General features: G+C 36.6%; 8 protein-coding genes, 2 long non-coding RNA genes and 1 pseudogene across 32 annotated transcripts; 6 read left to right on the forward strand and 5 right to left on the reverse strand.

Annotated features, from left to right (window-relative positions):
- Window positions 1-2,760: 2,760 nt before the first annotated feature.
- PTPRK (protein tyrosine phosphatase receptor type K) lies at window positions 2,761-569,599 on the forward strand. 8 transcript variants are annotated; one of them, XM_049695650.1, is made up of 33 exons: window positions 2,761-3,110; window positions 132,493-132,615; window positions 214,067-214,338; window positions 296,301-296,382; window positions 298,893-299,008; window positions 317,098-317,272; window positions 353,572-353,865; window positions 451,811-452,113; window positions 459,289-459,398; window positions 460,444-460,645; window positions 464,340-464,445; window positions 473,603-473,876; window positions 476,667-476,703; window positions 526,777-526,915; window positions 534,948-535,108; window positions 536,930-536,965; window positions 538,899-538,910; window positions 541,210-541,394; window positions 543,112-543,199; window positions 544,290-544,366; window positions 544,562-544,579; window positions 547,071-547,107; window positions 548,415-548,512; window positions 548,939-549,055; window positions 553,536-553,690; window positions 556,427-556,562; window positions 556,748-556,897; window positions 557,784-557,957; window positions 560,815-560,946; window positions 561,087-561,212; window positions 563,826-563,989; window positions 564,518-564,653; window positions 568,138-569,599. In XM_049695650.1, the coding sequence occupies exons 1-33, from the start codon at window positions 3,014-3,016 to the stop codon at window positions 568,189-568,191; spliced, it is 4,386 nt and encodes a 1,461-aa protein (XP_049551607.1). In that variant the 5' UTR covers window positions 2,761-3,013; the 3' UTR covers window positions 568,192-569,599. The 8 variants fall into 8 exon arrangements, with proteins under 8 accessions (XP_049551607.1, XP_049551603.1, XP_049551604.1 ...); XM_049695646.1 differs by lacking the exons at window positions 536,930-536,965; window positions 538,899-538,910 and adding an exon at window positions 529,985-530,014; XM_049695647.1 differs by lacking the exons at window positions 536,930-536,965; window positions 538,899-538,910 and adding an exon at window positions 529,985-530,014 and having other exon boundaries at window positions 526,780-526,915.
- A 17,808-nt stretch (window positions 569,600-587,407) lies between these two features.
- On the reverse strand, window positions 587,408-588,136 carry LOC101287948 (ADP-ribosylation factor-related protein 1-like; annotated as a pseudogene).
- A 41,895-nt stretch (window positions 588,137-630,031) lies between these two features.
- THEMIS (thymocyte selection associated) lies at window positions 630,032-792,281 on the forward strand. 2 transcript variants are annotated; one of them, XM_012536559.3, is made up of 6 exons: window positions 630,032-630,261; window positions 664,746-664,904; window positions 687,318-687,776; window positions 702,124-703,172; window positions 772,826-772,979; window positions 790,619-792,281. In XM_012536559.3, exons 1-6 carry the CDS (start codon window positions 630,171-630,173, stop codon window positions 790,648-790,650), a joined length of 1,944 nt encoding a protein of 647 aa, XP_012392013.1. In that variant the 5' UTR covers window positions 630,032-630,170; the 3' UTR covers window positions 790,651-792,281. The 2 variants fall into 2 exon arrangements, with proteins under 2 accessions (XP_012392013.1, XP_033263474.1); XM_033407583.1 differs by lacking the exons at window positions 630,032-630,261; window positions 664,746-664,904 and adding an exon at window positions 685,465-685,556.
- Window positions 792,282-840,562: 48,281 nt separating this feature from the next.
- LOC101288198 (protein LEG1 homolog) lies at window positions 840,563-843,930 on the forward strand. The gene is made up of 4 exons (XM_004263892.1): window positions 840,563-840,680; window positions 841,000-841,184; window positions 842,075-842,175; window positions 843,684-843,930. Exons 1-4 carry the CDS (start codon window positions 840,563-840,565, stop codon window positions 843,928-843,930), a joined length of 651 nt encoding a protein of 216 aa, XP_004263940.1.
- A 5,189-nt stretch (window positions 843,931-849,119) lies between these two features.
- LOC101288450 (protein LEG1 homolog) lies at window positions 849,120-865,943 on the reverse strand. Its single transcript, XM_033404030.2, has 6 exons — window positions 865,643-865,943; window positions 863,715-863,801; window positions 862,049-862,233; window positions 861,015-861,115; window positions 857,054-857,292; window positions 849,120-849,312 (listed from the first exon to the last, which is right to left on the reverse strand). Exons 1-6 carry the CDS (start codon window positions 865,941-865,943, stop codon window positions 849,179-849,181), a joined length of 1,047 nt encoding a protein of 348 aa, XP_033259921.1. The 3' UTR covers window positions 849,120-849,178.
- Window positions 865,944-897,155: 31,212 nt separating this feature from the next.
- Window positions 897,156-941,114, forward strand: SOGA3 (SOGA family member 3). The gene is made up of 7 exons (XM_033407592.2): window positions 897,156-897,913; window positions 899,827-901,025; window positions 901,494-901,718; window positions 903,522-903,680; window positions 932,778-932,849; window positions 938,360-939,535; window positions 940,977-941,114. The coding sequence occupies exons 2-7, from the start codon at window positions 899,922-899,924 to the stop codon at window positions 941,085-941,087; spliced, it is 2,847 nt and encodes a 948-aa protein (XP_033263483.1). The 5' UTR covers window positions 897,156-897,913; window positions 899,827-899,921; the 3' UTR covers window positions 941,088-941,114.
- Window positions 941,115-941,144: 30 nt separating this feature from the next.
- Window positions 941,145-976,763, forward strand: KIAA0408 (KIAA0408 ortholog). 2 transcript variants are annotated; one of them, XM_033407613.2, is made up of 6 exons: window positions 941,145-941,283; window positions 958,172-958,426; window positions 968,119-968,478; window positions 968,567-968,646; window positions 970,667-971,999; window positions 974,150-976,763. In XM_033407613.2, exons 2-6 carry the CDS (start codon window positions 958,292-958,294, stop codon window positions 974,321-974,323), a joined length of 2,082 nt encoding a protein of 693 aa, XP_033263504.1. In that variant the 5' UTR covers window positions 941,145-941,283; window positions 958,172-958,291; the 3' UTR covers window positions 974,324-976,763. The 2 variants fall into 2 exon arrangements, with proteins under 2 accessions (XP_033263504.1, XP_049551609.1); XM_049695652.1 differs by lacking the exon at window positions 941,145-941,283 and adding an exon at window positions 952,267-953,065.
- Window positions 976,764-1,043,579: 66,816 nt separating this feature from the next.
- Window positions 1,043,580-1,087,972, forward strand: ECHDC1 (ethylmalonyl-CoA decarboxylase 1). 6 transcript variants are annotated; one of them, XM_049695655.1, is made up of 8 exons: window positions 1,043,618-1,043,685; window positions 1,043,751-1,043,872; window positions 1,054,439-1,054,486; window positions 1,058,049-1,058,270; window positions 1,060,817-1,060,959; window positions 1,069,620-1,069,672; window positions 1,074,281-1,074,361; window positions 1,086,068-1,087,972. In XM_049695655.1, exons 4-8 carry the CDS (start codon window positions 1,058,051-1,058,053, stop codon window positions 1,086,474-1,086,476), a joined length of 906 nt encoding a protein of 301 aa, XP_049551612.1. In that variant the 5' UTR covers window positions 1,043,618-1,043,685; window positions 1,043,751-1,043,872; window positions 1,054,439-1,054,486; window positions 1,058,049-1,058,050; the 3' UTR covers window positions 1,086,477-1,087,972. The 6 variants fall into 6 exon arrangements, with proteins under 6 accessions (XP_033263521.1, XP_033263537.1, XP_033263534.1 ...); XM_033407630.2 differs by lacking the exon at window positions 1,043,751-1,043,872 and having other exon boundaries at window positions 1,043,580-1,043,685; XM_033407622.2 differs by having other exon boundaries at window positions 1,043,615-1,043,872.
- Window positions 1,044,163-1,049,182, reverse strand: LOC117196993 (uncharacterized). The gene is made up of 3 exons (XR_004477455.2): window positions 1,049,099-1,049,182; window positions 1,044,741-1,044,819; window positions 1,044,163-1,044,652 (listed from the first exon to the last, which is right to left on the reverse strand). It is a non-coding gene; the product is annotated as an uncharacterized LOC117196993 (long non-coding RNA).
- On the reverse strand, window positions 1,066,051-1,070,181 carry LOC125960736 (uncharacterized). The gene is made up of 2 exons (XR_007470715.1): window positions 1,070,027-1,070,181; window positions 1,066,051-1,066,230 (listed from the first exon to the last, which is right to left on the reverse strand). It is a non-coding gene; the product is annotated as an uncharacterized LOC125960736 (long non-coding RNA).
- Window positions 1,087,973-1,088,463: 491 nt separating the features above from the next.
- RNF146 (ring finger protein 146) lies at window positions 1,088,464-1,109,680 on the reverse strand. 9 transcript variants are annotated; one of them, XM_033407704.2, is made up of 4 exons: window positions 1,109,544-1,109,680; window positions 1,101,209-1,101,316; window positions 1,093,360-1,093,435; window positions 1,088,464-1,090,214 (listed from the first exon to the last, which is right to left on the reverse strand). In XM_033407704.2, the coding sequence occupies exon 4, from the start codon at window positions 1,090,211-1,090,213 to the stop codon at window positions 1,089,134-1,089,136; it is 1,080 nt and encodes a 359-aa protein (XP_033263595.1). In that variant the 5' UTR covers window position 1,090,214; window positions 1,093,360-1,093,435; window positions 1,101,209-1,101,316; window positions 1,109,544-1,109,680; the 3' UTR covers window positions 1,088,464-1,089,133. The 9 variants fall into 9 exon arrangements, with proteins under 9 accessions (XP_033263595.1, XP_049551611.1, XP_033263585.1 ...); XM_049695654.1 differs by having other exon boundaries at window positions 1,101,209-1,101,311; window positions 1,109,544-1,109,656; XM_033407694.2 differs by lacking the exon at window positions 1,109,544-1,109,680 and adding an exon at window positions 1,109,372-1,109,537.
- Between the last annotated feature and the right edge of the window lie 41,537 nt (window positions 1,109,681-1,151,217).

Consider the following 1,151,217-nt stretch of genomic DNA (forward strand, 5'->3'; position numbering starts at 1 on the left):
ATGGTTCCATGGCATTATGTACTTTTACATTGTTGTGCAACCATCACCACCATCCATCTCCAGAACATTTTCATCTTCCCAAACTGAAGATGTATCTGTATTGTCTTCTGATCGTTTTTTTTTCCCAACATTTTATCAGAAACATCTTCCCACTTTGCAGCTTACTCTTTTTTTAATACCTTCATTTCTAGGGGCTGTGAGATATTCAATCCAGATAATGCTCATGAATCTGCCTATGGTTGGACTTTTGTATTATTTCCAGTTTTCCCTTTTGTAAGTGATAAATATCTTTGTGTCTATAACACTTCCCATATTTTAGATTATTTCCTTAGAATAGCTAGTAGATTAAAGAATACAAACATTTTAGTGATTTTTTTGAACACGTTGACAATTTTTTTTGTTATATCAAATTTACTCTTCTATTGTTTAATTGATACATTCATCCATTCTTTCAAATTAACAAAGACCTAGTAAATTCCTAATATTTGCCGAGTACTATGTGAAAGACACATATATTCTCTACTCAAATGATTTCAATATACCATGGCCAGCATTAGGTATTGTGGCCAGCATTAGTGACAACTAAGGACAAAAGTACTGATTTACTTGTCCAAAAGTTTTGTTGCATTGCTTTGATTTTTAGTGAGAAGACATCCTTGCTAGTTTGCTGACTCCATTTGAGGATTTCCTTGTCCCTCTTTGTTTCCCCTCCCCCACTTCTTACTCATATATGTGCTGTTGGACAAATTACTTAATCTCTAACTTTGTTTCCTCATTTGTCAAATGAGAGTAATAACTGTACTGATGTCATAGGATTGTTGTCTTAACTCAACGAGACTTTGTATATCTTAATGTCTCAACGAGACATTATGTATTTTAAACCAGTGCCTAGCACATTGTAAGCGCTCTAAACATTACTTGTTATTGTTATTACTTCCTGAATGGAGAAAATGAGATGAATCTTCTGTCAGTTGACCCAAGGAATGGGCAAGCTATAACTGTGCGCACTTTGCCCTGGCACTGTATATCAATTTTTAAACAAGCTTTCTGTGTGTTTAAACAAACAAACCTACCAAGTCATGAACTCTCTGTCAGGAATAGAACAGATTAATTAGTTTATGGATGGGGGAAGAGGGGTGTTTGTTTTTCCTGAGACATATTATTGCTAAGTTTTACAAAGTTCTGCTAAGTCCTTTAAAAGGAAAATATATGTCCTTCAGTTTTTTGTTACCTAGGATTTAGGAATATTCTTCAATCAAAGAAATAGGAACAGTGATGTGCTAACAGTTATAGGTTAATGACTTAAAAAATAATCTACATTGCACCCTAAGGAAGAATGAACTTATTGCTGAATTGAATTGACAAGTGCTGAGCTAGTCAGTGTGCCAATGAGCCAGCTGTAAGACTGCCAGTTACGTTTAATCAAGCATCTATTCTTATCAAATTTTTAAAGAAGTATTTTCCTTGCTGATTGGTATATATATATATGTGTGTGTACATATATAATGAGTTCTACCATCAACCTGGTCTTTAATAGCGTATACTTAATCTGAATAAAGGGATATGTGTCCTGGGAAATTGTGTGAATATTATATTAAATTGAATGTCACATTGTCCGTGATTTACAAAAGCTAAAGGTGTCTGAGTAACTGACAGATGTCAATCAAGATATTCCATTGTTCTAGGAATTGTATATATGACACCAAAATTCTGAATAAAAATTGTTTATTCTACTGTGACCACATCTATTTTATTCGCTATTTTACAAAAATGAATAAAGTACGCACTATACAGTCTTCACAGAAGCAAGTATTATAAATGTGGCATATGGTGAAACCACTTCAAGCTTCTGAAGAATCAGCAAACTGTAAAATACTTTACTGTCATAATACAGCATTATTTTCCAACGGATGAAATCATTTGTTGCTGTTTTCATTGTCCGTGTAAAGTTCTTTTGTTAAATACTTATGTCTTAAATATCTCTGAGATATTAAAATCAAAACAAAAAGCCTTTCCTACTCCAGCATACCCTCGTGAAAGGCAAGGATAATAAGCCCTGATGCAGTTGTTAGGTTCTTCCGGAGGGAAGTAGAAAGAGGCCGGAAGGTTTCAGAACTACAAGCAAAGTCAGTGAAGCAGAGAGTAAATCCAAATATCGGCAAATGACAAACCAAAAATGAGACATGCCAGCTGTTCACACTGGGAAGTTACTGAACATTTATTTTGGTTCAAGTTTTATTTTTATATGAAGAAGGAACAATAAGTTTTCTACGGGGGTGGGGTGTCTCATTCCTTATTACACGAATAGGGAACAGAGAGTTTGCGATGCAGGTGGGTGTTCCCTCTGGGAGCTTCTACACTCCCCCTTCTTCCTACCGGCCACCGATACGGTAGGACCTCCGCCTTGGGGACAGAACCCCGGGGCGCCTCTGCTTGGGCGGTGGGGTTTCTCCGCGTTCATCCTCTGGGGTCCGGCCACACTGCTTACCCAACTCTCGCTTTTCAAACTGCGATTTCTGAAACAGGGCAGACAACGGCGCAGGTCCCCTTTCGCGCCCGCTGCCCCAGAGCGGCGGCGGGCGGCTGGGCCAGGGCGGCGAACAAAGGCGGCGCGGAGCGCGGGGCGCGCGGCCGGGGTTGGCGCGCGTCTCTCCGACAGGAGGCGGCGGCGGCGCCGCGCCCGAGCCTGCATTCCTCAGAAGCGCCCGGAGCCCGCGGGGCGACGTCACCCCCGGCTCCGCCCCCATCCCTCCCAGAGCAAAGTAACTCTTGACTAACAGGAGAGCCTCTGCCGAGCATGGAGAGCTGCTGCCGCGGCCGGCCGGCGACTCGGGCAACGCTGGCGCCCCAGAGGTAGTTTGGCGACCGCGGAGCAGGAAAAAGTGCGGGCGGGAGGCTGTCCACTCCCCGCCCTCACCCCGCCGGGCCCGGCCGACCCCTCAGCTGTGGATTTCGCTGCGATACCCCCCGGCAGCTCTTTGCAAAGCGGCTTGAAACTTCTCCCAAAGTCGACATGGATACAGCGGCGGCGGCGCTGCCTGCTTTTGTGGCGCTCTTGCTCCTCTCCCCTTGGCCTCTCCTGGGGTCGGCCCAAGGCCAGTTCTCCGCAGGTGAGTGGCCGAGGAGGCGTCCGGAGCTCCGACGAATGCCCCCAACCCGGGGCTCTCCAGGGGTGGAGCCGGCTCCTCTCTAGGGCCGGGGGGGAAGAGGGGGAAGCTTTCGCGACCCGGGGTGGGCAGAGGGAGAGATGTCCCCAGACTCCGTGCCGGCTGGGACGCGGGGCACGGGGCTGGGCGCCACGGGGGCAGGTAAGTTTCCTCGTCGCGACCCATTGTTCCCGGCGGAGGATCGCTCCGGGCGCAGGCGGGCAGGGCTGTGCCGGAGTGCGCGAGACAGTGCTTTTCTTGGGAAACTGGGAACCTCGGCGTCCGGCGCCGGCTGCACCGCGCCGGGGAAGAGAGAAGGAAAAAGTAGTTACGACTCTGGGGACTGCTACTCTCTTGCTCGTAGTGCGGGCTTGTTGCTCTCCGCCGCTAGAGCGTTCCAAAAAAAAATTCCCGGGGAAGCCATTGTCAGAAAGGTGGAGACTTGAAGGGAGTGACCTCGGCGCGCTTTGCCAGGTGCTTTTTGTCCCGGGAATAACCTCTCCTGACTATTGTCTAACTACTTCCCCGTCCTTCCCCCAGTCCTTGTCGCCTCCTCCAGCGTGGGGCTGCTCCTGGGTTCGCGCTGTGGGTTAGGGCGCTGCGCGGAGTAGGTTCCGTGTGTGTGTTGGCGGAGCCTGTAAGATGTTTTGAAACATGATTCTAAGGATCCACGCCGAGCAGTCCTGGGCAGCGAGGTCTAGGCGCCGGGTCCGGGAAGCCTGACCCGTGGTGGGGGAGCCCGCTCCTCCGGCAGAGCCACCGCGAAGCTGGCCCAGCTCCTCCCGGAGCCGGCCTGCGTGATGGGGGCTACAAACGACTGCCGCCCGCCCAGAGAACCCAAGAGGAGGCATCCGGTGCGGTCTCGCCAGTTAGCCCTTTGGGTCCTAGTAAAACCGCTTAGAGAAGTCCGTGAAACCCCATTTCTCCCAGTGCCGTCCTCCGTTCCCTTCCAGTTCTGTGACCCTTCCTGGCGGTTGCTTCTTTCGTTCTCTCCTCTGGGGGCTCTGAAGTTTCACCAGGTGGACGCTGGGGAGCAGGCTCCCGGGCGATTGTTAGCCTCCCGCCAGTCCAGACAACTTTTCTGGCCAGCCCACCCAGCTCTGCTTGGCTGGCGAGCGCATCTGCTTCCTTGGTTTGCGCGGTGCAGATGGAGACGCAGAGGTGGCCGAGGGCTGCTGGACAAGACGGGGGAAGCGACAGCCGCGCTCCTGGCTGAGGCCACAGGACGCGGAGAACGGACGAACTTTGCACTGTCAGTTTCTCTCGTTGTTGTGGCTGCCTGGTTTCCTGGAAGTAAACTCAAATCGTTGTTTTCCGGAGTAATGTTTATTTCCCTTCCGTTCTCTTTCCCCCCTTTAGAACTCTGTAAAAGGAGGTAGATAACAAATTCAGATGGCAGCATGTGCTGTGCACTCAGGCAGGTTATGAAATGCAGCGTGTACAGGAAAAGTTATGTATACAGGTGATGTATACGGAGGACAACAGCTATGTGCAATGAAAGCCTAATTTTAATTCTTTCTGGAGTAAGCATTACTGAAAGCATGTCTGACATATAATGCCCGTTGGTACTGGAAGCGTGCTTGATGTAAGACATTACATGCAGGCAAGTTGGAGTGGGTACAGATTTCTGCACAGTGTTTGTCAATGCACGGAGAGCCTACGCTTGAAAAGGCATGTAGTTTGTTAATTGAAAGTTGGAATTCTACCAGTTGTATGATTAAACTTATATGTATTCAAAATTTGCAACTATTAATGTCTCAACAACTGATGGATATATTTTCATCTGTAAAGAAACTTTTCTTTTTCTCTTTTCAAATGTTATTTACCCTTTAATGAGCAAATAAATATTAAATTTCTCCAGCGGAACGTACAGATGAGCTTTTCTGATCCCTGGAGTTCAGATATCTCTAATGAACAGTTATGTTCTTAGACATGCAGTTCCAAGTAATTTAACTAAATAAACCTGGCTTTTCTTTTTTGACAAAGCAAAACATTCGACTTTATTTTATAGTTAAGTGAAAGAATGTGCAGTCCTAACAAATGCAATTGTGGCAGGACTGTATCTCAAAATTTTGCCATTCAGATTTTGTACATATGCCCAGAAATGAATGTCTTTTATTCCCACAGTTCAGATTGTGGATCTGCCTTTCTCCATAAGCTAAACGTTTGTTTTGTAAAAATTTCCATTTTCTGCTTCGCATAAGTCATTTGTTATTCTTCTGTCATCAGATTTTATGGCAGTCAGATTTGTTGCAAAGACACGGGGTCAGAGATTGGAGGTGTATTCTTGTTTTTTTTCTTGCATTCTTTAAATGATGAACTTTTATTTCTTTTGAGAAGTTTAAATAAAAATGCTTTAAAAGTGTAAAACAAATACATGTTCAGAACTTTAAAGTATGTTTTAAAATCACACTTATTAGGCCATTTTCCACTTTTAGATATTATTGTGTGCTTCCTAACATGGTGAGCCTCGAAAGCAAAACTTGAAAGACTGCAGGTAGTTGGATCTTTGATATATCATGTACTCATCCAGTCTGCTTTGTTTAAACCACAGTTTAGGAACATTTTCATCATTTTGAATTTTTTCTTAGCTTTTGGGGTTAAGGTGTAAAAATGCTACATGGTGAGCCTCTTGAAAACCTGAACTTCCAGATCTTCTTATAAATCTCGACTTATATTCTTTCAGTTTGATGGCTCACTTAACACCTAAAAAAATGTGTCATATCTGTGTTACATCTGGGGAAATTGAGGCATAGAAGCATAAGGATGTGCTGAAGTTTATTCACTGGGTTGTGTAGTTGCCATCTCTTGATACAATGTGAGAAAGTTTTTTGTATTAGGACTCAGATGACTGACAAAATCAGTCATAGATGAGGTACCTGGAGACTCAGCTTTCTCATCTGTAAAATGGGGATAATAATACCTGTTCTGAACTTTCCTCATGCTTTTTATGAGGATAGTGTGAAATAGTTTAAATGAGCTGGAACTGTATATTGTCAAACATTATGCAGCTATCTGGGGTGTAATCATCATATATTAAAGTAGCTAAGTGCCTTGACTTCAGTCTTTTCTCGCTCCCCTAGTCTGTCCTGGTATAAGCACAGACTGTTCAGGAGTGTGTGTGTTTGTGTGTATTTGTGTGTGTGTGTGTGTCACTCAGCCATTCATTCCTTTTAATTGTTGTTAAACATAAACATCCTAGATTGACCAGACCATAATTTTATCAGCACATTGAGAGAAATTATCCTTTTCTTTTTTTACTTACCTTCTGTAAATCCTTACTTGAGCTGAACCTGTAGAAGAGTCACTATTAACATTCATAGTATTCAAACTATAGAAGAAATTTATTTTTAGTCAATTTCTTTAGCTGTCTGTTTAACTATTGGCTGTTCACCCTTTTCATCTCAGTGGGAGAAAAATGTGTGGCTTTTTAGATGCAGTCTTATCAGTGACCTAGAGAGGGACTATTGTCTCTCTAGTATGATGTGAGCCTGGAAATGCAACTCCAGATCCTGCCTTGGATATAGTTCCTGGCATGTCACACTGTAAGCGTTTACTTACTTGATCCCTTAGAACCTTGCAACTCATCTAAGCAGTGCCACTTTCCCAGTGTCTCACTCTTTGCTGTCTCTGTATGTGAGTTAAATTTCTCTTATACTTATTATCTCTACTGGGAAGATACATCAGAGAGACAGCTTTTTAAAGGTTTGCCTGTTGGTTTTCTGGTTTTGATTGGCCAGAATCTCTCGATCCCTCAATTCATTAAAACTCCAAGTTCTAAACTATTAATAATATGTAACCAGACATTTCTGGGACTGGTTTTTGTTTCACCAGTCTCCATATAACTGACTCTGTTGATTTTCCTACATTGCAAGATGTCGTTTTGTGTCTGGCCAGCCCAGACGGGAAGAGGCAGGTCTGGCTGCTATTTGGGCTTTGGCATGTGTGCTGCTGACAGCTCTTCTCTTTGTATTCATAAATGTGAATTTGAAAAATAAATCAACCCCTCTGCCATTCTGCCCCTCTCCCACACTCCTTCCCACTCCCCTCTAGCAACAACAAAGCCCCACGTGCAGATACACAAAATCACAGCCTTTTCGTTTTCACCAGATATCTTTTGGTGCTGATCATGTTCTTAGAAACTGGAAATATGACTCAACCATTAATCAGAGCAAATGCCAGCCCTCCCACCTAATCTCATATTTTAGGCAGTGATGGTTTACTACACGTTTTTATGGCCTTTATCAAACATTTAATTCATGTGATATGGTCCTATATAGAGAAACTAGGTTGTTGCCTACTAATGCTTTTGAAGTGCTGTGTTCTAGGTCTGCTCAGGATGGTGTTAAAGACAGTGTAAGTCATGCTGAATATGGATCTGCTTCTCTGAGGCATGGAAAATGCTGTCCTCCTCTGCCTTGTGCTCTTCCTATTTCCCCTACTTGCTCTTCACGCAGGGCAGGAAGAGGATTGTTGGAAGACTGAGAGCAGGAAACATCAAGGGAGTTTACAGATTGTTCTTAAAGACAAAACAAAGCACTGGGATCTCGTGTGTGTGTGTGTGTGTGTGTGTGTGTGTGTGTGTGTGTGTGTGTGTGTGTTTGATCTTTAATTTTCTAAAGAGGGAAAAAAGCCCTATTTTTGATTTGTTTATTGGAATCAGCCTTTGCCTTTGCCCGAACACATTCATTTCTTATTCTGTGGATGTAAAAACTTCCCTCTGTGTATTCCTCTCAGACTTTACCCTTTGATCATATGTGTCTGGTTTGTGTTCCTTTATCAAATGGTGTTTCTTTTTGCCTAAAAACGTTATAATTGCTTTTGAACATGACTTGTTTTTCTTTCATCAAAACTCATGCTGTTTGTCATAGTTCTGAATAATGGTATTTTGTCAATTCATGATATCTTAAATGGGTATTTGATAACAAAGTAAGTACATCAATCAAGCTAATTTTTTATTTCAATTGAAGGTAGAAATAAACTTGTAAATCCATGAAATAATCTTTTAATGTCACAGAGTATTTGTTTGTGCTTATATATCTCTCAATGGAAGAGAGACTTTGAGTTCCTTTTTTTTTTTTCGGTACGTCGGCCTCTCACTGTTGCGGCCTCTCCCATTGCGGAACACAGGCTCCGGACGCGCAGGCTCAGCAGCCATGGCTCATGGGCCCAGCCGCTCCGCGGCATGTGTGATCTTCCCGGACCGGGGCATGAACCTGTGTCCCCTGCATCGGCAGGCAGACTCTCAACCACTGCGCCACCAGGGAAGCCCATGAGTTCCTTTTTGTAAATGGGGTTAGAAAAAATTTGAGTGCCACATTGCCGATTATTTTGAGATAGTGACATACATCTGGGCTTTGGAAAACTTTAAAAGTTATGTTTTAATGTGTGATGTCAATGAGAAGTCTGGAGGTAGATGGTTTACAAACTTCAAATTCCGTCTTAGTGGAAATTGTGTTTTTATGAGAAATGCTCTTAAACATAGTTCCACATAAAAGGTTTTATTAATTCCATGAAAATTCTGTTGGGAAAGGTATGTTTATTTTCCTGCAGTATTCTTACGGGAATTCTTTTGATTTGTAGTTAGTATTTTAGTAATAAAAACAACTTACATAATTAAAAAAGTTTTGTGTGGTTTTGCAGATTGTTGAGCTTCTGGGAAACATTGGGCTTGGGATGTAAGGATCACATCAATCCTGTTGTGGAACATTGCCATTTCCCCACTTAACTCTGGTTGAGTTTTTTGGCATTCTCCTCTGTGTGTTGGTAATCCATAAAAATTACAAGCGGCTTATTTTGTCACTTACAATTGTTTTAGGAGCAAATTAAGTGGTCCTGAATGAAATAATCCATGTTTCCACTTTATACGACTGTAGATAGAGCTCTGTTAATAAAAATGATGAACAGAGCCGTGCTGGCTGAATCCTTTTACAGGTGTCATTCTAGGAATTATTTTCAAAAGAAGAGCTCAGAAACAAATCCAAATAAAATAGTGTCTAGAGTTACTGTTTGCATTTATTTTGTTGAGAAAATTGAAAGATGTAAATATGTGTATTCACACACACACATATCTTAACAACGATAGAACATCATTGTCCAAAGGTTCGAGTGGGAAGGAAACCAAGAATATCTACAGATGGGATCAAACTCCTATACTTATATTCTAGATAGAGTATTGAAAGTAGAGAATTATTTTGTCAACTTCATAGATGAAGAAACTGAAATGGAAAATTATGAACTATATAGTATATAATATACTGCACTGTACTGTACTTTAAAGGAGAAAATAAGAAACCTAATTCCAATAGATTGGTATCTATTTATATAAACTCTTCCAAATGCAGCCTGTGCCTTAACCAGCTGCTTGTAGGCTGATTCTCCAAACCCAGTCCAGGGCAGCAGCTGATCAGCTACAGAAATTCCCCTAGTCCTTGTTGGACAGTAGGGTGCTAGCAGCTGCTTAAGTGGCAGACTGGCCTCAGCTCCTTGATGTGATTCGACTTAGGTAGTCCAGCAAATTCAAGAGTAGAGAGAGGAAGACTTTCTAATGCCCTCACTGCCCATTTAAAGGCTGATGGCTGATTGCTTCTTGGTCATTGGATTCATCAATGGTAAGATGCCCTAGAATTTTGCTTACTTGAATTATGGTCCATGGACCAGCAGCATCAGCATCACCTGGGAACTTGTGATGATCTTGTGACCACATATCAGAGCCCACCCCAGACCTACTGACTCAGAATCTGCCTTTTAATAAAATCCCCAGGTGATTTGCTTGAACATTTAATTTTTGAGAAACACTGCTCTAGGACAAAGAAAGATCAGCTTGAAAAGATTTGCCACATGCTCTTTACTGTAGAGTTGTAAGAGTACTGTGAAAGGATTAATTACAACATGAAACAGATTTCCCTGGAATTATATTTCTGATCAGTATTTACTGAATTATAATTTAACACCCCAGATGCATCAAAACAGCAATACTGTTCAGGTTTTAAAAAAGAATACTCAGACAATTTTGAAAAAAATATTTCATGAGAGAATAAAAATAAGGCTAAATACTTTTAGTTGTGAACATATTATATGAGAATATTTAAAGGTAAACATATTATCTGAGGAACCAAACATGATATATGCCAATCATTTTTACTTTGCATATTGACATGTTGATACGGAAAACGATAATTCCCTTTTTTTAACTAGTAACTGCAGTTTCTTGTTTTATATTTCTCTTTCTCTTCGAAGTGTATTTTAAGGATTTTTGTAATAAGGAGCTCATTTATAGGACAGTCAAATTTAATGAATGGGAGTTAGGTAGAATGCATTAAATATCACTGGTGTTCTTTTTACTATCCTTTGTGCTCATATTTAAGAACAGATTCTTGTCAGTTTTCTCCAGAGAAAAATTATGATGTAATAGACAGTGTACACTGTTCATATCAAAACACAATTTTACTTGCATTTTGTAGCTTGCTTTAGCATTCTTTGAGAAAATGAATTTTCCCAGAAGACCTAATTGCCTTCTTATTAATGAGCCTGTAAGTGTGTTTTGTTATCCATTTACTATTCTAAATGTGTCTACTTTTGCTGGCTGTTTGAACAGTGAAGTCTCTGATTAAATCACGATTGCTCTATTTGTTTTTGCCATTCACTAGCGACTCAGAAAATACTGGCATAATGACATGGTTATGGCAGAAATTAATTGAAAACAAGAGATATAAATTAATGTTAACCCATAATGGTTGTATTGTGATATCAGGAGATGGAGTTTGGGGCAGTGCACAGCAGAATTCTCTACATGTTTGATACTATAAGTGAAAGTCTGCTTAACCTGTATTGTTTTAAATACACAAAATATAGTTACTGGATTAATGAATACAAATCAGTGGCTTCCACATTTACTTGATTTAGACATTAGTGTTCAAAGGAAGAGGTTTAATTGTGGACAGATCAGTGTTAGAGAACTTAGTGATGGAGAGAAACTCTCAAAGGTACTTCCGTACATCTTGAAGAACTTTAAAGTCTAAAGTCTCTGATTTGTTACCTTTTCTAGTTTTACACCAAATTCTTGCTGTTTGTACTAATTCTACTTGTATTCTTGTCAGCAAAAATTAGGTTCATTTATTCCCTTACACATTAGAGGACAGAGCAAAAAGCAGTTGCCCAAACAACAGTAGGAACTGCCATTTACTGAGTGCCTACAACCTGCCAGGCCTTATGATCGGTGTTTTATGTAATTTAAAATCCTCACCATAATCCTTTGAGATCAGCATCATTTCCATTTTGCAAACTGTGGCCTAGAGAGGTTAAGTATTAACTTGCCTCAGGTGACAGTGTGAGGGACCAGTAGAGCCAAGATTCATTATTGAATATATATACAGATGTAGCAATAAGACATTTTTTGGGTTACTTAGTGGCAGAAAATGCAGCCTAGACTGGTTGCAACAAAAGGGGAATTTATTGTCTCTCCTAACTGACAGTTCAGGTGGAGCTTTACTTAGGAGTTCACATAATTCCACTGGGATGTGACCTTTCTCTGCCTGCTCAACTTAGCTTTGGTGTGCTCGGTCTTAGGCTTCTTGTAGAGGCAAGGTGGTTTCGGCAGCTTCCAGATTCTGGTCCTTTAGGAGAATGTGCACTATGTGCTGGGCACCTGAAAAGGCCCTGCGATTCACTGGCCTTGGATTCGGTGAATCATATCTCCAGCTCCTGAGGGGAAGTAGGCTGATTGGCTTAGTTTACTAGCATTCTGGGTTCAGCCCTAGATCCCCCAACCAGGTCATGTGGACTGATGGGGGCGAGGGGACTGTGGATGAAACTATCAGTTGTCAACAGATAGTTGGAAAAGCAGCCAAACCACAGTGTGGTTACTTGAGATAGAATTAAATAAGTCGTGAGCAGTGAAAGCAGAGAGGGGTGCACCTGTGTGTGTATTTATAATCCTTCTGAGCGGGGGTGAAAGGAGGTGGTGGGGAAAAGATAGGTGGAGCAGATAGTTCCCTGCTCTGAACCAGTAGGTGGTAACATCAGGAAGACACGGTGGTCTGAGCCTTAGTCTCTAAGGGGAAGGAGGTGAAGGAGGAAGAGAGGAAGGAGGCCATCAGATTGTAGCAGGTTTGTGTGCATTGCAGATCAGCTGTTCATCATTTAGGGAGTGTTTCTTTTTTGGTCTTTAAGCCCTGCTTTAAAGCATGCATTTTATTATTTTCATGGTTGTATTCTCTTTGCCTCAGTATTGAATAAGTCCAACATTAAAATTTGACAGAATTTTGAGTGTTAAAAGGGACCTTTGAAACAAATGCCTCTTAATTTGCTATAACTTGCCCAAGGTCATATAGCTTGAAAGAACTTGAGGTCAAACTTGAGATTTTGATTTATTTGGTCACTGTTATTAAAACATATGCATTGTTTTTGCTTAGTGGTTATTTATATAGATAGTTATTATTTAAGGTTTTAAAAAATTATTTTAGTTTGTACTCTGAAGTTCTAAAACCAGTGTTTCCAAAGGCAAACCTGACTTGACTGGCTTTGATTAGAACAGTGTTCCAAGTATGAGGTGATAATAAGTTGTGTGTCTGTGAGTGAAAGAGATCATTTTATTTATTTATTTATTTTTGGCCTCGCCGTGTGGCTTGCCGGATCTTAGTTCCCTGACCAGGGATTGAACCCGTGCCCCCTGCAATGGAAGCTCAGAGTCCTAACCACTGGACCACCAGGGTATTCCCAAAAGAGACCATTTTAGATAATTGCTTGTTTTTTTCAGTTATCCTGCAGGATTTATTTACATATATATGTGCGTGAACAGGTGTTTGCATGTATGCATTTGTTTTTAATAGATGCCAAAGGGTAAGCTACCATGGTAAATGATACTAATTGACACAGAGAAATAAAACCTAGCTAACTCTTCACTTTGGAAACAAATTTTGAAAAACGCAGGAGGTGAAGGTGAACTTGTTTATAGTTTTGATCTTCTCACCTCTTGCTGCCTGACTTTATAATGCATATCTGAAAACATGGGATGTTGGACAGAGTTGCTGTGAGGAGGTACTGAATAATGAATGAAGTGTAGAGAAGTAGCAGCTGTTTGCCTAGCCTCCCCCTCTCACGGTGAGAGATTTATCTCCCGGGCCTGAGTTAGATAGGCGGCCTGCCGCTGGCTGTGCCTGAGGATCAGGCGCCCAAATGTGGCTGTGCCAGTTTAGACTAGAGTGTCCTCCCTTCTCTGGCCAGAGCAGCTGGCCTGGCACTTAGGGGTGAAGGCAGTGGTTAGGGAGGAAGGTTGTTGACTGCTGTTTGTTCAGCATGCTTCCTTCTGTCACTGGAGGTTTGCTTTCACACACCTTTGTTATCTTAAAGAACTTAATGAATTATTATTTTCTTCTCTGTGTGTTGCCTGTTTTCTCTATGACTCTTTTTTTACCCCTTATTATACCTTCATCAGGTGTGTTAGCTGTGACTCCTGAATGGTGAAGTTTGTAATAATTTGCCCAACACCCTGCTTCTTTGAGGCAGAGTGCTGTATAGTCTTGATCTATTTTTGCCTCTTTATCTAAATTCGTATTTAAGTACTTGGGGAGTACATGAGGTGAAGGATTTAGCAGCGATCTGCTTCAGAGAGAGCAGAAGGATTCTTTGGATTCTTTGGAGGTCTGTGTACAGAGCATTTTAGTGCACAGAGCATTGGGCTTCTGTAAGGCTGTGTCCCACTCTTAGCTCTGTCACTTTCAGGCTCTGAGATTTGGAGTAATTCCTTTCTGCTTGACCTTGATTTCCTTATCACTAAAATGGGAATATTACAATGAAGAGTCATTTTAATAGCTTCTCTAGTTACTCAATAGGACACTTTTAAAGGTAGAATGAGTAATATATGTGAAAGTATTTCTGATTGGAAAGTACCATAAAAATGTAAATTTTGGGGGGAATAGGAACTTGGATAATAAAGAAATTATTGTGTTGAAGGCACAAAATACATGGTGAAGAACGGAAATGAAAACAATAGATGCTTTGTATATTTGCATATCTAAGTTATGCATTGCCATCTAAGTTGTTTGCATATCTAAGCTTTTGGGGAAAGTGGTATGGAAAAGAAGAGTCAGTAAGATTCTTGTGAACAATGAGTAATTTTGTTATGTATCATAAAACTTAGCCCCCATTTTCACATATCTGTGTTTTACTCTTATGTAAGTTTTCATATATATGTGTAAGTTTTATATATATATATGTAGGTTTCATATATACATGTAAGTTTTACTCTCTTGTGTTCCAAAACATTTTTTGTACTTTTGCCAGATATGTTAATAAAGATTATGTGATTATAAAATATTTTTACTGATAATTTTTGAAAATATCTTTTAAGGACTGTGTTCATATATAGAAAGTTGTGTGTATAGTTTTTCTTCTTGAATATTTTCATGAAGAGAGAAAAAAATGCTCTTGCTTTCTGAGCTGTTTTGCCTAACTGGTGAGAGCACGATTGTAAGGTTTGCATCGATTTATTTACTCTTCCACTCCACAGTTCTTTGAGCATCTACTATGTGTCAGTACTGTGGCAGGGCCTGGGTATGCTGGGGGGCACAGATATGACTTTTGTGACAGTTAAGCAGTGGTAACCTTCGCATAGCTCCGCATTTAGCAACTCACGGGTGAAGCCTGGATCTGTTTTGTGACTGACCTTTCCCCTGTGGCTTGGCAAGTCTCAAAGCCGAAGTCTGTCTCTCACAATTTGTGGGTCCACAATGCAGTGTGTCAGCAGTCTTTCCATATCCTTGAGTCTACACATAAAAAACTAGAAGCTTACGAAAAAAGAAATTTTCAGAGATATGCTGCAGTGATAGTAAAATTCCACCAACTGGAAATCCCCCAAAGTTGACTAATTGGAAGTGTAAACAAGTCGGGCAGAGGAGAGAGCACGTTTGTTTTCTGGAAGCTCACTTTTTCTCTCTTTTGAGGCAGGATGAGGAAGGTGGGGAGGCATCCTCACAGCGGACAGTGTATGTAAATATGTCTTCACAACCTCAACCTTCTTGCTCAGAGGCCCTGGATTTTGGGCCGCAGATTCATACTGGCTGTGCCTGCAGCTGCTTATCAATGGCCACTGGTGCCTCGACTCTGACCTGTCTCCTCTCTACTGCTTCAGGGGGCCGGCCACTAGGGAGGGGATCCGGAGAGGCAGCTGGGAATGAGAGTGGACCTTGACCATCCCCCAGACTGCCCTTGCACCTGCATCCTGGAAGCGGAGCAAATTCTATTCCTGGCGCTTGGGTCAATCATTTTGAAGGGGAGCAACAGTACTCTCCTTTCAATACACCTATTGCCCTACTAGGAAATGGAGATTCTGAACATCTGTATTAAAGGAGGCCCACAGGACTTGCAGTGGGTGAATTAAGGAGAAAAGTAATTTTGGAAATGTGTAAATTCTTTTGAAGCAAAATCAAAGTTGCCAAATTACAAAGACCCAAGCTTCAAAAGTTGAAATTTAGAAAACTGTTTTAGTCGAGTCACTTTTTATGCCCATTTCATATTTAAGCAAAGGACAGTCAGAATATATAGCATAATATTTAATATCACAGACTTTGGAACCTGACTGCCCGAGTGTGAATGCTGGTTCCGACATTTCCTTGCTATGTGACCCAACCACATTCCTTCAGTTTCCACATCTGGTAAAATGGGATGATTCAAGTACCTATCTCAGATGTTTGTTTTGAGGAACACTGAGTTAAAGTGCTTAAAAGAGTGCCTGGCACACTAATAAAATTCATCCACTTTAGCTTTTATTATCATCATCATCATCTTTTTGTTTTTGAGCAGAGAAATGTTTATTGCAGGGCCAAGCAAGGAGAATGGGCCCTTGGCTTTGGGGTTCATGCTCAAAACCCCAAACTCCGTGATGGTTTTCAGGGAGAAGTCTTTATAGGCAAAATTTGGGGTGAGGGCTGCAGGCTGCATGACTTTCTTCTGATTGGCTGGTGGTGAGGTAACAGGATGGTGTTCCAGGAATCTTGTGCTCAGCCTGAAGTTGCCATCCCCCATCTGGGTGGGGGCCTTAGTTCCTGGTCTCAGGACTTAATGAAGCTCAGGTTCTTGATGTCTCATCACAGAAAGAATTCAGTGAGAGACAAAGTGATAGGTAAGAAGTGGATTTATTTAGAGAGACACACTCCATAGACAGAATGTGGGTGTCTCAGAAGGTGAGAGGCCATCGTCCTCATTATTACTGGACTAAATTAAACAATGTTTGCAGAATATCCTGATCGCATGCTGTTATCTTTTAAAGTTTCTGACTGCATTATCTTTTACTTTAAAATAAAACCAGCAGAGAGTAGATAATAGGATGCCTGAAATAGATCAACTCATCTGCCAGTTAACAAAGACCACAGCAAGCACTATAAAGAATACAACTCAGTGTTTATGAAAACAATAGGCGAATTTACACTGATTCCTAAGAATCAGAATCTTAGAACGACAAAAACAAAACAAACCAAAAAACACTATCAAGTGATGGGTGGGGGAGCTGGAGTGAATGGGATCAAGTTTTTGGTGTAAAATACCTAAAACAACCCGTGGAAAATGCATTTAACATTTTTTAGGGAGCTTGCAGGAGGTGGGAAATTTGGGACATTGGTGAAACAGCTTACCCCCTGGAGAGGTGTAATCTCAGTTAAAATATGAAAACTCTAATTCAGGAATAAGATTAAAATGAGAATTGACCAGAAAGTTGTGTGGTCTATACCACTTCAGGAAGTGTCCATCCCAGTGAGACTAGTGTCTTGTCTAGGAGCAGCACTCCGATTTTGAAATGAGATTATTAGAATTAAGCAGAGATAGGGAGGCTCCTTAGCTCCTAAAGAATGTTGTTTAACTAAAGGATATAGAAAAGGATATCTGTACTGCTTCATTTGCATTTGACACATGGTAAGTAAATGCATTACTGGTATTTAGAATAGCCATTTACCTATGAATTTTAGATAACCTTTTATTTTGTTTTCTTTTTCTTTTTGTTGATGTTTAGTCCTCCTTAGCCTTGGTAGTTTCAAATCCGTTTAAACCCCCAGGCTTTTTCAGGCCATTATCAACAGGGTAAAGCCCTTTTAGAGTCCTGCTGTATGGAGCCTGGGGCTGGCTGAACTTCTGACTACTGTTAGCTCACTTGCACAGTTGCCCTTTGGCCAGTCAGTGCAGAGGAAAGCCTTCTAAACTTGAACAAGGATTTCACGTCCAATTCAAGCTTTGGATTTCTTGTTCTCTTTCACCTTCTTACTGCATCTCTTCTAGTTTTAATTGAAATAAACTTCCCTTTTCCATGGGTTATATCTGTGAAAATGGTTGCTCTCCAGATATAATTAAACATTCTTGTCAGTTTTTTTTTTTTTTTTTAAATCAGAGAAGCTATTTGTACTGCAGGCTTGAATCTTGCAGAACTAAGTGCTCTTATAATATTCAGTTTACCATAATAATGCAATTTTATATCCTCACTGGATGCTCCTACTGACATGGGTCTTTGTGATTCTGGTGGTAGCAGGTGTCTTCATAAGCTCCTCTCCATTTACAAAGTAAGTTTCTTAAGATGTTGTCATTTTGGTACACTGTATGACCAGGTTCATGTCTTAATAAAGAGGAGCATTAAAAAACAAACTTCTGGGCCTTCCCTGGTGGTGCAGTGGTTACGAATCCGCCTGACAATGCAGGGGACACGGGTTTGAGCCCTGGTCCGGGAAGATCCCACATGCTGCGGAGCAACTAAACCCGTGTGCCACAACTACTGAGCCTGCGTGCTAGAGCCCACAAGCCACAACTACTGAGCCCGTGAGCCACAACTACTGAAGCCCGTGCGCCTAGAGCCCCTGCTCTGCAACAAGAGAAGCCACCGCAGTGAGAAGCCCGCGCACCGCAACAAAGAGTAGCCCCCCACTCGCCACAACTAGAGAAAGCCCGTGCACAACAATGAAGACCCAGTGCAGCCAAAAATAAATAAATAAAATAAATTTATTTAAAAAAAACCCAAAAACTTCTGTGGCACGTGTAATCTTAAGTGAGTTGTTTTGTTTTTTTAATTAGTTAATAATTTATTTTTGGCTGCATTGGATCTTCGTTGCTGCACGTGGCCTTTTCCAAGTTGTGACGAGGGGGGGCCAGTCCTCGTTGCCGTGCACGGGCTTCTCACTGCGGTGGCTTCTCTTGCTGCGGAACACGGGCTCCAGGTGCGTGGGCTTTAGTAGTTGTGGCACGTGGGCTCAGTAGTTGTGGCTCGTGGGCTCCAGAGTGCAGGCTCAATAGTTGTGGCACAGGGGCCCAGCCACTCCACAGCATGTGGGATCTTCCCCGACCAGGGCTCGAACCTGTGTCCCCTGCATTGGCAGGAGGATTCTTAACCACTGCGCCACCAGGGAAGTCCCAGCACATGTAATCTTAAGTATAGATCCATTCAAAAAAGTGGATATGTACCTTGACTGTTTGTTCTCTGCTCCAGAATCATGACCCAGTTATTTGGAAAGCAGACTGTTCCTTATATATTTCATAACAAACATAAGGGATATTGAATCAGAAAAAGACTGAGAATGACAGACCTATGTATAATAGGCCGTATACTTAAATATAATAATCTATACAGGAACTATAAGTTCTAGTTAGTGTGGTTCAGACTGTGGCTTCCAGTCTTTTTGCATGAGGGAATTGGACAAGCCCACAACCAGGTGCAGATGTCTCTTGAAGGACCAGGTGCTCTGACTCCTTGCTCTTAAGGCAAAGTCTTAGATTTTGAGAGTGGATTGTGACCTTTCCTGGGCCATTCTTTTTTTTTTTTTTGGATGTTTATAACATCTTTATTCATAATTGCCAAGACTTGAACCAACCAAGATGTTCTTCAGGAGGTGAATGGATAAATAAACGTGGGTACATTTAGACAATGAGATATTTATTTAGCACTAAAAAGAAATGAGCTATAAAACCGTGAAAAGACATATATATTACGAAGTGAAAGAAGTCGATCTGAAAGGCTACATACTGTATAATTCCAACTATATAACATTCTGGAAAAGGCAAAACTATGGAAACAGTAAAAAGATGAATGGTTGTGGGGCAGTGGGGGAGGGGAGGGATGAACAGGCAGAGCACGGAGGAGCTTTAAGGCAGTGAGACTATTCTATATGATACTGCAGTGGTGGATACATGTCATTATACATTTGTCAAAACCCATAGAATGTACATCAAGAGTAAAGATGGCCTTTGGGTGATAATGATGAGTCAATGTGGTTTGTCGATTGTAACAAACATACCACGCTTGTGTGGGATGTGGAGAGTAGGGGAGGCTATGAGTGTGTGAGGAGAGGGGGTATATGGGGAAAAATATGTATATGTATATATTATAGCTTATACAAATGATAATCCACTTAAAAAATATATTTATTTTTATTTTTGGCTGCGTTGGGTCTTCGTTGCTGCTCTCGGGCTTTCTCTAGTTGCGGCGAGCGGGGGCTACTCTTTGTTGCGGTGTGCGGGCTTCTCATTGCCGTGGCTTCTCTGGTTGCAGAGCACGGGCTCTAGGTGCGCAGGCTTGGTAGCTGTGGCTCGCGGGCTCTAGAGCGCAGGGTCAGTAGTTGTGGCGCACGGGCTTAATTGCTCTGCGACATGTGGGATCTTCCTGGACCAGGGCTCAAACCTGTGCCCGCTGCATTGGCAGCCAGATTCTTAACCACTGTAATACCGGGGAAGCCCCAGTAATCCACTTTTAAGAGAGGAGAGGTAAGAAGGAGGGAGCTACACAATCAAATATATTGGGTATGAATCTTAGTTTGCTAAATTTATTTTCCTTAAATCAAGTTAATTCTGACTCTAAGACTTCATCTTTCCTACAGAAATCCATGTTGGGCACTGTTGGGCCCCTCCCTCTGATGCTGAAAGCTCAGCTTCTCTGTGCACTGGTGCCAAATCAAATCTTGGAGACGGAGTTTTGGGTGAAGTAGAAAAGGATAGCTTTATTGCTTGGCAGGCAAAGGGGGACACAGTGGGCTCCTGCCCTTGAAAACTATGTGTCCTCACCCAGGAGGATGTGATAAGGAATCTTGTTTTTTTTTTTTGTTTTTGGACGCTTGGCATGTGGGATCGTAGTTCCCCGACCAGGGATTGAACCTGCACCTCCTGTATTGGAAGCACAGGGTCTTAACCACTGGACCGTCCGCCCACTCTTATCAGGAATGCAGATCCTAGGTGAGGCCTGCAAATTGCTTTGAGGGCTGTTGTTCACTTCTTTAGCTTAGGTGCAGGAATCCATAGGGCAGTGCTTTGGGTTTCCCACAAGTACATGCTGTTCACTGAAGTATCTATTTAAGATCTTTCCTGGTCTCTTCACAGTTTGCTCACAGTTTGCAATCAGGACAGTAATAGAAGCACTCTCTCCAACCCCATCACTCATTCATAATTACACCACAAGCTTCCCTGGTTGCTGACACATTTTAGAAAAGCATGTAATTTTATTAAGAGTGTCTCATGTTGCTTTCAAATATAGTCAAGTAAAGAGGAGGAGAGAAAGGAGGGGCAGGATGTCATATCAGCATTTATTTTTTCAGGTGCCAATGCCTTGAAAGCAGTGAGAGTTTTCCTTTGAGGTGGAGACTTATACTTGTTGACACCCTCATCTATTGTTGTTGGGATTATGGCTAGCCCAAGTGTTGTCTTTTATGTGAGCAATGACAAAAAGGATGTATCTATTCTGTACATTATGGCAATAGAAAACTTAAACTTTAATGACAGCATGTCAAATATAATATTAATATTCTTTTGAGCTTGTTAAAGTAGGAGATACCAGTCTAAATTATTAGCACTTTCCTTTTAGCAATACCTTGTTGGGGCAGGCAGCGTTGTTATGTGCATTCATATGATAGTTTAAGATCCCTGTTAGAGGCTGGTAAGCTAGTGGCCTCTTGATTCACTAAGATGTATATGGCAGAGCTTGTCTCAGTTCTTTCATGTTAATTTGGTTAAGTTCACCAAGCCTTTAATGCATGTCCATTTTGTGCCAAGCAATGTGTTTAGCCCAGAGGGCAAAAAGATGAAAAAGTTGACTAAGTCCCTATACTCAAGGACCTCACAGACTAGCTGGGATCTAGAAATATATAAGGTATAATTCAGAGTAGGGGGGGTACTCTGAATGAGAGAGACATGGGGCAAGGACCATCAGGACATGGGCAAAGGACACTCACTCCGGGGGTGATTAGTTAGGCCTTTCTGGATCAGAATGCCAACCATGGCAGAATTCCCAAGAATGAGCACACAATGCTCATGGAAAAATGAGGAAGTAATGGTGATGGTGGTAAATGTTTAATAATCAGCTCTCAAAAAAAAAAAAGAACCCACCGAAATTCAAGTTTTAGCATTTGCCAATTTCCACCATGTAAATACTCCTGCCTATGGCTGATTTCAAATTACCAACGTTACTGACACAGAGTTGGGAAGAGGTGCATGGTAGCACAGCACAGTATAGTATTTGCACCATACAGACACAAGAGAAGGAAATAACCTCAAAACGTAAATATAGTAATAGTAAAATAATTAGGAAGTGAAGAGTTTTGAGTTAATAGCTCTGTTTTAAATGTAATTTATTCAAATGTAAGTTTTTATAATTTAATTTTTTAATGGCTGTAACAACCGGCTCACAAAATTGCTGAAAATTTTAATAACTGACTGTCAGGTGCTGGTATAGGCTTGCTCAAGCGTACCACGTGGTACATTATAATCTTGGATATGGGTGTGAGGGGCCCAGTGAGGGAGTCCTCTTTAATTATGGGGCTTTTCTAGAACACTCTTTCCGAACAGCAGAATTTAGTGTGAGAAAGACTAAGTCCATCTTGAAACCCATTAGTGAGGATTCGGTTATCAACAAGGTTTAGGTTCATCGATATAAAATGCTGATGTCAGAGGCTTTGGAGCATCCACTGTAGAGCCTAATCTCAGGAAAAGTCCCAAGAAGACTGTGTTTCTGTTTAATTCAAGTTTCCTCACTGCCCAGGGTGAATGTCTTTGGTGGAAGTTGTTGGTGTCAGTAGTCAGGCTCTTCTTAAGGACAGTTAACGTAGAGCCCTGCTAAGTCTACTTAAAGAGTAAGCTTGTCATTGCCTTTGAACTATGTGCATTTTCATGCTAAGCCATCTTTGCCAGAATATTACACAGTAGGTAGTGGGTTTCCAGCCAATATAGCACAAAAATTATTATATAATCCTGGTAATAACACACTGCTTGTGGCCCACCCAGCATTTGTGTATTCAGAAATATTTGGAGAATAAATGTCAGTGATAGTGAATGGATTTGCATCACATTCTGCTTTACATTGCTTTGGTGGATTTTTTTCTTGATGTATATGAAATTAACATCTACAAAATCTACCTTTTTTATGTAAAGCGTATGTTTCTTATCTTAAATTTATTTGAGGTCTTGGTTTAATAATATTTTATATTATTATAAAATATAAATAATTTTATAAATAATATAAAATTTTTTATATTATTATGGAAAATACAATGAATTATGCAGTTGATAGCTAAAGTTACTTCTGGTTCTTTTACTTGATTTAAACATTTTTTTCATTATTTAATCTCTACCAGTGTCAAATACAAGTGAAATGTTTTGCTTTAACACATGCTCCTTTTTTTTTTTTTTTTTTTTTGCGGTCCGCGGGCCTCTCACTGTTGTGGCCTCTCGCGTTGCAGAGCACAGGCTCCGGACGCGCAGGCTCAGCGGCCATGGCTCACGGGCCCAGCCGCTCCGCGGCATGTGGACCGGGGCACGAACCCATGTCCCCTGCATCGGCAGGCGGACTCTCAACCACTGCGCCACCAGGGAAGCCCTAACACATGCTCTTTTATATTTATTTCTATAAGGCAAGAATATTCCATGTTCTAAAAAATGTCTTATAGGTTAAACCTGCTAAATGAAAATTCCTGTGCATGCCCGTATGTCTTTTTTAGGCTCTGCCCACAAAGAAGTTAGTGTCTAAAAGTAAGATATGCATACTTTAGAGTATATTGCAAGATTTTTTTTTGAAATTGGCAGATAGTGAATATGTTGTATGTGTTTTTTTCTTTTTGATAGGAGGGTGTGTATGAGTGTGTGTATGTATGTGTTCATTGAGTTTTGCAATATGACAAAGTGCTGACAGTGCCCAAGTGACTTATTTTGGCAAAATGGATTTCTCTCTGTATATCTAATACAAAATCTTTCATCTCATATCTGGGGAAAATCTGTCTTCCAACATATAAGACAATTTCAATAAATTGGAAGCATTCCAAACTTTACAATTTGAAACTAATTCCATAACAGAATGTTTCCAGTCTAATCAAAACAAAATCTAGATTTTAATTCTTCTCAGTTAGTGGTCTCCCATTCTTGAAGAAACTGTGGGAAAAAAGAGACAAATATTACTCAGTATTAACAAAACAGGTACAGGCGTACCTCAGAGATGTTGTGTGTTTGGTTCCAGACCGCTGCAATAAAGTGAACATCAAAATAGAGAGTCACATGAAGCTTTTGGTTTCCCAGTGCATATAAAACTTATGTTTACACTATACTGGAGTCTATTAAGTGTGCAATAGCAGTATGTCTAAAAAACAGTGTACATACCTTAATTAAAAAATGCTTGATTGCTAAAAAAATGCTAACCATCCTCTGAACCTTCAGTGAGTTGTGGTAGTAACATCAAAGGTCACTGATCACAGATCACCATAACAAGTATAATAATAATGAAAAAATTTGAAATATTGTGAGAATTACCAAAATGTGACACAGCGACACGAAGTATGTAAATACTGTTGGAAAAATGGCGCTGAAAGACTTGCTCAATGCAGGGTTGTCGCAGACCTTCAAGTTGTAAAAAACTCAATATCTGCAAAGTGTAGTAAAGCGAAGTGCAGTAAAACAAGTTATGCCTGTAGTATGTAATTGAGACTTCTGTTTTCTGCACTTACATGGTCATAGAAAAGAGGCATATGTTCATATAAACTCTCAGGGATTTACTTTATGAAATCAGTTTCTACTATGTGACCTGGGATCAGTAGACTTTAAACTCAGTCTCTTATCTTTAAGCCTAGAATACTCTAGCAATCAGTTGATATTCACAAAGGTGACTGAATTAGCTGTATAATCAAAGATTTAATTATGCTAGGTATATTGTAATTCATAAGGCTGGAAAGCTTACCAAGAGTGGCCACAGTGATTGAAATGAAAGACTCCCCCCACCCCCATTCTGAGTTAATCACAGGATTGTATTAGCTGGGACCACCCATTGTAGAGCATCTGTGTTGCATTAGTTTATTTTATAAATAAAATAAAATATTTATATTCAGCAGGGCCTGATAAAGATCTGTTTATTCAGCAGGGCCTGATAAAGATCTGTAATTCATTTCTCACTATATTTAGCCACTTTTTCACTGAAGCCTGATGACATGACACAACAATGATTTTACCTGAGCATCAGGATTTTACCTGATTCTGTGTCACTAACTGAAGCCATTAGTGTATATTTCTCTGGGTTGTTTACATGTCATGTCTAGACTGTCATTTCAAGGGCAAAAAATATATCCTTTTTAATGTTTTATGTCCACTAACCTATGATGACTGACGTTTACTTTTAGAAGTATTATTTTCAGTAACTAACATTTTAGGGTTTACTGGGTCCAGCACTGAGCTAAGAACTTCATAAGCCTCAGCTCAGTAGTTTCAAAATGCACGTGACCACCCATTTTGTGGGTACCAAATTCAATTTAGCTGGTAGCAACCAGTTTTTTAAAAAATGAAACAGAAGAATATATATTAATAACAGCAATAATAAAAATAAGCATGTGTCTTATAGAGGATGTATTGTTTCTTGAAACTTTGGTCTTTATTACATAGATTTATTTATATTTATGTTTCTGTGTACTGAGTCACAATGTGAGATGAATTTTCCTCTGTGGCTCTGACCAAAAAAGTGGGAAAGCCTCTACACTTCTTTTTCACATAATGCTCGCTCCAATCCTGTGAAGTCATCCTAGGTCTGTGATGTGTCCAAAGTCAACAGTTTATAAACTCCAAGGTCATTCTTTAGCTATTATGTTGTGGCACTTCTGTCAGATTACAAAGAGCACAGGTTTTGCTTAATTTGGCAAATTACTGATTTAACTTACCCAGGCCTCTTTCCTTACCCTCTATTGGGGAGAATGCTACCACCACCACCCTAACTCTTTACAGGCTTGTAAGGATCAAGTAAGGTAATTGATGTAAATATGCTCTTCTAACCTTAAAGGAGCTATACACAAAATAAGGTATTAGTAGTACAATAACTTGCTCTCTGCCTCTTCAGAGGCTTCATTGACTACCAGGTTTGACTAGAGATGGTCCGATTTAAGTGCCTTTTAAAGTATTTTTCAAACTCAGAAGTCTCCAATTCGTTGTTTCATGAGTAGAGATCATTCCTGTCGAGTACTTTTAATAGTTTTTGTTTCTTGTTTATGACAAGATGTTGTGAATAAAGTAGCTGTGATTTTTATTTATATTTACTTTTCCTATTTTGGTGATACTCTTTACAAAACAACAGAAGGCAAAGGTACTTTGGACATACCTGTACAAGCTCATTATCTACATTTGTCTTCAAATAAACCCGCATCTTGGTTTTAAAAGAAAAATAACTGTGTAAATAAAACTTGATTTTCAACAAAAGTTTGAAATACCAATGGTGATATTCAGTGGAACATCTAAAAAGTTCTAAATAAAAAGATATCCAAGATGTATAGAAAAACAACAGCAGTGGAACAGAAAGCAAACATAAAACCTCCAATTGATTATAAAACTTTATTTTTTTTATTTTTTAAAATTTATTTTTATTTTTTTGTTTTTGGCTGCGTTGGGTCATTGTTGCGGTGTGCGGGCTTCTCATTGCAGTGGCCTCTTTTACTGGGGAGCACGGCGCGCAGGCTTCAGTAGTTGTGGCGCACAGGCCTAGCCGCTCCGTGGCATGTGGGATCTGCCCGGGCCAGGGCTCGAACCCGTATCCCCTGCATCGGCAGGCTGACTCCCAACCACTGCGCCACCAGGGAAGCCCTGATTATAAAACTTTTGAGTGGAGGTATTTTAATAAATACAAGTAGCCAGTAAAGTAGCTAGTTGTCTACTGCCTGTCTCCTCTCCTGTCTCTGTCTCTTTCTTTTCTCTTTCACTCTCTCTCCCCCAGTCATCTGTCTTTCTATGTGGCCATCTGGTATGTTTTTACTCCGTATTTATTCTGTGGCCTAATTTCAGGATATAATGATAAAAACATGCATATTTTGCATTTTGTATGTCAGTATGGAATAAACTCATAATTCAGTATACATTCAGAGGCTTAGAGTTATGAATGTTATCGTCATTAAACAGATTTCTCAACATTTAGAGGAACAGGCAGTTATCTGGACAGAGGAGCATTGATGTCTCTCTTCTCCAGCAGCTCCTGAGTCTAGTCTTAACTAAAAGCACAGGAGGATATTGGGATGCAAATTAAGTAGAGGCAGGCTCTTTGCCAAGTGTTGTTTATTGAGCTGAATAAATGTCTCATGAGTGGGTTGGAGGGAGGTGGTTAGTTTAAGTGGGCAGGAAGAGCCCCCATACTCCAAGTGCTGAGATTTCTCAAAGAAATACCCCAAATGTGGATTCCTGGGCCCCTGCAGGGAGGGGAAGGCCTTCCGGAATTGTCCTTAGATTGGAAGTTAGGATCCTTCAAATGCAAGTGTGCCTGTGATTTATCTTTTTAACAACTTGAGAAAAAAAGTGTTAAGGAAATAAGATAACTACAGTTACAGGGGATTTATTTACAGTTCCTAAGAGAACTAATTGTTTTACTTTTTCACACTTCAGATATAAACAGTATGCTAATACAGCAAAGCATCCATACCTATTCATGAGAAAAATCCTCTAGAGGACTTAATGTTAGTCAACATGTTATAAAACAGTTAGAAACAGTACTTCGAAGTATAAAAATTTTTTTCTTTTAAAGTATTCAGCAATTCAAAATTTAAAATGATTCACAGAATCACCTCACACCACCTTCAATTAATGAGATTTTACTGTTTTTGTGTTAGTTAGATCTGACAGAAAGGGAGGGGATAGAACCCTTCTGATAAGTGATAATCACTTAAACTTTGGATCTAAACTAAGAGCACAGGGCTTCTCAAAATATGCATGAATTAATACTGGGAGAGAATGTGTAAGAGTGATGGAATAATGAGAAATAAAGGAGGGGGAATGGGAAGGATTCAGTCAAAACAAGAAAGCCAAAGTATTTAAGTGTACGACTCTCATTTTTGATGTTACTTGGTTAAATGTGACATTTTCCATTTACTCATTTCAAAGCAAGATAAAAATCTCAAGTGTTTAGAGTTAATTTTATTTCTGTCTACTTTGTGTTACCAGTTTTATTTTTTCAGTGTATAGCCAGGGATAATTAAGTTAAAAATATTTAAAAAGAGAGTTTAACGTTATTCATTCCCTCATTCCTTGGCAGCTTAAAACTATTATATTAAGATCAGTGTTCTGTTACTGATTAGCACTTGAATGTTTATTTTATACCTCTGAAGTGAAAATTTACTTCACTGCTGGCAGTGTAGAATACAGTCATCTCCAATGTTGACAATTACCATAAGGCAATTTTATAAGTGATTAGTCCCATGCTGTTGTGTGTGTGGAAGGGTTATGGCATAGGGTTATTTTGTTATCCTTTTCGGATACTATCCCTTTTAGTTTATAAGTAATCTAATGTGTGTTACCTGTTACGTTTTACTGATTCCAGAGCCCCTCTGGCCTTCTTTAGTTTATTGTGATGCCAAGCATTATAAACATATTTTGAGTAAAACTTTCTGAGGGAAAACTATCCTCTTTTCTGTTTATAAAGAATTTTATTATAAAATGAGAGCAGTTCCACAAACTGCACCTGAAAATGTCACATTACATCATCATTAGTTCATTATCATACCTTGTGTAACATTTATTTAGAAGCAGAGTTGGTTTATACAATGTTTGTTTGTTTAGAAGATAATGAATTTCACTGGATGATAATAATTTTAAAGGCTGTGTATGTTGTTACTAATGGTCAAACTAAAGGAAGTGACATTATTTTAAATATTGCTGTCTTTAGGATCTTCTAGGACAAGGCCATGTACAGATTAAATCTGGACCTGGTCTCAAAATCCCAGATCCTAAATTAAATTTAAGTTATTTCATTTTGACTTAATATTTTATATTAAAAATAGTCATTTATTAAATACTACTATATGTATAGCATTTAGATAGAAACTTTCAAGATATAAAGTATATGATAAATTCCTTACTAGATGAAGTATATAACAATCATAGGAAGAATTTTATAATTAATATTCTTTGTTTTTCACTTTACTACAGGACAGGATTTTATGACTAGCTCCCTCTCTGTCTAACCTACTTTTCAACCTCAAGATTTAAGAAATTGTTTTTTTCCAGCTATCACATTGCTGTAATCTAAGATCAGACTTCCTCATTAGGCCTGCTTCTTCTCCCAAGACTTTGGAGGACACTCAATGAATCTTTAAATATACATTGAGCATCTTCACCGTGGCATGTTTTTAGGGACTGAGGACATGGTCCCTTACATCATGGACCTCTCCTCATGGTCCTTAAAGTCTTGGGTAGACTGATGTTAAACAGATACTTATACATAATTAAGTAATGATAAGGTTGTAAAGTTCTATAAAGAAATGTAGGGAGAAATATAAGGAGAAGTTCTCTCAGGAAGATTACCCTTGCCTTGAAGTCATTGAGAATCCAAGAGTGAACAGGAATTCTTGACTTGAAGATAGCTGGGCAGAAGATACCAAGCAAAGAGCACAGCCTGCATGAAGGCATGAAGACTGGAGAGAAGGTGGTATTTTGTAGCAACTGACAAAAACCGACCGTGGTTGGAGAGGAGACTGTGAAGAGGAGCTTGGCTATAAGTAATTGTGAGGATTTTGTTATAAGGAAAAAGGGGAACCAAAGTGGGCGAAAGACATCATCTGATTTTCATTTTATAGGGATCACTCTGAGAACAGTGTGAAAAATGGTTTGGATAAGGCCATATGGATTTGGGGGAGACCAGTTAGGAGGACATCCTGGTAATCTCGGGGATGATAGTGGTCTGGATGAGGGTAGGGTGAGAGAAGGGACAGGTAAGAGAGGTATTTTGAAGGTAGGAATGATAGAGCTTACTGATAGATTTGTGGGGATTTAGAGGAAAGGATGAGAGATGCTGCCTAAGCACCTGGTTTAAACTGTAACATTTACCAAGATAGAGAACATGAAAGCTGGGTGTTTTGGACCTTTGCCTCCCTAAGAATTTAAAAACAAATTTGCATGTTACTCTTCCCCTGCTTGATTCTATTTTAGGCATCATGACTGAATATTCTTACTTTTCAAAATTGTTTCTCTTTCTACTGTGGTTTAAGGGATATGTGTAAATATATGTACATGTGTGTCTGTTGAAAACTTAGTCACTGAAAATTACCCATTTCAGTTCCAAACAACTGGCTCCTTATCCTCGGTCACCTTTCTGTATTGATTCTCTCTCCTTTATACTTTAGCTTCCTTGAGTGATAACCCTTACTCTTTTTGAAGTTCTTCCCCTGTTACCTTTCTCTTCTTTAGAGTATATATAAATACATATATCTATATATGTATGCCCCAACCCTTACATATATACACAGTTTCTTTTAGAGTGCATGGAGTTGGTGTGTAATAAGATATGGAGGAAGGAAGAACACTTTAAAAAAATTGCTTTCTTTAATGACTTGTCTTAGAAAATGGACACATACAAGAACTGAGAATCTTTTTTTTTCTTTTATTTTTTTGGAAAATAGCAAAGATTTTACCATTTGGCTGCTTACTAAAGTCAGAAAAATAGGAGTTCAACTCTTATTTTTCCCCACATACTTTGAGGGCATTCTGACAATTTTAATGTGAATTGTAAAATGTAGGAGGTACACTCTCATTCCCTTTCATGCACATAAATCAAGTTTCAGGCTCTTTCGGAAATGTTTACTAGAAAACATCACGGGCAGACTTTAAAATGCTTTTGGATTGCATGATGGCATGGTGCCCCTTCGATCGAAGGCTTGTAATATTTTATTTTCTTTCCCAAAGAGTCAAGATAAATCCTGTAAACGTTTTTTTCTTGTTTTGTTGTTTCTGTTGTACCATTGTGTTTGGCTCTAAGCTTTTACCCCCCAGGAAACAAGTGTTTTCTTACTTTGGGGCTCCTACTGAGTCCTCCAGCTGTTGGGCAGCGGTTTCAAGGCTGTTCCTTATTTACACACTGTAATTCTGGCTGGTCAGAAAACTTCCTAAGTCTTGTCTGAAGTATAATAATACGAATTGTAAGAGATGTATTTTGAAGGGAAAATCTTTGTCAAAACTTACCAGAATGTAGCTTATTTTATTATTTAACATAACACCTGATTTAATTAAATTATTATATGCTTTTAAAAAACTGGTCACGATGAACTTCAGCATAAGACCTAATCTGCAAAACCTCAAGCAAATTCATGAATAGCCAGTTAGTAACAGCAGACGTGTTAAGCCATGAGTGTATGCTAGGCACTATGTTGGGGTCTGTTTAGACTTTGCCCTCCAGGAACTTCAGTCTGTTGAGAGAAATGGACTTGTTGAGAAACATTCTAACTCACTTAGGAATGAAATGCTGAGAGAGGACAGACTGGGGAAAAACTGGCTCTCCCTGGAAAAGTTGAGAAAAACAGCACTGCAGATATTTTCTCCCATTCTGATGGCTGTTTTTAATCTTGTTTATGGTTTCCTTTGCTGTGCAAAAGCTTTTGAGTTTCACTAGGTCCCATTTGTTTATTTTTGTTTTTATTTCCATTTCTCTAGGAGGTGGGTCAAAAAGGATCTTGCTGTGATTTATGTCAAAGAGTGTTCCTCCCTACAGATGAGGGAACAGTTGTGTTAAGTCTTACCCTTGGAGTTTCCAGATGAAGAACAGGGGAGTGGCTTACATATTTACAGCGTACCAGTATGATAAATTCTATAATAGTGTTAGGTTTTGGCATTGTGGGAACACACTGAAGAGCCGGATTACTCAACTGGGGGGCGGTTGGATGGAGTTTACCTAGTAAGTGATAGCAGCTTTGAGATCTAAAGACGTGCAGGAATGAGAAGGTTAAGGGAGAGCCAAGGAGGATTTTCTAGGTAGAGAGAGTGGCCTGTGAAGGGCCCAGAAATAAAGCAGTAAGAACTGGTACTGGTGTCTTTGAAGACACTAGAGGCGAATGTGACAATTTGTTGGGGCTAGATTGGAAAACCCTTGGGTCTTGTGCCACTTTTGAGTGTCGACTTTATCTTGGAGACAACCTGATGATATTGAAGGGTTTTAGGCAGGGGAGCGATAGGATCAGACTTCCATAATTAGAAGATTATGTTAAATTCGTTTAAAAAATTGGGAACATTGGTGAATCAATTCCCAGGGGAAGCTTCATCACCTAGAACTCTTCCTGCCTTAATGCTTGGGCTCTTAGTTACCTAGCAGCCTCGCTTAGCTTTAGCATCCTTTGCTTGTGGTAATTTTTGCCACCCTTGTCCTTTCTGCTATCAGCCATTTTCTTCTGCACCCGTCATGTTTGTGGTACACAGAGCCCTGACCAGGATCATGAAGGGCGATTGAAAAAGTAACAAGATAAAAAATTATATATTAAAGTAAGCCTAATACTTAAGTTGGTGGTAGATTTTGGTGTTCGTATGAGTACTTGAGTCTGTCTAAATTAATCTGACTTTCTCATCACTGTTTTCCAGCTTGGGAATTGACCTCAGGTAAAATAATTGGAAATTATTGGTATAACCCAAACTACAGTACAGCTGCCGAGTGTGGATACATGGGAGCCAGGCTGCTTTTGTCTGCTTCCTCATAAACATTCTTTCCGCATTCTTTATCAGTACATAATCCTGAGACACAAAAAGCCTTTGTGTCCCACTGGGAATGTGAGAAAATCAAACCTATATATTGGTTTTGCTCCTGGTTAGGAACTACTAACATTTCTATATTAACCACCCTGGTTTTGAATTGAGATAAATGTTTCCAGCAAATGTGTCCTACATTTCCCCTGAAGATATCACCATTCCCGTACAAGACATTTTAAAGACAGATTACTAATGTCTGTTTTCATCCACCTGATGCTGTGATTTGTGGGTACTCGTTAGAAATGTAAATTTAATGGAACTTAGCCTAATAGTAAGCGCTTATATAGCACTTCCTATGTGCCAGACACCTTATGTAAATTAACACATTTAATCTTCACTATATCATCTGAGGGTAGGTATTATTGTTATACACTCTTAGGAACTGAATTGTGATCCTCGCCACGCCCCCCCCCCCCCCCCCCCGCCATTTATATGCTGAAGTCCTAACTCCGAATGTGACTATATTTGAAGGTAGAACCTTTAATGAGCTAATTAAAGTTAAATGAGGTCATAAGGGTGGGGCCCTAATCCAATAGAACTGGTGTCTTTATAAGAAGAGAAAGACACCAGGGATGCAAGTGCACAGAGAAGGGGCCATGGGAGGACACAGGGAGAAGGCAGCCATCTGCCAGCCAAGGAGAGAACCCTCAGGAGAACCTTGATAGCACACTGATCTTGGACTTCCAGAACTTCAAGAAAATAAATGTGTTGTTTAAGCCACTTAGTGTGTGGTATATTGTTATGGCAGCTCTTAACAGATTAATAAAGACCAATTTTGCATATGAGGAAATGGAGGCACGGAGATATTAAGCAACTGGATCAAGGTCATACAGCTAGAAAATGACCAAGTCAGGAATCACACTTGGAAAGTGTGATTATTTAATCAATGTTGTTAACCACTATGCTGTACTGGTTCTCATGTGGACAGAGCTTCCCACTAACTGGGCCTGGGTTGTGTGACTACATACTGCCTCTGGCATTTTCCCTTCCCTCTTTTCCTCTGCCCACCTCCTTGCTTTCTAGTGCACAGTATCCATGGTGTGTTCACTTTGGGCTGTACTGTATAGGAATGATATATCTGTAGAATCCCTTATTTTTATCATGGTTAGTAATTGGCATGGCTCAAACAATTTCATGGTTCAGAATGAGCAGGGTCAGCAAACACTGTTGACATTTTTCTTGTCATGCATTAACTTCTCAAATGATAGCAAAACTCACCTTCATTTTTTCCCAGCATTAGTCTCATTATTTCTGTTACAGGATGCTTTCGTAGTATATCCCTTATTGCCATCTTTTGGAAAGGAATTTCTGGGAAAGGACAGGAAGAAGGAAAGGGAGAAATTAGAGGAAAATTTGTTAGAATTAAAGTGTCCATGTTGGGACTTCCCTGGTGGTGCAGTGGTTAAGAATCTGCCTGCCAATGCAGGGGACATGGGTTCGAGCCCTGGTCCAGGAAGATCCCACATGCCTCGGAGCAACTAAGCCCGAGTGCCACAACTACTGAAGCCTGTGTGCCTAGAGCCCGCGAGCCACAACAAGAGAAGCCACTGCAATGAGAAGCCTGCACACCGCAACGAAGAGTAGCCCCCACTCGCCCCAACTAGAGAAAGCCCGCACATAGCAATGAAGACCCAGCAGAGCCAAAAATAAATAAATAAATAAATTTATTAAAAAAAAAAAAAAGTCTCCATGTTAATGCCCAAGACTGGTCTAACTAATGGATTGAGCGCTTTTTAATTATTTTAAAATACATTTAATATGTTGTATGTTTTAAAATTGTCTTTAAAATATGATAGTGTTTTTGGTAGATATTTACTTATACCTCACTAAACCTAAAGAAATGGTATGGTTGTAAAAATGCTGTGACCATTGAGGGTAGGTACATTGTGGGATCTTGCCTGAAAATACATACAGAATGGATTACATACATAGCTACATTGGGATTGGTCTGGGAAATAATTATTTCTGAGCTTATTAACCATTTCCCATGCATTTGCAAATGTGTAGGTTGTATAGGAGAGCAAAACTTACAAACGAATACTTGGACTCTTGTCCTGATCTTCCTTTTAAGATGTAAGTAAAGGGAGACTATTTTATGTACTTTGTCAGGTGCCTTTCATATAAATAAAATTTGATACTTAGACACAGATGAAAATAATTATATGTAGTGATTAATGTTAAGATTTTATATTTCACTTAATTTTTTTTTTTTTTGCGATACGCGGGCCTCTCACCGCCGTGGCCTCTCCCATTGCGGAGCACAGCCTCCGGACGCGCATGCCCAGCAGCCATGGCCCAGAGGCCCAGCTGCTCCGTGGCACGTGGGATCCTCCCGGACCGGGGCACAAACCCGCATCCCCTGCATCGGCAGGCGGACTCTCAACCACTGCGCCACTAGGGAAGCCCAATATATTTTACTTAATTTTATATGATTGACTATTACATGATAAGCATAGTTTAGTTTCTGAAATCATGTTAATATCACTTCACTTTTTATTATGATAGATTGGAAGAAACAAGAGAAGGTATTATGCTTTACTTTAAGTGTGAAACTTTAAACATAAACTGCCTTAGAATGATTTATGAAGTGTTTTTTTTCTATCATGGAATCACTTTTATCTCTGTATTTCTGTGTATAATTTCAGTAGAAAATATATTTTATTTTCAAAATAAGATACTTGTCTTTATAAAATAGTTACCTTATTTAATACCTGAATGTACCCTCCTCAATTTATGTCACTGAAATTGGTTGCTGTGGAAATATTTTCAAAACACTAGGTTTATGATTTGTGGAAAGTATATTAGAGAATCACATGAATTGTTTTTTTTTTTTTAAGTATGCTCTTTTCTGAAGCCTAGTCACAATAAAAATAAAAGGATGTAATTTATGAGAAAAAGAAATTATTTTCATATACAGTAGTTTTTTTTTCTTTCCCATTAGAGATCAATGACTTTATGTCAGTGCAAATTTTTTTTTTTTTAATGTCTCTAAGCTTGGTCTAGTTTTAAACCATTTTATTTGCCAGTGAAAGGCGAACGAAAGTAATTATTGCATGTTTCATTATAGATGAAACTCAGTTTTAAGAATTCTAATCAGATTTTAAAGAATTAAATGACATTTAAATTTATTTATTGAAAAACTTCAATACCACTGTAACAATGTAAGTATAACGATTTTCTTCCTGAACGACATTCCCTCAATACTCACTCCCAGAAATGCTAAATCTGGGCTACTTATTGGCAAAACTAACTGTAAATAGTTTTTTTTTTTTTCTCTGCATTCAAGCAATTTTAACATGGAATTATCTAACAGGCCTCTGATACTGACACCAATTCCAATGTGCGTTTTTTTTTTTTCTTTTTTCAACACCACCAAGCAATTAACTAAGTTCTGACACTCTTTACCTGGAGATAACATCAGACTCCACAGGTTAAGGGCTCAGCCCTGTAAGGCTATCCCTCCTCCTTCAGATGCCAGTCGCCAAGTCCAGGTTGTCACCTATGCTTCTGATAGACTATAGATCGGTGGTTCCCACAGCCTCCTCCTTGGCTTTAATTAATTTGGTAGAGTGGCTACAGAACTCAGAGAAACATTTTACGTACTAGATCACCGGTTTATTAAAAAAGGATATAATTCAGGAACAGCCAGATGGAAGAGATGCACATGGCAAGGTATAGGGAAAGGGGTCAGGGCTTCCATGCCCTCTCCAGGCACCCCACTCCCCCCAAATCTTCATGTTTTCACCAACCCAGTAGCTCTCTGAACCCAGTTCTTTTGGGTTTTTATGGAGGCTTCATTACAGAGCCTCTCTTCCCTCCCCAGAGGTGTTTTGTGTTGTGAGGGGGTGGGACTGAAAAGTTCCAACCCTCCAATCACGTGATGGGTTCCCCTGGCAACCAGCCCCCTTCTCTGGGTACTTTTCAAAGGTCATCGCATTAACATGAACTCAGGTGTGGTTGAAAGGGATTTGTTATGAATATCAAGACCTTTATTGCACTTTTCACTTAGGAAATGCCAAGTGTTTTAGGAGCTCTGTGCTAGAAACAGGGCTGAAGACCAACATGTATTTCATATTATAAATCACAGTATCACGGTGCTCAACATGGAAGGTGAGGTGGAACCCTTGTTTCAAGGATAATTATGTGCTGTTATTTAGGTTCCAAATATTATATTCTTTTGGGTCCTAGAGTAGGCAACTGTAGTTTGTGGATGCCCAGCATCTATTCTGCATTCTGAGAGCAGCATCCAGATTTTGCATTGTGAAAGTACACCTCCTCATTGTATGCAGTCTTGGAGGAACTTTTAGTCAGGGTGTCCTTTATCCAGAGGTGGATAGCTGAGACACATTAGGAAGATAAGCATCTTACCCTGGGATTTCTTAAAGTGAGACAAGAAAGTCATTTGCTAACAGGTGGTGAATTTGTAAGATTTAAAATGTTAGAGCTCATGGCATCCATCTTTCCTGCCTTGTGGAGAAAGCAGTAGAAGAGTATTAGAGGAACTGAAGATTTCCCACCCTGTTAAAAATCCCTGGTTCCGACTATTAAAACCTAGGCAGCAGGCTCCAAATGGAGTTGCTTATTCTAAGCCTCAGGTCACCAAACCAAGATTTAATTACAGTTTTATCTCCCAGAAGTGGAATCTTAAACCAGTCAATCAGGAATCACCTGATCAGCTCTAATTAGGTAATCTGCCAAATAGACCCTAAGGAAAGTAACATTGCAATAACCATTCCACTTTTTAGCCTAATATTCTTTGTTCTTGCTAGGAACTATGAAAGTCTTTCATTTCGTACAGCAGCTTGGAGCTGCTATCTATCTGCTAGATTGGGTGCTGCTGATTTGTGAATTGTTGAATAAAGTCAATAAGATCTTTAAAATTTACCAGTTGAATTTTGTTTTTTAACTCAACTATTTATGAGAACTAGCTTTTTCCTTGCATATCTTATGGTTTATTATTCAACACTTCCTTTGATTCCACAAGTCAATACATTTCTCCTTTTGCCTAAGCTAATTTGAGTTCACTTTCTGTCACTTATGACCAAACTCATAATCAAATTGTTTTTTTCTGTGTTTATATTTCTTTTAAAATTCATTTATTTATTTATTTATTTATGGCTGACTTGGGTCTGTTGCGTGTGGGCTTTCTCTAGTTGCAGCGAGTGGGGGCTACTCTTCATCGCAGTGCACGGGCTTCTCATTGTGGTGGCTTCTCTTGTTGTGGAGCACGGGCTCTAGGCCTGCGGGCTTCAGTAGTTGTGGCTCGCGGGCTCTAGAGCGCAGGCTCGGTAGTTGTGGTGCACGGGCTTAATTGCTCCGTGGCATGTGAGATCTTCGTGGACCAGGGCTCAAACCCGTGTCTCCTGCATTGCAGGCAGATCCTTAACCACTCTGCCACCAGGGAAGCCGTCTGTGTTCATGTTTTACCTCTTTTTTAATGCATAAATTATTGTCAATAGTTATAATCACAGCACGGATACAAGTTTGTTTTAAGCTTTTTTCCCAATTAATACATCTAATAACGCCTTTTTTCCCCCTAAATATTTTCTTTGTATTTGTCAGAAAAACCTGTATGATACATGAATTCTCACTATAATTTGTCATTTAACCTATGTTAAATATTTAGGGTTTTTTCCACACCTTAAAATTTTTTTTTTTCAATTAAAAATAACAAGGAACTTTGTACATTTTTAGTAGTGTTCCCTGGGTTAATTTCTAAACACTTCATTATTGAAAAAAAGATGAGACTATTTTATTTTATTTTATTTTTATTTATTTTTTTGCGGTACACGGGCCTCTCAATGTTGTGGCCTCTCCCGTTGTGGAGCACAGGCTCCTGACGTGCAGGCTCAGTGGCCATGGCTCACGGGCCTAGCCGCTCTGCGGCACGTGGGATCTTCCCGGACCAGGGCACAAACCCATGTACCCTGCATCGGCAGGTGCACTCTCAACCACTGCGCCACCAGGGAAGCCCGGATGAGACTATTTAAAAATGTTTAATTCCATATTGGATTCCTGAATGGATATTCCACATTTGTATGGACAATAGCAATATATGTTTCCACCATTTACCTACAATTGCACCAGCTTTGTTTATTGTAATTTCTAAAAATTAACACATTTTAATATGTTCTGTATTTAATTACTTATCAAATCCTATGTAGTTTTTGTTTAGACCATATGATCTGTCCCTTCCTTATAATTTTTATTGCTTTCACCCTATTTCAATCCTTTATCAATTTACTCATGTATTATTGGAATAAATTCCTAGCTAACATTTAATGTATCCAGTCTCTCCCATTGAGACTCATATTTTATCTACATCACCTATTAAGTACATCACCTTGAGCAAATGTTAAATTCTCAATTCACTATCTAGATGGGGCTAACAGTGGTACCTATCTTAGAATGGTATAATGCATGTAGAATACTTAGCACGGTATCTGGCACATAGGATGTAAGTTAATTATGAGAAATATATGCTTCCCTTGAAATCATTAGAATTTGCCTAATCTAGGGAATTTTTCTTTGCTGACTCATAACTGGTTTCATTACCCCTGGGAGTATCTTTTCAGGATCCTTACATAACTCCTTTCCCTTTTTTGGGTACACGTGGTTCACAGTTATTTGGAAGATAAAGATTATTGATAAAGAGACTATAGATATGAGACAAGTATTAAATTTTTAGAATGCTTACATTCTAATAGTCTGACAGAGTCCTTATTCACATTAAGTATGCTCTGTCCCCAAAGAAATGTTGGCTTTAGAGAGAAAACCAAATGTGTGGTACAGCAGTGTTACAGTTGGGGGGCAGGCACTTAATGATTTTTGTCACAGAAATCAGAATAGTGAAAGAGCATGGACTCTGGAGACAAAATAAAACTGAATACAAATCCTCTGCCAGTCGCTATCTAAAGTTATATTAGTTAAACCATTGTTTGACTTCTCCTTGGTCGAAAATAGGGATAAAAATGCCTCTATTATAAAGATTAAATGAAAAACTGTTAGCTAGGTTTTCTTCAAAGTATGTTTAACACTGAACTGCTGATTATTCTTCATTCCTAGAAGGTATTTTGCATTATTGCTTTTCTGATTATTGTTAATTTGTTCTTTAATAGCATGTTTCTAGCAGGAGCACCATTCTGTTTCTTCTTGGACCCTGTCAGCTTTCCTCCTCTGCTTCTACATCCTCTCTGTGGCTATTACATCCAATCTTGGTCCCCGTGGAAGATCTCCTTCCGATTGCTATCAATACATGGTATTTCCCTTTGTTCACTAGCATCACTGTGACAGCAACTGTAGCCCAAATAGTTCTCTTTTCTTTTCTTGCCTTTTCCTTCTTCTTTTGCTTCACTTCATTTTATTTATTATAGCAACACACATGAGTTATCTCTGTGTGTCTTCTCCAAGAATGGGACTTTGTATTTAAGGTGTACAACGTGATGATTTGATACACATAATACATAGTGAAATGACTACTACAATCCAACTAATTAGCATGTCATTTCCTCAATAGTTGCCATTTTTTGTGTGTGTGATGGGTGTACCTGAGATCTACTCTCTTAGCATATTGCAGTGTTCGTTACAGTATTAAATATAGTCATCTGTATGCATTTTGTTTTTTAAAATTTATTTTACTTATTTTTGGTTGCATTTGGTCTTCGTTGCTGCATGCGGGCTTTTTCTAGTTGCGGACAGCGGGGGCTATGCTTCGTTGCGGTGTGCATGCTTCTCATTGCGGTGGCTTCTCTTGTTGTGGAGCACAGGCTCTAGGCGCATGGGCTTCAGTAGTTGTGGCTCACCGGCTCTAGAGCGCAGGCTCAGTAGTTGTGGCTCATGGGCCTAGTTGCTCCGCGGCATGTGGGATCTTCCTGGACCCGGGCTCAAACCCGTGTCCCTTGCATTGGCAGGCGGATTCTTAACCACTGCACCGCCAGGGAAGTCCCTGTATGCATTTTCAACGAATGAATTGTGAGGTAAAGCATTTTAATGATACAGATCTTTATAAGATCACATTAGTATCGGGTGTTAGGCAAGTTTTCTCCTTTCCACTTTATTTTTCCCTCCAGTGAAGGGAATTGTTAGAAATTTGATGGTGGCATAACTGAGTGAAGACTTAGTAGTACAAGCACTGGTTTCTTGCCTAGAACCTGACAATAAATGTGTAATGTGTGCTATTATAAACAATTGTTCTGTATTTAGAATGCCATTATTTTTTAAAATGTTATCATGGGTTGATTGCAACAAAGCCAAAGAATACTACTAGGTACTTCTGATAATTTTCCTAATCGTATAGTTGAATTGTAATTATATAGCTTGTATTTATTTGTGGGTAGCATTAAAACTTCACATAATTGAGATTGTTATATGTAGATGATTTTTATTGTGGGTTCAGACTTCATTCTAATGCTTTAAATCCTATGAACATCCTGTTGAGATTGTCTGCTGGCTAAAATGGAAATTTAATTTTTATGGGGTGAGTGTGTGTTTTGAAGCAAATTAAAATTTCAGCAGTTAGGGTTGTGGATTTGATTTGTATTTTTTTTTTTAATTTATTTATTTTTGGCTGCGCTGGGTCTTCGTTGCTGCTGTGCGAGGGTTTTCTCCAGTTGCGGCAAGTGGCGGCTATTCTTTGTTGCGGCGCGTGGGCTTCTCATTGCGGTGGCTTCTCTTGTTGCGGAGCACGGGCTCTAGGCACACGGGCTTCATTAGTTGTGGCTCGCGGGCTCTAGAGCGCAGGCTCAGTCGCTGTGGCGCACAGGCTAAGTTGCTCCGCGGCATGTGGCATCTTCCCGGACCAGGGCTCGAAGCCGTGTCCCTGCATTGGCAGGCAGATTCTTAAGCACTGTGCCACCAGGGAAGCCCTGATCTGTATTTCCTGAAAGGAAGGAACGGTTGAGTTTTAAAATGTGATTTGATTTGATCAAACTCTGCTAAGTAAATTTATTTTTGAGGACACTATTTGTAGAAAAAATATAGAGGGGGATAATTTTCCATTGCCTCTTTCTGCATTACTGAAGTATAACTCAGTATTTTCTTAACATTTTGTTTTTTAAATAGAGCATTACCAAAAGTCATTTACAAATGACTAATTTGCATTTTAAAAGTTTACTTTACAAAGGATTACTCAGGAAATGTTTTCTTCCCTAGTGTACTTCTGACCCTGGGAACAAATAGTCTTATAATTTGATAACTGGCTCAACAACAATGAAATTTGTATCACAGATTCAGTTTTACTCAAGTTTGTTGAAGCTGGTATTAGATTGTTTAACTTGTTAAAACTTGGAGATAGATGTTTATTGATGGTTAATAATTCACTTGAAAATGTAGTTAAGATTATAAACAGGATTAAAACAACCAGTAGAAAGCATTACCTTTTAAGAAGATTTAGATTTTAATTTTGCTCTTAGGAACGTTGCTAAGCATTTACTGTTAAGGCTTCTTTCTGTAAAAGGAAGTAGAAAGAAGAATTCGTGGAACTGAAACCCACTATTCTTGGGAAAAATCTAGCTTTGATAAAAGATTACTGCTTATTAAACCTGTTTTATACTGTCTTGGAAACAATTTAAGACCAAGGGTGATGGATAAGCCCATGAATACCATATGAAAAAAACCAGCTTTTTTTTTTTTTTTTTTGATTTGATAAATGTGGCCATTATGGCCATTGTAATATGTGTATCATCAGTTCCTATATTTGAAGGACACTTTGGTCAGTAGTCAGGGTATGTTTCTGAGGAATCCAGGGACATTGGGGATATATAACAAAACCATGAAGAGGAGAAAATAAATTGAAAAAGAAATGACTGACTCTGGAAATTACCAGGACATCCTGCCCAGGATGTCATTATCAAATCTGTGTTTTGTTATTTTTATGAAAAGATAAAATCTATACACACCGAAGACAACGGCAAACCGAGACATAATTGGTCTGTGATGATCAAGGACATTTCATATTGCATTAGCCTAGTACTTTTAATTAGAGTTTCAGTTTAATTACAGTATAATTCTAAACTAGTTGTAGGCACTATCTGATGATAGAGTGTAGAGATTTTACTTAAGACTTCATATCAAGTGATAGCCATGATTGCATGCAAAATGACATTGAATGAACAGCGTAGCGTCCACGAGCTGTACATGAGGGAAATGTGTGGGTTCCTTTACTACATTAGATTCCCATCATTATGTTGTTTTCTGTTCCCTTGTTCATCTTTATGAGTAAATAGTTATTCAGAAAGTCAGGCTCAATATTACTATACTTAAACTACACTTGTTCATAAGAGGAAAAGAAGATGAGAAAGAAAAGGAAGTGAAAAATCAGAATTATTAATTTTGAATTATATTCTATGAAAGGCTTCTTTTTTGTTTTTAAACACTCAGAGTAGTGGAAAATAAGATGTAAATGGGTCAATAGGATAAAATATGTTGGTAGAAAAATATCCCTTTCTTGTAGGCCTTGATAAGGTAGTGTATTGCCCAAGCATTAAAAATGAATAAATAGAAAAATTACTGAGCCTAGTATTGGCGGTATTACTGCGCTATTAAGAGCCCGTGTCTAAATACTTAATAATAGATATTCAGATTAGTAAAGTTTTATTTTATCAAGAATCTTGCATCTAAGGAAGTTAGCCCTAAGTTGGCTCAGTTAGGAAAAATCGTGATGTCGATGCATCAAGTGGTTTTATGAGCAGGATACCACCTGGTTCCTCCTTGCTCTGACTTCATTTATTGTTGTCTGGGATAATGAGAACTGTTCATTGGCTTAAGCCTTTACTTGTAAGAGACAGATGCTATCTGATCTCTCCTGTCAGAAGAATTCCCAGAATAAGCCATTCAACCAAGAACAATCGGTGTCTTGTTGATTGCAAACAGTAGGGAATTCTCTGTATTCTCTTGTACCCAGCTTTTTCTGTTTTTGTTTGCCCACCAGTAGCAGAAACTGTTCACTGACTGACTAACTGAAGGGGCACATCAGTGGCTTTTTTTTTTTTTTAAATTAAATTTATTTATTTATTTATGGCTGTGTTGGGTCTTCGTTGCTGCGCCGGCTTTCTCTAGTTGTGGTGAGTGGGGGCTACTCTTTGTTGCGGTGCGCAGGCTTCTCATTGTGGTGGCTTCTCTTGTTGAGGTGCGTGGGCTCTAGGCATGCGGGCTTCAGTAGTTGTGACACTCGGGCTCAGTAGTTGTGGCTCACAGGCTCTAGAGCGCAGGCTCAGTAGTTGTCACGCACGGGCTTAGTTGGTCCACGACATGTGGGATCTTCCCGGACCAGGGCTCGAACCCGTGTCCCCTGCATTGGCAGGCGATTCTCAACCACTGCGCCACCAGGGGAGCCCCACATGAGTGGCTTTTGAGAAGATACTGCTTTTCTGTGATTTGGCTGTCCTTTATTACTGTGATGTAACCACTCAGTATCTGAAAATGTCCACATTACCAGTACACTTTTAGCATTTCTGTTGAGCCTCTCTCCTACTGTGTGTTTCTATTTGTCTCTTCTGAAATATACCTTTTATTTTAAACAGGTCTCTCTTTTTAGTCTTTCTTTTCTTTCTCCACCTCCTTCTCCTCTAATTTCTCATCACTATGATCACACATCATTGATGGTCCAGATTTTCTTTCAGTCTGTTTCCATTTCAGAGTAGTTTAAGCCATACATTGTGGCTAAAAACAAACACAGTGCAGTGTAATATGAATGATGAGAAAATATAGATACTGCCAGATCACAAGGAATATGTATTTGATTTCACTTATAGGCTGGGGTGGATATTATAGCTCTGGCTATTTCACTTGGTACTTCACTTCTTCAGAGGGCTGGGGAATATTGTTCAATATTATCCAGGTCTTATTAGGGCTCTTCAGTCCCTTTTCTTGTTTGAATACACCAAGAACATGCTTTCTGTCACTAGGAGTGAGGGTTAAAAACAAGCAGACAAACAACAACATATAAGAATACCTGTAAACTGCTAATTTGTATTAATGCCTGAAATCCATGCAACAGGGTTTATGTATTCATTCATTTATTTTTATGTATTTTACTTTTTTGACAGTGATTCGATTAGAACAGAATTATATTCTGAGAAGAAAATGCACAGCAGCCAGCTGGTCCATTTTAGAAGTACTCTTGAGTTAGTTAGCAAGCCTTTACAGAGTGCTTGTCTTCTGGAAAATAGTATGCTATATAGTCCTGGAAGAGGTAAAAGACCTGTAAGACCTGGTTCCTTTAAGTATGTACATCTTGTTGGCAACTCTAGAAATGTCTGTTTATAAAAATTCTTGGTAGAAACTGAAGACCAGCCCACACTAAGTTAACAATTTTACAGTTTAAAACGAACTGAAGGGATATAACATGATCAAAAATATGAGGTAACTGAGGAGTGATGTTTGAATCTGACCAAGAAGGGTGGAGATAGATTTAGAACTGGAAGAGAAAAAGGTGTGAAAGGGTTTTTTTTTTTTTTTAATAAAGTGGGGCTTGATACCACAGTCTTTGCAGTACAATATTACAGATGTTGCATGGGGAAATAGGAAAATAATGAATCACATCATCACTTAGAAAGTGAGTCTGCATTCATTCATCTTATGTCAGCCCACTGACTCAAAGTCTGGACTGGTTAGTCTCTCAGCAATTGTTGTAGGTTGTAAGCATCCAACACTATAAAGCAGTATAAATACAAAACATTTGGTATGCAAAATTGCAAAATTTTAAAAAGATAAAGGATTTCATGTTCTAAATCTTGACAAAACCATTGGTATATAGGTAAGGCAAGTGACCAGTTAACAGTTGAGCTTAAGTAATTGGCTGTATATTCAGTTTTTGTGGTAGAACAAAGTTAAAGAATTCGTATGAGATGATGAAAATGCATTTTCAAAATTACTCCAAAAGATAAGGTGTAATTAGGGCTCTTAAATAATTTTTTTGCTCTTTGAAATTGGAATTAGAAATGCAAGACTAATTGAGTCCCATATTTGTCTTAAAACTGTTGTCAGAACACAAGCATGGGTCAAAAATAGAGGATTGCCTTTGCAGGGTATTTTATGTACACTCAGCAGTGGGGTTAAAAGTTGTGTTGGTATGAGCATAACAAAAAGAGTGACTTAGAGAAGAGGGGTATAATGATGAGTAATGAGAAACGAGTTTGGAGAAACAATTAAAGTATGTTTAAGGGCTTGAATGGACCAGTGTAAGATTTTAGGCCTTCTGTAGCGTGATGCATTAAGACTCAGAGTTGGCCTTGGCCATGGTGGTTGATGTGATTTGGGGAAGTGTCCTGATACAGTGGGTAGGACACCAGACTGGAAGTCATGAACCCTGTGCTCTGTAGCCTTAGCTCCATCTCCCAACCATTGATATATATGTAAACATGCAAAGTTACTTCACCTCTTTGAGCCTTTGTTTTTCATCAGGAAAATAAGGGCGTTAGACTGATCTGTCAGGTGTCCTCGGTATTTGGTAAAGGTTATTCTGACAATTCAGTTATAGAAGAAGAAAATGAAGGTGGGTGGATGAGCTAGAGACTTATTGTTAATTTATGTGTGAGGAGTAAGGGCTTGGGCTGGAATGACATTTAAAAATGAAGAGGAAAGGAGAGATCCGGGAGATATGGTAGAGGAAGAAATGGCAGAGTTTGCAGATGAGCTGAAAGTTGAGGATTAGGAAGAGGGAAAGAGTATAAAATAACTCTACATTTTGGAGCCTAGGGGATTGGGAGGACTGAGTGAACACTGTTGACAGTTATGGGAAATTTGCGAACACTTGCTTACTGTTGGGGGGAAGAAGGTGAGCTCAGGTTTTCACATGTCAAATGTTAGTTGACATCTGAGTGAGATGTCCTGCAGGCATCTGGAAGTACCAGAGTGAAAGAGGAATGAGAGAGGTCAGGCCTGGTGATGGCTCCTGGGTGTCAGCCACAGACTGTCTTCAGAACTGAAATGAATGAGCTCATTAAGGAAGAAATGGGAAGAAGAAAAGAGCATGGGCCTAAGGTTAGAGGGAAGATGAGGGAAAATCCTTCATGTAATTTATAGCCAATGGTGTGGAAGTTAAGGCCAATAATAAGTTAGAGAAATGAGAGAAGGCCAAGGGGACCCGAGAGGTTGAGAAAGCCACTGAGTTTGGTTTTGAGACAGTTGGTGACCTCGGGTAGTCTCCTTGTACTATTTCCAGAATATTAAAGTGTAAGAAAGAATTTTATGGAAGAAGTAGAAATTATAAGAATAGATTCCCTATTTTAACCACAGGACAGAATATGGAAGTTCTAATAAGTAGGAAAATAAACATTATGAAGTAAGATTCAAGACACTCAATTTAATGTGCCAAGAGACAAGAAAAATGTTTTTCCCCCCTTTAAGTCTGTCTTCAGTGAGCAATTACAATCCTTTCTAATCATTCCTTTTTTCAAATCCTGCCTAAACTGCACTACCCTTTACTCAAACAAAGCATATCCTTTTCAGGAAGGCAGAGAGAGGAAACCTGTGTGTGACATATCCTCTTCCATAACTATTGAGATTAAAAGTATACCACCTCCCAATCTGTTTACTACCAAGAGGCCCTGGGCCAGCTTTGTTTGATCACCCCCATCTGTAAACACTATGTGTGAGTTCAGATGGATTTTGTTACAGTGGAATTTGGACAGTGGGATTGAGTCAATACAGGACTTTATGATGCTGTTTAGTTTGTAAATAAGAACTTGAAGGAGGATTTATAGTAGGTAACATCTACCCAAGAATGGCAAAGATTACTGTCTTCTTCCCTCCCCGCAGCTAATTTTCATTGTCATAATCATTTCAGAAGTAAAATGCAGATTTTTTTTTCCCCCATCTGAGACATCTAATTAGTTTCACTAACTTGGCACTGGAACCATACATTTTATTGAGCCTGGGGAAGTAAAGCACTAGTGAACATCTGGACTGTTGAGTACACCACTAACATTGTGGCAGGACCAGAAGTCTCCTGCATCTCAGATGGGCAGTTGTGTTTTTTTTCCATCTAGAACTATATCAGGTCCACTCTGGTATAGTCAGTATTTGCTGAGGCTTCACCCCAGCCTCAGAACCACCCTTCTACCCACTGAGAATATGTGGCTTTCTCTGTAACCTTCTTGGAAGGATTGGGTACCCCACTACCTTGGGTGATGAAGATTAACCCTGGAGGATGGTAAATGCTCAACTCACCCATTAGTCCAGGAAGAGGAAGTGCTGTAGGAAATGGCTGCTGACTTGTGAATCCTAGGAATTTTATTCTGAACAGTATGTCTTATCCTAGAACTGAATGCACTTCTTTTTTTCTTTTTGGCCTCACCGTGAGACATTCGGGATCTTAGTTCCCGGACCAGGGATCAACCCCATGCCCCCTGCAGTGGAAGTGTGGAGTCTTAACCACTGGACTGCCAGGGAAGTCCCTGAATGTACTTCTTAATTTGTCTGCAAATTAACAAAACTTTTAAGATGATTGTTTTACTAATTTTTTTCTAGCTATAATACTTCTTTTCTTTGATGGGGGCAGAACTATGAAAATGTTCTGCTAAGTAACAGAAACCCAAGGCACGATTATCTTTCCTTTTGCTGAAAAACAAACAAACAAAACCCCACATGTATGTGAGATCATCTCTTTCCTAGAGTGGCAAAAGCATCCTAAAAATGGAAAATGGCCTGTATCCACACTCTTGTTTTGCAGCATTATTTTGTTTGCCTTTGTCAAGATAAAGGTCATGTTCGGTTTCCCTGAAAACATGTATTCCGCTTTCCAGAGGCGATAGGTGACCAAAGGCACGTGAGAGCAATCCCAGCATAAGTAAATAAAAGTACCCAGCAGTACTTCAGGTAGGAGGCAGTTCACAGGGAGGGAGAATAAACCACTACAAGTATTTGCCTTTGACCGGTGCATGCATCCCATTGCAGCCACCAAAGCTCAGACACAGTAATGGCGCTGGACTGGATCCAGTGAGGAAGGAAGAAGCGAAGTTCTTATGTATATGCTGTTACCGCTATCAGAAAACAAAGGCATGGGGAGGAGAGATGTGGGCAAGGTGGGAAGGAATCCATGAACCACAAGCAAAATTGTGCTGGTCCTTAAACTCTTTGATCTTTGATTCATTGAGGATTGATATCAAAACAGTGTCTCCAAAGATTGCCTGCATTCATTAGTTCCAAGTTGGGAGGAATGCCTTGCCCCTTCTTTCATTTACTTTTATTTAAAGAGAATCAACACATCCCTTTATATGTAGTGCCCCGTTCTTTTCTCTAATTTAATGATAGTGGCAATGGCATATGGAGAATGATGGCAGAGAGTGGAGCTATTAATGTCTCAGAGTTGAGCTCTGCCTCTTCCCTCAGACCTATGAAATGAGGGTGGTTTTTGAATAAGAACTTTATTATCATCAACTTCGCTGTATTCTGAATGGAAAAAAAAGGCAGTATTTAACTTGTAGATTTGAATATGTTCTATATGTGCCAAGTTTACATCACAAATATCGGCTGCTTTTTTACACAAAAGTTTTTCTTCTCCGAGTGTTTTAGAAAGCACTAGGTAAGTGTGTTCTTTTTTTTAGTGTTTTTTAAATAATATTAGTTGATTTATGGTGGTTACTCCTCTTAAAGTTTAGCTTTAAGACTTTATAGGTTACAAAACAGAGATTGCAGCTTCGTGGTAAATGTTGACTATAACCATGAAAATAATGGTATTAACTTTTTCTTTTTTTTCTCTCTCTCTCAGCTATAATATATCTGCAAGAGATTCCTAAGTGTAACTGTGTGTATTTTTTTTAATAGAATTTGTTAGCTTCCTGAAATAAAATTGGCTTGCTTTATTTGTCAATAAGGGTGTTACTTTTTCTAACATTTAATGCAGGGTAATTTCACACCAAAATGGGTAAACATTTTTATTCTATGTGGCATTCTTGACTGTTCTGTTTCTTTTTAAAATCACGTTTTAACTTTTTATTGCCTCTTTATTAAGTGTTTGGAAAACCAAACACATGGAAGCGTTCTTATTTTACATATTGGTGGTAACTAACAACCTAGTAAAATTTGATTTTTTTTTTCAATTTCAAGATTGATTTTTTTAAAAAGCAGTTTAGAAAGAACCCATGTTTGTTGACATTTATCATCATCTAGACCTTAAACCACATGGTCTAAGTTCCTCATTAATTATTTGCAGGTTTCCAGGACTTAAGTAATAAACCATAAACCTGAAAAATATGCAGTAGTTTGCTGCATCAAATCAAAATGAAATTATGATTTTTTAGCCATGAGTGAAACTAAATTATTTAAAAAGTCTACCAAATCATAGTAAAGAGAGTGTTGAAATAAAACTAAATCTACATATTTGATACACTTATTAAACCAAACCTGCTTTATTAAAATAACTTTATGATTCTCTAGTGTACTATTTATACATATTTAATCCAAAGATTAACACCTACCTGACAATACTGCTTACATAGTTTTGGATGAGTTGACCTCAGACAAAAAGGAGGCTCCCCAGTGCACAGGACATGTTGGACATATTCACAGCCAGGATACTATGTGAGATGTTTTTGAGGTTCAGTTTACATGACCCCAGTACAAACAAGATTGCTTTTTGGTGTGAGAGGAAATGATGCTGGTGAACATAAGGATTGCCATTGGGAGGTGTAGTTCATGGACAGCAGAATTAAATCTCTTTGGGGAATGACATCGAAATAATGAATGAAACATAACAGAAAACCTAAGTTGGGAAAACATCTTTTCTAATCTTTTGATCGGTCTGTCAAAACCAGTGCTAATTTTGAAGAATTGATGCAATGTTGATAGAACGACTTTGATGTAAGTATGAAATACTGTACAGAAATACTTAACACTGAACATGGTACTAGGATGTGGCTGTAAACCCCCTCTTTATTAGGAAGTGCCATCTGTTTCTTCTCTAAAAGAAATTTAAAATGCTTTTCTCATCAGTGAAGTATGATTGACTCTCGCCCAAAATGGTATCCCAGCTCAGTCCCTACCTCTATGCTTCAGATCTACTTAAGGCAATAACCCACTGGGATGCTCAGGAGTGTTTATCTTAATCTCAACATATTTATAAGCAGCTGTAGCATTTGCTCTCAAGCATGCTTCATACCAGTCCTTCAGAGTTACAGTTACCAAACTGATTCTTTCTCTTTCCTTCCTTACACCAAAACCTCTACTGTCTCTTTAAATTTTCCCATACCTGCACCTCCTGCTTATTGCAGCTGCTTTTTCGAAGACCCTCAAAATATCCTTCCTGGACTATTGCAGTAGTCTCCTTATCTGCTCTCCTGCCTTGGCTTCATAGATAAACTCCTCTAACCAATCCATCTTTCACTGTGCTCTTAAAGTGATTTGTCTGACACAAAAATCTGATCATGTGAGTCCTTTCTTAAATGTTCACTGCTTCCCTATGGCCAAAGGAATATAGCTTTTCCGTTTAAATGGTTTCTATGTATGAGGTACTCTTTAAATATATTATCTTGTATAATCCTCACAGCAAGTAAATGAGGTACTTACTAACCCATATTATCTCCATTTTACAAACGAGGAAACAGACACAGAGAGTTTAAGTACCTGGCCCAGGGTCACATAGCTGATAATGACAGGGCCCGAATCCGGCCCAGGGAGCCTGACGCTAAACCCACTGTCTGTAAAAACTATGCTATGCTGCTTCTAACTTCTTAGCTTCTCATAAAGGCAGGGTTTGAAATCCAAAGTGGATGGAGAGAGGATGTACTCATTTTATATCTTCATACACTTGTGTGTGTGGCCTGCCTTGCCACTTCCTATAAAGGTGATTGTTTTAAATTTTATGGTATAAAATTAGTGTGGAAAGGCAATAGTTCTTGGTCTGAGAGCTGGTATATGATAACTACTAATGGTTCTTAAAATATTAGGTACATTGTATGGCTTCAGCTTTAGTTGAGTTATTAGGCATTTTTAAGTGTGTTTGCAACACTCATATATGATCTTTTTTTTTTTTTCTTTTGGAGGTGTCCTTTTCTGTCCTTGTGTAGTTGACCGTTTGTGGTATACATTTTGCTCCAGAGAAAAATATAATGACACTGAGCATTGGTATGAAGATTCTTCACTTCTTGCTCCAGCCTCAGGCAATCATGAGTTTTCAGTTGTTGCAGAAGTTCAGAAAACTTAAATTTTGATAGAGCCATTGAAAGCTTTTTATCTTAAAGTTTGATTTGAGAAAAGGAATATACAATACAAATATACAGGCTCATTTTACCAACTCCTTACCATTCTTTCAATTCACAGTTTATTCTAAACATTTACTCTGTCTTCTGAGGTCACTGATTTTCCTTCTAGTGTCAGGTAAGATAGAAAGATTATTTTTTCCATTGAAAAATGTATTGTTTCCTGGTCGTAGTTCAAACGTTTGAGAATGACTCCAAACAAGTCAATGTCTAATGTATCTTCCATATGACAACCCTTCATCTATTAGATGACAGCCATCATGTCCCCCTGTGTCATCTCTCTTTTAAATACATATTCAGGTTCCTCCCACAACATGACTTTCAGGGTTTTTTTTTTTTTTTTGACATCATGGTCCCACTTTGAATTAGAAGACCCAAGTGTACAATAAATAGGTATGGTTTAGTGCCGCCTAGAATATCAGTGGCAGATATCTTAAATAGAACTTCATTATTGGTTGCTGTTATGGTTGAATTGTGTCCCTCCAAAATTCATGTGTTGAAGTCCCAACTCTCAGTACCTCAGAATGTGACTGTATTTGGAGATAGAGCCTTTAAAGAGGTACTAAGGTAAAATGAGATTATGAGTGGGCCTTAATACAATGCAACTGGTGTCCTCATAAGAAGAGGTTAGGAAGAAAAAAAAAAGAAGAAGAAGAAATTAGGGCATAGACAAATATAGCGGAAAGACCATGTGAGGACACAGTGAGAAGGTGGCCATGTGTAAGCCAAGGAGAGAGGCCTTTTTTTTTTTTTTGCGGTCCGCGGGCCTCTCACTGTTGTGGCCTCTCCCGTTGCGGAGCACAGGCTCCGGACGCGCAGGCTCAGCAGCCATGGCTCACGGGCCCAGCCGCCCCGCGGCACGTGAGATCTTCCCGGACCAGGGCCTGAACCCGTGTCCCCTGCATTGGCAGGCAGACTCTCAACCACTGTGCCACAAGGGAAGGCCGAGAGAGGCCTTTTAAGAACACAATCTGCCAGATCCTTAATCTTGGACTTCTACCTCTAGAATTGTGAGAAAATAAGTTTCTGTTCTTTTCAGCCACAAGTCTGTGGTATTTTGTTAGGGCAGCCTTAATAAACTAATATAGTCCCTAAATTTTGTACCCTAATTCCTCAAGCCCAAGACAATGGTAATTGAACCCTGTGGTCCTGGTAGGTTAAGTGGAAAGGAATGATTTATGCACAGACTCAAAATTGAGATTACACAAAATGTTAGAGGGTTTTTTTTGTGTTATTTTGTCTTGGATGTCTCTTTTCTACTTTGTACTTCAGAAATCAATGTTCATTTTTGAGTGAAAACAGTGGAAGTTAAAAAATATCGCTTTTAAACATAACTGGTAATTCACAGGGTAGGTTTTGTATAATATAAGTGGGAACTTTACAAGATAGGTTTTGTGTGCTGATGAGCAAGGGATTCTGATTATTTGAATGTTGAGAACATTTGCCTGAATTGGTATTCTGGAGCCTGAGAGACTTTAGGACCATCAAAAACTAAGAGTTTTAGAAGTTCTAAAGTTCTCTAAGAGCTCCTTGAAAAATAACTAGCAACAGATGAGTCATTTAATATTTCTGAACATCTGATTTCTGATCATAAACTGATACCATCTTGGATTCTGTGATATTACAAACAAATTAAGAGATTACCATTTTTCATCTATCAGTAAAAATTGACTTGAGAAAGAATCATTAGTGGATGTTAAATTGGGGACAGAACAAGTTTGATGGAGGGTAGAATGTTTATGTGGTCTTGAAGCATCACTACAGATAAGAGTACTTATATAGTGGAGAAACAGAACATCAAAATTAACATCATTAAGGAGGGGCACACAGATACCATATGCACCTGGGTATGATACCATAAGAAAAACACAAAATTATTTTTGTAGTGTTCTGACAACAAGTGCATTAGCTGAATCTAATCATGAGGAAACATCAGATAAACCCAAATAGCGGAATATTCTAAGAAATACCTGGCTTGACTTCTTCAAAATGACAATGTCATTAAAGACAAAGAAGAGCTGAGGGATTGTTTTGGATTAAAGGAGGAAGAGAGATGTGAACATTAAATGCAATGTATGTTCCTGGATTGAATCCTAGACTGGGAAATATAGGTAAAAAGACATTATTGAGACAACTGACAATAGAACATGAAGCATGAATTATATCAGGGATAAGCAACACTTTTTTCTGTAAAAGACTAAATAGTAAAATTTTTAGGCTTTGCAGGCCATATTGTCTCTCTCGAAGCAACTACCCAACTCTGCTGTTGTTCACATTGTTGCCATGGACAAAACAGAAAAGAATGGGCATGGCTGGGTTCCAGTAAAATTTTATTTACAAAATCACTTGTAGGTCAGGTTAGGCTCAAGGGTTTGCTGGACCCTATATTATATTATATAGTCTTCCCGCTATATAATGTTAAAGTTTCTGAATGTGATAACAGTATTGTGGTTACCTAAGAGAATATTCTTGTGGTTTGGAAATATACACCATGGAAATACTGGGGGGTAAAGGACATGTATGCAGCCTACTGTCTAATTGTTTAGGAAACATAACTAAATTGTATACAGTTATATAGAATAAATATTAAATATATGGAAAGAGAAAGAAAACAAATGTGACAAAATGTTGAAAATTGGTGAATTTGGTTAGTAAAGGATATACAGGAGTTCTTTGTATCATTCTTGCAAATTTTCTGTAAGTTTGAAATTATTTCAAAATAAAAAGGTAAAAGCAAATCAACAGAGTTCCCAATACTGAAAGCAGGTAGGGAAGCAAAAAACAAAAGTAACAGTCAACACACACGGGCACACACACACACGGGCACACACACATACAGCCACTCCCTGTGTTTGGCTGTGTTGCACCATCTGTGACATACAGAACCATGTGAATAAACAGAAGCTACAAAACCAGGCTTCTGGGGGACTATTCAAATAAAATAGGCAGAATTCATGAGGGGAAAAAAAACAGAACAGAATTAAGAACAAAGGCTCAGCAGAACCTCCTGATTTCACATGGCTTTTATGCTGTCTTGAGGGACAAAGCCTTGGGGAGAAAGCAAGATGTGGAGGCGTTGCTTCTGCTTTTGCTCTGCCTTCCTTATCCTCCTCCCAGTCTCAGTCTCTCTTTCCTGCTCTCTCTCTCCACCCCCACCCCCCGCCTCACCCTTTTTGTGTCTGTTGTTGGCCTGTTTTTAGTCTTCTTCCTCTCTTCCTCTACTTTTCACCTCCTTCTCATAAGGTAACGCATGGATTTGCTTCTGATATATTCTTATACCTTAACTCTGGTAAAATCATTGTAGAGAAACCATAATCAGCACAACTATGTTCAAAGCATTTGAAACCCAGCCCCTAAACTGCAATATGAAAATATCCAGTGTTAACCTCACACACACTCACATATACCTGCTGGACCTCTAGCTTGTGATTAAAAATAGGAAGGAATGTGGTTCAACTGTGAGTCCATTAGCCTGATCCATTTCACAGTCAGGCTACTTTCTCTGTATTGATTGGCCTGCTTTTGGGGTGTGTGTGTCTGTGTGTGTGTGTGTGTGTTGGAGATTGTTTTGTATCTATTAAGTGCATTTCTGATTTCCATTTTTCACTTATTGGTAATTGTTTCCCTTTAAGACCTCTCTTTTCCCCACTAATATAGTCTCTATCCCATCTCTATCGCCCCATTTGCACCAAACTCTTCTTGACAGCTGTCTTTCCTTTTTTGTTGCATGTAAAAGTGTTTATTTTATTTTAAAAAGATGTATGATGTGATGATTTAATATACATACACACTGTGAAATGATTACCACAATCAAGTTAATACATTCACCATCTCACATAAGTTACCATGTTTGTTGTATGTGCTGATAACACTTAAGATCTAGTCTCTTAGCAAATTTCAAGTGAACAATGCAGTATTATTAACTATACATTATCACCGTGCTGTACATTAAATCCATAGAACTTACTCATAACTGAAAGTGTGTATGCTTTGACCAACACCTCCCCATTTCCTCCCTCCCCACCACCCCCATCAGTCCCTGGAAACCACTGTCCTGTTCTCGGTCATGGTTCCACTTTTTATTTTTAATCATCATTGTTTTTCTTCTGGAACAGGATTGTCCCATCCTTTTCTGCTTATATTTCGTAATATCTAGAATCCTCTGCCCCATTCATTTTTCTTTTTCCTATGCATTTCCTGCCCCAATTTTTGCTTCCAAATACACATAAAATCACATAATTATCAGAAAACTGGATATTCTGCAAATACCTTTATAATTAGGCATATTTGTGATAGTGGTTGGGAAAATGTTGCATATATACGTACTCTCTGTTTTCATCTCTGGCCTCAATTGTTAGTTACTCTCAGGCATGGCATACTAAATTCATTCAAAGCCAAGAGAACATTGTTGCATAAAATTTGTTTTTAAATGTTGTCCTTCAGTAGTGTTTGTTGAAGGCACTATCACGGATTCTAACGATACGATATTTTGACTCTCCAACTTAAAGGAGACTTAAGTTAGCCCTTAATGTAATGTGGCTTTAACTCTTCTAATCTGGTTGCTTTTCACCTTGGTGGCACACTCTCCTTTTTAAGAGAAAGAAATTCACTGCATGGTTAAATATAGTGAAAATGAGTAGTTTTTTTTTTTTTTTTAAACTGTGGATATTAAGCAATACAACCAGGACTTGTAATAGTTTACAGGAAAGACTTTTTAGACATTAAAAAAGGAGATATTGTTTCTTCTCTAGATAATGCGTTATTGAACCTGTAAAGGTCTGTATGTTAAGAATTATTTAAAAGCCAAATTCTTCACTGATTCTTCATTGATTTTTTTTTTCTGCCTTGCCTCTTCTAAGATAACAACAATGAACAAAGGTGACTGAAACTCCTAACTGAAGCATTCTTTTGCTTGAACTTGGTCTTTTTGAAAGATGAGAGAAGTGACATAGTAAAACAAAGAAATTGTTAGAGGCCTAAAGTAAAAAATAGTAGGTTACAATGAATAATTCTGTGAACTTAGATTTATTTTAACATGATTCTTTTTGTTAGAAAGCTCATTAGAGGTTAACAAAATGATTTCATAGAAAAGAAAACAAGACTCAAACAATTCATAATTAGCATTCATGAAACAGGGAAACAAAGAACTTTAGAGATCAAAGGAATCTTAAGAACATTCCAACAAACTCCATTATATGAAAAATAAGGACATTGAGGCCCAAGGAGAAGTAACTTAGCTAATCGTTTTAGTGAGGCCTGAAGTAGACCATGAGTTTTTGTTTTTTAACTACATGGGGTGGTTAGTTTACCATTATGCTTGGCAATAACAGAATGTATCAAATATTTTGTTAGTTTTACAGTTTTTATTATGTTAGTTTTCTGTGGTTGCTGCAACAAAGTTAGTGGCTTAAAATGACAAAAATGTATTCATTTATATTTTTGGAGGTCAGGGCAGATGGGGTCTCACTGGGCTAAAATCAAGGCAGGTCTGGATTTCTTCTGGGAGCTTTGGGCAGGGGTCCATTTCCTTGCCTTTTGCAGCTTCTAGAGGTTGCCTGCCTTCCTTGGCTCCTGTCCCCTTTTCTGTTTTTAAAGTCAGCATGGTCAGGCAGGCCACACACTTGCCACAGTGCTGTCTCTGGTTCTCCTCTTCTGCTTCCTCTTCCACATGTAAGGACAATAATGATTACATTGGGTTTACCAGGTAATTCAGGATAATCTCCTTGTCTCAGAGCCATCTGATTAGCAACCTTAATTCCATCTGCAACCTTAACTCCTCTTTGTCACATAATCTAACATATTCATGGTTTCCAGAGATTAGGATATAGACATTTTTGGGGGTCATTATTCCATCACAAGTGTTACTCTAAGTACTCATGTTAAAATAAAAATGTGACTAGAATCACCTAAATGCTTATTTGTTTGGAGGCACAGATACAGACTTATTTGATTGTTTAATGTTCCTGTTTCTCCCATATCCTCAACTTTTATGTTAGGGCATTTCCTTAAAGGTACTCTAGGGTGTTAATAAATAACAACAATATAAGAAATGGCCAGCATTTTGTTTTACTGGATTTGAAGTGGCTTTCCAGGTCAGGATATAAATTATTTTGGAGGTGTTTTCAAGTTACTGGGAGTTGAGCAACTCAGCTCTCTTCCTGTGGATTCTTACCCTGATAATTTGTAACAACAACTTCCCTTGGCATATATCTACAGCTAAGCACACAAGATAACCTTTTGTTTCTTGATAGATGGCTTAATATATGCTTTCTAGGTAGATAAAATAAATAGAGGAAAGCACTCATTTATAGTGGTCATTTCTATTTTTTCAAGGTTAGATACTGGTCTAGTTTTGTTAATCTTGCCGTGGATATTGTGATCTTATTTTGCTACAACTGTGAAAAGTACATTTATCATTGCTATCAACAGACCACCTTGTTTCAAAGTTGTGAGATGTATTTATCAAAGGGAGCTTCTGTGAGAAAGGAACTTACATTGTGGTGATGAAATCAGATACATTAAGACTTTTTTTGGGAAAAGGTGTTTAATGTGTATATTGAATTACCCCAGCCTGAGGCAGTATTTCTGTTTGGTACACAGATTTTAGAAAATTATTTCTGATTGAGATAGATGAATTGCAACTTTAAAGAAAGGGTTGGAGAAATATCTGATTAAAGGAAAGTGACAAACGCTAGTTAGGTGGGAGGTAGGAGAAAATAGAACTAGTAGCAATATGTTTCTTTGTGCCTGGGCGGGGTAGGTGGACATGTCTATAAATGAATGGCCAATGAGGAGGTTTGGATGCTGTCCCTGGAAGTCGTGGAATTACTGGTGGGTTTGTTAAGAAATCCTTTTCTTTAAACCGATTCCAGAAGAATTTTTTAGTTATAAAATTCTGTGTTAGAGATAATAGATTGAACAGTGATATGAAGTCGAGCACTGAAAAAAATAAGGAGTCAGTCTAAATAGAGACAAATTACATTACTTGAAAATACACTTTATATAATAAGAAATGTCCAGCAGTGGTGTTGACAGTTAAATGAGGGTCCTAATAAACTCCTGCCAAAGAGTATAGTTAACTAAAACCTTGGAATTCAAGATTTGTGTAATGCTGCCAGACTGAAATTTGTCCAATGTTCTGTGTGTTTTGCATATATATATATATTTAGTAAACATAGGAATATCAACTTGTTAATATTTGTAGAAAGTGTGAATCCCAAATTAATTTGTCCTGATGACTCAATCACCAATAAAAAAGATTATCAAGTAAGATTTCTCAAATTAGAACAGTCTTTATTTATTTGACAAGGACTTGAGTGTCTACTAAATTACCTGGTACTATGCCAGATGGTAGATGGAGGATACTGAATATAAGCAAATTTAGTCCTTGACCTCATGGAGTTTATAGTCTAATGAGGAAGATACATATTAATTAAGATACATACTATTAAGATATATGCTGCTATGAGTATCTGGAAAAGCTTCCCGCAAAAGGGGAGTTGTGATTTGAGGGACAAATATAAATAAAGAGAGATGAATTGGAGGGCAAAGTGTTCTAGTTTGAGGGAACAGCATTTACAAAGATTGTGTGACTGAAGGTGCTGGAATCCACTGAGTACAGAGTGGGAGAACGTGTTGAGTGAGATGAAGATGAAGAGGAAGGTGATGCTCAGATTAAGGGTGGACAATAGGAAGTCATTCAAGGGTTGGAAAAAGGAGTGGTAATGGTGGTGATAAAAATGCATCTCTGTTTCAGAAGATCATTTTGGCTACAATGTAGAAAGCAGAATGGAAACAGGTAGGAGTGGCCCTGAAAAAGGAGTTGAAACCTCGGTAACTATAGGAGTGAGAGAAGTTGGTAACTTGGTTGTCTTGGAGGATATGGAAAGAAGGGGATGGACTTGAGAGAACGTAAAATCTCAAGATTTGGTGATGGTTTGAATGGGGGATGAGAGAGAAGGTGGAGTCAAGATTGTATCCTGGTTTTTTCTGGGTAAATCTGGATGATAGGAGGTATTATTTACTGAGAGAGGGAGCCCTGGAAGAGGACCACGTTTGAGGGTGAGGATGGGGATGTAGATTATAAGCTTAGATATGAATATGTCAAAAATGTCTTTATGACAGACAAGTTGAGAGATCAACTTAGGCAATTGGATATATAGGTCTAGAGTGCAAAGGAAATGTTTGGATTAGAGAACTTTATGAGACATCTGCTTTAGCTTGTAATTGAAGCTATTGATACTGATAAGAGATTCCAACATTTAATAGCCAGTGAGAGGACAGTGAATCTGAAAAGAAAACCTAGGAGTGGCCAGAAAAGTTGGAAGAAATAGTAGCTACACATCATGGAAAGCAAGAATGTGAAGAGGATGGAGTGGTCATCAGTATTGAATTCTGCCGAAACATCAAGAATAGTGAAGGCTGAAAAATGTGCATTGCATGGGTGATGTGTAAGTCACCTGTGACTTTAGTCAAAGTGGAATCAATGGCATGATTTCTTATGGTGGGTTGTAATTCTTCTGGGAATGGATCCTTAACCTTGCCAGAAGTGGTCATTTGCTATTTTATAGAATTCTCATCTGTATGCAGGGTTTACTTTCTTCTTCTTTTCCTCCTTCATTTAACTTACCCTCTCAAAACCAAAATAGGATTTGCCATTGTTAACAATGCACTATTTGCCCTGATATGAACATAACTTTTCTTTGTTCCTCTTGTCCAAAATATAATAGTAAAAGCATCTTTTGTTATTTTTAGTATCTCTCAGGAGTCTTAGTTCATTCACAGCTTTAGTCTCCCAACATTATTTGAGGGTACATTTCATCCGTGTAATTTAGTTCTCTTAGTTTTATTTAAATTTTATGTATAGTAAATACCTTGGCTCAAAGAAAGTAATGTGTGCATTGCTTTTAAGTATACCCTACCTTTTCTAGCTGATTCATTTAAATCTCATATTCAGTTGTTTGTTTGTTAGAATGAGCCATACTCCCTTTCCTCTGTACTAGCAAAGTCATTATTAGTTTTTTCCCATCCCCAGTTAAAAATGATTTATTTAAAAAATGTCTGTATATCTGACCATAGCTGCTCTTCCCCACCCTGGTTATTAGGAAGGAAACTAATTCTCTCCCAAAATCACTTTGCATTTCAAAGATTTTCAAAAATTTAAAAATTTCTAGCCATTTTGTATATTTCAAAGGCTTGAAACGCAGCTACCGGCAGTTCTTAACCTAGGGCCAGTAGGAGTCTTGTACATTATGCATAGAAAACTTTTCAACTGTAATTGTTTTATTTTTTACGTAAAAAAAACCCCCCTATTTGTTGGTATACTTGCCATTCTTGCCCATACTATTGTCTTCTTTAAATGTCAGGACCGACTTGCAGTTTGTATGGTTTGTCTGACACATGAATTAATAGGTAAGATATTGTATAGCCAGTGTATTTTTCTTCGTGTTAGATTTCTACTATTTGTAATTGTAGCATTGACAAAGACTTGGAGGTAGATGTTATGAAGACAGCTTGAATCAAGTAAAGTGGCAGCAGCTGCTACAAAGAAGAGTTCAGTAGCTGTTTCACTTCATCTGAATCACAGTTGTCAGGGCTTGCTTCATGGGCAGGCAACCAGTGCAGTCACACAGGGCCTCAAATTCAGAAGAGGGCACACACTTGGGGTTTAATGCCCTGAGATTGCTGTCTTGAAATTCGTATTAATTTTATCTTTGATTTGAGGTTTGTAAATGGAGCCCCATGGGACAATGGAGCAGGAGATTAAGTAAGGCTTGGGCCGTCAGCTCACATGTGGTCCACCTCCCATTGCCTCTTGTCCCCATAGGTTGGGTTCTTGGCCACGTGGTCTTCTGTCCCACCCAGTCCAGTGATTCTTCACCCTCTGCCCTTGAAGAGAGCTTGGGTGCTGGTGCAGGGAGGGTTGAGTCTAGTGCGTGCCTCCTGCTTATTGAGTTAGTAAAGGGGCCCAGGCACATTTGAGGAGCTGTAATCACCCCATGAGTATTCCCACGTCTAAGAGAGCTTGACATTAAACAGCAAATAAAAAATATTATGAAATATTGAGACACTGTGAAAGAAAGAAGGATAAAAGAAATATTTCCTGGTTTTTTTTTTTTTTTTTTTTTTTTGCGGTACGCAGGCCTCTCACCGCCGTGTCCCCTCCCGTTGCGGAGCACAGGCTTCGGCCGTGCAGGCCCAGCGGCCATGGCCCACGGGCCCAGCCGCTCCGAGGCATGTGGGATCCTCCCGGACCGGGGCATGAACCCGTGGCCTCTGCATCGGCAGGTGGACTCTCAATCACTGCGCCACCAGGGAAGCCCTATTTCCTGGTTTTAGAACAAGGATCCTGCATTTTCATTTTGCTTTGGTCAAATTATGTAGTTGGCCCTGACAACTGTTAATAGTGAACTACTGCCCAGAAACAAACTTCACCTTTGCAACTTATTGTGTTACAGTGTTATCAATAAAACATTTTCAGTATGTTTACAGTTTTCTTTGAAACATGGCGTATGAATGGATTTCATTGTACTTAGAACCCAAATATTTTATAATAGTGGTTGTCTTTCCACAGATCATGCTGTTAGTCTTTCAGTTTAAATTTCATTAAAAAAAAACTTTTGAAACTGCTATTTATACCCTCACAATAGTAACAAATGGAATTTGAATTTAAAATATGGATTTTCAAAACTAATTCCAAATATTGTACAGTTATGTTTACCCTTTTTTGAAAAATAAGCTGCTTGATAGTAATTGTTTAATAAAAAGGCTTCTTCATAATCTTTTTTTTATTATGATTGCACTTCAATTCATGACAGTGTTGGGAGACTTATTTTTTATTATTTATTATTATTATTTTTTTGCGGTACGCGGGCCTCTCACTGTTGTGGCCTCTCCCATTGCGGAGCACAGGCTCCGGACGCGCAGGCTCAGCGGCCATGGCTCACGGACCCAGCCGCTCCGCGGCATGTGGGGTCTTCCCGGACCGGGGCACGAACCCGTGTCCTCTGCATCGGCAGGCGGACTCTCAACCACTGCACCACCAGGGAAGCCCGGAGACTTATTTTTAAGTTGAGCACGATTATTCATTACCTCTCCCTGACCCCCATTGTGCATCTCAGCCATTCTTTCACCCTCAATGCACTTAAGTTATCAAACTGCTTTCGATGGAAAATATAAATTTTATTTGTTTTACTGAAGGTCATATTTGCTTTGGACAAGTCCTTTTAATACATAAGAGTAGTGTAGGGCTTCCCATGGCAAATTCTCAAACCGCTTTTCAGCATAAAAATCAAACCCAAGAGAAAGAGAGAATAAGTTGTATTTAATCTTTACATCCGTAGCTCGTGTGACCTGTTATTACCGTTCCTGTAGACCAGCAATATTTTTGTCATGTTGTTGTTATCTTAAAAAAAAAAAAAAAAAAAGAAACAAACCTCAATGACTTTATTTCTAAATAAAAGAAAATTGGTGTTTTTGTTTGAATTTTCTCTTTTGTCATGAGTTGGAAGAGTTGATCATGCTGGTGTTAAAGTTGCTTACTGGGTGGGGACTGTGCTGGAGCTGTTGGGTAGCTGTCGTCGTTGTTGTTTTAACTAAAACAAAGTTTCTAAAGGGCTCTTTGTGAAATACATAAGGGGATGTTCAAAGACTGCTAAGTTATTGCTTTTGATTTAGAGTTATATTAGTACGGCTTTTTTTTAGATTTCAGAGATCTGCTTTGTTAATTTTATACAAATTATCTTTTAGCTTTCTTTAACGTCTACTAAGGCAGATCACACAAATGGGTATTTTGGGCTATTAATGCATGCCTCTGTTTCTCAACAGTTCTAGTGATTTTAAGGAATTTACTCTGGCTTCTATGCCAGTATTTATCTAGTTTTTGGCTTAGCATTTTCTTTCCATCTAGAGGTTAGACTGACCCTCTGACTTAATAATTGTTTGTGATTTTCCAAATGATTTTGCAGTTGAACCAACTGTTTATCTATATAAAGATACAGGAAGCTTTTGTGCTGATTTTAATTTGGCTTTTTGCCTATATTATGCAATAATGAATAGGTGCTTGCGTACCAGGCATAATTTAGTTTATCTCTAAGTTTGTCATGGAGTTCAAAGGTGAAATCATTTATTTAAAAGTAAAGTTTGACTTTTCTAGAGAAGGCTGAATTATTTTGTAGAAATTATAATAAAATTTGAATTAAAATGTTTCAAATTTTGCTAATAGCTACCTTAATTTTATGTTGTAGTTATCTAGAAGGGCACATTATTTAAAATTAAAGTGTAAATTTGTTGTATATAAAACAGCTTAAGGTAGAATACTAATGATGTAGAACTACATACCAATAAGAATTCTTAGAGTGGCTGGTGGATGTTGGCTACATATGGTATGAAGTTATAGCTTATAGGTAAATTGAGGCTTTAGTAGTTTGAAGAAGAGAATGCACATCACAGACATGATGCATATGTAAGTAAGCAGAGCTCCAAATCTTACACTGGTTACTAACCCTGGGAATCGCATGCTAGAGGTTACTGGGTGATGAGTACACTAACATCAAGCAGGCTTTTAATTTTAAACTGTTCTAATACAGGCAATTCAAGTGTAAAAGAGCACAGAGTGAGGATAGGGCAAACTTGGAAGGGTAGTGCTGGATTCTCCCAGTTGTGAATAAATTCCATCACCTCTAAACCATTTCCAGTCACTTTATCTGCATTTGTCATATAGGGGGTATCATTTTCTAACTCAGAGTTTTAGAAAATGTTTCTCTCTCTTTCTTGGTGATATTTTATCGAGGACAGGCATATATTGCCTTTCTAGTCTCCCCAGTAACCCAGTTAGTCGGCTAATTCTACCATGTGTCATACACTGTGGTAAGTACTATAGATGTGGGACTCAAAAAATGTTTCATTTAGAATTAAAATATGTCTGTTTTTTTTTTCCCCTGATAGTCTTCCATTCTCAACTCTGTTTACACTTTATGTTCTTCATTTCTCATTGTTTCTAATTATTCTCTTTTTTCTCTGCTGTCCCTCTCCTGTTACTCTCTAAATCTATCCTGTCTAAATGGTAGCAACTAGCCACATGTATCTTTTGAGCCCTTAAAATATGGCTAGTCAAAATTGAGATCTGAGATAAATGTATGTTACATAGTGGATATGTTTTGAAGAAAAGAGTGTAAAATATTTTCATTTTTATATTGATCATATATTGAAGTGGTAATATTTTGTATATATTGCATTAAATAAAATATTATTAAAATTAATGTCATGATTTTTACTTTATAAAATGCAGCTAACTAGAAAATTTAGTTACGTCTATGGGTTTAATTATATGTCTATTGGAAAGTGCTTCTCTAGATCCTTCTACCGATTTTTTTTACTAATCCTCTTCAGACACCTTCCTTCCTGTTTTATCCTCATTGCCCCCCTCCCAATATTCTCAGAGGTCAGAAATTAGAAAAATGGCACATCTCCTGAAACTGTCTTTACAAACAATAAATGCTGAAGAGGGTGTGGAGAAAAGGAAACCCTCTTGCACTGTTGGTGGAAATGTAAATTGATACAGCCACTATGGAGAACAGTATGGAGGTTCCTTAAAAATCTAAAAATAGAATTACCATATGACCCAGCAATCCCACTACTGGGCTTATACCCTGAGAAAACCGCAATTCAAAAAGACACATACACCCCAATGTTCATTGAAGCACTATTTACAATAGCCAGGACATGGAAGCAAGCTAAGTGTCCATCGACAGATGAATGGATAAAGAAGATGTGACACATATATACAATGGAATATTACTCAGCCATTAAAAGGAACGAAACTGGGTCATTTGTAGAGATGTGATCGACCTAGAGACTGTCATACAGAATGAAGTAAGTCAGAAAGAGAAAAACAAATACAGTATATTAGTGCATATATGTGGAATCTAGAAAAATGGTACAGATGAACCTATTTGCAGAACACAAATAGGGACACAGACGTAGAGAACAAACATGGACACCAAGAGGAGAAAGGAGGAGTGGGGTGAATTGGGAGATTGGGATTGATGTATATACACTACTATGTGTAAAATAGATAACTACTGAGAACCTGCTGTGTAGCACAGAGAGCTCTACTCAGTGCTCTGTGGTGACCTAAATGGGAAGGAAATCCAAAAAAAAAGGGGATATATGTATACATATAGCTGATTCACTTCACAGTACACCAGAAACTAACACAACATTGTAAAGCAACTATACCCCAATTAAAAAAAAGATTGATTATTTAGCAATAACAAGCCGTGGAGTACTGATACATGCTACCACATGGATGGACCTTAAAAACATTATGCTAAGTGAAAGAAACCAATCATAATAGAAAGTATACTAAATGAGTTCACTTATATGCAGTGTGTAAAATAGGTAAATATCTAGAGACAAAGTAGATCAGTGGTTACCTAAGGGAGGGGGGAAGTTGTGAGGAATGGCTACTGGTAGGTACTAGTTTTTTTTTAGGAGAGGAGAGATGTAAAATTACATAGTGGTGATTGTTGGGCAACTCTGAATATACTAAAAAACCACTGAATTGTATACTTTAACAGGATGAATTTTGTGGTATGTGAATTATATCTCAATAAAGCTGTTAAAACTAGATCATTCTCATCACATCATACTGTCATGAGGTTGGTCTTTTTGGTACTCCGCTTTCCTTTTTCTGCTTCTTAGGGCAAATTTTCCTTATTCTTTATTAATCAATTTAGCCTTCCTAGAAATTAAGTGTATGTTCTTTTTAATGTTAGTAGTGGTCAGGTGCTTTTGTGTTATAAAAGGAAGAAATAGGTCAATATGTGTTGGAACTTTTGTAAGCAGTTATAGTCCGTTTTTAAAATTGGTGTGTGTGCAGAATAGTTATTTTAATGCAGTTTTCCCCCTCAGGGGACTTGTTAGGCAAATGTATTTAAGTATCATTTTAATGCATTCTTATAGCTTTTATTTATTCCTTATATCTCCATGATGTTTCAACGTCTGATGAATTGTGGCTTTTCATTAGGACATCTGGATTTCTTATATATAAAAAGAGAGTGACAAAAGAGAAAAAAAAATTTTCTTCCAAGATTGTTACACATATCTATTTTATACTACAAGTGCATAAATATGTATTTTTTCCTAACAGTTCTGGACAATACATGGGTCTGTGTGCTGAAGAGAAATATTTTGATTGAATTGGTCCATTATGAAAAATGATTAGTCTGAAAGAGTATTTTTTAAACAATTTCTTTCAAGCTGCAGTTTTTTCTTTCACCATTTTCCTTTAAAGATGGCTGCAAGTTGTAATATCTTAAGAAAATATTATTTTTATATTTATACCTATAAATGTTAATTATTTTATATCTGTCCTCCATTTTGAGGTGCTTACTTTTCTAACCTTCAAAAATAAATATGTAAGTAAACAGTTATAAAACTAATACAAATTTTGACAGATGCTACCTGCCCCTTTCATCCATTTGACCTTAAGTGAGAAAAAAGTGGAGAAATTAAAGTTTGACTGTTTTATCATTTCTTACAGAAGTTCAACATCTTTAATGGAGAAGCTTTTTTCTTGCATCTTTTCCATCAGCTGCAATTGTGTCTCCATTACATTAGGTGTGCTTTGTTTCTCCTAAGTGAAGAATATTATAATCACCTGAATTGTGCCAGTAGCTTAATGAGCAAGAAACCCCCAAATTTGCAACTATAATCGTCCTTAATGATTGCTTTTTTTGGAGGGAAAAGGATGTTCTTCATGGTTTTCAAGCCACAGTTGGGCCATATAACAAATAAATAATCAGTGATGTATTATGACTCTTTGTCTCTTTGCGTCTTTTCCCTTTAATTATAGACTACTTGCTATTGACTGAATGTTGGTGTTATCCTAAAATTTATATGTTGAAACCTAATTCCCAGCGTGATGGTATTGGGAGGTAGTGTCTTTGGAGCTATTATTAGGTCATGGGGGTGGAACTCTTGTGAATTGGATTAGTGCCCTTATAAAAGAGTTCCCAGACAGCTCCCTTGCCCACCTCTGTCATATGAGGACACAAGGAAAAGACAACCACCTATGAACGAGGAAGTGGGTTCTCACCAGACACCAGATCTGCCAGTGTCTTGATCTTGAACTTCCTAGCCTCCAAGACTGTGAGAAAGAAATTTCTGTTGTTTATAAGCCACGCAGTCTCGGTATTTTGTTATAGCATCCCAAATAGACTGAGACATTACTGTAATCTTCAATGTAATGTTGTTATTTTGATAGATAAACACCATTATTGCCTTATTTATTAGAAATGGTAGTCCATGAAGGTTTAGCGCTTAGAGAAACTTAAAGAATTATAGTAACAGACTATAGGCACACCTCATTTTATTGTGCTTTGCCTTACTTTGCTTCACAGATAGTGCAGTTTTTTACAAACTGAAGGTTTGTGGAAACTTTGTGTTGAGCAAGTCTGTCAGTACCATTTTTCCAACAGCGTTTGCTTACTTTGTGTCTCTGTTACATTTTTGGTCATTCTTGCAATATTTCAAACTTTTTCATTATTATTGTATTTGTTATGGTGATTTGTGATCATTAATATCTGATGTTACTATTATGACTTGCTGAAGACTTAGATATTGGTTAGAATTTTTTAGCAATAAAGTGTTGTTAAATTAAGATATGTACATTTTTTAGACAATGCTATGCATACTTAATAGACTACAGTTTGGTGTATACATAACTCTTACAAGCACTGGGAAACCAAAAGATTTGTGTGACTTGCTTTACTGCAATGTTTACTTGATCACAGTGGTCTGGAACCGAACTCTTGGTATCTCTCTGAGATATGCCTATGCTAGCAGCTTCTTGTAGTCCATAGAGGGAGGAGCCAGCCTGAGGGCCTTTGTTTTTTCACTGGTCCAAATGACTGTTGTTGCTGTGGGTGTCAGGTTGTTTTTTAATAGCAGCTCTGGGTACAAAGGTTTCCAAGTCATCTTTTCAGAGTCCATAGAAAGCACTCAGATGGTGTGAGGATGGCCTGTATCATTTGCCTCCAAGATGGAACTTGGTGAGGTGGGAAAAGGTGCCCTGATGGCTCTGGGTTTCCTTTCCTTTTTTCTTTTTTCCATTGTAACAGTGGGCGGTGAACTTTGCCATGTTTTGGTACCGTGTCCTGACTTTTGTAGAAACTGGGTATATTAGTTAGTGTGATAATCTAACGACAAGGAGATGTTTTGATTTATTGGATATTAAAACTTTAAGGAACATAGGGATAATGATTTTCCAGATGAGGAGTCTAACGGAGATCCCACCGCACTTAGCATCCTCTTTCTTCCTTTATAATACGCTCCTGATAAATTTAACCCATAGTACCCAGCTTTAGATGTACCAGCTTTCAAGCTATGAGGATAGATTTTTATATGCATATAATTTTAAAATAAATGCATGTATTTTCAAAATTCAGTGGGCTTTAATAATCAAAGGAATATGTTTATTATTTAATGGCCATGAGAAAAGTTACTGATCAAATATGTTTGCCTTTTTACTGGTGATAGAGATGGGTGTGGGGAACAGTAAGGAGAAGATGAATATAATGGATTTCTTTCATATGTTTAACAAAAGATTACATTTAAAAATGCTCTGGTTCTTTCAAGTGGTGTTTTTTTTTTTATTGTGAACAATTTAAATGAGGTAACCATTTATTTCTAGTCAACACTCAGATATCTAGTGCATTTATGATCTTTTCTGAGGTTGTATTTTAAATTTCTTTGTATAGAGTTATCTATCTATCTATCTTGCAGGTGTGTGGCAACATACTCCTAATCTGTGAAGAGATTTGTAGCTTTTTGTTAACTTTATTTTGTCTTTATTTTATAATAAAGACGATAAACTGGTTGGCTTAATTTCAAGGATAAGCAATGCGTGTCAGATGAGTTACTCTTCATCTCTCCTCCCTTTCCTGGCTTTGTTTCCATCTGTTCCCCAAAACATTTACATCTTTTCCAATTTTTAGTTTTGATGAGGGAAGGGGATTGATTTTGTTGTTGTTATTGTTTATCTTTACAACTCGCACCATTAGATTCAGGTGAAATGGCTAGAAATCTGCCCATATTTCTGCATAGTGTTGCCCCAGCAGAGAAAGTTGAGAATAGGAATTGGACGCTTGTCTGCTGCTTGTACATTTGACAGTACAAGGTGTTTGAGGGCAATACATGTGGAAATGTTAAGGAGTGACATCAATAATGCTGTGGCTACACAGATGGTGTAATTAGCCCACAATGGGGAAGAGCAACGTTTTCATGTTTGGATAAAAAGAGCTCACTGTGGGTGGTAGAGTAAGAGGTTCCATACGACAATATCTTTTTCTTTTTTAATTAATTAATTAATTAATTAATTTATGGCTACGCTGGGTCTTCGTTGCTATGCGCGGGCTTTCTCTAGTTGCCGTGAGCGGAGGCTACTCTTCGTTGCAATGTGCGGGCTTCTCACTGCGGTGGCTACTCTTGTGGAGCACGGGCTCTAGGCACATGGGTTTCAGTAGTTGTGGCGTGTGGGCTCAGTAGTTGTGGCACATGGGCTTAGTTGCTCTGTGGCATGTGGGATCTTCCTGGACCAGGGCTCGAACCCGTGTCCCCTGCATTGGCAGGCAGATTCTTTTTTTTTTTAAACATCTTTATTGGAGTATAATTGCTTTACAATGGTGTGTTAGTTTCTGCTTTATAACAAAGTGAATCAGTTACACATATACATATATCTCCATATCTCTTCCCTCTTGCGTCTCCCTCTCTCCCACCCTCCCTATCCCACCCCTCTAGGTGGTCACAAAGCACTGAGCTGATCTCCCTGTGCTATGCTGCTGCTTCCCACTAGCTAGCTATTTTACATTTGGTAGTGTATATATGTCCATGCCACTCTCTCACTTTGTCCCAGCTTACCCTTCCCCCTCCCCGTGTCCTCAAGTCCATTCTCTGGTAGGTCTGCGTCTTTATTCCCGTCTTGCCCCTAGGTTCTTCATGACAATTTTTTCTTAAAATTTTTTTTTAGATTCCATATATATGTGTTAGCATACTCTATTTGTTTTTCTCTTTCTGACTTACTTCACTCTGTATGACAGACTCTAGGTCCATCCACCTCACTACAAATAACTCAATTTCATTTATTTTTATGTCTGAGTAATATTCCATTGTATATATGTGCCACATCTGCTTTATCCATTCATCTGTCAATGAACACTTAGGTTGCTTCCATGACCTGGCTATTGTAAATAGAGCTGCAATGAACATTGTGGTACATGACTCTTTTTGAATTATGGTTTTCTCAGGGTATATGCCCTGTAGTGGGATTGCTGGGTCATATGGTAGTTCTATTTTTAGTTTTTTAAGGAACCTCCATACTGTTCTCCATAGTGGCTGTATCAATTTACATTCCCACCAACAGTGCAAGAGGGTTCCCTTTTCTCTACACCCTCTCCAGCATTTATTGTTTGTAGATTTTTTGATGATGGCCATTCTCACCAGTGTGAGATGGTATCTCATTGTAGCAGGCAGATTCTTAACCACTGTGCCACCGGGGAAGTCCCAAATGACAATATCTTATAAAGATTAGGAGAGTGATGGTTTCATACTTCACGGTTTAGGCATGTATGTATATACGTGTACATATACATAATCTCTCAGCTTATTTTATTTAAGTATATTAACCCTTGTTACATTTAGAAAAATTCTCTGTAAGTGAATTCAGCTTAGTCCAGGAGCTATGACTAAGTACTGTGGAGGATTCAGAAACAAATTTGGTCTTTATATCAAATAACCAGTTTTCTGGAAGAAGTTCTTAGGACAGTGGCAAATAGAGGACCCCACAAACATTTTTATAGCAAAAGTATATTGTAAATGATTAGTTGTATAAGTTACTTAACCAAGTGCAGTATTCTTCAGAAGGAAAATATTTTCAGTAGATGGTGGAAAGACGTTCAAGGACTGAGTGTGTATCTTCATCATCTAACATTGCCACCACTTCTCTACGTGAAATAGTCTGCTTTTGTCAAATCTGGTTTATTCTGAACGTGGTTATTTATATTTTTACGCAGCACAAAACTGATACAACAAGCAAGAAAACACACTGAAATGGATAAAAAGACCATAGCAAGCCCTTCTGTTTGTATAATTTGAACGTTGTCCTCAGCAAAAATTCAGAAGTTGAAATTAGTTGTATTCTGTTCACATTGATCTTAAACTCAAATTTTTATAATAATGTAAATTTAAAATAATACCTGACACTTTGGTTAATTATTAGAGAGATATTTGCAAAGATATTTTCCCCCCTTGTCAGCCCATCTGCTCCTATGGTACAGTCATAATGCAGAAACATTGACATCTCAATTATTTCCATGGCAACAAATTGATGTCAGGATCTCACATTTGACTTCACTGCAGGACCAAATAGAATTTGGATTACAGGGGTGGATTGGGAGTTCTTATTGAAGCCCAGGTCTTTAAGAAAGAGAATTTAATATCTTTGGGAAATAATTTTAAGCTTTTAAAACATGTAAGTGGGACTTCCCTGGTGGTGCACTGGTTAAGAATCCACCTGCCAATGCAGGGGACATGGGTTCAAGCCCTGGTCCGGGAAGATCCCACATGCTTCAGAGCAACAAAGCCCATGCGCCACAACTACTGAGCCTGTGCGCTAGAGCCTGCGAGCCACAACTACTGAGCCCGCGCGCCACAACTACTAAAGACCGTGCTCCTAGAACCCATGCTTCACAACAAGAGAAGCCAAGGCTATGAGAAGCCCGCACACTGAAACGAAGAGTAACCCCTGCTTGCCGCAACTAGAGGAAGCCCATGCATAGCAACAAAGACCCAATGCAGCCAAAAAAAAAAAAAAAAAAATTATAAAAAAAAGTACGTGTACTTTTAAAGAGGAAAGTATAAAACTATACATAGGGCTTCCCTGGTGGTGCGGTGGTTGAGGGTCCGCCTGCCCATGCAGGGAGCGCGGGTTCATGCCCCGGTCTGGGAGGATCCCGCGTGCCGCGGAGCGGCTGGGCCCGTGGGCTGTGGCCGCTGAGCCTGCGCATCCGCATCCGCAGCCTGTGCTCCGCGGCGGGAGGGGCCGCAGCGGTGAGGGGTCCGCGTACCGCAAAAAAAAAAACAAAAACAACTATACATAAAGTATATGACTACTCTTCTATCTTTCTATGTATACAAAGCCATAATGAAGGGCATTTACTCTCTGTGTGACATTTGCACGTAAGAATTTGCATCTGATTTAATGTTCACTCAAAAACTTAGAAAACTAGAAACTCAGGCAGTTGTCAGTAGTACAGAAGGTCCAAAACCATCTTACTTTTCGTTAAGTAATGTATATAAACTGTCAATATGTGGTAGCTCAGCCTTAAATTATATACTCTCTTCGTCTTTGGTTTAGGATATCATAATTATAGACGATCCTTCACACTGTATGGATGGCTTAGTTTCAAAGATGTGTGGTACTTTGCCTTCCTTCTTGTGTCATTTTGTGCTCCACTGAAGAATATTTAGCATTCTACTACTTATTCCAGATACGAGTTCTGCCCATCCTTAATTGCTAACTCTCAGGGGAAACAATTAGATTTGATCCCTATGAACAAACTTCTCTATTGAATCTAAAGTTATTTCTGACAGTTCTCTGGTCCATAGCCCTTTGTGTATAATTTGTCATAAGGCTGGCCTCATATTCAAGTTCGTTTGGGCTTCTGCCCTCTCTGACTATATAGTGAAGGCAGAGACCATGTCTTTATACTCTGTGTCTGGCAGTGGGTACTTTGTGTTTTTTTTGGTTTTTTTTTGAGGTACGTGGGCCTCTCACTGTTGTGGCCTCTCCTGTTGGGGAGCACAGGCTCCGGACGCGCAGGCTCAGTGGCCATGGCTCACGGGCCCAGCCGCTCCGCGGCATGTGGGATCTTCCCGGACCGGGGCACAAACCCGCGTCCCCTGCATCGGCAGGTGAACTCCTAACCACTGCGCCACGAGGGAAGCCTTCTATTAATTTCTTTTGCTGACCAAGTCCATGAAAGAGATAGCATTATAGATTAGATGGTTTCTAGGTGAACCAGTGCTGGAACTTGGTGAATTAGGTGTTCAGAGTATTTTGGTTGCTGTATAAATTGTCTCTGGACATTGCTGTGCAGTTACCTGCTAACCATCTCTAGGATGAAAGAGTTTTCTCACTCTGAACTGTACTAGACAAACTCCACTGCCGCTGTGATGGCTAATTTTGTATGTGAACTTGACTGGGCTAAGGGTATGCCCAGACAGCTGGCAAAACATTTCTGTGTATCTGAAACCCATGGTGAGGGTGTTTCCACATGAGATTTAGCATTTTAATTGATAGACTGAGTAAAGAAGATCACCCTCACCAGTGCTGGTGAGCATCACCCAGTCCTTTGAGGGTCTGACTAGAACAAAAAGCCATAGGAAGCGCGAATTTGCTCTCTGGTTGAGCTGAGACATCCATCTTCTGCTCTCGGACATAGAAGCTCCTGGTTCTTGAGCCTCCTGTTATCGAACGCAAGTCCGTGTGCCGGATGCACAGTGAGGCCAAACAATAATACCAAAACGTCGGAGTTTGGAGTGGAGAAAGGTTTATTGCAGGGCCATGCAAGGAGATGGGCAGCTCATGCCTTAAAAAACCCCGAACTCCCCGAAAGCTTTCAGCAAAGCCCTTTTATAAGAAAGGTGAGGGAGGGGCATAGTTAGTTTTTACAAGCTTCTTGGTGTCAGATCCTTTGTTCTTGAAGTCAGGTCACGAGGTTCCTGTAAACCTCCACCAAGACAAATGTTATTCTCTGTTCTGACAAGAAGGGGCAAGGTCCCAAGGCTCAACGTTCACTCTGCAAGGTCCAGGCCCTGCTAAGAGGAGGGGTCCCTGCGTGGGCCGGTTACCCTGACCGGGAGTGTTTGTCCAGCACCCAGTCTGGGTCCTCCTGGCAGTGCCCAGGCCCCGCTGAAGAGGTAGATCTCAGCCGGTGGCGCCCTCGGGGCCTGGTCCTCAGACCCTGCCAAGCTGTCATCACTGAGGGAGCCAGGTGCCCACGACCCACCCGGGTCTCAGGGTTTTCATTTAAACCGGAGAGAATCATTTGTATAGGATCAATAGGAATACATGTAGCAAACACCAATCAGGTGAACTCCCAGCTCAAAGCAATTGCCCTTCTTTGAGAATAGCCCCAGCCACAGAGGTGGACCTGAACTAATGATCTGCAGTGTCCTTGCACCTTAACCCTGACCTCTGGCCACCTCCTAGGGGTAGATGGCTGATCTAAGCTGGCCCAAGTTTTGAAACTTGAACGGAGAGACTGAAGCTGGTTGAAGCTCTTACCTTGATGGTAGTGTCTGTACACTCCAACTGCTGAGGCCTCCATGCACTGTGACCCATGGAGACTTCCACCACCATTAGGTCACAGAGCTACCGCTGGGGGAGAGGTTCTCTGCTGCTTCAAGGCCTGGGTCTGGCCAGTGGGTGGCCGTGAAGAGGACTCTGGAGCTCTGCGGGACACAGCCCTCAGCATGTCCCCGGGCCCCCCAGTTCACTGGCCGGCCCCGAGGCCAGAGGGCCTGGAGGGGTGCTGGTGAGAAGGCCGCCTCCATCTGCCTCTCGCTGCACTCTTGGCCTCGAGGACCACTGCGAGGCTGCGTGTTGGCGGAGCAGGACCTCTAACCGCAGCACTAACGGTTGCACGCTAATGGTCACGCGCTGTCGCACGATAACGGTCGCACGATAACGGTCCCCCGATAACGGTTGAGCTAACAGCTGTGCTCCCACCCCTGCCTCTATTACATTCCCACTCAGCCCAGGACTTACACCATTGGCCTCCCTCTTCTCAAGCCTTCAAACTCAAACAGAATTATACCACTGGCTTTCCTGGTTCTCCAGCTTGCAGATGGCAGATCATGGGACTTCCTGACCTCCATAATCTTGTGAGCCAATTCCTATAATAAGTGTGTGTATACATATGTATAATATTATGCAATTATTTATGTGTAATATATGTAATATATATTATATTATGTATTTCTATTGGTTCTGTTTCTTCGGAGAATACTGACTCATACAACAACCAATAATTATGTTCTTCTCTTCCCCTAAAATGGCTTGCATATCTTTGCCCTTGCTTTAATTATTACTTCAGACAATAGAGTGTGAGTAAACTTGTAATAGTTCACTTACGTATCATGTTCTAAGTTTCCTAAGAATACACTCTGGGACTCTGCGACGATGACTGCCAATGTATGTCAAAGGTTTACTCTGTACCTGATATTGTGCTAAGTTCTTTATGTGCGTGATCACATTCAGATTGTTTTAATAACCCTAGGCGATAACTACTCTTGCTTTCCTATGTGACAGAGTGGAAGAAAGAGGTAGAGAAACATGCAGTAACTGGCCTCAAATCACATCCTGGGATAAGTGAGGAGCTGGGATTTGAATCTGATTCTGGAGTCAGGGCACTTGCCATTGGGCTCATATCCAGATTGACAGATTTTTTTTTAAAAGTGGGATATGCTGCTTTCTAATTTTTTTGTTGTTTTATTGTTGTTAATTTTTATTGTTTTCAGTATTGGAAGGTGAGCTTGTTTCCAAATTCTGAGAAAGTCTCACTGTAGTGAGAGCTTAAGTGGGAATGGTAGTTTCCTACCTGCAGTATCCCTGCTTCCAAGGTCACAGAAGCAGAGAATTGGCATGACGCTAAAAAGAAAATGAGTGTACTTAATGATAAGAATTTTAATGAGATTTCAAATGAGCAAATATACCCATTTTGGGATCATTTAATTTTTTTCCATGCAGCTTAATAGCATTGCAGTAAAAACTTACTAATTTAAGAATTGTGGGCAACACCTGTCTGAATTAACAAAGTCTAAATCATAAAATAATTTTGTAGAAATTAAGTTTTATTATTTTTCTGATACATATAATTAGTCTATCAATTAGGAGCCGAAAAAACTAAGCTTCTGAGTTACTTACTAGAATAGCTCATTTTACATTAGTACTCTATCTTCAATCTTCTTTATGCTATTAATTGCCTTCTAAATTACTCTGATATTTTCTACATAGAGATCAGTTCTTTGTAAAAGGCTTTCATATACAGCATTATATTTAATACTCACAAGAACCCTTGGTTTTCAGACAAGTCAATTTGATGTGAAAGGAGAACAGTAAAATGATTTCTTCAGGACAACATGGCTGGTTAGCCAGAGCCTGGTCTGGAACCTGTGTCATTTGAGGCATTTTATTATCAATACTTATCAATACATTACTATATACTGTTTAGACAATTTTTTTTTTTTTTTTTTTTTTTTTTGCGGTACGCGGGCCTCTCACTGTTGCGGCCTCTCCCGTTGCGGAGCACAGGCTCCGGACGCGCAAGCCCAGCGGCCATGGCTCACGGGCCCAGCCGCTCCGCGGCACGCGGGATCCTCCCGGACCGGGGCACGAACCCGCGTCCCCTGCATCGGCAGGCGGACTCTCAACCACTGCGCCACCAGGGAAGCCCTAGACAATCATTTTTGAATTATCATCAAAGTTTGTTTAACAGCATCTGAACTTGTGTTTTTCCCCTTCATTCATCCCTCCCTCCCTCCTTCCCTCCCTTCCCTTCCCTTTCCTTCCTTCCTCCCTTATTATGAAGTATGCAGGGAATGTGTTTTTCTTTGGCAGATTTTCTGTTTTTTAATTTTCTTTGTGGTCATTTAAAATTTTCATTAAGTTCTTGTTACTATTCAAATTTGTGCTCATTGGATCGGATTATTTTAGAATGTGGTTAAGTTACTGATTGCATTTGTTTCCTAGTGTTTTGTCATTTGGAATATCTATCTAGATTTAATCTGAAATAGTCCCTGTAATTGACTATTGCAGTGTTTTAAGACAGGAATAAAGTAGATCCCTCTTCTGTTCTCTAAATTCTACTTGTATTCAGAGCCCTGAAGATTGTAAGTGATAGAATTGGCACTGGCTATTTTGAACAAAGAAACAAAAATCATTATAAGGACATTGGGGTGCCTAGTTACTAAGGGACAATGGTGAGTTTCAGGATCAACTAGAGTCAGGCACTTTTTGTGTGTTTATCTTCTTTCCCTTCTCTGCTTCCATCATACCCTCTTTTTTGCTTCCGTCTCCATCACCACTTACTCTTCGTATCCTACCCTCCTTCCTGACCTCCCTTATTCCTCTTTTCTCGTTCTTCTTCATGCCTTTACTCTTACCTATTTTTCCTCTTCTCCCTTTTCTCTCTCTTTCTCTTCCCTTTCCTCTTCTGTTTTCCCTCTCCTCCTCTCCTCAAACCCCTCCTCCTTTCCTATTAACCTCTTCCCCATCAAGTACTTCTACTGCACTGTATCTCAAGGAATATAAGGACTGATTGCCTCACATTTACCGGTGGTAAGATTGACCAGTGGCTTCAGGTGGTAAAATCCTAATTGTTCTATTATAGGATTTCTCATCAGCCTTATACCTAATGATTCATTTGTCATTCATTGATGACCATTGCCTTATTCCATTTAGGGTTGTAAAATGGAGATTTCCTGATTATATCGTTCCTTCTCCATATATTATCTAGAAATATTTTCTATAGAAGAACTTTGTTTTAATCTGCTAGGGCTGTTTGGTTACCTTGAAATACAGTTCATAATGAGAAGGTGGGACAATTCTCTTATGTATCAGTTTTCAGCATGCTAAGTTGGATCCTCAGCATGCCTCGTATTTTTAAAAATTTCTCCAGATGATTCTTATATGCAGCTAGGATTGAGAAACACCAATCGAGAGCTTGGGTGTATCTCAAATCCCAAAGTCTTATTGCTTATTATAAAAGCAAACTTACAAAATAACTATTGTTTTTACTACACGATATATTCTTTTGCCAAACTTTATCACAGCATATGAATTTCATTCAAAGCAATTTATGTAGGTGTGTTCTGGGAGTTGCTTGTTTATTTCTGTTAAATTACAAACTAAAGTAAATGAACCATAGAGGAAGCACTCTCAAGGCAACCTGAAAATAATAATATGCTAGCTAACATTTCTTCCAGGCTTATTCTGTGCCCAGCTTTACGCTTAGCCCTTTACAATCATTAGTCCATTTGACCCTCAAAACATCTTGTAGAGAATCTAATTCTTCATGCAGTGGAGGAGGAACTGGAAGCTGAAATGTATCTACTTGTCTAAAGTCATGGGATTAGCAAAGGGTGGGGCTGGGGCTGATAGGTGCAGACAGCTGGGAGACCCAGAGCCTGTGCAGTGGATCCCGGTTCTCTGCTCCTGTCAGAGTGGGATATTTCCTATGTTTAATTCCATCCTATCCTTTGTGTGGATTTCTTTCACTTTTATTCTGTGGCAAAGAAATGGAATGACTCTGCGTTTTTAACCTTCAGATTATGCCATAGAAAAATGGTCATATGTGTAGTTGTATATGATGATTGGAATTTTATTAGACCATTATAAGTAGCATTTTTTGAATGGTTACAATGTGGTTACTTACCTTTATGATATCTTTCAATTATAAAGTCTGCAGGTTAGCTGTGTTTAGTCCTTCTGTATGTCTGAGGAAATAGGCTTAAGGAAGTTAAGTGTTTAGTGTCACACAGTGAACTTTGAACCAAGGCTCCTCTGCACAGGGTTTATTCTTAACCACCTTATGCTGACAAGGTAGAGGAAGAGTTAATAGGAATTAAGAGTGGTTTGGAGAGCAGCATATAACCTTTTCCAGAAGCCATTTAAGGTTGTTTCTCAGACAGTACAGGAGACCTACCTAGCAATGAACAACATGAATTTTAGAGAGTGTGATCCAGTTAACTTTTTCAGTGTCAGAACTTGGTCATTTCTCTGTAGCCTGTTTACATTTTTTTAGTTACTCCCTAGTGTTGAACAGTGAAGGAATAAGGTGTTGACTAATCATGACCAGCTTAGAATTTTGCTGTGGTTTTTCAGTAGGTGTTTCTCATTATTTGGAAATGAGCACTCAAAAGAGAACTTGTTGTATCTTACTCTTCTGTGGCTTGCCTCATTGTAGATGTGGAATTTAAACTTAAGAAAGTATGCTTGTATTATTTTCTCCAGTGATTAAAGCTTAGGTTTTAGAGGTACATAATTTTACCTTATCTAAAGTTTTTAAAATCTTTAAGCTTAAGTGAATCCCTACAATACTCTTTGGCAGTAAAGAGTAACCAGCAACAAATTAACTCGGCGGGGAAAAAAGTGATTTCAAGGTTATACCAAACGCACTTTTGCATACTTTAAGTGAAAAAGAGGGAAGACTCAGATGGGAGGCCTTGCATATTTAAAAGGTGGGGGGGACCTTTTATATGAGAGTTGGAAAATCCAGAAAAAGTTAAGGGAGACCAAAACAAACAAAAACCACAGGAAATATGATAAGCAGAAATTAATAATGGCAACTTGAACTGGTAAGAAGCATTCTGCATTCTGAACTGGCAGAACAGTGATGCTGACTTTGAGCGTGGGTTCAAGCTGCCACATGTCCTGTACCCAAACAGTCCTGGGATGACGAGAACATCTCCTTGTGAGACTGTAAGCAACTTGAGGGCAAGAACTAAGCACTTTTGGGCTTCCCTGGTGGCGCAGTGGTTGAGAGTCCCCCTGCCGATGCAGGGGACACGGGTTCGTGCCCCGGTCCGGGAAGATCCCACATGCTGCGGAGCGGCTGGGCCCGTGAGCCATGGCTGCTGAGCCTGCGCGTCCGGAGCCTGTGCTCCGCAACGGGAGAGGCCACAACAGTGAGAGGCCCGCGTACCACAAAAAAAGAAAAAAAAAAAAGAACTAAGCACTTTCATCTTGTATCCTGAGGAATTAACATAGTGCTTGGCATTTTATAGGCTCTGTTGTGTGCATAGGAAAAGCGTATCTTAATTTTATTAAGGGTTTGGCAAAAATCCTATTGGAGAATTATGTTATAAAGTAGTTAATGAGCCTTTAGTTTAGGTCAGTGGTTTTTTTTTTTTTTTTTTTGTGGTACGCGGGCCTCTCACTGCCGTGGCCTCTCCCATTGCGGACCACAGGCTCCGGACGCGTAGGCTCAGTGGCCATGGCCCACGGGCCCAGCCACTCCGCGGCATGTGGGATCCTCCCGGACCAGGGCACGAACCTGCGTCCCCTGCATCGGCAGGCGGACTCTCAACCACTGCGCCACCAGGGAAGCCCCAGGTCAGTGGTTCTTAAACTTTTTGGATCCATAAGGATCCATTTATGATTTTAAAAATTATTGGGGACACAAAAGAACTTTTGTTTATGTAGGTTGTGTCTAACGATATATACCATACACCATGTAAGAAATTAAAACTGAGAAGTTTAAAAAATAATAATTAAAAAATCCATTACATGTTAACATAAAACATTATTTTTGTGGGAAAAAACCTTACATTTCTGGAACAAAAAATTTAGTGAGAAGGCTGGCATTTCTCTACATATTTTATAGTTCTCTTTATTTTAATTTTATTTTAATCTATTTTTTTGGCTACGTTGGTTCTTCGTTGCTGCGCGTGGGCTTTCTCTCGTTGCTGCGAGCAAGGGCTACTCTTAGTTGCGGTGCACGAGCCTCATTGCAGTGGCTTTTCTTGTTGTGGAGCAGGGCTCTAGTTGCACAGAGCCCTGTTGTGGCCCTGTTTCTAGTTGTGGCATGTGGGCTCAGTAGTTGTGGCTCGCGGGCTCTAGAGCGCAGGCTCAGTAGTTGTGGTGCACAGGCTTAGTTGTTCTGCAGCATGTGGGATCTTTCTGGACCAGGGCTCGAACCCGTGTCCCCTGCCATTGGCAGGCAGATTCTTAAGCACTACGCCACCAGGGAAGCCCCTACAATTCTCTTTAATTTCTAGTTTATTAGAAGACAGCTAGGTTTTTGTATGTTTCTGCATTCAGTCTCTTGTAATGTGTTCTTTTGGTGGAATATATGAAAGAAAAGGGAGGTGTATTTTAATAGACTTAGAAGATGTTCTTCTTTGATACTGCACTAAAACTTTACAGATTGTAATTTCATAAAAGTTAGTTTCAACGAAGAATCAAAACCTTTACAGTGAACATTTTGTACTTTGTTACAGTAAGATACGTTGGTATTTTTGTTGTTTGTATAGATCTTTACCTATGCATGATTTATAGCATCATGCATTGGTCAGTTGGAAAATATCAGTTCATTAAGTTGTACAGATCTTCTGGATGTGGACATATATTTCATTATGTGTGTAATCAAACTAATATTTCTTAATATCAGAAGATGGTTTAAGTGTTGGAATGCTGTCAGGCTCAGGATGGTGGATAAAATTTTCAAGATATTAATTTTCACTTAAAAGTTCAGTTTTTATCATTGGCAACAGACACTGTCAGTTATTTTCCTTGAAGTGACAGGCTCACTTGCTCTTTTTCCCGAAAATATTAGTCATACCCAATTCTGAATAGGTTGTCTTCAGTTATTCATTCAAGTAAAAAAATAGTGTTTTATGAAAAGAGTGGCTAGTTCACCCCATATCTCAGTCTCATAATAAGTTAAGGGTAATAAGTTAAGGGTGTTTGACTCTTCAGTTACTGCATTCACATAGGGTCTAATCTACACGCAAGTATTAAATACTTATTCCTAATTTTGGTTAACAATTTAAAAAATTGCACATTGGGGAAAAAACCCATTTTTTCTTTTAACCTGGGGAGTAGAGATCGTATTGTCTTTCTGTTTCCCGCCTGCCCCCCTTTTCTTTCAGGTTTCCCTTGTGGGGAAAAAAGCAACACTAAAGTATTAGTTAGAACCACGAGAGACGTGTCCTTCTAACAATAATAATGCTTATAATGCATTTTCTTCTTTTTTTAAAAATAAATCTATTTATTTATTTTTGGCTGCATAGGGTCTTTGTTGCTGCGTGTGGGCTTTCTCTAGTTGTGGCAAGTGGGGGCTACTCTTCATTGTAGTGCGTGGGCTTCTCATTGTGGTGGCTTGTCTTGTTGCAGAGCACAGCACGGGCTCTAGGCACATGGGCTGCAGTAGTTGTGGCACGCGGGCTCAGTAGTTGTGGCTTGTGGGCTCTAGAGCACAGGCTCAGTAGTTGTGGCGCACAGGCTTAGTCACTTCACGGCATGTGAGATCTTCCCGGACCAGGTTTCGAACTCATGTTCCCTGCATTGGCAGGCAGATTCTTAACCACTGCGCCACCAGGGAAGCCCTGCGTTTTCTTTTCAAGTTATACAAGAACTTAAAACAGTTCCATAGATTGATATCAAATACCAGGAAAGACCAAAATAGTAAATTCTAATGAAATAATAAAATATAGATATTAGTCTGTGTTTTAAATAATGCAAAGTTACATAGATAAAGGAATAGGTTTTTTTGTTTTTTTTTTTTTTGTTTTTTTTTTTGCGGTACGCGGGCCTCTCACTGTTGTGGCCTCTCCCGTTGCGGAGCACAGGCTCCGGACGCGCAGGCTCAGCGGCCATGGACTACGGGCCCAGCTGCTCCGCGGCATGTGGGATCTTCCCGGACCGGGGCACGAACCTGCGTCCCCTGCATCGGCAGGTGGACTCTCAATCACTGTGCCACCAGGGAAGCCCCTAAGGAATAGGTTTTTAAAAATGTTTTACAGGAGGCTGTTTTCAACTATGTGCAGTATGCAATTTTGTGACGCCTCTTCCTGATGCATATGCATGTTTATGTTTAAAAATTACTCAGTACAAACATTTAAACACAATTTGTAAAACTGGAATATAATAAGAAAGGAACGCATAAGAACTGATGTGATCTTTCCTACTGACACATGGCAAAATATTTTGTCAGGGTACCACTTTTAAATGTTGTACTTGATTAATATTTTTTTGCGCTAGGTTAATGATTACAGTTGAAGTTGTAAATGATATTTGTAATTTCTTGCCCCTACCCTACTCCAAACATACAGAGTAAAACATCTTTGATTCCTGATGGCAAAGAGCTAGCATCTTAAAGAGCCACACACATAAATAATTTATTTCCAGTAATTATTTAGTGTCTCATATATGCCATGCTCTGTGCTGGGGGCTAAAGATAAAAGAGGAGCAAGATAATAAGGGTCTTTATAGTTTAACAGAGGGAGACAGTGGGGAATGTAAGTGAGGAAAAAGTGTTATGAGGTCTATAATAGGAATAGATACGGGGGGCTCAGAGTTTAATTTTATGGAGAAGGGAGTATGTGAAACGAAGAGACCAGAGAAGTCTTTGCAGAACAGGTGACCAACTGGAATTATGTGTACTCAAATGATGTAATAATTATAAATAGGAATCATTTATTGATTCTCTAGGAGTGTAGAACCAAGGTTATTAAAAAAATTAATAGTTTAGTCCACAAAAAGTTTATGAAACATCTATAGCATCTATTATGTGGCAGACCCTAATGTTGCTGGCATGAATGGCCTGGTCCTTATTATTAACTGGGTCACAGTCTAGTGAGAGAGTCACATAATTTCAGTTTAATATAGTAATAAGTACTGTGAAGGTGAAATACACAGAAGGGCATCTAACATGGCCAGTGGCCGGCCAGATCAATAAGACATTTGTGTTTGTAAACGTAAAGAAAAATGTTCAGTAAGTCATGGAATATTTTCTTATGTACATGACACCAATATTTCTAAATAAAAAGAGAGGCTTTGGGGCTTCCCTGGTGGCGCAGTGGCTAAGAATCTTTCTGCCAATGTAGGGGACACGGGTTTGAGCCCTGAGCCGGGAGGATCCCACATGCCGCAGAGTAACTAAGCCCGTGCACCACAACTACTGAGCCTGTGGGCTAGAGCCCACGTGCCACAACTACTGAGCCTGTGTGCCACAGCTACTGAAGCCCGTGCGCCTAGAGCCCATGCTCCGCAACAAGAGAAGCCACTGCAATGAGAAGCCCACGCACCACAACGAAGAGTAGTCTTCGCTTGAGGCAAGTAAAAGAAACCGGAGCGCAGTGAGGACCCGACGCAGCCAAAAATAAAATAAATAAATAAATTTAAAAAAGAAGAAAAGAGAGAGAGGCTCTGCTTTTGCATTGTGCATATTTCTTATCATTAAGGAACATGGTCTTGATTCTGCACACTGGAAAATGGCCAAGGTTTTTCCACTACCTTCGAGCACCCCTAACAGGTTAAGCCTGGTTCAAACCCTAATCCCATCACTAATTAGCTATTAGGTTCTTGAATCAGTTATGTAACTCCTCTAAACTGTACTTTCTTCATCTGTAATGAGAGTAAACATGGTAGTTAACTCCTTGGGTTTTAGTGAGCATTTAATGAGATAATCTACATACAGGGCTTAGCATGGTGCCTGACATATGGTAGATGCTTGTTATATGTTAGCAATTATTATTTTGTCTTAAACTACTTTAACAAATCACATAGCAGTTAGACCTCAAAATAACTCCAAAATAGACTTCTTTCTTGTTTCCCAGGTTAGGTGGAAATATTGGCATTCTTGCCTAGCCCCATGCTACTAACCAAGAGAAGCTTGTCTGCTCAAACTAGTGTTGGTAATGATTTCGTAGAGAGTAATGCTATCCAACTGTTTTCCGTTAAAGTGGGATAATAAATATTTTCTAATCCCACACTGTGTACACAGTGCTGTGCTAAGTATTCTAGAGGTAAGAAACTGGAAACTGAAATTATCTTTGTCCATAAGAAGCTTACACTTTATCGTCATAAGTTAAGTATTTAAATAACTAGACATAGAACATACAGTGAAAAAAAAAGGATCGATTATTACTTAGCTTTGTCTCATTTAAGCTTTAGATTTTCTGAGGGGTAAAAAACCGTAAGATTGTAGTTGTTAGAAAAGGCCTTTGTTTAAAAAGATGTTATGAGAGTATTTCCCTACTGTTTTCCTTAGTTTGATTTGCAAGCTGGAGCAGGTTATTAAAGATGAAGTGTTGTGGTGGGAATGGTAGCCTGGAGCGCTTGAAGCATTGCTAATTTCGAACCTTGTAATTTAGTTAAATTGAAACATAACTGCGTTTAGATGAATGGGCCGCTAGTTTCCCTTCCCAAAGCAAACATGCCAACCTTTCATTACTTCTTATCTGTGCTATGGCTTCTGTGCTATTCAGATCTGCTCTTTTACACATAATTGACATGTTATGGTGGCGCAGATTTTTTTATTTTGAAAAAAAGAGCTTCAAAAAAGAAAAGAATTAGGGATGCTTTCCATAGCCTATTGCATCAATCATTTTACGTTTTGAAGTGAGAATGAGGGAGTGATTCCAGGTAACTTGATGTTCCTGTGGAAGATGGTTTGGCTCAAGCTTTTACGAACCGGGGAATGAGTAAGTGACACAGTAGGTCTGATTACAAATACAGTTTATCTTCATTTGGAATCCATGACTTATATTAAATTTAATTACTTCCCCCGTGGCTTCTATTAAATTTAATTAATTTCCCCTGCAGCTGGCGTAGTGGAGGTGCTGTTCCTAAATGAAGGTGATTGCTAATTGAGGGAGTTTTCTGTAAGAGGTTTCTTAGGCTTTCTCTTGTTTATCTGGAAATCTCTTACCCAGCCAGACATCTCAGGACATTAGTGAGAAGTCCCAGGTTGCAGAGTCGTACATGAGTTCATCACCATTACGTAGAGAAATCTTTGAGGTTTTTTGTTTTGTTTTGTTTTCTGTTCTGATCCTTCAGTTAACATGTCTTTTTGGTGAGAGGCCAGCCTAGGTTTCTAAGCAAAGAAAACGGGCCCAGTCTTAACCTCGACAAGATGGGACGTGTTAGGCCCATCTACACATGGAGGTTTCTGGCAACTGTACCAAGGTTAACTGCTGTTCAATTTCGAAAACTCAGAGGAAGAGAGGCAAAGAATTCAGCATTTGTGGACAGTGTATTACCCGTCTAACAATTATTATTTGGGGAACTCTCTCAAATTAGACAATCTTATTAATTTGGTTTTTCTCACCGGGACTGTAGAATTGTACTGATAATATAAACATCAGTATATATTCCTAAGGCAAAACCAAAAATTTCAAAACATTAAAAAAAAATCAAGGTATGTAGGGACTTCCCTGGCACCTCCAGTGGTTAAGACTCCACGCTTCCACTTCAGGGGGCATGGGTTCTAACCCAGGTTGGGGAACTATAAGATCCCACATGCTGAGCTGTGCGGCCAAAAAAAAAAAAAAACAAAACAAAACTGACATATTTTCATTAAAAAAAATCAAGATATGTAAATGTTACATACCTATTGCCCTTGCTTGGTTCCTACAAGTAGGCCACATGGTAGAAAGAAAAAAATGTATAACGTAAATAGATCTATATTCATTTAATGCATTCTTATTCTCAGCCTTTCAATTTTTAATAGAAAAGAACTTTCATTTTTGAGCATCAGTATGTGCCAGAAATTATATATACATTTTATATACACACATATTATATATATATATCTATATATAAATTTTCTTAGCAGCCCAGTAAAGTATTCTTTATACATGAAGAGTTGAAGCTCAAGTTCTTGTTTTTTCTGTCAATAATTAAATGCCCATTTAAGTGGTATGTGAAAGTCCTGGCTTTGGAGGAAATTCTCTTGTTCTTTGAATGGACAATACTTGGACGATACTCTTTTATCAACAAGCTCCTTCGAAAGCTATTTCCTGTGTTTTTCATTATTTCATTCCCTGTTTTTTCTCCTACCTTTCTCGCCCCATCTGCTTAGCTCAAACTGTGAAGTCCATTATCTCTTCAAATTTCAATTTTAGTTTGATGTCCTTGGGGCTTCATAGTGGCCTTCTCTTTTTTATTCTATATTCTCTTCTTGATCATTTTATCCTAGAGTTACCAGTACCATCAATAAACCCATTCATTACCCTAAATTTATAACTCCCGTCCTGACCTCTCTTCTGAGCCTGTTAAAACCAGAGTTGGACAGTAGTTAAAGTGGTAAAAACAGATTTTATTCAGGAACTATTGCAACAGGGAAATAGAGACCTTAGTATATAACAGGGCTTCATTTGAATACAGCATGGACAAGTGGGGATTCACAGCCAAGGAGTAGGGTGGGTGTCAGTGGGTGGAAAATTACTAAGAGGAAACATCAGGAGTAAGGAGGGGATTCTGGTTGAACCTCCTTGGCAGGATTCTTGCTGAAGGCAGGCCAGGGTGATGAGATATCATGAGGGGAAATGGTGGAAGATGAGGAATTTGATCTGATATTGAGGTCAATCAGATTTCCAGGGTGGGTGCAGGATTTTTGCTAAGATGGGGCTATGCAGGTCTGGCAAACATGGGGCCTAGTCAAGAAAAGGGCTCAGAGGAGCCTGTATAAAGTTTGGTGAAGGAGATGTCTCTGTCTAGCTCCAGGACCTTCCTTTCACTCATTCCATGTCTCCATTTGGTTATTTCCTAGTCATAATAAATTGAAATAGTCGAATTCCTGTACAAATCTGTGTTTTCTTCTTCCAGCCCTCCCTGCCAGCCTTGACTCAGTGGTTACTATCAGAAACCTGGAAGTCAGTCTTAATCTCTCCCTCTCCCTTGTGCCTTGCCTTCAAGCATTAAGCGCTATTTAGTCTATTATCAGATCTTTCTTCTTTCTTTCTTTCTTTTTTTTTTTTTGGCTGTATTGAGTCTTCCTTGCTGTGCACTAGCTTTCTCTAGTTGCGGCGAGCAGGCTTCTCATTGGGTGGCTTCTCTTGTTGCAGAACATGGGCTCTAGGCGTGCGGGCTCAGTAGTTGTGGCACGTGGGCTCAGTAGTTGTGGCGCACGGGCTCTAGGCACACGGGCTTCAGTAGTTGTGGCACACAGGCTCAGTAGTTGTGGCACACGGGCTTAGTTGCTCCGCAGCATGTGGGAGCTTCCCGGACCAGGGATCAAACCGTGTCTCCTGCCTTGGCAGGCAGATTCTTAACCACTGTGCTGCCGGGGAAGTCCCCAGATCTTTCTACTTTATTACATTTACCCCATCCTCACCATTTTAATCTATGCCACTGAGACTACTATATTTGCTCCCTAATTTATTTAGAGTTCCCTCAAATCCATTCTTCATGGAGTATGTTATCTTGAAATTGTAATTATGATCCTTTTACTTTTCTTTTTCCCTCCTCCTCTCCTCCTCCCCTTTTCCTCCCTTCCCTTCTCCTTTACCTATGTACTCTGTCTACTCTGCCCTTATCTCCTCCTTCCTTTCTTCTTTTCCAATCTTCCTCACTCCTCCTCTCTTATCTTCTCATCTCTCCCTTCTACAGGTACCTGGCGAATGGAATGATTAAAGACTTCTGTGTTTAACTCAACTGTGGTACTTATCCATGACTTAGACTGAGCTTATTAAAATAAAGTATAAATTATCTTGTTATTATTTTTTTTAGAATGACCAGAATGTTTTTCTCTGCCACCATTTTAAAGAAGTTAATCTATTTGTTTCTCGTATTTATTTCTTTGTGAAATGTAGCCTCCCTTGCTATGTTATAATGTTTTTATAACTTGATTTGCCAGATTTATTTTAAAATTGCAACCAACTTATAAAGTTTTGAGCTTTACAATTCTGCTAAAAATACACATTTGTGTGCTATTCACCAGTGCCATCAGAATTTGAATTGCTTTTACAATAAATCTTGATTTTTCTTCTCAATTAGTCATTAAGGCTCCTGATCACTTGTTACTTCACAGATACTGTATTAATGTACTGGCTGTACTAATTAGAGCCATGGAAACGCATGAATTAGCACTCTCGGTTAACCCTTTGTATGTCTGACTGTCCTCAGTTATTCTGCTCAGGACATAGTGGAGACTGCCCTGCCATTTTGGTACAACTTTAGTTTGAATATATTTTTTTGCCGTGTATGTATGAAGACATACTTTTATTCCTTGGAATCTCATCACTGCATAGGAGAAATGACATAGGTGGTTGTTAGGGGACAAGAACCTGGGGTTAGAAACAAGTAGGTATATTTTATGGGCACTGGTGGCTCAGTTTTCCACAAGGGAGAGGCTTATGGGTGGCCATGGGTTGTGGGCAGGAGGCCAAAGGGCTTGTTATGAAGCTGCATTTGATAGCAAGCAAATTTTTATTTACTTGGAATGTAGTTTAATTGAGGTGATTTGGGGGGCCTGAGAAAAGGAGGGGCTGGGAGGTTAGACTTTATATTTCTCGTACACTCTGGTCCCACCAATGTTGAAGGAAATAAAGAGATAAATGACAGAGATAATAAAGTAATGGAAGAGAGAGTTACAAAAGGGGTAGACAGTGTACAGAAAAGTGAGGTGACTATGGCAGTAAGGCTAGAAGCATTTTATCTGGCAGGGAAGAAAGAATTCAGTGAGGAAAATCCACCTGCTTCATTTATTTAGGGTTCCAGAACTAACTTTTGCATATTTAAACTTTTTACAAATCTGCATCTCTATTCAGAATTGTAACTAGCATAATAGTATTATAGAGTATATTGAGGACATGTCCACTGGTATTCATATTTGTCTTTTTTGATATTTATTCAAATATCTTTTTAGTACCTGCGATTTGACTTTTGATGGTTCCTTGGTTGGTCTGGATTTGGAAGTCTGAGGACTCTGAAGGGTTAGTTATGCTTGTTCTTTACATGTGAGTAGCTACTGAGTGTTAGTGGTGGCTGTGGTTTCTTCTGAACTGTTTCTTGGCTTTCTTTTCTGCTGGCTTCTCTTTAGGATGATGGCACAGACCATTTGTGCTTTCTTATCCTTTTCTTTTTACTGTAATAGTGAATAACACTAGCTGCCTGGCTTTCATGTGTAACCACCCTCTACATGTCTGCTTAAATTACTAATCTGTGATTACCTTTTAGGAAGGCAATATTAGTGAATCTGTCTTGTTGATTTTTTTTTTTTTGGAACCTATTGGGTTATACATTTATTATTTTGCCTTTCTTTACGGAAGACAGTTTTGTCTGACTCCCAGGCTAACATAGATTAGTGCTCTTCTGGGTTGTCTAGAGGAGAAAGATAAGTGCCTTAATATAGGGAGGCCAGGTCTGGCCTTAGGAAGAGGAGCTTTGAGTGTGAACTCTGGTCCTCACAAGCAAGAAAACAAGTGCTTTTAATCAATTGACTTAATTTTCTAATCTTTGGTTTTCTTATTCATAAAAGAGAACTTCAGAATACCTAGGCCAGGCTGACCTAGCTCAATCATATGTTCTCCCTGCACTGCCTGAAGTTTTCATTTCACATTTTCATATTTTCTGAAATAGCACCACTTAAGGGCTAATGTGGATGATTAAAGTCTACTTAAAAAAACATCAAATGCTTTTCAGGGGTTTAAGTGGCTACCCAAAGTTCCTATTGTAGGTAGGATGTGAATAAACTGTTTATAGAAAAAGAAATACAAACTTTTAAATAGATGAAAAGATGCTCAATTACCCTCATAATAAAGAAATGCAAATTAAAATTATAGAGAAATGCTATTTTTTTCACCTATCAGATTGACAGATGTCCAGAAATTGGATAATGCTCTGTTAGCAGAGGATTTGGAAACAGGCATTCTCTTACATGTTGTTGTTTGGTGTGTAAGTTGGAACACACACCATAGAGGATAATTTAGCAATGCCCATCAAATACAGATGGGTATATCCAATAACACCTCCCCTGGGAATTTATTAAAAATATCTATGTACAAGATGTTCATTGCAGTATGTTTTTAATAACGAAAGATTGAAAGCAACTAAATGCCTACCAATAGGGAACTACTTAAATCAATTTGTCCATTTATACAGTGGAATACTCCCCAGCTGTTGAAAAACGAATGAGGCAGTCCTTTATATACCGATATGGAAAGGTCTTCAAGACATTTTATTAAAGATAAAAAAAAATTTTTTAAGGATACCCAACAACATGTATAATTTGCTGGCTTTTCTATTAAATAAGGGAGAAAATAAAGTGTATTCCCATTTGCTTGCATACACACATACATGCGTATAAAAAACAACTTAGCAAGAATCCAGAAGATAAATGGATGCAGTTACCTGTGGAAGGGGAAATTTTCACTATATTCTTTTAAATTAAAAAAAAAATGAAACATGCAGATATATTATCTATTTTAAATTTAATTTTTTTAATTAATTAATTTTTGGCTGAGTTGAGTCTTTGTTGGTGCGCGCAGGCTTTCTCTAGTTGAGGCCAGCAGGGGCTATCTTCGTTGCGGTGCGCGGGCTTATTGTTGCGGTGGCTTCTTTTTGCGGTGGCTTCTCGTTGCGAAGCACGGGCTCTAGGCGTGCGGGCTTCAGTAGTTGTGGCACACGTGCTCAGTAGTTGTGGCTTGCAGCCTCCAGAGCGTAGGCTCAGTAGTTGTGGCGCACGGGCTTAGTTGCTCCACGGGCATATGGGACAAGGGCTTGAACCCGGGTCCCCTGCATTGGCAGGCAGATTCCTAACCGCTGCACCACCAAGGAAGCCCTTAGATTTAATTTAAAAAAACAATACTTTAGTATGAAATAATTTAATTACATTGTTTCCTTCTTAACACTTACTTGAAATGAGTTGCCCTGAGGTGAGGGAAAAGTTTTGATTAGGAAGGAAGGAGGAATGTGGCAATTGCCTAGCATTCAGTCCTCAGGTGAGGCAGGAGACGCCCCCCCCCCCGCCCCCCATTCCCTACAATGGGGGACATCTTGCAGCCCCTGGGAGATCTCAAAATTAGGTAGTAGGAGCTTTGCAAGAAAATGGAGGTAAAAGGATGCCAAAGGCTAGTTTAAATTACTTTGAAATTTTGCTTACAGCCAACTAACTCCCAGCAAAGCAAAAGGTAGGATGGGGACATTCTTCTTCCTTATCCACTCTCCTGCTTCTTGTGTGAATCAGAATTTAAATCAGATTCAGAACCAAGTTTTAAAGCAAAGCTTTGAATTAGCACATGGTTGAGGTATATTACAGGCCAAATATATTTAATTATCTACTCTGGGAACCTTAACGTTTAGAAGTCTGGTTGCAATGAGTTTTCACTTTCAACAAGCTAATTCTCAAACATTTGGAAGACTAATTAGGAATAGCATGTAATCATTTGCAGGGCCCTAGACCCTGTCATCCATTGTAGACTTTACTCTTTGGTGTTTGGCCTTTTTTTCCCCATACTTTCTCTTTACCCTAAAGCATAGATTTTAGAATCCTGAAATCATACTAGAAATCATGAAGATAATATGTTAAAGGAGATTCTGTTATTGTAAACCTACTATAATTCTTTCACAGTTGAATTAACCCTACGTACTAAGGCTGATTGTTTCAAATTATATCAGTGTGAACAGTTTTTCATAATTATTCTTTTATTAAAAAATATATTGTACACTTGCCATGGGCAGAATTTATTTATGGCTGTGTGAATTCACTGGTGAATCAGACAGAGTTTTGGTGCCATTTAATTTGTAGTTTTATAGAAAAAGATGTTTATCTACTTTGTTCCTTCATAACCATCTCCCCATGCCCTTTGGTAATTTAACTGTAAAATATTATGAAGTAGGAGGAGAGGTGAAAGATGCATAATTGCTCAGCTGTTGTTTCTCTTTTAAGTAGTCAATTCACGTTTAGTAAAGAACTTTATCACCATTTATTGGACTTGATCTGTTAAGAAATGTTTCTCATTTTTAAAATGAGAATTAAAATTAAAAGTAATTCCTTGATTGCTGCTAAGAACTTTGTAAGCAAATCTTGGTGTGCTCCTTGTATTATAAATATATCATTGTGTAATGGAAAGAACATAAGATTTGGAGATCTGATTGGAATACTGACCCATAACTTCCTAATTATATGGTCGTATTTAAGTATTTGTCTTTGAACTTTAGTTTCAGTGGGGAAGCAAAAGCTACCTCCCAGAGTTGATGCGGAGATTGGAGGTGTTTATTATATGCCTGGCATAGAGTAGGAGCTCTATAAATGCTAGCCATTATTTGATAATTAGTTCAAAAGCAGCTAGCTGATCACTTAGAGCTTAAGAGGTGGTACTTGTATTTGGTAACATGTTCACATTTCAGCTTTAGAGCCTTATCTCCCTTCTCTTTAGGCTTTTCTCAGCCTAACTTGGCACCGGGGGCAGCCCTTGTTGGCTATTTATATCTCTTTGTAAGTTGATAATGCATTGCATCGGAGGTGGGGCTACAGCTCTTTGATTTGATCCCCAAATCAAAGGAGGTAAGATAAAGGCAGATGGAGAGAGCTAGAAGTAGATAGTTGGACAGAGGTAGAGGGATGAAGGCTGACTGGTTCTCTCTTCTCTATTCCCTGCCTGCGGCAAGCAAGCCAGCTGTTTCCTTAATTCAAACTTCTCTGGGCCCCAGCGGTGATAAAGCACATTCTTCTTAGAGAAATCCCTTCTGGCAATTGCCATTTCAAAGAAGAAACTTAGAGTAGAAGAATCATTTTGATTTAGAGTGTTAATGTGTGTGTTAAGAGTAGATAGAGTGAAGAGCCAGGGATTGGCAGCCATTTAAAGGTGGCATGCCAAATGTTCATTAATTCCTTCACTCCTAAGCAGAGGTGGAAATGTCAGTGGGGGTCACTCAGAGACAAGCCTCTCTTTTGAATCCCCTGTGCTGTGAAGTGGTTTATACAGTGAATCAGCTTCAACATACACATTCCATTGAACCCAGTACTTCTAGGAATAGCGACGCCTTCTGGCCAGTGGTAGGAAATGTCTGTTTTATCAGTAAGTTCCACTCATTCACTCTCCTCAGGGCCCTTGGGCTATATCCCTATGGCACCACCCAACAGGAAACAGCACTGCCTGTACTGTTGCTTTTGGGTGTGCCTTCATAATTTCTCCACTCGCCTCGTTTAATTTTCTCATTCAATTTCTTTCTAGCAAGAACTTCTTTATCTCCATTCTTTTCTCTCTTCCACATTTGGCCAGCTAAATTTTAGGAGAATCTTTCACAAAAGCAATATAGCATTAAAGGTTAAGGCTGTAGAGTGTGACTGCCTGGGTTTTTAATTCCTCTTCCTACCTGGTGGTCTTGGGCAAGTTAGCTTGTACTCTGTGTCTTTGCTTCCTATAAAATGGGGAAAATAATACCTACCTTACAGGATTGTTTTGAGGCTAAAATAAAATGATGTATGTAAAGTTCTCAGCATGTCATTTTTTGCAGAAAGTTACCCACTGATTGTTAGCTTTTATTATTTAGCTGCCACTGTGCCCTTTCATTTATGTGCCATAAATAATTTCAATTGATGAAATTAGTGTCAGTATATACTCAAAGCATGGAAGAGAAAAGGTGATTTAGAGAAAGTAGCTTTGCAACAATTTCTAAAGTGAGCAAAACTGTCAAAAGTTGTCTTCAGAAACTTTATGTATCTCCAAATACGCCTCCTCCACAAATTTTCGAATTTCCTTTTCTTTAAGCTCCAGCAGGTGAGATAGATATATTTTGAAAGATTCCTTCTTCAGTTGGATTATTTTACCATTTTAATTGCTAGTATTACTACTTTATTATTTTCTGTCATTTTCTAATTTAAATGCAGAATTTCAAAACTATACTTTAAAACTGGATTTAAACTGCCTACCAATCTTTAGGGGGCTATGCTGGGAAAGTAAGCATTGTTTTAAATGATTTGGAAAAATGTTGGTTGAGACCTTAAAGAGTAACTTACAAATGATTTTTTTGTATATCGCCTAGGAGGTTATTCTTTTTTACTCTACCTGTGACTCTCCAAAACTTGTAAGAAGTCTAATTCTTGCCTTTTATGTTGTCTTATTTTTTATCTTTTATTTTTTTCATTTTGGCAAACCAATTAGTTGGCTTCTCTTCTTAAACTACATTCAGTCCTAATGCCAAAATGTTTATTTCTGGTTATGTGAGAGCTTGATTGCATGACTAGAAAGGCAGGTTGTTTACAGTCTAATTTCTCAGTACTGGCTTTTCCGACAATTTTTGTCCAGCTTCACATATTGGCCAAGGTGTGACAATACAAAAGGGGTTTACTTCACAAATAGTCATGATTGCTCTCCTGCCCTTGATCCATCAACTCTTTGTGACTTGTACCTTGAGAATAGTCTCTAATCGTTGTTTGGGTCAGCATTTCTCTTTCAAGTAACAGATAAGGAACTGCTTTAAAATCACCCACTAGAGAGATAGAAAGCTATCATTTTCTTCTACTTTCATCAGCTGACCCAGGCTGTTCTGTATGACTCTTGGTCTTTGCCCAGCCTCTTCCTGGGTGCTATAGTAAATTCAGACCTAAGCCATTGGATAGTTATGTTGAAATCATTTCTACATCAAGAAAATAAATTTAATTATCATTATTGGTGATAAATGTACATTATGCCTTCAGTCAAATTATTTCATCCTCAAAAGTCCAGCTGCTTTTTAGGAGAAGCTATTTAATTACACATTTGTAGGACACAGAATATTAGACCCGGTCATAATGGCTATTGCAAGCCAAGCTTTTGGAATTTTTAAACTTTGGAATTGTTTTAAACAACTGTGGAATCTATTTGGGAGAATTTCAACCATAAGCATTTAAAAATTTTTTATAATAATGACACATGAGGTTTACACATGAGGAATATTTAAATTCCTTCCTTGAAGTGAAATAATTCTATTTATTCAAGTTTATCTTGGAATGGACCAGCATAAGAGAGATTCTAGTACTTTGAATTTGATTTTTTTTAAATAAATTTTTTTAAACTTGTATTTTATTTTTTTAACATCTTTATTGGAGTATAATTGCTTTACAATGGTGTGTTAGTTTCTGCTTTATAACAAAGTGAATCAGCTATACGTATACATATATAAAAATAAATTAGATAACGTTTACTGAGTTTTTGAAGGGTCAGTCATACTCCATGTGCACAATCTCATTTAATACTTCGATGTATATATTTATATGGCAAGTTCTATGCCTGACTCATATAGCAAGTAAATTAACTGAGATTTCAGGAGGTGAAGCAGTTTGGTCAAGGTCACATAGCTATTAAGTGGTAAATCTACCCTACTGTAGCTGACAACTTTGCTCTACTGCCCTCTGTATTGTACATGTCTCCAAAAAAAGGTGGAAGGGAGGTTCAGAAGTATCTCCTTACTCTTTAGTACGAGTAGTTTTGAAACTAAGTAAAACACCTTATTGGCAAAGCCCCGTATGCCTTCTTGTCTATCCTGGCTGGTTTGCTCAGGAGAAGAAGCCACATCCTGTAACTGTGCTCAGAGACTGTGGGTTTTAGTATATCTACCTGTCTCCTCAGAGAGGTGGTGAAGATAATATAATATTATATTATCGCTTAATATAATATTGTCGCTTCAATTCATCTGGGCTGTTTTGTAGGCTAGTTTGTCATCCTTCTGAAGGAGTGATTTTACCTGTGTGGTTCCTAGACTGTTGTCTAAATGGATTAAAAGATAGGTGTGTCAGCCGCTACTTGCTAATGATAGTTGGGATCAAAGTCTCCAGGATTGCCTGGGAGATCTCTGACTTGGGTTGTGGGTGGCTCTGTATGGAACTTCTCAAAAGAAAGTTGTCCTTCTGTCTTCTCTATTATGGCTTATGGATCGTGTTCCTGTGACTATCTGCTCTGCTCTCGGGCCTTCCTCATTATCTATTCAAAAGAGGGTGAAAGTTTCTTAGAAATTTCTAAAAAAAAAAATTAGAAAATGCTATGGAAATTGAATAATTAAAGAATAAAAGATAAAATATTTAAAATATTAAACTCAGAATAAAATAAAATTACAAAATCAGCTAAATGAATACTTTAAGGAAAGTATCAAGGAAAGAAAATTTAAAGTAACAAGATAAATACTAAATAAAAGTTTATAGCAAAAATATAAAAGTTAAATTGAATAAACTGCATTGATATGTATGTGTGTGTGAGTGTGTGTGTGTGTGTGTGTGTGTGTGTGTGTGTATCTGTGAAACACAACATACCTATATGCTAGAGGTAACATTGGTTTAGACTAATCTCATGTTTCATGCTTTTGGTCAAATGACACAACTGAGCCCTTTGTGAGAATATTAGTTCAACTTTGGAAATCTTGAATTGATGACCCACCTTAAATAGTTTCATTTTGAGAGGAAAATAGGAACATAGGCATATTTTTGTAGGGTTCAGATGAGAGCTGATAATCTTATGGTTTGTAATGGATAGGTTCTACAATTTTATATAAAGCATGTTAAATTGCTACATAACCATAGTTCTACAAAAGCAGTAACTCGCGTTTGTTTAGCCCTTTGTCTCTAAGAACTGCTCTCAATTACATTCTTGCATTCTCAAATGCACCAAAGGCACACTTTGATTTTATATATTACAGTAATAATTCCTAAAAAGTTTAGTTTATGTCAGCAGCTTTTTTCTCCCTTTGAAACTGAATCCTATTTAAAATATAGCAGGATATGCATACAATAATATGTTATCACAATTTACCTGTTATGTAAGTGACGATTTTTGAATTTCTGTGGGACATTCAAAAATTTTTCAGTGGGATTTTTGAATTTCTGTTTGAGTTTTGTTTTTGTTTTTGTTTTTGCGGTATGCGGGCCTCTCAACTGTTGTGACCGCTTCCCTTGCGGAGCACAGGCTCCGGACACGCAGGCTCAGCGGCCACGGCTCACGGACCCAGCCGCTCCGCGGCATGTGGGATCTTCCGGACCGGGTCACGAACCCGTGTCCCCTGCATCGGCAGGCGGACTCTCAACCACTGCGCCACCAGGGAAGCCCCGTTTGGGGTTTTAAAAACAAAATCCTTTGAAAATAGTAGTTATAAATATGACCTGTGGTGGTTTATGACAATTCTAACAAATTATATTACATTCAACTGTAAGCGGCTATGTTTTCAACACTTTCTCCTCTCTCACCTTCCCCTCCCTCCCTCCCTTTCTTCCTGTATCAAAGGTAAGAAAATACTTAATACATTTTCCTCCTATTTCTACAAAGATAGGGGGTGGAAAACAGTAAATTTTTTAATGAAAATGTCAGGGTACCACGATATCTTTACCCTGTCCTTAGGCCAAGTCTTATTCATTTGGGTATTTCGCTTGGCTTTATAAGGAAACAGTTTTACTGTTGGTATCCGTGATTTAAAAGGAGATCTCACATTAAGTTTTACTGTGCACTTAAATGAGGTTTTATAAGAGACTCTTGCTTCATTGAAAAAGAAAGAAAAACAAGTAGTTAGATCCAGTAGGATGCTAGACTATTTAATGGTTCAAGATAAGCATGTCTTGAGCTTCTCCAGTTCACAATGAGGACTGCCTTTCGGTTGATATGCTCTTGACATTATGTGTAGCATGTGATAAGTTTAAAAGGATATTTAAAAAAATGATTTTATTCTGGTATCATCAGCCTTGACTACTAGTTGAGTTGGAGAGATTGGAATCTGTTCTCTTATTTATTAAATGAAACATTTTTCAGAATGCTTAGCTCACAAGACAGTTTGTATTGTTTTCCAAATATGTTTTAGATATAATAGACACTTGTGTTTTAAGACTGTATATTTATTTAAAATTTATAAAGAACCTCTCTAAAGAACATTCCCAACACAACACAAAATCCAAACATTTGCATAATAATGAAGAATATTTTAAAAATCACCATGTTGACTAATATTTATTTTTATGTGGGAGTGTGTGATAGGGATTGGAGAAGGAGGGTCTAGTATGTACTTGCTCTTTCTGGAAGATGCCGTGTATATTCACATCTCCAGACCTCTGCTTAGGCATACTTGGTGCCAGTCCAGGGCCTGGCACATTCTAGGCTGCTTAATCAGTATTTACTGAATTAATGTCTCCTTTTTTCCCAGTGTGGCCTTTCTTGTCTTTTTCCCATGACAAGTTTTTGCTTATATTTTAATGTCAAATCTAAAAGTCACCTCTTTGTGGTTTCCCTTCTTTTTTTTGTTTCAGCAGAATTAAATATTTTATGTGTGTTTTGTTACACTCTTATAATAGTATCTACTATGCTACATTAGTTATTGTTCTTTTTGTCTTTTTATCATCATTAAAGACATGTAACATGTTTTAATTATCATTACATCACCAGCTTTTAAAATACTACTCCCTGGGCTTCCTTGGTGGCGCAGTGGTTGAGAGTCTGCCTGCCGATGCAGGGGACACGGGTTCGTGCCCCGGTCCGGCTGGGCCCGTGAGCCATGGCCGCCTGTGCGTCCGGAGCCTGTGTTCTGCAACGGTGAGAGGCCACAACAGTGAGAGGCCCGTGTACCGCAAAAAAAAACACCAAAAAACAAAACCTACTCCCTGATGTAATTGGCATTCAATAAATGCTTGTTAAGTCAAATAAAATCTAACAGGGTTCAAAGGGGGGTGACTTAGAAGGGGAACTAACATGTGTTGATTGCCTAGTCTGTGTTAAGCTCTTCATTAGTTACTTGAGAATTCAGTGCCACATAATATTTCAAATCTTGGGAGAGGTGGTACTATCCCTATTTTTTTTACCTTCAGTGAGGAAACTGAATGGCTGACAAGTACAGAACTAGGCTTTCTCCTCTTTTGTCTCCTATCAGAGCTGTATTAAGCTGTCTCCAGAGAGTTTTTTTGCAGCTTTTTTCTTTTTCTTTCTTAAGTCATTGCTAAGCTCAGATGGTAGAGTCTACTATTTTCAAATCTAAGTTTCTTCACTTAAATTGCTCATATTATAGAAACGTACCCAATTTCCCATTCATTTATCAAGGTGATTCCATTATTCCTAAAAGTAACCTTTTCATCATCAGAATCACATGTAAAATCTCTTACATGGATTGAATTCTGATTGTTTATGACTAAAATACCTTAGAAGTGAATTAAAAAATGAAAACAACACCCATAATTTAAAATTAACTTTATACAGCGTTGAAAATTATGCAAACGTATCTCATCATAGTGGATGTTCTCAATTGTGTTTGATCTTAATTACTTTAAGTCTTTCAAGACAGAAGTCATACAATTAATATACACTGCGTTGTGTAGAGTAAGTTTACATTCTGAATCACTAAGGCCAACTTCTAGAAGGGCCTCTAGTGTGTGTGTGTGTGTGTGTATATATATAGATAGATAGATAGATATACACATTTATATATTTGTATTTATATTTATTTACTCACAGTGATGCCTCTTACTTTAAAACACTTCTCTGCCCCTGTGTCTCATCACTAGAATGCATTGGAATACATTGTAAGGGGATATATTTTACAGATGAGTTGGATAGGGATGGTTTTAGTTGTCAGACTTTCTTTTGCTCTCACTCTGGAAGTGGTGCTGTTACCTTTGTTTCAGCATAGTCTAGCCCTTGCTGTTAAAATGGTAGGTTTTAGGGTCTTATTTCCAGATTATTTTTTAATTAGTAGGATGGGATCAGGGAATATGAATATTTTTATCAGGAATCCAGATAGATTTTGATGTTGGTAATTAGCTCAGTTGCTTGGAATAATGTAGTAGTCAATTTGAAGTCATAGGTTTATTACCTGGTGGACCACCTGGTGGTTCCTGAAAGATTGCTTCTACCTGGGCATTTTGTACTTGATGTTTGCTCTGCCTGGAATGACTCTTCACCACAAATCTTCACACTGGAATCCTTCATCCACTCATTACAGCTCCTCCTACGGGACGTGTGCATCCCCACTACTGTTCTGCATTACATTCTCGAATTTACCTGCCATTGCTTGTGGAATGCAGACTCTGAATATTTCATTGTGTTTTATTTTCGGAATGCTCAGAACAGTGCCTGGCATTTAATAAATATTTACAGAACAAGCTGAAAGTTTGTATAGATAGTTAGGCCTAAGATCTTTTTAGTGGTCCACTACGATGTGCATCTTTACAGTGCTAGGCTGGCTTTCCCCTAGCCTAGGGGTATGATGCTCAGTGATAGGGCAGTCCTGCTCTAGAATTCCAAGCAGCTTCAGTTGTTGAATAGACTCAGTGCAAGTGAATCCTTAGGAAGAAGATTCAACAGTCCACAGTGCCTACAGATTCTTATATGATTCTTTATTTCACTGTATATGGAAAGGACAGTGCTAAATGTTTTATTGTTTATTGTCTCGCTAGCTGGTGGTGGTTGGTACTGGAAGTTGGGGAGGCTGGTGGAGGGAGAGGTTAAGGAGAAAGGACTGATTCTGGTGTGGCAGTCATCTGGGACTGACAAAATTTTTAAAATTTTACTTTGAGGAACACAGAGGTAATTAATAAATTAAATCTTTAAAAATAATTAAGTCATGAAAAGTTTTGAAAATCATGTTTGTCTTTTATGCTGTCATTTTCCTAGAGAACACATTTCACTTGTCTATGAAGGAGTACAGCCATTATTTTCCAGTATCTTGATGTACCTTCAGACTGTCAGTAATGGCAGGAAGTGTGCTGGTTGAGAGGAGTGGTTCTCCAACCACTGAATGTAATTGCAGAGTATTTCTTGTGTGCTTTATAGAAGGCAAGTAAGAGAGGATGGTGGCTAAGAGTTTGAGCTCTGGTGTCAGATTACCTGGGCTAAAGTCCCGGAACTGTCCTTAGTGTCCAAGCTGTGTGAACTTGGGTGAATTATGTAACACCTCCCTAGGTTTTCTTATCTGTGGCGATAATGATAGTGCTTTCTTCATAGAGCTGTGGGGAGGGTAAAATGAGATAATGCATGTAAAACACGTAAGCATTCTCTGGCACATCATGAGTGGCAATAATTGTTATTATTAATACAGTCAGTGCTAGCTCTACCCTTAACACATGCCTGTTCAGTACTGATGCACATTAGAACACATCATGGGGAAATACATTAAAGGATGGTCATAATCTTTCAACTTACTGGTGTTTTATGTTTTGAAAGGAGAACTTGTGCTTTGGCAGTTGCAATGCTGGCTAAGTGGAGGACTCCCTATGGAAGGGTGAAATTGATGAATACCCGAAAAAGTCAAAGCTCTGAAATCTTCAGAGTGTTATCAGTTTATTAAAAAACAGAAAAACATTTCCTTGACAGTTCTAATTTGAAATTGGAACATTGTATATTTAATTTCAGGTAAATCAAGAAAGAATGGCTTTTTAAGGTTATCTTATGCAGGAACAAATGCTTTTCTTTTGTTTTCACCTCCTCCCCCCAAACATGGGTTATAAAGCCTTTTTAGTTACAAATGACAAGATAAAGTGACGAAATGTTCAGTAAAACTTTAAAACTACAACTGTTTCTTTTGAAGATGTTAGATTTTGTTCCTATATAATTTTAAAGATGTAGTGAGTATTGAAAGTGCCGACTCTTTTTATTCATTTTCTCAAAGCAGAAAGCATTCGATGGAGCATGGTGTGTGATCGGGGTCATAGGGAGTTATAAGAAGTTATAAGGATTAGGCTACATTTGAATTTTTCACTTAAGAAATAATCAAGACCCACTCTTGGGTGCTGGGAAGAATAAAAAGGTGAATAAGGCCCAGATGCTGCTTTCAAAGGGATTATAAAGATTGAATAAAATACTAGAAAAGTAGCTTTAATAGAAAGTAGAAGGTGGTAGATAATGAAAGAAAAGTAGAATCAGTGTTCTCTGGGAGGTATTTCTTCCAACGAGGGACCTCAAGAAGAGCTTTAAAAATGAGTTGGTGTTTGAACTGAACCTGGAATTGATAAATACCAATGCACTTTGGAGGCCATGAGGGGGAAATGCATCCTTGACAGGGCCAAGGGCCACAGGGCCTTGCATTATTGCAGGGCCAAGCAAGGAGAATGGAAGGCCCATGCTCAAAAACCCTGAACTTCCTGATGGCTTTTGGGAAACGTTTTTATAGGCAGAATTTCTGGTGAGGGCTGTAGGGTGTGTGGCTTTCTTCTGATTGGTTGGTGGTGAGGTAGCAGGGGGTGCTTTAGGAATCTTGCCTTCAGCCTGAAGTTGCCATCCTCCACCTGGGCGGGGGGCCTTGGTTCTGCAGAAGAACTCAAAGATATTGTTATATATATTCCTTGAGGAGGAACCAGGACCTGCCCCAAGGCTGCACTATTGTTTTTTGACTGCTCCTTCCTTGTTTCTGCATTCCTGCCCTTCCCTGATTAACAGCTGTTAGAATCTGCCCTTCAGAACTCAGGGAAGGTCAAGAAGGCTGAATGAAGCCTATTTCCTACAATCAAGAAGTAGGGGACACAGAAAGGATTTGTACCCAGGAGCCCCACGCGGTCCTGCTCGGTTTCAATGTTCTGTACTCCTTTTTGGAAGAGAGAGGATACCAGTCGTTTGGGCCAAAGGAAGTGCAGATTTGATTGAGAGAAAAGGAGTGACTGAGCATCAGAACCAGGATTCCCTCAGGATTTTTGCCATAGGCTTTTTCAAGCTGTTAGTAAAAGGGAGGGAATCCTTCTGAACTTCCACAGGTATTTACTTTCTAAGCCCTATTTTATCCAGCCGCTGTGAATAGTGTGCCTTGAGGTTAAATGCTGCATTTTTGAGAGGTGTGGACCTTACCCTCAGTCTTCTGGATATTAATTTGACAAGATAAACAGGCTTAAACTTCCCTTCTCAAAGTGATTTTTCAGTGGTAGCCATTCTTTCCCTTCAGAAGATGTTTACTCTCTTGCTGGAAAAATAAAAAGTTTGTACCACATTTTATTTGCTATAGTTCTCTTAAGAGTAATTTAATCTGTTATTTTTCCTTAAGATTAAATGAATTAAAATATATGTTCACTGCTATACATTCTATTCTTACAGTCTGAAGAACTCAAGAAATGTTTATTAAAGAGAAAACACCAACCCTCTCGCCCAAACAGAAATATCGATCTAGCAAATTATTATGAAAAGACATAAGATTTAAATATATAATTCTTACATTGCTCCAAAATATATTGTTTGACTCTATATACTGGCATAAATGTTAATGTCATGAAACTCATGATTGTATTTTTTTTTCTTCTCTTACTCCCCTGTCCCTGCCACCTCAATGAAACAACAACAAAAACTATTAAAGTCCCAGAACTTGTCCATACTAGTTTGATGGAGTTTAGTCACTTTATTAAATGTTAAGCTTTTCTTTTTCCTTTTATAATTTTTAGATTGATAGTGTTCCTAGGTCATGAGAAGAATCTGAAAATAGTTTTTATTTATTGTTAGTCACAGAGCTGTTATTACTAACCAGTGGTCACATCCTCATTAAAAAAAGCAAGAGGAAAAATTCAGTTTCCTCTTTTTAAATCAGAAAAGCTGGACTTCCCAAGGTTTTTTGGCCAGACATTTTAATTTGATCTTAGGTGCTCAGAAAAGAACACACCCAACTTTACTCATCAAAGGGTTTTTAACTGCCAGAGAGAGCTGAACTTGTTTTAAGATGACTGTATGCTAGTCTGAGTTTGAACCGCAGAGATTAGGGAACACAGAGAGTAATTTTGAGGATTTTTATTTTAGCACAGCATGTATACCACTGACTGCCCAGGTTATTATGTTAGTCCCTTAAAGTTTTTAACCTCAGTTTTTTAACATTTCTAAAGATCAGAAATGCTCAGTTTATTTTTTTAAAAACATCTGTGATATGTTATAAACTATTTTGAGATCTTTGGGAAAAAAACCATTCTCCCATGCTATAACGAATGGGACCAATATTTTGTTAGTTAAGAATCGTTTGGTTGTAGACAAAGATCTGATGGTTTGAGGGGGAAAAGAAATGTATTAGAAAACTACATGGGAATCTAATGAAGTCCAAGGATAAACTGAATAATAAACAAGTCATAGGGAGGTCAAGCATGCAGTCTGACCTCTGGAACAAGTAGAACCAGGACACAGAACCCCTCACCGTGCCATCTTCATTTAATTTCTCTATTTCTTTGTGTGTTGGCTTCATGTTTCTTTCTTTGAGGAAAGAAAGAAAACACAGTAGTGTTTTTTTCAACACAGTAGTACGACCATTGAAAGTTCTTAAATTTTATATCCTAATTTCTATTAGCGGAGTGAGTCTTAACCAGGCCCAAAATTCCAGGCAGGGAATTCTGATGTGTTGGGTTTGGTTCCACCCTTGTGCCAATTCACTATGGTAAAGGGAATGGTCAGAGGAACTGGCATTACAGTTCCCTGAATAACCATGTTGATTTGGAGTGAGGCTGCTGTAGGACCTACAGATATGTGCTGTGCAAAAATCCCATGTGTGGCCGTGGCAAAAATAATGACTTGCATATGGTACTTGATTTGAAATTTACTGAATAAATTACTGGTAATTGTATCTGTATGAATTATCCTAGTGGCACATGTTTTGTTTTCCAGAGTATAAGACAGTTTTGTGGTACTTCAGATCTTTCACAGAAAGAGAGTTGTATTTGTTGGGAAAGAGTGGAGAGGAGTGGATTTTTATTTTAGAATGATTACAAGGTATCAAAATAAATTTATACACACACGTATATGCACACACACAAGAACTACAACATTAAATTCATAGCTTAAGTAACATTAAAAGTGTGTGCATGGGGAAAAATAATGCATGATAGAAAATCTAACCTAACCTTTTATCAGCACACTTAGGAAATCTACAATATGAAAAGGGCTGCAGGCAGGGGGAACTCGGAATAGAGGTACAAAGCAGCTCTGTTGGTTCCTGGTTGCTGGCCTGGGCTCTGAGGTGGGTGAGCCTTTGTATGTTGCTTAGCAATGTGTGTTTTTTTTTGTTTAAATGGATCTTGCCTCATGAATCATGAATTGTTAGTTTACAAGAGTAAGGTGTTCTTACAAGCCTGCCAAAACGGTAACCAAATCCAGGCCCATTTTATACCAGAAGGATTTTAAGAACAGAATTTTAGCTTCTCAGTTTTATTGTGGAGCTTGAAGAAATATTATTTGATGATAATTCTGTCATTATAATCAACCTCTCACTCTCTGCTTTTTGTATGAAGATCTTTGTGATTCCAGCTGAAAAAGAACAATACTGACTAATTCTACTGTTTAGCAACTCCTTCTGGGTATATTGTGTGGGGTGGGAAGCAGAGAGGTGCTATCTTGTTTAGTTACTGAGTCCTTCCTTCCTGAAATGGATTGTAACTCTGGAAGCGTGAGTATTCAAGATAGTCTCGAATACTTTGTAAAAAATCTTGTTCTCACTATTCAAGAAGTTTAGAATCTCTCTCAGAAGAGTGTTCTGTTTGATTAAAAAAAAAAAAAGATTAAAAGAAAACCACCCAACCAAACAATAAATACTTATTTCCCCACTTTTACCTTATTTCCATTAAAAAAGTGAGAATCCACTTTTTTTATCCTTTCGTCCAAAAAGGGAAAAAAAACTGACTAATATCTTCTGCCACAAACACCCATGTCCTTTTAAAATACTAATGGAGGACTTCCTTCGTGACACAGCGGTTAAGAATCTGCCAGCCAATGCAGGGGACACGGGTTTGATCCCTGGTCCGGGAAGATCCCACATGCCGCGGAGCAACGAAGCCCGTGCGCCACAACTACTGAAGCCTGCACGCCTAGAGCCCGTGCTCCACGACAACAAGCCACCGCAATGAGAATCCATGCACTGCAACGAAGAGTAGCCCCCTCTTGCCGCAACTAGAGAAAAGCATGTGCACAGCCACAAAGACCCAATGCCATAAATAAATAAATACTAATGGGACTATTTCTGACAACCAGTCCCCCTTTTCTGTTTTTATACCCCCATTTACTCCCGCCTTTCCAAACTAATAAACTCAAAAATTATATTCCCCAACTTTATTTTATGTGGTGAGATTCCCCCCCCCCCCGCCAAAAAAAAAAAACACCTTTGTTGCTTTAATAATTTTTAAGACAAAATATTTTAATAGTTTTCTTTACTGGTTAATATACTAAAATAGAGTAAACTTTTATTTGTTTAAAAATGACAAGTGGGAAAAATAAACTTGCTGGTTTCATGAATATTGATTTAAAATAATCTGAGAATGAATGAATTTGTATATACAAGTGACTAGAAGCTGATGTAGGAAGGGCAGTGTGCAAGTTTGAGAGAGGCAGAGGAGCTGTTGAGGCAGGAAGATAGGATATCTCACCTGGGCAAAGAAAGTCTCTTCTGAATACCAAAATTGGATTTTATCATTTTCTCTAGAGTTGAGGATGACTTATACTAAGAACAGCCATTTAATTTGTCTTCATCTCATTCAGATAAAAGCTGCACACACTGTTTCTGTCCTATGCTGTTCACAGTCTGAATGTCCTCCTTCAGTGCTAGTTGGTTGAATCTTTTAAGGCTTAGTCTTGGTGCTGTCATTTCCATAAAATCCTGACCATAAGTGACAAATGTGAAAGTGTTCCTGCTTTCTTCTAAGCAGTTACATAATTTTGCTTGTGCTTTCTGTTGTAATTCCCACAGATTGCTCTGTGTTGTTGTTTTCTGTCCTTGCCCAGGCTTCTCCATGCAACTCTAAGCTCTCTGAGGGCTGCTGCAAGGTCTCATTCGTCAAAGCAGGAGCCACTTATCTAGTGTAGGGTCTTGGATTTAGTAGGTGGTAATTAAACAGTTATTGATTTAAAATAACAGTTGATTCACAGATCAAAGAAGGAAAAAGATAATACATTTTAGCTTTTTACTAGGAAGACTTTCAGGCAAATTTGTGCAAAGTTATAGCTTTGTATTTATTTTAATGATTACTTTCACTATGTGTAGGAAAAAAGACCATTCCCAGAATTCCAACCTCATTGGACAAGTTATATTTTTATCTTTTAATTTGAGTTAGTCATTTGGGCTGACTGTTTTTTTCTGTAGACTTTATAGCCAAAGACATCAAAGCCCTTTCCTTTTTTAGGGAGAACAAACAGCAATATTTTAAGCAATAGGCAAAGTAGAGTGAGTACACATGATCAGTGTTTGGAAATGTATTGGCATAAACTCACGACAAAGTAGGTCTTATACATGTTCACTATTATGCATGATTATTCATTTGCTGTGTATTAATTGGGCTTCCTTACTAAGCATCTACTGTGAAGGATTTCATACCTAGCTAAACCAACCTCCTGAGTTTCCACAAGAGGAAAGTGTTGATCTTGGGAATCTTGGAAGCACACTTTTGGATCCTTTGGTACTTTCTTTTTTGTAGGGAAGATATTAGATGAACAGATGTTTTTCTCACCATTTTTGCTTAACAGCTTTTTGTTGAAAACACAAAGAACATGTGATCCTTTTTTTTTTTTTTAAACACCTGGAAAACATGCTGGTATCCCCCCGCCCCTAGTCCATGTCCTGGCAGATATTGCTATTGTCTTTGTACTTCCTCACTGGCTTTAGATCAAGCTTTATTATTCTCAACATAGCACTCAGCACAACCACCATCGGTCAATGAGATTTTTTTTTTTTTTTTGCGGTACGCGGGCCTCTCACCGTCGTGGCCTCTCCCAATGCGGAGCACAGGCTCCGGACGTGCAGGCCCAGCGGCCATGGCTCACGGGCTCAGCCGCTCCGCGGCACGTGGGATCCTCCCGGACCGGGGCACGAACCCGCGTCCCGTAGCATCGGCAGGCGGACTCTCAACCACTGCGCCACCAGGGAAGCCCTGTGATCCTTTTTAATCCCAGAATTGTTCTTGCCTGGTTCTTCAGCACTGGTAGGGAGGGGTGCCCAGGGCAGCAAGTTTGTTGGAAATTTAGTCTTTAGCATGTTCTCAGGTCTATTTCCTATTGAATTCCAATGACCTGTTCTTTTACTTTCCGTTGTTTGAAAGAGGCAACTAAAAGCCACATCTACTCCTTTTGGTCTCCATTTTCGTCCTTTCTTGGTCTGTAGTACACAAATTGAATAGATCCCTATGTTTCAAGTTATAGCCCCTTTCCCCCAAATGTTTTATTATTATTATTTTTTTGGCGGTATGCGGGCCTCTCACTGTTGCGGCCTCTCCCGTTGCGGAGCACAGGCTCCGGACGCGCAGGCTCAGCGGCCATGGCTCACGGGCCTAGCCGCTCCGTGGCATGTGGGATCTTCCCGAACCGGGGCACGAACCTGTGTCCCCTGAATAGGCAGGTGGACTCTCAACCACTGCGCCACCAGGGAAGCCCTCCCCCAAATGTTTTTTACTCCCAAATGTTTTCTGAGCTTCATGTAGTAAGATCAAAAAGAACCCTGGTGCTACTATTTATAATTTACTTGGGGTTATTGGATACTAGTTATTTGTAGACATTTGAAGATGTCTCCATGAAGCCCTGATAAGAATTTCAGAAGGAAAGAAGGCCAAAGCCTTTATGTAATTGACTGAGTATATTGAGGAAGTGTTGTGGATGGTGACATAATAGAGTGCTTTACAGAGCTAGAGGGAATCATTGGAGTGTAGCATTAATGAGCAGGGGGAGGCATCAAAAATAGGGATAGGAACCCATGCTCTTGGATTGGAAGAATCAATATTGTTAAAATGGCCATACTACCCAAAGCAATCTACAGATTTAATGTGATCCCTATCAAATTATACATGACATTTTTCACAGAATTAGAACAAATAATCCTAAAGTTTATATGGAATCACAAAAGACCCAGAATTGCCAAAGCAACCCTAAGGGAAAAGAACATAGCTGGAAGCATAACCCTCTTAGATTGCAGACAATACTAAAAAGCTACAGTAATCAAAACAGCATGGTATTGGCACAAAACAGACATATGGATCAATGGAACATAATAGAGAGCTCAGAAATAAACCCACACACCTATGGTCAATTAATCTTCAACAAAGGAGGCAAGAATGGAGAAAAGAGAGTCTCTTTGGCAAGTGGTGTTGGGAAACCTGGACAACAGCATGCAAATCAATGAAGTTAGAACATTCCCTCACACCATATACAAAAATAAACTCAAAATGGCTTAAAGACTTAAATATAAGACAGGATACCATAAAATTCCTAGAAGAGAACACAGACAAAATATTCTCTGACATAAATTGTACCAATGTTTTCTTAGGTCAGTCTCCCAAGGTAATAGAAATAAAAGCAAAAATAAACAAATGGGACCTAATCAAACTTACAAGCTTTTGTACAGCAAAGGAAACCATAAACAAAATGAAAAGACAACCTATGGACTGGGAGAAAATATTTGCAAGCGATGCAACTGACAAGGGCTTAATTTCCAAACTATACAAACAGCTCATACAACTCAATAACAAAAAAACAAACAACCCAATCCAAAAAATGGGCAAAGACCTAGAAAGATATTTCTCCAGAGAAGACATCCAGATGGCCAGTAGTCACAAGAAAAGATGCTCAACACTGCTAATTATTAGAGAAATGTAAATCAAAACAGGTATCACCTCACATAGGTCAGAATGGCCATCATTAAAAAGTCCACAAACAGTAAACACTGGAGAGGGTGTGGAGGAAAGGGACCCCTCCTACACTGTTGGTGGGAATGTAAACTGGTACAGCCACTATGAAGAACAGCATGGAGGTTCCTCACAAAACTAAAAACAGAGTTACCATATGACCCAGCAAGTCCTCTCCTGGGCGTATATCCAGAGAAAACTCTAATTTGAAGAGATACCTGCACTCCAGTGTTCATAGCAGCACTATTTACAATAACCAAGACATGGAAGCAACCTAAATGTCCATCGACAGATGAATGGATAAAGAAGATGTGGTACATTTACACAATGGAATATTACTCAGCCATAAAAAGAAGAAATAATGCCATGTGCAGCAACATGGATGCACCTAGAGATTATCATACTAAGTGAAGTAAGTCAGACAAAGACAAATTTCATATGATATCACTTATATGTGGAATCTAAAATATGATACAAATGAACTTTTATTTACAAAATGGAAAGAGACTCAACAGACGTAGAAAATAAACTTACGGTTACCAAAGGGGAAAGGGGGGGAGGGATAAAATAAGAGTTTGGGATTAGCAGATATGACCTACTATATATAAAATATATAAACAACAAGGTCCTACAGTATAGCACAGGGAAGTATATTCAGTATCTTGTAATAACCTATAATGAAAAAGAATATGAAAAAGGGGAGTCCCCTGGTGGCCTAGTGGTTAGGATTCCAGGCTTTCATTGCCATGGCCTGGGTTCAATCTCTGGTGGCTGAGATCCTGCAAGCTGCACAGTGCAGACAAAAAACCAAAAAAACAAAACAAAAAAAAGAATGGGAAAAAGAAACCGAATCACTTTGCTGTACACCAGAAACTAACACAACATTGTAAATCAACTATACTTTAGTTAAAAAAAATAGGGATGGGAAAAGAGAATGGTGTAGACAAAAAGGTGGTTTGATTAAAAATCACGGACACTGTGTTCAACTTTTAAAATTTGGCAAGAACTGTGATGTGTCAAGTAAGTTACCTGCTGCTGCCCTTTAGTAGTGTTCTGGTACTGCGGAGGAGACAGGCTGTTTCCCAAGGGACATGTTTGCAAGACATGGGTGCCATAGACATATGCTTGTGGTGCATGCTAAGATGTTTAATAAGGACTGTGGTCTCTGGTTCAAACCACATTTTTTCCTAAAGGAAAAAACTTCATTTGGAATATTTGGAATTTTGAGGGGAGAGTTTGAAGGAACTATAACTATGTTAAGAAAATGGCACCTAATGGATTTTAAATGGTCATTACTTTATAATAAATAGAATTCATTAAATGTAGTATTGGTAAAAATGCATTTTAATTATTTTTTGTGACAAGATACAGTGTCTTCTGAAATGGTGAGCGTTTATCTTGCATGTTTTTTATAAAAACCTTAGTTAAAAAACACAGCCACTTGCACCTCATCCCTTTTTACTTTCCTTTTCATCTCATGGATATGGGTAGGAAGTAATGCAGTGCATTACCCCAGACTGTGAAGAGTGGGAGAGGAGTTGCTGAGAATGTCTCTGGGAATTAGAGATGAAAAGGGCCATGTTCTTTTTGCTTTTTCACACCTCAGGTAAATGAGATATACTATGATGCAGTTTGTTCCTCAGGGAGGAAAGGGGAACTCTGAATTCATGACAATGTTATTAGGAATCAGAAAATTAAGGAAGAGGGACTGCGTGACAAAAATACTGCTGTCATCAAAGAAATGTTATTAAGCAGATCAAGATGGAAGCTTCATTGTTATGGCCTAATTATTAAATATTTGTCTGTTGGTGAAGTTGGAGTGATTTATAATAACGTTAGATTCAGAAAGAACATCTAATGGTACGCCAACAAATTAGTTTTCTTGTATTAAAGTGATCTGTGCCTGTTAGCATTATTAAATGATTCTCATGCTTTCTAATATAATATTTTTGAATTTGCATTATTAACCATTATATTTTTTCTATGTAAAACAGTATATAAACTTCTCTTTGGAGGTATTGATATTTAATGACTTATCCTTGTGTAAGGTTGCAGGGAGAATTGTGTTATCTATAGAGCAATTTTTTTTTTAACATCTTTATTGGAGTACAGTTGCTTTACAATGTTGTGTTAGTTTCTGCTGTATAACAAAGTGAATCAGCTATATGTATACATATATCCCCATATCCCCTCCCTCTTGTGTCTCCCTCCTACCCTCCCTATCCCACCCTCTAGGTGGTCACAAAGCACAGAGCTGATCTCCCTGCGCTATGCGGCTGCTATAGAGCAATTTTGAAATTAGGGTTAACCCTCTGTTGTTTTCCTATGTACGACCTTCAAAATGGCTCGCTCATCTTAGTATTTTAACTCCTAGGGTCTCTTACCCCTCACACATACCACATCTTTAATCCTGGACACTTGTTAAACCTAAGTAGTTTGTTTTCTGAAAATAAAAACATTAACCTGAGGGAAAAAAATGGGATTATTTTTTCATTGCATATCAGAGTATATACAAAAATAAGAGGAAAATATGAATTTTAAATAAAATTTTCTGCTTCACAGGATTTATACACATATTATGACATAGGTAAACGTATGCTTTGTCCTTACTTAGTAAATATCTACTGAATGATGAGAACATTCTCATTTGTTTTAAAATGTTTTTTTAAATTAGTTTAGAGAGTGAAAAGAATAAATCTATAAAATCTTTAAGATAAAGGAATTCATACTAAGGAATTTAGAAAATAGAAAGAAGCTTGTAATCCCACTAGTCTGAAAGAAATACAGCAATTTTTTTTGAACTATCCTTTCCATCTTCTTTTGCACGCATGTGTTTATGGATGCATAGGTATGTTTTTGTGTATCCATGCATCGTCCTCTCATTTTAATTCTAAAGGAAAGCCAAGATACATTGAATATGTAAGCTTTTTATTTAAAAAATAATGCCTATCAATTTATAGTTTTAAATTATTTTCCTCAGTCGCTTGCAAAAAAGAAAACATCTGTATACTACTGTAGTACTGTAACTGAAAGTGGGGTCCGGCTGCTTGCCGCTCAAAAGCCAATAAAGAGGCAAAGCTGGTGGAAAGGAATGTTTGCTTTATTTTGGATGTTGGCCTCGGGGGTGGGGTGTGGACTCCTCTCTGAAGGCCAACTCCCCCCCACTGACAACCAGGGGGCAAGGGCTGTTATAGATGGAGGGAGGGGGCTGCACGCAGAAACAGCACAGTCAGCTCTGACAGTCATCTTGAAATTGGTCTTGTGGTGGTCTGACCAGCGTCATCTGGATTGTTTTAAGTACGATTAATCTTCAGTTCCAGGGTCGGTTTGTTCCCGTTTCTTTGAGGCCAGTTCTCGGAACTGTGGCAGTTTATGTCATGGCTACAGTCTGGCCATCAGGTAGTTAACTTCTTCCACCTGGTGGGAGTTTCAGTATCTATAAGACAGCTCACAGGATATGGCTCAGAATATCATCTATAGCCTGTGAGGGGGAACTAAAGGTCCTTGACTTGGTTAATGACTGAACTATTATTATTTGCTTCTGTATTTTCTCACTTCTCTGATTAAACATTCTTTGGCTACAGTTTTTCCACAGACAAGAGGCAGGCTGAGGACATTGTGGGAAGGACCATAGGGTCTGGCTCCGTTTCAGTAACAGTAGATCTGGTTTTAAACCTTCAGACCTTCACCAACTCTCACCCAGACTATTGCAGTCACTTCCTCACATCTTGTCTTTCTCCCTTGTGGGTGGCCCTCTACAATCTGTCCTTTGCACTACTGCCAGCCTGGTCTTTTTAAAACAAAAGTTTCACTGCTGTCTGTCAATAATAAGGTAAGTCTGGGATACTTGGCATGACATACAATGCATGTTGTTACTGAGCATTGTTTACCTCTCCAGCTCTTCTCTTAGGATCCCTCTTTAAACCTGACACTCCCCCAAAACAAAGCTAATCCGATTTTAGTCATCCTTATTTTTGCACCTGCTGTTTTCTTTGTCTGGCGGTCTTCATTCTTCCTTCAAAACTTAGTTCATATGTCAGATTTTCTGTGAAATCTTTGTTAACTACCTACCCAAGTATAGTGTTTATTAATCACTTCTTCTCTTGCTATATGTATGCGGCATACTTCTCATATTGTAATCGCTTACTTATATTTCTCCTGCTCCCTTTATGGCAGCCACTTAGTCCATTATCTAATGCAGTACTGGTACTACTGGTACTTCAACTAGTGTTTATTGATTTGAGTTCTTTACTGGTAATTAGATTCATTGAGCTCTGATATTACCTGAGAAGATGTTATCAGCCCCAAACATTTAATCCCAGCCATCACAAACTTAACACAACCAAGCTTTTTAAAAATCATACACATAATAATAAGGTTTTTCATCTTATATTTTCAATTATTTGCAAGTTTTTATTAAAACCTTTCTATGTTTCATGTACCTAGCTATGTTCACACAGCGTACTGTGATTGAGGGAACAAAATCCAGTCTCTCATAGGTGGGGACTTAATGTTACTGTAATTGTAACAATTGTTGGGTTATGGGTTTTATTTTCATGACATTATCTTCTACAAGGCTCTTCTGCTGCCTCTTGTGTTCAGGTGCAACTCCTTAGCTCAAGTCTGTTCTCTCAGAATTGAGAAGGGGACTTAACAATTGGAAATTATCCTCAAGAGTCATCTCTGCCAAAGTGGTTTGTGAGAGTGATTTGTAAAAATAATGTTTTTTTCTCACTACTGTACATCTCAAATGGAGCCTTATTCACTACTGAAATATGAATACCTTTTTGTGTGTTTATTAAAATAATAAAATATTATTTATTGAAAGGAAAAGATTCCTTCAATTGTGGCAGTTGTGGCCTTGGGCATTAAAGCACGAATTAAGTTTTTATATGACGCCTCATCCAGGTTTTTCTCAAGAATAAAAAGCAAAATTCTTAGAGAAAAATCTTTTTAAAATTTTTCACATAGAAGCCTTAGCATTGGAGAATTCTAAGGTTGTTGAGGAGGAGATTTGGAAGGGGACATGCAGAGAATAGCTCTTCCAGTTTGTGCTGACCCTTGAATCATGGGAGCAAGTGAGCAGAAATTAAAGAAATTTTATCAAAGAAAAACTGATTACCTGCTTTACTAACACCTAATCTAGACTGTGTGCTTATGAACAGTTACTGCTGTTTCCTCATTCTCCTGTATGTCATCAAGACCCCAGTTGCTTTTGTTTTTCACATGGATTGAAAAGTATACAAGCTTTTGAAAGAGATACAGGTTTCAGTTTACCAATTAATAGTTATAGGACCTTGGCCAAATTGATGAACTGTTCTGTATCTGAGTTTTCTGAACTGAAAAAAAAAAAAAAAAAAGACTCATAAAAGTTAATAGGTCCCTAAAGGAAGCAGAAACTAAAGTACTGAGATTCTGATGCCCCATGGGTCACAACTTGGAGGAAAAAAAGAAACTGGATCCGTTCAGTTTCATTTTCTGAAAATGAGAACATTTTCACTGACTCTGTTTGTAGATATTAAATGAAATTAAGTATTCATATTAAATGAAAAAATCTGGAAGTTAATATTTGTAAATATTCAAGTAATTATATAAAATTTAAAAAATGTAAATTTTAAATGGTAGTATTACCTACAGTATCTGACACATAATATGTGATTTACAAAAAATACTTAAGTTTCTTTCTTTTTTCAAAAGTTGATCTTTGTTTTGAACTGTTTGGTTTCTCATATTCTAAACCACATTTAGAAAAGCTTACAGATGGCTTTATTACAATAGATTAACTGGGACAAGGCAGTGAAAGAACTAATCTCCAGAAGATGAAGTTTTGAAAATAGTGGCAAAGCAATCCAACTTCTCTTCTGTTTGATTTATTAAAAAAAAAAATTAGGTGAATGATATACAATATCTGCTATCTAAAAAAATCTTCCATTCTGAGGAAATTTCATTTGTGCGCACTAGCGAAAAAAATACTTTAAAAATTAAATTGGCTGATAAAGCTGAACAATAAACATTGGAGGACAGTGTGTAATAGAGGAAAAAGAATTGCTGGACAAGGAGAAAGGGATCCTGGGACAGAGTGTCTCTTTCATCATTTACTGAGTCTGGGAAAGTCAGGTAACCTTAGAGAGTCCCCAGTGTAAAAGGAGGCTGGGATACCTTTCCTGCCTGGCGGTAGGGAGCTGATTAAGGTAAAATCTTGATGTCCCTTTTCGTTCTGATACTTACATACCAGGAGTTGGATAAAATGTAGTCTTTTTCTATGAGCATTCATTTTACATAATATTACAAATATATTTAGTACAAACAGTCTTGTGCCTTAGAGTTTGGGAAGTATCACATAGAATTTTTTTCTCCACATGCAGTTTCTCTTAAAGGCTGGATGGATCCAATTTCTTTTTTCCCCAAGTTGTGACCCATGGACTCATCAGAATCTCAGTACTGTAGTTTCTGCTTCCTTTAGGTACCTATTAATTTTTATTAGTCTTTTTTCTATTTGGATCAGGGTTGTAAGGTCAATTCAATAGGATGCAAAGAGAAAAATTAAGAAATAGACTTCAGTTTGAATATGAAAAAGTCAACAGAAATGAAGCTTTGTTTGGAAAAGTTGGCTCAGTAGGGGAGGGCAGTCCTCATACAGTGATCATTATAGGCAAAGCTTCACATATATACACCTGTAGACCTCCTACTTAACTAAACTGTGGTCAAGGTTAAACAAAAAGTGACCTATGCTTAAATGCTCATTACAGTCTTTTCCAATTCTGAAGTTTAATGTTTCTATTACACACAATAGGCTGCAGTCTTTGGGAAGATAAAATTTCTCAAAAGTGTCATACCATTCCATCGGAATTGTTAAGTGAGTTCACAGCCATCATGGTGCAATACCATTGATACCACAGAGGTCCTTGCCTTGGATGTGAAAATATCCAAGCAGATGCAGAGAGGCCATCTGTCCTGAGACTCTAGAGGACATTCCTGTACTGGGTGGAGAATTGTACTCAGTGAGCTTGAGGATCTTTTGCAGCTTCTCGCATTCTCAAATTCTTTAATTTTATTTCATTTATTTACCTTTAATTTATTTTTATTATTTTTATTTTTGGCCACGCTGCGTGTCTTGTGGGATCTTCGTTCCTCAATCAGGGATCACACCTGGGCCCTCAGCAGTGAGAGCGCAGGGTCTTGACCACTGGATGGCCAGGGAGTTCCCAAATTCTTTGATTTTAAATAAATGGGCATTTAAAATAAGTGGAGCCCTGCATTTTCCTAGAAAACTAGGGTGGACTTCATTGAGGTAAGGGAAAAATTAATGTTCTTCTAATACACTGGTCTAAACAGCACTCCATGCAGATAGACACTTGGCAGATATCCCTGATGTTTAGTTTCTTTTTCCTTATGGGATTGCTTTGAGCTCTGTCAGGAGTCAGGTTAGAATGTCACTGCCTGTCCTGCTTTAGTGGTATGTAGGCAGGCTTAAATACAGTCACCATCCTCAAATAGCTAGCTCTAGTAAATTAAATGTCGTCTACTACTAAAGAAATACATGGGTTGCAGATGCTGAAATAAACTGGGTTAAAAATATTTATTACACAAAAGAGATGCTAGCTGAAAGAGGCATGTATCTTTGCTCTCCCAACAGTTTCTCACTTGTAAATGGCATCTCTGAAGGGATGTCCAAATTCCTGGTGTGGGCATGGAGAGTAGACAGCTGAGTCACAGCTGCTAAAATGAGACTGTGCCTCCTTCCCCCTCTCCAAGAGAAGAAATGAAGAAAGAGGTGAAAGAGAATTCGTGCCAATAGCTTACTTAAAATTCATGGTTTGAGAAGTCTATGAGATTCTTAGGCCGAGAGGAAGCCATTACTTGACTACATGGGAGTGTTTGGAGCATGAAATCTGCTTTTCCTAAGGGACCTCTTGTAATTGGTCATAGTTTGTGCAAAAATGTATCTTATTTCTCTAGAGATTTTTCCTGCCTTTGTAGGAATGACTGTGTTATCTGGCCTATGGGTTGCGGCTGCTTGTTTAGTCTGCATTTTGATTTGGTAATACCTGGCTTGTTTGTTGGCTTTTCTCCTCAAGTTTGATGCTACTCTTCCCTTTGAAATGCGTATTCCCATCCATTTGAAGAAAGTTCAGAAATGTCAACTTTGCTTGGATTTGGATCCTGGATTGGTGCCTTACTAGCAATGTGACCTCGAACTAATAACTGAAGCTCAGGTAAACTGAGCTTACCTTAGCTTCTTCATCTACAAAATGGAAGTACTGATAGTACCCACTTGTTTAGGTTACTGTGAGGATTAAATGAATTACTTCACATAAAGTGTTTAGAATAGTACCTTGTCCATAGTAGCCACTCGGCATAGTTAGCTGCAATTACTGCTGTTGCTGCTGGTGCAGTTTTCATCTCTACTATAGTGACATGTGTTTCTTTTACTACTTCTAATACATTTATACTTCTGTATAAAGAATATCCTATATATATAAAGAATATAAAGATATAAAGAGGGCTTCCCTGGTGGCGCAGTGGTTGGGAGTCCGCCTGCCGATGCAGGGGACATGGGTTCGTGCCCCGGTCCGGGAGGATCCCACATGCCGTGGAGCGGCTGGGCCCCTGAGCCATGGCCGCTGAGCCTGCACGTCCGGAGCCTGTGCTCCACAACGGGAGAGGCCACAGCAGTGAGAAGCCCGCATACTGCCAAAAAAAAAAAGAGATATAAAGAATATCCCCTTTTGGTAGTAGCATTGAAGGTGAGTACAGAGAGATAGTAATCTACCAAAAAAGTTAACATGCCAGCTGAGAGGAAGAGCACCAAGAAATTAACATCTGTTCAATATCACCATTATAAATATTGTTTTAGAAATTCCTGTGGATTTAAATAATTATACATACACAAACACACAAAGGAGAACAAAAGTAGCATTATATAGACATTATGAATTTATACTTTGGAGTCCTGGGAGCGTGAATTGTAACATTATTAGATTTACAGCATTGGCAAAATGGCTGGGTACTATAAATTTTAGGAAAGTGGTAGCTTTCCTAAATCTTAGCAATAAGCAGTAAGATAATATAATGTTGGAAAGCCTAGAAAGAAATACACACCAAAATGTTTGCACTGATTACCTCTGGTTGGTGGGAATATATGTGATTATTTTTAATTAACAAAAAAAACAAACCTGATGTTTAGTGCTTACTATGTGCTGTGAACTGTGTTAAATATTTTTTTCATGTGAAAAATAACTGTTGGCTTTACACTTTGTTTGCATTCTTATCAGATATTTTCATTAATCTCCTCTGAGACCCATAAAGCCTTTCTGAGTTTTATTTGTGAATTCTAATGCATCTAAAAATTGTAATTGCAAAAATACATACCAAATGGTACATATTGTAATTTCCTATTACTTATGTCTGCTTGAAGCTGTCAATAGATAGAGAATAGTTTTGATCATAGGATTGAAATAAAGCTGCTCTCAATTTTGGAGTGGAAACTTGAAAAATCTCCTCCTTTCTCTGTATGAAAATACGTGTTTATATGTTCTGGTGTATAATGTATACAATCACGTTAACTTGTTTAGGTCTGCCTTTTCTCCATGGTAACATTGAGATTTGGAAAGAAAAAAAAAAGCTATGCCAGACACACTGTGTCCTTAGAGAGATTTACTTTGTGTCTTAAATGTTTAAGAAGAGGAGTGTGTTCATTGGTTTTCTTTGGAAGCTGTGGTTGTTATTGTGATTATAAATTTAAGTCTGGGAAGAAAGTTTTACCACTGAAGCCTCAGCCAAGTTAGTGATTGGGCAGGAAGTCAACCCTCCTGCCTTCAATTACTACTTTGCAGTTCCCTTCCCCTGCGCCTTCTACACCAGTTTTTTATAGTACTATAAAATTTTATTCTTTGACTCACACAATCCTCACTTCACCCTTGGAGGTGTAATTAATGTCGTTGAGTCAGATTCAATAGTCTTTCACTCATTAAGCTTTTGTGGTCTTTAAAGAAATTACAGATAACCCAGTTCAAGACTGCATTTTGTAGACATTGCCACAGCCTGGGGCAAGGCCACATAACAAGTCACTAGCTTTTAATGACTTTTAATGTTTTGGTAGAAATAATTTTTCTTGAAAATATGACCATGTTATATAGCCAGTATCCCCACAGCAAAAATGTCTTTTGGTCTGTGTTACAAGATGCTTCACATACATGGAAAACAAATCCTAATATGAAGCATAGCCAATCCCTTTTATGGACCACGGAGGGGTGGGGTAGGGGTGGACTGCAGAATCCTGTAAATGGATTATGCTCATCTTGTGGGGAGATATTTGCTTGTAGACCTGATCGCAGCAAGGAGAAGATTCCTAGCCTCACACATTTCCCTTTCGTGTGGCAGTCCTTAACAGGTTGGAGGTTAAAACCTGCTGAGCAAGAATCTGAATGCCTCTTACTTGTCTTAAAAACTTCTGTGTGTGTGTGGGCAGTTCTTAAAGAGATGCAACTTCATACGATTCATGGTATCATGCGTGGTTGGCCACTTATACCTGAATTATGACTTTGCCACTTAGATTGAGTCAGGTACAGACTTCACTGTCATATCCATCTAGGCCTCACCTTAGTGGTCTCTGCCCCCTACCCTCCACCCCCTTGGACCCTTCACGCTCTTAGTCTATAGCACAGCTCCCCCACTCCCACCCCTCCCAAGTCTCTTTTGTTTCTTCCCCCAAAGATGCTTTCATTCCTCTGAGTCTCTGTCACCTAGTTTCTGTAACCCAACAGCCCTTCTCCCTGTTACTGCCCACTCCATAGAGCATTTCCTGAAAGAATCTTAGTCAAATACAACTACTTGGAATATCAGCTGACTGCTTGCTCTAAACCATGATTTTCGTGTCTCAGTTCCTCCAGTTCTACTTCTTCCATGCATCATCTTGATCAAACTAAAATCTATGTTAACATCTAACTTGTAGTCTAAAATTAAATGCAAAATTGAGAGATAAGAGGAGGGGTTAGGAAGGTACTTGAAGTTGGAAGGTATTTTCCTATTTCCTCTAATAAGGTTAACATGTGATTTCACTAATTGATTGAATTATATTCTACCAATTGAAAGTGCTTTTCTAGAAATAGGTTTTATTTTACTAATATCAGATTATTAGAAACGTTTTGAATTAAATAATAAGAAGCCACATAGTCATAATCATAGTCCACGCATTTCATATGGAAATACATATATGTATGCATTCTCTGACAAAGTTATTAACCCATCCTTTGCAGATAAAGTAGCATCAGAAAAGTTTTAGACATGTTTAGCTCTCTATTATGCTGTAATCTACTTTTCTTTCTGGTTGTACCTTCAGATGAGGCCTGAACTTACTGAAGTGATAAGTGGAAAGGAACTATGTTATATTATTAGCTGTCAGGAGAATACTAAGAAGTTATACTCGAAGCCATTCTTTTAGATAATTTTATTTTGGAATGACGATGCTATTGCTGTAATCAGTCTTATCTTGAATGGTTTATCATAGACTGTTACTTCTCATAAGCAGTTTTTCTTTGTTTTCCCAATCTGGTTAAATATCCAGTTGAAAGAATTGGTGGCTATGGAGGGATACTTTCATATCATTGATCTCCTGTGGCATGTTCTTCTTTCCGTTTGTGCATTTGATTCAACATTTTTTTTACCTCTATCTTTGCATCTTTTTATTGTCTTAACATTTACCAAATAATTGTAGATTCTATATTGCCTCTTAATATATGCTTTATCTTTATCTTCATGAATCGATAGTGTTGAATATTTACATTTCTCATGTGAATTAAGTATTAAAATACCTTACTAGTGCTCATTAGTACAAAGTTTGTGATTTTATTTGTGAATAATTTTGCTATAAGTGCCCTTCAAGCTTGAAGTTAGTCCTTGTCTTTGGATGCTATTGAGAAGACCTATACATAATTTGTTTTGCTTTTTCTGTTTTTGGAAATTGGTTGGCCTAGCTTGTATTTATAGGACTGAGGACTGCACGTATGTGAACACTTCTGTAGGGTACATTTCGAGAAGTGTTATTGCTGGTTTGAAAGGCAAGTGATTAAAAACCAAATTGCCCTCCCCCTCCCCCCAGCCAAAAGTGCCTTTTGCTCTCCTGTTGTTACCCCATGTACTGTCAACACTAGATATTATTAATCTTTAAAGTTTTGCAAATGATATGAACAAAAATGCTCACTTTTGTTACAATTTGCCTTTATTGTAATAGGATGGTAAACTTAGGTTTACTAAGACATTAATTAGGGGCAATTTGTTTTTACTAATTATTTGCTAGGATGGGCTTGTCAGATTTGCACTGTAATAATGTCTTTTATTTTATCTATTTTTAGAGCTTTGACAATTTCAAAATACAAGCTATGGCTTGAGGTGAGAAGTGAGGCAGGAAAGCTGTCCTGCTGCACGCAGATACCGTACTTCAAATGCTATCTCCATACTGTTAACTGGTTTTAATCTATTATTCAAATCTGTGTGCCAGCTTCTCACCCCTCATATTTGAAAATAAAAAATTTCCAGGTTTTCATGGTTCATTCTGAAGAAATGTGTTTGCCTTTTATCTGTAAACTGTACAGTTCAATGGATTTAAAGTCGGTTGTTATGTTTTAGAGCAAAACCTGGAGGGAAAATTAAAGTAAGTATGTTAAATAAATGGGATATAATGCTTTCAGTCAATCATCCAAATTTGATGAGACAAAGATATTTGAAGTCTGTAGACAGTTTTATACCTACTATTCTTGGGAGCCAAGAGCCGCTGATATGCATGGAGTTTGCAACAAAAGAAAGTTAACTTATCTGTACGAAATTATTCTTCCAGGCCCAGACCTCTTTTCTGCACTGAAGCATTTTTTTATATTTTTGAATTTCACATGAAATTCTATTACAGGCAGAGTCAACATCTTTAAAATATTTTTGTTATGTAAGAATAGTTGAATTGTGGTAGTTTATATTTTAGGAGTTCTGCTAGGGAGTAGAGTCAGTGGTGGCATGAATTTCTGACATATAACCGAATTTTTTTATCATATGAGCCGCTTTATCTTTTTACAAAGGCCCAGGAATGATGGGATATTGTGGTAAGCTCATTTTCTGTTTTCTAATCCTTCAAATTTTGGTCATACTACTTTAAAAATGTCATGTAAATATGAAACAATAATAAGGATCTCACCTAGATGTTTTCCGAACTAAAACCCAAACTTGATGCCTTAAATGTGCATAGCATGTAGCTTTACTAGTCATAGGGTATTGTGGAGAGATTTTTAAAATTAATTGGCACAGCATTCCTATGTAGTAGGTGGAAGTAGAAATGGGAAAGTGGAGCCAAATTGGTTGTTTTTGTTTTTTTTTTTTTGGTATTGAAATGAGAAAATAAGGATACAGCCAGATCTGAATCTCACTCAGAGAGGCCCTGTGTAAAACCTTATTCATCATTCTCCCAATTATGACTCTCTTCATTAGGTTAGACTGACTGTTGACTTACATATCACTTAAATGTCTGTGTTGAGCATTGGTGTTTGCTGGTTGAGGGATCTTTATTTTATGTGGTGATTCCACTAAATGGTAACCATATGCACTGTCCTGAGAAAGGAAATTTGAGCAGAGAAAGTTATAATTCAGCCTTCAACACTGACTTGGTCAGAAGTCTAAGTTTTTAAAGGCTAGTAAAAGTCTCACCAAAACATTGGTTAAAGCCCCGATTACTTTCTTTATGAGAAAGGGGGTAGAGATCTCTGACAATAAGGTCTCTAACATTACTCAATATTAATGTAAGGATTTCCTTGTGTTTGGGTGAGTGGCTTGTTTGCTGTGGACTTGGTAAAAGGCCAAACTGACTGTTTAAATGATGCTTAGAATGAAAGAACTGGTTAATACATCTGAAATCAGTAGTTAATATACTGATAGAAATGATAATGTCCAGCTTTTTTTCCTAAATAAAGAAAATGGCAGAAAGAACTGTCTTTATTCTTAACAATATATTTTAAGAACTGTGGAAAACCCATTGACCTGTATACCTTCTATATTACACCAAGTCTAGAAACATTTCAATAGGAAAGGGGCTTCATATTAATGAAAAAGATAATTTTTTCTTTTTACTTTCAAGATGCATTTTAATTACCTAAATTAGTTATTTTTTTCGAAGTGTATTTCAGTCTCACAAAACCGAACTGTTGAACTTCTTAAAGTGTAGCTGAGAATATTTGATTCCTTTGCCAATCTGCTATAAGATTTTGAATAAAAAACCTCAAGGCAGATCTTTGCCCTTCCTCTAGGAGGTTGGGTTATGGAATTCTGTTTTACATGGCTTCAGCATTTTGCAGAACTCCCTTCATAAATGAAAAATGATCCATCACCCATCATGCTTGAGCTGAGTCAGGAGCAACTGCTGAAATAAGCCAGAATGTGTCTGATATGGGTGAAGTGGAGCCCACCAGGAATCCCTCCATGAGAAAGAAAACAAAACAAAGAAATGTTTAAATGTGAGCTTGGATGGTTTCCAGTTTTACCAAAATGTAAATAATGGCTTCAGCTGTGAATTTTATTTTTCAGTACATTTACTCTCTATTACTTTGTTCAATGGGTTTCTCTAGATTGTGTATCTAACGCTAGACAAAAAAGATGAGATTTTACTGGAATAGAAAAAAATGATGAAAAATAGGAAAAGAAACTTGGGTAAATACATTAATGATCTTTGCAAAAGCACCCGGTTTCTTATCCTAGGATTCATGTCAGGGCTATGCAAAAATTGCCAGAACAAAATTGCTTTTGATTTAATGTTTTTAAAGGTAGAAAAGCCACTTGTTTATACGTGTTTTAGGGGAGATGAGGTGAAAGTGAAGGTTTCCAAGCAAGAGTGATAGGACAGTGCTATGATCATATACATTCTTAGCCTTAAGTCACTGTATTGAAATAAAATTCTTTGCTGAAGTTACTAGTTAATCAGCCTGGCTTTTATAGCTCTGTCCAAAAAAGAACCTTTCCTATTGCTGGCATCAAGTCTAGGAGACTTTGACATGTAATATGGTTGGAAGTTTACTACATTTTGTCCACAAAGGATGCAGCACCCCGTACTATCACCTGGGTGAGATGGGTAATGAATGCTGTCTTTGTTGAGCAGTAGCTTGAGGTTATGCTGATCGAAGGGAGCTGCACTGTATGATTCTGAAGATGTCTAATCACACTTCATTTGAGGAGCCATTTAATGTCATGGTCAAGAGTAAAGAACCTATGTAGTACCTGGGTTCACATCCTGACTCTGACACTTTCTTGCTCTGTAACTCTGGGAAATTTTAATTTTTTCTAGTATGAGGCACTTTTTACTAATATGTTCCTTCTACATTTTAATAAACCTCTTTTCATCTGTGAAATCATTTCTATGGCTGTTTGGCATGTAATCATCCATTAGCTCCATAATGAGGTTGGATGAAGTCACATATGTACTGTCAGGGCTGCCCAGGTCTCAAAGGCTTATTTTTGGACCTCAGCTTGTACCTGAGACCTGAAAATTAGGCATAGAGACTTGGATTGCTTACGTCTGTCTTCTGGGTACCCTCCCACAATGGACATATGCTGTGTGTATTGGAAACAGAGGATTGCCATCCTGTTTTCTTTTTCTCATATCTATTGGGTTGGCCAAAAAGTTAGTTATGGAAAAACCTGAACGAACTTTTTGGCCAACCCAGTACTTCCCTGATTCACGCAATTACTCTTAATTTTATTTCACTTATAGAAAGAGCACCCGACTAAGTGACCCATAGTTGGAGATAATAAATGATTGAGTGAATAAGTGTATTTGTGTTCACACATACTGTATATTTGACTATTTGCATGCATGTATGCATGTATCAATGTATGCTGGGTCACAGTGTAAAATATATTTCCCTTTGTTGTCTGAAAAGCTTGAAGCCCAGACTACAGGACCTTGAAAGCTCTCTCATATTCTCACTTTCTGATTTAGATCTCTGTCCAGCCAGACAATCTGATGTGGTTTTAGATGTAGAACTGTCATTCAGACCCCATTTCCAGTTTCAGTTTCCTGGCTGTGGCCTATTGCCACTCGTCTTGATATATGAGAAAGAAAATCAAGTCATATGGAGGTGAGGCAGAAATCAAAGACCCTTGTTTGTAAGCTTTTAACCAGACTGTGTACTGCCTGTAATTTTCAAGGATACTTAAGATCAGAGTGATCTAACCCAGGGGTTGGTGAACTATGGCCTGATGGCTAAATCCAGCTTGCCACCTGTTTTTGTAATAAAAGTTTTTTTTTTAAATTTAATTTTATTATTATTTGGCTGCATCGGGTCTTAGTTGCGGCACATAGGATTTTCATTGCAGCATGCAGGATCTTTCGTTGCGGCACCTGGGCTCCTCTAGTTGCATCGCGCAGGCTTCTCTCTCCTTGTGGTGCACAGGCTCTAGAGCGTGCAGGCTTAGTTGCCCTGCAGTATGTGGATCTTAGTTCCCCGAACAGGGATTGAACCCAGGTCGCTTGCATTGGAAGGCGGATTCTTAACCACTGCACCACCAGTGAAGTCCCATAAAAGTTTTATTTGAACACAGCCATACCCATTTGTTAAGTATTCTCTGTGGCTGCTTTCTTGCTACAATGACAACAGTTATGTAGTTGTGATAGAAATGATATGGTCTGCAAAACCTAAAATATTTATTAATTGGCTTTTTACAGTTGAAGTTTGCTGACACCTTGATCTAAAGTAAGGTGTTTCCTTATTGAAAGCGTATCTGATGAGTGTTCAGGGAAAACTTGTAATGGTAATATGATAATATTGTCTTTATGGGAACTCTCTTTAGTCTTTCTGGATAAACTATATGGAAACCATAAGTTTCTTTCTTCGACTTTTGCTGTTTAATATGTGCATAGGTTTGCATTTGTATAGCATATATACAGAGTACACTGTTAAGAAAGGAACATGAAAAAATAAGGTGCTGTTAAAAAAAACTTGTTGAGTGTTAGGGGCTTTACATGCATTATCACTAATCCTCATACAACTGTACTGTAGCTATTATTGTCTTGATTTTATTGGGAAGGAAATTGAAGCTCAAAGAAATAAAATAGGAAAGCTGTATATGTGCTTAGCCATCTCTCCAGGCTTCATCTAGAAATGCTGTCTCTTTCTTGTACCATCTGAGTGGTGGTATGTACCAGTTCCTTAAAATTCCTTAAGTCTTCTTAATTGACGTTGAGGAGATGTTAATATTGCTTCTCTGCAAAGATGGAGGGGAGTAAAACTGGACTTATTTTTCTATTCTGGTTAATTTAGTCTTATTAAAAGAAGATTATTCAGTCAATTGGAGTATAGCATTTGCTTCAAATCATAGACAATTTGAATAGAAGTCTTACTAGCTAAATAATCTTGGATTGTATGTATTAAACATATATTCTTGGCTAGAAATGGAACTCTAGAGATGAACAATTAGATAATTTATGGGTGTGTTTGAAATGAGCTCTTCTCTCATCATTAAGAGTCATTTGTATCTATCAATAAATGTTGGGTTTGGATTTCCATCATGTGTTTCAAGTTCCTTTTCCTTTATGGAGGAGCTAGGCTCAAATAATATTTTCTTCTACTACTTAACTACTAGCAGGGCAAAAGAGTTTTTTTCTGGATCTGAAGTTGTTATCTTTTAAGGAACTCTTATTCATAAATTTTCTTATTTTTCTTCATTAGATCTTCTTTGTTATTGAACCAGAGTGATGCATTAAGACCAGTGACTCATACGTATGACCTCAAAGGCATTCGTCCTTTGCATCTACTTGGATTTGTTTTCCTATTTGAATTTCAGTACTTAAATTGCGAACAAGCATTGTTTATCCTTAGACTGGAGGTAAACTTCTAAGCATTGACTATGATAAGTCAATTCTTATTTTGTATCTTCAATATTCCCAAAAGTTGAAAGAAAAAAAAATATTTTAAGATATCCCAGTAGATTTCAGAGGAAATATGAACTTTATTTAAAAGCATCAATTTTTACACTTTGTAAAAATCCGCTTTTCTGGGATAAGACAATATTGACTCAGATTATGAATGGAATTACATTTAAGAGATTCAGTAATAAGTTACTTGTCTGTTCTTTTAAATTTTTTTGTGTGAAATGTATCGGCTTCTTTGTAATGAGTTTTGGGGCTTATACCAGTAAAATTATATTATGGTTCTGATTAGCATAGACAAAGATGATCTATTCAAAGTTAGTTTAATTCAGTATTGCATGTGTCCTAATGTGACATATATTAATCTTTCATTGTGTTCTTAATGGAAGAAAGATTATTTCAAAGTTGATGATCACTTACATGAGCAAATTTGTGTATCACAGCTTAATTCACAATTGGAAAATAGTAATTTGCCCATTTTTGAGGGTCATAAAACAACAGTGTTAAGGACATTGCATTTGCCAACATATTTTGTCTAGGACTTTACTCTTACTTTTCAAAACCCTGTATATTCCAATCATTTTAAGAAAATAATAACAAAAATGATCTGTATTTTGAGCTAAATGAAGCTTGTTCTTTACAAATAGTAAAGAACCATGAAAGATAATTCTGTGTGTTTCTTGCTATTAGATTCAATCAGAAAATTAAGACTGCATAGGTGCCTTGGAGGGGAGAATGTGGAAGGTCCTAGTACAATAGCTTTCAAAAGAATGTCCTCCATAACATGTTCACAGTTGTCCAGGGCCTTACTGACCTTTTATTTTTCTCCAATTCAACTTTGTTCTAAATTAACCTGACCCTGGGTTTTATTGAAAAGTTTGATATCAGAAGGGATTTGAGTTTAGTATTCATTCTTTTATGATTCCACAGAAAGAATCTCTATTTCCATACTCTCTCATAGAGCTGTCTGTTTAAATAAACACTCAAGAATCTCTCTAAATGCTAGATGTTTAGGCAATATAATTTTGGGGATAGGAATACTTCTATTTTTTGTACCTAATGTTTCTTAGTACCTGTCTTTTCTTTGAGTTGCTTAGGAATGTAAAGAAATTCAGGCAAGTCCAAATTAGCTTGACTTTTATTTTCAGGTGAACAGCTTGCAAAGCCTCACAAATGGGTTGTCATAGTGGAAGCAGACCGTTGCAGTGAAAGATCTGTCCTTTAGCTGACTGACTGGCATAGAGGAATTAGCAATCTGTGAAATGGCTCTTCAGAAGTAATTTTCCTCCAAGGGTCAAGGAACTTGCAGTTGCCCGTTTTGCTGAAATGGTTTTGCTGTACTCCCTGTAGTCCTGTCATCAGTAGCAAATACAAAAACTGAAAATGTAAGGTGTTTCCTTGTTCATTTTCATCCCCTCTGCCTCAGGACATTTCTTGAGCACCATTTCAGTATTGCCTCCTTTTGTCTAGCTCAGTGAAACTTTAAATTCATAAATTATGTTTTTATTTATGAATTAGAACCTTGCTGTTTCTCTTTTAAATAGATCATAATACTATATATATAAAAATGTCAGAACAGAGGAGCATGTGTATAGAAGACTATGTATTAAAGAAGACTTTGTTTTTAGGGCTTTCTAGTGAGCCTTAAATGGTAAACTGGGATTATGCAAAATGAAATTAGCTCAAATTATATTATGTGCTATCTGTTGTAAGGTTGAACCAAATTATCTACCTCCGTTTTCCCCCATTACTCTTTAAACTCTACATAACTGTTGTTATTATTGTTGTTGTCATTATTATTATCAATGTGGCTTGAATTGTGTCATACTCCTGGATAAAATCCTTTAATGGCTTCATACAATTATAGAATAAAATCTAAATGTTTTATAGTATCTAAAAATCTTTCATATTTAGTTTTGTTTCTGTTTTGTCCCCTACATACTTTTCATGCTCATTACACAGAATTATTTGAGATTACTTGAGACTCTCCAACATCTCATGTTTCTTTAGATTTGTTATGCCCTTGCTTTTGCTTTTTTTCTAATTTCAATCCAATTTCCTTTCTGGCCTGGCACATCCTTACTCATCTTTAGGCCTAACTCCGTGAAGCCTTCCAAAACCAACTCAGGTATAGGTAGCCAATTCATTTGTGTTCTTTGTGACTTTGGTCATACTGTTATGATCCCTTGTAACATACTGTATTTTATATATATATATATATATATATATATATATATATATAATATATATATATTCTTCCATGCATGTCTGTCTATCCCATTCATCAGGCCAATAATAGTATTTTTTTGTATTTTTTATACCCAGTCTGATACACTGTATTAGTCCTTAACTTTGAAATACAAAATTCTTTACAAAAAGATTCATAAACATCTTTTACCAAAGATTTATTCCTATGTTACACATGTGGTGGATAGATATATTGTACCTCTTAGATTAGAATTTATTGTAAATTATAAAATAAAAAGTCATCTTTAAAAAATTCTTCTATCACTCAACTCAGATCGACCAGGAACTTTCCCCAAGACTCTTGACTGCTAAGGGAGTGAAGTGCAGCAAATAACAGGGTTGACCCACTTATTTTGTATAGCTCTTCCTAGTTGTTATTGCTAATAAGAATCCTGGAGGCTAAAATTAACAATGGCTATGAAGGACAGCAATTAAGGCTGTTTGTCTTCCAAATGAACCAATGTAGGTTCCATTGGTAGTTTAAATTGATATACAGAGGTCACTCACAAAGGGCAGTGGAAGCCCTGAAGGTATGGGTTGCACAGCAGTAAGTTATTTTAGGATTGTGAGAGCAAATTATATATTGAGAAAAACTTTCCCCTTGCTATGTGAAGATTCATTTCCTAGCAACCTCTTTTCATTGATTAATTTTAAATTAAAAAATAAATCATTTTTCATGAGAGCATTTATATAAAGGCTGTTTTAGGCGTATTTAAAAGACAACATTAAGCTTTCAAGCTGCTGAAGTTTGGTTATTTTAAAGGATTGATGTCATAAGAGTGATTCAAGGATACCCATATATATATATTCCACTTTTGAAAAAGGTTCTTTGGGCCATAGTGTCATCTGGACATTTCTGATTTTGCCTTCTTTGCATGTAATGCTGGCTTGTCTCTGTCATTGGTGAGGAATATAACTTTTTCATATTCAGATTGATAAATTTTTGATGAGGAAAGTGAATTCTCTGTTTACAGAGAAGAATTTACAGGCCTGAAGTTTACCACCCCCTAGCCTGCTGTTTGGTCAGAGAATTCACTGAGTTTCTTCACAAAGATCCCCATGGAAACTAAACAAATAAGCTACTTGAAGGGAGACAGGTTATTGGTTTTTCTCATTAAACCTACTGCTGAATTTTCATTAGTTCTAATCCATTTTCTTTCAAGATTAGACATATAGGCCAGTTCTGATTTTCATGAATTGAATAAACTAAATATGTTGAGTTGTGTGTGCCTGTATATGTAGGCTGAGAAGCAAAAGTAATTATTCTACTTCTGCCATAAAATTACCCCAGAAAATAAAGCCAGGAAAAATGACTGATGTAAAGGGGAAAGGCTACCTCCATTTTTAAAAAAGAGGTTATTAAATAAAGTGGAAGTAGTGAGAGTGATTGTAGGCTAATCTGATCGGTTTTATGCTTCGTTCAGTTTTCCCCACTTTTAAGTCGTAATTGTGTGTGAAAGCAATCTAAATGAAGTATGGAAGCATGTTTCACTGACCTCAAACACTTTAGACCTCATAAAGCTGTAAGTATCATTTGCTATTATGAGTAGATTTCAAAGTGTTCTTCTAAGGCAAGAAATTTGGTAAATTTAATTATTAACTTCACCTTTTTGAACTTGCTGTATAAAGAAAGACAATTTTCACTTTTTTCTTTCCTCCCCTTCTCCCTGCTAAAGTTGTTAAAAACTATTTAGATTGAAGGTGGTTTGTATATTTCCGGAAAGCCTCACTATTACATATATCTTCTAATATTATTCATATCTAAAAATCTCAGCCTTACTTCTGAGGCTCAAACCACTATCTTATTCACACAAGATACGGATAGAAATTTCATTTTATGTGAACATTTAGTGAAAATAGTGATAAATAGGAGTACATTTATTATTTATGAGTACCACATTGTACATTTCAGTATAATGTTTTCTTCTCCAGCACATTCTACTGTTTAGAATGTAACAGTAGTTCTTCTTTTCCCCTTTCAGGTGGCTGTACTTTTGATGATGGTCCGGGAGTTTGTGATTACCACCAGGATCTATATGATGACTTTGAATGGGTTCATGTTAGTGCTCAAGAACCTCATTATCTGCCACCCGAGATGCCACAAGGTGAGAATCCTTCTGTTTATCCAGTGTTGGAAAAATCCCTCTGGAATGAGTAGCATTTTCTTATGTTAGGTATAGTACAATAATTTAATTATTATAATAAACTATTGTGGTCAAACTGATTGACCCCATCAAAGACCCTCGATGGATTCTTTGCCTTTCCCTCAATAACTTTATATAATCCTATTTTCCTCAAGAATGTTCACTGTATCTTCATTGTCTCTAACTCTGGAAAAATAGAAACATTAGTTTTTTCCCCCCCTGTTCAATAAAAAAGCAAAATGGAAATGAAACCAAGAAATTAAAAAAAAATAAAATGAAGAACAAACCATATAGTCTAAAAATGAGTTCAGCTCACTTACTACCTATTCTATTAAATCACAAGATTTGATCTAATCAGACTGAAGGGAAATATCTTTATTTCATGGTAGGGAGAGAGCTTATCTCATTCCACTGGCCCTGAGCATGCCAGTGGCTCTGAGGAGAGGCAGCCTGGAGACCAAACTGTCAAATGGAGAGATCTTTCTTGAGTGGATTGTAGAAAAATAGGGCTGAGCCCTACTTTCTTTACCTTGACCTTGTTATATCCTTTGAATTTTGGTTTTGTGAAATAGTACATCTTCTTATTGTTTAAGCCAGTTTGAACTGTGTTTTCTCTTAACTGACATAGGATATTAACATATACATACCATTTTATACACTAGCAGACTAATGTTTGTGCCTTCAATTCTGCATATTAATTTTGAATTAATTCCAAGCTCTGTGCATATATGTTTACCAATAACTTATTAAATTGAGAAATTGAAAATGCAGACAGGAATTTTAAAATACTAAAGAGAATGAATTATTTTTCTAAAATTTAGAAATAAACCAGCCTGGAATATAATTATGTATGATCACATATATAATATACAATATAATTATATTTAATAATGTAATACATTAGTTAGTATTTAATAATATGTAATCACTTTATTATAGTATATTATCATACATAATTGATGGGATGATTGCCTATTATTAGTAACTTAAGTTTTAAAATACATTTTCAGTATTTTAATCATGATTATAAACACTTTATAACTAATTTTTCTTATTGGTCCACACTGTGATGTGCTGTTTGAGAATAGGGTGAATTAAATCTACTTTTTATTCTAAACTGTCACTTATCCCACCCCTCACCCCCCTACCCCCCAGACTTTCCATTTTGGTATCCATAAGTTTGTTTTCTAAGTCTGTGAATCTGTTTCTGTTTTATAAATAAGTTCATTTGTATCATTTTTTTTTAGATTCCACATATAAGTATGTCATATGATATTTGTCTTCTTCTGTCTGACTTACTTCACTTGGTATGACAATCTCTAGGTCCATCCATGTTGCTGCAAATGGCATTATTTCATTATTTTTTATGGCCGAGTAGTATTCCATTGTGTGTGTGTATGTGTATATATATACACATATATACCACATCTTCTTTATCCATTCATCTGTCAATGGACAATTAGGTTGCTTCCATGTCTTGGCTATTGTAAATAGTGCTGCTATGAACATTGGGATGCATTATCTTTTTGAAGTATGGTTTTCTCCAGATATATGCCCAGGAGCGGGATTGCTGGATCATATGGTAATTCTGTTTTTAGTTTTATAAGGACCCTCCATGCTGCTCTCCATAGTGGCTGTACCAACTTACATTCACACCAACAGTGTAGGAGGGTTCCCTTTTCTCCACATCCACTCCAGTGTTTATTGTTTGTGGACTTTTTAATGATGGCCATTCTGACTGATGTGACGTGATACCTCATTGTAGTTTTGATTTACATTTCTCTGATAATTAGTTGTGTTGAGCATCTTTTCATGTGCCTACTGGCCATCTGAATGTCTTCTTTGGAGAAATGTTTATTTAGGTCTTCTGCCCATTTTTTGATTGGGTTGTTTGTTTTAGACTCATTTAGTTGTGTAAGTAGGTTTGTATTTTTCTGTCAGAGGTACATAACCTTATTTCTCTGGTACATTTTAATTAAAGAAACTCCTGTAATATTTCACCTGAGTTTTCTCTGTGGTACATTTAGACTGAATTTTTTATATAAAAGTAAAAAGGGTAGGCTGGGATGCACATATTTTGACTGTTTATCATCAGAGAACAATCAGAAAGATGTTGATTTATGGAAATGTTACCATTGTTAATTACTATTGATGATGGGTAATGAATAGCTGAAAAGATACTGCTCAGGTGACCTTGCTGGTTCACCTTTGATGAACAGCTTAATCGGTGGTTACAGTACGAGATGATGTGCACAGAAAATGAAAGTGTTAGAAATTCAGCCACATCTTCCAATTAATAGGACATTAATTAATTAATCATGCAGAGGAGGGAAAAAGGTCACAGCCACTTTATTTTTACCAAATATAATTTGTGCTTGTTTTTCAGAGAAGGTGAAAGAAAGCATCCATGTATATATTCTTCTTTTACTGTTCTCTTTTTACAATCTATACTGTTTTTTTCATTTTCCTTCTGATATTCCTTTAAAATGCTCACTGAACATTATCTATTCATAAATTGGGAAAAAGGAGACATTTAGATTTATCTTATTAAAATTTTATGAATGATAAATTTATTTTAAAGTAAATAGTCAGTAAATGTTAATGCTTACTTTTTTCAGTTATTAAAAAAAGCGAACTCAAACATTTACCAACTTGAAAGTAAGAAGGCTGGGCCTGTGATGCACACTTGTTATTGAACTCTCTTTACAATACTTGGACATTGTTAATTGACTTCTGTTTATTGATCTTTTTGGAATGAAAAGGTAGACGGGAAGATGAAAGAGAGGGTGAATAAATAGATTAGAATAAGAAAAGAATTGGGCTTCCCTGGTGGCGCAGTGGTTAAGAATCTGCCTGCCAATGCAGGGGACACGGGTTTGAGCCCTGGTCTGGGAAGGTCCCACATGCCGTGGAGCAACTAAGCCTACGTGCCACAACTACTGAGCCTGTGCTCTAGAGCCCACAAGTCACAACTAGTGAAGCCTGCGTGTCTAGAGCCTATGCTCCACAACAAGAGAAGCCACCGCAATGAGAAGCCCGCACACCGCAATGAAGAGTAGTCCCCGCTCTCTGCAACTAGAGAAAGCCCAACAATGAAGACCCAACGCAGCCAAAAATAAATAACTTAATTAGTTAATTAAAAAAAAGAGAGAGAAAAGAATAAGAAAAGAATGAAGATGGGTAGAAAAGAAGAAAATTATTTCTTCTCATTTGAAGACACAATGCTGTCAATAATTGCTTAAAGTGTTCTTCAGCAAAACTGCCTTTGTCAGGTGACAATGATGGTGGCTGAAAGGCCAGCTAAGTACGTTTAAAATAGCATGCAAGAATGAGTATATCCTAATGGCCAAAAATCATATGAAGGTGTGAGCACCTGCTCAACTCAGTCATCAAAGGAATGCAAATTAAAACCACATTGAGAAACTTCTACACATTGAACAGAAAGATGAAAATCAAAATTTAAGTGTTGGTGAGAGTATGGAGAAAGTAAACCTCTTCATATACTGTACTATAGTCAGGTATAAATCTGTACAACCACTTCGTACAGCCTAATGACCCAACAGATCCATTTTGGGGTATATGCCCAGCAGAACTGAGTACACGTGTTTTCCAAATGACATGTACAAGGGTATTTACAGCATCAGTATCCAAAATAGTCCCAAACTGAAAACAATCGAAATGTCTGTCCACAGTGCAATGAATAAATAAATGGTGATTAGTCACATAATGGAATATTACACTGCAGTGTAAATGAACAAACTGTTGCCATATATGATATGGATGAATTTCACACACATAATCTTGAGTGAAAGAAACACAAAAGGATAATGTACTGTATTTCATTTATGTAAATTTCAAAACCAAGCAAAGCAAATTGATGATGTTAGAAGTCAGGGTATTATTTACCTCCAGGAAGGGCTGGCAGGGGTTGGGGATGGTTAGTGCTTGGAAGGTGGCATGAAGGGGGCTTCTGGATGCTGGTAATACAGTCTTTCTTGATCTGGATGGTGTTTTCACAGGTGTACTCAAACTGAAAATCATTGAGCTGTACAATTATGAGCTGTGTACTTTCCTCTAGGTATCTTATATGTTAATAGAAAATGGCAAAAAACAGAGTAAATAAAACGAATGCTCACAAGGATACTTTGGGGAAACTAGGCTAAGAATTAAAAAATGTTATAGATTAGAATGAAAGATATATAATAGGATACCTCAGATGGGCTCAAACTCCTTTTTTCTCACCAACCTGGACCCCCCACATTCAAAGATAATATGATCTTTGACATCTCTGTGCCTTTGTATGTTCTCTTCCCTCTGTTGAGACAATTCTCTGTTCACTTACCACTCACCAAACTCCTATCCATTCTTACTATGTCTACTTAAGTTCCATCTGCTTTGGGAAGATTTTCCTGGTTGGCATGGAGCTTTTTTTTTGTTTTTGTTTTTTTCTTTTTTTTGAGGTATGCGGGCTTCTCACTGCTGTGGCCTCTCCCGTTGCGGAGCACAGGCTCCGGACACGCAGGCTCAGCGGCCATGGCTCACGGGCCTAGCCGCTCCGCGGCATGTGGGATCTTCCCGGACCGGGGCACGAACCCGCGTCCCCTGCATCGGCAGGCGGACTCTCAACCACTGCGCCACCAGGGAAGCCCGGCATGGAGCTTTTATATAATATTTCTTCTATCTTCACATTCAGATATGCTCCCCACTGTACTTGATACGTATTTTAATTGCTATTATAGTACTTTTTTTTTTTTAAGAAGATGTTGGGGGTAGGAGTTTATTAATTAATTTATTTTTGCTGTGTTGGGTCTTCGTTTCTGTGCAAGGGCTTTCTCTAGTTGTGGCAAGTGGGGGCCACTCTTCATCGCGGTGTGCAGGCCTCTCACTATCGCGGTCTCTCTTGTTGCGGAGCACAGGCTCCAGACGCGCAGGCTCAGTAGTTGTGGCTCACGGACCTAGTTGCTCCGCGGCATGTGGGATCCTCCCAGACCAGGGCTCGAACCCATGTCCCCTGCATTAGCAGGCAGATTCTCAACCACTGTGGCACCAGGGAAGCCCTATAGTACTTTAAAAAATACCTCCTTCTTTCCACTAAACTATAATGCCCTCATGAACATAAATCATATTTTTCATCTTTGATTTCCTAAGGCACTATTTCATTTTACTTAGGAAAATTGTCAACTTATATAATGTGGTTTAAATATTTTGGTCAAGGGTTGAACAAAAATGGTCTTTCTCTTGCTAAAAAATTAGTTGAATAAGAAAAAATACTTCATTTCTCAATATTATATTCAGCTCAGATTTTAATGTAGTTAGAAGACCTTCACATACTTACTAATATTTAGCTTTGCCTTTATAAATGATTTCACCTGTTTATTTTGGATATAATTTTAAATGTTATTAATACTAAAGAAGGAGCTCCCTTTTAGTATCTCTTTCTTTTGTCTTTTGCTAGTCAAATGAATCTCAATCGTCTACTCTTCAAAAGTCTAGTCTATAAAAATCAAATCCATAGAGAATGAGAAACGTTTCAGGGAACTGGAAATTGTTCTTCTATCTCAAATATATCTGTGTTCATGACCTTGTTTGTCAGTTGTTCCTTTATACTTGTGACATCATGCAACAAATTCATTGGATAATTTTACTGCATGTTCTGACCTAGATCTGAGCATAGAGATCATGATTGACATCTCAATACATTTATCTTCAAGTCTAATTATAACTGCTTTTACTTTTTAACAGGTTTTTGTAAAATGACTAATTGAATTTTAGAGTCTCTAGAGTACCCATTTGACAGCATAAAATTACGCTACATTGTATCCTACCTTGAATTTGGTACCTTTCACTGATAATAATGTAAATCACTATACAGAGTTCCATCTGTAAAATGGAATAGAATAGACATTCTTTCTGTCTATGTATCTATGTGTCTATCTCTGTAACTAAAAGGCCTTTGTCATTAAATTAATCTGAAGATTGAAGTAAGAAACCATTCCTCCTTTGTTGTAAAGCTTAGTGAGGTGTGATTCAGTAGTTTAAGGCCCTACTAGATCTCAATTTTGCCCCCTTATCAAATCCTCAAACTAAAATTTAGAGAGCAAATGGCATTACACTGAGAACGATAAGAAATGAAATGTGCCTTTATATTTACATATTATTTTTAGAACTGTGTATCCTTTTTTTCTTTCTTTTATTTTTATCCCAGCGTTTAAACATAAATTATTAGCCACGTTGTTAAAATAAGGCTTGTTTCTTCAATATCTGTTTGGAGAAACTAAATGTGTTTTGTACTCGATAGTGAGCATGCATGGGTCTCATGATTTTGTGCCTGGCTTTCTTCTGAGAGTGTTATATAGTGAAAATTGAATAAAATATTTGATTTATATGATAACATATATAACTAACAGAATTTCAGCTAAGTTTTTCTATGTAATGATAATAGTCTCTTAGCTTTCTAAGACAAGACTTAGGCAAAATTTACTAAATAATATTAGTATCCAGTGTATCATATTTTAATATATCTAAGAAATTTCAAGGGAGTTTTTTTGTTATCTTACCATTTCTAACCTATAGTCTGTCTCTCTGGGAACCTTAGTCACTCATTAAAATGAGTGGATCACCTTGCCTAATATTTCCATTACCCTCTTGTAGACAATTGATAATAAGGCATGTGTTTCTTTTTTGTTTAATTGATTTTTATTTATATTTTTTACTTTAATTTTTTTATACAGCAGGTTATTATTAGTTATTTTATACATATTAGTGTATATATGTCAATCCCAATCTCCCAATTCATCCCCCCCCCATCTTCCCACTTTCCCCTTTTGGTGTCCATACGTTTGTTCTCGACATATTTGTCTCTATTTCTGCCTTGCAAACAGTTCATCTGTACCATTTTTCTAGACTCCACATATATGTTTTAATATACGATATTTATTTTTCTCTTTCTGACTTACTTCACTCTGTATGGCAGTCCCTAGGTCCATCCACATCTCTACAAATGACCCGAATTCCTTCCTTTTTATGGCTGAGTAATACACCATTGTGTATATGTACCACATCTACTGTACCCATTCATCTGTCAATGGGCATTTAGGTTGCTTACATGACTTCGCTATTGTAAATAGTGCTGCAGTGAACATTGGGGTGCATGTGTCTTTTTGAATTATGGTTTTCTCTGGGTATATGCCCAGTACTGTGATTGCTGGGTCATATTGTAATTCTGCTTTTAGTCTTTTAAGGGACCTCCATACTGTTCTCCATAGTGGCTGTATCAATTTACATTCTCACCAACAGTGCAAGAGGGTTCCCTTTTCTCTACACCCTCTCCAGCATTTGTTGTTTGTAGATTTTCTGATGATGCCCATTCTAACTGGTGTGAGGTGATACCTCATTGTAGTTTTGATTTGCATTTCTCTAATAATTAGTGATGTTGAGCAGCTTTTCATGTGCCTCTTGGCTATCTATATGTCTTCTTTGGAGAAATGTCTATATAGATCTTCTGCCCATTTTTGGATTGGGTTGTTTGTTTTTTAATGTTGAGCTGCATGAGCTGTTTATATATTTTGGAGATTAATCCTTTGTCCGTTGATTTGTTTGAAAAAATTTTCGCCCATTCTGAGAGTTGTCTTTTCGTCTTGTTTATGGTTTCCTTTGCTGTACAAAAGCTTCTAAGTTTCATTAGGTCCTATTTGTTTTTTTTGTTTGTTTTTATTTCCATTAATCTAGGTGGTGGGTCAAAAAAAGATCTTGCTGTGATGTATGTCAAAGAGTGTTCTTCCTATGTTTTCATCTTAGGGTTTTATAGAATCTGGTCTTACATTTAGGTCTTTAATCCATTTTGAGTTTATTTTTGTGTATGGTGTTAGAGAGCATTCTAATTTCATTCTTTTACATGTAGCTGTCCAGTTTTCCCAGCACCACTTATTTAAGAGACTGTCTTCTCCATTGTATATGCTTGCCTCCTTTGTCATAGATTAGTTGACCATAGGTGCATGGGTTTATCTCTGGGCTTTCTGTCCTGTTCCATTGATCTATATTTCTGTTTTTGTGCCAGTACCATATTGTCTTAATTGCTGTTACTTTGTAGTATAGTCTGAAGTCAGGGAGTCTGATTCCTCCAGCTCCGTTTCTTCCCCTCAAGACTGCTTTGGCTATTCAGGGTCTTTTGTGTCTTCATAGAAATTTTAAGATTTTTCATTCTAGTTCTGTAAAAAATGCCATTCGTAATTTGATAGGGATTGCATTGAATCTGTAGATTGTTTGGAGTAGTATAGTCATTTTCACAATATTGATTCCTCCCATCCAAGAACATGGTATATCTCTCCATCTGTTTGTGTTATCTTTGATTTCTTTCATCAGTGTCTTATAGTTTTCTGAGTACAGGTCTTTTACCTCCTTAGATAGGTTTATTCCTAGGTATTTTATTCTTTTTTGTTGTGATGGTTAATAGGATTGTTTCCTTAATTTCTCTTTCTGATCTTTCATTGTTAGTGTATAAGAATGCAAGAGATTTCTGTGCATTAATTTTGTATCCAGCAACTTTACCAAATTGATTGATTATCTCTAATAATTTTCGGTGGCATCTTTAGGATTCTCTATGTATAGTATCATGTCATCTGCAAACAGTGAGAGTTTTAGGTCTTCTTTTCCAATTTGTATTCCATTTATTTCTTTTTCTTTTCTGATTGCGTGGTTAGGACTTCCAAAATTATGTTGAATAAGAGTGGTGAGAGTGGACGTCCTTGATTTGTTCCTGATCTTAGAGGAAATGCTTTCAGTTTTTCACTCTTGAGAATGATGTTTGCTGTGCGTTTGTTGTATGTGGCCTTTATGATGTTGAGGTAAGTTCCCTCTATGCCCACTTTATGCAGAGTTTTTATCATAAGTGGTGTTGAATTTTGTCAAAAGCTTTTTCTGTATCTATGGAGATGATCATATAGTTTTTATTCTTCAATTTGTTAATATGCTGTATCACACTGATTGATATGTGCATATTGAAGAATCCTTGCATTCCTGGGATAAATCCCACTTTGTCATGTTGTATGTTCCTTTTAATGTGTTGTTGGATACTGTTTGCTAGTATTTTGTTGAGGATTTTTGCCTCTATATTCCTCAGTGATATTGATCTGTAAGTTTCTTTTTTTGTAGTATCTTTGTCTGGTTTTGGAATCAGGGTGATGGTGGCCTCATAGAATGAATTTGGGAGTGTTCCTTCCTCTGAAATTTTTTTGGAAGAGTTTGAGAAGGATGGGTGTTAGCTCTTCTCTAAATGTTTGATAGAATTCACCTGTGAAGCCATCTGGTCCTGGACTTGTGTTTGTTGGAAGATTTTTAATTACAGTTTCAATTTCATTACCTGTGATTGGTCTGTTCATATTTTCTATTTCTTCCTGATTCAGTCTTGGAAGGTTATACCTTTCTAATAATTTGTCCATTTCTTCCAGGTTGTCCATTTTATTGGCATGGAGTTGCTGGTAGTAGTCTATTATGATGCTTTGTATTTGCGGTGTCCGTTGTAACTTCTGTTCTTTCATTTCTAAATTTATTGTTTTGAGTCCTCTCCCTCTTTTTCTTGACGAGTCCCGCTAACATTTTATCAATTTTGTTTATCTTCTGAAAGAACCAGCTTTTAGTTTTATTGATCTTTGCTATTGTTTTCTTTGTTTCTATTTCATTTATTTCTGCTCTGATTTTTATGATTTCTTTCCTTCACTGACGTTGGGTGTTTTTTGCTCCTCTTTCTCTAGTTCCTTTAGGTGTAAGGTTAGATTGTTTATTTGGGATTTTTCTTGTTTCTTGAGGTAGGCTTGTATTGCTATAAGCTTCCCTCTTAGAACTGCTTTTGCTGCATCCCATCGTTTTTGAACCGTGTTTTTGTTGTCATTTGTCTCTACTATTTTTTTTTTTTTTGCGTTACGCGGGCCCCTCACTGCTGTGGCCTCTCCCGCCGCGGAGCACAGGCTCCGGATGCGCAGGCCCAGCGGCCATGACTCACGGGCCCAGCTGCTCCGTGGCATATGGGATCTTCCCGGACCGGGGCATGAACCTGCATCCCCTGCATCGGCAGGTGGACTCTCAACCACTGCGCCACTAGCGAAGCCCTGGTAGAGTTCTTTTTTTGAAAGCAATACTTCTCAGCACTCAAATATGTAAAATTGATGACAAGGAGCCACTGGTTCCAGAACCTGCTTGCTTTGTACTTCCTACCTCCCTCCTCTACCCGTTTCCTCTCTACCTTCCAGCTCCATCAAGATGGCTTCTCTGAAAAATACTTACAGAAGTAAGGCTCCAAGAGACATTTTGCAAACAATGGTTAGATGCACACCAAACACTTTGAGATAAGCATCTCTGAAATGAGGGTACTTGCTACCATTACCTGTGACTTACTGGTAGTTTACTGGGTTTTACTATACCAGGAGCATGAGATATATTTTTAATCCTCACATGAACCCTACAAAATTAGTGACGTTTTAGACATAAGTAGAGTAAATAACTAGGTGAAAGCAACCGAGGGGCAGAGTTTGAAGTTAGGTCTGTTTGTCTAACATCACAGTTACTCTTGCCACAGTGCCCTCCTGCTTCATAGTTGTAGTGTGGCTGATAAATTTCCTTGACTTGGTCTAAGATCTCTAAATCCTGTATAAAGTCAGCTATATATTAGCTTTAATCTAGAATGATTTCCTACTACTTCATTTAAAATACTATTTCTTTCCAAAATTTAAAAGCTTTAAATGATTGTGTCTTAATCATCATATGAAATGAGATCTGAGAGTTACTGTTGTTTGGAATTTCTGCCGAGCTTCAGGGTTTCCTCTGTGACATTCTCACCCCCTAGTGAGATGCTTTGTCCTTTTTTTGATTTACCTGTATGTTATTTTTAGTTAGTTGATGAATACTTGCTTGCGTGGCTGTGTAAGCAAACTTTTTGAAACACATATATTATCTGCTGTCTCATTAGAGCATGTATGGTAGAAGAAAGATTTTTGGACTAAAGAACTCAGACTAAAGGTTAGGGTTTGAAAATAATCTTAAGACTTTTTTTTGCAATGGGGTATTTTAGGACTAGAATTATGGGCTTATTTCCATGTGCTCTTCCAAAACCATGTCATCATGTGTCTGTTGGTGCTTTTGCCCTCGGCACAGAGAAGACAGTTTACCACATTTAAGTTGCTTATTAAAAACGGTGGGAGTTGGAGGCAGTGCAGGGTCAGAGAGTGAAAGGCTGTAAAGGACTACGTGAAGGGTGAGTTACTTCATGAGGTCCAGTTTTTAATGTAAGTACTATTACCCTTGTGGACATAAATGCAGCATGAAGAATATCCAAATTACAGTGGACAGAAATGGCATGCTGAGACAGGAATATTTTCCTGTTATTTCAAGTATGAAATGTATCTAGGTTAGATATGTCCCGATATATCTCAGGGGAAGAAAACAGGCCAGTATTTAAAAAAAAAAAAAAAAAAAAAGGAAGAAAAGAAATTAATATTGGTGTCAGTGCTAGAGAACTTCCAACCTCCTAAATGAATTAGGGCTAAGAATACAGAGTAATCTCAAAGACTATGCAGTCACCTTTAACATGCCTTAAAATAAAATCAATACATGGCCCAAGGAAACAAAATTACTTTTCCTTGGGGGGAGTGTGACTGAAAGTACAGTTACGACCTTATACTTTCCTCTCTAAAAATAAACTTGCCTCATGATGACTAAAGAACTCTCTTAGACACTCTTAGCTTAAAAGCTTTGTCTTCAAACACAAGAAGAATAACAGGGGAAATAATTATGCAAAAAAGCAATGAAATCTAAGTGATTAAATTAGAGATTATTTTAAAATATGTGACGTTAATTTTCTCATATAGTTAACATTGTGAAAAATATAGAGCTATGCATATATATTTATCATTACATAAAAAGATACTTTGGAAATCTTGGAAGATTGTCAGTTTTCCAACCTTATGTATGTTGAGAGTATGGTGGTATGTTGACAGACCTCTTCCCCCTACTTCAGAGAGGAAATTATTGATTGAGAAATATTTCTCAACAAAAATGAATGTTTTATATATTTAGAGCACGTGACAACTTAAAATGCCAGCAGCATCATGAAATCTTCACCTCGGGACAATAAAAAGATATGCTGACTTGCTTCTTGTTGTTTATGAGAATAAAATTAAATAGGACAGTTCCACAAATTTCATAAGGTCAATTATATATTTCTGTACCTCCCTCCCTTCCCCAATTCTGAAATAGTTGGTGAATTAAATAGAAAAGTAGAATGGCAAATCTGGCTATTTAAAAATTATGTTTTGAGTGTGTGATTTTTATCCAAGCTAGGTTAGACTTAATAGATAATTTAAAAAAAAATGCTTTTCTGACCAATTCTATCCATTCCTATGACATTTCACTTAATTCTCATAAAAGCCCTTTCAGGTATGTATTAATGCTTGCTATAGATGAGGGAACTGAGGTTCCTAGAGGTCAAATAAGTTTCCAGAGGTTTCTCAAGATTGGGAATCCAAGTATGTAGAAATATAGGAGAAAGATCTCAATTTTGAACTCTATGTAAACAGATTGGAGTACAGCTCCTTCTTTAGAGAATACAGAAAAAAAAGCTTCAGGGCTGACTTGGAAGTATCGCAAAAGTTAATCTGTCATGCTTTCTCCAGCTCCAAATAATGGAAAGCCCAACTCAAAATGTCTTTAAACCATAAATAAGGAAAGCTGCTTTCACATAACAGGAGGTCCAGGATTGTCTAATTAAGTGGTTCAGTGATGTCCTCAAGGTTCCAGGTTCTTTTGTCTCTCTGCTCCTCTACTCTTAAGGTTATCTTTTAACCTCAGGCTAGCTCCCCTCATGGGTATAAGATCTGCAGCTATTCTAGGTATTAATTTCAGACATGAAGAAAAAGAGGTTGTCTCTTCCTTATGTCTGTTTTTATTTTTTTAATCAACGTAAAGAACTTTTCTGAGGTACTCATCAACAGATTTCTCTTCTTGTCCCACTGGCCAAAATTATGTCCTATATCTATGCCTAAACCAATCAGTGATGAGCAGAATAAGACATGATTGGCTGATACTATAAAGCCTGTCCTCCTCCCCTAATTGGAGCTGAGGTTGAAGTTAATGCCGGTTTCTCCTGGTACATGTGGCTAGCCAGGTTGTAATGGAGTAAGGACGGGAGGATACTGGGGAGGTAAACAATGGTGCCCATTACAAAACTATCTAATGCAGATATAGTAGGAGAGATATATAGGTAGTAGTATTCAGAAGCTGTGATATTTAGAAGAGTGAACAAATAAAGCAGTTATTATAGCAGCATGATATTCTCTAACGCTTGTCAGCCTAGTGTGAGTTTTTCCTTGATTTCAAAGCATTTACTGTATCTGAAACTTGAGAAATGGGAAATCTTCCCGCCTTAGTAAATTTGTTTTCTAACCGCAATTGTTACTATTGAGAGTTTTTATATTATCTTTTTTCTTATGACATAGAAGAAATAAGTCAACATAGTTTATAAAAACTCAAAACCTAAAAATGACTGAAGTATTATATAATGTAAATGAACACATGCTAAAGATATGTTTAATTCATCAGTTCAGGAACCAGCAATATAGTAAGGCTGGTTCAAAAGATTATAGGAACAAGGGAAGCATTTATAGTCACTGAAAGAAAGAATGCAGAAGTAAGATTCCTAATTTTATACTAAATAAATTAATGTCTAGCAGGGCAATACATTTGAAACCTTTGAGGTTATCTTTACTACCAAACAGAAATCATTTGCCACTCTACTAGACAAAATTTATTTGTATTTTTCTTGTTTAAGTTTGTATTGCCATGAGCTTTCTGCAAATTAACATCTTCTCTCACAGATTTATGAAATGTCTTAATCAATAATGAATAGTGACTTAGACAAAGGTACATACAATTAAAGAATCAGCTAATTCTTGGGTGAAGGATATGTAGTCATTCTTTTGCCTAGTTGCAAGTTTTGGAACTTGTTTAACAGTTCCCCCTTATGATCGTAAATACCCTCCAAAGATAATTCTTGTTAAAAACAACAACAAAAAAAGGTGGTTGAAATATATGGAGCATACCAAACAATTATTTTTAGTTTCTGTGGTCTCATAAGTTAAGGGACAAATCTTTGTGGTTGTCCAAAGCCCCGTAGGAAACTTCACAGTTTATGAGGAAAGGCTTTTTGAAATTTTTATTTTTCTGAATTTAGGGTCTTATTATGCAGGCAGAATCAAACGATTTATTGCAGGAGGTTAGTCACTTGACTAAGATAGTAGCATAGGTGTCTGAGAACAAAGAATAATATCAATATTTTAATATTACTCATAGTAATATTTATTACCATAGTAATTATATTAATTTCTATTAATATTTAGTATTTAAAAATAAAATAGAATATAATGTCATTATAAGAAAACTCTTCTAGAAGTAATGAAGTTGTGTGTTTGTTTTTAAAAATCAAAACCATAATAAAATCAGCTTAATGCACAAAAGAATTTATCTGCAGAGGTACAGAATTTCTGCTCAAATTACACAGAAAGTTGGGAATAATTTTTACAGCCTCTTTTTAAGAGGAGATTGAAATTGCTAAGATCAATTTATTATTTTAACAGAAAGAAAACATAATTCTAGTCTGGCATTAATGTGATGTTTGGCAGTAAAAGCTAAGAAAAAATTACAAAAAAGCCTGTCAAAACTGAGCCAAAGTTTTCTACACAGTTCGTCGCCTCTTTTCAGGACACATTATTTGCAGGTGTTATACTTCAAAAATACTCCAAAATAAATAAATTTTCCTCTGCAAACTTGTTACAGTTTCTTATATCCACTGAAGTTTTACCTGGACTAATTTCTTTCAACGTTCTAAAACAATTATACTTATTTTTTCCTTTAAGACAAACTTTCTGTCTTTTCCCTTGCACATAATAGGTCATCCCTTGGTTCATAGACATCTCCACTTAATGTCAAAAGTCTGTTTCCAAAAAGTAGATATTCTATGTGAGAATGTTAAATAACAAGGAGTCAATTTCCTATTGTTTTAAATGGGAAAAAATGTAATGTGTTAGATTGCTAACTAAAATGCCTGATCAGTTAATTAAAATGTAGCTGAAACATAGCATACATAATAGGTTATCAAAGTAGGTGGTATAATGCTTGAAAAAACTTTTTCCTGATCCAAAAAAATTATTATGATCCAAGTAACTAAATTTATTACAGAGTTTCTTTGTATGGAATACGTTGCTTTATATTCATTATATCTGCACACATACCACTTGTAGTCACTCTGAGCTTTTCAAAATATTTACATAATTCTGATGTTTTACTGTATTTGGGTGTAACACACAACTCTTGCCATGCATAGTTTTATTTATCAACTATATTGATGTTTTGAGTCATAAGTAAAAATATTTTTTCAGAAAAAATATTGGCCAAAAATCTTTGTATTGAGAGATATCTCTATTAAGTTGGATATTAAACCAAGAATCATTCTGCTGATAAAAATGTTAACAAGGGAAACATTTTGTGGGAACACCTGTGTATGGAATGTATCAGAAGTTCACCTGACACTGGTTGTCAGGACAAAGGTTTTATTTATTTATTTTTTATTGGGTAAGATTGGTTTATGACATTACATGTTTCTTGTGTGTCATATTATATTTCTACTTCTGTATACACTATGGTGTGCTCACCACCAAACATTTATTTTCTATCCATCACCATACAGTTGATCCTTTTTACCCATTTCTCCACCCCCCACACCCAGCCCCTTTCCCTCTGGTAACCACTACCCTGTTGTCTGTATCTTCATGTTTGTTACGACAAAGTTATTCTTTAATGAGAAAGGAGTAATTTTTAAAAAAGGAAAAAGTTAATTTGAAAGTCTTGATTTAATTGTTCGTAAAGAGCAAACCTGTTAAGGTACGAATATACTTCCTAAATTAGTAGCTACTTCAACAAATAGATGATTCTTCTCTGAAATGTTTAAGAAATAAATTCAGTATTAACTATAGATAGCATTTCGTATGCAGTTTGTCTCATGGTTCTAGTGTTTTACTCTACTCCATACAGGGCTAAGGAGTAACTTAGAATTTTACAGAAAGTAAAAATCTGTCCAACTGTAAATGACTTGTGAATGTAACCCTACTGCTATTTATTTATTTATTTATTTATTTATTTATTTATTTATTTATTTATTTATTTATTTATTTATTGTTGTGTTGGGTCATCGTTGCTGTGCGCAGGCTTTCTCTAGTTGTGGTGAGCAGGGGCTACTCTTCGTTGCGGTGTGAGGGCTTCTCATTGCGGTGGCTTCTCTTTGTTGCAGAGCACGGGCTCTAGGCGCCTGGGCTTCAGTAGTTGTGGCATGTGGGCTCAGTAGTTCTAGCTCGCGGGCTCTAGAGTGCAGGCTCAGTAGTTGTGGCACACGGGCTTATTTGCTCCGAGGCATGTGGTATCTTTCCAGAGCAGGGCTCGAACCTGTGTCCCCTGCATTGGCAGGTGGATTCTTAACCACTACGCCACCAGGGAAGTCCCTTGACTTTCAATTTTGTGGCTTAATACATTGATATCTAAAACAAAGCTAAAGGATATGGTAGTGTTCATAAAGTTACGTAATTCTTGAAAATAAAGTTAAGAGACTGAAGCTTAAAATAAAGAGTAAGGTGAAACAATACCACCATTCACTTTCGTGCACTGTGTTTGTTACATAGACCTGCAGTAAATAATTCCTGAATGAACGACTCAAAATCTTTTAAAATATGATTGAGCTTTTCTCCACATTTTTTCTTGAGCGCATATATTAATTATCTTGAAATTCAAATTATTTTTGCATAAATAAGTACAAGGAATGATAATATTGATAAAAAAGAGAAAAGGGGCTGTTTTAGAAAATGATTTGAATTAACTGCTGTTAATGTATTCTGTTGCTAAATTGGCCTTTTTAAACATTTCCCCATAGATGAATGGAATGGATCTAGTACTTACAAGGATGGTCTGAGTGGGTTTAATTCCAACCCTGTTGTATTTCATCTTTCTGTATGTAGAAATAATCTCTGGTACTTCTCTTGTCATTTTTGTATTATTTTCTGATGGTTAACACTATAATAATATTTCATTGTGTTTGTGTGTATGCTATGTGAAATTTTTGGAGTTTCAGATCTTTGCAGCAGTTTTGGAAGATGATATTTCATGTTATGTTTTATAGTGTAACTTGGCTACTGAGAGTATAATTGTGACAATGAAACCTTGCTTGATGTGATAGGCACTGATTTTTAATTTCTTTTTTTTTTTTACTGAATTGCTCATGTAGATTCATTGTCAGTGAAATCGAGAAAGGGTCTTCTTAGCTTGGTAGAGGTGAATATTTCTTCTGTTCTCTTTTACTCAAAACTAAATCAATGAAGACAATAAGCCAGTGGGAAGAGCTGACTATTGCTGTTATATGTCACATTCCTCATCATAAAGTCCAGGTTTCTCTCTAGTCACAGTGTTTATATAAACCCTTTGTACTGAAATCCATTTTAAAAAATAGGACAGCTTTCATGTTATTCTCTTGTTTGTGCAGGCTGAACAATTTTTTACTGGACCAGTGGCAGTGATCCAAATGTTGTTTGGAATTTCAAATGCTCTGTATGTGTATTTAGAAAGTGGATACCTATAGGCCCCAAGAAATCATTTAAGTGGAGTGAATAAAGAGAAATGAGTGGTCAACAGAAATGATTTATAATTTTCATATAGGTTCTCGCCGCTTTTAAATATCCACTACCCTTTTTTTAATGGACACTTGACTATACAAGTTTTTACTGTAATACTATACTATAATAATATAATAATAATAGTATACCATTAAAGAAGGCATTTTCCTTTGTGCTCAATTTTCCTTGTATTTTGACACTTGAAATCCCCAAATTCAGTGTATTGTACCACGCTTGGGTGGTAGCACCAGACTAGTACCCTTAGCATCATCAAAATGAGTTTCCATTAAATCTAAAAGAGACTTCAGAGATTGTCTCTAGACCAACTTTTCATTTTACAAATAGAATAGTGTAGGAATAGGTTAACTGACACAGGAACCAGAGTAACCTGAATTCCAATCCACCTTCTGTTGCTTGCTATTTGGTTATGATACAGAACCTTTCTGAGTTTCCATTTTCTCATCAGCACATTTGGAATAATAAAATTCTCTCCCAGTCTCTCTCCCTGCCTCTTCCCTCCCTCCCTCAATTTTGTAGTATCAGTGAAAGTAAATGTCTGTGAAGCATTTGATAGTATCTAGCATGTAGTTGATACTTATTAAATATTATTTCTCTTTTTCCCTATGGCCCAAGGTGACATGGCTGGTTAGTAAACTCATTAATCTGTAAGAAATTGATTTGAATTTCTTTCACTTACTTTTTTTAGCAAGGAATAAATTGCCTTTCCCCATTATACTTCTTCAGCAGCTCATTAGGAATTATTTTATGTCCAATTCAGAAAATTACCTTTCCTACATAATTGTTCAGGTGCTTTGCACTATGACACATAATAATATCTGAAAATGGTTTCCACAGAACAGTATTGCAGGTCAACTTGAACTTCTCAAATATTATTCTTAACAAGGATAGGATATTTAGGATACGGAAGTAATTTTGGAAAAGGTTTATTCTTTCTCAACTTTTTAAGACTTTCTACATAATTCTATCTCTATTTGGCTTACTGAATTGCTCTGTGATCATTATTTTAACATTTGAAAAATGAAATACATCATTTTACTTTGGATTTTATTTAATGTTGAAAGCGGCTGCAGCCTATAATGTCATAAAAGCATAGAAAGAAGATACGTGAAAGCATTTGAAACATTGTGAAATTGGAAACATTTAAAAAAAGTGTCTTGTGCCACCAAAACTGTGTCTGTTACTATACAAATATCTTCAAGCAAACGCCAGTAAATATCCACATTTGAAAAATTGCATCTGAATCTGTCTGATATGGTTTATTGTTATTATCTTTCAAATCTGAATTTTATGTCACGCAAACTGATTTTTATAGCTTAAAATAAAACTTGTACAAGTACTTACTTATCAACTACATATTGGGGAAAATGTTTAACCTTTTATCAGAGACTAGAGGTATGCTCAGGTTGCTAGTTGTAAGTTCTTGTTCTAATGAGAAAATAGATTATGTCGGCTCTTTTGATGCCTTGGTTTCCTCTTTTGAAGAATGAGAGAAAGGTAAGTTCAATTCCCTCTGCTCTTTATACATCTCATCTACATATTGCATTAATAATGAATTTTTACGGGGTTTATGAACCTTTAAAAATTGTCATATTGTATATATGGTGTTTGTGTCTGTGTGTAAGTATGTATGTGATTTTCCAGGGAAATATTAGATGCTGAATATCAGAAAAAATCACACAGAATAGTACAGAATTCTTTAATAGACTCCAAAATTGGACAGTTCTCTAAGGCACAGTTCTTAGGGGAAGGTTGAGTTTTTAATGGGGAACAGAACTCGCACTTTGCTCCTCTCCTACTCTGTTATTTTGTACTGACTCAATCAAAGATTATATCTTTCTACAAAGTTTCCCCTATGTCCTTTTAATTTTATCTTGACTACTTCAAAGAGAGTCATATCTAGATTTTAAAGGATTTTAAAATCCTTTATTTTCAAAGGATTTTTCTCTGAATTTTTTCCCTCCCACTTAACCTGTTCCTAGGTTAATTCTGTACTAGATGAAACCCCCCCCCCTTTTTTTTTTTTTTTCGGTACGCGGGCCTCTCACCGTTGTGGCCTCTCCTGTTGCGGAGCACAGGCCCCGGAGGCGCAGGCTTAGCGGCCATGGGTCATGGGCCCAGCCTCTCCGTGACATGTGGGATCTTCCCGGACCGGGGCACAAACCCGTGTCCCCTAGCATCGGCAGGCGGACTCTCAACCACTGCGCCACCAGGGAAGCCCATAGATGAACCCATTTTTGATGTTCTTCATGCCACATGGTGTTGGGATTGAAGCCTTATTTTCAGAGGTTTATATCCAGGATGAACAGGAGTTGGAAAGTCCCTTCCCTACTTTTTCTTTCACGTACGTGTCCATGGGAAAGCTTAGATAAAATACTTCATTCTGTTCTCCATTTCCTGTAACTTATTGTTGATTATTTCAGGTAAAACCATCAGTAAAAACAAGCAGAATAAATAAGAACAAAACATTATGAAACAAACAAAAACTGAGGGGATTTGCTCTCCACTCTGTGAAGTGAATACCCTGGACTCAATACCTTGGACTCAAAGCTTTTTCTCCCTGATCTAGCCAACTAGTGTTAGAGAAGACAGTATGACTTCCTAAGCATTTCCCAAGAGTCTGTGAATATCTACAACCTGTAAAGGATTTAATGTTTTGGGGAGATATACCCAATACCTTATGAGGAAAAGGAAGTAATCAAAGCAATTTTTACTGTGAGCTTATTATTTTGGAAGATGGAGGCTCTAGATTCTAACACTTACGACTTGGACATAAGTCTACATGATTTGGACAAATGGTCCCTTCTTTAAAGATAAAATCAGGATGCGACTTCCCTGGCGGTCCAGTGGTTAAGACTTCACCTTCCAGTGCAGGGGGTGCGGGTTCAGGGAGCTAAGATCCCACATGCCTCGGGGCTGAAAAACCAAAATATAAAACAGAAGCAATATTGTAACAAATTCAATAAAGACTTTAAAAATGGTTCACATCAAAAAAAAAATCTTAAAAAATAAGATAAAATCAGGACATTAATAGTTGCCCTTCCTTTCCCAGATGGTAGTTGTAAGGACCAAAATAATACATGGTTGTGAACATACTTTGAAAACAGTGGAAGTAGATTTTAATAACCCCGACAAGTACTAAGGGTATCGTGTTGGTAGCGTACATGGATTTGTCTTGTGTCTTTAATTATTCCATGTCATTTTAGTAGCCAGTACTTCAAAGGAGACAGTGAATTATATGGTTTCCAGAAGTGCATTGTATTTCATATAATTGATTCATGGTATTTTATCCCATGAATGTAGGTAGCAATGGGAGAGTGTAGAGAGAGAGAGTGGGAAGCAAGAACCAGGTACACTGGAGTATGTGGAAATAAAGTGACTGAAACAGGAGTTGACTAAGTTCCAAAAAGAACAGAGTAGAGCTTTTAGTCAGAAGCTAGGCAGTCTAATAGAAGACTTTCAGGGAGATGAGGCAAGTGGCCAATAATTAGGTACTACGTTTTACTTTCTTTTCCTAATAGTGCCTACAGTAATACTTTACTGTGATAAATATTCAAAAATTAAAATAGCTTCTTACAATTTAGTCTCTAAGATCATTTTAGTCATAACAAATAACTCATCATTTCGTTCTGTTATCTTCAATCTTATTTGAACTTTACATAATGTAACAACTATACTGGAATGGAGGTAAAGGTAGAAGATAGTTATACATAAGTAACACTAGCATTTTAAAAGAGAAAATAGAAGACAATCAGGAAGTGACAATATTCTGCTCTGTAAAATTTCCCCCAAAGGGAGTATATATAATTTTTAGTTATGTAGAACATTTCATGGAATTATTTGGGCTTCTTTGAAAAAAAAGAGAGGTTCTACATATGCATTAACAGTAATTATTTTGGAGAATAGTCTTTGCTTTCAGATTCATGATGGGTGTTTTTCTCAACATTTATTTCTTCTTTTTTGTATTTTCAGTGGAGATTTGTCATGCTTATTTTTTCTCTGATCTTATAACTATACATGTATAGTGTACAGAAATTTATTTATTAATTTAATATTTATTTATTTGGCTGTGTTGGGTCTTAGTTGTGGCACATGGGCTCTTTGCTGCGGCGCGTGGGCTTCTCCAGTTGTGGTGCGTGGGCTCAGCTGCCCCACAGCATGTGGGATCTTAGTTCCCCAGACCAGGGACTGAACCTGAGTCCCTTGCATTGGAAGGTGGATTCTTAACCACTGGACCACCAGGGAAATCCTCCAAAATTTAAATAACTCAGAAAACAATTAAAAAATCACAAATAAGTTTCATAACCAAGAGAAAACCACTATCAATATTTGATGTTATTTTTATTTTGCTCCCAATGAGAGTATATGTACATTATATTGTGTTAGCATAGTGTTTATGTGTACATCTCTATGTATGTATATGTGTGTTTACGTGATGAAATAATGACCCTATAGGATATAAGATTCTTCCCTTTTTTTATTACCTAATATATTATCTGTATTTCCTTATCTTTCAAGATAATTTTGGAATGGGTAACATATAAAGATTCTTTGTCATATGAAAGTGACATACATTTTAAAATATTTCCACAATACCAGGCATATATATCTTCCCTTCTTTTTTTATTATTATTATAATTAATGCTGCAATAAATATCCCAAACTTCTATAGGTTATAATTGTCATCTTTGAGAAGGTTGGTTCAATAAGAGCTATTCAGTCTTAGGCCTTCCTGGCAGTCCAGTGGTTAAGAATCCATGCTTCCAATGCAGGGGCCACGGGTTTTATCCCTGGTGGGGGAACTAATATCCCATGTGCCACGTGGCACAGCCAAAAAAAAGGAACTACTCAGTCTTGTCCAGAGGCAGAGCATAGCTTATGTTTTATTTACCTTACTTTACTAATATATTTACTCTCTACTATATAAATGTAATAATTTTTTATACATATATAAATGAAAGTAACTTATAATTCACATTTATTAAAATATAACTTTCACTTTAATATGTATAGTTAATTTGTTGTATTTCTGTAAAGATTTGTGAGGCTTCAGATCCTCAAAAGCATACAGTGTCCACAGATTACATCTGAAACATATTTCTTGACTGTATTGGAGTTAAACAGGGCAAGAAACAAGTCTTCTTTTTCACATTAAGAAAGGAAGAGTTTTAATGTGTTTAAAATACAACCTAATTTATATGCTTATAACAGTTCTGAAATGGATTAAAGTCTGTAGAGTGAATGGAAATTGCATGTAGTTCTCATTTTAGTTGACCTTCCATGTTAATTAGGACTTTTTTTTCATTTATTTTGTAGTTAAGTACATTTTCTTTGTCTAGTAAACTTTGATTCTGGTTTTTGATTTTGTTTTTGTTGGCTTCTTCTTGCTTTAATGAAGTTGATCACTTTCAGATCCCTTTTGACTTTCCTCAGTATTTTGGATAACATTTAAGTACTGTGATGAAGATAATTCAGTCAGTTCTAATGACCACCTATTACTTACCAACTCATTCATTAATTCACTTTACAAATATTCATTTAATAACGTATGTGCCAGGCATTCTTCCAGGCACTTGGGATAAATTCAAGAACAAAATAGATGAAATTCCTTACCCACAAGGAGCTTATATTTTGAGGGAAGAAAGATAGTAAAAAGTTAGAAGTAAAATATACAGTGATTCTGAGTGCCATGGAGAAAAATAAAGACTTAGAAGATTGTGACGGAGCAAACCATGCAGATATCCAGGGGAAAAACATTCCAGGCAGAGGGATCAGTGAGTGGGAAATCTCTGAAGGAGGAACATGCCAGCATTTGGGCTGAACAAGAGTGAGTGTGAGGGGCTGTAGTAGGAGATGAAGTCAGGGCAGTAATGGTGATTGTATAGGACCATCCACAGGACTTTGCAAGGTTTTAAGTGGAGTGACGTGATTTGACTTGAATCTTTTTTTTTTTTTTTTTTTTTTGCGGTACGCAGGCTTCTCACTGCTGTGGCCTCTCCCATTGCGGAGCACAGGCTCCGGACGCGCAGGCTCAGCAGCCATGGCTCATGGGCCCAGCTGCTCTGCGGCATGTGGGATCTTACTGGACCGGGGCACGAACCCGTGTCCCCTGCATCGGCAGGCGGACTCTGAACCACTGCGCCACCAGGGAAGCCCCGACTTGTATCTTTTTAAAAATTTTTAATTAGTTCTTTTTTTAATTAATTTTTATTGGAGTGTAGTTCCCTACAATGTTGTGTTAGTTTCTACTGTACAGCAAAATGAATACATATACATATATCCCCTCTTTTTTGGATTTCCTTCCCATTTAGGTCACCACAGTGCATTAAGTAGAGTTCCCTGGGCTATACAGTATGTTCTCATTAGTTATCTATTTTTTATATAGTATCAATAGTGTATATGTGTCAATCCCAATCTCCCAATTCCTCCCACCCCCCCTTCCCCCATACATTTGTTCTCTATGTCTGTGTCTCTCTTTCTGGTTTGCAAATAAGATCATCTATACCATTTTTCTAGATTCCACATATATGCGTTAATATACGATATTTGTTTCTCTCTTTCTGACTTCACTCTGTACGACAGTTTCTAGGTCCATCCACGTCTCTGCAAATGACCCAGTTTTGTTCCTTTTTATGGCTAATAGTCCATTGTATATATGTACCACATCTTCTTTATCCGTTGACTTGTATCTTGATAGGGTCAAACTGACTGAACGATGTGAAGAGTGGACACTGGAATGGATCAAGAGTAGAAACAGGGAGACCAGTTAGGAGCCTTGTGATAATCTAAGTGAGAGAATTGTGACTTGGGACCAGCATATAGTCAAAGGAGGTGTTTAAACATTAGGGTTAATGGGATTGGGTGACAGATTGGATTCATTGTGTCTAGTATGAATAAACAGTGTTTCGGCCTGAGCACTTGGAAGGATGGAATAGATGTGAACTGAGATAATGATGAATGTGGGCAGGGCAGATAATTGGAGAAGAACAGGAGTTAGGTTTAGAGATGTTGTATTTGATATACCTGTATATTTTCCAAGTCTGATATTTGGGGGAGAGGACTATCTGGGAGTCTTCAGTATATAGATGATATTTGAAACCATGAAAACTAGATGCGATCACAATAGTAGGTATGAATAGGGAGCAGAAGGGTTCCAAGATCTGAACCAAGCATTACGCCAATGACTAGAGATCGAACAGGAAGAGAAATATACAAAGTGAACTAAGTAGTAATGGCCTGTGTCATCAGAGGAATATGCCCCATATTGACAAATATAGCAACAAATACTGAGAATGATGCAAGTGAATTTAGAGTAGCATAGAATTATAAAAATCTGTCTCTTTTTCTATCTTTATCAATAAAAGAAGGAAAATAATATGAAACAAGGTGTGAAATTAATATTTAAATGTACACTGGGGAGGTCCTGGAAAGTTGGAAGATAGGGACTATATTATTGTTTCTGTGGCTGTCTTCTGTCTTTTTTTATGCAGCAGATAAAAAAATGAAATACAATTAATCGCAGTGTGATAAAAGGTAATCATACATGCAGTAGAAACATTTTTGCTACTCAAGAGATTGTTTCTGTGCTGAGACCACGAGATACCCATAGGTCGGCAAAAGGTTTGTCTCATAAATTTGGACTGACCACTAACACAAGGACAATTGGATGATGGAAAACCCCACATTCTTGATCACTATATATGAAAATGTATTTATTATATAATTGCCTTTAATAATTTGTAATGTATTAGTATTAGCATAATGGACTATTAGGATACTAGGACTAGAAGAGAAGATAATTTCAAGTAACATTTAGGGAATGTATTAAAGCAATTGTTGAACACTTGTTCTCAGAGCTCTCTGCATTTTAGAATATCTGGGGATTCTTTATAAAGGACCAATGCCACACCTTCAGAAACTCTTGTTTAATTGGTTTGAGTTAGGGCCAGGGTATAGATATTTATTTAAAGTCCCCCAGGAGATTCTAATGTACAACATCAAATTAATAAACATCAAGTAATGGAAGCAAAGGGCATGTTTATCTGTGTATGTTTTGTATAAACCATTTCTAGCATTTTGTGTTACAGTGGTCCATCCTGTTTTGTTATAGATGCATCAGTGCCTGATTGATGTATATGTACTGCACATCAAAATGTGAATTGACATAGACGCATAGTGCATAAAGTCAGGGAATAAAGTTTAAGGCCTAAGCCTTGAAATTGTATTTAAGCATATCATCATTGGGTGAAAAATTCTAAAAATAGCATATGAACACTAGGAACAAATTGAGTTGGTTGACTAGAAGCCTTAGTACAAAATTTTTGGCAGGAACTTCTGGTGTGCTGTTGTGCACCTTGCTTTTACTTGGAAATACTAATTAAAAATATATTGGAGGGGGCTTCCCTGGTGGCGCAGTGGTTGAGAGTCCGCCTGCCGATGCAGGGGACACGGGTTCGTGCCCCGGTCCGGGAAGATCCCACATGCCGCGGAGTGGCTGGGCCATTGAGCCTGTGCGTCCGGAGCCTGTGCTCCGCAACGGGAGAGACCACAACAGTGAGAGGCCCGCATACCGGAAAAAAAAAAAAAAAAAAAAAAATATATATATATATATATATGAATGTTTCCAGTCTTAGATTACCATTTCCTGCCTTGAAATTGCTTGTCGCACTTTCCAACATTTACAGTGTATGGTGCATCCACATGGGACTATATACACACCCAAATTCACATACACAGATGTACCAGCCTTTTCTGTTCATTTCCCCATTCCATGTTCTATTCAAAATTTGGCAAGGGGAATTGAAACAATTTATGACACTGACTTATTAGAAATGTCTTTGTGAAATACCAAGAAGTTAGATACACTCTTTTGAGAGCAGAGTAAGTGTCTATTCTATATTCCATGGAGTAGTCATTTGTACCAGTCATCAGAATATCATGTTTGAGCACTTAAAATATAGCCTAACTAAAATTGTCAGTCCTAGTTATCATTATCTGTCCTCAGTAACTTAAAGTTAAGTAAAAAAGACCAACTCTAGATAGCCTTTATTTGTCCTTAGGTTTCTGGCTTACTCTTTAACTCTTTGAAATTAATTTCAGGGATTAAATGAACAATGTATACAATGTGCCTACTGTACCCCTGTCACTTTTCCTTTGATTTCCCTGGATATATTGAATGTGGGAATGGATTGGCACCTAATATTTGGCTTAATTCTCTTGTTCTTGGATGTTCTTGTGGATGTGTATATGAATCACCACATCCAGAGCATTAGAAAATCTTTTCTACAGACTCTCCCTCAGTTTTACTTATTTCTAGCTTGTGTTTATCACCATTCATTACCTAGTATGCTTGTGCCATGCCTCTGAAGTCCATTCCTTTATTATGATATAGGCACCTGGTAGCAGAGCTATTCCTAGAAAACCTTATTTAGAAGTTTAAAAATTCTGTAGTCATAACTTGGACATAGAATAAGAAGACTTAGGCTTCAGACTACGTAAACCAGTTAATTTATGCTAGAGAAAGGTGTGCTAACTGCATAGGCCCAAAATAACAGGGACAAACCTAGGACAATTGGGACAGTGTTCATTCCATGCAGCTGTGTGTAATCTCTAAGCATTTTTCCTTGCAGTAAAATGCCATTGAACTCATAGCTTAAGCAGTTTCATCAAAGAGCTAAGAACTTGGGATGAGGAATGAAATCTGGAATGGCCTGTCTTTCTTGGGGTTAAGTACACATTTACTTGTTATTCAGGGAAGCAAAAGTTTGTGTTTGGTTGGGTGCGTTAGTGGTTACAGTGCTCCCAGTATCCCATTTTGACCTTTTGGGAGGAAAGAGGTTGGGTAGCAAAGAAATGAGCTAGGGTGGAAATATGCTGATGAGGTGTGAGAAGGACAGTGGCAGATTGAGGAGACATTGAGTTGTTACAGTTGTTATAGTAACTACCATTCAGATAAGAGTAATGACAATATTACAGCAGTAGTCAAAATCTAAATAGATTGCATTAAAATATTTTTATGAGAATATATACAATGAACATATGCTAAGAAGCTGTGCAATTTGGGTTAGAAATGCTTTGCAATAAAAGTGTTATTTCATGTGATTGATATGGAAGTAACCATTTATTTTTACTAACTCACTCCACATTGTAGTACAGATAATCCAAACTGATTAAACAGAGGCAACTAATAAAATGAATTGGCAGGATAATAATGGAGAGGGGCAAGAATCGAAGAGAAAGCAAATGTTTTTTGAGTCTCTTGTTGGTAGGGGTGGCAGGAGTGACAGAGTGTGGAAGAGCATGGTATAGTTCACAGACAAATCCCAGTATTTCTGTTTATTCAGTTTCAATTCACTGAGTTGTCTGATTATATAATTGAGTTGTTCATAATGTGCTCTTGAAATGTTTTGAGGCAAATGAAATCTTCTAAGAATTCAATTATACTGAAACAATAGCCCTAAGACATCATAAAGTTATTGCCTGTGCTAACAAAGGGCAAAATGAGAAAATACGATGTATATTTAGCTGTGTTGGTGTGATTGCCTCGAACCAAATACTTAAAATTATTTCGAAGGCAAACAGACTTTAACAGCGAATTTTTTGTAATAAATCACAAAGGTAATCTTTTTATCCTTCAAGTAATAAAAGTTCTTTTTAATAAGTTAATGGATTTTTAAAAAAAATATAGTAACAAAAATCTAGAACTAGTTTACAAAATGGTGATTTTCTTTTTGGGTGGTACTTTTATAGCGAAATTTGAAATGTTTAGGTGATAATTTTTTGTGTTTTTTTCCCACCAGGTTAATTTTTAATGCAGATCATTGTTTATACTTTGGAAATGTGATAGACAAATTAATAAACCATCTACTGATGTATTTCATTTATTTTTCTGTTGGGAACATTTTATTTTTATTTTTAAAATGGAGATAACATTGATTTGTAAGATTATATAAGTTTCAAGTGAACATTATGTTTCTACTTCTGCATACCCTACATCGTGCTTACTACCAAAACTTTAGTTTCCATTTGTCACCATACAGTTTATCGTCTTTACCCATTTCACCCCCTCCCACCTCACCCCTTCCCTTTTGGTTATCACTACTCTGTTCTCTGTATCTATGTGTTTGGTTTGGTTTGTTCATTTATTTTATTTTGTGTTGTTGTTTGTTTGCTTATTAGTTTTTTTATTTATCACCTGTGAGTGAAATTGTACCATATTTGTCTTTTTTCACCTGACTTATTTCCAGGTGATAATTTTGAGTTTAAAACTTAAGAGTTTTCTTGAGTGGAAAAGTTTCATCAGAAAAAAGTGTCCATTTAAATAGGTTTTGAAACAGAAAAATGCAAACTTGATAGGATGAAGTATCTTGATGTTAAAAAAGGCACTGCTTCATGGATAATATTACTATGAAAAACTACTTGAGACCCCTAAAGGCCTATAAAAGAGAAATATTTTATTTAGGAAATGAAAAAAAATATTTGGAGCAATAGCTTAGGGAACCCTGAGTTCTATTCCCTATTTTACTGTTAATTCTGTAGCTGTGAGCAACTAATTTAACTTTCCAAAACCGTTTCCTCATTTGGGTAAAGAATGAATAATACTTTCCAGCTACATCAATAACAGGGATGCCCTGTTGGATGATGATGTTTATTTAGTACATTAAGCTCTGTAGGTGGGAAGGCAAGTACTACAATATGAGCACAAGCTTTTATCGTTGAACTGCTTGTTTTTTTAAAAAAATGTTTATTTAAAAAGATATTTATTTTGGGTCTGTTATGTGCAAGAGACCAAATGGCATGTCCTTCCTGGTAGATTCTAAGCCTCTGAAATGCTGCTTCCATTTTTTACTCATTATTGTATCCTGTCTGTTTAAGATCTTGCTTTGAATCTTCTACATGGGAATAATCAGCAAATGTTTATTTAGGCCATAAATATGAATGATGTAGTTTTATAAGTATACCGTAAGACATAAAATGTGTGTTATGTGTGTGTGTATGGGGGAGACAAACTGAATTAGGAGGGACTTTTGTTTTGAACAAGAGCTCCTAACTTTATTTGCCTTCGCTGTTATTTCCTTCATGATTAAACTGTGCCTTACCCTCAAATTTCAATCTCTTATGTGCTTTTGTTTTATTCTGAGTTTTTTCCCCCAAATTTTGAATGGTTTGGCCCTCTACAAAACTGTTGGCTTTAGAGAAAAGGGACTCATTTTCCCTACTTTCTACTTATCTTCCCTCATGAGAATGAAATGGTCAGTTCTGAAGTAGATTTCAGAAATATGACATCCACATCTATATGGCATAGGCCACATTAGGTACACACTGAAATGCAAAAGAAGAGATATAACTTAAATAAATTTTTAAGAATTTCTAAAGCTTGTTTTTAAAAAGATTTATTAAATTTTCATAATCTGTAAGTTTCTCAAAAAATGTATATTGAGTTTGGAAGAAAGTAATTTCTATAAAATTTAATCGACTAAATGTAATTATTTGGGCATGTAATACAACTAAATTTCTTTTAAATATCCACTCTATGTCAAGAATTTAAGGATGAAGAATAGTCAGTTTTCATCTCTAGCATTTTATTTCACCAGGTGAAAGGCAAAATTAAATCTAGATTTATCAGATCATGGCCTGATACATTTTGAATGTCTTATAGATGTCTGTCCATATTGTGCTTATCTACTGAGGTTTTACTTAGAATGCTCAGTTTTGAACCTTATTTACCTATGGAAGCTTTTTATTTTCTCTTCAGAGCTCTTTGAAGTTAAACTGTACTTTGGAAAAATCCTACTTTCTAAGATCGTTATTATTGCACTTTCGAAAACTGCATCTCTTCTTTGGGAGTATATAAGTAGAAAATGATTCAGTGAAACTTCGGTAAGAGTGGTGGGACAGTGAGGAGGCAAAAATCGGCATCTAAATATACTTTCACGATAACTTTCTTTCCCTTGGTGAAATGCCTACTATATCTTAAAGGCAGAAATCTTGACTTGTGTAGTGCTGGTGGAATTTAAATTGCATGCAAAATCAAGGCTCTTTAAAAGAAAGTGAACTAAGTCAACTGTGCAGTTTAGCTCTTGGGTGACTTTTGTTCTTTCGGAAAGAAGTGAAGAGTTTTATTCTTATATATTCTCTGAATAATGGAAAGATTTTCTGGTATCTGAATTTTAAATACCATTATTGTAGTCTGTAATCTTACAGTACTTTGGAACTAGGGAGCGATTTAGAAACCTAGCTCGATTTCCTTACTTTATGGATATGAAAATTTAGTCCCAGAGAATTAGCCATACTTGCTTGGTGAAGAGCATAGAGCTACTTAGAGTTCAGTTATAACAGGGGTGGCTGGCTGGTCTCTCACTCTGAACCTGTGACCCTAAAGAGTTAAAAAAAAAGAACTTCTGACTCAGATACTCCTCATTCCAGTTAGTAGGAATCTTGGGTCAGTAGCACTTACTTTGTGTTAAAAATAAATTGGAAGTAACTTGAAAATAAAGATAAAGCTTCACTGGGGGAGAATTAGGATTACTCAAAGGAAGCTACAACTAGTCAGAGGAAGCAACTCGTAAAGACAGGATCTTGCTCATTGGCCTTGTCACAGATTGCCTGCATTTTTATTTTATTTTTTTTAACAGGAGTTAATTGTTAAGACACCTCTCTCCCTTTATTGGAATTGCTCTTACACGAATTGATTTTCTTTTGTTTGTTTAATTAGAGTAAGTATGGATCATGGCCCTGTCCCTTTCTTTTCATCCCAGACCCTCCTTCAATTTATTTTCTCTGCTCTCTGTCACCCTAAATTCAGTTATTCTTTCCTTCAGTCTGTGCTTCCTGTTTCCCTCCTTATCACCAACACGCTTCCTTTTCCATGTCTAAATTTCAGTGAAATTGATTTTACAGTTTCCTGACATTTGTAGATTTAATGCCAATGACATAAAATAAGCACAACGATTCTGGAATGAGATGACATCTATGCATTTTGCACTAGTTTTGATTGTGGAAGTGGGGAAGGCTATGGATGCACATTAGGGAGTCAAATAATAAAAATTAGGTGCTAGATTCACTTCATTTTAATTACTTTATAACATTGAACTAACATTGTAACTCATCAAAGTGAGAATATTTTTTTCCCAAAGGCTCTCTCAAACTCTCAAGTAGGGCATTACTTTGTGTGTGTGTGTTTTTTTTTTTTTTTTGGTGGTACGCGGGCCTCTTACTGTTGTGGCCTCTCCTGTTGCTGAGCACAGGCTCCGGACGCGCAGGCTCAGCGGCGATGGCTCACGGGCCTAGCCGCTCCGTGGCATGTGTGATCTTGCCGGACCGGGGCACGAACCCGTGTCCCCTGCATCGGCAGGCGGGCTCTCAACCACTGAGCCACCAGGGAAGCCCTACTTTGTGTTTTTTATAGTAGTTAATGGTTTCCATTTTAGCACTGCTATTATGTGCTGAGAGACCTGTGTTTGATGTAGAGACCTAGTATTCATGAGGCCCAAGTTAGGGGTTTGATTTATATATGAAACAACTTCTGAGTGTCTAGAAGGAGAGACACTCTTTATTGCCATACTTACTATTATCATTTGTTTTAATATGAGCCTCTGTCAACACGACTCAGAGATTCAGCAAAGGGCAGTGGTAATCAAACCTGATTGTGTAAACTCTAAGGGAGCTTAAAAAAAATATCGGTGCTGGTTCCACTTGAGGCCAATGAAATTTAACTCCAGAGAGAGGGCCAGAGTGTTGGTGTTTTTAAAAGTGCTCCAAGGTGTGTCAGGACAGAGAATATTGGGTACACCATGAGGATTTCTGAATTCACCAAGATTTGGATTTGAGAAGTCTACTATTTTGGGCCCAAGTGGGTATTCTGTTGAGTGTTTTACAGATATCTAAAATTCTAGAATCCTGTGATATATTAGTAATTTTTCTTTAAGTAAATGTTGTCAAACTGGATAGAATCAATGGTAGAAGGGTTGGGGGGGCCTGGATAATTCAGTATCGCTTATTGCCAATGCCGGAAAACAGCATGAAGACTACCATGTGCAGTAGAACTGCATTTAATTTAACCATACATCACATCAACAAATATTTATTTAGGGCCTGCTATGTATCAGACACAGGGGTTAGAAAAGTGAACAAGATAGTAAGCTATTCTGCCCCATGGAGTTTAGATCCTTAAAGGAAGATACCGCGTAACGACCAAGGTACTTTCATTTAGTAGGTCCAACACAGCTCCTATCCTCCATGACCCCACCCCTGACATCCCTAGTGTTGGGACAACTGAGCATCAGATGAGTAGTTTGCTTGGAGTTAGAAGTCCTCTTCTATGAAGACACATATTTTCTTACACTGGAGTCATCCTCTGCATCTAAAGAAGCTGATACTGTGAGCTAGAGGAAGGAAGTGACAAGATGAAGTGTATAGCAGATCCACGTTTGTTGTCTCACATGCATGTTCATTAAATCTAAAAGCAGGCAAACTGCATTTAAATTCTAATAATTCTAATTCACTATCTTTCCTGGTTCTTGAACCCACACAGTTAATTTGATATCCTTTAAGTACGTACATGAGCTGCCTCCACATCCTCATTGTATATTATTATTGCTATAAAACTGCAGGGCACTGTGGACACAAAGGCTCTGGGGTCAGAAAGACCTGGTTCATTTCTCAACTCTGTCTCCTATAGTGATTGGTACCTTAAACTTCTTTAGGCCTTTATTTTATTCAGCCATAAATATGATAAAATGATATCTATTTTGTAAGGATTTTGTGCAGGTTTGACAGATATAAAGCCTTTAGCCTGGTACTTGGTATATATAGAGATGCTTAGTAGACAGAAATATTTGTGTTATTATGGAAAGGAGCAGCAATTTTTATTTAATACTTAAAATCGAGAAATAGGGACATTATAAGAACTTTAATGTACCACAACAGAAGAGGTGTGAGACATAATTTGTATAAATCCTTTAGTTTAAGGTTTAAGTGTTTTAACTAAATCTGTTGGATTAGTTAGAACTGCTTTGGATAGCTACAATGTTTTTGCCCAAGTGATTCAAGCTTTCTTTTCTGCAGACTTTTTCAGAAGAGTGCCCTAACATCTATAATTTAGCAGCTAAAGAGCTGGTCAGAGTGATAAGCTACACAGAAGCATCTAGGGTTCAGTTCATTTCTGTGTTTACTTTGGGCTTCTTTGACTCCTATACTGACAAGTTTTTCTAATGGTGAAGAGCTAAGTCCATCAGGTGTACTCTGGAAAGGCTTATCTGTTTTATACTCAAATAACTCATATCTTGTGACTGATTTGAACACAGAGGAAATCTCCTGGCTCAGTTCTTCCACCATGTTTGCAAAAAGATTCAGAAACCAGGAAAACACTACTTTCTGTGGCTTGAGATATGGGTGACAGGTATCACGGTTATGATACTACTGATAGTTTCTTTGGAGTACTCAAGAATGGCTTGGCATTTGGATATCAAACCTGATAGGGTTTAAACCAATCTTATCAGGTTTTCCCTGTTTTTGATTTAACTTAAACATTACTCAGAACAATTGTCTTGGAAAACACCCAACCCTGGAGCTAGGAGAGGGACCTGTTCTCTCTGTTCTAAAAGACTGATATCAACAGGTTATGTAACAAACACATAATCACAGTCCCAAAGTGCCAAAATGCTATCAGTAGCTGAAGTAGGCACACCATGCTAGTGGGTATGTACCACTGAGGTACTTGTACACATGAGTGTGAATGGCCACTGACTAGAAGAAAAGCCATTTCCACTTCAGGTCAGTTATAAAAGGCTTTGGAAGGACTTTTATAATCTGAATTTTAATCTGCTGAAAGTACTTTCATTTTGCCAATAAATTTGTTCTTAGATAAATAACACCTCAGTTTTCCTTTCACCTCTACCTCTATTCAAATGAAATAAAGTCTCAAATGACACTAAGACCCTTAAACTTTAAACCCAGAAATGACTTTTATTTTTTAAATTAATTAATTAATTAAGTTATTTTTGGCTGCGTTGGGTCTTCGTTGCTGCGTGTGGGCTTTCTCTAGTAGCGGCGAGCGGGGGCTACTCTTCGTTGCGGTGCGCGGGCTTCAGTAGTTGTGGCACACGGGCTCAGTAGTTGTGGCTGGTGGGCTCTAGAGCGCAGGCTCAGTAGTTGTGGCGCACGGGCTTAGTTGCTCTGCGGCATCTGGGATCTTCCCGGACCCGGGCTCGAACCTGTGTCCCCTGCATTGGCAGGTGGATTCTTAACCACTGTGTCACAGGGAAGTCCCAGAAATGACTTTAAAACTGACTAAATATCATTTGATTGTTCCTGGCTATGGAGATTTAGATTAAGATTGTTAGGAAAAAGAAAACTGAGCATGTGGGTTATACCCCAGATTAGAGCTTGAATGTGGCCTATGATACCTGCAAGCTTTTATTCACATCCATGTTTACTTCCTGTGGCCTGTTGTGCTAGGTTCTGTAAGGTGCTTCCAAGAAATTGGAGATAGGTTTGAATCACATTGTTTATTAGATATTCTTTGCCATTTTTGAAATATATCTAATGCAGATATATGCTGATACAGTATTTTTATAATAACCTGTTCTCAATTTTGCCACTAACAGTACAGATATATAGCTCATCATAATCACACTGTGACTAGGAAAGGAAGTCATTGATTCCATCACAGCAGTACTGTTTAATAAACTCATACTTGCATATATGAGATGACAGGAAAAGGAAAGTTTTTTTCTTTTTAAATTGATTCAGAATATTAAAGACATTATAGGCCTATGGGTCACCCTAAAAGGAAAAACCAGTATGTGGTAGAAATGATGTGACTATTCATTACTATATTTAAATTAAAATGTGCACGTGTAAACTGTGTTTACATAGGTGAAATAAACAAGTGAGGTAACTGTTATCCATATACTTTAAAGTAAATTATCTAAGCATTGTTGCTTGGGAAGTATTATTTATTTATTTGTTTAATTTGTTTTGGAGAAGTCAGTGATCATTATTGACTCTTGAAAAGCTTAATAATGCCTTCACTTTCCTTTTGGAATGTTTTCAAAAGCTTATCAAGATGTGAGAGATATTCATGAGAATAAATTGAACCTGTTTTCATGCAGGTGACATATCAGTTATCTGTTTCTAATGATATGTTTTTACAGTCATCCTGTATTACAACATGTGTTGAATTCAGTAAAAGTAACGCAGACGTCTGCAACTATCTGGCAGGTTTATGTATGGATCATTTTCCCCCCATAATAAGACAAGAAATAAAATGTAATTGTTTGAATGCCATTTGCTTCTAAGAAATACATAAAAATCTGAAACTCAGCATTGAGAATGTTTAAGAAAAATTAAGCCTTGAACAAACCCATGTGACTCTGAATCACAATATGTTAGACTTTTATTATATAACACAGTGTAAGTTTCCACATTTGAGTTACTATAATTATATAATAATGAGATGATAAAATTTGAGTATGGTCTGTTTATTGCATAAATTGCTAGATATCTAATTTGGAGGTTATGATAACACCAAAAAGTTCAGGATTTTGCTCTGTTAATTACTAACTGAGGGATTTGGTTTCCTCATCTATATAATGGGAGGGGGACTGATTAAATAATTTGTTCCTTTTACTTCTGAAATGCTGCAAATTTGATAAGGTAATGAACCATGAATATGACTATGGAAGTATCATTGGAAGGGTATTGTCTATCAAAAGCAGCATGTTACAAACTAAAATTCTGGGCCCGAAGGAAACACATAGGTAATTCTCCGAATTTACAAAAGGGGAATTTGCTCTTTAATGGGCTTTCTAGGGACTGTTTGAATTGTGTTGTGAATATTTTTACTTTGCCATGATTGACCAAACATCAGTGGCAAAAGTAATAGATAGAAATGAGTGATCAGGAAACTGATCCCCATATAAAGATGTAGTGTTTATGCCTGTTTCTAGTGAGACTGCAATTTATGAGCCCCAATAATAGGGAGGGACCTGAAGGAGGCTTCCAGATGTGCAGTTAGGAATGGAAGCAGATACTATTATACCAAGTAGTTTAGAACAGTCCATTGTTATGACTATCTCTTTGATCTTGGAAGGTCTTTTGGTTGAGCTAGACTAGATTATGTTGTAGTTCCTGATTAATCATGGCATTCAGAGAATTTATTTCTTATTGATGTTACATGTCCATAGCAGGTCATTGGGAACTTTGTACCCAATTGTAGTTGTAGTGACTACAACTCAGAGACCCATGCTAACTGAAGCTCTGCATGTTTGTAGTTGCACCGTTTGGATCACTGAACTTTCTCTATCTCAGTGGTAAGGGAAGACAGTGACTAGAAAATCTCCATGGGCATTCTGCTGCTTTTTTCATTGGTCAAAAAAGTCACATTACGTCATCTAACTACAAGTGGGATGGGAAATGTGGACAGCAGATGGAATGCTTGATGCTCATCACTGCCTGTGACACAGAGATGGTACAGAAGAAGGTTGCCTACTTCTTTCTACCTTTTTAAGTTTAGAGAGTTGTATTAACTACAAAACATTTGACTTTCATTACTGGATTTGCAGTAATTCTTTTCCTTCCTATCTTTATTTCTCTTTTTGGTACCAGTTATCTTCAGTTTATAATGACGTATTTCATGATAGTTCAATTTTCTGTTTACACTGTGTCATTAGCACACTGACATCTTTGTTTGAGGGGAAAGTATATGTACATTTGATATGGAAATTTAAATTTATTTTACTTTATTTTTTTGGTGTACATGTATTTTTAAAAAATTTTCAATTTTATTTTTTACACAGCAGGTTCTTATTAATCATCAGTTTTATACACATCAGTGTATACATTTCAATCCCAATTTCCCAATTTATCCCACCACCACCCCCTCCGCCACCACTTTCCCCACTTAGTGTCCATACGTTTGTTCTCTACATCTGTGTTTCTATTTCTGTCTTGCAAACCGGTTCATCTGTACCATTTTTCTAAGTTCCACATATATGTGTTAATATATGATATGTGTTTTTCTCTTTCTGACTACTTCACTCTGTATGACAGTCCCTAGATCCATCCACGTCTCAACAAATGACCCAATTTCGTTCTGTTTTATGGCTGAGTAATATTCCATTGTATATATGTACCACATCTTCTTTATCCATTCATTTGTCGATGGGCATTTAGGTTGCTTCCATGACCTGGCTTTTGTAAATAGAGCTGCAATGAACATTGGGGTGCATGTGTCTTTTTGAATTATGGTGTTCTCTGGGTATTTGTCCAGTAGTGGGATTGCTGGATCATATGGTAATTCTATTTTTAGTTTTTTAAGGAACCTCCATACTGTTCTCCATAGTGGCTGTATCAATTTACATTCTCACCAACAGTGCAAGAGGGTTCCCTTTTCTCCACACCCTCTCCAGCATTTGTTGTTTGTAGATTTTCTGATGATGCCCATTCTAACTGGTGTGAGGTGATACTTCATTGTAATTTTGATTTGCATTTCTCTAATAATTAATGATGTTGAGCAGCTTTTCATGTGCTTCTTGGCCATCTGTATGTCTTCTCTGGAGAAATGTCTGTTTAGGTCTTCTGCCCATTTTTGGATTGGGTTGTTTGTTTTTTTAATAGAGCTGCATGAGCTGTTTATATATTTTGGAGATTAATCCTTTGTCCGTTGATTTGTTTGCAAATATTTTCTCCCATTGTGAGGGTTGTCTTTTCATCTTGTTTATGGTTTCCTTTGCTGTGCAAAAGCTTTTAAGTTTCATTGGGTCCCATTTGTTTATTTTTGTTTTTATTTCCATTACTCTAGGAGGTGGGTCAAAAAAAGATCTTGCTGTGATGTATGTCAAAGAGTGTTCTTATTGTGTTTTCCTCTGAGAGTTTTATAGAGTCTGGTCTTACATTTAGGTCTCTAATCCATTTTGAGTTTATTTTTGTGTGTAGTGTTAGGGAGTGTTCTAATTTAATTCTATTACATGTAGCTGTCCAGTTTTCCCAGCACCACTTATTGAAGAGACTGTCTTTTCTCCATTGTATATCCTTGCCTCCTCTGTCATAGATTAGTTGACCATAGGTATGTGGGTTTATCTCTGGGCTTTCTATCTTGTTCCATTGATCTATGTTTCTGTTTTTGTGCCAGTACCATATTGCCTTGATCACGGTAGCTTTATAGTATAGTTTGAAGTTGGGGAGTCTGATTCCTCCAGCTCCATTTTTCTCCCTCAAGACTGCTTTGGCTATTCAGGGTCTTTTGTGTCTCCATACAAATTTTAAGATTTTTTTGTTCTAGTTCCGTAAAAAATGCCATTGGTAATTTGATAGGGATTGTGTTGTATCTGTAGATTGCTTTGGGTAGTATAGTCATTTTCACAATATTGATTCCTCCAATCCAAGAACATGATATATCTCTCCATCTGTTGGTATCATCTTTAATTTCTTGCATCAGTCTTAGTTTTTTGAGTACAGGTCTTTTGTCTCCCTAGGTAGGTTTATTCCTAGGTATTTTATTCTTTTTGTTTCAGTGGTAAATGGGAGTGTTTCCTTAATTTCTCTTTCAGATTTTTCATCCTTGGTGTATAGGAATGCAAGAGATTTCTGTGCATTAATTTTGTATCCTGCAACTTTACCAGATTCATTGATTAGCTCTAGTAGTTTTCTGGTGGCATCTTTAGTATTCTCTAGTATAGTATCATGTCATCTGCAAAGAGTGACAGTTTAACTTCTTCTTTTCCAATTTGTATTCCTTTTATTTCTTTTTCTTCTCTGGTTGCCGTGGCTAGGACTTCCAAAACTATGTTGAATAATAGTGGCGAGAGTAGACATCCTTGTCTTGTTCCTGATCTTAGAGGAAATGCTTTCAGTTTTTCACCATTGAGAATGATGTTTTCTGTGGGTTTGTCATATATGGTCTTTATGATGTTGAGGTAGGTTCCCTCTATGCCCACTTTCTGGAGAGTTTTTATCATAAATGGGTGTTGAATTTTGTCAAAAGCTTTTTCTGCATCTATTGAGATGATCATATGGTTTTTATTCTTCAATTTATTAATAATGGTGTATCACATTGATTGATTTGTGTATATTGAAGAATCCTTGCATCCCTGGGATAAATCCCACTTGATCATGGTGTATGATCTTTTTAATGTGTTGTTGGATTCTGTTTGCTAGTATTTTGTTGAGGATTTTTGCATCTATATTCCTCAGTGATATTGGTCTGTAATTTTCTTTGTAGTATCTTTGTCTGGTTTTGGTATCAGGTGATGGTATCAGGGTGATAGAATGAGTTTGGGAGTATTCCTTCCTCTGCAGTTTTTTGGAAGAGTTTGAGAAGGATGGGTGTTAGCTCTTCTCTAAATGTTTGATAGAATTCACCTGTGAAGACATCTGGTCCTGGAATTGTGTTTGTTGGAAGATTTTTAATCACAGTTTCAATTTCAGTGCTTGTGATTTGTCTGTTCATATATTCTATTTCTTCCTGGTTCAGTCTTGGAAGGTTATACCTTTCTAAGAATTTATCCATTTCTTCCAGGTTGTCCATTTTATTGGCATACTGTTGCTTGTAGTAGTCTCTTAGGATGCTTGGTATTTGTGCAGTGTCTGTTGTAACTTCTCCCTTTCCATTTCTAACTTTATTGATTTGAGTCCTCTCCCTCTTTTTCTTGATGAGTCTGGCTAATGGTTTATCAATTTTGTTTATTCTCTTAAAGAACCACCTTTTGGTTTTATTTATGTTTGCTATTGTTTTCTTTATTTCTATTTCATTTACTTCTGCTCTTATCTTTATGATTTCTTTCCTTCTGCTAACTTTGGGTTTTGTTTGTTTTTCTTTCTCTAGTTCCTTTAGGTGTACTGTTAGATTGTTTTTTTGAGATTTCTCTTATTTCTTGAGGTAGGCTTGTATAGCTATAAACTTCCCTCTTAGGGCTGCTTTTGTTGCATTCCATAGGTTTTGGATTGTTGTGTTTTCATTGTCACTTGTCTCTAGGTATTTTTTGATTTCCTCTTTGATTTCTTCAGTGATCTCTTGGTTATTTAGTAACGTATTGTTTAGCCTCCATGTGTTTGTGTTATGTTTTTTTCCCTGTAATTCATTTCTAATCTCATAGCGTTGTGGTCAGAAAAGATGCTTGATAATGATTTCAATTTTTGTAAATTTACTGAGGCTTGATTTGTGGCCCAAGATGTGATCTATCCTGGAGAATGTTCCATGTGCACTTGAGAAGAAAGTGTAATCTGCTGTTTGGGATGGAATGTCCTGTAAATATCAATTAAATCTATCTGGTCTATTGTGTCATTTAAAGTTTCTCTTTCCTTATTTATTTTCATTTTGGATGATCTGTCCATTGGTGTAAGTGAGGTGTTAAAGTCCCCGACTATTATTGTGTTACTGTTGTTTTCCTCTTTTATAGCTGTTAGCAGTTGCCTTATGTATTGAGGTGCTCCTATGTTGGGTGCATATATATTTATAATTGTTATATCTTCTTCTTGGATTGATCCCTTGATCAATTATGTAGTGTCCTTCCTTGTCTCTTGTAACATTGTTTATTTTAAAGTCTATTTTATCTGATAGGAGTATAGCTACTCCAGCTTTCTTTTGATTTCCATTTGTATGGAATATGTTTTTCCATCCCCTCACTTTCAGTCTGAATTTGTCCCTAGGTCTGAAGTGGGTCTCTTGTAGATAGCATATATATATGGGTCTTGTTTTTGTATCCATTCATCAAGCCTGTGTCTTTTGGTTGGAGCATGTAATCCATTCACGTTTAAGGTAATTATCGATATGTATGCTCCTATTACCATTTTCTTAATTGTTTTGGGTTTGTTTTTGTAGGTCCTTATCTTCTCTTGTGTTTCCCACTTAGAGAAGTTCCTTTAGCATTTGTTGTAGAGCCGGTTTGGTGGTGCTGAATTCTCTTAGCTTTTGCCTGTCGGTAAAGCTTTTGATTTCTCCATCGAATCTGAATGAGATCCTTGCCGGGTAGAGTAATTAATCTTGGTTGTAGGTTCTTCCCTTTCATCACTTTAAGTATATCATGCCACTCCCTTCTGGCTTGTAGAGTTTCTGCTGAGAAATCATGTTTTAACCTTCTGAGAGTTCCCTTGTATGTTATTTGTCGTTTTTCCCTTGCTGCTTTTAATAATTTTTCTATGTCTTTAATTTTTGCCAATTTGATTTTTATGTGTCTCGGCATGTTTCTCCTTGGGTTTATCCTGCCTGGGACTCTCTGTGCTTCCTGGACTTGGGTGGCTATTTCCTTTCCCATGTTAGGGAAGTTTTCAACTATAATCTCTTCAAATATTTTCTCGGGTCCTTTCTGTCTCTCTTCTCCTTCTGGGACCCTTGTAATGCAAGTCTTGGTGCGTTTAATGTTGTCCCAGAGGTCTCTTAGGCTGTCTTCATTTCTTTTCATTGTTTTTTCTTTATTCTGTTCTGCAGCAGTGAATTCCACCATTTTGTCTTCCAGCTCACTTATCCGTTCTTCTGCCTCAGTTATTCTGCTATTGATTCCTTCTAGTGTAGTTTTCATTTCAGTTATTGTATTGTTCATCTCTGTGTGTTTGTTCTTTAATTCTTCTAGGTGTTTGTTAAACATTTCTTGAATCTTCTTGATCTTTTGCCTCCATTCTTTTTCTGAGGTCCTGTATCATCTTCACTATCATTATTCCGAATTCTTTTTCTGGAATGTTGCCTATCTCCACTTCATTTAGTTCTATTTCTGGGGTTTTATCTTGTTCCTTCAACTGGGACATAGCCCTCTGCCTTTTCATCTTGTCTTTCTTTCTGTGAATGTGGTTTTTGTTCCACAGGCTGCAGGATTGTAGTACTTCTTGCTTTTCATGTCTTCCCTCTGACATTTAAATTTACTGAGTTGACCTCTCTTTGGTGCTCCTTGAAGAAAACCATGTTACACACATATTTATATTTATACTATGTAATTTGTCTCTTTGCAGTTTTGACATTAAATGTGGTTTTTACCCTCATTTATAAATGGTTTTGTTTGATACTGGGTCTTTTAAATTTTTTTTAAGAGTTTTTAAAATTTTATTTTATTTATTATCATTTATTTTTGGCTGCATTGGGTGTTCATTGCTGAGCGTGGGCTTTCTCTAGGTGTGGCAAGCAGGGCCTACTCTTTGTTGTGGTGCATGGGCTTCTCATTGCAGTGGCTTCTCTTTTTATGGGGCATGGGCTCTAGGTGCGCAGGCTTCAGTACTTGTGGTTCATGGGCTCTAGAGTGCTGGCTTTGTAGTTGTGGCGCGTGGGCTTAGTTGCTCCGCGGCATGTTGGATCTTCCTGGACCAGGGCTCGAACCCGCGTCCCCTGCGTTCACAGGCAGATTCTTAACCACTGTGCCACCAGCGAAGCCCCTGGGTCTTTTAAATTTTTAATTCAAAATTTAATATTCAGTAACTCTGGCAATTCAACGATCCTTAATCTGTCGTTTTAAATGTAGAAACCACAATTTCTGTTATTCTTTAGCAAAAAGTTGCACACCCATTCTTTCTCTTATTTCTCTTCAATGGTTAATGAGGAATCAAAAGAGTTGCCTTTATAAATGACTTTGAGTATAATTTAGATTCTGTTTATAAATCCTCTCCAGAGTAGTACATACTTAAAATGACCTGGTTATATCTGTGTACTCAAATTTACAAATTAAGTACACAAAAGATTCCGTTCCATGCTCTAAGATATAAAATATGGATTTATTTTAATAAAATTTGGTTTATATATTACTCTGTTAAAATGTTGAGATAGTATATGAGTGGGTGGGAATAAGCTGGAAACTATGAAATGTGTTATTTGCAAGGCATTTTTTTGACAAAGCTATCTCTATTTAGATGAATTAAACAACTTAATATACTATTTAAATATACAAAATGTTCCATATTTTTGGGAAATTTTACACAAGTTAAGGGATAATCCACTGTGCTTAATGGCCTTCGTAGAGTCAAACCTGTGCTATAAAAAGTTAAAAGAAAACAAACAAAGAAAATAATGGAAAGTAGTAACTAGATATTGTTTTGTTGATGTTTTTTAATGGAGAAGTAGAGGCTTAGTTTCATAGAGGAAAAATAACCATTCCTAGGCACAAAATGGGAGAGCAGATTTTCTCATAGGTAAATATTTTTCTTTCTTGAGATAGTAATTTTATGTGAATGATTTTCCAGGGACTACCTATATGTAGGGTTAAAAATTGTATTGTTGAAATAACTTGTGGAATCCTTATAAACTGTGCTAATTATTAAACATTCTAAGTAACTGAAAAGCTAATCCTTATAGATTTAGATACTTGACACTTGGCCATATTCATTTCAAGTAGTTAATGATACTTAATATGCTCTGAATTCTTAAGTGTAGGAAAGAAATAATAGGGGTAGTGAGTGTCCTATGTCCCATTTTCAATATTTCAAAAAGTTTAAAGGCTATTGTATATTTACCATTGTAAATTTGTTCATTCTAACACAATACTGAAATCTCTAATTTTTATTGAAATTGTATTATTTCAGAATTGTGACATAAGTTATTTCATGTTAGAGGTCTGGATTGGCAGTATTTATATATCTGAAACTAAAAAAAAAAAAAAATTTAGTACAGTAATGTTATGTTGAAAACAAGCTCAGGCTAATTTTAGTCATAAGGGGCGTTGGAATGACATTGCCATCCAGCGCAGCTTATTTTTTTCCCTGTTAGTTTCCTCTGTGCTTATCTAAAAGCATATAAAAGCACATTGACGTTTTATCAAGGCTCAAATCAACATAAAGAGAATCACATGGGGTCCAAGCAATTATGAATATTTTGGAGAAGTAGTCTAGGAGTTCTATCAAGGGAAGTAGAAAACATAGACTAAATTTGGCGGTGAGTAAATGGCTTTGTACTTACCATCCATATTAGGTTAATACTCTGGATGTGTTACTCAAATGCTAATTAGTGATTCACCTTGACGTTATGTAATAGCAGCTGTCCTCACGTCTTAATGTTCTCTGACTGATGAAATTTCAAGAAGATGCTGTTCAATAGAGCAAAGATTTGGAATTCTGTCTGTACCACTTACTGGCCCTTATACAAAGGGCCAGTAAAGAAATACAAAGAAATACGAAGATTAAGTGAGGATTAAATGAAATAATATTTGACAAGCTTTAGTAGTCTGACCTTATACATATTAGGAGTTCAATAACTGTTGGTTGTTTTTCTGATAGTAAAGTGAACAGGCCCTGGGAAATAAGAGGCATTTAAGTTTTTTAAACTTTCTTAGATTTATATTAAAATGATGGGAATTTTATGGGATGTTCTCTTAAACTTTTTTATTCTCAAAAAGATCATGCGTATCTCAAAGAGTTTTTTTTATTATAAAAACTTTGTAGGGGCTTCCCTGGTGGCACAGTGGTTGAGAGTCCGCCTGCCGATGCAGGGGACGCAGGTTCGTGCCGCGGTCCGGGAGGATCCCACATGCCGCGGAGCGGCTGGTCCCGTGAGCCATGGCCGCTGAGCCTGCACGTCCGGAGCCTGTGCTCCGCAACGGGAACTTTGTAGGATCTAATCTTGAGTAACAATGAATGTAAACATGCTTATATTTGAAAGGAAATAAGAAATTTCTATTTATTTTAGATAAATGCATGTTAATGAAGAAGGCTTTCCCCTAACGTACATCACTCAGGAAGTAGTGAATTGAACTACAGCAGTGGAAAATGTGTGTGAGAGAGACCGGCCTTCTCTTGATTCTATACTAAAGGATAATTCCAGCTGAGCAGTCTATTGAAATATTACTGTGTAGCCTATGGCTAACTCCTCACTTATCAACTGAGCTAGTTGGGAGGCACTTACAGATCTGTTTCAGACTTTTTTTTTTTTTTTTTTTTGCGGTATGCGGGCCTCTCACTGCTGTGGCCTCTCCCGCTACAAGGCCACAGCGGCCATCCCACTCAGCGGCCATGGCTCACGGGACCAGCCGCTCCGCGGTATGTGGGATCCTCCCATACCGGGGCACGAACCCGCGTCCCCTGTATCCGGCAGGCGGACTCTCAACCACTGCGCCACCAGGGTAGCCCTCAGACTTTTTTTGACCTGCAAAGATACACACATAAATTTTCACTTTCGGATTTCTAGTAAATGTTATAAAAATTTTATTCTTTAGAGAAAATTAAATTATACCACTGTATAGAGAATAACATTAGATTTACTCAAAAATATTCTTTTTAAATCCAATAAAATGAATATGTTAGTACCTTTATGGAGTATAAGTACTATTGCAAATTTAAAACAAGAATTTTTGCAGGCAATTGAAATGCATGATTCTTAAATATTTAATCATGTGTATAAAATGTAATATAATGTAGTAATCCATGAGGCACAAAATGCAAGCATAAAGTAAATGAAATAATATCATGTAGCTATCAAACTGGAAAATGGAAACCATTTCTTAAAATTAACTGTTTCTTACTCGATAAATCTCTCTGAGGTTCAGCAAAACAGTGATTTTTCTAGTGTTATATCAGCTGACTTTCCTAAAGCTTCCTTTAAGTTATCCACCATTTGTTTTCTTGGGCTGCCAGGGATGGAGCAGGTACAGAGTACTAGGAAATCCTGTCATTCTTTTTCACAGTGTGACCCAAGGACCCCACACATCAGAATTTCTTTGGGTGCTTATTTTAACTGGGAGACTCCGGGGCCCAAACATCAGAATGTGGTATCTGGAAACTGTGCTTATTAATGAGCAACCATTGTGTTGTGTGATTGCCCTCCAGTTGGAATCCTGTGCCATATTTGAGTGCCAATACCGTGGGGAGTATGTATCTTTTTTTTTTTTTTTTTTTTTTTTTTTTGCTGTACGCAGGCCTCTCACTGTTGTGGCCTCTCCCGTTGCGGAACTCAGGCTCCGGTCGCTCAGGCTCAGCGGCCATGGCTCACGGGCCTAGCCGCTCCGCGGCATGTGGGATCTTCCCAGACCAGGGCACGAACCCGTGTCCCCTGCATCGGCAGGCCGACTCTCAACCACTACGCCACCAGGGAAGCCCAGGGAGTATGTATCTTAATGAGGCAAGGCTAGATAGGATATTGCCTGTATCACATATCCTTCCTAACTAGCTTATGTGGTGGAAACCATGAGCAAAAATATCACACAGGTAAAGGCTTTTATCCATATGTGTATCAGTCTTCCCACTTTTCTCCTTCTGCCTTCAAATCTGAGCGGTCTATTATATTTTCAGGAACTACTCTTCCCATCTGAAATCTATTGCTGCTTTCCAGCTGCTGCCTGCAGATATTTAAAAATTGAAACGAGCATCTTGTTTCCTATTATCTTTCTGCCTACCCATGTGCTGAGATAATGCACTGGATATTTTTGTTATTCAGTTGAACAAGAGTTCTATTTGCATGATTTATCAAGATAATTATTTGCTTTGAAACAGCAGATTGAGAAAGACATCTCACTTCCAGGTAATCTGCTACTGAGGAAAGCCCAGTATCGTTGAGTTATTCCACTGTCCAGTGAGAATTTTTGGTAGACTAAACCTCCCAGTCTTTGGGAAATGTCCTAGAGCTGTGCTCGAGGTTTCTTCTTTCATCTTTTTCTCATTCTTCTGCTGTGGCTGAAACTTAGGGATGTGCAACCCTTTCTACTAACATTTCTCTGTGGTTGGAGTAGTGTTTTCATTCAACTACACACAGCTGGGTTGTTCTGAATAGGTAGCAGGTATTGAACTCTTCAGTTGACACAGAAGCCATGAGCTGTGGTGCAGGAGGAGGAAGGGCCAACTTGCACAGAAATGTATGAGAGAGAACCGCCCGCCCCCTCCACTGATGGTGTCTGAATGGGATTGTAGGCTCTGGCCTGAATATGCCCTCTCCTTCAGGGCTAAGGACCATTATAGTAAATAGTGATTATCGTGGACCAAGTGGAATTCGGCCTCTGCTTTATTACAACTGCTTAGATTATCGCTGGCTGCTCTTACCACTCTTTACTTCTGAATAAGTAAACCTGTTTTGATGTATTTGAGTATTAAAGGTGATAAAAATACATTGAATTTAACTTTGAGAAAAGTTTACAAGTCTGAAATAATATTGTAATTGATGCAGGCTCTTTGAATGGGCCTATTCTCTATAATCATTCATGTACTTCACAGAAATTTCATGAGTGTAGACATGGCAAAGAGAGGTGATTGAATGGCTATATAACATCACTACTAGTTATTGTTAAAACATATCAGTACTTCATATATTCCTAAAAGTGATGCTGCATCTTAAATTTCTAGAAAAGAATGCACTGGTAAAAGAGATGTTTATAGTCAAGTTAGGAGAACAGACATAAACAATAGTTCCAGTATAGGAAGACATATTACCAATACAATATGATCAACAATAAGTTAATTATAGTAAAGTGCTTGAAATGGAAATATTGTATCATTTTTCTTTCATTTTGAAAAATAAAGACAGTTGCTGTTGAATATTTATAATTAATTATAATTTCGAATGATAATTATGAATATTTATAGTTATTTAAGCATGCATTTTTATAACTATTTGGGTGGTGTTGATCTCTTTTTCTGGTTACAGAGAGCTAGTTAATTCTATAAATATAAATAGGCTGAGGCTGGGAACAGTGTGTACTGTGACAGTGGCCAGAAATGCTGAATTCTTAACACACATGGTGGGACTAGGCATCTGGGTGCTGGAGCTCCCCACGGAGGCAGTGAAAAATAGACCCCTCTCCATACTTCTTTCCTACTCCTGCCTTTCTTGCCCTCTAAGGGAAGTGACTACTTCTTAGATCATGTTATACAACTTGTAAAAGGCAGTTAGTAATCAGAGGTCCTTGATCTCTATCTTTGCCTTTTTCCTGCTGCTTAATATTGTGATATAAAATGAGACTATTAAAATATGAACTCTGATCCATAGCTGGTTAAATAGTTTCTAAGTTACAACTACAGAATGAAAACACTTAAAGCTCAGATTTAATAGCATGATAGATGCTACCTTGCATTGTTTCTTCTGTAATTGCAAATATAGCAAAAGAAAATATGGAAGTGAAAAATGTCTCAGTGTTTTGGTTTATGAGGAATGGATCTTTGTACCCTGTCTCATCTCCCAACACTTCCGGGCTCCACCTCATTCTTAAATTGTGTCTAGAAACTTTAAACATTCTTAATTTCCAAGTCCCAGCTTCACCATGAAGTACTACCCTTATGTAAAGTCCTGAAATTCACATTTCTTCTACTCTTTCTTTGAAATTTAACATTTCCTCCCTTGTAGAATTAGAAAAGCTATGTACCATGTTAAAAAATGCATGGGACTAAAGTGGAGTCAGAAATCATGGCTTATAGTTTCAACTCTGATCCTGCTTTATCTTCATGATGTAGAGCAAATTGAAATATTTCCAGACTTACATTGTCCATACTAGTTTGGAAAGTGATCTGAAGTAGAAATATAGATTTGTGCATCATCAGCACAGATTGATGGATGAAGCCACGATTATGTGGTAGATTGTCCATGAAACATTGCAATTTCTGTTGTGAAGAAAGAAACTCAGATGAAAATCTTTAACTGAGGCATCGGCAGAGAATGAGGAGGCCATAAGAAAGTTGAGGAGGATCATCAGAGAGGTAGCAGGAAAAATAGCAATAGTTGTGTCAGAAAATGCAAGAATTTAAAGAATGGTAAATTCCTCTTGTTTCTATGGAAAGATATACTAAGGTGAGAAACGCCCAATAGATTCATTAATTAAGGACTCATTGGTGACCTTGGTGGAAATAGTTTTACCCAAAGAAGCAGACAAAAGCAAGGTTGCAGTGAAGTGAGCTCACCGTGCAAGTGAGAAACCCCATTGATTATGCCTTCAGTAAGCTTGGGTGGAGATGGGGAAAAGAGAGGAATGTGGACCGAAGTGAGGGGCTGCTGTTGCTGTGACGATGGAGGAGGTTGTACGCAGGGGCTGATCAGTCAAGAGGGATGGACTAAAGAGACAGGAGAGAATGGGTATAACTGTTGGAGGAGGACTGGGAAGAGGGTGAGGCCCTGCACCTAGAGAGAAGGCTTAGCCTTGAACAGGATGAGTAACACCTGTGGCCTAGACGTTTCTCCATTTGGCTCAGTTAAACACATTGTGTGGACTGATTTTCCTTTATTTACTTTGCCCAAAACTATTTGCCTTTCAGTTGGCTCACCGATGTTTAACAACGGATGCTTTGAGAATGACTAGGGGAAAACCGCCTTCAGCAGCAATCTCAAATTATGAAATTCCAGCAGAAAAAACAGTTTTTGTGTAGAAAAATTGGGAACTTCAGTGAAAATATTTTTTAAAAATTTACTTAAATTCTTTTCTTTTCAGTTGCTAGAATTTTACAATATGATACGTACACATACAGACTCAGACTCGTACATTATTATCGGTAGAGAACGGCTGCTCTGCACACTCTAGACCCTCTACAAATATGTGTGGGCTGTGCCTTGTTAAATATATTAAAAAACCTTTCTTGGGTAAGAATGGAAAGAGAAAGTACAAGACCGACAGAATCAAATTTTAAGTATTTCAATTCTTCTATTTTAAATTTCAAATAATTTGGACATCCTGGATAGAAATGTACTTTTCTATTATCTTTGGTAAAATGGTTTGCCCAGCTGCTTCAGCCTATACTGAATTCATAATTTACTGAATTCATTTGTTCTGAGTGTAGGTGTAGGAAAACTCTTTCATCTTCACAACATAACATTCAGAGGGTAAACACTGCTAAAGAGAGGATGTTTAAACAGTGTACAATTATGAAGTCAATATACCTTTAAGAATTTCAGAGTTCACTCTTACCATAAGGAAAACATAGCCTTTTGTTTCTGTAAACATAATATTAACCCTCCAGCAAAGTGTTAAATTCATTAAAACATCTACTATGCTTAATTTCTGTTAAATATTTGCCAGTGAAATAAAAATACTTATTTTAAAACATGCTGCAATTTGGACTTCAATGGGTAAGAGCTGACCATGAGAGACTGAAAGCATGTGATTAAAGAGCAGTCCAGATAAAAATGGTCTGGGCTTGAATCTGAGCTCCATCATATATCAGCTGTGTAATTTTTAGTTAGGTTAAGCTGTCTAAGATTCATATTTCATATGAAACAGGAACAATAATAGTACCTTCTTGCTGTCATACGAATTGAATGAGTTAAAATTTATAAAATGCTTAGCACATTGCCCTACTCTTTCTAATGATGTTAGCCATTCTTACTGCTGTTTATATTGATTCCTGTGTTGGGTAGTAAAAGATAATTGAATAAAAACCATAACACATTCAGAATATATTATGTAAAGAAATGCACTTTATAAGAATGAGTATCCTAGGAATTTAATTTTGTTTGGGAGAAAATCATTTCCATATATAGAAAACACAAATATGTTAAAATGTAAATAAACAGTGATTATCTCTGGGTGGTATGGTTATGAGTGCTTTTAATTTTAACTTTTTTGCATTTTTCATATTTTCTATGAGCATGCATTACTTTTGTAAAATGTATGTAGCAAATGTTATGAAATAATACAGATCATTCTAAATATGAAATATTTGGAGATTAAATGCAAAGTTTAACAAGAATACAAGATGAGTCTTTTTATATTTGGGATGCAATTCCCTTCTAAAAAATTGAAGCACTTTCTGGATTTAATCAATGAGCATGGTAATTAAGTGGAGGTTTTTAGCAGATTTTACATCCTGGGATAAGATTCTTTTGCTACCCTGCAGCACACTTTTGAGATAGCTCATCCTAATGTCAGTGGGTGTCTGTTCAAGATGTGAAAACCAGCATTTTAGCATGGAAATTGCTGGGTAAAGAAGAGTAAAATTAAAATAAGATAAAAACAAAACCAAACCAAAACCCCACTAAACCATGTCTAAGTTATTTCTAGAGGTTTTTTTATTTCTTACATTATTAACAGTAGATAGTCATGAGATGATTTTAAACTCCAGAATTTGGGCAGTGTTCTTTCACTAGAGTTCCGTATTAACATGGTTATTATTATCAGTATGACTGTGTTTGTGGTTTCTTTTCAGGCTTATGTTTTCATGTTATGAGAGTTCACATTTACTGGGAACATTTATCACAATCTCTCTCAATATTTACATAAGGAGGAAATAAAGGATAGGATGAAGAATTTTTTGGCAATAATGCCTGGGAAAGTAGGGGATCACATACTAGTTGGTATATGGGACAAGTTCAAGCAGGCTTTGCTTGTACTGCTGTTTACCAATCCACCAGCAACATGGTCAAATTTCAGTTACTCTGGTTTATTAACTGTGAGTAGTTGCATAAAACACAAACCTTACTACTAGGTGTTCAGCCCACAAATCATTATATAAATAACACATACATCATGATCAATGACATATCATGTCCCTTCTTTCAAAATCTGTTGGTAAGCGGTCGCTGCTCATCTATCTTCAGTTCAAGCAGACAGCAAGCATGTAGTTGTATTGCCTCCTTGTCTCCCTGTGGTCAACCTACGTGACATTTTATAGAAATGGGTAATTTAAAGAGTAAATTGTCTGACAAAGATCAAAGTGCAGCGAAGAAACAAAAAATGATAATGCTGGAAGTAAAATTTGAATTGAACTTAAATGGAGTTAGTAGAAGAAATTGCTGACCATAGAAATGTTGATCTTCAAGCTCTTGAGACTAGACATATGGACAGAGAAACTTACTGAAGGAGAATATGTTGTCATAAATGAGGAAGGGGGTTGTGACAATAAAGGAAAAGATGTCCCAGACGTGACACTGGCAAAATACTCAGATTAAAGGAATTCTCATAGTTATTTCACGACATTACGAGTGCAAAGGGTAAAATGTTGGAAGCTAATCCAGATTTAGATAGGAATATGACAAATGATGGAGGCATAAAATACCCACTAGCTCCATATATAAGACTTATGAAGAAGGCAAGCCCTGCTCAAACTACTTTTGATAACTGTGTAATTCAGTTTTTATTTTTGAGATAATTGTAGATTCATATACAATTTCAAGAAATAATAGAGCTCTTCTGAACCTTTCATCCATTTCACCCCCATGATACTCTCTTACATTTTGCATAACTGTAGTACAGTAGCACAACCTGGAAAATAATATTGATACATCCTGACCTTATTCAGGTATTGCTGGTCTTACATGAACTTCTGTGTGTGCACGTGCACACGTGTATGTGCATATGCATGTGTGTGTGTGTATGCAGTTCTGTGCAGTTTTATCACTTGTGTATATTCATATAACCAACCACCAACATAGTCAAGATATTGAACAGTTTTGTCACCACAAGTACCCCTTGGGCCGCCCTTTTATAGCCACATCCACCTCTTCCTGCCCCTTCATCAATATCCATTGGGAACCACTAAACATTTCTCCTTCTCAGTAATTTTGTCATTTCTAGAATGTTATATAAAGGGAGTGTGTGTGTGTGTGTGTGTGTGTGTACGTACAGTATGTACTTTTTTTAAGTCTGTGTAATTCCCTTGAGATCCATGCATGTTATTGAGTGTATCTATAGTTTGTTTCTTTTTATTGCTGAGTAGTATTCCGTAGTATGTATGTACCAGTGTTTTTTTAACCATTCTATCATTGCAGGACATTTTTGTTGTTTGTTATTTGGCTATTATGAATAAAGTTGTTACACTTTTCTACATGTTTTTGTGTAACTGTAAATTTCTATTTTTTGATAAATGCTCAGAGTGCAGTTGCTGTATAGTATGGTAGATGAATGTTTAGTTTTATAAAAAATTGTCCATCTGTTTTACAAAGTGTCTGAGCCATTTTATATTCTCACTGGCATTGTGTGAGTGATCCTTTTTCTCAGCATTTTCTCCAGCACTGGGTGTTAGCACTGGTTTTTATTTTAGCCATTTTGATTGTTTTTTAGTGATCTCATTGTGGTTTTAATTTGCATTTTTCTAATGGTTAGTAATACTGAATGTCTTTTCATGTGATTATTTGCCATGTCTAAAATGTCTTCAGTGAGGTGTCTCTTTGTTGAGTTTTTAATGTCCTTTATATTAATGTTTTCTCAACATTTTTAATGTTTTAGTGTACCAAATAATTATTAGTTTCACTTTTTTTCATTTCCCTTTAAGTTTGATTGAAAATAAGAATTTTTTATAGTTTTGACAAAAAGTTTTAAAGAATGTTTGAATAGTCATAAATTTCCTTACTGATTATAAAGGTTTATTTGCACAGGTTTAGCTTGCATGCTCATTTTTACAGCCCCACACTGCTGAGCAAAGTTGAGGACTGTCTGTAACATTATAAATGTGATATGTGGTTTGTTAGGGGGGGTATACAGGATGCTGTGGAAGCTCACAGCCTTTGAGAATGTGATGTCTTATTTGGGATCTGTACCTGGATAAGAGCTAGCCCGGCAGAGATAAGTGGAAAGGCCACCTTCCAGGCAGAGAGAATTGCATATACAAAGACTTGGAGGTATGAGAGAGCATAGCACTTTAGAGGATATAGAAGAAGTCCAGTATGGCTGAAGCATGGTGCAAGAAGGGCTATGGAGAACCTGCAAAGATACGAGATAGGGTCAGAAAGATATTGTAATCTGTGTTACAACACATGGTTTTTATACGGGGTCATGGGAGAGACCCAGTTAAATCTGAAATTCACAGAGATCCCTTTGACCACAGTATGGAAAATGAACTGTAGGACAACACAACTAAAATATTTAATACTTTATAGAAGTGTTTTACATTCAGAGATGTTCTAGTGTTTGTGCTTGTTTTGGTGTTTGTGGGTAGTGGATGATTTTTATTTGCAGAATGGTTCCAACTGATTATATACTAACCCAAATGCCTAATATCAAAATGTAAAACTGGTTAAAGTTGAGCTATTCTGCTTAAAGTTGAGGCAGATAGTCCAGACTCCAAAGCACCACCTGATTCTCCTTTCCTGCTTCTGATCAGATCTTGACTTCATCTCTTCAAACCTTGTAGGCTGGAGTGCCTGGCAGAGAGGCCCCTTACCATTTCAACCATGACATTTTAGCTTTTACTTATTTTGTGTAAATTTCATTGCATGATTTCATTTTTATAAAAAATCTTTCTAAGAAAATATTCGAAAATCCTTACCCTAAGCATTTTGGAAATTCACCTTGGTAAATTCTAATTTAGAAAAGGGAAGTTTTAAACACTGGGATACATTTTTAGTAAGACCCAGGTGAGAAAATGAACTATCAGGAACTTTCATTTAATCAATTTGACTTGTGAAAATTATGTCCTCAGAGATATCTTTTATTTTTGAAGTTTAAGTTGCCATGTCCTTTACAGTTATCTATCAGATCTTCTGTCAGATCTTGAAGGAATTATAGTGATGATTTTTCTCTATCCTACCTGTATGAACATGTTGTATTTAGACTTGCACTTCATTTTCTTTGGTATAAAACCACCAGTCCCTTTATACAAAGTAGGACTACTGTTGTTTTTGGATTTACAGATGTTTTTGTTCTACATTTATATCAAGTCACCACTCATTTTGACACAATGGTGCTACCCTTTATTGCCTTGAGGTTCTCAGATTCCTTACTCTTGATCAAATTCCTCACTCTTCAGGCCCTTGGACTTCAATTAGTAGGATGTGGTAGAAGTTACAGCTTCAAGATTGAATGAGTCATTTTTTAACCATTTTTAGAATCCTGGCTGATTTTAGGATTTGTCTCACTGGTGTAATTCAATACCTAGCAGTACTTACGTAAAGTTCCCTAGAATTGAAAAAGTAGACAGAGCTGAAACCTTTTTTTTTTTTTAAACTTCTAGATTAGAGAGTAGGGGCAAAAAGAGTACTACATTACATTGGAGATAAAAGACTAGCTTTCTGGTTCCTAAGGAGTTAACACGGTTTGCAGATTCAAAGATCTGCTAGGCCAATAGGTAGTAAGAGCTTAGTGATAATTTTTCCATTTAAAATTTAAATATTAAAGTATATTCCAATCCACAGTGTTTTTTTCTGTTTGTTTGCTTGTTTTTTGTCATGCTGAATTATAGGCCCAGTGTTTCCATTACTTTCAGTTATTCTAGAAAAGCTAGAAATCTCGATTTTTATCTTAGTTTCTTTTTTAAAAAAACATTGGCTTAAGTGTTTACAAAACACTCTGTAAGCCACGCAAAACATTTCTGTGGACAGATTGCACCCTTCATCTATCAGTTTGAAAACCTTAATCCAGAACACACATTACTGGATTTTATCAATGTTCGTTTAATCGATGAATACCTCTCTGGTTGCTCATCCTTACCCTCTGCCCCCTTTTTCTTTAAGGGCATTTTGATACTGTTGATAAGTTTTCTTGTCCTTAAATTTTATCAAAGTTAGTTTCCTGTCCACCCTCCACCTTTGCACTCCCAAAACATGTAATATCTGCTGGGCTGTTTTTTTACAACAGACTGAAGCCTTTGAAGTTTAAGAACTTTTTTTATATCTGACCCTGATTGGTACCTTCAGTACTTTCTTCCTTGACTGTGAGGTAGTCTATGAGTATCCCATAAAAATTTAGTGTCTTTGGTCATCTAGCTATTCATTCTGGCCTCTTATTTCTGGCTCCTCTCCTGCTGCCTGGAGTTTTTAGGTCTTACTTTCTGTCATCCCCATCAAGTGTGTGCATGCATAGGTCCACCTACGTGGACTTGGTACATGGTTTTCTCTCAGTACTGGCCACAGTGAAAATGCTGCTTCATGTTCTGAAACTGGTGGGTAGATTGCCCACCTGTCCCTGATTTTTCTGGGACAGTCCTGGTTTATACTAGTTACCTGCGCATATTATATATAGTGTCCGTTTCACTCTGTTTTTGTTTGGAGAAAGTCTTAAATGGTCACCCTGGGCCTTTTCTTTTACAGTTGTTACTGAGTTTCCACTGTTGGAAACCTAGCCCAAACTCCAATACTCAAGTAAATTTCAAATGCATAAAATTTCCTTATTGCTCAGGTAAAACAAAACAGAATATAACACCTAAGTCTTTTCAACAGCACGTCTTTTCATCAAAATTCTGCAAGTATTTTACAAATAAAGCCCATGATGTCCACTGATTTCTGTTGAGTACTGTGAACATAGTTGTGTTACCTTTCCCTCTTAGCAGAATCAACTTCTGAAGATACGCTTATTTGTTGTTTACTAAGTCAGTAAAACAGCAGAAGCTCTTTACCTAAATTGTCTCAGTGGGCCTTTCACCGCACGTTTCATTTATTCATTTATTTATATTTGATACAATAAAAAGAAGATAAAAAGGCCGAGATCATGAAAGCATAAAGCTAGAATGAATTTCTATTTTTTCCTGTTGATAAAGTCTCTCATTCATTCATTCATTTATATATATTCATTTATATATATATTCATTCATTCAATTATAAACCACTATCTCAGGGATTTAATTCTTGAAAAAAATCCTCTAGGGAATACTTACGAGCAAATTTATTTCTGATTTTGTTTCCTGCTTACATTTCACTAAATGAAAGAGCCTAAGAGGTGTGAGGAATAGTAACATCACATGTTTTTAGGTTTGCTGTAGTAATTCCCATTGCCCTTGGTTGACTGCATTATTTTTTTTCCTTTTTGTGGATTTCGTTCTTGAATTCTTTGGGACTCTCATAAGAATTTTCTATTATGCCTTATTCATATGTCTTTTCATGATTTCTCATTTACCTTCATTTCTTTCTTTACCTGTAATTGCCTTCACGTGTAGTATAAGGGAAGGTTGGTACGGTATGGAAATCTCTGTTTGCAAAAGCCCATAGCAATTACTATCGTTCTTAGATAGTTGGGTTTTCATTTACTTTCTTATTTAATAAGGACACAGTCATTCCTTTGCTGCCGCATATTTTTATTCATTGGTAGCCAAATTAGTGATTATTTTTCTTATCAGTGCTCAACAGGATGTTTGATTTGCTCCACCTCCAATTTAGAAATTAAATTATAGACCTTCCAAGTTTTCATACATGGCTTATTAAGGGCATAGCTAAAAATACTTAATAACTAACTGAAAAGTAATTCTCTTCAATTTGACTGCTAGGATTATGTTTCTGGTAAAACTTCTCACATAATGCAAGTAGGAAAAAATAAAAATTGATTGTATATTTTGTTAAAATAAATTGAAGTATTTCAATTTAAAAATGGATATTTGGATTGTAATTGTCATAGAAAGTTTTTATAAATTGTTATGGCTTTAATACTATGAATAAAATACAATAAGCATAGGTCTTAATTGCAATCATATTTTAAAGATTTGGGGAAGGGTTTTGTTATGTTAGTATAACTAAGAGATATTTCAATATATTGAACAACTTTTTTTTTTTTTTTTTTTTGTGGTACACGGGCCTCTCACTGTTGTGGCCTCTCCCGTTGTGGAGCACGGGCTCCGGACGCACAGGCTCAGCGGCCATGGCTCACGGGCCCAGCCGTTCCGCGGCATGTGGGGTCTTCCCAGACCGGGGCATGAACCCGTATCCCCTGCATCGGCAGGCGGACTCTCAACCACTGCGCCACCAGGGAAGCCCCTGAACAACTATTTTATTTGCAAGTGTAGGGTACTTTTTTTATTGGCCTAGAGATGGTAGGTTTGGAATTCAAAAGTTTAACTAGAAGTCTTCATCAACATTTGACTAAAATAACTCATTTTTGGCACAGTTTTACTGCTTGGAACTGTCATTAATCCGATATGTCAGTTAATATTACATTCTTTTCATATAATGAGTTAATTGGGAGTTTTATTTGCAAATTATGTAAATAAATGCATATTTGGAAATCATATAGCTTAATTTGATGTTTTCATACTAATAATGCTGTGGTGACTTTTGAATATTATTCTTCATCACAGCTTTTTACCAAAGCATCTGTGTTTGTGTGAAATCTACAATAGATGACCTAATATAGACCTACAATAGATGACCTAAATGTCTTAATATTTTTTGTCATGATGTTTGGGTTATTGACATAATCAAATTTCTATGGCTACTGTATTTCTGACAAAGCAAGATTTCAAGAATTTAGAATCAACATTTTGAGCAGAAATGAAAACAGCTAATTCATGTTGCTAAGTCATGAAATATTATGTTTTGTTGCTGGGTTGCACTTTTAAATTTCAATTACAAGGTAGAAATTGAACTGTTATTAATATATAAATGTAGGAAACTTTTAGATTTCTTAAACAGTTTATTTCCAGATAATAGAATTCACTAGCTGAATTTGTCACGGTTAAATATTAGTGTACATATATTTAACTGTATTTTGTGTGAGAATAAGAACAGTAATGAAGCTTAAAAAATGTATGAAGTATGAGATTACTGTACCTTTGCATGCACCTTCTGCCCCCTCCGTCTCTCATACATACTCATATATAGACTTACAGATTAAATGAAAAAATTAAAGGTCTCTGATATAGGGTGGACTTTTCTGCTTCTTAGAAACATAAGCAAATGAATGAAAAATAATCTCAATATATTACATTGACCTTTCTTCACTATAGATTTAATTCCTGTTCTACAAGTTTAGATATACCTCAGCATGGTAGATATTGGCTCTGCAATGAGTTTAGTCCATCTTTCAGTTGCCTGAATTAGCAACATTTTTATGGTACCATTTTGACAAGGGAGAAAGTATAGTCTATTGATGCTATTCTCATTGTCTCAAGGAGACAAAGTCAGACCTCCCCCTGAGTCACTAGACAAAGCCACTGTGATTTAAATGATACCTCTTCTCACCTCTCCTTCCCATTACTCCCAGTGTCCCACCACGCTTGCTGGTGAATGACTAAGATTTCTTTCACCCTCACAGATCAAAGATTAAAAAGTAATTTATATTATTGTTCCTAGTGAGATTGTAATAGTCATTTGTTAGGAAGCCTCATTTACTGTTTCATGTGCTTGAGAGTCAAAGTATTATCACTTAAATTCAGAGTTTTGATGCATATAAATTAATATTTTTTAATTCCTATTGTTATTAGGATAACAAGCATGGGATTCTCATTTGTCATAGATTTACTATGCTCCAAGCCTCATATCGAGTGCTTTGCTGATACTCTCCCATATATTCTTCATGTCAGTCCTATGAGGCAGGCTATGTTATCCCTGTTTGATCGGTAAAAGACCTGTGTTTTAGAAAAGAGAAATAATGTGCTCAAGATCACATATTAACATGTATTCAAGTGAGTTGGTTGACCCCATATGAATTGTTGGGAATAATTTTAAGCTTTATAAGTGTTTTATTTTTCCCTAAGGTCTGTTTATTGAGAACTAGAATCTGCACTGGATTAATTTGTCAGGCAGCTGAAAAGAAAAACAATTCTATTTCATATAATTTATGAAATATTTTGGATTGGGACTTCACAGCAGACTATCTATGAATAAGATCATTATACTCAGGAAATTAACTGAAGTTTTATTATACTATAGGATGTATCAGAAAATTGGCTAAAACCTCCAACTTTTTTAATGACAGGATTACTCACTGTCAGGCCAAAATAAAAGACTGCTTCTCAGTGTTCACCTTTCTGTTTTCCTTTGCTTCCTTGACTATTTAAAATATTTGTCATTTAGGTATGTCTCTCAAATTCAGTGTTTTCAGATTTTTCATGTATAAAACATATGGCAAAATGAAATGATCTCTAAGGTCCCTAAAACCTCAGAATTTTGTGAGATTGTGGCCACTCAGAGCCTAACAGGGAAACATCAGCAATATAATACCCTTCTGTCTCCCTTTTCTTTCCTGCTTCTGACTGTTATTCATCGGAATATTTTTGAGACAGCAGGTGTATACTAAGGTGAAAGTACATTCTTTTCTGCTTTTCACTAAAAAGATGAAAGTAGATAAATAGGACATTTATTGCCTGAGATATATGTCCTTTTAAAATATAACTTAAAAAAAATAGATACAGTAAGTATTAAAAAAAAACACCAACCACTTTCCTTTGTAGTTAAAATTGAGTGCTTCTATTTTGAGGATTAGATACATACAATTCTAATGGAAATAAAGCTTATACATTTAGATTCATTATCTCAGAGCATTTGGTATAACACGCAAGGCTGTATTAAACACCTTCATGGTAACAAGATATATCAGTGAGAAGGGATACAAATGCAGGTAGTGTATTCTTCCTTTGCATGGTGATTAGCACATATATTCTCTCTCCAATCTGACTTATGTACTGAAGAGAAATCCTAGATAGTGTTGGAGGAGAAATAAATTGGAAAACATTCTTTCTTCTCCTGAAGCTGAGCTTCACATCATAACTTATTTGTGTCTCAGATGTTGGGATTTTCTCAAATGTCAGTGATTGAATTAGCCAATACTTATTGATTCTTGACCCCTTCTTTAGTACAGTGCTGGATGCTGTGGCTTGAAGCAGTGTAGGGTATTGTCATCAGCAAGATGACTTGTCTTCTTGAGGAGATGGCAGACACACACAGAATAATTAAGGAATAAACAGGATGAAAGCAGCTACCATCCACTCGATACTTCCTTTGTGCCAGTCTCAAAGTTAAGTGTTTCATGTATATAATGGGAACAAAAATGTACCTTCTTGTCCGTACCTGAAGGCTCAATTCCCTTTGGAGTCACATCAAAGAGAAGCATATATTCAATATCAAAAAGCATTTAAAATAGCATGCATGCATTCACTGAAGACTCCTGCAGATTTATGTATCAATGTATTTGTTTGTGTGTATGATACATATCATGATAAATGGAAAAACTGCTTTTATAAAACCTCTTTATATGGCTCCTCCAAGGTCCAAGGTTCACATCACTAATTTTGGCTCTAATTTTGTGCATCTTTGTAAAAAAGAATCTTTATATTGGCTTTGTATTTAGAAACCTACCTTTTACATTCAGGGTCAGTGTTTTCTGTTCCCCAGATAACTTTCTGCCTTTTGTTAAATAAATGTATAGTTTCTCTAGATTAATTTAAAAAATTTCCCCATTTATTCTCTCTGTCAACAGGGGTATGACAAAAACTGAGGAATACAAACAAAAGTCCTCCTTAGAAATGAGGGGTGATTGTGGAGAGTGAAAGAAAGACTGAGAATAATCATAGTTTCATTTTGTTGAGCCTGGCTGCATATGTCCTACATTGTGCTGTAGCATCTTATGTTTTACAATATTTTGGTAAACACAAATCTCCAATTGTTAGCAAATTCAGGATAAGGATCCCGATGTAACTTGAGTTTATTTTTGAAAGATGAGTGTGATTTCTTTGGCTGAGTGGTGATAGGAGGGTTTCTGAGACAGGGAGCACCCTGAGTGGATGCAGAGAGGATGGCATAAGAGAAATATTCAGCCTGGTACTGTTGATCAGAATACAGTTGCTGACTCGATTATAACAAAGAATCAATATGAGGGATTTTGGCTTTTTTTGACAGGTGGTGAGAAGAGTGATGAAGGATTTTTTTTTTGGCGGTACGCGGGCATCTCACCGTTGCGGCCTCTCCCGCTGCGGAGCACAGGCTCCGGACGCGCAGGCCCAGCGGCCACGGCTCACGCGCCCAGCCGCTCCGCGGCACGCGGGATCCTCCCGGACCGGGGCACGAACCCGCGCCCCCCGCATCGGCAGGCGGATTCCCAACCACTGCGCCACCAGGGAAGCCCGATGAAGGATTTTTGACATAAGAAACCAAAGCGTAGAAATTTCTTGTTGGTGTTTTTTCTATGCAATATTTGAAACATTTAAAGGGATAAATCTATTCCATGTATGCCTCCCAAAATTTCTATAAAGCAAGTGGTGTTATCTCTCTTTTGCTGATAAGGAACCCAGTTCTCTAAAAGGGGAAGCAAGTTGTGAAAATCACTTAACTTTTAAGCAATAGAGCCAGGATTTGAACCAAGTTGATCTGACTTCAGAGTTCATTCTCTTAACTATGTGCTTAGAAAAATAGACAACATTGCAGATGTTTCTTAGTTTAAGATCTGTCCTGTTTATTTCAACTGGACTTGGGAGAAATAAGAACTTTGCCCTTGTATATTTTGTTAAGCAGCTAAAAATGCAAACAACTCTGTTTCACATAAATTTATGAAATGTTTTTGGATAAAGCATTTAACAGCTGAATTTCTATTTAAAAGTTTGTAAGGGAATTTGTTAATGGAAGTTTTACTGTACTATAGAGATAGCCTATATGAAATAACCTTTTATGTGAATTAGGTCATCTTCTATTTCTTTATTTTACTTTTATTATTTAAGTGTTAGAAAACCTTGTATGACTTTCATTAATGATAAAATATCTATTGATTTAAAAAAATTATTTATTAATTTATTTTTGGCTGCGTTGGGTCTTCATTGTTGTGCACAGGCTTTCTCTAGTTGCAGTGAGCGGGGGCTACTCTTCGTTGTGGTGCACGGGCTTCTCATTGCTGTGGCTTCTCTTGTTGCAGAGCATGGGCTCTAGGCACATGGGCTTCAGTAGTTCTGGCAAGCAGGCTCAGTAGTTATGGCTTGTGGGCTCTAGAGCACAGGCTCAGTAGTTGTGGTGCATGGGCTTAGTTGCTCTGCGGCATGTGGGATCTTCCTGGACCAGGGCTCGAACCCGTGTCCCCTGCATTGGCAGGCAGATTCTTAACCACTGAGCCACCAGGGAAGCCCCTATCTATTGACTTTTAAAAAGTGTTTTATATAGACATTTATAGCATCTGTCTTACAATGTTGTTCAGATATCCAGAACAATGTTCTTTAGGAAGATAGGGGACATCTTTCTTGCTTTTCTGATTTTAAAAGGAATCTTTGTGAATTTTTACTAATCAAAATGATGATTGATGTAGGTTTTGTAAGCTGTGCTTTTGAAGATAAGAAGGATTTCTTCTAATCAAGAGATTTCTTCTTTGAAAATTTGCTAGAATGAACTTGTTAAAAAGATGATTTTTCAAAGTCTTCTTTGAATTTGTTACAACTTTTTACTGTAGTTCTATCATTTAAATTTTGTTCTGAATTTGGATTTTCTGCTTTGGTTTAAGTGGGGATCCATTTACAATTTATAATACATTTTAATGCAATTTATAATACCCTGTTCTACAGCCAGCATACTGCTATTCAAGGAAGATGAGGTGGTGTTGGGACACAGGTGTAACTACACGATGTGCATTTTTTTCTTGACGTAACTATGTTCAGTTTTAATATTGAGGTAAATAACTAGTAGATGGTTTTACTTCTTAGATTTAGCTTAGCAGGAAATCACAATTGACTGTCTTCTCCAGTCACAGTTTTATGTAGAATTGGCTTTTGGGCTTTTGGCAAAGTGGTATAGGCATGTATGGAAAACTTGACCTTAGTAACAAGTCAGGGTTGTCTTCATTTACTAATCATTCATTATTTAATTTGTATACTTTCATATAACTTTCATTGTTACACAAATAATTAGAGGTGACTTACCTCTAAGATAATTACCCAAATGGCCAAGATAAATAAGGAGAAAAGACTCCTGCTATGCAAGAAAGCAAATACGATTATAAAATCAAGTTCACAGCCAATAAACCTAAATTTTCCAGCCACTAAGACCTACATTGCTGTTCTAGCTGAACTTCAAATTAGATGCAAACTTCCTGGCACCAACTTGAAAAGAAAATACATAATTAGCTATTTAGTTTTTACTACTTTCAGGGGAAGCAAAGCCTTTCCTGGTATTAAATTCTAAAGCTGCGGGCAAAGAGGAAACCATAGAACATAAAGTGGTGGTTCTTACTTTAAGGGGGTGAATCCCTCTGAATACCTTTTGAAAAATGTTTTTCTTTAGAAAAGTTAAAGAAACTTTAACTTTCAGATATCTGTATTGTAAATGATAAATTTACATTTACAGCTATCTGTATTGTAAATGATAAATCTTCCTTGAGGCTGAGTTTATTATTAACTGAGCTAGGGCAGTGCTTCTCAAACTACAATCTATAGGTACATTCTCTGAGTTGTATGAAAGTTTTAAAAATTGTAAGGGATTTTTTGAGTCTAAAATTAATATTATACATATTTAAGATGATGCAGATGATTAAGAAATAATTCAAAGGCATTATTTGCATTTGTGTTGATGTTATATCTTTGCTAAGGGAAAGTACAAATTGCATCATAGTTTAGGGCACAAATGAAGGTTTAACAGTAGTTCACACAGAGAAAAATGATGGGAGCGTTTAGCTACTATGTGGCAGATAATACGTACCATAAGTGTGAGAAACTTATAGTAAACTGTGCCATTTATATTAGCTGATATCATACTATTTTTTACCATATATATTGTGTAGGTCCTGAGTTTGTATATATTAGCTTGAAAAAAGTTCATTCACAATAAATATAGTAAATAATCAGAAAAGAAATGTTTATACATGGCTTTAAGTCTTTTCTATTATTGTATTTTGGGATGCATTGTTAAATTATTGGCCCAACAGAAACATGAATCAGGGGCTATAAATCACTATCAAACAAAAGTAACAAAGATATAATAACACTGACTGAAATGGTGTTTCATTGTGATCAAAATCAAAAGAAGAATCAAATCCAAAAGTGAAATGTAATTATACAAAAACGTATACACGTTTTCACTGTTAAATGTAATATTTGCAATATTGATTCTGCAAAACATCATTTATTACATTAAATTAGTTTTAATTTAAATTTTATTGATTTTTACATTTGTTTGTATGGTTAGGAGTATGATAACAAAAACTCTTGTTATAATAAGTTAATGCTCAGAGATTATCTGTGCATAGTTTAACACAGGCCTGTGAGAAAGTTTTCCTTTTTAAAGATTAGTATTTTACTCAGGTTTGAGAAACACAGAGTTAGGGGTTTAGTCCTAAATGGTTTCCTGCCCGTAGGGATTTAACAGACCATGCTTTCTTGCACATTTGAAGTTTGCTAAAGTAAAAGTAATAATGCTTACTCAGTTGCTGGGTCTGCTAGAATGAGGGGATTCCTTATGTGATTGGCATACCGAGACTGGTGCTTGAAACAGATGTTTATCAACAGAGAAAGTCTTGAAACCCTATCTGGTTCTGTATTTATGTTATGAGATTTATGTTATTTATGTATTTATGTTATGAGACACATGGGTTTACTCTGACCGTTCAGACCAATGAACTCTTAGCTATTTTTACTGATTTGATAGAGAACCAAGAAATAGTTTATACTTAGACAAAATGACTAATTTTAGGAGGAAACTGTATCCACTGGAGAAATCTTATCCTTCTTGCAGGTCATCTGAGCAAATCTATGTAGTTGCTCTGAGAACTAGATTCCTCAGGCATCTGCCTCTCTCCTTTGCTCACCTCCTTAACAGTTTACATCTCTCTCACCACCACCCTTTTTATCTTGTTTTGTATTGGACGGGGCTTGGGGTAGTAATTTTGACCTTTGGGTTTCATCCTACCTATGATGCTGGGCACCTAGAAAGGTGGGTGGAACCATTCTTTCCATTACTACGTTAAGGAACTTGATCCTGAGGCCATTTCTACCTGTAAAAGAAGAATCTGAGTCACTGTGGTAAGACTGGTGTCCCTCGTGGGACCTTTTCTAAATCTAAGGGAAGTCCTGAGCCCTGTGTCCTTTGTGGAAGCCCAAGGTTGATATCAGCGTGAATTTCTTCATTCAGCAGATGTCGCTGCAGCTAGTATATCCATAAACTTGTTTGAGTCTCATTTATTTATTTATTTTCATTTTTTCAGGTGTAGAAGGACATTTATGTGCTTTTCTGTGTTGCAGGAAGCAATTTTAGGCCAAAACTACTGTGGAAACACAATGGTGTTTCAATCACAATTAGTTCCAATTTTCCCTCTCTAGATAGGTTTGTCTGTTTTAGCATCTTGTCAGTTTTTTCTTCCCCAGAGCACATTGTCTTTTAAAATGAATGCTGCTCAGGATAAATATACAATACACTCAACAGGGAATTTTGGTTTTGTATTTGAAAAAAATAAATCAGGAGACAACTGTTCAGATTCAAAGATGTGTTTAGTGAAGGTCAAGAGGTGAATATACTCGAGATACCCAAACTAGTTATGTGTGCTTGTGAGTGCAAGATTAAGTCGCTTTCATCCAGCTGCAGACAAAATCTGTTGTGAGGTCTTAGAAATCACTGAAATGGCTAATCACTATTGAAATAACATTTTGGTAAAAGATGGTAAGAACATTCGTAGTTATCAGAGACAGCCATATAAGTTAGTGGTTTAGAATGAATTTCTCTCTTGTCTTCTGAAGTATTTCTATTAATATTAGTGATAAAAAGGTTTGCAATCAGATTGTTGTGTTCCGTGTTCCATAATAATATGTGGCGTGACACTTATTGGATTAACTTTACTTTGTAGTATCATGTTTATAAAATATTTAAGATTTTGTTGAAAAGTTTATAAAAAGCAAAAAACACAGTAGGATTATGGAGTTTACTTACATGTGTAAATATAAGTGGAGATAATTTACAAATGTGTTTATAGCTAAGATCTTTCCTCTAAGATACAGAATCATATATCCAATTGCCTACTTGACATATTCTCTTGAATGTTTCAACAAAATTAATGCTCCTTCTTCCTTAGATGATATTTATTATTCTTTTTGGCAGCCTTTCTTATATTTGGTGAATTTCTTGCCTTATGAGTTCTCATGGCTTCAGAAAGAAATCCAACACCTTTAAGCCATCCTTATAGCTAGGGTATTGATAGGTGACCAAATCTCCACTATTCAGACCACCCAAAGGAGGTTTGATCAGGCAGCTATTGGCTACAGAAAGGAGGCACCATGAGGTTTTCTTCTGCAGAGAGTAGAAGCATAGACATCCATGGCCAGCAATGTATAGGACTCAGCCTGGGTGTTGGGAGGAGTGTTGTTTGCACTGAACCATGGGTCTCCATTAAAGAGGTCCTGGGGTGTATTTTGGTCATTGTCTGGGCTTTCTAATGTTCTTTAATGGGTTTCTTTTTTGCTGAAAATGATATAGTAGCTTCTGTTGTTTACAATAAAAATCTTGAACTGAACTTTCCCCCTAAAATGATCTCTGTCTAGTGTGCCAAGACTCAGGAAATTGCACTACTGTTTATTTGGGTATTTGAGCAAGAAACATAGTTGTACATTATGGACCCCTGTCTCTTCTTCACTTCTGTTTCTCATGCAACACCAATTCTTGTTGGTTTTTACCTCTTATATAGGTTTTGGATGGTTGCTTCACATTATCTTTACCATCTACTATCATAATTAAATATGAGGTTCTCTTCAGGGATGCTGTAACTATTTCCTAACTGGTCTCTACACTATAGCCAGAGTGATTTTTCCAAAATGTAAATCTGATTTAGGACAGCAACCTCTGCTTGCCCCAGCTTAACTCTTCTCTATGTCTTTCTGTAACAGTTAAGATAAAGGCGAAAGTCCTCATTTTGTTTATAAGGCCTTCTTGGGCTGTTCACTTCCTTCATCTCCATCTTCATCTCCCCCATTTTCTTCTACCCAGCCAAACTTTCAGTCTCTCTTATTCATTATACTATGCCGTGCTCCAGGTCCTTCACGCAAGCTGTTTCTACTGTCCTAAATGATCTTCCTTCTTCTCTTCAGCTATAACTCTCATGCTTCAGATCACAGATCTTTCTTCATATCACATCCTTTCCTTTTTCTGAGATAAAGGATCTCATTATACAGTCTCACAGCCAACCTCTTTTTTAAGGAGGCAGAGATTTGTTTTGACATATATTTTTTGACCCTTTGATTATTTTTGTGATACTTCATCCATGTAGACAAGCCCCATGAAGGAAAAGTACTGAAATGGTATTTGTTAGAGCATTTTAAATACATTTCACTAGGTTTCCCAAGCAATTAAAAAAATTTAAATTATGTGTTACCTTTGTAAACTGAACTTCTTCTTATCCTCTTTGTTAGGCAGTATAATATAGAGGCTAAAGAAGATGGTTTTAGTGTTAGACTTGGATTGAGTTCTGAACAAGTTAAGTTACTTTTCTAAACCCCACATTCTTCTGTATAACATTAAGCACTTTACATATTCAGTGTCTTTCTCACTGGAATGTTGGATGATTTAAATAAGATATTTTTACTGTTTTAAATAGTTCCATTAATATAATCCAGTTAGCCTCCATCATCATGGTGCTATGTGTAGCACATCATCTGCTATGTGTAGATCACTGTGCAGAATCAGAGGCAGTAGAAGTTTAACTTTAAGAAGTTTACTGATGAGTTTGGAAAATTCTATATATTATAAACTCCAAGGTAGGAAATGTAAAATTTGTTGATTACTTACAAAGGTATATGTTCAATCATAGGAATTCCTAGAGAAGGTAGGGATTAGGCTCTACAGGGGAGAAAAAGAGACCACAAGCCTTCTAAACAAAAAGGAGGGGTAAAACAAGGCAAAAAAGCATGTTGTATCATTATGAATTGTGAACTATGAGTTCATGCTGGTGATTCGTGGCAGATGAGCAACACAAGGTTTATATGGACCATACTTGTGAGGATTCTGAGTACCAGATGAAGTGTATGGTATTATCTGTGTCTGTGCATACACTTGGTTACATCTAGCGGATGTGTAACACCATGATTGGAGTGTCACTGCCAGTTCATGGTACTTGCAGAGTTTAGTCACTACTTGTAGGATCATTTAAAAGTAATTACTTTTTTTTTTTTTAAGTTATGTAAACAGTTCTTAGGGAGATATTTGGTAATTTTCTAGTTAGAAGGAAAAAATGTTGGAGACCTATCCCTGCTTCTGGTTATCCTCAAGGGGAAGAACTTGATCCTCTTCTGTGTGCCTAAGGTGTTTCCACTTATCTTATGAATATTGCTGAAATCCTGAAAGTACATCTCAATAGTAGATTGAGTCAAAATTTTGAAGTTATTGAAATTTCCCTCTTCCCTTCTCCACATTCTCCTTTTGTGGGGGGGGCGGGGATGGTGGTTTGGGAAACACCTGTGCTTGATTGTTGGTCAGAGTTCCCACTGTTACTTGTTTTGGCTGAAACTATTTTCTATTTTAGCTTCTACAGTACATCCCAGAGGGAAGCTTTAAAAAGTTAGCATGGGAACTGAGACTCTACAATTTCTCAATGTTTGTGTTCACTCATTGAGCCTTCAGTTAGCATTTATGAAAACAAAATACAGTCCTTATTTGCTCTTAGGGCAACAAGAGCACTGTTGGAGTGGAGGTCACTTGTTCACTTGCATCATGCAATTTTTCTGGTTATGTTTAAAAGGAATGTTTTGTTGGAAGAATATCCTTGGGTGATTATATTTGCTAAGAGGAAGTTGAATTAATCGTATTTCAGCAGTCGGAGAAGTATTTGCCTGTTCTTTCTTTCCTCACCAGTTTACAGTTGACCAGGTGTGTTTTGGTGGGCTTTTTTCCTTTTTTTTTCTTTTAATAGCAGCTGGATTGGTAGCATTGGAGATGGAATAGCTTATCCTAGAGAACAGTATTATGCTTTGTTCCAGTATTGGGAACGACTAATTCCACTAGAGCTATCTTAAATTAATGTAGGCTCAGGAGACTTCAAAAGGGCCTTGTAGTTTCAAAAAATTTTATATCACATCCTTGAATTATAGAAGACTAATCGTCTTGTGACCAAAAGCAACAATCTCTGCCTTTGAGGTGATGGTATCATTCTCTTTTGCTTTTTTGTTCCCTGGAACTTCAGTTTCTTTTATCATATTTGGATGGTTTATGAAGTGACTTGGGAAGACAGAAAATAAATGTAACCCCAGTTTTTTCTACCACTGCGTTCGTGCCTCTTTTGTCTTTCCAAATTTTACATTTAAAGTGTAAGCACTTCTTTCGTCTCTTTTTCTCACCTCACTTGGACTCTTTTCTTTATTTCTCTATATTCGATTTCTCACTTTTCTCTCATGTTCTGTGTTCTCATTCCCTTTTGCTTTTTTTACACTTTGTCTTATGCCTCCTAAGGCAGGCACTGTTTTCAAAAACAAGCAGGCAGATTTTCTGTTTAAATAATACATTGTAAATAAAAAAGTAAAAATATGTTTTTACTTTGATAGTTCCTATTTCTGTAATCCCCATAACAATTCTCTCAAACAGTATTTTTATTATATCTATGGCACTTATCTTTTTTGGGACTGATTTTCATCAGTAAAATGGTAGCAGAGGGGTGGATGGCTGGGGTGAGTGGTGTCAGAGCCAGGCTGCAGAATCAGGTCTCTGACTTCAGAGCCTGAATTCTTAACCTTTTCATAGATGGGAATATGATTTCCTTTGGGTGAGAGTGGAATGAATGTTATTCCTTCCTTTCAGATCCTTTATAAAGTGTCTTCTATTGTAATTTGGAACTTTAGGGTTTACTAAAAGAAGCAACTTCCTTGGTTGCCAGTTGAATTCTTGTAGCCTGATTATCCTTGAACCTGAGAACTCAGCTGAGAAATTTTGCTCAAGCTGAGTTGTTCTCTGATTGATCATTGCTTGCCATTTCCTTATTTAGTAGTTGTTGACTCTTGTTACTAATTTTAAGTCAAAATAAAGTCTTATTCTTCTGGTATATGGTATATTAACAATTTAAAATAGATTTTTGGTACCCTTAGACAGACTGTGACTGCTGAGTAGGGTATTTTGTTTTGGGGAATATCCATTTATATAGAAATAAGTAAATACTGTACGCTCATTCTGGACTGACCTTAAGTTCTGGTCTTTCATTATTAACAGAATTAAGCTATATCCAGACAACAGGCTGGAATTGTTAATGTGATATTTAGTCTTTAGGCAGTTTCCAGAGACCGCAGCCTATACTATCTTCTCATACCTTTCAGTGTTCTTTTCAGTCTCGGTTCCTTTGAAAAGGCAAGTGATGATTACAAAATTGGCTACGGAATAAAGACTCTCTTGCCTTTTGGGGTAATGCAACATCTGATTATTCTCTCTGAAGTTGCTTTTCATTTTAGCAACTGCTTCTCAAAACATTTCAGTACCACATAACACAAAAGCTACACAGTTTGGAGAGCCATGGGGGTGGAGTGCCAAGATTTCAGAAATCAGAGAAATCTTAGAACAAAGATCTTCAACTTAGATTTATGAGTTTTATAGATGTTGGTAACATTATGTGTGTGTGTGTTTCCAGTGTGTATTTATATCAGATTTTAAAGATAAAAAGTGAAAAGGGTAGAGTTAGAAAGAAATAGGCAAGAAGGAGATGGGAAGGAGGGTTGATTCACATGGGTTGAAAGGAGTTAGGTAGAATCTTGAAGGGAAGGGTTGAGAAAGGTTTGAGTGCCTCTGTATTGGAAGTTTACTATTCTTTAACATTGTTATCTCATTTTTCACCTTTGAAAATGTTCTTTTCACACATTTTCCAGTTTTATTCTCTGTACTATTTGATAGAGAAAGGAATGAATATGACAAAGGAACACGTATTAAGGACCCGCCTAATCAGTGTGTTTTAGCACATCGTACAGACAGTCTCATTTAGTCCTGACAGCAGACCTAAGGCATTTAGGCATTCCAAGATAAAGAAACCAAGACAGAGAAAGGTTTAATTATTTGCCCAAGCTAAGGGAGTTCAACAGATGGTTAAGGAGTAGGGAAAACTGGAGTCCTAAAAGATGAGAAAAGCACAGCACGTTATAAAATTAGCCTCTCTTTAAGAGGGGGTGGGTGATTATTAATAATAGATCTTTTTGATAATATGTTGCACAGATTTTCTGTGTCATACAGGTGAAAATGAAAATTCAGGTAGTCAAAGTAAGGGCCAATTAGGTTCATGTTTTTGCTTTCTAAGATGTTGTAGGGGAAGGAGGTTAAACTGTAGCACAATGTTTGGCCCAGTTCCTAGATCTTTTTTTTTTTTTTTTTAATGTAAATCTATTTATTTATTTATGGCTGTGTTGGGTCTTCATTGCTGTACACGGACTTTCTCCAGTTGCGGCGAGCAGGGGCTACTCTTCGTTGCGGTGTGCGGGCTTCTTATTGTGGTGGCTTCTCTCTTGAGAGCACGGCCTTCAGTAGTTGTGGCACGCGGGCTCAGTAGCTGTGGCTCACAGGCTCTAGATTGCAGGCTCAGTAGTTGTGGCACATGGGCTTAGTTGCTCCATGGCATGTGGGATCTTCCTGAATCAGGGCTCAAACCCATGTCCCCTGCATTGGCAGGCAGATTCTTAACCACTGTGCCACCAGGGAAGTCCCTTGTTCCTAGATCTTAATGTGTAGCAGGTAAACTTCCTGAGATGACTAGTCTCCCAAGAAGGAGAAATGTTGTGCCATTTTACCTGAAACCTTCTTCTTACAGTTCTGTGTTTTCTGAAAGTTTCAGATGCTGTTCTTGAAAATAAAATACATTTTATTTTCAAATGTAAGTTGGCTACCTAGAACAAAGCCCTTACTCAGGGATTAAGAGAAATTGTATTCCTGCAGAATGTTGATGAAAAAGTTTTATGTTTTGTCAAGGCAGTTGAAGGGACATTTTCGGGAGAGTAAAGTTGTTGGAATAGAATCCTGTGAAGTTGCAAGTTCTGTCCTTTTGTGTTGGAGTTTGGGGGACAAATTTACTTTTTCTAAATGTGTGCCTCCTTCTGTCCTTTAGAAACAAACTTTGTAATGTAGGGGGTGAATCTAGTAGAACACATTATCTTAAGAAATAATGGAAGGTAAATGTTTGAAGAAAATAATAATAGACCATGAAAAAAGTGAGGGGCACCTGTGTCAACCTTACCAAAATAATGGAATCTCTGGGGGGAACTGTCAACATTGAGAACGTTGTTTTTTTCTCTCTTTTTTTTTAGAACATTGTTTAAAGTTATTTGATTCAATGATTTTTTTTCTTTTTTGTTCTTTGAAAAAACAACACTGCTACAATTTTTGAAATTCTTCATTTTTGCTCACCTCTATCGGAGTTCACCAAGAGTTTATATGTGCAGAATTCCTCTGTTAGGTGCTAGGAGGAAAAAGAGGTTTCTGATCTTGAAAAGATTGCACTGGGGCTGGGGGGATGCACCAACCAATATGGTATATTTGGTACATAAGAGAGCATTATAGAAATGCTACAGACATGCAGAGCAGGAAACCTGAATAGATGGTTGTCAGATGTTGTCATAAAAGCCTTCCACTCCATGCTGAAGGCTCCAGATGTTGTTCTAGATTTTTGAATGAACAAGATAGATGAAGTAAAACTTTTTTGTGGAGTTTTTCAATCAGGTAAACAAATTAATTAGATTCGGTAAATGGCAAGTGCTATGAAGGCAATAACAAAGAATGGCATGTTAGAAGGAATCTTGGAAGGAACTACTTAACAGACCAAGGAATGTTTCACCAACATACGGTATTTGAGATGAGACCCGAATGATAAAAATAAGCCAGCTGAGGAGAGAGTACTCCAAGCGGAGGAAAATCCAGTGTAGAAACACTGACACAGACATAAGCTTGGATCTTAAAAAGGCAGAAAGAAGTCCACTGTTTCTGGAGCATGTTGAGTGAAAGCAGAAAGGGGTAGGAGACAATGTGAGAGAGGAAGGCAGGGGCAAGATTATACTGAAGCTGAGAGGTTAAAGAGTTTGGATTTAATTCTCACTGCAGCGTGGAGATGAGAAAAGATTGTATGTTTTGAAAAAAATCTCGCTGCCTATAGGAAACTACTGTAGGGCTGCTGGTGTGGAATTCATGAAACCTGTTAGGAGCCTTTTCTAGTTGTCCTTCTGAGAGGTGAGAGGGACTTGGTAAACTAGTGAGGGTGAAGAAAAGTTGGATGGATTGAGGAGACAGTTTAGAGGCAATAGGAATTGCCAGTGGAGTACAAGAGGAAAGTGAGGGAAAGGGAAAAATCAAACTGATTTCTAGGTTCTCAGCTTTATTTACTTGGTATATCATGTTGCCACCTAATCAGATGAAGCAAAATTGGGGTGAGGAGAAAAACGTTGATTAAAGGAAATGAGAAGATGAAAAATATTGTGAAAAATAAGACATTGCCTTCAGTTTAGTATCGGCCACATAAATGCTTAGAGATATTAATTTTACAATGAAGAAAAAGATCATCCCAGAGGGACTGGGACCCAAATTGCTATTTCAGTTGTCACTAGTCTCTCTTATCCAGCAGTCCTGATTCTGGCTTCTTAAGCTGGCTGGGCATGAAATTATATTAGTGTTCATTAGTGTTTCTGGCATGTTCTTTGCTTCTGCTGGGAAAATCTCACTCAGGGCCAAGAACTGACTGTTTTGCACAGTGTGCTGGTGTTTTGGTAGCTATTCAACATGGTCTTCAGAACACACAAAAATGCTTTTCTTATTAAGGTAGAATATTACTTAGCCTTTGGACTTGGACTGGAACTATACCATTGGCTTTCCTGGGTCTGTACTTCTCAGCCTCTGTAATCACGTAAGCCAGTTCTGTCCAATAAACCTCTTTCTGTGTGTGTGTGTGTGTGTGTGTGTGTGTGTGTGTGTATTTGTTTGTTCCCTGATGTACCTTGATCAATACACCCTTTATATTAATACTGGTGTAAAACTATTCAGTTTTTTTGATTTTTATTCTCCAGACATCCAACATCCCAGTAAAGACTTTGTTTTATAGAGATCTTTAAACCATGCAGTGACTGAATGAGGAAGTAGATTCAATATAAATAAGTGCACTGATAATGTTCTCATTATAGCATGAAGTTAAAGAGAATTGTGCATATTAAAATATAGTGATTCTTCATATGTAGTCCAGGGACCACTGTGGGTCCCCAAGACCATTTCAGAGGAGCTGTGAGGTCAAAATAACACTAAGATACTCCTTTTCCCTTTTTCCCTTTCATTTTCTCATGAGTGTATGGTAGAATTTCTCAGAGGCTACATAATGTGTAATATTACAACAGATTGAATGAAGAAGTAAAAATGAGTATCTAGGTATCTTCTATTAAGTGATACATTAAAGAGATTTGCAAAAATATGCCTCCATACTATATTTTTTGGGAAAATGTAATTTTTCATAAAAATATTTTTATTTTGGTTATATATAAGGGCTTTATTACTGTTAATATTAACTGAATTAACAAATGTTAACATTTTTGTCAGAGCCACTCGTATATTTACAAAACCTTCTCTTAGAGCAATGGTTCTCAAACATTTTAGTTTTAGGAGACCCCTTTTCCACTCTTAAAAAATACTGAGAATATCAAAGAGCTTTTGTTCCTTTGAGTTCTTGTCTATCAATATTGACCATATGAGGAATTCAAACTAAGAAATTTCAAAAACATTTTTCAAAAAACATTTTTCAAAAAACATTTCAAAAAAAATGTTTGTCTCTTTCTCACTCATTCAGTCATTCAATTAACCAAAGAAGTTCTCATTGAACCTCTACTATATGCAAAGTTGTTGTTTAATGCAATGTCAGTTCATTGCTAAGCTGCTCTAAATCTACCCTGCAGTACCTGCTGTATGAGAGTGGAGCTTGACCCTTTAAGCATTTCTCCTTTGTAACTAGCACAATGTTAAGCTTTGTCAGTAGAGGGTGCTGAGGGGGCATTTTAGTGGTAAGGAGCTTTTCCTCTTTTTTTTAAAAAACTTTTTGGCTGCATTGGGTCTTCGTTGCAGCACACAAGGTCTTTTGTTGTGGCACGCCGGCTCTCTGTTGCGGTGCACGAGCTTCTCTCTAGCAGTGGTGTGTGGGTTTTCTCTCTCTAGTTGTGGCACGTGGGCTCTGTAGTTTGCAGAACGCGGGCTCTCTAGTTGAGGCGCGTGAGCTCAGCAGCTGTGTCACATGGGTTGCCCCGTGGCATGTGTGATCTTAGCTTTCTGCCCAGGGATGGCCCCCGCGTCCCCTGCATTGGAAGGCGGATTCTTTACTACTGGACCGCCAGGGAAGTCCCTGGAGCTTCTACTCTTGACTGAACTTTGTATTTTAGTTTCTTCTTGCTGGTCCTGCGTAGCTGTACGTCCCCATTGCATGCAGTGCCTCATGAGCTTGCAGCCCCAGCCCTGGCCTGGTGACTACCTTGTCCTGTCCTCCCAGCACTCACATAGCTCACTCCAAACCCTGCCATGTGGGAGCATTTCCTGCTTGCCCTGCAGGTGTGGACCAGCTCTAGACTGAGTGACCCAGCAAAGGTCTTCACCACCGAGTGGGCTGCAACCACACCTTCTAAGGGGATCTGATTCTAGGCAGCCTCACTCCCTTTTCTACATTTTTTTTTTCTGCCTTGGGTATTGTGGTTACCTTTAGAGTTCTCTTTATACTTTTAAAGTCTCTACCCTCTTGTAGTTAATAATTCTTTATATTATACTTTTACTGTTACATTTACTGTGTGACTTCTCTCTTCTGATTGGACCCTGAATGAATCACGTGCTTTCTAAGAGAACATTATTACTATTCTGTGGGAGATAAATGTTCCTATGTAAATTATTTAAAATTTGTATAAGAACATTGTATTGTATAATGAAGGGATAGAACCAGAAAGGCAGAAACTGTGTATTGAAGGCAGGGAAAGGTCAAGGTGGGCTGGGGCTGAAGAAGAATAGTGAGTAAGAATTGGCTAGGGGCTGAGATGAGGGGAGGATTTCTTATAAAAGCATGAGCCTGTTCTGGAGGAGAAAACTGGCATGATATGTGGAGAAAATAGTGAGTGCTCTGTCAGTTTGGGGAAGCTGGTTTGTGAAGAGAAGTAGTGGGAGGTAATGTGGAAAAAGTACTTTGGGGCAAGATCATGGAGTGTGGTCAGTACTAAGCAGAGAAGTAGAAATTTCTCTCTGCTTACTTTATAGGGAAAATTCAATGGATATTGAATAGAACTGATTTAATAAAAATATTGGAAATGTACAATAAAGGAGTTTTAGGAAGAAGTATGGAAACCTATTTATCATTCATTATTTTCTTAGCAATTAATCCTATTGTCTGTGTTACTATGTTTTTCCTAGAAGTATAGCTTAAAGATAAAATTTTCATTAATACAGAAAATCAATTGGGCATTATTTGTTTATCTAGATATTAGACTGTGGTGTTTATGAATATGGGACTTGTTTTCTTTGTGTCTTCTTTTAAATAAAAACTGCTACTTAGTCTAAGTACTTGCAGCCTCTCTCTTTTTTAATGAACTGAAAGAAATGAGAAGTTCCTGGTTTTTGTATTGTGTGTTTTTGAAAGCCAAGTTGCTGTTAATCTGTAGGATTCAACTAGGATTTATTTTTAAAAGGCAAAAAAACCCCAACCCTGTGTTTATTTCCTAAGTATTTATCATTATTCATTTGATGTTCCTGATGTAAGATAGCATTCGTGTAGTCTTTTGGTTTTTTAGCATACGAATCTAATGCATGTTCATTGTAGAACATTCAGTGAATATATGTGAACAAAAATAAGAAAACAGAAGACAAAGTACAGCTTCCCCTCGATAGTGCAGTTAACATTTTGCTATGTATTTTTTGTTCTTTTCCAGTCATATGCATATTTATGTGTACATATGTGAATACACCCACACACCTACACAAATGCATTTATTTAGTATAAATATATATTTTCATAAATGAGTATAATATCTTATAATCTGCATATTTTATTTAACATATTATATCTTCCATTAAATGGTTTTAATAATATCATTTTTAATGACTTCATAATTATTATTTTATCATAATTTTACAAATTGCCTCTTATTGGACATTTAAATACTTTTGCTTTTCTTTATTTTAAACAGTGTAATGATGAGATAGACATCTTTTTTAGGCTATATCTTTGTACATATACATGATTATTTTGCTAGTGTACATTCTTAGATTTGGAATTGCCAGACCAGAGGGCATATATCTTTTTATAAAGGTTTTTGATTTTCATTGGCAAATTACTTTACAGGAAGGTTACACTTTAAAAAAATTATAACCATTTACATTTTTCTCCTCTGTCTTAAATGATATATTTGAGAACTCTATTGTTCAAGAGACTGTAAGGAATATTTGTAAGGCCACACTAAAGAAGTTACATTGATTAAAATTAGTACGTTATATGTGTGTGCACACAGATGTTTCATTATTAAGCCTTGAGGTAGCTAAATTACAACTGAATAGAACTAAACTCATCAGAAATCTAAGGGATTAGTTAGCTGATAACAAAACAATAGTAAATAAGCTTAAATTATAACAAAAAGAATGAAGGAAGTACGTATTACACACTTGCTTGACTCTTCTGGTTGGTAGCCAGTTATTCTGGGAGTCTGTGGAAGTAATTTTTAGAAGTTGATAAGAATAGCATAGTGTTCTCTATGTTTGGGATGATGGAAGGGAATCTTGTGTCAAACAGGCAGCTACCTCCATGGTGCCTAGGGGGTAAATTGCCACTCTTTGAAGTCAGATGGCAGAAGGATTTAGACGGCTTTTTGATGCTGGTGCTTCTTCCTTTCTGGAACTGTGAAATAAATACATATTATTGCATAGCACTCAGAAAATGTAGCAATAGTCAGGCTGCATTGAAAGAAGCCCATTTAGCAGAAACACTCTATAGAAATAAAATATCAGCACTTCTAAAATTTTATTTAACTTGCACGAAATGCCCTTGAAGTGCTGAAATAGTTTGGACAAGGTTTTATTTTGTGGCTTTTGTTTTCCTAATGATCAAATTGATAATTCCTACAAATTAATTTACTTTGCTGATCCCATTTTCTTAATAAGAAAATTATTGTAGCTTAAAAGTGCAACTGGCTGAAAATTGCTAAATGATCTTAATGGTAAATATGATACTATATAATTAAAGTGTGAGACAAAACATTTTATTTCAAAGTTTATTTTACAATGGAAGAAAATAACTATTTGAAAGCCTGTAAATCATTTAGAGAGCACTACTTTAAAATTGACAGTCAGAAGCCATAATTGATGCAGACTTATAAAAATAATTAAAACCCACTACTACCATAATATGTCAGTGAAAAAAGTTGTAATAGCGTGGAGAAATAGGTCACTAGGTTTGTGAAGAAGCTGAGGCCCAATAACACGAAGTAACTTACCCAAGATCTCAGAGCTGGTCCTACTTAAAAGCCATAACCATAATTGATCTGTTCTGCTGTGGTAAATACGAATGACATCTCTGCAATTCAGCCATGGACTTCAGAATGTGAGTATAACCAAGAATAGAAACATCCTGCTTCTATAAATTGTGCTGGGATCCAGGATATCCTATTTAAAAGAGAAAGACATAATTTCTTCAAAATATACATGGCCATTTTATTCTGTTAATGTGCAATCTGCGAGAAACAGGGGAGAACAAAGGAGAAAAGAAAAGAATTCCAGGTTACAAGAGAAGATGAGTACTGGGAAAAAGGAAGTGAAAGTAATGTCAATTACTATCCCTATAGTAAGTTTATTCTGTACTTGGCTTGGTAACTGACAGTGTTATCACATGAAATCTTCACAAAAGTTCTGAACCGTAAAGTACCACTGACCAGGAATTAGTAAAATTTGAAATTTCGGTTTCTTAAGTAGTTGAAGCCCTCTTATCTGCTGTGATTTGAACTTGGCTGTTGGGGGTTAATTGAACTAGTTAGATGGGTAGTCAATGAGTGTTTAGTGTGTCATGACAACAGTTACTGTGTTTTAAGGAGGAGACACAGAGGGTTGATTAAAATTCTTCAAGTTCATCCGTAAGAGAGGTCCAGGTGTAACAGTTGGTTCTGTAACACTGGGTTCTGTAACACTACATCTAATACATTTTGGTTAAAATTACACCCTGGGGAAAGATATTTTATAATAAAATTTGTGTTCTACCTTAAGTGTGATAAATGGGTGTCATTACTTAAAATGTAAATAGTTACATTTTTGTGATACATGTCTTTGTTAAAATCCAAAGGGACATGAGAAAAACTGGTTGTTTTTCTGAAGAGGTCCTAGGGCTAATATCAGCAGTTAATGTATACTTAGCACTATATGACTTTGCCTGTCATGCAAGGAGTGTGTGTTTGGGGGTGGAACTATGAGGAATTGGGAGGTTGAGACTTTATGTTCTTTGCCTCCTCATGAAAGATTACCAATGAATGTTTAAGCCAAAGGTAGTGGAGTAGATTAGTGATTTTCAAACCAGATTTCTTGCAGCTCTAGAAGAGCTTAGGGACTATTACTGAATTGGGGACAATAGTAATGGTGATTAGCTGACAGGTTAGGAGGAGACTTCAAGTAGGTGAATCTACTGTGTGTCAGAGTCTCAGCTCTAGAAGTTTTGGCAGTTAAACTTCAGTCCTCACACTTACACTGCAAAGTATCCATATTCCCTGAACAAGTCCAGAGTTCTAGTACATTGCAGAAGGTCACACAACTTGCATAAATGGTAATCTTGGGATCTGAAATCAGAAATGATTCCAGTGCCTGCACTCCTAGCCCCTCTCTACATTAGTATTATGAATGGGGAAAAGGAAAAATACACTTCCTATGTAAACCAGGCCAATAACATATTTCTTTTGTTTGTTTATTTCTTTTGTTTGTTTGATAAAAGACCTTTGTTTAGCAAGACTAGAGATTATTTAGAGTGGGATCTGGACTTGAACCAGACTCTACATGGTCTTTTTGACTTAGAATAAGTTACTAATTGTGCCTCAATTTCCTAATTTGTAAAATAGGAATAATAACATGTGAAGAGTAAATGAATTTGTACATGTTATGTACTTTGCACAATGTCTGTTACCCACTATAAATTCAATTCATCTACCTACTTGTTTGATACCTTTTTATACCTCTGTTTTGGAAGATAGTCTTTTAAAATTAAATTTGATACTCAGAATAGATTGGTATTTTAGCTTTCTTTCTATTATTATATTTCCCCTTTTGCTTATATATCTATTTAGCTTTATTTTATGTAATGTCATTTCAGGTTCCTATATGATAGTGGATTCTTCAGATCATGACCCTGGAGAAAAAGCCAGACTTCAGCTGCCTACAATGAAGGAGAACGACACTCACTGTATCGACTTTAGTTACCTATTATACAGCCAGAAAGGGTTGAATCCTGGCACTCTGAACATATTGGTTAGGGTGAATAAAGGACCTCTTGCCAATCCAATATGGAATGTGACTGGATTCACGGGTAGAGACTGGCTTCGGGCTGAGCTAGCAGTGAGCACCTTTTGGCCCAATGAATATCAGGTAATCACCTGTTCTTTTCTGGTTCATGCTTTGATGTCATTGGATCTCACTGTGTATGTAATACTTAGAGGTAAATACTAGCCCCATAGGAATGAGAGATTGTTTCTTTAGCTCTCCTCCAGTGTTATGCTTGAGGAAATGTTTGACTACATTGGCACAAAATCTTCAAAGTAGGGAAAATATTTCAACATATGGAAAAATGTAGTTTAGGTACAAAATTTGTTGGTTGTTTGGCAAAGAGCTGCTTATTGACAGATATATTTCTATGTCTCTGTTCAGGAAGAAATAGGCTTTTTGAGTTGAGTGTACGATTCAGACTGGATTGGTTTCCTGGCTTCTTGAAGATAACATTTGAAAAATAAACATGAAATAGTGTTTCATGAAATATGTTATCTAAGGGGGAGGCATTTTCAGTAATTTTAAAATATTTTTGTCAATTACATGGAGTATAAAAATAGGCAAACAAAACCTCACCAAGAATTGAGTGGGGGACAGTTTTGACTTAAAGGTAGCACTGAAGAATTTCAGTAAGAGTTTAGAGTCTTCATTCTAGTGATGAAGTGAATGCTTCATTCCATCCCACTGCCACTTGACTGCCTCTAATTACTTATTATTACTCATAAGTCTCCCTTACATGGCCTATCATGGCTTCTCCAGCCCCAACTATAAAAAAATAAGCAAGCAACAAAAAAAGTTGTCCACATGTCTTTGGATCTTTCCCCCCCCCCAGAAACGTTTGATTTAATTATGAGTAAACCAGACAATGAATAGTGTCAATACCTACATTGTGATTTGTGTGACAGAGTTTATATGGTTGAACCAAAGAAGTCCATTTACCAGTTTGGAAAGTTGTTCAGTAATCTTCATTGTAAGGTTCAGGACCTGGTAACAGAAAGTTACCTCTTCTGAAAGTTCACTTCTGTGTTAGATCTTGAAATTTAAACTTTTAAAAGATTTGCCTGTTTGTAGCTTATTATAGAACCTAATGGGAATGAGTTTATGTAAAGGTATATTTTTTATTATTGTCGGTGAGTAATTTATAAGCAAATAGTTTTATTTCTGCTTTTTAAAAAAGCATGTTAGGCTTATCTTTATTCCTGGGAAGAGGGGAGAGGAAATCAATGCATTCTTTTAATTGCTTTGTTTTGAGTTGATTTTTTATTTTATTAGAAGTCTCTTACTTCATACAGGTAAGGTTCTCCATTCAGGGTTATGTGTCTATGAAGATTTCAATGGATTTTTATTAGGTACTAGTTGATTCCATTATTCCTGAACAGAAAGATGTTTCTCTTCAGTCCTGGAGAGCCATCTGCTTCTTCAGGGTGCATAGCTCTGGGCGGGCTGCTTATGTGGTAGGTGAGTGGGTGGAGGTGTGTGAAACTAATGCTAAAGCACTGAAGCAAGATTAACGGGCACATCTATGACAACAGTGGGTTGATAACTGTCATTGCTGGGTCATCCTTACAGCACATTATCATCATACTGATTTCTTTAGAATCTGCTATTGGAGCTTAACATAACACTAAAAAGAAAAAGCTCTGATTCAGCAAAATAAAACTGTCCACAGATTCAGCCTCCTTAAACTAAATTAAAGCTCAGATAACAAGTCTAGCAAAATTATTAAAAATCTGGGTTCTGGAGTAAGGTTGCATATATTCAACCCTGTTTGTTGTTTGCTACCTGCATAGATGGTACATTAAAGAATCAAATTGTTAGTTGCATCTTTGAAAATAAAACCTATAGAAGTAGATTTTGATAAATCCAGCAAATAACGTATCTGTGGTATCATACGGCTGATCCTTTGTAACTAAGAAATGGCATACATGTAATTACTTTTTCCTATTTTTTTGCTAAGATCTATCTTTGAATCACTGATATTAATAACATTTTCTTTTTTTACCAAATTGTAGTTTCTATTTTATTTTATTATTTTTTATTGAAGTATAGTTGATTTACAATGTTGTGTTAATTTCTGCTGTACAGCAAAGTGATTCAGTTATATATACATATATACATTCTTTTTTATATTCTGTTCCATTATTGTTTGTCACAGGATATTGAATATAGTTCCCTGTGCTATGCATTAGAACCTTGTTTATCCATTCTACGTGTAATAGTTTGCATCTGCTAACCTCAGACTCCCAGTCCATCCCTCCCTCACCCCCCCAATAACATTTTCTTATGGCACAGATTTCTGGAATGTTAATTTTAATGTTGAGTTATAGTACCAAGAGCTGGATGAACGCTTCTTTGTTCAGTCTCATTTTGCATGACACAGCTGCCTAGGTTACTTGTACCTGTGGTATTTTAAAGCAAACAGTGCAAAAGGAACCTGTGCAAGTTTCAGCCTGGCTAGTGAGATCATTTTGGAAATCTTTTGTTCGAGAAAATGATTGCTAAATACATAGAACCTGTGGGTAAATGTCTCTTTGTTGCAGACTGAAATTTGAGCAATAGGTCATTTCTTAAGTGATTACTTTGCTTCCACATCCTTTTCCTTAACTTGCAAAACTTGACAATCAATGAGAGCAAATAACAGAGCAGAATATTTTTTATTCATGTGCTTAGTGCTCAATAAATTACTTGATTGATGTTTTCATCGATTTTGTCATTTAGATACCTAGTGGTAGCTGTATATCAGTTAATTAGAAACAACTATATTAATGTAGCATTTTTGCTATTAGGAAATAGCATGAAAAACTTTTGACTATTGCTTAATGCAGACTCTTTATGGATTTTTAAAAATTAAAATATAGCCATTGCAATGTGCCATGTTATAAGCCTACTCTTTCATTCTTAAAGAAACACTGCATATTTTTAATGTTCTCAGACTCTAGATTAAATAGAGTTATGATATTCATAGAAATTGTTCTCCTTGGTTCCACAGTTTACTCAGCTTCTCTTCTCCAGAGGTCTTACACTCTTCAAACTTGTTCTTTAACCTTGTTTTTTAACTTCTTATTTTTCTTTTGTGTGTCTAGTGAAGACTCCTTTCTCTTCTTTGCTTGAGACATTCCTTATCTGACCACCCCTTTGGTACAACCCCTTTTCACCCAACTTTAGCAATAACAACAGAAGCAATCAAAAAGAAAATAGGCTGAGAGAGCTCCTACCTTTAATTAGTATAGGATAACTTTTGTATAAAAACCGTGATCCTGGGAGTGAAAACAAAATACTCCTTACAAGTAACTCTTCTCTTTTCCATTTTCCTGTTGAACTAAATATCTGAAAAAGATATAGCACACCTTTGGTGTGATTTTCCCTTCCCAGAGATTCCATCTTAGCAGATGACTAAAGAGAAGATTGATGTGGTAATTTAATTACTTAAGCTGTGGACTATTCAATAATGAGGAGATGCCAGTTTTTAACCCCAAGAAACTTAACCTCTGATTTGGAAAAAAAATACATGAAATTGTGAAATGAAGGCAAAAATGATTTTCTGAATAATGAATTTTGGTTACCTGGAAGATCAGGATAAGGGTCCTTGTCTCTGGGACCAGCCCTTCCTGGGCAAATGTTGACTCTACTATTTAGCGGATGTGCAGCCTGGGGAATATTCCTTAATCTCTTTGACTGCAGTTTCCTCATCTGAAAAATGAGGATCACAACAGTACCTACCTCACTGGGTTGTTCTAAGTACTGAATTAATACACAGTGTTTAGAAAAGTATCTGACACATAGTAGAGGTTTACCATAAATTAGGTTGACGTTATGATGAGTAAACAAAAAGATTGTGAACTCTATTGGATTTAATAAGTGCTCAGCATTTTCTTCTATTGTGAAAGCATGCTATTCTTTTCTTTTTGAACACAGGTTTTTTTTAGAGCAGTTTTAGGTTCACAGCAAATTCGAGAGGAAGGTACAGAGATTTCCCCATATACCCCCAGTTCCCACACATATATAGCTGCCCCCATTATCAACATCTCCCACCAGAGAGGTACAACAGAAGAACCTCTATTTGGTACAATAGATGAACCTATCTTGACACATCATAATCACTCAAAGTCTGTAGTTAATTTTAGGGTTCACTCTTGATGTTGTACATTCTAAGAGTTTAGACAAATGTATAATGACATGTATTCATCATTACAGAATCAGAGTATTTTTACTGCCCTAAAAGTCTTGTGTGTTCCACCTATTCATTCCTCCCCATCCCTACTCTCTTTTTCTTAGGTTTTTTGTTTATTAAAACATCTGATTTTTTGGCACATTATTAACATGAGGTCACACCATGCTAACCTCTGGGGATATACAGGTAAAGTCCTTCTCTTGAAGCTTACAGTCTAGCTTGGCCCTGTAGAAGATAAAAATGTAAATCAGATGTAGGGTCTGCCTTTAAGGAGCCTAGTCCAGATGGGAAGGTGAGATATATGTAGATAAAACTTTGAAACAATGTAGCATTATTAAATGACTTAAGAGGGGCAGATCTAAAATGTAGTGGGGAAAATGAAAACAAAAGACTTGTTTCCAAAGTAATTTGAGGCAGAAATGGGACTATAATTCTTGTTGCTTGATTTCTCTATTCCTAGATTAGTTTGCTTTCCACCCTACCTCATTGTTTTTGTTAAACCACCATTATTTGGAATGGACACTTTCTATAGTGAAACACAACAAGCAAATGTAAATTACATTTATGACATAAGCATTGCAGTGATACAACTAATATATAAGGAACTGTTTCTCACCTGTGTCTTCAGAAGCAATAGATGTCTTTTTAGCTCAGTATACTAATAGAAAGTATCATATTACATGTATTTTATTTGCCATGGTTACAAGTTGCTAATTCTTCCTGTTTTTATAGGCCTTAAGTAAGTACTGTAAATTTTTTAATTGCTCTAAACAGAAGTAAAAAGAAAAAAAAAAACAGCAACCCAAACATTATGAGTTATTATCTCAGTGTTAAATTTCAACTGAAGATCAGCATACCTCTAAAAGTGTTATTTTCTCCACTCTGGAAAGCTGACCTGTCTCGTATGTGTAAAACTAAAGTTCTGCTCTTGGATTAAATCCATTAGTTTCTTACTGAACAGTGAGGTTGTTACCAAATGAGGCAGGCAGACATAACTTCCAAAACTATTAGTGGAAACCTAACGTGCTGGTTTCCATTAACTGGGTGCACATCATTAATCACAAAAACGTTGCGTGATGAAAACTACAGGGGTTTGGCCTGAAATTGGAAAGTGATAATATAGCTGAATATGCCTTTTTTTTTTTCTTCACCTCCTAATTCACTGAGAAATAAATGCTGAACTTTTGCCACCCATTTTCTTCTTAACATTTTTCACTGGTTTAAAAAAATGTAAGAACTGGACAAGCATGGGGTCTTTTGTTTTTGTCTCCTTTTTAAAAGTTTATGTTAACATGCATTGCACTGATATTTTGGCAATGGAATGTTTGTTACACTCCAGAGATACTACTGCTTTGGATCCAAGAAGATTGGGATTTAAACCAAATGACTGTTTACTTAAATAAAAAGTCTCTAAAAGATTGATCTCGAAGGATGGAGCTGAAGTTAGAGCATGCTCATGAACCATCCATGCAAAGAGTGAGGAAAGAGGATATCACTCCTGTGCCATAGCTCTTGGAATGCTCCCAATTTTTACTGCTCTTCATCCAACCATGTAGAGCCCCACTGAAGAGAGGAGGGTGGCAAGATTTTTCTTTTGTAGATGGATTTTCTTTCCTAGTCTGCTTGAGCTGTCATAACAAAATACTATAGACTGAGTGGCTTAAACAACAGAAATTTATTTCTCTCATGGTGTGATGGCCAAAGATCAAAGAGTTGGTCTATTTGTTTCCTGGCGAGAGCTCTCTTTCTGGCTTGCAGAAGGCCACCTTCTCCCTGTGTCCTCACATAATGAACAGAGAGAGCTCTGGTGTCTCATCCTTTTCTTATAAGGGCACCAGGCCTATTGGATTAGGGTCCCACACTTTTGACCTCACTTAACCTTAATTACCCCCTACAGGCCCAATCTCCAAATACAGTCACATTGGTGATTAGGACTTCAACACATGAATTTGGTGGGAGCGGACACAATTCAGTGCATACCACTAGGTATATCTTACAGCTGTAACTTCATTTGTAACCATTATAAATGACTCTGGCTCATTATCTTGTATGACAATATTGCAGATATTATTAATTTCCTGTTGAATAGTCATTCTACTCACTTCTTTCCATGTTGGCTAGGTACCTTCCCACCTTACTGACTTTCCCAACTTACTTTGCAGGTAGCAGTGGTCATGTGACCAGCTCTGGCCGATGAGTTATGATGGAAAGTCAGCTGGTAGACTTCTGGGAAAGGTGTTATTCCCTAATTAAAAAAGAGATACATGTTGTTGCATGAGAACATGATGCTTGGCACTACTGCAGTTATTTTGTAACTCTGAGGAAGAAGATAACTGAGGGTAACAGAGGAAAGTATAGAAGGAGCCAGGGTTCTACTCTCAGACAAAATAATAACCCAGCAACAATAACAATAACAATAATAACTTTCAAAGCAACTTTTAGTTGAGTATTCTCCTATGCAGCCCAAAGCATCCTAATATATCATGTCACATCTTTGTTGACCTTTCAGTCAATCCCACCTCTCAACACATGTTTGTAGATAGCACATGTGAGACATATGGCAGAATTAAAAGTATACGTATCTATCTGTGAATGAAACAATTAATATTTTTCAGTCCAGTTGCAGGGAGAAGACAAAGCTATATACCTGAAAATGTAAATAGGACTGTAATAGAATGAGTCAATGACTGAAGGGAGTAGAAAGAAAGGAAGGAAGGATAATTTGTTGAGTGTCTACCATGCATAAGACACTGAACTGGATACTTCCATATATGTCATCTTTACTTTGTTTTAATATTTGATCAAGTGCTAAGTGAATGTTTCTTATCTTCATACATGGACCAAGTTGCTGGTTATTAAGTGGTTGAAATTATTCCCCTTTTCCTCTTGACTAATTTAACCTTGCTTTTAAAATTTTGGAATTTAACCATATCAGTGACATCTGAAGTTAACTAACTTCACAACTAAGTAGGCTTATTTTAGTTCTGGTAACAGTAATTGCCTAACATGGGCATTTTGGCTCATTTTTATACTGGCACCATACCTTCTGTTTGATAGGCTGTTAACAAAGCAGCTTTTTGCTGCTCATTTTTACTCTTAATGTTTCCTTATTTGTTTCATTTAAAGTACTCCAAATAGGATTGAAAAAACTTTCACGTTATTATAGTCATTGTTTTCTTAAAACTTATCATCCTATGAGGATGACTTCTCTCTGTTTCCCGACGGTGATTTGCTTTTATTATAAAACAAAAGTTCCTTTGGACTCTGTTTGCATTGATTCATTGATGAAACTTACAGTGTGTAAACAAATGTAAACGAATGAAAAAAAGAGTCCTGTTAACACAGTAATTATTGCAAGCAGATGACAGAAGTCTGTTGTTATTCTACTAAATCATACCTGTTTTCATTTAGTGTAGCAGGAGCTGTCAAGTGTCCCTTCACTAATTCTTTTTTTTTTTTTTTTTTTTTTTTTTTTTGCGGGACGCGGGCCTCTCACTGTTGTGGCCTCTCCCGTTGCGGAGCACAGGCTCTGGACGCGCAGGCTCAGCGGCCATGGCACACGGGCCTAGCCGCTCCGCGGCATGTGGGATCTTCCCGGACCGGGGCACGAACCCATGTCCCCTGAATTGGCAGGCAGACTCTCAACCACTCTGCCACCAGGGAAGCCCCCCTTCACTAATTCTTTTGAGAAATATTTACATGAAATTAATGCACTTCCCTTTTAATAGCAGATTGAAAAATAATGAGCAGTAAGCAGAGTTAGGCAGTGTTTGTTCAGCTTATGACTTTTTCTTAGGAGTTTATTTCATCCAAGGGGACTGGGGAAGACAGATGCTCCAAAGGGTGGAAGAGATGCCCGTACCTCGCTTGCTCACTCACTTGCGTTCAGCCCAGCTTGTTGAATCCAAATTAACACACTACTGATTCCTTGTTTTCCATACCTCAGTATCCATTGATTACATACATTAATGGGCTGGTCTTCATATACCAAGATGAAAAAAAAAATGTATACTACTGGGGTAGGATTCCTAGCCAAACACACAAAAATGTAAGAACCATTTCCTTCTAATCCGTTTAATCTGACAATGCTGTACCATTTATTAATGCAATACCATATCAATGAGAAAAATATAGATAACAATTTAAAATCAATTCCTTGTTTAGTGATTTTTGTCTGCTGACTTTGATGGTTAATTGGAATTCCCCCCCCCCCAGGGGCTTTTAATTTTCTGTACAATCTGAATTTCTATGCGACCTCTTTGTCCATTTCCATGTCAAAGACTGATTTTTCTTTATTTTAGGTTGTACGTGGTGTGTAACAAAATATCGCTTCCTCAAGGGAAAAACAAAACTAAGCTGGGTGACATTATGTTTTTATCTAAAATTTAACTTTTCTGCTGTGGTGATTTCAGTTTCCATTCTTAGAACATAATGGAAAAAGGAAAGGTTGTAATTATCTATTTTAGCATAAGCTTTTCAATTGAAAGAGTATGGTAGGGAGGAAATATAAAGGAAATGTCAGACATATTTGTACTATTCCTTTTGATTATTCTGTTGTTAGTAATAAAAGTTGGAATTTAAAGGAAAGCAAACTTTGGACACTGTAAATTAAAACATCCACTTATGTAATCTAGTGGACATTATGGTTAATTTTAGCTGTTTTGATTTTCAAAAGGTATTTTTAAAGCTGTCATTATAAAACTAGCTGCTACATGTTATTTCTGCATTTAGTTACATAAATAACCACTGCACACACCACTGGAATTCCTTGATGAGATTTAGATCCTTAATATTCTTTGAATGATCTTTGAAAAAAATCATTCTTCTCAGCTTTCTGGAAGCAGTAAATCAATTCTCATTTTATGCTTAAAAATAAGATTACATTATATTTACATTCTTATATTTTAAAAACATCTATATGACTGGACACCCAGATTATAAACAAATACATTTATTGACTGAGTTAACTTAATTTGAGGAATTTTAATTTTTTTTAAATTTATTTATTTATTTAGGGCTGTGTTGGGTTTTCGTTTCTGTGCGAGGGCTTTCTCTAGTTGTGGCAAGCGGGGGCCACTCTTCATCGCGGTGCACGGGCCTCTCACTATCGGGGCCTCTCTTGTTGCGGGGCACAGGCTCCAGACGTGCAGGCTCAGTAGTTATGGCTCACAGGCCCAGTTGTTCCGCGGCATGTGGGATCTTCCCAGACCAGGGCTCGAACCCGTGTCCCCTGCATTAGCAGGCAGATTCTCAACCACTGCGCCACCAGGGAAGCCCCAGGAATTTAAATTTTTGAGTGAGTTATTTTGTATTACCCTATATATTGATTAAAATTATTTTATGCATTTAATAAAATATTGTCAAAAATAAAAAAATAAGGTGTATAGCCATAAATTTATACCAAGTAATAATTCAATAAAGTAATAAAGAATGGAAAATTTCTAGCACCTAGAGATCAAAGATTGGTTCAAACTTAAACATCTTTAGATCCTGGAGTTTTGCAAAAGCAGCACAAATATAATGCCTGGGAACAGATACAGCAATTCTCTGGGTTAATATTTATTAAAGGACACTTTTGGTTTGGTTGTGAAATTCAGTATGTTAAACTTAACGAAAGAATGAAGTCAGTTTAGCCCCATAAATATCAGAGTGAATTTCTGTCCTGAATTTTTGTTTTGGTTTCTGTTTGTTTTCTTTTTCTTTTATGTTTTCCCCTCGTATTATCCACCCACTTCCTTTGGGGAGGGGTAGTTACAAGCAAACCAATAAATACATAACCAAATAACTACTTTTTGAGTATGTCTATAACATTAGGTTTTGTGATATGCTGCATGAGAAGTAGAAGTAGATGGTCTCATTTTTTTATGTTGGTAGAGAATAAAGTTGAGGTCATTTTATATATTGGGTAAAGGTTTAAATTAGAAGGCTTTTGGTCTGTGTTCAATCCCAGGTCCATTGATCATCACGTCCTTGTTCACTGAGTGACTCTTTTGTGTGACCTTTTGAGTTTCAGTCCCTACAATATGGGATGATAGCTAGTCTACTAATTATACATGTGTTTTATGAGGTAATGAAAGCCTCAAAGTATTCTCTCTCTTTTTTTTTTTTTTTTTTTTGCGGTACGCAGGCCTCTCACTGTTGTGGCCTCTCCCGGTGCGTAGCACAGGCTCCAGACGCACAGGCTCAGCGGCCATGGCTCACGGGCCCAGCTGCTCCACGGCATGTGGGATCTTCCCGGACTGGGGCATGAACCCGTGTCCCCTGCATTGGCAGGTGGACTCTCAACCATGGCACCACCAGGGAAGCCCTCAAAGTATTCTCTTTAAAGCTCTTATTTACAAATGAAAGGTACCAACTAAAGCTAGCAAAGTGAAAAAGAGATAGTATTGAAAAGATTTGGGATTCTGTCACAGCATGTTAGGGAAGTAGAATATCCAAGCCTGAAGAAGGTAGGGGCCCCGGAATAGCAACAACAACATTGACTTTCTCTCTGTATGTCACTATGAATGACTCATTAATTTATCCCTTTCGCAAGTATTTATCAAAGCAACCTAATCTATGCCAAGCACTATTCTGGCTGCTGGGGATATACAGTTCTGAATAAGTCTCAAGGTTCCTATTCTCCCAGGAGTTCTACTCTAGGGGTGGGATTAGGGGGGAAACAGATAGATAAATAAATGAGCAAAATATCAGAATGCAATGTGCTAAAAAATTAAAATAGAATAATGTGAGAATTAGAGTTCTGGAAACGATCTTGGACCGGGTGGTTCAGGAAAAACTATTGGAGAAAGTGATTTTCACCTGGAGAGCTGAATGGCAAAAGGGACCCAGGCACACAAAGATCAGGGAAATGCAGCAGAAACAGAGCAAACAGCTAATTCAAGGCCCTAAATTTGGGGAGATTGGCATCGTGGAGGGACAGAGGACAGGTGGAGGAGTGGTCAAAGGAGACCTTTCCTGGATGAGGCGGGCAGGTTCTAGTTATTGGAGCTTTGTCATCCAAGGAAAGACTTTCAACACTTCTAAAAAGATTTTTATAAAGGGATTCTATTTACTCATTTTTGGTCTCATCTTGGAAATGTTCCAAATATATATTCTTCTTTAGTCTTTTCACTGCTTACTCTCCAGTCACAGCTCTGCTTGTGTCCCCTCTTAATGGTAACAGTTCCCTGTTTCCCTTGCCTTCAGTTCTATTATAAATCAGTTACTTTTGGGGGGATGCTGTTTTGCCGATATTGACCTCCTCAGAGTTTGCCAGTGTTTCCTTTAAAGTCAAAATGTTTAGCCTTCATTTGAGGTCCTTCATAATTTAGCCTCAGTCAACTGCTCCAATCTCTTTCCATTATTTTTTTACAGGCACCCTCTGCTTTAGTCAAACTGCGAGATGCTCTAATTGTTCTTTGGGCACTTTGCGTGTGTATGTGAATGTAAACATGATATATATATATATCATGTTTATATATATATATCTTAATATATAAATATATATACTATGTACCTTATATATAATATGTATACCTTATATATACGTATTATATAATATATATTATATACTATATATATACCTTCTAAAATGCCTTTGTTTCTTTCTTTGCCTCGCCCAGGTTCTATTAATCCTTTAAGACCCAACGTTATGCCCACTTCTACCATGAAGCATTTGTTAGTCACTTCACTTCTTATATCTGTATTGCTTACATTGCTATTTAGACATTTAGCATGTAATATTTCAGAGAGTTTTATGTTTTGTGCCCCCAAGTGGATTATAGAACCTCTTTGAAAAGGGACCGGGTGTGCCATAAAGACAGTGTTAATATTTATGTGGTGCTTTGTATTTTGAAAGCAGTTTGACAAATTAAAAAAAAAATTCATCTTCACAGTAGCATTTTGAGGTCATTAGGAAAAGGAGAACTATTTTTATTTTAGAGATAAGGACTGAGAGAGGATAAGTGACTTGTTTAAGGTCATGTTGCTAGTAGAATTGAGTTAGGTCCCCTAAAGGTAAATTCTAGTTCCTCTCTTATGTATCAGGTTGTCTGTTTGTTTATTGATAATGATTTTTCAGTCTCTGTCTCAAAAGAAAATTTGATTTGCTGATTAAATATTAAGTGATGGGATAAGGGTAAGGTTATAGTTATTTCATTTCCATGCAGTATCTCAGGAAGTGTTTCCTTATTATTATTTGCTAATATTTCTTTAAAAACATTGAATATTTTTATGGTTTGTCTGTCAAGAATTGATTGGATGAAGTAAGCTGAACACTTAAGGGCCAGCTCAGAACTTTAGTGGATTGGATTTCAGTTCCTTTCCATAACCAAGTATTTATTGAGTTGTTACTACATGCTTGGCACTAATCTAGGCTCTGGAAGAAAACAAACAAGTATGAAAACAATTTCATACCTTTCTTTAGGGAATATAGAGTCCAGTCAGGAAACTGGCCATGTGTTGACAAGTTTGGTGGTAGGTGATGGTTAAATGGGGTTCTGTTATACAGTTATCTCTAATTTTATATATATTTGAAAATGCCATAATAAAGCAATGGGGAAAAAAAATCTTCTGAGGGAGATGAAACTTCCATATTGGCGGTCTTGTATTGTTATTTAATTAAATGGCCAAAGGAGTGAAGAAAACAATGCTATTAAAGGAGCTCCAAGAAGGAAGCAACACACAGGCCCTGTGGTCAGACAGAAATGGAGTGGGATCTGGGTATGCAAAAGCAGGAGTAAAAAGGGGTTTAGGTTTCCTCATTGCAAGCCATAGATAGCGCCCTCTGCTGTCAGAAATGAGAATGATCATATTGTGTGAAGGGACAGCCACACTGGTCTGGCTGAAGTGGAGGGTTTTGACATGAAGAGGAGTGACAGATGATGTTGAATCGGTTGGACCCTATTATTCAGAAGTTTCCAAATCCAGGTGGTGAGATTGGTTTGTTAATTTGACTCCTAACTGTTTGTGGACCACTCAGAAAAGTCTAATCAGCAGAGCAGCGTGATGACAGTGATGATTTTTAAAAGTCATTCTTTTTAAGGCTAAGCTCAGCCGATCAAAGGTGGACCTTAGCTCAGCATTTGCTGGTTATCCCCACACTGCTATTATTGAAGCTCCATGTGTTCAAATCAGACTCTTGAAGTTGTGATGTTCGACATTTTTGCATGAAGACCTGTGGGGGGCAAGGCATATTTTTGTTATTTAGTTCCCTTTCTGCTAGGTAGAAATTTATTTATTATGAAAGGTAATCAGATTTTGGCAGACAAACTCACATTTGAAAAAAAATGTCTATTCAAGGATTCTGCCTTTGTCAACAGAATTGCTAAATTTTGTTCATTTCAGCTTATTCTTTCCACTGGGATTGCAGGGGAACTTTCCTTTATTATAAAGGATGAAGGCTGTCCAGGTGATGTGCTTCTCCATCTGCCCGTTAAGTCCTTAATCTCCTACAGTGGGTGGCTTCTAATCCTTTATTTGCTTTATGTACCAGTGGTTCCAAGTTAGACAAGTTCTGTGTCACATATGCCAACAAAGTAAGTTTCCTTGTGCCGTAAAAGGGCATGCTATGACCCAAGATCTCTGGAAAATAAAGTGGCTTGCTGTTCATAAGCGGGCCTGCTGGTTTTAATACAACCCAGTTAGTAAATGGCATTCGCTCACTATACAACCGGGAGTGCCCTATTGATTGGCGGCAGGAAGCTCCTTGTTCACGTTGAGATTTCCTTTTTCAGAGTTGCTAGCCCCTGAGAATTGTCAGTGTGCTGGCTTTGTGATGCGGTGAAAGGTCCTTTCTGCTTTTTTTCATTGCTGTTTATTTCTCAGTTTGGAGCCAGCTGAGTTATTGAGTCAAGGGCCTGAGTTATAAGGCACAGAAATTTCATTTTTTTTATTTACTTATTTTTAAAATTATTTATTTATTTATTTGATTGCACTGGGTCTTAGTTGTGGCTTGCTGGCTCCTTAGTTGCGGCTTGTTGGCTCCTTAATTGCAGCAGTCAGGCTTCCCACTTGTGACGTGGGAACTCTTAGTTTTGGCATGCATGTTGGGATCTAGTTCCCTGACCAGGGATAGAACCCGGGCCCCCTGCATTGGGAACGTGGAGTCTTCACCACTGCGCCACCAGGAAAGTCCCAAGGCACAGAAGTTTTAAATGAGTTTGTTTTTGGATTTTCCTTGGTCAGGGTTCTTTTTGGAAGAAAGTCAAGCAAGTAATAGAGGAGGCAAAGTTATCCACTGCTTCTTAGTTATCACTCTACTACCTTAAATTCAGTGGGCTACCTTGTCAAGAGGTTATGCCCTGAATTGAATTTCAGCCTTGAACCCCACTCTAGTTCAGAGAGCGCTCACGTTGCAGAAACATTCTTCTCACTTCAGAAACGTAAACCTTCCTAACAAATCATCTTTACACCCGGTGAGATCTTTTATCTATCAGCTACCTTATGTGCTAACTGGGAATCAGAAGGACAGGCACAATCCATTTCCTCTGGTCTTCAAGTAAAAGCCTATAAAGAGTATAACTAACTTATAGAGGATAGTGCTTGTTAAGTCAAGACAGGGGATAGCACACTTAACTTTAAAAAAAAGAAAGAAAAAGAAAGCGTTGTTCCTCGTCCATTACTTTTGCATCTCCGATTAGCTGTCATATAAATGGATGACACTGGTTTGTAGAAGCAGAGAATGGAACTTTTTATTTTATTTTTTCAATCTCATTGCCACTACTAAAACGACAGTGGTTAGGGAGATTACTTAAACCATGATTTGTGATCATATTGCCTGGAGGGGGTGAATTGATATCAAATGGGAAATTTTCTATAAAAATGGTGTTTGTTAACTTTGAGGAGAAGGAGAAATTTACTAAAATGATGAATATTTTAATTTGGAGGGAATCATATGCATTAAGAGAGACACTTGGGCTTTTTATCACAACCGGACCACACAAAATTGCTTTAATTTCTAAGTGTTACCACGTTCTCTCCTTCAGCAATACAAAGCAGGGCCATGAGAAGTTAATTACACCTTCTGATGTAAAAGAGTCTGGAGGCAGTGCCTGCAGTGAGAGGAGGTTCAAGCTGTTTTACAGAGCAGCTCCCTGCATCCCTGTATAGCTGTTGTTCTGTGAAGGGTCCAAGAGCCTCCCTTATAGACCAGGGCTTCTGCATCTGGTCTCTGACACTTCCCTACTGTTTGGGTCATTCCCAGAGACTCTTGACTCTCCTAGACTCTGGATTCCCTCGCCCCTCTCTGCCTTCAGCCTTGCTCCGGAGGCCCAGTAGCATCTACCACCCCTGTCCCAACGGAAACAATGTCCCTCTTAGGAGACAATCTTGTCCTTGGACCAGGAGCTAGGAGAATTGGGGAGTGGGAGAAGTGATGCTCTGCCATACCCTTTAATAAGACCCATTTTAAAAGTCTAGGGAGTGCTCAGTTGGATTGGACTTGTGGTGAGTTAAAAGGAATGATGAGAAAGTTGAACTCTTTGAACTAAGAAGCCATTCTGTAGCAGAGGTGTAATATATAGCCTATTGACTATTTTCTGACTGTTGAGTGAGACATTTAGGGAATAGTTACCTTATCATTTTTTAATGCCCAAGATTATAATATTATTTATTTAAAAGTGACATATAATCTCTACAGTTACCTCCTTTCTCCTGTGTCTTTCGTTCCTCTCTCCAGGCCCACCCCAATATGTCCCATGTGCCCACTTGCCTGCCCCTCTCTCTGCAAACATGCAAAGTTTCATCCAGCTGAAAAAAATGTGTGCTGTACTTCCATGCGTAGCTATCTCCACAGCCCAGCTTCTGCAGAGCGTGGTTGTTACTTGCTGCCTCAGGTTCCTCTCAAGGTGTTCTCATACCTTATAGCTTGGTTGTTCTCTCTTTCATGCATCTGAAAATTACTGTCTTGAGATGATGTCGCTAACATTTGTTTCCCGTTCCAATTCCCCTTGACTTCTGTGTAACATTTGACATTCCTGGACTCTCTTTTTTTTTTTTTTTTGCGGTACGCGGGCCTTTCACTGTTGTGGCCTCTCCCGTTGCGGAGCACAGGCTCCGGACGCGCAGGCTCAGCGGCCATGGCTCACGGGCCCAGCCGCTCCGCGGCATGTGGGATCTTCCCGGACCGGGGCACGAACCCGTGTCCCCTGCATCGGCAGGCGGACTCCCAACCACTGCGCCACCAGGGAAGCCCTGGACTCTCTTTTTCTTCCTTAAATCTAAAAGCCTATATTATCCGTTTTTTTTTTAAACGTCTCCGAACATTTATTCATCTTTATCCTTTTCTGGTCTTTTTTTCTGTCTCATTCTTCTAAATGTAAGCAGTTCTGAATATTTAGTCAGTTTTATTTTATTAATATTTATTTTAATGAAATATTTTATAAAAATATGATTATGCACAAGATACAAAGAACAGTAAAACAAATGTACATGTACCCATAAATCAACAGAAGTAATATCACCAGACCCTTCTGAGAGTCTCTTTCCATTCAGACTTTCTTTTTCTTACCTTGACTTACTTAAAACAAACATTTTATTAAATTTTTACTATTTTTGAGATACTATATAAATGGTATCATGCTCTGTGCATCTTGGGCCACTTAACTGCTGCTGCCAACCCCACAACATTCAATATCCGTAACATCTATGTTTTTTGTGTAGCTGTATTCTTCTTCACTGCTGTATTGTATTCTGTTTTTGAATATGCTAAAAGTAATTATCCAGTTTTCTGCCTATGGATATTTGGGTAGCTCTTGGGTTTCCTAGTTGCTATGTTACAAAGAAATGTTGTGCATGTGCGTACATTCCTGTGCATCTGTCTTTGTGCGCAGGTACATGCTCTTCTCTTGCTGTGAAAGCAGTACACACTCTTCTCTTGCTGTGAAATGGCAAAGTCATATGGAGTATACATTTTCGACTTGATAAGATGACCTTAAGTTGTTTGCCAAAGTGATTGAATATTGGCATTCCAACCAGCATGGTGCAAACACTTCTATTATTGTATATTCTTATCAAAAAAATAACTATACTTGATATTGCTAGATTTTCAGATTTTTCAGAAAGGTATTTTTAGATTTTTCAGATTTCCTTTTCCATGGAGTGGGTGTAAAATTGTAATCAAAATTTGCAATTCTTTTTCTGAATTTTTCTGAGTATTGTTGAGGTTGAGAAGATTTTCAGATGTTTGTATTTGTGTTTCGACTTTCTTCAAGTGCCTTTTTATGTCGTTAGCCCATTTTTCTACTGTTTTATCTGTTTCTTATCAATTGGTAAACATTACTTAGTCTGGATATTAATCATTTGACAATAACTTGTTTTTTTCAGGTTTGGCTTTAAGTTTTCACTTTTGTTATAGTTGTGTAGACAAAATTTTAACTTTGATGTTGATGATTTTATTGAAATTTCACGTACAGATTAAAAAAACATTTTAAGAAACCCTTCCCAACTCTGAGGTTATTTTTGTCTGTGTTTCTTTTAAACATTTTATGATTTTCCTTTAAAATTTAAGTATTTAGGGATCTTGGAAGTGATTATATATATGGTGTGAAGTAGGGCTTTTTATGATCATCTTTATTGGTGCTGAACTCAAGAATGTGCATTCTCCCCTCTCTCTGAATGTGTGTATATGTATTTAATTCATATTTGCATTTTGTTTTGATACATTTTCTTGAGCCCTGAGCCCTCTTTCCAACTGCCTTCTAAAAATTTCCATGTTGATGTACATCACCTTAAACTCATACCTAAAACAGAATTCCTTTTCCTACGCTTTCCCAGCCCTCACCTCTACATCTAACAAGTTCCTGAATTCTTTGAATGTCTCCTTTAAAATGAGTTTTTATCTGATTGTTTTTATTTCTGCTACTGCCCTTTTCATAATGCGACCTAAACCTCAGTTCTCTGTAATGTTTCACGTAGACTCCCTGCATCTCTATTTTTCCTAACCTAATCATGGGTGCTGACACTATATTGGTATTAATCTTTCTAAAGCAAAACTTTGAGTCTCTCCAATTAAAATACCTTTATTAACTCCTCGTTGTTCTCATGCTGAAGAGTCTAGTCCCTAAGGCTTTCCAGTTTTTCTTATGTCTAGCTCCAACTCTGCTTTACCTTATCTTCCTCTACAAAATCTCTCTTCTTCTAAATTCGTTTCTCTTTAAATTGTCTGGTGCTTTTTATTTTCATTCATTACATCATTCCATTGTACCCATTGTTCTACTTCTTGGAAAGCCTAAATCAAACCCCTTCTATCATTATTTTTTCATTCGTGATTCACTGACATAACTTTCTGAAGGTTTTTGTTGAACAAAAGGTACCAATTTTTATTACTTTGTTGTATTCCCTGTAGCACCCATCATAATACTTAGCATGTAATAGATAATTAATAAATATTGGTGGGTTGATTAGTAGAAGGATACTAATTTTATGCAATGCAATTGTATTTGGATTGTCCTGGGTGAGTTTTTAAAATTTTATTTGATTTGAGGAATTGGGTTTTAAAAATTTCTATATCAAATAAATTTTATTTAGGAAAGTGGCAGACTCTATGTTTTTCTGAGAGATCCAATTTTTCAGTCTCCATGGAGAGTCTTTTCTTCCTAAATTACAGGAATTTTGTAATGCTAACTGTAAGTGGTTAATTTCTGTTTTTTTCTTGATTTCTTTTTTTCTGTATCTTTCTTCAGTTTCTCAGTATCCCTGCTGAAAGAATCCTTCCACATTCTAATAGACATTTTCTTTCCTTTCTATTTTCCATAAACAGTCTAAGTACTAGTGAAAAATGCCTAGACTAACTATTCAAGCCAGATAGTGGAGAAAAGGAAACTTTAAATCCTCTAAGATGAATTTAATATTTTTTGGTGATTCATGCAAGGTAGGGAAAAAAGGAAAGAAAATGGAAAATCTGTTCAAGCCTCTGCATTAGTCAATTTTATTTCAGCTGTTAATTGTTCTGCACCAAATGGCAGTGATAAATCAATGAGATGGTGGCTTTGAAAAGGGGGTTCTTAAAAATCTACTGAAGGGCATATCAACCTTTCTTTTCTCTCTTTTCAAACTTGCCAACAGTAAGTCTCCTCTAAAGCAATCGAGAAGAAAATGCTTAGAAGACAGGTAGAATAAAGAGCTATTTTTATTTTCAGAAACATTTTTGTTTAAGAAAAGAAATACAGAAATAACAAAATACATAGAGCTGTGCTATCCAATCCAGTCCTTAAACTGCTATGATTAGAATGATTCATTTCTCATAAGTTTTGTTTTATAAAACACATGTTTCTTGTCTTTTACCTTTTTAGATTATCAGCCTGTTACCACTCTCCTAGATGTAATAGGGAACATATACTGATTGTATGTTAAAATGAATTCTCTGGGAATTTAATGTTCTCAATTCTCTTAAACAAATAAATCTTGAAATGCTTGTGTGTGTGTGTGTGTGCATAGTCACATTTCTTAATAGACATAAAGATGGCTTTTAAATTTAGTAATTGGTTGAGTTATACATGTTTTCAACTGAAAGGCTTTAATGATCATTTTATCCAACCCCCTGGTTTTGGAGACTCATTGAGGCTACAGGATCTATGGGTGTTATACAGAGAAAAGTGTCTGAGTGGGCCAAGATTCCCTTTCTGTTCAACTACTTTCAAGATAACTAGCTATTTTAATCACATAACTTCTTCCCCTTAAAGTCAAAGATTATTTTGTGTATTTTTATCATTTGCATCCCTTGAAATTACTTGTTCTATACAATATAATGAATCACGGATAGTTAAATAAGTTAAAATGTATTGGTAATGTTTTGCTTTCCTGATGATGAATGCTGCTACCTTCAATACCGATGTAAATTAAAGAATACATTACTCTGAAGGTTATCCTATAATATTTTTTTTCCATAAAGAAATTGTGTTTTTTTTTCTTAGTATTATACTTTGGTTTTGCTTGGCAGGATTATGTGGAAAGAACTCTTACATCATCCCCAATTGACCACTGAAGAGCAGAAAACACTGGTGTGGCTCTCTTCGTCTTTTTAAGTGAGCCACAGGCAAAATACAGAACACACTTAATAGTAGTTTTAATGCTCCGGAATTGCATAAGTCACGGGCTGTGATTGGATCTTCCATGACTGTGTTTTATTCTGACCACAGTGCAGCTTTTGTTTTTTGACTGTAAACGCCTCTGTTATTTCTACAGGTATCAAGACTTCAAGTAATTGTTAAGTGAGTGTTGTAATTGAGATAATCTACTCCTGGAACTTCAATAACAGTGGAAATCTTTTGCTCTTTAAATTCTGTGTAAAAATAGTCCAAGCGTTTTAAAGAAACACTTTTCCATTTTAGAAAAAGAGATTTGCTTGAACAATTTATTTTAATGGAATAAAATTAAATAATGAATCTTAATGCCACAGCTTTAACTGAAGTTTTCTAGCTTAAGAAAATCACTTTATAGGAGAGATTAGGTTAATCTCTTGAGGTAGTACAGAGTCACTTTTACTTAGAGACTACATGATTTATAACAAAGTAATATGAGTGAATATTGAATGGCATTCCACCCATATTTAAACACTCAGGCAGTGGCATGGAAAAGAATTGATGAAAAATATAATAGGACAAATACACTAATGGATGTGATCTCCAAATATTTATTACTGTCCCCATCTTGAGCCATAGGCATACCTTCACCCATATTCCTCTCCACCAGCCAAGGGCATCTTCCTATAGATTGACAGCTACCTTAACTCCTTAAAGGAAGACCACTAATAGAGATCCATAGTAAAAAAGTCTAGAGGTAGAGTTCAGTGGATGAAAAAGGGGACTAACTTTGTAAGATCTAGCTGGAATGCAGAGCTGATAGGGTACTGGAATTAGCTTACCATTTAGAAGACTCTTTTAGTAGTTTAGGTCAGAGATAGAAACAGAGGACCGGAAATAGGCTGAGACTGACAGTGTGGACTTGAATGAAATCAATTGATTTCCCAGAAATGGTTCGGAGATGGAATTGATAGGAGTTGAAGGTTGATTTGGCATGTGGGATTAGAGTAAGAAGGAAGCGGTAATGCCGTGTTTTCTAGTTGTGCCAGTGTCGTGGAGTGTGATGCTATTTGTTGTGATATGGGTTATTTGAGAGGAGGCAGATTGGTGTGTTTGAGTGTGTGTGTGTGTGTGTGTGTGTGTGTGTGCTGAGAGTTGTGGACCTGGATGATGCTGATTTGGTTGACTGTGGGTCATCCATGTGGAGTTGACTCATAGTTTGGATATCCTAAAGGTCAGGAGAAAGATCTTTTTAAAACAGATTTGGAAGTCATAAGCATGAAGATGCTGATAAAAATCAGAGGAGGCTGTTATTGCCCAGGATGAATAAATTGAGTAAGAGAGTTTCATAAACATTGGTAATCTGTAGAAGAGTCTGGCAAGTCAAGTGTGAAAAGGAGAAAGAAGGGAGATACAAAAAATGAAGAGAAAACCATGAAATTGAGTGACAGGAAATTTAAGGGAAGAGAACATTTCAAGGAAGTTTGATAATATCAAGTCCTGCAGAAATCTCAAAGAAGATCAGATAAAAGGGGTTTGTAGACTTTAACATGGAAGACTTTACTTTTAACTTCTAAATACATGTTTTGGGTAAATAGAGAAAAAGAAGGGTAAATAGTTCTGGGGCAGAGGATATTCTTTTTTTTTTTTTCCTGGCTTCTTATAAAAATAAGGAATTTTGATTTTTGTTTCTTTTTGTTTTGTTTTGTTTGCTTTTTTGCTTGTTCACAATTTTTAATTTAGTGATAGGAACTTAAAATGAATGAAACTGTCAGCATCATCTACCATTCTTAGTAGATGTTTCTGAATGTGCTACAAAATAACCTACCCGAGGCAAGCAAGACAATAAATGTACATAGTTTTATTTTAGATTAGATAGATCATTGAGATAATATCCTTATCCTAAAAGAAGAATAAAATAATACAGTTTTCCAGCAGTAGAAGCAAGGCAGTCTAGTTATCAAAGAATAGCAGCAATGATGATCCTTTTAAAAGAGTATGTAGATTAAGACAAAATTCCATAAACTGTATTTATAGTAGTTAGATGTGCATTTGTAGAATAAATGTTTCTTCTAAAAAGAAGAAAACATAATTTTTGCTTTTAAAATTTAAATAAATATTTTAAAAATGTAGGTACTATATATGCTTAGAATCATAACGTGCTTTCATGTTTAACATTTCTCTTCTTATGTTTTCTCTTCTATTTTATTTTTTGTAAATTTATTTATTTATTTATTTGGCTGTTTTGGGTCTTCGTAGCTGCAAACAGCCTTCCTCTGGTTGCAGTGAGCAGAGGCTACTCTTTGTTGCGGTGCACAGGCTTCTCATTGTGGTGGCTTCTCCTTGTAGAGCACGGGCTCTAGGTGTGCGGGCTTAAGTAGTTGTGGCACGCGGGCTCAGTAGTTGTGACTCATGGGCTCTCTAGAGCGAGTGTAGGCTCAGTAGTTGTGGCGCACGGGCTTAGTTGCTCTGCGGCATGTGGGATCTTCCCGGACCAGGGCTTGAACCTGTGTCCCCTGCATTGGCAGGCAGATTCTTAACCAGTGCACCACCAGGGAAATCCCTGTCTTCTATTTTAAAGCAGCTAATGATTAAAACACAAAATTTACCTACACTTGAATGTGAAACATACTTTTACTGAACAACTTTAAAATATTGAGACAGTGATGGAGAGTACTATTCTGGTTTCTGTACTTATCACCAAACATCAGGGCAGTTGAGAAAACTGACAAGAAAATTTCTAATTTTAAGATCTGAAAAAGATAATGTGAGTAAAACATTGTTATTTTGGGAAAGGTAGAATTGTATTAAAAGCTATGCTAAAATTATTTACAGTCATACAATTGCTATATTTTATGCCTATATTAAAAATAAAGTGATATTTACTTTCTATTATTGCAAACATTAATTCATTTATTCAACAAATATTTTTCAAGGGCCTTCTTCATGTCAGGCACTGTTCTGGGTACTCACAAGGTACCAGTGAGTAAAAGAAACAAGTAAATTGCTACTCTGAAGCAACTTATATTATGGCAGGTCACAGGAGACAGTAAACAGTTATAATAATATTATAAGTAAGACTAGAAGGTAGTAACAGCTATGGGAAAGAAAATAGAACAGGATGGTGGGGGCTGGTTGTAGTTTTACACTCCATATTCTGGGTGGGTTTCACTGAGTAGGCTCTTGGGCAAAGATGGAAAGAAGATAAGGGTATAAACCTTATGGTTACCTGTCAGAAAAGCACTGCAGGTAAGGGAAGAGCCAGGGCAAAGGCCATATGGTGAAACATACCTAGTGTGTTCAGGACTAGCCACTGTGGAGGCCACAATGACTGAAGGGCCGTGAACCGGGGAGAAGAGAAGGAGGTGAGGTTTATATGGAGGTTGGGTCAGCTCATTTTGAAACTTGTAGCGCCCGGGAAGGACTTGACTTTTACTCAGAGGGTAGAGGGTGTGGAGATTCATTGGAAGCTTCTGAGTAGAGGAGAGACTTGATTTTGGTGAGTTTAATTGTTTTTCATGTTCTTTAGCACATACTTTATAAGATTGTAAATTTAAACTTTTTTATTAATGTTTACAACAGTGTGCTATAGATAATTGCTACAGTGTAGCCTACAGGCCATGTATGGAATTGTTGTGTGACTCTATAGCATCCTAAAATTTAAGGTCTGTCGGCTCTGCATATGCCTCATTTTCAGAATCCTAAAAGTTTAATTTTGGAAAATTAAGATTTATTTAAAGTAATCACCTTGATTCGTAGATGTGGAAACTAATTTGTCTAAGATTACTCAGTTGGATTTGCCAGAGCTAGGATTAGGGTTTAGGTTTCCCGAATATAAATGAGAATTAGAAGCGAGAACCAAAAACTACCTACTATGATCAAATGTGTACTCAGTGCCTTACTAATTTTCTTCTAATCCAATTTCACCACTTAAATTACATTGCTGCATCTTTAACACCTCTCTTTGTCCAGGTCTGAGTGGATCATTGCTTTTACTACTGGGTCTTTCCTATTAATTACTGTATCAGAATCAATCCTTCTTTTCCTCCTCAGGATCAGTTTTTAAGCATTCTTGCTTTATATGCACCTTGATAGATACTTATAGTCCATTCCTGACTGATGTTTTATGCATATCCTGCAGCAGAGGTGGGAAAATTGTGATCAAATCTAGCTTATGACCTGTTTTTGTACATCGTGATCCAGTAATGGTTTTTGCAAAAGAAGACTATTTCATGACACGTGAAAATTATGTGAAATCAAAATTTGTTGTCCATAAATAAAGCTTTATTGACACATGGCCATGGTCTCATGCTGCAGTGGCAGAGTTGAGTAATTGTGACAGAGAGCATATGGCCCTCAGAGCCTTAAATATTTTTTATGAGGCATTTTAAAGAAAAAGTTTGGTGACCTCTGTCCCAGAGCAGTGCTTCTCAGACTTTGCTATGCATAGAGTTGCCTGGACAGCTTGTTAAAACCCAGGTTCCCAGGCATCATCGCTCTCAGAGGTTCTGATTCCATCAGTATAGGGTGGAGCCTGAGACTCTGGATTCTACTCTCAAGCAATCCAAATCCAGCCAGGCCACAGAATGAACACATTTTATACCATTGCCTTAAAGTGGTCCTTCTTGAATTTAATGCCTATCTTAGCTGAACTTCCCCTGGCTTACAATCATTAACCAATTTTGGAGGAAGAAAGTGGAAAGGGTTGTCTTTGGTGAACCTTAAAGCAGCCAGCTCCAAGCAGCAGACCTAGTTCAAACACTGTGCTCTTAACATAGATCTGAGCGTATTTTAATATAAAAATATCCATTCCTTCTTTCCTACTCTGTCCTTCCTACATAAAATCTTCTATATACTCCTGTTTATCCTGACTTAGATGCCTTTGCAGAAACTTCCTAATTGCCTTATATAAATGACTGTGTTAAACTGAATGGTTAATAACACTAATGGTATTTTACATTTTATTTTTCTGAAATCCTTCTTGGACTGGTCAAGGTTCCTTTTGTCTTTTTAAACAGTGACAAATCAGGGCCATAAAGTTTCTATTAAATTACTTTAAATTTGAAGAACAGTGGTTCAAAAATATTCATATGGCGACACATACATAGTTTATTGTATAGTCTATGCCTCAAGTGCAAGCTAATCATATAGTTAATTTATGGAAGAAAATCCAGTATTCATAACCTAAGGATTTCCATACAGTATAATGAAATCACATATGTAGTTATATACTTGCTTATGTAGGATATTATATACTTCCTGTTTCATAATGTAATTCTGCACAAATGTATATTTTTAATGACTCTAGCTTTGCTCCCAGAGGTGTACGGTTTCTTTTTGAGTTGGTCAGCCCTCTGTCATTTATTCATATTTGCAGAATGGTAATAATTTCTACAGTCATGAATTATTTAATAAAACTTAATTGAATTTAGGATAAAGCAGAGGCAGGATATATATTATACAAATATTATGTAAACTCTACATTTAGCATATCTTAAGCCATCAGAGTGAATAAGGTGAAAATTAGACTCCTAGCCAATGTGATTTTTAGCTAAATCTAAAAGTTTTGTTGGTTACTGCAGGTATACTCCAGGTTCAAATATACTGTCTGTCTACCAAAATGAGAGAGATGAAATGCAATTAGCTTTATCTCTTGTCCTAAAACTTTAATTTAGTAAATTAGCTTAATAAAACTCAGTATGTAAAATGCAAGCAGGGAACTGAGTCTACCTTCGTTTTGGGCACCTACCCTGTGCTTTTTGCACATGAGTTACCTGTGCTACTCAGTCATAAAAAGGTTGCTGAAATGAATCGAATTCTATTTCGATCAGTGGGGCACCTCCTCTTTCCTCAGATTGTTTAATTATTATTGTTATTTAATTTTAGTAGACCCAACAGATTGTAACTCAGATAATTTCTGGGAAAATGTTTTGATCTATTATATTGCTGTGGAAGAGATCTGAGTTTTACTTTCTCTAAATTTTATTAGGCACTTTACCTCTGTCATAGATAGGCTGGTGAATGAAGTTTGGTATTTCTGGTAAGGTTTTAGAAATCTCAGCCACGTGAAACAAAGAATAGCTCTATGGAAGTCTGAAACACAGAATCATTTTTGTAACAACAAGCTACCTCTCCTTGCTTTATACTGATATCTTTACTTGCATCATCTATCAATACTTTGACTTTCACAACAACTGGATGAAGTGAAATATCATGTCCAATTTATAAAGGAGGAAACTAAAGACTTAGTGAATTTTACTTAATGAGGGTCACAAAGCTAGTTAATTTCACTTGTGCATTGAACCCCAAACCATCACACTCCAATGGCTATTCTTTGACCACTAAGGCATTTTGTTTTTTTAATAAAGGTTTTTGGAATTCCTTCTGCCAGATAGGCGTTCTTTTAGATAGATGTTGGGATAAAAATATGGATTACTGGCTTCCCTGGTGGCGCAGTAGTTGAGAGTTCGCCTGCTGATGCAGGGGACAAGGGTTCGTGCCCCGGTCCGGGAGGATCCCACGTGCCACGGAGCGGCTGGGCCCGTGAGCCATGGCCGCTGAGCCTGCGCGTCCGGAGCCTGTGCTCCGCAACGGGAGAGGCCACAACAGTGAGAGGCCTGCGTACCGCAAAATATAAAATAAAATAAAAATACGGATTACCCAGTGCTGTTACCTTAGAGTAGTTTACTGTCTTGTTGGGGATACAAAGGAAACAACAAATAATTACAGTAAAGTTCAAGTGCTATAATGGATGTTGTCAGTGTATTAGGGAACACAAGATGATTACCTGTTGCCTGAGACTGGCAAAAGAATTCATAGGGCACTACTCACCCTGTCCTGAAAGAAGCATGGCATTATGTTTTGGGGAAAAGGGGGAAGTTCATGACAGAGAATGTAACACATATAAATCTAGAATATTAAAGAGATGTTTTGGGAATTGTATTTCTTTGTGTCTGGAGCCTGGGAAAAATAAATGTATAAAACTACTTGACATAGAAGTCAATGTTTTGAAAGGGAAATATGTTAAGTTCTCATTTATACACATACTAATTTTTAGTTTTGATTAAATTGCAATTAGAATATCAACAGGAATGTTATTTAATATGCTTTAAAATATTCTGGTCTTCATATAAACCAGTGTAAACCAGTATTCTTCAAAGTCTTTTTAAAAAGTTCATTTGAACTTTCTTTTCAAATATAATATTAAAAGATTTATGTTTAACATATATGGCATAATTTTTATGAGAAAGGTGTGGATTACAATCATGAAGTCAACAACACACAATTATATAAAACTTATTTGTATATGTGTTACTAATATTTGTTTTATTTTTCTTGTGAATTTTTTATTGTAGTGTATATTAATGTATTTCTTTGTATATTCTCAACTGTTTTTTGCAAGTTTGCAAAATATATAGTAATCTTTCTTATGGACATCTGACCAGCTTTTTAATTCAAATTTTTTTAGTATTTTATTGGTAGCCAATGACATCTTCTGTGACGAATGCCATATAGATCTTTTCCTCTCTAACAATGTTGTATTTTATTTCTCTTTCATGCTATAGTGCATTGGCATGAACTTCTAAAACCATAGATTTCCCCTAAGTAGTCAAAGGAGTTAAAAGTTCTGGTGAGAGGACCTCACTCTTTATCTGTAACAAGAGAAATAAAAACAAATGCTTATCAGGGCCAACCTAATAACATAGATGTGCGAGCTGGACCAGTTGTAAGAAAATTGAAAGTGACAGAACCAGAGAACTAGGGAGGGTATTCTTCCCCCCCCCCCCCCCCCCCCCCGGTACACGGGCCTCTCACTGTTGTGGCCTCTCCTCTCTCTGGAGCACAGGCTCCGGATGCGCAGGCCCAGTGGCCATGGCTCACGGGCCCAGCTGCTCTGCGGCATGTGGAATCCCCCCGGACCGGGGCATGAACCCGTGTCCCCTGCATTGGCAGGCGGACTCCCAACCACTGCGCCACCAGGGAAGCCCGGGAGGGTGTTCTTTTAACACACCATGTCAGTCAATCACAACACATATGCAGATTGATTCAGGTAAAGGACTGCTGTTAGGTGATCCCAACTGGAAAAGAATGTAGTACTCCTGAAGAGACTGCTAGTTGTAACCAGAGCAGCATTAGAAATATCAGTATGCTGTAGGAGCTGTTAAATTCTGGCTGTCAATGGTTATTGATGGTAAAACAACACCACCCCATGGAGAGCCTCCGAGTTCAAATTCTATAGCTCAGCCCCCTTCCAAATGTTGTGGCCTTGAACATGTTGTTTACTGTATTAGTTTTCTCTTGCTGCCATAACAAATCAACCACAAATTAAGTGACTTAAAACTCCGAAGTGCATGATCTTACAGTTCTGTAGGTCAGAAGTCTGACGTGGTCTCACTGGGCTAAAATCAAGGTGTGTTTAGCAGTGTGTTTCTTTCCAGAGGCTCTTGGAGGGAGTGTTTCCTTGCCTTTTCTAGCTTCAAGAGGCTACCCACATGCATTCTTAGCCCTTGGTCCTTTCCATCTTCAAAACGGACAGCAGCGGGTTAAACCCTTCAGCATTGCATCACTCTGATTTCTTCTGTAGTTACATGCCTCCGACTTTCATGTCCCTCTTCCACTTTTGAGAACTCTTTATGATTATATTGGGCCTACCTGAGTAATCCAGGGTAGTCTCCCCATCTCAAGGCCAGCTGATTAACAACCTTAATGCCCTTTTGCAAGCTTTATTCAATCTGCAACTTTAATTCCCCTTTGCCACATAACAACATATTCACAGTTTCTGGGGATTAGTATGTAGATATTTTCTGGGGCCATTATTCTGCCTACTAACCTTTTATTTTTAGTTCCTTCATTTGTCAAATGAGACTGTTGTAAAGATTAACAACAAAGACAATAAATTGTATTAAGTGCCTTGTCTGATGCCTGGTATATAGTAGCTGGCATTCAATAAGTGGTATCTGCTGTTATTTCTTGTTTCCTGCATTGCCTTTCCTGTTACGCTTCCAGTTTCTTATTGTGCTCTGTGTTTCAGAAATCAATCTTCACAGATTTTCTCTGGTGATTAGAAGTTTCAGATGCGTTGCTTTCATACTAATAAGCATACAGAGGGGCTTAAATAAGTTAGAAATTTTGAGAGCTTAAATAATTAAATTGCTTACATGTAGAATCCTTTAAAGCATCCTCTGATTCTCTATCCTATATCCTAATGCTCCTGTTCTGTGAAACTACACCTTGTTCTCAAACTTGAGCAGGCATCAGAATACCTGCAGGGTTTGGTAAACTTAGATTTTTGGGCCCCATCCACAGCAGAATCATTAGGACTAGGAAAGAACCTGAGACGTTGCATTTCCAACAATGTCCCGGGGGGTATTGAATGCTGTTGGTCTGGAACCACTGCCTTTTGAGAACTGCTGCTCTAAAAATAGCCATGAAGAAAATGGGGTTTATTTGGCTTTCTTCCTGTGTGCCCCTAAGTGTATCTCTGTGTTTTCTGTTTTGTTTTGTTTTGGTTGTTAGCTCCTTAAATACTGATAAGATCTGGGTGGTGGTGGAAAGTGTTAATTTTTAATGGAAATGCGTAAGCATTTCTTTAAATCCAGAATGCAAATATGGTCTCTAAAACATTGTTATTTGAAGTGAAGCAAATTATAACCATGGAGTAGATATAAAAAATCTGGACCTAGATTTAAAAAAACTAGCCAAGGAAGACTATCTGACCAGGATTCATGTGGATTTTTTGCTTATTTCCCGTCTTTTTTTCAGTCAGTTTAGCAGGCAGTTTTCCAATTGTGAAAATCGTAAAACTGAATGGTTCTCCATCTGATTGTGTTACTGCTTCACAAATCAAGTGTCTTTTAATAATACTGTCTTGAAGTTAGTAAACATAGTGCCATTATTTTGCAACATGGGGCAAAATTATTTTATTCATGAAAGATAAAATGTTAAATTAATAATGTTGTTTGACACATTCTTGAAATTGTCCTTGAGTTATAGTACTATAAAATACCTAACAATTTGTGCCATGTTTAAACTCAGATTTACTTTGCTATAGAACCCTGTAATAAGTCTCTGAAACTAATTTCTTCATAAAGTATATTACGACGGCACGGGTCAAATTTTCTGTATTTATCTATGTGGTAGAGAATGATATCTTAAAGAGAGGGAAAAAGACCTCAGAAAAGTCTCATTAAAACCTTCATGTATTGTTAAAAAAGTTCAGCTGTACAGAATCAAGTGTTTTTTTTTAAAAAAAAAACATGGTTCTTTAAGAAGTTTAAGGTCATCGCATTGATTGGATAATAACAGAGAATCAAATGCAATGTTGAAATACTTTGAACTTTTGAGTGATTTAAACTATTTAAGTCAAACATTCTTTCTCAATACTTTTGAACTCAGACTGGAGTTGGATTTTATAAATTCGATGTGTGGCTCATTTCCTAGAAGACTGTCCCTTAAAATAGACATTAATTCATTGCTAACGAGTTGTATTTGTTGTAATATTAATATTGATTGAAAGATCTCAGTGACGCACAGCTTCCGGAACTCTGATATGCACAAGAATCTCTAGAATTTAGGGTCTACACCAGTGGTTTGTAAATGTCAGCGGGCCTAAGAATCATTTGGTTTGCTTCTTAAAGATGCAGGTCCAAAGGATTCCACCACTCAGAGATGATGACTCACTAGATCCTCAGTAGAATTTAGAAATTCTCATTTATAGCATTTATTTTGGATGTTTCAGATGCAAATTACTCAGGGACCCCCCTGTGAGAAGTACTGGTCTAGGTTATAGTGATGGTGGGCATAGATTTGATGGGAGAAAGAATGGATCCTTGAAGATGGAAAATGGACAAAGGCCAACATAGTGATAAAAAGGAAGAAGAAAGGTCCGGAGCCTGACATAGAAGGTGAATGTGTGGTGTGTCTGTGTGTACGTGTGTGTGTGTATGTGTACATGTGTATATATAGAGAGAGGCATTGGGGAAGGCCAAGAAATGAGCATTGAGTAACATCCATAATTATGAAATAAATTAAATAAAATGAACCCCAAAATGAGATAAGCCAATGAGCGTACAGTGAACTAAAAACTTTCACTGTTGTGAAGCCAAGGCATTTCCGTGTCAAGAAGCAAGCCACACACCTGAAGAATGACCTTTGTGTCTAATAATTATCCTGCTTCAATGAAAAAGACTCTGGTAGAGTTTCGGGTGAAGAAGCCGTATCTCAGTGGGTTGATAAGTTAGTTGGAGTTTATAAAATACAGAAAGTAAGTAGAGAGTAGAAATTTGGATGAGAAGAGTATGTTTGGACAGTAGCCACAGGATAATCATGATCCAGGGAAGGGTTTTAAAAATGAAAGGAACTACTTGAGTATATTTATAAAAGGCTAATGGAAAGGAGCAAATAGAAAGGAAATACTAAAGATAACAGAAGAAATTGATGACAGATGAAATGAGATCCAGGAAAGCAAGTAGTCAAAGCATAGAGTTGGCCATGAAAAGGTGAGGTGAACTCATTGTCCAACAATGATGGAAAGCAGGAACAATGTTGGGCATGCACAGAAATTTATAGCTTGATGAGAAGTTAAAGGAAGTGGTGTCTGATTTCTTTGATTTTTCTAGATGAAGTTTGAGAGAAGAGGCTTACTGTGTATGTGAGGTTGATAAACAAGCAGTGCAAAGGAATCAGGGTTACAAGTTAGAGAGGAATTTCGATGATCAGCTGTGGGGTTTAAAGTAAATAAAGCACTGGCGCATCGGAGGTTTCTCTTAGGTGTAAAAGCAGAAAGTGAGGGGGGATTTTAAATTATGTTCCTTGGGAGAAATCCTGCTTTTGTCCATGAATGATGAACTGCTGTAGGAGTTGTCCTCCTGAGCAAGAGTTTTCAGACATTGGACATCAGGCAATAGAGTATTGTAATCCCTGATAGAAGAGAAACAAATGAGATGATCCCTAAGATTGTCCTAGTTTAGCCTGGAGGTAGTTTCCAATCCTGGCATGGGGAGAAGACCCTAAACAGAATCCAGCACTTTCGCTGAGATCTCTCTTATCTCAGGAGACTTGAGGTCAGAGTTGGGGAGGCTGAAGCGGTGGGAATTTGTGGGAAACGGAAGTGTAGAGAAAGATGCACAGAGAGAGAGAGATAGCTCCAGATATTTGCAGAAGGATCCCTGCAAGTTGGCATATACATGAGTGAAACTCCGAGAGGCAGAATGAAGAATCACTGGAAAGCAGTAGGACAGGTAATTCTCAGAATTCACCCAGAGCTCAGGCTTATTTGCATTTCCACCAGCCAGGATGGAGAGCCTTCATTACACACAGAGTATTAGGGAGAGTCCTCAGAATGATATTGCCTATTCAAGGGAGTAAATTGGCCTTATTTTAAAGGCCGCTCAAGACCCACTATAACAAAGCTTAAAACCAACACTTCAGGGGATCATATCGAATCACATGTAAGAATGTGCGCCCGCACCCCCCCAAAAGCGCCATACTCTTTAAAGGGATACTACAAAATCTAGCACCAAATGTACAATCCACAATGTTTAGCATTCAATAAAAAAATTATCTTGCACACAGAGAGGCGGGAAACTATGAACTATAACTAGTAGTCGGAAAAAATAATTAAAGAAACATACCCTGGAAAGACAGAGATGATGCCGTTTGCAAACAAAGATGTTAAACAGCTATTATATGCGTATGTGCCATATGCCCAAGAGACAAAGGAAAATGTGAGACGATAAGGAGGGAAATGGAAGATACAGAAACGAACTTCAAGGGATATTCCTATTGTTTTGAAGACATAGCAATAGAAAGTATCAAAACTAAAGAAGAGAAAAAATACAGATGAACAGAGTCTCAGTGAGCTCAGAGTCTCGTCAAGCAGTCTAACATGTGTAATCGGGGTCCCACAGGACAAGAGAAGGAGAACAGAAAAATATTTGGAAAATAATGGCCCAATATTTTCCCAATTTGATGAAAACTAGAAACTCACAGATCCAAGAGGACAATGAATTCCAAGCAGAATGAATGGAAATTAAACCACACCAAGGTACAATCACAGTAAAGTGACTGAATACCAGTGATAAAGAGAAAATTCTAAAAGCAGTCAGAGGAAAAAGGCATAACTCCACTCTCTGCCATGGGGAGAAGATATTCACAATAGAGCTGGACTTCTTTCACCCTGGGGTGGGTTGAGACAGCCAGCAGCATTCAGAGCTAGGTGACTGGGTCCCACACGGAGGGGAATTTAGCAATGGCAGGATCTTCCACAGGGCATGTGGAACAGCATTTTTGGGGGATTAGGGGGAGAGGGAAGGGAGTCATTGAGATTGAGTAGAACTATGAAAACTAATCCTCTGGTGTCTGAGGAGTATCAGGATTGTAATGAAGAGCCTCAATGTTCTTGACTTTGATTTGTGACATTTTGATCTTAGAAGTGGCTAAGAATCTCAGACAGTGACCAGTGTGGCCTCAGGACAGTGATGTGCTTTGCTACAACATTTGCACAGGGATGGCAGAAATCTGTTTTCAGTTGTTCTCGTAAAATGTTGGTAGGAAGAAGAGAGCTTTCCTCTTAATATTGTGTATGAGTACAGAGTATTGGTATATAAAGTCAGGAAGAATGAGGACTACATTTGTTTTATTCAACTTTATATTCTCATGGCAAAGCACAGTCCCTGGCCCATAACTTGGGATTTAGTAAGATATTTAATGAACTTTTCCATGCGCTCTTAATTGGTGGCAATTCTTTAATACCAGAAACAAACTGAGATTTAAAGAAGTCTGCAACAAATCCCACATACTTACCAGCCAAGAACAATCAGAACGGCCTGAAGTTTTGTTAAATAACGGTATGGTAGAGCCTTTTGGAAGTATTATTTGCAGTCTACTTTCCTGAACTTTAAAGGGAAGATGATGCTTTCTGACCTATTTAGTGTGTATTATGAGCAATAATTATAAAATGTCATGTACTTTATAAAATGTTCTGTAAATGCATCTCTTCTATAAATATCATGCCGATTTTAAAAAAATAGGTCATTGTGTTTTTGTCCTTCCAGACTCATATAAAATTGAGAAGAATCTTTAGGCGTCTTGTTGAAAAGTAGAAACATTCATTGTTACATTCTATACCATTCATTGAGTGAACATTTTAAGCAGGGGCCACATGAGGCCAAGAGTTGGAGAAGGCAGAGTTTCTGTCCTTTCAGAATAAACACATGGGTCAGTATTGATGGCCACATCAGTATATGAAAAGTATCATGTGATTAGCTCAGGTTACGTTCTCTGACTGTGAAGCAGGGAGGCTGAGTATGGAGGTGCGCGTCTAATCAACATGATGTAGAAAAGATTTTAAGGATTTTAAAGAGGGATTTGAATGGTTAGAATTGACTCCTGGGAACAGGGAGTGGTATTTAAAAAGGTGTTTGGGCTTTTTCAATGAATTGGGAAAGTCCAAACTAATAGAATTTAGATTAGTTTTGAAACGGAGAACCAGAACATAACAGCCTGAATGGGGCCAGATTGTGAAGACCTGTGAATGCCAGGCTAACAAGTTTGAGCTGTATTCAGGAAAAAAATAGAGAACCACTCTGAAGGTTTACCTGTGATGAATATCTTCGGAGCCTTGCTTTAGGGAAATTTAAGTTTCTGCCATTTCTAGATCACAGGAGTCAGGAGTCAGGTGGACTTGTTAGTGGGCTCTTGTAGTAGTCTAGGTATAGTGTGCTCATGGCCTAAAGAGTGGAGTACAGTGTGAAAGAGAAGTGAAGGGTGGATATCAGAGGTATTGTTAGGAACTGCTTATATTATACAACAAAATGAATGGATCCTTAGATTGCTGAGTTGCTGCTTTGCTGCATCCTTCAAGGGCAGTTTAATTATTTCTGTAATTATTCTATTTTTCTAATAAATGCTACTGATTTTAATTTTAGTGTAAATATGCATATTGCTTCTATTCATATTGTTTTTCAGTCTATATTCCTGTATCAGAAAATGATCATTTAGGAATGATTAATTTGTGGAGTAGAACATTGAAAATTATTTAACCTACTAGGCAATGTTTGTGAATTTATAATAATAAAATAATGATTTGCATATAAAACTACACGCTTTTAAAAATGCTTTCCCCCCACAAAAGCCATATTACGGATATGAGAAGGAAGAACTATCTTTTACATGGTTACATAACTGTGAAACTCCTCTCATAAATCAAAAAGGTACTAATTGTATTTTCAGCTCTCCTAAATAACTTTTACTCCTAGGTTAATATATATTTCTGACTCCTGTTTGCTGACTAGATTGGGCTGTACTTTAGGCCTTCTCCTTTTTGGTTCCCTGCCACCCTTGTCGTTTTCTAAACTGAGGGGGGGCACCCTTGGAGGAAATGGTCTGTGAAGGACGTTTGCACACTCAGGACTCTGTAGCCAGGACAGGTAAGGAGGGAGCCTAGGGGTGAATGCAAGCTGGGTTCTGGCTGTACTTGCCTTCCAGGAGGAATGGGGCACGTTGTCCAGGGAAAGTGTGGCCTGTTTTAACCCCTTGTGGTGGGCTGGTTTGTTGCAATGCCCATGGAAGAAGCACCAGGCTTTGTTGTGTTTATCTGTAGGACTAATATACCCATATTTCTTATATTTAGTTTCCCCTCTAATCTCTTTCAGCAGTTATCTCATTCACTTTGGTCCCAACTGCCATTTCGTTTTACTCTCATAGCTATATTATTGCCTCTTTTTTCTTTTCTGGTATAGTAAATACATGATGTTTGTAAGGTATTTTTGGAAAAGAACTCAGTGCTTTCTGGAGGTATCTACTAATTAATCTTTACAGAATCCCAATGAGGTAGATAGGGCTGGATAAGGGTATTCAGCACACAATTCACTAGACCATGCTATCTCTCTGTTATGACAGAGGATTATTATGTTAAAATGTTTATATATTGAGTACATAAATTTGTAGAGATTGATGTAAACCGAATCCTTTAGCAAAAATGTGAACATGCTGTGGCATAAAATTGGAATTGTAAAGCATGGTTTATCAACTTTTGGTGTTTAAAGAATTATTTCCTGTCCACACAGTGAACCTCTTTTGGATAGATTTGTTTCCTTTATCTTGTCTCTTTAGGGAGCCGGGGGAGGGGAGGTGGGGCAGTGAGCTACTGAACTGGGATTCCAGCAAGTGACAAACTCTGATTCTTGATAGCGTGATTTAAAAATTACAGCAAGCTCCTCTGCCATGTGTGAGACTCATGTACATGTACAGAATAGCTTAACTGACTTATATAATTAGTGTTTCTGTCTTGATACACTGATAATATTTATTGAAACCAAGGCAGGTGTTTATGCTTTTATAGAGCTTGATGTGGCTCATCTGGATTACCCGTTTTCCAAAACAAAATTGTGCTAAAGACTTCTGACTTAAGGCAGGAAGCTTCACTATGTTTCTTAATTAAAAGCAAGATGTAGTTCTAAGGTGCCTTAGTATTTCCCCCACTGTATCATGTGGATTCGCTGGGAAAATAGCAAATAAGTGATGTGGAGAGGGAGGGCTGGAAAGGGAGGTCTTCCTGTCTCTTCCCTTCTCTTTTTGCTCAATTTATGCATGCTGCCTTTCTCTTCCCACTCTTGCAACTGTTGAACAAGTAGGAAAGTACTGTTCTTAGATTCCCATTCTGTCTACACACACAAAGATAGCAGATTAATTCTGGTGGGGATTCTTGGGTGTATCAGAGAATCTTGGGGGCTGTAAGAAAATTGAGTCTGTGTGTAGAACTCTGCACCTCTCTGTCTTCTACCAGGATTACAATAGAGAGGGATGTATTGTGGGCTTGGAATCTGTAGGATGACAAGTGCAGAGAGAAGTTTTTTTTTTTTTTTAATTTGTTTATTTAATTTATTTTTTTGGATGTATTGGGTCTTCATTGCTGTGTGCGGGCTTTCTCTAGTTGTGGCGAGTGGGGGCTACTCTTCGTTGCGGTGTGCAGGCTTTTCATTGTGATAGCTTCTCTTGTTGTGGAGCACGGGCTCTAGGTTTGCGTACTTCAGTAGTTGTGGCACTCGGGCTCAGTAGTTGTGGCTCGCGGGCTCTGGAGCACAGGTTCTGTAGTTGAGGTGCATGGGCTTAGTTGCTCCGTGGCATGTGGGATCTTCCCGGACCAGGGCTCGAACCTGTGTCCCCTGCGTTGGCAGGCGGATTCTTAACCACTGCGCCACCAAGGAAGTCCGAGAAGTTGTTTTAATGTGTAAGCATATGGGCTCCAGGTTGATGGGGAGGTGTTCTCTTATCACTGAGATTGAAGGGAAGTGCTTCTTCCTGGGAAGGACTTATGGGAAATAGGATTCCAATTTTACATAAGGCCCTGATTCTGGACCACTCAAGTGCCAGGCATGAGGGAGTTCCTGATGGTTTGTAAGAGGGAGAGTGGGGTAGTAAAAGTGAAATTAAAGGAAAACTAATTTATCAACCATTTAGCCTCAGAGAGCCTCCTGCTGGGCTCCTGAACTCCCTTTCACATGCATTTGGAGGGAATGTTTGGTGGGGGGCAGTGGGGTTTATCTTTCTTATATGTCTAAGGTACAGATTATTTCTGAATAGACAAAAGCTAAAGATTGTTTTCTTTGCCATTAGACCCTAAAGCTCAGTCCTCGCCTCCGGTCTTTGCCTTGTTTGGAGAACCCCGGTCTGGACAGGCCCTGTTCTCCATTTACCCCACCCTAGCCCCAGCTGCCCCCCAGCTGCCTTGGCTTTGGATGGCCATTTGATCCCTGACCAGCTCTGCAGGCTTCTGCAGAGGGGATCCAGTTAGTGGGGTCAGCACCATGTCGAACTATCTTTTTGTGTTGATGTAGAGAAATAATTGCTGCTTTTGTGCTGTAAAATGTGGCTGAATATTTGCAAATGTAGATTTCCTTTACCAGCTCTAATTCTCTCAAACGGTCAAAATATGAAATCATTATTACATAAATTTTTTTCTTGAAAGCTTGATTTGCTTAAGGAACAAAGTATTTTTTTGAAAATAATTATTCAAGTAATTTGCTACAAAAAGTATGGAAAATAGATTTTGAAATTACTCTTAAGTCCTAAACATCGAACGTAACTATGATGACTATATTAGCATTTTCTAGATTTTTCTAAGTATGTTTCATAGTTGTGATCATAGTATAAGTAAGCTATCATATCCAGTTTAAAAATCTAGATGTTTGACTATAATAAGGTTTTCCCACCTCATTTTGACATTTTTTTGTGATTATAATTTTTTTTGTGTGTGGTACGCGGGCCTCTCACTGCTATGGCCTCTCCCGTTGCGGAGCACAGGCTCTGGACACGCAGGCTCAGCGGCCATGGCTCACGGGCCCAGCCGCTCCGCGGCGTGTGGGATCTTCCTCGACCGGGGCACGAACCCGTGTCCCCTGCGTTGGCAGACGGACTCTCAACCACTGCGCCACCAGGGAAGCCCTGTGATTATAATTTTAAGACTGGAAATAATACTCCAGAAAAATGTTATAGTTGACTTAGTAATTCAGTTGATTTTATATTTTTTCTCAAATTTTGCATATACATTTTTTATTTTACCATATTTTATATTATTTCTTTACATCTTAATTCCCTCAGGATGGCATTTGACCTCAAAAACGGTGACTCATGAGCTATATTATTGTTAAATTGCTTTCTAAAAATATTGTGTCACCAAAAGTTATTTTTTAAACATATGTTTTATTAGGTAGTATTATTTTCTTCTTTGATGAAATTTCCTGATAGTACATTCACAAAGAGGAGAAGGACAGTGACAATTGTATGGCCACTAAGGTCATATATAAATATATTTTAAAATGTTTTCACTGAAACTGAGAAGCTGCTAAGCACCTATCACCACAATGGGTTCCAGGCCCCTAGGGATGAATCTGCAGAGCCCTGCCCCTAATCCTGCAAGCCCAGAGGGACACTGGCTAGAGCAGACTGATTTAAGAGATTGTTTTGTTTTTAAGCCTTGATATTTATCATAGATACATGATTTTTAAAAAGTTACTGCTACTACTAAAGGTAATCATCAAAAGCTTTTCTCTCTCTTTCTCATTGTTTCTCTATCTCTGTGTCTCTATGTCTGTGTCTGTCTGTCTTTCTGTCTCTGTCTCTCTGTTTCTATGTCTCCTTGTCTGTACGTCTCTGACTCTCTCTCTCTCTGGGTCTCTTCTAGTAAGTCAGTAATTAACAAACCCTTTACTGCCTGATCATGGGCTTTTCCAGACTGCTGGTAACTATAATTTACAAATTTGCTGGTTGTGAGATGCTTAGAAATGACTTGGTGGCGCTGTGGTTAAGAATCCGCCTGCCAATGCAGGGGACACAGGTTCGAGCCCTGGTCGGGGAAGATCCCACATGCCGTGGAGCAGCTAAGCCCGTGTGCCACAACTACTGAGTCTGCACTCTAGAGCCCGCGAGCCACAACTACTGAGCCCACGTGCCACAGCTACTGAAGCCCGTGGGCCTGGAGCCTGTGCTCTGCAACAAGAGAAGCCATTGCAATGAGAAGCCCGTGCACCGCAACGAAGAGTAGCTCGCCACAGCTAGAGAAAGCCCGTGTGCAGCAATGAAGACCCAACGCGGCCAAAAAAAAAAAAATAATAATAATAAATAAATAATTGTTTTTTTTTTAAAAAAAGAAATGACTTCGGATGGAATTTGAGAAGTGGTTAATAATAAAGGCTTTAGTGTTTACCATCAATTCTTTCTTTCACCCACCGACTAAAATTTAGGAGGGAAATGTGTAGCAGAAATCATATATAACTATTCTTTTCAAAATACAATGAGTAATATTTTAATAGTCACTTTGGGGATGCATTTTTGCATTCCTTTTCATGCCTAATTATCTGAAATGTTTCAAAAGAAACTTGAGAGTGTTTTCTTCCATTGGTTTCAATTAAAAAAAGGGGAAAAAATAGCTTTTTGGTTTACTGCTAAAGTGTATATCCACTTGGCTTCCAACTGCATCAATCCCTATCAGATGACTGTTGCTGTAACAGATTTACCTGGCAAACAATTCTGTAGTCTGCTAAGGAAAACCGTTCACCAGGGAATGAGTCCATTTTACTTTGTGTTTTTAATTAAAGGTGTCTAATGCTGGAGTGCCTGTTGCTTTTCCACTTTTCAAACATCACAATTCTTCTTTATTTTTCTTAATGTAGGGTCTGATTTACATTAATTTCTTTGTTGTTGTTAATTGGAATCAGGCTGTAACACATTCAAAGAACAGACTTAAGCCCTAAGCAGTTTTTTCCAGGCAGCTTTTAAAAATCTGTCCTCAGTAGAAATTTGGGAGAATTGTTCCTCCAGGGACTGGTGTGATTTCCAGCTCTGAATTCTGTTATATTCAGCTTATAATGGCTCACAGTGTGAGCTACTTCTAGTCTAAATAAGTGCTTAGGCCGTATCTTAGGGTGATTAATGACTGAGTGGGAAAGGTAAACACAGCACTTTGTAGACTGAAGACCAGAACAAACCAGTCTGATTCTATTCCCTTCCCTGGCCTCTTGGCCCAGGTCCCCTTCCTGGATTATTCTTATTACTGATTGGAAGTCTCCACTCTTTTTTTCTGTATGAGTATGTTGGGGTGTAGCAGGAGCACAAACCTGAGAAATCAGGAAGTTTGTGTTGGAAGCAAGGGTTGTACATTGTCTCTAATACATTTTATCTTGTTAGATGTATCACATTATCACAGCCTGTAAATAATTTTTTTTCCCCTAATTTTCTCAGCCAGTGTATTAGGTATTCTCTACGATCTTGTGTGTGTTTGGTAAGTATTAGTTAGTTATGTTCTCTTTCAAGTGTTTGATAATAATAATAAGTAGACTAAGGCTAAAGACTGAGCCCTGTGGCTTTGTGCAGGATGGCTTCTTCCTGCTTGATAACAGTGCATTAGTCGCCTCTTTTTCCAGTATAGAAGTTAGACGAGTCAGAAAGTGACATTACTGTGTTATTATGCATCTGTCATTTCTGCATATTGCCCATAAGGGGAGTACAAGAGATTTTATCAAAAATGCTTTAGTGAAATATGGACAAATTATGAACTGCATCATTTCCTTTATCTATTATTCTGGTAGTTCTAGCTTTTTGTTGGAATTACTCAGAAAATATTCATTTAAATATTAAGAGAATTTCACTGCGAACTTGGAAACGTTGATTTGTAGGATTTTTAACTCAGTATGTTCAGCTTGTAAAATAATGGGACTGTATTTGTCCTTGTGTTCGTATATTACACTCATTTTTATTATTCTCAGTATTCGCAAATAGCACATTGGATCATTCAGCCATTCATTCAGCAAATAGTTTTAAGTACTAGAGAGGAGACCATGTACTTCTCCAAGTTTTCTCCATAACTTAAGAGTATAAGTTGTTTGGACTAGGAGGCTGGAATTAATTCAAGGTGCTATTAATTTAAGCCTAAGTGATTGACTGAGGTCATTTCATAAATCATGCTAGAATGTTATTCTAACCACAAAGAAACTAATGTCTATTCTTTCCTCAACCTTTACTTCTTTGGCCAGGAGTCTCTTATGAGCTAGGCTGCCAAAGCTCAACATCGACTCTCCACCCCAGTTATTGATCTCATTTCAGAATCAGCCTCTATATTACTATTTCTAGAGTCAGGGTCAGCAGGAATATTGTTTTGAGAGAAGAAGTTCCATATTTCATTAGGGTAAAATATGATTGTATTCTAACCTCTCTTTTTAAATTGATTCACAGTGTTTTGACAGAGCTCTTACAAGCCTGTTCTCTAATAGAGGACAAAAGATAACCATTTTCTTATAGATAGTTTTTCATCATTTTGTTATCTCAATCTGAAAGTGGCATACATTGACAACTGCTCCAGCTGTTAATGTGTTATTTTCTTTTGTCAGTGTACTGTGACTGACATTTATTTGAAGGACCCATACAAGTTACCTTGGGTTATACTTCATAGGTAGTATTTCTTAAGCTTAGCTCCAATTTAAACTTCCTATATTTGTTTTACTGAATTACTTTTTTTTTTTTTCCAGTCAACTGAAGCAGACAGCTGCTTTCACATTAGTGAAACTTTTTCTCAGGTTCACACTGTTTTGCCATGCTATAACGAATAGACTTTCCAGGCAGCACATCATGCACTGTCTTTTAGTTAGAGAAGACTTAGAAAAACTTTTCTAAGAAAATCTCTATTCTTGTGGTGTTGCCCTCAACAACAAAGGGGCACCCGTGTGGACATGGTCAAGTTTTTTTAAGGCAAGATTCCTTAATTCTTATTAAAGTATATGAACTCCTTATACATAATTTCTTAAAATTTAGAGTTTGTTGAAACATGTGGCTGCATTTAATTGGCATTGTTGAATAGTTTTGTGCCATAGCCCTTTTCAGGAAGGGGAGCAGTCTTGAACTCATTGGAGCTCATAGTTTAGAGAAACAATATTTGGGGAAGATTGCTTGAAAGATAGGCAATCCTTTTTTCCTCTAGGTTTCCCATATTATCTAAAAGCCATCTCCAAATCAAACCATATCTTGAGAGACTAGCACAAGGAACACGTCGCTTTGACTCCCAAAGAAATTATTTTAGTGAATCAAATTACACTGGGAGCTGCATGCTACATTTATTGCTAGAAAACTTAGAACCAATTTATGGCTCTCTAATATGAAGTATATAAATGTTTATGGTAAACATATTTGAGCTTTATTTCTGGCTCTAATTGATGTCTTTATTCTCATTTTTCTCCTTCTTTCTCTCTGATTTTACACTTGTGGAATTTTCTTGTGGTTAATGTATCTTTTCAGCTGCCTTTAGTCTTTTCTAGAAAGGAGGCAGATCTAAATAAATAAATATAAAACATCTGTAAGCAGGAAGGAATAGTTAGGAAAGAAATAAATTTGTTTTCTTTTTGAACTTCTTTTGAACTTCCGTTCTATGTTTAAAGACAATATTTTTGCTGTCTTAAGATGTACTGGTAAATGCTGTTAGTAGACATAAATAAATTTATGTTTAAATTACTTACAGACATCATAAAACTTTACATATGTTGCCTCGAGCAGAATCTTTTGCTCTTGTTTATTCAATGATTTAGTACACTGGCATTTGTAATTAAGACATACTATATATTAACAAATTATTTTAATATTTAATTATTTAATATTTAATTGATATTTAATTAAATAAGGTTATCTTATGTACATATTTCAAAACTCTTTAAAGGTTTACATGCACCATTATACTGGTTAAATTCTACAAAGTAAGCATGGCTTACATATAATACCCCCATTTTGGAGGGTTGGTTGGTTTTGATTTGCCCCAAAAAACAAAGAAAAATATATCATGTGGCAAAGAAAAGTAAGATACTCAATCTTGAAAGAACCTTAAGAGTTACTTATAATTTATCAAATATAACAAGTTATCTTTTTAGCCCCAGAAAAAATGAATATTTAAAGGGACATTAGAAAGCATTTTGTCCAGCTTTCTCATTTTATGCGTGAAAATAATTGGGGTCCTAAATTTGCCACTCATGTGATATTGTACAATGGGTTATTGACAGTGGGATTTCAAGTCCTGTCTCTCAGTAACCAGTCCTCTTTGTGTTGTGCCATGTCTCCTGTTGCTGTTGTCCATTCTCATTCCAGAACACTCAAATGAATATTAAATCTCCTTGTAAAGTCTACTCATTGAGACCACGCTTACCCCTTGCAATAGAGTTGAGTAGTCTAATCCTTATTCCCAATGATTACCATCAGAAACTTCAAATCCTGGTTCAGTATTTTTCTCCTTTCAGTCCCTCATTATTGTAACCATTCCTGAAATTAATGTACTGCTCTCACTTACCAATTTAGTATCTCTTTTCTGTTTACAGACAAATAGACCCAGAGGGGGCTATAGGCACTTAAACTCCTTCTTTACCCTCTTCAGGTTACATTATGGAATCTTCCTGTTAGTTATAAACAAACAAACAAAAACCCCACAAATAAATAAATATATAGAGTAAACCATCTCAGGGCTCTGAGCATTGAGCTTCACACTGAAAGAAGTAAACAAAAATATATAGAAATAATTCTTGCAGTGTTGCATGCAAAGTAGGAGCACAGGCTTTGGAATCATTTGAGTTCATTTACTGTGAACTCAGTGAAATTAGTCAACATCTGTGAAGCTTAGTATCTTCATCTCTAAAATAGGGATAATACCTACATCTTAAGTGTGTTGTTATGAATAAAATGAAGCAGTGTTGTGTGCTGCACATGCTGTTGAAGCACAAGGTACTTGTGCACATGGTAAGTGTTCATACTAGTGTCTGATGTATTGCAGTCACACAGATTTACTGATTCTTCACTGGGGAAACAGGAGCCTAACATAGCTTATGGTGTAATTGGATTGATAGTACTGCAAGGTGCTTTCAAATGTGATTCTGTTGAATAATTTTAGTTATCAGACCTCAGCAGCAACAAAAAGGCCATGTTCATTCATATTGCTTTTGTTGATTAGCTTAATAAACCAGAAATTTGCCTTTTGACTTTTTCCATGATAATCAAAAATGGTACAAACAGGTATTCATTTTATCCAAATCAGGCTATTTCACTTGACACTCTTCCATGAGCTGGCCTACAGATTTAATGGTGAGACAACCTACTTGTAGCTTTTAGGAGGTATTTCTGAATCATTTGTCTGTACCCAGAATAAAAATGCTTTCAGGTGTGTTTCTGTGGTGACCAACGGAACAACCTGGGCTTTTTATATGAGTGTGAATGCCAGTGATTTCCTCTGCAGATATATCTGCCCATGGGACTGTGACATAATTTTAAATTTACTTAGAATTTTAAGTCCTAGGAAGCAGTTCACTGTGACTCGATGGTAAATTTTAAAATGCTCTCAAAAGTATTTTCAAGTTATATTTTTAATACTGAGGTATCTTTATAGACTCATAGTAATAATTTATTTAGCCAAATATTTGATTACAGTTGTAGTTTTCTGATTTTTATAGAATGGCAGTTTCTTTAAGAGATGGAAAATTGATTTAGTTATCAGAGACAAAGTCTGGGCAGGGAGACTGTACCCAGTGTCCTAGGAATGCACTTCTTCCAGGAAAATAAAAACAATAACAACAAAAACAGCAATTTGCTGTTGCTGTTGTAATTTGTAAAAATCTTGTTTATTTGAAATAGTGGGTCATTATTTGGACTTGCTATTTCTATTGGCCAGCATTTTAAAAATTATAATTATATCGTAAAAGTGGAATTTAAACATTTGCCCCTTACAAAACAAGATCTTGATCTTTTAGTGACATTAGCCTAGTGGTTTATGTTGTTTTCACTTTACTATAATATATTCAATAAACTATGTTCACTAATAATTGAAAAAGGAACCCTGGCTTATCTATATAAGTATGTATTTGGGAAAGAGATGGGGTATAACTTTATAATAATAGTTTTAAATTTTATTCACTGAATAATTATTTGATTTTGATAGTGAGAAGAAAGCTTGTAAAATTCATACTATTATGGGGCTCTTGAGACATTACAGTAATAAATTGCTACTTCTGCATTGACTAATATTCCACATATCCTTACTAGAATTCTTCTTAACTGGGAATTCCATGAATGTATTCAAGGGTGATGATTCTAGATATTCCTGTATCCAAAATAGAAGGACTGTTGGTCCATTTCGCATGGACATCCTTTGGTCTAGAGTTCAATCTTGAAGTGATTACAGCCAAAGACATTGCATGTTAGATTGTAAACTTGAAGGAATTTCGAAGCCTCAGGTTCAAAATCTGGGGTCTGTGGATCACTAGGTTGTCCAGTTTTGATCTTGAACTGCTTATAAACTTAATTTTACATACTCTATTAGGGTAGAGGATCTGTGGTTTTCACAGAGTGGGTTTTGGGACTTCACAAAGATTAAATACCACTGCTTTCTGTAGGTACTTGATACATTCTTTAACAGCGTACTAAAAATCCATTGTTTATTATTTTTAACTTACGTTTTCATGGTTAATCCATATGTGTTTAAATCCATTATAATTAACACATGCAAAACATTATGGTTGATATTAGGGTTCTTGTTTTAGAAGATTGAATTGTTAATATAATTAAGGGTGCTATTAATATGATAATACTTATTTTCCTGATAAACTTCCAATTAAACTTCCCAGTTTGATATTAATTTTACATGTATTTGTTCCATCTCTCCCAAATAGAGTGAATAAACCTGTCAAGTTTGTTAAGGGCACAGAGCATTGGCCAGAGATTATTCAACAATAGTCTTGGAAGAGAACCAGAGATACTATAATCACAGTTCGCCAAGTTTGAGTAATGATTTCTTCAAAGTTGAGAACACCTGTGTGCTCGTGTTTTTTTGAATCCTTTAGACTTTGATCGAGGAGGGGGGCTTCAGAGCTTAGGCCAGGATGCCAATAGAGATTTGCACCTGATCAGACCTTTCTTTTTTTAAGTAGATAGTAACTGCTTCTGCCAGAAAACCAGATCAAAGCATAGCAGGGGAGATTACTACATTGGTTTTATCAGCCACTTTCCAGTTACAGCTCTTGTAAAGCTGATAACAGTGTGGGGGGTGAATAAAATCATGTGCTTTCAACCTTCCTGTGGTGCTTTCATCATGATTTGTTTAAGAACCAGGGAGGACCACGTCTACAGTGTGTGGACACCTGGTCGGTCCCCTCTCCATCCCTGTCAAAGTTTAAAGCTCTTAACTAGTAATCATTGCTCTCACTCCAGGGCAGTTGGGTACCATGTTTCCTTTGCTATTAACGTGGCAACTGCTGTGGCACCTTTGGCACCTGTTTTCTGCCAGCCATCTCAGTTACCTTGGATTAACTTCAGATGACTGGTTTTTGGAGGTTTGTGTTTCTCCTACTGTTATCAAGGCAAAGGGTTGCAGTTTCTATTCCCTCCCTCCACAGACCACAGCACTCATGCAGCCTTTTGTCTGTTTTTTTTTGTTGTTGTTTTGTTTTGTTTTAAAATTTCTTCAGGGCTGTTCTTGATGTTAAGGAGCTGAATAAAACAACTCTTACTTGCCACAGATTGGCAGTCGAAGTCAGAATCCTGGCTGTTTTAAGATTTAAAAAAAAAAAAGGGCCATAGCTACCCAGTCCTGCCCTCTTGTTTTATATAGCATATATACTAAAAAACAAAGCAAGAGTTAGAATCTTGGCTTCTTGATGCCTGACTGGTTCACTGATTCCTGTGTGGCAAAATGCTACACTGGCTACATTTAAATAGACTGTTTCCTGAGATGGTTTTATTTTTATTTTTTTGGTGGAGAAATAAATTAAAAATTTCCTGAGTAGCATTTTAAACATATGTGCACTATCTGAATAATCTTCAAAAGTGCATTCTAAAATCTGGGTGCTCATACTATACACTCCCTAGAGACACATGTATATATGATGTTTCTGAGATTTCTGACATCTGTACCATATGTGGAAAATGCTCAGAACTGAATATGTGAATTGCCTCTTTTATGTGGAATACGTTTATTTTGTAGCACTTTGGTTCTCCTCTTATAGCCAATGTGTACTAATTACTTATGGCCATTGTATATGGTCTTGTAAAGTTGGGGAATGAAGTTTAAGTATCTTGACCTTTGAACCAGTAGAACTCAGTTAAAGTCCTGTTTCTGTCTCTAATATACTGAAATTGTTTTGAATCCAATTTAACCTACGAGTGTCTCTTTTTTTATCTGAAAAAAGTGTGATGTTACAATTTAGACACTTCCTAAGGTTTCCTCAGTACTGAAATTCTAGGAGATGACTTGGAATATAATTTTACTAGTTAAAATGATTATATTTGTGTATGAATATATTTGCATTTTTCTTTTGTTTTCATAAGGTATGATTGACATAGTCATAATTTATTGATGTCAGAAACTCTACTCAACTTATAACATTATTCCTATGGGAAAGCATAATCCTGTTTACAGCTATCTGTAAGATGTGGTTTCTAGGAAACCATCGTGGCCCAAAAGTAAGGACTGCCTGCTATGGGTTAAAGATAACCAGCTAGAAAGTACAGTCAGCAGAAGGGAAGTTAATTTAATTGGTTTAAAGACTTTCTTGTAGCCACAGAGAATGCTAAATTGATTTTGCCTTATTACATAGAAAAACTGCAGCACATTCATTAAACAGGAGAAGTTACTTTTGGAGAATATATTACCTTCTACACACTACACCAATGATTTTAAGATACTTAAAAACAACGATCCCAAACTTATCATCTGTCAGTTCTTATCCCTAGGACTTGTGCAGGTGGTAAAGGAAATGCATGTAAATAAACAAAGATTTTGCATAAACATAGCTGGCTACTTTATGTTTTCAGTTATCAATAGTTTAGACATGCACTGTTTATATTTACTCTTTATACTTCAACTGTGTTCTGATTTCTATATTTCTATCAGTGACACAACATTCTCAGAATCTCTCTGGTTGGAAACTTTGCAGTTGAAACTGATTCAACTTTACCATGACCCAAACTGCTCTTCATTTTATCATGATAAAGTCGGTTCTTGAATTGCATTGTCTTTGTAATGTGTTTCATGTCTGGGTAACATTCTTTATTCCCACCATTAGCTAGATTTCTATATGTCATTCTCCTGATTAACTGGCCTCTCTGGCATCAGTATACAAAGTTAAGGCATCCTGCAAACTGACTTTGGGGATTTAAAACCCTTTGCCTGTTTTTCAGGCCCCTCTAATCATACCCTTTTTTGCTTTCACGTTAGTTGAAATGTAACCTTTTGAGCCTCTCCAGCTTTACCTAACTTTTAGTCTCTCCTCTGTGTTTCAGCAGATCTATGTAGCTACAGCTACCATAGCCCATATAATGTTGTTTTGTAACTTCCTTCGTTTTACCTAGTCTCTGGCTTCTTGATTGTTCGGATTGTCTTTATTTTAGCTTTGTAGCCAAATGTCCTGATACATTGCCTGACATTATAAATAGATGCTTTTAAAAATTATTTTTTCTGCTGCTGAGCACAGGATTCATGTATTCTACTGTAACCTCTCTTCTCCATATTGTCTTGCTCAGTGCTGGGCACAAAATTAGTTGCTAAAATTAAAAATTGCCACTTGAACCCTTATCTCAATTTAAGTACTTCTGTATTTTTGATTTATGCTATTTAATGATTTTTGTTTCACAGATATTTGCCTATTCAAAGCATTCTTAGTTTTAGTACTTAAAATATCACGTACTACTTTTTATACATGTAATTGTGGAAATTTAGTTTTTCTTCATGTATTTTCAGTGACAGGTTTACAGCATTTACTTGTAGCCGTAGGCTTACAATTAGGCAATTTCATTCTTATTCTAATAATGTAGAAGTTAATGAATTTAATGACTGGATTAGTTACAAATTTTTGCAGGACAGTTAGATGCCATTTTCTTTTTTTATAAGATTGATAGACTCTGGAATTTTGCAGGCCATTTTATTAAACTGTTTGCCTTTGTTTTATCAAAGGGAATAAATTCCTGCCCTCTGGGACTTTTCTGGAACTAATTATCCCTGAGCTTGTGAGCTTGAGACACTTTTACCACGTTGCTCTCCTGTCTGATTTGACAGGGGAATTAATGATTGATGTGATCTCTTTTTTCTGTCTGTAACATCAGAGGGATAGCTTATTGTATACGATTTCACCTGAATTGTTTCTTTTCATGAGGGTAAAAGTACAAGAAATGACTGTAGAAGATCACATAATAGATGAACAGTCACAAGGCATCTTCATTGAGTTCATATTTACATTTTATTGGCAGAAAGCAAATGATAAGACTAATGATTATTTCCCTCAGGATGTTAAGCATACAGTTCTCCCTTTCCTAACAAGGTAAGGAAAGAAATCTGAAAAGTATCTCTCAAGGCAATACATTAAATCTTCTACTTTTGTTTGTAGACTCATTAATAAACACTTTATCTTATTTTGTCTTAAGAGACTATATAGGTAGCAAAAAATAAAATACTAAGGATGGGTTCAAGATACTGAAAATAGTTTCCTTTAGATGACATTTATATTAAAGAGGACTTAGTACTCCAGATAAAGGACTGATTTAGGGGTAGATGATCATATTATTGTACAGTAATTTAACTAGAGCCATTATGTTTTAGAGATTGTAAAACAAATGAATTGTTAAAAATAATTTTACTGTTCAGTGGGGCACAGTGATTATTACAGAATAATGATAGTTTCTATTGGTAATGCAGCTGGCAAATACAAGTAAACTGCTTTACTCTTTTTGTCTGTCTTTGATGCTTTGCCTTTCTGAATATGGACTGTTTCCCAAGAAGACTGAAAGCATAAGCGTTTCTAATAGTTCTCTGTTTTATATAAACTTTAATTAATGGTTCTCTCACTTTCTTTGCATTTTATATTTCCTCTCATGTAAGAAATGTCTTTTTGTGTTCAATAACGGATTACTCTTGGAATTTAGTGACAAAGGTAGGTTAATTTAAGTCATCACCATCAATTTAACAAGCACCTCTGGCAATATGTTTTTCAGTTTTTAAAAATTGTATCATGAAGCAAAATGATAACAGCAATGATTATAGGATAATCACACACCTCTGGGCATAAGAATGGGAAAGGTGCAAACAAATGCATCTATTCCTTTGACATGATGATTATTTCATAATAACTGAGTGCTTCATTCCAGTCTTCCCTGCCGTTACTGTCCCATTTTTTTCCCTTACTCTATTAGACTGAAAGAGGAATAATGGAATTTTTCTCAAAAATATGATGTTAAAATATGATGCTGGTAGTTTTATGATGGTTATGAGTATATATTTCAGCTCAACTGTATATTTCCTTATAATCACAAGGAAATCAGAATGGTCCATTAGCCCAAGAAGTTTATATAATAGAGAAAATAGATTTTTTTAAGCTCTTTTGTTCATGCCTTTCCTAATACTTACCAGATCTTTTTTCATAAATCTCAGATTTTAACTTATATTCCATTGCTGCTGACAGCTTTGATATACATTCTTGTGTGTGTGGATTTGCACTATTCTTAGGATATTTAAGCTAGAAATGAACATTTTACTCAGTGTTTCAGGGACCATACATAGCTATGGTTCTAAGACCACAGACAAGGGAGTTTTATATGTTGTTGCTGTTAACTGTGGCGTCTTGTGGGTTGTTTGGTCAAGTACTTAGTGTAAACTGTTCTGGGGGAGATGTTTTGTGAATTGTTGGTAGTAGCTGAGTATTGGGGGAAGAGTTTTAAAAAGTATCGGCTTTAGGATTAAATCCAGTTATAGTAAAATCCCAGCTGAATCGCTAGCTATCTTTTTCCTTATAAACTTATTTATGGCATCTAGACCTCAAACATTTTCAGAAGGGCCTAAGGCACTGTGTGGCAAATAAGTGTTCAATGAATAGTAGTTCTTTGTTTTTTCCATCTCATGTTTGCCCTCATGTTCATAAGTTTGGTTGGACTATGTGTGTTGAACGGGTGGGAGGGTCTGAGGTAGTGGTTGATAGCTTTGTATAGAGACACGAATAAGACACCCAGGCATTGTTCTATTCCTGGGGATAACATGAGTTACTCAAGAGATTCCTGAAATCCTGAAAGGTCATTATAACTGTTTCTTGTCAACATACTGGAGGCCTTTGCTGAGAGCTGTAGGAAGCCTCACTGAAGTCATGACCCTTCTTGATGGGACTCTGATAGGAAATGAAGAATTTATTGAATGCCTATGTATTGAATCCATGTTAGAACAGTTCACATGTTATCACATGAGCCCCTCAAATCAGCCCTGTGTTTCAAAGAATGAAGAAGGGATGTGGGAGGCTCATATAACATTCTCAGAGTCACACAGTAAATGATGACCCAGGATCCCAGCCCAGGTGGGTCAAGGCTGAATTATAAACCTAATCATGGCTATTTTTGGTTTGTATATTTTACATATATATGTGCCCACATGTTTTTATTCTTTGTTTTTATTATAGATGTGAAAAAATATATAAATAAAGGAGAGATTTTTCATCCTATGAAACACAAGTTTTAAATGATACAGCAGTTAATAGGTTTTGGTGAAGTAATAAACGATAGAGAATAAGAGAAAGAACATAAAATAGTTCATATTTATTGACTGACCTAGTGACTTCCATTCTTGTAAATTGGTTTAAGAAATGCATTACATTTTTGCCTGTTCAAAGATGCATTTATAGCATGTAGATGAATCAAAGACTTTCCTCCTTTTCCCATTAGTTTGTACAGACTCGTCTGTGATATTGATTTGTTATTTTCTGGGTGTGCATTAATATGTGGATATGTTGTTTCTGCTTGTTCCTGAAAATCTAAATATCAAGAGTAGCATTTAATTAGCTGTACTTTTATAAGAATAATAACATAATAGCCAATCTCATAATAAATAATCAAATGTTTCATTGTAATATTTGTTGATAATCTCTAGAACAGAGTGAGATCTAATATTCGAGTGGATTGCTTAGCAGTTTTCCCCCAAAATTACACTCTTCTGTATGCCTTCATATTCTACTTCAATTTCATGTTTTCACTTACGTCCACAGGCAAGCCCTGTTGGTTAAACAAACTTGGAAATGCTTGGAAATGTTGTTCCCAAGAAGCACATAAAAGCTTTTGAGTTGAGACTTGGTTTAGTACCAGATCGTTTGATTTCTGGCACCCTGTATGCCTTGCCTGAGTTCTTCCCTTTGGCATTGTTGTATACTTAGTTGTGTAATCCCTACCCTGGTCTTCCGGACATGTTGCCTTCCCTGCTGGCGAACTAGAATCATGATTCTAGAGAGACCTTACAGATATTATGGCCCAGTGATTTAATTTTATGGAAGAAGGAATTGTGGCCCAGAGACATTGACCCAGTATCACCTGTAAGTGGCATAACCAAGATTAGAACCTGGGCCTGATTTCTAAAACCAGTGTTCTTTAGCTCATACCTAACTGTGTAGGCCTTTGAGTGTATTCAAGTTTTGGCTTGTCGGAGAGCATAGTTTAATTTTTCTCAGCTTCATTTTTAGTATCTGTAGGGCATGACTGTTAATAACCGTCCCACCTACCATGCATCTCTTTTCTGTGAAGCAAATAAAAGAAAGTAGTGCATTAAGATACTATAATGTTGTGGTTCTTAATAATGATGACTTGCATATTTAGAGCACTTTATAGCCCTTCACATTTGCTGTTAATCTGTGATGGAGAAAAGATGCCCACATAGAAATAGCAGGACAGCATATATCACCACTGTGTGGCATCATTGTTTAAAAGAGCAGGTTGTTTTTCTATTAAGGAAAGGTTATTTTTTAAATCTTGGTTTTCTTGTTAGCGGTGGATACCTAGCATGCTACTCTAAATACCTTAAGCATATACGTAACCAGTTTGATGAGAGGTTTCAGGAAACCACTAGCCATTATTTTCATTTATACTTTGGACGGATTTCATAATTTTTGGTCATTTTCAGTTATTAAAATCCAGGTCAGCCCAGTTTAAGTTTACATGCTCTAATTTTGCCTTTCCTCCACTCACTGTCACCTAGACTTGCAGTTGAGCTTTTGAAGGAGAGAAATCGGTATACAGCTGACTGTTTCTTTTGTCTTTTTGCCAGGACTGGGTTTGGAAGCAGACATAAAGGGGGCAGAGGTCTTCTTCCTTAACTGGACCTATGTCAGTTGTGGGGAGGAACCCCTGATTTTACTCTGAGTTTGCTTCTTTTATGGCTTTTTGCTTTGCTTCAAAGCTCCACTGATGGGTGTGGGCTTTCCTCATAGCTGCCATAGGGATGGTTTACTTGACATGGTATTCCGCTTCACATCAGCCCCCTCTATCCTCAAGGACTCCCTTGGAAAGAGGCTACTATGTCCCTCCCAAACCTTTACCAATGGTCCACCATGCTGACCTTTCCAGCTGGGGTGGCCCCTCACTTAGCTGCTGCCTGTGGAGACCTGGAGCTCCCAGTACCATCTCTCTTTCTTTGCACAGTCTCCATGTGGAGACAGGCGAACTGCCCCCATGTCCGCAGGACAGCAAGGAAACTCCCCTGTACCTTCCAGACACATTAGTGCTGTGCAAGAGCTGGCTTGTACTGGCTCACAAAAGCTGATTGCTAAATTTTTAGGAATTTTGTGATCTTGCTGTTAACATAGCCATTACTAATTACCTTATATAAGTGAATAATCAAATATATTATATTGAAAACAAAGTAATAAATATTTAAAACTGATCACTTCCTAGTTAATTTACTGCATTTTATTATCTATACTCTTGATGTTGTTTGCATCTGTTGTCTTTTTATGGTGGAAAATACTATATAATAGCATGCTACTGCACGTCTCTTCCCACTCTGCATTCAGTAACTTCTTATTTGTAGCTTGAAATTGGCCATGATGGGAGTATTTTCGCCACTGAAATAATAAGTGCCACAAACCAGGATCTGTCATCTCCCCTGCTTCCCAGTAAGTTGTTGAACATTTACCAGCATACCACTGGGCTCACTACGTTATGGTCCCTTCTGATCCTGCCGCTGTAGGCCACCACAGCAAGTGTCTCTCCGTTAACAGTCTCCTCTTCATTCTTATGTGATTTTTACCAAATTCTTCCAAGGGCTTTCTCAGGAAGCATTTTTCTGGGAGCCATTTGCCTTCTCATAGGTACTCCCAGTCCTGATGAGTGATTCTTTTAGAACTTCCTTCTATTTGGCCTTGGAAAGGTTCCCGTGGGGTAAGGTTCCCTGCTTCCCCTCCCTCGCAGAGGTAGGCGTGCCCATCATGGACAATAATGTATTTCTCTCCCTTGTAAGATCAGCTGGCTGTGAAGTTAGTGGGCTGTGTAGGGCTGGACCTGCCATTGTTCAGCAAACCCTGAAGGAAGATAGGCTCTAACTGTTTATGAATTATCTAGAATGTCAAGTATACTTAGAACATTTTTTGCCTTTGGTTTTGTACGGCAGTTTCAAATTCTTGCAAAAAAGAAGTACCAATTAATCTGCTATTATAAGAAGACTAAAAGAGCCAGAGTATTTTATATATTTTAGTTATTTAACAAAGTAGACTTTTCATGTCGATGTTTCATATTGACATGTAAACTAATAAAAGTAAAATGTAGATATTTCTGTTGTCTAAGGCTCTGCTGTTAAACTGATTTTCTAAAGCAACTGACAGTTTAGATGATTTTGGGTAAAGTGTCTATTACTGTCTCCCTTCTTCTCTGCCCCACCACACTCCATAGCCTGTAGGTGGGGATAGTTTAAGGTTTATCTTTTTAAAAGAAAACTTAAATAAACACTCTCATTTCTTTTCCTTGGGAAGTTAGTATTCTCTTTGTATGTGGAGAGTTTAACACTTTTCAAAGAATTTACTCTTACAAAAAAAAAGGTTCAAAAATTTAGGATTGTAAGACACATATTGATGATCAACATTTGTATTTTAACTTAAGATGCAAAATCTGATTCCCTTAAGATACAAATCTTTTAAGAGAGTACAATTTATAATACATTTTCACTGCATAAACTTACTTGGTTTCAAAAATTTAATCTTGAGTTTATCTCACACTGTTTGAATCTAGGGAGAAAGCATGTTGGAAATTGGACATTAAATTGGTGTATCAACAATTTTGTGTTGTAGTATAACTTTCACCCATGCTGCTTATTTTGTCGTCCGTAAAATTGGGATGAAATCCAAACTTGGAAAGTAATATTTGACTGTAATAGCAAACCATACAGCACTGCATGATACATATAAAGCACCCTTGACCTGTTTTGTTATTTGTACACATGGAGAGACTTTTCTCAGGCTGAGTAGCTACTGGTGTTGGATTATAGATTTAATCATGTTACTCTTGCTTGTTGGTGCCATTAAATAATTAGTCCACCATGTAAGGGCTCAACTCAAAGCTTTCCTTAAGAGTAGAGCCTATTCTTGATTCTTATGGAATTTAGATTGCTCTTATATGAAAATTTACTGTGACACTCCATTTATGTCTTTTTTACTTTTGACTTCACTATCCTTAATATACCTCCTAAATGCTATTCTCCAAATTTGTTGAAATGCATATTTCAGAGCTCTGTTGTCCAATGAGGTAGTGACTAGGTAGATGTGATTATTTAAATTTAATGAAAGCTAAAAATGGCAACATAGTGCCCGTCAATAGATGAATGGATGAAGAAGCTGTGGTATAGATATATACTGGAATATTACTCAGCCATAAAAAAGAATGACATCTTGCCATTTCTGACAACATAGATGGACCTAGAGGGTGTTATGCTAAGTGAAATAAAGCAGACATAGAAAGACGAATACTGTATTCACTTATATATGGATTCTACAAAACAAAACAAATGAACAAATACAACCAAAGATAAATACAGTCATAGATACAGAGAACAAACAGGTGGTTGCCAGAGGGGATGGGAAGGATTAGAGAAATAGGTGAGGGAATTAAGAGGTACAAACTTACAGTTACAAAATAAATGAGTCATGGCGATGAAATGTACAGTGTGGGAAATATAGTTAATGATAATGTAATATCTTTGTATGGTGACAGATGGTAACTAGACTTATCTTGGTGATCATTTTGTAATGTATAGAAATATCGAATCACTTTTTTGTGCACCAGGAACTAACATAGTATTGTGGGTCAATTGTACTTCAAAAACAAACAAACAAACTCATAGAAAAAGAGATCCTATTTGTGGTTACCAGAGGCCTGGGGGTGGGAGAATTGGATGAAGATGGTCAAGAGGTACAAATTTCCAGTAACAAGACAAATAGGTACTTAGGGATGTAATGTAAAACATGGTAAATATAGTTAACACTCCTGTATGTTATATATAAAAGCTTTTAAGAGAGCAAATTCTAGGAGTTCTCATCACAAGGAAAAAGTATTTTTTTCTTTTTCTTTTTTTTAATCGATATGGGATGATGGATGTTCACTAAACTTATTGTGGTAATCATTTCATGATTTATTTAACTCAAGCCATTATGCTGTACATCTTAAACATATACAGTGCTGTATATCAGTTATATCTCAGTAAAACTGGAAGGTTAAAAAATTAAAACAAATACTCCTTTGTTTAAAAAAGAAAAATATATTTACTCAGTCATGCATTTCAAGAGCTGAATGCCTACATGTTGCTGGGCCACAATGTAGGATGAATAGAGAACGTTTCCAGGTGGCACACAGTTCTGTTGGATGGTATTGCTCTAGACTCTGCATCTCCCTTATGTAGTACCTGTCCTTTAATAACTGTAGACATGTGGCTAGATTACATTGTATTTTAACCATTTTGCTAATTCATAAATTGGGACAAAATGTATCTTATAAAGAAAGTATAATAAAAATAAACCTATGATAAAGGCAGCATAGTGTTTTACCTGTTAAAATAACTTAAGGACCAGCTTGGAAAATTAACTGTTATTTGGTTTTTGTAACATTATTTTTCCCCTCTAGAAACATCATCTTCAAATTTCAAATCCATACAACCCATTGAAAAGTCTCTGTGAATATTGATTTCTGCTTTTATATCTTTGATCATATGAGCCAAAGGATATAAAACAGTGAATTGTCTAATATGTTGAAAAAGAAATTGAAGTTTTGTTTTGAATTTCTAATTTTAAGCATTGGGTTTGATATAGAGTAAAAAAGCTGTGACAAGATGGGATTTATATTTGTGCAGGTAAAATAGAAAATGAAGTTCAGAGCTGGATAGAGTAATAGATCAAGTTGGGTATAAAAGAAATTATGGCTAAACAGGTTCAGGATGAAAAATTGACCTCAGCCTGTAACTAATGAGAGAAGTGGAAAAGCTAAGAGATTGCAAATCAGTTTTGTAATTTAGGTTAATATTTTGTTTTTCAGATTTTAAAGGGGAACTATACCATTAAATGTTAAGCTATTAAAGGAGTGTTTCTTAGGCACCTTTAGAGTAACTTGTTATGACATCCTATTTTTTTTTTCTGTAAAATCTTCTAATGTATTTGAAATTTCAGTGACAGCATACTTTAATACTGGAGTTGAGCTAAAAATGAAGTTTGTTGAAAATAATTTTTTAAAATAGTGGTTATATAAATCTTTAATTGCTTAGGAGATTAATAAACTGCTTTCAGAAATGGACATTACACAAGTATCTCCAAGGAGAGTGTTCCCATCTCTCCAACTCAAATTAGAAAAGTGGTACACTACAGCCCTATGACTAGCTGGCCTCCCTAACTCTCTCACTTCCTTTTTTCCTACCTGAAGACATGTGTATGGAAGGCATACTACGTGCCACTTGCTATGCTGGACATTGAGGCTGGTAAAGACAAGGGCCATTTTCTCCATTTCCTAGGCCATACGCATAGTTAATACCATCGTCATCCTTTCCTCGAGTAACTGCAGTGGTCCCCTTAATATTGCTTCTGCTTCTGGCTCTTACTCTCCCACAAAATACTTATCCCCACAGTTGTCACAATCAGTTTCTTTAGATCATAATTCAGATTAAGTCTCTCCTCTGCTATAAGCCTGTTCTACTACATTTAGAATAAAATTCGATCTCTTTTTTAAAAAATGGATTTTAAAATATATTTTTGAGGAAGCCATGTCATCAAAAATGTAGTTCAGAGAATGATAATATAATCTATGGGCCTAAAAGTGATTTTCTAAATTATGTCAGTAATATATTGATAAATTATAAAAATTCAAATACAGAAGTTGAAAAAATAAAAAAGTGAAACTCCTCCATATTATTTCACCCCTTCCACCCAACACCTCACTTGAGGTAACTACCATTGGTTGGGTCTATATGCTTTAAGACTTTTTTCTATGAAATTACAGTCATGATTTTACCTTCTCAGAGATTTCCCTGATCACACATCTCATCCTCTGTTCTTTGTCACCATAACATACGTTCACTTATTGTCTTTCTTCTATATTAGAATGTTTTTTATGAAGGCACCAAATTTTTCCATGTTGTTCATCTCTTGTTCACTTTCAGGTGTTAATAGATAGCTATATAACATTCAAATGCATATGCTATGCTAAAAGGGTCAGTAGACAATGAAGCCAGTATTTTAATTCCATATTTATCTCCTTTACTTTCCCATTGCCTTGGATTTCTCAATTATCTCTAGTATTATCATGGGCACTTCAGGAAAAGGGAAAGGAAAATATAAAATCAAGACTTAGCTGGGAATTCCCTGGCGGCCCAGTGGTTAAGATTCCGCACTCTCACTGCCAAGGGCCCAGGTTCAGTCCCTGGTTGGGGAACTAAAATCCCACAAGCTGTGAGGCCAAAAACAAAAAAACAAAAAAAAAACCCACTAACCTGTTAGCCAATTAAACCATGCATGATTAACTCTGTGGTATCATTGTATGTGTAAAATATTTTGATCTTTTAAGCATAATCATATGTTATTACCTTGCTTGATTTAACATTATGCAGTGATCTTATTAAAGAAATCTGAAGGTATTTCCCATAACCTTTATCCTTTTACAGAAGAAAATAGGTACAAACAGTATAGATACAGCTAAACTAGTGTCTTTTAAAAATGAATAAAACTATAGTGTAAGTAAAAAGGAAATCATTTTATTTCCTGTAAACTCCTCCTGGTGCATCTCCTCAAAATATCATATTTAAGTAATTCTTAGTGGTCCTAATTCATTTCTGAATAAAAAATCCATTCTGGCTACTTTTCTTTCTGCCAAGCTTTTCACCAGTAAAGTTTAGGTCTATTTACAATTCAGAGCGCCCTCTGATTTTTCAGAGTCCAGAGTTTGAATTAGTTCAGTAAATCGTTGCTTTTTTGGTGACATACAATATAGGGAAAATTAAAGATGAATTCCATCCCTCTCCTATCTATGAAAACTGGGTTTAACATAGAGTGAAAGGAATAAAAACTTTGTGTTTTATTACATGAACCTCACTTACTGTTTTATAAATCTCAGAGTGAAGGCAACGTTTATGACATTATTTTCAGTCTCATATTAAATTTAAGTAAAGCCTCTAAGATTATTTACTTTAAACACTGGTGTTTTGGGAGTAAAATTTTGGATTAAAAAACCAAACAAACAAACTACACACACACACGTTTTCCTGGAGATATAATAATACATACTTGCTCTCTTCATAAATATGTATATAAATATAGGGATAAAATCTTCTCACATTGTTGTACATGTGTGCAATAGATATTTCTTGATTGGCTGAGTAATATCCAAGCATGTTTAGGTACAATTTTAGATGTTTAGTTCCTTCTGATGAGATTCCAGTCCTTCATTCTAATTATTGCTGCCAGTGTCCTTTTTTAGGTGCAAATCAATCACATTAGGTACTTTCTTTCTGATGACTATCAAATATTACTCACTGCAGACATTTTTTTGATGAATAAATGAATAGCTAATTGTTTAAACTTTATAAAATTAGTATTTTATACAGACATTCATATATTTTAATTTTAGCTGGGTATCTGAAACAGAAAACCCATGAGTCCAACCATGAATTGATTTTCCATGCAAAGAGAAAGATACTGAAGCAAGAAGACAGGTTCTTAGAACCAACTCTTCCATTACTAATTGTAGGACCAAGACAAAGACTTCTAGCTCTGTTTCTTTATCTCTAAACCAAGGTAGATCAGTTTAGATGCATGATTCTCAGACTTTAGCCCGCATCAGAATCAACTGGAGAGACTTTGTGGGTGAGGCCTAAGTATTTTGCATTTCTAACAAGTCCCCAGATGTTGTTGATGCTGGACCATTGGCCTGGCCTCTCCAAGGTATTTTTGCAACCTTCAACATATGTATGATTTGCTAATATATTAATGTCACTGTGCAGAACCAGGGCAAAGTTTAAGAAGGTTAAATATCTTCTGAAGTCTCTGGAAAAGGCCTTTGATTTTTAAAAATTTCTGATCTACTTCTAGATTCATTTGAGTGACTCATTCAGGTCACCTAAATCGCTTTAGGTTGGTTTCTATTGTTTATGCTGTTCATTAAAGAACATACTTGATCATTACAGTGACTGTCACATTCCCTCACCTATAACCAAATCCTGCAAAAAAAAATTCTTTTCCTCCTTTCTCATTCCCTTTTCTCAGTAAAGATAGAGCTTATCTTTCACTATCTATCTTTGAAGGCCAATTTTATTCCATTCCTTTTGTCTGCTGTGGGTAACAAAAATGGTTTATGAACCAATCACATTTTTTATATAGTTTTAGGCTTTTGTAATTATACAAAAAGTTCCAATGATTTCTTTCTCATCAGTATTGTTATTTCTAAAATTCCCTGCTTCCGATAACCCATTTTTTATTGATTTCCAGATACCCTGAGGGGTTATGAGTATTCTTCAAAAATAATATTGATTTTATAATATAGAAAGGGATGTCCATTTTCCTTTTTTGATTGAGATTTCAGACTTCAGTACTAGCTAACTTCAGGTCTCTGAGTATTCTAGATAAAAACTTTTTGTCTTAAAATTTTATCAAGAAATATTCTTAAAGTATGACTGTGTCCTTCACTGATGTATGACACATGATTATTTTATTAACTATGTCACCGAATATTTTAGTTGATATTCTGTAAAGAATTAAATGAAATGTATACTTTTAGTTAATTAAGCTCAGAATTTTTAAATAAAAAAGTCAAGGCAAATATGTGTCTGCACATTTCTGTGTATGCACCCATTTTTCAGCAGTGCTGGGATGTCTAACATTATTGTAGTGCTAGGATTTCTTCTAAAGTTTCCCACTAATATCTTAAATTATATAATAGCTAGTTATGTCTGTACTATTTAATCCTTAGAGCCAAAGATCTCACTTTGCCCATTTACCTGCAAAATAAAATGGGAAAAAAATTTATGGAGTTATTTATCCCTGTGTTCAACTAAGTACACAAATTGGTTACACTAATTAACTTTGTGTAAAAATCTCTCCCTTCCCTATAACCCTAACCTGTTTTTTCAAGAGGGAAAGGTTACTTGTAGTACTTTTGAAATTATTTAATTCTTAAGCCAATATGATGAAAATAAAGAGTTCTTTTTTTACACGTGGTCTTAACAAAACAATTACTTATTAATATGTTTGCATTTGTGATGTGAGGGCTCAGGTTTAGCATTCAGTTGAACTTTGCCTTGATGTAGTCTGATCTGGTTATACTACCTGTTGAATGGTATTTAATTACCTGGTTCACTTAAAGCTTGCTTTTCTTTATAATATAAATGCATACTACCAACAGATTTTGTATGTTGATAGATTTTTAGTGTGATAATACGTATAGGTTGCTCTGCTCATTTTAATTTTCTTAATTGAGCTCCATGAGTATAGATTAAAGCCCTTGAGAGTCACTTACGTTTGGTGAGAAAAAGACTTACTGTGTTAGTTTGAAAGCATTTTTTTTCAGATATAGTTGTGCAAGTGAAATGATCTACTTCTGCTATGTGTGAGATTGGACTGTTGGTGCTAAAATTTAAAAGGTTCTGCCTGTGGATTGTAGGAAGACAAATGGCACATCTCTAGAAGCAGGGAAAAATAGTGCTGAAATTCAGTGTCATGTTGATAGAAATAGCAACCGTAACCAGTCATCTTTTATTTCTGGCTCAGACAACTAACTATAAAATATAACCCAGATGGTGTAGCTATGATAGCAAAGATACAGAAATGACATTTTGCTGATGAATTTGCTACCCTTTGCTTCTCCACCTTCAGTTTTATACCAGATCTTTTATGATGTAAGTTGTTTGCCTATGTATTTAAGGACAGACCCATAGGATGAAAAATGTGATGAATGGCGTTTTTAGATCTTGGATTATTTTAGTTAACTTTTGTTTCATTTCCCTCTTCTAATTGCCTTTTTGACTTTTCCTTCTTATTGCAAATTCACACTCTAACATAAATTAGGCTGTGCCATGAATAGTGGGTCCTACTTCAATTTATTTCTGATACATATTTAAAGGCATTTCGAATATAGTATTATGCTCAGTCTGTCTGCCTGTCTTGGAATTGAGTATTCTAAAGAATGAAGGGAGTTGGACACATTATACCGTGGTCTCTAGTCTCAGCTGGCTTCACCATAGTAGGCCTCCAATTGAGACAAAAAAGGTTTCATGTAAGGGTAGTTTAGTGATGCTGGTGTAGGATTGTTTAAAATGTTTTTTGTCTTAGAGATTAAGAATGGGTAAGGTAGTGGGTGTGTTACTGCCGTACTAAAGAGGTAAGAGAGGAGCTTCAAGATGGCGGAAGAGTAAGAAGTGGAGATCACCTTCCTCCCCACAAATACATCAGAAATACATCTACATGTGGAACAACTCCTACAGAACACCTACTGAACGCTGGCAGAAGACCTCAGACCTCCCACAAGGCAAGAAACTCCCACACGTACCTGGATAGGGCAAAAGAAAAAAAAAAAACAGAGACAAAAGAATAGGGACGGGACCTGCACCTCTGGGAGGGACCTGTGAAGGAGGAAAGGTTTCCACACACTAGGAAGCCCCTTCGCGGGTGGCAGAGGGGGGAAGCTTCGGAGCCACGGAGGAGAGCACAGCAACAGGGGTGCAGAGGGCAAAGTGGAGAGATTCCCGCACAAAGGATCGGTGCTGATCAGCACTCACCAGCCTGAGAGGCTTGTCTGCTCACCCGCCAGGATGTGTTGGGGCTGGGAGCTGAGGCTCGGGCTTCGGAGGTCAGATCCCAGGAAGAGGACTGGGGTTGGCTGCATGAAACCAGCCTGAAGGGGGCTAGTGCACCACAGCTAGCCATGAGGGAGTCCGGGAAAAAGTCTGGAGCTGCCTAAGAGGCAAAAGACCACTGTTGCAGGGTGCACGAGGAGAAGTGATTCAGAGCCACCACCGAAACGAGCTCCAGAGACGGGCGCGAGCTGCCGCTATCAGCATGGACCCCAGAGATGGGCATGAAACACTAAGGCTTCTGCTGAAGACATCAAGAAGCCTGTGCAAGCACAGGTCACTATCCACACCTCCCCGCCTGGGACTTTGTGCAGCTCGCCACTGCCAGGGTCCCGTGATCCAGGGACAACTTCCCTGGGAGAACACACGGCACGCCTCAGGCTGGTGCAACATCATGCCAGTCTCTGGCACCGCAGGCTCGCCCTGCACTCCATACCCCTCCCTGCCCTCGGGCTGAGTGAGCCAGAGTCCCCTAATCAGCTGCTCCTTTAACCCTGTCCTGTCTGAGTGAAGAACAGACGCCCTCAGGTGACCTACACGCAAAGGCAGGGCCAAATGCAAAGCTGAACCCCAAGAGCTGTGCGAACAAAGAAGAGAAAGGGAAATCTCTCCCAGCAGCCTCAGGAGCAGCGGATTTTGTCTCCACAATCAACTTGATGAACCCTGCATCTCTGGAATACCTGAATAGACAATGAATCATCCCAAATTGAGGTGGTGGACTTTGGAAGCAATGATAGATATATTTCTTTCCTTTTACTCTTTTTCTGAGTGTGTATGTGTATGCTTCTGTGTGTGATTTTGTCTGTATAGCTTTGCTTTTACCTTTTGTCCTAGCATTCTGTCTGTACTTTTTTTTTTTTTTTCTCCTTAGTATAAGTTTTAGAACTTGTTATCATTGGTGGATTTCTTTGTTTTGGTTGCTCTCTTCTTTTTCTTTTTCATTACTTAAAACTTTTGTTTTAATTTTAATAATTATTTTTTACTTTAATAACTTTATTTTAGTTTAGTTTTTCTTTCTTTCTTTCTTTTTTTCTCCCTTTCATTCTGAGCCGTGTGGATGAAAGGGTCTTGGTACTCCAGCTGGGTATCAGGCCTGTGCCTCTGAGGTGGGAGAGCCGAGTTCAGGATATTGGCCCACCAGAGACCTCCCTGTTCCACATAATATCAAATGGTGAAAGCTCTCCCAGAAATCTCCATCTCAACGCCAAGACCCAGCTCCACTCAACAACCAGCAAAATACGTGCTGGACACCCTATGCCAAACAACTAGAAAGAGAGGAAAACAACCCCACCCATTAGCAGAGAGGCTGCCTAAAATCATAATAGGCCACAGACACCCCAAAACACACCACCGGACACGGACCTGCCCACCAGGAAGACAAGATCCAGCCTCATCCACCAGAACACAGGCACTAGTCCCTTCCACCATGAAGCCTACACAACCGATTGAACCAACCTTAGACACTGGGGGCAGACAGCAAAAACAACGGGAACTGTGAACCTGCAGCCTTAGAAAAGGAGACCCCAAACACAGTAAGTTAAGCAAAATGTGAAGACAGAGAGTCACACAGCAGATGAAGGAGCAGGGTAAAAACCCACCAGACCAAACAAATGAAGAGGAAATAGGCAGTCTACCTGAAAAAGAATTCAGAATAATGATAGTAAAGATGATCCAAAATCTTGGAAGTATAATGGAGAAAATACAAAAAAGTTTAACAAGGACCGAGAAGAATAAAGAGCAAGTGAACAATGATGAACAACACAATAAATGAAATGAAAAATTCTCTAGAAGGAATCAATAGCAGAATAACTGAGGCAGAAGAATGGATAAGTGACTTGTTACATAAAATAGTGGAAATAACTACTGCAGAGCAGAATAAAGAAAAAAGAATGAAAAGAATTGAGGACAGTCTCAGAGTCCTCTGGGGCAACATTAAACACACGAACATTCGAACTATAGGGATCCCAGAAGAAGAAGAGAAAAAGAAAGGGACTGAGAAAATATTTGAAGAGATTATAGTTGAAAACTTCCCTAATATGGGAAAGGAAACAGTTAATCAAGTCCAGGAAGCACAGAGAGTCGCATACAGGATAAATACAAGGAGAAACATACCAAGACACATAGTAATCAAACTATCAAAAATTAAATACAAAGAAAAATTATTAAAAGCAGCGAGGGAAGAACAACAAATAACATACAAGGGAATCCCCATAAGGTTAACAGCTGATCTTTCAGCAGAAACTCTGCAATCCAGAAGGGAGTGACAGGACATATTTAAAGTGATGAAAGGGAAAAAACTATAACCCAGATTACTCTGCCCAGCAAGGATATCATTCAGATTTGATGGCGAAATTAAAACCGTTACAGACAAGCAAAAGCTAAGAGAATTCAGCACCACCAAACCAGCTTTACAACAAATGCAAAAGGAACTTCTCTAGGTAGGTACAACAAGAGAAGGAAAAGACCTACAATAACAAACCCAAAACAATTAAGAAAATGGTAATATGAACATACATTTTGATAATTACGTTAAATATAAATGGATTAAATGTTTCAACCAAAAGACATAGACTGGCTGAATGGATACAAAAACAAGACCCGTATATATGCTGTCTACAAGAGGCCCACTTCAGACCTAGGGACACACGCAGACTGAAAGTGAGGGGATGGAAAAAAATATTGCATGCAAATGGAAATCAAAAGAAAGCTGGAGTAGCAATTCTCATATCAGACAAAATAGACTTTAAAAGAAAGAGTATTACAAGAGACAAAGAAGGACACTACATAATGATCAAGGGGTCAATCCAAGAAGAAGATACAACAATGGGAAATATTTATGTACCCAACATAGGAGCACCTCAATACATAAGGCCCATACTAACAGCCATAAAAGGGAAAATCAACAGTAACACAATCATAGTAGGGGACTTTAACACCCCACTTTCACCAATGGACAGGTCATCCAAAATGAAAATAATTAAGGAAACACAAGCATTAAATGATACATTAAATAAGATGGACCTAATCGATATTTTTAGGACATTCCATGCAAAAACAACAGAATACACTTTCTTCTCCAGTGCTCATGGAACATTCACCAGGATAGATCATAAATTGGGTCAAAAGTCAAGCCTTGGTAAATTTAAGAAAATTGAAATTGTATCTGGTATCTTTTCTGACCACAACACTGTGAGACTAGACATCAATTACAGGAAAAAATCTGTAAAAAATACAAACACATGGAGGATAAGCAACACACTACTTAATAACCAAGAGATCACTCAAGAAATCAAAGAAGAAATCAAAAAATACCTAGAAACAAATGACAATGAAAACACAATGACCCAAAATCTATGGGATGCAGTAAAAGCCGTTTTAAGAAGGAAGTTTATATCAGTACAATCCTACCATAAGAAACAAGAAACATCTCAAATAAACAACCTAACCTTGCACCTAAAGCAATTAGAGAAAGAAGAACAAAAAAAGCCCCAAAGTTAGCAAAAGGAAAGAAATTATAAAGATCAGATCAGAAATAAATGAAAAAGAAATGAAGGAAACAATAGCAAAGATCAATAAAACTAAAAGCTGGTTCTTTGAGCAGGTAAACAAAATTGATAAACCATTAGCCAGACTCATCAAGAAAAATAGGGAAAAGACTCAAATCAATAGAATTAGAAATGAAAAAGGAGAAATAACCACTGACACTGCAGAAATACAAAGGATCATGAGAGATTACTACGAGCATCTTTATGCTGATAAAACGGACAACCTGGAAGAAATGGACAAATACTTAGAAAAGCACAACCTTCCAAGACTGAACCAGGAAGAAATAGAAATTATAAACAGACCAGTCACAGCACTGAAATTGAAACTGTGATTAAAAACCTTGCAACAAACAAAAGCCCTGGACCAGATGGCTTCACAGGTGAATTCTATCAAACATTTAGAGAAGAGCTAACACCTATCCTTCTCAAACTCTTCCAAAATATAGCAGAGGGAGGAACACTCTCAAACTCAATCTATGAGGCCACCATCACCCTGATACAAAAAGCAGACAAGGATGTCACAAAGAAAGAAAACTACAGGCCAATATCACTGATGAACATAGTTGCCAAAATCCTCAACAAAATACTAGCAAACAGAATCCAACAGCACATTAAAATGATCATACACCATGATCAAGTGGGGTATATCCCAGGAATGCAAGGATCCTTCAATATAGGCAAATCAATCAATGTGATACACTGCATTAACAAATTGAAGAATGAAAACCATATGATCATCTCAATAGGTGCAGAAAAAGCTTTTGACAAAATTCAACACCGATTTATGATAAAAACCCTCCAGAGAGTAAGCATAGAGGTAACTTACCTCAACATAATAAAGGCCATATGTGACAAACCCACAACCAACATCGTCCCCAGTGGTGAAAAACGTAGACCATTTCCACTTATATCAGGAGCAAGACAAGGTTGCCCACTCTCACCACTATTATTCAACATTGTTTTGGAAGTTTTAGCCGCAGCAATCAGAGAAGAAAAAGAAATAAAAGGAATCCAAAACAGAAAAGAAGAAGTAAAGCTGTCACTGTTTGCAGATGACATGATATATACAGAGAATCCTAAAGATGCCACCAGAAAACTACTAGAGCTAATCAATGAATTTGGTAAAGTTGCAGGATACAAAATTAATGCACAGAAATCTCTTGCATTCCTATACACTAATGATGAAAAATATGAAAGAGAAGTTAAGGAAACACTCCCATTTACCATTGCAACAAAAATAATAAAATATCTAGGAATAAACCTGTCTAAGGAGACAAAAGACCTGTGTGCAGAAAACTATAGGACACTGATGAAAGGAATTAAAGGTGATACAAACAGATGGAGAGATACACCACGTTCTTGGATTGGAAGAATCAACATTGTGAAAATGACTATACTACCCAAAGCAATCTACAGATTCAATGCAATCCCTGTCAAACTACCACTGGCATTTTTCACAGATCTAGAACAAAAAATTTCACAATATGTATGGAAACACAAAAGACCCCGAATAGCCAAAGCGATCTTGAGAAGGAAAAATGGAGCTGGAGGAATCAGGCTTGCTGACTTCAGACTATACTACAAAGCTAAAGTAATCAAGACAGTATGGTACTGGCACAAAAACAGAAATATAGATCAATGGAAAAGGTTAGAAAGCCCAGAGATAAACCCATGCACATATGGTCACCTTATTTTTGATAAAGGTGGCAAGAATATACATTGGAGAAAAGACAGGCTCTTCAATATGTGGTGCTGGGAAAACTGGACAGCTACATGTAAAAGAATGAAATTAGAGCATTCCCTAACACCATACACAAAAATAAACTCAAATTGGATTAAAGACCTGAGTGTAAGGACAGACATTATAAAACTCTTAGAAGAAAACATAAGCAGAACACTCTGTGACATGAATCACAGCAAGATCTTTTTTGACTCACCTCCTAGAGAAATAGAAATAAAAACAAAAATAAACAAATGGCACCTAATGAAACTTAAAAGCTTTTGCATGACAAAGGAGACCATAAACAAGAAGGAAAGACACCCCTCAGAATGAGAGAAAATATTTGCAAATGAAGCAACTGACAAAGGATTAATTTCCAAAATTTACATGCAGTTCATGCAGCTCAATATCAAAGAAACAAACAACTGAATTCAAAGATGGTCAGAAGACCTTAATAGACATTTCTCCAAAGACGATATACAGATTGCCAACAAACACATCAAAGAATGCTCAACATCATTAATCATTAGAGAAATGCAAATCAAAACTACAATGGGATATTACCTCACACCAGTCAGAATGGCCATCATCAAAAAACCTACAAACAATAAATGCTTGAGAGGGTGTGGAGAAAAGGGAACCCTCTTGCACTGTTGGTGGGAATCTCCTCTATGGAGAACAGTATCGAGGTTCCTTAAAAAATTAAAAATAGAACTACTATACGACCCAGGAATCCCACTACTGGGCATATACTCTGAGAAAACCATAATTCAAAGAGTCATGTACCACAATGTTCATTGAAGCTCTGTTTACAATAGCCAGGACATGGAAGCAACCTAAGTGTCCATCGACAGATGATTTGACAAAGAAGATGTAGCACATATATACAATGGAATATTAGTCAGCCATGGAAAGAAATGAAATTGAGTTATTTGTAGTGAGGTGGATGGACCTATAGTCTGTAATACAGAGTGAAGTAAGTTAGAAAGAGAAAAACAAATACTGTGTGCTAACACATATATATATGGAATCTAGAAAAAAAAAGGTCATGAAGAACCTAGGGGCAGGATGGGAATAAAGATGCAGACCTACTAGAGAATGGACTTGAGGACACGGGGAGGAGGAAGGGTGAGCTGGCACAAAGTGAGAGAGTGGCATGTACATATATACTATACCAAATGTAAAACTGATAGCTAGTGGGAAGCAGCCACATATCCCAGGGAGATTGGCTTGGTGCTTTGTGACCACCCAGAGGGGTGGGATAGGGCGGTTGGGAGGGAGGGAGATGCAAGAGGGAAGAGACATGGGGATATATGTATATGTATGGCTGATTCAGTGTTTTATAAAGCACCAGCTAACACACCAGTGTAAAGCAATTTTACTCCAATAAAGCTGTTTAAAAACATAAATAAATAAATTGGTAAGAGTTGTTTCCTCATGGTCTCCGGCATCATTGCCGCCTGAAGCTGCCCTCTTGCCTTTTTTCTCAAAGGCTGTGGTCTTAGGGCAGTGCCCATTATATCAGTCACTGGAGAAGGGTAGGAAAGAGAGAAAAGGGTTAACATTTATGGAGAACCTTCCAAATTGTGTATAATCTCTTTTAATCCTCACAATGGCTCCATCAGGTCAGCACAGGGATTTGAGTTGACGTCTGTGACTCGGAGTTGAGGCTCTGCCTGATGCTGGTGTGCTCTTTTCTGTGTTTTGCGTGTGTCTCTGTGTGTGTCTCCATTATCATAAAAAACTTATTAAAACCTTCTTTTTTAAATTAATTAATTTATGGCTGTGTTGGGTATTTGCTGCTGCGCACGCGGTTTCTCTAGTTGAGGCAAGCAGGGGCTGCTCATCCTTGTGGTGTGTGGGCTTCTCATTGTGGTGGCTTGTCTTGTGGAGCACGGGCTCTAGGTGTGCTGGCTTCAGTAGTTGTGGCACACGGGCTCAGTAGTTGTGGCTCGTGGACTCTGAGCGTAGGCTCAGTAGTTGTGGCACACGTGCTTAGTAGCTCCGCAGCATGTGGGATCTTCCCAGAGCAGGGCTCGAACCCATGTCCCCTGCATTGGCAAGTGGACTCAACCACTGCGCCACCAGGGAAGTCCCTCAAAACCTTTTTGAGAAAGCAGTGTATGTCTTCCTCCTCCCCAAAGGCATCTTAATAATATAGACAACATGCAAAGAACACAAAAATTCCTCTTGCATTTATTTTGTAAGTATTATTTATTCTTGTTTCAAGTTTTAAGTTTATCTGTTTTCAGAGATGGAGTTTGGGTGTCTCTTAGCCATATAATGGAGTCATGTGTTTTTTATACGTATGAATCTACATCAATATCTTCAAATTAAAAGGACCATTGACAATTTTTTACAAGTGTGTGTTTAAGGAATGAAAATTAAATAACTAATGGACTATTAATATGAACGGAAACATTCTGGCTTAAGCTCTAAAATGATTATTATTAGTTCCTTTATTTAGATCTTCTAGATACTTTTGGTGATTACATTAGAGATAGCCTGGGCTAATTTGAAGCATAGGAATGTACTATGCTTGCTTATTCGTTTTAGCGTGGAGCTTTCTCAGACAGCCTTCTTTGGGCTTTTATTTTATACAGTCTACTCTGGTGTGAAATCTCTTAGGTTTTATTTTCTCCTTTTGATCTGTGGTCCTGCATTTTTTACTTTTGCCTGGACACTGGAATGTGCTTTCAGTGATGTTCTATTTTTTATCAGGCAAACACAATACCACTCTGGAAAGGGTTGCAGTTTCTTTTGATGCAAGTGTGGTCTTGTTATACCTGCTGTTGTCATCCATGTTAGGTAATGTAGCAGTCCCTCTCATCACTTAGGCAATTTAAACCTCAGGATATTTTTGTAACATTGACATTTTATTCAAGAATACGTGTCTCCACTATACACAGAATTTGCATTCAAAAATCTACTTAGGTCACTATTATATTAGTATAATTGTGTGTGGAAAGATAGGACTGTGCGTGCGTACGTGTGTGTGCTTCTGCTGCATGGTAGGCCTTGTAACTATACAAAAAACCTGTATGTATTCAGGTAACAGTGTAGGTTTTAGAATCTCTGGAACCCTCGTTACTCTCTGCAGACTGCACGGTCCTAATGTTAAGTCGTGACAGGACTAGTCCTCCTAAGAAACCGATCATATATATATATATATATATATATATATATATACACACACATACATATATATATATATATATATATATATATATATATATATATATTTTTGCGGTACCCGGGCCTCTCACTGTTGTGGCCTCTCCCGTTGCGGAGCACAGGCTCCGGACGCGCAGGCTCAGCGGCCATGGCTCTTGGGCCCAGCTGCTCCGCGGCATGTGGTATCTTCCCGGACCGGGGCACGAACCCGTGTCCCCTGCATCGGCAGGCGTACTCTCAACCACTGTGCCACCAGGGAAGCCCAGAAACTGATCATATTTAATCTCAGGACATCTTAAGGAAAATGACTGATTTTGAGTTTTTACATATCTGTAAGTCATAGAGGTGCTAACGATAGCTAAAATCTGAAATATGAAAGGGTTTTAGATGAAGAATCAATTTCTGCTATATGTCTTACCTGCCTTCCATATTTAGTACACATTATAATTAGAATCCTCTAATTACTCTCGCAAGCAGCTTTAAAGCCAAAGAATATACCAGTATTTCTTTTTACGTATTTTTTCTAGGTACCTTTTGCAGGTGCAGGCATTTATCTTTTTCAGGAGCTAAATAAACAAGCAAGCAAGCAGTAGGCAAGGGCTGTTAACAATGCATTTGTTTCACAAAGTCCCCAGGCCTTTACTAAAGACATTTTCACGTGTTAGACTCTTAGAAACCAACTATTACATAACTCAGTAGGCAAGCCAGCCTGGCATGTAGGGGTCTAACAGGGAGAAGCTCCTTTTCTATAATACTTTCAGCAAATCTTTATTGAGAAAGCAGAACCCCAGACTGACAGTGCCTGTGAGAGAAGCTACAGTGGGTGACAGTGACGGCTAGCTGTACGCTGGACTTTTGGTATCACCTGCCAGTTATGTGTATATTAATTTTTAAGTATGAACAGAAATAGAATATTTTCACACTTGAAAAGAAACTGGATTCTATATTTTGAAGTTTCCACATAGGTATTTGACTTACTCAGTTTAAGATCTTCTGGGGCCTGTAAGCAGAAATTTATTCCTCACAGCATTATTTAACTATTCAAGGGAAGTGATTAATGTTTTCATGATTTCTAAATTAGCTTGGGAAAATTATCTGAAACTTTCTCAAGGGAGAGTCATTTTATTATGTCAACAAAATTTTATGAGTTAGGTAAAAGTGAATTAAATACCTTATCCCATAATTCCCCTGAAAGCAAAACTATTAGCTAGAATTAACTGATGCACTGTTGTTTTCTGTAACATGTTGGAACTCTTTCCGAGCCCCAGTTTTCAACAGGATTCTTGTGGTTCACTGATGCTGTGGGGGATAAACAGGTCACTGCCCTCAATGAGCTTATATTTCAGTAGTAAAGATAAACCTTGAAAATTTATTGAGACAATTAATTATGTTATAATCATCATGCTCTGTTTGTGGCTCTAGACTGAGGACACTTCTTCCCAAACAGTCTCTAAAAAGGCAGATATTAATACCTTGCAACTTAGGATCAATTTAATGGATGGGAAACACCCTTGCCCCTTTGAATTCTTTCAGCCATGCCATCACCCTCATGATTGCCTTCCTCTGGATCCCAAGTCATTTTCTTCTATTCATCCTGAACTTTAGTACTGGTGTCAGACTTGCTTTCTTCATTCCCAAGGCCCACCATTATCCTGATGGCTTTGGTATATTTGTGGAAAGTCCCTAGGTAGTTCCTTCACCTCCTCATCTCCAAAAATCAACTACCTTTTTTTTTTTTTTTTTTGCTGTACGCAGGCCTCTCACTGTTGTGGTCTCTCCCGTTGTGGAGCACAGGCTCCGGACGCACAGGCTCAGCGGCCATGGCTCACGGGCCCAGCCGCCTCGCTGCACGTGGGATCTTTCCGGACCGGGGCACGAACCCGTGTCCCTTGCATCGGCAGGCAGACTCTCAACTACTGCGCCACCAGGGAAGCCCACCTGCCTTTTTTAACCTGCTGCTCTTATTATACAGATCTTATAATATCTCACAAGTGTTCTAGCTTTACATGTAAGCATCTCACCTTCTGACCATAACATAAATTAATCTCTTTCTACTTGATTAATTTCACTGAGATCATCCATCAGCCTCATGGGGAGCATCCGTTGATCTAACCATCTGTCTTTTGCTAATTCATCAATTTGCTCATTGTATCAAAATTTGATTTCTTTGTAATCTCTTTTTGGTCACATTTTCTATTTCCATAAACTCCTTGATTCCTTTTTTTCTGTCTACTTTTTATGAACTTAAAATCAAGGAAATTCTATTTTAAATAGAATCACGCTCCATGGTAGATCAGGATCACTAGAAAAACACAGTCGCTAACTTCAGATGGGCCCACAATACTCCTGGAGATCCTATCACATTTTTCTTTTCAATTCCTTTTCTCTTCTTCTGTCCATTCTACTCCATTCATTTCTCTCCAAACTCCAACCACTCGTCCTTCCCACTAGCCCATCCTTTGTAGCTGAGAAAACTGAGGCCATACAGGAGAAACTCCCTTATCTACCAATCCTACAAATCCTACTCATATCTTCATTCATCCTTTCCTTATGTTATGAAAGAAGTAGAGCCCCTCCTCTGACCTGTGATTTGGATCCAGTGCTATCCTATCTCACATTAACAGTTATTTCTCTCATGTACACTCAAACATTCCCTTCAAATTGAATCATCCTCATCAACTTCAAAACATCTAAGTGTTTTTCGTCCTAAAAATGATAATAAAAAGTTGAACGCTTCCCTTGACCCCGTATCTTCTTCTATCCTTGGTTAGATTTCTCCACCGATTCAGGCATACTTCCTGTAGGAGGGTTACAAACATCTCCACTCCTCTGCTCTCTTCATTATTATCTAATATGGTTTCCATTTCTGTTACTTCATATGATGGTACTTTATTTGGTCACTCTTAATCATAGTGTTACATATAAGGAGTGGTTTTGTTCCAGCTTTACTGAGATATAATTGACATATAACATTATGTAAGTTTAAGGTGTACAATGTGCTGATTTGATACAAGTATGTATTGCAGAATGATTACCACTATAGCATTAGCTAACACCACCCTGTCACATAATTACCATTTCTTTTTTGTCGTGGGAACATTTAAGATTCACTCTCTTAGCAACTTTCAAGTATGTAATACAGTAGTTTTAAACACAATCACCATGCTATACATTAGATCCGCAGAAATTATTCATCTTATAACCAGAAATTTGTGTTCTCTGGTATGACATCATTTATATATGGAATCAAGAAAAAAAAAAACCTCAAAGAAACAGAGGCTAGAATGTTGGATACTAGGGTCTGGGGTTTGGGAGAAGTGGGGATATGTTGTTTACAGTGTACCAACTTCTAGTTATAAGATATATATGAGGGTATTTTTAATCTCCATCTTACTTAGTGTTTGATCGGCATTTGGTCCTGACATCTCTTCTCCTTCAGATACTCTTTTATTGGCTTTTATGATACCATGTACCTCCATTTCCCTTTTTTATCTCTACACACTTTATTTTTTCTCAGTTTCCTCTGTCTTTTTGTAGGCTTATCTTCCTTTATCCTATCAGGGTGAAAAGTATGGCAAAAAGAGAGAAGGTGGCTTGGGATGGATCCTTGAGAATCCAATGTTTAGAGTTTACATGAGATAAAGAGAAGTCAATTATATTTAATGATGCTAACATACTTATGTTCATGTATATTATACATTGTGTGTGTGTATATATCTATGTATAATTTGTTATTGTTGTTGTTCAGCTAGCATCTATTGAATGTCTGCTATGTGCCAGGTAGTAAGAATAAGCTTTGAGGACACAAAGTTGAGTCAAGCACAGCTCCTACTTTGAGGCCTCACACTGACATCAGAGCACTGATATGGATGGACCTGCAGCTTTAGTAATGTTGGTTAAGATGACTGTTTTATTCAGGTGACTATTTTATTACAGATGACTGTTTTATTCATTATCCAAATTTGGACCGGAACATATAGAAATAAACCTATTTCTATTCTGTAGGTTTTCATTTTGTTACATTTATTCTTTGAAGGCAAATGTGTAATTTACTTTGAACTTTACATTAACAATATTCAGTGTTAAAAACTTCAAATCACAGAAAACATATTTGAGGAGGTTTATGGGAATGAAATACCAGTTTATTCTAAGGTTTTTTAAATTTTTTTTAATTTTCCAAATTCAGGGCAGAGAGTTAAGTTTTTGAAAAGGGAGGAGGGAATGGGAAGAAATTTCATTTTAGTACATGTGTCCTTTATGGATATTTTCTTCCCATGATGGCAGTGGTGCCCCTTAACCTAGAATGCTTACCATGTACCAGGAGCTGTGCTAAATGGTTCACGTGTGTTATCTCATTTAATTCCCCCTTAACCCTGAGGTGGATACTAATAGTTTCTTTTTATAGAAAAGGAAACTTAGGTTTAGACTGTACATCAGTTAAAGTTACATAAGTAACTTTACATATGTTTTTCTATAAGTTAAAGTTAACATTTAAAGAATGTGAACTCAACGTATATCTGACTTTGGAGCCTACACTTTTAACACTGTGATATATTGAAAGAAAATTAAGTGCAAGTTTTTATTTCAGATTTTTCTCATATCCATAATGTCTTGTCTTACGTGGCATTCCATATATCATTTAATCATTTCACATATACCATTCAATCTTCACAACAAACCTGAGTTATGGGCAAGGCCAGTGTTGCCCATCTGAGGCTCTGAAGACATGGTTAAATTAGTTGCCTGGGTTACATGTGATAGCAAACCAGCAACCAGAGCCCAGGCTCCTTACTCTGAGTTCAGCTTTCCATTGTATGAGGTACTTCTGCGTTAATTCAGTTTGCCAAAAGATAAAGTCGTTCTTGTTCTTTAGGGTTCGCCTCCTCCCCTCCTTTAATTTGACTTGACTTCACTTATTTAGTTAGTAATCCAAGAATGTTGCTAGAGTAGCAAAAATTTGATTAGAATCATCACCTTCAGTATTTCAGGTAACAGAGTGGAGTGGAAACAGCATGAAAAGCAGAGCCCTTTCATTCTGTTCTCAGGCTGGCCTCCTGGATGGGTTCAAGTTGACATCTGGTATGGCTTCCCTTGCTGTCTTCTCCTGGGAAGCCCTAGTTTTCTATTTGACACCGAGCATTAGCTCTGACCTGAGCATTAGCCCAAGCAAGTTTTGCATAATTAAGCTATTGAGATTGGTTTTCCCTGAGTGGACAGAAGAGACTTACAAGGTGAGGGCTCTGATAAAGTGATAAAGCTGATTAGATACTTAGCAGTAAAGGAATCTGATCTTAGAAATTTCCTCTTGCTCTAGTTAATGAGGCAGAGACAACACTTAGGGAAAATGAGTCACTAAAAAGAGAAACATTTTTATTTTCTTTACTAAAGAACCAATTCTTTCACTCCCTTTTAAATCAAGGCCTAACTTTATTGTCCAGAATAAAGCTCAATTTAAATGCACAAATAAGAAACTTTTCCTCAGGGGTGTAGTAAACATGTTTAAACTTACCACCTACCAAGTAAAACAATTCGAGAAAGTAAAACTAAGATAAGCATCGAATTAAAATAATTTAATTAATGCTGACTGTAACAAACCTGAAATAATTAACTGATTAATTATTCAGCTGTGTGGTCTATTCATAAGACTGTATTTTTTCCAAAAATAATTTTCTCATTTTTTCTTTCTATACTTTCCCTTTCCTTGAACTACCATTCAAGCAAGTAAAACTTGTTTTCCTGGAATATACTTATACAAATGTCCTATATTAACAATGTTCATAATCTTACCTTTTGGTTTATTTAGCACTTTTACAGATGCTACTGTTTCATCCTCACAAAACTTTGTAATGAAAGCTGCATTATCTCCATATTATGGGGTTGGGACTTGGCTCTTAAAGGTTATGTGATTTGCTCAAGAATTTGTAAATAGGAGAGTTGTGTGTCAAATACAAATTTTCTCACCCCCAAGAAAGTGGCCTGTACCACAATTGCTCCAAGTTATACATTATTTAAAGTCTCTACTTCCCTCCTCTATTTCTTGCTAAACCCTTGTTCCAATATTTAGAAAGTGACCTGACAGTTGTTATCATATCAAATACCTTCACATGAAATGCAAATGATATGTATACACACACTCACGTATACACACACTCACACATACACACACATATATTTCTGTCTTTATAGGTTAGCCCTCCTTTCATCATGAAATATTTGTCTTCCCCCAAAAACCTCATTCTCCTACTTCTCAGCTTTAACTTATTCCAGGGAAATTAATAGTCATAAAGGACAAACTTGAAGTAGAAAAGAACTAACACAGGAGGTAGCTTATGATGGGAGTGATTGGAGGGGAGGTGAACCATCCACCCAGCCTGCTGTGTCCCATTGTCATTGGCTTTGGGGTGGATGTAGATATGGTATGAGAATGGGAAGGATGTAATGCTGATTGATGATACTGCTGTTTAGTCAATAGAATATCTAATTAGTTTGCTATTTAAAATAACACTTTAAAAATTTAACATATTAGACTTTTAAAGGAAATTTAAAGTCTATTTAAATTAAATGTTCTACTGTGTTTGTTTCTTGATCTTGAGAGGAAGTGTAGTGAAGTTGATGGAAGATTAGATCCTGGAGGTTGACTTGGGTCCATCCCTGACTCTACGACTTGTTAGCTGTTAGACTTTGGTGCAGTCACTTAACTTTCTTTAAATTGAGGATAAAAATAATAACTACCTCATATGATTGTAGTGAAGATGTAATGAATTTGTGTGTGTGCAGAGAGAGAGAGAGAGAGAGAGAAAGAGAGGAGGGAAACAACAGCAGATGTGAGCATGAATGAGCATGCTCAGTTAGAACAGTCTCTTGAGTATAGTAAGAGCTCAGTAAAAACAATCAAACTTATCCCCCTCCACTTTAGTAAAACTGTCAGAAGTTACCAGAGTACCTTTAATGGCTAACTTTAATTGATACTTTTTTAGTTTTCCTTGACCTCTCTCCTACAGCTCATGTTTTTTGCTGTAGTCTGCATCTATTTTATTCAGACTCTTAAATTTCTAGTTTGTTGTTCTATTTTTACACAGTTACAGCAAGCTTCATTGTTTTCACTTTCTCCCATAGAGGCCCTAAATCTGTGCTGAGCTAGAACCACAGCCTGTTTCCAGAATTGGCAAACAGTCCCATGGGAAAGAAGATCCTGGGATCACACTCGAGAGATCCTGTCCTCCTAAAATTTGTGCTCATCTAAATGCCATTGTTTATGCAGATATCTGATGTTTTAAAATTATGGTCATTGTAATTTATCTGGCCTTTTCTAATCCTTTTGGTGGGAGTGTTGACCTGCCTGATTGGGGGGAGTGCCTTCCTCCACCCTTCTGTCTGAATCGTACTTTGTTGGCCTTACTTCTGCTGGCTGTCTGCCTTCTTGCCTTCCATTTCATGGTTTGCTGCTTTTTATCTTCTATGCCGTCTTACTCACCAATCCCTGTAACTTTCAAATCTATAGCTTACTCACTGCCATGATGATGACTTCCAAATCTATAGCTTTATTTTAAACCCATCTCTTCTCTTTGAGATATATCTGTCTAGTTATCTCCTAAGCATTTACCCCATATGTATCCTAGGCTAATGGAATCTGACATGTCTGAAATGTACTTAGTTATCTTCTCCCTCAAATTTGTATCTTTTTCTGTATCTGGCTAGGGATCCCGATAGTGTTGGGTCATGGGGTAGGCTGCCCCAAAATGTGCCTCAACGGTATACTGATTATTTTCAATTAGTTTCTTAAGAAATGGCCAGTGCAAGAGGGACACTCTGACCCTTCTTTCTGTCTTTCTGAAAACAGGAAATAAATCTCTCATGTGAAAGGTGTACCCCCTGCATCTAGAGGTAGAAGAACACCCTTATCACTCTTATCTCTTAGCAGAGATAGAGAATGCGGAGCTGAAAAGTCTGTGTAAACAAACCTTGCTACTTCACTAATTTACTACCCCAGGTCCAAACTCTGTTTAGGGTCTTCACTAATTGAGCACCCAAAACTATTTCCTGTCACTTCCTCACAAATTTATTGTTTCTTTGTCTAAAAAGCATAAAAGCTACCTGCTTTGGCCACTTCTTAGGTGCCATTTCTGTAAGACCTGTGGGAAGTTTCCTCCTTCTTGACAACAGACAATAGCATTATCTACCTAAGGGCCCAGGCCAGGAATGAGAATTTTCCTATTATTTCTAAACAACTAATGAATCAATAATTTCTATTTTGTCTGTTTCTTTAGTATTATTTCTTTTATCTCTCCTTTTTCTTCTCATCTTTCTGTGTTCACTGTTACTAGCATATTATTTGTCTGTTTCTAGTCTTACCTTCTTTGGGGCCATCCTCCACCTTTTAGCCAAATATATTTATTTTTATTTTTTAAAATTTATTTATTTATTCATTTATTTTTGGCTGCGTTCGGTCTTCATTGCTGCACGGGCTCTCTCCAGTTGCGGCGAGTGGGGGCCACTCTTTATTGCGGTGCGCAGGCTTCTCATTGCAGTGGCTTCTCTTGTTGCGGAGCACAGGCTCTAGGCGCATGGGCTTCAGTAGTTGTGGCACGTGGGCTCAGTAGTTGTGGCTCGCGCACTCTAGAACGCAAGCTCAGTAGTTGTGGCACACAAGCTTAGTTGTTCCACGGCATGTGGGATCTTCCCAGACCAGGGATCGAACCCATGTCCCCTGCATTGGCAGGCAGATTCTTAACCACTGCGCCACCAGGGAAGTCCTGAGCCAAATATATTTGTAATACACCAATTTGATTATATTTTATTCCTACTTTAAATATCAATTTCCAATATGTTTCCTAAAACGTTTTGCAAAACAGTCCAAAGATAACCTATGTCTCTCCATGAATAAAGGAGCCCATAGTCAAATAAAATGTTGAAATGTGGCATGCTTAATCCGTTTTCTCTTGAAGAGTCACAGCACACGTTACTAAGCAAAAGTCTTTACGAAGTTCTGTGATTGACTGTAACAACAAAATTCTAAAACATTAGCTTATATCTGAACATTGATTTTTAAAAATATATTTATTAAAATATTTATTAATAATAATATATATTATTATATATAATAATATAATAATAAATAAATAAATAAATAAATAATATATATTATTATAATAATATATATTTTTTAATTGATTAATCATTGACAGGATATACTCCTGACTTCACTCCCATGGTATTCAAAGTCTTCCATGCCTACTTCTCTAATTTCATCTCTTCCCTCTTGAGTCTTTGTAGCTATACAGATTACATTCATTTGGTTTCCCAAACACAGAGTTCTGTTCTATTCCATTGTATATGGTTCCTTTTGCCTGGAGTAACACTAATCTGTCTGATGACCTCTGTCTTTGAAAATTCAGCTATTTAAAAGCTTAGATCAGTTGATGTCTTTGCTGGTTAGCATACTGCTTGGCACATTTGTAGGTGCTCAATATATGTTAAATAAATAACAAAAATGGAAAAAGTCAATAAGGGAAAATTTAGAGATATGAGATTTGCTATATCTGCCTATTCATTCTGCCTGTATATTGCCCATTCAGGAAATCTACAACACTTAATAATAGTTGCTTAAGAAATTTAGTGAGAACTGCTTGGCCTCAGTAATTTAATTGCTCTTCAAAAAAATGTTGTTTACCTGTACAAGGTTTAGGAAATTACTCACATTATAAGATGAAATTTTAATTCTTATTGGATGAAAATTAAATTTTAATTTTCATAAGTGTGTTATAGCTATTTTTCTTTCACTGTGAAAATTCCTTAAAAATGATTGTTGTAAGTGTTTTCTATTTCTTCCTGACAGGTAATATTTGAAGCTGAAGTCTCAGGAGGAAGAAGTGGTTATATTGCCATTGATGACATCCAAGTCCTGAGTTATCCTTGTGGTAGGTTGTGATTAAGAACTGTATTTTTCTATATCCTTTCAACACTTGTCTTATATTGGTAGTGACTATTGATTACCACTTGCTCATTGCTCTCTCTTTTGTTGTTGTTACTCCTAGCCTTTTGTTCAGTTTTAAAAGAACACTGAAATATTTCTAGAGTTTTTGAATCAAATATTTTTCAGACTTGTACTACACATGTTAAAGGATTCTTTTAATTAATTACTGTTCAAAAGAAAACCACAGTCCCAAAATGGCGTCACTCATGCTAAAAGTTCATAATACAAAACCTAGATTTATACCTGATCCAACTGCAGTTTCAGTTTCTTCCGGAAATGTTATCTTAATTGACTAGTCTGGATTTCATGGTCAAGCACCAGTAGGATAATCTGTCCTGTGATCCCTCTCCATCTCCCAGAGGAAGAAGAGGTGATCTGAATCATAAAACCCTTGCTGTTCCTTTTCTTCCTCAAAGAAGATGTCCTGGCCTAAAAATAATTACTTCTTTTCTTTTTGCTAGTAGCTCCCTTGCCCCACTCTTCTTCTTATAAAAACCTTCCATTTTGTACAACCCCTTTGATCTGTCTTATAGTTAATAGTTGGGATGCTGCCTGATTCATGAATCCCCTAATAAAGCCTGTTAGATCTTCAGTTTATTTAGTTGACATTATTTTTGACAGAAAAAATTAAAAATGTAAATGAAACTCTAGGTAGGACTCTTTCCTTTTTTTGGTATTATTAAATTGCCTAGGAAAGCAAAGAATAACAAATCAGTTCAGTGAAAAGAAAATAAGAAGAAGCCTCACCAACTTATGTGATCTGCTAAGTTGAAAGTTGGGGTGAAATGAAGAAAATGAATTAACTCATCTTATTCCAAACTTAAGACTAAGTTTTTAATGTCATAATAAATTTCTGGCTAATTCATATTAAACAACAAAACAATAGAAAGCACACAAAACAAGAAACTCAATTTGTTAACACATAGTTTGGTATGTCCTTAGATGCACATTGATTGGTCTTCAGATGGGGTAACTACTTTTGTGTTTATATCACATACTCTGAAAGGCAATTACTGCATGCATTCAGTAGAGCCAGGCATAAAACGGTTGGTATAAATTCAGACTTAAGCTATATCTCCCAACAGCAGTGATTTATAGGGCCCATGAATTCTAGATGATCTGTTCAGTAACCCTCCTGGTGGAAATTCTCTAATACTTTGTAAGCAGCATGCACAGGGGGCACCGTACCAGGGGCCAAGGCTCATGCTCCTGCTAACTGGTTGTCAAACCCTAGTGTGCCTCAGAATCACCAACTGGATGTGGCAAATCACACATTGCTTGGCCCCTCACCGGGTTCTGATTGTTCCCAGGTGATACTAATGCTGATCGTCTTGAGTTCACAATTTGAGAACCACTGTTCTAGCTTGTGTTCTAGTGCAAGCATTCCTTTTTCTGAAGCACCTACTGAGGTGAGGCACTGGAGAAGGATGTAGCAGGCAAAGGTGAAATGATTTATTACATGTGGTGTATTCTAAGAAAAAGGAGAAATTATCTCACTCAAAGTTCAAGCTGGTTTACTAAACTCCTTCAATCCATTCATATATGAGAACGGTGTTTCCATCTACTGTTCATTTACACTTCTTGAAAGAAGATATTAAAGAAAGGCTTTCATGAGTAAACAAGTTAAAAAATACAGAAATTGAGCACAACAGTAGTTTCATTGTGATATGATCCTTCATGCACTATCTTTACTCACTGAGGCTTAGCTTTTCCCGTTTATGTTTTCTTTCAGTTGAAAACCTGAATAAGCTTCAGTTTTAAAAGGTAATTATAGAGAATGCTTGTTTGACAGTCATGTAACTCATGTATATTTTGATGGCAGTCATCACTTTTTTGTTGGTCTAATATTTCTTTTGGGTAACTTTCTTAGGACTATGAAGGAATAGGAGGTGGATTTAACAACAGTTAAGCTAATACTCTGAGAGGAAGAAAAACAGTCCCTTACCTTGTTCTTTGAAGTACTAGAGGATTATAGTTATTGAAATTTCTTTAGAAAAGAAAAGAAAGATGTAACTGCTTAAATTGTAACTTAATAGTTCAACAGCCATGTATATGTCAGTTTTTGAGCTGTCATTCTGTGTTTTTCTTATAGTTTTCTATTATGCTCTGCTTTGTGCCTATTTGATCTCTTTTGTTTGCTTTGACTTGTAACTATTATTATCACCCGTATGCAACATGCTACAGGGGTCCTCCAGCAGTAATCGTTGGGTGCTCACTCTGTATAGAGTTGCTCTAGCAATTATGGGGCGATACGTAATAAAACTATTTAAAAAAGAGAACTTAGCGTGAGAGAGGCAACAATGTCTTTCAGCACAGAGAAAACTGAAATTTTCGTCCATACGACATTAGTCTTGGCCGAAGGTAAAAGTATGAACAACATTATTCTGTTGGGAAAAAGTAACACGGCATGTTTTCTTCATGTGGAAAAAAGTAAGTTTTTTCTTGTCTTCACAGATAAATCTCCTCATTTCCTCCGTCTGGGGGACGTAGAGGTCAATGCAGGGCAGAATGCTACATTTCAGTGTATCGCTACAGGGAGAGACGCTGTACATAACAAGTTATGGCTGCAGGTAAGGCCGCATTGGCAGCTGAACTAAAGGGTACACTTGATTTTTAAAAAATCACAAATTCTTTTTCCCTGTATGTGTGTGTGTGGGGGTGGGGGGTGGAATATGTGTGTGACAGGTTGTCTTTTGTGTAGGTTTGATTTAATTCGCTGCAGATTCATTTCAGATATTTCCATTTTTGGAATATGAATAAAAATATAACAGTGTATAGTTAATAAGTATTTGGGTGAGTTACTCATTAACTCCTTAGAGAATCATAATTCTCTAATGTTATGTCCAAACTGTAAAAACAATTTTTCTAGATCCATTCAAAATAGGAAAAAAATGAAAAATGTCTCATTTAACATTTTGAAAACAACTTACAAGAGCATAGTACTTAAGCAGGAACTGTCATACTCTGATAAAGTTTTCAAAAGTATTTTAAGAAACCTTTGGGAGTATTTCTGGAAATGTGAATTGGAAGAGAGCCAACTAAAATTGTTTTTCAGGATTTTTGTGTATAAGGGTTAATCACAGATCTGAGGACAAGATATTTGCCTTGCACATATTAAATCCGCAAAAAATGTGTATTTAATGAATTGCAGTTTAGCATACATGTTGGGGAAATGTAAATGGTGCATACAAAGAGCTTTAAAAGAATCTGTGAGAAAACAGTGACTAAGGAATGTGCCATATCCTCAGAGAATATCTGTCAATCCTGGGACAGAGGTGGGTGGGGAGGTGGGAGGAGCTAAGAGCAACTAAAGCCTTGAGGCTGGACCTAGGGCAGAATATTTGAAGCTAGAATGTAAGAAATAATATTCTCTGAGCACCTTTATTATTATTATTATTTAATTCTGTTTGCATCAGAATGAGGAAAGGGATTTAATTAGTTAGAATTTTAAATTCCTGAGAATGCCAATAGAGACCAAAAAGGAAAATCATTAGCTTAGTTTCTTGAACATAGACATCAGGCTTTATTTTATGATATCTTTAGAGAGAGAAAATTAGTGTCAAGGATCATCATTAGGTTTCAGGAAGTTGGGATCATAATTATAATCAATGATTATTGAAATCATACCAGTATAATGCCTGATATTGTACTGGGTGTTATAAATGTGTTTTTTCATTCAATTCCCACATCCAATCGGATGTTATAACAGATGTATTTCATATAAATCTAATTATAGCTACTTTTGTAATTTATTTAATATGTGCATATCAGGATACCATCCTGAATACGTGAAAAGGAAATGTACTCTCTCCTTTTTACCCTGTGATTATGCTAATTTCCACTACAGGTATTTAAATATAAGATAATTCTTCCTGTAGAGTGTATTGTATAATGTACAAATTGTTTCATCATCTAAACATCTAGTTAGAATCCCTCTTACTTTCTCTCTCAGCCTATATACTGATAGTATTAAGAATGTGTTTAGATATATTTTCTAATTACTTTGCTAGTCGTTTGTCATTTAGGTAGAGACATTTTTGGCATTTAATTTTTATTGTTACCTATATAGTCTTGTCTTGGAGAACCAGAGACTCTGCAGTCTGCCCCTGGGTTTACGCCCCAGGATTTAATGGGACGTTGAAATAAAAAGGGTTTTGTGTACTTAGACACCAGCTGCCTTGTGGCAACAAAGACTTTCTGGCCCTGCTGGTCTGAGTGGGTTGCAGTCAAAATACTGCTCATTTATTGTTTGTTTCTTACTTTTGTAAATTGGCTCATTTCATTATAGTTTTAAAAAATTTTTCTCTTGCCATTTTTTAAATAAAGATGAGAGATAAAAATATTCTGTTCAATTTCTGTTCTGCTTTCTTTTTTCTCCTCTTCTTTCTCTTTACATTTTCCAAGGTGAATTTATATATTTCTCATCTATTTTGACATTGCCCAATTCTTCAATAATTTACATGCTTATTAATGAAAAAGCTTTTCTGCCTTTTTCAATAATACCACTTAAATTACCTTAACTTATTCCCTTGAATCATTCTTCTCCATATTTAAGAAACATTGAAGATTATCAATTGCCTGGTTTAGGGTTGTTTTCAAATAAATAAGACTGAGACATAGAGATAAAGGTGTAGATATATAGATGTAATTGATATGTGTACATCTATAGAGTGAGTGAATCAGAAAGTGGCCAATGATTAAAAAAAAATGATCCATCTTTTGCTGAAACTAGTAGAAACATAATAAAGGAAGAAGAATCTTGATTCGACAATGCATCTACAGGCCAACACACACAGATAGATGTCAAGTTATTTTTGTTTGGTGTAGAACAACTTCCTAAAGGTCAAGGGGCCCAGTTCTTAATTCTAACCTTAATTCTAACTCTTTAATTCTTATAACCCAGTTAATTATATTGGCTTAGAGAATTCATTGAACTTTTCCTGACCATAGATTTTTTTATTTATTAAAGGAGGTGTGGGTAGAGACCAAAATCCCTTCCAGCTGTAAGATGCTAAACCAGGTCTCTACATTATTTTTGATGGTCTGAGACATGGCTTTGATCACCTTTTTTTTGTTTCATGGAGGAATGTAAAATTTTTTTTTTTTTTTTTTTTTGCTGTACACGGGCCTCTCGCTTTTGTGGTCTCTCCCATTGCAGAGCACAGGCTCCGGACGCGCAGGCTCAGCGGCCATGGCTCACGGGCCCAGCCACTCCGCGGCATGTGGGATCTTCCCGGACCGGGGCATGAACCTGCGTCCCCTGCATCGGCAGGCGGACTCTCAACCACTGCGCCACCAGGGAATCCCCCTAAAATTTTTAAGTTATTAGTTTTGTGTGGGGAAAAAAATCATTCCTCAAATTAAGTATCATTGTGAGAACAACTGCTTAAAATCTCTGCTGACTGCTGTGAACGAATGTACTCTGAAGTAACTCAGAATGAAAGGTCTTTGCATCCTATTACAAAAGTAATGGAATAATGGAGTAGCTGTTACACCTGCCATGGTCAGATGTAATAAAAATGGCCATCAACTTTTTATGTCCTCCAAATCATTTATATAATATAATAATATTGAGCTTCAATTGGTAAATGTTTGAATATGGTGTAAAAGAGCAAAAACTAGAAAGCTTCCAATTTTCTATTTTAAATGAAAAATGGTACACTACAACTGCCATGAATACCTGATAGTATATGACATTCAAAGTAATTTATGTATAGAAATACATTTAGAGAATAACTTCGCACTTGTTTATTGTCTTTAGCTTACAATTGATATTACAGTCATTTTTATTGTTTAAAATGACATACAAATTAGGTAAATTAAAGAATGGAGCATAAAAAAGCAAACACTTAGTGACTTACCTGAGATAATCTGGAATAGTCCATAAGACATATCATAGTGGGTCTGCTATATCTTTAGGGAGTGTTCTTTTTGTTTTTTTAATATTTATTTATTTAATTTATCTTTTTGGCTGCGTTGGGTCTTAGTTGCCACACAGAGGCTTTTCTCTAGTTGTGGTGTGCAGGTTTTCTCTCTCTAGTTGTGGCGTGCAGACTCCAGAGCACGTGGGCTCTGTAGTTTGCAGCACGTGAGCTCAGTAGTTGTGGTGCGTGGGCTTAGTTGCCCTGCGGCATGTGGGATCTTAGTTCCCCAGCCAGGGATGGAACCCTCGTCCCCTGCATTGGAAGGCAGACTCCTTACCACTGGACCACTAGAGAAGTCCCTTTACAGAGTTTTCTTTCCTGCAAGATCTCAGATTATAAAATTAGAGAGTCTTAAAAGAAGGTCATTCACTCTAGACATTTAGAAAACAATGACAAAATACATAAGCCAAATTAACCTCCTAGCACATGCTGAGCAAACTACTGATGCATAAAACAATATGGATGAATGTTTTTAAAAGTCCATTGGTGTAGCATTATGCATAATGTATATAGCACAACCAAAAGAAATACCTTCAATAAAATATATCATGCTCTAGTGTAAAAAAAAAAAGTCCATTGGTGTCAGCAAGCTATAAATCTGGTGAAATCATGAGGTTTTGTGGGATGTAGTTTAAAAAAGTATGTTATGCAGTTCATATTGGATAAGGGAGTTGGGATAAAGTCTTTAGTTGCTCCTAGAGAATTTCCAAATTCATTTTCTTTCATAACGCTCAGTGAAGTAGCTTGCATTCTAGATATGAACACAACTTTTTTTTTTCAGCTTACAATTTGCAGTTTTCCCCACATGAACAGATGTTTTATAATGCTTACAACAAGTTTTAAAACTATACCATTTTGTGTTCCTAAGGAACCCCCCAATGGTAGAGAATTTGTGGATCATAACTTAAGGCTTATGATAAAACCCAGGTTATAGGAAATAAGATCATCAGTGAGATTTTAATGTACAATTTAATGTTTAATGTTTTTCAGTGTTCAATTTATAGTGAAATAAAATAATAAAAATGTCTGTTTATATTCCTGAGAGGTACCAGATAATTTTCTCACAGGAAAGAAAAAAAATAGGTTATATATGTTCGTGGGTTAAAAATTTTAGTCACGTCCTTTTTATTTCAACACAATAATATGGATAGTAGATAAAGTGATCGCAGGAAAAAGTGAATATATAAGGGAACAATAACGTATGACACAGAAGTTCCACTCCTGAGTAGTTACATAAGAGAAATAAAAGCATGTGTTCACAAAAAGACTTGTGGAAGAATGTTTATAACAGCTTTTTTATTCATTACAACCAGTAATTGTAAAGAACCCAAATGTCCGTTAACAGGAAAATGGATAAACAATTTGTGGTTCATTCACACTACTCAGCAATAAATTAGAAAGCGTGCACTACTGATACCAGGACTTATAAAGCTCAGCAATGTTATGCTTTCTGGAAGAGAAGAGACACAAAAGAGTGCATGACTCTCTAGATGCTAATCTATGGTGCTAGAAATCAGAACAGTATTTGACTGGGGTTGGGGGGTGATTAGGAACCGGAAGTGAGCAGGGAAACTTTTTGAGGTAAGGTAAATGTCATATAGCTTTATTGAGGCTTTGGGTCTATGGGTGTATATACATTTGTCAGAAGTTAAGATTTATCCAATTTGCTGTATATAGTTTACTTTAATAAACCATGAATGAGGAGAAAGTGAGTATATGAAACATTTCCTCAAATACCCAAATCACTGGCAGTACTAATCATGCTATAGATCAGCGGTCCCCAACCTTTTTGGCCCCAGGGACCGGTTTTGTGGAAGACAGTTTTTCCACGGATGTAGGGGGTGCGGTTCAGGTGGCAATGCGAGTGATGGCGGGGATGGTTCAGGTGGCAATGCGAGCGATGGGGAGCTAAGCCTTACCAGTCCGTGGCCCGGGGGTTGGGGACCCCTGCCGTAGATGGCGATAGCCTAGTACAAACATTACCTGCATTTTTGTCCATCTTGTCCATTTGAAGTCATTTGATTAGGTTCAAGGGTGATTTTTAATCATCAGTGTAAACTGAAATATAGAATAAAGCATGTTCTGAGTGTTCTATTATCAGAACACGTTATAACGTTCGAGGATGTGAAAGAGTTGAAACAGGAGTTGGACTGTAACTTACAAATTAGTATTCTTTCATGAAGGTCCAGTGTAAGTGGACACCTACATGACAAGTCAAATAGAACCCATTGCTGGAACATCTGTCAGACCATATGCTTTGGCCTCAGGTTCAGTGTAGAAACTAAAATGCTAATGACTCCATCCATCATTACAGAGCTTGGTGGGCATGCATCATTGGGTTGGACAGAGAAATTCAACAGTGGAGTTACTGAAAGCAGGGAATTGTGTGGGGAGATTTGGTGGCACCGTTCATTTTGGTGAATTGAAATGAGGCTGTTTAATGTGTGACTGGTAATTCTATGCAGATTGCCATCAAAGCTGTGGCAGTTGGGCCAGTCTTTCAGTAATCTCCCCAGGTGCTGACACGGTGCCTCCTGAGTAGGCCTGCCAAAACAGGAAAGTCAGCCATCACTTTGCCCTTGGTGAGGCTCGTCACTGCTAATGTAGTGTGATGCAGCTAGTTTCTCAGCCAAAGGAAATGTCATTCCTTCTGGAGCAATAGATAATTAAGCAATACATTGAGAGTAAAATTAGTATAATTAGGTGCAGATTGCTCTAAAAAACAACCAGAGAGAGGCTGACCTTTCGCAGTACCAACTGTTGCCAGCTGAGGGTCAATGAAAATGGTTGGTCTGAAACTTCTGGCCATAAAGTGTTTTATCTATCCAGGCAAATGTAATAGCCTTGTTCCTATACTACATGGGAACATCGTCATGTAGCATTGGAAATGAGAAGCATGATTTTTTAAAAAATGGATAATTTGAAAGTACAAAAATTTTATCTGGTGAAATATATCACTACAGTGTTTCAAAGGCCAACTAGTCATTGCTCACAAAGCTCTTTTTGATGCTGCCATGCTATAGTATTTTCCTGTATCTATTTATACTGTCATATGAAGTGCCTGGAACCTTGTATCATGTTTAATTTCCACAAGAGATTTTACTATTGCTGAAACTATTTCTTTTTGAGAAAAAAAAATCTGGTAATTTTCCATTTATTATAATGAAGGGAAAATGTTGGAGGGAATTAATCTATGCCTAGAAACATGCAGTTTACAGTGGGCAATTCATTGAGAAATAATTTGAGAGGACTATTTCAAAGCCAAACTGATTAAACATTTAATATATGATCAGCTCACATTGGATACTGTGGGGGTGGGGAGAGAAAGGAATGAGATAATGTGAAATTGTCCTAATGTCTAGACTTGGTGAAAGTTCTGACGTTTTCGAGATTGGCCCTAAGAGTGGCTGACACATATCTGAAATATTAGAATAACAAAAGGCAGCATATAATTACTAGGACATTTGGTAAAGTTGAAGAAATGATGTCAGAATGGCTAAAGGTACATCGTATAAATATATCTTGAGATTTGTGGGAGACTGGATAAGTTTCTTAAAATCTTAGAATATTGGGAATATACAGGAGGGATTTAGTTTGTTTTTTTATAGATAGTAAAGTACGATAATAACTAGTGGTTTGAAGCTATTTGGTGAGAGATATAAGCTGATTATGAGGAAGACCTTTGTAATTGTAGGGCTGTTGAAACCTAGAATGAGCTACTGTAGGAGGTAGTAAAATTAGGGGAAGTGTCCAAGCATAATCTGGTTAAGTACTTGCTAGAGATGTAGAGGACATTTAAGCATGAGGCTGAATGCTTTTTTAAGATCCTTTCAGCCCTGAGAAATGCTTGTATAACCGAATAAGAAAAGATCATATGGAATCTAAGCCCAGTGCTTTTTCAGAGTTGAGAGAGAGCATCTCTCAACTGAGAGACTGAAGTGTTTGGTGAAATCATTAAAGAAGATTTGATAGAGTCTTTGAAGGACATATAGGACTTGGATAAGCAAGGATTAAGTGGGCATGGTTATCACTGCGGTTTAGTGTATGTGTGTGCTGGTGGGGTAGGAACATCAAGAGAAGAATCTTCTTGAAGTGTAAGGTTCACAATGGGAAGTTGAGGTAAATATAGTTTATGGGAGGGTTGGGACTAGGCCATGATGGAGACAAAAGCAAGAAAGAAGCTACTGCTGGCAGTACAGACATCAAGTAGTGAAGGCCTAGGATTGGACAGTGCTGGTGGATTTGGAAAAAATGTGAGGAGGGGAGGAGAGGGACCAATGAAAGAAGACACAGAGTTTGGGTCTGGTTGGTACCAGATGAAAGAATTTGGAAGAGTGAAATAATAAAGATGGCTTTTAAAATTTCCTCAAACGTTTATTTTTTACAGCCGGTCTGTGAATTTGTTTTCTCATTTTCTGTCTGGGAACTAATTTACCTGCTCCACGCATTTGTTTACTTTTTGCCCCTTCTGCCTTGATAATTGCATATGAGTTTTCCTAAATAGGAGTGAAAAATGAGGAGACATTCCCATTCCTTTTGACTCTTTAGCCTTAAAAAAATTTTACCAAGACAGTTTGAAGCTTGTGGCCAAATTAGAAACCTCTGGGTGTTCCCGATTTCACTTAGGAGAATTCATCTGTGGGAAGGCTGTTGGTGCTTTCAGCCTTGCCTTCTGTATCTTGTGGCTCACAGAACAGGACCCGTGTCAGAGAAGAGTATTAACCATGTCTGTTGTGCTTTCCTGACTCCTTGTAAACTGATAGATGAACGCTAGCCTGCTACTTAATTCTAATTTTCTCTGTTTATCCTGTTTAAGCATTAGTGATTTTTTTTCTGTGTATATGCTGATTTACAATTAATTCTGCTCCACTTAAGAGACCATGTTCTATTTGGTAGCTAATGGCTATCACTCTTATCAGTCCTGCTTTTCCTGAGGACCTTGTTTTATTTGAGTTCATGGCATTATATTCTTCCTTCATGGCTTCATGTAAAGAATTATAATCATTGGTCTTGAAGTAAAATCACTGACCAAGTATCATGGATTGTAATGTTTATCTTTTACCCTTGGCATTTTGGGTGTGTATTTATGTAACAATGAGCATCAGAAAGTTTAATCATATTTAAGTTTTAGAACTTCCAAATATTCCTGAGGTCATTTTGGTTGGCTTTGTGTGGCTTTCTACCATAAACAGTTCAGTGCCTTAAAGATACGATGCATTCTTTTCCTTCTTCAATAATTCATAAACTCTGAGTTTGTTGTCTACAGATTACATAATTGACCATAAATGAATGATGTGTGGAATAGTCTTTATCTTCTTTATGTATCCCTGGAACATGACTCGAAAGGCCTGGCAGTCATAGAAGCTCAAGGATTTCTTCTTATCAATATCTATAAATAACAATTTACTGCTTTTTCTGTACAAGAATAATGCACTCTCCTACTGTTCTCAGAGCTGCCCTTTCAGTGTTTTTCAGGTCACGTCAAGCACTTTACAACTTTCCATTGAGCTCCTGTGATCAGTATTACAACATGGGGCTCTGGCAGTGGGCTGGGTTTCTTCTTTATGAAAAGCAGTCTGATTTAAAGATAGTATATTTATAAAATTCTTTTATTTGAAAATAAAACATAGAGAAAGCCTCACAAAAATGAAAAACTATGACTCAATGAATTTTTATGATACCCACCACACAGGTCAAGAGAAAGGCTTTGCCAGTCATCGTAGAGGCTCTTTCCAAGTGGTCCATCCCAGACACAAATGAGCCATCTCTCTACAAATGATAAGTTGTAGCCTACCCCTACAAATAATAATCATCATGACTTTCAGCCCTTGTATTTTTTTCCTGTTTTTTTTCCACTTACATATATTTAGTCTCCTTAGACACTATAGATTAGTCTTGTCTATTTTTAAAAATATGTCTTTTAGAATCCCTTTAATCTGTGTGTTTGTCCTCTCTTGTGTTTGTCACAATTTATCTGTTGAGGAACCCAGGCCATTTGACTTGTAGTTTTCACACAGTCTGCATTTTACTGATTGTATACAAATGTCCTCTTCAGTTCAACATGTTCCTTTGAGTTTCCTGAAAACTGGCAGCCAGATCTAGAGTCAAGTTTGATCCTGTGGCAGTGCTAGAGGAGGTGCATGGTGTGATTACCAGAGGCACAAAATGTCTCCTATTTCTTTTTGTGATTCTGATACTAATTGATGCTTAATGCCTATATTCATTCCTGGTGGTTGTAAATTGTGATATTCTAATTTTATTATTTCTTTTGTATTTTGTTTAATTAATGAAGACACACTTATCATCATCTCCTATCTGGCTGCCCAGTGTCATAGTTCATTTTAGGAAGGGCATGGTAACTTCTCAAATCTTTGCTTTAATTATTGGTTTTCAATATAATTAGTTGTTTCCTATCATCCTCCAAAGGTGACTGATTCTTCTTCCTCTTTTTTTTAATATCAAGAACTTATGGATTTAGGCATATTTAATAGACTTCAATTCATTGCAATTAATACTATTTTTAAGACTCAAATTATCCCAGGTTGGCTCCAGTGTCCATTTGATAGAACTTCAGTAATCTTCGATAGCTTTCTTGTATTGCTATCTGATGTCAGTGTCATCTTGCACATTTTCTCTTTCAGACCTGGTGCCCTGTTTTACAATTTTGAGAAATTATATTTCAGGACCGTTATGTGAATGCTGAGGGGTATTCATTGCTAGATCTTTTCAGTGAACAGAACTAAGAAAAATATACATATATATTTAAAGGTAAAATAACTGTTAGTTTATATTAATATTTCAAATTCAAGCCTAAAGTTTTTCACTTAATGTTTTCTTTATTACAGTTTGTCAGTTACATCTTTTTTTCCACACTAATATTTTTGGTTCTCAATGACACAGAGAAAGAGACAATTACAATATCCCATAATCACTCATTTTAAAATCTCATTTTGAATACTTGTACCCTATCTCCATTGTTAGCATAGAGCCATTGCATATTGTACTCTCTCCCATTTAGCTCTTATTTGGTGTTAGTTCTATGTGTAGCTATGTTTTTTAATGTTCATCATCAGTATGTATGTCATGTCTTAGTAATTTTGGTTGTTTGAAACTTATTTTCTGGGAGATTCCACAGGAATAAGCTCATGTAAATAATATTCCCTGAGTTCTTGGATGTTGATAATAGTTTATATGTGCCCTTGGTTCTTATGTCAATTTTGAAGGTTATAAAATCCTTCATTTGCATTTTCTTTCCTTGAGTAACTTAAATGTGTTACTTCATTTTCTTGTGGCATAAAGCCTTGCTGTCAAAGTCTGATAATAAATTTTCTTTTCCTTATAAGTCTCCTACCTGCTTTTCTAGATAGTCAAAGGATTTTTTTTCTATTTCTTTAAAGATTTTAGTTTTGTAAGAATCTATATCAAGGTAGCAAATACATGGTTACCCAGAACTTAAACTTCTATAGGTATTTGATCAAGAATATCTATCTAATGGTGATATTTTGCATATCTCTGTTACTACATCATGCTATGGACTAGCATTGTCTTCTTTACCAATGACACTGGAGTTCTTTGTACCTTTAATCAGATTAGAGAACCAATTCCAGAAAACCCAGAACCAAACCAAATCAGAAAACTCATCCCTAAAATTCTTTTCCTCCAGAACCATTTCTGGTAACAAAATCATCTCTGTTAGTCAGGGTTCAAACATGAAAAGCAGATCAGAAGGAGAGATGATAGATAGATAGATAGATAGATTTTTTTTTTTTTTCCAAGAGATTTGTTGCAAGGAATTGGTTTATGTTATTGTGGAACCTGGCTGGGCAAGTCTGCAGTCTGTAGTCAAGCACTTCGAGAGGGCAGGCTGGAGTATTCAGGCACAGACTGAAGTTGCTCTTCACAGGTAGAATTTCTTCTGCTTCAGGGAAGCCTCAGATCCATTCTTAAGACTTTTCAACTGATTGAATCAAGTCCACCTAGATTATCTAGGCTATTCTCCCTTATTTAATGTCATTTGGGTATGGACTTTAATCCCATCTGCAAAATACCTTAGTAGAGACACCTAGGTCAGTGGTTTGATTGAATAACTGGGGACTGTAGCCTAGTCAAGTTGATACATTAAAAGACCATGACAGTTATCAAATATATTGTTCACTTAGATAATGTTTTGATTATTATCTTCATAATATTGCTATTACCAGGATTTGCAGTTAGAACTTTTGCACAATTGTCTCACCTAATATTCTCAGCATCTCTGTTGAGTAAGCTGTTACAAATTGATATCCCCATTTTTAGATGAAAAGACAGAGATTTGAGAAGTAACGAGAAACTGTGAAGCTAATAAATAGTCATTGCAGGACTAGAACGTAGGTATCATCTCCCATAGTTCCGTCTACTTACTCTGCCCTCTTGTGTGGCACCTCGTATTGTTCACCTTGTCCCAATATTGTGAAAACACCTTCACTTCTTAGGTCAAAGTTCATTTTCTTGTTTAATACCTGACAGTTTTTGTGAAACTTGGTTAATTATCCTGATTCTTACTAGTAATTTGCTATCGCCAGCACATTTTTACCCTATGTTATATCAGAATTACAATATTTGCCTCCTCTTTCTTTTTCTGTGTCAAATATCATTTGCCTTGTTCAGTACTTTCATTGCCGTACAGTAAATATGTTGTGAACTTAGTATTGTAATTTTAGGGTAATTTCCCCTAGAGGAATGCTATTTTCTTTTGGTTTAATCTATTGAAATCAATGTAATAATTTCTAACGGATATAAATGAGTGCTTTTCTCAAAATAGTAACAGTGTTTCTAATTTTAGAAATTTATAAATTTCTAAACCTTTAAGTTTGCCATGATCCTTCATTTTTCTAAAATTCTTTGATTTAATTGTTCAATAATGATGATGATGATAGCTTTATCATACCTATGAGAAAGAAAAACATTTCCTATGGCAGACAAGCCCCAGTAAGGAACCCCCAGGTCCTTGGAATTAATTTGGCTGGATTGTTGTATGAGTCACATCAACCCTACTTAATTATGGTGTGCAAATTTACAGACGTTAGTTTTGGAAAAAGGGCAAGTACTGACAAATTATATGCGGTCCTCTTAATATTATTCAATAGGAACTTAAATACCAAACATAGGAAAACAGTCTCTTTCCAGTTTCTCCAACTGTAAGAGGATGGAGGAGACCTGTATCATTATGTGCCCAGGAAAGGCAGTGAAGAATAAATAAAGCAATAAATGTAATTTAATTTTTTCTTCAAGTCAATAGAGTGAAATAATCTCTGCAAGGGTTCTAAGTGCTGCATTATTGAATTTAAAATTAAATTGGATTAATTCTATTCCTCAAGCTTTGAAAAGAGAAGCTGAAATAAACTGTTCCATATTTTAACCATATCACATTAGCTTTTAGGATTTCAAGTTGAAAGTAAGTAATAGAAAACCAAACATATTACATCACTTAACAGGAAGTCCAGAAATAGGGGGGCTCTAAGAGCTGTTGACACCATTTTATTTTATTTCAACTTTAAATTTTTCTCAAGAGAACAAAGTAAGGGTTTATTAAGTGGTAGTACACTCTCAGGGGGAGAGTGGGCAGACTCAGGTGAGTAGCTGCCGACACCGTTTTAGAGACGTGATCAAGAACCTGATCCTGTCTTTCTCCTCAATGTGCCATCCTCAGCATTTTAGTCATGACATTGAGAAAAAGAAAAGAGGACCCACTGTGTTTTCTCTAGAAGTGAGGAAACCTTTCTGGAAATGACTTGGCTTATTCCTATTATTTCTCATTGGCGAGAATCACACCCATTTTTAGACCTGTCAACTTTTCATGGGAACAGGACCTCCATCATGTTTTCAACCAGTGTCTCAAGCTGAAATATCTTGATGCATAACCGAGGGATCTTGTAAAAAATGCAGATTTTGATTCAGTAGATCTAGAGCGATCTCTAGACTTTGCATTTGTAACAATCTGACAGGTGATCCTAATGCTACAATTTATTATAGGTACTGTGAATTAACCAATATTACCACTACACTACTTTATGCCAGGAACTGAACTTGTCAACTAAATACTGCATGCACCCTGCATGATGAAGCTTACTTAGTTTACTAGTGGAGTCATAATAGCAATTCCAGTGACTTGCCTAGAGTTACTTGGTAAGTGACGAGTCTCAGCAACCTGTACTGGAAACAGAATAAATAAGAAAGCATGACAAGGATCTGGGGAGGAAGGGAGAGGAATGAAAAAACAAAGTGCTACGTTATAATCCTTGGATCATATAATTTTGTGGTTCATTTCTTAGTATTTCTCAGGGTTGGGGATTTTGAAATGGAGAATCACATAAAAATCTCAAAGCAGGATAAAGAGCCCGGAACTGAAGAATGTAAGGTAGAAAACTATATGCAAACACTGCTGTATAAGAGATAAATTTACCATTACTTCTTATTTCCTTCTTCCATAGCCCTGCCTACTCTGCTAAATTGATAGCTTGTAGGCAGGCAAAGACCTATTAGTTTGGATTATAAAAGAAAAAGTTATTATTTTTGACTTCTGAAATATACATATCATGAATTGCTACTTTGAAATGTAATGCCTTACTGAAAGTAAATAAAGCAAATGAAGTAAATAAAGCAATGTCTAATATAGTAGATTACATTTTTCATTGATACAATGCATTGATCAAGGCTCAACAACAAATAATCAATTCACTGGACTGTACCTATGATACAAATGAAACAAAAAGCAGCTTTGGTTTATTTTAGAGGAAATACTACTGGATTTTGTGTCTTTAAACCTAGTTTTGAGTTTTAATCCTGCTACTAACAGGCTGTGTATCACATTTTTAATCTTTCTGAATTCTGATTTTATAATCTTTAAATGGAAATGACTATCACAGAAGGTTTGTAATAGAGAACAGTGACAGAACCAAGGTAATAGCTAATATAATATGAGGTACATGGAGATGCTTATTAAATGATTTTTGAAGAAAAATCTGAATATTATGACTCTATAATTATTTTTATTGTTATTTTATTTCAAGAGATAAATAGCACCTAAGTGTACTATGCTCATTAATTATAGAAACAATGTGTATCCTATATAAGCATATATAGTTATGTTAGTATAGTAATACACACAAATACAAACACAATGTAATCAACTTTGTGATCTCCTGATGGTCCTCAACATCTCTGAGTTCAGAAAGAGCTTGGCATAAATGATCTCTAGATGTCCTTGAGGTTCTGTATTTTTGTAGCTTCCTTTTATTATTAATTTTAATTAATGATTTATATATATTTTGTTATACAAATTTATGAAAAACTAAGGAAGTTTTACATGACTTTTGTCTCTAAAAATACCAGCGATTTTAGTCCATTTTAACAAAGAAGTTGAGTACCCACTAAATAATGATAACATACTACATATATGATGCTGTGGAAGAAAAATACAAAATTTGAAGCCCTACCTTCAGGATGATTTCAGTACACAAAAAGGTAAAAGGACATATATAGAATATATTGTAGAAGAGATTCAAGATAGAAATGCTGGTGATTACATTTTTATGATGATCTTTGAGTTTTTGAGACACTATTCGTGGTAATTTCAGTGGGAATGGAAAGTGAAGAGTATGTATAAGTTGATGAAATGTGAGGTTGAGGCAGAGAGGACGTTGTTAGATTTCATAGCTCGTGGCACTGTGGGCATCAACTAGGAATATCTAAGAGCTTTTGGTCTCCCTTGTTGGGTAATTCAGATTTTTCATGAGAGCAAATGACTGATTGCAGCAAAAGTCAGTAGTGGTCTTGTAACTGTTGCATAGAAATAGTGTATATCCTGTATTGGCAGTGTATAACAATGGAAAGTTTTTAAGAATCCAGAATTCTTTCAGGCTAGTGAAAATCTCTGAAGTGGCTGCTTGTAAAAGTAAAGGGTCAGAAAGTAAGGTCTCACTGACAATGCGGAAGATTGAAAGAATAGGAGACAATGTCCCGGGCAATTGTGATTCAGACTGAGAAAACTATCTTAGCATAGGGACAAGGTAGTAACGAAGGCTGTTGGGCATCACTGAGGCCAGAGTGAGTTTTGGGATCACTGAGAATATTCACAGAACTGTGGTGGAAAGGATAATCTGACCTGATAGATAACTGACTGGAAGGCTCTTTGGGCAAGCTGGGAACTCTGGAAGTTGAGAGGCTGTTGAGTGGGATAGTGAAAGAGTGGCCTGCAAGTGAGGAACCAGGATAAAGGGTAAGAAAGTAGAAGAAAATGTGCCCTCCTTTGAGAAAAGTTTGGAGGAAAGTGTTATTGTGAGATGAATGTCAATTAAGATGGAAAGATGAAATAATAATTATTCAGAGGGAAACATGAAGGGTACTTAGTAACTCTTCACAAGAGAAGACGGATTTTTGAAAAAGACATGGTGTTAAAAGACGTGAGTGTTGTGTGTGCACAAGCAAGATGATTTAGAAGACAAGGTGGGCAGCAGGAGTTGGCTGGTCTTGCCAAAGGAAGAACTGAGAAAGGTGATGGAAGATGGAGAGTACCAGTGGAGGGGTAAATTAGGGGAGGATGAGGTGAGGGCATGTACCTGTCTAAACAGTGCTGAGTCATGGTCTGCCTTCCAATTAGGAAGATGGTATCAAATGATATGATAATTGAAAAACAAGCTGTTTGAGATTCTCATGTGTAAAATTTTTGTTTGTTTGTTTGTTCATGTGGTTTATAGGGAAAGAGAATTTAGGCTAGATTTTATGGATTTATATTTTAGGGCTTTTGAGTATAAGCTGCTTTTTCTCTTTATTATTATTCAAGGGAATGAGCAGAGGATCTTGGTGCAAAAATCATGGAATATGTGGGTCAGGAAAGAAGAGTCAACAAAACACTGAATGAGTGAAAAATTTTGACTTTAGTCAAAATTGGGACTTTTTTATCCTTAGGTATATATGCATATACAGGCACATACGCATATGTATAACATAATTTGCACATATATATCATTTCAGATATGGAGAAGGGTGTTAAAGGTACAGTGGATTTTAGGATTTTAAAAATTATTAAAGTAATAGGGTGATTCCTTTATTATTTACCTGTTTAAAAAATGCGAAGTGTTTCAAACATACAAAAACAATTATAAAAAAAGATAAATTGACCACTAACATACCCACCACTCTAATTTAATAAAGTTGACATTTTTCATTTTTGTCTCCTATCTTAATTTTTGTTAAGGATTTTTCTTTTTTTTTTTTTTTTTTTAGATTTAAACATGTATTTCAGTGGAATGCAGGAGATGTTCAACTTTTTTTTTTTACCAGGACCCTACTGGTTTTAGTTTGCTTAGTTTAACTGCCACATTGAATTTTACTGAATGGATAAATCTCAGTTTATTTATCCACCACTCAGGAATATGTGGATCTTTCCCATACTTAACTATTACAAACGATTCTGAGTTCAACATTCTTGTACGTATCTGTGTGATCACACATAGAAGAGTGATCCAAACATAGAAATGTAGAAGTGGAACTGTTGGGTCCTAAGTTTTATGCATCTTCAACTTTACTAGATAGTTGCAAATTATTTTCTAAAATGACTGTAACCATTTACAATTCTAGTAATTTTACGGTTCTGTTTTCCATATCTAGTGATGAAATGATATTTCAAGTAGTGTGAAAGGGTACCAGGAATACTTAGCATTTTACCAACAAGAAGTTAGGATGAGGCTCATGACCAATTCTCTCTCATAGTTGTAGCTTTTCTTTGCCCTTTGTGCTATCTTTGACATAAAGAATTTTTAAATTTAGGTTGAGGATCTCTTTTCATGGTTATTAGACACACACATATTCTCTTTTTATAGCCTGTCCATTTTTTGATAGGGTGGTTTGTCTTTTTTCTTATTGAACTGTAGATGAATTTTACAGAACCTGGCTATTTATCTTTTGATGATTATTTTCATGACAAATATCTTATTACAGTTTGTGGCTTGCTTTTTTCACTTTATTTATGATGTCTTTCAACATATAGAAGTTAGAAATTTTATTATATTTGAATATTTCAACCATTTCCTTTATGGTCTTGTGTGAGGCACCCTGATACTGTAAATATGTTTTTCCAATAGTTTATTTTAAAAGTTGACAGATATGCTTTTAACTTTTAGGTTCCTTGGATTATTTCTTTTAAATGGTATAAGTTGGCTGTCATTAATGCCAAAGAGGTAAAAATTTGCAAAGAGTACAGATTTTGGTTTGACTCTAAATTATTCATTAGTATTTTATAGTCACGATCGCATGCTACACATTTAGAATAGATGCATTGGGCATGGTCTCAGTCTCCTGAAGGGGACAAACCTATTAAGCACATGCAGTATAGTATAAGGGCGAAAAGAAGACTTTATATATAGGGAGTCTGGCAGAAGGGAGGGGGCAGTGGATCATTTGCCAAAGGGCCATTAACTGTCCTGCTAATTCATATACTCTGGGCTAATAACAATTTTATGGAAAACTGAGATTACTATTACATAGTTTCAGCACTTCACCCCTTAAAGGATAGCAGTGTTTACTTACATACTTTTCCTGATTGAAAGACAATGGTAAAAATTTGTGGGGCTACACAGATATTTTCCGCCTAATTTTAACAAACAAGAATAACTTATCACAGATGTTCATTGCCAAGATGCTTTAGATTTCTGGAAATGTTAAGAACCTGTTTTTTAAAGATTGGTTTCTGTTTACAGAGGCGAAATGGAGAAGATATACCAGTAGCCCAGACTAAGAACATCAATCACAGAAGATTTGCTGCTTCCTTTAGATTGCAAGAAGTGACAAAAACCGACCAGGATTTGTATCGCTGTGTAACTCAGTCAGAACGAGGTTCTGGTGTGTCCAATTTTGCTCAACTTATTGTAAGAGGTAAAGTAAAATTGCTTTCACTTCATGAAATGACATCACTTCATTAGAACAAATGCAACTTTTGTAGATATTTGGATCGATTTTTAAATCAAGTACTCTTCATCTCAAGTCACTATAAAACCATATCATTATAAAAGTCCTGAAAATGTCTTAAGGTCAAATTAAGACTGTAGTTGTATAGTTTGTCAGGCAAGTTTATAGTTGTATAGTTTGTCAGGCAAGTTTTCAACAAATGATTTCTATCGAAGGGAATCTATTTTTAAAAGCTCTAATAGGGCTAAACATATAAAATACTTTATTCCATATTGCCATCATCTAGTTTGCATTTTAACTTTAGATTGATTTTTCCTGTTTACAGTAGTTCTCTAGATACTTTAGTTTTTCAAAGCACTGTGGCAATTATGTCAAGGTCAAAGTTTCCAACCCCGTGTATACCCGTAAATTTTACCGGTATCAAAACCCAGTTGTGGCTGTTCACTAATTCTGGCCCCCTATGGAATCTTAGAAAATTACACTTTCTAAGAGGTCCTCAGTATTCTGGGATACTAAGGCTACCAGAAGAATTGTGAGGGATTATGATGTATCAGTACATATCTTTAGTGAATACTGGAAAAACAAGTACAAGTGCTCAATGTATATTACATTCATTGAAAATTGACTGAGTCCCTATATATTCCACTGTTCTAGATTGTGGAGATACAGTGGTTAGTAAAATACAAAGACTCTGCCCATATATAGCTTAACACTGAGGTATATTAGGCACGTCATATAGGAAGATGTTGAAAATGTAGTATCAAGTCATGGTATGTGTTATGAATAAAAATAAATACACAAAATGACAGGGATTGATATTTTAGTTAAGATTATCTGGAAGGCCTCTTTGAGAACGTGACAACTGAGCTGAAACCTTAAAAAAATGATGACATCAGCCGTGTGAATATTTAGAGGAAAAGCAGCTTTGTTGAATAGGCTATCATGCATCAATCGATTATGACACAAATGAAAATAATTATAAACCATGTAAGTCTCTTCAAGGAGAAGTTTGGCAGATTTTAACAAAAACATCTAAAGTGGACTGAGATTTGTCAGAGACATCAGGGAAGGCCTTTGTCAATGACTTTCTTTGAGACAGAATCTGAAAGTTGAGAAAAAGTTGCCCAGATGAGGATTGTGGATGTGAGGGGCAGGGGTAAGAGAAAGAAGGACCAGCAAGCAGAGAGCAAGGCATGTGTCAATGCTTAGAGGCTGGAAGGAGAAAATGAGATACATCCATATGCAAGTTAATATATTTTATAATGCTTGACATCAAATGTATTTTGATGTCATGTATTATTTTAAGATTTACTTGATAGCATAAGCTAACACACCATTGTAGGGCAGTTATACTCTAATAAAGATGTAAAAAAAAAAGATTTACTTGATTTTAATACTTTAACCTTTAATACTTTTAAAAGAAAATTGAAATTCAGACTATTTGATAATTGCCCAGAGCCACAAAGATCTAATAACTGGCTGAGCCAGAATTTAATTCCATGTTTCTTTTTTTTTTTTTAAAGGAATTTTGCCTTATTTATTTATTTTTTTATTTATTTTATTTTACTTTGGCTGTGTTGGGTCTTCGTTTCTGTGCGAGGGCTTTCTCTAGTTGCGGCAAGTGGGGGCCACTCCTCATCGCGGTGCACGGGCCTCTCACTATCGCAGCCTCTCTTGTTGCGGAGCACAGGCTCCAGACGCGCAGGCTCAGTAATTGTGGCCCACGGGGCTAGGTGCTCCGCGGCATGTGGGATCTTCCCAGACCAGGGCTTGAACCTGTGACCCCTGCATTGGCAGGCGGACTCTCAACCACTGCGCCACCAGGGAAGCCCTAATTCCGTGTTTCTTAACTCCTGGTGCCAGGCTCATTCCTTTCCACCACAGCTTTATCTCGCATTAACATTATTAAATAAGGCTATTAGCCACTTGTAATGCTTTTGTCACGAGAGATTCTGTAGCTCATCAAAAAAAAAAAAAGTTTACCTTTGTAAATTGTATAGGACTCTATTATAAATAAAACTTCTCTCATGGCTCCTGAGTTAGCTTATATCACCTGCTTAAGTTCATGAAATCATAGCCCCAATTCACTGACAAATAAGAAAATATGATAATATTTAACTCTGGTGTTTAGATAGAGAGGCAGTTTAACTTATGTTCATATATGTTTGTATATTCATCTTTGGTGAGCCCTGTTGCTGAATCTTTCTCACCGGAGCCTGAAGGTACTTTTGAAAAGCCTGAAGGTGTCCTTGGGTAATCTTCAGAGTAATTAAGATGCTGTGGATACAGGAAGGTGGGTGTATTCTTGAGTCATCATGCTCACTGTATCTTCACTGTACTTGTATGTGCGTGCACGATGTGCAGCCCCTGAAGCAGATGGTGGCTTTTAATAGTGCAGCTAGCGTGCTTCTGAATAACTTACAGTTACATACTTATATCAATATAGATATAAATACATAGACATAAAATTTTTTTGAGGGAATGGCCCCCGATGTATTCAACAATTCATAGAAGGCAGAGTTGAAGCTTTTATCCAGGTGTTCTCTTTAAAGATAAATTTCCTTCTTTCAGATAGCCATTTAATGCCTGTTTATTTATTTATTTATTTATTTTTTGTGGTATGCGGGCCTCTCACTGTTGTGGCCTCTCCCGTTGCGGAGCACAGGCTCCGGACACGCAGGCTTAGCGGCCATGGCTCACGGGCCCAGCCGCTCCGCGGCATGTGGGATCTTCCCAGACCGGGGCACGAACCCGTGTCCCCTGCATCGGCAGGTGGACTCTCAACCACAGCGCCACCAGGGAAGCCCAATGCCTGTTTATTTTTAAAGAGATTTATTTTGGATTACTAGATTTCTCTTGTTTACCTGATCTGAAAAGTACATTTTATCAAAGCTTGGTGTTCTTTACTTGGAGAAACTCCATTATTTCTATTCTAGGAGTGTCGCTTGTGGAGTGAATAATTATTTCAGTAAGATTTATAAAAGGACACTTCTTGAGTTTCATAGAAAGTTTTGGCTGTTTTTCTTTCCCTTTTTAAATTTTTTTATTTTTTAAGAAAGTCCTGGCATTTAACCTATATTTTGTTTTAGGTTTTATATTGTACCTGTTGGTTTAAGGTATGATGGCACTTTGAATGTACTATCCAGAGTGTGTTAACATCTTAGAAATGTATTTTGATAGTTTTGGCAGTTTTCTTTTTTCTTTTCAACATATTTTAGTTTGTTATGTATCTGATACTTACAGGTGATACTCTGCTTGTTGTTTTATTTGAAAACTAATATAAAGCAACACGTTTTCTTGTTTGTCCAGATAACCACCGAATAAATATTGCTAACAACAAAACACACCCTTCAGGGTCAGCTCTCCTGGTGTTGAAATAGTGCTGAGAATTAACTATGGTGACAGGTCTTGTCTCTCATTGGCACTTTCAAAGCTGACATCCTGTTACATGCATATAAAAGATGGTAATTTTAAAGGAAATTTTTGGGGCAGTGATATGAATAGTTCTTAATAAGATCTGGCATAGTATTGCCTGTTGTCAAAGATGACCCAAGGGTAAGAGTTTATTAGTACATTTTCTCCTAAACTGAAAGTGACAGGGCATGCTTAAGGCTTTTTGGTTGCTGTTTGTTACAAATGAAAATTTCACTGCAAAATTCTCATGTTGAAGAGTATTGATCCCTGTTCTCCCACAGCCAGAGGAAGAAAAAATAAAATGTGCTTAAACAGAATATACTTTATCACGACTTTAGGTTTGCTTCCAGATCGTTTTGAGTAATGATAACCTTTTGTTTGTGAAAGCCAATCTTTATTGACAAAGAACTTTTTACAGAGATGAGATGAAGAGCAGATGTTTTGCTCCATGTTTCTACAAAATGGAAGTGTAAAAAATGTGAAATAGTTAAAATGATGTTTACAAGCTTCAGACTAAAAGCACCACCTTTGTAGTCTAAGTTATGTTATAGATTCCCAATCTTGATCTCATTTGCAGTCTTCTCCTTTCTTTTCCACCTGGCTGAATCAAAGACCCAACTAAATTTCTAGCCAACTGACCCACAATGAACTATAAAATTCTGATTGCTACAACTGACACTCAATTTCCATTCCCATTTATTAGCTGTGTTTTTTAAATTTTTATCTGTGAAACTCCAGTTACATTTTTGAAGTTCTTTAATGTGAAAAGCATAGCATTTTGTTTGTCTTTGTTGTTGGTTGGACTTTAAAATTTTAGTGGCAACTACCACCATTATCAAAATTCTCTGGACATACATATTCTGTTAATATTTTTATCTATTCCTAATGAATACCACTGACCTCTAGCTGTAAAGTGAAGTGAATGTCAACACATGTACCAGTGTAGGTGGGCCTGTAAAACAAATTTTGGTGTTTAAAATCGTGAGGACTTTGGATTCTTGTTGGTACTTCCCTTTGTAAGACAATACAAATTAATGTAAAAAATAAAAATGTATTTGCTGACTTTCATAACTACAAGGTGCAGAGATAGGCTCCAGGGTTGGTTCATTTAGTCAGGAAGGATCCAGGTTCTTTCCAGTTCTTCACTCTGCAGTTCTTAGTTTTGGATTTTATCCTAAGCCAGTGTCTCTTCATGGTCATAGGATACCCATATGGCTACATACTTCTTTGGTCTCATCCACTTGGGGATAAAGAGGTTACGACCTCTCACAGGTATCAAAAATTGCATGGCTGCATATGGAGAGACAACTGGAATGGCCAGTAGAGAACTTCTGTAAATGGGACTACAGAGCATAACAATGCTATTCAAAGGCAGTCATTAATTCTATTCAGGTAAAACAGGAATTGAGGGAATTTTTCAGAAGAAGGTACAACTTTACCTTGAAGGACATGCAGAGTTCGGAACTTGGTAATGTGGGAGAAGGGTGTAGTTTATGTTCCATTAGAATATGTCTAGTTCATCTTTGCTTGCTACAGCACCTAGCACATGTTTTTACGCAAAGACAATAAATAAAATGTAGTTGAAGTCAGAGCGTGGGGCTGACCCCAAAAGATACAGGGAATGGATGATGAACCGCATTTCCCCCTTACCTACAGATGGAGGGAAGATTGCTGGCATACAGGAAAAGATGATGGCAGGTGTTTTTTGTAGGGTCTGAACCTGTCGCTTTCCTTCTCGTATGAACTAGGGGGGGGGTGACTTTTTGTTTAGCATGAATTTTCTTCTCACTTGAAAAGCAATCTTGATTTAACTAATACGTTGTATTCTATTTTTTGTGTGTGTGTATATCAGTTAAAAATCAGATCTGACTGTCTCATTTTAGTATTTTTATATTAGAAGCAAGGACATTTGGGAAGTGGAAAACATGACATATTAATACTTTTCGTAGTTGGTGATGAAAAGCCATGGAATTTCTAGCTTGAGTCCTTCAGCATTCTGCTTAACACCACACACTATTGATTTTTAACTAGTTTTCATAGCACAGCTGCCAGACTCTTGAATTCATATAAAGGTCCTTTTTCTTAATGGTGACTTGAAGATCCCTTTTCTTTGCTTCCATTGTGAAAATTAGTCAACTTGAAGGGAAATTTAGAGTTACCTTGGAGAATTCAATTTAAACATTTATGTTTTACAAAATCTGAACTATAATAAAAGTTTAAGAATGCATGGATAAACCACATACATATTTCCCCCAACTGCCCCTACGTGGCTAGGAAAGCACCTGCAGTCAGTCAGGGGATACCAAATGTTTCAAATATGAAGGAGATCCCAAATGTTGCATATCTAAAAATGTTACATTGCTACCCTTGAGTATCATAAAAGGAACATTTGGAGTCTTCAGGTGATTCAATTTACAAGATGTCTAGTACATTTTTAAATTCTAAATGAGCAAAAGGATACTGGAGGTCCTTATTTCAGTTAGTATATTATTACTGAAGCTCTGTTCTATCCACTTTTGTGTACCATTATTACAAATACTTTTTGCTGTTAATTTTCTCCTCCTCTGAGTTTCCTCATGCTACTTGATGAAAATGGTAATGTGTAGCACTTGTCTTGCCTGAGTGGTTATTTTCATGCTATTTATTTTCTTGTTTGTTTTAAAAATGAAAATGCAATGAGAGTTCTTTCCCAAAGGATTTCTGAGTGTATTTGCATTGGTGAGTCACGCTTAGAGCTCTGCCTAATGTTTAGCAGTTGAGTTGCTGGTCACTATTTTTTTGGAGTGTGTCTTTGGGGATTTTGCTTTTGTTGAAGCTTTCTTCTTAAGAATTTGAGAAAGATCAAAGAGGAAGCAGAATGATTTGCATGCCAAATAATTCTTTCTGTTGAACTCTAGGGAATTTGATTTCAGAGCACTATATTTTCCTTCTGAGCCTCTTAATTCTGTTCTCTTGGGGTCTGTGATAAATGTAATTTGCGTTCGTTTGTTCTAAAGGATATATATCAACTTCCCAGACTAACAGTTTGGGGCTAACTAATTTATATTCCCCTCTCTGCTCATTCTTTTTCTTTCTCTTACCTACCCCAAACCAAAAAGGAAGCAATGAAGTCAATTTGTAACTTCATTGAAAAATCAGCTAGCAGTCTTTATTGAGTATTTAAAATGGTAAGTAATAGGCACCAGGAAATTACAAAGAAACCTCAGACATAGTTTCAGCTCTCAAGCAATTTATAATTTAATTAATTATATAGGAAAATGTAGAATTCTTGAATATTTTGACAGAGTTTTGACTTTGATTTTGGTCACATTTTTAATTCCATAGGGAGGAAAAAATAAGATCCCCTAACAAGTAGAAAATATACCAATGGGTATTTACCAAATTTATTAAGTACTATTTTGGTAAATAATGTTGTACTATAGAGTCTTATACCATTATAAACAGAAGCTCTTTAGCTGACAGATTGAAATCAGTCATCAAGGCAGAGAGATAATTCAGAGCGTTCAGTGGTACAATGTGTATAGATGGTGGTATAAGTATTGTGGTGGGACATGACTTGAGTTTCTTCCACTTTCCCACCACTTCATCTTCTTAGAGAGTCGATAATAGCAGGCTTCCCAACCAGTGTATGACTGACAGGTGAATTTCAGTGTTTAGCTTTTAATAGTTAACATAAACTATTTACCAGTTAGATGTTCACATCTTTTTAAAAGCTAGCTAATACACATTCTGCTTACTAGTAAAATGGCATCAGGAACTTGACTTACTAAGTACAAACTAGGAAATACACAGAAACAGAAAACACTCATGAAATGTTAGGTAGAAGTTAAATATTAGGTAAATCAGTCAAAACCAACTTGTTCAACAAAGTCCATCGTATAACCGTAGAAAGCACTTTTCTTTCCAGCTGGGTTAATATAAATCATGTTATTTCCTTTTCTGAGAAACATTTAGTCTAGTAAGAAATAAAAACAATTGTAAGGTCTACACAAATAAGTACAGATAAACATTTATGTTTTGTTAGTCCTCAGCATGGATTTTATTTAGTTCATAGTTACTAGTTTTTATAAAAAAGAAAAAAAATTGTACCATTTTAGTGTTAACAGTGAGGATTTGGAGACTAAGGACCGGACAGAGGTTAAATAATTTTGGGAGTGTATGTGCAGCTTTTCTCAGTACATAAATCCATAAGAACCTCTCCTTATACAGCTTTCTCTTAGCTCTGATGTTTGTTTTTAGAGAAGTGGCCTACAGAGGTGGTCTCATCTCTTATGGGCTATAGGGACAGGATTACATTTAACTTTAGGATATAATTTGGAAGGTAACTTTGTTTTGCTCTCCATTTCCTGCTTTCTGACCCCTAAACCAAGAACATATTTTGTTGTCTTTTCTGCAGTGTTGTGCAATTCGAAATCAGATTTAGTTACGATGGCAGAGAATCTGTTCTTGTGTTAAGGCAACAAAGAAACTGCAAATGAATGAACCTGTACGCTTGTTGGAAAGAAATTTTACCCACATGGTTATTTACATCTTCCTAATTGCCACTGGCATTTTCTGTCATCTTCATATGCATACGGAAGAAACCATTGCTATTCTCATGTTACCATGTTGCTCCCTCCAGTGACTTTCCTTCACATTAAGGAAAAAGAAAAATTACAGCACTTTCCTGGTCCAAAAGGCTTTAAATGAAACACGCCCTGGGTACCACTCAAAATTTATTTCCTATCACTCACTTCCTTCCTTAATCCACAGCAAGCATACTGACTCTTCCAAGCATACTCCTGCCTTAGGGCTGTTGCACTTGCTGTTTCCTCCACCTGAACTTTCTTTGTTCCCTCAAATACATGTATACTTTCACATTCTTATCTCATTTGGGTTTCTCTCATTTCTTCCCAAAATACCTAAAGGCCAAATGATAGTTATTTTCTAGTACAGAAGAAAATTCATTGATTTTGTTTTACAATTTTTTTCTCCAGAGTTATTTAGCTCTAACTTTTCAAAAGATCTTTATGTAATGCCTACCATTACTATGTGCAGAACAAAGATTTGTACAAGAAAGTGGTCTCAAATACACTCACATTGTTGGGTGAAATACAGCAGATAGAAATATGAATGTTATTTGACTGCTTCTTTAATTTCCCAAATTTTATTACATATCCTTTGGGTGCTCAGCACTTTCTTTACCTTTAATGCCGTTGCTTTTATCCATATCACCATCTTCTTTTTACTGTACTTTTTACTTTTTCTAAATTAAGAAAATTTTTTGTGCTGATACTTTATTTCTTTGTTTTTTATTGAAGTATAATTGATTAACAATATTATATTAGTTTCAGTTTCATTACAAAATAATGGCTATATTTCCCTGTGCAGTACAATATATCCTTGTTGCTTATTTATTTTGTACATAGTAGTTTGTATCTCTTAATCCCATACCCCTATCTTTCCCTCTCCCCACTCCCCACTGGTAACCACTAGTTTATTCTCTATATCTGTGAGCTTTTTACTTCACTAAAAGTGCTCACTGGTCTCCCTACATCAGCACTTGCCTCCTCCAGGTCAGTCTTCACACAATAGTAGACAGACTGACTATATCACACAAAGTAAGTCAGTGTGTGCTCTTCCCATTCTCATGGCTTCTTGTTCATGCAGTATCAATCCCAGATGTCTCATTGCGATCTCTGAGGCCCACCATCATCTGGCTCTGTCCACCTCTCCAGTCCAGATTCTCCTTCGCTCACCAAACTCTAGCAACACTGGCTTTCTTTCACTTGCTTTAATGTGTTATGCTGTCTTCAACCTTAGGGCCTAGGTGTTTTCTGTCTGCAGTGCATCTTCACAAGTCTTCAATATATTACTGCATTCCTAACATCTGCCTCCACCACTAGATTGACTAAGTCAAGGACTCTTCCTTTTTGCCTGTTTACTATTGTACTTCTATAGCCAGCACCATGGCCAACACCCAGCAGATATAATCAAATAATTGTTAAAGACACAAAATATAGTATAGATTGTAAAGTGCCATATGAATGACATGGTCTTCATGTGTAGAACAGAGGAGGACAACCTCATCCTTGACTTTAGTGGTCAGGGAATGAGCTGAGGAAGAGGCCATGTTTCATCTTACCATTGATGGACGGGTAGGGTTTGGATAGCTGAAAATAAGTAAGGGCATGTCAAGCAGAGGGTGTTACATAGGAAAACATATGCTCTTGGTGAGCAGTATTAAATATGGACCGTGACACAGTGTCTTCCAGGGAAAAAGTCTGATATGAGCCTGAAAGTGTACTTTGAGGCCTAACTGTGGAGCAATTTGAATGCCAGACTAAGGAATATAAGTTATTATGTCATTTGATCTGGGAACTTTGGGGAGTTTTGCGGTAGGTTACTCATGTATTCATATCTGTCTCAGAGAACTAGGATGAGAGATGATTTGGAGAATGATGAGTTTGCAGGGAGTGAGTTTAGGGGGCTCTAAAAATCTTAAAAACTTGAGATGGTAAGGCATCCTTGAGGGGGATTGTGATGGAAAGGGCAAGTCAAGGTTGAGAGATAATGGTGGAGATATTGTTAAGAACATTGTGAAATGACAGGGGAAAGAACAGTCAGACTGGGATACTAGGCGAAATATGGTATTATGGACAAAAATTTGGAAGGCCTGTAGAAGAACTTATTTGAGAGCATAGTTGGTAATTTTAGTTGTAAACTCTTGATTGGGGTACTGGAGAGACAGGTTTTAAATCTTTAGGCACGTGGGAAAGGCTTCAACTAGTTGAAGGTTATTAAATGGGGATTCAACACAAGATAAATTCAACAATAGATAGTGCATAGAAATTCTTCGTATTTTGTAAGCTTCCATTTCATTGTCTTTAGCCAATATCATTAGAATTTTTCATGTTGTTAAACTTAGGATAAAAGCAGATGTATGCAGTTAAATGGAAAATTTAGAAAGAGAACCCTGACATGGTTAAATATAATGTCTGTCTTTATTCCTGACATTATTCATATATAAAAACACATGTGAGATATATCATGTGTAAACACTTTTTCCCCTGCTGCTTCATGTAGATTCCTGGTTGGATTTGAGACTATCTGTTAAGTGGAAATCTTTTTCCTGTTCTCTGTGAAAACTTTTTACTTCATAGAAACAAAGCAAGCTCTCCAAAGACTTCACTTTCTCTGCACTTCAGAATTTGAGTGTCCCGGATAATAATGCTCCTAGACATGTCTTTTTTCTTACATCAATCTTTTAAAGCATTGGAACGGGGGAGGTTTTCTTTCTAAGACTTTTGGCCAACAGCATTTCTCAATCCACAAAGAATGTCATTCACTGCAGCGGGTCATTTAAAAATATTTACTTAGGGATGGATAAAGAGTTCCCACCTGCCATAATTGTGCTATGTTAAACCCCCCACCAGGTTTGACATTTCTTTGTATTGTGCAGGATTGTTAAAAAGTAGTTACCATGACCGGACTGGCTGATGCATCACAATGATGAAAAGCCGTGTGTTTGGGATTCAACGTGGATGATGGAAATGCAAGATGTCAGCGGAGCTGTATATTAAAGAGAATTTGAATTGGAAACCGAATCCCAATCTGCCACTGGGAACATTTTGATCATTTTGATTTATTAAACTTTTATAACAGCATTCAGATGGAGCAGAATTAAAACCTTTTAGTCTAGGATAGTTTATGGTACACCAACCACTGTGTAACTGGTATCATTTTTGAAGGTTCTCTTAGCAATCAGTGAGGAAGGAAAAAAATGGGTAGGTGAGAGATTTATTTTAAAAGGCAGTTTTGACAAATATTCTTGCATTTAACTTTTAATCCCTGTCTTTTGTTTGCATTGTGTCAAGGATGAAAACACATCTTGCTGTTTCAACCTACTAAGTACATTAAAGTTCTGAGTTTTACTATTAAGTATATTTGAAACTCTGATTAATAGTTTTCAGATTAAAGTATTGCATGTATGTACATATTATAGGCTATCTTTTCTTTCTGGCTTGTGTGCTTTTGCACTCAGAGGCATCTATATCTGTCTATATCTGTGTTTCTGAGTCTTATGAATAAATATTCAAGTAGAAATACTAATGCAATTCTGAAGCCTAACTTGCAAAACAAAACAAAACAAAATAATATATTTTCCTACAATTATTGGAATTCTGTAACTCGGGTTTTTTAAAAATCATCTTTCGGCATCAGTAAGCATTGGTATTCTTTTCTGAACTGTGGCTCTGTAATAAAGAGAAATCAATTACTATTAGAGAAGCACTGTAGGTTAAAGGCATTACAGGTTCACATTTGGTTTTGCAGCTGGGAGAGGGTACTTAGCTGTGAATCAAGAATGATGCAAAAGATGGATGAGACAGAGTTCAAGGAGCAGTAATGTGAGGGTACAGGACTATCGTTTCAAGCTGTCTGTGCAGTAATGATGGATGGTTTGGTGGCAAGAAGTAATAATACCAGATGATGAAAGACGCATCTCATCCTCTTGAGCCACAGCATACCAGCTACCTGTTGGAGTTCTGCGGCATAATGATTCCTGATTTGCAACCAAATGGTTTTGCTGCATTTAGCAACCCAGATTTTTGGCAGCTCTGAAGGAAGCAAGTAGCATATCAAACACTCCTGACATTGTAAATTTAATTACCTCATATTTATGCATAGTAGTTGTTAACGGGATCTTATAAGCTATGCTAATATGGTAGGTAATTTGTTACCTCCAGAAATCACTTTCCATGTGTCTTCTGATCATTATCATGAAACATGATAAATGATCTAGCCCATGAGGTATAAATGAAAATGAAATGGATAATTGGATTCTATGTCTAAATTGTGGCTGGAATAGTCACAGCAATTATAATTGAATTTATCTCATAAAAATGTGTTTGGCAATATATTAGTGACCTTTCATCATCTTGAGCCTATGGTGTTACATGAAACTATTCTTAAGATACTTATAAGAAGCTTATCACAATTATTTTTAAAAATTCTCCAACACTTTAAATTTTCTTGCTTTACTTGCCTATATTTTTAAAGTACTATCTTGTTTATCTACAATGGGTTTAAGCAACTGATTCTGATAATCTTCTTTTGATACTGAAAATAAAGTGTTCTGTTGTTGCCAATGCCTTGATTGAATGACTTAGCAACAGTTCAGGATACAATTGAAACTGTTTTTATGAATACCTTTTGTCATTAGCAGCACATTTCTTTCTGCTGGGTGTTAGAACTATACCTTCTTGCTGAATGTGTGTTTTCTTTGATTCCTATAAGAGAATTTCTCTGAAATACTAAAATAAAACAGAGTTTGTTTCAAATACCATCAGACTTTTATTCTTTCTCTCTCACTTCTTTTCAATTCACTTTAAATAACAAAAATATTATTTTATTATAAACATTAAAAACTCCAATTTATTCATTGATTTGATTAACATTTTTGAGCAGTGACCATAGGCTGATCATTGTAATTTTTACTAATAAAAATAACTATAAAAATAACTAAGACACATGATCTTTAGGGTCTTATAATTCTATATGTAGCTATGGGGATATCTAAGTCTTTAAATTATAACATATTATTATACTTCTTCTGTGCGCATGATAATACTATAATCCCTTTCTCTTTTCTAGTTTTTTTCCATGATAGTCCAGGAAGCCAATAAAACTTCGGTTTATGCCTCTCCTTTTAATTTGCAACTAAAAAATAACTATTCCAGATGTAGTTAATAAGAAGTACATGGAAATTAAAAAGTTATCTGTAAATGTGACTTTTCTTTTGACTGAAATATGTCAGTAAGGAGAGCATGTCCCTAGGGATTTGTTTCTCCTCTTGAATTTTTGTGCCTGAAATTTCTTCACTTTCCTTTTATGTTGGTAGTCAATGTAGCTTAGCACCAACTCATAAGCTTATTTTAGTAACTGGTTGAAGTAAAAGGGGATGGTGAACATGGGTAAGCCATTTATTCTTCTTTCTAGGTGAATGTAAATTTAATAAATCAGAATATAAATATTTAGCATAACCTGTAATTAAAGCACCCATTTGTAATAATTTTACAATGTGTCAGGTGCTGTGATATATGGCTTACATGCATTATTTCTCTAATTTCATATTAACAACTTTTAACATACCCATTTTACCCATAGGGAACCTGAGGCTGATTGGTAAAGTTGCTCAGATCAGATGGCCTTTAGGGGCTGACCCCAGATTGTAACCTCAGTCTAACTCCAGAGCTCATACTGTTTTCACCTCACCGTGGCAACACTATGCTATACCATGTGCTATAATGCTTGACTACTGTTTTTAACTACATCCTGCCCTGGCAAGTAGCATGATACCTATAACCTATCATTTTATACCAGTGATTCTCAACAGAAGAATAGGGAATGTATGACACTGTTAAAATCAAATGCAGGGTATTTTAAAAACTGTGACCACCACACATGTCCCTATCCTAGATTCTGATGTACTAACATAAACATTTGCGTGCATTCATGTTCACATGTCAAATTGTACATGCTCACTCAAGCTAAATTTCAGCAAGCCTAGGAGGGCTTTGTTAGAATCTAGGCAGAATCTTGCACATCTGTGGTTTATGAAAAGCTAGGAAACTATTCTGATATTCCTTCTGCATTCTTCTTCACCCTCTTCCCTGAACATTTCTTGGATTTTACATCAAGAATTATGAATTGCCTCTGTAGCTCTACAAAACTTTGGAAATATTTTACATCTCTAATAAGATTCTCTGGAATTTTAAAACTTCCTTGATCGTGGAAAAAATAAATTATTCAAAATTCAATAGCCTGTCCTCTTTCTGAGGGTACAGTGCTTGGTAGTAAAAGAAAGTCCATCAGCTCTTATCCTTAATTTCATAAGAATATTAAAAACTTCAGGCAGCTTCCTGGATGGCAGTCAGTAAGGTGGGTTTTTCTTTGGTCTAGTCATCTTTGATCAAGTCAGATGAAAATCTCAGACTCTCAGTCTTGTTCGTACTTTTAAAAATTTCTTTCTTTATAGACTACCTCTATCATCTTATCATTTTTAGCTTGGTGAAGTAGGATTTAGAAAACTTTTAATGTATGCTCTGGAGGAAGTTTTCTCCTCCACTTACTCTATTTTTATATTCAAGGTAGGGATGTGCTCTGAGTAGCTCTTCACATTGAAAGTCAAATCAGGAGCCAGATTCTCTTTTTCAAATTATTCACTTGCTGGGTAGCTCCATTTCTGTGTTTGCTGAGTAAAAATCCAGAGAGATGCTATGAGATGGGCTCACAGAGTTTTTCTTTGAACTAACAGTGACAGTGCAATCGAAGTTCAAATAACGTCAAGACACTAACGACCTAAAATTGGCATGATTCCAGAATAATGTTACATAACAGTAAATTTCAGTAGAGAGATGCTGTGGGAAATGTGTGAACTGTGTAAAAGTAGTATATCATATATAGATGAATTCAAATAAGTAATTCTCAAGAACGTATAGTTAAAAGCAGAAAAAGTTCACTTGATGCTTGTATATAATGTAGTCACCACATAATATGTTTTATTATACAAAGAACTCAACTGCTCCCTCCAAGATGAACTTGACTCCTCTTAAAAGCAGAAAGATTTTAATGCCTAAACTTTTGCAGATAAACGTACCTCTTGTTTCTTTTGAACTCAGAGATTCTTAACATTTTACAAGCCAAAAGAGCTGGTACAATGATGTATATAAGGAAAAAGACATAAACTAGTCTTTGTGAGTGATTCAGGAATTTTCAAGAGAAATTTTGACCTAATTAGATCTTTGCCATAAATAGTGACTTTAAATTTCAAATCTCAGGATGAGATTCTAATTGTATTGTGTTGAGTTGTGTGTGTGTGTGTGTGTGTGTGTGTGTGTGTGTGTGTGTGTGGTGGCATGGGGGTTTCTGGGCAGGAGTCTGCCCAGAATTAGATTAGATACAGAGCCACCTTTCTCTTTACTTATTTTTTAATTTCTTATTTAAGTAGAGTGTAGATATGCAGAAAATTGTGCATTAAATATATAGCTTGATAAATGTATGGCTTGATGAATTTTCACAAACGAAATATACCCAGAATCCACATCAAAAAATAGAATATTACCAGCACCCCAGAAGCCTCCATCACTCCCCTGCAGTCACTAACCCAACTGCTCCAGAGTAACGATTGTCCCTGGTTTCTAATAGTAATAAATAACTTAGGTAAATGGAATTCTACAGTTTATACTCTTTCATCTGGCTTCTCTCTCCAACATTGTGAAATTCATTCATATTGTTGTATGTATCTGTAGATCATTTGACATCACAGTTGTAAAATATTCTATCTTGTGAATGTGCTACAATTTATTCATTTTACTGATGATAGGCATTTGACTTTTAAGGAACAGTTATACTCATTTTGGGGGAGCGTCTACCTGGAAGTGGAATTGCTAGGTAATAGCATATACTTATGTTCAGCTTCAGTAGGTATAGCAGTTTTTTGAATTTACTGTATCAATTTATACTCCACCTTTCAGCTTGAAAGTTCTAGTTGGTCCATGTCTTCACCAACACTAGATACTATCCTACCTTAAATTACCTTTTTATGTTCATTCTTTCATTTGTTCATAAATACATTTATTCAACAATCATCGATTGATTGCCTAATGTGCTAAGCACTGAAGTCTGAAGTCACAGACTTAAAGACAATATAAAATGTTTGTCTTTAAAGAGCTCGCTAACTAAAGAGAGAGAGAGAAATATATAAATAAATCTCTTACAAGAAAAGGTACATTTATTTCAGGCTAGAGAGTGTGTGCTGAGGAAGGCTTCTCAGAGGCAGTGATAAATGAGCTGGGAGTTTTGCTAAGTCTATAAATGGTAAAAGAGCACTTCAGGCAGCATATAAATGGTGAAGGTAGATGAACACAAAAGAAAATTTTCCCATAGAAAATACAAATTGTTATATATGAACATGCGATTGGAATTGGAGAGTGGTAAGACGTGAGGCTGGACAGGTAAGCAGGGGACAGATCATGGAAGAGCAGTATTTTTATGTTAAGAAATTTGCAACTTTCATCAAAGTTTTCCTTCAACCTCTTAATAAGACATAATTTTCCATAATTTTCCATTTATCTACTGCTGCATAATAAAATACCCCAAAACTTACTGGCATAAAACAATAACCATTTTATAATGCTCACAGCTTCTGGGAACCAGAAATTCAGAAACGCACAGCAGGGGTGGGTTTTTCCTGTCCCAGGATGTTTGCATCCTCAGCCAGGAATACTCAAATTGAACAGCTGAAGGTGACTCAAACTCCTGGAGGTGAGAATCATCTAGAAACTTCTTCATGCACATGTCTGACACCTGGACTGGAATAACTCCCCAGCTAACTGAACTTTTAACATGGTGGCTCAGGGCTCCAAGAGCAAATATTGCAGGTTCCACTGAACAGAGGGGAAGCTGCATGGTCTCTTGTGACCTAGCCTCAAGTCTCATTCCACCACTTCCACTGTGTTCTATATATTTAGGCAGGTCCAATATCACCCAGATTTAAGAAGATAGAACATGGATGCAACCTCTCAAAAGGAGGGTTTTCAAAAAATTTGTGGCCGTGTTTTCAAATCACCACAGTAACTATGTTATTTTATGTTTTTTTAAATTTCCTGTGTGTTATCTATAGTAGTGTGATAATCACAGAAACTAATATTTTTTTCCCCTAGCCATTCTGCCTGTATCCCACACCTGGCACCATGGCTTAGAGTGCATAGGCTTGACCTTTGACTTCTTCCTTCTCACCTAATTGACGTTTGATTTCATAAGGAAGCGAATATGAATTTACAATCAGTAAAGTATCCATTTAACATGGTTTGCGTTTATATATTAAAATTAACTTTTGAAGCAAGATGAAAAATAAACAGGTACAAATTAGTGCCTATACGTTTTCATAACATTATGCCTTACAGGAGTAATACATCTGATATAGCTCTATGATTAATTTCCAAAATAACTTTCTTGACCTTTGCCCAATGTCAGATTCTTAATTTAAAACTCAAACATGGACATAGACATACATTTAAAAATATAAGTGTATGGTTTTGGAACAAGAAATGGTATCCTTCAGGTACAACAGGGAGATCTCTCAGCTATCTACTTTTTTAAGTGTGTCATTTTACAAAAATTAATACCAAAGAAGCATGATACTTCTTCCTTCTTTTTATAATACTTAAAATGGTAGGCTTCCTTACCCAATACCTAATTATCTTAAGTTCACTGATAGAGGTACTGTTTACAAGATTCTTTGGTGCCTATGAAAATTTTTGCACATTTTACTTACGTTTGTTTTCTTCTCCCTACCAAATTTTCAATTGATCTGGCTAACGTTGCAGAAGGATGGGAAATTTGCAGTTCACAGAAAGAATATACGAATAGTTTGCATCAGTAGCCATTTCATGCACTTATTTGTAAAAGGCGTGATATTTATCAAAGTAGAAAAGGGAGGTTTCTTGTCACTTAGTAGCAGCGGCTGTGGAAGAAGAGTCCAACGCCTTAGCTGTATAATTGCATTACTTATGGTCTTGACACCCTTTATTTTACACCTAGAAACTTTCCCTAGCTGTGCACTGATGGTTTACAACTTGGACTGCCTTCCAACATTTTATGTTTAGATGATATACTTTATTTTGATATTCTGAATGTCTAGATGCCCCATTATGGTGTAGAAATAGGGGTGGTTGAATGGAATGGAAATAAAAGGTCTCTTGCTGGCTGAGCTGTCACACTAGCGTAAAACGTCCTTGGGCAGGTAACTGTTTACATGGCTAAATATTTTTAAAGTGTCACTATCTTGTTACTTTATCAGATAGGTCTGTAATTATTATTGCCAGCCTCCTATTTCCATCTGATTATAAAACTAGGTGTGGTTATCTTATTTTTGATGACATTCTGACTAATGGGGATGACTAAAATAATTATTCAGAAGGCCTTGTAATTATGGTGACCACATTGATGGCTCTATTTTTATGGCATTCCCTTTTGTTCATTGTTATACTTGTATACTCTTGAGTTACCCATAAAAACCTGCTTTTATTAGTTCAGAGACTAGGTTCAGAAATCTGTCCTCTGGTCCTCTGTTCAAGTCCCCTGACTCTTTCAAAGTTGCCATCAGGAAGAGTTGATCTAGAGTCACTGACCACATTCTGATAAACCCATTTCACATCAAAAGTTATTGATTTCCTGATTTAATCAAGGGCATCTAACCGCATAGGACACATAATGGTTTTTTGTTTTGTTTAATCTCAGAATTGAGGAAGTGTTCTATAATTGCTAATTTGTATCATTTGTTCTTTGAAATGAATATATATTAGGAATCTTTAAACTACAAAACTGACTTGGGTCCATATTAGCTAATGACAGTTTCTTTGATGTGAAGATTTTGAAAGTCTGAAATTTTATGCTTTTTGAACTGGAAAGCATCCTAAAAATTATGACTATGCTGGAGTTAGTAGTACATTCATAAAGCCTATTATCTAAAGGAGCTATCTATAGGACTGAAGTCTTATTTAATTGTTTTTACTATGTTATCAAATATTCTCATAAAAAAGTAACTATATCACTTATATACATAGGGGAATATGCCTGTCTAAAAGATGGTCACTCTCTACCTTCCAGAGTCATGTAGAAATAACGGGTAAATGATAGTTTCCTGATTGACTTGGGGTAAATAAAGTGTTAGATTTTACATGCCTGGGAACCAGGGTCATTGAATGGAGGGAGTGAATAGTATCTCCTGATTCCATTACTTGACTAAGTCATTACACTAAAGAAAAATAGCCATCTGTTGCTGTCTACCTATACATAAAAACTTCATGCATCATTTTGAATTGACTTGGAATAATCACAAAGTATGTATTCATAACAAACATATGCTTATTATATGTTATATTACAATAAGTCAACACAGCAGAGTATTTAAACCCAACGATCAAGATGGCCAACTTATATTGTGTTTGGTTATAATTAAATTTTGGAAAATTCTTCTAATTTCATAGGTTTAAATTTTTTTATTTTGGAATTTAGATTAATGAGATTTTTAAAAATGTTTTTAATATTCTAGATTTGGAAGATTCAGGATATTTTTAAATAATACTTTTTTCTTGGTTATGTTATACGTGTTACATATACATGTATATATGTGTGTATTATGTGTGTAGAGAAAGAGAGAGAGAGAAAAAAGAGATTATAATCTAGTTACAGAGATTTTGCAGTGGAGTTTTTCTTTCTTTCTTTCTTTCTTTCTTTTTTTTTTTTTTTTTGCGGTACGCAGGCCTCTCACTGTTGTGGTCTCTCCCGTTGCGGAGCGCAGGCTCAGCGGCCATGGCTCACGGGCCCAGCCGCTCCGCGGGCATGTGGGATCTTCCCGGACTGGGGCCCGAACCCGTGTCCCCTGCATCGGCAGGCAAACTCTCAACCACTGCGCCACTAGGGAAGCCCTGGAGTTTTTCTTTTAATTGCTATCTTTTGATTTAATGGAGTCAGCCATTGTGTCTTTACACATATTAATATAAAATGAATATAAATAGCATTACTCCAAATTCGTTGGCCTATTTAAATTCTAGGCATATTTAACATATTACTGGGGCATATATTATCATTGCCAAACACAGTTCCCCTCCTTTCTCCTACCATGTATTTTTTATTGTCTTACCTCATAAAGGTGACTGATGAGATGGTGATGTGATTACCTGTGTATAACCCTAGACTTGAGGGATCCAAACAAAGAGTTGAAGGCTCTCCCAGTTTTACTACTTACCTGATTGTTATTCTTGAAATCAACTGGATGTTCTTTCCCTGGAATGCATGAACAGTTTGAGCTCTGACCAAGCTGAAATGAGGGATTAAACAGCCATAAGAGAAATATTCTGTATTAATGACTCAATCAAATGGATCTATAATTTTCATCATAACATATGTGGTTTGCTGCCATGCCATATGGATTGTGGTAGTGATGGAGTCTTTTGTAAAGTTGTTGAATTATTACAGTAATTCATAATTCTGAACCAATTCATTGCATAGATATAATTAGAGTACAGTTTGGGGACAAAATTAGATAAAAATGTATAGTTATCTTACAGTTTTATATTACATGGGCTAAAAAGCAAATAAACTTTACTTTAAAAAATCCCTTTTCATATACCCTAAATATGAACCTAACCTTGTTTTTAGTTTCTGCTGGCAGATCTAAAACAGTATGCTGCTGCTGTGCCTTTTTATGTCAAGCAGGTAATAAAGTTATTGCAGCAGTGTTTTCAAATCAAGATGAATAAAATGCCATCGTAATGTATAGGATATAAAATTCGGTATGCAAAATTTGCAGTTTTGTTGCTGAAATGATTCTTCTTATTTCAGCACTTTAGGCAGCCGGAAAGAGCCATGTCATAGAGATTAAATACTGTAATTCCACAGACCTTGCAGTTAAAAAACAATGAATACATATCCCATGGGGACTGAAAGACAAAATAGCTGTTTAATATGAAGAGTGGCATGTTTAGTATCAAAATTTTTTCCTACTCTGAATTAAATTTTTGTTCAAGAAACTCAAGTTATTGGTATGCATTCAGCTATTATTAGTACAATTGTGTATTTTGATAAAATGATTGATATTTTATGTTCAGATTTGTATATATATATGAAATTTTTCTTCACATGGAAAATCTTTTTTTTTTCAAAGTTTAATTAATTTGATTTGACTAAAAGACAAAAAAGAATTATTATATGGGTTTGTAACTGTGCCTTTTTTTACAAGCTGGATAAATCATTTGATGCCAGTCAGTCACTAAGCAATTGCCTAGAAAGTGTTCCTTTGTTCCAGTCAACTAACTCCTTTAATTAAATAGTAACATTTTGTAGGTGCTGTGTATCATTGTCAGAGCAATTGGCTAGCTACATGGTTCAGAGCTCAAGGTGGTAAATCTTACATTTTGAGGACTTAATTTCATCATCCAAAAATAAACAAATTAATAGATAAATACACGAAGTTTTACTATTGCCATCTCCAAATTATGGTTCTCACACTGAAGTAGCACTCTGTGTTTTCTTGTATGGAATAGGCAGAATTTATGTAGATAAATTTTTCTTACAGTGGCATGGATAACTTTTTTTTCAAGAAAAAAAATGTTGAGCCAGCCACTCATTCTGTAATTATATTATTGAACTTAGGCACCGCGACAGACACTGAGATTGTAATGGTGAGAAACTTTTATGAGCACATTACAGATTTTATTGGAAAATAGAGAAAAAAGAAAAAGCAAGATCACTCGTGGTCTCACAGTTCCCCAATCACTGTTATTAGCTTTTTGATGTATTTCCTTCTGGTGGTGGTGGTTGGCAGTTTTCCTTCCTTTCTTTCCCTTTCTTTCTTTCTTTCTTTTTCTTTCTTTCTTCCTTCCTTCCTTTCTTTTTCTTTCTTCCTTTCTTTCTTTCTTTCTTTCTTTTATTGATAGTGATATACTCTTTACTTTTTAAAATGAAAACAAATGACATTTGTTGTATAATCTTCACAACTTGTGTTCTTGAACTATATGGTGAAATTCTATTGAAATACCATAATTTGTGTCACCATTTTCCTATTGTAGAATATTTTGATTTCTTAATTTTTTGCTCTTCTAAATATAGATTTAATCATACCTTACATTAAATTTCCAGAAGTGGGATTACTTTAGTCTATAAACACGTTTTTATTTCTTGATATATAGTTTTCCAAAAACGTCAGTTTAGCCATCGATAAGCAAGTTGTATACTCACATGCCCATTTAACTATGCCTCACTGACAATGGTCAAGCCTGTGTGAGTAAATGATCACATGTTTAGGGTTCACACCCTCTTCAAAATTCTGCTCCAGTACTCTTTTGAGAAATAGAAATGTAAGTGATGTAATTTTAGGTACACATTACCCATGGATTGCCGAGGGGAGATTATGTTTAACATTGTGGTGTTTTTCCAAAGGAGCCTTTGGTATTTTGGACTGGAGGATTCTTCATTATGTGGGACTATCCTGTGTATTTCATGATCAAGTAATCCTGGCCCCAGCCTACTCAAAGCAAGTGACACTCCTCAATCATTTGAACAACTACTGTCAGTGGAAAATCACTGGGAGAGAATGAAGAAACTCTTGTTTAGATGGATATAATTAATGCTGATAAAAAAACACATAATATAAACAAACATACATATCATTAAAAAAGGACTTTGTTATTCAATTGCATTTTTTCACTTTATTTAAACTATTTCTGCCTACTTATAGCTGTAAAATCATGGGTGCTTACTTCATGCTTCTCAGAATTTTTTGTGTATGTGAAATTTTGTGAGTATGGGCAGTGGGGCACAGCACACACTCTTTCCATGGTCTACACCCATGTAATTTTCATGGAGATGATAATAGGTAACAATGGCTACTTTTGATTGATACTTGGTCTAGGTGCTGGCATAGGAACCTCAGGTTTAACAACGTCCAAACTTTGTCATATCTTATTATTAATTTTATTTGACCAGTTCAAGCTTATGAGCCACCTGAATGATATGATTTGAAAAAAGTATCTTTCATTGTATTGTTGGATTTAAAAGAATTTTAATATATTAAATAAAATTTTTTATTTAAAAATCTATCAATGCACAAATGTATAAACATAATTAAAATAGTAATTTATCTGAAAGATGATTTATAGAATTTACTGACTACTTAATTAATAGGAGCAAACATTATGTGATAGTAGCCAAAAGAGTGAAAGGAGAGGTATTTGGCTGCATAAGGAATTTGTTAGGACTGGAAATCTGAGCTTTCAGAGAGGTAACAGATGGAAAATCATGAAAGAACTGTTACTCTTCTCATAAATCTACATTTCAGTTTATAAAATGTGGCTGCAGGAGAAACCTTGTTGAATATGTCTGAATATTTTCAAATATGTATTTCATGTTTTTGCCTCTAAGGAAAAAATGAAAGAAATTATGTTGCCATACATATGATATTAAGTGTGCCAAAACACTACTTCTAATTATCTATAACCTGCTTTCTATTTCTTATGGGAGAAAAGGCCACCTTCCATTCATCAGTGTTATTATTTCAAATTTCTTGAAACACTCAAGTACCATTAAATTATATTGTTATCCTTTTGAGGCATAATTTAAGATCATTTAAAATTATTATAGGGTAGCTGATAAATAAATGCTTGAATTATTTAGTACACTGATGTTATTCTTCCTGCTCTCCATCTCTAATGTTCTTTTCTGTTTACTTGAGCATTTAATATGTGATAAGGAAGAAGATTAAACAACATGAAGCATGAACTTGTGAATATTCTTTTTTAACTGGAACTAGATCAAAATTTTAATGAGAAGAATGATAAAGAAATAGAATAACATTGATTTGAAGTGATCTGTTCATTTAAGTAAACAAATGATAGCAAATAAGAAAATATCTATTTCCAAGGCAATATTCTAATTTGATTTTTACAGGAATTTAGACATAGTAAGGGAACATTGCCTCTTTATATCCATTTTGAATAGTAATTTTTATCATCTCTGTTTTCATTTCATTAAAAAAATAGCAAAAACCAGACAATGTAGTTACATTATTGTCTCTTAATTCCACTGCTCTGAACCTAGATAGGAAATTTTCCTAAGAGAATTATTTTCCTAGCTTCCTACTACCTGGAGAAAAGATGGAGCTGAGATGTCTCCCAGGAGGAAGGATGAGTTCATAGTCCATGTCAGTGGTAGGCTGAAAAATGACACCAAAGATACAAGATCCTAATCTCTGGAACCCATGACTATTACCTTATCTGGAAAAATGGTCTTTGAGGATGTGCTTAAGAGTCTTGAGATGGGAGAGTATCTTGGATTATCCATGTGGACCTTGCATGTAGATGTAATCACAACTATCCTTACAAGTAGAGGGGAGAGACGGATTTGACTACAGAGAGAAGAGGAGAAGGCAGTGTGAACAGTGAAATAGAGATTGTAGTGATGTGGCCACAAGACAAGGAATACCAACAGCTAGCAGATATTGGAAAAGGCGAGGAACTGATTCTTCCCTAGAGCCTTTGGAGGAAGTATGTCCTGGTACCACCTTTATTTCGAGCCAGTGATACTGATTTGGAACACCTGGTCTCCGGAATCATGCGAGAATAAATATCTGTTATCTTAAACCTCCACATTTGTGTTAATTTGTTACAGCGGCCTTAGGAGACAAAGGCATTGTCATTGCCTCCTTCTAAAGTGAGAAGGCTAATCTCGAGATACTTTTTTGTCAAGGCTTCTTTGACAAGTAAATAAAACAATTTGGAAGGAGATAGGATTGAGAGGTATTTAATATATTTATTTGGAAAGACAAATGTAGAAGTGTCATTTACTTGATACTTTGTTGAGTGACTTTTTTAGCTTCATAGCTTCTACGTCTGATTTTGCATTTTATTAATTAACTCAATGTTGATAAGTGACATATGTTTGTAATATAGCATTGTAATAATTGGATGAAAATACTCTTTCATAATGACTTACCTTGATTTCAAGACACTTAAAAATTATTTGAAATAAAAAAGACAAAGCAATTTGAATGTATAAGTGCAATTTTATAATAGGTTTAGCTCTAGAATAACGAATATAAGTCATTAATAGAAAGTTAGTTGGTAACAGCGGCAAAGTTTATCTTGTATTTTGGGGATTGCATGCTTCAGTTGTTACCTACTGTACATTTGAGATTTATTCACACCGCACCTCTGGGTCTGATAGTGTATTAAGTTATGAAGAATATTAATATTGCTGCTGAACAATTACTTGTTCATTTGCTAACTGATTAAGATTCATGCATAATTTATTGAAATGAAGAGAGATTTTATAAATAAGCCTCCTTGTTCTCAAGGGCCTAAATACAAAATGCATATGCTAATAGGAGGCTACTTTTTACCTCCACCATAAAACTTTAATATGTATTGGTATATTAGTCTCATTAATGCTAGGTTTCACTTATAATCATGTTGTTAGTCAATGTATATGTTTTTAAGCCTCTCTGAACTTTGCCACAGTCCCAAATCTGAGCTACTGCTTTGATTACTGGACTGCTCCTTTTGTTGGCTTGACCACTGTAAGTGAGATGTAAAACTGATCAGAGTGAATTGTTGCCCTTCTTTGGGCCAAGAACCTGATTATATCAAACTCTGTTATTCATGTACACAAAACACTAGTGTTGAATATTAATTTTCCATTTTAAAATTTATATGCTCTCTGGCAGAAACAAAACAAAGCAAAATAGCATCAAATATAGGGCTTGTTGACATATTTAGAAATGTAAAGTCTTTTAAAATTCTGCCTAGTTTACCAATGAGGAAATTGTAATGCTAAGAAGTTAAATAACAAATTCAAGTTTACTCAGCTATTAGTGTATGCATTTTTTGAAACTAGATCTCTTGACCTTAAATTTCATTTTCTTTTACATGTCATTTCTTTAAAGATAGAAATGATAGAAGAAATGTTATGCTTTACTTTTTCACTTGTTTCTAATCATATGTTTTGTTGTAGCTTTCCCCCTCCTCTCACTTCCATCTTCTGCTCTCCTCTTTTGTTTTCTCCCTATTTTCCATGACAGTGATGTGCAGGGTTTTGATGGGTGAGATTTAACATTCAATATACACTTATTAGGTCAGGTTTCACAATACCCATAAATTTATAGATTAATAACCAAGGCTTGTTATTTATAATTCATTTGACAAATTGTTCTGTCATGTTAAATATAAGACCTCTTCAGGTTATTGTTCAGCTATAATGTGAGTGAGGCATTGCTGCTCTGGGTTAGAACCCCAGTAAGCTGTGAATTTAGCATCATTTCCTACTTAGATTAGTCAGTATATGAGCCATCTGGAATGAAAACAAACATTGCACATATGAGGCAGCTCAGTTTATTCGCAAAATACAGACTGCTTCTTAAAATATGTGGAACATTTAGATAGTCTGGGAAGATATTTGCATTTTTTCTATTACATTCATTTCTCTATTCAGTTTCATTTTAGTTTAAGGTTCAGAAAGTATATCAATGTTCTGTTTGTCTACCAAAACTTTTGTGAACTTGAAATACAGTTGTTAGACTAGTTGGTAAAACTTCATGATATGAATTGTCTAGCTTTATCTTTCTTTAGCTGATAAATGAAAATTCTAAACTATTTTGGTATTATTTAAACATTTTCTTCTGTAACTTCTCAGTTGAAGTCAGTTGTGAAATTGGAAATAATTCACCCTCTACCCAATTTTGACTATATATTGTTGAAACAATTTTTAAACCATAAGGAAGAGATTTTGTACTTAAAGTTTATAAATCAGGTGTTAAGAACTACTTTTCCATAGAAATAGAAATCTAAATGTAAACAGTTTAAATAGCATGTGAATTATCTTTTTTAATCTTAGCTTTATTTTCGCTTATTAGTTTTTCCCTTTGGCTGCGCTATGCAGCATGCGGGATCTTAGTTCCCAGACCAGGTATTGAACCTGTGCCCCCTGCAGTGGAAGCACGGAGACGTAACCACTGGACTGCCAGGGAAGTCCTGCTTTATTTCCACTTTGAACAGGAGCAATAGTGAAGCACAAGTTCATATAATTTTACTGATAACTGGTTTGAAAGCTGTTGTCATAATGAGCCACGATTTTTTGATGGGAGTAACTTTATATTCTTCAAGTGATTTTGGAGAGAAAAAAATTAGTATTACTCACTAGATACCTCTCCCCCCACCATCTATTATTCTTTATCTCAGTATCTGTTTTCTACATAACTCTCAATTTAAAATAATGAATTTGTCGATTTATTGTTATTATGTCTCCCTTGCCATATTACATGAATAACCAATGTGTGGAATAGCTTAGCAATTAGTAGCTACTCAGTAAATATTTGTCATGTGAATTTTGGAGGAAGCTTCTTGAAAATTACTTTAACCTGTGTAGTGATTTAGGCCAGGTGTCTTATTCCTTATATTAAGGATGTTTGTAATGCAGGGGTTCATAAGGTGGAAACTATACTTTGGAGTTTAAAAGCAAATCCCGGGCTACAGCTGGAAACCTGTAGCAGAAGGTAGAACCTGTCTATGAGTTTTTTGCACTGTCGTATTCTAAGCATTCATTGCCATTAAGATAGAAAATCCAGTTTAAAAAATATTGACTGTTTTTTCTTAGCTTCTGTCTATCTGCATCTTCTCCAATCCACCCCTATCTGCGACGGAGGGGAGGACACCAAGAGAAGCATTGTGTGGCTGCATTTAATAGTTTATTTATTTATTTTTTACCAGATGTAGAGAATCCTTTCATATTTTTATTGGCCATTTTGGTACCCTCTTCTCTGAAGTGTCAAACTCTTGCTCATTTCTTTTTCTTTTTTTTCAGATTTCACTTACTTTTTTTATACTTTTTTAAAAAACATCTTTATTAGAGTGTAATTGCTTTACAATGGTGTGTTAGTTTCTGCTTTTTAAAAAAGTGAATCAGTTATACATATACATATGTTCCCAAATCTCTTCCCTCTTGCATCTCCCTCCCTCCCACCCTCTATATCCCACCCCTCTAGGTGGTCACAAAGCACCGAGCTAATCTCCCTGTGCTATGCGGCTGCTTCCCACTAGCTATCTATTTAACGTTTGGTAGTGTATATATGTCCATGCCACTCTCTCACTTTGTCCCAGCTTACCCTTCCTGCTCCCCGTATCCTCAAGTCCATTATCTAGTAGGTCTGCGTTTTTATTCCCGTCTTGCCCCTAGGTTCTTCATGACCATTTTTTTTTTCTTTTTTAGATTCCATATATATGTGTTAGCATACGGTATTTTTTTTTTCTCTTTCTGATTTACTTCACTCTGTATGACAGGCTCTAGGTCCATCCACCTCACTAAAAATAACTCAATTTCGTTTCTTTTTATGACTAATATTCCATTGTATACATGTGCCACATCTTCTTTATTCATTCTTCTGTCAATGGACACTTAGGTTGCTTCCATGTCCTGCCTGTTGTAAATAGAGCTGCAATGAACATTGTGGTACATGACTCTTTTTGAATTATGGTTTTCTCAGGGTATATGCCCAGTAGTGGGATTGCTGGGTCATATGGTAGTTCTATTTTTAGTTTTTTAAGGAACCTCCATACTGTTCTCCGTAGTGGCTGTATCAATATACATTCCCACCAACAGTGCAAGAGGGTTCCCTTTTCTCCACACCCTCTCCAGCATTTATTGTTTCTAGATATTTTGATGATGGCCATTCTGACCGGTGTGAGATGATATCTCATTGTAGTTTTGATTTGCATTTCTTTAATGATTAGTGATGTTGAGCATTCTTTCATGTGTTTGTTGGCAATCTGTATATCTTCTGTGGAGAAATGCCTATTTAGGTCTTCTGACCATTTTTGGATTCAGTCCTTTGTTTTTTTGATATTGAGCTGCATGAGCTACTTGTAAATTTTGAAGATTAATCCTTTGTCAGTTTTTTCATTTGCAAATATTTTCTCCCATTCTGAGGATTGTGTTTTCGTCTTGTTTACGGTTTCTTTTGCTGTGCAAAAGCTTTAAAGTTTCATTAGGTCCCATTTGTTTATTTTTATTTCCATTTCTCTAGGAGATGGGTCAAAAAAGATCTTGCTGTGATTTATATCATAGACTGTTCTGCCTGTTTTCCTCTAAGAGTTTGATAGTGTCTGGCCATACATTTAGGTCTTTAATCCATTTTGAGTTTATTTTCGTGTATGGTGTTAGGGACTGTTCTAATTTCATTCTTTTACATGTAGCTGTCCAGTTTTCCCAGCACCACTTATTGAAGAGGCTGTCTTTTCTCCACTGTATATTCTTGCCTCCTTTATCAAAGATAAGGTGACCACATGTGTGTGGGTTTATCTCTGGGCTTTCTATCCTGTTCCATTGATCTATATTTCTGTTTTTGTGCTAGTAACATACTGTCTTGATGACTGTAGCTTTGTCATATAATCTGACGTCCGGGAGCCTGATTCCTCCAGCTCTGTTTTTCTTTCTCAAGATCGCGTAGGCTATTGGGGGTCTTTTGTGTTTCCATACAAATTGTGAAATTTTTTGTTGTAGTTCTGTAAAAAATGCCAGTGGTAGTTTGATAGGGATTGCATTGAATCTGTAGATTGCTTTGGGTAGTATAGTCATTTTCACAATGTTGATTCTTCCAATCCAAGAACATGGTATATCTCTCCATCTATTTGTATCATCTTTAATTTCTTTCACCAGTGTCTTATAATTTTCTGCATACAGGTCTTTTGTCTCCTTTGGTAGGTTTATTCCTAGATATTTTATTCTTTTTGTTGCAATGGTAAATGGGAGTGTTTTTTTAATTTCACTTTCAAATTTTTCATCATTAATGTATAGGAATGCAAGATATTTCTGTGCATTAATTTTGTATCCTACTACTTTACCAAATTCATTGATTATCTCTAGTAATTTTCTGGTAGCATTTTTAGGATTCTCTACGTATAGTATCATGTCATCTGCAAACAGTGACAGCTTTACCTCTTCTTTCCGATTTGGTTTCCTTTTATTTTTTTCTCTTCTGATTGCTGTTGCTGATACTTCCAAAACTATGTTGAATAATAGTGGTGAAAGTGGGCAACCGTGTCTTGTTCCTGATCTTAGTGGAAATAGTTTCAGTTTTTCACCATTGAGGATGATGTTAGCTGTGCGTTTGTCATATATGGCCTTTATTATGTTGAGGTATGTTCCCTCTGTGCCTACTTTCTAGAGGGTTTCTGTCATAAATGGGTGTTGAATTTTGTCAAAAGCTTTCTCTGCATCTATTGAGATGATCATATGGTTTTTATCCTTCAGTTTGTTAATATGGTGTATCACATTGATTGATTTGTGTGTATTGAAGAATCCTTGCATTCCTGGGATAAACCCCACTTGATCATGGTGTATGATCCTTTAAATGTGCTGTTGGATTCTGTTTGCTAGTATTTTGTTGAGGATTTTTGCATCTGTGTTCATCAGTGATATTGGCCTGTAGTTTTCTTTCTTTGTGACATCTTTGTCTGGTTTTGGTATCGGTGATGGTGGCCTCGTAGAATGAGTTTGGGAGTGTTCCTCCCTCTGCTATATTTTGGAACAGGTTGAGAAGGATAGGTGTTAGCTCTTCTCTAAATGTGTGATAGAATTCACCTGTGAAGCCATCTGGTCCTGGGGTTTTCTTTGTTGCAAGATTTGTAATCACAGTTTCAATTTCATTACTTGTGATTGGTCTGTTCATATTTTCTATTTCTTCCTGGTTCAGTCTTGGAAGGTTGCGCTTTCCTAAGAATTTGTCCATTTCTTCCAGGTTGTCCATTTTATTGGCATATAGTTGCTTGTAGTAATCTCTCATGATCCTTTGTATTTCTGCAGTGTCAGTTGTTACTTCTCCTTTTTCATTTCTAATTCTATTGACTTGAGTCTTCTCCCTTTTTTTCTTGATGAGTCTGGCTGGTGGTGTATCAATTTTGTTTATCTTCTCAAAGAAACAGCTTTTAGTTTTATTGATCTTTGCTATTGTTTCCTTCATTTCTTTTTCATTTATTTCTGATCTGATCTTTATGAGTTCTTTCCTCCTGCTAACTTTGGGGTTTTTGGTTCTTCTTTCCCTTTTTGCTTTAGGTGTAAGGTTAGGTTGTTTATTTGAGATGTTTCTTGTTTCTTAAGGTAGGATTGTATTGCTATAAACTTCCCTCTTAAAACTGCTTTTGCTGCGTCCCATAGGTTTTGGCTCATCGTGTTTTCATTGTCATTTGTTTCTAGGTATTTTATGATATCCTCTTTGATTTCTTCAGGGATCTCTTGGTTATTAAGTAGTGTATTGTTTATCCTCCATGTGTTTGTATTTTTTACACATTTTTTCCTATAATTGATATCTAGCCCCATACCGTTGTGGTTGGAAAAGAAACTTGATACGATTTCAAGTTTCTTAAATTTACCAAGGCTTGATTTGTGACCCAAGATATGATCTATCATGGAGAATGTTCCATGAGCACTTTAGAAGAAAGTGTATTCTGTTGTTTTTGGATGGAATGTCCTATAAATATCAATTAAGTCCATCTTGTTTAATGTATCATTCAAAGCTTGTGTTTCCTTATTTATTTTCATTTTGGATGAGCTGTCCATTGGTGAAAGTGGGGTGTTAAAGCCCCCTACTATGATTGTATTACTGTCAATTTCCCCTTTTATGGCTGTTAGCATTTGCCTTATGTATAGAAGTGCTCCTATGTTGGGTGCATAAATATTTACAATTGTTATATCTTCTTCTTGGATTGATCCCTTGATCATTATGCAGTGTCCTTCTTTGTCCCTTGTAAGTCTTTATTTAAACTGTATTTTGTCTGATATGAGAATTGCTCCTCCAGCTTTCTTTTGGTTTCCACTCGCATGGAATATCTTTTTCCATCCCCTCACTTTCAGTCTGTATGTGTCCCTAGATCTGAAGTGGGTAGATAGCATATATACGGGTCTTGTTTTTCTGTCCATTCAGCCAGTCTATGTCTTTTGGTTGGAGCATTTAATCCTTTTACATTTAAGTCAATTATCGATATGTATGTTCCTATTACCATTTTCTTAATTGTTTTGGGTTTGTTATTGTAGATCTTTTCCTTCTCTTGTTTTACCTGCCTAGAGAAGTTCCTCTAGCATTTGTTGTAAAGCTGTTTTGGTGGTGCTGAATTCTCTTAGCTTTTGCTTTTCTGTAACGCTTTTAATTTCTCCGTCAAATCTGAATGGTATCCTTGCTGGGTAGAGTAATCTTGGTTGTAGGTTATTCCCTTTTATCACTTTAAATATGTCCTGCCACTCCCTCTGGCTTGTGGAGTTTCTGCTGAAAGATCAGCTGTTAACCTTATGGGGATTCCCTTGTATGTTATATGTTGTTTTTCCCTTGCTTTTAATATTTTTTCTTTGTATTTAATTTTTGATAGTTTGATTACTATGTGTCTTGGCGTGTTTCTCCTTGGATTTGTCCTGAATGTGACTCTCTGTGCTTCCTGGACTTGACTAACTGTTTCCTTTCCCATATTAGGGAAGTTTTCAACTATAATCTCTTCAAATATTTTCTCAGTCCCTTTCTTTTTCTCTTCTTCTTCTGGGACCCATATAATTCGAATGTTGGTGTGTTTAATCTTGTCCCAGAGGTCTCTGAGACTGACCTCAATTCTTTTAATTCTTTTTTCTTTATTCTGCTCTGCAGTAGTGATTTCCACTATTTTGCCTTCCAGATCACTTATCCGTTCTTCTGCCTCAGTTATTCTGCTATTGATACCTTCTAGAGAATTTTTAATATCATTTGTTGTGCTGTTCATCACTGTTTGTTTGCTCTTTAGTTCTTCTAGGTCCTTGTTAAACGTTTCTTTTATTTTCTCCATTTTATTTCCAAGATTTTGGATCATCTTTACTACCATTATTCCGAATTCTTTTTCAGGTAGACTGCCTGTTTCCTCCTCATTTGTTAGGTCTGTTGGGTTTTTGCCCTGCTTCTTCATCTGCTGTGTGATTCTCTGTCTTCTCATTTTGCTTAAGTTACTGTGTTTGGGGTCTTCTTGTCGCAGGCTGTAGGTTCATAGTTCCCGTTGTTTTTGGTGTCTGCCCCCAGTGGCTAAGGTTGTTTCAGTGGGTTGTGTAGGCTTCCTGGTGGAGGGGACTAGTGCCTGTGTTCTGGTGGATGAGGCTGGATCTTGTCTTTCCGGTGGGCAGTTCCACGCCTGATGGTGTGTTTTGGGGTGACTGTGGCCTTATGATTTTAGGCAGCCTCTCTGCTAATGGGTGGGGTTGTTTTCCTGTCTTACTAGTTGTTTTGCATAGTGTGTCCAGCAGTGTAGCTTGCTGGTCATTGAGTCGAGCTGGGTCTTGGCGTTGAGATGTAGATCTCTGGGAGATTTTCGCCGTTTGATATTACGTGGAGCTGGGAGGTGTCTTGTGGACCATTGTCCTGAACTTGGCTCTCCCATCTCAGAGGCAGAGGCTTGACGCCTGGCTGGAGCACCAAGAGCTTGTCATCCACAGGGCTCAGAATAAAAGCGAGAAAAAAAAGAAAGAAAGAAAGAAGAAGATAGAATTAAATCAAATAAAGTTATTAAAATAAAAAATAATTATTAAAAAAATCTTTTTAAAGTGAAAAAGAAGAGAGCAACAAACTAAAAAGCAAATCCACCAATGATAACTGGTGCTAAAAAGTATACTAAGAACAAAAACAAAAACGGACAGACAGAACCCTAGGACAAACGGTAAAAGCAAAGCTATACAGACAAAATCACTCACAGAAGCATACACATGCATATTCACAAAAAGAGAAAAAGGGAAATATATATATATATATATATATATATATATATATATATATCATTGCTCCCAAAGTCCACCTCCTCAATTTGGGATGATTCATTGTCTATTCAGGTATTCCACAGATGCAGGGTACATCAAGTTGATTGTGGAGATTTAATCCGCTGCTCCTGAGGCTGCTGGGAGAGATTTCCCTTTCTCTTCTTTGTTCGCATAATTCCCGGGGTTCAGCTTTGGATTTGGACCCACCTCTGCATGTAGGCCGCCTGAGGGCATGTGTTCTTCTCTCAGACAGGACGGGGTTAAAGGAGTAGCTGATTCGGAGGCTCTGGCTCACTTAGGCCAGGGGGAGGGAGGGTTACGGCATGCAGGGCGAGCCTTTGGTGGCAGAGGCCGGCGTGACGTTGCACCAGCCTGAGGCGCGCTGTGTGTTCTCCTGGGGAAGTTTTCCCTGGATCATGGGACCCTGGCAGTGGTGGGCTGCACAGGCTCCCGGAGGGGAGGTGTGGGGAGTGACCTGTGCTCGCACACAGGCTTCTTGGTGGCGGCAGCAGCAGCCTTAGCGTCTCATGCCTGTCTCTGGGATCCGCGCTGATAGCCGCGGCTCGCGCCCATCTCTGGAGCTCCTTTAAGCGGCACTCTGAATCCCCTCTCCTCGCGCACCAGGAAACAAAGAGGCAAGAATAAGTCTTTCCTCTTCGGCAGGTCCAGACTTTTTCCCGGAGTCCCTCCCAGCTAGCCATGGCGCACTAACGCCCTGCAGGCTGTGTTCACGCAGCCAACCCCAGTCCTCTCCTGGGATAAGCTCCGAAGCCCGAGCCTCAGCTCGCAGCCCCGCCCTCCACGGCGGGTGAGCAGACAAGGCTCTCGGGCTGGTGAGTGCCGGTCGGCCCTCATCCTCTGTGCGGGAATCTCTCCGCTTTTCCCTCCGTGGCACCCCTGTTGCTGTGCTTTCCTTCGCAGCTCCGAAGCTTCCCCCCTCCACCACCCGCAGTCTCTGCCCGCGAAGGGGCTTCCTAATCTGTGGAAACCTTTCGTCCTTCACAGCTCCATCCCACTGGGGAAGGTCCCGTCCCTATTCTTTTGTCTCTGTTTTCTCTTTTACCCTACCCAGGTACGTGGGGAGTTTCTTGCCTTTTGGGAAGTCTGAGGTCTTCTGCCAGCGTTCAGTAGGTGTTCTGTAGGAGTTGTTGCACATGTAGATGTATTTCTGATGTATTTGTGGGGAGGAAGGTGATCTCCGCGTCTTACTCTTCCGCCATCTTGAAGCTCCTCCCATTTAGGTTTTTCTTCATATAATTTGCTTTAACTGATTTTAAAAATACCTTCAAAAGAATTTAGGGGGGCTTCCCTGGTGGCGCAGTGGTTGAGAGTCCGCCTGCCAATGCAGGGGACACGGGTTCGTGCCCCGGTCCGGGAAGATCCCACATGCCGGAGCGGCTGGGCCCGTTACCCATGGCCACTGAGCCTGTGCTCCACAACGGGAGAGGCCACAACAGTGAGAGGTCTGCGTACCGCAAAAAAAAAAGAAAGAAAAAAAAGAATTTAGGGGCAGTTATCACTTTTTATAGATTAACACTTTCCTTTAAAGTCTTTTTGCCTCGCCAATGAATGTTCTTCCAGAGATTCAAAGAAGATCCCACCTGATAGCAATGTACTAATTAGAGACCATATGGACAGAGCTAGAGCTATGGGGTCCATAAAATTAAGTATCAAATTTCACCTCATTGTTGTTAAAGGAAAAAATGCTGTAATTCAATATTCATCATTTCCATAAGTTCAAACATTGGTATAATGTTTCCCAAAGTTTCTTTCAAGCAAATTATGTAAGCTATTCAAAATTAAATTACAGTGTACCTTTGACATTTGAGTTTAATACCTGATGCATTGCCTTATCACATGCTACTCACAAAGGCCAGTGATATACAATGATTTGTGATTTTCCCCCGTGTACATTTCAGTTTCCTACACTGAGAGGTGGATGTATGGAAACAAGTCAGCACCCGGCATCAGCCCCTGAGTTCAGCTTTGCTATGCCGTCTTTTCATTTCATCTGCAGGAAGTCTTCAGAAGTAAAAAGAAAAATACAAAACAAAACCAGCAAAAGCAAAAACAATACTTGGCCATATTTCATGAACGAAATGAGTTATAGCAGTATTCATTAATTTTGAGATTTGTAAAGGTCTTAGTACGCCAAGAATGTCAAAGATCAACTGTACTGTGTTTAGTTGCTAATCAGAGCTATCCATCTCTAAATATTTTCTCTTTATTTCCCTTGGTAACCGTGTCTTTACAAATTTATCTCCCGGAGAGGTATGTTTTTAATAAAAGAAAACTTGTGGTAAAAGGGTCATATTCCATCTGTGAAAGTATTTGCTCTTTAAAAGTACAGTTTCCAGACCACTCATTCCCAATTTTAAGCATTTATTATGAACTCCTAAATAAATTATTCCTTAAGCCTTTAGACTTCAAGAGATATTACTATATCTATGTACTATAGTCGTTTGGATTTTTAAGTAATGAGATTGCACATTTGTCTCTCCTAGAACCACCAAGACCCATTGCTCCTCCGCAGCTGCTTGGTGTTGGGCCTACATATTTGCTGATTCAGCTAAATGCCAACTCCATCATTGGTGATGGTCCCATCATTCTGAAAGAAGTAGAGTACAGAATGACATCAGGATCCTGGACAGAAACCCATGCAGTCAATGCTCCAACTTATAAATTATGGCATTTGGATCCGGATACTGAATATGAGATCCGTGTTCTACTTACAAGACCTGGTGAAGGCGGGACGGGGCTTCCAGGACCTCCACTAATCACCAGAACCAAATGTGCAGGTAAGACTGAAGAGCCGGCCACTCTGCCAGTGAAGGAATCTAGCATAAGGCATACAATATTCAAAGTACTAATTATTTGGTACATGATTAGTCACACTATTCTAAGAGTTCCAGTTGGAGCCTTAAGTATGTCATAAATTTGAGTGATTTAAGGGCAGTGTGAATGTTTCTCTTTTATTTTTCAGTAGTATTATGAATCCACAGTCTTTTCTTGCATGGTAATTTTGCTTGGCTTGCTTATATTTAGTCCAAAATCTCTGATTGATGCAGGTGAATGTATTATATAGAGAGAAAACCTTTGCAGTTCAAGCAAACGTTGAATACCTTTCTACTATGTGGAAATTGTCTTCCTTGATAATTTTGTTATGGTCAGTGCAGAGGCCATATCTGATAATACACATAAGAAAAGTTACTCTGAGCCAATCCTCAGTAAGATAACCCTCCTATTCAGAAAATCCTGTTGTCGAGGATGAATGCAGCAGCTTGGCACCCAGCTGTAAAATACAGAGGCTTTCCATATGTTTTTAAGCCTTGTATTGCCCTCCTAATGCCTGAAACAGAGTGGTGAAAATAATAGCACATGGAGAAAACACAAAGAAAGAATAAAAAGTGAAATAAAAAGTAATATAAAAGCATACATCCTAGTTCCTTATTGTACGATTGTTATAATGAGAGAAAATGTTAGCTATTTATTAAAAGCCACTGAAAAGTTTGTCTAAGTTATTAGAGTATACTTTTAGTGCATTGTTTATTTTATTGTTGAAAATAGTTTAATTTTTTAGGTCAGTTGAAAGAAACATTTTTTATCCATCAAGCATTATGTTGAAACACCTGCAAAGTTAGTACCTGCGTCTATGCGTCTTGAACATTTATAGATTTAGGTTCTGAAAATTGAAAACTAAGACCATGGGGATCTATGAAAATGTAAATGCCTGTAAAATGTCTTTCGTTTCTTTAACATCTGTTTAGCAGTTACAGTATTCTGAGGCTACCCACCAAGAGTACTGATCGAAGATCAAAGCAAAATCCATGCAATTACCTAATGTACTGTCATCCCTAAATATTTTTTATTCTGGTTCAATTTTTATATGTTAATATTTATATATTAATTGTAAATATCAATATATTTCATATATTAATATTGAAAAATGCTCACCAATAGGAAGCTTAACGGCTCCATCATTAGTCTCAGATGTAGACAATAGAGTCTAGTAATTTGCTGATTGGTGTCATACATTTATCCTGTGGTTGAAAAATAGCTTAACCTCAAAAACACTGGGTAAGTCTCCATGGCTCAGCCTAAATCACACAAATTGCTTTTCAAATTTGTTGTACAGCTATGTCTTTTCATTCTAGGTAATGTGACAAATTATTCTTATTGTAGTAGATGAACTTCCTGAGGGGAAAAACAATTTAACTCTACAACCTCAACTAGTCAGAGAAATAATTTAAAAAGGAGACAGTATGGAAACTGAGAAGTAGCTCACTCTTCCAAAATTAATATCCAGTGCTAACATAAAAAGATGAATAGTGATGTCCATTTTACTGAAGATATTGCCTACACATATTTTCTGATAAAATTACCTTTTTCTGCCTACATTTAATCCTTATAAGGTATATACAAATTAAAATAATAAGTGTTGATTTACTATTCCAGAGATCTTCCTTGTGACTTTTTGTGCCCTAACTTCTTTCTTTTAAATATCTCATCTGCCTTCTTATTTTTTTGTTTCATCAAAATAGATCCTTAAAAATTTACAGTACCACACAATGTGTTGTTAATATAATGTAATTTTTTAACTTAGGAATTATTTGAAATCGGCCATTGGTGTGAAGGCCAATGGAGATGGCAAATAAATGAAACTGTGGGGTTTTTTTTAATATATCTTTATTGGAGTATAATTGCTTTACAATGTTGTGTTAGTTTCTGTTGTACAACAAAGTGAATCAGCTATAAGTATACATATACCCCCATATCCCCTCCCTCTTGAGCCTCCCTCCCATCCTCCCTATCCCACCCCTCTAGGTCATCACAAAGCATCCAGCTGATCTCCCTGTGCTGTGGAACAGCTTCCCACTAGCCATCCATTTTACATTTGGTAGTGTATATATGTCATTGCTACTCTCTCACTTCATCCCAGTTTCCCCTTCCCCCGCGTGTCCTCAAGTCCGTTCTCTACTCTGCGTCTTTATTCCTGCCCTGCCACTAGGTTTATCAGTACTGTTTTTTTAGATTCCATGTATGTACATTAACATATGGCGTTTCTTTTTCTATTTCTGACTTACTTCACTCTTTATGAATAACTCAATTTTGTTCGTTTTCATGGCTGAGTAGTGTTCCATTGTATATATGTGCCACATCTTCTTTATCCATAGCAAGATCTTTTTTGACCCACCTCCTAGAGTAATGGAAATAAAATACAAAATAAACAAATGGGACCTAATGAAACTTAAAAGTTTTTGCACAGCAATGGAAACCATAAACTAGACGAAAAGGCAACCCTCAGAATGGGAGAAAATATTTGCAAACGAAGCAACTGACAAAAGATTAATCTCCAAAATATACAAGCAGCTCATGCAGCTCAATATAAAAAAAACAAACAACCCAATCCAAAAATGGGCAGAAGACCTAAATAGACATTTCTTCAAAGAAGACATACAGATTGCCAACGAACACATGAAAGGGTGCTCAACATCACTAATCATTAGAGAAATGCAGATCAAAACCACAATGAGATATCACCTCACACCAGTCAGAATTGCCATCATCAAAAAATCTACAAACAGTAAATGCTGGAGAGGGTGTGGAGAAAAGGGAACCCTCCTGCACTGTTGGTGGGAATGTATATTGATACAGCCACTATGGAGAACAGTATGGAGGTCCCTTAAAAAACTAACAATAGAACTACCTTATGACCCAGCAATCCCACTACTGGGCATATACCCTGAGAAAACCATAATTTAAAAAGACACATGCACCCCAACGTTCATTGCAGCACTGTTTACAATTGCCAGGACATGGAAGCAATCTAGATGTCCATCGACAGGTGAATGGATAATGAAATTGTGTTTTAAGGCTAGTTATGCTCTATTAAGTGGATGAAAAGAACATGTTGATGAGCATTGATTTATCCCTATTGAATACTTATGTTCAGAATGCATATTGAGCTGCAGTAAGTAAAAATAGTACTGTAAAGTGTTTGAGATATTTTACTTTGAGAATAACCTTATCTGTATGGGAGGGGATAGAGTAAAAATAACTTACATTCATAGCTGCTTTCAAATTTATAAATGTCTTGACATTTTGAAATAATATTGGTCTTTTTTTCTGATATGTTATTTGAGAAACATTTAAGTTGTGGGCTCTGTGGCATAAAATGGTATAAAGCTCACTCATCTGTAGTTTTACTTCCAAATGTAAAAAGTTTTTTTTAAAACTATCTTTCACATGTGGTGAGTCTTTGTCACATATCTTTATTAATTTATTTATGTCCTCACAAGGTGTGTTTGATGCAGGTTTTAAGGTAAAAAAAAAAAAGTGCTTATAAACTAGATTTCCAGGTACATTGTAGATTGTAGAGAAACTGGTTACTGTTTTATAGGAATGTCTACTAATCTTGCTCTATTATTAGAAAAAGAGGGAAAGCTTATGCAATTATATATTCTATTAATTTTTAAATAATCCTGAAAAGCAGAAGTTGGAGATAATTGAAACATTGCATGTCTAAATACAGAGTCAGTAAATGTTAAATTTATGATGTCCATCCACTTCTCTTCAAGGTTCCTTTCCCCAGGTTTAAGATCCCTCAAACCCTACCAACACCAGCATCATCACTAGACTCAGCCTGCTGTTTTATAACAACAAAATAGAACACAACTTACGCTATGATATTATCTGATATTTAGTACAAAAATTCTTCATAGTCTGGGGAAATGATCCCTTTAAGACACCAAACATAACTTTTGGAGAAGTTCCCATCTAATTCTATTAAATTGTGCAAACTCTGAATACTGGTTCTATAAACCATTCCATTTTAACAAATATTAGGAGAATGTCATGGGGTAGGGTAGTGTTTTACCATTAGTATCATCTGGTTGAGTAAATATTTATTGTTTTGAAATAGCTATTTTAATGCATTCTACATGTTAGACCACCAAGAAGCCTTTGAAGATAAGTATAAATTTTTTTTAGCTATATGTATGTGTCTGATATCAATTTCACATGAATTTCTTATAAGTAACAAAGGGATGATAATTACTTTCAGTCTCTCAGAAATTCTTATTTTATTTTGGTGTATCACAGAGGAACAATTTTTGACTACCAGGGACCTATCAAAGAGTAAATTAGTTACTATTTAGTGTCTTAAAAACTCCATTTTAATGTAGTTAAGCCTTTGAAATTTTACTTCTGGCAATAGTAAACTTTTTCATTCTTGGCAGAGATCTGTCAATAAATAATTTTACAGCAAATTAATGAAATGGTTTTATTTATGTATTAATGAGTATATTTTGTATTTTAAATGCAAGTGTAGATTTTCATAAGTCAGTATTGATTGGTACTGCTTTATAATTATTTGGATATTATTATCCGAATTTTGTAGCTGGTGAATCTAAGATTCAAGAAAAACAAAATAAAAACAATGATTTGGCTAACCTCAGCCAACTGGGCAACTGGGGCTCACACCCATTTTCTGGAACTTGAAAAGCCTGAATTTTTTCCCGTCTTTCTCCTACTACAGGCGATCTTTCCCACCCCCACCCCCTTTCAGAAGAAGAGTGTAGCCTGAGTAAATGAAAGTATGACGTCTGGGAGGGATGTACATTTTAAAAAATTGAATCTTCATGGCTGAATTATTCCTTGAGAAAACATAGCTTAATGTTTGCAACTTCAATTTTATTAAAAGCACAATTGATTAGTGTGTTGACACTCAAGTATACACTCTTAAATATTTTAAACAGTTAAAGAAGTGTAAAAAATGTTTTACACTATTCTTTTCTGAAAATGTCCTACCTAGTTGCCAAAGCTGTGTCCTTGTTTTCTTTCTGAAGTGCATTAAAATCATTTGGTAAGTGCAATTACCTGCTTCAGGGTTACTCAAGTTAGGAGAGATGGTAATTACAGCCTCTGGTGCCTGTAGCCACCTACACTTGCCTCATGCTTCTCTATGTGCCTGAGGGGTATGATTACTTCGTTGTTAGCTTACAGCCTGACCCATGTTATTGTTCACATAATGCTTTTTCAGGCATTTTATACATTTTTAAAAAGGTATAAATGTGACATTGTCTTAAATGGGAAGTAATTCAAAAACTCCACTGAACAGTCAAAGAAAGCACACTTGTTTTTTCAGTGTGTCTATTTCCTCTGGGTATACCATCTGGTACAGAAGCTAAGAAAATACAGTTTTCTCTTTCTCTTATTAAATGGAAATAAAATATGCCATCATCAGAAATTGTCTGAATTGCTTGCTTTGGCAATTGCATGTTAAAATTGCTCTTTTAAATTGCCTTCTGCTTCTGGGTAACCCATTGTGGCACTGCTTTATGATTAACTGACATTTTAACAGCATCTTCTTCATAGGGAAAGTCAAGAGTTCAGGGCGTCCAGAACGTAGTATATTTACACAGTTGGGAAAGCTACTCTCTACTCTTATATTGAAGTTCAGTGCTCTTGGCAATTCTCATTGAAAAATGTAGATCTATGAAGCAGTGAAAAAGAGAGTGTCTTATTTTAAACGTAAACATTTACTAAAACTGCATTTTTTTCTCTCCTATGTCCAAAATGGAAGGAAACAAAACAATACTCAGGCATACACCAGAAACCACAGAGTAAGGAATTAAATTTTGGCCTTTTAGCTATAGTATCATCAGCAAAGTGGAACCATATATTGATTTTTATTGTGGTCTAAGATAGCTATCAATCACAAAGACTATTTATCATTGAAACTCAGCCTTGCAGTTAAACAAAAAACAAAATAAACAGCTCTGTAAGAATTGGTATGGTTTAACAGTATAAGGTTGCCATATGGTTTGATTTCAGTTGAAGGCTTATATCAGTGCTTGTTTTAAAATTTTTTTGAAACTTATTAATATGATTTTTACATGGCTTCTTTATTGTTTTTGAGCAAAAAATTTTAAAGGCAATGCTATTATTATTGAAGTAAAAAAAACTAAATCTAAAAAGCCATAAGAAAACTAATGGAAAACAACAGTTCTTCAATTTTCTTAAAAATCTAAGAGTAAAACCCTCTTATAGATTTTTTTTTCTTTTTTAGTGAGTAAAACCTGATTTTGTTTTTCAGATTCTGTAGGGAATATTTCAGTTTGAAAGACATTTATCTATTCAGAGAAATTTTATTGGCTTTGTCGTTTGTTAACAGCACTGGGTTAAGTACTAGGTCTTCAAAGTTATACAAGCAGTGCCTTGCACTTAAGTTCCTAGTAGTCACGAGGGACAGCCCTATAAACAAAGAGTAAAATGCAAAGTGAAAGCAGTGAAGCTCTTCCTGTTTTTCAAGCAAGTGTTTCTGAGAAACTGTCACCAGGAAAAGATGGCTTTTAAACTGGATCTTAAAAATTGACTATGAGTTTTTAAGGCAGAAAGAACAGAAAACAGAATAAAAAAGAGGGAACCATATGCTTATCCCAGTTGTTAACATTGCTGATGTTTTTTGGATTATGAAAATAGATGGAGCATTGGCTGACTCTGGGCTGTGGTAGAACAGAAGCTGCAGGTGGGGATGTGGCCAGGGCTAATGTAGCCCAGGCTGCTATCCTGTTGTTTTTAAGAAGCAGATTGACATTACTGGATTTGCTTTTAGAAAGGTCATCTCTCTGTGGAAGAGGAGTTAGAACTAAGGAAAGACTGGGAGCGGAAAAACCATGAAATCATGCTTATAATCAAAATATGCTGTCATTATCTTCACTGTAGCATGTCTCTCTTACTGTAGATTAGAAATAGGATATCTATAAATTCCTGGAAATATTGTCATTTCTAATAATCAAAGTTCCTTTCATTAAAGGGATTTTAAAGATATTTTATAGGTGATCTAACTTACTTTATTGTTTGATTTACTTTTTTTTTTCAAATATGTGGGTCAACCAGTGTCCTTAATGCGCATGCAAAATCCATGGTATAATACGTTATTGTAGAGGAGAAAATTATGAAGGATTGGAGAGGAATTCAAGAGCTACTGTGTATTTGGTGGGATATTTATTCATTTCATAAATTTTATTGAGGTTGGAGTTGTATACATTGCCATGCTGAGGACTGTAGAAGATACAACATTAGTAGGACAGGTTTCCTACTCTTCAGGAACTGACAGTCTAGTGTAAGAAACCATAATACCAATAAAAGTATAGTAAGTTATATAATAAACATACAAAGTACTTTGGAACTCCAGAGATGAGGGGGTTAATTTCTGACCCCAAAGCCATTTTTCTCAAGCAATATGTTTGAAAACAATATCAACCATTCTTTCCTGAACACAGCTGGATTAACACTTCTGTTAGCCTTATCCCTAACTCCTTAACTGTGAGATAATGTATAAAACAATGTGCAGCCGGTAGTCACCATAAGGATGATTTGCCTTCTCTTTTTCCTTTCTTCTAACACATAGGGAAACTATATGCACAGATGGAGGCATTAAATTGAAAATATAATTCACATCCTAATTTCTTTTAATTTTTTTAAAGATTTATTATTTTATTTATTTATTTATTTTATTTTTTGGCTGTGTCGGGTCTTAGTTGCAGCATGCAGGATCTTTGTTGAGGCATGTGTTATCTTTTTTTCGTTCGGCACGCGGTCCGCTGGGGTTTCTTTCTAGTTGCAGTGCGCCGGCTTCTCTCTAGTTGTGCTGTGTGGGTTTTCTCTTCTCTAGTTGTGGCTTGCAGGCTCCAGGGTGTGTGGGCTCTGTAGTTGTGGCACACGGGCTTTGTTGCTCCGTGGCATATGGGATCCCAGTTCCCCCACCAGGGATCGAACCCGCGTCCCTTGCAGTGTAAGGCGGATTCTTTACCAGTGGTCCACCAGGGAAGTCCCTCACATCCTAATTTAAATTATCCAAGTAATTTGTGTGGTTGCTTTTGAATTCTCTGGGGCCCATGGATGATAGCAATGTTATTCTAAATTTCAATGGAGAGAGTGAGCTTATATTATATTTATAATATAAGCAACGTCTGTTAAGTCTCCTAGTAGTCTATAATGCTAGGAACCCCAGTATAAGAGTCATGAAAGGTAAACAAATATGAAATCCTCTTTCCCACTGCCCCTTTTGTTTTTTGCCTCAGGCATGGGATGTACTTTTAACCATACGTACAGTTTATGGCACGTTTTCTAATAGCTGTGTAACTAATTAAGTAGAGTTGGGCTGCTTTCAGCTTAAAATTATCTTCTTTTGACTTATTTCGTTGCTAGAAAGCATTTGGTACCAGTAAAAATGACACTTTTAATTTATCCACAGTACTTTACTACATGCTGAGTCTGTTAACAGTATCATTAAGTACTCTTTTTATTGGCTTCATTTGTTTTTATTGAATTTTGCATATGCAGTAAAGCTGACAGGTGAAAATGATTTGAATAACAGCATCAGTCCCATTAAATATCCTGGATACCCCTCTGGTCCTAGGTTTTTATTTGATATTAAGAAGTAGAAATAGCAGTAAAATAATATCTTAATAATGTCTTAAGTGATAATAACATAAGAATATCCGAAGAAGAAATTGACATGGGTAGAATTAAGAAGCTATGGGTCAGTCACCTCCTAGAGAAATGGAAATAAAAACAAAAATAAACAAATGGGACCTAATGAAACTTAAAAGCTTTTGCACAGCAAAGGACACCATAAACAAGACAAAAAGACAACCCTCAGAATGGGAGAAAATATTTGCAAATGAAGCAACTGACAAAGGATTAATCTCCACAATTTACAAGCAGCTCATGCAGCTCAATATCAGAAAAACAAAAACCCAATCCAAAAATGGGCAGAAGACCTAAATAGACATTTCTCCAAAGATATACAGACTGCCAACAAACACATGAAAGGATGCTCAACATCACTAATCATTAGAGAAATGCCAATCAAAACTACAATGAGGTATCATCTCACACCAGTCAGAATGGCCATCATCAGAAAATCTACAAACAATAAATGCTGGAGAGGGTGTGGAGAAAAGGGAACCCTCCTGCACTGTTGGTGGGAATGTAAATTGATACAGCCACTATGGAGAACAGTATGGAGGTTCCTTAAAAAACTAAAAATAGAACTACCGTATGACCCAACAATCCCACTACTGGGCATATACCCTGAGAAAACCATAATTCAAAAAGAGTCATGTACCAAAATGTTCATTGCAGCTCTATTTACAATAGCCAGGACATGGAAGCAACCTAAGTGTCCATCAATAGATGAATGGATAAAGAAGATGTGGCACATATATACAATGGAATATTACTCAGCCATAAAAAGAAACGAAATTGAGTTATTTGTAGTGAGGCGGATGGACCTATAGTCTGTCATACAGAGTGAAGTAAGTCAGAAAGAGAAAAAGAAATACCGTATGCTAACACATATATATGGAATCTAAGAAAAAAAAATGTCATGAAGAACCTAGGGGCAAGATGGGAATGAAGACACAGACCTACTAGAGAATGGACTTGAGGATATGGGGAGGGGGAAGGGTAAGCTGTGACAGAGTGAGAGAGTGGCGTGGACATATATACACTACCAAACGTAAAATAGATAGCTAGTGGGAAGCAGCCACGTAGCACAGGGAGATCAGCTCGGTGCTCTGTGACCACCTAGAGGGGTGGGATAGGGAGGGTGAGAGGGAGGGAGACGCAAGAGGGAAGAGATATGGGAACATATGTATATGTATAACTGATTCACTTTGTTATAAAGCAGAAACTAACACACCATTGTAAAGCAATTATACTCCAATAAAGATGTTAAAAAAAAAAGAAGCTATGGGTCAAGATTGATCAAACACTAAAGGATGTGTTCTGTATGAAGGATGGGCTCAAGAGACTCAGCCTGTGAACTTCAGACCTCTTCAATGGTGCCATTGTGGTTACACTGGTGCACAGACTTGTCCTTGATTTTCTTCCTTTTTACCTGGAGAATCTACCTTTGTCTTCAGTTGTCACTGCCTGTTTACATCCTTATTTGAATTATAATTTATTTTCTTTGCTTTGGAATAAAAAGCAAAATTCTTAAAGTCAGGCTTTGGCAAAAAAAAAAAAAATTGCAGTCCCGTTTTCTTGAGCAGGGTTTGGTGGGGGAGGAGTACAGCTTATTATTTTTGGAACTCACTTATTTAGAACCATTCTAGTTAGTGTTTTTGAAGAGTGTTGGTCATTCTGTACGATTTCTTGAGTGGAAAAAATTACTTTATAAAGATGTATCATTATTTTCATAATTTAACTTCACTCTTAAAATCTGAGGATGTGATCATCCTCTGAGAATTTCATGTTTTGATCTTCACTGTCTTCCTACAAGATACGGCCTTATTATAGCTAATAATTACTGTAAGGATGACTCTTCCATCCTTTTTCCTTTCCACCAACCTGTATATAAACTACAGAGGAGAAAAAAGCATATTTGAAGGAAAAATAATGAGTGGATTCTAATCTCGAGTATTGTAAGTTATGTTACACTTTGTGAACCCAACAAAAAATGAACTTCAAAGGGCAGAAATTCATGCGTTCATGTCACCCTAAGCAAGATACGTGCAAATTCATCTGTCACTACATATGATATGGCCTAGAAATCATTGAGTGATGTCCATTTTAATTGTCTCAGCCAAATAATATGGGTGAAGTTTGAGTTAAAATAACTCATCTTTCATTCTCTGGCTTTGTAACTATTTCCTACCTCTATGTAATACTTCATAATAAAAAAATAGTCATCAAAAAAGTTTATTTTTATGTGTTATTGTAGTTTTAAGCCGGTACTGTTAAAATATATGAACATCATATTTTTTGTACTCTTACATGTGAATCTATAATACTTTACTGTCAAAATACCTTTGTTTTAACATATTATATATATACATATATATATATATATATATATATATATAATAGGATCCCCTTTTAACAGTAATTATAGAAGGAAAGTGAAATAATTTCTCTGCCAATTATTAGGCATTTCTTAAGTCAAGAGCACCATATACATAGGATGCTTGCTCAAAACTTACGGTAACATTTATTGGAAATCATAATATATTGCTTTCTATACCTTTTTCTTCTCTAAGATATATCTTACAGGTGAACAGTGGAATGGATATGTAGTTTTGAAATATAAATGGCAGTATTCTTTGACAAGTTTGTTTAGATACTTCATTAACTTTTCTTTAAATCTTTTTTTGCCATCCAGTAAATTATAACAATAAAAGAAGTTTAAGAACATGTTTTAGAGGTTTAATTTATCCAATACTGAACAACATAATCTTAAGCTGCCACTCATTTTATCACCATTATACGATGGCATTTTAAAGCTTTGGGGAAAAAATATAACTTAAAAACAAATTGGTATATTGATGAATTTGTGATTTTTGAACAGATATGTTGGAGCTCACTCTAGTAGTTTAAGAACTGCAATATGAAGATAACAATAGCTGTTCCTTCACCGTGCATTATGAAACGTGATGATGCTGTAGAGCATGAAGCTTTGTTTTCTTAAAACACAATTTATATACATCAGATTATTAACATAGACTTTCTCATGGGTTGGGCCAGCAGTCTGTTGTCCTTCATTTAGTCAGTGAATTTTGAACTCCTACCAGCACTATGGTAGAGCTGGGCAAAAAGTGAAGAGATGACAACTTCTCTCATTTATCTTGTTTTTAAAAGTAAAATTAACAGGTAACTTAGTTAACTTCTAACAAGTGACAGAATGTGGAAACTGACTCATTCTATTTAATTTTACTTAAATGGGTTATTTTCCTCTGTATTTCCAACTCACATAAAGTACATCAGTAGAATACAGAACTCTGCTTATTCTGGAAAGCAACAGGGAGAAAAGTTTTTCTCTGAGTACTCCTTCCAGCTGCTCAGATAATCCTTTCATTTCTGCCTCCTCTTTATTTCTGGCTTACTGTCCACCAAGAGAAACATGCATTTTTGTAAGGCTAAGTTATATCAATGAACCAGTCACTTTTACAACAGGTCAGCTCATTGAATTAAATTAATATTTGATTTTCTCAGCTTAAATGAACCAGTTTAGGTTTTCCGTTAAAATTTTTGCAATCAGTTTTAACAATTTGGATACCACCTTAAAAATTATATAACTGAGGAATACTGAAAAGCAGAATTATTGTTCCAGAGTTCCCTTTTGTGTTTCTCCATTCTGTCTTCTGGTGAATTCCGCATCATAGGTATATGCACTGTGCATGTGTCTGCTCTCTAAAATAACCAGCTTTGCTCTGCTTAGGAGGAGAAAATGTGCTAGGGGAGCACTAACTATCCCTAAGCTTAATTTTTTTGGAGGTGCCTTACTGGAAGTCCCAGATTTTGTAAAGACTTCATTAGAATACATACACCCAAATAGTTTTTATAAATTATCCATAACAAAGCATTACACTAAATTTCACAAATAGAATTTTTTTAAAAAGCGTTTTCAACACTACAGTGTTTATGCAACTGTTGTCATTTTTGTCAATGCAGTATTAGTTTTCTCCATGCCCATGCTTTTTTCTTTAAGATGTATATACCAGTTTACGTTCTGCTTATTTTATTTGCTGTGATATTAACTCATTTCCCATGTTTCTACGGGACATTCTAACCATCATCTTCAGTGATTGCTTAATATTCTATTGGATATATGTGCTAGAATGTATTTAACCATTCTAATAAAAGTTTAGGCTAACTCCAGTGATTGGCTATTGTGAATGTTGCAGTGAGGATTATGCACTTGTCCTTTTTCTACGTGGCTGAAAAGTACTTGACACATACTCTTCAACTACTCTGTAAGTACTGTATTAGTACACTTTAATGGACCAGCAAGGGCATGCATTCAGTCATGCAGTTTTAGCACAAGATAGTACTTTATAATTAATCAAGTCCATGTCCCCCATTTATCACTATTCTGCACACTGAGACTCAGTGAGGTAATCTGATCAACATCTTACAGCTATTTGATGAGAAAACCAAAACTATTATTCAGATTGCACTTCTTTTTGTTTTTTTTAAACATTCATGTGACTCCCTTTTTAAAAGAAGAATTTTTTTTTTTAATTTATATTTTTGGCTTTGTTTGGTCTGCATTGCTGCTCACAGGCTTTCTCTAGTTGCGGTGAGCGGGGGCTACTCTTCGTTGTGGTGCACGGGCTTCTCATTGCAGTGGCTTCTCTTTTGTGGAGCACGGGCTCTAGGTGCACGGGCTTCAGTAGTTGCGCACGGGCTTAGTTGCTCTGGGGCATGTGGGATCTTCCCAGACTAGGGTTTGAACCCGTGTCCCGTGCATTGGCAGGTGGATTCTTAACCACTGCGCCACCAGGGAAGTCCCACAGATTGCATTTTCTTGTTTTCTTTTACATGAGTATGTCCTACATGCCAGATAGTGCCTTAAGTGCTGGGTATTCTAAAACGAAGACTCTGCTCTGCAGCCACTCAAAATCTGGGGAATCATGATCATAGTAATTACCATTTATTGAGTACTTACTATGCACCAGGCACTAGTGTAAACTCTTAGATTCAAATCCAGGCTGCCTGATTGCATATCTTTGCTGAGCTGCCCGGAGAGTTTAGCAGGTAGGTATATAGGTAAATAATTAGACCAATAAGTGGCATAATAGATGTGCTTTCAGGCTTTATGGAAGCACAAAGGAGCCTTGAAGTAGGAGTAGAATTTTATGAAGCAGCAGATCATGAGCAATTATGAGCTGAGATTTGTGAGTCAGTAAAATCTAGATTAAAAGCTGGCTGTAATATTTACTACTGGGCAAGTAAGAATCTAATGTTTCATATTGTCATCTGTAAAATTATGATAAATAATTGTACCTGCCCAACTTGCTGTTTGTGAGATAATCAGTCACGTGCTAAAGCTGAGAACTGATTGTTAAATTTTCAGGGATTTTGCCAGCCAGTTTTACAATCAGTATTAAAGAATAAATCATACAAACTTACAATTATATCAATTATATTTTAAACAAAAGTAATACATACTCAAAGGTTCCTAACTATTTTAATATAGTGAACTATTATCTACGTTCTTGAGACTATCTATGTCTATTTTATCTGTATGTTGGAGATACGACACAATGCTTATCTCTTCCAGTTCTGTCTTGGGAAGCTTAAAACTGTAGTGGGAATATTAGAACATGGAGATTGGCAAATGCTGCAAATCAGGACTAGTTTCTCTCACCACCTCCTCTGTTTTCTGGAGAGCCAAAACCATGTTGAAAGTGCTAAACATTTTCCAGCACACCACTAGAGATAATGCATGCAAAATGCTTACTTAGCGCAGAAATAACCCACAGTAAATATTAGCCATTTCTACATAACAAGCCATTTCACTAAAAACAACTTTTCTCCAATATTTATAGAATTACTAACATGCAGAATATCTGAAAGAATTATGCATTGAATACCACTACAATTTTCCTTTTGCTGTACTTCCTATATCACATATTTATCGATCTTTCCAACTTTTTATTCATCTATCAGTACATCTTAACTTTTTAACATTATTTTTTAATACATTAGAATATTTTGTTCAAGGGAGTGATTTTTAAAGAATAAAGAATATGTAGTTTGAATATTTTTACTGAAATGTTTAGAATGGTTTGGTTTTTAGAAATATTTCTCTAGTGGTTGTTGGGAAAAGGATTGAAAGGAGATTTCAGGAGATTTAGAAGGCTTCTAATACCAGTCTAGGCAAAAAATTGATCAATATTTGAACTGAAGCAGTGCAGATAAGGATTCCAATGCTGAGGCAGAGATGAAAGAGATTTGAGAGTTGCAATTAGTAGAATTTTGTGACGCATTGGAAGGAATTCTGGCTTGGAAAAGTAAGGTATAGTGACAGGTTTTAACTTGAAGGGGTAAAGCATTGGGAAAGTGTTGGAAGGGAGGTTGCTATGTTTAGTTTTAGAAGTGAGATATTGGGTAGGCAGTTATATTCATGGATCTACAGTTCAATAGAGAGGGTAGAGAGCAGGATGTACAGATTGGGGCATCATCACCATTACATTCGTGATGTTGGAGTCATGGGTATGCTTTCCTTGAATTAGAAATTCAGGTAAATTTTGTTCAACCACATTTAAAAAAAATTTGGGGGAGGGTTGAATTATATTGTATACGTTAATATCTTTTTGCATGAACTATTCAGATTACTGAAACTGTTCAATGTTTTTATGTAGAACCAACTTAAAAAAATACAGTGGCTGTTTTTTATTTACAAATGCATTAAACTTGATCAGTATATACTTTAAAAAGACTGATTAGTTTGTCGAATTATGACATCCGTAGTTACGTTTTAAGTGTTCCCCATAATGAGTAGCTCAGAGCATTATGCTAAAGGCAGAATCAAAATGTGGTTTAGTTTTGATTTTCACCAGCTGATCCTAGACGAACTTGCCCTCTGTTGAGTGCATTTCTGTCCTCTTTCCCATTTGCTCTCTGACCTCCTTTGGTACCTCATCTCAAAGATTCATGGTGTTCTTATGCAGAATGCATGCACTTAGGAACTCCACACCATGACAGGAGAGGGTCATGAGCACGTGTAGGAGGGATTAACAGCAGCAGAGGCTTGGTCATTCTTTGGGATGCGAGTATGGGACAAACAGTTGTGTTTGCACTGATATCCTAATAGAACTTTGAGTTATAACAACTTATTTTTTCAGTTTTGTATCAAATTCTACACTTGAGTGCTTTGAAAATGAACTAAAATAATTATTGTGATTCTTTATACCCTCAAACCAGAAGCCTCTGTAGGACAAATTTAAATAACTAGACTTTCCAAGGATTTTCACCAGAGCAAGTGAAATAAAGTACCTATTTCAGTGAATAGCAGAAAATAAGTGTTTCTTTGTCAGATTTTAGTGGAATGTTCTTGTAGTCTAAAAAGTAGGTCGGCAAGACTGAGATTGTATTGTAAAACAGCAGTACAAATATCTTCTTAAGGAAATGACTCTACAGTTACCTATTATTAAAACAAAAACAAATTTTAGTGATTTATTCCTTAAACTATTCCTTAGTCTTTGAGTATAATGCTAATTATATGGGCTAGGTTAATGGGATTTCTACTTTTTTTAGCTGATCACTTTTTCTCTCAGTTGCAATATTTTATAATTGTAATTTTGTAAGTAATCAGTAAGCCCTTTTTAAACCTCTGTTTATTCTAATCATTTATTTAGTTGTGTACAATTTCAATGAAAGGATTCTCGAAATACATTCTAAAGTTGGTTAATCAATTCTTTTATTATCTTTTAAGAAGATGAGTTGGTATGACCTCTATTATGAAATTGACTCCGAGAGAAAGTGTCAAAGTTGGAAATCTATTAAGCTCCTGGAAATATATTTTGACAGAAATATGTATACATATATTTGTAACAGTAAAGTTAAAATTGGGTAATATTACTATTATTTTAAATTTAAAGTCACGAATTGATCTGATGCAGACATCTTTAGGAGTTAGAAATATTCTTTAAAAAAAAATAAGAGGGTATAATCACAGCCTTTTAATACACCTGTCATCAAAAGTCTGAATAATAGAGAAATGAACATGGACCTGCATGCAGCAGAACAGTAGAGCATAGATGCTCCCATATTACAAACAGTACACAATATTTTAATTTTCATGGGACTAGTAAACCATTTATTATATTATGGTTTTAGCAATGAATAGTGCATATGTCTTCAGTTAAAAATATATCCTTGGCTTGGAGAGGTAGTATTTAAGAAGTTTGGAGTGAGAAATGGTTTGGCAGTGTAACAAGGCATGTTAAAGTGCCTACCTTGAAAGGAAAGAAAAAGAGATAGACATTTCCCATTACTACCTACTGTTAGGTGCTCACATTATCCCTAAACAACCTCATGCTTGTGGCAATAATCATGCACTGTCGTTTTTTGTACTAATATGAAAGGGCAATTCAATCTTTTTGACAAATACTGCATCACTTCTGGCTTGGCAAATTTTCATCACACAAACCCAGTTGATACATATATAGGTTGTGACACTCTGGCTGAAATGACTTTGGATTAACTGTATCGAGGAAAGTAAAATTTTATTTAAGGTGTTATTTTTCTTCCATTTTCCTTTTCTTCTCTTCCCACCCCAGCCTACCCTCACTCTTGCCCTGAGTTCAAATTCATCCTACTTCCTTGTTCCTTTATAAGCCATATCATTATATCCAGAAAATGTCTTACAGTGAAATTGAAGGAAGCTTTCCATGGATGCTCGTCGTTTGCTTCTTTGTTTATATTTTCTCAGTTGTCTATGCACATCTATGTCCACATGCACCAATGTACAGTCTAAGGGATTCACAAAATTTTTGCTTTCTTACTGGCGCTCTTTTTTCTAAAAAGACCTATTGTGTATAGTTTTTATAACCGTAGCCTCTCAGAGTCATTCATAGTCTCTGAGTTGGTGTGAAGTATAAACAAAAAAAACAAAGCATTTTTGCTTTCATGATTTTATAGTTACAAGTTTTGTACTCCTAAAATGTCCTTTGCAATCATGCCTGGTTTGGAAGTAGTTGTTTTACTTTTTTTCTTCTTCAGTTGCTACATCTTCTTAGTTGCTATATATCTCGTGGAGAGGAAATGAAAGGTTTATTACATTATTACTTTAAAAGATGACACATGAATTCTGTGCTAACTCCCAAAGTGGCACTCCTGAGAAAGAGGTCATTTGTCTGGTAACTTAATATGCCAGGTAAGATTTGTTTGTATTTTAAATAAAGTTACTGAGTTAGGAAATACTAACTTTAGAAAATGCAGACTAAAATCAATAGTTTTTCTAAACCCCCAAACAAGATTACAAAGGAATTATTCATGTCTTTAGCCTCTTTATCATTCTTTCTCAGTGAAGTAGCCTATATTGAGTAAAAGCATAACAAGAATAACAAGTAGAAAAATAATTTTATATATGATTTTTAATTTAGAAATTGATTACAGTCTTTTTTCCATAGCAAATAGCAATGTAATAAACTTTTTGGGAAAAATTTTTGGTATAGTTTTTAATTTAAACTTGTACCTTTAAGATTGATTTCATTTGATAGACTGCTTGCCATCAAACTCGATATTAATGAAATCTTTACTATTAAAATTGGATTGTTTTTTCCTGGCTCTGTACATATTCTGTGCCATTTTGCTTTTCTCACCAACCAAGTTGTAATAGTATTTTGTATTGTGGTGAGGTTTGAACATATACTTATTTATAAGGCACAGTACAGGCTTTGTCTCAGGTTAAACACTGGAATGATTCCAAAGAAGTTTTTCTTTGTTATCATTGTTGATTAATTTTGGAAATTTGTATATTTTAATCCTGAAGTGGGTAGTTGTTGTTTGATGATATTGATAACCTAAGTGAACTTAAGTAACAGAAAACATAACACCAGTGTTGATTTTACAGGATATAAAACATTATTCAAATAGTCTTTATTTTATTATTTATATGTTTACATACAATTATATGTATTATTTACATCCTTCTTAATTTCAAGAACAACTTGAGATGGTTTACTAGAATATACAAGATTGAACAGAAGAAAAGGAATTGATAAGTAACTTGGGAGAAAAAGGGACACTAGGGGAAAAAAACAGATAGATTTAGAGGGTAATAAGAGTAAACAAACATTTATGTCATCTAATCTGGTGTTATTAGGGAGACCATGGATTTGGTTCTGTGTTTATTAGTAGTAAAAGCAAAATCTAAAACACAGATTTATTTTGTTTATAATAAAAAGCTAACTGACACAGATTTATTTTGTTTATAATAAAAAGCTAATGTTTCAGTCACTTACAGCATTCTAAGAACTGTGCTCAGTATTTGACACGTAATTATGTTATTTAATTATTGCAATGCCCCACAAAGTGGTGATTTGTTCAATTTTACGTATGCCAGAGAGGAATCTCAAAGAAGTTAAGAGTTTTGTCCCAGGTCACACAGCTATGAACTGGTTGAGCTCGGATGTGAATCTGGATACTTCTGACTCCAGGATCCATAGTCTTATCCACAGAAGTCATAGTTTCATAAGATAAATAAGTCAGTTTCTTCAGGAAAATATACCTTGTCTTAATTCTGAGGCTAAGAAAAAAAAAAATCTTCTCTGGAGCTCAGCCTTGGTTTAAGGATAAAATGGAGCCTGTCTAGAGGACCGTCTGTAATGCGTATCCTTCAGGCAATCCTCTTGAGTATCTCTTTCCTCTTGTGGCTACCAAATTATTTTGTCTTGAGGCTATGAGCAAATTGATTTTCTAAAAGCTAGTCTCCTATGAACAGTTAATATTAAAGCCACAGGAAAACTTGCTGGTCAGAATTTTAGTATCTTTTCCCTCATCAATATCTAGAAAAAAATACTCATATAATTGATACCTAATCTAGAGATTCATCTATCACACAGAATTTTGATAAATATCCAATGCTATATCACATAGTTTTAAACCATTTTTACATATCTGTTTGCTTTTTTGTCATCTTTTACCTATCGAACTATAATTGTTCTATTGTATAAACTTTTATAAAGATGATAAATTAGGTTTTAGTTTCATTAATTTTTAATAAATCCTTGAATATTCATTTACAGTAGTACCACATGAACTTTATAATAAACTTTATTACTTATTTTATTAAGGTAGAGGTATTTTTGAAAGTTTGTCTTAGTGAAGGCAATGCAAAAAAATTTAAAAATATCCTCATTAGTGGTTATGAAAATCTTGATTATTTTACTTACCTAGTTGTGTGTAGGTTTTGGGTCTGCTTTGTATTACTTTATGTATGTAGATATTTTAAAAATAAGGTTTGTATTTCCTAATTGTTTTTAGTGCCCGTGAAGTCAGTTTGATTTTTCTATTGCATTCATATCATAGTTTTAAAGGTTGAAATCAAGTGTACAAGAAAAGAAAACAAAATCGCCTAAATGTTCTATCATGCAGGAAAAAAAATTTGATCATTAACTTTTGGTGAATTTCCTTTCATGCATCACTTTCTATGTGCATGTGTGTGTATGTATGCATATGTGTGTAAAGAGGAAAAAGAGAGAGGAAAGGGTTAATGGTTGGATAAAATAACTTGTAAAATGTATTCCATATGCACTAGTTCTTAACAATAAATATTTAATTAATTTTTATATAATAAAATAGGAAAGTAGGTAAAACTAAAATAATGACCATCAGCTAGGTAAAATTTTCCCATCACAAGTGTTTCTTTCCATTCTTTCTTTGGTTCCTTCCTTCATAGAAGTTTTATTCAATGCAATAATGCACCAAAAAGTCCTGGGTGATTTTATAGCAATTCTAAACATAAACTTGCACACATAAAATTTATAGGATATCCATGAAAACATGTAGAATTGCATCTGTGAGATTTGTATGAGGGAGTGTTATGTTTGTTATAATATGGGAAAACAAATCTAGTCAATGAGGTCAAGTATGTTTTAAAGATCACACGAGGTAAGAAAATGGATCATAAATAAATATTAAAGGGTCAAAATCATTATTTTTTGAAATTCAGTATTTATTTTGGATGGTAACTCTTGACTTTTTGCTATAAACATGAATATCCTAGTTCACTACCACTAATTATTAATTAATAATGTATCAGAAATATTATTTTACATTGTGATGTTATGTAACATTTGTATTTCATTTTGTAGCCATAATTCTTACTGCTTTTTCACACTACTTCCACATTTAAGTGCTTGTAACCAGTCATTTTACCATGATTTATCTACTCCTTTGTTTTTCATTTGATATATCCCTTTTGTCTGGAATTTTCCCGGTAGATTGTTTTGGAGAATGTGGTGTTTTGAAGGTATTTTTTAAAATGTATTAAATCTATGAACAAATATATCAAATAACCTTTTCTCTTAGTTGTAAGTTTTGATAATTATCCATGTAGAACCATATCAGTCCAGTTTATTAGCTTGTGGCTGAAAAATTATTCCACTCTGTGACTTGTCATTTAGTACCATTCCTCTGTAGATGGTCATTTACATTATTTCCAGTTTTTTTTCAATTATAAACAATGCTGTAATGAACATTTTTGTGTATGTCGTCTTCTAGAATATACAGGTTTTCCTCTGGTATATAACTAAAATTGGAATGGTAATGTCATATGGTATATCCATATTCACTTTTACTAGAAATTGTCAAATTGCATTCCAAAGTCTTATATTTGTTAATACTTTGACCGTCAATTACTAGAGTCCCAACTTCTGTACTTCTTCTCTAGTATTTGATATCGTCAGACTTTAACTTTTGGCACTCTGAGTGTAAAACTGAAATTTGTTATTTTAATTTATATTTACATATTTTAATTATTTACCTAATTAACCCAAGCTTGAACATCTTCTTACTTGGTCATTTGGATTTCCTTCTTTGTGAATTGTGGCAACTTAATTTTCATCTCCTTTTGTTTTATAGCCCCTTCTTTGAACTTTAGTTGTTTACAATTAGAACATTTTTATTCTCTGAAATATCTTTGAAAATATGGAATCACTTGAATGTCTCCCTGTTTTCCTTCAGCTAATTTCATTTTTCTGTATATTGTCTACCTTTTTACAAATGTTCCTTTCCTCTGGCCTTCCTCCCACCTTCAGTGATTTGCTAAATGTTTTTAATCTTCCACCATCCCCAACTGTATCTTTATTTTATGCCTTTTTAAAGCAGTATTTATTAAATGCACATCAGCAAACTAGTTCATTCCAACTAATGATTAGAATGCAGAAATTAAGACCCAGTTCTGTATTTAATAACTTTTTTAAGATGGAGATATTAATTCTGTATTAATGGTGTCAAAGCCGACTCATATTTTTTATCATAAGTTGGAGGTGCTGGAGAGTTGTAGTTTTACCAGAATAAACCATAATATGCTGGTCAGGCAATTTCATGTAATATCATGTATAAAACTCAAAGTCTAAAGCTATTAATAATCCAGTACAACCAGTGGGTAAAGATTTTCTTTTATGGAGAAAGCAGCTGAGACATAAACATAGGGTCACAACTTGTAATAACTAAGACTATAGGATCATGCTTTATTTGGGAACAGATGCCATACTTTCTCCATGATGAGAGTTACAAATTTTTCTGAATTTGAACATTTGTGTCAGAGTATTGCCTCTGTCTCTGATCATCATTAAAGTTCCTTTTCGAATATCTTTATACATGGATGTCTATATTTATGTGTAAGATGTGCCATATAGTAGCTTCAGTGATGGCCATTACTGGGCGATGTATAGAGTTGGTTATGGCATGTCCTCTAGAAGACAATGGTTGGAGGTAGTCATGAGGGATTTGTGTGTGTGATGGGAGGGAGTTGTAAGGAAAGATGATGGAGGAGACTGGAAAGTATTCCTTTGAAACAAGGGTTCTTAACCTGGGTGTTTTTGAATTGAACTCAGACTGCTGGAGAACTTGTACATAAAAAAAAAATTACATCTTATTTTCTCTAATTTCCAACTCTGAGTATTTCCTTTAATTGTGAATAAAGGCCACAACCCATGATAGTATTAGTAACATCGATGACTTTATTTCTAACAAACATCACAGATATTTTCATATCACATTACAGATGTTGTAGGTAACTTGAAATATCACTTACTGTTACCACTACTTTTAAATTGCAGTAGTTTATAGACCTGTCTCTATTTAATGCATTACTAAACACATTTATTACTGTATTACATATTTAAAAGATAATATATACTATTCATTATAACTTGTTTCCAATGCAATTCTCTGTATTTTATGCATTTGTAAACCTTCTTCTCATAAGAGGACTGGACTTTAGTAGACTGCCAAAGGGAGTCATGACATAAAAAAGTGTAGGAACCTTTGCTATAAGTGTAAGCTAACTCAGCTTGCTTTTAGCCTTCCTTTTCCAAATATGACAGCATCTCTCCATTTTCTCTGCCATCAAGCATAAAGTTCTAAGGGAAATTGAACTTTGAAATTGAAAAATATTTTTCTACCAATCTGTTTATCACATTGTTTTATTTTTATGGAATAAATGTACTCCAAATAATAGGGGAAAAGACAAATTGGTAACTTATTTATGTCTGTTCTAGCCCAAAGACATTTAAAACATCACAGTGGAGAAAAAGCAGAATGATAACTGCATTTACAAAAATTTCTTGTTAGAAAAAAAGGTTTGTTTTAATAAATGATGGCATAGAAACATCACAGTTCTATTCCTTAATAATCTTAGGTTTCATTTTGATGGTTTGAAATAATTCTAAGAAGAATTACTGATATAGTGATAAAGTAATAAGAACACCTAAAATTGTGCTAGTCACATAGAAAAGAAAAAGGAAAAGCATGTCATTGTTGATGTCCACATACTATTGTTTTCTGAGGTCTTGATCACCATCTCTGAGAATGACACTCTACAGATCTTATTAATATTTGCAGCTTTCTGTAATTTGTTTCACTGATCAATTTTGAACATTAATGGACCTCACCCAGATAGAGTTAACTGGAAAGAGAGTTTACTCATTGACTAACTGAATACATAAGAACGTATTTAGCTCATTCCAGAATTGAAATGCAGCCTTTGCCCAGGATTTGACAGTTATTTCTAAATATAATTGGATCTATTGCTTTTACCTCAGGCTCTTTCTCTATATGTAACAAGTTTAAGACAGTTTTAGTGAGTGTATTAGCTATGCCCACATTCTGGCTTTCTTACCACAGATAGACTTGGTCAAGCTTAAAAGATCTAGGCCATTATCTTTTTTTTCTCTCTCTTACACACAAACTCAGAAACACACCCACAGACATAGAGGAGAAAACAAGATAAAATGAGTAAAATTAGAAAAAAAAAGGTTAAGATTCAGTTCATTGGTAGTTGTGTTATATAGCATTTTTATTCACATATGTAAAATCTATGTCTTAAATAATATCAAACAGTTAAAATGCTTGCAAAACATCGAAGTCTTGCAGTCCTACATAAAAGATAAACATCAAAACTAATATCTCCATTAGGTTGTAAAATAGTATATTTTCAATTACTGTTACTTAAATATCATCCCCATTTCCTTTTTTCTAGTGCTGATGTTAACCTTGTGAGCTCTAAATTGTCTGGAAGTTAATGGTCTGTTATATGAGTATAATAGTTCTTAGTGAAAGAATATTAGATTATGTTATGCAGTTTGAAATGTAACAATCTCTATCTTGTAATAATGACATAGTCTTGCTTGAAATTAAGAACATTTGTTTCTTTTTGCTGATGCTGTACTTAGTATAAATGAAGGATTTTTTTTTTATCTTGATAAACATTTATTTGCCCATCATCACACCCTGGTTCAGGGTGAAACATAAGAGAATGAAAATGAGCATACATTCTAAAGGGTAGAGTGTTCTTTGTGAAAATCAAAATTTGAAAATTATTATATTAAAGTTAGCAAATTCAGAAACATTATGTTCTGTCAGGACCCATATATGACCCTGTCAAGCTTTTTGAGAGTTTTATTTTTTTTAATTTTATAAGAGTTAAATTTGAATTGAAGCTAATGTAACTGACAAGAGGGAAATAGAAGCAATTGGCTTGCACTAAACAAGTTTGAATGGTTGTTAATGTGAATGACTTTCAGGCAGTGAATGTCAGAGAACAGTAGATTACTTTCTTTACCTCAGGCGTTTTAAGCCATCTCCTGTGGTAGAATGACATAATTTCTCTCCCTCTCTATTGAATCTAGGAAGCAAAGTAATTGGAGTCTGGTAATTTTGGCCTATGGCTGATGAAGATAAATCATAACGAGCTATGGAATACACACTGACAATTCACGTAGGGCTACTAGAACATGAACTTTCAGTGATGCATCAATCAAATATTATTTCCTTCTGATTTATACTCAAGAAAGCCCTGGAACTGTTAATTATGAATGCAATCATCATTTGTTATTTTTGACAAAATTTCACATGCTAAACAAATTGTTTCAAAATGTAAGCTATTGTGTCTTTTAGAACATGGGCTAGAGTCTTATCCTTTCAGTTATATCCAGTATATATGATTTTAAGCTAGCATATTTAATACAAACTATTTGAGGTTTGAAAATAATAGAGGTGGAAGAGAATTCAAGACCATCTGGTCTAGCCCCTTTCCTTAAGGCTCATGAATGTATAAAAGTCATCTTGAACAGATGGAGGTGTAGTCCCCTAAAATTTTATAGAAATAGTTCTAAAGCTTCCTTCAGTAACTCATTTGATCACTCTGTTGTTTGCTCAGGGACTCATATTCAAACTATTTTCATTTAAATCCATCTTCTAATATCATTTTCTAGGCTTTCGAAGACTAAATCACCTCAGTGTTTCAAGTGGTCAATATAAATTTGTTAAACTACATACTTATTAATATTTATTTAGTAGCATGTATTGATTATTTTCAGTGCATTAGACGCTGTACTAAGTATTCATTTACATTATTGCACCAGTTCAACAAAGGAAAGTAATGTGGACAAGACAGACATCCAATGAAAACTTGAGCTATAACTTTAATTCAAATTCTTCTGACTCAGTTCTTTTCCACTGAACTGTCTCCTCAGTGTGAGAGCCCAAACTCCTTCTTCCCTCTTTAAGTTGAATTTCCATGGCTTTGTGGTTCCTCTACTTTGTAACATGTTACTGACTCCCTTCCTTAGCTAATGGGAGTATAATCGATGTTTCTCAACCACGTTCGCATTGTCACCCACTCCCCTCAGAGCCATTTTAGAATTTTTTAAATGTCCTCCCATGAAATTTTAATTCCACACACACACTATGTACCTGTTTATGTACTGTATATTAAAAAAAGAGTAATATTTTTTGTCCCCTCCAAGAACCAATTTTCATCCCCTTGGGGTAAAATTGCTCCCCTTGAAAATGAATATGGTACATCTCTATTACTGTATCTCTTGGATTGTATAAGTGCACAGTTATTTTACTTGACATTAATGACATCTATTTGTTGTAAGAGGAGTAATAATAAATCGGTAGTAATCCTTTTTCAAATTAAATGAGTTTTTCAGTGTCCTGAAAAAAGAAGAATAATTTTGAATAATTGTATAAATATCAGGGCATAAGTAAAACATCATACTTCTTTAACAATATATAATTTGTGCTACTGGGAAAAAACCTCTCAGGACATAAGTAAATGCGATACGGCCATTTTTGTCTATTTTGTAGACCTTGTGCCAAATTTTGTATCTACAGACATCCCATTCTTACTATAAATCTATATTCTTTTCTGTTTTGACATCACAATCTATTACCATAGAAATGATTGATACCTTACATTTATCTTTCTGTCTTCACAGCAGGTTCGTAAGGAGATTGTCAGGGGAATAAATAGACTTTATTGGCACCAGCAAACTTTTAAAGATAATGTACTTTGTTTTATGTTCATCTTCATTTTCCTTTAAAATTCAAGAGTTACAATTGCTGCTTCAGAAAGTGTATAAACTTTGCTTTTCATTCTGTGATTTCATTCAATAACCACATTGGAATGTGATGTTTTATAAAGAATTAAAATAATTGGTTTTACACAATTTTTATTTTATACCTTAAATATAAAAGTAGCTCATACCACTGGCTAAGAAACTGTACTAACTGAACATATCGAGCTTTATCATGCTCTGTAGGAATATAGCAGTTAGGAGTAAACCTCACTGGTTGGTTCTTATACTGGGCAAGAAACCGGAAGGTGAGAGAAGTTACTTGGAGCTTCCAAATGTAGTCTGTGGAAAGTTTCTAGTCCGGGACTTGGATCTACTTCATTGGATCAAAAAAGTGAAAAACTGAATCTTGAAACATTTTCATACCTTTTTGGAGGTACACTCTATATGCAATTATTCACAGAGATGAAATTGACAACTTAGGTTTTAGAATCTTCCTTTCATAATACTATCCATTTCTTTTTTTCATGAAAGTTATTTTGTTGGGTACTGAATTTTACAACCCTTCAGATTTAAGAGAGGCATTTCAGCAGTGTCTTTTGTCACCTAAAACTAATTTTGACCTCATTGATGACCCCATCTATGTCCAGAAATTAAAAGGAATGCTATATAATAAATTGAAAGCAACACATTTGGCCCTCAAAATCATTTTCATGTATATTAGTCCTGAGGAGTTCAAAGGAACTTCAGAAATTATCACTTGTGAGGGGAGACTTTTACCAACTGTGACATTTTCCGGATACATATAGGAAAGAAGGGTAGTATATATCAAAGTGAATGAAATAGAAGAATTAAACAGGTTTCCAGTTCAAATGGAGAGAAAGGGGAGAAAAGCTAAAATAAATGACTATTTGATAAAGGTCTCCGAAGAAGACAGAGAAATCCGAAGTGGCCACTGCAAATATGTTTCAAGTTACTTAAACAGTCAAGTATTTGAGAGCACTAGTGCTTCATGTGGTTTTAGATGTAGACCTCTGTAAGTTAACTCCTGGCGATTTATCTTGAAATGTCTGTGTGTTGTGGAAAAAGTACTCAGGCTTCCCTCAGCAGCCTTGCCCCTCTACTGTTAAGTGTGTTCACATCCCAGGGTTAACTCAACTCAGTCAATAAGAGCTACACGGAGAGGCCATTCATTAAAGAGTTGTCATTTTATCATGATGCTTTAAAAATTATTTTGCTTGAGTATTTATATTTAATGCCTTTAGATGAAAGAGAAAATTAGATATTCAAATGATTGTGGAATGTTTTTGACCATTCCACAATGGTGATTGTCATAACAATCTAAAACAAATAATCAGGTCACTGATATTAGAAAAATGTTATTCTTTGTAGTGCTTGTGGTTGTTTTTAGTCAAATGTGATGTACTTCATATGTTTACTTTATGTATATATACCAATTAATGTAATAAATATATGTAAAAAATGATAATAAATAACATAATATAATTTATATGTTTTAAGAGGTGAGATAATCCTGACAAGTCTTGAAGTACCTTTCCTCTTTAAAAGGAAAAGTGATAGTGTCCAAAGGATGCAATAGTGTTCAGGGGGTTTAAGGAGACTGTGAAAAATCCATAGCCTATGCTCAGACATGAAAGCATAGTAACTCTCCAGTGGGGACTAGAGCAACATTCCGTGATCAGACACATTTGTACCTCTGCAGAAAAAAGAAGGGGGATGACCAAACACTATAAATTACTTCATCAAAGTTCAGAATTTGGATAAACAATTATAGGCCTATGTTAACTCATTTAAATTCTCACAGTATCAAGATGAGGTATTAACCCCATTTTAAAGGCAAAGAAACGGAAACAAAGAGAAATTAGGTGCTTCTTTTTAGTCACACAGTTATTAAAAGAAGGAACCAGGATTTAAACTACGGCAGCCTGGCTCCAACAATCCATATTTGTAACCCCTGATGCTATGGTTGCTTCTCTGACATACATACATGCATATGCGCATGCATGTGTACAGACAGGGACACTTACACATAAGCAAGCAAGCAAGACCCATTTGGGTCCTTAAAATTCCAATCATTTATGTGATTGTTTTAAATAAAACTTATAATAATAACTATTTTATGTTGCATTTAAATTTTGTTGCTAATAGATATTAATTAAGTTTTTTATTCTCTATTTTAATAAATATTGTTGAAACTTGATATAACTTATATTTAGTTTGTTTTTCTGGAAATTCCAAATTTGGAGTTTTAACTTCAGGTAAAATGTATACATTATTAGTTTATGCTAGGCATTGCAATTCTGTGACAGATGATAGAAAAATACTTGGATGACGAAACACAGAACAAAATTAGATGAAGATTTGAACAAAGCAACTAATAACTATTGAGGCTAAGTACATGATGGTTTATTACATTATTCTACTTTGCCATATGTTTAACATTTTCCATAATAAATAGAAAAATGAAATATAACTTTGTGCATCTAACTGTATTTTCATCTTGTATCACTACCCAAGTAACAAGTTATGAGAATTTATAATAGCTAGAAATTGGGTTATCATTTTCATTATATTTGAAATTATCTCTAATTGCATTTTTATCTCCTCTTTGATGAAGTAATTCCTAAGGAATTTGTACCTAAGGAATTTGTACCATATATCCAGTTAGTTTTAATTATGTGTACTACATTGTGGTCACAAAATGAGATAGTACAATTTATGCCTTTTCAGAATTCATTAAACTTTTCTTCATTAACCAAGTAAATGATGCTTTTTTCTTTTTGCACAGATATGTGTACTGTGAAATGTAGGCATTCTCTTTTAAAACGTGATATTTTACTATAATTCAATCTTTTGTCATTATATTATTAAGGTCAGCTATGTCACTTTTGGTTATAGTGATCTTTTAGAGATGCTAATAATAGAATTATCAAAAATAAATTTTGAGCCCAGGACCATAGATGGCTTTGCAGGAGAATTCTATCAAACATTTAGAGAAGGGCTAACACCTATCCTTCTCAGACTCTTCCAAAATATAGCAGAGGGAAGAACACTCCCACACTGTGAGGGAACCATCACCATGATAGTAAAACCAGAGAAAAATGTCACAAAGAAAGAAAACTACAGGCCAATATCACTGATGAACACAGATGCAAAAATCCTCAACAAAATACTAGCAAACAGAATCCAACAGCACATTAAAAGGATCATACACCATGATCAAGTTGGGTTTATCCCAGGAATGCAAGGATTCTTCAATATATGCAAATCAATCAATGCGATACACCATATTAACAAATTGAAGGATAAAAACCATATGATCATCTCAATAGATGCAGAGAAAGCTTTGGACAAAATTCAACACCCATTTATGATAAAAACCCTCAAGAAAGTAGGCAAAGAGGGACCTTACCTCAACATAATAAAGGCCATATATGACAAACCCACAACCAACATCATTCTTAATGATGAAAAACTGAAGCCATTGCTTCTAAGATCAGGAACAAGACAAGGTTGTCCACTCTCACCACTATCATTCAACATAGTTTTGGAAGTTTTAGCCACAGCAATTAGAGAAGAAAAAGAAATAAAAAGAATCCAAATCGGAAAAAAAGAAGTAAACTGTCACTGTTTGCAGATGACATGATACTATACATAGAGAATCCTGAAGACTCTACCAGAAAACTACTAGAGCTAATCAATGAATTTGGTAAAGTAGCAGGATACAAAATTAATGCACAGAAATCTCTTGCATTCCTGTACACTAAATGATGAAAAATCTGAAAGAGAAATTAAGGGAACACTCCCATTTACCACTGCAACAAAAAGAATAAAATACCTAAGAATAAACCTACCTAGGGAGACAAAAGACCTGTATGCAGAAAACTATAAGATACTGATGAAAGAAATTAAAGACCATACAAACAGATGGAGAGATATACCATGTTCTTGGATTGGAAGAATCAACATTGTGAAAATGACTCTAATACCCAAAGCAATCTACAGATTCAATGTAATCCCTATCAAACTACCAATGGCATTTTTCACAGAACTAGAACAAAAAATTTCACAAGTTGTATGGAAACACAAAAGACCCCGAATAGCCAAAGCAATCTTGAGAAAGAAAAATGGTGCTGGAGGAATCAGGCTCCCTGACTTCAGACTATACTACAAAGCTACAGTCATCAAGAAAGTATGGTAGTGGCACAAAAAGAGAAATATAGATCAATGGAACAGGATAGAAAGCACAGAGATAAACCCACGTACATATGGTCACCTTATCTTTGATAAAGGAGGCAAGAGTATACAGTGGAGAAAAGACAGCCTCTTCAATAAGTGGTGCTAGGAAAACTGGACAGCTACATGTGAAAGAATGAAATTAGAACACTCCCTAACACCATACACAAAAAATAAACTCAAAATGGATTAAAGACCTAAATGTAAGGCCAGACACTATAAAACTCTTAGAGGAAAACATAGGCAGAACCTCTATAACATAAATCAAAGCAAGATCCTTTTTGACCCACCTCCTAGAAAAATGGAAATAAAAACAAAAATCAGCAAATGGGACCTAATGAAACTTCAAAGCTTTTGCACAGGAAAGGAAACCATAAACAAGATGAAAAGACAACCCTCAGAATGGGAGAAAATATTTGCAAATGAAGCAACTGACAAAGGATTAATCTCTAAAATACAAGTAGCTCATGCAGCTCAATATCAAAAAAACACATAACCCAATACAAAAATGGTCAGAAGACCTAAATAGACATTTCTCCATAGAAGATATACAGATTGCCAACAAATACCTGAAAGAATGCTCAACATCACTAATCATCAGAGAAATGCAAATCAAAACTACAATGAGGTATTACCTCACACCAGTCAGAATGGCCATCATCAAAAAATCTAGAAACAATAAATGCTAGAGAGTGTGTGGAGAAAAGGGAACCCTCCTGCACTGTTGGTGGGAATGTAAATTGATACAGCCACTATGGAGAACAGTATGGAGGTTCCTTAAAAAACTAAAAATAGAACTACCATACGACCCAGCAATCCCACTACTGGGCATATACCCTGAGAAAACCATAATTCAAAAAAGTCATGTACCACAATGTTCATTGCAGCTCTATTTACAATAGCCAAGACATGGAAGCAACCTAAGTGTCCATCGACAGATGAATGGATAAAGAAAATGTGGCACACATGTAAAATGGAATATAACTCAGCCATAAAAGGAAACAAACTTTAATTATTTGTGGTGAGGTGGATGGACCTAGAGCCTGTCATACAGAGTGAAGTAAGTCAGAAAGAGAAAAGCAAATACCATATGCTAACACATATATATGGAATCTAAGAAAAAAAAAAGGTTATGAAGAACCTAGAGGCAGTACAGGAATAAAGACGCAGACATAGAGAATGGACTTTAGGACATTGGGATGGGGAAGAGTAAGCTGGGACGAAGTGAGAGAGTGGCATGGACTTACATATACTACCAAAAGTAGAACAGATAGCTAGTGGGAAGCAGCCGCATAGCACAGGGAGATCTGCTTTGTGCTTTTTGCTTTTCAGTGCTTTGTGTAGAGCAGTGGGATAGAGACACAAGAGGGAGGAGATATGGGAACATATGTATATGTATAGCTCATTCACTTTGTTGTAAAGCAGAAACTAACACACCATTGTAAAGCAATTATAATCCAATAAAGATGTTAAAAAATAATAATTTTGATTATTTTCTCCTTTTTTTTACTAATATTTTTTGCTGCTGCTATTCTAATACTATAGTCTTAAATACATACTCTTTCGTAATTTAGCAATTATTTATTATGAATTAAGTTATCTCTGTCAGTATACAGTACCTCAATTAATTATTAATATGTTGATCATTTAGTAGCAAATGCCTATAAGAGATGTGACGTGCAAATGGGATCACTAAATTATTTATAACAATTGTGACCCATTTGTTAAGTCTAAGCAAATAACCGACTCAGCTTTCTCCTTCCTTCTTATGGAATTTTTCTATCATACTCATAGCCTGTTTCAGTCATAAATCAGTTCTTAGCTAAAGAATACATGTTTCCAAATTCCTAATCTTCCATCATCATTATTGATGGTATTTATGGAGTTTTACTTTTTTCTTGGGACCATGGAGAGTGAAGCTTATTTTGATAAATGGAGGCTGTAACTGCACCTTTATATTGGTTGTCGTAAACCCTTTTTAGCTATTTTAATATTTAGAAGAAAAGGCCATTTTTATGGGAATATTGCATGAATACATTTCCATCAAATGAAATGATTAACAAGGACTTGATGAAGTTCATATTTTTCATTTAGCAGGAATTGTATCTAGAATGTTGTCGTTGTCTGTCAGAACAGCAGTGTAATGCTTTTATCTTAAATTCTTTCTCAACTGGCTGATTCTTGAAGGGGAGGGCAGTGTTTTTACTTACATAGTCATTGTAGCCTGAAAGATGGATTTCAATCTGTAGAGCTGTGGTGAAAATGTAATGCTAATTGTAGTTTGAATGGTCCAGTCACCTTCTGATAGTACGGTTTTATACCCAAGTAAAAGCTAAGTCAAATTCTGGAAAACACATTTTCTTTCTTCTGATAGCAAATGCATAATATGCTCTAACTAATGGGAAAACCCACATGCTGGAGAAAGATGAACATGATTAAATAGATTTAATTATTTTTCTTATACTACATATTAATAGCTTTCTCAACTATGTCCCTTTGGCTGCAGCACGTTGTGCTATGTAACATGCTGAGAAAATTGTGTCATTTTATCAGTCTTCACCATCTTGCCTTTTTTTCACCTTTGCCATTTTAACTTATTGCAGTTCTGTTTTTCTCATGTCTCTGATCTTCTTTTGATTTCACATATAATGTATACCAGTTATTTATGTTTTGTTTTGTTAATCAACTAATTTCTTCATGTTTTTTATTTTATTTTTCCCAAACACATTCTATGCTCCTTGAAGGCAAAAACTGTCCTAGTTCTGGGCCATATTTCTTATTGTATTCCGTTTTAGAGAGATGGAAGGCACGTGACAAATTCTAGTTTGAGTTATTTAATTTTAAAAAGAGCAATTGGTCTTCCGTGGGTCAGTTCTTCAAATATGTTTGAGTCCTGACCTGTCTTAGGCAGGTCACTAGATGTTTCCCCTGAGACTTAAGTGGCACGTGATAATTCTATCACCTTCTGTCTTTCCTGAGGTGCTCCCTCTTTGTGAGGCAGAACATATAAATGCTGGTCTCGTTTGTCATGATCCTCCAACTCTCAGCGAACTTTTCTTATTTTTCATCGTCATTTTGCCACCTAGGTCATGCTTTTTCCACATTTCACTCTACTACCACTTTAGGTGCCTTAACTAGCCAGATAGGTAACTCATTTCTTAGAGTATTTTCTTTTTAAATGAATCCATGCATGCATTCCTCAGACCCTTTGATTTCTAGCATTAAACTTATCAATTCAACCTCTTCCTCTGTACTACTCTCATTCTGTTTTCTCTAGTCCCATTATAAACCCTAATTCCTCAGTCTCTCTCAGCTTGTCCACACCCTCTGTCCTCTATCAGATTCTGTTACTTGAGTATTTTACCACTTTAGTCCTTGGCTCAGTTGAATAAACCTTCATGTCTCCCCCTTCATGAAACCGTGTGAACAGAAGTTCTTTCACTGTACTGATTGGCTTTACTGCAAGCCCTGTTTACCATCAGTACTTTCATTCATCAGTACTCTGTTCAACTCATTTCTGAGAGCAAATGCTGACCCTAATAATGGCCCTTTCTTTCAAACACCTAATTACTCTCTTAACTTTCATTTGAAAATCTTACCTTTGATTTTAGTGAGAAAAATCAAAGCCATCTGATCTCAACTCTACAACTGATTACTCTTTCTTTCCTGAACGTAACCATTTTTCAGAATTTACTACTTACCACCTTCCTTCTGATCATGTGGCAAGTACGTCCTATGTCTTTTTCAGGTATAATAACCCTTTTCCAAATCCACTTAATCTTGGCTGCTTGTATCTTTCCAGACTTTTCCTTCAAATAATTTGTCTTATGTGTTTCTCTCATTCATCACATAGATTCTTTCAAACAGCCTGCAAATACTCATATTCTTAAATCTCTATCAAAGAAAAAAACCTGTTATTTTGGGCCGAATGGTCTTTTTTTCCTTCACTAATAAAGTTCTCAGAAGAGTTGCCTGTTTCTACTATACTTTCTGTCCGTATAGTATTTACTCACTTGTTCATCATCTGTTATGCTGTTTCTTTGAACACTCCGTTGAAACTTCTCTTTTAGAAGTTTGTAATAACTTTCTAATAGGCAAACCCAAGTCATCTCTCTTATATACCACCTCTCTAGAGGAGAAGATTTTGTGTAAAATACAGTAAGCATAAATTTATAGGATATGCATATTACTTGCATACATTTATGCTACACCTGAATATATACATATTTTAAAATTTGTTTTAAAATTTCATCTATGAAGAATTTATTGTTTTTTCTGCTACTTGTTGGACATCAGCTCATTAGATGAGTATTGATCGCTGCCTGGGTTCTTTTACCATTTACATTTTCTTCTCGTATCTAATATAACAAAATAATCTACTAAAGTTGACGTTATGTTCTCCTGTAGTGATGAATAAACATAGAAAGTTTAAGTTAGTTCTCCGAGATCACATAGACACAGTCTGGGTTTGACCTTGAATCTGCCTTTTTTTATAGCCTGCGTTTTCTTCCTTCCATATTTGTATGTTTATAAACTTGTGACTCCTCAATAAAAATAAGAGATCAAGGAAGGAAGAAAGAGAGAGATAAACAGATGTTTATGTTATATGATAACAAGGCACACTTTCAAAGCATTGGTAGCAGTCAACTGTTTGCAAGTTGCAGTGAAGCAGGGAAGGCTGAGCAAAAGGAGCGACATTTGGGAGCCTCTGGAAAGATGAGCAAGACAGGCAGGGGACGGAAGGGATTTCGGATCACCGAGAGAGGGAACGGTGAGTGCAAAGTGCAGCCCCTTCTGAATCCAGTGAATCTAGAATAGAGGGCATATACCAATTTAGTTGGTTTCGGTTGTTTGCGTCACAAACAGTGGAAGGGTTACATAGCTCCTCTCTCACGTCCAGTTGTTTTTGCTTTTTTGAACACTCAGTTTATTTGGCCTATTGCCTCGTATATATTTGTGTTAAGTCAAAGGAGTAAAATCAGAAATGATTTTATGTGATATTAAAAGCTTTTGAAAGCAGCACTAGGCCCAGTGCAGTAATTATAGATCTGTTACCTCATCTTCACCCCAACCCCTGGGGCCTTTATTTTTTGGCTTGCTGCTTCAGTGATGGTATCAAAAATTACAGCCAAATTCACTGAACTTCTTGGTATTCTCGGCAACCCAAATTGATACTACTGAATGTTGTAAGACTACATCCTGCTTCTAGCCCAGGAGCATGCATTCTGTCTCTTTCACCTAGTGGAATGATAAGAATCACTTAGGGTTACTGTCCTCAGTAAATCCTGGCATGTTGTAACTCCCAGGCACCTTTCCACATAGCAAACATCTATAATTACCTGAAAGTGATCTCAGTTTTAAAGGCATTTAGCAATGATTATTTCTTCTCTTCCCTATCATTTATTTGCACACATATCCAAAGCTGATTTAGTTTGGCAGAATGGAAGAGGGAGAGAGGAATGATGAGAGTAATAAAAATGGGCTTCAACGTCGAAAAATAAAAGAGTTATGCTCCCAACACTGTATAATCTTGTATTTACTGAGACTTTGCCCACCCCTGCCTTTATTGAGAATTTACCAAGTGCTAGATTCTTTACCAAGTATTTGCATGCTTTATCTATTTAAATTCTCACAGCTACCCAGAATGTACATATCCTTAACCCCACTTAAAATAAGTGAAGCTCTAACCTTAGCAAGATTAGGCGAGTGTCACACAGTGAATGCTAGATAGAGATTGGACTTTATGCTTATCAGATTCCAAAACTGTCTACTGCATGTGCACAACACTGTATTGCTACTGCAATATAACAACTATTAAAAGTTTAAAAGAGTGTTCTTAAGTCAGACAAATCTAAAACACCATTACAGCACATTTCACATTTATTATATTCTATTTTCATCTTATGATTATCATCAGTTTATTATTTCATTAGCTATGTTATGTCATAAAGATTGTGTTTGATATTCAGTGACAGCCTATACCATAATATGAAGCAGGCAGATTCAATTTATGGTTCCCTTTGATTAAAATGCATCATTCATTTATGTAAGATATGGTAGATGAATTCCCCTTGAAATCATGGGAACAGGTAATTAAGTTCTGTCATTTTCCCAAACTTTGGCTTTGTTCTTTTTCTGGAAAGACATTATATAATCTTAGAGTAAACCAGATCTCATTCCCACAAAGTTAATTAACACGCAGATAAATTTCTTACATACTAGTAATTGTTTTTACTAAGTAAATCAATGTAGCTAGAAATATTTTTAATCAGAAAAATTTTAAACATTTTTTTTTATAAGACTAACATGTTTTGGAAGTCTTGCAAAGATAAGAAACAGAAGGCTAATGCATTCTTTCTGCACAATTAGCCAATTCTCTGTTTTTGCTCTGATTGGTACATTGAAGAAATGCTAATAATATATTTGGTGACCTGTTAAGGAGTATCAAGTCTTCTCAGGAAATGAATAACAAAATGCTAATGGTTAGCATTAACCATCTGAGTCAGAAGGGATTATAGAAGAACATTTGTATATTCTCCCTACCAAGGGAGGGTTGCCCCGTGTAATTATCCAACACAGGAGTTAGTGGTACCTTCCAGATAATTCCTGGAGTAGAAATTCTTTGAAGGAAGAACTGTTTTGTTATAAGTATTAACTGTAATTCCTATTGCCTTGCATAGCCCTTTGTATAGTGTATGCTATATAATATATGATAATATATGCTAATGAAATTTCTGAATGAATATTTTTAAATAATCAGGATTTTCTACCTCACAAAGCAACCCTGTTTTATTTTTAGACAGCATCTACCTACTGAAGAAAATGTATTCTCATTCATCCTTCTGGCACTAGCTAGCAACACCCTAATTATTCTTCCATGATGGTCCTGCAGATGTGCGAACAAGTTCGTCAGCGTCCCCCTTAAAATATTCAGTGGTTCAACCAATTCTGGAGGTGATAGGTTTTTCGCCTCCCTTTTTCTGGTCACTAAGATTACATTGCAATTCTTGGCAGCCGTTTCTTGGCTCAAGTTAGCAGCCAATTCAAATTCCTGTGTGTTTTTTGTTGTTTCTCTCCATCATATGATTATTAGATAAATTGAGCTTTTAACCTTCTCCGCCACAAGGAAGATTCCACACACTGTACGAGCAGTGAAATGGGGGAAATTGAGCAGGCGAGCAGCCTTTGCTTTAGTGGGTATAGGGAGGAAGGACAACTATAAACTTACATTCATGGTTTTTGTCCCTCAGATATTTTCTTATGCAGACCACTGTCTCATTTCTCAGGTTTTATTGTTTGTATGTTTGTTTGTTTTTTTATCTTATGTTGTTTTCACATGAACTGTTGTTGGGCCAGGGCACACACATATGCATTTATATGAGAGAAGTTTTAAAACACAACTGCAGTGCTCTTTGTTGAACCCTCACAGTCAATGAAGATTTCTCTGTTTGATTATTGAAAGCTATTGACTTTCATTTCGTGCATCCATTTTCTTCTTAAGCTTTGGTGCTTATTCCTAATGATATTATGTTTTTGTCAATTGTATAGTCTTAAGACTCTATAAAATTTATAGATGTTTGGAAATAGCTCTCCCCTGGAAGAGAGGCACTGGTTAACTTGTTTGAATGGTGACCATCTGAAGGACCATCCTGGAAAAAAAAAATTAGTGTTTTGCTGTTTAGTGCTAGAAGGATGAATGTTTCCTCTGAAAACATAAAATGTCCCTGGTTTCTTATAATTTTAAATACAAAAATTATAGAAAAAGTATAACTATTTAGCCTTAAGCAGATTATTACTTTATTAGAATGTTTAAGTACTTCTAAATGTTATCATTTTTATTCATAAATGTTTCCCATACCTATTTGCATAAACCATGTATAAACGTTATGTTCTATACATCATACTTTTTTTTTTTAATTTAGAAATGTTTATTCTTGGAGGTCTCTCTATTTACCTGGGCTGTACAGCACTAGTTCCAGATCGAACTGCTTTAACAGAAATATATTTTAATATTATGTGGATGATTTTCACTCAGAACTTTTCTAGGCAACCGTCATCTTTGGACAATCTCTTTGTCTTTTGTCAATTATTTCACAGGCCATCACAAATTAGGTTGTTCAAAACCACTTAATAGTAAATCAACTATACTTCAATAAAAATAAACAAATAAATAAATAATTTAAAATGCAAAAACAAACCAAAAAACCCCACCCCAAACCACTTAATAGAAAGCATCCTGAAAAAATCCTGTCAAAGAGTAGAGTTAGCTCAATTTCTGTCTTATTTTCTTTTGTCTTTCTTTTCTTGGTTTCTTCTTTAGACTTGCATTATTTGGTTTTCACTTGTTAATTACTTCGGAAAAAATTGCATTATTCCTAATTATTATAGTCAATAACAAATTATCTTTGGGAATATGTTGAGTTTAAATCAGTGACTGCAAAAATTCCATATAAAGTATGTGTAGATCTATATTACACAATATATATTAAAACTTCTATTACATTTTTATATATGGTGAAAACCAGTATATTTGCTACTTAAGCAAATAGTTAAAAAATGAAAGTAATATTCTTTTTATACAAAGCAATACCTCAGAAAATAACAGGAGAGCAAACTGAGGTAGAAGAATGAGCTAATTAGATTGGAATACAAGAAATGTTCCCACTTTCGTTCTCAAGGGCCCATTTTTTCAAGCTGTTCATTTGTATTAAAACATGTTCCAGGGCTTCCCTGGTGGCGCAGTGGTTGAGAGTCCGCCTGCCGATGCAGGGGACACGGGTTCGTGCCCGGGTCCGGGAAGATCCCACATGCCGCGGAGCGGCTGGGCCCGTGAGCCACGGCCGCTGAGCCTGCGTGTCCGGAGCCTGTGCTCCGCAACGGGAGAGGCCACAACAGTGAGAGGCCCGCGTACTTCAAAAAAAAAAAGAAAAAAAAAAAAAAACAAAAACCAAAAAAAACATGTTCCAAGTTAAAGCAGTCATATGATGCTTATAGATTTTTCAAGTGATATATGCAATTGTTGAGCATTGTACACTGCTCCACAGAATGATATTAAAGTATTAATTTTAATACCTGTCTTGGCTTCTTATATCATATTTGCGGGATGGATTGCAGAAAAATGTCATTTTGCTGAATTCATCTATATATTAAAACCACATGGTAAAACACAACTCCAACAAACAACAAATTATTTAAAGAAGTACATTGGAATTTTAAAATTTTAAATCAGGTTGAGGTATTATTTAGATAGAATAAAATAAAATTTGCCCTTTTCAAGACACAGTCATATTAGTTATCACAAACCACTTCCATAATCAGGTTATAAAACATTTCCATCACTCCCAAAAGTTTCCTCATGCCCCTCTGTAGTCACGTTTCAATGTCAGTAGCTTTACTGTCTCCATTCTTGCAGAGCCACAACCGGAAAGGGAGTAAACCTCTAACCCCAGATTCAGTGGAAGTAGCTGAGCTAGGTCAGGGGCCACCCCTCCATCCATAACCACATGTGGAGGGGCAGAGGACCACACCTGACCCAGCTGTGGCCAAGCCTGGGTTTGTGAGGAGATGGGGCGCCCGTCAAACCAAATCAAAGAAAGAGCATTTCCCAGAAAATGCTTTGTCTCCCCAAAGGCACAGGTTTGGAGTGCTAGGAACGTAAAATAATGAATGTCTATTCATTATACTAATTTGGTAAAAATTAATTAACCAAATAGTTACAATTATTTTTTTTAATAGGAAAGACTTTTAATATGCTAACTGTGAGATATCTAGTTTGCAAGGTAATAGATATATCTGATGTAAAAGGAAATTTATTTGTTACGCCCATATAATTTGAATTTATGTTTACTGTTTATTAAAAAATAAGGGTAATCTTTTGATCATGTTTAACTCCTCCAAATAAGATAGATTTTTCACTCCTGTTTCTTTACCTCAAGAATAAAAAACATACGACTTTTTAATTTTAATTTGTTTTAATATTCTGAATCTCACCTAAGTATATTTGTTGTTTACTGTAATGAGTACACAGTAAAATCAGCTTTGATCCAAAGTCAAAGAGACTCAGGTCGCTTCATAAGTAAAGGAGCAATATGTTATGAATTGACTTATAGTTTTCTTGAAAGGCAATGTGATTTAATTGTTCATGATTTCATTTCATTAGGTGGTTTTCTGTATAAAGCTTGTTACAGGTGATTGCATCCCAAACACCTTAAAGTAATTGTAGACACTTGTTCTTGCATAGGTTTTGTGAAGTAAACTTTAAACAACATGTCTAACAGTTAAAACTTAGCCCCTGTCATGACGGTACTGCCCTTCCTGAGGGATGGAGCTCATGCCTGCTATTTTTTCCCTAACTTTGGAGCACACAATAAAGAATCATTAAAAGTATAATTTGAAAAGATACATGCATCCCAGTGTTCATAGCAGCACTATTTATAATAGCCAAGACCTGAAAGCAAGTGCCCATCAACAGACAGTGACTGGCTTAAGAAGATGTGGTATATATATACATAATGGAATATTACTCAGACAGAAAAAAGAATGAAATATTGCCATTTACAGCAACGTGAATGGACCTAGAGTATATTATACTTAGTGAAATAGGTCAGACAAAGACAAATATCATATGATATCACTTGTATGTAGAATCTAAAAATAATACAAATGAATCTATATACACAAAACAGAAACAGGCTCGCAGACATAGAAAGCAAACTTATGATTACTAAAGGGGAAAAAAAAGGGAAGGGGGTACAAACTAAGAGTATAGGATTCACAGATACAAACTCCTATGCATAAAATAGAAGCACAGCAAGGATTTATTGTATATTATAGAGAATTATACTCAATATCTTATAATAGCCTATAATGGAATGTAATCAGAAAACAATAACTGAATCAATGTGCTATACACCTGAAAGTAACACAGTATTGTAAATCAACTATACTTCAATTTTAAAAAGTGTTATCATTGTGAAAGAAAGTGCACATGTATGTTTACAAAACCACAGAAACCTTTCACCATTATCCAAATACTTGTGAGAATGCTGTACTAGTTGTCTTAGGTTATATATCTGGTGAAATGCATAGAGTTATTCAATACCATTGAATACCTGCTGTGTGCCAGGTAGTATGGGAACTCAGTAGCAAAAAAATAAAATTATAGACTTCATGGAACTGAACTTGTGTTGGAAGAACAAACAATAAAAAATAACCATGTAAGAATGCTAAGTAAAATATAAAAGCTAGGAGGAAAACTGATGCAAGGGGATGGAAAGGGTCGGCAAGGTTTTATTTTGATAAATAACAGATGATGGTCAGGAAAGTCCTCTCTGAGATGGTGACATGAGAACTGAGGTGAATAAGATAAGGAGATAAAGCCATGTGGCTTTCTGAGGAAGAATATTCCAGCAAGGGAAACAACCAGAGCTAGGCCTGACCCCAGCAGTGCTGCTCAAAGTGTGATCATTGGGCTGGTGCCTGAGACAAGCTGTTTATCGCTGATGTACAACAAGACAAGAGAGAACGTGAGAGTGAGCTTTTATAGCAATTTGATATAGTAATTGTGTGTGTTGAATCTGGTATTTGATACATGGTGTGTGTCTTTGCTTTTCTATTTCAGTATTAATCATTTATTTTTATTGTATTCAACAGAAGTTTAGGTTCCCATTAGATTGGGGTGTAGGGGCTGGTCATACCGAAGATAATTTGAGAAACACTATGTTAGAGGAAGAGAAAGGACCACTGGTGTAAGGAGAGAGGACCTTGGATCACTGAGCTGCTATAGGACAATGAAGAGGTTCTCCTGAGTCAAAAAGAACCAAGCTAAGCAGCTAAGAGTAAGAGTGGGGATGGAAAAGATGTGGGGAGAGAGGTGTGAAATAGTCCTCCCAGGGGAGTGAATAGATTGGGGAATAGAGTAGTTGCCTGGCTATTCTGAGGACCCACCTCAGGTTTGTGGTCAAAAATTGAATGTGAAACCAGTCATCATGGTTGTGCAGGGTTTATTTGATTTTTATCCTTGGGCAAATTTCAGCTATTTCATTACAAGTGCAGAATAGGCAGAGAATGGAATTTAACTGGGAGTTGGGATTTCTCCAGGAAAGTATTAAGAGGAACAAAAGAATTGAGAGCTTATGAAAGGATGTACTTATAATGATGTTCTTGGAATCTAGGCTGGGCAAGGAGGGAAGAGAGGTCATAAGAGGATGATGATCAGTGAATGGTTGGATCAGTGGACTAGAAGTCCCAGTGAGGTCAAAGAAATCCTGCAAGGGGAGTACTGGAGAGCGTGACCTGAGAGGTGAGAATAGATAGTCAATGAGAGGGATGCCCAAATTGGTGTTTTGGAAATGTTGCAATTCTTGGTAATGATTGAGGTGGGAAAGAGGTCACAGTGATTATGGTAATATGCTAAAATACTAACGAAGAGCCTCATTTTCAGACTTACGTAGGACAACATAGCATTGCACTACCATAGCGCTACACTACCACAGTTTTAGGTGAAGCTGTCACCATTAAAAAGAAAAATACGTAATTGTTCCAATGACATTTAACGTTTCAAATCATATCATTAAAAAGGTTTTCATCAAATGCTCTTATTAAGTGAATGTATAGTTCCCTTCCATTTCTGTGTCTTATGAGAGGTGAACTCTGTTCTGTGTTTGGTGATAAGTCAATATACTGGAAGAAAGGGAAGAGAGAGTGAGGAGTTGAGTTACAATCTTTGTGTCTGATATCATGTAGCTGATATCATGTAGCTTAATACCAATCTCTTGCTTTTTCTTTTAGCTCCACTATGTATGGAAGTTGGAGAGGAGGCATTTCTAGTGGAGGGATCTGCATGATAGGAGAGAAGGGTTGGGGGAGTGTAATAAATTTCAGGATCAATCAGCTTTGGAAAAGTAATACTGAACATTTTGAATCATCTTTAATGTGGATAGGTTTTGAAAAGCGTTTTGAGAATAAGTCAGTGTTTTAGATCAGAGACTATAAATGTCTTGAAGAGTTATATTACAATAATATAAAATTATGTTTAAGAAGCAATGTACCAAATTGTCTCTGTTTTGCTGTGGCTTAATATATGATAGTACCAAAGCCTTCCTGTGTGTGAAATATGCATTTATATGTATAATATCAGGATACTTAGATGATGAGGTATTGCATGAATAGAAGAGCATTCGTGCCTTATTAGACTTTATTTTTTGTTAAAGACTAAGATTTACCGGTATTTTCTTCTTGAGTCCACTTCTGTATAAAAAAAGCACTTCAAAAGTTTCCTCTATGTTACCATCTCTATAAGAAATATATTTTTATTTGCAAGACACATGTCTGTGAAAGCAATATATATACGTTGTGGTATTTATATTCATAACCTCCAAAAGAATGTTATATTCATAACTTTCAATGTACTTCTGTGTTTGACTTGCCTGGATGAGAGTTGTGGTGGATTTGTTCACCTTAGATGATATTTATTCCTTTTGCTTCATTACACATAATCCACCTGTACGAGATCTTAAGGCCTGTGGTAGACTTTATACTCTACTAGACAGCTTATCAGCTTCTCTGCAGGCTTCTCAATTTGAATTTTAAAATAAAAACGAATGAATTTGTGTTGCTTGTTGAGCCCATGTTCTGAGCTATGTTGGCTCTCTGGTTCTGGGATGATAACTAAAGAATCGAAAGCAAGTTCATGACTGTCATTTACAATGGCTGTATTATATCTATACGGTCTTTATATATACATATACACATACATTTACATATACATATACTTATATGTCTAGATACACATTAATAATATGTAACTGTATGCACACATTTATGTTAGTGTATCTTTGGGGTATTTAAGGAGTAAGGGAAAAGAGCCGGTTATTGATTATCAGAAAGAATTTGATTCTTGGAAGAAAAAATACTTTCTCAATTTAGATGTGCAGTATAGTGTACCTTCTACTTAAAAAAATTATCAGTCTTATAAAATTAAAGGTAAAATTGGAAAACATTGAAATGTTTTCCTTCTGGCTTCTCTATGAAAGAAGGTTTAAACAAATTGTTAAAACGCCTCCCAGTACTTAAAAAAGGGCAAAGTATCAGAAACCCAAGGCCAAGGTGAGAGGGAACAATTTTATAATCAAAACGAATAAATATAAAATGCTTTTGCAGCCAAGGTTGAGTTAATACTGTTGCTTTAGCGCATAAGAAAGCTTTTTAAAAGGTAGTCAAAGGCTGTTCCTCTATTGCGTTTAGCTGTTTGAGGACTCCATACTTCAAAACACCATGGAATTTTAGTAGAGGAGTTTTCTTTTGTTTTGTTTATGCTTTTATTGTTCTAAGGTATATGTTAAGGACTAAAAGTATTTTAAAGTCATCCTCTCACATTTATTTCTTTTCGAAGAGCTTATTATTTAATATATTCTTTGTAACTTTTCTGGTAGTAGTTGAAAATATAAATAAGAATTTGTCCCATTTTTTAAAATCTATATCTTTTTCTCAACATATATAGAAGAATATTATTTTATCTTTGGAGATATGACAATATTAGTCAATAATTTATACAGAAATTTTAAGCTTCTTTGTCAAGATTGTTCCCTTGAACCATAACGGGAGTAAATGTTAGTTATATATTTTCAAAGTTCCCTTTATGGTACAATAAATTGACATACTATTTAATAAAATATTGCACAAAAGAAAATAATCTAGATCTTCCTTTGTAGTTTAATTTCATCAAGAATCAAGCGTTCACATGCTTAAATTTTTCTCACCAATCATGAAATCAAGTTGTGTTTAATAGGTGATCAAAATGCATTGAGTGTAAAAGTGCCAGTTAATAGGCTTCCTAGAAGAAAAGTGATGGACACCAAAACAAGCTTCAAGCCATGGAAACAATTCTCCTTTATGATCCTTACTTCTAAATACAGTCTTCTACCTGATGAAAGCAAAATGCTGTGTCCTTTTTACATAGCTAATCTTCATATTTAAGGGGTATAGATTATTTCTGCCAGTATGAGATTATTTTGTTAAAATGAAAACTGAGCTTTTGTATGAATTTTAAAGTATTTTCAAATGCAAAAGCCAAGAAAAAAAATTAAACCTGTAAGACCAATTGCATTTATCTACCTCCTTCATTTGTATGTGGTCTTTTCTCCTGAAAATGTTTACCTGTAAAATGGGCATCCTAAATTCTAGTCATAATAGTTCTTGAGAGTGTATTCAGTAGCTCAAATAATCAATTTACTCCTTTTTGAAAAAAATCAATTTTTCCCACAAATCATTGAAAAATTACATGTATAAGACTCAGTAGTCAATGTATTCAAATCACGTTTGTTATAAGAATCATGGAACCAAAAGACGCCATAGCAATAATTCAGGCTGGGGATGGGACTGGTAAAATAGAGATCTCATAAGCATCTTGACATTTATTGTGAGATATTTAACTGCTGTTAAATATACTTTGAGTTATTTATTTCAAAGTTAATGTTTGAAATTAAAGGTAAATATGCTTATATATATATTTTTAATTCACCAATTTCAAAGGCCTCTTGTACAAATTACATCTCATCCCTATAGCATTATAATATTGTCTCCTCATTTTGTTTATCTGGTTCTAAATGATGCCTTATGTTTAGGGTTATTCTTCAAAATGGTGTGAACAATATTTTAGCTGTTGTGTCAGTCATATACATCTAGATTCCCAGGTGTGCAATGAATTCTACATATTGCCTGTGTTAAAGAGTCAGGAAGCAACGTATGCATTTGGATGGACGAAAAGTGTGCAGTAGCATTTTGAACAGGAAATGAGGATATGTTTCCTCCACTGCAGAAAAGGGGGTGATGGGATGATCGCGTCCGAGTAGTCAGAGTTGTTCACAGCATTTGTTGGAGTTCTGTTTTCTGTTCTCTCAATTTTAATTTTAATTACTCAATGCAGGTTTATTTGGGTTGAAAAGAAAACGTTGCTAGAGAAATAAAAGCAAAACCACTGTGTCCTAAAGTGTAGAATTAAAACTAAGCGATTGGTATCTGACATCAGTTGAATTTGGAGAACTAAAGCAGTCTACTCTCCTTAGCTCTTCAGTACCCCGTAATTGACCCAGAGCTCCAGATGTTGATTCTCAAATCCAGGAACTGTCAATGAAGGATGACCTGGATTTAGGTATGTTTACATATTAGGATTAGTGCTAGAAAGAGAGAGACATTAAAGGAGAGGAGAGGAGAGGAGAGGAGGGGAGAAGAGGGGAGAGGAGAGGAGAGGAGAGAGATTTATTGACGCATTAACTTTATGATCAAAAGGAACCCTAATCATTCAAAAGGACTTCCCCAAAGTTTTATGTTTCTTTATTAGTGTAAAAACCTATTTTCCTATGATGATCTTAATGGCGGACCTTTGAGAGCCAAAAGAAGATAGGAGCTCTTTAAACTATAGTTTCATGAAATTCCACATTTCACATGTTAGTGACATGACTTTTTTTGGTGACATTTTATTCTTAAAATGTCTGCATAACTATAAAGCTATTCAAGCTCTCATCACTTCACATGTGGACCACGTAGCTGCTTCCAAGATGACTTATCTTTTTCCAGGCTTTCCTAGAAAAAAAAAAAAAATCTATTCTATACACCAACAGATTTATTTTTTCTTACACTGTTTTTTATCATACTTGGTTTCCATGCTCTAAACTTGTAAAGGCTTAGCACTGGTTGCAGAAAGTCCAAATTCTTCATCTAGAATTTAAGATTCTCGATAATGTGGCTGTTCTCTGTGTAATTTTACCTCCTACTGGTCTCTGACCAGAGCCAAAACTTCCACTGGATACATTCTTTTCATTCTGCACCGTCTCCTGGCCACAAGGGTTGTTCATGCTGTTTTCTCCAGACTGCTCCAGCTCACGTGATTCTCCCTTTCTCTGAACTTTCACTGATAAATACCCCTGCATGTGTTGCTTAGTTGCCTACCTCTCACTCCATTTGATTGAAGTCTCTTGGGGAGACAGAAACCTTGTCATTTCTGTTGTATTTCCCACATCGCTGCTCTGATGAGGAAGGCTGTCTGCAGAGAAAGCACTCAAGTGATTATAGAATATGTCCACTAAGTTTCCCCAGTGCAAGACCCTTACTTTGTCTCCCATTATGCTTCTACTCCGAAAACTAAACAGAGGATCTGAAATGCTCAGGATTGCTGGTGCTCCAAAGACAGGGCGTCTAGTTCCCTGAAATCCTGAGTAATGGGTGGGAAAAATCATTGTTTCAGTATAAAAATGAAATTGATTAGCAAATGACATAGTAATAAAGAGAAATGAGCATGATTTCACTTAATTGAAAGAGAGGTGAAAATAATCAAAACTAGTACTTTCAAAAAAAAGTCAAGGTGGTAAAGGCATCAAGGAGAGTTTAAGAAGTTTTGGGTAAGTCAGTTGGACATTAATTTCTAAGATGTAGAAAAAACATTGAATCATTTTGAGTAAGAAATGAAATTATGGAAATATGCAAGTAAATGAGGTTTCCCCATCTTTGTTGATCACTGCTCAGGAATCTGTACCCAGACTGCCTATCTGATCTTCCCTACTGAAAGGCAGGAAAGAATCAAAAAGGGAAAATGAGACACATAATTTAACTACTGTATATCGTTTGTATACCTACTTTATATTCATATGAAGTTGGCCAAAAAACAGTCTTTAGTAGGCAAGATAAAATTATCTGGTCAATCTCTGGTATTTACAGGGCCAGTACATGTTCAACATCTCTTTTATATTTCTTACTATCTAAACAAGAAGATGTAGATGATTTCCATTTTTTATTTGAGGACTGAGTATATATTAGCTCTTTCAAAGAAAAATAATTTGGCCCAGATCCAGAAACACATGTTCCCTTGATAATAGCCTTTATTTTTATAAAGCTATATATGTTGAAAATGAAGTATTTGTTGCTTAATGAATTTGTAGCAGGTGTTTATGTTTCAAATGGACAAGAAAAAACTGAAGGGGGAGATAACCAATTTTGTGAGCTGATCCTCCTTTGTTTTTTCTTGATTAATAGTTGGTATTCTTGGAAATAATTCATAAGAGATATATAATCTTTGCATTTACTGCTTGGAAACTTCCATATGATCTACTAAATATTGCATTGCTATATTATTGTAGCTTGTGGGAACACTTAGTATAATTACTTTGGCTGTTCTTCACTAGAAGAACTAGAAGCCTCCCTTTGCTTCAAAAGGAGTATCTTGGATGCTATTTGGGTTCAGTAAATAGCTATTTGTTACCGTTAAGAGATACTGAGATTTCTATTTTAAATAGTGTTTGGCTAGCAGCGCTGGACATAACATCTCTAAACTTCCCACCAAAATAACTATAAAGACCCAGAAAAAGATGAAAGTTCACAATATGGAAAACATAGACTTTTGGGCAGCTTGTTGCCAGAATTTGGGAGGAGTTCTGGATGTTTTTCCTGTATTTAGTTGCAGAAGACTTCAAGAGTACAGCAGTTGAAGTAATTTTATAGTGAACACCTGTGTACTAACCAGCTATTATCATGTTACTCTACTTTCTTTGTCATACATGTGTCCATAGCTCTGTTGTTGGAACTGGATTTTTAAATGCAGTTGATGGGTTACCTGTGCTGTACTTCTGGATAAAGCTAACTAAGCTTGCTTGAAGCACGAAGTAAAAACTATATCGAACCTGACTTTATAAAAGTTTTTCTCAAAGTGAAAAACTGGGCAGCTACTCCTATATTGTAGAAGTTTTGCTTTTCAAAGTAAACCCCATCTTCAAGTACCTACCTATTGGTTTAAAAGTACATTCAAGAAAGTAACAGAGTATAAATGAGAAATAGGGAGGAGAGAATATGTGGTTATATTCTGCACCCTGCAGGGTAAAGTTCCTGCAAGTGGGACACTATAAGCAAAAGAGGAAAATCCCAGGTAGAAGATTATGCAGGAGCTTCTCATTTTTAGGGTATTCCAGCTGTTCTGAACATTAAACTTCTTAGAATGGGAGAAGAATAAGATCCACCTTAGGGCCCTGGAGCTTCACCAGAGATAGTCAGCTAGATTCTAGAGCTTGGAAAGGAACCATGCACATCAACCAGCCATCACATAGCCGTGGGATCAGCCGTCACAAGAGGACATATGGAGTGGAACGAAGAGCAAAAGATGCATTGTTTTTGTTAGATATCACCCCAAGTTCAGTCTAGCTCTAGGCTTATCCAAAAATACATAAACAAAGAAGTAGCATAGGAACTTTTTTTTTTTAATAAAAATACTACAGAATTAGTCAACAATAGTAAATACCTGAAGAAAGTGCAACAGCATCTACAGTGTTTTGAGGAAAAGTAGTGAGTCAGGAATTTTATACCAGTCTGATTAACATTCATATGAGAAGGCAACAAAAAGGCATTTTTATTAAGCAGGAATTTAGAAAATACACCCTCATACAACATGCATGAAAAAGGTTAGACTCTGAAGATGCCATGACATTCAGTTAGTTGGACATCTTCCTTTACACATTTGGATCCCAGATCTGAGGAACTTAGTTGGGATGTATGTTTGATAGGTGAGGCCCAGAAGGAACTTTGTGTTGTCTGTAATGCCTTTCTCAGATGTTCTACTATTTCCTCATTTTCTGATACCACATGTATGAGTTTGCCAAGGTTGCCATAACAGAATGCCAGAGACTGCATGGTTTAAACAACAGAAACTTATTTTATTACAGTTCTAGAGGCTAGAAGTTCAAAGATCAATGTGTCAGCAGGTTTGATTTCTCCTGAGGCCTCTCTCATTGGCTTGCGGATGGCAGCCTTCTCGCTGTGTCATCACATGGTCTTTCCTCTGTGCACTTGCTGCATCCCTGATGTCTCTGTGTGTCCAAATTTCCTCTTCTTATAACATCCAGGGCCCACCTTAAGGGTCTCTTTTTAACTTAATCATCTCTTTAAAGACCCTTTCTCCAAATACCATCACATTCTGAAGTACTGGGGTTGAAATACGAACTGTGGGGGGGCACAATTCAGCCCATAACACCATATTTAATCAGGTATCTGATGACCTCTTGAAACTCTACCAGATGCTGTTCTTTCTTGAGCACTTGACAGAAATGGCCAACCTCTTTACCTGAGTGTAACACTCAGAGGCAAACTCAGAGCACATCCTGTAGACTTGGTTCACTGTAACAAAACAGCAGCATTTGAAAATTAGCAGCACGGAGAGTCTCAGAAATCACAGCAATATCCTAGATGCAAAGTTAGCTGAGAAAGCCTTGCTCCTAAAAGAAAGTGGATGGTGCAGACCCTCATGCAACTCCACCAGAGTGTCCATTTTGAAAGTGTATTAAGGTTCTAGCAGCCAGATGGGCATCACGTTGTTCAAGGTCACTTCCTAGGTGGAATCTCAACAGCACTGAAAAGCAGTGCTGGGAAACCCTGGCTTCACGTGGCTGAGTTTAAGCAAAGAGTCAACAGGGGCTTTTTGTTGTAGAAGCAGCAAGTGGCTAAGACTCAGCAATGGCTTCCACCTGGGGGAGCCTAAGCCATAGTGAAAGGTGGACCCTGGCACAATGACTTCACCAAACCAAGAGCTCCAACTCTCCATCAATAGCCCTCCAACTTGTTAAGAAACAGAGTTCAACAGCAGTTGCCATGAGCTATGAGGGTGAAAAGCGGAGGTCACACAGGCTTTGTTTGTGAACACAATCAGTCATGGTTAGACCTTGCCCCTCATCTTTAAGACTAAATAAAGAAGAAAATACAAAATGTGGTGGTGTATTAGTCAGGGTTCTCCAGAAAAACAGAGCAATTTGAATGTGTGTGTGTGTTGGGGGGGTGGGGTTGCTGAGCGGGGTGGATAGAAAGGAAAAAAGAGAGAAAGACTGATGTTTAAGGAGTTGACTCATGGGGTTGTAGAGGTTGGTAAGTCCAAACCTTGCAGGGCAGGCTGACAGACCATAAAATCTGGCAGGAGATGTTGTTGCAGTGTTGAGTCCAGAGGCAGTCTGGGGGCAGACTCTTTCGGGGTATCTCAATCTTTTCTCTTAAGGCCTTCCACTGATTGGATGGGGCCCATCCATATAATGAAGATTAATCTGCTTTACTCAAAGTCTACTAGTTAAATGTTAATTACATCTAAAATCTTCCTTTACAGCAATATCTAGTTTGGTGTTTGCCACACAAAAGGGCACCATGGCAACATAGCTAAGTTGGCACTTAACATTAACCAGCACTGGTGACTAGGAAAGGTTCCCCAAATTTGACGAATGAAGAATACCACACTCACAATGGAGTAGGAGAGCACAGTGATGACAATATTATAAAAAATACTTCAGAAAATATCATATTTGACTACTCAGCCATAAAAAAGAATGAAATAATGCCATTTGCAGCAACATGGATGGATGAACCTAGAGATTGTCATACTGAGTGAAGTTAAGTCTGAAAGAGAAAGACAAATACCATATGATATCACTTATATGTGGTATCTAAAATATAGCACAAATGAACCTACCTACAAAACAGAAACAGACTCATAGACACAGAGAACAGACGTGTGGTTGCCAAGGGGTGGGGGTAGGGAGAGGGATGGACTGGGAGTTTGGGGTTGGTAGATGCAAACTATTACATTTAGAATGGATAAACAACAAGGTCCTACTGTATAGCACAGGGAACTGTGTTCAGTATCCTGTGATAAACCATAATGGAAAAGAATATAGAAAAAGAATGTCTGTATGTGTATAACTGAGTCACCTTGCTGTACAGCAGAGATTGTCACAACATTGTGAATCAGCTATATACTTCAATAAAAAAAATTTTTTAATCAATAAAAAAGGAAAATATACTTGTATTCTTAGTACAACTTAAAAAAAAATAAAGCCTCTGAAATAAGAGCAGCTAGAACTCAGGAATATTTTTTTCAGGTTATGCATGCTTAAGAGAAGCTATAAATATGCATGTATGTTTGTTTTGGCATCATAGAGGTGCATTTGGCTGCGGAAATGGAAATATATGCATCACCACAAATGCAGTTTACTCTGTGCTAATCAGTAGTGAATAGTTTTATTAATGAGTATTGCAATAATATTATTATTGAAACCATTCAAAGTAAAAAATCAGAACTCATGGTGTGCCAAAACTGTTTTGCCAATTTTGTTTCAGGGAACAGTGTTTGATTCTTAAAATAGTTGTAATTTTATACCATTCTAATGATTTATAGGTAGAAAAAAGCTAGAATGTTTGGCATTGGGACCATTCTGGAATAGAAGGGACATAGACTTGCGATAAGTGTTTGAAATCCACAGCATCCAGTGTATTACTTTTTACTTTGAAGATTTTCCTTTAGTCATTATTCCATACAGATAGTGATGAAAGTATTACTGTTTTGTACTTGCTTGTGACTTTGCCCTTTAACAGCATACTCATTAAGATATCCAATTTGAATTTTTACATTGTGAAATGCATTTCTTCAAAATATAAACTCTTGTTGTTTTGATCCTCCAAATGAAGTTTAAAAATGTTATCTCATTTATAATTTTTTCATCAATTGTGGATACATAAACTTGAATCAAATGTAATCCCTTCATAAGGATGTTTCAAAGTAAAAAAAAAAAATCTAAAGTCATTGCATGTTTTGTTTTTAAAATTTTGTCCAGGCAAATGAGAAATACCAAGATTCCTAATATTCTTAAGTTTAGCTCACCATCTGTATGTGCCCTGTACGAAAATATGTTTTGTTTCTGATATTTACATTAGATATCAGAATGATACACATTTTGAAGTGGAAGAGATCTTAGAGATCGGTTGTCAGGATCATCATCTTATAAATCACATCATTCTATTCATAGTGTCCAAAGGAAAGTTACTGTATAGAGCAAGGGATATCAAACTCATTTGTAGATTATATGCCTAAATTCTAAATGTTCATTTTCAACATTTGATATTAAATAGCTGGGTTTTTTTGTTTTCTGGGGTGTTTTTTTGCGGTACGCGGGCCTCTCACTGTTGTGGCCTCTCCCGTTGCGGAGCACAGGCTCCGGATGCGCAGGCTCAGTGGCCATGGCTCGCGGGCCCAGCCGCTCCGCCGCATGTGGGATCCTCCCGGACCGGGGCACGAACTCGTGTCCCCTGCATCGGCAGGCGGACTCTCAACCACTGCGCCACCAGGGATGCCCTAAATAGCTGTTTTTAATCTCTTCCTACATAAATACTCTGAGCTAAAATTTTCAGCATGTTCCTCTCATCCTTAAGATTGAATTTTGACTAATGACACCTTGTTAGAAAGGTATCTGTTCTACTTCATTTTGTAACTGATGTGATAATGTGAGTCAGTCTCTGACAGTCTCGGTAGCTTTTGAGTGTCTCTCTATGGAGAGTTGCTCTCTTACTGGAATGGAAGATGTTGACATCCAGGTGTTCAAATCTGGCTGATGGGAAAATCATGATCATTCTCTAGTTTACATGTCATCAGGTTTTAGAAAATGACATGAAGAATAGCTATTAATATTTGCTAGTTTATCATTAGACTTAAATCAGCATAGGTAGAACTCAGGTTGTGTGTGGTGGGAAAATTTTTGTGGAAGATAAAATAAACATGATATTCATATACTAAATGAAAATCAAGTATGCCATAAATTTAACTAGTGTCGCTTATATTTTGTCCATGTAGTAGTGGTGTCATCTGTGTGATTCTGGAAAGATCTATGATAAAGCTTGATGTTAGTAATATTCTCCAGAATCAGGGAAGCAGCTGTAACTCATGACACTACTTCTTGTTTTAATTGCACAGCCTGTAAATATTTCTATTCTTGATCTTTTATCTTATAAAATGTTTTTAGTGTGCGCTTTATTTCACTGCTTTGATTGTAGATGTAGAGCATTTTGTAGTACAGTGGTTTATAATTATTTGTCTGAAAAAAGTATTTGGCCTTTGAAGACATCAATGGCAATAATTATTTAAATATTTTGTATACAAACTATTAACTAGTATCACTTTTCTTTAGTGCAAAGATCAGAGCTAAAATTTAAAAACACTAATGACTCAGTTTGCAGATTTTGAATCACATTATCACATTATCATAGCATTAGTTGCTTCTAACTTAACATTATTAAATAAAAATAGTGAAAAAAATCCTAGAAGAGTTAATCATGCTTTCTTATAAACTGTGAGACGGTTGTTTGGGGATATCCCTTTTAAAACTCAGTCTCATTAAAAGAAAAAAAAAAGCACGATTATAAAACTTCACTTGACTTGAAGGAAGGCATTTTATTCTGCAGGTATCCTAATTTTACTTCTGGCTGGAAGGACACTGGAAGGTTTTCAGCCAAAATAGCAGTGAGAGTTGGATATCTATTCTATACTGAGATGCTGAGATGTCTGGGAACAGAAAAGAGCTAATTTTACTGTTGAGCAGTAGTTAATAGCCTACCTGTGTCCAAATGCACACCTGCCATTCCCTCACAAGCAGATGCAGACTAGAGCATGCTTAGTGGTGGTCTCTCACCTGACGTGGCTCCCCCTAGATTTTTATTAGGTCATGTGTCCTTTGTTGCCCCCACCTGATCACCATGTTTTGCCACCAAGAAGTAGTTTTTCAAGTAACACACAGCTGAGATTTGGAAGATTGCCAAAGTCACAATTGCTGCTTTATCTTCCAGTGACTTTGAAATAAAGCCACGGCATGAACTGAATGCTCAAAACTCTGTCCTGGCACAATCTGTAATATATTATTTCAGTTATACTTTTTACTGCATCTTAGGGAATTGATTTTTCTTTTCAGTATAACACCCTCCCCTCAATTCTCTCCTCTTGAAATGGAAGAGAGAAAGAAAAAAAAATTTAGTGCACAAGGTGTTTGAAAGAAGGGCAGAAAGTAGGCATTTACAGTCCCATAAGGATGTGAAATGGATGGAAATTATAAGACAGAAGACAACAATTGCTCTTTCATGCAACAGCAAAGGAGTGGAAGACTGACCCCAGAACCTTGTAGCTTTCAAAGCAAGTTCCTTAGAATATAATTCAATTATTCAGTTGTTTGAATGTGTTTCATATCCAGTGTTTCCTTATTAGTTAGTGTGTCTGTTTCCAGAATCTTGGGCTTCTAAATTAGAGGTGAAATCTCCCCATTTTCATATACGTTCTGTACCAATGCCATCCTTTTGTCTGTGGAAAAACAGTTTAGTGTTCAACTAGTCCCCAAGCATTTAATTGCCAAGTGAATTTTCAGAATGTGATGTGGAGAGTTAAAATGACAACAGACATGTTCAGTGCTCAATAAGTCTTCTGGTAAATACCTGTATTTAATTTGCTTAACCCAGCATTTCCTAAATTAGAAAACAAACAAAAAGACCCTTTTACCCTATGATGCCTATTTTTTTTTCCTCACTATCTTGGATTAATGTGTAGATAAGAGAATTGCATAGATTCAAAAGACAGACAAGAAAAATTGATAGGACTTGATGAGATAGGAATATGCAGGTAAGGTAAGCCAGGTTCCTAGGTCTCCAACTTGTAACTTAGTGGCTGATGGTACAGCTCACTGAGATGGGACACTGGTGTATATGTCCTGGCAACAAAGTGGGCCTATTGTTCTTGCATTGAAGGAAAGCTGGTCAGTACATTGCAAGATTTACTACTGAGAGCACATCCTTAGAAGTAATGTAATGTTTACAGAAATAGGTTTCGTATTCTAGCTTTGTGAGGAAATTGAATTTAAAAGTATGAGCTAGAAAAATTATAGCCAGAATAATTAGAACAAATTATATTCCACATTAAGATGCCTTAATCTTTTGACCCAAGCAATTATTTAATTTATGCATTATTATCATCTAAAAATATTCTATGATTTAGACAAAATATACCATATTATAACTCTTGCTGTATTCTCTTAAATCTTCTCACCCAGCAATAGGAGCAGAGTTGTACATTCCGAACTGGCAAGATGATTGTCTGAATGTGACATTATCTGATGACACTCAGAAAGCCTTTAAACATAAAAGATATAGAGAAATGCTTCATTGCTCTCCTTGGATGGAATTTTTTTTTTTCTTTGAGCCTAAGCAAGATTAATGTTCTCAACTGACTTGATGACACATCTAGTCATGAAATGACAATGAAGAGTATACGACATGGGAGTAGGGACATGCCTAATAAAATGCGCTACCTTAATTTTTTTCTAAATACTATTAGTTTGAGGTTGTTCTGAAGGTAATGATGTTCAACTTGTAAATGGATTGAATGGGCTATTACGTTTTTACATTTATGTGCATGCACTGATTTTGTTAGCAGTGATAGATCACCTCACGTCTGCCTTAACTCTTGTGTCTCAGAGAAGTGATGGCATTTCTTATTCCCTCCAGTTAAATTTAGCAAACATTTATTGAGTAATTTCTCTGTTGAAGGTACTGTGAAACTGCCTCTTGCATGAATGTAACAAAAAGGAAGACAAGGATCTGAGAGCATCAACCTAATTTAGGCAAATACTTAATTCCAGGCGATGAAAGCTAGTCCGTGATTGAATGAAAAAAGTACCTAGCAGTGTTACATTGAAGCAATGGATTCTAGTGTGATAAGGCAAAAATTTTTTTTTATTTTTCATATAAGCCAATATATTACTGAAAACATGCACCACACATGAATAATACTGGTTAAATATTATATCTTGAATAGCTATGATGAGATGGCTTACTCTGAGAGGTATGGAAGAATCATTTGTGGAGCCATTGAGCAAGGAGTAGAATAATCAGAATTACAAGAAATAAGCAGATGTAGGCCAAGTCCCCAGCCAACTTAAACAGATAACGGATAAGGCAAATTGTATAATTTTCAAAGCAAGAATGAAGACCCATATTAAACCAAGATCTTTGGCTCTACAAATCATGAGTCAAATGAACAGTATAGGCAGCTAGTGGAAGTATTTCATGATGGAATCAATAGTTCCCTTTTAGCCTCACTTTTCAAAATGGGCACTGGTAACATCTTTGATAGAAAGAACTCTTGTTGCAGTACTTCGTTGAAGTATTGAAGTATTAGTTCGTGTCATCTCTGTGGCTTATCTAGCTCTCATCTGTCATCCATTCCAAAAACATCTTTTTTGTACCTTATATTAGCTTGTAAATATACAAAATTAACTCAGCCATCAGACTTTTCCATCAAAGAACTCTGGCATTAGAGAAGATGGACCACAACCTCTGGGAGAGCCTGACTTCTTCATCTCCAACAGGACAATTCCTTCGAAAGTTTTGGCTATGTCTTAAAAATTCATGTGAATTTTCTATTCTTTCTTCTGGCATTTTAACGTAATTTCTCCCCTGAATTTTTGGAATCCAAGGAAGGTTGGACATAGTTAACTTGTGGTTCCTCCTGTTTCTGGTGGACACACACACATATACCCTTATTTGAGATACAGTATCATACAGATGTTGCTCTTAAGGACTTTACCATGAAGTTTTGAAACATTTGCTCTGAGTACTCTGAGAGTTCTGGGAAGGGAGGTGATGGCTGGGCCTGTGTCCATTGAGAAGGAAATTTTTCAGCAGGGCCTTGAAGGATAGGAGTGCTTTTGGTACCCTGAGAAAAAGAAAAGGAGAAGACCGTCCAGTCTCAAGGAAGGTGCCAACACTTGCATAGCAGCGTGCCTGGAGGATGGGGTGAGAGTATCTAAAGATGAAGGGAAGATGGATAGATACCACCTTTTAGGCTTACTTTGAAAACTAAGGATTTGGGTCCTCATACAGTAAGTTTTTCTTCAGCGTTGAAAGTCATTTTTTAAAAATGAAATCAATGTGAAAGCCCAACAGATACTTCTATAAACATACATTTATTTCAAAAGTTTATAAACTTTTCTTATAAACCAAGGGTATTTTGATAAAAACAAAAATTGAACTTTGTTGCTTTGGGATGAGGGCTGCTGTCTTACTGGCCTCAACATTAGGTTGATTTCTGCACTTTATTTTTGTTCCATGGTATCAGGAAAATCTCAATTCATGTAGATAATTCATGTAATTGAAAAAATGTATTTTAGTAGTTTATTTTGCAATCTTAGGATAATCTCTTATAAAGCTGATTCAGAGGCTTAAAAGAATAATTGGAAATTGTTGTTTTAGTGCAGAATCACTAAGAGACTTCAACTGCTGTTCACAGTGCTTACCAGCAAAGAGTTCAGTTTGGGTGAAGCAAACCGAAATGTTGTAGGGTACCATTTCAAAATACTCTCAATTATGTCAAGGTTCTGCTCAGTCAGATATTCAGTACCAGTTTGCAAAGTCATTTTTACCTTACATTGTACGTTGAATCTAAATAGCAAGTTTTAGTTTCATCAAAGACATATTCCCGGCAGTAACATTTTGACCCTGCATCAAGAAAGTGAGTGTGTTCAGCTAAATAAAATCCTAAGCCAAAAGCAAGCCAAAACACTGCATCTCTGTCCTAGTTGAGATGTTTATCTAAAAAGGCCTCCTCAGCAGAAAAAATTTTAAAAAGTAATTCTTCTTCTCATTTCCAGTGGTTGATTAACACCTTGCCTCATGAGCAGCAGTGAGCTTTGGTTTGTAACGAGAAATTCTGAAAGTCCCTGCTGTAATTTATTTAAACACTGTGCGTGACTATGAAATACAAGTTGTAGGCCATTATCTCACAGTGTCTGGAAAGATGCTGTCCTTCCTAAACAGAGTGTGCTTGGTAGTACAGCACATCACAGCTGCCTGCACGTAGTTCAGCCTTTACTTTCATACAAGCTGCCGCTGCGCTTGCTCCCACCAATACCATAGCATTTTCCTAACGTGCTGCCCTGTGTGGCCTTGGACAACTGAATAGACCTCTCTATAGCTCAGGGCCCCAACTGGATAATATGATGATCCTAGTAGTATTTCATAATCCTAGTACTATTTCATAATAATAGTTGTGAGAATTAAAAGAGCTAACGTCTATTAAATAATTAGCCTTGTGCGTGGCAGATAGTAGGTTATAAAGGGTTGAATTGCATCCCTTCAAAAGATAGGTTGAAGTCCTAATCCCCATTACCAGTGACTGGGACCTTATTTGGAAATAGTATTTTTGAATATTAATTAAGATGAGGTCATACTGGATTAGGGTGGATCCTCAATCCAATCACCGATATACTTGTAGGAGGAGAACAGACACTCAGGCAAGAAGGCCATGTGAAAATAGAGACGAAGGTAGGAGTTATGTTGACACAAACCAAGGAAAAAGCACCAAGGATTGCCAGCAGCCACCAGAAATTAAGAGAAAGGCACAGAACAGTTTTATTTCAGAGTCTTTAGAAGAAACCAACTCCCCTAACACCTTGATTTCAGATTTCTAGCCATAATGACAAAAGTGAACATTTCTGTTCTTTTAAGCTATCCATTTTGTGGTAATTTGTTATAACAGCCCTAGAAACTAATACAGTAAGTAATCAACAATTTGTAGCTATTATTGTCAACAGTGTTATTAAAACTAAGTACATATTTAATGTCAGACATAAATTCTGTTGGTTTTTAATAACATGGCATTATAGAATATATGCTAAAACAAACTCAGAACTTTGTTTCATCCCATGGTCATGTTGTAATTTGATTCCTCCCTGAAATAATTTTTCAGGTTTTCACTGCATTCTACACACTGAGGTCTCAGACACTTGTTATTGCCACAAATAGTGAACCCAGCTGGCAGGAAGTAATCATAATATTTTCCATGTTAGATGAACCTTTGCTTCTGAGTGATAATTTTGGATATACTGCTTTTATACTGTTGTCAATATTGTCTACACAGGTTGAAAAATTACACTGTACAAATATGATCTGTCACTTATTATTGATCCTTACAACCTTGACCCTTCTATCATCAAATTTCTTCAGAAATTTTTTTAGTAGTACTTCTTTCGAATCACTTGAAATATTTTAGTATTAAAATTTAAATAAGCAGTACCCACAACTGAGCCCAACAGTTTAAATTCATTCTACAAGTATTTATTGGCCCCCTCATATGTGCCAGAAAGTTGTTCAAGGTATTTGGAACATGTTGATGAACAAAACAAAGATCTCTGTCTTTTGGGGACAATAATATAGTAAATAAGTCAATTATATAATAAGTTGGAAGGTAAAAATTAGGAAAAATGTCTTCACCGTGACAAGAACATGAGCCAAAGATACGTACCTCAGCTTGGTTTGAAATTTAATTGAATGCACTGAACATACCTAAAAGTAATATCCTTCCCTTAGGATTGAGAACAAGGTAAAGATATCCTTTCTCACCAATTTTATTTAACAACATACAGTAGTCCCTCCCCCCTTTTTTATGGGGGGATACATTCCAAAACCCCCAGTGGATGCCTGAAACCACCAATAGTACAGAACCCTATATATACTGTTTTTTTTCCTATATATGCAATCCTGTGATAAAGCTTAATTTATATATTAGGCACAATAAGAGAGTAACAACAATAGCAATGAAATTGAACCAAAAAAAAGTTATGTCATAAAAGTTACGTGAATGAGGTCTCTCTCTCTCTCAAAATATTGTATGGTACTTCTTAACCCTTCTTCTTCTTGTGATGGTGTGAGATGATAAAATGTCTATGTGATGAGATAAAAAATGGTGAGTGACTTAGGTATTGTGTCCTAGCCTTAGGCTGCTATTGACTTTCTAAGGATGTGTCAGAAGTAGGATTACCTGCTTCTGGTGATCCTGGATCACCGACCCATGTTGATGTAGATGGCTGGATGTCAGGACAGATGATATGATGGTTGGGGTCTCAGGGGTTATGGAGTGGGACAGCTTGAGATTCCATCACGCTACTCAGAACGGTGCACAATTTAAAATTTATAAATTGTATGTTTCTGGAATTTTTCATTTAGTATTTTCAGACCACAGTTGACCGTGGTAACTGAAACTGTGGAAAGAGAAACTGTGGGTAAGGGGGGAATACTGTACTAGAAGTCCTAGTTAGTACAGTAAGGCAAGAAAAAGAAATAACCTGTATACAGATTGTAAAGTAAGAAATAAAACTGTCCTTACTCAAAGATAACATAATTATTTACGTTGAAAATCCCAAAGGACCTACTAAAAATCTCTTGGAAATAATAGCAAATATAAAAATGTCACATAATATAAGGTCAATATAAAATAGTCAGTTGCTTATTTCTGTAGCAACAGTAAATAACTGGAGTTTCAAGTTTTCCCTCTGAAAATGATTTACTCTCTTATTTGGATTTCCCTCTCACTAGTATAATTTTCTTCCCCCTCCTTCCTGCACATGCACACATATGCTTTTTTATCCATTTAATTCATGTCTTCCCCCCAAAACTTAAAAATTCCATCTTAATGATGTAAAGACAAAAACTCTGCTACAAGCAAATGTAGCATTTCTAGAGGCTAATAAAAGTAGGTAGTTGCCAGGTAAATGTATATGATGAAATAAGTGATTCAAATAGAACAATTAACAGATGGTAGGAACAATTATATATTCATATTCCTGGCCAACAGCATTTGGTAGATATAATTACCTTACAGGTGTTAACTGCCCTTCTATCATGGAATGAGACATCTCTGAACATTAGAGAGGCACAGTTAAATGACTGATGGTTAGTAAAAATTCTTTTGGCTCATTTTTTTAGACATGAACCAAAGAACTAAATTCAGTTCTTGGAGGCTAGTGCTAAGTTCAGCAAAAGTGAAACTTAAACAGGAGAGCAGGTGTGGTGTAATCTTAATGTTGATTGCTGGGGTGGGAAAAAAAAAAACAAACCTGAGCATAAAAAGACATTTAAAATTCACTCAATATTTGGAAGGTACAAAGTCCAAAAGGCAATCATTTAGGGAAAAAGAGGCAGCTGTTATGAAGTATTCCTTTGAGTTTTAAAAAATTAGCTAAGTTTCATATGCAAAATAATATTATAATACTATTTTCAAAAAAAGGTTCTGTGTAGATAAGTTTGTATATATTTCATTATAGCCTTAAGAGTATTATACTAGAATGAAGAGAAAATATAACTTTTAATGTTGTTAATCATTTTGACCAGAAATATTTGAAAACAAAGACAAACACATACATAAATTAGGTCAGTCAAGCATTGCCATTTTAATTTTATTTTTGTATTATGAAGAATAAATATTTGGCATTTCCATTTAGCATTTCCATCAGTTGCAGCTATCAGCCCAAGGAGGTGTTAAATGAGTCTCAGTTCCCCCCAGGAATGATATTGTCTGATAAAATTTGGAGATTTCCTCACTTCCCTTCTAACTTCTAGTAACACTGAATCTCTGAATTTGAGCTATACTCAGCATCATCATTTAATGCTTATTTATATTACTGTCATTTAATTTTTCATTATGCTTTTCTAATTGTTGGCTTTATTGTTTTACAAAGTAATAGTTTCACAACTATTTTGTAAAGTCCTTGAACATAAATACAACTCTTCTCAATTATCTTATTTATTGCTGGACAAATAGTTATTAATCAATAAATATCAATGGTTTTGATTGATAAAAACATTTTAAGTAATCTATTTTTAATTGTATTTCTTCTCTTTCAATTCTGTGCAAGAAAAACAGAATGGAGTTTTTTCTCTAAAAATTAGGGGGGAAATATTCCTTTAATTCATTTAGTACTTTAAAATGTATATTTTTGGTAACACATTTTTAAAGTTAAGTTGTCCATCTAATGTATGGAGGTGAATTAGTATGGAGGAATGTATTTATTGTGGTATATTCCTTTTTTCTCTTGTAATGAAAAGTTGGATTTTAGTAATATAAATGTTATTTTATTGAAATAGCTCATAATTTTCCTTTAACATTATATTCCCTATGATAACAGTTGAAATCAAGTTATGTGTTGAAATCCTTTAAAAAAAATCAAACTGAAAGGCAGGATTTGACTTCTGTTGTCTAAAATATTCGTCAACAAACCTGGTGCTGTAAATTTCTCCTTCTTCTTGTGAAGTTAAAGATGTTTTACTTTTCTGCCTTGATCATGGTGAATAGTCAATAAGTAAAGTTTTCCAAAAGCAATTAAATATATAAAATACAATCATTATCACACACCTCCACTCTTACCTGGTATCTACGTTATGACTTTGGTAATACATTAGCATTAAAAAATTGTCACTCCACCCACATGGCAATGTGTATGCAGTGCCTTTTTGATAGATTTCAAATAGTGGAATTACTGTATTCAAGATAAATAATCTGAAATTGAGATAAAGATTGATGTTCAGTGACACTCTTGCTTTAGGTTGGAAACAGCTCAGAAGCTTCTGATTTGGAAATTGTTTTAAAAAAAGAAAAAACTTGCACTTCCAGATTGAAGACTTTTAAGAATAATATTTCAAGTATTTCTTAATATTAGGATCAAAATGCCAAACTCATTATTGGGACTATAATCTCAATTTTTAACCACATCTGTGAGAAGAGATTTGTATAGGAAAGGACTAGGATTGGTATGAAAAAAAATTAATAGTATTATCTTTGAAAGTAGGATTAAGTTTAAAAATTATATAATGATAACAAAATATAAAACTGGAAAGTCTTTGATAAATTAAGAACATTTATTTCAATTAACATTTTTTAAAACTTTTATTGGATTGCAATATTGAAGAACCAGAATTCTTCCTACATTACTGTGACCTTGGACAAAACATTTAACCTTACTTTTTTTTTTTTTTTTTTTTTTTGCTGTACGCGGGCCTCTCACTGTTGTGGCCGCTCCCGTCTTGGAGCACAGGCTCCGGATGCACAGGCTCAGCGGCCATGGCTCATGGGCCCAGCCGCTCCGCGGTATGTGGGATCTTCCCGGACCGGGGCACGAACCCGTGTCCCCTGCATCGGCAGGCGGACTCTCAACCACTGCGCCACCAGGGAAGACCCTTAACCTTATTTGTAATATGGATATAACAATAGGAATAATCTCATATTGTTGTTGTTGGAATTAAAGGGAATGACATGTAAAGCACTTAAGTTCCCGATTTACACCCACTATGCTGTCATTAATTAATTTTTAAAATATGTTCAGTAGTTCAGTTGAACTCAGGGGACGTCTAGCAACAATACATCAGAAGCTTTTCTAATAAGCATTGTAGTTACTGATTTTCCATTCTTAAGTGCATCATGGTGTTGCAAAATTCATCTGGAAACAGGCAAAAGCCATGACTGAGAAACTTATATAAAACTGAGGTTTTTCTCTTTTGGGATAAAGTCAATTTGGTCCTGAGTAAATTTACCTTTCTAGCTATTATTTTCTCATAGACAGCTTTAGCTTATTCCTGGAAAAAACTGTCAAAGTCAGCATCACTATTAGAAATAAATCCTTTGAGGAAATACTTTCAAGCCACTATTATATAGTTCCGAATTTTTAAAATATACCTAAGGAAGTTTGTGAAATGTTTTTGGCAAGAAGGCAAATATTCAAAACCTTTTTATATTTTAAGAGACTTTGTATTCTTCACTTGGAGAATAAAGTTGATATTTAAGAAACAATCCATCTAAAATAGAATGTCATTTTGATCTTTGAAAATTAAAAGGAATAACAATCAAAAAGTATAAGTTTTTAACAGATCCACAGCTTGTTAATTTTCTGTTTAGTTATATTTTCATGCTAAAATTTTTTTAAAATACGCTTTTATTACTAGAGAGAATCAAGCCCGTATAAGTATGCTTTACTAGCATATTAGATTTCATTTAATTAATGGATTATGTATGAGTCTAACAGATGGGTGAAATTTGAATTTACTCATGTCACTTTAATTTGTTCGCCTGGCTTTTTCAAAGCAGCTAATTTATACTATTAGGGTATTTAAATTATGTTCCTGACTGTTCTGTTCAAGACTAAATAGACCCTTACCTGAGAGAAATCCAACAAATGAAGTGTACTGGCAAAATTATGTATAGGGAAGGGAAATGCTTGTGTGGTTCAGAACTTCTGAAAAAGTTCTTTACGAGACAAAGTTAAAGAAAGCTGATGACCAAGGATTAACAGGAAAATTTCCTTCTCAGATTTAAAACTGTAGAATTGATAGAAAGCAAGACCATAAATAAATGGACTTCTCATGTGGAAAGAGGTTAATAGTGGGTGCCCTCAGGATCAATTTTAGTACTGATGGTATTAAATCTATTAATGATTTAGAAGACAAGATGGAGAAGTTTTGCTAGTGTCATCATTTTTTTAATCATAAAAACAGGGAAAGATTAAGAACATAGCTTAAAGAAAAAGTGCATTTAAAAAAAATTCATAGGTCATTATAAACATAAAAATCAAAAGAGTGAATTCCAAACTTTTGTCTGTCCTGTACATGCATATTAATGACTCAGAGGAAACTGATGGGAGAAAACTTTTCAAGCTTTACTGTTAACATACCAGAAATGATGTGTAATTCAGCTTTCTTCTTGCTTTTCTGAATTCTGTTTCCCCTATTCATCAAGTCTCCGTATTAGAGAAAAATATAGTAAGGAAAAAAAAATATATATATGTATATGTGTATACACACACACACACACACACACACACACCCCAAAACTATATTTAGAGCAAACTGCTTATTCCTTTTAATTCCTGAATTGAGACTAGATAGCTGACGCTAGTGCCATGGTATTTGCTCAATGCAGGCATGCCATGATGCAAGTCCATGGTAATCTAGATTTATTGCCATTGGATGTAAATCAAGTCAGAGATCCCTCTACTGTGAAGTCTGATGGATAGAAGAATAAGTGGAGTTATTTTAAATCATAGGTCATTATAATTATTATTTATTAGCATCATTTTTGTTTGCCTGTGAATGTTGTTGTAATTAGAAAACCTTTGGATGACACCTGGATCCCTTCTACTTTTTGCATTGAGGCAGCCTCCTTGTGGAGTTTGTGCATTTTCTGGCTAAATCACAAATAAATAGCTTAATTATGAAAACACAAGAATCTTAGAACTTTGGAACAAGAATATATCAATAAATACCTATATCCCCCAAACTAAATAACACTGAAAAGGAAGCTATGTAGATCTTAATGGATTAAAAAAAAGTAGACTGGAGATATAAAATACAGAAAACTGCAGAATATAAATATAATATTATAAAATGTCATCTTTGGGAAATACCAATTTCTGTAAACAATGCAGTTAAACTTATTAATTTGAGATTCTTCCTTCTAAAGCTTTCTGAAAGTCTGCACAACCAAGAATGTCATACTCCTTTTAGCAGTATTACCTAATCAATTTGGTTTTACTCAATTGTTATTGAATATATACTGATAATTACCCCAAGTTACAATCACACACAGCTTAGTACAGAAATTGGTTTTCAAACTGCATTTTATAGAACTGTGTCTTCTGGGAGGAACTTTAGGAGATCATGAATGCTGTAATCCGTAAATCTGTATTCAGATAGAATTGTTCATCAAAACAGCTTTGCTATCTGCCACATCTTACCTGTTTCTCTTTGGTTATTCCATGCCTTATCTGTTTGAAAGATTATTATAGAGAAGACTCCTAATTTTCTTCCAGATACATAATTATCAATATATTAACATGAACTTGTAGCATGACCTTTTCATAATCAAAGAATAAATCAAATGACTTGATATTTTAAATAAGGATCAGATGGTATTGCTACTACATTTCAAAGATTAAGTATCGAACACATTAATTAATTATAAATTAAATAAGGAAAGACAAGAAGCATATAAAACTTCTAAGAGGTTATGGACTCAATCTAAATTTAGATAGTTCTATATCCCTGTTAACCTTAAGCCATATCTCACCAGTTAACAGATTCTGTAGACAGAAGGCAGACTAGGGCATCAAGTATCGAAGATACAATTGAAAGCATCATAGATTCCCTAAAAACATAACGAAGACAGAAAAAATCTTTTGAGAAGCAACAGATCATTGAAACAAGCTGTGACTTGCAAATATATTAACAGTAATCTGTGATTAGGCTTGGGGAAGGTAGTAGTGGGAATTCAGAGTGAGAGTAGAGAGAGGTTTGTGATTGTATACCATTCTATGCATTTATTTTGCAATTAAAAATTTTTTTAAGTTTGTGGCTAGTATGCATTAAGGATTCAAGGTTAAAAAAGGATATTCATTGCATAACATATTCAATTAATTCTCATCTATTTTATTTTTAAGGTAAGACTTGGTCAGTATAAGAACATGTGAACATTGAGATTTTTAATTCTAAGCTCAAAACTAATAATAAAATGTACTTTTAGATATATATTTTTTAAAATCCCTTTCCATATATAACTTAATGTCATAATCATATCAGCCTTGAGGGCTCTTTTAAGATAATTATTAGTATTCCCATTTTATTGATAGAAAAAAGCTTCTGTAAAATTGTAGTGTGAAATTTCTCTCACTCTTTTAATTAATCTTAAATAGTTTCTGTTTTTTACCACGTACTTCCAAAGTTTATTTTGATAATCCGTTTTTCTTGATAAAATCATTTTCTTGTAGCTGTATACATTTCTATATATATCTTATGGCATTCTGCACATTTTGACCTAAGCATATGTTGAATTGTGCGAGGGAAACACACATGGGAAAATAGAGGCAGGGTGGAGAATCCTAATTTATACATGAGCACAGAGGTTGTATTGCCTGGAGAACTTGCTTAGTTCTGATTGTCCTACATGTATGAGCCAGAGGATCTTGGAGGACAAGTGTGTTTGACTCAAAGACACAGAGAGTAAGTGACTGTGTTCAGTCACTGAGCCATTCAGGTTAGCTGGAGTCCAGCATGATTGTGGGTGTGGTGAGAGGTGCAGGCCAATAATCAGAAAATGCCCACAAAGCAGAGTGTGTGTGCTTTCAGGGCTGTTTGACATTATCCTGAATGTGATAGGGAGTAGAGGATTGACATGATGGCATTACATATTAGGAATATTACCTTTGAGAACAGTATTTTCATTTATTTTTCAATCACAAATTAAGACACATGCATAAACAGACTGGTGATTGCAGAAAAACATAAAGACTGTAGTCTTTTTATCTATGGCACAACTTAACGTGGGTACCACCTCTTTCATAAGCCTCATCGCCTGCACTTGCCGCTCCTGTTTCTTTATCGCCACCACACCTGCCTTTATTTCCATGGCCTCTCTGGGCTGCCCTATGCTCTGCCTCTGGGCTTTCAAGCTGAGCTGCCTGCCTGGAACACTCCAACAACTGATTAATCAGTTCTCATACCCCTGCAAGGTGCAAGTGACATGGTTCTTCTTCAAGGGAGCTTTCTTGATGCCTTATTACCAGTCAAAGCTCCCTTGTTGTATGTTGTCATAATTCCTTGTAGTTTACCTTTAAAACAGTAATCACAACTTTAATTAAACAATATATGATACCGGTAGGATATATATATTATATAAATAAAGGCAGTATGTATATGTGTGTGTATTTATGTATATACATATGTATATCTGTTATTGTGTGTGTGCAGAAAAAGTTAACATTGACACTTTGTAATTTTTTCTAGATATTTTTCTTCTATCTGTGTGTACTCATGTGTATTGTATCTGGGTATGGTTAACTGAAACAAGTCCATAGATATGTTTTGTGTCCATCATTGTATGGCTATTATACTAAGAATATATTTTCCTGTGTAATTAGAAACAAGGGAAGGCAGAACTGAAGGAGATTAGTACGGAGGCTCTTTCATTGTTCTAAGTGAGATCTGGGAGTAATAAGGAAGGGATGAATATTAGAGTAATAAATAGTAAGACTTGGAAGTGGATTTGATGTGAATGTATGGAAGATGGGGACAATTAGTTTATACAGGGTGACTCTTGGGTTTGAGCAAACGGGTGGGTGATGTAGAAGGAGGAACCAGTTTGGAAAGAGAGATAGGGAAAGAAAATGATGAGTTCAGTTACTGACATGAGTTTGAGTTGCTTGTAAGAACTCAAACTACATTTACCCAGTGAATTAGGCTATTCTAATTCACCACTAAAGTGAAAGCAAAAGAATATGGCCTCTGAACTCAATGTGCTAAACTGTCTTTAGGTACCATGTTTAAAAAAGGCTTAGTGAATTATTAAGGGAGATTATGACTCCTCTTCCCCTAGAGGCATGTTTTACATACACAAAAGCATTTGTCTGCTTTGTTTTGAAAATGATCTTGCCAAGGCAAGGGAATTGCCAGCCCAGATAACCTGTCAAGAACTCACATCCCAGAGCTTGGAATCTGTGATAACTTATCTTTATCTTGACTCTATCACATGCTTCTTGTGTACCACAGTTTCCATAAACAAATGTTTTCCTTTTGCTAAGCCAATAAGAATTCATTGTAATTTACTAAAATGTTTTCTCCATTATAAAATAAGTGTCAAGATCTCATATTAAATTAAAAAGTACTAATCCTTCAATACCTTAGTTTTCTTTTTAATGAGTTTTCATCTGAGAAAACTATAACATGTGCTTCAAAAACTGTATCATATATACTAGCCTTAAATGCAGTTGTTTTTGCATTTTTTACCCCATTTGCTTCATTCAGTTTCTTTTCAGTGTGACCTAAACTAAGTGCAGAAAGCAAGGGCTTAGCATCATTAAAAGCTACAATTTAAATAGGTATATTAAAAAGTTTGAATATTAAGTTAAAGTCAATTTATAAAAAGTAAACTTTTTGATAAGTAAATCTGTAACTATCCTCGTAACCATCTGTCTGGCTCATCATGATTTACTTCACCTCCCTCAAACATGGATAGTGAGAGTAGTGATTAGAAGAATAATTTTATTAAAGCTATGAAACCTTTACCATTACCCTCTCCTCCATTCTTATAGGTAAAATTGAGCATTCATTTGATTGTAAGTCATGTTTTGATACATCTCCTGTGTATTAGATATTGGGTTAGATTCTGAAAATATAAAAACAAAAAGGAATTAGAGTTGCTTACATTCTAGTAGTAGAGATAAATATATACATTGATAATTTAAAAGTGTAAGTTCCATGATATCAGTATCACAAAGCCTTATAAATGCAGATAACTGAGCAAGGAGAAGATGTGGGATCAGGGAAAAATCCCTGGAGAACATCTAAGCTCATATAAAAAGAAAATATCTAAATGATATTGAGCTAAGTAATATTAAACGATGGCAAGGAGGAGTTAGCCAGATGGAGTGTTGAAAGAGGGAGGGTCTATCAGAGAGGGAAGTGTGTTATATTAGGGGACACAGCAAAACAGAATTATGGAGGTAAGAAAGATGCATGTAATATGAAGAACTACAGATAATTTGGTATTCCAGAAACATGCAAAGGGAAACAGTGGTGAGAAGACAGTGAAGAGGTAAAGGGAGCCTGGATCAATGAAGGTATTATGTACTTTGCCAAGGAATTTGAACTTTACTGATTAGGTCAGTGTTATTCACAACTTTGGTATCTACAGATGGCATGTGGGAGTTTAAAGCAACTTATTCTAACACAGTTATAGGGACATTTTAAAATAAAACTTTATTTTCAATTAAAATTGATATTTGTCTCATATTAGAAAAAATGTCATTAATTGCAATTTTCATTGTTACTTGTATGTAAATTTAAGATGAATATTCTGAGAAACATCTTAAATTCTAGATCCATTCTGTGTTTTCTCTTTTCCTTATTTCCTCTAACTTAGTAAGTACTAACTCTTAATTATAGGTCAATGGGAATGATCTCTAGCAAGTGTTTAGTGGCTCTCAGTTCTGGGTGTTTAGAACTAATGTGGAACCAGAGATGATGAATAGATATTTTATTGGAAAATACATTTAGCAAATTGTCAGAGTCTAAGTTGACGAGTGTATCCTACTCAGAAGATAGAGAGTTAAATGTTCAATTAAATATTTTAACTTAAGACATAATACCAAATTGATATTAATATACTCTTGTTGAATTCAGGACTAGAATTTTTTTTTTCATGTTTCGTTGCAGCATTGGATATGTTTTTAAATATATGTACCAACAGGACACCAACCTCTATCTCTAAAAATATAAAAAACCATTATGTGTTGAACTAGATTAAAGTTGCAGCAATTGGATTGTTGTATCGCTATTCAGTCATTTTAAGAAATCTTTCTGATCCTCAGAATTAAATATGGTGATATTTTGTCTTTGATGTGATAGGTTTAGACTATTCATTAAATTGAATATATTGTGGAAATTGGGTTATTTGGGCATGCCACTTGAAATCATTGAAATGATCTTGTGGAGGAAGAAATGTGTTTATCACATCCTTCATTTCGAAAACCTGTGTGAGCTTCTTTCCCCTTGACAGTATGGCAGGACAGTTTCGTATTCACTGCCCGTTTCTTCACTCAATACACAGAAAATCAACGTGATTATATTCCCCACTTTATTATTTCCTTCAACACTGAATGAAGATCTGGTAGCATTACGCTTGACTCTTGGCTGTTATCAATGAATTCAATATCTGTACTGACATTTGAGTTTTATTTAATTCTCTATTCAGAGTGCCAACTTTCCCCTCTGCATACTTAGCTGTGTTCCACCGTGTTGAATTCACTGCCTTGTTCCCACATCTGTATGTAGTCCTGGTTTGGGGAGATGACCAGTACCCAAATTTATGGAGCATTCTGCTCTCAAGTTTATTCCACGTATCCATTAAGAGCAAATCCTCTGCACATCAGTGATTTGTTCAACTGTTGAATGGAATGTCTGTTAGTACTTCCAAGAGGCCTTGCTCTCCCACATCATAGAGTTCCTCCATGTTGACATTTTGCAATGTCTAACAATGTTCATTGGTGTAGATATTTTGTCAATAATTTTTCCTGACTTTTTGAGTGTATAATATTTATTATTAATTGTCTCAGTGACTTTATGAGCCTCTCAGAAATAGTGTGAGTTTGGAATCTGCTTTTGGTCCCGTCTCATCTTTGGTGACTAAAGTTATCAACTTCATCATGGAAAGCATTACTTTGCTCTTACTCTGTAAAAACTTGTTTGGTTTATTACAGAGATTAATGAGCTTGTTTCATAAATGCGGAGAATGTGTCAATAGATCTAAGTCACTATTTGACAATATTTTATTACAGACAGTACAGTGAGATTTAGAAATGTAAGAAACTGCAAGTTTCAAGTACTTAAGTTGTATGTAACTTGTTTTTGGTCTTTTTAAATCACTGCTTGTCTTAGCACAAAGAGATTTACATTATATTTTGACACTTGAATCTTGTTCACTCTTTATTTTAAGGACATGGATATGTTGTTCTTTATGTTTTTAGGTTTCGATAAACCAATTCTGAGACATTAATACATTTTTAATTGGTGCCATTTAGCAACAAAAACTAACAATTAAAAAAAATTTAACATGTGTGAATAATAGCACACACAGCTTGAAAATAAATAGATGAGAGAACTAGACCAGCACAGTACTTATGGCAGGTGTGTGCCATTAATAATGTAACAATTATTAAGGATGTTAAGTGGGTTACACTGAAAATCATAATGAACCTTATATTTCAAACTTTTGACACATGTGAAAAAGGGCAAGGATGGGAAGGATGAGCTCATTTAGAGGGCTAGTTTGGCTATTCATTTGAATTTAGCTACTCTGATGTTATTTAAAGAGATATGGTCACAATTGTATAAATTAAATGTAACTACTAGAACATAGTAGGTATTTTACATTTCTAAAATGTTGTAGTAAATTTTAATCCCTTTCTGTGGAAACCTCTCTCTATATATATATCATTACTTATGTTTTCCAGATTCCTTAATACAAATTCTGTACACTGTTAGAAACTAGTTTTGTTTTTGAGTCCGCCAAAATTTGAATGCTGGTTGAGCCATCAATAAGTTACTCATATCCCTCCTAGTCTCAGGTTCATGTTTTATAAAATTTGGGGGAAAAAATATCTACCTTTTAGAGTTGCTGTGAGCATTGAGTGAAATAATATACTTGAAGCTTTTTCCATGGCATGCAGTATGTATTTAATGCTATGATGCCTGCATTTTTTTCCTGCGCTCTATAACCACATCAAAAATTTTAAATTTCGTTTGGCTTCTTTTGTCATTTTCTTGTTGTTGTTTTTTTTTTACTGACAATGTTTAATTGTCTTAGGTAATGTTTATTTAGCAACATGACTGATTTGCTATTTTAGCATCAGATAGAGGAAGCAATAAATTTACTGTAATTTTTTACTTGAGAGATCATTTTCAGCTTCGTGTAAAATTAAGAGAAAATTGCAAGGATGAGATGGTTGACAAATGAAAAGAAGTACCATTGTGTCAAAGAGAAAGTAGAGGCCTCTTGCTGCAGGGTCTGTGGCCTGTGCCCAGGAAGGGGGCTGCATCTTGCTCAGCAGGAAATGCTGTCTCAATTGTGCCTCTCAATGTGAGTCCGCACCCAGTGATGCAGAGCAGCAGTGAGGGGATCACACATTCTATTGGAGAAACTTGAAAGTCTTTCTTTCCCAAATTGTCACAAGTACGATTATTTAACACAGATATTTTCATCATATTTTTAAAAGAAACGTGATGGAGTAATACGCATGTAACTTAAGGCAAATTGATATACTATTAACACTTCTGTTTCAGTCTTTGAAAACATAACTAATGATTCTTTTATTTAAAATGATATATATATTTTAGTTGAACATAAAGTTTGAAGATATTGAATAAATATTATTTATTTCCCCATCACTTTTCTGCACTGTACTACTTTGGACTAGAGGTTCTATTACATGCCTTTTGCTCACTCAGGGGACATCAATCAAAAAATGAGATGGTTGTGTTTAAAGGAAACAGATTTAATGTGTTAACTACTGCAAGTTATTCATTCTTTCATTCATTAATTTTAAGGAAGTATTTACTGTGTGACATTCTGCTTGAATCCATGATGGATGCAAAGAAATATGGCATAACTCTTGTTTTCACAAAATGCATAGTTCCCTTGGAAGAGAGAAGACATTCTAAAAAACCAGCAAATATTCAAATTAGAGACCATTAACTTTACCAGGAGAGTAACAGCCATGATGATGAGCTTGAATAATTGTTTTAGTTAATATTTTCCATATATAGTGTTTAGGATGTCAGGAAAATATGGATGACATTCTTGAAAAAAGATTCCCTAAATGGTTATAATAATCAAAATGGGAATGCTTTAAGGAAAATGTTTCAAAATGTCTTTAAAATATATATTTCTGATGTACTTCATTCCTTGATGAACCAGAGAAATGAGTTATGCTTTACTTTAGAAAATGCACACAAAAATACATTCTCGAAGGGGGAAAAAAAAAAAGAATGAGATGGAACTGCCAAACCTCAGTTGCTGAGTACTACGTTTTTTTTTTTTTCTTTGCGGTACGCGGGCCTCTCAATGTTGTGGCTTCTCCCATTGCGGAGCACAGGCTCCGGATGCGCAGGCCCAGCGGCCTTGGCTCACAGACCCAGCCGCTCTGCGGCATGCGGGATCCTCCCAGACCGGGGCAGGAACCCCCGTCCCCTGCATCGGCAGGTGGACTCCCAACCACTGTGCCACCAGGGAAGCCCTGAGTACTACATTTTAATTTTAATATATTTTTAAAGGCCCTTCCCTTATGGTATAATTTTTTTTAAACAAGCAAATCTTACATGCAAGTGAAATTCAGTAACCTTAATTGTTGAAGTATAATTATTTGAATTTTTTTTTTTCTTTTTTTTTTTTTTTTTTTGTGGTACGCGGGCCTCTCACTGCTGTGGCCTCTCCCGCCGTGGAGCACAGGCTCCGGACGCGCAGGCTCAGCGGCCATGGCTCACGGGCCCAGCCGCTCCGCGGCATGTGGAATCTTCCCGGACCGGGGCACGAACCCATGTCCCCTGCATCGGCAGGCGGACCCCCAACCACTGCGCCACCAGGGAAGCCCTATTTGAATTTTTATATGTGGTTTATTTATGAGAATGTATTAGTAGATGACTGAATATATTGTCCTATATTTAAGACAAATTATCATAATTTCAGAAGAATCCAAATTAACCACTTGGATATTTCTTTAAGTTAAACCCAATTTTGAAGAATTCATAGTAAAGTACCTTTTGTTAAGCACTTAGATAGTTTGGGCTTGCCAAGTTCTTTTTTTACATTTACAAAAGACATGCTAAAATGTTCCAAGAACCATTAGCGTATATTAGAATATTGAAAATAGCTAAAGTTTGATCATGACATTTGGTTGCTGGAAATGTCCTTAAGTAACCATTCAGATAGAAGGTAAATAAACAGCAAAACCTCTTAACTCTCCCTATAGCTTTACATTCAAAACAAGATTTCTTGAAATTTTCAGTCCTAGTGTTTAATTATTTATTGAAAACTTCACTTATAGAGAAAAAGTGTATGCATTCACACGTGAAAATGAGTGGGTAGGCTCAAGGGATTAGTTTATGTTCAGCAGCATTATCTATCCATTTGTAAAGTTCTCTGTTAGATTTCTGTTTGATTTTAGTTTTTATTTCAAGTTGGTGTTTTCCTCAGTACCTTACACACATATTCTCCAAGTACCTGAAAATGGGCCAAGTAATCCAGAAGCTATGCTTTAAAAAGTTTATTTAACTTGACATTTTGAAAATTATAAATGAATGCTTTTACTTTCTTCTTGGAGAGTAGAAGATGGATAAATAGCTATAGGTGACAGGTAATCCAGTTTGGGGCGAGGCTGGGGAGGGGTGAAAACTTCTTCCCAAACTTCTCTGGGATTTTATTCTTACAAGTGATAATGTTCGTAGACCATCAATGTAGAATTATAATAAAATTAATAACTACATTTTATTTATAAAATGTGCCAGGTATTTTTCTAAGCACTTTACATATAGCATCTTCCTTTATTCTTACTACCGTTCTTTGAGGTAGGTACTATTTTTTCCCCAATTTTGTGGATTTGAGAATGATGCATACGGATGTTATGTAACTTACACTCTGGTAACCAAAAGTCTGGTTCCACAGTCCATTCCCTTTAACCTATTTCATATATGTATATGGTCTATTCACGAGCAGGGGTCTTTGTTCTATTGTGGCTATGTTCAGTAACTTAAGAAAGGTACCACATGTAGAAACACATAGAGGCTAAGAAATAGTCTTGTGAAATTTGTTCTAGGTCACTAAAATAAACAGGCTAGTATAAATAAAAGCAGTGCCCAAAGGAACTTGGCCCCAGGAATCAGAGAGCATGATTGACAGTAAACTCATGGTAAACAGTACCATACTGAGGCAGGCTCTAATTAAAGAACTAATTCTTTAGGTCTCCATGCAAATGAAAAAGATGTTTAATATGTGTTTAATGACAGCATCTGTTCTACAGTGAAACCTAAAACAAAATCAATTATTTATGAATTAAGCTCAATTTATATAGAATATCTAATTTTTAAGCTGAAGTATCAAATAATCTAAGATACCAAAAATTTATTCTTCCTATGCTTTGAAAATAACATCCATTGACTTCAAGGATTTTTTTTTTTTTCTGTCTTGATGAGGTTTATTTTGATATGTAGTGTTCAAAGCCCTTAGATTTCATAACAACCCCTTTAGGGTAAATTTGCTTGAAGTTAATATATTCATCGCTTTCTTATTCTATTCTTAGCACTGAATAAGAAATAAGTGAAGTAGTAAATATGTTCCTTGCCCTGGAGAAACTTGCTCTCTAGTTGAGAAATTAAGAAAAATACTTGAAAGATCAAAAAACAATAGAAGGCAGTTTAAAATGAATATCATTAAACCAGCCTGATATTCATGATAGATAAAAATGTTAAAGTACTTTTCAAGTTTCTGACATTAAATGAACACTTCCTCTGTCAAAGATTTTCCACCTTAGTTTTTCGAAGGTCTGCAAGAACGTTTTCCCCTCCTGTCACTTGATTTCTCCCAGTAATTTGACGTTTTTATTATTCAAATTGAAATCTTTACTTTGCTTCTTAAGCATGAAAACATGTTAAGGCTATTTCTAGAGGATGCATGTGGTCAGTAGTTTACATTTCATTTTATAGCTAAATTCAGATGTAGAATTTTAAATGTGGCTTTTCTGTTATTAAAAGTTAGCTTCAATCAGCCAAAATATGTAGCTCATTTATTATGTGTCAGGAACTTACTGACTGCAGAAGATACAAAGATCTATTAATTCATCATTCATTCATTCATCAGCCCAAATATTTATTGAATAGTGATTATGTACCAAGCATTTCAGTATGACAAAGCAGGAAATAATAAAAGTAAAATATAGGGGCTTCCCTGGTGGCACAGTGGTCGAGAGTCCGCCTGCCGATGCAGGGGACACGGGTTCGTGCCCCGGTCCGGGAAGATCCCACATGCCGCAGAGCGGCTAGGCCCGTGAGCCATGGCCGCTCAGCCTGCGCGTCCGGAGCCTGTGGTCCGCAACGGGAGAGACCACAACAGTGAGAGGCCCGCGTACCGCAAAAAAAAAACAAACTAAAATATAAATGATATTAGATGGCAGTAAGTACTAGGGAGAAAAATGAAGCAGTAAACAGACACTGGATTTTAAATAATATGATCAAGGAAAGCTTCACTGATGTGACCTTTGAATAAAGCCCCGTAGCAGGAGATGGAGTGAGACAAATGGCTATCTGGGAGAACGTTCTAGGCAAAGAGAAGAGGAAGTGCAAAGGCCCTGCCAGAGACAAAAAATGTGCCTGACATGTTTAAGTGGAGTCTACTGTGTAGATTAGACCAAGAGTAGTAGGAGATGAGGCCAGACTGGGAGCAAGGTTGGGGGTGGGCTGGGTAGGAGAATGTGCAGCACCCAGAAGCCCACTGTGGTGACTGACTTTCACTCTTACTCTGACTTAGGTGGGTATCACTGGAGGATTTTCAGGATCCCTCCGACAACTGTGTGAAAGAGGAGCAAAAGAAGAAGTAGGAGTTCATTCCAGTTTAGTCTAGATTCAGTTTCACTGATTGCAGCCCCAGCTGATAGTGGCTAAGATCAAAGAAGTAACAGTGGTGGAAATAACCGTAAGTGGTCAGATGCTAAAATTATGTTGCAGAGAGTAGGAATGGAATTGATGATGAAATGGGTGTAAAGTATAAGGTGAAAGAAGGCCTTAGGAGGACTCCAAGGTTTTTGGCCTGGATACCTAGAATATGGAGTTATTTTACTGAGATGGAGAAGACTTGCATAAATTGTTTAATGATAAATAGGCTGTAGTATAGCAGTAGCTCAGTTTTGCAGATGTTGTTTGAGATGCCCATTAGACCACTCAGCTGAGATGTTTGGAAGGTAATTGGATATATGAATCTGGAATTCAGGGAGAGAGTCACCTGGAGATTAATATTCAAAAGCGTTTATCTTTCCCATACACACTTTGCTTCTCCCTACATGAATGAATACAGTGATGGAGAAATACTGAAAGTATGTGGATGGAAGTTCTTCTCTGTCCAAAATGGCAGCCAGGATTCTCTGCAACCTGTAATTATTTTTGTTCATTTGTTTTTTTTTTTTTTTTCCTGAAGGCCCTTCATATCCACTCCCTTCACAATGAAAATATCTAGTTATCCATAAAAGAGCTTGACTGTTACTGCTATGGTGAAACAACTGATTGTTCCTGTCGTTGAAGTTGTACAGTTTCATTTACCTCTTTGGTCCAATAGTGTTTTATTCTTACCACATTAAGATACGGCTTACCTGCCTGTGGACCTGTACCTCACCACATTGTGAGTTGTACAGGGAAAGGAGTCATGCCTTAATTATTTTTTTATCCTAAGGAACTAGTCTGGCCCATTTGTATTTACTTGCTAAATATTTGTTAAAGTTAATTACTCTAGTAAGAGCTGATTTTAGAGTTTATTCTATGTTTTAAAAATTGACTCTATATGGCAAATGTATTAGCTGATTAATTATTTTAACATTTATTTAGCACTATTTCTTCAAGGCCCATTTTATATGTACTATTTATTTCTATATAGGGCATAGTTTCTGATTTCAAGTTTCCATATTAATATAGGAAACCTGAACACACAGACACACAGAATGAATGGAAGATATTATGCATTAAATGCCTTAATACAGGTACAGGTAAAAGTTTCTGAGAATTAAAGATCATTTATCACTTTGTCAGGCAAACTTGCACTGGGAAGATAGTATATTTCTAACTGGATGTTGAACTACTTCAATAGGAAGATCTAAAAAAGGAAGATATTCTAAATAGATGGAATGAAATGGACAATAGTACGTATGTTGGGCAGCTCTGTACTAGCTTTGGTACCTGATGAGTTGACTGGCTACAGTGCAGGGCATTGGGAAAAGTATATGATATAAAGTTGTATTAGGGAATACTTCTATGTACTTTGTATTAAGAGATCCTTGGGTTATACACCAAGTTTTTGGGGGCTTTGGGTTGTTCGCTTTTTGTTTTGTTTTGTTTTTTTAAAACTCTGTTTGTTTAGCCTACCTAGGAAACCTCCAACAATGGTTTGAATGGACAAGTTATGTAATTAGAAATACACTTTGGAAGATCTGGGTGAGGAAGGCACTGGGAAGTCTTGGTAGTAACAAGAATTTCAGGCCCTGGGTTAAAGAGAGGGACTGAGAAATGCCATGGGTCTTACAAAATGATGTAGTAAATAGATGTGGTAATTTATGAGGGGCTATGTGAGGAACAGAGGAGTCAATGATATGGTCAAGGTTTTAGTCTAGGAACTAAAGCGTTAAATAGAAGCAGGGAGGTTAGAATGAGGCACTCATGAAAAGAAGATGATAAATCTTGTTTTAAAGGTATTGTATGTGAGCATCCAGGTGGAAATCTACAGGCAATTGAAATTCAGAGCCACCAAGAGATGGTTTGGAACAGGTCACATGGATTGGGATATGGAAAGAATATGATGACTAAAGTAGCATATGCACAGAAAAACATAAAAATAATTCTTCAGGGCTTTTACACTTTTACACAGTTTCTCTTTCACTTACAGTTTGTGAATGTCTAGAAATTAGGAACTTTCATAATACTTCTAAATTTAGCATTACTAGGACTTATTTGTGGAAACAAAAGAAAGCAATCTCCCAGGTTGTTGTTTCTATGTATTGTCACCGTTTTATGATATTCTGTGGAATCATTTAAAAATATTAGTAAATTTTATTTTATTCTTTATTTATTTATTTTTACATCTTTACTGGAGTATAATTGCTTTACAATGGTGTGTTAGTATCTGTTTTATAACAAAGTGAATCAGCTACACATATACATATATCCCCATATCTCCTCCTTCTTACATCTCCCTCCCAACCTCCCTATCCCACCCCTCTAGGTGGTCACAAAGCACCGAGCTGATCTCCCTCTGCTATGTGGCTGCTTCCCACTAGCTATCTATTTCACATTTGATAGTGTATATATGTCCATGCCACTCTCACACTTCGTCCCAGCTTACCTTTCCCCCTCCCCGTGTCTTCAAGTCCATTCTCTACCTCTGCGTCTTTATTCCTGTCCTGCCCATAGGTCCTTCATAACCATTTTTTTAAAATTCCATATATATGTGTTAGCATATGGTATTCATTTTTCTCTTTCTGACCTACTTCACTCTGTATGACAGACTCTAGGTCCATCCACCTCACTACAAATAACTCAATTTCGTTTCTTTTTATGGCTGAGTAATATTCCATTGTATATATGTGCCACATCTTCTTTATCCATTCATCTGTCGATGGACACTTAGGTAGCTTCCATGTCGTGGCTATTGTAAATAGAGCTGCTATGAACATTGTGGTGCATGACTCTTTTTGAATTATGGTTTTCTCACGGTATATTCCCACTAGTGGGATTGCTGGGTCGTATGGTAGTTCTATTTTTAGTTTTTGAATGAACCTCCATACTGTTCTTCATAGTGGCTGTATCAATTTACCTTCCCAACAACAGTGCAAGAGGATTCCCTTTCCTCACACACTCTCCAGCATTTATTGTTTGTAGATTTTTTTATTACAGCCATTCTGACTGGTGTGAGGTGATACCCCATTGTAGTTTTGATTTGCATTTCTCTAATGATTAATGATGTTGAGCATTCTTTCATGTGTTTGTTGGCAATCTGTATATCTTCTTTGGAGAAATGTCTATTTAGGACTTCTGCCCTTTCTTGGATAGGGTTGTTTGTTTTTTTGATATTGAGCTGCATGAGCTGCTTGTAAATTTTAGAGATTAATCCTTTGTCAGTTGCTTCATTTGCAAATATTTTCTCCCATTCTGAGGGTTGTCTTTTGTTCTTGTTTATGGTTTCCTTTGCTGTGCAAAAGCTTTTAAGTTTCATTATGTCCCATTTCTTTATTTTCGTTTTATTTCCATTTCTCTAGGAGGTGGGTCAAAAAGGATCATGCTGTGATCTATGTCGCAGACTGTTCTGCCTATGTTTTACTCTAAGAGTTTTATAGTCTCTGACCTTACATTTAGGTCTTCAAGACATTTTGAGTTTATTTTTGTGTATGGTGTTAGGGGGTGTTCTAATTTCATTCTTTTACATGTAGCTGTCCAGTTTTCCCAGCATCACTTATTGAAGGGGCTGTCTTTTCTCCATTGTATATTCTTGCCTCCTTTATCAAAAATATGGTGACCATATGTGCATGGGTTTATCTCTGTGCTTTCTATCCTGTTCCATTGATCTATATTTCTCTTTTTGTACCAGTACCATAGTGTCCTGATTACTGTAGCTTTGTAGTATAGTCTGAAGTCTGGGAGCCTGATTCCTCCAGCTCTGTTTTTCTTTCTCAAGATTGCTTTGGCAATGATTCGGGGTCTTGATTCGGGGACTTTTAGTTTCCATACAAATTGTGAAATTTTTTGTTCTAGTTCTGTGAAAAATGCCATCGGTAGTTAGTAGGGGATTGCATTGAATCTGTAGATTGCTTTGGGTAGTAGAGTCATTTTCACAATGTTGATTCTTCCAATCCAAGAACATGGTATATCTCTCCATCTGTTTGTATGGTCTTTAATTTCTTTCATCAGTGTCTTATAGTTTTCTGCATACAGGTCTTTTGTCTCCTTAGGTAGGTTTATTCCTAGGTATTTTATTCTTTCCGTTGTAATGGTAAATGGGAGTGTTTCCTTAATTTCTCTTTCAGATTTTTCATCATTAGTATATAGGAATGCAAGAGATTTCCATGCATTAGTTTTGTATCCTGCTACTTTATCAAATTCATTGATTAGCTCTAGTAGTTTTCTGGTAGCGTCTTTAGGATTTTCTATGTATAGTACCCTGTCAAACAGTGACAGCTTTACTTCTTGTTTTCTGATTTGGATTACTTTTATTTCTTTTTCTTCTCTGATCGCTGTGGCTAAAACTTACAAAACTATGTTGAATAATAGTGGTGAGAGTGGGCAACGTTGTCTTATTCCTGATCTTAGTGGAAATGGTTTCAGTTTTTCACCATTGAGAATGATGTTGGCTGTAGGTTTGTCATATATGGCCTTTATCAACACCATTTTTTATCAGAAATGGGTGTTGAATTTTGTTGAAAGATTTTTCTGCGTCTATTGAGAGGATCGTATGGTTTTTCTCCTTCAATTTGTTAATATAGTGTATCACATTGATTGATTTGCGTATATTGAAGAATCCTTGCATTCCTGGGATAAACCCCACTTGATCATGGTGTATGATCTTTTTAATGTGCTGTTGGATTCAGTTTGCTAGTATTTTGTTGAGGATTTTTGCATCTATGTTCATCAGTGATATTGACCTGTAGTTTTCTTTCTTTGTGACATCTTTGTCTGGTTTTGGTATCAGGGTGCTGGTGGCCTCATAGAATGAGTTTGGGAGTGTTCCTCCCTCTGCTATAATTTGGAAGAATTTGAGAAGGATAGGTTTTAGCTCTTCCCTAAGTGTTGATAGAATTTGTCTGTGAAGCCATCTGGTCCTGTGCTTTTGTTTGTTGGAAGATTTTTAATCACAGTCTCAATTTCAGTGCTTGTGATTGATCTGTTCATATTTTCTGTTTCTTCCTGGTTCTCGGAAGGTTGTGCTTTTCTAAGAATTTGTCCATTTTTTCCAGGTTGTCCATTTTATTGGCATATAGTTGATTGTAGTAATCTCTCATGATCCTTTGTATTTCCGCAGGGTCAGTTGTTACTTCTCCTTTTTCATTTCTAATTCTATTGATTTGAGTCTTCTCTGTTTTTTTTTTGATGAGTCTGGCTAATGGTTTATCAATTTTGTTTATCTTCTCAAAGAACCAGCTTTTAGTTTTATTGATCTTTGCTATTGTTTCCTTCATTTCTTTTTCATTTATTTCTGATCTGATTTTTATGATTTCTTTCCTTCCGCTAACCTTGGGGTTATTTTTCTGTTGTTGTTCTTCTTTCTCTAATTGCTTTAGGTGTAAGGTTAGGTTGTTTATTTGAGATTCTTCTTGTTTCTTGAGCTAGAGTTGTTTTGCTCTAAACTTTCTGTTAGAACTGCTTTTGCTGAATCCCGTAGGTTTTGGGTCATCATGTTTTCATTGTCATTTGTTTCTAGGTATTTTTTGTTTTCCTCTTTGATTTCTTCAGTGATCTCTAGGTTATTAAGTAGTGTATTGTTTAGCCTCCATATGGTTGTATTCTTTACAGGTTTTTTCCTGTAATTGATATCTAGCCTCAGAGCGTTGTGGTTGGAAAAGATACTTGATATGATTTCAATTTTCTTAAATTTACCAAGGCTTGATTTGTGACCCAAGATATGATCTATCCGGGGGACTGTTCCATGAGCACTTGAGAAGAAAATGTATTATGTTGTTTTTGGATGGAATGTCCTATAAATATCAATTAAGTCCATAGTGTTTAATATATCATTTAAAGTTTATTTTTCCTTGTTTGTTTTCATTTTGGATGATCTGTCCATTGGTGAAAGTGGGGTGTTAGAGTCCCCTTCTATGATTGTGTTACTGTCAATTTCCCCTTTTTTGGCTCTTAGCATTTGCCTTATGTATTGAGGTGCTCCTATGTTGGTTGCATAAATATTTACAATTGTTATATCTTCTTCTTGGATTGACCCCTTGATCATTATGCAGTGTCCTTCTTTGTCTCTTGTAATAGTCTTTATTTTAAAGTCTATTTTATCTGAAAAAAAAGAAAGAAACAAAAAAATAAAATAAAGTTATTAAAATAAAAAATAGGGGCTTCCGTGGTGGCTCAGTGGTTGAGAGTCCGCCTGCCGATGCAGGGGACACGGGTTTGTGCCCCGGTACGGGAAGATCCCACATGCCGCGGAGTGGCTGGGCCCGTGAGCCATGGCCGCTGAGCCTGCGCGTCCGGAGCCTGTGCTCTGCAACGGGAGAGGCCACAACAGTGAGAGGCCCACGTACCACCAAAAAAAAAAAAAAAATTATTAAAAATTAAAAAAAATTTAATGTAATAAAAAAAGAAAAAAGAAAAGAAAGAAAAAGAAAGAAGAGAGCAATCAAACGAAAAAACTCCACCAATGATAAGAAGCGCTAAAAAGTACACTAAAAAAAAGAAGAAAAAAGGCAACAGAACCCTAGGACACATGGTGAAAGCAAAGCTACACAGACAAAATCACACACAGAAGCATACACATACATACTCATAAAAAGAGAAAAAGGAAAAAAAAAATTATATCGTTGCTCTCAAAGTCCATCGCTTCAATTTTTGGATGATTCGTTGTCTATTCATGTATTCCACAGATTCAGGGTACATCAAGTTGATTGTGGAGATTTAATCCACTGCTCCTGAGGCTGCTGGGAGAGATTTCCCTTTCTCTTCTTTGTTCTCAGATCTCCTGGGGTTCAGCTTTGGATTTGGCCCTGCCTCTGCATGTAGGTTGCCTGAAGGTGTCTGTTCCCGCCCAGGCAGAATGGGGTTAAAGGAGCAGCTGATTCGGGGGCTCTGGCTCACTCAGACCCGGGGGAGGGAGGGGTACAGAATGCAGGGCAAGCTTGTGGCGGCAGAGGCTGGCCTGACGTTGCACTAGCCTGATGTGCACCGTGTGTTCTCCCAGGGAAGTTGTCCCTGGATCATGGGACCCTGGCAGTGGCAGGCTGCACAGGCTCCCAGCAGGGGAGGTGTGGATAGTGACCTGTGCTTGCACACAGGCTTCTTGGTGGCTGCACCAGCAGCCTTAGCGTCTCATGCCCGTCTCTGGGGTCCGTGCTGATAACCGCGGCTCGCGCCCGTCTCTGGAGCTCGTTTAGGCGGCGCTCTGAATCCCCTCTCCTCACGCACCCCTAAACAATGGTCTCTTGCCTCTTAGGCAGTTCCAGACTTTTTCCCGGACCCCCTCCCAGCTAGCTGTGGCACATTCGCCCCGTTCAGGCTGTGTTCACGCAGCCAACCCCAGTCCTCTCCCTGGGATCTGACCTCTGAAGCCTGAGCCTCAGCTCCCAGCCCTCACACAGCGGGTGAGCAGACAAGCCTCTTGGGCTGGTGAGTGCTGGTCGGCACTGATCCTCTGTGCGGGAATCTCTCCGCTTTGCCCTCTGCACCCCTGTGGCTGCGTTCTTCCGTGTCTCCAAAGCTTCCCGCCTCCGCCACCTGCAGTCTCCACCCGCGAAGGGCCCTCGTAGTGTGTGGCAACCTTTCCTCCTTCACAGCTCCGCCCCACTGGTGCAGGTCCCGTCCCTGTTCTTTTGTCTCTGTTTATTCTTTTTTCTTTTACCCTACCCAGGTATGGGGGGAGTTTCTTGCCTTTGGGAAGTCTGAGGTCTTCTGCCAGCATTCAGTAGGTGTTCTGTAGGGGTTGTTCCACATGTAGATGTATTTCTGATGTATTTGTGGGGTGGAAGTAGATCTCCACATCTTGCTCTTCTGTCATCTTGAAGTTCTCCCCCTAAAAATATTAGGAAATTTTAATAGAAAATACCTTCATCAACTATCTTGCATAAAGTGTGATAAATAGGTTCCTTTTTTATTTTTACAATTTAAGGGGATTTCATTTTTTTCAAGTCCATTATAAAACACACTGAAACATTTGCCTAACCATGTAGACTGGCTCAAGGCAGTCCGTGCTCTAAAACTAATTGTTGAATAACTTTTCAAATATAAGGAGAGGAATTCTTCAGGATTCCCATCAAGATGAATCACTTTTACTTATTTCTGCCTTATGTGTCATCATATATAGGACTTAATGCAGATCTGGGACATACTCAATTAGAATAATAAAAGATACTTCACAAAGGAATAAATTTGAAATAATATTGAGAAATCTGTAATAGAATATTAAAAAGTAAGATTTTTATTGTGGAAAATATTAGCACCACCACCCCCCCCTCGGCATCTGTTGAGTATATAGAGGTTTATTGATTTTTTTCTGGACAATCTCAGACCTTCAAATAGTGGACATAAAATATACAGCAGTTCCTTAAAAGTTTTTAAGGTAGGAATATTCATAAAGCAAATTTGGATGTGAATTTTATATTCACTAGTTTATTTGCTAACTTTAAAATGATTATATTTATTTTTCTAGTAATTAAATTTGTCCTTGTTCCTTTATCTTAAAAGAGATCATGAATCTTCAGTTGTAATATAGGCTCAGTTTGTCCCAGGTGGAAGTTAAGGAGTTCATTATTCTTATCTCTGTCAGTTTCCTAATTTACAAATGAGCTGAAGCAATTAATTCTTGCAAGTCTCCTGTATTAATTATATTGTTAGGCAGGTTTCCTTGTGGTTTTGTAATTCTTTTTGTCACATTTTCACTCTCCTTACTATCTCAGCTTGATACTTGTTGACATGCTGATTCATGTTTTAGTGTACTAGAAGGGTTTTATTCATCTGGAGGAATGAGTGTAAAGAGGTCACACCTTATCATCACACTGGCATTTCTAGTGTGTGTCGAGCATGTATCTCCTTTTAATTTAATTTCTGAAAAATGTACAGGGATTTCTGCAGCTAAACTATACAAATCGATAAAATTTGTAATCAAGGCTGTCTAATCTCTAAACCTGATATAAAACTTCACAACTATTGATTACATGTGAAGGTTCTGCAAGCTGTTAATCATGCATGAAAGCATAGAATAAATGGTGGCTTCAGAAAAGGAAATGGACAAATAATCATCACCCCTGCAATCCTTATCTGTCTTTCTGTTCCCCTGAAGCAAGCATGTTACCAGACTTTCATTTTATGAAATCAAATGATGTGTTAAAGTGTGTTAACAGCCATTATCACTTTGAAAATTTGTATTACTCTAGCTTTTCTCTATTATAATTTAGAAATTTTCTCATCTTTCTTCAGAAAAGTGATCCAAAGCAAATTAGTTTATTTTGTAAGTTTCCAGAAGGAATGAAAGAAGGACCTAAGTTGGTGTATTAAAATCATAATCTTTGCTGGGAGTGAAATGAGCCATACATACTTGGAATATCATTATAATGTAATTGTTGTTTATTTTGGGCAGTCTTGGCGGGTCTTCATGCCATAAGATAGCCTCACTTAAAATGGGCCCTCCTAACCTCTCATTTACTAATATACTTTATAATAATTTCCGAGTTTGAATTGACTGGCTTGACTCATTCAAGGACAGATGTAAGGTGTTTACAAAGGAGTTATGTAGTTGAGGAAAACATGTACTGTTTCTGCATCTAAGTAGTATTAGAGGGATTTGGATAAAAATGTATATGTAAATGTATGTTTCTGTTAGAGCTATCCACTCAAAAGTAAGGAAATTTAGATTATATTGCTGATTCACTTTATATATACCTGTAAACTTATATTGATATTAAAATATTTTAATAAATGTTGTGTTGCAGCGATGGATTAGGGTGCTAGAAAACGACTTTAATTATTATAGCTTAGAATAAAGTATTGACATGTCTTATACCTCATAGAATTATTAGTCCAATATTTAATATATTAGTATCTGTGGGAGCATAGTGAAGAAATGAACCTGCGCTCAAAGAGCATACAGGAAATAAAGACAAAAATATATTCATTTAAAGTAGTTTTTTAAATCTTATACTGCCACAATATTTGGCACATGCCAGGCCCTTAATAAATGTTTACTTTAATACTAAAAGAATACTAAATAAGCATGTAGTGGCTCAGCACAACTCATTATTAGCGAAATAAAATCTGTAAAGTACTGTTCTATGGAGGGATCACTGACATAATCTTCACAAAAATATTAAGGTAATTTACCAAGTGAAGAGATTAGGGATAGGGATTATATCAAAATGCTGAACAATTACTGACCACAAAATCTCATCTGTGGCAGAAAGCCTCTGATGATCTTGTCTGGATCACAGATCTGCTGGTGGACTGGCGATTGGCTGGTCTAGATGACCTTTGCTGGCACGACGAGGTGACTAACTCAGCTCTGTTCCACATGCATTTCTTAGTCCAGAAGTGATGGTGGAGGTGTAAGAGCAAGAGGGGCTCACAGGACTTTTTAAGATACAGGCCGAAAGTTAGCACACCGCCACTTTTGCTTCCTGTTGACCAAAGCAAGTGATGAGGCAAGCCCCAAATCAAAAGATGGGGAAATAAACCCCACTTCTTTGGTGTGAAGGGTTGTAATATCACATGGCCAACAGTGTGGATGCAAAGAGAGGTGAAGAATTGGAGCCATCACAGAATTGAGTTCTTAAGTTCTATTTTCATTAGCTCTTGAACATAAAACATATTAAAATTAGTTGCTTTATTGTTCAGAAAATGAAGTTTCCAAGCATATACTATGGGCCAACCACTTTGCTTGGAATACAAAATATTTACCTCATTTTTTAGTACAACCTAAGAAGTGTGTCATTTATCTTCTTTTTCGGGGTGGAGAAGGCATTGAAAATTCCCTCTAGAGTTTTGTCATTGCTGTATACAGCTCCTCTCCAGTCATCTTATTTTATACACTGTATATTATGAAGTAGTTTTTTCCATATTACTTTTTTAGGGTAATATACAGCTTACTGTACGTTTTTGTATGTGATTAATGCTGCTGCTAAACATTTTTATGAAAAATAAAGTTTGTTTTTACACTAGGGGTAGATTATTCTCTTCTTTTTTTCCTTCAATAAATTTTTTTAAATGCCTTTTCTCTTTCTATTTTATGTTTTATCCAAGTATAGGTGGTTAGCTATATAAAATGTTTTATTTTTTGCATTGTTTAAAGTATAACATATAAGCAGAATATGCAGTATGAGAGATGAATTGAAGTAGATTGATTGACTGTAATTACATGGTTCTTCCAACACAGTCTGGTATTATTAGATAAAAATTTAAGTGAGAAACATTAAAGGGCCCCTAAATTTTCAACTCCCCATGTTTTGAGAATTAGGTTTAATAAGACATTCAATAAGATTTATCTATTGGAAAAATAGTTACTTTTGTCTTTTTTTTCCACGTCACTTTGGTAGTAAGTTCTTTTGAAAATCAAACAGTTTCCTTAGCATTATTGTAGAGAGTATGCAAATGTTATTAGAATTATCTGACGAACTTCAGTCAGATTCTTGAGAGCAGTGAAGATGACATATTTTGGTTTAATTTGATGATGTGCTTAGTATTGTTCTGATGGTACTGGGTAAATATTTCTGTGACTCTGCAGGAGAGCTGAGTGAGGCATGCACCCCCTGTCATTCTATATCCCCTGAGGGCAAACATGTCATTTCAGCAACACAGCCAGAAAGCCAAAAGAGCTGACAGTTGGTTTGTGGTTATTCCTGGACCTGAGGCTCCCTCATATTACAGTGCTAATCAAGTCATCTCACCAACTTATCATTAACTCAATTTGACCCGTGGGAGCAGAGATGAAATCTTTCTGGCAAGACTAATGAAGCTCTAAGACTGAAAAGATGTGCAGTGTAAAACCTTGATTATCCTCAGTCATTATCATGAGGAAAAGAATAAAAATACAAAGCATCAATAGAGAAAAGTAAAGACAATGTCTTCCAAAGCACTTCAGTTTTTTCCTCCCCCAAGGTATGCCAATGTTTTCTTCCTTTTTTTAAAAAAAAAAAAATTCAACTTTGTTCAGAAATTTCATCTCAATTATTTTTTATTTTACACCAACAAATATTTTCTCTAACAGTCAGGAAGTTCACTTTCCTTGTGTTTGTTTTGATAAATGGAATGGAAATTGTGCTTTGCAGTCAGCTTCTAAGATTTCTGATGAAAAGGCAGCCAGGAGCAAGAAGCTCCCTGTCATGCTTCAGTGTTCTTAGTTTGTGACATCTTTGACAACATCTTCCTTTTCTTCTTGGCATGAGCTTTGGGACATCTTCTATTTCTCTCTGAGTGACAGCTGGATAATAAGTTTTATCATTAAAAACTGATTCTAGGGAAATGTGATCCCTGCCCTCGATTCTCTTGTAGCTGCTAAAGCTTTTGTTTTCACAACTCTTTCGGAGTAACCGAGATTATCACTAGAGAAGGACCTGGATACTGACCTGTCGTGTCATGTGTTGTTTAACAAATGCCCAAAATTGAATTTCCTTTTATCTGTTATCTAGAACCACTTATTAAATCATCTTGCTGTTGAGAGGTGACTCAAAGTCAACAGGTCCTGTTTACTCATGTTGCCTTAATTTTTCTTAATCTTCAGAGAATTATTAAGTAGTTCTTCATTTTATCCTATCAAGTTGTGTTAAATATTTGACACAAAAACTATTACAAGCATAAATCCCATGCTTGATCTGTTTAGAATTTAAGTAAGGGCAGTGATATGTTATTTCTTTATTTATCTGCTAATTGTATATTACTGGTCATAGATTTGATATGTAACTTTTCTGCTATTTCTTTTTGATTTCATGTGGCTTTTCTCACTGTAACAACTAGGAAATAGGTGAACAATAAAAGGAAAAATGGAATGGGAGAAGTGGAATGATCAACTTTTGGCAGAAAAATAAAGAAAACCATTGTCTCCTGAAGTCACACTCCTTCTTGGCCCCTTATTCTCCCCTAACACATTGCAATCTTTGGATTTTTCCACTTCCAGTGTCTGCACACTTGACAAAACCTCCAAATTAATTTTTCTAAAGTAGTTAATTAATTGTGTTAATTTCCTGCTCAGTTAATTTCCATTGGCTCTTAGATCAAGTTACCTCTTATCATGACATCCAAAGTTTTTCCAATCTTTTCCCAACCAATTTTTCCTATATAACCTCCTATTAGATAACTTGTACAGCAACCAAATGGGATTACATATTTTTTCCAATTGTGTTTGTATTTATTCATCTTGTTTCCTCTGCATTTTTATTATTTATCCAAGTTATGTCTATAGATCTTCCTGCCTTACCCGTTGAGACCAAATGCAAATATCTCTTCCATTTGACAGGTGGAAGTTGTTTCTCTCTCCTGAATTCCTATAGTATTTTATTCCATTCATATACCATTTATATCATACTGCTTTAATTTTTTTTCTTAGCTTATCATCTTTACTGAATAAATGTTAAGCTCCTTGAGGTCTATGATTGTTTTATTCACTTTAGAATCCTCCACAGTGTCTGGTATCATACACTTTATATAATAGGCAATCTATTTTTGCTTCACAATAGATGGATTACTTGTTCAAAATATTTTAATATGATCCTTTGCTGCATGAAGGTCACTCCCTTGCTATATTTATTCCCAAGTTTCTGCCAGAATTTTGCCCCACAACTTTTTCCAATTCCTTGTTTCTCTCCCAAATTTCCTTTTACTAGAAAAGCAAAATGAGACAGAAGGAAAGAGAACTGTTTTATAAACACATGTATGGAATACCTAACAAAAATTTGAAAATGGAAAGTAAAAAATTGGGAAGAAGAAAGAACATTTAGTAAATTTCAAACCACCTGACAAGTAGTGCATTGATGAATGTGATCCCCATTGTTTTATCATCATTGTGGTGACCTATGTTGTTATAAATACTGTTTACTGTGACGCCTCTATGTGCCATTCACCACACTAGGTCATTTCTTTAAATTATTTAATCCTTAAAACAGCACTTATGCCCAGCTTTATATAACATAGTGAGTCCTGAGCAATATCCTTCTACTTCCGTTTATTCTACAAAAGTTAATTATTCCAATTTTAAAAGTTTAAATTTTTACTTATGCATTCATATCTCAGAAATACAACACAATTATTGGTGAGGCACAAGACTAATGGATCAGGTTGAGGAATTTAGGTAATTTTCTTGTTGAATTCTGATAGAATTTTCTTTGAATGGATTTCATAGTAGTAGAACAGTCTCAAGTCCCTGCTGTTTATATCCTGATTTTTAAAAATGTATGTATACGTGGTGGTCAGCCCATGTCAGAGCTAACAGACTTCAGAGGTGTTGCATAGCAGAGTGCCTATTGTATGCGTGTATGTATGTGTATGTGCTTATATATGTATATGTGAATGTATACATAGATGTACATGCATGGATACATATATGTGATTATAACATACATATAAATACAGCTGAGACTATCCAACCTCAATAAAAACTGGAAAAAAATAGAGCACATGTCAATTAAATAACTGTAATTAGACAGTGACTTCCTCTGAATTACTGCAGATGCCTTGGAGCTCAAAATAATTGAATTTTGACTTCAGATGTGTTTCTGCATACGTGTGTGAGTGTGTTTACTTTGTCGTATGTTGGTTTCTGAATATTGCCCTAGATGGCAGTAAGATTATATTTTAAGTCACTATTTTAGTAATAACAATTCATTTTGCAGCATTTCTTCAAGCCATTGTGAAAAACATAGATTTTAAATACCATATTGACCTTGTAGAAAGATTCTTTGCCTATTAAAAAGCTATTTCTTTTCACAAATCTTTGGTTTTTTACCAGTTAATAAAGTGTGGGCAGCTGATATTATGATTGTGGTTTATGCACATACGTATAGGATTTCTAAAGCTACCTTTTCCAGATTTTAAATTAGAGTTTTAAAGTCTAATTTATATTAGTGTCAAAGTTAGCAGCATTTAAATACACCAAAACAGAATTCTCACTCAAAGTGAACTCTATGTATTTTTTTACATACTACCAATACATAATAAATATATCTTTTGTCAACTCTTAAAAATGAATAATTGAGGATGTAGAGCTATTGTGTCTTTCACAGTGTCTGGGTATGCTTTTATTTTACTTTTTTTTTTTTTAATTTCAAATATGAGAATAAAAAGAGTGGGGGTAGTGAGTTACTTCTGCTTTCGACAGCGAGTCCCTCAGTATGCACACATTTACATCTCTTCTGGCTCTTCCAAGCCTAGAGAAACACTAAGTTCCTCCAAACTTTGACTTGCTCTAGGGCTATTCAGAATGTCAAGCAGTTCTAATAGGCAGTCAGCTAGCTGCAGCAGCTGAGCAGAAATTGAATAGCACATATATTCCCTATTTTCAGTGCTCCATAAAAGGGTTGAATAAAGGAAGCCAAAAGGCAAAAGAAATTGGATATAATGAGATTAGCTAGGAGAAGAAAATTTCTATTTATTTTTATAATTATTTAACTTTATAAATAGAGAAATTTTTAAAATTATTTTATTATTAGTTTGGGAGAAAATATAAATATGTAGTCAGTAATTTACAGGCAAATTGTAGAGGCTTTTAGTACATGAAGTGTTAAGTAGGTTTTTTTTCCTTACCCTTTTGCATTTCCACTTTTTTTCACATTCATGTGTACACTTTTTTAATTTCTTTTTTTTAAAAGAGGCCTCTAAATTTGCTGTTCAGAAATATAGTCCCTCTGTGATGACTAAAGTCATGTGTAAACTTTAAACCATTCCTATGAATATCCACTTTTTTTGTTCTGTTTTTTGGGGTTTTATTGGTCTTGTAGTTTCTACTCATTGCCAAAGTTACTAAGGTAAAATTTTCCTCCACTCCTACCAATGAAGTTGTGTCATACATCTGTAAAACAGATTCTTTTTAAATTTTTATTTCATTTTCTTTTTTAATACATTATACCCCCTTTACTTATTTCTCTGACCCCTCATCCTCTACTTCTGGCAACTGCCAATCTGTTCTCTCTAACTGATCTATGATCTTGGTTTTTTTGGTTAATTTTTGTTTTTGTTTTTAAGACCCCACACATAAGAGAGATTATATGGTATTGTCTTTCTCTGTCTGATTTATTTCATTTAGCATAATACCCTGGAAGACATTTGCTGCAAATGTCAAGATTTTGCTCTTTTTCATGGCTTAATAATACTCCATGGTATATATGCATAGATATGTATATGTAAACACATTTTCTTTATTCATTCATCCCTTGATGGACACTTGTGTTGTTTCCTTGTAAATAGTGCTGCAGTGAACATGGGGGTGCATATATCTTTTCAGTTAGTGTTTTTATTTTCTGCAGATAAATACCCCAAAGTGGAATTGCTGAATCATATGGTAGTTCTGTTTTTAATTGAGGAACCTTAATACTGTTTTCCATAGTGGCTGCGCCAATTTATATTCCCAACAGTGCACAAGGGATCCCTTTTCTCCACATCCTCACCAACACTTATTATTTCTTGTCTTTTTGATGACAGCCATTTTGAGAGGTGTGAGGCAATATCTTGTACTTTTGGTTTGCATTTCCCTGATGATTACTGACGTTGAACATCTTTTCATGTACCTGTTGACCATCTGTATGTCTTCTTTGGGGAAATGTCTATTTGGATCTTGTGCCCATTTTTTAATCAGCTTGTTTGGGTTTTTTTGCTATTGAGTTGTAGGAGTTCTTTATATATTTTGGATATTAACTACTTATCAGATATATGATTTGCAAATATTTTCTTCCATTCAGTAGGTTACCTGTTCATTTTGTTGATGGTTTCCTTTGCTGTGCAGAAGCTTTTTAGTATGATGTAGTCCCACTTATTTATTTTTGCTTTTGTTGCCTTTGCTTTTGGTGTCAGATTCAAAAAAATCATGGCCTAGACCTGTGTCAAGGAGCTTACCACCTTTTTTTTTTTCAGGAGTTTTATGGTTTCAGGTCTTACTTTCAGGTCTTTAATCCATTTTGAGTTAATTTTTGTATATGGTGTAAGACAGTGGTTGTGTTTCACTCTTTTGCATATGACTGTCCAGTTTCCCCAACACCATTAAATGAAGAGATAGTTCTTTCCCCATTGTATATTCTTGACTCCTTTGTTATAAGTTAATTGACCAGATATGTGAGCATTTATTTCTGCGCTCTCTATTCTGTTCCATTCATCTATGTGTCTGTTTTAGTACAAATATCATATCATTTTAATTATTTTAACTTTGTAATATAGTTTGAAATCAGAGAGCGTGATGCCTCCAGCTTTGTTCTTTTTTCTCAAGATTACTTTGGCTATTTGGAGTTTTTTTGTGGTTTCATACAAATTTTAGGATTATTTGTTTTATTTCTTCAAAAAAATGCCATTGGAACTTTGATCGGGATTGCACTGAATCTGTAGATTGCTTTCAGTAGTATGGCCATTTTAACAATATTGATTTTTCCAATCCATGAGCGCTGAGTATCTTTCATTTGTGTCTTCTTCAATTTCTTTATGCTTTTCTTAGTCTTTTAAAGTTGTATTAGTATGCAGGGTAAGTGCAAATTGAATAGTGGTATAAAATGAAAAGATGTATGAAAGAGAATGTTCACTCAGAAAAAGAGAAGTTTATAAAGGAATAAGATGTCAGGTTCAAAATGAAGGGTGTATGAAAACAGGTATATGACTACTAGACCTAAAAAAAATTAAAGCAGAGGGATAAATATTTATTGGTGTTTTCTCTTATTGTTGTATGGGATATTTGCATTCATATGCATCAGGTATTTTCTGGAGAAATTTCTCAATCTAGACACTTTTAGAACAACGTATGGACTAACTGCAATGTGGCCACTCAGTTGTATCTGATTGCTACCTAACAGGCAGCAAAGTCACAATTTATCTGGGAAGTTTTTGGATGATCCTGCCTATAAGTGCCTGGCCAGTTTGTGGACAGTGATGCCAAACACTGTGTTTTTAGTCTAACTAGATGGAAAGGAAAATGTCATCATCTCACTCTTGTGCCTGGCGGGGAAAATGATAACATAGTGCTAGACATATAAAGAGATTTTTTTAAATGATTAAAAGACCACATCTTTCTTCCAGCCTACTTAACACTGAAACAAAAGTGGTAAAATAAGGGGACTGGTTATTGTAAACAATCAGAAGATCAGACAGAATTTAAAACCTAAACTTTGGATTCTACCAAAGATTAATTTGCATATATTTTTTTTAATATAGTTTTGAGGTTTTAAATTAAATGGCCACAAGAGTGTACTTCAGATTTCACATTAAATATATTGAACTGGAATCCCAATTTGGGTTTGCCATCTGTGTGCCATGCTGATTATTTTTACACAACTAAGATTTTAATCTCAAAAATGAAAATTTATAAAAACACCCATATTGGGCTTTTTGTATTACTTATTTTTCTTCACTTTTTCCCTACTGATTTCTATTTTTCATGAGCACTAACAATCCCTAGTGAGTTAGTGGAGGCACCAACAAGGCCTCAACCTTGACCTTGACTTTAATCTCTTTGTCAAATCAATGTATTAAAGTTTTGCTGTGTATTGGTTTGTTTACTGTGTAGACTTTGCCATGGCCATGACTTTCATAGGGTAATTATTTTGATTAAGTTAGATGATTAAAGTTAGTCTTGCATGAGAAAAGTATACACTTGGGAAGCAGTGATGGATGGATTCCAGTCTTCAGAGTGTTTAGTTCTGCCAGCATTTTCCAGTTGAATGGAAATTCACTTCCCAGTTTGGTTTCGGTGACACTGGATGGATTGTCAGACCTGAGCAGTTCCTAGAGAAAGACAAAAAGAGATCAAGAAGGATAGATGACAATGTGAATATCCACATGTGTTCTTGCAATTTTTCTCAGATATTTTTCTGCTTTGATGAACAACATCATTACTGAAATAATAAATGTTAATTAATATCTGCATCATTTTTGTAAGTGGTAGTTTAGTGTTACGATTAGACTAATTAGTATACAGCATAGCTTGGTGACATGACAAATCAGAGAGCAGAACATGTTGACTCTTATCCATTATGATGTATTAGCTAATTCACTTGCTCAATAATGACCGAAGAAAGATGGGGAATAGGGCAGTAACAACAGAAACAACTATAAAAGCATTGTGGCCACATTTTCAAGTTTTTATTTTTCTGCCATGTTCCTGAGTACTATGGATTGTGGACATTTTACTTCCCATTTCTCTTCCCATTGGTAAATCATAGCCCTAACAGAAACCTTTAAGAATAAGATCATGAGTAATAAAGAAAATGAGAATAAACGATGACTTCCAGATTTTCCTAGGTTTACACATGCTATGTCATGCTCAGTGTTAAATTTTTTCAAGATTATTCATGGTAAAGTTGACAGCTATCTGTGTCTTTGATTTATTTTTCAGAGCCTATGCGAACCCCAAAGACTTTAAAGATTGCCGAGATACAGGCAAGACGGATTGCTGTGGACTGGGAATCCCTGGGTTACAACATCACTCGTTGCCACACTTTTAATGTCACTATCTGCTACCATTACTTCCGTGGTCACAATGAGAGCAAGGCAGACTGTTTGGACATGGACCCCAAAGCCCCTCAGCATGTTGTGAACCATCTGCCACCTTATACAAACGTCAGCCTCAAGATGATCCTAACCAATCCAGAAGGCAGGAAGGAGAGTGAAGAGACGATTATTCAAACTGATGAGGATGGTATGCTCATACTTCCTTACTTTTAAAGGGGGGAATTATATGACAAGAATTATGTACTTGCTTACAGTTTTGCCTAGAGTCCCCAAAATTGAATTGGATTCCGAAATCTGCTAAATACTTTTAACAGGGTTAACTTTGGAAAGGATTTGCCTTTAACAAAAACCTTAATATTCTTCAGGGTAGCATCAAATACTAAATGAACGATTCCTTTATTGTTTTCCATTTTTATACAATATTAGAAAAGTAGCAACTACACTAAAAGTCTAACTAAAGTTTTTATCAAATGTTCAAAAATAATTTTCACCATTTGTGGCACTACATCGATTACCTATTGGTGAAATGCACTTAGTTAAAATTTTAGTTTTTTGCATTTTACAGATCAGTAGTAATAGCTTTCATTTCCTTTAGATTTGAAAGCAACATTGTTTACCTATTCTGTTCATTTTTAGATAGTTTTATGTAATTATAAAAATAAAAGAAGGTCAAAATTTATGTGTTTAAGTCTAAATAAAGGTCCTTATCAGATATTGGCAAGCTATCGTCTTTTATCCATCTTTTTACCACCCAAGTAATTGAATTATAACTTGCCCAATTTCTATGTGTGTATTACTTCTAAATTATTGAATAATAGGAAGAAACAGTTATATTAATATTATAAATTACACACACATACTATAGTATGTCATTAATGTGAATTTGAATACATATTCTGATTTAAAAAAAATGTATCCGAGACAAAAATGATTAATAATAACACTGTATTCTTCCAATGTAAGACATTTCATTTGCAATATTTCCTTTTATGAATGAAAGCATGCAGGGGGAAAAAGTGTGCTATATAGTGAATTGAGGCAAAACCGAACTGGGAGTCAGGAATCATGAGTTTTCAGTCCTGGCTCTAATAACTCTGTAACCTTAGCAAATCCTTTCACCCCTCTAGTTCTCTATTTCTCAACTCTATATGAAAAGGTTAAATTAGATGATCTCTAAGGTTCCATCTACAATTTTTTTTTGTTTGTTTGTTTTTTTTGTGGTATGCGGGCCTCTCACTGTTGTGGCCTCTCCCGTTGTGGAGCACAGGCTCCAGACGCGCAGGCTCAGTGGCCATGGCTCACGGGCCCAGCCGGTCCGCGGCATGTGGGATCTTCCCGGACCGGGGCACGAACCCGTGTCCCCTGCATCGGCAGGCGGACTCTCAACCACTGCGCCACCAGGGAAGCCCCCATCTACATTTTTATTTGGGTTTCAGAAAACAGGATGTATTTGATACCTGAGTGTTCCCAATTTCCCTCGAGTTCTGAACTTTAGGCTCAGATGTATATTTTGATGCCTACCAAGTATGAGATTGCCATAAAATGGGTCAATATTCCATAGTATCTAGAAATTCTCCTTATTACTTCAAGCTTTCTCACTCTGAGAAATGGAAATGATCTTGGATTGTTCTGTTTTTTTGTTGTAATAAAGGGAAGTGAAAGCCTTTTAACCTCATTTAGCTCAGATTTTCAAGGAAACAATATTGTCCTAAAATTATGCATATTCATAAAATTTCAAAGAATAAACCTAAGACTTATTCATGATAAATGTATTTTTGTCATCTTTGAGACAATAAAACACAGTCATCTCAGCTATCATGTTTGAACTTGCACTTAATCAAAACATTAACAACATTTTAAAGAACAAACCCTGCTTTTATACATAAACACACAAACACTCGTATTACCCCCCTGCCCCCCACACATACACAACACATGCTTATGAAAGAAACAGTGGTTGAGTGTAGTTGTTTCATAGGTAGAGTATCAAAATGGGAAGTCTAAGCATGGATTCAAAAGCTCTGAAAAATCTCTATCTCATTTTATAAAGTGGGATAAATATTATGTCTATATTATACTAGACATTTTTAAGTATAGTTGATTTATAAATTGTGTTAGTTTCAGGTGCACAGCAAAGTGATTCAGTTATTTTTTTTCAGATTATATTCCATTATAGTTTGTTTCAAGATCTTGAATTTAATTCCCTGTGCTATACAGTAAATACTTGTGGCTTATCTATTTTATGTATAGTAGTTCATATCCATTAATCCCATAGTCCTACTTTATCCCTCCCTCCCTCCATCTCCCCTTTGGTAACCATGAGTTTGTTTTCTGTGTCTGTAAGTCTGTTTCTGTTTTGTATATAGATTCATTTGCACTGTTTTTAGGTTTCACATGTAAGTGATACCATATAGTATGTGTCTGTCTGACTTAGATCAGTAAGTGTAGGATTCTCTAGATCCATCCATGTTGCTGCAAATGGCAACATTTCATTCTTTTTTATGACTGAGTAATATTTCATTGTGTATATATATACCACATCTTCTTAAGCCAATTGTATGTTTATGGGTACTTGGGTTGTTTCCATGTCTTGACTATTGTAAATAGTGCTGCTATGAGCATCGGAGTGCATGTATCGTTTTGAATTATTAGAGTTTTTTTCTTTTCTGGATATATACCCAGAAGTGGGATTGTTGGATCATATGGTAGCTCTATTTTTAGTTTTTTAAGGAACCTCCATACTGTTCTCCATAGTGGCTGCCCCAGTTTACATTCCAGCCAACGGTGTGCAGATATTCCCTTTTCTCCACACCCTCTCCAGCATTTATTATTTGCAGACTTTTTGGTGATGGCCATTCTGACCAGTGTGAGGTGATACGTCATTGTGGGTTTGATTTGCATTTCTCTAAATTAGGTTATTGACCATCTTTTCCTGTGCCTGTTGCCCATATGTATGTCTTCTTTGGAAAAATGTCTATTTAGATTGTCTGCCCATTTTTTGATTGGGTTGTTTGGGTTTTTTTGACATTCAGTTGTACAAGCAGTTTGTATATTTGGGTATTAACCCCTTGTCGGTCGCATTGTTTGCATATATTTTCTCCCATTCTGCAGGTTGTCTTTTAGTTTTGTTGATGGTTTCCTTTGCTGTACAAAAGTTTGATTAGGTCCCATTTGTTCATTGTACACTATACATTTTATAATCCATGGTTTTAGTAATAAGAATGTACTCACATTTTATTGCCTGCACTTAAAATTGAAAAAAAAAAGATTTCTTTTTTTTATCTTTATTGGAGTATAATTGCTTTACAATGGTGTGTTAGTTTCTGCTGTATAACAAAGTGAATCAGCTATACATATACATATATCCCCATATACCCTCCCTCTTGCATCTCCCTCCCACCCTCCCTATCCCACCCCTCTAGGTGGTCACAAAGCACCAAGCTGATCTCCCTGTGCTATGCGGCTGCTTCCCACTAGCTATCTGTTTTACATTTGGTAGTGTATATACGTCCATGCCAACTCTCACTTCGTCCCAGCTTACACTTCCCACTCCCCGTGTCCTCAAGTCCATTCTCTACATCTGCATCTTTATTCCTGTCCTGCCCCTAGGTTCTTCAAAACCTTTTTTTTTTTTTAGATTCCGTATATATGAAAAAACATGATTTCTTAATTGGTAATGTTAGTCTCAGTTATGTGAGTTTTGTGGTTCTTCAGTCAGTCATTCTCTAACAATATAATTCATTTTGATGGTATTCTTTGGTATGAGTTTTTAGTCTGCTTTTCTTTCCACAAACCAAAGAATGCAGTCAGGCTTATATAATCTTTTTTCATATTGCATTAAATTTTTTAATGTATTTTTGGGTACACATATGACTAGATTACTAATCAGGAAGTGAATTGCTATGGAAATTTAAATTATGTCTTAAAATTTATCAAACTCATGACTGTGTTATTTATTTCATCTAGAAATAGTTTTGTAAAAGTAAAATGGCATTAACTATTCGGTCTAATTTCAATAATATTTCTTACTTTTGTTTTATTTTAACCTCTGTTTTGAAGAATTTTTTTATTGTTTGTAATGATATTGAGGTGCATGTTATTATTTCATGATAGTACAGTCACAAAGTAATTCCTTCTACCGTAAGGGTTTTTAAATTTTTTGCTTTATATATAAGACTAAATGATTGAAGTACAAGCTTTCTATGAAGTATTTGCAAATAATTCAGGCTCCAAATCTGCTCATTATAAACTCCGCTTCTACATAGAGTACTTGATGTGTCTCAATGTTCCTGAATTGGGGGGGTGACAGAATATCTAAGTCATAATCTATTGTTGGAAGATAGATGGATTATGATGATCTAATTAAGTCAGTCTTGCTAAGTTATTGCTGCCCCATATACATAGAAAAATAATAAATTATCAGCCATCTAATAAAAGAATATAATTTCATGAAAAGAACTCTGGGTACATCCATAAACCATGAGAGCAAAGCTAGAATGATTCCCCACCAGAACCTTAAGGTAGAATTTATATTTCATTTATTGCATGCATTTTTTAATGCACGGGTAGAATTTTGTGTAAGAGATTTTGTTTTCACTTTTTATTCTAGCATTCATAAAAATCAATATTGTGAAGTTAGCTCAGCAGAAAAGCCTGGTTTGGGGACATTTTTTGACTAATACAAAGCTATTTTTAAATGTACATTTATTATATTTTAAAGGCTGTAAAGCTTATTTAATATAATCTTGCCCCACCCACATTTCATTTTCCTCTCTTCCACTTTGAGAGTTATATTTTTAGGGACTTTTTTATGTGCAAAAAAAAAAAAATTAGCTGAAACAGCTCTCAAATAAATTATAAGTAGGGGAATAAAAGTCAGCATTCTGTCTTCATTAAAATTTGTTGATTTGGAAATGTGAGAGGACATTTCCTGCACTATGAAGACTGCCATGATGATGAACTTAGTAACTTCATGTTGTATTTGCACAAATCATATGTACATATAGACGTCTGTATAAAGAATTGTCTTCCTTCCATCATAGAAAATTATTGAATACAGGTTGTCTGTAGAAAATTATTGAACATAGTTTGTCTGTGCCCTCACTCCTTTCCTCCATATGTTTTATGTGTGTGTTTTGTAGTTCACCTAAGTGTAATTCTTTCTCTCATTCACTATGCTGGTCTCAGTGCAAGATCAGTAGTGTGGAAGTCTCTTGGCTATAATTTTCCCACAAACTTTTCCATAAGTATATGAAGTGAATCCTGTTGACAAAGTAGAACATGTATAAGAAGAGCAGAGAAATACACAAATTCCAGGAAGGCTACTTTCCATTTCTACCCTTCTCTCAATGTAGAATTTACAAACATTTAAAACTATCCTTGAGACTTCCCTGGCGGTCCAGTGGTTAAGACTCCGCACTTCCAATGCATAGGACACAGGTTTGATCCCTGGTTAGGGAACTAAGATCCTGCATGCCATACAATGCAGCCAAAAAATAAAATAGAATAGAATAAAATAATAGAATAAAATAAAATACTACCTATAGCTTTCAAATAATAAAATTTTAAAAAAACTATCCTTATTTGTGAACAATTTGAAACATATCCATGCCGTTTCATATTATTTTTTTGACCAAATCGTGTTTGGTGAACACAGGTAGTAATTATAATACCATCAAATAAACATTTACTCACTAGTTGAGGCTTTACTTCCTCCTCCCCGCAACAGCCACCCTCTATGAGAGGTGTGGAGAGGCAAATAACTACAATTGTAAGCTTATGTCATTTGAGTGGAATGGAAACAACAGGTATTCTCTTAGGAAACAAACCAAGGCCCATGGTAGCCTCAGCAGATGCCACAGATTACACACAGGGGCCATCAAGGCCCCTCTGCCTCGATAACTGCATAGCCTGTGCCAATACTGTGGACCTGGGGGTCGAGGGGAGTGGATGCCTTAGGTTAACTTTTCCCCAAGCCCTCAGCTGTTAGATGCATGAATATATCTTCTGGAGTTTAGTCCTGGCATCTTTTCTGTTTACTGTGGGTTTTTTCCTTTATGAATTAATTATTAATATGCCAAATTATGTTGGCTCTCCCAGAGGTCATAACATCATTCATCGTCTGCTTGTAGATTGAAATAAATCTTACTCTTTTGACATATCATTCAGAATTTCTTGATGCTGCTGGCCACATTGCAATGCATTTACTTTGATCCAGTGATTTTTAATTTATTTCAGTCCTCACAAAATTGCTGTGTACTCTGAAACTACATTTCTAGATAATGTCATGTGTAAAGTTCACTGAAACGTTAGATTATGGAAAAATATTAATTAAAAAACATATTTGCCCAATATTGGGTTGATATTTTCAAAAGAAAGCATATTTTTAAGCAAAGTAGGATAGATAGGTTATATTTTTAAGAATTATGAGAACAAGAAACTGGATATTTATGTAAATAAATAGCAACCGAATATTTAAATAAAATATATAAAAGGAAAATACACAATAGCAAAAGTATCTCGTATCTTGTATTTTGTCTATAGAAACTGACACATCATTCATTGCTGCCACTGGGTTATATGGCATTTGCAAATAAGGACTGGAATGGTTTCTCAAATCTTGTCATACCTGGGGACACTTCAAAACCAGTTATGTTGATAGTTGAGTTCTAAAGAAGTCCGGTGTTATAAAATGGTTTGATTCTTAGCTTTGAAAAAGGGAATTTCATTCGAAAGACTGAAGCAATGACTTTAAAACCTATTCATCTTAAGGAGTTTTTTAAAAATTGTAATAATCAATGCTCTTTTTTTAAGTTATAGAAATGTAATAAATATAGCTATAAAAGTCAGATTGACTGTTAATGAACATTTCAATTCAGTACTATATAGTTTGGCTATTGAGTCTAAGGAGTGTTAATTATTATTATAATTTATTATTGTATGAACATTGTTATGGAGACACTTTAGGGGCTTATAATAATCTTCAAAAAATCTTTCAGGGAAATCTTTCAGGGAAAGCTCTGTTCTTGAAACAAATTACAAATGAGATCTTCATGTCATTAGAGGTATATACAACAGAGAAAACTAGACTACACAATTTATTCAGCTCTCTAAGGTGATAGAATATTCTTCTGAATAAAAATAACTTTGCAGTTGTACATAATCTGCATTAGAAGCTTATAGATTGATTTACTTTGAATCCCCATGTATTCCCATGTATTAAAAACTTGCCATACAGCTTATTTTCTTTTTAAGGACATATTTTTATTTATTCTATCTACTTTTAACCTGTTTAGCTTATATGTTTACTTTTTCTGTTTCTGATATAAGGATCCTTATAACCAAAAATGTATTTATTTGTAGTGCCTGGCCCTGTACCAGTCAATTCTCTTCAAGGAACATCCTTTGAAAATAAGATCTTCTTGAACTGGAAGGAACCTTTGGATCCAAATGGAATCATCACTCAATATGAGGTACTGGGAGAATAAGGAAGTTTATTGAAATATGGATGGAAGGGGAGAGTAAAAGAAAATGTTAGCGAAAAATAATGGAAAAGAAATAAGTGAGAATTGGGAATTAAAATCAATGTTCGTTCTTCTCTGTTTTAATTTATAAATTCCTTGATTCCAAAATTAAGCATCAAAACAAATGTTGTATGGCACCTAGAGTTTTCAAATTCTTAAGTAAATGTTGTTGTTTTAGAGAAGTAGGATGGGCCTTGTCAAACAGACTTACTGGTGATTGTAAAGAATAAATTTTTATAAAATTAAGAAACTCATATTTCACACTATGATTTAGGAGAGGCCATTCAATGTCAGTTGTTTCAGAGTAGGGGAGAAACACCTGAAAAGCAAAATATATCATAAACCTGACTATTACAGAGCTTCATCTCAACTTTGAATATAAATCATTATCTTATTTTTAAATATGAGAACCTGAAAAGAAGAAAGGAAAGCATCATTTTAATTGCACAAATGTGTAGTTCTGTTCCTGGGAAATCAGTGTTGATTATAGCATAAAACACTTACTTTCTAGTGGCAACAGAGTACATCACAGGAATGGGGAGTTCTGTTTGCAGAGAGTTTATTACACTATTCTATTTCACTTCTAGTGATTGGTCTGTTCAAATTATCTATTTCTTCTTGATGCAGTTTTGGTGGGACTTTCTGGGTTTCATATGCATTATATATGTCCATAAGATTATATATAGATATATATTCATATTTAAGTATATTCATTTATCTTTTGATGGAAGAAAATAGATGTATATTGATCCAGTCAGATAACTCTAGGTTTATCTGTGGATGAATAGATAAATAAATAGAGAGACAGCCAGACAGACAATAGATACAGAATGACAGTGAAATAACCATATCAAAAAGAGAAGGAAAAGAAGTGAAAAAAATGTGATTCATTCCACACAGATGCCCTTGAATGCTATCTTACTCAAGGGGGTTTATTTAGAATGTATTATGACTTATATTGGATATGTAATAGGAAATATATTTCTTAAAACAGGTCAGTTACAGCAGCATAAGATCATTTGATCCTGCAGTTCCAGTGGCTGGACCTCCCCAGACTGTATCAAATTTATGGAACAGTACACACCATGTCTTCATGCATCTCCATCCTGGAACCACCTACCAGTTTTTCATAAGAGCCAGCACAGTCAAAGGCTTTGGGCCAGCCACAGCCATCAATGTGACCACCAATATCTCAGGTATGCAAATGAATACAGGGCAAACAGAATTGGTTTGTAATAGCATGTCCTAGAGAATCACATAAATACTGAGTGTAATTTACCTCATTTATTGAATCTTTAATATAATTAGTCATGATTGAAGGCACTTTAAAGTGCCTTCAATACAGATTTTACAGATTATTTGTTATATGTCCAAACCCCCCAAATCTCAAAATCTGTCATTTTTTAATTGACAAAGGTCTTTTTAAAGACTATATTATATCTTAATTAGAAATTTTTAAAAGTTCATTATGAAAGTTCATATTAAAAACCTATTATACGTTTGGGGAGTTGGTAATTATTATGGTATCTGATCTTTACTGTAAATGGATTTTATCAAAAGCATGGTAGAAGATCCTTGCAGTACTACATACTTTGTCTCTCTGTTCCATTTTTCCCTGACATTCTGATAATTTTATGACAAACAAATATGAACTTTTCTTTCTCTTAGAGATCTCACATAAATTCATCTAAATTTCAGAATGGTAATGTGCAGGAGAATTTTAGGTTGATTAACAAATACAATTAAATTTCACATTATGTTATGTTCACAATTTCATAGTTTGCTAGGAATTAACTTTGTAATATGCCCTATATCTACCCCAGTGTATGTGTATTAATATTTTATCTTATTTATTTAAGATTACTAAAACGGATATATGTTACTTATGTAAATGAAAAGTTAAATTTGAAAAATAAATGTTTTAAAGGGTCAACCACTTAACATATTAAAATACTAATTTTGAATTTGTAAATTCTTTTTGTTCCTTCATGTTCATTTTTATTATAGTTCTACATAGCATATATTGGTGGTATATCATAATACATCATTAAAAAATCTCTACTATTCTTCTGAAATTATATAATTTGAATCAGAAAGAAACCACATACTCTAATTTCTTTAAGTCTAAAATTTTATTTGGAAATTTTGAATATAATATAAAACTTTAAAAATTTATGTCATGGAAAAAATTATTCCAATATGAGTTATGGTTCCTTTTGCATAGCATTTGATATATCTTAATAGTCTAATAAAAAAGAATTTTAAAATAGTATTCATTATGTTAGAAAATAGCAAGGTATTAAAATTGCCAATTCTTTTCTTGATGGAACAATTCTAAATCATCAATTTAAATATTTATTGAAATTATTTTACTAGAAAATATGACTTAGTGATATGATGATATAATAAAACATATTTCCTACCCTTTAGAATTAGCAATAGTGCTATAAATAAGATCCTTCAACAGAGATATGTACAAAATTTACATAAACTTTATAAAACTGAGAACACTGAACAAATGAACATTATTGAGAGCCAAAATTTATTGTGATTCAGACACAGTTTTTTTTTTATTGAGTAAAAAAACTTATAAGGACCAGAACACCCACCTAGCATTTTCTTTGAGTTATTTAACTGCAGTTTCACTTGAAGCAACCTATGTACATGGATACTTGATTTGAACTTTAAAACTTCATTGCAATCACTGTATCTTGGGAACACATAGTAATCAAGCTAAGGCTAATGAAATTTATGGTTAGTGTGGTTCTCAGGCTCACTTGAACTTTTAAGGTAATTTATTGTTATTTATCCCTTGAGTCCAGTAATTCTATCTTTCAGCATTTTAAAAGCAACTTAAATTAAAGTGAAATCAAGTTATTGAAGGCATGATGCTTGGCAGTATTGTTTATATGTATGTGTGTGTGTGCGTGTATGTATAATACACATATGATATATTATACACCCATATAAAATAATACTCATATACATATTATGCCTATATAGTATCTGTTGATTCTACTTGTAAATAAGTCTCAGATAATTTGCCTTTTTCTAAACTGTTTCTTTCTTTCCATCTGGATCATATTTTAAGCAGATCATTGACATATCTTTCAAAGCAGCATCCTTGCCTTTAGACTTGCCTTGCTCCAGTGTTTTTTTCTATTCATCTTTGTACAACATATATTTCTTCCTTAATTTTTTTCAAAATCAAGTATATTATATCCAATATGATAAAGCCCAATCATCCTTGCATGATTAGCATTTATGACCCTTCATTTTATGGCCCCTCCCATCCTCCACTCCTACCCATGAATCCAAAGTTCCAGGCATAGCAAACTAATTGTAGCTGTTAGAACACTCTGTGTCCTTTCACGTGATGATATCTTCAGATATTCTGTTTCCTCTCTCTGGAATATTATTCCATGCATTCTCTTTCTGATGAGTTTTTATTCTTTTTTTTTTTTTTTTTTTTTTTTGCTGTACGCGGGCCTCTCACTGCTGTGGCCTCTCCCGTTGCGGAGCACAGGCTCCGGACGCGCCGGCTCAGCGGCCATGGCTCATGGACCCAGCCGCTCCGCGGCATGTGGGATCCTCCCAGGCCGGGGCATGAACCCGTGTCCCCTGCATCGGCAGGCGGACTCTCAACCACTGCGCCACCAGGGAAGCCCCTACTCTTCTCTTAAAATTCAGCTCAAGCACTGCCTAAACAGTGAAAGTCTTCTGTTTCATCTTCCCGGTCCCCAACACTAGTTTAGACAGCTGTGGTCCCCCAGCATCCAGATCACCTGGAAATATCCTGGAAATGTACATTATCAGGCCTCTCCCCAGACCTACTGAATCAGAAACTGTAGGGGAGAGGGGCAGCGATCTGTGTTTTAAGAAACCCTCCAGGTGCTTCTGATCTCCCTAGTTTGAGAACCACTGTGTTGGCTAATTAACTGTCCCCTCTTTTGGTGGCCTAAATTTTGCTATAATTTTTTTGCTTTTTATAAGACTCTCACTCTTGATAAATGTGAATCCCTACTTTTAATTCTATAAATGTCAAAAACCACACTTCATTTGCTTTTATATTTATAGCATGTCTCGTAAAATTTGACACATAATAAATATTCAGTAAATGTTGAATGAAATACTCTAAAATTTTTATTAAATACTATTTGTTCTCAATTTTTCTGTTAATGCACACATTTCACTGTTCATATACTCCCTTAAACATCTTTCTGCATGGAAAGCATCAAAAGCCATTTGAGGTTATTCACCCAGTTCAAGATTAGGAAGCCCTCTCACCCCCAAGCATTGTCAAATATTTTGAAAAATTTTAAGTTTCTTCTTTTCAAGAATGTGGCAACTAATGCACTAGTTCATGGTAAATAACAGCTAAAGTTCCCATTCCCATTCAACATACTTCCTAGATATGTTTCTATTGTGACCACAGGGGTGAAAGCAGTCCAGGCTAATGCTGGGTCATTCCACAACCATTAGGTCATAAGCAGCACCACCTCTCCCAGGCAGCCCTTTACCTAGGTTCCTGCCATTTCTATCTCCACATCTCCAGGTGCAGCCAGACCTATGCTGTTGACACCTTCCTCCCATCCCATCAATGCTGATTTCACAATCTCAGGACACTAAAAGCTAAAACATCTTCACAAAATGTTTGGAGTGTGTGTCACAAGCTGCCAGATTATAATTTAAATTTCAACAACAAATCTTTGCTTCATATCTTCTGCTGCTTTAGGTTCCTGGAGTTAACACTCAGTGGCATATGTTAAGGTACAGTTTAGATATTAAGTATTGATTTTTCCCTTAGTCAGGATCATTTATTCATCTTGAACTATGATATATTTCTGTTCATTGATTGAAACCTTTTTTTCCTCATTAATCATTTATCAGCTCCAACTTTACCTGACTATGAAGGAGTTGATGCCTCTCTCAATGAAACTGCCACCACAATAACTGTATTGTTGAGACCAGCACAGGCTAAAGGTGCACCTATCAGGTAAGAGGGGGAGGGGATTTTGAGATATTCATGAACTGAACCATTCACTTCTCTGTGCTGTTTCATTTAACAGCTTTGCTCTTTGATTTTATTTTCTCTAGTCCCATTTCATTTCCCTTCCTCTGTTGGCATCTATGGTATACGAGCTGTGAAGATATTTGTCAGGTATAGAATGAGAAAATAACTCCTGTCCATTGCATTAAATCTGTTATGAATAATTTCATGAGTGATTGAAAAATAGGAAGCTTTGAGGAAATAAAAGGAGACTAGTTAAAATGAATGCAGCCAATGTGACCTTTAATTCCTAAATTGTTGCTTATCGGGAATTCCATAGTAAATATTAAAATTCAATTTGCCATTTACTTTATCCAGTATTAAAATCTCCCACCTTATCCTCATCTTGCAGAAATTATGAGCCATGTTATTTTCAGGGATTGAGTCAAATCATTCTAACGATTTTAATTCCTGTGTGTTTGTAATTAGACAGATTGTCCAAAACTTAGGCAAGTTTCCATTTGAAACTTGTAGATTTTGTGGATACTTTTGTTTTCATACTTCTGTTGAGAAATAAATCAAGGCAGAGAAATTAGTGCATGTAATTCATAATTGAGTTATATCAAGTTGTTTACATATTCATTAAAAAATAAAATTAATCTTTTTTCTATGTGTAAAATGAATACATTTGATCTTATGAGCACATGTTAACCATTTAAATAATCCTATATCATTGGAAAGGAAGAAATATTTTTGTTAATTTAAAAAAAAATTGATAAAAGAACCTGAGTCCATAAAGGAGACTCTTACCTCATGTCTGGCTGAAAATCATGGTAATACCACACCAGAGAAAAAGAGATGATTGGATACATTTGTAATATAAACACTTGTGAAACACTGGCTACGTGAAGATGCAAAGTGCATACTGCTATTCATGAATGAGTGATCTGTGAGTCTCATTGCTGATCCAGAGGAGGAAGAGAAAATGCCTGCATTCAACATCGTTTACTATTGACCAGTAATCAGAGTCATTCACATGTTCCTACCTGTGATAAAATTTACTTTATAGTTGTTCAGTTCTGCTACTGTTTAATGAGCTACCAGGTACTTGCAATTATCTTTTAAGAGTTAGATATTTGAGTGAACTCAGCTTTACTTAATGTAAGCTGCACACACAGTATATTATTATTATTGCACAATAGTGCTACATAATGTAAATTACCCTCTTTATTAATTTAATCAAATTATTACACAAACATTAACTGACCATGTATTTTGTGCCAGACACTGTGCTAAGCATTGTAAATCAAAGATAAAATGATCACAACAAAACACAAACCTTTGCCCAGATTTGTCATGGACGATCAGAGGGGTCGGCAGCCTTGTAAATCCTTTGCTTATAGTTGGTGTTCACAAACTTTATTGTATTAGTGAGTATATTATCAATAATATGTTTTTAAGTCAAAAGTCTTTCTTTGACTTTATTTACATTTACTTACCACAAAATTTCTAATTTCCAGGAATACTACAAGAAGAAATAATTATATACTTTTTAAAATAAGAAGTTTTTTAAAAGAATGTTACTACCAAGAAAAAATCTGTTTTCCAACTGACTTGCCCAGCTACCTGGGATCACCCATAGTGGGGCCTGGTGGCAGGACCAGACTGGTCTAGTCAAGCTATTAGGCTTCAGATGAGCCCTGCCTCCTTTGCTTGTTTGACTCACGCAGTCGGGTAATCTTGTCTTCCTTCCTCTGACCACATCCCTACCTTCAACACCGCTACCAGTGACTGGAGGCTGATCTTGAGGCTCATCTTGTCCAATGCTCGAATTTCTTTGAAAATAAGAATACAATTTGATGTAATCCATTTTCATATCACTGTTTTTATGGTACTTCAAATCTTTGATTGGATCCTCATCACTCCCTTCAGATTGTTGAAACTAGTTGACTTTCTACCCAGTTTCTTTTTATTTATGTCAGTCTATCAGAATCTCTTTTCTGCTAATGCTTGTTGCCATTCCACTTTGTGGCCCATCACCTCACCTCTGGGTAAAAGCCAGACCTGTTTACCACCTAGCTAAACCTCCTTAGAGTATCCATTTGTTAGCTTTGTCTGCTATCACAGGCCCTAAATACTAGGTTCTATCTTTCCCTACTTTTCAGTACTACTAGCCTTGCCAGACTGCATTTTACCATCAGTTTGTTCCAACTCCAGTGGAAATATAAATCTTTCTCCTCTGGTGTACCTAATGTCAAACAAACTCCAATTTCCAAAGCCTCTGTTATAGCGCATAGGAAATCCTTGTTATGCAGAGTTTGTACATTTAGTTTAGTTTAGTTGTATGAAGAAAGCTAAAATTATCAATGGTTTCCATATAAATTTATTGGTTCAGTAGCATTCAATATGTGCCAGAAGCTGAGATGGATACTTAGAATAGAAATCATGAAAGCAAATGTAGTATGTACCCTCAAGTGGAGGTGGTAGACTCATAAATGAATGGTAACAATGCAGTATGATAAGTGAAGTGACAGCAGCTAGAAAATGTGGTACTAGAGCTGAGTTTTGAAGGAGAAGTAGAAATGAGCTTAGCCAAGGGTCACTTTGAGGAGAGGAGAGAGATTGCTCAGAAGAAAAGGGACAATGGGCTTTCCAAATGACCACAAAGAGAAAGACTGGATATGTGACATAGTGTAGCGTGTTCTGTTGATAGAACAGCAAGTAGTTCAGGTCGTTGAGAAGGAAGGGTGTGTGGGAGAAGTAACAGGAGCTGAGAGTGGAGAAAAAAGCAAGAGCCCTAGCAAGAGGCTGTTTAGTGTCCATCTAAAAACTGAAGGTGGCCACAGAAGGATTTTAAGTGGAAACTATCTCGAGCAATTGTATATTCTTAGAAAGATCACTCTGAGTAGAAACATGGAGAATGAACTGAGGGTAAACCAGACCTGAAGGCACCACGGTCTCAATGAGAAGAGCTACTGGACCACACTACAATGAAAGCAATGGAAATGCAGGTGAGGCTATGCCTCCCATATAAGGTTTTACAGTGGTAAGGTGTATAAAGCTTGGTGAGAGGAGTGATAGAATGGAGACTATGGGTGAGAGATGATGGTAGATTTTATTCTAGAGGTGATAACAGAGCAAAAAGTCATCTAAGAATTCAAGATATTGGTTTTTTGAGGTTTTCAAGTAATAACAAATATTTTTATTGTTTTATTTGATTACTACCCCAAATCAAACAAAAGGCGTGCTCTCTCTTTGGAATGAGTTCTTTGGTATATTATAAATTATATAATATTTCTGTATATTTGCCTATCTTACCAATGCTTTAACCTAGCTTTCTTTCTAAGGTGTCATGATGTGTACAAAATTTTGTACACCCCAGAGAAAAATCCTGTTCTGAATAATGCAGAACTCAGTATCACCAACCACTTTGTTCTTCAGTATTCATTAAGATGGTGTCCATATGCTAATGTAAAACTTGTGCAATGTAGTTCTGGCAAGTGTGGTTCTTTGACAAAATTAATTTTTGAATATATAATCATTCTAAAGGTTGTAAGTTGACTTAACTAGACCTTTGAATCTCCTTACCAACTTTTTTGAGATCTAGCCTTAAAACTGTCATCACTTGACAATCATTACTATGATTCAAAATGAATATTGCCCACATTTGGAATCAGTTCCCTAGAATGCATAATTTATTTTTTTCTGAAATATTTTATATTCTTCTTAAATGAACTCAAATTCTAACCTGAGTAGGTATAATTATAAATTAGAATGTGTAGAATGTCCCATTTATTAAAAGATTGACCCAATGTAGCTGTGTTTTCAAATAATGAAAATAGCAGCAGAATATTGCTAAAACACAGAGAAGAATTCCTCATTGGTGAACTCAGTTTATTGTAAGGTGTAATAATGAATGTGTGTTTTATCACAGCATTTTCCAAATATAAGCTCTACCTATTTTAAGCTGGCAGGAAGCTATCTATTCTAGGGTATAACTAAATGTTTATTTTGTAGGTAAGACCTAAACCGGCATTTTAAAATATTAAGTACCATATATTTTTAGATAGGTAACTAGGATATAGTCATGAAATGCCATCAAAACCATCATTTCTTCCACAGTTATATTAGGAAAAGAAATTGTCTGATGCTCAGTGTTAGCTTAACAGATATACGGATCAGAATATAGAACTGAGTTTAGTTGGAGTACAAACCTTGTATGTTGGAGTTATTTCCTGGGTCAGTTGGTCACATATACACAGCTTGAAACATTAGGACTACCGTCCTCATAGATCTGCAGAGTATTTCATTACAAAGAGATCAAATAGTTGCATCTGATTTTCCTTTGGCCCCATTTTATGGGCACACAGGTCATGTGGTCCAAGTAAAATCAAATAGATGTTATTTTAACTTAATGTTTATTCTGTAGAATCATAGTAGGTAGGATTTTTTTTTTTCTAACCGAAACCATGAGGAGGTGTGCCCTTTGTGTTAAATCTTCTTTTCAGCCTTTAGAGGACTTCAGCCCAGCCAACGACTTTTGTGACCTTGAGAAACTCTGAGCCAGAACCTCTAGCTGAGCCACTCCCAAGTTCCTGATCCCTAGAAACTATGGGATAATAAATGCCTGTTGTTTTGAGCCACAGAGTTTGGGGATAACTTGTTATGCAGCAGGAGATAACTAATACAAGCACCCACAAAGCTGAAGCTTTCTCTTCCTTCAGGTTTCTGCTTAAAGGGCACATAGGTCTTTCTTGACCACTGCTTATAAAATAGAACTCTTCATCCTGTCATCCCCTATGCCCCATCTTGATTTATTTTTCTTTATTGTTTTTATCCCCTCTTCAACATATGTGTAGTTTTTTTAAATAATTTATGTTTATTTTTTTATATTTCCCTAGTAAAATGTAAGCTTCATGAGAGGAGAGACTTTCACTACTATGTTCATTATTGTAACCTCAGCACTTAAAATGGTGCATGGATACTATTATAATAGTATAATACCAGATAGTATTTGTAATGTAGCATGGTAGTGATAAAAGCAATAAATATTATAAGACAGTGGTTCTTGGCCTTTTCTCAACCCCAGAATTCCCAGAGAGATACTACTGATGGTACCTATCAATGCATCTGTGGCATTACCATTTGTGGGTGGATTAACGACTAAATTGAAAAGGCATCCCACATGACTGAGTTCTACCCATAGTTCACCCTTTCGTTACCTCTACCTCAAGAATTACTTCCATTGGCTTTAGGAGACAGAGTAATTACTGAGTGAACTAGTTAGAGGAGGCTTTATGTCAGAAGTAGAAAAGCTAGAAAAGGAGAAAGGAGGAAACTCTTTGACAGTATATTTGGTATGTTTAGGTAACAATGGTCATACAAGTTTGAGATGGGTGATATACATTAGGAGGTAGTGAGAGCAAGATGGAGCTACCAGGATGTGGTAAGATATTAACCCCAGTGTAGTGAGAATAGATTTTGATAATGGGAGAGCATCACATAATTTTGACAAAGATGAATGTTGGAGAAGAGTAGTTAATGTCCAAAGTGGTGTTTTAGGAAAATATCAGCAGTGTTCAAAATGATTCTCTTTTGCATTCTCCATGAACAGTTCATGGCGTACAGAGAATACTCAAAAGATAATTGACAGAATGTATGGCTAGGTAGGTGGGTGCCTAGATTACCTGAAGGAGAAAATGAAGGCAAGAAAACTAGACCAGTAATATGAACATAAAGTTATAAATATCTCCCTAATGCTGGAAGCAATGGATATAAAAAGAAATGGTATATTGCAAGGGAGCTAAAACATGATTAAAAATAAAATTGGTTAAAGTTAATGCCAGCATTTTGAGCTTTGTTGATTCAGAAACTGGTAGTTCCTCTTACAGAAATAGGAAAGTTGTGATAGACCTGGATTGTATGTTTAAGGAGTGAAGAAATGGAGAGCAGGAAACATGATGTGCACCAAAATGGTCATTAAACCTTTACTTCTGTGCATTATCAAAATGTTGGCATTGGGGCAGTCAGTAGGAACAATGGTGGTTATGGGATCTTGGGAAGTCTATTGATGAGAGGAACTGTAAAACATTGGAGCTAGGGAATTTCTCCTGAAGCTTTAAGCAGACATTTTAGATAAAAAAGTGAGGAAGTATACAATTGTATAATTTGTTATTTGATATCACCTAGAAGTTGTACAAGCTAAAACTTAAACCAGAATCACAGAGGGTATACTTCCTAATGGGTTAAAAAAAAATCCATTGTATGTTGTTATAGGCGACTTTGAGTTCATCTGCAACATTTTTAAACATTAAATAAGGAAGAATATCTACCATGTCTATCATACAATTGCTTTGAGCTAATGGCAAAATCCCTGCGCATATTTTTTTTACAGTCTTATAACTGAAGGGAAGTTGTACGATGAGAAGTCATTATTTGACCTCCTAAAAAACTAAAAATGACTACCTACCAATGTTTAATCAAATTAAATTACAGTATAGTGAAATCATTTTTAGTTTTTTAACATAAAGAAATCATATTTTGAGTGTTAAGTAAAGATTCATGATGCCAGTATATTGATTTTAACTTAATTGTAGAAATATTTTAAAAATTAATTAAAAGGAATGGGGAAATATGAAATATAGGTAGAGTGAATAAAACTATCTGATGGCTTTGGAATATTTAAATTTGCCAGAGTACTAAGCTCAAATAATATTTAGATCTTGCTAGAGTTAAGTACCATTAGGTAATTAGACCCCACAAGGATGAAAGAGCACAGACCCATTACATGTAATCGGTCAAATCACTTCTAATTTGATTTCCCATTCCTTATTTTCTGTCCTTTAATTTGTATTGATAAATAAGAAAGTAGCAGGGAAAAAACAACTTTAGAAAAATGCGGAATATGTGGTAAAGAACAACCTACTCAGACAAATTGAACAATGAAGGTAAGATCATTTATTTTAAAAAGAACTTCATAATTTTTAGTTTGGGGCTCCATCTCAAGTTCGATGAGATTTTTCCCAAAGAGCAGATCGTACCTTTTCTTCCTTTACTCCCCTCCAGCATCGGCAGTTTGCTTTTGTTCTTAATAGATCTGAAAAGACAAGCTGTCTTGTGTGAAGTTCCTTAATTTGGAATGTACAACCTATGTCATTTTAATAGAATTAGTTAAGACTGAATGTTCACCAGATGTTCTGGATTTTTCTAGAGGTATGGACTAATTAACAAGGAATTTATTTATAAAGATTAGGTTAAACAATTAGCAAGGATGGGTAATTATCATTTTTGCAAGAATATAAGGTTAGATTTATTTGAGGAGTGTGCATGTGAGAGTTTATCTACACATATGTATGTATCCACAGGATACACAGATGTATAACATACAGATATAGATTCTAAATTAAAAATAAACAGAAACAGAAAAGACTAGGTTTGCCTAACATACCATATGTCAGCTATGATCTCTCTCCTTTTTTTTTCTCCCCAAGGGCTATGCTTATGTATTTCCTGTATTTTAAAAGTGACAAGTGCCTGCTCCACAGACCCCTCAGAGAGCATGTATCTTGTCAATAGGGTTCCCTGGAGCTTAGAGAACCAACTTGGCAGAGGTATAGAGAATGATACAGTATATATAATTTCAAATAACATAGAATTCTGCCTTAGTTACTTGCCCAAATCTCAATTTCTGACATTTGTACAATTTCTGTCCTATTTCTAAAGGAAAGGAGATGGATACCAACCTACCAATTTCTTAGCATTATTTTAATGAAAAATGGGAACTTGAATAATTAGGAAGAAAAAAAAATCTTTAATTTATAAAGCTCCTTTCTCTTATTCTATGTTTTCTGTTTCTAGGTATAACAGAGTTTATATTAAATTAGAGTTTTATACTAGATTCTAAACTGGCATAAAATTTAATGTCTAATTGCCTTCGATGCAAATTTTATCTCTCTCTCGCCTTTCTTTATTTTTTGGAAGTTCATTAAAGAAAATATTCTATTGCTGCTGGAGATCCCTTGAATAGCAACTGGTTTCTCCATATAGAATGAGCATATTTGCCTGGAAGTTCAAGATTCAAACACACATCCCTACACACAGCTTATTTATATTTAATTTATATGTGACCATAGTGCATTCTCTCATAATTGTCAGGAATTTAAAAATATATTTCTTTTAAATTCATTATATATATGTAATATACAAAATATATAAAAATATATTGATAATGTCAGTTTTCTCAGGTGTACATTACCTAAAAACAGTTTGCCTAAAGAATGTCCTACAAAGAAAATTATTAATATACCAGTTGCAGAAATTGATTAAAATTTTAATTAGTGATGAGGCAGATCTTTATTTTAAAGTTGCATTATTTTCTCTCTCCTTTCCTCTATAAAAGATTAGCTATTAGAGAAAAGTTTTAAGACTTTTAAGAAAGGTATTAGAAGGTTTAAGTTTGAGGTTTAATAGGCCAAATGCCATCTGTTCCTACAATTTGTAACATTTTATTATTAACAACTCTAGCAGAAGGAGGCAGTCTATTTCGGTGGCGAGGACAGATTTCTGTCCATCTGTGCCCGTATTGCAGCGTGTCACTTGTGCTTTAGATCTGCATAGCTCTGAGCCGAAGTTGATGCCATGGCAAGGTCAAGAGGTGGAAAAGCCTGTCAGCACATTCTGTCTCTAACACGATGACAGCCACAAACTGGGGCTTCAAGCCCCACCCTGAGGCAGTCACTCTGTTGGGCCTTGGAGCTGGGCCTTCCACACTATGATTTCAAAGGAAAATGTTAAGTTTAAACATTTTAAAATATCAGACAAAGAACTTAATGTATGATGTGTCTCTGCTTAATGTCAGGTTCCTTATTAGGGTGGTTCATCTCTCAACATTTAAAAATGTGTAGAGTTCTGTGGTGATTCGTCTTTTTTTTTTTTTTCTTCAGGTCCTTAGTAATTACATTGGGGTTAGAGGGAAGCAGAATCCATGTGAAATTCTATTTTACTGCAAAATAGCTTGAAAACCAGAATGCAGGAGGATAAGTCTGACTTGAAAGACTTTGAAACATTGCATGTTGACATTAAGTACGCTGTTCCTTTTTTGAGAAATCTCACTATCTAGAATCTCTAAATGTGTGCTTTTTTTTTTTTTTCTTTTTCCAAAAAGTGCCTATCAGATTGTTGTGGAGGAATTGCACCCTCACCGAACCAAGAGAGAAGCCAGAGCCATGGAATGCTACCAGGTTCCTGTCACATACCAAAATGCCATGAATGGGGGTGCACCGTACTACTTCGCTGCTGAACTACCCCCAGGGAATCTTCCCGAACCTGCCCCATTCACCGTGGGCGATAATAGGACCTATCAGGGCTTTTGGAACCCCCCTTTGGCTCCACGCAAAGGATACAACATCTATTTCCAGGCAATGAGCAGTGTGGAGAAGGTGAGCTTCCTCCGAGATTTTGCTTTTTCACTGACCCGAGGAAAAGCTGCTGTTGAATTTTATAAATACTCAGTAACATTTGTCAGGTGAAAAAAATAAAAAGTACGAAACAATCGGTGTGTAGCGGGTGTGTTGTTTCTGTTCCCAGCAACATGCACAGTTTGGGGCCTACTGTAGGGCTGGGGCTCCATGCCAGTTACATCGCACAGCATTCCTGTTTCCTAGTAACTGCTTCTCCTTGAGCCCTCTTCAGGAAAGCCCACAAGGGCAATTGTGAGTAAAATGATTTGAAAAGGTGGGTGTGCTGCTGCCGGGACTCCAGCCCCAGTAAATATGGAGCATTGTTCTGTCTTCTTTGCTCAATAGTGGCACGCTTCAGAAGATTAAATTTACTGCAGGATAAACAGAATGCGTGTTCCACAGCAGGCTAATAAACCCTTATAAACTTTTCAGGGGTTACAAGCCAAATAGTAAATAACTAGTAACAGTCCTCTGATTACAAAGTAATAGGGCGCCTGTGGTATATCGTGACAAAACCGAAACAGAAGGCAGCCTGGCAAGGGTGGGATGCTGTGCAAAAGAAGTCTGTTTTCCGTCTCCCTGGCTGCCCTTCTTTTTCCCATTCTGGACACAGTTGTTTTTGAACACTGCCATGGATCCCAAATGAGTACTGAAGAGGGAAACGCAACAGGAAGTTAGAAACTACCAGTGGTTCCATACGTGGGGAAATAACCTGGCCTTTCATATCTCATGCTGTTCTCTTGAAAGATTTTCTTTCCTAAAACATATTTTTTAAATTAATTAATTTATTTATTTATTTTTGCATGGAGGTGTAGAAAAAAAATGTTGAGAGTAGAAACCTTTTACAACTTAAAATTCAATAGAAGAATGACATTTTTATGTACTTGTAGCTATACAGGAAATTACTGTATTTGGGTAATTGAGTCCCTGACATGGGTACCTGGCAGATGTGAAATATGTGCTGTCCTATGGCAAAAGCCGTATTATATCTTGGAATAGTTTCACTGGAAGATATAACAATCCATTTGCATTTCTGTAAGGGGCCATGAGAACTTAGGGTATTGACTGGCTGCTTTTGAATGAAAGCTTTATCTTTGTGCTTACCTGCATGGCTGGTTTACAGTATGTAGAAAGAAAAATGCCACAGCATCTTCTAAGATGTACTTCAAAGCCAGAGGCTGCTCATGTTTTAAAATGCTCTTCTCATCTTCTAGTTTATTTTTACCTAAGTGGGAGTTGGCTGCCCACTTCCCACCCACACATCATTCCATGCCACTACCATGATGGGACTGCTCAAAAAAGAGACAACCATGGAAGTTTTATTCCATTCTGGGTAGTATGGTTCTGTGTTTGGGTATTCATCTTTAGAAAGGTGAGAGATTCCAGATTAACTTTTGTTACTTGGTCTGTGGTATGAGAGAAGTGTTAATGAATGTCTGTTACTTACAAAGAATTTCCTCTGGCACTCTTTAAAAGCTTTGATATGAATTTTCTCTTCTAATTGCTAATATATCTACATGTGGTTTAATCAAAGTACAGAGTAGCAAGAATATATTTCACAGTTATCTTGGAAAAAAGTTTTAAAATTGACATGGCTCCTATCAGCAGAGGCTGGTAATTCTGATAGACTTAACAGCAATTGCTTTTAGGAAATCAAAGTCCCTTTGAGCCTTTATGGGAATGTGAAACAGTTTCTTGGAGCTTACTAGGAAGGCTTCAGGTCACAATTAAGTAATAGAAGTGCAGATTTTCATTTTTAATTACTAATTTCCCCCTCAATGCTTTATTTTGTTTAATTTAAAAATAATAAATGCCTAAGAGAAAAGTATATAAAGTCTTGGTTTATCAATCTATAGAACTGCTCAAGATGGAGTTACAAATACACCTTGAAAACAAATAGCCTCTGTTTTGTTCACTGTCTTTAACATCTAGAGGAGGAAAATAATCCCACCAAGAAATATTTAATCTGTAACAACTAGATTAAAAAGGAAAAAAGAACAGATAAAATATGCTGTAACTGTGATGCAATTTTTTGATGATCTTTCTAACTTTCATCATTTAGCTCTTTAGTCATGCTGGGATCCAAGTGAAAGTATGTAATGTTCAGCTTTGGTCTGAGTCTACAGCTATGAGGTGAAAATGAAATTTATATTTGGGGGACTTCCCTGGTGGTGCAGTGGATGAGACTCCGTGCTCCCAATGCAGGGGGGCCTGGATTCGATCCCTGGTCAGGGAACTAGATCCCACATGCCCGTCGCAACTAAGAGTTCGCATGCCACAGCTAAGGAGGCTACATACCTCAAATAAGGAGCCCTGGAGCCGCAACTAAGGAGCCAGCACTCCACAACTAGGGAGCCCTCCTGCTGCAACTAAGACCTGGTGCAACCCAATAAATAAATAAATATTTTTTAAAGAAAGAAATTTATATTTGGGTCTGATTTGTATTAGCTTTGCAAATACATTTTTCTTTCTGATCGTTCAGAAAGTACAATAAATGCAAATAGAATGGTATACTGCTTGTCCCAGACAAGATAGCCTGTTTCATTACAAGGTGAAGACAGATACCTACACCTTTAGAAAATACTAAAATTTTTAAGTTATTTTAGATTTTTTTTAAAGTCTCTGCATGAACATAAATAAAAAATCATGTCCTTAATACCGCTATTCTTTATAAACCTGTTTTATAACCCCAGATTGATCTTCATACTAGTTATAGTTTATGAAATATCTATAACTGACCATTTTCATTTTTTTTTTTTACTCCCTCAGGAAACTAAAACCCAGTGTGTAAGAATTGCTACCAAAGGTAAGAGGTTTGCTTTTTTTTTTTCCCCAAATTCCATTCACCAACTTTCTAAAATGAAAGAGCTTTGTTCCCAGTTTCAGGGCTAATTAAATGTGGCACGTCTATTACAGAGTATTTGTAGTAGGGCCTAGTTAAACTGCCAGCCAAGTTCTCTGACTCACTTGGGTGTCTTTAACATGTAATGGAGTGATACTTTCCATCCTCTAGTATTTGACTGGAGGAATCTTGTTCTGAGAATAGGAAAGATTTAGAAAACTTTAGAAGGACTTGTTTCTGCCATTTATTAGTATCTGAAAGGTCTTGTGCTGCTGATCAGCCAACATATTAGGAAAAGCTCAGCAATATCAGCTGAAAATAGCATATTCCTTATTTAAAAACCTCTGTTACTTTCTGTGGTAGACAATCAAACACAAAAAGACGGAGCTCGTCTAGGCATATGCAAGGGTATGGACAGAGACGGGTCCATATTGCTAGTGCAGTTTGATTGAAGATGCTTTACTTTTTTTTATCTAAAAAAATTTTTTAATCCAACTGATGCCAAGAAATTAGATCTGGGAACAGCCAAGACTTTTCCTCCTTATATTGCATATTATAGTTTAGTTGCCTTGTTTCTTTAAGAGAAAACATTTTCATCTTTGAATGAATATTTAGAGTTCAGAGTGGGAGAAAGTCTCCTGCATTCACAATGTTTATCATCTTTCACTTAAGAGTTATTTGGCTGTGCCAGCAAGGGAGAGAGAGCTACTTGGTGTATGTATTCTAGCAAGAGAAATGAGAAAAAGCTGTTCGTATGCAGAGGTGGGGCTCCGCAGAGGGTTGGTGCTTTGGGTGGTTTGCTGCCAGAATTAGTATTAGGCCCCCATTCATGAGCAGTAGTTGATTCATTTGGAGTAAAAATGAATGGCCATATTCTGTTTGTGCTGGCATCTTTCCTTTCATCATTTTTCTCCATCTAATCATCAATCTGCTCAATTAAGCATTTGTTTTATACTCTTGATTTGTAAAGGCAGTAACAAAAGACTTCCCTTGACTCGTGAGGAGTAATAAAAAAGCTTCACAGAAGAGAAAAAATATACACTTTTTCAATTCAAATACTAAGATTCCTCGTGATATTTTAAACAATAAAGCAATCCTAAATGAAGGAAAAGAGAAAGTATATACAGATGCATATAATGTATAGGCATTTATTTTATTTTAAAAACTTGGCATATGGATCAAGAATTAAAGTTGACATTTTTAGAAGATAATAGCAGAAGGCATTTAGGACCTATGCTTTTCCGGATTTGAAATAGAACCAGAAATGTAAAATGGTCTCATGTCAGCCTGCGAGAAGTTTTTTAGATATGGATAAATGATTCTAAAATTTAAAATTTTCTTATTCGGCTATTTAATTATTTGCATTTACATGAGCTTAAGTGTCATGTTGTCCCACGCTCAATACAAATAAAATTATGATGACAAATATCATATTATATTTTGACTGCAGGAGAGCTGGGATTATGGAAATTAGATTTACCATGTGGCATAGAATATTTGCCAGAAACTCAGAGGTAGTAAGATAGGGTCCATTTGTGGTAGTTTCTTCTTTGCCTAATAATCTAGCCCTGCTGTACTTCTGGGTCTCAGGTTGACAGCGTGGTTTACTGCGTGAAAGAAATCTGGCCTCAGACTATCTGGGTTCAAATCCTGACTTTACCCCTTCTTACTGTTCTTTAAAGTTGGGCAAAATATTTAACCTCTCATTCTAAAAATAAGAATGATAGGGCTTCCCTGGTGGCGTAGTGATTGAGAGTCCGCCTGCCGATGCAGGGGACACGGGTTCGTGCCCCGGTCCGGGAAGATCCCACATGCCGCGGAGCACCTGGGCCCGTGAGCCATGGCCGCTGAGCCTGCGCGTCCGGAGCCTGTGCTCTGCAACGGGCGAGGCCACAACAGTGAGAGGCCCTCGTACCAAAAAAAAAAAAAAAAAAGAATGATAGAGTACCTACCCCTTACTAGTATTGTGAAGATTAAAATAATTTATATGTACAAAATGCCTGAATAGTACCTAGTATACTATAACTATCAGTTAAGAGTTAACTGCTATTTTATCATCACCATAATTATCATAATCCTTTCGTACCTTGCTTCAGAAGGACATAATCTGTGTTATGTAGTAATGAAAGAAATAAAAATGAAACTAAGTTTTCGTGACAGAGATTACTTGGGGGAAAAGTAAGGGGTTTTGTTTTTATTTTTTATTTGTTTATTTTTAATATATTTCTATCCAGATCTAATGTAATGCCTTCTCTGGACACTTAGCATTTTTCTACATAGAAAAAAAACACATTATTAAGGTAAAATTACTTTTTGCCTGACTATGTTTTAAACTAACAACATACAAGTATGGTCAGCTTTCATACTAAAAATTTTCAGTATGAAAATTAAAACATTTCTGGCAGGGCATGTTGAAGATACACTTATTAAATGACATAACCATATTGACTAGGAAGGGAAGAAGGAACCTTCTGGGCAAGGAATGATTCAGTATTTCACAGGTGTCTAGTATACATAGGCAAAAACCTATTAAGCTGTATACTTAAAATGTGTGCACTGGGGCTTCCCTGGTGGAGCAGTGGTTAAGAATCCGCCTGCCAACACAGGGGACACGGGTTCGAGCCCTGGTCGGGGAGGATCCCACATGCCCTGGAGCAGCTAGGCCCCTGCACCACAACTACTAAGTCTGCGCTCTAGAGCCCGCGCGCCACAACTACTGAGCCCATGTGCCACAACTACTGAAGCCTGCGCGCCTAGAGTCTGTCCTCCTCAACAAGAGAGGCCACTGCAATGAGAAGCCCGTGCACCACAACGAAGAGTAGCCCCCACCCGCCGTAACCAGGGAAAGCCCGCGCACAGCAACAAAGACCCAACACAGCCAAAAATAAATTAAAATATAATAAATAAATTTTTTTTAAATGTGTGCACTGTACTGACTTAGGGGACTGGAAGTTCTTGTGGGAAATGTGAAAGAATTTAAAAACCATGAACAAGTAGCCCACACACTAAAATAGCATGATCATTTTGAAAATATTTTGACTTGTGAAAATTATTCTAAAAAATTTCCAATGTAATGGATTGCTTCCTGCCTTCTTGGAAGTCACACCTGTTGGTAGCCAACACATAAAGAGAATACAGACGTTGACTTGACTGGTAAAGAAAACATATGAATAATCAACGTCATAATGTCTAAAATAAATAGTGATGTGAATATATATTATGAGACAAAAGAAGCGTTCTGGGAGTTAGGTTCATTGCAGTTGGGATCATTGGTCCTGCTCTCTGACTCCCATTTAGTTAAGAAGTCCCTGAGAAGATATGTGTCAGGAATGGAGTGGAAAGGTTAATCTAAATTATACTGGAAATCATGAAAGTCATACCATTTATAAAATAGCATATCCAAACCCAAAATTGTAAACATACGAAAAGGAATTTAGTCCGCTGCTATCTTTGGAAAGCAAAAAGGAGAATAAGTCTCAGGAAAGATTTCTGTCGTACATCAAGAAAGAGGGCCAAGCTTGGAAAGTCACTTGTCCAGTGAAGAGCATCATGCAACTTGCATGCTCAACATGTATAGGTGCAAGTCTCTCTGACCACTGAAAGAACACTGTTTAGACTGATACCAATTTGCTTTATGTCTTTTTACATATAATTTATAACAATGCTCAAAACTGGTATACACACACAAAATTATTTGTAAATTAGCAGCTAAGAATCTTGTGCCATGGTACCATAAAGAATGTATACCACTATAACTTTAGTTTTTTCTCAAGGAAAATATTCAGTGAGTGATATTTTAATGGTTAGATTTAAATATGAAAATATTATATGATTATAATAGAAATTACTCAATGGGTTTTCAAAAGTAGTTCTCAGGAAATATGCTTTATCCATATTAAACTAACGAGATGTATTTCAATTGAATTTTTATTTTATCTTGGTCAATAATATCTCGCATATTATGTCATTTAAAATGTTCTCAATATATAAATAATCATTTATGGAACCACATACTCAATTTACATAAAATTATTCTATAAGCAAGCAAGCATTGGTAAGTAATCAAGATATCAAATAATTCCCTAGAATAAAACTAAGAAATAAGACCAATAGTATATGAAATTGAAAGTATTATAATCTGTTTATATAAGTAGTTTACATTTTGAAACTGTTTTGATTGTGTCCAATTTCCCCTCATGTTCATTTCTGAGTTTTTTTAGAAGAAAACTGATCATTTAAAATTTTAATTTCGATGGAGGTTCCTATGTTGGTAAAATCTGTCCATTTCCAATAAAAGCTATCAAGTTTAATAGAACAGAAAAGTGTAATATAAGTAAATTTATTTGAACATAGCATTTAAGGTGAAAAAGAGGATTTTTTTCTTAAGTTAATGAAATACAGCTACTTTTTATGTTGTGACAAACCCTTAAGTTTTCAAGTCAAGAATGGATTTTATTCCAAATCTCCATTTGTAAATAGTTTGCTTTGGCAAACTGCTGTTTGTCTACCCATTAACCATTCTTTGACTTCTTCCAATTTCATTTGGATATCAATATGCCAGTCATGTATTTAGCATTTATTTAATGCCTGTTTTACACCAAACAACGTTCTAGGCCTTGGAGATAGAGCAGTAAATAAATATAGACAAAGCCCTAACTTCTATGAACTTAAATTCCAGTAGAGGGAAACAGACCAGACACAAATTCTTTGCCGAGAAATAAAGCAGTAAGTGAGGATAGGGAATGCTGGGACTTGTGTCTAGGGCATCGCTATTTTGTATACAGTTATCAGAGAAAGACACACTGGTGAGGTGAAGGAACTGAGAGAGGGACCCATGCAGGGGAGCAGCTTTCATGGCAGAAGGAACACACGCAGAGACCTTGAGGAGAAAGTACCTTCGCTGCTCAGGGGAGGTGGACTCAAGACGCAGGGGATGAATCAGATTGGTCTTAATTAGTGATTCTCAGAATTACCTGGAGGGCTTGTTAAAGTGGATTGTTGAGCCTCAACTCCACAGTTTCTGAATCAGTAGTCCTGGAGAGGGGCTCAAGAATGTGCATTTCTCACAGGTTTGCAGCTGAGACTGATGCTATTGCTCAGGTGACTACACTTTGATAGTCACTGGTCTTCTAAGAAAATTTTTTCTTCCTGACTTTTGGAAGGAGAGATAGCAGAGACAACCCCCAACCCATCCATCTTATTTTGAGCATTATTTTGTAAGGATGTGATATTTAGAAAGTTGAGAACCAAATTGGCTAAAAAGAGGAGAACATTAAAGAAAACAAATAAGCCAACTCAAAGCCCTAACAACTCTGAGCTGAGATACCAATTGCTGGAACTCCTTAACTCCAAATATTGATGTGTGAAAAAAATAAATGTCCTTATTATCAAAACCACTACTGGTGGGTAATCTGTTACTTGCAGCAGGTAATGTCTGAACTGACATTTGATTTTTATTTCCCCTTAGGAATAATAATGAAAAATAGTAGTTTGGTTCCAAGATGAGGTATAAAGGACCAATTATTTCATGGAACGATTGGAAGAGAGCACTTAAAGTCCATATAACTCAATCATTGACCTTTAAAAGTAGGGAATCTCCTGTTAGGTGTCAGTCTAGAATATTAGGAACCCGTTTGTTGCCTTGGCATAGGTACTTTGGTAGGATTATCCTTACTTGGTCCTCGAAGGAGCTGGAAAGGAGGAACCCACATGGTTCTTCTAGAAGCCATGGAAAGAAGAGAATTCCAAACACTAAAGCATGCATGCGTCCGTTCATCCATTCATTTAATATCAGCTTATTTATTCTTTTGATAAACCCAAAGTTGACCTGTGATTGTGAAAGGTGTTGGTTTAACTATTTTGTATATTCCCATCCTGGGAACGGTCTAAATCAGATCATTATTAATTCAGAATATTACTTATATTAAACAGTGATGATATAGGTCTTTGCCAACCCCTCAAAATATCTTGACTTCACTGCTAGCATGCATTTTAAACATGCATTCCAATATTAAGAAAAATTCCCTGTTACAAAAGAGTAGGTGTGCATGGAAGATTTTATCCAATATATATGGAAGCATACAAACACTGGTAATATATTATTTACTTTATTCTTTCTTCCCTCCTTTGCTATTTATTCCCTAATTACTGGATAAAGAAGAGTTTCTTAAAAAGCATTTGCTTCATAGTTTTAATTTTTTCTTATGCTCCTTTTGTCAAATTTTTCATTGGTGCCCTTTTCTCTGAGTGTGCAGATGGATGAAAGTGCCTTATTTTAAGTGATCAGGCATTCAAAAATAACAAGCATGAGAAGTAAAAGAACACTTAGCCTGTCAAGAAGTTACAGTAATACCATGGAAGCTCCATTTGGTTGTACCATGTGTGTAGAATCTTTCTGACTGAATTCATTCCCACCATATTTATCACACATGAACTTGAGTACATCTCAACAATCTCGGCTCTTAAATTGCACTCTTGGGCAGTATCCTTCACAGCTGCAGAGAAGGGAGATTTGAAAGTAGGGGTGAGGTTTGAAGAAAAAAATATATTTAATTGGATTTCAGGCTCTAAAATCCTAACAGTTTCTTAAATTGTACGAAGATGCTTTATATTTTGCCAGCTACATGTTGAAGGAAATGGTAAAGCATCAGGAAGAAATTTTCAGATCCATTTATACCACTTTTTATGCTGATGGAAACTAAGGTCAACTGTGATGCTTTAGTCCGGCTATTAAGAAATCCTGGGTGGGGGGTGGGGCTTTTCTTGGTCCTGAGGATAGAATTAGCTTTGAGGAAGCTGCCAGCTCTTCTGAAAAATTGTAATCAGCGAGACTAACTTTGTTGTTCTTCCTCTGAATGCCTAAGTACTTTTGCTGGTACTCACACTCCTTTCTCTCACAAGGGAAAGGAATGTGCATCATTCTTCTTGCCTATTGTATCTATGTACTCGTTTTCAAAAATTAATCTGATTTGGGGTTTCCTTTTTCTTCAACTCAGAAGGGAGGGAATTGCAGGAAAGTATATTAGTAATAGACTACAGCCTGAGGAAAATGAAAGTATATCTAAGTGAAACCAAGCAGGGAGGAAGTACAATTTTAATAAAGCTTAAATTAGTGATTCATGGCTTGGAACTAACCTCTGTCAGGCAGCAATATTTCCTTGTGCTCTGTCAAAGGCCTTATCCTTGTAAATTCTTTTTTTTTTAATACAGAGAAAGTTACAAAAAATTAACAGCTAGTAGAGTTTTTTCAACTTATTTGCAAAACTAAAATATTCCTTTGCTTTTAAAAAACTAGAGGAGAAGAAAAGGATAATATTTCTACAGTGAAGTCAAAGGCTAATGATTCTCCAAATTATATATTCTTCCGAAATTTCTTAGGATGAAGAACTGTCTAGGTGGACTGTAAGGTTTATGAGGGTAGGGGTAACATCCGCTTATATTTGTGAAGTCCATGCCTGATATTTAATATAAATGCAGTCTCTTTGGAATGAATGAATATTAATTGTCCAGAATTATATCACTTTTCAATGCCTTGAAGATATATTAGTCGTCTTCTTTTACTACATCTTTGTTTTATTGATATACTTTAGAAATAATTTGAAGTGTTTCTTTTTAATCTACAGAAAAAGAAAAAAATTAATGAATAAAATGTTTGTCCTCTTGGTATTCCAGTCAGTTTTTGATTCCCTTCCATCTAAACTATACTACAGTCTTAGAATGGAAAAAAAATTATGTAGAAAGAAAAGTTTTGCTTGAGTTATTCATTTTATTTTTTCTTATATTAATTTTTACCTTTTTTCTTTATGAGGAGAGTAGGTTTAAAAAGTAAAGACTAGAAAAAATAGAATAAAAATTATATATGTAATGTAATTATGTATACTGTGTAAGTATTCTGCTAAAGTAATGGGCAGTTTTCAAAAACAGAAGAGTTACTGATGGGAAATTTCTGGCTAGTGATGATTTTTAATTCATTTTAAGAAGACAATTGAACTTTACTTATTATTATACTTATTTCTTATAATTTTTAGCAGTTGTACATTATGAAAATATTACTAATTTATTTTGCAGACATTTTAGAAATTTCAAGAGCATTTCCTCTATTTTTGTAACAAACTATTTTTAAAATTGAAAATAATGCTGACATACACACACCTGTTATATACAGAATATTAACATGAGCCAGGAATGCAGGTGGCCTCAGGAAACTAGAAAGGACAAAGAAACGATTTTCCCCTTTGAGCCTCCAGAAGGGAACACAGGCCTGCCAAACCTCAATTTCAGTGCCATAACATCCATTTAGGACTTCTGACATCTAGAACCATAGATAATAAATTTGTGTTGTTTTAACTCACGAATGTGTGGCAATTTGTTACAGCATAAAAAGTAACTAATACAGATTTTGGTGCCTGGAAGTGGGGTCCTGCTGTAGCAAATACCTAAAAATATGGACATAACTTTGGAAGTGGGCAGGGGCAGGGGCTTGGAAGAATTTTGAGGAGCAAGACAGAAAAAGCTTGAATTGCCTTTAACAGACTGTCGGTAGAAACGTGAATGCTGAAGTGTCTACTGACAAGTGTCTACTGTCAGAAGAAAACAAGGAACATGTTGCTGGAAACTGGAAGAAAAAGGATCTTTTTTATGTGCCAGAAATTTAGCTGAATTGTGTCCTGCGGTTATATGGGAAGCAAAATTTGTAAACGATGAACTTGGATATGTAGGTGAGGAGATTTCTAAGCACTGTTGAAGGTGCAACCTTTCTGCACGTTCACACCTTCACACACACACACATTTATTATTTGTTGACATTATTATCTTTATATAGTGGCAATACAGATTCCCTATTGTAATCCTTTGATTTTGAACAAGGCAAATGCTAAACAATAGAAAACTTAAATTATTTTTATTCTTAGTAATTAAAAACAGGTCTTTAGAGTGAATCCCCACATCAAAAGGATTACATTAGTTTTATTGCAGTATTATGGTAACATGAGCTCTGCCTCTCTTTTCTTCTGTATTTATCCGATTGTAGGAATAAAAGATTAAAATCCAGTTTGGCCTCATTGAAACACATTTTCAGAGTGTTATAGTGCATTGGTTTATGATTATTGCTCCATAATACACAAAGTATTCTTTATCCCCTATCAGTTTAGTGTCTGAAATTATGCATTCTATTCAGTTTTTAATGAAATGTGGATTACTTTAAAGATTATCTCTCTGATTTAATAAATGGCATTAGAGTAGAAAGTTAATTGGATCTTTCTTGAATGAGCAATGACCACTATGTGTGATTGATAGGAGGAAAATACAGTGAATGACATTTTTTAATTTGTTTTATGTGTTTAAAACTTTTAGATTAGTAAAGTGGGTATTTTTGTGATCAGTTTTCTCAAGTAAATTATGTAGCACCTATTACCCTTGTAAAAATCATGGTAAAATTCTAATTTCTTTTAAAAATAAAAACTTCTCAGATATTGTGAAATTGAGATATAAAAAATGCCCCATACTTGAACACATATAATTTAGTGTGTTTTCATTTTAAAGACAGAAAATGAATGTTACCACCCAAACATCGAAATAGTTCTAGATTTGTCACCTTCCGTTTTTTACACCAATTTCAACTGAACTTTAAAATTCGGAACCTTGTTCACTTCTTTCATTGTCTACTCTTTATTCCAAGAGCCCCTGCTGTATTTACTGACAAAGGGATTACCACTTACGCGTCCTTGCTTTAGGAAATGCAGAAATTCATGTTTGTAAATATGATGCTAGAGGTGACAAAGTGATTATCACCACATTTTGTATATCCCTGGTGGTAGCAGAAGGAAGTTTACAGTTTAAGTATCACTGGCCTTTCATGAAATATACAAATTGTCCTTTTAAACCAGTGTTACTCTTCCTGATAGATGTTTGTGTGTGCAGGTGTGCCTTCCATATTGTGAATTCAAAAAGACAGTGTTTTCTTTGCTGGCTGTTGCTGTTATTTACAACACCTGGCTTTACATCTGTGCCTTTAAAGTCCCAGTCTTTGCCTTTGAGGAAACCATCAATTCTTGTATACCTCCTGCTTTCTTGGTCTCTTTGCTGCTATTCTTTCCCAGGTGAAAATCCAACTAGGCTATGCCTTTGAAGTAGGATTTCACTCTACTAGTAAAAGTGTCCTCTGCTCTCCCTAATACCGCCATCTCAGTTCTGACTCCTTTATAAAAAGCTGCTTTGGGGGGCTTCCCTGGTGGCGTAGTGGTTGAGAGTCCACCTGCCGATGCAGGGGACATGGGTTCGTGCCCCGGTCCGGGAAGATCCCACATGCCGCGTAGCGGCTGGGCCCGTGAGCCATGGCCGCTGAGCCTGCGCGTCCGGAGCCTGTGCTCCGCAACGGGCGAGGCCACAACAGTGAAAGGCCCGCGTACCACAAAAAAAAAAAAAAAAAAAAAGCTGCTTTGTATTGGCCAGGTATTCTTCTGACCTATTCAGCCAGTAGGGGAGATAGTTTGAAGTAAACGTGGTTCATTGGTGGTGATCTCACAGTGCACTAAAGACAAGAGCAAATAAGAAAATTTTTGTGGAGAAATAAGGAAGAAAGAAAACTCAAGGTCCTAGGAAGTATGTAGCTAAGACTCCACCTCACATAATTTAGCTTTTCTGTAGGCTTCCTACCATATCGATTTTCAGAAGTGCTCATGGTAAAAACTACTTTTGTTGGTCTGCTAAACATTGGGAATTTGGTCATCCATCCACAATGTATTTATTGTGTGCTTACTCTCTGTCAGGCACTCAGCCAGATATTGAGCTTCAAGTAGAGGGTTGTGGGATGGAGAGCAGGACACCTGTATGCAGTTACTATGCAGAGCAGGTTTGAGGTAAAAATAGTCATTGGCCACATCTGTCTTAAATCATGAGCTATCATCTTCAGGGAGATTCCTCAACTCTTTTAGGATCTGTTCTTGGAAATAGGATGCTTCTCTTTTCATTTTGGTACGATATTTACAGTCTATGTTATAGAGTTGCTATAATCTAGAATTAACTAATAACCTCCATTAAACAAATATCTTCCTGTATGAAAACTATGGAGGTGTTTTTGTTCAGATTTTATGAATCTAAGGTTGTGTTGTAGATACAAAACTTTACATGTTTACCTAAATTGGGGATCTCTTTCCAGACTTATTTATGATCATAGAAGCGTATCTATATTTCTATTTCTACCAAAAGATAGATTTTTTTAAAATTTGCCATCATCCTAAGACAGTGGTCTGAAGCTTGCATTTTTTTAACACCTTTATTGGAGTATAATTGCTTTACAATGTTGTGTTAGTTTCTGTTGTATAACAAAGTGAATCAGCTATATGTATACATAAATCCACATATCCCCTCCCTCTTTCATCTCCCTCGCACCCACCCTATCCCACCGCTCTAGGTGGTCACAAAGCACTGAACTGATTTCCCTGTGTGATGCAGTTGCTTCCCACTAACTATCTATTTGACATTTGGTAGTATATATATGTCAGTGCTACTCTCTCACTTGGTCCCAGCTTACCCTTACCCTTCCCCGTGTCCTCGAGTCCATTCTCTACATCTGCATCTTTATTCCTGTCCTGCCCCTAGGTTCGTCAGAACCTTTTTTTTTTCTTTCAATTCCATATATATGTGTTAGCATGTGGTATTTGTTTTTCTCTTTCTGACTTACTTCACTCTGTATGAGACACTCTAGGTCCATTCACCTCACTACAAAAACTCGATTTCGTTTCTTTTTATGGCTGAGTAATATTCCATTGTATATATGTGCCACATCTTCTTTATCCATTCATCTGTCGATGGACACTTAGGTTGCTTCCATGTCCTGGCTGTTGTAAATAGTGCTGCATTGAACATTGTGGTACATGTCTCTTTTTGAATTATGGTTTTCTCAGGGTATATGCTCAGTAGTGGGATTGCTGGGTCATATGGTAGTTCTATTTTTAGTTTTTTAAGGAACCTCCATACTGTTCTCCATAGTGGCTGTATCAATTTACGTTCCCACCAACAGTGTAAGAGGGTTCCCTTTTCTCCACACCCTCTCCAACATTTATTGTTTGTAGATTTTTTTTGATGATGGCCATTCTGTCCGATGTGTGGTGATACCTCATTGTGGTTTTGATTTGCATTTCTCTAATGATTAGTGATGTTGAGCATCCTTTCATGTGTTTGTTGGCAATCTGTATATCTTCTTTGGAGAAATGTCTATTTAGGTCTTCTGCCCATTTTTTGGATTGGGTGGTTTGTTTTTTTTGATACCGAGCTGTATGAGCTGCTTGTATATTTTGGAGATGAATCCTTTGTCAGTTGCTTCATTTGCAAATATTTTCTCCCATTCTGAGGGTTGCCTTTTCATCTGGTTTATGGTTTCCTTTGCTGTGCAAAAGCTTTTACGTTTCATTAGGTCCCATTTCTTTATTTCTGTTTTTATTTCCCTTTTCTCTAGGAGGTAGGTCAAAAAGGATCTTGCTGTGATTTATGTCATAGAGTGTTCTGCCTATGTTTTCCTCTAAGAGTTTTATAGTGTCTGGCCTTACATTTAGGTCTTTAATCCATTTTGAGTTTATTTTGGTATATGGTGTTAGGGAGTGTTCTAATTTCATTCTTTTAAATGTAGCTGTCCAGTTTTCCCAGCACCACTTATTGAAGAGGCTGTCTTTTCTCCATTGTGTTCTCTTGCCTCCTTTATCAAAGATAAGGTGACCATATATGTGTGGGTTTATCTCTGGGCTTTCTATCCTGTTCCATTAATCTATATTTCTATTTTTTTGCCAGTACCATACTAGCTTTGTAGTATAGTCTGAGTCAGGGAGCCAGATTCCTCCCGCTCTGTTTTTCCTAAGCAAGATGGCTTTGGCTATTTGGGGTCTTTTGTGTTTCCATACAAATTGTGAAATTTTTGTTCTAGGTCTGTGAAAAATGCCATTGGTGGTTTGATGGGGATTTCGTTGAATCTGTAGATTGCTTTGGGTAGTATAGTCATTTTCACAATGTTGATTCTTCCAATCCGAGAACATGGTATATCTCTCCATCTGTTTGTATCTTCTTTAATTCCTTTCATCAGTATCTTATAGTTTTCTGCATACAGGTTTTCTGTCTCCTTAGGTAGGTTTATTCCTAGGTATTGTATTCTTTTTCTTGCAGTGGTAAATGGGAGCGTTTCCTTAATTTCTGTTTCAGATTTTTCATCATTAGTGTATAGTAATGCAGGAGATTTCTGTGCATTAATTTTGTATCCTGCTGCTTTACCAAATTCATTGATTAGCTCTAGTAGTTTCCTGGTAGCGTTTTTAGGATTCTCTATGTATAGTATCATGTCATCTACAAACAGTGACAATTTTACTTCTGCCTTTCCGATTTAGATTCCTTTTATTTCTTTTTCTACTGCGATTACTGTGGCTAAACTTCCAAAAGTATGTTGAATAACAGTGGTGAGAGTGGGCAACCTTGTCTTGTTCCTGATCTTAGAGGAAATGGTTTCAGTTTTTCACCACTGAGAACGATGTTGGCTGTGTGTTTGTCATATATGGCCTTTATTATATTGAGGTAGTTCCCTCTATGCCTACTTTCTGGAGGGTTTTTATCATAAATGGGTGTTGAATTTTGTCGAAAGCTTTTTCTGCATCTATTGAGATGATCATATGGTTTTTCTCCTTCAATTTGTTAATATGGTGTATCACATTGATTGATTTGCATATATTGAAGAATTCTTGCATTCCTGGGATAAACCCCACTTGATCATGGTATATGATCCTTTTAATGTGCTGTTGGATTCTATTTGCTAGTCTTTAGTTGAGGATTTTTGCATCTATGTTCATCAGTGATATTGGCTTGTTGTTTTCTTGCTTTGTAACGTCTTTGTCTGGTTTTGATATCAGGGTGATGGTAGCCTCATAGAATGAGTTTGGGAGTGTTCTTCCCTCTGCTATATTTTGGAAGAGTTTCAGAAGGATAGGTGTTATCTCTTCTCTAAATGTTTGACAGAATTTGCCTGTGAAGCCATCTGCTCCTGGGCTTATATTTGTTGGAAGATTTTTAATCACAGTTTCAATTTCAGTGCTTGTGATTAGTTTGTTTATATTGTCTATTTCTTCCTGGTTGAGTCTCAGAAGGTTGTGCTTTTATAAGAATTTGTCCATTTCTTCCAGGTTGTCCATTTTATTGGCATATAGTTGCTTGTAGTAATCTCTCATGATCCTTTGTATTTCTGCAGTGTCAGTTGTTACTTCTCCTTTTACATTTCTAATTCTGTTGATTTGAGTCTTCTCCCTTTTTTTCTTGATGAGTCTGGCTAGTGGTTTATCTATTTTGTTTATCTTCTCAAAGAACCAGCTTTTAGTTTTATTGATCTTTGCTATTGTTTCCTTCATTTCTTTTCATATATTTCTGGTCTGTTATTTATGATTTCTTTCCTTCTGCTAACTTTAAGGGATTTTTTGTTCTTCTTTCTCTAACTGCTTTCGGTGTAAGGTTAGGTTGTTTATTGGAGTTGTTTCTTGAGGTAGGATTGTATTGCTGTAAACTCTTTTAGAACTGTTTTTGCTGAATCCCATAGCTTTGGGGTCGTCGTGTTTTCATTGTCATTTTTTTCTAGGTATTTTTGGATTTCCTCTTTGATTTTCTCAGTGATCTTGGTTATTTCATAGCGTATTGTTTAGCCTCCATGTGTTTGTATATTTTACAGTTTTTTTCTTGTAGTTGATATCTAGTCTCATAGCATTGTGGTCAGAGAAGATACTTGATATGATTTCAATTATCTTAAATTTATCAAGGCTTGATTTGTGACCCAAGATATGATCTGTCCTGGAGAATGTTCCATGAGCACTTGAGAAGAAAGTGGATTCTGTTGTTTTTGGATAGAATGTCCTGTAAATATCCATTAAGTCCATCTTGTTTAATCTGTCATTTAAAGGTGTGTTTCCTTATTTATTTTCATTTTGGATGATCTGTCCATTGGTGAAAGTGGGGTGTTAAAGTCCCCTCCTATTATTTTGTTATTGTCGATTTCCCCCTTTATGGCTGTTAGCATTTGCCTTATGTATTGAGGTGCTCCTGTGTTGGTTGCATAAATATTTACAGTTGTTATATCTTCTTCTTGGATTGATGCCTTGATCATTATGTAGTGTCCTTCTTTGTCTCTTGTAATAGTCTTTATTTTAAAGTCTATTTTATCTGATATGAGAGTTGCTCTTCCAGCTTTCTTTTGATATCCATTTGCATGGAATATCTTTTTCCATCCCCTCACTTTCAGTCTGTATGTGTCCCTAGGTCTGAGTTGTGTCTCTTATTGACAGCATATATACGGGTCTTGTTTTTCTATCCATTCAGCCAGTCTATGTCTTTTGGATGGATCATTTAATCCACTTACATTTAAGGTAATTATCAATATGTATGTTCCTCTTACCATTTTCTTAATTGTTTTGGGTTTGTTTTTGTAGGTCTTTTCCTTCTTTTGTTTCCTGCCTAGAGAAGTTCCTTTAGCATTTGTTGTAAAGCTGGTTTGGTGGTGCTGAATTCTCTTAGCTTTTGCTTGTCTGTAAAAGTTAATTTCTCTGTTGAATCTGAATGATATCCTTGCTGGGTAGAGTAATCTTGGTTGTAGGGTATTCCCTTTCATCACTTTAAATATGTCCTGCCACTCCCTTCTGGCTTGCAGAGTTCCTGCTGAAAGATCACCTGTTAACCTTATGGGATTCCCTTGTATGTTATTTGTTGCATTGCTTTTCTCTTGCTGCTTTTTAATATTTTTTCTTTGTATTTAAGTTTTGGTAGTTTGATTCATATTTATCTTGGCGTGTTTCTCCTTGCATTTATCTTGTATGGGATTCTCTGCTCTTCCTTGACTTGATGGACTATTTCCTTTCCAATGTTGGGGAAGTTTTCAACTATAATCTCTTCAAATATTTTCTCAGACCCTTTCTTTTTCTCTTCTTCTTCTGGGACACCTATAATTCATATGTTGGTTTGTTTAATGTTGTCCCAGAGGTCTCTGAGACTGTCCTCAATTCTTTCCATTCTTTTTTCTTTATTCTGCTCTGTGGTAGTTATCTCCACTATTTTATCTTCCAGTTCATTTATCCGTTCTTCTGCCTCAGTTATTCTGCTATTGATTCCTTCTAGAGAATTTTTAATTTCATTTATTGTGTTGTTCATTATTGTTCGCTGTTTAGTTCTTATAGGTTAAATGTTTCTTATATTTTCTCCATTCTATTTCCAAGATTTGGGATCATCTTTAGTATCATTACTCTGCATTCTTTTTCAGGTAGAGGGCCTACTTTCTTCTTCATTTGTTTGGTCTGGTGGATTTTTACCTTGCTCCTTCATCTGCTGCATATTTCTCTGTCTTCTCATTCTGTTTAACTTACTGTGTTTGGGCGTCTACTATTCGCAGGCTGCAGGTTTGTAGTTCCCATTGTTTTTGGTGTCTGCCCCCAGTGGGTGAGGTTGGTTCAGTGGCTTGTGTAGGCTTCCTGGTGGAGGTGACTTGTGCCTGTGTTCTGGTGGGTGCGGCTGGATCTTGTCTTTCTGGTGGGCAGGGCCACATCTGATGGTGTGTTTTGGGATGTCTTTGAATTTAGTACAATTTTAGGCAGCGTCTCTGCTAATGGGCAGGGTTGTGTTCCTGTCCTGCTAGTTGTTGGCTGGGGCATCCAGCACTGGAGCTTGCTCTCCGTTGCATGGAGCTGGGTCTTAGCATTGAGATGGAGATCTCTGGGAGAGTGCTCTCTGATTGATATTATGTGGGGCAGGGAGGTTTCTGGTGGCCAAGTGTCCTGAACCGGGCTCTCCCACCTCAGAGGCTGAGGCCTGACACAAGCCCGGAACACCACAACCCTGTCAACCACATGGCTCAGAAGAAAAGGCAGAAAAAAAGAAAGAAAAAATAATAATAAATTTTTTAAACATTATTAAAATAAAAGAAATTAAATAATAATTTTAAAGAAGGAGAGCAACCAAACCAGTAAACAAATCCACCCATGATAACAAGTGCTGAAAGCTATACTAAAATAAACATGAATATCAGAAACAAATCAGTAGCAGACAGCAAACCCAAGTTTATAGTTGCCCTCAAAGTCCACCGTCTCAATTTTGGGATGATTCGTTGTCTATTCAGGTAATCCACAGATGCAGGGCACATCAAGTTGATTGTGGGGATTTAATCTGCTGCTCCTGAGGCTGCTGGAGAAATTTCCCTTTGTCTTCTTTGTTCGCACAGCTCCTGGGGTTCAGCTTTGGCTTTAGCCCCACCTCTGCGTCTAGGTCGCCCTCAGGCATCTGTTCCCACCCAGACAGGATGGGTCTTGCTTATTCAGGCTGGGGGGAAGAGAGGGGTATGGTAGTCATAATTGGAATGTGAGGCTAGCCTGTGGTGGCAGAGGCCAGCATGATGTTGAAACAGCCTGAGGCGCTCCGTGTGTTCTCATGGGGAAGTTGTCCCTGGATCACGGGACCCTGGCATTGGCGGGCTGCACAGGCTCCGGTGGCGGGGGAGGGGGGGGCGGATAGTGACCTGTGCTTGCACACAGGATTCCTGGCGGCTGCAACAGCAGCATTAGCGTTCCATGCCCGTCTCCAGGGTACGCGCTGATAGCCTCAGCTCACACCTGTCTGTGGAGCTTGTTTAGGCAGTGCTCTACCTTCTGTGGGCAGACAGGGAAGGAATCCTCTCTCCTCGCACATCCCGAAACAATGGTCTCTTGCCTCTTAGGCAGGTCCAGAGTTTCTCCCGGACTCCCTTCTGGCTAGCTGTGGCACACTAGCCCCCTTCAGGCTGTGTTCACACAGCCAACCCCAGTCCTCTCCCTGGGATCCGACCTCGGAAGCCCGAGCCTCAGCTCCCAGCCCCCACCCGCCCCAGGAGGTGAGCAGACAAGCCTCTCCTCTCAGGAGTGCTGGTCGGCACCGATCCTCTGTGTGGGAATCTCTCCACTTTGCCCTCTGCCCCCCTGTTGCTGCGCTCTCCTCCGTGGCTCCGAAGCTTCCCCCCTGCCACTCCCTGTCTCTGCCAGTGAAGGGGCTTCCTAGTGTGTGAGAACTTTTCCTCCTTCACAGCTCCCTCCCAGAGGTGAAGGTCCCATCCCTATTGTTTTGTCTCTGTTTTTTCTTTTTTCTTTTGCCCTACCCAGGTACGTGGGGATTTTCTTGCCTTTTGGGAAGTCTGAGGTCTTCTGCCAGCGTCCAGTAGTTGTTCTGTAGGGGTTGTTCCACATGTAGATGTATTTTTGATGTATTTGTGGGGAGGAAGGTGATCTCCACTTCTTACTCCTCTGCCATCTTGAAAGTCCCCCCGTGAAGCTTGCATTTTTTAACTTAAAATGTCTTGGGCATATTTTCAATTTAGAAAATACAGATATTCCATTGTGTGAATGTATGTTTAATCCTTCCCCTATTGATGGACATTTAGGATGTTCAAAAGTGTTACTATTACATACAATAGTGAATTAAATGTTGTTGCCTAAGATGTTTATATTTTCTGTTATAGGACAAATTCCTAAAAGTGATATTTCTAAGTCATATATATATGTTAAAATATTACAAATTACAGTCAAAAAGAATTATATAAATTTACATTTCAAACAGTATATTAGAATGCTGGTTTCTCCATACCCTTATCACTACTAACTGATACCAGTCTTTTAGGATTTTGCTTATCTAATGGGTTTTATTGTTAAATGATCCACATAATGATACCGCTGATTGTTGCTTTAAAACCATCCGATAAAGAATGAAGGGGTGATCACAGGAACAACTATTTATGTGGTGAATTTTGTTTCAAGTTGATGAATGAAAAAAAATTAACAAACATTCCTAAGTCTTTTATTGAAGTCTGCTGCTTTGAGAAAAACCTGGAAGTACTTCAGTTTGCTTTGAAATATCTTCAGGTGCATAGCGGTCTTGTTACATTTCATGAGCTACAATAGATTATAAACCATCTTGGTTTATGATACGCTTTTATTAATCACTGACCGTCTGCTTTCAGAATTCTCCAGACATTCTCACATTGAGTGGGGCAGTATTCATAGAAGTTGTGAAAAGTGTCCTTTTTCTTTATTCTTTAAAAGCAAACAAAATGTGTCAAAAAATAATCAAAGTGGAGGAAATCATGAGTAGCCACAGGAATAAGTTGGGATTCATTTGGTAAGCTGGTTGGCAGAGGCAAATGGGAGAGTATTTTTAAATTCACTGCTAAGAAAAAATTTTAATCCAGTTTAAAGTAGCTATTTGAAAAAGTCACACAATACTTTGCAGAGTGACAACAAGACAAATGTCACAACAATCGTAAAAAAATACATAAAGTACATTAGTAGTTTAAATTTCTCCTGGAAAAAATAAGTGGTTACATCTCTTTTAAGATATATATCCAAGCTGAAAAAAAGTTAGAAAAATATGCACATCACCAGCTAAGTTCAGTTTGAATTGTGTTTACCAGATGTTTTGATAGAAATCTTTTTCAGTGTTCATTATATGATGTCTGTGAAACATTGCTGTAAAACATCTAAGCTGTATATCCTGTTTGTTGATAAAGAACATACGTTTTGGGGAATTGGTGTTAAAACCACATGGAAATTTATTGTAAAGCAAAAATTACAGTTTTACTCTCAATATAATAATTGTTTTAAAATTCTTAAAAAACAAAGGGAAATTTCACCATGATATATACAGTCATCTAAAGGAATATATTGCAGAGAAAATATAAGAATATTTCACACTGCTAAACTGTGATTACTTCTTTTTCAGAGGAATTCAGTTTTAGACCTACCCAGATAACCTGTGATGTGCTCATCTCCCTAATCTTTTGTCATGATCACAAGATATTTATTTACTGAAATGATGCTAAAAATGATTTTTGCAGTTGCCTAAAACATGACTTCCTTCTCTCTATTTTTCTGTATCGAAATAAAGACTCCATTGAAATAAATATGTAGTAAAATCCTAATTATGCTAGACTTACATGTGTTAGTGTCATATGAATAATAAAATCTAAATTTGATTTTCTAAATATTTTAAATAAGCATCTTAAGCCTTGATAGGCCAAGGTCCAGGAGACTCTGAGAAGTCTGGGGCCTCAGGTAGAGAACTCTCTCGGAAGACTGACTTGCCCCGCATTTTCTTCATGCTTTTATTTGGATTCATTCACAGGAACAGTTGCTCATCATGCAATGGGTATCGGGAAATGACCTAAATTAACTTTTCTGCAGGAAGTAGAAGGACCTCAGGATAGGAGACTCCAGTTTCAAATTTCCCCTGAGATGTAAATTAATTCAGTCTTTATCTGGGATGACTTAAACGACTTAGTATATAATGTCTCTTGTTTCTCCCAAAGAGGATCTATGGGCATCAGAGACCCAGGTCTAGTGATCAGATACACAGGAGTGCTTACTGAGAGGAGGCAGAAAAATCTGATCAGCTCAAAATAAAAGGGTGGGGGCGGGTGGCACTGTGAATAAGACTCACAACTAAAAGACTGAGTTAGGAGGAAGACTGAAAGAAATCAGGTCATTAATTAAAAAAAAAAAAAGGGATTATCGGTAGTCCTTTTCAAGGAAGCTTTATAATTTTGTGAGGTACCTATTTTTTTTTTGGCCATTTTGTTAATTCTTTATTTCCTATATTTATTTCAATATGTTATTAAGAACATGTCATGCTGTGTATTAAGTATAAACAGTCTCAGGAGAACAAAGATGAATGAGATATGTTTATTGATCTGTAGGCACTGACACCCTACTTTTCTACATTTTTTTTCTTGCCATTTTCCATTGATGAAGGTTATTTATCTTCTCTTTTGTTTATGGCTTGTAACTATCATTTCCCCTCTTAAATATTTTTTTGGTAATAATTTCTTACCTATAAAGGTAGTGTTATTTATACAACTATTTTACTAGCAGCCAACTTAGAGTTTGGTTATCTGAAAAACTATTTGTCTCCAAAGATCTCCTGAATGGAGCTGCTCCCAGGACCATGATGTGGCCACCACAGAATATAAGATTTTGTAAAACTCAGTGGTTTGTTGAACTCATTCTCCCTCGGCCCTTGGATTCCCTGTGCCTTAATTGCCTGGACCTCTTTTTGTTCATATTTTGAGGAATTTTTATGGAACAGAGGTTCCCAAACCATACTAGTCCTCAAAATAACAACTATTTGGTAAGACCTTCTTTACTGTCATGAAACAAAATCCATTCAGTGTACGAACGTACATAATTTTTAAAAGTAATCAATAAAGTTTCCCAACACTAATATATAAAAGAGCTAAAGGAAATAACTTAAGACAGTGTGTACTTCATTACCTAAATGATTGGACACAACCACACAAAAAACACATGGAACACTCTGACGTTTGCTGCTATTCTTAGAATCACAGACTGCAACATGTATTAATGCAGACTGCTCTGCCGTCCCACAACTAAATATTATAGAGCCTCAACTGTAACCACTGGGAGACCTAAACGTCCCTACACATTTTCTAGATGCTTCCAGAAGTCACTGGTTGCCCTACTGAGAACCACTGTTATAGAACTTAACCTGCCATACCAATGCATATTTTTGGCATTTGTCTCTATTTGGTTGCTCCAAGGAATGCTTTGCTGTGGAACCTCTGTGAGCACAGAATCACAGAATATCTTCTTTTTCGAGTTCCCAAAATAGAACCCAGACATGCCACACTTGGACATGATACATTTTAGTGAGCGTGTCTTCAAGTGGTAGATTATAAATTGAAAATCTGAATTTCCTTGTATCATTACCATGTTGCCATCATGTGTCCAGATGTATTGGCAGAAACCACTCCCTGAAGGATTTGGTAATGTTTCATGAAAAGATAATTAATATAATTGTTTTTAACAAGTAATGTCCTTTGAGTGGGAAGACAGCATTTTAAGCAGCAAAAAAAAAAAAATGAGAACTCCCTAATTTTTTTTTTTAACCAGCACAAACAACATTAAATAAGTAGTTTCAAAATCATGTGTACTTCACTTTCCTCCTTCTTCTTGCTTCTATTTCTTTGTCCCACAGTTCATATAGCCACAAAACACGACATTCCTTCACATATGTGCTTCTCTACCAATTTTTCACTTTATACCACTTTGATTTAAACGTTTCATTCAAATCAATCCACAAATATTAAGGAATTATATACTTTACATATCTCCAGTTCATGTTTCAGCATCACATCTTGTCTATCTACTGCTGATTTCCCAATCCTTTTCTTCAGATTAAAAACAAAACAAGGGCTTTCCTGGTGGCGCAGTGGTTTAGAGTCCGCCTGCCGATGCAGCGGACACGGGTTCATGCCCCAGTCTGGGAAAATCCCACATGCCGCGGAGCGGCTAGGCCCGTGAGCCATGGCCACTGAGGCTGCGTGTCTGGAGCCTGTGTTCTGCAACGGGAGAGGCCACAACAGTGAGAGGCCCGCATACCACAAAAAAAATAGCATCTGACACAACTACTCTGCTCTCCAAAGAGGAATTGTAAAGTATAAAACTTTAACAGTTTTAAATGCTAAAACTGTTAACATTTTAAAATTTTAAAAACTTTTTTGAAGGCCTGTTTTAAAATCTATGGAGACTATAGGTTTCACAAAACCCAGATCCCTTGTCTTCTTTGGTATCAGTCTCTACATCACTTCATTTACTTTACAGTACCCCGGATATTTACTATTTTTGTACTAGCTACATGAATGAATGAATGAGTGAATGATTAAAATGTGTTTGTTAAACATGCAAATATAAAATATAAAAAAGTAAATATATTTCTTCAGTGAGGATTTCAATGATTCTTTTCCTTTACCAAAGGGTAGCTTGTACGAAACACTTTGGTTGAAACGCTGCTGATCACAAAAAGGCCATCAATTTGAATGTGTATTATAGCTTTTCAATCACGTTGTTGGATTATTTCCTGAAAACCTATAAAGAAGTTGATTGGGCTGCCTTAGTTGCCTTTCTCTGTAGTGAGACACATTTAGACTAATGGCTTTAACTGTGCACATAGTTCTTTTTGGTTTTTATTTTATTCTTTTAATGCACTGCCCTTCGTATTAAAAAATAATATGGATAACACAATTTTGAAGATGGTTTAGTTACCATGTGTACATTTTGACCAGGGCATAGCTTGTATTGGAGAACCCATCTGGATTCAAGAAACTGGTCATATGTGTAAAGGAGTGTTTCTTTTTATGTAAAGACGTGTGATACCTGAGGGGTTCAAATTCTCATTGGCATTCATAGGACCCTAATTAGATCCAATGTTGTGTACAATACTATTACTGACTTGTGAAACTGACATTTAATCACCAATGTTACCTTATAATACAAAATCTTTCATTAAATATAAAACCACCGTTTCATTTAATTTCTAAACCTGTGTCAGTAAAATAAAACAAAAATTTATCTTAATGCAGTAATAGCAGACATATGCTGTTCTATTCTAAAATCCTCAGAAATCTGGCAAGGTGGAAATTGTGAGCATAGCTATGATCTCATGAAGTTCGAATATAGTCCTAAACATTTTGGAAAGAGATTTGTGAGCTGGATTTTCATGCTCTAAATCTGACTTCAACAACTGCTACTTTCTACCACAGTTTAGCCAGTATACCCCAGTATCTCCAGACATTTCTCAGCAAAATCCACTTTCAGACTAAGAGCATAGCTATGGCATCTGTGTCAGGTTCTAAGTGCTCCCCTTATGTACCAAAGTCTGTAGTTCTTTTCTTAGTTACTAAGCAGGGAATACAAACAACTGGAAACGATTTAGAAGTACTGAAAATGTGTTCAGTCTTTTCCTATCTTCTTCACATCTCTTACTTTCTCCACTTCCCGAAAGCCCCTTATTGTCTTCACCCACATTCCCATCAGTTTCAGACATAAAAACTGAGCTGCTTTCTTTCTGGAAAGATCACATAGCTTAGAACTAGTTTAAGGTACACTTCTGGGTTATCAAAATCAATCTTTAAAAAAATATTTATTGGTCTTCCCTGGTGGTGCAGTGGTTGGGAGTCCGCCTGCCGATGCGGGGGACATGGGTTTGTGACCCGGTCTGGGAAGATCCCACATGCTGCGGAGCGGCTGGGCCCGTGAGCCATGGCCGCTGGGCCTGTGCATCCGGAGCCTGTGCTCCGCAACGGGAGGAGCCACAACAGTGAGAGGCCCGCGTACTGCAAAAAAAAAAAAAAAAAAATATATATATATATATATATATATATATTATCCAAGGGAATAAGATCTGGTGCCAGGTGCTGGCAATCCTGTCGTGACTGTGTTTTTGCGTTTCACCTGGTGAACCTCACTGCCGCCGATTTTCCTTCAGCAGCCAGACCTACATCTGTGCCAGATGCTACTGACTCCTTTCTTCATGGGACTGATTTAAAATATAAAACACTGTAGAACCTACATAACCTTTCAACCCTTGGAAACCAGAATTACTGCATCTGTTTATCCTCTTAGAGAGCTGTATGTTTTCACCCTGATAGTTTGACTGTTCATATTTGATGCTTGGCTTTTTAACCTAATTATCATCAGTTTATAGGCAAGTAAGACATTATAAATAATGACCTTTATATTTGGTTGAAAATTTCCTGGATTATAATCAGAGTTTAGAATTACTCTCCTAGAAGTGTGACTTGATGAAGCTGTTGGAGCGGTGGCCTTCACAAACCTTTAACAAAATAGGGAAAGTCCTGTTACTGATCTTCATTAGGTGACTGGCTGAGCTTGTGGGAATCAGCATGACGCATCGCACAGAGCCAGAGGCCAGAAGGAGGAAAACCACAAGGAGGTTGGGAAACTGCACAGAACCCAGAAGCAGGGGTGGGGTGGGGCAGGAACCAAGCAGTACTGACTTGAAGGGAAGACTGAGTTGGGAGGCAGAGCTTACATGCTGGAGGTGAGAGGCAGCAGCTGAGGAAGCCGCCAAAGTCTGCCTTCTGCAGAAGCTGGAAGTTAGGAACAGGTCAGAGGTCAAAATCAGACAGGATTTTGAGATCAGAGCAGGCACAACAAACAAGAAACGCTTGAACTGTTCAAATAAAGCCCGCCTTCCACAGGAAGTCCCTGCTCTTGTGACTGCTACTAGACTGCCGCCAGCTGGAAGCTGAGACAAGTGCAGCTTGGTAGCTTGTCGCACCTGGAGGGCCTTGACCTGGGGGGAGGGTACAGCAAAAGACAGGGCCTGTGCTCCAGGACACTGATTCAGACAGGCCACTGGACCAACTGGTCAGGTGCTTTTCTTATACGGAAAGAAAGTAGGGGGTGATTCATCTCTTAGTCACTTTAAATTTTAGTGTTTCTTAAGCTGTCTTAACTTAGTTCAAAATCTGCAAATTGAAAGACAAAGGAAAAGACAAGGAAAGATGAGATGAGAAGAGATGAGATGAGAAAAGAAGACTGGGCTCAATTTGATTGCAGAAACATTTGGAGGAATGGGTTATTGGGGAACAGAAGCATAGGTGATTTTTAAAACTGGAATTTGAAGTTTTGAGTACTTGCCTTTTTCTAATTATCTGTCTGCTCCCTGCAAAACCCCACAATAAAGCTGATTATCACAGTCTAGTCTTACATAGAACATACAGAAGTTTTATACCGACACTGAAATTACTGCATCAGTTTTCTTCTGAGAATGACTCAGGAGAGTTCCATTTCACATCTCTCCTCTTCTGAGTTTCCAGCATTTATCCTGCAGCATTTACATAGTCACACAACTTGTACTGTGATTTTGTGCATTTTATTTCCAGACAAGGTGCAAAGTTTCAGAAGACAGGAACTATACCTTTAGCTGTGATGTGAAAGAAAATGTACCAGGCTTTGGAATCAGATAATCTGGGTTCTACGAATCAAGTTGTGTGGCCTTAGCCAACTCACCAGTCAACAGTGTTACCTAAACTGTACCTCCAGTTAGATGAGTGGCTTTCGAGGATGTGGGGCAAGGTGAAGTCAGAGCATTCAAAGCTTAAGTTCCTTATCTCTGCTTCAGCTACTGTGTCTGCCCTCTCATTTATTTCTTTTCTTGGGCTTCTACATAGGATTTTTAAATTTTTAAAAAGTTTCCTTGCTATTAAAAGTTTTGTTGATATGGTGATGTCTAACATCACTTCCAAACATGGAGTTTCATTTTATTTTAATTTATCTGCCAGACATATCTTTAGTGTCTTTCTTTGGACCTAGTAAGTGTCTAGTAAATATTTGTTAGGGGAGAAAAATGAATGCTGTGACTCAGTCATGCAATGTTCAGATGTTCATAACAATTTCCATGTGAAAAGTTTTGTGTAGCCTGTGGCGAATGACATTTTTGACTTTTGAGGAGAACTCCTTTCATGTCAGCTTGAAATTTTTCTTGAGCTTGATCTCTGACTTAGGGAACTAAGAAGGAAACCTGATGTGCACGTGCTTTGTGCAGAGAATGAGCTGCTTTTAAGAGAATAATCCAGCCGCTATCTGATCAACCATGTAGGATTGATTCTGTGGAAATGAAGAAACCTTCCTTTTTCAGTTTGAGTCACACATATGAAGGCTTTGATAAGATTAAAATAATCCAAGGAAGGAATTTCAAGACACACAGCTAGAAACAGGAGCTAAGAAACATCCATGTCTCACATGACACAGTCACCTAATGGAAGAATCAGGTTTTAAGGACCTTCTACAGGTAATGTCAGGATATACAGATAAATATGAACAACTCTGGCTGAGCCAGAAACACTGCTGGCTAAGTTAGAAATCCTATGATGTGTATCTTTCAAAATGTCTCTTGCTGCTTTATATTCTTCTTTTAAAGAGCTGGTTATGCTGTCACTTGAAGGTTGTACTTCTGTATGATTCTTGTCACTTTGGGCGCTCTGTCTTTTACCAAGCGTGTGGACCCATTCCCGAGTTTCTGTGAGTGTTAGTTGCCAGTGGCTCACAACTCCTCTCTGCTCTTCAGAATCATTTCTGGTTTAAAAGCATTCACATTTCCCAGGGCTTTATGTGCTCACCTTCCAACTCTGTCAGCTTATAGCCAATAACTAACTGACATGAAGGTATAAAAGCCAGCTCCCTCATTTCAAGGTGAGGTCGGCTCTGGGGCAGTTCACACTCCTGAGCTTCCCCTTGGGATCAGTCTGAAGTTAGACTCCAGCTGAGACCACAGTCTTATCTGTCTTACCCTGCTTCCCTCTCTCCTTTTCTCCTGCGAGCACTCCCTTCAATCATGTGCATCCGAATCCTTCTCTCAGGCTCTGCTTCTAGGGAACCTAACCCAAAGCAGTGATGCATTGAAGAGCATTGATCCTGTCATCTTCTCTCTTCCATCCTCAGTCTGCAGCATATCTGGAACACCACGCTCACAAGTATTTTGAAGAGTGGGCAAAGTAAGACATTTGACCTTCCATTGGCCAAGTCCTCACAGTGAAATATGGATAATTGAAGTCACAAGCAGTCTAGCACAATTTTAACCTTACTTTGAATCTGAATTCTTAGCTCACTAAAAGAATTAGGAAGTTGGAAGAATTGGGGAGCAGAATTATGACCATGTCAAAGTGGAATGAATTTACCATCTTAACCTGCCATCAGAAACTGTCAAAACATCATATCAAATACAAAAGGTCCCCACTGATGGAAGTGTACAAAAATACTCAATTAACATAATTATGTTGCACACCTACCCTCTGCCACATTGAAAAAAATAAGATGTGGCTCATGCTTTCAAGGAATTGTGAATAGTGAGAGAGCCTGACAGATGAGCTAATAATTGTGATAGAATGTGCCAAGACAGAAAAAAGAATGCTGTACAAAATGACACTTGCGATCAGCTGGTGGAAAGACCAGAGGGACCAGTACGAGCAAAGTTAATGGAATGTTCAGGAAAAGCTGTGTAGAGAAATTAGGCTAAAAGGTATGTTGATTCAGGGTTATAGGAGGACTGTAAGACTCAGGATTAAACTTAATTTTGAGAGCAGGAGCCAGCTATCAATAGTTCTTTAGGGTTTCATTTTCTCCTCTGCTTTAAAAAATTATTAAAACAATTTTATAACATGAAATGTTTTGAAACTATATCCTTACAGAATTATTATTATTTTTGCTTGTTTCCTTCCTCTTATCAAATGCTTACATAAATATTTTCCATAATTGTAGTAATTGTAATTTCTTATTATTTGTACTTACTGTTGTATCATGAGCTTGTCCCACATTATATGTTTTCATTTTAGGTGGCTAAATACTGTTATTTAATTTACATTCTCATTTTCATTTTCTCTGAAAGTTTTGTAAGATATTAAACAGGCCAATAGTAGGAAAACCACACATGAATGCTGGAGATAGATAGAGTTGAGTGGGACTTGGAATCAGAAACTTCAATAAGGGAAGCCCTGCCAGGTAGACCAGGGAAGAGGTGATACCAGCCTCTGTGTCTTCATCCTCATCTGTAAAGGAAGATACAAATACCTCCTCCCAGCCTTATAGGTGCTTGTGAAAGTTGATTGAAATAATATATCAAAAGAACTTGGCATTTAAGAAGCTCTTAAGTAATCATTCATTCAACAGAGGAAGTTGTGAAAAAAATTTTTAGAAGGTCACTTTGGCTTTTAGGCGCACAATTTCCTGAAAGATTCATTGAACTCTTTGAAGGCAGGCGCTGTCTTAACTCATTTTCATGTGTTAACTATACCATTTGACTTACATTTTTGCCCAACGTACATATTTCTTCAATGAGTGAACTAATGAACAGCCAGACAATAATCACCTGTTTGCTAGAGGGACAAACAATTCTGTCTATTGGGAATCATGCTAGTAGAGTCTGCTTCTAAGAAAAATGATGTATGCGCTGTTCCAAGATACGATGAATAAGTGAAAATACTTTAGTCTTCACATGGTGATGTTAGGTATTTTCTTCTCTTGCTAGTGAAAGTGTGTGTCAGCTGTGTACATTAATGGGGCCAGACTAGTGATTGTTGTAAATTATGAGACAAGTGGTGAGGTCCCTCAAGAATCCAGACTTCTCTGGGCACTGTGAAATATAAGTCAAGTCTGGAAAAGAAGTGAATTGTCTTTTTCCTTTGTGGCACTGAACTCAGTTATAATTTTTTGTTTAACATCTGTCTCCCCTTCTGGACTGTAGGCTCCATGAGAGCGGGGCTTGGGTCACCGTTGAGTCTGCCCTCAGCCGCTTTCACAGCAGGTGCTCAAAAATATTAAATGAATTAACAAATACAAACTGAATGAATGAAATGGGGAGATGGTTAGAATGTTGGGTAAGCCACAATTTCAGTGTGAAGATGTGTTCTGTTTATTGCAAGGGGAAGGGAAATAATATAAAATGATTAATAACTTCCTCATCTACCACTGAATCCCTGTTCCATTTTAAAAATAATTTGAAAAAGGTTTGCATGAGACACTATGCAAAAAAATGCTAGTAATATTTTGCAAAATTATGTAATCTTGCCAAAGTGTGTTGTATGTTGCATGCCAGTAATTTTTTACTCCATAATTTTGATACTTATATCTATATATTAAGTTCCTGCTATGTGCAAAGCACTTCCAGATGTATATTCAATGATCTAAATATGTATTCAGTGATCTTCAAAACAAACCTAAAGAGCAGGATTTATCCCATTTTAAAGTTGAGAAAATTGGGTCTCAACGAAGCAGAGTAACTTGCCCAGAGTACACAGCAATTTTTCCTGCTGCCCTTTTGATCTGTAAAACGGTGTCGTACCTGGTTCTTTGGCTATTCTAATAACAGTAAAACAAACCTGTAAACTCTTTCTAAGATATTTACAGAGAGATCTCATAAAAATACAAGCTAGACATAATATGATTTTCATCATTATAATACAAAACCACATATGTAGATAAAATTTTCATGGACCATAAACTTTTGCAGAACTGTTGATATACTGTCAACTGCTTTATCAAATTTGTCCCCAAAATGCTCCTTGTCAATTTCTAGTTGCTATCTATTAATGGATTATAGGCTTTAGATGTATCATACTTAGTAACTCATTTATTCCATGCATGAGGTTTAAAATAATATATATATATATTTTTCACTTTACAAAGAACTTAAGTCTTTTGTGCAATTTGAAAATGTCCAAATAAACATGTTCCTTGCCCTCTAGTTCTCATACTGAAAAATCACAATTAAAAATAACCTTTTGGGTAAATACTTCCCCTGTCTATCTAAACTTAGAATAGGACTAAACCAAGACTTTTGCTTTCCTTGGCTTCTTCCATAATAACCTACTATCATGGTTTGTTGGGGTTTTTTTTCCATCCACAATTTCTTAGCATGTTTTGCCAGCTTTTACTCCTTTTTTGGTGTTTCTTGGGGCTTGGATAGGGGCCCTCTTCTCCTCTCACTTGGATTTGCTGTACAAGACTTTACCATAGCTGCAGTCATGTTCTGTTTTAGGATGACTTTCAAACCTGTATCTCTTAGATATCTCTTCCGAGTTACAGCCCTGTAGCTGTAATATCTCTTTCTCACTGGCACATAGACTCAAGAAGTTCAAAACTAATCTGATCTTCCCCCCCTACAACTTGCCCCTATTCCAGTGTTCTTTATCTCAGTTTATATCACTATCATCCACTGAGTAGTTCAAATACTTGGGAATTATGGTTGACTCTTTTCTCTTCCTAACATCCCCTATCCAACCAATCATCAAACATTATTAATCCACTACCTACATTTCTTAAATCTGTCTCTTTTTCTTCCCCATGGCCACTGCTACTAATTCGGTCAAAGCCACTTTCATGTCTTGTGTGCACCGCTGTAGTATCACCATAGCTGGTCCTTCCTGTCTGCCATTGCCTTCTTCCTACTGCCTCTTCATATTCTAACCAGAAAGAACATTTAAAAATGAAAATCTGTTTATGACACTTGTTTAAAATACTCATTGTGGTTTCCAAATGCTCTTAAAATAAAGCTTATAATCATTAGTGTGGGGGCTTCCCTGGTGGCACAGTGGTTGAGAGTCCGCCTGCCAATGCAGGGGACGCGGGTTTGTGCCCCGGTCTGGGAAGATCCCACATGCCGCGGAGCGGCTGGGCCCGTGAGCCATGGCCGCTGAGCCTGCGCGTCCGGAGCCTGTGCTCCGCAACGGGAGAGGCCACAACAGTGAGAGGCCCGCGTACCGCAAAAAAAAACAAAACAAAACAAAAAAAACTCTTTAGTGTGCCTACAAAGCCCTGCATTATCTGGTTGTAACCTAGCTCTCAAGTGTGGCCTTGTGTCAGTTCCCACTAGTTAGCCACACTAAGCTAATTGCTTGTTGCAAGAAGGCCTTTGAACCTGTCTGAAATGCTTACCCACCTTGCTACCTTTGTTTTTAACCCCTACTCAGGGCTTGGATCTGGGCCCTCTTCCTTGTACTCTTGCTACAAGATTTTAGTATGGCTGCAGTCACTATACTACAGTATACTAATATTCTATAGTAGGATGCTCGCAAACCTGTTTCTCTCATCTCTGACCTCTCTGCATAGTTACAGCCCTAGGACTGCAGTATCTATTCATTCAGCATCTTTGTCTCACTGGCCTTGAGGCCTCAGTATAATTATCCTTTTCTTATTCCCCAAACTAGATTGGAATCTTCTCATAATACCCTATCTTTTATGTCAGAAGATTTATCACGATTAGCTGTATACTGTCTCTTTTCCCCTTTAAGCTAAAAAGATAGGTTCTAACTCTTACGGGCTGATACATCCCCAGCATCTATCCAGCACCTGGCATGTAAAAGTATTCAAGTATTTGTTGAACAAATAAAGACTCCATACTTCTTGGCTTGGATAAAATAACTTTGTCTATGATCTCCTATATTTTGAAATTTTAAAAGTGATGTACTATTTGATAGTATGATTTGCATGTACACTTTGAAAGAGGTTTTTTTCCCCAGAGAAATTATATCATTTGAAAGACTAAAGCATATGCTATAATGTACTCCTTTAACAGTTATTTCTCTTCTTTGAAACAATAATTTTTATTCTGGGTAGCTATTTAAAATAACCAATTTCAAGTATAAATCTTGCCCCTCTTTAGTCATTCAGATCCTTAAGAAATGTATATTATGTGTCTTATAATAACTATCCTTTTTACTAAGAAAAGATCATCTTTCTCCTTTATAATTTGACTGGGGAAGCAAAGTCATATAGTCAGAATTACTTTGCCCAAAGTAGAACAAGCTTAATTAATTGAACAGTTATTGAACCTCAACCATATGAAAGTCTCTTTAGCAACATATGGATGGATAGGGATGGGGATCAGGTCAAAGAACATCCATCCTGAGTAAGACAGTCCTTGCCTTTAAGGAGCTCACAGTGTAATGGGGGAAATATATGTATATTTAATGAAGTATGAAACAAGGAATAATCCAGACCTTTTTTTTAAAAGACCGTGAGATTCTAATTTTAAAAAGATTTTTTTCAAGAAAAGATCATGAGATTTTCATATATGAAGTGGTAATTTGTTACCAGAGCAAGTGGTGGAAGCATCATGGAAAAGATGGATTTGAGATAGACATTGAAGGGACAAAGGAGATTGGACTTGCAACAAAGGAATAGAGCAGGACCGCAGCTGGAGATGCAAAGAGTTTGGAACATGTGATGAAGCAAGAGGAATTAGGGTATAGGAATTAGGGTATATACTCCTTTCATTATATTAAGGGCTTTGTGAAAATAAGGTTGGTGTATATGAATGATTCTCATACCTTTTCCAAATATAGCCCTTCAGCTCTTGAGAAACAGCTATTATGACTGCGTTGTGTTATCTTACCTGATTTAAAGGAAGGACCATTTTGGTACACGTACACATAGAATAATAAAGTTTTGAAGCACATCACAGGCCCTTCTCTACCTACTGTGTGTATGAGTATGTGCAGAATGCGGAGAGGTTCTGTTAGCAATAAAAACAAATAACTAAACAGTGGGAATGAAGAGAAGCAGACCTGTGACAAGCACTGTCAAAGGTGGCAAATGGTCAACTTTGTCTTCTCTGTTCCCTGCCACTCAGCACCATCACTTTGATTTCTTTCCTTTGGGATTCTTTTGATTACCTACCACGTTTATCTGGAAAAATATTCTCTAAAACACAGTAGAAAGCATACAGATTTTAATAGGCTGAATAATGGCCACCTAAAACTATCAGGTCCTGATCTCTGGAACCTATAAATGTGACCTCATAAGGGAAAAGAATATCTGCAGATATAATTAAGGATCTTGACAAGAGGATTATCCTGTATTAACTGGATGGGCCCTAATCCAATCATGTGTATATTATAAGAAAGAGGCAAAAGAAAACTTGACACCCAGAGGAGAAGACAACATGACCACAGAGACAGAGGTTGGAGTGATGTGATGCTAACAGCTGCCAAAGCTGGAAGAGCCAAGGATGGTCTTCTCCCTTAGAGCCTTTGGAGGGAGCATAAACAGGCCAATACTTTGATTTTGGCCCAGTTATACTGTTTTTGGACCTCTGATCCCCAGAACTGTAAGGGAATAAATGGGTGTTGTGGTAAATTTGTTACAGAGACAGTTGGAAACGAATATGTATCTTAGGTATAGCTGTTTAGTCGGCATTTTATCTTTTTTGAGCAAGGATATAACCAGTGTTTTCTAAACTACAAACCATTGATTTTCATCTTTATTTAAATGTGTTTATGTAGTCTTTCTCTATAAGGTAAGACAATTTAGCAAAGATTTATAAGAATATCTTGTCTCCTTTGAGGTTCAGCTTAGGTAACTTTGATATTACAAAAGTTGGAGAAAACAATCTGTCTGAATCAGAGACTTTGGAATAAGAATTTATAGAAACTAATGAAGAAAAACAAAACTTGGCCTCATAGGGAAAGAATGTCTTATGCAAATCTTTGTTGTTGGCCAAGTTCACATACCCAGAATACAAAACTCTGTTTCAATGTTTGTTGGGGATTTGGAAATAGCTTGAGATAATCTAATTTAAAAGATTATTATTATTCCTTTAGCTTTGTAGAATTTATTCCATATATGTCAGAGATATGCTTGTTGTACTGCAAAATAAACTAGCACTGTATGGCCTTCCTTTAAAAGGTAAATATTGCTGTTACATTTTATTCTTTCATATTCATTTTATTGGTACATGCTAATGAACTGCAAAAATGTAGTGGTAATACTGCAAAGTCTACTGGTAAATTCTGGGAATTATCATAGATCAGTTCAAATGTAGTTCTAATTTTATGTACTATAAAACTAGTAAATTATTAATTTATAATAATGGTTGGTTCCTGCTACTGAATTTATATTTATTATAAATGCAAACATATAATAGTAACCATTAATATTTTCTTTTCCCTTAAAAAATGTACTGGGTAGACAAGAGGATTCATAAGATTGTGGTTTGCTGATGCCATAGCAACATAGTCTTATATTGAGAGCATCATCTGTTACATTGCAAGTAGTTGTGGTCATGTGCTTAGAATCGACTTTCAGTTGCTAAAGTACATGGTGACATGATAGGATATGATTTATCCAGATGTTTACACAGCTGTAACAAAGAAATATTTTAGTGTGCTCATATGGCTTGAAATGTTATATATTTAAAGGATTGAGTTACTGTTATGACTTGGAATATTTAAGTAGCTTGAACTTCATGAGTAGGTTCAATGCCTGTTTTGAAAACAAAAATATGGATGGACAGAGACTAAAATCTCTGAATTATCTGATTGCCCTAGAGATGTCCTCTGATTACAAAAATAAGAGATTTAAATGGTTCTATTTTAAAATATACTACTTGAGAAGTGATTGTTTCTTTGTTTTTATCATATTTTTGAAAAGAATACTTCCCAGAAGAGTTTTAATAGTAAACCATAGCAAAATATAGAACGTTCAAACACGCTGGAGGCAAATTCAGTGCTGGAAATAATATGAATGGTAGTGTATTACTTAGAGTTCTCCAGAGAGATGGAGCCAATAAGAAGTTAGTAGGGAAGGGCTACAGAACAGATGAATGGGTCTGAGGTTGTCTGGTCCTCTCTAAAGAGGGGTACTGGTTTCAATATACACGTTTAAGTCATACAGAGGCCCAAGTGAGTGGTAACCACTGATCTCTGATAGAAGCTCCCTGCCTTCCTCTCAGTTCTTAATTGGAACACTAGTATAGCTGGGCACCCTCTCTGTTCCTGTCCAGAGGTGGGTCTCTTCACTTAGCTATGCAGAACAGTAAAATATGTTTATTCTTACCATGGTGTGCTGCGTAAAATTGCTTGTAAATTCTCTGATAAATTCTAGTAGTTTTCAGAGATCAGTTAAAATGTAATTCTAGCTTCATACCCTATTAAAATAGCACTTTTTTAAACTTGATACTAAATTTATACATTTATTGTATTGCAAACATAATAGGGAATCATTAATCTTGTCTTTTTCTTTAAAAATGCTACTGGAAAGCAAGAGGATTTGTAAGATCATAGTTTGCTGATCCATTTTAAAAGCCAACTGGCTTCCCAGATCCGAGGAAATGGAGCAAATCAGGCCCATCCCTTCCCACCCATGTACCCACCCCATTTTGTTCCACCAGATTAAATGGTTCAAACTGTAAGCAACATGGTTATTCAAGGTCTTGTCCTGAAGGAAGACTGTAATGGTGAAGAAGGGATAAATAGGGGAATTATAGCTGACTTAAGTATACTTAGTTCCTTTACCATCAGTGAGAAGCATGCTTCTATACTTAGACCTTCCACAAGAGGTTTTCTTTAAGGACACCTCTCCTGCCTTCCCCATTCTTTCCTTCTTAAAGCTACCCTGAGAGTCTTCAGACTCTCACTCCTTCTTTTAGAAACCATCAGGTGTGTCCTCAGAAGAATGTGTCACACTTGGCATCCTTCTTTCCTGCTACAAAATGAAGCCCTCAGTCATTAGCCAGATGTTCTATTTCTTCAGGCCTATGAGGCAGGTTAGAGGATGTTGAGAAGGTAAATTCAGGTGGATTATGATATGACTGCAGGAACCTAATTCCAGTGCAGTTTCCTTTCCAGCGAGAGTTGTGTCATGGTTGGTTCCTTTTATGAAATCCCCTGTGATAAAAGGATACCTTGCAAAGAGAAGAATATTTTTTTCTTTGAACACAGCACAGTTGAAACCCAGGATTGAATTTGTCTCCTATCAGCATGTCTTGGGGCTCATCATTTAGAATAATCAGACCTACTCATTCCCACTATCCATTGGTAGCAGGTAAACATGTCCATGACTGAGCAAAAAGTTTGCGCTACCTGGGAACTGCCTGTTCACAAGCGAATTCACACTCCTTGTCAAGGCTCATTCATTTTGCTACCAGAGAGGGATGGGGCCAGCTGTCTTGTGTCGATTTGGATTCAATTCCTTTTGATTCTGTGTCCACTTCTAATGAAAGAGTAGAGGGTGGAATTTTGCCAGTTCACCCCTTATAAATGCAGCTTGGAAATCACAGGTGCAACATGGCTGTGCAGGTGAGAGTGGAGAGCTTGTGTGAGGCACACACACACACACACATGCACACACACTACTGCTCTTGTTTTCTGCAGACTCAAGACTAAGCTTTTGGAGAAATCTCACAGATCTAATATGATATGGAAAAGAGATGGGGAGCAAACCGAGTGAACGTTATCTAGAGGAAATGAAAGGAAAAGAAGTTGAAAGAAGGAAATGAAAGACATAAACAGACACTAATCTTTATTCTTGCAAAATTGAAGGAATTACTATGCTGCAAAAACCAATAAGAAAAACAGAGTAGAGCCTATGATTTTACCTGATTTTTTTGCTTGTAATTTCACCTTGTTCTTTGTCAAGGCAATTAGAAATCAATCTTCAGTTAAGAATCTTGGAATAATTGTTAGTATGCACATGATGTTATTATTAATCATTTATTGACTGTCTTTAATGATCACAGTTCCTCAAGTTATACTTCGTTGTTCAGATTTTAATCTTTGCTTTACCTCTGTTGCCCTTTTCCTGGCTTCTGTTGATCCCACTATTGAGTTCACTACAGGTAAGAGAAGTTCAGTATTCTTAAAGAAGAACAGTGTATTGAGGATGGGATTTTATGAAGCAAGTGTCTTATCTCTGTGTCAGAGCATGTTGGTTTACGTAGTGATCTCCAGTACTTAAGGTTAGACGGGATCTATCACATCATCTACCAAGTGTGTATAAACTTTGTAGAAGAGCACAATTTTCCTTTGAAACGTTTGGCTTTCTATATCCCCAAAATATAAAAACGTATTAGGTTGGGGGGACTGGAAAAGAAATATGCTTATAAAATCTAAGGCTCAGAGAAGCCCATGAAAAAGAGCAAGTTCACATTGAGGTTAATGGAAGAATTGTGGTTCAGCATTGTCCAAGAAGAGCAGATCTGCCAGCGAGTACTGAGGACCGGGAACCCAGCTGTGGGATCTGGTCATACTGGGGGACAGTGCCTCAGAGATCTCTTCAGAATAAATGACATTTTTCTTTTTCCCCATAAGCTAGGAGTCCTTGACAGTAGCAGGACTCCTTTGGAGTGAGGTGCTCAGAAACCAGCTTTAAGGAATTCAGAACAGAAAGTGGAAGAAGTATGTGAGCAGTGGATTCAGTGAGCTTGGAGGTAATTGAAAAAGCAGATATACTAAAGGTCAAAGAAAAATGAGGCCACTTGTTTGAGGGCTCTGAGAATTAGCTCTTAAGGGAAGAAGAGTAAGGGACCAACAGTTGGGATGGCAAACAGGCAAAAAGACAAAACAAACAAAACAAAAAACCCACCGTGGTTTAAAAATTAGTCACGGTGGAGTATAAAGCGAGGATAAAGGAGAAGAGGATATTTCTCAGGGTATGGGAGAGCTGAAGCCACCACTGATGGGCATTCTTCTTCTGAGAATGAATTTATACCAAATACATACCTTTTAAAATAATAGGCAAAAAGCTTAGGTAGCCTATTTGCATTTACACTGTGAAACTCTGTCTCCCAAACAGTGTCGTGCAGATTATTGGTGGTTAAATCTCTAACTCATGTGAGGGATTTGGAGATCAAGTATTTCCTGAATCCCTACTATTTGCTAGAGAGAGAGAGAGATGCTGGTGTATGCCCTCAAAGAAGAAAAGATATGGAAAACACACATAGGAAACAAACCTTGATGAATTTTCTTTAAGATTATCTCATTTACTCCTTAGAATACGTATGAAAGAGTATTATTGCCCCATTTCATAAAAGAAACTGATATTCAAAGAAGATGTCTAATTTCCTCCGAGTTCATATAATCAGTGAATGTTAACCTTGCTCCTCCCAAAACTCCACCCTACCTCTATTAGGCTGTGATTTACAGTACAGATAAGAAACAGAATCTATAAGGGCATAGGAATTCAGAAGAGGGTGAGATTGAAGAACAGAGGAAGCCTTCATTGAGGAGATAGAAATTTTCTATTGAAGGGGTCCTGTTTAGACAAGGGCAGGGCTTTGAGTGTAAAAATAAGGCTTATTATCTAGAAGTGTACAAAATGTAATTGATTAAAGTATCTTGGATTTAAGTGTTTGCTAGATATTTTGAGAAGTAGAAATTGTGAAATATAGCCAGGGCTTAGATAACTTTAGACCATCAAGAACCATTTAAAAATGTGGCTCCTAACTGTTCACTCACAGCCAAAAGATATTTTAGGATTAAAACCAATCTCAAGTTCTAAAACATATATTAATAATTTAGACTTTATACTAAATTATCTTAGAAAAGCTGGAACTCAAATAAAATCACTTTTTAATCTGGCTCCTCTGTACAATATTAAGGCAGGCTATAATTTAGTAAATAAACACCTGTGAAAATTGCACTGCAACCTCTATTAATATGATTTAAACCATGTTGCATGCTCTCCTGAGATACGCCAGATTAATGAATTTTCCAAGGCTTGGTGGAAAATGACCTGCTGAAAATGAAAGTGGGATTCATAACTAAAAGCAGCCCCAAAGCAGCTAATCTTAACCCCATTTTACAAATAACGAAAATGGAAATAGGTTAAAGGTAGGTCATATTTATTTTAGATTACATCACACCCTTATCACATCCACATTTGAGCACTAATAAAGGTTTTCTTTGGTCTCTGTTTCTTTCTCTATTATTTCAAATTATATTACATTCAAGTGTGTGTGTGTGTGTGCGCGCGCACGCGCACGTGCGTGTGTGTGTTTCCTGTTTGTGCTCTAAATGACATATTGGGATAACTGGCCCAGATCTGGCATTCTCAGTTCTGTGCCAACAGAAATGTCAAGTGCATTTGCCTTTTAATTAAATGCAGTGCCTGGATTTTAATATTCCAGATTTTTCCCTGAAGAAGAGACTTTCCTGATCTTGTAGTTTATAGGAGAAAAAAATATCACTGACATTATCATGAAGCTTTCTTCCCCCAACAACAGCAGATATCTACATTATCACTTTATAAACATTTCACTTTAAGGTTCAGGTTTAGTTGTTCTGTAGCCTACTTTTATAAACACTGTGTGTGTATATGTGATCCAGCGTTGTTTGTTTCGATTTATTTCTCAGTAATCTTCAGCTCAATCTACTTTATTCTTAATAGGCCACTACTACTTGGATGTCCTACACATAATAATTAGTATGTGCAAAGTGTAGTTCCTTATCATTTACACTTTCCTTTCCACTTCCTGTACCTTTGGCATAAATGTTGGCCAGCTCATTATTCCCCAGGGTCATAGCATTATATTATTGGTCTTCTTATTTTTTTACTTCCCCAAGTTAATTTTAATTCACTCTACTGTTATTCGTTGATCACCTGTATTACTTGAGGTTTAAAAAAATAACATTTTTTTAAAATCAGGTAGACAGCTCTATAATCTCTGAACCCCCTTTAATACCTAGTACAGAGAAAAGGTATTCAAAACATTTTGCTACTGATATGGTACACTCTTCCTTTTGTCAGTAAAAAGCCACACTATCTACCTCCAGGTTTTGTTCAGAGAGATCGTCCCTCACCTTTGAATCTAAAGAGGTCACCATGGTCTTCTGCCTCATCCCCTATTTTAATTCTCAGTGTAGAACTTCTCACTATCAGATGATGCTTATTTACTTGCGTCTCATCTGCTTCACAGCACAGGGATGTAAATTGCATGAGAGCAGAGATATTCTCTGTCTTGTTCAGTGGTGAATCTTCAGAGCTTAGAACTGTGCCAGGTACATGCCAGGGACGACAGTTAATTCATTTATTAATGAAAGGAAGGAAAACCATGCCTTCTTCATGGATTTAAGATTCCATTCATCCATCTATCATGACTGATTTTTTCTAGAAAGGATTTAGTTTGACTGCCAATTTATTTGTACTTTTATCTCTCCAACTTTACTCCTTTCTTACGTTTAGGTAGTGATTGAAGTTGATACCTCTCTGATCTCTTTCTCTCACTCTCTCGCTCTGTCTTTGAGTTCGTAGTGGCAAAAAATATTCCTAAAATAGGTGGCTAATCACATTTCTCCCAAGTGAAAGTGCTAAATAGGAGTCAGGAAGCATGAACTGTATTTTTAATTGTGTCAATAACTAATACTGTGACCATGAAAAAGCCATTCACCTCTTCTGAGTTTTTTCCTTATCTAAAAATCAGAGTTGGACTTTGATGTTGAATAATTCTAAGAAATGTTTTAGGATGTCAGCAAACCAGATACAGTTCTATGCCCCTATTCAGGACCCCTGGTTGTTCCTCTTTTTAGTACTTGGCGTATTCTGCTAATAAGTACAATTATTTAAGTACTTATCATTTTGCTTCTAGATTATATACTCTCTAAAGGAAGAGCATTTGTTCATCTTTCTGGTTTTTAGCCTAATACAGTCTTTTGTACCCCTGAGGTATTCGACAAATATGGGATGTGAAAAAGAGTAATGTTAATAACTCTGTAGTTTTAGAAATTAGACTTCTCTCCATTTGATGCTGTTTATTTGAACACGTATTAGCTATGGTTCAAAAATCTAGATTTGGTAAAAGAGTTTCATCTGAATTTAATTATGTTTTATTTAATTATGACACTTACTGAGACCTTATGTACCAAGTATTGTCCTAAGGACTTTATGTATTTTAGCACATGTCATCTTTCCATCGACCTAGAACCTAGCTATTTTTATCATTTCTATTTTACTGATAAGAAAACTTAGGAATGCCGTGGTTAAATAACTTACTCAAGATTACCCAGCTAGTGAGTGGCAGAGCGGGGACTGAAACCCAGATCAATTGTTTTGTTGTAACAAAAATATAGAGCTGGTACTTTTGAGGGGTGCAGAGATGGTCCAAGCCCTATGTCACCTCATGGTTACTGGCAGAAGCTGATGCAAGTTCTCTTTTTTAGATGAAAGCATGATCAATTTAGGTCTGCAGGATTCTCACAGACTAACATAAAGCAGTTAACTCACAATCAAAGGTCCCCAAGCATTCATGAAAGTAATTCACTGTGAGGGATGTAGCGGAAAAAACAGATCTTAATTCCCAGAGGACTGCAGGGATTAGGATTGTCGAGTACAGAATACAAAAGAGCTAAAGGCTGTGTACAAAATATTTAAAGAAACAAAAGTGCAAATCATAAAGATTAGCAAGATACTATCAAGAGTTACTAAACAAAGAACCAGTTGCAAAGAACCAAATGGAACTTTTAGGAAGAGAAGCACAATTGTTCGAATTGAAAAATAAGCCTTTTGCTGTGGCTGGACTACTTTGACAGCAGCTTTAACAGAAGTGAAGGGATCATTTATCAGCTGGACTTTAATCTGAAGAAGTTACCCGTAGCAAAACATAAAGACCAGTCAAGATACTTCAGAGGAAAAGGACTAGGCATGGAAACATGCCCATCATGTATTATAACATACTATGGAGCTATAGTACTTAAAACAGTGTTATGTCAGTACAGAATATTGCCTCTTGGGAAATAATGGAAAATCTGGAAACTGAATTCCTCCGTTTATATAATTTGGATATAGGACAGAAGTGGTTTTGTAGATCATTGGATCAATTGAAAACTTGTCCACAGATAACTGGATATTTATGTCAGGTGGAGGGGCCTGAAATACCTTCCTACTGTATATTATACTCAGAGAGCAATTCCAGATAGAGCCAGGGTTAAATATGAAATATACAGTTTTAAAACTTTTAGAGAAAAAAGAAGAGATTGTTTTTACGAATTCAAATAAATGATTAATATATTTGACTTCACTAAAATTAAGGACTGCTATTCATCAAGATACTATATTTAAAGTGAAAGAAATGTCACCCACTAGAAGGTATTTGCAACACTTATAACTGACAAAGGATTAGTGTTCACACATAAAGTATTACTATAAACAGATAAGAAAAAGATGAAACCCAAATGGAAAAAATGGGTTAAAGTACACCAAGCATTTCAGAAAAGAAGTAGGTATAAATATTTCAAACAAGTATCTCAAAGATGATTTTAGTAATCAAATGCATATTAGATATCATTTTCTAGCACTAAATTGGCAAAAATTACAAAAGTCTGATAATACAAAGTTTTAAGATGTAATTTAAACAGAGTTTACATACACTGCTGTGGGTATGTTAAATCAGTAACCATTTGGCATTCTCTTGTAAGGTGGAATATTTGCAATCATAATAATAGTTGCAGTCAAAATCTGCTGGATGCAATCCAAGGGAGCACAGTTTGCCAAACCCTGGAATAGATCGAGGAGTATTTCAGTATTTGGGGAATGGCTGATGCTTTTAACTGATTCAGGTTGTAAGATACCCTAAAGCAGTGGTCCCCAACCTTTGTGGCACCAGGGACTGGTTTCGTGGAATACAATTTTTCCACGGACGGGGTGGGGTGAGGGGTTGGTTTAAGAGGTAATGCAAGCAAAGGGGAGCAGCAGTTGAAGCTTCACTCCCTCGCCCGCAGATCACCTCCTGCTGGGCGGCCCGGGTGGGTTGGGGGCCCCTGCCCTAAAGTAATTGTCAGTAGTTGAGATTGAAAAGGTTGATTAGAACCTCATATTGAAAGGCCTTATATGCCATACCAAGAACATTTGCCATTCCTCTTGAATGGAAAGCAGTTAAAGGAGTCATTTAATCACATTTGCATCTTAGAAACCTCATTTTGGTGGCAATATAGAGGATAAATCTGAGGAGGCCTACATGGGAAGCAGAAAGGCTTAGTGAAAAAGCAGGATGACTGGGTCTTGATCTGAGGCAGTGAGAAGATGGAATGGAGACTTAAGGACAGATTTCAGAGGTAACTTGGTAGACAGACTCCACTGTGTTTAAGAAGTAAGAGAACACAGTAAGTCTCTGCTTTACCCAATTAAATAAATTGAAATGGGAAGCTTAATGGAGAATCCATATGTAAAATTAAATATTTGCCCTTCGTTAAATTACTGTGAAATAAAAAATAATATTTTACATGGTTTTTGACTTTTAAGTACATTCCTGAAATGTGATACCTATTTCTTTTGCTTTTTCAAAAAGTATTTCTATTATTTCTTCAGGATTTTATATAACATTTTGAACTATGGTTTTAAAAACAAATTCAGAGAATCTAAGACTACAAAAAGTTGCCTTAAGCAGTGTGAAATTAAGTTTAAATATTTGTAATATTAATCTATACTTTAATTTCATAGTTGTTTAAAGCCTCCATAGACTTCTGCACTGTTATTTTCCACATCAGAAATTTTCAGATAATACCCATATCTTTATTAAGAACAAAAATTATATTCTAGTTAATTATTTAAAGAAAATGTGTGACATATAGCTGTTTTCCCTTTTCACCAATATAAAACTCTGACAGACCCTGTGTTTTATTCAATAATCTAAGACAAGTTTCATAAGATCATATGACATGATGAAGCAAGTGACTTCAAAGAATCACTGAGTTAAATAATGCATGTTTCAAGATGCCCTTAAGGCTTAGACATCCACTGTGGCAGACTATTTAATTAATAACATGCACTTTACAAAACTCATCATTATATATTTATACAATAGACTGCTAAGATTTTTTTAAAACTTTTTCAGTAATGTCAGTTCCCCTATTCGTAATTTTTAATTTTTATATGATAGGCCCAAAGGGCTAACATCTAGGCCATCTCTACCCAGGGCAGCAGCATCTACTTCTGCTTTCCACTACAAGTGTTTCAGTTTATAAAAAATATTTCCCGTCATTATGTCACGTACTATTTCTAAAAGCTATATAACATAGGCACTGTTATTATTTTTACTTTTTGATGAGATATTAACTCTAAGAGATGCTAACTTGCTATTGCCATACAGCAAGTAAGAGAAAGAACTAAGAATTAAAATAGAGTCTTGCTGATATCAAATCTCCTGTACTTCGCATGATGCTGGAATTTCCCTGCACTTGGGTTTGGTGGTAGATGTGGCAGACGGTAGAAAAGGTTAGCCTTGTGAAGGAATGGCTAGCAGAAGGGGTCGAAATTTCTAGAGACAATTTAGAAATGTATGTACCAAGTTCGTCTTATGCCAACACCCAGAAAAACAAGATATATGTCTGGTCAAATATATCCTTGTGTTTTTTTAAAAGACAACTGATTTTCTTTATGCCATTACAATCAACCATAGGCAGGTTTAGTTTTATTCTTTCATTTATGCAACCAATACTTTGTACTGTTGCTCCTTTCCAGGTCCTACTGGAAATACAATGGTAAGCAAAATAAACATGGCCCCTGCTTTAATGAACTTTATTTTAACAGCTGTGGGAAGCCGTTGGAAGGTTCTAATTAGTGGAGTGACATGGTACAGTCTTAGAAAGGCTATGTGCTGCAATGTTGGTTTTGATGTGGATTAGGCTTAGAGAATGCAGTCAGGGAGATAAGACCGGTGGCAGCTGTAATTTGGGTGAAGGATGATGTTTACCGGAGTTAAGGCAGTAGCAGTGGGGATGGAAAAAGTAGAGACAGGAGATATTTAGGAAGTAGTAGTACTTTGCAACTAATTGTATGAGGAAAAAAAAGTCAAGTGATCATACATGCCAGTTTGCCCAGGACAATTCTAGTTTTTGCCTTTTGTCCTGTCATAATTATTAAGAGTATCCCCCTTTACTTTCAAAAGCATTCCAGTTTGGATGATAAATTATATGTTAATCCTAGAGATAAGGAGAGGAGGATTCAAGAATGATGCTCAGGTTTCTGGCTTTGAACACTGTAGAAAGTTGTGTCATTTTCTGAAAGGTGACACACTAGGGGAAGAACCGGTTTGAGGGTAAGATTATGAGTTCAAATTTGGATATAGTGTGTTGAAGGTGACTTTCCTACATTGAGGTGCAGACATATAACAAGAATCAGATGACTATATGGGTCAGCAGTTCAGGTTGGAGGCCTTAGTTAGAGATATGTGAATACGGTATCTCTTTCTCTCTCTCTCTCAAAATATCTTATTGTATGTACCCTTCTTCTTGCAGTGATGTGAGATGATAAAATGCCTACCTGATGAGATGAAGTGAGGTAAATGACATAAGCATTGTGTCCTAGTGTTAGGCTACTACTATTGACCTTCTAACGATGTATCAGAAGTAGGATCATCTGCTTCAGGTGATCCTGAATCATGGAGCCATGACGAAGTTGATGGTTGGATGTCAGGAGCAGATGACGTGATGGTTGGGGATCCTGGGTGGGAAGGATTGGGATGGTGCAAGATTTCATCATGCTACTCAGAACAGTATGCAAGTTAAAACTTATGAAGTGTTTATTTCTGGAATTTTCCATTTAATATGTTTGGACCACAGTTTATCACAGGCAACTGGAACTATGGAAGGTGAAACTGGTTAAGGGGGGACTACTGTGTATTGATTTGAGAGTGACCAGCATGGATGGCAACTGAACTGACAGAAGTGGATGAAATTATCAAGCCAGAAAGTATGGAAAACTGTGTCAAGAGGTTCAAGTTTTCGCTGAGGAAGTCAAAGCAGCACCCAGTTTTAAGGGAAACAAGGGAGGGACTCACTCACAAAGGAGATCTGGAAAGGAAAAGCTAAAGTCATAGGAAAACTGGGAGATGGCCAAGTAATGGAAGCCCTAGGAAAGGAGTGTTTCAAAGAGAGAGTGGATAGCAATGTCAGATGCTATTAAGAGGTTGCATGAAATAAGAAAATTTGTACATTGAACTCAGTAACCAGTAAGTCATTAGAGATGGTGGTGATGGTGGGGTGGTGGCATTGGGAGACATAAGCCTGATTCTAGGATTTTAAGTAATGATTGGAAAGTGAGTGTGAACAATTTTTCAGAATTATAACTGAAGAGGAAAGAAAGCATTAGTGAAATACCTGGAGACTATGTAGAATTTGCAGGACGGTGGTGTCTCTAAAGCCGCTGTGAGATCACCTAATATATTGTACTTAGAGGCTTCTATCTCTAATATCCATCATGAAGATGGATTGCATTTGTATGATTGCAGCTATTATGTAATTTTAATTTTTAATTAAATTTATGTATTTTTAGGTATTTGTATATTTTTTACCTAAACGTTTTAGGTAAATTCTTTTTAAGTAGTGGGAGCAAGGACACAATTTATAAAGTTGCTTTAACTATTTTTGCCAAAAAAATGCATCTCATAAATTTGCTCCATAAAAATAAAATACTGCCTTAGTTTTTTTCCCACTGTCCAAAAAATTATGCTGCTCTAGGCTTCAGAACACTGGGAACTCTTTGAATATTCTTTGGCAGATAAAAAAGGTAAAGATTTATGGCAAAGGAAAGCATTTCTGAAAAAGGTGCTCCACATTGCCTTTGTGTACGTGCATAAATTATAAACGGGGCTCAGGGGTGCAGTCACTATAATAGCTTTTTGCTCTCTTTGAAGAAAATAGAAAATGCTCACTTAGGGGCTACTGCTTGTGTTTCCATTAATGAATCTTCTAAGGTTGAATGATTTTTAATAGGATATTTATGTTCCTTGGTTTAGCAGGGCAAGAAGTGGGAGAAATACATGTGATTAAGGTATCTAATGTAACAAATTTATACAGACATTTAATAAGAATGCTGTTAGTAATAGTAATAATAAGTCATAGCTAAAGACTTTGAGGAGGATTCACAATCAGGGGAAAACAACCACCAAATCACATGTTCCTGGAGAATTTGATTAGCCTTCAATGCTCAAGATTTATAATGATTTGAAGCATTGACGAACAACTCTTTTGCACCAGAGTTGTAATCATGACAAACAAGCAGTCTTACCCAACTCAAATGAATGAACTTGGTGTTTTTTTCTTTCTTAACCACTTGGTAAATATTAATTGAAGTCCATTGTTTTACAAGTACATATATTCTATGACTTTAAAGTAGTAACACTGTTTTACATAATAGATTATAAATGTTTCAGTACTTTGCACCCTGAATACACCTGCAAGGTTATCAGTATCCTTGGTCAGAAATTTACTTTTAGATTTGGCTTTTCTTTTCTGGAAATATGTTTAGATTAATTTATAAGCAAATCTATATTTAAGTAATGAGACTTTTAAAAAATTCATCTTCTGTATTTGAAATTGTTTAGCCATCACCTACATGTCACTTTTGTTATATAATAATTAATCACAGTATTAAGGCTGGATGTTCGTATTTCGTGATGATAGTCCATTTTGCACCTGTGTATATTGTGAGGGTTGTCTGCTTCTGGTGGAGCTTAGCAGTTCTGAAGATTCTTATGAAATATACACTACTTACAGCATAATATCTTTGTAAAGTTATTCCATAATAGCATGTGTTTAATTGAATTAAAATGTTATATTAAAAATATATTTACTGGGCTTCCCTGGTGGCACAGTGGTTGAGAGTCCGCCTGCCGATGCAGGGGACACGGGTTCGTGCCAGTCCAGGAAGATTCCACATGCCGCGGAGCGGATGGGCCCGTGAGCCATGGCTGCTGAGCATGCGCGTCCGGAGCCTGTGCTCCGCAACGGGAAAGGCCACAGCAGTGAGAGGCCCGCGTACTGCAAAAAAAATATACATATATATATATTTACCTCACTGAACAAGAAATAATCTTACAAAGACTTTCAGAAAGTTTAATTCTGTGAGTTAAGTCAGAAAATCACAAATGGATCATTATCATTACCCTTTGAAAGCCACGTGTAGCACAGAAACTTATGATCCTAAGCTTTAAATAGTGAATAATGATTCGTTGCATGCCCTGAAGTTTTTTCTAGAGATTTCTACATCAAACATTGTCTCCCTATTTCAAGCAGTAACTGTGTCAAACCAATCCAATTTGAGAATTACAAACAATAAATATATTCTTTTTAGCTTTATATCCAACTTTGAAATATACTGCCCCTGTTTTTATTGAATATATATGTATACATACATAAATACACACATACATTTATACATACACACACACTGATATACGTATGTATTTCTAAAGTTGCTCTTGGGAAAGAAGAGATCTCCATTATATTTAATGCATGTTTTGATGAATTGAAACATAATATGTAGTTTGAAATGTGGTAAGCATTGAACTACCTCTGTTTGAGATTGGAAATTCCCTGAAGCCTGGATATAATGGAAAGTGTCAAGTCAGAAAGGAAAACTCCCTTGCTTACCAGAAGAAATAAACTGAAGGCTTGTTTTTCTTTCTTGAGAATAATGGGAACCAAATACTGGTCCATGGGGATTTTATCCTATCCAATTGAAATAGATACATTAAGACAGTTATAGTGAATTATTTTCCAAAGTTAACTGTGTTCTCTCTAACACTTTTCTTCAAACTATGTTTCCTACTGGTTTACCTTTAAAGCACCATTTTATGAAATGACACTGATATTAGATATATTAGTTCTTTTTAATTTCCTACTTGGAAAAATTAAAAGTTAACGACCTTGTGTCCATCCCCTTTGGGAGGAAACTGTGGCTGGTTGGAAAACTGAAGTGGATATTTAAATGTGCAGAACTGGAGGTGAAAGCAGAGGTTTGGGGGTAAAGAAGCCAAGAGAGAGAAGCTAAAGAAGAAAGGATTGGAATGTAGAAAAATGGGTAATTTTAAAGGGGAATTATCAAATTATCCATTGGGAAGGTCTGAGGTTGGATTTAGGGATCCTTTTGTTTGTTCATTCAGCCATCATCTCTTGACACTGATGGCTGCTTTAAGAGTTTCCCAAATGTGCCTAATTCTAAGAATCACCTGTCCTCCGTCACACAGATTCTTAGCAAGAGGGGCCATGGATCTGGAAACACTGAGAAATGCTGCTTTAGAAGATAGAAGATGTGTTAGATTTTTGTCTCTGTTCTTGAGCAATTTCTAATCTGTCCTATATCTCTAAGCCTCAGGTTTTTTAATCTGTAAAATGTAGATAATAATGCTTTCCTTGCCAGTTTTCAAGGCAAATGAGGTAAAGGAAGATGTCTTCCAAGGGTTACTGGAGATTGTAAATTGAGTAGGATTTATAATATTAATTGTGTATGTATGTGGAGGATGGTGGTGGCTTTGAGAAAGAAAGAAAGTGAGGCGATTATAAAGAATTAAAAAAAAAAATCCATCTTCTCAGAGTTCTGTTTCCCAAGTTTATTACCTGGCTTTTATTTGTTAAGAGAATGTGAAATATTACTTAATGAATCTGTTTTCCTTTGCTTATTCTTGTCTTCCTCCAAACTGTTTATTTCAAATCTTTTTTACCACATCATAAACTCACACCTCCAGCACTTAGACTAGGCATTTATTTAACCTAACACTTTGTGTCCAAGACAAATGCCGTTGACACTGCTTTAAAGGCCCAAGCACGACACCTTGCATTTTAGTGGAGAAGTGATTATTGAATGAAGTGATAAAAGAATGAATCTCTAAATTTGACCCTGTCTCTTTCCACTGTACTATTTGCTAAAACTCCTGTGTTCTTACTTTTAAGGATACTTGGAGAAAAACTGTTCCCTTTGATAGTTATTTCTAAGTTTTTATTTTTTTATGTTAACAAAATCTCCCTTCAAAAGTTTCTCTTTACCATTAGTCTCTCATGCTCGAGTTTAGCATGCTACTGTATTTATATTTTCAGATTATCTTTATTCAAATAAAATAAGTTGTCTTTTTGTGGTAAGCTTTAGCTGGGAATAATTTTCCTTTCTGTGATAATTAGCTGCTTTCAGTAACTTATATTTTTGATTCATTTAGCAGCAGCAACAGAAGAACCAGAAGTGATTCCAGACCCAGCCAAGCAGACAGACAGAGTGGTGAAAATAGCAGGAATTAGTGCTGGGATTTTGGTGTTCGTCCTTCTGCTTCTAGTTGTCATATTAATTGTAAAAAAGAGGTAAGACCTGATTTTGTTCTGTCCCACCCACTTACCATATGTCACTGTCACTAGTTTTGAAGCACTTTATTGTTTCCCTGAGTGCTTTTAAATTAGAACACACAACAAGAATTGAATTTTAACAATGTTGCCAGCATCTGGGTCTGTTTCTTATGCTTTGTAAATAAATTCTTATTGGTTATTTGCAGTTTAATTTTGGATATAAAATATACTTTTTGTCAGTTTAACCTTGAAATTAGTGTATGAATTTAAATTCCTCAAACACTTGAGTTATTAACATATCTTATGTTTTGAAGCATTATGTATTGCGAATGGCAAAATAAGAGTTTATTATGATATTTGGGTTATGGTCTATGAATTATTTTGTACTCTTACTCTGTTTTTCTGAATGTTGGCTACAAATAAGATAAGAAGAATATGGGCATTATTTTACAAAATTGTATATTAATATTCACTGACTAAATATTTCAGCACTTTAATATGAAGAGTCAATTTTTTTTAATTGAGCATTAGTCTTTTATACTATATCAACCAATATCGCCATCTTCTGGAATTATATGAAGATATTAAGACCTACAGGAATTTAAATTGAATTCTATTTGGGAGATTAAGGTATACTTCTACCAGAAAACATTTCAAAGAATACAGTTTTTATAACTTGAACTTTTTCCTATTCCATAAAGTGTCATTATCTATAAGGCATTGTTTTAGAAATTAATACGACTCTCCAATCTTTCCAATTGTATGTTTTAAATAATATTAAAATTTGGAAGGATTTAAAAACAAATCTTTACAGAGTATAGTCCTAAAATACCTTGGTGTATAGAAGTGTTTGTCATTCATTAATTATATTGAATATAATAAAAGATGTTGCTTACATTATATTAAATCATATAATGTACTATTTTGATTGTTATTTTGTACTCAAAATAAATCATTAATAATATAGATAAGACTCATACTACATGTTTAATGATTCCATGAGAGTTTATTTTAATGTATTGCCTCTTTACAATTATCCCCTGGAGATATATATGTTGGAGAAGACACATCTGCATTAGAAACATTAGGTATGCATTGTAGTGTTTTGTGTTAAATTAGCTACATACGTGCTTTCCCCAATAGTGCTTTCTCTTTTTGCTGTTGTCTACCTCTGTGGTTGGAAAATACATCATATTTGAGACAGGAAGATTTAAGTATTTTACTAACACAAATTTGCCAATCAAGATCAATAAAATCTTTGAATATAACTTTCAGATCTTATGTTTCTATTTAGTTTAAATTTATATTTGGAGAGTTAAACTAAACAGTTTAGAGAGTTAATTAAACTTTGCTTTAGAGTTAAAATTATCTCAGCCACTTCAGATTGGATATGAAAACATAAAAATGGCCTCTGGTTATGTCTTCACTCAGTTAGAATTGGGTTAAACTTACTGATTTTATTGGTTAATTATTTGAAAACACTTATTATTGTAGCCTTTCTTATCTGTGGCCGTCTGTTTTAAAAATAACCCAAAAATTGAAACATAAATTTTCTAAAGTACACCAAAACAATCTCTAAGCATGATTTTTTTTGTGTGGGTAAAATGCTCTGACAGCTCTCTAAAATTGCCTAATGCATCACATTCTTTTTCTAGTTCATATTTTAAATGGTTGGATAAATGAGCCTTTCTATTAAAATGTTTAATGTTTGAGTTTTCATGATTATGCTTTAATTGATTGTCTTCTACTAGAAAGTATGCTAGGGCTTTTGTTTCTCTTCCTCATCACTACCTCTAGGACTAGAGAAGTTGCAATTTTATAGATAGATGAAGTTACATGTTTAGATATATTACCTTCTAGTGTGTAATATAACTAAGAATCCCTTACTTACCTAAGAAACTTTGTAATGACTTTTAGTTGTATGTAGTGTGTCACACATATATTGTGTATGACAATCGAAAATATGTTTATTATACATACACAAAAGCATAGATACATAACAGTATTGGTTAGTATCAAAGTTAACAATTTTAGTATATAATGTAGTTTCCCTACATTATATACTAAAACACAAATTTATAATAAAAATAATGGAAAAGCAAATTATTTTAGCCCCTTAGGATCTTTATTTTTGTGGGAAATTGTTAAGTTTCTCAAGACTTTATCCCTCACTGGGAATAGTATTTGTAGGTATATTTCTCATGTTGAAAAAAAAAAATCTGTGTATTTTTGGTTGTTGTATAAAGAAATGGTTTGGAATTTAATTTAGTAAAATTCTACAGCTAAGGGTGTATATAAAGTAAGTTTTTAGGCTAAGAAAAGGGATATTGCATCTTTCAAAACGCAATGTCATTTTAATTTAATCACTGTTGAATTATTTCCAAATGTATGCCATTTTTTCATTGGTTATGTATTATTTTAAATTCGCAGCATGAGTACATTAATAATTCCAAACATAAATTTGAAATTATGCTTCAGTACAGTAAATGTTTGTGTGTGATATCATGGTCACATACATCTACTGTAGAAATATCTTTGTGCATATATAGTGTATGGTGCATATGTATATTCACATAATATATGTATGTACCTGTGTATTAATAAGATATAATGACTTATTTATAGAAATTTAGGTGTCATTCTGCATATATTCTGTATTAACCTAATAGATCTTTATGTTTTGTATCTAAAAAAAAATAGCCAATTTAGTGTAGAAGTTCTATACACAGCTGTTCCATCTGTCATGACATTTAGATGGTAATGGATGATATTACGCTTAACTGCATGTTGAAAATACACAATCCATTTAATTTTTCAATTTTTTTGGCTATAAAAAAGTCAGCATGTTATTTTTTCCAAATTATGTATTTTATATTTTATTTTCTATTGCGTATCTGTTTAATTGCATGGCAAAAGATATCTAACCAATGCATGAGCAAATTGAAATACAAACCAAAAAAACATGAATTTTATTTTATTTTATTTTATTTTTTAACGCACATTTTTCTGCTTTATTGAATGTGACAGAGTCACGCTTTTCATTCACCATTGCTTCTCTTTTTCCACTGTCTGTGATTTGCTTGCCAGGAGGAGCTACTATTCTTACTCCTACTACCTGTAAGTAGAAAATGGGTGATATATGACTTTACATGTGTTAAAGATGCAGTATCCCTTTTCAAAAAAATAAATAAATAAAACCCAAACCAAAAAACAGAATGTTTGCAATTTTGGTGACATTTCAAAAAATATGTTTTCCTGGACTCTAAAACTATAAAGTTTACCTATTAACCTATTTTGTTAATCTTTTTAAAAAGGGATATTGTATTTCTGTATGTTCAGCTACTTTTAATTTTTATTTACAATTTTCCATAAGTAGCCATAGTCTACAGCCTAAAGCATCATTTATTTACTTAAGTCAAACCTGTACCTTATCAATGTGATGTCTCACTATCTGGTAAAGTAGAGATAGGGTTTGTAATTCACTAATACCTATCTTTACATAACACTTATGTTTGACAAAATGAGCCAAGTGATGTATTCATAGAAGAACATTCAAAATAGCTTCACAGAATGTGAATCAGGTCAGGTCTTACTGTGATAACATCTCTCTCCACATTTCCAGGAATCCAGGATGGGTTATAACTTCAGAACACCTTTTGGGCTGCTAAAAGCATAATGTTGCAGTGACAAAGAAATAAAAAATTCTTTTTAGAGAAGAAATTTTGAGTTTGTTTATTATGACTTAAATAGGAAAATGATTTTGTAAAACCAAGACCAAAAAAAGAAAAAGAAAACCTGTCAACCTACACAAAACACACCTAGGTGTCACATATCTCCTTTTGTCCTCCAAAGTTTTAGCTATTCCTATGCTTAGGTATGAAATGCTACTTTGGATGACGAAGGCGAGTATTGTCCACTCTATTTCACTAATCATTTTCAGTTTATTACCTTAAATTCCAGGGTATTCATCCAGTCCAAAGGAATGATACAACAAAGTTTTCTTGGTCTTTGCTTGATCAGTATTTGATCCACAAAATTTTGAGACTTAAGGATGGTGATTAAGTACTTTTGGGGCATATATCCCACAATATTATTTCACTAGGTAAATTTAAGCTAGCTTTACTAAAAATTTTGGTAAGAGTCTCAATGAATATAACGGAATTGTGCCAACATTTTAAATATTATAAAATTATAAAATATATAAACAGGTTTCTTAAAATCTGCTAAAATAAGCAGGTGTAAACTAGCAGTACTCCTAGCTTATTTTGATGAATTATAATATCCTTGTTAAATCATGTTTGATGAAGCCAAAGGTAATTAAATGTACCATTTCATACAATGATGGAGCACTTTTCCTCTTTATAGCCCACCCATATATCCACCTGCAGAAGTTTATGCTGTTGGCTGTTTTGATAATGAAAGTCATTTGCACATCTGTCAAACTCAAGGAGTTGCAAAATGATTTGCTTAACTGTCCTGAAGTGTACATTATATATGCTGGTTGTTCAGAGAGAGACAAAGCATCAAACATGCAGGAATCAATAAATGTTTAATTATGAGAACATCAATAAGCTTACCATTAGCCATCCATTTATCTATAATGTTAGAATGGGATTGCCTTTTTAGTTGATAGGTAGCATTTCTATATTCTAGACTATGTAGTAGGTTTTGATACTGTCATTGTAATACTTAGGGTTACTGGCATTATCAATCATAATTAGAAAAAAATGCCACAGACATATTTTTAAAAGCTGCTTAAATAGATGTAGTGAAGCTACTATGAATTAGACATTTTTAAAATAAAACTAGAAATAAAATAGAGTAAAACTTAAAAGAAAACTAGGTGTGATCTTTGAACTAGAATTCATTGGCATCATCATAGTAAACTGTCAGTTCTTGATCAAAACACTTAACTCTAATGCTGATTTTTATTTCTTTTGTAATAACCTGAATTAAAGCCTACCTCACAGGGTTGTTGTGAGGATTAAGGTATAAGAACCAAGGTGATAGTGTACAGTTGGCAGATATTAACAAAGGTTATATATATTCACCCATAATTTGTCGATTACCTTCAGTGCCATGAAAACTTTTACCTGTCATACATTCGACAAGTTCATTACTTCTTATTTTTCCTCAATCATAAAATATGTTTAAAATTTTATGTTTTAAAGTAAAGCCTCAAAATTTAAACATCTTTTCTACTTGCCTTGAACTATCCATCTTCAAATTTTTTACATTATTTTTAATCCAAATTTCAAGTTGCCTTATTTTTATCCACTTCAATCTCTCAAATTTTTTGAGGAATGAATTCATCCTTTCTTCTTATCCAAGAAACAAAGATTGGAAGTTATTTCTTAAACTATTTTTTTAACTTTAAAATGGCAAAACATTTGTGCTACATTCATATTATTCTCAAATTTATAACAACTAATGTTTAACTCCTAGAGCAATGGATGCTTCATATTACAGTACACTTGGTAATGTGGCAATTTAAAAAACAAGTGAGTAACTGGATATAGTATAAGGGCTTAGGCCTTGGAAACAGGTCATTCTTTACTGCTTATTAGATTAATAACCTTGGGCAAGTTATTTAACTTGTCTGAGCCTGAGTGAGCTCATCTATACAATTAGAATTCTCATGGCTTTTTCAGTTCATTGATCTGAGAATTAATTGAGTTAACATGACAAGCGCCAAGCATATACCAGACCTAATTCATCTATTCAGCAAGTATTTATCGAGTGTTTGCTATATGCCAGACACTGCTCTAAGTGCTAGGGATATACAGATGGTCCTTCCCTTCATGGAACATACAGTGGGGAAAACAATTAAAAGGATACTCACAATAATAATGTGATGAGTGTTATTATAGGCAGAAAACATGTTGCTATAAAAATACCTACCAGGGAAACCTAACCTGAGACAGGTTGTATTGGGTTCAGTCAGAGAAGTCTCCCTGATGAGGCAAGACAGAATGGAAGTTAACCAGATACTAGAGGTAAAAAAACATTGTAGGTCAAAGAGGTAAGTTTGGAAATGTCCTAGAGGTGAGTTTGGAAAGTGAAGCCTATAGACTAACATATGACCTGCTGATGTGTAATTTGCCCCACACATTCTTTCAAAAAATAGAACCACTTTAAAGAATAAGGAAATTTAACATAAATATTCAGAGTCATGACTTCTCCTTAAAAATAATTTTAAAATGAGAAACTCAGCTCTGGGTTCAAATGCCAATATTCACTTAGGCAAGTTGCCCCCTAAACTGCTCTCCAGTTCTCTGCAGTCCCCACCCTACTATGCGGTGTCTCATCACTGGCAGCAGCACTATTTATATTCCCTGTGTGAAACCTGTAAGGGTTTTACAGGGTTTTTGCCTCCTAACCTAGAAAAAAGAGACAAGAGATCTTTCAGTGAATAGAGCAAATATTGCTACTAAGTGATGGTGGTGGTGACAGTGGTTGTCATGGTGTAGTGGTAGTGATGGTGGTGGTGACAGTGGTTGTGATGGTGTAGTGGTCGTGATGGTGATGGTAGTTCTTGTTACAGTTTTGTCATTGTTTTCTTATTGATAATACTTATCATTATTATTATTTCTAAAAAAATTAATGCCATTTCCATCCCTAAAGCCTAGTTTATGACTATCTTACTTAGGTATCAGATCTGCTATGTCAGTATATTGGGTATTGTTGGGTATGTACACCTGAAGCCAAGTACTATAATTCTCTAAGAAAAATATCTTACACATGAGTAGCTCTCAAATCATCAGATTAATTTTCTAAAGGAAAAGCCTTTGGACATAAACACAACTACTAAGTGAGTCTTTTTTTTTTTTTAGGTATTTGTAGTATATTTACTCTAGTACAGATACTCATGAGAATCAGAAGAATTTATCCTAGCTAATAATCCAGCTGAGAAATGTTACTCTTAAAACAACTAAAAAATACTTCCAAAGCACCATAAACTGCTGCCATAAACTTAGAAACATAATCTGGCTACTACAGGCATTTCGAGTTTCTTTATTTCTTTTTAGAGTGCCTTATTAATGTGAGATAAATGTTTTATATGCCTTTAATAGGTTTTTAATTGCATGTTTCATGTGTAACATTCACAAAGAACCAGAATGTATTTCACATCCTTGTTATGTAAGATAAAGATATCAGTGTTTGAGTAGCTCAAAAGTCTAACTCTGCTAATTTCCAAATCCCCTGTGTCATTTGCCTTGCCGCATTCGTAAGGCCATTCTGTAGTTGGTACTCTGCCATGGGGTTCTGAAACACATTTTTAGGATTTGACCATGTTTGTCATCCAGTATTATGATCATTTGCATAATACCTCTGCATAGCATTTTCCAAACTTTTCTTAAAGTACTTTCCTTATAAAGTATATAATTTTCCCATATATTCCTGAGTATTTGCATTATATCTAGCTGCGGTTGATTCTACAAGTTTCTAGGTTAGGTTTGGATTAATGTTATAAATATATTGCTACATATGTTAATTCTACATGTTGCATTTTTACTGAACAATAGAACAAAGACTGAAGAATGGGATTTCTTTATCTATTTTAGTTGGATGACTATAGTAAAATATACTTGAAAAAGTAGTCGTGTTCTTCCCCCAGAAGAACTTCTAAAAGTTGCTCAAGCGTGTTAATCACCCAGAGGAAAACCAAAATTTAGCATTAGCTTAAGTTTTCCTTGAGCAACTCTACTAAGGAAGTATTTACTTACTGTTCTAATAAAGTATAGTCATGCTTTATGATAATTTATTTATTTTTTTATGATAATTTATTTTAATGATAAAATAGAAGAAGTGATGAGACATTTGGGTTGACAGCTTGAATGTTGAAATATCCATATGACAAAACAATTTTATAGCAATCAACAAATATCATTTGGATGTCAAACTTAATTCCTGAAATTATGACATGTTTTTAGAGTTTCTAAACCAAATCTGTATTCTTATCCTCGGGCTTCCCTGAACTATTTACTGCTGGTGTCAACTCTCCCTCAAGCCTCACGCTAAGGTTTCCCTTTGGTATTTGTCTTGGCAGCAAGCTTGCTAAAAAACGCAAAGATGCTCTGGGGAACACCCGGCAGGAGATGACGCACATGGTGAATGCTATGGATCGAAGTTATGCTGATCAGAGCACTCTGCATGCAGAAGACCCTCTTTCCATCACCTTCATGGACCAACATAATTTTAGTCCAAGATGTAAGTTGTTCATCAAAATTTTAATCAAAGATTTTTAAAATTCTTTAATGTCTCTCTGAATTCAACACATTACCTTTTGAATAGTGAGGGGAAGTAAGAAAGAGAGATAGGAAAAGTAGCTGGAAAGAGAAAAAGTGATATAGAATAGTATGGAGTTTATCAGAAGGCTTATTTTCAGTCTTGATATTGGATTTAGTTTAACTTCAAACTGTATGAATTTTATTACTGTGTTATAAGACATATCCATATACCACTCACCAAATCTTATGTTATTGCTTTAGGTTAAAATATACTTGATTGCCTACATAAAATTAGTTCATGTCAGAATTTTTTTATAATTGTTTTGCCATTTGAGTCTTCCTTTGTGTAAGATAAAGTTCCTTTTGAGATAAGAAATATCATAGTTCTTTCTGGGAGTTATTGGCATGGAAAAGTTATTTTATTTAATTATTCTATAGACTCCTGGAGAATTTCAGTAATAAAAAGTTAACCAGGGGAAAGAGGAATCTACAAACACTTAAGTATCTGGTGTGAAGTCCAAAAGTTTACTTGAATTGAGGGATTGGCAGGGAACGGTGAAATCCGTCCATTCACCCATCCATGTTAAGAATTCCTCATGTTGATCTATGAAGGCAGATCTTTTAAAATACTGTCTTTTAAAATATTACCTCTGAAGTAGTTTACTGCTTCACAATCAATATTATTATCTTCAATTTTTCTCTGATTTTTATATCTTGTTCTATAGCACTGTCTTTGTTTTGTTACTTTAAGTTAAATTACCTGTCTCTTCAAATCCCCAAGTAAAATTGGTATTTGAAGAAGGCAAATTTTGTTTATCCTTGGCCTTGTGTACACAGAGGCATTTTGTCACAGATCCCAGAGGTATGTTTACCTCAGTTTGGGAAACACATGTATAAGGAAAGAAGTAAACAATAGAAGTATTATTTTCGATACAGATTATAAATATATGGAATGGTAAGATTGAGAAAATAAAGTATTTGTAGGTTGTATGCATTTATGGCTTTTCAGAAAGGGATTTTTTTCTGAAATGTTCAGCTTGGTGAAAACTTTTAGTAATTATTGGCCATCATTTTCCCTGATATATATCTATACCAAATTATTAGTTAGAAATGTTGTAATGAGTCATTTTGGATTTAGTTTTAATAATGATAGAGCTTTTCTGATCTATTTTATTTTCATTTCACTATAAGATAAATGATAGAGAAAAACATAAAATCTTATTATTGTTGAAAGTAAGTTTTGTTAAAAATATAGATGTATCATCTCTCTAACCACTTGCTTTAAAAATTAATCAGTTAAGGATTTGAAAGGATTTTTGTTTCCAAAGCTTTTCTATCTAACGACTGTGTACCTTATTAGGAGGCTTGAATTTAGCAGTATAACTATAAATATACACTTATGAACTTGGAGAAAGGATTAAATCTATTTCCCAAAGTTAACTAAAAATATTTATTTGGAATGAATATAAGATAATTACTTCTCTAAGTACCTCACACTTGATAAATCTAAAATACATGTTTTTCCCCTCTAATTTTATAATCCTTATAATGTCATGCTGAATCTTCTTGGCTTTTAAAATTGAACTGACTACTGAAATATAATTATAGATGCACCTTTCCTGGTATTTTGAGATAACCCAAGCTTTGAAAAAGAGAATTTTACCTTTGCAGGTTATAGTAATCAAAGAAAGTTTAATAGATATATTTCTTAAGAAATGATAAATCTATTTTAAAGGAAAAAAAGAGCATAAAATACAACTTTAGGGCAATATGTTCCTTCATGAGCTTTGTTTTCCTACAGTGCCCAATGATCCACTTGTGCCGACTGCTGTGTTAGGTGAGGCCCTAATTCTTTGTCATCTTTTTTTGCATGGATCACCCTTCCTTGCATGGGTTATAGCTTTGTCCACGCAGTAATTATTTACAGCACAGGAAGCAGTTTGATTTCGAAAATATAGTCCTGGTTTTATCAAAGAGAGCAACTGTGGTCACCACAGTTAGATCTAGTGCATTTCAAATTAGTAAGGTATGCTTTTTTAAAAACAACATATTCTTTCATTCTTGGTTCTGTTAGATTTGGAGTGAAAGTACAAGGGCCCCCAATATATACCTAATGTTTATACATGCAAGTAAGTAGAATGAACCCAAATGCACACATTTCAGGGGCCAGTGCTACCTGAATCATTAGTTTATGTATAAAAATCTACCTGATTTAAAGGGCTTTTCTAAATCCTCCTAATTTTATAGCAACTAAAGAACACATTTCCAAGTAAACATTAGGAATGTGTGCATTTGCTTTAGTTTTGTCTTTGTTAAGACTTTATAAATGCAGGTAAAGTTGCTACAATATTGATATGGAGTTTTGCATTCTATGTGCATCTTACGTAAGCACTATCTTTCAAAAACTTTAGAATAAGCCAAGATTTACCACTATATAACATCCAAGACAACTGATATTGCTAGTGATGAATAAGACCTTTTCAGCTCTAAAATTAAAATAATGTTTAATCCAACTGTATATTTAAGAATAGAATGAGTTTCATTTCAATTTGTACTCTATTCCTTGACTAATTATACACCAATGATTCATGACCAGCTTGCTCATATGTTCGCAAGTTGTCTTATCAGTTTGACCCCCCTGCTTCTAATATTTAAGATTTAACCGGAGAAATGTAGAAATTGCCAGATAAATGTATCTTAAAAGTTCCCAGTTCTCATGTTTTATATTTAAATTTCTTTGAACACAAAACATTAGCTTATGCATGTTTTTATTATCCATGTATTCAATGTTTAATTATATTTTAAAAATATGTTGGAACAATACAACTAACTCAGTTAAGCAAAATATACCTCTTTTTCACTAAAATAATTATTAAAAATTATAATTTTATAATATAAAGATATATTCTAAAAGAACCTGTCTCTGATTGCACTCTCCCTTTGATGTCCACACCAGTAATGTCAGGGAAGTGAGCTGGGGAATTTGCCCCAAGGGATGGTCTGATCATGTAGGAAGGAGCCAGGAATCATGATCTTTGGGAGGCATCAAATGCCTCTGAAAACGTCATCTTCTGTTGAGAGCTGTAGAATGCTGTCAGCATCAAACTAATAAGTTAAATTCAATTAAGTTATTAAAAACTCAAGGAAAAAGATAGTTACCTCACTGTTAAAATTTCATTACAGTAATATTCAAGGACATGTAGAATTGGGTCTAAGTCTCAGTCCTCTTGTGGACTCACAGTATGAACTCATGAAAATACCTTTGTCTTTGCTTCTCCATCTGTAAAATAATATAATATTTCTTACCATACCTTTTCCTCAGAGCTTAGTAAAGAGAAAAGGAGATAATGTATAAAGTTTAAAAGACTATTGTAACAATTTTCCCCATGAAAGAGGATATTTTTGTTTAAGGAAGGCTAGAGTTAACACAATAGAATTATAAAATCTGTTCATTTAAACAGTCAGTGTGCATTTTATTTCACTTTGAAGGTCAAGCTGATTTTTTTTTTATGTTTCTTCTTAAAAGCTAAAAAGCTCTTTAATCATACCAGATTTAGAAATGATTTGTTGCATTTTTTCATCATTCTTGGAATCACTGTGTTTACAGTTGTTTTGCATCCAGCTGATTTTGTATTTATAAAGCAATTTTTGAAGTCACTTCAAATATTGCTTGATATTAATATCTGCTTACTGATTTAAAAAGTAGTTAGAAATTTTTGTATTGATTCATATTTTTGTTTTTTGTGTTCTACTGCTTCATTGGGTTAAAGTCCCTATAACTGGTAAGTGTATTACAAAGAACTCTAGGAAACCTTTCCGTCAAGGAAATATTTGAAGTTATTCTTAAATGTGTGATAAGGATAATGATTAGTACATGTACTCTTACTTCTAGTCACATCATTAGGTAATTTAATGAGGTAGAAATGTATAGAGATTAATAATTCATATGTGATTATTTAAAAAAATACTGCTCATTGTACTAATGTATTAAAGCTTAATGCAAAACAAAAGGCACTGTCTACTTCATGTTGATAATCATGTAAGATTTGGAATATGGGTGAATTCTGTTTTTCTCACTGAGCCTTTTACAAATGTAAATATTCCACTGCTCCAGCAGGTACAACGTGTGCTCTGGGGCTTCTTCACAGAGCACTGACTACCTTATTCCAGCTTGGGTCATTGCGTTTTGCCTCCCTGACATTATTCTCTTTACTTCTCATCCTAAGCTTTATATTCTGTGGTAGTGCCCAAATCGGTGGCTTCTGAATTTAATTTTACTGAGGAGATGTATATATTCTTTATGTCAGTGTATTGATTACAATATTTTAGCAAAGATAGATCAATTGAGTGTTGTCTCATAGAAAAAACAGGAAACTCATAAATCATGTTTGCTAGCAAACGTTTGTGTGTAGAGGGGTGGGAAACCAGAGTAAAGAGCATTAATTCATTTGGGTGTTTCTAGGTCACAACAGAATCCAGCAGAGTTTTGTTTTTTTAGTTCAATGTAGAGTTTTAGAAGTAAATTCAAAAAGAAAAAATGCATTCATCCTAATAAGAGAAAGTAAAGTAAATGCAATCAACGTAAATTATAGAAGCATACAAATCTGATTGTGGGGTTCTTTTTTTTTTTTTTTCCTTCTCCAGGAAGAAAAAATGTTTATCATGGGGACAACAATTCATTTTTTGCCATATCCTATTTGTAGAGTTGGTGATAGAACAGGCAAATGTACCAGCACTTGAAATATGTTTAACTGTTAACTAAATATCGTTCTCTACAGTATGCATTATCATTAAAACAAAAGTTCCCCTAAGAGTGTATTTTCTCCTCTGTTAATGAGTATGGCAGTGTAATGTTTTCTAAAGTAACACCCCTTAAAACATTTGTTTTTTTTTTAACATGGTAAGTTTAAATGTGATAACTATAAGCATGCTTCTTCTCATTGTAATGATTAGTACTGTGGTCATTAAAATAATATTTATTTTTCAGAGGTAAAATGTTCTTGTTCTTTTCTTCCTTCTTATGACAGAGACTTAAGAGGTTCTTTTCATTTTAAGCTAACAACACAGTCGAGATGGGGCCTATACTTAAATGTGGGTCGTGAGGGATTTAATGGATTTTTAACTAACTGAGTCATTGAAATATGTATTGAGTGACTGCTTTGCACCAGGCACTAAGAATAAAGAGAAAAATATGACTCTTGTCTCTACATGCTAAGTATTGAGAGTTTAGTGAGGAAAATAGATCAGTAAGTAAATGATTAAAATACATTGTAAGTGAAATGAATGTTGGAGAACAGGAGGCCATGGGAACACAAAGCAGGTGCTTTGTAGCTCAGCCTCAATGGGCCGAGGAAGAATTCCAGAGGAAGTACCTAAATATTTTGCCCCAGAGACATACCCCCATTTCTTTTATACAGTAGCCAGAAAAGTCAAAATGTATCAGCAATAAAAACACAACAATAATAATAAACCAAGGGAATGGAGATCAAGTATAAATGCACATGTAACCTGGCTAGCAGACGTAGTGGGCCCAGGGGCTGATTCTGTAGAATGTTCATGTTTCCCAGTCTGGGAGTGTATCGTGGTAAAAAGCCAGAAGGTGGAAGGTACGGCCACAGGGCAAGAAGAGCAGCCCTGTGGGGATGGGTTGCCTAGAGGGAGGTTGGGATATGGGTGGGAAAGAATTTGTTCAATTTAATCAACAATGAAAACACTATCCAATTGGCAACTTGATCTTCTGGTCCCACTCTATACTGCTCTGACTGCAGGTACAAGAAAAAGTCAGAACTCAGCAAAATCTCCCACTTATAGTTTTTAAAAGTGGATCAGGTGTCTCTCTCTACATCTCACAGCATGTATCGTCTTACTGATAGACACATAATATACCCTGACCTCCTACCTTGAGCTGAAGTAAAAGGCTTTGTCTTTATAGGGGTGCTGCCCTAGGTCTATACTATATTTCTTTCCCTTCCTCCTACTATCAGAAAGATCATAAGATCTTAAAATCTTATTTGCATAGATATATATTAAACAAGGTAACTTTGTCTTTTTTTTAATCTTCTGGAATCTGAAAAATGGCAGATGAGAACCACAGTGCTACAGCAGAATCCAGTCGTCTTCTAGATGTACCTCGCTACCTGTGTGAGGGGACAGAATCCCCTTACCAGACGGGACAGCTGCACCCAGCTATCAGGGTAGCCGACTTACTGCAGCACATTAATCTCATGAAGACATCAGACAGCTACGGGTTCAAAGAGGAATATGAGGTGAAAGTTTCAATACTATATTGAATTTCATTTCTAACCATGATACCCAGCGCCATGTAACAGCTTTAACATAGCAAGCAATGGAATACTCTGTAGACTGTCTAATCCTTTCTCTGTCAATGTACAATCAAGTGTACATATGAGGAGAGGGGGGTAGATGGATTGAAAGAAAAGGGTACTTCCTGGGGATATATCTGGGTCAAAATTCATTTTAAGAAATAAAAAAATATTGGATCCCATAATTTATTTGACTGTTACTTAAAAACCACTTTGTTAGACTTTATATTTCCCCCGCTCAAAAATCCATAGCAAGATACCTTGAGTCCCATTGTATCATTGCAGGTTCTGCTATTTGAAAGACCTAAGCAGTGGATGCTTTTCTGCCTCTTTGCTTGTTGACCCTCTGTTGAGAAATAAGATCTAGCTTTGTGCCCTAAATGTACTACTTGTCACTCTGAGTTTTGTTTTGAGGATTATAGGTTGAGGGGGGCTGGGAAGAAAAACAGAGCACGGAAAATCCAGACAACAAAAAGAAGCCCAAAAAAGGACATGGGAAATTCTTCTTTCATCCTTATTGCCCCTTGCTACTCAAACCAAAATACCAAGATTATACTACAAAAGAAGTGATTTAAACTAAACATCCCAATAAACATAGTATAACAAAAAAGAAACAGTTCCTCTGACACTTTTCAGTTACTGAGAAATATCAGTCTGGGGTGTACAAGAAAGTTCCTCCACCACTGTACACACATATGTAAAGTAAAAGAGAACAAACAGTACTTTACTTTGAAAGACCACCTAAAATACATCTAACTTTGTAAGGAATCTTCTAAACATTACCTTTAATTTAAGATTACTTGTTATACCTTAGTTTAGGAATGAGTAAAATTATTTTTGAATTTTGAATGTTGATTTTAGATATATGCAGGAAACACTATGCTGTATTAACAAAATAGTGCAAGGAATTACAATATTCTGCCAGAGCTGGGGTGTTTTTTGTTTGTTTGTTTGTTTTGTTGTTGTTGTTCATTACATGTATATTCCTGTGTACCTCGCTTCAAAGACCATTGACTCTTTGAAGACCCCATTTCCTGTGTTGAGCAAAGTTTAAGTTTTTCTGCAAAAAGAAATCTATACCCATATTTTAAATTGCTGCATATGGTAATTAAACCAATCAACAATTTCATCTGTTCCAAGATTCTTGGAGATAGTGGCTCTTTTTAATTTCCATATGGTCTCTTGTAGAGACTCAGTCCTTTCCACGATCTTCAAAGAAACTGAAATGTGGTGTATTGCACACGATTTAGTGAATAATTATGGGAGAAAACAGGTTTTCTTTTTCCTGTTAGAAATGCTAAAGGAAGCATACTTTTGAAAGATGCTCATTAAAAGTAGTTTTGAAGTTTTTGATGCTTCCTCTAGTTCCATCTCACAAAGTTATAAGTGATCTTAAATTTGAAATACTTTCAAGGTCCTTTTTTTCCCCCTAAAGTTGTTTCTTGTCCTTAATTTAAACTCAGTCCAATCCAAGATGAGCAAGTAGGAGTCCAACAAACAAGATTTGAGGTCTGAAAATTGAACTTGTTTACTGCTGTAGTACTCCCTTCCTCCCAGAGAAGATGGCTTTTACTATTTTGGTCTTCAGAACAAACAGACCTGATTCAAGAAAAGGAATTAAATTCAGTGCGCTTGCTAATTTTGGTTTTCTTTTTTCTAGAGCTTCTTTGAAGGACAGTCAGCATCTTGGGATGTAGCTAAAAAAGATCAAAATAGAGCAAAAAACCGATATGGAAACATTATAGCGTGTAAGTTCTCTTACAATTCTTGGTGAATGTAAATACTGTGTGTAGAAGATAAAGAGTAATTTTCAATTCCTCCTTATATGGTTTTAAACTTTAAAAAAATCCCAGAGGGTGACACATCTGTTCATAAAATAATCTATTTAATATTAGAACAGCATTGGCTATTGGCAGGGATTCAGAAATTGTCATCATCCTCATTAATTAATTGACTCAGACTCTTCACCCTGTGGAGATAACGTGCCGCTTGATTTTATGTTTGTACATAAATATATGGGGGTGTCATTAACAGCTGAAAATATTAGAATAACAAATACGAAGGATTTTTTCAGTGATAAATTGCAATAACTCTTCCACAAAACATATTCAAGGTGGGAGTGTTATTCTTTCCATATACCATATTTCCTTTCTTGGAGCCAGTGCCTGAACCCCAGGTGTTCCATGTTACTTATCATAAGGGACTTCCTCCTGATGAAGTCTTTACAATGTATTCATGAGATAAATAAATTGATTATCATATGAAACCAAAGGGGCAGTAAGAAAAGTAACAGATAGTTTAGCTTGTAACTAACTGCTGATTTACTTAGACCACTTTATTCTCAATTTAAATTATTTTACACTGTCTTTTGAATACATCAGAATTTAACCTTGACTCTCACAAAATAAGTTGAGAGCAGGGGTTCGAAATTCACTCCCTAGTTCTGTGGCTCATTTTCTGTAAAGTACGGGGAGAAAAGATCCCACCCATATAGAATCATGCCTAACAAGCAAAATTAGGAGTTAAGGCAAGTTCAGTTCTTTAGAAAAATTTATGACTCAAATGATAATTTATCAGACATTATCATGTCCCGTAAAAGCTTCCTGACTATAAATGCTAGTCATTGAAGCTTTATTAACAGAATATTATCATTGTAATAAGTAATGAGCTCATTAAAGTTCTTGCATTTCTTCAAATGACTGGTATCCAAGGAAATTTTGAAAGTATATTATGGATAATCAGCTCTTAACCACCGAATTATTTTAAGTCTCTACTAGGGTCATTGTCTCAGAACGGGGAAAATTTAATAGCTTTTATTTTATCCTTTAAAAAATTTAGATGATCATTCCAGAGTAATTTTGCAACCTGTTGAGGATGATCCTTCTTCAGATTACATTAATGCCAACTATATAGATGTAAGTATTTTTATCCTTCAGTATGCCCAACTTGTTGGCTTATATATGTAAATCTTTTTGCTTGTTATTACCTATAAAGTGATTGCTAGCTTTTTAAAATAAAGAACAAACTGTACACTTTTCCTTGTTCTACGTCCTAGTACTTACTGACGTTGTTGTGCTTTCTTTCACACCTGACTTTGGTTTGGGCTGTAGATTTGGCTGTACAGGGATGTAAGTACCACTATATGTAAATAACAGCACCCTATCATAAATATTTAATGTTAACTGCTCAATTACAGTTACTACTAATGCTCACTACTAGCTATCTCTGCATGCTTCCCCTAATTAGCCTCATACGGTGTACCTATGTTCATTTTTTTGTAACTCCTTTACATGTGTAAAGATCTACTTTACCTCTTTCCCTTTTCTATGTTTAGAAAAACAGGACCATTTTTAGCTTTTGACAATTTATTATGTACTCAAGTTTTATTTGTTGATGGTTTCTGTTTCTGGTTTTTATTCCTTACCCTTCCCCAAACATATGTGAGAAGCTGGATAGTATGATGTGTATTAGTGTTTCTGAAATTTTAATTTTTTTACATTTGACTTCTGATGTTAAAAATGGGTAGGGAGACTATTTTGTGGTGTGTGGTATTGGTTTGTAAAGTATTGAAAATCCTTAGGCAAAATAATTACTAAACTGCATTTGTAAAATATGCATATCACACATATATATTGAATCATACAAATGAAAGTTTGTTTTGATCATACATTCTGCTGTTCAGTTTTGGTTGCAAACATATCTACATGTAAATTCTTTATTTAATGGAAAGCAATTATCAAATAAAATAAAATATTAAGGAGGCAATATATTACATTACATTTAAGAAGGACAGGCTCTGTTCATACTTCCTGGTTCAAAATCACACTGGAAATTGTGAGAATGTTGATTCATCTCTCTGTGCCTCAGTTTCCTCATCTTTACAGTGGGGGTAATAATAATACCACTAACCTCATCATTTTGTTGTGAGAATTAAATGAAGTAATTCATGTTGAACATTTAGCACAATGCCTAGCACATATTAAGCACTCATTAAACTTAAGCTATTTTTTTAAAAAAATAATCCAAACCTAGGTGTGCTGAAATTAATTAATTCTATATATGCATTAATTGTAAGGCAAAAGGTAGAAATATCAAGTATTGCAGCATATATGATACATTTTTAGATATATAAAAGATATGAAAATGAGGACCCAACTTTTTCTAATTTCTATAAATAGGAAATAATTTTTATCACATTTATTAAACTCATGTTTTACTGTTATTTTGTGAATTGTCATTATTTATATATTTGATGAATGAGTTTTATTAAGTGTAGTCTCTGAGTATATTGGTTAAATTTCTGCTCATCATTTTACTCTCATTCAATATTTCAAATTCATCAGACATCTCAACATGGAAAACTAAACTTAACAGTTACTTTAGTTACTCTCTAGAATAAATATATCAGCAGTCCTCTGACAAATTTGTACTTGTTCTTACCTATTTAGTTTAACCTTGGTTTTCTGCCAAGACCCTGGCAGGACATTTGGTCCTATCCAAAATGTCCATGGAGACCTTTGGTCCACGCCAAAAGTCCTTGATATTTGGTGCCATCCAAAACCATTTGGCATGGACCTAGTAAGCTCATGCACATTTTAGATAGAACCAAATTTTAAGGGCCTTTCAACATAGACTAAGTGTCTTATGGACATTTTGGACACAACCAAGGGATCCTGTAAATATCAAGAACCTTGACATGGACCAAATGTCTTATGGATATTTTGGTTAGGACCAGATGGTCTGCTAACTCAGGCTTTTACTAAAGCCCTTTGCTCAAGACACAACAAAGTCAAAGCTTAACCTTATTATACCATTAACATTTTTGCTATTCATGGTCTTTTGGAATTCAAACCAGTTGAAAGCAGCTAACAACTTATCCCTTATCTGGAATAATTTCTTTATTGAAACAATATTAAGTGCTTAACCACATAGAACTCAAGGCACACTAAAAAAAGAAAGAAAAAATTACTAAACCTTTTGTTCAGGATAAGATGCATTTTTTAAAAGATTTCTTTCCCTATATATGTGTGTACCTATAATTATGTGTGTGTAAATTAATATTATCAGCACACACAAAATAGTTTTGGCAGATTCCTGAACATATTATAGAACAGAAATATTCTCTAAAAAATCTCAGCAGGACTTTGACTTGATGCACGCATGCATTGTCCAGCTCTAACATTGGAATGTTCTGTTATTTTTTTATGGTTCTAATATGTCGTTGTCTATTTGTAATGCAGTGTGTTGTACTTTTGGATGATAAAATAAGAATTAATATTTTTGAACACAGTTTTGCCAGGAATGAATGACTAAAGATTAACATGAAGGCATAAACATTTTAGTGAAACCAAACAAAATCTATGAAGTTATTTCCTAGCAAACAAAACTCAATTATGTAATATATATTTTAATCAGAGCCCTTAAAATATTTAATTTTTGCTTTATTTTTACCTTTCAGATAACCTAGGTTTGAGAAGTGAACTATGAGTTCACTACTCATTTCTGGACTTTTTACTGTAACTTAATCTTAACAGGTGGTTGTCTTCATCTTTTTATGCCTTCATTCATTTATTTCTGTCGCTGATGTAAAATGATGACCAATTTGTGCTCCTATTTTAGGGCTACCAGAGACCAAGCCACTACATTGCAACTCAAGGTAAAACTTTGCCTTTTTAAATGTAATAGAGTAACCAAACTTGCTTAAATCATCCATGTGATTTTTTTTGTAATTTTATCTGAATTAACCGAAAAAAAAAGATCAGATTTTCTGCTTAACACTGCTTTTTATTCATTTGTATAATACAAATTGTTTTCTCTGTTTAAAATGTATATAAATTAAACCTTGATTTATTTTTTTAATTAAAAGTAAACGAGAAGCTGCTAGTAGTTTTGAGATTTGGTTCTTAGTATCCTGATGTCCCAGAGCACTAGTCAACAGGGATGGGCAGAGAAATTACTTATTTTTTGATGAAAGCAAGTTAGATCTCATCTTGTGTAAGGTGCCTGTTTTCTTGCAACAGAGTCTGTCGGCCTGGCACGTAATAGTACCCAAGACCAAAACTGCTATAATGAAATACTGGACTGTCTTGCAACAATTGTTTTAAAGTCAAGACTAAGACAAAACAAAGGGCTAAAGGGAACTTAGTCGAGTTCATTCTTTGTGGAAAATAAGAAGACAGTAAAGAAATCTTGTTATAGTGGCACACTGGGAAATAAAAGTATACTAACAGTAACACCAAAACTACTCTAGTTATCTCCCCAAACTGACCACTGACCATCAGAAGAGAAACCTGCACATCTTATTTTATAAAAGAGGAAAGTAAAACAAAAGTTAATTTGCTCTTTTGACAGAGGTCATTTTCTAAGTGTTTTTCACATATCTTTGGTGTAATTGAGTTTAATTATAAACTCTTTAAAGTTAGAAAGATCATCCATGGTGAATAATATTCTGGTTTCATGGTATAGGGTAGAGTAGAGCCCAGTAGCTGCTTTTGCAGTTCAGAGATGATACTGTAAGATTAGAATGTGTCCTTATATGTATGATAGTTCTTCATTAACCCCTAAACATGCACTGTTTATAAATGATGTGTGTATATTTAATTGGTTAATATGTGCTGTTTGGTTGATGGTGGTGTAAGACTTCCTATTTTGACATGTACATGAAGATGCATTAAAGTAACTTAGAGATAGATATAAGTACCCTAAAAACTAGTGATTTCTTCTTCTGAATTTGAAAACATAGAAGGCAAACTGAAACAAACAAACTTGTACATGCCTATGTTTTTGCCTTTAGTGTGAATTTAGATATGAACTGAATTTAAGTACTTTCAGTGACATTTTGTGTTACACCTTTAATTTTTTTCCTTTGGGTCATTTAGTTTATAGTGCTTTTTATCTTGTCTAAGCTTCTTAATAACTACAAAATTTCTCTGATAACATAATATTCAAATTAATTTTTTATAGGCCCAGTTCATGAAACAGTATATGATTTCTGGAGAATGATCTGGCAAGAGCAGTCCGCCTGCATTGTGATGGTTACCAATTTAGTTGAAGTTGGCCGGGTAAGAGGCACAAAAAAATCTGTGTGTCACAGAATATGACTGTAAGTTGAATAGCAAAACATAACACACTTAAAATAGAATATCATTCAATTGTTTGAAAAAAAATTCTTAGGCATACCATTTCAAGTGAGTGCTCCTAAGTGAGTCTTTGATTGCTGAGAAATTATTTCTTACTTAATAAATAAAATAATAAATAAAATAAGCTTTGATTTTATACTAGAATCTAATTGCATTATCAGGCTTGTATGTTTTTATGAAACTGCACAAAATCTTTCTATTTATTGTGTAACAGATTATTTTATCTCATTTGTAGATTTTTACACTGTCTTTTAATTGTGACCTGAAGAGTTATCACTGAAATTAAATCATCTTGGTTAATGGGTATTATATACTCAGGTTCACCTATATATACTTTTTGTTGTTTAGGTTAAGTGCTATAAGTATTGGCCTGATGATACTGAAGTTTATGGTGACTTCAAAGTAACTTGTGTAGAAATGGAACCACTTGCTGAATATGTAGTCAGGACATTCACCCTGGAAAGGGTAAGTACCCTAAAGTTCTACAAAAATATGTATATTGAAACTTTTTTTTTTTCTTAAAATCCATGTTAAGATTTGTCTTGATGATGCTATCAAATCTATTCATTCATTCATTCCACAGATATTTATTTGAGAGCATAACATGTGCCGGGCATGTTTCTAAATCTTGGGACACATATTAAATCCCTGCTCTTGTGGAGCTTATAGTCTGTTGAGGGGAGAAAGACATTAAAAATTATCAAATAAACAAATACACCATATATTTTGAAAAGTACCATGGAGAAAAATAATTTTGGGAATGGAAGTAGGGAAAATTGCTGAGGTAGAGGAAGGAATGGCCTACAGTTTTAACAGAATGATCAGGAAAGGAGTTGTTGAGAAAGTAACATAAGTAAAGGCTTGAAGGAAATGAGGGAGTGAGTGATACAACTATTATATATCCCAGGGAAGGATCATATCCCAGGGAAGTTGTCCCAGGCAGAATATTCCTGATGGAGGCAAGAGTCATTTCAGAGACCTAAAGGCATGATATTCCTGTCATCATGAGAAACAGCCAGGAATCTAGGGTATTCAGAGATAGGTAAGTGAAGGGGAAAGAAATACGAGATAAAGTCAGAGAAATAACAGAGCCAGATAAGTGAGCCCTTATGAGCTACTATGATGATTTTAGTTTGTATTAAAGGTAAAAGTAGGCAGCCATTGGAGGGTTTAAGCCCAGGAGTAACATGATCTGACTTTTTTTTAACAGGATCAGAAAGACTGAAGCAGAGTGGGCAGTGTAAGTAGACTGAAGTAAGACATAAGAGCAATAACATACATTGTTGCAGAAAAGTTTAATAAATTTGACCACACAAAAGTGTAAAATTATCTGTATCAAAAAATTTTAAATTAAAAGATGTACACGCAACAAAACAAATCTGTGATTATTTAATATTCTTAATTCATAGCGTTAATATAAATAGAAAGGAAACAATAGAATCCCCCCCAAAAAAGGAACGGCTAAGCTGCCTATTGAAAATGTTTAACCTCATGCTATACCATTTTGTACTTTCAAATCAGCCAGACCTTTTTAAAAAAGAATTATAATCCTCATTGATTTTAAGGATATGGTGAGACAGATATTTTCATATGTAGCTGATCGTACTTAAATTGACATAAACCCTCTGTAAATCAGTAAAGCAGTGTATCTACAGAACCTTAAAATATTGATGTCCTTTGACCAAGAAACTTACCTTCTATGAATCTATCCTAAAAAATTTATTAAAAATACAATAACTCATATATAGTCATAGAAAATTATAGATAACCACAATAGATAGTTAAATTATACATCTATGATCTGGAAATGCCACTCTTTGCAAATGATATTTATAAGTAATTTTACCATCATAAAAAATAATTAGGGGAAATATTAAATGGAAAGTACCATCATACAGAACAACATGATTATGATGATCACAACTATAAAGTATGTATGAAAATTTCTTAGACAAATCAAGTAGAAAAAAATAAGCAAAGATGTAGGAGATTTCAAGAAAAGAACCGTCAAGCGTGATTTAATGAATAGCTAGATCCCATTATTATGGAAAGAGAGAATTTGCAGTATACATTCTTCTTGTAAGTTCATTAAAGTTTTATAAAAAATCAATCATGTACTTAGTTATAAAGGAAATCTGAATGTATAACGAAAATTCAAGACATTTCCAAAATGCAATGGAAAATAAAAAACAAATCACTGACCAATGATCCCCCAAATTAGGCTCAGAAATCACCAAAGCCTCTTTTGAATAATCTTTGAACTATAGCCTTAAAACTAAAATTATATTGTAAAGATAAACAATTTCATGTCAAAATTTCCCACGTTATCTTATGAGAAAAATATATACTCAAAAATGATTTCTATTTTGAAAGGCAGTCTAAAATCTTGTGAAAATTCATAAAATTAGAAAATCAGGAAAAAAAGTCAATAAAACAAAGGAAAAATTAAATATAAAACCAAAACACAAACAAAAAAGAATAAATTTAATCAAAGAGCTATTTCCTTGAAAAGAGGAATAAAGTAACTAAACCACTTGTCAATTCCAAATGAAGAACAATCAAAACAAAATATGCAACATTAGATAACACAAAAGGTGTATAACTACAGTTACAGTGCTATTAGAAAAATTATAAAAAATAGGACGTGTGAACTTGGAGACAGATTTTAGTCTGGGTACACTGATATTCTAGCAAATAATAATTTCCAAAATTTGACTCAAAGAGAGTTAGGAATCTGAACAGATAGTAAAAGAAAATAGAATGAGTGTTAAAATTTGCCATTAAAATTGTATTATGGTTTCATAATTGAGGTTTCTTTAACCTTTGAAGAATAACTAATGAATAGCTAATGCCTAAGTTAATCAAACTATTTAGGCCATAGAAAATCATTAAAACCAACTAAATGTATTTTAAAAGCTAGCATAACTGTGATAACAGAACCACATAGAAATAGGACTCTCTCAAGCTCTTCTCTCTGTCTCTCTCTCTTTTTCAGTCTCTCTCTCCCTTTCTCAAGTATGTACACACACATACATTACAGACCAATTTCATTCAAGAACATGCTGAAAATTTGAATCCAGCAGTGAATTAAGAAAAGATCGCAACATGATCTTTCATGATTGTTTTTTAAGAATACAAGGATTTTACAACTGTGGTAGGAAATCTAGCAGGATATTTCATTATTTTAGTGCATTACAGGAGCAAAACCATGGGATTTTATTAATAGATATTGTAATGCACTTAATTTTATTTAAAAGACATTTATAGGCATACTCTAATTATATTAGAAAAATAAGGAGACTTGCTAACATTGTTAACATTGTAACATTATTGGGGTTTTATTTTATTTTCTTGTTATTTAGAGAAAACACTGAAAAAGAGTGATTTTTTTTTTTACATCACATATTTGAAAATTACTCAGGAATATTTAAGTAAAATGAACAATAAGGGAACATGCATTGCCAGATATTAAAATTTTCTAAATAGAGCGAGGTCCTTACAGCAACTCCAGCAAAAGGATCAATGCAGAGGAGATGAAGTGATTGTCTAAAGTCAGATCTTTGAATAATTTATGGCCTTCCTCCCTGGAGCTGACTTGAAAAGTAGTTAAGAAAGTGATTTTATTTGCACAATTCCATGGTGATGTTTATCATTGACACTATTATACTTATTTGTTGAGCCCCGCTTTGTGTATGGTATTGTACTAGGAACGGGAAAGAAAAAGAATTATAAGATATGATCACTGGCTTCCAAGGTTTGGGTGGTATTAGTCTGTTTAAGATGGAATCTAGGGCTTCCCTGGTGGCGCAGTGGTTGAGAGTCCGCCTGCCGATGCAGGGGACACGGGTTCGTGCCCCGGTCCGGAAGGATCCCATATGCCGCGGAGTGGCTGGGCCCGTGAGCCATGGCCGCTGAGCCTGAGCGTCCGGAGCCTGTGCTCCGCAATGGGAGAGGCCACAACAGTGAGAGGCCCGTGTACCGCAAAAAAAAAAAAAAAAAAAAAAAAAGATGGAATCTAAAGATAAACTTTCTCAATTTAGTTCATTTATTTCATGCAATTTTCCCACCTTTTCTGAGGAACAAGTGAAACTGAGATTCACAGATCTCACAGTAGAGTTGGAAATATATGGATCATAGTGGGGTTTGGGGGGCTACAAATGTGGATTCTTAAAAATAAATTATGCAGCATTTCATCTATATTCTCCAAGCACTGCTACTACAATGTACAGGCTTCTTTTAACAAAAAGGAAGGGGGAAAAAAAAAAGGAAGGTAAGAGCTTTGAAATGTGTATTGAAAGGGTTCTCTTAAATTAACCCAACAGGAGAGAGACATGACGATGGATGCTTTGCTTCTTTCATTTTGTATTTTTGTTGCCATAAATAATCCTCTGTGTGCTGAATTCTTTCACAGAGTTTAGAAAAATAGTCTGCGCAAAGAACACTTTAGCTGTCTGTATATTTTTACAAACCAATCTAGAGTAGTACTGTTCTGGAAAATCCCTACATGCTGTACATCAAAACTATTTTCAACATGGATAAGCAAGGCATCAGAATCTCTTTGTGAGGTGAGAAGTAGAAAGTTGCTTTTATACACCACTTGAGAACTCAGTGCATTGGGTCAATAGGGCAGCGTTTTAACTTCCCATTTCTTCCTTTTCCCCTAATCATTTTATGTGTTGTCATTCCAAGTAAGGAACAGACTGTCAAGGTAAATACAATTTACCCAGACTTATAGAACTGAGCAAGACTTCTAATTTTCTTTCTTTGGCAGTTGTCTGACAATAAAGGTAAGCTCCTAGGCCATGTCAGCATCCTTTTTCAGAAAAAGCATGGTCTTTGATAAATTTCTGATTTTTTTCATTGTCAATCAGGTCTAGTACTCGTGGTTGTCTTTAATGGCTCTATTTTGGTCCTTTTGAAAACACTTCTTTACATGTTTGCACAGAGGGGATACAGTGAGATGCGTGAAGTTAAACAGTTCCATTTCACCGGCTGGCCTGACCATGGAGTACCCTACCATGCTACAGGCCTTCTTTCCTTTATCCGGCGGGTCAAGTTCTCCAACCCTCCCAGCGCTGGCCCCATCGTTGTGCATTGCAGGTAAGTGGTAGTCCAAATGGCATTGACTGTGTGCAGTCAGCTTTTTAAAAATATCCAGACAAGGCTTGTAAGCACAAAAACTAATGCATACTGACAACAGGCGTCCCCACCCCCTGGGCCGGTAGGGCAAGAGGTGGGGAGAGAGAGAGAGAGAGAGAGAGAGAGAGAGAGAGAGAGAAGTGAGCGAAGCTTCATCTCCCACTCCCCAGCGCTCCCGAGCGCTGGCGTTACTGCCTGATCCATTCCCCTACCCACCCCGCCGGGGGTTGTGGAAAAATTGTCTTCCACAAAACTGGTCTCTAGTGCCAAAAAGGTTGGGGACCGCTGGCTTACAAGGTTTCAGCTTTCATGTATTACAGATAAGGTAAAACAGTAATAAAATAAAAGTTAACTCTAAGGAAGATATAAAATAGAAACTTCAGAAATAAATATATTCATCGTAATGTGTGTAGTACTGTCTATAATTGCGAGTGTAGAAACTCTGCCTTTTAGTGGCAACATCTGTGTGCGTGTTGTGGTTTGTTTTTTTTTTTAGATCACTTTTGCAAATCCCATATTATATTTTGGAATGGTAGGTAAAGATAGAGATTTCTTGCCTATCTAGTAAATTCCCAATAGAATCCCAGCTTTTAAAACTAAATTTGGTAAAAATAAAATACAGTGTGTGTGGGGGGGAAGATAATAATTCCATCATTGCTAAAAGTTTTCTCATACCCTTTCCAGTTTATTGTCCTTCCCACACAGAGGCAAGCATTATTCTGATTTCTATCACCACAGATTTGCTTTGCCAGGCCTTGAACTTCACATATATAGAATCATACTAATGTCTTCTTTGCATCTGACTTCTTTTGATCAACTTAATGTTTTGGAGATTCATCCAGTGTGTTGCTTTTATCAGTAGTTTATTTCCTTTTACTGCTAAATAATATTCTATTTTATGACATATATCACAATTTGTTTATCCATTTTCCTGTTGATGAATATTGGCTTTGGTGACAATTTTTGGTTAGTATGAATAAAGCTTCTAAGAATTAAAAAAGAAACTAAATTTGAGGCATACAAAGTTATTAAATGGTTTAAATTGCAAGAATTTGTGCTGTAAAACAGCTACTTAAGAATTTTCTTTCTTAAAAGCCATCCATCAGAGAACCTTGAAGACTACATCAGTAAAATCCAGCAAATATATGCCAGAAAAATCTGATTATCCAGACTTTCTTCTGATTAGAAACTTCTCTTAAAACAAGCATTCAGAGACACTAAAAGCAAATTACATGGCCTCATTTTGAGATATGAACAGAAAAATATGTACTGAATCTGAAAAGCTTTTCCTAAATGCTGCACACTATTCTCAAATACTGTCCGTTCCAAGCTACATAATAGATTGTGCCTAAGCATTTTTTTTCTTTCTGAAAATCCAGACTATTCAGTATTTAAATGACCATGTATAAAAGGGGGAAAATAAAGCACAAAGAATACAATAAAAGTAAGGCGTCCCATTAGGATCAGATACTGTGTACCTTGCAAAAAAAAAATCTGTTCAATCCTCCTCAAGAAATCTGATATACTCTTCAATTACTTTCTTGTCTCAAACCCTGGGAACAGTGATTGAGAAGATGGTAGGCAAAAAAAAGAAATAGAGATAGCCACAATACCTTTTACTTAAATTTCTTAAATAACAGTAAGTTTAAGAGAAATGACCAAATCTGGACAACAAAGAAATAATGTTAATAGTCTATCTATGCATTTAGAAAATGAGATAAATGGGTTTTCAATTATGGGGTGTCCTGACTTATCATAGAGGTTTACTTTCCTATGAATGGCTTGCTTCAGAAGTGCTCCAAGATTCTCAGATACTCTCTTGAAACAGAAGTGTCATTTTTCTACTTACACTTGGGTATCTGAATTTATGGAAAAGAGGAAGCTAACTACAAAGTGAATTTCCTGTAAAAATCCCAACTATATCTTGTTTGCTCCATTGACTTCTATATATGATTGGAGAAATATTTGTAGAAATATTTCCAGTGGGTAAAACAATCAACAGTGAATTATGATTCAACTACTGAATTAAATACAGTAAGATAGTGGCATCTTTGTGACCTGTTAGGAATTATATTTCATACCTCACAATTCATTTTCATTTTCTCTTTGTATCACCATTGAAATATTCTTTTTACTGTTGGTCTCCTCCCCATTGATAACCGCCATTTTCTTCCCCACCCTCACTATTAACACTTCCCCTGAATTGTGACTCCTCAGATTTTCCATTTAAAGGTTTTGGAATTAATGTTCTTTTGCCTTGACAAGAGTCTGTCTGACTAAGACAGCATTCCTGCATTTTGCCCGAGTGCCCACAACCACGTGAGTGTGAGTCTCTCAGTCTCAGGTGAAAGTTTAAAGCACAAATCCACTCCTTGATCAATTCTACGAGCTTGAAATTTATGTAAAGTGAAGACTGTAAGAGAGCTATGGAACTTGAGTGACATATATACATTATTTTCAACACACAGTTTGATTTGCAAAGCTTGTATCTTTTCATTTGTTCTAATCCTCAGTTTACACCAAAGTAGATACTCTACATGAAGTTATTTGTTCATTAATAAGCATTTACACAGTAAGTACAAATTATGTCTTATACTTTGTTAAATCAGTTTGATTCCACTTATTTGAAAATCAGAAGGATCTTTCAATTTTCATAGACATGCTTCCTGCAGTTCTTTAGATCTGTTTATTTTTCAGTGCTGGTGCTGGACGAACTGGTTGTTACATTGTGATTGACATCATGCTGGACATGGCTGAAAGAGAGGGTGTTGTTGACATCTACAACTGTGTCAAAGCCTTAAGATCTCGTCGTATCAATATGGTCCAGACAGAGGTGTGTTGATTGCTGATTAACCTCTAGTGGCCTTTTTTTGTTGTTTGCTTTCCAATATTTATCAGACTAAATACTAGGTGCTTTTCACATAGAATCGATATTAGCTCATCAAGTCATATAGAAAAAATTCTTTGATGAAAGAACATTTATATTAAATATTATGAAATTTTTCTTTCTTTTGATAGGAACAGTACATTTTTATTCATGATGCCATTTTAGAAGCCTGCTTATGTGGAGAAACTGCCATACCTGTCTGTGAATTTAAAGCTGCATATTTTGATATGATTAGAATAGACTCCCAGACAAACTCTTCACATCTCAAAGATGAATTCCAGGTATTAACTATTTCTACAGCCTCTTTTGTGAACAACTTATTACAATTTATTCTGGGCAGTCTTAACTCTTCTAAGAAACATCTTTCAAGTCAAATTTATAACCTTTGACCCTATTTTAAGTATAATATAATACCCGTCTCTTTCATTATACGTATCATGGAGTCACTTTTGTGTTAATGAGCTCATATCTGCTGTATCTTGAAGGGCAAATGAGTTCAGACTCAGGGAAAAGTGTGGGAAAAGGTATCATAAAAGTCAAATTTAGTGGTAATTTGGGTGTGTTTAAAACCTTTTTCCAAATGCAGTCTTATGGATTTTAACCTTCTGTGTTACTCACAACGTGAGATCAAGAACATTAATAATAATAGCTAGAGTTTGTGCTAAATATCGTCTCTCAATAATCCCCAATGTTTTCATTGCCCTTAAAACACCCCTAAAGCTATGTGACTGTGAAGTCAAGAATAACTCTAGAAACCTAATACTTTGATTCTTTGCCCAGTGCTCTTTCCAACATGCAATAGCATGTCTTCAAATATGGCATATTAAAATGTTATTACAAATGATAACTTTATGATGGGTCATCATCATGGGCCACTTTGATTGCATTTTCTTTGGTTAGGCAATACATTTTGCAGGTTGCTGTGTTGTTTAGCATCCCTTTCCCTTTTAAGAAGAGGCCCATTGTACAATGTGTGTATTGTTTCTTTGTCACTTCTCTGGCTTCATTAGCTTTAACTACAAAGTCTATCAGCGTGTCATCGTGGCAAATGCCATTGGCTTGCACAAATCCTTCACTTTCTACTTGGCCTCCTAAATGCTTGATAGATCAGTGTTATGCTATTAAATGGGTCACTGTCTTTTAACCTGGGTTCCCTTTTCTTTTCAGACCTTGAATTCAGTCACCCCTCGACTACAAGCTGAGGACTGCAGTATAGCTTGCCTGCCAAGGAACCATGACAAGAACCGTTTCATGGACATGTTGCCACCTGACAGATGTCTGCCTTTTTTAATTACAATTGATGGGGAGAGTAGTAACTACATCAATGCTGCTCTTATGGACGTAAGAGACTGCTCTCTTTGTTAGTGTAAAGTGTCATGAAAAGCTGCAAAATTGATGAACACTGGCTAGTTCTCTTTTCAAGAAAATTTAAATGGCCTAAAAAGGAAAATTGGAAACTTTCATTGAAATACGAATTTTTTTTGGAGAATGATTTTGAATTTCCCTTACAATGATTCTTAGGCACTATAAATTTTAGACTTGACTATAAGTTTGGCACTTGGTTGTCAATTATTATAAAATTTCTGTACAAGAAATATCTACAGGTGATAGTTTTTATCCTAATTATTTTCAGGAAAGAGAATCATGCTTATCTATTTTGAAGTTTTAAAATCACAGAATGCCATATTCTACTGAAATTGTGTTAGTTTGGAAATTTTTATCTCTGACATTTAGTGTTCCAATAATTTATAGCTAACTTGTTACATTGGTTATTAATTAATAGAGACTAGATATAAATAACTAAGGAAGGCATGGAAGATATCATGTTAACACATCGATCATAATGAAGGAACTCTCTTACCCCACCCCAAACTTCACACTGTAGATGGTAGAGCATGTACTCAGCGTGTTAGCGTCCCATAGACAGAACAGTACAGAAAGAGAATTTTAAATTAGTCTTTGGCCACCTTATTTTGCTTACCTTGGGAAGAAGTAAGAAGGGTTTCAAGTTCAGAATCCTTTTAGTTTATCACCTTCATTCATAAGCATCTCTAGTTTTTGCTCTTTAGTCTATGGAACTGTAGTAAGGAGAAATCAGAAGTCAGGGTTCACTCCTGGGTGACTAATAATGAAGCTTTCTAAGTAATTGCTCCTATTGTGTTTCCAAAATTAGCTTCTGATAGTAAGACTTAGAAAAGCCCACATTCCAATTCTAACTTTCACCCAGTTGCTTTGATCTTTTTTATTCTACAGCGCAGAATAGTTTCAAGGCAAGCTCAAGTAGAAAGATGCCACTCCTGCTGTGACCAGAGTCTTGCCTAGTCATTACTCATATCTCCTGAAATCACATTGGATCCTCATTGTACTTTTTCTTCCAACTTTAATTGTCTGGAAAGGCAAACATACTAAATACAGAGAAAACACACAGAACTTTTTGTTTCTGAGCCAGTTTGGATTTGGATGAAAAAAGGCCGTGTGAAAAAGGGAAAAAGAAAATATTAGGAAAGAATATTGATGAGGCATGTGTTTGAGGCATTTTTTGTCTTTGGCTTTTCTTTCAAATTTTTTCCTAATTTTCAGATTGTTTTCTAGTCCATATGAAGACTGAAGCGTGTATTCTACCTGTTCTTATTCTCTGTTTAATTCCCTGTGATTCAACACAGATAGATTTTGTAGTTGAAACTGCCCTGTGGATTTAGTAGTGTGGTTAGGGCTTCAGAAATTTCGGTTCGGTTTGGCTAATAAGAGTGGGCTCACTGGTCAACACTCCCCACTTTCCCTTGCCCTCTACCCCCATCGTAAGGGTCATATACCCTGTGCCATGCCTGTGACGAATAAGGAGGTAAGGCCAAGGATCCTGTGATTTCAAAGCCTTAGATGTGCTCTTGCACTTAGAGAGGAAGGAACCTCCCCTCCCCTGTGACTCAGAAAAGGAATAAAAGGCTTTTAGCCTTCCTTGACTTACTTTCCCATGGAGCAGACGTTTAATTGGAAGGGAAGCTTACTTCTTTCTTCTGATCCTTTCCCATGAGCTTTCATACCCTCTTTAGGAGGGTACTCACCCCAGCTGTGGGTGTGACTTTGTAAGGTCTTAAGGTCAAGTAGAAGCAGCCGGTGAATTACTATCTCCTCAGATTTATCCTGAAGTCTTCCATGGAGTGAAACGCTATGGTTAGCAGCATTTCCCAAATGGTGATAGGATCTATGACGTTTAAAGGTCAATTTCTACACTGGTTTAAGACACTTGAAGGACTTAAAGAGTAGTATGATACAAATGAGTTAGGAGATCACTGACAATTTTTATCAGCATTAAAGAAATCCATCTCAGGCACCTGTCTAGTTATATTTTTACAAATCATTAATTTAGTTCATAGAAATATATATTTCATTTTTAGTGCAGATCATTAGTCTGTAGAATGACAGATTGGCCAGATGAGCCTATCCTCTCCTTCTGGAAAGAGATAATGCTCTGTGTCCCAGTCAAGGGGCATTTGGTAAACAAGGAGACATTCCCTCTTATGTGGGCCCAGGAAATGCATTGGTTTTACTCTTTGGCACTTGAAAAATCTTAAATGATTGAAACCATCATTCTGATCATTGATATACATTAGAAATGCCCAGAAAACTATGGAAAGTGGATTGCCTACAAGATGTGTTGATAATGTTGATATAATATAAAAGCACACGAGTTTGAGGCACATGTGGTTTTTCTAATTTGGAGTGGAGGAGAGCCAAACAGTTCCATTCACAGCTGATAGCAGTTAGACATAGATAGATACACGGAGACACACACACATGCCAGGGAATTTTATGCCTTTAACCTCTTAGACTTTGGAAAACTGAAACAGCCCAACAGGTACCTCACGAAGGATGTTAGCCTCAAGAAGTTTTCTTTTCTTTTTTTTTTTTCTTTTGGTATTTGTGCTATATTTACTTTTATCAACAAAATAAAACAAATTCTTGGCTTAAATTACTGCTGAGGCATCAAAGTCATACAACAGATTGACTGATTACTAGTTGCAGTATATTGCAGTGGTCCAAACCTGTTATTCCAGGGCTTAAGCAGCAGGCTGGCTCCATCTCCATATGAAGCTGTTGTGTCTTACTGGCCCTACACTGAAGTGTGCTGAATCTGTTTGTACAGCTAATTATTCATTTGAAGTTCTTATGTCTCCCCATCTCCCTTGTTTTTTCACAGAGCTACAGGCAACCAGCTGCTTTCATCGTCACACAGTACCCTCTGCCAAACACTGTGAAAGACTTCTGGAGATTAGTGTATGATTATGGCTGTACCTCCATTGTGATGTTAAATGAAGTCGACTTGTCCCAGGTTAATGGTTATAGGTTGCTTTTGTGTACTTACGCACAACTTAATAAGGTAGTAATAAAATGGTAAAATCTGCTTTATACTACCCTATTTAGAAAAAATAATGCTCATTTTCTTTTTCTTTCAAAACATTCATCATCTAGGGCTGCCCTCAGTACTGGCCAGAAGAAGGGATGCTACGATATGGCCCTATCCAAGTGGAATGTATGTCTTGTTCAATGGACTGTGATGTGATAAACCGGATTTTTAGGATATGCAATCTAACAAGAGTAAGTCATTAATGATTTTAACTGAGCTGATCCAGAACCAGGTGACCATAATCATGATGGGGTATATTTGCATTCAGACAAAAGAGAGAGTAAAATTAATAAGCTAATAAGTATTATATAATCATTCCCAAAGCTAGTAATCATCTTATGCCTTAGCACTAGAATAAAAATGCATTCTAAAAACAGGAAAGCAGAAATGCTGGAAGCTAGGTTTCCTGGTCAGTTACTAGCCTATTGTATTCTATATGGAAATCTAAATTCAGATTCCTAGGTTCAAGTGAGTTTGATTGTCTGTGCCTGGCCCCTGAGTATAAGTAGACTTATCTCGAGGTTGACTGCATGTTTTATTAGCATTGATAGTCCAACCCAGAAGAGGCATGCCATTGAAAACTAAGAATATAATACTGATGACAGGAGGAAGTGATATGTCGGACTAGCCATTATAGAAGGGTTCCATGTCACTATTCCAGTTCTGCTTATAAGAGAGGGCCCCAGGCATGAAGGAAAAGATAAATCACAGCCATCACTGATTCTGCTCCTACAGCTCATCTACGATTTCATCTTTCTAAATGTCCCAGCATCTGGCTTTGCCCAAATCTATAGCTAGATCCAGTGCTGCTACCACTGTGCCTTTTCCCAGCAGCTAAGTAGGAACTGTGTCCTTCAGAAGTCTTTCTTTCCTTGACACTTCATGTGTTTTGCCTTCAGTGACAAATTGTGTGGGGTCTCTCCTTCAAAAAACCAAAAAGTACTAATAAAAACTGTTTATATTATGTAACCACATAGCAAGCAGAATTTGAAAAGAAAACAGTAGTAACTTCCATGGAATTATGGTCTTTTTAAAGAGCTAGGTTACTCTCTTTTAGAGCAGCAATTCTATGTATATGTCTTGTTTTAAGTGTGTGATTAGAATTCTCATGTTTCAGTGTTTCTCACATCAAAATGGCTATATGTGTTTCTGCTTAACGTCTATATGTGTATAAGTAGAGAAGAAATTCATATCCAATTCTATTGCTCATTTCAGTGTAGAAAAAAAGGATAACTTCAATCATGTCATAATATTCATGCATATCTTAGATTTTAATTTAAAGGAATCTCATTATGTCTGCACATCTGTTACATTATGGTTCTAGTAATATTTTAGCTGAGAAACCGTAGCTGCTAAACTAAGAAAGTAAGACCTGTCTGTTAATTGAGCTGTTTATATGAAAAATATTCTAGGAACAGGAACTGAAATTTGCGTTACATTTTTTTTTGGTCAGCATATTTATCTTCCTCTATATTTGGTATTCTGGTCCTTACTAGTGCGTGATTTTTCTTTCTGTTCCCATTCTCATTATTTAATATCATTCACCTCACCAAATATTTAGTATGCGCCAACTAGAGGTTGGGTGTTATACTAGGTAGTTCCCTGTCCTACCAAAAGATGCATGAGCCCTTGCCATGTGAAGCTTCAGATCTGATGCCTTACGATATGGCTCACTTGTGCATTACAGATTCTTCCTTACATTTTCATATGAAGGTTTACGGTCTTGATTCATTTATTCAACAATACTGTTATTTGGAAAGTATTTTGCTAGGTTCTAGGGATAGAGATTTTAAGGGAAAAAGATTTTCCTGTCCTTAAAGAATTTGTATTTTATCAGGGAAGACAAACATTAAACAACTTATATAATCATTTACAAATAAATGAAATTTTACAGAGAAAAAGTACAAAATACAGAGGATTTGGGTGATCTGACATAGCTGGGTGATCAGAGAAGACTTCTTTGAGTTAGTGATATTTAAGTCAAAATTTGAAAAAATTTGTAGGAGCTCTTTGGGCATGGGATATCCAGCTACCTTGGTTTACACAGGACAGGGAGGTTTCCTAGAACACATGAATTTTAGTGCAAAGACCGGAAAAGTCCAAGGCAAACCCAAGACAAGTTGATCACTCTGTTTGGGACTGAGAAAAGCAAGGAAGAAGGAGATGTTCAAGGCGAAGGGGAGAGTATGTGCAAAGTTCCCGAGGCAAGAAATGACTTGATAAATAGATTAAGGGAAGGCCAATGTGTCTAGAACTTGAATAGGTTGTTCGAATAAAGTGAAGTTAGAGAAAGAGATGGAGCCTTATCATATAGGTATTTTTAAGCCATGGCAGCAAATTTGGGTTTTATGCTAAGATCATTTGGAAGCCATTAAATCAGGAAGTGACAAGATCATATTTGCATTTAAAAATAATCATGATGCCTTCGGTAAGAATGGTTTGAAAGGAGATCGAAGTTTGTTCAGGGAGATCAACTAAGAAGTGATTATTATGATTTGTGATTGAGAGTGCAATGATGTCAGTGGCAATAAAGAGGAGGTGAATTTGAAAGTTATTTACGAAGTATAAACATAGGAATTGATTATTGGATATGGAGCATGAGGGAGAATTTTGTATAACTGATAATTCTCATGTAACTTAGAATGTTTCTGCACTGGTATGTACATATTTTGGACTTGCATCAGCTAGATTCAATCCATTGTCAGTGTCATTTATGTCATGGTGTAAATTGATATGAACCTTTTACTTTTTAGTAAAAATTCTAGCCCCAACTCATTTACATAAAAATACTTTTCCCTCTGCAGCCACAGGAAGGTTATCTGATGGTACAGCAGTTTCAGTATCTAGGGTGGGCTTCTCATCGAGAAGTGCCTGGCTCCAAACGGTCATTTTTGAAGCTGATACTGCAGGTGGAAAAATGGCAGGAGGAATGCGAGGACGGGGAGGGCCGAACGATCATCCACTGCCTGTGAGTGTGGCGGCTTGGCTTGGCCATGTGGGGGGCCTTGGTGGTCATTTCCTTATTAGCCTTCACGTCTATGTTAAAGAGTAACCGACTCCCATCTTACAGACCTTGACTAGACATTCTTTTGAAACAATCTTCCTGTTTCTTGATTCTATGATTCACTACTAACTTCAACTTTTGTATTTTTTAAATTGATTATCGTATAGTTATTATATAGTTTAAACTCTTTTGAACACTACTCTGAATAACTTTTCCGATTTACACTGTGTACAAATCTATCAAAATCTCAAAGTATCTAGGTTGCAGCCATCTATGCCTGTAACATGTCCCTAAGTATAAGCTACTAAGTTAATGTCATCCTTAAGTATCTTTCCTTTCTGCTCTCTACACATACATGCACACATGTGAAGCAAAATTAAAACACAAAGGGAAAAAATTTAAAAGATAATGTTTTCTTTTCCCAAACATGATTGTGTGACCTGTGGTCACCAAAGCTTCGATCTAAAATGCCTTTGCCTTCTTTGCTTTTAGAAATGGTGGTGGGCGAAGTGGCATGTTCTGTGCTATAGGCATCGTTGTTGAAATGGTGAAACGGCAAAATGTTGTCGATGTGTTCCATGCGGTCAAGACGTTAAGGAACAGCAAGCCAAACATGGTGGAAGCCCCGGTGAGTCACAGTCTTGTACACAGAAGGGAGGGTAGAGATTAGTCAATCATATACCTACTTGTTGATTTGACTTGATACACGCATAGTGAATCATATGGATAAATGTGTCTTTGTGGGGACTTTCCTGCCTAATTGATGAACTGCCAAGTGTCCCTCTTTACCCACATAAACGTAATCACACATTGCCTAAGCTGCTAATGATGAAGAAAACTACTTTCATTTAACTTGGGAAATGTGTAGGATTTTTGTTCGTTTCTTTTGAGCAATAAATATTTGCTACAGTAAAATTTGTTAAATGGTTCTATAATAAGAAAATCCTGCTATCTAGGTTTTATTCTTGTTTATTTTTATTTCTTAAACAATATTAACTGGTAAAACATTTTGAGGGATATACTCATAGGTTGCATCTAGCACTTTTTATATCAGTTTTTTTTGTTTGTTTCTTTGTTTTTTTAATTTATTTTTGGCTGTGTTGGGTCTTTGTTGCTGTGCACAGGCTTTCTCTAGTTGTCTCAAGTGGGAGCTATTCTTCATCACAGTGCGTGGGCTTCTCATTGCGATGGTTTCTCTTGTTGCGGAGCACAGATTCTAGGCATGCGGGCTTTTGTAGCTGCAGCATGCGGGCTCAGTAGTTGTGGCTCGCAGGCTCTAGAGCACAGGCTCAGTTGTTGTGGTGCACAGGCTTAGTTGCTCCACGGCATATGGGATCTTCCCGGGCCAGGGATCAAACCCGTGTCCCCTTCATTGGCAGGCAGATTCTCAACCACTGCGCCACCAGGGAAGCCCTGCATCTAGCACTTTAGGCACCCAGAGTTTTTAAAGGGCAAATGAAATTTATTTTAGTCATTATCTATAATTCTTCATTGCTGGTCAAATTATAATTTTTTAAACTATCGCCTTTGACAGTTTTCAGCTTGACCAATTTTAGAACGTAGTTCATGTGATATTATTTGAATTAGCCAGGGCTCACTAAATCACAACACAGATTACAAAATAAGAGCAGGGAGGTAGGTGTATGTAGGAGCTCGTCTGGTTGAAGCTGTATGCAGAGGAAGAAAGTTAAACTTCTCTAGCACATTCGACTTCTAAAGTGATGGCTGTGGGTTACACATATGTGCATGGCAGGATAAGGTCAGGGGCAGCTGTGTAGTTTATGCTCACAGAAAAGTAAACCAGGAAAACCAAGACATCATTGTTGCTTGCCCTACATTTATCAAGATGATCAGATAACAAAAGTGAGCAATTCAATAAACCTTTAAAGTATTTTCACCACTTCCTGCTCATGGATTGTTCACACAAGAGGTGCATTGCTTCCTGAGACAAAATCTGAAGTTACATTTATACCGTTTCACTTTGAAGAACGGTCACAGACTTCTTCCCCTTCTACAAGTCCTCAAAGCCCCTCTACTCCAGCTTATACCTTAGGTATTGCTCTTGTCCCAATAAGATGATATTGGCTTTGACTGGGGTGTTGGCAATGGAGCTGGAGGAAGGGGGGTATAGATTTGAGGGATTTTTGAGGTAGAACTCTGAGGTCTTTTTACAAAATGGGCAGGTAATGGTTAGGTCTTTAAACTCTCTGCTGTCTGAAGAGTTTTTAATGTAAACTCTGCCTCTATCTCTCAGATCAAGTCTTCCAAAATCATCAATAAGATCACTTCTGGCCGCAGCGTTCAAATCATACTTCCAAATTTAACTCTGATTTCTCACTGTTCCTTAAAAAAAAAAAAAGTCTGTGATTAAACTCTGCCATTCTAGAACCTTCTTAAGAGTTACTATTTACCTTTACATTCATGTCCCATGAATCCTGACTAAACACCCAATTTGTGTTTAATCAAGGTTAATGATGTTCAGTGTGCTGTTGAATTGAACTGACGAGTTTGGTAAGAAAATTTAGAGAGTAAACCAAATTGCTAGAGACTGATTAAAGAGATGTAACAGTTCCCAAGCACTTTTTGGTTCTTGAGATGCACTTGCCACAGTGGTAGGCTAATTTAAATCACAGCTACTTGATAATTAGGGTAGGATTGATAAAGACCTCTCGGGGAAAGTTTTTATTTCCTTCATTTATTGTTGGAGACACCTGGAAGTTCTCTTTAGAAATAATATGTGTTTTAGATTGTTCTCTAATTCAGCCTGAATTTTACCCACTTGGACTGAATTGGGAAGATTTTAATACATATTGCAAGTAATAATTTGTAATGCAGTCTGAATTTTTCTAAATTCTTCATAATGGAGCGACACACAGATGGACTGAGAGGAAAGGCAGTTTTAACTCAAAAATTTTTGTTAACCAAGTTGTCTTAAATAAATAAAGGCAGAAGAAATAAATTTTTCTGGTAAAAGTAAGCTCAAAAAAATTTAAGGACCACTAACCATTTTTGAAAAATTTACTTAAATTCTCTGATAGACCAAAAACTGTGTCAAAAATTAAGAATTTGGAGCTTCCCTGGTGGTGCAGTGGTTGAGAGTCCGCCTGCCGATGCAGGGCACACGGGTTCGTGCCCCAGTCCAGGAGGATCCCGCATGCCGCGGAGCGGCTGGGCCCGTGAGCCATGGCCGCTGGGCCTGCGCGTCTGGAGCATGTGCTCCGCAATGGGAGAGGCCACAGCAGTGAGAGGCCCGCGTACCTCAAAAAAAAAAAAAAAAAAAAAAAAATTGAGAATTTGGATGTTCACGTATGTAAGTCAAATCGTTATGCCGTACACCTTAAACATACAGTGCTGTATGTCAATTATATCTCAATAAAATTGGAAGAAGAAATTAAGAATTTGGACTTGTTGAGTGGCAGTCTGAAATGACTGGCTTTTTTTAATAACACTAAGGAAAGTATCTGAAGTGAGGAGAAAAATATTTGCATGTTCACTCTAGGATTATTTATAGTAAAGAAAAAATAAATGCAATATTACAGTCAATCCACATATTAGACTTTTATGAAGTATTAACAGAGGTGTTAAATAACATAAGAAAAGGATACACAACAATGCTAAACAACAGAAAATAAAATATAAAGTTATATCCCCAAACATAGATAAGCAATTAATATTTATTCTAAAGTAATTATTATTTCAACCATGCATAAAAATGGACTGAATTAACACTAAGGTAGTATTTTAAACAGTTGTTTCTGATAACAGATTTATAGAAACTTTTTCTGATTATCTTTTTCTATACTTGGAAATTTTTCTGTACTGATCAGGTATTACTATTATAATCAGATAATACTGAAGATTTTTGTAATTTGATATAAAATATGAGGCAAAGACAACATATCTTTTTACATCAAGTTCCTTTTTCTTAAACAGCAATCATTAGACTCAAATGTAAAATATGCATGCCTAGATGCTAAACTTGTATATAGAAAAAAAATCTGTAATTCTTAAAAAATCTAAATTGAATGCAAGTATTCATTTGATAGCTATTATTCTCCACTCTTCTCCTTTTTCTTAACTTTGCTCCACCCTTTTGTTTTAACATCTTTCAGGAGCAGTACCGTTTCTGCTACGACGTAGCTTTGGAGTACCTGGAGTCATCTTAGTTGGGGGGAGACTTCAAAGTGCATCCAAGCAGAGCCCATTCATCTGTTGAGCCAGCAGCTGTTGTACGTGTCACACCTGTGCAGAAAGATTTTAATGTGGGGGGTGGGAGGCTTTTACATTTGAGAGGTAAAAGTATTTTTCTTATGAAGTTGTGTATCTTAATAAAAAGGACTCAGTTTCTATTACCGTATGAAAGCATCAACATTTCGTGCCACATAAATTTTATTTAATAAGAAGCAGATTCAAATGAGAACTTCTCAGTGTTTGTCCAGTGAACATGCAGCCTTTTCTCTCCTGCTTTGGTAGAGCAGCCACCACGTGTTGCATGAATTAATACTTTCTATGTGGCATTTTTCTCCCTTTTTCAGATAAAAGATGTTAAATCTTTCAAGGAAGAAGAAAGAAAAGCTGTGCAAATTCATAGGAAAGTTCATTTTTTAATATGTTTCAAGTGTAGCAGATCTCTATATAAATATATAAATATATATAACTGGCTTATTTTCCTTTAATGTGCAATGATGGCTGGATCATTTAAAGTTCTTTTTCGAAAACAACATAAGCCAAAGACTCAAGTGTAAATATGTCTATATGGAGAAAGCACATTATATTTATTGGTTACTTACATTCCTTTTTTGATGGCTAAACTACTACCACCACACAATCATTTTTTGTTTCTGAAGAAAGCTTTTTCTTTCACTAAAATCAACTGTAAACAATTTTTGTAGATCATTTTTTGTATGTTTAGTGTAAGTAGAGGATAAACTTTTTATTCATAAACCAGGAAGCAATGTTCTTTATAGTGAATCTCTTGTGTACATGCTTGTGAATTAAATTTATGTAAAACACCTTGGCAATTGGGTCTTTTAATGTAGGACCAAATTTAAGCATTTTGCTGAAAATATAATTTTCCACAATTTCCTTCGGTCAGTAATGGTTTGGTGATCATATATGAGAATTGCACACATTCAAAGGCCTTGCTGATGACTTGCATAATGTTGAACATAACCTTTAAGCAGAATTTAAATTTTAAAGGAATTGGTCTTTTCAGCCTATGACCAAGCACTGGTCAAGAAATCAAGATGGCAACATTTATGCTTTCAAGGTCAAGTGTTAGCAAACTGTAAACTGTCAAGGTGAACCCGTGTTTCTTTGGGTTCTGAGCATAGGAAGTGTGAACAAATCGATGCCAGAATCCTGTTTTGTGCATCATCGTGGGATTCTCAAGTGAACCTTTCTAAATGTGGTCTTGTACACATGCTCCGTGTAGCTGTAACTTCATATCATCAGCTTGCAGTTTGTTATTGACTAAAGCATTCCAGTATCCTCTTTCTAGATTGCCAGTTCATGACATGGTGCTTATGAAGATTTAATTAAAGTAAGAGTGAAATAAAATTTTTATAATTACAACAGTTATTGTTTGCACATCATTTTCTCCCCCTAATTTTCATACCTTCACTCCCAAATAAATACCTTATTCTCATTGATACAAGTAGACCACATAAAATGTATTAAAAGTAAAACTTGGGACTTCCCTGGCAGTCCAGTGGTTAAGACTCCACGCTTCCCCTGCAGGGGGTGTGGGTTCAATCCCTGGTGGGGGAACTAAGATCCTACATGCTGTGTGGCACAGCCAAAACAAAAAATAAAAAACTGACGTCCAAGCAGTAATTTGTTTCACTTTTTTCTTTAAATTGAATTTCAAAAACTCCAAATGAGTGGAAAGAAAAAAAGGCCAGGGGATTGACATTGATTTTTTTTTTTGAGTTACTATATTTATATGTTACTATCCCTTTATATACATTTCCTTATTTCTTCCTTATAACCAACTTGACAGATAGTAATTGTCATCCTTATTTTACCAATGATAATATTGAAGCTGAGAAGGTAAATGATTTGTCAACAGATTTAAATCTGAGTCTGCTTTAGCAGCTCGCTCTCTTCCAGTAAACACCTGCTTCCCTGACGGCAAGGGAAACTTGGCACTTCATTCTTCTTGTTCCTTTGATTTTCTCATAAAGTATTATCTTTATGGGTATCTTCAAACTCCCAGTTGCTGTGTACATTATTAGAACATTTGTGACTTTCATTAGTAAGAATTTAGATAAGAGAACTTATCGTTTCCTAGGAAGACTAATTTTCATTTAAACACGGATGCATTTAACAAAAAATCCACAAACTCACTCAAGATTGCATTACCCAGTAAGGTTCGTGATGTTAATTGAAGGTTTCTGCTTTGCAGCATGACCCTGATTTCATTTCTGTTCACAGGATTAAACCCACACGTAACCAAAATCACCATGAATACCACTGACCACAAAACTCAGAGGTCCGTGTGGCCTCCAAAATTCAAGCAAAGAACAAAAAGAGTCCTCTTTCTCTCTAACAGAAAATAAAAATATCATGCTTGCTTTGTTCAGGTACCACCACAGAGGCCAGTGCATCTGGAGACAACTGTACTGGGGGAGAAGGGTGGGATGCTAAATCTGTTTTTCTTAATACTCTTATTCAAAAATTCATACTTTATACCGTTGTGGAGTAGTCCCATGCATGGCCATGTCCCACTCAGCTGTGTCCCTTTAGGCAGGAGATGTCTTGGTAGAACTCTTAAAATGTGCTCTGCTTTTCACAGTTAAAGGCCTCCTATCTGTATGTCATTTATTCCTTAAATGGCTGTCATGACGTGGAATTTTATAGATCCCCTTCCTCTGTATTATCACAAGGGAAATGTTGGAAGTGGGTGGGCAGAGACACAGCAACTGCGGATTCGAGTTTTAACCAATCTTGAAAATAAGTGTTAACCTTCTTATCTGTGCTGCCTAGCCTTTTTCTAATATTTAGTCTTTGAAAAAAGGGAAGGATTTTGCATGAATGTGTTGCAGCCAAATGATCTCTGACATTGAGAGATAAACAAAAAAGAAGATATTTCTGACTGGACCAGTAGGGAGAGGAGACGTGTTTACCTCTCTACTGATGTGCTCATTCAGTATTCACTTCACGATCTCTTGGGTTCCAGGTCCTCATGTAATAAGCCTGGAGATCAGACATCAACAGCTGCTCCCTCTCAAATCTGCTCTGTTGCCAGAAAATGGTGTCCGTAAAAAATGTTCCCGGCATATTATTTCATAAAGTCTCCCCGCAGCTTAGGGAGGCTTGGAGTGGGAGAGATATTATCTGAATTTGTTCACAGCTCTGGTCTATTCAAGCGGTCTGCAGAGTATTAGAAAATTCTCTCTCTGAAACTAAAAAGAAAAGCTCTGTCTTGGGATCTGCTTTAAGTAAGCTATCAGTGGCTTCTGGAATATAAATTGTCCAAAAATCAATGGAAATGTGGTAGATATATAACACTTCCGAACTTCCAGCTTCCTCCAAAGTGAATTGAAATGCTAACCTGGAAGATAACAAACACCAGAGAGACAGTGTTGTTATCAAATCCTGAAAGAAACCACTGGAAGGGGTTTCTAAACTGTTGAAGCAAACATAAAGTCCCTGTTGAATATCTGAAAGCTCTTTCTTTAATGTTCAGATCTGCTTGGGGGTGGGGGGGAATGGTAGGGAGATTTTATGACAGATACTCTCTCTCGTGATGCACTTGCCAGTTGTAGAAAAGGAGCTACGACACCTGAAATCTAACCCAGAAAATTGTGTGCTGATTTATTCTGATGTAGTTGTGTTCATTTCAACTTAGCCTTATTAGTCTTATCAGTTTTATCAGTCTTAATTCAGACAGAGGAAATATAGCATTTAAGACGAAAATACAAACCCTCAGTACTTAGATGCAATCTATGTGGATATAGAATATGAAGAATAAAAATATCTAAATTGAATCACCAATGAGTTATTTCCTTAAATAGATGTTTGAATGTACAGACGGACAAAGGCCATGTGTTCCTACTTCGTTGCACGGTCTAAGAGATAAAATCAAACTGGAAAAGTAGAGAAAACAAGATCGTCATGGCATCCACTTGTTATTTGTTGAGAAAGAGGAGATGCCTGCGGAGCCGGCGGGTATTGTGAGTGAGAGAATTAGGCCAGGTATATTTCAGAATGGTCATTCAGGTTGTATTATTACAACAGACATCTTCAGTGTATGGATTTCTAGTAGGGGTATTTTTCATCTCAACAAAAATATATCTGCTTCCCATTTTTACTAAAACACGTATTCCTTTTGGTCCATTTGGCTTTTTCCTACTTTTTTTTTTTTTTTTTTTTTTTGCGGTATGCAGGCCTCCCACTGTTGTGGCCTCTCCCGCCGCGGAGCACGGGCTCTGGACGCACAGGCTCAGCGGCCATGGCTCACAGGCCCAGCCGCTCCACGGCATGTGGGATCTTCCCAGACCGGGGCACGAACCCGTGTCCCCTGCATCGGCAGGCAGACTCTCAACCACTGCACCACCAGGGAAGCCTGGCTTTTTCCTACTTTTGACTGAAATATGGATAGTAGATATTCTGCCATCTTCAGCTCTACTACAAGAAACACAATAGCATGAAACTGATGATAAATGACAACTGTTGTTTGACATGGGGACAAGAGGCAACGATGTGGGGAGGCCGACTCCCACTTGGACCCGAAAGCACAAGTGATGCCCAAAGAGAACGCTCCTCATCTCCCAGCAGTGTTCGCCGCATGAGAATATGGCCCAACAGTGTCTCATCTCTCAAGAGGATGTGGAAATCTAAACTTTTATGTGAACTCCTAAAAATTTTGAATATTAGCAACCAGTTAAATTCAAAAACAAAAATATACCTCTGGCCCAACTCTGTGAAAAACAAAACCTGTCAGAAGGCTGCATCTGGTTGTCTAAGTTTGTGACCTCCATTGTAGAATAATTGTTGTTTTACTGTTCTGACTTTCTAAAAATGTGTTTTAGAGAAACATGAGTTTTAGTTGTCTCTGAATAGCTATCATAACTGTTTTTCATACTTGTTCTTGGTTTCCTATTTACCTTATTTTCTCACATATTTTTCTGTTTTAAAAATATATGTAGATGAATCTTAACCCTTAAGATGAAGAAAAACAAGGTCGATGTCCCCGCTCCCTCCTACCTGGACTAAATTCAGAAGAGCATATTTCAGAAAGTAATTCACACATTTCACCTAATAAGCACCCCCAAAATGATGACTAGAGAATAATTCTTCTGGAGATAATAGTACTGAGAGCTCAAAAGGGGAGCCCTTGTTCTGTGAGCCATGGGATAGCCTGAACTGTTTTAGCACAAGTGCAGTAAAGCATCTGTGGAAGCACCACACTCCAGATTGTGATGGTACATGCTGACTTACCTGGCAGGTGCAAAACATTTTGGGCTCTTGCCAGCCCACAGTGGGAACCTGAACTCCAGTTCCATAAATCTAATTACCTGGCGCACAGTCAGCAGACTGGATTTCTCTTCACCTTCATGTTATATTCTTGGAATGACAGTGAGTAAGTATTTGTTAATTGCTTGCTTTCCAGTGTTAAGTTCTGTATTGCCTGAGTGCTCAAATGTGGTCATTGAGGAAAAAAATACCTTCACATAAGAAATCCACATGAAATCATGGATGTTGCAGGGATATTAGAGATTATCAAATCCAATGCCCTTATTGTTAAGTTTAAGAAATTAAAACCTAGAGGAGTCATATGTCTATCAGTAAAGGGTCAGATAATAAATATTTTAAGTTTTGCCCACCATTGGTCTTCGTTACCTTTGTCGTTAGACCTTCCTAAGAGAATGGCTAAAGGGAATTCTTCAAACAAAAAAAGAAATAATATAAAAGGAAATTTCAAGCATCAGAAAGGAAGAACAGTGGAAAGAGCAGAATTATGGGTATATACAATAGAATATCCCTTTCCCCATGTATGTGTTTTATAAATTATATTTGATTATTGAACCAAAAATTACAATACCATCTGACATTCAAGAAAGTAATATTTTAAAGTAGGAAAGAAAAAGGGATCTAAATAGAAGTAAGGTTTCCAGACTTTACTGTAAGTGGTAAAATAATGATACCACTAGATTATAATGTCATATATTTATACTGTAATGCCCAGAGAAACCACTGAGAAAACTACACCAAGAGACACACTCAAAAACACTATATATGAATGAAGATAAAATCTTAAAACATGTTTACACAACACACAGGAAATTAAGGAAAGCAAAACTGGAATAAGAACCAGAGAAAAACAATAATAAAAAGGCAGATTTAAGTGCTAACATACCATACTCAACAGAGACAGTACAAAAACAGTAAAATTATAAACAAATATATCATGAATTTTACATAAAAATTTTCAACAAAATATTAGCAAACTGAATCCAATAAAGTAAAAAGAAATGATGCACATAACCAAGTGGGATGATTTCCATGTATGCAAGGCTGGTTCAACATTTGAAAATCAATCAATGTTATGCATCATATATCAACAAGCTAAAGGAAAAAAAACGTGATTATATTAATTTGAAAAACCATTTGGTAAAATCCAACACTCATGCATGATAAAAACTCTCTAGAAGGGAACTTCTTCAACTTGATAACATCTAAAAAATATTTACAGCTAACTTCATAAAAAATAGTGTAAGACTGAATGCTTTCTCCCTAATCCTGAGAACAAGGCAAATAAAAGATCACTATTTTATTCAACACAGTACTGGAATTTCTAGCTTGCAATAAGGCAAGAAAAAGAAACAAAAGCCATACAAATTTGAAATATAAAATAAAACTTTTCCTGTTTACAGATGGCATGATTATGTAGAAAATCCCAAAGAACCTACAAAAATCCTAGAACAAATAAGTGAGTTAATTCACAGGATACAAGATCAACACAATAATTTCAACTGCATTCTTATACATTAAAAATAAAAGTTATGAAACTGAATAACAATGCCATTTATAATTGCTCCTAAGAAAATGAAATACACAGATACACACTTATCAAAACATGTACAGGATTTACATGCTGAAAATTACAAAATTCTGATAAAAGGAATCAAAGTATACCTAGACAAATGGAGAGATACGTTTGTTCAGGGATTGGAAGATTCAACATAGTAAAAATGTCAGTTCTTTTCAATTGATCTATAGGTTTAATGTAGTTTCTATAAAAAAATTTCTAAAAAAAGTTTTTTTAGATATAGACAAGCTTATTCTAAAACGCATATGGAAAGGCATAGCTAAAATAGCTAAATAATCTTGACAAAGAATAAAAATGTGTGGGGGAGGGAATCATTCCATCCAATACTGAGGCATCTATATTGCTATATTAATCGGAAGAGGGCAGTATTGGTTTTAGAAAAAAAATAGAAGATTTTCTGGATTTAGGACTAAGCAGAGTTCTTAGACTTAGCCCCCAAAACATGATTCCTATAACTAAAAATTGATAATTTGGGCTTCATCACAATTAAATAGTTTGCTCTGTGAAAACCCATGTGAAGAGGATGAAGGCCACGATTAGAAGAAAATATTTACAAATTATATATCCAGTAAAAGGACCAGCATCTAGAATATATAAAGAACTCTCAAAACTCAACAGTAAAAAAAATCACAATTTTAAAATGTGCCAAAGACATGAACAGACATCTCACTGAAGAGGATATACAGATAACAAGCTTATTGGAAAGATGTTCAACATTGGTAGCCATTGGGAAAATGGGTATCATAATGAGCGTCACTGCACATGCATCAGAATGGCTAAGACAAACCTTAGTGACAACATCAAACACCAAAAGTTAGTGAGGTTGCAGGGAAACTGGACCAGGCATATATAGCTGATAGAATGGCAGAGCCATTCTGGAAGAGCATGACAGATTCTTGTAAAACTGAACATGCAATAACATACAACCCAGCAATTATGCTCCTAGGCATTTATCCCAGAAGAATGAAAACTTAATGTTCACACATGAATATTCATAGCAGCTTTATTTGTAATAACCCAAAACCGGAAACAGCCCAGAGAGCCTATACCAAGTAAGTGGTTAAACAAACTGTGGTACATCCCTACTATGAAGCACTACTCAGCAATAAAAAATAAAAAACTACTGATATAGGCAACAACTTGAAAGAATCTCCAGGGAATTATAATAAGTGAAAAAAGCCAATCCCAGTAGGGTATATGCTAAAAAGCCAATCCCAATAAGGTATACGCTATATGATTCCACTTACATAACATTTTGAAATGACAGAATTTTAGAAATGGAGAATATATTGTTACCAAAAATTAGGAATGTGGGTGTGGTGGGTGAATGGGAGGTGAGTGTGGTTATAAAAGGGCAACATAAAGGGTCCTTGGGGTAATGGAACCATTTGGTATCTTATCTGTGGTGGTGGGTGAATGACCCTACATATGTGACAAAATTGGACGATGTTTCAAGTGACCTGGCTAGCTGCAGATAATAAGGGAAAGAATCCTTTCAATCCAAGACCCCAAAATAGGAAGAAGCTGGATGTGTACAGGGAAGAGAAAGTGGCCAGTGAGGCTGGCGCCCACTGAGCAGAGTAGTACAATGTGAGGTCAGCAAGAGTGGTCCACGGCATGTGGGCTTAGTAAACCAGAGCCAAGAGTTTGGATATATTATTCATCTTTGTCCTCCATTCTCTCCACCCTCACAGTGTAAAATTCATGGCTTAACGCATTGTATTACACGTGGCAGATTTCAATAAATGTTTATTAGGTGTAATTTAAGCCAGATCTAGAATCTAAGCCTCGTTTTCCTTCTGTTTTCCTCACAACATCATACAGTGTCTCTGATTCTAAAAAAAAAAGCAGACAAATAAATGAAACCCACAGGCATCTGCTCCTGGGGACTCTCCAGGATTTTCCTTTGAGTACACGAAGTAGCTCATTCCCTGAGTACTTTGGCGCTTCATACGTAGTATTCATGAGTTCAATGAGCTGTTTAGTGAGTAATTTGACTCTGGACCATGAGAAACAGAAAATAAATCTGGGTCTAAGGAGACTATGGCAATTCATCCAGTTCAATATCACTGATGGAATATAAGCGAAATCTTCCTCCATTCCAGTCCAAACACATAAATGACAGCAACATATAAACATATAAGCGCAGAGGCTACTATGAAAACTGGAAATGAAAATCTCATCAATCAGAAATGGAAAGGCTTTCCTAAGAGGCATATAGAACGCAACAGCAGCAAGTAGGGGCTGAAACTGTGTAACCTGCGGGTGTCAGGGAAGATGGGCTAGCCCCAAACTGAAGTCACAGGGCTGACTGTGGGCTCTTGGACCACACTGTGTCTGCATATTGGAGCCTGAACTGTATCAGGGCAGGAGAAGAACAGCCTGCCCTTGACTGAAAGATGGCATCACCCACCTATACCTAATAGAGACTCAAAGTCGAGAAACATGTTACTTACTCTGGGTAAGAATCCTGAGATTGTATTAGATTCTTAAGGCTGTTGTAACAAATTACCACAAACCAGGTGGCTTAAAACAACAGAAACATATTGTCTCAGTACCGGAGGTTGGAAGTCTGAAAATGAAGTGTAGGCCAGGCCATATGCTCTCTGACATCTATAGGGGAGAATCCTTCCTTGCATATTCTAGCTTCTGGTGGGTTATCAGCAATCCTTAACACACCTTGTCTTGCAGCTGCATTACTCTAATCTCTACCCACATCTTCACATGGTATTTCCTCCTGTGTCTCTTCTCTTATGAAACCGGTCATGTTGGATTAAGGCTCCCCTTACTACAGTACGACCTCATTTTAACTTAACTAATTGCATTTGCAATGACCCTATTTCCAAATAAGTTCATATTCTGAGGTACTGGAGGTTAGGACTTCAACATGTCTTTTTGGAAGACACAGTTCAAGCCACAACACACAGCAATAGATAATTAACACACCCAGCCAAACTATGCAAGTGAAAGGGTGGAATGAAGATATTTTCAGACATAGTCATCCCAAAACAGTGATGTATACAGAACTGCATCTGCAGTGGTTACTGCTAGACTATCCTTTTTTACATATTTATTTATCCATAAAATATGGTTTTATTGGATTTTAAATATTATATAAATGTTATAGTGTGGGTATCCTGCTGCTGCTTCCTGTTTTTCACTTGTTATATTCTTGAGATTTACTTACTTTGGAATGCTGGTTCAATTTTTTAAATTTCTATATGGTATTTGATTGTAGATATATAACCTATTTTATCAAAATTTTCTCTCATGGAGGAATGTATGTTATTCTCTATTTGCCTTTCAAGAGTGCATATTTTTCTCTACTGATCTTTTAAGAGTCATCCTCTGCCCTTGTCTACCTAGCTGTGTGTCCTGGGAAGTTGACTTCTTAGGACAGCATCACTGATACTCCCTTGCTCTCTGACTTAGTGCTGGGTTTGGCCAAGGCCAGGCACCAATGGGAGAGCAGGTGGCAGGAGGACAGTGTGGTGGTGCTTTCCCCCTGCTGGTCCACATTTTTTATAGTGGCTGCCCTCTACCAACCTTTTGGAGGGCAACATTTCACCTCCGACTTCAGCTCTCCAAATTCTAGTAACACTGCTTCATCCTTCGGGTCTCAAGCTGATAATGACTTTCATCCCCTTCTACTTCCTGGGTGCTTTACCAATCTTTGTTGGTCCCCTAAACTTGCTAAAACTTGTAAAGAGTCTTTTTAAAAAATTTTTCAATTTACTGTTTGACTATACCATCTATTTCTTGTCCAAATCTTGACTGATACACTAACTGGTTCCAGAAGTTGCCCTAAGACACAGTCCATCAAATTGGATTACAGAATTAGGTCATTTATACATTTGATGAGTGCGTGGATGAACTCTTCACCAAGGGGAAATGGGACCTTGGTAATATGAGGCAAACAATAGCTGTTATCTTTATTAAAACAAATCTGCCTCTGGCATGTGATATGTGCCTACTGAACTAGCAAATGTCTTTCCTTTAGTTTCCATCAGCAAGTATAACCTGCAACATCTCACCTTTGCCCAGGGGTTCGGCAGTACACCTTTGCTGTCTTTTATCAAAGCAATGTCTGATCTTTGTCATATTATAATCTAGACTAGAGCAGTGATCCTCACCAAGTGTCATTTGTGAACTGGTTTCTGGTCCATGTTTCTTACGTGTTCCCAATGAATTAGGGAGCTTGCACCAGAATGTGAACTATGGCACTAAGTACACTGTTCTGTTCAGCTGACAATTTTTTCTTAGCAAGACATTTTCGATGAGGGAGCAGTGCATTGATTTACATTCTGGTATAAGCTCTTTTCATCATTGTCACAGACCATGGCTTTGAATAGCTGATATTCTGGTCTGGGGGGGGACCTTGATTACCTTCACATGGAACAGGATATCATGTTGGGACATCAGGAAGAAACCAATAACCAGATGCCTTAGGAAGAAAAAGTGTAGTGAGGAAGGGAGGCAACCATGTGAAAGTTCACAGACCTCTGATGTTATGAAGTTTCTAGTAGGACAATGGTATAAAAACATCAAGACATTCCCTCTTAAATGAGAGACAAGTTGCCTCACTTTGCACAGCCCACAGTGGAAAGAGCCCTAGGACTCAGCTTATCTAAGGCATTATATTTGGGCATACTGCTCTGATCCATCTACAAGGTAACTTGTAAGGCTTCCTGTTGCAAGAGATATGTGGAGCAAGAGAGGGTCTGCAGCAGGTCCAAGCTTTTATACAAGGTGACCTGCCACTTAGGCCTATGACCCAGAAGACCAAGTGGTACTTGAAAAATGTATGGCAGAAAGGGATGAAGTATGTGCCAGCAATAATAACATCACAAAGCAGATCCCTGAGGTTTTGGAAGGAAGCCTATTTCCTCTTCTGCCAACCACTATTTTCCAGTGGCAAAGCTGCTTTGTGTTTACTACTAGGCTCTAACAGAAAAGGAACAGCCCAATATGGTGTAGAACACCACGTGACGCTAAGAATGGACTATAAGAATGTCTACCATCACGGCTCCCCTGGTGGCGCAGTGGTTGAGAGTCCGCCTGCCGATGCAGGGCACACGGGTTCGTGCCCCGGTCCGGGAAGATCCCACATGCCGCGGAGCGGCTGGGCCCGTGAGCTAATGGCCGCTGAGCCTGCGCGTCCGGAGCCTGTGCTCCGCAATGGGAGAGGCCACAGCAGTGAGAGGCCCGCGTACCACAAAAAAAAAAAAAAAAAAAAATGTAAATGGTTGGGGGAAAAAAATCAAAAGAAAAATAAGAGTTTATAACATGCAAACACTATCTGAGATTCAAATTTCAGTGTCTCTATGTACTTACTTTTCACACTACATTGACAAAGCCTAAAATATTCACCAACTGGCCCGTTATAGAAAAAATTTGTTGACTCTGATCTGGAAGCCTGGAAACTATGTTGCCCAAAATTCCTAGTAGATTAGATCCCACTAATGAGAGGTTCTCATAGGAGATTTAGAAGGAATTAAAGAAGCAGAAGGTAGTTTTCTCCTATGAGGTGTTAGGAAACATCATGAGCTTTGGCAAACAGCTGATAGGAGCTGTCACTAGCAGCTTCTAGGCTTCCTCTTGTGAATTAGCCACAAAGGTCCAGCAGAGATCACAAGGGACTCCTGTACTTTATCGTATCCTGAATTTGAATGGCATTTTCCCCTAGGCTTCACTCTTCCCACCCTTCCAAAGACTTGTGTGGGCTTTGCATTCCCATATTTAATTCCTTCTTCCTGGAAGTACCTACGTTAAGTATTTCTGATCTTCTACCCAAACCTTTCTGAGCCAATAAGAAAAGTACTGAATCACTGAGAGAAAGAGAGTAACTAGCACATAGCTGCTGCCATAACTGGAATTATGTGTTCTGTGAGAGCATATGATAAAGGAATTCTTACCTATTCTGAGAAATCAGGTAAAGTTTCCCTGAGGAAGTGAAGACTGATCTTAGATCTGAAAGAATAAGAATTAACCAGGCAAAGGACTGGAACTTTCAGGCCAGAGGAAGTGTTATAGGAATGAGGGCTGGTATGCAAATAACACTTTAGAGCGAAGAATATGGTGCTATAAAGAGAAAAATGCCAGTAGGACTGCAACTTCGAGAGCAACATGCAAGAGAAAGCTGGACAGAGAGAGAGAGAAAGGCCATATAATGCAGAAGCTTCTAGGCTGTGTTAAGGATTAGTGTCTTTCTCCCATGAACTATGGGAAACATTTTCGTGACCTCTGTTGGTCATGAAAACTTTATGAAAGAGATGACATGAGAGATGGGATTCACTAGCGGTTGGAAGAGTGGTGAGAGAGGAGGGCACTCCAACAATGGCACAAGACATCTTAGTGAATTGTATATCAGCCAGTGTAGCTGGAGCAGAGTATAGTGGAGATTAATTTAAAGACAAAGTGGAGAACCTACCATTGCAAGGGTTTTGATTTTATTTTGTCGTCAATGAAACATTATTCAGACAACCATAACGACACTTCTGGGGATGGTTTTTGTAGTAAACAAACTGAAATATCCAATTTGAATTTAGGTTGAGAAATACTGCTGGCTTTTGTTAATGATAGTGTTTTTGTGGTTCTTGAAATGAGACGAGGCTTAAAGATACAGGAAATTGGTGGCTTTGGTAAAGACTTTACATTGTTTCATATTAACAAGAGCTGCTGCGGGGGGTTCAAAGGAAATAGGTTATGGCACTTTTTAATACTAGATGAGTAACTGCCACATCTCCTAGACTGTGTCTTCAGTATCCAGCACTGGCAATCTTATCTCATGAAGAAGGCAAGAAAAGGATGCTAATTGAAATTTGACACACAGGTCTTGAGAGACATGCACACAAGCAGTTTATTGGAGAACAGCATACGAGAGGGGTGAAGAAAGCAGGATTGAGCAGAGGGAAAAATTTAACCATGGTGCAGTTGCAACAGAGCTGGGATGGCCCTTCAGAGTTGCAGGTTGCCCCGACTGAGGCAAAGAGGTTAGGTTTTGTACCCTGCATCAACCAGTCACTGGCACCAGGCTACCCAGAGGGAAGGGACGTAACCTTGGATGAGGAAGCTTCCACTAACCAAGGGTAATTCTCAGAGAAGCGTTCAGCTAAGAGCTGTCAATAGTCAACACTTCTGACAACTGGGGAATGGGCACATAGGCTTCGAGGAGGGGCCTGGGAGGTATGCCGCAGCATTTATTACAGTTTACCCCTGTGTGTCTCTTGTATCCATTTACTTCACATAATGAATTCATCCTATCTGAAATCAGCTCTTCCAGGATTCTGGTTGGCCTCTGTTACCGGGAAAACATGCAAGAGAACAGTTAACAGCACAAACTGAAGACCCCACTGCTGCAGCTAAGTTCAGGGATATACATCATCTCCCTCCTTTACTACTCATTCTGGATTTACCTCACCATTGACTAGCTCTCTCCTGGTCTTGATGGCTTATGTGGTTGAGTGATGCAGACTCTTATCCATGAGGGATGAGAGCCCCTAGTCCTGTGCATTTCCCAAGCAATAACTGCTGTACTTGACTATTTACTGTCAATAATGAACATAGGAGAACCAATAGATGCCCCAGTGGACCACTTGGATGCCAAATGAATTCTTCCCTGTCCCAATTATGAACCAGCAGCCTTGCCTCCCTATGAATATCAGGATCAATTATACCTGCCATTGATGGTGCCACCATTGCTTGCCTGCTGAACTCTGGGTACAAGAAGTTTGAAGTGTCCAATTTTGACTTAAAGTTTGGTGGGACTCTTACTGTGTCCTCTGGCGGACACAGTAAGGGGTTCTCTGTCTGGAAACCAGAATATCTAGAGCCATGGGGTCTAGAGTTAAAGCTATAGGAAGCAAAACTCCAAGTAGGTCCCTGAGATTGATTAGCATTAGAGACACTCTTACCTGCACCCCTTGGTTCCTGTGTCCAGGTGTTTATATATTGGGGACCCAGCACAATATAACGGATGTTGATTTTGGGGATGTGTCATATCATGAAGGATGGTGCCCCATTATCCAAGCTGGTGTCTCATCTGCACATTCCATCACCCCACCAAGCTGGTAGTTTCCAGGTAACACAGAATGTAACAGGACCAATGGAACCCATGACCATGTGTTCATGACTGGACCACTTTTTCTTTAAAATGTTTCCTCTGGTTTTGTTGGTTGTTTTGAGGGATCCCATGTTGGTAAATCAAAACTCTGTAAATATTTGTATAGTGATACTGGTTGAGGTCCTGAAAGCAATAAAGGTAACCCGTACTCAGAATAATTGTTGGTTCCAGTCAATATAAATCACTGGTTTTTGCAGTGTAGAAGGAATCCAATGTACTCAACTTGCCACCAGATGACTGGTTCATCTCCTCAAGGGATTGTACCACATTGGAGGCTCAGTATTGGTCTCAGTTGCTGTCAGATTGGACATTTGCCAGTGGCTAAGGACATAGGCTGTGTAAGCATCAATTAGCTGTTGAATTCTGTCCACTTGGTTGTGGTGGATATTCTCTGGTATTAATATACAATACAAGGATCTTCATACTCCGTATCCCCCTTGATAAATAGAGCCAATACATCTTTCCCAAATATCTTTACCTGAAGTCTTCCAATTTTTCTCATATCAGGGCCCCGAACAAATAGCCAAGCCATTCGTCACTGTCCATGAATCAGTGTATATTCATACATGACCATTTCTCTTTCCATACAAAGTCAATGACCAGGAGCACTGCCCAAAGCTTTACTGAGTGCTATAATTTTCTCTAGCCACTGTCTTTCAGGGCCACCACTAAGTGGGGCTGTAATGAAATAGCTGTCTATTTTCAGCCTATACCCATATGCTGAGTCAACCAATTTATGAATTTAGCTTGGCCTTTTCTCCTCCAATTTTACATGGTCACTTCTCACTTAGCTATTGCTACCTGATGAGAGAAGAGTGTTGGTGCAACGGTAATGGGTGACATGGCAGTCTGCACTATTTCACCAGTATCTCATTCCAGTTCATCATTGGTAAATATTCTAAGAATTGCACTGCAAATGATAGGGTCCTTATTGCCACATAGCCAGCAGTGGATCTGGATCCAAAATCACATTTCTGAGTTTGCTTCCTAGGTATACTCCTAGTACCAAATCTCTCAAGTTAAATTCCACAGTAAATAGATTCTAAGACTCTAGCATCTGCATGCAGGTTTATTGGGGAGTGCTTTTACTGGGGAACAACACAAATGAGGGATGAGGAAGGCAAAATAGGGCAGAGGATGAAACTGAACTGTGATTATTTGTAACAGAGGCTTCACCTGATCCTATGGAGGTTTCTGGAACTGGGATAGCCCTTCAGAATTGTCTCAGTTGAGTCAGGAGGACCAAGAACTTTGTACGACAACTTTGACTACTCATTAAATTCAAGTAGCCCTCAAGGAAGTGTTTTAATATTGACTAAGGCTATTTCTTTCAACCAAGGATAATTCTAGAGATGAACTCAGCTGAGAGCCATTGGCAGCAACACTCCTAGTAGCTAAGAGAATGAATGCATTAGTTTTGAGCCCTTAACATTTATTTCAACTGAAGTAATAATCAAAAGTGTGAAAATAGTTACTAAAGTTACTAAAGTAATAATCAAAATATGAAATCAATATATATTTAGGCTTTTAAAAAAGGAAAACATGCAGAAATATGTAATCTTGTAATATTTGTATTACAAGAAGTGGAAAGATAAAAGAACAGAAGCCCTAAGCCTTTGGGGCCAGTCCACCTTTAATGATTTATATTTCCCCTCCAGCTAAATTTGACTTTAAAGAAATCCCTGCCCACTATACCGGGTTTGAAGACCCAGAAAAGACAAGCACTGAGGATTTTATAATAATGCTCTAATCAACTTTGGGCAGAGGAAATTTTTCAAAACTGATACCTCTGACATTAGGAGTTCTGGTTCTTAAGGAAACACAGGGGAACTCTCTTATAATTTCATAACCACTTTTAAAGAATTTTAAGTAGTTCCATTTTGCCACTTGAGACATCTCTTTTACATAAAAATTAGAGGAGGCATAGACTGCATCCTAAATGTTTGGTTTCAAGTCCTATCTGCCACCTAATAGCTGGATGACAAACAAGTTTTTAAATTTCCCTACGCCTCAGTTTCCTCATATTTAAATATATGGGAAAGGTAATGAACCTACCTCATGGGTTGATAGGATTAAATGAGCTAAGAAAAGTACTTTGTATGGTAACTGACATCACTCAATCAATGATTGTGGTTATTATTTTGTTGTCTAAGTAGGTGTTTTGCTATCCCTTCATACATAATCCTGATAATCTTATGGTATCTTAGCAGATTAGATACACTGTGTCTTCTCTATTGTGTTGTGTTGATCTTTATTTAGGATTCCGTATATTGCTGTTGGGGCAGATGCAAACTGGTTCACTGAGATTAACTGTGGAATCTGTGTCAAAAATAACCCATTTATGCCAGGACTGACACTACAAATCTAGACCCTTGGTACCAAAATAGGAAACGATTCTTAGTCCAGATTTTGCCATATTTCAGTGTTTTTAGAGATCATGAGGATTATGTGATATTCCTTTTTAATTATTTATTTTTCGATATATTAAGGCTAGATAAAGTACGAGTGCTATCATTGTAACATGTTTACAGAATAATCCAATCTTGGTAGGGTACAAGCAGGAAAGTTTAATTTTTCTTCACTATTGCTTTCAACCTGTTTGGTTTGATCTAGTCTTCATCCCTTGATGAAGAAGGGCGGACAGATGTCATAGCTTCCTGAGAACTTTCAATTAAAAGGAGCTCATGTGTTATAAGTTCCACATCAGACTACAACATGACTTACATCTTAATCCAGTTTTTAAAAGCAACTCCCTTCCCTATCCTAACTCACGCTGGCCTGGGGCTTGTGGTCTTGAATTAGTGGAGGGCCTATTCATTTATTCCTCCTCCCTCTTACCTGACATGAAAGAAATCTGAAGCAGCACGGTGAAGGAGAAGAGAGATTAGAACCAAAGTGTAAGCTTTTAATTTACTTTTTACTTCTTTGGTCCTGCAATTTTTTTTTTTTTTTTTTTTTTGCGGTACGCGGGCCTCTCACTGCCGTGGCCCCTCCCGTTGCGGAGCACAGGCTCTGGACGCGCAGGCCCAGCAGCCGTGGCTCACGGGCCCAGCCGCTCCGCGGCATGTGGGATCTTCCCGGACCAGGGCACGAACCCGCGTCCCCTGCATCGGCAGGCGGACTCCCAACCACTGCGCCACCAGGGAAGCCCGGTCCTGCAGTTTTATTTTCTCTTGGCTACTGTTGATAGGTTGCCTGCTCTGGGACAGGCATCCAAATGCCAGCTTGTGCTGCATTTCATTCTTTGACGGAGTTGTGTGGATTTCTGCACTGCATGGTTTAATGATATCGACCATGTCCTCTCTGGCTGACATCTTGTCATGCCCAACTCAGACCCTACACCTGGTGGGTTTATTCCACAGTCTCTAACTTTTGAGCTTCCACTGTGCCAGCCATCCACCTTCATAAATGGGGACCTTCAACATAGATTCATCCTGGCTCTGTCATGGCAAACTGTTGGGAGTTGTGACTGTTTATGGCTCCCTACCTTCAGGCCCTGCAATAAGGGGCTGCTTCACTGAACTTCAGCGTTATCCAGATACGAGGTAGATATATGATTCTATGTCTGTGCATGCTCCCAAACTCCAGAGGACGCAGGTTAAGCTACTGAGAATTCTCTCACTGCACCCCAGCTTGGTGCAGTGAGCTTGGGAGGGTCTATGAGTTTCTGACGCTTAGCAAATATGGGAGTGAGATGAGCATCTCAGGATTCTTCTCTTGGGCAGCCCAGCTCTTGAGGAGAAGAGGGATGTAGAAAGAAGAAAGGAAGATGGGAAAAGCCATAGCCCTTTTCTTCAACCTAGTAATGACTATCTGAAAAGACAACAATTTTTACTTCCAAGAAACCCTTTCCAAACTTCTGGTCTTCTCTGGATGTGGGTGATGGTCTGATGATGGCAGGATTGTTTGACACACCTTCAAATAAGTCCCTCAGAGTTGTGTATATTGGCCCTTCTTTAGGCTGAGTGGGTTCCTATAATTTGTGACGTATAAGGTTGGTAATTTAGACAAAATTCCAAAAGATAAAAAAAAATTCAATTTATCTCTGGGGTACGGTGGATAATTTTGCTCTTTGTTCTTTGGCTTTCTCATTTGCAAAAGGGATAAGATAATAGTACCTACACAGAGAGTTGTTGTGAAGCTTAAATAACGTAATCCATGTAAAAGCTATAGCTGTTTAACACACTTTTTTTTTTTTTTTTTTTTAAACAAAGCAAACGGAAAAACCAAAAGGCAAAGCAACCCCAGGCCCCAGGATGGGTGGCGCGGGGCGGGTAGGAGCTCCTGCGGCTCTGGGGATGAGCGGTGGGCGCCAGAGGGCGCGGCTGCGCTTGCGTGACGTCCTGCCGCTCGGCGGCCGGCGCACGTTCCGCACGACGCACTTCACCGACGCTCTCGCGCAGCCCCTTGCCTGTGAGGGCCGAGCAGGCCTGGGTCAGGCTGTCGCGCCCTCCCGATCTTGGAGGTGCAGTCCCTGGACGCAGTTTGGATGTCGCGGATCCCGGGGCAAGTCTCAACGTCCTGCTTGCTGGCCAGCACCAGGATGGGGACGCCGCCCAGCGCCTCGCTCGTGACCATCTTCTCCAACGCTTGTACTCAGTCTCTCCTCCGTGGAGCCCATGACACAGAGAACGCCGTGGCCCTCTGCTTGGTCCTTGTACCACAAAGACTGCAGCTCTTCCTGCCCCCTGCTAAGCCGCACAGCAGGAGGCGAGGCTTTCCAACGTCCACAGTGCCGATGTTTAGACCCACGGTGGTGGTGATTTTGGACAGACTCCTCCCCTTGGAGTTCTTATGAAACCGGGTTTTTGACCGCTCCACGACAGTAGTCCTCACGGCATTGTCCAGACCCAGGATCAGGATGCAGTACTGGTCCTTCAGAAGCATGTCCTTGTACAGGTCTGACATCCTGCACCCACCCCTGGCCACCGGAGCCACCGCGTGCCTGACGCACAGACCCTGCGCCTGACGGCACGTGGGCCGTCCCAAGCACAGTTCTGAGTACACGGTAAGAATTCAATCAGTGTGAGCCACCATCGTATAACCTGGTATCTTTATTTCACTATACATAAATGTTGATGGAGTGTATATTTATTCATTTACTTAACATATATTTACCACTTAACTGCCATAGGAACTTTGGGGAGAGGTAATGAACAAATCAGCCGTCGTGAAGCTTATGTTATAGCGGGGGGAGGGAAATAATAAACAATCGAATAAGATTTATAATGTGTCAGAGAAAGATTACTGCTATGAAGAAAAATAAACGGGGAGCGGATCAGGAGTGCGAAGAAGTGCTGCTATTTTAAGTGATGTAAGGACTCACTGATGAGGTGGCATTTGAACAGAGATCTGAGGTAAAGAATGTTATTCAGCATGTTAGCAGAAAATGTGTTAATTAAATTCAGTATTACAATCTCCAAAAGTTTGATACTATTTATAACTCAAGCAGATAACTAAGCCTTTTGCCCAATGAAGAAAAAATTACCTTGAATCGAGTAGATTAATTCAGTTGTTCAGGAGAGAGTTTATACTGTATATTAAAAATATATATTGGTCTAGCCTGGAAATCTTCCTTTTTCTTGCCTTTTAGCTTGTCTTGTGATTTTTTTTTTTGTTTGTTTAAGGTCAGGCATGAGGTAATAGGAATTATAAACAGGCCCTTAGCGTGAGGTTCTATGTTAATCTGGCTAGAAGTTGGGCTGTGTTTAATGTTTGCTCTAGCCGTAGGTGCCACTGGCTTCAGATTCCTGGAGTGTACTTGTTTTTGTCTCCCTGTTTTTGGAAGCTTCCCTAAGAATTCCTCCTTAGACAAAGTCTGCACCTTGCAGCTCTTTCAGTGTTATCTATTGTTATTATACTGGAGTCCTGTTGGCGTGGTAGTAGGGTGTGTGGGTGGAAAAGTGATCTATAATCTTATGATTAAAAGTCAGTCATGGGCTTCCCTGGTGGCACAGTGGTTGAGAGTCTGCCTGCCGATGCAGGGGACGCGGGTTCGTGCCCCGGTCCGGGAAGATCCCACATGCCGCGGAGCGGCTAGGCCCATGAGCCATGGCCGCTGAGCCTGCGCGTCCGGAGCCTGTGCTCCACAACGGGAGGGGCCACAACAGTGAGAGGCCCGCGTATCGCAAAAAAAAAAAAAAAAAAAGTCAGTCATTTAGTGGGCCTGTGTCCCTGGGTTTTGACTTTCATAAGTGTTTCTTTGCTTTCTCCTTTCCCCCTTAGGTGAGACAGGAAGGCTAGAGGGAGCTGGAGTTGGGTGAAGACCCTTCCTTCTACCTAGGGTAAGTTGCTGGTAGAGTCTTTTTCCCTGGAGAGCAGGCCTTTGTTATAGAGAATGCTCCAGATGTATTTCAAAATGATGACTTTTCCTCCGCCTGCCAGAGCCAGGATGGGATAGTTCATAGCTCTTCACTGAAAACCTGGAGGGTTCCCAGAATGAAAACCAATGAAAGTATAGGAGCAAGATCTTATTTTTAAAAGAATAATTATTGACATATAGCTTATTAGAGATATGCACAAATCATAAGTGTACAGCTCAATATATTTTCACCAAGAGAAAATACCCATATAACCAGCAACCTGATCCAGAAATAGAACATTGGCAGCATCCCAGAACCCCACTAATGACCACTTCCGGTCACTATGCTTTCCAAGGTAATCATTATCCTAACTTCTCACAGTATAGATTAGTTTTGCCTATTTTTGAGCTTTATATAAATGAAATCATAAAGAAGGAATTCTTTTGTGTTTGGCTTTATTTCAATCAACATAATGTTTGTAAGATTAAACTGTGCTCTTACATGTAGAAGGAGTTCATTCACTCTCATTACTGCATAGCATTTCATTGTATGAATGTAAGATCATTTATTCATTCATTCTGCTGTTATGAACCTTTGAATTGTTTCCTTTTTTACTTTATTAAGGAGAGTGCTGCTATGTACTAGTGTACATGCCTTTTCGTGAACATATGTAGTTGTTTCTCCTAAGTGTATATCCAAGTTTATATCTAGGAGTGGAATATACACGTTTGTCACTAGTAGGTATTGAATGCCAAATAGACGTGCAAGTGTCTGTAACACTTTAAACATATGAGAGTTTGAGTCACTCCACATGCTCACCAATACTTGCTATGATCAGTCTTTTTCCATTTAGCCATTTTTGTGCATGTTATGTGAAAACAGCAGCTGATAAAATGTAAAACCTACCTGTTAGTTTTGAATATTGGCTGCATGGCAGTCTTGAACTCCGAGTTTTGTCTCTTCAGCACCTTGATATTTTCAGAAGTTCTCTGTGGGTTCTCTGCCTCTGTTCAGTTGCCCCCTGACTAGACCCATTTTCCAGAACCTTGGTCTCTCACTGTGTTCCAGAAATTGGCAGATTCCCTGAAGGAAGTATGTTTTCCATCTCCTTTTTTTTTTTTTCTTTTTGTGGCTTGAAACAACAATCATCATTTTGTTATCTCTCACAGTTTCTGTGGGTAAAAAATTTGAAAAGGTTCAACTCAGGGTATTGCATGAAGTTGCAGTCAGTGATGTGAAGCAAGAACAGTGGAAGCTGCAACAGCTGGGCACTGGCTCTTCATGTAATCTTGGGGCCTCTCTCTTCATGTAGTCTTGAGTACCTCCATATGGATTCTGCATGTAGTCTAGTTTGGGCTTCTTACAGCATGCTGGCCTCAGGACGGTTGGACTGCTTATGTGGTGGCTGTAGGACCTGGCTCCTCAAGTTCTGTGCTTCAGCAGTTATCCAGCACCTTCAAAATTGTATGTGTGTGTGTGATATATACATACATACATATAGACATATGTATATATGTATGTATATATACATATACATGCATGTATATATCACACATCATAAACAGAAGTAGAAATAGAAGTCCTATTTGATGAGTCTTATTTATTTGTTCTTAGGAACACTTGTAATGGTTTCTCTGAAACAAAAAATGATTTTTGCTATTTGATTCGTTTGCTTGTTTTTTAAGAGAGAAAATTCTGGCCAGTGTAGTCTCTAAACATTATATCTCTTCCACAGGAGAATCAATATAGAATAAGCTAGTCTGAAATTTGTGGATTTCCAATTCTAAATAGAGTGTCATGAATTCATGCTTAAAGCTTTTGGTATAACCCATTTTCAGAAGTGTTGAGGACAGCACTTATAATACATAGTATACATCAAATGCCCTGCATTGATCTACAGTTTAGTAGAAAGGCAGATGGATTAAATGCATTGACATCATTTTGTCATCCACAAACATACCACTAAATGTATTTCTGAAAGTGTTGAAAAGAGCAGTGTGTACTATCATTTTATGAAATGTACTGCATTTGTATTGAGAACTGATGGGGAAAAGAAGAAAATAATCCACTGTGAATGTGCTTTAAACAAGAGGCTGGATTTTTCTAAAAACAAAAAAGCAAAAAACAGTAAAGTAGTTGCCTTAAGGTCACAGCACTCAAAGAAGTGGTGAGTCATCAAAACAAAACTAAGATAAATCATCAGGAGGAAGAAAATGTCGAAAGACAAATATAGAATTATTTTTGTTCCTTTGGTTTTTTATTTTTCCAAATAAATTACTTGCAATTTAACCAAGGTCTACTCAAAGGGTAGAGAATTGTTGTGTGATTTTTTTAAAAGAGCAAATATTACATGATGCTGTTATCAAACTTCTAACCCCAACCATATTTAAGTTGCTAAAAATTTAAAGCATGCTTTACTGTGTGAATGGCTACACCAAATAACAGATTTTCAATTGTAGCGAAAACAGCCTTATATTGGAAGAAGATGCCATCTAGGATTTTTATAGCTAGAGAGGAGACATTAATTCCTGGCCTAAAAGCTTCAAAGGACAGACTGACTCCCTTGTTAGGGCCTAATGCACCTGGGGACTTTAAATTGAACCCAGTGCTCACTTACCGTTCTGAAAAATCCTAGGGCCCTTCAGAATTATGCTCAATCTACTCTGCCTGTGCTCTATAAATGGAATAACAAAGCCTGGATGACAGCACATCTGGTTACCTCATGATTTACTACATATTTGAAACCCACTGTGGAGACCTATTGCTCAGAGGAGAGATTCCTTCCAAAATATTACTGCTCATTGATGATGCACCTGGTCACCCAAGAGCTCTGATGAAGGTGAGAATAATGAGAATAATGTTTTCATGCCTGCTAACACAATATCCATTCTACAGCCCATGGATTAAGGAGCGATTTTGATTTTCAAGTCTCATGATTTAACAATATATTTCATAAGACTATAGCTGCCATAGATAGTAATTACTCTGATGGACTGGGGTAAAGTAAATTAAAAACCTTCTGGGAAGAATTCACCATTCTAGATGTCATTAAGAAAATCCGTGATTCATGGGAAAAGGTCAAAATATCAGCAATAACAGGAGTTGGGAAGAAGTTGATCTAACCCTCATGAGTGACTTGGAGGGGTTCAAGACTTCACTGGAGGAGATAACCGCAGATGAAGTGGAAATAGCAAGAGAATTGGAATTAGAAGTGGAACCTGAAGATGCAATTGAGTTGCTTGCAATCTCATGATAAAACTTGAATGGATGAAGAATTGCTTTTTATGGATGAACAAAGAAAGTGGTTTCTTGGGATGGAATCTACTCCTGGTGAAGGTGCTGTGAAGATTGTTGAAATGGCAACAAAGGATTTGTAATATTTCATAAACTTACTTAATAGAGCAGCAGCAGGCTTTGAGAGGAGTGACTCCAGTTTTGAAAGTTTTATTATGGGTCAGATGTTATCAAATGGCATTGCATGCTACAGAGAAATTGTTCGTGAGAGGAAGAGTCAATAGATGTCGCAAACTTCACTGGTGTCTTATTTTAAGAAATTACTGCAGCCATCCCAGCCCTCAGCAGCCACCACCCTGATCTGTCAGCAGCCATAGACATCGAGGCAAGACCCTCCACCAGCAAAAAGTTTACAGCTTGCTGAAGCCTCAGGTGATTGTTAGCATTTTTAATTAAGGCATGTGCACTGTTTTTAGGTATAATGCTACTGCACACTTAACAGACTACAGCATAGTGTACACGTGACTTTTACATACACTGGGAAACCCCACAATTTGTGTGATGCCCTTTATTGTGACATTTGCTTTATTGTGGTAGTCTGGAACTGAACCCACAGTATCTCCGAGATATGTCTGTATTTTCTGCGCCTAATTGGGTGAAGAGTATCTTATTTTGAGGTGGTGACCAAAGCATAAAGGTCAAACAGATGCCTGCCCTTGTCAGAGGCTCCCTCTTCCCCTTCCATGTTCAGGAATCTTGTGTGTTTAGCGTTGGCCAGGTTTGCCAGTGCTGTTCAGTCCGAGATCTCAGGCCCCCAGTGAATGCCCTGAGATTGGAGAATGGTCTGCACCCACCATGTTATTGGTTTTTTATGGTACTTCTGGCATGCTGGTGGACCTGTAGGCCTGAGAATTATAGGGGTGGACTGGAAGGCTTGAGTGCTTTCTCCTGTTGTCCAAGGTAGATAGGCCTTCAAAGAGGGAAGCTCCCTCTCGTTCCCTGAGTGTAGTGTCAGAGAAGTTCAAAGCCAAAACTGTTTTGGGTTCCCAAAGCTACAGCTTCTTTTGTTACAATAAAGTGTTGTCACTGATAATACGGTGTTTATAGTGAAAAATAGGTAATATTAACAGTAAGAATTTATTACATTGCTTTTAAGCTTAGCTTATATAACAGACATGTAGTTAATAATAGGTACTATTGGGGCTTCCCTGGTGGCGCAGTGGTTGAGAGTCCGCCTGCCGATGCAGGGGACACGGGTTTGTGCCCTGGTCCGGGAAGATCACACATGCCACGGAGCGGCTGGGTCCGTGAGCCATGGCCACTGAGCCTGCGCGTTCGGAGCCTATGCTCCGGAACGGGAGAGGCCACAACAGTGAGAGGCCCGCGTACCACACACACACAAAATAATAATAATAGGTACTATAATTAACTTCATTTCACAGGTGAGAAAATAGAGGCACAGAGATGTTAAGTAAATCACACAAGATCACGTAAAACAGAAGAATTGTCCACAGTAAATAAGTATCATCATTGATGGTCAAGTTCACAGAGATGTAATTGGATTATTCCACTCTTCTTGCCATGCTGATGGCTGCTAGTGCAGATTCCTGGCCTGGGCAGAGGGGATAAACCCCACTCCTCCGGAGATACCGTGTCAAGAGATCTCCATGCAAAAACTGGCCAGGGCTGTCAGGGCTACAGTTTTTGAGATGCATTCACTTCCCCAGAGTGTCAGTCTATTCTGCATCAGATCTCCTTCCAGTTTTTTCAGCTCAGAGATCAAAGATTTTATTTTCTCCTTTTCCTCTATTCCAATCCACTGCTTCTGTCTCTTGTGGTAGTTTTATTTTAGGTTCTCCATTGTCCTTCCCTGTAACTAAACCTTAGTCAGGCCTTCCCTTTCTCTCTCCAAAAGGTTTCCTTACTTTTATGATTTTCTCACTGAATGTAATCCTGAAGATGATGCAGTGTGCAAATAGGTATAACATGATAATGATGACGATGATGATGATGATGATGATGATGATCGTGATGATGATGGTGAAGAAACTTTCCTATAATACAACTTTGAATCAAACTTTGGCCATAGTATATAATATTCCAGATATGCTAGTATCGGTCAAGTCTGTCTATTTAGAGCTTCATCATGAATAAGGGAGTAGTCACAATATTTACCTCTAAGGCTTGGATAAGTGGATTTGAAGTTTCTTCTGGTTGTATTAGAAGAAAGATTATTATCAATTTCTAACTTGCCAAACAGCTACACAAAGTTCCTGCTGCTTCATGTTTGCTGTGCACACCATTTGTTAAACATTTTCTCACTGCACACGTCTTCCCTCTGAAGGACTCCTAAGAACCGTTGACTGCTGTTTTGATTCCATGAGCATTTTTTTGAGAGCCCATATATGTTATATATAGTGTTGGGAGACCCAAACTCGAGTTAGACAAAGTCCCTTTCTCCAAGGAGCACTTTCTATTTGTTTGGGTAATAATCTCTAGGTCTAAGGGTAGGATATATCTAATACAAAAATGTGTTCCTTCCCTCAACTAAACTTCATCTAACAAATGAAGACATAAGTGTCAAAAGGCTAGATCTCTGATTTTCAATGGTTAGCAAAAAAGAAAAAATGTTTCAGGTTTAACAGCTATATACAAAATATATAAAGACACTGGATTGTCAGATAATTATGTCACCCAGTTAAATTTGAATTTCAGGTAAACAGTGAATATTTTTTATTTTTACTTGCTAAATCTGGCAACCTTAACAAAGTGAGAATGTGTGTTAATTTCTGTTTATGATAAATATTATAATTTTGTCAAGAAGGAATGACATAGTAGAAAAGGAAAGAGATTTGGAATCAACTAGATGTAGATTAAAGTGTGATTTTATCAGTATCTTGCTAGGTGACAGTGGGAAAATAATTTGTCTCTGAACCTCCGTTTTCTCATAGAAATGGTAACAATTATGGTCAGATGTTGTTGAATGGCTCATTAGTGATATATAAAAATGGCTAGCATATAGTGGGGACTGTATTATTTTCACTTGCCAGTGGCGGTAATAGTAATAATAATAATAATAAAACATTTATTCAACACTATGTGCTAAGGACTCCACATGTATATATTAACCCATTTCACCCTCACTACAACCTCTTGGAGTAGCTAAACAATTATTTTTGTTTTAAGGATAAGACATATGAAACACAGAAAGTCACACAGCCAGTTTATGTGCAAAACAGGATTAAACATTATGCCATAGTGTCTTTCCTCTATACATCATTTAGAAACAATGATTTTAGACAGACTAGTGTTAACTAGCAGCAATACAAATATTTGATGGCTGTTGAGGATCAAAGATGCTCAAAAGAACATTAGTGTGAGAGGCAGAAGCATAACTATGGACTCCTTTACCACCAAGGGCCAGCAGAACTAACTTGGCAGAGTTACTGGTCTTTTCAGTTACATCTTGGGATGGAGATGCTTGTCACTGCTACTGCTGCTGTTGATGATGATGATAATAATAATAAAATAATAATAGCAGCTGACAGATATTGATCATTTACCATGGGCCAGACCATATTTTAGGCATTTTACATGATTAATCTACTTAATCCTTACAAGATTTATAAATAAGGAAACTGCGTCTCAGAGAAAATAAATAATTCACACAGTTCAATCACCTCTCTTTTACTTCAATGAACATTTACAAAACCTGACCCTAGCTATAATTAATCCTTTATTCCTCTATGTTCCTGTAGAATTAGTCACTTTTAAACTACTTCTCATGATGTTAATTAAAACTTTTCTACTTTTTCCTTGAGAAAGAGATTCTTGTTTTACTTTTCCCTGTAGCCTCCCAGCATTCTACATTGGATATGGCTGTTCTGGTTATCTATCGCTACATGATAACCCATTCCAAAACTTCGTTGCTTAAAATAACAATGTATCTTTTTTCTGGGTGTTGACAGACTCCATGGTTGGTTGTTTCTTAGGGTCATTCATGTGGTTGCAGTCAGATGGCCTGTGGCTGGAGTCATCAAAAAGCTTCCTCACTCACGTGTCTGTCACTAGGGCCTGTCGGCCATCTCCCCCACATGGTCTGTGTGTGTGGTTAGCCTGGACTTCCTCATACAGTGATACTCAGGGGCATTAACCTTCTCACAAGGTGACTGACTTCCCCCCAGGACAGGCATTTCAGAAAATAAGAAGTAGAAGCTACCAGTTTTTTAAGGCCTGGCTCAAGAAAGGAACAACATTAATTCTGCCCAGTCAATTATTCTAATTGGTCAGAGCTTTTGCAGAGCCCATCTAGATTCAAAAGGAAGGAAAATAGACACCCCCCGCCACCTCACCAGATCTCAATTTCAAAAGTGTCAAAGAATGTGTGGGCATCTTTAATCTACCATGCTAGAGTTTCTCAGTAAGTGTTAGATAGGTGGATTAATGGATGGATAAATGAAAAAGATCTAAGCCAAAGAAAGCAAATGGATGAGAAGAAATGAGGGGTAAAGATTAAAAATAAAAATATTTACAAAGAATACTACTAGTTAAAGTTTACAAGTACCTGGGAACATATGTCATGTTCTAGATATTACAATGGAAAATATATAGGTACAAGATACAATACATACATATGTTAGATATGACACAGGTTCTTCCTTTTCATACTAATACATTGGAATGGAGGTATTTGGAAATTTTTAATAGGCATAATGGCTCTTGGCATTGTCTTTCGATCAGATTGGCTTATTCTTCTCTCCTGTTTTCATTCAAGTGTTTCTTCTCCACTTAAGAGTTTACTTTTGAAAAGTCAGAGACTTGGAGTACTCTACCGTTTTCCGCCATGTCTCTCCTATTCTTTTGCCTAAGAAATTTCAAATAATGTAGTGGTTTTATAATTTTTTTCATTCCCTAAATGCTGAAAGTCATTCTAGACCTCAGCTTCCATTTTATTTTGAAGACTTCTACGTGGTAGGTAGAAGAATTCAGTTATTTCATAGCCATCATAACCAGAACAAACTTCCTTGACTCTTGATATGTTCATTGATGCTTCTATCTCAAACCTTCTTCTGTCCCCATCTCTGAGAAATTACTGTTTAAACTTGCACAAATTATTTCAACTTCCTCACTGCTTCTTAGAGAAGAGTAGAGAAAAATATGGGACATGAACAGGGACATAATGAGAGACTAAAAACCACCAGGACTTTAAATGTTAAAATCAACAAAATATGCAAAATGCCTTGAGGCAATGTAATATCACTGTCTCACAGAAGGCAGAAAATTACTAGGAGAAATTTAAATGATGTGCTGGAGAATGTCAACTGCATTCGGAATGGAGCTTTGGATTTTTATAGGAATTGAATACACATTTCAGTCATTAAAATGAAACAGTCTGAGATTGTTTCAGATTGAACTTTACATGGGCCGAGGAAGAAATTACAATTAAATATATCATGCCAAGTTTTTAATTTATGAAATGAGACATGGGGTTTTCTGAGAAAGGAGATAAAATGAAAGTTTGTCTCTAGAATCCCTTCCATTCCTAGGTTGTCAAATTTGGGGACCAAAATTTCACCTCCATATCCACCCCGTTAAAACCCTGTGGGAAATGATGTAGATACGACCTTCAGGGGCTTCTAGAGAGTGAGTAATAACCAGAAGAAAACTGATAATAAATCCTCTTTGCAGTGATTTGTTTTTAGGTGTTTCTTCTTAATAACCCCTGAACAAAAATTACAATCTCCCCTCCGCTTCACTGTACCTCCACTGCTGGGGTCATGGGCTTTACTTGGTTACCACATTCTGCTTTTTATTTCTGATCTCATTATATTTCTATTCTGTTGATTTTGCATCTCCTCAGTTACAGGTATCTGGGTTTCTAATCTAAATGCAATTCTTAATTGCCCATGTAATTGATGATGTGGATGTGGCATCCTTGACCTTGGACAGTAACTAGGTGAACCACCCAGTTAACCAAAGAGGCCCAGACTCTTTCTGGGGAGTCTTCCGAGACATTCACTCATGAACTGGGCCTCTGTGTCCCCTGCTCAGAAATATACAACATCTCAAAGGAACTGCCAGGTATATCACCCGCTTTGCCCTGCAGATGGTAGGGGCTTCCAGCCATCCAGACAAGAATAATCCTCTGAGGATCACAGGTAACACAGGGATTCTTGACTGAGTCGACACCACCTTTTATATCCAGTTAGCCTTCTAACACACCACATCTTAAAAATCCCTTCCCGAATACTCTATCAATTTTGTTCTTCCCACTGGTCCCCACCAAACTTCGTTTGCTACCTCAGGTTGTTTTTAGATTCTGCCCAGCATGGTTTTTTTTGTTGTTTGTTTTGTTTGTTTCTTTTAATATCCTTTTCTTTCCCATATTACAACCCACAACACCAGATCTTTCTTCAACTGTGGAAGAAAATCATTTCAACTGAAATCATTCTTTCAGTTAAAAATAAAAATGTGTAGTTACTCACATAAATATGATATCAGAATCTGGGTTCTTAGAAGATAATAGCCCAGCTTCACAAAGAACTTAGTTCTTTCTATGCTTCTTCCTTCTCTCAGTCCTGTCATTCTTCTCTCACACCTGAGACACAGGATCTCATTTTTCATTTTCTTGCTCTGATAGGAAGGATTTGAAAATTATATCAAGAGTAATTAGCAACATAGAAATTTTCTCAATGCAATAAAAAATCTAGCAGTAGGTAATCCTGGATTGGTATAGCAACACTGTGATACCCTTAGGATGATCCAGTTCCTTCTGTAATTCCTTTTCTTTTCTTTTTTTTTTTTGTGGTACGCGGGCCTCTCTGTGTTGTGGCCTCTCCCGCTGTGGAGCACAGGCTCCGGACGCGCAGGCTCAGCGGCCATGGCTCACGGGCCCAGCCGCTCCGCGGCATGTGGGATCTTTCTGGACCGGGGCACGAACCCGTGTTCCCTGCATCGGCAGGCAGACTCTCAACCACTGCGCCACCAGGAAAACCCCCCCCTTTTCTTTTAAATAAACTTTTTATTTTAGAATAGTTTTAGATTTACAGAAAAATCATAAAGATCATACAGAAAATTGTTATGTATGTCCAATTTCCCGTTATTAACATCTTGCATCTTATGTACATTTGTCACAATTAACAAATCAATATTGATACACAATTATTAACTAAACTCTAGAAATTATTCAGATTTTATTAGTTGTTTCCTAATGTTATTTTACTCTGCCAGAATCCCATCAAGGATACTGTATTACACTTACTTGTGACATCTCCTTAGGCTCCTCTTAGCTGTGACAGTTTCTCAGACTTGCCCCATTTCTAATGACCTTGACAGTTTTGAGGGGTATTGGTCAGATATTTTGTAGAATGTCCCTCAATTGTGGTTTGTCTGATGTTCTTCTCATTGTTAGACTAGAGCTATAGGTTTGGGGAAGAAAACTCTAGAGGTGAAGTGCTATTAGTATTTCATCATATCAAGGGTACATGTGATCACATGACATCACTGTTGACTTTGATTATCTAGTTAAGGTAGTGTTAGGTTTCTCAACTGTAGAGTTAACTTTTCCCCCTTTCCAAAGTGTACTTTTTGGAAGGAGGTCATTATAAACACGACACAAAGCTTGGGGAATTACCTCCTGGGGGAGGGGGGAATATATCTACATAAATTATTTGCAGTTGTTCTGAATAAGATATTTGTCTTTTCCTTCATTTATTTATTTATTCAAACATTTGTTTATATCAGTATGGACTCATGAATATTTATTTTTTACTTTGGGTTATAATCCGATGTTCTTTTTCAGATCATTCCTAGATTTGGCCATTGAGATTCTTTCAGTTGGTTTCTGTGTCCCTTTGAAATACCCTATCAGTGTGTGTGTGTGTGTGTGTGTGTGCATTTGTGTTCTGTTGTGTTTGAGTACTTCCTTTCTGGCACAACGAAATACTCCAGGCTCATTCTGTATAGTTCCTGCCCCAGTCCTAAAATTAGTCATCCATTTACTTAATGAATTCAATACCAGTATACATGTATAGCAGTGTCAGAATTATATCCCATACCCCCATGGGAAAACACTAAATGGATGGTGGTTGTAAAAACCAGTTTCTCACTGTTGGTGTGGGAGGTTAGAAATAAGCAAGGGGAGGAAGCCAGAATGATCCATGCAGTAATAGATTAGCATTGAAGACATCACTATGAACTCATGTTTAGCTTAATAGAAATACAGATATATATAGAAATATTTGTAAATATGCATGTACATGAGGGATTCTATACACATAGACATATTTCTTTGCTCTGTCATCTGAATAAGCCTAGAAACAATGACATCCCAGAGGCGATGAGTACACCTAGTACTCAGATCTTGGCTTCTAGTACCATCTTGCAATAAAAGGTACTAGGACTCCTTGGAGAAATGACTGATTGTAGGATTGGGGCAGGAAATATACAAGATGAGCCTGGAGCCTGTATTTGCATTTGATTAGTTTTCTCATCCTGCTTTCGGTCTTTGGAAATTAAAAGTCCAAAGCACTCTTTTAATTTTCAATATTCTCGAACAAAATTCTTTTAAAACATTATAGGCTTCTGGTGTATTATTTCTGATTTATTTCATTGGACAAAAGCCACACCCACAGATCTCTTCAAGGTTAGCCCTTTTCTACCTTCAGTTTACCTGTGAGGTTGATGAGGGACAGTGCTCTTAAGGTGCACAGAAATCCTTTTGTTTAACTGAAAGGCATGCCCTTAAGGTCTTTTTCAGCCTTTTTGTCTGTCCAAAAGGTGCCAAGAGGCCCTGCCTTATATTTTTCTGATACTCTGTAGTCACATTTTGGATTTGATCTTTGGCTTGGGACCCCTCCTTATTTTGAGAGGCTTTTGATAGCTGAAAGGACTGTTTCGAGGGCCTTTGCATACTCTTCAAATCCAATTCAAAACCTGAATAATTGTTTTTCAGTTCATCTCTTCTCTCATTTTACCGTAGGCAGCTCAGAGAAACCAGGCAGCGCTCTCAACGTGTGGCCTGGAAGTTTCCTTAGTTAGATCACCAAGTTCATCAGGTACATTTTCTGTTTTCCATGTTATTTCAGATGACAGCTTTGTTCAATTTTCTGTCACTATATAAAAGGATCTCCTTTCCTTAACCTTCTAATAATATTTTCCTTACTTACTTAGATTAAAAGACCCCGAGGTCTTTTAATCCACAGACAGCTTCCTCGGGGTCTTTTAAAACCTTACTAAAATTTTCTCCAGGCCTTTTAGGCTTTCCTAAATAGTGTCTTCAAGGCTCTTCCAGCTTCTGCCTGGTCTCAAATCCAGTGTCACATATTTTTGGTTTTTATTATGGTACCCACTTTCAGGTATTAAATTCTGTTCTAGTTCTCTATTGCTGCATTACAACTTATGGGTCAGCAACAATAATTTTATTCCCTGCTGTGGTAAACTTGGGAAGGGCTTGAGTGTGTAGTTCTGATTCAGAGCCACATGCAGCTGCAGTCAGTGACTGAAGCCGGAGAAGGTGAGAGCTGCATCCCTCTGTCTTCCTGTGGTCTTAGGGCTTCTTTACTGGTCTCCCTATGTGGGTTGGTTTGGGCTTCCTTACAGCATGGTGGCTTCAGGGTAGTTGGACTGCCTATGTGGTAGGCGAGGGAACCAGCCTGAGAGTTTGAGCAAGCAAGAAAGAAGGTGAAATGCCTTTAGGCATCTATCCTCACAATTTATACAGCATGGTACCTCCCATATTCAGGTGGTTTCGAGAGCCCCTATACATTCAAGGGGAAATTACATTCCATCTTTTGAAGGAGAAGGGAAAGGGTATAAAGTCACAGTTTTATTTTGTATACCTGTGATTAGTACAAAAAGCCTTTGCATTTGGCATGCAAAAATATAGAGATGGTGAACCTGTTGGGAAAAAAAAGGCCAGGACCCTCTGGGAAGCAAGCCCCCTCTGCTGCCTAGAAATAAAAGTTAGAGATAATTACTTTTTTTTGCAGTAAAATATACACAATGTAACATTTACCATTTTTAATAATTTTAAGTGCACATTTCATAATGCTGTCCATTGAATACCTTCACAATGTTGTATAACGATCACCACTCTTCAAGAGAAATCATTGCTTTTGGCAGAGGACCAGTTCCTGAAGACCTGAACCAAGTTCAGTGACAAGGAAGAAACCACAGCGTCCAAAGAGGAACTGTGCTAAGACTGAAAGATTTGGGGCTGGTGACCTAGGCTTAGTGCAAGGGTTGTGGAGGACTTAATCAGGTGCTTATGTATCACCCAGATACCCTGCTGTTAGCAGCCGTGATGGCAGGTGCTGGGCTTTAGAAAAGAGTAGGAAAAGTAGTTGGAAAAATGAAGAAAATATGACTATATTTTCTCTAATTTTGTATAACTCATCATGCCTGTTGCTTAGAGTTAAGGCTGCATACACTGATCTTCAAAAACTAGAAGAAGTTGACTTTGAATTTAACTTGCAGTTTAATATATTCTTAACAACTGTGTTCACTAGAGTGGGGGTTATTTCATTTCTGACTCCTAGTAACTCAGGCATTAGAACAGATAAGGAAAGTGACAAGTCCGTTTTCATTCTAGCATTATAGCTCTTTGGTGTCAGGAAAGGCAGGCTGTTTTGCTTCTTTTCTGTAGGAAATTGTCAGTTGATAGGCAAAACTAATTAAAGAAATAGGATGTGTTCCCTCCCTTGGGAAAATCAGTCTTTTGCAAATATATTTAAATGAATTCAGTATCCTTTCCTTTTAATAGTGCTTATCTGGGTGAAATCATTTATTTTAGATTTTATTATGGCACCCAGAAAACCATGATGCCTCTTTAAAAATAAATTATAGTGTAAAAGCCACAGAGGAAGCTGCTTGAAAGAAAAAACCTCAGGAACATTCCTTGTGTGTCTCCCGCTGTCTTATATGTACTTAAAGTATGCCAAGTAAGTCTCATAACACTTCCTGTTACCCGAGACGATCTTGAAGTGTCTCAGTAAATGTTTAATGCCTCTCTGTCTCTTATTCAGCATGCCAGGAGGAGGAAGATTTGTTTTTGGCAGAGGTGGGTTTTGACAGATGCCACAGGTTAATTCAGCAGGTGTTACTGCATTTGTGTAAATCAAGGAGGTTTGACAGCGGCCCAGAAATACTGGCCGTTCTCTTTGGGAAACCAGACTTTGACACGTGGAATAGGTCACAAATGAGTGTCAATTCATCTGTTCACCTCACTTCTTCCTCCATAAAAACAAGAAAAGATTGTTTTCATCAATATAAATACCCCTACTTTGAGAATGCTCAAGGCCGTGGTGTTTGTGTTTAGAACTGGAGATGAGATGGCAGAGCTGTTTGGAGGGCTGACATGGGAATAGAGATACTAATAGTTCTAGAACCATCAAAAGGTTCACCATGTGCTTGGTGTACTGTGGGTGTGTGTGATATGTCATTTCACTCTTATGGCAATACTCTGTGAGTGATACAGAGTTTTAAAGATGAGAAAGCCAAGACTTGCAGAGTTTAAATGACTTGCTTAGGGTCTGCCTGGTGAGGTGCAGTACAGGAACTAAATGACTTCATGGTCAATGGTACCACCTACTACACTGTGTTGGAAAAGAGGCAGACAGGAAGGAGGAAGGAAATATGTGGACCTTCATGAAACTATTCAACCTCATTTGATATGTATTCATTCAGTGCAATTTACCAATTGTAAAACATGGAAGACATTAGATTTGCATAGCTGATTATAGTTGCTCTCCAAACAGAGAGTAAAGTGAAGTAGAAAATTGCTCAAAACCAGAAGTCAAAAGATTTGGATTTCACTTCCACCTCTACTACAAACTAGCTGAGTGAACATGAGAGGGTTACTTAGACTCTTTTGTGACATGCAGAGAAAATAAAAATGAAAGATGGAGAGAGAACACTTTAAGTTCCAGATGGCTTTTTGATTTGTGGTTCCAGTTTTTACCTGATCCCCAGCTGCAAGCTTGCCATTAAACAATTCTGAAAGCTTATAATAATTTTACTCTTCAGATTAATCTAACTGGAATTGGTTGCTGTTACTTTCAGCTAACACAGCAGGAAATACTGAATCTGGTCCAACCTGAGTTTAACCACATCAAGATTTTAGAGCTCCACACCCCTTTGTAGACATACCAGGTTCACAAATTGAGCATTCTGAAGACTCAAGGTTTATATTTACCTTTACAAGGTTTATATTTACGTTGGTCTCCTTTGCTGGTGTGTGGGCATGAGGGGGAGGGGCCTTTCATGGCACCCTTCTTCCCTTCAGGAGAGGAGAAGACCTGGGCTGCTCCAGTGCCCTTATGTAGATAGTAATTCTTAGCATCAGCCTCTGTGATCAAATGTACAGCTCTTTGAAGAATAGTACCTTCTACATAAGACTTTTGAGGGCCATAGTTATGACAAGTTATATATATATATATGTATATGTATATGTGTATATATATATATATATGTATATATATATATATATAGTCTCAGGGTTTTCTTCCTTCAAGTAGCCAGACACAGTTTAGATAAGAATTTCTTTAACAAAAAGGATTGCCATTACCAGCAGTCAGGTTGATAATCCTTCTCTTTCTTTAGGATTAAAATGCTAATCATAGGGAATGTGTTATGGGTTTATTCATTTACTTTTAATGGTGGGAGTCTGTCCTTTGGAGTCTTAAGCGCCAGTTTGGATTTAATGATAAGACACTGTCTATACTGCCATTAAGGTCTGTCTAAGAAAATGGCCAACAGAGCATGACTTCTAAGTTTAGTCAAGTCATGCATGATTCTTAACAACCACCACTGAACTTTGGAGTGAGAACTTTAACAGCCTAGTGGTCAAGGTTCTCTCAGATATCAATGAGATCAGGTGAGTCATGCTAACTTCAGCAGAAAGGAGAAATGTATTAGAAGCATATTATGATACCCCATATAATCCGAGGAAATGTTAAAAACCATTAGGCCTTTGAAATGTGGAAACCAGGAAAGGCAGATCTCAGAAGCAGGAGTTTGTGGCTAGTTCTGCAAAAGTTCTATCTTTAAAGACACTTAATTCCCAATTTCCAGCATGTCTTTAGTCCAAAATCTAAAATTCTGGGGAAAAGAAGCTGATTGGCCCAGCTTGTCTCATCCCTTGAGGACAGATGTTGGTCCCTCCTCAATCAACTATGGTCCAGAAAGTGATCATACAATACAGTTATGGCTGGGAGGCACCCCAGCTAATCATTCCAAGAGCAAGGGCTTGGCAGATACATCAAAAGGATGTTAAACGATGATCATCCTGAGGAGCTTTGACACAAGGAAGCACTTAGAACTGCCGATTTGGGGGACTAATGTGAAAGACTAGGTAGAATGCTCATACATTCGATTCTTCTGCCCTGGTTCCTGTCTTGCTTTTAGCATCCTGTCAATTCTGTGTACATTATTCCTCTAATACATTCCTCCATATTGCTTTAATTAGCATTCATAAGTGTTACTTGCAACCAAAGGACTCTAGATGACACGGAGGTTGGTACCAGAAGCAGCTACTGTGTGTTACAGTCCCAAAGTATAACTGGAGGACCAACTCCATTCTGCTCTCTTGACTGACTTCCAGACCACATCTCAGATAGCTTTGGGAGGATTTGGAGACCATCGCACTTTTGTAAACCTTATTTTATAGTTTGTGAGATTTCGGATTATTTTAGAGTTTGAGTAATCCAGTACTTTGTCATTTGTCAGGCTTTGTTTTCTTTAGAAATAAAACTCTTTAAAATTTTTTTGGTCATTTGCTTCTGTCTATTTCTATTTCCCGGACTTTATAGACTAGATTTCAAACCCAGTGATTTTACAGAATCAAACTCTTGGATTCTAGTTCTGGCCGGAGAGTCTCAATTTCTTATCAGTGAACCTGAGCCTAGATGTTTTGACTGGTCCAACAACTTAATGGTCTCTATCTTGTGCTTTGGGGCAATCTGAAACAATTGCGTGGTAGTATGTTATTTAAGGTCCTTGGCTGCAAGCAACAGAAATTGAATCTGGTTTAAGTAAAAAGGAAATTTATTTTAAGCATATTAGAGAGTTCACTGACTACTAGAAGGTGGAATTATCAGATTTAGGATCTAACAGTGCAGCAGGAAGTAATTAACTATCTTGTCTTAGTGTTGTTAACCACCGAAATGAATGAACTTCATTCATTTTATTTTTCTTGCTCTCTTTATCTTATTGTTCTCAACATTTAAGTTTCCCACAGAGAGGATATGGTTCTAACTTTGGTCATCCTTCTAACTCTTTCCCTAGGTTTATTTTTTTTTTCCAATAAAAGAATTTGATTGTAATGTTAAAAAAATAGAAATTCTTTCTAACACTGTCTCTAGGTTTCAAAATATGAAATAATTTTTAAATTAAACAAATATAAAGCTAATTTTCTGACTCTGCCCATTTCCATAAAAATAGGAACTTAAATGCTGGAAAAAAGTTTGCCCATTCATCTTCCTTACTTGCTTCTCCCACAGGAAAAAAATCCTTTTCTGGTAAGATTGGGATAAAGGTTCATGTGTGGTTCACTCTTTCTCTCTCTCTCTCTCTCTTTCTCTTTCTCCCCTGCCCCCAGGTGGGCTACTTTATCTTTCTTTGCCCCGCTTTAATTAGTAAGCACAGCCAAGTCAGAGCCCAAGACCTGTTTTCTAGAGATAAGCCAGAAAGTATGACTTGTGAAGGACGTTGTGAATTTTCTAAAGTTTAGAATCTGGAACTTAAAGTCTCTCAGCTGTCAATTCCAAACTCTGGACTTGGAGGAAGGTAGTTGGAGGCTCTAATTTAGCCAATATTCACAGATCTGTTCTCTACCCCAGCTGTACCAAACAAACAACAAATAGATAACATACTGCCATCATCACTTTGCTTCCTATGTTTGCTTTCAGTTTTGTTTGTTCCTAAAGGGGAGGAATACTAAGCCCCATTCAACACCCCAACAAAAGCTTTAAAAAGTTTTTCTGTGGTTTTTCTAAAAGTACATTTTCTATAAATAGGGCAAAAGATGGATCCATCAGTAATGTACTGTTATATTGGGACTTCAATATATGTAAAATTAAAATAATATAGAGTTGAGAATAGAATGTTGAGGAAAAAAAAATTAACCAAGGAATTGAAAGATGTGTACACTGAATACTATAAAACATTGATGAAAGAAATCAAAGACACATGTAAATGGAAAGATATCTTCATGGATTAGAAGAATTAATATTGTTAAAATGTCCATTCTACCCAATGCAGTCTACAAATTCAGTGCAATCCCCATAAAAATTCCAACGACATTTTTTACAGAAATAGTGAAAACAATATTAAAATTTGTGTGGAACTACAAGACAACCCAAGTAGCAAAAGCAATCTTGAGCAAGAAGAACAAAGCTGGAGACATTACACCTCCTGATTTCAAATGACATTACAAAGACATAGTAATCAAAACAGTATGGTACTTTTTATAGAAAAACAGGCACAGAACAATGCAACAGAATAGAGAACCCAGAAATTAACCCACACATATACAGTCAACTAATTTTTGACAGAGGAGCCAAGAATGCACAATGGGAAAAGGATAGTCTCTTCAATAAATGGTATTGGGAAAAGTGGATGGCCCCATGCAAAAAAATTAAATTGGACACTTACAAAAAAAACCTCAAACTCAAAACGAATTAAAGATTTAAACATAAGGCCTAAAACCGTAAAATTCCTAGAAGAAAACATAGGGAAAAAGCTCCTTGATATTGGTCTTGACAATGATTTTTTTTTGGATCTGATACCGAAAACATAAGCAAAAAATAAACAAGTGGGAGTACGTTAAACTAAAACGTTTCCACACACCAAAGGAAACCATCAGCAAAAATGAAAATGGAACCTACAGAATGGGAGAAAATATTTGCAAACTGTCTATTGGATAAGGGTTGATATCCAAAATATATAAGAAACTCAGACAACTCATAACTAAAGCAAAACCAAACAACCCAATTAAAAAATGGGCAAAGGACCTAAATAGTCACTTTTCCCGAGAAGACATACAAATGGCCAGTAAGTAAATGAAAATATATACTCAGCATTGCTAATCACCAGAAAATGCAAATCAAGACCACAATGAGATATCACCTCAAACCTGTTAGAACAACTACTATCAAAAAGTCAAAAGATAACAAGTCCTGCTGAGGATGTAGAGAAAAGGGAACCCTGTATATTGTTGGTGGAAATGGAAATTGGCACATTATGGAAAATAATATAGAGGTTCCTCAAAAAATTAAAAATAGAACTACCACATGATCCAGCAATCTCAACTCTGCATATATAGCCAGAGGAAATGAAAACAGGATCTTGAAGAGATATCTGTACTTCCACTCATTATTCACAGTAGACAAGATATGGAAACAATGTAAGTGTATGTTAGTGGATGCAGATAAAGATAAAGAAAATGTGATATATATGGTGGGTGGAATATGATTCAGGCTTAAAAAAAGAAGGAAATCCTGCCATTAGCAATAACATGGATGAAGCTGGAGGATATTATTTTAAGTAAAATAAGCCAGACACAGAAATAAAAATATCACATAATCTCAGTTACATGTGGAATAAAGAAAAAGAAAACTTGAACTCATTATAATAGAGAATAGAATGATGGTTACCAGAAATTGGGGGGTTGGGGGAAAAGGGGCATATTGATCAAATGGTGCAAACTTTCCCTTATAAGATGAGTAAGTTCTGGAGGCCTAATGTACAGAATGGTGACTATATTTATGTATTGTATACTTGAAATTTGTAGATTTCAAGTGTTCTCACCACAAAAAAAATTTTAAAAGGTAACTATTTGAGATGATGGATATGTTTGTGATTGTGTTAATTAATGACTATGGTAATCATTTCACAGTGTATGCATTTATCAAGCGTGTTGTACACCTTAAATTTTTATTTCTCGATTATACTTCAATAAAGCTGGAAACAAATAATACAGAGTTGATTCTAAAAATGGTTCAGCACCAACAATTAGCAGTTCTTTGGGTTCATTGGTAATTGTAAAATAAAGTCAAGTTGTGTTTCAAGTCACTTCTTCTGATAACCAATCCATGTACATTTATAAAATATTGTACTTGGAATTTTATCTGTAATACTGAATTATTTCAAACAAAATTGAACTTTGTAGAGGTTATACAGCTATGTCCTGACTCTACTGTAGAAAAGGATCCTTTCACTTTTAAAATTCTATTGTTATGTGAAATGATATATAGCATAAGGGATTCATGCCATAGGGATTTCCAAAGTAACCAAAAAAAAAAAAGGAATATAATTTTTTCTTAGTATCTTCACAGATATGCCCTTATAGGAATAATAGTATAAGACTTAGCATCTACCATTTCTCCACTATTCAGTAAGGGATTTGAGAAAAATATTTTCTCGAGATTAGGTCCTAAGACACACACAGTCCTTGATTGTCACCACCGATTCAATACTGGTAGTCCAGGAATATGGTACATGTGACTGAATTCTAAGGTATGAGGTATAAAATCTTATTCAGAAAAAAAATATTTAGCCTCTTAATGTGGTTGATATTTGCTTCAAAGACAGATTAAATAATGCATTGGAGATTCAAAGCCTGGATTTATAGTCCTGCTTCAACTGAGAGTCTCTGCTTGAGACAAACGCCCTAGCATTGGCCTGTGACCAGGTCTGGTCTTGAGCTCACTCTGTCATCTTGAGGAAAAGAAGAGGAGGGTGAAGTAGAACTTAAACTGCTTCAGTTTCAGATAATTCAGTTAAATACAAATATGTGAAAGCTGTTCATTTCTTCGTTTAGAAAATATTTTTTAGCACAGTGCTTGGAACTATGAAGAACATGCAGCTGAATTAGACACAAATACTTCCCTTAGGAATTTACGATCTAGAAACAGAAAAAAGTACACAAAAGGCCACTTAATAAGAGATGTTTGGCTAATGAGACTTGTGTGAAAGAAGAGAGGATTTTGAAAATGGTTGAAATATCAGAAGAGGCTTCATAGAGCTAAAGGAATTAGAGCTGAACCTTAAAAGATGAGTGTAGGAGACATTGTTATTTCTTTCTCCCCCAGCATCTCTTTGCCTTTCTTCAAGGGAGGAATCACTTCCTACTTCACTGTTCATCGAGGTGTTTTTGTGTTCAGTGTCCGAATGGGCTTCAGACCTAACTGGCCAGTCATAGCATTTCAGTCTCCTGGCTGCTGAGACTGTTCGGGGATGGATGAATAACCCAGCCAGACTGCTGAGAAAAGCACACAATAATGATCTTTTTTCCACTGGATTAGCTGCATGTTCCTGGAAGAATAAGTGGTTCTGGGCATGGGTTAACGTATCTGAAATCTTTGTACATGTATACTGGGATTGAACAAGTAAGTAATTGAATGGCAGATAGTGGGAGGCAGATTTCTCCTGTTTGGAGTGGAAGGTTACAAATGAGCAAAGGGAGAAGGCCTGAATAAACTAGAAGTACTGGTTTGGAGTTGGAGACATCAGTATGAATTCATGTCTAGCTTTATGTAGATACAGACAAATGCATATAGAAATATTTATAGGTATGTATGTTTACAATGGTCAAAGCTGGAACAATTTGAGCTACAAAGTTTATAAAACAAAGTGGTATTAGAGTATAACCCAAAGTATAAAATAAATATCCATGAATCCATACTGATGTAAATACATGATTGAATTAATAAATAAATGAATAAGACATTTTATAAATCTCTCATTCAGCAGAATTACAAATTATTTATGTAGCTACTCCCCCCTCAAGGAGCTGGAATGCAAATTCCCACCCCTTAAGGGTAGACTATGTTAATTACTTGCTTCCAAACAGAATAGTATGAAAGGAAGGGAAATGTAAATTGACTTTGGAGAAACCTGGTAAACACACTACCTTAGATGATTAAAGTTATCATCATCAGTGACAAGTCATATTAGCAGCATAAATCCTTGATATGATGAAATGGGAATAGATTTCATCTCTGTGGTCTTTCTGCCCAAGCCCATAACCTCAGTCTAACCATGAGAAAAACATCAGACAAACCCAAATTGAGAGGCATTCTACAAAATACCTGACCAATACTCCTCAAATTGCAAGGTCATCAAAAACAAGGAAAGTTGGAGAAACTGTCACAGCTTAAGGAGCCTAGGGAATCATGGCAACTAAATGCGAATAGGTATCTTGGATGGGATTCTAGAGCAGAAAAAGGATGTTAGTAAAGATTTAATAAAATTCTAATTAAGTACAGAGTTTAGTTAATCTCAATATTGGTTTCTAACTTGTGACAGAAGCACCACAGCAATGTAAAATGTTAGCAACGGGGGAAATGGGTGTGGAGGTTACAGGAAATCTCTGTACTAACTTTGCAACTTTTCTGTAAATCTACAACCTATTCTAAAATTAATTAAGTACAAAAAATGATTGTTGCTTTACTTTATAAGCTCCATTTTAAATGTGAAGTCCTCTAATGATCTTCTTTGCAGCATGGTGATAGTAGGAACTGGCTCCCCACACCTTATTCTATTCAGACAGTTTTATTTTGGGAATAGTGTTGCAGGAAATAGATTAAAAATATTAACTTACTTTTGAATACATACCATCAGAAAACAAATACTCACATAATGTGGTTGTTACTGTTTATGATGTTAAGAATTTTCTTCCCTGATAACAAACTCTTGAAGATAAAGAATGAAATAAATACATATCCTAAAACAATAAGCTCTCAAAATAATGAGGCCGGTTACAGTGCTCTCAGAGTTTAATTGGAAAACATGGTCACTGAGAAGGTAATTTGAACTATGACTATAAATTTTTGTGAAGAATCATCATCTGTAACAAGCCTTTTACTTCATTTATTCTTAGCTATTTCACATAAACAGAAAAAATTTTTCTTAAAGAAATTGGATGCACTAGAAAGTAATGAAATCTAGTCATTCTTTTTTTTTTTTTTTAACATCTTTATTGGGGTATAATTGCTTTACAATGGTGTGTTAGTTTCTGCTTTATAACAAAGTGAATCAGTTATACATATACATATGTTCCCATATCTCTTCCCTCTTGCGTCTCCCTCCCTCCCACCCTCCCTATCCCACCCCTCCAGGCAGTCACAAAGCACCGAGCTGATCTCCCTGTACTATGCGGCTGCTTCCCACTAGCTATCTACCTTACATTTGGTAGTGTATATATGTCCATGCCTCTCTCTCGCTTTGTCACAGCTCACCCTTCCCCCTCCCCATATCCTCAAGTCCGTTCTCTAGTAGGTCTGTGTCTTTATTCCTGTCTTACCCCTAGGTTCTTCATGACATTTTTTTCCCTTAAATTCCGTATATATGTGTTAGCATAAGGTATTTGTCTTTCTCTTTCTGAAAGTCATTTTTTTTGTACAAAGTGGATCTGTAAACCTCTCCAGTTGCTACCTTTTCAGTCCCTTTCATTGAGATTTTTACTTGACGGGGGTGGGGTAAGGGAACGTAGTTTCTCAACAAATTACCTTCTTTCCATAAGTAGTTCCCGCCCTGGGTTTTCTTGTCACAAAAATCTGTAACTTTTCCAACTTTGAAAATTATTTCAGTCAAATTGTGTATCATGTGCTAACTTTGTAAAATAGAAGAACTTTGAGAAGCATAATGATCTCAGTCTGTATTGCTTATCTGCCAAGGGAGAAAATTAGGTTCTTCAGTTATTTAAATACTTTAGGAAATAGGAATCCTGGGTCATTCTCTCTTTAGCATATATATATGCAAAAAGTAATAATATATTTTTAGTGGGGGTTGTTATTTTATGTTTGTATGTTTTTATTGCTATCTCTATCACTTTCCCCATAATCAATTTGCTATTGATATTACAGAGTTTTGGTCACCTATTACCACCCAGCCTTAATCCAGTAGCACCAGGTACAAAAAGGAGTTGTTTATAAAGAATAATTTCAGGTGAAGAGAAAGGTCTGTTACTCAAAAACCAGACTTGGGTTAGAGAAATACATAACCTAAGTTAAATTTACCAAGCTAAATAATTTACATTTAACATGTATTTTAGTATTTTATTTTGATAATATATTTTATTTTTATAATGAATTTATATTTAATACATTCTTTTATTTTTAGGTCCAAATTCAGAAAGAAAAGTCCTGACTTTTTAAAGAGGTTGGCAACCTATCAGTGTTTAATTTGTATTGTAACTTATTTTAAATATTTTAAAAATTTATTTTTATTAATGCTTAGGACTGAATTGTTTCTCAGAGACTGTAAGATATTACCACACTGAAACATGACATCCTCGATTATCCTTCAGATATAAGAAATTTGTGAAAAAGAGAAAAGAACTGTTAAAAATGGGAATATCCTTTCTGCAAGCATGTTGCAGTTAAGTTTTTAAATAATGTTATATCATCAGAAGAAAACGTTAGAGTTATATCACAGAACATGCACCATTTGGATAGAAAACATGGAGTCTCTTTTATTAGTGAAGGGGTTTTATTTTTTGATTAGTCATTATGGTTCTGAGGAGAGGGGTTGAGAACTATGGCAAGGAGAAATGCCAGTGACGAATTCATATGATGATGCCAACATCCACATCATTCCTCTCCCCAAGATTCATATTTCAACTGCTGCTCCGGCTCTGCACTGTCTGGCAACAGGCAGAACTCCGTGCAAAGAAATCCATCCATTTGAATAAAGCCTCCGCAAGGTGAGCAGGTTTAGCTACCTAACTGCGGCTTAACCTGAGGAACATTCTCCTTAGGGAAACCCAGTCTTAACTCCTCACGTCTCTTGGGTCTGGTGTCCCTCCTGTGTGTTCCCATAACGTAGGCTCCTCATCTCTACGGCGAACTTTATACAACTTTATACACTGGATTGTGATCTTAATTTGTGTGCATTGTCTGCTAAAATGTAACCTATCTAAGGGCTTATTTATATTCTCAGTGCCTTGTATAACCAAAGGCACAGAGGAAGGGTCAACAGATGTTTGCTGAAAGAATAAGCATTAAGCATTAGGGTAGAAAACAGGATGACCAGAATGATAAACCTACTTGGGAAGAAATATGAGCCCTGCCTTGAGCTTTATCCAAAAAGAGAATAAAAATGCTAGGAGGCATAAGCTGCTTTGAAAGTGGGGCCATGATGAAGGTTATGAGATACTTACACAGAGAGTCACTGGGGAAGGTGAAGGATTTTAATTTAGCAATCCTTTTAAAGATGTACAGTTTTAAAGATGCCCATGTGGATTTTGACAAGATAAATAGGTTGTTTTATAGCAGATTTTAATTTTCATTCTAGATTATTAAAATAATTTGTACTCATTTCTCTGAATTAAAAATGTACACAATTACGTCTCCACTTGGAGATGGAAAAGCAAGGTGATCAAAGTACTGGAAACAGGGAGCCATTTATGGCAGTGGGAACACCTTTGGTAGACATACTATGATTTGCCCATCGAACACCGATTTATCCTATTTGGGGTGATATCACACTGCTTTTCCTTTGAGAGTTCTCTCCCAACTCTGTTTTTTGTGACTTAGCCGGGGCAACTGCCTAATAAAATCTGGGGTAGAGCACATGAACTTGATCTGGGCAACTAGTGTATTCCATTTCCTAAGTCCTAGTAGTTGGTTTAGAGATAGACATGTAATACAAGTTGAATCAATCAGAGCTTATCCTGGGACTTTTCCTGGTATAAAAAGAAAGTACACTTAGTCCTCCAAATCCACAGGTTTTTCATTCACAGTTGGTTGAATCTGTGAATGGGAAACCTGCAGATATGGAGGGCCAACTGTATTCATTGTACTGTGCCATTTTATATAAGGGACTTGAGCATCTGATTTGGGTATGGCAGTCGGGGCTTTTGGAACCAATCCTGTGCTGATGCTGAGGGATGACTGTAGTTTCTTTCCATTGCACTTGGATCTATGAAGATGTAGGTCTTGAGTTGCCAGGGGTCAACACAACCTGAAATGCAACCCATGCAGAAGAAAGCTGAGCCTGATGCCCTGATAATATTGTGTAGCTCTCCAGAAGCAGCCATCCTGTAGCTAGAATTGCTTCTTAACTCATCAGTGACTTGAACCAATAAATTCCACATTTTAAGCAAAAATCAGGGCGTGATTCCTCTTTTCTAGGCAAGGCCAAATTTTTGATTTTTCAGAGTAAAACAATGAAGAGAAAGTTTTAGAAAGTGAAGAGATTTATGTATCAGCCAAAATAATCTCTAAGATTGAGTCTTCACCCAAAGGAATAGTGTGTCATATTCAGGTATTAAAATACTGGTATTAAATCCCTGCTTTGTAGTTTATGCAGTGAGGGGGTTTTGTTTCTTTTTGTTTGTTTGTTTTTTTAGTGTTTGGGTAGTTCTCACATTTTAACAAAGTAGCTACAGAGAGATTAGCAAAGGAATAGACATTTTATGCAAAGCTTGTTTTTAGCTTTTCTTTATTTTTTTCTTTATTTTTCTTTTTTTCCAGCATTACTTTTCTTAGGGCTGAAATCATTGGCAATGACAACACTAACTATAACTCTAGTATCTCGTTTGAGGTGTGTTGATGGGCAGGTCCATCTCTGTTCTTTAGTAAAAGCATTGAGGAGCAAACTCAGAGAGTTTTCTCAACAGAAATAGATGTTTTTCAACAGGAACTTTAGAAGCATGTTTGAATTATTGGAATGATATGAAATGCATCTATCAGAGAAATGCCATTAGATATTTGATGAGGCTTACTTGAGAACAAAACCTTTCAGTCACAAGTATTTGTTCCCTCTTTTCCTAAAAGAAAGGACCAAATTTCATGCACAGGATGCTTTGTCTATAAAGTGGTCAATTTGGCCACAAGTCCTGTGGAGCAGACTGTTTGAGTTGAGTTCCTGTCACTTGTAATTTATTTATTGCAAGGGAGAGACTTTGGATAATAACCACTGAAGAGTAAAATGCTGAACAGTTTTAATAAGGGGAATGACTTGGTGAGATTCATACTTTAGAATGATTACTCAGGCTTAACAGTGAGGAAGGAGGCTCTAAAAATGTGATAGTCTAAGAGCTTTTACCCTAATATTGGCAGGAGATGGTGGTGGCCTTCATTACATAGGCACAGTAGGCTTGGGGAGAGGTAGAAGACTTGAGAAATGTCCCAGCAGTAGACCTGGATTCCTTCAGTGATCATTTGGTAGAGCAGACGGCAGAGAGGAAAGTGTCACTAATAAGACCCAGGATTCTGGCTTGGAAAGTTGGATGGAGGGTGGTGTTTGTGTGTGTATGGGGGGTGGGGAGGTTGGGAGTGGGGACAGCAAGAGGAATGAAACATTCAATTTGGGGCATGTTGAATTTAAGGTTTGAAAAATATCCAAAAGGTTTTATGTAGATCTGGATCTCAGAAAAGAGTATGAGACCAGAGAGACAGATTTAGAAGCCATCACCATACCAGTTCAGATCAAAGGATCAAAAATCATAATGGAAAACGCTTTGATCTATTTATTTTTGGCTAGCATTCCCTTTTCTGAGAATAAGTTACACACATTTAGTAGAGATCGGGTAATTCCACATAAAAGTAATAATGTGGCCATCATTTTTAAAAATGAGTATTAGTTGCAAACATATAAAGGTGAGTTAGCAAGAAAAACACCATCTTAAATTTTTCTTGAAAAATTTGAAAAAGCTGGAGATGCAACAGCCTTGTTTTCTTGCACTCAGACCTTCTGGTGCTTTATATTACCTTTTACATTACTTTTAAGATAAAATTTGCATTTGAATACCCAAGAAAAATGTTGTGAGTGAAAACACCACAATATTTAAAAAGCAGACAGAAAGGAGGCTGTAAAAAAGACCAAGAAGTGGCAGGTAGAAAAATAGAATGAAAAATGAGGAAAGCCAAAAAAAGGGTATTTCAAGGAAAAGGCCATAATTGTGAATATGAAGGTAAGATAAGGAATAAAAAATGTCTGCAGGATATAATAAAGAGGAACAGGGTAATAGATGGCTTGGGTGAAAACAGTGCAAAAATGGTGCTAGAAACCACAGAATTTAAAAAGAAAGTAATCTTTATTTGTTCAAGAGAAAAAAACCTTAGTAGTTCATTGACTTTTAATCTTTAAAATTTTTTCTTCTAAAAATACACATTCACACACATTAGAATACAAAATTTGTTACCTACTCTGTTTTTTTTATGCTGCTTCTCCTCTATCCTCAATTTTTAGCATTATATTGTTAGTATTTTCTCATAACAGTTTTTTCTTTGAAGTTTTTTTTAGTGGTAGCATAGTATAGTCATGTGGATAATAATACTTCCCCATTCTTGTACTTTAAGTTTTCTTTTGCCTTTTTTGGCCGTTAAAAAGAATAAGCACTTCAATGAATGATATAAATTTTTTGCGTTATCTGATTATACTAGGTCAAATTATTTTAAATATAAGTTACTAGATCAAATGGATTTCAAGATAGATCACATCAGTTTTCATTATATGTGAGTGACTATATTCTGCACCCTCAGCAATGTGGATTTCATGAGTTAAATATTTGGTGGTTCCATCAGCTATTGAATATATATATAAATGTTTCTTACTGTGAAGGTGGATTCTTTGTCTTAATTTGGTTAATTTTTCTTTAGATACTTTGAAGCTATGTTATTGGGTGCATTACAGATTTAGACCTGACATCTTCCTTGTGAGTTGATCAGTTTTTCATTAAGTACCTTTCCTGTCTAATAATGCTTTTTTGTCTTTAAATCTACTTTATCTGACGTTGATGTAGTTTCCTGAGCTTTCTTTTGCTTAATATTTTCTTGGTATAGATTTTCCCATCCCTTTACCTTTAGACTTTTCTGTGTACTTACAATTAAAGTATATCTTTTTAAAGCAACATATATTTTCAAAATGCAATTTGCCGATATTAGTTTATTACTCACTGTTAATTTAATATTTATTTGTATATTAATTTAATTTAAATTAATTCAACAAAGAATATATTTGAGTTTATTTCTACCACCTTATTATTTGCCAACTATTTTAGGGTCATTTTTCTTTCCTTCCTTGCCTTTTTTTCTGGATTAATCAAAAAACAGTTTTATTATTCCATTTACTATATTTTAGTGGTTTTCCTAGAAATTATAACATGCATCTTTATTTCAGTCCAGTGCTAACAGTTACTTTTACAACTCCTCTAGAAGCCTAGAAACAGTTACTTTTACAACTCCTCTAGAAGCCTAGAAACTCTTGTTATATGTTACAATATACACACGAACTATAACTAGTTTGCATATATTTAAAAATTTTTAAACCATTAAAATTATTGTTTGGTACAGTCAATATTTAGTTAACCCATGTATTTACCCTCTTCATTCCTTCTTGCATTTTTTTTTTTTTTTTTTTCGGTATGCGGGCCTCTCACTGTGTGGCCACTCCCGTTGCGGAGCACAGGCTCCGGATGCACAGGCTCAGTGGCCATGGCTCACGGGCCCAGCCGCTCCGCGGCATGTGGGATCTTCCCGGACTGGGGCACGAACCCGTGTCCCCTGCATCGGCAGGCGGACTCTCAACCACTGCGCCACCAGGGAAGCCCCCTTCTTGCATTTTTGACTTACAGTCTGAGATTATTTTCATTTTGCCTGAAAAACACCCTTTAGAATTTGTTTTAGTGCAGGTCTACTGAAGACACATATTTTTAGTTTTTGTCTGAAAATGTCTCTGTTTTGCTTTAACTTTTGTAGATCATTTTCTCTGGATGTAGGATTTTAAATTGGTAGTCATTTTCTCTCAGCATTTTAATGATGCTATTCCATGTATTCTGGCTTTATTGGTTTTTGTAAATAAGTCAGCTATAGTCTTACTGTTAATTCTTTGAAGGTGATGATGTTTTCCCCTTGTATTGCATTTAAGAAATTCTCTTTGACTTTGGTTTTTAAAAGTTTTAGTATGTTGTTCCCCGGTATGTTTTTCTTTGTATTTATCCTCTTTGGTATTCTTGGCAATTCTTCAGTCTAAAGATCGATGTCTTTTTCAGCTTAGGAGACTCTCCAACCACTGTTTCTTGAAATACTGCTTCTCCCTCTATTCTCTTTCTCCTTTCATGTTATGACTCAATTTACATGCACTTAAAGACCTTTTTAATATGGTGGAAATATCCCTTATATCCTATTCTTAATGGTCCCTTAATTTTTATCTCTTTGTAGATAGAGTGTAGATATTTTCTACTCCCCTTATTTCCAGTTCAACAATCTTCTCTTACTAATACATGTCCACATTGCTGTTAAATCACTATTGAATTCTTTTTTTTTCACTATTGAATTGTTAATTTCAATTATTGTGTTTTTCAACTCTAGAATATTCATTGAATAGTTTTTATGAATGGCGGTTCTCTTCTGAAATTCCTCCTTCTTGTCTTATAGTTTTGAACATATTAATAAAAATTATTTAAAATTGCACACGCAGTAATTCCTATATCTGAGACCCCGATGGGTTTGTTTTAATGGCCTCTTCTTTTTTTCTTTGTCCTGTCTTCTGACATGCTTATTCTCTCTTTTCTTTTTTTCTTCCTTTCTCCCTTTCTCCCTTCCTTCCTTCCTTCCTTATCTTAGATGTTATCTTTAAAAAATTTACAAGTTCTGGAGTTCTCGTTATTTTTCTCCTAAGGAAGCTTTTATCTGGCAGCTAAAATGTGCAGATTACCTTAATCCAATCAGGGATTGATCTCAATTTAGTCTGGGCTTCAATTTTTGTGAGGCCTATTTTATCCATAGTCAACTCTCTCTTTTAGGGAGCAGTCTTCTGGGGCCCCTGCTGGAGACACAGGGCATTTACTAGAGCCCCTCCCTGCAGGCCCTGTCTTCCCAGCTCTGTGAGACTCTGACAAGCACTGCTGGATAGTTCAACTTCTTACAGAAGAAACTTTCTAGCTGCTGTCTCATACAGTGAACCCTGTGCTGCTTTTGAACGGACCAAACCCTGAAGGGGAAATGTGCTGAACAACTCATTCCTCTGAGTTTCCCTGCCTGCCTTGCTAGCCCCAAATTCCAAATTTTTGTCTCCCTTGCTATGTGCAGCTGCTAAAGACTAAACTTGGCTTCTTTCCTCCTTTACCAGACCCCCCCTTTTTTTTTTGACATACCTAGCAATAATCACTTTATTTTTATATTTTAAATTAAATTTAATTAATTTATTTATACAGCAAGTTCTTATTAGTTACCTATTTTATACATATTAGTGTATATATGTCAATCCGAATCTCCCAATTCATCCCACCACCACCCCACCCTCCATATATTTGTTCTCTACATCTATGAGTCTATTTCTGCCTTGCAAACCAGTTCATCTGTACCATTTTCCTACATTTCACATATATGCGTTAATACATGATATTTGTTTTTCTCTTTCTGACTTACTTCACTCTGTATGACAGTCTCTAGATCCATCCAAGTCTCTACAAACGACCCAATTTCGTTCCTTTTTATGGCTGAGTAATATTCCATTGTATATATATACCACATCTTCTTCATCCATTCATCTGTCGATGGGCATTTAGGTTGCTTCCATGACCTGGCTATTGTAAACAGTGCTGCAATGAACATTGGGGTACATATGCCTTTTTGAATTATGGTTTTCTCTGGGTATATGCCCAGTAGTGGGATTGCTGGATCATATGGTAATTCTATTTTTAGTTTTTTACTCTTCTCCATAGTGGCTGTATCAGTTTACATTCCCACCAACAGTGCAAGAGGGTTCCCTTTCCCCACACCTTCTCCAGCATTTGTTGTTTGTAGATTTTCTGACGATGTCCATTCTAACCGGTATGAGGTGATATCTCATTGTAGTTTGATTTGTATTTCTCTAATAATTAGTGATGTTGAGCAGCTTTTCATGTGCCTCTTGGCCATTTGTATGTCTTCTTTGGAGAAATGTCTATTTAGGTCTTCTGCCCATTTTTGGATTGGGTTGTTTGTTTTTTTAATATGGAGCTGCATGAACTGTTTATATATTTTGAAGACTAATTCTTTGACCGTTGATTCTCTTGCAAATATTTTCTCCCATTCTGAGGGTTGTCTTTTCGTCTTGTTTATAGTTTCCTTTGCTATGCAAAAGCTTTTAAGTTTCATTAGGTCCTATTTGTTTTTTATTGTTTTTATTTCCATTACTCTAAGAGGTGGTCAAAAAGGATCTTGCTGTGATTTATGTCATAGAATGTTCTTCCTATGTTTTCCTCTAAGAGTTTTATAGTGTCTGGTCTTACATTTAGGTCTTGAATCCATTTTGAGTTTATTTTTGTGTATGGTGTTAGGGAGTGTTCTAATTTCATTCTTTTACATGTAGCTGTCCAGTTTTCCCAGCACCATTTATTGAAGAGACTGTCTTTTCTCCATTGTATATCCTTGCCTCCTTTGTCATAGATTAGTTGACCATAGGTGAGTAGGTTTAACTCTGGGCTTTCTATCCTGTTCCATGGATCTGTATTTCTGTTTTTGTATCAGTATTTTATTGTCTTGATTACTATAGCTTTGTAGTATAGTGTGAATTCAGAGAGTCTGATTCTTCCAGCTCTGTTTTTTTCCCTCAAGACTGCTTTGGCTATTCAGGGTCTTTTGTGTCTCCATACAAATTTAAAGATTTTTGTTCTAATTCTGTAAAAAATGCCATTGGGAATTTGATAGGGATTGCATTGAATCTGTAGATTGATTTGGGTAGTATAGTCATTTTCACAATATTGATTTTTCCAATCCTAGAACATGGTATATCTTTCCATCTGTTTGTGCCATCTTTGATTCTTTCATCAGTGTCTTATAATTTTCTGAGTACAGGCCTTTTACCTCCTTAGGTAGGTTTATTCCTAGGTATTTTATTCTTTCTGTTGCAGTGGTGAATGGGCTTGTTTCCTTAATTTCTCTTTCTGATCTTTTGTTGCTAGTGTATAGAAATGCAAGAGATTTCTGTGCATTTACTTTCTATCCTGCAACGTTACCGAATTCATTGATTAGCTCTAGTAGTTTTCTGGAGGCATCTTTAGGATTCTCTATATATAGTATCATGTCATCTGCAAACAGTGACAGTTTTACTTCTTCTTTTCCAATTTGTATTCCTTTTATTTCTTTTTCTTCTCTGATTGCCGTGGCTAGGACTTCCAAAACTATGTTGAATAATAGTGGCGAGAGTGGACATCCTTGTCTTTTTCCTGATCTGAGAGGAAATGCTTTCAGCTTTTCACCATTGAGAATGATGTTTGCTGTGGGTTTGTCATATATGGCCTTTATTATGTTGAGGTAGATTCCCTCTATGCCCACTTTCTGGAGAGTTTTTATTGTAAATGGGTGTGAATTTTGTCAGAAGCTTTTTCTGTACCTACTGAGATGATCATATGATTTTTATTCTTCAGTTTGTTAATATGGTGTATCACATTGATTGATTTGCATATATTGAAGAATCCTTGCATTCCTGGGATAAATCCCAATTGATCATAGTGTATGATCCTTTTAATGTGTTGCTGGATTCTGTTTGCTAGTATTTTGTTGAGGATTTTTGCATCTATATTCATCAGTGATACTGGTCTGTAATTTTCTTTTTTTGTAGTATCTTTGTTTGGTTTTGGTATCAGGGTGATGGTGGCCTCATAGAATGAGTTTGGGAGTGTTCCTTCCTCTGCAATTTTTTGGAAGAGTTTGAGAAGGATGGGTGTTAACTCTTCTCTAAATGTTTGATAGAATTCACCTGTGAAGCCATCTGATCCTGTACTTTGTTTGTTGGAAGATTTTTAATCACAGTTTCAATTTCATTATTTGTGATTGGTCTGTTCATGTTTTCTATTTCTTCCTGATTCAGTCTCAGAAGGTTGTGATTTTCTAAGAATTTGTCCATTTCTTCCAGGTTGTCCATTTTATTGGCATAGAGTTGCTTATAATAGTCTCTTATGATGCTTTGTATTTCTGTGGTGTCTCTTGAAACTTCTCCTTTTTCATTTCTAATTTTATTGATTTGAGTCCTCTCCCTCTTTTTCTTGATGAGTCTGACAAATGGTTTATCAATTTTGTTTATCTTCTCAAAGAAACAGCTTTTAGTTTTATTGATCTTTGCTATTGTTTTCTTTGTTTCTATTTCATTTATTTCTGCTCTGATCTTTATGATTTCTTCCCTTCTACTAACTTTGGGTTTTGTTTTTTCTTCTTTCTCTAGTTCTTTTAGGTGTAAGGTTAGATTGTTTATTTGAGATTTTTCTTGTTTCTTGAGGTAGGACTGTATTGCTATAAACTTCCCTCTTAGAACTGCGTTTGCTGCATCCCATAGGTTTTGGATCATTGTGTTTTCATTGTCATTTGTCTCTAGGTATTTTTTGATTTCCTCTTTGATTTCTTCAGTGATCTATTGGTTATTCAGTAACGTATTGTTTAACCTCCATGTGTTTGTGTTTTTTACGTTTTTTTCCCTGTAATTTTTTTCTAATCTGAAACTGTTGTGGTTGGAAAAGATGCTTGATATGATTTCAGTTTTCTTAAATTTACCAAGGCTTGATTTGTGACCCAAGATGTGATCTATCCTGGAGAACGTTTCACGTGCACTTGAGAAAGAAGTGTAATCTGCTGTTTTTGGATGGAATGTCCTATAAATATCAATTAAAGCTATCTGATCTACTGTGTCATTTAAAGCTTGTGTTTCCTTATTAATTTTCTGTCTGGGTGATCTGTCCATTGGTGTAAGTGAGGTGTTAAAGTCACCCACTATTATTGTTTTGCCGTCGATTACCTCCTTTACAGCTGTTCGCATTTGCCTTATGTATTGAAGTGCTCATATGTTGGCTGCATATATATTTATAATTGTTATATCTTCTTCTTGAATTGATCCCTTGGTCATTATATAGTTTCCTTCCTTGTCTCTTGTAACATTCTTTATTTTAAAGTCTATTTTATCTGATATGAGTATTGCTACTCCAGGTTTCTTTTGATTTCCATTTTCATGGAAAATCTTTTTCCTCCCCTCACTTTCAGTCTATATGTGTCCCTAGGTCTGAAGTGGGTCTCTTGTAGACAGCATGTATATGGGTCTTGTTTTTGTATCCATTCAGTGAGCCTGTGTCTTTTGGTTGGAGCATTTAATCCATTCACATTTAAGATAATTAATGATATGTATGTTCCTATTACCATTTTCTTAATTGTTTTGGGTTTGTTTTTGTAGTTCCTTTTCTTCTTGTGTGGTTCCCACTTAGAGAAGTTCCTGTAGCATTTGTTGTAGAGCTGGTTTGGTGGTGCTGAATTTTCTTAGCTTTTGCTTGTCTGTAGAGCTTTTGATTTCTCCATCAAATCTGAAGGAGATCCTTGCCAGGTAGAGTTATCTTGGTTGTAGATTCTTCCCTTTCATCACTTTAAATATATTGTGCCACTGCCTTCTGGCTTGTAGAGTTTCTGCTGAGAAATCATCTGTTAACCTTCTGGGAGTTCCCTTGTAGGTTATTTGTTGTTTTTCCCTTGCTGCTTTTAATAATTTTTCTCTGCCTTTAATTTTTGTCAGTTTGATTGCTATGGGTCTCGGTGTGTTTCTCCTTGGGTTTATCCTGCCTGGGACTGTCTGTGCTTCCTGGACTTGGGTGGCAATTTCCTTTCCCTTGTTAGGGGAGTTTTTGACTCTAATCTCTTCCAGTGTTTTCTCAGGTCGTTTCTCTCTCTCTTCTCCTTCTGGTACCCCTATAATGCAAATGTTGGTGGGTTTAATGTTGTCCCAGAGGTTGAGATTGTCTTAATTTCTTTTCATTCTTTTTTCTTTATTCTGTTCCATGGCAGTGATTTCCACCATTCTGTCTTCCAGTTCACTTATCCATTCTTCTGCTTCAGTTATTCTGCTATTGATTCCTTGTAGTGTGTTTTTCATTTCAGTTATTGTTTTGTTCATCTCTGTTTGTTTGTTCTTTAATTCTTCTAGGTGTTTGCTCTTTAATTCTTCTATGTCTTTGTTAACCATTTCTTGCATCTTCTTGATCTTTACATCCATTCTTTTTCCGAGGTCCTGGATCATCTTCACTATCATTATTCTGAATTCTTTTTCTGGAAGTTTGCCTATCTCCACTTCATTTAGTTGTTTTTCTGGGGTTTTATCTTGTTCCTTCATCTAGTACATAGTCCTGTGCCTTTTCATTTTGTCTATCTTTCTGTGAATGTGATTTTCATTCCACAGCCTGCAGGATTGGAGTTCTTCTTGCTTCTGCTGTCTGCCCTGTGGTGGATGAGGCTATCTAAGAGGCTTGTGCAAGCTTCCTGATGGGAGGGACTAGTGGTGGGTAGATCTGGGTGTTGCTCTGGTGGGCAGAGCTCAGTAAAACTTTAATCTGCTTGTCTGCTGATGGGTGGGGCTGAGTTCCCTCCCTGTTGGTTGGTTGGCCTGAGGCAACCCAGCCCTGGAGGCTCAGGCTCTTTGGTAGGGCTAATGGCGTACTCTGGGAGGGCTCACGCCAAGGAGTACTTCCCAGAACTTCTGCTGCCAGTGTCCTTGTCCCCGTGGTGAGCCACAGCCACCCACCTCCTCTGCAGGAGACCCTCCAACAGTAGCAGGTAGGTCTGGTTCAGTCTCCTATGGAGTCACTGCTCCTTCCTCCTGGGTCTTGATGCACACACTACTTTGTGTGTGCCCTTCCAGAGTGGATTCTCTGTTTCCCCCAGTCCTGTCGAAGTCCTGCAATCAAATCCCGCTAGCCTTCAAAGTCTGATTCTCTGGGAATTCCTCCTCCTGTTGCCGGACCCCCAGGTTGGGAAGCCTGATGTGGGGCTCAGAACCTTCACTCCAGTGGGTAGACTTCTGTGGTATAATTGTTCTCCAGTCTGTGAGTCACCCACCCAGCAGTTATGGGATTTGATTTTATTGTGATTATGCCCCTCCTACCATCTCATTGTGCTTCTCTTTTGTCTTTGGATGCCAGGTATCTTTTTTGGTGAGTTCCAGTGTCTTCCTCTTGATGCTTGTTCAGCAGTTAGTTGTGATTCCAGTGCTCTCGCAAGAGGGAGTGAGCACACGTCCTTCTCTTCCACCATCTTGAACCAATCTCTTTACTACCACTTTTTGCTTTGCTTCTCAGCTTCTCTCTTGGTGCCAACTACTAATCCACAAATGCCTTGAGGGGAAAAGAAGTGTAGAATATTGGAATCCCCTCACCTTGTGTTTCCTTGCCTTTCAAGATCTTGACTCTCAAGTCCTGACTGCCCTGATGGCTCTCTTGTTCTTTAAAACTGGTTTAAAAAAATTATCCACTTCTCAAGTTGTCCTTGGTGGAAGAGTTGGTCAAATCCAAGCTCATAGCCAGAAGCAGAAGTCCTTAAATATTTTTATTTTGCGTAAATAATAAGTGATCTTTGTAGATCCAGGACATTAATTTTTTATTTAAAGTATTTTTTCTATTTTGTTAAAGCTCATTTTTAATTTATAGAAATATTTCATATGTCTGTTGTCAAATTTATTAGTCTTTTCCCTTAAGACTTCCACTGATGCTAAGAAATAGTTCTTTCCTTACTTTTCCAGATATTTTTCTATTTTTTCCTTTGGTTTATTTTTACTTAAATTTAATTTTTCAATTGATATAAATTGAATTTTATTGCATAGAATTTTGGGAAACTTATTTTAAAAATTATTTAACCACTATTTGTTGGATGAAATATTTTTCCCTAATGCTTTGAAATTTCATCTTTTTCATAAAGTAAATTATTACCTATACTGTTGATTGAAATAAAAATGCAAAACATGAGAGCTGTGAGTTTCAGTTTTATTTGAGGACTTATTGAGGACTATAGCCCAGGAGACAGCCTCTCAGATAGCTCTGAGGAACTTCTCAGAAGGGGTGGGGTGGGAGGTTAGCATATATGTAATTCTGGAGAAGGCATAGGACTTATTGAGGACTATAGCCCAGGAGACAGCCTCTCAGATAGCTCTGAGGAACTTCTCAGAAGGGGTGGGGTGGGAGGTTAACATATATATAATTCTGGAGAAGGCATACGTGCAGTCAAGCACACAGCTCAGTGGAAGATTGCTGCTAGTCATGAGGAACAGATATTTCAGTTAATGATTTTAGTACTCTTCTATGAATGGGAAGATGCAAGAAAATGAGTTCTTAAAATTTTCTCCTGAGAATATCTATCTGAAGGCCTGTTCTGCCAGTTTTCCTGCAGCACCGACTGCCTCATTCCTGATCTCTGTGCTGAACTCCTTTCAGGATGTGTTGAAGACCAGCAACTGCAGTGGCTAATGACTCAGTTCTTATAAAACTGGGTGGTGAGGGACCGTCTTTAGTTGGCCATGCTTTGCTTTATTTCTGAATTCTCACTGATCAGACTATTATTACACCGGTAATCTGCTGTTTCAGTTATTAAACTTTAATAATTGATTTTACTACTTGGTTGTTCAGGGACTCTCTTATTATTCTTATTTGTCAAATTCATCTTGGCTGTTCATGTCAGGATTTCTTTGCCTACAGTGTCAGAAATGATTATGATCCAAACTAAAGTAGTAATAGTGGAGATACAGAGCAAGAACAAAGTGAGTGTTATTGATTATTGTCACCTATAGTGCTTGAGGGGTTTGGAGGCTGGGTATGGCATCTCCCCTGATGCAGCCTTCTGGCTTGAGAAAGTGAGAGAATTGTAGTGTCGTTAACTAAGATTGAGAGAAAGAAAGAAGCAGAATGTAACAGAAAGGGAAGATCATTTACTGAAAGAGCAAAAGCAGGAGTAGCAAAGACAATTGTAAAAGATTGGTAATATTTTGAAATAGCTTCTTTGACTAGTAAGGTAGAAAGTTGATGTGGGAAAATATTTTAAAAATCAAGTGAATCCCAGTTTGGTTTAGATAGCAAATGAAATTTGCTGTGGTACCAGTTCTAACAGATGTACGATTTTTAAGGAGCAGTCCATAGCAGCTCTTTTCATATATTGAACCATGTGAGATACAGTTAGACTGTAAACAATTTTTGTAGTCGATTGAAGGGCCTAAGCTTGGGAGAAGGGCTGCAGAAGGCAGACTGATCAAGTTTAGGAGGTTTTTGAGCAAAAATGTTGCAAATGAGGAAGTAGAAGCTACTGGTGAAAAAACTATTGATGTGGCCTTATAAATTTTAGTTTTGTAAAGAAAGAAATGAAGCCAGGCAGATTATTGCAAGTATCAAATATGATTTTAAAAGCTGAAAGAGTTTTATAAGCTCTATATCAAAATAAGGCAGTGCTGTTTATTTTCTTAGATATTTACGTGAAGGTGGAGCTGGGATGTGCCCTGACTCTCTCTACCTGGCTATGTATGCTCTTTGCAGCCTAAGGCTAAAACAGTTTCTAGACGGGGAGCCTGGAGTCCAATTTATAAGGAGAATATGCAGCTTCTTAGCTTCTTTCACTGTATTTATACCAACCAGTGTTCTTTTAGTCACCCTTAAAGAGACTTTAAAAATATCACCTTGAACTGTGTACTCTAGCTCTAAAATATTGTCTTATTTAAATACAAAGACTAGAGAGTGGAAGATTTTTAAGAGATTTATTTTTATGAGGCTTTTCTTTCTGCCTTTGACTTTGGTCATCCTCACCCCTCCCCACTGCAAATTTGGACCTCATGATCTGAATTGTAGAATTTTGGCCTTGGAAGAAATGATACAACTTATTTGACTCTTTTTCTCCATTAAATAAATGAGACAAATGAGGGACAGAGAAGACAAGGCTGATGTCACCTGTAAGTCAAAAGCAGAGCTAAACCCAGAAAATTCAGGTTTCCTAATAACGGATTTAGATACTTTCACTGTAGTGTGACGATTAGAAAATTAATATTAATTTACTGTATCACTTTGCATAGTGCACTCCTCCCCCACTCTCCTTTAATATTCAGTTTTAATGTGGAAGAGTAAAAGTGGTTTCGATCCCCTCTCTTCAGAGTATCAGATTTCTGAAAAGAGGTGACACAAAGCATTTTCGTAACCAAATTTAGTATAAAAGCCCTGAGAGTATGCAAATAAAGCACAGAGCCAAACTTTAGAAGTGAAGTGAAGAGATAAAGAATTAATACGGTGCCCTTTTTAAGATTAGACTTTAGTCCTGAATTCCTGTTCTTGCCTGGTTGACAAACCACAAGCAACTGTGACCTCAAACATTCTAGCCCCTGCTTGAGATGCACACCTGGACCAGCGACAGACAGAGAGCTACTTGTCAATTTTCGCTTTTTTGGCAGTGTCTGTTCAGATATGCTCACCACACCCCCATCCTGTTCTACTTCAATGTCAGAAGGAAATGAAGCCACAATGAGAACTAAAAAGAGCTGTAACACCTTTTGTCCCCTGCCTCCTCACTGCCCTCCCTACACAGAGCTACTCCACCCAAGTCGGGCTCCAGTGTGACATTCCTGCCTGAGAAAGGAATGATGAAGTGAGACTACAGTTGCAGACAAGTGACACCCAGAAGCCAAAAGCTTCTGTAAGTACCAGGTCTGCACAAGACCCAAGCCAAAGCAATGGCATTGTCGCTGGAAGAATTCATCCACTCCCTTGACCTCAGGACCCTCCCCAGGGTCCTAGAAGTCCAGTCAGGCTTCTATTTTGAAGGTAAGCACCTTCCCATCTCTGGCTAGAAAGTGCTCATAAGGTATATACTCTGGGGAATTTTCATGGAAAATTTTAACAGAATATATGAATTCTGTTAGAGGAAAGGTGGTCATCAGAGAAAGTAATTAACTGAGGAATGGTCGAGACCCAATAGTATTGGAGAAGGGAGAAATGAGATAGGACTCTGGGGGGTGGGTAGGGACTAGGAATTGAGTGAAGCTTCTTGGCCTTCAAATAGTTCAACACGAATGATGAATTATTTCTGCCTTTTCTTTGAAATTGGTTGTAACTCGAGTGAAAAGTTAAGTTTTCCATATCTATGTTTCTAGAATATAAAATACAGTTTAAAAAAAGCAACTATTAACAGCACAGCATTTAGAAAGAAAAATTCACCAAACTCTTAACCACTTCTAAAAGTTGCTTGTATCAGCGCTTCTCTCACTCTGCAGTGGCCTAACTTCCAATTTCTTAAATAATGGCATTCTTATTTGAAGGTATAGAAGTTAATGTTTACTAATTACAAGATAATTTTTAAAGAATCTATGGCAGAGTTCTAAAGTCAGAGTTCAGCTAAGATTATTGAGTAAGTTAGTATGCTTTGGTGTAACTTACTGTATTAATTCAGTAAAAGAGCATTAAGACCTACAACACATACAACACATACCGTAGAATATTTAAGCAGTGGTTTGAATACATGTAAGACAGAGTCATTTTCTGGGCAAATAAGCATTTTTGGTTCCCAGAGTCATAGAATTGAGGCAGTAGTAGAGTTAAATACAGACAAACTACTGGGAAGATGAAGAATTTTTGGTAGGCAAATCTTTCCCTTTTATAGACAAAATAATTTTTTAGGTATTATATTATGAAATAAAACAAAGCTTGACAAATGTCAGACCCAGTTCACACACACACACACACACACACACACACACACACACACACACACACACAAAAGCACACATACACACACCTGTAGGCAATGAATTGGTGCAGGCAGCCTTCAGTTTTATATAGACGGTTTTGTTTAATTCATTTGTAAATTGATTATTTTGAATCAGACCATATTTTTCCATATATATATAATATCATGAAATGTATCTTTGTTCTTAAGTTGGCCCCAAGTCATTTTTTTGTCTCATTTTTTTGTGCTTTTGAGGTTTCTCATAAGAAAGTTCTTCTTCATGTTCGGTTTACAAAGATATTTTCCTATGTTATTTTATATCAACTTTACAGTTTTATATTTCACATTTAATTTTTAAACTGTGCCATGAAGGGGAGAGGAATCCAATTTTAGCTTTTTTCCGTATAGTAACCACAATTTCCCAGCACCATTTACTAAGCTAGTTATCCTTTCCCCTTTGATTTGTGTTGCTGTCTTAAAATTATGCTCACATCTGGGTTGGTCTGTCTCTGAAATATCTCTTCTATGTCATTAGTCTGTATTTTCTCAATTGTGTTGAAGCATTATTTTTGTAACTATGGCTCTAGAATAATAGTTCATGTATAAACCAATCTCTTGTTTTTACTCCTTTATTCTAAGTTGATGTAGCTATTCATAGACCTTTCAAACATGTCTTTAAATAAATCAACTGATTACTTTAAAAATCCAGTCTTACAAAAGAACATAGTCTCTCCATGTGTTCAGACTATCTTCATCTTTTAATACTTTACTATTATGTTATACCTCAATTAAGAGCATACACCTTGATGAATTTTCACAAATTAAGTACATTCATGTAACCACCATCATGGTCAAGAAATAGAAAATTACAAGTATTCTGGAAGTTCCATCTTATACCCTTTCTCAATCATTATCCACATTCCTCCCCAAAAGTAACCATTATCATGAATTTTGCCCATTTAGGAACTTTATATTAATGGAAAACTATAGTATATATCTTTTTATGTTTGGCATATCTGTTCAACATTATCTTTGTAAAATTAATCCATGCTCTTCTATACAGCTTATTTATTCCAGTGTGTATAATAGTCCATTGGATGAATATATCACAATTTATTTATCCATTTCACTACTAATGGACATTTGGATTATTTCCAGTTGGAGATGTCAACAGTAATGTTGTCATGAACATTCTTGTACATGTTTGTTCACATGTGTATAGCATTCAGCTGGGTGTATAAATGAGAGGAATTGCCACATCACACAGTGTGTATATGTTCAGCCTGGGTAGGTAATGGAAAACAAGTTTCCTAAGTACTAATAGTTATACCACGTTACATTCCTACCAGCAGAATATGAGAGCTCTAATTAACCCATATTTTTGACAACACTTGATATTATCAATCTTTTTAAAATAATTGAGATTTAATTTAGATATAGCATTGTATTAGTTTCAGGAATACAAAATAATGATTCAATATTTGTATGTATAGCAAAATGATCACCACAGTAAGTCTAGTTAACATTTGTTACCACGTGTAATTACAATCTTTTTCTTGTGATGGGGACGTCTAAGATTTATTTTCTTAGCAACTTTCAGAGCCTGGCTGTCTTCTCAAAAGACAATTATTTAATTATGTAAGTGATAAGCATTGGGCTTTAAAAAAATCTCCCTGATGATTAAAAATGCAGCCAAATTTGGGAACTACTACTGTAAAATTGGTTCTCCCATTTGTTATTAGCAGTGCATTGGTTTAGAGAGAATTCACATCATTTTAAATGAAGTCTTCTGATCCACGAACCTAGTATATCTGTCTAGTTATATGAATAGACCTCTTTTCACTTCTTTCAATAACATTTTATAATTTTTATTTGTGGAGTTCTTACATTTCTATTTCAGATTTATTCTTAGTTATTTGATTTTCTTTCTTTTTTTTTTTTTTTTGCGGTACGCGGGCCTCTCACTGTTGTGGCCTCTCCCGTTGTGGAGCACAGGCTCCGGAGGCGCAGGCTCAGCGTCCATGGCTCACGGGCCCAGCCGCTCTGCGGCATGTGGGATCCTCCCGGACCGGGGCACGAGCCCATGTCCCCTGCATTGGCAGGCGGACTCTCAACCACTGCACCACCAGGGAAGCCCAGTTATTTGAGTTTTTAAATTCCATTATAAGTGGTATCTTTTGAAGTTTTTATTTTTTCTTTGTTGTGTTTGTTGAATTCTAGGAATATATCTTTAGATTATTTTAGATTTGTTATATACACATTTAAGTTTTCTGTGTATATTGATTGAATCTTATTTCTTCTTTCCAATGATTGTACTTTATTTTCCTTCAGTTGAAGTACTAGCTAGTGCTTCTAGTATAATATTGAAAAAGAGTAATGATAAAGGAGCTCCTTGTCCCACTCACAACCATAGAGAGAAAGTTTTAATAATTTATCATTAAATATAATGTTTGTTTTAGTTTAAAGAAGTTTCTAGTTTTTTACCAGTTTTTTAAAAAGTCATGAATGTATGTTTATCAAATATTTTTCTATAACTTTTGTGGTGATAATATGATTTTTTACATTGATGTTTTTTGAATGTTAAGCCATTTATTTGTGGAATAAAATCAATTTGGTGATATATCACTGAATTCAGTTTATTAGTTTTAAAGAACTTTTATATTTCTTTTAGGGTATGAAATTGGCTTATAAATTTTATATCTTATAACATCCTACCGAGGTTTTTGTGTTATGTTGAAATTATAAAACTTGGGTTAAGTCTTTTTCTCTCATTCTCAAGATATTGTATAAATTAGATGTCATTTTTTATTTAAATATTTAGTAGAATTCCAAATGAAGCCATTCTGAGCTGGGATTTCTAAAGTAGACATGTTTTTAATTATGAATTCAGTTTTTTAAACAGTAAGGTCTTCCCATCCATGAGCATAGTTTATCTCTCATTAAAACAAACAAACAAACAAAAAGCTCATTTTTTGGATCATGTATTAGAATTTAAAAAATATGTCTCCATAGAGATCTTATGTATTCTAAGCTAGAATGCAGACACGTACACATACTATATTGCTATATTGATAGATACTGTATTTCCTCTAGTCTCACTGGTTACCACTGAAGTGGAAAAATGCAGGTGAGTATTATTAGCAGTACTGATGAACTCTCATTAATTCTCGTAGTTTATCTTTTTTATTTCTCTGGTTTTCCTAAATAGATATTGATGTCATTAGAAAATATCAAGTTGTGTCTCTTCCCTACCATGTTCTACAACTGTCCGTTTTTTCTTACCTTCATAGTATAGTCCAGGGCCTCCAGTACTGTGTTAAATAATGGGAATTCTGAATCATAAAGAAAATGCGTCTAAAATTCCTCCATTAAGTGTAATGCTCTAGAACTGGTGTTTAACTATCACTAAATTAAGCAAGTTCTGATCTATTCCTTGCTTTCTAGGTATTTTCATAATAAATAGGTATTGAACTTAATACTGTATCATTGACTAAGATAATAACATGGTTTGGTTTCTTTAGGCTGCTAATGTAAATTACCTTTAAAGACTTTTCAAATTGAAGGATCCTTTCATATTATACATATATACATTTGAAATACAGTGTAAGAGTTTGATATTATATTTAAGATTTTTACATTTGATCGTAACTGAAATGAGCTAATAGACTCATCTACTATTTTAGATTCAAGATAACACTAGCTTTCTAAAATGAGCTACATAGATTTTGTTGTTTTCTATTTTCTGAGGTATTTGCAAAAACAGAAATGGGCTTTAAACTCTTCCTTTAATTTGGTAGAATTCTGTAAGAACTACTGGACATAGAATTTTTTGGAGGGAAATAAGAATTTGGTTTTGTTAAAATTCTCTGTTGTTTTGCTTCTCTCATTGATTTCTGACTTAGTCTTCATTATTTTCCTGCGTCCTCTGTTTGCTCTCTTGCTCCTTTTCTAGCTTCCTAGTTTAAATCACAGTCATTTTAAAAACGTTTCTTGCTTCTTGATAAGTGTGCTTAAACCTGTATTTTTCTCTAAATATTTCTTTGTTTCCCATAAATTTTGCCATGTAGTATTTTCACTCTTACTCAGTTCTAAGAACATTTTTTCCTTTTAAATCCAATGGCTATTTATTTTATTTACTGATATTATAAAATTTCCTTTAGCTGTTCTTTGCTTTTAATTACTAATTCTATTGTATGTTGTTAGAGAACAATAGTCTGTATTATATTATTGTTCCTTTGAAATTGATTCAGGCTTCCTTTATGACATGAAACATGTCCTATTTTGGAAATATTTCATGTGAGCTCAAAAAGCATGTTTTGTTGTTTAGTACACTATCTCCCTATATATACCAGATAGCTTGTTTTTAATTGTTTTGTTCAGATCTTGCTCTCACTGCTTATTTTTCTTCTGCTTTACCTGTCATTTTCTGAGAGGGTTATGTGAAATAGTCCTTCAGCAGTTCATTTTTCTAGTTCACTCCTCATTTCTTTCTATCTTTTGTTCCATCATATTTTTGAGGTTTAGTTGTTGCCATGTCCTTATGCTATGAGGGTTATATCTTCAACTCTATTATTATCCTTTTCCCTATATAGCTTTTTATTAAGTCCTATTTTGTTTGATAATCATATTGCTACTCCAATTTTCGTTTGGAATATATTTTCCTAAGCATTTATTTCCATTTTTTTGGTGTCTCTTGTTTTAAGTGCAAGGAAACATATTCTTCCTCCTCTTGATGCGTCTAGTGTTGGTGCAGGCAGTGGAACCAGGCTTCACCCATGCTGTGGTGATGACTCCATGACAGGAGATTTTTGGGGAATGGAGGTTTGAAGGAACTTGAGGAAGGCGACATGAAGTCATGTAAGGTTCTGTGGTACTGGATTGAATACTCCCAGTTTACAACAACAATGATAATAGGCAGCATGATACACTCAATAGCATGTTGCTCAGACACGTATTGGATTGCCCTACCTCATGAGATAAGGCATAGATCTGTGTGTTATACATTCAGGACTTGGCCTCCTGACTGTTTACGCATGAGAGATGATTTCATGGTCAACTTACAACATTCAACATTTGCTTTGTCCCTCTCTTAAGAAAAAAAAAGCTTCATCATAACCTTGAAAATTGATGTGAAGTTTTTTTTTTGATGTGAAGATCAATTGAGCTATTGTATATAAAATAGTTAGCAAAATGGCTGACCAATAGAAATCTTGCAGTAAATCTTAACTATTATTATTGTGATTACCATAATATTGGCATAGTATGAGGAAAACTGATCAACCATTTCTAAAAAGTAAAACTAATTTGAATTCTGCTACTGCTGCATATCCCAACATAAGTTAAAATGGAGAAAAAATATTAAAAGTTAAAATATTAACAATAAAAATGCTCAAAGAAGCCACAGAAGAATATTAAACTAGGGACTCTAAAAAATGAAAACATCGAATTTATGAAATAGAAAACTTCCTTCTTGAAAAAAATTGCATAAATGTGGATGAAAGACAAACTACAAACTGGGAAAATATTCATAATATATATAGCAGATAGAATGTAAATATCCTCAGTGTATAAGGAATTTATTAAATAACAATAAACAAACATGAATATAAAATTTTTAAATGGGAAAAAGATATAAAAGGCAGCTTACATGCCAGAATCATATAAGAATTTTCAAATTTACTAACAATAAAATACAGCAATAAATCACGCAATCATTTCTTAGGTCACAGATATTAAAAAGATCCACAAAACCCATTGTAGGTGTGAATGTGCAGAAATGAGAGGAGGCACAGGCTGTGGGTGTGTAAACGGTTACAGACTTTTTAGGTCTCAACTGGGCAATAAGCATCCACATATAACATGTACATAAACATCTGACCTCTAGAAATTAACTTAAAATATAATTACAAAAAGCAAAAATGATTGTATTACAATGATCATAGCAGCATGTTTTATAGACAAACATCAAGTAAGCCTCAGCATGTACTAGCTTATATAAATTACAATAACACATTACCAAGCATTATTCAAAAGGCTAGAATCATGGAGGGGATGGGGTAAGCCGCTACCCTATTGGAGCTTATGTTCCAGTGGCTGGAACAAATGACAAACAACCCACAGGTTTAAAATATACACAAGTACCATGAAGAGCTAAATAGGTAGAGAGTAAAGCAAAGCAGAGGGAAGAGATGATCTTTTGCTAGGGTGATCAGGGCAGATATCTCTGATGAGATGAAATTTGAGCAGAGGCCAGAAGAAACTAAGCTAATGAGCCTTGCACATTTCTGGAAGAACATTTCTGCTGAGGACAGAGCAAGTGCAAACCACATAACAGATTTCTTCATCTAATTAAGAAACAAAGAGGAGACAGTGAGGATAAAGCAGAGCAATTGAAGGGAAGTGTAGTGGGAGATGAGGCTGAGGACGTGGGGATGTACAAATTTTGTAGGCCTTAAAGGCCATGGAACACATAATTTAGTACAGAGTGGGGCTGGGGAAGCAAATGGAGACCTCTAAGATAAAATGATCAGGGAAGGCCACTCTAAAGAGCTGATTTAGTAGCAGAGACCTGAATGTTTAGAAGGAATCAGACAAGAAAATATCCAGGAGATGAGTATTTCAAACAGAGTGAACACCTAGTGCAAACATTTGGGGACCAAAAGGGGCTTAGTCTGAGGAAGAGAAAAATATCCCTGTACGTTGAACATACAGAAGAAAGCAGAGAGGAAATCTTATGAGAAGAGGTTTAAGGAGTGGGCAAGAGCATTTCAAGGAGTTTAGATTTTATCAGTGCTAATGACCAGTTTGCAGCAAGAGATTGACAGGACCTGATCACCTTTTTAGGAGAATCATTGGCTGCTCTGGTGTTAGTGGGGCAAAAGTGGGTTGAGACACATTAGGACCATGTAATAATCCAGAAGAGAGATCATGGTGCCTTCATTCAGCTGGAAGAGAAATGACCAATTTAGGATATGCTTTGGAGGTAGAAATGTCAGCACTTGCTAATGGATTTGATATGAGGTGTGAGGAAAGGGTAGACTAAAGGATGCATGAGGGGACTTTGACCTAAATGATTAGGTTTGTGCATTTGACAAAGTTATGAAAATCTGGGGAGAGAGAGTTTTGGTGGAAAAAATAAATTATATATAATTTATTTTTGTTTATAATATAAACCTTAATATATCAGTTTCTTTATTGATATTTATGGTCATTCTAAGGCATACCAAATAATTAAAATTGTAAGAGAATAAAGTAAATATAAAATTAATAGTATTTTAAACAATTTAAATTTTTATTAATAAAACCCATTTTCTCTCACAAAAGTTAACTTTGTTATAACATATTAACTATTATTGAACATTATTGAAAATATTAAACATTTCCATTACTGAATACTTCAATATTTATAAAAATGTTGATTTAATATCATGATAGAGTGATTCAAAGACATAGCTCTAATGTATTTATTTCAGTACTTGTAAATAATAGCTCTTAAAGATATCTTATAAAGGTCCAGTATACAGCATGTATACACCATATAAAATATATGCTTAGGGAAGATTTATCATTAATGTTGGTGGCCATCAATCCATATGTGAAGTCACCTTCTTTATAAATCTGGTTTTGGCAGTTTCTTTAGACAACAATTGTATGTAGCTGATGACAAGTTTGTACTAGGAATAGAAATGTCATTCTGCCATCTTCTTGATAGGGTCTGCAATTCTCAAATGTCTTTGTAGGCATCTTACAAAGTTATTGTCTATTTTGTGATAGTTGAAATTAGATTATAATAATTCTTAAAACAACCGTACTTGACTCATGTAAAATCCATTATATGGAAGTATTGCAAGTATATGAATGAATTAGGACAATTCTTTTAACTCTTATTCTTTTGGAGTTCCCAATCTGTCTCAATATATTGTGGACTATACATGTCATATGACCATCTGATGTAGGAATAAATTAAGATTCCTTTATTATTAAATACTAATGGAGTTTAAAATTAAATTTTAGAAAACCTTTGTATTAAATATTAGTATAGGTTAATTTTGTTTATATAAAAATGAGTATGAATTGAAGGTCTAACATTTTCTTCTCTTATCTCACATCTTGTAAAAATAATCATCATAGATTTTTCTCTTTCTTTCAAGTACATCATAGAATTGGACTTCCCTACACTTTTGTGGCCATAGGACTTGCATTGGCCAATGTAATGAGAGCAGAGATAAGGTGTATCATTTTGGACTGATGCTTTAAGAACTAGTTCATAATTTAACATATTTCATCCTGGTAGATCATGTCAAAATGGAGCCTTCAACAGTCTGGGTCCCTAAGTAACTATAATTATTAGAGACCCTTCCCTCACCCACTTGAACTGGACATGTAATGAAATGAGAAATATACCTTTGTTACTTGAATCTCTGAGAATTTGAGGTTGTTCATTATCTCAGCATGACAAAATTTCCTTACTAATGTAAGTTATATTTATTATGACTGGAACTGCACTTACTATCAGTTAAAAAAATTAGACATTAGACATTCTGGAGAGAGTCATATAATGCCAGGAAAGTTAGTTGGTAATAATGTTACCACATGTTTATGGAAAGGTGAGTTCGCCGCTCTGTATTCAGGAAATATCTGTTGCTTCTTTGACTATTCTGCATATTGCTAACATTACCATCTATTACTATTTACTTCATATATGGAACCAGTTTGGTGTTGACTTAAAAGTTTTGCAAAAACAACGTTTGTTTGCATTATGATCTTGTTCAATGAACTGGATATTGAAAAAAATTCTATTTTTCTCTATAGAAATAATACGTGCACATGGCTAGAAAGTTAGACAAAGTAGAAGCACAAATATTCAATAACTTTATCAAATAGAGAGAAATATGATTAACATTTTGATGTATTATCTTCTAATTCTTTTAAAAGTATGAATTAACTTTTAAAAGGAGAAAAATTGATGCCAATTTTTTCCCCATGCTTTATCCAGAATATCACCACTCGCACTGCAACCTCCATCTTCCCCCTTGGTTCAAATCATCATAACTTATTGCCAGGATTATCAAAATAGCCACCTAATTTGTCTCCCTACTTCTCTTTCACTCCTGAAGTCTATTCTCATAGCATCCAGAGTCATGCTTTTAAGTGGTATGCCAGATTATGCCATTCCTCTGTTAAAGAACCTCCTATGGCTCTCCCATTTTTTCTTAAAATAAGGACCTTACAATGGATAATAAGGCTTTTTATTTTTCTCTCCTTACTCCCATTATTTCTCTGAGTTTATTGTTTGCTAATCTTCTCCTTCTTGCCACACTGACCTCCTCACTGTTCCTCAAACTTGAGGATATGCTCTAGCCTTAAAGCTTTGCTCACACTCTTCCCTTGGGTTGGCAAGCTCTTCAACCAGATGTCAACTTGGCTAACTCCTTTCTCTATGAGGCTTACCTAACCACCCTGTTTAATACTGCAAATTTTCTGTTCCTCCTTCGCTATATTCCCTATCTTCATTATTATAGTCTTCATTTTTTTTTAACCAAAACACTATCTTCTTCTTATATATCATGTAGGTTATTATTTATTGTTTATTTTTCTATGCTTTCCCATTAGATTTTTCTTACAGCTTAATTGATGTATAATTTTTTAAACCATAAAATTCATCCATTATAGGTGTTCAATTCATGATTTTTAGTAAATTTATAGAGTTGTGCAACCACCACCAATTTTAGACTATTTCCATCACCTCAAAGAAGTCCCTTGAGCTATTTGCCAATCCTTATTGCTTACATTTCCAGCCCCAGGCAACCACTGCTCTGCTTTCTATCTATAAATTTGCCTTTCCTGGACATTTCATATAAAATAAATCACACAGTATGTAGTCGTTTGAAACTAACTTCTTTTACTTAGCTTAATGTTTTTAAGGTTCATCTATGTTGGAGCATATATTAATATTCTGGTGTGTTTTTGTTGCTAAATAGTATTTTATGTATGGATATACCACATTTTGTTTATCCAACACCAGTTAAAGGTCATTTGTATTATTTCCCTTTTGGAGATAACATGAATAATGTACCATTTTACGTTCCCATTTACAACGTATTTGGATTCCAATTTCTCCAAATCCTTACCAAAACTTGGTACTGTCTTTTGTATCATAGCCAAAGGTATCTCATTGTAGTTTTAATTTCATTTCCTTAATGACAAGTGATGTTGAACATTTTTTCCTGGGCTTATTAGGAATTTATTTGTCTTTTTTAAAATAAAATGTCTCTTCAAATTTTTTGCCAATCTTTGTCCTCTTGTTATTGAGCTATAAGACTTATTTCTGTATTCTGGATATTTGATTTGCAAATATTTTCAGATATATAATCGAAAATATTTTCTTCCCTTCTGTGGCTTGTCTTTTCACTTTCGTAATGTTATCTTTTGAAACAAAAAGGTTTTAAATTTAGAAGCCCATTTATCAATTTTTTGGGGGCTCATACTTTTGTTATCATGTTACCTAACCCAAAGTCACAAAAATTTCCTCCTGTTTTGTGTTGGGGGCCTACCAGATCACTCCCAGTCTTGTTGATTTTCTAGAAATACAGAACTCAGAAAACCTGTTATACTCAGAGTTACGGTTTATCACAGGGAACGAATAGAAACTAAAGCCAGCAAAGGAAAAAGGCATATACGGCAAGGTGTATGAGAAAACAGGCACGAACTGTCAGTTATCCTCTCCCAGTGAAGATACACGGATAGTGCTTAATTCTCCTAGCGATGATGTGTCACAACAAGGACAAGGTATTTCCAGTTAGGGAAGCTCATCTGTGCCTTTGTGTCCAGTGTTTTTATGGGAGCAGTTACACAGGCGTTGAAGATTTGTGTGACTGACCTTAGCTACTGGGTCTCTAGGCCCTCTAGAGATTAAGTGGTATGATCCAGGACCCCAAGTGAACAAAAACAGGCATTCACCATAGATCACATTGTTCCCATGAACTATCTGGTGTGGCCCAAGATCCCAGATATACAGAAACACTCTATCTGGCAGGATATTCCAGGGGCTTAGATGTTATTTCTCAGGAGCCAAGCAAGGGCTAGTCCTTTCTTTGAAATGTGCAGAGTTTGAGCACCCCAAGTAATAGTTAACCCATTACTGCACAGTTTTTTTTTTTACAAGAGTTTTATCTTATCTTTAGATCTAAGATCCATTTGAGTTAGCCAGAATTTTCAAAAGCCTTAATTCCAAGTAACAGAAGAATTAATCAACTTTCTACACAGTTACAAAGCATGCAGGGGATGATTTAAGTACAGCAAGCTCTCTCTAGCTGAGAGAGGTGAGGGAGTTAAACAAACAGATATCTGGGTAAATGGCTTTCCAAGTTGAGAGAATATCTTTAGTGAAGTGTTATGGTGAGAGTGTGTTGGCATATTCCAGAAAAAGTGAGAAACCAGTAAGCCTGGAAGGAGGAGGAGAGTGAACAGAAATGATACTAGAGAGGAAATTGTGGAGAACTATATATGGTCCTTTTGGATATTGTAAGAGTTTTACTCTTAGAAGAATTGGCAACTTGGAGATATCAGTCTGCATTAGCAAAAACAACTAAAGCAATGCTAGAACTCTTGTCTTCACTATGACTAGAGACTCCATTAGCCATTTCTTCTGTTTATCAAAAAGAATACTGATGAAACCACGTGTACATTTGCAGAAGTCAGAGCATAGTTTTGCTTAAATAAGCCCATAAATATAATGTTCAAAAGTGCTTCTTATAGCAATTTTTAAATACCATGAAAATGTTCTTCCCTCTTGGGAAAAGTAAGATTTGGAGGAGGTAATATTTTTAAATATTGTGTTTTGAATATAGTAAATATCATATTTCTTTTTCCTGCCAAAATATGTTAAAATCATGGAAATTATTCCTTTAAATTGTATATCTACAATTCTTTGTATATCTACAATTCATTTCTTCCTTCTATCCTTCCTTCTACAAAATGAATAGAGTTTGATTCTTGCCCTTAAGGACTCCTTAGGCCAGCGAAGGAAGATAGATTTTTAAAAAATCAATATTTGTGATACAATGTGAAAGGTGCTTTAATAGATATAAACTGTTTTGAGAACACTGGGAACTTACCACCCAAACAGCTTACCACACAAAAAACTTACCAAGAGGTGGTGACTTTTTTTTCTGCAGCCTATATAGAAGTTGAGCAGGCAAATAAGAAAATTTTAGAATGAGAGAAACGTGTTTAGATCATTATACAAGTTTGGAAATTTGAAATATGGTTCAAGAACAGCTCAGGGAATAATAGGTGATCAGATAATTTGTGGTCATATTTTAAGTGGCTTCTGAACTATAATAAGGGTATTGAATTTATGCTGTAATCAATAGGAACCTTTAAAAGGATATTATTTTTATAATGTGTTTTCCTGACGGTAAAAAAGTAGATCATGTTCATTGTAAATTTGAAAATTATAGATAAAGCTAAAGAATTTCTGAAATGTTTAAGGCAAAAAAATCATCTCAGATGGTAGATTAGACATCCATTCCTGTAGAGGTTTACTAGATGGATACGAGACAAACAACAAGGAGCTAATAGCAGCTACAAATAGAAGGGAAAAGACAGGATCGGTGGTCTTTTGGGGTAGAATATTCTGAACTTGACAGTTTATGAGAAGCTGTGAGCAAGAGGGAGGGGTTGATGACAGACTGGAGGTTTCTGGGCTAAGTAAACGTGGTAGGTGATAAAAATATTACTTATAAGACTTGCCGCAAGAGCAGCAGTCGTTTTGGAGATAGAGGCATGATTCAGTTATGTTCCAAAGAGTATGAAGCTCCTGTAGGACATTCAGATGCAGATGAACAATAGCCCATAAAAATGTATGTCTGAAGTAAAAAGCATAGTAAAATTCTCAGATTTAATATTACAGAATAGTAAGTGCATGAAAGAAGTTTGTTTCAGGGATTGCCCTGTAGTCCATGTGTCAGGTCAGAAGAAATATGTGGATCTCAGAGAACACCAACATGGAAAATATGGATAGAGGAGGAGTTGGTCAAGCCAAAAAAAAAAAAAGAAAGAAAAAAAAAGTCTCTGTTGGAGGAGAAACAGGAGAAAGTGGGCTAGTTTGTCAATGAAAATAAATGAATTAGAGCACTAGAATGAGAGAGTGTCAGAGATAAATGTTTGTTATCAGCACATAGTTTATGGTAGCTTAGTGATTATGATTATAGCTCTAAATACTGAAGGATTATTATGGGCCAGGTGTCTTTGTATAGATTTGGGTGTGTAAGCATATGTAATACATGTATAAATGTATTTTATATATGTATATGTCTATACATAAATATATGTGAATATATCTAATACAACACATTAAGACAACTTAATTAAATAATACTTTATATATTCTCATCTATACACAAATTTAGTACAAGTACACATATATTTAATCTTATTAAATTTTTAAATTGTATTTATAAAGATATTTAATATTTGGAGTTATCTGCTGAAATTATTATTATTATTTACATTTTCAAGTCACCTGTTTGCCTATTTGCCCCAGGGATAAAACTTATAGTGAAGTTTATTCTTGCTCTGCCTACTTGAAGAGTTTACAAAATTCTATAGTGAATCCTATCCTTAGAGAACCATCAATGCTTTTAGAAATTTTATAACTATTTACTGTTTGACTATACAGTTGGGTTATAAACATACACAAGAAATAACTTGTATTAATAAACATTTGTTTTGTCTTTTAATATCTTATTACTGATTACTGGTTACAATTGCAGTTTGATAAGTATTGAAATATGACATTAAAAAATTAAACCGGTTAGATAAGTATATTGAATAATGATACATAGTGAATTATACATTATATGAACATGACTTTTATTAATTTGATGCATATATAAGAGTTCATATGGCAAAAAATTGTGGTATTTTAATTCCGACATAATTCTTTTATGGCTAATTGAATTTAATTTTCTTCAAGCTTAATTTAATCAGCTAGGGATATGGTAGTAAAATCAGCGAAAATTTGAAAATTATAACATTGTATTCAACTTGCATTTATTCATATTTCATAGGCTTTAAATATTAGGACAAAAGAAAACTTTTTTCACTTTTTAATATGAATTCACAATATTGATATTGGTCCATACAGACTCAAGAGGAATAAAATTATGTAAAAATCTAATGAAATATGGCCTGTCACATTCTTAAAAAAGAATTTCAGCTAACTCAAAACAGAGCACCAGTATTTCTCTACATGAGCTTATATTTATCATGATTTATTAAAGACAAGAATTACATTTCTACAGTAAAATTTGCTACATATTTACAGCATATTCTGTTGAGCTTCACAGGTTTAAAACTGCTCTTGATTCTGAATGACCTAAGTTCACAGAGAGTGAAAGTTGAATACTTTTTATATCTAATCTTTAAAATTAAGTAAAACATTATATCCCAATATTTGAAATTGATAATATGATTTATTAAATAAATATAAATTTGCTCTATTTGTGTCAGTGGTATATGGTTGGACACTAAGATGACTGTCAGAATAGAACTTGATAAACCTAAACGTTCAGTTTTATTTGAAAAAATGTTGATTTGGTAATATGCAAAAATTATATTCATTAAGGCATAATCTTATTTGAAATGATGTTGAATTTTTTCCTATAAAAACTTTGGAATCATTTTTTATCTAAGGCTTAACACTTCTAAGAGCCAAATTGTAGCTGCTGTACAATTTGGCTCTTAGGTTGCCTTTAGGCCATACACTACAGATCAATGAATTACCTTTTCAGTCTAACTAAACATTACATTTTTAAAAATAGAATCAAAATATTTGAAGTTTAAAAATGTAAAAGAATTTTTAAAGTTTAGGGCAATTTTGTGTTTGTACTTGAATGGAACACATTTTTCCCTAAAACTTAGCTGAAGCAGGCCTTATTTTAGGAAAAATCCCTAAAATAGGTACATTAAAAACAAGCAAAAGAAGCTCAGATAAGATAATATCAGTTGTATTATTTTCAAAAGCTGTGGAGGAAAATAACTGTCTGCAAAATTTTTGTGTTGTTTACTTAAGTGGAAATGTTCCAAAATGTGGGCATTTTTGTACAATGGCACACGTTATTCACATCTATTGTAGAATGTTCATACTTAAAATTTTCTAACTTAATTTTTAAGTACCAACCTTCACTATGGAATAAAAATATTAAAAAATGGAGAGCTAGCCTATGTTTTTACATATAATCATATAAATATAGATTATTCATATACTTCCTTCATCTTATAAGTATAAAGAAGTGAGTAAGCAATAAATTAAGTAAAACTTGTATTTTTTATTGGCTGCTAGATTTTCAACTGCTGTGAAATAGACATTTTGGTTAGGATTATTAACTACCAAATTCATTTGAATAGGTACAAATTATCAGTCAATTATTTAACACTGAAAAACACTAAAGGAAAAGAAAAAACTTTGCCTTACATGTAGTAGTTTATACTTTTGTATACTATAATACTAATAAATTTTGTTAGGCCCTGCTAACTGACTGGTGAGTAAGCACTGAGAACGGGAGAGAAGGTAATTTCAAGTAAGGTGTTAAAAAAAATCTAAAAAATTATTTTTAGAAATGTCTATCTTTGATGCAGTATTCAAAGTCTTGAATTTGAAAACTTTACATTTTAATTGGGATATCTACTTTTTCTACTTCTAATAAATATTTGGAAAGATTGCACCTTTTTAAAACTAAGATTTAGCAAAGCTGTTAGATGAAATTTACTTAAATGAAACAGAACTTTTTCATGTGAAATAATATTTTTAAATGGCGAAAGACATTATTTGAGAAGATTTTGTTATTTTAAAGAAAATAATTTATTAGGAAATGGGGACAGCTTCTACTAATCTATGTAATGAAATTAACTTTCTGATTTTCTGATTGTTATAATTAGGTCTAAACCGTTTTACTCTAGATTAGAAGGGTTGGTTTTAGTGATTCAGCACTTGTGTCAGTTAAGGAAAGAACACCTGCCCCATAAACGATGTGTGAATTCTAACCACAGACCAAAGGACTTTTTTTGGTTACTTCTTTATTGACATCCGGAAAGGCCTAAAACATATTTAAAACAGTTTTTCCCAGAACTTGTGAAATCAAATCATGTGAGTTTTGAATTGTGTTCATTATCAGAGACCACTCTGATTTTGAATATTAGTAACATAGTTACTAATTTAAATAAATCCCTATTTAAATATATTATAGTGTACGTATTTATTCCAGTAATTAAAAAAAAACTCAGCAACGAGTTAGCATGTTCAGAGAGATAATAGGAACTTGACAATAATAAAAATTTGAACTTGTCTTAGAACAGACACAGGCTGGACCTTCCTCTTTTCCTTCCCTCCCTCCCTGCCTCCCTTCCATTCTCCTTTGTACTGTAGTCATATGCAACTGGATACGTTTACAGATGCTCTTTGACAGTAATGTACTTTGAGTACCAGTTATGTGCTGTAGTAAAACAGAAGCCGGTGGCGGGGGGGAGCGTATAAAATAACATCCACTGCTATCAAGTTTTTCTCTCAAAGAAAGGACAAATAATTAAGAAGATAATAATAGAGATGACACCTAAAAAAAATTCCAGGTCGACTATACACGCACTGCATGCTTTAAAAAATCAGGATTAGGAGGTGACTGTGACCCTAGTGACCGGGCTGGGAGCGGGCTCTGGGGTCGGGTGTAAATCATGGCCGCCCGAGGAAGGTTAACGCAGGTGCAGCTTCCCTTGGCAGGTAGGAAAATACGCCACGGCGGGACCAGCCTGGAGAGGGAGGGTTGTAAATCCTGGAAGACCAGCTTAGTGAGACACGTCGGATCGGACGCGGAGGGGGCAGCTCCGAGCTTGGAAGGTCAGCCACAGGCTGTGAGATTGCTATGCTGACGTCCCCACGCTGGCTGCCTCGGTCTGGTCTCTCCCAGTGCATCAGAGCCGCGACAGGAGAAGCAGCTGACTGCCCCAAGGATCCATTTTCTTTTTCTTTTCTCTATACCCTGCCCTCTCGTAATTTGTCCATTAAAAAAAAAAGTGTTTTGCTACATTTCTAGTAAATCTACTCTTTTTAGAATAAGACAGCATTCTGGATCAACAAAATTAACCTCCTTATTTTATAGAGGCAGAGACCTATCCACAAAGTCTTTGTGCAATTATTCTATCCACTGATTATTAATAAAAAGAAGAACAAAACTTTCTTTTTCAAATAACAGGATCAACGATTATCTTTCTTAATGATACTTAACTATAAGGAAACATAAATAATCAAGTGATTAAATAAATCCCCAAGAATATCCATTTATTCAGCTAATTCGCTGAATGGCTGCTGAATACCTGGCAGTATGCTGAATTTGCAGTAACAAAGCTCGTTAAGTCACCATAGCCCTCTCAAAGAAGTCAAGAATCCTCATGAAGTCAGAACAGCTACAAAGGTGTGTCATGTGGTGCTCTACACTAACAAGTGCTTGACGGGTTGTGTGATCACTCCTGGATTGATATATGATATAGTTTTGGTCAACTACTAATTAGAACATCGGAATTTTCTGATAATATACCTAATGAAACTTTTTTGGTATAGAAATAACATTATGTTGAAGAAGACTTCTTTAAAGATGACATTTAGTAAACTACTTCTTATTGCAACGTGCTTTAAAGTTTAAATGAGTGCTTTAAACTACTAAAGATGGAAGTAAGAATGGAAATTTTAACTTCTGCTGTTAAGAACGTTCTCTTCTTACTTGGAACAATAAGCCATTCGTTTGCAAGTTCTCATTAAAAATTTGACAGTGAAATTATCTACTGATAGATGCCATTCATCTGACAAATGGCCTGCAGCATTGTATTTTTACTGTTGGGCTTCATGCTGGTTGGTTCTCTAAGTCAGTTTTCTCTAAAAAACAAAGCAGAATTATTCAAGGGAACATCATGTTTTAAAAAACCACAAGCTCAATGCTCAGTAAAATTTAGTAGCTCTTATTTATTGAAATAAACCCATGGTGAATATTAATTTCATCCTATTTATTAAGAGTGACTGATAAAAAAAAAGTCATGCCAACTTTTCTGGAGAAAATGACTTTTGTTGGAAACTGACCAGAATGGATTTTGTCATTCACCGTTATTAGGTTATTTCTGGTAGATTTTGGTAGCCTTCAATCCTTCGAAGTATGTGGTCTCATGCAATGAAATTTTGTCAAATGTAAGATGTTTATTTGCAAGCAGGCATCAAAACACTTATGTGACCTGTGTGTCAGCTTGATGTAGTCCCATCTATTTGTCTTTTTAAATACTCTGACAGCACCTTGCATGAAAGGTTCATTAGAGACTTCTGCAGCAATATTCCAGCTATCTTTCTAGTTAGATGACAAAACTGCTTTGAATCAACTGCTGAACCAGGATTGTGAAGCCCAGGGCCTATATTGGGCTCACTAGATTCTTATACCCCTTTGCAGAAACAGGAGCTCCTGTGTTACATTTGAAACTAATCAACACATTTTAAACACCACTCATTTCACCAATAAGGCAATCTTAAGACTGGTATTCATTATTCTAATTAAGAAAACTATGTTAATATGAGATAAATGTAGGTGACACTTGTGATAGTTGTTTTAAGAGTATGAACTTCTGATTAATCTTTTTTGTGTTAACTAGTCACCCTGGGTTTATATTTCTGATTAGTGTACTTCAAATATTAACATTTTTCTCATCCCTTCCTCAGGGCTATAGGTTAAAAGTATTGAACACATACATATGTATTTCATTGTCTATGCTGATGTATTTCAGGTAATAACATTAAATATTTATCTTTGCACGTGTCCCAGATACTCTATTCTCACTCTCAGGGGAGCAGATCTATCCAGAGTTGCTTTTGTTTTGTTTTTATTCTTGAAGATTTAACTAACTAACTCCCAAATTTGAATCATTTCCCAGGTTGACATATGTAGTCCTGATTTTCTTTTACTTATTTCATGATTTATAACAGTATTTCTCAAACCTAAGTAAACTTTGGTATCTACTAGGGAACTTTAAAGAAAGAAAACATTCCTGGGTTCTACCCTGGAGAATCTGATTTAGAATTTTTGGAAGCCCTACTAGAATCTGTATTTTAAAATTTTCCCCAATTAATTCTGATGCAGCCTGCTGGCAAACAGTTGTTTAAGAGGAACTGGATAGGACCATCTCTGCTTAAGGATGACCATTTGACGTTAGAAACAATATATCAGGAACTGAGCATGGTGTTTCCTTCCCAGTTTTTCCACATTTTAGTACACCAGCCTTCTCTTAGTGCCCCAGCATCGTGGTCTGGGAGTCATTTTGGCCCCATTTTTCTGCTTTTCTTTAACCAGTTTGTGAAGGGCCATTTCAGTGTTTGCAGCTGCCATTATATTCGGGCTCTCCTCGCTGCATACTTACACCCCATGGCACCTGGTAACTTCTCATTGCCTCTCCTGTCTTTTGTTACTCTGCAAGAAGCTCTTAGGGGAACTTACTTAGAACCATAGCAATATATTGCCTACAGTTCAAATCTGCTCTAAGTTCTCTCCAACCACTGGCTTTTTATTTTGTAATCAGATCATCTTGGAAAGACACTAGATGTCAGATAATTATTTAATACATATTAATTTGTTTAAATCTGAAAAGTGATATTTTTACTTTCTGGAATGCCTTTCCCATGAATATTAATAACCAGCCTTCCACATCGACCCCGTTTGGCCATAATCATACATCACCTACTACATGTGTAAGAGACTATAAGTTGTTTGTTGCTGACATCATTAGTATGAGAGGACAATCAAGGTGATACAAGGATGCCCAAATTACCCAAGCTCTGAAGCACTTTACCAATAGCAAAACCTAGGCTCTCGTATAAGCTTTTTTTTTCTTTTAGTAGAAAAAGGAAATGCTTTTCAATATGGTAGCCACTAGCCATTATGTGGCTATTTAAATTTAAATTAATTAAAGTAAACAAATTTATGGGTTCCTCAGTTACCTTAGTTACATTTCAAGTGCTCATGAGCCCCATGTGGCTGTTGGCTGCAGTGCTGGGCAGCTCAAATTATATGTCCATCCTTGCAGAAAGTTCTAATGGACAGTGCTGCTCTAGAGTCCCTCTGGAAGTCCCAAAGGTAGGAAGAGGCTCACATCTTTTCCAGTATCAGTATAGCCCACTGCCTCTATTTCTGCTATCATGACTCTCCTAAGGACTTACTGCAGTTTGGGGGTTATTCATTTTCTTCAGGCTCCTTCTACTACTTCCCTTTGTCTGCATGTGTTCCTGTATTTGCCTGAGGCTTTCTCAGTCTGACACTGGTATGAGAAGTTGCACTGCAGCACACACATAGTACACACACACACACACACACACACACACACATATATTTAAATTAAACCCTTTATTTTGAGATGATTGTGGACCCATGAAATTGTAAGCAATAATACAGAGAAATCCCATGTATCCTTCATCCAGTTTCACCTGGTTGTAACATCTTACAAAGCTATAGAGTACAACATCACAGCCGGGGTATCGACATTGATACAGTCAAGATACAGAGCATTTCTATCATCCTGTGATTCATGTTGCCCTTTTATAGCCACATCCATTTCCCACCTCCCCCATCTCCTCCTTAACACCTTTTAACCATTATTCTAGTCAGCATTTTAATAATTTTGCCATTTCAGAAGTGTTATATAAAGAGAATCATACAGTATGTAACCTTTTGGGATTGGCTTTTTCACTCAGCATAATTCTCTGGAGATTCATCCAGATTTCTGAATGAATTAATAGTTCACTCGTTTTTACTGCTGAGGGGTATTTCATAGTATGAATGTACTACAATTTGTTTAGCTATTCACACGTTGAAGAATATTTGGTCTGTTTCCTGTTCAGGGCTATTATGAATAAAGCTACTATAAACATTTGTAGATAAGTTTTTGTGTGAAAATATTTTTTTATTTCTCTGGGATTAATGCCCAAGAGTGAAATGCTGGTAGTTGCATGTTGTTATTTTTTTTTAGGAGACTGCCAAACTGTTTCTGTGTGGCTCTACCATTTTACAGTCTCCTCAATGATGTACAGGTAATTCAGTTTCTCTGCACGCTTGCCAGCATTTGTTGTTGTCACTGTTTTTTAGCCATTTTGATAGGTATGTAGTGATTCTCATTGTGGTTTTAATTTGCACTCAGTAATGGCTAACAATGTGCTCATTTGCCATCTGTATATCTTCCTCAGTGAAATGGTTGTTCATGTCTTTTGCCCATTTTCTAATTGGATTGATTTTTTTACTATTTGATTTTGAGAATTCTCTGTAAATTCTAGATATAAATTCTCTATCAGATACATGGTTTGCAAATATTTTCTCCTAATCTGTAGGTTGTCTTTTCATCATTTTCACACTGGCTTTTACAGAGAGTTCTTTTTATTATTTTGAATGTGTGTTCAACTTTGTCAAATGCTGTTTCTACATCAATTTATTTGGTCATATGCTTTTTCTTCTTTAGCCTATTAATATAGAGGATTACACTGATTGCTTTTTGAATATTGAGCCAACCGTGTATCTTTGGGATTAACCACACTTGGTTATGATATATAATTTTTTATATGTTGCTGGATTCTATTAGCTAAAATTTTTTGAAGGATTTTTTTTTTGTTTGTATTGACGAGGGATATTGGTCTGCAGTTTTCTTTTTTGTGATGTCTGTCTGGTTTTGGTATAATGGTAGTATTAGATTCATAAGATAAATTAGTACATATTCTCTCTTCTGCTTTCTGGAAGAGATTGTGTAGAACTGGTGAAAATACTTCCTGATAAGTTTTATAGAATTCTTTAGTGAAACAACCAGGGGCTGGAGATTTTTTTTTTTAGGACTTTGTAACTGTGAATCAATTCTCTTAATAGTTATAGGACTGAACCAATTATTCATTTTATTTTAGGTGAGTTGTGGTATATTGTGGTTTTTTGAGGAACTGGTTTGTTTCACCTCAATTGTTGAATTGTAGGCTAAGTTGTTTGTAGGATTCTCTTTTTTCCTTTTTGATGTCTGGAGGGTCTGTAGTCATATTCTCTGTTTTAGTCCTCTTATTTGTAATTTGTACCTTCTCTCTTTTTCAGAATTGCTAACGGTTTGTCAACTTTATTGATCTTTTCAAGGAATCATCTTTTGCTTCATTGATTTTCTCTTTTTTTTATGTTTTTCTTTCCAAGTTCTTGAGGAAGAGGCTTAGAATATTTGAGATTTTGCTCTTTTTTAATATGAGCATTTAGTAATATATATTTTCTCCTCAATACTTCCTTATCCTTATGAAAATTTGTGGTTTGAGATGTTGCAATTTTCATTTGGTCCACAGATTATTTGGAGGTATGGTATTTAGTTTTCAAGTGTTTGGAGAATTTTTTATTATCTTTCTGTTATTTATTTTTAGTTTAATTCATCGTGGTCAAAGAATACTATGATTCAATTCTTTAAGTTTGTTGAGACTTGTTTTATGGCACAGGATATCTCAGTATATGTTCTGATGGGCACTTGAAAACAATGTGTATTTGCTGTGTTAGGTGTAGTGTTCTGTAAAGGTAGATTAGATCCTGTTGTTTGAAGGTGTCCTTGTTCTTCTGTATCCTTACTGATAATCTATCTAATATTTTATCAGTTGTCGAGAGATGGATGTTGCAGTCTCCAGCTATAATTGTGGATTTATCTATTTCTCCTTTCAGTTATATCAGTTTTAGTTGGCATATTTTGCAGCTCTGTTGTTTGATATATACATATTTAAGATTGCTGTATTTTCTTGGTAGACTGACCCTTTTATCATTATGTAATATCTATCTCTGACCCTAGTAATTTTCTTCACTCCGAAGTTTACTGTATCTGATGTTAATATAGCTACTCCTGCTTTCCTTTGATAAATTTTTGTGTGATATATCTCTTTCCATCCATTTTCTTTCAACCTGCCTATATTGTTATATTTGAAAGGAGTCTTCTGTAGATAGCATATATTTGGGTCATGTTTTTTTTAATCCACTCTATCAATCTCTTTTTATTGATGTATTTAGATCATTTACATTTAATGTAACTATTGATATGTCAAGGCTTAAGTCTATTATATATTTAGTTTTCTGTTTGGTTTCTGTTTTTTGTTTCTCCAACAGGGGGTGAGGTGTATGGCCTCATTATTGCCATAATAATGGGGTTAGAAGCCCAGTTTCCCGTTTCAGCCTCTGTTGACACTAAAAAAGGAAGGGGTCCTTCTTACTGCTGGTCAGAGTGGGAGTACTGTCTCCTCACTAGGTTTTCGCTGATACCACCCTTGATAGGAGGGATAATAGTGCTTATTACTCTTGCACACATGGCCTCCAGTTACACCTTGTGATGGGGTGGTGCCTTATTACATTGGCTAGTGGTAAAAGTCCTAATTTTTCACTGGACATCCTCTGACATCACCCCAAGGGGAGGAGAAAGTGTGCCTCAGTACTGCTCGGTAGGGTTGGAAGTCCAGGCTCCTCACTTGGTTTCCCTGACAGAAAATGGGAGTTTATTACTGTCTCACAAAGATACAAGTCGCATCTCTGAACTCTGCCTTTTCTGACACCACCTCAGCAAAGGGTGGGTGCGTGTCTTATTATACTCATTGTGGGTGAGATTGTAATGACTCTACTCAGCCTTTCCTGGTGTAGGTGGTTGTGGAACCAAACATTTTTCTGTGGTATTTGGCTTGAGTAGAGTGATGATTGTCAAAAAGTTTTCTGTTTTACTAGGCTGTTCCTTTCCTGCATTTTTGGCTAGAGAGAACAGAATTTATTGGAGATTTTTTTTGTCTGTACCCATTGGCATTTCTAGGTTGCTAGTATCTTCAGCTTCAAGTCTGGAATACATGAGGTAAGGAAAATGTATGTCTACTTCATCTTTCCAGAAACAGAAGTCCCGGTTGAAGCCTTTTAATAAGACTTTACTATAAACTTGAGATTAGTACGCCTAGCACTCAATAAATACTTGTTGAATGGTTTTATAAATAAATATAATACAGATGTACTATTCATGGAACCCAAACCCAGGCCCTTTCTCCTAGTACATGCAGTTTTCTTTCATAGTAATTATCATTTTGTAATCATATATTTGTATGATTGTTTGATTAATGCCTTTTATTTCAGTGTATTAAATATTTCGTGAAGGTTAAGACTACATATCATTTGGTCACCATTATATCAGTAGTACTTACCATAGTTTTTTCACTTGGCACATAGCATGTATTCAATTAATTTGTTGATTATATTAATGTGGAACCACAGATACAGAGGGCTGACTGTACAGTATAGGCAGGTTTTCAACTACCTGGAAGGTAGGCACCCCAAACCCCAGCGATGTTCAAGGGTCAACTGTATTTGTTTGGGTGGGGTAAATAGACAAGGTAACTTGCAGCCGGAGCCACCAGCCAAAGCCACTAGTCATCCCAGACCTATCTTAGTTGGTCACCTCAAGGAAGACGGATTTCAACATGTTGGCATACTTGTAACCCATTTGTGGCATACCAAGGTTCGTTGGTACAAGGTGGGAAAAAATTGACCTTTGATATATCTTTATTCCCAGCCCAAGTCCATCTCTCAAGTTTCTATTTTCACTTCTGTAATTTTCTCTTTCTTAGGATGACAAAGAAAATAACAATTTTTTTATTCAGGGAAAACCCCATCCCTATCCATAAGAAGACCTTTATTTTCATCTTAACCAAGAAAATCACACCAGTTTACAATAGTATAACATTATACTGAATTATTCGGTCTTAAACAACATCATATGAAATAATAATAATGACACCAATAATGGCTAATATTTACTGAACCCTAAATAGATGCCACATTCTGGGCTATGCACTTAATAATTGATTATCTACTTTGATCCTCAAAGCAACTATCAGAGGTAAAATTACCACCTCATTTTAAAGATAAAGAAATTGAGGCACTATCCCCATTTTATAGAAGAAGATATTGCCTGAAGTCACACATTTATCAAATGTAGATCCTGGTTTTGAAACTGACTCTAGAGAAGGCATTCTTATGTGTGATTTTTACCTAATTAAATGCCTAGGAATGAATGGAGAGAAGAAGTGTGTGTGTGTGTGTGTGTGTGTGTGTGTGTGTGTGTTTAACAGTTGTATCTCTTAAGGGAGATAAAGTTCAACCCTGAAATTTCATCCTGCAGTCTCAACCTCAGCAACAGACCTCCTGTCTTTGGTGTTTCAAATAAAAATATGCATTTTTTTCTTCATAAGACAATGTAAGTTTTATAGGCGCATGCAACCCAATTTAAATCCTGAAATATACATACTTTTCCCTCACCTTTTGGATCAGAGACTGTTAGCTGCCCCTCTAACTATATTTGTTCTCTCCATCTTCTGTGGTAATAAAGCTTTCAGCTGTGAATGCAGCTGCCTGGCTAACGATGCTGCACAGCTCTCTTGAAGCTTAAAGTGGCCACTTGATTAAGTTTTGGCTGATGGGTTGTGATCGTAGTATTTGACATGTGAAATTTCTATTGCATGCCACTGAAACAAAAGGAATGTTTCCTTCTCTTTATCTCTCTTTCTCACTGGCTGAATTTCAAACATGATGGTAGGAGCTGAAGCAGCCACCTTAGAACATACCCAACAGGCACTATCAAACCTCTTCTGGAACAGTCAAGGGCATGTGTGTTTTTGAGGGGCATGATACCTTGTCACACAACTCCAAAATGCCACTGACATCCTTATAACTTGTGCTTCAGGTAGTTTTATAATGGGCAACCTATGCTGTAAGCAGTGGCCCTGAACATATTTCAATCGTTTGACACATTGATTTGTTATAAGGAACAACTGGTGATGGCTATCTTCACACATTTTAAGGCTGCTATGTATAAGAATTAAATAGTTGTTTTCTGTATGATTCTAAGGGTAAAAATTGTTCTAATTGTGTGTATATCCCATAAGAACACATATTACACTTAAAATGTAGAGCTTTTTAACAGAATTGCTCAAAAGTAGAGTGGGTCACCTTAAAATAATTGGAATTCCATCAGTGAAAGGGTTCAGATATAGTTTGGACAACCAGTTGGTAGAGACATTGTATAGACACTCAGTCATTTTAATATGTTAGTAGGATGTGATGGTATTTAAGTTCCTGATACTAAGACCAGTGATTCAAGAGATCATTAGAATTAATGGCACTTGGCTTAGAAATATAAAATGAAATTGGAACTAATCCTACAGCTGCCATTGGGCTATATGAAGTTGTGATTATTATCAAGTTAGATGTTTTATGCCTCAATTCTGACAGCTGTCTGGAAAAAGATGGATTGAGGGACCCTGTATTCTTCTGCCAGATGTCTTTTACTAAGCCTTTGAGGGTAAATTAGCCCAATCTGAAGATTAAAATCTTTAAAAATAAATATCACCCAAGGGGGCTTAAAGAAAGCAAGAAAAGTCATAGTACAGGACTGGGCTGGAATAATTTATGCCTGGCTTGCCATCTTCAATTGATGGATAGTCACCAGGAACTTTATGTTGAGGAGGATTATTCAGCCTCATCTGGATTCAGCTGGAAATGTGCCATGGATGATTACTGATGGGAAGGGAGAATGGTAGAATATAGTATAGATATTTGCCATCTCTCTCATGGAGAATACCTGGCAAGTTAGTTAGATAGAACTCACAAAATTCATCTCTTAGGGGATTTCACCTGCTCCTGGCTTTGGTTCTTACTGTGTAGATCCAACAGTTCAAAGTGTCCGGGGTCAATTAGGTTCAAGCACTGCCTCATACAACTCAGAAGAGTAAAATGTACAAATCAGAATGCCAATGTAGTAATTTGCAATTAGGACTGTTACTGTCAAGTTGATTAAACTTCCTGTGTCTTTTAGTCAGGGCACTCAGGCTGCTGGTGACATTGAGATAGATGAGTTAATAATACTAAGATTTTGTGTATTAGGCTATAACTTTCCTTTTTCCAGTATGTTCAAATTTAACTCTAACTCTCTAACTCCCTGAGGCTACATCCTGTTTCCCTGCACTGACTGACTGTGGTCATATTTGTACTTAACCATTTAGAGAAGTGCTTCTCAAACTATCTGTAGTGAAGGTGCAATTTATTTTCTTTTCCCAATCCATTATGGACTGGTACTTTAATAAAATGCAATACAAATGAATTATTATAAAAATAAAATTAGAAATAGACATACAAAATTCAAGCATCTTTAAAATTATTTAAATCAATGAACATAAAATAACTTCAAAATTCATATTTCATTAGCAGAATAGTTAATGAAGTATTCAATACTAATGAACTTAGGGAAAATTTGTAATGTAGTGAAGCTTCATTTTGTATGCATTGGATAAACACATTATAGTTCATTGGAGCCCATGTATAAACAATTCAATCAGTGCATTGATTTTATGATTTTAAATGGCTATAGAGGTCTATGATAGCTTTATTTAACATTTAGGATATAAAACATAGGCAAGTATTTATACTTAAGTATAAAAAATGTACTTGAAATCAAGTCATTCCTAAAACAATAAACCAACTCCCAATGCAACATTGTTCATATAAGAAATTATAACATTACTTACGATGCAATTTTGAGAATTAAAATCTGGGTAAAACGTGGGGAGTATTTGGCCAATAATAATGTCCGGAGATGCAGAATCACTGATTTGTTCCATCATCATAAGGAAATGTTTCATAGATATGTAGGAGGGATATCCATTTCATACATCTCAAATCCATTTGGTCTGACACTTGTTGACACAAAGAGCTGTGATGATGACTTCTATTGTAACACCAACTTACAAACCCTCTAAGTACAGTTTTATTTAATCTATTAAATTGATTCCACCATTAAACAAACATCAAATTTTTAGCTGGTGAAGGAAACTGTTAATCTTTCTTCCTCAACCACTAAAACTAAATCATCTAAATGCCTCACATTTCACTCAGAGTAGTTGAAAAGTTGGACATTTTCTGTTTTCTGGGCTCACTATGATTTTAACCTGCTTTATTGACTCTCAGGCTCCACCCTTTTCCACCCATTGTGGTTTTCATTGCTTCCCCATTTTCAAATTTTATAAGACTCACCAATATTCACTATAGTTTCTAGCATATTTCTGTCTCTAAACTTGATTTCCAGGATAACACTTAAACCCTAAATTCACATTAAAAAACCCCCATATTCTTAGAAGTAAGAGAGATTATACCTTAGCTCTACTTGGTGTTGGCCATCATTTTCCTTAATACTTGGTGCCACTGTTTTGCCCTCTTTATATTGATATTTTGGCAGAAGTGAAGAGAGTCTCTATGACCTTGAAAGATCATTTTCGATCAATATTCAGATATACCTCTCAGTGGTATACCCAGTATCTAACTGGTAGAATCCATCCCTAGTAAAGCTGCAAGCTTGCTGTTTTATGCTTATTTATGTGCAAACTACATTCAAATATCATGTTCATCTATTTTTAGATCTATTCTTCATGTAGTGCATGGGAATGACTTTGCCTTACAGGAGATGGAGATAGTCTCTTTATGGAATACTGGCCATGTAATAATAATAAAGAATAATCACAATTGTTTATGAGGAGCAAGGATAAATCTCTACCAGCAAGCCCAGTCTATAGACACTGTCATACAATATCAATCCTACTTTACAGAGTAAATTCCTAACTCCTCCAAACATATCTCAGATCATTTTATGAGCCTCATCCTCAAGTCCAGCAATATAAAAATGGTAAACATAACGAAAAATGGCAAATTTAACAAGCAGAGATTCATATTATAGAATTACCTGCCCTTAATATTCCTTGTCTAGGGAATTCACAAGGTGACCAGCTAATCTCACATATGCTTGTACATTAGTTATTAGTTATACCAAATGAAGATATAACCCATGCCAAAGCCTTGGGTTGACTATGCTTTAAACTGTTAATGGAGAAGGACTTCTACTATATTCACAATAATTTATTGTCATTTTACAGTAAAGCTAAGTTATAATTTAACATTCACTAAGGATACACTAATTGACAAAACTGTGCAATTAGCTGTGTGTATGTGAGGAGGGGTATAAATATAGTTAAGATGATGTCTCTTCTTTAGAATATCATAATAAATTCTAAAGTATACATAATATCAATGGTCAGAAAATAATACCCTAACAGCAGGCTGTGATAATGATCACATAGGGGCCATAATGGAGATACATGCAAAGTACTATTGGAGCACAGAGGAAAGAATTAATTCTTACTTAGGTGGGAATAAAGGAAGGCTTTCAAGAAGACAATGAGCTCGGTGCTTTGTGACTGTCTGGCGGGGTGGGATAGGGAGGGTGGGAGGGAGGGAGATGCAAGAGGGAAGAGATATGGGAACATATGTGTATGTATAACTGACTCACTTTGCTATAAAGCAGAAACTAACACACCATTGTAAAGCAATTATACCCCAATAAAGATGTTAAAAAAAAATGAATATGAGCTGAATCTTTATGATTGGTTGAACTTTGACAGGCTGATGATGGGATGAGTGGCTGGTATGGTGGGGGTGGGAGATGGTGGGGGTGGGAGATGGTGGGGTGGGAGATGGTGGGGTGGGAGATGGTGGGGTGGGGAATGGAGGAAATGAGTATATGTTGAGTAAAGGGAAAAAAGCCTCTAAACAATGTAAGTTTCTTCTTCCCCGACTGCCACACATTTTCAACTTTGTAGAGGAAAAGGAAGAAAATCTATGGAGCCAGTTGTTTTGGTTTCTTCCATGTGATCACAGCATTGCTTATATGGATTGTCAAATAAGGGATGGGCTCATAAAAGGATATTAATCTGTCATTTTTATTGAGCAAAGTAGCATTTCAGAAAAGGTGATTTCAGAGGCACATGACTTTCATTACAGCCTTCAGGGGCAATGTTTGATCACTGAAAACAGGCTGCTTTGTTCAGCTTTCTCTGATGTTTGGCCTCATCCTGAACACATATGCTCTGACTTGGAAAGAATCAGTCTGTAAAGATTTAATAGATTCTAGATTTGCATATTCAAAATGCATGTCTTGTGGTTAAAAATGAAATGAAAACTATTTTTATATCTATATTTACACAAACACATAGTTCAGACACATCTCAGCAAATTTTTAAAAGGCAATTAGGCATATTATATGTGCTTGTTCTGAGATTATGAAAGTTGGCTGTTTTTTAAATTAACCATTTTATATTTTCACTGAAAAAAATGTATTTTAAGAGACACTATAATGATGATAACGACGTACAAGAACTCTTCAAGTTTCAGGGGTTTGAGATTTGCTGTATGTTCTTGTCACCTATCAGGGACATAACTTTCTAGAGTTGGGTGTCACTGACCTCTCTCTTTATTAAAATGAATTAATAGCTTTCTTGCTTAGAGAAAATTGGAAGTCACAAAGAATTAAAGATAAATGTTAAAGATTAACATTTCCATGAGGCTCTTTTCCTTACATGACTGAAAAAAGTGGTTTTCTTTTTTCAAAGCGAGAGGGATGATTAGAAAGAGACCTGAGGTGTCAAAAGCCTTTTGTGTGGTGACTAAAACTCACAGAATTTTCTCTTAGAATTCTCTGGCTTCTATCCCCTGTGAACTGATATGTAATCTCACATAAACTCATCTTTTACTTTTGAATTCCAATGGAACCTTTGAAAGAAAGATGGCATTCCAAGTGAGTCAGTTTGCTATACATTACATCTGCAATTAGACATTTGTTGCGTGGAAATTAAGCCAAACAGACTTCTGCTGAAACAGGATAGGTCCAATTACGTTCTATTTCGTGTGACACAGAAAAATCTTACCATGTCACTTTGCTGTTTAAAATCCTTCCCTTTCCCTGTCCTTACTTACAACATCCTCCATCTCAATGACGCTGAGTGCATCCTCTACCTGACATGTCCTTCTGTCTCTTGGTAAGTTTTGCAACAATCTCAGAACAGAGATTATTTCAGTTATACATTTGTTGTCTAGACCAGTGCTTTCCAAACCTTAATGTACTTATGAATCATCTGGGGGTCTTGTTAAAAATGCAGGTTCTGATTCAGCAGGTCTAGGGTCTGGCTGAGATCCTAACAAGCTCCCAGGTGATGCAGCAGGACACACTTTGGATAGCAAGCGCCTAGAAACATATGACCTCTCATTAAATTGGCATTAGTTCCTGGACATTGATAACTGAAAATGTAAATTCTCTGACTCTGAGGTTGCTTCAGACTTTGATTGGCTTTTTTGTTTATTGGTAATTTTATAAAGACACTGCACGATCTGAATTCCCTCTATTTCTCCAGTCTCCTTTCTTACCAGTTCCCATTTCTTACTTTATATTTGAGACATAACAAATTATGTGAAGTTTCCAGAATGTATCAGACTCTTTCACATCTCACTGCCTTTTCAAATACTATATCCTCTGCCTGTCCTAACATTTTGTGATGCTTCCTTTAAAACTCAGCTCGGCTGTCATCTCCTCCACAAATCTTTCCCTAATCTCTTTCCCATATAATTGCTTAATTAAATGCCTCCAATTTACTCCCACAATGCCCTGTATTTTCTATATTATAACTTTCTCATAATCTGCTTCAATTGTCTGCTTACTTGTCTGTTCCCTTCAAAACAGTGCTTCTATGGGGAAGGCATATGCATTTTGTACTACTGCCAATTGCAATGTCTGACACATAGTAGGTATTCATTAAAGTTTGCTGAATGAATGAGGAAGGGAGGTTGATGTGTTGGTAGGTATGCAATAATATAACGCAATTTTTTTTTTCATGAAGCTTAAAATTGAATTGGGAGTAACAGAAACTAAAGTCATAAAAGGTTAAGTACAGGATGAGATAATACTGTAGAAGTAAAATGTTACTATGTGATTAATTTCCGAATGAGGATCATAGAAAATAATTATTCTGAGTTCACTGGAAGAAAATGTCACTGTGGATTTATTATTATTTTTTAATATACCAGTTTTTTCCATGAGGGATTTGAGATGGCTGACAACACAATGTATTGGAGTTAATAAAAAGTATGAACGCATGTGTAGTTAAGGCAATAGTATGAGAAAAGGAGGGAGTTTAGAAGTATACAAGGAGCTCATATACTAGCATGTCTGCAAAAATGATCCTCATTAAATAATAGACAGTAAGGTTGGTGTGCTAATTTTCATTTCCACTCTGCCTGGGAGGCTGACTTCTGTTGAGTCAGCAGCTCCATTGTCCTCTGGCTTCTGGCTGAATTGGGGCAATGGGGTGCCCTGGCAGATGATCCAATGGAGGAAAAAGAGTGAGATCAGGACATTTATGTTCTTGTGTTGCCTAGAACTGTCTGTGCCTGTGTGTAAATTGTCCCTTTATTAAAATCTCCTTAAATTGTTTTAATTTGCGTGTGCCCCCTGCTCTCTGTAGAGACTCTGATAAAACCACAGAGTTGTTTAAAGCTAAATTGAATGCTGGGCTTAATAACTTTTATGATAACCATTAATGCTATAAAAATATTTCAGGTACTTGCTACATATCAGGCATGATTCTGTGAAGAGGTGTTTCAACAGAAGAATTCAGAAAACCAACCAACAAACCTAAAATCTTGTGCTCATATTATTTATATTTTAGTGTGGTAAAGAGGGTATAAATCATATTGGAAGCAAGGAAAAATTGATATGTTTCAAACCCCACAGTTCTGCAATGTTTATTTACATCAGCCTCTAGTTTACTGCTTTATTGTAAAGTGATAATATCCCAGAGATGTAGTTTGGGGGTTGTTTCCTTTTTACTGGGGCTAGATTACCCAGAACTTTTGCTTCTCCTCTTTCCTGTTGCTAATCTTTCGGTTATTTCACTGCTCAGTGTTCCTCCATCAGGAGATATAAAAGGGAAATAAATGGATGAAAAATTTAGCTTTGACATCTATGATAAAAGGTTTTTTAGGAAGGAGACTGAAATCCTGAACTAAAATGAAGCTTTTCAGTTTATCTGGGTTTGTCTGCCCCCTATTGCCATAAAGATGTTGAGAGTTGTTTCCAGCTTGTCAAAAACAAGAGATAAAATGGACAAAATGTTATATTCATGATGATGAAGAGAACTAGGTCTTATAAATAGATATGGTGCTCTTAATATGAAGCCCTGGTGTACAAATGCTCTGTCTTTGGATGTTAGATTGTATTACAACCTTGTTTGCAGTACTTACTCAGATCACTGTTGACTCATGTGAGTTTAATTCTATGACCTAGCCAAAAAAAGATCATAAATCCCAGCAGGGGAAGGCATGGTTGTAGCTTGACCTTGGAAATATGAGCTAAAGGTGCTGAGGACCATAAATTCAATTTACAATAATAACAAAAATAAGATTGTTTACACTTTGCCCAGTGGATGAAGTGAAAATCTAATATTTTTCCTGGTACACGCTGTATATTTTGCCAAGCTTGATTAAATTCCTGTTTAGCAGGTATCTGAGAGGACCTGAATAAAAACACTTCGTATGAGACTTTTGACTCCTAATTTGTTCTTCATTATTGAATTCTTTTTTTAAAAGCTGTTTTTCTTTTCTTTTTTCAGGTTCTATTTATGAAATGTTTGGAAATGAATGCTGTTTGTCAACAGGAGAAGTGATTAAAATTACTGGCCTCAAAATTAAGAAGATCATAGCTGAAATTTGTGAACACATTGAAGGTTGTGAGGCTCCACAACCATTTGAACTGCCTATGAATTTTCCAGGTACAGTATTTTGCAACCATTTCTCATTTGTAAAACTGTATTCTTGAATGTTATATACATCTCTACAACTGAAAACAATGAAAAAGTGGTAGTTTTTTTTTTTTTTACTCTAAGGCAGTGGGTGAAAATATCGGGATTCTTATAGTTTAGTGATTTTAGGGACTAATAGAAGGCAAATATATTCTCCCCTTTTCAGTAAACATTGTTTACTTAGGACTTAATATTTTCTGATAACAAATATTTAGTGAGTTTAACTATATGCACCATTAGTTGTGCCAGATAGTGGGAATGAAGAAATTAAAGATATATTTTCATAAGTTATGTAAAAATAATTAATATTTCCTAAACATATTTACCCTCTTTATTCCTAGCTCCCTGGATCACCGCTAAACTTCACTGTCTGGCCTTACTGACAAGTTTGGCTGCTCTTCTTTAACTAGTTAACCTTCAAAAATTAGGTCAGATATCAGGTCTCCTAGAAAACTTTTGCTGACTCTATAATCTAATCTAGATATCTCTATGTTCCCGTAGTATCTTGGGCACCATAGCATGCACCTTATTGGGTAGTAATTAATGATTTTCTTATTTGTCTTATTCTTTAGACCAGGGTTGGCAGACTTTTTCTGTAAAGTACCAGATAGTAAATATTTTAGACTTTGCCTGCCAAATGGTCTCCATAACAACTACTCCACTCTGATGTTGTAACATGAAAGAAGCTACAGATAAACCAATATAAACCAACTGGTATAAACCAGTGAGCACTACATAAATCAATGAGCACAGTTGTGGTTCAATAAAAATTTATTTACAAAAACAGGTGGCCAACAGAATTTGGCCTGTGAACTATAGTTTGCTGAACTCTGCTTGAGACTAAAACTCTTTGACAGATGAAATATGACATATGTGGCTTTATTTCTATGAACAAGCACATTTTCTGGCACAGGGAACATGCTCAATAATTTCCTGTTGGTTGAATAATTGTTTATCAATGAATGATTAGTGAAAGAGGACAATCTAGTAAGCTGTTACAACGTAATATAGTTTATGGTATAACTGAAGTATATATGGGTTCTGTGAGAGTCTTGATAAGATGGATCTAACTCCAGTTGGTTATGCTTCAGAACATGGATTTTGGAATCATTATATTTGAATCCCAACTCTGTCACTTCTTAGTTAGGTAACCTTGCCAAATTATTTACCCTCTTCTCATGTAAAATGGGAATAATAATACTATCTCTTAGTGTTGTTGGGAGGATTAAATATTGAAATATATTTATATTGGTTAGAGTGATACTTGTCATATAACAAGGGCTATAAAAAAGTGTCAGCTTATATTACCATTATTAACCTTGTTATCGTCATTGGTGGAGTCAGGGAAAGCTTTTCAGAGAATGTTATTCTTGAACTGAGGTTTGGAAAATTAAAATAATTTAACTGTATGAGGAGAGGATTATTCCAAGTGCTCCAATATTTTTTCCCTTTCAACTGAAATCTTATTCCTTGTTTAATTCTAATTACTCCTCATTACCCCATCCTATATAGCAATAGACTCCCAGTTAGATTTTAAACTCAAAGAATCCAATATGTTTTTAAACCATCCTTCCTTATTTGTGAATTTTCCATTTCTTGGGGGGTAATGGTTTCTAATTTTATTTTATTGTGGTCAGAAGACATACTTTGTCTTTTGAGACTAGTTTTATGGCTTAACATATGGCCTATCCTGGAGAATGCTCTGTGTTCACTTAATAAGAATATATATTCTGCTGTTGTAGTATAGAGTGTTCTACAGATGTCTGTTGGTTTATAGGATTGTTCAAGTATTCTGTGTCCTTGTGGATCTTTTGTCTAGTTCTATCCCTTTTAGAAAGTGGAGTATTGAGGTTTCCAACTGTTATTGTTGAATTGTCTGTTTTTCTTTTCAATTCTGTCAGCTCTAGCTTCATGTATTTGGGGACTCTGATGTAAGGTTTATATGTGTTTATAATTGTTACCTTTTTTTGGTGGAGTTTCCCTTTTATCATTATATAATATTCTAAACAATTTTTGTTTTAAAATCTATTTTTTTTCTAATATTACTGTAGTCACTCCAGTTCTCTTTTGGTTACTATGTTCATGGTCTACCTTCTATTTTTTGCTTTCAAATAACTTGTGTCTTTGAATCTGAAGTATGAATCTACAAGTAAGTCTCTTGTAGACAGTATATAGTTGGATGGGCTTTTTTTTTTAATCCATTCTGCCAACCTCTGCCTTTTAATTATTTAATCCATTTATATTTAGTGTAATTATTGATAGTGTAAGATTTACATCTTCCATTTTGCTATTTGTTTTCCTTATGTCTTAGGTCTTTTGTGTTTCTCTATTTGTCCATTTTTGCCTTCTTTTGTGTTAAATAGATATTTTCTAGTGTACAATTTTATTTCCCTTTTTTTAAAAAAAAATCTTTATTTTTTAGAGCTATTTTAGGTTCATTAGCAAATTTGAGCAGAAGATACAGAGACTTCCCATATACTATACTACCTGTCTCAAATTTGCACAGCTTCCTCAATATCAAAATACCACTGTCTTTTCATGGTGTGTAACATATCTTTTTAGCACTGAATAATAGTTCATTGTCTGTATATACCACCGTTCATTTTGCTATTCACTTATTGAAGAACAACTTGGTTGCTTTCAAGTTTTGGCAATTATGAATAAAACTATGCAACTATGAATAAAATTATGCAGGTTTTTGTGTGAATATTAATTTTCAACTGATTTGGGTAAATACCAAGGGACATGATTGCTGGACCTTATGGTAAGGATATGTTTAGTATAAAGAAATTGCCAAACTGTCTTCCAAAATGGCTGCATCATTTTGCATTCCTACTAGGAATGAATGAGAATTCCTGGTGCTTTGCATCTTCATCAGCATTTTATGCTGTCAGTGTTTTGGATTTTGCCTCTTCTAATATGCATACAATTATGGTATCTTATTGTTTTAATTTTCAATTCCTTAATGACGTATAATGTTGAATATATTTTCATATGCTTATTTGCCATGCCACGTTCTTTGGTGAGGCATCTGTTCATGTCTTTTGCCCACTTTCTAATCAGGTTATTTGTTTTATTATTGTTGGCTTTTAAGAGATCTTTGTGTATTCTGGATACAAGTCCTTTATCAGGTATGTCCTTTGCAAATATTTTGCAAATATTTTGTCTCAGTCTGTGGCTTATCTTCTCATTCTCTTGACAATATTATTCACTGAGCAATTTTTTAAAAATGAAATCCAGCTTATCAATTATTTCTCTCTCTCTTTTTTTTTTTTTTTGCGGTACGTGGGCCTCTCACTGTTGTGGCCTCTCCCGTTGCGGAGCACAGGCTCCGGACGTGCAGGCTCAGTGGCCATGGCTCATGGGCCCAGCTGCTCCGTGATGTGTGGGATCTTCCCAGACTGGGGCACGAACCCATGTCCCCTGCATTGGCAGGTGGACTCTCAACCACTGCACCACCAGGTATTTTTCTCATAGATTTTGCCTGTGGTGTCATGTCTAAAAATTCATCATCAAACCTAAGGTCATCTAGATTTTCTGCTACATTATCTTTTAAAAGAGTTTTATAGTTTTGCATTTTACACTTAACTCTGTGATCTATTCTGAGTTGATTTGTATGAAGGGTGTTAAGACCTGGGTCTAGATTCTTTTTTTTTTTTTTTTTTAACATGTGAATGTCCAATTGTTCTAGCACCATTTGTTGAAAATACAATTTTTGCTCCATTGTATTGCCTTTGCTCCTTTGTCAAAGATCAGTTGACCATATTTAGATGGGTTTATTTCTGGGCTATCCATTCTGTTTCACTGATTTGTTTATTCTTTCACCAGTACCACACTGTGTTGATTACTGCAGCTTTATAGTAAGTCTTGTCAGTTCTCTGGCTTTGTTCTCCTTTAATGTTGCTATCCTAGGTTTCTTGCCACTCCATATAAACCACAGAATCAGTTTGTCAGTATCCATGGAATAACTTACTGGGATTTTGACTGGCATTGCATTAAAGCCTATAGATGCAGCTGCGAAGAACTGACATCTAAACAGTATTATATATTCCTATTCATGAAGATAGAATATATCTCCATTTGTTTAGTTCTTTTATTTCTTTCATCAGAGTTTTGTAGTCTTCTTCATATAGATCTTGTACATATTTTGTCAGATTTATACCTATTTCATTGTTTTGGTGCTAATGTAAATGGTTTTGTGCCTTTAATTTCAAATTCCACTTGTTCATTGCTAGTATAAATAAAAGTGATTGACTTTTGTATATTAACGTTGTATCTTAAAACCTTGCTATACTTATTAGTTCTAGGAGATTTTATTGATCCTTTCAGATTATAATTGAATACATTGTTGATATTATTATTATGAGCAAACAAAATTTGTAAGATTAACTAAGAATAAGAAAATAAAAGTTTTTACTTTATCCTCACTCATTCCTTTTCTGCTGCTTTCCCTTTATGTAATTCCAAGTTTCTGACATATAATTTTTCTTCTCTCTGAAGAACTTTTTTTAACGTTTCTTGCAAAGCAGGTCTATTGGAACAAATTCCCTCAGTCGTTGTTTGTCTGAGAAAGTCTATAATTCTCCTTCACTTTTAAAGGATATTAGGATTCAGATTTCTTGGTTGGTGGGGTTTTTTTTCCTCAACGCTTTAAATATTTCACCCTCCTCTCTTCTTGCTTGCATGGTTTCTGAGGAGTAGTTAAATGCAATTCTTACCTCTGTTCTTCTACAAGTATGATAGGTAAGATTTTTTTCCTCTGACCTTTTTCAAGATTTTTTCATTACTTTTGATTTTCTGCAGTTTGAATATGATGTTCTTATGAAGTTTCTTTTAGAATCCTGTTTAGTGTTCTCTGAGCTTCCTGGATCTGTGGTTTGGTGTCTGACATTAATTTGGGGGAAATTATCAATCATTATTTCTTCAATTATTTCTTCTGTTTTTTAAAAATAAATTTATGTATTTATTTATGTATTTATTTATGTAATTATTTATTTATTTATGGCTGTGTTGGGTCTTCGTTGCTGCGTGCAGGCTTTCTCTAGTTGTGGAGAGCAGGGGCTACTCTTTGTTGTGGTGCCGGCTTCTCATTGCGGTGGCTTCTCTTGTTGTGGAGCATGGACTCTAGGCACGTGGACTTCAGTAGTTGTGGCATGTGGGCTTCAGTAGTTGTGGCACGTGGGCTCGGTAGTTGTGGCTCTTGGGCTCTAGAGCACAGGCTCAGTAGTTGTGGCGCACGGGCTTAGTTGCTTTGCGGCATGGGGAATCTTCCTGGACCAGAGCTCAAACCCATATCCCCTGCATTGGCAGGCGGATTATTAGTGCCACCAGGGAAGCCCATTGCTTCTGTTCTTACTTCTCTTTCTTTTCTTTCTGATATTTCCATTATGCATATGTTACACCTTTTGTTGTTGTCATACAGTACTTGGATATTCTGTTCTGTGATCTTGTTTTATATTTTTTTCCTCACTGCTTTTCTGTTTTAGAAAGTTCTATTGATATATCCTCAGGCTCAGAGATTCTTTCCTCAGCTATGTCCAGTCTACTAATGAGCCCATCAAAGGCATTCTTCATTTCCATTACAGTGTTTTTGATCTCTAGCACTTCATTTTGATTTTCTCTTATGCTTCTGTCTCTCTGCTTACGTTGCCCACCAGTTGTACTTTATCCACTAGAAACCTTAGCATATTAATCATAATTGTTTTAAATTCCTGGTCTGATTGTTCCAACATTGCTGCCATATCTGTGTCTGATTCTATGCTTGATTTGTCTCTTCAGTTGTCTTTTTTTGCTTTTTTTAGTATGCCTTATACTTTTTTTCATGATGGTTAGGCATCATGTACTGGTTAAAAGGAGCTGTAGTGAACAGGCCTTTAGTAATGTGGCAGTAAGCTGTGGCAGGAGCAGAAACATTCTCTAGTCCTATGATTGTTATAGTATTTTTGTGAGCTTGTGCCTCTGAATTGTGAACTTCACAAATGCTTCTCAGTCCCATTCTCTGCATCTTTAGGTGGCATGGGATGGCTGGAGTGGGTTGGAGTTGGGTATTTCCCTTCTCCCCTGTGGAAGACCAGAGCAGGCTAAAGCTGGGTATTTCCCTTTCCCCAAGTGGAAAGGTGAGAGTGGGCTTTTGTTGCGTATTTTCCCTAAGTGGAAGGCTAGGGTGGGTGTTAGTTGCGTATTTTCATCCCTCTGGGTCAATGAGTCCTGATAAAACACCTATAGTTTCTCTCGAGGGCAGGTCTTATTAAGAACAGAATGCTCTGGCCTATTTCAAACTGGTTTCTTTTGCCTTCCCCCCACCACAAGCATGAGGGGATTTTTCTCTGATATTCACTGTGAGAGCCTGGTTAAGTTTTTGGTGGTAAAACTTACAAAATTGTGGGCCCCCCTATGACTAAGTTCCCCTGGAATTTTTTACTCTCAGACTTGTCCACTCTGAGCCTCTAGCAATTCATCAATTACAGGTCGGATTTGTCTACCCTGGTATTGGTTTTTGTAGCAGTTTCTTTTGTGGTAAATTGAGATTCTCTGTACTTGCCTGTCTGTCTCTCCAGTTTTGGAGGCAGTAGTTTGTCCTGTGATCTCACTTCTCTGATATATCTAAGAATAGTTGTTGATTTTTCAGTTTGTTCAGCTTTTCACTTTTTTTTTAGGACAGAGTGACAACTTCCAAACTCCTTATATGCCATGCCAGAAACCAGAAATCTGGTGGTTTTTAAAAAATACCCATATATATATTTAGTTATTTTATCAGTGGTAGCCTGGGGATTACAATTAATGTCTTAATTTATAACAATCCAGTTTGGATTAATGAATTTAATTCCAACAGCATATAAAATTTGGCTCCCATATAGCTCTGTTTCTTACCCCTTGGTTCAAATTTTTATTATTATAAAAATTACATCTTTATACATTGTGTGCCTATCAGCACAGATTTGTAACTATTTTTTATGCAATTGTTTTTAAAATAAGATATGAGAAAAAAATTGAAAGCAAAACATACATTTAAATTTTCTTTTAATTTACTTTCAGAGTTATTTTTATTGATACTCTGTTTCTTCACATGGAATAGAGTTACTGACTTATGTCCTTTCATTTCAGCCTAAAGGACCCCCTTTAGTGTTTCTTGCATGGCAGATTTGGTAGTGATAAATTCTCTCAGTTTTTGTTTATCTGGAAATGTCTTAATTTCTCCTTTAGTTTTAAAGGATTTTTTTTTTCTGGACAGAGAATTTTTGGTTAATAGTCCTTTTCTTTCAGCACTTTTAAGTATGTCATCCCAGTGATTTCTGTCCTCTGTGATTTCTAAGTAGAAATTAGCTTTTAATCTTATGAGAAACCCTTGTATATGATGAATCTTTTCTTCTCTTCTTTTTTCAAAATTCTCTAACTGTTGGTTTTCAACAGTTTAATCATGACGTGTCTAGCCATGGATCTCTGAGTTTATTCCACCTGGAGTATGTTGAGATTCTTAAATGTGTAGATTAATGTTTTCAATCAAATTTTGGAAGTTTTTGCTATTATTTCCTGAAATATTTTTTCTACACTTTTTCCTCTCTCCTCTCCTTCTGAGGCATTCATTATTTACATATTGATATGCTTAATGGTGGACTTCCCTGGTGGTGCAGTGTTTAGGACTCCACACTCCCAATGCAGGGGCCATGGGTTCGATCCCTGGTCAGGGAATTAAGATCCCACAAGCGGTGGGATGTGGCCAATAAAAAGAAAAAAAAAAAGAGGGTGTATTATATGCTTGATGGTGTCTCATAGGTCTTTGAGGCTTTGTTTATTTCTCTTCATACTTTTTATTTCTTAGAATGGATAGTCTCAATTGACCTGTTTTCAAATTTGACTTATATTCTCTATTTGCTAAGACTTAATAAAATACTTTATTAGTATTTATTATGAAATACTTTATTAAGTATTTTCATACTTCCTTTTCATTTGTAAACATAGTTTCTTTTAGTTCTTAAAACGTATTTAATATAGCTGTTTAAATTCTTTCTCCAGGAATTCTAGTGTCTGGGCTTCCTCAGAAACAGTTTCTATTGATTGATTTTCTTTCCCCTTGTTTACGGGCCAGACATTCTTGTTCCTTTGCCTGTCTCACAGTTTGTTGTTGAAAACTGGATATTTTCAACAATATAATGTATCAGCTCTAGAAGTTGCATTCTCCTCCCTCCTCAGGGCTTGTTTTTGCTGGTTGTTTAGTGACTTTTCTGAACTAAATCTGTAAAGTCTGCATTCTTAGTCATGTGTGGTCATTGAAGTCTCTGCTCAATTAGCTTGGTGGGCAATGAATGTCTGGACAGATATTTCCTTAAACAGCTGGAACCAAGAAGTCTCCAGTCTTTGTTAAGGGGTTCTGTGTTCATTTGGAGGCATGCTTTCAACACTCAACCAGGCAATTGAAAACTCTTGCTTAGCTTTTACTTCCTGTTCATGTAGCGCTTCAAAGTCAACCAGATTTGAGAGCTTACAGACTTCTCAGGTCTTTCTTGAGCATGCACACAGTTCTGGGCATGTGCACAGTAATATACATGTATGTGGTCTTCTAGATTTCCAGGAATATGTTGGAACTTCTCAATGTCCTTATGGACATCTCATTCCTCAGCTTTTCCTTTTAGGCTTTTTGGTTAGCCCATTTTATTCCCCCAACTGTTAAACACCACTGCAGGCAGCCACAAAAATTAAATAATTGCCTCTCATTGTTTTTGACAAATGCTCTGAGGCAAAGTATTTTCCACTCACTGAGCTCAAAATAGATCAAATAGAGACAGCATTATAAATAGAATCTTCCAGGAAGTCACCAGACATATCAAATAATGACAATTTTCTGAGAATGATCTTGGAAGGAACTCCAACTTCTTTCTCCTCCATCTTGTGACTGCTAGGCTGCTGGCTTTGCCATGATTGCGGGCTGTTGGTTTTCAAGGCTACTGTGGAGTTGAAGGGGCTTGGAAGAATGGGAATACAAGCAAGTTAAGATGCCACAAAATTTGCTGTTCTTACCAAGATTCAGCTACTTTTTCATTAAGAAATGTTCTCCAGATTGCTGCAATTCTTTGGTTAATTTCCAGAATTCTGAAAAAAATAATTCTGACTTTTTTCTTTTTAACCAGTTTCTCTACTGCTTTTTGGAGGAGACAATTTTCAAAGGTCCTTATTCCACTATTACACTGACATCATCCACTGTTCTGTATTGAAGTAAAGTATATGAACACAGATCCTTAATTTCTCATTGGTAGTTCAAAAGTTTTGATGAAGATGACCATAACCTTGTCAAGGGTACCTAGGGTACCCTTTCTTTGCAAATAAAGATGCTCTACTGAAGAAAGATATCCAGCCTTCAACCAGTAAATATAGCTTTATAGATGCAGCTCCAGCAAATGAAAACTCAAGCAACAATTAAGAAAGAAAAGCTTTGTTAATTTGGCAAGGACTCTTTAAGGGAATAAACTGGAAGGTGATTTTTCACTAAAATGTGAGTGGGAAACTAAACTTGCAATATACATAACTGGTTGCATATCCTATATTAATGTTATGTTTCCATATATCTTTATTATGTCATCTCAAAAATGTTCAATATATTAAAAGAAATAAAAAGCAATCATTTCAGTTCTTTATGGAAATAAACATACTGCTTTAGAAGCATAATTTGTTATTTTAGAAGACAGCCCTCATAGCTAAGTCCTTTTATGAGCTAGGAAACATGCCATTCTTGCCAAACACAACAAAAATATATTCTGATATTTGGTAGTTGATTGCGTTGTCTACATAGATCAGTAAATCATGTAATGTTTGGGTTATAATGAAGTTCCAAAATTTCTGGATTACTTCTTGGAAATATTTGTTCCTCCTATATAGTGTTATTAAGCATGAATAATAAATGCTTTCTCTTTAGACATAAGAAATATCCTGAAAGAGTTTCAATAGATTTTTTCTGATGGACAGAGTTTATTTCTAAACAGCAAGTTTACATAATATCTCTAAACCATATGTTCAAGGAAGGTTGTGGTTGCATCTATAAAACCACCATTAAAATTACAAGGCTAGATTGAAGATATTTTTCTGTTTGAAATTTTAGATCATATTTTATGAATTTTATTATTGTGGAGGAATTTTGTTGCTGGAGGCAACAAAATGTGTAAGAAATGTGATAGTAGAGCTTAGACATGGAACATTCTCTACTACTCTACAGTCTATCCTGACCACATCACACTCTCAAATGAGAATCCTAATGATGTGCCAGACACCGTTCTAAATACTTTTGCATATAAAACTGTTCTAAACACTTTTATGTATACATAGGTTACTAATTGAATTCACATTTTACATATGAAAAAACAGAGTTACAGAAAGGTCAAGTAACTTGCCCAAGATCACATAGTTAAGTAAGTGGTTATGTTAAATCTACACTAGCACTGTTGAATAGAAATATAATGTGTATTCATCCAGCATTATTTATGTGGCTATCCCAGGAAGCTTCACTTCTTCGACACATGGTCCACTCCGTAGGGTTTCCCCTGAGTGAGTGATCAGAGCAAGCCCAAGATGGAAACCATAGTCTTCTATAACCTAATCCCAGAAGTGAAATACCATCACTTCTGCTATATTCTTTTGATCAGACAGACACATGCTGGTGCAATCTGGAAGGGGATTGCACAAAGGTGTGACAACCAGGTGGCAGGGACAGGAATCATTAGAGCCATCTTAGAGGCTACCTAGCACAGATATTTTTAAAAGTAAAAAAAAAAAAAGAAAAAGTGAATTAATTTTAATAATGTATTTTAGGTAAAAATATGTATCTAAAATATTATCCTTTTAATATCTAATCAATAGAAAAATTATTGAGATATTTTACATTCTTTTCATGTTAAGTCTAAAACCCAGCATGTATTTTCCACTTACAGCACATATCAAGTCTGGCCATGCAAATTTCAAGTGGCCAAATTTCAAATGCTCAATACAGTACTCCAACTGTGGTACTGTATTGGAGAGCACCAATACAGATCTAAACTGTTCCAGAGTCTGTGCTCTGAAGCACTTCTTGCTTAATCATAGAAAAGAGTGAGATGGTCTTTTTATCAACCAACATCAGTGTTATAATGGGGATCCACAAATCCCCTGGATATGTGACATCCTTTCTAACTTTCCTGTTACATGCAGTAAGCATTGTAATGTTAAAAAATCTAAATTAATGCTACTTCTAAATAACATGACATAGGAATTTTTAAATGAATGTTAGAAAATTTATTAACTATAAAATTGCCTTCATATGTTTAATGGATTTGAGTCATGCTTTAAAGACAAACTTTAGGCATTGCTTCCTACATAAATTAATTTCTACCAGATAAATGGAAAAATGGACTTCATCTGTCAAGAGGTCAAGCCATCTTTAAGTAGCCTTGCAGCTGCCAGGCCGACTTGCCACACTTCATAAATTAGATTAGTAATGAAACAATAAGCCCATATGAATGTAGTAGTTGATTCCTCATGGTACAGCAGACAGCATGAGCATCATGCTTTAATGGTTCCCCTTGAGCCCCATCTCCCACGGGTGAGATAGAACAGGGCAGGTGGGTGCCCAACGCACAGTGGAGGAACACTGAGTTTAGGAAATCCCCAAAGTATAAGAGGCTGATGGCCAACCTGCCATTCTTTGCCCTTGAAGAAAACATATCTTTATTACCTTGGGATGTAAGAAAATCTCCTTGGAGGAGAGGAGGGAGACTTTAGTATCCTAAAATGCCTCTCAGGAAGGAGATACTCCCTATCATTGCCATACTGGTCAGGAAACAAATATTTTACCGCCAGTTTCTGAGGCATGTAGAAATGCTGTGGAGGATTATCTCCCAACATATCTATATCCCTTAGCAGTAAGACTGTTTCCAAAATCATTTTAATTATAAATGTGAAAAGTATAGGAAAGTAGTAAGAATAACCAATGACAAAATTGGATTAATAATATAATTATTTCTTCAAGAAATTGATTACGGTTAAATGATTAAAATTTATGAAACTTGCTCCTTTATGCATGGATACCAGAACACCTAATACATACATAATGTATGTACATTCATACATTAAATATATTTAATAATAATTCACTTAAAATTCAGAACGAATTTTCTCATTGTTTCATTTGGGAAACTATGTACTTAATCAATCGAAAACATGTAATATTATATTCAGTGGTGATTTATTATATTTCATGTACCGTTGAAATGACTAAACCTTTCACATTTAGCCATTTTGTGATTGTAGCTATTTTTTGACTATAATATCAGTTTATAAAGGGACCTGATAGGAAAATTATGTAAAAATACTTAAAATATATTTGATAGCTTTATAGTAAATAACTTTTTGTCTTCTGTTTTTTAAATGACTTATGTTAAAAGAAGTAAGCTACAGGGCAGAATTTGTTCTTATTTTTCCATCTGGTTGTTATGATGACACATGATTCAGAAAAGCCCTAAATAGGGCTCCCTGCTTTTTGGACAATTTTCTATTCAAGGAATCATGGACCATTCTTCCAAGTTTTCTCGGTCAACCTCTCTTAAGGCATCTCTTCCCCACTGTGCTCACTTAAGCAAAATAGATTCATCTATGCTTATTATACAAAATATTTTCCTAGACAAAAAGGGGTATTCTGCCTACACGATGAAAGAAAATGTGGAGTAATCTAAATGCACAAAAAATTCAGACTTTTACACTAATTTTTAGTTCCATTTTTTATTGGCCTATGTTTTCTTCTCTTCAGTACATGACCAGATTTTTTTTCTAAGTCTTTGGTCTTTTGATAACTAAAATATATATTATCTGGAACACAAATGGACTGCAGTTATAGGTCAAAATGTTCTTTTCACCCACCCATGTACATTTGAGAATCAGAACGGAATTCTGTCAGAAATATCATTTTAAAATAGGCTTTTCTACAACTGGCACTGTTCTATAAGTTCTCATCGTATTAATATTTTGTGCACATCTTCTAAAAATCTATCTCATCACTTTTTGCTCTTACCATCTCCTTATCTTTCATGCACAATTCCTTCAAAGCTCTTTATGGTGTTGCCTCAACAGTATCACCATGGAGGAACTCTCATGAGAGGAACCAGACTGTCCAAACAAATTGTCTGCTCGGTTTTCATTTCCTGAAGTGGACATTGGCAAAACACATTACTGTATTTATACATAATTACGTATCAGAGATTTAGAGGTTCTGTCATTGGAACAAAAGATTTTTTTCAGTAGACTTTTTAGAGCAATTTTAGGTTTTCACAACAAAATTGGCATAAAGTACAGAGATTTCCCATACCTTTACATATGCACAGTCTCCTCCATTGTTAACATCCCCTACCAGAGTGGTACTCTTGTTACAACTGACAAATTTACCTTGACACCTCGTAATCATTCAAGTTCTTGGTTTACATTGTAGTTTACTCTTGTTGTTGTATGTTCTATGGGTTTAGACAAATGACATGTATCCACCATTATGGCATCATACAGAGTATTTTCACTGCCCTAACAATCCTATGTGTTCGGTCTGTTCATCCTCTCTCCCTCACAACCCCTGGCAACCACTGATCTTTTTACTGTTTCCGTAGTTTTGCCTTTTGCAAAATGTCATACAGTTGGAATCATAGACTATGTAGTCTTTTCAGATTGGCTTCTTTCGCTTAGTAATATGCATTTACAGTTCCCCTATGTCTTTTCATGGCTTTCTAGCTCATTTCTCTTTAGCGCTGAATAATATTCCATTGTCTGGATGTACCACAGTTTATTTATCCATTCACCTACTGAACAACGTCTTAGTTGCTTCTAAGTTTTGGCAACTATAAAGCTGCTATAAACGTCCATGTGTAGATTTTTGCATGGACATAAGGAACACAACTTTTTGAAGTTATAAAATGTATTGATTTTTCCCAAATTTACCAATGCCACATCTATCTTGTAGAAAATTAGAAAAGGGAAGAAAATGCAGGGGTGAGAGCATAGCTCCCTATAATCTCATCACCAGAGCTATTTAGCATTAATATTTAGTTTCCTTCTATTGTTTTCCAGTAGTACACCTACACACATACAGACATGTTTTAATATAATGAGAAGTAAGCCTATTTCTGAGGACTTGCCTATGTCATTAAATATTCTTCAAAACATAGTTTTTATTTTCTGTATAATAATCCATCATATGCTTATACCATAATTAATAAATCCATTCCAAACATGGTCATTTGTGCAATTTATGCTATAATGAACAGCCTTTTAACTGAAGTTTTGCCTGCATTTCTGATTATTATGATAATTTCATATACATAAAATTATGACTTCAAAAGTAAAAATGTTTTTAAAGCTTTTGATGCATATTACCAAATCACATTCAATAAAGATTTTGCCAATTTACATCCCACCAGGAACTAATGACAGGGCCCATCTACCTGCTTTTTTCAAGCTATTACTTAACTGTCCATCCTTCCTCACTCCCACTTTTTAAATTAACAGCTTTATTGAGCTATAATTTACATAACATAACATTCAGCTGTTTTAAGTATACAGTTTAAGGGTTTTTAGTGTCTCTGTCTCAGGTTTGTTTTTTTTTTTAGCGACATGAATTTAAATAAATGAAAAGAGGTAATTTTTAAGTGCTTACTACAAACTTTGGGCTGTAGAGGGTACTCAGTGATTGTTAAATATCTTTAAAAAACTTTAGAGAGGTTTCTTTGTTTCATGAGACCCAGCATGGTTAGGCCTCTAATGTTCTCATTTCAGCTCTATCTTCCTTATTATGAAAATAAGTTCTTCTGGCCTTTGGGGACAGCTGATCTGTTATGCTTAGTTTTTGATGATGGGGTAAATTTTCATCTTTTTCTAACATATTCTGTGTCTTTTTGCGGTACTTTATTGGGAAGTTAGAGACTGTCACGTCTAGGCTGCTAGACAGTTGACATTTAAATCCCTCTTGATCAGATATTAATCATATGAAGCTCCAATTTGTTTATCTGTAGTGTCTAAAGTGATCAACAACAGCAAGTCCAGTCTCTCTGATCTTTCCTGCAAGCTATAGTCGGGGCATATCTCTGAATAGTCTGAACTAGTTCCAAAGGCGTTACCTGCGCCAGATCTCCCAATGCTCTAACAAGACATCTCAAAAACTGCTCTTGAGCTCTTGCTGACTAAATACCCAGTCAGATCTTCTGTATGAGTTCCAGCAAACTGTTTTCCAGACCCAATCCAGTGGAAATGATGGTGGGCTTGCCAGTTGAAGAGTTATTGCCAGTTTCAGGTGGGATTTTCAAATTTATGTTACTCGAGTTAGTTTTTTGGTTGCCTAGTAATATGGGATCAAAGGGATGTGCTTAGGAAGAAAATGTTCCTTTATATATGCTGGCGAATTTAGGGAAAAAAAAGTTTGGTTTTCTTTATTGTGCAAATCAAAATCTATTTAAATCTTAAGCTCTGAAATCCATTTAAAACTTACGGTTACATTGGAAAATTACCTCTCTTCCTAATTTGAATTTAATGTAAACTGATTTTTAATTGTTTTGCATAACCATGGGTAACAGATTTTTTTGAACACTGCATGGTAAAAATCAACAAATATGTCAGACAAAGCACAACATTAAAGGAAACACCACAGCATATGTTGACAGTTATAGAAGAATTGCTGCTGTTTTCACCCTTCACACCAGAATAATTTTTTCAATATTTACCTCCCATGTGTAGAGAGGGAAACATATGGGGTTTTATATAATCATAAGCATAAACAGGTGGCTACTTAGGTACATTTAATTTGCAAGCAACATCAATACTGAACAACGCAATCAGCACCACATGGCTCCCAAACTCTTTCCACTAACATTCCATTAGCAAAATTAAGATCATTAAAATAGAGGGAGGGTATACTCCTCCCTCAGTTGGCTTCAACTACCCTTCAGAGCCATGAATAAAACACATTTTCAAAAATGCCTTGGCATTTTGCTGCTTCTTTTGTCCAAGGGAACTTCAGCAACTGTGTATAATGTATACCTTGTGAATAACTACAACCAGCACAATATTTGCATTTAAAATGTGGTTACATCTCCCTATAATCTGCTTATTATGGGCATAAAATTTTGGTGGTTAAATTCTAAGCAATTTATCAAAGCCTGGAGTCAGACAAATTCCTCAAAGCCACCTGGAAATATTTCCCCAAAGGCAGTGCACCTAAAGAGGTCACCTGAGGCTCTTTTCCATAATCAAACACTCTGGCAAAATCTGTAATGGTAGCTGGGAACATTTTTCGCTCAGCCTGTGTCAGATACTGAACTGTGGATTCTACATATTTTGTCTCATCTAATTTGATCCAAACTGGATCCTCTTTGGCCCTGTAAGTATTCATCTCTCAGATGTTATAACCATCCGACAATGGCTTAGAATTCCAGAGTGAAAGAAAATGGTATGAAAGAATAGCTATTATTTCTTGTATTTTGCTTTTTCAGTGCTTGCTCTGTGTCAAGTGCTATCTAAGCATGTTACATGTATTGACTCATTTAATCATCACAATGACTTTATGAGGTAGGTGAAACAATTTTCTCCATTTTATAGAAAAGGAAATTATAACCCTGAGAGTTTAAGTTCTCAAGTTTACACAGTGGGGAAAGGACTGAGGCCAAACTTAAACCCAGGTTGTTTGAATCAAAAATTCATACTTTTAACCACTTCACTTTCCTATTGGGATAGTAGTGTGTTGCTGGGCCTGAAAATTCTATTGCCTAAAGTCAGCAAGAGCCAGGAGTAGTAAATGTGTGATATTTTGACGGTCTCCTAATAAAGCCTCGTGAGAGATTTGGGAGACCTAATGTCTGTGGGCATTCTTTCCAGTCCTGAAACCTCTATGTGTCTTCTCCTAACAAAAAGGGCAGTGCTCTGGAGAACTGTAAGAGTCCAGAGAACTGTGCTCTTGCCAAGGTTTATGAGAAGAAGAATTTCTGACATCTTCTCGCCTCATCCTAGGTCTATTACTCATTCTCACTGCTTAGGAGAGAGAAAGCTTTAACATGAACAAGGATGTATGGCACTTTTAATAGTAAAGCCATGATTATAACAGAGAGTTATGCATTGATATCAAATTATATCATTTGATTTCAAAGTCTAACATTATTAATGTAAATTATTTGTTAAATATCTCAAATGTATTAGATATTGCATATCACTCCTTTCAAGGCTTTACTGGGAAAATAAAGGTTTTTTTCATGCAGTGGTTGAACCATCGAGGTAAAAATGAATCAAAAGATTTTACGATTTATTCTTTTTATCGCCAGGTAAAAGAACTATTAAAAATTGTTAATAGCTATTATAGCTCATTCTGATTTCATTATACATGTAAAGACATTCACACGTAGGAATTCTACAGCCACACTTAGCATCTAACACTTAACAAACTTGGTCACCGTCTTAGATATGTCTTCTCCCCCTCCTAAATACTCCATTAAATTACTACATAAAATTTTCTTATGAATTTGACTTTCCTCACATTCCTTGTTTCTGCTCTTGGAGACTTCTGTCAAGATTGTTTGAATCACTCATTAGTTGATGATTTTCAATAATCTCAGAAATCTGGAGAATTTTCTCACAGTTTGGACATTATTATTATTATATGTTTCATTACTTTGCTCAAGAATTTTGAGTTTTTTGCTTTGATAGGGTATTTCATGCATCTCGTTTTAATCTGAAGTTAAATAGAGATGCTTGAGCTAAGATTCTAGTCAAAATACCAGATTTGGGATAGTCTTGAAGAAGATAGTTTTTGTAGGATGCGCTGACCTAAGAATTGTCTTGGAAATGTAACAAAATAATAGGAAAATGTGGAATGAGAAACCTATATAGGCAAGTATAGAATAACAAGGATGCTTAGGAACTTGATTGCAGGACAAAGTGCCATTTTAAAGAGGCAGAGGCATACACTCACAAAAATAAGTGAAACACACTTTGCTTTATTGGCAGAGAGACAAGACACATGATCAAAAATATGTAGCAGTCTGATTTGTCTCTAAATCTTCTCCTTCATGTAGCTCCATTAGAAATTTTTGAGCAGTATCTCAAATATATATGTATTTATTTAAAATTATGGCAGCTATGCATATATATGCATGTGTATTTGATGTGTTGTTCATCTATATCTCAAAGGCAAATTTCTTTATGATGACAGTGGATGTGAATCCACATGTTGATAACTTTATAGTGTTAAAGAAGTTTCAGCCACTCTTCATATTTTATTAGACGAGAGTGTCATTGTTTTATTTCATAATATGGCTAAAGAAGAGATTGAGTGAGAGTAGAAATGTCGACTTCATCCTTGTTTTTGTTCACTTGTGTTTATATTAGTTTTATTTTCAATACATGATTTCTTTGCAAGAAATGTGTGAAGCCATTTATCCATTTTGTGAGATTTACTTTATTTAAAAACTGTGATAATGTATTCTGGAAACCCACTTACATATGGCCAGGTGGTCTGCAGCACACTCAAAGAACATGATCTTGTGGACAGCACTGTCAACTCCTTCAGCTTGTGCAGTTCCCAGGCCTCCCACGTGCCTGTACCCCCAGGCGCGTGGCCATCTGATGAGGAGATGAGGCTAGTGCCAATCAATGTCAAATATCAGTGAAGTTTCTTATGTTGCTCGTTTTAAAAAGTTCTAAGAATTTCTGCACCCAAAAGGAGGGTGAAAGGCTGGACAAACAATTTACGATTTACAATAATAATGAAAGGCTTAAATATGTAACCATGTGATTAAGCCCTTGAGCTTTAGAGACACAAAATCCTACTTGTATCTTATGAGCTGTGTGATGATAGAGAATTTATGGTATCTCTTCAAACTTTCCTGTGGTTATTTGTGAAGTGTTTGTTTTTTATTTCTAGCTACCTCATATTGTAATTTGGAAAATTGAATTCTATCAGACATGTAAATTTCCAGCACATTCTAAGCTGCTAATATTTTAATAATCCTAATTTTGATAATATGAGAGGAAGATGAGAATTAGTACATAAAGTTCACTCTAAGATTCCTTATCTCAGAGATAGAGGGAATATATTTGGTTGGAACTGTGAAAGCAAGCTAGAGATTAGACAAAGAGAAAAGACTGTGAACTCTTTTCACACATAACATCATACAAAATGATCTTATGTATATAAATAGTATTGTGATACACAGGGGGAAATTTTAATTTTTTAAATTACTCCCTATTTGTGTGAGAATTGATGCGATAGAGAAAAATGTAGAAAAAAATCTGATGAGTGTAAATTCTTCACTCTGAACCAGGAAGTTATTTTTGCTCTTCTCATACTGGAGGGTCTGGAAAGGCTGACCAATGCAAAGGGAGGGCCAACCTGTGAGACCCACATACATATCTTGTGAACTGGAATAAACGTGTTCTCATAGGAAATGTCCTTGTAAGTCATTTGTGTGACAGGGAGGTAGCCTGATGTGGAGGTAAGATTATGAGACTTGGATTTAAAAGGTCTGGCTTGAGATTCCATAGCCACGACTATGAAAATCATGACCGTTTTTATATCCCCCAGTAATAATATTTGTTTTACTGTTCTTGAAAGAATATAAATGATGCATATGAAGAAAATTATTCAAGCTTGTAACGTTTTAAGCAAATTTCAGTTGTTACTCTTACTATTAATAATAATGATTGCAGATCATTAAGAATTGGATAAAAATATAAACTCCCCAAAAGCCTGAGATTCAGGGACAAGATCTTAAAGATTAAATTTACTTATTGACTATTTTTCAACAGATCAACTAATTGCATTTCCTTATAATTTTTGTTTCTCAAGTAACGTACTCCTTATGAACAATTTCTCCTAGGTAAAAATAACACTAATATCCATTTTAATAGGTGACAATAAATTTGGAAATAGAAATCTATTTTCTTTCTGCTTTTTAACTTACATTGTGAGGATTACATATTGGCTTATTTTATTATCTCTCTAATGATCACTCAGCTCCTGAAATATGTTTTGTTTTGTGTTTTGAAAAAATAAATTATATTTTCTCTTGTATAAAACTATTATTACACTCTGAGAAAAAGATGGAGAAAAAATTGGTTGAATTTAAGGCTGGTCATATCTATGGTGCTATAGTTTATTCTGAAATTAAAGTTCCAATATGACATCATTCACATATATATGTATATATACATATATAGCTGTATATACTTGCCCTAGTTTATGTGGTATCGAGTGGCTGTTTGTAAGAAGGGACTCTTTGGACTGGCTGCAATAACATATAAAGAAATGTTAATAAAATATTTTTCCTGTACTCTGCCACTTAGCATGCTAAACTGTCTCCTTAATCATCTCCTAAGGGAAAACACACAGATTTCTTAGATAGATTTTTCTTGCAATAGAGACATCCAACAAGACAGCTCTGAAGTGTGTGATTAACTTGAAATAATAGTGGCCCTTAGGGTTTCAGGCTTTTTCTACTTCATAACATTTTGGGTCTGTTATTACCTTAGGTGAACCCAATTCCCCAGGAAAGAAGATGCTGACTTAATTCTTCTGTGACTTATGTCATCAATATAGCGAGGATAGAAATGAAACCATGTTTCTCTACGCTTATGAGATTCTAGGTAGCTATTATTTAAACTTATTTCACAAAAACTGCTGAATTTTTTATACCCTGATGATGACTGTGGACTCTTAGAAATAAATCTTCACATGGAAACAAATGAGATTAAACATGTGCATGCACTTGCACACGGGCACGAGCACACACACACACAAATTCAGTTACTGTGGAGAATTCGAGAGTACTATTTTATTGGATTTTCCCTGATACAAGACATAATAAAATAAGAAGTTCCTTCAAAGTAAATGTTTCTTTGCCTTACTGTCTTCAAGCACACTATGCAGGGAATGAACACTATTCAATTTATAAAGGTTTTCAGGACAGATTGCACATGCTACCTTCCTCAGCCTTTGCCAGGATTGTATCACCCACTTTTTCAGGACATTTATATTTAAAAGTAACCAAAATCCTGTATTTTTTTTCATTTGAGCAAAGATCGACTAAAAAATAACATCATAAATCTTTGTACTATAACCCTAAATACACATAAAAGACATTGTAACCTGGTTAATAATAATTTGATACATAGATAAATTTAATTGGTCTGTATTTTTGACTAAATGAATAAATAACTTTTACAAGCTATATCATTCTAGTAGGATTCTTTATACACTGCCTTCTTAGTGTATGCTATTATATAATAATTGTCTTAATTTACTTTGAGGTTAACAAAGCAATTACCTAATTTTTCCTTTGTTCTTATTTTCTCTGGAATTTATTAAAATGTATTCAATAAATAAATTTCTGAAAGTGCTACAAAACACATGTGCTTATAAAATAAAAGCAAAATAATTCAGAGAAGAATGAAACTTAAACATGCAAGCATAAAAAGCTGTGTCTTAAAGAACAAAAATTCATTGTGTCAGTGACTATCCCAATAGTATTAGAGGAAAAAATTTGAAATAGTGAAACCATGGCAAAATTAGAAAAGTAATGAGAAGAATGAATGATATATAATCAAGAGTATTCAATCCAGAACAACTACCTAACCTGGCATTTCTCAAGGAGAGTTATGTGGATCACTAATATATCGTGACATACTATTTTGTAATTTATTTATGAATGTTTCCCCAGGAGTTTTAGAATGAAAGAAATTTGGGAAATTCTGCATGTTATATTCCCCTCTTGTGAGTCACAGTGCATCTAAAGTTTCTGAGAAATCTTAAATTACTTGGAAATATGTAGATATATTTTATTGTGGTAAAATGCATATAACATCAAATTTACCATTTTAAAGTGTACAATTTAGTGTCATTACGTACATTCACAATGTGTTACAACCATCACCATGGACTAGTTCCAGGTAATAGCTTTGTAATCGTTAATTTGACCATGAAACAGTTTCCTTCTGGAATATCTTTTAATTTTGGTGTTTCCAGAGAATATATATGGAAATATTGATCCAATCCTTTCATTTTAAAAATTAAAAATGCGATCTTGAGAGATTAAATGCCCTGCTCAAGATCACACATGTGGTTGGGAGATAGCCAGTATCTCATGCAGATTGCATTTCCAAGAAGTGGGCCTTTTCTATCTCACACTATTTTCCCCTTTCCATCTATGTGGCCTGTCTGGATCTGACAATCCAGTAACCTACAGAAAATACATTAAGATTTTACCTAGAAGAATTCAAGATTAAAACTAATATCTCTAATCTTGAAAAAGGTACATTACTTTTAAACGCTACGCTTTGCTTGTTTTATAACTCTCTCGCTGTGATTTTCTTATGAGAACTTTCTAATTCACAGAATTCTGTTCTCAGGTCTTTTTAAGATTGTGGCTGATAAAACTCCATACCTCACTATGGAAGAAATTACAAGAACCATCCATATTGGACCAAGTAGACTGGGGCATCCTTGCTTCTATCATCAGAAGGATATAAAACTAGAGAATCTCATCATAAAGCAAGGTGAGCAAATCATGCTCAACTCAGTCGAAGAGATCAATGGAGAAATAATGGTGAACTGTGGTGTGCTAAGGAATCATCAAAATCACTCATTTACTTTGCCTTTGTCACAAGAAGGAGAGTTCTATGAGTGTGATGATGAACATATTTATACCCTAAAGGAAATTGTCCAATGGAAGATCCCCAAGAACAGAACACGAACTGTGAAACTTACAGACTTTTCAAATAAGTGGGACTTAACAAATCCATTCCCTAAAGGCTTTTATGGTGCTGTGATTCTCAAGCCTGTTTATGAAATTCAAGGTGTGATGAAATGTAAGTATCCCCTGAGAATGATGCTTTATGAACATGATTGTGGGGTTTGGGAAAGAGAAAAGCTTTAGTCTAAAGAATGGAACTCTGTCCCTGACTTGCCCATTAAGCCCACTGAGAGTCAGATTCTCATCTATAAATAAGCAAATCATGAAGACTCAAATTCAGTAATGTATGTAAGAAAATATTTTAAATTGTGTGGTGCTATCCAAATGTAAAATGCTGTAATTGTCAGGTACAGACAGATTAAAATATATATTTTTATCACTGCCAGTTAAACAGGATCAGAAAAGAGCTACTTTTTAGAATAGAGAATTAATTGGCTAAAAAGAAGCTTTCTTGTATGGAGGTGGTCAAAAAAGAGGTAAGACACATAAAGTTTCTTTATGTGTCCCTTACTCCTATTTTTGTGAGAGCCTTTTTTCTTTTTTTTTTTTTTCAGCCATCCCTCACTGGTCATAAATCCTCCTATTAGCTTGGAGTCCTTCTGACTTAAGGGAAAATGATATGACAAATTAATTCACACATAAGTGTGGGTTTAAAAGGATTCTATTGAAATATAGTTGTTTTACAATATTATATTAGTTTCAGGTGTACAGCATAGTGATTCAATATTTTTATACATTATACTTCCTTTAGAATTATTACAAAAATGGCTATATTTCCCTGTGCTGTACAATATATCCTTGTTGCTTATCTATCTTATACATAGTACTTTGTATAACTTAATCCCATACCCCTATCCTGATCCTCCCCCTTTGCCTCTTCCCACATAAGTGTATTTTAATATGTAATCTTCATAAGATTTTTGCATTTTAAAATAGGAATAGCTGGAGAGAGCATTGTAATCCTAAAGAAATTAACACCTTGACTTTTTAAGATTATGGCACATAAGCATAACAAGTATGGAACAAAGTTCTGTATTTGCAGTAAAAAGTCCTGGATTCTAACTCTGGTCAATAACTTAACAGGTGGTAGCTTTGGGTGAGCCATGTAAACTGCGTCTATACAAAGAGGATGATGATATCCCTTTTGTCTATGACTTGGAGTTGTTTTGAGAATGAAATAAGGTTCTATTAAGATACTATATGTAATACACCCAAGGAAAAAAAGCAATATGTAAAAATGTTTGGTCAAAGAGTACCCCTTGGATATCTCAAATTCTATTTATCTCTGCTCCCATTAATATTGTTGGTCACATGCAATTGTGAAAAACTTGACATGCCTTTTGAGTAGGTTTTAGAGCTATGTTAAATTTTGTTACATACATATATTTAACCAGAAATCAATTAATTCATTTGAGCAAAAGGTGTAGGTAAGGAATTCCACTCAAGTAGTGATTTTTTTTTGTACTACAAAAAATTGAGGCCACAGCATGATTATTTTTTTAAGTTGACAAAATATTGAAGTCACAGCAAACTTTAGACCTCACATTAGTGTTTTGTCAGTTTTCCCAAAATGTACAATCAAAATTGATAACTGAGTTTTCCTAAATAATGGATAGCATTTTCTCATTTTAAATTTTGTTATTTTTCTAAAACCATTGGCATCTCCTATCATGCAGATGCAAATGAAGGCGAACCCAGAACCTAAGCACATGAACAAGATGGTTACAGTATTTAATGAATTTAGGTTAGGGATCACGAAGGCCTTCACTGAGGAAATTACATTTAAACTAAGATCTGAAGGGTGAATAGGAGATGGGCAGGCTGAGAGAGAGGGGTCAACATTGGAGGAAGCAGGAAAGCAGGAAAGCAGGTAAGCAAGAGACTGTGGTTCCAGTGCACCTGGTGTGAGAAAAGAGAGGAGAAGGCAGGCTGAGACAGATATCAAAACATGCAATGGGGTAGCGGAATCAGTCATGGAGGATCTTGAAATATATGTTAAGGGGTTAACATTTGTCCAAAGAGCAAATTAATAATGGTTTTTCAGCTGGAGAAACAAGGTGGGAGAATTGTAGTGAGGCCACTGGTTCTGTGGCAGAGTACTGGGGGGTTAATACAATAGTGATAGGGACAGCTCTTCTTAATGGGTATTTCAGAAGTACAGCTAGCCAGATCTGAAGGTCTATTGGAAGGGGAAAGAAGTTAACCTGATTCCCAGGCTTCTGGCTTGATCTGCTGGTTGAATGGTGGTGCAGTTTATTACATATAAACATTGACATAAGAGCAAGGGATATTAACAGAAGTGTTTAGATGGACTTAAATATGGTTTCATGTTAGCTAAGGTCCCAGAAGAAAGCCTTTAGATGAAGTAAAATCCTTCCCCAAATGTTTTAGTCCAATTTCCATTCTTTAATGATATTAAAATTGAATTTTGATTTTAATTATTTTGGACCTTTAATTTCTTAAGGATTATTTTAAACATTAGTTCTCATTGTATAGCAATTTCAGGACAGATACTGTATGAGACTGCTTTGCATGTATACTGACTACAGAATATTTCCTGAAAATAGAGGATGGGTGTCCAACACAAAAAGTCAAATTTAAAAAATTATTGTTGTTATAGGCATTTTTCTTCTAAATATAAAATGTAAACTGTTTTTTAATCAATTGTGGTTTTGTTTTACATGATTCTTTCTTATATTGAAGATTCAAACTTGCCTTGAAGTCAAGGGCACGTTGCCTGCTAAGTTGTTTTCCAGTGACTTTGAGTGTCAGGCACAGTTCAAACTCCTCTTGACTTGAGTCCGTCTTTTCTAAAGTGACAAGAAAAAGAATAGTTCTGTCAGGGGTAGGAGATTTTAGAGAAACCTTAGGGGGAAAAGCAAGATGGAAAAGACTGAGAACTATAGGAAGCTATGAAATATTGATTTGTGGAAAAGAGAACATAGCAAGTAAATAGAGAAAAGACGAAATATAAGATATTCTACTCCTAGTACTAGTTTTTAATGTTACTAATGGGAAAATTTAGGCTTTGTAAAAAAGAAATGTAGCACAAAGTGTTTAAATGGAGTATTTGTTTCTGGGAACTCTTGGTCACAGGCCAACCCCCTCTAACCCTTACCCTACATTTAATGATTTTTTAAAAACTAACTCTCTTTGGAAAAGAGGTATAAATAACCATCCAAGACCTCTAACTACTGGTTTCATATAAGTCATAGCAAACTCTGTTTGTGCCTTTAACAGGAAGATAAAATTCGTATTAGTGTAACAAATGGAATGCATAATATTTGCAAATGAAAAATGGAGCCAGCCGTTTAAAGCGGCTTCAAAAAAATCTTGATTTTAAAACTTTTTAATGCAGTTACGTTTTGGTGTATTGATTGATAAGTAGTTCTTTACTTGTGGAAATTTTAAGAGTTGGAAAGTTACGTTTTGCTTTAGGAGAAAAACTTAATGCCATCCAAATTTGGGAAAAAGTTTCTGCTCAAGTATATGACATAATTCATTTATAAACAGAGGGCTGAAATCACACAAGCAGAATGATGATATCAGAAAGGCAGTATCTGAATATTGTATAATAAGTGACAAATGAATAGAAGAAAAGAATACATTGATCTTTTAGTGTTCTGAGACTTTGTCTTTCTCTCATGTATTTTCAAAACTAATTTCCATTTTTATCAAAGTCAAAAGTGTCAAACAGTAGTAAAAAGACAAAGTTACCAACAAACCTTGTGCCCTTGACCATTCCCAAATTTCCCCCACATTCTGCTACTCTGAGGTAACTCCTTTAAATATTTCGCTCCTGCTTTCTTATATTTCCATTCACATTTCCAATAATATACGGATACTGCTATTTTTCAAGTGATCAGTTTTAGACAGCTACTACTGACTTCCATGTGTGGTGATGAAGATTTTATGGTCTTATATTCCTACTTCCTCTTCCCTTTCCCCATTCTCTCAGTATATGATAAGTTATGGTTAAGCATTTGCAGTTTCATTATTGTGACAGTTCATTGCTGAATCAAGTGGTAGATAATGACCATAATTCCATTTCTGTATAGCTTTATTTTTCTGTAATAATGACCTTACTATTTCATTTCTTAGTTTTCTTCAATCCTCTCCTAAGTCTTGAAGTATTTTCCAACATCTTTGTAAAAGAAAACAAAAAAAGCCATTCATTGCAATTTTCCAGAGCCCAAAGTGTCAGGAGATCTACCTCTTCTGTTATTTTTTTTATCCTGAAGTATTCCTCCTGGAACCCTCCAACCTCATGCTCCAGTCTGTATTTGTGGCTCTCTAGAACTAATACATAGGTGCTTGTCTTAGCTTGGGATACTATTATAAAAATACAATAAACTGGGTGGCTTATAAGCAACAGAAATTTATTTCTTACAGTTCTAGAGGCTGGAAGTCTGAGATTAGGGTGCCAGCACTGTGGAATTCTGGTGAGGAAACTCTTCCAGGTTGCAGATTGCGGACTTACAGTATCCTTATCCTTACAGTATCCTTACACAGAGAGCAGAGAGGGGAAGCAAAGCCTCTGGTGACTTTTATAAGGCCTCTGATCTCACTGATGAGGGCTCCATCCTCATGACCTCATCTAATTCTTATCACCTCCCAAAGATGCCACCTCCTGACCCCCTCACATTATGAAGTTGAGTTTCAACATATGAATATTAGGGGACACAAACATTTAGTCCATTACAGTGTTGTCCTGGGACTTCGATTTAACGCCATCCTGGTGGTTACTCTTTGACTTGCTTCTGTGTTTACTAGCAATTTCTGGACTCAAATAACTTATTGTTTCCAATATTGCCTTTGAGAGATTACATGGTATTCAGAAGTTTCACAGTAATGTGCTTTGTGGTAGGTCTGTTCTTTCATTGTGAGGAAAGTTTTCAGGTTGGAAATTCAGGTCCTTCATTTCTAGGATAAATTCTTTGATAATTGCCTTTCAACTGTTTTTTCTCTTCTCTCCTTCTGTAACTTCTAATCTCATGTTGAAGCTCCCATACTAATGTAGAACTATTTTCTTTATTTTATGTCTCTTTGTCTTTGGTTTACCTTCAGGGAAAATTTCTTAACTACATTTCCAACTGTTTTAATGAATTTTTAATTTCAGCTATCATATTTTTAATTTCTAAGAGTTATTTCTTATACCATTTTTTAACTGTTAACATGTTCTTGTTATAAGGACTCAATATCTTATCTCTCTGAGAATATACTACTATTTCTTAAAGTTTTCTACTGTTCCTTGCATTTTATCTGCCTCTTTTGGCCTTTTTTAAAGTTTTAGTCTGTCATTCTTGTTAAATGTTTTCCTCAAATTCTTGGTGGTTATTTCCCATTTGTTCATATTTACGTGTTAGACACATTTTTAATTTAATTTACAAGTGAGGCACTATTGATATACAAGCTCTTTGTTTTATGAATTTTAGGTTTCATTTTGTTGGCTTTTTCATTGGAGAATTCCCCAAATTCAGATCCTGTGAGTCTTTCCTCCAGGACTTGTTCAATTTCATCTGAAAAGAATCTTCTTGATACCTCCTGGGGGTTATGAAACTCTTGTAACTGAGTGGAGAAGTTGCTGAGGCTTTCACTGTTCCCCCATAGATTTAGAGTTCCCTTCTTTGCTTTCAGTTCCATGCTTCTCCCCTGCTCACCTATGCCTACTTTCCAGATTCTATGACCCTGTACTGTTTCCTGCAGAGAGAGAGGTGGGAGGGGTTGTCACCTGTCTTCCCCAAATTAAAGCTGAAGACCTGGGTTTAACCATGCTTCAAACATTCACATAATCCCTTGTTTTGTCCTCTACCTTCTCCTCCACCTTCAGAGGGGCTTTATGCCTCCAATTCGAAAACTTTTGGGGAGTTGTGGGGGGCAAAAAAGGCTGACTTTTCACTGGACTCAAACTCCTTAGGCACATAGGCTTTCCTTTTTCTATTCTACCGAATCATTGACCGTTCTTCCATCTGAGTTCAATCTTTATCTAGTTTAAGGATTGCAGACATCTTTTAGATTCCTTGAAACTTTTTCTTTCTTTTTCTCCTTTTTACCCTATGGCAAATTTGAGGGAAGAAAGAGTTGAAAAGCAACATATTTTACCCATAAACCTCACTACTTACTTAAATTGGTCCTAGACCAGAGTTTTTCCTGGACCTAGTATAACCCTGAAAGGACTGGTTGCTAATATTACTAAGTGATAAGTGTAATTTATAAACTTAATCTTTTTAACACAACATAATTTTTAGTAATTTATGGAAGCATCTGAGTCAATTTCTTATGTATTTCTTTTTATCTTCTCAATGCTTGAGATAAAGTAAATGTTCATTATTCAATAAATTAAATACATGAATGAATGAATGAAACAACTAAAATAATTGCTTCTGTCTATATATGTTGTACAGTACAAAGTTCCTATTTAGGTATCAAGAAGGTTTTCTCACCCACCATATCCAGATTTGATTTGTTACAATGACATATTTATGAACTTAATAGCTAAGGAGAATGAATATTCACTTTTTGGCACCAAAATTGATATCACTTATATTTATATATCAGGTTCAATTTTTATTAGTGATGTTTTTCCTAATGTTTCCCTGAAAGTACTGTGACATAACATGATCTTTAGAACCCGTGGATGCTCTAGCCAGCTTCCATTTCATTTTCTTCCTTTAGGCAGAAATCTTACTGCTAATAAAAACATCAAACAGCAAGCAAAGTACAGTTTTTACTATATATTTATTTATTTATTTATTCTTAAACTACCAATAATTAACAATTGATTATTCAGGGTTCTCCAGAGAAAAAGTATATAATATTATATAAATTGATATTATATATAATTGTATTATATTATCTATACATGATTATATATTAATTAGTTATTTAATTAATTTTAAGGTCTTGGCTAATGTAATTATGGGGGCTAATAAGTTCTACACCTATAGGACTGGCTGACAAGCTGGAAACTCAGGCAGAAGTTTATGCTGCAGTCTTGAGGCAGAATTTCTTCTTCTCTGGGAAACTTCTGTTTTTGCTCTTTAGACCTTCAGCTGATTGGATGAGGCTTATCCACATATTGAGGATAACATCCTTTACTTAAAGTCAGGTTATTTGGATGGTAACCACGTCTACAAGATACCTTCACGGCAACACCTAGATCAGTGTTTGATTAAATAGCTGGCTACAACAGGCCAGTCAAGTTGACACATCAATGAAGAAAACATGTTAATTGTATCATTCAGTATAAGAAAATGGCTCTTCACTTTTCTTAGCTTTTATAAACTAAATGAAAATGTAAAAGACAGAGTAGTGTTACAAATAAAGCCATATCAAATGCAAGGCTGTTCAAGGAAAGTCCTGATGATTTTTTTTCTGCTACAAATGTTGGAGAGTGATCCAAAAGGAACTTTATCTATTTATAAATACAAACAGAAGTAGAACCAGAGGAGGACCACCCAACAAAATGGAAATTCACTGTATAGCTTCTCTTAAGTTGAAATGAAACTGAATAAATGGAAAAAAATTAATTCACAGAATATTTGTAAAGGAAATTGAGACCAAATAGATGAACTATAAAGCAAATTTTAATTTAAAAGTCTGGAATGAGGCAAGTTCAGAAATTATTAATGCATCGAATAATCATTGTATAATGAAGAGTATGATGTGATGCAAAAATGTAAACAAAACAATTCACAGAATAAATGAGAGCTGGAGACAAAATTTATGAAAGCACTTTAGAGAAAAATAACTATAGTCTTGGAAAGTAAATTAAAAAATCAAACTTAGAAAGTGAAAATTTGCAAAAAATACATGAATTGTTTAATAATAATAATATAGGAGAAACTAGAAATTGAGAAAAACTGCAGGCTAGAATTTACAAAATTTGTTAAGAAAAAAATATGTAGAAACAACCATCTTGCTTCAAGACTTGAATAAGATTGTCTCAGTAGATTTCCTACCATGTACTGCTAATTCAGGCCTAATTGCAAAGGATAGGTCCTTGAATGCTGAGTTGAGACAAAGAGTATTCCAGAATTGAGTATTAGCTCTTCAAGGAAACATGCATTGCCTAACATTAACCAAGCTTAAATGTATACCTTTATTTTCTCTTTAAAGATAATTTTTAGTGGGCTCCCCCAAATTCACACTTGGCTAAAAGAGTTGTTGCAGTGGGAAATGCAGAAAAGCATCACATTATGATTAACATTAGCCCTAACTGTACAGGGACTTTCCCTGAAAGAATAGGCAGAAAGACAATGTTTAATGAAATGACTCAGAAGCAGAGAGAAGAAAGCAATGCTACCTTTTTAAAGAAGATGGAATGGAAATTTTTTTCGCAAGAGCTCCCTTTGGAAAAACAGAAAACTTACCCAAACCAGAACAATTCATGTTTACCCAGGAAGAAAATTTGGGAAATGTAAACTAATGTTGCATGAATATATACTGTTTTTACTTTAGTTTAGTTTGAAACTGAAAAACTTGTAATAAACACCATCAGGAATGTCTCTCATGCTCCGAGTTGCTGTCTTCTTATCTCTTTATCAATTTGAAGTCAAGATAATTTTTTTTGGGAAATTTTCTAATTTAGCTCATTTTCTATAACCATTTTCATTTCTGGTGGTGGGAGGGAGGATTACTTGTAAGATAAAAATGCTTGTTTAAAAATGTATAATACACACACACACACACACACACACCCTCACACTGGATATACCAAAATGTAAGCAGTGGTAGTCTAAAGATGATAAAGATTGTAATGTTTTATCTCCCCTCTTATTTTTAAAAAATATTTTTATATAATTAACTTCTTTATAAGAAAACAAAAACTGTTGATTTATCTTTCTTTTAGACACATACTTAGATATAATGAAATTTGCCATAAAAATTAATTAAGCCTGTTTCAGTTTGAAAACTTAAGTATGTCATTTCCAAATTCTAGGTAACTTTTTAATTTTTGAAAAATTTATTTTATTTTTTTTTATACAGCAGGTCCTTATTAGTCATCAGTTTTATACACATCAGTGTATACATGTCAACCCCAATTGCCCAATTCATCACACCACCACCACCACCACCCTGCTGCATTTCCCCCTTGGGGTCCATTCGTTTGTTCTCTACATCTGTGTCTCAATTTCTGCTCTGCAGACCAGTTCATCTGTACCACTTTTCTAGGTTCCACATATATACGTTAATATACAATATTTGTTTTTCTCTTTCTGACTTACTTCACTCTGTATGACAGTCTCTAGATCCATCCACGTCTCAACAAATGACCCAATTTCATTCCTCTTTATGGCTGAGTAATATTCCATTGTATATATGTACTACATCTTCTTTATCCATTCGTCCGTTGATGGGCATTTAGGTTGCTTCCATGACCTGGCTATTGTAAAGAGTGCTGCAGTGAACATTGGGGTGCATGTGTGTTTTTGAATTATGGTTTTCTCAGGATATATGCCCAGTAGTGAGATTGCTAGATCATATAGTAATTCTATTTTTAGTTTTTTAAGGAACCTCCATACTGTTCTCCATAGTGGCTGTATCAATTTACATTCCCACCAACAGTGCAAGAGGGTTCCCTTTTCTCCACACCCACTCCAGCATTTGTTGTTTGTAGATTTTCTGATGATGCCCATTCGAACTGGTGTGAGGTGATACCTCATTGTAGTTTTGATTTGCATTTCTCTAATAATTAGTGATGTTGAGCAGCTTTTCATGTGCTTCTTGGCCATCTGTATGTCTTCTCTGGAGATATGTCTATTTAGGTTTTCTGCCCACTTTTGGATTGGGTTGTTTTTTTTTTAATATTGAGCTGCATGAACTGTTTATATATTTTGGAGATTAATCTTTTGTCTGTTGATTCGTTTGCAAATATTTTCTCCCATTCTGAGGGTTATCTTTTCGTCTTGTTTATGGTTTCATTTGCTGTGCAAAAGCTTTTAAGTTTCATTAGGTCCCATTTGTTTATTTTTGTTTTTATTTCCATTACTCTAGGAGGTGGATCAAAAAAGATCTTGCTGTGATTTATGTCAAAGAGTGTTTTTCCTATGTTTTCCTCTAAGAGTTTTATAGTGTCTGGTCTTACATTTAGGTCTCTAATCCATTTTGAGTTAATTTTTGTGTATGGTGTTAGGGAGTGTTCTAATTCCATTCTTTTATATGTAGCTGTCCAGTTTTCCCAGAAACACTTATTGAAGAGACTGTCTTTTCTCCATTGTATATCCTTGCCTCCTTTGTCATATATTAGTTGACCATAGGTGCATGGGTTTATCTCTGGGCTTTCTATCTTGTTCCATTGATCTATGTTTCTGTTTTTGTGCCAGTACCATATTGTCTAGATTACTGTAGCTTTGTAGTATAGTCTGAAGTAAGGGAGTCTGATTCCTCCAGCTCCGTTTTTTTCCCTCAAGACTGCTGTGGCTATTCGGGGTCTTTTGTGTCTCCATACAAATTTTAAGATTTTTTGTTCTAGTTGCGTAAAAAATGCCATTGGTAATTTGATAGGGATTGCATTGAATCTGTAGATTGCTTTGGGTAGTATAGTCATTTTCACAATATTGATTCTTCCAATCCAAGAACATGGTATATCTCTCCATCTGTTGGTATCATCTTTAATTTCTTTCATCAGTGTCTTATAGTTTTCTGCACACAGGTCTTTTGTCTCCCTAGGTAGGTTTATTCCTCGGTATTTTATTCTTTTTGTTACAATGGTAAATGAGAGTGTTTCCTTAAGTTCTCTTTCAGATTTTTCATCATTAGTGTATAGGGATGCAAGAGATTTCTGTACATTAATTTTGTATCCTGCAACTTTACCAAATTCATTGATTAGCTCTAGTAGTTTTCTGGTGGCATCTTTAGGATTCTCAATGTACAGTATCATGTCATCTGCAAACAGTGACAGCTTTACTTCTTCTTTTCCAATTTGTATTCCTTTTATTTCTTTTTCTTCTCTGATTGCCGTGGCTAGGACTTCCAAAACTACGTTGAATAATAGTGGTGAGAGTGGACATCCTTGTCTTGTTCCTGATCTTAGTGGAAATGCTTTCAGCTTTTCACCATTGAGAATGATGTTTGCTGTGGGTTTGTCATATATGGCCTTCATTATGTTGAGTAGGTTCCCTCTATGCCCACTTTCTGGAGAGTTTCTATCATAAATGGGTGTTGAATTTTGTCAAAAGCTTTTTCTGCATCTATTGAGATGATTGTATGGCTTTTATACTTCAATTTGTTAATATGGTTTATCACATTGATTGATTTATGTATATTGAAGAATCCTTGCATCCCTGGGATAAATCCCACTTGATTATGGTGTGTGATCCTTTTAATGTGTTGTTGGATTCTGTTTGCTAGTATTTTGTTGAGGATTTTTGCATCTATATTCATCAGTGATATTGGTCTGTAATTTTCTTTTTTTGTAGTACCTTTGTCTGGTTTTGGTATCAGGGTGATGGTGGCTTCATAGAATGAGTTTGGGAGTATTCCTTCCTCTGCAACTTTTTAGAAAGTTTGAGAAGGATGAGTCTTAGCTCTTCTCTAAATGTTTGATAGAATTCACCTGTGAAGCCATCTGGTCCTGGACTTTTGTTTGTTGGAAGATTTTTTTTTTTTTTGCGGTACGCAGGCCTCTCACTGTTGTGGCCTCTCCCATTGCGGAGCACAGGCTCCGGATGCACAGGCTCAGCGTCCATGGCTCACAGGCCCAGCCGCTCCGCGGCATGCAGGATCTTCCTGGACCAGGGCACGTACCCATGTCCCCTGTATCGGCAGGTGGACTCTCAACCACTGCGCCACCAGGGAAGCCCGAAACAGGCTTTTTGAAAACCTGATTAACAGCAAGGAGTTCATGGAGGGAGCAGTAAATTAGAATGAGGCAACCCAGTGGCAGATGAGATCAACGTGGTACCTAGGACCTTGGTAAGGGCTTTCACTTTTACTGAAATGAGAAGGACTGCCACTGTGGGGCTATGAACAGGAGAAAGATATGATCAATTTAACATTTAAAAAGACTGTCTGGCTTCCCTAGAAAGATTTGACTGTAAGAAGACTCTTTAGGAAGCCACTGCAATAAACCAGGCAAGAAATAATGTAGCTTAGATCAGAGTAGTTCTGAGGTAATGGCTGTTGAGTGTTAGGAAAACAGAGAGAGAAGCTATGGATGTCTCAGATTTCTGCACCAAACAAGGAGAATGAGCAACAGATAGATTAGGTTTGGGTTGAGAAGATCAGAATTTCAGTTTAAGCATGTTAACTTTGAGACGTCTATTAGATAGCCAAGTGGAGATCTTAAATAGATATCTGGAGTGCAGGAGAATTATTTAGCTGGAGATACATGTTGGGGAGTCATCAGCATACAGATGGTACTTAAAAACATGAGACTGTGTAAGATCATGTGGGTGTGAGTGTGGACAGAGAAAGGAGGAGAACGAAGAAACATTAAAAGGTGTGTGTGTGGGGGGGAGTGGGTGGTATGTAGAGGAGAAGAAACCAGAAAAAAAGTTGAGAAGAATTATAAGATAAGAAGGAAATAAGTGAGGTAACTCTAGCAAAGAGTCTAATGTACTCTGTCAAATGCTGCTGATATATCAAGTAGGATGAGATAGGCTAGCACATCTTCAGTGAATTTGGTATAGAAGTACTGAAGATAGATCAGGAATTGGGTACATAAAAATTTAACAGAAGTTAGATAGCCTGGCCCGGAGGCTTTCTCTGGCAATAAAGTTGTCCTAAGTTATTAAGACAATTCTTTCCCCACCATACCCATTGTACCGAAATACAGACGGGGATCTAGCTTGCATTAGGGTCCCTACGGTCAATTTAAAGCCCTCAGAAAGTCCTTAATGGCATCTATTCTACCAGTGTCAAGTTTTTCCCTCAACTTGAGAAATGATCTGAGTCTATGAACCCATCTAGTCCTAGCTCTACAATTCTTAAACACCGTTCATTTTGATTCAAATAAGTGTGATTTTAAAGTTTCTAAAATTACCTTGGGGTTCAGGGAAACCTGTGGCAACAATCTCAAAGGTTTGGGTTTGCTAAACTTTACAAAATGAACTGGTAAAGGTTTTTTTTAGCGTTCCCCCCCCGTTCTTTTTTTAATGGAGAATCTTTATAATTTTTATTGAACTTCAGCCTATAGGCAACCGTCGGTTTTTTTCTTTTCTCTATTTTATGTTCAAGAAAATAAAATAATGCAATTTCATACTGTGTTTTTAGGAACTCTGTTACACAGCATGTGCAAGTAATATGACACAAATTATAGTTTTCAGAGGCTGCATAAACAGTAATATAAAATGTAATAATATAGGTAATGTTTTGTAAGAGAAACATTCTGTCTTCTAAATCTTCCAAATTATTAATTTTCAAAAGCATACAGGGAAGAGAGAATATTGACAGACGGGTGGCTAGATGTACTGGGAAACAATGGTAGATTGTGAAAAGGCTATAAAACATTAAATGTTAGGAAAATGTCAAGAAAATATAAACCATTATAAAATCCTGTTGATATTAACATATAACTTTATTTTTTAATGCAAGACCATTTATAAGGATACTATGTGGGACAGTATATGGAGAGCAGAGGATTTCAGGACAATATTTTAAGTGTCTCTGTAGTCTCAAAGAAAGACTTCTGAGACAGTGGGCTCTTGGAAAGAATACAGAGATTCATTAGTCCCCAGGGACACATTAGGCAAAGAATACATTGGTAAGCACTCTACCAGCAAATCTAGGGTTCCTGAGTGGCTCCTTTGACTGTAACCCATCCTATGCCACTCCTTTTCTAACTAGATGTTAATATAGCACCAGCAGAGAAAGAAATAGTTTTCACATTGGAAAAAGACTGCATTTTGATATCCATTTCCATATATTAATCTTGAGTACTTTATATCCCAAGATTTTGCAATACAGTTATATCCCACAGGATAGAATTTGTATATAGAATGTGTCTTGGGCCTTAAGCAGGAAGAGTCTTACTTGGAGTACCCAAACTTTCTTCTAAGATAATTTTATGTACAATATCTGGACCTCAAAAGCATGACCTAAAATGATATAATAAATTTTCTGGAAAAACACACACATATACATTTAAACACGTGCACATATATTCATGTATATTATGTGTGATAAAACTACAAAGAAAAGCAAGGGAATGGTTAACACCAAAATCAGGAGAATGATTACTCTTAGGTTGCAGTGAGGAGGATGTGATTTTGGTGAGGTTTGTGGGGCTCCAAGATACTGGTTAATGTCTATTTCTAAAAGTAGGCAGATTTATGGGTATTGTTTTTATTTACCATCTATTTCATTTTTAAATTTAAAAAAGGAAAGTCATACATAAGAAATGTTATATCATGAGCATCTGAGATTTTTTTTAATGAAATTTATTTATGGTACCACTGGAGTGATTTTAATACTACTTCAGAGCAACATTTTGATACACAAAATGTCTTTTTGTTTTCCAGTTAGAAAGGATATAGTCCGTATCCTCCCCAGTTTAGATGTTGAAGTCAAAGACATTACAGACAGTTATGATTCCAACTGGTTTCTTCAGCTGTTATCTACACAAGATCTTTTTGAAATGACCAGTAAAGAGTTCCCCGTAGTGGCTGAAGTCATAGAAGCGCCCCAAGGAAACCAGCTACCCAGAAACGTTTTACAACCTGGGAAAACCATTGTGATCCACAAAAAGTGCCAGGCATCAAGGATCTTAGCTTCAGAAATTAGAAGCAATTTTCCTAAAAGACACTTCTTGATCCCCCCTAGCTATAAAGGCAAATTCAAGCGGCGACCTCGGGAGTTCCCAACCCCCTATGACCTTGGGATAGCAAAGAGTGAAAAGGAGCCTCTCCACGTGGTGGCCACCAAAGCCTTTCATTCCCCCCATGACGAGCTGTCATCTGTATCTGCCGGGGACCAGTTTCTAGTGCAACACTCACAGACGACGGAAGTCCTCTGTGAAGGGATCAAAAAAGTGGTGAACGTTCTGGCTTGTGAAAAAATCCTCAAAAAATCCTATGAGGCAGCACTGCTCCCTTTGTACATGGAAGGAGGTTTTGTAGAAGTGATTCATGATAAGAAGCAGTACCAGATTTCTGAGCTCTGTGCACAGTTCCACTTGCCCTTCAATGTGAAGGTTTCTGTGAGAGATCTTTTCACTGAAGAAGACATTTTGGCCGCTACACCAGGACTACGGCTGGAGGAAGCTATCACAGACTCTTATCTACTCATAAGTGACTTTGCCAACCCCAAGGAGTGCTGGGAAATTCCTGCTGGCCGCGTGAATATGACTGTTCAGTTAGTTAATAATTTGTCTGGGGATCCAGGATCATTTCTAGTCAAGACTCTGGTTGAAGAGATCCCTGAAGAACAGTATTATATGATGCGGAGATATGAAAACTCTTTCTCGTACCCCCCACCTCGCCCTCCCAAACATCCCTCCGTGGAGGAAACAAAGTTAAGCCTGCTCAACTTAGCAGAAGAAAAGACAGTGGGTCTGCCCAAGTCTCCCAAGGTAAGGCTATGATTTTGCAGTTTTTCCTCTTGAGTGTTTTTCTGGGGGCAAGTTATTTCAAGTCTCTTCTGAGTCTGGTTTTTGCTTACTTTTCTTCCTTTCATGCCATATTTGAAATGAGCCTTTCTGGTGCACAGTAGATGATTGAACATCAACAGAGCCTAAGCTGTTATAGCGTTTTGTATTTTGATGCTTAACCAGTAGATGTGACAAGAAGTTTAGGAATTAGAACTAGCAGGGATGACACATGATTACAAACTGCTGTTTCAGTGTGTTTTGGTAATTAGGAATGGCTTATAAGGTGCCTCAGAAGCAAACCTCTTTCATTTTGGAAGTGCTGTTCACTTTTTTCTAGGTAGAGTTGTTTTAATACTTCATCCAGGAAACAAGCACACAATCAACTCCCTTCTTCTGGGGGCGGGGGTACCAGGAGCATGCATCTATAACACATGTCTTCATTTCGTTTTATGTGTGGAAAGATGTAAAAATATCTTGGCAGAACTGTGTGAGAACATGGGCATCTGCCCACATTCTGCCTGTCTGAGAACTGTCATCTTTAACAGTTCTATTGAAAAACAAAATCAATAAAATTGCAGGCAGTATGAGATCATCGCAGAATCCACAACTCCATAACCACTCTAAAGATGGGAGGGGAGGCGTTTCAGCTTCATTTCTGCTTAAAGTTTTTGCCTCTTGAAAACTCCCTGCTGAGTGCCTGGAAAGCACTTGCCCTTACACCACGGAGCTTAAGTCGTTTATCTGGCAGGCAGTGGTTCTCTGGTGTGTGGAAATAGTGCATTCTGCCCTGGCAGATGTTGTGTGAGCAGCTTGGGGAAACAAAGCAATTAGTAAAACAAAGAGAGATGCTGTGTTTACTCTCTATACTCAGGAATGATAGCAGCCTCAGGCTTCAAGGATGTGGGTATGGAAATACATTTAATTCTACATTTCAAAGATTGAATTCTGATTGTATGCTGGGGAAATCCAGTAAACATCTTCAGACTCAATCTCAGGAAAAGATAAAACCAGCAGAAATTTCCTTTCCAGAAAAATCAATTTTGAAGGAGTCATTTTGAAACTAAACTAAACAACTGTTTCCAAATAATGTTGATTAACAGGCTGCTATTAATGTGCAGAGTGCCTGGCTTCTCCTGTTTAATATATTTTTATTACTGAATTGAATGATGTGAGAGATGGAGTGCTGTTGTCATTTTTAGTGGGAAGCAGAATAATGTCCCATCCCTCTACCCCTATCCTCTCACCCCCACCCAAGGTGTCTGTCTATACCTAAGCCTCCAGAACTGTGAATATGCTACATTAGTTAGTAAAAGAGACTTTGCACATGTACTTAAAATTAAGGACCTTGAGATGAGATTATCCTGGATTATTCAGGTAGGTCCAAGTTAATCACAAGAGTCCTTAAAATATCTTTCTCACTTAAGGTCAGGGTCAGAGAAAGATGTGACTACAGAAGAATTTTAAAGAGATGCAGCATTGCTACCTTTGAAGATGGAGGAAAGGATCATTGAGCCAAGGAATGAAGATGGTCTCTAGTAGCTAGAAAGACAAGGAAGCTTTCTTCCCTAGAGCCTCCAGAAAGGAGCACAGCTCTGCTAACACCTTACTTTTAGTCAATGAGACTCCTGTTGAATTTCTGACTTATAAAACTCCAAGATAATAAATTCATATTGTTTAAGGCACCAAGTTTATGTTACAGCAACAGTAGAAAGCTAACATAGGACATAAAATTGGGAGGGAGGAATAAATAAAAACTTTAGATAGAAAAATCTGTATTTAATTTAGGACTTGTTTTGCTGGCAAAGTGGCTCTTTTTCCCTTTTTCCTTTTAATGAAAGTAGTAGCTCAGGTACCCTTGGAGAACCTCAGGGTATACAGCTAGGCTTCAGGGACAACTGGAAACAGGATCTAGAACACAGACAGAGTGGGTCTTCCTTTTCATCACACATTGGACATTACTTCTGACAGTTCCTGCATCTTGTAGTTTCATCACTAGAGAAGAACATAATCTCTTTGTTTAGTTCCAATTTTTAAAAAGGGAAGGACTTTGGATCACATGCCCATCTCTTGGTTCAATCAATTCATTGGCTGCCCCAGCTACAGCCAGGATTGGTAGGGAAGGGAATAAGGACTAGTTGTCTCAAATAATAGAAATATGTCTCAAATAACAGTATGTGAAGGTCTGGAGATATAAAAAAGTAGATGCCTATTACAATCAGAAAGGAATAGATCAAAAATCGTAAACTTCTAAGAAACCATTTGTAGAAAACAATAAATTTAATAAATTTAAAATGTCCTTTGAAAGAATGTCAAATGAAAATGATCTACGTGTTTTATTAGAGAAACTCACAAAACAGCAACGTTTCATCTAGGTTACTGCTTGGAAAAACCTTCAGTCCTCCTCCTATGTTTCTCCTTTACTCTCACACTACTACCACACTCACAACACCTCCGACACCAGATGCATGGAAATTTTCCCTCAGCAAGCGATTCTTTGACACCAGTTGGGTGTCCTGCAGTTACTTAACTCAATTCAGACGCTATCTACCTGGAGATAACATCAGATCCCACAGGTTAAGAGCTCAGTCCCACAGGTTAAGAGCTCAGTCCCTCACGACTGCTCCCCACTTCAGATGCCAATTGCAGGTAGTAGGTCCTCAGGTTACCGACAGCCTCTGTCTGACTTGGCTGCAAATCAGAGGTCCCCAGGACCCCCTCCTCAGGTTCCATTAATTTGCTAGAGTGGCTCACAGAACTCAGGGAAACACCTACTTATATTTACCAGTTAAAGGATATGATACAGAATACAGATGAACAGTCAGATAAAGAGACTTGAAGGGTGAGGTCTGGAAGGGTCCCGAGAGCTCAGGAACTTCTGTCCCATAGAGTTAGGATACACCATCCCCCTGGTGTGTGGATGTGTCCACTAACCTGAAAGTTCTCTGAACCGTGTACTTCTGGGAATTTTATGGAAGTTTCCTCATGTAAGCATGATCGATTATTAACTCCTTTTCCAGTCCTTCTCCCCTCTCTGGAGAATGGGGATTGGGGCTGAAAATTCCAAGCTTCTAATTATGGCTTAGTGTTTCTGGTGACCAGCCCCAATCCAGGAGCCATCCGGGAGCCGACCCAGAGTCGCCTTGTTAGAACAAAAGACACTCCTATCACCCAGGAAATTCCAGGAGATTTAGGAGCCCTGTATTAGAAGCTGTGGTCAAAGACCAAATATTAAAAGAGAAGATGTTCCTAGTGCTCTTATCATTTAGGAAGTTACAAGGGCTTCAGGAGCTCAGTGCCAGGAACCAGGGCCAGAGACCAATACATATATTTCCTATTATCTCCAGCTACTAAAAGAAAACAAATGCAATCTTTGACTAAATTCATACATGTAGGATTCCAGATCAACTTAATAATTCCTAACTACTTGTTTATTTTTCAGGCCCCGTATGGATTCTTGTGTCTAGCTCTGCGTCCCACTCCTAAAGAATATTGATTACCTGAACTTTGTTAAGATATTAAGAGTTGTTTGTTAAGATGTTAAAAAGTCCAGGAGCCATTTCCTTCTGTAAATGGTTTAGGGAACTGAGTGAGAATCTAAACTTGAATGACTTGGTACTAGATGATATTAGTTATTTTATACATTTAAAGAGCTATTTTGTGGCAAAGATTGCATTCTTATTTTCCATTACAACACTAGCTGAGAGTGAAAGGGAGGACAATTTTGGAGTAATATGTTGGAACTTATTTCTTATCCCTGAAGAGGGTTCAGCAGAAGCTAGGAAACCCTAGGCCAGTAATGGTGTCAGGAGATTCCTGCTTGGTTGAAAGTTTATCAATTGATTGAGAATCTATGATTCTTTGTTTATGATAAGTTTCATAATTTCTGGTGTGGTTGATAAAGAGCTGTATTTTCTCTGAAATCAGTTTAAAATGTCAGAGGATGCTATAATTTACCTGTGTGCAGACCTACTGACCTCCTTATTTTTGACAATTTTTCTCACCATGAAGGTAGGACTCCACTTAGTAGATCATTTTTGAAATTTAAACAGATGCTCTGTCAGTTTCTGGATAGTGTACTCGAAAAGTCTTGCAACCAACCATTTCTTATGATCACAATGTCATCCTTTTATATATTTCTTTTATATTTCTTCTGATATCTACATTAAAGCTCTTCTATTTATGTATGCGTTTGAAGTGGTTGGATAAGACTTTTTTTAGCACTTTGCAGGCAGGAAGCAGCCATTGAAAACCAGCCTCTAAGGTTTTGGATTGTATATGGAATATTGCTTTAAATTCAGAGAACAATTTGTGACGGTTATTCAGGGTTTAACTATTCAAACTGACTTAACTTATTAAAATACCTTATTACATATGTAGAGAAGAATATCAGATACTTCATTATATAGTTTACTTTTGTCTTCCTAGTGTCATTAGCTTTACTAGATCATTTCTTGCATTTCACAACAGGATAGTTGTACGGGCTGTCTAATTAAGAAACTAAATGTACTCAATGTTAGCCAAATTCACTTGTAGTAGGTATCCATTGTCAGTTATGAGCCCTACACATTCACCTAAGAAGTTTAGAAATTAAGACTATCTGAGGACAGGTTATTGGAACTAGGATAAATAGAAAGAATTGTTTTCCAAGGTAAGATTGTCAACTGTTCTCTAATACCTAAATAAGAAAAAGACAACTGTAGTAGAAATTTGAGAATTGTGGTTTGGATATAAGCAGGGGCAGATGAGATGGGGGATGGATTTCAACAGAATTGACTGCACACTTTCAGGCCCATGAAGTTTGACATTGAGGGATTTTATTCTTGTTTTTTAAATGTGTTCGTTAACTGTTTGGGAAAATAATGTATGAAGTCTAAAAAAAAGGGATGAGAATGTACCAAGAGACCCTTCAAATTTCCTCTTAGGCTTATAACAATGTAAAAATAGTACCTTTAAGATTTGTGCATTCTGTTACTTGATCAGATGAAAACAATATTATAAAGTGACTAAATAAATGAGGCTGGGCCTAAAATTCTGTTCTAAATAGCAATGTTGTGGGGTAAACATTCCTTCCCTGGTGGTTTGTTTCTATGTCAGAATTAGTTTCAGATAGTTTGAAAGAGCATATTCTCGCTGGGGTTTTTGCCTGTCGTGGATATATATGGCTATGACTTCTGAGTGCCACATAGGAGAAATGTAACTTCTGCATTCTCATGAAAAAGTCTATAACCAGATAGAAAAACAAACCTTTGGTTGAAAGATGAGATATTCCACTCCTTCGGAGACTGCATCTGGGACCAGAAATCTTGCATTTCACTAACTCTGGCCATTTAATGCCCAGGTGTCCACTTTGCTGCCGTAATTTCTAGATTTTGTTGGAGAAGAACACCCATGGGAGACATTAAGGCAAAGAGCATGGGAGGCAGTTATGGGAAGTTACTGTGAATTGAGCAGAAAACAAACCTTGTACCAGAATTAGAGTGAGAGCTGAAAAAGGCAGAAGGAAAGCAATAGTTTCTGGAAAGTGCAGAGAGAGAACACTTCAGCAGCTGCTGCTGGGTGCTAAGACTCATTTCTGATCTGGTGTGACAGAGTGGCTGAAAAGTGGTAAAGATACCCACACTCCTAGGCTAAATCTAGATCTTTAGAGACATCCACTCATTTGTTGTCTATAGCATATAGTCCCAAAGGGTGTGATTTGTTTTTGTTTCTGTTAACCTGATGTGGTGTAAAGACATTAAGCATGTTTGGATTTGTTACCAACTTTGCAATTCTGAAGACTGATGCCGGTCTATTCTTGGTGTGTCCTCTTGGTCTAACATAGAAGCTGAAAGTCTGTTTCCCTGTGAATAGAGAAAATTAACATTTCAGCCATTTTCAAAGACCAAAGGCAAAGAATGTGAAACATAGACATACTTAAAAAATTGGGGGTTTAAATCCAAATAACAAGGAAAGTTAAGGGAATCTATGATCATACTTTAAAAAGACAAATTTTAACTTTGAGATACAATTTTAGCATACTTTAGCAGATATTTAAGCTGTTCTTAAGGCAGATTACTACATCATGGTTTTTGAATTGCCTGTGGTTTGTGGTCTAGTAAATGGCATTAGCTTGTAAACAGCCAGCTATAGTAGGAAGAAATGAAAAAGATGGGAGAAACAGGCAAAGGATAAATAAAGGAAGTGCTGAGTTGAAAATTAGCCAAACTCAAGTTTCAACTGAAACCTTGCAGGTAGAAATCTGTGCCCAATGGGAAACACAGAATATTTATAAGTTCTTTTTGTGCTTTTGGAAGTGGGAAGGTAATCAGAACTTTCAAACTTTTACTCTAGTTATGACATGTACTACCTTAATACTTCTAGTTGAATAGCCGAAGAATGGTTTAGATGAGTTTTAAATGAAAAATAATTGGTTAAAGTAAGACATTAGAAAATATTGCCTGATTTTAAGGGAATTACAAGCATTAAGTGAACAAGCTATCAAACTTATAAAAAAATTATTTTCTCTAAAGAGCTTTTGTCCAGAGAACATTGTTTCCATTCTGGGGTGGTTGAAATACACTCTTGCTTGGAAATACTTGAATGAATCAAGAATTTACCCGTCTTTGAGCTTTTTACCAACTGAGAATGCTCTCACTGGGGGAGTGAGGAAGGGCTGATGAAAAACATTAGTTAATATTGTTCCTTGCTTCTCTCTCCCATCTTTGGAGTCAAGAACTAAAATACCACCAAATATGCTATTATTATATTTTCAGTGTTAGTATTACTTTTTAGCTCCACAAAAAATGTAAATTAAAAAGTATTTATTTTTCCAGTGGATTTGCAAAATCATTGAATGAAATTTGAAGTAAATCATTTCACATTTAATTTTTGGCCTTTACAAAGGTTAGAATAGTTTTCACTTTCTTAAATGTCTATAACCTGTTTAGAAATGAGCAGCCATAACAGAAGAATCAGTAGTTTGGAATGTTCGATGCACAGTATGTATGAAAGGAGGGCATTTGACTTTCCAACTTCCTATAATCCCTATAGTGATTTTAGTGTCTAGAATCTTTGAGATGAGTGTGGGCTCACTAGATATTTAACTGCTGTTTTTTGAGCTCACTACCTTCATTTTCTTTAAAATTTTTTTAAAAATCCAAAGAGTAATTGGAGAAAGCTAGAGAAGGTAAGTTCCAACTGGTTTTGCAGTTTCCAAAACTGATTTATCTGAGTTTTTCATTACTATACTTATCGGTTCTGAATTTATTTTAGAATAAAAACCTTGCCTCGAAATAAATTAAGAAGACATAAGCTATATATTTGCGCAAATACATTTCTTGCAAGTCAACCATGACTTTTAATCACTGATGTCAGACCTACATAAATGAGAACATATGCTTTGCTTTGCAAACCAAATTTCCTGTGTAAATGTTAAGATAGAAAATGAGCGTAAGATGGTTCTGAAAGAATGCATAAGATAAGCTTCCAAAAATTAGTATTTTTTTCAAAAAATTTATAGAGAAAGAAATCATTCACACAAATGCATTATTTGAGGGCAAACTTTCAACCAGCCTTTTACAGCATTAAAGTATTTTTCATTATACTTCATCCAGACTCTAACTTCAATATGATCATGATGTCCTGGTCATGCTGATCATGATGAAAAACACTTCTAATAACACAAATTGCTTTTAGTTATTTTGTAAGACATGCCATCGCTTACGACTTTTACTATGAACCAAGTACATAGCTAATTTTAAATCTGATGAGGAGAGGAAAAAATTAGGAGAAATCTTATAAAATCAGAAGGCCATTGACTAAAAAATTAGCCAAAATGGAATAATTTTATATATCAAAGACCACAAGAACTGTATAATAAGTCTATCATTATTTATGCAGATACAAAATGTAAAAGGGCTGATTGTAAAATTATGGAGGTAGACAATATATAGTGTAAGAGATAAGAATGGAATTTTAACTTGTGATATTGTGCTTATTTAGATGACTAAGCTTTACATACCATTTGTCCTTAAGGGAAGTTTGTTGTTTTCAAATGTTTTCCAAATATTAACTAATGTTTAAAAGGTATGCAATTACCAGTTGTGAGATAGGATAAAACACAAAGTCATAAGAGGTGTGTTCCTTTATTTGCTGTCCAAGGATAGGAATTGCCCTACACAAGCTATTTTTCTCCTCATTGTCTCTGGTTCCAGCTTCTTCCCTGAGCTGTAATCATTTCTGCTTTTTCCATTCACACTGGACTCTTCTCCAGCCAAATTCTCTCTCACAGGGTTGTCAGGCATCCTGTGTTCAATAAAATTTTGCAAGGTCTATGATACAGACAGCTTCGGGCTGTATCAGTAATTTAAAACCCTCCTGCCCATTACTGAGCTCTTCCTCTGTTGCTGATATTATGCTAGGTGCTTACAGGTATTATTGTCTTATTTAATCCTTCACACTGCTTCATGAAATGGGTCCGTTATTTTTTGCAGGGGAGGTAATTGAGGCTGAGAAGTATGTAATTGTCGTGGTTAAAAGTGACACTTGGGTTGCCAAATTTTATGGTCAATCCTTAGTTCTCATATTATTTAGATACTAAGCAGTAAATGCACAGTTGGATACCCCCTACTTTATGAAATTGTTTCTTTGTCTTCTGGAAAATCATGCCCTCCTGGTTTCCTTATGCTGCACTGGTTGAATTTTCTTTTGAACTTCTTGCTGCTTCTTCCTCTGTTCTTCCTCATATCTAAATGTTCAAGTGCCTTGGAACACAATCCTTAACCTCTTCTCTATCCATGCTCACTTTTTAAGTTCCCATCTATACTCACAAATTTCTCATTTTATACATATAAAATGCTCAGTAGAATTAGTCATGTATAAGGATTTATTAAGGAAAGCAACTGGAAATGATCTGTTTTTTAAAAAATCTATTTAAATGTTTTTGGATGTCATCTTTTAAGGAAAATTCAGTCTTTGAGAGATGCCAGCCTATAACAGTGTGTCTGGTCTATAGCAGTTAACACTTTTCACATACTCTAGAAGATGTCAAATGTCAGGAAAGTGATGACATAAAAAAAGACGGTTCCTTCTAGCATGTTATTCTTGTAAATGTGGGTTTATTGCGCTCAGGATTTTTTTTTTTTTTTCTGATCCAGTAATGGGAAAAAGCTGGAGAATACCTTGAATTATCTGAGAAGTTAGAATTTTAGGGAAGGTCTAAGGCCATTTCCAGCATCAGCAGAATGTTCTTCAGTAACAATTCAGGTTTAGCTGAAATAAACTTCAGGAACTAGAACTAAGGCTAGGACTAGGACTAGTAATTCTGAAATTTCCCATCAAGTCAGTGATAACACTGACTTCAGGAACTAGAACTAAGACTGAAATAAACTTCAGGAACTAGAACTGAAATAAACTTCAGGAACTAGAACTAAGACTAGGTCTAGGACTAGTAATTTTGAAATTTCCCATCAAGTCAGTGATAACACAGATCCAGAGAGAACAAGAAGCCTTTTCTTCATTAAGGGAGCTGTGGACCTATAAAAGGAAAAAGACTAATAAGGATTAATGGGTAAAGGATCTCAGAATAATGGAAACATTCTTAATAAGCCAAGAAACATCAAAGCACATTACTGATACATAGAGGAAAACTAGAACTATATAATTGCAATAAAAGATTGAGGAGAAAGATTTTAAAATCTATTGGCTTGCATTTCTTTAAATGTTACTCTAATTGTGCATTGTACATACAATGCTTTTAAATTATTTATATCAATAATTATTTTTAAATGTTAAAAATAATTATTGTAATTGTTTACACTTATTTTAGTTCCATAGATACAAAGCCATAGTTATGTGCCATTTGCTGTGATAAGCACTGGAGACACATTAGGTGAATGAAATGCAGTATCTGTGCTCAGTGGACTTTCTGTCTAATGTATTAGACACAGGAAAACAGACAATTACAGTATGGAAACTGGAGAGAAGAGTCCTATTGGGGGCCAGTATAGGGATTTGGAAGACAGCTTATTAAGATTTCCTATTGAAATGTGGGATTGAGCTCAGAAAATGATATTTAATGTCTGGGTTGAAATATGTAAGTTTAGACAAGTAGGAATAGTCAGATGTAAAGTGATGTTTAGTGTGATCTAGCCAGAAGGAACATCCTGTGTTGGCAATAGTATGGAGACATAACCTTATCAGGATCTAGGAGACGCTTAAAATGGCTGTAGCAAAAAAGTGATTAATATGAGGATAGAAGACCAAAGAGGGTCAGACGTAAAAGGTGGGTCATTACCTAATTTCTTAGCTCAGGGTTCACAATTTGTTCAGTTCACTTCTTAATCACTCTGTTTCAGATGGAGAATGAGACTTTCTCAATACCGGCTTATTAGTTTTCCTGCCACACCATGCTTTCCCAATGGACAGAACTCAGTTTTCATGTTACTAGACCTATCTATTACCTGGTTCCACCATCAGGTGATTACATGATTGTGGACCTCTCTCTTCTTAGCTAATTTCCTAAGGCTTGTTACCATGTTCTTGGAGATCTCACCCACCATTCCTGATTTTTCCTCCCTTTAATCATTTATTTTTTTCTGTTTTTCCAAGAGGTACTTTTTTTGTTACTTTCACCTCTTCTTTGACAATAAACTTTGGTGCCCCATGAAACCCACAGCTTAAATGTTTATCTTAGCACTTGAAACAAACTAGTTCTCATTTTCTCCTTATCCTCCTAACTGTTAAAAAGAAATACTGCATTTCATTGTTTTAGTATACCAAAAAATGAAGAAAAACAAAATCAGTTGTATTCCATATTTAAGAAAAAAAGACTGGTCCTTTCTAAACTGCTCTGTTTTTTAAGGAATTTGGACATTCTAAAGAGAAAAAATGGAGGCTATTTTAGGGTTTCTAGTTGGGAAATACAATAAAATTTCTATTTTAGATACAAAACATCTAGAAAAGGCAAGTTTATAGAGACAGAAAACAGAGAAGTGGTTGCCTAGGATGGGGGGGTAGAAGTAGTGATGAAATGCAAACAGGCAGCATGGGGGAACTTTCTGGGTGATGAAAAAGTTCTAAAACTGGATTGTGGCAATAGTTGCACAACTATAAATGTATTAAATTCATTGAATTGTACACTTATAATGGTGACAACATCAATTATACCTCAATAAAGTTATTCAAATGTCTATTTTAGAAAAACACTCTAACTATAAAGCAAATAATCCAATCAAATAGAAGCAGGGAGACCATTTAGAAAGCTAAAGTACTAATATAAGAGATAGAAGATGATTGCCTCTGTGATTGAAAGAGTAATATTCAAGAGAATTTTAGGCTATGCTATCTGTAAGATGTGTGATTGTTGAAATGTAGGGAATAAGGAAGGCACTGTGTAAGGAAAATATCCAGACTTCTGACATACGCATCAGAGTGGATGGTGATGAAATTCATTAACTCAGGAACACAGGACATAGGTAGAAGGATGGTTTTGCAGGAAAAAGGTGAGAGTTTATCTTAAAGTATGCTCAGTTAGAAATATCTGTGAGATGTCTGAGATGAGGTGTCTGGTGTGAAGTTAACAACGGTCTGTAGCTTGGGAAAGAATTCCAGGGTGAAGTTGATGATTCAAATGTCAGCAAATATAAATGGTAAATGAAGTTCTGTGAGAGGATTATATGAAGCTGGAGAGTGTGTAGGTCATGAGGAAAAAAATGGACTTCTGTGAGGAAGTCCAGCATATAAGGGACAAAAGCAGTACATAAAAAGCATAAAAATGAACAATTGGAGAACTTTATTAACTAAATGCTTACAATGAATTAGTCACCACTCTGAACTTTTTTACATTGTATGGACTCATTTAATTCTCACAAAAATCCAGTGAAGGTAGTCCCCAAATTATTGTCTCAATTCTACAGGTGATTAAGGCTCATCAACACTGTGTAACTTTCCAAGACCAAAAGTATGGATTATTACCCTTCAGGTAGAAATAATGAACAGTATTTAAAGAGACTCAATGCCATTGAAAGTACTTCTGATTTTAGAATCAAAATTCAAACCACGACTGATTGATGCTTTTATTTTTCTTCACAAAAAATTGTAGAAATCATCCATGTACTTAATTTGTACATAACTTAGAGTTTCATGGGACTGTAAATTGTCAAAGGCAAATTTTCTGAAACACGGCAGCCTCTGTTAAGGAACCTCACTGATGGAGGCTCCTTTCCTGGAACATGGCGGGTTGTCACTGTGTAAATAAAGGAAGCTAGAGAATGGTGACCTGGGAATAAGGCACTGATGAGAGATCTCTAGCTCTAGCTCTATCCACTGCACACAATTAGCCAAAGAAAAGTATAGTCCATGTCTAATTGGGGTGAGAAGGTGTAACCTTCCCTCATTCTTGGAAGTAGAAGGAAACCTGATACTAGTGAACAATGCAATGACTACTATACTGTCTTTAAAAACATTAATCACATTTAATCCTCCTGTATTTCTTATCTTTCCAAATGCCACTACCATCTACTGAGTAGCCTAAACCAGACACCTAGGAACAATTGTTTTTTTTCATCTTCCCACTTTTCAATCATTAACTTTATAGATTCTACTGCTTTAATATCTCTTAAACAAATACCGCCTTACTTCAGGTCTTCATCATTTCTTGTATGGATTATTGAGACCATCTTTTAACTACATTTGATTCTCGAACAACACAGGTTTGAATCGAGTGCATCCACTTGTATGCAGATTTTTTTACAGTAAATATAGTAACCTTTATTTCTGGTCACACTATATTCAAATATATTATACAAATCACTGATATACTGATCATTGTAAAGGGAAAATCTTACTGAGTAACTCTTCTGCTCTCTGTGGTTTTCCTTTGAATTTTTTATCATCTTTATTTCTAAAGCCTTCCTCCTCTCCGTACCTTGCCTCACATTTACACTTCAGCCATACTGAATTTGTAGTTTGCAAAGACTTGATTCTTTCCTGAGTTCCCAATCTTTGAAAATGGAATTTTATTATTTTTATTTTTTTTAACAACTATTCATTGGGGACTTACTAAATTCCAAATAGCTAATTAATTCTCATTAAATCCTTTAAGTGTCCCTATGAGTGTTACTCTTATTCCTAATTTATAGACAAGGAAACTGAAACTCAGAGAATAACTGCCCATGGATGGACCTGAAAAACGTTATGCTTAGGGAAATGTCAGGCACAGAAGGACATGCACCTCATTATTCTACGTTTATGAAGTATCTGAAGTAATCAAATTCATAGAATCAAAGAGTGGAATGGTGGTTGCTAGTGGAAGGAGGGGAAAATGGGAATTACTAATCAATGGACATAACTTTCAGTTAAGCAAGATGAATTAGTTCTAGAGATCTGCTGTATGATATAGCACCTATATTCAACAATTTTGTATTATACACTTAAAATATGTTAATAGGTAGCCCTCTTGTTAAGTGTTCTTACCACAATAAAGCAATTTTTCACTTAACTTTTCATGGGACATGATACAATTGGAGGATTGAGGAGGGGGATGACATAAACTGACATTTTAAACTCATTCTGACTTTTGTGATGCTGTTAGACAGTAAGGGAGCAAGGATGGAAGCAGGGAGAGCAACTGGGGGACATGCCTCCATAATGCTGTCCTGAACCAGGGTGGTAGCAATGGAGGTAATAAGAAATGGTGAGTTCTAGAAGTATTTCGAGTGCAAAGCCAAAAATATGTTTCTGGGTTGCATTTTTCCCTCTTACTTTCAATAAGGAATCTTCATCTTATAACTTCTCTACTGCTGACCTTTTAAATTTATTTCTACCTGGGTTCTCTTAATAACATAATTTTCTTCTCTTGGACTTTATATGGGCATAATTCTCTTTTTAAAATATTGAAAATTTAATCTTAGATGGCTATGATTTAAAAAAACAAAAAAAAATCTGGAAATTAGGAGAACATGATTCTTGTCCTGGCTCTGTTACTAATTTGTCATGTGATCTGGGATAATCTTAGCATCCTTGACTGTACAATAAGGTTGGAGCAAATAATCAGTACCATTTCTTTGAGCTGAAATATTCTACAAATCTCTGATTCCATATTTATACACTGGTCAGTAAAGAGTTAAAAGTAACTGAAAATCTTCATTTGAGTTCCATGAAATATCAACAGGTTGCTTTGCCATTCGTGAATAATTTTAAAGAGAAGAAACTGAAGTATCCAAAAATAAGCTTATGGTATTTTGGGGGGATGGTGGTCTCCCTGGTGACATTGCCTATAAGAGAAGCCCTTATCTGGAATGCTTGATTTAATGGGGCCTGTTTGGGCTTATTAATTCTGCATTTAGTAAGATTTGGCCCCTGTTTTCTCTTTTCTCTTTTTGTACTTCTCTGGGAAGATTTTCCCAGGAACTGCCTTTTTCAGAACCACCCTTCCCTATTTCAGTCCTGCACTTCCAAAACCTGTTTTATTGTGGTTGTGTCACTCCATTAGACATTCATACAGCAATATCTCCATCACCTTTTTATCCGCTTCATCTTAAAGTTTCCCTGTATTTGACACCCTTCTTGAGATTCCTTTCTAGGGCTACCAATTCCATCCCCATGTTGCCCACTAGAACCCATTCTTTGTGTGTAACTTGTCTCTGTTCTCACCTAGGTCATGCAGTGCATCTGCTTCTGTGCAATGGTGCAGCCTAGTCCTTCCAGATGCTAACTTAATTTGTTTTCAAAGGAATATAACAATATTGTTTTCCCCATCTCAAGGGTGTTACATTTGTGACTTTATTTGGCATTGAGAGACCAGAATTAAGACACTAAGAGGCTATGGAATGAAAGGCAGAAATAGCTTGTTCTTGCAGATGGAAAGAAATTTACTCCCATTTAGCTAAAAGCACAAGACCTTCCTAATCAAACATTTAACATCATGACCAGGGCAGGGAAAAAGTATACTTGCTTAGTTATAATTGGTTCAGCTCACAGAAGTGGATTTCTCATTGTCTGTGCAGCTACAGGAAATATGGTTAACAAAAGCACATGTCAGCCTGATTGAAGCTGTCCTATAAAGCCCTGCCAGACCACTCTGTACAACTGTTATTTCCTATTATGAAAACTAAATCTTGAGTCATGGTTAAAAGGTAATCAGTGTTCAAGAGAGTGGTCTGTAGAGGTAAGCAGTAATTCGGATTTGATTGGCAACATAGGCTTTTCAGGGAATAGTTCAGAATGAGAAGCATTTTGAGAGAGCCAGAAACAATTCAAAATGATGATTCTCAGAATTTTCCTAACATTAGGTTATCGATAAATATGTTACATAACTTTCAAGTTGTGTCTTTCCTAGCAACTATAATAATAACACAAAGTGGTTTTGTGTACTCCATCTCATTTGAGCCCTATAACACAACTTTGTGATATAGGTACCATTATCACCATTTTATAGCTAAGGAGACTTGCCCAAGGTTCCCAGTTTGCAGTCAGTGTCAGGGTGAGCCTTTCTTCCTGCTCTCCCGTCAGTAGAGCCCCTGTGCTTCTTATGTTCCCATGATGCCTCCTGGAAAGGTAGTGTATGAGTGCCTCTATCAGTTTTTTGCTGTATTGTTCCTTGCATGGAATCCATGTTGATTTTTCCATCATTGGCAAAACAGAGCAATAGTACCTTCATCGCAGGGTGATTGTAACGACAAAATCCTAAAAAATAACACATGTCTAATAATTAACATATCGAAAGGGACTTACTATGGCCTCACCTAAAAGCTCAATTTCAGTTGTTTTATATGCAAATTTCATGATTTGAAATAAAGTTATTTCCTTTAGGTAAAAGGCATTGTGATGAGGTACATCAGTAACTTAAATTTAGAAGCAAGCACATATTTGTTTTTATATAAAAATGCTGTTGCTATACATTGTTGGAGAGAGGGATGTTGTAAACCATTTTCCTCTTTGGATCTGCCCTGTTTCTGTAGTTCTGTGTGCTAACCAGAAGAACAAAGACTGTGGTAAGCCAATACACTTGGATTGTATATTGGCGTTGCTACCAACTTTTCTTTGAACTTTATAAAATCAATGACTCTCTAATTCTGTTCTATCTTCTTCTGAGAGAGAGCAGATCTAAGTTTCTGGGTATTCCTCACTTTACTTAGGAGAATTTTCCAGTTCAGACCAAGTAATGAAGTTATCTTGGCCATAGTTTCCTTGGAATTCCTTAGCATTTTATTTTTTATTTTACTACTTTACTTGCTAAAATTAATATTGATATACATATCTCCTTTGTTAGACCGGCATAGTCTGTGCACCAAATGCCATAATTCAAATGAGTGTATGACTATCCTCAAAAGATGCTAAATAAGTCTTTGTCTAGGGTTGAACAAGAGAACAAATTTTCAAGGCACTTGAAATATCTACCAGAGAAAAACACTTGAATTATATACAGAACTCATGTAGTTTCAGTGCAAAACTAAATAACTTTAGGACTTATTTCTAAACTACATGCTAATCATACTCAATTATTTATCAAACTATCAGTTGGAATATGTAGGTATAACAAAACAAAACAAAACAAACAACAAACAAACAAAAACAACCGTAACCCAGGATAGTCAGGCCATGTAGGTTATTACAGGCTATCGAAAGGACTCTTTTTTTTCCTGTGACTGAGATAGGGAACCACCAAAGGGTTTGGAGCAGAGATGTGGTATGATATGACTTATGCTTTAAAAGAATCACTATGGCCCTGAGTGGGCCCAAATTATTAACATCAGCAATGTTTAAGATACCAAAGCTTTGTTTCTACAGTGTGACCTAGATATTATGACCATTTAATTATACTTTTGAAATTTATTTGAAAATATTTTTACTATATCAAAATAAATAAAGTCAATTTTATTTCTCTAATATTTTGTCATATTCTGGGCAAGCAGGTAGAGGGTAATGAGGATTAAGTGAGGTAGCCTTGTCTGAACAGAATTTATAACATACAAAAATGTATTGTCTATTCAGTGATAAAAAGGGAGAATCTCTGCTGACGTGATCATTTTTGTTGTATCTTTTCAAGAAGAGACATAGGAATAAAATGTAAAAAGAACTTATTTTCAATTAGGATACTACAGTCTAAAAAAAATATTTTAGTACCATGTTACTGCCAGTAAATGATTACTCTCAAAAAAGTTCATGTAGTTCGGACTAAGACAATAATTATGAATATCACTGATTTCTTTCATGAAATTGTCAATAATGATGAAGACAGCATTTTACCTTTTTTCCCTTTACATTAGTCTCCTAAACTTTTATTATTCAATAATAGAGAGTTGTAGAATAAATCAGGACAGGTCGCTAGACTGTTTAGCCTCAATCCCTAGATCTGGTTACTGGAAGGCAATTCTCTGTGAATGCTATTGTGCTACCACAGGGTCCAGACTTTCTGAGGAAAGACCAATGGCAAACTTGGTTAAAGGATAATTGAAGAACAACCATGTCCTGGAATATAGAGGTAGTATATTGCTTCAGAGGGATTATGAGACTTCTCTTTCCTGTACATATTCGCTTATATCCCAGAGTAAAAGTCTCTCCCTATTCAGAGGGGAGGATGGACCACCGTGCCAGCCAAATCTCTGAGTGTCACGCTTTTGTGAGTCTGTGGTACAATCCCTCTGTATGTGTAGGGTAATATCATGTTGCCATAGCCTTGCCAGTACTAAGATGCTCTGTAAATGATAAACTGTGTTCTGATCCGTAGACTTTGTATTTCCTGTCAGGATATCTGTCTATCTATCTATCTATCTATCTATCTATTGATCGATCAATTGATTGATCTATCTACCTCCCTACCTATCTATCCATTTACCTACCATTTACCTATCTACCCACCTATCACATTGGTAGTCTGACTTCTCATCTTATAAGTAATGTCTCAGACCCATCACAATTTCAGATTAAACACTGATGTGTTCCCTTCATGAGGCTCATGCCATAGTGATGTTTGTATTGATGAGGAATGAGAGTCATTTTATGATATTAGTTGTCAAGATATTCTGTGTCATTTGTTCTCTATGATACATTCAAAAAAGTGATCCCAGAAATAATGTGTGTATACATATCGAGTTCTTCACACACACATACTTGCAGGACTGTTCAGATGGATAGGTGAAAACATTTCCCTGGCTGTGATGATGAGTTTAAATTTCACTGAAACATAATATGTTTAAGTATAGATATGATGTCAATAAAGAACATGGTGACATGAGTGCATCAGAGTGTCTTGCTGGCATACTCGGTGGATTGGTGATCTCTGGAGTTTTTTTTTTTTTGCATGAGTAACTATGCAAGGTTTTTGCTTTCTGGTTAAAAGAAGGTGATGTGGTATGTATGGTATACATGTGTTTGTGTGTATGTGTGTGTATCTGCATGCAAGGGTGATGGAGAGAGCCAGAGGTAAATGAAACAAGAAAGGTAGGAGATTTAGAATATGAAAGGGATAACCTGATATCTTATATTTTGATTGCCACAACGGGTATCACAGCTTCAAGAAGATGCAATGCTGAATAATTGCTGATGGTTGTTTTCAATAAAAGTCCTAGTGATAGGGCTATTCCTAGAGAGTGTGTGGAGTCAGGTCAAAGAATGGCAAGTCCTACAAAAGGAGCTTTTCCAGAGAGCTGCCAGATTGGTGTAATAGTGGTAATGCTCTAAGAATGAGGCTTTTTCTTTTTTTTAAAAAAAAAATTGCTTTATTGTGGAAAGAAAACTTAAGAGGGCTTCCTATTAACATATTTTTAAGTGTATAATACAAAATGTTTGAATATAGGTGCTATATCATAAAGCAGATCTCCAGAACTAATTCATCTTGCTTAACTGAAACTTATGTCCATTGATTAGTAATTCCCATTTCCCCCTCCTTCCACTAGCAACCACCTTTCCACTCTGATTCTATGAATTTGATTACTTCAGATACTTCATAAACATAGAATAATGAGGTGCATGTCCTTCTGTGCCTGACATTTCCCTAAGCATAATGCTTCTCAGGTCCACCATGTTGTCACAATTTCATAGGATTTCCTTCTTTTTTAAGGCTGAACAGTATTCCACTCTATGTATAGACCATATTTTCTTTATCCATTCATCTATCATTGGGCATTTAGCTTGTTTTCACATCTTGGCTATTATGAATAGTGTTACAATGGATATGTGAGTGCATATATCTCTTTGAGATCCTGATTTCAATTCTTTTGGATAAATATCTATAAGTGGTATTACTGGATCATATGGTAGTTCTATTTTTAATTTTTTGAGGAACTCAAAACCCAGTGTGCCACTCTGCTGGCTGTAAGGTTGCTGGCTTTCACATCTACTGTGATTGCCAGGCTGCTGGTTTTCAAGGCTACAACAGAGCTGGGGAGAGAGAAATAGGACTAAAGCAAGTCAAAACCCTACAAAGCACACTGTTCTCATCAAGATTCAGTCATTTTTCTTGAATAATGACTTCTTGGCTTCTTGCAAAATATTTAATTAATCTCTAGAGTTCTTAGAAAGTTGATTCTGATGATTTTTGCCAGTGTTCATTGCTTTTTTGGATGAGTGCAGTTTGGAGGTCCTTAGTCCACAATTCCTAACTGTTGATCTTGGGCAAATTAGTTAATATCATTTTCCCCTCAGTTTTCACATTTGTGAAACAGGGATAATAACATGCCTCAGAAAAGTTTTTGTGAGTATTAGGCAAATCCATTGAGGAAAAGCACTGAGAATAGCACATAACACCCAATAAACACTGACCAACAAGATCAGTTACATTCATTTTAAATACATAAGTTCAGATATTAACAAACTTATCCTTTTTAAAATTTTGGTTTTATATTTACAATATAATCACATTTTATTTTTTCTGAATTCGTTTATCTGGGTAGATAGATTTATAGATTATATTATACAAAGTTTCAGACCACAGCAGTTGCTAATGTTTTACATTCCATTACATTGAATATTCCCTAAAGCTTTTTGAAACAATTATAGATGGCCAACCTGTTGGAGATATTATGATTATACTTACTGTTCAAATATGTAGGCTGAAAAATCACACTAAAACAGGGTACTTACGCCTTTTGTTACTTCAGAAAAATAAGCCTGTTACATTTATTTATGTACTTTTTTCCAATGTGATTTACAAAATTGTACTTTTTGAGAGGATTGTCTCAAGATGAAAATATAAAATTTATAATATTTTATGAGATACCTAGTTTATCAAGTCATTAAGTTTTTAAGAAATATTTTAATGACAAACAAAGATGCTTCCTTAAGAGATCTCCTCCCAAGGGTGAGTAGATGTTAGAAGATGGGGCTCTTTCAGTGACTTAAATGTCAGCAAACTTGAGCCTGTCAGAGTAGGTAAATTCGAATTACATGAGTGGGTTTAATATACAATCAAAATGGATAATTTGGAATATTTAGCAATAATAATTATCTATGAAAAATCATCAGTTAGTTGCTCTCTATTTTATAAATATATTGAGCATAATAGTCATGTAAATATTCATTTCATGTTTTCCTTTGGGATGTACATTTTTAGTCAGTATTCTCAAGGCTCTGATTTTTGAATAAGCAAGCAAAGATGCCTATGTTTGTTTACCAGATGTTCTTCATCTTTAAGACTCAACTGAGATATTTTACTTATTAAATTTTTGAAGTATTTTTATATGTTAAAGATTACATCAAATCAGATCTAGGGGAGATAAATACACTTCACAAAACTTTCTAATTATATATCATTCTGAAAAAAAATTTATTTCTTAAGAATCAACATTTTTAATATAATCATTTTTAATTTCATGTAATCTTTTCATGTGTACCATGGATATTTTATATATATGTTGATATTGTGTGACTGCCTTTGCTATTTGATGGTTTGGAAAGAAAAATGCTTTCATAGGTAAACCCTATGATAATTAGACTCTTTTAGTTGTTAGTACCAAAAAATTCATCCCAAACTGGCTTTAGTCCCTTTCTCCTCTCCTCATCTCTGTGGTTGACTTAAAAACCAGTCACTTTGCAGCCATCAGAGGGGCACACTAAAAATGAAGGGATGGAAAAAGATATTCCATGCAAATTGGAACCAAAGAGAGCAGAGGTGACTATATTTATATCAGATAGATATATTTATCTGAGCTTATATATCAAAAAATTAGACATTAAGTAAACAATTGTCACAAGAGAGACAAAGAAGATCATTACATAATGATAAAAAGATCAGTTAAACAAGAAGACAAAACAATTTTAAATATATATATATATATATATATATATATATACACCCAACATCAGAGCATCTAAATATATAAAGCAAACATTGGCAGATCTGACAGTAGCAATAGACAGCAATACAATGATAAAAGGAGACTTAAATAACCCACTTTCAATAATAGATAGATTACCCAGACAGAAAATCACTAGAAAATCACTAGAAAATCACAGAAACAGGACTTGAACACCACTAAACACCAAATGGACCTAACAGACATACACAGAACTTTTCACCCAACAGCAAGTAGACTACACATTCTTTTCAAATGCACATGGAACATTCTCTAAGAAAGATCACATGCTAGGTCGCAAAGCAAGTCTTAACAAATTTAAGAAGATTGAAATTATCTCAAGTATATTTTCTTATCACAATGGAAATAAACTGGAAATCAATAACAAAAGGAAATTGGAAAATCTCACAAATTAGTGGAAATTAAGCAATATACTCTTGAACAACTATTGGGTCAAAAATAAATTAAAAGAGAAATTAGAAAATATTTTAGACAAACAAAAATGAAAGCACACCAAAATGAGATACAGCAAAAGCAATACTGAGAGGGAAGTTTAAAAACACCTATGCTAAAAAAGGAAAATCTTAAATAAACCACTCAATTTTATACCTCAAGAAACTATAAAAAGGACCAACTAAGCCAAAATTAGCACAAAGAAGAAAATAATAAAGATTAGAGCAGAAATAAATTAAACAGAGAATAGGAAGACATACAAAAAATCAATAAAACTAAGAATTGGTTTTTTGAAAAGATAAAATTGATGAACCCTTAGCTAGACTAAGAAAACATGAGTGATTGCTCAAGTAAAATCAGAAATAAAAGAGAAGATATTACAAATGATGCCACTGAAATAAAAATATCATAAGGGACTATTATGAGCAATTATAAACCAACAAATTGGGCAATTAAATTCCTAGAAACATACAACCTACTAACACTGAATCAAAACAAATAGAAAGTCTGAACAACCCAATAACAAATAAGGAGATTGCATCAGTCATCAAAAACCTCCCAACAAAGAAAAGCAAGGACTAGCCAAGGATGGCTTTGCAGGTGAATTTACCAAACATTTAAAGAAGTATTGGGGGCTTCCCTGACGGCACAGTGGTTAAGAATCTGCCTGCCAATGCAGGGGACACAGGCTCAAGCCCTGGTCTGGGAAGATCCCACATGCCACAGAACAACTAAGCCTGTGAGCCACAACTACTGAGCCCGTGTGCTACAACTACTGAAGCCCGTGTGCCTAGAGCCTGTGCTCTGCAACAAGATAAGCCACCGCAATGAGAAGTCCGTGCACCGCAACGAAGAGTAGCCCCCACTCGCCGCAACTAGAGAAAGCCTGCACGTAGCAACAAAGACCCAATGCAGCCAAAAATAAATAAATAAATTTAATTAATTAAAAATAAATAAAGAAAGAAGTATTCATACTAATCCTTCTTAAACTCTTCCAAAAAATAGAAGAGAGAACACCTCCAAACACATTTTATGAGGCCAGCATCACCATGATACTAAAGCCAGACAAAGATACCACAAGAAAAGAAAACTACAGGCAAATATCCCTGATGAACATGAATGCCAAAAGCCTCAATAAAGTATTAGCACACCAAATTAAACAGCACTTTAAAAGGGTCATGTACCATGACCAAGTGGGATTTATCCCTGGAATGCCAGAATGGGTCAACATATGCAAACCAGTCAATGTGATACACCATATTAACAAAATGAAGGAGAAAAATTGCATAATCGTATCAGTTGTTGCAGAAAAAGCATTGGCGATATTCAAGACCCTTTTATGACAAAATTCTCAAAAAATTAAGTATAGTCAGAACTTAACACAAAAAAGACCATAAATGAAAAGCCCATAGCTAACATACTCAGTGGTGAAAACTGAAAGCTTTTTCTCCGAGATCTGGAAAGTGGGCAAGGTTGCCTACTTGTCAATAAATGGTGCTGGGAAAACTGTGTATCTACATGCAAAAATTAAATTGGACTCTTAGCTTTTACCATACACAAAAATTAACTCAAACTGGATTAAAGACTTACATGTAAGATGTGAAACTCCAAAGAGAAAGCATGGAGGAAAAGCTTCTTGACATTAGTCTTGGCAATGATTTCTTAGATACGATACCAAAGGCACAGGCAACAAAAGCAAAAATAGACACACAAAAAAGTGAGACTTTCTACATAGTGAAGAGGCAACTTATGGAATGGGAGAAAATGTTTGCAAGCTATATATCTGATAAGAGCTTAATTTCCAAAATATATAAGGAACTCCAACAACTCAATAGTTAAAAAAAAAAAAAAAAAGACGATTTAAAAAATGGGCAAAGGACTTGAGTAGACATTTTTCCATAGAAGACATACAAATGGTCAATAGGTATACAAAAAGGTGCTCACATCACTGATCATCATGAAAATGCCAATCAAAATTACAATGGGATATCATCTCACACTTATTAGGATGACTATTATAAAAAAGAAAAAATATTACATATTGTTGAAGTTGTGGAGACGTTGGAGCCCTTGTACATTATAGTGAAAATGTAGCTGCTATGGAAAACATTATGGAGTTTCCTCAAAAAATTGAAAATAGAACTACCATATGATCCAGCAATTTCACTTCTGGGTATATATCCAAAGAAAATGAAATCAGGCTGTTACAGAGATATGTGCATTCCCATTTTTGTTGCAATCTTAATAACCATGATGTGGAAACAATCCAAATATCCATTGACAGATGAATGGATAAAGAAGATACATACATACCATGAAATATTATTCAGCCTTAAAATAGAAGGAAATACATGAATTTGTGACAACATGGATGGACCTGAAAGACATACAAAGTGAAATAAGTGAGTCACAGAAGGACAAATACTCTTGATTTCTCTTATTGAGGCATCTAAAGTAGTTAAGTATATAGAAGTAGATAATAGAACAGTAGTTACCCAGTGATGGGGGAGGGGGATATGGGGAGTTGCTCAATGGATAAATGTTAAAACAGATGAGCAAACTCCAGAGATTAATGTACAACATAGTGCCTATAGTTAATAAGGTATTGTTTACTTAAAAATGTGTTAAGAGGGTAGATATCATGTTAAGTGTTCTTAACACAAAACAGCAACAAAAACAAAGGGTCACAAGGAAACTTTCAGAGATGATGAATATGTTTACTACCGTCATTGTGGTAATAGTAACACGAGTGTATACCTATGTCACACTCATCAAGTTGTATGTATTGATTATGTGCAGCTTTTTGTATACCAATTATACTTTAATAAAGGTGGAGAGAAGCAAAAAAGAAAGAAAGAAAGAAAGAAAAAACTAATCTGGTTAGATGAAGTACTGCCTTCTGTAACTTACTAAAAATAAAATGCAACTGCATGCTCTGTACAATATAGAAAGTGAAACCTTATACTCTGGTGATTTTGTTTCAAAGAAAAAGTGATTTATATAAGACAAAAAAGATCACTGTCTTGGTATACCTTTAGCATTCTGCCTGTTCTATGTAAAGGTGCTGGCAAATTTTAAAAGTTTAAACATGTAAGAAATTTTCAAATTTTATCTGATAATTAGATTCCTAGAAAGAGATGATAATCAATAAACATATTAAATGTAAATGGGTATACATGCCAATAAAAGGCAGAAATTCTCAGACAATAAAAAATAAAGACCCAAATATTATCTACAGAAAATATATTTTAAATATAATAACTCAGGTTGAAAGTAGAAGAATGGAAATATGTATTCATTGGTTATACAAATATCTACCATTGGGAGTGAGAAGCAGTTAAAAAAAGGAAAGTTCTCTCATTTCTAAATCTTAATTTAGTCTCAAATTCATTTCCTATATTCTGTGCTATAGGGAAAATTGTGAGAAAGCATTTTTCTTTTATATTTGCTTCTGTTTGTTATATAGTGCCAACTGATTTGCTACTTTGGATCATTAGCTTATATTATTATTATTTCAATTATTATTACATATATTATTTATTACATATATTATTATTTTACTCCCTCAATAATTCCTCCAGCATTAAGAATGCATTGAAATTTCTACATTCAGTGTAAGTACATACTCAACAAAATTCTGGAAAGCACCCCATTAGTGTGTTTGCACTTGTGTATTTGTCAAGTTCCCACCTCTGTAATAGTAAATTAAACAGCATTCCTACAGTCTTGATTTCATGACAAATAGATTCTGATAATTAATATGTTAGGAAACCTAGTTGCTCCTCCAGAGACAATTGCAAAACTCATGGATGTCTGTGTCCTTTCCACATATGCTCTACAGTAAAAGAGAAATTTTTAATGAATTATCCTACTCAGAAAGTTCAAGTAATATTTTAAAAAAGCCAGCCCTTTTATCATGTAAATAATTATTAATTGAATACATGATATCAAAGAATCTGTGGGTAACAGAGCATAGCCCTAGCACAGTGGTGTTTATCCATCATCTGGTAAGCAGCACTTAGCTTCTAGTTCTTGATCCAGCACTAAATAAATTTTCATAGTCTAAAAGAAAATTAACATGCTATTCTCGAAAGAGCCAAAATTGTTTTTTATTATTTTTATTAAAAACATAATTATTTGCATGATGGTTTAGTCCTTATTAGGTTATGCTATCATATATCTTTTCTCTGTTTTGTATTTTAAGGAAAAAAATCTTCAGATTTAAAATTTTCTTCTCCTTTAAAGATACTCTATTGAAAATGAAAAGAAAAACCCCAGTCCGAAAGAAAATATTAGAGACTCTTATAGCTGACAAAGTGTTCGTATCTGTTTTACATTCCAAAACGTTACAACTCAACAATAAAACACACAAACACAATTGAAAAAAAAGAGAGAGAAAAAAGATTTGACCAGACATTTTACAAAAGAAGTCATTTAAATGGTCGATAAATATATGAAAAAATGCTCTACATTTAAAATCATCATTATTAATAGTTAAATCACTATGAATTTCCAAATGGCTAAAGTTAGAAAGACTAATGATATCAAGTTTTAATGTGCTTGTGGAGGAACTGGAACTCTCATACACTACTGATGGGAATTAAGTGAAACAACTTTTTTAGAAAACTATATGACAGATGTTTTAAAAAAATTATATATAAATCTTCCATAAGACTTAACCGTTCCATTTTAAGGTACTTACCAAAAAGAAATGAAAACATATATATCCACACAAAGATATGTATAAGAATATTTATAGAGTCTTTATTTACTGTAACTCCAAACTGGAAACAATCTAATGTTATTTCACAGATGCATGGATAAACACATTGCTGTATAGTCACACCATGAAACCTTACTCAGCAATGAAAAGGAATGCAAAGGCGTGAATGAATGTCGAAAGCATTATGCTGAGCCAAAGAAGACAGACATTAGAGAGTAAATATGATTCCAATTTATATAAAATTCTAAAAAGGGAAAATTGATCTATCAGAACAGAGCAGATCGTATGTTGTCAGGGGTGGGAGACATTCACTGAAAAAGAGGCGTGAAATAATTTGGGGGGGTGATGGAATATTCTTAAAAGTTTTGTTTTCTTAGGGGAAAAATGGCAAACCCAGAGTGCTGCTAGTAAAGTATTGTGGCCTCCAGTTCAAGATCAGACCAAAGGTGTGACTGTAATTCTCTTGAGACTTCAGGAAATTGTAAAGGAGTGTCTCAGTTTTCCTCTCAGTAGAAATTACTTCTAAGAATCTTGAGGACATGCCTCTTTGACCCTCTCTGCTGTGAGCCTCTGCATCCTCATAATTGATCCAAAATAAAGATCCCACCTAGAAAATATATGAGTATCATTTTTGTCTAATGGATTTGATTATAATTTATACATAACAAACCCACAGGTTTTGAAAAGAATTATACCAGCTTAGACTGAAAGGAACAAATTATTCAAAACAAAAAAAGCTTTTGAGCCCTCAAACTTTGTCCTGGCAGGAAAGAGCCTGAGAACACTACTCAGCGGCAAACATGAACCATTTCTTAAGGAAAGACGATGTCTCAGAGGGTAGTGTCATGAGTCCTGAGCATGGGGCCAGTAGTCAAGAAGACTACCACCAGGGAACATATTTGGGTCCTAATCAACATATTTGCCTTCTGAGCAAAGTGAAATGGCACCTGTGCTCGCCTGGATCTCAGAATTTTTTCAGACCACTGACCCCTATGTTATTCCCATTTTTCCTCCTCTTTTTGAGTGGAAGTATCTACTATAGTTCTCCTGATCCTGTCTCCCCATTGTATATTGGGTATATGGGGGTCATATAGCTTGTTTACTTCATGATCTACAGATCAAGAAGAGGTACCCATGACTAACGTCAATTGCACCTGGGTCTGATTTACATTATGTGATCCTGGATTTAAAGTGTGATCCTGATGTTGAAATGGAACGCAACTTTGAGGGTTTAGGGAGTTTTGTGAGTGTTTTTTGAAAGCAGGAGGAATGTGCATCATCTTTGGCCAGAGGAATAACAGTGGTAGCTACTTTCCAAAGATGCCCCCTGTTGTGACTTTATTAAATAAACATTTGTTAAGTAGAGTCTCAACTAGTTGGATGGTGAGCTGATGTTCAACAAAAGATTGCAAGAGAATTAAGACTGAGAAATTTATTACTCACAGGTCCTGGAGAAAGTACATGGCAAGCCTGGGGGGACCACATAGCGAGGTCAAGGCAGGATGCAGCAGAGAGACCTGGCAGGAACTGGGGCACATGCCTTTATTGGGGTCCCAGTGGGGTGCTTTGGGGTTTCTGATCTAATCCTGGATTGGTCAAACCAAAAAAGTGAAGTTTGGTAAGCTCCATGGGGGTCTTATCTGTGGGGTGCATAAGGGAAAGACCTAGGAGGCAAAGGAGACTTTATCACAAGGGCCTTTGAGGAAGTCATATCAGGAACTTACATTTGCTTGGGACTCTGAAGGCTGTCATCTAGGACACGTGCTTACATGAAGGGCTGATGTTAGTTTAAGCCCCTCACAGGCTGCTTGGCCAAACAAAATGGAGGCCAAGACAACAATACCATGGAGTCGTTTAGCTATACTCTTAACAGCCTCCAATGAACCACACATCCTGGTCTTCAAGTCTCTCTGTAGTCCTCTTCACACTGGATCTGCACTCTCCTTGTGATTTGCTTTAACCAACTACATGTAGTACAGGTGTCATTGAGCCAATTCCTGGTCTAAGTCTGAAGAAGTCTTCGGAGGTTCTGCCTTGCTTTTTAGGAGAGCCCTGAGCTGCCAGGTACAAAAATTGGCTGTCTTGTTGAAGAGCCCATTGGGATGCTCAATCATCATAGCATCCCAGCAGAGCCCAGCATTCTCCACCAAAGTGTCAGACACATAGTGTGCCACCTTGGATGCTGTAGACCCAGATGACATCCCATAGAGCTGAGCTTAGTTGATTCGCAGAATGGTGAAGATAATAAAATGGTGTTTTTTTAAACCACTAAATCTTGGGGTGATTTGTTGTGCAGTAATAGATAACTGAGATACTCATACAAGCCACTAAAGATAAGATTTTATAGAATAAAAATGAATAAATTGGCTAATTATGATTTTCTCACTTTGAACTTGAGTTAAGGTTAACTCTTTTTCTCTGGTATATAATTACATGGCCACTGAGTCTTGTACAGCTGTTGCTGTATTAACTATTATGCTTTTGGTTGTTTAGCTTCTTTCTTAAGGTTGCTTTTTACAAAGTTAAATGAAAGTTTAAGCCATTTATAGATCTTGGAATGAAGACGATACCAGATGTCACATATGTGATGAAAATATTCATAATCTTTCTGTTGTCTTTAAAAAAATCTTTTAACATCCTTTAGTGGAAGTTTAGATTTGTATCTGCTATCAGTCACAGGAAAGCAGATAGTTTTTTTTAATGCATAAAGTATTTTAAAGAGATCTCTAAGTACTTTTAATAGTGTTTTTGTTTTAATGATGGAAAATGGGATAAAGAGACTCAAGCATGTTCTAAAAATGTAAATTAATCTTTTGGAAGTTTCTAGCTTAGAACTTGGCATACTAGTCATGCTGAAATATATTAGGAGTATGTGTGATGATCAGAAACAGCGATTCTTTAATAAGTTGGTACTCCAAAAACATTCTGATAGGTCTCAATGCTTCCACATTAGCTTAATTATAGGTGGCCATTACAAAAAGCTACATTCTTTGCCTTATTCCTCAAGGAGCTGCATTTCAGGCCAAAGTTTTATTCTCTTATCAGCAAAATCTTGGGATTACCTCTAGCTTCTTAATTATTTTTCATCCTCAAAACCATGCAAAAAGTAACTTAGAGGCTTTTGGTATTTAGTTTGAATCAACATATCTTTATACACACACAGACATTGAACTCTGGAATTTATCCAGTACTATCAACTTGATTTAGCATAACTTCATTTTTATGCTAAGTAACTCATGACTGGAAGAGCCAAGAGAAGTGTAATAAACAAATTTTACTTTTTATAGAACAAGAATTCCTTGGAGACTGAGTGTTCTCCAACCTCCCCCACCCCTTAAGTGAGCTACCTAAATGAAAAGATTGGACTTCTAAATTATTCACTAGAACTTTTTACATTTTTAGACTTCTCTGAGAGTGTACACATCATAATGACATTAGATTTAAAAGTTATTGCTGTTGTTTCCAGGAAAAAGCCTTAGGAATTAGAATCTGTTGGCAAGTATACTTACTAAAGAGAAGAATGGAATGCCAGAAAAAGGAAAATATTTGAGTGATTCTGGCTATACAGAAACAAACTATCACATCCAAGTTTTTTCCGGAGGATAACCTCTAGAGCTTAATCTTTAGGCAATTAAATTATAAAGAAACATTTGTTTTTAAGCTCAGATATAAGGACTCTTCCTTAAAAATACCTAGTGAACAGGTAAACACTCTCTCTGAAAAGTGAGCAAATGATATGAATAGCAAATTTACAGAAATACAAATGACAAAAAAAATATGTGAAACACTTCTTAATCTCACTAAAAATCACAAATATGCAAATTTAAAAATATGATATTTTAATTCACTAGGGGCAAAAATGGGGAAAAAAAGAAAGATAATAAGTTAATCAAAAAGTGTGAGGAAACAGGTTCTCTTATACCCTGTATGAATACTTTTTGACCTGGCAATTCCACTTACCATTATCTGGCTTAGAAATCCCTCCGTATGTGCATTCATAAGTATAAAAATTGTTGCATTGTTTCAAATAATGAACATATGGAAGCAATATAGATATCTATTAATAGGAGATTATATAATCTAAGAATATCCATAATGCGTTTTATTTTATTTTTTACTTTTTAATTTTTTTATTGAAGCATAGTTGATTTACAATGTTGTGCTAATTTCAGGTGTATAACAAAGTGATTCAGTTATACATACATATCTATCTATTTATTCGGATTCTTTTCCCTTATAGATTATTACAAAATATTGAGTATAGTTCCCTGTGCTATAACTTCCTTGCTGGTAATCTATTTTATATATGGTAGTGTGTATATGTTAATCCCAAATTCCTAATTTACCCCTCCCCCACCTTTCCCCTTTGGTAACCATAAGTTGGTTTTCTATGTCTGTGGGTCTATTTCTGTTTTGTATATAAATTCGTTTGTATCATTTTTTTTAGAGTCCACATATAAGCGATATCATATGATATTTGTCTTTCTCTGTCTGGCTTACTTCACTAGGTCCATCCATGTTGCTGCAAATTACATTTTAAAAGACTGAGACAGATGTAGATGTATTGTAAAATAAAAGTATTCAAGCTATATTATTAAGTGAAGAAAGCAAATTGTAAACCAAAATACACATTTTTCCATTTATTAAAAAAATCACAAAACAAAACTACAAGTTTACGTATGACCATATATGTATTCTGATACATATATGTGATGTGATACATGCATGCCATGCTGAGTATAGTGACCCTGGGGCAGGAGGAGGGAAAAATAATGAAGTAAGGGCTCTGCATATATTTATTCTATAATTACACAGAAATAAAAAATGGGAAAAATTTAAGGTGCAACTTGAAAGAATCCCTTTTTTGGTTTTAAACTATGTTTAGGTAAACAATCAATAATCAAATACTTTCATAATTCCAACTTTCAAAGTGAGGTTAGTGATTGCTATGGAATATAAATGTAATTTTTAAGGTCCATTATCTAGTGGGGTATAAATAAAATCTTTGTAATCCAGAACAATAAGCATGATAGACAATAGACAGCAAAGCTTGAGTGTATGGACTTAGTGACACTGAACATGTTGCTTCACCTCTGTTCCTCTCTTTCCTCACTTGTAAAATGGACCTAGTAAGTTCCTAGGGGAGATCAAAGAAAATATTGTAGGAAAATATTTCATATGCTGCCAAGCACCTAAGTCCTCAGAAATTTATACCTATTTTAATTTATTCATAATAAATAAAACAAACTTAGAAATTTAAAACGACATCTTCAGTCACTGATTAGAACAAAGTGAAGAAAGCCAGGGAGCACTAACTCAAATGATTAACCCAATTTAACAGAATCCTTAAAAACGTTAGTTTTATTCCACTCTATTTCTTTCCTCATTAAACTTTTCACTTGAAATGTAGCTTTAGCAAATCAAATAATTCTTCTAAATGTAAGTAAATGTTTCCATGTCCCTGTAGAGCCATAAGCTGACCAGAATTCAGAATGGCACCTGGTAAAGGAGGGTCTGCAAAGTGAATTAGAAATGAACGTTGTCTTGCGATATGTTTGAAACACTGTAATACTTGCATTTTAAATTTAGCTCAACTTTGTATTGTTTAAGGTTAAAAGATTCTTCAGGGTTAGCCATATGATAAGCAAGAAAGACTGATTCTGTGCCACAGGAGCTAAGTAAGACCAGGACTGCCAAAACTATTAGAACCTGTTAGAAAGCAAAGCCAATAAGAGGAGCACAAAGTGATACTTCTACACTCAACATTGAGCTTTATCTAAGTAACTTTGTAGAAACGATGACTAACTTGGGAACTTTTGCTTAGAAACATGATAATGTTACTGGAACTGTTAAATTTCTGATCTGAATAATTGTCTGAATGCACAAATAATTCAGCTGATAATAGTGTGTAATTTTAATATTCTGAACTTAAAAAACATAATTAATACTGCTTGAAGATCTCTTTCACATTTTGCCTTTATTCCTTCAAAAAAAGAAAGTTCCCTTGTCTTTTTTCTTTTTGGAGGGTGAGGCATACTCATATTTTAAAAGGAAGTGGTGATTAGCATCCCTATTCTGTTGTCTTCATTGGAAAGTATGGATTCTTTTTAGGTAAGCCAAGTCTCCCTTCAGACTACAAAATTGATGATGAAGCAAAAATATTCACACTTTAAAGTCAGAAGGAACAGCTTGCTGGGTTGACAGAGGCAAGTGGAGAGAAATGTGCCTGGAGTTGTTAATGAATCCAGAAACACAGCATGGCATTTAAGTTAGTTAGAAGGGATGGAAGATGAATCCCTGGAATACAAATAATGTTAGTTAACATTTATTTTGCTCTGAAAGTACACTTCTTTAATTAAATGAAAGAAGCATCATATTCCTCTACCAATTTATAATCTGTATGAATGGAAAAATCATTAAGTAGCTAAACTCAGAACTAAATAGACAATTTGTGTTCATGTGCTCAGAGAAAGAGATTGTAAGAGGAAATAGGAAGATGTATTTATGGACCTTTGGGGGTTCTATCATAAACCATTAATAAATAACTCACCAATTTATTGGACCTGTTGAATACATTTTACATTTTTACTTACCTGAGAAAGGGAATTCTCTTATTTCTGGAAGTAGAATAGAAAAGAGGCTAACTGTGTATCGAATGACTACTATTTTTACCAATAGTATAAATTAAACATTTTTTAAAACAAAGATTTCCAAATACAACTCAATTCATGGTTTATGTTACATGCAATAAAATTATTCGTTACTGTATCAGAGAAATAAAAGCTATATGGAATGTATGAAATTCACTTAAGGGATTCCTGGTGGACGTCATAAAGATATACGCTCTTAAGAAGAGCTAAGACTGCAATGTAATGGGCCCACTGGATGATGATACAGAGTTTGTTAGAATTCTCATGTTAAGGTGCCATGGACAGAGAAAATTAAACAGTGATTTCAGATGGGTCCCACAAATTGAAAGTCATGAGGGCAGATGCTCTGAATTTTGCAGGCTAAATTTTGATCCATTTTCATCTACATTAGCACCTCAATAAAACCTTGCTCTAGATTGTGTATCAATAAGGATTTATTTAAGGATAATTACAATTTTTTTAAGGAATACTGTAATGGTCAGTTAGCATTCAAATATACTCAGTATACTTTTGATTAAACTGCTTTTGTAATTCTTTTATTTGGCATTACAAAAGTCTCTTCATTATTTTGCTAACAATCTTTAGGCACAATAATATTTAACAATTTGCAATTTACCACAACTGAAATTGAATCTCTTATGTTTTGAAGCTAGTGTGCTGTACTTAGCTTCACCATCCTTCTCAATTTGGGCTTTTATTGTTCTCTCTTCATCATCTTCTACACAGCTACACTCCATGATGAAAACTTTGTTGCTCTGTGAAATATTTCCCAGAAAATAGCCAACTGATAATGTTGGTGAGTAGTAAAGAGACCTAAGAAAGTAGCAATTCTTAACCCTCAAATAGCTTTATGCATGATTTTGGCCTTGTGTTTGTAGGACCGTTAAGAGTCTGAAGAAACCACTTTTCTTTTTTTTTTCATTCTGTATTACTGAATTTTGAAAGAAGTAATTATGTACTATAATAGTATTCTTGACTTTGAAAATTCTTGAAAGTCTCAGGGAGTATCCCTTGAGTATGCTAGGGTCTCCTGTAGCAGGAATAGATTTATAGGACACTTGTAGTTTACATGAAGCTTTGAAATTCAAAGTTAATGAGGTTCCCCCTTTCCCCTCCACATGGTGGCCCATACAAATGGAGATGTCAGAACAAAATGAAGTATAAATTCCTACTGCAGTTGGGGGGTGTCTAATTTTATTATAATGTGGAAGGAAAGAGAGAGGACAAAACAAACAATAGCATTTATATTCATCTCGTAAGGAAAAGCAGTGTTGGAACAGTTTCTGGAGATTTTAAGTAAGAAGTAAGAAAATAGAGATATTCAGAAATCAAATGAGAGAATGTGCGGAATAAGACAATACACAAGCTGTTACTGAGTCACGGTGTGATTACCAATGATCGCCATTGCCTTAGGGTAGAGCCAGCATGTAGAGCCAGACACAGGGTGTCTGTCCTGAATCCTTACCAAGGGCATTATTTTAGACAATAAAGCCTTAAGTACTCAAGGTGAAGACAAGGGAAGGTGTTAATGAACTAGAGTCCCATTCAGTCCCTCATTGAGGCTATGATATCTCTGTACACACTTAATGAGCAGTTTATTTTATACTTTAATCTTGTTGATCACAGTATTCTCCTGCACACATACATTTCATAACAACTTCTACTTTTTAATGTTTTAACATTTATTTAATATTAATTCTACTCAAAACGAAAGGGAAGCTACTAGAGTAAAAAATCCCCAAGTTTGTAGACTACAGCCACATGAAAGAGAAAGTCAAGCTAATATTTGGCAAGTGACAAATATGCCAAATGGGAAAATATGCAGCAAATAACTTTGGTCCTGAGCGGTTTTGTGAGTATTAAATGAGATAAAGCTTACACAATCCCAGGCACCTAGTAAGCACTCAGTGTTAGCAATCGCCTTTATCAGCCAATCTTAGGATACAGATTATGTTACACCCCTTTCTGTGTTTCTCTAAACTGGTGATGGATAACTTTATGCTCTCATTTATCTTTCTTAATTAAATCTAATTAAGCCAGCTTTTAGGAATGATAAGATTTATCTGTTATGTTCCCTCTAAGAATTGTCTGTCCAGTAGTGATATAATGTGAACTACAAATATGAGCCATATATGCCATTTTAAATTTTGTAGTAACCATACCAAAAAAAGAACAAAAATAAAAAAGTGAAATTAATTTGATTTATATACTTTAACCCAGTACTTACAGAATATTAATTTCATTGATTTATATGTAATCATATAAGATTATTGAGATCATTTACATTTTTTAAGTTCAAAAATCTAGTGTGTATATTACATTTACACACATCTCGGTTCATACTAGTCATATTTCAAGCATTCAATAGCCAATGAGACTATTAGTTACATATTGGATGATGCAGATGTATATAAAGACAGAATAAACTAAGCTAAAGGAAGTCATCTCTAATTATGTATTTTCAATTATTTGCAAGTGAATGAGCTAATTTTTTTTCAAGGGTCATGATGGGTAGGGAGAGTAGCAAAGCTAGGACCAAAGACCTATCCTCCAACTTAGATATTTCAAACTTTTGTAGGACTCTATGATTATCTAATCATTAGAAGTTATCTATCCCTTTTTTTTCAGTGCAATAAAGAGCCTATTAGGTTTTTCTTTGATATTTATGATTTTAGTAAGTTTGATGGACAACACTGAATGTCCTACTTCTGTTTATTTAGCCTAAAAATGCTTAAAGAGAGAAATAGCAGGAAGAAGAGATAATGTAGAAAGGATGATAGAAATGATTAACTTAGCAAGGTCAAAGGTCAATGCCAAATATAATTTTCAGTGATTGATAAATATTGAAAACTGTTTAGATAGGGTAGAGAAAAATGATGTGGGAGGGTGGATGCAGCTATTTTAATTAATTAGAGTGGTTAGGGAATGAAGTGAGCAATCATGTGTATTTCTGGGAGAAGAACAGGCCAAGGGAACAGACAATGCAAAGGCCTTGAGATGATAAAGTTCTTATTATGGTTGGAGTAAATATAAGAGGTAGAATACTAAGTTTGAAGTTTAGCAGGGAGCCAGATCATGTAGGCAATGATAATAAGTTTAGATTTCTATTCTGAATAAGACAGGATGCTAACAGAGGGTTTTGAATAGGGAAGTAACATGATCTAATTTACATTTTGAAATGATCCTTTTAGCTGTTCTGTGAAGAGGAGATCATAAAAGGTAAAGACAAAAATTTTTTAAAGTCTTTTAAATAGTCCTGAGAATAGGTAATGGTGGCTTGGAGCAGAGATGTAGGTATGACTGTGATGAGACGTGGTTAGATGCTGGATATATTTGAAGATAGAGCCATCATAATTCATTGATATATATGAGACAGAGTCAAGGATGACTCCAAGGTTGTTAATTTGAGCAGTTGGAAGAAAGAACTTGCCAGTTACTGAGATAGAGAAGATTGGTAAGGAAACATGTTTAAGAGGAGGGGAGCAGTTAAGTTTCAGATATAAGTTTAAAATGCCTTGGACATACAACTATACCCATTGGAGGATACTTCAATATATATTATGTATTTAAGTCCAGTGATTAGGGAAGAGATTACAGTTGGAGATGTAATTTTGAGTGTCTTCAGTCTATATATGTGTGACTGAGCAAATCCCAAAATTTATTTATAAATATTATTCATTGATTAATTTGATTAACATTTATGAGAGTACTGTGCTATGTTCTATTTAATAATGATAAAAAGAAATTTCTTTGCAATCACATCCCTTTATTTTAAAGTGTTAATTTAATTACCCTATGTCAAGTTATACTTAAATATTAAACTTTTTTTTTTTTTTTTTTTTGTGCGGTACGCGGGCCTCTCACTGCTATGACCTCTCCCGTTGCGGAGCACAGGCTCCAGACGCTCAGGCTCAGCGGCCGTGGCTCACGGGCCCAGCTGCTCCGCGGCATGTGGCATCTTCCCGGACCGGGGCACGAACCCGTGTCCCCTGCATTGGCAGGCGGACTCTCAACCACTGCGCCACCAGGGAAGCCCAAACTCCTTTTTTTAACTAATTAAAATAAAGGCACTCTTCCTAAATTCTGAAAATATAACCATTTTCTGTAAGTAACACATAGTCATTTTATAAATTTATTTATTTATTTTTGGCTGCATTGGGTCTTTGCTGCTGTGCGTGGGCTTTCTCTAGTTGCGGTGATCGGGGGCTACTCTTCGTTGCGGTGCACGGGCTTCTCATTGCGGTGGCTTCTCTTGTTGCAGAGCACGGGCTCTAGGCGCACGGGCTTCAGTAGTTGTGGCTCGTGGGCTCTAGAGCACAGGCTCAGTAGTTGTGGCACACGGGCTAAGATGCGGTATGTGGGATCTTCCCAGACCAGCGATCGAACCCATGTTCCCTGCATTGGCAGGCAGATTCTTTAACCACTGCACCACCAGGGAAGTCCCCACATAGTCATTTTAAAAGAGAATACCTAATATGACTTCAGGCTTTTAGTATATCTTTTTCAAGACTCCTTGAATCTCTAGCATTGAGTTCTTTTGTTAGTTAAGTATTTTATACATCGTTAAATTGTGCATAGAATTGCACCAACTACCTAAGTATCTGCTTAAAAGTATAAAATTTAGGCTAAAAAGTCTTGTAAACTTTTATTATAATTTGATCATGTTACCAATAAAGAGCCAGTTTCATTTTTCATAAAATGATCCAGTAACACTTTCTTTTAAGAATGATTACCTAAGTGATCTGTAGTCCATTCATTCTTTGATATACTCTAAACTTTTTCTTTGTATCAAGTCACACAATTATTCATATACTTGCTTTCTTGTAAAATATATTCTACTTTATTGAGCTTTTTTACACATTAAGTGACTTTTTGTGTTGCTGCTGTAGGAAACTCGACATTCCTGTTATTTTTAAAATTCAATAAATATCTGTTGAAAGCCTTTTAGGCTCTGAGTTCTTTATTTATTGTAGTGATATATATTTAAAATATGTATTTATTTCGAGGTAATTGTTAAGGAAGTAGTTTCTTTCATTGTCATATAGAATTTTCATATATTTCTCTAAGAAATTGATTTATTTTTATCTTAAGATTAATTTAAGTGTTAGAATTGATAATGTTGCCCTCATTTAGTATACTAGGAAGTTCAGAATCTTTTTTACAATCCAACTCTCTCAACTGTAGAGGACCTATGATTTGATGTTTGTATACTCTTTTTTGACTCTAATTTTGTTGTATTCTCAATTCTTAATTTTTTGTATTCTGTTGGTTTCATATATAATTGTAATCAATTCAGATCTCTTTTGTGATGAAGCTAAGTATATATGTATATATACATATATGCTTAGGTATATACATGTACATATTGTGGATATATCTATAACTACATCTGTATGTATCTATGGAGAATAAGTTGTATTATTGTCAAAATATTTACTGCCCTTCTCTATCTGATTGTTCTTTACCAGGTTATTACTGAAGGAAGATAGTATTCTCGGTACCACTGGTATCAGACTGGTCCAAGTGTCTTGACTTGGTTGATGAAATGTGACACGTGACATATGCCACTTCCAAGCAAAAGCTTTTAGAGCCTGTACTTGGTTCTGCCATTGTTCTGTTCCCTCTGCCAAGAAATTAGTAAGTCCTAGGTAGTAGCCATTCATCACCTTGGTCTCAGAGCTTAGCTACAGCTGAACCATGAAAAGCATATAACAGGAATAACAAATAAACCTGTATTGTAACCCACTAAGAGTTGGTGATTGTTGATACCACAACTAACTAATTTAAGCTAATACACTTTACTCATATATATATATACATACACACATGCATGTATGTGTGTGTATCTTATCTGTTATCTGTCTATGTGATAAGTGAATTGATTTCTCTTAACATATAAAGTACCTAAACATATTAGTGCCTTTAGAGATTATTACATTTTAAGTACATTTTTGTCTATTCAAAAATATAAATTTATGTATTTTTTCTAAGGTCTAGATACATCATCAGTAACTCCAAGTATAATTGTAGAAACAAATAACGTATTATACCATACATCATAGCTAATATGGCCACTAGCCATGTGGGGCTGTTTAAATTTAAATTAACTAAAATTAAAAATAGAGTTTCTTAGTTCAACTAATCACATTTCAAGTGCTCAAATAGCCACATGTGGCTAGTGACTAGTGTAATGGATAGCACAGATATAGAACATTATTGTCATATCAGAAAGTTCTGTTGGAAAGTTCTATTACAGAATAAAAGAATGTTCTTTTTACTTGCAGTACAGATATTTTTGATTTCCTACTTTTCCTTCTAAGTAAAGTGGTGACAATTTTTTGATCATGGCACTGTTTTATTATTATTTTTGCCACAAAATATCACAAATTGGCAGAAGCATTTTAATGAGGAAATGTCTGAATGAAAAGTCATTATATGTTGTCCACTTAATAGACGAAAAAGTGAAGATAAATTTTTATGGCATTTTCTATTAGGATATAAATAATTGGACTGCAGAGCAGGCATATTTCAGAGTTCAAAGTGACATTACCACTCCCCCTATTAGAGCTAAATAGTGAGCCACTCTGATGAAACTCACTTTTAGAATTAATTTGACGAGTGTATTAAAATACTACAAAATACGCTATCACTCTAGACTTTATTTCTTCAGCTAAATGAAGTAGCTGTCATTTTAGTAAACAGTTAATAATTAGTGAAAAATACTAGATGATGCATTTGAGTGACAGTTAAGGGAGTCAGAGGAAAAAGCCAAAAGCTTCATTTAAAAGTGCCAGAATGCTTTCTGAAATGTTCTGTGTACTGATCATTCTCATCTTATTATTTTTATTATCATCTTGTCAAAAGTAGCCATTAGAGGCAATGGGCATTCAGCCATGTTGAATAAAATTGAATTTCGTCATGGAAATATTCTGTTAGAAAATGTCACAATAGTTTCCATCTTTTGTGCTTCTAAAAGTGAAACTGATTAGTAATAACATTAGGTATAGTAAAATGTGTCCAAGATTTCACAGTTGCTTTTGTGGCATTGATCTGCAAGTTAATGAGATTTTTGTGTGCTACCTTTTTAACCTGACAAGCCGCCCTGTACAGTTGTTCTTACAAAGTCATACAGATGAGTACCTGCTTTCATATTGGTAGTTTTATATGTAGATTTTTAAGAGGTTACATTGAACAGGATTGAAATGAAATTCCTAATTTTTTAAAGATAACGATGATAAAGTCTTTCTTTTTTCAAAAAAGGAAGATAATTTAATGACATACCTTAGTTACATACCATGAATCCTTTTCTGTACTTGGATGAGTTAGTGTTGACTATTGATTGCTAAAGCATGACATGTAGGATGAGAATGTTGCTGATTAACTGCTGCTACTTTGATTGTGGATATTGTTGGTACAATGCACAATTAAAAGTTAGAGTCAGTTGATATCAAAGTAAAAAAAAAATTTTAATGGTATCTTGATATACCAGATGGTTTCTTCCAGCATTCTGTAGGGTGTTGGAAAAAAATGTTTATTTTGGATCACAACATGAAATGTTAAACATTTTATTGGAAAACTCACAATTCTTGTTCCTTGATATCTCCATAGCTGTCTCAGTATAAATCCAAAACTTGCTTAGACTAGGAAGTCGAACTAACCAATCTCTTAGAATAACATTTAATTTGAAAAGTATTTAGGTCTTTTTCATTTAGGGAGTTAATGCCTCTCATGTGCTATAACCTTGAATTGTATTGCCTGCATCTAATTGGTGATGATGATGCTAATGCCAGATATAGTTTGGGAGCATCATGTGTTCCTGGAAGAAATGTGTTCTGTACACGCTGGCAGTTTTAGAAGAAAGAGGCCTCGCATACCAGCAGACCAAGACTTTTCTTTAAAGAATCTATTACGAAAATAACAAGCTGTCATACAGTTTTTTAAGGAGGTCTTTTGAAAAGAATGAATGTGATGAAGTTTTAAGGTAACACTTAACCTGATTTCTTGGGAAATTTTTCCAGGTAGTTACAATATTTGCTAGAAGCATAGCCCTACATACATATTTCATTATGAACATTATGAAAATTCCCCAAATTGTCAGTAGGTAATTTATAAACAATTCACTAATTTGAACAGTTGCCACAATTCACCATTCTTTCCTCATCTGTTTTTGTTATCTCCAGGGTTGTCTTTCCCAAATCCCTAAAGCAGCATTCTGAATGTCCAGAATGCATTGCTATCTTCCTTCTTCCTAATATAACCCTCTTTTTAAAACTTCTATTCCAAGCTCCAAGGTTATTTTATGATTCATTTAAAGCAATTTTCCTATCAACCATTATTGGTCAGGAGATGGGCACGTGATTCAAGGTTGCTCAGTGAGACCAAAGAGAGGAAATTATATTCCTTAGTTGAGGGAGAGGTGTCTCTGACTTACAGTGGATGTGAACAAAGAAGCATTTTGTGGAGTTGCTGCTAGTAGTTATCTTGTGACTATGACCAGAGTTGGACAGTGGAAGAATTAACATGCTAAGAATGGCAGAGTGCAGAGAAGCAAGAATCTGGGTCCATAACAGCATCATTGCGCCACAGCATCATGAGTTGCAACTTCATACACATTTCACTGTAAAAATTATGTATTAAATATCAGTTTGAAAATATCACTTGTATTAAAGTTCAGCTGCATTAAAACAACTGTTATGAGAAAGTCCAGAAGTCTAGGCATATGGTTAAGAATACTTTTATAGAAAAATTCTCTGAATCACTTACCCAAGTGTAGGAATACAACCCTTTTGTAGGGTGGGGACTGCTTGTGTAATCTATGCCTTGTAAAGCATTTAAGTAATGCGCAATGAATATTAAGTTGCCTCTTTATCATATTTTAACTTTCCCATAAATTTCAACCATTAACTTAAAATCGTGTCAGTAATTATCCAGTCTTGGAACAAACAGATTTTTCCTGCCTTGAATCAGATAAAAAGATTGAGTCTGACCATGTTTTGTGCTACCATTTGAGAATCTAAATCCAAACATTTACTAAGAGAATAGCTCTTATATTAATGATGCATTGACATCCTGATTTAGGATTTGTGATTAGGCACAAATAAAATTGTGCCTACAATTAATGAGTTGTTTTGTGTTTTCTTTTTCAGATTGACTATATAAACAAAATCAGTACTTGAAATATATATGAGGTGATACTTTCCATGTAGGTCAAGGCTATGATGAAAAACTATGGTTTCATCTTTTCAAAAAGATGATATATAAACCATAATATGTCATTTCTCTCACTTAAGAGAAAATTTTTTTTCAGCTGCAGGTGATCAGAATATGCTATTACTTAGGAAAGGATACCAATAATTTCTTCTCTCCCCTGCAAGGACAGCTTTCTCATTACAACCCAGGTCCCATTGAGTTAGTTGCCTGAGACCTGGACAGAAGTGTGGTAATATCTCCTAATAACAATGTTTATAATGAGGCCAATGACACTTTATCTGTGTAAACATTTTTGACAAGTATTTCCAAGTGCTCTGGGAGATAGTGCTCCCATTTTATAAAGAAATGAGCAGAGGTTAGGAATGGCTTTTTATTAGTATCCCAGAAAAGATCAAACAAAGTGCTTTTTTATTAATACCTTGATCTACCCAAAATTCCAAATCTATTTCTATATTCTGTAATACTCAGAACATGGTGTTTTTATGGTCAGGGAGCTGGCTGCAATTCTCCATGAGGTATTATGCTCTAATGAACTTCCAGTTCAGCTATCAGTCCAGGGGATAAGGCCTATTTTACAGCTTAAACTTCATCTTCAATCTAGTAAGGTCCAGGAACTTTTAACCCTATGGCCTGGTAATGCTTTGTCGGGGTCTTATAGAATAAGATTGCTTAACTGGAGTCTTAACCTCCTTTCAAAAATTCTCTAAAAAAATCTCTGGTCCTATCAAGGCATCTATTTCAGACTCACCTGTTAAGTTTACTGCTACCTTAGTGATGCCACTTCCTGTGAAGGCATATAGGACATGAAGCAAAAATCCTGAGGGAGAAGTGAAAATGTGATACATCCCTTTTATGAATATAAATCATTCTTTTGTGTTTCAAACATTCTTTCAAAGTAAGCTGCTGGTGTGCATTGCTTCATATCTAGTTTCATGAAGACTTTTCTTCCCCATTAACTTGACATAGAGAGCATCAATCCTGGGGTTGGAATAAATATCAAGTTCAGTTGCTTTGCTTGCAGTCAGTTTATAATCACCACATATCCTTATGCTCTTGTCATATCTGAACAATGGAGATTAAAGAAGTTGCTCACACTGTGAGGGGCATAGACTGAATAATTACGTGCTTTTCCAGATAAAGGAAAAATAGCTTTCACCCTGCAGTGAGCTCTAGATTCAACGAGGTATAACATCCTCAGGGCTGGATCAAGTTTTACATATGAGGAAATTTTTTACCAATGGCAATATTCTGACATATGAAATTGTTATAGAGGCCATACTGAAAGAATCATGGAATGTTAAACCGAGTGAGACCTTAAAGTTCATCTTATGCTACTCCTTCATATACAGATATGCTATTTGCTCCTAATACATTGTCTAGCCTGGAATCAATAAAAAAGTTAGGAGTCGAACTGAGAATGGACATTTAATCTCCTGGCTTTCAATTCAGGCTGCTTTCACTATGAAATAATTTGAGGTATGAATATCAAAGTTTAATTAAGTAAAGCATTTCATAATTATATTATTATAGGTTAACATGGAAAATGAGTTTCTGAGAAATTGTGACTTTCTAGATGTTATGTAGTAGTAACAGAACTGACATTAACACCCTTGTTTCTTTTTTAAAAATCGATGTATAATTGACATACACCATTGCATTAGTTTCAGGTGTACAGCATAGTAATTCTATATTTGTGTATTTTGTGAAATGATCAACACATTAAGTCTAGTTAACATCTGTTACAGTACATAGTTAAAAACTTTTTTTCTTGCAATAAGAACTTTTAAGATTTACCCTCTTAGCAACTTTCAAATATGTGACATAGTATTATTAACTATAGTCACCATGCTGTATATTACATAATTATGTCTTATTTATATTATACTTGGAAGTTTATACCTTTTGACCCCCTTCGCCCATTTTAACCACTTGTAACACCCCACCTCTGGCAACCACCAATTTGTTCTCTGTATCTATGAACTTAGTGGTGTTTTTTGTTTGTTTGTTTTTGTTTTGTTTTTTAGAGCTGAGACCATATAATATTTGTATTTTTTTCTATCTGACTTATTTCACTTAACATAATACCTTTAAGTACTTATAGTTTGACACAGTAGTGCAAGTTCATTGTATAACATACCTGCTGCACTGTTGTTTTTTCCATACAAAATTATAGCATAAAGGTATTTATAAGTATTATAGGCCATCTTTTTAAATGACTTTAAATATCTACCTTATGGAGTCACCACAGTTTCTCTAGTTATTCTGCATTATGTGGAATTTTAATTGTCAGTTGAATGGTTGTTTCTAATTTTTCTCTATAAAACATTTTGTATCTAAGATTAGTTCTTAGGCTTATTTCCCACAAGTAGAATTATGGGTCAAGGGTATAGTAATATTTAAAAGCCTTGATACCTATTTCCAAATCACTTTCCATAAGAGCTGGGGAATAATTTAAGCTCTCTCAAGTTAGTATGTGTGAGAGTGCTTTTTTGGTCACCTTGCTTGATTGCTTTGTGAAGTTAGAGGACTATGTTTAAATATCTCTAAAGCTCAGGGGCCATCTTGGCATAAATTCCACTGTGTTTTATTTCTTTCTGTTAGTCTTTTCCCCATACTTTTCAGTTATACATTTAATACAATATGAAGGATCTGGAGTAATATAAGGATATTAAGGGGAGTTGGGAAATTGAAGGAGGAAGAATGAGCAAAAAGAGACTACTAAAGACAAATTTTGTTTCTGCTGAAAATTTCCAAAGGATCAACCACTGTTTAACTTTCTGAGGTCAGTGAGCAGATGATTCTGGAAAATCCAATAAAGGCATTTTCAGCTTCTGTAACTTATTGAAGAATAATTGCCAGGAGCAGGCAATGAAAAGTCTGTTCTGGGGGCAACTCTGATTATTGTATCTGATATCAGATTTTGGAGAGTTGGTCAATTTTAATGATTTAATAAAAGCTTTATTTCCAGATCTCAGTTATTTGTCTTTACTATCTAGTTTTTTTTTCTGTGCCAAAAGCAATTTTCAAAGGGTAACATATTAAATTGTTAAAAGTAAAGCCTAGGGCTTCCCTGGTGGCACAGTGTTTGGGAGTCCGCCTGCCGATGCAGGAGACGTGGGTTTGTGCCCCAGTCCGGGAGGATTCCACGTGCTGAGGAGCGGCTGGGCTCGTGAGCCATGGCCCCTGGGCCTGCGTGTCCCGAGCCTGTGCTCCGCAACGGGAGAGGCCACAGTAGTGAGAGGCCCGTGCACCGCAAAAAAAAAAAAAAAAGTAAAGCCTAGCGAGCTGTTGTGCTTTTACCTAAGGAAACACTTGTAGGCATAATACAGAAATGACTAGAATAATTAACATACACTACTTTTCACTATTTATTCATATTTTCAACATAACTTATTCTAAGTGCAATATTTGCTTTTATGATACATTGTGTACCTGAGAAATTTGGGTTAAGATTTATGAAAGAAATTGAGTTAATCATCTTCATCTTCATCATCACACATATGTCAAGCAGCCTGGGACACAATAAGATGTCTGTAGTTTTGTTTGAATTCAGCATCTGTCCACAAAGCTAATTACCAAGGCAACTAGAAAATGCTTCTGCATCTTTCTTAAGAGAGTCTATCTTGAGAAACCTTTATACTCCATCCCCACTACCTTTAAAGACTGAATAGCTCATCCTCTGAACATTACAGTTCTGCCCTATTCTTTTCCCAGATATCTCATTCTTTAAATCCTCTTAAACACCAAGCATATTTCTAACATGAATTTCTTTCTTTCATTCCATTCACATCCATGAATTTCTAAATGTTAAGCTGACTTTTCTATTTAATTTAACTTTGGATAAGAGAAAAATTGAGGGTGATGACATTTTCTCAGTCTTAGACTTCATATCTGGAGTGTTTGGTGCCCAGATTAGCATACAAGTGACAAACTTGAAATTAAGAGGCTCTAATGCAAAACTAGCACCAGAGCTGAGATATCATTATTTTAACCTAGAGAAGACAGTCACCTACGGGTGCTTCTTGCCCTTCAGTCTCCTCTGGACCACTTATTAGGATGCTGACCTTCCTCAAGAGAGTAGCCACTTTCTCTTTCTCCTTTCTTTTGTGAATCATCTTTTCACACACTGTATATTATTTTAAGAGTAATTTGATCTTTTATTTGTTAGCCTTTTTAATAAATGATTTTTTTAACTTAGGAAGAAATATTCTTCATGTCATTTTTTTATTGTGATGAAATATACATGAAGTACATTTACCACTTTAATTGACTTTTAGGAAGACAATTCAATGAGATTAAGTGTATTCATATTGTTGTGCAGCCATCACCACAATCCATCTTAGGAACTTTTTCATATTCCCAAACTGAAACTTTGTACCCATGAAATAATAACTCCCCATTATCCCCCGCCACTGTCACCAGACCCTGGCAACTACCATTCTACTTTCCACCTCTGTGAATTTGACTACTCTGGGTGCCTCATATAAGAAATCATACTATATTTGTTCTTTTGTGTCTGGCTTACTTCACTTACATAATAACTTTAAAATTCATTCATGTTGTAGCACGTATCAGAATTTCTTTTTTAAGGTTGAATAATATTCTACATTTTGTTTATCCGTTCTTCTGTCAATGGACATTTGGCTTGCTTCCACCTTTGGCTACTGTGAATAATGCTTCTATGACCATTGATATACAATCATCTATTTGAGTCCCTGCTGTCTGTTCTTTTGGATGTATATCTAGAAGTTGCATTGCTAGGTCATATAGTAATTCTGTGTTTAATTTCTTCAGGAACTGCTGTTTTCCACAGTGATCCATATACTTTTCTCCCCTCTATTTCATGTAATTCTCTTGGCTTCTCTGCAAAGAACTTCTTTAAATTGTTTTCATTTACTTGTTCTGCAGCAACCACTTCTTTTGGCATTTTTCACTGGTGTCAGTTTATTATTTGCTTGGGAATCAACTGTCTCCTGATGGGAAAGTATCTGTGTTCCAATGATTTCTTCTGTGTTCCATTGACCCTGAGCAGCCTCGTGTAACCTTGACCCTTATCTTGGTCAGCCAGTGACTGTTATTCCTATTTTGCAGATTGAGAAATTGACTAGATGAGCAGGTCTGTTATGAGAATGAATTGGCATAGCAAAGGATTAACTGAAAGGCAGAGTAACCATAAACGACTTCCACAGGTCACTTAGGGAATTGGAGAAGCTGGTTGTAAAATCAGTTTCTAAATTCCTAGCTGAATACTCTCTGCTGTGTCTCTAGATTTTTGTATGCTTTAAGCCATAAAATTTTATTCTAGAACAGTTGTAAATCCTTTGTGGCCTATCCTCCTCATTCGCTCCATTTTGCATTTTTGTTTTGTTATGGAAAAGAGTGCATAATATGTCTGGGAGATTCTTCCTCCCTCTATGATTCTAAGTCTATAATGTTGCAAATGCAATTTGATAAGCAACAGCAAACAATGGTATTCTAGGAGCTATTTTCAAGATCAGAAGAAATATCAAAAGAAATAAAAACCATGATTTTATATTTAAATGAGCTGTAGATTATTTGACCTTTAAAAGTACTGAAAACACACCAGAAAAATTAATAGCAAAGTTTAAAGGAAATGGTAAGCTTATCCATATGTTTATAATTTATGTATTGTGGACTGTTATCTTTTGCTGTTCCATTAACCACATGTTTGTTGAAAATAGTGAGGTTAGATAGTATATTTGCAGATTTAAAGCTCACTTTCCTACAGAGTTACAGTATTTGTAGGGTTTTATTGATTCTTATAGATAGTATCTATAAAATTTCAGTACTTTTTAGGTGTGGGCAAGCAAATATGTGCAAATGTCTATATATACAATGAAGGGGAAAAGAAGGTGAAAATATTTTCAAACATGATTACAAAGGCAAAAATGTTTTAAAGCTTTTGATTTATATATATATATATATATATATATACACATGTATATATCATAAAATACCTCCTAAATTCTTATTAGAATTTCTTAAAAAATATTGCAGGAAATGGTTTATAGTTGCATTTTGGAATCCTAGTAACTCATAAATGCTCTCTGGAGGTCTAATGCTATGTCCATCACAGATTGCTTCAATAAATAATTCCTCCCCTTCTCCACAGCCATTTGTAACCATACTAGCTCTCTTTTTAAATAGCAAAAGAAAAAAAATGGTCAGGTTGTTTATGCCTTCATATCTTTATTTAGCAATGCAGCAAAATGAGGCAGGTCTTACATATGATCAACATTTTAAAATTCCATTGGGAGGTTTTAGGCCAATTAAGAGACACTTTGGGGAGAATTAATTGGATTGGCTGTGCAATTGGGTTTTATTAATAATAAGGTTATAATAAATAACCTTATTAATCTCTTTTGTTCTAGTTTTCTAACCACTGGGGTATGACTATGAACAACTTGAAATTTACATCCAATAAAAAGTTTTAGCAATGTTCAAATTCACTAGAGGCTTCCAAACTTCAGTAGTATTTGTCTGACAAGATACTGTCATTAAACAGGGTCACAAACTGGTAACTTCAGCTCTGGAGTCGGTCACAAATACGGTCCTTACTTTTTTCTCCCATTGTTCATCTTCAGCCCTGCTTTATGGGCTCTGAAGGTGTTTGAGTTTCTAGCACCTAATTTCATGGGTATTTTAAGATGTCCTTTGTGATAAGATATTCCCAGCTTCCCAGAAAAGACCCATTAAGCAGAAAAAAAAAAAACCTAATTAGGTTCCTATTGCCAAAGCTCTAATTATTTTTCTATTTCTTCCCCTGAAGGAGTCAGGGGAGAATCTCTGCCTCAGGGTCCAAGGATCCCTTCTCCAGTGATTCTTTTTCCAGCCCTGTCCTGACATGGCCATGCATACAATGAGATGATACTGGAGAAAATGGACACGGGCACTGGCCATTCAGACCATGTCTTACTTGAAAAGAGATGCTCATCTGCTTGGTACCAGTGCACATCAGCTGAATGTGAGCGCTTCAATTAATGATATTGAAGCTACTTTATGTTTTTAACAATTAGTATAACAGAATCATAAAGTACAAGAATATTGGCAAAGTGGCAGACTGCAGATTTATACAAAGCCTCATTTTAGTTTGGAACAACTTGTTAGGTTTACAGCATTAAGTAGGCTGCCCAGGCCCTCCCTGTTTCACATTCCACCTCCTCCTTCCCACTGGCTGTTTTTTTCTTTATTCTTAGCCTTTGGAGTTAGTTGGAAGTAACTTTCATTTATTTTTGTCCCACAGTTTGCTCACACTTGCTATTTCAACTCCTTTGTTCCATGGAAATGAAAATTTGTTTTTTTGTCTTGGGCTTCTTATCCACCTTTTGGATCTAGCTCCCAAATGCTTCTCTTTGGTCTGCATGTTTTGAGGCCTCCATCCCCAGGTGTTCACAGCACTGGCCTGTCCAATATACAGGACCAGAAGGCATCGATCAGATCTGTCTCCCGAGTTACTCTTCTATCACCAGGGTCTTCACTTCTGTCTCTGCATCCTCTTGTTCTCTAGGAGGTGTCAGTTCATTTGTAGTTCACTTAACAACAGCAATTCATCTGGGTACTATATGTAAAAGTTATTCTTCAGAGCTATAGAAACATCTAGGCTTAGATGTAAACAAGAAAATATTGTGTTAGTGACAGATACCCTGAACCCAGTTTGGACTTAGTGTCCTCATATGGTTAACCGTTTGCTCTCAGGTTTTGGTGGGCTACATGTGGTCCCTAAAAATGTCTACATTTCAGTCACATGATAATTTAACTCTTACTTTGTATGACAAAAGAATGAATATTTCTTTGTATGGCAATGATGTGGTCAAGTTAAGGATCTTGAGAGGAGGAGGTTATCCTGGATTAACAGGTAAACCATAAATGACATCACACATATCTTATAAGAGGGCAAGTGAGGAACTTTAGACACACAGAACCACAGTGGAAAAGGCAATGTGAAGATGGAGGCAGGTGCTGAAATGAAGCAGCTGTGAGCCAAGAAACACCAAGGAATATCAACAACCCCAGCAGCTGTCAAAAAAGGCCCCTCCTCCAGAGTCCCCGAAGAGAACATGGCCTTGCTGACACCTTGATTTCAAACTTCTGACCTCCAGAACTTTCAGAGAATAATTTCTGCTGTTTTAAGCCACCCAGTTTGTGGAAATTTGCTACAGCAGAGCTTCGGAATGAATATCAGACCCAGGTATCTCAGGACTTCTCAGGGAGCAATGAATAGGCATTTATTTCCCAGGCTTTTTAGAATTTTGCAGAAATAGGCTAGTCAGAAAACCAACCATGAGTTAATTAATTGATTAACTAATGCATCACATATGTATTAAGAACTCACTGGAAATTTCAAAGGTGAACAAGCAGAGAGACTGGCAGCAGCACACTATGTAGCAGGGTGGACTCAAAAATAAGCAAAGTCAGGGCCTGCTAGTGCAATGACAAAGCAAAGCACAGAAGAGGAGGCATGAAATGGGGCTGAGAAATAATCTTAAAGGTCACAGAAAGTAGTCTGGAATTTGTCCTTTGGGCTATAGAATAACGCTTATAGAGGAATTTTAAATACCAGAGAAGTTAAATTGAAAACTCTAATTTTATATGAGAAACCTATGACTGTTCACTGTTGAATAAAATAGAAATATCTCTGTTTTCAACCCTCATGAACAATACCAGAGCCTCTCCTCATTGCACTGTTTCCCTGTTTGATTTGGTCTCCAATTCCCCATGCAGAGGAAATTTTACTTTTCTATGCATGACAGTATCCACATATGCTACATTGTTTGGCAATTGATTACAATCCCATTCTCTGTGGATGACTGTGAATTAGTTCTGGATAATGAATTTTTTTTTTACTTAAATTTATACTGAAATCTAACATTTACTTTATATTATGTATATGAAAAATAATTTAAATTCTCTAGATGTGCAGCAGACTGTGTTGTATGAAGTGGGGTGACGGGGAGAGAATGAGAATCTGGGGAAGGGTGGGACTTACCCATAGCTTTGTTCAGTAGTTGAACTTTTCTCTGTTGGTGTGAATAGTGTAGGGGAGGAAAAATATTTTTCCCTCTACTTTCTGGGTTCTCAGCTGAGACCCTTGTAATAAAAGGCAGGTCAACAAGAGGAAAGCAAACAGAAGTTTATTAACATGTAGACCTCATGTGTACATAGGAGATACCCAGGGTAGCTCAGTATCCCAAAGAGGTAGCTTTAGAATTTATGTTTAAATAGCATCTTAATCAGGAAAGGGGAGGGCAACATAGGCCCCTTAGGGGAGAGTAAATGATTTTTAGGAAAGATGAAGGCCCCTTAGGGGAGAGTAAATGATTTTTAGGAAAGAAGAATAGATGGGAGCAATTACAGTTTGTGACAAAGTTTTTCTGAATGTGTTGTCGACTTCTGGTCTCTTCTGTGATAAGAGCCAATCCCGACCTGGTTGATGAAACTCCTAGGGAGGGAAATCTATGACAATTGAGTTCCTTTTGGAGGATCTGTCTATTAGTCAGATAAGGGCAGTCCAGAGACAGTCTCTCCCTGCATTTGCTACTTTTCAAGTGCCCACAGATCCAAATAATCAATATACCAAAGCAACATATTTTGGGGTGGCATGTCCTGAACTCCTACAGTCATACATTGAATTTACATGTTCTGCTACCTTCAGTAGGAAAGACCCAAGGAGAAAAGGACAGAGCCCGACCTCAGATTTGCTCTCTCCAGTCACCATCATGCCCTTGACTGAAAAGATTCTTTTCCCAAGGCCCCTGTGAGAATATTCCTAATCTATTCCCTATATAAAGTATAGGGGTTGTGAGAATTCCCGTATTGAAAAAGTAGTCCACTAATACTGATCCCTGTCAGGGATGTGAATTTGTTATAGGTACAAATAAAAAATAATTAAGTTTGAAAATGCAATAAGGTTCTCGCAAGCAATGCAAAGAATGGTTAAATTCTCAATTGCTATAATTTCTGAATGCAAATGTCACTGATCATTGAGATAAGCCTTTTATTCTAGAATTAGTTTATGATATATTCATGCACATGTAGAGAGTAAAATTCTCCAACCTAACACATTAGTCAAAATGTCTCAGGGACATATGTATAAAAGAGGTAAAATTGAATGTATTTACATAGCTCCTTGCCAAGGAAATGAAAATGTTTTAAGTAAACACTATAGGAGCTGAGATTAGATGAGAATACTTGAGATATGGGTGGCATTTGAACACTTCTTACTTGGCTCCGCTTTGAGAAATACAATACTCTGAAACCTTCACTAGTGCATTTACCAGCCTCTTGGCATCCTGAACATCAAGAAAAGGTGCCAACTGTGATCCTGAGAAACTCAATGTAAGCCTAGAGTTTATGTAACTACCCTTTGTCCTGAAGATATACATATCACTTGAAAAACTAAAAACCTCTGCCCATGGATGTCTCTCTTCAAATGAGACATTTAATCTTGGAGCCACGGAGTTCTGGCAGATTTCCCATATTCCATCCGAGTACATAGATGTAATGTCATTGCTTGGTCAGCAATGAACAGCTAGATTCTGGAAGGTAGCTGCGAAGAGTCAGGGAAGACTGCCATCTGGTGGGAATATAAAATTACTACTAAAACACAGTCACAACCTCCCTCCCTGTTGCTTTATCAATATTTGCCTACAACCTAACTTTTAAAGCAAGAGTGAAATGATATTTTACTTTATTTTTAAATTTTTTTCAAGAGTTAAAATTTTAAGGCTCTTTTTTTCAAATTTTTATTGGAGTATAGTTAATTTACAATGTTGTGTTAGTTTCAAGTGTACAGCAAATGACTCGGTTATATATATATACATATCTCCACTCTTTTAGATTCTTTTCCCATATAGACCATTACAGAGTATTGAGTAGAGTTCCCTGTGCTATACAGTAGGTCCTTTTTAGTTATCTATTTTATATATAGTAGTGTGTATATGTCAGTCCCAGTCTCCCAATTTATCCTTCCCCCACCCCTTACGCCCCTGGTAACCATAAATTTGTTTTCTACATCTGTAACTCTATTTCTGTTTTGTAGATAAGTTCATTTGTACCCTTTTTTTAGATTTCACATATAAGCGATATCATATGATATTTGTCTTTCTCTGTCTGACTTGTCATACTGAGTGAAGTAAGGCAAAGAGTAAAATGATATTTTAAATCAAACACCCCCTGAGCAGTGTTTTAATTAATAACCAAAACACTATTATTGTTTTGCGAGTCCCTTGCTGTTTTTTGTTCTCCTCTTTTACTTTTTCTCTGACATGAAAAAGTAAGGCACTGATAGATATTTTTCTTTTATCCCATTTGGTTATTCAGTTTTCCCTACTCATCATTTTCTGATTTTCAGAAACTGAAACAAACCTTCTAATGACAATAAGGGTGATATAATACACAACTACAATTGCATTAGAGATCAAGAAGAATATAGAGGAATAAATAAAAAGCAAGTAATAAAACATAGGTCTGAATCATAATGATGAGCCTTTAGCCTAGACTCTCTTGTCTTGTTTGCTTTTGAGGCTATTGTGTAATCTTTTGGTACTTGAGTTTCATTTATCAGTTTTGGTTCATGGCTTCTCTTTCAACTGAGCTTCAACTTGACACGATAATGACAAATCATGTACTTGTGTAGAGATTTTAAGAGTGCTTATATGACGCTGGGTCTAGATTTTTGTTTTATAAAGCTCATATCAATACATCGTTCTTAAATATCCCTTGTCATCAATTTTACTCTCTACTGAATTTCTCTTTCTTCAGAGTAATGTGAAAGTGAATTGAAGCATTTTCTGTAGAATTTCAAATGGTACATATGTATGCATGTATGGGTGTGTGTATGTTAGCTGTACTCCATATTCAATATTTTCTTAGTATGAAATTAAGGTCTCTCCACTCAGTGTAAAAATTATACATAGTAAAATTAATTTCCTCTCAGTATAATACTTTAGACAAGAATTACTGAAATATCAAAAGAGATATGTCTAAATTAGGGGGGTTTTTAAGTGAGAATTTCAGATATAGGTAGAAAAGCACCTGGATCCAAACATCCTTCTCTTCTCTCTTTATTCACTATAATTAGCCAAGAACAAATGCCGTCACGAATGGTGAACTGGCCATATTGGAGGATCTGGTCTGCGTTACTAACAAATCCTCCGGGGGTGGTCCGGAGCTATATGATTGGACTAACTGATTCTTTCATTAACCAAGATTGTATGCAGTTTGATGAATGTCTAGAAGATTAGTGCCCCAAAAATCTTCAAGAAGAATGCATACTAGCTGATTTTCCTGGAGTCCCTTGGGAGAAACACTGATCATCATGAAATAAATACATCTCTATGTTCCACATCTTAGAGCAGGCGACACAGAGTTGCCCATGTAAGAAACAGCTTCGTCACCTGTTCATGCCTACCATTCAGAGGAGCTGCCCTGGTGACTGTCATTTAGGGCTTTCCGAGGCTCTCAATATGCAAGGCAGATTGTCCTGGTCTACAGCACAGGGCCTCTTGAACGCGGTGTCGCCTGATTCAGAAGTTGTCTGGCTAGTTTTTGTTCTTCGAGGTGCCTCTCATGATCCCCATTGTCGACTTTGAACACGCCACCAGGCAGCCTATTTTTATTCCTTCGCTCCGCCTTGTTAGATTGCAGCCTTGCTCCCTGACCCCTCCCCCACTCCCTGCAACATTGTCCAAACTGCAAGTTCTTGTGTAGCTCCTAGAGCAGTAGAGTCAGGTCTCCGAAATTCTCCTCCTCTGAGACTGTAGGAGACCTATCTATATCATCCTGGCCAAGAACTAACCACCAACCTCAACTTTAGAGAGATAAGAAGATTTAAGAAACTATAGCCTATTTTCTGAAATTCACTATATTTTTCATGTGTCCTCACATTGTACATGAGTTTATTATTGTCCTGATCTCAAGTTAGGCCAAACTACTTTTTAACTTTTTATTCTGGAAAATTTCAAGTACATGCAAACATAGAAAGAAGAGCATAATAAACTTCCCAGTATCCCTCACCCAGCTTCATCAACTACCAACTCAAGACAAATTTTTTTTCACCTATATCCCTCACTCTTCAGCCCCACTGATATTTTGGAGAGGGGAAAAAAATAATTTTACTTAATTTCATCAGCAAATACTTCAGTGGGTATCTCTAAAATGTAGGGATTCTTAGAACAAACAATATCGTTGTCATACCTGAAAACATTAGCAATAACTCCTTAATGTTATAAAATATCAAGTTAGAATTCAAATTTGCCTGGTTGTCTCATAAATGTTTTCTTACAGTTTGAATCAGGATCTAAATAAGGTGTATACATTGCAATTGAATGACATGTTTTCAAGTCTCTTTTAATCTATAGATTTCTTCCTGTTTTTTTCTCAACTTGTTGGAGAAACTGGGTTAGTTCTATAGTTTTCCACAGCATGAAGTTTGCTGATTGTTTCCCTATGGTTGCTGGGAAGCAGGAGTGGAAATGCTTTTTCTTTTGCCAGTTACATAGAGCAACTTGTGTAGAAACTGGAATCAACTGTGATATTTTAGGGCCCTTTGTTGTTTTCCAAAACCTTCTATTTTTAGATTTCTTACACTTCACTTAGGATTTCTGTATATCAGTTTGTTTTTTTTTCCTGATCTACCACATGTGATATATTCTAGATGAAATATGTTCTAGATGTCATACATTCTAAGATTGCTTTGCCTGTGAGTGGGCTTCCTTTCAAGATGTTCTGATGTGTTTTCTTGTGCATTGATAGTTGAATCTTGAAGCTCGAAAGATACAGATTTGAGTTTTTGGAAAGACTACTCTATAAAAAGTGCTACGTATTTCTAGCAAGAGATACATAACATCTGGTTGTCTTTTGCTTTGGGGGGTTTTGTTTTGTTTTGTTTTTATAAAGTTAGCAGCTGTTGATGATCATTGTTAACTCAAATTATAGAGTAGTTCTGGCCACTGGATCTTGTTTCTGTTTCCAGAGAGTGGGTATCCCTAAGATGGGACCCTGCCTAGGTACACAGTGGCACCCTTGATTTCAGGAAATTGCACTACACTGCAGATTTGATAAACCTGGTCAAGGTATTTGAAAACTGTATTTTCCAGTTTAAACAAAACCAAATCTCACAAAATGGACAATTTTTTTAAATTACAGAAAAAATACTGTAGATTAAAGATTATACTACTAAGGACACCATTAAAAGAGTGAAAAGATAAGCTACAGAGTGAGGAAGTCTATTTATAAAATAAATAAGGGATAGTAAAAAAGACTTGTATTCAGAGTATATAAAAAACTTTTACCAATCGATGACAAAAATACAGACAGCACAATAGAGAAAATGGGCAAAACACTTGAATGTTTACTTCACAAAGTAGGTACTTCACAATGACCAATATAACACTGAAGAACAGTTTAATCTCATTAGTCATCTGGGAAATGTAAATTAAAACCACTGTAAGATAACACTACAGAATCACAGAGTGGTAAAAAAAACTGACAATACCAAATCTTAGCAAGAATATGGAGAAACTGAAACTCATATACTCCTTATAAGAATAGAACGTGGGAAATCATTTTGCAAGATCTACTTACTAAAGCTGGGCATACGCACCCTCTATGACCTAACAATTATATGCCTACAGAAATGTATGTATATGTGCACCCAGAAGGAACGTGTATATATGTGCACAAAAAGACATGCATTGGAATATTTATAGCAGTATTATTTGTAATAGCTAAAAACTGGAAACAGCTCTAATGTTCTTCAATAGTAGAGTACATAAATAAATTTTGGTATATTCATACAACAGTATACTCTATGAAGTTATGGATAAAAAGAAAGAATCCAGCCACAAAAGAGGATATACTCTGTTATTCACAGTATATAAAGTTTCCAAACAAGAAAGAAAACTAATCTATGATATTAGAAGTCAAGATAGTGTTTAGCTTTGGAGAAGAGGAATTGGAAATGTGAGTGGGTTGGGGCATGAAGGAGCTGCTGAGGTGCTATTAACATTCTATTTTCAGATCTTACATAGGTGGTAGTGGTTACATAGGTGCATCCAATCTGTATCAAGTCATTGAGCTGTCATTATGTGTGCATTTTTCTGAGAGTATTATATACCTTAGTAAATAAATTTATTAAAATATTGTACTTATAATGTAAGCAAAACAAAAAATAGACCTGACAATTTTCACACTTCTAATATCTCTCCATCAGCCACATTGAAAGGAGAAAAAAAAAAGAAGATGAATTAATCATCCCCATCAAGATGTCAGCCAAAAAATTGAAATTATCAAAAAGATTGAAATAAGGATTTACAACCACTCTAAGCAACAACGAACTTCACCATATTTTGTACTGTGTTATGTGACATTAGCAACTGAGAAAATGAAACCTTAGTGATTAACAATATATTTGAAAACTAAGCAGTAAGAATATGAAGACAATTGACTGTAGTCAGTGCTGTTTATAATTATGTTATTCTAAATCCAGTACTTCATTATATTTAAAGTTCACTAAAACTAATATTAACTCTTTTGAGTTTTTCCAATAGTAGTAAAGAAAATAATTATATATTATTGTGTAAACTAGTTCTTCCTAAAAATGACTAATGTAATACAAAGAAGCAATATGGTGACAAATTAAAACCATTTCATTTTATGAAAATACTCTTAGAAGATGTATAGACAAAAAATGCTGAAGATTTCAATATGCTAATACATGTAACAGGCATAGAATAGTGCCTGACACTTAGTAAGCACAAAATAAATGTTAGCTATTATTATTATTTGTACAAACAAATGACTCAGTGAGGGAGATTTTCTATAAAGTTGCAAGAGAGTTCAGTTTTTTCCTGACATGCATGTTTATTATATTTGCTAGATAGTGCTTCAGTAATAAAACCCATAAAGTATTTTTTGATGCATTGGAGAAGCCATGATTCTATACCTTAATAATTTCTTTAGTGAAAGCATTGATTTATGGGTGAACAAAGTCCAACTAGTTGATAGAGGAGCTGCCTTGTCTAGAAGTTTTAAAAGTGATCCTACAGGAAGATTAGAGTGATGAATCCACATATGAAATGCATTCCCAGTGTCATTATACGCAAGTTACTATAGCAAAGAAACTGTAGCCAAAAGTTTACAAAGTCCTGCAGGATGTTTTGAATATGGTTAATTTATAGAAACAAAAGTAAAAAATATAGTAGTATCCTCATTAAACTTTGTGAGGTGGGGAATGATTATGACATTCTCTTGTGCCATATAAAGATTTATAAATTATGACAAATTATTTTTTCCAAAATTGAAGATTATTAGTATTAAGATTTATTTTACAAAAGTCAAGTGTTCAAATTCACCTACCTAATCCATGACTCCAAGTGCCTGTCGGTAATCTGTAACCTAGAGGAATACACACACACGTTCACAATTGAGCTGGCCCTTCAATTAAAAGGACAAAAAATAACTGTCATAAAAGAATCATCTATAATGAAGATTTTAAAAATGTATTGTTTTGAAATATTTCTGAATGCTATGTGCTTTCATTCCTGAAAACAATGTGCAACATATAAAACCTCTCATCCTACAAACTTTAAAAACTTAGAAACAAAATTTTTAACCATTTACTAATTCTTCCAAAGAATTTCAGTGGGTTTTGAACACAGTAGTTAAAATATTAATTAACTATCAACTCAAATCTGTTTAGTTTTTAAAAAACAGTTGTACATTAGGGAAGATAGGGTGTTACTAGCTAACTTCAACATTATCTTTGCAAAATTAGTAGACATTGTTGAAAAATATGCCTCATGAGTTAGTGAGAGCGATTAACAATGTACTTTTCCCATTCGGATCCATGTATTTTTGTGAAGCATCATTTTCTGTGGTTTATACTCAGTTTAACCATTTAAACTCAGTTTATAAATCAACTGGATTGTGAAGGAAACAATTGAATTGCTATAACACAAAGTGTTAAACCAAGATTTAGAAAATAATGAAAACTATTCAATCATTTTTCTCAGTATTATTAATAAATGAAATAAAATTTTGCTTAAAATATTTTTATTTCAACTTTATTATTTTTAAAGTTTCTACTTTGAGTTTTATAATGCATATGATGAATTGGTAGAGTAAATACACATAACTATATGTACTTTTATGTATTGGCACATGCATCAAATTTATGTTTTATACTTAAATTTTTTTTGTTATGAACACGTGATCAGAATGGTTTAGAGATCACTGATTTAGAAGCTGGTAGGAAAGAGAAAAGGTGGAGAAAGAGATGAGTGAACGAGGATCCAAGAGAGTACAGTGTTTCTGGAGACTGAGGGGAAAACGTATTTAAAAAAATGTGAGGTGGTTAACAGTTATGTGCAGCCGAAAGCTCAGGAACCACGAGGTCTGAATAAAGGCCATGGGATTTATGACTGATGATTAGAAAGTTATTGGTGAAAATATTTTAAATCAAGTGGTAGGAACAGAAACCAGATTCCATGCAGTAAATACCAGTTAATACGTAAGTGGGAGGGAAGGAAAAGGAGCAGTAAGAATAGATCAGTCTCACTAAAGTTTGGCAGAAAATGAATGAAGAAATGGAGAGGCAGAGTCAGAGAATACAGTAGAAGTGGGCAGAGTAATTGAGTCAAGGGCAAAGTGGGAGAGAAAGGGTCACAGTCAGAGGAAGAGACACTTACTTTATAAAGAGGGCAGGATGCTTTGTAAGTCAGAAAGAAGAAGAGATTAAGTGACTTTCTAAGAAAAGACAAGAAAGCTGTGGAAATTGATTTCAGATGGCCATGATATCAATAAATTAAGTGATTACATAATGTCCTATGATTGAGGAATGCCAGGTTGCAACTGTGAGCTTGATAAAGGAGGAAAAGATTTTGGAACGTCATCTATGGATGCCTCACAAGGAACTGAAGCAGAGATCCTCAGATTACTGAGCAACACTGAGGACCCGATGTCACCAGGCAACATGAACTTACGTCAGAGACAAATAGGAAAATTATAAGACTTTTTTTTTTAAACCAGCAATGAGCTACCTCTTTGTGAGTGAGAGAACAGAAAGTGACTATTAGGGATTGGCAGAGAGAGTAGAATGGAAAATGAGAATCTCACAACCACAGTGAGAAAACTATTAACATGTGGGTTCTAAGGACCCCTTAGTCCTTAGTCTAAGGACCCCTCAGTCCTTGCCTTAGTGAGGCAAGGAGGAGGCTAATAGAGTGAAGTGACTTGAAGACTGAGCGGAAAGAACAGGGCTAACTAAGCAAGTGTGAGCACAGAAGAGAGTGCTAGAACTCAAGATCTTGATGATGGAGAAATTCTGAGGAACAATGAAGTCCAAGTTCTGACTGTACTTACAAGAGGTTAAAAAAGAGTAGAAAATAAAGTTCCACAGAGGTGTGAGCATGAAAGTCCTCTGACGTCATGCTGGTAGAGGGATGGCAAAGAGCAGGACAGGAGCCGAAGAGGGCATTGTGAGCAAAGTGGGAGAGGATCCTGGAGATGATGGAAGGGTCATGCCAGGATTGTGTAGAAATTTAGAGAAGTCGTTGGATGGTGGTGCCAGACAATGCTTTATAAAGGGGTTGGGGAGTAGGGTGTGTGAGTAGAAAGAGGTCAGAAAGGCAGCCTTCATGGGAAAGGGTTTCAAAGGAATGTTGCCAGGCTTGAGGTGAGGAGGTGGGAAGCAGCCTTCGAGGACTACATCCTATGTTGGTCTCTTGTTCACGATAGCAGGGGATTTTTACATTTTAGCAACACTTTGATGGCAAGAATGCCATTTAACATTTCATATAATGCAAATAGCTGAAGAAATAGTAAATTGTACTCAACAAAATTGTTGCTAGCTCAAATAATAGTATAGCAATGCTTTAAATCAGGTTGCCAGGATGGATGCCTTTCAAAGACTCATGTGAAAGTCTGTGTTCTAACACCCAGAAGGTTAAAAAGATTTCAAATGTAATTTTTAAGAAATGAATTTAGAATTCTTTTTATAGATACAGAACTATTATATGGTACACTGCAGTTCCCATCTGCCATCTGCAGCAAGCATTGCTCTGCTGGACATTTTTCAAATGCTATTCATATGTCTACTGATTCAAAACTAATTTCACCAAAAACTAATCTAAACAAAAAAAGTGTGTCACATAATTTATGTTGCTGGAATTTCTGTTCTCCAATTCAAATTAAGATTAATTTTCCTGCCCTTTGGCCACAAATTACCCTTACAGAGTCTAAGAGTTAAGATTTTCCAATTAAGATAGGAGCCATGAAAGTTATAAATAATAACCATGTGAATTAATACTTTTAAAATTTTCAGGAAGACAAAATAAAGAAAAAGAAGAAAATTTATTTATACACAAAGAGCTATTCCAGTGTTCATAACAGCAACGCTATAAGTAAGGCAACCTTGGTATTTTGTAGGGGATGCACTTGTCACAGCAGCTCTAAAATAGCAAACGTTTTTGCACACTTGTCCATTATCTAATGAGGCAAACATCTTTGAGGGCAGCCAGACTTCTCATTTATTTCCTTAAGAATAACAAATGTATAGATTAGCTGTCTCTTCTGACCTTATTTTAAAATAAAGATATGTTGGTTAAGCATTTACCTCAAGTGTCCATTTCATCTTTGGCTAAGTTCATAGAATATTAGAGTGGCAAGAAGTAGACTGAATTGAGCTTTACAGAACAGTGTAAAGAGGTTCTCTGCCCTGAGAGTCTGGAGGAAAATTCTTAAATTTCTTTCAATCAAGGTGTGTGATTATATTGAGTTCTTCTTGCATTTGAAGCTAGGATTTGATTTTTCCCAAGGCAGTGGCCAAATCAACATCACATCAGGATGGTGGGACTTCTAGATGTCAAATTGTCTAGTTGCCAGTTTTCAGCAAAGAGAGAACGGTGCAACTGAAATATGTGAGTAGTTATAATATCTTCCTTTAGTACATAATATGTTCTGGAAACAGGTCTTTGAAAGTAGGCTTAAAGGTTTAAAGTAGGCTTAATAGTAAATGAAGGGCTTCTTTCCCAGAAAACATCGTATAATCTGTGATGTATGATGTATGATGGGTGATAAGATCTCTAATCACAGTTCCAAAAGGGATAGTCTTCTTTGGATCTGGTCCCAGCAAGTCCATCAGGAAGAGGAGGTCCTTGAAGGGCAGAGATGGAAGGTTCTCATCTCTTATCAGGGCAACTAGGGAAGCAGATACAGGCATCTTTCTTTTCCGTGGGCCAATTGTCTCTTCTCTGACCCAAAGGAAAGGGCAATGCAAATAGAAAACCCCAACTCTTTTAAATGTCTGAGCTTCTGATGATACATGCAGCAGGCTGGAAAAAGGGGGCTTGGTCCCACCTGGTAATCACAATTAGGTGCAAGAGCATCTAAGTGTCAAGCCACATGCATGCACCTGGGACTGTTGCTGAGGCCCCCAGTCAGTCGCCAGCTCAGAGCCTGGCCAGTGTGATCCCAACGGAAGAAGAAGGTGTGTGTGGTTGAGGGGGGAAGAGCCCTGGCTGAGGAGCGTAAGTGATGCCAGCAAAGGGTCTCACCCAGGAAGACCACAGCCTGAAGCTCTGGGAATGGGAAAGGTGGAGATGGGCTTCTGATGGGCTGAAGAAATGAGGCCTGCCTACTACAGGCCTGGGCAACCCCCATGCCCTCCCACCCACTGCCCGCAAACAACCTAAGGCTGGAAGGGACAGGAACGGTGTCAAAGGTGGCTTGTCTTTGGAATTGGGCGGAAGAAGCTCAAAAGCAGTCTCTTTCAGTTGGTATGAAGAATGTTTTGTTTGCAGAAAAGACAGTTAATTTGTATACATGGATAATTGTGTGAAACCTCAGATTATTGTCTGAAAGAGAGGACTATTTATATGGATTGATCCATTTTAGATTACTTGCAGTTTATAGTCTTGCTTGTTTAAATATTTTCCTCAGGAAAAAAACCCAAACATTTGTCTCCATTTAATTGAATCTGTATAGTGCACAATGAGAATTTATTACTTTTTCTAAACCACTTGATAACCTTCTAAATTATTTATGGTGATTCAACCATATAACGAACAAAAGAGAAAACACATGCAAACGCACACATGCGTGCGCGCGCGCGCGCACACACACACACACACACACACACACACACATACATTAGAAAGACTATATAGAGGATTACATGTTCTCCCGGAATGATAATTTGATTGTGCACAGCAAACCTGTATTTCTTGTGGTTGGATTTTGATCCTTTATTTTAATGTATAGGCTCTGATTATTGTTACTATTGTTTTTGTCTTAAGTAGAATTTAATTCTGAGGAAGAAAGTTCATGAGAAATTTTTTCCTGAATATCATTTGAAATTTCTTCTCAGCTATCCCTTGAGTTCACTACTCTGAAATGAAAAAGTACAGGCAGTGGAAAGGAGCAGTTGTTTATGTAAGCAGAGAAGGAGGTCACTTTTTTTAGTCTGTTAGGAGAGTGATTGACTTTTTGTAAAGTAAAAAGTAAAGTACATTATCTGGGATACTTCATGTTGTTTTAAATGAGGATGATGTTTAGTCCCTGGGCCAAGACAGTCCCTATATGGCTTTCTAAGTTTGAAAAGCAAACCTTATTTGCCCTTGGGGAGAAAAGACACAAAGTGAATGTAATCATGAACTGGGAATCTCAATAAATTGTTTGGAAAAGGGTAGTTTTTACCCAACAACATGGCCTGAGGTATGAGATGAAAGATAGATTTGAAAAAGTCTTTCAATGTTTTTCATAGATGTCTGGGTTGACTTTTTTGGGGCAGTGTTTATTTGTTCCTTTCTTTGTACATGAGGAAAATATCCAGTACCTTGTAATTGGATCATTGCTTTCAGCAAGAACACTAAAAGCCGTACTCAAACTCCAAGCCAAGAATAACATGAAAAATAATTTAATAGTCATTTTATATTAGCAGACAGGATGTTAATGACTCATTTCTAATGACAAGTTAAATGGAAATTACACAAAATGAACAGGATCTATTTTTCAAGTACTATAGAGTGGTCACAAAGGTCCGAGGCCTGCCAATTCAAATTTATCTGTGTTCCTCTCTATTCTTTGCACACATCTTATTTTTCTCATTTTTCTATGGACTTGATCTTCAGGTTGAAAGCTTGACATCACTGCAGCAGTGCCTGACAGAGGGTTTTATTGCTTCTATTATTATCAGGCCACAATCTCATGCCTCAGGAATATGTGTATACACTCTGTTCTTAAGTTCTCACTTTCCCTGGCATCACCATTATTTGATTTATAGTTTCCATAGATAGTGACCAGTCTAACTTGAATCAGACATATGTATGGGATGTTACATAACCATAGTGTTTGCAATGATTGCAGCAATGAGTTCATTTAAAAGCATGGGATTTGTGATGTGTTTTTTTAATGGATAAAAGAAGTTAAAAATGTGTGTGCCTTTCGACTATATAATAAGTTTTACTGTTAGGAGTGAGTGGCTATCACTCCTAACATGTGAACATGTGACTATGTATTGTTCATTGATAAGCTGGCCTCTTTTTCTTTAAAAGTCATAAAAATTAAGTCTGTATATTATTCATGCATTTCTTCATTCATTTAATATATAGCTATTTAATATTTACTATATTTAAATGCTGAAATAAGGACTAAGAATGGTGAATAGGAAAGACATAGTCTTTATTTTCAGTGGATTTCTATTTTAATCAGAAGATAGACACTAAACATTAAACCAGGTATTATTTAATTGCATTTGTGAAAATTGCTGAGGAGAAACTTGTAGGCGCCCCGGACTTAGTAAAATTAAGGAAGAAGAGTTAGTGAACAATGTTCTAGGCAAATGAAATAGCTGAGCCACAAGACAGGAGGGGAGAGGGGTGGGATTGTAGAGCTAAAGGACATTAGAATTGGAGTCCAGAGTGCTTGTCATGGCATACAAACCCCTGCCTCATCCCATTTCATACATCTCTCCCCACCCACCCCTGGAATCATAAACATACACAGTAGATGGTAAATTAAGCCACATGATTGTTGGGATTACCTAGGGGTGGTAAAAAGAAAGCTGGGTCAGTAACAAAACCTTGAGATACTTTTACAGTCAATGTTTAGGTAAAGGAGGTTGAACCAGCAAAAAAGACTAAGAATGATTGGTCAGAAGCCAAGCATAGGGAGGTGACTAGACACAGCATACACTGCTGATGGGAAAAAGGTAAAGTCTGACAGATTACAGACCAGACTTAAGTTTTAGAACTAGGATGGATGCTATGTAGAGAAAAAAAGGAAAAGATTCTAGAACACTAGTGGATCTGAGGTCCTAATGAGATCCAAGTATAGTCTTGGTGAAAGCACTCTAGGAAGTGAGAGCATTCGCTGTAGTAGAGAGAGAGAGACACTCTACTTGAGGACAGGAGATTAGGTGAGAGAGGAGGACATTTAGTGATTTTGAAAGTGGAAAATGTTCAGGTTATGTCAGGTTTCAGACTTGACTCTGGGTGTGAAAGGCTAAGGTAGAGAAATGAAAAGTTCATTTGTAATAAGGAGATCCAGTCAAGGTGTTGAGTGGAATGTTTGTGTAGATGTGAACATCATTCAGGATCATGGGGCTAGAAGAGAAAACAATAATCCAGTCTTTTTATGAAGGATGAATTGTGACTAGAGATTAGTAGGTAAATGATACCAACAATAAAGGAGATAGTGCATAGCTAGATGGCAAGAATGTCAAAGCAGCAGGGATTTTTTGAAAGGAGTTAAGGATGCAATGGACAGCACTAGGTGCCAGAGTATCATCAGCCTGAGGGTATCTAGGGTGTTGAGGAATAAGCAGCCATCTTCATTTGCGACAGAAGTGCTGTCCTCAGTGGAGAGTGGAATTTTAGTCAAGGTTGGAAGGTAGAGGAAATGTTCTGAAAGAAAGTTAAGTATGCGGTGAAATTTCCAAAGGCACAGTGGAAGAATCTGAGAGATAGGAGAAAAGAGAGGGAGAGAGAGACGGGGGCAGAGTGGGAGGTGGGATGGGGTGGGGAACTGGTGCTCAGTGGAGAGCAATTGGCAGTAAAAAATGGAGCATTATGGGAATTTTATTATAGCAGAAAATCAATACCTGGAGATGGTTTGAAGACTCAGGGACCTGGAGGGAAGGGCTAAGGAAATAAGGATTAGAGAACGTGTCAGGGTTAGTAGCTTAAGAGATGACTGCCTCACTGGGGCCTGGGAACAGGAGCTTGGCTGTAATAACTAAAGCAAAGAAGAGCCTGGAAAGCCTGACAGAGACCAAAATGTGGGGACTACCTCTAGCAAAGTGGGATTTTTAATTGTTGAAATGCTAATAGGCTAATATTAGCATTAAATGCTAATATTATAAAATGTCCAACCTCATGGAAGCAGCCTAAGTGTCCATTGACAGATGAATGGATAAAGAAGATGTGGCACATATATGCAATGGAATATTACTCAGCCATAAAAAGAAACACAATTGAGTTATTTGTAGTGAGGTGGATGGACCTAGAGTCTGTCATAAAGAATGAAGTAAGTCAGAAAGAGAAAAACAAATACCATATGCTAACACATATATATGGAATCTAAAACCAAAAATGGTTCTGAAGACCCTAGGTGCAGGACAGGAATAAAGACACAGGCATAGAGAATGGAGATGAGGACACGGGGAGGGGGAAGAGTAAGCTGGGACAAAGTGAGAGAGTGGCATGGACATATATACACTACCAAATGTAAAATAGCTAGTGGGAAGCAGCCACATAGCACAGGGAGATCAGTTCGGTCCTTTGTGTCCACCTAGAGGAGTGGGATAGGGAGAGTGGGAGGCAGACACAAGAGGGAGGAGATATGGGGATATATGTATATGTATAGCTGATTCACTTTGTTATAAAGCAGAAACTAACACACCATTGTAAAGCAATTATACTCCAATAAACATGTTAAAAAGAAAAAAAAAAAAGGAGAGAAAAAATAAATAAATAAAATGTCCAACCTGCCAGAGGTTTGCACCAAGAAGCACCAGGCCTTTACAATACTTGATCCATTCTGACCAAGAGTTCATTTTCTCTCCTCAACCTTTCATGTTAAGCTTTCAGGTTTAACAATTTTATTTAAATTCTGCGTTTCTTCTCTGAAGTCTGGGATATACTATAAATTACATAATTTGCATGAACTTTTTCTAACATTTCAATTCCTCACTTAATATCATTCAATTCCTCACTTAATATCATCAATTGAATTTGGTATGAAAAAGCAGGAAGCTACATTCCTTCTTTAATCTAGTTTATTGCTCAGTATTGAGAAACTATGATTTAATACTCATCTAATAACTTGAAATAATAATACTTTTTCCAAAGTATCTAATTCAAAATCAGGAAAAGTATTTTTTTTCAAAGCTATGTGGTAGTACATGCTTGACAATAAATTTAAAAATTCATATCAAGTGATGGACTTAGCTTTCTGTGGGCTGTGGATGAGTCAAATGTAAACAAGTGTAGTGGGTTAGTTCTAGTTAATATCAACATTCAAACTGATCTTTTGAGTTGTCCCTGGTAGTACCATCAGGATTCCATCTTTTGTCATTTAAGAAGGAATTTGAGAATTATCTACAAATGACTTACCACACTCTTAATTCTCTGCTTAAACAGTTTAAGAAATTGTAGTTGAACAATTTAGAGACTAAGTTATATTTATATTTATATTCTCACAATACTCCTAGTATCTGGGATACTATATATAAATGATTGTTGGATGTGCCAGTTATCAATCACCACGCAATGCTGCATACTCACCAGAAAAACTTAGAGGCACCCAGTAAAAAACACATTTTTCATGAGGCTCTGGGGTTCAGCTGACCTGAATTAGTTTTAGCTGATCTGGGTTGGGTTTGCCCAAATATCTGAGTCTCTTCTGGCTGTTGGTTGTCTTAGCTTGGATGACTAGGGTAACATGATTCTGTTTTCTGTCCTGCTCAACCTCCAGAAGACTAGTCTAGGCATGTTCTCATGGCACAGGGGAAGGGCAAGAATGAGCAAAACCAATTATGCAAGCATCTTTCAACTCTCTGTGTCACATGTGTCAATATTCCGTTGGTCCAGAAAAAGTCACATGAACAAGTCAAAAGTCACAGTAGGAGGGTACTGCAAGATTACACAGAAAGGACATGTATACAGAGAGAAGTGAAGAATTGGGGCCATGGATGCAACTGGTCCACCACATTGAATGAATAAATGAACAAATGGATCACAGAGTGATGGGAAGAGCACTGGACTAAGGGATGGGAGACATATCCCTGAGGCGTGGCACTGTTCATTCTGTTAATTTGGGTAAATTGTTTAATCATTCTGGACCCTAATTTCCTTATTGGCTCTTTCCAAGCTTTAAAAGCCTTTGATTCAAGCTTTTAATGAATATTTAATGAATTTAATGCTGTACACAGTCTATAAGAGAAACTTAAGGAAAGTTGTTCATTATGCTATCCTTCAGTGAACCAAAATGGCTAGTGTGGATGGCCAAAATTCACTGGCTACTTTTGACTCTATGAATCTGAATATTTTGTAATCAGATTCAAACTGAAAAACTTCTATTCTGAATTTCGCTATGAAGCAATGTGCTGAAAGTTCAATTTCCTTTTTACGTCTTTAGTGTTTGCTCCTATATGATGATTCTTTTGAAGAATACAATATGTCAGTACTACATCAAACACTATGATATTTCTTATATGTGAGATGTGTTTTAGAGTCCATTGATGTTTTGCCTTAATAATTCATTGTTAGGATGAATTATCATTCTAAAATTGACTAGAGGAGCTTTATCAAATTTGGATAACGCTGGTAAAATTGTGGGTTATTTTAAAGTAAATATTATGATTAGTTTTATAATATAAAAGGTACAGATAATACAAAATGAATCCTGTTCATTATATAATAAATAATTATGTAATATGTAATGAAATGGTGGATTACTAAACTATAAGAATAAAAACTGAGTGAAAAAGTTGTAAATAAAAATATTTTATAAGCTCCACAAGAAGAAAGTAATATACACAAATGGTCTCTGAAGATGATATTCTGTGTCTGAGATAACTTCTTACTTTAATCACTTAGATTGCCTAAAAAATTCAACACCTAGATTACCAAAATAGGTTGATGAAGATATAATCTGTAACTCACTCTGACATATAGAATGTTCTGTTTCAGATATACAGAAATAACTTGCCACATGATAAATGTTTATCCTTGTCCTACCTCTGGGAAACATTTAGTTTGGACTGATAATTTACTTGTGAAATCAATCACCCGGCCTATGTCATTTCAGAGTCTCCATGTAGACAGATCCAAGAAACTGCACTCAAGTCAAGCTGGCCTGGATTCCAAAGTACCAGTTGGTTGTCAAAATGATTTGGCTGATCTGGAGAAAGAGAAGAGAAAGACTGGGAAAACTGCAGTAGCAGGCACCAGTGCAACCACAGGTCTGTTAAGCCACATGATATTGGTTTTAACTGCCTTTATGACAGATGCACAATGTACAGCTTCTTACTGCCATTTTATTTGGACTATATGACTTAGTCAAAGTGATGGACCTGACCTGCGAATCTCACTGAAATTTAGTTTTAAGTGAAGCATAGTATTAAGCACTCATATTGATGATAGGTCTGTTCATTGTTTGCTGTTATTAGATTTTTCTTCTCATTTATGGTTTTCATGGCCAAGGAAGTGTTCTATTTTAATATTGCTTTTATTATCATGACAATAATATGTGTAAATGTTTGCTGAAATTAACAAGAAGGTTTAATGGCTTGAGAAGAGGTCAAAATAATTGAGATGCTTTTAATTTTAAAAGTGTCAGATGAGTGACCTAATGCAGACTTGAATTATAATAGTTTAGTTTATAGAGATGGCGATCTGATATTTTTCATCTCTACTAAAAGCAAAACAAGAGAAAATGGACTTGTGGAGAAGTTGATATCATTCAATTAAGCTACCCAGACTAACTTCCATATTGTGGAAATCTTGGATGAGTTAGCACGGGAAATGAGAATTTTCTTTCTTGGCAATATTTTAAACACACCAAAGAAGCTCAATATCATTATACTTTATCTTTAAAACTTCACATTTCATTTGTAGATAAGTTGAAACTGTAATTATTCTTAAGCATATGATTTTTTCTTTTCCCCTCCTTATTTGATTTTGTAGCCAGCACTCTTTTTTCCTCCCAGGGCATGTAAAAGTTAAAATACTACATATAAAGTCTCTGAAGTGTTTCTGCTGAAACTGTACAATTTGGGTTCTTTCATGTAGTTAACTTACTGGCTTCTGACACTCCTATAAAAATATCCCATAGAGCTTTTCTTATTACCTTTTCATTGACTCTTTCTGAATGATAAAAATGAAATTCTGTAAAGGGCTTTGAAAACCATGCACATTGCAATTCCTCCAAATTTCAAATACTAACCAAGTATGACTATACAAGAAACAGCTACTGCAGTGAAAATTACTGCACTGTGTTGAGTCTCAGGCTATTATTAATTCATTGGAAACTATTTTTTCCTTAAGATTATGGATCCTAAAAGGTACCAGATAATACAATTGCTGAGATCAAAGTTTTTGTTTCAATCATAGAAAAACTTATTATCTGATCTTCCCCTGTGTGTGCATCTTCCTGGGATGCTATGTGACAGCCCCAAGTTTGTGCTCTGAATGAATAGTGCAGAGTATGTTACAGACCAGGGCAGAAACTGCTTTGAACCTATTGCCTATTAGTGATGGTTTAAGAAAAAAAGAGCACCTGAAATTAAAGTGATGGTTCTACTAACCATCACTTAGTAGTGATGGTTAGTAGTAAGACTTACTAACTTTACTCAAGAGAGTAAAGTGAAATCTCCTTTCTTACATTAATTTCAACATGTATTTATTTAAAAATTACCTAGTATGTGGATCTGGGCAATATTTTCACTTGCTTTCCCATTTGAAATTACAATAAATTATAGAGTCTATCTTCATTATGAGTTATAATTGAATGACAATTCCATACATAAAAATACAAAAGTAAAGCAGAAATATAATTCTTCAAAATTCATTTTTTTCTTGTGGAATATTATATATTTTCTTCATTAAAAAAACGCTCTTTTGATCTGTACTTCACATTTACTGTCCTTGGAATGGATAGCTCATCTGTGAATATTCATCAACCACCTTGGAGTTCAGGATAAGCAAATCATACTCTTTCTGAGCTTTCTCCTCTTTTTAAATTTGAGACATAAGTCAGTCATTTCCTAAATTCTCTTTGGATGAAAATGGCAGTTTTAGAGGCTCTGTGGCGTATCACAGAGAAAACAAAGCAGAACAAAACAAAAAAACCGTATTAAGACAGGGGAGCTGCATCTCCAGTTTTGCTCCTTCTAGACACCCAGACCTTATTCTTTCAGTTAGATGAAGTGGAACCATTTCAGATATGTATCTAATAATTATACTAAAGGGAAGTCTTCATTTTGAAATTCACCATAGACAACTAGAAGATTCGCTGTAAATGGCTGAATACATGTTATCTAATGAGAGTTTGCTCTGTTGAAGCCAGGAGCACAGGAAACTCTACCTCAGGATTGGTGCTGTCAGTCCCAGCTCCTCTTCAGTTAAGAAGCTGGTGAAAATGCTTCACCAGATCTCATGGGTGACCTTCCTCTCTGGGTCCCTGATTCACTCTGGTTGCTCAACAGGCCCATGCCTTATTTGGGGAACATTGTTATTAAGTCTGCACGTTGTTTTGTCCATAAATTACTAAAAGAACAGTTCTTTAAAAGTAGGATGATTAAGTGGTTAACTTTTGGAGTCTGAACTTAAGACTGCTGGGTTTAAACCTTGGCTCCCCTACTCGCCAGCTGTGTACCATGTCTCTATCTCTTTATTTGTAAACTTGGGTTAGTAATAGCGCTACACCATAGGCTATTTTGACAACTACATTAGATAAAATAGGTTAAAGTTAGTATAGTACATAATAAACTCCAGTTGAATCATAGCTATGCTAATTAACTTCTGCATATTTATGAGTTGATGGCCAAGGAAAAATGTGCTTCCTGACAGTATATTTTGCAAAGTGCTGGCTGTGACCACCTGATGTGGCTCTTGCAGTCTCTGAGTTTCTGTCTGTACTTTTTTCTTTTGAGAACTGTATCCTCTTGGGAATTTCATGGCCTCTATGAATTCTATGGATATGGGAAGTGATTAGAACTCTTTTGGAGATGAGTCACTGAGTCCTCTGAGTCTAAGAAACAATACTATTGTGCAGAGACATGGAAGCCCTGAGCCTCCCTAATGGACCCCTTCCCCTCCTTAACTCAGCTGCGGTAGCTCAGGAAGAGCACAGAGCTTCCCTGTTTAATCAGTGACAGTGCTGTTGTTGGTAGATGACGTGTTAAGTGCAAATGTTTGTTTTAAGCTGTTCGTTTTATGTCCAGTTCCCAGGATGAACTTGCAAGTGGAAAGTTTATTGAGAAGTACTCTCAGGAACAACACATAAGGCAGAGGAACGAAAGCAGGTCTGAACAGAGGGAGAAGTGAAATCATAATAGAGTCACAGGAAAGACCTCAGCTGATCACACAGGGAGCTCTGGAGCTGGCGTGGCTCTTCAGAGTTGTCTTGTATTAAGGCGAGGGGACCAGGTTTTTATAGCCCCTGCTTCAGTCGATCATTGGAAGCAGCTGCCTTTGAGAAGGGGGCATGACTGTAGGCAAGGTGACTTCCTTTAGCCCAGGGCAAAGTCATTTGGTATCAGAGGATTATCATTTAGTTGTGAGAAGGATCTGGTTATTATGTAGGTCACACATTAATTGCAGAGATTGCTTCTGGTGATCTGACTGGCTAAATAGAAGGCCATTTTCTTTTTTCCTCTTTATGTGTCTATCTAGAAACTGCGATCTTTGCCAGAAAGGATAATATTTTAAAATATACCTATTTGGTTTTACTCTACATAAATGTTCTCTACTTAGTAAATTTTATACTCTCCTGATCAACATTCTCTAATGGAATTTCCTTGCTTTTGAAGCTTCCACTATATTCTAATTATTCTTACATCTTTAGACTCATCCTCCATTAATTAGACCTGTCAAGTAGTGAGAAGACCCCTGGGCCAGAAAACAAAAGCAGGTACCATAAGGTCTAGTCCCAGCTCTGTACATCCTAGATGTGCAGTCTTTCACAGGCCATTTTATTTTTCTGAGTTATATTTCCCTCATCAAAATAAGAGGTACTCCAGGAAATTTTTGTGCCAATTTTTGTGTCAATTCTGAAAGCATGTGATTACATGGCCTATTCTGATATCATAGAGTCATGGCGCTGTTGTTCACCTGTAAATAAGACCCACATAGAAATGATTCACGACATTTAGGGACATTCTTATTATGGTAAATTAAACAGGTAACAGGAAACAAGCTCCATGGAAAAGCTCTTCACCGAGGTCAAGATGGAAGCTAGAAAGAAAGAATGCATTTATAGGAAGGTAAAGAAGTCTTCATACTGAGCTTTAATTCAATCTTATTTTTATTTTTTAACATCTTTATTGGAGTATAATTGCTTTACAATGGTGTGTTAGTTTCTGCTTTATAACAAAGTGAATCAGCTATACATATACATATATCCCATATCTCCACCCTCTTGCATCTCCCTCCTACCCTCCCTATCCCATCCCTCTAGGTGGTCACAAAGCACCGAGTTGATCTCCCTGTGCTATGCAGCTGCTTCCCACTAGCTATTTTACATTTGGTAGTATATATAAGTCCATACCAATCTCTCACTTCATCCCAGCTTCCCCTTTCCCCTCCCTGTGTCCTCAAGTCCATTCTGTACATCTGCATCTTTATTCCTGTCCTGCCCCTAGGTTCTTCAGAAACATTTTTTTTCTTTTCGATTCCATATATATGTGTTAGCATACGGTATTTGTTTTTCTCTTTCTGACTTACTTCATTCCGTATGACAGACTCTAGGTCCTTCCACCTCACTACATATAACTCAATTTCATTTCTTTTTATGGCTGAGTAATATTCCATTGTATATATGTGTCACATCTTCTTTATCCATTCATCTGTCGATGGACACTTAGGTTGCTTCCATGTCCTGGCTATTGTAAATAGAGCTGCAATGAACATTGTGGTACATGACTCCTTTTGAATTATGTTTTCTCAGAGTATATGCCCAGTAGTGGGATTGCTGGGTCATATGGTAGTTCTATCTTCAGTTTATTGAGGAACCTCCGTAATGTTCTCCATAGTGGCTGTATCAATTTACATTCCCACCAACAGTGCAAGAGGGTTCCCTTTTCTCCACACCCTCTTCAGTGTTTATTGTTTGTAGATTTTTTGATGATGGCCATTCCGACTGGTGTGAGGTGACACCTCATTGTAGTTTTGACTTGCATTTCTCTGATGATTAGTGATGTTGAGCATTCTTTCATGTGTTTGTTGGCAATCTCTATACCTTCTTTGGAGAAATGTCTATTTAGGTCTTCTGCCCATTTTTGGATTGGGTTGTTTATTTTTCTGATATTGAGCTGCATGAGCTGCGTGTATATTTTGGAGATTAATCCTTTGTCAGTTGCTTCATCTGCAAATATTTTCTCCTGTTTTGAGGGTTGTATTTTCGTCTCATTTATATTTTCCTTTGCTGTGCAAAAGCTTTTAAGTTTCATTAGGTCCCATTTGTTTATTTTTGTTTTTATTTCCCTTTCTCTAGGAGGTGGGTCACAAAGGATCTTGCTGTGATTTATGTCAAAGAGTGTTCTGCCTATGTTTTCCTCTAAGAGTTTTATAATGTCTAGTCTTACATTTAGGTCTTTAATCCATTTTGAGTTTATTTTTGTGTATGGTGTTAGGGAGTGTTCTAATTTCATACTTTTACATGTAGCTGTCCAGTTTTCCCAGCACCACTTATGGAAGAGGCTGTCTTTTCTCCATTGTATATTCTTGCTTCCTTTATCAAACATAAGGTAACCATATGTGCGTGGGTTTATCTCTGGGCTTTCTATCCTTTCTATCCTATCCTATATATCCTTTCATTGATATATATTTCTGTTTTTGTGCCAGTACCATATTATCTTGATTACCATAGCTTTGTAGTATAGTCTGAAGTCTGGGAGCCTGATTCCTCCAGCTCCATTTTTCTTTCTCAAGATTGCTTTGGCTATTCGTGGTCTTTTGTGTTTCCATACAAATTGTGAAAACTTTTGTTCTAGATCTGTGAAAAATGCCATTGGTAGTTTGTTAGGGATTGCATTGAATCTGTAGATTGCTTTGGGTAGTATAGTCATTTTCACAGTGTTGATTCTTCCAATCCAAGAACGTGGTATATCTCTCCATCTGTTTGTATGGTCTTTAATTTCTTTCATCAGTGTCTTACAGTTTTCTGCATACAGGTTTTTTGTCTCCTTAGGTAGACAAAAGGTATTTTATTCTTTTTGTTGCAATGGTAAATGAGAGTGTTTCCTTAATTTCTCTTTCAGATTTTTCATCATTAGTATATAGGAATGGAAGAAATTTCTGTGCATTAATTATGTATCCTGTTACTTTACCAAATTCATTGATTAGCTCTAGTAGTTTTCTGGTAGCATCTTTAGGATTCTCTATGTATAGTATCATGTCATCTGCAAACAGTGACAGCTTTACTTCTACTTTTCTGATTTGGATTCCTTTTATTTCTTTTTCTTCTCTAATTGCTGTGGCTAAAACTTCCAAAACTATGTTGAATAAGAGTGGTGAGAGTGGGCAACCTTGTCTTGTTCCTGATCTTAGAGGAAATGGTTTCAGTTTTTCACATTGAGAACGATGCTGGCTGTGGGTTTGTCATCTATGACCTTTATTATGTTGAGGTAAGTTCCCTCTATGCCTACTTTCTGGAGGGTTTTTTATCATAAATGACTGTTGAATTTTGTTGAAAGCTTTTTCTGCCTCTATTGAGATGATCTTGTGGTTTTTATTCTTCAGTTAGTTAATATGGTGTATCACATTGATTGGTTTGCGTATATTGAAGAATCCTTGCATCCTGGGATAAACCCCACTTGATCATGTTGTCTGATCCTTTTAATGTGCTGTTGGATTCTGTTTGCTAGTATTTTGTTGAGGATTTTTGCATCAATGTTCATTAGTGATATTGGCCTGTAGTTTTCTTTTCTTGTGACATCTTTGTCTGGTTTTGGTATCAGGGTGATGGTGGCCTCGTAGAATGAGTTTGGGAGTGTTCCTCCCTCTGCTATATTTTGGAAGAGTTTGAGAAGGATCAGTGTTAGTTCTTCTCTAAATGTTTGATAGAATTCTCCTGTGAAGCCATCTGGTCCTGGGCTTTGGTTTGTTGGAAGATTTTTAATCACAGTTTCAATTTCAGTGCTTGTGATTGGTCTGTTCATATTTTCTATTTCTTCCTGATTCAGTCTTGTCAGGTTGTGCATTTCTAAGAATTTGTCCATTTCTTCCAGGTTGTCCATTTTATTGGCATATCATTGCTTGTAGTAATCTCTCATGATCCTTTGTGTTTCTGCAGTGTTAGTTGTTACTTTTCCTTTTTCATTTCTAATTCTATTGATCTGAGTCTTCTCCCTTTTTTTCTTGATAAGTCTGGCTAATGGTTTATCAATTTTGTTTATCTTCTCAAAGAACCAGCTTTTAGTTTTATTGATCTTTGCTATTGTTTCCATCATTTTTTTCATCTATTTCTCATCTGATATTTATGATTTCTTTCCTTCTGCTCACTTTGGGTTTTTTTTGTTGTTGTTGCCCTTCTTTCTCTGATTGTTTTAGGTGTAAGGTTAGGGTGTTTATTTGAGAAATATCTTGTTTCTTGAGGTACGATTGTACTGCTATAAACTTCCCTCTTAAAACTACTTTTGCTGCCTCCCATTGGTTTTGGGTCATTGTGTTTTCATTGTCATTTGTGTCTAGGTAGTTTTTGATTTTCTCTTTTATTTCTTCAGTGATCTCTTTGTTATTTAGTAGTGTATTATTTAGCCTCCATGTGTTTGTATTTTTTACAGATTTTTTCCTGTAATTGATATCTCATCTCATAGTGTTGTGGTCAGAAAAGATACTTGATATGATTTCAATATTCTTAAATTTACCAAGGCTTGATTTGTGACCCAAGATATCATCTATCCTGGAGAATATTCCATGAGCACTTGAGAAGAGAGTATATTCTGTTGTTTTTGGATAGAATGTCCTATAAATATCAATTAAGTCCATCTTGTTTAATGTATCATTTAAAGCTTGTGTTTCCTTATTTATTTTCATTTTGGATGATCTGTCCATTGGTGAAATTGGGTGTTAAAGTCCCCTACTATGATTCTGTTACTGTTGATTTCCCCTTTTATGGCTGTTAGCCTTTGCCTTATGTGTTGAGGTGCTCCTATGTTGGGTGCATAAATATTTACAATTGTTGTATCTTCTTCTTGGATTGATCCCTTGATCATTATGCAGTGTCCTTCTTTGTCCCTTGTAATAGTCTTTGTTTTAAAGTCTATTTTGTCTGATATGAGAATTGCTACTCCAGCTTTCTTTTGATTTCCATTTGCATGGAATATCTTTTTCCATCCCCTCACTTTCAGTTTGTATGTGTCCCTAGGTCTGAACTGGGTCTCTTGTAGACAGCATATATCCAGCTCTTGTTTTTGTATCCATTCAGCCAGTCTATGTATTTTGGTTGGAGCATTTAATCCATTTACATTTAAGGTAATTATTGATATGTATGTTCCTATTACCATTTTCTTATTTGTTTTGGGTTTGTTATTGTAGGTCGTTTCCTTCTGTTGTGTTTCCTGCCCAGAGAAGTTCCTTTAGCATTTGTTGTAAAGCTGGTTTGGTGGTGCTTAATTCTTTTAACTTTTGCTTTCCTGTAAAGGTTTTAATTTCTCTGTTGAATCTGCATGAGATCCTTCCTGGGTAGAGTTATATTGGTTGTAGGTTTTTCCCTTTCATCACTTTAAATATGTTCTGCCCCTCTCTTCTGACTTGCAGAGTTTCTGCTGAAAGATCAGCTGTTAACCTTATGGGGATTCCCTGGTATGTTATTTGTTGTTTTTCCCATGCTGCTTTTAATATTTTTTCTTTGTATTTAATTTTTGATAGTTTGATTAATATGTGTCTTGGCATGTTTCCCCTTGGATTTATCCTGTATGGAACTCTCTGCCCTTTCTGGACTTTATTGACTATTTCCTTTCCTATATTAGGGCAGGAATATAGGAAATAATCTCTTCAAATATTTTCTCAGTCCCTTTCTTTTTCTCTTCTTTTTCTGAGACCCCTATAATTCGAATGTTGGTTCCTTTAATGTTGTCCCAGAGGTCTCTAAGACTGTTCTCAGTTTTTTTCATTCTTTTTTCTTTATTCTGCTCTGTAGTAGTTATTTCCACTATTTTTTCTTCCAGGTCACTTATCCGTTTTCTGCCTCAGTTATTCTGCTATTGATTCCTTCTAGAGAATTTTTAAGTTCATTTATTGTGTTGTTCATCATTGTTTGTTTGCTCTTTAGTTCTTGTAGGTCCTTGTTAAACATTTCTTGTATTTTCTCCATTCTATTTCCAAGATTTTGCATCATCTTTACTATCATTACTATGAATTCTTTTTCAGGTAGACTGCCTATTTCATCTTCATTTGTTTGGTCTGGTGGATTTTTCCCTTATTCCTTCATCTGCTGTGTGTTTCTCTGTCTTCTCATTTTGTTTAACTTACTGTGTTTGGGGTCTCCTTTTTGCAGGTACAGGTTTGTAGTTCCCGTTGTTTTTGGTGTCTGCCCCCAGTGGCTAAGGTTGTTTCAGTGGGTTGTGTAGGCTTCCTGATGGAGGGGACTAGTGCCTGTGTTCTGATTGATGAGGCTGGATCTTGTCTTTCTGGTGGGTAGGACCACATCTGGTGGTGTGTTTTGGGATGTCTGTGACCTTTTTATGATTTTAGGCAGCCTCTCTGCTAACGGGAGGGGTTGTGCTCCTGTCTTGCTAGTTTTTTGGCATAGTGTGTCCAGCAGTGTAGCTTGCTGGTCGTTGAATGGAGCTGGGGCTTAGTGCTGAGCTGGAGATCTGTGGGAGAGCTTTTGCTGTTTGGTATTACATGGAGCTGGGAGGTCTCTGGTGGACCAGTGTCCTGAATTCAGCTCTCCCACCTCAGAGGCATAGGCCTGACACCTGGCCAGAGCATCAAGACCCTGTCAGCCACACAGCTCAGAAGAAAAGTGAGAAAAAAAGAAAGAAAGAAAATAAATTAAAATAAAAAAAATTATTAAAAATAAAAACATTAAAATGTAATTTTAAAAAAAGGAAAGAAGGAAGAGAGCCACCAAACCAAAAAACAAATCCACCAATTATAACAAGCACTAAAAACTATACTGAAAAAAAAAAAAGGACAGACAGAACCCTAGGACAAATGGTAAAGGCAAAGCTATACAGACAAAATCACACAAAGAATCATACACATACACACTCACAAAAAGAGAAAAAGGAAAAAAAATATATCTTTTGGGAAGTCTGAGGTCTTCTGCCAGCTTTCAGTACATGTTCTGTAGGAGTTGTTCCACATGTAGATGTATTTCTGATGTGTTTGTGGGCAGGCAGGTGATTTCCACGTCTTACTCCTCCGCCATCTTGAAGGTTTCTCCCAGGCTTCTTTTTAATGCTAGTTTAACTAGTGCCTTCTCTAGGGCACTGTTTAATAGCTTCTTCTGCTAAATGCTTCTATTTTTGCTGGTGATTCTCAGCTGAATCAGATCCATTGCTTTCTGCTAGTGTTGGAGGATCTCCTGCAGAGTCAGAGGGTGGCTGTGGCTCACCACAGGGACAACGGCACTCTCAATCTTAATGTTTAAACCTCAGATTTTCCTTTATGATGGGAAACAAAGCATAAGGCACTTCTCTATTAAAACTATTTTGAGAATTAGACAATATTCTATTTTAAAGACCTTGACTGAATGACTGAACATGTGTTATCAAGAGTTTGGTATTTTAGGGCTTCCCTGGTGGCGCACTGGTTGAGAGTCCACCTGCCGACGCAGGGGATACGGGTTCGTGCCCCGGTCCGGGAGGATCCCACATGCCGCGGAGCGGCTGGGCCCGTAGGCCATGGCCGCTGGGCCTGCACGTCCACAGCCTGTGCTCCGCAACGGGAGAGGCCACAACAGTGAGACGCCCATGTACCGCAAAAAAAAAAGAGTTTGGTACTTTAGAAATAATAAAATGTATCCTTGTTTCTCAATTTAAAAAAATGTGGACTTCAGTAATTCACTGTTATTCTAGATAATGTGTAATTCTAAGCACAATAATTACTTTTACTCCTAAGGACTAAATAAATCACTGTTTAAGATATTGGATAATTTCAAACTGGTAATCCTAAAATCTGGTATATCTTTTGTTCTTCTACTTAACATCAATGCAGATTTTTCATAATGTAAACAAAATAATGACACCAGTAGAATTTCCCTTACATTTCCAAGGAATACTGTTTTCAGTTTAGAAATACTGACAGCCTAAAGTAAAACGTTATAAGATTGCTCTTCATTTTATAGCAACCTATTTCCCTCCTTTTGGAAGGCTTAAATGTTTAAGAATATGCTGGAAGAAGAACCGCAGTCATTTCATTCTTTGAACAATTCTGAAATATCATTTCCTATTAGGCAGTTGTGTGAGTACTGACAGCCTTGCCCCTCATCTTCCCTAGAGGTTAATTTATTTCCTGCAGTGCTTGCTTTTCTTGGAAAATCTGACTCGTCAGCCTTCACCAATGGGCGATCTCATCAGCAGAATGTTAATTATAAAATCAAAACAATATACCACATTGAAAGGGAAAAACAACTCTCCAGGCAATGCAACCTTTTTCTTTTCTTTTCTTTCCACTTCGTTCTCTCCTCAGTCTGTGGCTGGACAGGAACATTATCCCCTAGGGAAACATTTGGCGAGACGGTGGGGTATAGAGGAAATGTGCAGGCTTTGCCACCAGACAGACGCAAGACCAAACTCTAATTCAAAGAATGTTGAATTTCTTTGGGATTTTGTTTCTTTATCTGTAAAATAAAGATAAAAATACCTGCCTCACATGAAATTTTATGAGACTGGCACAGTGTAGACACTAGAAAATTATTCGTATTATTATTATAGCCTTCATTTAGCACCTACTGCATATTGATTGCTGTGGCATAATATTAACCATGTCTCATATTAGTTTATAAAGGAATCTATTAGAAATTTGAAGAAATATATCTTTCAGCTTTAGGAGTTAGGCATATGAGACCAAGACACCTTATTGAGGTAGCCTAGTTGAAGTCTTGTCTTACCCTTCATTTCCTTTCTCTTTTCATAACTACTCATTTTTTTCATAATGCTCACTAGATACTTATGAAATTATTTTTTCACCAATAAGTTCTTTAAAAACTTCAAAAGCTATTTGCTAATAGTTTTAGGTCTATCTATTCAGACTTGAAACTGCATTTGAGTTTATTAAAAATTATTTTCTCTAAAATAAAAATTGTCAATTTCTGTTTGATTCAGTCTCAGAAATAAAACTTTGGTGAGTTAAATCTTGAGACAAAGAAGATTGTCAGCAAAGATTGTGGCAGCAAAGTAGAGATAAAGTTGAGAGATAACCAAATGAAGAAACAAAATCAATTATTTTAAGCCCAGAATGATCATTATTTCAGTAGTATGATTATGATTAACAAGTTTGTTTAAGTAAATATCTTATTTCTCCCATGTGATTTTATGATTTGTGTGCAATACTAGAAAGAAAAGCAATTGAAGCATTAGATGATAAAACAGAAAAAGAGATGTCATGCTGTAAACCCATAACAACTGAGACCTGATACAGGGCTCCTACAGGAGACAGGAGCTCTGTGCATGGAGTGCAAATTACGATAGGTACAATTCTTTCACATGGCAAAATAATATTTTTCTTAAGACCAGTGACAGTATCTTAACTTGGGTAGAACAAGGGATTGGATCAATATGGTGACCTCTGTCTTTCACCTTTATGGAGTCACGTGCAAATCATTGATTGATCCTTTTTAATGGTAAACGCATTTTTTGAAACTGTGGAGTTTTCCTATAAATAATAAGTTCTTGAGCCTCTCCCCAATTTCCTAATTTTCCTTATTAATAACTTCAATGTTATCGTTTTAAATTTCCTTTCCCTTTTTTTTTCTAAACTTTTTTCTTATTGGCAAGTGACAATCTTTTTTTTAATCCATTATTTCAGTCAATTCTGGTTCTTACTTCATTCATGAGACCCATCTTTATTTTGACCAATGAATTAAGCAAAGCAAAAAGGAACTGATGACTTTCAAAATTTATCTCAGTGAGTCTCTAAGTTCTTGTGCATAAAAATTCACTTGGGCTTCCCTGGTGACGCAGTGGTTGAGAGTCCACCTGCCGATGCAGGGGACACGGGTTCGTGCCCTGGTCCGGAAGGATCCCACATGCCGCGGAGCGGCTGGGCCCATAAGCCATGGCCGCTGAGCCAGCATGCCCGGAGCCTGTGCTCCGCAACGAGAGAGGCCACGACAGTGAGAGGCCCACATAACGCAAAAAAAAAAAAAAAAAAAAAAATTCACTTAATGAGTATGTTAAAAATACATATTCTTGGGATGTGCTCTCTAGAGTGGGGTTGGCAATCTCTGGTGGTGGGTCAAATCTGTCCCATTGCCTGTTATTGTACTGCCCCCAAGCTAAAAATATTTGTTTTTTTTTTAAGTTGAAAAAAAAAAAAGAATATTTTCTGACACATGAAAATTATTTGAAATTCAAATTTCAATGTTTACATAAAGTTTGATTGGACCACAGCCATGCTTATTCATTTACACATTGCCTGTGGCTGCTTGTGTGCTGTATCAGCAGAACTGAGTAGTTTTGACAGAGACCATATGCAAAGCCTAAAATTTTTACTGTCTGGCCCTCTAGAGGACAAGTTTGCTAACCTCTGCTCTAGAGAATCTGATTCAGAAGTTCCGAGAAAGGAACTAGGAATTGCTTTCAACGTGTTTTTTGGGTGATTGTGATACAGGGATCTTTGATGACACTTTGAAAGGTAATGCAGTAGAAGAATTGTGAACAACCTGTCTCTTCTTCTCCCTTTCTCTTCATCACACCCACTCCATCAGCAAACCCTATTGGCTTTATCCTCAAACAGTATCTAGAATTTGTCTATTTTTTACCTTGTTCACTGCTATCAACTTAGTCCAAGCCATCCTCATTTTTCATCTGGATTCTTGTTATTGACTTCCTAACCAGTCAGTCTTCTTCTGCCCTTGCCTCAGTATTGTCCATTCTCAACATGACAGCCAGAGTGAATGTGTTAAAACCTTAGTCATGTCATGTAACTCTTTTCTTCAAAGTCCTCCAGTGGTCTCTCTACTTCTGTTTTCTCTCTATTCTAGCTACATTGGCTTCCCACTCTTCCTCAGAAATGCTAGGGGTGCTCCATCTTCAACACCAACACAGGCTATTTTCTCTAAGTGGTATAGTCTTCCCCCCAGAGATCTACATGGCTTTTATCTTTGTCTCATTTAGGTCTTTCCTTAGCCATTACCTTCTCGGCGATTCCTTCCATACACACCTTATTTAAAATTGTAATCTCTTTGTCTGGGACTACCAATCTCCCTTATGCCAGCTAACATGCTACACACTTTGCTTCTTTATTTTGATTGTGAGCCACTTTCCCCACATGAGGGCACCATGAGGACAGGAATTTTTATCCATTTGCTCTATCTTTAGATTTAAAAGAGTTCCTGGCTTACTGTGGGTTCTCAATAAATATTTCTTGAATAGCGAAATGAACCCCAAACTCCCATTCTGTACTGGACAGATAATGTATGACACTTATCAAACATGAAAAACAGTTGCCAGGGGTATAAATATATGAGTCATCTTTGAAAAATGATGTAATATCTTGTAACCACCACAGATGAGAAGAAGAATAAAGCAGCTATTAACTTGTATCATTTGTTTTTTCAATCTCAACCAATAACTAAGTTACAAAAGATGCAAGGGAAAGAAAGTAGAGGATGGGTACAAATATTAAAATGGGTACATGGATGAAAATTCAGTTGAAAATGTTTGGAAGAGATTTCAGGAAGTTTCACAAACAAGCTGCTTCCTAAAGCAGGTAGATGTGCTTACTGCAAGTTTTACTGTTCACCATCAGGTTGAGCAATTTGAGGACAGTGGCACTCAAAGTTCCCAAAAGGGAAAATGTAGGGTGTGACTAGTCTTGGTTCAAGTAACTGTTTAGGAAACACCAGCTTTATTAGAGAATGTAAAGCATTTTTAGATATAGCTGAACTGGATTCCTCAAAAATAAGATGAAACGGAGATTTTCTTTGACTTAATACTCTCATTCAAAAAATTACTCATCTAATTTTATGGTATTTTTAAAGCTTAATTTTGTGGATTAAACAGTAGTCTGTTCTTACAAAGATATAGATTTTGACTATGGAAGGACATTTTTACTATCAAAGAATACATTTTAGAGAGAAAAACAAAACGAAACAAAATAAAACTTCATTCTCTATCTGTTCTTCTTTGAAGTATTTGGCTTGATCTCCAGGGAACTGAGTGTACATGATTCCATGTCCCTCAGTTAATATGATCATCTAAGTAACTATGAATATTCAAAAGTAATCAGTCAATATTCAATTCAAAGTAAGAAACATCACCTCCAAATTAAGTTTGTGACATTTCCAAAGGAGTGGTCGATGAATGCCAAAAGATTTGAGGGCTTTAAATCAATTTGAATTTTAAAACCTAAATAATTGTCAGAGAAATCAGTTCTTTCACATTTTGAGATTTCTTGAAAGTTAATGCAATAAAGAACAAAGTTTCTATGCAATGTGAAGTCAGCTTTGCTGACCACTAAAGCACAGGCGTTATTTAGGGGATCCCTACCCTGGGTGGAAGATTGGGCTAGATCAGGCAGGGAGAGGCAACTTATAAGGTCCCTTCCAAAACTAAGATTGTTTAAATCCTATTATTTTATATTGAGATAATCTAATTATTCTGCTCCCTCACCTCCCATTTTTCTGCTTAACCCTGTACTATCTTAAATCAGTTTATTGACAAGGGAGAGTGAGACTAATAACTGTCAAGATGACAAATTGAACTTTCAAACTACAGGCTTATAATAGTTTTATGTGAATATGAGCTAGTAATAGCAAGTAATATTTCTGTTGCACTTTACGTTTTACAAAGCACTTGCAGGTCCTTTATTTCATTTGATGTTTCCTCAACTCTGTGATTCAGTTATTACTACCAAAGCTCGTTCATTGGTAAGAAAATGGAATTCAGAGATTCCTCAAGATGCGCAGCGAGTGTGTCTTATATTCAGGAGTCAGATGGAGTTCTTCAGATTGTGTCTCTGTACTACAATATATCTGTTTCATTTGCCCTCCCCACCTCTCCCCTCAGGAAAAGCAACGCTGTGAGGGGAAAATTTGGTTGTTATCCCTTTATGCAGATAAAGGCACAAAGATAGTAAATGGTAGAAGTGGGAATTAAATCTGGGCATACTGCCTAAAAATCCTGTGTTCTTTCAGCTGTAATATACATTCTACAGTGTGTAGTTTTATTGCTGTTTGTGATAAAAGAAAGACCTGAAAATCTAAAGGCAACAGTTGGGGATAGCGGATGATGAGGAGAGAGAATGAAATCAAGGAAAGCATGGGATCCAGCAATCTTCCTCTCATTGGACCCCACCTCCCAGCCCCCAGCACCACTTAGCACTGAGGGGAGATGTTAACAGAGGAAAGTAAATTCAGGCTGTTTAGGGGAATTAACATGATGTGCTGAGAAGTTCTACTTCTTTCTGCTTTGACATCCCCTTTCTTCTTTCCCAGTTATTCTATGAGCTCCTCAGAGGTCACGAAACTGTATATTTTGTCTTTATATTTCACACATATAGTAAAAATAGCTAACAGTTGGTGAGACAGTAAACCTCTTTATTGTAAAATATAAAACTCTTTACATTTATTGACTCATTTAATCTTTGTCATAACCCTATAAAATAAGCATTATTATCCCTTCCCCCCTCTTGTTTTCAAAGATGAGGAAATAAGATACGTAAAAGTTAGTTAACTTCCTTAAGGTTATATAGAGCCAGTGTGTAGTAGAAAAGGAAGGAAGGAAGGGAAGAAGAGGAAGAGGGAGGAAAAGAGAGAGGAAGGGAGGAAGAAAGGAAGGAAGAAGAGGAGAAGGGAGGGAGGCAGGGAGGAAGTCGTAGGCTAATGAGTGCTCAAGGGTGTGAGCCTCAGAGGGCTCCTCTCCAGGTCCACGTGACTAGCACTTAACATATCACTAGTACAATGAGGTGTGGGCGAGTGAAAGAAATGATCAGTCTTCTGTACCTCTTGACCATTATAGTTCACGCTATTAGAGTTCTTTTCTTAAACCACCCATGCTCCACAAAGCCATAATGGAAAGAAATGTCTGTCTTCCCTGAACACAGACAGAATTCCTCTCTGCAATGTAGCTTGCTTTCCTTGCAAGTGTGACATGATGTGTTAATGTCAAGTCTGTGTATATGTTCATTAGAAGCTAGAGATCGTACAACTTATGCTCGAGGCCTGTTGCTTTTCTTCTTTTTAACATTATAGGTACCCTTTTCTCCTCCGCCATCTTTAGAACTCCACTAGGTTTGGGCTTCATTCCATAGCCATTGTGTCACAGCTGAGGTAATGGGTCTGCAATCAGACAGTTTTTAGAACACAGTCAAGCTCCAGCCTCTTACTAGCTGTGTGATTGCTCAGCAAGTCTCTTAACTACACTTCAAGTTCAGTTTTTTTACCTTACATTACCTAGAAAATAGAGTTTTTATAAGGATAAACTAAAATGCAAAGAAAAGCATTTTGTAAACTGAAAAACACTTTATAAATTTAAGGTATTATCTCTCAGAAATATCTACTTTGTTTCTGAAGGGTTTGCATTAGTTCCTTGGGGTTTTTGTGGTTTTTTGTTTTTTTTGGCTCTTCTTATTTTGTTCTCAGTTAGTCGTCCAAAAAAACCATATATGCATGTGAGTTTCCTACAGACAGTGTTTGAAAGCAAGTAATGTCTTTCCTATTTCTAATGCATATTTCTGATGGACCGAGCTTAATCTTTTTTTCTTACAGAAATTTTCAAAAATGAAAAACGTCAAAAATAATGAGATGTGACTGAAGCCACTTGGGCAGTGAACATAAATGTTCACAATGGAAAAGCAAGCCTAGCCTTCTAGCTGAAAAAACAGCTATTCCCCAGTGAACCCCAGAAGAAACTTGACTGGCCACTGCAAAGGAGAAAACAACCTTAAAAGTTTTAACAGGTAAAACTTAAAGAGCAACCTGTGATATGGAATTCACATAGTCTATTCTGCTGTGCCGAAATCTATGTGCATTGTTTTATTGTTACTTAGGACATGTTTATTTAATGTGCACACTTTTTTGTGGTTCTCATTCCCACTGCTGACAATTAAGCAATTGGAAATTAATTTTATATTTTAGTTTCCGAGTAAAACCAGTTGAAAATAAAAGCTCACCAAATATTTTCATTTTTCTCAATTTGTTTTACCTCTTTTTAGTGTTACCATCGTTACTGTTAAAAATAACAAAAAAATAATTAGATCTGAGAATGATCTAAAATAATCAGGTTTCTTATCTGATTCCCTTGGAGCTGTGGAAATGAGTTTGACTTCACATTTTCATTTTGTTTTAGAAATACATGGTGAGTAAGTGTGTTTGAGACTTGACAGCCAAAGCCATTGTTAGTTACAGGAATTTTCCATTACTTTCTCCCCTGTCCCCTAATAACCAGAGTTCATTACTGCAATATCACCGAAGATCTGATAATATGCCTTATTATTTTATGTACTGTACACTAGATAACTCTTTAGATAAATGTTTATTAGGATAGTAGGAAAGCCATTTCATTTATTTATTATTTATGTATTAAGTATACAGGTACAACATTATTTTGCCTCTAACAAAATGAAGAGACAGAGAATTATACAGGAATTTAATTGCCAGCTTTGGACTTGGTTCACAGGTTGTACTCTATACAAAAATTTACGTAATCTCATATCTCATAATTATTTTACATTATGTATAGAAATTATTCATTGGTTTAGTACTAAAGAGTTTCTGAAGATAACAAATCATGAAAAACTTTTCAACAGAAAAAAATTACAGTTAGAAATCTTTCATACAATGTTTATATTTCTGATTTAGCTTACTTTTTGTATCTTTTTTTTCTTCCTTTTTCAGTGGAAATGAACCCTGATTTCCAATACCCTAAGGATTATTTAGGGATTTGATGTGGTAATATATTGTTATTTATGATTTCTAAAATTTTCTGAGATGGTTTAACTTTTATTTATTTTGCTTGTTTGCGCCCATAAGAACAAAAACTTTTAAAAGTTTATGTCCCCATATTTGATTATTGAAGTCCACTGAGAATCCTTTCTCAACAACCTTGGCAAACTCATAGAACTCATTGGCCAGTTTGTTATTTTTCAAAGAATAATGAAAGCCTAGTATTTTTATTTGGTATATGAGAACAATTAAATCTGTGCTTTTAGTAGGTACAGTTCTTTCATTAGAAAATCTAGAGAATGTATGTCTTAGTTTGGTCGTAAGTCATCCAGAGCTTTCTAGTGGAAATTATATATAACATTTCTAACAATGTAATTCCTTTTATGTACTGTGCTTCCAGCTCTCTTGAATTTGAAAGGTGTAATAAACTTCATGTTCATCTATGGAAGATTTTGGGAGGTTGAAAATAAATCTTCTTTCGCGTGTGTATATGTTCTCTGTCACGTTTAATAACTATCTTCCTGTAACAGCTAAGATATTCTTTAGCTAGGATTGAAATGTATTCTTAACTATTAGGGAAGAGGCTACCTGTGTTAAAGAAGCCAGGAGAAGAGGCCTCTTTACCTCCTCACCCTGTTCCCTGCAGCCAGGGACCTACAGTGCTGAGCACAATGACCAGATTTCACAGGATGATGGGGCTGCATAGCTAGATGCCAAGACCTCCAATGATCAGTGCTGCCCTCTTCCTAACTGAATCAAACAGTTTTGGGAAGGGGATGGAAAGGGAGTGAGAAATGAAGAAAGGAGTGTTCTTTGAGGTGTGTTTGGCTCTTATAAACCAAGACTTTAATATTAAAAAGTTTTTGTTTTAAGATCAAAGTCAACATTAATGAAACTTCTGGATGTTTATCCAAAGTCTTAAGTTACAAGTTACTTCTAAAAGGAAAAGGGTATGTAAAATTCCTGGGAAGGAAAAGTCAGAATTAGGATCTGAATATATCCTGATAGGCTGGAATACTAGAAACTGAGTCTAACAGAATGAAAGTACTCTTTTGATTTTACCATCAAAATATTTGCACAGTTTTACCACTTGTTACTGCTTTCTACTGGGCTACCAGTGTGACCCAAGTTCAATCATCTCTTCTTGGGTTTCTGCAGTAACCCTGTAACCATTCTCCCCATTCCTGCTCTTGCTACCAATCAGTTTATTTTTAACACAGTAGTCAGTCAGAAAGATCCATTAAAACGTATATTATTTCACACCACAGTTGCTTCCCATCTCACTCAGAGTAAAAGCCAAAATTCCTAACGTGATCTACAAAGCCCTACAGGATCTGTTCATGTTACTTCTCTGACCTCTTATCCCCTTTCTCAGCGTGCGAAAGTCGTGCTGGCCTCCTCACTGTTCATCAGACAGGACAGGACGGTCTTGCCTCCAGGCCTTTGCCTTGGTTTCTCTCCACCAGGAAAAGCTTTTTGCTCAAATATCTACACAGGACAGTCCCTCATTTCATTCAGGTTTCATACAAATACCTGCCCTGACCACACTACCTCAGACTGGGACGCCAACCCCACCTGGTTCTTCCTACTTTTTACTCTTTACTAAGGTAAGCAAACTTGGTACTGGGTAAGCCTAATGTGTCTTGTATATTGATTGACAATCTGAAATGGAAACTTATTCTAATGGTCTTGTCCTTGTAAGAATACAAAACAAACATAAAAATATTAGAAAAGAAGTAATAATTTTAAAATGTTTAAGCACAACAGAAGAAAAAATTGTGGGGATAGTAGTTCTTAAGTCATCACCCAGAATGCAGCAAAAAAAGACGATAGGAAGTATAAAAGAGATGTTAAAAGACATTCAGATCAGTTTAAGAAGGCCTAATATTTATTTAATCAGAGTTAGAGCAAGAGAAATTGGGAGACTGGTGCAAGGCTGAGGTGAGGCAATATTCAAAGAGATGATACCAGAGAACTTTCTAGAATTAATAAATTATACCAATTTCTCAGATTTAAAAAATACAGAATATCTCAAGAAGGATAAAAACTAATTTCCCAATACATCATATAATAGTGAAATTTGAGAAGATGTCTACAAAGATAAGGCTGGGACATCAACTAGGGCAACAGTAAACTTTACCAAGGCCAAGACAGAAGACAGAAGCCAGGGCACTGGGGGAAACACTCTTAAGAACTGTGAAACAACATAATTTTTAAAAATAGGAATAAAAGACCTTTACAGGTTAACAAAAACAGAGAGGACTTACAATCAATTGAATTATCAGCACAAGACTGTATAAAGGATGTACTCTAAGAAAGAAAATAAATCCAGAAATAAGGATCTGAGAATCAAGAAAGAATGGTACGTTAAAAGAGAATTCAAAGAATGGGAAACTGTACTTGCTGTATACACATCCAACAAAAGAATTATATCCAGAATATATAAATAACTCCTACAAATTATTAAGTAAAATGCAGACGACCTAATTTTAAGAAAGGATAGAGGGCTTAAGCAGGCATTTCATAAACAAAGATATCCAAATGGTTAATGAGCATATGTAAATGTGCTCAAAATCACAGCAATCTTTAGGAAAATGCAAATTAGAGCCATGATGACATATAACATTACAAATCCACCAGATGGCTAAGATTTTTTTTTTTAAATGACAAGAACAAGTTTTGAAGAAAGTGTGGAGCAATCAGAACTCACACATATTGCTGGTGGGAGTTTAAACTGATACATCTACTTTGGAAAACTACGGTATCTACCAAAGCCAAACAAATAACTGCTCTATGACTCAGAATTTCCACTCCTACGTGTAAATGAAACAAAACTGAGTGCATTAACCTACGAATAGGACATGTACAAAGATGTTTGTAGCAGCCTTATACAAACTGGGCATAATCCATGCCAATGAGCCATAGAATAGACAACTAGATTGTGGAAAAAGCTACAGCAACATGAGTGTGATGATACAGGCAACAATGTGAATATATTTCAAAGCCATAACACTGAATGATAGAATTCAGACACAGAAATAGTATATGCTGCATGATTTCTTTTATATTAAATGTAAGAGCTGGCAACACTCCTTTATGTTAATGGAAGGAAGTGTGTTGTTTGCACTTGGGTTGGTAATGCCAGGAGGAGGAACTGTCATGGCACCTGTGGGTGTGTCATTTAGCATATGCATATTACATATGCTTATTACATTAAGCATATAATAAGGCTCTCAAGGTCTACTGGAAGTCAAATCTTCCACCATCTTAGGCCTAACAGGTTCTAACCAGTTTTTGTCATATTTTTTTCTCAATGGCTGTGTCATTCTTTAAGGGTTGTGCCCTGCCCCCTTCCCTCTGTCTCAATAGTATGCTATTGGAGGAGAAAAGCTATATCATTTCTCTCTTCTCATTACATGGAAATAATTGCCTGATAATAACTTTATCTGGATTACTGGATTATATATTAGAAGTGTTAAAAGATAAAAGGTATCCATATATATTTCTCATTTAGATACTAAAAGTCTAAAATGTAAATTAGCTTTATCAGTGTTTCCCTTAGGAGAGTGGGAATTTGACCATATATTTTGTTTCATATGACTTTCGGTGGTTTTTGTTGTCATGGTTTGTGTATGAATGAGTTAATTATTTCATTTTGGTATATTTGGTATATATTTGGTATATATTTGGTATATATTTGGTATATATTTCATTTTGGTATATTTGGTATATCATTTTGGTATAGAAAGATGTACTCAAAATACTACTGCTTTCCATTCTCACAACAAAGTCATGGAGAAGTGAAATTTTGGACATGGGTTTATAAAATCCTGGACAACTTGGTAGGCAAGAACAATCTAATTCCAGGGCTCATACCCCAAGCTGTGGAAATTAGAGGTAAAGGTAGATTTTAAATAAATCTGTAATCAGGACTGTTAGAGTGGGAATTAAATAAAACTGCTAACAGGGTCTTTTCAAATTCCCTATAGATATTAATACTGGGGATTTGAGAATAGGTAATTAGAATTCATGGGAAACTGGGGAATTCTCCAAATTGTAGGTTTTTCTTATATTTTAAAATAATAATTTATTTATGTTTTTTAAAATAATAATGAGTGCCCATAATAGTAAACAGTGGATCGTTTTGTGTGGCAGAATTTTAGCGTCAGAGGTTTTCAGTTAAGAAATAAAATATGGTAATAAATGCATGTTTTTCTCTTAAGAAATAATAAATTGTGATAAGATGTAAAAATGTTGTTTACTGAAGTAGGTATTTGATATTATAAAACATTTAAAGAAGGGAATATTAACAAAATAAATCTTAAAATCATTAAAAGTTAAATGATAACACAATTATTTATTATTTAAAAGTTATTATTTTTAAAATGAAATTTTACAACACATGAAGCAGTAATTGTCCCAATCCATAATCTTGATCTTTGTTTTGAGAAAATATTTCAGGCGTAGAAAATATTGCATTGATGTTGGTTGAATTATTAAGTTTGGGTATTAATGTACATGTTATTTCCCATAGACTCATTTCCATTTTAACAATAAAAATATTTTGTCTGCTTGATATTGATTTTGCCATTGAAATCAATACTGCTTAGGTTATATTAGATTTTAGGTCAGTTCCTGATTTCATGTCAGAGTATTTAACAACAGCATTCCTATTTTCTTCTCTTTGCATTTCTTCTGTTAAAGTAGTTACAAAGAGCTACAGCCTAGAGCAGATAACTCATCACTGGAAATGCCAGGCAACATTACTAGGATACTGTAGCATTCCAACCTCTGAGCAAGGTTAACAGTACTTCACAGAGTGAAGGGTCCAAATTGCCAAACTAATGGCTCTTTTGCTTCTGAAACTTGATAGTCTGGGGAACACTATTCATCAATTTGTATGAAGTAAACTATGCATGTAAACTTGTTAATTTTAATTTTATTTGCAAGAATACCTCACTATTAGCAGCAGCTGGGGCCACAAATACCCAGTTACAACATGGCAACAGCAACAAGAAAGAATGAACAATTAGATTGTGGTGCTTCTCTCCTACAAGCTCCTGTTCTGATTCATAGACCTATCCACCTTGAAGTTTGACTCAATTAATGTCAAAACATAAGTTTAAGTTATGAAGAAGGAAGGAGAAGGCCTATGATTTCCCATGATTTCTACAACTATAAACTTATTAATATTTTAAAATATTATTTCAAATGTCTTGCTCCATAAATTCATTTTAGGATACCAACCATTTGTTATGTTATTTCTACAGAGTATATTTAAACCCATCATAGATAGGAATTTCAGTAAATTTTTTTAAAAATACACTTTTATATTGAATATATGCCCAGGATTGAAATTCAGGATTGCCCAGGATATGCCCAGGATTGAATTCAATATTTTGAATTATCCTAATTTATTTTTTTCTAAATTTATTGAAAAATGTACTCATTGGAAGAAAAAACACAATTTCTATTTTCAAATGTTTCTGTGACCAATTACCTCCATATTCCAACAGCTGGCAGCCATGCTAAGTACTTTTAATGATAAAATCAGTCACTTTTATGTGACTGATGTATTAGTCATATAATTAAGGTAAAAAGTCTAAAAACCTTTTAGATTTCATTACCTATTTTTAGAAATTTTCTGGACAATAAGAATGACATAGAACTTTAATGATATCTTGTCAATAATTAGTCAAAATTCTTGTCATGTTATAAAGGTCAGAACAAATTTTTGAAAAAAGATTAAACCAAATTTATTTTAATTAATTTATATTACCATTGAACAAGTGTAAAGCAATACAAATTTTAAGTATATACAAAGTTAATAACAGTAAAAAAAAAGACAAAGAAAAATGAAATATATTTTAATATTTATAACAACTTTATTAAGGTATAATTGACACACAATAAACTGCACATAATCACAATAGAAAATTGGATAAATTTGGACATATATTAATAGACATAAAACCATCACCTCAATCAACATAATGAACAACATGCCATTCCTCTTACTTTTCTTTGTCTTTCTTCCCTGTCCTTATGTCACTACTTTCCATCTTCTTTCTATCATTGTAAATTAGTTTGCATTTTCCAGACTTTTTATAAGTGGAATTATGTAGTATATAATTTTTTGTCTGCCTTCTTATATTTAGTGTAATTATTCTGAGCGTCATACATATTATATTGCATATAAAATTGTTTATTCTTTATTTTGCTGAGTACTGTTTCATTGTATGGATAGACCACAAGTTGTTTATCCACTCACCTGTCGATGGACATTTAAATTGTTTCCAGGTTTTGGGCTATAGAAATAATGTGCTATGAACAATTCTGTACTAATCCTTCTATGGAGAGATGCTTCTACTTCTCTTGGGTAAGTATCTAGGAGTGAAATGTTTGGGTCATATACTGGGTATGTGTTTAACTTTTTAAGAAACTACCAAAATGACTCCCATGATAGTCCTATTTTTTCATTTCAATCAGCAGTGTATGAAATTTTCGGTTGTTCCACACTCTTGGTGTGGTAAGTCCAATGTGTGTGTGTGTGTGTGTGTGTGTGTGTGTGTGCGCGCGTGCACATGTGCATGTGTGTACAGGCAGTTCTTGCCTTGCACAGTTCCAACATGCACAATTTTCAGTCTATGGTTTAGTTAAATAACACCAGTCCCCCAACAACACAATTCAAATTTCAGTTTCACAAAGAGCAAACATGGCTTCTAGCTCTTCAGTTCACAAATCCCTGAGTAAATAACACATGTACATATTGATCAGTGACAAATCACATCGATTCTTTTAAAGTATGTTGGTAACTGGGCACTTACTGCACATCTATTACCCAGTTCACACAAGAACAGCAAAGAATGTAGTTGTATTGCTTCTTTGTCTCCCAGTGATAAGTTCACCTGACGTTTTACACAATTGGATAATCCAAAGAGGGTTTCAAAGAAGCCAACCAAAATGAAAGTGTAGCAAATAAAAGAAACGTGAGAACACTGACAGTGAAACTCAAATCAAACGAGAATGGAGCTGTGGAAGAACAGCTCACTGTGAGAATGTTGGCAATGCTGCCGTTTGAGAGAGTTGAAGTATGCAGCCAGAGGAACTTGAAGGCATAAATGAGGAAAGTGGGTGTCGCAAAAAGGATGAATTTGTCTCAGAAGAGGTAACAACAGCACAAACTTACATATTACAGGAACCCTCTGAGATATTTCACAACTTTGAAGGGATACAATGTTGGATCCAAACTTAGAAAGAAGTATGACAATTCATGAAGGTGTGCTTGCTCTGTATTGTAAGATATACATAAGAAAAAGAAGGCAGGGACTGTTCACACTATTTCTGATGTGTTTTACAAAGAAACATGACACTTCAATTCTCAACGTTGCCATTTTAAATTATAGTGTACTAGATAAATATTAGTTTTACTATTCTTTTTTATTTGCTTGTACATTTATAAATGACAATATGATTATTTAATGTCTAGACAAAATTTTTAAAGGTCATGGAACAATTTTAATTGTTCTCATTGACTATTAAGAGCACTTTGCACAGTTTCAGTTTGCACAGTCATTTTTATGGTCCCTTACTACCATGTAAAGCAAGGAGTGAGGGCTAAATTATAGAAGTATGTAGTTGGACTTTTTGGCAATAAATGTATTACAGTTTTTAAAATAACTAAGAGAAAATGTTACAACTATATTGTATAGTAAGTGATAGCAAAATAGGAAATGAATAATTAGTGACTGTTGGGAACGGTGTCAGGGCATCACACCAGGCTCTCCTGCATCCTGGTGATGATGTATATTTCCCATTATTCTAAGGCCATGGGGAGTCATTATCCTTGATGTATTATTACTTTCTAAATGTGTCTCACATCCATCTACTTCTATCCATCTCTTTCTTGCCTTTACATGGACTCCTTTTTCTAACTGGCATGATCTTCTATCCCACCTCAATCAGGCTAGTGAACTGCAGCGTTCAAACATCTCCTCTGTGAATTCTGCAAGATTCATTCAAGCAGACACTATCATCCCCACTTCTCCTCTACTACTACAGTACATAGCATACAACAACATATGTTCAATGTTGTGAATACTTGTTTGAATATATTTTCACTGAGTTCCTGGTATTCAGGGGGTTTGTGTCATTTGTCTTTGTATTTGCAGTGACACATTGTAGGTATGTAATACATGATTTTTAAATGAATAAATTTTTAATGTTATGTAAATTTAATTTACTATGCTGCCTTCAACATAGATTGCTACTTTAAGCTTTCTCTAGTATCATGAATGCATAATAGTTAAATGAAAGCATGAAATGAAAGACTTTGTTCAATGATGAATAAAAGAGACACTTGACCAGTGGGGTATCTTTCAAGACAACATGTGTGACCCTGGAGCCATTTCTCTCCTGGGCTTGCAAAACATTTAGAAAACTAAAAAATAAATGCTGATATCATATGTAAAACTTTGAGAGCACTGATTTTGGAGTCAGGTTGACCTGAATTCAAACCTAGATACGTCACTTACTGGTTGAATGATCACAGAAGTGGAACTTCATTTCTTTATTTATATAATAGGGTGGAGGGGGGCAGCCAATGACATCTGTCTCCAGAATTACCATGGAGATGAATTACGATGACAGATGCACATGAAGTGCTACCCAGTGTCTGGCACTTGCAATGTGCATAAATAAACATTAACCTCTTTCCTCCATTTCTTCCCTCTCTTTTTAGATTGCAATCCTGTTTATGTTTTCAGTATCCATACTATATGTTATATTATCAATTTTTGAAATAATCTTTTTGAGAATTTGAATTATGTTAATAGGAATTGTCTATTTTCTTTTTTTAAATTGAAGTATAGTTGATTTACAATGTGTTAGTTTCTGGTGTACACCAAAGTGATTCAGATATATATATATGTATGTGTGTATATATATATGCTTTTTCAGATTCTTTTCAATTATAGGTTATTACAAGATGTTGAATATAGTTCCCAGTGCTATGCAGCAGGACCTTGTTGTTTATATATTTTATTTATAGTAGTGTGTATCTGTTAATTCCAAGCTCCTAATTTATCCCTCCCCCCATTTCCCCTTTGGTAACCATAAGTTTGTTTTCTATTTCTGTGAGTCTATTTCTGTTTTGTAAATAAGTTCATTTGTATCATTTTTTAGATTCATGTAAGTGATATCATATGATACTTGTCTTTGTCTGACATACTTCACTTAGTATGATAATCTCTAGGTCCATCCATGTTGCTGCAAATGACATTATTTCATTCTTTTTTATGACTGAGTAATATTCCATTGTATGTATGTACCACTCTTCTTTATCCATTCATCTGTTGATGGACACTTAGGTTGCTTTCATATCTTGGCTATTGTAAATGGTGCTTCCATGAACACTGGGGTGCATATATCTTTTCGAATTACTGTTTTCTCTGGATATATGCCCAGGAATGGGATTGCTGGATCATGTGGTAACTCTATTTCTAGTTTTTAAGGAACCTCCATACTGTTCTCCATAGTGGCTGCACCAATTTACATTCCCACCAACAGTGTAAGAGGGTTCCCTTTTCTCCACACCCTCTCCAGCATTTATTATTTGTAGACTTTTTGATGATGGCAATTCTGACTGGTGTGAAGTGACATGTCATTGTAATTTTGATTTGCATTTCTCAAATAGTTAGTGATGTTGAGCATTTTTCATGTGCCTCTTGGTCATCTGTATGTCTTCTTTGGAGAAATGTTTATTTAGGTCTGCTGCCTGATTTTGATTTTTTTTTTTTTTTTGGATATTGAACTGCATGACCTGTTTGTATATTTTGGAAATTAAGCCCCTGTCAGTTGCATCATTTGTAAATATTTTCTCCCAAGGAATCATAGATTTTTCTGAGAGTTTTTAACCTGTATTCAACTCTTACTTATTTATTTATAGCCTGGCCATGAAAAATATAAAAACCCCAAGAAGCTTTCTTTTGACCCAAGTAACTATTAGCTATTATTTCTTTACATGTGTATGAGCCCTCACCATCACTGTATGTATATTCAAGGATTAAAACCTGTTGTTCTTATTGTCTTATTTCAAACTGTTGAGTAAAATAAATAATGGTTCAAAATCCATGCCAGTTCTATCAGTTAAAATAATAGTTATCTATAACAGGAGTTTTTAAATATTAATTTAACTTTTAGGGTTAAAGTTGATAAAATTAAGTCCTGTCTGCTTTATATAGCAAAATTTTAGTCCTTCTTATGACAAGTAAAGCAGCTGAACACTGTTTAATGCTCAATGCATTAAATCCTATTGCTCATACACCGAACAGTTGTGAATAATAATATGTGTATTGTATTTTTATATTATCTATACATTAGAACTAATGCTTAGATTTCAGATTATATTGTTTTCTATATTTATTTTATTTTATTTTAACCTAATTCAAACTACCTACCAAGAATTTTGGCATGTGACTGAATTCTAAGCAACAAAATGGAAATGAAGAGAAGGGTTGATCATACGGATGACCACTAGATGTTGCTAGTTGTCTAGTTTATAAATCTAAGCAGCCATTTTCTCAAAAGTTTGCTTCTCCCTTATCTTCACCAATGTTTTCCAAACACAATATCTAATCCCATGCTGACTGTCAGTAAAATTGGAGTTTATCAAAAGCTAAAATTTGTGACATCCAAGTTTTTAAAAAAATGCTTCTAACTCTCCACTCAATCTTTTTTTCTTTATACTCTAAAAGGTAAGAGATAGTTATACCTTCCAAACCTAGAATTTAGTTATAATATCTAAAAAGTTATTCTTAATATAATTAAAAATGCATAAGCTGCCTCCTTCCATGCCCATATTAATTTAGATATTTTTACTGTAATGACTACAAATGATTCAGTTATGGTAAAATTTGGTCCAACAAGGCACACTTATTCTGGAGCTAGACTGAAAGAGTAACTGTCAAATTTTCAATTATAGACTGTTTCTTTTGCGATATAACCTAGGAGTTGGGGAAGGGCTGGAGCAGAACACTAGGATTCGGGGAAAGAATTTTCGGTTATGTCTGAAAACTGCAGAACTGGATAGGCAAAATTCTGGTAAGGCAGTTTTAATTATTGTTTCCATTAGTTGGGCAGGTTTTCATGTTTAATGTTTTTTGTTGTAGTTTTGTTTTTGGGTTTTTTTCTGTTCAAGAGCACTGAAGGAAGCAAAAGTAGTGAGACCCGGGAAAGGAACAGAGAGGCTTCACATTGCCTCCAGTTCAGTCAAAGGGCATGTTGCAAAGGATCTCTTATCTGAGGACCCCATGGAGAGGGCAGGCCAACTGTGGGAGAGCCATAAAGGTGCCCAGCAAATGTTGCAAAAACATTGGATGATATCTAGAAGTCACACTTCGTTTTTTGATCATGCATTGTAATGACACATCTATGATTGAACTTCTAATTCTTTTCCTATCCATGCCATACAATGTGAGATATATCAAAGAATTCGTAGAACCTGTAGAATAAGGTGCTTTGTGGAGAAAACTTAAATCAGGCAACACTGTCCTATAAGTTAGCAAAGTCACTACGAAGGGCTGTTAATCTCCAGTAATAAGAATCCACTGTGATAGATCCTTTAGAAAAAGATTTCTTATCAAGATTGTAGGAATGAGGGCTGCACTCCACAAAGGAAACCCAGCTTTTTGCAAATTTTGCTTCATAATATTCAAACCTTTAAAAAAAAATTGTAGGAGTAAATGCAGACTTATTGAGTTTTCTCTGAGTCTCACCTTCCATAATTGTCAAGGAGACGATTCGATAGTATCTGCCACTGAGCCAAGTGCAGGCAAACTTCTTATCAGGCAAGAATGTAGGGATACACTATTTCTAACACACATCGATCTCACTCTGGATAGTTGATGGCTTTAGATTATGTCACTTATTAACACCCAGTTTTGATAGCACACACATTTCTGGTGTTATATGTTAACAGGCAGCTTTATGTTTTGTTTATATACTGAATGTTAGGGGGTGATCTTCTAGTTAACCTTGTTTCATTCTTGTGCATTGCCTCATTTGTCATATCATACTGCTAGTTGTTTTTATTCAAGAGTGCTGTGATCATGTATAGTTCTGTGATCTAAATATTCAGATATGAAAATATTTACTCCCCATTACATAGCTGGTTCACTTCATTGTATAGCAGAAACTAAAACAACATTGTAAAGCAACTATACTCCAATTAAAAAAAAAAAGTTATAAGCAGAAATTGGTAATAAGTGAACTTTTAGAAAATGTCCTTGTAATTTTTTGCTTTGGGAGGGAGGGTACATGACTGCTTTTTCACACAGTATTTTCTGCCTATTTTAATTTATAAACACAATATAATATTTTCTGGGTTTTGCTTCCTCAACAATTATTATATTAATAAATTTAATGATATTTCTGGAGGAAAAATATGAGACCGAAAATGTGTTTTTACATCAAGAAGAAATGATGATTTGAAGTAATAAGAATCTAACGTTACTCATCATTTAAAATGTTGTCAGTAACTGTCAGGGACAAGCTATACGCAGCCCATCAGTTCTTCAATAGGCCAACAAAATTACTGGAAGATGCCTGTGAATGCTAACCTAAGGGGGAGGATCTTATTAATATTTAGGCAACAGTAAAATCACTCTAACTGAAAATCAATTTTATTTATGCATGTAATTTTACAGTCTTATAAATGAGGGAGGAACACCATTTGTGGTTATTATATATATGTAAAGCCTTTTATGCTTAAAACACAGGAAAAAGCTTACGTAGTATTAGATATGCATCTGGAATGATCTGAAATGCTTTCAAAGTGTATCATATTCATAATGGCTAGAATCAGATTTGGGGTATATGCTTATGTGTTTTCCTGTTAGAATGTTAACAATTGTGAGAACTGAGGAAAAAATACAACATTTAATCTAATAACATCTTTAAAAACCTTGTTTTATAAAAGTGTAGTAAACCTATGTTTTCCATAATCAAACTTAGACCATGTCTGCTTTCTACAATAAGCCTTACTTTTGGCCAACAAATGCTCAGTTTTAAGTACAAAATTGTTCCTGATCAACTCTGTAAGACCATTTCCACAATTATATCCATACAAAGAGTTAGTTTTGGTAGATTTGAAATTTCAGTTAACTAAACCCCTCCTTCTCCATCCTTCAAGATGTTGTGACTATATCTTTAATTTTGTTTGTAAAGAAAGGAATAGATGAGTACCTGTCAATACTTTGTTGAAGAGAATTGATAATGATACATCATACTACAGTAACATTACTACTACAATAATAATTTACATTTTCATTGTAAGAATCTCAATTCTTAGAAAAATGTAAAGTCCAACACACCAAATACGTTACCTATTTTTAAATACAAAAAATTGTCCTTTTATACCCCAAAATAGTTAAAATGCATTTTGATTTTTTACTGCTGTGGGGAAAGATGAATGGCAGCTAACTTTTGTTATAATTTTGTTGTATACATATAATTTTGTTTTGTTATACACACTAAAATTTAGCTGATCCCTTGATCAAAATTGCCCATTGGTCTGAGAATATCTCTTTATGTCAGAATCAACTGAAACAAGGAAGGGTAATTCAAATAGATAAGAATTCATAATTGTAAAAGCAATGACAGCCATTACTATAATTTATACTTTTCCATGTAAAACTGAGGATTTTTTGAAGGATGGTGCTTTGTTTAGTTAAATTTAATCTATCAACATGGTAAAACAGTTTCTTCATATTTTATGCTTAATTTTGTATGATAAAATTACTGTCAATAATTTGTGAATAATTGAACTTGATATTCACAAAATTTAATTTTTAAAATATCCACTTAAAGATAGCCCAGTTTAGAACATCCATTATTTGGGGTAAGTTGGATATTATGTTTCTATTGATTTTCATAGGTATTTCAGAATATTTTTTACTATAGATACACATAGCTGATTTTATCATTTCTGAGTGTATTTCCATGACTAAAGATAGGGACTTAAGTATCTGAAATAGTTCATAAAAATCAAGCTAATCTGAAAATTGAGTCTCCATTCTAGATATGGGCTAACTAATAATTTTCTCCTCATTCCATATAATTCTTTATCTAAGAGGTTCCATATACCTTGTGGTTCAAAGCACCTTTCTGGCAGTTCTGCAGAGTCCTGTTATCTTGTGCAGTTTCACAGACCACTTTTAAGGAAAACTAGGAAATATCCTAAAGGAAAACTTGATTTGTGGTGTTGCTAAGTCCTAGGATATAAAGACCACAGGGTGGTGATATGACATAGGAATAAACTATATGGCAGTTTGGTTTTTAGAAAGTGTTGTATTTGTTTGTTTTCTTTTGTTTTTTAACAGTTTTCTCAGTTGAACAGTCTTTGTAATAGGATTTTAGTTGGGTATTTTATTATTCAAATGAATCTAAGAGTACATCAACTGTCAGCTGATAAGCACAAGCTATCTCCAGATTCATGGAGAAGGAAGAGCTCAGAAAGGCCATCCACAAATTAAGAACTTCTGAGCTTACTTCGACTTGCATATGCATAGATCTATTTCAAATTAGCATAAGATTTTGAGAACTGAGTAATAAGTACATCGAATTTCCCAGATCCCAGACTGACCGCTAAATAGGGCACATATCCAGTAGTGCTGTGGCATTGCAAGGCTTCAAAAACCGAGCTGACATTCAAACCATAGCCTACAAAAGATGGGTAGAAATTCACAGTGTGAACTTTACTGGGTAGATTATCTGCTGAAACAAAAATGTCACCATTCTCCAGGAGATTTAAACAATGCCCAGAGTCTCGTAATGAAACAGTCAAGATGTCCAGGACACAATCCAAAATTACTTGGCTTATGAAGAGAGATGAAAATGTCAATTTTCATGGAAAAAGACAATTTACAGAAGCTTAGGATGAGATGATATACATGTTGGAGTTGTTTGACAGAAACTCTAAAGCAGCTATCATAAAATTGCTCAAACATGTAATCATGAACATTCTTGAAACAAATGGAAATTTTTTAAAGTACTAAAACAATAGAAGATATGTATAAATAGAAATTTTAACACAGAAATATATAATAATAAAAATAAAATACATGGTAGATGAACTCAGTAGCTGAATGGAATTGAGAGAAGAAAGGTAGAGCAATGGAAATTAACCATATGAATAATAGAAAAGAGATTGAAAATTCTGTATATCTCTTCCAGAAAATAGAAGAGAGGTAAACACTTTCCAACCCATTTTATAAGTTTATTATTACCCTGATAGTAAAACAAACACAGAGACCAATATTTCTCATGAATTTTGATAGAAAAATCATCAATAAAATATTGGCAGATCAAGTTCAGCAACATATAAAATGAGTAATGCACCTCTACAAAGCGGAGTTTATCCTAATCATACAAAACCGATTTAAAAATCAGTGGATGTAGTCTGCATTTTTAACGATATAAAAAATAAAATCTGTAAGATTATATCAATGCAAAATAAGCACTTGACAAAATACAAATTCTATTCATGGTTAAAAACTCTGAGAAAACTAGGAAGAGTTGGGAATTTCCTCAATCTGACTAAAAGACATTACAGAAACCCTACAGTTAATGTCATACTTCATGATGAAAGATTGAAAGATTTCCTCCTATGACTGGGGACAAGGTAAGGAAGTTCACTCTCACCACTCCCATTCAAAATTGTACAGAATGCTTAGTGCAATAGAGCAAGAAAAAGAAACGAAAGGCATGCTTTTCAGAAAAAGAAATGAAATATTTCTCTTCACAGACAACATGCTTGTCTACATAGAAATTCTCAGAGAATCTACAAACAAATCTAAGAATTAAGTCAGCTTAGTAAGATTGCAGTATACAAGTCTACACATCAAAATTAATCTTATGTCTATATATTAGCAAAGTACAATTGGAAACAAAAATTAGAAAGAAATTAATATGACTGAAAATATTTTATCCCAGATAAAATATTAAGATACAATTCTAACAAACATGTATAGGTCTTCATACTGAAAATTTTAAATTCTAACCAAAAAAAAAATCAAAAGATTAGAAACCATAGAGTCATGCTGTGTTTATTGTTGAAAGACTCATTTTTGTAAGCACTTAAATTCTCCCCAATTTATATAAAAATTTAACACAATGCAATTGAAATCTCAGCAGGATTTTTAATATATAGACAAGTTGATTCACAAATTTACATGGAATATCAAAGAGAATGTCAAGGGAAGTTGAATAACTAAACAATTTTGTAAAAGAAGAATATGTAAAGGAATAACATTACCTAGTTTTAAGACTTAGTATTACAAAGTTACAGTTATTAGGACAGTGTGATATAGGTGAAAGGGTAGACAGTGGATGGAACAGAGTTTCCAGAAACAGACCCACTGACTCTAGAATAGACCCAATAAAGCCAGCTGACTTTTGACAAAAGAGCCAAAGAAATACTGTGGTCAAAGGATAATCTTTTAAACAAATGTGTTGGGAAAATTGAACATCTGTATGTTAAAAATCAAACCTTGACATGACAACTTATTTAAATATTAACTCAAAGAAAACCATAGACTTAAAAGTAAAATGTAAAATTATAAAACTTTCAAAAGAAAAAATGTAGGAGAAAATCTTTGTAACCTGGAGGTAGACAACAATATTAGACTTGACACCAAAATCATAATTCATAAAAGAAAATAATAATAAATTGGATCTCATCAAAATTAAAAAGGTTTACCTTCCAAAAGATGGAATTAAGAAAATGAAAAGGAAGACTAGGAAGAAATGTTGGCAAATCATGTATCTAAAATGTACTTGTACCCTTCATATATAATAAACTCTCTAAGCTCAACATTTAGAAAACAACCCAATTGAAAATGGGTAAAGAACTTGAGACAGTTCCATCCAAAGAGGGATATAAAGATGGGAAATAAGCACATAAAAAGATATTCAATACAATTTTCCATTAAGAAAATGAAAATAAAAACTATGGTAAATACCACTATACATTTATTAGGATGGCTAAATTACTGACAATATCAAGTGTGGATGAGGATGTAGAGGAACTGGAACTCTGTGGTGAGGATACCAAATAACATAGCTACTGCTATGGGTTGAATTGTGTCTTAACCCTCAGTACCTCTGAAGTTGACCTTATTTGAAATAGGGTTATTGCAAATGTAATTAGTTAAAATGATGTCTTACTGGACTAGGGTGAGCCCTTAACCCAATATGGCTGGTATCGGTATAAGAAGAAGAAATTTGGACACAGTTATGCGCACATGGAGAACATCAAGTGAACATGAGAGATGAGGTGATGCATCTATAAGCCAAGGAACACAAAAGATTGCCAGCAAACCTCCAGAAGCTAGGAGAGAGAGGCACGAAACAGATTCTTCTTCACAGCTTCAGAAGAACCAACCCCGTTGACACCTTGATTGTGAACTTCCAGCCTTCAGAATTGTGAGACAATTATTTCTGTTGTTTAAGCCACCCAGTTGGTGGCACTTTGTTACAACCCCCTAGTAAACTAAAACAGCCACTCTAAAAAACACCTGGACAATTTCTTATAAAATTACACAGATACTTGCCATTGATATTACAATCCCACTCCTGGGCATCTACCCTAGAGAAATGAAAATGTATGTTTACACATACGTTATGATTGTTTATAACAATCATACAATGGATGATTATTTATAACAGTTCAATCTATAAATGCCAAAACCTGGAAAGAACCCAAATATCTTTCAGTGGGTGAATGGATAAACAAACTGGCACATCCATACAATGGAATACTACTCAGCAAAAAAATAATAAAACACAAGCAGAACAAAAAAACTCAACAACAACAAAACTCCTCAAAGAATTTAGTGAACTACAAAGCCTGAGTGAAAGAGCCAGTATCAAAATATCATGCTGTATGATACTGTCTATTGGATTTTCTCAGAAAAATAAAACTATAGTCATGAAGTACAGATCAGTGGTTGCCAGAGATAGAGATGGGGGATGTGGTCATTATAAAGGGATATCATGAAAGAGTCCTGGGAGTGATGAAACTCTTTTGTGTCCTGACTATAGTTCGTGTTTATATTACTCTATACAAGTCTCAAAATTTATAGAACTGTGTACCAAAAGGAAAAAAAGTCAATTTTACTGTATTGTAATTTGAAGATAAAATAGTCTGAGCTGATCTGTATGATTTACAGTAGCATTTAAAAAGGACACATCAAGTCCTCTTGGATTAAACGAAAAATAGAATAGTGGTGTTGAAGCAAATAATCAATAAGCGATCTATAATAAGAAATAGAAGAGAGTTTTATTTGAGCCAAACTGAGCACCACAGCCTCGGAAATACAGATTCAGGAAGCACCTAAATTGTGCTCCAAGGGACCACAAAATGGGGAGGCTTATAAAGGCAAAAATGCAAAGTTACATAAATTGTTAAGAATTAGGATTAGAAGTAAGGGTACTTGTTAAGCAAGGATTGGTTGGGGTCCAAAATTGTTACATAAATGCAACGGGAGACTTTGGGACCATAAGGTTGCAGCTGGCAGCTGCTAGCAGATGTTGTTTTGAAAACAGCTGGTGGTGTCCATGAGTTTGACAGAGTTCAGGAAAGTTAAGTTCTCAGTGATGCAAGAACATGTCTGAAACCATATCCACAATGGCCACCTGCCTCCATTTTGAAGGCCTGGACCACTCTTACTCCATTTTGATTTTTAAATGCATTCTTTTCTTTAATGGTTAAAGCAGATGTACAATGCATGTTTGACAGGCCATACGACAGGCTGCCTAGCTAACATAAAGTTCAAGCCAAATCATGTATAAGCCAGAATGACTTCCCCATACCTCAATACATGAAAATTTCTTCCATCAGTGTTATGGACTTGATTTAAAATGAAAGAGGATGTAATCACCAGAACATGTTGGTTGAAAATGCATACAATTTGTATTCATAGACTCCTCATAGATTAAATTATTTTTTAAAAAGTATAATTTCCCAGCTATTAGTATAAAATAAAAAGCTTATTTTTTCTCTTGGCTAAATTTTTAAAAGTATGTTTTTTCTTTATTTTTTAATAAATATAATGATATTAATATCTTGGCTCAAACTGTAAAGAACATGATTTAGTTGATTAAAAGACCATGTGGTGAAAAATAAGAGTAAAATGATCAGAATACAACTTATGTGAATCTGCATAAAATTGATGTGGGAGAGAATTTTGAAATCAAGGATGTATATTCAGATTTCACAAACTGAAAAATGGGCAAGTGCATGGCAAAAGTCAGTATTTCATTTGCATCAACATGAATAGACTTTGGAGGGCATTATGCTAGGTGAAATAAGTCAGACAGTGAAAGCAAATACTGTGTGATGTCACTTATGTGTGGACTCTAAAAAATACAGCAAACTAGTGAATAAAATAAAAAAGAAGCAGACTAACAGACATGGAGAACAAACTGGTGGTTACCAGTGGGGATAGGGAAGGGGAAGGGGCAATATAGAGGTAGGGGATTAAAAAAAAGGGTCATTACAGAATTATATGAAATAATGTGTGTGAAATTTTTGAAAATTGTAAAGCACTATAGAACTTGAAGTATCTTTAATTCAATTTTTTAAAAAGTTAAAAAAACTAAAGTGAAAGAAATTTGCTTTTAAAAGTCACTATTTCAAAAGTCAAAAAGAAAGAGAAAAAATTAAAAATTCTTTGTCACATAGAAAATGAAGTTTGTATAGAAAAATGCAAAGTGACATTATAACTTGAGGAGAAAATGAAAATTGGCAAAAACAGTCAAATCACAACAAATGAGATAAAATTTGTCAATAAACACATGAAAATTTATTCAACCTCACTTGTAGTCAGGGAAATGTAAATTATAAGTAAACAAGTAATGGGGTGACATTTTTTCACCAATCAGATATCCCAAATTGGTAAATAATACAAACAGTAAGTTCATAGATGATGATACCCAAATGTTAGTACATATAAATAAGTACATATATGAAAACCTGTCCAACCACACCAATGGAAAATGCAAATTTAAGAAACCCAATGAAATACCATTAATTCACTCACCAGAAAAAATAAAGTTAAAAGAAATAACTAGTTGGGGAAAAAATTACGATGCATTACACTCATCTATTCAGGTAATATGTAGATAATATTAAGAAACAAACATAAACTATTTTAGCTAGGAATGCTGAAGTGAAGCTCATTCTAAAATATCCAAAGCTAGAGCTGTAAGACAGAGGATATTTATTACAGACCTGTGGTGCCAAAAAGTGGATACAACATTATTAAATGTTCATTACAGTCACAAAAATATTTTTAAAATATGTATTTCATGGCCTATTTCCCTGCAATATATGCATACACACACACACACACACACACACACCCATATGTATTTTCATTTGAGAAGCAGGTCACTAATACCTTTATAGATTTACTAAAGTTGAACCTTTTTTAAGTAGTCTTCTACAGAATTCAAAGTTAAAGTAGACTGAAAACAAGAGGGAAACTTTGTTTGAATTATACATTACAAAGATCACTGTGGGTGCTCATAGTGAGGTAATATTACTACTTCTTTTCAACCCAACCTTGGCTAGAACAAATAAATAAGGTACATCTACATGAGCCATGACGCTGTCCTGTCAAGTATGAATTAACGGAGGTGGCTGTTTATGAGATGGGCAATAAATAGACAAATATTTCTTATCCTTGTGCTAAAAAACTCATCAAATGTGTACCTCTTGTTGACAAATGTTCTTGGGTTACCCTTGCAATAACTTTTGTTGTAAGTAGTATTTTTTTTTTCTCTGAAACCTGTTTAATCATACTGGTAACAACTCTTGGTAGTAGTAATTAGAAACACCTAATTATACTGCACTGCTAGCTCTTCTTCCATCATCGCTTATGCCTTCAAGGAGTTTCCTATTTCAGATTGGTAGATAAAGAAAAATGGGCTGAGTTAATTGACCTTTCTGCAAGATATGATGATAACAGTCAAAAGTGGACTTCTGCAGCAACTCAATACATGCAGGGCTATTATAGGCTTAGACACTTCAGGATTAAAGTCTTGGGTCATTCCACAAGGACAAGAATTTTGATTAGGTTTAGAAGAGGTAAGTCACAATTTTCCCCCAACCAGTTCCAATAATGGCTACTATTGAGGATAGGTTTATTTTCTTCCTTGTTTGATTATTTATATATTTGTATCTTTTAAGTGGCTTCTTTTCCATTCCCTTTACTTTAATATAAATTTGACCCTAAAATTTTACTGTTGGGTTACAGAATGTCCAAGGGAAATTTGATTGAACCTAGAAGGGAAGGGAAATGATCATGATGGATACAGAGAGTAAATGACAAAACTTGTATTCCCCACTTTCTGGTTAGAGGAAGAACCTGTATTCATTTGTAGGAAGGATGGTGCTGTCACGTTTGATGGAACATGAGGTTGATTTTATTGTTGGCATTTGAAAATTAAATAAGGCTAGAAGGATGTTTACATATGCTGAGTTAACAGAAGTGTGGACTGTGACAATTTGCCTATTGTTAGTTCATCATCATCTTTAATCCCTTGGACTGACGGGGAAGACATTTCCTTGATTTACGTGTGAAGGAAAGTTCTGGATACAATTGCAGGATTTGTAAGGTGGAAGAGAAGAAGCAGCCCTAGTTCTTCTCTGACAGACATGGGCAGATATCCGGGCAGGTTGCAGATGAGGTCTGCATCAGACTCTGGGAATTATCCTATGAAAAATCTGCTTCAAAAAAAATAAATTAAATTAATAAAAAAAGAAGGTATCTGAGAGTACTAAAAATATAGAAAAATACTCTATATTTCAGCCTCCTTATCTGCTGGATTCAGTGGCAGCTTTCCTTGTGCTTTGTTCCTCCAGCCCTAACAATAATTCTGCAATCAACTAATTTTTAGTGTTAATATTTCTGCCTGCAACATCTAGAGTGATTACTGTTTTGCTGACCAATTTATGATTGACAGACACACGTTCCAGATTATATTCTGCCACAAGCATGCAGCCCACATTTTTAGAGAGCAATACTCACTTGTATATGTATGTATAACTTTATGTTATATAAAAATATATATTTATGCTATTTAAAGTGTTAATTGTTTTTATTCAGCACAGTTTTCGTCTCAGTTAAATGTTGAGATAATCAGTTTTAAATCATAAATCTTAACTTTAATGTCAGTTATGTTTGTGTTTTAACAAAATCCCCTGTTAGAAACAAATAATGATCAAATTAATACTATTTTATGATAAGATAATAAATAGATGTTAAGTGAAGTGTTATTCAAAATTATTCTTACACAGAATGATTTCAATATAAGTATGAAACAAAGAAAACAGAACAATTGGTATTGTTGTGTAACTCTGGTGTAAGACAGCCCTCATAGTTTTTCAAGTGTTGGGGCACAGTGCACAGTATGTAAGATTTGCAATAAAAATAAGGTTTCTTATATCTTGCTGCTCTTCATCCCTCCAGTCTAGCACTCATCCACGTGATACAAGATGACTTTCACTCATCCAACATTTACATTTACATTCCAGTTGACAGGAATGAAGGAGTGGTCCCTAAAATTCCACGTTTGGAAATTCTACACGTGACTCTGCTCATGTCCCACTCCACATGTCACAGGGCCATATCTACCTGAAAGGGATGCTGGAAAATGTAATCTTTGTTCAAGGTGTGTGTATGGAGGGGAAAACGATGCAGTGGGTATTATGTGTAAAACTTTATTGAGTTATATTGCTGTGAGATAATGGGGAAGTGAACATGGAGGGCAGCTAGAGGTCTTTGCCACCGACTGTACTCCTATCCACTCAAATATTTGTGTCTATCCTTTCCCCACAAGTCTAACATTCTTGCCATTTCCCTCTCCAAGGAAGTCAACCTCAAAATCCTTCTAAAACCTTGTTAACCTATGTTCACAATTTTTGAGTGCTGTGTGGTCCTGCCAATATGATCCAGGTGAACTCCTCATAGTAGAATTGATGATAAATAAAAAAAAACTTTTTTTCTGTTCCTACTGCGTAATACAACGTATACAATAGAAAAAGCGTAACTAATTTAAAACTTTCCTTCTGAAAATGAAAGCATGGAAAGGTCCCAAATTACCTGAGTTTTGGTCACTTTCTATTATAAATTCAAGGCAGAGAGTGCTTCCTATAGCAGAGTTGTAGTTTCTTATACCTCTCATATCAAACATGACCCTCTTTTAACATTAAATACTTGATACCTACTTTATAAATAGAAATTGAAAATCACAGAAAATATAAACTACCTATATACAAATTTTAAAACAACAGGATGCTCCAACTGAAACACGAAAGAGAAATGGAAGTAAACGAATATTAATGAAATACGTATTTTAATATATAAATGGTCAACTGCACTATTCCTATAAGTGGAATAATCTAAATAAGGCAGCTACAAGTGTAGACTCACTTGTATGTTTTTAAAGCAGGAAAAAAAAAATGAATGGTTTTCCCATTAATGATGTCATTCTCCAACATGATAAACTATTAATCACCTAACAAAATATCACAGCAGTCTTCCCTGGAGTTACCTCATAGTGATATTTCTAGAAATTCAGTGAATATTAAAAATGCAAAAATATTCTGGTTAGAAATAAAATGGAATTAAGATCTAGGCTCAGATAATTATAAACAGATTTCTCAACCACGTAAGTTGTCAACAGGACATAGATATATGACTTTTTTTGTTTGTGGTTAACATTCCTCTAATTTGTCTGGAAGACTTTCACATTGGTCTCCCCCACCCCTCAACACACACACACTAAATGTTATTAGTGCCCTGTCCTAGGGAATATTAGCATCTAAGTGAGGAATGAAGTCCTCTCAAAACTATGTGGCTCTAATGTGAGAAGTACTGCCTGACTCTCCTTTCCTGCTGTGTTTTTCCTCTGTGTTCCCATAGTACTCTGTGCTGATGATAGCATTCACTGTATAAGTCATGTTCACTTATCAGCTTATCAGTATTTCTACACAGAATGAGCTCCAGGTAGCAGGAACAATGTCTTTTTCAATTTTACAGTCCTAGTGTCTAGCACAATGCCTAGCTCTTAATAGCACTCAGAAAGTGTCAGCTGACTTATTGGAAAACATAATGAATAAGAAGAAGTTACAACATACTGTGTTAGAAGTGAAGTTGGTCAAGTCCTCATGTGGGTGTTCCTCAACTAACTCATCCTGTCCAGGTTCTGGTGTTCATCTTTGTAGACATAGAAAGTTAATTTTGTTTCTGTGCACCACATTGGCAGAACTCCAGCAGTTCACTTACATTAACCAAATCAAAGAGAAACTCATTTAAAAGAAGGAAGAGTTTTCGTTAAATAGATAACATGGCTGTATACTCATGCTCTCGGGACATGGCATTTTGTCCCTGCAGAGGAATCTACTGAAGAAACCAAATTGCTCAACAAACATAAAATCTGGGCAGAAGGAGTCAACAGTTTGGGCTTAGGGGCTTGGATAATTAAGTTAACTGTTTGGTCTTAGAGGCTTGGGTCATTCCGATGCATCAAGTCTTTGAAGATACATTAATAAGAAACATTTCTTATTACATTTCTCTGGTCTTATTTGGAATAAGAAACACGCTATTTTTTTCTTCCTTTTCTAAAGGTATTTTATGGAATTATACTATGGATGGAATGGGAAAAGTTCCATGTTCTGTTAACATAATACTTCAAAGTATGATAAACTTTCTTTTTATTTTTGACATAATTATATAGTGTACACTTTTGTGGAGTTTCATTCTTTTGCATGAAGCTATTCAGTTTTTCAAACACCATTTTTTGAAGAGGCTGTCTTTTCCCCATTGTGTAATCTTGCCTCTTTTATGATAGATTAAGTGACATATGAGTGTGGGTTTATTTGTGGGTTCTCTAGTTTGTTACATTGATCTTGGTATCAGTTTTTGGGTCAGTACCATACAGTTTTGATGACTGTAGCTTTGTGGTATAGTTTGAAAACAGGGAGCACCTTTGTTCTTCTTTCTCAAGGTTGCTTTGTCTATCTGGGGTCTTTTTTGGTTCCATACAAATTTTAGGATTATTTATTGTAGTTCTGTGAAAAATGCCTTGGGTATTTTAATAGGGACTGCATTGAATCTGTAGATTGCCTTGGGTAGTATAGTCGTTTTGACAATATGGATTCTTCCAATCTCAGAACACCATATATCTTTCCATCTGTTTGTGTCATCTTCAATTTCTTTCATCAGCATCTTATAGTTTTCAGAGCACAAGTCTTGTTGCCTCCTTAGGTAGGCTTATGCCTAGGTATTTTATTCTTTTTGATGTGATGGTAAATGGGATTGTTTCCTTAATTTCTCTCTCTGATCTTTTGTTGTTAGAGTATAGAAATGCAACATGAAAGATGGTGTTTTTTGCAACACTTTGTAGTAGCAAAAACTGTTATATGGTATTATTGAATATCATAAAGAGCAGCATAAATCTTGGCATATATTAAAGAATGATGACAATCTAGGAAGTTGTACTGTGTATATCTGATATCATTTATTTACCTGCAATATATATATATATATATATAAAATATATACATAGCATCTATGTGTTACTGATATATATATGTGTATATATATATATATATACTAAAATATTTATATATTAAAAGATTCCTCTGGGCGAGCATAGTGGAGTAATACTACAATAACTTTTAATTCAATCCTTATTGAAACAATTAAGGCCATCTGAATGAGGCACACTACTGTAGTATTGAGAATGAATTAGTGGAGATGGCTATTTATGAGGTGAGAATAACTGGGAAAATCTTTCCTATGAAATTGAATGTGGACATCTTGTTGACCAATATACCTGGGTTTCCCTAGTGATACTCTAATTTGTATTTTTTTTTCCTCTAAAGTCATTTAGTCATAGTGGAAACCACCATGGGAAAGAAGAAGTTCGAACCACCTATTCCTGCTGCATGACTACTTCTCCTCCAGCCCATACCCCTGACCTCATGGAGAGTCTCCCATTTCAGACTGATGTAGAAAGAGGGGAAAACATCTTTCTACATTGACTGAGTACCTGATAGTTTTGCATGTTGTGCTGACAAAAACCAGAAACAGACCTCTGTAATCCTCAGGTGTGGGCCTGATGGAAAATAGGGGTGGAAAATATTCCAGTGGGAAGAACTTTAAATAATGCATCTGCTTCTTCACTTTGCTTGGAGGGAGAGATGGCCAGAGGTACAGATCTACACTAGTTCCTTGTCAGTGGTCAGACACTTAAAAAGGGCAGTGGTGGTGAAGGTGGCTTGGGGGAAATCATGCAAAGATTTCAACAATTTAAGTTTCCTCTAAACAAAGCTAATTTGAATATTACTCCGGTTGAAAGATCAAACAGCAAAAAGCAGACATTTCTAAGCCCCCAACAGGGTAATACTCCCTCAGAGCATCACCAGCCTTCCTGGTAGCAAGTGATTTGTAGTACTTTCCTTCCAACATGGAAGGTGCAGGAGTTACTACTGATTGAAATAGAACCATATTCTGTAAGTGTATTTGCTTTCCCCAATTAAAATCTTCTGCCATACCAACTTTGTAGACTTGCTGAATGCCCTAATTATTGTTATAACGTTTCACATTGCATTGTTTCTGATCAAGGTGTTCGTTTCACCAGTACATATCCAGGGGATTCACTGTCTTTACTACACACCCATCACTGGAAGTAACAGACATGATATAAAAGTGAAAGAACTTATATCCCATTTAAACCTTATCTCATACAGTTAGGGTGATATCCGAGGAGGTTCGGTATATAACATGAACCAATTTTAATACGTGGTGACTTTTCTCCCATCAGAATTCTCAACTTGTGAACCAAGCAGTGGAGAATGAAAGTGACTCACTTTTAAATTAACCACTTAACTTTTCCTCTAATGGGCCACACACACATTCTCCTGTTCTCATGCCTTCAATTTTGTGCTCTATTGATTTAAATGTCTTCGGTCTTTTAAAACTATATTGAACCAGAAGAAGTACTGCTACCCAGTCATTTTGGGCTCCTATATTTTTTAATCACCAAAAAAAAAAAACAGATTTTGTATTTCTTAGGTGACTGATGTTCATTATCCAAGGGAATTAGGATTGCTGGTATACACAGGGAATGAGGAGAAATCGGTCTGTTTTCCAGGTTACTATCTAGTTAACATCTTAGTACTTTTATAACTAGTGATAAAAATTAATAGGAGAGTTCTGCAAACCAAAATGAGCAGGACTACTATATTTCAGAGACTTCAAGAATACAGGTTTGAGTTGTTCCACAAGTTAAACAACCAAGACCAGAACTTTGAACGATTATGGAAAAATCAAACTTTAACTTTCCCATGACCACTTGTAATAATGGCTACTATAGAAACCAGGCATATTTTTTTCTTTCTTGATAATTTATATATTTATATATTTTAACTGGCTTCTTCCCTATTCCCTCTCGTATTATTTTGTGCAAGTTTGACCTAAAATACTAGTGGTTGTGTTATAGAATGTCGAAGGAGGAGTTTGATTGAACTAGAAGGGGAAGGATCATTAATCAGAAATGGGTACAGAGATTGAATGACAAAACTTGGGTTCCCTACCTTCTGGAGAGAGGAAGAACCTATATTCTTTTGTAAGAAGGTTGGCGCCGTCATGTTTGATGGAACATGATGTTTTTATGGGTATTTGAAAGGATAGGATTATGCTTACATATGCTGAGTTGACAAATGTATGGACTGTACAAATATGTTCCCTGTTGTTAGTTCATCATCATCTTTAATCCCTTCGACTGAAAGGGGAAGACATTTCCTTGATTCACGTGTGAAGGAAGTTCTGGATACAATTACCTCATGAAGAGGTACTCGTGCAGGATTTGTAAGGTGGAAGAGAAGAAGCAGCAGCCCTCATTCTTCTCTTACAGATGTGGGCAGATATTCGGGCAGGTTGCTGATGAGGTCTGCATCAGACTCTGGGAATTCTCCGATGAAAAACTTATTTCAATATCAAAAGTTACCTTAGGTCATAGGGGGCATTTTTATATTTGCATCCTCCTGATCATTGGACCTTGAGGTTGTGCTTCCTGGACCCTGAATAATGGCCCCCAAAGATGTCCACACCCTAATCCATGAAACCTGTGAATATATTACCTCGTATGCCATAAAAATTCAGATTGCAGATGGAAGTAAGGGCACAGATCTCCAGACGGGGATATTATTCTGAATTATCCCAGTGGGTCCAATCTAACCACATGAGGTTTTAAAATCAGAGAACCTTTCCTGGCTGGGTTAGAGAGAGATGTGAGGACAGAGGAGGGATCGGAGGGATGCACAATGAAAATCCTGCCATCGCTGGATTTAAAAATGCTGGACGCAACTATTAAAGAAATTATATTGAAATAGTTAGATATTTGCACTTGTACGACAAATCACACGACTGTGAAAACTACTAATGAAACCTGATAAATGAGTATTTTCCTAAAAACTGAAATAGCATGGGAAGCATTGCCTTTGGTGACATCATTTTCCAAAATGATAAAAATATACAATTCTGAACAAAAGTATACACAGTTTTCCTTTGAAATGTGTGGTCATTATACTTTTGGAAAATTAAGCACATTTTTAAAGTATAAAAATATTTTATATATATAGACAATTACTCTCTAAACTCAAGAAACATGAAAAGGAAATCAAAAGAAATATAAAATAAATAAATGTATTTTAATATGTCAGTGCTGAAGCACAATCACACCACTTTAAATAAAATCATCTTAATATGACAGCTATAAATGCAGACCCATATACCCATATATATATTTGTACTAGAAGTAAAAATGCCATCAATGGCTTTTCTGTCAGCGATTTCTTTTTTCCAACATTATAAAAACTCATCACTCAACACCATATTGTAACAACCTTCTCTTGAATTACCTCATAGTGGCACTTATAGAAAACAAAATGAATATTTAATGTACAACAGATCATTTCTATTTAATGGAATTAAGATCTAGGCCCATCCACTCTGGAAAACAGTATGGAAGTTTCGCAGAAAACTAAAACTAGAATTACTATATGATCTAACAATCCCACTTCTGGGCATATATCCAGACAAAGCTGTAATTCAAAAAGATATATACACCCCTATGTTCATAGCAGCACTATTCACAATAGCCAAGATATGGAAACAACCTAAATGTCCATTGTAAGAGCAATGGATAAAGAAGATGTGGTACATATATACAATAGAGTACTACTCAGCCATAAAAAGGAACAAAATGATGCCATTTGCAGCAACATGGGTGCTACTAGAGTTTATCATACTAAGTGAAGTAAGTCAGAAAGAGAAAGACAGATACCATATGATATCACTTATATGTGGAATCTAAAATATGACACAAATGAACCTACCTATGAAACAGAAATAGAATCATAGACATAGAGAACAGACTAGTGGTTGCCAAGAAGGACGCGTTTGGTGGAGGGATGGAGTGGGAGTTTGGGGTTAGCAGATGTAAGCTTTTATATATATAATGGATAAAAAACAAGGTCCTACTGTATAGCACAGAGAACCATATCCAATATCCTATGATAAACCATAATAAAAAAGAATATGTAAAAAAAGATGGTATATATATGTATAACTGAATCACTTTGCTGTACAGCAGTAATTAACACAACATTGTAAATCAATTATACTTCAATTTTAAAAAAAAAGAGCTAGGCTCAGAATTGCCTATTTTCAGCTACATGAGTACTTAGCTGAGTATGGATGTAGGATAATTTTTGTGTGTGTGTCATTTCCCTCTGTGTGTCTGGAAGTCTTTCACCCTTCCCTCCATACTAAATGACATTAGCATCCCACCCTAGGGAAGAGAAGCACCCTCAGCAAGGACCCCTTCCTTTCAAACCTATGTAGATATAAATTGGGAATTACTATTGACTTTCCTCTCCTACTAAGATGCTTTTACTTTGTATTATCAGAAGACTCTGTACTCACATGTATGTAAGCATTTACAACATGAGCCTTGTTCATTTATCTACTTTCCTAAACTGGACAAAGTTCCACCATAGTAGGAACTATGCCTTTTTCAATTTTTTGTTCCCAGTCACGTACACAGTACCTAGCTCATATTAAACACTCAATAAATTTTTGCTTAATTACTGGAAATTGAACAGATGGAAACATTTAAAAACCAATGGATGGAAGTGATCTTGGCCGGTTCCTCAGGCAAAGACTCCTTAGTCCTTGCCCAGGATTTGCTGTTCCTCTTTATGGACACAAAATTTACTTTGTTTTTATGCCCAGCATTGATTGAACTTAGGCACTTGGTTCACATTAATCAAGCCAAACAAAACAAAACTTTATTTTAAACACAGGATTGATTTATATATTTACAACAGATAAGCCAGCATGGCTGTATATTCATGCTCTTTAGGCGTGACCTTTTGTCCCTGCAGAGAACTCTCCAGAGGAAGTCAAACTCCTTCACGGACAGAGAACCTGGACAAATAAATGGCTTGAACCCACAGGTTTGTATGATTAAACTAGGGTATTCTGATGCATTCTCATTTCCTTAATGATCAATTAATAAGAAGATTATGACATTTCCCTCTGGCCTTTTTAGAACAGGAGACATACTGATTTCTTTTTTCAGAATTATTCTAAATACAGCTTCTTCTGTTAACACAATTCTTCAAAGTGTCATAAGCTTTCTTTTTATTTCTGGCATGTCTTAATTAATGATATATTGTACACTTTTTGAGGTGGTAGGACTTTCCAAAATTTTAGGATGACCTCCCCAAATAGAGATCTGATGTATATAAGTTATTTATCATTGGAGGGGGACCTTCAAGATGGTGAGGAGTAAGACGAGGAGATCACCTTCCTCCCCACAAATACATCAGTAATACATCTACACGTGGAACAACTCCTACAGAACACCTACTGAACGCTGGCAGAAGACCTCAGACTTCCCAAAAAGCAAGAAACTCCCCACGTACCTGGGGAGGGCAAAAGAAAATAGAATAAACAGAGAAAAAAGAATAGGAACGGGACCTGCACCTCTGGGAGGGAGCTGTGAAGGAGGAAATGTTTCCACACACTAGGAAGCCCCTTCACTGGGGGAGATGGGGGTGGGCAGGGGGCACGCTTCAGAGCCACGGAGGAGAGCACAGCAACAGGGGGGCAGAGGGCAAAGCAGACAGATTCCCGCATAGAGGATCGGTGCCGACCAGCACTCACCAGCCCGAGAGGCCTGTCTGCTCGCCCGCCGGGGCGGGCGGGGCTGAGAGCTGAGGCTCGGGCTTCGGAGGTCAGATCCCAGGGAGAGGACTGGGGTTGGCTGCGTGAACACAGCCTGAAGGGGGCTAGTGAACCACAGCTAGCTGGGAGGGAGTCCGGGAGAAAGTCTGGAACTGCCTAAGGGGCAAGAGACCATTGTTTCAGGGTGTGCAAGGAGAGGGGATTCAGAGCATCTCCTAAATGAGCTCCAGAGACGCGCGTGAGCCGCAGCTATCAGCGCGGACACCAGCGACAGGCATGAAACACTAAGGCTGCTGTTGCAGTCACCAAGAAGCCTGTGTGCAAGCACAGGTCACTATCCACACCTCCCCTTCCAGGAGCCTCTGCAGCCCGCCACTGCCAGGGTCCCGTGATCGAGGGACAACTTCCCCGGGAGAACACAATGAGCACCTCAGGCTGTTGCAACATCATGGCGGCCTCTGCCACCGCAGGAGGGCCCCATATTCCAATTATAACTACCATAGCCCTCCCTTCCCCTGGCCTGAATGAGCAAGAGCTCCCAAATCAGCCTCTGCTTTAACCCAATCCTGTCTGGGAGGAAAGAGATGCTGACGGCGACCTTTATACAGAGGTGGGGCCAAAAGGAAAATTGATCTAGCTAGACAGATAAACAAAGAAGACATAAATTATCAATATCAAAATTTTATGAAGGAACATCACTACATACCCTATAGACGTTAAAAAGATAATAAGGAAATATTATGAGCAAAATGATGCTAATAAACTTGACAACCTAAATAAAATAGATTCATGAAAAGATACCATTTACCAAAACTGATTGAGCAGACGTAGAAAAATGAATAACACTATTATTTATTAAAAATTTTGAATGCTTGATGTAATAACTTCCCCAAACAGGATAGATGGCTTTACTGGTTGCCTTCGTCCTTCCAGGCTGCTATAACAAAAATGCCATAGACTTGTTGACTTAAACAAGCATTTACTTCTCAGTTTTGGAGGCTGGGAAGTCCAACCTCAGGGTGCTGAGAGATTCAGTGTCTAGTGAGAATCAGCTACCTGGTTCATAGAAGGCCATCTTCTCTCTGTGTCCACACATGGCAAAAGGAGGAAGAAGGGACAAGAGAGCTCCCTGGGGTCTCTTTTATAAGGGCACTAATCTTATTCATGATGATTCCACTCTCATGACCTAAACATCTCACAAGGCCCTCTCTTCCTATTATCATCAAACTGGGGATTAAGATTTCAACATATGAATTTGGGGACGGGGGGACACAAACTTTCAGTCCATAACATTTCACCCCTGGCCTCCCAAATTTATGTCCTTCTTACATGAAAATTATATTCATTCCATTCCAACAGCCCCAAAAGTCTTAACTCATTTCAACATCATTCTAAAGTCTAAGTCCAAAGTCTCATTTAAATCCAATATGGATGGGACTCAAGGTACGATTCATCCTGAGGCAACTTCTTCTCTAGCTATGAACCTATGAAACCAAAGAAATGATGTATCTTCTAAGACAGAACAGGCATAAAATAGGCATTTCTATTCCAAAAGGGAGAAATGGGAAAAAGAAAGTGGTAACTTGTCCCAAGTCAGTCCAAAGCCTAAAACCTAAAAGGGCAAACAACATGAAATTTTAATGCTTTTTGATTTGATTCTTTGCCCTCTGGACTCTCTGGAGGGTCAACATTACCCCAACAGCTCAGGCAGGGGTCCCTGCTTATTGATCACTTATTGAAAATGAATTATTTTGATTTATAGGGCAGAGCTAGTGATGGAAGTTAATCTTGTAGGCATTTTTTTATCTGCGTAAGTAACAGCATAAAACTGGGGAGCCCGCAAACTGAAACCACTACCTTTGAGAACAGTGTATTTGCATACATTTTTCAGAATACATCTGTTAATCTGAATTTGAATTGCACATTAGTGCAGGAGAAAAAGCCAATTAGGATGCAGTGTCTGAAGATTTCTTGCCCTCCAAAAATAAATTCTGTCTCTGTCTGCTTCTTACTTATATCCTTAAAATCATTAATTAAGTTTGGGGTTAGGAAAGATTTACAATTCATGTGAATCTGCTTTGACAGTTATATTCTTTGTGTTAACACATTCATAATAAGAGAAATGCAAATTAAATACATACTGGCACACCATTTCTCTACTCCGAAATTAGCAAAGTGAGAAAACATGAAATCTTTAGTAGCAGTAGCAGGGCAAAGCAGTACAAGACTCACAGAAGAATCTGGCCATATATAACAAAGCAACATTTATCCTCACTTTAAAAAAGCCTTTTTATTTGGCTATGATTATAGATTCATAGGACAGTGCAAAAAAATGTACAGGGAGGTCTCAGGCACCCATCACCTAAACTCCCTCAATGTTAAGATTTTACATTATCAAAACCAGGATATTAATATTGTTTCAGTCCACACAGCTTGTTCAGATTTCATCAGTTACAGCTGTACCCATTTGTGTACCTGCATGTGTGTGTATCTCTGCAAATTTATCACATGTGTAGCTTTGTGCAATTACTACCACAATTAATATACTTAACTGTATCATCATCACAAGACTCCGTCCTTCTACCTCTTTACATCTTCACTCACCCTATCCCTTCTCCTGCCCAAACCCTTGGCAATGACCAACCCTTTCTTCATGACTATACTTATGTTATTCCACAAATATTATCAATATATAAATGGAACCATGTAATATGTTTTCTTTGAGACTGGTTTTTTTACTCAGAATAATTTTCTTGAGACTCATTCAAGTTGCTTGTTCATCAGTAGTTTGTTCCTTTTTATTGCTGAATAGTATTCTTTGACATAGATGTACAGTTTGTTTATACATCTATCCACTAATGCTACTTGGGTTTCTGGCTGTTACAAATAAAGCTGCAATAAATATCTGTGTACAAATTTTCTGTATGAAAATAAGTTATCATCTCCCTGGGACGTATACCTAAGAGGTTAATTGCTGAGTCATATGGTAAATCCATTTTTAGTATTAAAAGGAACGGTCAAACTATTTTCCAGAGTGGTTTTGCCATTTTACATTCCCGTCAGCAACATATGAATGATCCAATTCTAACATCCTAACTGGAATTTGTGTTATCACCACTTTTTATTTTAGCCATTTTGATAGGCATGTAACGATATCTTATTGTGTTTTTAATTTCAATTTCCTCAATAGCTAACGATGTTAAACATTTTTTCATGTGCTTATTTGACATCCATATCTCTTCTTACCTAAAATGTCCTTTTATGCCTTTTGCCCATTTTTTAAAATTAAAAAAAAATATTTTTGAAGTAGAGTTGATTTACAATGTTGTGTTAATTACTGCTGTACAGCAATGTGATTCAGTTATACATGGTATATACATTCTTTATATATATTCTTTTCTACTATCCTTTATCATAGGATATTGAATATAGTTCCCTGTGCTATACAGTAGGACCTTGTTGTTTATCCATTCTACATATAAAAGATTACATCTACTCACCCCAACCCCCTCCCCCTTGGCACCACCAGTCTGTTCTCTATGTCCAGTGATTCTGTTTCTGTTTCATAGATAAGCTCATTTGTGTCATACTTTAGATTCCACGACATCATATGGTATTTGTCTTTCTCTTTCTGACTTACTCCACTTAATATGATAATCTCTAGTTGCATCCATGTTGCTGCAAATGGCATTATTTTTTCTTTTTTATGGCTGAGTAGTATTCCATTTCATGTATGTACCACATCTTTTTTATCCATTCATCTGTTGATGGACATTTAGGTTGTTTCCATGTCTTAGCTATTGTAAATAGTGCTTCTTTTGACCATTTTTAACTGGATGTGTTTGTTGTTTTGAGAATTCTTTATATAGTCTAGATATAATTCCTTTTTAGATATGTGGTTTGCAGATATTTTCTCTCAGTCTGTAGCTTATCTTGTCTTCATAATAGAATCTCTCACAGAGAAAAATTTGAAAATTTTATGTTCAATTTTTCAATTTTCCTTTTAAGACTTATTCATTCTCTCAACAGAATCTTTCAGAGGACATTTGTGGGGTTTTTGCTGAGTCCAATTTATCGAATTTCCTTTTATGAATTTTCACTTTTAAGTGCTTTTGAAGTCAAGTCTAAGAACTTCTGCCTAGTCCAAGATTCCAAACATTTTATCCTATGTTTTTCTAGAAGTTTTATAGTTTTATGTTTTACATTTATGTCCCTGATATACTTTTGAGTAGATTTTTTGTGGAAGGTGTGTAGACTAAATCAAGGTTTATTTATTTGTCTGTGGATGTCCAGTTTTTCCAGCACCATTTATTCAAAAACTATACCTCCTTTATTACATTGCTTTTGTAACTTTGTCAAAAAATGTGCATAATTTGTGTAGATTTATTTCTAGTCTCCCTATTCTGTCCCATTGATTCATGTGTCTATTCTACCAGCAGTACCACACTGTCATGATTCCTGTGGCTATGTAGGAAGCCAAGAAGAATGATTCTTCCCACTTTATTCTTCTAGTTCAAAATACCTTTTAGCTATTATAGGGTCTTTCCCTTTCTGTAAAAATTTTAGAGTAAGATTGCTTATAGCTATTTAAAAAAAACTACATTTTGATATGTTGGTAACAATTATATTAAACTTACAGATAAATTTAGGAAAAACTGACATCTTTACTATATTGAGTTTTCCAAACCACAAACATGATATGTCTCCACAAGCATTTAGGTTTTCTTTGATTTCTTTCATCATGTAGATTTTTTTACATGTTTTCTTAGATTCAAACCTAAGTATTTCATTTTCTTTGGAGCGATTGTAAATGGTACTTAAAAAAATTGGTTTCTACTTATTAATATATAGAAATGCTATTGATTTTTGTTTGTTAATCTTGTATCCTGGGTAATTTTCTTGTTGTCCTTCTGTTATTAATTTCTAGCTTGATTTCACTGTGGTCAAAAACCATACTCTCTATGATTTCAATTCTTTTAAGTTTGTTAAGGTTTATTTTATGTTCAGGATGTGTTCTATCTTTGTGACTCTTCCACAGGCACTTGAAAATAATCTGTATGTTGCTGCTATTGGGTGGAATGTACTATAAATGTCTATTAGATCCTAAAGCATTTATACGTTGGCTGTTTTAAAATCTTTGACAGATAATTCCAACATCTGATTTGCCTTGGTATTGACATTGATTGTAATTTCTCATGAAAATAGTGGTTTTTCTGGTTCTTAGCATATCTGGTGATTTCTACTGTGTCTTAGACATTTTGGTTATTATGTTAGAAGATTCTAAGGCCTATATAAATCTTCCATTTTAGCAGGGAATAGCCCTGTTTAGGTTAAGCATATGAATCTTGTCTACTCTTGTAGTCTTTAATCTTAATGACATTTTTCTCAGCTCTTACAGTGATATTCTGGTCTGGTGGTTATTCTGGTGCTGTTGGGCTCCCACTCAATCTCTGCTGGTGCTATCTGTAAGGTAGAGGTCACTTCCCTGAGGCACCTGTAGGTGACCATCTAGGTGGGGCCAGAAACTGCAGGTGTGGAGGCCATAGAGACACAGGGCTTCATGCTACTGTCCTTTTGGAGGGTAGGACTGTACATTCATGCCTTGGCTGTGGAGCGGAAATTGAAATGGAATGGAATTGCCTCCTGCCACTTTGGCCAAAAAAATCGAAATGACCACTCATAGGATATTGGTTGAAAAAATATTGAACATCTGCACAGAGCAATGCTAAGTAGCTAGCAAAAAAAATTAAATAAAAAAGATCTCTATGAGGACATATAGAGTAATTTCCCAGGGAAAAAAACTAAGTGAAAAAAATCAGGAAACCAAAGAATAAACATAATATTCTACATTGTGTAGAAGTATGGAATAAATAAGAGATAGATACAATAATATGGAGATAGATAAATAGACAGATAAATATGGATGTAATATAGATATATTCATTTAAAAAAAACACAGAGAAAGGATAAACCAGAAACTACTTAATTGGTTACCCATGATGTGTGAGCAAAAATGCGTTGGGAAGAGGTAGGGAAAGAAATAAAAATTTGCGTATATATTTTCTCAAAGTTTTGATATTTAAAATGTTAATAATCTATGTTAAAAATAAAATTAAATGAAGACAGGTTAAAAACAAAAGACTGAATCCTAACATATACAAATTAACCTAATAACATATCAAAACGATAACACATACTCAGGCTTCACACATACAAATATTGCCTTTGATTACACCGCTAGAATTTTACAGCAAGAGAAGCAGGTTAATTACAGTTTTTATATTATCTTTATTCAATTTTACATCAGAGATGATAACTAAAGTGCAAGAATCCTAATTTTGTGCCTGCAATCTGTGATGTAGTAAACCACCTCATGTCCTGGAAGATTATAAATGATGTCCTTAAGTAATTTTTCGGCTACTTCTGTTTCAGTGTCAGCACACATTTAGATCACTGTGTCATCCCTTTATACAAAGCACCAAGTTTATTTTCTCAGGTAAATTTGAAGACAGTTCAACAGATTAAATGATAGAAGACACATTGGATTTAGCAAAGAAAATGTGGGTGAAAATATTTAATGCATGTTTACTGATAGTTAACCAAGAAAAAATATTGTCAAATAAACTTTCAGTGGGTTTCACTTCCAGGTTATATTAAATTTTTGCATAAATTAGAAGTGGTTAACAGTTGATAGCCAAACTTTCTTGGTTAACAGTACCTGACAGGGGTCTCTTCAGTGAGGCTGAAGAGAGTTCTTCTAGAAGTGTCTTTTCCAAATAGACAAAATTTCCTGGTAGCAAAGTGTAACTCTTAATGCCTTCCTCTCCCAAGAGCACACTGTGAGAAGATTGCTCTACCGAAGCATTGTTAATTTTTTTTTTTTTTTTCGGTACGCGGGCCTCTTACTGTTGTGGCCTCTCCCGTTGCGGAGCACAGGCTCCGGATGCGCAGGCTCAGCGGCCATGGCTCACGGGCCTAGCCGCTCCGCAGCATGTGGGATCTTCCCGGACCGGGGCACGAACCCGTGTCCCCTGCATTGGCAGGCGGACTCTCAACCACTGTGCCACCAGGAAGCCCCATCGTTATTTTTAATAGAAACAATTACGCCTTTGCAATATATAAGTGTTTCCCTTTTCATCAGCTATGGGCCAAAAGAAACAGGAATCAAGTGCGTTGGGTATCCCACGACTATCTCAAAAGTTGAGAGTTTGTGAGTTCCAAAAGGATCTCACAGCAATGCTTTTGGCCAAGGTATTTGGAGGGCATCTACAAATTTCGCCAATTGAGTCTTAATAATGCATAAGTGGAGACTTCCCTGGTGGCGTAGTGGTTAAGAATCCACCTGCAAATGCAGGGGACACGGGTTCGAGCCCTGGTCCGCGAAGATCCCACATGCCTCAGAACAACTAAGCCCATACACCACAACTACTGAGCCTGCACTCTAGAGCCCGCGAGCCACAACTACTGAGCCCACGCACCACGACTACTGAAGCCTGCGTGCCTAGAGCCCGTGCTCCACAACAAGAGAAGCCACCGCAATGAGAAACCCACAGACCGCAATGAAGAGCCCCCAGCTCGCCACAACTAGAGAAAGCCCACACACAGCAACAAAGAACCAATGTGGCGAAAAATAAATAAATAAAATTTAAAAATAATAATAATAATGCGGGCTTCCCTGGTGGCGCAGTGGTTGAGAGTCCGCCTGCCGATGCATGGGACACGGGTTCGTGCCCCGGTCCGGGAGGATCCCGCATGCCGCGGAGCGGCTGGGCGCGTGAGCCATGGCTACTGAGCCTGCGCGTCCGGAGGCTGTACTCCGCAACGGGAGAGGCCACAACAGTGAGAGGCCCACGTACCGCAAAAAAAAAAAAAAGAAATAATAATAATGCATTAGTGCATTCAACTAAACCAGAGGGTTAAAGATGATAAGTGCAGTGAAATAGTTATAAAACTGGCCAAACAGCACAAACTTAAAGTACTTGGCCAGTAAAATGAGTTCTTCAATCACTATGAAGTTTTAGAGGAGTTCCCCAGGTAGGGATAATCTTTTCCAAAAGGACTTTTACCACGGAAGAGGCAGTAGGCTGTTTACAAGGGAGGGATTCAGTCTGATGTGAAAATATACAGATTGTAACTAAAACATTTTTACCCGTGAGACAAAGGAAGTTATATGAAATCCATTTTCTAGACTTTGGTCCGTTAGGCAGTTTAAAATGTCTAGGAGCAGTACGAGCAGGCTTCTCTGTGTTGTACTTCAGATAAGTGGGACAAGTAAGACAGGCACTTTTTGTGGCCTTATTAATGTTTCTCCCCCAATATTGATTCATGAAGGCTATCATTTTGACAGTGGTGAAGGGTGGGAATTTTAGAGTCTCCAGTGGGACTGGGTTGTTGTTTGGTCAACCCAGAGCTTTCTTTTTTTTACCAAAACAACAACTGTTAAATTTACAATCTTGTTTTTCCTTTCCTGAGGCCAACTGTTGGGCTTCTCTAGCCAGTTTTTCTAAGTTACCATTTGGGGGCCTTTGGAACATAACAGAGGTTTGGCTGCTAATGCTACCTTTAAGAGCAGCATTCCTTGTGGAAATATTGGCAGGGTGATTTTACTTAGCTAACAGAATCAAGTTTAGAATGCCCTGGAATCTTAATAATAGCTAAAGTTGCAGGTAAAAGTATTGCATTCAATAATTACTGAATATAGGGGCCATTTTAAATTTTCTTTCCACAGAATGTAATTCCTCAAAGCCCCATCACTGAGAATCAGAAGGACACTGGAAAGCATAATTAGAAGACTGAAAGCTCATAAAACACTTAAATTTATAATCTCTTTCCAATATCCTGGCTTATTGCAATAATAAATGAAACTGGGAGGATTTTGTTTCATTTAAGAGCCTTCATTTCCTGGAGTTGAAGATTAAGAATTTCGGCAGTCTTCCTTTGAGGTGATTCATCTAGAGTATGAGACAGCTGGTTTGCCAGATTAACTGACTCTAGAGTAGACCTAGTTTCCTATTCCATCCTGGTCCTTTTTACTATAAGGGAAAGGTCCCAGTTCAACTCATGAATAAACATAGAGTTAAAAACTACCTAGGTGGAATCAACATCTAAAGGAAGGCCAGAATTTTCTTTAAAATCAACCTGAAGTTGGTTGTAATTGTCATAAACATGTTCATCAGATTTTTGTGTGCAAGCCTGAATTTTGTTCCAATCAACAGGCTTTGGAAAAACCCTAGAAATCGCTTGATGAAGTCACCTAGAGATAGCTTGAGCCTGATCATATAGTAAGTTAGTGGGCTGATCTCCCAGATGTCATTCTAGAGACCTTTCAGGATTTCCCTATTAGCAGGTTTTATGCAATGCTGAGCCTGGCCTTCACCAGCAAGCATATGAACTAGCTAATATAAGTCAGAGAAACCAGTTTGGTAAGTTTGAATGACAATATTAAATTCCTTAGCAAATCTGTGAGGATCTTCAGTTATTTGGGGAAAATCTTTGACAATGACTTGCAGTTCAAATTTAGTGCAGGGAATATAAGAAATTAAGGGTTTGCTCTCTGGATCCTCCGAAGGCTTAATTTTAAAGGGACAGAGGGGCTTCCGGGAAGATGGCGGAAGAGTAAAACGCGGAGATCACCTTCCTCCCCACAGATGCACCAGAAATACATCTACACGGGGAACAGCTCCTACAGAACACCTACTGAACGCTGGCAGAAGACCTCCTCAGACCTCCCAAAAGGCAAGAAACCCCCCACGTACCTGGGTAGGGCAAAAGAAAAAAATAAACAGAGACAAAAGGATAGGGACGGGTCCTGCACCAGCGGGAGGGAGCTGTGAAGGAGGAAAAGTGTCCACACACTAGGAAGCCCCTTCGCGGGCGGAGACTGCGGGTGGCGGAGTGGGGGAGCTTCGGAGCCGTGGAGGAGAGCACAGCAACAGGGGTGCGGAGGGCAAAGCGGAGAGATTCCCGCGCAGAGGATCAGGGCCGACCGGCACTCACCAGCCGAGAGGCTTGTCTGCTTACCCGCCGGGGCGGGCGGGGCTGGGAGCTGAGGCTCGGGCTTCGGTGGGAGCGCCGGGAGAGGACTGGGGTTGGCGACGTGAACACAGCCTGCAGGGGGTTAGTGCGTCACGGCTGGCCGGGAGGGAGTCCGGGGAAAAGTCTAGACCTGCCGAAGAGGCAAGAGACTTTTTCTTTCCTCTTTGTTTCCTGGTGCGCGAGGAGAGGCGATTAAGAGCGCTGCTTAAAGGAGCTCCAGAGACGGGCGTGAGCCGCAGCTAAAAGCGCGGACCCCAGAGACAGGCATGAGACACTAAGGCTGCTGCTGCCGCCACCAAGAAGCCTGTGTGCGAGCACAGGTCACTGTCCACACCCCCCTTCCAGGGAGCCTGTGCAGCTCGCCACTGCCAGGGTCCCGGGATCCAGGGACAACTTCCATGGGAGAACGCACGGCGCCCCTCAGGCTGGTGCAACGTCATGCCGGCCTCTGGCGCCGCAGGCCCGCCCCGCACTCCGTGCCCCTCCCTCCCCCGCCCCCCCCCCCCACCCCGGCCTGAGTGAGCCAGAGCCCCCAATCAGCGGCTCCTTTAACCCCGTCCTGTCTGAGCGAAGAACAGACGCCCTCCGGCGACCTACACGCAGAGGCGGGGCCCAATCCAAAGCTGAGCCCCGGGAGCTGTGAGAATAAAGAAGAGAAAGGGAAATCTCTCCCAGCAGCCTCAGAAGCCGCGGATTAAAGCTCCACAATCAACTTGATGTACCCTGCATCTGTGGAATACATGAATAGCCAACGAATCATCCCAAATTAAGGAGGTGGACTTTGAGAGCAAGATTTATGATTTTTCCCTTTTCCTTTTTTTCCGTGTGGATGAAAGGGTCTTGGTGCTGCAGCCAGGAGTCAGTGCTGTGCCTCTGAGGTGGGAGAGCCAACTTCAGGACACTGGTCCACAAGAGACCTCCCAGCTCCACATAATATCAAACAGCGAAAATCTCCCAGAGGTCTCCATCTCAACACCAGCACCCAGCTTTACTCAACGACCAGCAAGCTACAGTGTTGGACACCCTATGCCAAACAACTAGCAAGACAGGAACACAACCCCACCCATTAGCAGAGAGGCTGCCTAAAATCATAATAAGTCCACAGACACCCCAAAACACAACACCGGACATGGACCTGCCCACCAGAAAGACAAGATCCAGCCTCATCCACCAGAACACAGGCACTAGTCCTCTCCACCAGGAAGCCTACACAACCCACTGAACCAACCTTAGCCACTGGGACAGACACCAAAAACAACGGGAACTACGAACCTGCAGCCTGCAAAAAGGAGACCCCAAACACAGTAAGATAAACAAAATGAGAAGACAGAAAAACACACAGATGAAGGAGCAAGATAAAAACCCACCAGACCTAACAAATGAAGAGGAAATAGGCAGTCTACCTGAAAAAGAATTCAGAATAATGATAGTAAAGATGATCCAAAATCTTGGAAACAGAATAGACAAAATGCAAGAAACATTTAACAAGGACCTAGAAGAACTAAAGATGAAACAAACAATGATGAACAGCACAATAAATGAAATTAAAAATACTCTAGATGGGATCAATAGCAGAATAACTGAGGCAGAAGAACGGATAAGTGACCTGGAAGATAAAATAGTGGAAATAACTACTGCAGAGCAGAATAAAGAAAAAAGAATGAAAAGAACTGAGGACAGTCTCAGAGACCTCTGGGAAAACATTAAATGCACCAATATTCGAATTATAGGGGTTCCAGAAGAAGAGGAGAAAAAGAAAGGGACTGAGAAAATATTTGAAGAGATTATAGTTGAAAACTTCCCTAACATGGGAACAGAAATAGTTAATCAAGTCCAGAGAGTCCCATACAGGATCAGTCCAAGGAGAAATACGCCAAGATACATATTAATCAAACTGTCAAAAATTAAATACAAAGAAAACATATTAAAAGCAGCAAGGGAAAAACAACAAATAACACACAAGGGAATCCCCATAAGGATAACAGATGATCTTTCAGCAGAAACTCTGCAAGCCAGAAGGGAGTGGCAGGACATATTTAAAGTGATGAAGGAGAAAAACGTGCAACAAAGATTACTCGACCCAGCAAGGATCTCATTCAGATTTGATGGAGAAATTAAAACCTTTACAGACAAGCAAAAGCTGAGAGAGTTCAGCACTACCAAACCAGCTCTACAACAACTGCTAAAGGAACTTCTCTAGGCAAGAAACACAAGAGAAGGAAAATACCTACAATAACGAACCCAAAACAATTAAGAAAATGGTAATAGGAACATACATATCGATAATTACCTTAAATGTAAATGGACTAAATGCTCCCACCAAGAGACACAGATTGGCTGAATGGATACAAAAACAAGACCCGTATATTTGCTGTCTACAAGAGACCCACTTCAGACCTAGGACACATACAGACTGAAAGTAGGGGATGGAAAAAGATATTTCATGCAAATAGAAACCAAAAGAAAGCTGGAGTAGCCATTCTCATATCAGACAAAATAGACTTTAAAATAAAGACTATTAGAAGAGACAAAGAAGGACACTACATAGTGATCAAGGGATCGATCCAAGAAGAAGATATAACAATCGTAAATATTTATGCACCCAACATAGGAGCACCTCAATACATAAAGCAAATACTAACAGGCATAAAAGGGGAAATCGACAGCAATACATTCATAGTAGGGGACTTTAACACCCCACTTTCACCAATGGACAGATCATCCAAAATGAAAATAAATAAGGAAACACAAGCTTTAAATGATACTTTAAACAAGATGGACTTAATCGATATTTATAGGACATTCCATCCAGAAACAACAGAATACACATTTTTCTCTAGTGCTCGTGGAACACTCTCCAGGACAGATCATATCTTGGGTCACAAATCAAGCCTTGGTAAATTTAAGAAAATCGAAATTGTATCAAGTATCTTTTCCGACCACAACAGTATGAGACTAGATATCAATTACAGGAAAAGATCTGTAAAAAATACAAACACATGGAGACTAAACAATACACTACTTAATAATGAAGTATTTAATAATACTTTAATAACTGAAGAAATCAAAGAGGAAATTTAAAAATACCTAGAAACAAATGACAATGGAGACACGACGACACAAAATCTATGGGATGCAGCAAAAGCAATTCTGAGGGAAGTTTATATCAATACAATCCTACCTTAAGAAACAGGAAACATCTCGAATAAACAACCTAACCTTGCACCTAAAGCAATTAGAGAAAGAAGAACAAAAAAACCCCAAAGTTAGCAGAAGGAAAGAAATCATAAAAATCAGATCAGAAATAAATGAAAAAGAAATGAAGGAAATGATAGCAAAGATCAATAAAACTAAAAGCTTGTTCTTTGAGAAGATAAACAAAATTGATAAACCATTAGCCAGACTCATCAAGAGAAAAAGGGAGAAGACTCAAATCAATAGAGTTAGAAATGAAAAAGGAGAAGTAACAACTGACACTGCAGAGATGCAAAGGATCATGAGAGATTACTACAAGCAACTCTATGCGAATAAAATGGACAACGTGGAAGAAATGGACAAATTCTTAGAAATGCACAACCTGCCAAGACTGAACCAGGAAGAAATAGAAAATATGAACAGGCCAATCAGAAGCACTGAAATTGAAACTGTGATTAAAAATCTTCCAACAAACAAAAGCCCAGGACCAGATGGCTTCACAGGAGAATTCTATCAAACATTTAGAGAAGAGCTAACACCTATCCTTCTCACACTCTTCCAAAATATAGCAGAGGGAGGAACACTCCCAAACTCATTCTACGAGGCCACCATCACCCTGATACCAAAACCAGACAAGGATGTCACAAAGAAAGAAAACTACAGGCCAATATCCCTGATGAACATAGATGCAAAAACTAAGTGTCCATCATCGGATGAATGGATAAAGAAGATGTGGCGCATATATACAATGGAATATTACTCAGCCATAAAAAGAAACGAAATTGAGCTATTTGTAATGAGGTGGATAGACCTAGAGTCTGTCATGCAGAGTGAAGTAAATCAGAAAGAGAGAGACAAATACCATATGCTAACACATATATATGGAATTTAAGAAAAAATTGTCATGAAGAACCTAGGGGTAAGACAGGAATAAAGACACAGACCTACTAGAGAATGTACTTGAGGATATGGGGAGGGGGAAGGGTAAGCTGTGACAAAGCGAGAGAGGTATGGACATATATACACTACCAAACGTAAGGTAGATAGCTAGTGGGAAGCAGCCACATAGCACAGGGAGATCAGCTCGGTGCTTTGTGACCACCTAGAGGGGTGGGATAGGGAGGGTGGGAGGGAGGGAGACGCAAGAGGGAAGAGATATTGGAACATGTATATATATAACTGATTCATTTTGTTGTAAAGCAGAAACTAACACACCATTGTAAGGCAATTATACTCCAATAAAGATGTTAAAAAAAATAAAAAATATAAATAAATAAAGGGACAGATTCTGACAAGTTCAGAGGAAAAGGAAATGGGGAGAATTTCAGAGAAAGGGGAAGTTGGGTGAGAGTGTTATCATGGGGGAATTGAGGGTATAGAGGAGGTGTGGGTGGTGTAGAAGGAAGGGGGATGATGGCTTCAGAGGTGGAGTCTGGACAGGGAGAGCCGGGGAAAGAGACAGGTGGTGCTGAAGGAGGAACCAAGGGAGAAGAGCATGAGGCTTTGGGAGACATTTTATCTTTTTTTAATTGCTTGTCTCAGTTCATCTTAAAATCTTAATTTGCAGAGATACAATTTTACACTCCCAATAATATTGGGAAGCCTCAAAATACCAATTGAAATAAGCATTTCACTCAGTTCTGGAAATTTTTAAGCTATTGTAGTCCAATTTGGTTTTAAGAAAATTGTTTGGAGATTTCAAAAATTCCCCATAATGGCCATTGATATTTTTTTTTCTTTTTTTTTTGTGGTACGCGGGCCTCTCACTGTTGTGGCCTCTCCCGTTGTGGAGCACAGGCTCCAGACGCGCAGGCTCAGCCGCCATGGCTCACAGGCCTAGCCGCTCCGCGGCATGTGGGATCTTCCCGGGCCGGGGCACGAACCCGTGTCCCCTGCATTGGCAGGCGGACTCTCAACCACTGCGCCACCAGGGAAGCCCCGGCCATTGATATTTTTAATTGTTGTTTGGCCAGATTGATCCGTTTAGTTGCAAATGTGCACGAGGAAGGACCACTGTTTTTAAATATAAAATTGGCTGGAGTCCGGGGGGAGGGCGGAGGGCACTCTTAAAATTCTTAGGTAACTGGTATCCCATTTCTCAGATGTTTTTCTTTAGAGTGAAAGTGAGGTAGGAGGTAGATGGGCCCCAGGGCTGAGCAGCTGGGGTTTGTCAAGCGGAGTAAATCAGAGCTTTGTTTTCCCTGACACTCCAAGGACAAAATTAGTGGCAGGAGCTGAGCCCTGCTGGAGTAAAGAGATAAGACGACCACATCACTTCTGAGGTCAAGGAAACCTCCCCAACTGCACATGTACAGGAAGGCTCCTTGGGGGGTCAGAAACGGAGGGAGCACCATTCCATAGTAGGTGTTTTAAAGCCTCCCATAAGCCTCCGCTGGAATCCATCTTGGCAAAAAGATGTGTGCAAATATTGGATAGGGCCCTAAGATAGGTCAGATATGAGAAAAGAAATGAGATAATTGGCCAGAGGAGAACAAAGACTGAGAAGAACTGCCCCTATATAAATGATTTGACTTGCTCTTTACTATACTTCTCCTCATTAAGGAGGACACCCACGCCATTCCTCTCCAGGTGTGTATTCTGTTTTGTTTCTGTCTAAATAAACTCTTTCTCTGTGTGCTCTCCCACATGTTGTGCTGTGTCTCTATTAATAAAATTTGTACCTGTTTTTGCAGTTTTTGCCTCCTTGAAATATTCTTGCTTTTAAATGGGGCAAGAGCCAGGGCAACTTTTCTTCTAGCCTCTAGCCCCTGGTGGTCTAGCAGATAGGATTCCTGGTTTTCATCCAGGCTACTCAGGTTCAATTCCTGGGCAGGGAACTAAGATCTTGTTTCAAGACGAGTAACTGCTGTCTCTCTGAGATCAAAGAACAATTTTCAAGCAGCTTGAAGAGCTTACAGCTCAAACAACTTACAAGCCTAATACCAGCCAATGTTAAAAAACAGCTTGGTCCCAGAGAAACCAGGCTAAAAGTCTTTTCAGCCAATTTCCAGAAAATAACCGCTTCTAAAGGAATAAGTCAAAGGCTAAAAAACCAACACGATTTCAGTGAAGCAAGGGATTCTTTCCCCTGTCCCAAAAGAATGGGTCTAAGGCATTTCAGCCTGCTTCAGTTGAAACAGTCTAATCTCAAAATCACCAAAATGCCAAACAAGTACTTTCATATAGAACAAGGACTTACGCAGAAAGACGAAACTTAAAATAGATCCCAAATAAAGCCTACAGAGCATCAAATGCAAAGAGAGCATGAGCTCAGATCTAGAAGGAAGACATACCTTCAAACTCCAGGGTCACTGAGAAAGCAGTGAGTGATAATGGGGTCAGTTGTGTGTACCACACCTGTTTGCTCACAAGCCCAGAGCCTTTGAGGATCTTCTCTGGTCCCTGCATGGACCACCAAGGTGTTGACCAAATAAACAAATAAATAGACAGCCAAATATTTCTCTAGGGAATATGGGTTTTTTCAGGATCAGCAGAGAATTGCAGTTCAGGGTCTGCAACCATGCAAAACAACATGCAAGTGCCCGCATGGCAAGGGAAGGAGCACACTTTTATAGAAGAAAAAGGAAGTTGGGAGGGCTATAGTAAGCAAAGAATCCATGGCTTTTCATTGGCTGAATCCTTGTGAGGAAAGAAAAGGAGTTTTTCTTCTTCCAGTTGGGATCTGCTAACATTGCAAGGTGTGAGAGCTCTCCATTCTGGTCTCCCAAATTTTAATTTAATTTAATTTGGGTTTCTGGTTTTTTTTTTAATAAATACATTTATTTATTTATTTTTGGCTGTGTTGAGTATTTGTTGCTGCGCACGGGCTTTTCTCTAGTCGCAGTGAGCAGGGGCTACTCTTCGTTGCGGTGCGTGGGCTTCTCATTGCAGTGGCTTCTCTTGTTGTGGAACACGGGCTCTAGGCACGCGGGCTTCTGTAGTTGTGGCTTGCGGGCTCTAGAGTGCAGGCTCAGTAGTTGTGGCACTTGGGCTTAGTTGCTCAGTGGCATGTGGGATCTTCCTGGACCAGGGCTCGAACCCATGTCCCCTGCATTGGCAGGCAGATTCTCAACCACTGCGTCACCAGGGAAGCCCTGGGTTTCTGTTTATTAATTTTTTTACAACAGTGATGGGAAGGCTGACACAATTCTTTATAAGAAAAATATTTTGTGCATTTCTGTAAACCTAACGTATCTAGTATATCTACAGCTTAAAAATGAGCCTTGTAGACCCAGCCCTTGATCCTTTCTCTTTAGCTGATCCCACCCAAAGGGCAGACTGTGGCCATGAATCTGGGGATCATCTATGTATCTCTGTGGACAGTTGGTGGGCTGGTGAGTTTAAGGTAACAATCAAAACTCAAATTGATGACCTTTCCTCAACGAATCAATTCAATCTAGAATCCCAATTATAGAAACAAAAATAGAAATGAGAACTACTGCTTTTACAAAAAAAAAAAAGGAAAAATCTCTTTGACCCAAATATTGTGAATGTTTTGACATGAGGTTTTAGACACTATTTTAAAAATTAGTAGTTAATTTATCCAATTATGAAAATATCAATTAGAGAAAACTAGTAACCTCAAAACTTGCTTTAAATACATGGGACAAAAGTAGGAATTTGTAATACATTAATAACTTTTTGTTTATACAGACCTTAATTATTATCTCTCTGCAATACCCTTCCTTGCTATGGTTGATTCTGGCATAATGGGAATATCATCAGACAATGTCACCTTTCTGCCACCATCCAAGGATCAGATGAATTTTTGTTATAATGTTTCTAGCTGTTATTCATCCTTTCCAGATACAATGAAAAAATGGAATAAATTTTACCAGGTTTTGGCGGGGTTTTTTTTAGGGTTTTAAGTAATACTCTTCGAGAGTAGTCAAGTAAATTTTGAATAATATTTAATGTAAGATTTTTTATGCATCGAACAGTATGTTCCTAAGGAATAAAGTTCTAGTATCTAAATCTTTATTAGGATGACAACAATATTCATATGAGTAGATTACTGCATGACATCATATCTCATTAGCACCCACATTAATATGAAGACTGCCCTATCCATTCTTTTCACACCAAATAAATTATATTCAAAACCTGTAGAAATTATGTCTTCATAGTGCATGTTCATCACATTTTCAGGTCAAGTGAGCAGTAAACTCTATAAATACTACTAGGGAATAGATTGCGGTGAATTTGATCAGCTTATTTCAACTCACTTTATAAACCATCACCTGCGCTGACTAAAATGATAATCTGACAATCAGAATCAAATGTTGATGTCCAAAGTGAAGTGTCACGAGTGAGAGAGTAAATGACCAAAGATCAGGTTTCCCTTTAGAGAACTTGTTCATTATACTGCATATGATTAGGTGAAAATACTCTTATACCTCCTCCCATTTCTGACTTTTAAAACTTTGTGGAAAGTTCATTGCACGGCAAGAGAAAAACAAATAAATGAAATACTACAGTATAAAATTCTGAGCATTTCAAAACCATATGGTTTATTTCTTTCAAATGGATTCAGTAATACTAGTAATTATTATAGCTAATATTAAGCTCTTTGGGGAGAATTAAGCATTAAGTTTTTTATACTTTAACTCTTAAGTGTTCTCCCCTCATTTAGAATATTGAAAAATTATATTTATAAATAGAATTGATTTTCAGAAAGAGAGATTGTTATAATTGCATAAATATTAATAACATTTTCCTTCTTGGATAGCAGGTAAAGTCGTATTCCAGAAACTTTGATGACCTCTTGAAGTACTTATGGGTTGCACATGTCTCATCCCTGAAGGTTGTTCATGAAAAATTTCACAGTAGGTAAGAATGGATCTAAAGTTATTTTTTTAATCTTACACTATCTTTCTATCTTACACTATCTTTTTCACTGAAATGTTTTTCAATTTACCTATATGTCAACCATTGGGAAGTATTATGATAAAGATAAAACTGATAAGAAAACATTTTACTGGATAAAACTTGAAAGTATTTTATAAGTAGGTATATTTCCAGACCAGGTGATACAGATAATACAGATATAACATTATTCATTACAAATTAAAAATGAAAATTTCTTTGTCAATAAGAAGAGAAAATGGAATGTAAATTGAAAACAGTATGGAGAGTCCTCAAAATATTAAACATAGAACTACCATATGATCCAGCAATTTCACTTCTGGGTATTTTTCTGAAAAAAAAATGAAAACACTAATTTGAAAAAAATATATGCACCCCTCATGTTCATTGCAGCATTATTTGCACTAGCCAAGACATGGAAACAACTTAAGTGTCCACCGACAGATGAATGGGTAAAGAAAATGTGGTATATATACACGGTGGGATATTATTCAGCCGTAAAGATGAAGGAAATTTTGCCATTTGCAATAACATGGATGGACTTTGAGGGCATTACTCTAAGTGAAATAAGTCAGACAGAGAAAGACAAATACTGTGTGACCTCACTTATATGTAGAATCGTTAAAACAAAACAAAACAAAAACAAAACCCCCAAAAAACAAAAACCAAGCTCATAGACACAAAGAACAGATTGGTGGTTGCCAGAGGTGGGAGGTAGGTGAAATGCGGGAAAGGGGTCAAAATGTACAAATTTCTAGTTATAAAATAAATGTCATGAAGACATAATGTACAGCATGGTGACTATAGTTAATGGTATTGTATTGCATATATGAAAGTTTCTAGGAGAGTAGATATTAAAAGTTCTCATCACAAGAAAAAATTTGTAACTGTGTAGAGTGACTAATGTTAACTAGACTTGTGGTGATCATCTTGCAATATACACAAATATCAAATCATTATGTTGTACAACTAAAAAAAAGAGGAAAATTGTCTGTCTAGTATATATCATTAGAAAAAAATATCAAACTACCTGAAAATCAGGAAAAATTCTCTATAGGTTATTTCATTTTTCAGTGGTTACCTGAAATGAAAATCATGTGTTCTTAAAGAGATATCCAAATCCAGCAGAAATTGAAATTGCTAATCCTCTTTGATTTATATCTTTACATTTTGAAACAATGAGAGTTGGTCACATTCCGGAGTTTATGCAAGTAGAGCATGTTTTATGAAAAAGGCAAAACATTTGACTAAAAGTACATATTTTCTGGGATGATAATTTCTAGATTTAAATTCTAAGAACATCTCTTCAAAGTTTCAAATCTAGGGGCTAAATCAATACCATGTTTTTACAGTCTGTAATCTAAAAAGTAGAATAATGTAGTTTTGAAGAAATTAGCTGTTTTGTAAGTTCAGTTGGCAAAGTTCTGAGTAGACTAATTCTAAATACATACTCCCCCTCACTTGTCTATTAGGTTACAACATTACTCTAAACAAGAAGCAGAGTTTGAAAGCAGCAGGGCTTTGTTTATGGATTATTTAGCTCCACCCCTCTTCCCTTCAGCTTTGATTAGAACATATGGACTCCAGAAGGGCCTGCCAACACAAATGCTTGTTAGTGGGAATAAAGCCCCCTTCATCAGTGACTTTACAGGCTTTCAGAACACAGTCCTGCTTGGTGTAAATTTTCTCCACAAAGTGTATAAGTATACAGGGAAGTGACACAAAGACTTTATTTTTTTTGTAAATTCTATATGTTGTGTTGATTTCATAGGTAATGAAATATCATTAGAATCATAATTATGAATCACTACAACAGATCGTCTAAAGAAAGAAATGTTGACTTCCTGTACGTATCTGTTTCAAAGTTTTCACAATAACCTTTGTAGGCTTTTTTTTTTTAAATTTATTCTTGGCTGTGTTGGGTCTTCGTTGCTGCTTGCAGACTTTCTCTAGTTGTGGCGAGAAGGGGCTACTCTTCGTTGCGGTGCACAGGCTTCTCAGTGCGTTGGCTTCTCTTGTTGTGTAGCACGGGCTCTAGGCGCATGGGCTTCAGTAGTTACAGCACGCAGGCTCAGTAGTTGCAGCGCACGGGCTCTAGGGCATGCGGACTTCAGTAGTTGTGGCACGTGGGCTCAGTAGTTGTGGTGCACAGACTTAGTTGCTCCATGGCATGTGGGATCGTCCTGGACCAGGGATCGAACCTGGGTCCCCTGCATTGGCAGGCAGATTCTTAACCACTGAGCCACCAGGGAAGTCCTCTTTGTGGGCTTATGATGGGTTTCCTTTAATGGGACATATTATAGGCCCTCCCTTACTTAGCATGTCCTCTCTTCTGGGGTCTTCACACAAAAACAGCAGATCAGTACCACCACATTTTAGTTTGACAAGGAGATAAGAGAAACCTCTATTTATTTCTTGGATAAGTTTTGCTATTTTATTTTATTTTACTTTGTTTTAAAATGAAAAATATAATAATGATACTTGCCATGACTAACAGAACCATGAAATAATTTTATGTGAACTTTCTTCAGCCAGTTCTACAGATTATAGACATAAAGAAAAAAATCTGATCCCCTAAATTTCTGGTTTTGGAGGAAGTATATTTCTCCAAAATTTCCAAATCCTAGGCTTACTAATAGTGGAAAACAGAAGAAATCACATAATGGTAAATTTGAAAATTACTGTATCATTCAATTTCCCAGATACTATTTACCATTTACCCTTGTTCTATTGAGGAAAAAAATATATATATATTTTTTATATATTTATATATATATATATATATATATAAAATTTCTATTCCCTAAAGCCAAATTCAGAAATAAGATATGAGTCAAAATAAAAATGAATGCATTGTAAATTTAAAATTGTGTATGCCTTACTTAGGGTAACACGATATTTGAATAAATAAACTTTGAATTATAATGGCAAAACTCAATAGGATTCTATTTCTCCCTCGCATAATGATTCAGGATGTTTACTCAGTTGAAAGGAGGCTTTCTTCCATGGTAATTCAGGGACTTAGGATCCTTCAGTCTGTGGCTCCGTCAATCTTTACAGCTTCACCATTGTATGCTCAGTACAAAAATCAAAAGAATTAGAGAGCTTAAAGAGAGACCCCCTTTTAAAGGCCTAGGACTAGAAGAGATAAGCATAACTTTATCTCACATAACTTTGGCAAAAATACAGCCCCACTGGATGGAGGATGGGAGGGACTTGGGAAAGTTCATTCTTGTCTGAGCCCCACTGATAGGGGAATCACAAAATCTGTTGAATTGCCAGTCATCTTTGCCACATTGTCAGATACAGAAAGTAAAATCTAGGCCAAGATGATTTAACAAACTTCAACTTCCCAGTATGTAAAGAATGAGGGATGAGATGAATGGTTAGAGTTTATTTCATTTAAAAATTATAAAATTTCTAAATTTTTGTAAGCTCTACTTTTACTAAAATTAGCTTTGGATTTAGTAAGGAGTTTTGAATTCACTGTAGGCTACAATAAAAAAAGAGAAAGATGCAGAAAAGAAACAGTAAATTGGAACATAGTTAAACGAGTTACCTAGCTTCCTCGCTTCCTCTAGTGATTGCATGCTCCCACTGATGCTCAGAATTCAGAAACCGTGCTGAAAACCTTGGCAGATGTTTTTAGTTAATTCAAGTATAGACAAAATAATAATAAATAGAATATCATTAATCAAAATATTTTTACAGTTGAACATGTCTGGTTCATAGTTAACATATATTAAACTTTTTAACGTTATATCCAACTACATTTTTGATATAAAAAAATTTAAGATTTTTCTTTACACTAGCAACTGCACTAAATTTTCTTGTATTTTAGCCTTTATGCCATGATATTTTTGTGACTTCAAGTTTCCATTAATTTGGCATTTAAAAAAATTATTTATTTATCTTAACCAAACTTGGGAAAAGTCATGCAAGGGAAAGTATAGTCTGCAGATTATACCACTTGCTTGTGTGGCTGCCCTGCCTCACTCTTAGTGTGGAAAAATATGGGGAAAAGAGTGATTCCTGACTCCTGAGACTTTGATGTGTAAGTTCTAACCAATCCCAGTCAAGGACCTCCTGTAGAAGGATTAGGGGTAGAGCAAGAGTCCAGGGATGTTAATGGAAATAACTGCTCATAACATAAAGTAATGGGAAATAAATATGATTTTCCCAACAGAGGACTAGTAGAAGAAAAAAGGGCAGTAGCTCAAGCTCAAGTCTTCTGTATCCTCTTTCTTGTTTATTAACTGATCAATCCATTCTGACATATTTGGTCCACCCAAAATTCACAACCGTTACTACTTTTTTTCTATTTCCTAATAACATTTCATTTTATGACTATTATTTTCCTTATTTTTAAAATATATTCAACATGTCTGTTATTTAAAATTCAAACACTACAGAAAGTTATTAAATGCAAATAAAACTTATCTTCTCCATCATCATCCCTTAACCTCCATACCATGATTTCTTGCCTGATATATATACTTACATATATTTAAGTTTTGGGCCCACTTCTACAAAAATAATTATATGAACTAGTGAATATAAATAAATGAATAAATTATTTGATAAAAACTCTGTATTTGCATAAAAGAGATTATATGAATGGAACTGTTCTATGCTATATATTTTTAACTAATCATGTATATTTTAGATATTAGCAAGTTAACAAATATTAACAGACATCATTCTCTTTAAATAATACATAACTTTCCACTGAATGGATTTATATTCTTTCCAGTTTTAAGCAATGCAAAGTGACATTTGATGTCTACTTTCATTAATTTAATTTGTTGGAATGGTGACAGATTAAATTGCTGGGAATGAATGTATGATCAGGTATTGCCAAATGGCAGTGAAAGAGTGTGGTATAGATTATGTTCTTATCAAAATAAAGACACACACACAAAAAAACCCCACACAAACTGTTTATTAAGATTCATAATTCTGCATAGACACCAAAAATGAGTATTAGCAAACTTTAAAATTTGTAATAGTCTAATATGCAAAAAATATCACTTCACTTTTTATGGGTCTTATTCTTTTAATCACTGCTGTATCCACTATTCTCTTCAGTTACTTATGTATCTTATAAATTTGAATATGAAGGCATAACATAATTTTAAAGAGCAAAACATGTTTTATTTTAAAATGTATATGAAAACATGCTAATTTTATACTAATTGAAATTAATTTTGTTAAATTGAATTTTGTTTTAAATAATTTCATCTTTTGGGATCAAAGTTAAAATTTTACCTACAACTTTTAAATGTCTTTAAATTTTCTAGGAAAACTGTCTCTCGTTATATGGGAAAATTTAATGAAGTTACAAGAAAACTGTTTCTAGAGATTTTGGAATTCATTCTTCATTGTTTTAACTAAATACTCCTGGAAATGTATAATAAAATAAAAATCCACAATGATAAATTTTCAAGGAACAGTGTTCTCCAATAATAACTAAAATGTTAACTGTCCAGTATAGATTCTCAGTTGAATAACTGGCAAATGCTGGTAAGTTAATAAAGGTAATAAAACGCTGATTGGACTTTTGGGATATTATTCTACTTAAATTAATTTCATGAAATTTAGAGGAACAGATTTTCATGGACAGTAGTCAAGAGGCAGAATATTTTAAATGAAAATCTGAATAGTGAATTTGAATTTCTAAAATGCTTAAAAATGAACTATTTGTTTTAGAATGTATTACCTGATTTAGCAGTGTTCTCTCTGAAAAAATTTAAAAATTATGTTCAGAAATTTTTAGTTCATATTTTATGGGATACTTCATTTTTATGGAATACTTCAGGGTCACAGAGGGCAACATTTCTCTCCTTTAAGAAGAGAGAGAGCTTCCCTGGTGGTGCAGTGGTTGAGAGTCCGCCTGCCAATGCAGGGGACACAGGTTCGTGCCCCGGTCCGGGAAGATCCTACATGCTGCGGAGCGGCTAGGCCCGTGAGCTATGGCCGCTGGGCCTGCGTGTCCGGAGCCTGTGCTCCGCAACGGGAGAGGCCACAACAGTGAGAGGCCCGCGTACCGCAAAAAAAAAAAAAAAAAAAAAAGAATGAGGAAGAAGGTGGTCTTTTTCCCCTCCCCGCTTTTCCTTTGATTATAGAAGTGTAGCCCACTAAGTTCTCAGGGCACAGCACCCTTTTGCTAGCCTGCCTGAAAGCCTCAGAAGTGTCCTATTCTAATAAATCACTTCTTATTTATCACTTTGCCTCTCACCGAATTCTTTCTTCGCTGAGCCATAAAGAACTGGAGCTCCTTGGAGCCCCCTGAAACTGACCTACTTTGTTCCTTTACTCTGTCCCTATCACTGGGAAAACCTTTATATGAAAGCTTCATGGGGCTCTACAAGTCACCACCTCCTAGCCAGTGGATACTGTCCTACGAGAGCAACCTTGAGAAATTTGATCCTTAAGCATTCATTATCAATTGTGGACCAAAGGAGGGGAAACTTACCTAATTGCTGTACACTTGTCAGTGAAAACACACACAAAAAAACCCTAACAAACTAATTATATATTCTATTTGCCAGGTCAGTTTTATGAGTTTTAAAACTTTAATTGAATGTCAGTACTTCATTTTAAAATGTTCTGGACTTTGGTTATAAATCAGCAAGACATTGCTCTAAATTTCATGAAATCGGGTTACATAGGATAACAACAGAAGAGCCATACAAGTTTATTGTCTGTTTATTAATTTCTTAGTGATTTGTGATAGCTTAATACAATTTTCTTTAGATCCTAAACATTTTAAGCGTTAATGAATTCAAAAATCAAGAATTATTAATTGAGCAAAATAATCATTGCATTAAGTTGAATTTAAAGTTAGGAATGCATGGACAAAATCCTAACAAATGAGCATAAGTCAAAAACACCAAAAACAAGAAAACTGTATGATTATAATTGTGTTAAATTTTGAAATTACTGTTGTTCAATTTGTTAGAATTGTTCATTTTAATTCATTAATCATTTCCAGAAACGTTGGATTAAAGATTGCAAGGATTGCTTCAGAAATCTCTTGAGCTAGCTTCTTTGCAACCTGTGTCTTCATTAAAATTTTCCATATAGTCAAAGATAGTGAATCTGGGAAAAACATAAAATAATTACATGTAAATTTAAATGTATATGCATTTGCTAAAATGTTTATTTTTTTTTAAATTCTATGTATTTTGGATACAAATATATATGTACATTACATGATAATTATACACATAAAGTTTTTTAATTTAAAATTAATTGACCAGATCTTCATACAAAAATCAGTAAGAAATATAAGCAATTAACCAGAAAACTGGGAAAAGCACACAAACAGAGTCAAAGAATTGTAAATTCATATGAGTGAAGTAGCACTTTCTACATTACACACAAATTATAGAAATTGCTATATGATAGTAGGTTGGAGAAAATGAGAACCTTAATTCATAGTTTTATAACAAAAATGTAAACTCCTGAAAATTTTTTTGAATACCATTTGGCAATATATGACCCATCAACTTGAATACAGTTCCTTTCTACACATTTATTGGTAAAATAATAAATTATGGCAAGAAATGTATACATAAAATGCCATTGTTACATTATTGCTACCAGCTTATAATGGAAAATAATGTCCACAGTTATGGTATATTCATTAAATGAAACACTACATATCATTTAAACAGAGTGGGTTGGATCAATATGTCCTGATACAGAAAAAGCTCCATGAAGATTTTTTAGTAAAAAGTATAGTGCAGAGCAGTGAGTATAATTTCACTTGTACAGACAACATAGGTTTTATTTATTCATTTATTTGCACTGTTTTAAGTATTTTTTAAAATTCAATAAATTTGCACCAAGGACTGATTTTTTAAAATTAGGTGGAAGACCAAGAGATACAAGTGAAGAAAGATGGTAAAGAAGACTTTGTTTTCATTTGATGTGTCACTTAGACTTTTTAAGTTTTAATATATTACATATACTTAAAAATAAATCAGTAAAATGTACAGCAATTAAAGTGCATTTTAACTAAAGAGAAAATAAGTTAGAGTTTTAAAAACAGTTTTTGAAAAGAAGAAATATTTTAGGTTAGATCTGTTACTGTATAAGAGGTAACAGTTTGGCAGTATCCAGAATACTTGGTCCCAGGTATACTTCTTTTTTTTCCTAGGCTCTTTGGGGATAGGAGGATAATGCTTAATTTCCATTAAGAGCTATTTTCATGAACATCCTTTGCTCCTTTCCATGGAGATAAAGCATGTTACCTGATTAATGGGTGTGAGCCTTCAGTTCATGCTTTTCGATTGGCTAGAGCTAATCTACTAAAGTCCTAAGATCCAGGAATAGCTCTTTTTCTCTTTTTCCTATCTAGACTAGTGAGGAAGTGATACTAGGATACTAACCTATTCTGCAAACTTTCCTTTGGGTGCCCTTTCCCAGGTCTAGATTAAGGGTATGTAGTAGGAAGAACATTGTTGCTGCATGCCTAAATCATATTCTTCAATTGTTTTCCAGCATTAAAGCTGAGGTTCCATTCACTCATTCCTTTGCTTGTCTCAACCGGTTTTGATTTTGCATAGGGGCAAAAAAAATGTGATCTATTGATACTGCACAATTACCAGTACTCATTCCTTGAGGGATTTAACTCATATATATAACACTAGTCATTACTTATATTGGAGGCTGCAAAAGCTAATGTCCACAGAGACTAGGAAGGTAACATAAATGTTTGAGATTAGATAAATATAGAAAATTAGTAGTGGGAGTTGTGCACCGTGCAGCTGTGCACCCAAGGATTGCAGTGTCCATGTTCACTGGGGCCAGATGTTTGCAGACCTAGCCATGTGAAAACCCATGGAGGGAATTCAGGGATCCTGGAATTTCACCTTAGGATAAATCTGGGGTGGAAATAAAGAGGGAGAATAATAAAGAGAAAATAATAAAGAAAATTAGTAGTGATGGTAGCTATAAAAACTATTTCAAGGAGAGGCAGTTCCTACTCAACTTCAGGAACTTGGTGACATGCAGAAATATGGGCCCACCATACCCTGCATTATAATGTTTTTAGGAGAGTCTCAGAAATTTAGATTCTTTTCATGAAATTTATCATTATTATATTTTCACAAATAATTTGATATTTTAAATATTTATATTTGTAGACCAAACGAAAATGCCTTGATCCATTATTGGGCCAGTGGTTTGCAAACTCTAATAATCGCCAAAATACTCTTCAATCCTAGATGTTTCCTTATTTATTTTCTCCCTGGATGATCTATCTATTGATATGTTGAAGTCCCCTAGTATTATTTTTTTGCTATTTATTTCTCCCTTCAGATCTGTTAATACGTGCTTTATATATTTAGGTCCTCCTATGTTGGGTGCATAAATATTTACAAATGTTGTATCCTCCTGTGGAATTGAACCTTTATTATTACATACTGATCCTCTTTGTCTCTTCTTACAATGTTTTTCTTAAAGTCTATTTTTTCTGATATAAGTATAGCTACCTGAGCTTTCTTTTGGTTTCCATTTGCATGGGATATCTTTTTCCAACCCTTCACTTTCAGTCTGAGTTTCCTTAAAGCTGATATGAGTCTCTTGTAGGCAGCATGCAGTTGGGTCTTACCTTTTATCCACTCAGCCATTCTATGTCTTTTGATTGGAGAATTTAGTCCATTGACAGTTAAAGTAATTATTGATAGGTATGGACTTATTGCCATTTTGTTCGTTGTTTCTGGTTGTTTTATAATTCCTTTGTGCTTTTCTTCTTTTCTTGCTCTCTTTCTATGTGACTGATGACTTTCTGTAGGATATGCTTAGATTCCTTTCTCTTTACCTTTTTTTGTATCTACTATAGAGTTTTGCTTTGTGGTTACCATGAGACTTAACATAAAATATGTTATATTTATAACAGTCTACTTTAAGCCTACAACTTAAGTTTGAAGACATTCTAAAGTTCTGCATTTTTACTCTCACGCCCCATCCCCCAAGTTTTATGTTCTCAGTGTCACAATTGACATCTCTTGTCTTATGTACCCATTAACAAGTAATTGTAGTTATAGTTATTTTTACTCTTTAGTCTTTTAATTTTCATACTAGATTCATAAATGATTAACCCACCACCATTACATTAGATTATTCTGAATTTAACTGTATTTTACCTTTATCAATAAAATCAATTTTATATGTTTTCCTGCTACTAATTAGCACCCTTTTGTTTCAGCTTTAAAAAGTCCCTTTAACATTTCTTATAAGGCTGCTTCATGGTGATGAACTCCAGCTTTTGCTTTTCTTCAAAAAGCTACCTTCAGTTCTGACAAACAGCTTTGCCAGGTAGAGCACTCTTGTTTGGCAGGGTTTTCTTTCAAGTGCTTTGAATATATTGTGCCACTCCCTCTGGCCTGCAAAGCTCCTGCTGAAAAACCTGCTGACAGTCTTATGGATGTTCCCTTCTACATAATAAGTTGTTTTTCTTCTGTTATTTTTAAGAGTCTCTCCTTGTCTTTAACTTTTGAATAATTTAATTATAATGTGTCTTGGTGTGGGTCTCCTTAGGTTCATTTTATTTGGAACTTAAGCTATCTTTACTCTGTATAATTTTTTTTTTTTTTTTTTTTTGGTCACACTGGGATCTTAGTTCTCCGACCAGGCGTCGAATCCATGCCCCCAGCAGTTCAGTGGAAGCACAGAGTCCTAACCACTGGACCACCAGGGAATTCCATGCTTCTTTAGTTGGATGAATTTCACGGCCTTGTCTTTGAGTTCGTTGATCCTTTCTTCCGCTTCAACAGTCTGTGGCTGAGCCCCTCTATTGAATTTTTTAGTTCAGCTATTGTATTCTTCAGCTCTGCGATTTCTATCTGGTATCTTCTCTGCGTCAAATTTTTTTACTTTTACTTTTTTACTTTACAATGTTCATGCATTGTTCTCCTGACCCCAGTGAGCATTTCATGACCCATATTTTGAACTCTTTATCAGGTAATCACTTATCTCTGTTTCATTAGGGTTTTCTTCTGAGGTGTTATCTTGTTCTTTCATTTGGAACATATTCCTTTTTTCTTCACATTTCTTGACTTTCTGTTTTGGTTTCTATGCATCGTATGAAACAGCCATCCCTCCCTGTCTTGAAGGAGTGGCCTTGTATAGGACATGAAATTCATCATTTAACCCTGACCCAGTTCTTGGTTGTTTTTCAATCTTTGTGATTGTCTAAGCAGTTTTTTGTGTGTGTGCTTAGTGTCTTCCAGTAATTGAGGGTGTGCCAAGACCTGTCAGTGTCCCAAAGGGGAGGATCTCAGGTAGCACCTAGATGTAGGCTTATTGTAAGCTGGATCCTCAGGCAATAGCTTTTGTTTGTTACAGTCCTGTGGAACCCATGAACTTAAACTCTGCTGGAGACTGCAGCCAGGCACTCAAGGGGTATCCCCTAGCATGGCAGCTGTAAAAAAGTGGGGCACCAAATGTGTGCACAATTTCCTTTCCAGGATATATCAGCAATCTGGAGAGAGACAGAGGAAGAGCGTGAATATGGCACCAATGGGATTCCAGTCTCTGGAGAATATTGTAGCCAGCCCCTTGATGTGCATTGAATTACAAGACTGCCGTTCAGTCTGCAGCTATGAAGATAAGCAAATAGGCCTCTTTCATGGAAAGACTGGGCCCATTTCAGTCTGCTGCCTCTGCTTTGGGCTCTGAGGGGCTTGCCACAGTGAGTTTGCACAAGCCCTTTGAGAAGTATCTCTCATTTACTCTAGCCTCCTGGGTCTCATGGATGCCATCCCTGTTGCCTTTCAAAGCTAGGTGTTTTGGCGGCCCGTCTCTCAGGTGGAAGTCTTAAAAGCTGAGATGGCAGATCCAAACCCTTCACTACTCAGGGAGAATCTGGGAGTTGTAAGATCCCTCCGAGGCATGTGTCACTGTGCCGGGGTGGGGGTGGGGGGGTTTATAGCACAGATCCTCCTTCCTGTTTCAATGTGGGATTTTTTTTCTCATTCGCCTGATGTGTAGGAGTCACTCAGCTAGTTTCTGGATTCTTTCCAGAAGGAATTGTTTTGTATGTAGCCCTAGATTAGGTGAGTCTATTGAAAGAGGTAAGCTCAGGAGCCTCCTATGTTGCTATCTGAATTGAAGCTTTTGAGATGCCCAAGCTCATTTTCTCCCACTTCTTCACGCATCACACTTCAGCAAACCGTTGTCCTCATTCAAAGAAAGGAGGATGAGTCAATGACCTTCTTGGTCAGGATGGGGGCAGTGAAGGGGTCAGCTGGCCTCAGCCTTGAAACATAAAGTTTAATAAGTTTTTAAAGCACTCTGAATTTCATTACCTTGAATCTAGCTTCTGACAGTTTTGAACCTTCACTCCGTCTTCATTGTTTATTTTCAATATCGCCCATGAAAAAAACAAAAAACCTATGCAAGCTTTCTTTTCTTACTACTTTTTTATTACCTAGTATTATTTCTCAGCTTTAATATGAGTTCTCTAGTGTTAGAATATGTGTAGTCAAGGTTTAAAAGCTGTTGCCACTGAAGATGGAGAGGTTGTTGAGAATTTTACATAATTAGAAATAAAAAAACTCCTCCATGCCAATTCTTATCATCAGTGAAAATGTTAAAGAGCTAACTTGAGGCCTAAAAAGTTTGATTTTACTTATTTATTCAAATGAATTTAACTCAGGTTCCTTGTGAAGAACGTCATAAAATACTTCTGGAGACTAAAAAGTGTTAAATGATACTTTGAAAGTATTTTTGTGAATGTAAATATGTATTTCTATTGAATTAATTTTAAATGTTCAGTTTTAAATGGCACTATTTGTATTTTAATTATGCTTTGCTTTTAATATATGTTTTCCCTATCCTCTGCTTATTTGGAAATTCCAAGGCCTTTGGCACTGTTCCTGAAGTCTGAGTGTCAGTGGGAATGTGGAGAGTGGTTGGCCATGAGAATAATGGATAGATAATAGTAAATGCCTTATTATGTGATATCTAAACAATTATGCTATCAAAGTTTTTTTTTAAATCAGTAGTTTTCAGTATTTAATCACCAATTTTTTTCTTGTGAGAGTAACTCAAAACCACATATTAAATCCAAAGCTAAATTTAAATAAAATTGAATCTTGTAATAAAATATTGTAGTATGGGCCTTCCAAGCTTTCAAGGACTTTCAACTCTTGACTCATTTCTTTACCCTTTACATGTTAACAGGTAAGAGCCAGCTTATACCATCCAGGCCTAGAATGCAATTATACTATGTAATAATTTGGCAAAGATGGCTAGGCAACTCCTAAAATTCATGCATCTCCTTTCATGGTGTAGATTTGTCACACAGCAGTGGTTCCTGGGCAACAATTTAATTCCTTAGCCCCCTTTGTGTCCAGATATGGGACAATGTGACTATTTCATACCAATAGAGTATGAGATGAAGTGAGAGAAATATCCAGGCTTTCTCCAACACTATAGTGTCTTTCTGCTGGTGAAATGTGAATAATGTAGAGGCCAGGGGCTGGAAGAACCACAGATGTAAGGATGTTCAGTCTGCTACTCATTGTGTGAAGGAAAGCTGCCACGGACTGAGAACACTGCCCTGGAACCATTACTGGAGCAAGAAAAGACTTCAGTTGTATGAAGCCCCTAAGACATTTGGGTTTTTTACTCTACTTAATGCAAATAAGAGTTCAAAAACTTATAGTTTAATGTTTTCTTTGCTTTTATGTCTTTTAAATCTTTCAGATTCACTTTGTTGTTTTTAAAATACTAATATTTTAATTATGTTTTAAGTTTGGTTCACTGCATAAGAGCATGTCTGGAAAATTAGGATGATGTAGTGAGTCAAACTTGCAATTAAAGATTTCTTCCGGTTTTCACTCTGCTAGGAAACCCTACAATTGAGGGGCTGAAGCAGAATACTTCTGCCATGACTAGTAAGGCTGGATGGAGGGAACTCACATAAGTCAGTTTGCTAGTTTTCTCATTAATCACGGCAGGTTTTCTTTTTTTTTTTTTTCTAAATCTGAGAGTGATATCAAGGATTTTCTTTAAAAAAAAAATACTATAACAACAACAAAAAAAAAGAATATATCTGTGTTTGTAGATGAATAAAGTACACGAAGTAGTCTGGTAGCTTCATGGGTAAATAAGGACCTGTATGGTCAGGCCCCATAAGATGGCTGCTCTCTTGCTGTCTGTATATGCCTTACTCCACCCGGCACTGCCTTACCCTTAATTTATGTGCATGATTGCCTCCCCCTCCTAAGCTGAAACTTTAATCAGTAGCTACCTTCGTGATCAGCTCAACCCTCAGCTAATGATTGTTCTAGTCCTCGGACCAAACGGCTCCAGTATGTTGGGTACTCAACAGGAAACAGTGGCCCATGCGAGTTTCTAACCCAAAGAGCTGAGGGGAGGCATATTCCAACAATCCCCCTGGAAACCAAGGAGCCCTTCTGATGTCACGTCCCTTATAACTGATAGCCTCCTCCTCCCCTGTGTAGCGAAGGTTGTTACTGTGTCCTGCCGGCTATTGGCTGTACCACCGTGGGGTGTCGCTCCAGGCCCTTTGCCTCTGACTTTGTAAGATTTCCTGTCTGGTAAATGGCTGAAGTCTCTGTAGCTGACATGGCTGGGCTGTTGCAAGGATTGCAAGACTGTGGGGTGCAGTCTAACAGGACCCATAAGAAGGGACAAGCCATGAATGCAAGGACCAAAATGTGTGTAATGGATACCCTTAAGAAACCATGACTTTCTTTCAGAGTATGTGCTTTAACAACATATATCTCTGATAATCATCATTTCTTCCTTTATCTATTCAACACAATATTGATTTTCTTTAAGGTATTGTTTATAAGGCCTTTACCTGTAGCGTTATCCACTTGGTGAAGAAGATTTAGACCAAGCAGGACTGTGTTCTGAAAGTCAGTAAAGTCACTGATGAAGGGGGCTTTATCCCCATCAACAAGCACTCGTGGTGGCAGGCCCTTCTGGAACCCAGATACTTGAATAAAGGTTGTAGGAAAGCTGGCTGCAGCTAAATAGTCCAAAGCCACACACCAATCTCTTCCAAAATCTGCTTCTGGTTTAGAATAATATTCTAACCTAAAAGACAAGTGGAAACATGTACAATTATAATTACTCCACTCAGAATTTCAGCCTCGTCATTTTCTAGGAAAGATCACCTTCTGCCAACAAACTAAGAATATAGTTTTTAGTTTTAGAATTTGATGGCTTGAGTGCCTGCCTTTGAAGATATAACTAGTTAAAATTTTAAATTTGGAAAGGACCATCCCATCAGTTGTTTATATTTTATTTTGAGTTTTTTATCTCTATTAACCAGATACCTTATACCTTGGGAATCATATAACCAGGTGTTAGACTATGACTAAATAGTAGAAATGTGCAGATAAAAATAAAAGTTTCCAAGGTAAAATCTCTGCTAGACTCAGACAGCCTTAGTAAAACTGTTGATTTCCTAGCGTCAGGAGACCCCTAAAACACTGAGCACCCTAGAGAGACAGATGTCTGATTTTCTGGTCTGATTCTCTGAATACATGGGTTTTATTCTAGTGGAGGAAATCTTCCGGGAAACCAAACTCTCACCTATTTGGGGAACAAGTTATTACAGTGGAAAGGTTAGGGTGTAGTAATTAGTTTTATAACTATATAATTCATGGCTCCTGTCCCCACCCACTGCTGAACAACTTGCAGGTTTTGAACGAAGTTGTTCCCCCTGAAACACTGTCTACTCCCTGCTTTGCTCACCAGCTACATTCTCTTTTAAGTCTCATCATAGGTGTCACCTCCTTCACAAAGTTTGCCATCCCACCTGAGGTGGAATCAACTATTTCCTACTCCACTATATTCCCAAAGCACTATACTACTCATATATTTAAAAGTTTGTTTTCTCTTTAGATTATATTCAATTTTCTAGTAATTAGGTTATATCCTAATTTTTCTGTTTCCAAAGTACATATGTAGGGTCTATTAAACAGAAAACATTTGCATCATGTTTGTCAATGTTAAGCAAATCATGACATAGCCCAGAGAAGAAACCTTGCTGTGTTTCATTCACATGCACACAGGCTCCTCCCTGCCTCTAACACCCAGAAGTGGAAGACTGCATACAGTGGACTCTTAATGAGAGAAGAGTTTGGTTTGGATTCACAGTTGACTATTTTTAGTCACATCACAGCTGATTATGAAGTAAGGATTAAAGGAAATGTGAATTCATACGGATTTTGACCAATAGCCACATGTCCCTAGTAACAATGGGTTAAACAAATTGCAGGGGAGTCAGCAACACTAGGAAAGGGGGAAAGGGATGTGGGCACCAGATCAAGACACAGAGGCCATAGGAGCACAAGTGAAATTCAATGGAAGCCTTTCACATTATTCTATTGAATGTGCTATTGAACAATTGAACCAATAAGTCAGTTAAAATATGTCCAAGCAAAAAGAAAAATACACCTTAAAAGGCTCATTTTAATTTAAAATATATTTTAAAACATAAAATATATACATGTAGCAGCCAATCTGCGGATCCAGGACCACAGTTTTATTTAAGTATATGTAGACTACACAGGGTTCAGTATTGTCTCATGTAAAGAAACAACTAGTATTTATTTTTACCTAAAGAAAGTAACTCATGAGGTTTTAAGGAAGTTCCCAGGCTGTACAGATTGTAAACATGGCCTCAATTCTTCAATACTCTCTATGTCCCTGTTTTTTGGCTTGTCATTTTCCAGTGCCCCTTCCCCAGATACACACTACCATGTATAAAATAGATAAATAAGGATGTACTGTATAGCACAGGGGACTATATTCAATATCTTGTAATAAACTATAATGGAAAAGCATAAAAAATAATATAGATACATATGTATGTATATGTACCTATACATGTATATAAATATATATTTATATACATGTATATAAATATATATATATTTATATACATATATTATAAAACCAAATTACCTTGCTGTATACCTAAAACTAACACAATATTGTCAATCAACTATACTTCAATTAAAAATTAAATATTAGCCTACTTGACACAGCATAAGCTTAAAATGCATTTTCACACTTGGTTTCTCTCTCTTGCTATTCTGTCATCACAGTGAAGAACACCCAGGCTTGCCTGATGGAGAACGAGAGACAAGTGGAGCAGAGCTGAGCTTTCCCACTCGCCCCTGTGGGGCCGGTAAAAATCAGCCAACATGACATGAGCTCAGGAAAGATCCGCAGAGCTGCCCGGCTAAACCTCAGGCACGTGAGCAATCAACACTTACTGTCATATGACGCTGAGGGTTAATGGCTGTTGATTGTGCCTCACATTCGTGTGAGAAAAACTGGATGCAATACAGGGCCTCACATCTAATTAACTGCAGAGTCAGGACTGAAACCCTAGCAACTTGGCTTTAAAGTTCATGTTCTTTACAACTGCCCTCTACTGCCTCTTGTGATGATGATAGTTAAGCATGATGCATAGATAGATTTAATCCCCCAAATTACCCTATGTAGTATGTACTGTTATTATTACAAGTTCAAAGTTGATAAAACTGAGTTTATCACTGTTTGGATTGCCCAATTTAATACCTAGTTGTTGAAACCAATAGGTAAAGAAGGACATATGCTGTGAATCTGCTAATCGGGTGATTTATTTACCTTACTGGATGATGGAGTTCATGAGACAGACAACAACCAGTGGAATATGAGGTACCCAACATTCTTGCGTGGATTTGCAAATTTGCTTGTATAATGCCAATGAGCCCTGATTTTGGTTGTTGTTGTTGTTCCTGTTTTATACTATACCCAGATTTCTAGCCCATACTTCACTCTTGGGGATTGACTCCACCCCCTAAGTAGTGTCTGTAATCATTGATTTTATGCACCAACTTGACTGGGCCACAGGGTGCCCAGATATTTGGTCAAACATTATTTTGGGTATTTCTGTGAGGGGATTTTTGGAAGATATTACCATATAAATCTGTAGACAGAGTAAAGCAGCTTGCCCTCTATAATGTGGATAAGCTTCCTCCAATCAGTTGAAAGCCTGACTAGAACAAAAATTAATCTTTCAGTGAGTAAGAGAGAATTCTCTTGGCTGATGGCCTTCAGACTGAGACATAGGCTCTTCCTGGTTCTATAGCAGCTGCAGCCTTTTTACTTGAACTGGACGTTGGCTTTGCAAATTATAGATTTGCCACCCTCCATAGTCATAGGAGCCAGTTCCTTACAAAAATCTATATCTATCTATCATCTATCTATAAATCTATCATCTCCTATTGGGTCTGTCTCTGTGGAAAACACTAACTAATACAGTGCTATTCACATCTTAACACAAATCATTCTTACACTCTCAAATCTAGGTGTATAATACTTCTAAGTGTACCTGTGGAGTGGCTTGATAATCTTCTAGGCTATTTAGTATGCAAACCCTGATGCTACTGAATTTTCTTCCCCAAGTATGTAGCTACCATATTATGTGCCTATGATTAAAAAAAACAGTGATAATTTCTTTTCTTTTTTTTTTAATAGAGAGAAATTTGTTGTATGTTTTTTTGGTTGGTTGGTTGGTTAGGTGGTGGTTGGTTGGTTGGTTGGTACAAGATTTTTTTTCTCAAATTTTTGCCCCTTCTTCACAAAACAATTTTTAAGCCTGATCATACTAAAATAATCACACATCATCATTAAAATCCCCAATGATTAAATATAACATTTAATAGGAAGATTTATATTAGAAAACGAATAAAAAGGCATAAGTAAGATGAAAAATTATTTGCCGTATTAAGTAGAAATAACTTGGGATCCATTCTTACCTATCTTCAAAAATTTTGTAAGCATCTTTCAAGGATGAGAGATGTGCATCCCACAAGTACTTCAACAAGTCATCAAAGCTACTAGAAGGTGACTGCAAACGCTATAGTAAAGAGAAGAAATGTATTCATATTTGAGCAACTATAACAATTCTCTACAATTTAATTTTGTTCACGTTTACAATTTAGCAATATTCTACATGACAGGAAAATTTTGTTTCTATGGATTAATTTGTGTAAGCCATTAGTGACTAACACTCTGTAAAGACTATAATAATTATCTATTATTAGTAGTAATATTGAGTGCATCTATAAGAGATGAACTGCATGTGTTTTCCCGAAAGTCAGCATTTTATACTGACCTAGAGAACTTTACTTTTTGATTAGCAGTTGTTTTTCTGCTACCATAGTTGAAATTACCACAAAAGTTTAACATTAAGAAAAGGGGGAAGTTACCAGAATATTTAATTTAATCACATCTTTAAAAATGAACTAATAATCTATAGAACTAGTAAATCTATCTTTTAGCATTGATTTTGGTTCATGAGTGTGCTTAACCAATGTATTTTATTTTGGTCACTGAATATTTGGTTTTGATTGCCACGTAATTGTTTAGATATACCTATTTGTGACCGATTATCAAATCACTTGAAATAAGTTAATTGACTATTCTAAAACCAACTCCATAATCATATTTCTCCCAAGTGTTATTGCTCAGTTGACTTGAAGGTTCAATTTACCAGAATAATCCTTTCATTCAGTGAGATATCCTATGTGCTCTCACATTTATGTATGGCTTATTTAGTGTGAGAAAGTGGATAGATTTTCTGTTAATGCTGCATTGGTTCAGAGGGTGTAAATGACATGTAATGCCCTGCTGTAATGTAATGACATTAATATAGCTGGCATAAAATTTTACATTTTTATAGCATATAATGCACACAAAAACCTAAACAGAAAGCATTATACAAAAAAAAAGAAAAGAAATTACCTTACCATCTCCTAAGAGAATAAATTATAAAACTTAATAAAGGCACCTTGTAAAGGGCATTCCACTTCTTCATCGTCTTAGGAAAGGATGACTGACAACTAGAAATATTAAGACAAAACTTTGTCTGGTCCTTGGGTGGTGGCAAAAGCAGGACTTGATCTGATGATATCCCCATTATGCCAGAATCAACCGCAGCAAGGAAGGGTAGTGCACATAGAAAGTAATTTATATCTGTAATTGCAAAGTACTTGTTATTACCACAAGCACTAATAAATGTGATAGAGGATATTTTTTTTTTTTTTTTGATAGAGGATATTTTAAAGTAATCTGTAAACCATTAAGCAAAAACTCACAGATCCAGGAACATGAAAAAAAAGTCACTGCAAAATATTGAAAATCTCCCTAAGGATCCTATACATAACTTTAACATGTTTCTGTTAATAACCCTACAATTAGAAATGAATATGGGTTAAAATAGTTGACTACAATATTTTAAAACAAAAAGTAATTTTCATGAATTTGGTACCATTCATTTTTCAAAGCATTATGTAAAAATGAAAGAAAGATATCTACTTGTGCAAAGAATGATACAACACCTCTAGCTGGGGTTTTACCATGAAATGTGATTTTTTTCCTAAATTATCTTAATATGGTTATAGTATTGATATTTTGTATTTTATTTAACCAAGTTTAATGTGCAACCATGACATCACAAAGTCTTTGTCTTACATTAGGTCTTTAAAGCAAAAATGTTGGGTAAGTGTTGGCAATAGATCTTTGGATAATTAAATTAACACTGAATTAAGATTTTTAAAATTTCTCTCTAAATGGAACCTATTCCAGCAAATTTAGACATCATGATATAGTTGACTGTAAAGCTTGTTGTACTGATTCCCACTGGTGATGCAGAACATTTTTCATCATAGACATGTATTTTGAATGCAGTCCTACGCCCCAGGGTAGCAGGCTTATACTCCAAACTATGGAGTCCATGTGAGACAAAAGAAGCCTGAATTCTAGATCCGTAGTCATGACTATTTGTGAGTCTGAAAAGACTCCATTGGTATCCTATGAGAAAAATAGGTAAAGGTGTATATGATGTGTGTCACTGCAAGAAAGTGAAATTTAATGTGACCTTGTTTCTAATTATTGGGAAATATCTCTAAGAAAGTGAGTGTAAATTAATTTCACTACTAAAATAAAAAATAAAGCTAAAGAATTAGAAACTACCTTCTAATTATTTTAGTATTAAATATCTGACAGAGGCCTTAGATTACCGATTGATAGAACAATTTGTGGTAGATTAATCTCTGACATTTTTATGAGTTTCAAAGTTAAACACATTTTATCTGAGCAAAATGAGAAGAAAGCATTATTTTCTTGTCCTCTCCTTTCTCATCCTTCCTCGTCCTTGGAGACCCTCTGGCTAGTGGGACCTCCCATCTAACTGCCAATGCTGGTCGTTCAAAGGCCATCGTCCTTTGCTGTTCCTCAATTCAGTCCCCATGTGAAATATGTCCTAAGGAATCATTATTAAAATTGTGGCCATAAATCGTAGAATGTGACATAAAGGCCACAAGGGACATGATGAAGTAAATTCCTTTTTACAGAGGAATAGTGCTGTTTTTGTTTTGTCTCTGTCCCTCAGATTTTAGGTTGAATATTTTCTTTGCGGGAAGGTTATTACCTATTTTTCTATTAAATGAACATACCAGCCCACCAGCTGTCCACAGAGATGCACAAACGATCTCCATATTCATAGCCACAGTCTGTCCTTCGGCTGGGATCAACTAATCTGCCTAGAAGAGAGAGGATGCATGGATTATTTATTATGCACATTTTGAAGCTGGTGATAATTGTTTCTTACCTAGGCGCAGTTTGTTTGCAAAGATGCACAAACATTTCTCTGTTGATGACTTGTGTTTATCTTCCTATCACTCTTTACCCTTCATTTCCCATCTCAGAACCAATTTCTATTCCTTGATCTAACATCACCGCAGTATTCCACTTTTGGATTATCTGTTTTGAATATTACTTGCTTTTGTAATTATTCTCCTTTTCCTAACGTAATCCTTCTCAAAGCAATGATTGATAAAGAACTTGTTAATGCTATTAACCTGCATGAATATTACAAGTGTGAGTTTTCCTAATTGATTATTCCTCAGACTGCACACGCACGTGAGCGTGCACACACACCTGCACTCAGTCACGTATACCTATGCCATGCTATTTCCAGGCTCTTTTCTGTAGCTTAATTTTCCATATTATTAAATCAGAATAGAATTTCTGGTGGTGGACCTAGGCATTGATATTTTTAAAAACTAGGTATTTCTTTTCAACGTGCAGCTACACGCGAGAACCTCTGCTTTTGTTCATTCTTTTATTCCCTAGTAGATTTTGTTTCTTTTTCCACAGTGAAATTCTGTCCACATTTCAAATCTCAGTTCAAATGCATTTTTTTCTTCTGATTACTCCAGCTGACTCCACTGTGTCCCTTGTTTTGCACTTTAATTTTTAACAAAGAGTTGTTATTTATTGTTCTCTGTTTAATTTCTAATACCTTTCCTGTTTCAATTGTGTTGTAAGGTCTTTGACGGCAGGGAAACTGTCTGCAATACTTACTTACCTGCACCCCACAGCTGCTTTTAGAAAATGCTGGAGACGTATAAGCCCATCATTGGATGAGTTTAGTCAGGCTTGATCATAATATGTGAATGTAATGAAAGAATAAGAAAAGCATTCAGCCTCCATCTACCGCTGGCCCCCAAGGCCCCGGAGTCTGGCATGCCTCCCATGGTGGACTACGTGCTAATAATTTCTCCTGGATCTCTATCTTTTGGACTCTGAGGAAAGCCAGATAAATAGGAGTTGGTTTGAGTCTCAAGACATCACCTGACAAAGGTGCATGAATTGCCAACTTCGGTAGCTCCTGTATGTGACTCCTCCTCAGATCTTAGATAAACCTTAATCTTCTCTCTATATTTTTTCCATCAGAACAGAACAAAATTCCTTATTGGTGGTGTTATCAGTATGGAGTGAAGGAAGCACCCACTCTGTTTCATGAGCTTCTCCGTCAGCCAAAATATCTTATCATTTGGAGTCTTTGGCCCAAACATATCTTCTAACTAAACACTAGAATGTATTTTATTTTTGAAAGGAATCAATCTTTTGCAGAGAAACATCCTCATGAACAAGGTGCCACTCCTGTTCTCTCCATCTCCATATATAGGTTATCATAGTTAGAACTTTACAAAATTCAAACTAATTTGACATCACCTTCTGCTTTTAGTCCATATCTCCATGACTGTTTTCTTCATCCCAGTGCTTAGAATAGAGTCTGGCACCTAGTAGGACTTCAATAAATATTTGTAGAATGGCCAATAGGTTGGATATGAAGTCTTTTTGTGTTTGGCAACTATGCCATATGCCCCATTGCAGTTTCTAGTCAAATCAGGCAACACAGAAAGATTGATGGAGGAGAAGGAGAAGCAGTAGAAAAATAATGGTTATGAGGGGAAAAGAGGAAAAAGAAAAGAATCAATTTTCAAAGACATGCTTTGGTGTATACAGAGTTCCACTTCCCAATTACAACATGGTTAGATTGGAAGATCATTAGAATAAAAACAAGGGTCATTCTTACCTGTAGTATATTGCCAGCCATGCTGTAAAGGCAATCCCCATAAAAAATTTTGTTCATTATCTGGTGCAAATTTTTCAAAATAACTGGCTGTTTTGTTCATGAGGATTTTATACATCCCCATTCTCTTAGAGTATACCCAGGGATCAATAACATACTTTCCATTCTCCACCCTGTAGTCACTGAACTGACCAGGACTCTCATTCCACAGGGGGGGATACAGATCTGAGAGACTGAAAGCTCCTGCTAAAGAAACAGAAATGCAACCAACTAGTGCACAGGCCCAAGGAGGAAGGAAAGCCATCACTCCCGAGCTGGGGGTGGAGATTGTGGCAGAGCTTTTATTGGGAAGTGGAGGAAGGAGTCATGGTATTTGCTTACATCCTAGCATATCAAATCTCTGTTCTTTTTCCCAGAGATCACAGTCCTTCCCTGGGAAAGTCTTACCAGTGAAAACAGGTTGCTTCCCCAGGTAAACAGAACAAACTAGATGATACCAGAAGAGAGAGGGAAGGGAAGGGGGGCAGTTGGAGGTAGGGAATTAAGAGATACAAACTACTATGTATAAAATAAATAATCAACAAGATCATATTATACAACACAATATACATATAGCTATTATTTTGTAATAAATTTAAATTGAGTATAATGTATAAAAATGTTGAATTACTATGGTATATACCTGAAACTAATATAACATTGTACATCAACTATACTTCAATTTAAAAAAAGGAAATGAAACAAATCGGGGGCTTCCCTTGTTTAATAACATCATCAATATATTATTCACATGACAGTTGAAAAAAGCTGTTGAAAATTTTAATGTTGAATGAGTCAATATTTTAAACACTTTTAGGAAACTGCTACTATATTTACATTGTCCTTTAACGCCTATGAAGTTAAACACACTCCTACACATCTGTCTTGACCTTATTCATCTGGAAATATAAAGACATGGAATTTACTTATCTTTGCAGAAAAGAGTTTACATAGCAAACCTGAGATTGCTATTATAAGAAAAACCTGCTGGCAAGGTTGACCTTGGCTGGCATTTGTGTACTTAGCTCTCAAAGTTCCCAATCTACAGCTAAGTGACAAGCTGATTAACTCTACCTAGACTGTGCAAACAATAAGGTATGTGTGAAACACCTGCTTCCTAGTAGAGTCTGGAATTTTCGTATGTGACCAGCCCCCTAGTAAACCAGAGGATGCCTATGTGACTAGCCCCCCATAAACATCTTGGGCACTGAGCTTTTAATGGGCATCCCTGGGTGGAAACATCACACATATGTTGCTGCACGTTTGTTGCTGTGGGGAAAGTGTGCCCTGTGTGACTTCTCACGGGAGGGAGAGAGCATATCTGGAAACCTACACATGCATTCCTCTAGACTCTGCCTGCGTCTTTTCCCTTAGGGTTCAGCTGCATATCCTACTACATCACTGTAGAGAATCTTATCTATGAGTATAACTACATGCTGAGTCCTGTGAGTACTTCTAGAGAATGTTTGATTATAGGTCCCTGATGGAAAACCTTCAGATGCCCATTAGTTTATCTCTCACCAAAGACTAAGAAAAAACTTTTTATACATTTAGTTAGTATATTTATTGAATATGAAAACTACTAGCTCCCATACTGAATCACATATCTCTAGATTCCAGAGGGAAAGAAAAAGTCTAACCAATTCTAATTTCAGGTGTAATTTTCAACTAATATAAAAAAAAATTCCTGGTGACTACAATTTCATTATAAAGGAATGGAATCCTCTAAAAGGGCTGAGTTTTCTCCATGCAAAAGCTATTCAACTAGTGTTTGCCGGGGGCGGGAGGGGGGGTAAAGTACGTGAAATTGATATATTGGCTAACATATAAAATAGTTGAATTTTGGAACTCCTGCATCAGAACCTAAAGAATAGCTTAGGTTAGGATGGCCTATAATATTATAGATAAAGCTACAGACACCTTCCAGGAGTTCCCAAGCCTAAATTATGATTTAAAAATATATCACATATGATATTAGAGTACTTCCTTCTCAAAAAAAAAAGCTTTAATATATTGCACAGTAAATATGAATGTTGATATACTAGAATTTATGAAAAATATATGAAAGATCCACTTAATAGAAGTTTCTGTTGCAAGGGAGAAGCTTGAAGTGTGCCTGTGTATCCAACAGACCAAGCCAGTTTGTTGGCAAAAATTCCTAGTTAATTTCCAATTTTCCTCTTCCTTAGAATTTTAGTTAGGAACATGGACAACCAGAATTAAGACTACATTTCCAGTATCCCTGGCCCAAGCAACCACGTTACTAATTGCTGGCCACTGGAACATAAATGGAAATGGTGCCCACATGTCCCTTACAAGAAGAGGACATGCCACTTCCTTATCCCTTCATCTGTGTTGTGGTTTGGATTGTGAAAGTGATGGCTAAAATTCCATCTCGACGCTTAAGGACAATGATACTATCTTGGGAATGGTAGAATGCAAAGCTAGATGCCAGAGAACTATGGAGCCATACTTTCATCCTTCTTCTATTCCCCACCCTTGGTCGAAGAGTAAAAAGATTTAGAGTTTTTTGTATGCAAAGCACATGGCTTTATGCTCACAAATGAAGAGTCCTAGTAATCAATAAAATTTTTTGAGCTGTCAGAAACAGAAGGTATAGTCAAGGTTTCTAAAATAAACTATCCCTACTCCAATAAAAATTAATTTTAAAAAACAAATAAAATAAGGTATCCCTAAATATTTAACTGGTTTATACTTAAGAGCATGTAAAATACTTTTATAGTTAATATTTTACTTACAGGTGATATATTTATACAAGTGTAATAGTATAGCAGATAGGCTATATTTTTCCTGATTAAATATTCCTTGGTTATACGTTTTGTCTGAAATGGATTATTATTAACTCCTTTGTAAAATTATCTTTATTCCTTCTACTATGGAATGAAATATAAAGGGAAAAAAGCTAAAACCAAAACCAAAATAAAAAAAAAAAAACAAACACCAAAACTGCATCTTCATTGGAACAAGGACATGGATATACTTGAAAATTATACACTAGAAACATATTTAAAACAAAGATGTACCCTGAACTCCTTGACCTGGTATGCAGGTTGAACATTAACTTCTTGTGAGATCTAGAGCCACAAGAGGAGAATATCACCAGACACCCTGTTTGAAACCCCGGAAGAGAAGAAAGTGCGAGATAAATCACACCTACACATGATTTTGATTACCTAACTCAATCATCTCAAGTTCTATTCTCACAAATCTTCCATGATTCAGCAACTTGCTTTGCATGCAATAGATACACTTTCAGTGGACTTAATTTCATTTGCCTTTAAGAAATGAGATGTATTCTGAATATATTCTGAATAGGCCAATGTAAAAAGAGTTCAGTTACTCTGAAGAGTACAGTACGAAATGTTTCTTTTTTTCCTCTGGATACTTTCAGGAGTTTTCTTTGTTTTCAGCTGTTTGCATATAATATGCTAATTATTTTTTTAAATTTATGCATCCTGTTTGGTGTTTTCTGTACTTCATGGGTTTGTAGTTTTATGTGTGTCATTAATTTTGGAAAATTCTGAGTCATTAATATTTCAAATATTTCTTCTGCCCATTCTCTTTTTTCTTTTCTATTTTTCCCTATCTTTTATTCATTTATGTTTTGGTAATTTCTATTCACCTATTTTCAAGTTCACCAATATTTTTTTGCCTCAGCAAGGTATATTAATGAGATATTGATATACCTTTCATAGACATTCCTCATCTCTGTTAACATTTCCATTTCTTATTTCTTAAGGTTTCTATCCTTTTGCTGAAATTAGCTGTATGATCTTGTATGTTGACCACCTCTTCCATTAGGGACTTTAACATATCAATCTTCGATATCTGAGTCTGGTGCTAATTTCTTTCCAGCTTGGAAGTACATTCATTTCTTTGACTTCATATGCTTCAAAAAAATTTTTGAACATGGCAACGTACCAAAGAGGAATAATAAATATTAATTTATTTTTGTACAAAGACAGGCTACATTGAATTCTGAGCTATTGGAACTTAGGTCATCTAGGTGGAAAAGTGCTATTCACCCTTCTCTCGTTCTAGCTTTAGGCCTTCTGCCATGTATTCCCCTTTCCCCATGTTTACACAGTTTATATCTTACCTTCTCCCAGTGTTCTCAGAGTGACAGTTTGTTGACATATTATTCCCACACACAGACATTAGGGCTTTTGTTCCATGAGATAATAAGAGAGAAGGGGCCAAAAGGAGTTTTTTTGTCCCTTCTCCAGAAGCAGCTACTCCCCCTCTCTGTTTGCACATGGAGGAACCTTTCTCAAGACTCTCTGTGGTCTTCCTTGTAAGAAATAATATTGTTTTTTGCTGAAGTGCATGGGATGTGAAAGGAAAGAGGAATCTGAAAGGTGACTCCCAGATATTTGGCTTGGCCTGAGACACATACGGGTAGAATCCCCAAGGCCACTGTATATCTATCCAGTCTTAGGCGAGAGGTTTAACTCTTTCCAGACTCACCCTTGGAATGGAATACTTGAATTTAAGTCTTTTTCCAGCTTCAGTGTGTTCTTGCCTTGAGATTACCTAAACCACAATAATTCAGAATTCAATGCAACTCATCTTTGTACAAAGATAGATTAATATTTATAATTCCTTTTTGATATGTTGCCAGTTCTAAGTTGCCAGGTCATTGAGTTGATTTATTTATGTACAGTGAGGCTTTGACTGTCCTTTCTTTATTATCCAAATAAAAATTTTTCCCAAGGCCTTCGCATCCTTTGTTGATCACAATCAACAGCTAGAGACATGTCATTCTGTCAGAAAAATGAGATTTTGGGGGGATAGCTGTAGCAAATATTCTCAAGCACAAATAGTTTCCTTCAAAATACTTGAACCTAGGCTCACCTTTCTTTTGCTACACTGAATCCTCTTTGAGCTTTTTCCATTGTGTCCTCTGCTCCATTTTATTTTATTTTATTTATTTATTTTTTAATATCTTTATTGGAGTATAATTGCTTTACATTGTTGTATTAGTTTCTGCTGTATAACAAAGTGAACCAGCTATAGGTATACAAATGTCCCCATATCCCCTCCCTCTTGCATCTCCCTCCCACCCTCCCTATCCCACCCCTCTAGGTGGTCACAAAGCACCAAGCTGATCTCCCTGTGCTATGCAGCTGCTTCCCACTAGCTATCTATTTTACATTTGGTAGTTGCTCCATTTTAAATAATTGACAAATATAATCCTCACTCCCTTCATAGACATTCCCTCCATTTCCATTGCTTTGTCTTTACTGGCACTTGTCTTTCCTTCGACACTTGTCTTCCATGGAGAATAGTTCCTGGGCATCCTTATTCACTTACAGCTCGTAACTACCAGGCAGACTCACCAAGATGGAAACTACCCTACTGAACACCATACTGACACATTCCTATAACATCATCATTTCATTTACTTTCACTTCCATTTCTCCATTCTTTTGGTGATTGCTGTGGACTTTTAACAATAATTCTTCCTTGTTTAAATGTTCTATTTAAAACCTTACCTGTTGTGTTTCTCCTTATTTTCTATCATTCATTATGTCAAAATGAATTCTCAGAGTTAGACACTCCAGTAGAAACAGGAATATATTCCTTGATAGTTTTGACACTCACCCTCTTGTGATAAAGTAGGCCCATAATCCTGTATGGATAATATCACTGTGTTAGATATAATGGCCACAAAATCTGTGCAGTTCCACCCATGAAGGGGTAGAGTGTATTTCTCCACTTCAACTGAGATGATTGGTGATTTGCTTTGCCCATAGAATGCAGTGAAAGTGATGCTGAGCAACTTGCCAGCCTAGACGTTAAGATGCCTTGCTGTTTCTGCTCTTGCCCTTTTGGTAATTTTTTTTTTTTCGGTACGCGGGCCTCTCACTGCTGTGGCCCCTCCCGCCGCGGAGCCAGGCTCCGGACGCGCAGGCTCAGCGGCCATGACTCACGCGCCCAGCCGCTCCGCGGCATGTGGGATCTTCCCGGACCAGGGCACGAACCCGTGTCCCCCGCATCGGCAGGTGGACTCTCAACCACTGCGCCACCAGGGAAGCCCTTGCCCTTTTAGAAAGCACACACCATGTGAACAAGCTCCATCTAGCTTGCTGAAGAGGTACATGGTGGAGAATCAGATGACAGGAAGCCAATCACCAAAGTTGAGGTTGTTCTATATCATACAGCTTCAATCCAGCCCCGAGATTACTAAAAAATCACATTAGTGAGCCAAGGCAAGAGCAACAGAAAATCTGCCAGCAGAGCCTAACCCAAATTGCTGACCCACAGACGGTGAGTTCATGCATGAATGTTGTTATAAGCTGCTAAGTTTGGGGGTGATTTGTAGCATAGCAAATAGACAACTGATACAAATACACTAGTAATTTAGAATGCAAAAGTTTTTCAGGTTTTAGAAAGGTAAGTAAGTTTGAGAATATAAAAAATCATGATACATTCTAAAAACTTGCAGAGAGAAACATAATAATCAAATGACTTAGATATTCCACCAGTAACTGCAAAAAGACAATGGAGTAGAATTTTCAAAGCATTGAAGGAAAAAAACCTTAGATCCGAGGATTTTATATCCTATCAAACTGTCATTTACGTTTCAGGACATAAGAAAATATATGCATTAAATAACCTCAAGTAGAGTCTGAACCAAATCCCATAATCAAACACATTAAAGTTTATTCACTGCAACCTGAGGCCTTAGATTTCAGAAGACTGAATGAGTTTTGAATGAAGTATTCTAAACAAGAGAAAGAAGTCCACGAGATCTTGCAAGAGATCTATGAAGTTTATGCAGTCAAATGAATAAAACTAAACACCTTGATAAAATTTCTTTTCGTCTTAGAAAAATACCAAATGTAAAGTACATGTATTGTAAAATCGAGGGTAGTCATCAGTTAGATCCATTCAACTATGACTTGCTTAATAGATAATGAACTGTAACTTGCTTTCACTGATCAAGCTCTTATTGTTTTTACAAAAACTTAGATGTCCTCCAAGCATCACACAGCCTAAACAATAAGATGTTTATCTGAGCTGTTTTTCAGGAACTTGGAATCAGCTGTGTCCAGTTTGAGCTTGAGTAGGTTAAGACTGGTTGGGACACCAACCTTCCAAATGGGCAATTGTAGTTCATCAACCCTGGTAGTTTGGAAGAGGAAAGGTGAGGATGTGACTTCCAGAAGTTAATTCATCTCCTGTTTTCCTTAGCTACTTCTAAACAGGGGTCTTTTATACTGCCCTGATTTTCTTCCTTTAAAAGCAGCAGGAAATGCGGTCGTTTTATTTATTTATTTTTTTCTCACTGCCTGGCTGCATCCTGTTCCAGGTGAAAGCCACCACCATCTTCACACAGTCACTTCAGGGATTTCTGTAATTTTCTGTTTTTTTTCTTGGTACTTTTCCTATGGGCTAATCTTGGAGGAGGGAATCAGGAATTATTCTAAATCGGCATTTTGATAGAAAGAGGAAACAAAACTGAAATCCAATTGGAATTTTCTCCAGTTTTCCTCCATGTCATTCTATATTACCACTCTTGCTCAATTATGTTTCTTAAATATATTTTTATAATTGGGATTTCTGAACCCAAGGATATGAACATTTTTAAGACTTTTGATACATACTGCCAAATTGCGATGAAAAATTTACAATAATTTATGAGTCTATTTTCCGTCTAGGGCTAACACTGGACTGATAGTATCTACATTTTTTTTTTCTGATTTGATAAGTCATAGTTTTAATTTTAAGCTTTATCTTTGTGATGATAAATATTTTTATAAATTTATTAGCCATCTGTATTTCTTTATTATTGCATTTTCCCATCACATCTTTTGCCCACTTTTTCTTTGGGTGTATTACCTTTTTCTTATTGAATTAATAGTATTAATTTATGAATTAATTAATATTAATTTCTAATTAATAAATTTAAAAGTAGTAATATTACTTGATAATTTCTCTGCTTCTTCAGATTTATCTCTACAACTCTCTAGCAGCAAAATACATATGGCAACATCGAGAATGTCTAATACTTTGAAATGTCCTTCATCTTAAATAGAAACATATTTTTTAATGTTTTTTTAATATTTTCTCTTTTTAAAACATTTGTTTATGTTCTATAAATAGATTTTACCAGATACCCTATTAAATCTTAATTTATAAAAAATATATGAATTGACCCGTTGGAAATATTCTCTGCTTGACTTTGAAATTGAGCATAGATTTTTTTTCTCTTGCTTAAGTTAATTGTAACTTTACCTTACATTATTATGTTCTATCATTTTCTATACACCCTACTGCCCAGGCAACAGTGCCTCATTGTATTTTGCCCTATTTTCCTTGTGTCACAGGAAATGCTTCCATGGCCTGTTGTAGTGTTCACAGTTTCATAGCCTGCACTACCTGAAATATCTTGTTGATGTGAGGAACTATTATATGGAGAACAATTTATTCTGCTTGTTTACTGATGCCTCAAGCATGGGGTAGTGATGGTACATTTTCAGACCAGGACTATTTAAATGTTATGACAAACTTTTCAGATCTTTCACTGATTACACCCAGGCTGCTATGTTACTCTGAGTCCTTATCCTTTGTGCATCCTCAGACCCCCACTTTGTATCACCTCTGATTATCAGCTGTCCTCTCTCAGCTGTACTGTATTTATTATTTTTAATTTTTTTCTCACTTCTACTATAAGCTGGCACTACACTTAAACTCTCATTTTAAAATATACCACTCTATGTTTGTTTCTTTATTGTATTGATGGTTTCCTTTTTTAAAGTCATCCCACCTGTTCTTCAGCTTCAGTGGGGCTCAGTTTTTATATAAAATCTGGCAAAAGGAGCCATCTTTGTTTCTGGTTCAGTAACTTCTCTACAGCCTTTGGTTTATTTTCTCATTTTTCCTACTGTCATTACTGCTCAAACTCAGAAGACTATATTGTGGGTCATAAATAATATTGAGAGCACCATGTCATTGATGTCTGGTAGAGGTCTGAATATGTGCCTGAGCTTATTTTAGAAGTGATTATTTTTCAGCTTATGCATCAGTAAAAGAGTGTGCTATTTGCTCTGAATTACCCAAGATCTCAAAATAGTTTCAAATTACTCCATCTGTAGAGGGTACTTATTTCAACTAAATCCTGCCCAAAATGCCTTTTTCATGCATAAGGCCTAAGTAAGAATGCCTTTATTTTAAAATTATTACAGCTGTGAGACATTTTTTTGGACCTTACTACACCTACCTATGAGTCAGAAAATAAAGTATTTTGTAGAGAAATAAGCTGTTAGCATCTATTTGAAATTACACTTTTCTTTCTTGAAAGAAGTAGGATGGCAAAGGGTCCTCACCTCTCTACTTGCCCAGAGATAGTCATTGGTTCTGCCAGAGTAGCCAGCAGGCCTTCCTTTCCATATCAGTGAATGCCAGGAAGCTGTCTGACCTTTAGGAGTTACGTAATTCCATACTATGGATGATTTATCTTATTGCTGGATGTCTCCTCATCCAGTAATCGTTCTTTCTGTTCCCAGTGGGAAGCATGACTGCTGCCTCAGGCTCATGTCTTTAGCCTCGTTCACACCACACCATGTTGGAAGGGCCCTTGATGAGGTTTCCTCCAGAACTTGCAGTCAGTTTTCCTGAAGTGTTAGAGAGGGCTCTCCTTCTGAGTTTCTTTGGTTGCCCAGGTCTACTGAATATTTCAATAGACCTTAAAAACATAAAAGTTAGGGAAAACAAGAATTAGGGCATATGACTTTCTATTGCTATGCTTTTCTTTTCCAAACACACATTGGGGTAAGTAAAAAAAAAGCCTACGGGATTTTTACTTTTTCTACATTGTGTGCTGTTATATCCTAGATAACATGGCAAAAGAGGTGTCCTTTCTACACTACTTAGCAACTCAATGAACAGAGGTGATCAAGGCACTTCGTATATAAAAATGAAGGAGTTCTGCTTAAGCAGAAGCCGTGGGAGAATATCACTCTCATACTGAGAAAAAAAAAGTCATGTAATATTCAAAATCATAAATTTATTTCAGCCCGTGGAGAAATGCAATCAAAGGCAAAAAGGTGAGCTGAATTCTAGAGAACATCAAGCCCTTCCAAGAGAGATGAGCCCTAAGAAGTTTTGCTTCTGGCAAAGCACAGGGAAAGAGGTGGCAGCCATAATATGGGTAAGAGGAAAGCAACTGAAATTCTAACAAATTCTTAAAAGCTGTGTGTGGGCTAATATGACAGTTTAGAATCCCTGGGATCCCAAGACATAATAGGAATACAGAGTTACTTAGCAGCTCTTCTTCCTGAGCTGCATCATACGGCTCATGAAAAAGATTTGGTACAGGTCAGGAGACCTGCAGGAGTTCCCTCCATAGATGATTGCTGCTAAGAGACAGGTGCAATATTTGGACCATTCTCTCATATGAAACAAAAAGCTCTCTGATGCTTCAGGAGGACAGAAAACCCTGTTGTTTCCTGGTCCCAGGAAAAGGTTACTTGCTGCTGAGGGAGAAATAGAAGTAAAGGACATCTGCTACTGCAAGGGGCAGAAGCCTCCTCATATCCAAGATGCTGTACTGATACCAAGGAAAGGACCACTGCTGCTGGAGAGAGGCAGTAAACTCACTCCCATATGAGACACCCACCAGAATGTAAGTGGTGCAGCCACTATGGAAAACGATATGGAGTTTCTTCAAAATGTTACAATAGACTTACCATATGATCCAGGCAATGGAGGCAAGAATACGCAATGGAGAAAAAGTATTCTCTTCAACAAGTGGTGTTGGGAAAACTGGACACATGTAAAAGAATGAAATTAGAACATTCTCTAACACCATATACAAAAATAAATTCAAAATGGATTGCAGACCTAAATGTAAGACCAGATACTATTAAACTCCTAGAGGAAAACATAGGCAGAACACTCTTTGACATAAATTGCAGCAGAAATGTTTTAGATCTGTCTCCTAGAGTAATGGAAATAAAAATAAACAAATGGGACCTAATTAAACTTAAAAGCTTTTGCACAGCAGAGGAAACCATAAACAAAATGAAAAGACAGCCTACAGAATGGGAGAAAATATTTGCAAACAATGCTACCAACAAGGGATTAATTTCCAAAATATACAAACAGCACATACAGCTCAACATCAAAAAAACAAACAACAAATTTAAAACAAAATGGGCAGAAGATCTAAATAGACATTTCTCCAAAGAAGCATACAGATGGCCAACGGGCACATGAAAAGATGCTCAACATTGCTAATTATTAGAGAAATGCAAATCAAAGCTACATTGAGGTATCACCTCATACCAGTCAGAATGGCCATCTTCAAAAAGTCTACAAGTAATAAATGCTGGAAAGGGTGTGGAGAAAAAGGAACCCTCCTACACTCTTGGTGGGAGTGTATATTGGTACAACCATTATGGAGAACAGTATGGAGGGTCCTTAAAAAGCTAAAAATAGAGTACCATATGGTCCAGCGATCCCACTTCTGGGTATATATCCAGAGAAAACTATAATTCAAAAAGGTACATGCACCTCAATGTTTATGGAAGCATACTTACAATAGTCAAGACATGGAAGCAACCTAAGTGTCCATCAACAGGTGAATGAATAAAGAAGATGTGGTGTATATACACAATGGAATATTACTCAGCCATAAAAAAGAATGGAATAATGACGTTTGCAGCAACATGGATGGACCTAGAGATTATCATACTAAGAGAAGTAAGTCAGACAAAGACAAATATTATATGATGTCACTTATATGTGGAATCTAAAAAAATGATATAAATGAACTTATTTAAAAAACAGAAATAGACTCACAGACATAGGAAACAAACTTATGGTTACCAAAGGGGAAAGGGAATGGGGGAGGGATAAATTAGGAGTTTGGGATTAATATATACACACTACTATATATAAAATAGATAACCAACAAGGACCTACTGTATAGCACAGGAAACTATACTTACAATATCTTGTAATAACCTATAATGGAAAAGAATCTAAAAAACTATATATATATGTATATGTACAGCTGAATCACTTTGCTGTACACCTGAAACTAACACAACATTGTAAATCAACTATATTTCAATAAAAAAATATCTTTAAAGTATACCTGCAGTAGGAAACCTTTTCCTGTAGGTCAAAATATACATAAATTTAAATTTTGAAAGATGTTATCATATGGAACTTCAGGAAGGATATATAATATTGATTTACACTATTAATCTTATTAATGTGCACATCCCAACAACTCTCAGCAATGCTATTATAAATTGCTGTAATTTTTGCCAATATAACTGATAAAATAAAATTTTAATTCTTTTCTTTTTCTTTTTGTAAGATCAAGAACCTTTGCAAATAATTTTTAACCAGTTCCTCCTTCTTGAATTAATTGCCTCATCACTTTCTTATCTATTTTTGTGGTGGGATATTTCTTTTTCTTAATGATTTATATAATCTAATTATATAATATGGACTGGATATTAATTTTTTTTCTGTAATGTGAGGCATATATTCCAACTCTGATTATGTTGGCTTAAATAAATACAAAGATTATTAATTTTTCTGAAACAATTATGTCTTTATTGGATCTAATATATGAGTTGAGTGTATAAAGAGTTTCTTTTAGAATTAAGATGGTCAGAAAATAACAGAATAATTGCTATTTTTAACATATTAAAAAAGAATTACAAGAATCAACCCCAGCTATTACAATTCAATTTCCTTGAACATATATGTTTATATGTTTGTAATCCTAAGATTTTGCTGAAGTAATGTTAGCCTTTGATGGTCAGCTGTCTATAAAAATATAACTTTATGTCTGTAAAACTGTAACCTAAAAACAATAACATTATGTTAGCATTATTGTAAAACTCTGATAAAATCCAGAAGATAGTATCAACCCAGTCTAAGGTTCTAAGTATTTATCAAATTTTAGGATATTACTTGAACTATTTTTACATTTTATCCCATTTACTTTTACATTGTTTAAAAACCTATAGTTCTGTTATATATCAATTTGTGTTATAAATTCTTATATAGTAACATTGTAAGCATGGCCATTAACTTGATTCAAAGTTAAAGTCCTTTTATTTAATTGGGAATAATATTTTCTCTAGAAATCCTTCAATTGCCCTTTTTTTCAAAATGATTTTAGCAATGCCTTAGTCATTATGTATCAATCAGCACAGAAATTAAAATTACAATACATATTGCTCTTAGGAACTGGGATTTCCTTCAAGGGATTGTTGACTCTCAAACTCAGGGAACCCCTGTTTAACAGAATCAAGAGGAGAGTAGCAAAATATAACAAAGGTAATATACAAGGAATGACACAGGGCAACAGAGTTTTGGTCGATGTTTTGGCTAATGATGGTCTATATGGTGAAGGAGATAGGGAGAAGATACAAAGAGCAAATAGACGAGGCACTAATGATGTATTCCAAATCCTGGTGACAAACACTTCTCTTTGTAGAAATTTAATGGACAAACAGACCATAAACCAACGATGGGTGTTCCATCAACAAACTCTAAAGTCACAACATAGTGACATTATGTGCCACTCACAGAAGATTGCTGGCCAGGACACAAACCAAAAATCAGTAAGAGCATTAAATACTGTGCTGTCATAGTTACTCTCCACTGTGTTCCCCAGGAACATAGACTCAAGAGATCCGATCACGAGCGCTTCAGGCCCTGTGTTGATCTAAACCAGTGGTTCTCAACTGGGTGCGATTTTGCCAACTGGGGGACATTTGGCACTGTCTGGAAACATTTTTGGTTGTCATACCTGGAAGAGAGCATGCTACTGACATCTAGTGGGCAGAGGCCAGACATGCTGCTACGAATCCCACAACGCACATGCCAGCCACTTCAATAAATATGTGGCCAGAAATGTAAATTAATGCCAAGGTTGAGAAACCCTGATCTAGATGAAGGAAAGCCAACAGGTTCACTGGTAACTCCAGGCCTTGTTCCCATGTAGGATCAATAAGAAGACGATGGTCCTACGGTTCAAACGTGCTAACCACCGTCCAGAATCTGATGTTAGGAAACACGCATAGATCGTGTATCATTTCTCTTAGGGAAATTTATCATTTGGGTTTGATTAATAAAATCCTCTTGAAGGAAGGATGGATCTCTATTTTAACTTTTAACTACGATGTGGCGATAAATTATAAGGTCTATAGAAGAGAAAAATAAAACACATGTATGGGCTAGGATTTAATTTCCTAGCAGTTTTGAGTTAACAGTTACCATACCTGCCTCATTCTCCCTCTCAGGAGCCAGTGGACCGTGATAGTAAGTAATAAATAAGTAGGGGTGGCACCTTGAGATGAGTGAGAGTTTTAAACTTTAGAACAGGAAGAAACATGAAAAATCATATAATCCAAAACACTCATTTTATGTCCTAAGGAACTGAGGTCCAGTCCAGAGACATTGATTTGTCCCAAATCACGTATTGCATCAGGAATAGAAACAGGCCTACAACGCAGCTATTACGATTCTTCCATCTGGCACATTTATTTGCAAGAGGTGTGCCCTACATTTCGAAGGTTGTAACAATGGACCAGTCAAGAGAGTGAGCTGGAGATGATTCTGGCCACATGGAAGAACAAACAGTTCTTGGGAACAGGGGAGCGTTTCCGCAGGGTTGCCATACCAATGAGACAGCTTGCCAGCAAGGGGCACACGGCCACCTTCTTGAAAAAAATTTCAATCCTCCTAAGAAGTTACCAAGAAGATAAATCTTACCATCCACAGTTTGTGTCATTGAAGACAACTTGTTTCGGGACTTTGTAGAATTTTGAGATGTTAACTTACGTCAATCTGACAGCTATGGAAGAGCGAGATGACTTTTTTTTTAAGGACACCTTAGTTGTGGATCAGCTTCAGTATGATTGAGAGCATGGGAATTATTGTAAATATCCAGGCTGAGGGCAGAGAGTTGTCAAGCCAAGTATTCAGTCCCTGAAAAAAATAACACAAGCCCTTGGTCCTATGGTATCTTTAATAGAGTCACAATAATGAGTTAATATGAGATTACATCTTAGAGAAAATGAAGACAACTACGGCTAGATTTAGAATTAGTTTGACAGATCAGCCAGCGAACTGGATTATAGACGTCAGAGATCTAGTTGAGTTAAATTAAGAAACAGAAGAGATCCCAAGCATGGAGTGCGGACAGAGAGAACAGGTTTGATTTGGGACCAAAGTGCTGTTTTCCACTGAAGAAATAAAATGAGGATGTAAATTGTCTGAAGATGTCTGGGTATGAGAATGAAGGTGAGGTACAGTGGCATAGACTGGAGGCGGCACTAACACTCATTCTGAATTGTGAACTAAGTTTAAAAGCATACAAACAACTGAGAAAAGAGCTTTGTTGTTAAGTGGCATCCCTTTGTTGCAAGAAACTAATTTTTTAAATCAAGCATCACAGAAGTTTTTTTTTTAATTGAAGTATAGGTGATTTACAATGTTGTGTTAATTTCTGCTGTACAGCAAAGTGGTTCAGTTACACATATATACTCTTTATCATATTTTTTTCCATTGTGGTTTAGCCCAGGATATTGAATATAGTTCCCTGTGCTATACAGTAGGACTTTGTTTTCTATCCATTCTCTATATAATAGTTTGCATCTGTTAATCCCAAACTTCCAGTCTTTCCCTACCCCACCCCCCTCCCCCTTGACAACCACAATTCTGTTCTCTACGTCTGTGAGTCCGTTTTCGTTTTGTAGATAGGTTCATTTGTGTTGTAGTTTAGATTCCACACATAAGTGATATCCTATGGTATTTGTCTTTCTCCTTCTGACTTACTTCCCTTAGTATGATAATCTCTAGGTCCATCAATGTTGCTGCAAATGGCATTCTTTCATTCTTTTTTTATGGCTGAATTATCTTCCATTGTGTATATATATATACCACAGAAGGTTTTTTTCCCCATGGACTGTAACAGAACACCATCCTGCCAAAAAGTGTGATTCAAACAATGACGACATTTCACTGTGAAAGACGCAATAAAACCTACCACTGCAAAAAACATCGATCAACTGATTGGAGTAGTAAGTCTTTTGAAAAATCAGGCATTGATATGCTCAAACCTATAGTGGCCCCACTGGAAAAATACTTGTTATTCAGAGAGAATAATAAGAGAGTAGTTTTTTTTCCCCCTGATTAGTACACAGTGTTGATCTAAAATTCAGCCTTATTTCCTATGAAGGTTCTTTGCCAATATAAAAAAGGAAAATATTTCATAGAATAATTTAAATAAAAAACATGTTTTCAACACATGTGCTTAGTTTTCACTTCTTTTGGAAAGAGACACCTATTTATATTCATATTTTCACTTTGGAACCACAGTTCTTAATGCAGTGTTAATTAAGTTAATCAGGATAACACTTTTTATTTTATTATTATTATTATTATTTTGCGGTACACAGGCTTCTCATTGTTGTGGCCTCTCCCGTTGCGGAGCACAGGTTCTGGACGCGCAGGCTCAGCGGCCATGGCTCACGGGCCCAGCTGCTCCGCGGCATGTGGGATCTTCCCGGACCGGGGCACGAACCCGTGTCCCCTGCATCGGCAGGCGGACTCTCAACCACTGCGCCACCAGGGAAGCCCAGGATAACACTTTGTAGACAGCTACCACCACTGGTGTATGGTTGGAGCTGAGTTTTAATATATTATTTCCATCCGTCTTTAATACTTAAAGGAAGATTCACTTACATTTTGACACTTAAGAATTGAAAATAGTAGATTTTATTTTTGAAAGAGCCATTTACCATTTCACGTTTGTTGGCTGAGCTGATTTATTTACATTATACCCATTGACATTGTAAAGAAATTTTTTTTTTAAATTAAGAGCAATCAGAGTAAAATAACTTCCAGCAATTTCTGGAAGACATGATTACAGTGAGATTGGACTTGGTGAAGACAAACCACCCAGCAGTTCTCTAGCTTACCTGGAGAGTCGACGGACAGTTTTCAGAAAGATCTGAAAATGCAATCAGGAAGGAAGGAGGAAGGGAGAAAGAAAGGAAGGACAGAAAAGAAGGAAGAAGGAAATAAAAGAAGGAAAAAGGGAGGAGGGGGGATCCTTTTGCTCTCACCTAGGTTCATGCCTCTTCTCTTCATCCTGCCCTGGTACAGGTTGTCACGTGCTCCGTTTCATCCATTTCTAAGGACCTGGAGTAATGAGTGGAGCAGTGGGAAGCATTTAAGAACCAAGAAGGGCCCCTTCCTTGCATGTCTCCTTAGGATTATTTTGCTGAATTTGTCTCTCCCCCTTCCCTTACTTTACATTGCATTTCCAAAAGGTGACTTTGTATCCAAGATTTGCCTCATATTTTGTCCTGGAAAGAAGGGTAGGTATAGGAACCATGGTCGCCAACTGTTGCAAAAGCCCCAATCTCAGGCTCAGGGAGTGAGAACAACAGTCTAATAGAGGGCTGGCCTCCCTATTGCACACCCCCTGGGTGAGGAAAAGTTTCCCACCCCTTGGTAAATGGTATGCTTAGAAAGGCACCCAGGTGCCTAATATGAGGGAAGAGGGGAAATGAGTAGTGATGTGGGATAGAAAATTGTGGGCCTGCAGGAATCATGGCGGATGTAGGCAAAAGAATATTTGCAAGTTCTCCTGGGGGTTTTGGACCTGTGAGTTTCCAGCAGGAAACTGAGGACTGAGGAGAATGTGGGAAATATTTGTAGAGAACATAGCAATTTGGAGTTGATTCTCATTCAAGGCCCACGGAAGGAAGGGGAAGGATTTCATCAATATTAGGGCCCTCATCGGAAGGGACCCATTTTGAGAATCAGCTCACTTGGGATGGTCCTACCTGGAGGGGCTAAAAAGACCACATGGAACCAGAGACTTGGTCACAAAATCGATTAAAACACACCTTCTTTGGAGCCCCATTCCCCCTCTTTGAATAATCCTTCAGAGGCTCCAGGGAAGAGACTTCTTTTTTCATCTGGTTTCCATCATAAACCAACTCAGCTAAAGCCTGAAGTCCTGTCAGCATTAGTGATGGGCCCAACGAACCTCTCCTTTTAAAGATTGACCTTAGGGGCTTCCCTGGTGGCGCAGTGGTTGAGAGTCTGCCTGCTAATGCAGGGGACACGGGTTCGAGCCCTGGTCTGGGAAGATCCCACATGCCATGGAGCAACTAGGCCCGTGAGCCACAACTACCGAGCCTGCGCGTCTGGAGCCTGTGCCCCGCAACAAGAGAGGCCGCGATAGTGAGAGGCCCGCGCACCGCGATGAAGAGTGGCCCCTACTTGCCATAACTAGAGAAAGCCCTCGCACAGAAACGAAGACCCAACACGGCAAAATTAATTAATTAATTAATACACTCCTACCCCCAACATCTTCTTAAAAAAAAAAAAAAAGATTGACCTTAGGAAGAGTCATGGAGGCAGTTGTGCTTCTAAATCCTTAGGTCAGGTTAGAGGCAGGGCCAGGCACAGCTGATCCAGGCAAGGACAAGTCCACTGCACTAGGCCTTGAAGAAGGACCTCCGACAGTGTGCTGAAGATGCGCAGACACTCCCTAGCCCTTAAACACACCTGCCTGGATCCCATTCTAGCCACACCTGAGCTGACTTGTCTCTTAGTGTCACTGAATAATTTGCAAAACTGTTCCTGGTCACTGCCAAGAACAGGCTAAGTTATGTCTTATCATGGAGAATTGGTGATTAATAGCGTTCGCTTCGTTTTAATGTGCAAGGCTGTGGACCATGCCTAGAGGATGGCCAGGAATCCTGCGTCCTGCTTGGATACAGAAATGCTCTCCAGTACACTTTCCCGGTCTGGGGAACATGACCGAATGCCGATCCCCGAGGTTCTGAGCCCTGAGTGTGTATACCAGTGTTGATTCCGGAGGAATCCCAGGCAATTCCTATGTCACCTCCAAATTTCCCTACAAGGAAGGAATCAGGTAGAGGAGGAGCTACTGCAGGACATGCTGCTTTCTATAGCTTTGTAAAACATTTTTTAAATTGTGGTTAACATGATACTTAAAATAACTACTAGGAATCCAGATGGTTTCAATAAATATTCCAGATAAACTTAGTAAAATATATTATCCCCGGGCTTCCCTGGTGGCGCAGTGGTTGAGAGTCCGCCTGCCGATGCAGGGGACACGGGTTCGTGCCCCGGTCCGGGAAGGTCCCACATGCCGCGGAGTGGCTGGGCCCGTGAGCCATGGCCGCTGAGCCTGCGCGTCCGGAGCCTGTGCTCCGCAACGGGAGAGGCCACAACAGTGAGAGGCCCGCGTACAGCAAAAAAAAAAAAAAAAAAAAAAATTACCCACTCATTAATTCCAAATAAAATATAGTAATGACTACAGATATATATTTTATTATTTTAAGACTCCGTTAAAAAGGAAAGACAACTTTGCTTCTACATAAAAGAGATCTATATGCAAAACGTATCTAGTTTTATATCTTACTCCTCAATTCCTTGCATTGCCCAAACCTTAATACACCAGGACCCTGGAAACTGCTCCCATGATGGCAGTAGATACAGAAATTGAAAATTAGACTAATTAACAAGCTGGAATGGCAGCTCTTTTTTTACCTAAGGGAAGGATGGAGTGATGTTTCCACACATCATGAAATCTAGTTGCCTCAAGGGAAGAAAATATCACCTTCAAGTTACCTCTTATTCATGATTTTTTCTTTTCCCTTTGTGGATCATATCATAATTTGAACGACCTCATCAAATAACTGGAGGGTTATAAATATTAGCCTGATTCCAGTCTTATAGAGCATGGTATGGTGAATCTTCTAAAGATATATAAAATCTCTTATTACACATCTAGTGCTCCAGGAACAAATTTATTGATCACATGTACTATTGTTGCAGCAAAAATAGAAATGAAGTTTTCCATCCCCTGAGAACAAGGAAAATAAAGGGAACAGTGAACAGGCTAGAGAAGAAACATAACCTGGCCTGAAAGAGTTAATCACTCCTTGTTTTACTTTAACTGTCACTAATTTGTAGTAACTAGATTTGTACTTTACAAAGCTAACCTTACTATGTAAATTATTCCGTAAATTACACTATGTAATTTACATTCGGCACCTATCACCCCTAACTCTGTGTGAGTTACGTCCCGTGTCTCTCACTCCGAAACCTTATTATGTCCCGGCACTTACATTCTATATGCCCCTCCTAACAAATCACCCCCTATAGCTTTTGCATTTGAGAAACAAGGTCACGGGCAGATAAACCAGAGGCAAACGGATGCAATTACCAGACTGCAGGACCCCAATTACCGGGTGGCCTGACGCCAGTGATGACTGTTTTGAAATAATGCAAAGGAAAGGAAGAATGCAAGACCTTCACTGCTTTGATCATTATCATATACCCCACCCGGACTGCGATCCCCACGTATAAAATCTTCCGTGATTTCCAAGGTGGGAGGGCACAGTTCTTGAGGTGCTAGCCTGCTGTGTCTTCCCTTCTGCCTAGCAGAAAAATAAAGCCATCTCTCTCTTCCTCCAAAATCCCTGTCTCCGTATTTCTGTTTGGCCTTGGTGCACAGGAAAGCTGGTATTTCGGCAACACTATGAAATATCATTTCTGCAATAGAAATGTGAGTTTATACTAAAAAATTATCAAATGATGTTGAATTAAATGTAACCTTAAAAATATTCGGTCAAGTGGTCAGTTTTTTTGTGTAAGGAAATCACTTTTCCCTTACCTGAAAATTGTGCTGTACTATGTAGAAATGATAAATGCCAGAATCCTGCTCTTGTAAATCACACGTTTGGTTGCACCAGAGTGGATACATGGATTCAGAACCTGGCTGACTGGCCAGCTCAGCACCCTACAGCTCCTCCTCTCCTATCCTAGCAGCAAACTGTAGAGCAGGGCCAGTGCTCGCTTCTAGGATAAGCAGGCACATCTCCGGAAAGGCCTCTAGCACTTACTTTTTAACTTCATTCATAGTAGCAACTGTTTGTTCCCCAGAAAGAAGACTATCTGTTTTACTAGGTTGCCAGCCTTGAAATCTGACTCATTTTAGACTGCATTTGATAACAAATGACTATTTTCTGAAAGAGAATTCATTCTAATTTGTTTTTCAATTCAAAGTTATTGTTAACATCAGCATTACAAGACTGGAATGATCCTTTAAATGTGCACTGTTTTATGACTAGGCCTATAAAGTATGTAAATTTGTGAATGTAAATATATTTCTAATTTATTATCCCTTTTTAAAGATGACAGTAAACAAAACTTCCTCAGTTATTACAGTGAAATGTGAATAATGAAATTCTCTGGATAACCACTAGATGGTGCTATATAACCTATTAAATATAGCCTACCACCTTGTTTTCACCGTTCTCTGTTTTAGGCTCCTTCCAGATGGCTTTTTAATGATTGCAAGTCCAATTTTAACTAATATTTATTTAACGACTTCTCTAGATAGTGATCAAATGGCATTGTACTAGTTGAATGACCTTGGACAAGTCAGTTATCCTCCCTGTGCCTCAGTTTCCTCATCCATGAAATGGGCAGAAGAGTCTTTCCTCGTGCAGGACTCCACGTCATGGCCTCTTGGTCGTGGCAGAATACACCAAGGGTGAGCCTATGACCTAAAAAAGAGTGATTCAGAATCCTTCCCTGGGTTTTTTTCAAACTAGAATTAGGAAAAGCCAGCCAGTGCCTCCTTGGAAGTTTGATTTGGGTTATCATCACTTTAGCCAGAGGAATTCTTACTAATCCAGGTGGTCACTCATTCTGTTCATTCAAAAGTATAGCGAGCAGTTTAAGTCCTTAAGAACCCCATAATCTGTTCAAGTCTAACTCCCATCGTATTTAATAATACCAAAAGAGAAAAAGTGCAAAGACGGCAAAAGGCAAAATAAGGAGAATAAGTTCCAAGCTTGTGACCCATTAGATATGAGTAGAACCTTGAAAGGAAGTGCCTCCCCAGAAATACCAAGCACTTTGCAAATGGATGTTAACTCTTACAACCATCACTTCAGTCCTAAAAGTCTGGATGGCTCAGCTTTCCCAAATATTCTGCTACTGGGAAGAGCAATAGTTTTGGAGGGTAGGTAAGTGGCATAACTTTATTCTGTTAACTTATAGTGGTCCTGATTCTACTCTTAAAAACTAATGGAATAAATATATATTTCGCAGTACTTACATTCTCAGAAATTCAAGACTAAAGGAAATAGTAGAAGATACTAGGGTTCTGGTGCAGAACCTCAAAGCAATAAACCAATGTAGATCTCTCTCTCTTTCTCTTTCTCTCTTTCCTCTCCCTCTCCCTTTTTCTCCAGCTCTCTCTGTCTTGGCAAAAGAATGTAGTATCTTGCGATCTATTAATGTCTTTGAAAGCAGAGTCTTAAGATGGGGACACTGCTGGGGGACAGGATCAGAAAGAACCTGGGGACTCATTTATTGTTTCATGCCTTTTTCAGACCCAGCAGGAACATACCCTAAATTAACTTGGAGCAGTACAGAATCACTCCTCTGTTGATTAGTATGCAGGTCAAATACAGCTGTCTGATGTATGGAGGAGCAATGTAAAACATAAAAAGTAAAAACATGCTTTTAAAAAAGTGTTTTATGACTTTTAAAAGTTTGTTTTCATTCATCCTCTACATCATTGCAATAAAGAACACTGTGGGTTCAAAACGATTAAAAAAAAAATCTCAATAAACCATCACTCTTCCTCTGTAACAGCAGTGTCATTCTTCCAAACCTTCCCACCTTCTTTCTTGTTGAAAGTGGCCCAACAGTTTCCAGCTCTTGAAGATCGCAGTATTATTAAGAATATCTGTGAAATGCCACTTCCCTCCACCCACTGTAGTTATTTCAACCAGTTCACTTCTTGTCCCTTTTGAATTCATTACTTTTGCTCCAGTTCTATAACCATTCCTAAACCACATTCCAGCGATCTCAGATTGGATTACAGTAATCTCTTCCTTACTCTCTTTGTCTTCCTGAGATTTATTCTCTCTCTGACTGCAAGTAATCTTTAATCTTTTCTTCTAGTATCCATAGTATATCTCTGTTTCTTTGTATATCAAAGCAAAACTCTGTTTTGACATTTGAAACCTCCATGAATTCTTATTTACTTACGCACTGACTTTGTATTTATTCGTTCATTTGTTCAAATAAATAAAAACATTTTTGAGTGCTTACTAATGTCCTGTGTTTGGGGTCCTAGAGATAGAGCAGTGAAAGAAACCAAAGCTCTACCATCTTGTAGCTCCCATTTTAGACAGGAAAAATCAATTACTATAGAGTATGTTAAATGCAGATAAGTGCTATGAAGGGGGAAAAAGCATGGTAAGAAAGATAGAGATTGTTGAATGGGCACAAGTTTGTACAAAGAAATTACGATATTGGGACAGTCAGAGAAGGCGACATTTGAAAAGAGACCAGAGGAGGTGTGGAGGTGAGGCAAGTGACTATTTTAGAGAAGAACATTCTTAACGGAAGGGAAACAATGCTTCAAAAATCCTGAGTCATGAGTGTGCATGTAGTGTTTGAGGAAAAAGCAAGGAGTCCAGTGTGAAAGGGGAGAGTGGGACAGGACCAGGGCAGAGAGAGTGAGGGAGCCAGACCCCCTGGCCTCCGTGAACAATACGTGTACCGTAGGTTTTGCCCTGGGAGAGATGGCAAGTCGTTTTAAGGTTTGAGCAGAAGAGCAACATGTTCTGACATGCAGTTGAAAATATCACTCTGGTCACCCTGTGGACATTACTTACATAGGAAAGAGAGCAAGTGTAGAAGCAGGGAGATGCTCTTAGGGAAGTGATCGTTTTCCCTTGGACCGTGGTGGTAGCAGTGAGAATAGTGAGAAATGAGACTATATGGAAATTATTTTGTATTTACAGCTGACGAGACTACCTGATTGCTTAAGGGGTTGTGTAGGGAAGAAGAAAGGAGTCAAGAATTTTGAATTAAATAACTGGAAAGGTGGAGTTATTACTGTTTGTTGGAAAACTGCTGAAGATACCTGAGTAGTCATTAACAGAAAGATTCTACATCTTTCACTTTGGCCTCCTTCCTTGCCTTAGTCTATATGTTTCATTTCCTTTGCTTAGATTCCTCTTCCCTTTCGCAACATTCCCATTCAATTGAGAATATTTATGAAGCACTCATAATTGGCAAAACCCTGGTCTAAAAGCTGGGAAGGGTATAAAATATGTAAGATGTGGCTTCACACATCCCAATCTATATGAGAGGAATATTACATGCATTTGTGATAATACAGCAATATCATTCAAATATGCACATTTTTATGGATAAATAAACTTCTGTGAGCAAAGAACAGTGAATAGGTACATATGCAGTAGGGATGTAACTATGAGCAAGACATGGCCCCCGTTTTCAAGAAGCTTATAACATATGCTGAAAGTTCAGTGAAAGTTCAATGAAAAATATGGAAAGAATGAAACAGAATTAAGGCAGAAATAGATCACTGTCAGCCAGGGGAATTCAGTAAATGGGTCAAACCTGCAGTTCTCTCAAGGCCAGCTTGAGTTTTATCCTTCCATGAGGTTTTCCCTAACTAAATGTCTCTCTAATAAGTTTCCTGAACACCTACATAAAATCAGCACTCATTGATTTTCGCTTAGGTTTATATTTTCTTAGAAGTATCCATAAGTTATACTCTTGAATGTAAACATGAAAGCAGGAACTTCATCTTATTTAGTTTCCTTTGAAATTTGTGAACACTAAATATTGTAAAAACATTACAAAATATACCTGAATATTATAAAATGTCTTATATTGCTTTAAAATGCTTTTGGAAAAGGAGTGTGGAAGGGTAGGAGAGTCTTCCCAAAAGTCCAGAAAACTTCCACCTTTTGAATATATATATATATATATATATATATATATTTGTCTATATATACAAATATATATATATCATCCCAAACAGGAATCCACTAAATGTTGAAAGACTTAGTACAATGCTTGTTCCCTAATTTTAGTTCTTAGACTTTAAATCAAGCAACTGCACTATTTCCACATATTCCGTACAATTGCTATCAATCATGAGATGTGTGATTTAAAGGTTCCTTTCATCAGGCATTGCATGTTACTTTAACTTCCTCTGAAATATTTCTGATTTAAAGCACTATTACTTTGTGATAAAGATTAAAAGAAATAATGTATGGAAACACTATAGAGTTTGAAGCATTCTGTAAAGGTAGCATATTTTTCTAAACTACTAAAACCTGCTATTATGCTAGTTCTGTCCATCTTTGGCAAGATGCTTTTGGTCAAAATGGGGATTTTCATCTAGAATGGTTGACACTAGTTTGTTGCGTTGATGATTTTTTTTACACTTCAGAGGTGTATACTTTTATGTGGTGTGTGTGTGTGTGTTTGTGTGTGTTCTTTAAACAAAATTTTCTTCAGGTTGTCTCAGACCATCAATGACCTTCATAGTATGAAGTTTTTGCCTTTTAAAAGTGCTGAGATTGACAAAACGTAGTGAAAGAAATCACTGCACAATACTGATATTTTCACTTTGTCAGGCACTCTGTAGTTGGTTAAGCAAGACTTGAGATTATCTTAATAATGTAAACAAGCATATCATTTTTTCTTAGACTTCTTTATGCAAAAGAAAAACAAAAAGTGAAAAAAAAAGACAGCAAAGAAAAAATCATTCAAGTGAAGAAAATTTGTTCACACGCACATCGACTAGCTCAAAATCCATAAAATTTACTCACTTTTAGTGGGTAGATTCAGGGAATGTTTATTCGTTTGTGTAACGATTTTACATTCTTCATTTCTAAAGGCAATTCAAAAGGTTTTCATATTCTTCATTTCTACAAAACATTTAAAATAGTGAATGAAAAACGAAATTTACAACATCATTCAGCTACATGGCAGAGACAAAAATCAACTGATTATAGTTTTCATACATAGCAACAAATAATTGGAAAATATAGTTGAGAAATATCCTGTTTACAATTGAAACAGATATTTTGGAATACCTGAAAATAAGGCCAATACATAAGTGCAAGACTATATAACAACGACAAAAAAGAAACATTATTAAGGACCACTTAAAATAATCAAAATCAACAGGTAGATTATGTTCCTAGCAAAAATACTCTAATATTATAAAGACATGAATTTTCCCAAGTAAATGTATAAAGCTAGATAATCACAGCAGGATTTCCATAAAACTTGATAAGCTAATTCTAAAGTTCACATGAGAGAGAAAATGGAAATAAGGAAACAAGAAAAGATTTAAACGAATAAGAGGGGACAAGCCCCACCAGAAAGCAACATGGTTTATGAATTTATTATAATTAAAGTAGCATATATCAGCATAGGAATAGATCAATGAACAGACTGGGTATGCAGAAAAGACAACATTATTATCGGAATATAGAATATTATAAAAATAGTATGATAATTAACAGCATGCATTCTGGATCTAGCATGGCTGGTTTCAAGTCTGAGTCTGACACTAAACTGTGACCTTGGGAAAATTATTTAATCTCACTGAACCTTGATATCCTAATGTATAAAATGGGGGTAGTATCAGTACCTATGTATTTTTAAGATTAAATTGATAAATCATATAAAATACTTGAAAGGTTGGACTACCCTCATCAGCAATCAAAAGATGTTATTTATAACATTCATCATCACAGTAAGACAAAGAACAACAACAACTAGTACGATTATCAGTGGAGAAAGGATAACTGATTATTCGTTTACTTAAACCACTTAAATTACTATATCACATCATTCACAAAAATAATTTCCAGATTTATTTGAAACAACTAATTTTAAAAATTTTTTAAATATCTGAATTAAAGCTATGCATAAAATATAATTATAATTTTGTAATGGGAAGACCTTTCTAAGCTAGATATAAAGACTAACAGCTATAAATATAATGATTGAAAAATGTATCCACATATTAATTAAAAATTTTGTGCAAAACACCATAAAGTCAAAAGACAAAAGACATTCTGGAGACAATATTTACAAATAGAATATAGAAAAAGTTGTACTCAGATTTCCCAGTGAAGTATAGAGTAACTTAGGATGGCTACTATACTCATATTAGGGAAATTTAATTATTGATGAAGGAGGATTTAGGGTAAGAAGATAAAAATTTATTAAAGCACTGCTATATGAAATTTGACAGTTCTGAGCTATTAAACTAGTAGAATTAGGGGAAATTTAATAACAAACTTAAATGTGTATAACATTTACATAATAACTACTAGACTTGTTAAAAATCTCCAGTAAGATTAAGACTGAATATGGAATGGGATTGAAATCAGATGCCTGATAATATTTTGGCTATAATGACATTAAATTGAATTAGCAAGGGTTGATATTCATGAGCATTTATAGAAGTAATGCAACAGAACGTTAGCTATGCAATACCCAACTGCAAACTTCCACAACAGCAAAAGCAAGAGTGAATAAAACATCTGTGGTAGAGTAGCAATTTCTGCCATTCACAAGTAGCAATCTTAATCCAGTATACGAATTAAACCATAGGTTTTTGGTCCTAATGTTAAATTAAAATATGTGTACATTTAGTCCAAGAGATTGTAGAACAGACTTTATTGAGAGGGCTGAAATTAGGCTAAACCCAAAGTATTATATGGTGTGGGTAGCCTGCTTAGAGATAAAAAGATAAATCATGGTGTTTACAACCCAAAGAGTCTATGATTCTTAAATTATTATCTAAAATGTAATCCAGATAACAAATGTGGTAGGTGGCTGCATACCTATGTCAGTAAAGGTCAAGACAATGGCACATATCCAAGCTAAATTACTCTCCAAAAACAGAGGATGGATCTGAAAATATCAGCTTTTCTCCGTCACTAGAAATTTACCAACCAATCCAATCTCTATACTAACCAGCCTCAATGTGCCCAGCTCTCTGCTGAAGACAATGAGGGAAACAAGAGTATAATTTTAAGATATTTACTATCTGAGTGGACAATTATAAAATAATCCAAGATTAACCAAGCGTTTCTAACAGTGTCACACTGTTTATTAGTTCTGTGGAAATTCAAGAATAGTAGAATTTGGTATAATATAATTATATTCCTAAAGTATTAATTGACAATAATAGCTAACATTTATTGATAGCTTACAGTGCCAGGCACATAGTAATTATCACTGATCATTAGCTATAATTAGTGCATGTTTCATGCACTGCGATATGAATTACTTTCACCATTGTATTAATTATCACATAAATTAGGTCTATTAAAATAAATTCAATAATATATGTTAAATTTATAAATAGATGAATGAATGAGTTAGTGTGAAAAAAACTGAGGTTCAGAAATTTTAAATAACTTGCCTAAATTCATATGAAAGAAGGATTTGAAACTTAAACTAAACCTTAAAACATGGGTAACTTTTGGACAGGAAAGGAAGACAGACATACCAAGTATGGAAAATGACAAGAGGAAAAGTACACAAGCAAAACAAGACCACATACTTATGGGGAAAAGAGACTATAAGTCTAAGAAGACAGAGAATATGTATTAGGGAATACATTTTGGCATAGGATGGGGACAGTGCAGCCCCTTAAAGTCTAAGAAGAAGAGTTTGAACATGACGCAGTGACTATAAGAGTGACATGAGGAAAATTTTGTTTAATAAAGGTGTAAACTGGCAGCATTGGACAGTGTGGATTTAGCAGAAAGAATCTATCTAGGGCTTCCCTGGTGGCGCAGAGGTTGAGAGTCCGCCTGCCGATACAGGGGACATGGGTTCGTGCCCCGGTCCGGGAAGATCCCACATGCCGCGGAGCGGCTGGGCCCGTGAGCCGTGGCCGCAGAGCCTGCGCGTCCGGAGCCTGTGCTCCGCAACGGGAGAGGCCACAACAGTGAGAGGCCCGCGTACCGGGAAAAAAAAAAAAAAAAAAAAGAATCTATCTAATATAGAAAGTATTTGCAGTAGTTTAGGATCTGGGTTTTGATAGTGATTGCACAGGAAGTTTAATTAAAAAGATAAGCCTAGGAAATAGTTTGAAAGAAAAAAATGGATATAGAAGCAAAGGAAAAATATTAAGCAATGAAGAACTCAGTGTTTAGTGGGAAAGTATATAAAATGATGATTTCACTAAAAGAAAAAAGATATAGAATACAGTTTTTCTCAACTAAAAGAAAAATAGAATAGAAATCGATGCTAGTTAGGGGAAAGAGGAAAAATTCACATGACATTTGAGGTGATAGTATTATTTCCACATGTAGAGAGCCTGTGCATATGTGAAAAGATCAGACTAGGATACCGGTGAAAAATCAGGCTTAGAGATTAAGATTTTTAAGTTACGGTATGAAAAACATGTGGGAAAAATATGAAAAAGGAGACAATGGAAGAGGACCTAAGTTCAAGTTCTGATTGTGAAACTGAACTTGAGTAAGTCACTTAACATCACTGAAACTCAGTTACTCCACATTTTAAATGGAGAAAATAGTATTTACTTCACAGTATTTTGAGCATACAAAGTGAAATGCCCTTGCAAACTGTAAAGCTATGTAGGTAAAGAGCTGTTATATAGTTAAAGTCATGAGAATCAAAAGGTAGATATTTTAAGCTACGTATTTCTTAAGGGCTTCGAAGTTGAGACCTTAGCCTTCCCTTGATCAAAGATCCACATTACTGTGCTACAGAGTGGATGATTTATTATTACACACATTAAAAGGTCAGTTGGCCAGTCTGCTTCTGAAACACAGTAAAAATAATACCTAAGCCTTTCTAAATTCTGACAAAATCTTTGAATAATCATCTTTGGTGCTTGCTTAATTGGAGAAATATAATTTTAACTAGAAAATAAAATAAATCAGAGAAATTTCCAATTCAAAAGTTCTTCTTATGGCATATTTACATGAGTAAAGAAGCATCCTAAATATTGCTCATACTTAATCTTTATTATTAAAAAGTTTTAAACCTTGAAATTGCATAATATTATATTATAAAATGACACACTTAAGCACATGATAATGTGCTTAAGAATGTGCTTAAGAATGCATGATAATGAATTCTTGATTTTTATTAGACTTAAAGTTACTAATTGCATTGAAATAAATAATACTGCCTTAGGAAAAATTGAAACATAGATGCCTGAACAGAGTACAAGTTCTTAAAGAAGCAGGACCAGGTAGGTTTTCTGTCCACAGACTATGTTTATAATATTATTTGATTTGTAAAGATTAACCTGAAAAATTTTTTATCCATTTTGGTTAAATGAATCTTAGTATTTCTTAAGGAAATCGCAACTCAAATTTGAGTACATAATGACAATTTATTATTTAGCATAAATTCCAAGTAAATTGTGATTACATTTTACTTTGCCTTTTTCTCTGTATTTTTGGTATGCTAGCCAAAGTCTGAGCTATTCATTATAGAGTCACAGACATCACATTTCCACCTTCCAAAAGTATTTAAAGGATTATATGGAAATTATCCCAATTCTCATCAATATGCTTAAGCCTTCCCAGACAGGAACTATTTCTTATCTTTGCATACCCAGGACCTTGGACAGTGCCAGGCATAAACTAGGCATTTATCTATTTGGGAGCATATGAGTACGTGAATGATTTTGTCCTGCTGCTATATTTGTCTTATATATTGCTGGAGATACTAATCACCAGGGCTTGAACATCTTTTTATTTTGCTGTAATGATATTGTTTGAATGCAAAACACTCCTAAATTGTGTTATTTCATTTTTAATGCAAGATATTACACTTGGAAAATAAAATCTGTTACACTAAAATTCATATTAATATAAAAAATTATTCAAGATATTGACCTCATTTTACATACAAAACCACAATATTAATGTAAGAGAAATTTAAAATAAATAAAATGCCCTTTCTAAAACAGTGTTTATTTTCATTCTTGTCTTCAAGTTCACCAAGGAATTCTTAAAGGTAAGAAGAACTTCATACTTTCCTCCACACCACTCCCCCTCCCATCACCACCAAAAAATAAAAATAAACAAAACTAGAAGGGAAAAGAGAATTTTCCGGTCATTTAAAAATACTATTACTGGGAAGTATTATGGATTCTTGTACATCGTAAAGGCACATATTCTGAATTCCCTTTTCCCCCTGAATTTCCTTTAAATGCCTATCTTATAATAAATATATTAGATGATTCCTGTTACCCGCATGCACTACTATAAAGATTATGGATCCTGGTAATTGTTCCTTGTATTCACAGTGGAAACTGGAACTTAATAAAGGAGAGAAGAAAATGTACCGAAGGCAAACCCATCTGTAAAGGATCGCTGTAAACCGGTATTTATTCGGTTTGTACTAAATTAGTCGTGGCATGACAAGAACCCTTTGTCTGTGGGACCGTTGGTCTGGCAACCATCATCTACCCGTGGAAAAGACGTCTGAAGACTCCGCCCGGGCTGGGGGTGGGGAAGGCGCGCCGCGTGGAGAGCTCGACTGAGAATTAAAGGGAGCGAACAAAGAGAACTCCCAGCAGCCGCCCGCCAGCGCCTTGCCGCTGCATCAGGAGACGTCAGTCAAGCCCGGAAGGCTGTTGGAATCCGCCTCCCTGCGAAAAGCTCAAGTAAATAATTGATGGCGATTGACGCGGTCCAGGACAAAGCTTTGAGGAAAGCCAGTGCATCCGATTTCGAGCGGTTTGGGAATCTTCCGCCGAGTAAGGGGTATGCGAGTGCAGCGAGGACTGTGAGCTTGGCTACCGGTCTTCCATCGCGGGCGTGGCTCTGGCCTTTTTGTCTTCTTGCCGCCCGCCCCTCCGCCTCCGCACTCCGCCTTCTTCTCTTCCCTTTTGAAAGTAGCCTCTCTTTGGTTACTTCTACGCAGTCCTCCCTTGCAATCCCGCCCCCTCCCCTGCCCAGTCCGGTGAGGCCAGCTCACGAATATCAGTGCACTTCCCGGGGAGCGTCTGGCACGGCTTGGTACCTTGCGTGTTCGCCTGCTCAGAGCCGCATCTCCAGCCCAGCCGCGGGCCGCCAAGGAGTAATCCGTTCTTCCGGCCGTTGAGCCTCCACGTTAACGCCATTGTTTGGAGAAACAGAGTGGGTGTGGAACTGGGGCGAACCGGTCCAAAGTCAAAAGTGCTCAGCCAGATAGTCGCATATATAAAACTACGAAGTTAAACTCTCCTCGTCTCCGAAAAGACACAGTAAGAACCCTGAGGTCCCCGGAAGATCAGAAGGAAAGCGCTGTTGATTTGCTCCAGCCTCAAAACATCGCCTCTGCCAAGAAGTGAGCAGTTCTGGATTTTCTAAAGGGATGGGGAGGGTGAGTGGGCAGATAAAACTTGAGATTAAAATTGTTGGTTTAGGCCATGCTGGGGTTGCTGGGTTGGCGAATTTCATAGGAGAAGCCTCAAAGAGACACAGCATCCTGGTACTTTGTGAGAACCACGTGACAGCAGCCAGGTACCTTTGATTGTGGGAGCCGAGTTCCTGGAACTCGAGCTTTCTCTTGCGATAGAGCTGTATGGGGGCCGAATTAAGTGTTCTCTGGTGGCTCTCAGCTTCAGAGTGGTTCTGCCTAATTCGAAACAAAAATAAGTTTGCATTGGCAATATAACTTATTTGGGTGATCCCGGTTAGTGTGACCTGCTAGTGAACTAGACCAGATATTCTAGGAGCATGTTGCTCTGGGAGAACACGTAGAAAATAAGTTGATGGATGACTCCTCCCTCTCCCTCCCCATGTCTTCTTTGTTCACTGTTATTTTCCAAATTGAGTTGGAAGGAGATCCCAGAAAGAGAAAGGGAGGTGGAGGAGCCTTCCAGTAATATTTCTTTATAAAATGAGGGGTTACTACACATTGACTAAGCTATGATACTTAGACAATAACAGGACTAATGCTAGTAAAGTAACTAGCAAGTATCTCCTCCCCTAATAGGATTTTTTTTTTTAAGCAGAACTTTCTGCCTAGTCATGCCCTTTTCAGTCATGCCCTTTAGAGAGAAATTATATTTCTAAGGAAAACGCACCTAACTGACTAGCTAAGCAGCTGGATCACTAGGGAGAAAAAACCAGGAGGCAGTGGGTTTTGAGTTGCTATTTTCCAGATTTTAAAAGCCAGTGATGGATTTATCTTGGAAAAAATACAAAACAGAAGTTGATCTTACCACCGTGAGTGAGGATGCACCAGCCTTCTTGGGTGCAGGGTCATTCTGTTTTAGCATTTGGCTTCATGGAAAGGACTGGGCACTTTAAAAGTACACCTTTGCCTGTTATGTACCATCTGAGAAGGTGCTTAATAAATGAAAATACTTTGTTTAGCAATTACACTTAAAACTAAAGCAATTCACAAGAACATTGAAATTTAGATAAGTGTAGAAAAAGTTATCACCTGTAATTTAAGAAATTGTGCAGAGCCACCAATAAATTTTTCCAAATGATTTTTAATTTATTTCTCAAAACTAAAAAATAAATAAATTAAAAGAAAAATCCCTTCAGCGCTGCTAATGACTAAACCACATAGATGATTTTTAATGCCATATTTTCTTGAAACTGAAGTTGGCTTAAAGTCATTCATTATTTATATTTTCTTTTAATTCTAGTCTAAAGGAAATTGGGTGTATTTCTCTCACAAAATGCAACATTAAGGGCTAGAGCTGTTTGAGAAAAATATCATTTATCCATAACACGTGTTCTCTAAGAAAAACCCTTTCATAACTCTTTTCATCTAATTGACACTTGGGAATATCAATTAAAACTTTCTCCATGAAATTAGGCTTTGAAACGCAGATTTGATAGTGAGGAAACCAAAGCTGAAAAATCAGGGTATTGACAGTTCTAGCCTTTGGACTTCTTTTCCTTCTGAAGCTTCTTGACCTTATCTTCTTAAACAAACAAACAAAAAACTCCCTTCCCATCAGTTCCTTTCTGATTCCATCCTTGCCATAACCTGCTACCGTGAGAATGGGAGGTTCAGCGGCTTTCAGATCTTCATTTTACTGAGGTGGCGTAAGATGGAGATAGCGCCTCCCTGGGCAAAATGAGAATTGACAATTCTACATCCTAGTTCTAAAGTCTAGTCTTCTATTAAGCGCCGTCCAAATCTCATTTTCTATGGCTTCTCTTGTTACGGAAAATCACTCTTTGCTCTGTAACAATGCAGACACGCTGTGTGCTTTCCTTCTTTTGTTTCTGTCCCAGATTAGAAAGGAAGGTTGCTGGCAGTGAGGAGGGAAGAGAGTGACCTGGTGATAGACTATTGTAAATCGCCTCTGATAGATTCTTCCTAGACCGCAATGAGTCAGCCACCGACGGGGGGCGCTGCCCCTGCCACAGCCGCAGCTTCTGCCGCCACAGCTGCCACTGAGGCTCGCTTGCACCCGGAGGGCAGCAGCAGAAAGCAGCAGCGTGCTCAGTCACCCGCTAGACCGAGAGACAATTCGGTCCGACAGACCACCGCGGCCACCCGGTCCCCGGTAGGGGCTGGCACTAAACTCAATTCTATTCGACAGCAGCAGCTGCAGCAGCAGCAGCAGGGCAACAAGACCGGGAGCCGCACGGCGCCTCCGGCCAGCGCCCGAGGAAGCGGAGGAGGGGCGGAGAAGGCCGCGCCCCTGGCGCCCAAGGGGGCCGCGCCGGGAGCTGTCCAGTCCTTGGCTGGTGCTGAAGTGGCCCCCGTGGCGACCCTGGCCCCGGTGGGTGTCAGGAGGCCTGGCGCGTCGGAGGAGCCGCCCCGGGAGCTACAGCCCGCGTCCTCTAAACTCGGGGAACCCCCTCCTCTCGGAGAAGGAGGAGGAGGGGGTGGGGAAGGAGGAGGAGCCGGCAGCGGCTCTGGGGAAAGGGAGGGGGGCGCTCCGCAGCCGCCGCCGCCGCCCAGGGGCTGGCGAGGGAAAAGCGTACGCGCTCAGCCGAGGGGCGGCAGCGGCGCGGAGGGGGCCGCCCCCTCGCCATCCACCTCCTCTGCGGGCAAAACCCCAGGCTCCGGCAGCAGAAACTCAGGGATTGGCGTTGTGGGGCCTGGCAGCGGTGGCGGAGGGAGCTACTGGAAGGAAGGATGTCTGCAGTCTGAGCTCATCCAGTTCCATCTCAAGAAAGAGCGGGCGGCGGCGGCGGCGGCCGCGGCTCAGATGCACAGTAAGAACGGCGGCGGCGGCAGCAACCGCAGCTCTCCGGTCGCTGGCGCCCCTGCCATTTGTGAGCCCCTCGCAGTCCCTCCCACCTCCCCAATGGCGGCGGCAGCAGAGGGCCCCCAACAGGGCGCAGAGGGCAGCGCGAGCGGCGGCGGCGGCATGCAGGCAGCGGCGCCCCCTTCGTCGCAGCCGCACCCGCAGCAGCTTCAGGAGCAGGAGGAAATGCAGGAGGAGATGGAGAAGCTGCGGGAGGAAAACGAGACTCTCAAGGTGAGGAGGGTGTGGGGGACGGGTTGGAGGAGGGGAGGTGTGGGCCTCGGAGCATTAGGGCGTGTCCTGGCGGGAGTGAGAGGCTGCTAACCTGTTAGGGAGCCTTCAAGAGGGAGGGGAACAGGAAATGAGGGGAGGGGGTCCCTAGGCCCTTTCCGGATCTAAAAGGGCTTTGCGATCAGCAGCGTTAGGTTTTTATTTAGATCCAAATCTGGGCCTTCGTTTCTCCTATTATTATTGTTTGGCTCACTTTTTCACGGACAGAGGTGGAGTAGGAGAGCGAGGGAAGGCCTAAAGAGGGCCCGTTTTTTCTAGTTTCTTCTTGTTCATTCAGCTCCGGGTCATTCCTGTCTCATGGAGAGGGAGCAGTAAAGCTGAGAATTTGGAGCTGGGATGGGGTGTAGACGGTGTATGTCCGAGGGGTGGGAGGCGAAGCTAATTTTGACCCGCGGCCTGTCACCGCCTCAGAACGAGATCGATGAACTGAGGACCGAGATGGACGAGATGAGGGACACTTTCTTCGAGGAGGATGCCTGCCAACTGCAGGAAATGCGCCACGAGTTGGAGAGAGCCAACAAAAACTGCCGGATCCTGCAGTACCGCCTCCGCAAAGCCGAGCGCAAAAGGCTCCGCTACGCGCAGACCGGGGAGATCGACGGGGAGCTGTTGCGCAGCCTGGAGCAGGACCTCAAGGTCTGCGGCGCCGGGGCCCGGGGGACGCGCGGCAGGGGCGGTGGGTGGGGACTCAGGTCACGGGCGCTTTGCGTTGAAAGGCCTTCAGTGGTGATTGGCAAAGAGCTCTAGGGACACGGAGTTTCGCAGCGCCAATCACAGAATGTCAAGGTCCCGGAAAGGGAAGAGGAAAAACGGACAGGTGGGTCTGAAGAGTCCTGTGGGGGGGGAGGGTCTTGCAGAGAGCGAGCTCTGCGGGCTGCCCTGGGAGCCACGGTGACGATTACAGAGGTGGTGGGAAGAGGGCGCCTCCTTCCGCGGCGGAAACGGCGTGGCCGAGCGCAGGCCTTGATCTGACTTCCAGAGACTGTCCTCCAAGCGCAGGCCAGATGGAGTCAGGCCCTCTGGAGCAGCGCGGTGAAGACTCCTTCAGTGGAGTTGAAGCCCAGAATAGGAACAGCACTGGAAAGATATTAGAGTTAAGATTTCTCTCTGAAAGCCGCCCCCGTCCCCAACGCCTTCTTCCAGAACTCCTTCCTTTCTGTAATTACCACTTAGATAACTCCCAGAAAGGAAAACTGTCCAGCTTGTGGTCCCTTTTGGAAAAGTAAAGGGAGAGTGCGCTAAATGAAAGAACCATGTTCTTAGGGAGGTTGCTTCTTCAGAGTCTCCCCCAGTGGAGAATTTCAACTTTGAAGTGCGTTTTTTAGATAGGTGTGGTCTGTTCATTCGGTTTTACTGTAGGCAGATTCACTGACAACGCAAATCAGATGTTATCTTCATGGTCTGGGACAGCAAACGAAATATAATTTAATTGTATTAATTTCATGAAGATTTAAAAGCCGAGTGTAATTATCTTGTATTTTTTTAAAAAGAAAGCCATGGGAAAACATTTTATGAAAGCAGTTGTATCATTTCTCTTTTTTTCCTTTTTCTGACATTTGTCAAGTGTTGACTAGGCACCAGGCACTGTGGCAACCATTGTTACTCATGTTATTATTTCATTTAGGTCTCAAGGAGAAAAACCTGTAAGGAAGGGATTATGAATAGCATCATTTTACAGGTGCCCACAATGAACCTTTTATGAAAGTTAAGTGCCCAGCCCCTAGCCCTAGAACTTGGCTAGTAGTTGGTCAGGCTGGCTCCCCACTCAGTCCAAAACCACAGCCTGTGTCCTGAGATACAGCACCAGACTGCCCCACTTTTCTTCCAAACCCTAAAATTTCTGAGGTAATCTTAAAACAGGAGGCAAAAATGCACACACTAATTTAAACAAATAAACAACATTCTCAAAGACTAAAATATTTCTTAAAACTAAGCACCTGGAATGTTAGGATCAAAATTCAAGCCCCAGACCCTACCTGGGAATATTTTATTTTCTAGTCTTTAAAATAAGTGATAATGGAGGCATCTACCTCACAGTTTTGTTGTGGAATTAGAGACTTGTGAAATCTCTACACATGATAAAACACAATTGAACATTTATAACCATGATGTCATGTAGACATTAAAGGAACAGAGTGGAGAGCCAGACTACCTGGCCACTTGTTAGCTGTGTCACCTTGAGCATATTACTTTACCTCCATGAGACTCAGTTTTCCTCATCTATAAAACAGGAATAATAATAGGATCTATTTCATGGGATTGTTGAGAGAGTTAAATGGTTTATGTATGTGAAATGGCTTATATGTAATGCATCTGGAATGATGTCTGGCATATGGTAGACACTATATACATATTGGTTCTAGTACTTTTAATATAACTTTAGCCCATTTGTTGTATTGTCTTTAATTACATTTTATTGTTAAAAACACTTTAATTTAGGTAGCAAAGGATGTATCTGTGAGACTTCACCATGAATTGGAAAATGTGGAAGAAAAGCGAACAACAACAGAAGATGAAAATGAGAAACTGAGGCAACAGCTTATAGAAGTTGAGATAGCAAAGCAAGCTCTGCAGAATGAACTGGAAAAAATGAAGGAGGTTAGTAATCAGTTATCTCATGGCGTGCTGTATATATTTAGCTCTTCATAGAGCGTACCAAAGACTAATATGACTGTTAAAATAATTAAATTTTTTATGATTATAGGACAGTTTGTTGTTCTCACCCAATATAGTAACAGATACATGATTTCATAGTAATAAATAAGTAGCAAAGAAGAAATTCTGACCTCTACCCTGCCTCTGACTTGACATATATGAGCTGTGACGGATGCTTCGTGTGTGATATCTAAATGGATGTTAATTAAATAAATTACACAGCTATACCAAACACAAAGGATATCAAGAATATGAAGGAATAAGCCTTCTGTTAGTTGAGGGGAAGTGCTAATCCTGTGAGATTACTACTGAGTTCATAGAAGCGCAGACTTTTAGGATGAAAAAGACCATAAAGGCCATTCAATCTAATCTAATCATTGCTTGATTCCTTCTTATAACAAAGCCCCCCCAAATGGTCTAATACTTAGAACTTCACCAGTGACTAGCCCTTAAGATCGTCTCCAGTAGCCAATTTTATCACAGCATAGCTCTGTTTAAGGTTTTCTTTGTTTTGAGTTGAAATCTATCTACTTGTAACTTTAATAAATTCATCTCAGTCCTACCCTTTCGGGTACAAGAGTCAGAGTTCTCTTCCACATTAGCTATTAGAAAATTCCTACCATGTTTCCCCTGAATCTTCTCAAAGCACAAAATCAGTATCAAAGAAAATAATGAGAATAAAAGAAACAGAAAGATGTATCAAGAAATAATTAGAACTAACACACCATTGTAGAGCAATTATACTCCAATAAAGACGTTTAAAAAAAAAAAAGAAATAGTTTTGTGATAAGTAACAGTTTGAATTGAAATAATATTCTTCCTTGAAAACTGCCTGAAAATGTACAGAGCAACTTGTGAAAACCATTATTGAGAATTAGCAAATACACACGTGGTCCTCTGAACACTTCCTCTGCTTAAATATGCAGAATTTAAATGAAAATCCTAATCTTCCCGTAGACTAACTGAGATATTGGCACGTTCCACTGCTGTGTTTATCTCGAAATGGTAAAAAAATATAACTACCGTGTAACAGTGATCAGTTGTCAATTAAGAATGTGTGGCAGGAATTTGTAGAACACTGTTTCAGTGGGGTAACCTGTTTTGTGATCTAAGTTTCTGCTTATATTATCCTGAATTTAAACATTTTTAACATGACAAATTAGGGCAGAATCATTGTACTGGGGCTTCCCTGGTGGCGCAGTGGTTGGGAGTCCGCCTGCCGATGCTGGGGACACGGGTTCGTGCCCCGGTCTGGGAAGATCCCACATGCCGCGGAGCGGCTGGGCCCACGAGCCATGGCCGCTGGGCCTTCGCGTCCGGAGCCTGTGCTCCACAACAGGAGAGGGCCACGGCAGTGAGAGGCCCGCGTACCACCAAAAAAAAAAAAAAAAAAATCATTGTACTGATATGTGACTCTTAGCTAATACCTAAGGGTGGCTGTGTGCTACAGCAGAAAAACATGGCGACTGGGAGCCGTGGGACTATCTTCACCAGTAACTAATCGGCTGACTTAAAAGTCCTCTAACTTCTGCTTGCCTCAGTGTATTCAGTTATAAAATGTTATTTTCAATGAAACTCTGTACGTCTTGCAGCTATCATGACTTTTATCATGAAGTCCAGGACACTACCATTAAAGAACAGCATAGATTTTATTCTAAAGTTGAGAGATCAAATATTAAATTAATATCAATATAAGGATAGATTTCTTCGATAATAATGTACAGTTGAAGTTTGTGAAAAATTGGAAGTTTGAAAAAATTAACTAGGTAGCTGTTATTTGATGGGGCTGTCATAAGAAAGTACTACAAACTGAGTGGCTTAAACAATAGAAGTTTATTTTCTCACAGTTCTGGAGGCTAAAAGTCCAAAATCAAGGTGTTGGCAGGGTTGGTTTCTTCTGAGGGCTGTGAAGGAAGGATCTATTCCAGGCCTCTCTCCTTGGCTTATATATATATGCATCTTCACACTCACATGGCATTCTCCCCATAGCTGTCTATGACCAAATTTCCCCTTCTTGTAAGACACCAGTCAAATTAGATTAGGACCTGCTGTAATGGCTTTATTGTAGCTTGATTGTCTCAGTAAAGACCCTCTCTCCAAATAAGGTCACATTCTGAGGTACTTGCGTGGTGTTAGGACTTCAACATGTAAATTGGGGCAGGGGCACAATTCAACCTATAAGAATAGCTCTTAAATACCTTCTTATGGACAAGCAAAAAGAAAGCTCATTGTCAGTTCCATAAGGCTCCATTCCATATTCACACCTCACTTGCCTTCTTCCATACTCTTTGTTTATCCAATTAAAAATATTCAGGGCTTCCCTGGTGGCGCGGTGGTTGAGAGTCCGCCTGCCGATGCAGGGGACGCGGGTTCGTGCCCCAGTCTGGGAAGATCCCACATGCCGCGGAGCGGCTGGGCCCGTGAGCCATGGCCGCTGAGCCTGCACGTCCGGAGCTTGTACTCCGCAACTGGGGAGGCCACAGCGGTGAGAGGCCCGCGCACCACAAAAAAAAAAAAAAAAAAAAAAATTCAAGTGAAAACAAACTTCACTGATTATAAGGGTTAAAAAAATGCCTCGTGATTTGGTATTATATCAATGTTTTTCAAGTGGATATCTGGAAAGTTGGATTTAAGAATGGCATAAGAGCTTTCTGATTTTCATCCTGTGTCCAGGAAAGGGGGAAATTCCTATAGACTGGCTGTCCATTAGCCAGAGAGATGAGACTTTTCCCATCTTAAAATAAAAGCCATGATAATCTGGCTACTAGAAAAAAATGACTGGAATCTGGGGATGTCCTCAGGAGAATCATTGTAAAAATGCTTTTCCATTTGTTTTCCACACTTTTTCTTATAACTGTTTCCCCCATCAGTGTTCTAACTCTGAATTAGGAAGATACTCTTGCTGCATTAGGCAGTGTGGGTATATGTTCATGCCAAAGAAGAAATTCTCATCCTCCTTGGACTTACAAAAGCCAAACTCCAATCCCTAATTAGAGACTACAACAATAAAAGTGTAAAAAATTTAGGAGCAGGTATGCAGGACATTGGCTTTTAAAGTGACCTTTTATTTTTAAAATGGACTCTAAAATAGCATTCACAGTTTGAGTAGGTGAGTGGTGATAGGGAAAAGAAATGGAAATAGAGAAGAAGGGAGAGAAAGCAGAAGTTAAATATCTGAAGGATTCTAAATGGTACAATAAAAAGAAAATGAAATATATTTTGGCAGAAAAGTTCCATAATCATTCACTAGAGGTTGACCTTCATAGTGTTCAGAAGAGTGTCAGAAATAGAAAAAGTAGTTTAAAAATAGTTTAGAAATCAGAAATGTTTCATTAAAATTAAGATTTTTGTAATGGTGATTTTGTTATTCTCCAAAAAAATAAATATAAAAACTGAATTGCAATCATAACTGGCTTACTTTGTGCGGTAGAGGTTGTGAGTTTGAAGCCTGACTTGTCCCCATCTAACTTCAGCAACTTCAGTTAATCATCTGCTTTCTTGTTTGTAAAATGAAAATATATTCAAGTCCTTGGTGAGTGTTAACCACACAACTTTTATCACTTTGAGGCGTTCCACCAGTGGAGAAAACATAACCAGGCCAAGCTTTCCATTATGAAGAAAATGCACTAGTTATGGAGTAAAATCATAAAATGCCCAATAGAATACACTACAGAGAAGCAATCCTCCAACTCGCAGATTTTAGTTCCTATATGGAGTCATATAGATGTAGAACAGCACAACTGGGAACAGTAGGCCATCTGCTGGAGTTTGGAAACCATTTTCTAAGAGTTTAACTGGCTTCAAGGGTGTTGCCCAATTGCTCTCAGGGCTGGTGGCTGCACAAGGTCCTGTGCACCTGCTCACATCCATCTGCTTATCTTCTCCCCCTGAGAGTAGGGAGTCGGTACTGGGGGAAAGAAGAGTTGAGCAGAGGCAGGATGGAGGTAATTAGTTGACTCTACTACTACTTGCTTGTGTTGAACAGCTGATGTTCTGCCACCTGTAAACAAGAGGGATCTTTTAGGATGCTGCCTTAGAATCTTAATGGCATTCTCATCCCACTTATAAAACATTGATTACTACTGGCATTATGCTTTCTTGCAGTAGAAAACTGCCTTTACCTTTATGTAACCTGGGAAAAATGCTTTTCTATCTTTCAGCATCACAAACAGTGAGACAGAGGTTTTTGTAAAATTTATTTTATGGAAACTACAACTAGCTCTTTGAATGCCAGGATGGGTTAATGCACACATAGTGAGAATATAGAGTAGGCTATATACAGTATGGAGGAGGTTCTATGAGGGGTGAGTCTCTGCTACAGTTAATTGAGGATCACTGCCCTTTCTGAAGTCCTACTGCTGTGGGAACAACCTTTATTTTCAAAGCTTTGAAAGCCCTGTGCTCTTCAGGAGGAAGGTGTCTTCTCATGTCACCTTTAAAGTCTGGTACTTGGAGAAGCACTGCTGACAGATATTTGAGAAAAGAATGAACCAACAGAGGATCTTTAAAGATGGAAAAGGAAAAAAGAGTAACAGTAACTGAGATGATGATGATGAGAACTCTTTGTTAGATCTTTTTCAGTTCAGAATCTCTTTGTGTCGTCTCATCCCTCACCCTGACCCAAGAATCTTAAAAGAAAATAATTTTCTTAGCTTTTACTGGCCTCTGCTCTAGGGGGCTGTTAACTGGCCTACTGCAATAGCACCATCTATCTTGGGACTTCTATTTTCTGTGCACTTGGTTAATATATCCTATCTATTACAATGAACTTTCATTCTAGAACACAAAAATAATTAGTACTATAAATTTCAACAGTAGTGCCTCTGTTTTAAAAAAAATTTTATCGAGTACATAGAGAATATATCTGTTTACTCAGACTCTGTACAGGCAGAACACTTTAATAAACAAATGCTTGTCCTGACTGTTTACAACTACCTACTTACTTTCTTTTCTTTTTTTTTTTTTAACATCTTTATTGGGGTATAATTGCTTTACAATGGTGTGTTAGTTTCTGCTTTATAACAAAGTGAATCAGTTACACATATACATCTGTTCCCATATCTCTTCCCTCTTACGTCTCCCTCCCTCCCACCCTACTTATTTTCTTATATAAAATAAAGAACTGATTGTAACCATACTTGGTTTTGATAGGGCATGTTTAAGTTATAAAGTGCAAAAAGAAATACTGAGTGATAAATCAGCAAAGAAGCAGCCCAAAAGACAGTTTAAATGGGGAATTTCTTTGGCATTCAAGTATTTTCCCCTGGTTCTGGTAGTTAACTTATAATTTGAAAAAATGGAACAGTAATCATTGATATTTTTGATGAAATTACTGTAAATATTTTGAAATGCATCAATTAAACACTATGACTTTAGTCACATCTTCTCAGAGGCAGTAGTTTGTTGAATAACATAGGCAGGAATAAAAGAAACTAAATTAAAAGCAAAGAATAATGTGCCAGGTAAGCATAGAAAAGCTTGTCTTCCAGGTTTTACCGATTGTTGCATTTTTAAAAATATATTGATTTCGGAATTATAAACCTTATTGGATTTTTTAAACGAAATTACATACGCAATTATATGCATTTTGAAGTGAGTCCCAAGACTCATTTGGGTAAATGGCACTTTTCTTTTACCCTGATGCCGAGTTCTCAGTAAAAGTGAAGTAGTGCACAGACCAGAAAATCCCTGTTGGTGGCTTATTTTGTGAAAAATATTGATTTTTTTATTATAAACCTCAAATTTCTGGGTTTTGTTTTACATAAAAGTACACATCAGCATTACACACCCTGTGCAATGGATCAGATTTCAGTTCTTTTCTTGGCTGGAATTTCAAACTTTATATTCTTGAAACAGTAAGGCACTGTACAAATGATGAACTCGTACAATAATGGACTAAGCACTTCCCATTGAGTACACATGCAGTTCCCATGGCTTCATAGAAATTGTTTAATAAATGATAAATGTATTTTGAAATGGTTGTTGCACTTGCTGATAAACCATATCCATGGGCGCTAAGTCTCTCACCCTGGACTCTGCCAGTTTAACAGAGGACCTGGGGCTTTAGGCCGAACTTTGAGTGATCTGCCTCTGAAAACTGAGCAGCTGACCTGTGTTTCGGTATCTTCGTGGAAGCATGTTGCCACATAGTTATTGAAGAGTTGTTTACTTCTCTGACTTCTCTATCCAACCTACTTTATTTATTTATTTATTTTTGCGGTACGCGGGACTCTTCCTGTTGTGGCCTCTCCCGTTGCGGAGCACAGCCTCCGGACGCGCAGGCTCAGCGGCCATGGCTCACGGGCCCAGCCGCTCCGCAGCATGTGGGATCTTCCCGGACCGGGGCACGAACCCGTGTCCCCTGCATCGGCAGGCGGACCCTCAACCACTGCGCCACCAGGGAAGCCCTCCAACCTACTTTAAAAAGGGGTTTGAAATGGTTCTTAGTAAATCATAACCATTGAAATAAGGGTTTAAAACTTTGGTCACAGAAGAATTCTGGGAACATGAAGGAAAACTTAGTCCAGGGGATGTACACTGTTAATCCAAGTTTAGTAGCAGTCAAGTCAGGGAGAGAAATATTGAATGAAATTCTTACCTAGCTGTGACCTAATATGGAGGTAACGCCAGGTTTCGTGAGAGGTCTCCAGAATAACCATGAAGAAAATCAATTACAGTACAGCAGAATGCTGACAATTATAAACAGACTTTATGTGAGGATGGATGGCAACCAATGGATGGATGAGCCTTTGTAAAAATTGTCAGTTCTCACCTATACACTTAATAAATTAGGAATTCAAATTTTGCAGAAAATAAAGTTAAGACATTTTGTCATTAGCTGTGAATTTGAGGGTGACATTAAAAATCACGTATGTCATGGAGTCTAGAAACTGGCTTTGAAGTCTCACCTCTCATTCCCTGTTATGTTGAGCAAATAATTTGAAATTTTTAGGCCTCAGTTTCTTTATCCATAAATGCAGAAATTAAACTGAATGCTCTCAAAGGTCTCTATGAAAATGTCATTTTCGACATTATCAGTTATCCATCTCTGTGCTTCCTGAAAGTTCTGTTCATAGTCAGGATGCCACTTCATATCACTACTATTATTTTATTACTGTAATTTTTTGTATATTCAATCAACAGGTATTTATTGAACAGTAATTTATTATCTGCTAGAATGTGGCCATATGGATACCATGGAGGCTACAAATATACAGATATCAGGGGATTTCCTTGGTGGTCCAGTGGTTAAGACTCTGTGCTTCCACTGCAGTGGAATATATACACTGGGCAGAATATATACACTGGGCAGTATATATACACATACACACACACACACACACACACACACACACAGAGATATCAGAATGTTGCATTAAACTGAGAGTTTGCACTCACTGAGGGCTCTGCTGAAGGGTTTTCAACCACAGAGACCAAGACCTACAACACTCTCTCTGGTTGTTGCTACTATTCAGCATTCAAGGACCTGGTTTAGTGTCGAAATCAGAACTGAAGACCCGATGTACAGGGCTGAGAAGAAGTGAAGCTTTCTGAATAATCTGAGCCCCACTTTGTATGTAGTCTTAGTTCTCCAACCCAGGAGGCCAATAAGACATCATGATGACCAAAGAATTCACCATCTTTTCCAATAAGAAATAAACCAGAGTATTGAATGATGGTACCTAGACATTCTAAGTTGTGTGGAAAGTCTCTGAGGTGAGTTCTTTAAACGTATAATTCTCTGCAGTGAAATCTGCCACCGGAAGGCTGCCATGTTCTCACCCTATGGTGTGTGGCACAAGTTAATGAGTGCTGGTCATCAGTTAAACATCCAAACATTTGTCTTTAGCTATTATTAAAATAATATGAGACTTCTCTGATGTTTTTTGAAGGTGAAAGTCTTTATGTTTCCAAGAGCATAATAAGAATCTTTTTGAGGTCCTTTGGCCTTTGTTGTGTGTATGACAGACAAAAACCTCATGTAGAACCAGCCCCCATTAAACAACCTAGTCCCTTCCTTACTCAGGGGTGTAGTTGTGACCTAACTTGTCCCTGTGGTGCTTTTAGGCTTTGGGGCAGTAATTATCAACACTGTTCTCTACCACTGCCCTCTACCCACGGCCACCCTTGGCTGCCTGAGAACGGCCCTGCCTCTAGCAGTGGCAGAAAATAGCACCTACTCTCTGTCTCAGCCTTTTCCATGAGGCTAAAATCCCCAGACTTTGATCTGACTTTAGTTTAGCAAATATTTTTAAACAAACATTTACTGAGTATGTGTATAGTGTGTATAAGGGAATAACAGTTAATGTCGCCATGAGAGTAGTAGTCTTTCCTATCAGAAAGTTAATTACTTTCTGATAGAAAAGACAACCTTGTAGAGTTGTATTTGACAGCAAAGTATTTGCTGAATACTGAATACTGAGTACTGAATACTTTGATGTTCATTGTCTCAGTGTGGTGAACACTATGAAGACAGGGCCCTACCTATTTTGATCACTGTGGCACCTTCAGCGTCCAGTTCAGTGCCTGGCTTGTAGTCAGTTAGACCATATATTCTGTAATATTATAACAACTTCTATTTCATATTGAATTTGTCTAGAACTTTTTCCTGCACTAGAGTGTAAATTCCCTGAGGTTAAGGACTAAATCTGTCTTATTCATCATTGTATCCACAACAACCAGAAGTTCTTGACAAAATTTGACAAACAATAAATAATTCTGAATGAGAGAGTGAGTGGAAATTAGGAGAGGTGTTTCAGGCCCTATTTTGCAGAGAGAACAAAACATGTGACTCAGAATCAGGGCTCTTTCCATGGTGCTGAGGCTATACAAATAAGATGAGAAGGAAGCAGATGACTAACTCCAGCCTCACCCCACTTCCAGAATTAGAGGTCTCTTGAGATTTTTGCTACCTCCTAGAAATTTCCAGGCTTCTACCTTGCTTCTCGCAAACCCCAGTTATTCTCCAGAAGCAGCAACTCTTCCCTGAAACAAGATCTCATAGGCTTCTTGGGAGGGGGAATGAAGACGGGAGTTCAAAAACAAGAGGACGACTCTGATATCTGGAGTATCAGTTCTGCAGTTTAACTTCTGTGTTCTCTGGTGAGAAAGTGTGAACTGCATGTTTAGAGAATGGGAGAAGGCTGCAGATCTTTTCACTCCCAAAAACTGTCTAAATTTGCTTTCAATTTTCAATGTTTGGGACAGTCAATTCAGCAGTTAATTTGGCTGGGGAGATGTGGAAAATTACCCCAGGGCTGCAGTTGTTCAATAGCTACCAGTGTTGAGTACTAATTATAAGCCAGTCACTTTATGTATCATTGTGTTGTTAATAGTTACATTTTAGAGCTGAACACTCAATGCTCAGAAAGCAGGCCAGGTCCACACTAGTCCATCTGCCTCCAAGCCCATGGTCTCCACTAGCCAGCTTGGCCTCACTGCAGGGACTCAGGCTGCCCCTTCCGTCTTCTTCCTGACCCACACATGACCTGCCCTCGGTAGGGACCTCAGTACTCCTAGAATCTTTAAGTTCTGTACCCGTAGCACACATTTAGGGATTGCTCTGGGCAGGCTTTGAGAGAATACTTCCAAGGTGTGTCTATAGGAAAAATCTATTTTATCTCACAAAAAGGGAGTCTTTGGAGGAATAAAAAACCAAAAACAAACAACTAAGAACATAAAGCTAGAAAAATGTTTTCAGGTCTGTTGATCCTGGCTCTTCTTTTTACAGATTTAATACCTGTGTTACTTCAGATAGGTTATTTAATGGCTGATTCTCAATTTAATCACCTCTTAAAGGAAAATAAATATTTTCCCTATCCAGTCTGTTCACAAGGATAACAGGAGGTAACATGGGTGAAAGTGCTTGAAAAACTGTAAGGTATGATATAGACATCAGATTGTGTTGTTTTTAGTATAAGAATATAATATGTGTTAATAATGTTATTATTATCACATAGCTCTAGATTAGCTGATTAAGACAGCTCCTAGAAAGAAATTTTAAGTCCATGACGTTGAAACTTTAGATCTATCTAGGGTGCTTATTCTTTTATACAGGCCTTTGAAACACTTTTGCTTTCTCTTTTCCCGTGAATGTCTGCTACTTTCTGAAGTTCCCCCTTACATCTAGCTTCACTATGGAACCATTCTAACTTCTGTCTGTCCTGAGGTATGAGGCATGGGGCATGTCCTGAGTCCTTGCTGCTTCACCATCCATTAGCTCACATTTGCAATGGTTTTGGGGACATGCTTACAACAAGGCTGCACTGTCTGCCCCTGCATCCATCAAAGGGGCTCACAGCACTAATTTGTCTGGATAAATGTTTCTCTCCTACCTTTGCTGCCCTATAAACATTCTTCTTAAAAAGAAACATCTTAGCAGGGAGTAGAGGGCTCTTGTATTCAAGCACAAGATACTTTAGATTGTTTTGTAGCTTTTGTTGACTCCACAGCTAAATTCTATGCTCCCTGAATTTAAGAACCCTATTTCATTTAATTCACACACACACACCGTTATACATACAAAAGCTATCAATAAATGCACAGGCAAGAGAAGCAGTGTTTCAGAAGACATGATTGCTGTCAGAAGAGCCCAGCTTTAGCTCCTAAAGATAGAATTTACTTGGTTCCTCTGTTTTCCAATACTTGTGTTACGTTTGAGTAAATATAACATGCAATTTCACTGTATATTAGGAAGTATTTTCCAAATTTAAAATTCAGTCATATATTGAGTATTTTATACTTGATTGCATTTTAATGGAAAAACAGTCACTTATTTGATGTCTGTTCTGATTCTGATTTTTACATTTCAGGGTCAGTTAAAGTGATCTTTATCCAGATGGTAAATGACATTTGAAGATGACATTTAAAGATGTCATTTAGCTGCTCTCCTGACATTTTCCATTTTATACTTATATATTTTACTTAATGGAGCCATCCGTATTCAGCATGACAACTCAGAAGCGCTTAAAATTAAAAATTCAAAGTGTTCTATGTTCATCTTCTGGCTAGCTCAGTTATTTCTAATTTGTCTAGCCCATCAATCATAGTGGTAAATAAAATTAAGTACATTATTTTTTCTTTCCTTCACAAAGTAAGCATTCTTACATTGGCCAAGAGCCTTGAATAATAGTAGAAATAATTAGACAACCCAACTGATTATTGCATTCAAGTGCATAATGAGTGACTAATATGTTGGTATGTGATTATATCCACTGCCTCCTTGCACATGGAAAAAGGGTTTTCATAGAACTTTATGAAACGGTAGCCATCTGTTTGTATTTAGGAGGATCTGTTATATGGAAAGTATTGTCCTTCAAGGATAAAATGCAATTATCAATTATCATTGACTTAGAGATAAGGCTAAATTAGAATAATTATGTTCTACAGTGATTCAGAAGATAAATTTTTAAAAAGTTTTAAAGACATTTTTAATTCTACTAGTGTTAACTTTGAGTTTTGTTTTTTGTTTTTTAATACATAGCAAACAGCTTTAATACAACCAGTTAGCATTTGGTTGACTTCACATAGGAACGCAGAATGAAATTTTTGAGTCAAAGTTTTTTCTTCTCATATTATATGTATTTTTTCCATTAGCTTCTGGCATTTGTTTTGCAGTGGAGAAGCGTGTGATTGGTCTGACTTTGAGTCCTTTGTATATCAAATTATTTTCTCTCTGCATGTTTATTTTTCTTTACCCTTTGTATAAATCAGTGTCCTTCAGTAGGAAGTAAAATTCACCCTAGATGGCTCAAATGAATAGGATTATTCACAGTGGTGTAGGTAAGATTAAGGGAACAAACTCTTAATTTGAGCTGATGCGGCATTCAGAGAAGACTAGCAACAACACTTGGAAGCCATCAATACCTCTAGAGATGAGGACATTGCTGAGGAAATAGTGTTACAGGGGCCAGTGAAAGCTGGAACTGTGGAGAGGATCCACCTAGTGGGAGCTGTCATCTGGAGGGGTCTTATCTACTACTAAGATGTGGTGTTGAAAAAAGTGAGGGAGCAAGGAGAATCCCCCTGAACTCTCTCTCTTCCTGCCCTCTATCCCTCAGCATTTCTGCCAGTGCCTTCAATTGGCCAAACCCAAATAGAAGGTAATTGATAGGGGAGGGAGCCTGAGTAAAATGGTCTGCAAAGGTCAACTTCTCAAAGTACAGAGCAGGGCAGAGAAGGGGCAAGAATGAATCTGGACAGCTGAAGGAGAATAACCAGTTTAAAAACACTGCCAGGGCATATATCTAGGTGATGGTCTTTGTAATATACCCAAAATGTATAGACCCTTTAATTGGAAAATTAACATCTATTTATTAATTATTTCAGAGGAACTTTCTTGTAGTCTAGGCTTGATAATCACATATGCTCTATTTTTTCCCTAGGATTTTCTTCACTTTGTACTTCTTATACCTATTTTTCTCATCCTTTCACCTTTTTTATCCTTTTCACCTGTGTTGGATGATTTCTCAAGTTTGTTCTTAATATCACTGAGTTAATTGCTGTGTTCGTCACGTCATGCTCTTTAAAGATTCCAGTGCAAAATTTAATTTTTGCATTGAATTTTAGTGTCCTTTGTGAATTTTCTTATTCCCAACAGTTCCCTATTTCAGAGATTAATCTCTTCTATGACGTTCTATTTTTGGTTCATAGAGGCCATATTTATTATCTTATTAAGAGTAAGATTATTAAGAATTTATTATCATATTAAGCAGTTTTCAAAGCTGCTTTCTGTACTTTGAAAATTATTTCAAAATAATATTCAGACCTTTTTTTTGTTTTTTTCCTTTCTTTTTACCTGAACTTTTTTCTTTTCTTTTCTTTTCTTTCTTTCTTTCTTTCTTTTTGGCCATGCCGCATGGCTTCCAGGATCTTAGTTCCCCACCAGGGATGGAACCCAGGCCCATAGCAGTGAAAGCACTGAGTCTTAACCACTGGACCGCCAGGGAATTCCCTGAATAGTTGTTTAAAATTGACCCAATACATTTTATTTTAACAGCTTTATTAAGGTGTAATTTACATATCATAAATTTGCTTGTTTTAAGTGTACAATTTAATGTTTTTTAGTAAATGTGCAGAATTGTGCAACCATCTCCTTAATCAATTTTTGAATATTTCTATCACTGCACAGAGATTCCTAGTGGCCATTTGCAGTCACCTTCTCTTCTCACCCCTGACCTCAGTCGAGCACTAATACGTTTTCTACATCTATAGCTTTGTATTTTCTGAATATTTCATATAATTGTAATCATACCATATGTGGCCTTTTGCATCTGGCTCCTTTCACTTAGCCTAATGTTTTGATTTGTTTTATTTTTTATTAAAGTATAGTTTATTTACAATGTGTTAGTTTCTGCTGTACAGCAAAGTGATTCAGTTATACATATATATACATATTCTTTTCCATTGTGGTTTATTACAGGATATTGAATATAGTTCCCTGTGCAATACAGTAAGACCTTGTTTATCTATAGTAGTTTGTATCTGCTAATCCCAAACTCCTAATTTATCCCTCCTCCACCCCTTTTCTCTTTGGTAGCCCTAAGTCTGTTTCTGTTTCTTAAATAGTTCATTTGTGTCATATTTTATATTCCACATATAAGTGATATCATATGGCATTTGTCTTTGTCTTTCTGACTTACTTCACATAGTATGCTAATCTCTAGGTCCATCCATGTTGCTGCAAATTAGCCTAATGTTTTTGAGCTTGATTCTTGTTGTAGCGTGTATCAATACTTCATTCCTTTTTATTTCCAAATAATACTCAATTGTGTGTGTGTGTGTGTGTGTATATATATATATACATCACATTGTTGACCCATTCATTAGTTGATGGACATTGGATTTTTTTCCATTTTTATTAATAATGCTGCTGTGAGCCTTCACATATAAGTTTTTGTGTGGACCTGTGTTTCAATATCTTTAAATAGATATCTAAGAGTAGAATTTATGGGTCATACGATGTATTTATGTTTAACTTTTTAAAGAAGCTGCCAAACTTCTTTTCAAAGTGTCTGTACCAACCACTTTACATTCTCACCAGCAATGGAGGAGGGTTCCAATTTATCAACATCCTTGTCAACACTTATTACCTACCTTTTTTATTATAGCTATTTTATTGAACGTTGAGCGGGATACCTTTGTGGTTTAAATTTGTTTCCCCAATGATGCTGAACATCTTTTCATGTGCTTATTTTCCATTCATATATCTTTTGTGCAATGTCTATTCAGTTTTCTGCTTATTTTGAATTGGATTATTAGTCTACATATTCTTCAGTTTGAATTTAAGCTCTTTATATATTCTGGATGCAAACCTTTTATCAGATGTATGATTTGCAATGTTTTCTTCTGTGGATTGTCTTCACTTTTTTAATGGTGCTTTTTAAAATGCAAAAGTTTTACATTTTGATGAAGTCCGATTTATAAAAGTATTTTCTTTTATCACTTGTGCTTTTGGTGTCACATCTAAGACATCTTCACCTAACCCACCGGAAAATCATTCTGGTTTTGTTTTTTTTTTTCTAAGAGTTTCCTAGTTTTAGAAATTACACTCAGGTCTACGATCAGTTTTGAATTAACTTATGTGTATGGTGTGAGTTAGGTTTCTAAATTCACCTTTTTGCATGTGGAGTTCCAGTTGCCCCAGCACCATTTGGGGAAAAGACTATCCTTTCCCTATTGAAGTGTCTTTGTCCAATGCACTTTCGTCTCTTTTTCTAATTTTTGTTTCTTTTTAGAAACTGTTATCATTGAATGTCAGATTTTCTTTTTAAATTCAATCTTGGCTCAAGACACTCACTGTGTAACTTTTTCTTAGTCCCCCTTGGTGCCTGTTCTCAGATCCAAAGCTGTGGTGCAACTTGATATGCACAACTCCAACCCAATTTCTGTTGGCTAGTAGACATTCATCTTTTTGGCCTATTCTGAAAGAACATAGGAAAGTCTACTACTGCAGCACTCAGGCACACTGACCATGAGGAGAATTTGAATCTTAGAAACATTTGAAGCAGCTTGTAGTTGTTCTTTGCCTACTTTAGTATAAGAAAAACAATAAACCCCAATATAGGTGCCCCCAAGGCTTTTCTGTCTATGCTTCTACCCATGATGCCCTGGATAAGGAAAGAGTATATCTCTTGATTCATTGCACAATTAATTATCTAACTCCTTCCCTACTTGGTTCCTACTTGTTTTGGAATTTTAATAACCAGAGAGCTGCTGATCGCAAAGGGGCCAGGCCATTTCTCCAGATACATGGTAAAGTAGAGCTTGTGCAATATTTTTGCATGTATTGGGGAAAGTAGGGATGTAGAAGTGTTGGCTGCCTAGTTGTTTGGGTTTTTTTTAATAACTTTATTGAGGTATGTTTTATATATCGTATAGTTCAGTGGTCCCCAACCTTTTTGGCACCAGGGACCGGTTTCGTGGAAGACAATTTTTCCATGGACCAGGGTAGGGGGGGATGGTTTTGGGATGATTCAAGCACATTACATTTATTGTGCACTTTATTTCTATTATTATTACCTTGTAATATATAATGAAATAATTATATAACTCATCATAATGCAGAATCAGTGGGAGCCCTGAGCTTGTTTTCCTGCAACTAGATGGTCCCATCTGGGGGTGATGCGAGACAGTGACACCCAAAGCATGTTGCTTATGTCCAGTCTACTCCGTAAGATGCAGCTTCATTGTCACTTGCCACTCACTGTTAGGGCTTTGATGTGAGTCTGCAAACAGCTGATTTATTATGGTCTCTGTGCAGTCAAACCTCTCTGCTAATGATAACCTGTATTTGCATCTGCTCCCCAGTGCTAGCGTCACTGCCTCAGCTCCACCTCAGATCATCAGGCATTAGATTCTCTTAAGGAGCGTGCAGCCTAGATCCCTCGCATGCACAGTTTGCAGTAGGGTTCGCGCCCCTATGAGAATCTAATGCCCCCACTGATCTGACAGGAGGTGGAGCTCAGGCGGTAATGCGAGCGATGGGGAGTGGCTATAAATACAGATGAAGCTTCGCTCGCTCGTCTGCTGCCCACCTCCTGCTGTGCAGCCCGGTTCCTAACAGGCTACAGACCTGTATCAGTCTGTGGCCCGGGTATTGGGGACCCCTGATATAATTAACCCATTACAGCTGTACAATTCAATGTTTTTTTCTTTAACAAATTTTCCAAGTTGTACAATTATTACAATAAATCGGTGTTAGAACAGTTTTATCACCTCGGTAAGATCCCACGTGCCCATTTACTGTTAATCCCCAACCACTAAACTACTTTCTATATCTATTGATTTCCCTTTTCTAGACATTTCACATAAACGAAATCATACAGTGTATGATTTCTGCCTGGCTTCTTTCACTTAACATAATGTTTTTGAGGCTCATCTGTGTCATATCATGTATCAGTAGTTCATTTTTTATTGCTGAATAGTATTCTATTACATGGATACTACACTTTATGTATCTACTCATCAGTAGGTGGACATCTAGGTTGTTCCCATTTGAGCTATTATGAATAATGCTTAACATTATTCTTGTGCAAGTCCTTGGTGAATATAAGTTTTCATTTTTCTTGGATATATACTTAAGAGTGGAATTGCTGAGCCATATGGCAAATTTGTGTTTAACTTTTAAGAAACAGGGATGTCTAGTCCTGGTTCATTTGCAGCTCCAATTCTTTTGTTTCAGACCGTAAAGACTACATATAAGATACAGTATTTCTTTGTTGAATTCCACTGATGCTATCACTGAAGGAAAATTTTCTCAGATTCTGACAAATGCTTGACCATTAATCTTAGTTTCCAGTCTTACTGCATGTACATTTGAATCTTTGCCTTCAAGTATATTTTAATAGGAAGAAAGAGATAGCTTCGTGTCATGTTATCCCAAATTCTTTTAATTAGAGTAACAATGTGAACAGGGTAGATTTTCTTTAAAAAATAATAAGTTAGGAAATGAATCTGGTTCATCTGTGATTACTTTCCATAACTTCCTTAATATATGGAATATTTTCTTCCTATTCCGGTGATAGCTCGTGCTCTATGTTCATGCATGTATCTTCCAGGTACTTATTTATTATTTATAAAGGGACTAATGTATGTGTAGCTGTTAAGTTGCTCTCCTGTCTAAAGAAGATGTGTGTGAATATGTGTGCATTCTTTAACATTGTATTAAGGAATTAAGTAAATTTATTTAGCCTAAAATATGGTACTTGTTTTTGTTCAAATTAAAATTTCAGAAATGTAGTGATTTTCCATTTATTCCAAAGTAACTTTGAAATGAGCTGATTTGATCAAAAACAGTACACTTCCAAAGGATATCAAGATATCCCTTAATATAAAGTAAAATAAGATTATAACTTATTTCAGTGAGCGTGTGTTCTCATATCTCTAATAGACTTCAAACTATGTGTTTGGTATATGGATAGAGGTTACAGAGATTCTGACTATCTTTGTGTTTTAGAATTCACTGAGCAATTTTTAAGATGTGTAGAAATTCTTTCCAGGACCTAAAACACATACATGTGTACACATGTGCATACTCTCACATGGTCCGATGCATACACACACATATTTACATATGCATGTATGCACATAGACATACACTCATACTCACTTGCTCTATGAATGTGCATATATACATGCAAACAAAATACAGTCTGTGGATGTATTATTTGCTTTTAAAAGTTTGGATTTAGTTCTTTGTGCTTTTAAATATACTCTGTGAATTTTTTTAAAACCAATTACTTCTGCCTCTACTTTCTCTATCTTTAAAAATGGTAAAAGGCCAATTTCCCAGGAATAAGTTGATTATCATTGAATTAAACCATGGAAACAAGATTTTTTTCCAGTCCATTTAAGAGTTGTGGAGAAAATAGTCTATGATTATACTTTATTCATGATTTTTACTTGATGCATGTATTGAGGTTACAGAGATTTTGATTGGCATGCTGTATTTATAAATGTTTTCATGTTATTTCAACTACGTGTCTAGTACATACCTATTATACTCTAATAAAAGAATATGTAGGCAGAATCTTCTTGTAGCAATCAAGAAAAATACAGGCAAGGACAGAACAAAAAAAATGGTTAGCATACTAGACCAGTAAACCCAAATTAATAATGAAATTTAATATGAATAAATGTGATGTCTTACAATTTAATTTTTTAAAATTTACAGAAATACAAAAAGGAGAGAAATATATTCATAGCTATTTACACAAAATAGGCTTAGGGAGTTAAGCTGACTGTAAGCTAGACATGAAACCATGTCACATGATGAATGCTTAAAAGTACTGGGTATTATATACAGATGTGATCACTCCCTTCTAAATGAAAGGATTTAATATAGAAGATAAAGTAGATTTATTCTTTGAATCACTTTAAGTGATTTCTACTTTAAGTGGATTTGAGATGAAAATAAAGACATCTTATCCATTAGAGCCATTTGTAAAGGGATTGTATTGCCTGCCTCCTATTGAAGCAAGCTCCTGGAAGAGCACAGGCAGGGTCTAGGTGGTATAGAAAGCATTCCTGTAAGGTACTGAATGGAAGATTGAGTTTCCTGGGCTCCTTCCACATATGTGACCTTAGCAGTCCAGAGCAGAGTTTGATCATTCTGCTGTCACTCAGGGGTCAAACAGGTTATATGAATGAGTGAGGCTATCTGTGTTGAGTGATGGGGCTAAGTGGATATTGTGTATGTCTCAGTAGTCAGTTCCAATCTAAGGTTGCCACGCCATAATCAGGACCCAACTTTACCAGGTCTTCCAGTTTTTCAACTGAAACTAGAAATCTTAATTTTTAAAATGTAAACTGTCCACATTTTAAAATTTAGCAACTAATTCCAAAATTTTTAAAGCACAATTATGGGCTATCACTTTTTAACTTAGTTTAGGAATTATCCCAGAAACTTGCTTCTACTCCCCCGCCTCCGAAGTGCATTTTGGGAATTACTGAATACTCTGACCTTTGAAATTTTATCACAAAATATCTAAATGTGTGACTGTGTAAAGAATAATTTTAAAGCACCTGTAATACCCACCCCTTAGCATCCTGTCATCTTTAATGGCACTTCAAACCTATTTCTTACAAGATTCTAAAGTTGATACAAAAATGATGTTAATATCACTGCATTAATTAAGTAGAAGCTGGTCGATACACAATATAAAAACTGGACAAATCATTATTTTAACGTACAAATGCTGGCCGCGATTGTTTTCTTTGCCTTATTATAGAGAAAAGCCATAAGAAACTGCTTTCACTGCCCAGCCATAATTTTCTAAATGCATTAATTTCTAAATGCATTTTAATTACTAAACGCAGTGGTGCTTAGAACTCAATTCATTAACTAGAGCAAATTAGAAGGGAATGTAAATCTCCGCATTTGCCGATGACATTCATCGCTTAGTAAGCATACATTTACTGTGGATCAAGTATGTAAGACATAAAATAATTTTTTAATGATTATTACTTCAAAAGTCATTAACCAGGCTCTCAGGTTTAAAAAAAATAGTCTCAACTGAGAAAGCTTCCAGTCCTGTGTCTATTCATTTGTGTGGGACTTTCTGAGGCCTTTTCAGGATTTACCTATCCAAGTGTAATATGTGATATGAATGTCAGAGAAGCACTCTTATCATGTTGCCTTTGCTTTTTTAAAGCAAGGTGGTCTTGTTTGGGGATCAATTTATTATTGATAATTTGGAAGACCTTCTAACAACCTACACCCTACTCCAATAGAGGATTTCTAAAATGATGTAAGAGATTCTTGTATCAGAAACTCTCTCACCAGTAGCCTTGAACCCTTTGAATATTTTCAAGTAGCTTAGAGAATACAGAGACTAATTCTGTCTAAGGAACAGGAGGTGTTTGGTCGTATAGTATAAGGCACACAATGGAAGGCACACAATGGAAGGCAGGGAATTATTGGGTCCAAACCTAACTTTTAAAAGGGATGTTTTTTACAAAGATTTTATAAGCCCCAACTATTATAGTATTATCTCCAGTTTCCTCCCAATTTCATTTCCTCTAGTTCTATAGCAACCACATCCCATTAATGGGAGAAACCTTCATTTTTTTCCCTTCTGACATCACATGGTCCTTCAGACCTTTTGGATTTTCTGGAGTTAAGTTCAGTATTTTGCTTTTCAAGTTTCTGGCTTACCTAAATTTCACTGTACTAATTATGGAAAATGAGTTCCAATCTAACAACATTTAAGCACTAGTAACAAGTAATATTCTAGGAAGAGAGCAGAAGAGATCTAAAATAATGACTGGCACCAAAGAACGACTTTTAAAAAGGAAAGACACTATGCAACTCTAGAGCCATTCAAAGCCATGTGGCCCTGAGGAGATAATCCTGACTCCCACATAGGCAAAAGTTCTAATGTTTTCTCTTTCATTGGTGGTTTGGTTTGATAGCATGCTCTACAGAATCCACACATTAATATTCTTTAGTAATAAAGAATTTATACAACTCTCTATTCAGTCTGACCTCTGCTGTGGATATCTACATCAGCACAAAGGGAGAAGGATGAAGGAGCCAAGAAAAGGAAAATTCATAGGATTCTTTTATTTTAAAAAAACCCTTTAAATAACAAAGAATATGATCCCAGCTATTTCAATTTGGCATTGGTTCGAAGTAGAGCAGAAATCTAGCTTTTCCAGCTTTTAAAAGTGTTTACTTAGGCATTCACTGTAGGTAAGAAAAAATAAGTTTTGAAGCCTCATAACTCAGAAGGGGCCTGGGCTTATGGGACAGAAGGAGAAGATAACCTTCTGGCAGAAGAGGGTTGATTTATTCTTGCAGATGTGGGTCTCCACCTCCATGACACACACTCTGTATGCCAGATACACCTCTCCGTGTGTGACATGTACCTCTGTGATAATATTCAGAAGGGGATCCCCATCCTCCCCAAGAATGAAAAATGCAGTTTTTTAAATTAATACTAATAAATATTAGTATTTTCTGGGAACAAATCCCAGATTTAAATTGTTGATTAATTTTCTTCCCCAAATCTTCCAAAGTTGTTTCTTGGAATGGATTTATTAATGACAACTTTCTTTTCCTCTCTTCTCTATAATATTCTTTTCTAAATTCTGGCCTTTTAAACTAACAATCAGTAGGAGTTTGGGAAATCTAGTCCTTAAAATGCAATTGAGAATTTTCTCAATACAGCTTTCTTTGAATTTTTTATGTTTCAACTCTGTAAATTGACTTAATCAGGAAATTTTGTAAAATTATTTTTCTTCCCTTGCCTAAGAAAACTATAGAAACAAAAGGACAAATAAAATTGACAGATATAAATTAGAAACCTAGATCGAGGGAAGCACTGTAAAGATGTATACATCAGTTCTTCTGAAAAGGGAAGAATAAAAGCTAAGTTCAAATAGTAGTACTTCAAAAATGTGCTGAGCCAGACCCTGTATTAAGCTTGACTGTTAGGATGAACTTTATTAGCATTTAACTTGTATCACGCCTTCGGTGCTAATTAAACACCTTCTTCTATTAAAAGAAGTATCTTAAGAGAAGCATCTACCTTTTAGAACTGAAAGGTAAGCTTTTATGATAACTTATTTAAAGCTCAGTTTTATTAAAAAAATATTTTATGGAATCAAAATATTGACAAAAGTAGGGGAAAAATAAAAACAAAGAAAGTACATTGATTTTCTTTTTTTCCTATGTTTTTTGATCCTCCCTTCAGCTCTTCTACTAGCCTTTTATGTATGTCTTTTGTTTTTCTGGGATTTGAATAAAGGATTTTTTAAAATAAATATCAACTGAATATTTTTCAAACTCAATGATGAAAAATATTTGGTAAATGTAATAGCTGTTTATGTGCAACAAACTATCACAAAACTTAGTGGCATTAAACTATCATTTATTTGCCTAATTCTTTTGCCCTCTGTATGGATTATTCTGGTCTCAGTTGGGTCCCCGAATATATTTGTGGTCAGCTGACAGTCAGTTGGGAAGCTCTACTTCTGGGAGTTGGCTGGCTGTTGGCTAGGACAATGGGAATAACTAGGCCATGTGACTCTTTTCATCAAGCAGGCTATCCCAGACTTGTCACACGGGGCAGCATGTTTCCAAGAGGGAATGAGCAGAAATCTGCACAATCTCTTGAGGGTAGAGTCAGAACTAGCATGTCATCTTTCCTACCACATTTTACTCCTACTGTATTTTATTGGTCAAAGCGGGTCACAAGGCCAGCCCAGTTTGAAGAGGTGCAGAAAAAGACTCTGCCTCTTAATGGGGCACATTGTAAATGGACTATTTACTGGGAGGGGAAAAATACAGCCAGTTTTGTAAACAGTTTTACTGTGGAAAGCCTTTATCACTAATAAAGTCTTAAGTCTAATGTATAAGAGACACTGGACTAATTCTGTCTAAGGAACAGGAGGTGTTTGGTCATATAGTATATGGTTATGGTTAGGTTCCTTTATGCCCATAATTTCCAGATTATGTTTTGTTCCTTTATGCCCATAATTTCCAGATTATGTTAGGTTCCTTTATGCCCATAATTTCCAGATTATGTTTTGTAAATCCTTGGTGAATTATATTACATGGAAAGTAACTTAATTCACATAAGAATTATCACATTGATGTTTCTCCAAGGCTAGGGAAAGTGAAAGAGTATGGAGAGTCATTGACTTGGTTCCTTCCACGACTGAGAGCTAAGAAGAGGTCACTTAAGAATGCACTTTGGTGTAGAGTGTCTTGATCCAGGCTTGAGGGCAGGAAGAGAAGCAGAGACTCTGTAGACTTCCAGGGCCAGGGGCAGAAGAGAAACTGTTGTAGAGGTGCTGATGAGAAGCCGCCACAAAGGCAGATAGGCCATCAAAGAGTGTTGGTACCAAATATCCTTTACAAAATGATTTTGAGACCTAGAATCTTAATTTATCACGCTGGGAAAGTGAATTTGTAAAAATCAAAAAAAGTATTAGAACAGAACAAAGGTGTATCATATGTCCCATTTTAAATACTTTTCAGCTCATACATTTTTTACTCTTTAGTCTTTTTGTTGAAAAGGTTGAGACACTTTGTTTTTCTAAGCTTTAAATGGAACTTTTAAAATGGACTTATTTGTTTGTTTTAACCTACCAATTTCTTGGATTAGGATGCTTCAAAAACAAAGCTACGTAAAAAATAAGGTCGAAGTAGCTATTTTCTCATTCAGCTGACATTGTCTGAGCAACTACTTTGTGCCAGGTATATTTCTAAGAGCCAGAGCTGTCACAGAACATTACAAAGGCCCTGCGTGGGTGGAACTCACATCCCAGAATGAGACAGACATGAAACAGATCCACACGTCAGTGGGTGAGAGGAGGTCTGGAGAAAAATAAAGCGGAGTTAGGAAGACAAGGAATGTGTGGAGAAGAGAGTAGAGGAGGTATTTTATAGGGGCTTCCCTGTTTTTTTATACCGAGTGGTCTGGGAAGGCCTCTCTAATTAGGGACCCTGAATGAGCTATGGGAGTGGGTGGTGAGAGTGTATGAAGGAAGAGTGTTGCAGGCAGAGGAAAGGCCCAACCTGGAGCATGCTTGGCATGTTTGAGGAACCACAAGGATGTTGGTGACACTGGAGCCGGGAAAGCAGAGGAGGAGTGAGGTGGGGATGAGGTTGGAGAGCTTGTTTGGGGTGGGGGGCAGGGCTGACCACATAGCGCAGGGTTGTGGTTCAGAGCCAGCTGTACATTTTACCCACTGTGGGAGCTTGCAAGAAATTCCTGAGCCCAACCCCAGAATCTGTTGAAATTTGTCTGGGTTGAAGCCTGGTCATGTCTTTTTAAAATGTTACCAGGACAAATCCAGTGTGTAGTCAAGGTCTCCTGTGCCTTAGTAAAGCATGGCTCCGACTGAGCGAGCTGGAAAACCACTGGAAGATTTGCCAGAGAAGAGTAACAAGACCTGATCATCCTAGCATGCCTCCTTCACCCACATTCCCTTTGCTTCTCAAGATCATGTCTTGTATAAAGCTTGGGACCCTGCCTCATACGTTGAGGGGAGAGAGTGGAGAATGTGGTTGTGGCAAGATCTCTGGGTGCTCTTACCTGCCCCTCCTCTGCCAGGTGTCAAGGATATAACACACAAGGCAAGGAGGAGGACTTCTAGGGACAAGAGCCTCTCCTGTTCCCTTTCAAACTCGGTTGCTATAACAAAATCCCACCGACTGGTTGGCTTATAAACAACAGAAATTTACTTCTCACAGTTTGGGAAGTCCCAGCTCAGCATGCCAGCATGGCCAAGTGAGAGCCCTCTTCCAGGTCACAAACTTGTATACTTATATGGCAGAAGAGGCTCAAGAGCTCCGTGGGGTCTCTTTTAAAAGGGCGCTAATCCCATTGTTGAGGGCTCCACTCTCATGATCTCAGCACCTCCCGAAGGTCCTACCTCCTGTTACCACCATCTTAGGCATTAGGATTTCAACATATGAACTTTGAGGAGACACAAACATTCAGACGGTAGCAGAGCCAGAGTTCCTGGCTCTTTCAGTTTTCCTCCAGCCTTCAGTCAGAAATCCCCATGCGTCACTTCCAATGTCACCCTGAAGTCACAAGCATTCACAGGATGACTGTGAGAACCAGTGAGTGTATATGTCACTTCTGCTGACTTCTCTGTTGACAGTAGAAAAATACATTGCTCATGTGTAATATATGTAAACTAGTACCTCAAACCCATGCAGCTATGATGTAATAGCATACAGAAGGATATGCCCAGAAATAATATAACCCTCTACTTTACTTCTTTTGGAGTAGCAGTGGGATGTAATTGTTCAGAGCAAAAGCTGTGAAGCTGGATAACTTACATCCTGGCTCTAACACTTGCTAGCTAAGTGGTTTATCCTTTGTGTGCTTTGGATAATGGTGGCAAACTCCTAAGACTGGTAAGATTAAATGAATGGATACATATTAAGTACTTAGGGAAGTACATGGCACACATTTAGTGCTCCATAAATCCTATATTAATACAGTTATAGTTTCCTACTTGATTTAATCACCGTACAAATGGATCCCTCTTTAATTTTATTAAAAACATAGGAGATTTTTGTACAAATAATATGTATAAAAATAACATTTTAGACAGGTTCTTCTCTGTTGTTTAATTGCTAAAAACACAAAGAGATCACATATTAAGGAGTGTACCAAATTTTAATCGAGGAAGAAAGTCAGTCTCAAAACATTTTAGAACACAAATCCAATTTATATAATTGCTGTGCAAACAATTTTTGGTAAAACTTTCTAATTCCTGGCCTTCACGTGGATAAAAAGAACAGCAGTCTCTTTTGGATAGCTGAGGATGGGAATGCAAAGGATTAAGATGTGGACAAGACAGGTTTTCAACATATTTATCTAGAGAGCCACCTGAAGTGCCTACTTTGAGAACAAAGATGAAAATGTGAGACTTAGTTCTAGCCTCCTAAACTGGTCCCCTTATAGAGGTTCCTAGATTCAGTGCATGAATGTGGGATGGTATGATTGGGGGGGCGGTGACAAAATTTTATCCTCACAGGAAAGAGAGACTGTTTAGACTTACCTTATTTCTCCAGCTTTCTCTTCCCAAATGAATCTCTCATCTTTGTTTCATTGGGGTCAGAAAGTTAATAAAAACTTACAGGAATACGAAAAGATGATTAAATATTTATTGAAAATTTAAATGCGATACTTAAAGGTACAGGTAGTCCTGGGGGTTCCTTAAAGGCAATATATTTTTATTTAGGGGGAAACCTTCTCTCAGAGCTTTATTTGAGTTTGACCCACCACTTAAGTGATGTTTAAATAGAAGTAAAATAGAAAATGCCTCTTAAGAAAGGATGGCCTAGTTTCAGCATTTCTCCTGTATTAATTTAGAGGACTCATTTTTACATTGCCCACAGGATAAAATCTAAATTTCTCATCTCCACAAGCTGACATCAGTCCCTGAAGCATCTTCTTCTATTTCGTCTCTATAGTGTCTCTGTCTCCATTCATCTGTAAGGCATGCTTATTCCTCCACACCTTTGCCCTTGCTGTTGACTTGGTTTTATTTCTGTTGAAATGTTGCACGTCCTTCAAAGGTCAGTGCTCTTGGGTGATTTTCTCTGATTTCCCCACATCTGGAACCATAGCTGTTTCTTTGCTCTCTCAATCGTTTGTTTGTTCTTTATTCATAAATGCAGTTAATTCTGTCTACTCTTTTAACTAATTATCTGCATTCTTTTTACCATCATAAACAGTTAGCTCTTTGGGAGGAGAGTAAAATATTTCTCATATTTGTATAACCATACTGTACCGTATATATGCCAGAACTCAACAAATATATGTGGAATGAATGAAAAACAAACCCCCCCCCCAAAAGTTCTCAGAACCAGAGCACACTTTCCCTCATTTCACTTGCATGTCATCCCTTTACCTCATGGTCATTTGGACTGCCACCTTTGTGTCTTTGTATTTCTTCTATGGCAATCTGATTATGGATACTCCTTTAATAATAACTCAATAATTAAATTTAATCTAATAATGTAATTTAATCATTATGATTTAATTATTTAATTATTCTAATTAATTGGATAATTAAATTTAGTAAATTAATAATTTAGTAATTAAACCTCTTAATACTTCTAATTGACCTTAGGACAATAATTTGACTTGATGAGGTAAAAATCCAAACTTTATTCAATGTCCTTCAAGATCTGATAGTAAATCCCATGTCACCCTCTCCTCACACTTTGTTACAGCCATCCCAAATTTCTTTGTGTTCCAGAAATGGTCTTTCTACATGGAATGCTTTGTTCTTCCCTTCGCCCTCCTCTCCATCTTTAGCTGTGTTAGTCCTCGTCTACCAGATTCAAGATAAGCTGTTACTTCTTTCTGGAAATCATCTCTAGTTCCCCATACCATCTCCAGCCCTAGACTGGATTAAGCCTTTCTTCTTTGTGATCTAGTAAATAATAAAGATCAGAAAGCCTTGGGTCAAGATCTGACTTTGCTACTTACCAAGCAGTGACTTTAGACCAATGCTTCTCACAGTTTATCATGCATCAGAATCACCTGGAGAGCTGGTTAAATTGTGGCTCACTAGGCCCCATCTCCAGAGTTTCTGATTCAGTAGTTCTGGGATGGGTCCCGAGAATTTGCATTTATCACAAGTTACCAAGTGACACTGATGATGTTGTTCTGGGGATCATACTTTGAGAACCACTGATTTAAATAATCTAGTTAACCTCTCTAAGCTTTAGTGTTACCATCTGCAAAAGGAGCCTAAAGGGGTGTTTTAAGAATTAGTTGGGGTAATGTATATAAAGTGTTTGACATGAATTAGTCCTCAATCAATGCCAGTTAATATTGCTTCTGCATTATCATTGCTTTCATTGCACTGTATTAAATTGCCCACTGAAGTGACCGTTTGCCAAGTAAATCAGGAACCTCGTAATGAGCAGAGACTGTGCTGTTTTTATCATGGTACCTTATGAAGTGCATTAGTAAGTGCTAAATAAACATATAATGGAGTAAATTCAAAGTAAGAGCATTCCATAAATATTTAACAAAATAAACTTAGATGGTTCTTTGTAGGTAACCCCTATACAGAATGTTCCAGGATTCCCTAGTTCAGCTCTCACTATATTCTTGGTTTTCTTGAGACTGTTTTTGCTGCTTGGTTCCTAAATCACTTTTGGTTATGGTGAATCAGTCCCCACAGCTTCTGTTTCTAAGAAAATTATACAAGCAACATGGAGAATGTCTGTGAACTAGAAATAAATAACCACGTAGACTATTCATTTGGCTCTGTAGTTTCCTTTTTATACTGAATGAAAGCAGTTGCAGCACGAACGTATGCCAGCCTTTAACACTGGAACTGGGTTAGAAATTAACATGTGAAGAATTTAATTTGCAGTTCTTGGCAAATTCATGAAGCCTGCTCTTTAGAGAAACCGTGCCTCCTTTTCCTGTCAGCCTGTACCGCCGTCCTCCTCTTTGACCTCAGAATCTCATATTTCATATTCACTCATTAGTTCAGCAAATATTGTTTTCAACGTCTGCTGTGTGGCAGCTCTTACTCTCATGGTGGTGATGCCACACTAGGACAAAGTCGCTTCTTTACAGAACCTAAAGCACGGCATTTGCCAACTTGTACTTTGTTTGCATCCCTGTCTCCCACGCTAAATTGTGAGCTTACTAATGGTAGGTACATTATTTAATTGTGTATCCAGCTCAGTATTTGGTACATGGTAGATATTCATACATACAGTTACTGTTCATACAGAGGAACTTTATTTTAATGGTGGTGAGAAATGGAACTGAGCACCAGAGATCAATACTGCTGGTCCATGAAAGGATTTGACACTAGATGTGTATTTTTTGACCTACAAAGTGTTATTTGTTTGAATTTCAATTAGAGCCAGCCAATAAAATGGGGGAGATTTTACATAAAAATCCAGATCTCCGGCTTCTTTTGAAAAAGCCTAGATTCCTAATTCCCTCTCAGCCGGCTCCTTTAGATGGAGCATGCCATCTCCATTTTACTATAACCCCTACTATTCCCTACTGTATTACATGTGTGTGGAAGAGTGTATATGAACATGTGTATCATGTTTGTCTACATGCATATGTGGTGAGGAAATTCTTCGAATTCTACATAAATCCACTGAAAGTTTGTCTTTATAAGCTTATAATAACCTAAGTCCAACTGCAAATAATACCGTATTCCTTTCTTTTCTTTAATGATGTAGAATGCTAACAAGGATTTCTTTCATTTGAATAATATAATATATTGAGTTATCGATCTAAATTTTCGCCAAATTGCTTTTCTGCGTTTTTATAGTAGGTTTCCTGTATTTCTCAAATCACCTTGACAATTGCCAGCTACTCTTCTATTGTGATATGTATCCCCATCCAAGGTAAAATATATCTAAATCTATCTGGTTTGGGTTTTTTTTCCCTCCCTTATGGCTATTAAACTAACACTTTTCATTTGGCTTGGTTTTATCGTAGGAAATTAGGATACTTAAAAATATAAAATTGAATTAAAATTGTAGTTTACCAAACTAAATCTATTCATGCTTTATTTCAGCTATCTTTAAAGAGAAGAGGAAGCAAAGATTTGCCAAAATCTGAAAAGAAGGCTCAACAGACTCCCACAGAGGTATGTGGAAATAAAATTTCAGCTAGTACATCAAACATCTCTAAATGTATATAATAATAAGCTACATCTATAAGTAGACATAGTAACCAGATACACTCATGTAAAACAGAGTTAAATTATGCATATCAATTATGTAGCTGTAGATGCAGGAGACAATATAAAGCATTCAGTATCTTTTCTTTAAAAGCTAGCGCTAACATCCCTGTTGTTATTGCTTTTGCATTGTAAGCACACAGCAGAATGTCATTAGTATTTTGTGTGTTGCTACATTTAAGAACTGTACCCATGGTGCAGATCTTGTTCACTCATAATTAATAAGGACAATAGAATAGCTATTCCTATAGTATCAGGAGAGAGTAAAGAAAGGAATGTTGTAGGAAGGGTGGCAGAGGGGAGAGAGAGACTCCTGATGGCTTTGGAGAGTCCTAGAATGAAGTAGTTCTCTCTACCAATGACTGGGGAAGCAAAAGAAAGGAAATTAAGGAATAAAAATAAAACTTAAAACATGTCTTCAACATGGGCTTGTTAAGAGACTTAGAAACACAGCCACAGTAAAGACTAGGTCTACTTTTAGGGTGAGCAGAGGTGCTGGTGGATGTAATAAAGGAGATTTTAAAACAGACAAGGAAATATTTAGGGACAGCTATGATATCATGGCTCGTTAAAAATACTTGGCTAGGGCTTCCCTGGTGGCGCAGTGGTTGAGAGTCCGCCTGCCGATGCAGGGAACACAGGTTCATGCCCCGATCCGGGAAGATCCCACATGCTGCGGAGCGGCTGGGTCCGTGAGCCATGGCCGCTGAGCCTGCGCGTCCGGAGCCTGTGCTCCGCAACGGGAGAGGCCACAACAGTGAGAGGCCCACGTACCGCAAAAAAAAAAAAAACTTGGCTAGATATTGATTTTTAAATGTGTAAGTTGGGATCTATAGGACTGTAGCATATGTACTTTTTTTAATTCTTACAAGGGGTTTTCTCATTAGATAATAATTTTAACTAAAGCGATACTTAAATATTCAAAATTGGAAAAAGTTGATCTCACTCATTTTTTTAAAAGCATAACATATTAATTGTTAATTTTCCTTTCCCTCCTCTCCCTGCTCCGTCCTTGGTTAATTTTTCCCCTGGTGCTGGACATGAACATTTATAGGCCACAGCAGTTCTAGAATCCCAGAGTCTCCTACCAAAATCATCTCCTTTTTACACCTTTCTCATCATCCCCTTAATAAGTTCATATATGCTCTGTCACCACAACTCTCCCACTGTGTCTTTGCCATAATTTTATGCATCAGTTCTCTTCCCCACCTCACTGAGGGAGAGGTTCTATATGCTCCCTGTTCTAAAAATCTTAAGTCAGCTTTAATCAACAGTTTATTTCTTTTAACTCATGTTTGTCCTATTCTTATACTTCCCATGGTAAAACTTATTTATTTTTTTCAACAACATTCTCTAATCCAGGAATTCTTAACTGTTTGTTCCTGGCTCTGTGGACCCCCACTCCATGTGTACAGGGGCACTTTTCTGCAAAAGACATATGCAGCTTTCATCAACTTCTCAGCGGGACCTGGGGCCTTAAAACAGTCAAGACATGTTGCAATCCACCAGTTTTTATTTCATGCACATAAATGTCCTGGGAAATTTACAAGGATGCTGTTATGGCCTTTGAAGTCCCTGCTATCATTTTCAATTCATTTATTTTCAGAGGTTATTACCTGTCTTTTTTCAAAAACCCACCCCAGAAGATTGATTGGACTGTCTCAGATGGGAGATCTCAATTATAAAATAGTCCATAGTTGATTCTATTGCTCAGTCAAGGTTGAGGACCATTGAGTCACATACTTACGTTAGGGCAAGCATCCTATATTGCTGTAATTCATATTTACATATTCATCTCCCGTGCTTAGCCAGGGCATATTGTAGGCAGGGGCCATATTATCCAGCTTGCACTCATCAGTGTCTAGTGTCTGGCACTCTGCAGCGGGATCAAGATGCACTTTTGAATACTCCCATGTCCCCCTTTTCTAGATGAGCCATATGAATTGCCAACATGCTGTTGTTCTGACCTGCACGAATGGCAATTTCATATGGTTCAACCTGCTATTATTTATATAGCTTTTTATTTCATTTTGTTCAGTTTCTTCTATGTATTCCTCACATGTTCCTCCAGCAGCACAGTGACTTTATATACTGAGAAATGGTATTGCATAGCAGTTAAAAACAGTAACTTTAGGGTCAGGTTGCCTACATGGAAATCTCTGCCACATACCAGTTGCATGGCCTTAGACAAGCTGTTTCCTCATCCTTAAAATGGGGTCATAATAGAGAGTTGTACAGATTAAATGAGTTAGTATATGTAATTTATCAGAGTGCAACTTAGCTTCCAGTAGTGGCTAGGTTAAAGCCAAGCTCAGTTCACTTCTTTGGGCCCTCATCATCTTTATGTTCCCCTTCCTCTTACGTCATCTGTACCTTCTCAAGACTGAGTCTTTAACATACACAAAAATAAGAGACAGCTTGCTTCACATCTCAAAGCTTTGTTATGTTTCTTGACTGGCATTCACTGTGAAAACAGGAGCAAGCGTTTCTGATCAGTTACATTTCAACCAGGCACTTTCCATACAATCTCTGATTTTAATGATTTCACATTTATATATGGGATTTCCCTGCCCAGTTCCAAACGGAACCTACAATAGTTAGGTTATAGGATGAGGATGCAAGGCACATTGGCATACAGGATTCTTAAACCTTGGTCATTGCAGAAACTACCATACGTGGTATCTTGAAAAGACTTCTCTTAAAATAAATAAAATAATCATCATGCCCATCATTCTCCTTCCTTCTTTATCATGACTTTGTTACATGCAATATAGGTCCAACTCTTAAAATACTTTTCATGTTTTCATCCCTTTGGGCAGGAGAGCTTACACATACACAAATCAAATATCCTCCTCTTTTATATTTGCTTCACATAGTCCAGCGAAGTGTTATTCTGTTCCAGTCTGTGATTTATATCACATCCATTGCCGTTTTGGTTAGATTCAAAGTGCAGTATTATAACATTTTTTCTTCTTACTAGCAAATAAAGGCCTTGCCTTGCGATCAAGGACTTTGATAGAACATGCAGCCCAGCTAGCTTCCCAGTCTCACCTGCTCTTACTTCCCAACAGAGCCTAGTCTAGATAAAAGCATATTTGATATGCATATTGTTGGTCAACTTTCTATTCAAACATTATTTCTAATTCTGGCTTTAGTGACCTTTGACTCTCCTGCTCTGTGCTCCAACTTTCAATCATTTCTTCTCAGTCTCCCTTTCTTTTTTTCTCCTCTTTGATTGCCTCTGAAGCCATTGCAATAGCTTCAATCATCACCTCTATGCATCTCATCCTCATGTCCTCCCCTCTGGGCCTGAGCTGTCCTCTAGGTCCAGCGCTGTAATCTTGGTCATCTTGGGCCTGAGATTCCACATGCCTGTTGATAGATGTTTCCACTGGGTATCCGTCCACCGACACACCTCAGAGGCAGCATTTTAATGTACTTAAATCCATATTCTTCCCATAAAACTTGATCCTCTTTGTTCAGTCTCTGTCCCTATTATTGGCAACACATCCATCAAGACACCCAAGCTCAAAACATTGGGGTTATCTTTGACTCTTCTGCTGATGTGATATTAGACATTGTAATATGTCCTTGGTTTCATCCTCACAGAATTAGTTCAGGGACCCGAACACATAGTCTCTTGCAGGGCAGCTTCTTTCTTTGCTTGTGAAACGGATTCTCACATCGAATCTATCTGTGACATATATTCTTATCCTTTTCACTATGCTCCTGGAGTTCTCTCAGTTCTCTGTGCTTCTCTCTTTTCTTCTAAACCCCTTCTAAAGGGAAGCATACAAGCCAGCACATCTGATTTTGTTATTTTACCTCATTGCCCTACTTTTTTCCTCTCATGCATCTTTTCATGCAACATGTGCAGTGGAAAAAATATGATTTTTGGAATCAGTCTGAATACAGATGTGCTCTGTCACATTAATTTGTGCTCTACCATGTAGCTGCCTTATCTGCAAAGTAGACATAGTATATCATCTTCCTCGTGGGGCTCATGTGAGGATATAATGATATAAGGAATGTGATATTCAGGCTCTGCACACTCAGCAACTCTCATACTAATTCTTATTAGTGGATGGGAGCATAGGAGTCCCCATCTAATTCTTATTAGTGGATGGGAGCGTAGGAGCCCAGTGCCCTGCTCTCCATCTCTTCTCTCGCAAAAGCTCTGGGCCACATTTATTGAGCATCTCTGGCAGGAGCTCATTATTCTCCTCACCTTCACCATCAGTGGTTGCTACTTTTTTACCAGAATTCATCTCAAACACAGCTGACTCAGTGCTGGAAAAGAAAGGCATTTTTATTCCTTCCCATTTTTTAAAATGAGGAAACCAAAGTCCACAGAAGTTACATGGTATGCCCAAAGTGCATACTTTAAAGAGAGTTTTGGGAAATTGTCTTTGGGAAATATGTCCTTGGATATAATAATGTGTTTTTATATTAGCTCTCTGAGAAAGAGTTGATTTCCATTTTTCTGTTTGTAGTTTTCCATTTAGTTAATGATTAGGGTTTGAAGGTTGTCCTAAGAATGTGTGAGAAGAACTTCTACAGGGTCTACGCCATCATCCTTTTACCAGGCAGAACCAGTTCTATCCATTTCAGACTGATGGAAATAAATCCAATTTTAAAAGTGATCTAGATGGAACACTTACCAATTTCTTCTTGGATGGACCGTTCCAGTGTTAAACTTTCCCTACTTTAAAGCCCTTTAAAAACAATTCTCCCTTGAATAAAGATGGGGGACAGATTACTTGCTGTATGGCCGAGTGATCATGTACCAAACTAAGCTTTAGTGTCAGAACCGAATTCCAGTTTCATCTTTGTCCTTTGCCACTTATGAGCTATGTAACCTTGAACAAGCTATCGAACATCTTTAAACCAGGAATTTTAATACCTACTCATAAGCTTACTCTGCACGTTAAATTAGGTCATATATGTGAAGAACTTTACAGTATCTGGCTGAGAGTCAGAGCAATAAATGGCAGTGAGTACATATCAAGCCACATGTTCCTTCCAGGGAAGAGGTTTCATAGTTACTACAGTCAGGGGAACTCAAACCATGAGAAAAACAAAACAAACAAAATGCACATTGTTGAAAATGACAGCCAAACAGTTGTATGCAGTGAGAACGTATAATTCTCTGAATAGTGATGACCACAGTTTTTCTTTTTATATTCCCTTCTCTTTTGGTTTCCAGGATGTAATATTGTCCTAGTCTTTTCTCTGCCAAAGAATTTAAATGATTTGGAAAAAATGTACAGCATCTACTTCTCTGTCTCTCTGTCTCATTAAATCTTATTTACAAGAAAAAGGAGTTATTTTTGCAGGTGTCCCTTTTTGGTTGTTTTATTTACATAAAAATGATCTCCTGTCCGCTTCCCTTTTTTTTTTTTTTTCCCCCAAATGAGGAGGATAATGAAGATCTGAAATGCCAGCTGCAGTTCGTGAAGGAAGAAGCTGCTTTGATGAGAAAGAAAATGGCCAAGATTGATAAAGAAAAGGACAGATTCGAACACGAGCTCCAGAAGTACAGATCCTTTTATGGGGATCTGGACAGTCCTTTGCCTAAAGGAGAAGCCGGGGGGCCTCCCAGCACCAGAGAGGCTGAGCTCAAGCTGCGGCTGAGGCTGGTGGAGGAAGAAGCCAACATCCTCGGCAGAAAAATCGTCGAACTGGAGGTGGAGAACAGAGGCCTGAAGGCGGAACTGGATGACCTGAAGGGCGACGACTTTAACGGCTCGGCCAACCCCCTCCTGCGGGAGCAGAGCGAATCCCTGTCGGAGCTGCGGCAGCACCTGCAGCTGGTGGAAGACGAGACGGAGCTGCTGCGGAGGAACGTGGCCGACCTGGAGGAGCAGAACAAGCGCATCACGGCGGAGCTCAACAAGTACAAGTACAAGTCGGGCGGCCACGAGAGCGCGCGGCACCACGACAGCGCCAAGACCGAGGCCCTGCAGGAGGAGCTGAAGGCGGCTCGCCTGCAGATCAACGAGCTCAGCGGCAAGGTCATGCAGCTGCAGTACGAGAACCGCGTGCTCATGTCCAACATGCAGCGCTACGACCTGGCCTCGCACCTGGGTATCCGCGGCAGCCCCCGCGACAGCGACGCCGAGAGCGATGCGGGCAAGAAGGAGAGCGACGACGACTCGCGGCCGCCACACCGCAAGCGCGAAGGGCCCATCGGCGGCGAGAGCGACTCGGAGGAGGTGCGCAACATCCGCTGCCTCACGCCCACCCGCTCCTTCTACCCCGCGCCCGGGCCCTGGCCCAAGAGCTTCTCAGACCGGCAGCAGATGAAGGACATCCGCTCGGAGGCCGAGCGCCTGGGCAAGACCATCGACCGACTTATCGCTGACACCAGCACCATCATCACCGAGGCGCGCATCTACGTGGCCAATGGGGACCTGTTCGGACTGATGGACGAGGAGGACGACGGCAGCCGCATCCGCGAGCACGAGCTGCTCTACCGCATCAACGCGCAGATGAAGGCCTTCCGCAAGGAGCTGCAGACCTTCATCGACCGCCTCGAGGTGCCCAAGTCCACGGACGACGCCGGCGCCGAGGAGCCCATATCCGTGAGTCAGGTACAGTTCTGCCTATTGCGAGCCACGGCGATGGCGAGGCTGGTCCGCGGAGCCGCGGTCCCTGGAGGGGCGACTCCGCGCACCGACCTCCAAGCCCCGCTTTAGGGAAGTCCCAGCTCAGAGCCTCTTTGGGCTTGGAAGCCCCATGGCGCACTTGTTCTTTCACACTGTCCTTCTTCAGGCCTGAGGTTTTCGTAATCTAATCACTTAGCAACTATTCTCCCTGTGTTTTGCTTAAAAGGGAAATTTACCCGTCTCCCCCTCTCTCCACCCCCCACCCCCAGTTTTTGTGTAAAGATGAAAGGATTTCTAAAATATGTGATTATTGAAGGTCGACATTTTCAATATTACTCTACTGATTCTAATAGATTGAGCTGCAAGAAGATTCCGAATAGAAATCTTCAATTGCTCATCTGTGGTTTTCGAGCCGAGATTCAAATTAAGCTTAAAATATTTTCAAATCACTAAATGATCAGGATTGATGCATAACTCCTGGAAAGAATGTAGAAACCAGAGGTAAAGAGAGATGATATTGTGTCTGGATCCCTACCAAGAGGAGCAGATAGGAGCCGCTGATGTACCTACCACACGTCGAAGTAACATGATCTTTATTTCTAGAGAAAATCACTGTCGGCTCTATAACGGAGAATCTCAGGACTGGGGAAGGAGTGTTATACCTTAGCTTTAAGGCAACACTAATTCAGAGAAATAGTAATAACTATTCCCGAACAGGGAAAACCAGCATTTTTCCTTCATCCTAATTGTAGAGGCACACCCGATGAGTTGGACTGATCTGCTCTAGCCAGGTATGGTGGCCAAAGACTAATGCATTTTGTCAGGGTTAAGCACGGAAGGGAGTTTATAAAACAAACAGGCAGTGCTACTCCTCTAGCAAGGCTGGTATCTTGTATCCGTTGGAGAACCCACGGAAGAACAACAGCATGCATGGCTTTTAAGACACGCAAGAGGGTTAAACTTAAAAATCAGTTTATACACAGAAGCATGATATTAGATTAACTGCCTGTTAGTCACAACTAGAAAAATTGCAACCCTATCGCTTATTTATCTCGCATGCTGCTTTGCTTTGCTATTTAAAAAAAAAAAAACAAACTTTTATAATAAAACTTGTTGAATTTCAAAATATTAAAGATTTTTTTCCTCTATGTATTATATCACATAGCTGGTTTTTAATTTCCTAGTTTCAGATTTTTGAATACTTTGAGTATGTGGCTTTTCAATTATACTCTCAGGGTGAAGAGATAGAAATCAGAGTGAGAGAAAGTACTGTACATAATAGTAGGTTTTCAGACTTTGTAAATGTATATAAGGGAGGGTTTTCTATTGTAAGTTGAATGAATGCTTAGATTAGTTGATATAAACTTAAGTTTTAAAAATTATTATTAATGAATTCTTCTTTTTGTCTTTGCATTTACCTTCCCAGATGTTCCAGCCTATCATTTTACTTATTCTCATTCTTGTATTATTTTCATCACTTTCTTACACAACAATATTTAAACTTGTCTTCCTTTTTACACTGTTTTTTGTACTGTAAATCTCTCATCATTTACCATTCATTGTAGTATTTTCAGTTTGTTTGTTTTGTTCACCCTTCAAGACAAGAAGTAAAAGAAGTATAATTTCTGTAGTAACCAATGCTGTAAAAACACTGAAGACTGCTTATTTCTTTAAAAAGACACATCTTAACCACTACTAAATTCAATAAGAAGCCTGAGCATTAAATGTTTCAGGTAAGGGAGTAAGTATGACTTCTCTTTTTATAAATCATTTTAATTTTTACTTCTTTCTTTTACATCTTGATTTGCACTCTTCTTAAATCACTGTAAGAATGACTGTAAAAATTGCCTAGGTCTCTCAATTATTTCTCAGTATTTGACTACTATGATAATTCAAAAGCTGGACATTCACAAGTTGGTCACATCTTAGAAAATATATAGACTTATAAAGTACTTTTGCTAGGTTGCAACAGACTAACAACATAATTTTGATAACCAATAAATACCAATGAAAATTATGGTGAACAAATGAAATGTGACCATCATGGGAACTAAACTATTTATTGTGATACTGATGGTGTTCTGTCTAAAAAGATGTGTTTGGAAGCATGAGAGTGGATTAGGCCTTAGTCCATTGAGAAAGTAATTATCTTTATCCTGCTACATTTGACCAGCTTCAACCATTCCAACCAAAGCAACCACTTCTGCGTTTACCTGTTATACCTGGAGCCATATATCACCAATCAAGTTTTTGCCTGGAGTCCTGTCCTCTATAATAGGTTACCACACAGAACTGCTTCTGGGGCAGGAAATATGCTAGAAATACAGTATATTAAATATTTTGAGTAGGGAAAAGAATAGTCATTCTGTAGAATTTCATTAAATCACAGTCCAAAGCCAGTAGCATAGTTCCAGTGGGAATTGCTCTCTAGACAAACTTACTTTGGTGAACCTCAACATTACCCTTTCTCCTCCTACCTAAAGTGGCCTGGATAGGTTTCCTGTACCCAGAAGGTCCTATTCTGTCAACTCATTGGCAATTTACAGAGTGGAAAGCTGGACTGCACTACTGTCACCAAGATTCAGAAATACTAGCACTCGTTGACGTCACAGACGTAGAGATACTTGTATGTTGGTTGGTGGATATGAAAATCTGTAGTAAAGTGAAGTATCTTGCCCTCAGCATAAAAAATAATATATGGAAAATCTTTGCTCTAATACAAAATTTGGTACTGGCAACAGTCTTTTGAGTCCTCATCCCCCAGCACGTCAGTTTCCCTTTGAGTATTAATTTAATGAAAATAAAAACTACGTAATAGTTTAAAATTTAGTTTATAATACCTGCTCTTAATCTCCATGGTTTTCAGTTTAATTTTGGTTTTCATTTTGTTTTGTTTTGAGGGGAGGAGAGACCAGGAGTGAGGAGTGGTTGACCAACAGTTCAAATCTGTCACTACATACTTGCAGCTTTTTGTCTTAGAGATTCAAATGGCTAGATAGAACGTCATGACAAGAACAAATGAAATAACATAAATGCTATACTTAATTATCCAAGTGTTACATTTTAAAAATTTTCATCTTAGGAAAAGCAACCACTTTAAAAATCAAAATTTGTCTGTTAGATCCTTGGTCAACCCCTAGACCACCATCTCAGAGGAACCATTTTGGCAATGGAAGTGGAACTGAAGGTAAATGTTTGAGGCTGAAATTTATCTGAAATATTGATTGCCTTGGGAGCCAGATACAGCTAGCTAAGCGATGACTCTCAGCTACCTATGGAGCATTTGGTAGCTTATGGAGGTGTTGCCAGTTCCAGTCACAATGACTGGAAGCTCATTGGCATTTAGAGGAAAGGGGTCAGAATTTCAAATAATTGTCCTGCCCAGATTCCTAACATTACCCCTGTGGGGAAGCATGGCATGCGGTGTGCTTGTTCACTTCAGAAGGATCGTGGCTATTCAGTACCCTGTGTGGCTTTAAGAAACTGGCTTTAGAATTGAAACTTTCTTTACCACAAGGAGAATCAAGAACTAAATATCTAGATCAGTGGTTTTCAACCTTAGCCATGCATCAGAATTCCTGGCATGCTTTTAGAATTGAGACCCTACTTCACACTCATTGAAACTGAATGTATGAGCCCAAGCATTTATATATATATATTTTTTAACTCCCAAGAACTAATTCTTAAGATGTTTGAATTATCAAAAATGTGTAGATACAGCTTATACCAAGGTTATGTAGTAAACCATGTGATAATAGCTGTATAGAATCATCAGTTGTCTAGGTTTTAGTAGACCTTAAAGTTCCAGGCATTCATTGGATATCCACATCCTCTCTAGGGCATTTCCACCTTTGTCATATGGCCTTTGCCACAAGTCCTCTAATGACAAAGCAGTTCTCTTTCCACACTGGTGACAGTGTTAGAAAACTCCCCTTTAATTCATACAGGTGTTTAAAGCAAACAATATCAGAGAAGACGAATAGGAATAATACGTGACAGAAAGGAGAACCGAGGTCAATATTGTGTATGTGCAGGGTCACACACACACTTGGAGATACAGACACATGTGAATGCTGAATTAAAGCCTCAAGATGATCTCACACACACCCTAACAAACCACCACTTTGTCATTATACAGTCATCTCTGCTGCAAAGCTTCCCCATGTGATCCACAGAGAGGATATGGTGTCCCAGCAAGAATGATGGATGCCAACCGATTCTGCCCTCCAAACCCAGACGAGAAAGCATACACAAAGAGATGTGAGAACGGAGCAAAAAGATAGAGCATGGATCCTTTGTCTACTTAACAAACATTTTTTTTTTTTGCGGTATGCGGGCCCCTCACTGTTACGGCCTCTCCCCTTGCAGAGCACAGGCTCCGGATGCGCAGGCTCAGCGGCCATGGCTCACGGGCCCAGCCGCTCCGCAGCATGTGGGATCTTCCCGGACCGGGGCACGAACCCGCGTCCCCTGCATCGGCAGGCAGACTCTCAACCACTGCGCCACCAGGAAAGCCCCTACTTAACAAACATTTTGAAGTGTCCCTATGTTAGGTATAGAGGAAATTGAAGTTCAGTTTCTACTTTTTCACAGCTTTCAATTGATTGATTGACCAGGACAGACATGTAAACAGCTAACTCTGACAGGTACTATTATTGAAGTGCAAGAAAAGGTTTGTGGTTGCAATTTATTGTTCATTGCATACCTGAGAGCATGTTAGATTTCCCTAAGAGAGCACAATAAAATCCCTAGGCATTCTTGGATGGAATAATACCATAAATCAATGCAGGGCTGGTACATATACCTCAACAATATCTTGTGACCTGGACAAGAAAGGAGATGCTAACCGAGGGATGGCTGGGCTAACCAAAACACCAGCCTTGCCCTCAGATCTCTTGTGAGGAATTAAAGTCATCCTGGCAACAAGGGTATTAATCTTACCTATGGCTTCCTAAGGCATTGACTTTATAGAAGAATTTCATGACAATTTTGAATTCCATCCAGGCTCTTCATATATGCAACCCCAGTAAGATAATGATGAGGGGAAACAGGACAGACTTGGAGGCTCTTTCCAACTGTGCTCTACCCACTGCATAGCCGGCTTCTCAGTTTGTGCCTGTGTGTGTGCGCACACCTCTACACACTGTGGTGTATAATAGGAAATGCACCTAGTGTCAGAGAATTCAGACCTGCGTCTATCTTAGGGGCCTGCTGGGGGCCGGTAGTTGGAAGGTGGTCTCAGCAGACTGCCAGCGGGCACAAGGTGACCTTGTCCCTTGCTTTCTTCTCCCTGGCACTTCAGGCTGTTGTGTGAGCACCAAGGATCTAGGGTGCATCTCTCCCTTACACCACAGGGCATAGTCACGGGAAGAAAAGTTAACAAAGATGGCACCCAAGACCTCGGAAAGAGAGTCCCCAATATCTCCTTCCCCTCCCCTTTGATCCTGTTCCTTGCATTATCTTTGTTGTATACAGCTAGCTCTAAAAGAGGAACACCCAGGCTTCTTTGTTCATGAAGAAAACAAAATCCTCCAATTATTGAGACAAGGAATCTTCTCATATTTGCCCCTTTGAATCTGTGCTATTTAAACATCACACTGAAAATAAGTTCAAACAAACAAAAAATTCCTTTGTGTGCACATTCTTGGGTGTAGGAAGGAGTGTCTTTGGTAATTTGGCCTAGATTTAAGGAAAAAAAATTCAATTGGCTACTTTTAAGCAGAACAGGCTCAAACTCATAAAACAAGGGAAAATCCAGTGCTCAGCCTGGAATGTGTATTGGCTTGCATTCTCCAGCCTTCATTTCAATCTGTGTGGTAGAGTGGGATGCAGTTATTTCATCAGCTGCCGATGAAGTTTGGAATGTCAGTTTGGTAGCTAAGCCTTAACTCTAAATATTCATGCAGTGTTGGTAGCTATATTCTTATAGAACCACAGCCCACTTTCCTCTGGTAGAGTCATGCTTTGGGTGAGGTGCTCTAATTGAATATAAGGGTTGAAGAGAAAGTGGTAGAGGGTAATATCAGAAAGTGGGAAAAGTTGACAGCACTTTTAGGAACAATTTTCAAGTAGAGTGCTGTTATCATCTCGCTTGATCAGAGAACAGGAGCAGCAAAGGCAACACTTGCCTGTTAAAAATAAGGAAAAATCTCCACCTTTCACTTTCCACTGTCAGACCAGGCTGTGATGTCTCAAAGAACCTCATCTTATCTTATGACTCAGATGTTTATGTTTACTAAGCTTAAATGTGACATTTCTTGATTATTCAATTTCATTGTTACAATTATAAAAGGTTTTTTTAGTTCATAGTTATCTGAGTTTTCCTATAGCTAAATCAAATACCATGAAAATCCAACATCTGAAGATAAAATTGTAAGATTTTATAAATTCATAAAATTTACTATAAGAGTATATAATCAGTGGTGTTCAGCAGTTTTTCAGCCTTTCAAAAAATATTCATGTAACTGTTTTGACTTGTGGACGAGAATATTTCTTTGAATGTTGTCTAAACCAAAATTTCTGTTTAGGGTATTTCAAGTTCAGTTCATAATATTTTGCTTTTGTTTTGATTCTTTTTCTTTTAAATTATCAGAACATTTTTAGGCATATTAGGTAAATAATTTAAAAGTTTTATCTTGTACCAAGATAGATATTAAATAAACAGTATGTTGGAGGATTGCACTAATTGAAAAACTAGAGCCTTTCAGAAACGTTTAGAAGAGTTACTCATTTCACAAAATGGGAAGGGACCCTGAAGTATTGAGGAATTATATGACTATTTCAGGAGCTTTGTTATACTGCCGACTCCAAAGATGGAACTCTGGAAATCATTGATTCTGAAAAAGTGTCTTTACGTGTTTTTTTTCTGTAGTCTCTTCTGAGTGTTTTGGGTTGAGCTGCTTATAAAATCTGTGTTAACAAGCAAGAGGCATGAGTGATCATTGAAGGCTGACAAACATTTGTTCCTTTCTGAGATTCTTCATAATGTACCTGTGAAGTCAGCAAGTCAGCTCTTTGAGTCCATGTTGAAAGTTCCTGCCTTAACCTACGTGTTTGAAAATTTAAAGAGACTGAGGGGCAGAGAGAAGCTCATCAGTTTGTCCACTTGCCTCAAATGGCTTAGTAAGGAAAGAGAATTTAAGAGCTTTTTAAAAAAAAATAGTGTCTTTTATTTGTTAATGTCAGAAAACTCAGTTTAGCATCTAGTTTGTAATTCCCTTCTTTTTCATGAACATGTGCGATTTTTGTACAATCCATTCCCTTTGTCATTCCCTCTGTATTATTAACTCCTGGACAGATAAAACAGACTTAGACTATTTAAATAGACATCCTATGTGTCAGCCTAGATCAGTTGTTTAGAACTTTGAAGGGGGGAGGGGATGGTGGTTAACATAATGAGTCAGCAAAATTAATTTATTCTAGATTTTGGAATCTGAGCTCCTTTACCTGAAAGGAAATGTGTATCTGCAGAAGCACCAGAACCACTGTATGGAAGGTCTTAGCATTATTCTACCTGCTTAGACTCCATGTAGTGGAAAAAGCCCCAGGAAAGCAGCCAGAGGAGGTAGTTGAAGGAAAATGAGGATCCCCCAGCAATGGACCTTCAAATCTTGGAGTGAGAAAGCTCTCCAGGAAGAGAAACTCATGCCTCTGGTCACACTTGTCACTTTCGAGGGAATGTGATTTATTCCCAAGTAGCTATTTGTTTGAAGTACTCATATTTGTGGAAAGTAGATGGATTAAAAACAGTAGGGTAGATGCAAAATAATTGGAAAAGAAAGAACGAAAGAATCTTACTGTGCAAAATATTTCAGTGGCAACGACAACAAAAGAATATAGTGTAAGGGCCAAGCATAGGCGTCAGGGCATTGTTAGAGTCTCTGGACTTAAAAAAGAGATCTTGGTGTAGAGAGTGGGTCCAGCTGTCTCTGCAGAAGTCCTCTGATTGGAGTGGACCCAAGGCTACACTGAAGTGTGACTGTGGGCCTCCCTTCCTGGACCCTCATCTCCAGATCCTTTACCGTAGCCTTCTCACATCATGATGCCATATTCCTTTGCACCTGGGCACCAAGACCTCTCACATTAGCACCTCAAAATCTAGCACCACTCATAACAGTTCCTCTTTTTGATCTTCCGTCTCTCTCCCTGCTCCACGGCCCACCGGGCTCCGCCGATCAAAGCTTACCTATATTGACTGTTCCTTCCAGCCCTTTTGTGTGTTAGCTGTTCCTTTTTTTCTTTTAGGTGGGTTTGTAATCACAGCAACTGAGTTATCTAAACTTCAATTGGTTCCTCTTTCGAGTTTCTAGTTCCTTGTTACACTGCTCTGCACTTCTATCAATCATCTTTCTTACTCCTTTAGCATTTTTATTACCTCCTCTTTGAACTAGGGGTCTAGTAGTCTGGAGAGATGTTTCACTGTTTGTTGTTTCAGGGGATTTCTCTTGTTCTTTTAATTGGGAGTAGCAGCTCTCCTTTTCTGAGCAAAGTTGTGACTAGCCAGTAATCGCTTCCTTTGTCAATGGCATTTGATTAGACAATTACTAAAAATATAATGCTGTCTCCTATTTCTGGTAGAAGATATAGGTGGGGTAGCAACACCCTGGGATGGGGCAGGACGGGGAGAATACAGATCAGTTCCTTTGTCCTTCAAATTATACTCCCTAAATGGCCTCTCTCAGCCCTGCTTTCCTGCTAGAACTTCCTAACAGAAGTGACTCAGGGTGGCCCTCTTGTGGTGGAAAGGCATTCCCAAGGCCCTTTTCTGGAATGAAATGAGAGGTAGCCCTAGAACAGTTCCTGTATCACTTAGCTTTTGTTGTCATCATTATCAATATCTCCCAAGTAAAGAATCTGGAAATAATATAGTGAGATGCTAAAAACAAATTTGAAAACTCTAAGGAAGATCTGTCTCTAGTCTTAAATAGCTCACGTTTAAAAAATGTTTTATTGTTTTGTTTCTTCAAAATATAGACCAGTACTTTAAAAAATAAAATAAAACAGATAGTTTGAAACTGTTTCTTTTGAATATTTCTGTCATCTGGAAATGCCTGTACATAATCCCCATGACAGATTTGCTTGGCTCAAAAATCTGTTGACATGTCACCATCCCTCAGAATAGGAGAGACAGCCAGCATCCCGTGATTCTAGGGAAAAACATTCAGCACTGGGAAAATAGCACGTTAGCTGAAACACAACAACCTAAGCATGTAACTTCCATGGATAATAAATACTTTGTGTGTGACTCTCATCATTTTATAATCTAAAACAGATTCTGATAAGTGTCAACCTATTTCTTTTACTAACACAGAGTCCGAACTCTGTCATTCTAGGACTCAAATAACACAGGACCAAGTTTCACAGACTCAGCTGTAGAACTTTATAAAAATTAAGAAAACTGGGCCTCACCCCTGGATGGTCTAGTTCAGAAAGTGGAGGAAAGTTCCAGCTTTAGGAACTTTTAAATAATTCTTTGAGCGATTGCAGGGTGCAGCAAGGCCTGAGAGTAACACAACACGGAACTGTGGTCCCGTTAGTGGAACGCTATTGAGATTACCAGGAGAAGCACCCCACATTTGCTTATAAATTTGTTTCAAGGAATACTCAGGAAGTGGACAGTCATGCTGCAGGTCACATTTCAGGGATCTTCAGAGTTGATGGAGCTTGTTGAGATCAAAGATTTGTCTTATTCTTCTAACGGTGCTCAGGATCTAACGCTACAGCTGGCCCAGAGCTGGTGCTCACAAATATTTGTTAAGTGGAATGTAATTGGAATGCCCAAGACCTCTCCCTAAGAATGGAAGATCGTTTAATGTTCAAGAGAGTTCTGCTAAACAACTGAGATGTATCGTAAAGCGCTTTGAAAATTGTAAATGCCACATGTAATAGCTTCTTTTTTTTGGCTGTGTTGGGTCTTCGTTGCTGCACAGGCTTTCTCTAGTTGCAGCGAGCAGGGGCTACCCTTTGTTGCGGTGCGCGGGCTTCTCTGCAGTGGCTTCTCGTTGCGGAGCACGGGCCCTAGAACGCACGGGCGTAGTAGTTGTGGCACACGGACTTAGCTGCTCCGCGGCATGTGGGATCTTCCCGGACCAGGGATCAAACCCGTGTCCCCTGCAGTGGCAGGCGATTCTTAACCACTGCGTCACCAGCGAAGTCCCCTAGCTTCTAAATTATAATATGCTATAAGAATGAGTTCCGTTTTTCAAAGTAATCTCTTTTCCAATTTTTTCCATATCGTTTACAATGAAAATAGAAATACAATACCCCTTTAACTGGTAAATATGTTTAAAGAGTAAAAGAAGAAGGGGCTGAAAAACTATACAAGCAAGTAATCAGAAGCCACCCAGTGTAAAGAGATTAAATAAATAACTGCTTCGTGGTGCTTCAAGATCATCCTTCAGACAGAAAACTGTAAATTAAATGTGCAGTGGGATACTAAAGGCAAAGTTGGTGCATTTATCCCTAGATTTTCTTCCATCACTAATTTAAAATTCTTTTGTCTTCGTATTCTGACCGAGGATTTACATTATTGAAGGATACAAACCTCTTTAAATAAATGGCCATGAAGATAAATACTCTGTTATATGACTCCTATGTTATACTTGGAAGATGAAGTATTAGCTCCCTCATTTGGGACTTAGAAGAGAACTGAATTTAAGATTTAATAAAGCCAGAAATAAATGTCTCACGCCCCAAACTCTTATCCCTGGGTTCTGTTCCCTTCCTTGAGCTCCTTGGAATTTTAAACTTTAAGGCACTCCTCCAAGAATTAGAAGACCTGGATTCTATTCCTGGCATTGCTAGTTAGTGCCTTTGTGACCTTGAGCAAATGGCTTAACATCAGGGCCTCTTTCCTCAGCTGTAAAATTAGAAGCGTGGCTAGATGATTTCAGGCGTTCTTTCTGGCTCTAAAATTCTGTAAGTCTGGAAACACCTGCTAGTGACATTTATGCACTCATTGCTCTTTCCCCCTTTCCAAAATGTTTTAGTTTGTGGCTTAATTGCATCATTTATATAGATCTTTTCAAACCCTTTCCAGGATTTTCTTTTTTTGTTTCTTGATAGCAGCTCGTGTTTCTACATTTACTTTACATTAAGAATTGTTACATGCATTTCTTTACATATTTGTTATACACTGAAATAGGATTAGTATGACATCAGATATGAATGATTCCTCCAAATTCTCTCTAATATATAGAGCAATAATTTGAGTCACTTTCATATTTGAAGGTTTAAATATTTAAATGGATTAAAAGTGACCTGGATTGTGCAACAAATTGCATTTTTTTCCATAAGGCTTTCAGCCATTTGACACCTGCTTGAAAATGTCAGGCGCTTCACGATGTCTGAATATCACTATAGGGCTGGGTATACCAGCATCTGTTTTCAAAATCCATTCGTTTTATGTACATAACAGCAGGAACTTTTTAAAACAAAGCTTTCTTAGAAGTTTTTAGTGGAAAGGTTCAGAAATACCTGAGCTGAGTATTTATTGCCTTTGTATGCAGTCATCTAATTGCATTGCTTTATTTCTCTGGGGTATGAAATATAGCATGGAAATTTTAGCTAATATACATAAAAATTATTCAACAGAAAGGGTTGGTAACTACAGTTAATGGTAGACTTGGGAGAAATTCTGTCAAAGTTTTTTGTGCCTAGTTTTTTATTCTATTTTTGATATAATTTGAGGTCAACTTTACCATGACAAGAAGCAGATGAAGCACCTGCAATAAATAATTACTGGGACATCCATGAAAAAGGGCATTGAAACAGGTACTATTGAGGGATAGTATAGAGGATAGCACAGCATAATTCCTCCTGTAATTAGCTACAGATTATCTGAAGTTCTGATGGGGTGTAGAAAACAGTCTTAATTTGATTTACCAATGACACATGGAAATTAAGAGGTCTGGAGCGGAAGAGAGGTCCGGAGTGTCCTGATAAGGGCAAAGGCAGAATGAACTAACATTTCTTAAGTGCCTGGCACTGTAAGTACCCCCTCATACTCTTACAACATCCTTACAAAGTAAATATAATTATCCCCTTACAGAAGTAACAAACTCGAAGTTCACACTGATAAGTAGTGGCAGTAATTTGAAACCAATATCTCTGTGACAAAATTCCAGGGTCTTCAGTTAGAGAAACCGGTTCCAAGACCTACTTCTCTGCGTGGTCAAGTTTCTGTGAATTTTGGCAAGATACTCTGCCTCTTTGAACCTTGGTTTTATCAGTAAACTTGAGTTGATATCTACAGACACATTTTCTGTGAGAGTGAGCTAAGATATAGATACATTAGATATTAGAAGTACTTAGCACAGAGCCTTGCAGAGAGCTGTCTCTCCATGAGTCATCACTGTTATTACTCTAACTATTATTGTTGTTGTTATTGCTTTTGAGATTTGGGGATGGGGGGGTGGGGGTTGCTTTTTTTTTTGCTTTTGATGCCAGGCTTTCAAAACACAAAGTATGATTTCATTCAATTGTCCTACATGTACTAAAGTCCTACTATGAGCAGGTTATTCTTAGTAAACTTTTTAACTCCCCATGAAATATTTATCTGGAATCTGGAAGCAGGCAAAAATAATGTGACAGGGATTATTTAATGACCACACAGACTTTAGACTTGAGGATAAGCCCTTATTATTTAAACTTTTATGTAGCTTATTTGCTGAATTAGGTTGCAGCACACCTTCACTGAAAACAAGTACATGGGTATCTCATTGGTTTTTTCCTTACCACAATACGTATCATCCTTTCCCACGGGCTCTGAGTTCCACTAGCAGAAAGACATCACCATCGCTATAGATACAAGCAGCAAACTGCCACAGAATCACAAAGAACTAGAAGGCTGGTCTTCATATATGCCATTTCTACTTTATTTCAAGACAGAAGTTTGATACCTTTTCACAAATCTTTTGCGATTATATACATAAAATTTCTACACATATTCTGCCACATCCAGAAACCAACTTCCAAAGGCACTGCAAAGTACATTTGAAAAGGGGAAAGAGAGAGGTAGGCAAAGAGATGATTCTTGCCTGTAAAAAAGGAGTTAACTTTTCCAAATAAATGGAATGTAAAATTGGCCATTGTCATTGTGTGATATTAACACCAGCTCTTTTGGCAAGTTTGGAAATACTGGGCTCCCTTATAAAAGTTAAAAATGTCCTGGACCTGGAGTTGTTTACCCAGAGTGGGAGCTGCTCTAAAGTTACAGAGCTCTGGTTGGAAGAGATGGCTTGAAGGCCGCCTCCGAGAAACTGACGTCACAGGAGCCTCAGCTGCTGCTGTGACATTAGCTGAGCAGCTTTTTGATCTGTGAGATGGTGGAGGTTTCAAAGGGACTTGTCAGTATCTCTCTGTTGAATGGTTGGACTCATTTTGCATCCCCATTTTGTGCAAAGAAGCAAGAGGCACCGTGCTGAGACTTTTCTCTTTTAAAACAACCGGCTGTCCTCCCATTGCTAGATTGACCAGTGGTCGGACATCCATAGGATTTCTCCCCGGAGCAAAAAGGTATGTTTCTTTCTGGCAGTTTGAAAGCAAGTGACTAATTGTGGCAAAATATAGAGGGGCCGCTGTTGACATATTTGAAACTGTAGATACTTGTTTAAGTGGAGGGTGATTTCAACATCTGCCTGATTCAGTGTGTCTTGGCTTAAAAACAGTGGGGCAGGGTGTGTAACGGATTTTACTGACTCCCAGGGAAGAGAAGGTCCAGCTGCTGTGAGTGGATTTCCTGACTCCGGACTGATGGTACCATATGCTCTCTGAGACAGTTTTTGAAACACTGCTTCTCAGTACTTTGAACACCACTTTCCCTACCATAAGATTTCACTAAATTTATTTTTTAGAACACTATTTTCATTAGGATGAAGACTTTTTAACATTTGCAAAGTAAAGTTCACAACCCTTGAAATTGCTGGTATTTGAAAATTGCAGTGAAAAATAAGTCAGTGAAATTTCATCCAAGTTGATGGTTTACTTACCGCATGATAAGTGTTTCTGTGGTTTGAGTTGAAGTGCATGCCATTCATAATGGGTTAATCTGCAATTAGGAGGGAACCTTAGCACTACAGCTTCTACTGTTTAAGCTGGTTAAGTTTAGGTGTTTGTTTATCCAAGCCAAATGCGTCTTTCAAAGCTTTTATGAGCTAAGAGAAGTAAAATCGGTGCCCCTGTATGTTGGATATTTTCTAGTTTGAATATATAACTGGAGAGAAAACAAGGAGAAGATAATAAAATGAAAAGGCAAAATTGATTTCTTCAGAATTGCACGTGGTAGTATTCCTTTGACCTTATTGGAACATGAGGAGCGATGCTGAAGTAGCAAGAAATAGCAATTTCTCAAAATTCCCTTTTGCTTTGTAACAAAATCAAGTCTTAGTTTTCTTTGCAGAAATGCATTTGCCAGTGAACAGTAGGGGAGGAATAAGGTCTTATAATCAGTTGAAATGATGCAAGTGATTCATAATAGCCTAGAGAAAGGGCTAGAGAATCTTGGAGGCAAATGGTGCATAACTCTGATGGGTATAGACCTGGGAATTCCTAATTCTTCAAAGTTAAGAGGAAGCAAAGCATCTCCAAGGCAAATGATGGTTCTAGGAATTGTGAGATTGGCAGTACCTACTGTGTGTGGCATTCCTATTGGAATATGTAACCTCCTTCAAGTGAAAATTTTTCAATTATATGAAAAGCAGTATGTTTATAAAAAGGAAAGCAGAGAGCAAGAAACAAACACTCTGAACAAAACTCTCAGAAGAGAGAAGTTGCAATCGAGTCAACTCCCCTAACGCTGTTTCATTTGTTTGGCTAAAGTCCAGTTTTCAATGGGGGAGATGAAGGTTGAAATGGTAACAACCAAGGTGTAGTAAGAAGGGAGCACCCCTCAGACGAAGAAGTGTTACCGTGACCTACTTGAGGCTAACATGGGAAATAGAAATGATTTATTGTGAAACTCCTGTGTTAATCTTAAATTTTGCTTCCTAGTAGGGCCGGAAGGTTGGCAGAACTGTTTTCCTCCCATCACCATACTTATGCAACCCACTCACAACCCTCTACAATTCTGGCTTCCGGCCTTGGGGAGGGGGAAGTAGGTTAAAATGGATTATGTAATGCTCACTTAGAGTTGTTGGGGGAAGAACGTGTGCATGACTAAGTAGTGCAGCTCCCTCTGTCCTTTTATATTTGCTCTAATCAAATTTTATTCTGAATGAAATTCTGGAGGGAGTGAAATGAAATGGAGAGTGAAGGGTGCAGATTGCAGAAATTCTTCCTTATCTCCCACAGAGATACCAATATCTGTGGGCGAAAACAAGTGACAACTAGGAACAAAGAGAACTTTTATATTTGCCTCAGCAGAAAGCACTGAAATTGAGTTTTTGAACGGCTGAGCCATTTTACCCCATAACTTTTCATTACAGAACGTTATGTCCCTACAAGATTGCTCTATTAGTTGGATTTTTTTTTAACATTTAGGGAGAATTATAACAAAAGCAGTTTTATATAAGATTTGTCTATTCAAATTTTTGCTAACAATAAAAACATTTCCTAAATATTTAACCTGCCTTGTATTCTTAAAATACTTGAAAAATACTGAGGGCAAAGGAAAACTGTTAAAAATATGAGTTCACACAATTACACTTGCTTCTATGAATTTTCTAATGAAATCAAAATCAGTTTTATTCTAGAGGAAGATAAATAAAAGGAAGGAGGGTAGGGGGAACACAAAATAAAAGGAAGGAGGGTAGGGGGAACACAAAACGGGAGGGAGACAAGGACAGAAGGAAGAAACCAAGAAACAGGCATTTACTGAGCATTATGATCCAAAACAGTGTTAGTCGCTTTGATTAAGCATTCTCTTTCGTGCACATTTAATTCTCCCAAAACTCTATGGACCCCACTTTATTTTTAGAGGAGAAAGCAATATATTCAACCGTATTACATTTGACATTTATGACAAGACATAGATACTAGAAAGGTGAAATAAACCCTCCCACAGAAACTGGCACAGATATTGCCCTATAGGAATTTTCTTCCAAGGCTTGTTTTTTATCCATAACCATTACATTTTAAGGCACTAGATATTGCTCTGGTCCTGGAAAGGGGAAGCCCTGTAGATTGGCCCTTCTCCGTATTAAGTGATGAATTTGGCGCTTTGCAATTAAGTGCAGGATTCTGTCTGCTTCGGGAACATTATCTGGGTTCATGTATAGTCCTGTTACCAGGAGCAAGCCTGATTGAGGGTTTTCCTGAATGATATTCTTCAGGTAGGTAAAAAAGAAAAGGGTCTGGTGCCCTTTCACCTGGACCTGGAAGTGGTTCAAGAAGAGTTAGAAATAAAAAGAAAAATTGGAGCCCTTTGCTACATAATTGTAGGAGAAACTTCACGATGATTTCTGAACATTTAGTGTTTAAAGACAGAATGAAACATGGAGTATCATAGCACCTCTTCTCCAGGTAGCTTGAAATTAGTCTGCTCTCTTTCTGTAACACCCTTTGTTATCTGCAACTACCTCTTGACGTCTTAAACCACTTCACTCTTCCTAAGAAGTTTCAATGTTAAATACCTGCTAGTCAGCAAGATAGTTTCAGCTCACAGTTAATTACATATAGTTTAAAGCAGTCTGCAGTCTCTGAAAATTAGCACCGTCTGCATTGCCTGTGAATAGTTATTAGATGAACCTAGAAATTAATAGGTAATCAAGATCAATAACAGCTTCACCAAAACACAAAATTCTGTACATTCTTTACAATCTTCATTTTGTTATGTCTCCATCGACACATTTATTTGGGGGCAACTTGCATTTGCTGTGGCAGGTACTTGTGGTCACTGTCTCACAGGATTGGAGGGTAGCAAAAGGGAGGAAGGATGACAGAGGATGGAAAATGAGATTAGAAAAAAGACACGGCTGAGTGGATAAAATGAGACGTGATACTGTTTTTAATGGCTAAATCTGTAATGACTTGTTTTTCTTGGCTGAATTAGTCATAGTTTTGTGAGTGCCAAAGAAATAGGTAAGGATGATCAAAGTATCTGTAGCAAAATTTTTGAAAGAAGAGTAACCATATAGATCCCAATATTAGGGTGTTTTTGAGGGTGGAGCCCTGCATACAGCACTGACATTTTAAAATCCTTATTAGTCTATTATAATTCATTAATAGATTGCAACTCAAAAATACATGTTTGGAACAGTTTACCACTTGGATATGCATGTTCAGAGCAGTCTGACAAAAATCTAATGTCTTCTATGTTTATCTTATATTTGGGATATAAAATATGCGGCCATCTTCTATGCCTGCAGAATGGGGCTTGCTTCCTGGTTATGTGGGCTTCATTAGACAATCCCAGAACCCAGGCAGCTACTGAGTCTCGAGAACTTTGCTCAAAATTAGCATCAGCTACCACCTGGTAAGTTAAGGCATTTTGGTCATGGCCAAATTGGCTTTTTTTTGGCCAACTCTTCAGCTTTTTAAAAGCTAAAAAGTTAAGACTTCTTATAGGCGTGATTATCTTAGGAGATTCAGACATTTTAAATGTGCTTTTCTACCCATTAAAAAATGTATCTGACTTCAGTAATAAAAATATTTTCAGTGGATGTCAGCACAAGATTTTTTTAAAGCAAAAAATAGGGGAAATTTTATATTTCTCAAACCAATTTGTAGTCCATATGTCATTTAATCTTCGTAATAACCCTGTGGATATCCCCCATTTTAATATAAATAAATCTCAGAAATTTTAGGTGATTTATAACAGAGTTACCAATCGGGTATTTTAAAGTGCCTCTTCAGATCCTGAATGAACACATGCCCTAAATGCTAGAAATCTAATTATTTCAGTCACTCCTTAATATGATCAAGAATTTCCCTGCAAACTGATGAAAACATTTTTTTCATTTCTCTGTATTCAGTATCAGAAGATAGGTTCTGATATATAGTCTATTAGAAGGAAAAAAGAGCATGGATAAGTGTTAACATATGGCTTTCAGGATAATTTTGCTGCTTTTACATTTTACTTGATGAAATAAAATAATGACAATATTTTTTTATGCTTTAGTTTGGTTTCTTACTGATACATCAGTCCCAGACTTACTACCAACATTGGGGTCTTATTGATACAGTAATCATGTTTGCCACAAGCTTGAACTCTATGAGTGTAAAATTGAGATTGTAGCCCAACACCACCTCAGGACTTTAAGTCACAGAAATGTATAATCTGGTTGCATCAGAACAGAAGGAGTAATTCCATTGCAGCAGAATCTACCACAGTTGTGTAGACGTGACTAAACAGTTGAATTTCATACTTCCACTCTTAGATATTCATGAAAAATTCTATGTTTAGATTAGGTGGTTAGTTAAAGGAATACTTATATCTCACACATGCATTTAACCATCCTGTCCACTGTAATTTTACTGTCTGGTCTCAGAAAGGGGCAGAAAAAAAGTTTGGATGATACTTTTTTCTTTGACTGTTAGTTTCTCCTTAGGCAGATATTTTTGTCATCTCTTCTTTTGAGTCCAATTTTCCTAAAGTTTGTTTATGTCAATGGCTCTTGACAAACTGATAAAATGTTTCCAGAAAGCACATGGATTTGGAACTCTCTCTTGTTATGTTTATATTAGGCTTTGTTTTAAAGGCAAGTGAGACTGCTTCAAATAAAACAACTCCAAGCTTCCAAGAAACAGTTAAGAGAAGGCAGAGACGGGCAGAAACACCCCTTCACTAACACTCACACGGTTGCCATGGACCTACATAAGCAGTGGGAGAACACAGAGACTAACTGGCGCAAGGAAAAGATGGAATTACTGGACCAGTTTGACAATGAAAGAAAGGAATGGGAAAGTCAATGGAAGATCATGCAGAAGAAGATAGAAGAGGTACAGGTTGATTTGTTTTGAATGCACTGGAAACTTAAAACTCAGAATGAAAATTCTGTTGGTTTGTTTTGTATTGGAAACTATTTTTACTTTCCAATTTCACCTAAAAGATGCATGTCTCAGTGATATTTACTAGACCAAAAATAGCATAACCTAACCCAATGTTACCGTAGAGACTATGCTAATTTATAGCTTTGCATGCAAATTGGAACTTGAAATGTCTTTCTAAAGTGTATCAATTTATTATTTTCTGACTAGAGTGCTGTGGTATCAAAAGTGAGGTATGTATTTTGCATAAGTTTTCAAATTCCGGGCCCAGGATGAAAACAGAAGAAAAACATAATTGGTGGAACATATTTTAGTAAAATTATAACTGGGCATTAAAACACAGATCTTTTCAGAGATGACTTATGAATAATGTCTACTAAAGGCAGTTATGTATTAGATAATTCAGTATAATCAAAAAGAGCATCATATATCAAAAAGAAAATGGAGGTGGACATGGTATTTATCCTGGCAAGGTGTGACACATTTATTGGCACATTTATTTGGAAAGAATTTATAAAAAATGACATGCCAAGACTCTGATACAAATAATAATTTTATTCCTTCACGCTGTTTGGCCCAGAATATTTCCTTTAAGGATCTGCATTGATGTATATTCAAGCTTGTTCCAACTGAAAATTATTTATACTTATCTTGCTTTCTTGTAACATTCCCTGCTGTTGACTTATATGGTTTTGTGCACATTGCCAAGACAGTTATTTTAACAGACTCCTTGGCCTTTATTCACAGACAATCAAAGCTGGTGCTTTATGTGTTTATAGTGCAAATATTTTTCTTATTAACAGCCCTATAATTGGTTATAAATAAAATACAAATTGGCATGCTAAAAGGAAAAACAAAAAAGAATAGCCATGTGACTCTTCTAAAATAGAGCTGAGAAGGCAGGCATGTAGCAGATGATTACAGATTAAAAGGAGAATTTACTTCTCATCCTTCTATAGTTTGGAAAATGCGTTCTGCTTGCTCTCTTAACTTCTCCACCCAGAGGCTCAGATTGGATCAACAGGGAGATGGCTAGGTCAAATCAAAATCCACAACTCCAATTCGAAACCTGAGCTCATTGGCTTCCAAAGGTTTGGAAGGTCCAGTTAATAACAATCTCAGATAATTCTAGCATCCAAGCAAAATAATTAAGGGAGTCAGGATTAGTCTAGCCAGTTGTTTAAGCCATGTAGCTAAGATGTTCTGCTGTCTGGTTAAATTTGTTATTGTCAAATAATTATTCTGACAGCTCTGTAGATTCCATCTATGGAAAATATTAGCCTTATCAATTAGCAGGCGTTAAACATAGGTGATAGTCCATAGAAATACTGACAGAAGGGCTGGAATATTTTTTTCTTTATCTTGGATAGTAGCTGTGCTGCTGTTTATGTCATTCTGCCTGCAGTATACAACACCATACCTGGGAATATGTTTAGATAATGTGCTTACCCAAACTACCGACCCAGAGATGATGCTGTTCAATACCTGAATACTAGCATTGTGCTCCCCTTATCATACTAATATACTTGTCGCTCAGTATACATGGGAGATTGGTTCCAGGAGCCCCCGTAGATACCAAAATTCATGGATGCTCTCAAGTTTCTTATATAAAATGGCATAGTATGTATGTATTTTTTCCCACTCCCAGCTTTGTACCTGTAAGAATGTACCTTCTTAGAGGCTACAAAGCTGGGAGTAGAGAACAGGAGGAAATTGTCTTCACATATCACAGAAAATCAAGACAATATTTTTAACTAAAATTAAAAATCAACACTTGGAAAAAATGTAACATGCCACAAGCATAATAGACTGTATTTCTTTCGTATTTATCACTAAGCTCTGTGTATTAAATCAGACACAACTTATTAAGCCATATATTAGAAAATTATACATTTCCCGGTGCATGCATATAACTTCTGTGATTCCAAGTAAAAATGTCCTTAGTGAGAGGATCAGTGTTGGGTATTAAGATGCTAATGATTCTTTGTTCAGCGACTATCCACAATCATTGCATTTGCTATTACAAAACAAAGATGTACGTACTTGGATCTTTGAAACCTGGACTAATCCAGATAGATACCCTTAATAGAGTTAATAGATGCCTGGCAATTTTTTTTTTATCACATTGCCATCTTTCCTGATTGTCTCCTTTGATCAGATAACCATTGAAAACAGCTAGGTACCAAGTAACACAGATTTCCTTTTACAAAATAAATGGTTTTCCATCAATAATATAATGATATTTGTTTATTCATACTTCACCTAAGTCCCCAAGAGAATTTAGGATGTCAAATAAAATTCTATGTAAGGTAAAGTATTCCAAAACTAGAAGAGAAAGATGAGATGAAGACAAGAGGAAGGATCCTTTGTGAAATGCATGCAGCAAATCTGTCTTTCTAGTAAGTAACAAAAAATGATCAAATGCATATTTCTCAGTATTCAGAAAACAAAAGCAAACCTATTTCCCAGAAATAGCACTTTCGTCCCTGATTTTGCAACTAAAGCAATTTTGTGTCCACCCATGACTCCTCTAAAAGAGGACAGTGCTACCAATAGCATCCTTAGATTTAGCATGGTGTTTTGAGGGTTGCTTCTTAGGATGTCCCTCAAATTCTGCCAAAATTATAATGGCCACAACTGTTCAGTACAGATAATTTTACAGGGGCCAAAACAGTTGATTCATGGCTGCAATTTGATGCTATCCTGACTTCATCCAACTACAGATTTATAAGTATTTAGGGCATAAATGCATGGCATATCCTTCAGGCATTAACTATGTTATAGTGCCTCACTCATCTGAGATTTGGGTAAGTATTGAGCAGCAGTAAATCTGTTATTCTTTTTTTTCCTTTAACATCTTTATTGGAGTGTAATTGCTTCACAATGGTGTGTTAGTTTCTCCTGTATAACAAAGTGAATCAGTTATACGTATACATATATCCCCATATCTCCTCCCTCTTGTGTCTCCCTCCCACCTTCCCTATCCCACCCCTCTAGGTGGACACAAAGCACTGAGCTGATCTCCCTGTGCTATGCGGCTGCTTCCCACTAGCTATCTATTTTACGTTTGGTAGTGTATATACGTCCATGCCACTCTCTCACTTCATCCCAGCTTACCCTTCCCCCTCCCTGTGTCCTCAAGTCCATTCTCTATGTCTGTGTCTTTATTCTGGTCCTGCCCCTAGGTTTTTCAGAACCATATATATATATGTGTATATATATATATATACACATATATATATATATATATTTTTTTAGATTCCATATATATCTGTTAGCATACAGTACTTGTTTTTCTCTTTCTGACTTACTTCACTCTGTATGACAGTCTCTAGGTCCATCCAGCTCACTACAAATGACTCAATTTCATTTCTTTTTATGGCTGAGTAATATTCCATTGTATATATGTGCCACACCCTCTTTATCTATTCACCTGTTGATGGACACTTAGGTTGCTTCCATGTCCTGGCTATTGTAAATAGAGCTGCAATGAACATTGTGGGGCACGACTCTTTTTGAATTATGGTTTTCTCAGGGTATATGCCCAGTAGTGGGATTGCTGGGTCATATGATACTTCTATTTTTAGTTTTTTAAGGAGACTCCATACTGTTCTCCATAGTGGCTGAATTAATTTACATTCCCACCAACAGTGCAAGAGGGTTCCCTTTTCTCCACACCCTCTCCAGCATTTATTGTTTGTAGATTTTTTGATGATGGCCATTCTGACTGGTGTGAGTTGATAACCTCATTGTAGTTTTGATTTGCATTTCTCTAATGGTTAGTGATTTTGAGCATCCTTTCATGTGTTTGTTGGCAATCTGTATATCTTCTTTGGAGAAATGTCTATTTAGGTCTTCTGCCCATTTGTGGATTGGGTTGTTTGTCTTTCTGATATTGAGCTGCATGAGCTGCTTGTAAATTTTGGAGATTAATCCTTTGCTAGTTGCTTTGTTTGTAAATATTTTCTCCCATTCTGAGGGTTGTCTTCTCGTATCTTTTATGGTTTCCTTTGCTGTGCAAAAGCTTTTAAGTTTCATTAGGTCCCATTTGTATATTTTTGTTTTTATTTCCATTTTTCTAGGAGGTGGGTCAAAAAGGATCTTGCTTTTGATTTATGTCATAGAGTGTTCTGCCTGTGTTTTCCTCTAACAGTTTTATAGTGTCTGGCCTTACATTTAGGTCTTTAATCCATTTTGAGTTTATTTTTGTGTATGGTGTTAGGGAGTGTTCTAATTTCATTCTTATACATGTAGCTGTCCAGTTTTCCCAGCACCACTTATTGAAGAGGCTGTCTTTTCTCCATTGTACATTCTTGCTTCCTTTATCAGAGATAAGGTGACCATATGTGCGTGGGTTTATCTCTGGGCTTTCTATCCTGTTCCGTTGATCTATATTTCTGTTTTTGTGCCAGTACCATACTGTCTTGATTACTGTAGCTTTGTAGTATAGTGTGAAGTCCCGGAGCCTGATTCCTCCACCATCAGTTTTTCTTTCTCAAGATTGCTTTGGCTATTCAGGGTCTTTTGTGTTTCCATACAAATTGTGAAATTTTTTGTTCTAGTTCTGTGAAAAATGCCATTGGCAGTTTGAGAGTAGTTTGCATGGAATCTGTAGATTGCTTTGGGTAGTATAGTCATTTTCACAATGTTGATTGTTCCAATGCAAGTACATGGTATATCTCTCCATCTGTTTACATCATCTTTAATTTCTTTCATCAGTGTCTTATAGTTTTCTGCATACAGGTCTTTTGTCTCCTTAGGTCGGTTTATTTCTAGGTATTTTATTCTTTTTGTTGCAATGGTAAATGGGAGTGTTTCCTTAATTTCTCTTTCAGATTTTTCATCATTAGTGTATAGGAATGCAAGAGATTTCTGTGCATTAAGTTTGTATCCTGCTACACCACCAAATTCATTGATTAGCTCTGGTAGTTTTCTGGTAGCATCTTTAGGATTCCCTATGTATAGTATCATGTCATCTGCAAACAGTGACAGTTTTACTCTTCTTTTCCAATTTGGATTCCTTTTGTTTTTTTTCTTCTCTGATTGCTGTGGCTAAAAGTTCCAAAACTATGTTGAATAACAGTGGTGAGAGTGGGCAACCTTGTTTTGTTCCTGATCTTAGTGGAAATGGTTTCAGTTTTTCACCATTGAGAACAATGTTGGCTGTGGATTTGTCATCTATGGCCTTTATTATGTTGAGGTAAGTTCCCTCTATGCCTACTTTCTGGAGGGTTTTTATCAAAATGGGTGATGAATTTTGTCAAAAGCTTTTTCTACATCTATTGAGATGATCATATGATTTTTATTCTTCAATTTGTTAATATGGTTGATCACGTTGATTGATTTGCATATATTGAAGAATCCTTGCATTCCTGGGATAAACCCCACTTGATCATGGTGTATGTTCCCTTTTTTTTTTTCGTGGTACGCGGACCTCTCACTGTTGTGGCCTCTCCCATTGCGGAGCACAGGCTCCGGATGCGCAGGCTCAATGGCCATGGCTCACAGGCCCAGCCCGTCCACGGCATATGGGATCTTCCTGGACTGGGGCATGAACCCGTGTCTCCTGCATTGGCAGGCAGACTCTCAACCACTGTGCCACCAGGGAAGCCCCATATGTTCCTTTTAATGTGCTGTTGGATTCTGTTTGCTAGTATTTTGTTGAGGATTTTTGCATCTGTGTTCATCAGTGATATTGACCTGTAGTTTTCTTTCTTTGTGATATCTTTGTCTGATTTTGGTATCAGGGTGATGGTGGCCTCGTAGAATGAGTTTGGGAGTGTTCCTCCCTCTGCCATACTTTGGAAGAGTTTCAGAAGGATAGGTGCTAGCTCTTCTCTAGATGTTTGATAGAATTCACCTGTGAAGCCATCTGATCCTGAGCTTTTGTTTGTTGGAAGATTTTTAATCACAGTTTCAATTTCAGTGCTTGTGATTGGTCTGTTTATATTTTCTATTTCTTCCTGGTTCAGTCTCAGAAGGTTGTGCTTTTCTAAGAATTTGTCCATTTCTTCCAGGTTGTCCATTTTATTGCCATATAGTTGCTTGTAGTAATCTCTCATGATCCTTCGTATGTCTGCAGTGTCAGTTGTTACTTCTCCTTTTTCATTTCTAATTCTAGTGATTTGAGTCTTCCCCTTTTTTTCTTGATGAGCCTGGCTAATGGTTTATCAATTTTGTTTATCTTCTCAAAGAACCAGCTTTTCTATAATTTCCTTCATTTCTTTTTCATCTATTTCTGATCTGATCTTTATGATTTCTTTCCTTCTGCTAACTTTGGGGTTATTTTGTTCTTCTTTCTCTAATTGCTTTAGGTGTAAGTTTAGGTTGTTTATTTGAGATTTCTCTTGTTTCTTGAGGTAGGATTGTATTGCTGTAAACTTCGTCATGTTTTCATTGTCATTTGTTTCTAGGTATTTTTTGATTTCCTCTTTGATTTCTTCAGTGATCTCTTGGTTATTTAGTAGTGTATTGTTTAGCCTTCCTGTGTTTGTATTTTTTGCAAATTTTTTCCTATAATTGATATCTAGGCTCATAGCGTTGTCAGAAAAGATACTTGATATGATTTCAATTTTCTTAAATTTACGAAGGCTTGATTTGTGACCCAAGATATGATCTATCCTGGACAATGTTCCTCGAGCACTTAAGAAGAAAGTGTATTCTGTTGTTTTTGGATGGAATGTCCTATAAATATCAATTAAGCCCATCTTTTTTAATGTATCATTTAAAGCTTGTATTTCCTTATTTACTTTCATTTTGGATAATCTGTCCATTGGTGAAAGTAGGGTGTTAAAGTCCCCTTTTATGATTGTGTTACTGTCAATTTCCCCTTTTATGGCTGTTAGCATTGCCTTATGTACTGAGGTGCTCCTATTTTGGATGCATAAATATTTACAATTGCTATATCTTATTCTTTGGTTGATCCCTTGATCATTTTGTAGTGTCCTTCTTTGTCTCTTGTAATAGTCTTTATTTTAAAGGCTATTTTGTCTGATATGAGAATTGCCATTCTAGCTATCTTTTGATTTCCATTTACATGGAATATCTTTTTCCATCCCCTCACTTTCAGTCTGTATGTGTCCCTAGGTCTAAAGTGGGTCTCTTGTAAACAGCATATATGCGGGTCTTGTTTTCGTATCCATTCAGCCAGTCTATGTCTTTTGGTTGGAGCATTTAATCCATTTACATTTAAGGTAGTTATCGATATGTATGTTCCTATTACCATTTTCTTAATTGTTTGGGGTTTGTTATTGTAAGTCTTTTCCTTCTCTTGTGTTTCCTGCCTAAAGAAGTTCCTTTAGTATTTGTTGTAAAGCGGGTTTGGTGGTGCTGAATTCTCTTAGCTTTTGCTTGTCTGTAGAAGTTTTAATTTCTCCGTGGAACCTGAATGACATCCTTGCTGGGTAATCTTGGTTGTAGGTTTTTCCCTTTCATCACTTTAAATATGCCCTTCCAGTCCCTTCTGGCTTGCAGAGTTTCTGCTGAAAGATTACCTGTTAAACTTATAGGGGTTCCCTTGTATTTTATTTGTTGTTTTTCCCTTGCGGCTTTTAATATTTTTTCTTTGTATTTAATTTTTGATAGTTTGATTAATATGTGTCTTGGCATGTTTCTCCTTGGATTTATCCTGTATAGGACTCTCTGCCCTTCCTGGACTTGACTGACTCTTTCCTTTCCTATATTAGGGAAGGAATATAGGAAACAATCTCTTCAAATATTTTCTCAGTCCCTTTCTTTTTCTCTTCTCCTTCTGGGACCCCTACAATTCTCATGTTGGTGTGTTTAATGTTGTCTCAGAGGTCTCTGAGACTGTCCTCAATTCTTTTCATTCTTTTTTCTTTTTTCTGCTCTGTGGTAGTTATCTCCACTATTTTACCTTCCCGGTCACTTATCCGTTCTTCTGCCTCAGTTATTCTGCTATTGGTTCCTTACAGAGAATTTTTAATTTCATTTATTATGTTGTTCATCATTGTTTGTTTGGTCTTTAGTTCTTCTAGGTCCTTGTTAAACGTTTCTTGTATTTTCTCCATTCTATTTCCAAGATTTTGGATCATCTTTACTATTATTACTCTGAATTCTTTTTCAGGTACACTGCCTATTTCCTCTTCATTTGTTTGATGTGGTGGGTTTTTACCTTGCTCCTTCATCTGCTGTGTATTTCTCTGTCTTCTCATTTTGCTTAATTTATTGTGTTTAGAGTCTCCTTTTCGCAGGCTGCAGGTTCGTAGTTCGCATTGTTTTTGGTGTCTCCCCCCACTGGGTAAGTTTGGTTCAGTGGGTTGCGTAGGCTTCCTGGTGGAGGCGACTGGTGCCTGTGTTTTGGTGGATGATGCTGGATCTTGGTTTTCTGGTGGGCAGGACCGCATCCGGTGGTGTGTTTTAGGGTGTCTGTGAACTTAGTATGATTTTAGGCATCCTCTCTGCTAATGGGTGGGGTTGTGTTCCTGTCTTGCTAGTTGTTTGGAATGGAGTGTCCAGTACAGTATCTTGCTGGTTGTTGAGTGGAGCTGGGTCTTAGTGTTGCGATGGAGATCTCTGGGAGAGCTTTCGCTGTTCGATATTTCATGGAGCCGGGAGGTCTCTGGTGGACCAATGTCCTGAACTCGGCTCTCCCACCTCAGGGGCTCAGGCCTGACTCCTGGCCGGAGCACCAAGACCCTGTAAGCCACTCGGCTGCTAATGCTGGAGGGTATCCTGAAGAGGCGGGGGGTGGCTAGGGCTCGGCTGGGGCTCACGGCCAGGACAAGGATCTGGGAGCAGAAGTTCTCTGTTATTCTTTGAATATTAGATGTAGTGCAGATATACGTTGTGATTGTAAAACGTAGAGTCATTTGCTTTAATAGTTCTCTGAATGTCTTTGGAATTTGACAAGCTTTCCCAGAACACAAGCCTGAAGAGAAAGCCAGTAATAGCCTGCATGTTAAACTGAACTCTCAAGAACTAATTTGGGGCCCACTTTAGCATAGACTAATAGATGATCAACGCCTTAGAGTTCTATTGTATTACCTAGGACAGGGTCACATTTGTTTTAATTACGACAGGAAACATTTTTTGAATGTATGTAGCCTTCGGAAAAAAAAAAAAGTCTCAGAATTACCTGTCCCTCAACAATGTAACTTCCAAAAGTAACATATTTTGATTGCAAAATGTCTACTTAGGGACAGAATTAGCTGAGTTACTATATGAGATTGTCACCTATTTAGATAGTTAAATGTTGGCATATAGGATCATATATTTTTAAAATATGACCTTAATGTTAGTTAAACTCTTGCTTCTCTCTGAAAGCAGTTAGAGAGCATTGCCAGTAATTGATTCGAGTCATTCCAATTTTGTTAACAGTGCTTCTGTATCATCATGATATCTATATATAAACACAGGTTTGTTTCATTTTTGAATGGGTTGATTTCTACTCAGAAGAATAGAAATTGCCATCCATGCTTTGACCTACTGAAAGTAGTCTTTATGGTTCCTCAAAGTTGTTCCAGCTAATCCAGACTTTAGAAATGTTATTTGGAAGCATAAGCATTAATACCATGGGGTAGTATATAGTAATATGGCAAAGAGAACTCAGAACAATATGCTTAGTATCAAAAATATTGAGAGAGTGGATTAGGGGGAAATTTTTATCTTTGCTTTCTTTACAGCTCTGCCATGAAGTAAAGCTTCGGAGGAAAATCAACATGAGTGAACGTGCGATTATTGATCTTGATCGTGAAAAGGCCATTCAAGACAAAATGATGGAATCTTCTCCAAATTATCCCAATTCAAGACAATGTGAATTTACAGGGATGAATCACAGGGATGGTCTGGGGAAGAAAGGTAAAACAGAGCAGAGCTTACTCAGTGAAAGAAATCAAATGTGTAAGGAACAAAAAACAATCAAAAAATCAAAAGTAGGGTTAATGGATTCTTTGGCCACAGACAACCAAAAGGAATGTGAGACCCCGCCTGACCTGAGGACTTCTGAGGAAGAGAACAAGAGGTGCTCTGGTGCCCTCAACACAGTAAGTAAGCCAGGATTGGCCTAGAACTGTTTCTAAAGACATATTTACATTTCAAAGGGCTAACATGCTATTGCTTATATGTATAAAGGCTCTTGAAGAACTTGCCAAAGTTAGTGAAGAATTATGCAGCTTTCAAGAGGAAATTCGAAAGCGTTCTAACCACAGAAGGTAGGCTGGTACATCTATGATGATTTTTATGTTGGAAAATCAAAAAGAATGTTGTTTTTAGTTAATGAATCCAAACTTCCTTTAGCATCTAACACTTTGTTAGTGAGAATTAATAATGCTGTTAAAATATGTTATCTTAGGAGATAAAAACTTAAATTGTATGTTTCTCTGTTCACTAATTCTTAAAGCAAATCTTCTAGTTCTCTTTGTAGTTTGACTCTTAGGCATACTTTACTTTTTTGGTGTTTAGTGAAGTTATACTAACCATAATAAATTAACAAGTATACTCCAATGGAGTTCTTTTTTATTTTGAGTATTTGGCCAGTGGAAGAGTATCCTGGGTTAATCTAGTTAAATACATCTTTAAACTATGTCAAATTTAACAATGGTGTTTTAATTATATAATGATGTTCTACTGAAACATTTTGAGCCACTTATTTTTCTACATTTATTATATATATAATGGAAGCATTCATAATTTTCAGAATAACATATTATAAATATGTACACACATACATATTTATACAGTGCTGTAAAACATGCTCTTTCAGTTCAGAAGCACCCTTATAACTGTAAGGGTAGGTTTTAGCCAAATTGAAAAATAAATTGGAATTCTCTACAAGTTAAGTAAAGATGGATTGTTCTAAGATCACCATTGATCTCCTAGTGGGGCAGTATACTTCTCTTAGAAGCTATAGGAATGTGGACCCTTATTTTTCTTTAGCTTTTTGGAAGCTCAGAGAGAATTTTTGTACTGACTTACAACAGATTTTCTTACCCAACCATGATTTTTACATAATTTTGCCTTCCACTTTTCCACTGAGCTTTTGCCTACTACTCTCTGCTAATGGGTATTTGTCTGCACTTTATTGTAAGCTATCTCGTAATATAAGTTGAAGAGATATAAATGTGATTTATATGTATCAATATGATTAATTAATGTTAATTTGTGAACCCACATTCTTGCAATATTTAGGTTTTTGTTTCAATAATTCTTACTTGCCAATTTGTTTTTACAAACCACACCTGGTATAAAGTTCTCACTGCCACTTATTGCCTTTCGAGAAAAGCTCAAAATCCTTAGTATGTAATTCAAAGTCATTACAGTTTGACCTAATATTTCTCTTTTATTTGCCGTCATCTTTCCCACTTTTTTATATTCCATCCACACCAGAGTACTCACTGTTCCTTGAATAGCCACACTATTTGCACTGCAGCTCTCTTTTGCTTATATGTCCTTTACTCATAAAATTTAAAAAAAGATGATCACTTTTCTTTTATGCCCAAATAACACCTTCCATTTGGTATTGCTCATGTTTGTTTGCGCTTTGATTCAGATTTCTGTCACACTACTTAGAATGTTATTTCAAATTCAAGGGGAGGAGTTTGAGCTCAGAAGACGTTATAAATAGGAATTCAGTAGGCAAAGTGGATATAAGGTAATGGCAAGAGAAAACCTATAGAAGTGGGAACGCCAATAGCAGACACCCAAGAGACTACACACAGTCGAGTCTGAGTGTAGGTGAAGTTTAGGTAATAGAAAAAAATGAGAGATACAGTTAAAAAGGTAGCTTGGGTCAGACTATGTATATAGTGTTGAATACAACACTGAGAGGTGGGCTTTATGCTGCAGTAAAGGGACTTGAAGTTTTGTACTATGGGATTTATATAAAAATAATGTTTAAGGAAGTTGTGACTCCTTTTCCTATAACAGAATCCATTGCTTTAGCTCCAGTGTCTTTTAAGAGTTTATCGTAGGGCTTCCCTGGTGGCGCAGTGGTTGAGAGTCCGCCTGCCGATGCAGGGGACGCGGGTTCGTGCCCCGGTCCGGGAAGATCCCACATGCCGCGGAGCGGCTGGGCCCGTGAGCCATGGCCGCTGAGCCTGCGCGTCCGGAGCCTGTGCTCCGCAAAGGGAGAGGCCACAACAGTGAGAGGCCCGCGTACTGCAAAAAAAAAAAAAAAAAAAGCTTAGCATAAATAAAGTCATCACTAATATACCCTGTTTTATAATTGTCTAGGATGAAGTCAGATTCTTTTCTCCAGGAAACACCAGTTGTAACTAATATGCCTTATGGAGATCACACAATCAACAACAACCAGTGCATTACTCCAACCAGTTTAGAAAAAGAGAAAAAGAAAAATAGAAAGAATCTGAGCTGTACTGATGTTTTCCAAAACAATTCTAAGAAAAAAGGTGGAATTGATAAAACTGATCTGCAAAGAAATGAAACCCCACCAGTTCCTCCTCCAAGAAGTACATCTCGAAATTTTCCCAGCTCATGTTCTGCACAAGCCCATGAAAGTTTGAAGGAAAGTTCAGACCACAATGGCTGGGTGGCCCAAGAAGGTCAAGGCAAAAAGAACTGCAACCCTCATTTCCTGTGGAGGCACGATGAGATGCCTACGCTGTGTCTAAATGAAAGGAAGACTTTGAAAGATGGTATCACAGTTTCTTCTTTGGCACCAGAAACCAAAATAGATAAAAAGCCTTCATGTAATGAAAATGTTGGACTTACCGTGTGGTCATGCGACACTGGGATTGGTGCAAAAAATAGCCCCTCTACACCATGGTTTCAGAAAGCCTGCTCTATTCCCAATAAGCCAAAATATGAAAAGGTGATTCCAGATCACCCTGCTAAATGTCATCCTGATCTTCACATAAGCAATGTCTGTAGCTCCTTGGTGACACAGAGCAGCAGCCCGCTGAGAAGTTTCAGTTGTGGCTTTGAAAGGACTACTAGGAATGAAAAGCTGGCAGCAAAGACTGATGAATTTAACAGAATCGTATTTAGAACAAATAGAAATTGTCATGCAGTACAGCAAAGTCAAAGCTACTCAGAACCATCTGAAGATCTTCAGCCCTGTGATACTTTAATTTCTTGCACGGATAACATCTCAGAAAGTGACAGTGTTTCCGACATTCTGAAAACCAGTGCCCCCATGCCTGTGCCCAGGGAAAATGTGCATGATAATTCCACCAAAAAACCCACAACAGGCCTATTCAGACAAATGCAGGAACACATAAGCCCTAGCAGTTACCGGAATATGCTCCACGAGCATGACTGGAGACCAAGTAACTTGTCTGGCCGACCAAGGTCAGCTGATCCCAGGTCAAATTATGGTGTGGTGGAAAAGCTGCTGAAAACCTATGAGACATCAGCGGGGTCCGCATTGCAAAATTCTAAATGCTTCCAGGCTAATTGGACCAAATGTAATTCTGATGTCAGTGGTGGAGTCACATTAAGTCAGCATTTAAAAAAGCTCCAAATAGAACAAGAGCTTCAGCAAAAGCCAGCTATGTGTGGAGCACAGCAAGTGAGGCAAGGAGCAGATCGGAAAAAGGTAACTGAGGTGAGAAAGAAATTTAACATATTTTGGCAGAACTGCATCCATATTTAGCAATGGCTCAGAGTTCAGTCAGTTGCCCATTCATATAAATAGAACGTAAGCACGTGTTTTGACATCTTCTTAGTTCCTTGACCCTTCATTTGTGAATAAATATAAACCTTAGAGTTGTAACTCAACATGAACTTTTAAAAGCATAGTTCTTAAGTCTGGGTTTAGCACATTATAACTTTTATTTAAATTCTGAAATGGCACAACACAATCTAATAAATTAAATTCTTAAGAACCTCAAAAAGATCAAATGTTTGCTGTGTTTCTTTCTTGAAAAAACATTCTGAATGTGCATCTGTTCATTTATAGACTCTTATCCTGTTAAAGTGTCTAATTTTTAAAAGTACATGGGAGGTATTTATAAATAACTTGCACTTTTTGGTTATTAGCTATGGTTGGTTCAGTCATTCCCAGAATTTGATTCATGTTCTTCCTCAGGGGATTAGTCACATGAATATGAGTTTGGGTGAAAAAAAATCATTTAAAATAGTGCCTTATGCAGTTCTCTTATTGTGGAGCTAAAAGGCAGTATATGAAAAGAAAAATGATAGTATAGCATAAAAAAATTTAAGGTCATTATTATTTGTATAAATTCTTTGTGTGGAAATTGCCTGCCCCCCCCCCAAAAATGGGTATTTAAATAAACTGTTATCCTTTCTTTATTCCAGTTTGCTTGCAAAAGAGTATAATTTTAGAGGAGAAAAAGAGGTTGAAGAGATTTGTATTTACAATGACGAGCTATCCATCAGCACATTTTATGCATAATTTATAAAAAGTTACAAGGTGACATACTGTTATAATTAGCCAATGCTTTGAAAATCCTGGTTTTACATAGTGCGATGTATACGCACCATTGTTTTAAACGAGGCAGGTTGCCTCCTTCTTGTGTAAGAAATTATTTTTATGAGGCTTTCAAGCCCTACAAAAGTATCAGTTTACATATAGTTTATCAGAAACTTTGCCTGTTTGCCCAAAGTACAAATAATTAATCCTGCTTTTCTATTTCTGTTTTTTTTAGTTGAGCCCATAAATACCTGTAAGGTCCTGTGGCTTCAGATGGGAAATGAAAGCACATATACAATAATCAGCCAAAATTCTCATGAACAAATATTACTAAATATCTCCTATTTTTGTACTGATAGGAGGTTTGGGAAGGGTCCTCTGCTGTCGATCGTTAAGAGTAGTTCTCCATCCCTCCCCCGCAGGAACAGGTTTACAAAAATAAGACTCCAAGGAGAGAAAAAGCAAATGCAGGTTACTTTCATAGAAATAAAGGTTGTCCTTACTGCCCGTCTCAGGTGAAAGAGCACAGGCTTTGTTAAGAAGGTCAATAAGAATCAAAGTACAAAATGTGTCATGAAAGCTTTTTAACTGTTTCTTAATGGCAAGAGTCCTAGAATGCTTTTCTTCCATTAAAATAAAAAGAAAGAGAAGTAGGAAGAAATGAAAGAAAGCGAAGGGAAGAGAAGGGAAAAGTTTTCAGTCTTCGGAAGATACCCAAGATAGATCGCAACTCTTTCTTAGCAAATAGAATGAAGTTATATTTTAAAGTATTTTGATGATAATTTTGAAAGTTTTTAGAGATAATAACAGTGGTTCTTAGTGGAAAAAAAAGATAGCATCAGACAACTCATTTGGTGGTTTGTGTGTCTTTTGCTTATGATCTCTAAAAGTATCAACTTGACATAAAATAACTGGACATAAATTAATTCTTCTTTAAATTATTATCTTTAAAAAAAACCCAGTAAAATATCCTAATACTCCACTAAGGAAAACTTTAGTTCTATCATATCAATTTTATCTAACATGAACTTTTGAGTTCTAACATAACATTAACTCATAGTTAGTTCTAAAAAGAAATCAGTTGTGTTAAAACTTGTCAGTGTGGAGATCTACAAGATTATCAAATGCCATATTCATATTAAAAGTGAATTGTTTTGATTAAAACATTCAAGACCAGGAATAGCTTCTTTAATTTTCAATGCTTTTTCTTGCTTATAAACACGGCAATACAATACATTAATCCTGTAGTTGGGATCCATAATATATTAAGCTCATTGTTGGTGCCTGAATAGTGAGATGAATGTCTTCATTTGTGTCTTAAGGAATCCGTGGCAGTGAAATGCTCACATGGAAAAGGATTTTCCCGACCTGCTAGACCAGCAAATCGCCGTCTCCCGTCCAGGTGGGCATCCAGATCTCCATCGGCACCCCCTGCCTTGCGGAGAACTGTCCACAACTTTCCCATTTCTCTGCGATCAGAAGCATCGATGGTCTGAGTCTCTGGCCTGGATTGCTGGATTACAAAAGTCCCAGTTGCCAAACAGAGTATTCTGAGTGTTTACAACCAATTCTGTCTCTTCTGTATCTTTCAAGATTACTGGGACAATTGAAATCTTAACTTCCCATCAGTCTTCAGTGTTTTTAATCTATGGAACAATTATCCTCCTGTATTTTGATTTTTTAGATCGGAATTTTTTAATGCCATCCTCATTAATTTGCCAATATGATTTAAGTTGAAACAATGTACTATATTGTATATTCCAACTTTCTTGCAAGTGGCAGAAAGCAAGGTTATTTGCATGGCCGTGTGTTTTGTAGGTGCATGTGTTGATATAGGAAGTATCAGTATGTATTTAGATAAGAAAAACTTATGTGCTAGTGTTGACTTTGAAATTATAACATGTATACCTATATATTCTTTGTGTTTATTTAAAATTTTTAAAAATATACAGTATTATTTATATTTTTTATACCTTTTAATAGGTATCCACTTAAGGCTCTTGAGGTACCTATATTAATTAACCACTTCCTTGGTCTCAACTACATACAAAACTAATTATACATATATCTAACGTTAGTAGATTTCTACAGACGACTCATAGTTCCTTAACCCATATAAAGATAGACTAATACCATTGATCTCCTTGTTTACTCTTTTAAATAAATAAAAGTGTCACAGGTTTAAACAGATTAGCCTTCTAAAGCAAACATAAAATGTTCACAAAAGCTTTGATATATCATTCAGCAGTCTATTGCGGCTTTCCCTGTACTTGATCCTCAGAGCCAGCATCCTAAGACTGCTTTATAAACGACGTGACTAAACCGTGAATTCATTTTGGCAACTTCAGTAACAAAATACCTTAAATAGGATATAAAAAGAAATTCAATTATGCTGAATTCTACTCTTTGGTAAAATTATAGTAAATTTTTGTTCAGCTACTTTATTTGGAGTCCTACATATTGAGAGGTAAGTTATTCACTTTTTCCTTTTTCTAACCTTTCCCCTAAAATTAGTAGATAAGAGACTAATTCAATTTTTTATTAACAAAGAAAATCAGGAATGATATTTCATTGAGAGCTGAATTATATTTCTTATAGTGTACTACATTAAAAAAGCCTTAAACTAACCTTTGGCATCCATGGGGCAGCATAAGGGGCAGAAACTTTTTTGGGCCACAGTTCATGAACAGTGAGCATATTATATCTATATTGAGAACTGACAGAAATATGAATGTTGAGGTGCTTGGAATTCTACATGAAAGATCTTAGAAGCAACTTTGCTCTCCATTGTCTCTATATAAAACCAGCTACATTATTAGATAGTAATTCTATTTAAGCTTTTCTTTTACTAGCAAAAAGGTTAAGGAATTCTTATGGCAAAAGTATTCAAAGAACCTTCTCCTTGTGATACATTCTAACAATTTAGAGAGATTCACTTCATTATACCATGACTTGAGGTAAAGTAATTAATTTTCAAATCCCAGACTGCCTTAAAGGCTCAAGACTGTTGCATGGTGATGGACAGATTCATACTTACCAATAGGAGAGCTTCCAGGAGTTGAGCAGAATTAAACTTCTAGAATGTGAGGTTGGAGCAGATGATAAGTAAAGGCTATAGATCCAGTCTTTTAATTCTTGTTTCTTTCAGGAATATCCTTTTCCATAGGAAGACTATCAGAGAAAAGTAACCTGGACATCAAATGATGTCACTCATATAATATGCTTTTCATCTAGAAGGGAGAAAACACTGGGGAGGTGGTAGCCTATGGCATAAAATGATGGACCTGGTAGGAAGATTCTGCTGTGTAACACTGGAGAGCCTGCCCAAGGGCTGTGTGACATAGCTGCTCCTCTCCTTCACTGCATTCCAGGTAGTCTGATGTGGATCTGTGGTTCCTAACTTGAATTACAAGTCAGAATATTGAAGATTGTTTTTTAAATTAGATCCTGACCTCACCCCATAATTACTAAAGCAGAATTTCCAAGGGTGGGGAGGGAATCTTGAGTCCTTAATGAAACACAGCAAAATATTTGATGATTAGGGAGATTTGGAAGCAGTGACATTGATTCATACCCCAGTGGATGGGCACCATTGGGTAGTCATGTTACTTCTCTGGAACTTGCCTTTGTTATCTGTAAATTAAAAGGGTAATATTGTCAGGCATCACAATTTTATGCCACTTGTTCTAACAATTTGACTGAAAGAGGGGAACACGTTTTAACATCTTGTGTTGACAAAAATCATAGAATATTAGAGCTGAAAAAAACTTAGCATCTAGTCCAACTCCTTGATTGTAAAGATGGAAAAACTAAAACAAAGATTATTTGAATGTTCTGTTTTCTCTCTTTAAATATTTTACAATTTTTATGGAAAAACCTACGAGTTAAATGGAAATTATCCTTGAAAATACATGTTTGATGTATCGTGATTTTTAACCAGTAGTTTTTCTACTTTGGATGGGCACTTTCTTCCCAACATACCCTTTATTATGCCATCATTGCTGGATTTAAGGGATTTGTAAACATTTCAGGAGCACTTGATTAGAAGTTTTCCCTGGCAGACTTTTTGGGGGTGGGATATCTTATATTATTTCAATAGAGGGTTATTGATATTATAGGTTGATCTCAGAAAGGAATAAGAATGAGGCAGAGAAGAGTGCTTGAGTTTCTGTGGGTGTGCACGTGTGCACATGCATGCACAACCCTTGCCCGAGTTCTCCATATTCCCTTATGCCCGAAGCCAAATATAAATGATGTTGCATAATTCATTTTATCAAAAATTATCTGTAACTTTCATTTATTTTTACATAGACAACGAAGATGATGAGATATTAACATGCACAAAACGTGATTTACCTCTACATAGAGGATTTAGCCAGACTCCATGTCATCCTGAGAAAACATCTGGACCTAAAAAAGGAGAATCTGCTTTCCTACAAAGATTTTTTAAATTATTTTGAGGCACACTTGCTGACCAACAACTACTTGATAATAAAATCTCTTCAGTCATTGGAAGCTATCAAGTAAAATAGGTGGGGAAACACTTGCTGTGGCATTGGTATACGTGAGGAACGTTTTTATTTTCCTCCTTTTCTGGTGAAACTCCAGCTGAGAGTTTTTTAAAGTCTAAATTCAAATATGTACACAGTTCAACCTAGCTTCTCCTAATATGTTTCTAGATAGTAGAGTCTAAAGACAAAGCCTGCCTGATTCCTACACCCGGCCGTAGGCCAACACATCTAGTTTCTCATGTACTGACACCATTTTGTGCCCATTTTTCTGCTTATTGAATCCGATTAAGTTTTGTTTGAAAAAGGAATACTCCTCTGAAATTTTCTTTTACATGGTGAAATTAGTTAAATTATTTTTAGGCATATTACAATTTCTAATATAGTACGATTTTACTTCAAATTCTGCACATTTCTTCTTAAATAACAAGTACCTTTATCAGAATCTAGAACCATGACTTACTCATTTTACTATAGCTCAGAAGATATGCTCCTTCAAAAAATGAGCTTCATGAAGCAAAAAAATCAAAGCAAAGACAAAAAACTTGGAGGAGGAGTTTTAAGGCAAGTGTCTACTCAACATTTTTTCATCTTTGTCTCAGTGGGAAAAAAAATCATAAGACTTAAAATCCGATATATATTACAATGGTCTCATGAATCCAACAGGTAAGACCAGCAAATTCTGAAAAAAAAATTCTGCTTATATGAAGCTGTGATGGAGTCTAGAAATGAGAGAAGAATCTAGAATAGGAAGGACCTTAGAAACCACACAGAGCATTCTCATCTAGAGGAGAGAAACCCGAAACTTGGAGAGGTCTCCATGGCTGCCAGGGTTATAGGGCCAGGAACCCAGCCAGATTCAAACACCAGTGGTTTGCCTCCTTGTACATCCATGGGCATCTGGGACTTGATGGTTTGCAAAGCACATTCATATGCCTTGACTTATTTACTTCTTAACAACAAGCTTCAAGGCAGCCATTGTGATTTCTCATTACAGAAGAAAAAATTAAATAGCCAAGATAATAGAATAAATATTTCCCAAGATAATGTTTAGAAATAAATAGGTGGCTCTTCGACTCTTAGTTCAGGTTCTTTTCCCAAAGAAGAGAAGAGGAAAGCAAAGAGTGAATAGTTCCTTTTCACTTATGTTTTATGCATGACAATGGAATTGTTTATTTTGCTTTCATTGAGAATTTCTCTTAATTTTTTTATTAACATCTTTATCGGAGTATAATTGCTTTACAAGGGTCTGTTAGTTTCAGCTTTATAACAAAGTGAATCAGCTATACATATACATATATACCCATATCTCCTCCTTCTTGCGTTTCCCTCCCACCTTCCCTATCCCACCCCTCTAGGTGTTCACAAAGCACCGAGCTGATCTCCCTGTGCTATGCGGCTACTTCCCACTATTTTATATTTGGTAGTGTATATATTTCCATGCCCGTCTCTCACTTTGTCCCAGCTTACCCTTCCCCCTCCCCGTGTCCTCAAGTCCATTCTCTACTTCTGCGCCTTTATTCTGATCCTGCCCCTAGGTTCTTCAGAACCATTTTTGTTTGTTTGTTAGATTCTACATATATGTGTTAGCATACGGTATTTGTTTTTCTCTTTCTGACTTACTTCACTCTGTATGACAGTCTCTAGATCCATCCACATCGTTACAAATAACTCAGTTTCATTTCTTTTTATGGCTGAGTAATATTCCATTGTATATATGTGCCACACCTTCTTTACCCATTCATCTGTCGATGGACATTTAAATTGCTTCCATGTCCTGGCTATCGTAAATAGAGCTGCAATGAGCATTATGGTACATGACTCTTTTTGAATTATGGTTTTCTCAGGGTATATGCCCAGTAGTGGGATTGCTGGGTCGTATGGTAGTTCTATTTTTAGTTTTTTTTTTTTTTTTTTTTTTTTTTGCGGTACGCGGGCCTCTCACTGTTGTGGCCTCTCTCGTTGCAGAGCACAGGCTCCGGACGCGCAGGCTCAGCGGCCATGGCTCATGGGCCCAGCCGCTCTGCAGCATGTGGGATCTTCCCGGACTGGGGCACGAACCCGTGTCCCCTGCATTGGTAGGCGGACTCTCAACAACTGCGCCACCAGGGAAGCCCTATTTTTAGTTTTTTAAGGAACCTCCTTACTGTTGTCCATAGTGGCTGTATCAATTTACATTCCCACCAACAGTGCAAGAGGGTTCCCTTTTCTCCACACCCTCTCCAGTGTTTATTGTTTGTAGATTTTTTGATGATGGCCATTCTGACCGGTGTGAGGTGATACCTCATTGTAGTTTTGACTTGCATTTCTCTAATGATTAGTGATGTTGAGCATTCTTTCATGTGTTGGTTGGCAATCTGTATATCTTCTTTGGAGAAATGTCTATTTAGGTCTTCTGCCCAGTTTTGGATTGGGTTTTTTGTTTTTCTGATATTGACCTGCATGAGCTGCGTGTATACTTTGGAGATTAATCCTTTGTCAGTTGCTTCATTTGCAAATATTTTCTCCCATTCTGAGGGTTGTCTTTTCATCTCATTTATGTTTTCCTTTGCTGTGCAAAAGTTTTGAAGTTTCATTAGGTCCCATTTGTTTATTTTTGTTTTTATTTCCATTTCTCCAGGAGGTGGGTCAAAAAGGATCTTGCTGTGATTTATGTCATAGAGTGTTCTGCCTATGTTTTCCTCTAAGAATTTTATAGTGTCTGGCCTTACATTTAGGTCTAATCCATTTTGAGTTTATTTTTGTGTATGGTGTTAGGGAGTGTTCTAATTTCATTCTTTTACATGTAGCTGTCCAGTTTTCCCAGCACCACGTATTGAAGAGGACGTCTTTTCTCCATTGTACATTCTTCCCTGCTTTATTAAAGATAAGGTGACCATATGTGCATGGGTTTATCTCTGGGCTTTCTATCCTGTTCCATTGATCTATATTTCTGTTTTTGTGCCAGTGCCATACTGTCTTGATTACTGTCATTTTGTAGTATAGTGTGAAGTCCGGGAGCCTGAACTTCCAGCTCCATTTTTCTTTCTCAAGATTGCTTTGGCTATTTGGGGTCTTTTGTGTTTCCATATAAATTGTGAAATTTTTTGTTCTAGTTCTGTGAAAAATGCCATTGGTAGTTTGATAGAGATGGCACTGAATCTGTAGATTGCTTTGGGTAGTATAGTCATTTTCACAATGCTGATTCTTCCACTCTAAGAACATGGTATATCTCTCCATCTGTTTATATCATCTTTACTTTCTTTCATCAGTGTCCTGTAGTTTTCTGCATACAGGTCTTTTGTCTCCTTATGTAGGTTTATTCCTAGGTATTTTATTCTTTTTGTTGCAATGGTAAATGGGAGTGTTTCCTTAATTTCTCTTTCAGATCTTTCATCATTAGTGTATAGGAATACAAGAGATTTCTGTGCATTAATTTTGTAACCTGCTACTTTACCAAATTCATTGATTAGCTCTGGTAGTTTTCTGGTAGCATCTTTAGGATTCTGTATGTATAGTTACCATGTCATCTGCAAACAGTGACAGTTTTACTCTTCTTTTCCAATTTGTATTCCTTTTATTTCTTTTTCTTCTCTAATTGCTGTGGCTAAAACTACCAAAACTATGTTGAATAATAGTGGTGAGAGTGGGCAACCTTGTCTTGTTCCTGATCTTAGTGGAAATGGTTTCAGTTTTTCACCATTGAGAACAATATTGGCTGTGGCTTTGTCATATATGGCCTTTATTATGTTGAGGAAAGTTCCCTCTATACCTACTTTCTGGAGAGTTTTTATCATAAATGGGTGCCGAATTTTGTGGAAAGCTTTTTCTGCATCTATTGAGATGATCATATGGCTTTTCTTCTTCAATTTGTTAATATGATTTATAACATTGATTGATTTGCGCATATTGTAGGATCCTTGCACTCCTGGGATAAACCCCCACTTGACCATGGTGTATGATCCTTTTCATGTGCTGTTCAATTCTGTTTGCTAGTATTTTATTGAGGATTTATGCATTTATGTTCATCAGTGATATTGGCCTGTAGTTTTCTTTCTTTGTGACATCATTGTCTGGTTTTGGTATCGGGGTGATGGTGGCCTCGTAGAATGAGTTTGGGAGTGTTCCTTCCTCTGCTATATTTTGGAAGAGTTTGAGAAAGATACGTGCTAGCTCTTCTCTAAATGTTTGATAGAATTTGTCTGTGAAGCCATCTGGTCCTGGGCTTTTGTTTGTTGGAAGATTTTTAATCACAGTTTCAATTTCAGTGCTTGTGATTGGTCTGTTTATATTTTCTATTTCTTCCTGGTTCAGTCTTGGAAGGTTGTGCTTTTCTAAGAATTTGTCCATTTTTTCCAGGTTGTCCATTTTATTGGCATATAGCTGCTTGTAGTAATCTCTCATGATCCTTTGTATTTCTGCAGTGTCATTTGTTACTTCTCCTTTTTCATTTCTAATTCTATTGATTTGAGTCTTCTACTGTTTTTTCTTGATGAGTCTGACTAATGGTTTATCAATTTTGTTTATCTTCTCAAAGAACCAGCTTTTAGTTTTATTGATTTTTGCTATCATTTCCTTCATATCTTTTTCATCTATTTCTGATCTGATATTTATGATTTCTTTCCTTCTGCTAACTTTGGGGTTTTTTTGTTCTTCTTTCTCTAATTGCTTTAGGTGTAAGGTTAGGTTGGTTATTTGAGATTTTTCTTGTTTCTTGAGGTAGGTTTGCACTGCCATAAACTTCCCTCTTAGAACTGCTTTTTCTGTAGCCCATAGGTTTTGGGTCATCGTGTTTTCATTGTCATTTGTTTCTAGGTATTTTTTGATATCCTCTTTGATTTCTTCAGTGATCTCTTGGTTATTTAGTAGTGTATTGTTTAGCCTCCATGTGTTTGTAGTTTTTACAGATTGTTTTTCCGGTAGTTGATGTCTAGTCTCATAGTTTTGTGATTGGAAAAGGTACTTGATACGATTTCAATTTTCTTAAATTTACCAAGGCTTGTTTTGTGATCTATCCTGGACAATGTTCCTCGAGCACTTAAGAAGAAAGTGTATTCTGTTGTTTTTGGATGGAATGTCCTATAAATATCAATTAAGCCCATCTTGTTTAATGTATCATTTAAAGCTTGTGTTTCCTTATTTATTTTCATTTTGGATGATCTGTCCATTGGTGAGACTGTGGTGTTAAAATCCCCCACTATGATTGTGTTACTGTCGATTTCCTCTTTTATGGCTGTTAGCATTTGCCTTATGTACTGAGGTGCTCCTATTTTGATATCGTGCATAAATATTTAGAATTGCTATATCTTCTTCTGGATTGATCCCTTGATCATTATGTAGTGTCCTTCTTTGTCTCTTGTAATAGTCTTTATTTTAAAGGCTATTTTGTCTGATATGAGAATTGCCACTCTAGCTATCTTTTGATTTCCATTTGCATTGAATATCTTTTTCCTTCCCCTCACTTTCAGTCTATATGTGTCCCTAGGTCTAAAGTGTGTCTCTTGTAGACACCATATATACGGGTCTTGATTTTGTATCCATTCAGCCAGTCTATGTCTTTTGGTTGGAGCATTTAATCCATTTACATTTAAGGTAGTTATCGATATGTATATTCCTATTACCATTTTCTTAATTGTTTTGGGTTTGTTATTGTAGGTCTTTTCCTTCTCTTGTGTTTCCTGCCTAAAGAAGTTCCTTTAGCATTTGTTGTAAAGCTGGTTTGGTGGTGCTGAATTCTCTTAGCTTTTGCTTGTCTGTAGAGGTTTTAATTTCTCTGTCGAATCTGAATGAGCTCCTTGCTGCGTAGAGTAATCTTGGTTGTAGGTTTTTCCCTTTTATCACTCTAAATATGTCCTGCCACTCCCTTCTGGCTTGCAGAGTTTCTGCTGAAAGATCAGCTGTTAACCTTATGGGTATTCCCTTGTATGTTATTTGTTGTTTTTCCTTTGCTGCTTTTAATATTTTTTCTTTGTATTTAATTTTTCAGTCTGATTAATATGTGTCTTGGCATGTTTCTCCTTGGATTTATCCTGTATGGGACTCTCTGCGCTTCTTGGACTTGAGTATTTCCTTACCCATATTAGGGAAGTTTTAAACTATAATCTCTTCAACTACTTTCTCATCCCTTTTTTTTTTCTCTTCTCTTTTTTTTTTCTCTTCTTCTTCTGGGACCCCTATAATTCGAATGTTGGTGCATTTAATGCTGTCTCAGAGGTCTCTGAGACTGTCCTCAATTATTTTCATTCTTTTTTGTTTATTCTGCTCTGCGGTAGTTATTTCCACTATTTTACCTTCCAGGTCACATATCCGTTCTTCTGCCTCAGTTATTCTGCTATTGATTCCTTCTAGAGTATTTTTAATTTCATTTATTGTGTTGTTCATCACTGTTTGTTTGCTCTTTAGTTCTTCTAGATCCTTGTTAAATGTTTCTCCATTCTATTTCCAAGATTTTGGATCATCTTTACTATTATTACTCTGAATTCTTTTTCAGGTAGACTGCCTCTTTTCTCTTCATTTGTTTGGTCTGGTATGTTTTTACCTTGCTCCTTCATCTGCTGTGTATTTGTCTGTCTTCTCATTTTGCTTAATTTACTGTGTTTGGAGTCTCCTCTTCGCAGGCTGCAGGTTCGTAGTTCGCATTGTTTTTGGTGTCTACCCCCAGTGGGTAAGTTTGGTTCAGTGGGTTGTGTAGGCTTCCTGGTGGAGGCGACTGGTGCCTGTGTTCTAGTTGATGAGGCTGGATCTTGTCTTTCTGGTGGGCAGGACTGCATCCAGTGGTGTGTTTTGGGGTGCTTGTGAACTTAGTATGATTTTAGGCAGCCTCTCTGCTAATGGATGGGGTTGTGTTCCTGTCTTGCTAGTTGTTTGGCATAGGGTGTCCAGCACTGGAGCTTGCTGGTTGTTGAGTGAAGTTGGGTCTTAGCATTTAGATGGAGATCTCTGGGAGAACTTTCACTGTTTGATATTTCATGGAGCCAGGAGGTCTCTGGTGGACCAATGTCCTGAACTCGGCTCTCCCACCTCAGAGGCACAGGCCTGACACCCGGCCAGAGTACCAAGGCCCTGTCAACCACACGGCAGATGAATGGTTTATTACCGAGGATACTGAAGCACAGGAACCAACAGCCAGATGAAGAGATTCATAGGGTGAGGTCGAGAAAAAAGAAACTTCAGTCCTCTTGTAGTTTGGAGCCCAGAATTGTGGCCTGTGGAGGCATTCTGCTGCACCAATCTGGAAGCTCTCTGAAACCCCTCCTTTTGGATTTTAATGGTGACTGAGAATTTCTCTTAATTTTGTCTTCCAGTGATCTTAACCAAAATTCATCATTCATGATATGTATGATTTCAGTTCTTCCAAGAGATATTATTCAAGAGGTCATGAAATCTCACTTTATGAAAATAATTTAACTTTTGATTCTTATGCTCTGATATTGTATAACTTTTGTAGGTAAGTCAAAATGTTAAAGGTAAAAACCAGTAAGTATCCCAATAACTATCCAAAGCAATTCTCATCTATAGCAGCAATTGAATCCTGACCTCTTCAATCTTCAAAAGAATCACAGAAAATGTTCACTTTACATGACTTATGTGTACTCCAGAATAAATGCACGCATTTCCCTTGCTGCATGGAGTTATTTCCAATTTATAATTTCACTCTAAAATTACTTGTGTCCCATCAATTTCTTTTTGAGGCCTTATTCTCCAATTAAATTATTTACTCGTAATTTTATAAAAATCACAACAAATTTAATCCAGCTATTTGGGATCTGCATTTTTTTTCCCACATAATGCTATTCAGCCTCAAAGTAGCACCAAATTATACAACCTGAAGTATAAAATTTTTTATTTCAGTCTTTGCAAGAAATTTTTGTGTTAAAACTAACCCAGTAAAGGATTCTCTGAGTTAATGTTACCTAGAGTAAAAGAGTTAATTTGCAATGAAAGCCAGAAAAACTTATTTTTAGAAGGAAGTTATATAAAGGAGTAAAAGGGGACAATATTCCGTCTCTTATACGTTTAAATTCAGGAGGTAAATCATTGAGAATGAAGATTCTTCCAGGGAAATCCCAGGCAAGGAGAGAGGCGCTGAGACCAGGCTTGTCACCATTTCATTATGACGGAAACTGGTAGTGGTGTAGCCCAGTGAGCCAAAGCTAAATGAACTCATGACATTTTCAACACAGCAAAAGCAACCACTAGGCTTTCCCAGGCAAACTGAGGGCCTGGGAAAAGTACAATATCAAGGACTCCAGGGTGGATGTGCTCAGGAGTCAGACAGGTGTTCATCTTCATGGAGATTCCTCATAAAGCATCAGAGACCTGACACTGAGTCCAGGGCCAGGGTAGGAATGAAGTGTCCAGAGAAAGCAAATAGCAAGAGCAAGATACTAGATCAAGAAGCCTAGTCCTGGGAACCAGCATGTAGGAAATTTGAGAGATAAAACTAGATGTTTGGAGGGAAATTTCCATTGGAAATAAGAATGGAGAGGTTTTCACCAGTGTAGCAGATCTTTACCGAAGTTGGGAGCCAAGAAGACTTGCGTAGCAAGTGAAGGACCCATTTGTAGGGAATTAAGAGTGTAACCACCAGAAACTAAAATAAATGGAGGATCAGTGCAACTTGAGCTCTGATTTTGCAAGACAAGTGAAGGTGATGAGGTATGGACTGATGTTCTCTTCTTTTCACCTTCCTTTTATTGTCATTTTCCTGTGACTCTGCTGCCAGAATCTAAAAATTTACCTAGATAATCTCATAAATAAAATAAGCCATCTGTATCTTCACATAATAGACCATAAGAGCAAAACTAGGTACCCCAGAAATTGAAAGTGACATTTTTCTTCAATAAAAAATAAAAATAGGCACATCATCAAAGAGTCCCACCATTTTTAGAAGAACTTCTTAGAAAATTACTGTATATATGAAGTGGCTCAGCATAGGTAACACCCAGATTGCATCTGAGAATAGAATACAGTCTTAGAGAAAAAGAAATGCAATGTTATTATAACTAAAGAAGGTGAAACGTAATCAACTTCTCTGAGCTCTCTCTGAATGGAAAGGAGGTAGATTTCATGGAGCAGAGGCAAAGGTGCCTGAGAGCAAGAGTATCCAGTGTTGATCCACTGCTGTCCAGTTAAAAAAAAAAGGCCAGGGTCTGAGAACATGAAGTTTCTGACCACAGGATTATTCCATTCTGTCTCGGGAGGAAGAGGTTCCCACACACTGATCTGTGCCACGAGGTCACCCAATGCCATCAGCTCACTTTTCCACACTAACTCAAGCACCCTTCTGATTCTCAAATTAACGACCTAGATATTGAGAGAAGTAAGAGAGCATCTAGACTGGTGTTCTTTGACTATTTCCAGGAAGTCTTCTCTAAGAGCAGAGAAAAGAAATCACTACCCAAAGGTCTCTGACATTGTCTAAAATTCTTTAATTTGGGGGGTTGTAACTTGAAAATTTTTACAGTCCTTAAGCAAACAGGAATTTTGTTTGCTTGCCTTTGCCAAGCGCTTAGGAAGGTGCCAGCAGAGAGTAAGCTCAATAAATGTTTGTTGAATAAATTAACAAAAAAATTTTGTTAACTGTTTAACAATAACAAGAATGAAGTGTTTTAATCACCTCCTATCAGGAACTTCAAAATAGGTTTTCCTGTCTGCTTCCTTATTTAATTACCACTGGACTGAATTTATTTATTTCCTAAAATTGAACCACCTGAATTTACATTGTATATTCATTTCTCTTCTTGTCATAGTGTCACCATATTTTTAGCACTTAAAATGTGCATACAAATTGAGATCATTTTTTTCACTTTTGTAAACTTTCTAAGCATAATAACTGAGGCAAGATACAAGATCACTACCAAAGAGATAGTATTCCTCTATGTTTGAATTGACTGCTGGTAGAAATTTTGTTAAGTATCTTTTAGCTGAAAAGTTGACATGTTATATGAAATATTGTAAGCCTGTCTCTTATTGTCTTAGGAGAAAAACAGTTGAAGGGCCTTTGTGAAGGGAAAAAAAAAATCAGTATATGGACTAACTTTTATCACAGGTCATTGAATTAAAATTTTCAAAGTTTCATTGTCGATAAGACCAACTCTTTACAACTCTCACACTTTAATTCTGCTGCAGTCTTATCACGCCCAGTGAAAGCTTTCACAATTTCACTTTCACAAAGAATTCAATCTTAACAAGTTTTTGCTAAATAAGCCAACTCTGAGAACTGCTGTTTATCATTAGCCAAAGCTGTGATTCATCATTTTAACCCATATTTTAGCCATTTTTACAAGTTTTTAATTCTCCATTTAAAAAAGAGTAATTCTACTAAATTGAAAATCTGATCAGCATTTTTCTCTGTCTAAACCAGCACATATACATGTCAAAGTGCAAGTTTTCAGACTCATTTCCCATTTCCTTATAAATTTATCTAAAAGATAAGCATCTAAATAATTAGTTTTGTTAATTTTCAACAAAATTCAGCATTTATTTCCAACCCACTAATACACAAAGAAAAGCAAAAAACAAACTCTTTGAAAGGAGGTATTATTGATGCACGGCTTCAGGGCTGCTGATTCATGCAGGATGTAAAAAGTGACCTTCCCCATCAATGTCAACATCATAGATTCGTTTCTCTGCATACACTCATCAATGTGTATTTTCATTCATTAAAAATAAATCTCATATATAGTTTAAAATTTATTTTTACTGTTATTTTACTCTAAATCATCCATATAAAATTAATGGGCAAGGATTAATTAAATTGCCAAATTATTAGTGTCCATGATTTCAGTTAAAATAAAGAGCAAAGTTAATGTTCGTCTCTCAATCAGTCATTCCAGGATATACTTCTGGTGTGTTAGAACTATTGAACATCATTTAATAATTGTGTCTTTTTCACCTTGTCAGTTTCTTTTTAAGCCCCAAACAGGTATAACCATAGCTATAGCATGGAGCTTCACCAAGGTTGGGGATTTTTTTCTTTAAATAGACATTAATCATCAGGAAATCTTGACTTTTCAATTGTGCTTTTCATTCCTACCTAATACTTTTTTTCTCTGTTGATGTGACATTTTCTGGTTGTTTGAACAGTTCATTTTAATATTAACCACAAGAACAGTGATGGTTTATGCAATTATTCTCAGGGTTTTATCCACTGAAAGATATAAAGGACTAGACCTTTGGCAGGTCCACGATATTATAGCTCCTATTTCAAACGTGCCTCTAAGTACATCCTACTATTTTTAGATGGCAGCTACCTAGTACTAGTTCAGCAGTAAAGAGAATGGTCTATGACCTTTTCACCATCATTTTCACGGAAAAAATCATCTATCTGAACTTTGGTGATTTCTGGATGTACTAAAAATTTTAAATCATCTGTTTTATTTTACTCAATATTCAGCTTGTGATCCAAACTTCCTGTATTAAATCACAAAGTGTATTTCCTGTAGGGAATACAATTTTAAAATTACTACATTTTAAATGTATAAGTGAAAAAATGATAACACACAGTACAGATTTTTTTAGTATATATATTTGCTATTGGCAGGAAGAAGAACTTAGAAGGAATCAAGCACTTGTAAACAAAATACACAATGACAGTAATTGTTAGAAATTCTTAAATTCCATTTTGGAATCAATGACTTTACGTGGCATGTAATCTAAAGTTTGAAAACACTGACTCTTGCAGTAACTAAATAATTTCTCTAAAGACTGGCTGTGCAGGTCTCTGAAGACACGTGACGAAATCTCGCTTTTCTGCTCTAGCAGCCAGTGCCTTAGCACACTCTGTTCTTCCCCTAGTAGCATGTTCAGATTAATTTCTTGGGATGGTAATGTTGTCAGCCCTTTATTCCCTCAGCACGGGAGTACCAAATTTTCCAATCAACAATCGTGCCTAAGCAGGTTATGCTTTCTAGGCTTACATAAAAGCAGCGAAATATTCACCAACAAAGAAAATCAGATTATCTACTTTTCATTGAGTTGGCATGTACTAAACACAGCTTTTTACACTTTTTACTTTGAAGTAATAATAGACTCATAGGCAGTTGAGAAAATAGAACAAAGAATCCCCCATGCATCCTTTTTTACCCAGCCTCCCCTGATGATGATATCTTATAAAGCTCTAGTGTAAAATCAAACCAGGAAATTGACATTAGGATATTACCGTTTTAAAACCTGCATTCATTTGTGTATGTGTGTGTAGTTTTATGCACTTTTTTTCATGTACAAATTTGTACAATTACCACCACAATCAAAATAATTGCTTGTTCTATCATCACAAAAGAACATCCTTTGCTGCCTCTGCGTGTTTGTGTCTCCCTCCTTCCTGCACTACACCCATCCTTGTGCCCTGGCAGCCACTAACCTGTTCTCCATTTCTCTAGTTTTATCAATTCAAAGACACTATATGAATGGAATCATATACAATGAAATGTTGTGAAATTAACTTCTTTCACTAAACGTAATGTCCTTGGGGGTCCATTTGGTTTGTTGCATATATCATTATTTCACTACTTTTTATTGCTGAGTAGTATTCCACTGCATGGATGTACCAGAGTTTGTTCAACCATACATCAACTTAAAGACATTGAGTAGTTTTCAGTATTATGCTATATAAACTGATCTAAACATTCACAGGTTTTTGTGTGAAATAAGTTTTCATTTCACTGGGGTAAATGCCCAAAAAGAGTACAATTGCTGGGTAGTACAATAAGTGTATTTTTAGTTTTGTAAAATCCGGAAAACCATTTTCCAGAGTGGATGTACTGTTTTACATTCCTAAAAACAATGTATTTGAAATCCAGTTTCTCTTCACCCTCCCCAATATTTGTTATTATTATATTTTTTATTTTAAATGTTCTAATAGGTAGTAATATCTCATTGTGGTTTTTGTTTGCATTTCCCTGTGGTTTTTGTTTGCATTTTCCTCCACCAGAGTGGAGGAAACCAGAGTGCCATCCAGCCCACTTCATACCACCTGTCCATCTTGATGCCAGACAAGGATGGAGACTTGGCTCTCCACTTGGCCCTGGAGACAACAGGTATGCAGACTAAAGACTAGCGCACCTTGCACCTCCTCATTCTACTTCATTGATGCCGTAGTGGGGTAGAGTGGGGTAGAGTGGGGTAGAGCTTCCAGCTGGACTCCACTAACACTACTACCCAGGAAGAAACACCAGAGGATTGCCACCTTCCTCTAGTGAGTAAGAGGTAGATTGGCTCCCCACTTATCTTTGCCAAAACCACGGAGGGTGTGCAGTCAGTGAGGTGGACAGTGTATTGTACTGTAGTGGTATTTTGCTGGAGTACAGTGGGTATTGTCAAGAAGCTTTTATGTTCTGTTAGGCTGCCTTTTTCCTGGTCCTTTGACCGGAACAAATAGGCTTTGCTTGGAGTTCGTTTTGCCTGTGCCTGTTGGTGGTCCAGGTTGCAGGCTTCCCCGGTGCCCTGTCTGAGTTATATGAAAGGCCAAAAGAAAAACCAAGGAACTGAATCCCGCGCCATGCCTCACATCCTGGGGTAACCGGTCCCTCTTCCATCTTTATCCCAGCTTTCAGAGACTTCTCATGTCTGTTTACTGTGTTATGTCCAGTGTGTTTAAAGAAAAACGACCTGGGAAGAATTGGGCTACTTCACATTGGCTAGAACAAGAAGTCTTCCCCAAGCAATTTCTTTTTGTAAAAGCTTTATTGAGATGTAATTCATAAGCCATAAAGTTCATCATTTTAATGTGCATAATGCAGTGGGTTTTAGTTTATTATCAGAATTATACAGCCATCACCACCATCTGATTGTAGAACATTTTCATCACCCCAAAAAGAAATCCTGTACTAGTAATAGTTACTGTCCATTTCATCCCCTACACTCCCCTTTCCCCTCCCCCGCCCCACACAAGCCCATGGCAAATACTAATCTAATTTCTTTATGGATTTGGTTTTCTGGAAATTTCATATAAATGGAATCATATGATATATGGCGTTTTATAACTGGTTTCTTTTACCTAGCATAATTTTCTCAAGGTTCCTTCACATTGTAGCATGCGTAAGTTCTTCACTTCTTTTGTTTCCCAGTAATATTCCATTGTATGGTTAGAACACATTTTGTGTTCTAACCATATATAGAACCATTCATTGGTTACATTGTAACCAATGTAGAACCATTCATTAGTTGATAGACTTTTGGGTTGTTTCAGTTTGTGGGCTATTATAAATAATGCTGCTCAGAACATTCAGGTACAGGTTTTTGTGAGAATATATGCTTCATTTCTCTTGATCAGATAGCTACATATGGAATTTCTGACTCACGTGGTAAGTCTACGTTTAACATTTTGAGGAGCTACCAAATATTTTTCCAAAGTGGCTTCTCCATTTTACAATCTCACTAGCAATGTACGAGGGTTCCAATATCTTCACATCCTTGGTAACACTTTATATTGTCAGGATTTTTTATGTTAGCTGTCCTGCTGAATGTGAAGTGGTATCTCCATGTGTTTGATTTGCATCTCCCTTATGATGAATGATGTTAAGCATCTTTATGTGTGCTTATTGGCTATGTGTTTGTCTTCATTGGAGAACTATCTATTCAAATTCTTTCCCAATGTTTAAGTTTGTTGACTTTTAGAAATTTTTTACATATTCTGGACACAAGTTCCTTATCAGATACATGATTTGCAAATATTTTCTACTATTCTGTTTTTTTTTTTAATTTTCTTAATGGCGTCCTTTGAAGCATAAAAGTTCTTAATTTTGATGAAGTCCAATTTATCTATTTTTTCTTTTGTCACTTGCACGTTTGGTGTAATATCTAAAAAACCATTGCCTAATGCAAGGTTATCAAGATTCATTTCTATATTTCTATAAGTATGTTGCTTTTTAGCTTACTTTTAGTTTTATGATCGATTTTTAGTCAATTTTTGTATATGACATGAAGCAAGGCTCTAACTATATTATTTTGGATGTGGATACCCAATTTCCCCAGCATAACTGATAAAAATAAATGATTTATTTCAGGACTCTCAGTTCTATTCCACTAATCTGTATGTCTATCTTGATGCAAGTACAATATTGTCTTGATTACTGTAGCTTTAGAGTAAGTTTCTGGGCTCCTTACATTCCCATATAAATTTTAGGATCAACTTATCACTTTCTGCAACAGAAGAATGCAGCCGGGTTTTGGGTCAGGACTATATTCAATCTGTAGATCAATATGGAGACTATTGCCATCTTTATTATGTCTTCTGATCCACAAACATGTGATATCTTTTCATTTATTTCTATCTTCTTTAATTTCTTTCCATAATGTTTTGTAGTTTCCAGGGTATGAGTTTTGCACTTTTTTTGTTAAAATCAGTTTTAATCATTTTATTCTTTCTGATGCTATTGTACATGGAATTGTTTCTTTTTATTTTCAGATTGCTCATTAATAGTGTATAGAAATACAATTTATTTTTATATATTGATCCCATGTCTGGCAACCTTGCTGAATTCATTTGTTAGTGCTAATATTTGTGTGTGTATGGTGGGGTGTTCCCTTAGGATTTTCTACATACAAGATCATAGCATCTGCAAATAGACATAGTTATACTTCCTCCATTCTAATCAGGAAGTCTTTCATTTCTTTTTCTTCACCAATTGACTGGGATAGAATATCCAGAACAATGTTAAATAGAAGCAGCAAGAGTGGACAGCCTTGTCTTATTCTAATCTTAGGGGGAAAGCCTCAGTCTTTCATTATTAAGTATGATGTTAGCTATAGGCTTGTCACAGTTCTTCATTATCAGTTTGAAAAAATTTCCTCCTATTTCTTAGTTGAGTGGGTTTTTTTGTTGTTGTTAGGTGAGTGTTTTGTTTTGTTTTTTAATCATGAAAGGGGGTTGGCTTTTGCTGAATGATTTTTCTGCATCTGTTGAAATAATCATGTGATTTTTGTCTTTTATTCAATTGATATGGTAGACTACATCGATTGAGTTGATATGCTAAACCAAACTTGAAGTCCTGTAATAAGTCCTACTTGGTCATGGTGTTTAATCCCTTTTATATGTTACTGGCTTCAATTTGCTCGTATTTTGTCATTGAAGGATTTTGCATCTATATTCATAATGGATATTGGTCTGTAGATTTTTTGTGATATCTTTATACATTGTTTTGGTATGAGGGTAATATTGGTAATACTGGCCTCATAGAATGTGATGTGAAGTGTTTCTCCTCCTTTTATTTTTTGGAGAGTTTGTGAAGGATTGGTATTAATTTTTCTTCAAGTGTTTGGTAGAATTCACTAATAAAATTTTCTGCCCAAAACTTTTAAGCTTGAAGAAAATATTGTCTTTTTAAACACAAATCTCAAAGTAAATATACATTCCAGTAAGCTGTTTATAATATAAACTTCTATTTACATTTCTAAAGCATGAATGTACTTTATTATTCTTTTGTAAAACCATATACCTTGCTATAAAAAGAGCATAATTCTTAAGGTACCTCTTCATTCTGGTGTCAAAGACAGATGTCCTGTTTGTAGTGTAGGATTTCTAGTGGCTTCGTATCAGTACTTTATCAGTCAGGGGCCAGTCAGGAAAACAGAAACAATGGTAGGAATCTAAACACAAAAGAACAGGAAATTGATAACAAAGGTACTGGCATTTCTGGAAGAACAACTGATGATGGGGCCTAGAGGAGCAAGAAAGGAGATGTAATACCTAGAGATTAAGAGCTAATGTTCCTAGCCTGGAGCACACACTTGATGCTGCGCTGTTGGAAGCTCTGTCAGGGCTGATTCTAGGATGTTAAATAAGGACCATTTCATATAGAAAAGTGCAGCTTCCATTTGGACTGTCGAGTCTGAAATCACCTCACCTCCACTACCATTACAATGACACCAGCAGTTACCACTGGGTGGGAGCTAGAAGCTTCTCTTTCCCTTTATCATCCTGATCTCCTGCCAGTATCAAAGGAGCTTAAGATGTGTAGTCTCCCAGCCCTGACCATACACGGCAGAGTGTACAAAGGCAAGTGGGAAAATCCAAAATGCTTCTGCAGAACTTATTATAAAATTAAACATTTGATTTAAAGTGCCTTAACAGGAAAAATGATAGTACATGGCACCTGTCGGGAAACTTTATTTTTTTACCCAAATATTTTAGAGCAAAATGAAATTATCACCAATATGTAGCAGGATCATTTACTTATAGATTTTAGTAAAAGTGACAAAGAGGGTTTAGAGGCTTAAATTGGCACAGAGTACTACATAGAAATTTCAAACTGCTAGTAAGAGAACAAAGAAATTTGTGGGGGGTTTTCCCAAATTGTACTCAGGATATTAACTTGTTTGTGTGAAGGAGAAGAGCAAGGAATAAGCCTGCTCTTCTTTTATGGTATTGAACACCATAAAAGTATTTAATCCATTCAAAAAAAGAGAAGATTAATAAATCACTGAGGATCAGCCTTTAAACTGCATTTCACATTTGTGCCCTAAGTAAGCACCTCTTACCCAGGTCATCCTAATTTAATTTACAAAACCTGAAAATATATTCATTCACCTGGTATCTCTTCTCCAACTCTGTAATTTACACTCTAAAATGTTCATGGCTTATTAAACAAAACTTCCATAATTGTTTAAATGAAAAGACAGATCTGGTTCTAAATCACATGACTGTTACTGTCCCCAAATTCAGGCAGTGCATGTCATGCAATGGGGGCACAGACACACACAACATTAGCAACCAGAGGTATAAAAGTAAAGTGGTTGTCCTGGGGAAACATACAGTCAGGCACACTCAACAACAGCAGGGCACACTCGATCCCATTGACCTGCATACCCTGCATAGCTCACAGAGGCAAGCTGAGGAGGGGAGAGCAGGACTCTCTCATCATAGAAAGGGCTCTAGGAGAAAGATGATACTACTATTCTACATATTAATAGAGAAAGAGGGGTAGGAAATGGCCACTTGATTGAAAGTGTAACAAGGGGAGCTTATTTTAATAATGTCATGGGACATTAAAAACAGCCTTGTGGGAAAGGCGGAGCCCCAGAGCTCAGGCACTGCTGTCAGCTTGTTCTTTCATCAGGCTGACTCAGACCAGAATCTAGCTAGCTACCAAAAGGGGGAGGAAATGAGCTACTGACACCAGTCATCTCAAGGTGTCTCTCCTTATAATTGTGAACTGTAGCAGCCAGGGAAAGAGAAAGAAAAATTTAGAGAAGTTTAGAGGACTTAGTAGCAAATAGGCACTTAATCTTTTGACTGTAGGAAAAAATGTTGTTATACCGTAGAATGGAAAAATGTAATGGGATTTCACTTATATATAACAAATACCTTTGTATTTTCTACTCAAAATTTTATAGAAACAGATATGTGTAAAGAGAAACAAATTTTAAAATATATAAACAAAATATGATTTATTTTATTTAGTCTTTCAAATGATTTTTATCTTCTAGTGTCCTAATTAGAAAATTAACTTAATTTTCCTCTAAAGTATAAGAAAAAATATTTTTATCTTATAAATAAATCACTTTCTATTCATTTAAATTATATAAGCATTATCTGTTAGCTGAATTGTGTTTAATCTATTAACTTATTTTATATAATAGACTATAAAATACTGAGTTAATGACCCTTACCCGGGTTAAGAAATTACCATCCTGAGGAAAACTGTTCCAATAAGCATATTTATGATGACCATACATGTGGGGTTGCTATACTTAACAATTATAAATACAGAATGCCCAATTAAATTTGAACTTCAGCTAAACAACAATCGGTTCATAATCACCTTATTGGTTTATTCTACTCTGAACCGATTGTTAACACAAAGATAGATAAATAGATGATGGATGATGATGGTAGGTAGATAGATAGGTAGATAGATAGATAGATAGATAGATAGGTAGGTAGGTAGATAGAACACAATATTTGGGACACACATGCTAAAACATTTCTTGTTGTTTTCTGATTCTCAATAGAGGAAAGAAAGAAAAAAGAAATATTTTTAAACCAGAAAACAGAGACCAAGGGAAGGGCTAACCAGACTAACAATAAACTGGTTGCTTTGAAAAGCAGAGGAGGTTTTAAGTTGATCTCCACGGGAGACTGGTGGAGCTCCTAGTTGCTGCTAGATATGTATTTCTCAAGCTTAAAACCCTACAACATGCAGCTCAGAAGAAAATGGAACAATCAAAAGAATTCTTTTGACTTGGAAAAGTCAGTCTGGAGCTAAAAGGAGTTTATAGCTTAGAGTAGGATACACTAATAAAGTAGTTATAAACTGTTAACAAAAAGATTGAGAAATCAATTACAAAATAGAAGCTAATTACAAAATAAACTATTTTTCCATTGTATTCATAATAATGCTTATTATATAAAATTTGAAATTGTTAGAGAAATATAATTAAAAACACTATGTTTTCCCGACCCAGAAAAGTAATAGAGAAAGACAGCACTTTTGTTTTTGAATAGGTGTTAAACCAGACTATAACGCACATCACAGGTAACCTGCTAAGAGATTGCGAAGACAGAAAGGAGTCTTACCCTCTTATATAGCCAAGCTGATACAGTCCATTGCACACCTATTTTCTTTTTTTTTTTTTTACATCTTTATTGGAGTATAATTGCTTTACAATGGTGTGTTAGTTTCTGCTTTATAACAAAGTGAATCAGCTATACATATATATATATATATATATATCCCCATATCCCCTCCCCCTTGCCTCTCCCTCCCACCCTCCCTATCCCACCCCTCCAGGTGGTCACAAAGCACCGAGCTGCTCTCCCTGTGCTATGTGGCTGCTTCCCACTAGCTAGCTATTTTACATTTGGTAGCGTATATATGTCCATGCCACTCTCTCACTTCATCCCAGCTTCCCCTTCCCCCTCCCCGCGTCCTCAAGTCCATTCCCTACGTCTGTGTCTTTATTCCTGTCCTGCCCCGAGGTTCTTCAGAACTAATTTTTTTTTTAAGGTTCCATATATATGTGTTAGCATACGGTATTTGTTTTTCTCTTTCTGACTTACTTCACTCTGTATGACAGACTCTAGAACATCTATTTTCAAGGTAATAATAACTAATCCTCAAAGGGAGGACCAGGCAGCACCGCCTGGCACGTAGAGTTCATCCTAAATTCACCTGGTAATTGGGGGTGGCCATCTGTGTTAGCTAACTGACCTATCCAGAGGGAAAACAAACTTCTCACGTTCTTATGACAGAAGGTAGTTTTGCAACTTGGAGCCAGGTGCCCACTAAAGTTAGGCTCCTGCCCATCCACAGAGACTGGGAGATAGGGATGCTGTCTTCCTCAATGTTTATGTTTCCTGTTGTGTGTGATGGGGGCGGTGGAGGGGGCAGGAAGACTTAAACCATTTACTTCTCATAGCTCTGGAGGCTAGGAAGTCCAAAATCAAGGCGGCCGACAGATTGGACAGGTTTGGTGTCTCGTGAGGACCCTTCCTGGTTCATAGACTTCCAGGTTCATTCTGCTCACTGTGTCCTCACAGGGCAGAAAAGTTTGATGTTTACATTTCAAAGAGATGGTTCCCAGATCTTTGAGAGAATACATTCCTGGTTCATAAAGCTGACAAAGGACTATCTAGTCTCCAAAAGGATTTACATATATTTCAAAAAGAGGAGAAATTACAGTTACAAGTTTTCTAAAGTAAATGCTCTGAGAAAAAGGAAGAGAGGAAGATTTCTTCCCTTATTTTCAACAAAAAGAAATAAGCCTCTTATTTTTAAATTGTATTTTCCCTTAAATATTATAAGAAAAGTTAAGGAGGTATCTTGATACTACCTATACGTAGATATAATCCCTTTAGCGTTTTGGTATATTTTCTTTTATATATTTTATACGTCACTTTGTTTCTATAGCTTTAATTGTACCATATAAACATAATTTTGTGTCTGACTTTTTTCTCTTAACGTTATCCTATGTTATTTACAAGTATCGCTTTTAATGGTAATATTTTAATTGTTACATTATGGTTCATTTTATACAGCAGTTAATATTTTGGTGGATAAAACTTTTATTCCTGCATATTTAACATTATTTTCTTTTGAAAGATTATCAGAGGAACTTCCCTGGTGGTCCAGTAGTAAGACTCTGCACTCCCAGTGCAGGAGGCCCGGGTTCAATCTGGTCGGGGAACTAGATCCAGCATGCATGCCGCAACTAAGAGTCCGCATGCCCCAACTAAGACTGCATGCTGCAACTAAAAGATCCCACATGCTGCAACGAAGATCCTGCATGCCACAACTAACACCCAGCGCAGCCTAAATAAATAAATAAATATTTTTTAAAAAGAAAGATTATCAGGAATAAGATTTCTAAGTAAATAAGAATGAAACTTTTAAAGCTTTTGATAGATGTTGCTGAGTTGCTAAAAATTACTTTTTAAATAACACAGTATGTTTAATCCAGTAGTTTTTCTCTCCCTCATTCTTCAAGCAACTGCGCAGTTCCTATGATTTTTAAAGTGACTTGAACAATTCCTTCTCCTTAATCCAATTAAATCCTCTAACGCATTTAGAACTACTGGGAATCATGAAAAAAATAGTCCTGTTATGTTTCTCCCTCTTCATAGAGAGAGCCCACACGTTTTGCCCTCATTGGAAGCCGTCACTTGACAGTGAGCCATCACTGACAAGTCAATAGAAGCTACCGAAGATAAGAGGAGAAGGAATACTGGATGAATCTCACGTTACCTTTGACCATGGTTTGAAGCCTTAATGAACACTTGTGATAATTGTATCCTCATATAGAAAAACAGATTGCTCAACTTCAAATTAATAACTGAAAGGTGACTTTGAAATAATCTATTTGGCTGCATTACATATTTTTCTTTCTCTGCTGCAGGCTGTCCTGTTTACCCTAGAGACCGACTAAAGTAAACCCTGGAGACTCCACTGACTTGAGTCTCTGAAGCAGCCACTGAGGTCCTTTGATCAATGGATTAAAAAAAATAGGTCCCTAAAACAAAGCATCTTTTCTCTCTCCCTACCCCACCCCCAGCTTTTCCACTTTTGTCAGCTGTTTGAAAGATCTAATTAAAGCCACTGTGTTTTGATACACAGCCAGCCCCCAGCAGGTTGAATTACAAGTCATTCTGTAGTCAGAGATTCAAGTCAGTGTTCTAGCTTTTAAAGTTAAAACAGTGAGTAATAAGTTACATTTGATCAAATTCAGCATCGGTTTTCAGGCAGAGAGATAAAATGGAGGGATATATAATTTTTTAATTAATATACAGAACTTAGCTCCTCTTTGTCACAATTCTGTTTTAAATTACCCCACGTCCCCTGTAAGTAACAACAACAAAGAATTAAGTGCTATTTTCACATATTGCTAACCAACTAATAAGATATTTAACATGAGATACTCTGGAAGCATTTTATCACCATATCAAATCCACCCCGTTAGTTGACAAATATCTTTGTTTATATAGAATAGAAAAGTACTTGGCCAGGAGTATTGAGGAGACAAAGTATAAGAACTATACAGCATTCCCAAGAATTCAGGATGTAGATGGAGAAAAAATACAATACAATACAATACAAAAATACAATACATAAAATTGTAACTAAAACAATACATGGTATTAAACAAAAATTATGATATACTCAATATTTCTATAATTTATAATTATAAATTATATATAATCTATAATTTATTAAAGTGTACAAAGTTTGGCCTTCACTTACTCTGAATTTGTTATTATTACCACCATACAATGGATGAAGAAATTGGGATTTAGGGAGACAGGAACCTGCCTAAGATTTCAATTCTAGTAAGAGATAAAGTCTGACATCAAATTCATGATTCTGAATATTCTAGGCAATTAAATGTCTAGAAAATCAAAATTGGAGGGGAGCATTTATGACAGATGCTGGATTTGACTGGACCTAAGCACATAGGTCATGTTAAGTGAAAGACAACTTTGTTGGCAAAGGCATGACAAATGGAATTCCTGAGGCCTCCACTGGAATTTGGAAAACAGTGAGTGGACCAGGTTGCCTGGAGGGGAGGCTTCAGGAGAGACTGGAATAATAAGGCTAAAATGTTTATACTTTATTAAGTAAACCAATGGGTACTAATGAAAATTTTGAAAGAAGCCAGTGACATTTTATCTTTGAAGAAAATGACAGTAGGCTTCAATAAAGTATATGAGTAAAAAAACGTTCTTTATATTTTTAAGAAATTTCTTCTAGGAACTCGGGACTGCCATACTATGCCAGTATATATTTTCGGACCACTAAACTTGGCAAAGAAGTTATAGGTATCAACTGTCAAAATCCCTTCCCAGATGCTCCTATTGTATTTGATAGTAGCTAAAGGATATCCATTCATGTCAACTGTTTCTTTGTAGAAATGCCCCAAGATTCTGAGGACCATTTTTCTGGTTAAGAAACTTAGGTCATTGTTATCTTAATAAATAGACTTTGTTTTCAGGGACTTTGAACATATTCTGAGGCAGTGTTGATTCTCAATCCTTGAGATTCCAGGAAACTGGGAAGAGGCATGGCACAGAGGAAGTGAATGGCACAACAGTGACATGGGTTTGGAGTCTACTGGGTGAGGCTTTAAGACAGCCAATAGATTCCAGTCTGGGGTTAGGGGACATTGCTTCTTTGTCTTTCTTTTCCAGGTCAGAGCTGACTAGCTTCCATCTTGCAATAGAATAAAGGTGTATAGCACTGGTTCTTTCTCAAACACAACTTTGTCCCTCTTCTAAAACTCTTTGTCAGTGAAGCATAGGGAGAATCTATGAGTCTGAAGGATTCACTAAAATTGTTCTTATGAATACTATGCCTGTTAATTTTATAACACTATATGGAAACAAGACACACCAGGATGGATAAGATTAATTAGCGTTCTGAAAATGTTCTCAATGCTTAAATAATTGGAGATAAAAGTTGAAGCAACATAATGGAAAGTTATTCTTTCACTTATTCTTTTTCTTCTATTCTCTGATTCCACATATCTTGATATTTTAAAAACATGCAAGATTTATTTGTTCTTATGTATGTCTTGAATAGCTTGGTATAATTGATACCCATGGAATATGATTATAATTTTTATGGCATTATTTGACTCTCAGAATTAAAAGACAGTCATCACTGAACCATAAATATGAGTTAACCTATATTTTATTGAGCCTCTGCACACACCACCAGTTTAGACATCATAGTAACCTGGGCCTTTGCCCTCAGGTATTAAAACATGGTTATAGAGAAAAACATACATGCTTTGAAGCATTTCCAAAGTTAGCAGTCAGTAAGCATAAAACAATACTGTAATAGCACAAATTAAATGCGTACATGTAGAAATGACAGACTAGACAGAGTAATAATATTTCTGACAAACTAGACAGATTGAGTAATAGTATTTCTGACCACATATGGTGCCTCTGTCCCACTCAGCAGATGGAGACTTTTTTTCAAGTTCCCAGGATTTGCCAAACCCCATTCTATGACCTACATAAAATAGGTCATCTTTGTTCCATCTGATTAAAACCCTGATGACATTGCCAGTCCTGAATATAAAACAAGAATGAAGCTTCTAACACTGTAACCCAAAATATGCAGGGGGTTGAAGAAATTCCTCTAGATTCATAGAAATCCATAAGAAGATTAGAGGTCATTTTAATAAGCTAGAAGACCCAAAGAAATGCTATGCACGATATTCAGAGAATAAAAGATCTCATTTATTTCGATCAACAAATATTTATCAAGCACCCTTACGTATTAGGCATTGTTGTGGGTCTGGGTGAATACAAGCTGATAAAATCCCTTCCCTTGGTGCTTACAGTTTAATGAAGGAAGAAAAACCAAGAAAAAACATACAGAGAAAAGATTTTGGATGCCAGGTGGGAAGTAAGATGTTGGGAAATGAACTAGAAAGAAGACAGAATGTGCTGGAATGGGGATTCAGTTTAAACAGAGTGATTAATGAGGGCTCATTGGGAAGAGGATATTTGAGCCAGGATCATAAGAAGGCGAGGGAGTGAACTCTGTAGGTATCTGGGGGAAATGTGTTCTAGGTAGAAGGAATAACGAGACCAAATGTCCTGAGGCAGCAGAGTGTCTGGTGAGTGAGAGACCCAGTAAAGAGGCCAGTGTGGCTGGAGAAGAGCGAGCAAGAGAGAGAAAAATAGAAGAGACTGGAAGGGTCATGGGGAGCCAGGTTGTGTAAGGCCGGCTGAGATGTTTTAAAGGCTTACACTTCCACTCCAAGCAAAATAGAAAGCCCTGGCAGGACTTTAAGCAAAGGAACGACATGATCTTACACATGTTTTAAAGGCATGGCTCTGATGCTGTGTTGAGAATTTAAAAGAAAAATCTAAACAAATAATTCACCGTTGCCTTGAAAACAAGGAGTCCATAGAAGTATCTATCAATCGAAAAAAGAAATGCCTTGTCCTTTGTACAAAGATGTGGATCCTTTGTTTGGGCATTTGGCAGAAAAATGGTGGTAAATTTGGAGCTGATGCATCCACCCTGTCTAAGCCTGTCACTCTCCTGCCCAGTACACACAGAGGAGCCAGCTGGCCAGGATTAGGTGCTTCCTCCCACGCAGGGAATGAAGGAAGGCGTGGGCCTTGGGAGCTTATCATTGGCAAGTGCAAAGTGAAAGACACCTCTCTCTCCTCCTGTTCCTACTAAGATGAAAATCAGCTTAATCTCAAGAGCAAATAAACAGCATTTTTACTGATAAAAATAAGGTTTCTTTACTTCAATTACTTTCTCGAAAAATATATATACAGCACACAATCCTCAGAGTAAAATGCAAAATCCCAAACCTGACATCCAAGGCCTCATCACCACAGCCCTGCTCTGTCTCCCATCTTCTATCTTTTCTGAACACACACAGTGAGCGTTAGCCAAACCAAACAGCCATTTTCTGCTCCTTTGCTCATGTTATTTGCTCTGCCTGAAAAGCTTCCCCAATTCCCACTTCTCCTGATCCAAAATGAAGCTACAAAATGAAGTTGAAAGAGCAAGAACTTAAAATGAGGAGCCTGGGTGACTAACTATTAAACTTTGACCCCCGTCTCTTAAACTTCCTCAGCCCATTTCCTTATTTGCCTCACATAGTGTGTTATATGCCAACTAGATGATATATGTGGAAGTCCTTATAGATTACAAAATAAAAACATCACATGAATTTATTTAGTCAATAAATATTTATTTCATTGAAGGGGACAGATTGAAGAGAATAGAGGGAATGTAGGAAGAATTTAGGAATAAGAAAGCTCAGTGATAAGTGCTGTCACAGAGGGGGTCTATGGCTGCCTAAGGATGTTCTCCTCCACTGCACCTAGTCATATGGTGGAGAGAAAATAGTCAGTCCCACCCCTAACCTTCATGAGGCCTGGGGCAATTGTACAAAATGGAAACCCATATTCTATGTGTCACATACCTTCATCACAACAAAATTGCAAAATACCTGTAAAACTATGGTTTTCATATAACTTGAAAATCTGAGAGACACCAAAGTTGGCTGAATTCAATTACTGTTACACATGTCCAGGATTCTATTTATAGACTGGTGGTGTGATGAGTAATAAAACAAAGGCAAGCATAATTAATGAATAACTTAATATATTCCATTAAATTTATTTTTCTTGTCTTCATTTTGGGAAAACCACTAATGCTGTGCTAGAAGTATAAAATACACACAAGAATTTGAAGACTTGCTACCCCAGAAAAAGAATGTAAAATATCTCATTAATTTTTGTATTGATTAAATATTGATATAATATTTTGTAAAAATTGGATTAAGTAAAACACTATTGAAATTAAAAAAAAAAATATATATATATATATAGTACGTATTGACTTTCAAATGTTTTTGATAAACCTAGGCACTGAGCAGTCTAACGCTAATTTGGGATAAGTCCCCTTTCATTTTATTTCTGAGGCAGGGAAGATGATAGTGATCATTGCTCCTTCAATCCTTTCCTTGAACAGACATAAGAAGAACACGGCAGGAACAAGGGCTGGAGCTCAAGAACCTGACTCAGCCCAAGTCCACCTTTGGCCATGCTATGCCTTGTTACAAGAGAGTAACTATGAGTCTGATTATTAGTGCAGAGGGAAGGTGGAGAGGACTGAATAATATCGGCTCTGTGAACAGGAAGAATCTGCAGCACCTGGAGGACGTCATGCTCTCACAGCTCCCAGAAAACCATAGCCAGAAAAACCTCCTTCCTCACCGAAACTTGAAATCCTGGAAAGAATTTCTTTCTAAAGTCACAGGAGGAAAGGGATAGCATCCAAACTACCTCCCAGAAAACTGTATTTCATGTTTTATGTAAGTCAAAGAGTATCTGTGAAATCAAGGACTTAGGAAGTTCCCAGAAATAACCTTGAAACTGAAAAGTAGTTGTAAGTGACTTATAGTCTGTCAGATGGGTTTTGCATCTTTAAGCTATGTTGATACTTGCCTTTTTTCATTATTTATTCGACAAATATTCACTGGTCTTTTTCTGCTGGTTAGCTCACAGTGAAAAACGAAAACAAGAAACTTTCTAATTTTTGGACTCATATCTTTTTACGGCATAATTTTAAAATAATTCTTCTAATTAAACATTTCTCAAAGAGATGATATTTGAATGAGCACGTTGTAAGCTTTGAACATGGAGAATATTTACTCTGCTTTTTCTTCCAGTCCAACAGAGCAATTTTGAAAACTGTGCTAAAAGCATTTACTTACAAGATCATATCTGGGCCAAAGATACTTGATAATTTTCAAACTGGCTGCAAGAGAGGAATGAGATTAAGAAGACAGGGCATTCTGCATATTATCAAAAGGAGGGAAGGGATCAGGGGCACCTACCAATCATTTTCACTAAAGTATTGTAAATCTAAATTTTCCACATGCCTGAGACATAGTTTTATTATTGTAAAGGTTATCTTACATATGAAAAAAATATACCTTTTTATAGATTCATTGATTTTCATTATATAAACAATAAAACCACGTATTCGAAGGGCGTAAATAATTATACTAAAGTGCTACTGGTATGTGTGTTCATGTGATGAGGTGTGTTCTTCCCTCGTTCCTCTGCTTTCTAAATTTTAGACTTTCTTCTATGATTTAAATAACACATATTAGGAGGACGGGGAGGTTCTTGCACCTAGCCATGACATTCACCTAGGAAAATCTCCGATTTATATCAACCTGTTGGTTTCTTTTCTCTCATCTACTGAGCAAACTAGAGGAAATCCTACACCTCTGAAAGTTAGTATGTCGCCACAAGGGGCAACCATCAAGCTTATCAGGGCCTCAGTGCCTGCCGCTCTTTTATTTTTCCCAAGCCATCTCTCTCCTACTGCCTTATGGGTATTTCAGTCCTACATTTTCCCACAACCCTCTGTTTCATATTTCTTCCTTGTTTTCAACAGTTTATCTTATTTTTAACTGAAAGAAAAGAAAAATAGAAATCATTCTGCAAGAAGAGTGTCACCTTTCTCCACATCACACCATCACTCCCTCCTCCTCTCAAAGGTTGACTCTTTCTCCTGGTGCTCTAAAAACAATCTCTCAGGCTTCCCTGGTGGCGCAGTGGTTGAGAGTCCGCCTGCCAATGCAGGAGACATGGGTTCGTGCCCCGGTCCGGGAAGATCCCACATGCCGCGGAGAGGCTGGGCCCGTGAGCCATGGCCGCTGAGCCTGCACGTCCGGAGCCTGTGCTCCGCAACGGAAGAGGCCGTAACAGTGAGAGGCCCACGTACCACAAAAAAGTAAAATATAAAAAAAATTAAAACAATCTCTTTTTCAGTCTCTAACCTGTTCTTGACAAGGGAGACGGTAGAGGTTATACTCTCTGCTGGAAAGTTCATTGTTAGCAAATCCAACTGTGAGGAAATCTAGGGTCATCTGTTCCCAGACATGAGTAGTACCTGCAGTAAACAGTTACTGGATCAGGAAAGGGTCTCAATAGGTACAATACCTTCGTGTTATTCCTTAATTTATTTAACAAATGTCAAATGCCCTCAAAGATGTTTACAGTCAATAGGGAGGAAACATATTAAGCCAGTAATTACACAGATCATTAATTATATTCTATTAAATGCTCTGAAGGAAAGACACAGGATGTTGGGAGTATATAACAGGAGACCTTGCCTAAACTACAGCATTAGAAAAGCCTTCCCTGAGAAAATGTCAGTTAATTGAGAGGTGGAGGATAAGTAGGAGTTAGTTAAACTGATGGGGAAAGGGCCTTGTAGGCAAATTGATCATAAAGCCCGGCATGAAACTTGAAAGCTATGAAAATTGAAAGTAGGTCAGTGTGGCTAGAGTTTATTGACCAAGGAGAAGAAAGGGTAAAGAAGGAGCTTCATAGGTATGCTGGGACCAGATCTTGGAGGAGCCTGGTCTTACCCTATGATCTTATCCTGTGGGAGCAATGGAAAGCCACTGAAGGATTTAAATCGATTGGCCTTATTTGCATTGTTTTTAAATGTAGATTTCAGATTTTTTGTTACCAGCACCAACTAAAACACTACTATTTTAACCCATAAAATGCATATTAAATTCCAAGAATACATTACTTTTGGGTTTTTCTTTCTGGTTATCTAAATCCCACACCATTGAATGCACAGCTCACCTTTACTTCCATGAAGCCTTCTTTGAGCATTTCAGGGCTCAGTGATTTACAATTTTGTGAGTTCTTAGAGCCATTGCAGCCTTGTCATTCCCTGTCAGAACAGTAGCTTCAGGAGGACAGGAATTACTATCTGCTGACTTTACTGCTCTATCCCTATCACATAAAATAGGACCTGGCCATAGCTGGTGCTCAGTAAATATTTGTTAAATGAAAGAATGTACTGCCCTCAGTAAGGTTTCGGGATTCAGGATTTGTAATAGTCGTTTTGGAATTGTTATATTAATTTATTATTAAGCCTATTTTGCCTGAAAAACAAATTCTGGCAAAATACAGCAAATATACATATTTGTTTAAGGTATATATGTTGAGATCTTCATAAATGTCCTACTTCACATATAGTTTATATATAATATAGTAAATTATACATATGTATTAAATATATATTTATGCAAAGCAGAACATTTTTAAATATACAAACTCACAGATTTGAAGGAAATGCTGAACAATCAGATTCCAAGAAATATAGGAACCAGGGTAACTGGGGATCTCAGCCATGGAAACTCTCAGATGGTCTTTTTAGGGCCCCGCCTTTTGTGTTTGTGTGGCTTCACTTCAGATTGAGATTTTTAGGAGATGACAATTAGCACAGATTGGAATACATGCATTGCTTGCCCTCTACCCCTTTGAATCTGGGATGAGGGAGGGACAACTTCCAAAAGGAAAAGTGAGGTGCTATTAACAGGCACCAGAACAGCTGACAAGGGAACATCTGCAATAAATAACAGATGTCCAACACACAGTTGTCCCTCCATATCCACAGGTTCCACATCCTCTGATTCAACCAAACACAGATCAAAAATATTCAGAAAAAAAATTCCAGAAAATTTCCAAAAGCAAAACTTGAAATTGCCCACATGCTGGCAACTGTTTAACTAGCATTTGCATTGTATTATAAGTAATCTAGGTATGATTTAACATGTACAGGAGAATGTACATGAGATATATGCAAATACTATGTCATTTTATATAGGGAACTTGAGTATCCTCAAATTTTGGTATCTGTGGGCCCGGGGTGGGGTGGGGAAGGAGGGTGGTAAGTCCTGGAACCAATTCCCCACAGAAATGGCAGAACAACTGTGTTCACTTTACCATGATGCAGTGTCTCTTCCTTTAATTAAATGCTATAATAGACAACAAGGTATAGGTACAAAGAGGCTTCACTTCTTGAAAACTTATAACAGTATGGAAGTATTATCTGTATTTATGGAAAAGAATATTTATAATTAATATTTTATTTATAATTTTATATGATTCATATTAAAATGTAGACCAATGTGATGAATTCTAAAAGTGGCCACAAACTCTTTCTCTCCCTGAACACGTCTTTACAATTTGACTTTACAGGTCCTCCCCTTAATAGGTGGCATCTTTTCACCTTTGATTTGGACATTAGCAAAGGAGACACGAGCAGCAGAAGCTTGACAAGCAGTTGCACATTGGAGCTTGACCATGTGAAAAAGCACACATGGCTAGTCAAGACAAGGATGACAGATCGCATAAAGAAGACACAAGCCATACCAGCTGAGGCCTCCCAGACCAACCTCCAGCCAACCTGGGCTGACTGCAGACACATCAAAAAAGACCTGCAGACTCAGACCAGTGGAGCCCAGGCCAAACAAAATTTCATGAGCCAAGTAAATGTTTGTTGCTTCATGGAGCTAAGTTTTGGTGTAGTGTGCCATGAGGCAAAATCCAACATATATAATCGGTAAATTAACATTTTAAGCATAAGAAATAAAAATGAGAAAAGCAAGTCAAGCAAATTCAACCATAACCACGTATGTTGTCTCTCTTCCTCGTTTGATCTGATAAGTGTTCTTTAAGACAAGATAGTATGTGAACGTAAGCCAATTCTGAATTAACCTCTTAATCTCCTTTTGTGATTCATTCTCTTAGTAGGAACCATACTTTAGATTTCAGGTGCTCCGATTCTTTTGTTCTCAGAGGAACTCGTACCTGTTTGATTCTAGGTTTTGTTGTTGGTTGATGCGTCTCTTTTGTTTTAATTTACAAAATTAAAAAAAAAAAGAAACTTCTCTTCCTCGCCGATGTTTAAAAAACATTTTACAGAGCTTCTTCTCACAGTTCTTTCTTGGATGAAGTCTACCATCTGAAAAAACAGAAAGCAAATTTTCTCTTTCTGGCTCTCCTTTGCCTTTCACTTTTAATAGTGATGTTCTCTGATGATATTCTTGGTTGTTTTCAATGAATTTCACAGATGAGCACTCCCAGTCCCACTCAGAGTTCATTACAGCCCATGGAAATTTCTTTCCTCTTATAACATCTCATCTTTCTTCTGATTGTAAATGAAAATTAGCAAGACACATAACAAAGTTAACATTGAATACAGAAATTGAAGACAGAAGTCCAGCAGGTCTAAGTTCAAACACCACCTTTGTCACTTAAAGACCTATGGCACATTATCTACATTTCCATTCTTCATTTTTCTCATTTACAAAATGGAAGTAAGTTATAATTTATAGGATTTTTAAGAATAAATGAGTATTTATAAAAGTATTTTGATAGTGCTTGATGTAATAAAAATTCTCAGTAGAGGTGTTTTACTATGGTTTTCATATGTTTAGTATTTGTCCAAGTGCATTGTTTCCAAAGTTATTTATTGATAATCCAGAGAAGATGAAGACAAGCCTACAATGTTAACATGAAGAAGAAACAATTCAAAACACTTTTATTAGTTTATCTCACCTAAATTTCACATAATCCTATGAAATGGTTACTGTCATCATCCACTTAATAGATTTGTAGAGTGAAATCTGTGAGTGTTAGTGTCCTTTGTAAATTCACACAGCTTTGAAGTGGTCACCACTCAAATAGAGACCCATTTGGCTCCCAGTCTCATGCTTTCTGACAACTACATGCTGGCATACCCTCTGCTATCACAGAACAAGTGTCTCACATGTTGGGAGTAATCTTCAGGAAGGCAACGCTGAAAACCACTGTATACGCAATCAGTCAAGCCTTGCTCAACTTTTAATTCAACTGATGAAATGGAAACTTTGGGTCTTCTATCCCCAAAGTTGCTGATGCCACATCAAAAGCTTAGAAAAAGCCTTCTAAGCCGCGTCCGGAGCCTGTGCTCTGCAACGGGAGAGGCCACAACAGTGAGAGGCCCGCGTAGCCCCCCCCCAAAAAATAGTACTCACAGAAAAGCCCAAGAACACTAATTTCAAAATTCTTCCTTTGTCTGCTGTAAGGTTTTATTCAGATGTGCATCCCACATTATATAAGTTGCATTACTTAAAGTACTAGCGTATGATTTCTATAACTTGCATAATGCACTAAAGAAATGAAATGGGTCAGATTGCAATTTCATTTCATTGTGCAATAGCTTGTCTTAGAATCAGGGTCTATTACTCTATTCCCAAACTTACCCCATCTTTGTATTCTAATGTTACTTAACTGAGATATTTTTGATCGATGAATATACAGTATTTCATTTTGAGAAGCAGAAAGTCATTATTGGATCATGTGATAAAAAGATCATATTAAGAAAAATAACAGGTGGTGCTTCAAATTGTTTAAAAATTAGTCATGAAAGCAAATTTTTACTGCTGACAGTTTTGGCAGAATGCAAAGAGCTGCATCACCAGAACTGATAGATGTACCGAGCTAACGAGCAACAGATGTCGGGCAGACAAACATAGATTCCACAGTTGCTCCCATCATTTGAGCAATACTTAATTGTGTGATTAGCACCTCCAGTCCTTGTTAACATGCCCTAGAGGCCAAGGAAAATATTCTAATCCAGCATGATATTCTCTGATTTACAAGTTCTATCAGAGATTTCTTAGTGTTGATATTTTTAATCCACAGAAGTGTGATTATATTTTAAAATGAGCTGCACATTTATTAAAAAGAGAACATTTTTAATATTCTTCCTAGTAAGGAATAATGAGGAATAGATCCAGAATGTCAGAGTAAATCTTTGGTTTATGTTTTAAATGTTAAAAAGTAAAATGTTTTAAATGGCTCCATAAAGCTGATAAAATAAGACGACTGATTCCAGAGTTGGGGCAAGGAAGGTACAAGATGAGCCTGGAACCCATTGTTGTGCCAGAAATTAAGGAAGTACTCATCAGAAAGGAAACAAAACAAAAGAAAACAAAACAAAAAAACCCACAATGGGGGCATAAATAAGTAATTCAGAAGACAGCCTGAAGTGTCTCCACTTTGGCAATCTGAGACATTTTAATTATTCAAATACATAAAGATGGTAATATCATCAAATAAAATAGGAATCCATGAGTCCACATTACAGATAGATAAATAGAGGAGAGACAAAGCCCTTACTTAGAGTAGAATGACAACTAATACACGTGGAACGAGCACTGGAGTTGTGAAATCATTTTGCCTCCATTATAGTAAATATTGATTTGGGGAAGAATAGTCAATAGATGGATATGAAGGCAGGGGCTAGGGTTAAGTTTGATGAGTCTGTTGAATAGCAGAATTGTTTTAACCCCATAGACTATTTATCAGTTTCAAGGAGGAAGTTAGTAAGGATACAGTGGAGAAACCAGACAACATACTGACCAGTGATCAAAATTAACATCACCAAGAAACGGTTGGTGGATATCATGTGACTCCAGATATGACACCCTAAAAAGAACACAACATCACTTTTGTAGCATTCTGGCCAGGAAGGCACTACCTGTATCTAACTATGAAAAAAACATCAGACAAATAAATATTCAGGAATATTCTATGAAATAACTTGATCATAGTCTCCAAAATATCAACCTCATAGGCTGGTGAACTATTTCAGATGATTGAATACAGAGACGTGACAACTTCCTGCAATGTGTGAGCCTAGACTAGTTTTATACGGAAAAAAAAGACTACATAAACAAATTGTCCAAATGGTAATATAAATTGTTGATTTGATAAAGCTATTGTATCAATGCTAAACTTACTGAGTGCGATATTGCAGTAGTGTAAGTTATTCAAATTTTTCTTGTAACTTTCCTATAATTTGAAACTATTTTAAAATAAAATTTTGAAAAAAAGAAAAATATAAGAAATGTGTTATATTATTCTATTCCAATAGTTCATAGTACTTTATAATAGATTACTTCATGTAGATACATATATAAAACAAACATATTTACACCAAATTAGCAGAAAACCAAATTTGTGATGTAAATCAGTTAACTTTTTAATATATATAATGGATTTATCTCCCCCATCACGATCTAATTTATTTTTTTAACATCTTTATTGGAGTATAATTGCTTTACAATGGTGTGTTAGTTTCTGCTGTATAACAAAGTGAAGCAGCTATACATATACATATATCCCCATATACCCTCCCTCTTGCATCTCCCTCCCACTCTCCCTATCCCACCCCTCTAGGCGGTCACACAGCCGTGAGCTGATCTCCCTGTGCGATGCAGCTGCTTCCCATTAGCTATCTACTTTACACTGGCAGTGTATATATGTCAATGTTACTCTCTCACTTCGTCCCAGCTTACCCTTCCCCCTCCCCGTGTCCTCAAGTCCATTCTCTACATCTGTCTTTATTTCTGTCCTGCCCCTAGATTCTTCAGAACCTTTTTCGGGGGGGGGGGTTCCATATATGTGTGTTAGCATACGGTATTTGTTTTTCTCTTTCTTTTTTACTTCACTCTGTATGACAGACTCTAGGTCCATCCACCTCACTACAAATAACTCGATTTCGTTTCTTTTTATGGCTGAGTAATATTCCACTGTATATATGTGCCACATCTTTTTTATCCATTCATCTGTCAATGGACACTTAGGTTGCTTCCATGTCCTGGCTATTGTAAATAGTGCTGCAATGAACATTGTGGTACATGACTCTTTGAATTATGGTTTTCTCGGGGTATATGCCCAGCAGTGGAATTGCTGGGTCATATGGTAGTTCTATTTTTAGTTTTTTAAGGAAGCTCCCTACTGTTCTCCATAGTGGCTGTATCAATTTACATTCCCACCAACAGTGCAAGAGGGTCTAATTTATTTTCAATATGTACATTACAACTTTGTTCTGGTCCTATCCATCTGCATCCATTTTAATTTCAATTATTTTAGTAACTAGCATTTCAAGTTATCTGTGTTACTGTTTCAATTAATTAAAAAATAGATAATACAGGAAAGCTGGACCACAATTCTATTTAAGCCCCCTGGGTTAATTAAATAAGTGCAGTAGAAATATGGTCCAGTTTTCCAATATTATTATCAATAGCAGGAAATAAAGTCTTTTTTTTTAAGCTAGTAGCTGTAGCTGTCATTATATTTACCTATTCTTTTATTTGCTGATTATTGAGAACAAAGCAAGACCATCTATACTAGTGAAAACTTTTTAACTACTGGAAAGGCAGAATAATAATTGTTCTACAAGTGACCTCAGGGTTTTATACAGTCTCAGATGCCCGAAACTGAACTCTATGCTATATTCTTAGACTTGTTTAACACATTTCTACTATATGCAGTATTTATTCTATTTCCTGAGCTAGAAAACTTGGAGCTTCTTTATCCAACATCCATCCAGTCAAATCTCTTGGTTACATCAGATGTATCTCTTTATTCTGCCCACATGAAACCGCTCATCATTTCCCAAACATCACAAGTTCCTGTTAGAACTTTGTGCTTTTGTACATGCTGTTACTTGCAAGGAAGTATTGTTCTTTCTGTCTGCCCAACTTTTCTCATCCTTCGTGTTCTGTCTCAAATGTCCCCAAGCATACTAAGCAACGCCCTCCCCTGTGCTCCAGTAGCAATTCTATCATTTTTGTGGTATTCTGGTATTTTAATTTATCTGTTTACAGGCCTGTCTGACACAGGAGACTATGAAATCCTTCAGAATAAGGAACATCTCTTATACATCTTTATATCTCATTCAGGAGGTGGAATGTGCATCATAAAAAGCAAGTATTCAACAAATGTGAAATGAATGAATGTAAGAATAAATAAAAAACAAATGGATGAATAACAGTAGAATGAAATTAAAAAGCTAACATCTCTGGGGGAAGATGGGAAGAGGTAAGACTTTTTAGGAAATAAAGAGCTAGGAATGTTCAGTCATTTGAATTTACAGAATATCAATATACATGTGTGTCTGGTCATATGTATCTTGCATTTTTTTGAATGGAAGTTCTCTGGGGTCCAAAAGAAGAGTTCTTAGATCAAACTTGGAAACGACTCAAAGCAATGGCAGAAAAATGGGCTGAGAGTCTTGGTTCACGACAAGGTGAAATCTGCAAATCATGTCCGGGCAGGAGCAGGAAAGGCCTTCCTCTCAAGGATGACACCCCTCTTGCACAGCAAATCGCTGTGAGCTGTCTTTTGGCCTGTGACGATTCTTAGTCTTCATGCATTTTTATGGGGCAAGTCATCTCTCTGTCTTTATCATTCTTTGTCTACTACTCTGAGTCATGTACCTAAGAACTACATGGCCTTGTTCTGTATAAAAACTTCACCTTGGTTCATGGGATAGTCTTGTAACTCACCAACACCTGGCCTGGCCTCAGCTTCCTCCTATCCAAATAAGGGAGAGGAACTCTACTAGTCCAGAAGCTTCCTTCTAGGTCGAAAATTGTGTGATTCTAATGATAATATCAGGTTATACTAGTAACACAGGTTATCTGGTATGTTGCCAGCTGAAAATCACTAGTCCATCCCATGGGTGAAGGCTCTGAGGTTGAGAGTGACATAATAACTCAAGGAGACTTTTGCAGTGGTTGAGCTGAGAAAAGCCACCCTCCTAGTGAGCCACCTGGCCTAGGTAGGCAGCTGCGTCACCAACAGTGTGCTGAGCTTTAACTACAGAAGACTAGCCTCTCAGATGTCCTTGAGTCCACGTGGTGAGCAGAGCTAAAAATCCTAAATAGCTCCTGGGTCTCCTAGGCTCTGTTTTTGTAGATGTAAAAATAGAAGAACATTGTGTATTAGGTCTTTTATAAACCATAAACTGGAAATACCAAAACACATGCTTCCACTGTAGAGATGGGGTAGGAGTTTGTCATCCACCTGGCCTGAGGGAGGCAACAGGATAATTGATATGCCCGTTATTTATAGCTGGGCCATAATATCATGTTGGTCATTTTAGTTGTATAAGAAAAGAATGTTTTTTAATTCCTGAATAAGTCCTGGACCATATTTAAATGATATCACGCATCTAAATAAGAAAAGCAATCTTTGTGTGATAAATGAATGGGAAAATGAATGAATGCCTATCAGCTTGATGTTATACAGGCAAAATAGCTTATAATGTGATGGAATATTACAGATCCACACAGATCATTCTTGACATTACACAGATGTGGCCTCAGGCTTTGTCAGAGGTGAACCGCTCAGAAAATTATGAGCTTTGGGAGACAGGGTGGTGAATGTGTTGTCTGAGCTGGTCGCATTGTTTATACATACCCTATTCCTATGAAGTTTTCATTTAGCTTACATCAGGCAGCCACTGCAATGCAGTGCACACTTGTCCTGCCAAGTGCACGATGACTCCAAGACATTGCATTCTTAGTCATGGAAATAGCTACAGCATTGCAAAAATGCGTGATACTCTCTACCCCACACTATAGTTAGTGTCTTCTGGTCTTATTCAGTCACGTTAAAGTGCCCAGAGTTTTCTTGGCCTCATAAACTGTGTGTTCTCATCCAGACACAATTTCTGGCTTGTCTCTGTCCTCTTCTCACAAAAGGTACTCTGAGTTCATTTATTTTATTAGTTCTAGTAAAGAATAGAATATCAAAATCTGTCTGATATGCTGAATTAAATTCTAAGGGAAGTGTTATTAGTACATTTTTATGTAATGGAAATATTAAATAAATTAGGATGCCATATATCTCTTTCTTCAACAGCTTTAAAAAACTGGTTGAAGTTTTCTTCTTTATTTTTATTAATTTATGCCACTGATGGCTTCAAAATGCAGCTCTTAAAAATATTGCTTTATTACTTTGCATTTGCCTCATATAGGGAATTACCAGTGAATTGGTAACTTATGAACCCTGGAGATTCATTTTAAGTGAGTTTTTTAGATTTTGAAAGAAACTAAAACCAGAACTAAGACAGAAATGTTGTAAGAAAAGCATATGATAGAAAGACCATGATTTTAAAACCAGACATCTCTAGCTTTGAATTCTAAGTTTGCTGCTTACTAGTTCTGTGCAATGGGAAGAATTGAATGTCTGTTCCCTCACCTTTGAAATAAGAAAATACTTTGGGAAATATCTTTTTGAAAATTGAATGTGATAACCTGTCCAGCCCCTAGCACAGTGAGTCACAGACTAGCCACCAGTAAATGTTAGTTCCCCATCTACTACTCCTTCCTTCTTAGTAACATTAGATTTTATTAAGAAAAAAACAAACCTTCTATCCCTTTAAATTCTACATGCAGTAGCATATTAATTGTTTCTAGACTGTACCTATTATTTTATTCAGCTCCAAAATGCTTCACAGAAGAAATTGGTTTGGAGTAGGTGCCAAGCAGTTGAGCCTAGAGAACACTGGGTCACCATTCTGTGGAGAACTTGCTCTGTACCAGTTCATAAATGGAGATGAAGCTAGGGGTTCTTAGAGTTGCACAGTCCCGATGTGCAGCTGTACAATAAGAAGAATGAGAATGAGTTACAATCTTTCTACTGAAAATTTTCTCAGAGGCTTTCCCTAAAAAGTTGCTGTTATTATGGTTTCTGGCCAACAGCTCTGTGAAGCCATTTTCTTATGATTTAATTACCTTATTAAGTGAGAATCTCTTTCAAAAGCTATTCATTCAACTTTCCATACAATGTGTTCTTTATACAATTCTGCTCTCAATCCAGCTCTGACCTGGGGATGATAGAATATGAAGGATATTATTTGTCGACACAGATATACTCAGCTCTACAGGGAAAGATTAGTGACCATTTGGATAGAGTGTGTAGGTAATGGTAGGAAGAGAGACTATTCCTGCTTCTTCTGCTGTTACCACTATTGCTTTTTTTTGGGGCCTCATCTTGCAGCATGAGGGATCTTAGTGTCCTGACCAGGGATCGAATATGCACTCCCTGCAGTGGAAGTGCAGAGTCATAACCACTGGACCGCCAGGGAAGTCCCTGTTACCACTATTCTTCATGCAAGTCATGCCCAGTTGATGCGGTAATTCATTAACTCAATCCAGGAAGCAAGAGCTCTCTCTGCACTTCACAATTAGACGCCCAAACTTTCTGATTGTCTCCTGAATAACAGGGGGAGCTCTAACTCGTCTCAGCTAAATTCTCTTTAAAATATATTTATGTCTATTAAATGAGGATAGAAAATAAAATTTTGCGTATGTGATATAAAACATATATGGAAATATGGCGATTTCAGTTTTCTGTCAAATCATAACTAACCTGTACCTAAGGAATAGGACATGCTAAAAAATTAAGGTAATTATTTATATTTAATTTAATAAGGGTAAAATGTTGAAAATGTTTCCTGCCTTTGAGTGATGTATCTTGAGATTTTTTTTAACATGTGAGCATTATATGCAAGATAATAGTTCCTTGCTCTTGGTAAGTGGACTGATGCAACCCTGAGTTAAATAGACTAGTAAGCCCGGATTAAATAAAGTCTATGTTAGTGACAGTGTACATTATCCTGAGGGGAACAGAGAGCCTTTGGAGACACAACTAAGTATCACAGTGTAGATCTGACATGACAGATCTGATATCTGACTATTTCAACAAGGGATAATCAGTTCTGTAGACATCCCCAACGTTTCTGTTATTTTATATATAAAATAAAATGCATAAAATCTGATTGGTCCAACCTAGTTCATATGCCTGTACTATAGATACAAAGGAGTTTGTGGGTGTGAATTTTCTGACTTCTACCTTCAGAAGGCAGGACTCATAGTGTGAGGAATTACAAAAATAAACGGAGGTATTCAAAGGAGTTGGCCAACTACAGATGACGAATGTCTACTCAAGAGCAGATTTGGAGAAGAAAATAGGTGAAGTAGATTTTCAAGGCAAGATGAAATTTCATCTGGAAATATTACATTTAAATGTTGGGGCAAACAGACAGGAAGACATATTTAATAGGCTTTTTGGAGCTAAGGTGAGATGTCTGAACTACAAGTACAGAGGTGAGAATATTTATAAATAATCTACAAATGTTGAAGATAAAATGTTGCAGGTAAAACTGCCTAGAAAGAGATGGTATTTAAAAAAAGGGAGTAGGGTGAAGGTGGAGAGAACTAGTAATGGAGCCTTGTGGAAGAGTTGCACCCAAAAGAAATTTAGCAATTAGTAAGGACAGTTTCACAATGGGGAGAATAGAACCCAACTTCCATTGGAAGGATATAGGGAATATTAGGAAGTAAGGAGTTCTGAAAGGAAGAAGAGATAAAGTTTCACACTACCCCTGATTGTCTGAGGAATTTTTCTGACCCTCAACACGATGCAGACTTGGGTATTAGCTGAGTGGTCACTAGCTGGCCCACTGCACTATCTAGAATGACAGCACAGGCAAAGGTCTTTACAGCAGATTCAAAGAATTCACACCCCATGGTCCACTTGGGTTTAATCTATTAACAGACATGAGTCCTGTGTTCTACACAAAGTTGTTGTCTTTATTATTTTCTTCTCTTCAAGTATTCTTTTTTGATGTGAATTACACTAGCCTGTAAAAAAAAAAAAAAAAGAAGAATTGACTGAATGAACTGAGTTCTAAAGAACGCAACTGCTATTAAGGAGAAGACACAGTAAACTCTGTAAGCTTATGCTGCATCCTGATTCCAAAACAAATGGCATCAGAAAGTAAAGCCTCAGTAACAAAGTCCTTGAATGTGGCTAATTAATAGATCCTTCTGGGGGGTTAGGAGTGAGAGTGCTGGTCATGGAGCCCTTTACTTTTACTCTGCTGCTTCAACCTCTACTAGCTTATCGGTTTATCTGCCTCTTTGCTACATGCATTTCTAGTAGCATTGGTACTTTTGGCACTTTCTGTGGTTAAATAAAACCCACCTTTCTCAGGGAACCAACCCCAACACCAGGAAGTAAGGGTTCCTAAGGACCCTTATCTGTGGAAAATATCATTGTCAACATAGCCATAGCTATTTGATCCAAGGATGGATTCCAGAGCTATCTGGAATGTCCTGTAAAACCTGGCTTTTAATTTTTTTCCTTTTTTTTTAATACAACTGCCTGGGTTAAGCTTGGATTGCTGAGGCATCCACTTTAAAGAGGCATCCACTTCAAAGATGGCTTTCTAGAATAAATTTGCCAGCCATAGGACTAGATAAAGAGCCAGGTCACCTTCTCCCACTGAGACCCCTTTGTTTTAGAGACCTTTGTTGATTTCAATAACTGACCAGTTGGACCACTTGTTTTTTCTCTTCCCAAACTTTAAATTCCAGCTCCTATACTTTAAATTCACCAAGAAAGAGTAGAGTGCACCCCTGAAACCCTAGGCCCCCATCCTTGACTCCAGTGAAAGCAGAACTCCAGGCCTGTTCTCTCTCTCTCTCTCCCCCCGCCCCCAAACAACCTCACCATTAGGCCCCAGGTGTGCCATGTGCTTTCCAGGACCTGTGCGTAATAAACCTTTTTTCTTTTTTTTTCAGTTTTCTGATGGTTATTGCTGAAAGGCATCTTGCAATAATAATAAGAACCACAGGGCTGATCCAGCCACAACATTGGTATTGACAGGCTGGGATCGGCACAAAACAACTGGTCAATCAGAAGAAAGATTAGAGAGCCTGGGAGTTAGTTGAGCTGAGTTCTTTAAATGGCAGGGAGAATCTGGACCACAATGTTTACAGTCTCCTGTTACTGGGTTTCTGGATCTGCCTTCTTCCTTCCTTTCTTGCATCTTCATTTTTCTTTTGATTTTGTGAGATATGTCTGTCTTCCAACAAATTCCCTGTTTTTGCTTATGCTAGTCAGAATTGGTTCCTACTGCTCCCAACCAAAAGAATGTAATGAATGCTCTTAAAATAGAGATGACTTGAAGTTAAAGAAAGGCACATTCCTAGGAGATTGCATGGAAGAATTGGCATTCTCTGGTTTTCAGTGGAAGCTTGTGCCAGTGATTGTGTGCTGCCCCATCAGAGCACCTAACCATACACTATACTTGCATTGTCTGCTTCATTGTCAGATTCCCCACTAGACTGTAAGCTTCACAAAGGAAGGGAACATTAGTGATCTGCACATTAATGAATCCCATGCACTTAGCACAGGGCCTGACATTTCATAGTCGTGCCAATATTATTGAGTGAAACACTTAATGAGCTAGACACCTTATCATCCTTGCCATGGTCCATTTGGCAAAATTGGCTAAGTTCATTTTTTATTACCACCATATAATTGTTAATACTATGTTCTTTTATTGCAGGGCTTCCGTTTATATTGGCATACAGTTTTCTTCTTCTACTAAATCTTAAACCTAGGTCAATTCCTTTGTTTTACAGAGCTATGTTCATCCTCAACTCATGAGTGTAAGATCATGACTTTACTCAGAAACTGAGTTTCAAACATGAAAAATGATGAAGATGAAGTGCTGACTAAAAAAAAATAACAAAAATGTACTTGCAAGGAACTACAAACAGCTGACCCAACAGATTATTCTTTCTGATCCGTTCATTCATGTAAGAAAGAAGAGAGGTCCCTCTCCATCTGATTCTCTTGTTCAGTGGAAAGTCAGTCATCTGTTGGTGGGCTGGTGGGCATCTAGTGAAGCTAATGCAGTTTACAAAGCATTAGAAGCAGAAACCTCACACCCTGGGCTTAGCTGAAAGGAGTGAGGGAGGTTATTGTCTGGTGAGTGATCTGAGTCTAGATCAAAACAGCTGCAGAGCAACTAGATCCTGCCTATTTACAAAATTTTCCTTCCTTCCAGGATATAACATGTATAAACATCTGACCTAAGAGTTAGGGTTCCGAACGTGGGTGCTGGTAAATGTTTTACAACTGGTTTTCTGGGGGGAAAAGTAAACAAAAAACACAGTGATTGTAGCGTTTGCTGATTTCCACCGTGTACATTGCTTCTAACATGGCCAATTTCCAGGTACCAGTGTGATATCAAGTAGCTCACAAAATTCCTGAATATTTATCAGTTGACTCTCCTGAGCTGGTATAGGTAAACTCCAACACACCACTAATCCTCTTCCTTGGAGGGTGTTTATCACACACCTCAGTCCGTTATGGTGTTTGGTTTCATTAACTGACACATGCATACTTATATTCATTTACTAAACTAACACTTATGAAGTGTCTTGTGACAGAAATGGGAGATACAAAGACGAACTCTACCCTCTAAGGGTTAATAGTTTAACAGAGACAAATTTTTTAACAATAACAGGTAATATTAGAGGTATGTACAGGCTATATGGGGCCACAAACAAGAAAGTACTTAAATCTATGTGAGGAGGCAAAGGAAAATAATATTAACTATTTAGTCATTTAATGAGCATGCTTTTAGCAATGATTATTACCAGGAACTGCTAAGCATTTGATCATACAAAGGCAAATTAGATACTTCTAGAGAGGGCTTCACATTATAGCAGGAAAGATAAGTAAATAAATGACCATAATCTGGTATAAGTACAATTATGGAAGTGGATATTAGAAGCAGTGATGGCACATAAAAAGCATAAGATCCACACAGCTTGGTATAACCCACAAGACCTCAGTCACGGGGCCCCTTTGTGTCTCTCTACGCTCATTTCTGACATACCGTGTAATCCATGCTCTGCTCTAACAGCGTCTTGAAACTCCTTTAAAATGCCCATTTCTTGCCACTGAAACTCGGCCTTTCCTCTTCTGGATTCAAGTGGTACTGAATATTTCCATATCACTTTTTTGAAGGGAAACATACTAGAACAGTCTTTGTCTATCTTTCTGTCAGACATTCTTCTTTGCTCTGCTTTTTGAAAAATGTCATATTAATTTATATAATTTTCACATAATAAAACTTACCATTTTATTAGTTCAGCAAGCCTTTTGCATTCCAGACCATCTAAGATGAGCTTACTTCTTCTGAAGTGTGTCTTTAAATGCTGCTTTATGGTGGACTCTGGGAAGGTAGTAAACTCAGTTTTTTACTTGTAAATATTTTTATTTTCCTTTCATTCTAAAAGGTTTTGCTGAACATGCAATTCTAAGTTGAGAGTTATTTTCTCTCAATAATTTGAAGATGTTATTCCGCTCTCTTCTAGATTTCATTGTTGCTGTTGAAAAGTTTGCTGTAATCCTATTATTGTTGTTACTCCTCTGTAGTTTGGAATGGAAAGAATAACAATGGGTCTGGAAGCCATTCCTTGCTCCACAAGGACACCAGAGGCAAGCTTGACCCTGAGCAGAACTCCTTGCAAATGTTAACTGGTGGAATTTACTGACTAAGAAATACATGAGGGTTATGCAGGGGTTTCGATGTGCTGATTACAGAGCTAGGAATGCTTTTAGCATGGTGGATCTGTTCCATGCAGATTGGTCACTGTAAATAACCTGCAATTTATATACTGCCATTGCACTGAAGAATGGAAGGTGTGTACAGTGGCTTTCCTGTGCTAACTTGGCCCATACTCAGTTCTCAACACTCTAAAAGCAACCACATACTGGTGAGGGAAAGGGATTCTGAAAATGGGGTCTGACAGTTTGGGGTCTCCTGGATATTGATGTTGAATACACTTCAGTGTTTTGTGTGAGTCTGTTAAACCGTTTGAGTCTGTGATTATGCACAGGTGTCTGTTCTTCCTCTTCAACTAATTTAAGAACTCCCCCCGACTTTGGTGTTATGCAGTTTCACAATGGTTTGCTATGTATGCATTTATTTTTTATAAATTACTGTATATCTTGAATTGTTTTTTTGCTTCCAGGATCTGTAGATTCATATTTTTCAATAGTTCTGGAATGTTTTCAGTCGTTATCTCATTGAACATTGTTATTCCTCCAGTCTATCAAGTCTATCTTTTCTAACTCTTCAATCAGATGAAAGTTAGACATTTTCATGCATTTCTTTTAAAAACTCTTTATTTGTTTTCCCTTTATCCTATAGTCCATAATTTTTTTTTCAGTTATAAATTCCATTTAAGTAATTCTCTTCTAATTTACTGTTTATCCATTTCGGTTTTATTTTAACAAATACATTTTTTTGCTTCTGAAAGCTTCACTTACCTCTGTTTTCCAAATATTGTTTATTCTTGATAGATTTTTATTGCTTGCTTATCTTGTGTAAGAATAAGCTTTGTTCTTAAAATTTTACAATGGGATATCAATGTGATTTCTCATAGTTATCTGTATTTGTGATGAGAAATGTGAAATACCAACACTTGAAGTATAGCATAAAAATCACCCCAACTTGACTGCGATTCGACACTTATCACAAGATTATTTGGGATATCTGAAATTGCAAAGGGAGTGTAGTGGGCCTGCTCATTTTCCAAATCCTCTAATATCTCTAGTCTGCATCTATATTATAAATTAGCCCTCAGTGAAACAATAGCAGTGTTATATTTCTATCATTTATTTATCACTTTCTACATCCTATATATTGATTCAAAGCTATTTTACAAGATAGGTGCTGGTATTATTCTTATTTTACATATGCGAAAACTCAAACTTAAAGAATGTGTGTAACAGTTATACAACTAGCAGGACCCAGGATTCAAATTCAGGATTGCTCAATCGAAATTCCAAAAGGATTTGAACAAAGCATGAAATTATTTACCAGAATAGTACCTAATTTCCCTTACATAACAACTGACTTGAAAATTTCTCTTTAAATGCAGCGTAAGAAAAAGATTGTCACTATAATCCAAATGACATGCTTTCTGCTATAAGATCACTAGAATTATAACACCTCATCTGATTTCCTCTGTATCTTATCTGTCAGAAATCTCAAAGTAGAACAGAATATCTACCTGCCATAATAAACTATAGTCAGATGCCTGGTAATAAATATCAATTTGCTTTTGTCAAGTGGTTTTTGCACTGTTTTAATTCTTTTACTTTTATATTTCCTTTAACTTTTAAAGAGTTTCAAATATTTTTATAATGTAGGCAAGGTATCTTTAAAAACTCAAATTAATGTGGTAGGTATGAGAAATATTCATTGCCTCAACATTAATGGCAAGTTCAGTTTAGTTCAGTCAAAATTATTATTTTTTGTTTCAGAAGCCATCTTCAGCCTTTAGTTGACTATAACAGTGGCTCAGTCTTTGAGGAGTTTGCAGACAACTTATGTGGTCAACTTACTTCCCAACAGAAGTGTGGTTTATTGTGTTTCTCTTAGGCTCAGACATTAAACATTACAGGTAGCAAGGAACCTTCTTTTCACCACCTACCATCCCCCCCTATATTTCCACAGTTATATGTATCCACCCTTGAAAAATTAGACCCAAAGGGTGTGCATTACCATCTTTTATTTAATCTTTGTTGAAAAAATATTCTCAAATGTTGCCAAAAGCCAAGAAAGAAAATTATGCTTTTTGTTGTTGTCATTATTATCTCATTTGTAATCTTTTATCTTGATAACATTTCAACTCTTTGATCATTGCAAAATGTACATATTTTAGAATGAACTAAAATTATTTATTTCTAAATCACTAGTATTTGTTAAAGGCCTATTGTATCCATATTTGTACTAGATATTATGAAATTTAATAAAGCAATAAATAGATAAGTTCAAAACAATACAGATGAAAAGTATACAAAAATAAACAACCTGAATATAATTCTAAAGGTGAAGTTATATGATATAAGCAAGATAGAGAGGTATGTTTCCGGACACATCAAGTAAAATGTTAATGGATAACTTGGCATTAGTCAGACAGTGTCGCATTTTAATTGATAGTAAAAAGATGGGAGACTTCTCTGGTTGGGAGAACAGGATGAACAGAGAATATAAAGGGCAGAGAGAAGAAGGAAAGTAGTCTCTCTGAGAAGTATATCAGGGAACAAGACATCACAGGCCATTGTAAGCCAGGCAAGGGGGAGGCAGAGTGGACAGGAGCACAGCACAGTGGGTAATAGCCCCAGTTCTACAGCCATGTAACCTGAGATAGAGTCTCGGAGGCTGATGAACAGAGGACTTAAACTTTAGGCTGGCACTTCTGAAAGATCGTAAAGGATAATATTTCAATTAATTAAATTTCAAAGTGGGTGGTAGTTATATTTTCTGTTTGTCTTGCCGTCTTTTAAAATATAAATTGCTACATTCACCTAAACAAAAACAGTTGGTGATCAATTTAAAGACAGATGGCACAAATATTTTTCCCTCCAAGTATGGTTGTTTTCCAGTTGTGACATTTTCTTTCCTGAAATTCAATTTTTAAAGATCTCAAAGGAAGCATTTCTAAAATGTAAATGATGACTGCAGTAGAGAAAAAAAAAAGCATACTGATTACTGAACTTAACTGTAAGAGCAAATGAGTTCCAGGGGGATATGGCTTGTGTGTCCAAATGTGTTCTAGCCATGAGGTCAAGAGGCCATGATGTCAAAGCCACCCTTACTTGTCTGAAGAGTCAGTGGCTGCCTAGGCAATGTTCCTTCAGGGATAACAGAAAAGGTACCTGTCACTCAAAACAACTCCCCTGTCTATAGACTGACTTCTGATGTCTTTTCATTCTCTCTAAAAGAGGACTTTTAAGTGAAGATACTCTGTGCAATATAAGGAGTTGGTTTACATTTGCTTGAAGATATAAATGAATGAGGTTGATTCAGTCATGCCAGTCTCATGAATACTCACTTTTGATCTAATGAGATAATTTGACCACATATCACAGCTCTCTTTGCCCAGGGTAAGTTTGCATAGTATATCTATATACTCTGTACAGTGTGGAATAGCAGTAAACACTCTGGATCACTTATTTACTTATCTAAATAACTTATTGAAGATACATTAGCAAATGCAGCTTCAGATTTTCCTACCACCCAAAACAACAGAATCTGTGTTTTGAGTAAAATTTAAATTGTAACCCAAGGCCTTCAAACTTAAAAAAAAAAAAAATTTCCAGTTCTAAAGAGTATAGTCTCTGATCTTTAATAAGCACTATTTCTTAGATATCAAGGACTTCATGCTATTTTAGGAAGAGAAAATGTCATATGAGAAAGAATCTAAAATGGATTTACTTTTAGATTCTATGTCTATTGCTGCAAAAGACAGTTACAGTTGGCATCTAAAAACCACACAGCTTTCAAACAGATACCATCTGGAACTGTGAGTAGTCTCCTCCAGGCAAAAGAAATGAGGGGATAATTCAACAGAAACAGCAGAATGAGGACATGGGAAGTTATTAAAACAATAACACGTGCATGTCCATCAATTTGACAACTATCTTAGTGTCTTGTTACAACACAAATCTAGTGTATATTTTATGAGCAACACCTGTACTTTAAGTATTACAGGTTGCAAACATGAGTTTCTGTTTTTAAAATTGAAGTAAACGCACCCAGAAATTACAGAAATGAGACAAACATGATCATGTACTGCTGGTGGAAGAGTAAATTGGTCTAACCTTTCTAGAAAACAAATTGAAATCAAATATCAAATGCCTTTAAAACTTATTCATAACATTTTAACACTTCTAGCAATCTATCTAAGGAATTTGTCGATGATCTTTTTTTTTTTTTTTTTTTTTTTTTTTTTTTTTTTTTTGCGGTACGCGGGCCTCTCACTGTTGTAGCCTCTCCCGTTGCGGAGCACAGGCTCTGGACGCGGGGCACGAACCCGTGTCTCCTGCATCGGCAGGCGAACTCTCAACCACTACACCACCAGGGAAGCCCTGTCAGTGATCTTTTAAAAAGAGAATATGACGTTTTGCACAGTACTCTTCTTAAGAGCAAAAATTAACTCTACAACAAGGGAATGGTTAAACAAATCATGCCATTTCCACATTATGTAATATTGTGGAGCCCATAACCATGTTTTGAAAACTTAGTATTATTTTTAAAGGTTTATGATTTAATGTTAATTTTTTTGCAATTTCATGAGTAAAATTTTACATATGTGACCATTAAAGTTTGTAAAAAAGAAAGTAAATCAAATGATAATATTTCAGTTTTTTATATTTTCCACTGCCAGACAACAATAGCTGTAATATTCAATGGGGGGTCAGTCTTAATTCTGCTCATTTAAGTCACATAGAACAAATGTATTTCAACTTCTTCACCTTTCAAATATTCGAAACTAGGTAGAGAGAGCTGTCAGATGATCTGTCTACTCCTTCCCAATCCTGACAAAATGTCACAACTTCTCCAGGTTAACTATTCCTGATACCATCAAAGATTTCCTACATGATATTTTCTATTTATTTACTTAATTCTATTTATATACAATGCTTTCTATCTGCTGGTTACTGTTCTGTGTGCTTTACAATGGTGAGTTAAAGTGGCCTTCAGGGTATTTTCTGATCTAGGTTATCTAGAAGTTTGTGTTCTAATTGTGTTCTAAATTCAGGAGCCAAAAAAGAAATAAGACCTTAGGACCATTCCAGGTGGAGAGTTAAACTGAGTCCTGCCCTCCCACCCCTGCACAAAGTTGTGATCTTTGAAGGGCTGTGCCTTCTGAAAAATGATAAATGAGGCAAAATCTATACAACCAGAAAATGTGTCTGACTTAACTTGAGCTATGAGTGAGGAAAGAAATCTCCCTTGAGAATTTGTAAACACAGGCATAGTTCAAGCAGTCTTAGGGTTTTATTTTAAACCTCCTGGGTGGTTAAGTGCCAAGCTGAGAAATATACTTGCACTGGTCCTCATTGGCAGAGCCCTGGGTGTCTGGCAGAACATACTCCCTAAGGGCATAAATTTAATCCAGATTTGTGGATTAAACGTTGGATTCTCAGAAATCCAAAAGTCAAGCAGATAAAGTCAGGGTAACATGACCTCACACCTCATAATTACAAAACTCTCGAAGTTAAAACAGTTTTTGTTTTAAATTTTTTAAAATTGGGGTATAGTTGCTTTTACAATTTTGTTTTAGTTTCTGCTGTACAATAAAGTGAATCAGCTATATGTATACATATATCCCCTCCCTCTTCGACCTCCCTCCCCCACCCATCCCACCCGTCTAGGTCATCACAGAGCACCGAGCTGAGTTCCCTGTGCTATACAGCAGGTTCCCACTAGCTGCCTATTTTAAACATGGTAGTGTATTTATGTCAAACTCAATCTCCCAATTCATCCTACCCTCCCCTTCCCCCCTTGTGTCCACATGTCCGTTCTCTACCTCTGCATCTTTATTCCTGCCTGACAAACAGGTTCATCTGTACCATTTTTCTAGATTCCATATATATGTGTTAGCATAAGGTATTTGTTTTTCTCCTTCTGACTTACTTCACTCTGTATGACAGACTCTAGGTCTATCCACATCTCTACAAATGACCCAATTTTGTTCCTTTTTATGGCTGAGTAATATTCCATTATATATATGTACCACATCTTCTTTATCCATTCATCTGTCGCTGGACATTTAGGTTGTTTTCATGTCTTGGCTATTGTAAATAGTGCTGCAATGAACATTGCAGTACATGTGACTTTTTTTTTTTTTTTTTTTTGCGGTACGAGGGCCTCTCACTGCTGTGGCGTCTCCCACTGCGGAGCACAGGCTCCGGACGCGCAGGCTCAGCAGTCATGGCTCACAGGCCCAGCCGCTCCGCGGCATGTGGGATCTTCCTGGACCAGGGTGCGAACCCATGTCCCCTGCATCGGCAGGCGAACTCTCAACCACTGCGCCACCAGGGAAGCCCAATTTTTGATAGTTTGATTAATATGTATCTTGGCATGTTTCTCCTTGGATTTATCCTGTATGGGACTCTCTGCACTTCCTGGACTTGATTGACTATTTCCTTTGCCATTTTAGGGAAGTTTTCAACTATAATCTCTTCAAATATTTTCTCAGACCCTTTCTTTTTCTCTTCCTCTGGGACCCCTATAATTCAAATGTTGGTGCATTTAATGTTGTCCCAGAGATCTCTGAGACTGTCCTCAATTCTTTTCACTCTTTATTCTGCTCTGTGACAGTTATTTCCACTATTTTATCATCCCGGTCACTTATCTGTTCTTCCGCCTCAGTTATTCTGCTATTGATTCCTTCTAGAGTATTTTTAATTTCATTTATTGTGTTGTTCATCATTGTTTGTTTGCTCTTTAGTTCTTCTAGGTCCTTGTTTAACGTTCTTGTATTTTCTCCATTCTATTTCCAAGATTTTGGATCATCTCTACTATCACTACTCTGAATTCTTTTTCAGGTAGGCTGCCTATTTCCTCTTCATTTGTTTGGTCTGGTGGGTTTTTATCTTGCTCCTTCATCTGCTGCATATTTCTCTGTCTTCTCATTTTGTTTAACTTACTGTGTCTGGGGTCTCCTTTTCACAGGCTGCAGGTTCGTAGTTCCTGTTATTTTTGGTGTCTGCCCCCAGTAGGTGAGATTGGTTCAGTGGGTTGTGTAGGCTTCCTTGTGCAGGGGACTGGTGCCTGTGTTCTGGTTGGTGGGGCTGTATCTTGTCCTTCTGGTGGTCAGGGCCACATCCACTGGTGTGTTTTGGAGTGTCTGTGGACTTATTATGACTTTAGGCAGCCTCTCTGCTAATGGGTGGGGCTGTATTCCTGTCTTGCTAGTTGTTTGGCATGGGGCATCCAGCACTGGAGCTTGCTGGCCGTTGGGTGGAGCTGGGTCTTAGTGTTGAGATGAATTTCTCTGGGAGAGCTCTTGCCGACTGATATTACATGGGGCTGGGAGGGTTCTGGTGGTCCAGTATCCTGGACTCAGCCCTTCCACCTCGGAGTCTCAGGCCTGACACCCATCTGGATCACCAAGACCCTGCCAGCCACACAGCTCAGAAGAAATGGAAGAGAGAGAGAAAACAAAAACAAAAACAAAAAGATTAAAAAAAAAAAAAACGAACAGAGAGAAATCTAGAATAAATGGTAAAAGCAAACCTATACAGACAGAATCACACAAAGAAGCATACACATACACTCTCACAAAAAGAGAAAAAGGAAAAAATATATATATGTATATATAAAAAGGAGGGCTTCCCTGGTGACTCAGTGGTTTAGAGTCTGCCTGCTGATGTAGGGGACACAGGATCGTGCCCTTGTCCAGGAAGATCTCACATGCAGCAGAGTGACTGGGCCCGTGAGCCATGGCCGCTGAGCCTCCATGTCTGGAGCCTGTGCTCCGCAACGGGAGAGGCCACAAAAGTGAGAGGCCCGCATATGGCAAAAAAAAAAACCCAAAAAGGAAGAGAGCAACCAAACCAATAAACAAATCCACCAATGATAATAAGCACTAAATACTACATACACTAAGATAAACATAAAATCTGAAACAAATTAGACACAGAAAGCAAACCCCAAGTCTACAGTTGCTCCCAAAGTCCACCACCTGAATTTTGGGAACATTTGTTGTCTATTCAGTGTTCTTCAGATGCAGGGTTTATCAAGTTGACTGTGGGGATTTAATCTGCTGCTCCTGAGGCTGCTGGGAGAGATTTCCCTTTCTCTTCTTTGTTCACACAGCTCCTGGGGTTCAGCTTTGGTTTTGGCCCTGACTCTGCATGTAGGCTGCCCAGAGAGGAAGGGGTTAATTCAGCGGCGATTAGGGCTCTCTTGCTCACTCAGGCCGCAGGATCGGTAGTCAGAATTGGAATGTGGGGAGAGCCTGAGGCAGCAGAGGCTGGCTTGATGTTGCAACAGCCTGAGGCATGCCGTGCGTTTTCCCAGGGAACGTGTCCCTGTATCATGGGACCCTGGCAGTGGCGTGTTGCACAGGCTCCCAGTGAGGTGTGGATAGTGACCTGCACTTGCACACAGGATTCTTGGTGGCAGCAGCAGCAGTGTTAGTGGTTCATGACTGTCCCTGGGGTCTGAGCTGATAGCTGCCGCTCGCACCCATCTCTGGAGCTCTCTTAGGCAGTGCTCTGTCTTCTGTGGGCATACTGGAAAGGAATACCCTCTCCTCGCGCACCCTGAAACAAAGGTCTCTTGCCTCTCCAGCAGGTCCAGACTTTTTCCTGGACTCCTTCCCAGCTAGCTGTGGTGCACTAGTCCCCTTCAGGCTGTCTTCATGCAGCCAACCTCCTTCCTCTCCCTGGGGTCTGACCTCCGAAGCCCGAGCCTCAGCTCATAGCCCCCACCTGCCCCAGCCAGTGAGCATACAAGCCTCTCAGGCTGGTGAGTGCTGGTTGGCACCCATCCTTTGTGCGGGAATCTCTCCACTTTGCCCTCTGCACTTCTGTTGCTGCACTCTCCTCCGTGGCTCCAAAGCTCCCCCCCCCCAACCCCCATCCCCCCCAGTGAGGGGGCTCCCTAGTGTGTGGAAACTTTTCCTCCTTCACAGGTACCTCCCAGAGGTGCAGGTCCTGTCCCTATTGTTTTGTCTCTGTTTTTTCTTTTTTCTTTTGCCCTACCCAGGTATGTGGGGATTTTCTTGCCTTTTGGGAAGGCTGAGGTCTTCTGCCAGCGTTCAGTATGTGTGTAGGAGTTGTTCCACATGTAGATGTATTTCTGATGTATTTATCAGGAGGAAGGTGATCTCCACGTCTTACTCCTTCGCCATCTTGAAGGTCTCTCCTCAGAAAAATGTTGTCTTCATTCTTTTTTCTGTTCCGTGATAGTGAATTTCACCATTCTGTCTTCCAGTTCACTTATCCGTTCTTCTGCCTCAGTTATTCTGCTATTGATTCTTTCTAGTGTATTTTTCATTTCAGTTATTATATTATTCATCACTGTTGTTTTGTTCTTTAATTCTTCTAGGTCTTTTTAAAGCATTTTTTGCATCTTCTCAACCTTTGCCTCCATTCTTTTTCCGAGGTCCTGGATCATCTTCACTGTCATTATTCTGAATTCTTTTTCTGGAAGGTTGCCTATCTCCACTTCAATTAGTTGTTTTTCTGAGGTTTTATCTTGTTCCTTCATCGGGTACATAGTCCTCTGCCTCTTCATTTTGTCTATCTTTCTGTGAATGTGGTTTTCATTCCACAGCCTGCAGGATTGGAGTTCTTCTTGCTTCTGCTGTCTGCTCTCTGGTGCATGAGGCTATCTAAGAGGCTTGTGCAAGCTTCCTGATGGGAGGGTCTGGTGGTGGGTAGAGCTGGGTGTTGCTCTGGTGGGCAGAGCTCAGTAAAACTTTAATCTGCTTGTCTGCTGATGGGTGGGGCTGAGTTCCCTCCCTGTTGGTTGTTTGGCCTGAGGCAACCCAGCACTGGAGCCTACCCGGGCTCTTTGGTGGGGCTAATGGTGGACTCCAAGAGGGCTCACGCCAAGGAGTGCTTCCCATAACTTCTGCTGTCAGTTTCCTTGTCCCTGCAGTGAGCCACAGCCACCCCCCACCTCTACAGGAGACCTCCAACACTAGCAGGTAGGTCTGGATCAATCTCCTGTGGGGTCACTGCTCCTTCCCCTGGGTCCTGATGCGCACACTACTTTGTGTGTGCCCTCCAAGAGTGGAGTCTCTGTCCCCCCAAGTCCTGTTGAAGTCCTGTAATCAAATCCCACTAGCCTTCAAAGTCTGATTCTCTGGGAATTCCTCCTCCCATTGCCAGACCCCCAGGTTGGGAAGCTTAACATGGGGCTCAGAACCTTCACTCCAGTGGGTGGACTTGTGTGGAATAAAGTGTTGTCCAGTCTGTGAGTCACCCACCCAGCAGTTATGGGATTTGATTTTATTGTGATTGCGCCCCTCCTACTGTCTCATTGCGGTTTCTCCTTTGTCTTTGGATGTGGGGTATCTTTTTTGGTGAGCTCCAGTGTCTTCCTCTCAATGAATGTTCAGCAGTTAGTAAACGTACATCCTTCTACTCTGCCATCTTGAACCACTCTCTCGATATGCCTGTATTTTACATTTAGACAACAGTTGGAAGTTCTCTTTACCTCTCCCTAAGTCGAGCATAAGAACACCAAGAGTAGCATTTCAGACATATCACTGACATAAGAGAATTTAAATTCCAGAGGGATATTTAACATGCAATTTCTTTACACAAAGAACATTTTCAGCTGGTTGTTTTTGACATTGACCAAATGAGTTTTGCTTACTTTGAGTACTGCTTCACTTTCTGCCACTTAATTTTTGCAGGAACTGGGTTACTTTCTCTAAATCATGGCAAGAAAAAGACTGACTGACAACTACTTTCCTCCTCCCACCATGATCCCCTCCTGCTGTTCTCATAAAGAAGGAAAAGAAGGGAGGATAGAAGGTCCTCCAAAAATGTCAGGAGGATACACAGTGATCTCTGCTGAGATGAAAACAGATCTGAAAAATCCACAAGCACTGTCCAAACTGCAACTTCTGCAGAACTCATGACTTTGCACTCTGACCAAGTAAAACATATTTTAAGATTTCTGAAATTTCAAAATAAATTCTCCCCTCTTTCCTACTAAATTTCGTAAATAGTAATATCGTTTCAAACTGTTTGAATCACTGGTATGACTCATTCAAATCCAAATTATTTGACAGGTAAAAATGACAGGAAGAAATCAGTTCCATGTTAAAATAAAACTAGTGCAGTGCTCACTAGGTTTTCTTCTGGTTCTATAAAGCTACCTCCTTAAGCTTTCTCTCTCTCAGCTTCTCAAGTGAGTTTCATAAAGTTTTTCCTTTGGTACATTCAAACAGTCCACTCTTATTTTAATTATTTGGGCAGATGTTACTTGATTTTTGTGTGTGAGTTGACTTTGCTAGGTGCTTGAAAGACATGAGGAAGTGTCAGCAAGTATAGAACAAGAAGAAATTTGCTTTGTCTGTTATTTTACCTCATTTTTCCAAGGCAAGAATAAGAAATGAGGAGGTGACGGAGATAGTTTGAGGAGAGAAAAACTACTGCACATCTTATTCATCCATTCATTCATTCAAAAATAATTATCCAGCACCTCTCATATGGTGATCATGGCAATTCAGAGCTAAAGGAGATAGTAATGGTCTCTGTCCTCATGAAACTTATAGTTTGGCTAAGAAGACATTTATTAAATATATATTCACATGCACACTGAGTCTTAGAATAAAGTATAAAGTATACTGGGTGTGTGTGAGGAGCTAATCATGAAAACAAAAACCACTGAGTATTTAAAACAGCAGAAATTTATTGCAAAGCAATGGTGACACAGGTGATGAAAAACTGAGAAGTCCAACAGAGGACCCTGAGGCTATCTAGAGGCTGGCAACAATAGGAACCCATTATCTCCTCACTTCAGTCTGAAAGGACAAAAGGCAGAGGTGGCATTATGAGAGCACAGGGGCCAGGGTCATCTGGTGGGAACTGGAGCCACGTTAGGAAACACAACTTCCATCAGTTATGACACCACGGGCCAGGAGATGTGGAAACGCCGTGGCTTTCCTTTTCCTCCCACCCTTCAGTTTCTCTACAGTAGTCATCATTGGCAGTAAACAAACTGGCATGGGAGTTTATCTTTTTGCTAAATAGAAAAGACCAAGAAGGAGGTTTGAGGACAAATTGACCCAGGACCTGCACAGAGAATATAGAGAATTAGAAATATCTAACGTAGTACTGGGGATATCAGCTTTGAACCCTCTACTCACTTCCTACCTCTACATCAGCCTGGCTATGTAGCCACACAATCAGAAATGTTCACTGCCAGTCTTAAAATACTCTTCCTTCTACTTACTCAGACATAGATCTGAGGAAAGGAGAAAAAGGAGGTGGAGGAAGCTCTAAAAATGGTATAAGAGACCAAATGGAGGGGGAGTTTTATATATATGCAGCTCAGTATAGATACAAAGGAGAAACATAGTCATTATTGAAGCACCAAAAAGAAAACCCTCCGCAAGATTTGGGTTCAAATTATATCTTTTGCAATTACAAGCCATGAGCTCTTCGGCAGTTTATTTAACCAATTTGACCTCAGTTTCTTCATCTATAAAATGAAGTTAATAATATCAATACTTACCTTGAGTGGTTGCTGCAAGGATTTCCATATATCAGACGTAGGGGTGGCAAGCTGGTTGGGGGTGGGAGAATGAGAGCTAAACTCATGTTTGCACAGAAAGCAGCAATTGCCCACTTTGGTACTGCCACCAATTAGTTAATGCCATGTTAATCTCTTGGATACATAGTAGGTGCTCAATAAAAAGTTACTTTTATTATGTTTATAAATCATTAAGTAAAACTTTGTGTGTAGTTTATTCATTTGGAATTCAGGTAGGTGTTGAAAGGAAAATTATTTATTTTCTCATCTCAATCTTCGTGTTCATCTTTTTACAGCCATTTGGAATAAACCGATGTAGAAACTTCTATAGAAAGAAACCCCTATTTCTTCTTTCAATGTCATCGCCTTCTCCTCCTATACACCAGCAACCATGTCTATCTTGTTCACTATTTGATCTTCAGTGCCTAGAACAAGGCATCTTAGGACGTGAAAGGTCCTGAAATCATGTTGCTATGCAGGCTCCACTTTAGTAATTGATTGCTTAACTGGTAATTCTGAAATAATTAGGTTGTTGAATGCAACCACTGAAATTTAAAGATCACTTCCCGACATGCCTTCACAGTTTGAAGACTGAACCTACTGTTTCCATATCAGAGCAAATGCTTTATGGGAGCCGACTATAAAATTCAAAAAGTTATTATTCCAATTAGTAAATCTTAAAACAATGGTTGAAACTAAAGAATTTATTCTTGGTTGAATTTCTTCTGTGTGAATCAGAAAGACTAATGTTGTGGGTAATACTAAATAAGACAGAGTATGTCTCTGTGTCAAATATCAAAATAATTTTGATATGTGATGCATAATTTTCTGAATCTTTTTGCAACATCTCCTGGTTATGAAACATCCCAACATCCCACGTCATCTCCTTTCACACCTTTAATACTAGGCTGAGAACTTTCTTTTTCCTTTCATCTCCTGCTGTTATATATGTATATAAATGACTCAGCAGAAAGTCTAGCCTCATAATTTCTCAAGCTCCATATTTCCAAAACCTTTTATCTCCACTTCATTTCAGTCAGTCTTACAGCTCTGAATTGCTCCCCTTCGAAGATTAAATCTCAAGACTCCACTTCTATCTAATCCTTTCCTCCTGCTCTGTTTCCTCTCATATTTGTTGCATTTACTCTTCAGGAAGACCTCTGGTGTCCTTTCCCCTTCTGTATCTTTTCAGTACATTAGAGCCCCTTTTGGCTTCTCTTACTTTTCTATTTAGCCTAATTCCATGCTTGCACATCTCAACTCTGCCCTTTTTTCCCAGCACTTTTGAGTCCCTAGACTCTAACCTTCCACCAACTTACAAAATCAGGTCATAAACCTTGGTAACTGCTACACTCATCCCCTTCTTTCCTTAGAATGCCTAATGTTCCTGTATGTCAAATATGATCCTGAATCATATGAATTCTTGCAATTTTTACCTCAATTCCAGGAATCTTTTGCTGTTTTTTTTTTAAATTTATTTTTTATTTCTTTATTTTGGCCGTGTGGCATGCAGGATCTTAGCATGTGGGATCTTAGTTCCCTGACCAGAGATCGAACCCGTGCCCCCTGCATTGGGAGCACGGAGTCTTAACCACTGGACCTCCAGAGAAGTCCCCCAGAAATCTTTTTTTTTTTTTTTTTTTGTGGTACACGGGCCCCTCACTGTTTTGCCCTCTCCCGTTGCGGAGCACAGGCTGCAGACGCGCAGGCTCAGTGGCCATTGCTCACGGGCCCAGCCACTCCATGGCATGTGGGATCTTCCCGGACCAGGGCACGAACCCGTGTCCCCTGCATCGGCAGGCGGACTCTCAACCACTGTGCCACCAGGGAAGCCCCCAGAAATCTTTTAATTCATTTCTTGTGGATTCAGAATCATATTTCCTAAGGAGACCTTAAAGAGTATTTTTCTCTCCCCCCTTGTCTCCCAGTCCCACCACGGCCTTGTTCAGTCTCAATGGAAGCTTTTTCTCATTTAATTTCTATGGTCTTGAACCAATAAGTTTAGGCTATTAATCACTGGGACATCTTTACGAAGGAGACACATTTACATGCACCTCTCCCAATTGTGCCGTATACAAGAGTAGTCAGAATGCAAGGTGGTGGGTGAAGGGAAGAGAGGGCACAGGCTGGTTTGTTTGAAAAACTCCCTAGTGTAGGAGGCACTATCAATATGCATAATTTCCATGCATACCATGATTGCTTCCAACATCTTGGGCTGCCTGAACTCACTTTGCTGGAGATCACAGCAGGCCAGAAGTGCCAGGAAAATGACTCGCTGGTGTGGGAAAACATATACTCCAGCTCTCAACATTCCCTGGATGGGACAATTTTGCACACGTGTTTTACACTGTCTTCTAGAGCTTCCCTGGGGATTAGGCTCCATTTTCCCCCACTGTGGTATCATGCTTAATTACTCCTCCTTCAATTCTCTGTATCACCTCACCTGTGTTCCTGGCTACTTTCAATAAACTGCTTGCACGTGAATCCTTGGGTTAAGGTATGCTTCTGATGGAGGCAAAAGAAGACACTAGGAAATTCTAAAGTGCATACACTTTTGGGAATCAGTGCCTTAGTGAGAAGATCAAACCCAGCTCTCATCAATTTATTTTATCTTTCCTGTTTTTCATCTCAAGACACATTGCCACACCACTCCCCTCATCAAAAAATATTCAGTAACCTCCCCAATTAACTTTTCCACTCTTGTTGACCTGGGAGAAAAGCTGTCTTTTCTCCTTGTCAAGCCATGTTACTTCTTATCTACTTTCAACACTAAAATCCACTATTAAGAGATTGCCTTTATTAAAAAAAAAACAACAAAAAGAAACCTCTCCACCCTTGTACTTCTTGTCTATGATTTTATAGCTACCCTACCTTGCATCAAAACATCTAAAAGAGTAGTTGCTAGCCAGCCTTTGCCTTCACTTCATTACCATCCTTTGTGTTTTTAATCGTTTGCACTGCTTCTTCCCACCTTAATTAAAGCTGCTCTCTCAAAGGTGACCTATTTCAGGAGTCCCACCTCTGGAATGGCAGCATGAGGAGTTCCATGGACCCAGTCCCCAACCAAATAAGCATAAATAGTAAAACTTATTTTTAAAAAAACATGACGTTTTAATGTATATGGAAATTGGCATAAGGACATACAACAAACATTTATTCAAGAAAATCTACTAAAACTCAGTAAGAACAGTGAGAATCTGGGCCATTTGAATCACAACCTGTTCCCTCTGTCCCTTGCTCCACATCAGCATGAAAGAAAGTTCATTCCAGACAAGTGCAACCAAGAACATAGGGTTCCCTCTCCTCTTAAGTGCTGTGCAAGGGACAGGCTGCCAGTGTTTATCAAATACCCCAGCTACATTTTGCAGAGGCTAAATTCCAGGTGACTGCAGTAGAGGTCAGAGGCTCTCTTCTCTCACCCAGCCTCAATTCATAGGCCAGAGGCTCTACCACAAGTGCAGTAGGCTGAGAAGACTGGGCCCTTGATTTCTCTCAAGCTAGCTCATTTCGAGGTGGAGGTTTCACTATAGGAGAGGCAAGCCAAGAGGACCAGAGGCTACTGCCTACACTTAGCGCCTTCCTCCTGAGGGAAAGATACCATACATAGAGAAGTCAGAGATTTTTTTTCCTCAGGAGGACAGATGGGCCTTTAGAACAGAAATTTCTGAAGCTCTACCAGATGATCTAACTTTATATGAAACAGAGTGTGGAAAAGGTCAAACCTAAGGGTGCTCTTAGAAACAATGGAGCTGTTTGTTGGGAGTGAGAATGCCAAGCTAAAAGGCTGGCCAGCAAGTTTGCTAGAGGGAAACAGGGAAAGAGATGCCCAAGAAAATCACTCCTGGAGTCAGAGCAATCTTCACACACTGGCTTCAGACACTACCCCTAAAATGAGGCCCAAATTTAATTGCATCAAACTGTGGAGCAATTTATGCCCAAGGGTACTATAAAACAATACAGCAGATCAGCCAGAAATTGAAGGAGCCTAACATCTGGGTGTGATCAGGGAAAGAAACAAAGAAAGCCCTGCTAAAACCACTATCATCCCAGGAACCTTTGCAGTACTCTCTCAGGAGCAACATCAGAGCCTTCAAACTAAGATAGCAGCACCAGTAGCTAAAGAAATAAACAAGTAAACAATGATAAGCACCAAATGGGTGGGGGAGAATCATATGCAGAGTTACTACAATATATTATCTAAAATGTAAAGTTAAAAAAAAGGAGACACGCAAGAAATTGGAAACGGTGACACATACACAGTTGTTTTTTTTTTAAAAGCAGAAAATAGAAACTTTATTTGAGGGGGCCCAGATGTTGACCATAGCAGACTTCAAAGCAGCTCTCACAAATATCTTCAAAGAATCAAAGGAAATCATGCTTAAAGAATTAAAGGAAGGTACAATGATAACGCCTCACCAAAGAGAGAATATCAGAAAGGAGAAATTACAAAAAAGAAACAAATAGAAATTCTAAAATTGAAAATACAATAACCAAAAAAAGAAAAATCACTACAGGGCTCAACCGTAGAATTGAACTGGCAGAAGAAAAAATTAGCAAATATAAAGAAAGGTTGATAGAGAGTATACAATCCAAAAAAATAGAGAGGACAAAAAGGATGAAGGAAAAATGAACAGAGCCTAAGAGAAACGCATAACATCACTAAGCTCACCAACATACACGTAATAGGATTACCAGAGCAGAGAAAGGAGAGAGAAAGAAACAAGCAAACAAAACTGCAAAAACTTATTCAAAGAAATCATGAAAATTTCTCATATTTGATAAAAAACATTAATCTACACATCCAAGAGGCTCAACAAACTACAAGTAGGAAAAACACAAAGAGAGCTACCCAGCAACATGATAGTTAAATGTTCAAAGACATTTTTGTCTAAAGACATCTTTGTCTAAAGAGAAAAATTTGAAAGCAGCACAATGGAGCTGTAATAAAGACAATGTCAGGTAAACAAAAACTGAAAAAAATTCATTGTAAGTGAATCCAACTAACAAGAAATACTAGGAGAACCTCTTCAGGCTGAAAGCAAGTGACCTCAGACAGTAGTTGGAAACCATATGAAAAAAAGAAAAAAGATACTGATAAAATAATTATGTAATGATAAAACATTGAATGTGTATTGCTTCTCCTTTCTTCTCTTAGTTGATTTAAAAAGCAATTATGTAAAACAGCATGTATAGAAGTAGGTCTATAACATATAGAAATGTAATGTATTTGCCAATAATAGCACAGAGGAGACTGGTGGGAGCAAAGCTGTATTGGAATAAGGCTATGATACTAGATGGTAACTCAAATCTTAAAGAGAACCATAAATGATAAATAAGGTTAATATAATAAATGCTATAAATATACATTTGCTCTTTTCTTCTCTCAGTTTTTTTAAAAGATATACAACTATATAAATTAACACTTATAACAATGTACTGTGCAGTTTGTAACATTTATAAATGCAGTATGTATAATAATAATGGCACCAAAAGGCAGAAAAAAGAACTCTATAGGAGTAACATTTCTATATGTTACTGGAATTAAGTTAGTATAAATCTGAAGTAGACTCTGATAACGTAAGATGTATATGGCAAAACCCAGAACAACCACTAAGAAAATAACCCCCAGATAATGAAAAACTGTAAAAGGAAAAAAAAATGTAACAAGAGAAAACAATCATTAATGCAAAACTAAGAAGTGAAGGAAAAATAAAGGAAAGAAAGAAATGAGACAGAAAAAAAAAGGTAAAATGGCAGGTGTAAATCAACTATATTAATAATAACATTAAATGTGAGTGAATTAAACAATCCAGTAAAAACACAGATATTGTGACACTGGTTAAAAAAAAAACAAGAACCAAGTATATGTTGTGAGAGTGGACAAATTTGTATTTATAGATACAAATAGGTTGAAGGTAATAAGATGGAAAAATATATATCATGTAAATAGTAACAATAAGAAAGCTGGAATGTGTATGCTGATATAAAGCAAATTGGACTTCTAAAAAATGTTACAAGAGACAAAGAGGGACTTTAAAAATGATAACAGTGTCACCCTTAGGAAGATAAAACATTCATAACCACATGTTTACCTAAAGTTAGAGCCAGAAAATACAGGAAGAATTTACAAAATTGAAGGGAGAAACAGACTTAGAAAAACACAATTCAACAGCAATAGTTGAAGGTGTCATTAACCTATTTCCTTCCCACCCCCAACTTCATGGAAGTATAATTGACAAATAAAATTGTATATACTTAATGTATACAATGTGATGCTTTAATATATGTATACATTGTGATATGACTACCACAATCAAGCTAATTAACATCCATCACTTAACAGTTACCTTGTGTGTGTGTGTGTGTGTGTGTGTGTGTGTGGTGAGAACACTTAAGATCTACTCTCTTAGCAAATTTCAAGTATACAATACAGTATTACTAGCCATAGTCATCATGTTATACATTAGATCTCCAGGACTTATTCATCCTATGTAATTTAAATTTTGTACCTTTTGACCAGTATCTCCCCATTTTCCCCATCCCCCAGCCCCTTGTAACCACCTTTCTGGTCTCAGTTTCTATGACTTTGGCTTTTTTCCTATGACTTTGGCTTTTTTAGATTTCACAAATAAGTGATATCATAGAGTCTTTATCTTTCTCTGACTTATTTCACTTACTGTAATGCCCTCAAGATCCATTCATATTGTAGCAAATGGCAGGACTTCCCTTCTTTCTTATGGCTGAATAACATTCCTTTATATATATATATATATATATATATATATATATATATATATGGCCATCAGATATAGATATTGCTATAGATAGACTATATCAATTTATATTTTTAGAATATATTCAAATATTAGCAGTTATCTCTGTGAATGGGACTAGGGAAGGTTTTTGTTGTTCTTTAAAATTTTCATATGTGCACAGTAACATTATATTCCTAAATAGAAAAAACATTTTTTTTTCTAATGCCAACAGAGAATTACACTCTTTTAAAAATAGATGGGAGGGAATATCTCTTACTATCTAGGAAGTGAGGAAGTGTCGGAAAGAGAGAGGGAGAGGGGAAAGGCATGGAAGAGACAGAGGAGAGAAGAAAATCGCAAAGAAACAGAAGTTATAGTCACTTGATGCTTTTCATATTTGATAAAAATATCTACTTTTATCTCTCAATTGGGTTTTTCTTGGACATCCAAACTCTTTAGAAAGGGATGAATGGTGACCTATCCAGATATAAAGTTGGGTCATAATACTTTTTAAGGTCCAAAAAGTCTTTTGGAATTGTTATAAAAATGCAGAAAAAAACTAATTGTGACATAGAAAATTTTATGTGCCTCAAGACTGAAAGCTATTTTGAGCCAATCTCTCAGAAGAGTAGATACTGAAAAGTCTTGACTGTAGAACATGAGATGGAGTAAAAGGAAGAAACGCAGTTTAACAGCAAGTCAAGTGAAGGAGGGGAAGAATAACTGGATATGTATTTTATGAAAACTCAAATGATTAAAGAAATGGCCATCCAATATTTGCAGATTGAGCCAGCAGTTAGACTAGGCACTGACATGCTAACATTACAGCACATTAACTTTGTAGTTCGGCACAACGGTTATTGTAGTAAACGGTATTTTTACATTAAGTTGTATGTAAATATACACTGAAATGCTATTCATACAGATGGGCAACCAGAACACTACTGGAAAATAAAAAAAATGTGAAAGACTAGCTCTTTTAATAGAAAACTTTTCTACAGGATATGGGAAGCAAGTATCAGATATCCTGGTCTCAGCCCTCCCAGCTCCCACCTTCCTGTCCTCTCAGGACACTTAAATAAATAAACTTTTTGTGGCTTAGCCTCATAGTAGATTCCAATTTATCAAGGCTAATTACAAATGTACACGTGTGTGTGTGTGTGTGTGTGTGTGTGTGTGCAGGGGGTGTGAGGGAATTTCAACATGAAATTCAAGTAAATATCAATAGAATTCGTTATTTAGGCCCACTGCCTACCACCACTGACACGTCATTGCAGATTCCCATCTACTCTAACTATATGCCCATAGCTGTGGGTGAAGAGGCACGTCTGTGGGTGAAGTGCGATTAGAGAAAAGAAATACTGGTCTACCAGCGTATTAGTCACTGTACTTAAATGCATAACTGTCATCTTCTGTGCTACCTTCCATGAATCTTCACTAGCTGCCAAACTTGTTCCCCTTCCTCCAAACTCCTGAGCACCTTTTCAGCTACCTTCCAAAGCACTTCGGATTGACAAATAATTTTAAGCTTGTTGAGCGTTACAATGACGCTATTACACGCGGTGCATATGCTTTCTGGCAAAAACAAAAAACACAAAAATGCCTTCTCTCCACTCAATAACACAGATGACATGTATAAGAAGGCACAGCCTAGATAACTTCCTCTCCCCTCCCGTTTCGAAGTTCTCCTAAATTGGTCCTTCTCCTTCACTCTTTCCACGTTTACACAGGAGCCTGAAACAGCGCAGGACTTCGGGGCTTCCGGGCACCAGCCCCTGCCCTGCGTCGCGAAGCTCAGCAGATAGGAGCCCGCTTTCAGGGCTCACTCACGACACGAGCACCCGGCCAACAACGGGGTCTTCTGGGTCTGGGGTGCCTGCCCTGGAGCGGCACAGGATCGCCGGGAGAAAGAGCCGACGCGTAATATAGGTAACCGGCCGCGGAAGATCAGAGGGCAGCGGGCGCTGCAGGTCGGGGGCGGGGAAACGGAAGAGGATCTGGGCGGAGCGGAATGGGGGCGCGGCGGGGCGGAAGAGGAAGTCGGCGCTTCTGGGAGCTGCGGGACCTTGTGGCCGTAGGAGCTTCACTTTAAGTAAGTACCGTCTAGGCGAGGACTCTAGCTGTCTCTGCGTAACGGACTTTAGTGTTTCTCCACAGGGATTCCAGACGGCGAGCCGCGGGGGTTCGGCGGCGCGGTCCGTGTGAAGCCGCCCCGCAGGCCCGCTGCCCTCTGCTGGGCGTGGGGACGCAGCGCACAGCGACGCAGAGGCCTTTGCCAGGTGAGCGGAGGGTGATAGGAAAAGACGAGTCGAACTTTCCTGGGAGAGTGGAGAAACAGCTGACATAAACGTTTTCAAAAGAATAGGGAGACCTGATTTCAGTGCACTAATTTAAATGCTGAATACTTTCCAGGCCCTCTTCTCAGCAGTGTTAAAAAAAAAACGACTAAAGAAAATAGTTTAGGTGATACAGTTTAAGTTCACATTGACATGAAGTGGGCAGTCTCCTTTTGGAGACATGCAAAATAAGGTGCAAGGCATGAAGCTTTTAAGGTAAAAATAAAACAGCCGTTTATTTTACCAGCAAAATGGGCTTATTTGGGAATAGCAGAGGAATTGCAATTCGAGACAAGCGAACTATAGGAAAAGCCATAGCTAAGTTCAGCAAACAAAGGAGAGGCCCATTCTGTTACAGAGAAAAAGGAGGAAGTTGGGAGGGGTTGTTCTGAAGAAAGTCCCCTGGTAGAAAGTGAGAGTTCAGGTGGTGATGGTTCCTCCTAGGCAAATTTGCTGGGTGAACAGGAAATCTTCCCTCCTAGTAGGTCTGTGAATGATGCTTTGCTGTTGGAGTATGTAATTAACGGGAGTAGTTGATGCTTCTTGTGGTATGTATGAGGGTTCCCCCTTCTGGACTCCCAGCTATTTTAAATGAGGTTTCCTCTATTCAGTTTGACATTTTCTGCTTTTCTCTGAAAGCATCGCTGATCAAGAGTCAGGTTTTCCATTTTCAGTGGCCTTTGTCCCTTGGTGCCAGGACTTTTCCTGGGTGTTGTGTCCCACCTTAAAGGGAAAGTGCACAGATTGGAAACGACTGAGGTCATGTTCAAGTAACAAGGAGGAGTAGGAGGGAGAAATCTCAGGCACTTACCATCTAAAGTCTGTGTCTTCTTAAGGTCATAAGCATTGCAGACCATTCTGATCATTTTGAAATGTTGAGCCAGCATTACCTGTTGGACACATCAGTTTTACAAAGGTGTTACAGGAAACAAAATACAGAACTTAAAATAGTTATACAAACCGGAATTAAAAGTAACATAACTCCAGTCCCTGGTGGCGCAGTGGTTGAGAGTCCGCCTGCCGATGCAGGGGACGTGGGTTCGTGCCCCGGTCCGGGAAGATCCCACATGCCGCGGAGCGGCTGGGCCCGTGAGCCATGGCCGTTGAGCCTGCGCGTCCGGAGCCTGTACTCCGCAACGGGAGAGGCCACAGCAGTGAGAGAGAGGCCTGCGTACCGCCAAAAAAAAAAAAAAAGTAACATAACTCCAAATTTTATGATGGTCTAAACTAGGACCTTAGGCCTGCGGGTAGCCAGCTGAACAAATCATGGAGGGTCAGGTGAGACTTGTTGCAACCAGTGCTCCTTCTCCTCAATTCTTCCATGCAGTTGAGTTTCTGCTGCTCTAATCATGTTTTCTTTGGCACTTACTCGGACCTGAGGGAAAAAAGGCCCTTCCTACAGAGGCAGACATGGAGTCATGTATGCCTCCTGGAAGTTCCCACTCAAGGTGGCCATGAAGGCTTAGTAAAATGGATCAATGGGAGGCTTCTGTTTTGTATTGAAGAGAAAATAGAACAGTGAATACAGCAACAGCACAAACTGAAAGAATTAACTGAGCATGTTGGGAAGACAGGGCAGGAATAAGTATGGAGCAATAGCTTATGAGCTCTTTGCAAAAACAGCAGAACTTCAAAGCCGTATTAAAATAGTATTGTTATCCCAAAAGAGCTGTTTAGAACCAAGTGTGTTATCCAGTAAGACAGCCTGTAAGGTTGCAAATTCAAAGACTGTGAATCTAGGTAAGAATCCTGAAACAGTTAATAGTCCAGATGAAAGAAAGACTTCAGTGAATTCTGAACCTTCTAACTCTTAAAAAAAAAACCCAAAATGCAGGTGAAAAGACTAATTTGTTATGGGGTCATGATGAGGTAGTTTCTGAAAGGCCATAATCAAAAGAAGAGGATTTGGGAAATACAAACAAGGGCATTGTCTTTCTGTGAAAGAGAGAGAGAGTAAAAAAAAAGCAACAGTGAGAAAAAGGGTATACAGGCCTGGTCAGGTCATCTTTGGAAAGCTGTATGCCTCCGTTGTCAGCTGCTTCTCTTCCTAGTCATTTCGATTTGGAGGTTTCCAGTGTTTGTGTAGGACCACATGTCAGGTGCGGTCTTCTCTAGCTGTGAGATGTGTACTCAAGGTTCGAGTCCCTGAAGTTTGGCTGCCTTCTAGGTAGTGAGGAGGACCTGGTATAGTCCCTTCCAAGAGGATTCAAGGCAGTCTTTGTTCTTACTGATTTCCAATCAGAAGAGTGGAAGAAAATTGAAAACATTAGTCTGGAGAGGAGTAGCCAGACATTATTGGAGACTAGAAGAATTTAGGATCCAGTCCAGTGTGCAGGTATATGACAAAACCTTGGAGATAATTGATAGCTACGTAAGTGCAAACATGATTTTTCTCTCTATGATTGTCCTCACTTTTATCAAAGATAATCATAGTAAAACTAATTTGTTGGTATTAAACTTGGTTTGATTATTTACATAAATGCAGCAAGAATGGTGATTGACCATATAAGCTCTTTTTCAAAATTGTTTTGCTGGAATCTTGTAAGCAAGGTACCAGGCTGATTTATTTATTATTTTTGAGAAGTTCCTTAAAGCTGTCTGGTCATATCTGTCTATGTACGTCTTTCTTGAATATGATAATCCAGCCAAAGCCTTGGTAATATAGCCAATATTTCCAGTTGTGTCTTGTTATGAGGAGAACAGATTCTCATTGAATTTATGCAAGTACACATATTGTCATGAAAAACATACTTAAGTTTTTGAATTCTGGAGGGATCAGGACGGGAGAAAAAAAAAATATTTTAACCTTTGTTACAAAGATACGTTTTCTTTTTTTTTTTTTTATGTGGTACACGGGCCTCTCACTGCTGTGGCCTCTCCCGTTGCGGAGCACAGGCTCCGTATGCGCAGGCTCAGTGGCCATGGCTCACAGGCCCAGCCGCTCCGCGGCACGTGGGATCTTCCCAGACCGGGGCACGAACCCGTGTCCCCTGCATCCGCAGGCGGACTCTCAACCACTGCGCCACCAGGGAAGCCCAAAGATACATTTTCTTAAAGGAGAGGAAGAAAAAGGTCCTTTAAATCTAGTTCTGTGTAATATCTTACAGTTATCTAACACCTGCCTTCTAGAGTATTTGTCAGGATCTTTTCTGCAATGAAAGGTACTAGAAATGATATTTGCAAAAGCACCAGAGTAAAACAACAACTGTCTATAACTGACAAAAGACTTAAAAATAGTAATGATTAAAGATCTGATGAAGGTTCATAATGATGTAATTGACAAGTCAATTTGGTTATTTCTATGACTACATCTTTAAAATCATGGCTGATAACATTATGCCAGGACACATCAGAATCATAGGAATTTTCATACAATCTCTAGAACATTTAATAACATTCACGTATACAACATAACCTAAGAAAGTTTATCATCATTTATTTGACAAAGCTTCCCATATAATCTGACATATCAGATAAACCTGATTAACATCTCCCTTTTTATAAGAAGAGAGAACAAGTCCTCTGAGAAGTCCCAGGGGCCGTCTGGAGATTCCCAAAGTTATTTTCAGGTCAAAACGACTTAATTTAGAGTTTGATTTTGGGGAAGTGTTTCAAAGATATCAAAAGGTTTTGGACATTTGACCAAATAAGATAACTGAAGATTACAAAACACCAAGTATCTATTTAATCAAAATGACAAAGATTTCAAAAGACAAGTAGAGAAGGTTACATAGCTGCAAAACAAAAAAAAAAAACAAACCAAACCCTTAGCTCTTCTTTATAAAAAAGACAGCTTTTTAGAAAAGCACAGGAAATAATTTTGATAAAACACAAAAAGGTAAGGAAAAACCTTTCACAATCTCTTATCAGGAGCAGACCAATAGCCCGAGCAAACTATGTCCTTTTAGCAGCTGAAAGAAAATTAAGTTCCAGTTTTACATAAGTACACTATTGATATTAAAGCTTACTTTTAAAACCCTTATAGCAAGTATATTTAATCTTATCCTACTTTATTGCATATAAAATTTCTTTCAAAAGATTCTTGTTTCACAAACCCTTCTACAGTTTTCTATTTACATTCAGATTTTGTCTTATCCTTTCCTTTTTATTCTGGCAACTATTTTACTTCAGGACAAAACTACTTCCTTTGCATACAGCGATGTTTTCCTTATCATTTCTAGTAGCTTTAATGATATTTATTAATCAGAATATATAACCCTTAGAAACTTTGATTTCTAGTGAAAACTAAGAAGTAAGCAATTTTAGAGTAGCAAATTTATAAATGTATTTTCTAGTTTCCAAAGGTATATGCCATTTTAAATAGTACAGTCTTTCAGTGTGACACAAGACGGTTACTGAAAGACAAAAATTTATCTTTGGTTTCTCTAAAATAGAAAGCCAAAAGCAATAGATCTGTGTTCGGTAATTAATGTTTTAGTAATTTATCATGTTTGGAGAATGATCCAGACATTCAATAAAGATTTGAGTATGCTATTTTTTTTAAGGACACATATCATAAAACATAATTGTTGCACCTAAACACTCTTACCCCATTTTCATCTATCTGAATTATTTGTTCCCAGCATTTATGTTTAAATTACTCACAAAAACTTCATGAGACATTAGACAAAGTCAGCCATCAACTCAAGCAAATTTTTTTTCTAACTTGCAACAGAGATAACATGAACTTATTTGACTAGTAAAACCAAGTAGAATAAAAGTATTATATTTAATGCTGATAACTCTAAAGCCATGCCTGTTTCAATTAGACTAACAAATTTAAACTAGCTTTAATGCCCGATATTTTCCCTGATCACATGAACCACAAAAGCATCTGTTTGAGTTTCTCTTATATTTCTGATAATTTAATTTATATAAGTACTTAATTTTTTTAGGCCAGTTAAATAGAACTGTTTTTATAAATTAATTTTGGCAGTACCATCTGGAGGTATAAAAAGAACACATATCTATAACACATATATGGACGCACATAACATACAGACAGACACAGAGATCTTATAGCCTGGTACAAAACTCAAAGAGAATATTTGGATCCAAACTGTATCTCTGGCAGATGGACTAAGTTAACCTGTTTAATTGCATACTGTAAGGATCCTCTTAGAGCTGTCTTTTTGGAGTCCTCTTGTCTTTTTAGAAATTTCTGCATACCTATTAAAGAATGCATTCCACTGTCCTCGAGATCAGGTGTCCTAAATATTGAACCTGGGTTTGAGCAAACTGCAGTTTTTCTTTGGAGACATTACATCCCCTTAAGGTCAAACATTTTAACAGGTGGATGCTGTTTTTCTGTGAAGAAATTTGAGAAGGGGGGCAGAGAAACAGATTATCTACATAGTATAACAAAGTAGAGAATAGAAGAGTTTATCGAAAAATTTGATCTCAGTAGGAATGGATATCAGTAGCTTGTAGGGATTAGGAACAATAGGGTACTGAGGGATAACGGTGTTATTTATTGTTCAGAGGTTCTGGACAAAGCTCCATCCCTGGCCTCGGGTTTTCTCACAGGTAAACTAGGGGTATTACAAGGAATGAGTTTATTGCTTTGAAGGCTTATTTATCTACTGTCAAATTCTAGAATTATTATTTCCTTTTTGGGGAGAAAGAAATCCCAGCATGATACTTATCTAAGAAGTCTTGGCCTAATAAATGAATAGGGGGCAGAGGAAGTTAAGGAGGGAAGAGTGGGTATCTCTCAAAAGGCCTAAAAAAAGGCCTATTGCAGAGACTCCCACTATCTGAACCGTGTTAGTACCCATCTTGGAGAAGGGAAGGAGGAAGCCGGCACTGGAGGCAGGGCCTGAGACAAAGAAAATTGGAGGAGGGGAGAGAGAGACCTCAGAGGACATGTCTTTCTTTCTTCGTTTGAAACGTGCATGAGGTAGGACTGCAATTTTTAAATGTAGTACTGTCCAGAGTCCCTGAAAGGGCAGGGGGCGAACTCCAACATGTAGATTACTGGGATCCCATTTCTCAGGTTTTTTTCCTAGAGCAAAAGAAAATTCCTAAACAGTCTGCAGGTCAAATATCAGCACAGTTCCAATAGGAACAGCCTGATTCCAAACGAGTTGGGCCAAATGCTAAGTGAGTGAGTGCTCACAGGAGGGATAAAGCCTTTATACAGAAAGTTATCTAATGGAGGTTGTCTAAGTTTTGGTTTGCTGATGTGGGACCCATGGCAGGAACAGCTCTATTTTGGGCCTAGAAATTGATTTCAACAGTAGGTAATGTTCCCTGGGAACTCTGTAATTGTCCTTCTCACTACCTGTATTAAATTATCTTGCTTAAGTAAAATTTGCATCCTTCATTTCATGCAGCCAACTTTTCGACAACAGCAATAATGACTAACTCATTTTTGGTAAATGTTCTTTCATTCTAGAATTCTTTTGAGCCTCATTAATCCTTTTAATGCTACACACACATATAACTGCGAAATCTGCTGGGGGAGGGAGGAGCATGGTAATAAAACAGAGGATCTTTTCTTGATATTTTATTGGTCTGATCTGAAAGATGAGCAGATCTCAGTTAGTTGGGGCACAGGCAGTGATCAACATTCCAAGAGGAGAGACCAGCTTGCAGGGAAGAATGGAACCGAAACAGGGTGAATGGTGGGAATAATAAACAGGGTAGGTAGAGTTGGTTTGTGGACAGCTTCTTAAGCCTTGTATGGCATTATGGATTCTCAAGCATTGTGTGCCAAATTATTACTGGTGAATATTATTTGTCAAGTACTGTACTAGGCACTGCAAATGCCCTCTTACAGCTAAATCTAGTGGGAAGATTTGGTTAAAGAAGTAATTACAGGAAAGCGTGAGTGAGGGTTAATAAAGGATATAAATATTGTGAGAACAGAGAGTAAAAGTATTTTGTATAGTTTAGAGTATTAAAGGAGATGACTGGGAGTCTGAGGAAGAAAAAAGTTTGATGGGTGGGGGAAGCACATATTCAGAGGCTTGGAATGAAGAGAACACCTGAAGGATTTGAAAAACTGAAAGAAGTTCATGTTGGCTGAGAGGAAGAAGGGTATGTGTGGCACGTAATTAAACTTGAAAGGTAGGATAATAAATGACAGCCTAAAACCAAACTAAAATACGAGAAACAGGTCATATACTGACAGTCTAAAGTAGAATAGTTTTGATTTTTTGTTTACTCCCTGCGTTAAGCTAATTGTTTTCTTACTAAGTATGCGTTTGTGTTTATTGTCTAGATTTAGCAGTTTCAACACATGGTAAAACAGGTTATGCCTTCTAAGAGAACAGCTAGCTTAGATCCTGTGCAGGGAAGGGAGCTAGTTGATCACCTTTGAAGAACTTTAAAACAAAAGTGGAGAAAGTGAAACCTTTGATCTCAGATGTACACAGGGCTCTCTTCTCTTTTCCTTTTCCCATGGTATGGTTGTGAGCTTGTTCAGCTGGGCTGAATCTGCTTGTGGTAGGACAGCAAAGCACGTCCTGAAGAAAATTTATAAAAGCAAAAATGCCTCCGAACCTTTTCGTTGCCTCTGATCCTAGGACAAATCCAAAATGCCGATTGCTTAACTACATGCTTATAAAAGACCAGAATCTCAGCCCTTGTTTGTTCACTTATACTTTCAGATAATATGGTAGTTTAATAGTGGTTTACACCTTGTCATCTTCTAAGTACTGAACTATTGTCTAATTTAATCTCTGAGTTTAGAATTGGGATGAAAGTATCCATAATAGGCTATTTCAAATGTCAAGAATTGGATCCCTAAACTTGAGACCAGCAAATCTAATAGGCTTAAGCAGCGCCCTTGAGTTTCTCTGGTACTAGTGTGTGGCACAGACAAGGGGATATGAGGGGAGAAGAGAAAAGAAAGGAGAGTTAGTGCAAGGGGGACAAGAGTGAGGGGGGAAAAGAAAAAAAATATGGAATCAATAGAGAAAAAGGATAATGAGGTTTTTATTATAAGGTTTCCATGGAAAAATCAGCATATCAGAGTTGTCCAATGAGGCAAAAATGTTAGTAACATGAATATTTAAATTTGTAATGATTTAAGTATGAGGAGATACAGATCTGATGATGTCTATACTAATTGCCCTTGTTTTGGTTATTGGAGGTGGGGAAGTGTGTGAAGACAGAACAGACAGACTCCTTACAATGAAAGAAGATAACGTTTATTGAATCTATTATCCCTTCATAATACTTAAAAATGCTAATGATTTTATAAGCCTTACCCCTTCTTATTTTCTAGTTTAACTCCTTATTCTTTTCCCTAAACAGAATACTGTGGAAAACAGGGAAATTTATTTATTTCTTTAAATAGCCATTTAAGTTCTCATCAAGTTTCTTTGGCACAATTCTTTTATACTGAAGTCATGGTCAATGTGGAAGAGACCTCTGCCCCAACTGAATTTTCCATTGAGTGGTCTTTTCTATATATGACTTATCCCCAGGGGCAAAACATGCATAGAGCATATTCTAGGCAAAAGCAAGCTTGGTCATATTGTGTTTTGCTCTGACCCTCTATGTAGACCTCTCAGTTTTGTGAACTGATCTGGCAGGTGACCTTGAGAGCTTATTTTTCTTAGACTAGAAGCAGGCCTAAGGAACCCTGAGCCCTACTGCCTTTAACCTTCTTCAGATGCCTTACGAAGATAAAGGCAGCCCCTGCTTCCATGTACCACACAGCTGAAAAAGAAAGAGAGGAGAGGAGAGAGAGAACCCAGTAGAGAGGAAAAGGAGGAAAGGAGGGAGATGAGAACAAAGAAATCCAAAGTGGCAGCAGTGCCAATGGAAACAGTTTCACTCTGTTGCCTTCTACAGAAGGCTGTGGTACTTTGAATGTCGTTGGCTCAAAACCGATAGCATCTTCCTTTGAAGGAGGAGTGGGGAAGGTAGGGCAAAATAGGTCAAGTCATGGGTTCCCCATTTAAATTTGCCACGAGTAGTTACTAGGTCTTTTTTAAAATTAATTAATTTTTATTTATTTTGGTTGCACCGGGTCTTAGTTGTGACATGGTCTTAACCTCAGTACTCACTGGGTAAATTGCCTTTCATTCCTAGAAAGTTAGAGAATGTAACAGGCTAGTCCTAACCCTTGTGAGGGAAATCTGGTTATATAGTTAAAGTATGAAGAATACTACTAACCAGACCCTTGTAAAATATGTATTACCAACTACAGACATTATAAATAGGTAGAGCGATGTTTTGTTATCTATTACTTACCATCATTTCTTGAAAAGTGTTAGTATTTTCATTAATGATCCAGTAGAGATTGTGTTGTATGCAAACCCAATTTGTAAACATGAAAAGAAAAAAAATATCAGACCCAAAGCTCTTGTCTGTTTTGTGAAAAGGAGCAGGGGCTCCTAAGCTAGGACTGACCGTGGAGTGGTGGTCCTGGATCAAACTGACCAGGGGCCAGTGAAAAGGAGATCTCCTTCTCTGGCTGACTGTAATACCCTTGAGCACTTGTAGCTACATATCCTGGACTTGAATTTCCTAGAATTCCAACAATGAAATAAACTTTTTCTATATGGCAAATAGAGATCTTTTATTTAGTTTGGGAAATGATGGTTAGGTACAGTAATCCCTGTATGGTAATAACCACGTTAGGTATCATTTAGTACCGCAAATATTAAATGTAAAGCTCTGTATGCTAAAGCCATGAATAAGATGTGATCCCTGCCCATAAGAGTTTTTGAATTTACTGGAGGCAGGAGCTTCATCTCTAATTCTTTCTTATCTGGTTTCTGGTTGTACATCAATTTTTAAGAAATATCATTACCTTTAATAAGGACACTTGCTCAGTTGTCAGACCTGCCAGAACCTTCAGACACCTATGTGGCCACCAATGGCAATATTTGTGTTCTTTATTAAATATCTTCTATGCAAAAAACAGTACTTAGAAAACTAGTCTTGAAATTGGCAGTTTAGAAGGTTGGGAGAGATTACTAGCAAAGGTAGAGACCATCCCCTCTAAATTTGGAATGATATCCTTCAGTTAAAAAAATGTTTAGTGAGAAATGTAGCATACATGCATATAGTGAAAAGAGCATAAGAAGAGTTTAAAGAAAGGCAACAACAAAAAGAAATACCTGTGTATCCATTACTTAGGTTAAGAACTACAACACATTCATTCTGAAACCTTACTTTTTCAAAAGTATGTTAGGTTAGCTTTCTTCATTCTTCATGTCTACATTTATTTTCATTCTGGCTAACTGTAATACAACCTGATTTCAAAGTAAGTAAATGAAAGCAATCTTTTATAGAAGTAATACATGAATAGTAGTGTCGCACAGTTTCATATAACCTCATAAATGTTTTGATTTCATCCGATAGCCTTTATGTAAAGTATGTTCTTGTCTATTCAAAAGACTTGTGATTCTAGGCGGCTATTTAGTTACCTAAAATAGTGTCTCAAGTTTTAAAGGTTTTTATAAATTGATAATTTGTTTTAAAAAATTACATGTATTTATTTGGAGAAAAAGCAGAGTGAGAACTTCAAGAGCTTTCCTGTTGTTTCAGAATTTGACAGTAAGCAGGTCACTCTCTAGAGGAAAGCTTCACATAAAGGTAAGCTTCCATTACTTGTAAAATGGAAATGTGGGCCCTATTTTCTGTTTGTCTGTTTTCTAGATTTGTTTTGGGAGGGTAGTGGGACTATATAATTTTCATTCTAATAGATTAGTGCTAATGTAATCAGGTGAAGAACTGATACTCTGGAAATATGTAAGATGAGAGTATTTTGAAAGTAGAGCCCTCTGCCAATATTTTGGCCACAAGACACTGCAAAAAAAGAGCTGATCTGAGTTTACTTCTTTCTTTGGTTACTCCCCAGCAGAACTAGAATGTTGCTTGATTTTTGTTCTACTTCTGCTTAGAATGTTAAAACTTGGAAAGAATGAAGGGAAATAAAGTATAATCCCATGCACTGATTTAATGTCTTTGGATCCATTTCTGCCTATAGAAAATTCTTAGACTTCGTGATAAAAGTTTATTGGTGAAGAGAAAAAAATCCTTTTATGAAGTTATGGCTATATTTTAAATTTGATGCAGGTCTCTAATAGAGCTTAATAAAAGGAGGGATTTTGTTCTATTTTCAACTAGAGAGTTGAATATTATTGCTGAGTGTGTATGTATTTTGTTTCTTTGATAAAACTAAAAATACTTTTTTTTCTCTCTGAAATAGCTAGTTAGCAAAGGGGAGATCACTAAATAGGAGCTCAATAAATACCAATTGAATTGTTACCAATTATATCTTACCAAATGCTCTTATCATATGCATGTATGTTTATATACTAGGATCCCAGTCCTTTGAACTTCTTGGCTATAAAAACCTATATACACATGGTGTAATTTACTTAATGGCTTTTATGCAAAGAAACTATTCAACCATTTTTTATTCTTAGAATGAAGCTATTTACTTTAAATAATCCAAGAAAGAATACTGTCCTGTTGTAAAAGATTTATCTTAATTGCTAATCTAGTTATTATGTATGTTTTTTGCAATTTGTCTTTTAAAAAGCAAGGAAGGCTTCCAAGTTCATTTTGAATGATATATTTTGACCTTATTTTTCCCACAGACTTTGATCACTGAACTTGAATCTAGGGATAGTGAAAGGGGAGATGAAAAAGAAAGAACAGTGGTTGGGGATGAGAGGGCTTTTTTGCACATTGCTGGAGTCGTGAGCATACATGTAAATATACATATATATCTTGTCCTGAGAATATAAGTTTTGCTAATTTATTTCTAGCCTCATTGCTTGTAATTTCTCAATAACTCCTGAAATTTTTAGTGTAGATTTCCTCTACTAGCTAAGAGAATCTTGAGAGAACTTGATGCTTATATTTAGTTGATAATTTAGGAAGCCTCCAAAATCCTTGTGTTTTTTCATAACTCTTTCATACTTTTTAATTAGTAAAAACATTGTATTTCCCCCCCCCATCCCTTTCATTTCCCATAGACCTAAATTTTCCCACCTTAATCACTTTATTTCCCCTTCAGGTTCATTTTTTAGGTTCATGCTCAAGTCCTGAGAAGGACTAATTTTAAATCTTTTCAATTTCTTTGAAAATGTATATGAAGATTTGTACTTCTGGGGGCATACAGTAGAAAGATAGCTCTGATTTTAAGGTGTAGTATACAACTGATTGGTGACCACTGTATTCATCCAGGTACATAGGTTTGAACTATGTTAGTCATAGAAGAAGTAAAGGATGAGAAAAATACAAAAGGTTGCATATGAGAAATGAAGGTGGGGAAGGCGATTGGGTTTTCCGCTGTGGCTTTCTGGGTTGAGGATACTGTGGATAGTTAAGGGAAGGAATAAAGTAGTTACAGGTTTTAAAAGTGTGAGTTAGGTTTAAACAGTGATTTTGAGAAACCTGTGGCACATCTAGAGGTGAGGAGTAAGGAAGTAGATTTTTGTTTGATTTAGGAGGACTTGGGCATAAGGTCTCAACTAGAGATGGAAATGTAGAATTTGTTGTCTTACGAGTTTTAATAAAAACTGTAGGCAAATGAATAAAAGAATTCCAACAGATTAGTACTAAAAAGGCAAAAAAATGAGCAAGAAAACTTGAAGAGGCACTTTATAAAAGATGATATGCAAATAACAAGCATATGAAAATGGAGCTTGACTTCATGAGACATCATAGAAATGCAAAGTGATACCACAATGATATACCACTCTCTAGAATGCCTAAAATGGAAAGAAAGGAAAAAAAAGACATTGGCAAGTGATAACAAGGTTGTGGAACAACTGGAAAGTTCACTAGCTGTGGATGTGAAAACTCTTAGGCAGTATCTTTTAAAGTGAAATAAATGAACAGATGTGATCATTATGACCAGTGGTGTACCCGGAAAATGGCTGTGGGGGGGGGCGGGGAGAGATTGATATGCAGAGTTTGCTAATACTCTCACCATGGTTAATTTCAAGCTACCTATGGTTTAAAAAGCAACTTGCAAAATTCTTCAGTGTTTAACAAGCAGTTTTAGCCAGCTGCTGCCTGACCCACTAATTCCATTTCTAGATATAGCCAGCAGACATGCATACTTGTTGACCCAAAAGACAGATACTAAAATGTTCACAGCAGCTCTACTTGTAATGCCAAAACCCAGAAACAACCCAGATGACTATTTACATTAGAATAGATGAATTGTGATATATTCATATAATAAAATACAACAATGAAAAGAATGGACTATTTAGAATCTAATTACACATAATAATAGTAATGGGTGTCACAAACGTAGTTGAAACCAGACACAAAAGAATATTTACTATATTTTTCAATTTATATAAAGTTCAGTAGCAGGCAAGCTAATGTTGGTTATTAGAAGTCAAGATAGTTGTTATTTTTATTTGGAGTCATGTTCAGTTTCTTGATCTGAGTGCTATTTACTTGAATGTATTTACCTTGTGAAAATTCATTGAACTGTAACCTATGATTTGTATAATTTTCTGAACGTATTTTTTATGTGAACAAAAGTACTTACATAGGGCAAAAAAGCATTTGGGCAGATAGGAGATTACCCAGAGATGAGATATATAAAGTGAGAAGAGCGACAGAAGTTTGGGGAATACAGAAACCACACACATACATTCCTATTTCTTTGCCCACTTTCCTCAGGACCCATTCCAGCTTTTTCTATAAAGCATTACATAAGGTAAGGATAATGCTAAAAATAAATTTTCTGTTAGAGACTGGAACTGCTCTGTAGCATTTCTGCATAGAGATTGTTTCCAAGGGGACTTCTGGACTGAATTTATTCTTAGATTTAGAGTTAAAGGAAGAACTGCTGTCATGAGGAAGACTCCCTGAAGGCAGGAGATGGTGCTAACTACAGAACAGCAACATTTTTCTAAATCCTCCTAGTGTGTTGGATCTCAGTAAATGCCCTATAACTACGTCATCATCTCCTGATGATATACTGAAATAATGTAACTTATATCCTTTGGTTTGAGAAGCGGGGGGGAAGGGAAGCAATCCTATACACTTCTCAGAGAGTGTTTTGAGAAGTAGGGAAGTCCTCCCAATAAACAGAAAGGTCTCTCACTAAAGCCTATTAATGTATAATATTCTAAAAGTGTCTGTTTATCCAGACTACTGCATACTTATCTTTCTTTTCCAGAAATGGCAAGACATGTTTTGAAGACATCACCTATCCCTATGAAGACAAAATTGCTACATCAAATAGGATTGTCACTTTATAATACCTCTCATGGCTTCCATGAGGAAGAAGTGAAAAGAAAACTTGAGCAGTTTCCTGGTGGATCCATTGACCTTCAGAAGGAAGACAGTGGCATTGGCATTCTTACTCTGAACAATCCAAGTAAAATGAATGCCTTCTCAGGTATAGAGAGCTTTCTTTTGTTAGTTAAAAAATGACACTAAATCTAACCTGCTGTCCCATGCTTTTATCCTTAAATCTGTTGAAGAATTCTTGAAAGTCATGGTACTCTTTGTAGAACAGGAGAAAACAAAACAAAACAATCACCTGAACCAGGAACTCTTTTACTAATTGTGAATATTTTAATGTTTTTAAAAAATCCGTGAGTATGGATGTTGGTAAAAAGGAAACCATCAAATTAATCTTGATTATTTTTTCCATTGAAATTTTAAGTGCTTAATAACTTCATTTGTTTGTGTTCAGCTAATGTCACTGGGAGACAAAGGGAAGGATGTTTCAAAGATTTTAAAACCTAAAGAGAAAAGCCTAAAATGAGAAAAAAATTATTTAGCTTAAATTTTTTTTTCTATGAACTGAAATAAGACTGTCATTTTAACCATGTAGTTCCAATAATCACTGAAAACACTGCACTTGCCTACTTGTTGCCCCTTTCTAACTCTGAGATACAGGTAAATACCTTCTATTTACTAGGCAGCACTCTTGGCATATAAGAATTTTATATTTAAGAGACCTCAAGGTCCAGGACCTGTGATAATTTGTAACTTTTTGCCAAAGCTCAAATTTGAATTATCCTACCATGATGTTATACAAGAGCTCATGAGTTACCTTCCTGACTACCCAGCACTCGTATTTCCAGGTGATTTTGGCAATCTGTTTGTTAGTTACATACTTATTGTGGGGGGAGCGAATTATATTTTATAGTAGCATTTGAAATATTGGGTTCAAAAATATCCCAGTAAAGTTTCTTGTGTCTGTATATAATCCTACTTATACACATAATTCAGTAGACTGTAAACTTTGTAAATTATTAGTGGTGGGTCTTTAAACACAAGATGACTTTTCTTTACATTCAGCAGAATTCAGAGATGTCTCTATTAATGTTAACCAATAGAAGTATAATGCAGGACACAAGTGTCAGCTACATATGTAATTTAAAATTTCCTAGTAGCCATATTTTTAAAAAGGAAAAAGGTAAAATTAATTTTAATAACATATTTTATTTAACCCAGTGTACTCAAAATATTTCAACAAATGACTGATACAAAAATTATTAATGAGGTATTTTCCTCTTTTCTTTTTTCATACCAATTCTCTGAAATCTGTTATGTATTTTACACTACTGTTACCAAATCAGGTCTGGTTGCTTGCCACTCAAAAATCAATACTCAAGAGACAGATGTTGGTAGAAAGGAAAGTAGCTTTTAATCAGAATGCTGGCAATCTGGGGAGATGTTGGACTCAGTTGTCCCCCCAAAACCACCTCTGAAGATTCTGCTCAGCCATGAAAGTTTTAAAGGGAAAAGGGGACGTAATCTCAGTCGTTGAGATAAGGGGTCAGAATCGTAGCCATCCCCCAGTGTGTGCAGGCTTGTTGACTTCTTTTGATTTTTCTTTAGATGCTATCTTGTTCACACAGATTTGTTCTCGAGATTTCTGAAGGGGAAGCTAGGGAAGAGATCTGGTCATGTCTCAATTACTTATTCTTCATTTCTACTTCTTTGATCTACGGAAAGAGCCAACAGGTTAGGCAACGTATTGTGTGATCAAAAGATCTGAAAGTTGTGCTAGGGCCAGAGATGAGTAGAGGATGGGGGTGCCTGGCTTAAGGTTAGTGACAAGACAAAAGGGGCCTCCTGTAGAGAGCTCTTTCCTGCAAAGAGGCCTTTCCTGCCCAAAGCTGTTCACACTACTGCACATCTCAGTTTAGGCTAGCCATGTTTCAAGTGCTCAGTGACTACATGTGCATGGTGGCTACTTTACTGGACAGTGCAGCTGCATACCCTCAACTGGTTCAGAGAATAAAAGCCAGTTTTTATATTAGCCTAGGAAAAATAAAATTAGAAAGGTAAGACTGCTCTAGAGATTTAGACTAGATAAATACTTGTTTTAACTTACTACTGAATAGCTACAATTTATAATTTATATTAGTAAAACTTTTTATTCAAACGGAAACAAGTATTAATTTGATGCCTAATATTTAAAACTAATACAAGCAGAACTGCTTTGATTTGGATGATGGTTGTTGGGTTGGGTTGGGTTGTGAGATGATGAATTAGCTCCACACCACACAACTCTCAAGGCCCTTGTTTGAAAATCAGCCAACCAGATACTCTTTAAGGTCTGTTTCAACTCTTATGTTTATTTTACAAAGTCAAAAAGATTATTTTAACTACTGGTACAGATTTCTCATACTTAGGGCCAGCATTATTTTTTCTACCTAACCACATATTTATGTGACTTCTTAATTAAGGGGGAGAGAGAGAGAGAAAGAGGTCACTATCAAGTTGTAAACTTTTAAAGCAGAGACTGTCATGCTTGCCTCTTTTGTATATACTCCTTAGTACCAACATGATAGGCATTTGATAGACATTCAGTAAATATTTGTAAAATTTATGACCTAAGAGTCTTGTTTGACACCTTACAGTTTCTAAATTATTTCTATTTGTCCAATATTTTATGTGTTTTTGACTCCCCCTCCCCTCTGGCAGGTGTTATGATGCTACAACTTCTGGAAAAAGTGATTGAGTTGGAAAATTGGACAGAGGGGAAAGGTCTCATTGTCCACGGAGCAAAAAATACTTTCTCCTCAGGATCTGATCTGAATGCTGTGAAAGCACTAGGAACTCCAGAGGCAAGTATTGTATGAATTATGCAATAGGTTCTACATGTTTGTCAGACATCTGGGCTAAGATACTTATATTCTGCTTATATGGTTATTATCATGACAGCTTTTCTTTAATAGCTTTCCAAGGATCCGAGTTTTTGTTTTGCTTCTTAAAGTAAAGATTAGCTTGTAATAGTGTGAAGTAATGAGGAATAAAATGAAGGACAGGAAGACTAGCAATAAAAAGTTCATTATTAAAGCCAGCAAGGATTTTAATTTTTTAAGTGGAAGTCCCTTAGCATCTCATGATAAGGAGTTTTCCATGAGGTACCTAGCATAGCTTTGGCACATGGTAGACTTCAAAAAATGCTAACAGTTAAAAAATTTTCTTTTGAATTATGATTACAGAAAAGGAATCCGAATCATCTCTCATTATCTGTCCTCCGAGCAACCTGTTTTTCTTGAATTCAGCTGTCCACTAACATCCCCTAGGCAGGAAAAAAAAAAAAAGAGTGGGAGTGAGTGAGAGAAAGAGAGAGAGAGAGAGAGAGAGAGAGAGAGAGAGGAGAGAGAGAGAAGAAAAAGAAAAAAAGGTATCTGTTGCCATTTAATTATAGATGTGAGCTGTACGTAGGTAATAATGTTATTGCACAACTCTCATACCACTCTATGTAGTATAATCTCTATTTGCATAATATATGAGGAAGGATCTCTCTTTTGGAAATTTTGATAGATTTGTATTTGAATGCTGGTTTCAACATTTTCTGGCTAAGTGATTGGGTAAATCACTTACTCTTTCTAAGTCTTACTTTCCTAATCTATAAATAAGAATTGTATATTTCACAGAGCTATCGTGAGGATTTAAGATAATATATATAAAGTGCCTACTAGCATGGTGTCTGAAAAAGGTAGCTATTATTTTTATTTCAAAGATCATCATCCATGATGATCCGTAATTTGTAGCAGCACTAGCCTTAAATTTGTAATGCCTCTGAACGGTTAGAGTGAAACTGCAGAAATGCATCTCGGGGCGGGGGGCTCCGAGGAGCTCTGGTTCTGTATGTCTCAGATTGGAAAGAATTCAGCAAGAGGCAAAGTGATAGATAAGAAATGATTTATTAGAATAGGATGCTTATAGGTTTACAAGCAGGCAGGCAGGAGGGTGCTGCCCTGAGAACTTAGTGGGCTACAGTTTTATAATCAAAGGAAAAGTGGGGAGGGGGGAAGTCCACCTTCTTCCTCATTCTTGAGTAGACATCACACTTCCAACATTGGTTCCTCCTCCATGTGGGTGGGGGATTTTTCTTGTCCCTGCATGGTCAAACTGGGGCTGTCATAGTGTAATGGAAATGAGCAAGAAGGTGGTAACATATACTAAAGTATGATAAATCATCTCAGCTTTCAGTATAATGTCACCTTTTCCTTATATTTTTATTTTCAGTGTATGCAGAGAAGCATGTCCTAGAAATCATTAACTTACTGACCTCACTGGACAGGGTGTGGGTCTCAATCCACCATTATTTTATTGTTTGGGGCATGTCTCATGCTTCTGTTGCATGATTTTGTTGCTAAGCAAGCCTGCTTGGTTTTGTGGTGAAGCAAACCTGCTTTCTTGAGTGATCATTACCTTACAGGGTCTCCCATGCTTTGTCTTTACTTACAATCCCCTAGTGGGATTAACTATTTAATCACCTACTTTGTCCCTTTAATCTGTCCCTATCAAGAGCACTAAGCTGCGGATCTGAATATACGGATTCTTGCCCGGGCTTTACTGATAATTAACTATGTGACCTGCAAGTCATTTGATTATAATTTTTCATTTCTAGAATAATTGTATTGGTAAGCACTTTACTTTGTTCACAAAAGATACTATAAAGATATTGTAGAATGAGATAATAGATTACTGTGGGTCTGGTGTGTTGCCAGCGTTGGGCTGCACCCTGCAGGCCTGCAAGGCCTGTATTTGCCCAGCTTTAAGACCTAAGAAAGAGCCCGGAGTCAGTGACAGAGACATCAGTGGTTCAGTGGATAGGGGGAGCGTCTGAAGCAAGGTCCTGGAGCAACACCCCACCATCTGCAGCAGATGGCGGGTAGGACAGGGCAGGACAGTCTTCACTCCAAGGGCAAGGGGAGATGGGAGATTGCCAGTTTTAAGGGGAATTAACCTCAGGTTGGCTCATCGGTTACCAGGGAAACTAGCAGAGGGGCACGCCCCTCACCACCCCTTTGTTAAGAACAGTCACTAGCTGGGGCCTGGGGCAGGTGTAGGAAGGTCAGTCATGTGAGTAGGGTGTAGGTAAAGCAGGCACTGGTGGAGCAGGGAATGTATAGAGAGCCAGAGAACAGCCATCTTGAGTGGCCTGACCTTCCAGTCAGATAGGAAAACACCCCTAAAAATGTGAAAGGTTATTTTGCTTTCTTCTAGTTAGAAGGTTGTTGCTGTCTAACTAGATCATGTGGCCAGGAATTTTTCCCCTATAAATGTAAAAACTAAAAGTGGAGACATGCTAATTGTTTCACATATATGTAGCCAGCCTGATGTAAATCATGTAGGAAAATTTATATCATTTTTATTCAGACTTCAGGTAAGGGATCACTAAATAAAGTTTATTCTTTCCAGTAAGAACATTCTCCAAGTAATCTGCTGTCTTGAATGCCTGCAGTAGAGTAAGATTGACTTTTGATCAACAGCTGAGAACTCGGGTGGTGTTACCCCAATGCTTAAATAACACTGCCGGTGTTCGTCCCTTGTAGCTATGCACATCTGCCAGACTCATTAGAAAAAAAAATCTGGAATTGTGATTCTGCTTTACAGTGTGTATGCTTCAAGCCCAGATTGGTATTTAAAATACCTTATTTTATTTAAAGCATTTTTTTGTGTAGATGGTTCCTTTATTGTACTTTTATGAAACGTTCTTAGTCATAGTTATAGGAAATATATAGCATGGAAATAAACAATTTGAGTAAATTCTCTTTATGGATAATATTAAGAAACACAGTAGTATTTATAAAGTATGGTGTATTTGTCACATGATGATTTTTAAAATTAATAAGTGGAAGCAGTTTACATAAAGTTCCTGTTAACTATTTCCATTTCTCATATAGAACATATTCCTGTATGCCTGAGAAGTAACTATAAATATGTGTAAAACTGAAATTTTCAATGGCCTTGGGACTTTTGAGGCTCATGCATGTTTATGAATTGCAGCTGCACATATAAACGCATCTGTCCCCCACAGCTGAGAGATTCTGAGATGCTTAACATGACTTTAAGTATAAACAGCCTTTCTCTCAACAAAGCTCTTCTTTATCTAATATACTTACTCTTTGTTGTTGCAAATGCGTCATTGCATCTGCTTATTTGGTGAATTTGCTCTTCTGAGGATGATGAGATAAGTAGAATAGATGATTTTAGTAATTGGGTTACTTTCCCTTCTCATTATAATAAGATACATGAAAGTGATTATTAAATGGCTTTTTTTAAAAAAAGATAATTATGTTGATGTTTTTGCCACTGTATGTTTTCAGTTTTGAAAAAATATTTTATTAATGAAAATTACCAAAGATAAACAAAAGTAGACATGTCGACTGAAAAAAAGTGCATGCCCTAAAAGTTGAGAGTTATGTATTTTTCAGCAGACATTCTTAGGACTTCAAGCCTGGAGACAGCATCTCAAATAACCCTGAGAAACTGCTCCGAGGAGGTGAGGGGAACCGGAATATATAGGAGTATTTGCAGCAAAGGGCAGGTAGTCGGAATGTCAAAAGATGATTGTTAATTAAAGAAAACCAGATATCTCAAGTTAAGGAATTTACTGCTTTTCTATGTATAGGGAGGTGCAAGAGTGTAGGCTCATTGAAATCATTCCTTTGATAGGCACTTCAGCTATCTGGGGCCAGTGTGCTGTGTTTTCTCATCCTGAGTTTCCTTAAATCTGCAGTGTTGGGGTGGCTGCAGTCTAATGACTGCTAGATGGGGGGCATTCCTTGTTTCCATCCCGAGTTCCCTCAGGGTTCACCATCAGCAGTGGCAGCTGTGACTGATGGCTGTGACATCCTTTGTTTAGTGATATGACAGGCAATATTTTTCTTCTCAGACTAATACGTTGAAACCCTCATGTACTCATAATAGTATCAACAGTCATCAACATTATATTTGCTTATCTGTCATTCTAGTTTTTTTTTCTTTATGTATGTGGTCTCCTAAGAGGTTGGTTTCATATTGGTACCCTTTGTTTAATGAGCAGGAAAAGAGCTCTAATTGTTCCTATTAGGCAGTTAATCCTTGGTTGAGAAGGTCCAGGCAGGGAGATGAATTAGCATAACACAAGCGTTAGCCCTGAAAAGTTATGGGACAGAAAAAAAGAATAAAATAGGAAAAAATCTAGTGTAAGTATTAACCCATTTATAAGATTTGAACTGATACTACCAATGTTCTGCAGACTAAAAGAAGTCTTTTTTCAGAGGGCAGAAATAATCAAAATCCAATTAGAAGCTTCAAGATATGGGGTAATAAAAACCTGCTTACCCTGCAGTGAATGGGTTTAATGCCTCAAGGAAAAGTCTGGCGTTTTAGAAACCTTTATACTCTTAATCTAGCTGGAAGATAATATCCTCCTTTGTCCGCTGACCTCCCTTGTTACTTTTCTACCAGTCTGTTGCCCCCTATTTCTCTGTTGCTTAAATTTCCACAGCGACCTCAAAGTTCTTGTCTAACTTCTTTGCTTTTGCTATGACTGTTGTACAGTTCCATTGTAGCCTTATTAATTTGTAGACAAGCTATTATAATTTTCTTGAAACCCTTCCATGTATTTTGAGGAAATTAATATATACAACAAGCACTTAGGGAAAAAAAAAGAGGCTCATTTATGGTTATGTTACTGTAAGGGGCACCCCTTCCAGGGCCCAAGAGTGGACTCTTGTCTAACACTCGGAATTGAATTGTCCAAGGAGACACCTGTACTGACAAAGCAAAAGACTTTACTAGGAAGGGGTGCCTGGGCAGAGAACAGCCAGGTATAAGGAACCCAGGAGAACTGCTCTGCCACGTGGCTTGTAGTCTCAGGTTTTATGGTAATGGGGTTAGCTTTCCAGGTTGTCTCTGGATAATCGTCTTGCTTGTGCCCATATTTGGTCCACTTCCTGGCAGCACATACATCTCTCAGTCAAGATGGTTTCCAGCGTGAGGATTTCTGGGAGGTTGGCAGGACATATTATGGGCTGGCATCTCCTCCCTCACTTTGGCCTCTCTTCCGGCTGGTGGTAGCTTGTCAATTCTGTTTTCCTTATCAGGACCTCCTGTTGTGAGATAATTCATTCAAGCAGTTATTACCCTGCCTGGCCAGGGCAGATAACTTCCGTCAGTGGTTCCCTAACAGTTCTAGGATAAGATATGTTTACAGGCTGGGCGTTTTTCCACTCAGTATACATGTGGTTTAGAATAAATATGACGTTGATAGTTCCCTTTGGCACTTAGACTGGGCATTGTGCGTCTCATCTTTGTTATTCTAGGAGGAGCTGGAGGAGGAGGCTTGGGTCTCAGGGTATCATCCAGATAGGATGGAAGTATCCCCTTCTGCAGCAGCTCTGAAAACCTTTATTAAGTTTAAGTTCCAAGCTCCCAACTTTCATTCATCAGAGTAGGTCTAGATTTTCATTGGTTCCTTTCTTTCAGTTTATTCTATCACAAGTCAGGGTTTCTCTGTCACTGGCTTATTTTCATCCTGTAGCCTAGGAAGAAGCCTGAACATTTAGTCATTGTTGGCTCAATAGCTTTGGGGAATAAATTTAATAAATTAAATATTTCTTCTCCCTAGGTCATGTTGGCTAGTGCAGTGTAATCTCTATGATACATTTAAAGCCAAAGCATACCTTATCTGATTGCTATTACTGATATTGATTATAATGATGATAGATAACATTCTTGTTCTGGTACTGTATGTCAGGCACTGTTCTAAGCTCTTCTGTGTTGTAACTTATTTATTACTAATTCCCCTAATGAGATATAGGTACTATTACTAGCACCATTTTACAGGTGAGGAGACTGAGGCACAGAGAGGTTAAGTATCTTGCCAAAATTCAAACTAGCTGTTAAGTGGTAGAGCCCAGATTCAAACCTAGGCAGTTTAGCTCTAGAGTCTGTGTTGTTATCTATTATTCCATATTGCTTTTAAACATTTTTAGTGTGACTTTTATCTTTTGAATGAGAAGCATAATAGTACATAGGTTAATACCTGCTTCACTTTTATTTCTACCAATTCTAAATAATTCCATCAGTATTTTAAGTACTCTAAAATCTAGTAATAGAAAATAAGCCTATTAAAATTACTTTGTTGAGATAATTTAACAGGCTTTATAGGACAGATTTTTAATAGAATATAAACTATTCTAGTTTTAAACCTTCTAGCTCTTTGTGCTTGTATTAATTTTCTCATCACTTTATTGTATAGACTGACCTTCCTGATAAAGGCTTTCAGTTAGGAAATTTGTATCATACTGGTTTTTACCACTCATTGACTGCCTTTGTTTTATGAATCAACATAGTTCTCCATCTTAAATTCATCTGAGTCAGTTAACTTCAGCAAGCACATACTATATGCAGAACATTGTACTACTAGCTTCTGAGGATAAAGAAGGCATTTTGTTAGCCTCAAAGACTTTATTATCTAGGCCTAGCAAATGCCATCTCCCCTTCTCCTCTATAAAACCTTCTCAACTACCCTAACCCAGTTGAAATGAATTGTTTCCTATTTGCCACTGTTCTCAGCTTGTTCAAGCATTTCTTAAAATACTTATTATACTATACCTTGATGCATGTTGCATTTCTTTATTTCTCACAAGATTTTTGAGGACTGGGAACTGGGACCACATTCTACTGATTGTTCCCTATCCTTATTTTGTAGAGATGATGTGACTGATAGTAAATCCAAACACAGTGTATACAATCTATAAATTCTGTAGTTGTTAGAAAAATAAAAATACTGCAGAAACACAAAGGAGAAAACTATTACTGTGGGATTTAGAAACTCCTGATGGAAAAATATTTGATCCGGGCATTCCTTGAAATAGGTAGAGAAAAGGACAGGCTGTTCCAAATAGTGGGAATGATGTAAGCAAAGACACGGGAACAACCGTAACTGTAAGGTGTTAAAAGAATGACAAATAGTTTGTCGTTGCAGAAGTTAAGATGCTTGGATGAGGGGTGCAGTAGTCAATAAAGTTGGTAAAGTAGTTTGGGATTAATCCTTCCCAAGGAATTTAGACTTCATTTTATTGGTGATATGAAATTATCATCCTACAGGGAGGTTTTTCAGGCAGGATGCAAGATATATCACAGAGGAAAAAGAAATTAAATATAGAGAGACCAGTTAGGAATCAAGGCTGTTGGTAATAATCTAAGCATGAGTAACACAAGTCTGAACTAGTGTTGCGGCAGAGAAAATAGAAAAAGAAGGGATTTGCATTGGAAATATTTCAGAGGAAGGATTGAGGGGACATGCTTGTTAACTCATCGAGCATGGGAGAACTGTGAAATGGAAGAGTTAAAGAAATACCAAAATTCTGAGCCTTTTGGACCAGAAAACCTTTCCTATTAACTCAGAACTCACTCTGTGATCTTTTATAGAGTATCTAGGTACATTTTCATCTTTCCAACCATTCTTTAAGTCAAATAGAACAGGTTTTTAAAATTTTCATTCCTTCCTTATGGATGAGAAAACCGAAGTTCATAGTTATGACCTGCTCACGTTTATGTTATTATTATGTGGCAGTGCTAGGATTAAAACCCAGCTTTTTCACAACCAGTTGGTTTTGCCATGCTGAATTTGAAGTATTAGCAGAATGTGAAATTTCTAGCAGGTTTTGGGACTCTACATGAAAACAGTAGTTGAAGCAATGGGAATGGTTGAGACTTCCAAGGGAAAAATTGTAGATAAAGGAGAGAAAGAGAATCATGGATTGGATCTTTGGTAATAGCATTTAGCTGAATAAAAAGAGAGAAAGAAGAAAACTGGAAAATAACAATCAAAGAAATAGGAAGGGGATCAGGAGTGGAAGATGTTGCTAGAAACTGAGAATATCAAAATGCAGAAACTGGTCAAAGCAAGATGCTATGTATACTACGGAGACAGAGGAAGATGAGGATAAGGAAAAGCCATTTAATTTAACAATTAGGAGATTATTAGAAACCTTTGAGGAGAATCTTTTGAGAGAAGGCTGAAGACCACATTATACTAGTTGAAGAAAGTATATGAGGGAAAAAAGAAGGGGCAGTGAGTTTACAGTACTATTAGGAAACTTGTTTTTTATGTTTATATTCTTAGGGGATCAGAGTTTGGGATAATAGGTGGGTTTGTCTTATGCCTCTTCCCTCCAAATTACCCTGAGTAGAACTACCCTCTTTTCTGGGGTATATGACTTAGGTGTGAGAGTTACTCTCTCTCTCTCACACCTAAGTCTTTACTAATAGCGCATGCAAAGCTGAGCTCAGGGAACCCTAGAAGATCCACACAGCTAAATACTGCATCATTTACATTTCAGACAGCTTCAAAGAGTTTTAAATGATAACCTCATTTTATAAAGTTGGGTATATTTTTGGCTTTATTACTTTCTAAATCCTGAAAGTGTTTTTTAATAATTTCTTATATAATACATTTGCATTGTATCTTTGTGCTTATTCTTATTTAAAGGATGGAATGGCCGTATGCATGTTCATGCAAAACACCTTAACAAGATTTATGAGGTAATGTATCTTTGTTTTTAAAATATAATTTCTAATAAACCAAAAATAGCTCTTCATTCTGTGATTTGCAGTAGATAAAAAGCAGTCACTGACTTTCTAACCATATTTATTCTAATGATGAACTATTTGTGCCATCAAGGATTGTCATATAATTAAATGTTACTGAAGGACATACAAGTATGTCTCTTAAAAAATAAGAGATGAGAGATAAAAAGAATTAAAGTCATAGCACTTTTCCCTAAAGAGCTGATATTTAGGTATAATCTGGTTATATTTAGGTATAGACATGGGAAGGTTAAATACTGTTACTAGAGCAGAATAGACACTGGTCAAGAGATGACACATAAAGATTACCTAATATTCAAAATTAGTAGAATGTATAGTGAAATGGTCTGTATCCGCAAGGAGATAGAAAAAGAGTTCCCAATTGGAGAAGGCTTTTACAGATTTCTGAGGAAGATGGATTCACTTTGCACCTAGATGAGGAAGAAAAATGAGAAAATTTTGGGCCTGTCATTTTGTATTTGGGGTTACAAACTGTGAAATGATTGGGCTGATTAGCTTTCTACTTCTATATTCTGAATGTAAACAATTTAAATATAATTATAACTAAGGAAATTCTTATTTATTTAGCATACTTGTTTATTGGACATCACTGTATTTTTGGTACTCTTTGTATGTGAGTCTAGAAAGAAAAGTGGAATCAACATTACTGTTTAAAATACCTTCTTCATTGTCTTAGCTCCTATTCACCTACTTCTCCCTATTACATTTGACTTTTTCTTAAATAAATCTTAAAACTTGGGTTTTTTTTTTTTAAATAATCCTTTTTAGGGACTTCCCTGGTGGTCCAGTGGTAAAGAATCCACCTTACAATGCAGAGGACGTGGGTTCTATCCCTGGTCAGGGAACTAAGATCCCACATGCTGCAGGGTAACTAAGCCCATGTGCCACAACTACTGAACTCACGCACCTCAACTAGAGAACCTGCGTGCCGCAAACTACAGAGCCCACGTGCTGTGGAGCCCGTGTGCCACAACTAGAGAGAGAAAAAACCCCACATGCCACAAATAGAAGCCCGTGCCCTGCCAGGAAGAGCCCGCGTGCTGCAACGAAAGATCCTGCATGCCTCGACGAAGATCGTTCATGCTGCCAGTAAGACCTGATGCAGCCAAAAAGAAAAAAATCCTTTTTTTTTTTTTCTTTGCGGTACATGGGCCTCTCACTGTTGTGGCCTCTCCCATTGCGGAGCATAGGCTCCAGACGCGCAGGCTCAGCGGCCATGGCTCACGGGCCCAGCCGCTCTGCAGCATGTGGGGTCTTCCCAGACCGGGGCACGAACTCGTGTCCCCTGCATCGGCAGGTGGACTCTCAACCACTGCGCCACCAGGGAAGCCCAAAAAAATCCTTTTTATTTGGAAGCAGTGTGTGTTAAGAAATTTGCAATTACTTTAGACCTGCACCTTTTCATTTTGGTTAGACCTACAAAAAATTCTGTACTTTCAAAACATTTTAAATTCACCTTTTAAATACACACTTTGCAAAGTGGGTCTTTGCAAACACAAAAGGTTAAGACTTTTTTTTTTTTTTTTTTTCATGGTACGTGGGCCTCTCACTGTTGTGGCCTCTCCCGTCGCGGAGCACAGGCTCCGGACGCGCAGGCTCAGCGGCCATGGCTCACGGGCCCAGCCGCTCTGCGGCATGTGGGATCTTCCCAGACCGGGGCACGAACCCGTGTCCCCTGCATTGGCAGGCGGACTCTCAACCACTGTGCCACCAGGGAAGCCCAAGACGTATTTTTACTTCAGAACCATTCTTTTATATAGGATCAGTCTCTGGATCATTTTAGTGAGTAATGAAAACATTTTTGATAGGAACCTTCAATAACAGTTCTGGAGCTCAATCTTCTGTACCACAATTCTTCCTTTTGGATACAGCTTTAATTTTCCCATCCATAATTTGATACCAATAAAAATGGACTAAGACAGTATCACATTGAATTATTCCCGATTGCCAGCTGCTGAAAAGTTCCAGGAGCTGTATCCAGGCCTACCTCAGAGATATTGCAGGTTAGGTTCCAGACCACTGCATAAAGCGATATCGAAATAAAGCAAGTCACAAGAAGTTTTTGGTTTCCCAGTGCATATAAAAGTTATGTTTACACTCTACCATAGTCTATTAAAGTATGCGATAGCATTATGTCTAAAAAAAATGTACATACCTTAATTTAAAAATACTTTATTGCTAAAAAATGCTAACCATCATCTGAGCCTTCAGTGAATCGTAAACTTTTTGCTGGTGGAAGGTCTTGTCTCAGTGTTGACGGCGGCTTACTGATCAGGGTGGTGGCTGCTGAGGGCTGGGATGGCTGCGGTAATTTATTAAAACAAGACACCAGTGAAGTTTCCTGCATCAGTTGACTCTTCCTTTCATGAATGATTTCTCTGTAACATACAGTGCTGTTTGGTAGCATTTTACCCATAGAGGAACTTCTTTCAAAATTGGAGTCAGTCCTCTCAAACCTTGCCGCTCTTTATCAAATAAGTTTATTTAACATTTTAAATCCTTTGTTGTCATTTCAACAGTCTTCACAACATCTTCACCAGGGTAGATTCCATCTCAAGAAACCACCTTCTTTGCTCATCCATGAGAAGTAACTCCTCATCTGTTAAAGTTTATCATGAGATTGCAGCAACTCAGTCACATTTCAGGCTTCAGTTCTAGTTCTCTTGCTGTTTCCACCACATCTGCAGTTACTTCCTCCACTGATGTCTTAAACCCCTCAAAGTCATCCAAGAGATTTGGAATCATCTTCTTCAGACTCATGTTAATGTTGATATTTTGACCTCTTCCCATAAATCGCAAATGTTCTTAATGGCATCTAGAATGGTGAATCCTTTCTGGAAGGTTTTCAAGTGACTTTGCCTAGGTCCATCAGCGGAATCACTGTCTATGGCAGCTGTAGCCTTATGAAATGTATTTCTTAAATAATGAGACTTGAAAGTCAAAATTACTACTAGATCCACAGACTGCAGAATGGATGTTGTGTTAGCAGGCATGAAAACAGCATTAATTTCATTGCATGCTTTCTTCAGAGCTCTTGGGTGACCAGGTGCATTGTCAGTGGGCAGTAATAGTTTGGTTTTTATAAATTAATTTATTTATTTTTGGCTGCATTGGGCCTTTGTTGCTGTGTGCGGGCTTTCTATAGTTGCAGTGAGCAGGGGCTACTCTTTGTCGTGGTGCGCTGTCTTACTGCAGTGGCTTCTCTTGTTGCGGAGCACAGGCTCTAGGTGCGCGGGCTTCAGTAGTTGTGGCGTGTGGGCTCAGTAGTTGTGGCTTGCGGGCTCTAGAGCGCAGGCCCAGTAGTTGTGGCACACGGGCTTAGTTGCTCTGCGGCATGTGGGATCTACCTGGATCAGGGCTTGAACCCACGCCCCCTGCATTGGCAGGTGGGTTCTTAACCACTGTGCCACCAGGGAAGCCCTGGGCAGTAATAGTTTGAAAGGAATCTTTTTTTTCTGAGCAGTAAATCAGCAGTGGGCTTAAAATATTCAGTAAAACATGTTGTAAACAGATGTGCTGTCACCCAGGCTTTGTTGTTCCATTTATAGAGCACAGAGTAGATTGAGCATAATTCTCAAAAGCCCTAAGATTTTCAGAACGGTAAATAAACATTAGCTTCAACTAGTAGTCACCAGCTGCATTAGCCCCTGACAAGAGAGTCAGCCTGTCCTTTGAAACTTTGAAGCCAGGCATTGACTTCTCTCTAGCCATGAATGTCTTAGATGGCATCTTCTTCTAATATAAGGTTGTTTTGTCTACATTGAAAATCTGTTGTTTGGTGTAGCCACCTTCATGAATTATCTTAGTTAGATCTTCTGGATAACTTGCTGCAGCTTCTGTATCAGCACTTGCTGTTTTATCTGGCACATTTATGTTACGGAAATGGCTTCTTTCCTGAATTCTCATGAACCAACCTCTGCTAGCATCACACTTTCCTTCTGTATCTGCCTCACCTCTCTCAGTCTTCATAGAATTGAACAGAGTGAGGACCTTCCTCTGGATTAGGCTTTGACTTAAGGAAATGTGGCTGATTTGATCTTCTATCTAGACCAATAAAACTCTCTTCCTATCAGCAGTAAGGTTGTTTTGCTTTCTTATCATTCATATATTCACTGGAGTAGTCCTTTTAATTTCCTTCAAGAACTTTTCCTCTGTATTCACAACTTGGCTAACTGTTAGCCAAAGCCTAATCCAACGCAATAAAGCGAAGCACAATGAAATGAGGAGTGCCTGCATTATACAAAAACATCCATTTATTTGGAAGAAAGTTGATATGTCTATAGTTTAAAAATATATAATGATTTAGGGAGGTATTTTGATAAGCTTACATAGCATTTAGTATGAATTATTTTATCTTCATTATTATACTGTTTTGCTCATGATACATTGGCTAATAGTTCTATACTTTGAGGTGTGATTATTTTTATAAACATAGTTCAGTAATTTTGTTTCTACTGCATCTTAAGTTTTAAAAGTATTTGTAAATTAATATCAAAATTAAAAATATTAACATCCATTTTTCCTTTTTCCTTCAATATACAGACTTCCTTTAATAAGTGTTGCACTAGTTCAAGGTCGGGCCCTGGGTGGAGGAGCAGAGGTTACTACAGCATGTGATTTCAGGTAGGGTAAGAATTGTATGACTCCTTGCACAGGTGTAATTAACATGCTCAAATTCATTTTTTGCCTGAATATCAATATTTTATTTATTCTTAAAGAGGATAATCAGTTTGTGAATATTTTCTTTTTGCCAATCATTCAAGTAGATAATTTTAGTCAGTCTAGTATAACTCCATAAATATTTCATTACTATGCATTTCAAAAAGTTAACAAAAGGATTTGAATAAATCACATCCATATTAGCAAAGTCCCTGGGGAAGGAAACCAAGAAAATATATGAAACTTTAAGATTCCCAAGAATTATACAAGAAAAGTAAAGAACTAAAAAAACCCAGAGAAATAAAGTAAAGAGAATAGAGAAAGAGACTGCTTAAGTCTTCCTCTTACAAATAACAAGAGGTTTTCTGAGAACTATTTCCTATCTTTACTGTGATTTGTAGTAACTTTGTGGAGATTTTGGGCTGATTAGGGAATTCAATTAGAGAAAGTTATTCGGGACCAATTAACCTTTCAATCCTTAGAATTCTTTTTAGTATTGGCTAGCTGTACTTTATAGGAATGACACAATTTTGATAAGGCCTTCTATATTTTGGTTTTGTGTGTATAAAACATAAATGTTCAGTTTAATGACTTGCTACAAAATAGGAGCCTATGTAACCATATTATAGGTCAAGAATTGAAAGATTGGGGCTTCCCTGGTGGCGCAGTGGTTGAGAGTCCGCCTGCCGATGCAGGAGACACGGGTTCGTGCCCCGGTCTGGGAAGATCCCACATGCCGCGGAGCGGCTGGGCCCATGAGCCATGGCCGCTGAGCCTGCGCGTCCAGAGCCTGTACTCCTCAACGGGAGAGGCCACAACAGTGAGAGGCCCGCGTACCGCAAACAAAAAAAAAAAAAAAAAAAAAAATTGAAAGATTACCGGCACTCCTGAACCCCCATACATGCACCTTCTAAGTCATAGACCCTTCATTTCCATCTATAGGAAACTATTACCCTGTAATTTATGATAATTACATTCTTACTTTCCTGTATAGTTTTATAAGTTAACTATTCTGTAACCAATATATTCTATTATTTTTTCTTTTTGAACTTAATATAAATGGCATCATATACTAATAGAAATACTATGAGGAAAGATTCAGTAAGCTAATTCATGCAAAGTAGTAACATTTTATTGATATATTAATTTTTCTTTTTAAAGTTTATGACAGGTTTCAATTTGTAAGTTGAAATATATCACTTTGTATTCACATAAGTCAGGATTTTAAAATAGTTTTGGTGTATAAGACAATTTACAAAGATCCCAGTCTCTCTGAAAACTAGTACTTACTAACTGGGGAGGATTCTTGTACACAACGAAAAATGGCGATTTCACATGACAGTGACCCCTGCTGTCATCAGTGCAGATTGCATCAGGAAGCTACATTTCATTCTGTGAGGAGGAAGCAGTTACTGGCTTCATGGACAGTATGAGACTAAATATAAATGCTCTGTGTGTGAAAGGATTAAATGCTTTCTCACTTTACCCTGAAACACAGGTACTTGTGGAATATAACATTTAAATATATAATTATATAATATATATAAGATATAAAGTATATATTTAAGTATAATTTAATATATTTAAAGAATCCTAAGGTATATGTGAGTATACATTATTACACTTAAAAATTCTCTACATAAAAAAAAACATTCTTTGCATAAAAGTAAGTGCAAGTTAAAACTTTATAGATGCAGTCTGGAGAAAGTGTACCCTCTAACATAGTCTGGTGTTCATCTTTAAGCATTTATTAGACTTTTGCATCATCCTTTATATTCATTCCTGACCTGTGTTTGGGTGTAGTTAGGGTTTAGGCCAAAAGGCAAAATCACAGAAAAAATAGAGATTATTTAGTCCTTTAATACTGCTAATTTACCTTGCTATGTTATTCTCTAAATGAAGTGTCATGTGTTCCTAGAGCCTCATAAAATATTTAGTTTTTTTGATTATGAGTTGTCTGAGGGTACTGCCCTCATCAGATATATTCAGTAACATAACCAGATACAGTCACTTTTCCAATGAAGACATACTCATTTGTGGACCAACTACTTGGCATATACAGACCCTCATATTAAATTGCATTCAGTAGAGTCATTCATTAAACATAGTTTAGCACCATGGCTATCTAGGCACTGCCATTTAAGAAACTTTTATGTTTTGGGTTCTTGTTTAGTTTTTCTAGTAATACAGTTTTATTACATTTTATAAAATTTCTGATTCACAACTGATAAGAAATTTAAAAAAAAAACTGATCCTTCACAATAGAAGTGTGAAAAGCACTGTCCTAGACTATTCAGCCCGTTTAAATCTTTATACTAAATGCAAGAGTTCTTAAAAGATAAAGGCTAATAGAGAGGGTTGTATAGTGAAGTACATTACTAGCCACAGTTACAAGGTAGTGATAAATCAATACAAATTACTCTAGCTGATTTTCCCCCCCAACTTGATCAGTACCCTGTCAGTTATCTTCTATGACAAATTATATTATAAAAATACCTACTTGTTATTAAAAAAACACCAAAAGCTTTCATAGCATTCTGCTAAAAAGATAAGTTCCTTCCGTAGGTTGGCTCTTTTTAGCTTAACTTTCTTACCTTGGAGAGTTGCCTGGAATTCACTCAACTGACAGAAGAAGAGAAATAATCTTAATATGAATATTCCAAAGAATTGAGCTCATGCACCATTCTAGCATTATCCTACTCGCTGCCCCCAAACCCTTTAAGCACCAGCTGATAATACATGTAATGAATTAATATGTCAGAAACAGGTCTACATGGCATATATAGACCCTCATACTAAATTGCCTTCAATTGAGTCATAATTTTCATTTAAACTTTCTTAGAGAAAATGGCTTTTTAAAAACATTTTCTAAAGCAAAACATTAACTTATGAATTAAAAAATGACATTCTACAGTGCTCACAATCTCGTCACTCTAACATTATCTTTCCCTTTAGTGACAAAATTGATGAGGAAATAAAAAGCTAGAATTGTATTAAAATCATTTGCTTCAAATTTTTAAATTTGTCTTGATTAATTAAAATATCTAGAATGAAATATAAATTAAGAAAATATTTGAGTATTAGTTTTCTATTGCAGCCGTAACAAATTACCACAAATTTAGTGGCTTATAACAACATCAGTTTATCTCACAGATGTATAGGTTGGAAATCTGACTGGGCTCAACTGGGTTCTCTAAACCTGGTCACACAAGGCCCAAATCAATATGTTGGCTGGACTGGGCTCTGAGGGATCATCTACTTCCAGGTCCATCCTGGTTACAGCTGGCAGAATTCAGCCCCATGCACTTGTAAGACTGAGGTCCCTGTTTTTCTGTCAGCCTGTCAGCCAGGGGCCAGTCTTTGCTCTTGGAGGATGCCTGCATTCCTTCTCATGTTTTCCATGTGGCCCCCCTTCAGCAGTGGTGGGTTAAGTTCCTTTCGTACTTTGAATCTTTCTCACTTCCCCTCTGCTGCATCTCTCTGACTCCAGTTGGAGAAAGTTTTCTGCTTTTAAGAGCTCATGTGGTTAGATTAGGCCCACTCAGGTAATCAAGGATAATGCCCCTATTTTGGTGTATATAACCTTAATTACATTTGCACAGTCCCTTTTACTATGTTTACTATGCACAGCTTCCAGGGATTAGGGCCCCGGACATCTTTGTGGGACCATTCTACCTACATCGTATGGGCTTGGCATAGAGAATATTGCCAGATTTTTTGCTTTTATATTCCTATTTGATCACCAATTAAAATTGGTAACTTTGTTACTCTAAGCTACCTTTGTAACTCTTTCTAAACTTTTATTTAGGTACTTTTTAGACAACATTAATAAGAGTTCCTATATACACCAAATTAATAAAGGTTCGTTGATATAAACATTATTTTAAGTGTAACTATAGTATGGTTTCTTAGATTGGTTTCAAGCTCAAGTTTCCAGAATGTGTTTTAGGAGGTACTTAGAACACTCATTCCTTGATTCTGCTTTCTGTCTTATTCCATATCATTCAGAAAAAGGGGGTCGGGGTGGGACAAAGGGGAGAGAAAAGAAAATCTCTCAGAACTACCCTAGAAAATAGAAAATGACAAACTCAGACTGCTTGGCTTTTCAGCATCAACTTTTGGCAGTCAAAAGCATGTAAACAGTTTAATTACATGTCTAATATTTAGTTTTTGCTACTTAATTTGGTATAAGAGAGAAACTGGAATTGCATTTTTTGTTTGGAAATATAGTCAGCCCTCTGTATCTGCGGGTTCCAAATTCAAGGATTCAACCAAGGATTGAAAATATTCTGGAAAAACATCCAGAATGTTTCAAAAAGCAAAACTTCAATTTGCCACGTACTTGCAGCTGTTGACATAGCATTTACATTGTATTAGCTATAAATAATCTAGAGATGATTTAAAGTATATGGGAGGATGTGTGTAGGTTACATGAAAATACTACACTATTTTATATGAAGAAATTGAGCATCTGAGGATTTGATATATGTGGGGAGTCCCGGAACCAATCGTGGAATGAACAGAGAATTTTCCTATAACATATTATCACTTAAATTTACCAATTTTTAACACTTTGCTGTTTTGTTTTTCACCTCGTGTGTGTGTGTGTGTGTGTGTATACGTATGTTTTATATATATATATAATAATTTTTTTCTGAGAAATTTGAGTAGGTTGCAAACATCTTGCCCTTTACTCCTTTAAACACACATTACTCACATAAATATATATTATTTTTTAAGAACTAGAGTATTTCCTTATTTAACCACAGCACAGTTGTCAAATGCAGGAAATTTAACATCAGTGCCATACTTTTATCTCACATACTATCCATATTCCAGTCGTGTCGATTCAGCAGTAATACCCAGTATAGCACTCCTGGACTTTTCCTCCACTGCGAGATCATGTACTGCACTTAGTTGTCAGAGTTCTTTACATTCAGAACTGAGATTATTTATTTATTTATTTATTTTTGAGATAATTTATTTTTAAGCCAATAAGTTTGTGTTATAACATCAATAGTAAATAATACAGGTGATGATAGTTTTAAAATGTTTATTGTGCTTTCTGGTTGTAAAAGGATATGTGTGCATGCTGGTGAATATGAATCACCTGGGGATTTTATTAATATGCAGTTCTGATTTCATCTCAGGGGTGAAGCCTGAGGTGATGCTGATGTTGCTGGTCCACAGACCACACATTGAATAACAAGGTTCTAGATTATTTTGAAAACACTTATTTCAAAAATATTTTACATATTGTAAAATATACCTTACTGTACAGTAAAAAAAATTTTTTAATGTACAGTTATAGACTAAAAATTAAAGTTGTTGCCATTCAAAGATAATTAGCATTAGCACTGTGGTGTGCTTTCTTCACATCTTTTTAAAACAGATGTATAACTATTTTTTAAAAATTAGGATCATATGACATATAGTTTATATTTAATGTACTTGGAAAACATGAATTTAATAAATTTAAAATATTCCATCAGTTTGGATTACTAAAATATCCTCCTTTGGTTGTTCCTAATTTTTCTCTATTATGATTAATGCTGTGATAACTGCCTTATAAATAAGGCTTTGTCCTTTTGGATTATTTCCTTAGAATAAATCCTAGTACTTATTAAGTACTTCAAGTACTTAGTCAAGGGATGTGAAAATGTTTAAGGTGTTTGATATATGGTGCCAAGTTATCCTCCAGGAAAGATTCTGCCAATTTATACAACTACCAGCAGTATATGAGTGTCTGTCTGAGAGCATCCTTTCTTACAATGAGTATTACTCTTTTAAAAGATCTTTTCTAATTTTGATAATCAAAAATTAAATTTTATTTTAATTTGCAATTTTTAAAGGTTTCAGTGAGGCATAAATTTTCACATGTTCATTGATGTGTATCTGTGTGTGTGTGTGTGTGTGTGAATTGTCTGCATTTTCTTTTTGCTCTTTGGAGTATCCAAGATTTAGCTGTTTATACACTGGATGAAAAACATTTTTATTCCTTCATCTCCCTAGAGAAATAAGATTCTCAATTATGCAGTTTAGAGCCTGCCTATCTAATTTGTTTTCAATCTCTAACATTGCTTTCATGAATATAAATAACCCTCAGCCAAAGGTATTAGCATTTCCAGCTGCTACCCATTAGTTCAAAGTATATTACAAAGAAAGGGAGGTATAAACAGCCTTGTCCCAAGGGAGCTACTGTAGGTAGCTCTTTTCTTAAAATACTAAATAAGTAAAACACAAAATACACATACACACTTGCACAAATGTGCACGTGCACACACACACCAACCAGCACATCCCAGTCATTAGAAAAGAAATTCCTTTTTTTTTTTTTTTTTTTTCCTGTACGCGGGCCTCTCACTGTTGTGGCCTCTCCCGTTGCGGAGCACAGGCTCCGGACGCGCAGGCTCAGCGGCCATGGCTCACGGGCCCAGCCGCTCCGCGGCATGTGGGATCTTCCCGGACCGGGGCACGAACCCGCGTTCCCTGCATCGGCAGGCGGACTCTCAACCACTGCGCCACCAGGGAAGCCCACAAATTCCATTTTTGCTGCGGCAGTGCCTGTTCTCTAAATATGAGCTCTCCACCTTAGGAAGCAGTCACGCTGCCCACGCATGTTGCTTTGTTTTGTAGTTATCACTATTATGCGGAAAGACTTATTTTAGAGCCTGTGATATCAAGAAAATGCACCTCTGAGCATGCTAGGATTACTGAGTATTAAAATCAGACTATATTCCCAAAACATTTTACTGTCTGTTTCTATCTCACTGTACCACACACACACAATATTCACTCATTCAACCACATACCCTCTTAGTCAAGCAGTCTCTTTGCATAAAATACACAGAGCCTCATGAGAACAATCAGCTGAGAGCAGGAAATCAGAACAGTGAGCTATGGGGAGAATCTTTGGAGTCTTTCCTTCTGTTTTCCATGATTTGTCTTATGTTGTGATGGCAGGTAGAAAACATGAGGAAGGAGGTGCCAGGAAAGTACATGCACAAACAAATAAGTGTCTGTTCAAAGCATGATTTTAAAGTATTGTTTGTGGTCAGATATGTTGTTGCTATTATATAATTTTATGTGCCGTATTTCCCCATATCACCAGTTTGCTTTGTTGTATTTGGGTCTCTGTTTCTGTGCGAGGGCTTTCTCTAGTTGCGGCGAGCAGGGGCCACTCCTCATCGCGGTGCGCAGGCGTCTCACTGTCGCGGCCTCTCTTGTTGCGGAGCACAGGCTCGAGACGCGCAGGCTCAGTAGTTGTGGCTCACGGGCCTAGTTGCTCCACAGCATTTGGGATCTTCCCAGACCAGGGCTCAAACCCGTGTCCCCTGCATTGGCAGGCAGATTCTCAACCACTGCGCCACCAGGGAAGCCTGGTTCGTTCTTAATACCATGTAAAAGGACCAGCAATTTCTGGCCCTACAGTTTATTTAAATCAATGATTTCAGACTTCAAATTTATATTACGTGATTTAATTTTGTAACAGGACTGCCTTCTTTAAAATTTTTAAATATTTCAGCTTTTACTTATATTGTATGATATTCCTTAAGTTAGTCTTAGAGAGATATATGTCTATTTTTCTTTTTTTAAATCACCTTGGAATCTTCTGCTTCAGCCATATCTATAACAGAACACAGTATTATTTCTACCTTTATTTGGAAATCAAAAATTGTATATATTTTGTATTCTCCATTAACAGATATTGAGGAAAGGTAGTATATCATTATTTGCTGGGCTTCAGTGCGAGTATAGCTCTTACTTTAGGGACTGAGTGAGTTTAGTCCAGGAAACAACTTTATGATGTCTTTCTAGCAGAAACACTGCTGTATTTGTAGTGACTTATCTATTAATGTAACCAACTTGATAATAATAAAAGCTAGTACACAGTTTAATATGTATACTGTGAGGCTACAAAATACATACAATTTTTATATTCCAAATAAAAGTATAAATAATACTGTGTTCTATAGATGTGGCTCAGACAGAAAATTTCACACTGATTTTTTTTTAAACATATATAAACACAATTCCTCTAAGATTCTGTTTAAAAGAATTGTGGTGTATATATGTTCTAAGTAACTTTCATATATTAACCATTTAATACTCATGGTAATTCTATGGCATAAGTACTATTGTTATATCTATTTTATAAACAAGCATACTGAGGCCCAGGGATGTTAAGTAATCTACTCTTCCTCATCCTCTTTATACCATGTGTCTTTTTTCTTTGCTGTATTTTATGAGGTGTAAAATGCAGCCGGTCTAGTGGCCAAGCCAGGCAGTCAGTCTGGTTTACATTTATGCACTTAACATCAAAGCTCCTACTCTATCCCAATGCAGTTATTTATGTGTTTCTAACTCTTTGCCACAGAGATCAGTAAAAGTACCTTTCTTTAATAATAAACATTTTTTAAAAACTTTTTTATAACTTTTACTAAAAATCTTCCTGTTTTAGTAAAATTTGGTAATTGTTTTAAAATTGTTTTTCTTGAATACATTTGTCCAAAGTCCTGCAACTTATAGCTAACTCATCAGAAAGTAGTAGCACAGTGAACAGTCCTTTCAGGTATCAACATTGACTTTGCAACACCTGTCAAAGGTGATACTCTTCCTCAAGTTATGGGTAGTTTTTCCTATAACACTGATGCATCCATACTGTAACACCAGATATATCCATATTTGATTAAATTTCCTCATCTCCCCTCTCCCAAGGTGTCGCAGGAAATTTTCAACTTTGCTAATAATAATGACACTAATAAACAGATGACACTTACAATTCTTTTACTTTTCAAAATAAGAGAGTTTAATATGGTTTTATAAATGAGTCGGGCTATAAGGCTTCAGAATCTTAAGATTCAGGTCTTCCAGTTTTCTACATAGATTAATAGATTATCCCTTGCAATAAATTACATTACTTACAGGTAACTGCATCTAAACTCTAGCAGTAATTAGTGTATAATCCTATAAGGCCGATGGAAGCAGTTTCTGTTTTTGGATGCATCTTGCTGATATGACGTTTTCTTCATAAATTCTGGTTATCACCATTGAAGATTTTATATTTAACTTTTAGGTTAATAAAGAGTATTGTGGAAGGTTATCATCTGAATGTTCCATATTTCTTTCATTGTTAGACTGAACTACTTTGTGTTCTTTTGTCACTAATACATTTTTTGGTCATATTTTCTAATGTATTGATAATATGTACATCAGTACACAAGTACACCCTAGGCATGACATGTAAAGAATGGATGTCAGAGTTTGATCACAATAGGTATTTTTATAAAGATCACCTCAGGATTTGTTAGAGTTATAAAATATGATTCAAAAAATCATACCTCACCTTATAAAATAAGGCAAAAGGGAAAAACCACACATGGTATAAAGATGGTAATAAACATTCTTCTTTAGAAGCAAATAATTCCAAATATAAATATGCTTACATATATAATACCTTTGGTTGTCATAAGTTCATCTACATTATCCCAACATCTAGAACTTTAACCAACTTTTATGTTCAGCTGATTTTAAATGAATTTTTCCCTGACATAATCCTTTTCTGTACTGTAGGCATAGATCTGAGCCATCAGTGTCAATTCCAGTATATAATGAGGAACTGTGACACATTTATTTTGTGAAAAGCTTTATAGGATTTTCAATATTAACAATATTCCTATTTCCAAGTCTATTAGACATTATTGTAATGTCTAGTCTACTTTCTTAACTTTTGACCTTGATTTCTGTTTATTATAAGACAGTACTCCTCTCACAACTTGGGGCTAGATTCAGATTAAGACACTTGTTCTTTCTTCCCTCCCATTTAAAAATAATTTATTGAAAACTACTATTTTCATGGCTATTTGCTTCTAATAGCAGTTGTCCGTAATAGAGGCAGATTTTCTCTTACAGGAACTCACAGCTGTGAAGAGAAAGTTCTCTTTCCCAGTGGGTTAGTAAATAGGCTTTTGTGAGAATTCTCTACTGGAATATTTCTCTTGATTAAAGGGTCAGAGACTGAAAGTCTATTGTTCTTGGTACTAAAAGAACCAAACCACCTGCAGCTAAGCATTGAACTCTTTGGAAAACCAGAACTATCTTAAAGTCTTCGTTTTTGTAATGAGTAGTTTGAAAGCAATAATTTTTCTTAAAAAATTAAAATTCAGACATGACTTTTGGTCCAAATTAGAGATTTTAACATAGTGAATGCATTGAAGAATGCAGTCCAAATAAAACTCATACGCTGCATTCTCTAAACAGTATAGCTTTATGCAGCCTATTAATACTATACACATATTTAACTGGCAAATGTGACTGCTGTGCCCACTAATCTCTTTGTTTATTCCCTTTTATTGTTCCACTTGATTATTAATCCCCCTACTCATAAAAGTCCCAAGATTTGGGGGAAATGAATCCCTGCTATAGGAAATCACTCAAGTCCAACCCAAGCCACTGTCAACTTTAATGGTATCCCTGCTTCCACTCATCTAGTTAACTGTTTTATGAACTGTGAGGTTAAGAGCACACATAATGAAGCTAACTTACTTGGATTTAACATTCTGGTCCTGCTATAGCTGCATGGCCTTGGGTGTGCTATTTATTTAATCGCTGTTGCCTCTGTTTCCCTCTGTAAAATGAGCATATTACTGTACCTCATATGGTTGTTCTGAGGATTAGTTAACATAAAGTTCCTTAAATAGTTGGTGTGCTATTAAATGCTAAATAGGCTACTCTTACAAAACAAATCAGATACTACTCCTTTGGTCAGCCTCCTCCTAAAGAGCTTCACACTTAAAAAATAAAACCTGACCTCCTGAGTGCCTATAAGCTTACCTGTCTGATTTCATCCCCCATTACTCTCTGTTGGCTCTATTCAAGCTACATTAGCCTGTTCCCCAGAGATACTAAGCAGTTCTACTTCAAGGCCTTTGCACTTGCAATTCCCTCTTCCTGGAATTCCCTCCCAGAATTTTGCATCGCTCACTCACTTGGGTAGCTGCTCAAATATTCAGAGGACTCCATCTAAAATAGCACACACCCAACACACATTGCCTCATTCTCTAGTTCCTTGCCTCATTTTCTTTATAGCATTTATCACCACTGACATTATATTGTCCAGTGTCTTTCCTAACAGGAATGTAAACTCAGCATAGGGATTTTATTTTGGTCATTCCTGTAGTCCCGCATCTAGCGTTGGTAGTGCTTAGGAAATATTTGTTGGAGGAGTGGCTCAATCGAGTTAAGAAAAAACCAAACATTTTTTTTTCCCCTGAGGACTACTGAGTTTAACTTACTATGCATTTTTTTTCATGGTATGCACCTAACATTCCTTACTCCCATATTTTCACTTTAATCCAGGTTTTCTCAGTAGGCCACCACTCGAGAAAGATACACTTTGGGCTTTTAGAAGTAAACATAAAGATTAGATTCTTATATGCAAAGTAAAAGATAAGCGAGCACAAGAATGTTGACCATGTTTTCAAAGGGAAGTGCTAAATACTGTGCAATAAATTGAATTCTATACTTAGCCAGATTTTTTGAACATTGTTTTTAATACAACACATCTACCTGTAAAGATCTATGGAGATTTCAGATCAGATATGAATAGGTAGTACTTTGTGACTAAAGCATATATAGTTTCAATTAAGTTTTTTCTTTTTTCTTCTGCAGATTAATGACTACCGAGAGTGAGATCAGATTTGTCCACAAGGAGATGGGTGTAATACCAAGCTGGGGAGGCGCTACCCGGCTAGTTGAAATAATTGGCAGTAGACAAGCCCTCAAAGTGTTAAGTGGGGCCCTTAAGCTGGATTCAAAAAAGGCTTTACAAATAGGAATGGTTGAGGAGGTCTTGCAGTCTTCAGATGAAACCGAATGTCTCAGAGAGGCACAAGAGTGGCTGCAGCAGTTTATCAAAGGGCCACCAGAAGTAATTAGAGCTTTGAAAAAATCTGTTTCTTCAAGCAAAGAGCTTTGTTTAGAGGAGGCATTACAGACTGAAAGAGATCTTTTAGGAACAGTTTGGGGTGGACCCGCAAATTTAGAGGCTATTGCTAGGAAAGGAAAGTTTAATAAATAGTTTAAAAAAATATGTACTACAGGTAAAACTCCAATGATTAATATGTATAAAAGTTAAATGATATTAAATATGAATGTCAGAACTACTTTGAAGGCTACTATTAGTATTTCAGTTTTAAACAACTGTTTGAATACCTGAACTCACTGGCCTAGTTTTCAGTCTGTCTGGGTACTTACCAAGTAATTTTGAACATCTGACTAAAATATGCAACACTTTCAGCTTAAAAATTATTAGCAATTCCCAAATTCCCATATTAGTTCTTAGGCTATAACCAAAGACCAGTTTTTAAAAGAAAAAACTACACAAAATCTCTTGTGTTATTTTTCATAAAGTCTTTGTCTTGCCTTACCTGGAAATTATTTACAAAAATAGCTTAATGAAACTTAGCAAAAGTGGAGAGGGGTCAGGGACAGGAAAATACGCAAAGGTATGATTAGTCCTCTTCTGCTCCAAGCAGCTGCAGTAAAGAAGTCATGGGTAACAGCCCTTCTTTTAAATAAAGATGCTCCTCACCTCAACCCTCTACAAATCTGGACCTTATTTGACCTTTTAAATAATTATTAGATTTCTATTTTAAATTATCTACGAAACAGTGATAGCCACCATAAAGAAAGTCTACTAACTACAAAATTGGCCAATTCATTTGTGTGCTCCAGAATTTCCAAACCAATAGTTAAGAAGTACTGTAGTTTACGTAGTAATCAAATTGAACTTTGATCAAAACTGCCAAAGACTGCGGAGAGTGAGGAAGCATCCTGTAACATACATTTGCGTTTTACATCAGATTTCTATTTTTTTCTGAAAAGTAGCTAGCGTTTCTTCTTTTGTAACTAGCTGTCTTTTAAAAGTAAAGTTAATAATGTGCAACTCAAACTTTTATGATCTCAGTAATACAGACTTTAAAAAACATAAGTCAAAGAATTAATTCCTAATTCTAACCTGTCACAACAAGAGGTAAAAGGATGGACCTAGAGTCTGTCATACAGAGTGAAGTAAGTCAGAAAGAGAAAAAGCAAATACTAACACATTTGTATATGTATGCTAACACATACACATGGAATCTACAAAAAAAAAAATGGTTCTGACGAACCTAGGGACAGGGCAGGTATAAAGATGCAGATGTAGAGAATGGACTTGAGGATGCAGTGGGGGAAGGGGAAGCTGGGACAAAGAGAGTAGCACTGACATATATACACTACCAAATGTAAAACAGACAGCTAGTGGGAAGCAGCCGCATAGCACAGGGAGATCAGCTCAATGCTTTGTGACCACCTAGAGGGGTGGGATAGGGAGGGTGGGAGGGAGGCTTAAGAGGGAGGGGATATGGGGATATATGTATACATATAGCTGATTCACTTAGTTGTACAGCAGAAACTAACAACATTGTAAGCAATTACACTCCAATAAATATGTAAAAAAATAAATGACAGTTTATATTTGCTACTGTAACATTCAATTCACCTTTGAAAAATCATATTAAAGACAACTTGCGTATGCTTTGTGATCCTACTGTTTTACTTAGGAAAATACAGAAGAGAAACTCACGTTTTCTTCAGAATCAAATTCTGGATTACCAAGTTAACCCAATGCTTTCTACCTTGCTATACAGATTGTACAACATTTTGTGTTGAATCACTTTGTGTCTACTAATGCTGTTTAAAAATAGGCCTACCATTTAATTCAGATTAGGGTTAGCCATTAATGAATACTGGCAAAGAAAATCTAATATATATACACGGTCTCTACGATCAGTTATTTAAGGCCTTTAAGTCTCACAGGCTTTAGGTTTATTTCCATACATATTTATTCCATGAACATTCCCTGTAGACTCTGTTTAAATATTCTCTATGAAGAAATCAAACTTTTCTGAGCAGGTGACTATGTAAGCTGAATACACCACCAATTCAAATCACCCCCTTTTTACTGACCTTTTGGCCACAGATGTCAAAATGTTTCCATCCCCTTCCAGACTCAAACAAGAGACAGATTAATTTTGATAAACTCTAGTATTTATTAAATTATAAAGTCTGTAATCAAAAAGAAAAATGTGGATCAAGACACCTCAAACTACAAGGACTAGACTGCAAAGCCTATGGGAACGCCATGAAGTGTGTTACAGACGAGATTCTGAAACATAAGTTATAAGCTGTTTTCTTTACATTTCCATTTCAGTAACTTTACTATTAAATAGTTGTTATTCATCTATTTTAAAACCCCAAATTCACATCTATGCTCACATTAATTAAGCTGCTTGTTCGTACTGATCCCAGACATCTCATAGGTGCCAAATTTAGTAATGGTTTTATGTCATTCCATGCAGAAAAATATGACAATGCAAGAGTCAGATGAGGATCGTTAATGCACAAATAATACACGCTGGCCAAAAGAACTGAAGATATTTAAAAAAACTATAAACAGACCTCAAGAAAACTGGGTTACTACTAAACAGCTCTCAAGTATTAACACCCAAGTTCCTTATATTAAATAAATTTCTCAACAGAGACATGTTAGACATTTTAATTACAGGTCTATGCTTACCATACCCCTTCCCACCCCAACTCCCAAAATGCACTACTAGGGATGAGTATAATGTTATGTGGGCAGAAATTTACAGATAACCATTTTTACCTTGAGCATGGATCTGAAAACTTTTTTACTTAAACTTCAGTTACTGTGCACTGTCCATCAGGCCTTCTGGATCTGACACTGACACCCACTGTTCCACCCCCTGCCACAGATCGATCAGTTCCTGATAGATCAGATCGATCAGATACTGTCTGGTTGGGATTAGGAACCAAAAGTCTCTGTTGGGTCAAGGAGTGTTGCGCAACAAGCGCAGATCCATCCTCACTATCACTACTGGCATCTGATTCGGTTTCTTCAATGGAAGTGTCTGGTGCTGGTACCCTGCCTGAAGATGGTGACTCATGATCTTCTTCTCCTTCCCCCCTATGACTCCTTTCAGCTATGCTGTCTCCACTGAGTTGTAAATGTGCAAAAGAGTCTTCCAGAGAAGTGCTTGCATCAGGGGATGGTGTTGCAGGGCTTGTTAACTGACCATCTACTGACGTCAGGGGCCTTACAGAAGAAGACACTAGAGGCTGAACAGAAGCTCCACTCTGTGCTGATACACTGTCCGCTCCATCAGCAGAGCTCTCTCTTGCTAGGTTTACGGTATTAGCATCACAGTCCAGCCTAAGTCCGGCTACTCCCTTCTTTGGTATATCTATTATATCCCGCTTAATCTTCCTGCGACGTCCATGTTCATTTCTCCTATATTGAACCATATTTTCAAGATCGGCAACATACAGAAACCCGGCAATTAACATTTCGGTGCTCTTTTTACCTTTGGAAAAAGCATCTTCCAGCTCTCTACTAGTGCGCTCATCATACTGCCACCACCCATTTCTTCCTTCATAATACCATGCATATTCACCATTTCCTCTACTTGCTGCCTTGAGTTCTTCTGGTGACAATAAGGTTGGCTTATCAAGGAAATCCTCGGGAATTTCTTGTCGACAGAGGGCACATCGCTTTCCAAGCCATGACGCTCCCTTCACACACAGATAGCAGAAAACATGCTTGCAAGGCAGACTGACTGGGTGAACACATGTTTGCAGACAAATGGCACATTCAGGGACAGTTAGAGAAGGTGCAGTATTAGAACAGGACTCATTTGCTTTCCTGTTCGTAGGAAGCATATTTATTGAGTGATCAATTTCACCACAGCCAGCCATCCTGAGAAAATGAGAGAAAATACATATAGTATTAAAATCTTGTTTTAACTCTTCCAATATCTTAATTCAACAATTCAGAAAACATTAAGTACCTGTTACATGCAAGCCACATCCTAGACAATGGGGATACAAAAATGAAAGTAGAGAAAAAAACTCTAACTTGTACAGAAAAATCTTTTTGATTTGTATTAATTTTTACTTGTGGGTGGCAATGAGGCACACAAATGTTAAGCCAAGAATAAAAACATACAACCAAAGTACAGATTTCAAATAAATACACCATTTCTGTTTATTCACAGAACTTACAAGATAGAACTAAATGCAAAGATTTTAAAATGTATCAATACAACCCATCTAGACTTTTACAATCAGTCTGGAAAGTAGAGAAACAGAAAATCGCTAAAAGTAATTCAGGTTACAATTGCAGAAAGTAACAAATTTTGTAGCCTTTTAGGATACTACTAGGTGCAGTTTTGCAAATATTGCCATGTATTAATGTACTTTTGGTACTTGACAAGGAGACCATATGAAATCAATACCAGAGTTTAAATTCTAGAAATTCCCTTTCTCTGCTGTATAATCTAAAAACACTGGTTAAACCAGTCATTTCATTCCCCCTCTGTGAAACACTCTCTTCTTATGACCTTTTCTGTTGTTGCTGCCTCTTTCTAAACCATATATATGCTCTTCTTGCTATACTCTTTCAAGATAATCTCATCTATATTCATGGCTTCAACTGTTACCGACTCATAAGTTGACAATCACCAGCCCAGGTCTCTCCTTTCAGCCCTATACCTATACTTTTAATTGCCTATTTTAGATCTCTTCTTGGATGTCTTGAAGGCACAAAAACTGAATTTATGATCTGCTTCCTCCTTATTTACTCAATCCCTAAATGCCCCTCTGGAGACACCTCTATTCATCTGCTTTTCAAGCCAGAAATCCATCCTTGAAGCTGTCCTTCTCCTAACCCCTCCCCAACCAAAACATCAGCAAGTTTTATATTTTATCTCCTAAATACCCCCTAAATCCATCTACTATCCACCTCTACCCTTCCCTAGTCACCAAGCAAACATTATTTATTAAATTACTGCATATGCCTTTTAATGGGTCCAGCCTTACCCCTTTTTAAAAGGTTGATTTTAGGTTAAAGACCAGGATCTATATGCCCTGCATGGTCTGGATGCCAGCTCCCACGCCAGCCTCATCTCACATCAAACTTCCCCTTGATCAGGCTTCCAGCCACAGTGGCTACTCCCTCCAATAATAGGTTTTCTCTATACGGAATATTTCTTCATTTCTTGCCTCTCATGCCCCCCCATGGACAAACTACTACCCATCTTATATCTCTCTTGAGAAAGCCTCCATGAATTCATGAAACTTAGGTGGGAAACCACCCCACCAAAAAAAAAAAAAAAAACAAAGCTCAACAAATGTTACAATCATATAAGACCATGGGAGAAAATGACATGAATACTGAAGTTGCCCTGAAGAGGAAGGAGAGAGGAAAAAAACCCAAAGATTTGTCAAACTATCTACAAACAATAAATGCTGGAAAGGGTGTGGAGAAAAGGGAACCCTCCTACACTGTTGGTGGGAATGTAAACTGGTGCAGCCACTATGGAAAACAGTATGGAGGTTCCTTAAAAAACTAAAAATACAACTACCACACGACCCAGCAATCCCACTACTGGGCATATACCCTGAGAAAACCGTAATTCAAAGAGATACATGCACCCTGATGTTCACTGCAGCACTATTTACAACAGCCAGGACATGGAAGCAACCTAAGTGTCCATCAACAGAGGAATGTATAAAGAAGATATGGTACATATATACAATGGAATATTAGCCATAAAAAAGAACAAAATAATGCCATTTGTGGTAAAATGGATGGACCTAGAGTTGTCATACTGAGTGAAGTCAAAGACAAATATCATATGATATCACTTATAGGTGGAATCCAAAAAAAAAAGGGGTACAAATGAACTTATTTACAAAACAGAAGTAGAGTCACAGATGTAGAAAACAAACTTATGGTTACCAGGGGATAAGGTACCATAAGTTTGAGGGATAAATTAGGAGACTGGGACTGACATATACACACTACTATATATAAAATAGGTAACTAATAGGAATCTGCTGTAGAGCACAGGGAACTCCACTCAATGCTCTGTAAGGGCCTATATGAGAAAAAAATCTAAAAAAAAAAATAGTGGATATATGTGTATGTATAACTGATTCACTTTGTTATGCACCTGAAACTAACACAACACTGTAAATCAACTATACTCCAATAAAAATTTTAAAAAATTAAAAAATAAAAAAGATTTGTCAAACTGGATGTATAAAGCTTAAACACTGGTATAAAATTTGGAAGTTCCACCTTACTGATTCAGATAAACATTTATTAAACTACTACTATGGTCCATATACAATTCTGAGAATTGATGGATCTAAAGATGAATAAGACACATACCTACTCTGTTAAATAGAAACGTACATGCAAACAAGCAGATATTCACAATGTGACCTGATTCCTGCAATAACTGAAATGTGTTAGGATACTTATTAAAAGTTAACAATGATAAGAGAGATGAGAGGATAGACATAGGTTAGAAAATTTGGGGTGCAGGAGGCTGGGGAGTGGAGGAGATTCAAGGCAGAGACATGTGCAAAGCACTGAGTCATAAGCAATGGAGCAGCAGGAAATTAAGCTGAAAAGGTAACCAGATGCCCAACCTGAAAACCTTATTGTGCCCTGCTAAAGAAACATCTGATTTGGTTTAATCCCATAGTAATAGGAAACCACAGATATTTTAAAGGGGGAGAAAATGATAAGAGGGTGTATATGAGTGATAAGTGAAAGACTGAGAAATGGAGGTGAAGACCTTACAGAGACTAGCAACCCTTAATTAACTGCTGCTTAAAGTGAGTGGCAATCTCTCTCTACTAGTTGGTTCTACCATTTTAAATACGGAATATTTAGAATTTAATCACCATAAGGATATTCGCTTTTTTCCCAAGATCAAGTTCTCAAAAATGGGTTCAATGGTTACAAAAGGTATAGTCAGTAAAAATGTTTCCACTTATCTCTTAGGCTTTCATCACAGTACATCTAATCAAACAAAAATACATTCTCTTACAGCTTTTTCTGTGTCCTTGGTTCCTCAACAGGCAAGGTTCAAAATGATAGTAAGTTTTTGAAAAGACTGCACTTATCTAGAAAAGGAAGCAACACACAGTCTCAAGGGAAAGAACTGATCTCCATGAAATGCTTAATTTCCAATCTTTTTTTTCAACCTTTAATTTCACTTCCAATCAACTCCTTTACCAGAAATTCTAAGTTACAGAACCTAGTAAAATACAACTTTTTCCTAACCTATGGTAAATTCTAAGTCAACCAAATATGACCTCTTAATATGTGTTATTAGGCACTACAGGAGCTTCAGAGTATTCTGAGATACACTTATGCCTTCAAAGATTTTGTAATTTAACAATCTGAGTTATAAGTGAAAGCACATGCTTCTCAACCGGTCAATTAATATCCCCCACCTATTTCCCCTAAAATGAACTGGCTGTACACAGAATATTTTGTTAGGCTCTCAAAAACTCATATGTATTTCTTGAATACAAAATCTAACTACTTTCCAAAATGGCAAGAGACAGAATACCACATATTTCATTTGTCATTTAGCAAACGATTCAGAATACTTTTGTCTGCCCCAGGTAGTCTTACACTGTGGTAACAGTTTATGTACACTACTTTCAATTTGGCCAAATACTATACTCAGTGCCCAATGTACCTTTAAGAGATTTAAAAGAAAAAATATCTCACACCATGCTTCTGGGACTTCAGTTTTCTCATCAGTAAAACAGGAAAAATTCATGTTTTGACTCAAAATTCCCTTTTCTAAGATATCTAATACATGCTCATCACACAGTACATAATAAATACTTGCTAACTGAATTTAGCTTCTCACTTTTCTGTTTGTTGGCAAAAGCTATATATAGGCCGTGCTCAGGAAAAGAACTCTGAAAACAGTTGTAAGGCACTGGCTACCTAGTTTTAATTCATCAGGTCCTATCGCTACATTTAAATCTCAGGATAACTTTAAACATTTTCATAACAAAAAGAACTAAAATCAGCTGTAGAAAGGGTGAACAATTAGTACATATATTCTTTCATCCCTTTCAATTTAAGTTAAAGAAATCAGTTGTCAATGAAATTCTTGAAAATCTTTTTTTAAATCTCCATATTTATTTGAAGCCCAAGTAAGAAAAAGAAAATAAGGACGCCCTTCATCCACAAGTAATCATTTAACTGAGTAAGACAGATGTTTCATTCTATTCGGAAGACAAAATGTTGAAATGGGCTAATGCTCATCAGTACTTTGAAAAAACAATAGCAACATCTCATATACAATAAGTCCATATCCTAAACTATCTAGGTACCCTCTGGGCAAAGGACAGGCCAATAAATTTTAAATTTTAAAAAGAAAATGTCTAGTAAAATGTAAATAAAATATCCAACAGTGTAACCTGGATGAATGCCATACTTTTAAAAGACACATAATCCCAAACCCTGTTGTATTTAAGTAAAATTAACCCAAAAGTCGATCTTCCATTAGATGCAGTTATCTACAAAAAGAAAGTTTTCAACCTAAAAACATTACTCTCCATCCTGTTTAACATGATCAATATTTTATATGACTCTTACTCTTGCATGCACAAATAAACATAAACATATAATTAACAAACTAAAAAAAGCAATTACAGCCATCCCAGGGGAAGACATGAACTGTGAAAGCAACATGCTTATTTAGAAAGGCAAAACAATTCTTTTGGGGCAGGTATTTTGGTTCCCTCATTAGAATGAAGTAAAATTGGATAAACTTCATCAGAAAACAGAGAGACACGAGATAGTTAAAGTTTCATTCACCTAAAGCACTTTAAACTATCAATTTGCCATAGCAAACATCAAATTCTGATTCTGTTTAGCTCACCAAGTACACTCCTAGTCTATCACCAACTAAGAAACGGAGAGAACTTATAAATACTTTTTACATAGCTCTGGATGAGGCACACACAGTGGACAAGATACCATTAAGATATTTAACAAGATAAAGACAAAGCAACCCACTAGCCTGCCTATCTATAGACATACTTCAAGGTAATTTTCATTACCATTTTAATCTACTCTACAAAACAGATTTTTTTTCTTTGCATAGTTTCAATGATCTTCAAATAGGCTGGAGACTGAGTATGTTCAGAGGATCATACTGGTGTGTAAGAAATGCTTTTTTTCCTTTCCTTTTTGTAGAGCAAGGATTTGATAAAGAGAATGCTAATCAAAAAGTAGTATTCCCTAACTAGTAAATGTCTCAGGAAACTTCAGAGATCATTTTGAAAAAGGGAATTTATTTCCTGGTTACTAAATTAAGAATAATATGTAGAAATTTGGAATGACGTTAGTCCAACTCTGCTGAAGAACATAGTAAATGTTTCTTTCACTCATTTTCCAAGACTTTCTTACTAACTGAACTCTTAGTGTGGTATGACTTTTAAGCATAAATCCCATTCTTCGTCTAAACTATGTAAAATATTTCCGGAAGACAAATAAACATCTATTAATGCTAGTAAGGCTTCTCTCTTCAACAAGACCAAATATAGAGGGATATGGGCAGATTCAGTGGAAATCTCCAAGTATTCAGATTTTGTTTAATCTTCTTAAAAACATTTCATTAGTCAAAAGAAAGGTAAAATTACTATAAATGAAAAAGACCTTTAGCTTACATAGTATTGAAGAAATTTCTGCCAGCAATTAAAAACTACAAATATTAAAAGTCAGGTTTTTAATTCTGGGCTCAGAATCCAATTAAAAACATAAAAAAGGGAATAAAGAATAAGGTACTGCAACATCTTTTGCGCAGACCTACCAAAAAAGAATGTCATCTTCCTTCCCAAAACTTTGACTATTTTTTTTTTTTTTTTTTGCGGTACGCGGGCCTCTCACTGCCGTGGCCTCTCCCGTCGCGGAGCACAGGCTCCGGACGCGCAGCCTCAGCAGCCACGGCTCACGGGCCCAGCCGCTCCGCGGCACGCGGGATCCTCCCAGACCAGGGCCCGAACCCGCGTCCCCTGCATCGACAGGCAGACTCCCAACCACTGTGCCACCAGGGAAGCCCTGACTATTTTTTAAAAGAAAAAAAATTCCTCTAGGGCTTCCCTGGTGGCGCAGTGGTTGAGAGTCCGCCTGCCGATGCAGGGGACACGGGTTCGTGACCCGGTCCAGGAAGATCCCACATGCCGCAGAGCGGCTAGGCCCGTGAGCTATGGCTGCTGAGCCTGCGCATATGGAACCTGTGCTCCGCAACAGGAGAGGCCACAACAGTGAGAGGCCTGCGTACGGCAAAAAAAAAAAAAAAAAAAAAAAATTCCTCAAATCTTTAGTTCTGCGGGAATATAAAGAGTTTGAGGTTTAATACAAGTTAAAAATATAACATTAAAATTTTAATTTTAACAATGACCATTCCTAAGTCCTTAAGACAAAATTCTTAACTTTTCCTATTGTACAGTGTGTTGTAATTGGTGGGTGTTTAATTTCTGTTGGATGTCTGTTGATGCATATCTCATTACATTAAAATATAACAACTAACATTTACTGATTGCATAATATGTGGCAGATACTTTGCGAAGCACTTTATATCTAATCCTCTTATCACCCTACGAAATGGGTCCACTATTTTCCGTATTTTACAGATGAGGAAACTGAGGTACAGAAAGTTCAGGTGAAGAAATACCCAAAGTTCATTAAGTGATGGAGCCAGCCTCAAATCTAGGTTTCATTAATCCAGGTGATCTGACTTCATAGTCTTTACCCTTAACTGTTACAGAATGCCTCTAAAATAATCATGACTATCCAAATATAAGAACCACCATCAATAATTTTAGGAAAGACTTCAGGAAGTTACTAAGAAATTTCACAGACTGATAAAGGAATGACATTTTTATCACCTGCTGCAAGAGCTGTCACGTATTTCTCCTTACTCCTTTTCAGTTTTGAACAGAGAAAGTGTCTGAGCATCTACCATGCCCATGGCGCTAGCAGAGAAATGGATAATAAAACTGCCATCAAAGTTAAGTTGAAGAACACTACATTACCTAATGGTTTCTGATAAGTGTAACAGATACCATTTCTTCCTTTGTACTCCCCAGTAACTAGCAGGGACGGGAAAGATACATTTTGAATGGATGAAATGTACTATGCAGGAAGTATTGCAAAGACCTTGTACATTACGCTATCTTAGTAAGTTTAAACACTTATTTTAAATACAAATGGTTCTTAAACATTTTTAGGTCACAGTCTTATTAAGGAAATCTTACATATAACATCAAGGAGTTCAAGGATCTCTATGAAGCTGGTCCATATATGAAGCCTTAAGGAGGCAACAGGAATTCATTGAAAGGTTTTATGTTAGGAAGTTACAGTTTAGTAGTTTATCAAGACCATTTGGACAGGAGTTTGGAGGAAGACTTGGTGTCATGGGGCTAAAAGGAAACTAAAATTTAGAGTAATCCAGGTATAAGATAATTGGGGGGGGGACAAATGTAAGGTTCCAACAATAGAATATAAGAAATACTAAGGAAACAGAAATGAAAGCATTTAGTTACTGGTGGATGATGGCATCATTCATCAAGATTTGGAACTTGAGGCGAGTTCTGACATAATGACTTTGAGATATTTATAAAGTCTTCAGATGAAGACAGGTAGATGACAGTTGAGTTTACTAGATAGGTGCTCTGAAGAAATCTAAGCAGAAAGAAGTCTCATGAGTCACCAACACATACACGGTTCTTGGGACATGAAAATGTACGAATGCCCAAATTAAACCTGTTAGAGAGAGCACACAAAAGGGCCAGCGATAGAATCTTGGATTACTCCAACATTTGTAAGTGAGGCAAAGGATGGGAGGAATGGTCAGAGAGGAATGGGGAATAAAGTAAGACTGCCACCTCGAAAGCCACAAGGGGAGACATTTGCAAAAAAGAAGGGTCAAGCAAGGAGAGAACTTATAAAAGTTACTCTTCAACTTATGAAAATTTCCATATTTGTAGTGAAATATATGGTGCAAAAATTGTGAGCACCATACACTGATTAGCTATTTTGATTCCCAGAATCCATCAAGCCTGCTATCAATTACTTTTTACTCAGCTAAGACATCTTTCTTTCCCTATTCCCACAAAGACTATTACAAAACTTCTCCAACCTCTTAGTAAAGAGATATTCTGGACTCCCTTATTAAGAAATTAGGTATGAATGACGCCTCAAAATTTATTTTTATCTTCACTCTACCTTATCATCATTCCTCTTGGCTCAGGATGGGGTACTGCTAGTTTTCAAAGCTAAACCATCCCAATTCCTCCAAGATTTCGCTTAATATTCTCCATCCCTAAATTTCAAAATCAACTAATATGCTAAGTCTAATGACCTCTTTCAGTCTGATCTATTCGATCCCATTGAACCAAATGATATTATTAACCATCGACTCTTTTTCTAAAAATTTATATTATTCATTTCCATGATGGTACTCTCTCCTAATTCTCCGTTCTGTATCATTTTTTTCCTACCTTCTTTAGCTTCCCTTAAATACCAGTATTCCTCACAGGGGCTCTGTGGGTGACCAAATTTTCATACTACATTCCATGCCTAGACAATCTACTGAATATTCCAAACTTATATATATGTATTAGTTTGGAATACTCAGTAGATATATAGTATATATATATAAACCCCCATGAGTCCCCAAATCTAATATCCAGAACTGTTCTGGATACCTAAAATCTGTATTTCCAATTCTGTATTCAAAAAGTCTACCTCAGTATCTCCAGTCACCTGAAACCAAACATTAATAAAACCAAAATTATCTGCTCCCCTAAACCTACACCCTCTTCCTTTGGTCTCTATCTTGGATAAAACTTGGGAGTCATCCTCAGTGCTCCCCTATTCCTTGGCCACTTTGCTTTTCTGCAACAGAAACTTCTTTAGAATGTGTTCCCTTTAAAGCTGTGACCTTAATTCTGGCCTCTTGGACACACTCTTGTACAAAATACTGACCTCCCAAGTGGCCTTCCTGACCTCAGTCCTTTCTTCTTCATCTTTCCTCAGTTCAATTATGTCTAATTAGTCTCCCCCCCACTCAATCTTCAATAGTTTTCTATTGCCTACATAATCCCACAGAAATTCCTAAACACTGGCTTTCAATTACACTGACATAGCCTTCAGAGTGTAACAGACTTAGTTAAAATCTATCATTTATTCTTACTGTTGACCTAGAACAGTGTTTCCCAAACTTCTCTAAAGATAAGAATTAGCTGGTGTGCTCTCCCCTGGAAATCTGGACACATCTGTGTTAGAGTCTAAAACTCAGTTTTCAACAAGTGCCCTAGTAGATTATTCTCAGAGATATTTGGTAAACACTGACCCAGGAAAAATGACTTCATCTCTGTTTCTTCATCAGTAAATAAGGCTACTACCATCTTGTGACTGAATTCAGTAATCCAAGTAAAATACCCAGTAAGCACCTGGCAATAAGTAGGCACTAAATAAACACTCATTCCCTGTGAAGTCTCTATTTCCCACTACACCTTCACACATAGGACTGCTCCCGACTCCCCTAAGATACCTTGATATTTAGGCAGCTGTGCCCTTCCCCATTCCCTTGGCTTAAAAAATAATTCCTAGTTTTCTCAGATTGTTAAAATTCTATTCATTCTTTAAGACCAAACCAAAAGTTCCCTGTTCACTCTGAACCCTTCAGATGGAATAAATCCTCTCAGTTCTGAAAGCATTTTATTGTTGCCTCAATACAGTATTTCTTCCACTATATAATTATTAATTACATATGTGTCTTACTGACTACACCACAGTCTAGTTCCTTGATGGCCATGATAGTCTGATGGTCAGACTATCTGACCTACAGGATTAAAAAATATACATATGTATATAGATAGACAATACACGAACAAGGTTAAATAAAAAATATATTTGTCCCAATTTTAAAGAAAAATGCTTACTGGTTTCAACTGTCTTTTATCAAATTCTCAACATTGACTAAGAATGATATGGTCATACTTTTAATGGGAATATGTAATCAAAGCACCATATTGGAAAAGTAGATAACAATAGTTATATGTCAAACTGGGAGAACAGATGAAATAGTACCTACAAGGGTCACTCTCTGGTCAAGTATATTAAACACTGTTATCACCAAAACTGTAAAAGTAAAGTGTTCACTGCATTTTTCATGAATGACTCAAGTTGGATATTTTTCATATCAACTTGGAAGACGGAAATATGATGTTCATTGTGTGAAAAAGTTTCATCAATAACAGAATGAAATTCAATATGGGCAAGATCAAGGTAGTAGTAACATTTTAAAGCATACTTCACAAAGAGAAACTGACAGAAAAACAGAACTGGTAAAACTGGGGACTACAGTGACTCCAATAGGAATTAAAATGCATGTACTAACTTGTTAAAAGAACCAATTAATTAAAAAAACCTATTTATTTTACTGAAACATGTTTTTAATAACTAGTATTTTATAACCCATAAGTCTTTCTTATTTATAAAGCCTGATATTATCTCCTTAGCTTGGTTATTTAAGTAAATTATTATGTAAAGAAAAAGTAGAACCTAGAAGACCTGGAGATCTTTCCAGTTTTTTTTTTAGCCTTCTATGAGCAAATTTCTCTGTCTTCAGTTCCACTTTTTAATAGAGATTTTTCCCTATGAAGAGATTTTTTTTTTGGAAATCTACATTAATAATAATTTAATGTGAATAAAATTGTCAACTCAAAGATCTAAAAGTCTATATAAAATGCTCATTTTGTATAATTAAAACTAACTATGACAGATACTTGATTTATTACATTTTATACCAGTCCACTTAATTTACTGCAGCTTTGGAACAAACATGATGCCATACTTACATTTCTACTACAGATCCCACAGATGACTGTCACAAAAATAAAACATCTTCTTCACGAGCAATCAGCCAGTTTGCAGTATTTTCTCCTCCATTGCTGGATCATCCTGTGCTGCAAAAGAAAAATTTCAACATCAACTTCTCTACAGACTAAGATCAACAACATTAAAAATTAATTTCAGTCAATTATGTATGATTCTTCATTTAACAAAATTCACTGGCAAATTTTATCTCAAAAGTGGAAAAATTTCAAGACAAGGATGCCTGCTTTCTCCACTGCTATTCAACACTTTACTGGAAGTTCTAGCCAGAGCAATTAGACCAGAAAAAGATATGAAAAGCATACAAATTGGTAAGGAAGAAGTAAAACCATTAACTATTTGCAGAGACAGTAAAATTTTCTCTATTCTCTATATAGAAAATTCTGGAGAATCCCCAAGAAAGCTACTAAAGCTAATAAATTCAGCAAAACTGCAGTTTATTTTAAGTTCAATGCACGAAAAAGTCAGTTCTGTATCTAGCAGTCAACAATTCAAACAGGAAATCAAGAAAGCAATTCCATTTATAATAGCATCTAAAAGAATGAAATACCTAGAAATCAACTTAACCAAGGAGGTGAAAGACTTGTACATTGAAAACTACAAAGCACTGCTGAAAGAAATTAAAGAAGAGTTAAATAATGGAAAGACAACTGGTGTTCATGGATTGGAAGACTATGAAGATGACAAAACTATCCAAAGTGATCTACAGATTAAACATAATTCTTATCAAAATTCCAAGAGCCTTTTTTTCAGAAATGAAGAAACAAATCCTCAAATTCATATGGAATTGTGAGGGGCCCCAAATAGCCAAAAATAATCTTGAAAAAGAACAAAGTTGGTGAGTTCAAGCTTCTCGATTTCAAAACTTACTACAAAGCTATAGTAATCAAGACAGGGTGGTACTGGCATAAGGACAGACAAAGATACCAACAGAAGAGAGAGTCCAGAAATAAACCCATCTATGGCCAACTGATATATTTTACCACAAGAAAAAAAAATTTAAGTGAAACAAGTTCTTTATGGACAAAGTAGCCCACATGGAATGTATTCCATAGCCACTGCCTTCCTACAAGAAGGTAATGTATGGGAAGGCAAGGTCATCATCACATTAACTAGGACCTCCTGGTATTTATATGTATGTCCAAGTTTAAGCCAACCTTCTCTCAAGATGCCTGTTGTCCAGGAAGTCCAGAGTCACCAACTAAAGCATCATCTCAGCCATTAATCCTCTTTCTTCCCATTTAGTATTTCCTCCTTCCACTTCATCATGCCCACTGTGCGAGGCTCATTTTACCACACAGAAATTAGAATCAAGCATACATGATGACTAAAGAGATGACGGGCTTCACAATAACCACAAGACAGGAGAGACAAATACTCTTTCAGTTCCATGTGCCGCTCAGTGTGGGAATCCATCTCCCTAAAAAATTTGTAATTTTAGTATTTAAGACGATATATGGCCTTTGAATACAAGCCAGCCTATCTCACCAAATGTTTAACAGACCAAACAGTATGCAATCTGTTTCAAAACTGGAGAACTTTCAAAAGTAACTGACTAGAAAGGGTTTCTAAACAACATGACTTTTTGTTTTACTCTGACTTTAGAACTTAGTCTTTACATGATAAGGACTCCACTGTCCTGACTTTCCCCCACAGCGCTTTCACTTTACCCTCCAAGAGCCTACAACTTCAATGGCACCAAAGAATACTCCATCATTCACTTCCCTCCTGTAGCCTACTCAAAATTGAAACTGTCCAGTTTCACACACAGGACAGCAGGAAACACTCTACTATTGTAACATCATTACTCTTAAAAACAAACAAAAAAACCCCACTTATCTTTGAAGTCTCCAACCATTGGCTATAATCCCCTATAGCTGTTCTCTCTTAACCCTTAAGGTACTGACTTAATCTACTCACTACTGGTCATCCTATTCATCTTATCTCCTGACATCTCACTATGAACCTATTTAAATATCCTTGAGAATAAACCACTCAACACCTAACTCAGAGGTTCCTGAACTTGCCCCACAGAGGTGGCTTGTTAGAAATACACATTCTCAGGCTCTAACCCGAGATACTGTAGGCCAGTAGAGATGGGTTTCAGCCCAGGAATCTCACCTCAAGTGATGCTGATGCAGGTAGTCCATCGAATACAATTTGAGAAACACTGTCCTTGTTTTTCAATTCCTAAAATCCTAAATTCAATGAACTTCATCACCCCCCTCCCCCCCAAAAAATATGATGGCCACATTTGGAACTAGATGCCTCCTAAAACTACTGCCTCTATAAAATCTTAATCTCACTCTCAGATCACAAGCTCCGGTCCTTTCAGCTCACTTACTCATTCCCACACCCACTCTTTAATTTCAAGGGGCCCTCCAGTCTCTTGACCACCTCCTTTCCTTTCTCCAATACCTGATCTCATTTCCTTTCCTGCCCAATCTGGAGCCCAACCATTTTAACTTCTTAAGAGAATGCTTGGTTCTCTCATATCTCTGTCTCTCATCTACACATACTCTACGCACCCCCATCTCTGCATATATCTAACAATGTGACATCTCAGCTTCCATGCCTTAACCAATGAGTGCTGACAGAGAAAAACAAAATTCTTTTTCTCATTCCCCTCCTAACACATCACACCAAATTCTGTCAACTTTCATCCCTAACACCTTTGGAATCTATCCTCCATTCTCTTGCCATTGCTAGTCCCCTAGTTTAGAATTTTATCCTCTCTCTCCTGGACTACTGTTCAGCCTGATTATCTTGCTTCAATATCACCCCTTAAATTTATTCACCAAGTCTCTGAGTGTGATAGACTTAAAAAGAAAAATGAAGCCTTCCATACACGAAGCCCTATATGGGCTCTCCAGCCTATACAACAACGGTAAAGCTCCTTAGAACAATATTCAAAAGTCTTAAAGACCTGAAACCTAAATAACTCTCTAGTCTTATCTCTCTCTCTCACAAATTAATACTCTACTTACACCTAATTACTCAGTTCTCCAAACTTCCCTTTGTAGTTCTGTATTTCCTCCTGCCTGGTATAGTCTCCCTCTTTTAAGGCTAAAAAGAATGCTACTACCTTTCTCTGACTACCTCCAAAAAACTGTTCCCTCCCCTCTATTTTGTAATTCTTCTATTACTGAATTTATCATATGCACTGCAATCATCTGTTCGCTTCTGACTCTTCTAGTAAACCATGAGCCCCCTGAAGACAAGGACAATTTATATCTCTAAGCGGCCAGTAAACTGCCAATCAGTTGTTGACAACTTGAACTGGTATTTCTTGGATGAATGAAAAACTAAATTTATTTACTAACATAACACAACATTTACATTCTAATTGTGAATAGGCACCCAACCACAAAAGACATAAAGATATCTAAGCTCTAATCCTTTCTTTAAACAACTTAAAATCTAACAGAGGGAGTTACTACATTTACAAATATAAAATTCATGCCATCTTTATATCTTTTGACAAGTACATCATTTATCCAGCTTTATTTGCTGGCAATGAATTCTACAGAATGCAGATAAAAATCTAGGAATAAAACCAATTTTAGTAAATCTTGCAAGCTACGGGGACTTTTCCAATTCCTGTATCCCACGGCTAAATTTCAAAGCTGACTCTAAATGGATAATGGTTGAGGGGAGGAAAATGAACTAAAACCTATGTAGTCATCTAGATCCTAGCTATGACAACTGTGGTCCTCAACTAGCAACATCAGCATTACCTGGGAGTTCCTTACAAACAAAATATCTGAAGCCCCACTCCCTACCAAGAGAATCAGATCTCAGGTATTTCATATGCATATTAAAGTTCAGGAAGCACTAGTAGACCCATTATATCATTGAATCCTCAAAATGACTCTGTGAGAAATTTTATAAACGAGGAAACCCAAGCCCACAAGGATTTAACCGCAAATCATGAAACTATCAATACTGGGAGATGAGGTTCAAGCTCAAGTATGTCTTAAAAAAATATATTTTCCTCAATGTGCTGTATCTCAAAGAAAAGGTCTAGAATAGCATTGTCTAATAGAAAGATGATGCAAGCCACATATGTAATTTCACATTTTCTATTAGCCACATTAACAATAATAGTAAGAAAACAGGTAGATTTAATTTAAAGAATATATTTTATTTAACCCAATATATTCTAAACATTACCATTTCCACTGGTATTTAATATAAATTAATTATTAATGTGATATTTTACACTCATGTGCGTGTGTGTACACTCTTTGAAATCTAGTGTGTATTTTACTTATAGCACAACTCAATTCAGACTAGCCACACAGTCTGCTCAATAGCTCCATGTGGCTAGTGGCTACTGGCAATGCAGGTTTAGAATGTCTTGCATACCAACAGGTTTTTTCCAACACAAAACTGGCAATTTACTACAAGAATTGTTGAATAAAGAAAATGAACTCCATGTTACTTTACTCACACCTTTGCTGGCACAGATGAAAAAGAAAATTGCATATTTTGCTGTGATCAAAACTGACTGGTTTAGCTAGTCTCAATTCTACCAAATAGATCCATCAACTCTAGCCTCTGAGAATTACAATGCCAATTGGGCACAACATAGGGTATGGCATGTATCAGTAATATTCAGAACAGTCATGTAAAGTAGCCCTCAGAAAACTTCTACATTTGAAACCAAATATTTTTTCTTTAATGGAAGGAGGGGGAGGCTTTTACTTTCAACTAAAGATAAAAGAATAGTATAATTCTAACTACAGGCCAGAATTAATTTGGCAAACATACATAATTCCTTCTGCAACGAATGATTTGTAAATTATGACCAAAGTCAACACAATTTATGAATTATTACAGTAAAATTTGCCACACTATTTTGACATGCAAATACCAATTAGCTAATGGGTTAAGGTTCCTTCTTAAGGTGCAAACTTATACAGAAATGAACCATTAGGAGGATAACATAGAAAGAGAAAACATATGAAACTAAATGAGATATTTCTGCCCCTTAACAATTCTAAAGAAAAAAAGTGGCAGACTGAATTTAAAAATATATAAAAGAGATTAGAGAGTATCAGTTAATTTAAATCATCTACCCATTCAACCAATTAAGTATAACTGAAAATGAATATTGTATTATTTATAATTTGTGACCACTCAACAAATTCATGCTCCTATTATTTGCACCTACTGTTATTTTCTCTGAAAACAGGCTTAATTACAAGTCTACTTTTCAAGTCAGTCATGGAGTCAAAAAAAAGTTTTTTTTAGATTATAGATTCAAATAAATGATTATCTTTTTTTAAAGAACTCATCAAAGAAAAAGATAAGCATGTAACAGTTAAAATATCAAATTACAAAGATCTGAAGATTTCCTGTATTTTTCCAATTATACTAACAGCTAATGTTTAATAAAATAGTTCTTACTCTTTATTCAAAATACACAAAACAGGAAATGTTCTATATAAAAGGTATCAGTGACAGAAAAGAAAAATACTACAAATCTTACAACTTTTGGTATACAAAGTCAAAAAAGAAAAAAGAACAAAAAGCAAGGACCAGTAAAAGAAGGAACAGAGAGAGAGAGATCGGGTGTAATTCAGCAGATACATCTTAATATTTCTTAAGAAAGAGTCCCAAATTGAGAGATGTAACTAAATGCCCTAATGTTTCCATTTTTAGCTTCCTTCTCATCTCCTGCTAAAACTCAGCTTACTGAAAGCACACGTCATACTGGGAGACAAAAGTCTTCGGTCAAAACTCATTTCAACTAAATGGGGTCCAATATTTTACAGTACTCTATGTTAAAGAATTATTTCCACCACTGCGTTTAACACTTCCCATAAAAAACATTACTGTATGACAACCTCCGGCCTTCACAATCTTCATACCCAAGAAGTAAATCTTTATATTTTCCACCCAAAAAGGTGGGCTTTCCATTTTATTTTAACAAAACATTAAATGTGAATGTGAACAAGTACTGTCTTTTAATCACATAAACCAGAAGTTGCATAGCCTGCAACCATTTTGTAAATAAGAAAAGCTCTGCTGCTAATTATCTGTGTGACCTTGGTCAAGTCACAACTCCCATGTCTTTGTTATTTCACCCTACTCTACACTTCCATAATTCTAAATACTTTAATTAATACGATTTAACAACGGGTTTTGTTTTAACTAACTCAAAGGGTAATAAGCCATGAACACTCAACAGTCCATAAATAGCACAGGTGGTTGTAGCAGAATGTAAATAAGATGGATTCCATACCCACAAAGACTGTTTCTAATCCAGCTGGTCGCACAAAATCAGGTTCCTTGGGCACAATCAAAAACCAGGCAAGAGGATGGAAAAGGTTCACCTTCTGTTACTAACACTGGGGGAAAAAAAGCATTCAAATACCCAACTGACAGTGTGTCAGGTGTTTTATGCTAGTAAATTGCTAATACATGAGATAACATTCTCTATGCAGATCAATATTGTGAAAAGAAAAAATTTAATACTATATTTTTCTTCTACTAAGTCAAGAAATCATTTTTAGATCCTTTCAAAAAAAAAAAAAATCTGCCCTATCCTTGCGACAACTCAAAAACAAAATACTTTACCAGTTGACACATGTCTCCTACCAAAAAAAAAAAAATTCTTTTTTTCTTCCTCTTGTCTCATGATCAGCTATTTGGAAAAACAGTTTTCCTGATGATTATAATTCTACCAAGTTTTTAACAACCGAGTAAATAACAAAATCCTACAAATGCTTACCATTATTTTCATTTTGCCCACAATTTACACTGGCCCACTTGAAACATAAATTCTAAATCAAAGATTCGGCTTAACAAAATGCTCCAATTTAAGATGTACAAGCTAAAACAAACATCCAAAATCTATTTCTATAGTGGTTTTTCACTTTTCCGGTTTGCTCTTTAAAATTGGATTACTTGACGTATTTTCATGATTTTTAGAGCACTCCCAGACATTCAACACGAACAGTATTTGCTGGTCACAAAAACAGCAAAGCCAACATCATAAATCCTGTTATTTGTGCAGGTCATTTTCCTCCTGGGTCTTATATGCCACGTCTTTTAAAGGTCTAAATATAGATTCACTTATTAAAAAAACAAAAACAGTTTTAAGTCTTCCAGTTTCCGTAAGTATATACTGCTTTTAACGCCAATGTCATACTTTCAAATTCTATTTTAAAAGTACACACATTGGAGGGGTACCTGAAATGTCAATCATCCAAAGACAACGCGTTTTTCTATCATTTCTTGGCTTTCTTCTCTCAATTCCACAGTTTTAATATTACTTAATAAACAAAATATTACTTAACAAACAAAATGTACGTACTTTAGAAACTTGAGAAATAAGTGCTCACTAAAATGGCACTTAGGAAAAAGAAAAACATATTAAAAGCGATATCAAGCAGAAAAGATCTAGTTGCCAGAAGTGTGTGTAAACTCAAAACAATTTTTCAGCCTTTCTCTAGATGCCCACGGAAAATAAAACAGCGGCAACAATATAAGACCCGTACTCTTTCAGTCGGGATGGGGGGTAGGGAGAGAATTCCGCACCCAGCAACCAGAAGAACAAAGCAACAGCCTCCGCTGTTAAGATGCACCGAGGTTTTTGGAGGCTCAACGGGTATTGAGAAATCTCTTAATGATTCTGATGCTTTAATAAAAGCGCTGGGCTTAACGAGAGCAAGGCGAGGGACTGCTCGTCATATTAGGCAATACCCAGAAACTGAACCGGAGGAGGAGGGAAAGAGGGAAGAGAAAGAAGCCAAAGACACTCCGGAAAAAGACAAAATGCAGTAACTCTACGCCCTGACCCAAGGCCCGGGTAGAAGCCTCCGCGATGAGGGGAAAGGAGAGGGACCTGGCTGCCACCAAAGGCAGCGACGAGGACCCCGGCGGAAGAGGCTGCGCAGTAATGGCCGCTGCTCCGCCTCTCGCACCCGGACCGTGACCAGCTCCAGGCTGTCGCCCAGGGCAGGGGCTGCGGCGGCCCCAGGCAACGCAGAGCCCGTCACCGTCTTCTTGCCTGTGACAGCAGCCAAGCTGGGAGCGATGGAAAGGGCTGAGCTGTCCCACCCCGGCTCGGCGCAACAGCCGCGGTCCCCCCGGCCCAAGGGCGTCCACCTACGTACCGGCCCCTGACCCCGCCGCCGCCGCCCCTCTCAGGCCTGGAGCGCAGGGCCGACCCAGAGTGTGTCGCCGTTGGAGGTGACACCGCGGGCCATCACTTCTCTCCCCAAGTTAGGATCCCGGAGCGGCTAACTTTCACCCTGCCCCTCAAGTGGGCTTCGCCCTTACTCGCACCTCTGTGGCCACAGCCGCGGTCGCCTCGCAGTCTTTTCTCTTCGGCCTCGGGACCCGCAGCGGCCGCGGACGCGCGCGCGGCCGTCACGTGACCGCCGGTAGCGTCGCGGGGGGCGGGGCCGCGCGATGCGGAAGCAGCGGCGCGCACCCGTGAGCTCGCTCAAGCCCAGCTCCGCCCTAGTTCCCCACGCCCCGTTCCTGACGCACGCCGCAGGTTGCCTACCTTCTCCACTCTTTGGGGAGCTGCAGTTTCGCCGCTTCTAACTGCTTTATATTTTGCTTTACTTGTAGTTAGGTGCCGAAGAATTCTGAAAGAATGCAAGTCCACCAGAGAGAGATTTGGGGCCGAGGAAGTAAGACACGTGTAGAACCAGCAGGTGGTGCTGCTCAGAAACCCAGCTTCGAGATCCAGGAGAAGCCCTTTGGGCGCCTTAGCTGGATTTGGGGGTGAAGAGTCCTTGGCAAAACTACTTGTTCTCTTTCAAAAAAAAGGAAGTTCCAATTTATTCATCTTTTGAACCACTGAGCAATTTAATAGGAAAAAAAAATCTTACTTTCCTTTGGGCTCATTTTTCTTAGACCAGGGCGCAGGAAGCTGGAGGAAGAGATTAATCAGCCTAAGAATCTAAAACTAAAGAAATGGCTTTATTTTATTGCACGTGTTTGGTTTCAAACATCAGATTCCTGGCAGTACCCTCCATTTCAATTTAGCATATACATCATCTTTTTTTGGAACTGATTGTATTTTCTTAATTTGTAGTAAAATGAAAAAGGTGGAAGAGCATGCTTTTTTATTTTTAAAAGAATATATGTTTCAACATTCCTTGCCAGCATCTTCTTAATTTGCAATGCTGTTGCATTTTGAACTCTCATTAACTGTTTATGGTTAATTTTCAAGGTTGGAAATTTTTCAGAGTTTATATATATGTGTATTTTCTTTTATTCTGTCTACCTATCTATCTGCTGATCTGTCTGTCTATCCATCTGCGTGCAAGAAAGTGCAACAGGAGTCTCACTAAAACGCCATTACAGGCTTCAAACTCTCAGCACAGCCATAGTCTTAGTCATTTCAGTGAATAGCTCTTGCTCACATCATCTTTCCTTGCTCACACCTATCTGTACTTTCTCTCTTTCTCTCATGCCCCATATCCACTTTGCAAATAACCTGCTGGCTCGTCGTTCAAAACACGTTTTGAATTGGACTACTGACTGCCTCTACTACAACCTACATTATCTCTTAGACCAGGGACTGGTTTTCTGGCTTCTGTCCTTGCTTTCCTTTTAGTCTGTTCACCCAGAGGCCACAGTAAACTTATTAAAAAGGAAGTCAGTCATACCACATCTTTGTTGGAAGTCTCCCCTAGCTTCCCAAAACAAAGTAAAAACCAAAGTCCTTAACAGTGGTGCTAAGACTCTCCCCTCATTACCTCCCTGACCTCACAAACTGCTTGTTTAGCTTTGAGTTCCAAGAAGATTCTACAAAGTCTCTGAACCTCGGTCTCTGCAGTTGCTCTTTCCTCTGCTTGGAAAACTCTTCACCATAGTGGCTTTCTCCCTCTGTCTGGGCTCAAATGCCATCTTTTCAGTCAGGCCTCTACTTGCCAAACTATTTTAAATCGTGACATTCCCCCATTCCCAATATTTCTTATTCCTCTCACCTTTTTCTCTCTAATACTTAGCACAATGTAAAGGATGACTTAGTTTACCTGTTTATCTCTACTGTGTGTCTCTGCACACTAGAACATAAGTCTCTCGGGGTCAAGAATTTGTGTTCTATTTTGTATTCCAACTGCCAGGAATAGTACCTAACACACTTAGAGAGGCTCTCTGGAAATATATGTTGAATGATTGAATGAATATGTGCACACACATTTATATACTAAATAATATATAAATGAATAAAAACTTATTTGTCAGCAGTTGTATATAGAGAGGAAAATTGAGTGTATGGAATGTTATGCACCCCACCTTCACCACACCTGAAAGATAGTATGAGTTTCTCTCTATGAGTAATACAGGAGGGCACCTCTCAACATGGACAGAATTATTTGAAAAGTAATTGGTTTCCAGTAATTGTCAAGATGCCCAAACTTTCAAATGGTTTACATGAAGAAATAAATCAGAGCCCAACAGATTCAAGGTATCTCTGTAATAATGTTATTATCATTTTCATTCTATTTTGCTTCATTGAATCAAGAAGTTGCAAAAGACTGCTAGGAATTGCTCATTATTCATAACTGACTGTCTGTTTCCCACAAGCATATAAAATGTGTTCATGAATACCACACGTCTCAGGTACCCCCTCCTCCCTATACTATCCCCCCCAACATATAAAAATGTTTGGTGTTGTTAGTTTAATGGTCAAAATATTCTGTTTAGTTAACATCTGAAGACATCCATGAAAACATGCATGAGAAAATTGTATGTGTCACAGTGGAAAATGTTTTGAAAACAATTGATATAGCTAGTCTAGGGCAGTGGTTTTCAGAGTGTTTTCCAGTGTTCCCTGGGGGTCCTTGAGATCCTTTCGGAGGATCCTAGAGGTAAAAATTATTTGGATAATAATATATACAAAGACTCTAGCTGCCTTGTTTCTCCCGCACCCCCGTTCACTTTAGTACAGTGGAGTTTTCCAGAGGCCACATGATATGTGACGTAACAACATGTTGAATGTAGAAGCAGATTCTAGAATTTGGCTGTATTAATTAGGCCAGGGATTAAATAAATTTGCAAAACATAAAATAATACTGCCCTTCTCACTAAGTTAACTTTGGTTTTAAAAATAGTTATTTATCAGGAAATATTTATGGGGTTATTAATGTTAACATTAATGGGGTTATTTTTAATGAATTAATTTTAATTGATGAATTAATTTTAATGAATTAATAAATATTTTAAACAGTTCTCAGTTTTAGTTTGGTAAATATTGATAAATTAACATATATAAACAATACTTCTTCTGAGCCTTCTATAGGTTTTAAGAATATAAAGGGGTCCCAAGACCAAGAACTTTCAGAACACTAGTTCTAGTGTAATGTAAAATAGACTGGGACTATTTTGTGCACCAACCCTGAGCTAGATTTCTTCCCACATGCCAGCAGTCATCTGATAACTGTGGACACAACTTTCTCATGTTTCTGGAAACAGAACAAACCAGATTCAGGAATGTACTAGTCATTATAGCTAGCAGATGAATAGAAATAAAGCCAAGGGGAAGGTTTAGAAAGCAAACTTTTCCATTTCAGTTGAAGATTTTGCTCCAAGAGCTGATATATATCTTGCTCTCTGTCCTACCATTTGACATGTTCTTCAGTTATCAAAAATATGTACTTTTCTACCAGAATTCCTTTGTAAATAGTAGTAGACTAGACAGTTTTGCTGGTGCTCGTCCTTTACCTAATGTGATAATCAGTTCTCTCTCTTTGGCTCATTCTTAGTGCTTCTACAGCAGCCGTGGAAGTTACAACTGAGTTATGACAATTGTATGCCTGGGAAATAGCCCAACACGAAACAGTCACTGAGTCAGATTTTATAGTTTGTAAAGGCAAGCACGCCTTTCCTAACCCTGACTGTATCTGTACATGAATGTATGTATTGATTTTTAGATGTCTTATATTGACAATATTAGCTATTATATTATTTCCAAAGTCCATGCTTATTTCATTGGACATGACCTCATTGAGCATTGTATTGAATAAATGCTCTATTTTATTTATTGGCAAAGTCATTTATTATTTTATTTTTATTTATTTTTTTCCTTTTTTTGCGGTATGTGGGCCTCTCACTGTTGTGGCCTCTCCCGTTGCGGAGCACAGGCTCCGGACGCGCAGGCTCAGAGGCCATGGCTCACGGGCCCAGCCGCTCCGCGGCATGTGGGATCTTCCCGGACCGGGGCACGAACCCGTGTCCCCAGCATAGGCAGGCGGACTCTCAACCACTGTGCCACCAGGGAATCCCCTGCCTCCCATTTTATGCCAGCTTGCCTCATGCATTTAGACGAGTGGCTCCAGTCCTGTAGCCATTTGAGATGAAATACTCTGGATGGATCAAGAGTTAGATATAAAAGATAAAACCATGAAATAAATTAAAAGAAAACACAGGTGGATATTTAACTGGTTCTTGTGAGTTGGCCTAACTCTTGGGTTATTTTTGTTAAAGAACGGTAACCTCCAAGGGTTAGAGGTAGGTGAAGGTTAACTATTTCGTCACAACCTCTCTATCACATTATAGAGAAAGCAAGTCTCGGACCAAATTCTTCCCCACAAGCAGCCATTTATCCAATTTTTATTAGAAAGTAGGCAAAACATCTCAGGGATCAAGTTTTGGTGTCATCCCTAAGCAAACAGGATATAGGGCTCCCTAAATTCTTACATACTATTTAAGAAAGGGTAGGAAATGTCTCTGAAATTTTTTATCCAACATACATATCTCAAATGCCATTAGCTTCACCAATAAGAACTCATCTCCCCAACAAAAATCCTTTTCTACCATTTGTATATCGATTAGCAAAAGTTCTGGTGGTGATTAGAGACAAGCTAGCTGAAGCATTGGCGTTCTTTTGGGTGTGGCCTTTCTGACTGCTAGCTGATCACCCTTTGGATGGGAAATTCTAATTAGGGCAAATAGCTACACATAACAAGTAGCTTAAGCTAAGTAGCACATACATTGTAGCACACTGTCTATGCTCAAGTTCTTTAAAGTGAACTATAGATACCACAACACTGGCATTTTGCAGAAAAGCACTTTCCAAGCATAAAAGAAATGGAAGAAATTACAGTGGAAAAGGAAGGTATCTGATACCATAAAAATGACAAGTTTCTGTACATCAAAAATACCATAAATTAAGAGGGGAATGAAAACTGTTGGAAATATTAGAGCAGTTATTTCCTAAGTGAAATATGTATTGTGTTTATTATACATACATAAATGTACACATGTATATGTATTACATATATATGTGTGTGTTTCTAGCTTCCTCTTTGTCTTTTTATATGAATCTCATTATGCAAGATATGGTTACATGGATTTTCACTAAATGCTTGCTTTGGACTAAGCTGTTTCTTTCACTCCAGCATTCTCATCTGGCTTCTATGCTATGTTGCCGCTGCTGATTCTCTTGAGTGTTACTCTGCTGGCCACAGACCCTCTATTGGTCACTGTTGAGGAAACCCCATCCTGATCTTAAGCAAAGAAGAAACTCCTGCAGTCCAAATAACTGGGTTTTTTTTGTTTTGTTGTTGGGGAGGGCAGTTTTTTTTGGGGGGGGGTGTTGTTTTGTTTTTTGGTTTTTTACCATGCACCAATTATGCACCACTCACTCAGAGGTACCATCCATGAAACAGAAGGACTCCACAACCACTGTCACGGGTACAGGAAGCTCCAGAAAGTAGCTTATCTTTCTTCATTGTTGCTATTGCACCTCGCACAGCACACAGAGATTCCCTGAAGCCACCACAGGCAGGAGTAGTTCTAAGATAACATCTTGGCATCAGCATGATGCCTGCAGCTCCAGAGAGTGAAGACCCTTCCTCTTCCAGACAGAGGCCTATCTCATTTCCTCCTCTAGCATTAACCACTTCCTAGAATGACCGATCTTGAGAAAATCCTTTCTCTTGCTGAAAAATCATGGTCTTGCACCAAGATTCAACTTGTAATCACAGTGCTGTTCTACATTGGTACATTTCTCAAAACCTGTGTTATTCAGTCATTCACTGGACATCTATTGTATAAGGCTGCCAAAAATCCACTTCCCCGTCTTTTGAAATGGTACCCTGAACTTACATTGGGAAAACTACTCCTTCACTATTGGATGCAACCACGGAACTATCAATCAAGATGTCCCTATTTCCCCTGGCCAAGGGATGGACATGTGACCCAAGCTATACCAATCAGATCCTTTCCTCTCCTTGGAATTTGAAGCTCATGTGGAATGTGGGAAAAGGTAGAAAAAGCAGTTGGAGTGGATCAACTCCATCTGGCTGTGACTGTCCATTCCTTTTCATTTTCCCCATAGAAACCTTGGCTTTTGACTTTTCCAAGACTGACTCATTTTGTGTAAAGATGTCCCATGTTCTTCAATCCTCCAATATATCCCCCTGTGCTTGTTAGGCTGGGTTGATTTTTGTTTCTTGCACCTAAAAGTCTAAGTGATACAAGTTCTACTCATGATAACATTTTTATGTAAGTGTGCTTTTTCTCTACATTTCCTGTTACTCAGTTGCATCTATCTACCAGGATAGAATCCTGCATTGATCTTACCAACACCATTCACTGATCTGGTCTACTTTCTCTTGAGATGCTGGATCTATCCCAGGATGAGGCTAAGATCAGATCATGCCTGGAATGTGGTTATTGAGGTGAAATAGTTGTCATGACTCATTTTCAAATGATAATAGCTTTTTTGCTTTTTCATTGCCTCAAATCAAATGTACTCTTTGAGTCCCTGAAGAAAAGAGAAGAAAATGAATGAAAGTAATGACCAGTGATGTGGAGGGTCTCCTTTCCCCTGTCCTTGCCACCTGGCAGGAAGGAATAGACCAATGCAGGTATAATCAGGGCTGAGGTTTATTAGTTCTGGGTGAAAAGTTGAGTTTATCTTTGGGAAAGACACTCCCTTGTTTTGTGTTAGGCTTCTTAAAAATGTCTCTTTAAGTATTTCTTTAATCTCTTTAACCATAGGTCTAAAGCAGAAAGCTGCCTGTGAGACAATAGAAAAAAATTATATATATATATGTGTGTGTGTGTGTGTGTATATATATATATATATATATATATACACATGTATATATCTGCCCCGGGTTCCTGGCACAAATCTCCTAAAATTCTTAGAACTTCCTAAGTGTTAAAAGAACTAGGAGTGTCTTTTTGTCTAATATTTGGTGTTTGACCCTATTCCTGACACAGAGTTCCTAAATCCCTTGGAATTTCCTGGGTGATAGCAGTGTCTTTTATTCTAATGCAGTGACTCTTGGTGGACTGCCTAACGTGGGCTGGTCACTGGAAAGACCAAGACGTGATTAGAAGTTTAGAATTTTCAGCCTCACCTTCTATCTTCCAGGAAGGGGAGAGGGGCTGGAATTGAGTCGATGATAATCGAGTCTGCATGATGAAGCCTCCATAAAAATCCCAAAGGTACCAGGTTCAAGGAGCTTCCGGGATGTTAAACAAAGTGGAGGTGCTGGGAGAGTGGTGTGCCCGGAGAGGGCTTGGAAACCCCACAATCCTTCCCACATACCTTTCCTTATGCATCTCGTCCATCTGGCTGTTCATCTGTATTCTTTGTCATATTCTTTTATAATAAATTGGTAAACAGTAAGTAAACTGTTTTCCTGAATTCTGTGAACAGCTGTAGAAAATTAATTGAACCTGAGGAGGTGGTTATGGGAACTCCAGTTTACAGCTGATCAGTCAGAAGTACAGGTAACAACCTGTACCCTAGACTTGCTATTGGCCTCTGAGGATGGGGGCAGCCTTGTGAGACTGAGCCTTTAACCTGTGGCGTAAGATGCTATCTCTTAGTAGATAGTGTCAGAATTGAGTTAAATTGTAGGACATCCAGCTGGTGTCACAGAATTGCTTGGTGTGTGGAAACCCCCCATAGCTGATGTCAGAAGTATTGTGAGTCTGATAGTAATGTGAAAGTAAAGGAGAAACACAGGGGTAATATAGGTTTTCTTTATATTACCCATTATTCTTGGAAAAGCCATTTTCATATTTATATATCACATGTTTTACTCTTCCATATGATTTTTAGGATTATTTCTAAATTCCATAAAAAACCTGTTGGGGTTGTTTGTATTATACTGGATCAATAGCATAGGGTTACCCAATAAAATCCAAGATGCCAAGTAAATTTGAACTTCAAATAATCAACAAATATATATATTTGTATAATTATTATATATATGTGATAATTTTTTTGGTGTGAATGCATTCCATACAATATTTGGGACATACTTATACAAAAGAGTCTTTTAAATTATTTATTTGAAATTGAAGTTTAATTATTTTCTATTTTAATTTGATAACTCTGGCAACCTAATTTGGGAAGAAATGATATCTTTAAATATTGTCATCCTTTTCACAAACACTCTCTCCTCTCCATCTATTTAGTGTTTATATCACTAAATCATTAGGGTTGTATATCTGGCTTATTGTGTTAGATTTATTCCTAAGTGAGTTAAACATTTTTAAGTTATTGTAAACGAGAAAATTTGTTATTCCAGAGGAATCCTATTGATTTTTATATAGTGATCTCATATTTAGCACCCTTGTTGAACTTTATTAAGTAACTTGTCTGTAAAGTATCCTGAATTTTTGTATTTACAGTAACATCACTTAAAAAGAATGAGCTTTCTTTCTTTCTTTCTAATCCATATCCTTTTATTTCTTTTATTATTTTACTGCATAGATAGGATCTCCGATACAAAGCTGAGTAGAAGTGGCAATAGCAGGTATTTTTATCTTGTTCCTAATATTTTAAAATCTATAATTTTATCAATCTATTATGTTTATTGAAGATTTTTAATAGATAATTCTTATCAGGTTAAAAATTTTCTATTTCTACTTTGCTAAGAGTTAATTATTATTATCATGAGTGGATATTTAAACTTATCAAAAATACATTCTGTACCTATAGAGATCATCATACGGTAATTTCCTCCTTTAATTCATCAGTGTGGCAAATAGAGTAACAGATTTCCTCATATTCTCAACTTAGTCAAGGCACGCACAGAAACAAACACACACAAACATTGGTGGATTCCATTTGTTAATAGTTTGTTTAGAGAGTTTTTATCCCATGTGACATTAGCTTATAATTGTTCTTTCTTGTAGTGTTTATATCTGATTTTGGAGTGAAGGCATTATTGGCTTTATAAAATGAAATCACTAGAGAGGAATTTCTGTTTTTACTGTCCTCTAAAATAGTTTGTATAATTTTAGGTTGATCTTTTCCTTGAAACAAAATTCTCAAACTTCAGCATGCATCGCATACAGATTCATCGGTTCCTACCCAGGATTGCTAATTTAGTGGTTATGAAGCGGAACTTGAGAATTTGCAGTTCTAACAAGTTCTCAGGTGATGCTGATGCTTATGTTCTGAGGGCTCGACTTTAAAAACTACTGCTTTAAGTATTTGGTAAAATTTATAAAATCTCATGGACCAAGTTGTTTGTTTCATTTTATTTTCTTAAGTAATGGGTGAATTTGAAACTATCAATATTAATTCACTATCTTAATGACCTAATTCTAGTCTAGTTTCCTTGTGGGTAGATTTGGTAAGTTATAGTTCTCTAAGAAATTGTCCACATTTTCACTTATGTTGACAGAATTATTCAGGATATTCTCTTACAATGTTTTAAATCTTTAGTACATTGTGCTCTGTTTTTCAATTCTAATATTATTTGTTTGTGACTTCTCTCCAGTGGTGTGCTGGAGCTGGATTGTACCAGCTTCCCAGAGCCAACTTTGTGTATCTCTTCCCAACATGTGCACCTCTTCCCAACATGTGCACTGTGACATCATGTCTGTAGATTAAAATCAGAAATAGTGGGAATATTTAAACTATGGAAATCAGAAATCTTACAAATTAGCGCCTACCTCCACCCCAGAGAGAGCTGATTTACCAGAATAACTCCTTCCCTCTCTCTTTCTTTCTTTCTCTCTCTCTCCACTCCCTTCTCTCCCTTTTTCCCTCTTGTTCTCTCTCTCTTCCATCAAACTTGTTATATATTTTTCTATTTTATTAGTTTTATCAAAAAATAATTTTTTGAATTATTTGATTCTCTGGTTTGTATTTTTGTTTCTTATATTAATAGATATTTGATCTTAGTTGTATTATTCTCCTTATCTGTTTCTAGGACTTATCCTGTTATTATTTTTCTGTTCTTGGAAGGATGACTGGCTCATTAATTCTTAGTTTTTCTTGTTTTGTAATATATACATTTTAAGCCTATACATTTTCCTCTGAAAACTGTTTTGATTGCACAAGTTTTGCTATATGGGAGTCTAGTTGTAATTCATGACTTAATACTTAATAATAAATACTGTCCGTTATTATTTCTTCTTTGACTCATGACTTATCTACAATTGTGCTCGCTTAAATGTCCAGATATTTGCTACTATGATTTTGATTTGTTTGTTTATTTTTTAGGGTATACATTATTGGTTTTTCATTTTGTAGCAGAGTAGTTATGGAATGTGGTATATGTTATTCATTTTGGAGGCATTTGTTGAGAATACTTGGTTGTCTGAAGCCTAATCAACCTTTGAAAATGTCTTATTAGAGCTTAAAAAGAATGTGCATTCCCTAATTGTCGTCTAAATTATTAATGTTGTTGCTCACTTTAAAAAATGTTTTAACATTAACTATCAGTAACTATGCATTAACTGTCAGTTTCTGGGAGGAGGGTGTTAAAATTTTCCACTGTGAAACACTTTGTCACACTTCAATCTTCCTCTTTGCCTTTGAATCCCAGCCCCTATGATATATCTCATTGAATACTCCATGGGCAAAGACCTAGCTTCAAATTCCCTCTCTACTATTCCTTTAGTTCTATGTTTATGGCTCCTGGAGTCTTCTTGTCTTCCTTTCAAGCTGAGAGTTGTGTTAAGCGATTTAAAAAATATTTCATTCAGAATTTTCTTTATAGTCAGAGGGAAGCCATCTGTGCCAGCTCAGTTCGCCGTGTTTGTTCATGCTCTTCTGCTTTCCAACTCTGCCTTGAATTTCTTTTAACTAAGATAAAAGTTCCAACTTTTATCTTTATTAATTCCTTTCCTCTGTATCTTATTTTCATTTACTATATTCTTTTTTCTAATCTCTTGGATTGGACCCTTATCTTCTTGTCATTATTTTGTAATAATTTTGTGAAAACACTCAAGAGTTTTGATTTGCCTATGAGGAATTTTTTAAGGAGAGGTATATGTCTTGAATATCATTTTCTTAGTTTCCATTTGTAGCATTGCTCTTTGTCTGTTCTTCTGTATCTGTTTTTTAATCTAAAGGTATATGATGACAAGAGAGCTGCAAGGCAGAATTGAGAAAAAGGAAACACTGCCAAGAAATATCACATACATCTTTTTTAAAAAGAAATTTTATAAGGGTATAGTTACAATGTTTTGTTAGCTTCAGGTGTACAGCAAAGTGAATCTGTTATACATATACATATATCCAATCTTTTTTAGCTTCTTTCCCCATATAGGCCATTACAAAGTATTGAGTAGAGTTCCCTGTGCTATACAGTAGGTCCTTATTAGTTATCTATTTTATATGTAGTAGTGTGTATGTGTCAATCCCAATCTTCCAATTTATCCCTCCCCCGTCTTACCCCCTGGTAACCATAAGTTTATTTTCTACATCTGCAATTCTATTTCTGTTATGTAGATACATTCATTTGTAGCTTTTTTTTAGATTCCACATATAAGCGATATCATATGATATTTGTCTTTCTCTGTCTGACTTACTTCACTCAGTATGACAATTTCTAGGGTCCATCCATGTTGCTGCAAATGGCATTATTTTGTTTTTTTATGGCTGAGTAATATTCCATTGTATACATGTACCACATCTTCTTCCATTCCTCTGTTGATGGACATTTAGGTTGCTTCCATGTCCTGGCTATTGTAAATAATGCTGTAGTGAACGTTGGGTTGTATGTGTCTTTTCGAATTATGGTATTCTCCAGATACATGCCAAGGCGTGGGATTGCTGGGTCGTGTGGTAGTTCTATTTTTAGTTTTTTAAGGAACCTCATACTGTTATCCATAGTGGCTGTACCAGTTTACATTCCCACCAACAGTGTAGGAGGGTTCCCTTTTCTCCATACATTTATTTATTCTTAGTAGATTTTTTGATGGTGGCCATTCTGACCAGTGTGAGGTGCTACCTCATTGCAGCTTTGATTTACATTTCTCTAATAATTAATGATGTTGAGCATCTTTTCATGTGCTTTTTAACCATCTGTATGTCTTCTTTGGAAAAATGTCTATTTAGATCTTCCACCCATTTTTTGATTGGGTTGTTTGTTTCTTTTGATATTGAGCTACATAAGCTGTTTGTACATTTGAAGATTGATCCCTTGTCATTTGCTTTGTTTGAAAATGTAATATCACATACATCTTGGTGAAAATTAACAGTTTTCAGAGTTTCAAAGTAAATGTTTAAAAGCTAAGTCCTTCATGTGTCTATAAATTCTCAGAATTTTAAAAGGGGAAATTAGCTTTTATTTATGTTTTTAAAAGTTTATGAGCACATAATTATTTGTTTAAAAATACACTTTAAAATTTTTAACTAGAAGTTCCTCTTCTAGTCAAGATGAACTAATAGAGACCAGATTTTACCCACATCTATTGTCTTAAACAACTACAAAAAGAGACACACAGGAAATGTAAGTTTTTGGACATTGGATAGCAAATAGCACAGGACTATGACCCCTGAGAGAAGGGAAATAAGCAGTGCAAGACTTATGTTTTTACCAGCTTATTGCCCAGAGACAGTTTTCATGCTGCAATACAGTTATAGGAACCTGAACAGCCTAAGTGTCTTGCTAAATTGAAGAGAAAAAAAGTAAAAGTTTGGGGGGCTGAGTTGGCTAGAATTTGCTCGTGAAATTTCTGAAGAGAAAAAAACTGTGCAAAAAGAGTTCCAGAGGTTTTCAGAGGGATCTCTTGAGTCTTTAGCTGAGAAGTGATTCTCAGAGAAAAACTAACTGAGGAACATAGAGAGAACCACCATGAAGGAGTAGGCAGAATAATTCCTAGAAATCACTCAGGGTTGGGAACTGTTCATGTTCATATCAACAAACATGTAAACACCATACAACCCAGAGTTCATCAGAAAGAATTCTCAGAAGAGTATCACCTTAGTGGGATTACATTAGCCCTAGACTGAAGGCTGCTTTGGACACTGTTCAACAGTATCCTTCACTCTAAATAGTATGAGGTAGCCGAACACATGGCACTCAACAATGGACAGAGGAGATTGGCAGAGGTTTATTGGCCACGTATACTCACAGCTTGGGAGTGGACACCATATGCCATGCAGGGACGCATGGGGGCTGAGCCTGGGGACAAAGTAACCCCAAAGGGCTGGGGGGAGCAGTTTCCAGGCCATGAAGAAGGGAGGAAATTTTTAAATTGAAAGACATTAATTACCAAAGCTCACTCAAGCAGGAATAAATTTGAATACCTCTGTATCTGTTAAAGAGACAGATTGTAGTTATAACACTTCCCACAAAGATAATTCCAGCCTCATCTTGCTTACCTGGTGAGGGAAAAACAACATTAATTCTACACAAACTATTCCAAAAATTAATGAGTAAGGAATACTTTCCAACTTGTGCATTAAAGTGATACTAAAACCAGGCAAGGCATTCCAAGAAGCTAAACAAAACAAGCAAATAAGAAAAAACACTCATCAATATGACTCATAAGCATCTATACAAAAAATCCAAACAAAATTTTAGCAAATTGAGCCCCTAAATATATTAAATGGGTAGTACATCATAATCAAGTGGGCTTTATCCCAGGAATATAAAGCTGGTTTAACAGAAAATAAATCAATGTATTCACTAAATTACAAGATAAAAAAGAAAACTCATATCGAAAACATCTCAACAAATGGAAAAAGCACTTGACAAAATTCAACATCTATTCCTGATAAAAATACTCAGCAAAGAAATAACACAAGCATACTCCCAGAGCCCGAAAAGGAAATCCATAAAAACCTACAGCTGACATAATACTTAATGGTAAAAGAACAAATGTTTTCCCTCTAAAGTCAGAAACAAGACATAAATATTGGCTCTTCCTAAATCCATCATTGGGAGGAAGGGCTACATCATGACAGAGTTGCATATCTGGAGTGAAATTTCCCTCATTTATAACTGTGAGAGCACATGCAAGTGCCTAATTGTTTATTGCTCAGTGATAGAATGAATAGAAAGGTCACATACTGCCATATTCCATACCCTGAGAAAACCATAATTCAAAAAGAGACATGTATCATAATGTTCTTTGCAGCACTATTTACAATAGCCAGGACATGGAACCAACCTAAATGTCCATCAACAGATGAATGGATAAAGAAGATGTGGCAATATATACAATGGAATATTACTCAGTCATAAAAAGAAACAAAATTGAGTTATTTGTAGTGAGGTGGATGGACCTGGAGACTGTCATACAGAGTGAAGTAAGTCAGAAAGAGAAAAACAAATGCCGTATGCTAACACATATATAGGGAATCTAAAAAAAACACTGTACTGATGAACCTAGTGGCAGGGCAGGAATAAAGACATAGACATGGAGAATGGACTTGAGGATACGGGTGGTGGGAAAGGGGAAGCTGGGACGAAGTGAGAGAGTGGCATGGACATATATACACTACCAAATGTAAAATAGATAGCTAGTGGGAAGCAACAGCATAGCACAGGGAGATCAGCTCGGTGCTTTGCGATGGATGACCTAGAGGGGTGGGATAGGGAGGGTGGGAGGGAGATGCAAGAGGGAGGGATATGGGGATATATGTATGCATATGGCTGATTCACTTTGTTGTACACCAGAAACTAACACTGCATTGTGAAGCAATTATACTCCAATAAAGATGTATATATGTAAAAAAGGAATACAACCTTTCCATGCTTCTCTTTATTTAATAACTTTTGGTTAACTTGACAATTTGTAACAAATGATGAATATATTTTGTATCCCAAATTCTACCTAGCATTGATTCAAATTCCATGTAGTATTATCCCAAAGCCTATGTGTTTTGTTTTAAGAGAAAATGATTTTTTTTTAGGGAGGTTACCGTGAAAAAAATAATAAAACACTGGTCTGGAATCAAAAGTTCTGATTGTGGTCTTGGTTCCACCATTTAGGCAATTACCTTATCCCTTCTTGGCCTCAATTTCTCATCCAACAAATAAGTAAAGGGCTAGACTAAAAGACCCTCTAATTCTCTTCCAGGTTAGAGGTGTTTTTTTGTTTGTTTGTTTGTTTTGTTTTAATAAGTACTTAGAACAGTATGTCTCATACTTTAGCATGCCTCAAAATCACCCAGTGAATTTGTACACAGATTCCTGATTCCTGCATACAGACATTCTGATTAAGTAGATCTGTGGTGAAGTCAGATACTTTGTATTTCTGACAAGTTCTGAGGTCATGATGTTATTGCTGGTCTTCAGACTACACTTGGAGTAACTCTTGTCTAAACTCTAGAAATTATACTAGTTGCAATTCTGTTTCAAGACACTAGATGATATATTTTTGGATTAAAACAAGTCAGAAATACTTTAGTAAGGATATGTGTTTTAAATAGTCCATCATAAAGAAATATTTCTGTTGCTATAAAAAGTCAGTATTTATTGTTTTATATTATCATCTGGTTTTGTCTGGTTAATGAAGTACATGATTGGTTTATTTGTATGTGTTAGCAAATTTAATCTCTTTTATTGAATAACTTTTATATACAAAGTCTTTTGATTTGTATTTTGGTTTGTATTTTGAACACAGCTTAAGGGTCTTCTATCTTTCATGAATTCATTAGCAAGTGGGAAGGCAGGCAAAAACACAAACAACTTTAAATAAAGCATCAAATTAAGATGTCAAAATAATTCTTAAGAAAACACAACATAACCCCCCTTACAAACAAGGGAGAATGAAGGAGAGATTAATTCTAACTGGAGGGTACAGAGAGGAGGAAACAAATAATATGTTATGACCTGATGACCAGACTCTGTTAATAAAGAAAATAGGAGCTACCAGACTAAGGGAACCTGTATAATAGGTATGGGGACCTATTTTAAATTCTCTTCTATATTAGAAGACAACTAATATATTTGGAACTTTCTTTTGCAGCACTACATGCATTTTTCAAGTGTATTACTTTTAAATACACTAGGAAAAATTAAGAAATAACACCAAGCAGTCATTGCGGTCATAAAAAGTCACTTTTAAATCTATTACAAAGATTTAAAGATTTTAAATCATTAACAATAATATCTTCTAAATTTTCGTGTTCATGAAGAGGATAAGCAAACATAATTAGTCAACTCAGACACTGGTCAAATCAAATTTACAGTAGAATGAACGATATTTCTAAAAATAAATTTTGGTAAAAACTACAATGTAACATATATTTTCTGATTTAATACAATACATAATCATATGAGTTATACATATAAACTATTCACATAATATCTGTGTAATTATATGAGTTACACACATAAAATAAATAAAATACTTAGAAATTAAGGTTCTAGAGGCAAAGAGGTTCAACCACATCCTAGGGCTGCACCTATGAGTTTTATTCTTTTTTTTTTCTTTTTGCGGTACACGAGCCTCTCACTGCTGTGGCCTTTCCCGTTGCGGAGCACAGGCTCCGGACGCGCAGGCTCAGCGGCCATGGCTCACGGGCCCAGCCGCTCCACGGCATGTGGGATCTTCCCAGACCGGGGCACGAACCCGTGTCCCCTGCATCGGCAGGCGGACTCTTAACCACTGCGCCACCAGGGAAGCCCCTATTCTTTTATTCTAGTTCTCTACTTGCTTTATGATCTTAAAAATTGTGGTGATATTCATAATGATTGCTATAATTTGTTGAATGACTATTATGTGCTATCCACATAATATACATTTTCTTGAATAATCCCAACAATCCTAGAAAATAAGTAGTACTAACGTCATATTAAATATGGAATAAACAAGTCACCTTTCAAAGGGTGTGGTAGATTTATACTTGACACCAGAGTGAGCACTTTGCCCACATCAATTACTTTATTTCGACCTATTCTGTCTTTGCCTTGGAAGAAGAAATTTCTGCTCATTTAATTACTTATCGGTCAGTCCTGTTACCAGGCACGTATCCACTCCTTGCTTTGTGTGTGTCTTCTTGTGATGGTGCTATGTACTAGTATGAATCACATGGTCCCAGATATATTTACAAAATGAAAATATATCAGAAATACAAAGGACGATGAAACATACCAGAACTGACAATCTTAAAAACATGGCTGTAAAGTCTGAATGAGAAAGCTATGTAGGGAGTCAAGCCAATACGCACAATGTAAACATGTGATTTAGGACTTGAAGACAACCTTTTGGGCCAAGTAATGCAGCATGTTTAGTTAGTTCTAAATGAAGTATGGGACTGTAACCACCTAGTCTGTCATTTTCTTTCTTTCTTTTTCTTTCTTTTTTCATAATTATCCAACCCTCAGTTTGCCTCAGAGACATTTTCTGCTCTTAAACTCTAGCTTCCCATGACACTTCCTTCTGCAAAATGTCCAAGGCTTCAGCTTTTGCTGGTTTCTCCGACACCTGTGCATCACTAGCCTGTTTCTGCTTGGATGGTGTGACAGATGAATGACAGCCACAAAATTTTTGACCCTCCTTCTATCACGAGATAGGCTCTACTTGCCCTCTTCTTGAATCTGGGCTGGCATGAGGTTATTTTGACTAACAGTGTTCAATGAGAGACTATGGCCATTCTAGACCTTGTTTTTAGGAGGCTAGCACCTTCTGCTTTGGTTTCCTGAAGCCCCAGACCACAAAATAAGAAGTCAGACTACACTGCTGGAGAGACCACATGGCAAAGCCTGTGAATGCAAGGAGAGGGACAGAGGGGTCTAGCTGAGCCCAGCCCTCCCATTGACTGTGGCAAGATGTTAAGAGTGACAGTGAAGCTACCTTAGACCTTCCAGCACAGCCCAGCACAGCACCAGGTGAAAACCCGTGAGTCAGCACCCTGTGGAGCAAAACAATTGCTCAGCTGAGTGTATGCAAATTCCTGACTCACAAAATGATGACATGTAACAACGTGGTTATTGTTTAAGCCATTAAGTTTCAGAGTCATTTTTGACACAGCAGTAGATAATGGATATTCTGAATCTTGGACTTAATTTTCCTTTTTAGGATAGTTAATATCAGTTCTTCTCCTCTCTCTATCCAGGAAGATGGATGATTCCCTTCAAATCATGCCAACAAAGCCATTCCTGCAATAGGTAAAGGTCTGTCTGCCTGAATTCCAGTTCCCAGTCTCCTTCAGCTGGTCCATCCCATTCTTCCTGAGTCCTGCTTATTTATATGCATGCCTTTTCCCACCTTGGTTTGTATATTGGTCTGTCTTTATAGTCTGCACGCCTTTTTTGTGTGTATGGATCTCTCTCTGTGATTGTGTTACAGTATGAATCTTTTTATATCAATTTCCCATTGCCTCTGTGGGATGTGTGTGTGTGTTTCTCTCTGTTGATACCTTTCTGCCCAATCCTTTATGTATGGGTCAATTTTTACATGTTTAATTAACTTTCCATTTTTCCTTTTCTGTCTCTGCCACTTTCTACTTACTTCTCTCACTCTCTCCCAGGACAGGTAGTACAGCATAGCAGATTAAAGTACAGACATTGGAGCCAGATTGCCTGGGACCAGACCTCAGCTCTGCCATATACTGAGCGATGACTTGGACCAATAACTTCACATCTCAGAGTTACAGTTTTCCCATTTGAAGTATGAAGATGATAATAGTGCCCAATCATAGAATTGTTGGGAGGATAAATATGTACCTAGACACATACATATGTATAGGTATACGTGTGTCTGTGTACACATACAAATGTGTGTGCATATGCAAATGATAATTGGTCCCCAAGAAGCACTCTCTAAGCATAGGCAGGATTATAAGTTTTGTTTCTCACTGTGTCTCCTTGTCTGCATTCCCTGTATTCTGCTCTTTTCCTCCTCTGTTTTTCACCTTTCTCTAGAAAGTAACTGAAGTGGAAATTTAATTATTTTCAGAATAAATCCATAGAATTCAACATTCCCATTAATAATTTTAAAAGATAAGTAGATTGTGATACATTTTTCTCTCTTCAAAATTTCAAAAATTCAATTGATATAAGAATCTTTAAGCTCATATGGACGCTAACTTTTTTTCTCTCTTCTGAGGCACAAAGACTGAATATATAAAAAGATTCCTCAACCAGGCTTAATTTGTGGAGGGATTTCAACCCTTTTTTTTGGAGTGACACGTCTAACAGATGGCATTTCTATGAAGGACGGTTCTGTGGGTGAACTTGGAGCCCTGTGCAGTTTCTGACAGACCATCTCCATGTTTATCATTTTCTCTTCTATTCAAGACAGCATATCGTCTAAGGCTAGGTCTCTCGGAAGGATAGCAGCCCCAGCCATGTGATTTGTACAGGAAGTGCTCAGGAGACACTGGGAAGAGAGGCAGGCTAGCAGGACAGGGAAGCAAAAGAAGCCAGGGAGGGGCCTTAGCCTGATCTGGGGGAATGTCAAATTCTCTGGAAGGTGAAATTCACCTCGACATATGTCCTGACTGGAAGGGGAAAGAGCTAGGCCTTCACAGTTCTGTGTCGGTAAGTAAATGGCCAAGGGCTGGGGCTGTGAGAGGTACATAAGCTCTCAGGCACCTTCAGCTCCTTTGCTCCAAGTCTGTGGGCAAAGCAGTTCAGTTGGCCTTAGGCAGTTTCCAAAAGAGGTTGAGGTACAGACAGGAAACTGGCAGAGGGCAGGTAATGGGGAATCCAAGGCGCTCTGGGCAGAACACTGAGCGTGTCCCCAGCCCTGCACATATCAAAATGCAGGAAATGGGAGTGATAACATTTTAGGAATAAAATTTGAATTGGTTCAAATTTACATTTAAATTTTAGTCCCTCATAGGTGTTGGTGCTTTAACAGATAGCAGGTGGCATTTTCCACATCTGTTTGCTCTACTTCTTGTGTCATGACGACACAGTTTATATGTAACTAGATTAGACACTAGTTTGTCCATTTTTTTAAGAATAGTAGCTATTGTCTGCCTGCAACTTAATTCAATCTCATTTTTCTTACATTCTAATTATACTTACAAGTTGGCACGAGTAATAATGATGTAATAAAGAGAAGAGGTTTTCCAAGGTTAACACATATCACAGGCTCATTGACATTTTCAGGTCAAGAAGACTTCTAAATGAGCGGGCAATAGCTAACTTGTTCTGACTGTGTTAGGATTGCTGACATGACCCAGGCCACCATGAAACAATGGAAGTTAAGGGAGATGCCATCTCTTACTGATTCCCTGATTTCAAAGGTGCCAAATGGACCATTAAATTCACTCCTAGGTCCTGCAAAGCCTTTCCCCGACTCATTCCTAAGGTCCTGAAAAGGCCAAGTAGTGAGGCAGTAAAGTTTGTACTCAGCAGCCTCAGTCTCTTTTTCTGAGCCTCTTTTTACCACTGCTGGGGCTCCTGTGAATCTATCACCTTTGTGTTTATCCTCAACCAATAGAGAAGGAAACTGAGTATTAACTATGTTTAACCTGTATCGTGTTGTATGTGAAATTGTTAAATAGACACATGCTCAAATGCTGTAGTCAGTGTTGACATAGGACATGTCATATATGATATTCATGTTTTAGTCAATATCAAAGTTGTTATCAACCCATCTGGAGATAACCCTTCTTACCAATGTCTTTGGAACATAATACCAGTGCTTTCCGAGAACTTTCTCTTTCTTTGTTACTGTCTTTGTTCCCTTCCTTCCTTCTTCCTTCCCTTCCTTCCTCCCTTCCTTTCTCTTCCTTTCTTCCTTCCTTCCTTTCTTTCTTTTCTTTCTTTCTTTCTTTTTTCTTTCTTTCTCTCTTTCGTTCTTTCTTTCTTTCTTTCTTTCTTTCTCTCTCTTTCTCCCTCCCTCCTTTCCTCCCTTTCTTCTTATCCATCCATGAGCCATCCATTCACCCATCCAAAAAAGAGACAGAGAGAGAGGGGAGAGAGAGAGAGAGAGAGAGGGAGGGAGAGAGGGAGCATTTCAAGGTTAAGAAGTAAAACAGGCTGAAAGTATTTTATGGAACAAATTAGAGGAATCAACTCTCCATAGAAATCAACTGGTAGTAAAATGTGAGCATGTAGATATATATAAAAAAAGATGCTCTGAAAATAGTAATGAGGGCTTTTAAATAAGAAAAACACAAATCCCAATGTAGGTGGCCTGATAAAAACTATCACAGCTGTAGAAGAGAATATAAGAGGATTCCAGATTGAAGCAGTACATATACTGTATATTCTCATCTACACTGGCTAAAGGGCTCTCATAAGCTCCTTAGTAAAAAGGAATTAAATGTCTAGTTTAGAACTTTACTATATTAGTATATCAGAATCCCATATGTATGCATACATATAGTTGTAAAAAGGTATATGAGTGTGTGAGTGTGCATAATATACGTATGTGTGAACTGCAACTTTTATGGAAAGAGATAAGGTTAGCCATGACAGAGCATCCCAAGCGCTTTGATTCTATTCTTAACAGGTACCCATACTCACAAAACAAAAACAAAAACAAACAAATGAAAAATCAAGCACAGAAACAAACAAACAAGGGAACACTTTATTGCTATCTGGTATTGATTCCAAACTCCCATGGAGAGCTTCAGTGGCTGGGCTAGCCTAGACCATACTCTCATTCTTTGGACTTGGTTAATTGGTCCTCAGTGACAAAGTCCAGCAGAAGACCTACTTGTTTTCTTTGCTTCTGCTCCAAAGTTCAGATCTGAATTCTGAATGTCAGCACTCTGAGTCCAGGAAAGCATACCGTCAAGCAACAAACAGGAAGAAAGCTCAAAAGCCAAGAAAATGTTTGGCCCAAGGCATAGGGCAGAGCTGGTTGCATTCCCTCCCTCTGCATTATTTTGGGTTGGCTGGGAGAGGAACTCAAGGAAGATCCCTTCCTTGGTTTTTCTTATGCAGCTGGGTGGAAGAACTAACCAGTTAGGCAGCAGACACCAGATAAAAGCCTAATTTATCTAATTTATCTCAGTTACATGAGGCCAGAAATATAAAGTGTCTGAAAACTGTTTTCTTTCTATAAGACTAAGCAAAATGAACTTCTTCTCTTAATGAAGATCACCCTTTGTTCCCACAGAGAAATGAAAAGTCCCTTAAATAGGTCTTACTCTTGATTTACTCCTGAAGAAATATTAAAATTCTAAACTATATACAGAAACATCTATTCTCTTTTTGCCTCTTTTTGCCTGAACTGATGTTCAGGACTTCCAAAACTTTAGTATATCAGCTTCAAGTCCAGCAGACCTTTGTTGAGTTTATTTGCTCTGTTGCTTTCCTCCTTCTTCATGTAAAGCACCCATTCCTTCCTGTTTTCATCTACCTGGTTCACTTGGGGGCTGAGAGTGATTGGTCCATGGATGGGAATATTTCCCAAACTGGGCAAATCAGAGTCTCTTTCCAGGAATTTAATCTCTTTCTATCCCCTCTCTAGTCAGAAACTGTAGGATGTGACTGAATAGTCAGGAGGCATTCTACATATTGACCATAATGAGAAACCCAGGAAAATAAAGCTAATTCCCACCCCCTAAAATAGAGGTGAGAAGTAGGGAGAATGTCTTGAGAATATTACCATATACAGAAGAATCCTCCAGTATCTGGTTTATTCCTGAGGCAAGTTCAACCCTTCTTCTTCCAAAGTCTAGGTTGTTTGGTATTTTTCTAAGTTCCTAACATCAGACAAATATCTTTCCAATAAAACTTCCCCTTTTGCTTAAGCTAGTTCAAGGTGGGTTTCTGTCACTTATATGTGATAGAATCCCAACTAATACATCAAGACTTTCAATTGCTCTATTTTTTTTACATAAAAAGTTGCTCTACCAGTCCTAGTTGGGCTTCAACTTCAAATTCTATATTGAGAATGCTAGTTGATGGGGCTGGCCCAGGTAGAGCACCCCTTTTGTCTAGACTGAGTTAGCCTGAGTGGCCCAAAATAAGACTGGCCCAAAGCAGAGGACTTTGCCTATTCCACTCAAATTCATGTCTTGGCTTCGACCACATGGCAGAGACTGCTAGTTGCCTACTCCAGTTTTCATTTCCCTTTTCCTCCTGTAATGGAAATCCTGGATTTTATTTAGAAATATGACTGCCTGGAAAAAAAGGCTCCATTTTCTAATCTTCCCCGCAGCTAGGTATGGCATGCAATTGAGGTGAATGGTATGTAAGCAGAAGGTTTTTTGGTTTGTTTGTTTTTGTTTTTACAGCTTCTCAAAAACCTTCTTTCACGATCAGCTGGCATGTGCTCTTTGCCCATTTCTTCTTCATGCCTCCTTCTTTTCAACTGGCTGTTCCCTTGTACCAATTCCCAGGGAATTTGACTCATTCCCTTGGACCATGAGGTGGAAGGCATGAGCTGAAGTTGATGAAACCTGGGTCTATGATATCATGGAGCTCCATATCAGCTCTGGAACACATATCTTCAGGCTTTTTTAAAAACAAGATAGAAATAAATGTATTTCTTTTTTAAGTCAATATTATTATGTTATATGCAGCCAAACTAATCCTAAATGATGAGCCATTGCGGTTGGAGAAAATTCTAATTGAGATCACATTTACCGGCAAAAATATACAGAGATTAAAGAAGGGACTTGAGTGACTAGACTGGGGCAGACACGTCTTAATCCCCTTACTAGGACTGTGGCCCAAGCTCAGTGCTCTGAGGCTTGAATAAAATTAGACTAGAGTTATTCTTCATTGTGAGTAGAATTTAAGATAGGCTTATGCAAGAGTCTTGAGTTCTCCCTAAGGCCAACATACTTATGTTTATTTGGGGTAAATAATCCCAAATTCTTATTTCATGAATGGGTCCAGTCAATCTCAATAAACATTAATCTCAATAATGTTCAGTGTCATTTTCTAAAAATGCCATCTGAATAACGTCACTTTTCTGCTAAAATCCCTTTAATGACTGAAAACTCTTACCATAATTTGCAAAGATTGTATCTATTTGTTTCCTTATTTGTTTGTTTGTTTTGTTTATTTGTTTTATTCTTTCAGGACTAAGTATAAGCTCCGTGAAGGCTGAGACTATGCCTGTCTTACTATGACACCAGTGCCTAGCACTGTGCATAGCATATAGTGGATAGTCAACAAATATTTGCTAAATGAATGACAGAGATGAATGAAGAAAGCAAAAAATTCAGGAATTGGAGAAATCCTTAAGGTAATATTGTTCTATAGCGGTACCCAGACTGAACCAGTCAAGATCTGGTGTGCCAAAAGATTAAACCAAGTTGCACTTTTTATAAAAACTTGTTTTAATTGTTTTATATGTGGGGAGTGGGTGTTATGATATGTTACATACAACAGGCAGAGTTCTAGGCTAATCCCCAATGACCCATGACATTGTATCGTCATGGGTCATGAGTGTGGGTGAAGCTGTGAATATGATGGGGTATCACTCTTATGATAAGGTTATTAACTAGTTGACTGATCAATCTCAAATGGAGATTATCCTCAGTGAACTTGACCTAACTGAGTGAGCTCATAAAAGAGATAAGAAGCATCAGCAAATACACTCCGACTGACTCAGAAGAAAGCAAACTTCTGTGCTGTGAACTGACTATGGGAGCCACATGGCAAGGAACTTCGAGTGGCTTTTGATTACCAGCCAATAGCTAGAAAGAAAATGGGTACCTCAGTCCTACAACTGCAAGGAGCTGAATTCTCTCATCAATGACTAAGCTTGGAAGAGAACCCTGAGCTCCAAATGAGAACAGCATCATGACCATCACCTTGATTACAGTTTTATGAGACCCTGAGCAGTAGATCCAGTTAAGCTATGCCCAGACACTTCACCATGGAGAATTTGAGATAATAAATTTGGGTTGTTTTAAGCCTCTAGGTTTGTGGTGGTATGGTTATATAGTAATAGAGAACTATTACAAACTCTTTCACATCTGTTATTTCATTCTTGTAGAAATGCCCAGATTTATGTTTTTATTTTAGTGTTTACAGATAATGAAACTGATTTCAGAGAGGTTAAACAACTTAATGTTTACCGACCTCATAAGTGTGTGGAAGGATAGGGAGAGTTTTAGAAAGACCATATTAGGAATGGAAACAAACACTTACATCATGTGTGCAAGTGATGGAGTAGACTGAGAACTGAGGCTGCAAACACCTCCATAAAGTGGTGTAGTTGCTTCTCTCCAGCTGACGGTGTTGATTGAATATCTTTATTCTAATCGAAGCATAGTACCCTAAGCTAAATCTTTTCAATTTTTTTTTTTTTTTTTTTTTTTTTTTTGCGGTACGCGGGCCTCTCACTGTTGTGGCCTCTCCCGTTGCGGAGCACAGGCTCCGGACGCGCAGGCTCAGCGGCCATGGCTCACGGGCCCAGCCGCTCCGCAGCATGTGGGATCTTCCCAGACCGGGGCACGAACCAGTGTCCCCTGCATCGGCAGGCGGACTCTCAACCACTGCGCCACCAGGGAAGCCCTAATCTTTTCAATTTTAATTGCTTAGAGATCAACTATTACAGCTCTGTTGGTACTTTTTAGGTTACTTATTTGTACTCTTGGCTTCCTATTCCTATTTTCATTTTTCTATTTTTTATTGGGCATGTTTTTATTGAAATCTCTCTCAAATTCTATATAGTATGAAGTATAATAGGAAGAAAGGAAGCAGGAAAAGAAGAAAGAAGGAAGGAAGGAAGGGAGAGAGAAAGAGAAGAGGTGGAGAGAGGAAGTGAAAGAAAGTAAAGATGAATGGAAGAAATAAATAAGATAAACAGGAACGAAAAAACTATAGAATGATGCCTTGTAGCTGAGGAAGCTATGACTCAGAGAGGTTAAATGACTTGCCCAAAGTTAGTTTACAAGATATAATGTGCAGTTCCCAAGTCTTCTGACTTTAAAATTTATGCTTTTTTTTTTCCAGACTGACATAAATATTTGATTATCCTCATCCTGGGACTTTCTATTTTTAAAGCAGTGTGTGTATTTTGCTTGAGCAAATAATAAAGCAAGTACCTATTCTGCTTACTCTCAATGAAAAGAATCATCAGTGCCCCTCTGTTACCAGTTAGGCTTTGTAGTAGATTTGGGTCTTTTTGTATCGCTAACAGAAAGAGGCTGATGAAAATAAAACATGATGATTTGGATGAACTCTAATCCACACATGCTTCAGAAATCACATTTTAACTTAAGTATAAAACCAATGCCTTGAAAATTTAATATATCAAAGAGAAACCAAGAAAAAAAATGCAATTTTAGAAAGGAGAAAAGAATAACAAAGTAGAAGGTAATAGAAGAGAGGATGAAGAGGAAAAAGGTTATAAAACAAAACTAAAGAAAAATGGATTTTTGACAATAAATCTCAAAATCCACTCTGGTATTTATATTTTATTTTTTCCAAGTCTTAAGCAGTTCCTGTTTGTGACTCATTATTATGGATGCAATTTGGATTGTACTGTACTTTAGACCATATGGAATATCAGAGTATCTAGAACACACTGATCCACCCAACTTGTAATTATTTCACTGTATAATTTGAGATGGTTGGTTTGGATTATTTTTTCTCCGGGGATCAAGCTATGTTTTCAAAGCTTTGGTACATAATAACAATTACTGTTCATTGAGGAGAAAGGTTAAGCTTGAAGAGAAAGAATAAATGCTAAGACCTTACCTAAAGTCTTCCCTATCACAGTTAATGGCCACTCCATCTTTCTAGATGCTGAGACCAAAACATATTGGAGTCATTCTTAACTCCTTTGTTTCTTTCACACCCTACTTATAACCTATGAGCAAATCTGGTAGCTTTGTTTTCAAAATACTCTAGAATCTGTCCTTCTATCACCAGCTCCATTGGTATCACCCTGTTCTAGGACACCATCTTTTCTCAGCTGCTTCCCTTGTTCTTTATCCTCTAAATCTATTCTTAACCTAGAAGCTAGAGTTATTCTGTTGAGATTTTGGTCAGATCATGGCACGTATCAGCTCACTCCCTCCATTGGCTCCCCATTCATCCTAGAGTAAAATCCCAAACTCATTCACGTGTCTCCGCCCTGAAATCTCTGAAATCTATTTAAAATTGCCAACTCACCCTATACCCCTCTGGAATGAAGCTTCACAGGTATCGGGGTATGTGTGTGTGTCCATTTTATGTACTGATCTACCTTGAGTACCTAGAAGAATGCCAAGCACAGGGTACGTATGTGCTAAATATTTGTTGAAGGAATAAATGAATGATTGTTGACTTGAGCCTCTGAAGAATACAGCATAAACAGTTAACTAACCTTTTATTAACCTTGGTTGATTTAAATTTTTCTACTGATATTTGGGTATTATTTTGTTATCCCAATAAAGAATTTATCATAGAACCAACATGAGACAGAATACAGCCATTTGAGGAAATGCAGTTAATAAGGTACTGTTGGATTGTAGCAGGTACAAAGAAAAGTATCTGCAAGAAGTGAGGCTGGAGAAATAGACCAGATGGTGAGTTCTCTGATATGCTCTGCTAAAAATATTGGGTTTTATCCTGAAAGAAGTATAGTATGGCCATTGCCCAGGTTAACTGAATTTAGCGCTCATCAAGGAAAAAAATATGTTCACGAGAGACTGTAACACAGGGCAAGCTTTATTAGGCAGTGCTTGGACAGGGTTGCATGAGAAGGGAAGTCTCTCACACGATGAGACTCTCCAGAGGCTTCTGGGCAAAGGGGCCCATAAGTACTTACTTATAAAAGTAAGAAAGGATAAATAGCAATATTTATTTGAATATGGCTCCAGTGAGTTTCAGCAGAAATGATGAGGAACATCTTGTAGAAAACCACATGGAAGGCCAGTGTTTGACAGTAATCATGGAGTAATAATAATAACAAAGTTATGGCTTTAAGGAACATTAAGAAAAAAATTGAGAGGACTTAATCATTGGATAAATGTGAAGGTTGAATGCCATTTCTGACTTTAAAAAATGGATGGGGGGCTTCCCTGGTGGCGCAGTGGGTGAGAGTCCGCCTGCCAATGCAGGGGAAATGGGTTCGTGCCCCGGTCTGCGAAGATCCCACGTGCCGCGGAGCGGCTGGGCCCGTGAGCCATGGCCACTGAGCCTGCGAGTCCGGAGCCTGTGCTCCGCGGCGGGAGAGGCCACAGCAGTGAAAGGCCCGCGTACCGCAAAAAAAAAAAAAAAAAAAAAAGTAACAGGAAATCTCATTTTTCTGGCTCTTCTCCTTCATGCACATCCCTCTTATCCTTGGTCACCTCCCCCAAATTGGATCCTTTCTCTGTATAATCTATGTTGCTTCAAGTCTGAATTATCCACTCCTCCCTTTCATCGCTCCCAACCCCATACTTAGAATGCAACATGTTACCAAATTCTTCATAAATTGAGCTCTCCATTTCCTTGCTTTAGCTGAAATTTGACTAATTTTCTCAAAGACAGGGGTGGCCCGGAGAGAGAGAGAGAGTTGGTATTTAATCAGGCAAACCTGAATCCTCTCCCCTCCTGAGAAAATCCCACCTATGTTCTGGGATTCGCTGACCTCCCATTTCCCCATAGAGCTCGGGGGTGAACTTGAACAGGCAGTGGCTTGAGGACATGAGTGAAATGTCACTTTTCAAGATTCTAAGCTAACTGATAAGGGGATTTTATTGTGGGTCTCTGAAGACATTCTAGTCCAGGTGTGCAGACACTCAGATTAGCTAATTCCCAGGACTTGCCCTTGAGGTGGAAATAGCAGCAGCCCTGAGGGATGGCTGGTCCACAGTACCATCCTTCATTAGCTCCTGTACATACCATATCAAACTCTTAGCCCTATGAAGCTTGTGGTCAACTAGAACCTCTATGGGTTGATTTTTTCCATGCCAATGGCTATTAATTCCCTTGCTCCTTTTTAGTTTGTTGTACTTTAATGTAGGTCTGTGCTTTCTTTTCTTCTTGATTTTATCATTTTGGTGCCAGACTGACATAGCAGTTTATTTGGCTGTTTTCCAATTCTTATTTTCTCATCCGAAGCATCAGTTATTTCTCCCAGCATTCTCTTATATTTTTTTTCAAATTTCTTTAGCTTCATCCAACTTATTGAGATGAAATAACAGTAAAGGATGAAGGATAAAGATTTGGTGCACCATCATAGAAACTGCAGGTTGACACAGAGAATTTTACCAATATTCCTTCTATAACGTTGCTCAGCTCGATATGGGTCCATCTAATTGTAGCCACTTCTGTAAATTTATTCATGAAAATATCCAGAGAAACTCTGTTGAAATTCAAGACAGTGTTTGAAATTTCCCTAATTTATTACTTTATAAACTCTAAAAACAAAACAAAACAAAACCCCCCAAAATCTCCTACACCATAAAACATGACAGGAAAGGAAACGTGTGATTTGTAAGGCAGAGCCTGATGTCTGGGAGCTGTGGTAATTCCTCGGTGGCCTGTACAGTCTCCCCTGAAAGTAATGTCTGGTCTTCTTGCTTCTGCGTCAATAGCTTAACATGAGTTTTATAATCTTGTTAGATATAAACGCATGACTTTGGTGTAGTCTTCAGAATCTACATTTGTTCCTCAGGGCAGGCTCTGTTATTTAGGCAAAAGAAAATATGTTTTGAAAATAAAGTAATTTTTAAAAATGAGCTGTTTTGAGGAGGTGATAAAACATAATTGATGTTGTTTTTCAAAAGAATGTACAACAGATTTAAGAAAATTCTTAAAATCTGACTTGAAAGCAAGTTTTTCTCTTTTTTATTTAGGAGGAACTGTGAAGATATGTGATTTTTACTGGCTATCTGAGTTTCTATCAGGCAGAAAACTAGAATTCTATACTTAGCATTGGATCTATACAATAAGCATTACATTAGGTTTCTGCTTCTAGACATCAAATAAGTTAATGGAGACAATTTAGCCCGATTTTTTGCTGCATATGCTGAGCACAAGATGCTTCCTCTCAGCAACTAAACACATGAGTAAAACATCTAATTTTTAATTGAATAGATGAAACTGTGCCAATATGTGAAAGACAGAGTTACAAACTGCAACAAAATATAACTGGTTTCATTAAACAGGATTGCATACGTTGGACTGCTGCTGCATGTATTTGAAAAAAGGAAAGCAAATATAGAGCCAAAAATTTATGCTTCATAGACTATATATTATACCTAGTAGGTTTAAACTTTTCTTTGTAAAAATTTTCTACTAGGTAGTGATAAGTTGACTTGGACAGCTTTCCTTCTTGTCAATGACTTGTACTCATGATTCAAACACTGACTTACGATTTGATGGAGGAGGAGATATGGCATCCTTAAAGTGATACTAATAATATATTATACTTTATTATTATACTTTAACTTTTGCAGTCTTTTATATTTTTAAAAGGACTCATCCTTTTTTGATTTTACTTGTAATTCATTTATAAAGTAACATACAAAAAATAGAAATTAATATAGTATATACAAGTTTTGGGCAAAAACTTGAGTAGGCAATATTGTCTAAAAGTTGAGAAACTTGACCTGGGTGTTAAGGAGGGCAGTGATATAGATTGATTTTGGATAGAAAAATCAGTTAAGGTGAAATAGCATTACCAAATGCATTTTTGTGGAAAAAGAGACAAAGGAGAAGACAAAAAAAAAAAAAGATCTTGCTGAGAATTACAAAGTGATATGGGGATTTGAGAGAGAGTTGGAAGATGTGTTGGGAGAAGGATGTTAAAATGGAAATACTGTTTAAATTGCTATTTGTCCTCCATGCTTATTACAATATCTTTTGTTGCACTTTTACTTTTATTACAGGTTAGCATAATTGTACTCCTTGTCTGTTAAGCCAGGAAAATCCTTTTTCTCCTTTGCTTTAGCAGGTGAACATGCTCTAGTCCAATTTCTTTCTTTGAAAGCAGACCCAAGTAAAAGATAACTTGACTCTGTGTGGGCCCTACTCTGGGTTCCCTTTCTCATCCACCAAGAGGAGAGCTTCCCCACTGCTTTGCTTCCACATCTGCAGTTCCCTACTTCCCATTCTGTTCTCAACACATTGGAATCTGAATTCTGTCCGTGCAACTTTGAGGAAACAAGTTGAAAGATTACCAGATTTGCAAACCCTGGCAACATGGGGCCTTTAGATTAACTGATTTTGTTGCAGCGTTTGATATTATCACAGCTTCTTTTGATTTCCACCCCTAAATGTTTCTGTGTTGTCACTTTCTTTGTTCTTTATTTACCTCACAGACTGACTTTCACAGTTCCCTTCATAACTTCCCTTTTCTCTACTCACTCTTTAAATATTGCTGAGTGTGTTCAATCTTTTATCTTTTCTTTTAATGTATTCTGCTCAGATCCACTCACTCATGCCCTCTGGTTTATTTATTTGATAATTACTCCTAACTCGATATCTCTACATTTTATACATTTTAATGAGACAGACCTGTATTTCAGACTACCTTGAGTTCATCCCTATTGAATGCCTCACACATCTCAAAATCAACAAGGCAAAGAAGCAATCCACTTTTACCTGTGGTCAATTCTCTGGGCAGTGACACCTCTATCCTCAGACACACCAAGAGAAACATGGGATTCACTTCACTCACCAGCTTCTCCCTACTGGTCACCGCATTTTGTAGCTCCTGCTTTCAAATGATGTTTGATACCTATTCCCTACTCTCCTTCAACTTTCTCTCTTCATTAATTCAGGCTCTATTTATTTTTGAGTTCAGTAATATAATTTTATACCCCATACTTAAAACTGCTGCTCATCTGAGTCTTCTTTTGTTCATTCTTTTAAAAAGTTCATCCTTTCTTTGTCACCAAAGGCATCTTTGTAAGCCAAATAGAATCATTCCATTGCCCTTCTTACAACCCTTCCCAGACTCATCACTCTTTTCAAGATAAAGTCCTAAGTCTTTCACATAGCTTATAAGGCCATTTGTCACCTGTTCCCTGCCCACACACCCACCAAATCTCTTGCCAGGGAACACAAAAGCTACTTGGATTTCCGCAAACAGCATATGTATGCTCTTTTATGCCAGACTCTTCTCATGGCCTGTGACTCCATCACTTCTCTCCTACCTTGTTTCACTGGCAAAGAACTACAGTAGTCTCCCCTTATTCACAGGGGATGCCTGAAACTGCAGATAGTACCAAACCCTATATATACTATGTTTTTTTCCTATACATACATACCTATGATAAAGTTTAATCTATAAATTAGGCACAGTAAGAGATTAAAAGCAATAACATAATAAAATCAAATAATTGTAACAATATACTGTCATAAAAGTTAAATGAATGTGATTATTCCCTCTTTCTCTCTGAACATCTTATTGTGCAAACTTAATGCCTTTTTTATCTTGTGCAAACTTAATGCCTTTTTTATCTTAACTAAGCACTTATTACCCACTGTGCCTATAACTTTTGTAGTTTGAGGTGGGACAGCAAAACTAACACGAATTTCTTTTTCCTTCTGCACAATTTCACAGGTAGAAGATTTGTTCTTACCATAGAAGTTAGCAACCTCAGCATACAATGTTTTTTCTTTCCTTATTGAGAACTGCCACCTTTTCACTTAAAGGAAGCACTTTACGGCTTCTCTTTGGTGTATCTGAATTGCCAGCATCACTACTCTTGTGCTGCGGGGCTGTTATTAAGTACAATGAGGGTGACTTGAACACAAGCACTGTGATACCAAGACAGAGGTATCATATGATATCGCTTATATGTGGAATCTAAAAAAAAAAAAAAAAGATACAAATGAACTTATATACAAAACAGAAATAGACCCACAGACATAGAAAACAAACTTATGGTTACCAATTACCAAAGAGGAAAGGGGGGAGGGATAAATTAGGAGTTTGGGATTAATGTATACACACTACTACACATAAAATAGATACCCAATAAGGACCTACTGTATAGTACAGGGAACTCTACTCAATATTTTGTAATAACCTATAAAGGAAAAAATCTGAAAAATAATAGATATATATATACGTATAACTGAATCACTTTGCTGTACCCCTGAAACTAACACATTGTAAATCAACTATACTTCAATAAAAAAATAAAATAAAATAAAAGAATATTTAGAAATACATTGCTGATATCTACAAAACAAAAATATCTTATTACTAAAAAATGCTAACCATCATCTGACAAAGTAGGGTTGCCACAAACCTTGTTTGTCAAAAACGCAATATCTGGGCTTCCCTGGTGGCGCAGTGGTTGAGAGTCCGCCTGCCGATGCAGGGGACACGGGTTCAAGCCTCGGTCCGGGAGGATCCCACATGCCGCAGAGCGGCTGGGCCCGTGAGCCATGGCCGCTGAGCCTGCGCGTCCAGAGCCTGTGCTCCGCAGCGGGAGAGGCCACAGCTGTGAGAGGCCACCGCAAAAAAAATACCAAAAACGCAGTATCTGTGAACTGCTGTGAAGCAAAGTGCAATAGAACATGCCTGTATATATAAGAACTTCCGTTTCGAGTGATTTGGAAATTCTAAATATTTTAAACAAAGCATATATAAGATCTTACAATAACAGCAACAACTTACTGAGTACCCACTATGTGCCTGGCAAGTCATATACTTTTTTAAAACTTTATTTTAATTCATTTGTTTATTTTGCAAGCCATATGCTTTGCTTCCTTTAATCCTCACAAGAAGTCTGTATAGTCTGGAATAATATAGTCATTTTATACAAGAAGATAATGAGAATGAAAGAACTTAAATTATTATTTTTCCAGGATTGCACAGTTAGTCTGTGATGGAGGGATTTAATGGTAACTCTTCCACTCTCCAAAGACTGTGCCTTTTCCATTAACTTTCACTCAACAAAGTAACCCCAGACTTATTTCCTAGTGCTCACCAATGATTCCATCTAACTATTCTTCTTGGCTTTTTCTTCTGAAGCACATTTGGATTGTTTCTTGATGCCGACAAGTGGACGTCTATTGATTGGGAGAGAAACAGGAGCCAGGAGTCACTGAAGAGGGCAGTCAAGGGGCAGTGGATGTAGACAGATGGCAAAATGGCCAGCACTGTGCCCCCCATGTTTGCACTTCCTCTTCCCTTCTGTGGAGCTATGGGATATTTGTTTTTGCTTAAATATGTTTTACTTTGTGACATTTAAAAACTTGTAGAATGAAAAGCAAATGCTCTTTTTGAAACTTGCAATATGAATACGTTTTTATTTTTGTTTGCTGAAGTTTTGTTTGTTAAAGAGAGGAAATGGTTAATCATCAAAGCTGAGGAAGAGTCTTTTAAATTTATTACAACTTGTAGCCTGGGTAAATTTGACCTACTGCCAACATTTACAGTTCCTGATAGAAGAGACTGGAATTTAAAACATCCTTTACACAGCCTGCCTAAAACTGGCATTTTGGTTAATCAGAAAAAGAAAGAAAAAAAAAGTAATGAAATGTCTGATGACTTATCGCCTGGTGTTCTCCAGCGAGTCCATCTAACTATTCATCTTGGCTGTTTCTTCTGAAGTGCATTTGGAGTGTTTCGTGATGCAGTCAAATGGGGTCTTTTTTTTTTAGATAGGAAAACTGAGTTCCCCATTTTGCTGGTATAGTTTAGGCCATATGTGAAAAATAGAATATGTGTCATCAGGAGCAGACTGTTCGCAGATGAGATGATATCTCAGGCCATATCTCAGCAACATTCTCTGCCAAGCTCTAGCCCCTATGGAAAGAGAAATGAGTGCACTTTTACAAAACTCTTATGTGAGATTAAACATCCTTACATATTTATTTGACTAATGAGAAATATTTATTATCCCACTAGTAATGAACAGGTTTGTTTCATTATTTTAAGAAAATCAAGATTTATGAACTAGGAAGAAGAAATAACTGAGGGTATATAAGTTCGGAATAATTAAGCTGATGATTATTATTCACTATAAATTAGGCATGAAGATATATATTTTTTGGAGGTCTTACAATTTACTTACAAAGTTACAGAAGTTTCTAATGTTTTTTTTCTTTGGCATTGGACATACAATGCCTATGTCACCTACAAAAATTTTATGAGAGCTTTACACAAAATAAGCAAAGTGACTCTGGGGCAAGTATCCACACGATAATCCTTAAATTCAGTAGGAGAGACTCAAGCATTCCTTTTAATTATCTTGCATATGAAGAGCGTCTGACCAGTTGCTGTCTTTATAAATATTAACTGAATGGGATCACTACCCACAGGTTTGATGCATATGAGAAGCAAATGGAACATGGTCTTTTTGCTTGTCATTGCAAGGAGAAATAATTTAATGTAATAATAACTATTGTATTCTTTTAGGATGGAAATGTTGCATCTTCCTAGTACATTACATTGGAGATTTTAGTTTCCCAAGGCAAAAGGGGGTATTTTTCTTGTCTACCAGCACCAATAATAATTAGAGCGAAATACAAACCATTTTCATATCTAAATGAAGTGGCTTAGTAACTGAACACTTAGTTTCAAATAGTAGAAAACAAGAGAGTTAAAATATCACTAAGATCAGCTCAAAGACATAATTACAGACAGTATTACATTATTTGGGATTTTAAAGTAAAATTAGTACATTTTTGGTTTGTGTTTGGTTAATAATGGAAAGCATGTCCTAAGTTTAAAAAATGAAGCCCATACTTTAGTAATAGAACTAAGAAAAGTCAGCACTCTCTCTCACCCCATCCCCTCCAAAGCTGTGCCTCCAGATGTTATTTGGTATTTATTTTGCAAAGTTTATTTTTACAGTCCAAGCCATTTGTGTTTTAAAGATACATTGGTCAGTTTATTTATAGAGAGAGAGCTTCTTGAAGTAAAGACAATTGACGCGGGTGTGGGTTAAAGCTACCCAGCACTAGAAAGAATGGGGGCGTCTGGTAACCTCCAGTATGTTCTCTCTCATTCCTCTCATGTTCTTTCATTATGGGGACTCTGGAATTTTCTTTTCCGTTTTTTCTTTCTTTTCCTTATCTTTTCCAGTCCTGTAAGGTTTTACATGATTCATCCTGGGAGGAAAATCTGAGCTTCTGGACCAGTTATCCTGCAGAGGAAATGAAAGAAACACAAGGCAGAAGGGGTGACTGGGACTTCGAGGATTTGCTTACAAATCTGGCTCCTATCCAGGTTGAAACTGGAATAGCTGGAGATTTTCCCAAGGCGCCCAGGATGGAGAGCAGTTCCTCGTGTTTGGATAGCATCACTGGTGCTTCTCAAACCAGGCTTAGGACCAGGGAGGTGTGGAGGAGGGTGGGCAGAAGGTGGTTATGACTGTGCCGTCGGGCTGGATCAAGGTTGTGGAGGCTTCCTGTGCTGAACAATGCTGTCATTCCTTTCCTTTGTGTGTTGCAAAGTAAAACAATATTAAACTGTAAAACAAGGGTGAGAAAGTTCCACAAAGTTCTCATTTTTCTCATTGTGACTACTTCACAGCCACTTCGGTAATATTGAATAGCATTTTTCCTTCAAAAATTGTTTTGCAATATAAAACAGCAATTTGTTTTCAAAGATTGCTTTTCTTTACCTCTGCTTTGCAAATCCCTTAGACTTTCTATTGGGAAATCTAGCACTGAGTTTCTGGGAGTACAGGTTGGACGCCGTGCAAAGAAGAAGCTGGGAATGTGGTATACAATGAAGGCTGGGGAAGCACTGAGGACAGTTATGGATTAGGGCTGGTGAGGTGTCTTTAGAATCATAATGCAGTACTTTGTAGTAAAACTGAAGTTTCATCTTGCAAATTAGAATGTACAGGGGATTCCACTTTTAATTATTTTCTTCTACTTTAGCATTATTTTTCTTTCCAAGCTTTAAGAAGTGATTTGGGAATGAATTTGTCTTCTCAATTCACTTTTAACTTAATATTTGAGTTTTGTATAGTGTATTAAGTGACACAAGGAAAAGCAGGACAATATGCTACTTTTCTCTGAGGGTCCAAAATAATCTTACACCCACCTACTTCTCCATTTGAAATGCTACTCAAAGGTGTATTTTATTTTTTTCAGTCTTTTGAAGCACTGCTTGGATAGTGCTTAGTTTTGCTAGCTAGTTCGGTAGTTCAGTCTTATTTTCATAGATAAAGACTTTTCCTTCAAACTCATAATTAAATCACTTTCTTTGCAAAGTTAGAGTTCTGTATTTTCAAATTTTCTTTTTTTTGGTATCAAAACTTATAAAGTTATATAACTACAAAAGCAATAATATGTTTTCTTATCATTTTTACAGGCTGGAAAACATTAATGTTTACTATAGATGCCAGGGATTGTAGAGCAATTATTACAAAATAATATAAGGCTTTAACCTCTACCTGGAGATCTGACAGAAAATTTTAAGAGAATATGTAACCTATACACATGGAAATACTAAATCTAATTGGGTAGTTCTATTGGCCCCTCAAAGCACTGTTGCTAATTAGCAATACAATAAGGATGGTGGAATCTATCATTTGACTATTCATTTAAATGATACCTAATTAGTGGATGGTGCTATGGTCTGAATGTGTCCCCCTCCAAATTCATATCTTGAAATCCTAATGCCTGCTGTAATGGTATTAGGAGACAGGGTTATTAGGTCATGTGGGTGGAGCCGTCATGATTGGGATTAGTGCCCTTGTAAAAGAGGCTCCAGAAAGTTCCCAGCTTGTTCCACCATGTGAGGACCCAACAAGAAGTTTCCATCTATTAACCACAAAGCGGGCCCTCACTAGACACAAAATCTGCCAGGGCCTTCATCTTGAACTTCTAGCCTCCAGAACTGTTATCTATAAGCTACTAGACTCTGCTATTTTGTTATAGCATCCAAATGGACTAAGACAGACAGGAAATACATCTACTGACTAGTTTTATATTACTCTCCCATAGTGACTATATTAAACCTGAAACAATTGATGCTTTTCTACAATAATTTTTCTTTAAACTCATTAATTTTTAATTATTCTTTGTTAATTTAGTCTTAATTTATTTATTATCTAATTGACTGGTTGTTAAGCACGGGGTGGTAGAGGCAAGGAAATTGATACTGGCCCTGAATTTCAAATTACTTTGGCCTGCAGGAATGGCTGTGACCAAACAATCTATTTTGATGATTGTGGAAAGGACAATTTTCATAATAAATTTGAAAAATCTGGAGACCTGGAGCAGCACATTCTAATGATCTCTTCCTTTCTATAAATCGTAGCATTTCGCATTTGATTGGATTATATGGATACAAATTAAGCTCTATTCTCTTGACCCTTCCTTTCACATGTTGCATATTAAGCTATGCATTAAACATTCCACAGTCAACAAGCGGAAATATTGGTTTACCACAATAATTCATTTTCCCCCCTCCCACCCTAAAAACTTCAACATTTAAAAGGAGACTAAGATGGCAATCAAGGAAGTTAGGACTCATTTGCATGAAAATGACCCACTTTCCTAAACTGACTCTGCTTGTCTATGACTTTTTGGATTCATAAATTATTCTCACTGCTGGTTTGGATAAAACTATAATCTATTTTCCTGTAGTATTTGGTGTGTTCCTAAAATGAGTCATAACCGTTTCTTAATAGTTATGGGAAAAAGATCAGTAGGGGCAAACTTAGTGATAAATAGGATCTGCTTCTAAATAGTTACCACATGAGGAAAACCCCTTGGGTGTTAAATACCTAGTGTTTTATTTTTGTTTTTCTGGGTTCCTTGTTTTGATTTTATTAAACTACTTCTTTAAGAAGTGTAAAATAATGTCTTTCCTTAGTTTTATATTGAGTAGAGGAACTTACTAAATTACGTCTCCTCCAACTTATTCTGAGATTAATTTTTTAAATCAAGTCATTAAAGCATCACTACTTAATGATTTAAAAATCATTTTTTCCTTCTCAAACTAGCCAACCAAAAAACATAATCAAGCAAAGTACAGGACCAAAGCAAGGAAAGAGGCTACTGGCTAGGATGATTGGTACTGCCATCATGGAGACCCCAGTATCCATGCCCCAACGCTAGGAATGTGGCCTTTTTTTTTTTTTGTATAGCATTCTGGGAGAGAGGGGTTAGGCAGTACATGGTTGTCACTGAGTAGCTAAGGGTCCCCATTCTTTTGGGATCTTAAGCTTTCTTTTATTTTCTTTTTTTCAAACCTTGAGACTGTCATGGCCAGATGGTTGACTGATCTGTTAAAGAACTTTCTACCTCTTGGGAGGCTGGGACTCACCAAGAGTGTGCATGGTCAGTCCGGGAACAGAGAGCACACATGGTAGCATTAACTGACTCAAAAATGTGTCTGGTATAAAATCAATATTTAGTGGTAGCCTATGTTATTGTATTTGGCTACCACAAAATTTACAAAGTGAATTGGTGTTTCCTGCCCCACCTTTGATGTCGCTCCACTGACAGCAGCTACAGAAAAATAAGCCAGAAGGAAAAACTGCATGCTGAATTCTCAAACATGGGGTCGACTCAGGAATTTGTGCTTTTATTAATCCCTTTTTGGGAGTGATATGGATAATTTCCTCTAAGAATAAACTCTCCAGTGGGATCAACAGTGTGAGGAATGGAGAAAGAAAAGGCAATGTGTTGCTTTAGTTAGTGACTAGCTAGCAACAATAGTGGTGTATATATTTATCGTGCTTTATAATTTCAAAGCACTTATAAATGTACTGTATTATGTCAGATTTTATTATAAAAGTAGGTGCCTCTGTAACATTTTTAGCAGGTTGTTGAGTTGGTTGAACAAAACTCTCTCTTGCTTAAAATCTATTCGTGATGGAAATTTGATAAGGATAACTAAAATAGCAACTGGTATTAATAGTATAAAAGCTAGCATACCAGTTAAACCTCAGTTAGCCAGAAATCTTTTGTAATTAAAGTTATTATTCACTTTTCTTTAAAAACTTTTCTAATATGTATTTACTAATTTTCTATTTTTATAAGTAAAACTTAATCTTTAGTAGATGATTCAATATCTTGGATTGTCTCAACACCATTTTGAACAGTATTTTTCATTGCATCAATGCAGATATAAAAGTGTAAGATATATTCTCAAACTGTTTATATATCAGATTATTTTATGGTCATGTAATTCTGTCTTCTAAAATTATCATGTTGCCAATTTTCCAGCTAGTGGAATATTCTTATTAGTTGAGGTTCTCTTACAACTATATTTTGAGAACTATGAATAAAGTTGTGTTTACTATTTTTTTGCCTCCCCCTTTCCTTTCCTCCATACATTTCTTCTTTCTTTCCTTCATTTTTTAAAACCTGTTTATATGATGGACATGCTACATTTGAGAGACAGGATGGGCAAGAAAAGGTATGTGACAATTGAAATATTGATATTGAATGTCTGATGTAGCTGGGAGAAAGTGAGGCATTATCTGAATAAGTTGTTTTGGCAATTCCAATAGTGAAAAAGACCTGTTTATGTTTCTTCCTGTATTATTTTAACTCTGAACAAGGACTCAGGGAAAAGATGATAGAGCTGACCAATATTCTGCTTACACTGAAAGAGAATTGAATTGTGAGTCATTCCACAGTCATGAAGAGCTATAGCAATCCAGAACTTTCCCAAGGAGCCACACTTGCTGTTCCCTTTTTGTCTGAATGTTGGTCTTCTACTGATGGAACATAATTATCACTTCTCCTTTTCCCATCAACTCTCCTACTAGCTAGCCTACAGGCCCTCTGACAGACACACACACTCTCTCACACTCACACTCACACATGTAGTCACATTTGAGTTCAGATTCAGAGTTGAGTCTTACCCTGGGTTAAGGCCTCTGTGATTTGACTTCTCAGCTTCTTCTTTATGAGATACTAGTTCAGATCACAAGAAAATACTCCCATAATGTGTTCGTGGACATTTTTGGAGCTAAGAATAAATAGGATTTTAAGAGCTATGAGGTAGGGGAAGGAGCAGGGGCAGAGCTGGAGCGACTTCCAGGCTTACTGGTTGCTGGTTCTGTGACTTTGGGTGCTTCGCTGGGCCTCAGTTTCCTCAATTTAAAAACAAAGATATCAATAACCTGCTCAGAGGGCTTTAGGGATAATTACATGATGTAACTTAGTCAAAGGGTAAGTGGCTAGCACAAAGGAGGTACAATTTTTAGGTTTTGTTTCTTTTTCTAATTAATCTAGAAGTAGGAATATAATACAAAAATGTTAATACTACTAAGTTAGCGAGATGAAATGTCATTGTTTGCAATGGGAACAGTCTCAGTTGATCCAACCACCAGCTTTATGTAATCTTACTCTTTCAGTGGAGGGTAAATTTATATTGGCTTCCAGACCAACTCTGTGTTACAAGAAGTAACAAATCAGCCTTAGAAAGAGGCCTTGTCCCCGACTACTTTGCCCAGAAATAGTTTCAGTCTGACCGAGATAGAGTCTAGTCAGTTCTTCTATTAAAATATATTTATGAGAAAGACATAGTATCTTTATGTCCATTTATAAAAAATGCATAAAGAATAGGTGATTTTTTAATTTTAAGAAGATCCAAGACAAAACTGGTATTTACATTTGGTTCCTATTATTCATTTCATTTCCATGATTCTCACATATATACTTATTCCTTGACATTATTACATGTGTGCATCTATATGGATACTATCATATATTAATCAAGATAAAATTGATTTATGCGTGTGGCTTGTGGAATTATTTTTATTGATATTTATTTATACATAGAATAATTATTATATTGAGTAGGGAACCTTTTAATTCTCATCTAAGAGCCTACACATTCCCACTTTTTGGAAAAGCAGGGCTGGGGAACCCAAAGAACACTGTCACTAATGCAGAGTCATTAGGGATAGCACCCTGAACTAACAGAAAGGTCACATGCTTCCCTGCCAATGATCATCTCTAGTCTACCTCTTTCATGCTGCACATAAGAAATGGGGACCCAGAGCAGTTAAGTAACTTGTAAGTGGTTAACACCTATGACTGGATAGAAGAGAGACATA

Source organism: Orcinus orca, chromosome 12, assembly GCF_937001465.1.
Source record: "Orcinus orca chromosome 12, mOrcOrc1.1, whole genome shotgun sequence".
Lineage (NCBI taxonomy): Eukaryota > Metazoa > Chordata > Mammalia > Artiodactyla > Delphinidae > Orcinus > Orcinus orca.

What these genes read in the sequence shown, in the direction of transcription:
- LOC101288198 (XM_004263892.1), top strand. Translation starts at nt 840,563, where the DNA reads ATGAGCCTTGTAGACCCAGCCCTTGATCCTTTCTCTTTAGCTGATCCC. An exon ending in AATGGAATAAATTTTACCAG is followed by an intron (nt 841,185 to 842,074) that starts GTTTTGGCGGGG and finishes CTTCTTGGATAG; the next exon opens with CAGGTAAAGTCGTATTCCAG. An exon ending in CATGAAAAATTTCACAGTAG is followed by an intron (nt 842,176 to 843,683) that starts GTAAGAATGGAT and finishes CTTGTCTATTAG; the next exon opens with GTTACAACATTACTCTAAAC.
- ECHDC1 (XM_033407630.2), top strand. Translation starts at nt 1,058,051, where the DNA reads ATGGCAAGACATGTTTTGAAGACATCACCTATCCCTATGAAGACAAAA. An exon ending in AAGCACTAGGAACTCCAGAG is followed by an intron (nt 1,060,960 to 1,069,619) that starts GCAAGTATTGTA and finishes TCTTATTTAAAG; the next exon opens with GATGGAATGGCCGTATGCAT. An exon ending in ACCTTAACAAGATTTATGAG is followed by an intron (nt 1,069,673 to 1,074,280) that starts GTAATGTATCTT and finishes TTCAATATACAG; the next exon opens with ACTTCCTTTAATAAGTGTTG.
- SOGA3 (XM_033407592.2), top strand. Translation starts at nt 899,922, where the DNA reads ATGAGTCAGCCACCGACGGGGGGCGCTGCCCCTGCCACAGCCGCAGCT. An exon ending in AACTGGAAAAAATGAAGGAG is followed by an intron (nt 903,681 to 932,777) that starts GTTAGTAATCAG and finishes GCTTTATTTCAG; the next exon opens with CTATCTTTAAAGAGAAGAGG. An exon ending in AGCCCATATCCGTGAGTCAG is followed by an intron (nt 939,536 to 940,976) that starts GTACAGTTCTGC and finishes TTACCTTCCCAG; the next exon opens with ATGTTCCAGCCTATCATTTT.
- THEMIS (XM_012536559.3), top strand. Translation starts at nt 630,171, where the DNA reads ATGGCATTGTCGCTGGAAGAATTCATCCACTCCCTTGACCTCAGGACC. An exon ending in GTCAGGCTTCTATTTTGAAG is followed by an intron (nt 630,262 to 664,745) that starts GTAAGCACCTTC and finishes TTCTTTTTTCAG; the next exon opens with GTTCTATTTATGAAATGTTT. An exon ending in GTCTGCCCAAGTCTCCCAAG is followed by an intron (nt 703,173 to 772,825) that starts GTAAGGCTATGA and finishes ATGTCATTTCAG; the next exon opens with AGTCTCCATGTAGACAGATC.
- PTPRK (XM_049695650.1), top strand. Translation starts at nt 3,014, where the DNA reads ATGGATACAGCGGCGGCGGCGCTGCCTGCTTTTGTGGCGCTCTTGCTC. An exon ending in GAATCATCACTCAATATGAG is followed by an intron (nt 459,399 to 460,443) that starts GTACTGGGAGAA and finishes TTCTTAAAACAG; the next exon opens with GTCAGTTACAGCAGCATAAG. An exon ending in GGACATTCACCCTGGAAAGG is followed by an intron (nt 549,056 to 553,535) that starts GTAAGTACCCTA and finishes ATGTTTGCACAG; the next exon opens with AGGGGATACAGTGAGATGCG.
- LOC101288450 (XM_033404030.2), bottom strand. Translation starts at nt 865,943, where the DNA reads ATGGCTTTCCTTCCTCCTTGGGCCTGTGCACTAGTTGGTTGCATTTCT. An exon ending in TGGCTGGCAATATACTACAG is followed by an intron (nt 863,802 to 865,642) that starts GTAAGAATGACC and finishes TCTCTCTTCTAG; the next exon opens with GCAGATTAGTTGATCCCAGC. An exon ending in CCAAGTGGATAACGCTACAG is followed by an intron (nt 849,313 to 857,053) that starts GTAAAGGCCTTA and finishes TGTTTTTCCCAG; the next exon opens with ATTCACTATCTTTGACTATA.
- KIAA0408 (XM_033407613.2), top strand. Translation starts at nt 958,292, where the DNA reads ATGGACCTACATAAGCAGTGGGAGAACACAGAGACTAACTGGCGCAAG. An exon ending in GCTCTGGTGCCCTCAACACA is followed by an intron (nt 968,479 to 968,566) that starts GTAAGTAAGCCA and finishes ATATGTATAAAG; the next exon opens with GCTCTTGAAGAACTTGCCAA. An exon ending in AAGCGTTCTAACCACAGAAG is followed by an intron (nt 968,647 to 970,666) that starts GTAGGCTGGTAC and finishes ATAATTGTCTAG; the next exon opens with GATGAAGTCAGATTCTTTTC.